Source organism: Lissotriton vulgaris, chromosome 2_1, assembly GCF_964263255.1.
Source record: "Lissotriton vulgaris chromosome 2_1, aLisVul1.2, whole genome shotgun sequence".
In the NCBI taxonomy this organism is placed as follows: Eukaryota; Metazoa; Chordata; class Amphibia; order Caudata; family Salamandridae; genus Lissotriton; species Lissotriton vulgaris.
The window spans coordinates 1592867781-1594021213 of record NC_141687.1 but is presented as its reverse complement, the minus strand read 5'-3'; the positions used below and the strand labels follow the sequence as shown (position 1 = coordinate 1594021213).

At 43.7% G+C, this 1153433-nt stretch overlaps 1 protein-coding gene across 3 annotated transcripts; it reads right to left on the bottom strand.

Moving 5' to 3' along the window:
- Positions 1-196618: 196618 nt before the first annotated feature.
- Positions 196619-1137222, bottom strand: KYNU (kynureninase). 3 transcript variants are annotated; one of them, XM_086957469.1, is made up of 14 exons: positions 1137125-1137222; positions 1015566-1015755; positions 872232-872352; positions 743612-743694; positions 701961-702022; positions 671852-671923; positions 671211-671285; positions 637422-637568; positions 422828-422926; positions 388455-388528; positions 381399-381451; positions 361438-361523; positions 241726-241953; positions 196619-196998 (listed from the first exon to the last, which is right to left on the bottom strand). In XM_086957469.1, exons 2-14 carry the CDS (start codon positions 1015732-1015734, stop codon positions 196867-196869), a joined length of 1401 nt encoding a protein of 466 aa, XP_086813595.1. In that variant the 5' UTR covers positions 1015735-1015755; positions 1137125-1137222; the 3' UTR covers positions 196619-196866. The 3 variants fall into 3 exon arrangements, with proteins under 3 accessions (XP_086813595.1, XP_086813596.1, XP_086813597.1); XM_086957470.1 differs by lacking the exons at positions 422828-422926; positions 1137125-1137222 and adding an exon at positions 1134347-1134363; XM_086957471.1 differs by lacking the exons at positions 637422-637568; positions 1137125-1137222 and adding an exon at positions 1134347-1134363.
- Between the last annotated feature and the right edge of the window lie 16211 nt (positions 1137223-1153433).

Sequence of the window (1153433 nt, the reverse complement as noted above, 5' to 3'; positions counted from 1 at the left end):
AAACACACACAAATCACCACAATCCAATGCCATCCATGCCCTCCATGATGTTTACATTAAAGAGACCCCACAGAAAGACTCAGTCCATGCACCACTCACTACCCCTGGGCAAAAGGACCCAACAGCAGCCAAAAAAACGAAAACACACAAAATCAGCAAAATCCCATGCCATCCATGCCCTCCATGATGTTTAAATTCAAGACACCCCACAGAAAGACTAGGCCCATGCACCACTCACTAGTCACTACCCCTGGGCATAATGGATGAAAGCTAGGCAAAATGGGTGCAGGCCTGAGAACACTGCCCGCCTTCAAAATGGCCCCTTGCCCCCCAGCACATGGCCAGGGCCTGCCTGTATCAGCACTCAAAATGGCCCCCACCCACATGGCCAGTCCCCATCAACACCCCACAAAATCGAAAAAGACACATAAATCACCACAATCCAATGCCATCCATGCCCCCCATGATGTTTGCATTAAAGAGACCACACAGTAAGACTCAGTCCATGCACCACTCACCACCCCTGGGCAAAAGGCCCAAACAGCAGCCAAAAAAATTGGAAAACACACAAAAAGCAGCACAATCCCATGCCATCCATGCCCTCCAGGATGTTTAAATTCAAGACACCCCACAGAAAGACTAGGCCCATGCACCACTCACTAGTCACTACCCCTGGGCATAATGGATGAAAGCTAGGCAAAATGGGTGCAGGCCTGAGATCACTGCTTGCTTCAAAATGGCCCCTTGCACCCCAGCATATGGCCAGGCCCTGCCTGTACCAGCACTCAAAATGGCCCCCACCCACATGGCCAGTCCCCATCAACACCCCGAAAAATCGAAAAACACACACAAATCACCACAATCCAATGCCATCCATGCCCTCCATGATGTTTACATTAAAGAGACGCCACAGAAAGACTCAGTCCATGCACCACTCACTACCCCTGGGCAAAAGGACCCAACAGCAGCCAAAAAAACGAAAACACACAAAATCAGCAAAATCCCATGCCATCCATGCCCTCCATGATGTTTAAATTCAAGACACCCCACAGAAAGACTAGGCCCATGCACCACTCACTAGTCACTACCCCTGGGCATAATGGATGAAAGCTAGGCAAAATGGGTGCAGGCCCGAGAACACTGCCTGCCTTCAAAATGGCCCCTTGCACCCCAGCACATGGCCAGGGCCTCCCTGTACCAGCACTCAAAATGGCCCCCACCCACATGACCAGTCCCCATCAACACCCCAAAAAATCGAAAAACACACATAAATCACTTCAATCCAATGCCATCCTTGCCCCCCATGATGTTTACATTAAAGAGACCCCACAGAAAGACTCAGTCCATGCACCACTCACTACCCCTGGGCAAAAGGCCCCAACAGCAGCCAAAAAAAACGAAGAACACACACAAATCAGCACAATCCCATGCCATCCATGCCCTCCATGATGTTTAAATTCAAGACACCCCACAGAAAGACTAGGCCCATGCACCACTCACTAGTCACTCCCCCTGGGCATAATGGATTAAAGCTAGGCAAAATGGGTGCAGGCCTGAGAACACTGCCTGCCTTCAAAATGGCCCCTTGCCCCCCGCACATGGCCAGGGCCTGCCTGTACCAGCACTCAAAATGGCCCCCACCCACATGGCCAGTCCCCATCAACACCCCAAAAAATTGAAAAAGACACACAAATCACCACAATCCAATGCCATCCATGCCATCCATAATGTTTACATTAAAGAGACCCCACAGAAAGACTAAGTCCATGCACCACTCACTACCCCTGGGCAAAAGGCCCCAACAGCAGCCAAAACAATTGAAAAACACACAAAAATCAACACAATCCCATGCCATCCATGCCCTCAATGATGTTTAAATTCAAGACACCCCACAGAAAGACTAGGCCCATGCACCACTCACTAGTCACTACCCCTGGGCATAATGGATGAAAGCTAAGGAAAATGAGTGCAGGCCTGAGAACACTGCCTGCCTTCAAAATGGCCCCTTGCCCCCCAGCACATGGCCAGCGCCTGCCTGTACCAGCACTCAAAATGGCCCCCACCCACATGGCCAGTCCCCATCAAAACCCCAAAAAATCAAAAAACACACAAAAATCACCACAATCCAATGCCATCCATGCCCTCCATGATGTTTACATTAAAGAGACCCCACACAAAGACTCAGTCCATGCACCACTCACTACCCCTGGGCAAAAGGCCCCACCACCAGCCCAAAAAATTGAAAAACACACAAAAAGCAGCACAATACCATGCCATCCATGCCCTCCAGGATGTTTAAATTCAAGACACCCCACAGAGAGACTAGGCCCATGCACCACTCACTAGTCACTACCCCTGGGCATAATGGATGAAAGCTAGGCAAAATTGGTGCAGGCCTGAGATCACTGCCTGCTTCAAAATGGCCCCTTGCACCCCAGCACATGGCCAGGCCCTGCCTGTACCAGCACTCAAAATGGCCCCCACCCACATGGCCAGTCCCCATCAACACCCCGAAAAATCGAAAAACACACACAAATCACCACAATCCAATGCCATCCATGCCCTCCATGATGTTTACATTAAAGAGACCCCACAGAAAGACTCAGTCCATGCACCACTCACTACCCCTGGGCAAAAGGACCCAACAGCAGCCAAAAAAACGAAAACACACAAAATCAGCAAAATCCCATGCCATCCATGCCCTCCATGATGTTTAAATTCAAGACACCCCACAGAAAGACTAGGCCCATGCACCACTCACTAGTCACTACCCCTGGGCATAATGGATGAAAGCTAGGCAAAATGGGTGCAGGCCTGAGAACACTGCCCGCCTTCAAAATGGCCCCTTGCCCCCCAGCACATGGCCAGGGCCTGCCTGTATCAGCACTCAAAATGGCCCCCACCCACATGGCCAGTCCCCATCAACACCCCACAAAATCGAAAAAGACACATAAATCACCACAATCCAATGCCATCCATGCCCCCCATGATGTTTGCATTAAAGAGACCACACAGTAAGACTCAGTCCATGCACCACTCACCACCCCTGGGCAAAAGGCCCAAACAGCAGCCAAAAAAATTGAAAAACACACAAAAATCAGCACAATCCCATGCCATCCATGCCCTCCATGATGTTTAAATTCAAGACACCCCACAGAAAGACTAGGCCCATGCACCACTCACTAGTCACTACCCCTGGGCATAATGGATGAAAGCTAGTCAAAATGGGTGCAGGCCCGAGAACACTGCCTGCCTTCAAAATGGCCCCTTGCACCCCAGCACATGGCCAGGGCCTCCCTGTACCAGCACTCAAAATGGCCCCCACCCACTTGGCCAGTCCCCATCAACACCCCAAAAAATTGAAAAAGACACACAAATCACCACAATCCTAAGCCATCCATGCCATCCATAATGTTTACATTAAAGAGACCCCACAGAAAGATTAAGTCCATGCACCACTCACTACCCCTGGGCAAAAGGCCCCAAAAGCAGCCAAAACAATTGAAAAACACACAAAAATCAACACAATCCCATGCCATCCATGCCCTCAATGATGTTTAAATTCAAGACACCCCACAGAAAGACTAGGCCCATGCACCACTCACTAGTCACTACCCCTGGGCATAATGGATGAAAGCTAAGGAAAATGGGTGCAGGCCTGAGAACACTGCCTGCCTTCAAAATGGCCCCTTGCCCCCCAGCACATGGCCAGCGCCTGCCTGTACCAGCACTCAAAATGGCCCCCACCCACATGGCCAGTCCCCATCAAAACCCCAAAAAATCAAAAAACACACAAAAATCACCACAATCCAATGCCATCCATGATGTTTACATTAAAGAGACCCCACAGAAAGACTCAGACCATGCACCACTCACTACCCCTGGGCAAAAGGCCCCAACAGCAGCCAAAAAAAATTTCGAAAAACAAACAAAAATCAGCACAATCCCATGACATCCATGCCCTCCATGATGTTTACATTAAAGAGACCCCGCAGAAAGACTCAGTCCATCCACCACTGAGTACCCCTGGGCAAAAGGCCCCAACAACAGCCCAAAAATCGAAAATTCCAAAATTATAATTGCAGCAACTGTAATTCCCCAAACAAACTTACTTGTGAAATTTCTAATCCAAAAGGGATCCAAAGAAAGTCAAAAAGGCCTCAAATCCAAATATCCAGCAGCATCCACAAAAAGTAAACCTTCCAGGTCAAGATCCAAATCAAAGTGACCAGCACATGAAGAAAGCACTGGGAGGAGCCTGCTGGACAGGAACAGGAAGTTGGAGACTGTGGGGCACTTCCTTCCTCCCCCCCCAAAAATGTACTCCTTGCAAAAACAAAATGCAGGCAAATGTCAACCTGAGGAGTTATTCTGATAAAAATCATCATTTTCGGAAGGTTTTGGATGCTTGCTTGTGGATTTCTTGTCCAGAATTGCAAATTTTGCAATTTCGCGAGTGCAAGATTTTTGCTGCCTGCCGCATCTACGTGTTCGCAATTGCGAGCTCTCGCGATGCGTGCTGTGCAAGGTGGCAAGCCGCGATGACGTAATTGCGGTCGCCAAACTTCCGCGGGATCCCGCAGCAAGATCCAAAATGGCGCAGCACACGCAAAATATGGAGAAAAACAACTCTACAAATGCTGAATGACGGTAAGTGAACGCAGCGCGCCGCAATATTGTATCACCAAGCAAAATAATCTGCTGCGTGTGAATTTGCGAATTTTCAGCAAATTTGCAAGAGTTTGCGTATTGCAAGTTTGCTGAAAATCCGCAAATTCCGCGAGCGGAACGGATTTTGCGCCCATGCTTACTCTGCACACGCTTTTTTTTTGCTTCGCGCATGACAAACTGTGCAGCTCAAGTCACTGGTTAATCAAAGAGAACTAGCTATGTCTGTATGCTATGTGTCTGCGTGGGAAACCATTTGGTTTAGTATGAAGGCCCTCACCCATCAACATAGTTGGTGGCATGCTTCTTCATCGGGCCCCACCCGAGATACCGAGCACGCCTCAGGTGTGCTGCGACGCCAGATTACTGCGGAGCAGGTTTTTTGGAAGGTGAGTGTGCTGTGCAGGTGTGTTGCGTCAGATTTGAAAATTCTGTCCTTGGGGTCCCTAACAGTTACTTTATTGGTGGGCCCCAGGCAGAGGTTAAAAACAAAGGCTTGGGACGTGTAGGGGTTGACTTATGGTCTCCCACGTCCAGTGTGGTCGACTAGTTTCAGCCAGGCCTTTTAATTTCTTCAGGACCTATGTGTAGGGGTGTTACAGGGATCGATGTGATTATCAGTGCCCTGTATGTGAAGCACGCGCTAAGGTGCTGATATATGTAAGAGGTATTTCCTCTCAGTTTGTACTCCTGTCTACAGAGGACAAAACTCCCTGGACTTCCGCCGGAGGGTCGGGACTTATTAGCACTTTGGCTGTGTGTCCAGACCCAATGGAACACCTGTGATCTAGTCGCAAGTTCGGTGGGTGAGGGCCATCATACTAAACCAAATGGTTTCCCCTGCAGACACATAGCATACAGAGGTCAAATCAATGCCACATGGCTGTGGGTCCTTGCTGAACGCTCTCTATGGCCTACACTGCAGACAGCAGTGTACACAATTTAGATCGAGTCGTTATTGCAGATGATGCAGTGTTGATGGCAACAGATATTGCTCTTAGCAGCACGCATCATTGCTGGCTGTGCACATTCTAAATGCTATTGATGTGGCTATGTGAGTGCACTAGAACTAATGGAGCGTTTATGATATAATCTTTTTGCGTATTATAACAGACCTATTGATTGTGTGTCAGTATACCACAAGTATAGGTTCTTTTACTATAGAATTTTTTCTGTATTATTTCACATCTACTGTCCCTACCTTACTGAACACAAATTATTGATTCTTTTAATATTGAATCTTTAATGTGTGTGATCCAATGATTACTGTTGTAGTTAATGTTAGCAGCAACCATTCCCTGAGGGCTGCTTTACACTCACTCACTCACACGCATCCAGCACAGACGTCACTGGATATGTGACCCTTGTAATAAAAAGATGTTGAGCGCACGTGCCCGTACCCACTTCCACTATCTATCTGTGTCATTGTGTTCATTATCTAGGCATGATACTGCCCCTGGGCCCTACCACATTACACTGTGCTGTGTACAGAGTATGCAACCATGTTATCTCTGGTAGTAGAGAAAACTTTGGTTATGTAATGTTTAGGTGTATGGCTATCACAGGCGGAAGGCTACTTTACAAAGTATGAATATTGATGAAGATGAGGGTTGCATGTTGTGTGTAGTATTAGATATGTGTATGTAGCAAAAAGTTTAGTAAAAAGATCTCTACAAGGGTGTGTCTCATCAAATACAGTACAGAGGTATGACTAAAATGGGTGGTGTTTTCCAACTGTTACAATGGGAAATGTTATGAACTAATGAAATGCTTTTTTTTTATGGTCACATGGCAATCGCGCACCCAGCGCGTAAGGAGACCGCACCTGACAAGATTTTAAGAAAATATATTCACTATAATATATATATAAGTTTATTACAGTTAGAAATATATACATTTTAAAATATTTTGATTATGGCTTGTTCTCATATACACTTTAAAGTTATTTAGATATCGTTTTGAGACAAAACAAATGAGAGAATGGCGTACGCAGCGCGACACCGTACATCTATGACGTAACACAGGGCGTGGCAGTTTGCACTCGTTGCCTAAGCAACGCGCAGCAGGCACGACCCTATACGTACATGACTTAACGCTCAGCTTGGTAGTGCGTACCCATCACATACCAAAGTAGCAGCTGGCGCAACCTCATATGTATATATTGTGACGTGGGAAGTGATGCCACAAACCCGTCGGATACAAAATGCGCATCATTTAAATGTGGTGGATAGGATTTGCATGCTGATCGAGCTTGGTAGACTACTGCAACAGGACTGTAGTGTTAAAAAAATGATATAAATATTTTTGGGGGAATATATTAAACATTACAAGGATAATAGAGTTGCAAAATATTAAAAACAATTAGAAAAAATATATAAAAATATCAGTGATGTCATCAGTGATGTCATTTGAGATGTCATCAGTGATGTCACTGACCATGTCATGAGTGATGTAATATGTGACGTCATCAGCAGACCAGTGCATTGTGGATTCGCGAGTTATAGTTAGCTCAACTAACTATAACTGGCGAATTTCTCTGTTTTTATATGAGTAAAATGTTCAGCTAACTATAATGTCCCTTTCAATGAATTTCTAAGGTTTTTTAAATGCTAATTTTTCACTTTACCGTCTGTAAAACCTATATATATATATATATTCACAGAAAACAACATAGGTTTCACTGGTGTTATAGTTAGCTGGACATTTCACTCATACTAAACCATAGAAATTACTCCATTATAGTTAGTTCTGCTATCTATAACTCGAGCGCCCGCAATGCACTGCTGATGATGTCACATATTACATCATTCATGACATGGTCAGTGGCATCACTGATGACATCACTAATGACATCTCAAATGACATCACTGATGACATCATCCAGTGATTGTGGTTTAGTTTGAAATTTAAATATGTATTATATATATACCAATCTGTATTGAAGATTGAGTAGATATATAATGGTCTGTATGGAGGATTTAGTAGCTGTCTGACTGTCTGTTTAAGTGAGTAATTAAAAGTGTCTCACTTAATACATGGATCAGTAACTAAACTATGTGAATGTGTGCTTCACTGTCTCTGTTGTTATATAACATGCTGCATCAGTTGGTCACTAACTACATGAGTGTGTATATTAGTTATTGATTAGTTGGGTGAGTATTTGTATGGGACACTGAGTTTGTGTGTGGTTGGGGTGTGTGTAACTCTATGCATAGATGTGTGAATGGTATATGTATTTGTGTGTTGGTGAGCGAATATATGTTTTAGTTTTACATCTTCAACAAAGTAAAAAATATAAATAAGTATATGTAAGAGTCAATGATTGTGATAGTAACTATATGAATGAGTGAATAATTATAATGGTCATTTTTTAACATATTAACTATGAGGTATTATGTGCTTGAACAAATGAGGTGTTGTGTGTATAATTATAAGAGTAAATGTAAGTGTGATGATTTTTTTTGTATGAGTGAGTAGGATGACTGCATAAATGACTAAGATGCCTGCTGATGTGTCAATGTCTATATATGTATATAAGTGCATTTGATAGTGTTCTATTAATTAGTGACTGCATGTATAAGTGATTCTGTTGTTGAATTGGTAGTTGGTATGTAGTAACTGGTATTGGTGTGTCAATGGTTTCAAATATGGTACTCTGTATTTTACAGTGAGTGATGAAAGGTAATACTAGTTTATGATGAGGTGTGTCAGATTGTCAAGTGGATGATTTCATCAGTGATGTCATTTGAGATGTCATCAGTGATGTCATCGATGATGTCACTGATCATGTCATGAATGATGTAATATGTGACATCATCAGCAGTGCATTGCCGGCTCACGAGTTATAGTAAGCAGAACCAACTATAACAGAGGAATTTCTATGGTTTTGAAACAGTAAAATGTCCAGCTAACTATAACATCCCTGAAACCTATGTTTTGTTTTGTGAATTTCTAATGTTTTTTAAATGCTGATTTCTAACTATAACGTCTCTGAAACCTATGGTTTTTTCAGTGAACTTCAAAGTTTTTTTAAATGCTTATTTCTAACTATAATGTCTCTGAAACCTATGGTTTTTCCAGCGAATTTCAAAGGTTTGTTAAATGCTCATTTTTAAGTGTAATAGTAGTTATACCTATTTTTTTGTACTGATTTTTTACAGTTTTTTGCTGTTTATTTATAAATAGTTTATTTATTAAAATAACATTTCATATTTTTCAGAAAATTTTAAAAAATAAATAAAAAAAATCAAACTGAAATATTGCTTGATTTTTTTGCATTATTGTTTTTCTTTTAATATAATTATATTATTTTCTTTTTACATTTTTTTCCACATTTTTTTCTGAGTCGCGCACCCAAAGCGTACACATCATGGTGTGTGCGCAGACTCTAGACGCCATTTTAGAAAAGTTGTGAAGGATCCTCGTACGGTGTGCGACGGCTATGTTTTTTTTCAGTTAAATCATATACATTTAACATTACGTGATGTGTGCGATTGGTATGCGACCAGTCCGCGACTCCTGCTCCCACGCATTCACAACACATACGCATTACGGTAAGCGACACTTGGCTCCAGTGGCATGGAAAGCACGGGACCCAAGTCTGGGAGACTTATTTGTTATGAAGTTTCCTAATTTCCTCATCTTCTACAGTCTCCTCAGTGGGAAATACTTTCCGTTTTTTTACTTTGGTTCCATCAAGAAGGCATTCAGATGTGTCACACATTTGCCATAAATTCTGAAGGTTAGCACTCTAGTTGCTCATTGGATCACTGTAGTAAAGCTACTGCTCACCAGGGAAGTCTTCTGCTGGTATTCAAAGTGCATGTTTCAGGCTGCATGTTAGAATTTTTTAATGAAATAGAAGAGGATTTGAGAAGTCAAAATGTGCCCTAATTTTTCTTTCTGCAGCACTAATCATAATTTCTATGGCAAACTGAAGTCCCTAATTTTGCTCCTTTGCAAATCAAAGGTTTTAAGTGTTACCATTTTATTCGAATCACAATGGCTTTAGGTGTTCCATACTTTTGCCATAAGTAAGACTGTTATCCCTCTAGTTGTTCTTTAGAACACTCTGGGACATTCTGTCTTTGGGCTATACTTGGGCTACATCTGGGTGATATTTGTGCTACATTTGTGCTCTTTGTCTCTGGTGGCCATCTTGGGAGACTTATTTGTTATGATGTTTCCTAATTTCCTCATTTACTACAGTCTCCTCAGTAGGAAATACTTTCAGTTTTTTACTTTGGTTCCATCAAGAAGGCATTCAGATGTGTCACACATTTGCCACACATTCTGAATGTTAGCACTCTAGTTGCTCATTAGATCACTGTAGTAAATGTTGTATTGTGTTGATGTCTTAGAATAGGTCATAAGTCCTATTTTATTATATGTTAGAAATCTTATGTTTTTATCCTGAGTATATATACTTATCAATAAACAAAATTTTGTACTTTTTAATTTATTGTTGTGCTTTTCACTTGTTGTTTTCTCCCTGATATTACATTTGGAAACTTTTTTTACATTGTCTAATTTTCCCTGTCAAACATATCAAGTTGCTTAAACGGGGGGTCCTTGTTATTCACACCGTAAAGCTACTGCTCACCAGGGAAATCTGTTGCTGGTATTCAAAGTGCATGTTTTAGTCTGTATGTTAGAATTATTTAATAAAATAGAAGAGGATTTGAGGAGTCAAAATGTGCCCTAATTTTTCTGCCTGCAGCACTAATCATAATTTCTATGACAAAATGAAGCCCCTCATTTTGTACCTTTTGCTAATTAAATGTTTTAAGTGTTACCACTTTTTTCCAGTGAAGATGGCTTCAGGTTTTCCATACTTTTGTCATAAATAAGACTGTTAGCACTCTAGTTGATCTTTAGAACAGTCTGGGACATGCTGTCATTGGGCTATACTTGGGCTACATCTGGGTGATATTTGTGCTATATTTGGGCTCTTTTGTCTCTGGTGGCCATCTTGGGAGACTTTTTTTATGACGTCTCCTAATTCCTTAATTTACTACAATCTACTCAGTAGGAAATACTTTCTGTTTCTTTACTTTGATTCCATCAAGAAGGCATTCAGGGCGTGGCTTGGATGCCGAGGAGATAGGCAGCATGAGCTCGGAGCTCTGCGCCCGATCCCGAAAAATATCCTGAATATCTGATCGAACCCCGACGAAATCGGTATACTCCGGCACTGGAAGGTACCACTGAGGGTCCGGCGCCGACGGCGGACGACTCGGGGCCATCCCAAGCCCGATATCTGACTCTGAAAGCTGAACTCAGGCGTGAAGACATCGACCTAAAATGGCGGCAGTGGCATGAGGCACAGGGACGACGGAGTCGCTGGCCCGGAGCCACATTAAGGGCTGCTACTTCCACAGATAGGAGGTGATCGCGGCTGCATCGCGCCCCCCTCGGGGTGTTGGAGTGGACCTCTAGAGCGCCACCGGCGGTGGATGGGATCCGAACCCTTGGTGGTGGCGGCGACAACAGGGCAACGACCCAGTGGCCCCGGGCCTCTGAGCACGACTGGCACCAGCCAGACTAGCGGGCGATCAAAAACCCTGCTCCCTAGAGGCAGCCTTAGATCCGGAGACTAGAGCGGTGCCCCAGGCGTGACACGCGGCGGGCCTTTTCCGCCACTGCTGCAAGAGGACCTTCCTGAGGGCGAAGCCCGGCGACGTTCGGAGCGGGGGCAGAGACAGCTTTGGAGGCCACCGCTCGTGCCGGCCCAGATGGGGAAGCCGAAAGGGAAGGGAGATGGTGCGACCGATACAGAAGCCGCGGAAGGAGCGGATCGAGCGGATCGAGACCAGTCGGCGCTACAACGGATGCAGGACCGGATCCTGGAGGCCATCGCCACCACAAAAGACGCCTTGCAGCAGGACATAGCCCAAGTGGCGACGGGCTTGGGCCTCCTAAAAGCTGACCACGATAAGCTCAAGGACAGAGTGAAATCCGTGGAGATCACGGTTCAGGAATTGGCCCCGAGCCATGCAGCGGTGAAGGCGCAGATGACGGAGGTGATGGATCGTTTGAAGGTGCTGGAACGGAGGGCCGAGGACGCGGAAAACCGGAATAGGCGCAACAACGTACGCCTCGTAGGCTTGCCGGAAAAAATTGAAGGTGACGATATGGTGGGCTATCTTGATAATTGGTTGCGAACGGTGGTGGCGCCGGAGGGACTGTCCCCTTCTTCTCCCTTGAGCGAGCGGATAGGGTTCCGGCGCGCCCGCCGGCCCAGGGCCTCCCGCCTCGCCCAGTGGTGTTCAAGTTGCTCCATTACCGGGACAGAGACTGGCTTTTGCAACGGGCGAGGGAAGCAGGGCCCTTTCAGGTGGACAACAGCAGGGTCACTATGTTCCCGGACTATACGTTTGAGACACAGAGGCTCAGGGCGAACTTCCTGTCCCTTAAGCGGGAGCTCCGTGATGAAGGCATCAAGTACTCCCTGTTATTCCCAGCGAAGCTGAGAGTGGTGGTAGATGAACAGACACTCTTCTTCACGTCCTCGGCGGACGCTTGGGCCTGGGGGGACACTTATAAAGCGGGAACGGATGGTGCCAAGGCCAGGGAGGAGGAGGCTAAGGTGACACAACCGATCAGGAAATCTCAACGGATCAGGAAGATCCGCAGGAGGACCGGCAAACCTTCAGTGTCACAGACGGAGACGGAGAGGCAAGCGGCCCTACAGGCAGTGGCGGACTTATCCAAGTCTACCAGAAGTCAGTCCGGGAAGGGCACGGACTCGGAGGACCCGGGCACGGGCTCGGAGACGGGACTTTCGGAATTTGGTGGAACCCGGGGCCCTATCGTGACGCCACAGACTTCGGAGGAGATACTTGAGGCGTGTTAATCTGGACTAATGGAGTGGACTCGCTGGTTGGACACCGGGGCGCTGGGCCCGTGGCAGTGGAGCACTGCTACTTGAGGTTTCGGGGTGCTATGATGTGGGGATTGTGGGGTGGAGTGTGCGGGGTTGATTTGCTTTCACGAACCTTTCGCATCGTGCCACGCCCTACTGGCCCTTAAGGTCATCGCAGTGGAGACTGCGACCATTACTGCCTTATTTGAGGGGTGGTTGGGAGTGTTGGTTTGGATGGGGGTACTTCCAGTTGCGGGGGGGCCTGTCCTGGGGGGGTGGGTGTTGAGAGCAGTTGGGGTTGCTCGGGGGGTAGTTGTTGTTGGGGGGGTGTGGCTTCCTGTTTGGAGAGGGAGGGTGGGTTGGTCCGTGGTCGCGGAGAGAGCGAGGTCAATGATCTTTATTGTTCGGTCTGGTTGTGTGAAGGGAAATGGCTAGTACCGGGGCGTTGAAATGTGTGTCCTGGAATGTGCGGGGTATGCAGTCCATGACACGCAGGCATAAAGTTCAGGCATACCTCAAGCGCAGGGGAGTTCACATAGCGTTCCTGCAAGAAACACATCTCAATAAACAAGAAGGGATTGCACTGCAGAGGCGTTGGAGGGGGCAGCTGTTTAATACGACGTTCTCAGCTTTTGCGAGGGGGGCACTGATTTGGATACGGGCGGGGGTTCCCTTCCAGGTTACAAAAACATTGGTGGACCCTGAGGGCAGGTATGTGGCAGTGGAGGGGAGGCTGAAAGGCAGGGTGGTATCTCTCTGCAGTGTGTACGCTCCCAATGTGGATCTGCCCGCATTTTTGTCTACACTCTCGGGTAAACTGGCGGGTTATTTGGCGGGCCGGTACTCCTGGGGGGGGATTTCAACTCGGTTGAGGATGTGATATTGGATAGGTCCCATCCCCCACTGCATGCGTCCCCAGTGCATAGAGTAGCCAAGCGCAGGCTGGAGTGGCAGGAGAGCTGGGCCCTCACAGATGCATGGAGGGCGTTACACCCCACTACTAGGGACTACTCCTTTCACTCACTCCTGCATGATCTACACGTCAGGCTGGACGCGTTTCTGTACTCATCATGTGTGCTTTCTGCGGTGGGAGGGGCGGAATATTTGGCCCGGACGATATCGGACCACAACCCTTTGTTGCTATCCCTGAACTGGATGGTGACTGCTACCTGCGTACCAACATGGCGCCTGCAACCCGACACCCTAGATGACTTGTTGTTCAGGGAGGCCCTGGGAGAACGCATTGAGCGCTACTTTGAGGAGAACATCGGCACGGCCTCCACGAGGGCGGTAGAGTGGGACGCGTTTAAGGTGGTGGTGCGAGGGCACTGTATTGGACACACGGCTCGGGCTCGCAAGACTTTGTTAGATGATTTAGATAAGGCCGAAACGCGGTTGAGAGAACTGGAGAAGGGTCGCCCGAATCACCCTGAGTTGCAGGAGGGGCTTAGTGGGGCCAGGGAGGGGCTGGCTGTGGAACTAGAACGGCTGCGCAGCTTTGATCATAAGGCATACATGACGAGGGCGCACGCGGAAGGCGATAAGGCGGGGTCTATGTTGGCGTGGCTCGCTAACCCAGTCAGGAGGGGTATGCCGATCATGATGATCCAAGAGACAGGGGAGGAGCCCTGCCATACCCAACCCGGGATCCTGAATAAGTTTCGGACTTATTATGAGGGTCTCTATGAAAGTGGTGAAACAGGGGGGACAGATGAGCTAGGAGAGTTCTTGGACGGCTTACAACTACCGAGGGTGGAAGATTCAGAGGCAGAGGAGCTGGGTCGGCCCATTACGCTCGGAGAGATAGGGTGTGCAGTAAAACAAATGGCTAGAAATAAGACCCCGGGACTCGACGGGCTCCCGATAGAGTTTTATAGTAAATATCTGGAGTACCTTGCTCCCCGGCTGCGAGAGGTCTACAATGAAGCGCAAGCTAGGGGTCGGCTCCCGGGCTCCATGTGTGAAGCCCTCATGATCCCGCTTTTAAAACCGGGCAGAGAGGGAGCGGCTTTATCCTCGTACCGTCCGTTGTCCATGTTGACGACGGACTACAAGATCCTGAGTAAGATTCTTGCCAACAGACTGCTGGTGCATATGACTGGCCTTGTTCATAAGGACCAATGCGGTTTTATCCCGACGCGCAACACTACCCACAATATTCGCAGACTTACGAGACTGATGGGGGCGGACTGGCCGGGCGCCGTCTCTCCATTTGTCCTTTCTATTGACATAGAGAAGGCCTTCGACAGCCTTGAATGGGGGTACCTGTATGAGGTGATGCGACGCTTCGGGCTGGGGGACGGATACATAAACTGGACCAGGGTCCTGTACACTGATGCGGTAGCGAGAGTCCGAGTGGGTGCTCTGATCTCGAGGCAATACCCGGTTAGGCGTGGCACCAGACAGGGGTGTTCCCTATCTCCGCTTCTTTTTGCCCTGGCGATGGAACCCTTCGCTGTAGAGGCCAGACTGGGCCGCCACTACGCCGGTTTATCATTTAGGGGCAGGCCACATTTTATTTCTTTATACGCAGATGATCTGCTGATGTTTTTGGCTAACGCGGGCCCCGAGCTAGAAGGGGCACGGCGATTACTAGGGCGGTTTGGCCGGCTATCGGGCCTGAGGGTCAACTGGCCTAAGTCCTGCTTATTCCCCCTGAGGTCAGGAGAACCGTGTCCACTCACCGCGCAAGAACTTCGATGGGAACCGCGCTGTCTGCACTATCTGAGAGTCCTACGGGGGAACATGGACTTCTGGTCTACCCTGCCGCTATCCCTGGCTGGTAGGATCTCCCTGCTCAAAATGGTGGCCCTGCCCAGGCTCTTGTATTATTTTAGGACGCTCCCGGTGTGGGTCCCGAGTTCCATTTTTAAGCGCCTGAGATCTCTGGTCATAGCGTTTTTATGGGGCACGGGAAGGAGGCGCATAGCGCTCGATACTCTGCTACGCCCCAAGGATGAAGGAGGATTGGCTGTGCCTGATTTTGAGGGATATTATCTGGCCGCGCAGCTGCAGATTTTTACTCAGGAGGTCGCGAGAGTGTATAGAGGCCCTGAGGACGCGAGAGTAGAAGGCACCCCGCGACATGTGCTGGCGTACATCACATTACACCAGAAACTCCGGGTAGGAGATTTGACGGTCGAGGAGCAGACGTTCCGACTCTGCTGGGACCGGGCCCGTAAGCGGGCGGGAGTCCGCCTTATGTATGCCCCTGAAATCCCGTTGGGGATGGTTACGGCCCTCCCACATGGAAGTGACTGGTCGCGCTTGCTGGGTTGGGAGGAGGCGGGGATACAAATGTTGGGCGATCTGTATGAGGATGGGGTACTGCTGCTGTTTCAGGACTTGCAGGAGCGGTTCGACCTGCCGAGGGGCGACTACTTGTTGCACGCAGCGGTCACGGGCGCTATGCAGGCCCACTGGGGGGAAGGATTGCAGGAGCCGGGCACCTCCATGGCATGTCAATACACGATGATGGCTGCGGGGACCTTTAAGGCTGTCACCTGCTTGTACTCCAGGATACAGAGGGAGGCCTTACAGCCACTGACAGCTCTGAAGGCCAAGTGGGAGCTGGACCTCCAATTAGAGATCCCTGACACGACCTGGGGCCAGCTACTGAGGCGGGCACGGAAGAGCTCGAGAAATGCCAGGTTTCAGTTAATCCACTTCTACATCATTCACAGGGCATACCTCACACCGGGGAAAATACAACAATATTTTGGGATAGAAAACGCTGCTTGCCCCAGATGCAATACGGTTGGGGCGGACCTGGGTCACATGTTATGGGATTGCCCATCTCTGGGAGACTACTGGCAGGAGGTTGGGCGGGCCCTCAACAGTGCAACAGACAGGGACATCCAGTACACGAAAGCGGTGGGCATCCTCCATTGGTTCCCACACACGCCTAGAAACAAGACTACCAGTAAATTTATAGACTTGGGGCTCATTCTAGCTAAGCGGGAGATAACGAGGAATTGGAAGTCGAGAGTGGGGCCCGCGTATAAAAGGTGGTATGGGGAATGCCTGAGGTGGGCGGCATGTGAGAGCACCCTGAGGTACCAGATGGCCTGGAGAACAAATGACGAGAAGGCTTTGGAGAGGGCGACTGCGTGGGAAATGATAGTGCAGGCGCTCCGTGACTTAGATGATGAGGAGCAGGAGGGCGAGGAGGAGCTGGATGTAGCGGACCCTGTCACCATACCGGGGGACACACCTTAGCGAATGTATGCACTTCCTACATCACAACAGACGTTCTTACAACGATGAATCAGCGCAGCGCGACCACGGGGGGGGAGGGAAGGAAGCGGAATTGACGGGCTGTTGGGGAACGAAATTATGGGGCAGGGGAGGGGTGAAAATCACAAAAGCAACCCAGCAATACTTTAATACCACTAATGTCAGACAATGTAAGGTGATACGAGGAATACTCATGGACAGAGGCTACCAGCACCCGAGGAAGGGGCGGACCTCCCGGACAAGAAAGCAATGGACAATAACATTCCTTGTGTAATTTTGATTATCTTGTCTGTACAATTATATTTGTGATGCAATAAAAATGATGTTAAAAAATCAAAAAAAAAAAAAAAAAAAATCAAGAAGGCATTCAGATGTGTCGCACATTTCCCATAAGTTCAGAATGTTGGCACTCTAGTTGCTCATTGGATCACTGTAGTAAAGCTACTGCTCACCAGGGAAGTCTTCTGCTGGTATTCAAAGTGCATGTTTCAGTCTGCATGTTAGAATTTTTTGATGAAATAGAACAGGATTTGAGAAGTCAAAATGTGCCCTAATTTTTCTTTCTGTAGCACTAATCATAATTTCCATGGCAAAATGAAGCCCCTCATGTTGATTCTTTGCAAATTAAATGTTTTACGTCTTACCACTTTATGCCAATCAAGATGGCTTCAGGGGTTCCATACTTTTGTCATAAGTAAGACTGTTAGCGCTCTAATTGTTCTTTAGAACACTCTGGGACAGTCTGTCATTGGGCTATACTTGGGCTACATCTGGGTGATATTTGTGCTACATCTGTACTCTTTTGTCTCTGGTGGCCATCTTGGGAGACTTATTTGTTATAAAGTTTACTAATTTCCTCATTTACTACAGACTCCTAGGTAGGAAATACTTTCAGTTTTTTACGTTGGTTCCATCAAGAAGGCATTCAGATGTGTCACACATTTGCCATACATTCTGAATGTTAGCACTCTAGTTGCTCATTAGTTCACTGTAGTAAAGCTACTGCTCACCAGGGAAGTCTGCGGCTGGTATTCAAAGTGCATGTTTCAGGCTGCATTTTAGAATTTTTTAATGAAATAGAAGAGGAATTGAGAAGTCAAAATGTGCCCTAATTTTTCTTTCTGCAGCACTAAGCATAATTTCAATGGCAAACTGAAGTCCCTAATTGTGTTCCTTTGCAAATTAAAGCTTTTAAGTGTTACAATTTTATTCCAATCACAATGGCTTCAGGTGTTCCATACTTTTGCCATAAGTAAGACTGTTATCCCTCTAGTTGTTCTTTAGAACACTCTGGGACATTTTGTCTTTGGGCTATACTTGGGCTACATCTGGGTGATATTTGTGCTACATTTGTGCTCTTTGTCTCTGGTTGCCATCTTGGGAGACTTATTTGTTAAGATGTTTCCTAATTTCCTCATTTACTACAGTCTCCTCAGTAGGAAATACTTTCAGTTTTTGCTTTGGTTCCATCAAGAAGGCATTCAGATGTGTCACACATGTGCCATACATTCTGAATGTTAGCACTCTAGTTGCTCATTAGATCACTGTAGTAAAGCTACTGCTCACCCGGGAAATCTGTTGCTGGTAGTCAAAGTGCATGTTTCAGTCTGTATGTTAGAATTATTTAATCAAATAGAAGAGGATTTGAGGAGTCAAAATGTGCCCTAATTTTTCTTTCTGCAGCACTAATCATAATTTCTATGGCAAAATAAAGCCCCTCATGTTGTACCTTTTGCTAATTAAATGTTTTAAGTGTTACCACTTTATTCCAATCAAGATGGCTTCAGGTTTTCCATACTTTTGTCATAAATAAGACTGTTAGCGCTCTAGTTGATCTTTAGAACAGTCTGGGACATTCTGTCATTGGGCTATACTTGGGCTACATCTGAGTGATATTTGTGCTATATTTGGGCTCTTTTGTCTCTGGTGGCCATCTAGGGAGACTTTTTTTTATGACGTCTCCTAATTCCTTAATTTACTACAATATACTCGTTAGGAAATACTTTCTGTTTATTTACTTTGATTCCATCAAGAAGGCATTCAGATGTGTCGCACATTTCCCATAAATTCAGAATGTTGGCACTCTAGTTGTTTTTTGGATCACTGTAGTAAAACTACTGCTCACCAGGGAAGTCTGCTGCTGGTATTCAAAGTGCATGTTTCAGTCTGCATGTTAGAATTTTTTAATGAAATAGAACAGGATTTGAGAAGTCAAAATGTGCCCTAATTTTTCTGTCTGTAGCACTAATTTCTATGGCAAAATGAAGCCCCTCATGTTGATCCTATGCAAATAAATGTTTTAGGTCTTACCACTTTATGCCAATCAAGATGGCTTCAGAGGTTTCATACTTTTGTCATGAGTAAGACTGTTAGCGCTCTAGTTGTTCTTTAGAACACTGTGGGATAGTCTGTGATTGGGCTGTACTTGGGCTACATCTGGGTGATATTTGTGCTACATCTGTGCTCTTTTGTATCTGGTGGCCATCTTGGGAGTCTTATTTCTTATAAAGTTTATTATTTCCTCATTTACTACAGTCTCCTCAGTAGGAAATATTTTCAGTTTTTTACTTTGGTTCCATCAAGAAGGCATTCAGATGTGTCACACATTTGCCATAAATTCTGAATATTAGCACTCTAGTTGCTCATTAGATCACTGTAGTAAAGCTACTGCTTACCACGGAAGTCTGCTGCTTGTATTCAAAGTGCATGTTTCAGGCTGCATGTTAAAAATGTTTAATGAAATAGAAGAGGATTTGAGAAGTCAAAATGTGCCCTATTTTTTCTTTCTGCAACACTAAGCATAATTTCTATGGTAAAATGAAGTCCCTAATTTTGTTCCTTTGCAAATTAAATGTTTTAAGTGTTACCATTTTATTCCAATCAAGATGGCTTCAGGTGTTCCATACTTTTGCCATAAGTAAGACTGTTATCCTTCTAGTTGTTCTTTAGAATACTCTGGGACATTCTGTCTTTGGGCTATTTTTGGGCTACATCTGGGTGATATTTGTGCTACATCTGTGCTCTTTTGTCTCTGGTGGCCATCTTGGGAGACTTATTTGTTATAAAGTTTACTAATTTCCTTATTTACGACAGTCTCCGCAGTAGGAAATACTTTCACTTTTTTACTTTGGTTCCATCAAGAAGGCATTCAGATGTGTCACACATTTGCAATACGTTCTGAATGTTAGCACTGTAGTTGCTCATTAGATCACTGTAGTAAAGCTACTGCTCACCAGGGAAATCTTTTGTTGGTATTCAAAGGGCATGTTTCAGTCTGTATGTTAGAAATATTTAATAAAATAGAAGAGGATTTGAGGAGTCAAAATATGCCCTAATTTTTCTTTCTGCAGCACTAATTATATTTGCTATGGCAAAATTAAGCCCCTCATTCTTTACCTTTTCCTAATGAAATATTTTAAGTGTTACCACTTTATTCCAATCAAGATGGCTTCAGGTGTTCCATACTTTTCTCATAAGTAAGACTGTTAGCGCTCTGGTTGTTCTTTAGAACAATCTGGGACATTCTGTCATTGGGCTATACTTGGCCTACATCTGGGTGATATTTGTGCTACATTTGAGCTCTTTTGTCTCTGGTGGCCATCTTGGGAGACTTATTGTTATGAAGTTTCCTAATTCCTTTTCCTAATTCAGTAGGAAATACTTTCAGTTTTTTGCTTTGGTTCCATCAAAAATGCATTCAGATGTGTCACACATTTGCCATAAATTCTGAATGTTAGCATTGGAGTTGTTCATTAGATCACTGTAGTAAAGCTACTGCTCACCAGGGAAGTCTGCTGCTGGTATTGAAAGTACATTTTTCAGTTTGTATGTCAGAACTTTTTTTAATGAAATAGAAGATGATTTGAGAAGTCACTCAAAATGTGCCATCATTTTTCTTTCTGCAGCACTAATCATACTTTGTATGGCAAAATGAACCCCTCATTTTGTTCCTTTTTAAATTAAATGTTTTGAGAGTTACCACTTTATTCCAATCAAGAAGGCTTCAGGGGTGTTATACTTTTGTCATAAGTAAGGCTGTTAGCACTCTAGTTGTTCTTTAGAACACTCTGGGAAGCAGTAGTAGAACACAAATGACTCATCTGACAGTCTCTGCCCTTGTTGGATGTTCATGTTTTACTGAGAATGTCAGATTTCATTCTCACATGACTGAGAAAGATAATGTGAATTTACAGTAAATATGCTCTCAGTTTAGCCTATAAAACACCTTCCAAACCTCTGTGGGAAAAGCATGAGAAAATAGTTTTCTCTCAAACGTGATTCATGATATCCCACCAGAAAGCTTTTTCACATGGTAAAATCACCTTAGAACACATCACAATTCCTAAAATGAGTATGGTACCATTAACAAATGATTTATAATGTAAATAAAGTCTTAAAACATTCTATTAACTGAAATGCTTTTTAATAAGGTGCTATTATGTATATAGGTACCAAGATGGCTGCCAACACTTCTTGGATGAGGTGCTGACAGCCATTCAGATCTCACGAGGAGAATGTCCACCCCGATATATATATATATATATATATATATATATATATATATATATATATATATATATATATATATATATATCTGTTTCCTTTAATATCTAAAAAACTACAGAAAAGATTTACATAATTTAAGAAAAAGGCACGAGTCTGAACCAAGGACTACCTCTTTGCCAAATTTGGTGTAATTCCGTTCAGCATTTCGGGCATGTAGCTGCGACTAAAGGTTCCTATGGGAAAAGCATAGGGAAAAACACATTTTTAGACCCCCTTTTTCTTGGCCCCCACTTGACAAATCACTCCCAAACTATTAGGATAGGATTGGACCGGAGTACCCCACGATTTTTAAACATTTTGCGAAGATTCGTCAATCGGCGCCAAAGTTATTGCAAATAGAATGTTGCGGATTCCCCTTGGAAAATAAATCCTAACTATAACTACCTACTGGCGACCGCCAGTCGTTCATATATATATATGGCGATTGCCAGTAGCTAGTTATAGTTAGGACCTAGGGCCTCATTTATGAGAAATGACGCATTGCTGCGTGAAAGCAGCGATGCGTCACTTCTCAGTGCGCACTTCTTGCGACATTCCTGATGCGTCATATTTAAAGTATGACGCATAATGTCACAAGGAGTTACAGATACGTCAGTATTTCTGACGTATGTGTAAGCGCAAAAATGACGCATTGCTGGAGTGTGTCACAAAAGTGACACAACTCCAGCAATGCGTCCTTTCACATGGGGCAAGCCCCATGTGATAGTGCCTGCTTCAGTCTTATGCCTGCTGTGAGGCAGGCGCAAGATTTTGATGCAACGGCGTCCTAGAATTGACGCAGTGAAATTTCATAGATTTCACGGCGTCACTTCTACGAAGCTTTTTGCGGGGGAACGCCCCCCCCCGCATACATTATACCTGACGCAGGTATAAAGTAGCGCAGGGGTTTACAAAGTGACGCATCTACCTAGATGCAGCACTTTGTAAATATGCTGCAACAAGGGGCATTTTTTATGCCACTGGTGCGTCACAAAAAGTGACGCATCCGCGGCGTAAAAGTGATGCAGGGGGCTCATAAATGAGGCCCCTAGTTTCTATAGAAAAAGTGTTTTTTGATTGGCAATATCTTTGGCGCCAGTTGCCCAATCTTTGCAAAAAAATTTAAACTAAAGGCCTGCTCCACTCAGCTTCTGCCTTGAAAGTTTCAGAGTGATTCATCAAGAGGGCCCGAGAAAACAGGGGGTCACAAAACACATTTCTTCCATGTTCATTTCCATAGGAAATTTTGGAGAAGGCTACAGCCCGAACTGCTGAAAGGAATAACTCCAACTTTGGCAAAAAGGTAGCTTTTGGTTCAGAAAGCATTTTTTTTAAATGGTTTAAATTCCTTCAGTAGTTCCTGAGGAATTCATACATAAGAAATATCAATATCTGGTGACCGTGGTGGATCCACAAACCCTCCCGGGCACGAGCTTGATTGTGATTGGCTGCCAACACTCAGAATCAAAAAGTGTTGTCAGCCATCTTGTGACTCAGTTGAACAGAGTCACAAGAAAAAAGGTTAATAACGAAGAAAAGGGGGGTGGGTAGAAGCACACTGACGCCCTAGGTCTACACAAACGATCCAACAGGGACCCCAAGGGCCAAAAACGCATTTATTGGGGCAGAATGAGCGTACGTTGCGTGAATTCTGCAGAAAAAATTACAAAAAATAAAACACAGGCTCTTTGTTTTAATAATCCAGGACAATGAGGAAAATATATGGGGTGGCCCGCTGGGGCTTCCACAGCCCTAAGGACCACCACCTCCCTGCTGAACGAATAATAGTATGCAGGGGCACCCAGCCCCAAGCAGCCCCGGGGACTGCCACCTCTCCGGGGCTTTTTAAATGACTACCACCTTCTGGGGGCTTTAATTAATTAGGGTGGTGGGCCTCGCCCCAGAGACTTCCACCTCCCTGGGGCTTTATTTAAAAATAAAATTTGGGGGGCTTGAGTCCCCCCACACTGCCCCCGGGACCTTATTAGGGGAGCACTAATTATTCGAATAAGGTGGTCCATTGTGGACCCCAGCCCCAGGGACCATCCCTCCCTGGGGCTTTATAGATATGTTGGAGGGGGTCTGCATGGCCACTATCCTGGATCCCTCCATGGCCCTGGGGCAGCCTCCTGCAATGTCCGAGGTGCCTACTTCTGGGGCATTGCAGTTTGCATAGCAGGATAGGAGCACTGCAAAAGTAGGAAGCATGCTCTTGCTTCTATGAAGCAAAGAAGAATCGCTTTTGGGCAAAGGGAGCTGCATGTTTGCATCTCCCTTTGTCCAAAAGAAATGCTGGCTCCCGCATGAGGAGGTGCATTTGCAGAGCGGTGGAGAAAGGGTGTGTGGCCTGTGTCCAACTTTCAGCTATCCCACTGTGTGGGGCTTACTGGAGGTATCAGGTTGGCTAGTTGGCCTCTAAGGACCCTCAGGAGGCAAGGGGACTTTAATCCTCATCTTAGAGCACACCAGGGAGTGGTGGTCAAAGGGGGCATAGCCTGCTATGAGAACTTACCAATGTTGCTGTGTGAAACTTACTGGAGGTAACTGGAGGGTTGGTTGGCCCCCAAAGTTGTCCTTGGGGGCCATCTACCCTCCTGTTACCCCCAGTAATTCCCATACAATGGGATTTCTGAGAAGTCTTAGGAGGCCATGCCCCCCTCTCTCCACCACTCTGCAAACGCGCCACCTGGCACACTACCAGTTGGGGGATGAAGTCCACTTTACTCCTGAGGGCCTTTGGCACTAAAGAAGCCCTCCTGGTACCTCCTGTAAGTCGTATGCAGAGAAATCCCTGATCGCTGGTTGAGGGCCCAGCCCCTTTCTCCACCACTCTGCAAACATGATTGCTAGTAAAAAAAAACATAGAAATTCACTGAAAGAACACAGGTTTCAGGGACATTATAGTTAGGCTGACATTTCACTCGTCCAAAACCATAGAAATTCTGCAGTTATAATTTGCAAAGCTAACTATAACTCGCGTTCCCGCAATGCGCTGATGATGTCACATATTACATCACTGATGACATCATCCATATAATATCTGATGCATCTCCTCACACCTTAAGATAACCTTTGATCCACCTGATTGCCCATTGCACACTCGGCAACTCTAACAACATAATTCTCAGTGACCTCAATCTTAGATTGAATGAAACAAAAAAACCTGTGCATTCAATCTCTAAATAGCCTCCGTCTAGAAAATAATCTGATAGACCATTGCTCCGAATAAACACACCCTTGAGGAGCAATCCTAGACTCAATCATTACCGAAAGCAATGCAATCACCATCGACCACATCATTCCCGTAGACTGGTCCGACCACCACATCATTATTTTCCAAATCAACCAAACGATCCTAACTCAACAACCCACGCAGTACCCACCCAAATGGGTCAGGAACACAGCTCAGATCCCGCGCACTGACCTAGAAGAAAAAATAAACTCGCTCCACCCCAGCACTCTTGATCACCTCTCAACTACCAAACTCACCTCCCTATACATCTCCAATATGACGCTGACCTTGGACCACCCCGCCCCCCTGAAACAAAAAAAATCCAGGATCACTCCTTCCAGATCATGGTTCACCAATGACATCAATGAAGAAAGACCTTAGCTGGGATCATTCGTCAGCCACTCCACTAGTTGGGAGTCCACATAAGGAAGCTGCACAGATGTCCCTCCTTGAGTTGATACACAAGGAGATCCTAGCTCATAGGGGAGAAACTCGACAGGACAGCCGCAAGGCACAGGCTGCTGTCAGGAAAATGCAAGGTGCCATGAGGAAATTGTCTAAAGTCTGCACTAACTTGGGTGATCGAGTTTCTAACCTAGAGGAAAGGGTTGTCTCAACTGAGGCGGAGTCAGCAGCTGCTTCAAATAAAGTAGATGCTCAAAGTGTTCAAATAACAGATATCCAGTGGAAGTTGGAGGACCTGGAGAACCGTCAGAGGCAGAACAATCTTCGGATTTTGGGGGTACAGGAGGGGGCCAAAGGGACAGATATGAGGGCAATTGTCATCAAGCTCTTTAAGCAAGCATTTGTAGATTTGCCAGGTTGGAACTGGGCAGATGAAATTCAGCGGGCCCACCGCACTCCGTTTAAGCTTGACCGAAATTCAAAGGAAGGAGATAAACCGAGAGCTATTCTGATTTTCTTAGGTAATTTTGTGCTAAGGCAGGCGATAGTGGAAAGAGCAAGACCTGACTTAAGGAAGGTCGTGTAAGGGATTTCGTTTTTCGTCAGACCTGACTTCTGTCATATAATAGTAGAGAGACGATGGAGGTTGAGACAGTTGATAAAACCCTTCCAAGATAAAAAGATGCAGGCCTATCTGATCAATCCGGCACAACTCAAAATAATCAATGATGGTAGAACTCTATATTTCACCTCTGAAATCAAGGATAAAGAATCTTTAGATTCTCATGAGGTCTGATTCTGGACAATAATCTGCTTCGGTTTCTGTTCTTGCTCTAAGAGTTGCTCAATGGAATATTGACTAGCTTAATAAACTTACTAGTCGTTCAAATGTAATTCACTTTAAACTATCATTCACGGATGCAGACGGGTGGTGTGATGTGTTTTGCGGCATTTAGGGATTTCAATTTTTGGTTTATCTATATTCAGGGTTGTATTCTATGTATGGTTTTGTTTAGTCTCATCTCCACTGCTTCAGACGCTTTTTCCATTAAATGCACAGACCAGGTCTGAGCGCCTCACATGAGTGGGTGTGTGGGCGGGGAGGGAGGGGGAGGGTAAGGAAGGGAGGCAGGGGGGCTGACGGGAGGGGAAGGGAAGTAATGGGGAGCGGTAGGAAGGGGAAAAAAGTAACTTTTGGAATAAAGAGGTTTCTGGCAGCAATCAGAGGATAATATGGATAACAATGGCCAAGGTATGGGTATTGGATATTCCCCTCCAGGAAAGATTATCTCAAGAGGATGTCGCACATTAAAATATGCTCTATTAATGTTGGAGGCTTAAATGACTTGAGAAAGTGCCAAAGAGTATGTCATTTTGCCAAATTTAATAATCTGGATGTTCTGTATGTGCAGGAGACCCACCTTCCATGGGCTAGGAGAAACTTATTCAATATAAGGGGTTATGAGCTATTGGCCTGCTCTACGCAAACTTCGACGATTAGGGGGGTGGCTATCCTTGCCAAACAAATTCTAGGTGGGGTTAAGAGATCTAAGATCGATAGCTCAGGGAGATGGGTAATAGTGGATTTGACTCTTGGATATACGATATGTACAGTGTATCAGATTGGCCAACTCCCATTATAATTTGTGGAGACCTCAATATTTCAATCGACTGGAATAGACCAAGTAGCTACTTAGGGGGTAAACCAAGAGTGCTTTCGGCCTTGACCTCTTTAATGAGATCGCACGGTCTGAAGGATGTCCTGGGCGCAAAACAACCTATCGATCCAGGTTTCACATATTACTCTTTCCTACATCAGAAATATTCTAAGCTGGATTATTTTCTGCTATCCTCAGAGAAGCTTGGTAAAGTTAAGATTAAAAAGTTACCCAAATCTCTATCTGACCATAGCCCTCTAATATGTGAGGCAGATAATATCAAAAGGCGTCAAAGTAGATGGTCATTTGAGAGAAAGCTCCTTGCAGATGACAGGTTTGTGAGACATATAAGACAATGGGCTAGGGAATTTTACGAGATTAATAGGTATAGCGCTTCCCGCAATGTGATTTGGGAAACTTTTAAGGCGTCTCTGAGGGGGGAGACAATAAGCTACTCAGCCAGATTGAGGAGGGAGGATAGTATGAAGGTTGAGATTCTGATTGGGGAGCTAGGAATAGAAGAAACACAACATATTAAAGAGATAGGGCAGGGGGCTGATGGTCAGGCAAGCTTAAACAGAATGGCCACCATCAAAGCAGATCCCAAAGGGGGTAGTGATGCAGAAGGAGTCTAGGGAGTATCAGTCCTCTAGGGCAAAGCGATACGAGATGGGGGAACAGGCAGGAAGAGAATTAGCACTCCAGATCAGGCAGGAGAGATCTAAAAACTTGATTTCCAGTATTCAGGAAAATGGGACGGAACATACTGAGCCTAAAGAAATATTGAGAGTTTTCCAGACCTTCTACCAGAAACTATATGATGAAGAGGGTGGGGGGATGGTACAAAGTCCAGTCCTCACAGATGATGGCCCTAAACTAGATGAGATAAGTAGGGAGATGTTGGAACGCGACATGACTCTGACTGAGATAAAGATGGCGCTTCAGGAACTGGCAGCTGGTAAAGCGGAGGGACCTGATGGGATCCCCTCGAAGTATACAAATGCTTAGAGGAGGAAATTGCTCCAATCCTGCTGGATCTATTCACCGGTATAGTGTGCTCGGGTTTAATCCCTGACTCCTGCAAGGAGACAAATATTGTCATATTCCATAAAAAAGGCAAACCTAAAAACAATCCAGGATCATACCATCCGATTTCCCTTATTAATGCGGACACAAAATTATATTCCAAGGTCTGGGCGAAAAGATTGGGGGGGATCATTGGTCGATTGGTCTCCCCGTGGCAGCATGGGTTTGTACCAGGTCGAGGTACCACGGATCACATAAGGCTGCTATAACATTATTCGATGCCCAGGCAGTCGCGGGTGAGGACATGGCCATGATCCTCCTCGATGCGGAAAAAGCATTCGACCGTGTGACCTGGGAATGTCTGTGGGGGATCTTGGCCGGAAGAGGTTTGGGAATGACAGCATGAGGGCAATCAAGGCGATGTACAGTGACCCGGTTGCCAGGATTATGGTAATGGGTCAAAGTTCGGATGAAATAATAATCAGAAGGGGGGCGCGGCAAGGTTGCCCCTGCTCCCCGATCTTATTTTCGTTGTACATTGATCCTCTTATTCAAAAAATTCTGGCGTCTGAACAGATCATCCCAGTGATACTCAATGGCCATACTAACAAACTTTTGGCATACGCTGATGATTTGGCAAATATAACAACTGCCCCCCAACAAGCTATGGTCGAGATATGTCAGCTGGCTAAAGACTTCGGTGTGCCGTCAGGGTATCGTCTGAATGAGGAAAAGACACAGATCATATGCACTAGTAACATCACCAAGCTGGATCAAAGATATGTGGAATCAGCTGTATATCTGGGTGTAAGGGTGAATGCCAATGTAAATAAGATTATTGCGGATAATTATCTACCACTGATAGGTTCAATTGAAAAGGAGCCCAAGAGGATTGATGCATTGCACTTATCATTGATTGGTAGGGTAAATGTATTGAAAATGACTATGTTTCCCAAGCTACTCTATCTGTTCCGTGCCATTCCATTGCTATTGGAAGAGGGGATGATTAGAAAAATTGAAGCAATGTTTATCCGCTTCATCTGACAGTATGGGAAAGTTAGAAGATTGATTGCCCATATATCTCTACCAGTTGAGAGAGGTGGCTTGTCGATGCCTAATATCAGGCTGTATCATTGGACAAGTCTTTTGGTTCAAATGAATGTATTGTTTCAATGTGATCTAGAAACACTAGAATCCCAGCCTGGCAGTCAAGTACTCCCCTCTATCTTTGAGCTCAGTGGGAAGGAAGGCAGTGGGGCTACTGATGTGCAAAGTTGACCGAAGGTATTGTAATAGAGAGACAGATATAAGATCCTGATGGGGGCATGGAATTTCTTGAACATCCCAAAAATCATGCCAACATTGATCTCTGGAAATCTAACATCTTTGCCCATTTAGGTCAAAACAGAAATAGTCGTATTTGGAGGGAGCTGGGAATTAGGTGTCTAGGTGATCCTTGGTTATAACATACTGCAGCAAAAATTTGGGCTCCTAGCCAGTCAGTGGTTTCTATATGGGCAAATTGTTCAAACATTCCGTTCACTCAGGCCTAGGTCATCTCTTTTGTCGAGTAATCCAATTGTAGACTATTTGAAAAAGGGAGGCAGTAAAATCAGAATAGGGTATAATAACCTTCTACAAGAACTGGAGGATGATATGGAAAAGACAGAAACTACCCTAGCTCATAAAATTGGTGACCCAGATGTGGATTTAGATTTATCCCTAGTACTGAATAAGAAGATCTTTCGGTCCTCAAATTTGAGGGCTCAGCACTATAAGACCCTTTTTAAATTGTATTTTACTCCAGCAACATTGTTCGCCTGGGGCGCAGGAGATAATGACAGGTGCCCTAGGTGTAATACCGGTCCAGCAGATTTACTCCATATGTTTTATACCTGTCAGAATTTAAGCCGAAACCCTGGTTTTTATATCAGTGGCTATATTGCGCTTGTTAATCTCCGCTGGATGGAAAGATACCACAGCACCCACATTTCAACAGTAGTTAACAAGACTTTTAGGAATGCATAATATTGAGGAATTGGGTAGAAACATATGGGCTCCTGTCAGAAAATGGAGGGAAACTAGGCACTGAAAAAACAAGCTGAATTGTGTATAAGATTGGATGGTTTTTATGTCTACCCATGCCTATCCCAGTGTTTTTTAATCCTGTTTTTTTTATTTATTTTTTTACTTCTTGTATTTTCTATTTATTGTTGCCAATGTAATATTTACTCTGATTGTGTAATGAATTGTGTAATGAATTGATATATGTAATGAATTTTTCCTCAATATACCGAAACATCTCAATAAAAATAAAGTAAAAAATAAAAATAAAAAAATGAATGAAGAAAGAAGACATCTTAGAGCCTCAGAAAGAATCTGGAGGAACAACCCTTCTGTCCTTCATCACGATCAGCAGCCCGCAGGAATTTCAAAAAGCACATTAAGAACAAAAAGACAGCTTTCTTCTGTTCTGCTCTAGACACCGCAAAAAACGGACCCAAAGAACTCTTCAATATCATTAGGAGTCAAACATCCAAACCTACGACATCCTCAATATTGGCATCCAATGAACGATGTGACAAATTTGCCTTCGTTTTCAACGACAAAATCACCAAGATCGATCTCTCTCTTGGCTCAAGTCCCTCCCACTCCATCGAGATCAAAGCGTCTTAAATTCAGGTTAGCACTTCCGTGAACCCCCCAAAACACTGGTCCTCATTCATTCCCATTCAGGAAGCAAAGATAGTCAATCTAATTTCCAATGCCAGACCCTATTCCCACGCCCAGGATCAGCTACCCCTGCGCCTGGCCAAGGACCTGACGCTCGTCCTAGCCTTGCTATGGTGCAAGATCATTAAAAGATCACTGAGCTCTGGAACCATACCAGACTGCCTCAAAGTTGGGCAAGTCATGCCACTACTGAAAAAACCAAGGCTAGACACTGAGGATATGAAAAACATTAGACCTGTATTGAACTTACCTCTTCTGTCCAAAATACTTGGAAAGATGTGTACTCCCTCAGCTGACCCAACACCTGGATAGCATCAATCTCCTAGATCCCCATCAATATGGCTTCAGAAAAGGCTGCAGCACCAAAGCCGCAATCCTCATTGTCATAGACGATCTACACAAATCACTTGACTCAGACCATTGCTGCCTTCTCATTCTCCTAGACTTATCGGCCGCAATTAATACAGTCGGTCACAATCTGCTCTTCAAGGTCCTACAAGAAAGAGCTGGTCTTGAAGCGACGGTCCTCCACTGGTTCTCTTCCGACTTCCACCCCGTCAAAAGAGGTGCCCCATTGAACCCCTTACCACACTACTCAGGAATTCTAACATCCCTTTCCACTTATATGCGGATGATACACAGCTATATCTGGAAACCACCTCCATTGAGGACATCCAGAGACTCATTAACACGCTAAAAGAGGTTCAACACTGGCTGTCAACCAACCACCTGAAACTCAATCAAGAAAAAACCCGAAGTACTCCTCATCTCCAACGAAGACAAAAACCCCCAAATTGAAGAATGGCCCAAAGCCATTGACTCCCTCAATGATACCCTCACCCCGGCGGATTTGGTTAAATCGCTAGCTATCACCCTAGAACCGAAACTGGACATGAAAAAACACATTGCAAGATCCGTCAAAATGCTTTTCTCAACCTGAAACTACTGTACAAAATAAAACCCTTCCTCCACCTGAAGGAACTTCAACAAGCCACTCAAGCACTGGTGCTCTCCAGAATGGATTATGGGATTGAAGCCCTGACTGGGACAACAAGATCACACCTAGCCCCCCCTGAAACCAACCTTCAATGCTGCTGCCAGAATCGTCACAGGTACTAAGAAATTCAATCACATCTCTCCTGCACTCAGGAAACTTAAATGGCTCCCTATTGAATTGTGAGCCAGCTTTAGAACAGCCTGCCTCACGCATAAAGCCCTGTACACAGGCAAACCGGAATACTTGGCTGCCAAACTCAAAAGGGCCGGCCAGTCCAGGAACATCAGGAGCTTCACCACTCTACTACTCATCCCACTGAAAACTCGTAAACAAAAAAACGCAGCCAAATCATTCGGTGGAAACGCCCCAAAATTCTAGAACTCAATCCCCCCAATTCAGAACACTCCCGTCATTCCCTAAATTCAAGAACCTGCTCAAAGTCCTCTTCCTAGACAACTCTCGAGCGAACTGATAAGAGCCAAGGAAGCACCCAGACAGCTCTCCATCCTACTGTAATTTTGTGACTGTTGACAATGTCTCAGATCTAGTTAACTTCTTGGTCACCCGTCCTCATGTTCTACCATAACATTTGCATTGTATATTTGCACATAATTGTACATGCTGTGAAGTGCTCTGATAAGCTCGGGTCTAGCTAGCTCTATATGAAACTCCTAAAATAAAAAATAAACCTGTAGGAGAGTAGGATCTGCATACTATGGTTAACCTCACTTTTTTTGCTGATGTTTCACAGTTTTTCCAGGACCCCAGCCTAGCTGCTTCCTCTCTAAATTGATTTCATGTACTATAGGTACACTCCAGTTTGGTTACAGGGGTACCCTTGTGAGTCCCTAGTATATGGTTCACCAGGTACTAAGGCCAAGGGTAGTCAAGAGGCCTACCGGGGGCTTCAGCATGTATTATGCCACCCCTGGGAAGCATTCGGAAATGACACCACAGGACTGCTACTGCAGCCTGCCTAAGGTGGTGCATGCACCCCTTACTAAGATATAGGTTACCTATATCTAACTTAAATCACTGCACATAGAAACCTATCAATCACCCCTATGGCAGGCCTTATCAATCCTGAAGGCCGGGTGCTTGATTTCATGTGAGAGGGTACCCATGCATGAGCAGGGCCCCTCTGCACCCTTCGGAGCCCATTCTCTGAGGCTGTTCTGTGATGCAGCCAGACCATACACGCTTAAGTGCATAATAACCACGCAGTAAATGCTAACTTTGGAATGGCTGCACGGAAACATGTTGTGTTTGGTGTCAAACACTTTGGAATCCTACCCCCCCCCCACCAGTCCCGGCGGCGGGGGTGGAATTCCACCCCTCTAGACGGAGAGACATGAACACAGTGGTATACCCGGTAACAGTTTTAAAGAGCCCTGGCATCACAAAATGGATGCTGCAGACACAAGTCTGACCTCCTGCTGCTGACCAAAACACCAGCAGGGGAGGCCTGTACAATATGTTTTCTGTTACAGGGAGGTGTAACCACCTCCCAGACAGGCCTTAGTGGATCTAGGCTGGGTGGGTGCACTGTGAGTGTGCTTTGAAGTCTGCACTGGGGGTACATTTGCTGTCCCTGTGCATGGCCCAGTTCAAACCAGTTGCAGGGGCTACCAGCCCCTGCTCTGGCATGAAACTGGACAAAGGAAATGGGTGTAGCCACCCCTCTTTCCATAACCTGGTTGTTGTCGATGTCTTGTGATCCTCATGGCTGAAGAGTCAAACTTCACCTGAAATCACCCAACATTGATGGGCATTCAACTATCGTGCCCCTGGTCACTGGGAAGTGAGGTGACCCATAGAAGCTAACAGTGATTCGCGGCTGTGTTCTCACACTGCACGCATCCCCTGTAGGTCCCCTGTGTCACTACCTTGGGTAGTTCTTCGTTGTCCCAGTGATTCTACAGGCTCTAGGCCTGGTGTCTAGTCAAATCGCGGTTCTTATACCACTTTCTTAATATATGGTTTGGTACACCCCTAGAGCTCAACGTAAATTATGCTAATTTTTCTGTGTGTTATAAAGTGTAACTTATGTGCTTGGACCTCTAGCCTAATAAAGCGACTAGTAGGGTATGTTTAAAATAAATACATATATTTCATAAATATACCTGGTGTGGTTCTCCTTTCATTTGGTCATTCACAAGATTATAGACTGATAAAACCAACTGCTTCACATTCCTTCAAGACTTAGAATGAAGGCTGCCATCCATAGCTACCACTATGATAGCTTTCAATAAAGGTTGTCTTTAACCTATCACCTCTAAGGGGCTGTTTGGACAGGTACAAGGTGCCCACTATAACTAGTGGACAGCTTATGCCAGGCCAACTTCTCACAACACCCACTCTAAAACACATTCATAGTTAGTACATACCTGTTCACTGATTCATAGGTCTCCACTCACATCTACTCCCTAACCCATACAGTCACTGATCAATTCAGCCACTGACATAGGCACTCATACACCCATACAGACACTCACACGCTGACACTCACCCATAGAGTTACTCAAACACCTAGTCAGTCACTCAAAGAACCAATCACACTACCATTTACTCACCTATACAGTCATACACACACTCCACCTCACTTATTCATACAGGCAGTAACACATACTTGCTCTCTTCTACAGTCACTGACACAAACACACACTCATCCATACAGCCCCACTCACAATCACTCACTCTCACATATATATTCCAACACTCACATATACTGCCTTTCACATATATACCACTGAGACATCCATTCACTCACCGACACAGCCATACACACACTCACTCATGCATACATATAGCCCTTTGCAGAACCTATACACTCAGTGAATCACCCACTCACACATCCATATAAGGAGTCACATCCCCGACCCACACATATATACACTCAGGCACCCATACAGGTACTCCGACAACCAATCATCGACCCATTTAAACACTCATGTAGCTACTCACCAACCCTTGCAGCCACTTACACACCTGATACAGACATTCACACAGATTAGTCATTCACCCATGCATTCACTAAGACATGTTTAAACACTCACTTATACAGTCAATCACACACCCACTAAATCATCCATACAGCCACTCATACACCCCCTAATTCTTCAATGCACCTTTGCATATACATATATATATATTACTTACTGATAGTCGCCAGTAGGTAGTTATAGTTAGAACCCAGTTTCCATAGGAAAAGCATGTTTTGTTTTGACAACAATTTTGATGCCTTTTGACGAATATTCCCGAAATTTTCAAAACTAATTGTTCATTCAGGTCAGCTCCTGTCCTGAAAGGTTGGGGGTGATTTGTGAAGAGGGGTTGAGAAAAAGGGGATTCCCAAAATGCGTTTTCTCAATGTTAATTTCCATAGGAAGCTTTAGACACAGCTAAAGCCCAAATTGGTGAATGGAATTACACTAAATTTGGCAGAGAGATAGCTCTTGGTCCAGAAAGCAAGCTTTTGTTTAAATGGTGTAAATCCGTTCAGTGGTTTTTTAGATATTTAAAGATTTACAGATATTGATATATAAAAATTGAGAGATCTGATTAGCTGAGTGCTCCCGAGCACGAGTTTGCCTCAGATTGGCTATGAACACTTCAAACCAGGAAGTCTTGGCAGTTATTTTGTGACTCAGTTGAAATGAGTCAAGGGAAAAGGAAGAAAAAAAGTAGAAGAGGGTAGGGTAGGAACAATGTGACCATTTTAGGGTGCTGGGGGGTGTCAGAGGGAGTCAGAAATAAACATTTTTATATGCTTTCAGCGGGATTTGCATTGGGACTGGAAATGACAGCAGAAAAAGAAAAAGGAAGCACAGTGTTGAGTCCTACGTTTAATTAAGGCACCGGGTGGGTAGTTCCTGGGAGCAATGGTTAGTTATGATTAAGCATGGGCGGAAAATCCGTTCCGCTCGCGGATTTTGTGGATTTTTGGTAAATTCTCAATCCGCGAGATTCGCGAATTTCCCGCAAAATCCGCAAGCGGAACGGATTGGGTCAAAAGTTCAAGCTCACTTTTGTAACTCTTTTAGAATGGCGCCGGCAAGCTGCCAGAGCCATTCTAAAATAGTTACAAAAGCCAGCTTCAACAGGAAGCTCTAATAGATTAAGTAAAGCAGGTGCTCGAGTTGAACTCAAATTCAGTTACACAATCATTAATCACCCTAACACCATTAATTGTCCAAAGATATCCTTCATGAGCATTTCCAGACCTACCGCAGCCAATGTGCCTAGGTCATTGCCACCACAGTGCACAATCATGAGGTCAGGGGGTTGGATATGCAAAGAGGTTTTAACCAAAGGCAACAAATGGTGCCACTTTATTCTTCTCTGGGCAAACCATGAAATGTCCACATTTTGTAAACCTAGGTCTTTGTCAATACATCTGTATTCAGCATACCTTTTGCACCAGAAAACATAACTGTGGCCTATGATCCATACTAGCATTTTGAAGGTATGGCTGGAAGGAATCGAAAGATGTCTATAGCTCTTGTAGTCCGTTGGTAGATATGTTGAAAGGTGGAGAAGAAGTATTTTTTTTAGAAAACAACAACTCATGTTGAAGATCATTGTGTACGGAAAGTAGGGTGCATGTTAGTTTGGTGAGAAAGTGTGTTTCTGATAGGTTAATAAAAATGTTTGAAAAGTACACTACATAGGATTCAATCACAAGTGTGGAGCACAACCACACCTGCTACTTGCATTTGTAAGGTACTGTTCTGAACTTACAAAAATGGTGAACATGTCACCTGCAGGTGCTGTTAAATGTTCCAGAAACTGTTAAGATGAAGTCTGGTGAAGTTATGATCTACAAGTAGCATTTAATGTTCCAGAAACTGTTAGGATGAAGTATGGTGAACTTATGACCCTAGGATGAAATATGGTGAAATTATGCCCTGCACGTGGCGTTGAATTTTGCAGAAACTGTCGGGTTGAAAGTTGATGAACTTGTTACCTGCAGTCTTCCGTTGAATGATGCAGAAACAGTGGGGACGGAAATTGGCAAAAAGGTAATTGGTGGAGCAGTAAAAATAACTGTGGTATTAAAATACTTATTAATTACAACTGGTAAGCCAATCAAGCTAATTTTCCAAAATAAGTAGTACGTCAAGAAGAAATGTGTTGTTTAAAACTTTTTGTAGTAGTGTTATAAGAAATAGGCTTCTAAATTGTTGTGAGGGTTTGGGGCTGCCTGGTGATGCAGTAGTGTGGGGGACTGTTCACCCCACAAAATAAGAGAACCAGTTGGGGGCATTTTAGAAGAAAGTTAGAGCGTGTTAATATGAGTAACCAATCGGAATGTGTTTTGCAATTTGAAATAATTAAGGAAGGAATGTGATTTGTTATGTAAATGCATTTATGTGCAAAAAAGAAATGTTACTATGATTGGTTGTATTCTTGACGAGAGTCTAGAATTACATTTGTTGTCTGAGAATGAAAAAATTGCATGTGTTTGTGAAATTCGAAATCTGCATACCAACTACAGAGGGGAGTTACAAATTAATAAGGTGTGTTATATATTAAGTAGTAGTGGTTGAGTGTTTGAGACGAAATTTGTAAATTTTAATAAATTTGGGGGGTAAATTACATAGTATTAGTGAAGTATGCTGTTTCACATTTTTTACAGAATGTGCATAGAGTGTGAGTTGTTGCTGAACAAATACATATATATATATATATATATATATATATATATATATATATATATATATATATATATATACCTATATCTATCTATATATATATATATATATATATATGTATATATATATATATATATATATATATATATATATATATATATATATATATATATATATATATATATATATATATATATATATATATATATATATATATATATATATCAGCAAAGTCTTCAAACCTCCACATGCAGCGGCCAAAGAAGAGACAGACCCCACGTTCTCCAGGCAAGATGTTATTTATTCCTTGTGCCTCCCAAAATGTAACGTTTCGACTACTGACGTAGTCTTGTTCACCCACCACATTACACAAAATGGAAAATTCTTTTATCTATGCAGTGTAGACCCACCCTTTCGGGCCCCACCTTCCAAATGTGATTCACATGGTTCTACCAATGCCAGATACAAACAAATTAAAGAAACAGTGCACATTAACGCTATGTCTTTGTAACTTTGTTGCATCAGAAACAGAAACAATATTATATGCTTACTGGTTTGTCAATGTCAATCCAAATTGATTTCTGTAAACGTAAATACACTTAGCAAAACAATATTTGTAAGTGACAAAATTGCCGCATAAATGCGCAAATGTTGTTTTACGTATGTAACTGAAACACAATAATCTGCATGAATGCATTATATACCTCACAGTACATCAGAAAAACAATTCTGGATAATTAACTAAACTAAAGCTTGTAAGGTAATTGTAGCAATGCAAATCATAGCTGTGCAGTGTAATATGTTGCCCTGGCCAGGAACAACCTTGTGTAAAAACAATTTACGTGTAACACCAAAGAATAGCACCTTCGTGTAAAAAACACAAATATAAATTTCAGTCCTATGTATTTTGTTTTTTTAAGAGAATATTTTTCTTTTCTTTAAATCTCATAAATCTAATAAGAACTATTTACAAGACAATTGTGTTTGAATAAAAAGTGCTCGAGTAAATGTACAGTGTAAAAGAACCACCAACAAAAAGAATTCCCCAAGTGTTTGTTAAAAAACTGCACTGTTCAGAAAACTAAGCAGACAGCTCAGTTTTAAGAGATAGGACTACAGGATACCTAAAATAGGTGCTTAAATTCAAGATTTCATATATATACAAACTATATACAATTCTTTGTATTTTCTCACGTTTGTATTCAGTTAATCTACTATATACAGATTGTATGTACTGAGTCAATATTCCTACAGAAAGTTGTGCATGTCCTGTCGCATTCAACCCATTGGGTTGTTTGCTGTCGAGTTTGATGATGTACTGCGTTTCTAATCGGCGTAATAGTTTATCACGATCACCACCCCGCCTTAAGGGAGCGATAGCATCAATGACATAATAAGTAAGACAAGACAGATCCCTGTCATGCCTGATGTTAAAGTGGCGCGCCACCGGGTATGCCCCGTCGTGATTAACTATGGCACGAAGGTGCTGCAGTATTCTAACATGCACCTGTGCACCAGTACTGCCTACATATCGTAGACCGCAGGTGCAAGTTAGGACATAAACCGTAAACTCCGTACGGCAGTTGTAATTACCGTGAATTGGAAGTTCGGTTTCAGAAAACGGAGTGCGGTAATGGGTAGTATTCTGTCCAAACTTGCACGCCCGACATGAGGAACATTTGTGGAATCCCTTTCCACCAAACCATTGAGCAATCATAGGCAATTCAGGGCTGGATCGTACTAGCCTACTGCGCATGCTATATGCACGCCTGAATGTGATTGTAGGTTTGTCTGGAGTTAAATCACGTAAAACTCCATCAGTCTTTAAGACTGCCCAGTGTTTATTAACGATGGATTTAATCTTGCGGTGCTGTCTACTGTAAGTAGTTATTAGTCTACTGGCATTGGATGTTGTGTCCATGTTAGGGGGTTTGGATGACAATAAAGAGTCCCTAGATCTTTCACTACTCTTCTGCAGTGCAGTAGCAAGACAGGGTTTGCTATATCCCCTTGCCTCCAATCTTTCAAGCATTGCAGTTGCCCCTTCATCAAACTTTTCTTGAGTATTACATATTCGCTTGAGGCGCAACAATTCGCCAAGCGGGATGCTCATGATGACGTGTTTGGGGTGGCCACTACTGGCATGTAGAATACTATTGCCAGCAGTAGCCTTCCTGTGTAGGGCAGTAATGATCTTATTGTCTACGACATTAATGGAGACATCAAGAAACTCAGCCGTAGTGTTGCTGATACTGGAGGTAAAGAACAAGTTAAATTGGTTCTGGTTGAGCGCATTTACAAAATTTTGAGCACTCATGATATCCCCCTCCCATACATATATATATATATATATATATATATATATATATATATATATATATATATATATATATATATATATATATATAGATATTCACTGAAAAAACCATAGGTTTCACACCAGTTATAGTTAGGAATTAGCATTTAAAAAACCTATTAAATTCACTGAAAAAACCATAGGTTTCACACCAGTTATAGTTAGCTGGAAATTTTACTGACATAAAACCATTGAAATTCCCACGTTATAGTTAGTTGGACTCACTATAACTTGCGCGCCTGCAATGCACTGCTGATGATGTCATATATTACATCACTCATGACATGGTCAGTGACATCTCTCATGACATCACTGATGACACCATCCTTGTGACAGAGTGACAGACCTCCTTTCAGTGTAATGTAACCCTTAAAACCCTAAAAATAATTAGGCTATGCCCCTTTTTACACCTCTCTGCAACACAGCCCCCTGCCGCGTTTGCAGAGGGGGAACTAATTCCCCTTGCATACTGGGGATCCCTGAGGGCCACCCAGCCCACCAGGAGCCTCCAGTATGCCCTGAAAGCCCATTAAAGCGTGCTGGACCTGTTACCTGTGGGTGGCTTGTTCTTCTTCGTTTGGAGGGAACCTGGTTCCTGATATATATATATATATATATGATATCCACCAAAAGAAAAAAATGTCCGCACTCTCAATTTGATAAGTTGGGTTTATTCAACAGAGACTTCAATACAGCCCCCTTCACCTACGCGTTTCGACCACAGGTCTTGTTCACAGTGTTGCCACTAGTCCCTTGTCTCTTTCTAGCTTATATACCTTCTAGTCCATTTAGCACATGATGGTGCATTCTGGGTGAGGTTGTTTTTCAATCACTTTTGAAAACTTTAACGTTTGTTTTGCAGTGAGTCCCATTACAGTTTTTAGTTCTTAAGGTCACTTAGTTTTTTTTTTATACCTTCCAATTGGTTTATAAGGTTATCTCATGCCACTATTTGTCGCTTTTCACAATAGGATCATCCCATCATTTCCTTTGTAAGGGTTTACAGTGACAAACAATTGACAGGCAATCCATCTTGTGATTCTCAGACGTTTAATGTCACTTTGATGTTGTTTTATTTGGGGCTCAGTGCCCTTGCGATTTTCTTTTCAACCTACTGTTTTTTTCTTTTTCTTAAATATATGTATATGTGTATATATATATATATATCCAAACACGAATTGCCTCGCAACTTGAACCGGGACCTAGGAAGGGCGGTCAGTGAGGCTGGCGCGGGGCTTCCAGTTGTAAATACATTCACATCCCTCCTTCAGAAAAAGAGGCACACTGACTCTGGCTGGATTGCTGTAATATCCTTTAATCTGTGGAACAGCACGAAGGCATTAGGCGTCCTTTACCCAACGTTTCTGCTTCTTCAGCAATCCCAGAGGGCAAGCCGGCCCGGTTCTAACAATAAATGTCCAAACACGAATTGCCTCGCAACTTGAACCGGGTCAGCCTCACTGACCGCCCTTCCTAGGTCCCGGTTCAAGTTGCGAGGCAATTCGTGTTTGGACATTTATTGTTAGAACCGGGCCGGCTTGCCCTCTGGGATTGCTGTTCCAGTCTGTGGCGAGTTTGGGAGCTGATGGAAAGATTTCTGGATGCTGCGAGCTGGGGCTGTAATTCCAAAGTGAGTGGAGTAATGAAAACACGAACTGTGCAATTGGGCTGACTGTGTTACAGCGCTTGGGGACAAGACAAGAAAAGAGGAAAGTTACACGCAAATTGAAGCGCTTCCCTTTTAAATATGTCACTTTTTTCCCCCTGCGCTCTCTGCAAAAAAATACGGCCTGCTGTGTATTTAATTAATCACGTGGGTCATTTGAAAGTCAGAGACTCCTCCCGTGATCAAGGCTTGAAGAAGCAGAAACGTTGGGTAAAGGACGCCTAATGCCTTCGTGCTGTTCCACAGATTAAAGGATATTACAGCAATCCAGCCAGAGTCAGTGTGCCTCTTTTCTGAAGGAGGGATGTGAATATATATATATATATATATATATATATATATATATATATATATATATATATATATATATATATATATATATATATATATATATATATATATATATATATATATATATATATATATATATATATATATAAGAGTTTTGCAGGAAGAAGTGTAGTTTGTCATGTTTAAAGGAGTATATGGTTTTGAAAGGGAGGCACAGGGTTAATCTGCATTCGACAATTAACGTGAGCAATATAAAAAAATTGTAGTACATTTGCATGTTGTTACTTGTGTAAAAAAAGTAGGGAGGGGGTTAAAGGCATGTTTTATTAACTTGCGGGAAAAAAAGTGCTGCGTGATGACATTGGGCTCGGACTTTTCACACTGGTGAACTATACTTGTATATAAGTGTAGGCAACTGTGACAGTCCCTGGCTGTGCAGATATTAGAAGGCCGGTAGATAAAGAGATTAAGAATGATACGTTCCTTTCTATATGTTTTTTCATATGTGTTATGCATCAGAAGATTATATAACTATACAACAGTGGTATACATTTATATGTATGTTTCTTTTAAGTATGTGCTACTAGGAAAAGATACAGCTCCATGTACACATGCTTTCATTGATATAGTTACACTGTCAACTGTAATATTAAAAGTGATTGTGCTTTTCATTTGGATCGAGTGAAGACTGTTAGTAGTTGGTGAGGAGTTGGTGAGTAGTGAAGAATGAAAAGACAGATGAGATGAAATACATGGTGGTAAAGGGATTAGTGATTATTGTCACGGTTGTTCCTCCTCAGGATCAGGGTAATGCTGAAAGGGGTCCAACTCCTGATTTTCCCGCGCTCTGATTAGTACAACTCACAGAGCACAAAGGTAATCAAGTGAGGGAAAGATAAGGGAAGGGACAGGAACGGAAGGGACATCTGAAATGACAAAAGGAGAGCATTAAAACATATATCCTAACTACTCTCGTTTCATTCTCACTAATGAACCTCTACCTACCACATGAATCAGGAGGTGAGCCCTTCCTCTCTTCTTCAGTTCTTCTCTATAGATATTTACAATTGCTTCCTATAAGCAAACCAAGAATTACTGTTTGTTCACATACATACTGAATGGTACTACCACAAACGAACCCGTAATTACTTTCCCTTGAAATTATAAGCGGACTCTCTCCAGTAACCCGGAAGCTCCCACTTCTCTGTAGGAAACCAAATGTGATTCCAGGGCTCTGAAGCTGAAGGATTCAGTATAGTATTTAGAACTATACCAGTTCATCCAAAAGAGTGCAATACAAAAAAACCCAAAAAACAGTATTCCTAGCTGGGCCCAACTAAACGGAACACATAAATAGAGTTCTGAACAGGAACAAGTCCAACCTCATCCGAGGTTTACCAGCTTGAAGACTTGACTCCCATTAGCGCAAACCCTTCTGCCTTTTTAAAGGGTCCAATGAAAAGAGTACTCTGTAACTCCCCAATGCAAATTGTACTGCTTTCTGAAGTAGCCAAACAGACTTCAAATGGCAAGGGCACTTCTAGCACGGGATTCAAATGTTTCCACCACTCGATATCCAGAAGACGCACTTCCTCTCTTCAGCAGCAAACGATGATAGTGTAGAGAAGAAACCAAATTAGCAGCCGCTTCCTGCTAACAGAATTCACTTTCCAAATCGTGTCCCAGCCGGCAAAACACGCAACACAAAACCCTTCCTCGCTGCAACCGCAAGCGAGAAGGGTGAAAAGAGCGAAGTTGTTTATTGTTAATCCTCCGCTTAATCAGTATCCAAGCAACACGTGTCTCAGCCGAGAACACTATTTGCCTTTCCCGCTGCAGCCGCTAGCGGGAAAGAACGAATAACGAAGCTCGTAGTGCAACAATGAATCTTCATTGCAAGACTCTCGGGTACATAGATTAGAAACCACGGACTCGTGTTCCTTTCCTCCAGGATTCTGAATGAGCAGCTCCTCTCCACGGAACTATCACGAAAACAAACCAAGTTGAGAATTCTAAATCACATACAGCGTGCCCCGGTGGTGTGCTGTGGTATATACCCTGAACTCCTCCCACTAGGATTGCATTCTGGGAGATGTAGTTAGGTAGGCACCCTGTACCAGATCATGACAGTATATCCTCCCCCCTAGCACCTCCTAGCACCAGGCTTTGCTTGGTTCCGGGCATAAAACAACCGCACCGCACTAGGGGCATGCACTCCGGTACAGGGTTCCCCGGAATCATCCTCCAATGAGTAACCCTTCCAGGATACTAAGTACCCCACCTGCCCATTCCGGATACGGGAATTCAAGATTCGCCTCACTTCATACTCCAGTTGTCCATCCCTCATTACAGGGGGAACCTCTTTCCGCCTACCAGCTCTAGCAGGTTTGAGCAGGCACAGTCAAAGACCGGGTGGATTCCCAATGAGGCAGGTAACTTCAATGTATACGCCACCGGATTCACTATACGAACAATCTCATATGGCCCAATGAAACGCGGATGGAATATCCTACGAAGACGGAAGCGTATGTTCTTGGTAGACAAGCATACCCGATTTCCCACTTGATACACCAGGCCCTCTTGTCTATGTCGGTCTTCCCACTTCTTGTAAGAGGTTTTCGCTCTCACCAAATGCTTCTGAATGTGCTTATGGATTAGCAGCAGGGCTATCATCTGGGCTGTCACAGTGGGGTGATTGAGCACGTCACTAGGGATGGCCACAGGCAGTGTGTGTGCGTGATATCCAGTATTTGCTCGAAATGGTGTCTCTCCAGTAGAACAATGCCAAGCATTGTTGTAGGACGATTCAGCTAACCACAACAAAGATACCCACGACTCTTCTGCCTCTTCAGCGTAGCATCGCAGATATTTCTTAAGAGTCTGATTCAGTCTCTCTGTCTGACCATCAGACTGAGGATGGAAGCTAGTTGATAAAGCATCCGTCATGTGTAACGCCTTACACCACATATGCCAGAAATGAGCTACGAATTGTGGCCCTCGGTCAGAAATGATGGTTTTTGGGATTCCATGTAACCGAACCACCTGCGTCAATAACAACTACCAGACGATTGAAGGTAGTCATATAAGTCACAAGGTCCTTTCTTCCCTGACGCAAGCCCAACAGATCGCGATCTGCACTGAGAGTGGTCGCCCGCCTATTGAACACTCTCTTAAACTCCCTCTGAAAAGCTGCCCAGACAGACATCAACGGATCATCGTTTCAAACCAAGGGAACCGCCCAGTTAGCAGCATCTCCTGTAAGATAGGAGATAGCAAAATCTAACCTAGACAGATTGGTGGGAAAAGAAGCGGGCCTGCATGAAAAATGTAGGGTTATCTGGGTCAAAAAAGTTTGTATTTTAAGAGGGTCCCCAGCATAGCGTTCAGGGCTAGCCAACGGTATAGGAGGGGGCACAGTAACCTGTATTGGAGGAGTAAGCCCTGAAACATCAAAAGGATTACGTGCCTGCTTATCTACCCTCTCCCTAAGGGCTGCAGTTTCAGCACAGGAGTTCACCAATTCTTGCTGTACTACCAACAAAGCCTGCAGCACATCGTCTAGGGTAGTCATCTTTCAACACCCCCTGACCGGGAGGAGTATTTTTCTTAGGTATGTGATTCTGTCACGGTTGTTCCTCCTCAGGATCAGGGTGATGCTGAAAGGGGTCCACCTCCTGATTTCACCGCGCTCTGACTAATACAACTCACAGAGCACAAAGGTAATCAAGCGAGGGAAAGGTAAGGGAAGGGACAGGAATGGAAGGGATACCAGAAATGACAAAAGGAGAGCATTAAAGCATATATCCTAACTACTCTCGTTTCATTCTTGCTAATGAACCTCTACCTACCACATGAATCAGGAGGTGAGCCCTTCCTCTCTTCTTCAATTCTTATTTACATTTGCTTCCTATAAAAAAACAAGAAATACTGTTTGTTCACATACATGCTGAATGGTACTACCACAAATGTACACACAGATAACGCACCCTGAATTCCTTTTCCTTGAAATTATAACAGGACTCTCTCCGGTAACCCGGAAGCTCACACTCATCTGTAGGAAACCAAATGTCATTCCAGGGCTATGAAGCTGAAGGATTCAGTATAGTATTTTGAACCATACCAGTTCATCCATTGCAGGGTCTTGGGCCATGGCCAGCGGGCTCGATAATTCTCGCCTTGGTGCCTACTCCAACCATGGGTCCCACTCAGCAACTCTGGGCAATAGCTTGCCTAATCTCTACTAACGGCCCCATCAGCGCCGGGGATGCTTGTTTTCACCTTGGAGATGCCCAGGAGGGACCATCTCACAGGGAAAGCCAGGATGGGTTCCCCAGCGGTATACAGCTCCGGGACGCCCCTTTGCTGGGGCAGCTGCGCGATTTACAAGTATACGACATTTAACATTTACAACATTTAAAAGAGTGCAGTACAAAAATAACTAAAAAACAGTATTCCTAGCTGGGTCCAACTGAACGGAACACATAAATAGAGTTCTGAACAGAAACAAGTCCTACCTCATCCGAGGCTTACCAGCTTGAAGACTTGACTCCCATTAGCGCAAACCCTTCTGCCTTTTTAAATGGTCCAATGAGAACGGTACTCTGGAACTCCCCAATGCAAATCATACTGCTTTCTGAAGTAGCCAAACAGACTTCAAATGGCAAGGGCACTGCTAGCACGGGATTCAAATGTTTCCACGACTCGATATCCAAAAGACACACTTCCTTTCTGCAGCAGCAAACGATGATAGTGGTAGGCAAGAAACCAAATTAGCAGCTGCTTCCTGCAAACAGAATTCACTTTCCAAATCGTGTCCCAGCCGGGAAAACACGCAACACAAAACCCTTCCTCGCTGCAACCGCAAGCGAGAAGGGTGAAAAGAGCGAAGTCGTTTATTGTTAATCCTCCGCTTAATCAGTCTCCAAACAACAAGTGTCTCAGCTGAGAACACTATTTGCCTTTCCCGCTGCAGCCGCTAGCGGGAAATAACGAAGTTCGTAGTTCAACAATGAATCTTCATCGCAAGCCTCTCAGGTACATAGATTAGAAACCACGGACTTGTATTCCTTTACTCTAGGATTCTGAATGAGCAGCTCCTCTCCACGGAACTATTACGAAAACAAACCAAGTTAAGAATTCAAAATCACAAACAGCACGCCCCGGTGGTGTGCTGTGGTATATACCCTGAACTCCTCCGACTAGGATTGCATTCTGGGAGATGTAGTTAGGTAGGCACCCTGTGCTAGATCATGACAGTTATGGTACTTCGTGTGAGTGTTTGGGAAGGTATTGTTGAAATGTGCCGTATATATTTAGGTATTTTTGTAAAATGAGGAATCAGCAGCCATATTCATCAATCTCCCGTTTTGCGAGGCCCTAATAGCGAATTATAGCGATTCACTATTAAGGACTCGCAAAACGGGATTCATGTAGGATTAGCAAAATTTATTGCGATTCCTACTGATTCCTTATTTGCGATTAGCAAATTGCTAATCGCAAATAAGGAAAACTCCCCAAAGAAAAACTCCGCAAATAAGGAAAAACTCCCCATTCATTCCTATGGGCCAAAAGGCCCATAGGAATGAATGGGGAGTATTCCTTATTTGCGATAGCAATTTGCTAATCGCAAATAAGATTGCGATTTGAAGGGTGCCAGGGGTGTCCAAAGGACACCCTGTAGCACCCCTCAAATGCACATTTGAACAGGTGTTGCGCACACACATGTCCAGAGGACATGTGTGTGTGTAACATGCAAAAGAAAAAAATGCACTAAAGTGCTTTTTACTCTTTTTTCGCAATTTACCACGAAGTCAGATTTCGTGGTAAATTGCGACCAAATATTGCGAATTCGCAATTTCAAATTGGGTGATGAATTGGATTTAAGGAATCTCTATTAGAGATTCCTTAAATCCAATTCCTCGCAAATATGCGATTTCGGTAATAGCGATTTTTGCATTTGGGATGATGAATCCCAAATGCAAAAATCGCACTCGCAAACGGCCAGATTCTCAGAATCTGGCCATTTGCGAGCGCAATTCATGTTGATGAATATGGCTGGTAGTCTCTTATGTTGAAAGGTCTGCATAGTGTTGGGAGTTAGGTACAGGGTTGAATTAATACTGAAAATGGGCCTGGTGAATGTAAGAGAAATAGGAATGTTTGTAGATTGTGCCTTGTTGGAAAATACAGGTGGTGGGGAAAAGGGGAGGGGTTTCTTTAATAGAAGTATATTTTATGCATGTGTGAGAGATAAAAAAGAAATGGAAATGTTCCGAGCATATTTCATGTACGAATTTGTTCAGACTTCTGAAGTACTTGAAAATATAAATGGAGGGAATTGTCAGGGTCTCTCCCTGTGATTAATCTGTTTATATTAGAGGTGCAGCAGATCAAGAGTTTGGTAATGATACATCCATTGACTCCCTCTCTCCTGTCTTTGCTCCCACTCTTTAATGGTTTGTCTCCCGTTGTTTGTAAAAGGAATTTAAGAGAGGCCCCTGTATCCTGAGAAATAGCACTTAGACGTTGATTGGCTTGTTGGTGGCATCTGTGCAGCACACAGAAAGTTGCAATCGGTTTGAGTGGTATACGAGTGCAGTGTGTGATGTTGCAAAGGTTACATGGAGTTGTGGCTAAGGTACAGGGCAGTAGAGGCTCCGCGGAGAGAATCCTGCAGGGTGGGGCAAAGGCGGGGCAGGAAGTGGGGTGGTAGAGTCTCACATACGACAGAGAGGAGTAACATAATTAATTAAATTAAATGATTTACCTTGAGTGCTGTGCATCACCAACTGGGCGCTGCAGCGCTTGCAAGGTAAATTGTTTTATTTATTGAATTACTTACCTTACTCCTTGAACACCCGCCACCTTCCTCCTGCTCTCTAATGGTTTGTCTCTCATAATTTCTAAAAGGAAGGTAACAGAGGGCAATGAACCGTGACAAAATAGCAGTTAGACTTTCACTGGCTTGTTGGTGGCATCTACACAGCACACAGAAAGTTGCAATTGGTTTCATTGGTAAACAAGTGCAGTGTGTGATGCTGCAAAGGTTACATGATCTTGTGTCAAAGGTACAGGGATGAATTGAGGTCTAAAATGCACTGGGGTAATGTACAAGAAATGGCGTTCTGCATATTGAAGCTTGTGAGAAAATACTGTGTGGGGGTGGGTGGGCTTTAACACGGACATGCTTTAGTAACTGCAGTGAGATGCAAAAAATGAAATGTTGTTTGCACACTTTGTGTATTGGTTTGTACATACTTGTGAAACACTCATGAATATAAGTTAAAGTATTGTCAAGCTTCTTGCTTGTGCGGAACCCTGTACATCGCAGGGGCATTCGATTGAGAGACTGGAATGACACATCCCTTGAACCCCCCTTTCCTCTCCTCTTTCCTCCCGCTGTGTAATAGTTCCAGTTCTCTTTTTTGCAAAAGGAAGGTTACAGATGCCTATCTGCGATGGTCATCAATGGTCTTCTGGGTACATGCGAGGAGCACAGAGAAAGTCATAATGTACTTCTATGGTATAGAAAAAAACTGCACACAGTTGCAACTCACATATGACTCCAATTTACATTGCTCGATTATTTGTCTTAACAGATTACCGTTGCTGATGTATGTCTATGATTTAACATCTATTTTCACACATGGTATGTATTAGAATATTCGATACCTATAAAACACAGGTATAGATCTAGTTGTATGTTTCTTTTGAGTATGATTACACTAGGAAAAGGCCTAGGGAGATGTATGCATCCTTTGAGTAATATGGTGACACTTTAAACTGTGATATGGAAAGGGTTTCTGGTTTGTGTTTGGGAGGCCAAACATTGTTAGTAGTTGCTCAGTAGTGAGATGCAAGAGGCCAATGAGGTTAAAGACATGATAAGAAATGATTTAGTGATTAAGGGACTTTGTATAAGTGTTAGGGAAGGTTTGTTGAAGAACGCAGTATATATTTGTGTGGAAGGAGTGGTGTTTTGATATTTTAAGTCCAGAAAATAGTAATGTAAATAATTGCTTGGTAATTATTGTCAACAATTATATGAAATTATTTTAAAATATTGAATAAATGTAAGAAACTAATAAAACAGTTCTCTGCCTTTAAGAAAATTATTATGTTTGGATCAAAAATTCAAGATAGAAAGAAAAGATGAAAAGAGAAGGAAACAAAAAAAGAGATCTACTTAAAGAAAAAGAAACAAAATGTGTCAAAAGCAAATGGGAGTGTTACTAAAGATAAAGTTTGTTTAGGTCAGACCCCCTAAACAGTTTCTTTAAAAAAGTTGTGGAGAAAATATATGAGAAGAATAATGAGAAGGAGAATGACACTTCAAATGGAAAAAAGAAAACAAAAAAGTAAGTAAAAAACACACGTTACACGAAGACAAAAACTGTTTCAAGAGATTCGATAACAACTTTTTTAAAGTAGAGTAATTCAGAATTTATTGCAAGACTGTAAAAAGTATAAAAAAATATTACTAGCTTACAAACAAAAGCAGCGGATTGAAACTGTAGTAGATTCTGCTTTTAACTTGAAACAAATATTATTTATATTATTTCTAAAAAGGATGAAATGTTTAAATAAAACAATGAAGTTTCTGAAAGACAAAAGCAAAAGAAAAAGGCTTGTTAATAGATTAATTTTTGTAAAACTTTCAGTGGTGAGTGGAAACACACTTCTACTAGTAAGCCTTGCTTTAATAAAGAAAGCTACATTCGAGACAACAATTTACCATTTGCAGTTGATACTGGAGGTCACTATTATGAAGTTCGGAATGGTTGTCCATTGCAAAAGAAGAAATAGTCGTTGTGAGTGCAGAAGAAGTAATAGCTCAAAAAGTGCAAGGGAAACACACACAAGCTCCTATTGACATATAACAAAATTTGTTACGACAATATGCAGAGAAAACTGTTAAACAGAAGATTAGGTAATTACAAGGGCTAGATCCATGTACTGTAAAACAATATACTAAGAAGCACGGTCATTCGTTGGCTAATCTTTTGAGAAAAGTATGTAAAAGTACTTTTCATCACTTAAGAATGCTAGTAGTAACCCACTCAGGAATAGGGAAGTCTGTAAGGAAAGTGTACTATGTAAAGATTCCTTTTACACAGTTGTTTATCAGATGTAGAAAAAATGTGTGATGAAACAGAATTTCTTTTTTTGGTTTAGAACAGCAGTGTGTAGAAACTGAGAGCATGACAACTGCAGATGTTGAAGAACATGGGAAAGAGATTAGCATCGATCAGTTTGAAGAAGAAATTACAAAATTTAAGACAGTGTGTTATGAAAAACCAAAGTATGTTTTTATTTGTTGTCGCGGTGCTCATTATAAAAGTCAAACTAGGAATGTTCATTTGTATTTAAAAAGTGAAAAGGAGAACAATGATAAGTGGCAGCAATTTAGAGGTTACTTGTTTGTGGGAGGTTGATTTGAGTTGAGTACTGATCAACTCAATTCAACAGTTCTTATTCAATCCGTTCACTCATTTCAAGCTACACTTCGCATGGAGCCTAAAACAGGTAAACTGCTACAAACAGACTTACAAAGAGGTCTGAAATGAAGAGTTGTGCGCTTACCTTTAGTTTTTAAGAAACATATTGAAACTGTTGGTGGAGACAGAGAGGAAAATGAGGCAGTTGTTATTCTAGTAAATGGTGTACTAACAAAGAGTCAGAAAATATGGCAAGATTTTCTAGAAGTTAATTAACTTCAAAAGGCTACATTATATCTTGTACAGAACAATATTTTTTTTATAAAAATGTAAATGTTGATGAAGAAGTAATTATTTTAGAAGATGAATCAGAAATTTCTAATGGTCAAATAGAGAAAGTGGACAAGTCAAGGAGTGAAGAGATTCATGAACATTATACAATATGCCCTCTACATTCAAAAGAAGTAATAGGAAACAGCATGGAGGCATTTCAAATGAAAAAGCATAGGGAACTCCAATGAGTGTATGGGAGAAAAGTTTAGAAGCTCATTGTTTTACACAGCTGTTCCCTACTGGACAAGGTGAATGATTTAATGAGCGGCCTGGATGTATTCCAGCTTCAGAATATCGCTCAACAAGATTATACTCTGAAGATATTAAATTTCGACAGTGCATTCCATATATATTTCACCTTTTGTTTGAAAGTGATTTGCCTTCTCTTTCGTATGCAGTCAACCACATACTTAAAACGTGAGTTCATCAATTACTTGTTACAGCCAAAGAGTTCATGGACAAAGTTGAAAGCACAGATGAAAATTTAGAAGCACAGTTAATTAATTTGATGGCATGTCAATGTGGAACCAAGCAGTATTGGTTTCATTATCATTGTGAACTTAAGTGTATGTTAAGAAACTTAGGTACACCAACATGGTTTGTAACACTTAGCTGTGTGGAGTATGCATGGGAAGATTTACTTGAATTTCTACGAGAAGCAAATTCCAATATCAAAAATATTGAAATCAAAACAGCTGGAGAACTGTGTTAATTGGATCCTGCAAATGTCTGCAGGTATTTTAAACATAGGTTTCAAACTATGATGTCTTTTATCTGCAATACAAATATTTGTCCTCTTTAAAAGGTTATTGATTTTTTGGGCGAAAAGAGTATCAAGCGAAAAGTGCTCTCAAATACACATGCTAATATGGATAAAGAATGGTCCAAAATTTGGAACGGATACTGATGAATCAGTATTGTCGTTCATCGAACAGTAAGTTACGTGTGAGATTCCAAGAGAAGGAGGAGAAAAAGCCTTGAGGCAGCAAGTTTTTAAATTTGGAAGTATTGTCAACGAAAATACAAGTCTAAAGAAAAATGTTATACCAAGTGTCGGTTTGGATTTCCACCTCCAGTAATTCTTTTATGTCTGATCTGAAGTGCAAAATAACTTGGAAATCACCATTGGAATACGTACATCTTAAAAAGAACAGAGCAGTCAAAGTATATTAATGACTACAATCCAGCTATTTTGAAAATGTGGGATTCACACATGGACATGCAACATTTTGCAGATAACTCAATCGCAGTTGCTCGCTATGTTACATCATATATAATGAAATCAGAAAAGACAAAGATGAAAGAAATGTGAGAAGAAAATTCCTAAGAGAAGAGCCTTAGCAAAAAATTGTTCAGCTTTAGTTTGAAAATGGTTTCCCACAGAGAAATTGGTGAGTGCCAATTTCAAGAGTGCTGAAGAAAATGAAACTTATCATCATAGATGAGGTAAGCATGGTCTCAAACTTAATGATTGCTTTTGTACCCTTGACTCTCGCACTCTGCAGCAGGTTTTAAAAACAGATTATGATTTTCTGTTTGGAGGCAAACATGTAATTGTATTTGGAGATCTACTAAAACTAACACCTGTAAAAGGAAAACCAGTTAGTTTTTAAAACAGTTGTGCATGAAGACACTAGGAAATATTTGTGAAGTATTGGAAATGTGAATATATGGTTAAATGTTTAATATAAAGTACTTATAAAGAATATGCAACATGCAACTGATTAAGAATTTGGAAATATTCTGAAAGATATAAGAATTGGTGTCCTAAGCAAACATGGTAAACACGCTTTAGAAAGTTGGTTACTAAGGAACTTCTTTACAACTGTAAATACAGCAGCTGAAGTAATGTATAAGAAAACTGGAGAAAAGAAGTCAATAGTTTCCCTAATGCCTACACTGTAAGAGTGTTGTAAATATAACTAAGAAGTTCCAAATTTATAAAAACAAGTAATAGTTCAGTTTCAAGCTATTGATAAAATAGCGCATCAGGGTGTGACCATTCTTCTTTCAGAAAAACTACAGACTGAATTTGACTCTTTAGAAATGTCTGTATCTAAAACTGCTGGCTTTGAAAAAAGTTCAGATGTATGTATAAACTGTTAATAATTTAAATGTAGAATGAGGTTTAGTAAATGGAGCAATGGGGAAAGTTGTTGATTTTGTAAAATATCAGAACAGAGATGGAATAGAATTCCTGTAAATAAAATATGATCAGATTACAGAGGTTACAAAGATTGGGCATTGTGCTGTATGTTTTTTGCTTGTAAAAGACTTGTATGCTTGCAGAAAACAGTTTCCTTTGTCTTTAGCATATGCAGTAACTATTTATTAATCTCAAGGTTTAAGTGTCGGCAGTGGTTTGGAAAATATTGGAAGTACTGTGTTCAAAGAGGGGATTGCATATGTTGCGTTATCTCAAGTTAGAACATCATCTGGTTTGTATTTGATTGATTTCGATGACAGCAAAATTAGTGCTGATGTAAATTGTGTGACAGAATACAATCATATAACAAGACTTTACACACTAAATTTAGGTGAATATCCCATTTATGAGAAATGTGTTATGTTTTCTAAACGAAAATATGTTAATAAATCAAGTGCGGTTGGAAAGCATACAAAATCGAACAGAAAGGAAAAGGTCTAAAGAAACAGAAAATGTAAAGTGTTAATGACGTGTGATACCATTTGGAAAATAGTTCAGATATCAACTACAATGGTAATGTTATTCTGAATGTTTTATTTCACCTAGAAGATCTTCATAATGAAATTATGGGAAATTAGGGAAAAGGATTAGGTTCTGCACTTTATGAAGTATTTCAACAATTGACAACTGACAGAAGTAAAATGCATACTGTTTGTGGTATTCGGCAACTCTTGGATATGTGTACTTGTTCTTTGACATTCAGTCCTAATATAGAACAAGATGCACACAAGTTTCTCATGGTTATGCTTGGAGTATTAGAAGATGAAGGAATAAATATTGAAAACATATTTGGACTAAGTTACAAATGGGATCATGAATGTGAACAATGTTCCTTTCGTTCAAACAGTGTAGTGGACACAGAAAGATTCATATACTTAACAATACCTGACTGCAAATCTGTAGCTTTTAGCAAATTAGTAAAAGCGGCAAACCATGATATACCCATTTTTTGTGGGTAGTCTGTAGACCCAGATTAAGTCATGGGTGTATGAAACAACTGTTTATGTGGTGTCTGCTGAATTTAAACAGCATTTAGGGCATGGATGGCATTGGATTGAATTGCTAAATGTGTTTTCTTTGGGGTATGTCACTTTTTTGGTGTGTGTTAAATAAATGCCTTTGTTGTGTCTGTTTTTCTGTGTGGTGTGGTTGTTGTGTAACTTGCTCACCTTGTTTAGAACTGTGGACTTTGTTTTTACATTTTATTGCATTAAAGCTGTGTTGTTTAGCATGTTTGCTTTGCCTGGCCATTATAGGCCTGTTTAAGTTCATTGTTGTCCAGGCCTCCTGCTTGTTGTGACTGTGAGTGACCATGTGGCTGGTGGCCATTTTGTGGTTGTAGTTTAGAAGTGTGGTGCTTTTGCCATATAGACCTGTATGTGTTTCCTTTGTACCCTTTGGCCTAGGCTTCTTGTTGTTGTGGGCCTGGCCCTGTGGCTGGCGCCCATTTTAAAGCCAGGCAGTGTGCTTTTGCCTTAGGCCTGCCTCATCTGTCTCCCCTTTCTTGTTGTGGGCATGGCAATGTGGCTGGTGGCCATTTTGAAGCCAGGTAGTGTGCTTTTGCCATAGGCCTGCATTGTCTGTCTTTCCTTTCTAGTTGCTGTCGGTGGCCTGGCCATGTGGCTGGTTGCCATTTTGAAGCTAGGCAATGTGCTGATTTTGTCATAGGCTTGCATTGTCTGTCTTTCCTTTCTTGTTGCTGTTGGTGGCCTGACCATGTGGCTAGCGGCCATTTTGTGGAACTGGCCAGTGTGCTTTTGCAATTGGCCTGCAAGCTTGTGGCCTAGTCTGCCAATAGGCCTTTCATTCCGTAGATCCAAAGCTACTCATGGGTGCATAAAATGAAACAACTGTTTCTGTGGTGTCTGTTGAATTAAACATCATTTACGGCCTGGATGGCATTGGATTGAATTGCAAAATGTGTATTTTTTGGGGTATTTCACTTTTTTGGTGTGTGTTAAATAGGTGCCTTGGTAGGATGTGTGTGTGTGGTGTGGTTGTTGTGTAACTTGCAAACCTTGTTTAGCCCTGTGGATGCTCGCTTTTTCATGTTTACATTAAAGCTGTGTTGTTTAGCATGCCTCCTTTGTCTGGCCATGTAGGCCTACTTGAATTCATTGTTTTCCGGGCGGCCTGCTTGTTTGTAATGTGAGTTACCATGTGGATGGTGGCCATTTTGTGGTTTTAGTTTAGTAGTGTGCTACTTTTGCCATATAGGCCTGCATGTCTTTCCTTTGTTCCTCTTGGATTACTGCTTCCACCCCCTTTACCAGCTACAGCTCCCCGAATGACGTGAATGTGATGAGCAAATTAATGCCAAACAGGTACTACTTCCATTAAATTTGTATGTTTGTTTTTGTCCTTTTTTCCTATCCTTCCTGAGTGTACACAGTATACCATGAAAGCCATTGTTGTCAAAGTCTCACAAATGGCTACACTGTTATGTTTTTTGTATAACTTAAACTGAGTTAATAAAATGTAATAATATAACACTAACAAGTGTGACCACCACACACTAAGTTATATATTATATTTGTTTGTTTATACTAGAAGTAATTGAACCACAACGACAAATGCAACATTTCACTGATGTTCTTCTCCTGGCTTCATTGCTTTTAGGTGCACAAAAAGACAGAGGAGGAGGTGTCATCATCGCCCCTTGTACTGCCAGACAGAAGTCCTGCTGTGCATCACATCAGGTCCACGTGTGACCACAGACATCTCTGCAACTTGTGCACCTGCGTCCTGCGTCCTGCGCACATCGGAAGGAAGAAGATGGCCACAAAGAAAGGTAACAGGAGCAGCAAGTCCGCATCAGCGGGCCCACCCCACCAACCTAGGCCCAAGCCCATGAGTGTTGCAGAGGTCTACTTTCGCAAACCATAACAAGCAGTGATGTTGAAATGTCATTATAGCAAAGTAGTATCCGATCAACGCAGGCAGAGACTCAGCAGATAAGTGGGCAACAACAGCAGGAACAACAGCCGGAACAACAGTCACAACAACATCCGCAACAACAGCTGCAACAACAACCCCCAATAGTAGTTGTTCCTCCCAAAGTTGAGACAGTACAGGAAATCATGTTTCCTGTAGACAAAGAAGAGCAAGCCACTCTTTCAGAAGATCCATAGTCTTCCAGATCCCCAGCAAGAAAAAGGAGAGTTAATCCATCAACTTCTTCTTCAAGCCCCCTTCTGATGAACTAGATGCCACTTGGATGCCACCAGCTCAGTCTGTGAGCGAGGCAAGCCACAAGACAAGGCTAGGTAAAAGGAAGGTTCCAGAAATCCTCAGGGTTATGGAGGTAGATGTAGAAGAGGGGAATGATAACGAGCCAGTCATCATGAACATCACTCCCAGCCCAGTGGAGATGAAGACCAACATTATTTCCCTATACCAAATTGCTGTGAGGGATGTTGCACGGATACCACCAAGACAGGTAACACCAACACTACCTCCAGCTTCTATATTTGCATTTGCAAAGGCCCAATAGGGATCTACATCCAGCACAGCCACCACCTCAGTAGGTAGTAGTGGTACTGCACGGAGTCAAATTCCAGGCACACCCTCCAGTTCATCTGAAATTGTAAGTGGCACCTCCAGCAGCGCAGGAAAGTTAGCCTCCCCAGTGTTGAACATCTTTTTATTAGCAGCACAGAGGAGAAATGTTGCTATATGCTCAATTTGTCGACATAGTGTTAGTTGTGGTAAGCTTGGTACAAACTATGGTACCGGAGGCCACACAACCCATCTGAAAAAATACCACTTGATCCAGTGGGAGGAACACCTTAAAGGCCTAAGTAAAACTGCACCCATTGCTGTTGGTGTGGATGAAGAAGTAGAAGAAGATATGATCACAGTGGAAGGTGAACAAGAGGAGACATTTTCTCTGGTACAAAAAGAAGCCCTGTCCACAGCAGTGTAGTGGTACCGCCCACATCCTCAGCAGCATCTCAGTGGCACCATAGTAAGAGTCAGGCTGAGACACCAAGGCAACAGAGTAGTGCAATGAAAAAAATGTGTTGTTGAGACTAACTGGGTTCAAGAAGTCACCTGCATCCGCTTCAAAAGAAAGCAAAATAATCCAGCCTACGATTGTCAGTATCCTTAGGTCGGTGGGGCTGTATGAACTCAACTACCCAACAGCACGTTAGTATAATGCAAAGCTAGCTAAAATGTTAGCGCTGGACCTTCTGCCTTTTTCTATTGTGGGAGGGGTGGGTTTCCTTGAATTTGTGACAGCCATCTGCCCAAAATGGAAGGTTCCCAGCAGGTCCTATTTTGCCAGAGTTTCTGTTTCAGCACTACATCACGATGTGCTGGAATTGCTTGGACAAGCTATGCAGCATGGTGTTTTTCACAATATCCACCTGACAACAGATATGTGGACCAGTTGCCAAGCCACTGATTACTATGCATCACTGCACACTGGATCTCTTTTGTGGGGGTTAAAGAAAAGATATATGAAGCAAGTGTTGTTGACACTGCTGTGAATTTTCAATGTTACTCTGAAACATGTAACTCTAGCCATGTTCGCCATGGAGAAATCTCATACTGCTGCGAACATTTTGGAAGAGTTTAACAGCAAGGTCTTTGAATGGCTGTGCCCAAGAGGGCTTAACATTGGTTTTGTTGCCACGGATAATGGCAATAATATAGTTAAGGCCATGAAGTATGGTGCCTATTGCAGGGTTGTGTGTTTGGTGCACTACATTAACATTATTGTTAAAGACTTTCTATAAAAAGAAGCCTGAGTCAGCAACTTATTGATCACCTGCCGAATAATATACACACATTTCAGCCATTCTTATAAAGCCCAGAAGCAGCTGAGGCTCATCCAACGTGAGTGTAGAATGCCAGTCAAAGCACTCATCCTGGAGATGCCAACACGTTGGAACTCAACGTATTACATACTTAAATGTCTGTTTGAGCAATACAGACCAATCAATGAATATGTCATGCAAAGAGGGTATGCTACTGTGAAAGACACGATCGTTCAGATGGACCAATGGGCCTGGTTAAATGCCTGCTAGAGATGCTTCTTCCTTTTGAGCTCCTCACACGTGAAGTCAGCAAGGAGGACTTACTATGGGCCAAGCTATCTCATTGTTGCACATGCTCGAGTAACAGCTGAAGGAGGTGTCTGAAAAGTACACTGGTGTGGAGGAAAGAAATTAAGCACATGAGTTGGTGGAGAGCTTATGCCGTCATTTAGCTCAAAATACAAGGGTGCAAACTTGCATTGTTTCAGAAAAACAATACATTCGTGCCACAATTCTGGATCCACAGTACAAATGTAAAAATTGGCACTGAACAGTAAGACATTATTTCCTTTTTCAGAAGTGGATGTTGCCCAGTACAAAACGTAGATAGCTGAGGCAGCCAGTAAGTTGGTAAATGAACGGCTGGTAATTAACTTCCCTCAACTCAAACCCACAACAAGTACTGCAGCAGGGCATCCAGCATCAATTTCAACTTCAGAGCCTGAGGGCAGTGCGTTTGGCTCAGAGCTGTCACCAACACCAACAACAACAGCAAGAACCGGATCATCATCAGCCCCAGTAAATTCGGCACAGGATTGGTATTTACAGAATGTGCTTGCTAGGTCCAGTGCTGATGCAAAGACAAAATAGGACTAGCAAAGTGGAGAAACCCTGAACATTGAGAGGATGGTCCAGGCCTATCTGGTTGACCCAGCATATGTCTACATTGATCAAAACTCATTGCTGTATTGGTAAGGGAAAAGGGGCCAATGGCCAGTGCTCAGCAGGCTGGGTATAAACTATCTGGCTTGCGCTGTTGCAATTATCTCTTCTGAGCATGTTTTCAGTGCTGCTGGTGCCATTGTAACATTGAAAAGGATCAGTCTTGTGCCCAAAACCGTGGAGAGGTTAACCATAATCAAAAGGAATCAGCACTTTATACCACCAAATTACAAAATACGTGAATCAATGCAGGATGATGACGAGAGCAACTTAGGTGACAGAAGTAGTGTTTTAGAAGATTACCAACTTCTGGGTGAACTACCAGATTTGAGGATGAGCTAAACGTCCCTGACAGCTAGGCTTTGAACTTCTTACTTTCTTTCTTCATTATTTTACTTTTATTTGTGTGTGTCTCTGTCTTTCTAGTTCGAATCTTTGAATCCCAACAAATCCCTTACCACTGTCTTCTAATCTTTTAATTACCATATTGGAGTTGCAGCTCTCTGCATTTAACTTATGTCCACTCCTCAGAGTCCTGCTCCATGCTCCTGACTCACCCTAAATCTATTTCCCTCAAGACAGATGATGATTGGATGGAGAATACAGTACAAGAAAATGTTGCTTCGTCGAGTCCCTCCAAAATAGGTGGAACATGATGACTACTATCTATCCTCTTTTCTGAGCTGTGAGAGACTGCCCCTTAACTTAAGATGAGAACAGGGAACAGGTAATGATGAGGCATGCATTGGACGTTGATTCTGAGTGATGGATGTTTGTGTTGTTGTTGTTTGTTGTACATGAAGTGAATTTATTGTGTACTATTATTTAATCTGCACACTAAAAGTGACTCTAGTCAATGTTTCCCTTGTTGTTTAATAACACAATTGAACTTCTACTGCAGGCTTATCCATTACATATTTGAATATGGAATCTGGACTCACTCGGTACACTGCAGACTGAGTTGGACAACACCATGATGATGACCACAGTGACATAATATATTCGCAGTCAGTCAGTACGATCGGAGATGATTGATGGAATAACTCAGTGCATTTCATGAGTGGCATAAAAGATAAACAAGTCAAAAACAACCACAGCAGACCTACATGTCTGTGTAGTGCTGGAGTCGAGTCACAAGTATAGTAGTGGTGGTATGACTGACAGATGTGCATGCCATTGATTTAGTTACTACTTTGGAAAATGCTATGTTGCTGTATATAGGACATGTGTGCGCTGTCTGACTCAGTCAAAATCTAAGCTAAGTGGAGGTTGGGAGGGCACTGTGGGACTGCTCTGTCCTGTTGCTGTTGTAGGTTAATGCTGGAAACAGACAACACAGTAGACTTGATTTACCCATGCCACTCTGAAAGTGTTTTCACTCCTCTGTAATTTATGCTTTTTTTTCTCCTTGATTTTTAACTATCCGTTTTAGTTTTCCATCTACACTTACTGGCCAGCCTTTACCCTGTGGTAAATACTTCATTCTACTACTCCTTCCAGAGTCTCTTTTAGGCAACTGGCTGTCTCATTTTCCTTTTTTGCAAATGCAACTACAAGTGTATACTACTACCACCACAACCCTGGCATCTTGGAAAACCAAACTATCTTCACCATGCAGCCATTGATGTGCCTACATTGAAACATCACTCATAGGTAAGAGAAGAAGTTTGGGGGAGGCAAAATTAATAATGGAAAAACACTAATTCATTAATTAACACAAACACCCCCTTGAGTCTAGTTGCAGAATGCATAGACTAGGAGGAGAGAATGACAGTACTAGTAGGACAAGTCAGTCAGTGTGGGTAGCGCATCTATCTGTTCATATGTTCCAAAAAATTGGCAGATTATTTAAACCAAACACTGGCTGCGTCCCTGCAGCAACAAAGGAAACCGTGTGACATTAAAGAGTAACCCCCCCACAAAACATTTACATCATATGTAAAGTTTAAGTACAAATATAATTAAATCCCTAACAAAAATAATCTATGTGAAAAATAATCCTACAACACCCGACTCACCCCTCTCCCTAACCCCAACCAATGTCCAAAAAGAATAGTCCAAACAATGTCCGTTCAAAAATAAAATTGTCCATATAAGTTATAACCCCAACTTTTCCCCAACGTGCACCCAATGCCCACCCACCAAATAAAAAGGAATTAGAAAGGGCAATCCAATGGGATCTAGAGTCTTTATCAGGGGCTCGCAGTCACCGTTTACAGCCAGGACCTCCTGCTTCAGTTCCTTTACATGCTCATCTAGGTGCGCCATTTGGAGCAGCATGCGGCGCTTAAAAGCTTGGCAGTTGCATACACAGGGGGGGCAGCAGTGCTGGATGGAGTACAGCGGGCGGCTGCCAGATCATAGTGCCGTACCACTCAATGGGACTGGCTGGGGCCCGGGGCATTGGAGGAGGCTGCAACTGCTACCGCCTCCTCCTGCTCCTTCACCAGAGCCACCAGCCGGTGATATTCATTTTGGATGGCCTCCAACTTCCTGCGCCAGGCCATGGCTGCCAACTCCTTCCTGTCCAGGTTAGACTGTGTTGATTTGAAAGTAGTAGCTACATCAAGAAAAAAAAGAATATTTTTGTAACCAATATACTCTTAGGAAAACAAACTAATTCTAAACATAGTGGCAGAATATCACTAGCAAGTACATAACTTTTGTGGTATCTATCCTCCCATTCGTCGGCCTCTAACATTTGTGAGAGTTTCAGGCATTATGCTAGTACTATGGACTCACTCGAGTAGTACACCAGTCTTCTTCTTCTCTCTTGTTTAGCTAAATTAAGTAACCTTGTTGTAGCTGGCATGCTAGCTCAGTCAGCTTGCGCCCAAGACACATACTTGTCTCATGATGCAGACTCAGGTTAGTTTTATTTACGACTGTCTGCATGTGGGGAAGCTCACTACTACTACACAATCATCTTATTTTTATATTGTGGGTGTCACTGGCCATACTCTGTTACATCAAGCGCAACTGCACAATTTCACTTTTACTCTGCAGTGACTACTATACTACAACAAGGCAGGTCAAATCTGATCCAAATGTTTATTCCTTGTATATGGGATGACATGAGGTACTTTGTTTTGAATTTGATTGTGTAACCATGCAGGAGATAGCGCACCCATGGCAGGCTGACACAGTCACAAATAAATTAACAGGTAGAGAGTGGGCCATGGAGTCGGAGGGAGGTGATTGATAACAACATACATATACAATATATATGCTGTGCTTGCAAACTACTGTGAGTCAAAGGGCTATTCTGAAAAAAAAACATCTTCTATTCTCCTTGGCTTTGCTATTCTGGCATGGTTTATTTTTCTTTTACATTCTCTTCAGAGACTCTTCATCCAGTGACACTCCACACCTATGCTATCTATGATGAATACCACCCAGGCATCCATCCATTCAAAGTAAACATGTCTATCATTCTTCTTAATCTCTCAACAAACACATGCCTCCTTCATTCTTTGCATGCCTGTGAGCTTGACCCATGAAACACCCTGGAGGATTCTTGCTATCCACCCATACAGTTTCACCCACCCAGGAAGGCCTCTTTTCTTTCACCTTCAGTTCCACCCATCCTTCAACCACCCATGCATCTGATTCCTGTCAGCCACCTTCTCTGTCAGTCATATATATTACATCTCGCCGGTCCTTCCTCCTTCCATCCTTCTTTCCCTTTTCATTGAACCCATCCATCAAGGTAATCTGATCTGACTCTTAGTCTTCTCCATAAAACTTTCAGAGCTGAGTTAAAGTCATATAGAAGAGGCGATTGTTAATGTTAATCTTAATGTTAGTGGTATTTGCTAACTGTTACCCGAAGGTGTCCTGGAGCTGTGTGAAGGCTGTGTGAAAGTTTACTGTGGGCTAGAAGAGTGTGGGAGCTAAGCCAAATTAATTAGAGAACAACCATGTTTTCAGTGCTTTCCTGAAGGCCATAAGATTGGCCATTTTTTTCAGGGATAGTGGAAGGATTTTCCATGATTTAGCCGCATTAACTATGAAGCTTCTGCCACCCTAGTGAGCTTTTTTACTCTAGGGACATTCACAAGTTTTGCGTCCGATAACCGCAGTGCTCTGTTTGGTGTTTTAAGAATTTGGTTCCGATTCCCTGGAGAGCCTTAAAACCCAGACAAAGAGACTTAAATTGAGTCCTCTTCCTAACTGGCAGTCAGTTTTTTTTTTATTTTGCCGGAGATTGACTTATACATTGGTGTGTCAGTAAGAAGCCGCGCCACTGCATTCTGCAAAATCTGTAGTGTATTCACGGATCCATTATGGTTAGTGAGATAGAGCTATTTCAATAGTCCAATCTGGGCATTATACTTTTTTTGTAAGATTTAAGGATGCACGATGTTGATGATACCACTGTGTTGACCTGGTCCCTAAAGCTTAATTTATCGTCTATCAAAACTCTGAGGTTTTTTTACCTGATAGGAGTTGGTAGGGGACCAAAATCGTTGAGCCAGGATTTAGGGGTCCAGAAAATAGGGTTATTGCCGAATAACAATACCTCAGTTTTGCCAGAGTTGAGTTTCAGGCAATTTTGGGCCATTCAACCCCCCACGGCCTTCATGCAGTCGTGCAACCTTGACGCAGTTTCCTGAAACTCCTCTGGTAGCAAAGTCACCACAATTTGGGTGTCATCCACGTAGGAAGCCAAAATGAACCCACAAGTTTCAATTAGGGGTGCTACTGATGAAACATAAACATTGAAAAGTGTTGGGCTCTGTGACGGCCCCTACGACACTCCAAAGGGTAAGGAGAAGGATTCAGCTTCAAATTCATCGAGGGCCACTGTTTGCATTTTACTCTTGACTCCTATTTGATCCAATCGGTCCATCAGCAAGGTATGATGGACTGTGTCGAATGCTTAACATGATCAGTACGGCCTTCCCCCTTAGTCCAGAATAGTCCTAATCTCTTCTGTGGATTTCAGGAGTGCCGTTTATGTACTATGTCCCTCTCTAAACCCATACCGATTTGGTTCAAGGGCCTGGAATACCTGTAGAAATGTATTGAGTTGGGCATTCATATTTCTTTCTACTATTTTTGCCGGGAGTGGTAATCTGGATATTGGCCTAAAATAATTTGGACCATTAGCGTCCAGGCTTGGTTGATTCAGTAGGGGCAGAATTGATGCATGTTTCCAGTCTTTGGGAAAGTATCCTTCCAAGTACATTGTATTAGTGATGTATCTGAGAAACTGTTTCTGCAGCCAGTATACAATACAATACTCGGACAAGGATCATAGGGAGAGCCAGATTTTACTTTCTCAATTAGATTATAGGTGTCTGTCTCTGTGAAGGAGGTAAATTGTTTAGTCGTGGGGCAATGAGATTTAATTTTATCTGATCTTTGCCAGTAACTTATTTTGGGAGAATTGTCCGAGAGAGTTAATAAAATACAATTGACTTTGTTGAAAAAGAATTTGGCTATTTTGTTACATAGCTCTTAAATTGCTTGGATAGTTGGTGCCCGTGGGTGGGCTAAGGAAATTACTATTTTAATAAGCTCTTTAGGGGAGCTTTTGGCCGATTTTATTCTTTTAGAGAAATAGTTTTGTTTTGTGCTTTTCAGATGCTGTTTGTAGTATGCCAGGCCAGCTTAATATACTTTGTTATGTTATGGTATGTTATGTTAAAAATATTTATAGAGCGCACTTACACCAAGCGGTTTCATGCCGCTGAGAGCAGGAAGGCGGCAGAGGTGTGATGACAGAAGCTTTACTCATATGCTTGAGAGAAGAGAAAGGTCTTGAGAAGTGTTCTAAATTGGGTGTAAGAGGTTGCTGATCTCAGTCCGATGTGACGAGAGTTCCAGAAGTGAGGGGCCAAAAAAGGAAAATCTGAGGCAATTGTGTTTTTTATGTTTTAAGGTGGGGGTCATGAACAGGTTGAGGTGGGAGGAGAGGACTTCGCGTACGAGGGCACAGTGATGGATCCTAGATGAGATGAAAGCTGGGCCCTGGCCAGCGAGGGCTTTAAAAGTGGTGCAGCCCAATTTAAATGCACAGCGTTTGGCCACAGGAAGCCAGTAGAAGCTCTTCATCAGGGGCGGATATGTTGACGTCTGGGTTGATGGCAAATGAGCCTCGCTGCTTGGTTTTGTACCAGTTGTAGACAGTGGAGTTCGTATGCTGGAATGCGACATAAAGTGAGTTGTCATAATCGATACGAGAGATGACCAAGGCCAGGATGACAGGGGTCAGGGCCTTGGTGGTCAGAAATCTGCAGATCTTCCGTATTTTGCATAGGTGGAAGAAGCAGGAAGATACCACTGCGCTGATCTGAGGTTTCATAGACAGGTCGTTGCTGATTATGACCTCTAGGCTTTTTACAGAATCTACTGGTCAGGGGAGCTGCCTTGGAGAGGGGGCCAACAGTTAGAATTCCAGGGGTTGGCAGTACCTCCAGTCAGGATCAGCTCAGTTTTGTTGGGGTTGAGTTTTAATTGGTTGGTGAACATCCATTCGCTAATAGAGATCATGGTGGATTGGAGATTGGAAACTGATGTGTTAGAAGAATCAATTTCGAACACCAGCTGAAGGCCATCAGCATAGTTAAAAGTTGTAACTTGACTATTGCGTGAGGACAAAATCAGAGGTTGCATGTACAAGTTACACAGAAGGGGCAATAGGGAGGAGCCCCGGGGGATCTTGCAAGTCAAACTGGCTTTTTTGGCCAAGAAGTTGGCAAGACAAACTGCCTGGAATCGGTTGTGTAGAAAGGAGGAAATCCACCTAAGAGCCAAACCCTGGATGCCAGCATGGCTAACACGATCGATCAGGAGATCCTGATCGACGGTGTCAAAAGCAGCTGACAGATTTAGAAGTACCAGGGCCTGGGTGATGTTTTTATCAGCTCCTCTCCTTAGCTCATCCATGACTGCTAGTATGACTTACTCCGTGGAGTGTGCTGATCTGAATCCTACCTGCTGGGGATCGAGGAACTGAGAGTGCTCAATAAATGAGCTAAGACAGTTAGTTATGTGGGCCTCTAAGATATTGCTATGGTAGGGGGGTAAGGAGATTGGACGGGAGTTGCTCAGGACCGAGGAGTGGGCGTTCAGTTTCTTAGGAATTGGGACAATTTCAGCATGTTTAAAGGCGTCTGGGACAATGCCTTGTTTGAGGGAGTTGTTGAGGAGTGAGAGGGGAGGGTCCTTTTTATCCTCTTCCTTGTATCCCTTCCTCCAGTTTCTTTTCAGGAGTTTACAGGCCAACGTTTGGTCCCGCAGCTCTTTCAAATACCAAGGGGAGGATGGGCTGCTGTCTGATATGGCTACGGCATTTTATAGGTGCTAGCTTATTCCCTACAGCTTCTAACTATATAGTATATGATCTGGTTGCCTCATCCAGGTTACTTTTTTATTATTAAAGGCTTTTATATCGCGCTCTATTACTAAAAAAATAGTATCTAGGTATAATAGTATAGGTATAATAGGTATAATAGTACTAGGTGTTAATGTAGTAGTAGAGGTTAATAATTGGTGCAATTCCTCTGCTTCTATCTTATTCCATGCCCTTTTACTGATAATTTTGGAACCATACGGTCTGGCAAAATTAGCTCAAATAAAACTGCTGAGTGGTCTGACCAGACTAAAGGAAGGATGCTCTTAAAAGAAAGCTGCATATTGTTTGAAAAGATGCCTTCTAGTGTGTGACCGGCCTGATGGGTTGTACCGATCAGCTTTTGCTCTAGGTTCCCACCCTTCATCAGATCAAGCAGACTAAAAGTGTCCGAAGGCGATTCAAGATGATAGTTAAAATCTCCTAGAATTGAATAGGAGTTTGTGCTGATCCCCCTTTCCAATATGCTGGCTGCTTGGTTTAAAAATTGTCCTCTTGGGCCAGGTGGCCTGTAAATGAGAACACCTCTAAAAGTGTTATGGTGTGAAAGCTTGAGACAAAATTCAAATGCTTCACATTCCTCGATGTCCAATAGATTGAAGGACGCCATATTAGATTTGTGGTGAATGACCGTTAGCCCTACCCCTTTCTGTTGTCTATTTAGCATGTAACAGAGGTAGTCTTGGTGTGTGGCCTTTACTAGGTCTAGTCTGGACGCCTGATCTGTCCATGATTTTGTGATAATACCACTTATAATCATTTTTAGGTACTCAACTACTACTGCCGCTAATGCTATTGTTATAATGCTTAGTAAAGGGTGTCTTCTTCAGTCTCTCTCAACTAACCACCACCTGTCGCTGCTGCTGGGTCAGCCACCCCTGTGGCAGCTGCCTCATCCACTGCTCCTTCCTGGCTGGCATTGCCTGCCCAGGGCTGGCCCCTGCACTGGTGGTCGTGATCGATATGCCCAGAAAAAACATTACACATTTTTAGATGCCATAAACACCCCCTGTATTTATCACTAGCAAGATTGAAAAAAAGTAAAAATACATACATATACCACATATATCACTACAAATTGGGTACTAGAGTAGAGTAGACACTACTAGTAGTAGTATGTCCTATCTTATCATAAATTGTAAAATATCTGGTTGGGCATTTTGTTGGCGGGAATTGTCAAAAAGCCTCTCAAGATTAAGACTAGAAAGAGGCCAACCCAAAGGAGTGGCTAAAGTTATTGGTGAATCTGAGTTTTAATAAAACCTTATAAATAAAGAATGGCCAACTGGGCAAGCTTAGCTACAGAGTCATAGCAGAGGCAGTTAGAGGTATGTATAACAAGAATTTAGAAACAGATAGTCTAGATCGAAGAAGATTTGGTAAAAAATAAAATTAGGAATTGGAAATGATAGTTCGGAAAAAATAAGGTGCAGTAAAGTTTCGGAAATATAATTAATAATATGAACAACAGGAAGACTTACTGGGGCCAGCAACAGAGCCCTGGGTAGAGAAGCGGTCCTGGTCCTGGCATTCTCCTGCTGCTCCCGCCAACTCTGACCCTGTCTTCTTGCCCCTGGGTGCTGATCATGTAAGATATAGAAAGAGACAAGCATTGATGATTGGTGTGAAAGAAATAAAACATTTAAACGCCCAAAAAAACATTTTTGGAAACAACAATTGCAATAAAATTGACCTAATCTGATCAACTGGTAGTATCGTGGAATTTGCGGACCGTCTTGGTATTATATTGATGAGCCCTAATCCAGTGTTCTATTCTGATTCCAGAATATTATGCCTAAGTACCAATTGACCTAGCTCACCTATTCAGATGGGCCAATTGTTCACAAAGTCTGTATTTCCATTAATTTCAGTCCTGCATAGATGGAGGGCACAAGCATATATTTTTGCATACACCAAATTGTTGGTTGATTGCTTGCTGCTAATGTTCTGCTAAGCCTATTAATCCCTCACTAAACAAACTACAAAAGGTTCTACTAAGGACTGGAGTAAGCAGCACTCAACAGCACTTGGAGTGATGGAGGATGAATCACACAGACCGCGTACACATTACCAATTAATACCAATTAATACTAAGTAACCAACAGCCTGATTCATGTAGCTAAATTGCACTCGCAAAGGGCCAGATTCTCAGAATCTGGCCCTTTGCGAGCGCAATTTTTGCATTTGGTATTCATGATACCAAATGCAAAAATCGCTATTTAAGAATTCGCATATTTGCGTGGAATGGCATTTAAGGAATCTCTAATAGAGATTCCTTAAATGCTATTCATGACACACAACAAAATAGCGATATTGGACCTTTGGGGCCGCTATTTACCGACAGGTCAGACCTGTCGGTAAATAGCAAAAACTCAGAAAAATGCTTTTAAAAGCATTTTTCAAAGTTGCATGTAGCACACACACATGTCCTTTGGACATGTGTGTGCGCAACACCTGTCCAAAAGTGCATTTTAGGGGTGCTACAGGGCGTCCTTTGGACACCCCTGTCACCCTTAAAATCGCTATCTCAGTTGCGAGTAGCAAATTGCTACTCGCAAATCCCCATTCATTCCAATGGGCCTCTTGGCCCATAGGAATGAATGGGGAGTATTTGCGAGTAGCAAATTGCTACTCGCAAATAAAGAACATGTAGGAATCGCTATTTAAGTAGCAATTCCTACATGAATGCCGTTTTGCGTGTCCTCAATAGCGAATCGCTATGATTCGCTATTAGGGACACGCAAAACGGCCCGTACATGAATCAGGCTGCCAGCTACCTATCCACCACTATCTTAGTGATAGGAGAGGAGGACAAAGGAAAGACTAGAGTCTCTCTAGCATTACCTAAATTAAGTTCTCTAAAGTAAACTCATAATCAGTCAAAGCGAGCACAAAGTTGCAAACAAGTAAGATTATTAGCAATGAGCACCTGTGTCCAGAAGAATAACAATCACTAAAGATTTTTACACTTAAGGTTACCTGCAATGTAAGCCGCAGCATTCTTGCTATTCGGGAAAAAATGATATTTGCATTAACATTAACACAGTCTAGAGAACGTACAATAGAATTAGCTACTCAACAAGCCCCACGACCTCGACACCTACCAGGTCCATCAGGTCCTGCTCCCAGTCCCAGATGTCTGACCACCGGTGGATCAGCTGGTTATGGGTGCGACGGACCTCAGAGCAGCGAAACACTGCCCGGCACACCCTCGCCCACCGGCAGTGACTCTTCTCTGTAGCCTATCCGGAACCAGACCTGCTGCCAAGGTCAAGGGTAGGTGGCGCTGTACAAAAAAGCAAGGGTGGCCACCTCTGCTTCGCTGAATAGGGACTGGGCCTGCACCCCTGCAGTGCACAGTCTGCCGCAAGGCAAGAGGCTCTTGGTTGCAAGCGCCTTGCCCTTGGAAACTGTTTCCTTCCCCTTAGCCATAGTTCTGGGGTGGACGGGGGGACAATTGAAAATAAAGTTAGGGGAAGAAGAAGAAGAGTAAAGAAGGAAGTAATATAAAACTGTAGACAAGTAAAATATAAAGGATTGAAAAGTTTGGAGCAGGATTGGAAAACAGGCCCATGCAAAAGATAGGAGAACAGGATACCCACGCCCATTGGCGACCGTGTGGTGAAGTTTGCACGATATTTCCCCTGAACACGTCATCCGCGTTGCCGAACGTCAAAAACATCTCACGAGCATACGCGAGACAATGCGAGCATGCAGAAACAAGCAACTCTGCATGCTTGCGTAGCTACGTGTAGCATCACAGAGTTTTTGTACAACTTTGCGTAGCCTCACATGGCGCAGCTATGTGAACTTTGCCCAGGGTTAGTTATCAACAGGATCTAAAGCATCAAACAAAGCTGTAAAAAGAAGAAATAAAGTGCCTTTGATACCTCATGTATATCACATTTTTCACCAGCAACACCTTTCATGCAATTTAGGGATTTAATTAATTTACCTTCTTTGAGATCAACTGAGCTCATCCTGTATGGAAAAATCCTCTGCATTATTCTAGTCTAGATACTTAAAACAACTAAGATGGGAGAAAAAAAGGGAGAGAAGAAGCAGAACTTATTTCCACTATACTTATGGCTGTAATAAACCAAGTTATAGTTTTTTATATTCGCAAGCTGAGATGACAAGTTGCGCGATCATGCACCACTTACTTGAGTATGTTAATCAGCGTGAGTGAAGATCTGTGATTGGCTGCAGCGGACTGGTTAGTGCTCCAAAAGGCCCTGAAATTTAAAGTGTGCATGTCAGGCTGGCCATCACAAGAAAGCCAGCCAAACCGACATGTGCACTTCAAACTGACAATTCCTCACTGCTGCCAATCAGCAGCAATGGCCCACTGGCCCTGCCCCACCCTCTCACTCAGTTTGGCTGGCAGAGTAAAAGAAAATGCCAATAACATCACAGGATCTATTGATCCTCCTGGCACTGGACTACATATGCACAACTGAGTACAGTTCAGACAAACTGTACAACATATTACAAGTCAGTGTTCTGATATGCACTGCGGAGATGAAGGTAGCCAGGGTGGAGATCGATATGCCATTTGACCAACGCACAAAGGAGATATCACTGAGAGTAGATTACAACAATCTCAGTGAATTGTTTACAAAGAGGAGCCCCTTGAAATTCCTATGCAGGAGTTATTATACACTTCAAAAACGAATGGATAGAGGACTGATGCTACATGTATGTGATGCTGTAATTCACTGCCTGAATGAATGCATCTATCATGGTACTGCCCAAGTGTGGAGCCACTTTGGAAAGCTGAATTTAGTAAGCAGTCTGGGATGATTTAATTAATTCTGACAGCCTCCCCACTTGTGCTGTTGTTAGTATACATACAAAACATACAGAAAAAGGTGAGAACAAAGACAGTAATGGCCTCAATTTTAGCCAAATGGTTAACCGCAAAATGCTGAGGTAGGAGACCCCTCCTCGGTTATGAATGTTGAATAAAAGACATGATATACTATAATGAGCTATGTGAAGTATACAACATGTTACTTTTAACCCAGTCAAGATATTAAAACATGTTGGAGCCATGCCTTGAATTGCTGTTATGGGAGGGAACACAGATTACCTACCCTCTAATGCGATTATATGTTACACTAAATTTGGCTACCGGCTGACACCAAATAGATGGGTGAAGAAGGTACCTTTCTATATGGGGAGGAATGGAATAGAAACCCTGAAAAAAGATGCTGACTTTTAAAGTTTAAAAGAGGTGTTGCATGACTATATAATAAGGTATATGTGGTATAGCAGGGTGGTACAAATATTAAAATTCCTTTATTGTGTAAAGTGGAAGGTGCTTGACAGTATGGTGTAACTGCTGTATCTGAGTAGCAGTGTTAATAAAGTATTGACTTTGAGCAAATTGTTGTTTTCCAATTTATGTCATGTGTTGTTAAAATAACAAATAAAAAACCTGATAAATATAAAAGAAAGAGTAAAAAGCTTCCTGCAAGTATACAAAATTGCAAGTGACCTTAAAGTTCTTTAACCTTATACAAAGTTTTGGTCTTTTACCAGTGTAGATATTGCTATACACTATTAATGTCCTGAATACAAATGCAGAGCTACGTTCTGCTCCCTGTGCAAATACATGTTTGCCCAGGGATATGTGATAATTATCATACCCGTGGAGTTTTTCTGTGATGATTTCTGCAGGGGTAACCTGGCCAAATATTTTCTGGGAGATAAGGCCCATAAAAATGGCGAAATATAAAGAGTTTGGTGCGTTAAATATTCATTGTGTATGTTATGCCTCCTTTTGAAGGGAGCAACTTATAATAGGCGCTAATTATCGTACCTTTTAAATTCTAATCTCCATGGTATCAGATAATGATTATCTTCCCAGTCAGGGACTCGTAATGAAGGCCTTAGACTTTAAGGTACAGCAGTGTGGATTTTATCTAAAAATAAGGCAGAGAGTATGGTGGTGGAAGAAAGAGGCATGAGTATTCAGCAATCCTAACACTGCATTGGCTACCAGTGCGGAAACAAACCCCTTTTAAGATCTGCTGCAGTGTTCATAATGCCTTAAATGTCAAAGGCCCCAGTTATCTGGCAGGGAAATTTAAAAATATCAGCCTCCCAGGACACTACGTTCGGGGAACAAATCCCTACTAGTTGTCCCACGCTGTAAAAAAGCTTGGTCAGGCAGTAAAGCCTTCTTTCACTTAGCCCCTACCTTCTGGAACCAACTTCCTATCCATTTGCGGGAATGCTCTGATCACCTGCAAGTCTGTAGGCTCATGAAGACTTCACTGATTTAACTCCAGTTTCTGACTGACTAAGCAGTTCGTTAGCGCAGAGATACCCCTTGCGGGGTGATTCAGGCGCTACATAAATCCTAAATAAATCAAATCAAATTAAACACATGACCTAGAGGTATGTATGCAATACATGGCACTTTGAAAAATGCATTTTTGTGCAATTTTCAAAGTTTTCACATGGTTAATGATTCCTAAATGCGCAGTTTGCACAGTTTGCATTTGGAAAATACTTCATAAATTTGTTATTTGTGGTCGCAATTTTAGGTAGTCACAATTGTTGCGATTAACTAGAATTATGACTACATTGCCTTTCATAAATCATGAAAGGCTATTTTGCATTTGCACATCGACAATTTTACCAAAATGCACCGTTTGTGAATGCAAAAAACTTTCATACCTGTAGTCCTAATTCATAAAGGTGTGTATCAATAGTTTGAATCTACAGCTATGGATGCAAACCATTGATGATTGACTGACATCAGAGTTGGAGTTGTAAATGATTCCAAACAATTAAGTTGTCCTGAGGACACCACCTACTTTGGAAATTGTGTTGGGATCCACCAGGATGAACAGGCTTAGGGAACAACTGCATGCCCTTCTGATCTTTTCCGTAGATGTAACATATTTTTTCAAAACAACATTTGTCCCATTAAGGGCTACCTTAAAAACATAAATGTGAACATGCAGATAACGAGGATGCAAGGATGGATATCCGCTGTCTTTTGTAGGCCCCCTCCCCACATTCGCAACCGTTCTTAGGGGGCGATTTTCAAAAACGTTATGCATGCTATGCAGCCCTCTACAAGGCTGCAGCGCATTGTGCGACAAGGAGGGAGCAGGAGAGCACCATATCTTCCGAGATATAGCTCTCTCCTCCCCTTTCCTTTCCGTTGGCGCTGATTTCAGCTGCTGTGCACAATGCACACACCTTAGCGCCGCAGTGATAGGGCGTGTGCATGAGTGTAGCATAGGTTTTGTACAGGAAGTGTACCGTTGCTGTACAAAACACTATCCAAGGCACAATGCAAAGCTTTTCTATGGTGATCTGTATTATGCAATACTTGTTGGAACTCCATGATGTCACCAGTGGGTTCTTCTTGTACTGTGCATTCTCCTCCAGTGTTCCCTGTTTGGCAGTTGCAGCTGCCCTGTCTCTCCTTCATGCTGGACGGCTCTCTTGTCTCCTGAATAAACATCCTAACTGCAGTTCCTGTCTCTGCTTCATCTTTACACTGACGACGAGGATGGTCAGCTGTTCCTCAGCTGTTGGATCTACTCACAGATCAATTCCAAACGAAACGGTTTGAATTTCTGAACACTTTCTACATCTACAGTCTACTTCCTTGTGAGTACTTTTTCTAATATTATCTTCACACGTCATCCTAGAGAGCCGTCGCAGCCACCTAATTTCCTTCTACCTTTTACCTCGTCCTGCGCTTCAATCAAGCCTGTCTAGCGCTCTTCCTTACGCACTGTTAAACTGCCTCGCGCTATCAGCAACCCCTCCTTCCAGCACTACGTGTGACTTTATTTCCCGTTACCTTCGTTGCCTGTGTCTTCCGACCTCCTTCCGACCACCTTCAAGTGCTGTCTGTGCTTTTGTCCGGCATTGCGTTCTTTCTCGCTGCTTGTTCCTTCATCCTCAAGCTCCGCCACTGAATGATGACGTTGTGGAACTTCACGTCCATTCAGCGCTAGCACGCAACCTGCAAGACGCCCAATACCAGCGCGCATTTGGTTTCCCCAGCAACCAGAACTTCACGTTCATTCAGCGCCAGCACGCAACCGGCAAGACACTCAACGCCAGCGCGTATTTCGTTTCCCCAGCAACCAGCAAGACGCTTTTTGTGCCAGTCACCACTTTATCTTGACGTTCCTCTGGCTCTCAAAGCCTTTACGTCATAAGAGCTTCGCGTCAAACTTATTCCTGTCTTCATTATCTTTGTCTCATCGACAACAATCCTCATCGCACAACAGATGCACACAGCTCTTGATATTTTATTTGTATCACGCTGATGCGCACAGCTTTAAATACTTCACTACGCTAACGTGCACAGCTCAAGCTCTCAGCTTACTAATTCAACAAGGAAGCTAATCTACATTCTCGCGCTGATGCGCACAGCCTATTTCACGACCTGATTTTCAACATCAGCACACCGGAACATTCAATATCCACACGCTGACGTGCACAGCTGCTGCACGCATTTTATCCACACGCTGACGTGCACAGCTGCTGCACGCATTTTATCTACACGCTGACGTGCACAGCTACTGCACGCATTCTATCTACACGTTGACGTGCACAGCTACTGCACGCATTTTATCTACACGCTGACGTGCACAGCTACTGCACGCATCTTCTCCACACGCTGATATACACAGCTTCTACACGCATTTTACCCCTACAAAAGACCAACACATCTGAGCTATCATATTTACAACAACATTTTTTTTTTACTGCTATTTTATTGTTCCCTTTTTGTATCTTATTCCTTCAACCTAAAGGAAAAATAGAAGATCTCACAATGCAAAATGTATCTCCCCCTGCTCCTTTTCTTCAGACTCCTGGAGATCCTCCTCTAGAATGGAAACTTTGGTTGAGATCCTTTATGGCCTATTTAGGGGCAATTGATGGTCTTAGATACCATGCAGAAAGAAAAAAAAGTCTAATGTATTATCATCTTGGTGTTGAGGGGCAAAATGTTTTTGACCATCTACCGGTCTATGTTCCACCTACTGGCAAACTCCCGATGAATTTGAAATAGCTATAGTTAAGTTAGACAAGTATTTTGTTAAAACTAAAAATATGGTTGTACACCGTTATAAATTTTTCACTAGAGCTCAAAAACCTGAAGAAAGCATTGATACTTTTGTTACTGCTTTAAAAATACTTGCGTCTAAATGCAAATTTGACAATTTCACTTCTCAACTTATCAGAGACCAGCTTGTTGCTCGCTGCTCCTGCAAACAAATCCAAGGGAAACTTTTGTCCTGCAAAGACCCTTCTCTTGACAAGGCTATTGATATAGCCAAAAGTATCGAAACATCTTTAGAAGATTCAAAACAATTGGTGGTTTCTCTTTCCAATACTTCCATTTCTAGTGCTGTTTCCACTAAGGTGCCTTTTCCCACTAAGTCTCCTATTTCAATTCCTCGTGACTCTCGTGGCTATTTCAAAAGAATGGGTAACACCAGTTTTAGAAGACCTTTCATACCTAATAGACAATTTAGTCAAAGTACTTTCTGTTATAGATGTGGCTCCTCTTATCATGCTTCCAATTTTAAAAATTGTCCTGCTGCCAATCAACAATGCACTCAATGTGGGAAGAATGGTCATTTTTCAAGGGTCTGCATGAGAGGTAGAAGAGGTAATGTGCGCAGCGTCATGTGTGAAAATGATTCCTTTCAAGACTCAAATCCTCTTGAGCTTTCTACTGAACATTCTGAATGTGATGTGACCAATCAGGAATATGTTGTTGTAGTGAAAGATAATGACACCATCAGCCGTACCTTTCTCGTCCCCGATCCTGAAGTTGATGCGACCATTGACAATCACCATATCTTACTACTGGTAGACACCGGTGCTCGCATCACCATTGTTTCCTATGAGAAGTATTCTCATTTTTGGCAAGACAAATGTCTACTTCCTCCTGATGTTCTTTCTGTGGCATTTGAAGGAAGCAGAATTAACCTTTTAGGTTATTTCTTGGCTGAAATCTCCATTTTTGGCAAATCCATTAAGGGGAAAATCTATGTTGCCAAACGTGGTATCAATGTTCTAGGGCTTATACATCAGGCAGAATTTGGTGTCACCATTAAACCTGGTTTACCCAACCCTGTATTCATTGAAGGGTGCAATCTTTCTTCTCCTGCATCTTCCCCTGTCTGCAACATTTTCAATAGTGAATTCTGGGAGCACAAATATGGAAAAAATTTTGAAGATCGCTTAGGCAAGATCACCAACTTCCAACACTTTATCAAGGTCAAAGATGGTGTTTCCCCGGTTAAACACAAGCTTAGGAACGTTCCACTCAGTATTAGAGAAGATTTGTCCAAACACCTTAAATCATTATGCGAGCAAGAAATCATTGAAAAGGTTGAATCCACACTATGGCTTTCTCCTATTGTTCTTGCCAGAAAAAGGTCTGGTGATCTTAGGATGTGTGTGGATTCACGCAGTCTCAATGAAGCTATCTGGGTCGATGGTTTTCCCCTCCCTCACATTGAGGATTTGATAGCTAAAGTGGGCTCATCCACTTGGTTTTCCAAACTTGATTTAAAGGCGGCATACCACCAGATTGAGTTACATCCGCTCTCTCGACATCTCACTGCCTTTGTAACTCCTGATGGAGTTTTTCAATTTCGTCGTCTTCCCTTTGGGTTGGCGTCTGCCGCCGCTGTTTTCCAGCGTATTATGTCTGAAATGTTTGAGGAACTCTCTAATGTTGTCGTATTCCAGGATGACATTCTTATTTTCACTCAAACTGAGCACGAACACAACTTGGTCATTGACCAAGTTTTCAACATCTTGGAAAGAAGAGGTGTAACTCTACAAAAGAGTAAATGCGTATTCAAAACCAGAGAGGTAGAATACCTTGGTCATACCATCTCTGAGTGTGGTATTAAGCCCAGGCCAGGTCTAATCAAGAGTATCACTGAGGCTCCCGCTCCTTCTAACAAAGAACAGCTTCTGTCTTTTCTCGGTCTCTGTGAGTTCTACCCCAAATTCATGAGAGACTACGCCAAGACCACTGAATGTTTTAGACTTTTACTTAAAAAAGGTGCCACCTTCAGCTGGTCTGATGAGTGTGAAAAAGGTTTCCAACTCATTAAAGAACACATCACTAAAGCTCCTGCTCTTCAACCTTTCAATGGAAACAGAGAAACTTTTGTCACTGTTGACGCCTGTGAATATGGCCTAGGAGCTGTTCTCTCACAACTGGCCTATGGTAAAGAATTTACTGTGTGATTTGCCTCCAGGACTCTCCGCTCTGTCGAGCGCAAATATTCTGTTATTGAAAAGGAACTGCTGGCCTGTGCTTGGAGTGTTGAAAAGTTTAAATCTTACTTATGGGGCAGACCATTTGTTCTTCAAACTGACCATCGACCTCTTGTCGACATTCTTTCTGGCAGAAACGTCAAGCGCACAACCGCACGGTTGGCTAGACTCTCCACTAAACTGTTAGAATACAACTTCAAAGTTATTTACATTCCTGGGGGCAAGAACAAACGTGCTGACTGTCTTTCCAGGTTACCCATACAAGAACCTAACGAAAATGAGTGGGAAACAGAAATTGAAGAGTGTTTTGTGGCCAACATTTCACAAATTTCCATTTCTTTCGCTGAGAATGATTGGGTCAATGCTGTTGAGAATGATGCTGTACTTAGGGATGTTGTCTCTTTCATACAGAAAGGTTGGCCCAAGGAAAAATCTCTTTCTCCTGAACTTCAAATTTATTGGAAAATCAATTCCGAACTTTCCTTGGAAAGTGGCAAAATTGTTAGGGGCAATAAATTTATTCCTCCCTCTGTTTACCGGGAAAAAATTATTGCTGATGCTCATTCTGGACATCTGGGTGCCACCATTACTAAAAGAAATGTCAGATCAAATTTCTGGTGGCCAAGAATGGACAATCAAATTGTGGATGCTGTCAAACTTTGCACACGCTGTAACACCAGCGATAAAGTCCTTGTTTTGGAAGGTGTTTGTGATTCTGTTGTTCCCCCACCCAGCAGGGATTGGCAAAAAATTGGCCTGGACTTTCTGGGTCCATTCCATGTTCTTCCCAACACTTCCAAGTATTTCTTGTTCCTCGTCGATCATCTCTCTAGATGGGTCGAGGTTGAACCTATCAATGTTCCCAATTCAAAGAGCGTTATTGATTGCCTGACCAAAATTTTTCTGAGGGAGGGTTGTCCAGAAGAAATTCTCACCGACAATGGGGTTCAGTTTATCTCCAAGGAAATGAGTGTTTTTTTGAACAACTGTTGTATCAAACACACCAGAACTCCTTTGTATCACCCTCAGAGCAATGGCAAAACCGAGAGGTTCAATAGAGTTATTGTTGAATGTGTGCAGGCCGCCTTTAGTTCCAATAGCTGTATTTTCCAAGCTGTAAAAGATCTTGTATGGTCTTATAGAATTTCCCCACATGTTGCTACAGGCTTCTCCCCTTTTGAATTGATGAGAGGAAGGACAGCTTCTTCCCAAGCTTTTCCTTTTTGGATGGTCAAAAGTCTCCACAAAGGTTGTGATTTGGAAGTGGCATGGGATTGTGCCAACAAGAAATCTTCAAGTTCTCTGCCTAGTGACGTGGAACATGGTAAGAGGTCTTTTCATAGTATTCATGCTGGTGACTCGGTCAGGATTAAGAATCCTGTCACTGTTAAAAAAGGCCTTTCCAAGTTTCTTGATTCCCAACAAGTTGTGGAAGTTCGCAAAAATGCTGTCAAACTGTCGAATGGAAATTGGTGGAGCACTTCTCGCGTTGCCAGAGATCCCTCTCGTGCTTCTCGTGCAACTGTTTCTACCCCCAATGTCCAAGTTGACAATGGTTTAAGGAAAAGCTCTAGGTTGATAGTTAGACCCAACAGATTTCGTGACTATGTATGATTTACTATTCATTGTAGTTCTATCTTGTTTTTTTTTTAAGAAAGGGGGGAGGTGTGTGGTGATCTGTATTATGCAATACTTGTTGGAACTCCATGATGTCACCAGTGAGTTCTTCTTGTACTGTGCATTCTCCTCCAGTGTTCCCTGTTTGGCAGTTGCAGCTGCCCTGTCTCTCCTTCATGCTGGACGGCTCTCTTGTCTCCTGAATAAACATCCTAACTGCAGTTCCTGTCTCCGCTTCATCTTTACATTTTCCCACTTTGCATACGTGCTGAAGAGTGCAGCACGCATGGAAAATTGGAAAATCACGGAGAAATAAAAGCATTTCTCCTGCTTGCGCCTCCTTTGAAGGGACGTTAGCTTTTTATGGCAAAAACCATGTTTACAAATCTTTGTAAATATGGTTTTGCATCAAAAGGCATGGGTGGTAGCATGGGAACCCTCATGTACCACCCATGTCACGCCTCCTCTCGGCGCAAAGTAACGTAAAGCAGTGCTTGGTGCTACTTACAGGGTACTTTCAAGTGCAAAATAAGTTTTGACTGTAAAGAAAATAGCAAAACTAAAATTTGCGCTGGTTAGCGTCACCTTTGTGATGCTAAACCAGCGCAAAGGTTTTGAAAATCTGCCCCTATATGCGTTACATAAGTGTGCCCTGGCTCATTGCTCTTGCTGGAGATTTTGCAACTTCCTTTAATTATTAATATATCAACCACATTGTGAAATACTCGGCAGGTCTTCCAAAGTCAGTATCAATTTGTATTCACTATTTGCAACAAACCCATTAGTAGATGATGGTTGCATTTCAATATTTTTACGTGTCGCTCCATTCGAATTATAACCACTCTTTCCTACAAGCACTTATTTTGCTGCTGTGAATGTTTTAACAAACGCAAATATTTATAGTAATAGATCTTTCGTTCTCAATTTTTACAGACAGATTTTAACATATTTTGAGATCCTTTACAAGTGATTCTGGCATTCTTCAAAGGAAACTTCTTGTCATCATGAATCTGAATTCAACAGTGTTTATCCATACTTCTGTACTAGCATATTGCAGAAGTTGCATTACTATCCCATACATCACAGGTGTAATGGTCAATCGGGTTTATTATGCTATGAATATAAATATGCCGGTGCTTTTATCCACCTTTGCTTAATCAATATGGTCACATATCGATCTGCATATAGAGTTGATATTTTACTGGTATTGTATATTTCCCAAGTTGCTCCTTGTTTGATAGAAAACCGATACACGAAATTAACTTTCCTAAGATGACAAGTTATCAATTTACGTTGATTTACTGTCATTGTAAATAAATAGAGGAATCCGTTTTAGGTTTTTTTCTACAGTCATATAATAGACTTCAGTTCAAATTATATCTTCTAACTAATATCACATCTACGCCCTCTGTGTTTTGCTGGCACGTAGATTTATCACTAATCTTGTTTTTGCATTTTCATTAATGTTTTATTCGGGTCCTTGGTATTAGAAATTGTTATTCCTCATTCCCCTGAGTACCGTTGCATTTATGAAAGATATCTAATTTCGAAAGAATTACATATCATTTTGCCTACACAAAATACACCTGAATGCATGGTAACGTATAATCAAATTATATGAAAATAGAGTGAACCCATCATAAACTGACATCTGTATTTGGATCGAAAACTTCATAAAAAAGGCCCTGAATGTTTAATTCAACTTTATTCTTTAAACATTACGGGGCATATTACCAAGCAATAGCGATAATTATCGCTATTGCTTGGTTAGAGACAAAAATTTACCGCTAAGCTGCGCCGATTTTTATCGCAAATAAACCTTGGTATTACCAAGGTTTATCGCAAATGTGATAAAAATCGGCCGCAATGCATGAATATCGCTGATGGCTGATATCTCCTACTAGCTGTCGCTAACTGGTGTTAGCGACAGGTAGGTAAAAGGCGATAATTTTATCTCCGCTTTCTTGGCTTTTAGAGCCAAAAAAGCAGAGATAAACCCCCTTGATAATATGCCCCTACATTTTTAATTGATTGTTGAATCAATGGACCCGATTCACAAAGGTAAACTTAAATGTAAAGACTTGGGGATTTCCGCACAGAAAAAGAAAGGAGAAGTGGAAGCTTAAACTCTGAACATAGGTTTGTGAATGGCATTTTATATTGTATTAGTACAAAATGTACTTCAAAATGCACTTTGTAACTAGGCCCCCGTATCTACATGACAAGAAGAGCAGGAAGATAAACGAATGAATCCGGAAGAGTAGAGGAGGAAGGTGCGGAAGAGAAAGAGGGTAGAATTAAAAGACTCCTGTCCACAAAACGAGGGGGCATATTACCAAGCAATAGCGATAATTATCGCTATTGCTTGGTTAGAAACAAATATTTACCGCTGAGCTGCGGCGATTTTTATCGCAAATAAACCTTGGTATTAACAAGGTTTATCACAAATGCGATAAAAATCGACCGCAATGCATGAATATCGCTGAAAAGTTAGCGATATTCATGCATTATCGAGCTAATGCTCTTAGCAATGTTATCCACCTCCCATTGGATAACATGGCTAAGAACTGCTCAGGGCAGGTTTTAGCTTTTGGAGATATTCGCGCTTAGCCCGAATATCTCCAAAAGTTGGTAATAGGAGGTAGCGATGTTAGCGACTGTTTCCAGTCGCTAACATCTTGGCACGCCCACTTTGCATGTCATTAGTGATAAATATCACTGACATGCAAAGTGGGGCCCAAGATGGTCGCTATCTCCTACTAGCTGTCGCTAACTGGTGTTAGCGACAGCTAGGTAATAGGGAGATAATTGTATCTCCGCTTTCTTGGCTTTTAATGCCAAAAAAGCGGAGATAAACCCCCTTGATAATATGCCCCGTTGTTCCTCATGCCATCAGGTGAATGAGGCCTCACCTCAGATTGAGTCACATACTCCATGAGACGCTGCTCAGTAGAGAGAATAAAGGGAAGTGCACATTTTGTACAACTTTTATGCATAAATACCTAACACCACTTCATGCGAAGGAATATACTCCGAGGAAGTTGAAATGAAAGAGTGTTTACTTCATCCTCTTTATTACATAATCATATTTCTGTTGAAGGAAGTGTTCTTGATAATATTTTGGAGGAAGAACAAGAAGTTATTTTCTACTTCATGGTAGGCTGAAAGGTGATCAGCTATGGGGAATAAAACTGTGCGGGTGTGCTTGACCATCAGATCAAACAGATAAAAGTAATTAATCTTTTTCCTAGTTTATGTCAGAGAGAGGAAATAGACTGTACCGAAAAAACGGAACAGTAAAAGTTAACAAAAAGAAAGAACAAAGGATGCAGAGTGTAATGGAAAGGAGGAGAGAAAACGTGGAAATGGAGACCATGAAATCAAAGGCATCAGACAAAAAGGGAAGATGAAATGTGAATTTAAAAAATCGGGGGAGAAAGAAGCATGGTGCAGGGGTGGTAAGGGGTGGGAACAAATATTTAGTGCTACAAGAGCAAGGAAGTTGTGTGCACAGTAGTGAAGGGGTAAAGGAAAAGGTACAGAGACAAGGGGAGCGGAAGGAGAGTGTTGGGGAAGCATGGTACGCAAAAGCCACAGTGATCAGTGAGAACACTGAGGCAGATTGTATTCACAAATAAAAATGTTCAAAATTGGTGGATGAGAGTCAAAAACAGTGTTCATTACATGGACCAGTCTGTGGATGAGAGCACATTTTAGTTCATTAGTCTCATCCAGAGTTACTGCTGGTAATCAATAATACAGACATAGAAATGTTTGATATCCACCACAGTGCCCAGCATCTCACACATAGCACAGGATAAATGAACAGTGCCATTATGCAAACCTGCCCTCAACCTTTCTTTGTTAGATCTCTAGTTAATAATGTTAGCATACAATCAGCATATGAATAGTATTGGTGTTCAGCACACCAATGCCAATTATTAGGATGACCACATACTTTGTAGTTGATAATGAGTGGCATACACATCTTTTGGTCCTTGGTAGATTTGGTACTGGTTTCAGATTTGCTACCTTGCAATGTCCTTAGTATTAGCCAGCTGTGAACCAATTATAGCCGAAACATGAGATAGATTATGTATACAACTATGGCTCATGTACTGGACTTACATTCAGAAGTTCTAGTATGTGAGTATATGTATGCTACAGTGTAATTTGCTTTCATTCATTTATTTGTCTTTTTTTGACTTATATATGTTAGGGATTTTATAAAGTGCAGCGAATGCCAACAGGTCCCCTTGTGCTTTGAGGTGTAGATGAAACAGCTGGGAGAGGAAGGGTGCAGCAGTAGCCTAAAACAAAGATTTACAGACTTAGGTGAACTAAAAGATTAATTTTAACTCTTTTCTTCAAATTTGGGGGTAAAACAAGGACATGAATATGAGGGAGATCTTTTCAGAGTTTGGGGAAATTGTTTCCAGAATTTGGTAGCCAAGTAATAAATAAACTGGCCTCCCCATCCAAGACTTAAAAATCTAGCAATAATCAATCACTTTGCATAGATGGAGCACAGACAATAAAAAAGGTAAGGAATGAGATTCTGCCTCAGGTGGATGGGACCCGAGATATTCACCAGATTGTGGACCTTGAATATAGCACGCTTCTTGATGTGAAGCCAGTGGAGAGACTTAAGGTAGGAAGACACTGAGGCAGCTGAATAGTGTTTGAATTCAGGACAAGGTTTCTGATGTCTATTTCACTCAACCAAATTAGCAGACTCGAGTAAGAGATTATGTCAAAGGCCTTTGAAAGGTCCAATCAGTAGCTACCTACTGTCCTTGATCTACATACATATGTGATTATTCACTGTGGTTATAACCACAATTTTAGTACTGTGACAGTGCCTGAAACTGAATCATGAAAAATGCTGTAATTTGTTGTGGATTTAGAGTGGAGAGTGTTCTTCAAGGAATTTGTAAAGGTGAGGAAAAGTTCTGAGGGGAAATTTCCTGGAGCTTCTGGATCAGACGAGAATTTTTTTTAAGCAAGGTCATGATGTAGGTATGTTTCTAGTTGTCAGGTACTGTAGCATTGGCTATCAAGAGATTACAGATGCTGTCAATGAAGGGGATCACCCCCAAAGGGGCTAGAGCTAGAACGTTGGATGGATAAGGTTCGGGAGGAGTACTTGACCCAGTGGATTGAAGGATGGTGTGAACTTCCATATAGGATAAAGACCTGAAATTGTGAAATAATATATGAGTGTGGGGGCTTCGTACTGACAGTTGCAAAATTGAATCCATGGGAGATTTCAGAGGTAAATTGGAGTCAAGCAATTTCATTGTAGAGTGAAAGAACTGAGCCAGGATAGTTATCAGAAGAATTGTAAAAGGAATGTAATTTGTAATCTAGGGACTTGCCAGGAAATTTAGCAAGACTAATTTCTATAGCGTACCCCGGTATGAGAGGCAGGTACAATGAGGAATATAGAACTTGAGGAGGGCTGTTTTTTACACAAGGTTTGTGATCCATGATTTCAACTTGTCACATGCAGCAGTGGTGTTAGAAGAGGGTTAGTACAGTTTGGCGTGTAGAGCACGAGTCAGTAAAGCAGAGGTAATCCGGGGTCAAGGTGTACTGAGCTGTGAGTAAGACGTATGATTGGGAGCATCATACAATATATGTAATTCAGAATAATTGCCAGATGGTCAGTCCAAATCAAGAAAAGAGGCTTGTATGTGGAAATGATGTAAGAATTGGTAAAGATAGCCTCAAGTATTTAGGCTAGGCAGTGAGTGGTGAATTTCATAAGCAGAGAGACGTAGATAGAATCCAGGGCCTCGAAGATGTGTAGGGCTTCTTAGTTTTTGAGATCTCTTAATGGATGTTAGAATCTCTGGGCTTGAGAAAGTTATGGGTGTTGAGGAGAAATGGTGCGACAGCTTTAGAAATATTAGTGGATGAGGAGTTTTTTGGTCAAGGAGAGTGATAAATCAAACTGCCCGATTAGGATATAGTGGTGTTGAAAATGAGGGAGATGATAATTGCAGGAAATCATCTTTTTCTGCGTGGTCACCCTAAACTTTTTTATTGGTTTATTTGCACTTTAAACCTTTAAACCAGGTATAAAGGTATTGCGCTCACCCTTTAAATATGATTAAACTGGTAAATTGGCTTATTTCAGATTGGAAAATTTTCCTTGCCTGCATGCCCCTAGTCTATGGTGTAGAAAGTGCACCCAAGGCTTGGAAGTTATATGCCTCTTATGAACTGAAACACATATTGTGCCATTGACTAAGGTGACAGTGAAATCATGGTGTCAGGCCTTTCCTGTTTAGCCCGATGGCTGCAATGTTAGAGATAAGGTGTGACTGTTCAAAATCACCCTTATTGACAAGTAAAGACCTCCATTTTATAAATTAGTTAGTCATGCCCTTTGTACCCCCTGTAGCCCACACAGAAGGGTGCATTGTATTTAAAAGTGTGATGCATAGAACTTTTTTATTACCACATCCCTACCGGGACAAGGCCAAAAATGCTATTTTCACTGCGGCAGGCCTTGCTGTCCTATGTAGAAAACCAGAGTGCAGATAACAGTACATATAATTAAAACTTGAGAAATAATATCGCTATGTTTAACACTTATGAACATAAATTTCAATGATGAAGTTGGATTTAAAAAAAATATTAGGGAATAGAGATGTTTAATAAGTTACCTTTTTCTACCTGAAATTCCTGGAGGCTAATTTGCTTAAATCTCTAGTAACTCCAACCATGTGCTCAGTCCAGGAAACAATGTGAAAGAGGCATGAAATTCCTCCAGTGAGCAAATAAAAGACTGCCATGAATTGATAGAGGTCACTACTTTGAGCTCAATAGAAAATGCAGGGTGGGAGCTGAGGTACTCTGGTGACACCACACTATCACTTTCTGCCTGATTAGTATGTTTAGTAGCATGTAACAGTTTGGTGCACTTGAAAGGGAGAGAATAACATGCTAGGACAATTCCTCTGTAGCCCCTGTCTGGTTACTGAAGAAACCATGCTGTTGTCCGTCCACACTTCTGTCTCAGGGTTTGTTATGAGTGCAGTGCCTGTTTCAAAGTTTATGTGAGAATACACTAGTGATTCCCATACTGCACTCACCCACACACCCACAACCTTTAGAGACCAGGTTTAGTGTGGCCGAAGTCTTTTTGAAGACGGGATCTCCTCTCATATTGAGGTTGAAAAAGAGACATCAAACCTTGAAAACCCTGAAAAAACAGAACATTTTAATGCTGCTAAGATGGAATGAAGCAAAAACAGTAGCAGGCATGTTACACCCACTGGTTGAATTGCTGTCATCTCAAAAGTATATAAATTAACACCTCTCATTTTTTAAAACAATGGAGCCGTCAAGTATGTTTGCCTGCAAAAATACTATTTGTTTAATAAAAAGAGGCCAATCATGGTCACAGAAACACCAGGGGTAGGTGACAAGTGTAAAGGTCAGAACCCCTTGAAGAGAAGCTGAACGACTTGACTCATTTGAATCTAGTAGAGCAATTTCAATGAAAGTCTGCAAAGAGACCATTTCCAATAAGTCGAATACCAACTTGCTTATTTCAAACCTCATCCCTCTACCAGTCTGGTAACCAAGCAAAAATACTAACATGAAAAGTATGGAAAATGATCCCCACATTGTGAGTGCTTAGGAAATTTCATTGGACCATGAAGATTAAAGTGAGCTGACACAGTGACACAGTGCCCAGATATAATGAATAATAATTTGTTTTCACTACTCAGGCATCATTTACCTGAAGAGTGTTAAGTGAAGCCTTCACACATTGACATGGTCAGTAAAACTGAATGCAAACTGGACATAGTAGACAAAATATTACTAAACAGAAGATCTCTGAAGATCGGCTAACAAACCATTCATATATGATGGTACAACCTCAGAAAGATATGCCCACATTGAAATTCCAAATTGAAGAGCTTTAGAATAGATCTTGATAAGCAAACTTAAAATTGGTTGGAGTCCCTGAGAGCGGTGGCCAAAATAAGGAAATGGATGAGGAACCCTCTAAATTGATCTCCAAGTATGTATTAGCAGAGCAGCATTCAGATTCTTCTACTGCAAGAGTTTACAGGGCTCCTTCTAGTTCACCTAAAGTAGGAACAAAACCATGGACCATTGTGGCCTTTTGTCAAGACTTCAGAATTTGGCAAAGACACCTCAGGAAGGTATTCCAGTTAGGAAATATTAACATGGAATCCGAATTCTCTTTTAAAATCTTTACAGATGTTACATATGAAACTTCCCAATGCCTGCTGGGAATTTAAACAACTGATTGAAACTTTCAGGGCAAACAGAGCTCAAGTTCAGCTTGTTCAACTGCCAAGCTGATGTTATTTGGGAAGACCTGTTCCATATTTCCTCAGAGCTATTATAAGCTAAAATATTTGTTACTGCAATGCAGAGCTCAAGAGCAGAGAGCTGTGTTCCAAGCCATCACCAACCTGAAGCAACTGATAGACTTATCATCGAGGGCTGGGTGCGTCAAGGCAGGTACTCAAAGAACTAGGGTATGCAATAGTGAAAGAGGGAGGGGAAAAAGGGAAGGTTTGAGGTTAGAAAAGGAGGGCTGCCAGCATTGGAAATGGACGGGAAGGGAGTGCTCCAAAGAAAAATTCTCTGTTAATAAATATAATTACTGTTTTCACCATTTTGAAATGTATTGTTTCTAAAGTATTTCTCATTGCCATTGTTCACATGCATGCATCTGGACCATTCAATCCTACGTCTCCCTGCCTTTGGGTGAGTGAGGGCAACTTTACTTATGCTTCTTTGGGCACACACAGGGATAATCTCTCTGTAGTTGCCACATTTTCGAACATATATTGCATTGTCAGTGCCAGAACAAACATGAATACATAAAGACACATTATAGTGATAAAAAGTAAAAAGTTTTATTTTTTACATTTTATTCAGAAACATTGAAACACTTATAATAATACAATTATACCTGTACCTAAAAATAGCATTAATAATGTATTAAATAATGCAAAGTGAGCTAGAAGATAATTAGGAACCATACTTTTCAAATGTTTTCTTTTTTACTGAGGAATGCATTTTTTAAAAATGTATTTCTTCTATCACAGAGAGGTGCAATAGAGCGTACTGCTACTGTAACAGCAGTATCAACTTCCTCTTCCAGTCCTAAAGACTCCTCCCTGTTCTTTGCTGAGGCAATGGAAAATTTGGATTCTCATTCTGTTGGGAGACCATCACTTATTCTTGTTTGTAAGCGATGCTGTATTAGCCTTAGAAATTGTGCAAGTTCAGTGAATAACTTTGAAACAGGAATAGGCACCACTATTTTCCATTTTTAATATACATTTTTCAATTTTTGTGTTTGTAATTGGGTGACCTGGACCTTTAATTAGGGGGTGCAGAGCAGGCCCATGTCAGATTTAGAAGGGTAATAGACATGTTGGGATGATGATAGCTTGGGGTTTTACATAGTCCCTTTCTGTTTCTTGGGTCTTGTTAATAAAGGTGAGCTTACACTTTTGTGTAAGTTTATGATTATTTGCAATTCACAAAGCAATTTTACAAGTAGTACCTTTACGATCACCTATCTTGTTAATGCGGAGCCTCCATCACAAGTGCAGAGACTCGACTGTCATAAAGATACCACTTGCAAAATTCCTTTGTGAATCGTCAAAAATTGTAAACTTACCCAAAGTATCAGTTTACCTTTGTGAATGAGGCCCCTTGTCATTTGGTTCATATTTGTGAGTACATTGCAGTGGTTTACTCTTTGAGCTCAGGTCCAATGTAGGCCATTGATTTACTTTTTAATGGATTTTTCACATTTTACGGAGGAAATGTGACAAAACATTTTTCATTGTTCTCTGTACCCTTCTCCCAATGTGTCTGCCCTCCTTTTTATATGTGTGACCAGGGACATCACATCCGGCTTTTAGGATAAAATAAGTAACATGCTCTTTTTATATATATATTTTATTTGCTGTTAAACCATTGATACCTTATTTCTATTATGATATTGTTATGGTTTTAATTAACTTAAACAATAAAGAATTGATTGTTGCCATTGAAATGTATGTGTGACCATGTGACAGATCTCCTACTTGGGATGGCGAATTAGCATGAAGAAATAAACCCCTATTGAGGCACATAGCTTTGATAGTGGATTGCATTTACTATTTTCCCACTTGAGGTGTCAGATTCATAATAAACACAACCCCCTATCAAGGCTATTTTGAGCAAGGATACACTACTGAAACCATGAGGTGGTCTATATTTACATTGCGAAAGAAGGCAAAATATGAGTGCTTGACTTCTTCCCTTTTTCTCTAGTGGAAGGTTAGGGGTTTCTTGAAGTTGTAGAGGCCATTGGTCCAAAATGGAGGGTTCCAAGTCAGAATTATTTCAATTATTGCCGTGTCACAGATTCACCCTCAAGTGCTGGAATCGGTTGGTGATGCAAAAAAGGACAGTACTGTGCAGTCCATCCATCCCAGAACAGATTTGTACCAGCTGTCAAGCTACAGTCTGCAGGGAAAATGTTCTAAAATTTCCAAAAAAGTCATACAATGCAACAGAAAAAGGTGCTGTGCGAGACAGCAAGATGGCAGCTGTCTGAGCGTGGCTGCTGGGAGCTTCCCGCTCACCCGCTCCAGGATCCGTGTTTTCCAGCCCCCACCCCCCGGCACACAGCATGCAGCGGAGGAAAGAGAATGCTGTGTGAAGATTTTCGAGGTGGTCTCGCTCCAGGTGACACAGGCTTATCGCGGCTGGTCCTGCTCCGCCTGGCGAGTCATCTTTTCCTTTGGCGGCGTCTCTCATACTGTCACTGGTGGTATAATACCACCCCATAACCTTGCAATGCCTCCAGCTAAAGCAGCCAAAATGCTGAGAAAATTCATAGAGCCTGGGGCAATCCCAAAGAAAAAAATTACCAAAGCAGAGCCTGGCTGGCCAGGGAAAGGAACTGCAGCCCTGGAATCAGAGACTGCCTGGCCTTACTTCTTTAAAAAAAAACCTTGTACCAGTATTAAGGAGGCAGGGAAGACTCCTAGCAAGAAATCTTCGCTGACCCCAGACCAGCCCTCTCCTGTGTCCCTGGGCCCACAAGATTAGAACATGGAGTCATCTCTGGCTGAAAATATGCCTGAGAGGCCACATCCACACCTGACACCCACGCATCCTGAGGTGAGACCGACTTTAATGGCTGGGAATGCAGAGGGTCAGGTTACAGTACAGACTCTAGAAGGACCAACGGGTAAGGAGGGGCTACTTTCTCGACAGAATGAAGATTGGTTATCCAAGGTTGGGGAAAATGTGGTGCCCCAACAGCCTGGATCCTGTATTAAGACGGATGGCTCAAGAGATGGACATGGGGTGAACCAGGGTCTGGAAATAGAAGGCGGAGATACATTATTTTCCCTATCTGATATCTCAGACAGGTTGGAGTCAGATAGCCAGGGCCATATATCTGGCTCTAGTAACTCAGACGTAAACGGGGGTCAAGGTGCCACTACTGCTGACATCACAACAGTTAAGAAGGGCACAAATCCTCATGACAGAGGCAGCAGAAAAGAAAAGAAAAATTGGGTACTCCTCTAGGACTATTCTGTCTCCCCATTCTTGGCAGGCAGGACCGGGAAAGGTGGAAAAAAAGCAGAGAAAATGTAACCTTCTCTTTGCAGTCTATATACCAAAGTATCATGGCCCAAAGAGAAGAAATGTACATCGAAAGTAGGAGAGTACAGACAGCCTGTGGGAAGATGCAAGTGGCCATTCATATGACTTCTAAAACCTGCTCTGAGTTTGTGGGAAGAATGGACTTGATGGAAAGCAGTGTGAATGTACTTGAAAGTGAAGCCTCAACCCATAAAGAAATTACAGTGTCACTGGAAAACCAAATGTCCAATACTCAATGGAAAATGGAGGATTTTGAGAGTCGTATGAGACGTAATAACTTGAGGGTCTTGGGCATTCCAGAGGGTGCAGAGGGAAGTGATGTACTAAAATTCACTGTCAAGCTCTTTAAGGGTGCACTCCCTGAGTTGGAAAGCTCGGATTGGGTCCAAGAAATGCAGCGAGCAAACAGGTTTCCAGTTAAGCAGAAGAAATCTTCAGTGTCAGCAGGGAATAAACCTTGTGTGATTCTGATTTATGTAGGGAATTTTCTCCTCTGCCATGTGATTTATGATCTAGCCAGCACGGATCGACAACAATCATTTGAAGGGCAAACCATCTTTGTCAGGCCTGATTATTGTGACTCGAAGGTAAGCATGGGCGAATTTTGCGAATTCGCGAACCGCAAATTTGCGGATTTGTGAATTTGCAATCCGCAAAATTCGTGAATTCGTGCGAATTTGTGGATTTTTTTATTTTTGCGAGTTTGCGGTTGTTCGCGGGGCACTTTGCGTGTTCACAGGTGTTCACGGGGCGCTTTGCGTGTTCGCGGGTTTTTTTTTTTGCCTGGTTAATCACTGCCACCCTCTCGTTTTTTATGCCCTTCTGCCCTCTGTACCACTTGTTTCTGTGCCATTCTGCCCTCAGCCTCACTCATTTTTTATCCCCTTCTGCCCTCTGTCCCACTTTTGTGCCCTTCTGCCCTCAGCCCCACTTAGAATGGCGCCGGCAAGCTGCCAGCGCCATTCTAAAATAGCTACAAAAGAGCTTTAACAGGATGCTCTGATAGATAAAGCAAAGCAGGTGCTCGAGTTGGAGGTCAAATTAAGTTACACAATCATTAATCACCCCAAGTTTGGGGTGATTAATGATTCTTTAACTGAATTTGACCTTCAACTGGAGCACCTGCTTTACTTTATCTATTAGAGCTTCCTGTTGAAGCTGACTTTTGTAACTATTTTAGAATGGCTCTGGCAGCTTGCCGGTGCCATTCTAAAAGAGTTACAAAAGTCAGCTTGACCTTTTGACCCAATCCGTTCCGCTCGCGGATTGCAAATTTTCCGAAAATCCGCAAAATCCGCGAGCGGAACGGATTTTCCGCCCATGCTTACTCGAAGGTTGAGTGCTGCTGTCGACTTGATACAACCTTTCCAAAATAAGGTAGCTCAGGTGTTCTTGTTTGATTCCTGCTAAACTTAAAGTAGTTAGGAGAGAAATCCCACACTTCTGAACATCAGAGATTCTAGGTAAATAATTTTTACAATCTCTTTACTGAAACCCAAGGATTTCAGGGGAAGAATCAATCTTTTTCTCATTCTTTCTGCTCTTCTGTATTTCTGCATTTACTTCTCTTTGCTCTTCTCTTGTTCTCAATTGTTTTCTCTTATCTTATCCTGGGCTTTAGCTAAGGCGGAAGGAAAGGAAAGTATTGGAAAGGTTAAAAGTACAAAAAGGTGACCAAAAAAAGGGGGGCGGCTAACCTTTATCAAACAAAAAAAAAGGAGGGTGGTAAGAAATGAGAAAAAAGGAAGCTCCTCTCTTTCTGAATGGGGCCAGAACATGGGAGGGCTCCCACTCCATCATCGAACCTGGAAGGTTTAGCTGTCAGTGAAAGGTCTGGAGGGCAGAGAGGATGGGGGTGGGAGAAGACAAGTTAGGGAGAGGGAGGAGGAAAGGGGTTGGGGTGAGCACTTGCAGATTTGTTTTCTGTTTAATATATCTCATGATGTTTGTGTATATCTAAAAGGGAATGCAATGACTGTCATGATAAATCCTAACTTAGCACACTTGACGGAAAGAATTTCTATAAAGAATGGCGAATATTAGGATTAGGCTAAGGTTCGGATTGGCTCACTAAATATATGTGGTCTTAGTGATAGGACAAAAAGGGGTATGCTGGCTAAGAACCTTCAGTATATGTAGACAGAGCTCGTATGTCTTCAGGAGACCACTTACCCTGGAGTAAGCGATGCTGGCTGAATGATCTAGGCTTTGATGTATTGGCAAGTACGCAGCAGGGGACAACAACTATAGGTGTTGCAATCCTGGCAAGACCTGGTCTGGGGCTCCGTAAGCGAGTCAAGGTAGATAAGCTGGGGTGATCTGTTATAACTAAGGGTGGGCGTAGTTCGCAAAGTAGCACTACGCGAAGCTACGCGAAGTGCACTTCGCACTACGCGAACTTCATGTAGCACTACGCAAGCTGCGTAGTAGCATGTTCGCACTGTGCAAGATGTGTTTTCAATGATTGCACAGTGCAGACAAGCATCCGGCACTGTGCAATCATTGAAAACGGCATCTTGCACAGTGCTAGCTGTAGTTTTCTGCTGCTCGAGTAGATTATTACTCGAGCTGCAGCTTTCTCAACGCGAACTGGTAGTTTCTCATTGAGAGCGGTCGGGAGCATGCGCAACCACTCACAATGAGAAACCTTACCATCCCGCGTTGAGAATCTCGCCGGGATGTCATTTTGCTTGCTCGCTGTCGCGAACATGACGTTCAGGACCGCGAACAAGCAAAAAATAAGCGCTGCACTTCGCTACGCAGCACTATGCATGTTCGCACTGTGCTACGTGGAGCTCGCGTAGTGCGAAGTTGCGCAAACTTCGCAAACTCCGCAAACGTAGCGTAGTGCTTCGCCCAGGGTTAGTTATAACAGAATTTAGATTAATAGCTAATAACACCCCATTATGATCTGCTCTATTTATGGGTCTAACCTAGATGATGCTGATATATTAAACTATTTAAGTAGTAAACTTGCCCTCCGGCCAAAACCTCTGATTCTTTGTGGGGAGTTTAATATTCACTTAGATAGTGATTTTATTCTCGGGTGATTACCCTTTTGGGCTGGGCTCAGGCCACGGAATGATCACTGGGGTAGTCCTATTGAATGCTGGGAAAGTGTTCAACAGGGTATACTGGTGGGATCTGTGTTATATCCTTGGATAGAAGGGAATCTGAGAACAGTTTAATTAGGCAATTATGGCATTATATTTGTCACAGAAAGCAGTAATTGGTATTTCAGGGAAGGACTCAAGGGAAAATGTTATCAGTAGAAGCACAAGGCAGGGGTGCCCGTGCTCTCCTTTACTCATTGCTCTTTACATTGACCCTTTAAAAACAAAACTAGAGCTGAATTTAAACACCAAATCAGTTAGGATCAATGATATCGACTATAGGGCACTGGCATATGTGGATGACATCGCTGTACTCACTGCTGATGTCGCCTCGGCACTCCCAGAGGTGAAAATCTTAGCCAAACAGTTTGGTATCCTATCAGGACACAAGGTAAATATGGAAATAACACAGATTCTTTGCTCCAGCCCAGCCCGATCTGCCAGTCTCTCAGTCGTTCAGGAGGCAACTTATCTGGGGGTAATGATTTCAGCTGTCGTAGATAAAATCCCTGACTTGAATATCATACCAATCATGGAGGATGTGAGTAAACAACTAGAAAGGCTAGATAACTTATAACTCTCTCTATTTGGGCGTGGCAACATTATTAAAATGTCAATCCTCCCAAGACTTTTATATATCTTTAGAACTGTCCCTTTAGAATTCTCTTTGTTCTCCTTAGCAAGGATGGATAGGATCTGTCAGAAATTTTTATGGGGGTACTGTTAACCCAGAATCGCGGCCAAATGGCTGGCCCAACCCAGACAGCAGGGGGATGGGCCATTCCCAGCTTTCTTTTTTATTACTGGGCATCAATTTTGCAACATATGGGTATTATTTTAGTTGGGGATAAGGTGGCAGTACCAGAAGAGGCAAGGCCGACTATATATGAAATTGGGATTGGTACTGGAGCCAAGGGATACCTGGTTAGGTATTGGAACCTCATTATTTAAAAAAAACATTTAAAATACTGACAGCTGCTTATAGAGTATGGAGGCAGGTATGGCGTAAAGTGAAGATTCCAAGTTTTAACAATTATACTACATTTTCTGATACAGGGATTCTTCCACTGATCTTTCGGGACCAATTCACTTTTAGATGGGGGAGAAATGAGATTCGCTCCTTGGGAGATCTATGTGGGGGAGAGCCATTTCTGTCATTTATGAATCTGCAGGAAAAATTTGGAGTAGATAATAGAGAAAAAAGGTGCCAGGGCAAAGGATCTGGGCAACAAGTGCAAGGTTGATTAACTGTAATCAAGGATAGTGGCAGGTGTTGGCTCCCTAACTCAGCCCTTTCATCTGTGAATTGCAAGGTAGATTAACTGGACTCAAGGATATTGGCAGGTGTGGCCTCCATAACTCAGCCCTTTCATCTGTGATGACAGGATGCAGACATGCCTCTCATGGAAGTTTATCTCTATTTTTCGCTATTCCTCGCACACACACTTTTTTTGTAGATAGGTATTAACTTATAAGGTGACTTGAGTTGCTATCCTTTTTGTATATATTGAATGAACTTTGTATTTTATCTTATATCCCTCAATATATAGGATGTATTTTGTAAATTTGTAAGAAGTAAAGTATCATGACATGTATTATTCTTTGTCGAATTTATAATAACAATGTAAACAATTTTTAAAAAAAGGTGTTGTGCTGTGTTGTTTGAGAGCAGGGTAGCATAATATAAATCAAGGAATGGTCATGTCATGCTTTCTACTAGTGCTGTGACACTATGCACCCACTTCCAATACAGTAAAAGCATGTCTGCATAATGTCTAGCAGAGGTCTCCTTGCACTAGAAAATGAAATGCCCAGCCATACAACTATTACCACATTGTACATGTGCTGTACAATGCAGACCCATCCAAAGATTGTAACAGTGAAATAATGCTCCAACTTTATGACTGCCTCAAGGAGGTACATGTAATGGTCTCATCTTAGCTATGTAATTGCCATTGTCCTCGTGCATGTAGAGAGTATTCTTATTTGGAATGTTAACAGTGGTCTCTATTTTGTCAGGTGAAAAACTGAAAGATCACACCCTGAGACTAGCTCGCTTATCCACGAAACTGTTACAATATGATTTTGATGTTTCTTTTATTCCAGGAAACAAGAATGGAAGAGCTGATTATTTTTCAAGGTTTCCTGTTGATGATGGAAGCGAGGTAGATTAGGGGGATGAGGATGAGTGTTTTATTGCTAGGCTTGTTCTAGATGATATGTATGCTGTCCCTGAAAAAGAATGGAGAGAGGAACTTGCAAAAGATAACTTACTCTTTTGTGTTGTCAAGCATGTGAAGGGAGGATGGCCCAAAGAGAAGAATGTTCAATTATCGTTAAAGACCTGTGTGACGGTTTCTGATTAACTCTCTGTTGAAAATGGGTTGCTTGTATGCAGTGACAGATTAATTCCTCCTGATCTCCCCAGACTACGGTTAATGAAAGGAGCACACGAGGGACAATTTGGAAAAACACTCACAAAAGGAGGTTATGAGAGTATTTTTGGTGGCCCAAAATGGATAAGGATGTTGATTCATTTGTGGGTGAATGTGTTGTTTGTTCTAGTGCGGAGAAAAATATCATTGTCAGAACTCCTCCTTTGCAACCTATTGATCTACCTGAAGGGCCTTGGCAGAAAATAGGGATTGATCTGGTTGGGTCGATCAATGTTCTCACAGCTTCTTCTAGGTTTGCCATAGTGGCAATAGATCAAAATGGCCAGAAGTTTGGTTTATCAGAGAACCCAATTCACAGACTGTAATTGATTTTCTTAAAGACATATTTTTGCGTGAAGGTTTTCCTTCCACCATTGTTAGTGACAATGGTGTGCAGTTTGTGAGCCGAAAATTTGGAAATTGTTTGGAACAATGTAGTATTGGTCATTGTAGGAGTTCACTTTATTATCCACAAACAAACGGATTAGTTGAACGTATGAATTGTGTACTTAACAACTGTGTATAGTGGGCTTTAGCAGGCAAATTTAATGTGCAAAATGCTGTACGATCGATGTTGTGGTTCTATTGCAACACACTGCACTCATCTACTAAAGTTTCACCTTATGAGCTTTTGCGTGGGAGGAAACCTTGTTCAAAATTATGTCCTGGTTGGATGTCCAAGTGGGAAAAGATGGATTCTATTTCTGATCTAGATCTTACAGTCAAAGAAAATGTCACCATGGCACAATCTAAACAAAAATCTTATTTTGATTCAAGGAAGAAAACTTTGTCTAATTCTTTTGTTGTTGGAGACACTGTACGTGTGAAATTTCCAATACATAAAAAAAAAGTTTTTTTTAATTCTCTTATCCCATGGTCATTGATAAGATTCAAGGCAATGCTGTTAGAATGAACACTAAACAGTGGTGGAATGTATCTAGAATTGTTAGAAACTCATGTGATAAAAAAACGAAGTAATACAGAAAATGATGATGACAAAAACTCATGTGATAAAAAAAAACCAAAGTAAATCTGTAAATGATGATGTCAATCCTTCTTCTCGACATATTGCTTCTCATTCTTTCTCTGCTTTGCGCAGGAGCAATAGACAGTGCTTTGTTCCTGCCCGATTTTGCTAGTACTTCCATGGATTTGAGCAGTTGACAGTGTTTTGTGTCTGCTTTTATTTAATAAGAATTCTTTATATTTTGTTCATGTTTTTTTATTTTTTATTATTTTGTTTTTTATTATATACGGAGGAGGATAATGTAATGGTCTCATCTTAGATATGTAATTGTCATTGCCCTCGTGCATGTTGGAGAGTATTCTTATTTGGAATGTTAACAGTGGTTTAGTTTGGCTGAGGAATTTGCCCTCTGATTCTTTCCTTTGCCGGTTGCTACCCGGCACCTGTGCGGAATAAACCTACTTTCACAACAACTTCCATCTGTGTTGTTGGTGCGTACTACAGTACATTTTTTGGAACAAATGTATATCTACCAAGATGACCTGACAGGTATTTTCATCAAGGCCGATAGGTGCTTGCCTGGGAACACCCAAATAGCACCCATGGGAAGCCCTTGTGATGCAAAGTAGGGCACACGTTTGTGAAGTACTAATTTGTAACTCACTAGAGCTTTTTCCAGCAGAAAACAGTAACAAAACAAGTGACTAAAGCTACTTTTTTAGTATTTGTTTACAATCTACACCCCATATAGAATGCAGTTGTTGAAGAAACCTCGTCCTGATAGTTGACATGTAAATTCACTTGTTCCATTAAAAACGAGAAAGATAATTTCTTGTGTCCTGTTCCTTGTTTGTACTTGTTAGAGCTGTCAGCACTTGCTCTCCTGTGCAAAATCGCTGCATCAACTGCTACTCACGGGGTATTGAGCTCCCTGCATTTCATAACAAGGGGATGAGGGAACAGTTTGAACTTGGTTGTAATGTATCACCTGGCCTTTGCTTTGAGAAGGGGGGACACATCCATTGCTGAAAGAAGAGTTGATGTTACAATAACTCATAAAGGGAGAAATGGAAATGTCAAATATCCAACACTGATTACAGAAAGGCAGAGGCCCGCATCAGATGTGGCTTGGGTAGGGAGCTCATGTAGAAAGGAGATTGAGAATGACAATGGTAGATTTTTGTTCTTTAGGATGGGCCAAGTGTGGGCCTTTATCAGTAGGTAGGTAGGCCTCCCTGGTTTAAAATGGATACATTTGATTGTAAATTAGTAAAGAAAATCCCCTGAAATAACACTGGAAGAGATCATTTGATACTATAAAAAAACTAAATTAATTTAAAAAGAAACAACTAGCCACCACACCACCTGCAACAGACCCCCAAACCCTAAACAACAAAGTCCCTGCTGCACTCACCCAGAGGTGATTGTTCTCCATATGTTTTCGGCCAGTCCATCTCTCTGCAGCTACTGGTTTGTTGTGACCACAGACTTATCGTCATTTACAATGCAAACTACAATACACTCCTGCGAGGTGAGTTTCTTGGGACTGAGGCGCAGACATAAAAAACATAGAACCGCCACTCACTTCATTGACCTCTGGCTCCTATTAGCCAAGAGCTTGATAATTCACAGGAGGAAGTCGCGTACCAACCTGAATATAATGTCTGCGGGCACTCCATCCAAGCTTTGGCTCAAGCTGATGGTGCTGCTCGGCACCGGAACGGTACCAGAGGCCTTTATAAGTAAGCCCTTGCAAGATATTGGGCATCCATATTTGTCAATCTCCCCGTTTCCCTCTCCCCGATAGCGGCTCACCTGTAGATGAGGGTGCCAAGACGGCTCCAGCAAGCCCTGCAGCCACCTCCCTTCCACCCCTGACAACCCTCACCTCGTTTTATCACTAGGCCTTTGCTCTACTATTATTACCCCATCCCCTTCTTGATTTTATCTTCCCTCTCCTCCCTTTTCATGGCATGGACTTGATGGTACAGATGAGAATGTTTCTATAGTTCAGTGTTTTTGATATATGCAAAGCTTAAATCTTGTGCTAAATTATGTCAGTATGCTGCTGACACCACACGTTTAACTGTAATAAGCTCATACTGTATTACTTACATCCTGTTTCCACTGATTGCATATGTAAACCAAAATGGGAAAAATAAATATAAGGATTTAAACGAAAAAAACAAAGCACTATCATACACCTTCCCTCCCATTTAGTAGTAGGTCTCCATTTTTTAGCCACTCTCCAGTCCCACCCATATTTATTACCAAACCATTCACGCACATTTGCAGAGAGCACTGTACAGAAAAGTTAGGCAGAGGTGTAGACCTCTGCATGCAAGTTGTTGAATAGCATTTTGTAGTGGGTGAATACTACTATTTTAACTGTACTATGGATACTATAAAAGGCAGTTTTTGGATTGTCCATTTTTAAATGAAACAGAAAAACAAAGTTTAATATTTTTAAGCAAAACAGTATGTTAGTTATTATTTATCTTGAGCAATTTAATTATTTTCAAAGCGGTGTTCAATACTTTAACATGGCAAAAGTGTGTTATTTTATTTAAATATTAGCACGTTTGTGATAAAATATATAATCGCATTTATTCTGAGTTACTTAATAGCAAGTTATTAGACAATTAGGTGTGAACATGAATTCTGCATCCATCAGAGGTTTCTTTTCCTTTTGTTGTTCTGGCAGTACATTTGAATACAGTCACTAACAGAATGTAAATAAACCTAGGTTTACTACACTGTATGTGTTGCTCACAATTTCTCACACATAGATCCATGATAAAAAATCCTCTGGCTACATTGAAAACCAAGAAATGTTTACAATAGAAAATGTCTAGCATAATAAGCAGTTATTATATTTTCAGAAGTTCATATCATCTTAGTCATTCTCGTAAATAGTCAAATTTTTCGGTTTGTGAAATAAAATACTGTTGGTAATGAATGCAATCTTTATAAATGAAGCACAGAATAACACAGGTTTTCTAAAAGTTCAGAAAATTGATTAAGAGCAGCATATAGTCAAAGTTTCAAGATATTCTAAGTTTCTCTGTTTTCCTAACAACACTGAATCTCTAAGAAGCCTAGAAGGGTGCCTATAGAAATATGAGACAGGGGTATTTTTACATTTCTAATGAAGCTATGTTTGAATGGAAGATGAGTCATTACATTTAGTCCAATCTGTGATATTTTTCATCTCGACTATGTAATGACCATAGGTTATTGTTTCTACATTGTGAAAGATGATCCCTATATGTCTTCCTGCCTACAGAGACCTGACCATATTTGAAATTTGTTAATTAATTTTTCATCTCTGTGGCATTACATTGACATAGTTTTTACTTTGCTGTACAACTAATGTGTAAAGCTTAATTTGTGTACAGTTTAGACATGTATTGGTTTATACAGATTTCTTTATTAGCTATTCCAGTTGAATAGATTTGCAATCTGATGTGCTCCAGTGTTTCAAAGTGACCATAAAGCATCACTGAACTGGAAGATCGATCACTGTTGACACTCTCATATTCACAGATGTAACTGACTTCAAACAAACTCCAGAATGTAAACAGGTTCATTCTCTAAAGGCTCTAGTGCTACCAATAAAATCTATTCTATTTTGTAGTGAATGGGAATTTTCCCTATAATTTACCAGTAGGGATGGTGTTGAGCTCCACATGTTAAAGTATGGAAAATATTTTAAATGTGTATTTAACTAGAATAGAAATATGTATTATAATTATATTAAATATTAATATAAATTCATTTGATATATGTATTTTATATTTACGTGTAGAACAGAATAAAGATTTAGCACTATTAACTTAATTTAGAAATAACTATGTAATTAATGGAAATGTAATACATGAAATTAAAATTATTTTTCTAAAGTTTATATTAAAAAACAATATTTCCATTTAAAGAACAACATATTTTTACTATGTGTTAATATTGTTACGAATAGAATTAATCACAATTAATTTAGGGATACTTTAGTGAAAATACTACTACATTAATTTTTAAATGCGAAATAGGATATCAAACTACTATATAACTAAATAATATGTATGTGTTATTTATATGTGTAGTCTTTAAAAATAAATTATATTAATTTATATTTTTAATTATTTTTTATACATTTTTTAACATTATTTCCTATGGGTTTTTAGGTAAATTATCTATCACCATTGTTTCCTTTGGAATGGAGTTGCAGTACCAGAGGTTTGACATGTGTGTAGCTTAATTTACTGCTATTTTTTTTAGTAACGTACACTCTGGTTTTCGGATTGAGGAAAAAGTAGTAAAATTATTTAATAGTGTAAATGACTCAAAATTATAAGTTACCTTTGTGAGTCAGGCTCATTGTGCATGTGTATCTGGTGGGTCTGGGCTTCATCTCCTTTGGTGAAGAGGTGTTGTCTCCTTATGTTGAGAGATTACAGTGCTAACTGTTACAGCAATCTGTTCTTTGTGCACCATTCATTGTATAGCACTATGGTGAAAGACCCAGTTTCTTAGCACTGCTGGAACCATGACTTATAGTGTACCCTGCAAATGGCATAGAGCCTTGCTCCCCCTGTCTTGTGGTCTTCCTCTTGAACATTCCTTTGCTGCTCTCCTAGAAGACCCAGACCTATATTGGATCATTTTATTCTGGAGAGCGTGTTAGCTTCATGTTAGATATGACCTATAATAAAAATGTATGCAAAGTTACCTTCTGGCAAGGATAATTAGTGTTAGTAAATAATGCATTTAAAATACCAGTTCATGTGCACACAATGAGTCTGAGATTTACTGTTAGTCTTCCTGTGCATCACTGCATGAATAAAAGCAAATAATACTCATGTATTAACCTAGCACCCGACCCTATTTATTGCAAATGTGATGCTTCTCCACTCTCTGTAGATCTTTTATCAAAAAACTGCGCATTTTGCAAGGCACAGTTTCACTATTCAGTGACAAAAAATGCCAGTGAGTGTCAGTGATTACATAGGCCAACTTCCTGAACCTTGCACACTACAACTACAAAGCAGGGGCGGCTGGTGCCATTTGAAAGTGGTGAGGTGTAAACTGATTTGCATACTGCACTGTAGCGAGCGAGCATAGCGAGCGAGCCCGAACCCTATAAGGGGGGTTTGGGGGTTACCCCTCCCCCCGAGAAAATTTTGAAAAAAGAGAAGAAAATCGTGCATTTTCAAGCAAATTTGAGCAAGCAGGAAGGTTAATAAAGCAATTGTGAAAGTGCAGTTATTACATTAATAGATGGCATAACATAGGTAGCTGCTTATTCAGTATAACCACAGAGCTTCATACATTCCGTTCTATTACGCTCAGGTGCTGAATTCAGACTATAAGCAGTTGGGAAACAGCCTTCACAAAACATTGGGAACCACGCCTTACCTTTAACAAGTTTCCATTAGAAAGCATGTGACTTGATCACGCATGTCTTTCCAACCAGATGATAGTGTTTAGGTGAAACAAAATGTACTTAATATGCCATGTGATCAGTACAATCTGTTTAGTCCCCAAATAGAACAAACACTAGTAAACTTTTAAAAACAGCGATAACAATGCATTTTTGAGTACCTCAATCAGTATTTTTTTTTATTCAACAAACAAGTAGCAGCATTCTCCAACAGAGAGGCTGAGGCACTCTATGCACACTGTGCACTCTGCCTCAGCCTCTGCACACCGGCACCGCTTAACTCTAATGGTAAAGATGAGTGGTCTGACAAGTATCACCCCAAGTACCTAGCCGATTGGACATCCACACTTAGTTTCGCCATCCATTACGCACGGTTTAATCTACTGTACGTACCATGTGTGACAAAGTGACAAGAGTATTCCCTTTTGGTTGGGTTCACTTCCCTCCAGATGTCCTTACATCCTAAATTGTACATTGTGGTATGCAGTGTGACAGTCATACCGGGTTTGTTGAAGGGTTCGTGGGGTAAGCTGTCCATATCTTTATCCAAAACACAATTGAAGTCTTCAACCCACAGCAGTTGCACAGCCATCCATACAGTCTGTAAAATAGTGCTTGTATGCTCATATAAGAATCTCTGTCATCCACATTAGGAGCATACAGATTTAGAAAACAGATTTCCATGCCATCCAGTGTCCCCTGCACCAGGACATGCCACCCACTGCGACCAGCTTCTGAGTAGACTAGTTTAAATGGGACCCTGTGTATAAGTGGAGTATGTAGAGAAGAATAACTCTCCCCTCTGTTTCTTTTTTCAGTTTCTGTGTTTCCTTGTCCACCATAGGTGTTTCCTAAAAACAGGTGATACTGATGCCATAGAGACACAAATACAACAACTCTCTATGTAGTTTCACGTACCCTCAAAGGCCTCTGTGATTCCACCGTAATCACTTTGTAGGCCTGAATCCCTGCAATGTGTAATCATCCAACCACATCAGCCCCCACCCCACTCCACAGGGGAAGGCCCTCCCTCCACGCTTTACCAAACTGTGCCTAGTGAATGATCTGAGCACCTAACTAGGCAGGCCCCATTAAAGTATGGGGAAAAACAACCTAAACAACCAGTCCAAATACTGTCTCTAACCCCACCCCACCCTGGGTAAGCGCTAACCGTCACCAACAAAACGTTGTGTTTGCCCATCTTTGAGCATTTAAACTAATGTCCCAGCACACCAACTTCCTTCGATAGTGAATTTACCAAAAGTAATCCCGCAATAAGCAGGAATAAGATATCCCCGCAGCCTCCAGCCCCACTAGGGAAGCGGCCTACACGGCTGCCCTGATAGTACTGCATTTTACTCCCCTTGATACCAAAGTGCACATTAAGGTCTAGGTCATGCCACACAATAAAACAGCGCCGAAAAGGCAATTCCGTCAAATAAGCAGACAAAATGTGGCTGTGCAGCATGCCACTCCTCAGAATGATGGGCTCTAAGTCTTATCCGAGCGGAATAGTGAAGGAATAATTCTCAGGGCTGTGAAGGGCAGGCTTAGAGTGTACGATCAAGATGGGTGATCGACGATCAGCCATCTTGCCAGGCCTCCAGCTTTTTATTTTTCCATGGGAAATTAATATGTTCTTCAGAACTTATAGTCAGACCAATAAAGCATTGTGTATTCCACTCTTAAACAGTACAATAATATTCACATCACATTTAATTGCACATACGCACTGTCACACTTCGATGCCTCATCAGGGGAAGTCATTGCTATATAAATGCAAATACAATACAATACAATAATGTGGCACACAAGTTGGCTACATTTGATGCCCCACCTGAACAAGTGACAAACCAGGGTTTATTGCAGCCTCGGAATCGTGAACATGCTGAAAAAGTGTCACTTCACTAGCAGATAAAAAGGTTATTTCTATATGTGAATGGAGAATGGTCATGTGTTTTTACCAGTGCGTGCTTGAAAAACATCCTTGGTAATGAGCCCAGTGCCCACCACCATTACTTACAGATACTCGATAATAAATGTCAACTGACTTTGTACAGAAAGTCACTAGTCACTCAGCCATGGTCACGGATGGACACACGGTCGTCTCTGCTGCCTGCGCATGAGGTGTGGCGAGCTGAGCTCCAGGGACCAACCACGCAAGATGGAACCGACGTCACAGCAGCGCACGCATCCCGGCGAAATGGGCAATCACTGCATGCCTTCACACTAAGTCACACAGTAATTGGCCATTAACAGTGTGGCTGAGGCAGTGTGTGCCACCCCCATGCGCAGCATCCAATGATGGATGCTGCGCGGTGGACCAGCCAATCCTGGCGCTGCATGCAGCGCCAGGATTGGCTAGGGGGGCACATTTTCTGCTCGCCCAGTCACCCTTTGTAAACCCCGGGGGTTGCGGCCGGCGAACAACCACCCCCTGGTCCCGCTCTCTAGTAAGGGGAACTTACAGTGTGCATGCTCGGGCTAGTTGCTACCCCAAATTGCACTTGCGCACTATGGCTTGCTGCAGCCTGAGTGTGTGGACTGTCTGTCACTCAAGCTGCAGCAGGCCGCCCCCCTGCGCACTCCGAAATTGCCGGGTGTGTCCTGGATTCCCAGCGGCTGATTGTACAGTACAGTAGAGTAATTTATATTGGGAATGCGCCCGCGATGCACATTGACGCGACGCCGACGGTCGGTCCATGTGGTTGGTGGGGCTACACCCCTACGCACCACTGTATGCACCGCTACTGCTACAAAGTACTTTTGGCACAATGTCCTCCTTCAACACGACCAATTCAATGTTCTCTTTTCTCACCACCAACCTTTTCATAATCTGAAGGACTGGTTACTTGGCCGCCACCCAGCAGTGATTACCTTTGATCCTATCTATCCTGCTGAGTACTTTCTTTGCTCCAGTCAATTCTCTGCTCCTCATTTCTTTATTTAATGTTGTTCCTTGCTTTGTGAAAGGTGCTCTCTCTCTCTCTCTCTCTCTCTCTCTCTCTCTCTCTCTCTCTCTCTCTTTCTGTCTATCTCTCTCTCTCTCAAACCTGGGGCCTTCTCTTTAAAACACACCAAGGCTGCATCTGAAAAAGACAGTAATTAATTGATATTTTCTTTTTCTTCAGGCATGATTCAGTGTGGTGTTGATGTGTTGCACACAGAATGTGAATTATAGAGTCACACTAACACCAAAAGCAAGCTGATGATGGTTCCCTCTTTGGGTATGAGAAATCACCCTTCCCCCTCATTGTGTGCAAAGCTAGGCATGTGCTAAACCCCTGGGTCAAAATCAAACACTAACTCTGGAGTGCAATTGAGTGTTACGACGTTATCACACTCATATTTTGGCCCCCTGACCACCCTTTCATGCGCATGTATTAAAAATAGCTTTTATTTTAAAAAACACTTTGACTTTACTTTATTTGTATATGCTTGGCTGCCTATGGCAGTCTGATTCAGCTTTTAGCCATGGGCCTCAGCGGCGGCGAAGTCGGTGGGGTTTCTGTTGTGGATATTCTGTTCTTTATATTGATACCACGCAGTGAGTGAGCGCAGGGCACATAGGCTCAAAGTACGAATGTCAGGTTGGCCGGCTATTTTTCTCTTACCAGCCCAACATATGCACTAGAGGCCGACTCCACCTGTCCATTAGGATCCATGGGTCGATCAAAGCTGCAACCCCTGGGCTTTTAATGAGCGGTGAGTTTGCCTGCTCAAGCCAATCCTGCCACTGCTCTCATGTTGTGTAACAGCAAAGGAGCCTTATCCGAATTGGCTGTCAGATGCCGTTGCTAGGCCCAGTGTAGACCTCTGCAGAACATAGGGCACTGCGGTGTTAGAGCAGGGTCACGAGTCCACTCATTCACTGCTTTGTCAGTGGGAGCTGTGACTTCAGGTGGGGCGCAGCTGATATTGACTACGCACCAGCCCCTCCTTTCTTGACATCTCAGCGGAGGGTCGGGTCACAGCTCAGAAATGCTGCTATCCCGGAGAGATGGCCACAGGAAAAGGGGTCTCAAGTGGAGGAAACTGTAATCGACAATATGTCACTATTATAAGGTGTGAAAAGGAAGGACTTGAGGACATCATTGCAAAATCATTAAATCATACGTCCTGAGTACATGATTTATCTGAGCAGCTCATTACTCCTAAACTTTAGAAGAGAAGTTAACGCCCAAGTCGGGATTACGAGTTCTATGAAAAAGTGCCCTTGGTGCTGAATTGTACTAATTTATTGAATGGGGCTACATTCAGCTGCTCCAATACCTACAGGTCGAGCTCATGCTATCTGAAACTACAAAAAAATGTGACTTAACAGGAGAACTCGTTTGTGGCAAAGATCAACAGGCCACATTTTGCAGTGCTAGGCAAAAATAGCATAAGCCACCATTTTATATTTTAATGTCTGCAATGTTCCCAAAGAGAAGAGTGGAAAATCATGAATCTTTCTTTTAAAAAAAATGCCCCATGACCTAACTGCGCTCTCAGATTGAAACTGCTGAGTCCTTAATTGTCTGGTACCGTCTCAAATATGAAAAAAAAACAGACCTGCCACATGGAGGGCGCCTCATGGCAGTGGCCTCCTCCAGGGATCTTCACTATAAGCATGCTGAGAAAAGTGCTCCTTTCTTCTTGAAGGCTCTTTGCCAACCACGGGGAAGCATGCAGAAATTTACTCTCTGTCCCTATTACATTTTTTTGCTTCTGTTTCATTTGGAAAGTCATTATAAGTTGGGGGGAAATGAGGTCTGACGTCTAGCTTCTTCTATTTCTCAGTACAGGGTTTAATGCAGTGTGTCTGCAGTGCACACATCAGAAACTCAACTTATTGAACCAGGGCTTTTATGCTTTACATGTCTCATCTCAGTTAGACATATGTCCCCAGAAGACCTTTCAGATCATCAGATCAGAGTGTGTGTAAAATTCCGTCTGCGTGAGATGAAGGCTGGGGAGCGCTTCTTGTAATCGCTGGGTGTGGGTTCATGGACCTACCTTAAGTTCATCACTTTATTTTCTCTGCTGGGACGGATGGGCAGTGGTGGAAGATTCGAGTCACTTACACAGTGAAACCACTTCATGATCCCTCTACAGAACAACCATACACCTCACAGTGTTTCTAAATTTACAGCGAGATAGTGCTGCCAAATGAGAGCTGCACTGCACAGCTCAATACAGTCGTGATTGTTTCCAGGAACAAGTGACATGTGATCTTTGTGTTGGTTGGATGCGCCTGCTGCTTAGGGGCAGAGGATATTGGCGAAAGGAAAAAAGTAAAAGAAAATACAGTGCTTACAAGTGAGTCAGTGCATTGTGTGTTTGGGGGTTGTGAAGGGATGTTCTCGGGTTATACTGAATAGTAGCTACAACGTCATTGTCATATGAAATCTCTTTATTGATGTCATAACTAGACTTTCACAATCACTTTATTAACTTTGCGTTTTCAGAGTTGCTTGAAAATGCACGATTTGCCCTTTCTTTTTTCAAACGTTTTACAGTGGATGGTCGGGCTCGCATGCTACAGGGCAATAATCCTGGGGCCTCATTTATGAAAAGTGTCGCATCGCTGCGTGAAAACAGTGATGCGTCACTTTTCACTGCGCACTCCTTGCGACACCAATGATGCGTCATATTTAATGAATAACGCATCATGTCGCAAGGACTTACAGATACGTCAGTATTTCTGACGTATCTGTAAGCGCAAAAGTGACGCATTGCTGGAGTGTGTCACAAAAGTGACGCAACTCCAGCAATGCGTTCTTTCACATGGGGAAAGCCCCATGTGAAAGGGCTTGCGTCAGTCTTACGCCTGCTGTGAGGCAGGCGCAAGATTTTGACGCAACAGCATCCTAAAAGTGACGCAGTGAAATCTCATAGATTTCACTGCGTCACTATTACGAGGCTTTTTGCGGGGGAACGCCCCCTCTGCATACATTATACCTGATGCAGGTATAATGTGGCGCAGGGGTTTAAAAAGTGACGCATCTACCTAGATGCGTCACTTTTTAAATATGGCGCAACAAGGCGCATTTTTTACGCCTCTGGTGCGTGACAAAAAGTGACGCACCGGCGGCGCAAAACTGACGCAAGGCCTCATAAATAAGGGCCCTGCACTTTTATGCCCCACCTTTATCAAAACTCACCAGCCACCACTGAGTAAAATGGACATTGAAGCCAGATAATATTGCTTATTCACCTGCTTACAACCTCTAGGACAACTAGTGTGTGGGGGTTTAACATGAGAAAAATCCATAAACATGAAATTTAATCAGAGATTCTGTCATACTAAAAGGTCTATAAGTAGATTATTTTAAATAAAGGGTCCCCTGATTCAGAATTAGAAATCAACAGCATTCCACTTTAAATTCTACAACGACAGTTAAGTCTAACAAAATGTTGAAGTAGTGTGGGCTCTGAAATAAAGACCAATTGGAAAATTGACTTCCTTTTTATACAAGACATGCGCATGCCTGATTTTCTGTATGTCAATGAGCCAAATAATTTCAGCACAAATACAGATTCTTCATCGCCTAGTGAGCAAAAACAGATTTTTAAGTTCTGTAAATGTCTACAATGATAAATATTCAGTCAATTCATACATTGGCTCATTTTGATTGTCAGAAGTATGTCATGTCATCAAGGAGAAAAATAATACCCAGCCAAATTATTGTGTCTAAAATATTGATCACCTCAATATTGTGAAGATACACATATTGAGGTAGCCTTGGAATACGTATTTTGTACTGCACAAATACAGACATTAAAGCTATAATTATTGTCCAGGTGCGAAAAGTAAATCTGTGCTTACCGATATATACTCACCGTCACAATACAGTCATATTGACTCTTTGGCTAAAATAGAATTAGTCGTACTTTTGTTTATTCAGCAAGTAAATACTCACAGGCCCAAAACAAAGGTACGCAGTAAAATACAATTGAGTAGCAATAGTGGGCCACGTTAACCTGGCAATATAGCTACTATTGCCAGCGTGAATCTAAATTTTTTTTGGTAACTATGGTGATTCAAGGTGATTCGTGCTAGTGGCCAGTCATTTTTACTGTAGCCTACCCGGCTCTGGAAATCAATGCCTACAGTTAAACAAGCAAGTGTTTTTCTCTTGCTGTTTATGCTTAACCTCTGTATGTGCATTAGGGTGTTTAACAGAGGCTACATAAAAACATTGAGGATGATGACAAGCACTGTGACATAAAACAGCGCTCTCTCCCAACATGGCACCATTGCTGTTACCAACTCTTAAGGTGACACTTTTGCTGGCAATAATAAATGAAGCCAAAACAAAACGTTATAAATAAAATGGACGGCCCCGAATCTTGAGCACTGGTAATGAATTAATCTGCAAAACATTGTGAATTTTTAAGCACTGTCAGTAATAAAGATTGGGTCTGGATGCACAATGCGTGTATAAAGTGCAATATTAGATCATTGTTTTTAGCAAGAGGACACAGACAGATCAGAAAAAAACTTTTTTACAATTAAACAAAAAGAAATGTATGCCATCAAACGTGTGTCCCTTCTGGTCTAGTCAGAGTAGCTTCTGTTTTATTATTCCATGTTTCAATTTTCCAGCTTTCATGACTGCAAGCGTGTAATAATGAGATGCTTTGAAACAGTGACATTAAATTTGGGCCTGTCTTCTCCCAGAGTTTTCAAAGGTAGCATTTATAGAACATCCGTTCCATAACTGCTAGTCAGTATGCAAATTTCTGTAATCATTGCATTGGATTCCGTGGAAATCTAACTGTTCATAACAATTGGTGTTTGCTTGTGAACCTATTATAATTTGTAAAGTGAATTCTCAACTGCCCATTATGCTATCAAAAACTAAAGTTATATAACAAGGTAATATCAACAATGAGAAACTGCTTGACAAAAATCCTGCCAAAAAGTAAAAATGCTAATTTTGTCTCATTTAGCAGCTGGAAACAGAAATGCTCATTAGTTTTAAGAGGGTTAATCCTTTTAACTTTTGCATATTGATATGCCAATTATGCCTAATTGTACAAGAGGCATCAGTCAAGGTAATAGTGCATAAACACATGAAAGTTATTAAGTACATCCCAACATGTAATAAAGTAGGTGTTAATTGGTAGCTGAGTTCTGCAGGCTATTGAGGTGGATAATTCATTGGGAGATGGATCACTTGTAATTTCTCTACATAATTCCTTTTGCAGCATCATGCTGTGATGTTTTCATGCTTGTCAAAAACAACTGCAGCCTGGTGCCTTTTGTTAAACACAGCCAATAAAATATGCTAGGCATCATTAAATATACCGGACTTTTTTTTTTTTACTTTTTGAAAGTGCATTGCATGTTTATCATGTACAAAATGTTTTCAGTGCATCAGCGTAACCAAAGTGTATTCCACCAGTAAACTGTAAAACCTGAAATGTGAATTCAGGAAACTAGAGGCTATTACCTTCTGCATTGGGAAGCAGCACTCCCGTAAATGCTCTTTAAACAAATAATGTTTTATTAAACTGAGGATGGATATGACAAATACAAACAAGTTTTAAAATGGACAACATGAGGGTAATGATTTAATGTTATGTCTAAATAACACAATTCTGGGCATTGAAGCATCTCCACGTCCTTAATTCGTGAACTAATCACTAAACTTGTTAGGGCGGATTCCATGCATCAATATGTGACTAAGCAACTTTTCTGTGGTAGTTACGCAATATTGCAACAACATTTGAACCGACTAATCGGTGAAAACTTGACTGACCAGTACAAGGCCAACACATTTACATTAATTGCTATTGCAATTTGCATGAGGCAGTGGAGCAAATACCAGTGCAGAAGTGACTTGTCACCAGTGCAAAATTGTTGTGCCAGCACGTTTCTGGCATCTGAAAGTAAAGAAATGTCTATGTTTCTGCCATCTGAAAGTAAAGAAATGGAGATGTTTCCCACGTAATTGACCAACATGGTAGACCTGAATATCATCAATACAATTCTAATTAATCTGCATGCCACTAACACTGCCTGCGTTAGATATGCGAGTAAAGGCAAACTCACAGATCCTTTCATGACTAAAACTGGTGTTCGCCAGGGGTGTGCGTGCTGGTGCCAACACCGTTTACACTTAATATCAACCTCCTAGTAAAACCTCTTGATTGCCCTGGCAACGGTGCACCCTAGTCGGGCCCATATATATTTTCTCCACTGCCTTTTGAAGACAACACACTTTTAATTTATAAAACCCAGTGTGGTTTGCAGGCCATTGCTGATAGTTTTTTTAGGTTTTTGCAGTGTTAGAGGATTGAACTCAATAACAGTTTTGGAAAGTGGGTTATTAGTAGTGGTAAATAAGCATCTACTACTGACAATAAGGCCACTAAAACAGTCTAGAGCTCAGAATAGGTCTCAGTAAATTATTCCCATTCTCAGTTCTTGGTAGCTTGGTTGCAAACAAAAAGACTTAACTTAAGAGACAGGTATGCAAAGCATTCAAAAACACCAATTCATAAAATAATTGAGCCACAACACACAATAAAAATCCCACACCAATTTATACAAAGAGGAAATATTTGCATCTTTAAAATGATACCACAATGACAAAAATCCAATGTAGACAACCAGAGATATTAACTGTTTTAGCCTTATTCACTACTTGGAAACCATATAGCGCCATATTGGGACATCTGGTCGCTCTTGACCGGGACAAGTTTCAGGTTGACTGCAATGGAGCCCTGCTCGGGTACCCCTAATGGCAGGCCTCGGTCGAGATTTTACCCTAGACTTAGAATCGTTTCTGGAGTTTTTTCTCCCTCCATGCTCTTTACCAGTTCGGGTTTGGTGAGGGTTCACTGGCTTGCTTTCCAGGGAGCTACCAGTCAAACCCTGGAAGTTGGACCTTTGGAGCTTTTCAGCGGGATGAACCTGCAGGACAGGACGGCTCGCTGTTGAAGTTCACCGGCTTGGATCTTGCAGTTGAGTAGGTCCCCTTTTGGGACTTTTTTCCAAAGTTGCTCCAAACTCCTGGAACTTCTTCCTGAAATTTCTCTTGGTGGTCCAAAGTGCCCTAAACACAATTCAAGGGTCTGAAATCTTCCAAGATGGTCCTTGAAAGTTTGGGACTTCAGTTCCTAAAATCCACTTGGACAAAACCCTTGCAAATCTTTTGGACGCACTCCAGTTTGGGAATTCTTGGTGGTGATGGTCCTGGTGAGCTCTGTTAACCTGTAGCTTGCTTTATTTCCTCTTGAAGCAAGGTACATCCAAAGGGCTATAGTTCCAGATAATGCATTATCCGCAGTCAGTCCGAATGCAGGGCCTGATGGTGCAAATCAAGTTTCCAGCTTGGTAAGCTTTCTCCTTCTCTTAGTTCCGAGCAGCAGATCTGAGAGTCACTGCATCTCTCACATATGTATTCAGTATTCTCTGGTGTCAAGCAGGAGAGCACTTCTGTCCAATGAGGTACAGGGCCACACCTCAGAGCATGATTACTTCCTCTAAAGTGTGGAATAAGCATCTCCCAGCAAACAATATTCCTCCAAAATTTAGTATGGCTGAACTCTCAGCAGAGAAGCAAGAACTAGTTAAACCAACCACTAGTATGGCTCATTTCCATAGCTCTATACCTCCAACCATCTGCAAATCCCTGCCTTAAGCCTGCCATACGGCTGGGTAAGAGGGCTGAGGGGTAGATGGACCTGGCAATTTCTCCAATATCATTATAAGGCCAATAAGACATCATTATAAGGACCCTTCTTATATCTACATGGCCCATCACCCCTGGGATTCCCTGGGGAGACATTAGGGGTCCTGAATATGCAAACATTGGGGAAATCCTCACTCTACAGTGCTTCTAACACAAACGTTGATTTCGGGAAGTACTTTGCTACAAAGGGGGAACGTGAAATGAGCAATATCTCTATCCCCAGGGCACATAAAACATCTTTTATAAGCGTCCTACTTAGAATGACATATCCCCCCATCCCTTGGACACCTAGTGGGGGTACCTGATATGACAGAATATTGTAGTTTATCACTTTTTAAGGGCCCCTTCTGCCAAAGTCGAGTTTTGGCACAATTTACATTTAAAAGCAGGGCTGCAACACAGGGCCACGTTTAAGATGGCCACAAGCTCTCATCAATGTATACATGCATGTGCAGAAAGGGCTGCTGCCCCTGCCAATTATAAGTGTACCCTAATAATATATAGTGTACTCCCATGTCTGCATGTTTTTACTGTGTTTTCAACATAGCACTGGCCCCAGGCCTAGTTAGGCAGAGTCAGTTACCACCTTAACTAGTCAGCAAAAAATGGCGGTGCACAGGATGACTTTGTAACAATTGTCAAAAACAAGTTCATGGTATTCAACTCCTACAAAGCAAGAAGAGCTAATATGTTAGTGCATGGTATGCCCTTAGAACACGTTCAGGAGTGATTTCAACAAATGGGGGTGTGTCAGGTAATGAAGTCCAGTAGGCTGCGAGTAGTGTCGTAAAAAGTTCTTTATTTCAATTTCATAAATCAATTCAATAATATGCAAAGCTCAGCCAATGTGTTTCATTCATGGCACAACTGGTGCTGAGGTTGTTTGCACAGGAGCAAGACTCACTGGAACTAGCTTGAGATGCAGAACTAGTGGTCTGCCATTGTAAATCTTGACACATTCAAGAGTTTGTGTCCCTGCGGGTCTTCTTAACTCACAGCTCATTTGGATCACGCACATTCATAAAAGCTCTAGGAAACTTGCCCAGAAATTGGGTGCCATGATTAAAGTGCACAAGAAAGCCCAGGCACGTCCCTTTGTTTCTGCAGTGGAGGTTTATAATCTAAAAATATAAAAGACTCAGTCATGTATGGAGCAAAGCTTTGGGGTCACGTGAGGGTTGATTACCTCTTTAAGGCAGAATAGGTTTGTTAGGAGTCTTTTCAACCTCCCTCAGAGTGCCCCACATCTTTTCCAACTTATGGACATTAGCATCTACCCAATTAACCTTAGTGTGATGATTCGATCCAACATGTACTGGTACAGACTCTGAGACACAGATGAGTTGGAATCATTTAGAACAACAATAGACATTACTAAAATCCTTGAACTGAGAGAGGATCCCTTTGTTTGTATATATTAAATCAATCCTATTTGAGATTGGCCTGCCCCTTTTGTGTGACACTCTGGATATAACAAAGTCTCTTGCTCTTTATTAAAGAGAGGTTCAACTGACCGTCTATGGCTGTAAAAACTGAAGGACCTCATTTACATTATTTTGACATATGGCATTGCAGAAAGCCTCCCTGCTGCACTGCTGTGTGTCAAAATAAAAGGGTATGAATGTGCCATATCTGTACTGGTGCACACACAGCAGCTATGCATCAACACAGACACCCTTTTGTCATGTTACAAAGGTGCCTGCATTGCGAAGATGATTTTTTTTTGCGGGAAGGGACACACTCCTGCACAAAAACTCCTCGGCAGCACTCATAGAAAAAGGATAAAACTAGGAGAAATAAGTATTTTTTCTCCTAGCGCCACTCCCATGCCTACCCTGGGGAGGCGTAGGATTCTGACGCATTCCCAGATTTACAAAAAAGGTAAATCTGGGAATGTGTCAGGTTCCATCGATGTTGCATGGGAACACCACAGCAACACCAATGGAAAGCCTCTTTTACTCAGAGTGATGTGTGAAAGGGGCCCATATTTACAAGGCCATTAAAAGTCACGCAGGGTGACTTTACATGGTCATGTGAAGATGGGCAAGCCCATTGAACAGCCTTTGTGTCAAAAGAAGTGACACACCGGTGGTGCAATGGGCTTGGCAATGAGGCCCAAAGTATGTAGAAACAGGGAGTTTTACAGATGTGTGTCTAGAACTTAAGATCAGTCCCGCATATGAATTGTTTCTTTATACTATTCTGGAATGTACCCCACTGCAACTTTATCTAAAATGAAGGTACAGAGTCCTGCCTGTGAAAGGGATTTTTGCGAAATGAGGTTGAGAAATATAGCAGTTCTAGTAAGTGCCCCTGCTGTACCTCAGGTGAGGAGGTTCTTCATAATTTTTATTTTTTCTGCCTTGCTTAGGCTCGACAACCTGAGAAATGCGTCAAACCTGTGTGCAAGCTCTTGGGATTTAGCCAATATGTGTGCATTCAGGGGCAGATTTACCACTTTTTCATGCAGTCCTATAGCCACAAATGCTGTGCTGTGCTGTGTGAAATGGAGAGAGGAGGGGAGCGCTAAACTTACTGAAATATGGCATTCTTCTCCCCTTTACCTAGCGCTGGTACAGAAATCAGCTGCTGTGTGCCACATAGACACCTTTACACCATGGTGCAAGGGTGTCTCCATGAGTCTAGCATAGGTTTTATATTAGAAGGGTAGACTTCCAGTACAAAATGCTAGACATAGACTAACTTAAACCATTTTCCCTCTTTGTATGTGTGCTGTACAGTACATCACACTTACAGTCTACTTCAATAGTGCATAGTTTTCTGATGCTAAACACTTTCTACTTTATTTATGAAATTGGGTTTTGTTTCAAAAACCTTGGCTGGTTGCATGCGAATGCCCATACTTCACCCATAGTACCCCCTCTTGGCACTCTGAGTTATTTTCACGAAATTTTCAGCACTCAACAAGTTTAGTGTTGGAAAGTAAATTTTGCACCAACTTGTGTCACTTTTGTGATGCAAACTCGATATAAAATCATAGTAAATCTCCCCCTAAGTATCTTACGCTCTTATACTAGAGAAGTGATGGTTATCGCAGTGACAAAATATATGCATACAGCCTGGCTTATTCCAAACTGTGCTGTCCACTGCTGAACATATGACATGACCTTGACGGCGTCAGTTAATCAACATGATCTTTAAATATATTGACTTTTGCACTTCACATTTTTTTATCCGATCATTGTCGTCACTTTGCGATTACTTTTTATGATTCTTATGACTTTTATGAATGCTGCAAAGTGCACACATTGCCAGTGTGCTTATTGCTCTTGAAGATAGTTTCACTGTTTTGGGATGGCCTATGTTATAGCGACTGCCCTCTTACCAGAACTGACCCTTCTCTGCACGCCGTGAAACGCCGACTTCGCCGACGCCTGACCTGGGAACTGCCACTCGTCCCTGCGGCCTCCCCTTGTCCCAGGAGGGATTGACCGCCGAGGCCTGCGCCAACATCTTGCCGCACCCGCTTCGCGGGTGCCGCTGCGCGGCGCTAAGGCGTGGGGTCGAGGCTGCAGGTCACCACCCAGCATCCATCACCGGGAGGAAGAAAGAACTGCGGAAGGTAACTGGGGGCGCGTGAGGCAGGGACTCCATTGACCAGGAGTCCCCGCGCTGCACAGGTGTGCACGGCCGCGCCCCCAGCAAGCCACGCCCCCGGCCGGCCAAGCTCCGTTAAAGAGCGGATCTTCCTAACACACATTGGGATCGTCTTACCAGAACTGACCCTTCTCTGCACGCCGTGAAACGCCGACTTCGCCGACGCCTGACCTGGGAACTGCCACTCGTCCCTGCGGCCTCCCCGTGTCCCAGGAGGGATTGACCGCCGAGGCCTGCGCCAACATCTTGCCGCACCCGCTTCGCGGGTGCCGCTGCGCGGCGCTAAGGCGTGGGGTCGAGGCTGCAGGTCACCACCCAGCATCCATCACCGGGAGGAAGAAAGAACTGCGGAAGGTAACTGGGGGCGCGTGAGGCAGGGACTCCATTGACCAGGAGTCCCCGCGCTGCACAGGTGTGCACGGCCGCGCCCCCAGCAAGCCACGCCCCCGGCCGCAACACCCCCAATAAATAGAGGGCGGCAACGCGTAGCGGGACGCGAGCGGGACGCCGAGCGAAGCCCGGGCAAAGGGCGGGTCCTCTGTGGCCCTCAGGGGCCAGAAGAGGCCGGGCTGGGCCAGCCCCCCAAAAATTGCCCTTTCAAAAGACATTGTTAATTTTTTCTCGGTACCTTGCCTGGCTCCTGGTCATTTTCATCGACACAAGTTTTAGCCGGCTGTTACAATCCAACACAGCACCCTCTGCAATGAGGAAAACCGCTAAGAAGACCAGGATGCCTACCTTAAGATCGAGTACAAAAGCCAAATCGGATCACCCACCACCTTTACCGACCCTAACTGCCATCGACAAAATGCTTAAACAGACCATAGGGGCGGTTTCTGATGCTATAGCTAACACTGAGAGAAGAATGTCTCTACCACTTGTAACCATCATCCAAGACACCCAGGAATCACTCTTTCACCTCTCAGAAGCCTCTGATAATTTGGTAGAGGAGACCTACACTAGCCGGCCCATAACCCCACCCTCTTTCGCTGACCTTCCTTGTGCCCAGGCGACCGCTGAAACCAGCAGGGATAGACCTGGTACACAATTAAGCGCACAAACAACAACCATGGATGCAGATGCACTTCATGAGGAGAAAACGCCGCATAGGGATGGCCGTAAACAAGGGAGGAAAAAAGGTCACGCAAAGTCCAGCAACCACAATCTGATCACACCCATCACCCCATCGACACCGGGAATACCATGCTGGATAACCAACATGGTGGCGGATCTGAAATCTGACCTAGAGCATTCCATCATGGTGCTGCTAAAACCCCTCATAGCAAAAATAGACAGACTAACATCATTGGTTAACAACAAGGGGATAAGCCCGAAAATCCACCCCGGGCAGGAACGAGATCCGACAAAATCTATGGTCCCTACTACAACAAGCCTACCAAAAGATAAGGCCTCTTTAGCACAAAATGGGGCTCCAAAACCAAAACTCAACAACGTTAATAACACCAGTGTCCTGCAGAAAGGAGCTAAGGAAAAACAGAAGGCTGCCTCCACCCCACAAGCAAATAAAAATAAAAATCAAACGCCGAGCGGTAATAATAAACCTCTACCCGGCTCTTCACAAACGCTTGAAGAAAATAAGGCCTTAACCCCGAAGGTGGACCCTAAGACCTGCCGCACCTCTACCGCGAGAACCACCAATGATAAGAAAACCGCTACACGCTTCAGGACAATCAACCTTCCTCCTGAGGCATTGCCATTTGTAGTGGTCCTCACAGGAGTCCCCCCATTAAAGGAGGGTCAAAGGGAAACACAAATTGAATTAAAAAACAAATGTGCACAGTGGCTGCAAACACAAACATCTATGGGGAAATCCTCTCAGTGAGAAGGGGCGAGTGGATCGGCAAAGGCACCAAGACCATCGCAGGGGACATCATCACAGTGAATTTCAGAGATATGGCAGCAGTCAACTTTATCTGCAACGCCCCCCCGGGTTACACCCGCTCACAAATTCACCCAGTCCATCTATCGTACTTTTACCCCCTGGCACCTCAAAGGCCGAGGCAGAACTTTAACCATAACAGAACACCGCACTTGAGTTTCCAATTTGGCCCACCCCAATGGCAAAGGCCAAATCCCGTATTCCCTGTCTTCCCTACCTATGACTCCTCACTAATGCAGTACGCCCATTGGAACAGATTCAGTACACTTGAAGGGGTGGACTGACAGAGAATGGACAGTTTTCCATCAAAAATCCAATTCAGGAATGAGCCAATTCTTACACCACCAGGGGCAGAAGAAGGAGCAGCCTACGGAAAATTTGACTTTACGGGCCTTGTGCACACCACAGAAGGGAGGAGTATACCACTAAACAGTACCCAGGGTACAGGGGAGGGGACAAATTCCGTCAGAAGAATCGCCACCCCCCCCGGGCCGCAATCAAGCCGGGCCGCCATACCTGCAAAGGGCAAACAGCCAAGTCCTTCGATAGGTGACGGTAGAAGGACTCCCAAGGTAAAGACTTACGATAACCTATTAATAGCTACTTGGAACATCGCAGGGCTAGCGACTAAGTTTACATCTGAGGACTGGCTCAGCTACATAAGGAAATTCCATATCCTATGCCTCCAAGAGACCTGGGCCACCGAACCGCACGATTATAGCATGGAGGGCTATAAAAGCTTCTTTGTCCCTGCAAAAAAAGCTACCTCAGGGAGAGCGAGTGGGGGGCTCGCGATTTACGTCCACTTAGATATTAATGGCACCTGGACCAACACCAAATGGGACACACGTAACCTTCAGGTACTAAGGTTTACCTCATCAAGTTTAACATTCTTGCTAATGAACTGGTATAATACACCGGCCATAATGGAGAAGGGCGTAGCTACAAAAGAACTCGAAAACTGTTTGAACCTTTTATCTAAGACACCAAAACCCATGAATTTAATTCTAATGGGAGATTTTAACTGTCATCTCTGTGAAAATCTGTTACCCTCTAATAATGACTGGTCAAAATGCACGATTATGAAAGGCCCACACTTCACCCACTCACTAGAGGGTTGGGACCTAGAAAGACTAATGAAAAGGCACAACCTTACCCAAACCCTGGACCTTGCCATCTTAAACGAGAGAGGAGAACTAACTCCAACATTCAAAGGCAGAGGCTGTCACTCTTATATTGACTTTGCATTAGTTTCTCCTAATTTAAAAAGACTTATCAGTACAATCCTCATAGAGGCCAGTAGCTTCAGTGACCACAATCCGGTGATCATCGAAATGGAAGGTTTTGTCTTCTCAGCGGAAAAGAGACCGGTTATATTGGAAAGAGCAGTGGACCAGGGTAGAAGAATTAAGGTAAACAGTCAAAATATCGAGTTTTTAATTTCGACCTACACTTATATCGAGTTGCTAATATCGATGGGACAGAATATCGATGTCCAGAATATCGATGGCCAGAATATCGACCCTAAGGTAAGTAATATCGAAATTACTAATATCGATAGCATATATATCGATGTAAGTAATTTCGATTTACTAATATGTGTTAGAAATATAAGTTAAGTATTTAAATTAATTGTTATAATATGTGTTTAATATGTTTTTATAATTTAAAAATATATAAGAGTAAATAATATGTTTTACTACCACAGCGGGTTGTGGGTTTATAGGGGAATAGGGTGGGAAGTAATTTATTTGTAATTAAATAATTAATTTTTCAATGATTAATTTATTTTGCAATTAAATATTAATTGGCAATTATTTATTTAAATTGATTAATTGATTAATTAATTGATAATTTATGTATATTTTTAACTAAATTATGTTTTACTACCACAGCGGGTTGTGGGTTTATAGGGGAATAGGGTGGGAAGTAATTTATTTGTAATTAAATAATTATTTTTCAATTATTAATTTATTTTGCAATTAAATATTAATTGGCAATGATTTATTTTAATTGATTAATTGATTAATTAATTGATAATTTATGTGTATTTTTAACTAAATTATATGTTTTACTACTGGAGCGGGTTGTGGGTTTATAGGGGAATAGGGTGGGAAGTAATTTATTTGTAATATTAATTAATTTTGGGTAAAGGGGTATTTTTAGGGTTCAGGGTCAGTTTTCAGTTTATGGGTAAAGGGGTATTTTTAGGGTTCAGGGTCAGTTTTCAGTTTTTGGGTAAAGGGGTATTTTTAGGGTTCAGGGTCAGTTTTCAGTTTTTGGGTAAAGGGGTATTTTTAGGGTTCAGGGTCAGTTTTCAGTTTTTGGGTAAAGGGGTATTTTTAGGGTTCAGGGTCAGTTTTCAGTTTTTGGGTAAAGGGGTATTTTTAGGGTTCAGGGTCAGTTTTCAGTATTTGGGTAAAGGGGTATTTTTAGGGTTCAGGGTCAGTTTTCAGTTTTTGGGTAAAGGGGTATTTTTAGGGTTCAGGGTCAGTTTTCAGTTTTTGGGTAAAGGGCTATTTTTAGGGTTCAGGGTCAGTTTTCAGTTTTTGGGTAAAGGGGTATTTTTAGGGTTCAGGGTCAGTTTTCAGTTTTTGGGTAAAGGGGTATTTTTAGGGTTCAGGGTCAGTTTTCAGTTTATGGGTAAAGGGGTATTTTTAGGGTTCAGGGTCAGTTTTAGGTTTTTGGGTAAAGGGGTATTTTTAGGGTTCAGGGTCAGTTTTCAGTTCATGGGTAAAGGGGTATTTTTAGGGTTCAGGGTCAGTTTTCGGTTTTTGGGTAAAGGGGTATTTTTAGGGTTCAGGGTCAGTTTTCAGTTTTTGGGTAAAGGGGTATTTTTAGGGTTCAGGGTCAGTTTTCAGTTTTTGGGTAAAGGGGTATTTTTAGGGTTCAGGCTCAGTTTTCAGTTTTTGGGTAAAGGGGTGTTTTTAGGGTTCAGGGTCAGTTTTCAGTTTTTGGGTAAAGGGGTATTTTTAGGGTTCAGGGTCAGTTTTCAGTTTATGGGTAAAGGGGTATTTTTAGGGTTCAGGGTCAGTTTTAGGTTTTTGGGTAAAGGGGTATTTTTAGTGTTCAGGGTCAGTTTTCCCTACTGTTGCACCCACTGGAGTGGGAATAGTAATTATTGTTAAGTAATTATATATTATATATGATTTTTTTTTTTTATAAAATATGTATTATTATTTTTTTAACAATTATTACATATATTTAAATATGTTTAAGTAATTATTATGTATTATTTACAGTTTTTTTTATGTTATTTTAAATTAAAAAAAAATCGATATATTTAACAACGATATTTTTTACATCGATATTAAATTTTCGATATTTTGGTACTTACCATGTTGTACATAGGGCGTCGATATTTTTGCTATCGATATAATTACGCCGATATTTGTGTAGGTCGAAATTCTGTCTGTCGAAATTCTGTCATAGATCCAAGAATTAAATGGGCTAAAATTGATGGGAACTGTTTTTATAAAAAACTCTTAAGTGAAGCCTCAGCAGCGATTGATAAATGTCTCGACCCATGTGTAACTGGAGGTGCGGTGGTGAAGGCATTTGAAGAAATCGCGCAGGTTGTAAATAATTCCCTCCAAACCAAAGGTGGGAACAATAATATTTCCTCAAACCCCCGCTGGTTCGATCCTAAATGCACTAAAGCGCTGAAAAACCTGAAGGTCAGGCTACACGCCCAACCAAGGGACAAAATAAAGGTGGCAAAAAACAGAGTCGAATACAAAAAAGCCGTGAAGGCACGAAAGCAGAGTCTGCAAAACCAGGCTTGGGAAGATCTAAGGGATGCCGCAGAAAGAAAGGACTCTACTGCCTTCTGGAAAGTGATCAATGCCCCCTGCTTCCAGGACCAAGGGGCCCCAAAAATCATGAATACCATCTTGCCGGAGCAATGGCAGAAACACTTCCAGAGTTTATATAACCACCACTCAAATCAAGCACCCCAAGAGAAGTTATCGAAGGCCCATCAGCCCGCTAAACCAAATTTCACCTTAAAGGAGGTTGAACTAGGAATAACCGGACTGAGTAAAAATAAGGCGCCGGGCCCGGACGGAATACCACCAGACTTATTCCTAAGCAAACCAGATCTATGGGCTCCGTTACTCACGAGGGTGCTAAACGAAGCAGTGGAGGTAGGCCTCCCCCAGTCCTGGTCAACGGCGGCCATAGTCCCTATCTATAAAAAAGGCAATCGAGACGACCCCCAATGTTATCGACCCATCTCACTCATCGACGTGACAGCTAAGGTCCTGGGTCGAGTCATCCTATCAAGATTGGAAATATTTGCATCTATAAAATGAAACCACAATGACAAAAATCCAATGTAGAGAACCAGAGATATTAATTGTTTTAGCCTTATTCACTACTTGGAAACCATATAGCGCCATATTGGGACATCTGGTCGCTCTTGACCGGGACAAGTTTCAGGTTGACTGCAATGGAGCCCTGCTCGGGTACCCCTAATGGCAGGCCTCGGTCGAGATTTTACCCTAGACTTAGAATCGTTTCTGGAGTTTTTTCTCCCTCAATGCTCTTTACCAGTTCGGGTTTGGTGAGGGTTCACTGGCTTGCTTTCCAGGGAGCTACCAGTCAAACCCTGGAAGTTGGACCTTTGGAGCTTTTCAGCGGGATGAACCTGCAGGACAGGACGGCTCGCTGTTGAAGTTCACCGGCTTGGATCTTGCAGTTGAGTAGGTCCCCTTTTGGGACTTTTTTCCAAAGTTGCTCCAAACTCCTGGAACTTCTTCCTGAAATTTCTCTTGGTGGTCCAAAGTGCCCTAAACACAATTCAAGGGTCTGAAATCTTCCAAGATGGTCCTTGAAAGTTTGGGACTTCAGTTCCTAAAATCCACTTGGACAAAACCCTTGCAAATCTTTTGGACGCACTCCAGTTTGGGAATTCTTGGTGGTGACGGTCCTGGTGAGCTCTGTTAACCTGTAGCTTGCTTATTTCCTCTTGAAGCAAGGTACATCCAAAGGGCTATAGTTCCAGATAATGCATTATCCGCAGTCAGTCCGAATGCAGGGCCTGATGGTGCAAATCAAGTTTCCAGCTTGGTAAGCTTTCTCCTTCTCTTAGTTCTGAGCAGCAGATCTGAGAGTCACTGCATCTCTCACATATGTATTCAGTATTCTCTGGTGTCAAGCAGGAGAGCACTTCTGTCCAATGAGGTACAGGGCCACACCTCAGAGCATGATTACTTCCTCTAAAGTGTGGAATAAGCATCTCCCAGCAAACAATATTCCTCCAAAATTTAGTATGGCTGAACTCTCAGCAGAGAAGCAAGAACTAGTTAAACCAACCACTAGTATGGCTCATTTCCATAGCTCTATACCTCCAACCATCTGCAAATCCCTGCCTTAAGCCTGCCATACGGCTGGGTAAGAGGGCTGAGGGGTAGATGGACCTGGCAATTTCTCCAATATCATTATAAGGCCAATAAGACATCATTATAAGGACCCTTCTTATATCTACATGGCCCATCACCCCTGGGATTCCCTGGGGAGACATTAGGGGTCCTGAATATGCAAACATTGGGGAAATCCTCACTCTACAGTGCTTCTAACACAAACGTTGATTTCGGGAAGTACTTTGCTACAAAGGGGGAACGTGAAATGAGCAATATCTCTATCCCCAGGGCACATAAAACATCTTTTATAAGGGTCCTACTTAGAATGACATATCCCCCCATCCCTGGGACACCTAGTGGGGGTACCTGATATGACAGAATATTGTAGTTTATCACTTTTCAAGGGCCCCTTCTGCCAAAGTCGAGCTTTGGCACAATTTACATTTAAAAGCAGGGCTGCAACACAGGGCCACGTTTAAGATGGCCACAAGCTCTCATCAATGTATACATGCATGTGCAGAAAGGGCTGCTGCCCCTGCCAATTATAAGTGTACCCTAATAATATATAGTGTACTCCCATGTCTGCATGTTTTTACTGTGTTTCCAACATAGCACTGGCCCCAGGCCTAGTTAGGCAGAGTCAGTTACCACCTTAACTAGTCAGCAAAAAATGGCGGTGCACAGGATGACTTTGTAACAATCGTCAAAAACAAGTTCATGGTATTCAACTCCTACAAAGCAAGAAGAGCTAATATGTTAGTGCATGGTATGCCCTTAGAACACGTTCAGGAGTGATTTCAACAAATGGGGGTGTGTCAGGTAATGAAGTCCAGTAGGCTGCGAGTAGTGTCGTAAAAAGTTCTTTATTTCAATTTCATAAATCAATTCAATAATATGCAAAGCTCAGCCAATGTGTTTCATTCATGGCACAACTGGTGCTGAGGTTGTTTGCACAGGAGCAAGACTCACTGGAACTAGCTTGAGATGCAGAACTAGTGGTCTGCCATTGTAAATCTTGACACATTCAAGAGTTTGTGTCCCTGCGGGTCTTCTTAACTCACAGCTCATTTGGATCACGCACATTCATAAAAGCTCTAGGAAACTTGCCCAGAAATTGGGTGCCATGATTAAAGTGCACAAGAAAGCCCAGGCACGTCCCTTTGTTTCTGCAGTGGAGGTTTATAATCTAAAAATATAAAAGACTCAGTCATGTATGGAGCAAAGCTTTGGGGTCACGTGAGGGTTGATTACCTCTTTAAGGCAGAATAGGTTTGTTAGGAGTCTTTTCAACCTCCCTCAGAGTGCCCCACATCTTTTCCAACTTATGGACATTAGCATCTACCCAATTAACCTTAGTGTGATGATTCGATCCAACATGTACTGGTACAGACTCTGAGACACAGATGAGTTGGAATCATTTAGAACAACAATAGACATTACTAAAATCCTTGAACTGAGAGAGGATCCCTTTGTTTGTATATATTAAATCAATCCTATTTGAGATTGGCCTGCCCCTTTTGTGTGACACTCTGGATATAACAAAGTCTCTTGCTCTTTATTAAAGAGAGGTTCAACTGACCGTCTATGGCTGTAAAAACTGAAGGACCTCATTTACATTATTTTGACATATGGCATTGCAGAAAGCCTCCCTGCTGCACTGCTGTGTGTCAAAATAAAAGGGTATGAATGTGTCATATCTGTACTGGTGCACACACAGCAGCTATGCATCAACACAGACACCCTTTTGTCATGTTACAAAGGTGCCTGCATTGCGAAGATGATTTTTTTTTGCGGGAAGGGACACACTCCTGCACAAAAACTCCTCGGCAGCACTCATAGAAAAAGGATAAAACTAGGAGAAATAAGTATTTTTTCTCCTAGCGCCACTCCCATGCCTACCCTTGGGAGGCGTAGGATTCTGACGCATTCCCAGATTTACAAAAAAGGTAAATCTGGGAATGTGTCAGGTTCCATCGATGTTGCATGGGAACACCACAGCAACACCAATGGAAAGCCTCTTTTACTCAGAGTGATGTGTGAAAGGGGCCCATATTTACAAGGCCATTAAAAGTCACGCAGGGTGACTTTACATGGTCATGTGAAGATGGGCAAGCCCATTGAACAGCCTTTGTGTCAAAAGAAGTGACACACCGGTGGTGCAATGGGCTTGGCAATGAGGCCCAAAGTATGTAGAAACAGGGAGTTTTACAGATGTGTGTCTAGAACTTAAGATCAGTCCCGCATATGAATTGTTTCTTTATACTATTCTGGAATGTACCCCACTGCAACTTTATCTAAAATGAAGGAACAGAGTCCTGCCTGTGAAAGGGATTTTTGCGAAATGAGGTTGAGAAATATAGCAGTTCTAGGAAGTGCCCCTGCTGTACCTCAGGTGAGGAGGTTCTTCATAATTTTTATTTTTTCTGCCTTGCTTAGGCTCGACAACCTGAGAAATGCGTCAAACCTGTGTGCAAGCTCTTGGGATTTAGCCAATATGTGTGCATTCAGGGGCAGATTTACCACTTTTTCATGCAGTCCTATAGCCACAAATGCTGTGCTGTGCTGTGTGAAATGGAGAGAGGAGGGGAGCGCTAAACTTACTGAAATATGGCATTCTTCTCCCCTTTACCTAGCGCTGGTACAGAAATCAGCTGCTGTGTGCCACATAGACACCTTTACACCATGGTGCAAGGGTGTCTCCATGAGTCTAGCATAGGTTTTATATTAGAAGGGTAGACTTCCAGTACAAAATGCTAGACATAGACTAACTTAAACCATTTTCCCTCTTTGTATGTGTGCTGTACAGTACATCACACTTACAGTCTACTTCAATAGTGCATAGTTTTCTGATGCTAAACACTTTCTACTTTATTTATGAAATTGGGTTTTGTTTCAAAAACCTTGGCTGGTTGCATGCGAATGCCCATACTTCACCCATAGTACCCCCTCTTGGCACTCTGAGTTATTTTCACGAAATTTTCAGCACTCAACAAGTTTAGTGTTGGAAAGTAAATTTTGCACCAACTTGTGTCACTTTTGTGATGCAAACACGATATAAAATCATAGTAAATCTCCCCCTAAGTATCTTACGCTCTTATACTAGAGAAGTGATGGTTATCGCAGTGACAAAATATATGCATACAGCCTGGCTTATTCCAAACTGTGCTGTCCACTGCTGAACATATGACATGACCTTGACGGCGTCAGTTAATCAACATGATCTTTAAATATATTGACTTTTGCACTTCACATTTTTTTATCCGATCATTGTCGTCACTTTGCGATTACTTTTTATGATTCTTATGACTTTTATGAATGCTGCAAAGTGCACACATTGCCAGTGTGCTTATTGCTCTTGAAGATAGTTTCACTGCTTTGGGATGGCCTATGTTATAGTGACTGCCCTCTTACCAGAACTGACCCTTCTCTGCACGCCGTGAAACGCCGACTTCGCCGACGCCTGACCTGGGAACTGCCACTCGTCCCTGCGGCCTCCCCGTGTCCCAGGAGGGATTGACCGCCGAGGCCTGTGCCAACATCTTGCCGCACCCGCTTCGCGGGTGCCGCTGCGCGGCGCTAAGGCGTGGGGTCGAGGCTGCAGGTCACCACCCAGCATCCCTCACCGGGAGGAAGAAAGAACTGCGGAAGGTAACTGGGGGCGCGTGAGGCAGGGACTCCATTGACCAGGAGTCCCCGCGCTGCACAGGTGTGCACGGCCGCGCCCCCAGCAAGCCACGCCCCCGGCCGGCCAAGCTCCGTTAAAGAGCGGATCTTCCTAACACACATTGGGATCGTCTTACCAGAACTGACCCTTCTCTGCACGCCGTGAAACGCCGACTTCGCCGACGCCTGACCTGGGAACTGCCACTCGTCCCTGCGGCCTCCCCGTGTCCCAGGAGGGATTGACCGCCGAGGCCTGCGCCAACATCTTGCCGCACCCGCTTCGCGGGTGCCGCTGCGCAGCGCTAAGGCGTGGGGTCGAGGCTGCAGGTCACCACCCAGCATCCATCACCGGGAGGAAGAAAGAACTGCGGAAGGTAACTGGGGGCGCGTGAGGCAGGGACTCCATTGACCAGGAGTCCCCGCGCTGCACAGGTGTGCACGGCCGCGCCCCCAGCAAGCCACGCCCCCGGCCGGCCAAGCTCCGTTAAAGAGCGGATCTTCCTAACACACATTGCGATCGTCTTACCAGAACTGACCCTTCTCTGCACGCCGTGAAACGCCGACTTCGCAGACGCCTGACCTGGGAACTGCCACTCGTCCCTGCGGCCTCCCCGTGTCCCAGGAGGGATTGACCGCCGAGGCCTGCGCCAACATCTTGCCGCACCCGCTTCGCGGGTGCCGCTGCGCGGCGCTAAGGCGTGGGGTCGAGGCTGCAGGTCACCACCCAGCATCCATCACCGGGAGGAAGAAAGAACTGCGGAAGGTAACTGGGGGCGCGTGAGGCAGGGACTCCATTGACCAGGAGTCCCCGCGCTGCACAGGTGTGCACGGCCGCGCCCCCAGCAAGCCACGCCCCCGGCCGCAACACCCCCAATAAATAGAGGGCGGCAACACGTAGCGGGACGCGAGCGGGACGCCGAGCGAAGCCCGGGCAAAGGGCGGGCCCTCTGTGGCCCTCAGGGGCCAGAAGAGGCCGGGCTGGGCCAGCCCCCCAAAAATTGCCCTTTCAAAAGACATTGTTAATTTTTTCTCGGTACCTTGCCTGGCTCCTGGTCATTTTCATCGACACAAGTTTTAGCCGGCTGTTACAATCCAACACAGCACCCTCTGCAATGAGGAAAACCGCTAAGAAGACCAGGATGCCTACCTTAAGATCGAGTACAAAAGCCAAATCTGATCACCCACCACCTTTACCGACCCTAACTGCCATCGACAAAATGCTTAAACAGACCATAGGGGCGGTTTCTGATGCTATAGCTAACACTGAGAGAAGAATGTCTCTACCACTTGTAACCATCATCCAAGACACCCAGGAATCACTCTTTCACCTCTCAGAAGCCTCTGATAATTTGGTAGAGGAGACCTACACTAGCCGGCCCATAACCCCACCCTCTTTCGCTGACCTTCCTTGTGCCCAGGCGACCGCTGAAACCAGCAGGGATAGACCTGGTACACAATTAAGCGCACAAACAACAACCATGGATGCAGATGCACTTCATGAGGAGAAAACGCCGCATAGGGATGGCCGTAAACAAGGGAGGAAAAAAGGTCACGCAAAGTCCAGCAACCACAATCTGATCACACCCATCACCCCATCGACACCGGGAATACCATGCTGGATAACCAACATGGTGGCGGATCTGAAATCTGACCTAGAGCATTCCATCATGGTGCTGCTAAAACCCCTCATAGCAAAAATAGACAGACTAACATCATTGGTTAACAACAAGGGGATAAGCCCGAAAATCCACCCCGGGCAGGAACGAGATCCGACAAAATCTATGGTCCCTACTACAACAAGCCTACCAAAAGATAAGGCCTCTTTAGCACAAAATGGGGCTCCAAAACCAAAACTCAACAACGTTAATAACACCAGTGTCCTGCAGAAAGGAGCTAAGGAAAAACAGAAGGCTGCCTCCACCCCACAAGCAAATAAAAATAAAAATCAAACGCCGAGCGGTAATAATAAACCTCTACCCGGCTCTTCACAAACGCTTGAAGAAAATAAGGCCTTAACCCCGAAGGTGGACCCTAAGACCTCCCGCACCTCTACCGCGAGAACCACCAATGATAAGAAAACCGCTACACGCTTCAGGACAATCAACCTTCCTCCTGAGGCATTGCCATTTGTAGTGGTCCTCACAGGAGTCCCCCCATTAAAGGAGGGTCAAGGGGAAACACAAATTGAATTAAAAAACAAATGTGCACAGTGGCTGCAAACACATAGGCCCCTGCCCCCAAACATCTATGGGGAAATCCTCTCAGTGAGAAGGGGCGAGTGGATCGGCAAAGGCACCAAGACCATCGCAGGGGACATCATCACAGTGAATTTCAGAGATATGGCAGCAGTCAACTTTATCTGCAACGCCCCCCCGGGTTACACCCGCTCACAAATTCACCCAGTCCATCTATCGTACTTTTACCCCCTGGCACCTCAAAGGCCGAGGCAGAACTTTAACCATAACAGAACACCGCACTTGAGTTTCCAATTTGGCCCACCCCAATGGCAAAGGCCAAATCCCGTATTCCCTGTCTTCCCTACCTATGACTCCTCACTAATGCAGTACGCCCATTGGAACAGGTTCAGTACACTTGAAGGGGTGGACTGACAGAGAATGGACAGTTTTCCATCAAAAATCCAATTCAGGAATGAGCCAATTCTTACACCACCAGGGGCAGAAGAAGGAGCAGCCTACGGAAAATTTGACTTTACGGGCCTTGTGCACACCACAGAAGGGAGGAGTATACCACTAAACAGTACCCAGGGTACAGGGGAGGGGACAAATTCCGTCAGAAGAATCGCCACCCCCCCCGGGCCGCAATCAAGCCGGGCCGCCATACCTGCAAAGGGCAAACAGCCAAGTCCTTCGATAGGTGACGGTAGAAGGACTCCCAAGGTAAAGACTTACGATAACCTATTAATAGCTACTTGGAACATCGCAGGGCTAGCGACTAAGTTTACATCTGAGGACTGGCTCAGCTACATAAGGAAATTCCATATCCTATGCCTCCAAGAGACCTGGGCCACCGAACCGCACGATTATAGCATGGAGGGCTATAAAAGCTTCTTTGTCCCTGCAAAAAAAGCTACCTCAGGGAGAGCGAGTGGGGGGCTCGCGATTTACGTCCACTTAGATATTAATGGCACCTGGACCAACACCAAATGGGACACACGTAACCTTCAGGTACTAAGGTTTACCTCATCAAGTTTAACATTCTTGCTAATGAACTGGTATAATACACCGGCCATAATGGAGAAGGGCGTAGCTACAAAAGAACTCGAAAACTGTTTGAACCTTTTATCTAAGACACCAAAACCCATGAATTTAATTCTAATGGGAGATTTTAACTGTCATCTCTGTGAAAATCTGTTACCCTCTAATAATGACTGGTCAAAATGCACGATTATGAAAGGCCCACACTTCACCCACTCACTAGAGGGTTGGGACCTAGAAAGACTAATGAAAAGGCACAACCTTACCCAAACCCTGGACCTTGCCATCTTAAACGAGAGAGGAGAACTAACTCCAACATTCAAAGGCAGAGGCTGTCACTCTTATATTGACTTTGCATTAGTTTCTCCTAATTTAAAAAGACTTATCAGTACAATCCTCATAGAGGCCAGTAGCTTCAGTGACCACAATCCGGTGATCATCGAAATGGAAGGTTTTGTCTTCTCAGCGGAAAAGAGACCGGTTATATTGGAAAGAGCAGTGGACCAGGGTAGAAGAATTAAATGGGCTAAAATTGATGGGAACTGTTTTTATAAAAAACTCTTAAGTGAAGCCTCAGCAGCGATTGATAAATGTCTCGACCCATGTGTAACTGGAGGTGCGGTGGTGAAGGCATTTGAAGAAATCGCGCAGGTTGTAAATAATTCCCTCCAAACCAAAGGTGGGAACAATAATATTTCCTCAAACCCCCGCTGGTTCGATCCTAAATGCACTAAAGCGCTGAAAAACCTGAAGGTCAGTCTACACGCCCAACCAAGGGACAAAATAAAGGTGGCAAAAAACAGAGTCGAATACAAAAAAGCCGTGAAGGCACGAAAGCAGAGTCTGCAAAACCAGGCTTGGGAAGATCTAAGGGATGCCGCAGAAAGAAAGGACTCTACTGCCTTCTGGAAAGTGATCAATGCCCCCTGCTTCCAGGACCAAGGGGCCCCAAAAATCATGAATACCATCTTGCCGGAGCAATGGCAGAAACACTTCCAGAGTTTATATAACCACCACTCAAATCAAGCACCCCAAGAGAAGTTATCGAAGGCCCATCAGCCCGCTAAACCAAATTTCACCTTAAAGGAGGTTGAACTAGGAATAACCGGACTGAGTAAAAATAAGGCGCCGGGCCCGGACGGAATACCACCAGACTTATTCCTAAGCAAACCAGATCTATGGGCTCCGTTACTCACGAGGGTGCTAAACGAAGCAGTGGAGGTAGGCCTCCCCCAGTCCTGGTCAACGGCGACCATAGTCCCTATCTATAAAAAAGGCAATCGAGACGACCCCCAATGTTATCGACCCATCTCACTCATCGACGTGACAGCTAAGGTCCTGGGTCGAGTCATCCTATCAAGATTGGAAATATTTGCATCTATAAAATGAAACCACAATGACAAAAATCCAATGTAGAGAACCAGAGATATTAATTGTTTTAGCCTTATTCACTACTTGGAAACCATATAGCGCCATATTGGGCCATCTGGTCGCTCTTGACCGGGACAAGTTTCAGGTTGACTGCAATGGAGCCCTGCTCGGGTACCCCTAATGGCAGGCCTCGGTCGAGATTTTACCCTAGACTTAGAATCGTTTCTGGAGTTTTTTCTCCCTCAATGCTCTTTACCAGTTCGGGTTTGGTGAGGGTTCACTGGCTTGCTTTCCAGGGAGCTACCAGTCAAACCCTGGAAGTTGGACCTTTGGAGCTTTTCAGCGGGATGAACCTGCAGGACAGGACGGCTCGCTGTTGAAGTTCACCGGCTTGGATCTTGCAGTTGAGTAGGTCCCCTTTTGGGACTTTTTTCCAAAGTTGCTCCAAACTCCTGGAACTTCTTCCTGAAATTTCTCTTGGTGGTCCAAAGTGCCCTAAACACAATTCAAGGGTCTGAAATCTTCCAAGATGGTCCTTGAAAGTTTGGGACTTCAGTTCCTAAAATCCACTTGGACAAAACCCTTGCAAATCTTTTGGACGCACTCCAGTTTGGGAATTCTTGGTGGTGACGGTCCTGGTGAGCTCTGTTAACCTGTAGCTTGCTTATTTCCTCTTGAAGCAAGGTACATCCAAAGGGCTATAGTTCCAGATAATGCATTATCCGCAGTCAGTCCGAATGCAGGGCCTGATGGTGCAAATCAAGTTTCCAGCTTGGTAAGCTTTCTCCTTCTCTTAGTTCCGAGCAGCAGATCTGAGAGTCACTGCATCTCTCACATATGTATTCAGTATTCTCTGGTGTCAAGCAGGAGAGCACTTCTGTCCAATGAGGTACAGGGCCACACCTCAGAGCATGATTACTTCCTCTAAAGTGTGGAATAAGCATCTCCCAGCAAACAATATTCCTCCAAAATTTAGTATGGCTGAACTCTCAGCAGAGAAGCAAGAACTAGTTAAACCAACCACTAGTATGGCTCATTTCCATAGCTCTATACCTCCAACCATCTGCAAATCCCTGCCTTAAGCCTGCCATACGGCTGGGTAAGAGGGCTGAGGGGTAGATGGACCTGGCAATTTCTCCAATATCATTATAAGGCCAATAAGACATCATTATAAGGACCCTTCTTATATCTACATGGCCCATCACCCCGGGGATTCCCTGGGGAGACATTAGGGGTCCTGAATATGCAAACATTGGGGAAATCCTCACTCTACAGTGCTTCTAACACAAACGTTGATTTCGGGAAGTACTTTGCTACAAAGGGGGAACGTGAAATGAGCAATATCTCTATCCCCAGGGCACATAAAACATCTTTTATAAGGGTCCTACTTAGAATGACATATCCCCCCATCCCTGGGACACCTAGTGGGGGTACCTGATATGACAGAATATTGTAGTTTATCACTTTTTAAGGGCCCCTTCTGCCAAAGTCGAGTTTTGGCACAATTTACATTTAAAAGCAGGGCTGCAACACAGGGCCACGTTTAAGATGGCCACAAGCTCTCATCAATGTATACATGCATGTGCAGAAAGGGCTGCTGCCCCTGCCAATTATAAGTGTACCCTAATAATATATAGTGTACTCCCATGTCTGCATGTTTTTACTGTGTTTTCAACATAGCACTGGCCCCAGGCCTAGTTAGGCAGAGTCAGTTACCACCTTAACTAGTCAGCAAAAAATGGCGGTGCACAGGATGACTTTGTAACAATCGTCAAAAACAAGTTCATGGTATTCAACTCCTACAAAGCAAGAAGAGCTAATATGTTAGTGCATGGTATGCCCTTAGAACACGTTCAGGAGTGATTTCAACAAATGGGGGTGTGTCAGGTAATGAAGTCCAGTAGGCTGCGAGTAGTGTCGTAAAAAGTTCTTTATTTCAATTTCATAAATCAATTCAATAATATGCAAAGCTCAGCCAATGTGTTTCATTCATGGCACAACTGGTGCTGAGGTTGTTTGCACAGGAGCAAGACTCACTGGAACTAGCTTGAGATGCAGAACTAGTGGTCTGCCATTGTAAATCTTGACACATTCAAGAGTTTGTGTCCCTGCGGGTCTTCTTAACTCACAGCTCATTTGGATCACGCACATTCATAAAAGCTCTAGGAAACTTGCCCAGAAATTGGGTGCCATGATTAAAGTGCACAAGAAAGCCCAGGCACGTCCCTTTGTTTCTGCAGTGGAGGTTTATAATCTAAAAATATAAAAGACTCAGTCATGTATGGAGCAAAGCTTTGGGGTCACGTGAGGGTTGATTACCTCTTTAAGGCAGAATAGGTTTGTTAGGAGTCTTTTCAACCTCCCTCAGAGTGCCCCACATCTTTTCCAACTTATGGACATTAGCATCTACCCAATTAACCTTAGTGTGATGATTCGATCCAACATGTACTGGTACAGACTCTGAGACACAGATGAGTTGGAATCATTTAGAACAACAATAGACATTACTAAAATCCTTGAACTGAGAGAGGATCCCTTTGTTTGTATATATTAAATCAATCCTATTTGAGATTGGCCTGCCCCTTTTGTGTGACACTCTGGATATAACAAAGTCTCTTGCTCTTTATTAAAGAGAGGTTCAACTGACCGTCTATGGCTGTAAAAACTGAAGGACCTCATTTACATTATTTTGACATATGGCATTGCAGAAAGCCTCCCTGCTGCACTGCTGTGTGTCAAAATAAAAGGGTATGAATGTGCCATATCTGTACTGGTGCACACACAGCAGCTATGCATCAACACAGACACCCTTTTGTCATGTTACAAAGGTGCCTGCATTGCGAAGATGATTTTTTTTTGCGGGAAGGGACACACTCCTGCACAAAAACTCCTCGGCAGCACTCATAGAAAAAGGATAAAACTAGGAGAAATAAGTATTTTTTCTCCTAGCGCCACTCCCATGCCTACCCTGGGGAGGCGTAGGATTCTGACGCATTCCCAGATTTACAAAAAAGGTAAATCTGGGAATGTGTCAGGTTCCATCGATGTTGCATGGGAACACCACAGCAACACCAATGGAAAGCCTCTTTTACTCAGAGTGATGTGTGAAAGGGGCCCATATTTACAAGGCCATTAAAAGTCACGCAGGGTGACTTTACATGGTCATGTGAAGATGGGCAAGCCCATTGAACAGCCTTTGTGTCAAAAGAAGTGACACACCGGTGGTGCAATGGGCTTGGCAATGAGGCCCAAAGTATGTAGAAACAGGGAGTTTTACAGATGTGTGTCTAGAACTTAAGATCAGTCCCGCATATGAATTGTTTCTTTATACTATTCTGGAATGTACCCCACTGCAACTTTATCTAAAATGAAGGTACAGAGTCCTGCCTGTGAAAGGGATTTTTGCAAAATGAGGTTGAGAAATATAGCAGTTCTAGGAAGTGCCCCTGCTGTACCTCAGGTGAGGAGGTTCTTCATAATTTTTATTTTTTCTGCCTTGCTTAGGCTCGACAACCTGAGAAATGCGTCAAACCTGTGTGCAAGCTCTTGGGATTTAGCCAATATGTGTGCATTCAGGGGCAGATTTACCACTTTTTCATGCAGTCCTATAGCCACAAATGCTGTGCTGTGCTGTGTGAAATGGAGAGAGGAGGGGAGCGCTAAACTTACTGAAATATGGCATTCTTCTCCCCTTTACCTAGCGCTGGTACAGAAATCAGCTGCTGTGTGCCACATAGACACCTTTACACCATGGTGCAAGGGTGTCTCCATGAGTCTAGCATAGGTTTTATATTAGAAGGGTAGACTTCCAGTACAAAATGCTAGACATAGACTAACTTAAACCATTTTCCCTCTTTGTATGTGTGCTGTACAGTACATCACACTTACAGTCTACTTCAATAGTGCATAGTTTTATGATGCTAAATACTTTCTACTTTATTTATGAAATTGGGTTTTGTTTCAAAAACCTTGGCTGGTTGCATGCGAATGCCCATACTTCACCCATAGTACCCCCTCTTGGCACTCTGAGTTATTTTCACGAAATTTTCAGCACTCAACAAGTTTAGTGTTGGAAAGTAAATTTTGCACCAACTTGTGTCACTTTTGTGATGCAAACACGATATAAAATCATAGTAAATCTCCCCCTAAGTATCTTACGCTCTTATACTAGAGAAGTGATGGTTATCGCAGTGACAAAATATATGCATACAGCCTGGCTTATTCCAAACTGTGCTGTCCACTGCTGAACATATGACATGACCTTGACGGCGTCAGTTAATCAACATGATCTTTAAATATATTGACTTTTGCACTTCACATTTTTTTATCCGATCATTGTCGTCACTTTGCGATTACTTTTTATGATTCTTATGACTTTTATGAATGCTGCAAAGTGCACACATTGCCAGTGTGCTTATTGCTCTTGAAGATAGTTTCACTGCTTTGGGATGGCCTATGTTATAGTGACTGCCCTCTTACCAGAACTGACCCTTCTCTGCACGCCGTGAAACGCCGACTTCGCCGACGCCTGACCTGGGAACTGCCACTCGTCCCTGCGGCCTCCCCGTGTCCCAGGAGGGATTGACCGCCGAGGCCTGCGCCAACATCTTGCCGCACCCGCTTCGCGGGTGCCGCTGCGCGGCGCTAAGGCGTGGGGTCGAGGCTGCAGGTCACCACCCAGCATCCCTCACCGGGAGGAAGAAAGAACTGCGGAAGGTAACTGGGGGCGCGTGAGGCAGGGACTCCATTGACCAGGAGTCCCCGCGCTGCACAGGTGTGCACGGCCGCGCCCCCAGCAAGCCACGCCCCCGGCCGGCCAAGCTCCGTTAAAGAGCGGATCTTCCTAACACACATTGGGATCGTCTTACCAGAACTGACCCTTCTCTGCACGCCGTGAAACGCCGACTTCGCCGACGCCTGACCTGGGAACTGCCACTCGTCCCTGCGGCCTCCCCGTGTCCCAGGAGGGATTGACCGCCGAGGCCTGCGCCAACATCTTGCCGCACCCGCTTCGCGGGTGCCGCTGCGCGGCGCTAAGGCGTGGGGTCGAGGCTGCAGGTCACCACCCAGCATCCATCACCGGGAGGAAGAAAGAACTGCGGAAGGTAACTGGGGGCGCGTGAGGCAGGGACTCCATTGACCAGGAGTCCCCGCGCTGCACAGGTGTGCACGGCCGCGCCCCCAGCAAGCCACGCCCCCGGCCGGCCAAGCTCCGTTAAAGAGCGGATCTTCCTAACACACATTGGGATCGTCTTACCAGAACTGACCCTTCTCTGCACGCCGTGAAACGCCGACTTCGCCGACGCCTGACCTGGGAACTGCCACTCGTCCCTGCGGCCTCCCCGTGTCCCAGGAGGGATTGACCGCCGAGGCCTGCGCCAAGATCTTGCCGCACCCGCTTCGCGGGTGCCGCTGCGTGCCGCTAAGGCGTGGGGTCGAGGCTGCAGGTCACCACCCAGCATCCATCACCGGGAGGAAGAAAGAACTGCGGAAGGTAACTGGGGGCGCGTGAGGCAGGGACTCCATTGACCAGGAGTCCCCGCGCTGCACAGGTGTGTACGGCCGCGCCCCCAGCAAGCCACGCCCCCGGCCGCAACACCCCCAATAAATAGAGGGCGGCAACGCGTAGCGGGACGCGAGCGGGACGCCGAGCGAAGCCCGGGCAAAGGGCGGGCCCTCTGTGGCCCTCAGGGGCCAGAAGAGGCCGGGCTGGGCCAGCCCCCCAAAAATTGCCCTTTCAAAAGACATTGTTAATTTTTTCTCGGTACCTTGCCTGGCTCCTGGTCATTTTCATCGACACAAGTTTTAGCCGGCTGTTACAATCCAACACAGCACCCTCTGCAATGAGGAAAACCGCTAAGAAGACCAGGATGCCTACCTTAAGATCGAGTACAAAAGCCAAATCGGATCACCCACCACCTTTACCGACCCTAACTGCCATCGACAAAATGCTTAAACAGACCATAGGGGCGGTTTCTGATGCTATAGCTAACACTGAGAGAAGAATGTCTCTACCACTTGTAACCATCATCCAAGACACCCAGGAATCACTCTTTCACCTCTCAGAAGCCTCTGATAATTTGGTAGAGGAGACCTACACTAGCCGGTCATAACCCCACCCTCTTTCGCTGACCTTCCTTGTGCCCAGGCGACCGCTGAAACCAGCAGGGATAGACCTGGTACACAATTAAGCGCACAAACAACAACCATGGATGCAGATGCACTTCATGAGGAGAAAACGCCGCATAGGGATGGCCGTAAACAAGGGAGGAAAAAAGGTCACGCAAAGTCCAGCAACCACAATCTGATCACACCCATCACCCCATCGACACCGGGAATACCATGCTGGATAACCAACATGGTGGCGGATCTGAAATCTGACCTAGAGCATTCCATCATGGTGCTGCTAAAACCCCTCATAGCAAAAATAGACAGACTAACATCATTGGTTAACAACAAGGGGATAAGCCCGAAAATCCACCCCGGGCAGGAACGAGATCCGACAAAATCTATGGTCCCTACTACAACAAGCCTACCAAAAGATAAGGCTTCTTTAGCACTAAATGGGGCTCCAAAACCAAAACTCAACAACGTTAATAACACCAGTGTCCTGCAGAAAGGAGCTAAGGAAAAACAGAAGGCTGCCTCCACCCCACAAGCAAATAAAAATAAAAATCAAACGCCGAGCGGTAATAATAAACCTCTACCCGGCTCTTCACAAACGCTTGAAGAAAATAAGGCCTTAACCCCGAAGGTGGACCCTAAGACCTAAGCACCTCTACCGCGAGAACCACCAATGATAAGAAAACCGCTACATGCTTCAGGACAATCAACCTTCCTCCTGAGGCATTGCCATTTGTAGTGGTCCTCACAGGAGTCCCCCCATTAAAGGAGGGTCAAGGGGAAACACAAATTGAATTAAAAAACAAATGTGCACAGTGGCTGCAAACACATAGGCCCCTGCCCCCAAACATCTATGGGGAAATCCTCTCAGTGAGAAGGGGCGAGTGGATCGGCAAAGGCACCAAGACCATCGCAGGGGACATCATCACAGTGAATTTCAGAGATATGGCAGCAGTCAACTTTATCTGCAACGCCCCCCCGGGTTACACCCGCTCACAAATTCACCCAGTCCATCTATCGTACTTTTACCCCCTGGCACCTCAAAGGCCGAGGCAGAACTTTAACCATAACAGAACACCGCACTTGAGTTTCCAATTTGGCCCACCCCAATGGCAAAGGCCAAATCCCGTATTCCCTGTCTTCCCTACCTATGACTCCTCACTAATGCAGTACGCCCATTGGAACAGGTTCAGTACACTTGAAGGGGTGGACTGACAGAGAATGGACAGTTTTCCATCAAAAATCCAATTCAGGAATGAGCCAATTCTTACACCACCAGGGGCAGAAGAAGGAGCAGCCTACGGAAAATTTGACTTTACGGGCCTTGTGCACACCACAGAAGGGAGGAGTATACCACTAAACAGTACCCAGGGTACAGGGGAGGGGACAAATTCCGTCAGAAGAATCGCCACCCCCCCCGGGCCGCAATCAAGCCGGGCCGCCATTCCTGCAAAGGGCAAACAGCCAAGTCCTTCGATAGGTGACGGTAGAAGGACTCCCAAGGTAAAGACTTACGATAACCTATTAATAGCTACTTGGAACATCGCAGGGCTAGCGACTAAGTTTACATCTGAGGACTGGCTCAGCTACATAAGGAAATTCCATATCCTATGCCTCCAAGAGACCTGGGCCACCGAACCGCACGATTATAGCATGGAGGGCTATAAAAGCTTCTTTGTCCCTGCAAAAAAAGCTACCTCAGGGAGAGCGAGTGGGGGGCTCGCGATTTACGTCCACTTAGATATTAATGGCACCTGGACCAACACCAAATGGGACACACGTAACCTTCAGGTACTAAGGTTTACCTCATCAAGTTTAACATTCTTGCTAATGAACTGGTATAATACACCGGCCATAATGGAGAAGGGCGTAGCTACAAAAGAACTCGAAAACTGTTTGAACCTTTTATCTAAGACACCAAAACCCATGAATTTAATTCTAATGGGAGATTTTAACTGTCATCTCTGTGAAAATCTGTTACCCTCTAATAATGACTGGTCAAAATGCACGATTATGAAAGGCCCACACTTCACCCACTCACTAGAGGGTTGGGACCTAGAAAGACTAATGAAAAGGCACAACCTTACCCAAACCCTGGACCTTGCCATCTTAAACGAGAGAGGAGAACTAACTCCAACATTCAAAGGCAGAGGCTGTCACTCTTATATTGACTTTGCATTAGTTTCTCCTAATTTAAAAAGACTTATCAGTACAATCCTCATAGAGGCCAGTAGCTTCAGTGACCACAATCCGGTGATCATCGAAATGGAAGGTTTTGTCTTCTCAGCGGAAAAGAGACCGGTTATATTGGAAAGAGCAGTGGACCAGGGTAGAAGAATTAAATGGGCTAAAATTGATGGGAACTGTTTTTATAAAAAACTCTTAAGTGAAGCCTCAGCAGCGATTGATAAATGTCTCGACCCATGTGTAACTGGAGGTGCGGTGGTGAAGGCATTTGAAGAAATCGCGCAGGTTGTAAATAATTCCCTCCAAACCAAAGGTGGGAACAATAATATTTCCTCAAACCCCCGCTGGTTCGATCCTAAATGCACTAAAGCGCTGAAAAACCTGAAGGTCAGTCTACACGCCCAACCAAGGGACAAAATAAAGGTGGCAAAAAACAGAGTCGAATACAAAAAAGCCGTGAAGGCACGAAAGCAGAGTCTGCAAAACCAGGCTTGGGAAGATCTAAGGGATGCCGCAGAAAGAAAGGACTCTACTGCCTTCTGGAAAGTGATCAATGCCCCCTGCTTCCAGGACCAAGGGGCCCCAAAAATCATGAATACCATCTTGCCGGAGCAATGGCAGAAACACTTCCAGAGTTTATATAACCACCACTCAAATCAAGCACCCCAAGAGAAGTTATCGAAGGCCCATCAGCCCGCTAAACCAAATTTCACCTTAAAGGAGGTTGAACTAGGAATAACCGGACTGAGTAAAAATAAGGCGCCGGGCCCGGACGGAATACCACCAGACTTATTCCTAAGCAAACCAGATCTATGGGCTCCGTTACTCACGAGGGTGCTAAACGAAGCAGTGGAGGTAGGCCTCCCCCAGTCCTGGTCAACGGCGACCATAGTCCCTATCTATAAAAAAGGCAATCGAGACGACCCCCAATGTTATCGACCCATCTCACTCATCGACGTGACAGCTAAGGTCCTGGGTCGAGTCATCCTATCAAGATTGGAAATATTTGCATCTATAAAATGAAACCACAATGACAAAAATCCAATGTAGAGAACCAGAGATATTAATTGTTTTAGCCTTATTCACTACTTGGAAACCATATAGCGCCATATTGGGACATCTGGTCGCTCTTGACCGGGACAAGTTTCAGGTTGACTGCAATGGAGCCCTGCTCGGGTACCCCTAATGGCAGGCCTCGGTCGAGATTTTACCCTAGACTTAGAATCGTTTCTGGAGTTTTTTCTCCCTCAATGCTCTTTACCAGTTCGGGTTTGGTGAGGGTTCACTGGCTTGCTTTCCAGGGAGCTACCAGTCAAACCCTGGAAGTTGGACCTTTGGAGCTTTTCAGCGGGATGAACCTGCAGGACAGGACGGCTCGCTGTTGAAGTTCACCGGCTTGGATCTTGCAGTTGAGTAGGTCCCCTTTTGGGACTTTTTTCCAAAGTTGCTCCAAACTCCTGGAACTTCTTCCTGAAATTTCTCTTGGTGGTCCAAAGTGCCCTAAACACAATTCAAGGGTCTGAAATCTTCCAAGATGGTCCTTGAAAGTTTGGGACTTCAGTTCCTAAAATCCACTTGGACAAAACCCTTGCAAATCTTTTGGACGCACTCCAGTTTGGGAATTCTTGGTGGTGACGGTCCTGGTGAGCTCTGTTAACCTGTAGCTTGCTTATTTCCTCTTGAAGCAAGGTACATCCAAAGGGCTATAGTTCCAGATAATGCATTATCCGCAGTCAGTCCGAATGCAGGGCCTGATGGTGCAAATCAAGTTTCCAGCTTGGTAAGCTTTCTCCTTCTCTTAGTTCCGAGCAGCAGATCTGAGAGTCACTGCATCTCTCACATATGTATTCAGTATTCTCTGGTGTCAAGCAGGAGAGCACTTCTGTCCAATGAGGTACAGGGCCACACCTCAGAGCATGATTACTTCCTCTAAAGTGAGGAATAAGCATCTCCCAGCAAACAATATTCCTCCAAAATTTAGTATGGCTGAACTCTCAGCAGAGAAGCAAGAACTAGTTAAACCAACCACTAGTATGGCTCATTTCCATAGCTCTATACCTCCAACCATCTGCAAATCCCTGCCTTAAGCCTGCCATACGGCTGGGTAAGAGGGCTGAGGGGTAGATGGACCTGGCAATTTCTCCAATATCATTATAAGGCCAATAAGACATCATTATAAGGACCCTTCTTATATCTACATGGCCCATCACCCCTGGGATTCCCTGGGGAGACATTAGGGGTCCTGAATATGCAAACATTGGGGAAATCCTCACTCTACAGTGCTTCTAACACAAACGTTGATTTCGGGAAGTACTTTGCTACAAAGGGGGAACGTGAAATGAGCAATATCTCTATCCCCAGGGCACATAAAACATCTTTTATAAGGGTCCTACTTAGAATGACATATCCCCCCATCCCTGGGACACCTAGTGGGGGTACCTGATATGACAGAATATTGTAGTTTATCACTTTTTAAGGGCCCCTTCTGCCAAAGTCGAGTTTTGGCACAATTTACATTTAAAAGCAGGGCTGCAACACAGGGCCACGTTTAAGATGGCCACAAGCTCTCATCAATGTATACATGCATGTGCAGAAAGGGCTGCTGCCCCTGCCAATTATAAGTGTACCCTAATAATATATAGTGTACTCCCATGTCTGCATGTTTTTACTGTGTTTTCAACATAGCACTGGCCCCAGGCCTAGTTAGGCAGAGTCAGTTACCACCTTAACTAGTCAGCAAAAAATGGCGGTGCACAGGATGACTTTGTAACAATCGTCAAAAACAAGTTCATGGTATTCAACTCCTACAAAGCAAGAAGAGCTAATATGTTAGTGCATGGTATGCCCTTAGAACACGTTCAGGAGTGATTTCAACAAATGGGGGTGTGTCAGGTAATGAAGTCCAGTAGGCTGCGAGTAGTGTCGTAAAAAGTTCTTTATTTCAATTTCATAAATCAATTCAATAATATGCAAAGCTCAGCCAATGTGTTTCATTCATAGCACAACTGGTGCTGAGGTTGTTTGCACAGGAGCAAGACTCACTGGAACTAGCTTGAGATGCAGAACTAGTGGTATGCCATTGTAAATCTTGACACATTCAAGAGTTTGTGTCCCTGCGGGTCTTCTTAACTCACAGCTCATTTGGATCACGCACATTCATAAAAGCTCTAGGAAACTTGCCCAGAAATTGGGTGCCATGATTAAAGTGCACAAGAAAGCCCAGGCACGTCCCTTTGTTTCTGCAGTGGAGGTTTATAATCTAAAAATATAAAAGACTCAGTCATGTATGGAGCAAAGCTTTGGGGTCACGTGAGGGTTGATTACCTCTTTAAGGCAGAATAGGTTTGTTAGGAGTCTTTTCAACCTCCCTCAGAGTGCCCCACATCTTTTCCAACTTATGGACATTAGCATCTACCCAATTAACCTTAGTGTGATGATTCGATCCAACATGTACTGGTACAGACTCTGAGACACAGATGAGTTGGAATCATTTAGAACAACAATAGACATTACTAAAATCCTTGAACTGAGAGAGGATCCCTTTGTTTGTATATATTAAATCAATCCTATTTGAGATTGGCCTGCCCCTTTTGTGTGACACTCTGGATATAACAAAGTCTCTTGCTCTTTATTAAAGAGAGGTTCAACTGACCGTCTATGGCTGTAAAAACTGAAGGACCTCATTTACATTATTTTGACATATGGCATTGCAGAAAGCCTCCCTGCTGCACTGCTGTGTGTCAAAATAAAAGGGTATGAATGTGCCATATCTGTACTGGTGCACACACAGCAGCTATGCATCAACACAGACACCCTTTTGTCATGTTACAAAGGTGCCTGCATTGCGAAGATGATTTTTTTTTGCGGGAAGGGACACACTCCTGCACAAAAACTCCTCGGCAGCACTCATAGAAAAAGGATAAAACTAGGAGAAATAAGTATTTTTTCTCCTAGCGCCACTCCCATGCCTACCCTGGGGAGGCGTAGGATTCTGACGCATTCCCAGATTTACAAAAAAGGTAAATCTGGGAATGTGTCAGGTTCCATCGATGTTGCATGGGAACACCACAGCAACACCAATGGAAAGCCTCTTTTACTCAGAGTGATGTGTGAAAGGGGCCCATATTTACAAGGCCATTAAAAGTCACGCAGGGTGACTTTACATGGTCATGTGAAGATGGGCAAGCCCATTGAACAGCCTTTGTGTCAAAAGAAGTGACACACCGGTGGTGCAATGGGCTTGGCAATGAGGCCCAAAGTATGTAGAAACAGGGAGTTTTACAGATGTGTGTCTAGAACTTAAGATCAGTCCCGCATATGAATTGTTTCTTTATACTATTCTGGAATGTACCCCACTGCAACTTTATCTAAAATGAAGGTACATAGTCCTGCCTGTGAAAGGGATTTTTGCGAAATGAGGTTGAGAAATATAGCAGTTCTAGGAAGTGCCCCTGCTGTACCTCAGGTGAGGAGGTTCTTCATAATTTTTATTTTTTCTGCCTTGCTTAGGCTCGACAACCTGAGAAATGCGTCAAACCTGTGTGCAAGCTCTTGGGATTTAGCCAATATGTGTGCATTCAGGGGCAGATTTACCACTTTTTCATGCAGTCCTATAGCCACAAATGCTGTGCTGTGCTGTGTGAAATGGAGAGAGGAGGGGAGCGCTAAACTTACTGAAATATGGCATTCTTCTCCCCTTTACCTAGCGCTGGTACAGAAATCAGCTGCTGTGTGCCACATAGACACCTTTACACCATGGTGCAAGGGTGTCTCCATGAGTCTAGCATAGGTTTTATATTAGAAGGGTAGACTTCCAGTACAAAATGCTAGACATAGACTAACTTAAACCATTTTCCCTCTTTGTATGTGTGCTGTACAGTACATCACACTTACAGTCTACTTCAATAGTGCATAGTTTTCTGATGCTAAATACTTTCTACTTTATTTATGAAATTGGGTTTTGTTTCAAAAACCTTGGCTGGTTGCATGCGAATGCCCATACTTCACCCATAGTACCCCCTCTTGGCACTCTGAGTTATTTTCACGAAATTTTCAGCACTCAACAAGTTTAGTGTTGGAAAGTAAATTTTGCACCAACTTGTGTCACTTTTGTGATGCAAACACGATATAAAATCATAGTAAATCTCCCCCTAAGTATCTTACGCTCTTATACTAGAGAAGTGATGGTTATCGCAGTGACAAAATATATGCATACAGCCTGGCTTATTCCAAACTGTGCTGTCCACTGCTGAACATATGACATGACCTTGACGGCGTCAGTTAATCAACATGATCTTTAAATATATTGACTTTTGCACTTCACATTTTTTTATCCGATCATTGTCGTCACTTTGCGATTACTTTTTATGATTCTTATGACTTTTATGAATGCTGCAAAGTGCACACATTGCCAGTGTGCTTATTGCTCTTGAAGATAGTTTCACTGCTTTGGGATGGCCTATGTGATAGTGACTGCCCTCTTACCAGAACTGACCCTTCTCTGCACGCCGTGAAACGCCGACTTCGCCGACGCCTGACCTGGGAACTGCCACTCGTCCCTGCGGCCTCCCCGTGTCCCAGGAGGGATTGACCGCCGAGGCCTGCGCCAACATCTTGCCGCACCCGCTTCGCGGGTGCCGCTGCGCGGCGCTAAGGCGTGGGGTCGAGGCTGCAGGTCACCACCCAGCATCCCTCACCGGGAGGAAGAAAGAACTGCGGAAGGTAACTGGGGGCGCGTGAGGCAGGGACTCCATTGACCAGGAGTCCCCGCGCTGCACAGGTGTGCACGGCCGCGCCCCCAGCAAGCCACGCCCCCGGCCGGCCAAGCTCCGTTAAAGAGCGGATCTTCCTAACACACATTGGGGTCGTCTTACCAGAACTGACCCTTCTCTGCACGCCGTGAAACGCCGACTTCGCCGACGCCTGACCTGGGAACTGCCACTCGTCCCTGCGGCCTCCCCGTGTCCCAGGAGGGATTGACCGCCGAGGCCTGCGCCAACATCTTGCCGCACCCGCTTCGCGGGTGCCGCTGCGCGGCGCTAAGGCGTGGGGTCGAGGCTGCAGGTCACCACCCAGCATCCATCACCGGGAGGAAGATAGAACTGCGGAAGGTAACTGGGGGCGCGTGAGGCAGGGACTCCATTGACCAGGAGTCCCCGCGCTGCACAGGTGTGCACGGCCGCGCCCCCAGCAAGCCACGCCCCCGGCCGGCCAAGCTCCGTTAAAGAGCGGATCTTCCTAACACACATTGGGATCGTCTTACCAGAACTGACCCTTCTCTGCACGCCGTGAAACGCCGACTTCGCCGACGCCTGACCTGGGAACTGCCACTCGTCCCTGCGGCCTCCCCGTGTCCCAGGAGGGATTGACCGCCGAGGCCTGCGCCAACATCTTGACGCACCCGCTTCGCGGGTGCCGCTGCGCGGCGCTAAGGCGTGGGGTCGAGGCTGCAGGTCACCACCCAGCATCCATCACCGGGAGGAAGAAAGAACTGCGGAAGGTAACTGGGGGCGCGTGAGGCAGGGACTCCATTGACCAGGAGTCCCCGCGCTGCACAGGTGTGCACGGCCGCGCCCCCAGCAAGCCACGCCCCCGGCCGGCCAAGCTCCGTTAAAGAGCGGATCTTCCTAACACACATTGGGATCGTCTTACCAGAACTGACCCTTCTCTGCACGCCGTGAAACGCCGACTTCGCCGACGCCTGACCTGGGAACTGCCACTCGTCCCTGCGGCCTCCCCGTGTCCCAGGAGGGATTGACCGCCGAGGCCTGCGCCAACATCTTGCCGCACCCGCTTCGCGGGTGCCGCTGCGCGGCGCTATGGCGTGGGGTCGAGGCTGCAGGTCACCACCCAGCATCCATCACCGGGAGGAAGAAAGAACTGCGGAAGGTAACTGGGGGCGCGTGAGGCAGGGACTCCATTGACCAGGAGTCCCCGCGCTGCACAGGTGTGCACGGCCGCGCCCCCAGCAAGCCACGCCCCCGGCCGCAACACCCCCAATAAATAGAGGGCGGCAACGCGTAGCGGGACGCGAGCGGGACGCCGAGCGAAGCCCGGGCAAAGGGCGGGCCCTCTGTGGCCCTCAGGGGCCAGAAGAGGCCGGGCTGGGCCAGCCCCCCAAAAATTGCCCTTTCAAAAGACATTGTTAATTTTTTCTCGGTACCTTGCCTGGCTCCTGGTCATTTTCATCGACACAAGTTTTAGCCGGCTGTTACAATCCAACACAGCACCCTCTGCAATGAGGAAAACCGCTAAGAAGACCAGGATGCCTACCTTAAGATCGAGTACAAAAGCCAAATCGGATCACCCACCACCTTTACCGACCCTAACTGCCATCGACAAAATGCTTAAACAGACCATAGGGGCGGTTTCTGATGCTATAGCTAACACTGAGAGAAGAATGTCTCTACCACTTGTAACCATCATCCAAGACACCCAGGAATCACTCTTTCACCTCTCAGAAGCCTCTGATAATTTGGTAGAGGAGACCTACACTAGCCGGCCCATAACCCCACCCTCTTTCGCTGACCTTCCTTGTGCCCAGGCGACCGCTGAAACCAGCAGGGATAGACCTGGTACACAATTAAGCGCACAAACAACAACCATGGATGCAGATGCACTTCATGAGGAGAAAACGCCGCATAGGGATGGCCGTAAACAAGGGAGGAAAAAAGGTCACGCAAAGTCCAGCAACCACAATCTGATCACACCCATCACCCCATCGACACCGGGAATACCATGCTGGATAACCAACATGGTGGCGGATCTGAAATCTGACCTAGAGCATTCCATCATGGTGCTGCTAAAACCCCTCATAGCAAAAATAGACAGACTAACATCATTGGTTAACAACAAGGGGATAAGCCCGAAAATCCACCCGGGCAGGAACGAGATCCGACAAAATCTATGGTCCCTACTTCAACAAGCCTACCAAAAGATAAGGCCTCTTTAGCACAAAATGGGGCTCCAAAACCAAAACTCAACAACGTTAATAACACCAGTGTCCTGCAGAAAGGAGCTAAGGAAAAACAGAAGGCTGCCTCCACCCCACAAGCAAATAAAAATAAAAATCAAACGCCGAGCGGTAATAATAAACCTCTACCCGGCTCTTCACAAACGCTTGAAGAAAATAAGGCCTTAACCCCGAAGGTGGACCCTAAGAGCTCCCGCACCTCTACCGCGAGAACCACCAATGATAAGAAAACCGCTACACGCTTCAGGACAATCAACCTTCCTCCTGAGGCATTGCCATTTGTAGTGGTCCTCACAGGAGTCCCCCCATTAAAGGAGGGTCAAAGGGAAACACAAATTGAATTAAAAAACAAATGTGCACAGTGGCTGCAAACACATAGGCCCCTGCCCCCAAACATCTATGGGGAAATCCTCTCAGTGAGAAGGGGCGAGTGGATCGGCAAAGGCACCAAGACCATCGCAGGGGACATCATCACAGTGAATTTCAGAGATATGGCAGCAGTCAACTTTATCTGCAACGCCCCCCCGGGTTACACCCGCTCACAAATTCACCCAGTCCATCTATCGTACTTTTACCCCCTGGCACCTCAAAGGCCGAGGCAGAACTTTAACCATAACAGAACACCGCACTTGAGTTTCCAATTTGGCCCACCCCAATGGCAAAGGCCAAATCCCGTATTCCCTGTCTTCCCTACCTATGACTCCTCACTAATGCAGTACGCCCATTGGAACAGGTTCAGTACACTTGAAGGGGTGGACTGACAGAGAATGGACAGTTTTCCATCAAAAATCCAATTCAGGAATGAGCCAATTCTTACACCACCAGGGGCGGAAGAAGGAGCAGCCTACGGAAAATTTGACTTTACGGGCCTTGTGCACACCACAGAAGGGAGGAGTATACCACTAAACAGTACCCAGGGTACAGGGGAGGGGACAAATTCCGTCAGAAGAATCGCCACCCCCCCCGGGCCGCAATCAAGCCGGGCCGCCATACCTGCAAAGGGCAAACAGCCAAGTCCTTTGATAGGTGACGGTAGAAGGACTCCCAAGGTAAAGACTTACGATAACCTATTAATAGCTACTTGGAACATCGCAGGGCTAGCGACTAAGTTTACATCTGAGGACTGGCTCAGCTACATAAGGAAATTCCTTATCCTATGCCTCCAAGAGACCTGGGCCACCGAACCGCACGATTATAGCATGGAGGGCTATAAAAGCTTCTTTGTCCCTGCAAAAAAAGCTACCTCAGGGAGAGCGAGTGGGGGGCTCGCGATTTACGTCCACTTAGATATTAATGGCACCTGGACCAACACCAAATGGGACACACGTAACCTTCAGGTACTAAGGTTTACCTCATCAAGTTTAACATTCTTGCTAATGAACTGGTATAATACACCGGCCATAATGGAGAAGGGCGTAGCTAGAAAAGAACTCGAAAACTGTTTGAACCTTTTATCTAAGTCACCAAATCCCATGAATTTAATTCTAATGGGAGATTTTAACTGTCATCTCTGTGAAAATCTGTTACCCTCTAATAATGACTGGTCAAAATGCACGATTATGAAAGGCCCACACTTCACCCACTCACTAGAGGGTTGGGACCTAGAAAGACTAATGAAAAGGCACAACCTTACCCAAACCCTGGACCTTGCCATCTTAAACGAGAGAGGAGAACTAACTCCAACATTCAAAGGCAGAGGCTGTCACTCTTATATTGACTTTGCATTAGTTTCTCCTAATTTAAAAAGACTTATCAGTACAATCCTCATAGAGGCCAGTAGCTTCAGTGACCACAATCCGGTGATCATCGAAATGGAAGGTTTTGTCTTCTCAGCGGAAAAGAGACCGGTTATATTGGAAAGAGCAGTGGACCAGGGTAGAAGAATTAAATGGGCTAAAATTGATGGGAACTGTTTTTATAAAAAACTCTTAAGTGAAGCCTCAGCAGCGATTGATAAATGTCTCGACCCATGTGTAACTGGAGGTGCAGTGGTGAAGGCATTTGAAGAAATCGCGCAGGTTGTAAATAATTCCCTCCAAACCAAAGGTGGGAACAATAATATTTCCTCAAACCCCCGCTGGTTCGATCCTAAATGCACTAAAGCGCTGAAAAACCTGAAGGTCAGTCTACACGCCCAACCAAGGGACAAAATAAAGGTGGCAAAAAACAGAGTCGAATACAAAAAAGCCGTGAAGGCACGAAAGCAGAGTCTGCAAAACCAGGCTTGGGAAGATCTAAGGGATGCCGCAGAAAGAAAGGACTCTACTGCCTTCTGGAAAGTGATCAATGCCCCCTGCTTCCAGGACCAAGGGGCCCCAAAAATCATGAATACCATCTTGCCGGAGCAATGGCAGAAACACTTCCAGAGTTTATATAACCACCACTCAAATCAAGCACCCCAAGAGAAGTTATCGAAGGCCCATCAGCCCGCTAAACCAAATTTCACCTTAAAGGAGGTTGAACTAGGAATAACCGGACTGAGTAAAAATAAGGCGCCGGGCCCGGACGGAATACCACCAGACTTATTCCTAAGCAAACCAGATCTATGGGCTCCGTTACTCACGAGGGTGCTAAACGAAGCAGTGGAGGTAGGCCTCCCCCAGTCCTGGTCAACGGCGACCATAGTCCCTATCTATAAAAAAGGCAATCGAGACGACCCCCAATGTTATCGACCCATCTCACTCATCGACGTGACAGCTAAGGTCCTGGGTCGAGTCATCCTATCAAGATTGCAAGACTGGGCAGAGGAGCAACAAATTCTCTCCGAAATCCAATACGGCTTCAGGAAAGGCAGATCTACCACCGACCAATGCCTAAATTTATACCTCCTGATTGCAAAATACACCATCGCCGGGAGGGGGTCAATACATATGGGGTTTATGGACCTCTCAGCGGCCTTCGACCGCGTAAACAGGAGAAAGCTCTGGGCAATGCTAATGGATCTAGGTGTGGATCACTCACTAGTTGACACCTTACAAAACCTACATCGCAACACCTCAGCAAGTGTGAGATACAGCCAGGAAGGAAAAAAGACTGATCCCTTTACTTGCAATAGTGGAGTAAGGCAGGGATGTATCCTCGCCCCATTCCTTTTTTCCATTTACATTAATGCACTGGAACAGGACCTTCTTAAACTTAAAGTTGACTCACCCCAAATCGGTCATCGAGCAGTACCCGTCCTACTTTACGCCGATGATGCGGTTTTGCTCTCAAGAACACCCCTGGGCTTGCAAAAACTAATTGACGGGTTTGTCAAATTCATGGAAAAATTGGACCTGGCAACTAACCTCGAAAAGTCCTTCATTATGACATCTGGGAAACCCACAAAAGGATCTTTTACCTATAACATCGGGTCACATAAAATAGAACAGGTCAAGTCCTTTACATATCTGGGGGTGTTATTCGATCATGATCTATCGTTCAAACCCCTGATTGAAAAACATTCGACCAAATTGGCGGCCACAGTAGGAGCCATCATGGGGTATGGGCGGAGACTAGGGAAATGGTCCCCGGAACAAATCATGACCCTATACAGATCCATCTGCTGCGCGAAAGTAAGTTATGGAGCGGAAGTGTGGGGCTTTTTGGGTAAAAAAGCTCAGCCACTCCAGACGGAAGAAGACAAATTCTTACGAAGAATCCTAAAAGTCCCACAGAGTGTTTCGGCCCACATCATACATGAAGAGCTGGGAGAACCCTTCCTGGAGGACAAAATCAAAATTAAACCTCTTCTGGCTTGGGTGAAGGTATGGACCAACCCTGAGGCGGCCCTAACCAGACAAATTATTGAGGATTGCCTCAAAAGAGACAAAGGCCATGTAATCCCCTGGCTGAAATTTGTTAAAGAGTCGTTAACAGAGATTGGCTGCTCCAAATACTTTTTAGCCCCCGACTCTTTAACTCCGGAGTGTAAAACCTTGGTCAAAAAACTCTTCCTCACACAGCTGAAGTCAACAAGGGCAGAAAAGGAGAGGCTTAAATCCACCAATCTCTCTTATAATAATCTCACACCGAAGCAAGGCATGGAACCTTACTTAAGGGTCATGTACAATGCGCAGGATCGCTATCTCATAACCCGATTTAGAATCAACATGTTACACCACATCCTTGCAGTGCCATCTGGATTTACCCACACAGTGGAGGAGAAGGGTACCTGCGGCTGCGATCATAGGTCTCCGCAGGATACCCTTCATTTTGTCTTACTGTGTCCATTCTACGCGACACCAAGACGCAAGTTCCTGGTGGGTATCCTAAAAGAGCTAAAATTCAAGCACGCGAAATTGGCGTTGAGATTCTTACAGGAAGCTGAGGACGCTTACACCCTATTTTGCACGACAAACTTCATTCAGATCGCAACTAGACTGAGGTCTACCAGAGACATTGTCCCTTAATGGAATTGGACATTTAAATTTCTTAAAACTACCTTGGCCCTTCTATTAAGTACAAAACTTTTTTAAACTTCTTAAACTGAATATTATTAATATCGCTTTTTAACCTGTGTATGTATATTGTATTTGTGCTTTTATGGTGTCTTTTTAAGAACCGAATAAAGTTTATAAATTGAAATTGACTGCCCTCTTCCCTAAAGAGTGTAGGCACTAGCACGTTGCTTGTGATTGATGGCATTTTCTATACTATGTTTTATTTACTGTATTTGTAACCAAATATGTCTGGTGAATATTGTGGTTTTATGGATGGCAGTATCCGAAATAAACAGCTTTGATTGATTGATTGAAAAATATGTCAGTGGTGCACGGACAGGCCAAATTGCCCATGAGATGGGAAATGTAGTCAAACAACTTTGCACTTTACTCGTTATTCTACATCTTCCATGAATTTAAGGAAACACTTTTTAAAACAAGCATTTATAAGTGGGAATCTCAGTGATTTTATAATGGCTTTCTCTGTACAAACTGGAAAACATACACGTATGTTCTGCGGTATTGTTTTGCGTTCAGGACACTACATGAGAGAAAGAGTCTTATTCATTTAGAGATTTTGAGTTCTGAACCTGTTACCAACTTTCGAATTAAGACTGTATAGTATATTGTTAGTTTTAAATGACATAATATTTTTGAGGTACTTTTATAGTTTATTTTGAATATACCCTGAATAAAGTTTAATTGAATTGAATCAGCATCATAACTCTCCACCTATGTGCCTCTGATATCAAATCTGTGGGAAGGAAAACAGGCTTGGCTCACCTTCACCCATTTCTTGGAAGGGCATGTCAATATCAATATACCTGAAGTCTAATAAAGACCTTTTGGTTGCCACTCAATTTCTCTTCTTAAATGTTAACTACAAAATGTACCCCAATATTTCAGCGGCAAGGTTTTACGGCATGGCATGATTCATAATCCATTCAGATCTGCAGGTCTTCCAAAAAGGCCAACTAATATGAAAAAGCGCTGCCAACATTTACTCTTGCATAGACGTAGCTAACCCTTACAGAAAACCAGTGGCTGCCGTCTTGATAATGGTCAAAATGCCTTTCTTTGTTGCTATTACAATGTCTATGTGTCAATAATGCTAAGAATCTGAAATGTGCACAATCCCATTTTCAATTACATTTGCTGAAAATTAAGCAAAATTACATGAAGCTTTGTGAAATTCACTTGCTGGTATCTCTCATCAAAAATGAACACAAGGACATACACGTTATTCACAATTATGTGAGGTACAGGCTGCAAAAGGTTTTGGCAACAACTGTCTTCTGAAAGATATGTTCTGCTCACACCAGGGCTTAAAATCCTTGAAATCATTTTCACCACAATGCAGGCAATGTACGCATCCCCATTAGTCAGTCTAGCCTTGGTCTTACCGGATGCTCATACCCTTGATGCGGATGTATGACGTTACAACGCATACTTTTACAACGCCTACCTTTACAACGCATTTTTTACACAGCAACATCCATTACAACGCATACCATTACAACACATCCCATTACAACGCATAACATTACATTGCATGTAAGGTAAGTGTTGGATAGTGTAGGGGTTAAAATTACTATTCTAACTCCAGGGGGTGCAACAGTACGGTAAGTGTTGGATAGTGTAGGGGTTAAAATTACTATTCTAACTCCAGGGGTGCAACAGTAGGGTAAGTGTTGGATAGTGTAGGGGTACTATGTGTTGTAATGCTATGCGTTTTAATGGTATGCTTTGTAATGACTGCGTTGTAATGGCATGCGTTGTAGTGGTGTGCGTTGTAGTGTCATGCGTTGTAATGGTTGCATTTTAAATGCATGCGTTGTAATGGATGTTGCATTGTAAATGTTTTGTTGTAATGGTAGTGCGTTGTAAAAGTTGCATTGTAAAGGTTGTTTCCCCCTTGATGCAGATGTAAAGCAAACTTTACCATGCCAGCCAGCAAGCCTACTCTTATACCATTAAATGATAACCTGAGAGAGAAGATGAACATCTTTGGTTTTTAGAAATCCTTAACTATTCATAAGGTTGAGCTATCATTGAACACACTTCTTGTACAATATAAGACTCACAAGCTTTAACTTTTCTGTATGATGATCTCGATGATTAAAGGAATATGACAGACTATTGGGGGCTATGCCGGAGCACCACACTTCCGGATAGTCGTGGTGACCACGCCCCCTGTGGTCAATGGCGTCTCACTCTGTCCATCTGGCCATCGGGTGTGCTGGGACCGCTTCAGCGAATTCTGATAATACTGCGGTCTGAGACGGATAACTGGGGCTAAAGAGGAGAGATGGAGCAGTTTCCTTCTTGTCGGTAAAACGCTTCTCTGGTGACCTCGGCTTGATGTGCGGAGTCACAGGTGTAAGCGTGGAGGCGGTGGAAAGGCTTGAATAAAGAAGGAAAAAAAACGCCAAGGAAGGCAACAGGTGGGAAGGACCTGCCTTCCAAGAAGCAAGAGGACAGCACGAATCATGGGAAGAAGGGTGAGGCAAAGGCGGAGCAGGCTCCAGGCATCAGAGTCCGGCAAAAGGCAGCAAGTGATTGTCAGGTAACTCAGGCACTGCAGAGGCGGTCTGGTGCACAGGAGATCTGAAAACTGAGCATTTCAGAAATGGGGAGAGGCGAGCAGGTGAGGGGAAGTCAGTGTAGAGTGCCATCCGGGCTCTCCCAAACAATGTTTCCACCTACACATGCATCCAGGCATACCCCGGGGCGGGCTCGCACCGGGGTATAAATAAAGAAGGCGAAAGACCGCTCGGGGTCTTTCCGGCTAACCTGTATCCACAGTGTCCATGTGATTGTGTCCTGCGCAGCCACGTGCTAGGCCCTGACCTGGCCCTCTACACTGGCGACAAGGCTGGTCTGAGCACACGCGTGCCTGGCCGCCCCCACCCTGCGGTGCTTACTGTTGGCGCCCCCCCGAAAGGGCGCCGCCAAATTATGGCGGGAAGGCTCCGCCCCATTCCCGCCGAAAGAAGACGACTTCGTCATGTTCGGCATAACCTGCTTCTGCCAGGAAATGGAGTCGAAACAATCCCACGTCAGGGATGAGTCGTGCTCCTTGGCCTTACGAAATTTGTTATCATAACCCATCCATTGATTGCCTTCATACGTTTCATAAAATTCCATTATACGTGTCTGGTAACAAGCTAATTCCGACAACACTTCAGGCCTACGTTCCCCCATGATTGCAGTAAACATTCCAAACACTCTGGCCCAATTAGCAATTGTTTCATCTACTCTGAAACCCGCCATTTTGGCACGCCATACACTCGGATGTAACAACTCCTTCTGATTTCTAACGTGTATGTTGTGCCTGAGTTTTCCTCCTTTCCAGTTGCTCAGCCAGAGTGAGTGTTATGTCTGTGTGGAATGTTGGAGTGTGTGATGTCAGAGAGTGCTGAATGTGAGTGTGCTTGTGTGTCTGTGGAATGACAGTTGATGAGTGTGGGCTGAGCAACAACATCAGCTCCTGGTGGGGCCTTTACTAGTATCTTGTTTACCTACCTTCTTACCTGAATAAAGATACTACAAGAAAGTACAAGGACTCTGTATCTTTTCATTACCACATTTTGGCGACGAGGATGGGTCATAATGATCGGTCAACAGTGAAAACATGTTCACATATTTATCCACCCAAATCCTTTCTTTCACATCAATTGGGATATGTTGGACCACATTTTCCCTCCTTGAGGGTAACGATCCCTCCCCCGCCATTTGCAACGGCTGATTACCCGAACCAGTAGCTGGATCTGTTGTTGCTGTCGCTCCAACGCTCAACGCCGGTTGTCCCGAGGGTTTCTGCGGGGAAACAAGAGGACAAGGTGCCTTCGCAGCATCTCTCGATTGCCGCAACTGCTTCATTATTAACCTGGCCTCCTCGGCCGTGTCTCCTGGTGCCACAGCACCCTCGTTGCTCTTGCCTAACCACGCTGCCAACTGGGCGGCCAGCTCTGGAGGCATATCCGCCTCGTTAACGGGTGTAACTACCACCGGGATCGGCTGTCCCGCGTTCGGGATCGGAACTGGAGCCTCCACTGGACTGACCGGGCTCGCCGGAGGTGACTCGGGAACCGGGGCCTCCTCCCATGCCGCCCTATTCCTGGCCCTTTTACCTCTCCCGGCAGGGACTACTCCCGGCAATGCTGGCCCAATGACTTTCTTCGGTCTACCCGTACCATTCATTGCCGCCATCTGCTTCTTCATGTTCGCCATGTCTTTCACCAGCATGCGAAGCATTTGTTCGGTCCCAACCATCTTTCCAACCTTCTTGCCAGGCATCGTTCACGGATATTCGACTCGGGGTCCTGGATCCAAAGCTTCGGAATCACTGAAAAGAGAAACACAAAATTACAAGTTCTCAAAATTGGCTCCTTGTTCCGTCTCGGCCTCACGTGCAACGAGGAGGTGCAGCTTCCAAGCACAGGAACAAGAGGATGCTTCCTTAGATTGTTGCTCTTTTATTCTTCCTCGGGAGGGCGTGTACCCTCCTCCGATCCGCCTACGGGGCGTGGCCAGCGGTGTAGGTGTCTAGGACAACCCCTCTTGGGCGGGAAAAGGCGCGCCCCGGCTACGCCGCTTCGGGCATACCAGCCGGGGCACGCCCCCCGCCCAAAATGGTTTCCCGGGGGGGTCAGGGCACCCTACCATACGTTCGGGGGGACCGAGTGGTCTCCCCTTTCCATTCCAACAAGCTCCAAAAGTGGAAGGACTCAGGCTTTGGCGAGCTAGATTCCTTCTTTATAGCACAAAAATCTATTACTTGGCAGGAGACCATGGTTAGGTTTGATAATAAATTAAAATCAGGATTTCTTGAATTTCTTCAGTTTACTAATTTTATAAAGAAATATAGTTTATCGCCAGTTATAACATCTTTGACTACCGCTTTGTATAAAACAAAATTAATGGGAATAGGTAACTGGGATACGTTTCTGAGAAAGGGTGAAGATTCCCCCCTAGTTGATGAAATCCTGGTCAAAATATCTCTGAAAACCAACTGCTCCTTTTCAAGACAGGAATGGGAACGCATCACCCAGCCGGGAGGCAAGGCTCTCCTATCAGCCGCTTGTCGAGTTTGTTGGCCTATCTAACTCCCAAAGCTTTGAATAAACGTTTTCCGGAGGTAGAAAATAGATATTTTAGATGTCAGCTCCAGGAGGGGGGAGATTAGCTTCATACTTTTTACACATGTCCTAAATTGGTAATCTTTTGGACCAAAATGTTCTCCTCAATAAGTCAGGATATTAATAAGGTAATTGAACCTGAAGCTGAGATCGCGCTCTTTAGTAACAAAGAGAAGTGATCTGTCTAGGGCAGAAGAATTTTATATGGCAATTTTCACTTTGGTGGCCCGCTCCCTAATACTTCAAAATTATGAGGTCGGAGGAGGTACCATCCACTTTTAAATGGATGAATAAAATGAGACTGGCTAAAAATTTTGAAGAGGCCTATGCCAAAAGAGTGGGATCCAAGAGAAAACTTATTAAAAATTGGAAGCATTTTAATAGTAGTGAGTTCTCGACCTCCAGGTAGTATTTTAATAGTAATAATATGTCAAAATAGAAGTATATGTGTGGTAGGGTAATAATTTTGTTACCTTTGTATATGCGTACTTTGCACTCTCTATTTCTTCACAGTACTGTGGTGTACTATGCACTCAAGCACTTTAGCACAAGACACTTTATGAATATTACTAGTTCAGGCAGCACTGGATCACAGCAGTGAATGTGTGATTTTGGAGATCACACATATATAGGGCCCTGAGCCCATGTGAGTGGCATACGTTGGCAGCAATTGGTTCCCCTTGGATGCCTCTTTCAAAAAGGGCCAATGACTGGCCCTGGTGTGGCGGTGCACGGCTTCCACTATTTTGATTGGGCATACGCGCCCCGCATTACCTCTTCCCATTGGCTGCATGTGCACGGATCGTCACGGACACATCGGCAACCACATGTGCGCGCTTCCGGGACAGATGCTTCTTTTGCAACAATGTTCAATCAGTGGCGCCACCATGGCAGTGCACTCACTCCGCGGGGGAGGTGCAGGCCAACACATCCTTGTGATGATGAAATTCGAAATGGCAGTTCATGACCCCCCTTACAGTCACATTGCATCATCCACCGTAGACCGGCCTGCCACGGCCGGTCCTCAACCGCCGTGCCAGGCCAGTCACCCACTGCCGTGCCAACCCGGTCCACAACCGCCGTGCCAGGCCAGTCACCCACCACCGGCCCAGCCCGGTCCATAACTGCCGTGCCAGGCCAGTCACCCACCGCCGGGTGTTGACTGGCCTGTGGGTAACTGGTCTGGCACGGCGGTTGTGGACGGGGTTGGCATGGCGGTGGGTGACTGGCCTGGCATGGCGATTGTGGATGGGGTTGGCACGGCAGTGGGTGACTGGCCTGGCATGGCGGTTGTGGACGGGTTTGGCACTGTGGTGTGTGACTGGCCTGGCACACAGATTCCTCAGGACCTTGCGTTGGAAACAATAATTTTCTTTTTGGACCAAAGGGAACAGCCAGCTAGAGTCCCCACAAAATGTTTTCGTCCAATTAGCAAAATTTGCTCTGTCAAGAAACTACTTCCAATTTGACAGTGACTTTTTCTATCAGGTTTGAATGAAATTTCTGAGATATTTAAAATGAACCCATAATCTGGTAATGTTGGAGCATTATTGCTCCCCCGCTCTGCAACCTTCATCAACTGATTTGATGGTTTATCTACCGCTGAGTTTTGTTTAGTCCCATTCATTGATGTGGCTTTTTTAAAATATATTTTCCAAAAATATATTTTCCATCAACATTTTCCAACAAGTTACACCCATTTAATTCCTTCCTCCAACCTTTGAAGTGTTTTTGTCATTTTCATCATGGTACAATAATCTGCAACTGTTTCTTTAAAAAAACTTGTTCTGTTCCATTCCTGTCACATGATCGTACCTAGCTTCCTGGTAAATACTGAAGAAGGACTTCAGTCTCAGCGCAAACTTGCCAAACATTGTGAGACGTGACCGGCGATTCTGACGAAGGTAAGGGTAATCAGCGTCTGTGACCACTACGCTTTGCATTACATTAGCCTTTCACAGCGGCTTACCCTTCCATTCCTCCGTTTTAGGTGGAACTCCAGCGTTGCATACCTAAAAAAACGGACGGGCGTACAATTCAAAGCCGTTCACATTGCCCGGTAAGCTCGCATTTTAAATCCGTTCTGTTGCCTACCTTAACAGCAATGCATCGTTTGCCCCATGCATTCTTTGAAACGTTGTCTCTCTCATTCACAGAGGTGAGTGATGTGAGACATTGTTTACGTTCATCAGATTCACTACAAATTCAGGTTGTGACACAAAGTGGTATGTTGTGTTTTTCTGTCTAGCGTGACCACGGAAATTGATGGTTATTCACCGCGATTAGTTTGGTCATTTGTGTTTGACCATATTTACAAGGTATGTTGGTTTTGCCGACTGGTGGCATGTTCACGTTAATTTGATGTAGCCTTAGGTGACTGTTTAATCATTTGTTTGGTTTGTGTTGTAGAGAATGTTGGTCCTGATGAGAACCCCACAATCAGGGGTTTGAAACGCGTCGACCTGACCTGACTTCATTGGACTCTTTGTCATGTTTTGAATACTAAAAGGATTTATTCTGTTACAAACAAGAATTTGTTTTCAATATATATAGTTGAAAAAATTGAATCAAAAAATTAAGAGAAACAATATCATTTATAAGGTTCAAGCACACATTTTTTCTTGACAAAGGGCCACATTGTTTTTTTATGTATAGTTGTGTGAGTGAAGTATGAATGTTGGTAGGATGTGTAGAATTTGTAAATATGTATAAATTTGTCGTCTTGATATGTTTGGTCTTATAACTGTTTGTACATGCTTAAATATTATCTGACATGATCTAAAATTGAAATGTGGAACTAGTGAAGAAAATAAATATTCAACTAGTGACAAAAGACAAAATTGGACCGTTATGCTTCTTTCATAAAGGTTAGTATTTGAATTTCAAAATTAGGTCCAGTATTGGCCACTGTATTGTTCCTTTATTACAGTCCATGTTCAGCATGGTACTGCGGGATGTTCTAAAAGCCATGATGCTTTACAAGGATGAATACATCCCTTTTCCACGGCAGGCAGAGTTGGCAGCAGTCAAAGCAGACTTTTATGCACTGGGCCAGATACCACACGTAGTGGGTTCCATTGATGGCACCCATATCGGTCTCCTTCCACCATGGGCACATGTGCCGGTATATAGAAATCGGAAGCACTTTCATTCGCTCAACGTGCAGGTGGTGTGCCTGGCCGACAACATCATATCCCATGTGTGTGCAAGATTTCCAGGCTCCGCACATGACTCCCACATTATGCGGAGCAGCATTGTCCCCCAACTGATGGCAAATCTGCGTCCAGAACGTGCGTGGCTTGTTGGTGAGTATGCTGTGGGGACAGTTGTGTTTTCTGTGTGGCATGGGGTACCCACCAATTCTGGTTGTGATATTTGTGTCTGTCATCCCCCTACATAGGCGACTCTGCGTACCCAAACCGGCCATGGCTGTTGAGTCCCATACGTAATCCAACAACAGCTGGTGAAATGCGATACAATGATGCCCATGGAAGGACACATAGAGTGGTGGTATGTACTTTTGGACTGCTAAAGTATAGGTTTCGCTGCCTGCATAAGACCTGCCTTACTCACCAGGCAAAGTATGCAGGATCGTGATTGCCTGCAGCATGCTCCACAACCTGGCCTTACGCAATGACATTGAACTGATCTTGGACCCTGAAGACCAACAAGATCCTCGGCCTCCCATCCCACCCATGTCGACTGATGAGGATAGTGGTGAGGAAGAAGGTGTGGACCAGAGGCGTCAGCTCATTGATCGCTATTTCCCTTGAATGTGAGAAACTACCGCTTGTGCTGGTTGACAATGCGTGATGTATGTTTGCTGGTGGTGTGTGGATGTGGTGTTCATCAGCTGGCTGTTCTGGTATGTCATGTTTGCATGTGTGTGTGGTCATTTTTGTGTACATGCAAATCTCCATGATGTGTGTCCTCTCATCCACTGATTTGGTGATGAGTGTGGTTTGTGGGATGTTGCACTGCAGTGTGTTGTGATGGGTGTGAATCAGTTTCCTGACGTGTGTTTGTTGTCTCTCTTTTTCCCTAGGTCACTTCCACAGAGGCATGATTCTCATCGACATAGATCCCTACACCTGGTGACGTCTGTTTCTGAGTCAATAATGTGATTAAAACATGGAGGCAACACATCATTGAGTGTTTAAGTGAAATTTGTTTACAGGTTGTGAATTGATGCTGGTGGATATTTACAAGTAAGTGTTGGGTGGGGGAGTGTGAGTTGAAGGTCATGGTAGATGAATAGACCGTGGTGACACCACATTGGGTGATGTCCAGCTAGTCCAGCAGACCTGTGCCAACACTTGGCGTAGTGGGACAGGATAGTTTGCGGGTGGATGGCAGGCTCAGGCAAGGTTAGAGTCATTGGTGGCTCCTCTTTGAGCGGGTAGATGGAGCATCCCCACTGCTCTCACCTACTTCCAGCCTTGGACGACCCCTCCGTCTTGGAGCCAGAATGGAGTCAGCTAGGGGGGCAGGTTGGTCAGGGGCCACATCCATGTCCATGGGCTCAGGTGGCGGTGGTGTTGGTAACCGTGGCCGCTGGCACTTGGGTGAGGGGGGGGTGTGGTGCAGGATAACCAGTCCCTCCACAGTGCTGTTTGCTGGCCCATGAGGTCCACTATTTGCCCTATGCAGCTATCAATGGACCGCAACAGATTACTGTTCTCTACCGAGTCCTGGTTGGCACGATTAGCTTGTTCCTGCCCACGCTCATTGGAGGCCTGGACTCTGGCTAGGGCTTCCAGTGTTTCTGCACCAGGATGGGGTGGGTGTCCTTCCCCAGCTCTCCGGTGAGAAGCACTTCTGCTTGTGGGATGTGGCCTCAGCTCTCTCCTTTCCCGTCCACTCTCCCTGCTTGGCTGGGATGTAGATGGCCCTGCGTCGTGCGGTGGGTCAGGAAGGGTGGCACAGGCTGGAGTGGTGGTACTGGTGGTGGTGGAGGTGGTGGTGGTGGCTGTACAGCTCACTATGGCAGGTGTTGCTGGAGTGACACAGGCCACGGTTGTGGAGGCAGGGATGTCCTGTGAGCCTGATGGCCCTGGGAGTGCGTGGGCCCGCTCCGTCCTCCGCACCTGAGCTGGCTGCGGGATCGTCCCCAGAGAGTCCTGGCTGTGAGTGAGGCGACTGTTGCGGGCGGTTGCTGGTTTCGCCAGTCAAGTTGCGATCACATGAGGAACAAGATTTTCCTGATCAATACTGTGGATATGACATGTTTTATTTTTCCAACATTACATTACACTGACCTCTCACACACCCCACCCACCTCACAACACACACCACCTTCACCCTCTCTGTGGATATGGGGGCCTGTTGGGAGTCGTAGTAGTGACCTCTCACACACCACACCCACCATCACCCTCCCTGTGGACATGGGGGCCTGGTGGGAGTTGTACTAGTGACCTCTCACACACCCCACCCACCACCACCCTCCATGTGGACATGGGGGCCTGTTGGGAGTCATAGTAGTGACCTCTCACACACCCCACCCAACTCTCAACACACACCACCTCCACCCTCCCTGTGGACATGGGGGCCTGTTGGGAGTTGTAGTGCTGGTCTCTCACACACCCCACCTACCTCCCCCCTCCCTGTGGACATGGGGGCCAGTTGGGAGTCGTAGTAGTGACCTCTCAACACACACCACCTCCACCCTCCCTGTGGACATGGGGGCCTGTTGGGAGTCGTAGTAGTGACCTCTCACACACCACACCCATCATCACCCTCTCTGTGGACATGGGGGATTGTTGGGAGTTGTAGTAGTGACCTCTCACACACCCTACCCACCACCACCCTCCCTGTGGACATGGGGGCCTTTTGGGAGTCGTAGTAGTGACCTCTCACACACCCCACCCACATCTCAACACACACCACCTCCACCCTCCCTGTGGACATGGGGGCCTGTTGGGAGTTTTAGGGCTGGTCTCTAACACACCCCACCCACCTCCACCCTCCCTGTGGATATGGGGGCCTGTTGGGAGTCGTAGTAGTGACCTCCCACACACCACACCCACCACCACCCTCCCTGTGGACATGGGGGCCTGTTGGGAGTCATAGTAGTGACCTCTCACACACCCCACCCACCTCTCAACACACACTACCTCCACCCTCCCTGTTGACATGGGGGGGCTGTTGGGAGTCGTAGTAGTGACCTCTCACACACCACACCCACCACCACCCTCCCTGTGGACATGGGGGCCTATTGGGAGTTGTAGTAGTGACCTCTCACACACCACACCCACCACCACCCTCCCTGTGGACATGGGGGCCTGTTGGGAGTTGTAGTAGTGACCTCTCGCACTCCCCACCCACCACCACCCTCCCTGTGGACAAGGGGGCCTGTTGGGAGTCATAGTAGTGACCTCTCACACACCCCACCCACCTCTCAACACACACCACCTCCACCCTCCCTATGAACATGGGGGCCTGTTGGGAGTTGTAGTGCTGGTCTCTCACACACCCCACCCACATCCACCCTCCCTGTGGACATGGGGGACTGTTGGGAGTTGTAGTAGTGACCTCTCACACACCCCACCCACCACCACCCTCCCTGTGGACATGGGGGCCTGTTGGGAGTCATAGTAATGACCTCTCACACACCCCACACACCTCTCACCACACACCACCTCCACCCTCCCTGTAGACATGGGGGCCTGTTGGGAGTTGTAGTGCTGGTCTCTCACCCCCCCCCCACCTCCACCCTCCCTGTGGACATGGGGGCCTGTTGGGAGTTGTAGTAGTGACCTCTCAACACACACCACCTCCACCCTCCATGTGGACATGGGGGCCTGTTGGGAATCGTTCACATTTTGGTGAGTATGTGGCCCACATGCATGGGTTGGGGCCTGGGAGATGTGTCTTCTCAGTTGTGTGAGGCAGACCATGTCGGTGTGATAGTGGTGCGTGGTTTGTACTTACCAGCCTCTTCTCCCTCATCAATTCCTTCCAGGATCTCTGGGTGCAGTATGCCCAGCACCTTTTCCTCCCATTCAGTATACGGTAGGGGCTCCTTGGGTGTGTCACTGCCAGTGTGGTGTGCCCGCAGGTGGGTTTTAGCACGGATGCCTTTGACCCTGGTTTTTAGGTCATGCCACCGCCTGTGGATCTCCTGCTTTGTCCTTGGCACGGTCCCTGACGCATTCACCCGACTTACTATCCTGTCCCAAATGTGGTTTATGGTTGCCACGGTGGTCTGCTGGACTAGTGTGCCGAATATGTGGGGTTCAACACAGATGATTTCATCCACCATGACCTTTAACTTGGTCTCAGTGAATTTAGGGTTTTTCTTAGGTGCCATGGTGTGTGCTGATCAAGGTGTGGGTGGAGTGGGTTGGGATGTGCAGGTGTGTGGTGTGTAGGAATGGTGTGGTGGGTGTTTGTGTGGTGGGTGTGTTTGTGTGCTGGTTGTATGTGTGAAATTTGTGTCTGCTGTCCGTCGTATTGGGCCTCTTGCTAGCAGCTATGCTGTGATGCAAAGGATTGTGGTAGTGGGTGGGAGTCATTTTATTCTCTGTGTCGTGGTTGTGTCCCAATGGTTGTTGCCAGTCAGGTGCTAGGTGAGTGTGTTGACTTGTGTGGATTTGTAGGTGCTTGGGGGTGTCATTGTGGCTTGTGATTGGTGTGGGTGTTTCAGGTGGGTGGTTGTCCTGTTTCGTGTGTTTTGTATTTACTTCTGTCAGCCATTTTGAAATTAGTTTGACGGTAGGAATGGTGTTCGTGTTGGCCTTCCGCTGGGATGCACCGTTTATCGTTGCATTGTTTCCGCTGCGGTCGTAGATGGAGGTGAGTTCCGTAGGACTGGCGGCGTTATCCTAATCACAGGCACGGAGCCTCCGCAGGTATTGCGGTGGCTGTGGCTGTTCCCGCGGTCATGTTCGTCCGCGGCAGTCGGTGTTTCTTAGGTTCCGTCCTCTTGCGGCGGTCTCAGGTGTACTCCGTCTGGCGCGGACGGAGTTTGATGTGGTCCGTCAGCCGCGGTCGGAGTTTCGTTCCATTATTATCCTAATCGCAACAGCGGTTTATTCGCGGAGTGGTCCGGAGTATCTTGGCCGCTTCCTTGGCGGACGGAACCCATTTCCGTCCGCGATCCTAATCGACTCCTAGTATGTTTAAATTTTGTACTGAGGCACCAAGATCATCAATGTCAAGGCAGAATGGCATCGATCCTTCCAAGTAAACTTTATGAGAGGTACTAGTGAACCTAGGTTTGATCGCAACCTGATTGACCATATCAACATCCTGGGGCCGTTCTACAATATTCAGAGGTTATTTTGGTGGTCAGTCCTGGCTCTCCAGGTCAGATAGAGCACTAAACTGATTTTGTATAGGATATATAGGTGTAACTGGGTTATAGGCTCTCTGAGGAGGTCTGTAAAAGAAACCTAAGGATAATGAGGTTATGACGGTTGGGGAACTAAAGAGATTGGTGTTACCTGTTAATATATATTTCACCAGGGAAGGATGTCTAAAGGTAACGACTATGCAGTCGCCCATGATGTTCTTAACTGAAGATCCTATCCATCCCACCCGTCGTACCATCAGGATTTCATTAGTAATCTCCGTACCCATCTCTTTATACCTGTACAGCCAGTCAATGCACTTATTTTTAAGCTGGTCCCAAGACTCGCTTTGCCCTTCTTTCAGAGGGGGTACTCCAGCTAAAATTATAACGTAGGGGCATGCTTCAAGAGGCAGATGGAGGACGACCTCTGCATGCTTTTTAGCCCGTATGATAGAAATAGGCTTGTTGTTTACATTTTTCACCGATTTTGCGGGGGCTAACACGGGTAAGGCAGTTAAGGTAGGCAAAGCTGCCGCAAGTAAGGAGATTTGGCAAGGGGGCCTGTGTACTACGGACAACGGCGGCGACAATGTGCCCACCACAATGCTGGGCGTGGCATTAGAGGCTGGAATATTTTTATCAACATCACATTTTTCACATAGATTTTTGGTACTAGGTGTATTATGGTTGGCCAATCCCCCTCGTGCCCCTGTTGACAGCCTCCATGTGTTTCAAAAGATGTTTGCCCCTGATTTGGTCAATAATAGTAACCCCTTTTCTTTTAGCATCCTCTTTCTTCACCAGGCTTTCTAATCTGTCCAAGTATTTAAAAATAAGAATAAACTGTTTATCCATTAGACTTTTCAGTTGGTTAAAAGTTGAGTCCACTATGGTGTCAATTACGTTCCCATTTATCCTATCTTGTATATCATTTGCAGAAATTAGCTCAGTCTGTGTGTAAATGGAATTAAGTCCCTCTCCTGTTGTGATTAAGTCAACAGTGCTTTCATCTAATTGCACGGTCACACTAGCTGGTACCCCACTTGTTACAGTTTTTCCGCGTGACCGCATGCTCTGCGGAGTTGGTTGACTTTTATTGCGCGGTGGTTGTTTCCTCTTGTTAGTTGTCAATTTTGAGGGACCTCTCTTCCTCTTCTCTTCTACAGTCTTACTGTTAGAGACCAGAGTGGTATTATCAACAATAACTTCACTGTTCTGCTGAAAGTCAGGAATGGCAATCACATTACTATCCGTCATCGAGCCCACAGGTGGTTTATCAATATGGGTGCGTTTGACAATTATTATGCTCGGTGATAGCGGCAGAGAAATAGTAGGACCGCCATTTTATGAACCATTGAGAGAGTTTGTATCAGGTACCGATAATCCCATTGACATTCTTCTTTCAGTATTTGCGATCTCTATTGTGACCATATTAAAAGCATTCTCAAGCATGCTTTTGAAGGAAGAGGAGATAACAGACATATTCTTGGAAGCCTGGGTGGAAGTACTAGTAGTCCGTTTCCCCATTATACAGATATGCACTCACCTCAGGTATAAGTTAGAGGGGTGGCCCGTCCGACCACTATCGACCGCGGACGGCCGCAGACGGCCCGTTCTTGTCCCGGGCTTCTCCCGGGCGTCCCCGAGCACGTCCCGCGACGCGGGAGCTCTGAGTGCCTTTTCAATGCGACGCCTGGCGCGAAATCCTGGTGTGGGCGCTGTTGGCCACGGGGAGCGCTGGATGTTGTGGTCTCCCGCCTCAGCGGCCGCGCACAATGGACAGAGTGCAGCGGCGGCGCGGGAGACTGACAGGAAACAGCTCCTCGCGACTCTGCAGTAGCCTCTGGGCACCGGCAGAGCAAAAGCGGAGAAGGCAGGCTCCCAGGTAGGAGGAACCAGGGTAGCCAGCCATCAAAAAAATGTCTTAAAAAAATAAACTCTGTGCCAAGAATTTGCTTTAAAAAAACAAAAAATAATGACCCCTCACCACAAGAGTTTTCCCCCTGGGTGTGGGGTTGTATGTTGTTTTGTCCTATTCTGCGACAGAAAGACTTTATAACATTCACTCTAAAGTCCTTTCTCCGATGGCCTCTTCTCTGTGCGAGGAATGACTTTTGTTAGACATGGGGGGGCTCCAGTTGGCAGAAGTAGGTACCTTTGTCCAAATAGGGACCATTGCTTATAGTCAGGGTAAGGGAGATACACACTTTAGATAACCCCTGCTCACTCTCTGGGTAGCTTGGCAGGAGCTGACAGACTTATCCCAAAGGCAATTTGTAAAGTATTTGTACTCAAAACACACAGTAATACAGTGATAACACCACAAGTGAATACCACAGCAGTTTAGAAAAAGTTTCTTCATCTAAACTTAACAAGACCAAAACGACCAAAATCCAACATACAGGAAATGAAATACAACTTTAAAAATAGTTATTGCAGAAATAAGACTAGCAGAAAACAAATAGCTCCACCTGGGGCTATTGCGATGATGCGTAAGAAAGAAATCCAAAGTACGGCACCGACTTCGAGGAGCGCAGTGTGGGGCATGGCGTCACACAGACCCACAAACAGTACCTTGTAAACAAAGTCTATGACAATGCATGGGGTCGTGGAGGTGAGGCATCAGTGCCAAGGTCAAGGCCAGCTTCCTCGCTGCCACAGGGGAAGCAAAGCATTGTGTCCACTTGTTGAGTACAGGAGAGGGGAAGGTGATAGCGTTGGCAGTGAGGCATCGGTTCCAGGGACGATGCAAAGTCAGCAAGTTCGTGGAGTCACCCACAGCGTTAGTCAGTGCCACAATAACAAGATGCAGGTGCTGGAAATGACAGAGTTGGTGTAAGTGCTGCTGTCGGGCATGGGCAATAACAGCAGGTGTTGAAAGGCCCTCGGAGCTGTGATGTAGGTCAGGCAGTGTGTTGTTCACTTCACAAGCAGTGCCCTGGGCCTGGGTGCAGGTCGTGGCATTACAGTGGTATACTGATGGCATCAGACACAGATTTTCTTACTACTTTTAGGTCTCTTCCAGCTCCCAATAGAAGGAACAACCTCCTCAGTCCCAAAATTGTAATAGACACCTCTTGGCAGGACATAACTCTCAGCAAGAGGGTTCAGGGGAACTGGGGGGGAAGTCTTTGTGTCCCGAAGACTTCAGAACAGGAGGCCAGCACACTTCAAGCCCTTGGACATCTTCTTCAAGCAGGTTCAAAGCAACGTTCCAGTCTTTGTCCTCTCCTTGGCAGAAACCGCAACTGCAAGTAAAAGGGCAGTATTCCTCCTCACAGCTCTTCAGATTTTTTTTGGCAAAAGGTCCTCTTGATTACAGAAGAAATCAAATGTTCTGGGCTTTTAGGTCTAATTCTTATATCCCAATTGTGTTTGTTCTCTTTGTGCAAGGGTCTTTGAGCCACACCAGTTCTGTCCTCACTGGTGCAGTATGACCAAAGGGTGTGTGGACAGCATTGTGCAAGACAGAGACAGGCCCTATTCAGGTGCAAGGAAATCTCCCCCACTACTCTAAATGCAGCCAAGCCCTATTCAGCTAAGATCTGAGTCATCCAGGAATGGCCAGGCACACCATAAACCCCCCAGTGGCTGTCTACAGTGAATGCACATCCCCAGCCCCTGACACTCCAAAACCAGACAGTCAATACACAAACAGGCAGAGGCACATAGATGGTTAAACCAGAAAAAGCATACTTTCTAAATGTGCCATTTTCAAACACCCCATTTAAAAAACATCTTTATTAAAAGATGCATTATTAAATTCTGAGTTCAGAGAGCCTAATTTTAATTTCTCTATCTTGTCTCGTTGGGAAGTTATACTAGTAAGATCTTAAAAATGAACTCCATGTTATAATATGGGACAGATAGCCTTTCAATAGTGAAAAATGAAATTGGCTGTATTATACTATCAGGACATGTCACGCACACCAGTACATGTTCTAGTTTCCCATACACTGCACGCTGCCCATGGGGGTACCTTGGGCCTACCATAGGGGTGCATTACATGTAAGAAAAGGGAAGGTTAGGGCCTGGCAAGTGGGTGCACTTGCCAGGTTTACATGGCAGTTTGCAAACTTCGCACAGACACTGCAGTGGCAGTTCTAAGATGCCATTTCAGGGTTACTCATGCGGGTGGCACAATCAATGCTGCAGGCCCACTAGTAGCATTAGATTTACAGGCCCTGGCACAATCAGTGCACTTTACTAGGAACTTACCAGTAAATTAAATATGCCAATCAGGGAGAAATAATAGTAATAGCTACTAACACAGCGAGCATCTGCACTTTGACACTGATCAGCAATGGCAAAATGCCCAAAGCATCTAAGCCAGCAAAAACGAAATCCAGCACAGCATCAACAATTCAGGGGGTAGAGGCAAATGTCATGTCTAATAACTTTGCATAGTTTCCCAGATTTTATGGTTTAATTATTTTTATTGAGTACTACAGTGCATCAGTATTACAAAAATGAACACTAAACAAGTACTTCCCACCCACCACCCCAAGAGATGGAAAAGGAAGAAAGGAAGAAAACACAGAGGAAGGCACCCCCTACCCTTCCACGATCCATTCTGATAATGTGGCGCCGCGCCAAGCGAAGTGTCAGTCCCAGAGATTGTTCAGTCTAGGCAGAGGGCTCTGGCGCTGTTAGGTGTGGAAGGAGTAGGTATCTTGGATAGGACAGCTACCCAAATTCTTGTGTGAGCAGAGTGATTTATGGGTGCCATAAATTGCTGAAAGAGGAGCCTTTCCCGGCCAGGGTAAGGGAGATCTTTTCCATGCCTTACATGTTCCATAATCGTTGGTACCATCCTGTGTGTGCAGAAGTGCGGGGGGTTCTCCAATGAATGAATATGTTCTGGATGGCTGTGTCCAGTGCTATGGCTATCTGTTTCCCTCGCCTGTATTTCAAGGGGTAGGTAAGTGGGTTTGGCACCCCCAGTAGAACATATGCAGGAAGCCTAGGGATCTCAGTGTCAAGGGTAGTCCTGATCATAAATGACTTTAAATGAAGTGCACAGACAAGGATTTGGCACACTGGGTATATCATGTTTGTATCAGAGTATCCTGTCACCCACAATTTTGTATAGATCCTGCTGGAATATTAATTAGGCACTACTTTTATTTAAGGTCTACCATCAAGATACTTAATCAGATTAAGTAAATATTTAAATTCACTTCAGCCAAATGTTTCAGAAATCAGACTGAAGATTATCATGGGACTGTCATCAATGATAGAATATTGACAGTGTCAGTTACTTTCCTACACTGTTCACAAATCAAATTATTAAACAACTAATATCAAAAAATCTTAAACTGAGCAGATTTTTCTAGGCTTGCATTTTTGGAGAGGTGTTCTATATTCTATTATAAACATATCAGTCAATTTCATATTTTTGGAGCTGAAAATGATAAATTTAAAACATTGCCCCAAAAAAATTTAGTGCAGTGCCTTTAAGATACAAGTGAAGTAGTGTGGCTCACTGGTTAGAGGCGGCAGACCCGAGAGCAGAGGACGGCCCGGGACCAGGGTTCGATTCCCGGCGCGGCAGGTTTCTGGACCAGGGTCAGCGGACTCGATAATTCTCTCGCCTCGGTGCCCACTCTGATCAGCGATCACACTCGCCAACTCTGGGCATTATCTTGCCTCATCTTCACTAACGGCCCCACCAGACCGCCGGGGATGCCTGGTCTCACCCTGGAGATACCCAATAAGGGACCATCTCTCAGGGAAGCCAGGAAGGGTTTCGCAGCGGTCAAAGCGCCTTGGGACCCTACGGGTAAGTAGTGCGCTATATAAATGCCTATACATTTACATTTACATACAGATCTTATGTTTAACTAATGTGCACAAAGGTATGCCGTTAAGTGAAGGCCAAAGAAAGTGATACCTACACAATGATATGTTTATAACAGTTATTTCTGTTCTCAGAATATATTGAAATTTACTAGAAACAGTGATTTCAATCGTACTCATCACATAACAGCGGGCAAAAAAAAGTATCAATAAGATTGTTTAAAAAAAAACAAGAATCCATCCTCAAAAAAATACAAATCACACATATTCAAAATCCTTACTGCTAATTAAGTTTTATAGCTTAAATGTATAAACACTGTAGATGTTGTCACTTAGAAGTATACTCCGAGATAATGTTCAAGAAAAAGTCCATAATTCAAACAAATACCTTTCCATGAGGCAAAATGATATTTTTTCACCACCTTTTTATGTGAATTGTCCAATGGTAATCCTATTAAATCATAATAATAAATTACTCCGAGGCTGAACTGTTGTCCTAAAACTTTGGTTTTAAAAATATTAGGTAGGAATTTGGTAATTCGCTAGGCAAACGTTGTTTGAAAACCAACTGAGCATCATTACAAAGTGCCCAGCCTTTTCCACATTTTAGATAGGCAGAGTAATGTCCAGATGTTGTGGAAGGACCATCATGAAAAATTATTGCAACTGCTATAAAAGTCCTTCCTGATATTGATAGTTGAGTTGCTACAAAATGTTTTATTGAAGTGTCCAATTTTCTCCCATCAGTTGTACAATGCTGCATCATTAAAATTATATATTGCCCATATGTTTGTATAAATAATGTTCATGACATTTCTGATTTGCATTGGCTACACACCATGTTTTGATTTGCTGCTTTAACTAATTTATCGAAAGACACTAATTTACAGTCCGGTATTGTCAAATATAGAAATTTTTCAGTATCTACATTAGTGCTATATGTATACATACCAATTCAATTAAAAAATTCTTTATTTCGGCCGATTTGGCCATAAAAGAGTACAGTATAAAACACGAAAAGGTGGGAAAGGTCGGGAAGGGTATATAAAAGTTGTGATGGAACATTTAAAAATCATTTCTATGCAGATGATAATATTTTTATACAAGCAAAATTACCCATCAACAATACCATTTTTTTTTAAATATACCAAATTCAGTGCAGTCATTTCTCAACAATAAGGCTGTCAAATAGTATCAATTAATTTGCGACGCTTATACCACATAGCTACCAGAAATGTAGATAGTGCAAACACAATAGGGCTCAATGCACTTGTTTTAAGAATTCTAAAAGCATACAAGCACTGTTTAAAACCTACATTTCTGCACATACATACCATTTTCACAATGAAGTTACCATTTATAACAAAGGCCAAAAATATTCTCTATGTCTACACCTTCATTTTCGAATACTGTAAGCATATACATTAGAAATTCCTGAGCATCTTGTTGGATATTTTGCGTAAATTGTTCAGAACCAGAACATACATCCAAAAGATTACGAACATCACAAACACTTTGTATTTCACTTGTATCAGTTCTGATTTTTTTTATAAATGGAATAAAACAAGGAACAAAATCTCTTTTCCCGATTCTCCATAATTTGCTGTTGCATACCTTCAAGAAAGAAAACAGTATTGAACTATATTAGAATAGCAGTTGACACCTGAAGTATTTTCAAACTCATAACAAACAAACTCTTCAATAGTGTCCTTTTTCTTTTTGCTTGCAGTGACAACATTATCTTGTTTTTATCCTTCTCCATACCTTCACTACAATTATTCTCATACCTTCTTTTTGGAGCTACTACATGCTTTTCAAATACAGGATATTGACCTAAATTAGGAGCTTATCTTCTTCTTAACCTATTATACTCTTTTACAGAGTTTGCATCGGTAGTAACCTTTGTGTCATCAAAATCAATCAAAAACAAACCAGATAATGTTCTGACTCGCGACAAAGCAACATGTGCCATACCCTTTTGAAACACACTATTTCAAATGCTCACCAAAGCACTGTCAACACTTAATCCTTGAGATTTATGAATAGTCACTGCATATGCCGGAGAAAGTGGAGACTGTTTTCTACGGACATATACATTTTTAACAAGCAAAAAACGAACTGAACAACAACCAATTTTTATAACTTCTTCAATCTGATAAATTTAAATTTTTAAGAATTTAATACCATCTTTATTCTGATAATTACCAAAATCCACAACTTTTTCCACGTCCAAATTACACCTCAAAATGACTCGACAGTTTCTACATGCATATAGATTATTTTCTTGACCAGCATCGATTTTTCTAAAGAATCCAATTTTGTCCTCAATTTTTCTGTCAAAATAATAGTGATTCCTTCTTGCTCTATTTTATCGATGGCTTCCATTTTTATTATTTCTTCATTTCCAGTTACAAAAGTTGTTCATTGAGTATACAACACTCGTGCAGTGTTGGCATTAAGCAGATTACAGATTTTTTTCTGCAATTTTCATGTATATTTTCTCAGGTACTATATCTTCACTTGGAAACAAATTGGAAAGTAATCGACTCTTCAAAGCTTCTTTCTCATGTTCTGTCAGTAGTCCATTTCTTCTATCTTGAAGAATAGTCCCGTAATCAACATCATTTGCCTGTCGCATATTTGTAATGAGTTCTTTGTATTCAAAATATGACCAAATGTTCACGTTTCCAACACTACACAGAGACATTCTCGTGTCTTCATGTGCAAGTGTTTTAAATGCTGGTTGTCCTTTTACCGGAGTAAGTTGCAGAAGATCTCCGAAAACTATTATATGTTTTTCTCCAAATAACACATCATACTCTGTTTTAAGAATTTGCTGCATTCTTCAATGCACAAAAGCAAGCATTAAGTTTGAAACCATGTTTACCTGGTCAATAATCAGAAGTTTCATTTTCTTCAGCACTCTTGAAACTTCACAACAAGCTTCTCCAGATAGCTTATGATATTCCAATTTGTTTTCATGCTCCACAAGTAGCATTAGTAAACAATGTAATGTAATTTCTTTGATGTGGTGTGCTGCCAAACCGTTGGATCAGTTACAACACAAGACAAATGTGACTCTCTGGTTTTCTGTAGATAACTGGTAATTACTTCAATTAAGAAACTTTTTCCTGTTCCAGCTTGTCCACTCACATACATTTGAATAGGTTGAAATGATGTACATAAGCATTCTTTCTTTTCATGAAGAAATCCACGGTCAATCTGTTGTCTCACTTGCTGATATATTTCTTTCTGTTTAACGTTTAATTGTTTTTCCAAGTTTGCTAAGTCTGTTACATATTCTTGAGCTTGATGCGTTGCTGTTTCCACCTCATTCATGGAGATGGCTGCTTCATTTTCAACAATTGGTTATCCTAGTGGATCCTGACTCAGCGCAGCAGAACTTTGACTGTTTTGAGAACTATCTCTAGCAATCTCAGCTGCAATTGTAGCTTCTTGATCAATTTAATCATTCAACATTTTCACATAATTTGCGAAAGCAATGCATTCTATGCTATCTTTACAAGCATTGCAGGAATCTTCAAAGCTCTGGAAATCTCGAAGTAATTCCAGTTCTGAACGCCACTGTTTGAACACTTGCAAAAGGGCTAAATAGTAAAATTCCCTTTTATCAGCAGTGTCACAACTTAGCTTCCTGTGATTAATCAAATTTCCTTTTGTTTGTATTACTAGACATCCTTCGGAACCAATGACTCCATATTTTGCATCATTGAAAATCTCTGTAATATTCCGTATAAAAGTGTAGTTTTGCAACACTTCATAGAGACACATGTTCTCAAGATGATGGGTAATATGTGTCCAACATATTCGTTTTTAAAATATCTGTACTTTCAGGATCTTTGCTAAATATTCAATTTCTTCAACAGTTTTCAGTACCCTATTTCGCATTGCTGTAAGACCTAGACTTACCCAAATTATTCTTCTAGATTTGGAGTAAAGACTTGCAGATGGTAACCGATCTGAGCATTCATATACTCCAATTTCTCGATGCGATAACATTTTCAAACTGAAACTGTATATTTTCTTACTTAGAGTCTTCTCGTGAGAAATCTCTTCCCACATTTCTTTCAATTCCGTCTTTTCTGATTTTGTAATGTAGGACGTTACATATCGAGCAGCAGCAATGGAATTGTCCGCAACGTACTGAATATCCATGTTAGCATTCCACATGGACAGATTAACTGGATTGTAGTAATTTATGTATTTTGACTCTTCGCTTCTTCTTAAGTTATAGGTATTTCTTGGAGACTTTCTTGTGATGGTATATCTCAAGGATGACATACAACTGTTCATTCTTCGTTTGGATATTACAGGCCGTGGAAATGCAAAAAGACATTTGGTGTAGAACTTATCCTTAGACTTGTACTTTCGTCAACAGTATTTTCCACATCGGTGGCTTTGGAATCGTAAGACTTGTTCTATTAAGTTGTTTTCTTCTGTGCTTTTGGGTACAGCTCATGTAGCATACTGTTCAATAAAAGACAAAACAGTATCATCCGCATCTGTTCCAAATTTGGTGGCATCCTTGATCCATAACAGCATATGTATATGAGGAGCAGCTCTTGCTTGATACTCCTTTCTCCAAAAGAAATCCACAACTTCTTCAAGAGGAGGATTTTTTTATTGCAGATAAAAGACATCATAGATTCAAATATATGATTCAAATACCTGCATACATTAGCAGGATCCAAAGACCACAGTTCCCCAGGTGTTTTGTAGTAAATATTTTTTATATTGGACTTTGCCTCTCGAAGAAATTCAAGCAAATCATCCCAAGCGTACTCAGCACAGCTTAGGGTAAGGTAGGAGTTCCTAAGTTCTGTAGCATACATTTCAATTCTCTATGACTACTGTACCAATATTCATTAGTCCCACGCTGACATGCCATCAGATTAATCAGCTGAGATTCTAAATGATCATCTCTCTGGTGTACTTTATCCATAAAATCTTTTGCAGATGTATTCCAGTTTTTAAAATGTGATTGACTGCATATGAAAGTCCAGACAAGTCACTTTCAAACAAAAGATGAAATATATAAGGGATACATTGTCGAAATCTTTGATCTCTGCATATAATCTTGTTGTCCGATATTCAGATGCAGGAATCTGCACAGGACGTTCCTCATATATGTTATGTTATGTTATGTTAAGAGTGGTTTTATAAAGTGCTCAGCTACTCGGGCAGAGTGTCCCGGCGCTGTAAGGACCTGCAGGGACTGAGCAGAAGGAAGCCCAGAAACTACTGTCCAAACAACCAGGTCTTGAGCTTCTTCCTAAAGGAGAACAGGCTATCTAGCTTCCTGAGGGATAGTGGCAGTTTGCTCCACAATTGAGGCGCAAAGAGTCTATATGAGCGTCCCCCAATGCGTGCTCGTTTAGTTACAGGGACAATGGCCAGCGCTTGTGAAGCTGGGCGCAAGGATCGAGAAGGAAAATAGAAACGCACCCTTCTCCTTTGATAAGTGTCTCAAAATAAATGCGTTTGTGCGCCGGGAGCCAATGGAGCGAGTTTAAAAGAGCAGAGGTGTTGGACCTTCAGCTAAGGCCAAAAATGGCCCTTGCTGCCGAATTTTGGATGGATTGCAGGTGGGTGAGTAAATATTTCGGGAGGCCTAGATAGAGTATGTTGGCATAATCCAGCCGGGAGCTGATCAAAGCTTGAACAATAATCCTCCTATGGGCATGTGAAAGAAGGGGAAGAAATTTCCTAAGAGTTTTTTATAGTCCTCCTTTTCCTGTTGGGAAGAACTGTGGAAAACAAGGAGCTTCCAAGTTCTCTTCCCCTACACTCATAGGACTTCCTTTTGCTTTTTTCATTTGGAACAAATCAATAGTGTTCCCTGTCACTTCTTTTGAATGAAGTAGATGCACACTGTAATGTTCATAGATGTATTCACATCTTAACATGTCCACTTTTTTCAATTTGTCCACTTGATGTTTCAGTATCTTCTGCTAAAAGAATTTCTTCTTCTCCCATGTAAACATTTTTATAGTATGTATTGTTTTCTATCAAATACAAAGTTGCCTTCTGTACTTTCCCAACATCCACTAACTCCTGCCAGATTTTCCTCTTCTAAGTCGGCACACCATTATCAAAAATAACTAGTGGTTCACTTTCTACACTCTCTACACCAATAGTTTCAATATTTTTCTTTAAATATAATACACAACTCTTCCTTTTAATCCTCTTTGTAAATCTGAAGGAAGAAATTTACCTGTTTTAGGCTCCATACGAACAATAGCCTGAAACTGGTGCACACATTGAATGAGAATAGGTGTTTAAATCTGTCAATTCTGGAGGAATAGGAACTAACTCTAAATTATTATGCACAGCTCTAGGGGCATTCTATTCTCATCTAATTTGTTATAACAATATTTACAAATACGCTGATCAGAACCCAAATCAAAACAATTCTCTACCAACAAATAAGTTGCAAATTCTTTCCACTTATCATTATTTTCTTTTTCACTTTTTAAATACAGATCAACACTGCAAGTCTGATTTTTATAGTGAGTTTGCCGGCAACAAATAGAAGAAAAATTTGGCCTTTCACCTGAAATTATTTTAACTTTGCAATTTCTCCTTCAAAAGTTTTTGTACAACTATGTTCAACATTCTCTATAACATTTTCTTCTATTAATGTTTGAGTTTCTTCACTCTTTTGCTCAGGACCAAAGTAACAAAATTCAGTGTCATCACAAATCTTCTTCACATCTGAAACTGACCCACGCAAAAGAGCACTGTTCGACTCATTTAACTATAGTGCTGGACTTTTTGCATAATACAATCGTCTGACTAACTTCCGCATTTGAGTATGATGTACTGCCAACATCCTGAAATGGTGAAAAACACTTTGACAAACTTTCCTAGAAAGACAAGCCAGAGAATGACCTTGCATACCAGTATTATTTCTTACTCTAAAAGGGTCTAGGCCTTGCAACGTCTTAATCTTTTGTTTAACAGTTTTTTTTTGTATATTCTCGTAAGAAATTGCATAAAAGATCAATAGATTCTTGTTGGTAAACACTGGAGCTTTAGGACATCTGCCTAGAACTTCATCAGCTAACACTTCTTCTGCATTTCTGGGCACCATTTTCTCTTTTCAATTGGACAAACATTTCTTACCTCATAAGCCCAACCACTGGTCTCAACTGCATGCAACAAATCATTGGTCTGAAAATAACTCTCTTCATTAAAGAAAGGCTCAGAACTTGAACTGTGTTTCCATTCCCCGAAAAAAATCACAACAATTTCTTCTGTTAATTACTTTTGGCCTTCAGTAAATGGATTGGTTTATCGAGTGATCGAATTCTGTTTAAAACTAAAATAAATAATTTCCTCTTTACTTCAAAAGTCTTTTAAACAATAGATTCAATATGCTTCTTCTTTTTATAAAGCAGTGCTCTCTTTTAATATTTCTCCATATCTTTCAGCAAAATATGTACTACTCTAGTATAAAATATTTTTTTATGGATTTCTTTATATAGATTTTCTCTTCTTTCGCTATAAGTTGTATACTTTGTATGAATATTGCCCTTTTTCCTTTCCTATTCTTTGCACTTTTTTTGGTGCTTGGAACATTTTTAGTGCTTTCAACATTTTCAGTATTTTTTCTGAGTCTAGTCATATTTTTCATAAAGTCCTTTGTGGTCTTACCAGAAATGTTTCTCTTTTTAGCCACATTATGTTGGTCATCCAATACTTGTGGTTGAGTTTTCTTCAAGTAAGTCTTCTTTTTCTGACCTTTTCTTTTTCTTACTTTCTCCGGCATAACTTTGCTTTAATGATGATAAACAGTATCTGTAAAAAATAATCATACATAAATGTATATTATTACCTTTCTAAATTATACTTTTCTATTCCTATACACGCACATTTTATATAAATATTGACTAAGAAATTATAGATTTTAAATACAAGTATGAAGGTGGTTATAGCACTACATGTATATTGCATAGGAGTTTGAAGCATTCCTTACCCTAAAGCCTCGCTTGATTCAGTTTTACTTTAAAAAATGATTACTGCATGGTACTCATAGAATCACTATGGAATTGCAAGAGCACTCACAGAGTGTTTCCTGGACTGTATGGATAGTAACTGGGAAATTGTAGGCCTCAAATACAAGTGTGAAGCTGCTTAGATCACTACATGCATAGTCGTTAGGAGTTTGAAGCACTGCGTGCCGTAAGCCTGGCTCACTGCATGAGTACATGTACTTATGTGTCTGCAAACTCATCAGGTGAACAAATGATTCTCGCTCAATTTTCCCAAACGCACACTGACTCACAGTGTGATTCTAGACAAATAACAGTATCCCTTGCACTTTACTGAAAGGATTATTACATGCTTCTGAAAGAGTCACTATGGGTTTGCAAGAGCAGTCACAGGATGTTTCCTGGAGTGTATGGATAGTAACTGGGGAATTGTGGCCCTGAAATACTGGTGTGAAGGTGCTTAGATCACTACATGCATTGTCCTTAGGATTTTGAAGCACTACGTGCCGTTAAGCCTGGCTCACTGCATGAGTACATGTACTTAAGTGTCTGCAAGCACATCAAGCAATAAAATGATTTTCTCTCAATTTTCCCCAATGCACACTGACTCGCACTGTGATTATAGACAAATAACAGTATCCCTTACACTTTACTGAAAGGATTACTACATGCTACTGAAAGAGTCACTATAGGTTTGCAAGAGCAGCCAAAGGGTGTTTCCTGGACTGTATGGATACTAACTGGGGAATTGTAGGTCTGAAATACAAGTGTGAAGTTGCTTAGATCACTACATGCATAGTCCTTAGGAGTTTCAAGCACTGCGTGCCCTAAAGCATGGCTCACTGCATGAGTACATGTACTTATGTGTCTGCCAACACATCAAGCAAGCACATGATTCTCTCTCAATGTTCCCAAATACACACTGACTCACAGTGTGATTCTAGACAAATAAAAGTATCCCTTGCACTTTAGTGAAAGGATTACTACATGCTACTGAAAGAGTCACTATAGGTTTGCAAGAGCAGTCACAGGGTGTTTCCTGGAGTGTAAGGATACTAACTGGGTAATAGTAGGCCTGAAATACAAGTGTGAAGGTGCTTAGATCACTACATGCATAGTCCTTATGAGTTTAAAGCACTGTGTGCCCTAAAGCCTGGCTCACTGCAAACACACCTAGCAACTAAATGATTAACTCTCAATTTTTCCAAATGTACACTGACTCACAGTGTGATTCTAGACAGAAATAAATATCCCTTGTACTTTACTAAAAGGTTTACTACATGCTACTGAAAGAGTCACTATGGGTTTGCAAGAGCAGACCCAGGATGTTTCCTGGATTGTATGGATGGTAACTGGGGAATTGTCGGCCTGAAATACAAGTGTGAAGGTGCATAGGCGTTTGAAGCACTGCGTGCCTAAAGCCGGGCTCACTCCATGACTATATGTACTTATGTGTCTACAAACACATCAAGCATGCAAATGATTCTCTCTCAATTTTCCTAGACACACGAGTGATGGAAGGTAAACAGTGAGGTCTGGTGCAGTAGGCCGATGCTCTGTCTCCTCCTCCCTCTGTTGTTTTGACTCTGTCTCCCCTTCTCCCTTCCACTCACTCCCTCTCTGTCTCATTCTCACTATATTCCTTTCATTCTGACTACCTTTCTTTTTCTCTTGGACATAGCACACAATCTTATGTTTAATTTTTTGTCTTGCAGGTTTTGTACGCTGCTTCCAGGGGAGTCTCAGCCTCTTATTTCATGTTATACTGTTATTTCTTCGAATAAAGTTGTGTTTCCATTTATTTTTGTTGTTTTAATAAAGGTTATTTTTTTCCCAATAAATGAGTGTATACTTCTTCTTTTTCTGACAACACTTGTCTGTAGTTTATTGTGAAAATCGTCTGTTTATAAGAGGTCATGAGGGAAAACATTTGTAATTTTGTGGTGTACCTACCAAATATAAATCAACAGACTATTACATAAATGAAGCATTCAGAATTCTACAACTGCAAGGGTTCTATGCATGTATCACTTTATTACAACACCATGAGTACTGCCTGTGTGATTACAAACCAATAAGGCACTGCCTAGGACCACCGAGGCTTCAAGGACTGGCGAGTCCCACCTAGCATATTTAAGTAAAGCCCCGGAGGGTGGCGAACTCCGGACTTCAGTTGGCCTCGAAGCCCTTGAACAATTAGTAAACAACACCGGGGAGTTGGCAATCCCCTGGGCTGAGAAACATCTCTGTGCCCTCCCATGCCTAATTTACATGTGAGATTAAGGTCCCCAGTCCTGTACTGACCCAGTAATATAATATTAGGATTGGCCCCGGAACTTTACCCACCAAGGGGCTCATTTAAATGAATGGGTGAGACCCGGCTTCATTTTTTTCTCTCTATTTTTTACCATCCGGTTCGGCTTTATTAAAGCAATACAAGGTTTTCCTCCTCTCGTTTCAACGAGCCAAACAAGGATTTGCTATCACAGGGTGGAAGCCATGCTCCTGCCCTGTAATAGCAAACTTGAATGTCCTGCGTATGCACACCCCGGAACATTGTATGAGCTGCGCCTGTGATGTGGCGCTCCCTAGAGCCAAGATGCATTGGTTACTGCATAACTACAGAATTAGTATAAACGCATACTAACACTACTTGTACATGTGTAGTACAGCGACCAGAGTGTACTGAAGAGACAGAGGAAGCCCAAAATCTAAAAATATAAATCATACCAGAGGTCGGATGACATAGTTCAATGAGCCGACGACCCTGGTATGAGTAGATACAGCTTCAGGATGAAAACAGGTCTTCAGCACAACGCAAGCAAGCTCGAAATATTGGTGAGTGCTGCCTTCTTTTTACCTTCTCCTGCTCATTGCCAAATGTATGTACTGAAGAGTCAGACAGCAGTGGATCCAATAAGTTTATTTATTTCAGGAAAACAAGACAGCTTAAACAGCCACCAACAGGACCAGACTGCAAGGCAACCATCTCCTCAAGCACCGTGTACAAACTTCCCAAGATTCCACTCATAACAGCCATAGAGTCTAACATTACATACTTACATTCTAGTAGTATTACATACTAACATGCTACTATGACTTAACATTGCAATACTACTCAGAGCACATGACTTTACAGCAATGAGCTCATGGTTTCATCCACGAGTCTTTAGACCGGTAGGGGTGAGTAGGTGAGTTCCCACTCCCTGTATTGCATAAACGCAAACTAACACTGCTTCCACAGGTATGCTACACTGCCCAGAGCTCATCAATTTACAGCAATGAACTCACGATTTAGGGTCACGGTTTAATCCCCGAGTCTTCAGACCAGTAGGCATGAATAGTTTGCTTTCCACTCCCTGTATACTATAAGCACATACTAACAATACTTACACAGTTATACTACAGCGGCCAGTATGCTACAGCGCCCAGACCCCATCACTTCACACCAATCAGCTCGGTTTGATCCCTGTGTCTTCACGCCAGTAGGCGTGAGTCCTTCACTTCCGGTATAGTATAAACGCACGGTAGAGCTGAGTAGTTCGTTCCAACTCCCTGTATGTATAAACGCCTACTAACACTACTTTCATACGAATGCTACAAAGACCATACCACATCATTTTACAGCAATGAGCTCACGGTTTAGGTTCTCGGTTTCATACCTGACTGTAGCAGCATCTCATCTCAGCACCATGTCACTCTGAGCACCACCACACTTTCAGACTGGTAGGAGTAACTACTTCTCTTGGCCCTCCCCCACAGAGGTTACAGTGCTCCTATCCTCCTCTTTCCTACTCTTTTCACCCTTATTTCCCCTTATTCGCTTCAACAGAATCACAAAATGGGGGGCAACACTTCCTAGTTGCAACCGCTTGCACTGCTTGCAGCCAATAAGCACCAAGCTCGTGCTCATAATGCCCCAGCCAATCAAATTGCAGAATTCCAAAATATCGATATCTGTAAATTTCGATACTTTCTCCAAAACTACTAAACGGATTTACACCAAATAATCAAAAGTGTGCTTTCTAGACCAAGACCCATCTCCATGCTAAATATGGGGTAATTCCGTTCATCCGCTTGGCCTGTAGCCTTGTCTAAAGTTTCCTATGGAAATTAACATGAAGAAAACACGTTTTGGGACCCCCCTTTTATCTCTGCCCTCACTTGACTAATCACCCCCGAACTTTCAACATAGGAGCTGATTTTGAACAAAGCATTAGTGTGGAAAGTTTCATGAAGATTCATCAAACCATGCCCACGTTATAAGCTAAACAATAAATGTTCTTCCTATGGAAACTTGGTCCTAACTATAAATTCCTACTGAGGGGCATTCTTTTGTTCTAGTGAGACTAGTGGGGCATATCAGGAAAGGCTTCAGTCAGTATTCAGAGTCAGGACTGGAGATCTGGAAGTCGACGTCAATAGAGGCTTACTACCCTGTATTCTTTTCCATAGTTAGCAGAGTAATCATACTCTTGGATAGATGGGAAGGAAGTAAGGAGGACCATCGCTATGGTGAAGGGGCTCCTTTTGAATCTATTCTGCTGCTGCACAATCTTCATCTCTGTGAGGTGCAGTGCAAGATTGGTGAGTTGTGTACATCTTTATTGTCACATTAGTGAAAAACTATGCATCTAGCAGATGATCAATATCACTTGTAGTTAATAATTTTGGGGACAGCGATATTTTTTGAGGACAGAGATTAAATGGGGGATTTTGGCCTCTGTGCAGGGCCTCCACCAAACTTTTTGCCTTCATCTCTCCTATTTTATGGACCTGTTTTTGTTGGCTTTTAAGACTAAATGCACTTTACCACTGCTAACCAGTGGTAAAGTGCCTGTGCTCACTCCCCTAAACATGAGGAAATTGGCTCACCCACAATTGGCCCATTTAATTTACTTACAAGTCTCATTTAAAGTGGTACCCCTTGTGTCCAGGGCCTTTACATTAAATGTGCTTAGTGGAACTGTGCAGAAACAACAATTGATGGACAGAATGCAGAACAATGTCATACATTCACCCCAGTACAGAGATCCGGGCCTAAATCCTTTGTTTATTTGATCACCATGCCATTCCAGTTTGAACATATGCAAATCATTCTTGACCCTGTGCCCAATGGGAACTGTCCAGCCTGAACTGCCAGGCCAGGTCCTCCCTGGACTGGAAACAAGCATCCTAGGACCAGTTTCGGGGTTTCACCCCTCTTCAGCCAGGATAGCTTGACTCCAGTGGCATTAGTGGACCTGCAGCACAGATTGGGCCACTCACTAAAGTAGCCTTTTCAAAACATGTCTCCATTTAAAACCTGTCTGCAGTTGGGAACTGACGTTTTGACCTGACAAAAAAAACTTTTTTTGCAAGTCCTAAACCTTCCTTTTTAATACATGTACGTCATCTCGAGCGTAGGTCGAAGACAGCCCTTAGGGAATGATGCATTGTGTTTAAAAAGTTGAACATGTAGATTTAATTTTTACATGTCTTGGTATTGAAAAAACTCCTAAATGAGGCTTGGTTCTCTTATATGATAACATTGGGTTACCTTAATGCATTTAATAAGTGATAAATGTTGCTTTGAAAAAGATAGAAATATCATGTTTGGTGTATAAGGAATTGTCTTTTATAACCCTCTTCAACGGTTAAGTCAGATTTGTAAGTCCCCATTCTGAAAATACCGCTTTCAGAAAGTTAGAATTTGCTGTCATAATTATTTGGTGCATAAATACTATATCCTGGCTCACATGACTAGTAGTTGTCCTTTGTGTATTCCTCCCAGAGAATATCACAAAGGGGAACTGCATGTTTGCTGGATGGGCCGTCCTGACCTAAAGGAAAGGGCAGAGCTGTCACCCATTGTACTTGCTCTTCAAAGGATCTACCTCTGCACACATACACACACAAATAACTTCACAGTAGCTTTTGGGACTCTTGGGATCAGTGGAGGGAGGAATGAAATTCCAGAACCAGATATGGGCGGGGAGGTCTTGACTTTTCTCCCACTTTAAAGATGGTGCCATGCAGACAAACACCTGGACCTTAGGATACTACAGAAAGAGGGCTGCCCTGCTGCAAGAGAACTGCCCTGCTGCCTGAGGCCTGCCCTGCTGTCGGAGAAGGAAGACTGAACTATCACCTTTCATCCCAATCTACCTGAAGTAGCTCCAATGATCAGCTAGCTGACCTCCTGTTCAGAGTTACAGGGACATAACAAGTTCCAGAGGGCTCCCTGCAACTGCGCAACTGACATGCTGCAACTGGACATACTAGGACCTTCGACTGGACCAGCCTTTGTACTGCTGGCTTCATCAAAATTGAGTCCTGATTCCCAAAAGGTTCCTCCTAGGTCCTCAGCACTTGGTTGGCATCAGAGTTTACTCCTCAGAACACAAAGGAGAAATCCTAAAGTGTTAGACTCTTCACAACCTTGAATGGGCCCATTCACACTGAGATCTTGCTGCATCCGCCGACCGCCAATGAGAAGCATCAATGAACCAGACTCCTTGTGCTACAGCACCTTGATCGACAAACGGAAATGTGAGATGTGCACTGTGTGCTAGAGCATCAACAGCCCACAGTGACCACCAACGCCAACCTCCAGCAATGACCGTCCTTGTCACTCAATAGGATCTTCATGCTACAGCGGTGACCATCCATGACACCTTGCCAGCTCTTCATCCTACAGCCACCACCATCTGTGACTCTCTTACCGGTCATTGTGTCTTCCATTACTGTGAGGCTCTGGACACTTGGCTTATTAATTTGATATTTATCCTGGATTAAACTGCCACATAACACTCCCACTACACCGGAATAACCTTCTGTCGTAATTACTTTGGGACACAGGCGGACGGGGGAGGGCCTTGCGACATAGCTGTGGGGTGGCCCCCCACCGCCACTGACAAACTGACAACACATCTGGCGCCATTGTCTGCACGGAGTCACGCACGCTCACATACTGCGCCGCTGGAGTGCCGCTTTCTTCTTCCTGCCCACTCAGATATTGACGAGGCCACTTGAAGCGGGCATTCAGCACCGCTCCTGGACCCTAACAGTCTGCTGCCCCCGACTTGTGCTCAGAGAAGAGAGTTCCAGATCGGTCCCTACACGTGAGAAATCTGCTTCCCCATTTTTTGGCAAAGCGCTCCCTGATTTAATGCGGTGATTGTCTCAGCACTACTCCTGGAGCCCTGAACTTTGTTTTCCTTCTGGCTGCCAATTCACCAGCCCATTGATCTCAGGGTCCTCCTGCTCTTCTTACCTGCCAGACGTAATTAATAATAGACTCACTTCGCTGCTGATCAGCTCTCTCTGCCTGCTGTGGTCCAACGGGGCGCTGAACTCATGTGCTGCCATACCCTTGCAGCCCCGGGCATAGGAGTGCGCAGCTGCCTTCCCCCGCGCCAGATTACTTCTTCTACAGGAAACCTCCAGCACGGGGAAGCCCGAAGGCCACCAAACCAAACTTCCCTTTGACACAAAAAGATCTGTCACCCGATCTAACGCTGATGAAGCACACCCGCCTGTAAACACACCTTCCTCTGTCTCCCGTCCGGCCCCCGAGGATGAGGTCAAGTTCCTCCTGCTGGCAATGCAGCACAGCCTAACTGACTTATCCACAAAGATGGACTTAGTGAGCACTCGAATGGACTACATAGTCCTGAAGGTAGAGAAACATGATGAAAGCCTGAAGGAGCCAGAGAGACGTAATTCGGATATGGAGGATACTAACTCGCATGTAACTCAACAACTGGCCCAGATCGATAAGCTCCTGAAGGTAATCTCTGTTGTTGCCAAAGGTTATTTAATCTACGTATTATATCTGCCAAGTAGCCTCTCCCCCCTGTTCTAATGACAATGGGAGAGGATTTTGTTGCCCACTGGTGTACCCCCCTATGGGAGATACCCCTAGATCACTCTTTTTGATAATGACCCTTTCTTTATTGCACTGTTGCAAGATGTTTGTTATTCCGGGTGAATGTAGTACTGCTGGCACAATTTGGGTGCTGCTGTGGGAGGTGGGTGGTGGGGGGATTTATGCTAACTGTTCGTATTGTTCTTCAACCCTCTGGATAGGCACAGACTCTTTCCCACAAAACACACAGCGCTATGTAGTGTAGGGGCCATCTCTTATCAGTTATATAGTAGCTTACAATGCCATAACACGCTGAACCCTTACACCTTAATCTAATATCCTGGAATGTCAGAGATCTCCGTGATCCCCGAAAATGCAGGCAAGTACTCTTCTATTTAGCCAGACATCATTTACACTTAGCGGTATTGCAGGAAACCCACCTTGTCCCCTTCCGCTCCCCTACATTTGCTGGCAAATGGGCCATGACACGCGACTTCTCCTCCTACTCCACATACTCCAGGGGGTGCAGTCCTGGTTAAGCAGGGATCACTCTTCATCCTAGGGGGCACACAACAGGACCACATTGGGCGCAGCTGTATATTGTGTGGCACATTGGGGACCCACTCTATCACAATAGTGTGCAGTTTCGGCCCCAACACTGATGACCTGAATTTTACACCACATTATGGGGGCGCATTTTGTACTTAGATTCAACTCATGTCATCTGGGGGGGGAGATTTTAACACTGCTTTTGACCCGACGGTAGATAGATCTAATCCTCTTCCCATACACTTCACCAGGACACAAACAACCATACAGGGTATACTTCAGACTCATTGACGCCTAGCGCCACGTCCATTCAGGAGAAAAAGAAGGTACCCACTATACTGCTCAACACGCTACCTGGGCTCAACTGGACTACTGGGTAGTCTCCCAAGGCGCTATTTCTTGGGTGAAAAAAGTCACTCATCTCGCCAAAACCTATTCAGACTACTCGCCAGTGCTCATAACAATTGCCTCCGCTGACATGCGGTTCACCAACCGTCTGTGGAAGCTTTCTCCGGAGACCTTGCTTGATACGGTGTTCAAGGCTGAATTCGGGAAAGAAATCACTGCCTTCTTCCAGACCAACATGGGTTCATTCTCCTCGGTGGGCATGGTGTGGGAGGCCTTCAAGGTAACGATACGGTAGGTTTGTATGGCCAAAAGCTTTAGTGTTTTGAAAGACCTACTCCGCACCCTTCATAAGCTAGAGAATGAGTTCAAACAGCTGGAAACTGATCTCTGGAGGATTACCCGGGCTAGGCCTTTTCATCGTTTAGAGATAAGCTCACGGAATATGAAGAAACAGCTGACTCTGAGACACGCTTTTGCGGTAAGCACTACGTTGCACGCAAATACGGCGAAGGCGAACGACCGGGCAAGCAGCTTGCGCAATCAATCCAACGCCCTTGATTTGCCAATCACATCCTTGAGATTACAGACTCAGATGGTGTACGGCACAGAGATAGTCAGGACATTTTACGCACCTTTACTGACCGGCAGAGAAGAATCTCCTGACTTTGCCCCTTTTTGCAGGATGTCACTCTTGGCTGGCTGGGTGACACACAGCTGGAGTTTCTTGTGGCTTCTTTTGAAAATGATAAAATACACAACACGATAATGCAAATGCAGTCCGTTAAGGCCCCAGGCTCAGACGACCTCCCTGTAGATTTTTATAAAGCATATATCACTCAGTTACTTCCCGTTCTTAAACTTGTCTTTAACGAAGTGGAGCAGTTCAGCTGTCTACCACCTAGGCATGGGCGGAAAATCCGTTCCGCTCGCGGATTTTGCGGATTTTCGGGAAATCCACAATCCGCGAGATTCGCGAATCTCCCGCAAAATCCGCAAATCCGCGAGCAGCGGATTTTGCTCGCACTGCTCGCACTGTTCGCGTGAGTTCGCGCCCCGCGAATAAGTGCAAAATTGCAGAAATACGATCTTAGAAAAACTGAAAGTAACTACTTACCAGGTTCAAAAGTTCAGGCTCATCATTAGTAGCCATTTCCTGTAGTGCTTCCTGAGGGGCCCCTCCAGAGTTCAGTTGCCAGTTGAAACTATTATGTGACCCTGCTCTGAACCTCAGAATAGTTACACATATGCCACAAAGGTCCTGAATTACAGCTAAGGGAGACAAGCAGGAGCCAGGCTGGAAGTTAAAATCCATTAATCAGCCCCTAATTTATTATTGTCAGTTGGGGCTGGGCAGGTGTTGTAACTAATTTTGCAACAATGAAAGCACTTAGCAAGTGCAAAAGATCACTAATCAGGGCGCACTAAGGAAGCAGGTGCCAGCTAAAAAAATATTCTGTGACACATTAATCAGCCCCAAATTAATTCAGGTCACTTGAGGCAGGGAAGGTGTGCTTTGCTTTGCCGAAAATAATGTACACTGGACAACCAGAGGGTATGGTGATGAAACAGAGGGTGGCATGGGTGGGCCAGAGGGTGGCATGATTAGTCAGAGAGTGGCAGTGGTGACAGAGAGTGGCAGTGATGAAGAAGAGTGTCCCAAACAGGCTGGATACGTAGAAACAACAAGTTCGCAAAACTTGCGACCCGACAGGTAAGTTCGCAAATTGCGAAATTGTAAAAACCCTCGCGAACTGGCAGAAAGACGGGCGAACACAAAAAAAAAAAAAACGCAAATTCGCGGGAATTCGCGGATTTTGCGGATTGCGAATCCGCAAATCCGCAAAATTCGCGAACGCGAGATCCGCAAAATTCGCTCATGCTTACTACCACCCTCCTTGAGACTAGCACTGATATTATCCCTCCTTAAGCCTGGCAAAGCGCTAGATTTATGCGACACATGCAGACCCTTATCCTTACTTAACACTGACACCAAAATCCTTGCGAAACTACTAGCTAATCACCTCAGCCTTTTAATGGACAAATTGGTGCTTCCCGACCAAGCTGGCTTCATCCCAGGCCGGGCAACTTCACACAATCTCCGCACACTCTACTCCAGTCTTTGCACGGTGGACCCACAGGTACCCATAGCCGCTGTACTCCTTGACGCCACAAAAGCGTTTGATTCGGTGGAATGGGACTACCTTTTTGTAATCTTGCAGAACATGGACTTTCCCTGGGAATTTATATCATGCGTTTGCCTCCTTTACGCCGCACCAGTAGCTAAAGTCCTTATTAATGGTCACTCCTCATCCCCAATCCCAAGCTCTCGCAGAATCCGGCAGGGGTGTCCGTTATCACCACACCTGTTTGCCCTGGCGTTTGAACTCATTGCCTCCAAAATCAGACAGTATCATTAGAATAAGGCCCTTCGCTGCCCCCTCCGTTATATACTGATTTTTCTGTATGCGGACAATATCACTTAGAGAGCCACAGATAAACCTTAATCCGCTGCTTTGAGAAGTTGTGCGATTTGGGGGGGCTCTCTGGGATCCATATAAACTGGTTCAAATATCAACTCTTTCCTCTTACCTCCTCGGTCCTGGGCTTCGCTCCAGACTACCCGATTGAATGGTGCCCTTTCAAGGTTAAATACCTTGCCATCTGGATCTCTGCGAACCACAACAAAATGATGCAACTTAATTACTTTCGTGCTCTGGATGGAATAGGGGACAATATCACGCACTGGATTACCCTCCCGCTATCCATTGCAGGCCGCATATCCTTAATAAAAATGGTCATTCTTCCTAAGCTCCTTTATTTATTCATGAACATACCCTATCACCCAGGCAGAACCTTTTTTACGATGCTCCAGACAGAGCTCATCCAACTCACTTGGGAAGGCAAACAACCCAGAATACAATAGGACATTCTCACCCGGCCCAACTCGCTAGGAGGGTTTGACATACCAAATTTCAAACTTTATCGCACCTGTGCGCAAGCCCACTACGCACACTTCTGGTTCCACCCCCCAGATATATGCCTCATTCGGCCAACCCGGCACTGGCTATAGGATCCCATAACATTGGATGGTGCTATATTCACTACCATTACCAAACGCACGGCTGCTCCACCCCCGATCATCAGTACTGTTAGTGTGGCAAAAGATAGCTACAAAAACCCAGGCCCCTATGCTGTACTCTCTACTGCTCCCACTATCATATCACCCAAAAATGCCAGTCCTGCAAGGGGGGGGGGTGGGGGGGGTTAAAAAGACTCAGGCCAAATATGGAATTAAGAGCTGGGGAGACCTCTTCCTCCAAGGGAAATTCCGCTCCCCGCAACAACTCTTCTCCACACAGCCCCCATCTCCTTTGGACATTATATTATATATCCGGTTATGTCAGGGACTTAAGGAACATACTCCCTCCTTCCCCTATGAACCTCCGGAGGTTCCTACGCTTCGACTAATATTGGCCAGTGATGGGGCACCCCATTTAGTCTCTTCCATCTATCATTCGCTGTACACCTCTCAGCACCCCTTACAAAACACTTCAAGGGATAAATGGTCTGCAGAGCTGGTGTTGGCTATTACTGAGGAGCAGTGGACCTATTGTTGCAAGCAAACGGAGCAAAACACATCTAGTAGCCACCTCCAAATGCTTCACTACAAATACTTACACCGCACATATTATAAACCGGTGAAATTATATTGCTTTAAACTGCGGGATGATAATAGATGTGGCTGATGTGGGACTTCGGGGGCTGACTTCCTCCTTCTGGCATGGGACTGAACTGCGGTGCAGGAGTATTGGCTCATGGTGCTTTGGAACAGATGACAATATTGCGCCTCCCACACACGCCCCTCTTCGCCCTCCTTGGCTACACTGAAACCTTAGCAGTGGCACACAGAACATTGGTATCATTTCATTTCATAAATCTTTATTTCGGTAAAATTTTTCACCATAAAAGACATTTATAACATCCATTGGTATCCTTCAGCCTTCCTCTGCCAAGCATAGGGTGGCATGTTGATGGGGTCGGGGACGGGCAACTTAATTTAAGGAGTGGATCCGGGACATGGTGTTTTGGCAGGACCAAATCAAATGTATGCTTACACTGAGTCCACCAGCTAGCTTCCCGCCCCAGGGACAACTGGGGACTCCTCACAGCATATCTGCTTACACATCCTATTGCTAACCTTGACAATACACAGGCTGCTACAGCGCCACCCACTTGAGCCCCTCATGCCTCATGCAAATTATTATGAGGCCTCTATCCCCCCTCCTCCACCCCCGCTTTCTAACTGAATGTTGCTATTATGTGTATTACACAGCTTCCTTTAGTATATTGCCTCTGATGTTTCTAGGTTAGGATTGTTTGCCCATCATGTCTTATTGGCCTCCAGGTCTATTTCGCGAATTCATTGTACTTGTCTCACCCATACATTTGTATGATAGCCTGTCTGTACTTATGTCTGCCCACTCTGTGTTTTGCTATGTTGTGAAAATGTATAAATAAGTAAAATAAAAAAACAGGTAGCTTTTTCAATGGGACTAGTCTGGTCCCTGTTTCTGGCATGCGCTCCATCATGGGTAGCTTGAATATGTGGCTTTTGTCTGGTCTTGCATGATAAGATGACTGTGAGTAGTGCTATGTGCTTTTAGATGTGAGACTAACCTAAAATCTTTAAAACTGCATATTCTAGGTTCAACTGATTGGATTTTTGTAATTTTGCTGTCAAATAATTTATTAAAAATGCACAATGTTTTTCTAAATAGGTGTTGGATTTTTCTAGTGTTGTGTTTTCACTTTATTACTGTTTAAGTGTGGCACAAATGCTTTACGTATTGAATCAAAATTAAACCTACCTCCCTTTGTGCCAAGCTGCCAGAGAATCAAGCACAGGCTAATTTAGTGACTAACTTTGGTGATTCACCCTGACAAGAATTGTGACTTTTGCTTGAGAAGGGCTCACACCTCCCTCAATCAGATGCTCACATTTGTGCTCAGTGGTTGGATTAAGTACTTGTGTTTGTGAAGTGCCATTCAGTGTTTTTGTTTAACATTAGAAAACCCTAATAAATAATTTGATACATTTTTCAAACTTTTTTTAAATTATCTTAGTTAGATCTCTTTTGCTTTTTCCAACTTCACATCTATTTCTCCGGACTTTGCACACCTGTGGCTATCCTGCTGCAAACATGGAGTTTCAGCTCAACACCCTGGACAGCTCCACTGTGGCTGAGCTCAAGGAACTTTGCATTGGGAGAAAGCTTCCACCAAACAGAAGTACCAAGAAGCAGGAGCTCCAGAGAGCCCTCATGACCTGTGAAGAGGTCCATCAATTCCAGGCTACCCCACAAGAGGAGGATAAGGAGGTGGACTTTGAGGAGGAACAGAGGAGAGAGAGTGCTCATAGGAGTGAAGGCCCCTGCCAGATCCCGAGCCAGCAGAATTATCTCTACCCACAATCTGTCCCTGGAACAGCTGGAGTACAGGAATACAGAGAGGATGTTTAGGGTGAAACTGACCAAGCTAAAAAAGGGACTCAGATAAAAAGAAAGGCTGGAACAGGCAGAGCCCTGTCACAGGAGAAGGCAATAACTGAGAGGCCCCTGGAGGTAAAAAAAAAAGCTACCCTGAACGAGAAAAAGATTCTGATGGCTCATGAAATGTGTAATCAACAGCCAAGCCTCTGTGGCAGTGACACATTCCCAAGAGCCTGGTTCCTAACTTTGTAGTGGGGGATGATAAAAGATAAGTGGTTTGAAGCATATGAGGTTGTCATAGAGATCCACAGTGTCCCTTTGGAGGGGTAAAAGGCCAGTCTCTGGAAGCACATTCCCAATGAAGGCCGTGATACACTGTTAGATGTTGGGAAAAGGGACAGAAGTTTAGGGACATGTAGAAGTTGCCCCACTGTACCTGACTGTATTATGTGGATTACTTTTGTAAGACACTAGATGGTTTATGAAGGGCAAAAATGGGAGCATTTATCAAGGGCTGTCTAATTCATTTGCCAGGGAGCACATGCTCAGTTATTGCTTTTCAGAGTTATTCTAACATCTAGTAGATAGTAAGCTTGCTAACACCAGGAAGCTTACTAAGGTGACAGACTACTGGCTCAGCAACAGTGTCCACAAGAAGGTACCTGCGAGAGACACTAAGAAATGTTGTCAGGTTCACTGCAGAATAGTAAGAGGGGGTCCAGGGTGACAAAGACAGGTCACAGAGTAAGGTTGGGGTAATGGTTTCCATGCCCCTGTTTTGAAACAGGGAGGGCATTCTGGAGGGTGGTGGTCCAGAGACTCCATTTCCAACCCCATTGCTTTGAGTGTTCCCAGTTAGGATAAAGCAGCAGGACTTTCTCTGTCCTAAAAAACCACCCAGCGGTGAACAGCAACCAGAACTAAATCCTGATCTTCAGGTAATATCACTTTACCATGGGACTCCACCTGGTGGCCAACAGACACCCACCCCTACCACCCATGACAAGAACAGCGCATCATCATCAACAGAAAAATCTACATGACCGCCCAAGTCAGCGCTGTCACTGCCTCATGCTTCCACATCCTGAAGGTGTTGAGGAAAATGTTACAATGGCTCCCGGTCAGCACCCAGAAACCTACCATGCACACACATCACAAGCAAGCTGGCCTATGGAAATACCCTCTATGCCCGGATTAACAAAAACTTCAACAGAAGGATGCAGACCATGCAGAACTCAGCGGTCAGAATCAATCTGAACCTACCATGCTGCACTCATATCAGACCACACCTGAAGGAGCTCCACTGGCTCCCCTTATAGGAACAAGCATACTTCAAATTACCCCCTCACACTTTCAAGGTACTACAAAACACTGGCTCAGCATATCTCAACAATCACATTTTCTTTCACAAACCTTCCAGATCGCTCCACCCGTCTGGACTCTAACACATGCCATGCATACTGAAAACTGATCCAGCGAATGAGCCTTCTCCTACATCGCTCCTAAAGTGTGGAACGACCTGGTACTGCACTTAAGACCCTCCTCACCACTGCTTGAATTTCAAAAGATGCGGAAGCCCTGGGTTTCGAGTATTCCCACTAGGACCTAGGTTGGGCTAGATTCACACCTGCTAAGCGCCAGAATACCCTCCTGAGTGACAGGGCGCACTACAAATCTACACAACATCACATAACATAATAACATAACATGACAGAGCAACTTGAGCATTCTTTATTTGCATGTAAACATTTTTCTAAAAATTCAAATACCCATAAATTCTTCAGGAAATAGACGCAGACTTCAAGTAAATACATGTTTTAATTATCTTAATAGCAGTTGTCTGATAAATTAAACATACTATATTTTTGAAATGAGACTTCAAAACTAACTGTCGAGACTGCAAAAATGTGATAAATACAATCAAGCTTTAGCCATTTCTACAGCCAGTGTTGTCTTTGATTATTCACTCGCCACTTGTTGTGCTGAGACCAAGGCAGATCTGAGGATTTCAACGAATCTGAATACGTCGTGAAAGGAGTTGTAGAGAGGAGTGGGTGCCACACGAAGTGCGTTCGGTTCACGCACATCACACTAGAATAAAAAAACACAATATTCAATCAAATACACAAAGCAAATACATTTCAAAGTCAGAATAACCGCACTTTCTTTCACAATGGATCATGTTGATGTTGTATCCACAAAGAATAATGATAATGGCAATTTACAAAAATCACTGCATCCAAAATAATTTCGTTTCACACAATGGGGCTTTACCTTCGAGAAAAAGTCTGAAAGTTGATGATAAAATCGTACTTTCGCCGGTGTGGATATGAGAGAGCAATGTTCTTTTTATATCCACCTGTGGCATCCCATTCCCCTGATAATGTATGTTTTAACACCTAGTTAAAGCAATCCTGGAAATACTTTGGCTGCTAAATTGGACACAATTCATATAATTGTCTTGTTTGGCATCCGATAAACTAATTAATCAAACATATAATTCTATACCCAGGATCACAAAAATGTTGGAGGTGTTGTGTTGCGCGGTGCGGATGATAGCACTCCCGCCGTTGGGCGCATATATGGGTGTGGGCCCCAAATCCCAAAAGAATACACAGAGCCAACCTTGGTGTTCAATCGGCTCCCACGTTTGTGAGCCAACTGCGTCACATACGCGGAAGCCTCTTTATTGACTCAGGGTCCCCGGACTAGGACCAAACTACTTGACTGCCTAAACATGGGGGTAATACACCAACACTCCTGCATACACAGTCCGTTTGTGGTTCCCTTAGGTCGCATCCATTACCTCATGCATGCAACATTACAGTAGGCTTGGTGTACCCCCGGTGAACGTAACTAGGCTTGCGAGGCACACAATATATACAGATCCAGTACTCTACCACAAAAAATGTACTGCAATCTGGACAAGAGGTAGCATTAAATAAAGGCTGTGTATGCATTTTGTTGAGCAAGTGAGAGCAATTGAAACATTTATTACATCTTAATGACTGCAATGCGAAAGCAAGGACATTCGTCCAGTCAGAAGTTATTAGCCAACTGCGCCGCAATTCGTCATAAAAAGAGGATGGGTGCTAGGCTTTCTTCTTTTAGATGCCAGTTAGGTACAAGGTACATCAGCTTTTTGTTGAGCATGAAAGCTGGGTGGAGACTTGGGGATTTGTTTTAAAATCCCTCTAGCTAATGACACGGGTGGACTGTGGTGCCCAATACAGGAGCGTAGAGCATTTAGACCAGGGATCATGTGTGTGCAGCAGTGGTGAAAGGAGGTGCAAATACTGAAGATGCTCCTCCTTTTCACTGTCTGGCTCCTTTTCCCACTCTTGTTCTTCCTCCGTTGGGTTGTCTCCCTGGATTTCTTTGGACTTTGCCCTCGTAACTTTTGGACTGGAACTCGTGTGCACCCCGCCGTTTTGGGACCCCCTCCTGTTGTCGCTCTTGCCCAGGGTGTAACTTGTCATGTTGAGATGGTTTCTATCGATCCCCACAACCCGGGTCTGCCATTTTGTTGATTCTTGTCCTTTTCTGTGGTCGCTTGGATTCCATCCTGCTGACCTTCAGACATTTCTCTTACGCTGGGCCAGATTTTCTCTTTCTCTCCCCCAGGTCCCCCAGGTCCCCCTGTCTCCTCTCACCAATCTCAGCCTCCAACTCTTCTCCCCCACATACTGCTCTCTACCCCTTTTTATTTTAAATTTTATTGTATTTTTTTATTTCTCTTTTCATTCTGTAAATATGTGATATATACTTGTCCAAGCCGAATGGCTGGTAAAATGGAATCCTGAGAAAGTCCACTATTTGTATATATATATGTATATAGAGATAACTCTAACCACTAGTGTATGCAGTAGACCTTTGTACTCACTACCATTCCTATGTGATTCTTAGAGTTTATCCATTTGTATCTATTCCTTGAGTGACATTACAACTTGTACATTTGCAATTGTTTCTATTTGTATCTCTTCCCTGTGTGACTTTACAACTTGTACATTTACATTTTTTTCCCCTGTTTGTATATTTTATTTAACTCATGTAATCCTAAGTCCTTATGTATCGCAACTGGTTCTTTTGTAAAGTGCTCTGACACCTTCGGGTAATGTTCGCGCTATAGAATATCGCATTAAATAAATAAATAAATGTTATTGGAGGTTTCATTGTGGCTAGAAATCTATTTTCTAAATCTGATAAGCTAACCATGTACTGGATATTGAGGATTAGTGACAGAATTTATGAAAGTTGTCTTGCATTGAGGAAATATTGGTGAACTTAAAAACTTGGGGGCATATTATCAAGGACTGGCGATACCTATCGCCAACGCCAGTTAGCGGTAGTATTTCTATCGACGTCTAACCCTGAAAACTATTGCCATGTAGCGGCGTATTATCAAGCCGTTGCTACATGGTGATAGTTCCAGATAACGGTGGTGAAAACTGCCGCTAACATAGGCGGGATGGCAAAAGGAAAACCTACGTTAGTCGGCGATACCTGCAATAGGCCCATTATCGGCAGTAAAGTGCCGCTAATGCAGCGTCAGCTGCTTGATAATATGCCCAGGCTGTAAAATAGATGCTGCAAAACCCATGCCTGGGGCTTATTGCTGGGAGAAATAAACACATCCTGCACCCTTCACCAAATAAATCATGCTGCACAGAGGTCGCAGTAATGCCGCTGCCATGTCGTGGGTGTTTCTCCGCTGCACTCCACGTTGCAAGCGGTGTTACAAAGTAGCTGTGACCCTGCCCAGCTTCCAGGAACAAAAGAAACTCTCAGCAGCCCCCAGGCCCTCCCCACACAGCCACATTCAGAGAGATTCCTTAATAGGGGCATAGAAAGGCTGCAACCGCACAAGACCCAAGTGGCATGCTCTGCGTGCTTGCCCGTGCCCTCGCACACCAGTGGGAACCCCCCACCCCTCCTTTGAGCTTTCTTGCCTGTGCCCCTCTCTCCCACTCCTTGCTTCACGTGTGACCCTTGGTATTTTCCCTGTCTCCTACTCTCTCCCGACACTCACACACAGACACCTTTACTTTGTCCAGTGTGGCCCGGGTGGTTTATTTGCACCGTTATCTCAAGTACCTTTGGAACCCTGGTTTGCTCAAATATTCCAGTGTGTGAAATGTATAATGCGCAGCTGCCTTAATCAAATATTCAGTACCATTCTCCCCTGTGCATTGCCAACCCAGAGGCGGTGGCGGCACCACATCATATCTAAATCAAGACGTATAGGGGACACTCGGAAAGAGCCTGCGCCTTTCCACTTGAGTATAACGTTGTGCAAACTTACCACTGCCTTTCGGGGACCCTGTAAGTAATGAGGTCACACATCTAATATGATCATGACACTCTCAGATACCAGAGGAGTCCAATCTGCATAACAAGTTATGTTATGCTATGCTATGTTACGTTATGTTGTTTTGCCTTACGTTTACGTTAAGTTACGTTACTCTCAGTTCTGTCTCATTATTACTTGTGATGTATGTTATAGCCATGTTATATGTTGCATTATGCATTGCAGTTATGATCCATAGTGCTATTTTTACTGTGTCATATTACATTGTGTGATACCTCTCTGCGTGGTGCTAGTACTCGGATTGGTTTGTTTACCTGGAACTCTGCAATGACTTTGAGTGAATTGGGGATGAGGGGGCCTTGTACTGAGCTGGGAAGGATGTTATGCTGGTTTCCAGGCAAGGTCATGCGAGAACTTTCATCGATTATTTTATTAAAATGTGGATGTACATACATATGTTGAACTCTACAGTATGAAATGTTCCGGGCTCAGACCTCCATATGCAAAACTAGTGTAACACAGTATTATTATTATTATCAGCAAACAACATAAATAATAATTAAAATAATAATGACAATAATTGAAATTAGGATTATGACACATATGGGTCATAATTGTTATGAATAATGATGACAAAATAATGATAATAATAATAATAATATTGATAATAATAACTCATAAATCTAGCTACCCCGGCTATGGTAGACCTCGAGTGCTGAGTGCAGTGTTACTTAGGGGCACCCAAATATCAGAAAAAATCGGCTTGAGCTTGCCAGTGTTAAAAGCACCCCCACACATAAAAAGAACAGCCTGGCTTAACCTGTTGCAATCTGCACCAAGCTGGTTGGTGCTTCTTCATAAGTGCACTCTATGCCCCTCCCATAAGGGCACTCTATGCCCCTTCCATAAGGGCACTCTATGCCCCTCCACGCTCAAGGTTGCCTTACATCAAGCTGTTCACCCAAGCCAATCCCCGCCTTCCCTTAGCAATGCTTACTGTCGCACCCCCTCATGGTCATCCCTGAGGGACCACCCAGTGGCACACACCCTCCATGGATGTGCGACCGAAACACTGGAGGACACTCGCTGGCAATTGTCCCCCATCACCCAGACTAACCTCAGAGTCACCATTGCCCTCACAACTGACCAGCCCCCTAAGCAGTTCTCAATGAAACCCACTGTGCGACCATGCACAGCGGGCGTACCACTCATGTGCCAAAGGCACATATGTAGTTGCGACGCATGCCATAACATCGCATTCCATCCCAATGCATACTAATACTAGGCACATTGCATCAGGCGAGGAGGTGTTGCATAGCGGAGACATAAAGATCACTGTTCCCACTTCAGTGAGTGCAACTCAAAACTAACCTTTGCACCACAAACCCAACCATGAACCTGGAATTCCTTTTTGAGCCCCAAAACACATCCAAAAATCTCATTTGAGACAAATTCACACCACATTTTTCATATTTTACCCCAAAGAACACCTCATTTTTCATATTTCACCCCAAAACACATCCCATTTTTCATATTTTGCCCCAAAGACACCCCATTTTTCATAATATACCCCAAAACACTCCCCAAATTAAAACATTTTCATCGGAAACTCATACCCAGCCGAAAAACTTTAAATTACCCCATTACTGACCTCACAATGCGTTGTATTCAAATGAAATCTTAAGGCACCTGCGTTGTAAGAGTTGCATTGTTAACAATGTACTGCCTGCATTGTAATGGTCATCTCCAGTCCCAAAGGCAATCATAGGCTACGCCGTTTACACCCGTCTGCCCCTGGACCGCGATCAGCACCAAGGAGGATTCCTCTTGGACACTCCACCAAAACGACGACAGCAGCCTCCTCGCCATCAGCCCTGGACACCACCTCTCCTGCCAGGACTAACCTCTTCTCCGTACATCACCATCGCCATCACTGATTGCTGCAGTATCACCCGCAAGGAGCACCCAGACCGCCAGGGAGGAAGCATTGCAATCACCTACAGAAGCACACTCCAACTGACCATGCACTCTAAGGACCCAAGGGTGGCTATGGACTACGTCAACTCCAACCTCATGACCAGGCCCAAGACCATCCTCTGCGGCACCCTCATGTGCAGGCACCCAGGGCCATGGCCCCCCTTTCTCCAAAACCATTATAAACCTCATTGCACCCCAGGTTTTCCCATACAACGACAATATCCTACTCAGGGAACTCTTCCATCTGGACAACCCCAGTGACAAGGATACCAAACCCTCATGGGGAAGGTCCCCTACATCCGACGCAAGCAGCAAGTCACCGCACCAAGCCACATAGCAGGACACATGGTCGAGCACGTTACCTCTGCCAGTATGAACTTCAACTGTAGCCTCAACACTGGACTCTCCTGGATTGACCATCATTGGTAACATCACAACTTTACCTTGCCAACCGGATGCCACCAGTATCATCACACCCCCTCACAGCTGGGTCAAGGCCACCGAAGTACAACTCGTCAACAACACTCCACCAATGCTTCCAAACGATGACACCGCAGCGTGCAACCACGACCGATGGATCTCCAACAGCACCACCATTCGGGCACCCCTCATGAACAGTACTGCATCAGTACCTTCCGCCTGGTGGGTGTGAGGATGAGGCAGTGCCACAGGAATAGGCTGGCCCCATGCATTGCTGGAGTTGCATCATGGTTGTGACATGACTGTTGCAATGCGTGACTTTAGCACAGGCCGATACATCAGGAATACTGACGTATCTATCATTACTTGCATCATGGAGTGCTATCCAGTGATTAGAGCACATCCCTGTTGTCGCAAGAAGGAGATAGTGAGAAGTGTCTTGTCGCAGCGCAGCAGCACTTTTCATGACTGTTGCACAGGAATGTGCACTATCTTATTGAGTGTGCATTCCTGCACTGTAGTTTTGTCGCAGGGAAGCGCTATAACATTGCTTGCAGCGCTGGCCAGCGCCAAAATTTGCAGAGATATGGGCCCAAGTTTTATCACCATATTTAGGACCAGCTATTTTCTGGTCTTAAGTAACTGGCTCTAACTGCAGTAAGAGCCTGTTTTTTGGCTCTTCAGAATTTCAAGGAGCACCTTGATAATATGGAGTAGTGGTGTTTGCGTGTCTTTTTGCACGGAAACCCCTACTTTGCATGCCTTTAGTGATAAATATCGCTAACATGCTTCGCTATAAAAAAAACGGGCAGCTGTCACCAAAAAACTCGCACTACGGCCCATTAGCTGCAGCTTGCTAATACTGTGTTAAAAATATTGCTGCGTTAGCTGCAGAAAAGTGCCGCTAATGCTGCGATAATGGGCTTGATAATGTGACCCTTTTATTTATGACTTATAGGGTTCTGTTAACAAATAAGTTTGGTACATTGTGAGGGTTTGGAGACTGTAAGGTTTTTATTTGTTTTACTTGTGCATTGTCTCGAGTGTCCTGTGTGGAGAGTGGAGAAATGTGTTCGAATAAGGAAATTGATTTGATAAATTAGGTTAAGATTGAAAAGATGTTATATTTGTCTTTTTTTCTCATGGTGATTTCATTCAAATATTTATTTGATATTTAATCACAGAAGGTTTCTTTAAAGTCTAGACTATTGGTTGTTTCGTGGAATTGCAAATTCCTTTACGTATTGTCATTTGCTGCACTAGACAAACCTACCATGCATTTTAGGAGACCTTGGGAAGCAAGAACCAGAATAACAAGAAAGAAACGTAGGTAAAGGGGACACAAGGGAACACAGCAGATGGGACACAGTAGAAAAATCTGAATGGTGCTGCAATATCAAATAAAAACCACCAGAGACCTACTTACCTAGACTGATCAAGACAACAAAGTAAAACCTTGGCTCTTTGATTTGTAATCATCTTCCCAGCAGTTCGATATAACAATCACATTAAACACTTTCAGCAATGCAATCAGCCCAACCCATCTAACTCACCCACTCACAGAGCCACTCCACTGAACCGTAGCAAAGTACAAGTGTGCCTTCTACAGCCTGAGGTCTAACAAACACCCAAGCAGGCAGTCAGACACAGCTGAACAGATTTCGTGGTGTATCAAATGACCCATATCTAGATTGCCGTACACCCCACAGACGTAACTCTAAAACATCTCATCCTTACACTAGTTAAGCAAATCTCAATGGTAAACTCCCTTAGTAATTCAACTTCAAACAAAAACGAGTATCCAGTACAGCACCACTTTTACTGTATTGGGCATAGTCTGTCCCAGAACATCCCCATGGATGATAGTCCATGGCCAAGCCAACAGACACAGAGAGCCATATTTATCTAGATGTAAGTGCAGGGAAAAGGCATGAATGTGCTATATTTATCACAATATGGTGCATTCCTGCCTTTTCCAAGAGCTGGCGCAAAATGAGCTGTCTCGTGCCAATGCAGGTGCCCTTGCACCATGGTGAAAGGGTGCCTGTATTGCATGCAGGATTGTTTTTGAGCAGGAAGGAGCACCTTACTGCACAAAAACAATGCCCGTAGGCAATTAATGCTGCACACTTAGAAAGAGTAAGAAATTAGGAGAAATAAAAAATGTTCTCCTAGTTACGCCTCCCCTGGGAAGCTTTTGCATTTTGGCACATTCCCAAGTCTAACAGTTATGGAAAATCTGGAAATGCATCAAAATCGATGGGAGTTGTGTGGGAACACCCACGCAATGCCCATGGACTGCCGCCCCTGGGCAGAGTAACACAACACAGCAATATGCACTGCCTTGCGTTTCTTCCGATTTATCAAAGCACTCAGGGCCACACAAAGTGGCATTCCGTGGCTTGATGAATCGCATTTTGGGGCTGCATCACACATGCACCATGTTGTGTGGTGCAAAAGCGATGCAACCCTTTAAGAAATATTGGCCAGAGCTTTCAAGGAAAAGGCGGGAGGGGCCAATTAGTTGGAAGGCAGGAACTATATAAAAAGTAGTATTTCATAAAGTATGTGGTACTGAAATAAAACGTTTAAAAAATTGCAACTATGTTCTCCAGCATAAGAAAGACAAATAATGAGAAAACAACAGGATGTAATGTGATAAAGCATGGAAGCACAGGCATGGACAAATGAGCTTTGCATGCCATAGCACATTAAAGGCTGATAACTTTGCAAAGGTCATATTTACTTTACCAGTCCAGTCCAGTTTACCGCAAGTATGACTGTGTGGAGAGTATTGCAACCAGGGTCCATTATACCAATATGCTCATGATCATCCAATTTGTTTTCCTGCCTCTCCTAGAAGTGACTGTGCTGGTCTTGTTTCGAAACTCCTAACTTTGTACAAATACCCACCACGAGTCCCACACGGACACAACCCGTGGTGCTGGTGCAATATCAGTGCACACATCCTACCCTGAGCTGGAACCAATGAAGCAGTTGCCGATTAACTCCCCTGGCCCAGACTCAGAATTTTCTGGCTGCACAATGCCAACCTGCTTACAATGTGTCCCTTTTAACTGCAGCCATGGTCAATACCCAGGATCCTGTGATGCCTCCAGTTTCCACACGGACTTCCACTTTAAATTCAAGACTGTCATTGGTGACTACCCGGAGTCACCAATGAACTCCTGCCTACTGTGATGCCACCCTTGGCACCTCTTACAGGCTCCTAAGCACAAACCAACCTGCCAGGATCATCCTTTACCCCACCTGTAAAAAAGATCTACCCTGGACACTGATTCCTACATTCTAAGCCATCTCTGTTGTCAAGTTGGAAGATCCTGCAATTTGGCCATAGCCTTTGCAACTCGCCATCATCTATTGCACATGCTGGCTGCATATTATTACAGTTTTTTAGAATAACAGATGGAAGAAGCTGCCAGAGCCCAAAGCAATGTTTCTTTCCCCAAATACCCGTGCTGTAGTGTATCATGTCACAACTTGACAACTCAAGACGCTTCAGTGATCGAAATAAATCATTGTATTGGGTGACACAGTCCAGACACCATTATTCTAACATCTAGGCATCTTCATAGGCGGAACACGTACATTAGTCATCCAAATAAAAAGCAACTCCTAGTCAACCCAACCCCATCAACAATGAAGCAAAGCCCTGCATACCAACCTACGAGTTGTACTTTTTCCATCACCAGGGCTTGGTTAGCTGCTCAAACCTTCCCCCTTCCCTACATTTCCTGCCCAATGTACTAACTGTAACTATGACTGTGTGCGGTCCGGAATCCTCTGAGCCTTGTAACAATCAGCCGATGATATTAGAAAAATTAAGCAGAAACAACACATTCATACCTCCTCACCCAGTAGATTAATTAATGTATTTATTTCATTATTTATTTATTTCACAGTTTTATATAGGGCTCTTTTCACCAGATTGGGGGCAAGGTGGAGAGACAATGAGTCAACAATAGATTGGGTGGTGGTCTAATAAATGGCCGAATTTTCTAGTCAAGCTGACCGGAAATGCACTTTGGGTGGATCGGCGAGGGAATAGATCCTGGTCTCTTATCAGTTTTCTGGCTACTTTTTGGTGGAAAATGTGCAGAGTCTCCAGTTTACATCCTTGGATATTGTGGCTCCTTTAGCATCACTTCCAAGGGTTCGGGACTGGTAAGGCACCATGTGGAGGGCAGGACTCACTTCAGGAAGTGTCTAGGTGCAGATTCAACGTTTTTGGGGCTTGCTGTGTCCCTGTAGTTCAGAAGAGGCGGCCAGCCAACAAGCCCTTAGAGACACTGGTGGTTTTTGGATCAAGCAGCAAGGCAGGCCTCAATCAGCAGGGCAATCCTCTGAGGGTACAAGGCAGGCTTCAAGCAGGAGGGCATTACTCTGGTAGCAGCACAGCAGTCATCTGGGGTACAAAGCGGACCTCAAGCAACAGGGCAGTCCTCTGAAGTACAAGGCAGTCCTTCGGTGGAGGGTCCTCTGCAGGTCCAGGAGTGAAGAGAAGGGTGGGTTGTATGGTCAAATATATATACTTGGTGCCAGCATTTGAAATGGGAGACATTTCTGGGCCTTTCTACATATGATTTTGGAAATGCCCCCCTCCCCCTGCCCATGTTTCAAAGGGTCTAGGGTGACAAAAGTCTGGTGTCAAGTATTTTGTGAGTGTGCTGGAGGTTGGCCTATTGAAATGTAAGTGGTACAGATTGCAGGTCCACCCATGGCAGGAAGACCCACCTTGCCAACATCTAGCACTCATTTGCCTCACTGTTGGGAGGAATACACAGAGGCGAACTGCCAGCTACACCCTATCATGTGACCCAAGACACAGGCTGCAGGCATGAAATGATTAGGACAAGAAAACTATGGGTGGGCGGAACTCACAGAGTTTAACGCTGTGGAAGTCCGGGGAGTTACAGAAAATATCAGGGGAATTCTGCCAATGAATAGAAAATATGCAGCTCTCAATGTGAGGGGCACAATACAGTGCGCAAGAACCTGTGGCAATTCATGATGATTTTGCTGCAGCTCAAGTAGAAAATCTACTCGAACGGTGGCCCTCTGACCCCAACAGCTCGTGAATGCCTGTGACTGCCTGCGTTAAAGAGTAACACTGAGAGGCAAAAATGTTGCCAATTCCGCTGGTGGAGCGGAATATTCCGCCCACCCCATGAGATATCCCAGCTTTTTAGGAGCTCCATTGTTCAATATTGTGACTTAAAATCTGATTTACCATTGAAAAGGATTTTAAATTACAATTATTTTGAGAGTAAACATAACATTTTTATTTGTTCCCCATCAAATGTTAACACTTGATAGGTGTAATAAGGTTATCCAATGTTATTCTATGGGAGACATAGGTCTTGCCGTAATAAAAACAACTAATGTAATAATTTGTTCATGCTCGGACAGGTAATATTTAAAGGTACATATCCATCTTTTTAAATTCCCTGCCCTATGGGCTGTTTAGGGTCTAGCATAAGGATGACCTATATGTATTAAAATGGGAGGTTTAGGTCTCGCATTAGGTTCATTTTGTGATTCCAACGTGGCAAGATGTTTATTATACCAGGGTACTGAAGGAGTCGATCTGACATTGTGTCTCACAGACAAGGGCACCATATTATTAATAGTGTTCGTCAGCCATGCTTCATACTTTAACCACATGGCTGCTGCGGGGATTTTTGCGCTGTGCTGCAAATTGCTCTTTTGCTGCAGTTATGACGAGCTCAGCTCGTCATCAGCACACGACACCCGTGGGTGATGACGAGCTGAGCTCGTCATCAGCATCGAAAGGGTTAATGTGGCATACGCCATCTGGCCTTCTGTTTCGATGTTTGGTTTAGTATTTTTCCAAAATGGCCTTACATTTCTCAGGTGTTATTTTGGCCCAATTCCCTATCAGGACATGAGGGGCAGAGGGATTAGCCAAATGGCTGCTGAGCAGAAGAGAGAAGGGGACGAAAAAGTGGTCTGTCCACGGTAATTTAATGAAGTCTTCAACTTGGAGAGAACTTCACTGGTTCACTATCAAGAAGATCAACCTTGTTAAGGGATCATTTCCAAATCTGTTTAAAGATAATTGCAATTCCACCCCCTCTTTGCCCTAGGAGGTCGCATCTCAAAATACTCTATCCAGGAGTCAAGGCATCAAGAATTCCAGGTTCAGAGTGTTCGCCAAGCCAAGTTTCTGATAGAAAGAGTTCATTAGGGGTATGCTTGCTAAGTATTCTACACATTTCTAATATGTGCTTAGGGAAGGAAAGACAGTTTATCAATATGCCTTTGAAGGAACTAGTTCGGGAATTTGGTCTAGTATTGTGAATCCTATGTGTCCTGTAATGTTGGTAGGGTTGGTGTTTGAGTCAAAGGTTTGCCATACTTTCTAGGAAGTCGGCTATGTTGGTGTCATTGATGTTCTCAAGGTGGAAGTCAACATCTCCTAGGAAGATGCATAGATGTGAGTTGATAGTGATAGGGGTGATGAATTTGTGGATGGCATTGCAGAATGCCAGCTGGGATGCCAGAGGTCTGTAGGCGAGGGTGCTTCTGATGGTGGTCTCGCTCTTTGTTCAGAGTTGTATGTCGAGGTGCTCCATGAAGGGAGTTAGTCGTCTGTAGTGGTGATGGTAGGGCATTTGAGATTCTCTCTGTAGAATATGGTGATGCCACCTCTGTTTCTATTGGATAAATCTTGGTGTGCAATCTTGTATCTATGTCTGGGACAGATGCTGAGTGCAGCTATTTTCTGTGAAGAAGATGACATCCTGGGCATGGGTATTGATGGTGTCCCATATTTCCGTGGTGTGTTTTTTGAGTGAGTGTGCATTGATAAGCAAGCGGTAGATCTTTCTGGAGGTGTTGCCACCAGCCTTGTTGGTGGGTAAGTGACGTGGGGTGGCTAATGGGCCTGGTAGGGTATTATCCTCAGGGATGCAGGTGAAGCAGCAGTTCCGGCAGGAAAAGCACCTCGGTGGTACTGAGTCAGTCATGGGTGCAGATGTATTTGACCTGGCATCTGGGGTTCAGGGCTTGAAGTTTGCCTGAGGTGAAGCGATGGTGGTGCATGGGGGTTGGAGTCCTGCTACTGGGCATGTTCCAGGTGCGTGTAGGATGAGCCCTCTGCGTGCATCTTCTGCATGGTCAAAATGTGGCTCCATGCTGGAGGGAATCGCAGAACTGGGGGATAGGCAGGAAGGGAGTGATGGTGGACCTTTGCGGGAGAGATAACTGGCATAGCAGAAAGAGGAGCAGAGAGGTAAGAGGGCAGGGGACTACTGGCTCATGGAGTCAGTTGGAGGGTGGTATCAGTGGTTCTGGGGCAACCAGGCGGCAGACAGGGGTCAAAGCAGGCAATGCCAGCCCAGAGGGAGGTCAGTAGACAGAGAAGGGCTTGCGCAGCAGTGTAAGGCTGCCAGGGACAAGGGGGAGTGCAGTAGGGCAGCTAGCTACTGAGAATAGTTTGGTGTCTTACAGGCAGAGGGCCAGATGCTAAGCGCAGGTGCTGAAAAGGGGGAGAGTGAGGCGACTTTCCTAAAATTATAGCAAAAGAGCGGTGGCCTATCCCAGCCTGTTCTGGGCTCAGACTAGAGTGGATGGGCTTGTTTTTGACCTGGACATCTCCTGGGTGTCACCCACAAGTGGCCCGTGATGCAGGAGCCAGCACTCCAAAATAAGGCTGGCAGTGGCGGGAAATTAGCCAGCATGTCTCCTCCCAGTGGCGGAGGCTGCTTGGATTCATAGTCTGCTTAATGGTTGGTGAAGTCCAGCGATGCAGGAGTTGGCACTCTGAGATAAGGCTGGCGGTGATGGAAAAAACCAGGCAGCAAGTCTCCTAACAGTGGCAGATACTGCTGGGAGGTGTAGTCTGCTTGAGGGAACAGTGAAGTCCCACAATGCAGGAGTCGGCGCTCCGAGATAAGGCCAGCAGTGGCCAAAATCTAGGTAGCTAGTCTCTTTACAGTGGCGTAGGCTGCTGGGAAGTGTAGTCTGCTTAAGAGTTGGTGAAGCCCCGCGATGCGGGGGTTGGCATTCTGAGAAAGGGCCAGCGGTGTCGGGAAAACCAGGCAGCAAGTCTCCTCCCAGTGATAGAGGCTGCAGGGAGGTGTAGTCTGCTTGAGGGTTGGTGAAGTCCCAGAATGCTGGAGTCAGTGCTCTGAGATAAGGCGAGCGGTGGTGGGAAACCCAGGCGGCAAGTCACCTCCCAGTGGCAGAGGGCTGCTGGGAAGGGTAGTCTGCTTGAGAGTCAGTTAAGTTCCATGATGTGGGAGTCGGGTTCCGAGATAAGGCCGTCGGTGGCAGGAAAACCAGGCAGTAGGTCTCCTCACAGTGGGGGAGACTGCTGGGAGTTGTAGTCTGCTTGAGGGTCAGTGAAGTCCCAAAAAGAATCCCAACCACTGGCAGTGGTATAAAGGGAGTCTTTGGCATGCCCCCTGTCTTACCACTGGCTCAACAGGTGACTCAGGAGCTGCAGAACATCGTTACCTTGTCAGACATAAGGGGCTAATAGAAATGATGTTATCTGCTTACTTGGGTAACTCAGTGTGGCAGAACCAGTGCTGACCCCTTTAACTCCCATGCCCTGAACACCACTAGTGCCACTTTACAAGGACTTATAAAGGGGTTAAAGTACTTGCCAAATGGGATTACCAATTTACATGGGCCTTGTTTGAAGGCTCCAGTGCACTTTCAGAGTCATAACCATCAGCAATGGGGAAAAAGTATGGGGGTAACCATACATAAAGGGGACTTTCCTACAACTTGGGCAGGAGACACAACTACCTTCTTAGGGCCAGACACACCTCCCCATTCCAAGCTCACCAATGACATGGGATGGAGCTTGCCTCTGTTATCTGCATAGGTGAGCTGGTGAAATATACGAGGTAGGATCTTCTCTGGGGAAACAAGATTGTCCAACACCATGGTCACACTGGCTCCTGTATCCCTCAGAGCCTCAATATCAGTCCTGTTGATCTTAAGTATTTGCCTGTACTTCTCCATGCTTGGAGGTAATGCTGCCAGGGTTGCAACTTCCACCCACCCACGGAAACTAAAGTCACCTCTGCGTACCCTTTCCCCACCTCTGGACAAACTTACTCCAGACCGGGTCATCAAGGGCTAATCTTGACCAAAAAATAGTTTTTAGCTCTTTTTTAAAGTTGTCAACTGACTGAGCCTTACGAAGTTTGAGCAGTAAGGTCTTCCAAAGATTTGCAGTCAGTACCTTGAAAGAGTTGCTTCCACTAGGGCTTTGTAAACTCTGGGCATTCACATGAGCAAGAGGTTATACTAACAATCCTCTTGGCCTACCACTGATGAAGCATTTTTTTGTGCAGACTTCTACTCCCCTTTTGTGTCCTGACTGCAAGCAATCAAAACACAGCCCCTGATTTGTAGGGTCATAATGTCTTCCATAACACCCTTTCACTTTGTAGGTGAATTGGTTTTGGGAACTCCCTTCTCGGGTTGTTAGCTAAGGACCCTTTAAGAAATATTTCTGTTTTTATCTTGATTACCCAGGGATTTCCCCTTGGAGGGGACTTGTACTCTTTTCTGCTGATCACCTCCCTGTAACTAGACAGCTTGAAGTCAACCATATGCTGGTGTAACTTCTCTGAGGGGCAATTAGCCAATATGTGCTCTTTCATGATCAGATTGTACAGCTCCTCATAAGTACTTACCTTGTTACCATGTATCCAGCCCAATAGTACCTTGACAGATAGGTCTACAAAGTCAACCTAGAAGTGGGTACTGTCTTTCTGGGTGTCCCTAATCTTCATCCTGTACTGCTCAGGGGTGAGACCAAACCTACTGATTACGTTCTGCTTTATGTGGGGATATGATTCAGCCTCCTCACCCTCTAAGGTCAAAGGCCTATCTCTCCCCACTACTGTAATGATTTTCCACAGGAGTGAACCCCAGCACTGAGACTCACCCTCCTCATATTTAGGGCCCTCTCAAAAGCTGTCAGCCATTTGTCAATATCATCCCCTCCTGGTACTTAAGGACATTCCCCTTGGGTATTTTTAGGTGAAATAGACCACCCCAAGACATTTCTTGCTCTTCTTCACTGCCACCATCTTCCTGTCTACTACCCCTTTCGGTTCCCCTCTCCTCACAGGCCTACTTCTTCTTGGCCAGGGCCAACTTGTATGCTTCTAGGGTTATATAAGACAGCTGTGCCTCAAGCTCTCCTTCCCTAAGGGACAGATATGGAACACTTCTGGTGTATCTTCTTCTTCTACTAGCTCTAGAAATGGCCCTGCTTACCATATATTTGGATCGACGTTCAACTTCCTTATCACTGAATTCTGGTTGGTCTTCCTGCCTATGTCTTTTTTTCTCTGGAGCCTCCTCTGTAGATGAGTGCTGCTCTTGAGGCTGGGCTTCTACCCAGGCAGTAAGCGCCTTTATCATTATTGTCTTCCTGGAATTAGAGGGTGGTGGTAACCCGCTAGCCCTACACTAAGGTCCGCTATTTGGAGAGTGGTTAGGCTAGCTAGACCAAGCTATATGATATCCTTTGGATTTAAAAACAAAACCTTAGAAAAAATTCAGGTCTGAGTAATTTAGACAACATTAAAGTTAAACAATTCATATTAGTCCAAAGTAAAACCCCCAAACAAATTTTGCGCTAGGTCAATTTAGAGGATTTTTAAATTGTCCTACGCAAATTCTAAGTGGTGTTCTGAAACACAATTGTTGTATCCCACCACTGCACACTAAATGTAGGAAAGTGGATTATTTATATGTGGGGTTATGCACCTTCAGCTAGTAATCATACCACAATCACTAATAGGTCCAGTCATGTCTCAATAAATAATCCATGCTCAACTCTTAGTAGCTTGTCAAACGAGGGGTCAAGCTCAAGTTAGGAGACAGGCATGCGTAAAACATTTAAAATCACCAAAACAGTAAGGGGCCGATTAGGATGGTGGGCCGATTATAGTTGGCTCGCCACCCTAGCGGTGCTGCAAACAGCCGCCAGTGTTGCGGCTGTCCCGCACCTGCAATTAGGATGCCACCGTGGCCTCCTCCATTCCCAGCATTGTGGCGGGTGGTGCTCACAGCACTGTCCGCCATAATGCTGGGAATGCACTGTGCATTGTCATGCACAAGGTGACAGGCACCACGCGGTGCCTGCCACCTTGTCCATGACAATGTAGGGGGGACCATAGGTACCCCCCATGTGCACCTCCCACCCCCCATACCCTGGGGGCCCGCAACAGGCCCCCATAAGCACAATTTGCATGCCTTTCTGTGGCGGCAATGCTGCCATGGGAAGGCTGCTCCCTGCTGCCTTCCTAATATGTATGGCGGTGTCTATCAGCACCGCCACCATATCAGGCCCCTTTTCCGCCCGGTCACCTGTGTGACCGGCGGAAAACTGGCGGACGGTCTTTACGCCTGGGGCCCCCGCCATACTAATATGGCAGGGGGAAATGGGTGGTGGGCGGGGTGTGTTGTAGGGTGGATCACCACCGCCATGCTGGTTGTGGCGATCCACCCTACGTCCTAATCGACCCCATAATAAGTAAAATACACAACACAATAAATATCCAACACCAATTAATGAAAAAAGAGAATATTTCTATCATTAAAATGACACCAATATGACAATAATCTAATGTAGAAAACTGTATGTATGAATTTTTAAATATTAAAGCATAAACTGAGCATTTTAGTGTCAAAAAATCTTATAGTACCACTTGCGGCTAACTAGTCATGTTGAACCAGGACAAAGTCAAAGATTTAGGATGACCAGGTTGGAGCACGGGTTGGACAGTCTGAGTTCTAGGTCCCAGGTCAAAAGTTTACCTTTGGACCTATGGCTTGATTTAGATTTCAGCGGACAGGTTACTCTGTCACAAAGGTAATGGATAGCCTGTCCACAGAAATATAAATCCCATAGAATATTATGAGATTTATATTTCAGCAGACGGGATATCCATTACTGTTGTGAAAGAGTAAAACATCCAGTGAAATCTAAATCAGCCCCTTAGTCTTTTTCCTGGAGCTTTTACTTATTGACTGGCTTGTCGGGAGGTCCTTCGGCTTCTTGGTTCTGAAGTTCGATTTGACTTCTGTGGCCGCCTGCAGCATTTCAAAGCTTCTATGAGTCACTAGAAGTCATTGTTCTTTGCATTGATGGTGAGGAGCTCCAGAGCTTTCAGTGGGACAAACCAGTGTGGTCATGCCGATTCGCAAGTCACTGAAGGCGGCTTCACTTTCGACATAGAGACGATCTCCTCCTGGAGCTTTTCTGCAAAACTTTTCAGAAAGGTTCTTTCTTTACAAATCATGTCATTTCTTGGTTCCTTTTCAGAAAATAAGTATCTACTAGCTCCTTCCAAGGGTTAAAAGACAATGTATTGCCTCTTGTGGGATGGGCCTTAGTTTTCCACAATGCAACTGCACAGTCCAGAAAAAATCCAGCTGGGGTTATTCCCTGTCTTGGCTTGCAGGTGACTTTTTCCAGCTCTGTTGTACCTGTTGCTGATCAGAGAGTCCACTTCCTTTACTCTGAGTCAGGCACAGTCCTTTCTTTGTTTGATCCTTGAGAGTGCAGCAGTTGCAGTCCTTTGAGTGCAAGATTTCAGAGGTGCAGTCAAAGGATCCAGCAGAGCAGTCCTTCTTCTACGTATGTTCCAGGAAGTTTTCTGAGGATCTTCTGTAGCTCTCCACTATTCATCCTCAAAGAGGGTGATATCCCAACCAATAAGGATAATGTTACCTCCGACAGCTATGGCCACTTCCTGCAAAGTGCTGGCATATTTCTGACCCAGAATGCACTGTTTTCACAGAAAACAAAAAGGAAAAATCTCTCCTTTGTGTGTGTGTCTATGTAACACTACTCAAAGGTATGGCTAACACCTCACTACACTTCCCTTTCAGACCCTCTCCTAATCTAATTAAGGAGGTTCCCATTTGGCTGGTGATACAGGAGGTGGGGGCTGGCCTAGGTCCTGTGATGTCTGATCTCTTACCTTATAAGTTCAGCTTATCTTCCTATGCTGCTTCCTCTCTCTGGTTTCTCCAGGAAGCAAATCTCTTCCCTCCAAATGGCTGCATTGTTTCAGTCCCAGGACTCTTCAGATCTAGTGAGGGAGCAGCTTGGCTGAGGCTGTCAAAGGCTGACCAATCAGAAGAGGCTTATACAGGGCTGCCTTAATTAAACTGAGGATAGTATGTTCTAAAACTACTTTCCACTAATAGTTAATATAAACAATGTTTGAAGTTGTTAGTTTTATTGTAAACTTTATTGTAATACTTTGAATGATATTTCTAGCTAGCTTTCAAGCGAAGATGGACTTTATTAAGTTGAAGAATGCCTCCCAGTGTTAATCTATTGGGCTATCAGCACTACAATAGGAAAAATCAGCTTTGGTTGTTTTTCTATACTAGGGCATATAAAACTTATTTTATTTTGTACATGCTTTTTAAAACACTACACCCTGCCCTTGGGGCACATAGGATAGATCTTAGGGATGACACATAAGTTATAAGGATCACTGACAGAACATCGACTGACAAAATATTGAGATGCCAAAATATTGAGGATAAAATACGACTGAGAGAATATCGACTTTCTATCTTCAAACAGGTAAGTACAAAAATATCGACTCCAAAATATCGAGTGTAAAAAATATAGAATGTCAAAATATTGATTTTTTTAAATATGTTAAAAGTAACTTAAAAGTAATATAACATTACATTAAATTAATATAAACATATTTAAAATAATTAAATAAACGTTAAATTAAGAAATAATTAATGTAACTTACAATTTTTTTTAATACATATATATGTATCTACATATTATTAACAAAACATATACAATATTTTTACCGTACGATAGCAAGAGGGTTAAATGTACTGTAACAACTCCAGTGAGTGCAAGAGTTGGTTAAGCGTTGGATAGCGTAAGGGTAAAAATTACTATTCCAACTCCAGAGAATGTAACAGTAGGGAAAGCGTTGGATAGCGTAGGGGTTTAAATTACTATTCCAACTCCAGTGAGTGCAACAATAGGGTAAGCGTTGGATAGCGTAGGGGTAAAAATTACTATTCCAACTCCAGTGAGTGCAACAGTAGGGAAAGCGTTGGATAGCGTAGTGGTTTAAATTACTATTCCAACTCCAGTGAGTGCAACAGTAGGGTAAGCATTGGATAGCGTAGGGGTAAAAATTACTATTCCAACTCCAGTGAGTGTAACAGTAGGGTAAGCGTTGGATAGCGTAAGGGTAAAAATTACTATTCCAACTCCAGAGAGTGTAACAGTAGGGACAGCTTTGGATAGTGTAGGGGTTAACATTACTATTCCAACTCCAGTGAGTGCAACAGTAGGGAAAGCGTTGGATAGCGTTGGGGTAAAAATTACTATTCCAACTCCAGAGAGTGCAACAGTAGGGAAAGAGTTGGATAGCGTAGGGGTAAAAATTACTATTACCACTCCAGAGAGTGCAACAGTAGGGAAAGGGTTGGATAGCGTAAGGGTAAAAATTACTATTACCACTCCAGTAATTGCAGCAGTAGGGAAAGCGTTGGATAGCGTAGGGGTTAAAATTACTATTCCAACTCCAGTGAGTGCAACAGTAGGGAAAATAAATGCTTCTTATATAAATATAAATAACATAAATAGTAAAATCTATTACAAAATAATTTAATTGTTTTAGAATTGTTTTAAAATATATTAAATAATCTATTAAATTGAGAAATAATATTTATTTATTAATATACCTTACCTACTAATACTAATAATTTACATATTAACAATCAATTAATTTAAAATTTTAAAATATTTTACAAATTAAACTCAATATATTTATTTAAACAATGTAATTACTTACAATTAAATTACTTCCAAAACTATTCCTCTATAAACACACAACCCACTACAGAAATTAAATAATTAAATTAACATATTTATTAATTAATCATTTAAATGTATTTACCAATTATATTGTAATTAATTACCAATTAATAATTAATTAACTATTAATTCTAAATAAATACCAATACATTAAATGACATATTTAATTAATTATTATTAAATTACTTCCCACCCTAATCCCCTATAAACCCACAACCCACTACAGAAAATAAATTACTAAAATTAAAATATGTATCAATTAATCAATTATAATTAATTACCAATTATATTTTAATTAATTTACAATTACTTTTAAATAAATACCAATAAATGTATTAACGTATTTAATTAATTATTATTAAATTACTTCCCACCCTAACCCCCTATAAACCCACAACCGGCAACAGAAAATAAATTCCTAAAAATAAAATATTTATCAATTAATCAATTATAGTTAATTACCAATTATATTTTAATTAATTACTAATTAATAATTAAATAAATATTTTAAAATAAATACCAATCAATTAAAATAACATATTTAATTCATTATAATTAAATTACTTCCCACCCTATTCCCCTATAAACCCACAACCCGCTACAAAAAATAAAAGAGTAAAAATAAAATATTTATCAATTAATCAATTAATATTAATTACCAATTATATTTTAATTAATTAGCAATTAATAATTTATTTACAAATAATTTTAAATAAATACCAATTATTTAAATAACATATTTAATTAATTATATTTAAATTACTTCCCACCATATTCACCTATAAACCCACAACCCGCTACAGAATTATATTACACAAAAATTAAACATTAATATTAACTTACTTTAAAATCGATTTTTTTGTTGTCTATATTCTGTCTAGTCGATATTATGTCCATTCTATATTTTTGAATCGATATTATTGCTATTCTAGTTGATATTACATTTTTCTAGTCAATATTTTTGAAGTCTATATTATGTCTAGTCGATATTATGTCTAGTCGAAAATAAAAACTCGATATTATGTCTAGTCAAAATAAAAAACTCGATATTATGTCTACTTACTAAGTTATAAAAAGGAAGTTTTTAGCTTTTGGAAGTACTTATAATTCCAAAGTTGAATTTGGACATAGTTTTATTTTAAAACCAGCCTGCAAAGCAGGCCTGACTTTAAAATGCCACCAGACAGCTTAGCAGGGTGCCCTAAAGTGCAATAAGTCCACTCGGGTCCCTGAACCTACATGCCTTGCCATATACTACTGACTTACAGGTAGGTTGTTTTGGCCAATTAGAATTATGCCAATTGCCTTATACCTCTAGTAAGCCGAACTCTGGTCCTGGTTAGCATAGAGCAGGGCACTGTCAAAGTCAGTAGCACCCAGTATGAGTGAACAATTAGGGGTGATTAGTGCAAAAAGGATGGCTTTCCTACACCACCATTTCATGACTGCTACTGTTAGCCTACCTAATTAACCTAAAGAAGTGGACCTGCTTCCACTTGTACTCTGGAATTAGAATTGGACTCAAAGCATCAGTTGAATGATCTAATCTATGTCTGCATGGACAAAGCAAGCTGCAATAGACCATTTACTGAACTGATCAGTTGATCATTCACCATACATGACTGGACCCTGCTGCTTGCCTCCGGTGGAGTTGCTCATAGTCCTTAAGTGCTGTGCCTTGGGTCCAGCGAGCTTTAGAAGTAACCAAGAGGAACAGCCTCAGAAAGCCTGATTAATTTGGACTTTCAAGACCTGCAAAGAATCAGAAGGACCTCACAGAAACGGTGTCAAGAAGACTTCATTGGCTACATCTTCAGACTTGCCCCGCTGAAGGATTTTAAGCTCAATAAAAAAGATTATTATTTTTTTATTTAAATTTTTTATATATTAGACATGTTCCAACAAGAGTGTTACAGCACAGTCAAATCATATATAACATAGCATTCTTTAGCACTGCACATCCTATATATTCCTACTTTAGCATATGCATTTACTATTTCCTAAGATCCTTAAAATGAGAAAGAAAAAGAGATATACAAAAGTAAATTAAACAGTGTTATTGACAGAGTTGTTTTACCCTGCCATTCTCATGGATCCAATTCAGACATGTATGGAAATAACTATACCCCCTAATAGCTTCCCAATGCCTACTACTATACAGTCTGTATAAGTTCACTTGCAGACGCCCCACCTGTAACCAGCTTTTCTCTCCATCGTTCTACAGGTCGCCATATTTTCCCACCGATGTGCCCTAGCTCTGCACCCTTTCCTGTCATAGATTGCTTTTTCTAGGTTATAACTAGAGAGTAGCCTAGCAATCCAGATTTGAAAAGTAGGCGGAGCTCTGTCAAGCCACGCCTTTGCGATACAAATTCGATAGACTGCCATGGCCAGGAATAGGAATTCCCTAGGGTGTCCCTCTGCCCCACCCATCACCCCAAGCATTATTAATGCAGGTGACATAACCGCTTTAACCCCCAATGATCCTTCCATAAATGTCTCAATTGTCACTCTTAGCGAATACAATTGTGGGCATTCTGCAAACATGTGGACAATATCTGCGTTACTTGAATCGCAGCGCGGGAGTGTGGTAAAGTGAGTACACCGTCTTGTAATGCTGTGCTTGTAACATTGCTGAACATAAGACGGTTCGTCCCAAGTCCAAAGAAACCTGTAAACCCTCACGGGGCACCTACTTTCTCTACCCACTTTATGGCAAATTTATCCCTATCATCACTTTTGAGCATGCATAATTCTGCATATAGCTGTCGAATTGTGCACTGACCACAGCGCTCTATATAATCCATTATCCGACAGTGGCCAAATCCTAGTGGACCTCCCTGTCTATTTGCCAAATAACTTCTCACCTGCAGATATTTAAAAAAGCTCCTGCCGCAAAGATTACATTTTGTTTGTAGCTCTTGGAACTGGAGAATGCCCCCTTGGTCACAGAGATACCCTACTTTCTTAATACCCTTGTTCTCCCATTCCCTCATGACTGTGTCCCTAAAGATATCCCCTGGGAGTAAATGGTTTGTACATAGTCGAGTATACTTAATATATCTTCCTAAGCCTAGCTTTTTTGCGACTACCTTCCAAATAGTGTACGCTGCTTTTAGTGTCTTGAACCTTGTGTGCTTAAAATAACTAAAATCAATATCATTTAAGAAAGCTTTCTCTGATCCCCACCCAACAGTGCAATATATACATTTGTGAGGGCAAGACTATTGACCCCTTGACCCGTTCCTCCACCCCCTATCAACCCCCGAAGTACTGCAGGGCCGTTGCTCAATAATAAAGCCTAAAGTCAGGGGCCCCCCACCCCCCTTTTTCTCTGGGGAGTGTCATGTGTCGATATGCTCTTCTAGTTTTACCCTGTGCCCAAATTAACCTATTGATTATCAATTCCAACTTGTTAAACAAAAAGTGATCAAAAAATAGTTGTATGGTCCTAAAAATGTATAAAAATTTGGGGAATATGATCATTTTGATGACATTTATCCGGCCCATCAAAGTTAAATGCAAATTGTGTATTCTTTCCGTGTTTTTCCTTACCTTTGCTAATAAGGGCTCCATGTTTAGCTCCACCAGCCTATCTAAGTCACTAGTTACTTTAACTCCTAAGTAAAGTGCCCCGGGTATTACCCTAGTGTCCTGATATGATGTAAAGCTATTTTGTACGATCTGCGTTTTTCCCTTGTTGATCGAGTACCCTGAGACAGCCCCGAAGTTCATAGCCTCCTGTTCAATTTCCACAATGGCTCCCCCTGGATCTGGTGTAATGATTGCCACATCGTCCGCGTAGGCGAAAACCTTATGTTCCCTATTATGCATTACACTGGGATGATGTTATTATTGCCAGCAAACCTTCATAAGATAGGATCTAAGTACAGGGCGAATAAGAGAATTGGACACCCCTGTCTTGTCCCAAGTTTAATCTGCACTCCCTCTGTGTAGCTTTTATTGATTCTTACCCTAGCGGACGGGGCCAAATACAAAGCCTGTATTGCCATGATAAATCCCCCGCCAATACCAAACCATTCCATAACCTTCCACAGGTAGTTCCAGATGACCCTGTTGAAGGCCTTCTCCGCATCCAGGAATATGGCTGGGACAGGGTCTCTTGCAACTCCTGCGGCATCCAGCAGGGTAATCATTTGTCTTGTATGTTGGGTTGTCCCTTTCCCTGGGATGAAACCATGCTGTGTGGCACTAACCAGGCTCTCTATAACCCTACCTAGTCTTTGTGCCAATGATTTCGAAAAAAAATTGGCATCTGCGTTCATCAGCGTGATCGCCCTGTAGGACCCCGGTTCTAATGGGGGCTTATCCTTTTTAAGTAGAACTATAATGTCTGCCCCTGCCCATGACTGTGGAACTGAGTGCCCTAATTGTGCCTGCCTAAGGGTCTCGTGCATATCTTTCCCTAGGGTGTCCCAGAATGTTTTATAAAATTCGAATTGCTAGTAGGTGGCCTACACTCTCGTACTCATAACATTTTTCTTTTTTGGAGAGGTAATTACTAGCCGCCTTTCTAGCAATGTTTTTGCGAGCCTCTGCTCTGGTTATTTCAATTTTTAATAATATGTCCTCCAGAGGCTCATGCTTTGTTGTAGCCCCAACGAGGAGATCTTCTAAGTATGCCAAGTCTTTAATTTTCGAATCCAGCAAAGTCTTCTCCTGCCTATCCCTTTGTAGAGTGTAGCTCAGGGTTTCCCCCCTGATTCTAGCCTTAAATGCATCCCAGGTAGTGCCCGGAGGGGCTGTTCCCCTATTAATCTCCCAAAAAAATGTGATCCAATCCTGCATATGGTTAAAATATCCTTCTTCCCTTAGAAGCCCCCTCTCAAAAGTCCAGGAGTACTCTTTCATCCTTACATTACTGAGTGTTATTGTTAAGACAAGTGGATTGTGTTCTGACATTAGCCTTGGCAGCCTCTCCAACCGACTACTGCTTACCAGTGGGCTTGAAATAAAGAAGTAGTCTAGCCTAGCCACAGTCCTATGTGGTGCAGAGTAGTACGTGCTGCCTGTCCCTGCCGGGTTATTCTGGGCCCACATATCCACTAATGCATTATGTCGCGCTAGATTACATATAGCCTGGCATGTCCTCTTCTTTCAGCCCCCATAAGCCCTCCCGTAGATTGTGCCTAGCCCACCCAGCCCATTAATATTAAAATCCCCACAGCAGATCACTGGTTATGGCCACAACGGTTGCTCCAAGTCAAGAAATTCAAATATATCTGGTTCGTCATCCGTGGATCCATATATAGAAACAATTGTGCATCTTCCATCCCCTGAATCACCCTCCACCATTACCCACCTCCCTCATTGTTCCTCTTTTTTCTTTATGACTTTAAAGACTCCTTGCTTAGCTAGAATGGCAACCCACTCTTGTCTTAGGGCCTTGCTTTGTATGAGCAAGTACCTAAAGACCTAGTTGATCCAGCATATATTTATTATTCCCCTCGATGTGGGTCTCTTGGAGACATACTAAATCAAATTTTCATCTTCTCAACATTGCAGCCACATTTTGCCTTTTCCCTCCATCATTGAGACCGCAGATATTTATTGAAGCAATCCTTAATGCCATCTGTATTTGCTAGATGTTTCCTTTCTGCTCGCCAGTTTCCCCCTTATTTTCTCTACTGATAAATACACGTGTTCCTGTGTGCTCATGTGCTGTGCTGTAGCTACCATGTCACCACTATTCCCCCATCCCCCACCCTCCCGCCCGCCCTGGTACTCCCCCCTCCGTCTGACTTCCCTCCCCCCCCTACTACAGGCAAATAGGTCAGGCATGACCTATGTTTGGCTGCTATAGATTATAGTGTCGCTTCTCCCCCTCTCCCTTACTGGCCTAATGAATGCTGTATCCTCCCTATGGGCCTGTGGATGGGCCTTTCCCTCTGCTCAGCCCCCTTCCCTGAGCTTTTAGTTCCTCTAGAAACTGGGTAGCCCTAATTTCTGAGTAAAACATCCTAGCGTGCCCTCTAGTAATGACTTTTAGTCGGATATATGATGTTACAACGCGTCCTTTTACAACGCATACCATGACCACGGATCCATTACAACGCAGGTCATGTTATAACGGATCCCTTTACAACGCAATTCACTACAACGCAGGTACTATTACAACGCAATACCATTACATCGTAAGTATAATTACAGGTAAGAAAATAAAATTAATATTTAAAGTAAATAATTATTAATGTATTATTAATTTAAATTATTTATTATTAAAAAAATAAAACATATATTAATACAATTAATTTTAATTTTTAAAATTGTAAATATATATTAAAAATAACCCTGTACCCCAAAACCCAAACCCAGCCCTAAAACCTAAAAATACCCCTGTACCCCAAAACCCCAACCCAACCCTAAAACCTAAAAATATCCCTGTACCCCAAAACCCAAACCCAGCCCTAAAACCTAAAAATACCCCTGTACCCCAAAACCCAAACCTAGCCCTAAAACCTAAAAATACCCCTGTACCCCAAAACCCAAACCCAGACCTAAAACCTAAAAATACCCCTGTACCCCAAAACCCAAACCCAGCCCTAAAACTTAAAAATACCCCTGTACCCCAAAACCCAAACCTAGCCCTAAAACCTAAAAATACCCCTGTACCCCAAAACCCAAACCCAGCCTTAAAACCTAAAAATACCCCTGTACCCCAAAACCCAAACCCAGCCCTAAAACCTAAAAATACCCCTGTACCCCAAAACCCAAACCCAGCCCTAAAACCTAAAAATACCCCTGTACCCTAAAACCCAAACCCAGCCCTAAAACCTAAAAATACCCCTGTACCCCAAAACCCAAACCCAGCCCTTAAACCTAAAAATACCCCTGTACCCAAAAACCCCAAAAAAGATAAACTTACCTATAATTATACTTACGATGTAATGGTATTGCGTTGTAATAGTACCTGCGTTGTTGTGAATAGCGTTGTAAAAGGATCCGTTGTAACATGACCTGCGTTGTAAAAAATCAGTGGTCATAGAATCCGTTGTAAAAAATCCATGGAAACAGTTGTACACCCTTTTAGTCTTGCCGGGAACAGTAGATACGCTTCTGAACCTTGACCTTGGAAGGGTGCTATCATTTGCCTGAGCTTCCACCTGCTTTCTACTGTCACGTGACAAAAATCCGACCTTGCAAAAAACGTGACCCCCTCATGTGTTATTTTTTTGTCTGGCCTGGCCTTGTCCATGATTTCTTGCCTTGCCAAAAAGTTCCCCAAAAAAAACAACATTGCCATTGGCAGGTTATCCTGATAGCCATCTCTCCCTTTCTTATGTGTGAGTGGAAACCTATGTGCTCTTTGAACCTCTGTTTCCCATTGCCACTGTGCCTCGGGGAAAGCTCCCTTCAGTAATTTAATGACGCAGCCTCTTGCATCCTGCCCTTCCACCCCCTCCGCCAGACCAAGAAGTCTAACGTTGTTGCACCTCTGGCGGTTCTCAAAGTCCTCCATCTTCCATTGGAGGTCTTCCACTGCCTTCTCATGATCCACTTTAAATGTCTGCCATTCTTTTACATCATCCTCCAACCTGCCAGTTCTTTCTTCCACCTGAGTCACTCTTTCTTCCACTACTTCGTACTTCTTGTTGATTTTCCTGAGTGAGCATTGAATCTTTTTGGTTGCTTGTCTGGCCCTCCTACTTTCTGCTCTCGCTTCCCCCTGCATCTGCTTTAGCGTGCTGAACAACAAGTCCAACGTGGCGTGCTGTGAGGGGGATTCGCTACTACCTCCTGCTGTTGCCCCTCCTGTGTAGTTACTTTCTTGATATACCTTGGAGGTGGCTGAATAGTCCCATAGTAGTTTCCTGTTCATGCTCGCTGGGAGTCACCCCCTAGTCACCTGGCACCAGATTTCCTTCTCTTTTGCGTATTTTTACCCCCCGAGCCCGTAAGGCTTACTTCTGAGTCCGAGCTGTCCTCTGTGAAACTCTCACCTTCATTTGAGGGTGATAAATCTGATTCCTCATTAACCGAAAAGAACCTGTCCCCCTCGGTTGAGCCTCCCCCTTTGTCTCCTTTCCTCTCACCAGCATCCTCTCCATGCTCTTTCTGCGATGCCAGGCTTACTAAGCTGCCCCAGTCTGATCCAGCAATCGTCGCGCTGCCAAGCCCTGCCTCGACCTGCAGCAGGGCATCCATCATTTGTGCGTTGATGGGCCTCTCTGACCCCGTATGCACAGCCTCTGCCCCCACCGGCATGCCCCTACTCACCTCTTGCTGCTCGAGAAGCTGAATAACCTCCATGTGTGGAGCGCCCTCTGGGCGCGTCTTTCCTCTGTCCTGTTGCCTAGCAACCACGATTCCTGCGCCCTCGAGTACGGTGTTGTCTGAGTCAGCGTTCACGCCGGAGGGTTGATTTCCCGGTTTCCTGGCTGCTAGTGTTGCTGTGGTTCCGAGGCTGAGGGGGCCAGGGGTTTTGCCAGCAAAGGATTCCGTTAAAGTAGGTTGCCGGAGAGCGGTATCCTTATTAACCGCACTGTTATTCCGATGTAGTTTTGTGCTTGCTAATGATGCCAATCCGCGAGTATCCTCCTCCGGCTGCTTTACTTTCATCTCCGTTCTCTTCTCCTTCTCTGCCTTTTTCTGAAGCGCCTTTACTGCCGCGCTATTAAGAGCAGCCGACCGCTTGCTCATTGGGGGCAGCTTTATATTGCCACAAGTGTTTGAGTTATGCTTTTGTCCTAGCCCCTTTGATGTGCTGGATGGGGTCGATAGCGGCTTCTCTTTGTCTTTATCCTGCCTTGAACGCTGCAACATTGTCCAGGCTGCTTTTTAAGTACTTGCCTCGCCATACAAGTTCTTCCAGCAGCCTTTCAGTGTTTTCTGCTATCTCAAAGTGATGTTTATCGCTCGATGTAGCCACTGCTCATGGGCTTTGACTGCTGTTTCCTGGCCCTGAAATCGACCAAAAAACCACAGCATGTCCAGTTTAAAGCACCATGAAAAAGATAATAACTCAATTTAAAATTTGTTAGAGAGAGTACTCCGTCACAATGGCAAGGGAGTACCCTATCCACCAAACTCTTGGTTTGCCCACCAGATTGACAGTCAGGCGAACTGACAGGTTTCTGCAGATGGATTAAAGTTTACTTCATCACTATACACCTTCCTCTGACAGCCCAACAGAGGGGGAAGGAAGTAGACAACTCCATCCACCTACTTAAGGTACGCAGCATTATGTGTTTTTTTTTCCTGTCAGTCACTGCCAAAAAACCCTTATGGTGAGGGACCAGAAAAAAATAATGATCCCAACAGCATGATAGAAAACTCCCATGGTGTTGGGTCATTACTTTTTCATTTTCAAAAACAAACTGATGCTCTGGGAGTTTATTATTTTTTAAATAAAATCTTTGGAAGAGTTTGAGGAAGAGTTTGAGGGCCGGCCATCATGTTTGACGGCACCGTCCGACAAACCTTTTTGCATTGACAGGAACTTCAATGTTAGCAGTTGCAACCAATGTATAGAGACCTCTGTGGGGCCAGCCGAAATCTCTCAATTTGGTGGGTGGAGTAAAGGCAAGTTGATGAAGGTGAATCTGTCTATCACCAGGTCTATTCTTATTATTTATTTATTTATTTATTTAATTAAATTTGTAAAGCGCAACAGCTACCCGCAGTGGGTTTCCCGTCGCCAGTGACAGACTCAAGAAGGAAATAGGATAGGCATACTGAAGCTAGCTGATAACGACATCTCATTGATTGAAAAACAGAGTTTTGAGTCCTTTGCGAAAACGAAACAAATTTGTTTCAGATTTTAAAACCGTGGGTAAGGCATTCCAAAATTTTGGGCCTAGGTGGGAAAAGGACTGACCACCCATCTCTACAAGTTTAAATCTTGGAATAGTAAATTCACCATTCGTTGAAGATCTCAGAGTGCGGCTTGGCTTATACGCTTGTACTAGGCTCTGTAGATATTTTGAGGCCGAGCCTTGTCTAATTTTAAAAAGATGACACATGGCTTTAAACTTGACACGGCTTGGGATCCTGAGCCAATGCAAGTCACGTAGTGCATGTGAGGCCGATGTTCTCCTCGGAACGTTGCGGAGAAGTTTTGTACAACTTGCAATTTGTTAATAGTTGAAGAGTCTGCTCCGAGATAAAGAACATTTCCATAGTCCAGGCGGGATACCACCAACACCTGGACTACAGTTCTTTGAGTAGAAGGGGGCAGCATCCACAAAAGATTTTGGATCCATCTCAGAGTGGCAAAACAGATGGAGGCCACCTTAGTTGCCTGCTGCCTCATTGAGAGCATGTCAGCAATGAGAAAGCCGAAGTTGCGAACTACGGCGACGGGCTGGGGGGTAGGCCCCATGTCACTGGTCCAATGCTGGGGACCCCAAAGATCTTTATTCTTTCCCAGTATCACCACCTCGGTCTTATCCCCATTGAGTTTAAGGAGATTGCTCCATCAGACAAACCCTAACTCAGGACCAAAGTCCAAAGGTGCAAATTTTGGCCAAACGAATGTGCAAAATTATCTCATCGACAAGAGAACTTAATCATGTTTGAAATTCGATTTTTTTCTATCAACATCAGTGGCTTTAGGGGACATCATCAATGGCTATCTGACTTTGAGTGGACTTCAACTGATTCTGCAGCTTTTCCCCTGAGGTGGATTTCAAATTCCATTGCAGATATTAAGGCCTGATTTAGAAGTCAGTGGAGGGGAGCACCCCGTCACAAAAGTGACAGATATCCCGTTCGCCACATTATAAGCACATTCTATCCTATAGGGATCCTAATACTGCAGACAGGAAATCTGTTCTGTGACAGAGTATTCCCTCCGCTGACTTCTAAATCATGCCCTAAGTCAGAAGGTGACATATTTGGAGATAGCAACCTGCTTGGGGTAGCCGACCTCGGTCCATTACAGCCATCCAGAATTCATGCCTAGGTCTTGGTCAACCAACAACAGCGACTTCTGATTGATGCTTTACTTTTTCTTGATGCTTTGTCCCCTAAAACATTCAAAAATCATATCTCTTGTTCCCCCTATTGTGTTTTAGTCATTTTCATAACATTTTTCTTTGATTTTTCTCTATTTGTAGAAATTGATTGTGAGATTTAGTTTTGTTATTATTTTGGTATTGATAGCTTACAAACCTTTCCTTAAATGAACAGTGTCTGCTCTGTGCCATAGGTACTATGGGTTGGGGTTATGGTTATTTATTGAACTTCTGTGTCCAACCAATCAAGCTTTTGAGCTTATTACTCCTCCGTAACTACTAACCCATTTTCTTACAGGTCCTATGTATGTCTTCTGGATATTTAGTGTTAAACGCACTATCCATAGACTCAGTAGGCTAATGTGAACAGTCACAGTTATGACATGGTGGTCACTACACTTAAAGGTTTTCTAATTGTGATCTATACTTGGCTGTAAACATTGTATCAAGGTTATGTCTGGTGAGTCTTTGAGGCCTGATTGCTGAAAATATATGTTCAGTACTTCTAGGTTTCATATTCCTGAGTGCTCCTGGAAGGTGTCCTTCAGGTGTGTCAAAAAATATCTATTTTTTTCTAAACTATATATTTGGCAAGCTGAGTTATTAGTAATATACTTTTTTTACAGAATAATTTTCTTCTTTGAATATCCGTATATCACAGATTTATTTTGCAGATATAACTTTTATGTTGGCTTTACTGATACTATTTATATATATTCATATGTACTTTTAACAAAGGACTTTTATTGAATTGTATTGCGGTTGATATATGCATTTTTCTTTTCTTTCTCTCTCTATTTTTTTATATAATTCTTGGCAGATGTTACTGGTCATAAGAGGACTGTATGTGTCAATCATGTCCTTTTAAGTATTGGAATATCAGATGGTTCATACAATTGCTTAACTTACTGAAAAAAGTCCAATCACTAATTTTGTGAAGTTCAATTTCTGGCTGTATGTTTTAATCACACCTATACTTTCTTTGGAAGAATTATGGTTTAGATGGTCTTGAGATACCATGTGTGACGACACACCCTACTTATCACGTAATGTTTATGACTAATGCTTTTGATAGAGAGCACTAGAACTGAGAGGGGACAATGGCTTTGGTATTCTTGTCCCAAAATCAACAATAGCACTGAGCCATTCCTCGTCCTTGTGTAAGAGCAACTAAATATTAGCCTCCACTGTAGAGAAATCTCGGTTGTATGAAACATGATACAGTGAAATTATTAGCATATTGCAATGTGATACATTACAGGTAGAATGAAAATGATAAATTATATGGAAATGTTGTGCTAAGACAATATTGAGGGTGAATGCTGTGTTATCCAGGCATATTGGGAATTGATATTGATACCTTAGTTATTAGCTGATCCGGCAGGTTTTATCAGTTCACTTGAGCCAAAGGGTCCCTGCGGCTGTGATCAACGTTCTCCGCAGGATACCCTTCACTTTGTACTATTATGCCCCTTTTACTCATTGCCCAGGTGCCGTTTTTTAGTTAGTCTGCTGAAAAAAATCGAATTCAGGCATGCTACGGTGGCCCTCTTATATTTACAAATGGCCCAAGACCCCCTGACCCTACTTTCTATCACAAGCTTTTTAAGGCTAGTAGGTGAATTAGGAGAGACAAGAGGGATCTGCTGAAAGGAGTGCCCCCGTAACACGAGTAACATGTGGGGGTGGGAAGGGAGTTTTAATGAACTATAATTGGAATAGCTTCTGTACCCTTTTAAAAAAAAAGATGTGTATTACTGTCATTTTAAACTGTACTTTTATGGTGTTTTGGCATAATGCCGAATAAAGAAAATGATGTCGATGATGATGATATTGATACCATTTAATTGAAAGAAAGGTGTGGCTTACTCTATTTTCAGAAAGACTGACTCTTCAAATTTGACCTGATTGCATTTTGAACATTGCATCTCAAGAATTGATTGTTATGGTTGTGTCTAATATATGTGATTTGTAAATAGATTGTTTTCCTCTCTATTGGCACTTATATTATTGTGGTGGGTGATGAAAACAGTTTGGTATTGTGCACAATACATGTTATTTGCAAACATTTCTCCATCTGTGGGATTTACTGTACTGTATTATATTGGGATGTGTGATGAAAATGGCTCATCTTAAAACATAATTTGCTATAAATCTGAATTTGTGTGTTCTGATTAGGCTCAAGATTATTTGAATATCCTATTTACCTTTAAATGGTGGTAGAAAAAGCCATATCAAATCTAGTGTTTAAGAGTTGTCTTCCCCTGCCTCTAAAGAATTTGGTTTATGTTATTGTAACGATGCAAATGAGTCCTATTTTCAATGTGGAATATTATTTCGTCTGGTTCTTTTGTATGTGATGTCACAAAAAATATTTTCTGTATATGTATTGTAAATATTGTTTTGTCTATTTTTGTATATATTTTAGCCCGAAGATGTCCACATGAGGACGAAATGCTTCGCGATTATGAATTTTAAGAATTTGTATATCAATAAAGAATAAAAGAATCTTTGCATCTGCAATCAAATTCCGCCAGCACTTTTCTTTGATTGGGAAGACCTTGTCGAATTATATTTTTTGACTATTTTGTCAATAAGGTTTTTACAAATTATTATTCCCATGCCACTTATTTGAGTGCTGGGCCAACCTTTGTTTATTGTGTTAAAAAAGATGATGAGGTCATACAAGATGCATACAATTGATGTGGTCAACATTGAAGAGTCAACGAAGTTAAGAAAAGATTTTATAAAGTCGAGCTTCAGTTGTGAAGTCTCGGTTTGTAGGAAAGGGGCCAGTCATTTATGTGGCATGCGGAGATGTGAGAAGCACTCATCACCATTCTGGGCCTGAGTAGTAGTTCCTTGTAATATTCCGATCCGTGTGTAAACTCCTGTTTAATCATGAGTTGGAATTACTAGTTTAAAGGTATTTATCGCATCTGATAATTATCAAATGCCTTATATGCCTCAACCTTCGTTATAGTTCAGAAGGTCAAACCTGCTTAAATTCAACAAGGGAAAACATACAGTATTACCATATCATGCGGCTTTTGGTGCCTTAAACACCAAAATAAGCATGCAATCCCCCATGACCTAGGTTATTTATCAAACCTGATAATAAACGTACAATTTGATATTGTTATTTAACAGGGGAAATAAAGAATGCATTAGCTCTCAATCAGGCCCTCTCTGTAGCAGCCAGAGGTTCCAGAAGAGGGTCTTTTTCACTGGCGGCTTCTCGGCTAAGGCGGAGCACAGTCACCCCACTGCTCTGTCAGCAGTTCAAAAAGGAAAATTTAAATGATAATACCATAACGTTATTATCATTTCATTTTTCCCTCGTGACTCAGCTAGTTAGGGTGACGGTGGAATTGACTGTCACAGGAACAGGTGGAAGATTGGGGTGGGCACTCTTTTCAGTGTGCATGACTGTTTGGCCATTAACTTGGGACGAGCAAACCGTCATGATCGGCTGTATTGCACAGCTGGGTGGAGAACATGCACAGCCTCCCAGTATCTCTCTGAGCAGCGAACCACGGCGCTTAGACCAATCACAATGCTGCTGTAAAGCGGCGTCGTGATTGGCTAGGGGAGTTTGGGAGCCTTTGTGCTTCCTGGTTCCTGCTTCCTTCTCCTGTAGTCCTGGAGTCGACTGAACAGTGGCGGTGGGTCCATTGGGGGCATTGGGGCGTTGCCCCTCTAGCCACCGTCGTCACGTCAGGCATTTAAATAGATATGGTATGTGTGAGAGGAATCAAAAATAAATTATGTTATCCTAAGCGGCGAGCGCACTCACAGTCTAATGAGAGCCAGCTGTACCGGGACAACAAGCCCCGGAATCGGACATTGCGCAAGGGTGGGGGCGGGGCTGTGGGAGTGAGTGACAGCGCCGCCAGCTGAGCAGGAATAGCGCAGCAGGCAGCACTCTGTGTGCGCATTATGGACTAGTCATTTTTTACGACTTGCCCACGCATGCGCACACGCAGTAGTCCCTTCCCCCCTCCTCCTCTGCTGTAGCTCGCAAACAGGCAGAGACCCGGTCCCCTGGGTCTCATATGGGCAGTTTTCACCCTGCTCTTTATCCAATCCTGGCACAGCTGGCGATGTTAAGCTGCGCCAGGATTGGCTGAGTAATACACTGGCAGAGAGTTCAGCACTGGTGCCGCGCGAGGGTGGTGACTGTGCTAAGTATGGCACATGTGGCTTCGCACGTGACGCCACTGCGCCTGGCTTGCCACAACAACACGACTAGGCAGAGTCACGAGGAGAGTGTGTATACAGACTCTGACTCTGTAGTAGACCTGTCTTGACTCTGTGACCAGACCACTGCTTGTCGTGAGTCCTGCGGCGTCACGTGCCTGCCTGCTGCAGTCATCAGTATAGTGAGTGTTCATCTTCTTGTCTGTGACTGTGAAGTGCGTGGTGGCACAGGCACAGCATAATTTCCCCCAATCCGTTTGCATAATGCCTGCTAGAGTAGCTTGTAGTGCGCTGTGACATCATGAAGGTAAACCGGCGTATTTAGTATTAAAGTAAAATTGATAAAGTAAAACAACCAGTATAGAAGAAAACGTAGATGTAAATAATTTGTTATCATGGTTAGTACATTTGCTCCACTTTCCCAGTTTGCTCCGCGTCCGCCCCCTCCCAAAATAAGAGTGGGGCATCTCTCGTCTCGTGTCTGCCACTGGGGCCCTTGCAGCACTGTCTGCTACCCCACGGCAGCAGCCGCACCTCCTCCGCGTAGGGTAGTAGCACTGCTGCGCTCAGTGCTCATCAACTCCCCAACCTGCCAGCACTACCCCCTACAACCACTTAGCCTGCCTCTAGCGCAATATGAAGGGGGGAGATGTTCAAACAGTGCAGCAAGCACCTTCCCTAAAGTACAGCAAGCCCCGTGGCACTGATCCAAAAGCCTGCCCAATTAGATGCACTGGCAGCCAGTAAACCCTGATGTGGCAGCCACCCCTCAGTCACCCCCCCCCCCCCTCTCAGGAGCGAGGAGTAGGGGGACAAGAAGAGGCGAGAACCCATCTTCCAAAATACAGCAGACCACGTGGCAACGAGCCGAAGGTGATGTGCAGTCTGCCTTCGCCTCCATACTAACATGCTGGCCTGTGCAGAAGCCACCCACCCATAGAAGTTTTATGCCGCGCCAAGGCACTCACTGGCACATGGGAGCTGGGCAATGCACCTGTACTGTCTTCAAGTGCATGACACCCAAACGCATGGCAGTTGAACCTACTCTGCGTGTCTGGTGGAACCTAGCATCCGGCCCTAAACACACACGCTGCACTGTTCGTTGTGGGACTGTGTGGAGCGCTACGTCTAGTGCAGGCTACTCCAAGGAGAAGCTCACCAGCTACCTATAATAAGTAGCTCTCCTGTGTGCAACCGTGCCTCTTAAATTAGAGGCTATGGCTTTGTTAATTTAATATATGTGTACCAAAATCGAAAAGGGTGCATTCGAGATGAAAACGTATATTTTCATAAGTTGATATTTGGAGAACATGGTGGAATTTAAAATGCCTTAAGTCGGTACACTACAAATCGTACTAGTGCTTGGAAACTTTTAATTTGAAAATAATTGAATAAGACCACCAACCAACCATGAGTCATGACGACATAAACATCACCAACGAACAATCTATCTCAAGGCCACACACCAAAGCGCCACGAAGAAGGCATTTGCTGCTTGCAGCGCTCTTTGCTTTCCATACTCAAAGCATATATGAGACAAGCATTGGCATAGCCAATAGGTCTCGCTAGGCCTCGGAGGAGGCGCCCCTTAGGCTGGCACTTGACAGATTGATTTTGCCAGTTAGCTGCTAGCTAGGCCTCGGAGGGACGCGACCCGCCCCCCCCCCGCACCTCCTCCCCCCTCATTTTCATTTCACCCCGACTAGATATCTGCACGGTGCACGCACATATTTATTTATTTAATGCGATTTTATACACGAACTTTACCCAAAGGTGTCAGAACGCTTAACATAAGAACCAGTTGCAAAACATAGGACTAAGAAGGATTACATGCGTTACATAAAAGATACAATCAGAAAAAAATGCAAATGTACAAGATGTAGCCATCCTGCTGAGATATTGCAGGCCAGGCGCAGCCTTTGACTGAATTGTAGTGAGCGCGCTAGCGTGGTACGTCACGTGGCTACGTGACGTACGTTGACGTAGAGGCGCGGCAGGCGTAGCGCGGCATTCAGAGCGCGAGCAGGCTGGGCGTAGGACATGCTTAGCGCTCCTTGTATGTATGTACATGAATAAAGAGGTTGGCACCACTACCCGACTCCGAGAGTTATTGGGGGAAGAAAGTGCATCATCACAGTGGCGACGAGGGTGGGATACCGACCCACGACCCCCACCACGCAGACTACGAGAAGCACGGCGGAACGGAATGGTGGCGCAGGATGAACGAGGAAGGCCCGAAGGTACGCACAGCGACCCCACCCTCATAGGGCACAGCAAGGAGCGCAACGCAACCATCAGCAAGGAGAACAGAGCACCGAGAGCACAAATAGCGACGGTCGAAGAACCTTGAACAACCGAGGAAGGAAGCTAGTTACGGTCAAGGCCCACCGGCATACGCACTGGCTACTCCACCCGAACAGGAAAGGGCTGAAAGGAGCAGCCCTCCACCCTTGCTCAAGAAGGAAGAACGAAACGGTGCACCAGGGAGCCCGAGAAGCCTGGAAGGTACGCTGCCCGCAGCCCGGGCGGAGAAGATGAATGCACAAGCGGGCTACGCGATAGCGCCAGTCCAGTTCCTTCCCAGACCAGGGGAACCGCTCATGAAATGGGAGGACTGGAAGGAATACATAGACAATTTCATAGAAGTGATGGAAGACGAAAGCGAGGAGAAATTCAAGCCGCCGAGAAAGAAACGCATCCTGCTGCTAAATCTGGGCCCAGAAGGCCTAAGGATCTACAAAAGCTTGGTGCCGAAGAAGAGAGAGACAGAGGATGACGACGTGTATGCCCACGCGCTGGAAGACCTAGAAGAACACTTCAAACCCTCAGTGTGCGTCTCAGTAGACAGGTTTAACTTCCAGCAAAGGAAGCAACTACCCGGGGAAACGGTGGAAGAATATGTGGCGGCGTTGAAGAAACTGGCGGTCTCGTGCAAGTATGCCAACTGGGAAAGTGAATTCATAAAAGACCATGTGGTGATGCACACCACGTGCACGAGCGTGCAGGACAAGCTATGGGCCGCAGGGGACACCTCGCTCAAGGACGTGTTGGTGATAGTTAAAAGGGCTGAACTGGCACGAAGGTGTGCAGCGGCTACGAAGAAAGAGATCGTGCCCAGTGGAACGGTGAACAAAGTAGATGATGAAGAACACCACAAGGACAATCAGGCACGGAAACAGCCAGAAAAGGGTCCCGACAAATGGTGGAACAGCCCAGGCAACCCTGGCAAACAGGCCGGAAGTAGCAAACGGCCTTGCTACAGATGTGGCAGTTGGACGCACGAGGCGCACGACCGGAAGTGCCCCGCGCTTCGCGCCAAATGCATGTTCTGTGGAATAGTCGGCCATTTTGAAAAGGCGTGCAGGAAGAAGGCAGCCAAGAACGCCGTGAAGTTTGTGGCCCAAGCAGCGGAGGAGCCAGAAGAGGCAGCAGAGGAAGAGGTGATCACAGTCCTCTGCATCTACGACGAAATCTTAAGCATAAACGACCGAGGCCGTGGCACCGGCGGAAGAAGAACGATGAAACCAGTCTTGGAAATGAAGATCGGAGGTGTCAAAATCCAAGTGGTGGCAGACACCGGGTCGCCTTACACCATCATCCCCCGGAGCGTGTGGGAAGAGAAGTTTGCTCCGCGACTGGGCCCCGAGCTGGACAAGCTGGACATACGTCCCGTCACCTACAATGGTGATCGAATCCCCATGGCCGGGTGCAGGAAACTGAACTTCGAGTTCAGGGGCAGAGAGGCCAGATGCAAACTGTACGTCTCCGAGAAAGGTCCCTCCGTCCTAGGGTGGCTCGACCAAGGAGACCTGGGCATCAAGCTGGACCCGGGTGGCAAAGAACAGATATTAATGACGGAGCCGGAGGAAGCGCTGGACACGAATAAATGGAGGAAGGAGTTCCCAACGGTCTTTGGAGGTTCAGTGGGCAGGCTCGACAAATTTGCGCACAAGATCGTACTCAAAAAAGGAGCTGTACCGGTGGCACACAAGGTGAGAAACATCCCACTAGCGGTAAGGGACGACGTGAAGGAAGAACTACAACAGCTGGAGAAAAGAGGGATCATCGAGCCAATAGCATGTGCCGAATGGCTATCGCCGTTGGTGGTAGTGAAGAAACCGAATGGGAAGGTCCGTTTATGCGTGGACCTACGTGAGTTGAATAAAAACATAGTGGTGGAGAAGTTTCCCCTTCCCCGGATAGAGGAGATGCTGGCCAGCACAAGGGGTATTCAGTGGTACTCCACCATAGACTTAACTTCAGCGTATCACCAGATAGCCTTACACCCAGAGAGCCGCAGCCTAACATCCTTCATAACTCCCTTCGGATGCTATCGATTCCGCCGCATGCCGTTCGGACTAGCCTCGGCGGCTGCAGTGTTTCAAAAGCTCATGCATCAGCTGTTTCAGGACCTCAAGGGAGTGCAATACTTCCAGGACGATATATTGGTGATGGGCCAGGACAGGATGGACCACGACAGAAAGCTGGAGGCGGTGTTGGGCATCCTGGAAGGGAAGGGCCTCACAGCAGAATGGGCCAAGTGCCGGATAGGGATGGAGAAGGTAACGTACTTGGGCCATGAAATCAGTGCCCAAGGAGTGACTCCCAAGAGTGAAAATGTAAAGGCGATCTGCGACGCACCATCACCAGCTAACAAGGAGGAGGTCAGATCATTCCTGGGGATGGCGGAATACTATGGGAAATTCATTGAACATTTCGCCTCGAAAACTCACCATATGAGGCTGTCCACCCGAGAGAACAGCGAGTTCTGTTGGTCAGAGGAAGCTCAACGGGAATTTGAAGTGATAAAGAGTGAAGTGGCAGGGGCAATCCCACTGCAAGGGTTCGACCCCCAAGGAAGCACCATACTCACTACAGATGCGAGTGATAAAGGACTGGGGGCAGTCCTCATGCAAGACCGAGGCCAAGGGAGAGTCGAAACCATATGCTTCGCATCCCGCACCCTGAATGACACTGAAAAAAGATATAGTGTGATCGAAAAGGAAATGTTGGCGGTGGTGTGGGCCATGTCCCGGTTCCGGCGGTTCCTGTGGGGCACAAGGTTCCGGTTGAGGACCGATCACAAGCCCCTGCTCAAAGTGCTCACGTCGAGTGGACATGCGGAAGCGACACCGAGGATCTCGAAAATGTCGCTCAAATTAATGGAGTTCCGATATGATGTTGAACACATTCCAGGGAACAGGAACAAAGTGGCGGACTACCTGAGTAGGGCGGCAGCGATGGAGCCCAGTACAGAATGCCCCGAGGCGGGGGAAGAGTGGGTCGCACTCACCGAGGACCTCGAAGTATCCATCAGCAAACAGGAATGGAAAACGGCATATGACGGAGACCCGACCCTGGAGAAAGTGAAGGACTACATTGTAAGAGGCTGGCCGGACAAATGCAAATTAGAGCGTGGCCTTGTCCCCTACTTTGAGGTAAGAGAGGAACTATCTATGGATGACCAGGGCACATTTGTATACAGAGGGGAAAGAGTCATACCCCCGGCAACGATGACATCCAGATTGATGGACATGTTACACGAAGGCCACCTGGGAGCGGGAAAGTTGAAACTAAGGGCCAAGCAGAATTATTGGTGGCCAGGAATGGACATAAGAGCGGAAAGACACGTGAGAGAGTGCCCGAGGTGCCAGGGCGCGGACAAAACACTGAAACCATTGCGCCCTGCCCTGGGAAAGATTGCTCCTCCACAAAATCCGTGGGAGGAACTGTCCATAGACATTTTAGGGCCAGTGCTGAATGCACAAGGTATACAGAAATACATTTGTGTAATGGTGGATCGCTATTCAAAATGGCCGGAATTAAAGATCGAAGAAACAATGGACACTGAGAGGATAGTGAGCTTCATGGCGGAGACCTTCGTGAGAGAGGGCATCCCTAAGTGTGTCCTCAGTGACAATGGGCCCCAATTCCGCTCTGACAGATGGAACCAATTTATGCAAAGAAACGGAATAGTGTCAAAACACACATCCATATACCACCCGGCGGGGAATGGTTTGGTGGAGCGCTTCAATAGAGTCGTGATGGGCTCGATACAAGCGGCTATTGCAGACAACAAAGACTGGGAGGCGGAGATATGGCACATGGTGTGGGCGTATCGGATAACTCCCACGAACACGGGCTATAGCCCTTTCCAGATATTGAGGGGCCGGGAGCCGTTCACCCAAGACAACAGGATATGGAAGGACAGAGTCATTAAGAGTGAGTGGTCACCGGCAGTGGTGCAAGCCAATCTAAAGAAGGCACAAGCAGTGTATACCAAACACTACGATGCGAGGAGGAATGTAAAAGACACTGCCCTCGAAAAGGGGGAATGGGTGAGAGTAAGATTGCCCACACTACAGAAAAAGGGGGAAAGTAAGTACAGCAGGCCCCTGAGAGTTGTGGAAATCAAGGGCCGGGCGGCGTTGCTGAGCGATGGAAACGTGTGGTCGCAGGATCGCATGGCCAGGTGCAATAAAATACTCAACTGGAGAAGCAGAGGCAACTTGGAAGAGAGTGAGAGCAACAGTGACCACTCCAGTGACTATGGAGGTGAGGGCCCGGACTTTGGTGAAAGCAGTAATGAGGATCAAGAGGCAAGTGCAGAGTGTCAGCCGGAGGAAGACAGCAGTCGGAGTGTGCCTAGCACGGCTGCGCTAGAGAGTGGTCAAAGGGAAGAAGCAACGACTGCCAGTTCCCCGGTAAGACTGACGAGAAGGGGCAGGGCGGTGGTCCTGCCAGTGAGGTTCAGAGACTACGACATGAGTCAGGACTTGTTCACATAATTCGTTGGAAAAAAGGGAGATATGTAGTGAGCGCGCTAGCGTGGTACGTCACGTGGCTACGTGACGTACGTTGACGTAGAGGCGCGGCAGGCGTAGCGCGGCATTCAGAGCGCGAGCAGGCTGGGCGTAGGACATGCTTAGCGCTCCTTGTATGTATGTACATGAATAAAGAGGTTGGCACCACTACCCGACTCCGAGAGTTATTGGGGGAAGAAAGTGCATCATCACATGAATGTCAGCGCTGACAGCGCGGCTGTCCTGCCTGGGCATCTGACCCGGACTAACAAGGGACCCAGTTACTGGCAGCAGGTGAAGGAGAGCGCCAGGTCGGACAACGGGAGGGAAGGAGAAGAGAGAGGTTGGTACAGTGACAACTGTGTTTAATTCTGAATATTAAAGATAACGGGGTAGATGGAGCTCCCTTTGAGGAGGTCGTGCCGGCGCGAGCAGGTCTTTGCTGTCACCTCAGTCCAGGCTGACAAAAAGGCTTTTTCAGCACGTTTTGCAATTCTTCAATACTGAATAGGCTCTTTTATTCTTAAGATATTTGCTTGACGATTCCTTCTGCTCGAGGGTGGAGAAACGCACGCTGCAGTTTTCAGTTTCACAAACTAATTTCAATAACACATTGATAATGGCATGCTGCTGTGTAGTAATATAGTATGTAACGATTGCATTGTGTTTTTACCTTGATGACTGTTTTATTCTTCGTATTATTCAAAATAAAGGTTATTTGAACTAGCAGATAGACTTCACCTTTATGTAAATGTTGAGAACGTCATGTCCTATTTGCAGGGTCGATGTCTCAGTGCTGTGTTTTAAGCTGACGTAGCACATGCCTTTGATTAGTATATTGGTCTTGGAAAAACTTTTCAGCGTTTTTTTGCTATGGCATTGAATGACTTTATTCTGGAAGGGTAGGTTGGTAATAGGCCTGAGAATCTGTGTCCTGTACTCTGCTGTCTGCTAATCATCTACCATTAATTTAGGCTTATTGTGAGTCAGTTTCCAAATATTATTTTGCCGTTTTAAAGGTGCAGTCTAACTTTATATGTTTTACTCATTTCTATTGAGTAGATCTGTTCGTTTTCCTCGTTGCATTACTGTCCGCACTTCATCTCAGTAAATGGAATGTTTACTTGTATGGTTCGTTAACTCTAATCAGGCTGCATGGGGCTGACTCTGGGCCTTTCTTGTGCATTAATTTTGTTCATTTTTTTTTCTTCTGAGTTGTTGTGTTGACATAAGATCTCGCACTTCTAAAGCTGCCATCTGCAGAAGGGCCGGCGCAGTCCAAAGTCCAAAGTAAACTTCAGAACCCCAGGTTTTGCTGCCCTTTGTTGCAAGCGTCTTCCCTGGCGCCATTGTGACCCAATGTGACCCCCATGTTGGCAAAAGCTTTCCTTTCAGTGTGACTTACAGTACCGCGATAACTTTACGCCCACCACTTTCAAATGTCACCAGCCGCCACTGCGACTGAATAGCCAAAGAGAACCAAGATGTGGCACCGGCCTGCAGGTAAGTGTTTTGTTTTTTCATTTACCCCACCCCATCCTCCCTCCCCACCACCCCTGTTAAGTAGCGGCCACCACTGGTCTTTTGTATTAAAAGAAGTGGGAGATGCAGCGTCTGTGACCAATTAATGATATCAAAGGCGACGGTGTTCAACAAAGAATGACGGTGATGCTAGCATAGAAAGGCTCAGTTTGCTAAAAAAAACAACACAGAGATCATTTGGGCCATGTGAATCACGCTGTGGGAATATTTAAGCACTGAATTGTGTAGATGCCTAAATACGATTAGTGTTATCAAAAGCTACTTTATTCACAGGTAAATTCAAAGCTGACGCTGATGGTAAGTAATGCCATAGTGTAAATGAAGGCGTCCAAAACGTGTAACTCAAATGCTCGTTACCGTAAAGGAGTACAACACAAAAATGTTTTTAACAGACTGGTGTCACGAACATGTGACATACATCAATGATATCTTCTATTTATTTTATTTAAGAGTACTTTATATATAACTCTCTGTATGCATGAATATATTTGCAAATTTTACAAAAGCTTTTTACCGATTACAGGTGATCAACATGGCCTCATTTGTACATGAATTAACGGGTCAAGTATTGTGAATTACCTTGAAGGCCATGTAATGTTATATTTCATTGATATTTTGAGGGATACATAAATTGTAATCAATAGACAGCAGCTAGACTCAGTGCCAGGAGTAATAAAGCATATAGTACTGAACAATACTTACAGCTACTCCTCTCCTTTCGAGCTCCAAGAAAACGACTTTGATTGGAATAGAAAATACCAAAGTGAGCTGGCACCCCCTTTCTTCAGTGTGGGAGGGGGTTATGATTTTGATGAAGGCATCCTGTGGACGAACCTTATCCTCGTCGTAGTGTTTGATCAAGTACTCTAAATAACCAGTCAGCAGAACAGATTTTTTTCTTAACGCTTTCATCGTGGTTTGTTTAAAGACCTAATAAAATCAATGGCACCGATTAGGGGGTACTAATGAGCGAATGGTCAAAAATAAAATACAAAATACAGTTTAATAAATCCTCAATATATGCTAGCAGTAAGGTCCTCAAATACCAAGAAAAAGGAAATGGTCAAATACTTTTCTTTTCAAATTTATGGAACAGAAAAAAGCTTAATCCGTATTATGTATCACATGTGTTACATTCGAAAATTTTGTAAATAATAAAGACTTTTAAAACACTTCACAGATAAAACGTCCTGAGTCATAAAACATTTAAAATAACCCTCCTTACTATCCTTTATTAAAAGCCTAAAACTAAATATCTTACGGTTTGAAAAATATGTTGGGGTTAACAAAAAAACGTACAGAAAAAAACGTCCTTACTGCCATCCAAAAAAAGAATAAAACAAAACATCTTTTTACGACTTAAAAAATCTTTCAAGATCATCAAACGGGTACAGCCAATATCAATGTCATTGAGTGACAAGGTTCATAAAAATGGGTGAACTTGATATTTAATATGATTTGTTGCAGCATATTATCGTTATTTTTATAGCGCACTAATCACCCGTGAGGGTTTCCAAGCCAGTGGCGTAACGAAATTTGAGGCCCCACCCCCCTGCAAAGTTCATGGAGGGGCCCCCCTCGCTCTGGACCCATTCAGGAGCTCTTAGGCCAGGGGGCAGTCACTCATGCACACTGCTGGTGGGGGCACTCAGGAGCTTGGGCCCCCCGCACCACTGGGTGTGCGGGGGCTATTGTTATGTTACTGGTGAGAGGATATGTGAATGAGTGGGTCTGGTAGCTCAGTGGACTGATGCATCAACTGTAGGGGCTTGTGTTTGAACTCAGTCATATATGCAACTTCCAGCGGGTCCAGTCAGACTTTCATCCTTCTGGTGGTCAATAAAATGAATACCATTGAGTTTGGTAACAATAAACATCTGTTATTCCATGCCAAGATACCCTTCTGCATAAACTTGTGCTTTACAAATACATGTTATGTGAGAGGATAAGTAAGTGAGAGGATAGCTACATGGGTGCATGAAAGGATGACAGAGTAAAGGTACATTTCAGAGGATGGCTGGATGGCAGAGTTAATGGAAATCTGAGGAAGAGTGAAAAGATGGTACAGTAAATAAAAATCTTAGAGGATGGATAAAATGCCAATGGATGGAATGGTGAACGATTGGAAGTTGGATGAAATAATGAATGGATGACAGAATATAAAGGTGAACTGATTGATAGCAGACGGTGGATGGGAGGGGGGAAAGGATTAATGAATAGATGCTTGGATGGAAGAGACAGAGGAGCACTCCTAGGGTATTTTGGACTCACTTGCTGCGGTTTCTTGGTGCCATCATAGCTTTGGTTCGAAGTGGTAGGATATTCTAATTTTCTGGCTACTCCGTTACATATAGACATGTCTCTCACTCTGCATTCACCCAGCCCCTCCTCTTTCCATGCATTCAGACAGACGTGCCTCTCACCCTGCATTCACACAGTCACACACTCCCCCCGAACTAATGTGACTCACCCTCTACTTAAGTGGGCACGCCTCACACTTTGCACTCATATGGGCCTACCACCCACCCAGTTCTCACACAGGCACAATACTCACTCTGCACACACACACTGACATCACTCAATCTCTGCCCACATAGACACCCTCTCGCCCTGCACTCACATGGGTAGCCTGCTACTCACTCACAGAGGCACACCCCTCCTTGTGCACTCACATGGGCACATCCTCCCCTGTGTTTTCACCAAGGTTTATCTCTCATCATGTATTTACAAGGGCTCAAATATCCACCTAATTTCTCCTTGGTGCTCATGCATTTACAAAAGCTCAGATCTCACCATGCACTCACATAGGCTTACCTCTCACCATATACTGTTGCACACTCGCCTTTCACCTTGCACTAACATAGGTACGCCTCACGCCTCACGCCTCTCACCCTTCATCCACACAGACTCCTCTCTCATATAGGCATACCATTCACCCTGCATGAACATCAGCTCACTTCTCAACCGACACTCACAGAGGCACCCTGCATTCACAAGGTCTGAAGTGCATTCACAGAGGCCCCCCTTTCACACTGCATTCACACGGCTCAGCTGTCACTCTGCACTCACATGGCCTCAAACTTCACTCGGAAAGGTACATCATTCACCCTCTGCTCTGTCACATCCCTCACACTGCATTCCCAGCCACATCTCTCACAACCTCCACTCACAGACACATCACTAACCCAGCACTCTAACCTGGGACTCGCAGTCACCCCTCTTACCCTGCAGTCAGTCACACCTCTCACCCTCCACTCACATCTCTCTAAGCGCTCACGTATGCACACATGCTTCCACAGATGCTCTTCTGCTGAGGTTTGACTTTCCACGAGGAGCCAAGGCTTGGAGCAGCTGGGTTTGGTGGAAGAGAAGTATACTCTAATAGGATTCATAGCCTGGGATTTCTTCAGACAGCGCCTCCACCGAGACAGCTGTTGCCCCAATACCTGCTCAGATTAAAACATTCTTGGGACTGGCACTTTCATTCTCTATCACTCTGCACTTTGGCACATACAAAGCAAAAGGCACATCTGCAAAGAGAGGGAGCCGTTTCCTTGGAGGGTGACATAACAATGTCTAAGAAACACTGGACGAAATTAGTGCTTGTGCTGGAAAAGTAGAAAAAACCCAAGTGCTAGTCATGCAAACGAACCAAACTGACACAAAACCAAACTGAGCAGTTTAATTGGTTACAGCTTGGCTTGCATTTATATTACCCCAACCTAAAGAGGGAGTCTACCTTATTAGAGGCACCATTTTCTGCCACTGTCATTGAATTTCTTCTCTAAGTGGCGAAGCGGAAGTGCAGAGGTAATGTTTAAACCAAACCTCCCGAGGACAAGGTCTCAGGAGGCCTAACAAAATGTGAGAGGGATCCCCTGCACAATGTGCTGAAGGGGCCCATCACACTCACATGAGTAGGGGCTGAGGGGGACCCCTCCACTATGGGTAAGCCTGGGAGCCCCCCGCACTGCTGGGCCTTTGTTACGCCCCAGTTTCAAGCCCTCTGTATTAGGTGTGTCAGGCCAGCTCTGGTGGCTTACTTGGAAAGCCAGGTCTTCAGCTTCTTGCGAATGTCACGAAGACTCTGATTTGTTGCGGGCAGTGATTCCTGGATTTTGGGTCCTGGAACGAGAAAGCACAGCCCCCTGCTCTGTTTAGTGTATGCATGGGGTAAGTGCTAGTGAGAGAACGCGAAGAGGAGGTGTCTGGAAGGCTGGAGGGAGTTAATGTGGCTGGCTGTACAGGTAGGAAGGGCAGGCCTTGTAGAAAGTTTTGCAGGGGTGGATGAGGAGTTTAAAGTGTGTGCACATGTGTATCAGCAGCCAGTGGTGAAATGAACAAAGATAATGGGTTTATTATTGGTGAATTGTGGAAAAGGTGATTTGTTAAAACATTATTAGTTTGGAAGTAGCACTGTGATGTGGTGTAGACTTTACTGTGTCCAGAATACCCAATTCTGTACTGTTATTGCACCCTGGAACCATGCAATTACATATTTTATTTCCACAATGGGAACTATTCGGTACAAATTCATGTGGTTACCCCAACTCTGGGAACAATTATGCTCCCATTTACAAGCCCCTCTGTGCACATAGGGCTGGATGCGATTTTCAGCCTACAGAAATTCTGGACAATATTTTTGGGTGGTCACAATGACAGGCAGAACTTCGAGTTGTTCCCTAAGATCATCTTGATCATTTTTCTTATTCCCATGAATAGTTTGTAGGGCTCGTAAATGTGAAATGTTTGTGCTGTAGGATGTCCCTTTCATCACAAAATCCTTCACATATTTCATTCTCTGCTTATAGGACTTTTATCTAGTTTAACTGATTATGAACTAAACAGTAGCAGCCTAGGTTAGGCATGATTACTCATGCTTACAGTACCTACGGTCTGGTACGCTGGAGTTTTATATATCGCAAACTTGACCGAGAGGTATTGGTGTGCTTTATACGAGCACATGTGGCATTACTAACAGACACATTCATTTTGTTTGGCATAGGGAGATTAAGTGGTTTGCTCAGAATCACAGGATGTTGAGCGTCCCTTGCCGCGACCTGAACCCGGTTCCCAAGCTTTGCAGTTGACCAGTCTAAAACATCTTTGATCACATAAAAAATCCTATAATGAAATTAATTTGAACTTGTAAAGCGCACTTATACTCCAACCGGGGTTTCCTGGCGCTGTACGCTTACTGCTGTCGAACCCTTCCTGGCTTTTCCCTGTGAAATTTACACTCCTGGGCACCCACAAGTTGAAGCCAGGCATACCAGCACTGTTGGGGTCGTTATACAGGGCCAGACTGGCCATAGCGGGCACCAGGCATTTCCTCGGTACGCCGCTAGGGTGGGGCTGGTTTTGGGCCCCTGGGGGGCCATTTCTGTTAGCGTGGGTCGGCAATATTGGCCCCCTGTAACAAAATCAGCCAGGGGGGTCAGCTGAGCAGTTTGCCAGGGCCGGTTTCTGTTCCCAGTCCAGTCCTGATACTATCACTTCATTGCTGAAGGCAACTAGTATTCTGTGTGCTTCACCCACAATAATAAATGGTCTGTGACATATGTTCCCTCATACATGACCTAAGGACTGATAAAAGCAAACTGAGATCGCTACTTTGCTGTAGTGCTCCTTTGCCTTTATTGAATGGAGGAGAAGTCCCTCAGCACAAGCAATTTTCCTGCATCAGTATTACAAGTGCAGGTGTACCGATTTATGTCAGTACTTCGGGGTAACAGAAAAACTAGCCCATTATAAGTTTAATCATGCTCAACTTTTGATAGATAATATTAAAACAAACTCATTTATTTTAGCTGATGTCTTATTTCCTACTGCAATATGATTTCTCTCCGCCAATTGATGAATCCTGAGGTATTTAAATTGCACAGGCGCATAGATTTTTAAAAGGCATACTATTCAGATAATTAAGGAGACTATTCTATTCTAAAATATGAATTACTACTTAATTCATTCCACCAATTAGCTTTTCCTAGTTAGAAAATTAAATAGAATAATTCTGCCAATTTCATGCACACAGGTTTGTCCGCTAACATTACTTATCATTACTTATCATGCATAATGCCATATACACTAAGTGGCATATTTATAAAAAATCACACAGTGAAGCAGGTCACCTTGCTGTCTTGTGTGATGGGAAAGGGCAGGAAGGCACCCTATTTAACATAATATGACACATTCTTGTCTTTTCTCTGTGCTGATACACAAGGTGCTGCCTAGCACCAATGCTGGCACCTTTGCGCCATGCTGCAAAGATGCTTGCGTTGTAAGCATGATTGTTTTTGTGCCAAAAGGGATACCTTCCTGAACAAAACTAATCCTCTGAGGCATTTTCGTGTTTTGATGTGTGCTACAAAATGTAGGACAGCAGCCCATTGTGCACTGGTGCTGGGGCAAAGGACAGGAATGCGCTGTATCACATAGATACAGCACATTCCTGCCCTTTTGTTTTCACGTATGGCAGCGCAGCAAGATTCCTTGCGACACTGCCCTATGTCAAATCCTCATAAATGAGGCCCACTAAATGTAGATCCACATACAATGGTATCAAGGTGCAACCTTTTATAAATTGAATTGCTTCAAGATATGTTTATTTTTCTGAAATTTGTCTGAAAGATCATCATAATTTATGTCATATTACGATGTGTTCCATTAAGTTATGTTACCTGCTCTTATGGTATGTTGTGTTATGTTATGTTATGTGTATTTCCATGGCAAACAACTCACCTTAGAGGGTATCTTGCTTTCTTCTATCTGTAACATGTGTTCCCCTATTAAAAGTGTATCTGTTTGACCATGGACTTGCATCACTTGTTCAAGAAACCATCTTTCATGTACATAGTTTTATTCTGGGTGCCGAGATAGGCGACTGGTAAATAGCACTTAAGTAGGAGATTGGAGTATTAGTTCTGAGGATCAGAACTCACCTCAAATATTTAACCCAAACCTTGTCAGGGTAAACCACAGACGTCACTAAAGAAACCTGTGCTTAACCCTCTGGTAGACCGTTGCCGAATTTTGATCATGCCAGGGAAATCAGATTCATTTTGGTAATTTCCTGTTACTCTTTGATGCGGAACTACCGCTGATTATGTAATTACTCCTTGCTTAAATAAGAGTACCTTGGAAGTGGATAATACAGTGTGAGAAAATTTTGTTAGATTGAGCGGCAACTAGCTATTCTTGTTCTGCAGCATTCAATGCTGTTTCTCAGTGTAACCTGCATTCTTGCATCCATTCCTGCATTTTGGATGCAAGAGTGCAAAAAATAGTGCTAAATGCCTTGAGTAAGTTTGGACAAAATCTTACAGCAAGAGCACATTAAGCAAGTGGGAGTGGCTCCTCACTCTCGCTGTCATGTGCGTAGCATTTACCGCTATTCCTTAGCGCAAAATGCATCCTTGCTTGCATTTTTTACACAAGTGGGAATTTTGCAGTAAGAAATAGTGCTAAACACAAAATTATTATTCTTGTGTAATTCAAGCATAATCCTGCTTACTTATTTGGTATTTTTGCTTGATTACATGGAAATACATGAATTACGCTCACCCCTACCCTCTGGTAACCTGGCAAAAAGCAGTCAGGTTTAACCTGGGGCAATGTGTAAAGTATTTATGCAGTATTCAAACAGTAATGTAGTGATAACACAACACATGAACATTCCCAAACTAATTTGAGAAATAGAGTCAATTTTATTAAACATTGAATTAAAAATGACAAAAATCCAATCAGTGGAGCCAGAGTTATGACATTTTCAAATTTTAAATAGTGACAAAAAGCTTAAAGTGTCAAGCGTGGTCATCTGGTTGTGCTTGACCAGTATAAAGTTAAAAGGTAAGCCTGACTGCCATGGAGCGTGGACTAAATACAGGGGCCACGTTTGTCAGTTGAAAAATTTTACATTCTGACTTAGTCCCAAGAATGGAAGTAAAATATTCTCAGAAGGTCAATACAGCTTACTGTGGCTGAAGAGGGCTCCATGTCATTGACTAGCCAAGCAGTAAAGCAGCCGGATATGGCCGAAGGGGCTCAAGCTCATCCGTAAAGCTGTTGACTACAACTATAGTCCTTGACCTAGCTCTGATAAACTAATTTGAAACCCAAATCAGTTGACCAAGCATTCTTTCCCACAGTGCTATTCATCAGTCTTTCTGAAATGTCTGCAGTGACCTATTCTATTCTACAAATCACATTGTAGGCCAACATTCAAACATTGATCTTACTTACTGCCAGGCACCACTTCTCCGTCTGGCAACACTCACCCACGCAGCCTGTGGGTGCATCACTTTAGCTACACAGGTGCTGTGGATCTCAAGAAGTGAGCGTTCTCTGAAGTTGAAATGATTGTCTCCTGTCACCCCACACCACTTCCTTCCATCTGTCAGGCACTGACTGTTTGAGCCCCTGATGCTGCTGTAAACATGGGTCTCTGGAGAGGTCACTTACATTTTTGGAGACACAGTTCAAGTGATGGAACACACAGAGTAATACTCCACTGCAAGTCTCTATGTGATCAAGTTTGGCTTGGATTAGCCTCTTTGGAGTGGTAGATACCTTGTTCCCTGATCAAGTACAAGGATTTTGTATAGGGTTATCAATGAAGCACATTGTTCACAAGTATAGTCAGCCCAACAACACCATTGGATAGTAAATGTTCCTGAATAATTTGTTGGTTTCACTTAAATTGTCTAGGCCCTGAAAAGCTAGACCCGTAACAAGTTAAATAGTTTGCTGATTTAGATTTCCTCACTTCCACAAAATTGCAGATCTAATTCTCCCCCATTTTTGGATTGCAGGGATATATTCCCCTCTTCTTCCACAATGGTTAAAGATTTATAGATGGATAAATCATGAAAGTGCCAATCAAAGCTGGAACATGCTTAGCAGTCTGATCTCTGTATCTGTTTCATTGGCTGTAAGTCTAAAAATAGTCAATAGACAGCTTTTACAGTGACTATTAAAGTTGGTTGTTGAAAGTAAGTGCTACCATTTCTTGGAGGCAGCATGTTCTTTGCGGAGTAGTGAAGCATACTCCACATAGCCAAGATAAATGCCATAACACACATCAAGAGGCCCTGAAGTGAAGGGGGGGTGGTACAACTAATACACAGAAAAACTATTTTCACAACCAGCCTCACGCTAACACAAATCATAGGGTGCAAGACTGTGGTAATGAAGGTCAAGTCTCAAAATCATCAACTGCAACCTCTTAATGGGTCTTTTCACTAATATCTTGAACCACTTTTTCTCCCTAATAACAGATATATCCCTCACCTCAAACCACTGCTTGTGGATTTAATTTGAGAATTTCACAATCCCCTCTTCAAATTATTTCCTGGAAACGTATGCAAACTTTTTGTTGGAAATACTTTACACACTACAGTCACACAACACAGTCTGGCTATTTGTCACTGCTTCAATTTGACCTAAAAAAACAACTACCACCACCAAAGACATTACACTGTCCAGCAACCTATCATGGCTTTCAACATATCCCTACTAGCAAAACAACCTCCACTCACAACCATTCATAGAAACCCTCTCCTGTCTACTAATCTACGCAAGTCAATGCTCCCTCTATGAAGTCTTCCCTGCTTTAAAGGACAAAATTACTCAAGCCCTTACAAAAACAAAAAAAAGCCATACACCAAAAAATGAATTACAGACCATCTACAGAAAAACTCAAACACAATTATTGCAAGTTTAAAACAACCAGGTGGAAGCAATAAAAATATCATCCTCAGTCAAATAAGCTGTTGGAAATTACCATATTTTGCATTGTATTTCCCCAGATTTTGGCATTCAATACCCTTTTTCTTTTTTGCAGAACCAGTTTTTATTGGCAGCAGGACTTTAATATTAAATATTTTTTATTGAAGGATTACCACACAAATAATCTTACATTTATTGATATAGGCATCAGGACTTTAAAGCCTGCTTACCTGTGGTAAGGTGCATGTGTTCTCTTGTTTAATCATCACAAAATTGTAATACTGAATTAGGGCCTAGTAAATGGTACTACATGTACCCAGGGACTGTGAATTAAATGCTACAAGTGGGTTGCAGCACCCAGTGGGCTCCCACTAAAGAAGCACTGTAAAGCGTCTCAGGCCTACCACTGCAGACGTAGTGCCGTTTTGAACTGCCATTTCAACCTAGCAAAATAAACCTTTGACAGGTCTAATTTTTTTTTTTTAATACTCATAAATGATCCCCAAGGTTGGCGTTAGACCTGATACTCTTGAGGTAGTGTGTGCCTAAACTTTTAGCTTTTTCCTCTTGGGTTTTTCTGATTTTCTTTTAGAGGGCTTTGGCCCCTGTGCAGTGTCCCACTGCAAATGCAGTGTGAAAGTGAACGAGCCCTTTCTATACATGTTAGGAAGTGGTTCTTTCCTGATGTTTTTACACATATCTCAGGCCTGCTATTGTGTGAGCGCACTTGTACCTATGATGTTTTCAAACATGCTTCAAGCCTGCCATTGCAGGCCTGTGTGTGCGCACTTGCACTTAGATTGGCCTTTCTAAACCTCTAGCCAATCCTGAGGGGACCGTCCACTACCACTAGAACACTCCATGGGTAAGTTTTGAGGGGTGAAGCAAGTGGTAGGTGAAAGGAAGAGCAAATACACATGTGCATCCTCTGCCCAGATAGTTAAGAATATTCATATGTGTTTTTTACTAGGGGTGGGCGGTAGTCTGAGTTGGCAGAGTTTTGCCATTTCACACTCCTCTTTGAATGCAGAGTTCAGCATAAACTCTGCCAACCACCAGTGGAGCAGAGTTTACCGTTGTTTTCCTTCGGATCTACAAAACAGGCAGTAATTGCTCTGGTACTGTCCAGACTTGATTTCTGCAATGCTTTCTATCTGGGAATAAATAAGGGTCTGGTGTGTCGTCTTCAGCTTGTGCAGAATGCGGCAGCAAGGCTGGTGATGGACTTACGCAAGTACCACTCAGCTCCGGCCTCCCTTATCTCGTTGCACTGGCTACCTTTGGATCACAGAATTCTTTTAAAAGACTATTTGTCTTACCCATAATGCTTATTATGGTTTAGGCTATTAAAGCAATGTTTCAGCGCTATGTCCCTAATAAACAACTCAGGTCTGCCAGCAAAAATTTGCTGGAAGCCCATAGGTATAAAAAGTTTAGGTGGGGAGGCAGGGCCTTCTCCACTGCTGCTGCTAGGCTGTGGACTCTCTTCCTGATAGACTATCAGGTCTTGTGTCTCATTCTCTATTTAGCAGGGCGGGAAAAACCTGTCTTTTTACTCAAACTGTGATATGAGCATGTTTTTCCGACTGTGCATTGGTTCTCCTCTGTAGCACCTTGATGCCCTTGGGCTAAGTTTGCGCTTTAATAATTCAATATTCATTCGTTCATTCATTCATTTATTTGTGACGCTCATTTTTTATTGTGTGAGAATGCTGTGCCAATGCTTTACACATTGCCTCTGTGAGAAGCCTGACTGCTCAGTGCAAAGCTACACAAGGATGAGAGCAGGTTATACAGTGAGTGTGATCACCTACCCCTGAAAGGATTGGTAGGTTCTGGCTGGCTGGGGCACCACCTCAGCCAACCAGAAAGTGCCAGTTACAAAAATAGCCCCCAAAGATGTAAGTTGTACGTGTCCTAGGATTGAAAAAACTCCAAAGTTGTTTACTGTCTAAAGAAATGTGCCTTTCTATCGGTGTCCAGAGTCACATGAATGTTAAAGGCTCTCCTGTGGTGTGATGTGTATTCCTTCCAGAAAGAGTAAAAACTGTCCTAGATGTCAGGAGGGGATTCCACTTCAGGGCAGGAAGGCATGGGGGCTGTACTCAGCCCTACTTAAGCTTCAAATGGTAGTCTGAGGGCTGTACCCACCCTCTTCCTGAAGTCTGAACTGCATACCCTGATTCTGACAAAGGCAGCCCACAGCTGGGCCTCTGTTCATTGTTGCCCTAGACAGTTTGGAACAAGGCAAATGGGAAGAAGTAGCAAGAACCCATTTAGTAGTAGCAAATAGAAGGACCCCCACACAGGCTGAAAATTGATATGAAAATGCCCCCCCTCAACTTTTCTGGACCTGTGGAAGATTCAGAATAAGGACCCTGCCTGATGTCTCAGGAAGGAAGACTGAAACTGCTTTCCTTAAATGCAGGAACCCAGAAGTGACTCCAAGGGTCAGTTGACTGACCTCTCTGCATAATCTTCAGAGGCACAACAAAATTCCACAGGTCTCCCATGCAACTGCGCAGCAGACCAACACCAACCGGCCCTGCCTGTTCCCTGCAGCTGGCCTCTTCTGGAACAAGGCCTGATCCCCCCAAGAGGTGCCTCTCAAGGCCCTGGACCGTTGGCTGGTATCAGAGTGTAATTTACCAACCAGCAACAACAAAAACTGGACTCCAGGTAAAGCCCAGACATTTTAGACTCTAATTGTCTGCAATGACTGTCCACATCTCCTTCCAACTCAAAACTCGGATGGCAACCTGATCTCCACAACAGCAATGATCTCCTTGTGACTACTGCCAATGCAAAGCCATGACCGAGGCTCCTCGTATGGAACAGATCTGTGTGAGAAAGTAAACTCTCCATCAGGATGAACCTGGTCCCACACCCCTGCCCGCGCTCCATCATGGTCGGCCTAAACTTTTGACTTTGTCCCAATGTAACGAGACTAGATAACAATGAGCAACTTCAAAAATGCCACGGTGGTCCCACTCGTGAAGAAACCCGGAGCAGACCCCTTGGACCCGGCCAATTACAGGCCCATCTCTCTTCTCCCTTTCTTGTCTAAACTACTCGAGGCTCTGACTATCTAGAGCCGAACCAAGCAGGTTTCCGCCCATGTCACTCAACAGAAACTGTGATTCTGGCAGTTCAGGATACTTTAAGATCTAACGTGGACAAGGGAATTCACCAGGCCCTGGTGCTTCTTGATCTGTTGGCCGTGTTCGACATGGTTGATTATAAAATACTGATGAACCGTGTCGAGCAGGCCGGCCTCAGGGGCCCTGCCCTAAGTTGGATAGCTTCCTTTATCACGAACCGTACACAGTCAGTGAGATTAGGAACATTCACAGCCCCTAGGACACCCTCTACCTGTGGGGTACCCTAAGGTTCGTCACTTTCACCTCTACTATTCAACCGGTACCTCTGCCCGTTGTTACACTCCTTAAAAAAACCGCAAAATCACTCTCTTTAACCATGCTGACGACCTTCAGTTAATCATCCCTCTAAACTCCCCGGACTCTGTTGTCGAATTCCAGGCAACCATGTCACACATACAGAGATGGGTGAACCTTAACCATCTCAAACTCAACCCTGGCAAGAACTCGTCTTGCCCAGGAAGAGCGAGTTGAGCTGGGGTCGACATTTCTGGCCACTCGACATGGGACTTTCCCCCACTGCGTCCCACTCAGTTAAAAGCTCAGGGGTCACTCTCAGTGCGGATTTATCACTTAAAGGACAGGTGGGAGCTGTTGTATCTTCTAGCTTTTTCCAACTTAGAAAAATTAGGAAAATAGCACACCTACTGACCCACTCAGCACTCATACAAGTAGTTAAAGCCATTGTACTCTCCCGTTTGGACTTTTCGAACAGCCTTTATCTGTGCCTTCCAGTAGGACTGCTAAAACGTCTCCATATGGTCCAGAACCAAGCAGCCAGACTTATTTGGAAACAACCCAAATGGCAATCAGTTAGATCTGGTCTGGAAAAACTCCACTGGTTACCAGTGGCCCAAAGGATCGCCTTCAAAATGGGATGCACTACATTTAAAGCATTGCACTGCAATGGCCCCAAATTTATCAGAAACCTGATCACCAACTACAAACCACCGCACAATCTACGCTCTGCTCACCTCGGCCTAGTAACCATTCCCTTATTCAAAAAGACTAGGAGGAAGCTGTTTCTACTATCTGGCGGCCACTTTTTGGAACTCTCTTCCTCCACCACTCAAGCACTGCGATAACTTCCTGGAATTTAGGAAGTCCCTGAAAACGTGGCTATTTAAGCAGTCCTACGCTTAGGGTTTGTACTTCGTTCCCCTCACAAATAGCGCCATGAAACCCACGGGTGTACGAGTGCTCTATAAATAGTTATTGACATAACATGAGTGGCTCTTTCTGCATCTTAGTGCTATTTTTAGATGAATCCTTGAAAATTCATAACTCTGGCTCTATAGTTTGAATGTTTGCTCTTTTGGTGTCATGACATTTTTTACATTCTACTTTATCTTCCTAAATTACTTTGGGATTTTTCTTTTATTGTGTGTTCAATATATTACTGAGTGCTGCATAAATACTTGACACATTGGCTGAAAGTTAAGCCTCACTGCTTTGTGCTAAGCTACAAAATGGTTAAGCATAGGTTTATTCAGTGACTTTTGTGGTTCCCCCTGACCTGGGGCTCTCATCCCTTTCAAATAATAACCTATTGTCTTGCACAAGCACACTCAAAAAATTCTCAAATCACCTTTATAATGTGCAAAATTCATAAACCTTCAATGGGGATCGTGAAATGTAACCATAACCCCAGACCTATGCAATTCCCCGACTACTATCAATGTGACATTAGTACCAACAACTAAACCAATATCGATCGGTCCTGTATCTCTCCAAAGGACAATACCAATGAGTTCAACTTCACCATAGGTACAAGAGAAAAAAAATGACTCACAACTATTGCAACTGCCCACACAGACATAATAGCATTCTCTGTGACCAAAATATTTAATAATAGACTTATGGAAGTCAATATCTCTGGCTTTTGTAAGCAATTTTTATCAGACGCCTCCCGAAAAGTGACTCTAGAGCTCATTGAGTACCAACTAGTACCATGTATCACACAAGAAGTGGAAAAATAGTCAACAATTAATTCAAAAAACACATATCGTTCCAAATGGTAGGTGAAATAATATATATTTCTTCTTGATTTTTTTATTGTGCTACCCTTGTAATACCCATAGATATCAAGAGATTTTCCGCAAATGGTTATCTGCACAAAAGTTGTAAGAAACCTATCCCTTCAAGTATGAATGATACAAGAGATGCCTTCTGAATATATTGTCTATACAGTTTTTAAGTGAATGATACTAATACAGTGCAAGGAGCTGCCACACAAACCAGTTTCCCAATTCCCACAAGACATATTCTGTTTTGAAACAAGGACCTGATTTTGACTTCAGCAGATGTGTACTCCATCACAAATATGTCAGATATTCCGTCTACCCTATTACAAGTGTATTCACTTGTAATAAGGCAGATGGAATATCCGGCACATTTGTGAGAGATTATCAATGTTTCGTACATTTGAAAATAGGTGTGGCAGAATATTTCTCCGCCAATCTCTAAAACAGTCCCCATGTCTCTTGTGACTAAGCGTTACATATTCAGAGTAAACATAAGGAGAGCAGAAATTATATGTTGTATGCAGCGCCAAATAATTCGGGTTTATGGGAAACTATGGTTGTAAAACAAAAAAATAACAGACACCTACTCAAATCACTGAAACACCTTGAAGCACATCAATCCAGATTCCAACATAAATACAGGAGAGAAACCACATTAATCAAAGTGCAGATGATCTACTGGAAATTGCAGATAAGGAATCACTAAGTATGTAGATATCACTTGATTTATCTTCGTCAGTTAACACTAATTCCACATGGTAGCCAACACCTCAAAGGATATTATATTATTAAAATTTCTCCGTGAGAACCACACACTAGGCACATCCAAAGAGTCAGATGCAGAATCCCACAGTGATCCATGGCACACCCTTCTTAGATATGTACATACACTCAATGAAATCTGCTACACTTGTGCTCCGAAAGGACCAAAAACAGATTCATCCTAGAAAACATTGAGGAATGGATCAAAGTTAATGGTCTAAAATCAAAAAGCACAATATAAGACCTCTTCGTCCCAAGCACTCATCAAAATCAATTAAACCAGTGCCTATTTGCTTTGGCCAACAAGAACAAATCGAAATTAAAGTAAAATATTGGGCAGTTATGTAATGCAGTTTTCAGCTCAAACTTACAAGAGGAGGCAAGAGTTAAGCACTCATTCAAACACCTAAGAGAAAGCTCCCATTGATTGCTAATACCATCCCATAATATTACGTGCATTGGTCAGCTCAGGCCAGTATTAGATGATGAAAACTCTTTGTATCACTACTCCCAAACTTCTAAAAATAAAGCCTTCAGAAGGATCCAAATGGGCTGAAGACTTAATCACGCCTAAAATATGAACCAATAGCAGCTCACTTGAAATGCTGCATTGGTTCTCACTAAAATAATTCAAAGCTAATCTCACTTTTGAGCCCCAAATTAAGGGCCCGATGTAGGTAAATCAGATTTACCCCTTCATAAATACTGAATTTTACAGATTCGGTATTCATGAATCGGTAAATCTGATGTGGGTATTCATTCGGTAAAAAATACAGAATCGGTATGATTCGGTATTTACCGATTCTGTAATTACAGAATCGGTATTTGCCATTGATTCCTATGGGCCTTGAAGACCATAGGAATGAATAACAAATACCGATTCGGTAATTACGGAATCGGTAAAAATACTGAATTGCCAAGGGGGACAGGGTGTCACTTTGAGACCCTGTAGCACCCCAGTTTTTGGCTTGTGTGCAATGTGGCAATGTGCAATGTGGCACACATACATGCCCTGTAATACTGTTGCATGGTAAATTACGAATTTCTGTGTACATGCACATCTGTGCATGTACACCTGTGCAATGTGGCACACATACATGCCCTTAGGGCATGTATGTGTGCCACATTGCACAGGTGTACATGCACAGATGTGCATGTACACAGAAATTCGTAATTTACCATGCAACAGTATTACATGGTAAATAACGAATTTGTAAGGGCCTGTGGCACTGTAAACTGTGCCACCTACATTTGGACTTACAGAATCGGTATATTTACCGATTCGGTAATTTTACCGAATCAGTAAATATACCGATTCTGTAATTTTCAGCCCCCTACATAGCAAAACCCAAATATCGGTCGGTAACGGCCGAAATCGGCCGTTACCGACCGGTATTTGGGCTCCTACATCTGGCCCTTAGTCCCTATCTTCTACCAAATTCAAGCACAAAGCTGACTTTGTGTAGCTATTTCAAAGCCTTCCAAGCCTTTAATTGTTTCTGATTAAGTGCCCAAGATGCAATCCCAAAGATCCATCCTCAGAGAATTTCCAAAAACATTGGGCATGATGAGCTTCAAAGATGTCTCGTAATCAGTTTAGAAGCTGGTCACTAGTACCACTTTGAAGCAACAGCTACTCCAGTTACGCCAGATTTGTCTTAGAGAAGTATTTAACAGACAGAGCAACAGATACGACGGTCTGTCTCGGGCAGCACGAGTTTTGCAGGTGCTACCCCTCGCTTATACATTCGACCTATGCAGGTGGCAAACGGAGGGACCACCACGGATGGCAAAGGAGCTAGTTCCGTCAATGGCCACGGGTCTGGAGATATAGATTTCTGCACCACCCTGCAGGCACAGCCGGGGGACATTCCGGAGGCTTTTTTTTCCGTAAGATAACAGATCTATTAAAGGAACCATTTCAGCATCACCCAGACTGGGCCCCAAGATGGTTTGATCCCAATTGTTCTCGTGCTGCTAGGAAACTGAGGGAAGCATTAGGTAATAAACTAAGGGACCCAGGTGTGGTAAAGGCCTTTAGAAGGTTGTACGTAGTTGAATTAGCAAGGCACAAGGACGATTTAAGGGAGAAGGCCTGGAGCGAGCTCTCTGAGGCGAGTACCCTAAAGAACAGCTCCAAGTTTTAGAGCATTGTAAATATTCTGTTTTTGGAAGAAGATGGTGTGCAGGCTCTTGATGTGCATATCACAAAAGATGAATGGGTAAGTCACTTTAAGGAAATGTTTCAATACCCACCAGATGTGACTGCATCCTGTGCAACAGGAAAAGGGACATCTGCTTTAATAATTACAGTTGAGGAAATAAGGAAGGGAATTGTGTTGTCCAGAAATAAGGCACCAGGACCAGATGTGATCCCTCCCGGACCTTTATATCTCCAAACTGCTGTTGTGGGTGGCAGCCCTCACCACAATAATAAGACAGCTATTAGAACTGGCCCTACGGACCTGGGTTACATCCACTCTTGTCCCAGTCTTTAAAAATTTTAAAAAGATAGCACCCCCTGTTACAGGCCAATTTCCCTGCTGGATTCAGTGGTCAAGTTCATTGGACCGATTTTATTGGACAGGCTGACCAATTGGGAAGATGAAAATAACATACTAGCAGAGGTCCACTATGGTTTTCGTGCTGGGAGGTCAACAGTGGATCAATGCTTGAATTTGTTTATGATCCTTAACAAGTACACAGTCACCCACTCTGGTACCATTTATCTGGACTTTATGGACCTGGCATATGCGTTTGATTGAGTGGACAGAAGTAAGCTTTGGGAGACCTTGTTAACCAGGGGGCGGACAAAGATATTGTCCTCTTTTTTCGGGATCTTCATAGGGCCACTAAAGTAGAGGTAGTTACACCAAAGATCTCAAGGTTACTCACCAGCTTTCAATCCAGTGAGGGGTCTGGCAGGACTGTATAGTGGCTCCTTTTCTATTTAACTTATATAATAATAACCTGGAGAAGATACTAATGGATAAAACAATGGATTTTCCCCAGGTGGGCAAATGCTGCTATTTTTAATTTTGCCTCCCGTTTGGGCAGAAGTCCAATAGTGACACTCTTGCAGACTTATAGAGCCAAGTGCATTGCATTGGTGGAGTATGGTAGTGAAATCTAGGGTTACATCGCTCACGAAGAGCTACAAATAGCTGAAAACAACTTCTTGAGACGGTTCTTAAGCATACCCCAGGGCACTTCCACTTTTATAGTAGACAAAGAGTTGTGCATGGCCTATCTTTCTGACCTGTTGTCCTTCGCCCTTTATCCTCATGGATTATTATTTGGCTAGGTAATGTGTCTCCCTAAAATAAAGAGATCTTAATGGATTGCATGGCTCTCGACCATGCTAATTATTATCCCTGGCTCAATTACTTACAGGAGAGTTTTAGGAGTCCAGGAAGAGTAGATCTCTTTTGCATCCCAGAATGAATTAGCAGGAAGGACCTGGCCTGGGCCAAGGAGGCCTTTTTTAGACAGTGGGTGGTAGACAGGGAGGCTTCAGGGTCTGGAATAGTCTGAAATGTCATACTTAGTGGCGTGGCTTACTGTGCATCCGAGATGGCTGCGTCCATGTAAAGCTCCAGAAGGCAGCGCAGATGTTGCCTGTTCGGCAACTGGCCCCCTAATGTCTTTCTGGCTGTGTGGCCAGTTTTCCGTAGGGTTTACACAGAGGTCATGAATCCTTTATTTTTCTAAGACATGGGGGACCCATAAGTCAGGATAAAAGAGAGTGCTTTTTCCCCTCAGAGTTGGGCGCCATCTTAGCTTTGAGAGGAGTTGGTTAGTTTGCTCTTACTGGAAAATAAATGACAGGCTCTCCTTTAAAGGCAGTCTATATCTTTAAAGGCATTTTCTGCACCTGAGTTGCCTCTACATTTGAAGGCATTGTTTTTATTTCTTTTTCTCCCATGTAAAAAGTTCTTTTTTTTCATTTCAATGCCTATCTAATGACTGTTAAATGATTCTCTTCAGCTGTTGATATTACTGGACCACTGCACCACCATTGAAAAGGTTTCTAGCAGCATTTTTGTGGAAATTTTGTGGAGAATTTCAGTTTATGCTCTGAGTCTCCTTTTTACTGTCATGCTTGCTTTGGAATGTCCAGCTGCTGCATCATTTTTTACCCGTTAACAGTGGCGTAAATTCCGCCGCAGTGCGGGTGATTTCTTGCGCGGGTGGGGCCACGTCGGCCAACCGACGTGTGCAGCACTAAGGAGGTAGTGCTCCCGACGGCCGTTGACCGACGGGCGCAGCGAACGAGTTAAGAGTATATGTGGGAGAGCAATATTTACCTTACACTGGCTGCGGTGCTGTGCTCATTTTGTGAGACTCTAATACATGGGCAGGTCAAAAGCTCTTCATTCAGGCTCCAGTAAGTAAATCGCGATGGCGTTTATCTGCACCAGCTGTATATACCACAATAGAAAATCTTACCCCAAATGCAGAACCAAATTTGGCCTCTTCTCATATCTTATCTGCTGTGTTATTTCAAACCCAGATAAATAAGATAAAAGTTAAGGGGCTTAAAAAAGACCCACCCATGCCTACAAAATCTGCACCTAGAGCTTCTCTTGACCTTTTATTTGAAGACGTAATCAGAGCTCTACGCCCTTTTTTGAAGGACACTAATGCTAAATTGCAAATTTTCAGGGATAGGTAGCCACTCATGGAGGAACGTGTGTCTTCAGCGGAGCAACAGCACACTTTAATGACACATCCCCATAAAGTGAACTCCTTACAGCTACAGATTTCCTCTCTACAGAGACAGGTCAAAGACCTTGAAAATCATAATCGGAGGAATAATAGACTTCCTGAAGGCATGGAAGGGGCACTCTCTCTTTTTTCAAATCTTATTTATGTGAGATCTTGCAGTTATCAAAAAGTCCACAAAGTAACATTCAGAGAGCAAACAAATTGGGTCACCCTCCTTCGACTGCTTAATCTTCAGAAAGACCTAGAGGCGTCATTCTTCACTTCCTTAAAAATATACATATTTAATGCAAGTTATATCTGCTGCAAGAATCTAGTGATCAGAAAAGGTGTTATATTTTTCACAAGACTATACCAAGTCTACAGCTGACAGGAGAAGAGATTTTCTGAGTATGAGACCTGAGTATGAGACCTGCCCTTCGGTAAAAAGGATCCCAATTTGGTATTTTTCATCTCTGCTTTTTCATAGTCACTCATACTAATAAAACAACATATGAAGGTCCTTCCTGTTTGAGGGATTTTCTTACTTCTTGCAGAGCAGATGTCATGTATGTTATTCCCTCAACCTCTACAAAGTAACTGCCTTGTGTTGCTGAGTGTACTTATTATTTCTGCAGCTTTTAAAATTATACTATGCTAGACTTGTTGATGCATTTTATTGTTCTGGTATAAAAATGAGGGGTATGTTTTTTGATGTAACATTTTATATTGTTATCTTTTATCCTCCAGATGCTTTGTCTATGTTATGGTTGTCTTTGTTCCCCATTACTTGTCGTGCTACCCCCTCTCGTGCCATGCATCTCCCTTTGGATCGGACAAGATGTCTTCTTCATGTAGTTCCCCCCACCCACCATCATTGTTTTTTTTTAAGGTATGTTATTCTTTATGCTTGTCTGCTTGCCCTTTTCATGCTATATTAATGGTCGATGTATGTTTTTTCTTGCTACAGGTTTCTTTTTCTTCTTTCTTTCTTTCTCCTCCTTTCGGTCTTTACTTTTCTCTCTTGTTTTTGAACTGTTTATCCTGTCTTATTTCTTGCAGAATATTCCTTCCTCTACAATTTTTGTGGCTTTGTTTTATTCTCTCTCAAATAAGGTCTGATTGTTTTCTTACAAATTAAGCACTTACAGCCACATGCATCAAGTGATTTAGGAATCGCAAATGGTGCGAATCGCAAAATTCGGCTGTTTGCGATTCCTAAATCACTATTTGGGATGCATCAATCAAAAGTACATGAAATCGCTATTTTTTGCGAATTCCAAAAATGGGATTGCATTTAAGGAATCGCAATTTGCAATGCGATTCCTTAAATGCAATGCACGACACCTAAAAAAATTGCGAATTCGCAATTAGGAGGAAAAAATTACCATGAGGGTGGACCTCATGGTAATTTGCGAAAATTCTGAAAAATGCAATTTTGTGCATTTTTCAAACTGTTATGTTGTGCACACACATGCCCTCAGGGCATGTGTGTGCACAACATATGTGCATAGATTGATTTCAGGGGTGAAACAGGGTGTCCTTTGGACACCCCTGCACCCTTGAAATCGCAATCTCAATTTGCGATTAGCTAATTGCGAATCGCAAATTGAGATTGTCTTCCCATTCATTCCTATGGGCCTTTTGGCCCATAGGAATCAATGGGAAGGGATTCCTTAATTGTGATTCGCAAATTGTGAATCGCAATTAAGGAAAAATAAGGAATCGCTAAAAAATTTGCGATTTTTTGATGCATTGCTGTTTGCGATTCTTTAATTGCGATTCCTTAATTTTCGCAATTAAGGAATCGCAAACGGCACCAATGATGCATGTACCTGTATATATACTGCAAACAGAGCACACGGGTATAAAAGGGCAGATATTTTTTTTAGGCACAGAGATCAAATAAGATCAAATAATATACTCAAAATAGCAAGATGGCGAGGTGAGGGCGGGACTCGAACCTGCGTCACCATTACTAAAGGGGGAGTCCCGCTGTAATGCCACTAACTCTTGGCTACTGTCATTAAATTTAACACTTGAAGCGCTGACATCCACCAGGAAGCCTTATCTTGTTTTAACATGCCAGAGTTATATTTTTTTAACATCACACGACATTACTTAAAGCTTTAATGTGATTGTTTATTGAGAGAACAAAAAAAAATATACGATTTTTTGTTTAAGTTTTTAACTGCAACAAATTGTAACCGCCAACGTAACTTGCTCTGGTACCTTTAAATGGGAACATGTGGAGGTTTAAAAAATGGACTTTTGCATACAGTTTGTAAGATTGCAGATCTTGACATCGTCAACCATACATTATGCAAACTTGGATTGACTGCACTCTAAAAGACTCAATATTTGATGCTCTGCGTCCTGGAGCAGTGCATCCAGCCTGCATACTGCATAGGCAATGGTATTAAAAAGATGGCTTCTAGCTTTGACTTTAAGGGGAAAAAAGCTGATGAGAAAATGTACAAATGGGCAGTGTCTCAAATGCGAAGCAGATTGTGCATATCTGACTGACTGGCTGTGCTTAGAATGACCTGAGTACCTAAAAGAAGGCCTCTCGGTGCAGGTATTTTGGTCTATAACTACGAACCTGAGGATTAAGACACTTCTTGCAGACGGCCAAAGTGGAATTTTGATACAATTGCAAAAGCAATAAGCACTAGAAGGAACGTTCTTGCGATGAGAAGTTTCTCACGCTTTCACAAATGATTTTAAAATGACGAAGTGTCTTTAAGACTCAAGCGGTAGGTGCAAGATAAAGGTAAGGTAAGGAAAGTTTATTAATACATGTGAAGGCGGTGCATTCAGTTTTAAACATACTTCTCTCCTTTAATGGAAGGTAGTGAAGAAATCCTGCCACCCTCACAATATCAATAACTCTGGCTTTAAAGAAATGTTGTATGCTAATGTGAAGCATTACAAGTGAATAGGATGGGGGTTGGATACCTATTGGTGTGGAAGCAAAGAACTGTAAAATAATATCGTAGGTTAAAAGGTCAGGTGTTATTTGTACTGTCAAGCAAGACCTAAACATCCATTTAGGTTAATCACCCCCTCTTCCCATCTGTGCTACTGCCAGAGAGAAACAATATAAATGTTCTAGTTACTTAAGCCACTTTAATAGCATTACAATGTCATTGGTCTGCTCCTGCAAGTTCACCATCAGGCAGCTGGATAAATAGACAAAATGATCAAAGCTGTTTAGAGTGCAAGCACTTTTTGTGGACGCACACAACTTCTGCACAATCAAAACATGCACTGCTGACTCCCAACATGTGGGCGGAGCCAAAGCCTCTCTCTTGTCTCTAGTGATGCTCGTATTATTGCCTGGTGACAGATGCACTGTCGTCAGACAATAAAAAGCCAGAAAGCAAATTTGAGGTGTGTTTCTAGCACCTCATAATTTGTGGATATACCATTACAAAAAGGATACTCTTGATCAGGGGTCTCCAAACCGGTCCTGGAGGGCCGGATCCATGCCAGATTTTTTGAATATCCCCATGGAGATACATGTAGTACTTTTAAAAATCTGGCATGGATCCGGCCCTCCAGGACCGGTTTGGAGAGCCCTGCTCTTGATGCAGGATGGCCAAGCTGGTAATAAAAGTAATGGTGATCCTGCTGAACTAAGTATCAGTATTCATTAGATACTTACCCATGCCTAGTGCTTTTCGTTCCTGCTCTCAAAGAACAGATAAGAATAAACATGTAAAACAGTGCTTTTACAGTTCATCTTTCCCTTCTCCAGGTAATATTTGTGAAGTGAATGTATGTAGCCACACTGATTCCTGGCTCCTACTCCTTTTTTAAAATATCAACCATGCATGTGCACTGTCTGATCTATGCACACCTAGCACAATTAGTGCAAATGCAATATTGCTAAATTATTACAAGCATGCACAAACTATGCCTTTTTTTTTTATATCTGCGAACATTTGCCACAAAATAGTTACAAAATAAAATAACTAATTATTATTGTTTTATACAAAACAATTGCCCATGTAAGTGGAGGCTTCAATGTCAATGGCATGATTTCTCATTTTAGATGTAACATTTTGTATTGGAGAATTCATCAATTTATCTAACACAAAATATCTCAGACGACAGCCCGGCCCCATCGCTGCTTCAGTAATGTCCATCTCATTGGCGCAATCCCATCAATTGAGGGATTTGAAGGTCAAAGGGCCACGGTGTGTAAAGGTCGGATTCGAGGCCCTGTGATACTTGTCGGTGTGCCTATGCCTCCTTAGATGCGTTTTTTCTCCCTCGGAGTGGGAGGAGACTACACTGCACTACAACTGTTGCTGTTATTCTATTTTGTTGTGTTAATTGTGTCATTGTGGAAGGCCCTAGGTGGGTCTGTGACAACTACCATCTACGTAATTTGTCAATACTCTGCTAAAGAACATGAGGTCTTGGCGCACGAGGAACCTTACAGTTGCAAAAAAGATGGGAGACTGCTAAAAAAAAAAGCCAAAGATGTTACATCAACTGCTGACGAGGGGGAATGCTAAAGACCGCCCTCCAGCTGACAAGAAAACATGTAATCAGGTGAGCATCTGGTGGTGAGATTTGGCTGTGTGGGAGTGTCGCCCAACTCTCACACAACCAAACTCATAATCAGGCCGTTTGTATGGCTCATCACAGGATATGTTAAAAGTTGGGCGTTTTGTTCATAGGTATTTGATACTTAAAAGAATTGAATGGGATGTTGCGGGCAGCTCTATTCTTTAAAGTCGTTTAATGTTTTTGCATATAGATTCTTATTGAATAGCAATATGTCTCCTACTATAAACATTTTGCACTTTTAAGGAACCTGTATGGCCCTCTCTGAGTTAGGATAAATGTATTCGTATGCCCATTTTTAGGCATTTTTATGCACATAGCTTTTATTCGCATTCCATATGTTCTTTTGTATGAGCCGTAAAATGTCATTGGGCAATGTTTTTATTGATCAAACAATAACTAGGATATTTGTTTATAAACACCTGTCACTTTGACATTTTTTTGTAGTCTTCGGGTCGCAGCTCTATTTTTAACATCTTTGAATGTTTTAGCATAGGGATATTAATTGAAAAGCAGTAAGTTCTCTGCTCTAAGCACTTGTAACTTTTATGGAACCTGTATTGCTCTTTCTGAGTTAGGAAGAATGTAATCTTGTGTTTTAATGTAGGTATTTTTATGCACATAGTTTCTATTTGCATCACAATTTAACCTCTTCTGTGCACGGTAAAATGTCCTTTTTTGATGATATTTATTAATCAGACAATAAAATGTACTCACTTACTTACAATTCGTGTATTGGTATGTGGTTTGACTGATATAACGTGTGGTTATTGGAGTTTACTTGCGCTATTTTTCCTTTGTAGTGCCTATCTCAGCTGGTATGTTACATTTTAAATATACACTGAGAGGGAATGGCCAGAATTGCAGAGCAATAGCATGTGTATTTCTCTTCCTGCGCCCCGACTGGCCTGATTTGAAACTAATACAGAAGCCTGTAAGTGGGATTTAGAGTGACACAGATCATGGAGTTTGACTGACTCTCTGATGCCTGCAAAGAAGCAGGGTCTAATAAAATAGATTGCTGGATAATCTAAGATTGACGGTCAGATTGGAACCACTCTGCAGTCGACAAGATGGTAGCAACCTGAATGTCAACAACCACAGCAGCATCTATAGACACTGGTGTAGACCATGGGTGAGTCTTGTGCCTGGAATCAGCACAGGGCTGCTCCCAATCCTAAGAGACACTGGAGGAAGTAAAACTGCAGCAGGAGGTGAGGGAGAAGACTTCAGGGTAGTAGGCATCCCAGGTATATTGAAATGACCAATAAGAGAAACGCAGATCCCTGTGCAATAGTAGGCAATGGTATTAACCATATTGATGACTGCAACTGGGCCTTCAAACAGGAACCTGCCCCTCCCAACCTGAGACAATGACAGTGGGTGCAGTCGGACAAAGGGGAGAGAGATACACCGGACCCATTGGAGACTGAATGGAATACACAAGCACATGAGAGGAGTGGAAGCCATGTAAAACTGGTTTTGCTTGAATATAATTCTACCTTGAAAAACAAAGACAAAAGGCTTTTGGCAAAACAGGAACAGTTTGTTTAATTAAACCCTGCTGCCCGGGAGCACAGCATACAGAAATAAATCTGAGGACTGACTCAAAGTACAATTGTGTTGAGCGTCTTTATATACATTTTTTCTGCATCATAAACCAATTCATAGATTTGGATTAAGGAGAGGAATGTGGGCCTAGTCTTGGAACCATAAATTATTTCCACCTGAAAACATATGGAGTTGGCTCACAACCTTGTGTGGACACAATGCGGGCCCGTGGGTAACATGTCCAAATGTCCGGCCTGGGGAGCACATGATCAATCCTGTGTGCGCTATGTCCTAATTGGCTGAGTGTTCCTGACTTCATTTGGCATCTAACTTTGTGGTGTTTTGGGAACTAGTGCCCCTCCAGCCATGTGTGATTTACTGGGGCCAATTTTCACCGACCATTGTGGTGTCGCTTCCTATCTCTGGGACTGATCAGGGTGTTTCATGTTCACGCATTTATTCTGCTGTTTACTTGCCACCCCACTAGTGATTTGTCAATCAGTTGCCTCAGGCCTAGGTCACCGGACCTGCCTGAATATGTATTTCTGACTTGAGGTTGAAGTAGAGGTCATATCGGGTGATTTTGACAACAGTGATTACATTTTATTTTTATGCTCACATCTATCATTGCGTACATTGACCTCAATATTAACACTGGACAACAGAAACAAATTAGTTTACTGGTCCATTGTGGTAGACCAGACACGAGGTGTATTCTAGAGCACAGATGGGACACAATCAAAAATGTTGCCAACTCTAGGGAGATATTATAAGTAAAACAGAATGCCTGTTTTCATGGAGAGATGGGGACCAGGGAGTGGAATTGATAAGTCCAAATTTCCATGGTACTAAATACACAGCTCATGTCAATACTTGGTGTACACAGTGACCACAAAAGGATACAAAGGTAGACTCTGCGGTTAGCTTTGAATTCACATTCTTGAGCACTGAACAACGACCTGTGGGGTGGCAGGAATATGGCAGGTACCTCCTTTTGATCAAAGACCGATACCACAGCATCAAGGGACCAGCAGTTAAGAGAGACAACTATTGCTTCTGTCACATTCAAGAAGGAGTAGACAAAAACCTTCTGCCACACTCCTCACGCACACATGACTGTGAAAAAGGAGAACCCTGACAATAGATAAATTAATTATGCACTGTCACAAGGAAACCAACATGGTAGCACACTAGCCATGAATCTGTTCATAAAGGATCTGTTCAAGTGCCTGAAAGAGGACTTCTTAATGTGAGAGCCAAACCACAACAAGAGCTTCAAGAATAAGTATGGGCGAATTTTGCGAATCTCGCGTTCGCGAATTTTGCGGATTTGCGAACTCGCAATCCGCAAAATCCGTGAATTCCCCCGAATTTGTGGATTTTTTTTTTATGTTCGCACGGGTTTCTGCAAGTTCGCGAGGGTTTTGTACAATTTCGCAAATTGCGAAATTGTACAAAACGCGTGCGAACTTGCAGAAACCCGTGCGAACACAATGTGCCCAGTAGGGTATGTGCCTCGTCTTGTGTGAATAAAAGGTCAGAGAAAGATCAGTTCAGCAGATGAAGAGAAAGAAGCTCCTGGTCAGAGGAACAGCACGGGTATTGCGCTAGTGAAAATCAAGGATGCAAAGCCTATCCAGCATCACAGCTGATTTTCCACGGTAGATTTGGGAAGAAGGCACACCTGTCCAGCCTCGACGACGCTCACGATTGTTTTTGGGCTAATGAATGAGTCACTGAATTTGAGCATCAACTAGTTCGAGCGACCATGTGTGTGTTACTATGCAATCGCCCCGAAGGGCGCAGGGGTTACTTGAGTGAGCTGCAGACCGGTGCCCAGCCATGCAACTATTTTACAATGGCGCCAGCAAGCTGCCAGCGCCGTTGTAAAATAGTTACAAAGTTAGCTTGCACAGGAAGCACTTAGATAAAATAAAGCAGCACCTGCTTCGTTTTATCTAGTGGTTCCTGTGCAAGCTAACTTTGTAACTATTTTACAACGGCGCTGGCAGCTTGCTGGCGCCATTGCAAAATAGTTGCATGAGTGGGGGTTCAACTTTTGAACCCGTTACGTTCGCAGATTTTTTTTTGCGGATTTTGCGGGAAATCCGCAAAATTCGCGGATTGCGGATTTCCCAAAAATCCGCAAAATCCGCGAGCGTAACGGATTTCCCGCTCACACTTATTCAAGAACTCAATTGAGATGTCGGTTCTTTGGATGACGTGTTTATCCGAGAGGAATCATCTGACAACAGGTCAGAAAAACAAACATTCTTGTGGTAGGATTGATTGCTATAAGTGAACAGTATATCACCCTAAAAGAGAAAATAACGTTTCTAGAAAACTGTCAGGATCCTTGAAGAAATAAGTGGGACAGAGGAAGAAGATGTCAAGGCATTCGTGTATAGACTACTCAAAACAATGTTGGATGCCAAGAACATGGAATATTGAGAATTGGATTAAACACAAGTCCAAATGTGCTCAGCTTATATACAAAATTGAGTACTCTAATTACAGCTCATTGAGAGGATCATGATGTTAGCAAATGAGAGCAGCAACCTCCATGTTGAAGGCTAAAAGGTTTTTCTTGTACTTTTCTTGACTGACATTGTGGAAAAGGAAGTCATAATGTCAGTTCACCGACTATCTCATGGAACATGCAGTTTGGGGCACATCAGAACACCGTTTCTGTTTGTTTCGTAATTGGCAAAATTGGCAGTTCCAAACAGACCTCCCTAAAACAAAGAAATGGAGATTCTTAGAAGAGGGGCAACAGGCAAGGGAAAGACTCATGACCAATGTTCCCTCTAATGTTTTCCTCTGTGTGCAGCAGAGCAAGGTCTCTGTGCGCTGCAGCCAAGGCTATGTGCACCAAGAACCCAACCATACTTGTAGAGCAGGGCTTTAAGTGGGATGAAAATACTGGGGATCTCTCAAAGGGTTGTGACCGATGCAATTAAGGGGGTGGTTTAAATGCAATTAAGGTAAAAATCTGTGCTTAGCATAGTGTGCCACCTGAATAATATTTTGCTTCTTCTGTCATTGCCTCCAGATATATAATACAAGTAACATCACACCTACAAAAAGCCACAACTATTGGCCTAGTCAATGGTTGTTTGTGGCATAAAGTTGCATATAATATTTAAAATGCTTCTGCTCTTGTGGTAGAGGTTGTGGCTTAATGCTCGAGCTACCCACTTAGGAGATGTATTTTGAGTCTCAGGTCAAATTAACCCCCTGTGATTCTAAGCAAATCAATTAATATCCCCATGCATAGAAATAAATCATGTACATTGCTCCAATATTTTTGGGTAGAGTTCGCACTATATAAAACTGCCTGCATTTCTTTTCTAAATGTGGGGCTGATGGTTCACCCTTTGAAAGAATTTATTTTAAATGCAGCCCATGATGGACACTGTGATCAGGGGAGGAACTAGACCAGAACTTCGGGGGGGGGGGGTAACACTCCTAGCCGGGGTCGCAAACATGTGCAACAGTGGTGCCCCTCCCCATTACCTCCTCCTCCACTCACCACCACTCACCAACCACTCACTACCACTCACCAACAATGCACCTCATCTCTCTATAGAACCTTTCTGACAATCATTTAATTTTTTAATACCGCTGCTCCTAGCTTGCTCGCACTCAGTTCCGTGATCTGCATGGTACATGTTTTTTGTAGCAGGCACATTAATCATCTGCGCTTGTGTGGGTCCATGGAGAGGGCAAGAGCCACTTCGAGGAGGTCCCGTGCTGAACACAACACATGGGCCAGCATGTGGAGATAGTTGCACGATGAGTGCCCAGGGACAAACCCTAAACTCTGCCCCACTAGCGGAGCTTTGCCACTCCATGATTCAACAAAAACTCTACCTGCCTCTGTGCGGCTGAGTTTAGCAGTGTCTACCCTTTTTCTATGCCTACGATATTTTGGATGTATCTAGAGACAGCACCCAGATTGCAGAAACAATATACACTGCATGGATTTCAGAAGGACACAGCAAAGCTGCAATGAATGCATTTAGATGCAGCTTGAGTGACTAAGCGGAGTTTACTTCTTGACTTTGAAGTCCTACCTGTTTCTGGGTAGCCAGCAGGCTGCTGTCTGGCTAGCAGTGTGCCGGGCTCAGCTGCCAGGGTTAATTTTCCTATCATGTATTTTTTATACAGCTGTGTGAAGCTGATTGAGAGTTGTGTATATGAGAACATAGTCCACAACTTTCAGCCACTGACGACCCTGTCGCCAGGCCTCTCATGATATAGTAAACTAATGAGGCAGCAGCAGAGGGTTATTCTGCACAACTTCACTGTGTGCTGAAGGGGTTAACTTGTGTGTGGTCTTTAGGTGCCCATATATTACAGGTTTGTAATGGTCTGAAAACAGTGCTGCTCACCATAAACCCATCTTGTTCCTCCGCCACCCACTCCAAGGGCTAATGCGCCAGCAGGGGGTTCTCAATCAAAGTCTCCTTGTGTGCTGAAGGGGTTAACTCTTATCCTAAGGGTCAGAGAAATCTGTGCTTTGAAACAATGTTCAATATTAACCACAGGCCATCTTATCACCAGGTTCCCTGGGATTCTAATAACTATTCATTCACCAGCGCAAGAGCCTATCTGTGGAAACATTGGGATCTTGTTTATGTGGAGCTATGTGCCAACCACCATAAAGCCCTACTCAGCCATGCGGCCAGCTGCCCCAGAGGCTTTATGAACCAGTGATGCTCAAGTGATGCGAGTCTAATCTCACTGTGCTGCTATCAGGGTTAAATGTTGTCAGATAGGGATAGGACAACTGCAGTGCACTGCACACTTGTGTGGAAATAGATGGGGTGGTTGTGTGGAAAGTAGTGCCCTAACCTTGTGCCGCACCTGCCTCACCCTGCTGTGCAGAGTTTAGCTGCTGTGCTAAAAGAACCAGGGCGCCAGTCATGCTCTGCAGACTTTTGTGGATACAGAGGTAGTGAAAACTAGGTCTCCGGTCCTGCATTACACTTGCCTGGCTTTAGTGTGAAAGGGTTAGCTGCTGTGCAGGGTATAGCTATTGGGCAGGGTTTACCTGATGTGCTAAAGAGAGAAGGGCACTAATTGTACTCTGTCGAAAAACAAGTGGTGAAAACTAGTCTGTCGAAAAACAAGTGGTGAAAACTAGTGCTCGGTCTTGCATTGTACCTCCCTCGCTCTGCTGTGCAGAGGGGAGCTGCTGTGCAGGTTTTAGCAGTTGTGCTGATGGGACCAGAGTTCTAATAGTGCTCTCTAGGCTAGTGTGGAAAGTGCTTCACCTGCCCCACTCTGCTACGCAGTGCATGGAATAGCTGCTGTACAGGAGTTTGCTGATGTGCTAAAGGGGCCAGTGCACCAATCATGCTCTGCAAACTTGTGTGGAAACAGAGGTAGTGAAAATTAGTGCTCAGCCTTGTTGTCCACCTGCCTCGCTCTGCTGTGCAGGATTTAGATGCTGAGCTATGGGGACCAGCAGCTAGTCGTGCTCACAGAAGTGTGTGGAAATAATAAAGAAGTGTTTGGGTGTCAAAAGAGAGGCATTGCAACAAGTTTAAAAGCATAACGCGTGCTTTCAGGATCCAAGACCATCTGAACGCACAAGTTGTGCTTTTAAACTTGCTGCATTTCTTTTCTTAATGCAGCGCAGCTGCGGGGCTGATTGTGGGCCTTTTTAAAGTATTTATGTTAATCACAGCACCCATCAAGGGCTGCATTTAACGTAAATACTTTTAAAAGGCAATTAATCAACCCCACAGCCTCACTCTATTTAAACAGAAATGCAGCAAGAGTAAAAGCACAAACGTGTGCTTTCCGATGATTGTAAAGTTGCTGCATTTCTTTTCTAAATAGAGCGTCGTTGAGGGGCAGATTCTTTGACTTTTGAAGGTATTTATGTTAAATGCTGCCCTTGAGGGGCACTGTGATTAACATAAATACTTTCAAAAGGCCTGCAATCAGCACAGCCGCCGAGCTCTAAATAGAAAAGAAAGGCAGGAGAGGAGATGCATGAGTATTTTCTGCCTTTCGGCACAGGAATGCTCTCCCATGATGTGTTGTGTGTGCGCGGTTCACAAACAGCACTGCACGCTCTGGAGAACAGAGGTGCGCAGGCGCGCACCTTACAGGGAACATAGCTCATGATGCAGCCAAGCCAATCAAATATTATACAGAAAGAAATGCAATCCAAAGAGGTGAAGCCAGCATATGAAGCCACCAACAATAGATGGCATGACCAAAGAAAATCAAGAAATCACCACTTAACCCACCGGAGAACAGACAGAGGACAACAAAGAGAAAACCATAGATGCTGCAGGTAAGGAAGACGACAGGTAAATTGTTTCTGCGGCTGATGAATTTCTGTTGGTTCAATGAATGCATGGTATGCTTATGGCACTGGGTGTTGGGAGATTATTAATGAACAAGAGCCATGCCAATTGATGATTATCTCTAGCTAGACACATCTCAGTAGAATTTTGTGTTGATTAGTGAGAAAGCAACATGTGTTATTTTGTTTCTTATAATGGGTTTGATTATGTGGGAAGGGGGACAGTCCAACAGACTGCAGACAGTGTTAAAAAGTAAACACAGACAATATGACATGGCAGAGTAGAGGTTGTGGACATTGTAACACCATGGTAACACCAGCTATTTTAAAACACAAAGGGGTAGGTAAGGCAAGACATGCCATCATACCACTTACATTGGTTAGCTTTAATGCCCAGGACTTGAGTACCCTGGCCAACAGGTTGGAGTTTCAAAACCTGTGGGGAGAAATGTAGACACTTGCTTAAAAAAGACTGCCCGACCGCGGTCCACGTGGTTACATATGAAGCACTTTTGTTGAGGCCAGGCCAAGAGGGGAGGAAAGGTCATTCTCATTTCAACCAAATTCCAGGGAGAAATATGTAGAGTGAAGTAAATCAGTGATAATGGTAGTGTAGATAGAAAAATTCCCCTTATAGTGGCTAACATTTATGCTCCTAAAGTCAGCTTTGATGTGTCCCTCAGGAGCATGTTAGTTGATATCCTGCAGATGCAGAGGGCTTGGTAAACATGAATAATATGAAAGACAGATCAGCCCAGAGAATGGGACTTTGAAGCACTCTATGTGAGGAGTGTAAGGAATAATTAGGCAGTATGGGCCTGGTTTGGACATGATAGGCTATGTGCACTTCTTGGCAGCACATCACACATATGCAGGTCTAGACAACCTTATGGCCTCTTACTTGACATATCCAGAAAAGACTCAAAGGAGTATTAGTCATATTACCTTATTGAACTATCCCTAATCTCATTAGCCATATCTCAACTAGCTTAACATTTGACAAAAGTAGGACATTTGGCAGGCATAGATAAGTACTGAGCATAATGACAATGGGACATGAGTAATAATACTCTGTGTATGCCCTTGAATTCATAGTTAGAGGGACGTTTATCTCAGCTTCAGCTAGGGACTATGAGGATAGGAAGGACAGGCATGATAAATTAGAGTAAAAGCTGAAAGAACTCAGGCTCTCAGCTCAGATACTGTCAATGCAAAATATATCCTACATAGATCTAAGCAAAAGTACAGTGAAGCGGATAACAGGACAGAAAACTGCTGGCATGTTGATTGAGAGTGAAGTTAATCATACAGAATACCAGCAGTACAGAGAGGGAGGTCTACCCAACTCAGGATTATACTTATTTGCAGGGAGTTAACCTCATCTGACTCTCATGTCAGCAGGATGAACCCATCAACCATCATGATGGCAGAAGTGATATTGTGCTTAGCTAAGCTCAAAATAGGCAAAACACCAGGCCAGATGGGCCAGGTACCAGTTTGATAAGAAGTTCTGTCCACGCTGCCATTACATTGACATGCATATATAACACCTTTTCTGGGGCTGGAGCTTGAACTGGAACTATGACACCCTCTGTCTTAGAGGTGCTGATTAGGGGTATACCTAACAAAGGTACGTCATTTGAGATATACCATTCTAAAGAACAAATATTGCGGTCAAACCTGGGTATAAAGCTTTTTGTGGGTTAATGGAGCCAAGGCTGAGGAACGTACTTCCAGGACTAGTAGACCTGGACCACTTTGTCCTTTTGACTCAGGGGAATTGCAGGGACAATACGAAAATGGGGATGTACAAATACTGAGAAGGCATTTGACTGCATTAGCTGACAGTACCTGGCAAAAACATTACAAGCATTGGGGATAAGTGGGAGATTCTATCAATGGATCTTTTGTGGCAACAGCAATTTGACAGCCATACTCCCTTCACAGATGACCTATCAAAAAGCTAACGATCCAGAGAGGAACCAGACAATGTTATCTTCTCTCCCTGTCCCTGTATCCACTATCAATGAAGCTGTTTGGGACAAGGGTCATCAGGAATCACAGCACAGAGGGTGGAAAGAAGGGAAGAGATACCCACATCCTCATTATGTATGCAGACAATGTACCAGATTCTATCAACAATAGTATGCAGTTCCTAAGTAGAGAAAGGGAAAATGGGTCTCAAGTCAGTTTCAAAGGAACCGAAGCGGGGGGGGACGGTTCCTTTAGGAAGTAGGGCACTCACATAACTATGTGAGTGTCATGTTTCAACTTAGAACCTACTCCTTAATCGGAGATGTTGTGTCCCGATTCCATATGTGAAGTGTGGGAGTAGGGCCCAGAGTGCAGATTAGTATAATGTGATGTGTGTGATTGAAACGTGGGATTTAAAATAGACTAATCGAGTCTCTGAGTCAAGTTTTAATAGGTGTGCATACTTGTCAGTTTAAAGATGTGGTGGATCCCAGTAGAGGCAATGATCACTAGTAGCCAAAAAGGTTAAATGGTCGAAATGTTTCTTGCTGTGAAAATGGTCAATGATGATCAAGAGGCAAATTTTCAGGACCGGTGAATTCTAATCTACACAGTGGTTGGAACCTGAATAAGAATTAAGGATAATCTAAACACTAGCTACCCTACATGTGGTGTACCTTTATGCAGTGTTACCTAATAGAGACAACAATACATATAAGGGAATTGTTTGATACTAGTCATTCAAACACATTATACTCTTAGTGCAGCATGCATTAAGTAAACATCCTGCCACCACTGGTGGTGCTACTAACAAAGTGAAAAATCAGAACACGTAAAAGAGCAAGTGACACACTAATGTTTGGGAGCTAGTAAAAAGATTTCACACACTGGGATAAATACTGGCCATACTACGTACTCAATTTGGGTAGTCCTTAAGCCTCCTCAAGTATTGGCCAAGACCGCGCTGATTTATTGAGCTGAATGAATGTAACTCGAAACATGAGAGAGAAGCTCCAAGACAAATTCCTGGTGTGTCAAGGAAGATCTGATATTTCATCGTACTTACAGAGTCAAAGAGACATTGCACAGGACAATGTACTCTGTCTCATTTGTCTCAAAAGTCGAAGTTAAGCCTGGGTGCAGTTTACGGAGTTCCACTAAGCAGAACTCAGCAAAGTGCAAAAAAAACCTCTGCCGTACTAAACGGGCCTCTGCAAGTGGTGCAGTGCATTAGATAAATGCTGTTTGCTGTGACTTTCAGCACCGGTTGTTTGTCCGCACTGTACCATCATCGTGAATGGCACCATGCACAGCGCAAGCAGGCACTGCTTCCTTTCTGCAGCTCGAGTAGACTTTTTACTCAAGAGGCAGCTTTCTCAACGCGAACGGACAGTATCCCAATGCGGCCGATCGCAAGCATACGTGATCACCCGTAATGCGAAATCTGACCGCCCACATTGAGAAATCTCGCAGGGAGGTTGATTTTCCATACTCATGCTCGCCAACTTGACATTGATAATCACAAACGAGTCACAATCTCACCGGGAGGTGGATTTTCCCCGCTCGTACTCGCCAACCTGATGTTGATGAGCACGAGCGAGGAAAAAAAATCAGTTCTGTGGATCAGAGTTTTTCGGAACTCTGCAAGCTCTGCGTAACGCAGAGTGCAGAAAACTCTACAAATTCTGCGAGCGGAGAGGAGTTCACTCCCCAGTCAAAAAGGAAGGTGGATGACTTAAAACTGCTTAATTGTCAAATATTAACAGGTCCCAATTTAGAGGAGGATAAGCACTAGAGAACACCCGTGTGGGGGAGAGTGGTCGCTATGTTGGAAGTAAGACTGAATGATGGGGAGAGTTGTATTGTTCTCTCCGGGGTTAGGTGGGGTCATGGTGAAACGGAGTACTAAGTATTGTTAAGAGGGCACCCTAAAGAATGAGATCAGCTTGGTCAAGGGCTATTTGGACTAACTTTTAAAGCCCTATTTCATAAGCGGCAGATTCATCTGTAAGTGACCCTCCACATGTCATGATGGGCAGGCGTAGGGGGCAGGAAAGACATAGCGTCACAATCTGAATCAAAGGAATGCGAAAGGCGCGGGAGAGGTGTCATGTCCCGCAGGCAGCTGCTTGCTAATCCAGGTGAGGGTGGAAGAAAAGAGGAAACAGTACAGTCTCCAGGCATAGAGACAACAGCATATGGGTTTGTGAGAAAACACACATTGGGAGGAACGTCCCCACTAGTGTACATGTAATGCGGGAGTGGCCCGCTCCTAATGGAGGAGCAAAGGTAATCACTTGGGCATGTGATGGTGATCACAAGTGACTGTTTTGAGGTATAATGGTGATGAAGAAACACCCCACTGCGCTATTTTACAGTATAAATCTGAGTCAACACGAGTCCGGTGACTGCGTCTCCCTAGTCATGCACTATTATTAAGCAGCTCAACTCAGATATATGGTGGAGTGGAAGCATTCAGAATCTCAAAGGAATGGTGCTTTATGGGTCATATGGTAGCCAGTGCCATCAAATTGGAAGAAAAAGCGGATGAAAAACATCACAAGCACTAGGGGCAAATACTCCTCTCCACTAACAAGAGAAATGGTGGGATTGTGGGGCAAAGGGGCAGTGGGGCTGGGATTAAAACATCACTCTCCCCACTTTAATCCTGATATTTGGCAACTCTGTGTCAAAGATGCCAGGACAGAGGAGGGGTAGAAGGAGCTGTGTGGAACAATTAAAGAGGAAGGCTTTGGAAGAGATATGCTTCAGGACACACATGAAGCCGAGATGAGCATTTGTAAAAGAGCCAATACCAAAGTAGTGAAATACTGGTATCACACATGAACCAAATTTCATGGTAGTGGGACGAGAGGTATACCGACTCACCTCTCAAACTGCCCAAAATTGCACTTATACTGGAATTTCGTTCTGAAATTAATTTCCTAGATTGCAGGCTTCAGTCCACTGGGATTACCATTAAACAAAACTTCTTGCTGTTGTCTTGGAGAGGTAAGCAGGTGTCACTTGTGTTCAGTGCAGCCTACATGACATTTAGGGACTCTGCTGGAGACAACACTCAACATGGTTGGAGTTGGGGGATAGGTGACTAGTGCCGTAGAAGATGGCTGCCAGACTGTAACCCTCTCGATCTGCTATGGCGAACACCGAGAACCACAGCTCTTCTTTTTCATGTCTCCTAATTTGATGTTCAGATTTTGTACTGAAAAGATGGACACCTTCTTCCATGACCTTTTCCACTACTAGAGTGTAGTGTTATCCCAGAACTCCTCATGCTGCGTGGCATGTTTCAGAGGACGCAGCCATCTTAAAATCCTGTGAGGAATTATATGATATGACATGTCGGCTAGAGCCATCCTTATGTCAAGAAGTGCTGCTTCATGAGGTACTAATGAGTTTCCGAGCGAAATTATACTACGCCACTGCATATATAGACATTCTCTTCATCGCGTCTGCTTTGGCAGCCTCACAGACATACTTTGGTACTAGAATGGGGCATTCTTGGATTTGTTTTAAGGAACATTTTGTTTTAATGATGTCATTTGAAGTTGTGTTTCTTTCTTACTGGCCTCACTGCTCTCTCCTAAACACTGCAATCAGTCATGACATTTTTTCTTTGCTGCCATAATTGACTCTTCAGTTTATTGACATCTCTGGTGGACACAGCACACATCTTTCTGGCCATCCAACTAAGTTGCACTACAGGATTTGAACCTTATATTGGGTCTTCACAGAGACACAATCACAATAATCCCTCCACTTACGCCCACTTTCATTTGGTTCAACAACAACTGAGACTATTCCTTTTTCCTTTATGGGTAGGTCCTTGAAGCAGGGGGACAGAGTAACTCTTACCCACCTTCAATCAATATCCATCAATATCATCACACGTCCTAAAAGTCATGAACATTGTTTCTAGGACCCTGTCAGCCCTGATGGAGGTTTCCAGCAACCTAGGGATGGGGTGTTTTACTGATGCATCTGGAGCATTGCCAAAAAAACCTCCGCTCCATTTAAGAGACTCCAGAAAGACTGATTCTTCTTCCAAATCACCACCCTCCTTTGAATATGAATGATGTAATGGAAGAATGAAGAGCTTTAATACCCTTTATTGTAAAAACAAACTCTTCCCTGTTGTGCATTGAAGAGAAGTGGTCCACTGATGACCAATGCATCACAGCTGTCAAGGAAAGGATTAGCGATATGGAAGATTCGCTCCCAGTGGTATCTCAGCTGACAAAGGAAACAGAGCTATTCAAAAGGACTACTGAAAACCTGAAAAACAGGAATCAGAGAAATAACGTACATCTTTGTGGCATTTGGAAAACTCAAAGCAAACCAACATGAAATTCCTTTTTGCAAAGGATCATTCCTTCTATTAATCACTTACATGACCACAGCCAAGTTAATATTCAAAGAGCTCATCACCTCTCTCCCAAACCATCTGCTACAGCTTTCCATTCCAGACCTAGAGGCATTTCTATACTTTTTTTATAGCACACTGATGTACATCCTCTCGGCTGCTAAACAAGCAGGGCCTCCCCAATGGTCTGGTCACCATGGACATCATTTGGGGGTAGTTAGGGGTCACAACTGCGACCTCTAGTTTGCTCCTTGCTAATCCTGGCGCTTATTTTGGGCACCCTTGTGTATGAGGTGGCCAATATTTTGCCCCTTCGTAGCTCCGAGGTCACAAAGGAAGTACCAGGAGTAGCAGGGTTATGGTCCTACCAATCCCTATCCCACTTTTTGAAACATTTCTCAAAAAGCCACTCAATACTTCACTGAAAACTTTATCCTAGGGGGTGATTGCAATCAAAATATTGATCCCTTGACTGACATTTATCAAGCATGCTACAAACAATGCCCCTTCGTATTCATGGAGAGTAGCACACCTCTCTTCAAGAATTCTCCTTCTACTCTACCCCTCACTAGAATCGATTATCTCTTTCTCAGCAAAAACATCACCCAACACCTAGTACAATTAGAGATAGCCTCAATTGTGATCTTGGACCATACCCCATTTGTGCCGATCTAGAAGTTCTTCATGATACCCCACCCAGATCCTGCTGGAGGTTTGAAATTAATCTACTTTCCAATAAAGCTTTCATTACTTTGTAAGAGTATATTGTTCATGATTAGTTTAAGATTAATAATATAGAAGATACCTATTTTCACTTTGTATGGGATGCATTTAAAGCTGCTTCCAGAGGATTCAAAGTGAAATCAAGTGATTAGAACACAAATACTTTACGTCTGATAATAGTACAACTGAATCTGGATGCACTGGTGGCAGCTAAAATTTAATTTAATAAATCAACTATGGAGAAATCATGTGGTACTCTCCTTAAAATTAATGGTATATATTATGGAGGTAGAAAAAAACTGGTTCCCTGTTAGCTAATGACCTAAGATATTGAAAAGAAATATCCTCCAGTAAATGAATTACCAACCATTTTGGCATCAACCTATTTTGCATTTTCAACATTGCTCAGTGTTTTGTTGATTAATATCAAGCCTTATATAATCCCTGAATCCATGCATTCTAAGGATTTTCTCAATTTTTGTCTCTCTCTTTTTATTGTTCACACCCTCAAAAATTGATCTGGCTCCTCTGGAGAACCCAATACAAGTGGAAGAATTGTTGTTAGCAGTTAAACATCCTCCGATAGGTAAAGCACCAGGATCAGATGGGATTACTGTCATTATTTACCTTCAGTTTTCCGAATTACTTTTCCCTAAATTATTTAAACTAATAACTTATTTTCTCTCAATGAATACACCTTTTGGCTCTTTTTCACAGAAGCTATGATTTGTCTTATTCCGAAAAAAGACAGGGATCTCCCTGAGTGCTGAATACAGTTTGTAAAACATTCTCTAAAGCATTGGCCCTCAGATTTAATGATATTATGCCTGATCTATTTGAAGTTGTCAAAAAAAGAAATGTTGTGAATAATGCTTTCTGAATATTCTCGGTATAGCAACTCAACTCAAACACTCCCTTGTGGTGGTATCTTTGGATGCTGAAAAGGCATTTGATTGGGTTGACTGGCAATTTCTAATGCACGATCTTCTTTAGCATCTGGTTGGCCCATGATTTCTCAAAATAAATTCTTCATTACATTCCTCACTTTATTTTTCTGTCCTGGCCAATAAGGTACAATCTTTCTACCACCCTCTTAAGAGAGGTGTGAGGTGGCAAGGTTGCCCTCTGTAGCCCTTGTTGTTTTTTCTTACACTTAAGACTTTCTTGTATAGACTGAAGCACTCTGATGCCTTCTAAGGTTTTCAGCTAAATAACATGCACATTAAACTTAAAGCATATGTGGATGATAGTTTTCTTTATATCTTCAAACCAGAATCCTCTTTTACCCCACTTCTCTGAAGAGTTACGTACATAATACATGGTGTCTGGTTATATATTTAATAAAGAAAAGTCGGAAGTGATGCCTTTGAATAAGTTCTGCTTAAGATCTCTTTTTGCTGGGGCAGGCATCTCCTGGAACCTGTATGAGATCAAATACCTAGGGATCCTAGGGATCTTGTATCCCAACTACATCAGAGACACACTTCATTCTAATATGGATGTTCTTCTTGCAAAAATTACAAAACTAACTCAGGGATGGTCAACTCCATTTACGTCATGGTGGGGCTGCCATGACACAATTAATTTCTATCTTATGATTCAACCTATTAACACCCCTGGTAAAAAACTTCATAGTCATTGACAAGTTTAATCTAGAATTTGATGGAATGGGAAACCATCTTGTATTTCCTTACAATGCCTACATTACCCAACTATTCAGAAGGGGTCACTTTCCCCAATTTCTTTTTTATCACAAAGGAGTTGGTATTAAGCAATGCCAAAGTTGTTTCCTTGACTCTCCAGACTCTCAATCCAAATTGTGGTACCAGTTGGAGCTCGCCATAAGTCTTCGTTCTCTCATACCACCATCATACATATGTCCCATCCCGCTAAATATTGGATACCCGCAGTTATTTCACACTCCTGTTCTCTTTTCATGCCTTATTTAGTAGCCCATCTCACCTAATATGAGCAATTTCTTCGAAGTCCTATTTGGAAAAATTAAAGGCCTGTAGCAAATGGCAAATCATTCTTGTGACAAAATTGGTTGAACATGGGATTATTTACAGTCTCTCAAACACTTCCCTATAACAGTGCAATTATTTCATCTGATACTCTCTCCTATTCCTTCAACCTTTCTTCGAAATATCTCAAACAATATCAGATTTTGGAATTGTTGCTCGTTCCCACAATGATCTCGCTTCCTACCCTTTTTATTCCGGGGGGTGGTCTGCGGTCTTCCCATAGTCCTATAATTTCTCCTTCAAAAGTGTCCTTAATTTATAAAACACTGATAATACTGCCATCAGACAGACATAAATTCAAACTGGAACTTTTATTGCAATCTGATTAGCTCTCCAAATGGCCTATACTACTTTGCAAGAAAATATGGGAAAAGATTCATTCTAATGCATGTCCTGCCAACCTCACTCAAACACTATATCACTTTTAATACAGACTCTATCATACACAGGCACATCTGCTAAAGCTCAAATTGCTCAACATGGATACTTACTGACGTTGTAATACTGATCCCTGTACCTTCTTCGTAAGTTGTCTCAATTTTGAAAACAGGTATGGACAAGAATGGAAAGGGGCGACCACTCGGTCCCCCCGAACGTATGGTGGAGTACCCCGATCACCCTGGGAAGCCATTTTGGGCGGGAGGCGAGTCTCGGCTGGTATGCCCGAAGCGGCGTAGCTGGGGCGCGCCTTTTCCCGCCCAAGAGAGGGTGGTCCTAGACACCAACACCGATAGCCACGCCCTGGAGGCGGATTGGAGGTGGGTCCACGCCCGCCCGAAGAAGGATAAAAGGAGCGACAAGCCAAGGAAGCATCCTCTTGTTCCTGTGCTCTGAAGCTGCACCTCCCCGTTGCACGTGAGCTCGAGACGGAACGAAGAGCCATTTTTGAGAATTAATCTTGTGTTTCTTCTTTCAGTGAGTTCGGAGTTTCTTGGTCTAGGACCTTGAGGAGTATACGCGGACGATGCCTAGCAAGAAGGTCGGAAAGAGGATCGGGACCGATCAGATGCTTCGTATGCTGATGAAGGACATGGCAGATATGAAAAAGCAGATGGCGGTAATGAATGGTGTGGGGGGGCCTAAGAGAGTCATCGGACCAGCATTGCCGGGAGTGGTCCCTAACGGGAGAGGTAGAAGGGCCAAGAAGGGAGCGTCGGGTGGTGAGGCCCCGGTTCCCGAAGCACCCCCTGCGCACCCGGTCACCCCGATCGAGGCCCCGACTCCGGTCCCAGACGTGGGGCAACCGATCCCTGTGGTAGTCACTCCTGTGAACGGGGAGGATATGCCTCCTGAGCTGGCTGCACAGTTGGCGGCATGGTTAGGCAAAGAGAACGAGGGGGCCACGGCTGAGGAAGCCAGGGCAATAATGAAGCAGTTGCGGCAATCGAAAGATGCTGCGAAGGCACCGTCTCCTTTTGTTTCCCCGCAGGCTCCCGTGGAACAACCAGTATCGGGCATTGGTTCGGCAGGAACTACGGTCACAGTGGCCGGTTCAGGTAAGCAGCCGTTGCCGATTGCCGGGGAGGGATCGGTACCTTCAAGGAGGGAAAAAGTTGTTCAGCATATCCTGATTGAGGTGAAGGAAAGGATATGGGCTGATAAATATGTGAACATGTTTTCCTTGTTGACCGATCACTATGAGATTGAGCATATAAAAAATCAAAAAGAATTCCTGCATCCTAGTGTATGGCGCGCCAAGATGGCCGGTTTCAGAGTGGATGAATCGATAGGCAATTGGGGCAGAGCGTTTGGAATGTTCACTGCAATTATGGGGGAACGTAGGCCCGAATTATTGGTGGAATTAGCCGTGTATCAGACACGTATCATGGAATTTTATGAAACTTATGGTGGCAATCAATGGTTTTGTTACGATAGCATATTTTGTAAGTCCAAGGAGCACGACTCATCCCTGACGTGGGATTGTTTCGACTCCATTTCCTGGCAGAAAATGGAGAAGTCAGGCACGGCGAAGTCGCCATCTTTAGGGGGGAACATGGTCGATTTTTCCCGCCATTCGTCTGGGGCGCCCTTTCGGGCAGGATCAAGCAATGATCAGCACACAAGGAATAATGGCAACTCAGGTAAAAAAGGGGTCTGCTGGAGCTTTAACAGAGGCAAATGTACTAGGCCGCAGGGATCTTGCAGGTTTAGGCATGAATGTGCTGGGTGCGGGCAGTCCTCGCACCCCGAGACCATGTGCAGAGCCAAAAATGGTGATACGGGAAGTAGAGGGGGCGCCAAACAGGTCTGAAATAGTCCGAGGGGCGCCTCTCCCTACCCCGATTGATATCATGGCAATGATTCCGTGGCTGAACAAATATCCGGATCATATCTCCGCTGGGGTGTTGCGAGATGTTTTTTCGTATGGTTTCCGCATCCCGGCGGGGGATTTTCAGGGTAAAGCGCAATGTAGGAACCAACTGTCGGTTCTGCAGAATACGGCGGTGGTACAAGCAAAGATTGGGAAGGAGGTGACCCGAGGTCGGGTTGCCGGCCCATATGACATGCCGCCTGTTGCTAATTTGGTTTGTTCGCCTCTGGGAGTGGTCCCCAAAAGGGACCCAGGGGAATTCAGGTTGATACATAATTTGTCAGCTCCAAGGGGTCTTTCGGTGAACGATGCGATTGACCCGGGAGTTTGTTCGGTGCGGTACGCATCTTTTGATGAGGCAGTCGCCATGTTGAATCGCCTGGGGCCCGGAGCGCTGATGGCCAAATCGGACATTGAGTCGGCGTTCCGGTTGCTCCCGGTACACCCAGATGATCAGCGTCTCCTTGGTTTCATGTTTCAGGGACGCTACTACATGGATAAATGTATGCCAATGAGTTGCTCCATCTCTTGTGCGTATTTTGAAAAATTCAGTAGTTTTTTTGCAATGGGCGTTCACAAGAACAACAGGGTTTACACATTGCATTATCTTGATGATTTTCTATTTCTGGGGGCAGCCGGGGACATAGAATGTGCACAGGCTTTGAATGCATTTTGTGATCTCATGACTCGCTTTGGCGTGCCATTGGCACCAGGTAAGACAGTGGGCCCGGCTACTTCGCTCGAGTTTCTTGGAATAGAGCTCGACTCCGAAGAGGGGTGCTTCCGTTTGCCTAAGGAAAAGGTAACGAAGTTTAAGGCATCGCTTGAAACATGTATTAGCGAGACGCCATTTCTTTCATGGCACGGGCCCATGGCATACAGGATCCCACGGCGTCTTTCTTGGTACAGAAGGCGCTGCATGGGTGGCAACGCCGTGAGGGTTGCAGAGTGGATGAAAGACACCCGATAGGTCTGGAAAGGTTGGCCCTGTTACTGTCCGTACTCCCTGCGACATGTTCATCTCAATCAGAGACAGTGCTATTCCGGGCCGCTTTTGCATTAGCATTCCATGGGGCTATGCGGGTAAGCGAGCTGGTAGCGAGGAACAAGCAGGATACGGGGGGAGGCCTGTGCCGGGAGCACATTCAAATTAAGGGGGAGACAATGGTAGTCTCATTTACCAGGTCCAAGACCGATCAGAAAGCGATCGGGGACAGTGTAGTGGTTCAGCGGAGTCCAGGATCTCCCATGTGCCCGGTAGCATGTGTTGAGGAGTATTTGGCGCAGAGGGCGGCATCATGGGGGGGAAGCTTGCTGAGGCACGCCGACGCCACCCCACTGACTAGGTTTCAGTTCCAGCGGGTGCTAACGATGGCAATCGCAGCGGCGGGCTTGAACCCGTGAAAGTTTGGGACCCATTCCTTCCGGATAGGGGCTGCTACAGAGGCTACAGCCAGGGGTCTGAGTGTGGAAAAAGTGAAACAGTTGGGGCGTTGGTCCTCGAATTGTTATAAAAGATATGTGCGGTTGCACATGTTGTGAAGCCTATGTCTTGCACTCACGCTTCTTGTTTTTGTTTGGTTTACAGTGTCGCGAGCTTACGAGGCGGGGCGGACTGTGCAGTCGACTCGACACCTGGGAACCAGCGGTCAAAGATCACTGGCTGAGGAAAGAGTGGTGTGGGTCGTGGGCCACTCATACGTGAGGCGTGCCGCAGACGTATTCAAAGCAGGTGACATGATTCACATGGCTGGGGAATACGGGTACAGGGTGACCTTCTACGGAAGGGGCGGGCTCTGTATTGACCACTTTCAAAGTTTTATGGAGGGTTTGTTAGGGCGGACAAGGTCACTGCCATCTGTAATCATAGTGCATCTTGGGGGCAATGATTTGGTGACCACTGGTAGACGAGTACTTCTCGAATTGATATTATCCACAGTGAGTTGGTTGGCTAGAAGGGTTCCGGGGTGCACGATTGCATGGTCCCATATGATTCCACGGAAGGTGTGGCGGGGGGGTAATTCTGTGGCTGCTGTAAATCATTCAGTGAAGAAGGTGAATAACAAACTTGGTAGATTGTTCCGTACAAGTACATTGCATTCTATTCCGCATGGGTGTATCAGGGGGGACCATATGTATCTAGAGGATGGAGTTCATTTGTCCCGGGTGGGGAATACTTTACTCATAGGAGACCTCGTAGCTTGGTTAAAGAGTTTGCAGCTATGACCTTTAAGTAGGAGTTTTGTGGGGGGTCCGGATAGCCGGTCAACTATCCGGCCTGTGGCGGTAAGGTCATGATCGGTGAGCAGGAATTAGAAGATCCCTAGAGGTTGGGCGTCACCCATTATGGATGGGAGCGCCCGGGGGGAGGCGGCCATTGGCCCCTCAAACAGGGAGGCGGTCCCCTCTAAGGATGGGGACGCCGAAAGGGAAGGCGGCCATAGGCCCCTCCCTGGGGAGGAGGGGCTAGGGCCCCTCCTGGGAATTTCCCGGGGCCAGGACATCTGCGACGGCAGATGTGGTACGTTGTGTGGGGTGGGAGGGGGGTCTACGCTACCTTCTAGACACCTCACACGAGTCCTCGGACGACCACTAAAGATGGCGTCGAGTTAACAGGGGGCCCCCGCTAAGACAAGGGAAATTGGAAGTTGGCACAGAGGTACAGTCCTCTGTGCAACCGCCCCTCACAAGTGAGGGGGGAGTTCTGGTATTGGGGATCTGACACCGGTTACGACCTTGCCGTTGGCCCGTAATGTTAGGATGTACAATTTCAAAGTTTGAGTAATGCATTGGCAGGATGTTTAGTATCGGCTAGGAGAACCTTTGTATTAGAGATGTGTTAAGGTCAGCCAAGAACATCGTAATGTGTAAATGAAATTGTACATGATATGAAACTGTTATTTTAACGTTTTTAATTTTGTTTCATATTTTAATAAATACGGCCGGGAGGGTAACTCCCTCCCGCCTTCCACAAGTTCAGAACCGTTTCCGTCTTCCCATCCTTGGGGGATTGTGTTGAGAGGGGGTGGCGGGTATCTCAGCCATATGGAAAGGGGTGACCACTCGGTCCCCCCGAACGTATGGTGGAGTACCCCGATCCCCCCGGGAAGCCATTTTGGACGGGAGGTGAGTCTCGGCTGGTATGCCCGAAGCGGCGTAGCCGGGGCGCGCCTTTTCCCGCCCAAGAGAGGGTGGTCCTAGACACCAACACCGATAGCCATGCCCTGGAGGCGGATTGGAGGTGGGTCCACGCCCGCCCGAAGAAGGATAAAAGGAGCGACAAGCCAAGGAAGCATCCTCTTGTTCCTGTGCTCTGAAGCTGCACCTCCCCGTTGCACGTGAGCTCGAGACGGAACGAAGAGCCATTTTTGACCCACCCACCAGCCCCTGATGACAGCGTTTTGTTGTAATAAAGTTGAGTGTCATGATATTGTTTTCTTACAGGTTGTTTTGAATAAAGTTGGTAATTTGGTGTGTAATAAAGTTGATAATTTTTTCCTTTTCAGCATGTTTTATTCAGCAAAGTAGTTGCACCGGATGCTTGGTAGAGAGTATACTTTGATTTGCTTAAGTATAAATAGTTTTTCTCCACTTTAGTCTTAGATTGTCGTATTTATTTTGTTCGGGCGGTAAGGTCATGATCGGTGAGCAGGAATTAGAAGATCCCTAGAGGTTGGGCGTCACCCATTATGGATGGGAGCGCCCGGGGGGAGGCGGCCATTGGCCCCTCAAACGGGGAGGCGGTCCCCTCTAAGGATGGGAACGCCGAAAGGGAAGGCGGCCATAGGCCCCTCCCTGGGGAGGAGGGGCTAGGGCCCCTCCTGGGAATTTCCCGGGGCCAGGACATCTGTGACGGCAGATGTGGTAAGTTGTGTGGGGTGGGAGGGGGGTCTACGCTACCTTCTAGACACCTCACACGAGTCCTCGGACGACCACTAAAGATGGCGTCGAGTTAACAGGGGGCCCCCGCTAAGACAAGGGAAATTGGAAGTTGGCACAGAGGTACAGTCCTCTGTGCGACCGCCCCTCACAAGTGAGGGGGGAGTTCTGGTATTGGGGATCTGACACCGGTTACGACCTTGCCGTTGGCCCGTAATGTTAGGATGTACAATTTCAAAGTTTGAGTAATGCATTGGCAGGATGTTTAGTATCGGCTAGGAGAACCTTTGTATTAGAGATGTGTTAAGGTCAGCCAAGAACATCGTAATGTGTAAATGAAATTGTACATGATATGAAACTGTTATTTTAACGTTTTTTATTTTGTTTCATATTTTAATAAATACGGCCGGGAGGGTAACTCCCTCCCGCCTTCCACAAGTTCAGAACCGTTTCCGTCTTCCCATCCTTGGGGGATTGTGTTGAGAGGGGGTGGCGGGTATCTCAGCCATATGGGGGACATCATTGATGTTAACACTCCATCTCTCCATTGCTATTTTGTTTCTTGGTGAGTTGAGCAATTCATGGGCTCCGAGTAAAATGATTCGCGAAATAAACGATCTGTTAATTGCTAGTCGCTTCCATGTAATTTCCTCTTATTGAAAATATACAGACATATTACCCTTCAACAGTGGTGGAATTTGATATGTTACAACCATAGCCTGGATAGCTATATCTTACGTTCTGCATCTTTATTGGACAAACATGAAGAACTGTGGGAACCACTGACTCGATATTTGACTTTGCTTGCAAGCAATGCAACTTAATTACATACGGCATTCACATACATTCTTTCTAGGCTATTGTTTTGCTTATTTCACCACTGATTGTATTGTGCTTTTTATCATATAATGTGTTTATACTTGTTTTTTGGATGCTTTTTTTATATATTACAAAGTTTACAGTTTTCACCTTCTCTCTTTCTTCTCTGTTTCTTCTCTCTCTCTTTACTTTACTCTACTCTCCCTTTAAGTCTTTCCATACAATTTTCCCTTAGACTACCTTCCGGTCAGTCCAGTTGTAAGTTCAATAGTATTATCTCCATTCTCAATGTTAGCATATGTGGTATTACTTAACTTCTTTATTGTATCCAATCTAGTTAATGGACTGGTTTGTCGGAATTCTTGTATATCTTTACTTACTTCAATAAAAATAGTAAACTAAAAAAAAACATGGGCGGTTCTGATACATGGCCTCTGCGCCACATTGAGGATGTAGAAAATCTATGTATCTTTGGAACACAGTTGTAAAAAATTCGGTTATGAGTGGCCTCTCTTTCTAACCTACATGACCTCTGAATTTTAAGAACAAACATGCCCATGGTACCTCAGCGGTCTGCCGGACACGCCAGGCCATTGATCACACCTATAATAAATAATGCCTATATATGATGCCCCTGAGGGACTTTGACTGTAGCTGTGTGATACCTAGTTGGTGAAGTTGCTATCACCTCATTGGCCTCTGGTTGTAGGCAAGTATATGTGTTACTCCTACAAACTGAATAAAAATATTTAACCCTAAACATGCTGACTTGTTTGCAGAGGTTTATATATACATACAGCAAAACATATGATTATGTTTTTTTTTTCGTTTTTAAATGTGTTGCCCAGCGGTATAGTTTGTCGTTGTGGTGTGGTAGTTACGATTTGGTAAATCTTTTACAGTTCTGTACTAAACATTTGTAACAAAGAAACGGCGCGCGATTGTACTGCAACATTGTGTGCAACTCTGTCTCTGTCTATGGGGAGCAGAGTCAAAGGCAAATCAAAAGGTCTTTTTTTCACATTTAAGATTTCTGAACCATAACTACACAGTGGTGACCGCCACTGTGTAATCCATGCATGGCTGTATGTGAGAGTATTCATACTTTTTTATATTCACATTATATGCTGTCAAAGAAAAGAAGATGCAGGTTGCACGGGATCTTGTTATATTTTTTATAAATGTCACAAATGCCTGCGGTGTGCTCCACACAAACAACATAAACATAAGCATATGCTTGTTTGTTTTAAATACATTCCTTTACTTTTAAACCATAATGAGTTATTACTTCCAGGCCTCCATATTTTTTTATACTCATTCATTTTCTATATTCATTTGAAGTGTTTTAACATTGCTCTAGCATAGAGAAGACTGCTCTATTGAGCTCTGCAACCATGCCATGTAAATCATTGACTTTTCACAACTTTATTCTGTTATGCCTGTTCTGATCGAATAATAATGTTTATCACCTTTATAATTTTTATGTTTTAAATATCTATTTTTGAATCGCTTTGCTCTTTAAAATCAAGGTTTCGTTGAAAGTGACTTGAAATTTCACACACTGAAATTCCGTGTGGAATGTTGTGGAATGCGCTTATCAATTTATGCGCACACAGAAGGAAGTCTGCACAAATATTCATTGAATTAATTGATCTTCAAACTGAAAACAATTAAATCAAATAGATCATGTAATTATAATTTTGCATACAAAGTATCCCTATTGTATCTGCATATTCGGTTCTTGCTTTTATGAGTCACAAAATAGACTACATTAACTCAATGGCCATGGGGACTATGGTTTGCTGATGCTAACAGTTAGTTCAGATTGCAACTGCCGCTGTGTTGGCAATCGGTGTTAGCAAATCTGAATTTACCGTGCCAAAAGTGTGAAGTAGACATTAAAAGGAGAGATGCTAGGCACTCAGCGGCTCTCGTTGTCTGAGGCACCCTGCCGCTGGGTTAATGATAAAACTCCATAAAATCAAGAACAGTCCATAAAGGGAACAGCTAGTCTTTCCACTATGAAATAGTTACAAAGAGAGAGGCTCATGTCCATTTAGCCAAACTGCTGCCCGGTGGCTTTCAAATGCATAAAAGTGAAAAAGCTACAATGTTCTAGTCACTTCCTACATCTGTTGTATTTTGCTAGAAAAACAATTAATACAATATTGCATTTATCTTTGTGGACTCTGATGTAAAAAGAGTAAATACATCATTTACCATAATAATGAAAAACAGATGCGAATTGGGAAAAGAGAAAGGTGCATCAACACGGCCAACCCTTCAACTGATCAAACTTAAGTCCAGAAATAAGACAGAATTTCTGTCAGGTTTGCAATGCTTGTTTAACGCAGACCGACACAAAGTCAAGATTGGTATGTGCAGACCAACACAACACTTTTGCAAATGAATTCCACACGTTTATTGTGGTCAGATATTTTGCTTTTTGATCACCCATTTTTGGCCTTTACTGTGGATGAGTCTCTCTGCCTGAGTCTCATTCCAAATGATTTCAAGATAAATTGGACTAGTTGTGTTTACTGCCAGGGTGCGCCTTTTAAGTTAAGGCTGCTGCAATGAAACTAGTGTAAGGGACACTGGTCTAGTTACACATCTACACATGCATTTACAAACAGGTACAGGGTGCACGTAACACATTACAGTTGTGCGCAGCATGGTCGCTGCACACAGGTAACCAGCCTGCACAGTATTAAAATTAAAACTGGTCCTGTCAAAACACCCATTTTGACAGGCCTATAACTTCCTTTTGAATATTGATGGCACTCCTGTGTAGGCTCCATTGCCCCTAACGGCATGGCGAAGATATTTAAAAGTAGGCTTGTGGAAATTATATTCAACATGTTCTTTCAGTGTAATATCCCCCAAAACGATTTTCACTGGAGCAGTGCTAGCTGCTGCCATAAGGAATCGGTCTGCTACATTGTAACATTATTAAATGCTAAATTCAGAATGGCAGCAGCTAGAAAATAATTTGTACACTGCTTTGAATTTAAATGGCAAGGTCAGATTTTAGAACATTATTTTAGAAATGCCACTTTTATAAAGTTTTCTACCTAACATTTCTGGGAGTTTCCAGCTGCCTCGGCTAGTGATGGCTCTCCCACTGGGAAATGGGTATTGGAGCCATGCAATGCAGAAAAAAGTCTAGGTGTAGATGGAGTGGGTGTTCCTGACAAGATGGCTGGGGGAGTGGTTGGGCTGAGCCCTGATTACACTTCACAGGGGCTTTCCCCATCACACACTAAGAGACCTCTCTCACACCTTTGTTTCACTAGCCAGGACAGAGCCAAATCCAGGAAAAGGGGAAGGTTAGACAAACAGGGAACCCCCCACCCACAAGCTGAACTGGGGATAAAAGTGACATCCCAGCACATGATGGAGAGCAAGGCATTGAACCTGTACTGTGACAGCAGCAACACCATGTACAGATGGAAGGACAAGCCCCTGATACCCTAATGGACTGTGGACTCTGTCTACAGCTGATCCCAGGACTACAGGGTGTCTCCAAGGGCCAGTGATGCTGGCCCTGATGCACTTTCTGAGGACCAGTTAGGGGAAGACTTGAACTCCACTGCTCCCCAGATGCCCTACAAGGTTGGCAGGAGGCCATAGGCTCTGTGCAGAGCACAGCAGAGGAGAACTCACCACCAGGATTATAATTAGATTGTTGAAATCCGCTCACAGGGCACAAGATATTTACATTCAGAGATGTTGACCTTTGATACATGCCGAGCAAACAAGCACATCAATACCCCTGGTGTGGGCCAGTGCCTGGGGTATGTGCAATATTGGGTAATCATGATTTAGGGAGATGGGTATGAATGGGGCCCTCCTGCCTAGAATATTATTAGGCCTGAGAGAACCATCCCCTACTTTGCATGGATGGTGCCAGAGACCAAATCTTCTGGCCCAAATAAGAAAGACAAAGGCCTCAGACCCCATCCCCAGGGCAAAGAACAAAGGACCCAGGCAAGGCTGAACCACACCAGCCAGCTCCCACCTCACTCATGGGCTCATGAGCAGGGGATTGAAGAATGTTCTAGCTCAGCTGTAGATGGGAGCCAGGGATCAGGACTGTTCCCTCATGGCAGAAAAAGAAGAGGAAGCAAAAAAGGACGCCCTGAGTGGGATACGTTTCCTGGGTCAGGGTAAAGCAATATGAAGCAAAGGTAAAAACCCAGGCAAATTATAATAAGATATCTGGCAAAGTAAGATACAATAGGAGAAAAAACACAAGGAGAAAACACAACGTACTATGATAGCATGAGGAATTTAATTATACTTATAAAAATTGATATGAACAGACAGACAGACATCAGCTTCTTCTACTAATTCTGGGAACTACAAATGTTTTAACATTTCCCTGAATATTGTGCATCAACCTGACTGAAAAACTGTTTTTTTAAGAATTTTAGAACAATTTGTATCATTGAATATGTTCATATCAATTTTTATAAGTATAATTAAATTCCTCATGCTATCATAGTACGTTGTGTTTTCTCCTTGTGTTTTTTCTCCTATTGTATCTTACTTTGCCAGATATCTTATTATAATTTGCCTGGGTTTTTACCTTTGCTTCAGAAAAAGAAGAGGATGCAGCTGACCCCTACACCCAAGCAGGAGGGCATATGGGGAGATGGCGGGGTTACAGAGGCCTTGGGGCTTCTTTGCAGCCCTCACCAAAAAACACCCTTGGAGATGCCCCAAGTGGGACAAAGCACCCCTTTTTAAAAAATAAATTAAAATTAAAGGACAACCCGCATGGCACAAAGCTGCATTGCAAAAGGAAAAGTACAAAGTCACTAATAAAATATGCAATGCACCCAGTCTGGGAGCACCCCATATTGCCTTGGGAGAATCTAATTTGCAAATGCTCCACCTTTTGTGGTGACCCAATTAAAGCAGGAATACCATCAATATGTTTAAGGAAGTGCTTGGGGGCTGCAGGAGTACAGCAGCCCTCCCTTCTCCTTTCATAACCATTTCCAAAGTAATCCTATGTCTCCCTTGTCCCAAAATGCATGACATGAAGAGCATACTTTTTTTTATTACAATTCTTATTGAAGTCCAGACAGAAAAAAACAATACAATAAATCCATTACAGCCAAGACCATGAACCAAAAAGAATACCTTTAGGTAAACATACAATTTCCACAATCTCATAAATAATGCAGAAAGCAATATGAATTCAGGAACAAATGCAAAGAAAGCCAGGAAGAAGAAAACAAATCCCTTTTTTTTCTCCTTTTCCTCCTCTCTTCCTCCTCCCTCCCCTCCCTTTCCTTTAACAAGAAAAAAAAATAGAATAAGGTAATCCCCGTCACAATCTCAGTCAAAGTAAGAAGCCCATATTTTCACAAATTTTTAAGACCCCCCACACGTAGGGCATGGGAACGTTCACTTTTCCTGACTGCTTTCATTTTGTTCGTTCATTCCAGGACAGAAGAGATGACAGCAGTACTCCACCTTTCCAGTGATCTGACTACTGCCATTGCAATGTATAAAAATTTTACCATATGATGGGATAGACAAAGGTCAGGATCATTACCAATTAAGATTAACAAATGGCTCACTGCTATTTCAGTGCCACATTCGAATTCCAAATAACAGAAGATGTCCTTCCAGAACGTCTTGATCATAGGACATTGTAACATTATATTTGACCAGTTAGCTAAAGAAAAATTAACACAGCGAAAGCAATGTGATGAATGACTGCGATACATTTTAGACAAAGATACAGGGGTTCGATACAGTTGCCATTTACAAAAAAAAAGCATCCTATGCCAGTTGAGGCCTCTAAGGGGCACATGCATCATTGCAAATTGCATTCGCAAATGGTGCAATTCGCAAAAATCGGCCGTTTTTGCGAATGCAATTTGAATTTTTGGGATGCATGAAGGGTGAAGGCTCTCGCAATTTGAGAATCACATTTACGTAATCGCATTTTGCGATTTCTTAAATGCAATGCATGAAATTTTAAAAAATTGCGAATTCGCACTTAGGGGGAGCAAATTACCATGAGGTTGAACCTCAACGTAATTTGCAAAAACTTTGAAAAATGCACTTTTGTGCATTTTTCAAAATGTCATGTTGTGCACACATATGCCCTTAGGGCATGTGTGTGCACAACATATGTGCACAGATTGATTTCAGGGGTGCAACAGGGTGTCCTTTGGACACCCCTGCACCATTGAAATCGCATTCTCAATTTGCGATTCGCTAATTGCTAATCGCAAATTGAGAATGTCTTCCCATTCATTCCTATGGGCCTCTAGGCCCATAGGAATGAATGGGTAGGTATTCCTTAATTGCGATTCGCAATTTGCGAGTCGCATTAAGGAATAATAATAAATCGCAATTTATTTAGCAATTTCTTTATGCATAGCATTTGCGATTCCTTATTAGCGAGTCCTTATTTTTCCCCTAATAAAGAATCGCAAATGGCTATGTTGATGCATGTGGGCCTAAGAGTGTTAAAATTAAGAGTGTTAATGAATAACCACAAATTAGCTGAGATTTCTAAGTCTTCATAACCCTTCATTTTTTTAATAGCCTTCTGCCCAAGATCTAGGGCCCTAACTGAGGCTAAACGCTCTTTCAATGCCCCTGGTTTTCTCGTAAATGGATCTTCTAAAAGTTCTTTAATTAGCTGATGTTGTTCGCTAATCTGAGAAACATCTAATTCAGTGAGGAAGTTAAGGAGGATATTATGTGACCCTAAAAGAGTAAAGTCAGCCATTTTCCATTCCTCAGAAAATCTAAAACCTTACAAAATCCTACAGATGCCCATTTTAAAGTAAGTTCTGAGGATTGTGTAATCCCTGCTAATGGTAAGATATCAACTAATAAAGTGGTTGAATTGATTACCGGAATAGAATATCTTTTATATAGTGCCTGACGTTTTTTGGGAAACCAATGAAGGCACTGATAGCGAAATCGCTTCGGGGATAAACAATGGTCAATGAATGTGTCTTTTCTTACACATTAAGTCCATAAAGTAATTATTAAACAGGTGTGACTGAGGTTGATATTTAAACGTAGACAAGAACTGAGCAAAATAAGCATAATAATAATCCCTGAGGATTGGGAGGGCTAAGCCTCCTTGATCCTGTTCTTCATACAATGTGCTAAGTGCAATACGTGGTGATTTTTTTGCCCACAGAAAAGATGTAAACATAGACTCTACTTGGGTGAAAAAAGTGCTTGACAGACAACAAGGAATGATTGAAAACAAAAAATTAAAGAGAGCGAGGACAGACATTTTAATCAAGGCAACCCAGCCTAAAATATATTGCGGCAAAGAGTTCCAATTTGCAAACAAGGCCTGATTTTCCGCAAGAGTGGCAGAAAATGTAGATGATATATATCAGAAACTCTGTCAGAAAAAAAAGTCCCAAATATCTTTTAGGAAGGGTATAGGCACAAGCAAGGATACTGGGGTCCAGATCCAACCTGCACTGCTGCATTTTAAAATGTTGGTCTTCATTTTATTAATGCGATACCCCCCAAGTAACTCAAAGTCTTCAAAAACCTGGAAAAGTTTGGCCTGAACCTCTATTTCTGGCTTGATGATGAGCATAATGTTGTCAGAGTATAATTTCAATGTTGCCATAGAAGGGATAGGGGGACGGATATCAAAGCAATTTCTTATGGCTATTGCCAGTGGTTCGATGAAAAATGTGAACAAAACCGGAGACAGAGGGCACCTTTGCCTTGTGCACCGCTTTACTTTGACCCGCCCAACCACCGAGTTGTTAAGAATTACATTAGCCTCTGCCTTATTATACAAATTACAAATCAGGGCTGTGATCTTAGAGGAAATACCAAAGTGATCTAAAATCTTAAACAAGGTTTACCAAACAACCAGATCAAAAGCCTTCTCGGCATCTAGCAAGAGAACTAAGGCGGTATTCCTTGAGTCTCAAAATAATCTAGCGCCTCCGATAGATAATGTGTATTAGATGCTAGTTGCCTCTCTGCGATAAAACCGTTCTGGTCCAGATGTCTCAATTGTGCCGCATAATGATTGAACCGAAGTGACAACACTTTAGTAATGATTTTATAGTTAGAGTTTCACAAAGTTATCGGCGGTAGGAGTTCGAATCCTCGGTGACTATGTTACCCTGTCTAAAAGACTCTGGTATTTCCCCCCCCTTCGAGCACAAAATTTGCCAAGGAAAGAAAGATGTCCGCCACTGAACTAAAGAAGACTTTAAAAAATTTGGGCGAAAAACCCATCCGGGTCACAGACCTTCCCATTTGGTAGATTTTTGATAACGCCCTCCAGTTCTTCCATAGTGAAGGGGCTTGCAATAGATAATTTCTCAACATCTGAAAGTGTTGGGGGGCAGTTGTTCTGAAGAAATTCTTTTAGCAAGGTCATATCCACGGTCTGGTGTTGACCATAGATGGACTCATATTGCCGTTGCATTATATCACCAATTTTAATTGGGTCGTTTATACTTAAAGCAGTTTCAGGGGCATTTCAGTGTCCTAATCTGATTTGAGGCGGCTTGCTCCCTGGCCTGCCACGCTAAGAACCGACCGGTTAAATTGCTTTCCTCATAAGCTTTTTGGCGATGTTGCTAAAATGAAGCATTGCTCTGAGTATAATAATTGGCACTAAGAGCACGCGTAGCGTGATCCAACTGCCGCTGGTTAGAAATAGAGGGGTTACTTAAAAAGGCAGAGTACGACATCTGAATCTTTTGCTCCAAGATTTTCTTTTCATCCTTGACTTTTTTAATCGTTTCAGCATCTTTGTCAATAATTAACCCCCGAACGAAGGCTTTAAGTGTGTTCCATACCACACTCAGAGGTGCAGGCGCAATAGTTTGTGATACAAACTCTTTTATCACAATCCCCATAGTTTTGACCCAATCCTCATCCTTCAAATATTGTCTATTCAACAACCACCGTTTAGGAGACCTAGAACAATTACCCAAAAATAACTCAAGAACCAGCAAGGCGTGATCAGAGAATCCTTTATATAGAAATCTTTGCTGACTAAAACTCAAGATACGTGAAGCCAAAAAAAATATCAATACGAGACGATGAACAAAATCTGCCTGACCAGCAAGTATATGCAGTTTTAGTAGGAAAAGCCATACGCCGAGCATCATGAAGATCGAATGTTGCCCCATAATGTTGCAGGGTTCTCAAAGATCTAGGTTTCAGCTGCTTTTTACCCTTCACTGATGACTCTATTTTGGGGTTGATTAAGATATTAACATCGCCCCCCACAACCAATTCCCCAGAAACCTGAATTAAGGATTGAAAAAGATCCTCATAGGGCTTATGATTATCCTCAATCGGGGCATAAATACTGACAAACGTTAACAGTCTTTTACTTTGTCTAAAGAAACAAGTGACCCAACACCAGCGCCCCTGTGAATCTTTATCAAAATTAACAACCTCTGCTTGAAGTTTTTTGCTTTAATAAATGGCTATCCCTCTATGGGAGGCTGAGGACGAAGAAAATCCCCTATTGGCAGCCCATGATCTGAACATTGAAAAATTGGGCAATTTTACAGCTGGAATATGGGTCTCTTGCAACAAAATCGCTGCCGGGTTTTCTAATTTAATCCACGATTCGATTGCACGCATTTTCTTTTTGTTGTTAAGACTGTTAACATTAAAAGATACCACTTTCAGCAGATCTTTACTAGCCATGGTTGAAATTTAAACCAGTCTTAAGCCCCTTAAATGTACCAGCAAGAGTCAAGCTTACAAGACTAGAGTTTAGGACCTGAATGGACTCAAAAAACAAGAAAAGGACTTCATTTTTTCGCTTCTTATACACCCCGCCCAACCCTGGTGACCCACCCCCAGAAATGTTGAACCCCTCCCCCCATCACACTAACCACATTTCACCTCCCCCTTCTAGCCTGGGTGTCATGTAATTACACCCGATGATCTTACCCCTACCCCCAAGCAAAAGTTAGAAAAAAAGAAGAAAAAGAAAAAACAAGGAGAAAAACAACCAATTGAATATAGAGAAATGCCGGCATAAAAAATACAGCATCTACTATAATCAGAATAGGCGAATGAATATGTGTGCTACAAACTTATCCCCTGCTGTAACCAGTCCCCCGCCCCAAAATCTACTAAGCATACAGCCTGAGCTTAACTAGGACTTCAAATGAAGGAAGCAGCTTGAAATCATTGCTTAGTCAACCTAGCCCCACAATTTCCCTTTACAAAGAGCATACTTAAGGTTGGAGCTTTTTTACCACAGCCTGGGAGTAAAGCAATCTCTAATGGTTAATTCTATTGCTTCAGATTATATGTCCTAAAAGTGTTTAATAACTATTCACGCATGGGTTATTTTAATTTTAATATTATTTAATATTATGACAGTCGTTTTTGATATATATTGCAATGCTTTATTGATACTAATAACTGCCTGTAAACATGGTTATTGATTTAATTAATTGAGTTTTTTCATGTCGCAATTTGGTCCTGTACTGAGGTGATTTTTTGACAAAGCCAATATGCTTTCCTTATATTACTATTATGGTGCCTTCTTGGCAAAACCAAAAGGCCTGATTTATTTTAAAGTGATACCACCATATTGTGGTGTTTTATCGGGTATATGTGTGGGGGGGGTAAAGTGGATGTGGGCTTCATGTCCTTATAGGGGTCAAATGTGATTTCAGGATGTTACCAAAGGTATTTCACTCTGCCTGAAGTATATATTTGTACAGTGTTTACCATGTAGTACTGTGTGTGTAGTGTAACCAATATAGTTTTCCATTTTCAAGTAAAAAGCACTGACTGGACAATAATTTACTGAGTGTTATTATTGTGTGTCAGTGAATAGTGATTACTAGCCGACACTACCCCTCCCCCGAGTAGGCCTTGGAGTGCTCTGCTTTGCTACCCTGTGAGAGCCAAGTACTACAATGCGGTTATTTGTTACCAGTAAAGGGACGTTGTGGACCTATTACTTGCACAGGCCTCACATCCTGCACAACTAATAACACACTCTCTTACAAACGCAAATCATGATTTGTGTGGTTTGGTACCAAACCTTACAAGCAATGTGCTGCCTTTTCTTACTTTGCATCAAGGGGACATTCCATAGATGCTACATGGGCATTCCCATGCAACCACCCATGGGTTTTGAAGAATCCATATGTGCAAAGAGTTATGGACAGGGATTCATGCGTAATTATTGTCCCTCCTGGAGGCATTATATTTCTCATCTTTTATTCTTCTCTTTTTTTCCTCTTTTCATGCATGCAGCATTCTGCAGCACACATGCATTGGGGAAATTGCCCTAAAGTATAGCTTTTGTGCAGGATAAGACCACTTCCTGTGCAAAAACTATGCCAGCCACTAGGCAGACACCATGCGGTGCATGGGAGCTTGCATGCATGCATTGCTGCCAGAAGTGTGCCAGGGCAGGGAAATATATGCACAAGAAACAATTGATGGACGGAAAGCTGGACAATGCAAGCATTCACCCACAGTCACAAGGATCTGGGTTTAATCCATCATTCATTTGCTCACCACTCCAGTTTGGATCCTGTCATATGCAAATCAGTCTTGACCCTTTGTTATGTGAACAGTCCAGCCTGAACTACCATGCCAGGTCCTCCTGGACCGGGATCAAGCATCCTGGGACCAGTTCCAGGGCATCTTCACTTAGGGTGACATATGCAAAGGAGACAATTGATGGAGAGCAGAACTGCACCACTTATTAGTAGATATGGTACAGTTCTGTTTCAATTATCTTGCTGTCCTTCCTTGTGTGAACTATTTGCAAATCTGGACTCAGTGCCTTGAATTTTTCAAGGGCTAATAATTGGAGAAGCTGGGATTGCAACTGTTTCTTAAGAATGGGCACTTAGCACAGCACAAAAATTAGTTAAAGGAGATATAAACAAGCATGTGAAGTAAAAGGCAAGTGAATCCACACATTTACCAAAAGCAATGTACTCTTGATGCCACCTGAAGGAAGCAGCCAAGAGAACATAAATACTAGTGAGAGCTGCAAATATGACTGATGATTGGCTATGTGTGAACAATCCCCAAAAACACAAAACTGTTTGCATGTGCACTAGCAAGTTTTTGCATTGTCAAACAGGGTGAGTTTGAAGGAACCATAAAATAGGGATTTTTACCCACTATTCCCTAACCCAACTTCTGTGTACCATTTCGAACATGGGTAAGGAAATGTGCATTGCATGAGACAGAGTTCCCTCTATTCTATAACATGGAAGAAGAATTTGTCTTACACTATTCAGAAGTGTACTTTTCTGCTTATCAACTGTTCTCTAAACCTCCAAGACAAACCTTCACGTTGTCTCCCTCAGAAAGGATTGACCTGTTTTCATTTCCAGTAGTAAGTATTGTTTCTCCTATTGGATATGCTTGTAACAGGTGGACACTGGCTGTATTGCCGGTGGTCAACATGGCTGGGGATTTAGCTTGGCTCTCGTTTCTTTTTGCAGTGCCTGCCAGCTGCTCTATCCCACTCATGCACAGTAGCTGGAGTGGTAAGAGCTAAACCACAGTTTCTGTTTGAGACATCCTTTTTATTGAGTGTTGCCTGATTCTGCAAGGGCCATGGTCCACTCCGCTCATGAGTCTTAGCAACAACTGAGCAGGTTGTGATGCATAGACTTCTTGTAGCATGGTCTGCTTCATTAACTATTTTGCAAAGTGGTTGAACCTCTTGTATAGATTCACTAATAATGGTTTTCTGGAAAGACTGCAGATTGTGGTGACAAGCAACACCTATTTAGAGGAAATCCTCAATGTATGTGTTTTCATACTCTTATTGCCTGCAGCTAGGAGGGAAGGAAGTGTGGGAAGCAGCATCATCATGAGGCACAAGACCCTGTCATTCCAAGGGCTGAGTAAGTTCTTTCTCTCTCTCATTTAGAGGTGATTGATGATGCTGGGAAGATTCCTTGGGTTTCACTGATATTTCTCTTCCCAGGGAGTCTATTGTGGATCTTGACAGTAGGAAAAATAATCAAGGTCCACTCCCAGAGGGTAAATGGTAACTTTAATCAGGGTGCACTGCTCCGGGGGACGGTTGCGCTCATTGAAAATCTGTGAAAGTTCCAGCAGTCTGAGGGCATTCTTACATTGATATCCACCTCACTGTCCTCAAGGATATGGGAAAGTGCTACAGGATACTCATTTTAGTGCAAAATCCAATTGGATTTTAGCATGTGGTAATGTGAAGTCACCTTTTGATGGTATTATTGTCATGAATATATATCTATAAACTGGGGATTATGGTGATTATGATGCCCAGGTGTTTTTTTAAAGATGATTTGATTAGAATTATCTCGAGTTTTACATAATATCTAATGGTTGTGATGGGAGATATTATTCACAAACTAGATTCTTGTAAGACTGATCTATTATATGAATACATGCTATCTGCAAATATTATAAGTCCTGATATATTTTCAAAAGACCCAGTCAATTCGAGGGTTTATCATTGTAAAACTTGCTCTCTTCCAATGGTCTAATCAGCTAAAATGTTTCCCATCTATAGATATTCCTTCAAGAAAAACATGATATATGGTAATCAGAACTGTCCCGTTGATTATGCCTTCATGCACACTTCGGATCATATGTATGTGCATCAATTTTAAGTTATTCAAATGGGAGATACTGATCACCATCTGCTACGCATAGTGTTAAATCTGGGAACATAGGAGAAAAGAGATCAGATGCTCCCATTAGCAGTGGATTATCCAAGACACTTAACAACAAAAATAAATTAGAAGCTTTTAACCTTGCAAAAAGATTATCAGAACATTTATGACGTGCTAACGGAAGAAGAGGTACCCGTTAATCTTGGGTCCTGGTATGAGCAAATAATTACTGAGGTGATAGTATGAGGGATAATCTAACCAAGGAAAGATAATCATGGTTGAAAAAAGGCAAAGAAATATGTGATCCTATGAACAGTGTACTGGCCTTAAAATACAGATAAGTAAAATGGAAAAACAATCAAGACTCCCCAGGAATAATGAAGGGAAAACCCTACTTGCTGACCTTAGAAGAAAGTATAAAGGGTTTTTTTGGGAATAGGAAAAGCATAACATTGAGAAAAATGATGGGAGGTCATGCTAGAAGTGACCAAAACCAAAACTTCTAATAGATTTGGGGATTTTGTCTAGAATGAGCTTGGTAAGATATAAGCAAAGCTGAGGTGTATGGTAGAAGAAGATGCTTGGACATGATTCCTCGAGAAATTTTACAACGCTGGGACATCGAACAATTCGTGTCCCGGTATGTTTAATGTCGAAGATCACATAAGGAATCAGTTCTCATTCAGGACAATTAAAGCAATCATATCAGGACTAAAATTGACATAAGCAGCTGGGCCAGATAATCTTCCAGCAATAATTGTACAACCAAATATTGATTGGTGAGCTTGCTTGTTTGATCTGCTATTTAAAAGAATTATAAATCTGGGAAATTTTCCTACTAGCTGGAAGGGAACAGTGATAAAACCGACTATAAAATGGTGATGCAAATGCTCCTAATAATTATAGGAAAGTAAACCTCTTCGATGTAGTAGGAAAAATCTTTTAGAAAATACTCTTGGGCATGTTGAGAGTATGGGCAGAGACCAAATGCATAATCCCCATGTAGCAAGGTAGGTTCAAGGAGGGGTACTCGCCTAGCTGCGGCCCGTGCAGGTAAGAGCGGTGGGCCAGTGGGCCTGGGCTGGGGGAATTTGACAGACAATCACAAAGGAAAATTAAATAAATAATTAATTTTACCTCGTTGTCTGTTGAAATCCCTCACCACCCAGCCCCACCGCCCCCCCCCACTCTTACTTGCACTCGACTATTGACGAATACTTCAACTTTTGGGCTATAGCAAAAAAAGCCATGGAGCAAAGAGAATGTTTGTACTGTTCCTTTGGGGATCTTCACTCTGCCTTTAATATGGTTGACTGGAAAATTACTACGGGAAACCTTGAGAACATATTTTATTTATTTTTTAATTTTTATTTTAGGAGTTTTATATAGCGCTGGCTGGACCCAGGGGTATCAGAGCGCTTCACAGCATATACAATAATGTGCAAACAGATGGTACAGGAAATTGGAAGAACATGAGGTTTCGAGCAGGGAAGGGAACAAGCACATGAGCGAAGGGGCAGAGGGGAGGAGGGTGCAAGACAAACCTGATGATTATCCGATCGTATTCATCATTCAATCAGTTTATACACAAAAAGTTTTCTTGATCCGAGTCAGTGTCATCAGCCTAGAAAACTAAGGTAAGATTGAGCATCAGCTGGGGAGCTACCTAGGCTCCATCGGTTCGCTCGAGAGCGGTCGAGAAAGAGGGCTTTGAGTAGGCTCTTGAATTTTGAAAATGAGGAGGTTATTCTGATGTGGGGGGATGGAGTTCCAGATTTTTGGAGCATTTCCAGCAAAAGATTTGGCTGCGGTTTTATGCTTATGAGTTTTCAGTGGGATGAGTAGTAGAGAGTTGGAGCTCCTGAAGTTTCTGGACTGGCCGGCCCATTTGAGTTAGCCGGCCAGGTATTCTGGTTTGCCTGTGTGCGGGGCTTTGTGTGTGAGGCAGGCTGTTCTGAAGCTGGCTCGTAACTCAACTCGGAGCCATTTAGGTACTCTGAGAGCGGGAGAGCTGTGTTAGTATTTCTTAATTCCAGTGACCATTCTGGCAGCTGCATTGAAGGTTGTCTTCAGGGGGGCGAGGTGAGATTTTGCTGTCCCAGTCAGGGCAGCGATCCCATAGTCTATTCTGGAGAGGAAGGGTTTTATTTTGTATAGTAATTTCAGTTTTAGGAAGGCACTTTTAGCGGATCTTGTAATGTGTTTCTTCATGTCCAGTTTCGGTCTAGGGTGATCCCTAGAGATGTTACCGAATCCGCAAGGGTGAGGTTACCATTGAGGGTGTCAATGGCTTTTAGCCATTCTCCAATTTGTGGGTTTTGGTCTTTGTTGGAGATGAGGAGTATTTCCGTTGTTTCTTGGTTGAGTTTCAGGTGATTGTTTGTGAGCCAGTCTTGAACATCCTTGAATGTGATGTTAAGTCTCTGGATGTCGTCAATTGAGGTGGTTTCCAGATAAAGATGTGTGTCGTCTGCATATAAGTGAAAGGGGATGTTGGATTTTCTGAGTAGAGAGGTAGTGCGTTCAATGTGAATGTTGAAGAGCTGAGGGGAGAGCACTGACCCTTGTGGACCGCCTCTGATGACGGGGTTGATGACGGACTCAAAGTTTTTGATTTTTATTCTTTGTGAGCGGTTGTGGAGAAAGGATGAGAACCAGTAGAGGGCCGTCTCTTGCAGACTGGCCCTTTCTTTTAGAACCTTCATGAGCAATTTGTGGTCAACTGTATAGAATGCAGCCGATAAATCTAGGAGGATGAGATGCCAGCATTGATCCGAGTCAAGTGACTTGAGTAGATTGTCCATGACATTGAGGATTGCGGATTCGGTGCTTCATCCTTTTCTGAAGCCCTATTGATGGGGATCTAGTAGATTGATGTTATCCAGGTGTTGGCACAACTGAGGGAGTACACATCTTTCCAGGATTTTGGACAAAAAAGGTAGGTTTGATACAGGTCTGAAATTATTCAGATCTTCAGTGTCTAGTCCTGGTTTTTTCAGCAGTGGCATGACTTGTTGTACGATTCCAGAGCTCAGTGAGCTGTTGATGATCTTGCACCATAGCGGGGCTAGGACGAGCTTCAGGTCTTTGGCCAGGTGAGGAGGTAGCTGATACAGGGCGTGAGATGAGCGTTTAGCATTGGTGATTAGTTTGACTATCTCTGCTTCCTGGATGGGAATGAAGGAGGACCACTGTTTTGGAGGGTTCAAGGAAGCACTAACAAGAGATTGGGACGCTTTGATCTCATTGGAGGGGATGAGATTTGAGCCAAATGCGAGGTCAATCTTGGCGATTCTGTCATTGAAAAAGATGGCGAAGTTGTCGCGTCGTTCTTTGGTTGCCTGTATTGAAGAAGGTATGTGTTTGGAGGTTTGATTCCTGATGATATTGAAAAGCTCTTTGGGTTGGTTCTTTGCGGTATCTAGTGCAGAGCAGAAGAAAGCTGCCTTTCTGTTCTTAATGTGCTTTTTGGACATCCTGCAGGCTGCTTGGAGTTGATTGAGGTGGAGGGCGGAGGGTTTATTCCTCCAGATTCTTTCTGCGGCTCTTAGCTGTCTTCTTTCTTCATTGATGTCAGTGGTGAACCATGATCTGGAGGGGATGTTCTTGGATTTCTTTAGCTTCGGGGGGGCAATTTGATCCAGGGTGAGCATCATATTGGAGTTGTGGAGAGAGGTGAGCTTGGTAGTTGAGAGGTGGTCAGTGGTGTTGGGTAGGAGTGAGCTGATTCTTTCTTCTAGGTCAGCTCGAGGGATCTGGGCTGAGTTTCTGACCCATTTGGGGGGTCTTGCTTGGGGATTAGATTGAACAAGATCGCATGGTTGATGTGAAAGAGAACTATGTGATAATCAGACCAGTCAATGGGGAGGATGTGATCGATGGAGATTGCATTGCTTGCGGCTATAACTGCATCAAGGATTGCTCCTCTATGATGAGTTTCTTCTGAACAGTGTTGGGTCAGGTTGTTTTTTAGTAGTAGGTTGTTCAGGGTTTGAATGAGTGGATTCTTTGTTTCATTCATTTAGATTGAGGTCACCCAGAATTATGTTATTAGAGTTGCCGAGTGCGCAATGGGCCATCAGGGCGGAAAGGTGAACCCCGAATTTTGAAGAGTTGCCTGGAGGGTGAATGAATTACCAAGTTGTTTGCTTTTAATCTTACAAAAAGTCATGGGGATAATTGGGCTCAAGTGGTACTCAATGAGCATGGCTCATTGTCACAGAAAATATGTATTAGGAATGGCCTCAGTCAGGGCTATTATTGTTGCCACTTTTTTTCCATTTTTTCTAGCAGATCAACCAGAAACTCAAGAAATAATAAATAGTTTCAGCCCAAAGATGAATAGTATTTGTCTTCTTTATACTGATAATGTGGCCTTTATGGATGTAACATAAATTGGCCTGTAGAGCAAAGTAGGGGACTTATTATTGAGAGTCCTGCATCACTTTTGCACCATGTAAAGTAGTACATGCGTGACGCAGGGCTCTAAATCCAATTTATTAACCCACACAAAGCCACCCTGCATGACTTTGAGTGGCCTCATAAATTTTGTGTAAGACAATGCATGGCAAATGGTTGTGTCGCTTTACTCTGTGCCGGAAGGAGTTCCATGGGCCTTGTGGTGGGTTTTAGCACACAACACCATGGATTTTGACGTTGCCCCAGATTTACAAACTCATGTAAATTCAGGAAGTGCCAAATCCATACGCCTCCCAAGGTGAGGTGTGACAAGGAGAAATATCTTTATTTCTCCTAGTTTTTTCCTCTATCTATGTGTGCTGTTTTCTATAGCACCCATAAAAGGAGGACCACACCTCTTAGGATTGCTTTTGTGCATGAAGGTGTCCCTTCCTGCATATAAAATTCTGGCATGGTACAAAAGCATCCTTGAACCAGGGTGCAAAGTTGTCTATGTTGGTGCTAGACTGCTGAAACTGTGCCAGTGCAGGAAGAAACAACAGGAATGCACCATATCGCATAAATACTGTGCATTCCTGTCCTTTCACTTTGGTGTAGGACAGCGCAGGTGCCTTGCTGCGCTCCCTTAAACCAAAATCACATAAATGAGGACCTAGATGTGTTCTCTAAATATTTCACATAGAAAAAATTATAACTGACCTGAATAATACTAAAGTGCTCCTGTTTGGAAAAAAGAACTGTAAGCACAAATGGCTGCTCAATAGATCAGAAATGGAGGTGGTTAAAAAATATAAATATCTGGGAATGCGGTCCAAAAATTAACATGGAAATGCAACATTGAAGTCTTATGAGCAAAAGCACTTTAAAATGTAACTTGCCTTAAGAAATGTAGTAAATCATATGGTGGGCCCTCCTTAAGACTGGTCCTAGCTGCCTTTCAAGCTTTGATTTAGCCACAACTCCAATATGGAGTGATTAACCTGAGTCGAAATACTAATTGGGAACTGAAGGACGGAAAATGCCTGAAATGTCTTTTTTGTCTCTGCCACCCTCCTTAATGATTCAGGGTATTCAAATGGAGACAGTCCAAACGGAACAGAAATGTCCAGAGTGATTCCTTAAAAATCTCAACTATATGTCAAATTGAGATTAAAAATAGCGAATTAACATGGCCAAAGACCTTTAGGCAGAGGTTCCACAACACATGTAAACGTTTGGCAATAAAACTAAATGTATTAAAAGAATGAAAATTAGCAAAAGTGAGCTGAGAAGGCTGACAAAATATATGGGCATGTTAGAGGATTCAAAATATTTGGAGAACAAAAAATCTGTACGGCACCTGAGATCTACTTGGATGCAAGAAATAACCTTTCCATTTAAGATAGGAATTGCGAAACAATAAATGCGAAGTGAATCCTATATTAACCTTGCCTGCAAAGAAGCTTCTTTTAGATGATAACAACATTTGTAGGTGTGGATTGAATACTAAAGGACTAATTTACAAGGAGCTTGTGCTGCCGCTGTGTAATTTATTCTTAAAGTCTAGCAGCATTTTATTTGCTTCATATTTATATTGTAATGCATCTAGTCAGATGGGTCACTATTCATCAGCCTGCGTCAGTTCTTATCAGAATCGACTGCATCGCGTTCAAACTAATAATTGCAAGGTAGGCAGTGCCATGTGAAATCCCCCGTAAAACGGGCAAAGTAGTATTTATGATGTTTTGGAAAAGTGATGTATTGTCAGGAAGTTGGCCGCTGTGCCTGAAATATGTCAAAATTCCTACACCTCCAAACCCAGGTGTAGGAATGACACATTGGCTGTAGCATAGGAATTTGACCAGCAGAGGCCACTGACAAAAATGTAATCTGCAAGGAAATCACGCCTCCTCAATAGGTAAATTGACACAAAAGGTAGGTAAAACAGTAAATGTCACATTGCACAACATTAATGACTTGTACCCACACACATAATAGTCTCACACAATATGTCACACATACGTAGGTATAGTGTACACAGAAGTACATTTTGCTCACTGGTGAGCGAGACATTCAGGACCAATATATTAGGGTTCAAAGTGGGTTTTTCACCTTTTCATACTCTATTACATTGGTCCCCATACAGTAGGCTACTTGTGACAGTCAATATTGACACATCACCTCTGTTTTTTAACACATTGCCGTTGTTGGGTCAGTCTTATGACCAACTATATCAATGCATCACTTTTGGGCCTCATTCCTTGCGGCATCCTTTCCGCATATGTGTCAGTATTTCTAACACATCCATAGGTACTTGAGCCATGGAGCCCCATATTGTAAATACCGTGCATCCATGACGATTTTAAGGATTTTTACCGCAGGCGTAACTAGCTTTGACGCATTGATGCATTACCACATTGAAGCATCATTTCTTGCAAATAAGATCCTTAATGTGATCTTCCTCACATTATTTTTGGTCTTTACAACAGAGGAAACCCTTAAGGAGACCTGGTCTAAGGAAATACTTTGTGAGGGACAGGAGACAGGCCATAGCGTTCCAGATAGACTTGAGGTACCTTGATATAAAATGTGCATTAGGTAGGTTTTCACTTCTGTAAAACAAGAAAGGTACACTACAATTTATGAAATGTGCTAAACCCAATATGAATTAATCATGTCATTGTTATTAGAGTAGTATAGAATTGTATATTTATGGGGCATACACTACAAGTTGTTTATATGACATACCTAGGGGAGTCATATAATATCTATTAAGGAAGTGTTAATACTATTTATGAAATAGGCCGATACCATCATGAAGCTTTATGGATATGTTCTATGTTGTTTTATGTCACTTTTAAGTTATGAAGTATTTATTGCATGTTTATTGTATTTATAATGTACTAGTTTAAAGACTGTGGTCTGAATAAGCTGCATTTTCACTAACTGACTGATTTGTAGGCTTAATCATGTGGTATTTATGGGGCAGTTAGAGGTAACTGTGTAGTGAAGGGGAACATCAAAAAAAGGCAGAAAGGGAAGAACATCTTAATTATAGAACAGAGGCTAATCTGTCTCATGGGAGCCATGTCTCCTCGTGCATATCAGCACATGAATTGGTGTAGGAAGACCTGGACTCAGAGTAATGTATGTCACTGGCAATTGAGTTAGAAAGTAGGATGTTTTCTAAAGGATGTGTGCATGAAGAATCCGATTTGGGAAATCTAAAGAGTGCAGCTATGCTCTATTTAGAATGTGTAAAAACTTTCCTTTTTGAGCTTACTTTGTTATGTAAATACACTTTAATTTCTGCCATGGTGAGGAGACCCTATGACATGATTATTGTGTACAAGTCTCCTAAAAGAAATGGGAATGGTTAAAGCAAGTAAGTAAGCGCTGACATCCTGTAATTTCTCACCTTAATGAGAAAGGTTCCAGTGTGGGTGGTATAATGTACTATAGAAAACAAGTTGCTAATATTATAAGAAAATATATTTTGAATATGAAGGCAATGGCTACATGGTCAGTGTCAGTCAGTCAGTCAAATAACTTTATTCGGTTAATTAAAACCATAAAAGCAATACATAAATCATAATACAATAAAATACAATTAAACAAATTTAGACATGATTGCAAATCCTAAATGAATCCATTAAAAGAGATATATAAAAGGGAAAGAAAATTAAAGATAAAAACAGGTTAAAAGAAAGGTAGATATAGGGAATACACTTTCCAATAGTTTTGGGCGTTCCCCCCGAACATGTTTTTACAGAAAGTGTCAGGTTTGGTGATGGTTTATGGCAGGAAGTTTTGTTTTGTCTGACGGCTGCAACCAAAATACAAGCTACGCCATACGTAACCCGCACCGAGTTCAACATCTGTAGGTATAGGAGGGCCGGCCGATGATTTAACAGAAATTTATAATTTGCACAGAAAATATGTCCACACCTCCATGAATGTGACAACAGAGGAACTTAGGTTGGTGAATGCTTCTGAGGACTACACAATCGCTGCCCAGCTACTTAATTATTTCAACAATTTTTAGCAGTCGGGAAAACCACTGTTGTACTGTGGGTGTTACACTATCTTTCCATACGTTGCTAACAGCAGGTGTGCCACTACCATTGATACAAACACAAAATGAAGTTGCACTACAGTCCCATAAATTATGAATTTGTCCCAAAATCCATTTATGTTGGACTAATACAGACTCTTACTCCTAAGATCTTATCCCGCAGATCTTCAATGTCCTCCTTATAACCCAGCAGCTTTGGCCAGCTAGAGAACATATGCAACAATTCGGCAGAGAGACCCCTGCATCGGGACATTTTCCATCCTTTCTTTTGAACAATTTAGCCAGTGAATAATATAAATTAAACATAGTTTTAAAATGCTGGATTGTCATGCCACTGGAGTCAAGCTATCCTTGCTGATGAGGGCTGAAAGCCCGAAACCGGTCCTATGATGCTTGTTTCCAGTCCAGGGAGGGCCTGGCCTGGCAGTATGGACTGGACTGTTCCCATAGGGCGCAGGGTCAAGATTGATTTGCATATGGTTGGGTCCAAACTGGAATGGCACGAGGTGCTAAAAAACGATGGATTTAGGCCTGAATCTCTGTACTGGGGTGAATGTATGACATTGTTCTGCATTCTGTCCATCAATTGTTTTTTTTGCATTTTGTCACCCCGAGTGGGACGAGCTTGCCCAGACGTGGGTCCTGTGATCTCCATGCCACTGGAGTCAAGCTATCCTATCTGATGAGACTTGAAAGTCTGAAACCGGCCCTAGGACGCTTGTTTCCAGTCCAGGGAGGACCTGGCCTGGCATTTCGGGCTGGACTGTTCACATTGGGTGCAGAGTAAAGACTGATTTGCATTTGGATAGGTCCAAACTGAAATGGCATGGTGAGCAAAAAAACGATGGATTTAGGCCCAGATCTCTGTACTGGGGTGAATGTATGACATTGTTCTGCAGTCTGCATCAATTGTTTTTTGGGGATTTTCAGTGTGGCAGTTAATACTTTCTTCCCCACCTCAATTGATGCCCAAATGACTACATCCGGGGTGCCCAGTTGTACCCCATCCACTACCCTATATTTCAGATCTGTATACAGCTGCCCAATCCTACCACCCCTATACATAATTAAATTTAAATGGGGAATTCGTTCACCTGAGAAGTCATCTAATTTGCTCAAGCTGTCCCTTAGCTGTAAATATTTGAAAAATAATTTGCCAGGTAATCCAAAGTCCTTTTGTAATTCCAAAAATGAACACAGATTGTCCTGGCTAAAGAAATCCCCCAAGTGGGTTATTATCCTACTTGATTCCCATTACTTTTTTTTACCCAGCTCTAAACCTTTCAGGCAATTGTCTAATGTAAGAATCAGGGGTGCTCAGGCTGCCTGAATGATTTAGGGTTTACACTTTCGATACTTTTCTATCTGTAGAAGATGACTTCCTTCTGTGTCTCTAAAAAGTGTTGTAATTTCTAAACTGTAAATGAAGAAGGTGTCTCCACACTGTTCTTGGAACAAAGTGTTTTTGGTGCAGTGTTAACATTTTTTCATTTTCATGTCACTATCTCTTCTTTGTAGAATATGCTCACTGTGTTCGCTTCTGTTACTTTCACTGCCTCACTTTGCTAAGTATGTGTGTATGAATGTCAGTGCTTCGTCTCCAGGGATACATGCTATGTTTGTACAGTTTATCAAATGGAAGTGTATACGTGCTGCAATGTGTACTTTTATGTGCATGGGTGCCTAATAAGTGCCTAAAAGCACGTTGCATTTTTATACTGTGAATATGTACGTGATTATGCATATATGGCGAGTGTGTGTGAAAGAATGTGGATGGATACCTGAATGTTTATTATCTTTCAGTTTATGTTTTAGAAAGTCGAACTATACTGGCTATGGCAATGTTTTTTTTAGTAAAGATCGAGACTACCTTTTACAAGACTTTCATTCAATTCTCATTACACACGTGCAGTCCTTTCCCATGAAATGTGCCTACACAGTCCTACAAATTCCCAACTGCCCAGTAAATTATGGGCAACGCTTTCTTTGAATATTAATCAGCTAATTCTGACATGAGATCTGGCCACTAAACAATCGCAATTACTGAACTTTTTATAGATAAATTACAATTGCAGTGAACAGCTCATGATTATTGTACATAATGTTGCTATTTATTTTAAATTCCATAGCCACCTATTTAAATGCTACAAAACTGTGTTACCAATTTGAACAGCAATAAATAATCAAACTGGTGGTTACATGAAGTTTGGATAAAAGTTTGTTACTTTCTGATAAGGACAGCAGGTCGGGGGATTCCCCTGCATGTGATGCTTGACTGCAACTCTTAATCCCAATTCATGTTAAGGATGTAGCTAGTGCTTCAAACTGACTAAGAAGCTCTGTGCAGCTTGTGAAACCTGAAGGCTTTGTGCTGTAATTCTGGGTGAATCGACCTTTGTATCAACTTGGCGTCATGACTGAGGCCCCGGTCCACTGGGGGGGGGGGGGGGCAGTATTGTTAACACACTGGCCCGAAATTCCCTGTGGTAACCCATGCCTATTAGCATTGGCATCCCTGACTATGCGGAATAGTATTTAGTCACGATATCACTCACCACCCTAAGGGGGCTTATCACCCCGTTTCTTTCACCCTTATACAGGACATCAGAAACATGGTGTCCTATCGCCAAGGGCAATGGTGACAGGACTCGCTCCAAGTTTAGGCGGGTGAGTCTGAATACACATGCAAAATCATTGCTGCAACTGTTTTAACTATTTCCACAGCTAGATACCAGTCATCATGGCTTTTTAACCTTTTTAACCGTTTTAACATTATCACTACAGCTCTTTCATGAGTTGTATTCCTGGAATGGTATTCCCATTCATTTCACTTGGCCATTAGACAGTTGACCTTCATAAGTGAGCTCGTTGTGGATGACACTGTGTAAATTTCTCCCTTATGTCATCCTCTCCAGGTTTCTATATGGCGGAACTAGGCGCATATCTGACTAGAGTACCTTGTGGTCATCTAGTAGTGTAGATAGTTTTCCCCATCTTTGGTCCTGAGGAATTGCTGAGTATTGTTCTGAACTCAATGAGCATGAAACATGTCGACCATTCAGTAGAGTAGGTTCTTGCTTCAACGGACCCTACAGCCGTATTTAGCAACCACTCTCTTTCTTTGTTTTTACCCAGGTGGGTTACAACTTTATCAAAGGTTTTTTGTGGACTACCCAACCTGTTTTAACATCACTTAAGCACGTCTACACCACTCACTTCCACCCCCTAGGGCCCTCACCCCCACTACACCATACGGCAGGAATAAAAGATCCCCGTTAAAGAGCCCCTTTATGGGTGCCCGTAGGGTACTGCACCGTCGACCCAATGAGGGGCAAGTCCATTTGATGAAGCATAACACCTAGCTTGCTGGGTGTGTGAGGCCTTTAATTGCGAAAAGGAGGATCCCCCTGCGGTGTGCCTTCACTTACTTTTTATTTGTCAACTGTCTCTCCCAGGTTTTTTAATTCAGGGGAACTGTGCATTCTCTTTTTGATACTGGGCTTTGTGCTAGCCCCATTGCACATGAGACATTTGGTGCAAGCACACATGTGCACCTCCACCAATATACTCCAACCGTTAGCCTGTGCCATTGAGACAATTCTCTGTATAGTTCATCTGTTCATAAAATGGAAACTGTTATTTTCAGGATTCCCAAGTATGCAATGACTGACCGCAACTTCCACTTCTGATTTTTGTTAGGCCCGGACCTGTTCTTCACATTCACTACTAGGTTTGTGTGTAGTTTCTCCCATCAAAATTACACAAGGGCTTAATTTACAAGCAGGCTGCGACGCTGTTGCGTCCATATTTGTGACACAGTGGTGGTGCAGGACATACACCATATATACATGGCGACGAATGTGTGCAAATGCGGCACTTATAGTAACCGTGCATTGAATGTAGCTCCATCACAACTGGCTGTGCAACATCGAAAACAAAATATGCAAGGTAGGCGTTCCCATGCTATAACTAGCGTACAACTGAGGCTGTCATATTTATGGGGTATTTTGAGAAAATGACTCACCATCAGCAATCAGCGAGCTGAGGCTGAAATTTGTCAACATGCCTGTGTGTCAGTAACCCAGGCATAGGAAATGATCGATTGCCTAAGGTATATAAAGAAAAGCCAGACAGAAAAGTGTGGCAAGCTCATCTACACAATGGAGCTGCTCATTTTACAGTTGAGAGTTGCTAGGAGACGTCCACCTAGACTTCCCAAGCCTTCACCACCACCACAAAATCAGTGCAGGAGAAGGGAGCATGTTTATTGGCAGCAAACTACACTAATTGATCTCAGGGAGGATGGGGTCATTACCTAGTACCAGCCAGGAGAGTCCATTGTCCAACTGCTACACCAGATAGCACCAAGGCTCCGGCCACCAACCCCCAAGTATACATTCCACTGCAGGTCAAGCTCATGGTTGTCCTCAAAACGCTGGCATCTGGCTCATTCCAGATTATGATAGCCAGAGTGGCTGGAATCTCCCAGTAATCTTTCTTGTATTTCCTACTTGGTCTTGGATGCCATAATTCGCCTAACACCCCAGCACCTTCTCTTCCCCAACACACAAAACCTGCAGCTGGAGACCAAGCAAGGGTTCAACACCTTCGCCGGATTACCAAATGTGTTGGATGCCATGGACTACACACATGTGCAATTAGTTCCCCCTGCAGCAACATCGCACCCTACAGGAAACTAAAGCATATGTAATACATCATGTCCAGGCCATAGTGGAACATCAGGGGATGTTCACCAACGTGCTGGCCAAATACCCTTGAAGTATGCATAACGCATACATTCTCAAGCACTCCATCATAAACGAACGCTTCCAGAATGGCCAATGTGGGAGTGGCCTACTTGTAGGTAAGCAAAGCTCAAGTGCCTAACATATCCACTAATAGTCAGAAATGGATGACATAATACCCATCTCTGCGTCCGTTGGAGCAGATCTGGTCATTAGTATGAGGGGTGTGCCTCATACATGCACAATGCATCATGCAACATGCATCAAGCAAACCCCAAACTCACACATGTCAAGACACCTAAAGTCATCAACATAGAATAATATCCAACCTAGACAAAGAACCATAGTATGTTCAAGACACAAATCTCAACAAAGAACTCCCAATGCTATGAGAATACTTGCAAGGCATACCACTACACATTGTGCTACAAGTGTTGCTCCTACAAATAAATGTGTATGAAAAAAAGTATTGTGTTTTTTCGTGTAGTGTACAGCTCCACATAACAACAGCAGTATGTCCCACATGAGCATGGCCCGCACTGTAATACTTATGTGTGAAGCAAAGTGCACCATGACAGCTATTATGCCAAAAACAGTAGAGGAAGGCAGACAATAATTAGCATAACAATTCATGTGACAGGTATGAATTACACCACACGTATGACCAAATATTACATAGGCAAGAAAGTGTACCACGAAAGGCCCATGTCAAAATGTCATGTAGGCCACCAAAGACAACTGTAGTTTACCATGGACATATGCCTGTGTCAGTGTAAACCATATTACTCATGTCCCCACCTACATACAGAGGACCAACTAGGCAATTATCTGAGCTCCAACCTGTCACTTCAAACATGCAGTGTGAGCAAATCACATAGAGTGGCCAGGACCATTTCTAAATAGACGTCACAGAAAGCTGCAGGATCAACATGTAAGTCAGGATGCAGAATTGTACAGAAATCGCCATTACACAGAGTTATGCAGGAGACATGTGTACACCTTTGACCAACTCTAAGAGTAACAGATATTGTGAACTACTGTTAGAAATGTGTATCACTATTTAACTGCACATAACCCATATGGATCAGAATGTATCTGTAACATTGTGCAAAAGACAGTTGGACTATCTTTTTAAATTCGAGCTGACCAAGGAATTCGAGCTGACCAAGGATATGGTCTCTAGCCATGATTCATGACCCCATATGCAAACCTCCAGAACGAGCTAGAGAGGAACTACAACTAGGCACTCTGGTGACAATGGCGCCAGCACAAGAGGTCCCGCAAGAGCTGTGCCCAGTCTGCCACGGAGGGTGCCTCATATCAGATGGTGGCATGAGGTAGCGCGCTGCAGTCCACTGCATCAAATGTTTGGTTGATCTGAAAAGGGCAGGAATTAGAACAGTGGTCATTCTATATCTGATAGGGCATACGCTCTGGCAGGCTGGTGAGAGGGGGAGGCACATTCTGTTTGTCATTAAGGTACAGATTTTAAAAAGGCATATACATGCTGAGGGTCATTAAAGAAATGTTGCTTCCCTTGGTGCTTGACCCTGAGCCATGCCGGAAACAGCATAGCGTATGTGATTTGTGCTTGCTGGAGCTTTTTCTTTGCCGGGAGGAATTTCCTGTGGGAATCCTGACCCACTGAGGTGAAGTCAGGGTACAGTGAGAGTTATTTGCCTTCGAAGAGCAGTGGCTACTTTTCCCTGGCTAGCTGCAGGGTGACATCCCGGTCCCTATAGTTAAGTAGTCTAGCAATAATAGGCGGAGGAGGAGCTCCTGGTACGGGGTGGGAGGCCAGTGATCGATGCGTCCTCTCAACGATGAGTACAGCCGAGAAAGCCTCTTTACCAAAGAGCGTGGTGAGTATTCGCTCCACATAGTCCTCCATTTGTTGACTCGGGCACAACCAGGATCCGCAGGTTGTTCCTTCATGAATGAGACTCTAACTCCTCTTTTTTTGCGGCTATTACCTTGAGGACTTTTTCCATGTTAAGGTTTTTTTCGGTCATCGTGGTAGAGGTATCCTCAACATCAGAGATGCAACACTCTGTTTCCTTGATCCTTTCTTCATGTCCATCAAGTTTGTGCATTAGGTTGTCCATTCGTGTATTCATGCCGTCCATTTTGGTCTCAATGGAGGTCAAACTCGATTGTATCACCAGGAGGAGCTCCTTTAGGTATTTCATGGAGGAGGTTGTGCCAGATGCGGGGGCACCTCTGAGATCCTCACCCAACTCGGTCTGTGTTCTCGTGGACTTGCAGCCCTTGAAGGCGAGTTTATGTTGCTTTCCATTGGTGTTGCCCATGGTGGTTGCTCTACAGGTGGCCACGAGTAATTACAGAAGTGGCGCAAAGTAGGAGAGAGCTCAGTCACAGATGCAGAGTGGGTGAAAGGGCGCTGTCGAAGTGACGAGCTATATGGCAGAATAGTTGACACCTCGCAGACACCTTAGAATGGGGGTCCACGATTACATGCCCCCACATCCTTGGAGCAGATCTGAGACGCATAAGCGGAGCCTGCTGGGCCCAGCAGACCATCCCCCAACAAAGTACGAGGGCAAGGAGTTGGCAGAGAAGGAAGGCAGTCCCAGGCAAGCAGTGGTAGTTGGCACACCTGCTGCACAGGCTCCACAGCAGGCAGGAGGCCTGGGGTTGAACCTCAGAAGGTATGCAATGTTAGGCAGCCATGGTGGGGTGAGGATGCAGTAGGTAGTGGGCTAGAGTGCCCTAGAGATTCCCTGCTGCATGGGGCCCAAGCACCAGGCTCAGCAGGGAGACCAGTGGGGACACCAACGGGCCGCAGCGTGGTGCACAGGTTCAAGCTCTTCCCTTCCGGTCAGCAGGGCAGTTGCAGTTTAGGTTTCCAGCAGTGGTCATGGCCCATGGCCAGTGCAGTCAGGGGAGGCCGATTGGTGAGGCCCACACAGAGGAACAGGCAGGCCAGGCGCCTGGGGATGCGAAGTGCAGCTGGCATGGTGGTCACTCACCCGGTGCAAGATTTAGGCAGGGAGCGGGTGTTGGCTGAGAGCTGGAGTGGCTGTGGTCAGCAAGGGCGATCAGCACCTCAGACTCGCAGGCCTCACAGCAGGCCAGGACGCCGTGGGGGAGGTCCAGAGAGCGAGCTGCTTCAGCCATTTATGGTGAGCATTGCTTGCAGGTATATGCCAGACAGCATGCTCTGCAGGGGGCCAGCAGGCCACAGCAGGTCTAGAGTAGTGAGCCCCCACCTCCCAGCCAGGAGAATGCATGCCGCCTTCAGAAGTGGTTCCGGTCGTGGCCCGCAGTCAACGCCATCAGGGGGAGGCAGGTCAGTGGCGGCCACGCAGAGAAGCAGGCATGTCAGGTCTCCGGGAAAGCATCTCACAACCGACACTGCAGACATGGTGGGGCGTGCAAGAGGATTGCGGGTGGCAGCTGAGCATTGAGATGGCTGCAGATAGCAGAGACAGCCAGCCCCTCCACCACACGAGCCCCACCACAGGGCTGGGGGCGTCACGGGAGAGGTGCAGAGGGTGAGTGGCTCCAGCAGCGTTAAGGTAGGAGCTGAGTGGGGCGGGGCAAGGCTTCCAAAGCGGGGGCACTCACCTGGGCTAACTGGGTGGAGGTGTATGACAGCAGGCGGTGGCAATGCTTCCCAGTTCAATTAAATAGCCGGCCACACCAGGACCGTAATATATGGTTGCAGGCCCTGCAGCCACGGAGAGTATTGCTCCAAACTGCCAGGTGATGGCCCAGATGGTGGTGCCACGATAGAGTGGGTCTTTCACAGGGGCACTGGCAGCCGCGGGCAGTGGTGCGGTGGTGCTTTCACCTCAGCTGGGGCCACCAGGTCCACACCAGTGTTAGTGGAGCAAGGCAGCTGTCATCCTAGGCAGCATGGCAGGGTGGCAGCAAGAGTGGAATTTTAGGCAAGTGGCACGTTTTCTGCAGCACTTTCTGCCGAGACATGCAGCAGACGAGTTTACAGTCCAGGCAGCAGTGTTTTAAGCGACCTGGGGCATCTGATGAAGAGGATTCCAGTCAGATTTTGCCCGAGCTGCAAGAGCCTCAAGCAAGTGTGGCCATCTTGCTTGGCGCCCTCTAGAGCCCCATTGTTTTGTGATCCTTACACGTAACAGTAGCTCAGCATCTGGACAAAGTTCAGACTCAAATGGACTTGTGTGACCATGTGAGCCCATCTGAGCAGGCTCGACATACCGAAACATTATTCCTTTCTAGTATAGATACTGCATGTGTGTTTGTGAGGTGGCATAGCTAAAATGTATCATTCAGTATAGCAATATCAGTGGTCAAGTTACACATCCCCATTTCTTTCTGTGAGTCTGTAAGTCCATTGTCCATATAAATGACTTACTTGGCTTTGCCCTAAGCCCACATTTATCTTGAAAAGTTTCAACTGTCACCCTGCATCATGGCTACTTGTGCATCGCTCAGAGTGATGTATATCAGTGACATGTGAGATGGGATGACAGAGGAACTATTAGCAAAATGCCATAGTGGGTTAAAGGATGCTGTGCAGAGACTCCATGTGAACATAGAATGCTGCGGATAAACTTCAATCTGCCTTTCTGATGCACATTGCTAGTGCTATTGTCCACATGGCAATGTATGGACACATTTGGGCGACAGATCTACACAGGCAGTGAGAATCCCTACTTCAGTGCACACAGAATAGGTATGAGTAGATGTGGCACATGTCACCAGTCCACACATGCCAATGCAGTTAAATGCCTTGAGTCATGCCCTCATATTCCCCATGTCTTATAATTGACACGTGAATATCCCTTTGTAGTGTTTTGTGAAGAAAAAAGGCAATGTGCAAGTACCACAGGCATGCATGCACTGTGTTGTCACTCTACAGGCCATTTCACTGCCTAATGGCAATTTGGAGGTGACAAAGAGCTGGTGTTCATGCTTTATAAACTTATTGATCAAGATGTCATTCTCCTCCTCACTGAAATTGCACTTCCTCTTCCCTGGGAGTCATTCTGGACATCCTGGTTGGTGCTGGAGTTGAATGAGTTGTTACGCTGGCTCCTGTTCAATGCTCCCCGCTCCATGGTGGCCTTGTGTGATGTGTGCAATTTTTTGTTGCCATCAAAGAATCACTTTTATATTATGTCTGACACTTGACGTACTCAAAAGTGATGTATTGGTGGTTAGTGTAATGTTACATGCTGCTAACCACCCTTATGTCCCTTTTGCTGCTTATGCGTCAGTTTTTGATACGAAATTCCACCCACGGATGTGTCATCTTTCTTGATGCACAATGCAGGTAAACCTTGGTGCGCCATGTAGTAAATACTATGCATCCATGATGTTTTAAACTGATGTACCGCAGCGCATGTATTCCTGTTACATCGCTGCCTTGATGCATCAGTTCTTGATAATCAGGCCCCAAGAGACTCTTTCTGCTTCCCTTTTACCCTTGCTCGCCTGCTCAATGTTATGGTCCATTTGCAATGTCATGACATTGTGACAGTTCTCTGTAGAAAAAGTCTTCACAGATTAGACATCTGAAAGCCCCAGAATTACCAGTGTGCTATGCCTATTTGTGGCCACTGGTGCAGATTCCAGTTAGTAATGAGACCTGTTCTTCTAATTACAAGTCAGTCCATTGTCACTTTGTCACTTTGGATAAGGGCCCCAATTCCTGTTGAAAATGGAACCAGTTCTTTAAAATGACTGCCAGACCATTGTCACATCTGCTACTCTTATTCTTGCTTTAAAGACCAAGAGACACTTCTTGATTTACTGCCCTGCCCCTGCTTAATGTAGTAGGTAACTCAGCACAAATTGCTAGTTAGGGATCCACAATGTACTATTTGCGAGGTGCACTAACTGTTCTTAACAAACAATATGTAGACTTCTGCACCAGCCAATCTAAAACTAGTGTAGTCAACATCAAAGGGAGGTCTAAAATATTATGCTAATCAAAAAGACATTGCTTCAAAGATTAGGTTTCTTAGAACAATTTCATTATAAATGTACAGTCTATAGGGTTGGGAATCGCATATCAAATAGGCAGACAAAAATATAACTTAGGCACAAATGAGAAGAGAACAAAGTTGATGTTCCACAGTCAGAGAAGGGAGAGATGTCAAATGTAGGAACATTCCTGAAGTTGAAACAGCCACGTTTTCAGTAAATTGCAAAACAAAGAGACTGACTGACATTCTTTCAATGTCAAAGCCAGATTGTTACAGAGTTTAGGTCCCAGAAAGGAGAACGTTCAGCCTCATTGGCAGGATTACCTATTATTTGGGATTATGGCCAGTCTAAAGTGGTTGGAATATAACAAGCATCCAGATATACACAAAGACACACAAGGATGGTCATTGGAATGATTACCTAATTTTGGGGATTATGACTAGTCTGAAATAGTTGGAACATAACAAGCGTCCAGATGTATACAAAGGCACCAAGGATCTGAGCTAGAGAGTTCCTGTTTTTGATAGGCATTTGTGTATGTAGAACAGCACCTTCAATTACACCCACTATTCAATTGGTAACCAATGCAGATTCTTTAGCATATTGGCAGTGGAGGCAAACTTGGGAGGGTGGAGCAGGAGATGCGCAGCCGCATTTTGTAAAATATGGAGGTGTGTGAGCAATGTTTTTGCTACCCCCAGGGTAAAAGATGTTCCCGTAGGCCAGCCTAGAAATGACTAGTTCCTGGACTACAGTTTTCTGGGCAGAGGTGGGGAGGAACTAAATGATCTTCCTGAGCCATTTCAGTATCCCTCAACATGTTGCTGCCACCCTATTAATCTGAAGACTCATTGTAAGTTTGTCGTCCAACCAGACTTCCAGGTTCTTTATGACTGGCATTGAGCTGGGGGATTGCCCATAGTTGTAGGCCACATGTTTGGTCCACAAGGATTGGAAAGGTTGCCCACCACTAGGACCTCCATTTTATCTCCATTCAGTTTCAGCGATTTGACACCCATCTGTAGTGAGACTTAGGTGAGGCAAGAGTTGAAGGCATTTACATTCTGATTGTTCTTGGATGACAAAGATACAATAATTTGTGTATTATTCTCATATGAGAGAAGTGGGAGCCTGCAATTTTTCACAATCTCAGCTAATGAACGTACATATAGGTTGAAGAGCAAAGGACTCAAAAAGGATCCCTGCGGCATGCCTGAAACTAGATTTTGACCTGTGTTGGTTAGTATGCACCTGAAAGGTACTGTAAAGCAAAACATATTTTAGCCAGGACAAGGACACATCTAGTACCCCCAAGCCCTCTAGTCTTTGTAGCAGCCTAACATGAGTTACAGTGTGAAATGCTGCACTGAGTTCTCAGATAATCAGTGTTGCCTCTCCACCATTATCCAGTTGAACCCTCAGGAACTCAGTGACACCAAGAAGAGCTGATTCGGTGCTGTGGCCTTGCCAAATTTCAGAGTGCGAGGGGTGGTGCAGGCCATTGAGTTCCGAGTAAGCTGTGCGTTGTTAATTCACTTGTTTCTCCAACACTTTGGCAGAAACAAGTTGCTGAGAAATAATTCTGCAATTGCACCAAGAGGATCCAAATTGATTTTTTACAACAAAGGAGTGACTAGAGCCATTTTTCAAGCTTTAGGAACAATATTTAGATTTCTTTATCCCTTTGAGGCCTATTGTAAACAACGTACCTTACTCTAAAATACAAGATTCTCATTGCCACTGAATATAATGTCCCAAGAGAACTCTTTAAGTAAATAATAGCATTAGTCAAAATGTAAAAGAATTTACATTCATCTGGTGTAGCTGGCAAAGGATTTTGGATGCTCAAGTTATTAAAAGTGATGACACCATGTTTAGCACAATACACGTTCTATCAGCCTTTTGGTCAAAAATGGAAAGGGTCCACTGTCATTGCCTTTTGAACTAACATGGGAGATGACCCCACTTCTAGGGCGGAAATATTGTGAAGTATTAACCTGCACTCATCATTGATTGCTGAGTTACTTTTTCAGAAGAATCAGGAACATACTTGAATGTACTATACATGATGAGTTTGAAATAGGGCATGAGGAATGTGATCTAAAATGCATCCATTAAACTTCACTTATATTGGGTTAAACTCGGGGTAAAACAAGATACATCTATGCACTGTCTGAGGTTACTTCTCTGTTATGATAAATCTTATCAGTTCCCATGTGTAGCCGGACAGTCCTACATATTAGTAATAATGAATACTGGATGACTCCGGTACTAAAAAAGTAGAAATAGTTTCAGCCGTGGACTGCATTTTTATGTGTTAGCAATTTAACTTTGAGTTGTAAGAAAGAGAAAAGCCCTGATGAAGGTGCAGACTGGCTCTGAAATGAATTGATGATACTTTATGGTAATTATATCTCACTTGATTCATTTAGTTAAAATGCAGAAAATTTAAATAATGATGAATAAATAGTAATATGCTTTGGAGAACACTGACTGTCACTTTGCTCATTCAAGATAAATAAACAACAAGAAAACATTATTAGTGATTGGGTTCATTAGTTTGATTGGGACTTGTGGCCAGTCATGGGATTGGATCAAGTATTGTATTTATCTCTAGACTTTACCTCTATTATGGTATATTTTGATGTGATTACACAAACTATGCACCTTTTCTAACATTTGTTTACAGTACCACACCATTCTAATTAAATTGCTTTTTTTATCAAGTATGGTGTAGGATATTTCAAAGGTTCTTAAGTTCTAATGTTTCTTAATTTACCAATAATTATTTCCAGTCTGTATTTTGTTGCATTTTGTGCTGTGTGGAAAGCCCCTTTTTATCATGTTGTATTATTTGAAGCACAAGAAAAATATTGGGCTAACTACCCAGTTCAAGTCAGAGTTTACACATTTCTGTTTCCTTAAGAATGTCACAATGGAATATCTTCTTCACCTTTCCACAATGTGTATGGCAATGTTGGGAATTTGAGCAGGTTACTCCTCATATTCCACAGGTTTCTCCACCATTTTGCACTATTTGTCATTTATGCCTTAGAAAGAAGCTACTTTGAAGCAGGCCTGATTTTGTATTAAAGATATCCTCAATCCAATTTCTTAGTGTTAAAAATGGGGGTCTCTAGTTGGCAGTGGTATGCACCCGGTCAAAGTAGGGACCTTCCTTCTAGTTAGGGTGGGGAGACTACACACCCAAGATAACCCCTGCTCACCCCCTTGGTAGCTTGGCACGAGCATTTAGGCTTATCTCAGAGCCAATGTGTAAAGCATTTGTAAAAATACACACAGTAACACAGTTTAAACACTACAAATGGACAACACACTATTTTAGAAATATAAACTATCTTTATCTAAACCAAACAATACCAAAATGACAAGAATCCAACATACACAGGAGAAGTGATAAGTCAAATTCGGACTGTAGATGGAAGTGATGCATTGATTCAAAGACGGTTCTGGTCTGTGGGTGATGTATTGGAAAAACTAGGCACACAGGTACTATGCGTTGCACACCAGAGGTGATGCTTCGCTTTGCGGTGTCTCACATTCGGAATGGATGGCTGCCCAGCAAGGCTTCACTGGGACTCGCGTTGTCTGACATTGGTTCTGAGAGGTTGGCAGCTGTGGGGTGCGACTTCCTAAGGCTTTGTATCATCTGGGGTTGGTTCTGAGAGGCTGTCAGTGGGTCAGCGGGTCTTAGAAAGGCTTTGTGTCATCCGACGTTGGTTCAGAGAGGTTTTGCAAGGCTTCACATTGCTTCAAGCTGGTTCTTACAGAGATCAGCTGCAGAACTGACTTCTGAGGCCCTTTCACTAGAGGGAGGCATCTCAGGCAATGGTAGTACTCGCCGATGGCAGAGTCCATCAGCACCAGCAAAGTTACAGGAAGTTTTTTGTGTCTCTGAGACTTCTTAAAAAGAGGAAAACTCTAAATAAAACCCTTGCAAAATCTGCTTAAGCAGGATACCACAGCAAGGCAAAAGTTCCGTCCTTTCCCCTGCTTACAGACAGAAGAAGCAACTACTTGCCAACCTAACAAATCAACACCCAGTAAACAGGAAGTACTCTTCCTGGAAGCTCTTCAGCTCTTCTTCTTGGAAAGGTCCTCTTAATCCAGAACACATCTAAGTGCCCCACTACTTATATTACCTTTAGCCTTTGAAGTCAGCACATTTAAAAGACAGTCTCCCTGGCTCACCAAAACTAGTTCTGTCCTGGCCAGGCACACTACAAGGGGTGGAGACACAATTGAGAAAGGCAGCTACACTCCATTCAGCTGAGAGTGACAACTCCTACCACCACTCCAGCCCAGGATTTCTCAGCAGCAAAAGCAGGGCACTCCACAGCTCCCTTTGTTTAAGTGTCTAGAGTGAATGCACAGACAGCCCCTTTCAGTCTAAAACCAGACAGTGAGTGTACAAGCAGGTAGAGGCACTCAGTATGGTTAAACCAGAAAATGCCCACTTTCTAAAAATGCCAGTTTCAAACATACAATTAAAAAAAGGTCTTTATTACAATATGTGTTATCAAATTTCGAGCTCAGGGAGCCCAAACTCAGTTTCTCTATCTTTCCCAATTGAAAGTTACACTTGTGAAATGTTACAAGTCAGCTCCAATGATCAGCTATGGGAAAGACAGCCTATCAATAGCGAAACACGAAATACACATTATTTCACTATCAAGACATGTAAAACACACCAGTACATGTCCTCCCTTTCACATACACTGCATCCTGCCCATGGGGCTACCTTGGGCCTAACTTAAGGGTTTCTTACATGTAAGAAAAGTGAAGTTTAGGGTCTGGAAAGTGGGTGCACTTGTCATGTTGATATGGCAGTTTAAAAATGCACATGCAGACACTACAGTGCCAGCTCTAAGACACATTTGAAAGTCTACTTGTGTGAGAGGCACAATCAGTGCTGCAGGCAACCAGTAGCATTTGATTTACAGGCCCTGGGCACATGCAGTGCGCTTTACTAGGGACTTACCACTAAACCGAATATGCAGATCATAGATGGCCAATCATAATCACAATTTACATGGAGAGCATATTCACTTTAGCACTGATCAGTAGTTGAAAGAACCCAGAGTCCGAAAGCCAACAAACACAGGTCAGAAGAAATAGAAGGAAGGAAGCAAACAGTTTTTTGGGTTAACCATGCAAAAGGGCCAGGTCCACCACAACACCCTTTCAACCTAAAGCCTGTGTAGACCAATCAATAACTTGATAAACTTGCCTGATTGAGGTGATAGAACATGGACCCAGGCCCAGCAGAGTTATATTCCAGTTCTACACCTGAAAGAACCTAATTGGATCCAGCTCCTGAGGGAGGCCTGGGAGATGGTGGGGCCTCTGGAGCTGAGGGGAGAGGAAGGGATGGGGGCATGATGGGTGGCAAGGGGTAAAAGAGCATGCAAGCTGTACAGCCAAGTATCTTTTTATCAGACTATGACTGATGCCCACCTTTCAGCTAAAAACGTTTTATATAGTTGTTATGATGAGTTATACATCTATCAAAATAGCATCATGCAATATTAATGGTGCTAACAACCAGGTTAAATTAAAATCCACTATAGAATGGCTTGTAGCAGCAGACGGTCAGATAATTCCCTTACAAGAGAAGCACCTTAAAACCCAATCTAAACTACCAAAAATGCCAAAATATATCTCTCAAGCATTTGTTGCTTAAACAGAAGCAGCAATTAAAGGGGTGGCATATTATTGTGTACATTTATAGGGGAAATCTTAGAGTTGCTTAGAGATTCTATGGCTAGATGGATCATACTTAAAGTGGTAATGGGAACAAAGCATGTTGTGCTTAGTCAGCTTCAATGACCCTATTAAAGACGATATTGCTGCACTGAATGAGTTATACGGAGCATTGTGGGTTTCCTTTGGCCTGTTGGTTAAAGGGAGAGATTTACATTTTCTGCAGGATGTTAGATTGGACTCATCCTGTACAAATAAGGCTCCGAATAAATCCAGGGTATCGAGATTTCCAACTATATTTGCCAAGGACCTAGCCCTAGTTGATCCTTGGCATCTAGAGAGGCCTCAATCCTAGACGTTTACCTGCTTTTCTAAAACATATAATACTGCCTCCAGTATTGGTGTTGTTTTGATGTACTAGGAGGAACTCTGGCATAAGGTCTAATCCCTTCTCAGACCATTCTGTTCTGTTTATAGAGGTCAATGGTAACTTCGAGCTGGTAGGAACATCAAGGTGGTTCCTTGACAAATCTCTGTTATCCAATAAAGGATGGGCTGCAGTCATAATTTGAGTCTTACAGAAATGGATGAGAGGAATATAGGGTTGTCTTCCTCCTTTTCGTTTTGAGAGGCCTGCAAAGCCTTTATGCAGGGGGACGCGTTTGCCTTTAAAGCTCAAGTACTTAAACTAAAAAGGGAAAAGGAGCAAGCTCTACATGTAGATCTGGATGTAACCACTTGGGTCCATCTTAGGGAGGATGTGCTGGATTCTAGTTTGAGAATAAGCAAAGCTAGACAGGCTTTCAAAGAACATTACCTTGCCCAGACAATATTGAATCAGAACTCCAGCTTTAAGTAGCTATACGAAGAGAATGAGCAGCCCAGACGTTTTCTTGCATGGTCAGTTAAGTAGAGACAGAACAACTCTATTATTAAATCTATCTATGATGAAACTAGTGGCTAGAAAGTATCTCAACCGGACAGGGTAGAAAATGTATTTCTAACCCATTATACACAATTATATAAGTCCTAATAAGTTATTATGCCCAATGCAATTAATACAATTCTTAACAGTATTGACATGCCTACTCTTAGCCAAGGCAAACACAAGGAGATGATAGACGGGGAGCTGAAACTTTTCAGACACTCACCCCCCAGTCACAGATATGGGTTGCAACCATCATTGTTCTTTAGCTCACTTGACCATCCCAGTTCAGACAAAGCTATATGAAATTAGTCTTGATCCTGTGCCTCATGGAACAATCCAGTCCAAACTACCAAGCCGTATCTACCCTGGACCGGAAACAAGCATTTTGGGACCGGTTTCATGGTAACAGCCCTCATCAGCCAGACTAGTTGAATCTAGTGGCAAATTTGAGAAAGGGACCCATGTCTGGGCATACCCTGTCAACTTAGGACGAACAAAGAAAACACAAGGAGCTGATTGATAGAGTGCTGAAACCTTTCAGACACTCACCCCCAGTCACAGATCTGGGTTGAATCCATCATCGTTCTTTCGCTCACTTCTCCACCCCAGTCCAGACAAAGCTATAGGCAAATCAGTCTTGACCCTGTGCCTCATGGGAACAGTCCAGCCCGAACTGCCAAACCATGTCTTCCCTGGACCAGAAACAAGCATTCCGGGAATGGCTTCGGGGTAACACCCCTCATCAGCCAGACTAACTTGAATCCAGTTGCAAAGTGAGCAAGGGACCCTAGTCTGGGGATATCCTGCCAACTTAGGGCAAATAAAGCACACACAAGGAGATGATGGACTGAGCGCTGAAACTTTTCAGACACTCACCCCCAGTCACAGATCTGGGTTGAATCCATCATCTTTCTTTAGTTCACTTTGCCACCCCATTTCAGACAAAGCTGTATGAAGCAGATGAGTGCAGTTGATTCCTATCACGTTTCAAGAGTGATTAAGAGCTCTCAGAATGGAAAAGCATGTGGGAGCAATGGACTACCAGGCAAGATGTATAAAACCTCTGGCCTACAGTTGGCCCCCTGCCTGGGTATATTGTTTTATGAAATTCCAAAGGGCTGTGAAGTGCCCTCTAGTTTCTCGGAGGACGTAATCATCAGTTTAAAAAAAAAAAGATAAACCCTCTGGTCAGTCCCGGTCTTATCGCCCCATCAGCCTTCCATACAATGATTTTAAGATCTTGGCCAGAATAATTGCTTTCAGAATAACACCCCTGGCACATGCGGAACAATCTGGATTTCTTCCAGGAAGAATCATCTCGGCTAATACAACTGTCTCCTCCAAGCAATAGTTTTATTTGCAAATAATAAGATCAAGGCAGCTATCTTTGTGATAGACTCAGAAAAAGCATTTGATTTAGTTCAGTGGGAGATTCTCTTTCCAACCTTGAATAGATGTGGGTTCCCTTTGAAACTGGTGAAGTGTTTAGGCAATTTTTTACAACCAAGCTCAAGCCAAGGTTATGGTAAATTCACAAATGGCAGGAAGAATCTCAATCAGTAGGGTACTTGTCAGGGCTGCCCGATCTCTCCAGTTCTTTTTGCACTTCTTATTGAACTGTCAAGATCTGCACACTGAACCCCCTATATCCGGTGCTCCTAAAACTAAAACATTTTGCAGGTGACTAGAACCTGTATCTGAATGCTGAGAAACATATTATCAAAAGATCTTTTGACAACATTAAAGCATTTTCTGAATTGGGGGAATATAGCAACAATTATTCAAAAATGGAAATATTGCTATTTAACCTCTCCAGCTCTGTATTACCTAGTGAAATGCAGCCCCAGGTGCAAGCCTTCTTTCTCATTAAATAGTTAGGTCTTTTTATATCTCATGATTTTTCCGATCTTTATCAACTCAACAATTCAACTAGGTTAGCGAAAGCACAGAAAATAATAATGCAATGGCAGCTACATTCACTTTCCATTATTGGGCAAATACTTTTAATTAAAATATGATTTTACCTCATATCTCTGTATTGTGCCTAATGTGATTATAAAAGTCCCAAAAAAATTGATCAAATGCTGCATCATTTTATCTGGACAGGCAAAAAAACATTACTAAGTTAGAAAACTTACAGTTATTAATTCAATACGGTAGATTAGAAACTCCTCATTTTAAGAAATATTTCAGGCTTCTTTTTTAGAATTAGATATTTCTTTGAAAGAGAGTAACATTTTAAGAAGAGTGTGTATTCAGAATTGTCAGTTACTGGGCCGGGCATACTCGCCGTCACCACTAGGAAGTTTATGGGACCAACTTGGCTGAAGTTTATTACTACTTCATCCATTCTGTGGGATCGTCTACCAGTATTTTATACAGTTGGACCTTTCGCATTACTCTCTGATTATTTCTGATCGGTTTCTATGGGCATTACACCCTTGATGTGGGATCATCTACTATCCCTATACAGTTGCATCTTTCTTGCTGATAATATCTTGAGTAATTTGGCCGGAATCTATTGATACTTAACCCTTATAGTGGGACCGTTTATGAAATTCTTCATACCGTTGGATCCTTTCGCTAAAAATATTTTGCCCTGAGGATGTTTCTTTAAAAGGAACAAACACATTGGTTGTTGTCTTGTCATCTGTTATATAAAGGAAGAATAAAAGATACTGAAAAGTCTATATTGAACAGAGTGTGACTTCATCTCTGGTGCGCTCTCCATTTTTCTTCAATATATTCAGAATTGGGTTTAAGAACTTTTTAGTGGCTGGAACCATGAGGCCCTGGAGGCAGCTCCAAGAGGGTAATTTGGCAATTTCTGAGTCAATGTTTCTATCATATTCTCAACTACAACATTTATTTTACAATATGCAGACCCCAGGGGATTCAACACCCTCTGTAATTAGGTATGAGTTCTATGTTTCTGGGCAAGATGAAGTTGGTAAATGGTATGATATCTCGGGGAAAAAGTGTATGCCAAGGTGGTGCAGGGTGCCCTAGAGAAAATTGCGAACTCTACCGTTTGCAGGACAGTGCCCTCAACTTGGAATATGTATAATTTATGGGCACACAAGGTCATTAGAGGGCTTATATCAAGAGGATGGTTGTCTTGGCAAAAAATGTTTAAACTATAAACCAGCCAGATTGCAAAGGATGTTTCCAACTTTATCTGGAACATGCTTTAGTTCTTAGGCTGAGAAGGGGGACTGGCTCCACATAAATATTTCTTGCCCAAAAGATCAAACCCCAGTGATATGGAATCGGTGGCAGCTCTTTATGGGATATGCATTAGGTAAATCTGATGATGCATCAGAAACAGCTATACTTCATTGCGATCTTAGGGCCCGATTCACAGAACTAACTTAAGACAAAATCCTAAACTTACTACCTTTTTCGTATTCACAGAAGGCACTTACTCATTTTGGTATTCACAGAAGCCACTTACTCATTTCGGTATTCACAAAAGTTAGGAGTCCTAACTTTAGGACTCCTAAATGCCTTCTGTGAATACCGAAAGTCCTAAAGTTAGGATCTTTCTCAATTTAGTAGTAGTAAAGTTAGGACTCCTAACTTTAGGACTCCTAAATGCCTTCTGTGAAAACCGAAAGTCTTAAAATTAGGATTTTTCTCGGTTTAGTAGTAGTAAAGTTGAGAAAAATCCTAATTTTAGGACTTTCGGTATCCACAGAAGGCATTTAGGAGTCCGAAAGTTAGGAGTCCTAACTTTACTACTACTAAATTGAGAAAAATCCCAATTTTAAGACTTTCAGTATCCACAGAAGGCATTTAGGAGTCCGAAAGTTAGAAGTCCTAACTTTACTACTACTAAATTGAGAAAAATCCCAATTTTAAGACTTTCGGTATTCACAGCAGGCATTTAGGAGTCCAAAAGTTAGGAGTCCTAACTTTACTACTACTAAATTTTACCAGGTTTACTTAAAAGGATATGCTGCTTCTTTTCGGCATTTGGTTTTTTGAGCCTCATGAATTATGATTTCCTAAGTCTACAATAAAATGAGGTGCGAAGATAAGGTTCCGTGCTTAACCATGGGTAAAGTAAAATCATTTACGTAGTATTTTTCTTGGAAATGGAAGCGGAAAAAAACTTGTTTGCACCTTTTAGGAAAATGTTGAATCGTACAATGATTTATTGCTCGTTCATGTGAGGTAAGATGAATTGTACCCTATTTATTACCTGTTTTTTTCCTTCTGGAAATAATATGAAACATTTTTTTTACAAGATCATAGGTTGAACAGTAATCAATTCCGCAGAAGGTAGACATACCTAGTAGTGAAACAGGATGGCTGGGATCCATGAGGTAATCACCATTCCATACCATTCATTTGTCATTCACGGACTCTATGATGTACCCACAAAGACAGTGCAGAGGAAAAAGTAACAAACTTGGCACACATTTACTGCTGATGAAGCTTTACTATTCGGTCTAGTTTCTTGTTCAGTGACAATGGAAAGTTGTGTGGACAATCCACATGCCCCCAAATTCCAAGTCTGGTGGGAGCTGTAGTTTTAGTGAAAACCAAACAGTATATCTAGCACCCAGTGGGAGCTACTCTCATGAATGTAACTTACTAAATACAGAAAAGTATAAAGCTGGAAGTATGCCAGAGGGGTAGTGCTTTTCACTCACAATACCTCTGCCAAAGACATTTATTTTATGTTTTAATCATTTGGAAATTGTTTTCAACAACCGCATTTAAAAGTTCAGGACTGGGTGATTATAAAACCAGAAACCTGCATTCAGATAATTTAAACATAATATGGATGCAGATTTCCACCATAAATAAAAAATAAAAAATCCTGATTGTCGATGGAAACCGCAGCTTTCCAAGTATAATCAAGAAACAGTTTTGTGAGGTTTTATTTTGCAAGTTGAATTATACCCATTGATGTTTTTTCATGAGCAAAACAGAACGCAGGTTTATCGTGTTTCTAAAAACATCAAACAAACCTCAAGAATATGCCTGCCATAAGAGAAATACTTCTTTACACCCAGAAGGAGGTTTGTTCACATTGAAACCTTCAAGCAAGTAAATATTTCTACGAGTCCAATACTAAATTCGGTTAATTACAATAGTCTTTTTACAGTTGTAAATAAGTCTTATGCGTTTGGAAGCCAGACTTACACAGCTTTGCGATTGAACATTCTTAAGATATTTCCTATGGAAGATGAATGCTGCGGCAGTGGCATATGACGCTCTGAGGCACTACAAGAGAGTTATTTGCTCAGTAACATAATTTATCTGCTTTCTATGTGTAAAATATAGGTCGAAGCCTTTGAACCTGGAAAAGGCAACATAGGCATTTATTATCTTGAGATCTAAATGCTATAGAAACATTTATTTTCCAAATGTAATTGTCCATATACACCCAACACATGAGTCTCAATCACTAGAATTTAGTACCAGAAGATTATGTTTGGCAAAAAAAAACTAATTTGATCTTTTAAATGAGCTCAGGAAATGCTTAAGAGGCACACTGGTTTGTAGCAAGATTGAGACGTTTTAAACATGACAGTGGCCCTGACACACAACTTATTTCTGGTGCAAGTGTGTAGAGTTTCTCCAAACAGTCCTAAATAACTTAATTTCCAGAGAGCAATTCCCTCTTGTTTCAGTATATATTATATGACTTCAGTAGTACACCAAATTCTATGAACATTAAATCAAATTTTTTTCACACTGCTTCTAATGTGAATAAGTTATTAACTCCATCTCATTGCGGCTGAAATGGTGGCAAACAATATAGAACTTAGCCATATATGGGGCGCTAGAGGGCGCACGAGCTGAATGGCCGCACTCTAGTGTGGCTCCGGCCGCCTGGCATTCCTATCCTGCTTTAATCCTTTAAATCTGCGACCACCCGCCTAAAAAACGGCTGGGAGGTAGATATACCTCTGCTGCACACTCTGTCCGAGGTAGGTGATCCTACGACCTGAGGTGACGGAGTTAGACCGAGGTGAATCTGGAGCGGAACGCCGCGCGCGCCAAACTCACACGAGCCCGTACCCAGTGGCCCCGGTAGTGGGTGTCTGCCTACCCGGGTGGATTTCTATGCCGGCTACAAACCCTGTGGCGCATTGGGAACTGAGACAAACACCGCTTGGCTACTGAACGCCGGGTCTCGCCCGCCTCTGGGTGCTGCCCGCCCGCGGAACCCCTAACAGTGCGGCTCGGACCCGTGGTACGCTTCCTGCTGTCCCGGCATGGGGAAACCGGACACCCGGCAGCCCAAGCTGCAATTTGAACCAGCAACGCAAAAGAAAGGGACTAAGCAGACGGGGGATAGCACTCAACCGAGGAGCCCGGCAGCGGAGGTGGCCCCCATGGTCCCCGAGATCGCCACGATGCTACAAGAGATGCAACAGGGATTTGCCACGGTGGTGGACAAGGTGGACAGGCTCTCCGCTCGGATGGACGGCATCGTCCAAAAAATGGATATACATGAAGAGCGGTTGACGGAGGCCGAGCGCCGAATATCCGAAACCGAAGATGCCACGACATCGCAGGCCACGAGGCTCTCTCGCATGGACAATGTGCTAAGGGTGATAGCTGCCAAGAACGAAGAATTGGAGGCAAGGAGCAGGCGGAACAACATACGAATCACGGGTGTTCCGGAGTCCACAAACACGGGGCGGATGGAGCTCTATGTTGCACGACTGTTAATGGCCACGGTGGGGGAAGAGGCCCTCTCCAAACAGTTTATAGTGGAGCGTGCCCATCGCTCCCTTGGACCCCAACCTCAACCAGGTGCCCCACCAAGGCCCATTATTGCACGGCTGCTAAATTATCGTGACCGGGATGCGGCGTTGAAAGCGGCCAGAGCAAACCAGAATCTTGCCTATGAGGGAGTGTCCTTTTCCATCTACCCGGACTTTACACCGGTAGTCCAGGAACAACGCAGAAAATTTCTGGCTGTAAAGAGGAAATTGAGAGGGCTGAATATTGACTATGCATTACTTTATCCCGCCAAGCTGCATGTGACCCACCAGGGCACGCAACACTTTTTCTTGAATCCACAGCAAGTCGAAGACTACATTAAAACCCTGCCTAAACGAGACAAGAGAGCTGCACAGGCGGAAGGCGGACAGGACTCTGGAGCGGAATGAATAGGATTTGAAACTCTCCACATTTGCTGGTTAATGTCCACTACTGCATTGGATTGCAGCTTTTGCGATGACCCCCCAGGAGGCTAGGGCTGGGTGGTCCCGCAGGTCCAGTTGCATGCCAGGCCCCCACGCCCCCATGCTCTCTCACTCGCCTGGACAGAGACGGTAAGAATGGAGGAGACTGCGGAGAGGAGAGGTGGGGGTGGACGACGGTGCACCTCTAGAACCCCGAGCGGGTGTACCCCACAGGACGTGCTAAATGTACTTTTGCTGTTGTGTTGTTGTGGGTTTGCTAAGGGAGGGGGGTGGGCACCGGGTACTGGCGAGTTGGGGGCGCTTCAGTGGGAGGGGGGGGAAGCTCTGCAGGTGGTACGCTCGTGCTTGTCTGGACGATGAATCTCACTTTCAACAAGGTGGGCCTGTGCCCCCGGATAATTGCGAGGATGCTGACTGCTCCTTTTCATGTGTTTTTGTGCACAGGAGGGGAGGGATTGTTTATCGACTGGCCTGCCAGTCACAGGGGCTTGCTTGTTGAACTATATACTTTGCGACTTCTTGAATTGGTCACCTGGGTTTGCACTGGGTTTAAGGTTTTGTTTTGTTGTCTAGCATGTGCACTTCTAACTCTTCGACCATCTGCCTACTGCGGGGTGGGATGGTACACTGGTATTGCTATGAAGGGGGGACCGTAGACCGCTCGGTGTGGTCGACCAGGCTGTTATGTGACGTAAATACTGATGGCTGCAGGGTCTGTCAGTTCGTATCGATTTTACTGTTATGTGGTAGACTCTCAGGATGGGGGACACCTGTTTGAATGTTCTTACTTGGAATGTGCGGGGATTGGGGGACCATCGGAAGAGGAGACACGTTCTGGGCTACCTGGACCGGCATAATGTACATATAGCCTTTCTACAAGAAACACACTTTGCACCTCACAGGACACACGCCTTCGGTAATAGATGGGCTTCATGTACAGCGTTCTCATCGTATTCCTCCTATGCCCGAGGTACTGTTATATTGGTGAAGAAATCTACTCCCTTTCATATGGCTGGCTCCAAGGCGGATGCACAGGGGAGATATTGTCTGGTGTGGGGTAGATTGGGGCGTGTGACAGTGGCCCTTGCATGTTGTTATGGGCCTAATGTGGACGACCCGCAATACTTTGAAATGCTTTGGGCTGCGATATTGGAAACAGGATCGCAACACATAATATGGGGGGGAGATTTCAATGTTGCTGTTAACCCGACCCTGGATCGCTCACATCAAGCTCCGCATCACTACACGAAAGGGCGGGAAGTACTGCGCGCCATTTTGGAAGAGAACCACCTTGTAGATGCCTGGCGCGCACACTGCGGGCCGAAGAGGGAGGGTACGCATTTTATGGCACAGGCTAAATCCTGGGCTATTTAGAAAAGGGGGTGGTGATGAACAGAGTGTCTGAGTTAAACAGACCACTCTTACCCAGTCCAAAGATCAGGGCTTGATCCATCACCGTTATTTATCTCACTGCCCCATCCCAGCTCAGAACCTGGCTATATGCAAATCAGTCTGTCCCTGGCCCAGTGCATCATGGGAACAGGGCAGACTAAACTACCAAGCCAATTCTTCACCAGAAAGGAGACAAGCTACCGGGGACCGGTTTCTGGCATTTCAGCCTTCTTCGGCCCGGCTTGCTTGAATCCTGATGGAGCAGTGAGAAAGGGACTCATGTCTGAGTATACCCTGCCACACCTATAGTGGCCAAAAACGATTTAGAAAAGGGGGTGGTGATGAACAGAGTGTCTGAGTTAAACAGACCACTCTTACCCAGTCCAAAGATCAGGGCTTGATCCATCACCGTTATTTATCTCACTGCCCCATCCCAGCTCAGAACCTGGCTATATGCAAATCAGTCTGTCCCTGGCCCAGTGCATCATGGGAACAGGGCAGACTAAACTACCAAGCCAATTCTTCACCAGAAAGGAGACAAGCTACCGGGGACCGGTTTCTGGCATTTCAGCCTTCTTCGGCCCGGCTTGCTTGAATCCTGATGGAGCAGTGAGAAAGGGACTCATGTCTGAGTATACCCTGCCACACCTATAGTGGCCAAAAACGATTTAGAAAAGGGGGTGGTGATGAACAGAGTGTCTGAGTTAAACAGACCACTCTTACCCAGTCCAAAGATCAGGGCTTGATCCATCACCGTTATTTATCTCACTGCCCCATCCCAGCTCAGAACCTGGCTATATGCAAATCAGTCTGTCCCTGGCCCAGTGCATCATGGGAACAGGGCAGACTAAACTACCAAGCCAATTCTTCACCAGAAAGGAGACAAGCTACCGGGGACCGGTTTCTGGCATTTCAGCCTTCTTCGGCCCGGCTTGCTTGAATCCTGATGGAGCAGTGAGAAAGGGACTCATGTCTGAGTATACCCTGCCACACCTATAGTGGCCAAAAACGATTTAGAAAAGGGGGTGGTGATGAACAGAGTGTCTGAGTTAAACAGATCACTCTTACCCAGTCCAAAGATCAGGGCTTGATCCATCACCGTTATTTATCTCACTGCCCCATCCCAGCTCAGAACCTGGCTATATGCAAATCAGTCTGTCCCTGGCCCAGTGCATCATGGGAACAGGGCAGACTAAACTACCAAGCCAATTCTTCACCAGAAAGGAGACAAGCTACCGGGGACCGGTTTCTGGCATTTCAGCCTTCTTCGGCCCGGCTTGCTTGAATCCTGATGGAGCAGTGAGAAAGGGACTCATGTCTGAGTATACCCAGCCACACCTATAGTGGCCAAAAACGATTTAGAAAAGGGGGTGGTGATGAACAGAGTGTCTGAGTTAAACAGACCACTCTTACCCAGTCCAAAGATCAGGGCTTGATCCATCACCGTTATTTATCTCACTGCCCCATCCCAGCTCAGAACCTGGTTATATGCAAATCAGTCTGTCCCTGGCCCAGTGCATCATGGGAACAGGGCAGACTAAACTACCAAGCCAATTCTTCACCAGAAAGGAGACAAGCTACCGGGGACCGGTTTCTGGCATTTCAGCCTTCTTCGGCCCGGCTTGCTTGAATCCTGATGGAGCAGTGAGAAAGGGACTCATGTCTGAGTATACCCTGCCACACCTATAGTGGCCAAAAACGATTTAGAAAAGGGGGTGGTGATGAACAGAGTGTCTGAGTTAAACAGACCACTCTTACCCAGTCCAAAGATCAGGGCTTGATCCATCACCGTTATTTATCTCACTGCCCCATCCCAGCTCAGAACCTGGCTATATGCAAATCAGTCTGTCCCTGGCCCAGTGCATCATGGGAACAGGGCAGACTAAACTACCAAGCCAATTCTTCACCAGAAAGGAGACAAGCTACCGGGGACCGGTTTCTGGCATTTCAGCCTTCTTCGGCCCGGCTTGCTTGAATCCTGATGGAGCAGTGAGAAAGGGACTCATGTCTGAGTATACCCTGCCACACCTATAGTGGCCAAAAACGATTTAGAAAAGGGGGTGGTGATGAACAGAGTGTCTGAGTTAAACAGACCACTCTTACCCAGTCCAAAGATCAGGGCTTGATCCATCACCGTTATTTATCTCACTGCCCCATCCCAGCTCAGAACCTGGCTATATGCAAATCAGTCTGTCCCTGGCCCAGTGCATCATGGGAACAGGGCAGACTAAACTACCAAGCCAATTCTTCACCAGAAAGGAGACAAGCTACCGGGGACCGGTTTCTGGCATTTCAGCCTTCTTCGGCCCGGCTTGCTTGAATCCTGATGGAGCAGTGAGAAAGGGACTCATGTCTGAGTATACCCTGCCACACCTATAGTGGCCAAAAACGATTTAGAAAAGGGGGTGGTGATGAACAGAGTGTCTGAGTTAAACAGACCACTCTTACCCAGTCCAAAGATCAGGGCTTGATCCATCACCGTTATTTATCTCACTGCCCCATCCCAGCTCAGAACCTGGCTATATGCAAATCAGTCTGTCCCTGGCCCAGTGCATCATGGGAACAGGGCAGACTAAACTACCAAGCCAATTCTTCACCAGAAAGGAGACAAGCTACCGGGGACCGGTTTCTGGCATTTCAGCCTTCTTCGGCCCGGCTTGCTTGAATCCTGATGGAGCAGTGAGAAAGGGACTCATGTCTGAGTATACCCTGCCACACCTAGAGTGGCCAAAAACGATTTAGAAAAGGGGGTGGTGATGAACAGAGTGTCTGAGTTAAACAGACCACTCTTACCCAGTCCAAAGATCAGGGCTTGATCCATCACCGTTATTTATCTCACTGCCCCATCCCAGCTCAGAACCTGGCTATATGCAAATCAGTCTGTCCCTGGCCCAGTGCATCATGGGAACAGGGCAGACTAAACTACCAAGCCAATTCTTCACCAGAAAGGAGACAAGCTACCGGGGACCGGTTTCTGGCATTTCAGCCTTCTTCGGCCCGGCTTGCTTGAATCCTGATGGAGCAGTGAGAAAGGGACTCATGTCTGAGTATACCCTGCCACACCTATAGTGGCCAAAAACGATTTAGAAAAGGGGGTGGTGATGAACAGAGTGTCTGAGTTAAACAGACCACTCTTACCCAGTCCAAAGATCAGGGCTTGATCCATCACCGTTATTTATCTCACTGCCCCATCCCAGCTCAGAACCTGGCTATATGCAAATCAGTCTGTCCCTGGCCCAGTGCATCATGGGAACAGGGCAGACTAAACTACCAAGCCAATTCTTCACCAGAAAGGAGACAAGCTACCGGGGACCGGTTTCTGGCATTTCAGCCTTCTTCGGCCCGGCTTGCTTGAATCCTGATGGAGCAGTGAGAAAGGGACTCATGTCTGAGTATACCCTGCCACACCTATAGTGGCCAAAAACGATTTAGAAAAGGGGGTGGTGATGAACAGAGTGTCTGAGTTAAACAGACCACTCTTACCCAGTCCAAAGATCAGGGCTTGATCCATCACCGTTATTTATCTCACTGCCCCATCCCAGCTCAGAACCTGGCTATATGCAAATCAGTCTGTCCCTGGCCCAGTGCATCATGGGAACAGGGCAGACTAAACTACCAAGCCAATTCTTCACCAGAAAGGAGACAAGCTACCGGGGACCGGTTTCTGGCATTTCAGCCTTCTTCGGCCCGGCTTGCTTGAATCCTGATGGAGCAGTGAGAAAGGGACTCATGTCTGAGTATACCCTGCCACACCTATAGTGGCCAAAAACGATTTAGAAAAGGGGGTGGTGATGAACAGAGTGTCTGAGTTAAACAGACCACTCTTACCCAGTCCAAAGATCAGGGCTTGATCCATCACCGTTATTTATCTCACTGCCCCATCCCAGCTCAGAACCTGGCTATATGCAAATCAGTCTGTCCCTGGCCCAGTGCATCATGGGAACAGGGCAGACTAAACTACCAAGCCAATTCTTCACCAGAAAGGAGACAAGCTACCGGGGACCGGTTTCTGGCATTTCAGCCTTCTTCGGCCCGGCTTGCTTGAATCCTGATGGAGCAGTGAGAAAGGGACTCATGTCTGAGTATACCCTGCCACACCTATAGTGGCCAAAAACGATTTAGAAAAGGGGGTGGTGATGAACAGAGTGTCTGAGTTAAACAGACCACTCTTACCCAGTCCAAAGATCAGGGCTTGATCCATCACCGTTATTTATCTCACTGCCCCATCCCAGCTCAGAACCTGGCTATATGCAAATCAGTCTGTCCCTGGCCCAGTGCATCATGGGAACAGGGCAGACTAAACTACCAAGCCAATTCTTCACCAGAAAGGAGACAAGCTACCGGGGACCGGTTTCTGGCATTTCAGCCTTCTTCGGCCCGGCTTGCTTGAATCCTGATGGAGCAGTGAGAAAGGGACTCATGTCTGAGTATACCCTGCCACACCTATAGTGGCCAAAAACGATTTAGAAAAGGGGGTGGTGATGAACAGAGTGTCTGAGTTAAACAGACCACTCTTACCCAGTCCAAAGATCAGGGCTTGATCCGTCACCGTTATTTATCTCACTGCCCCATCCCAGCTCAGAACCTGGCTATATGCAAATCAGTCTGTCCCTGGCCCAGTGCATCATGGGAACAGGGCAGACTAAACTACCAAGCCAATTCTTCACCAGAAAGGAGACAAGCTACCGGGGACCGGTTTCTGGCATTTCAGCCTTCTTCGGCCCGGCTTGCTTGAATCCTGATGGAGCAGTGAGAAAGGGACTCATGTCTGAGTATACCCTGCCACACCTATAGTGGCCAAAAACGATTTAGAAAAGGGGGTGGTGATGAACAGAGTGTCTGAGTTAAACAGACCACTCTTACCCAGTCCAAAGATCAGGGCTTGATCCATCACCGTTATTTATCTCACTGCCCCATCCCAGCTCAGAACCTGGCTATATGCAAATCAGTCTGTCCCTGGCCCAGTGCATCATGGGAACAGGGCAGACTAAACTACCAAGCCAATTCTTCACCAGAAAGGAGACAAGCTACCGGGGACCGGTTTCTGGCATTTCAGCCTTCTTCGGCCCGGCTTGCTTGAATCCTGATGGAGCAGTGAGAAAGGGACTCATGTCTGAGTATACCCTGCCACACCTATAGTGGCCAAAAACGATTTAGAAAAGGGGGTGGTGATGAACAGAGTGTCTGAGTTAAACAGACCACTCTTACCCAGTCCAAAGATCAGGGCTTGATCCATCACCGTTATTTATCTCACTGCCCCATCCCAGCTCAGAACCTGGCTATATGCAAATCAGTCTGTCCCTGGCCCAGTGCATCATGGGAACAGGGCAGACTAAACTACCAAGCCAATTCTTCACCAGAAAGGAGACAAGCTACCGGGGACCGGTTTCTGGCATTTCAGCCTTCTTCGGCCCGGCTTGCTTGAATCCTGATGGAGCAGTGAGAAAGGGACTCATGTCTGAGTATACCCTGCCACACCTATAGTGGCCAAAAACGATTTAGAAAAGGGGGTGGTGATGAACAGAGTGTCTGAGTTAAACAGACCACTCTTACCCAGTCCAAAGATCAGGGCTTGATCCATCACCGTTATTTATCTCACTGCCCCATCCCAGCTCAGAACCTGGCTATATGCAAATCAGTCTGTCCCTGGCCCAGTGCATCATGGGAACAGGGCAGACTAAACTACCAAGCCAATTCTTCACCAGAAAGGAGACAAGCTACCGGGGACCGGTTTCTGGCATTTCAGCCTTCTTCGGCCCGGCTTGCTTGAATCCTGATGGAGCAGTGAGAAAGGGACTCATGTCTGAGTATACCCTGCCACACCTATAGTGGCCAAAAACGATTTAGAAAAGGGGGTGGTGATGAACAGAGTGTCTGAGTTAAACAGACCACTCTTACCCAGTCCAAAGATCAGGGCTTGATCCATCACCGTTATTTATCTCACTGCCCCATCCCAGCTCAGAACCTGGCTATATGCAAATCAGTCTGTCCCTGGCCCAGTGCATCATGGGAACAGGGCAGACTAAACTACCAAGCCAATTCTTCACCAGAAAGGAGACAAGCTACCGGGGACCGGTTTCTGGCATTTCAGCCTTCTTCGGCCCGGCTTGCTTGAATCCTGATGGAGCAGTGAGAAAGGGACTCATGTCTGAGTATACCCTGCCACACCTATAGTGGCCAAAAACGATTTAGAAAAGGGGGTGGTGATGAACAGAGTGTCTGAGTTAAACAGACCACTCTTACCCAGTCCAAAGATCAGGGCTTGATCCATCGCCGTTATTTATCTCACTGCCCCATCCCAGCTCAGAACCTGGCTATATGCAAATCAGTCTGTCCCTGGCCCAGTGCATCATGGGAACAGGGCAGACTAAACTACCAAGCCAATTCTTCACCAGAAAGGAGACAAGCTACCGGGGACCGGTTTCTGGCATTTCAGCCTTCTTCGGCCCGGCTTGCTTGAATCCTGATGGAGCAGTGAGAAAGGGACTCATGTCTGAGTATACCCTGCCACACCTATAGTGGCCAAAAACGATTTAGAAAAGGGGGTGGTGATGAACAGAGTGTCTGAGTTAAACAGACCACTCTTACCCAGTCCAAAGATCAGGGCTTGATCCATCACCGTTATTTATCTCACTGCCCCATCCCAGCTCAGAACCTGGCTATATGCAAATCAGTCTGTCCCTGGCCCAGTGCATCATGGGAACAGGGCAGACTAAACTACCAAGCCAATTCTTCACCAGAAAGGAGACAAGCTACCGGGGACCGGTTTCTGGCATTTCAGCCTTCTTCGGCCCGGCTTGCTTGAATCCTGATGGAGCAGTGAGAAAGGGACTCATGTCTGAGTATACCCTGCCACACCTATAGTGGCCAAAAACGATTTAGAAAAGGGGGTGGTGATGAACAGAGTGTCTGAGTTAAACAGACCACTCTTACCCAGTCCAAAGATCAGGGCTTGATCCATCACCGTTATTTATCTCACTGCCCCATCCCAGCTCAGAACCTGGCTATATGCAAATCAGTCTGTCCCTGGCCCAGTGCATCATGGGAACAGGGCAGACTAAACTACCAAGCCAATTCTTCACCAGAAAGGAGACAAGCTACCGGGGACCGGTTTCTGGCATTTCAGCCTTCTTCGACCCGGCTTGCTTGAATCCTGATGGAGCAGTGAGAAAGGGACTCATGTCTGAGTATACCCTGCCACACCTATAGTGGCCAAAAACGATTTAGAAAAGGGGGTGGTGATGAACAGAGTGTCTGAGTTAAACAGACCACTCTTACCCAGTCCAAAGATCAGGGCTTGATCCATCACCGTTATTTATCTCACTGCCCCATCCCAGCTCAGAACCTGGCTATATGCAAATCAGTCTGTCCCTGGCCCAGTGCATCATGGGAACAGGGCAGACTAAACTACCAAGCCAATTCTTCACCAGAAAGGAGACAAGCTACCGGGGACCGGTTTCTGGCATTTCAGCCTTCTTCGGCCCGGCTTGCTTGAATCCTGATGGAGCAGTGAGAAAGGGACTCATGTCTGAGTATACCCTGCCACACCTATAGTGGCCAAAAACGATTTAGAAAAGGGGGTGGTGATGAACAGAGTGTCTGAGTTAAACAGACCACTCTTACCCAGTCCAAAGATCAGGGCTTGATCCATCACCGTTATTTATCTCACTGCCCCATCCCAGCTCAGAACCTGGCTATATGCAAATCAGTCTGTCCCTGGCCCAGTGCATCATGGGAACAGGGCAGACTAAACTACCAAGCCAATTCTTCACCAGAAAGGAGACAAGCTACCGGGGACCGGTTTCTGGCATTTCAGCCTTCTTCGGCCCGGCTTGCTTGAATCCTGATGGAGCAGTGAGAAAGGGACTCATGTCTGAGTATACCCTGCCACACCTATAGTGGCCAAAAACGATTTAGAAAAGGGGGTGGTGATGAACAGAGTGTCTGAGTTAAACAGACCACTCTTACCCAGTCCAAAGATCAGGGCTTGATCCATCACCGTTATTTATCTCACTGCCCCATCCCAGCTCAGAACCTGGCTATATGCAAATCAGTCTGTCCCTGGCCCAGTGCATCATGGGAACAGGGCAGACTAAACTACCAAGCCAATTCTTCACCAGAAAGGAGACAAGCTACCGGGGACCGGTTTCTGGCATTTCAGCCTTCTTCGGCCCGGCTTGCTTGAATCCTGATGGAGCAGTGAGAAAGGGACTCATGTCTGAGTATACCCTGCCACACCTATAGTGGCCAAAAACGATTTAGAAAAGGGGGTGGTGATGAACAGAGTGTCTGAGTTAAACAGACCACTCTTACCCAGTCCAAAGATCAGGGCTTGATCCATCACCGTTATTTATCTCACTGCCCCATCCCAGCTCAGAACCTGGCTATATGCAAATCAGTCTGTCCCTGGCCCAGTGCATCATGGGAACAGGGCAGACTAAACTTGCTCATTGCACCATCAGGATTCAAGCAAGCCGGGCCGAAGAGGCTGAAATGCCAGAAACCGGTCCCCAGTAGCTTGTTTCCTTCCCAGTGTAAGAATTGGCTTTTGTAGTTTGGTTTGCCCTGTTCCCATCATGCACTGGGACAGGAACAGACTAATTTGCATACAGCCAGGTTCTGAAACTGGGATGGTGCAGTGAGCTAAAAAACGGTGTTGGATCTAGCCCTGATCTTTTGACTGGGTGAGAGTATTCTGTTTAATTCAGAGACTCTGTCCCTCACCACCCCTTGTTGTAAATATTTTTGTCCACCCTAAGCGTGGAAGGGTATACTCAGATGTGAGTCCCTTGCTCATTGCACCATCAGGATTCAAGCAAGCCGGGCCGAAGAGGCTGAAATGCCAGAAACCGGTCCCCGGTAGCTTGTTTCCTTCCCAGTGTAAGAATTGGCTTTTGTAGTTTGGTTTGCCCTGTTCCCATCATGCACTGGGACAGGAACAGACTAATTTGCATACAGCCAGGTTCTGAAACTGGGATGGTGCAGTGAGCTAAAAAACGGTGTTGGATCTAGCCCTGATCTTTTGACTGGGTGAGAGTATTCTGTTTAATTCAGAGACTCTGTCCCTCACCACCCCTTGTTGTAAATATTTTTGTCCACCCTAAGCGTGGAAGGGTATACTCAGATGTGAGTCCCTTGCTCATTGCACCATCAGGATTCAAGCGAGCCGGGCCGAAGAGGCTGAAATGCCAGAAACCGGTCCCCGGTAGCTTGTTTCCTTCCCAGTGTAAGAATTGGCTTTTATAGTTTGGTTTGCCCTGTTCCCATCATGCACTGGGACAGGAACAGACTAATTTGCATACAGCCAGGTTCTGAAACTGGGATGGTGCAGTGAGCTAAAAAACGGTGTTGGATCTAGCCCTGATCTTTTGACTGGGTGAGAGTATTCTGTTTAATTCAGAGACTCTGTCCCTCACCACCCCTTGTTGTAAATATTTTTGTCCACCCTAAGCGTGGAAGGGTATACTCAGATGTGAGTCCCTTGCTCATTGCACCATCAGGATTCAAGCAAGCCGGGCCGAAGAGGCTGAAATGCCAGAAACCGGTCCCCGGTAGCTTGTTTCCTTCCCAGTGTAAGAATTGGCTTTTGTAGTTTGGTTTGCCCTGTTCCCATCATGCACTGGGACAGGAACAGACTAATTTGCTTACAGCCAGGTTCTGAAACTGGGATGGTGCAGTGAGCTAAAAAACGGTGTTGGATCTAGCCCTGATCTTTTGACTGGGTGAGAGTATTCTGTTTAATTCAGAGACTCTGTCCCTCACCACCCCTTGTTGTAAATATTTTTGTCCACCCTAAGCGTGGAAGGGTATACTCAGATGTGAGTCCCTTGCTCATTGCACCATCAGGATTCAAGCAAGCCGGGCCGAAGAGGCTGAAATGCCAGAAACCGGTCCCCGGTAGCTTGTTTCCTTCCCAGTGTAAGAATTGGCTTTTGTAGTTTGGTTTGCCCTGTTCCCATCATGCACTGGGACAGGAACAGACTAATTTGCATACAGCCAGGTTCTGAAACTGGGATGGTGCAGTGAGCTAAAAAACGGTGTTGGATCTAGCCCTGATCTTTTGACTGGGTGAGAGTATTCTGTTTAATTCAGAGACTCTGTCCCTCACCACCCCTTGTTGTAAATATTTTTGTCCACCCTAAGCGTGGAAGGGTATACTCAGATGTGAGTCCCTTGCTCATTGCACCATCAGGATTCAAGCAAGCCGGGCCGAAGAGGCTGAAATGCCAGAAACCGGTCCCCGGTAGCTTGTTTCCTTCCCAGTGTAAGAATTGGCTTTTGTAGTTTGGTTTGCCCTGTTCCCATCATGCACTGGGACAGGAACAGACTAATTTGCATACAGCCAGGTTCTGAAACTGGGATGGTGCAGTGAGCTAAAAAACGGTGTTGGATCTAGCCCTGATCTTTTGACTGGGTGAGAGTATTCTGTTTAATTCAGAGACTCTGTCCCTCACCACCCCTTGTTGTAAATATTTTTGTCCACCCTAAGCGTGGAAGGGTATACTCAGATGTGAGTCCCTTGCTCATTGCACCATCAGGATTCAAGCAAGCCGGGCCGAAGAGGCTGAAATGCCAGAAACCGGTCCCCGGTAGCTTGTTTCCTTCCCAGTGTAAGAATTGGCTTTTGTAGTTTGGTTTGCCCTGTTCCCATCATGCACTGGGACAGGAACAGACTAATTTGCATACAGCCAGGTTCTGAAACTGGGATGGTGCAGTGAGCTAAAAAACGGTGTTGGATCTAGCCCTGATCTTTTGACTGGGTGAGAGTATTCTGTTTAATTCAGAGACTCTGTCCCTCACCACCCCTTGTTGTAAATATTTTTGTCCACCCTAAGCGTGGAAGGGTATACTCAGATGTGAGTCCCTTGCTCATTGCACCATCAGGATTCAAGCAAGCCGGGCCGAAGAGGCTGAAATGCCAGAAACCGGTCCCCGGTAGCTTGTTTCCTTCCCAGTGTAAGAATTGGCTTTTGTAGTTTGGTTTGCCCTGTTCCCATCATGCACTGGGACAGGAACAGACTAATTTGCATACAGCCAGGTTCTGAAACTGGGATGGTGCAGTGAGCTAAAAAACGGTGTTGGATCTAGCCCTGATCTTTTGACTGGGTGAGAGTATTCTGTTTAATTCAGAGACTCTGTCCCTCACCACCCCTTGTTGTAAATATTTTTGTCCACCCTAAGCGTGGAAGGGTATACTCAGATGTGAGTCCCTTGCTCATTGCACCATCAGGATTCAAGCAAGCCGGGCCGAAGAGGCTGAAATGCCAGAAACCGGTCCCCGGTAGCTTGTTTCCTTCCCAGTGTAAGAATTGGCTTTTGTAGTTTGGTTTGCCCTGTTCCCATCATGCACTGGGACAGGAACAGACTAATTTGCATACAGCCAGGTTCTGAAACTGGGATGGTGCAGTGAGCTAAAAAACGGTGTTGGATCTAGCCCTGATCTTTTGACTGGGTGAGAGTATTCTGTTTAATTCAGAGACTCTGTCCCTCACCACCCCTTGTTGTAAATATTTTTGTCCACCCTAAGCGTGGAAGGGTATACTCAGATGTGAGTCCCTTGCTCATTGCACCATCAGGATTCAAGCAAGCCGGGCCGAAGAGGCTGAAATGCCAGAAACCGGTCCCCGGTAGCTTGTTTCCTTCCCAGTGTAAGAATTGGCTTTTGTAGTTTGGTTTGCCCTGTTCCCATCATGCACTGGGACAGGAACAGACTAATTTGCATACAGCCAGGTTCTGAAACTGGGATGGTGCAGTGAGCTAAAAAACGGTGTTGGATCTAGCCCTGATCTTTTGACTGGGTGAGAGTATTCTGTTTAATTCAGAGACTCTGTCCCTCACCACCCCTTGTTGTAAATATTTTTGTCCACCCTAAGCGTGGAAGGGTATACTCAGATGTGAGTCCCTTGCTCATTGCACCATCAGGATTCAAGCAAGCCGGGCCGAAGAGGCTGAAATGCCAGAAACCGGTCCCCGGTAGCTTGTTTCCTTCCCAGTGTAAGAATTGGCTTTTGTAGTTTGGTTTGCCCTGTTCCCATCATGCACTGGGACAGGAACAGACTAATTTGCTTACAGCCAGGTTCTGAAACTGGGATGGTGCAGTGAGCTAAAAAACGGTGTTGGATCTAGCCCTGATCTTTTGACTGGGTGAGAGTATTCTGTTTAATTCAGAGACTCTGTCCCTCACCACCCCTTGTTGTAAATATTTTTGTCCACCCTAAGCGTGGAAGGGTATACTCAGATGTGAGTCCCTTGCTCATTGCACCATCAGGATTCAAGCAAGCCGGGCCGAAGAGGCTGAAATGCCAGAAACCGGTCCCCGGTAGCTTGTTTCCTTCCCAGTGTAAGAATTGGCTTTTGTAGTTTGGTTTGCCCTGTTCCCATCATGCACTGGGACAGGAACAGACTAATTTGCATACAGCCAGGTTCTGAAACTGGGATGGTGCAGTGAGCTAAAAAACGGTGTTGGATCTAGCCCTGATCTTTTGACTGGGTGAGAGTATTCTGTTTAATTCAGAGACTCTGTCCCTCACCACCCCTTGTTGTAAATATTTTTGTCCACCCTAAGCGTGGAAGGGTATACTCAGATGTGAGTCCCTTGCTCATTGCACCATCAGGATTCAAGCAAGCCGGGCCGAAGAGGCTGAAATGCCAGAAACCGGTCCCCGGTAGCTTGTTTCCTTCCCAGTGTAAGAATTGGCTTTTGTAGTTTGGTTTGCCCTGTTCCCATCATGCACTGGGACAGGAACAGACTAATTTGCATACAGCCAGGTTCTGAAACTGGGATGGTGCAGTGAGCTAAAAAACGGTGTTGGATCTAGCCCTGATCTTTTGACTGGGTGAGAGTATTCTGTTTAATTCAGAGACTCTGTCCCTCACCACCCCTTGTTGTAAATATTTTTGTCCACCCTAAGCGTGGAAGGGTATACTCAGATGTGAGTCCCTTGCTCATTGCACCATCAGGATTCAAGCAAGCCGGGCCGAAGAGGCTGAAATGCCAGAAACCGGTCCCCGGTAGCTTGTTTCCTTCCCAGTGTAAGAATTGGCTTTTGTAGTTTGGTTTGCCCTGTTCCCATCATGCACTGGGACAGGAACAGACTAATTTGCATACAGCCAGGTTCTGAAACTGGGATGGTGCAGTGAGCTAAAAAACGGTGTTGGATCTAGCCCTGATCTTTTGACTGGGTGAGAGTATTCTGTTTAATTCAGAGACTCTGTCCCTCACCACCCCTTGTTGTAAATATTTTTGTCCACCCTAAGCGTGGAAGGGTATACTCAGATGTGAGTCCCTTGCTCATTGCACCATCAGGATTCAAGCAAGCCGGGCCGAAGAGGCTGAAATGCCAGAAACCGGTCCCCGGTAGCTTGTTTCCTTCCCAGTGTAAGAATTGGCTTTTGTAGTTTGGTTTGCCCTGTTCCCATCATGCACTGGGACAGGAACAGACTAATTTGCATACAGCCAGGTTCTGAAACTGGGATGGTGCAGTGAGCTAAAAAACGGTGTTGGATCTAGCCCTGATCTTTTGACTGGGTGAGAGTATTCTGTTTAATTCAGAGACTCTGTCCCTCACCACCCCTTGTTGTAAATATTTTTGTCCACCCTAAGCGTGGAAGGGTATACTCAGATGTGAGTCCCTTGCTCATTGCACCATCAGGATTCAAGCAAGCCGGGCCGAAGAGGCTGAAATGCCAGAAACCGGTCCCCGGTAGCTTGTTTCCTTCCCAGTGTAAGAATTGGCTTTTGTAGTTTGGTTTGCCCTGTTCCCATCATGCACTGGGACAGGAACAGACTAATTTGCATACAGCCAGGTTCTGAAACTGGGATGGTGCAGTGAGCTAAAAAACGGTGTTGGATCTAGCCCTGATCTTTTGACTGGGTGAGAGTATTCTGTTTAATTCAGAGACTCTGTCCCTCACCACCCCTTGTTGTAAATATTTTTGTCCACCCTAAGCGTGGAAGGGTATACTCAGATGTGAGTCCCTTGCTCATTGCACCATCAGGATTCAAGCAAGCCGGGCCGAAGAGGCTGAAATGCCAGAAACCGGTCCCCGGTAGCTTGTTTCCTTCCCAGTGTAAGAATTGGCTTTTGTAGTTTGGTTTGCCCTGTTCCCATCATGCACTGGGACAGGAACAGACTAATTTGCATACAGCCAGGTTCTGAAACTGGGATGGTGCAGTGAGCTAAAAAACGGTGTTGGATCTAGCCCTGATCTTTTGACTGGGTGAGAGTATTCTGTTTAATTCAGAGACTCTGTCCCTCACCACCCCTTGTTGTAAATATTTTTGTCCACCCTAAGCGTGGAAGGGTATACTCAGATGTGAGTCCCTTGCTCATTGCACCATCAGGATTCAAGCAAGCCGGGCCGAAGAGGCTGAAATGCCAGAAACCGGTCCCCGGTAGCTTGTTTCCTTCCCAGTGTAAGAATTGGCTTTTGTAGTTTGGTTTGCCCTGTTCCCATCATGCACTGGGACAGGAACAGACTAATTTGCATACAGCCAGGTTCTGAAACTGGGATGGTGCAGTGAGCTAAAAAACGGTGTTGGATCTAGCCCTGATCTTTTGACTGGGTGAGAGTATTCTGTTTAATTCAGAGACTCTGTCCCTCACCACCCCTTGTTGTAAATATTTTTGTCCACCCTAAGCGTGGAAGGGTATACTCAGATGTGAGTCCCTTGCTCATTGCACCATCAGGATTCAAGCAAGCCGGGCCGAAGAGGCTGAAATGCCAGAAACCGGTCCCCGGTAGCTTGTTTCCTTCCCAGTGTAAGAATTGGCTTTTGTAGTTTGGTTTGCCCTGTTCCCATCATGCACTGGGACAGGAACAGACTAATTTGCATACAGCCAGGTTCTGAAACTGGGATGGTGCAGTGAGCTAAAAAACGGTGTTGGATCTAGCCCTGATCTTTTGACTGGGTGAGAGTATTCTGTTTAATTCAGAGACTCTGTCCCTCACCACCCCTTGTTGTAAATATTTTTGTCCACCCTAAGCGTGGAAGGGTATACTCAGATGTGAGTCCCTTGCTCATTGCACCATCAGGATTCAAGCAAGCCGGGCCGAAGAGGCTGAAATGCCAGAAACCGGTCCCCGGTAGCTTGTTTCCTTCCCAGTGTAAGAATTGGCTTTTGTAGTTTGGTTTGCCCTGTTCCCATCATGCACTGGGACAGGAACAGACTAATTTGCATACAGCCAGGTTCTGAAACTGGGATGGTGCAGTTAGCTAAAAAACGGTGTTGGATCTAGCCCTGATCTTTTGACTGGGTGAGAGTATTCTGTTTAATTCAGAGACTCTGTCCCTCACCACCCCTTGTTGTAAATATTTTTGTCCACCCTAAGCGTGGAAGGGTATACTCAGATGTGAGTCCCTTGCTCATTGCACCATCAGGATTCAAGCAAGCCGGGCCGAAGAGGCTGAAATGCCAGAAACCGGTCCCCGGTAGCTTGTTTCCTTCCCAGTGTAAGAATTGGCTTTTGTAGTTTGGTTTGCCCTGTTCCCATCATGCACTGGGACAGGAACAGACTAATTTGCATACAGCCAGGTTCTGAAACTGGGATGGTGCAGTGAGCTAAAAAACGGTGTTGGATCTAGCCCTGATCTTTTGACTGGGTGAGAGTATTCTGTTTAATTCAGAGACTCTGTCCCTCACCACCCCTTGTTGTAAATATTTTTGTCCACCCTAAGCGTGGAAGGGTATACTCAGATGTGAGTCCCTTGCTCATTGCACCATCAGGATTCAAGCAAGCCGGGCCGAAGAGGCTGAAATGCCAGAAACCGGTCCCCGGTAGCTTGTTTCCTTCCCAGTGTAAGAATTGGCTTTTGTAGTTTGGTTTGCCCTGTTCCCATCATGCACTGGGACAGGAACAGACTAATTTGCATACAGCCAGGTTCTGAAACTGGGATGGTGCAGTGAGCTAAAAAACGGTGTTGGATCTAGCCCTGATCTTTTGACTGGGTGAGAGTATTCTGTTTAATTCAGAGACTCTGTCCCTCACCACCCCTTGTTGTAAATATTTTTGTCCACCCTAAGCGTGGAAGGGTATACTCAGATGTGAGTCCCTTGCTCATTGCACCATCAGGATTCAAGCAAGCCGGGCCGAAGAGGCTGAAATGCCAGAAACCGGTCCCCGGTAGCTTGTTTCCTTCCCAGTGTAAGAATTGGCTTTTGTAGTTTGGTTTGCCCTGTTCCCATCATGCACTGGGACAGGAACAGACTAATTTGCATACAGCCAGGTTCTGAAACTGGGATGGTGCAGTGAGCTAAAAAACGGTGTTGGATCTAGCCCTGATCTTTTGACTGGGTGAGAGTATTCTGTTTAATTCAGAGACTCTGTCCCTCACCACCCCTTGTTGTAAATATTTTTGTCCACCCTAAGCGTGGAAGGGTATACTCAGATGTGAGTCCCTTGCTCATTGCACCATCAGGATTCAAGCAAGCCGGGCCGAAGAGGCTGAAATGCCAGAAACCGGTCCCCGGTAGCTTGTTTCCTTCCCAGTGTAAGAATTGGCTTTTGTAGTTTGGTTTGCCCTGTTCCCATCATGCACTGGGACAGGAACAGACTAATTTGCATACAGCCAGGTTCTGAAACTGGGATGGTGCAGTGAGCTAAAAAACGGTGTTGGATCTAGCCCTGATCTTTTGACTGGGTGAGAGTATTCTGTTTAATTCAGAGACTCTGTCCCTCACCACCCCTTGTTGTAAATATTTTTGTCCACCCTAAGCGTGGAAGGGTATACTCAGATGTGAGTCCCTTGCTCATTGCACCATCAGGATTCAAGCAAGCCGGGCCGAAGAGGCTGAAATGCCAGAAACCGGTCCCCGGTAGCTTGTTTCCTTCCCAGTGTAAGAATTGGCTTTTGTAGTTTGGTTTGCCCTGTTCCCATCATGCACTGGGACAGGAACAGACTAATTTGCATACAGCCAGGTTCTGAAACTGGGATGGTGCAGTGAGCTAAAAAACGGTGTTGGATCTAGCCCTGATCTTTTGACTGGGTGAGAGTATTCTGTTTAATTCAGAGACTCTGTCCCTCACCACCCCTTGTTGTAAATATTTTTGTCCACCCTAAGCGTGGAAGGGTATACTCAGATGTGAGTCCCTTGCTCATTGCACCATCAGGATTCAAGCAAGCCGGGCCGAAGAGGCTGAAATGCCAGAAACCGGTCCCCGGTAGCTTGTTTCCTTCCCAGTGTAAGAATTGGCTTTTGTAGTTTGGTTTGCCCTGTTCCCATCATGCACTGGGACAGGAACAGACTAATTTGCATACAGCCAGGTTCTGAAACTGGGATCGTGCAGTGAGCTAAAAAACGGTGTTGGATCTAGCCCTGATCTTTTGACTGGGTGAGAGTATTCTGTTTAATTCAGAGACTCTGTCCCTCACCACCCCTTGTTGTAAATATTTTTGTCCACCCTAAGCGTGGAAGGGTATACTCAGATGTGAGTCCCTTGCTCATTGCACCATCAGGATTCAAGCAAGCCGGGCCGAAGAGGCTGAAATGCCAGAAACCGGTCCCTGGTAGCTTGTTTCCTTCCCAGTGTAAGAATTGGCTTTTGTAGTTTGGTTTGCCCTGTTCCCATCATGCACTGGGACAGGAACAGACTAATTTGCATACAGCCAGGTTCTGAAACTGGGATGGTGCAGTGAGCTAAAAAACGGTGTTGGATCTAGCCCTGATCTTTTGACTGGGTGAGAGTATTCTGTTTAATTCAGAGACTCTGTCCCTCACCACCCCTTGTTGTAAATATTTTTGTCCACCCTAAGCGTGGAAGGGTATACTCAGATGTGAGTCCCTTGCTCATTGCACCATCAGGATTCAAGCAAGCCGGGCCGAAGAGGCTGAAATGCCAGAAACCGGTCCCCGGTAGCTTGTTTCCTTCCCAGTGTAAGAATTGGCTTTTGTAGTTTGGTTTGCCCTGTTCCCATCATGCACTGGGACAGGAACAGACTAATTTGCATACAGCCAGGTTCTGAAACTGGGATGGTGCAGTGAGCTAAAAAACGGTGTTGGATCTAGCCCTGATCTTTTGACTGGGTGAGAGTATTCTGTTTAATTCAGAGACTCTGTCCCTCACCACCCCTTGTTGTAAATATTTTTGTCCACCCTAAGCGTGGAAGGGTATACTCAGATGTGAGTCCCTTGCTCATTGCACCATCAGGATTCAAGCAAGCCGGGCCGAAGAGGCTGAAATGCCAGAAACCGGTCCCCGGTAGCTTGTTTCCTTCCCAGTGTAAGAATTGGCTTTTGTAGTTTGGTTTGCCCTGTTCCCATCATGCACTGGGACAGGAACAGACTAATTTGCATACAGCCAGGTTCTGAAACTGGGATGGTGCAGTGAGCTAAAAAACGGTGTTGGATCTAGCCCTGATCTTTTGACTGGGTGAGAGTATTCTGTTTAATTCAGAGACTCTGTCCCTCACCACCCCTTGTTGTAAATATTTTTGTCCACCCTAAGCGTGGAAGGGTATACTCAGATGTGAGTCCCTTGCTCATTGCACCATCAGGATTCAAGCAAGCCGGGCCGAAGAGGCTGAAATGCCAGAAACCGGTCCCCGGTAGCTTGTTTCCTTCCCAGTGTAAGAATTGGCTTTTGTAGTTTGGTTTGCCCTGTTCCCATCATGCACTGGGACAGGAACAGACTAATTTGCATACAGCCAGGTTCTGAAACTGGGATGGTGCAGTGAGCTAAAAAACGGTGTTGGATCTAGCCCTGATCTTTTGACTGGGTGAGAGTATTCTGTTTAATTCAGAGACTCTGTCCCTCACCACCCCTTGTTGTAAATATAAATCCTGGGCTAGGCTTGATTATTTTTTTCTGACTACACACCTCTATGCCTCACTGACTTGTGCGCGAAACCTCCCCAGAACATATTCAGATCATGCCCCAGTTCATATTGCCCTGCGAGGGGCGGAGTTAGGCCCCCCTGTTACAGCGTGGCGCATGCAGACTGCGATGCTTTTAGATGAGGAGTTTAAGGAGGCACTTCGTGAGGAATGCTTGGATTTTTTTAAACGAAATAAGGGCTCTGTGAAAGATGTCGAGACTATCTGGGATGCCTTTAATGTCACACTGCGAGGTTTCTGTATTGCAAAGGGCTCTGGGGTGCTTAAAGCTATCCTGAATCGATTGAAGGCTTTGGAGGCGAGGCTGGGACGGGCGGAGGAAGCCCTCCGAACACGCCCTACTGGCGACACGCTTGCGGAGATAAGAGACTTAGTTACTGAATATTCGGATGAAGCTGCACGCGAGGCGAAGTTTAGGCATAAGTATTGGGTGGCGCGGAGATACGGGGAGGGTGAGAGGCCCGGGAAGGCGTTGGCCGCTACAGTCAGGCTTATGCGGACGCCTACTGCCATTCTGGAATTGGAAACTGCCGAGGGGCTTCTGCTCCGGGACTCCACGCAGATACTTAATGAATTTGTTAACCATTATAGTACTTTATACACCTCCAGGGGGTGGGCGGGCCGTCTCTAGACGACTACCTCACGGATGTCGCGCTTGGGTGGCTGAGCGACGCTCAGCGGGCCTTTTTGAGTGCCCCGTTTGAGCTTGATGAGGTCAAAGAGGCGATCATGAGTATGCAGTCAGGCAAGGCCACGGGACTCGATGGCATCCCTGTCGACGTTTACAAAACCTACATTGAATTCATGGCCCCGGTACTGCGGGAAGTGTATGAGGATGCTCTGGAAGTGGGTCATCTCCCTGCGTCCATGAGGACTGCGCTGATCATCTCACTACTTAAGCCAGGAAAGCCTGCTTCGCACTGTGACTCCTACAGACCCCTCTCGTTGCTAACGTGCGATGTAAAGATACTGGCTAAGCTTATTGCCACACAAATTAGTCTATTGCTGCCAAACCTTATCCTTCCAGATCAAGCGGGCTTCGTCCCAGGGAGAGCTACGTCCCACAACCTACGCACCTTCTTCTCAGTGTATGACTCCGTACATGAGGACTTGCCCATGGCGGCCATCTTTCTAGATGCCACCAAGGCATTTGACTCGCTGGAATGGGATTTCCGGCCATCTTCATTTCCTGGATAAAGCTACTGTATACACGTCCTGCAGCCAGGGTCCTTATTAATGGGCAGCTCTCCCCAGAATTCGAGGTCTCCAGAGGGACCAGGCAGGGGTGCCCCCTATCCCCCCTCCTTTTTGCCATCGCCACGGAACCCCTAGCTGCTAAACTGCGGCAACACTACAAGAACAGCGCGCTAAGATGCTTCCAGAGACAGATCCTCATATCTATGTACGCAGACGACATCACACTGTATGTTCGACATCCACGGGATAACCTACACCCATTGCTTAGGGAATTCATTAAGTTCGGGGCCCTCTCAGGAGTGCAGATAAACTGGGCCAAATCTTGTATCTTCCCCCTCACTGCGTCCACGCATGCATTCCCACTGGAATACCCGCTTACATGGACTGAGGGTGACTTTAAGTACCTAGGTATTCACATCGAGAAGGATAGGGAGGCACTCATGAGGGCGAACTATGGTACGGCCATCAGCAAGATCGGCGACCAGGTTTCGCGGTGGATAACGCTTCCCCTTTCGATGGTGGGAAGAGCCTCTCTGGTTAAGATGATTGTGCTTCCGAAACTGCTTTATCTGTTCCTCAACATACCCTTTCACCCTGGTGCGTACTTCTTTAAAAGGCTTCGATCGGAAATGCTTAAACTGGTGTGGGGTGGGAGACAACCCAGGCTCAAGTGGGAGGTACTGACTAGGCCTTATGTGCGGGGTGGATTCGGAGTGCCTGATTTCGAACTATACTTTCGGGCGGCCCAGGCGCATTACGCCTATTTCTGGGTGAGACAGCCTAGGTACATGCCGCAACTGGCTGCGGAGCATTGGCTAGCGCACCCCACGCCTATAGAGGGAGCACTGTACACCATTGTGGAAGGTAGGGATAAGACCCCTACCACTCTGTCTGGCACTGTCACGGCCTGGGTGCGCATTTGTGACAAGCTGGGACTGCAATTACTTTAAAACCCACTTATGCCCCTGACATACCACCCACAACTGCCACTGCTGCAGGAAACTGGCTTCCGAAAACTGCTGTCCAAAATTCATGTACACACGTGGGGGGACTTGTATAACAATGGCACGTTCCGCACCAGAGACCACCTATTTGGAGGCATACACCCTACTTCACTGGAGATCTTTTACTACCTGCGCCTGCGGCATGGGCTACAAGCCCTCACACCCGACTTTCCGCATGAGCCACCTGTCCTATTACCCTTGCAGCACATCCTACAATTTGAGAACCCACGCAAACTGGTGTCTACGCTATATAGATCCATTCGGGCCCACATTGAGTACACTACACTTCCTGCCAGGGCAAAATGGGATCGGGAACTGCCTACCCCCCTCACTGATAAACAATGGGAGTTCTGCTTGCAACAAACGGAACGTATATCATCCAGCAGCAGGTATAGGATCATCCACTACAAATTTGTGCATAGATTATATTACACCCCGGCTCGCTTACACAGATTTGGACTGCGGGATGATGATACCTGCGACAGGTGTGGGGCCCCTGGGGCTGATTTTCTGCATCTTGCTTGGGGGTGTGCCCGAATACAGCAGTACTGGGACCAGGTATTTCAGGCCCTTTCTACAATGATAAACACTGAGGTAACACCGACTCCTGTGATGGCTCTGTTGGGGTATGTGGAACCTCTGCAGGCGGCTCACCGCAAATATGTAGCGTTAGCCTTGTTGTTGGCCAAACGTAGGGTGGCCTGTCGTTGGGGCAGGGGAAGGGCACCCAAATTTAAGGAGTGGGTGAATGACCTGGTATATTGTCAGGAACAACTTCACACGTATGCAGAGTTACTGCCGCTCTCATCCAGGCCCACTGATATCTGGGCCCCGCTGCAATGCTACCTGATAGCGGAATCTTCACATAGTGATGAATTGTGAGCTGCGGTTGTTGTTCTAGGATTGGGGAGGCGGAATTGATGGGGTGTTGCGGAATGGTCCACAGCTCACTGTGCCTCGCGATTGAAAAATGCACTTTATTCCCTTTGTGTTATCCCTTACCCCCACCCCCCCACAGCTCCCCCCTCAGATGTCTCCATTCTACCATGAACTGTAACTGTCCTTAGCCCACATGGTCGCCACGCGGTGCCGCCCCCCCCCCCCCCCCCCCAATGTGTTTTTCTGTGGTGCACATGCTTAGAGTTTGTTCTGTTCTCTTTCTTTACTGTTTTCAAAAACTACAAAAGTGAGACGAATTTATATGCTTTACTTCTGCCTGTACTGTTAATTCAATATTGTGCTGATATGCAGATCTGCAACGGCTGATTGTTATTTGACCATTTTCCTTTCCCTGATTGGCGACTTATGATGTGGCAGCCGGCCTCCGGGTTGTGGCAGTATGCTGTGTACTCTTAACGGTACTTAATAAACGTCTTGCACCAAAAAAAAAAAAAGAAAAAAAAGAACTTAGCCATATATGTTAAACTTGAGGAAGGCAAGGTTAAACAAGAAGCAACCAGTGTTAAACTTGAGTCAGGATGCCTTTAACAATGGCTATTATAGGGGGACGTGATGCATGAATGTTTTTAGTTTCCATTCCATTTGGTTGCATTTTTTGACATCAGTTAGAAAGCTTTTTATTTGAGCTTCATTTACTTCTCATCAAGATGTTCATGTGGAGTTGTACATGCAGTATGACATAATGGACAATATTTAGGGATGGGAATAATTGGATATTTATTTGAACAATTTTACAGATTTTTGCAAAAGTTACACGAGAATAAGCATTCAATGTATAATGTTGTTTCTGATATCTTGTGTTTTGAAAGGCATGCCTCACTTATAAATAAAATCCAGTGAGATATCGGCAGGAGAGAAGCTTGAAAGAAAAAGTCTTTTGGGTGCTGTTTATAATTTCCATGGTCACAATATCTTCCCAAATCAGACTCCTGCGTTCCAAAAATATGGAAAATCATGTGACAAGAAAATATGAGAAAATTACCATATTTTAGACAAGTACAAAATGCAAAAATCTCATGAGATTTTAGCTGAATAATTAAAAATGTACACGGATCAATTACAATGTAGTAGTTACGGTGTCCAAAAAATTCCTGCGGCCACTGCCTGTTCTACTACAGGCTCATTACAGGATTGTGACTTTACGTTTCTTGACCAATGGACTGCTTTGCACGAAACATTTGGTTATTCAACCTATGTATCTCCAGAATAGGTGAGTCTCCTTTCAAAGTCATCTAGAAAAGTTGTGGTGCTACTGTCAAGTACTTAGTTGGACCAAAACAAGTACCTACATGAAGAAGAAAATGCAAGTACAATTGCATTGGTGTGCATTGTCATCTTTAAAAGTGTTTAGGTAAAGGATGCAATATGTATGGCACCTTATAAGAGACTTCACAGCGTGGCCATATGACAAATAACCAGGTCTTGGTGTGTTTATCTGAATACAGCAAGTAAGTATTGACTTACCTCTAAACTGGCATGCAGGGAGCAAACCAATAGGATTGGAGGATTAGAGAGTCGAAATCCATTAACTCCTGGACTTAATTTCATTTCTGAATAGGGGAACAATAAGTGGAAATACATATTTATGATGTTAAACATGCGGAAATAATATAAAAAAACAAGTAGTGTTTTCCAGTGAATGACAGTGCAGAGGAAAATGTAACAAACTTGGCAAACATTTACTGCTGATGGAGCTTTACTATTCGGTCTAGTTTCTTGTTCACTGACAATGGAAAGTCGTGTGGACAATCCACATGCCCCCAAATTCCAAGTCTGGTGGGAGCTGTAGTTTTAGTGAAAACCAAACAGTATATCTAGCACCCAGTGGGAGCTACTCTCATGAATGTAACTTATTAAATACAGAAAAGTATAAAGCTGGAAGGATGCCAGAGGGGTAGTGCTTTTCACTCGCAATACCTCTGCCAAAGACATTTATTTTATGTTTTAATCATTTGGAAATTGTTTTCAACAACCGCATTTAAACGTTTTTCTGGACTTTTTCTGGACAGTTGCAGAATGGAAAATATGGAGATTAAAAGACCTGTTGTATATTTGTGTTTTTATTTGCTTTATCTTTGTTGCTGCTTTTGATGTTAACCTTTCTATAATATGTTTTCTCTTTTTGTTAGGTGCTGCTTTGTTTTGTTTTGTCCTTAATGGGATTCCCTATCCAGCTGGAGTATGTCCTTCCTCGCTCCAGTTCTGTCCTGAGAGCTCCAGTTGACTGTGTTGTTTCTTTATGTGGCTTCACCGCCATAGATTTGTGTGTCTGTTTTTTGGTATGACAATTTTTCTATTTTGTAAATAGCTTTTGTCATTTTTTTGTCATTTGTTTTCTAATTCCTCCTTCTCCTTGCTCCTATATCTCTTCTTTGACCTTTCTTTATCATGCAACATATTTTTTCATTTTCCTTTTTTACTTTACTTCTGCTTTATCTTCGTTTTTTCTATCTTTATCTTCTTTTTTCCTTCTAGTATTATTACTACTACTTCTTTTTCTATGATGCCCTTTTCTATTTCATTTATTATCTATCTTGCTATGTTATTACACGCTTGTGGTTATATTTTATCATATTTATGCTGTTATTATGGACTTATTTTTCCAATTATCTGTTTTATGACTGTAGTTTATATGGTTGTAAGATTTATTTCATGGAATGTTAAAGACTCCTCTATGAAACGTCAAAGAGTTTATCCTGTATTTCCAGTTTACAGGGCACTAAGCTTAAACAACAATGGGTTGGTCATCATTTTGCATCTCCGGGTTCAGGGAAATACAATGGGGTCGCTATTTTGTCAAAAAAGTCTTGATATGAAAGTTATTGCTCATGATGTTGATGGTGAGGTTAGATGGGTTTCAGTTTTCTTACTTGTTGAAAAACTCCCATTGACAGTTGTCAATCTTTCTGCACCTACTACTCTGATAGGTCTTATTGTCTAAATTGATGACTTATAATGATGATTATCTTCTTGTTGGTGCTAATTATTACTTGGTTTTTGATCCCATTATAGAAAGACACTCTAAAGGTATATTTACATCTTCACATGTGCACTCAGTTTCAAGGATCTTTTTTTGATGCTTAGAGACTATGCAACCTGGCACTTCGATAGTATACTTTCTTGTCCCCTGTTCATTTTTCCCAATCTCGATTAGACTATTTGTTTATTTCTAAGGCACTCGCTCAAACTCTTGTACATTCTGATATCGGCTCCATATTAATTTCAGATCATACACCGGTCATCCTGGATTTAGATTTACTTCCACCTATCCAAGGCACTATAAGCTAAAGGTTCAACAATTATCTTTGTTCAGATCCCAAATTCTCTCAAGGTTTTGAACAATTTATTAGAACATTTCTGGGGTAAAATGGATCTCCTGATCTTTATCCTCAGACTATTCAGGAAACTTTTAAAGCTGCCTCTAGAGACTTCATTATTGTATTTATAACACAGAAATGGAAATCGTCTTTGATCAATTCAAAATTACTCATTACACGTATTCAACAATTAGAACATTCCTTTTATATTAATAGGTCTAAGTTCGATATCGATGAACTCGTTACTGCTAAATTTGAATTTAATAAAATCTCTATGGCACCTGCAAATTCGTATCTATTCAAATCTAGTGCTAAGTATCATGGTGGTCAAAAAAAGGCAGGGACATTTTTCGCTAATTTCCTTAAAATATTAAAAGAACTTACTAAAATTGACTCTCTTTAAATTCTACCAATTATACAATCTAAAAAAATGAAGCTATTCTTTGGAATATATTCATTTCTTTCGAAGTCTTTACTCTCTGGAATCTCCCTCTAATCACCAGGGCCCTCTTCAGTATGTATTGCCTATATCTTCTCCTTTAAAACAGAATATTGATATTTCTTCTTTAGGCGAGGATATTTAAATTCCATATGTTTCTAATGCTATCAGTCTATTAAACGAGGTAAAGATCTATGACCTGATGATTTTACTATAGAATGTTATTTCTATTTTAAAAACTTCTTTTTTCCAATCTACATCCACTTTTGCTCTCCTTTGCATCCTTACAAGAATCTGGGGGTTTATTTCAGGATAGTTTAATATGTATCCTTCCCAATGATAACAAAGATCATCCCTTATGTAAAAATTATTGGTTCATTTCTCTAATCAATGTAGATTATAAGGTATTTGCAAAAATACTATCTCTTAAATTGGATGTTTTTCTACCTCATCTAGTTGGGAGGGAGCAATGTGAGTTCATTAAAGACAGGCATCGCTCAGATAATACTAGACTATTTTTATTGTACTTAGTAAGTCTAAGTCATACAAATCTCCTTTAGCAGCTGTGTCTTTAGATGTGGAAAAGGCATTTGACAGAGTTAACTGATTTTTTATTTTTTTCACACTTTTCTGGTTTGGTTTTGGTTCTAAATTTATTAATTATGTTTGTTTGTTGTATTCTTCCCCCAAATCTTCTGTTTTAGTAAAGGGCCTTCTGTACCCATTCTTTCCCCTTTACAGGATGTTAGACAAGGCTTTACACTTTCTCCTTTACTGTTTACCCTGCCTTAGAGCCCTTTTTTAATAAAAATCCGTCCAAATCCAAAAATTTAAGTTTTTGTTTATGGTGGGAAACAGTTAAAATTTTCTGTTTATGCTGATGACATTTACTTTTTCTTTCTCATCCACAGACCTCTCTACCAGCTTTTTTATTGGAGGTAGACACATTTGTATCAGTTTTTGGTTATAAATTCTTCCTCTTAATTAAATATCTTGGATTGTGGTTCAATGATTTCATTAAGGATATGATATCTTTAAATTAGAAAAAATTGCAATCAGTATTACTTTCCTTTACATCTCATTGGAATCGTTTGTTTTTATCTTGATTGGGCTGCCTATATACTATATAAATGAAGTTAGTTCCTATGATATTATTTATATTTTGATTATGCGGGTGAATATCCCTCACTCTCAATATACAAAATTATATTCCATTTTATCTAAATTTCTATGGAATAACAAAAGAGCCTTGGATGTCTCTTCACAAACTCAAACAACCTAAACACATGGGGGGGGGGGTGATTTTCCGGATTTCCATAAATATCATTTACCCTTTTTCTTAAACATACTTCTTTTTTTGTTGCAGGTAGAGGGTTATTTAATCTCTACCTTATGAACTAACCTTGAAAAGTCCTTCGTTTGTCATTTTTCCCGTCTGGAATCGTTATCTTTTACCTCTAGACCTGTAGCGCTATCTCTTTGAATTTTAAAGAGTATATGTAAGGTACTTCATCTTATTTTTATTTCTTATAGAACTTCTACAGATCGATTTTTACAATTGTCAACTTGGCACAATACTTTCTATCAAAATAAGTAATAACAACTTTTTGGGGAAAGATTGGCATGATAAAGGTCTCAAGTGGATTCATCAGCTCTTTCAAGATGGTGTGTGCATTACATTTTCGGTTGGCCAATCCTGGTTCTCCCTTCCAATTTCACATGAAGCCAAATATTTGTCCTAATTTCTGTAGCTACATTCTCATACAATACATTTTCTGCTAATCACACAACTTCTTTTCCTCTACTCATTATAAATCAGATGTCATATGCATTTCCTTCTGCATCTCACCAGTATAAGTATTTAACACTTTTTACCAATCCTAGGGACAAGACAGGGGTGGAACGGTTTGGGAAAATTGATTCACAAAGGATGATTTCAATTCCAATTTTGATAAAAATCTGGAACAAAATAAGGTAGTCTTGAAGGGCAGCTAATGCCACTCAAACCATATTTTTTATTTATAGCCAGCTGTTGTCTCCTCCTGCTACTGTCCCATTTACATGCTGGTCCTGTTCCAGTTTCCCCTCAGTGCTGCTTGCTGAGAGGTCGCTCCCCAGCCTCCCTGGCGAGTCGTGGTATCGTTGTGCTGCATTGCTGTGAATTCCAGCTAAAAGTTTGTCCTTATCGTAGTGCACTGGGCGCTGCTTCGCCTCGCTTCTGATTAAATTGCATTGCATTGTAAAGCTTGCTTGTACTGTAGGGCACTGGGCGCTGCTTCGCCTCGCTTCTGATTAAATTGCATTGCTTTGTAAAGCCTGTTTTCACTGTAGGACACTGGGCGCTGCTTCGCCTCGCTTCCGCTGATATTAATTTTACTTAAGTGCGCGTTTACCGCCGGCGCTGTGCTCTGCCCTCCCCCCGCTGCCATTTTGTTTATTTTGTTGTTGTCCGAGGTCTGCGTCCTCGTGAGCCCGCCCCGCCTCCCAGCTGAACAGCCCTCCCACTTTGTATTTACAGCGCTCCCATTCCTGGAAGCGCTGTGATCCCCTCAGTGCTGCTTGCTGAGAGGTCGCTCCCCAGCCTCCCTGGCGAGTCCTGGTATCGTTGTGCTGCATTGCTGTGAATTCCAGCTAAAAGTTTGTCCTTATCGTAGTGCACTGGGCGCTGCTTCGCCTCGCTTCTGATTAAATTGCATTGCATTGTAAAGCTTGCTTGTACTGTAGGGCACTGGGCGCTGCTTCGCCTCGCTTCTGATTAAATTGCATTGCTTTGTAAAGCCTGTTTTCACTGTAGGACACTGGGCGCTGCTTCGCCTCGCTTCCGCTGATATTAATTTTACTTAAGTGCGCGTTTACCGCCGGCGCTGTGCTCTGCCCTCCCCCCCGCTGCCATTTTGTTTATTTTGTTGTTGTCCGAGGTCTGCGTCCTCGTGAGCCTGCCCCGCCTCCCAGCTGAACAGCCCTCCCACTTTGTATTCACAGCGCTCCCGTTCCTGGAAGCGCTGTGATCCCCTCAGTGCTGCTTGCTGAGAGGTCGCTCCCCAGCCTCCCTGGCGAGTCCTGGTATTGTTGTGCTGCATTGCTGTGAATTCCAGCTAAAAGTTTGTCCTTATCGTAGTGCACTGGGCGCTGCTTCGCCTCGCTTCTGATTAAATTGCATTGCATTGTAAAGCTTGCTTGTACTGTAGGGCACTGGGCTCTGCTTCGCCTCGCTTCTGATTAAATTGCATTGCTTTGTAAAGCCTGTTTTCACTGTAGGACACTGGGCGCTGCTTCGCCTCGCTTCCGCTGATATTAATTTTACTTAAGTGCGCGTTTACTGCCGGCGCTGTGCTCTGCCCTCCCCCCCGCTGCCATTTTGTTTATTTTGTTGTTGTCCGAGGTCTGCGTCCTCGTGAGCCCGCCCCGCCTCCCAGCTGAACAGCCCTCCCACTTTGTATTTACAGCGCTCCCGTTCCTGGAAGCGCTGTGATCCCCTCAGTGCTGCTTGCTGAGAGGTCGCTCCCCAGCCTCCCTGGCGAGTCCTGGTATCGTTGTGCTGCATTGCTGTGAATTCCAGCTAAAAGTTTGTCCTTATCGTAGTGCACTGGGCGCTGCTTCGCCTCGCTTCTGATTAAATTGCATTGCATTGTAAAGCTTGCTTGTACTGTAGGGCACTGGGCGCTGCTTCGCCTCGCTTCTGATTAAATTGCATTGCTTTGTAAAGCCTGTTTTCACTGTAGGACACTGGGCGCTGCTTCGCCTCGCTTCCGCTGATATTAATTTTACTTAAGTGCGCGTTTACCGCCGGCGCTGTGCTCTGCCCTCCCGCCCCTGCCATTTTGTTTATTTTGTTGTTGTCCGAGGTCTGCGTCCTCGTGAGCCCGCCCCGCCTCCCAGCTGAACAGCCCTCGCCCCTCCCCATTCCCAGCATCCATATATGACAGTAGCCCATGCGCGCAGCGTACTCGCGCAGCGTTCGCGCCCAATCCGCGCCGAAGGTGCGCCAAAGGTAAGCCCGTCTACGCCCGTCCGCGCCTGGACCGTGCCCAGCGCCAGAGCCCCTGGTCCTCGTAATGTCCACCCCTCCCGCACTACGTACGATGCCTCCACCCTCCTAGCCCTCAACCCCGGCCGACTCCCCAAATGCGTCCAAGCCGCCCCCGGACACACCCATGGACCCTTTTCCTGCAACTCCTGCAAGTTCACACAACAGGTATGCGACCCCAACCACCTACAATGCATCCTGCTCAACACCCGCTCGGTCCACAGGCACGCCATCGACCTCTGGAATCTACTAGACACCATCTCTCCGGACGTCGCCTTCCTAACTGAAACATGGATGAACGCCTCATCAACCCCAGACATCACTATTGCCATCCCAGAAGAATACAAGATCATCCGGAAGGACCGTACCGGCCACACAGGAGGAGGCATCACTATCGTCCATAAGAAATCCATCCGTATCTCAACCAGCTCAGACGTCAATCTCGCCAACTCTGAACACCTTCACTTCCAGATCCACACCGACCCCAAGACCACACTCAGAGGCACCCTTCTCTACAGGCCTCCAGGACCCCGAGCACAATTCAGTGAAGACATCACTGACTTTATTACCCCACACGCACTCCCCTCCAAGGACTACATTCTATTGGGAGACCTCAATTTTCATCTTGAAAAAAGCAACGACAGCAACACCACCACCCTTTTGGACAACCTCACCAACCTCGGACTTAAACAACTTGTCACTACCCCCACCCACATCGCAGGTCACACACTCGACCCTATCTTCACCTCCAGCAAACATGTTTCCTTCAGCCACACCACAGCTCTCCTTTGGACTGACCACAGCTGCGTTCACTTTACCTACAACAAGCCTACTTCCAACAACCACCCCCAACCCACTCTGCAAAGAAACTGGAACAAAATCTCCATCGACCAGATCTCCTCATCGCTTCTTCAAAACACCCCAGCCCACTCCTCTCACCCAGACCAAGCAGCCACCAACCTCACCCAATGGTTATCCAACTGCGCTGACATCCTAGCACCACTGAAAAAACGACAAATCAAACTAGGCAGCAAGAAGGCCTCCTGGTTCAACGACGATCTTAAGAAATCCAAGAAACTCTGTCGCTCCCTTGAGAAGGCCTGGAAAAAAGACCCAACCACCAGCACCAAGGACACCTTCAAAAACGCCACCCGCATACACCACCAACTGATCCGGAATGCCAAGAAAGCCGCTTTCAAGGACCGACTAGATGCCCACAACAGCAAGGAACTATTCAACATCGTCAAGGAATTTACCAACCCCTCGGCCAACTCCAACGACATCACCCCCTCTCAAGTCCTCTGCGACTCCCTAGCCTCATTCTTCCACAACAAAATTGCAGACATCCACAACAGCTTCGACAACCGACCCAAAGAACAACACACCCAACCCCCTGCAGGACCCCCACCCTCCCTGAACATCCTCAATGACTGGAAGCCAATCTCCACTGAGGACACCATCCGTCTGATGAACTCTATCCATTCAGGATCCCCCACAGACCCATGCCCTCACCACATCTTCAACAAAGCAGACTCCATTATAGCACCGCACCTTCGAGACGTCATCAACTGCTCCCTCAACTCCGCATCCTTCCCGGAAAGCTGGAAACATGCCGAACTCAGCGCCCTCCTGAAGAAACCCACAGCTGACCCCACCGAACTCAAAAACTACCGCCCTATCTCACTCCTTCCATTCCCGGCCAAAGTCATTGAGAAAGCGGTCAACAACCAGCTCGCTGCATTCCTCGAAACCAACAAATCCCTCGACTCCTCACAATCCGGCTTCCGAGCCAAACACAGCACTGAAACCGCCCTCATCGCAGCAACAGACGACATTCGTACTCTACTGGACAATGGAGACACAGTCGCCCTCATCCTCCTCGACCTCTCCGCAGCCTTCGACGCGGTCTGTCATAGCACCCTTTTACAACGCCTCAGAAACGTCGGAATCCAAGGAAAAGCATTGGACTGGATCACCTCGTTCCTCACCGGAAGAACCCAGAGAGTCCGTCTTCCACCATTCAAATCAGAAGCCACTGAAGTCATCTGCGGCGTACCACAAGGATCTTCACTCAGCCCCACCCTCTTCAACGTATACATGAGCCCCCTCGCGATCATCGCACGCCAACACAACCTCAACATCATCTCCTACGCCGACGACACCCAACTTATCCTATCACTCACCAGAGACCCTAACACCGCCAAAACCAACCTGCACGAAGGAATGAAAGAAGTAGCCGAATGGATGAAGCACAGCCGTCTGAAACTGAACTCAGACAAAACAGAAGTCCTCATCCTAGGCACCTCCCCCTCCACCTGGGATGACTCTTGGTGGCCAGAGGCCCTTGGAAAAGCTCCGATCCCGACGGACCACGCACGGAACCTGGGCGTCATTCTGGATTCCTCACTCTCGATGAACAGTCAAGTCAACGCCGTTTCTTCATCTTGCTTCAACATTCTTCGCATGCTCAAAAAAACATTTCGCTGGATCCCCACCGAAACTAGAAAAACGGTCACCCACGCACTGGTCACGAGCCGCCTGGACTACGGAAACACACTTTACGCCGGTACGACCGCAAAACTCCAGAAAAAACTCCAACGCATCCAGAACGCTTCAGCCAGGCTCATATTAGACATCCCGCGTAAAGAACACATCTCTGATCACCTGAAAAACCTCCACTGGCTCCCCGTCAATAAGAGAATTACTTTCCGGCTCCTAACCCACGCACACAAAGCACTCTACAAAATCGGACCCGAATGCCTTAACACACGACTGTCCTTCTACACACCCCCCTGCCAGCTACGATCCTCCAACCAAGCCCTTGCCACTGTACCTCGCATCCACAAAACCACCATGGGAGGTAGATCCTTTTTCTACCTGGCAGCTAAAACCTGGAACTCACTTCCCACTCACCTTCGCCTTACTCAGAACCACCTTGCTTTCAGAAAGCAACTTAAAACGTGGATATTCGACAAGTAATTCCCCACCCTTCTTCAAGCGCCTTGAGACCCTCTGGGTATGTAGCGCGCTATATAAATTTAATGACTTGACTTGACTTGACAGATTTCAAACATATGTTATTTGAATGCCCTTTTATTTATGATTTTTGGTAGCAAGTTTGGCAACAGGTAAACACAATTTCTTTTTACACATGTTCCATTTCCTTTCATTTATCTTTTTCTGGGAAGTGTTTCTGAGTATTGACCACCTCCATCCAAGGACTCTAGGGTAATAGATTTGCTTCTTGCAGTTGCTTTTCAGCAGATTACAAAGTCTTCGAAAGGCGCTTCTTGGGTGTCTTTTCAAGCATGGGGATATGGAATCTGTTACAATCACAGACTTGATAGAGCATATGTTCAACCAGTTTCACTTGCTATTGAAAAGGATATCTTAAGGCTACCTATAACACATTTCTCACTGATTCTGCACGTAACATGCATGAGCATAATCCTCACATTGAAGAAGTGCCTAAACCCCAATGGATTGTGCTATATTCCTATTACTAATTCTTCTTTGTTTGTGCCTTTTATTCTGTATAAATTTTTCTGATATTGTTATACAGTTGTTTTTTTTCTAGATGGTGTATAGTTCCACCTAATTCTCTCTTTTTGTCCCGCTCTTTACAATCCATGCATTTCTTGTTTATGGTTATATGCGCAGTGAATACCTTTTGTTTTTATTCCAATGTTTTTGCATATTCAATTTTAATACATTTTCTTTTCAAACTTTTAAAAAAAGAACACACTAAATTGTGATTGGGTACCAGAGGTGTCAGGTCAGTTTTTAAATTGAACCCACTGAACAAATGCCTGTGTAATTACTGTTGTAAAGGTCTTGTTCTGTATGTTTATGTCTGTGATACTGTGACACTATATGTAAGATGATAAGCAGGAAAATTGGAAAGGGGAGACCACTCGGTCACCCCGAACATATGGATGGGTGCCCCAATCCCCCGGGAAACCGTTGCGGGCGGGGGGCGTGTCCCGGCCGGTATGCCCATAGCGGTGTGGTCGGAGCACGCCCCCGCCGCCTAAAAGGGTTGTCCTAAACACCCGCCCGGAAGTCCGTGTACCTATGGGCGGGATGGGGGCGCGGCCCCGCTTTCCCGCTGCTGGATGAAAGGCGCGGGAATCCAGGGAAGCGTCCTCTTGCTCCTGCGCTCTGAAGGCTGCACCACTCGTCACTCGTGAGCCCTCAAGGTAACAAGCTGCAGTTTTTTGAACGTGTAATCTTGTTTTTTCTGTTTCAGTCGTCAAGGCGTTGCTGGGGTTCGAGTCATGGCTGGATAACAGGCAGAGGTAAAAGCTGTACGCAGACATGCCTGGCAAGAAGAGTGGAAAGAGCTCCGAGATGGAACGAATGCTGCGCACATTGGAGAACCAAGTGTCGGCGATGGACAGAAAATTCGGTAAAGTAGACCAGCTGGGTCGTGGCTTAGCGGCCCTCCAGAAACAAGTAGAGGCCTAAACGGGCCCCTCAGGGCGACCGAAGAGGAACGTGGGGCCTGCTTTGCCAAACATTACCCCAGGGGGGGATAAGGAGAAAAAGAGAAAGGGGAAAACGGTTCCTAGCGAGGCCCCAGTCCCGATGGAGGTCCCACTGGTCCCAGTAGCTCCAGCGTCCAGTCCGGTACACAAACCGGATGGGGGATTGCCAATCTCTGTGGTTATCACACCGCTAGATGACAACCAAATGCCTCCCGAACTAGCGCTTCAGTTGGCGGCTGAGTTACCCTGGTTGAAGAAGGGAGCGGGGGGATCTGAGACTGTGGAAGACCCGGCCGAAGAAGCTAGGCTGATTATAGAGCAGCTAAGGCAGACAAGGGGTGCTGGGACAGCGAACGTGCCTTCTATTTCTCCACAGGTGCGAAGGTGGTCGTTGTCAAAAACCAGAATAAGTCGACGGTTACGGCTGGAGGTGCGGCGGAAGCCGGTAAGAGATCACTCCCAATGTTTGGGGAGGGCGCGGTACCCTCAAGGCGGGAAAACTTGGCTCAACATATTCCCATAGCCACTAAGGAACTGGTGTGGGCTAATAAATATATAAACATGTTTTCATTGTTGACTGATCATCGTGAGTTAGAATATGCCAAGACTCAGAAGGATTTATGGCACCCCAGTGTATGGCGGGCAAAAATGGCAGAATTCAGGGTCGAAGAGTCCATGATGAATTGGATCAGGGCATTTTCTATTTTTGTAGCGATTATCGCTGAACGAACACCAGAACTGTTGAGTGACCTGGCTTGCTATAAGAGCAGGATCACGAGCTTCCATGAGAAGTACGGAGGAGAAGAATGGAAAGGGTATGACATGGCTTTTAGAAAAACGAAAGAGTTTATTGAAACACTGACTTGGGATTGTTTGGATACTGTATCGTGGCATGTGCAGCTCTTGCCGGGATCAGCGAGTGGTTCAGGGTCGAGCACAAACGGCTCCAGGGCCTTTACACAAAAACAGCCTCAGCGCTTTCGACCAAACTACGGGGGGGAGTATCAGCCCAGATCGGGCGGGAACGGAAAAAAGCGAGGAGTGTGTTGGGGTTTCAATAAGGGGACGTGTAGCAGGCCACAAGGAACGTGTAGGTTCAGGCATGCGTGCTCTAGTTGTGGTAACACCTCACACCCCGAAACTAGCTGCTGATCCAGAGCCAATGGTACCGGAGGTAAAAGGGGTACAAAGCAGGATTGATACGGCGCTGCGGAAGTGAACACCATCGCCCGTAGATATCCTGACTTTGACCCCGTGGCTCAACAAATACCCTGATCATGCGTCCGACGGGATCCTGCAAGATGGCTTCTCATAAGGCTTCAGGATCCCGGTGGGTGATTTTCGGGGGGCCCCCTCATGTAAGAACCAACTTTGAGTTCAGCGCAACCCGGGGGTTGCCACCACAAAGATCGCCAAGGAGGTTGGCTTGGGGTGGGTTGCAGGACCTTTTGGTGACCCACCAACAGCCGATTTTGTGTGTTCCCCATTAGGGGTAGTGCCTAAAAAGGACCCAGGGGAGTACAGGCTCATCCATAATTTGTCGGCACCAAAGGGGGCTTCCGTTAATGAGGCGATCGATCCTGACAATTGCAGTGTAAAGTATGCATCTTTCGATGACGCACTGGTAATGTTGCATTGTTAGCAAAATCGGATATTGAATCTGCATTTAGGTTGCTTCCGGTGCATCCCCAAGATCAGCACTTATTGGTTTTATGTTTCAGAGGAGATACTACATGGATATGTGCATGCAAATGGGTTGTTCAATTTCGTGTGCCTATTTTGAAATGTTTAGCTCATTTCTGGAGTGGTTGTTCTCGAAGGCCACAGGGCACCAACATGTGATGCATTATCTTGATGACTTCCTGTTTCTCGGCCCAGCGGGCTCTCGGGACTGTGCACGGGCATTGCAGGATTTCTGCGTGCTCATGCAGGGTTTCGGGGTACCGTTGGCGCCAGGTAAGACGGTGGGGCCGACTACCTCCCTGGAGTTTCTGGGCATCGAACTAGACTCCGTGGAGGGTTGCTTCCGCTTGCCGGAGGAGAAGATCGCCAAATTCAGGGCTTCCCTGTTGCAGTGTCTTCAGAACGAGAAAGTGACACTGCACCAATTACAGCAAACAGTGGGTCAGCTTAACTTTGCATTAAGGGTGATACCGATGGCTCGCCCTTTCTCACGATCCATTGCCCAGGCCATGGTTGGCCTCAAGGAAGGGCACCATCGCACGAGACTGTCAGCAGAGGTTTGCCAGGACATGCTCATTTGGCTGGCATTCCTGGCGGACTTCAACGGCCGAGTAGTCTGGAGCAAAGCCCCGGCCTCGTAGGCAGAAATAGGCTTATGGAGCGACTTGGCGGGCAGCGTAGGTTTGGCGCGATCCTCGGAAATCGTTGGTCGGCCCAAAGATGGCCAGCATGGTGGGAAACAAGCGGTTTGACGAGTAACATTGGCTTTCTAGAGCTCTTCCCCATCTGGGTGGCTCTGTCGGCATGGCCGGAGGAGTTCAGAGACCGCTTGGTGGTATTTTGGTCCGATAATATGACTGTGGTTGAGTGCAATAATCAGCAGGCAGCACGCTGCAAATGGATATTGCGATTGTTGAAAGAAATTGTGTTGAAATGCTTGAGATTAAACGTACAATTCAGGGCAAAACATGTGCCTGGTGTACTGAATAATGCAGCTGATGCACTCTCTTATTTCAAAATGCAGGCTTTCAGGGATTGTTTACCCTCAGAGGAGCTAGTGGCAGCGCCATTTCCCGAAGCACTATGGCAAATCGGCGCTCCAGACTACAAAACCTCGTGGCAGCCAGTTTAGCGCCCAGGACAAGGAAAGCTTATGAAGGGGCGTTCCACTCATACTGCGCCTTTTTGGGCCCGGCATGGAGGCATAGATGGGGTCAGGAGGGGTCCTTTACCCAATTTTTAGTGGCACTTCATGAGGAAGGCCGGTCGGCGGCAAGCGCAAGTCGGTATAAGGCCGCCATATCATTTATGGCTCAGCTCCATGGGATCAGGGACCCGACGGACTCCTTTCTAGTCAGGAAGGCGCTGCGCGGCTGGCGGCGCTTAGAAGGGTGCAAAAAGGATAACAGGCACCCAATAGGATTTGACAAGTTGACCTCCTTGCTGGCTAAACTGGAGGAGACTTGCTCCTCACCTAGCGAGGTTGTACTATTCCTGGCAGCGTTCGCGTTGGCGTTCTATGGGGCCCTGCGGGTGAGCGAACTAGTGGCTGCCAACAAAAGAGATATGGAAGGGGGTCTGCGCAGGGATCACATGCAAGTAAGGAGGGATTCTCTGCTGATCACGATAGCCAGGTCAAAGACGGACCAGGAGGCCCAGGGGAATAGCATTGTGTTGTAGCGCGCTCCAGGTAGTTCTGTTGTCCAGTGAGGCTTGTTGAGGCCTACCTAAAACAAAGGTTGACAACATGGGGGGGGGGCCTTGCTGCGACATACGGACGGCACCCCGTTGACAAAGTTTCAGTTTCAGAGGGTGCTGGCAATCACGATTGCAGTGGCGGGCTTGAACCCGAGTGATTTTGGGACCCATTCATTCAGGATAGGGGCCGCTACAGAAGCTACGGCTCAAGTTCTGCAGGCAGATAGTGTTAAACAGTTAGGCCGCTGGTCTTCAAATTGTTTCAAGAGGTACGTGCGACCGCACATGTTGTAAGTTACTGAAGAAGTGCACTCACGCTTGTTGGCTTTTGTTTGGATTACAGTTTCACGAGCCTGTGACGCAGGGCGGAAATTGGGACCGGCCCAGTGTCAGCTAACCACCACTTCAGGAACAAGGAATGGAAGACGTGTGGTCTCAGTCGTGGGCCACTCATACGTGAGGCGTGCCGGGGACATATTCAAGACAGGTGATGGAATCCACACATCTGAGGAATATGGGTTCAGGGTCTCCTTCCATGGGAAGGGCGGCCTGTGTATTGACCGACTGCAAAGTTTTGTGGAAGAATTACTATTGCGGCACAGGTTACCGCCATCTGTAGTCATAGTGCACATTGAGGGCAATGACTTGGTAAGACTGGGCGGACAAGCTTTAGTTCAGCACATACTTTCTGCAGTTAGTTGGTTAGCAAAGACGCTCCCGGGATGTACAATAGCTTGGTCTCACATGATCCCGAGGAGGGTATGGCGGGGTGGGTTGTCCACAACAGCATTGAATCATTCGGTAAAGAGGGTCAACAATAAAATGGAGAAATTGTTTCGCTCTGCTCATCTTCAAAGCATATCTCATGGGTGCATCTGGGGCGATCACTGTTATTCAGATGATGGGGTACACCTGTCCAGGTTGGGGAATGACTTGTTGATAGGAGACTTGATAGTTTGGCTAGTGGGATTGAGGAGACATGACCTATAGGAGGTTTGGGGAGCCAGATGTGGCGGTAAGGTCATGATCGATGAGCAGTGATTTCAAGGTCCCTGGGGAGGGCGCCACCCATTATGGATGGGAGAGCCCGGGGGGAAGCGGCCATTGGCCCCTCCCACGGGGGGCGGCACCCATTACGGATGGGACGCCCAGGGGGAGACGGCCATAGGCCCCTCCCAGGGGGAGATGGCTATATGCCCCTCCCCAGATTTTCCTGGGGGCCGGGTATCCGCTCCGGCGGAAGAGAGTGCAGGGAAGGGGGGGAGTCCACTCTGTCCTTCTTACGGATACCCCGCACGGGAACTCGGATGACCTTAACATGGCGTCGAGTGAAAGGGGGCCCCCGCGACAAGGGAAGTTACAGTTGGCTACGAGGGTAAAGTCCTCTGCGCATGCGCCACTCACACGTGAGGGCGGGAATTTGGTGATAGGGATCTGACACCGGTTAAGACCTTGCCGTTGGCCCCTAACGTTAGGTTGTACAAATTCGTATGCAATGCATTTGTCATGATGTTAGACTCGGTTAGGAAATCTTTGTATTAGAGATTTGTTAAGGTTAGCCTGAACACCTGTCTTCATCAAATGTAATGGAAGTTGAATTTGTACATGATACATGAAACGTTTTTAATTTAAAGTTTTAAATTTTGTTTCATATTTTCATAAATGCGGCCGGGGGGGTCGTGAGGCCCCCCTGCCTTCCAAAAGTTCAAACTGTGTCTGTCTCCTCCCATTAGGATTGGTGGTGGAAGGGGTGGCGGGCATCCCGGCCCATAGTAGGCAAGTTTTGGTAAACCATAACTGGTGAATTTCAGTGATATTTCATTTGAAAATTATAACTATGTCATCAAAATAAAAATATTTTTCTTAATTCAATGTATGCATTTTGTTTAAAACAAATGCTATGAGCAGTATTAACCTTATTTTTTTTTTAATGACTAATGACTCTGCATACAGCTTCCATTCTGATTTAATTTACTGTGCATACCCTTTGTCCATGCAGGTTTAGTCTGATGCATAACTTGCATCTTCAACCAAGTGGTTCACCATTGCCCGTGCTGTGAGCTACAAGGCTTGTGCGGAGGACATGTGTCCAGTGCTTAGTTTGTGGCATTGTTCAGGATGGTGGACACCTGCATTCATTAGTGGGATTGCATGCTTATTAGGTGTCATTAAACTTTGCCTCAAACAATAAGAAGGAATGTCAGTAAAGGGAGAAAGTAGGCGGAAGAAAGACAGGAAATCATATATAAACAAGAGAATGCAATAAAAAAAATATTCAGCATCCATGAGATTGATACTGGGTTGCAGGCACCAAATGGTTAGGGTAGGAAAGTGGAAGACTTCTAAGAGTGGCGATTTCAAAACTGTAAATTGAAAATCTGACTTTACCATTGAAGAGGATTTTAATTACAGTTTCACAGGCACCAAACATGAAAGGTTTAACTGTTCTCAAACAAAAGTTAGCACCTAATAAATGCAATAAGGCAATCCAATGTTATCCTAAATGAGAATTAGGCATCACAGTAGTGATAAAACAGACATAGGTGTTTTTCACTACAAGGACATGTAAAGCTTAAAACTACTTGTCAAACCTTTTTAAATACAATGCAATCTGCCCTAATGGCTCGCATTGTACTTGGTTTGATTCATTCCTGCTGCGGGCATTAGGCCCAGCCACACAAATGGGGCAGTGCTTTTATCGACACAGGTGGGGCAATGCTTAGTAGTATACATTTTGTGGATTCCTGCAGATTCCAGAAGTTTCTATCACAGAAATGTAAGGTAATGGTTCATTTCAGTCAAAGTTTGAGGTTTGCAGGGCATTGTGGGTAAAAATACCTCATGGGAGCCACTCAAGTCACCCTATCCTGGAGTCCCCTAAGTTTCTTGTTTTCAAAACTGTGCAAATGTGCTAGGTTTCCCTGTGTGCTTGCTGAGGTAGCACCCAAAATTCACAACTACCCACCATGCAAAAGATTGGTCAGTTTTGAGTGGAAAAATGTGATCTGTCATTGTTGCATTTTGGGGAGTTTCCTGTTATGGCAATAGACCTCCCTACACAATTGAGGTACTATTTTCATTAGAAGACTTAGGGAAATGCTGGGTAGAAGGACGTTTGTGGCTACCCACAGATTCCAGAACCTTCCTCACAGAAATGTGAGAACATTTGTTTTTTCAGTCAAAGTTTGAGGTTAGCAAGGGAGTCTGGGTAAAACAACCTTGTAAAAACCACGTAAGCCACCCCATGCTGGAGTCCCATAGGTGTCTTGTTTTAAAAAATGTACATGTTTGCTATGTTTCCTTAGGTACCAGATGAGCTATGGCCTAAAATCCACAGCTACCAAAAAAAGTGGAAAAATGTGATACATCCATGTTGCATTTCTGCAGTTTCCTGTCGCAGGCACTAGGCCTACTTACATAAGTTAGGTTCCAGTTTTATCAGAAGACATGTGGGAGGATAGAAAAGTATGATAAATGTTCATGCCCATTGAATTTCACTGCATTTGTGCCATCCAAATATAAGCCAGTTTCTAAAATGTTTTAAAATGCTGTCTAAATGCTGTCTAAATTATATGCTAATATGGGTACCCACAAATTCAGTGAAGTGCAAACAAAAACTGATTTTTAACTTCATATATTTAGCAAACTTCAGAAATACATAGGTTTACTTGATACCCATTTTTCACTTTACATATTTTACCATATGAATTGGTCTATACTTGGTACACAATAAAAAAACAATTCACAGTGTGGCTAAGTTGTTGGCTTGGGTTGTTGGAAAACCTACAAACCCTGTATGTCAATGCAACCAGAAAAGCCTAATGGGCATAATGACGTATTGCTTTTGCAAATTTAACATGGTGACGAAAAGTTACTGCATAAACTTGCTGAATTTGAAACTTTGTCTACTTTTCATACTGGTTTCCACCACAAACTGGAAGTAGGTTGAGAGCACAAAAATAGGGAAAATTGGGGTAAAAAAGGTATTTTTGTAAAATTCAGCTCAACATGTTCATGAAAGCTGGAAAGATGGTGACTTTAGCATAGCAAACTGATTGCTGATGCCATTTTTATGAAAAAATCGGACATTTTCATTCAGAACACTTTTTTTCTATTTGAAAAAAAACCCTCAATATGTAGCTATATTTTGGCTATTTTCTCAGTCGCCTGATTGGCAATTCAAAAAGCCTAGGTACCTTTAAAATCCCCAGGACATTACAAAAAAGCTCAGGGGAAGGAATAGCAGTGAAAGGGTTAAAGTTGCCTACATGCTGCAATGGCATACCTGGGACATGTTTCAAGGGGATACATATGCGGATGCTGCCCACTAGTAGCATTTAGCTTAAAGGCCCTGGGTAGATGAAATATCACTTTACTAAGGGCTTATTGGTAAATTAAATATGCGAAGGGGAAAAACATTCACACCCTTTATAGAGCACCACAGGTGCGTCAATCTTAGGCCTTTGAAGTGCGTCCATCTCTGCCAAGGTGGAGAGGGATGCACTTCAAAGGCCTAAGATTGAAAGTACCCCTGAGTCAAGAGGTGATATGTAGAAGGGAGGAACCCACAGCAATTAATCAAAGTGCTATTGTCCCGGTTTCTGCGTTTGAAGCCCACCTACAGTACCTCTACCACCAAGTTGAGGGTGGCACATGGTGCCCCACACCTCAGTCCCGAGGAAGACCCAGGTGTAAGGACCTAAGCAGCCTACTTTCTTTTAGGGTTGAACCGTAGACTGTGCCAATGTTTTGCGCCAGTTTGGTCAACAGTGCTACTTCACTGTGACAGTGTATTCCAAACAATGGCTATGCATTTGTTAGCATTCAATTGTGCTGCTAAGCAAAGCCGTTTTTATTGTAAATAATGGTGTGATGGATATATTATCACTACCTTTCCTTTCACTTTTCCAACCTTGACTTCAGGCACACAACCTTCCCCCCTCATTTGCCCTTTTGCGTGGGACACACTTTTGTGGTACCTTTTTCCAGATTATTTGCTGGTCTGTGAACATCTTATGATGTTCAATATGATTAAATAATATTGAAGAATGAATTGTTGTGTACAAAGTGAATAAATGCCTGTTGGTATTTAACTGTGTGTGTTCTCTAGAATTGTTCTACTGGGACCCACTTTCTACTGTACTGGCTAGCACAAGACCTGACCTGAATTCACTCCCTGTTCCACAGTTCCCATTTCTCTAAAGCTGCTACGCAGGGACAACATGTGTTAACAGCCTGGTCTGTATAAAGGACTGACCTGTTGTCAGACTACACTGCAACCCTTGAATCTTCAAGCCACCTCTGCATAGTCATTAGAAGTATGCAGCGGCCAGTCTACCAGCCCGGTGACTCAAAACTGCTCCACATTGGGCTCTGGTCATTGAGTCTAGTTGTGTCCTGCACCAACTAACATGCAACCCAGACAGTAAGTCAATGTTTTGGACAGTCACGCACCAGTCACTGTGTTCAAAGCATTCTCAGTTTTTAACATTATATAGTCATAGTGTAACATTTGTTTTCATTTGTATTCAGGATATTCAGTATTTGAGAAAAAGATTACTTATGCAGAGTCTTCGAATATCTAACTAAAATACCTAATTCATTTAACTATTTGAAACCCAACAGGCAACTTTTGTTACAGAATTCACTTAAGTCACAAACAGTACCTATTCTGAGTAAATTTGTGTTTACTGACACTTTAAGCTAATACTGATAGAATGTTTTGTTGTTGTTACATATTGGTATAAATATTGTAAAGTCCTTGATCTACTTACCATTGTCCATCTTAAACCTAGTATTAAATTCATGACTCCACCAGCCGGTTAACCTAAAATATGAAAAGCAAGTGGTGACCTTGATACCAAAATGTTACAATAATGGAGAACAGATGTAATTTTCAAAGGCAATGCTCAAATAGTTAGACAAAAAGTAAAGCTGCTAAGAGGGCTCATGTCATGTGTGAAACCTTCAAACTCCAGGGGGCACTCAATGCAGTGCAGCAGCCAAAATGATGGGCTGCGTGGCAGGGAAGAAGTAAGAGAGCACCCTATCAGCAGAGATATGGCACTCTCCTCCCCTCTCCCTGGGTCTAGTGCAGAATTTTGCTGCTGAGCACCATGCACATAGTGCTATAGTGCAAGGGTGTATGTATGAGTCCTACATAGATTTTGTACTGGAAGGAATGCCTTCCTGTACATAACATTGGGGCATATTATCAAGGGGGTTTATCTCCGCTTTTTTGGCTTTAAAAGCCAAAAAAGCAGAGATACAATTATCTCCCTATTACCTAGCTGTCGCTAACACCAGTTAGCGACAGCTAGTAGGAGATAGCGACCATCTTGGGCCCCACTTTGCATGTCAGTGATATTTATCACTAATGACATGCAAAGTGGGCGTGCCAAGATGTTAGCAACTGTTTCGCTATCTCCTATTACCAACTTTTGGAGATATTCGCGCTAAGCGCGAATATCTCCAAAAGCTAACACCTGCCCTGAGCAGTTCTTAGCCATGTTATCCAATGGGAGGTGGATAACATGGCAAAGAGCATTAGCTCGGTAATGCATGAATATCGCTGACTTTTCAGCGATATTCATGCATTGCGGCCGATTTTTATCTGCGATAAAAATCACCGCAGCTCAGCGGTAAATTTTTGTCTCTAACCAAGCAATAGCGATAATTATCGCTTTTGCTTGGTAATATGCTCCACTATGCCTAGACAACTTTTAAAACTGCTCCTACTTTGTATGCGTGTTGTGTAGTGCAGCACACATTTAAAGTCAGAAAAGAAAAGAGAAATTAACACTTTAATGCCTGCTTTCAAGTTGGTTTAATTATTGATTCAAAACACTGTCTACTATTGTTAATAGTTAGGGTTTTGCGTCAGTAAGTCGATTGCATGGGAAAGTCCATGTACCATCCATTTAATACCCCCTGAATGATAAATAATGCAAAGCAGTGCCACATTCTGATTTGTGTTACTTTTAGGCAACTTTTTTGCAGTGGAAAGTAAATTTAAAAAAAAAACATATTGTGCTGCTTAGTGTCACTTTTGTGATGCAAACACATCGCTAAATGTTTGTAAATCTGGGCCTAGATTTTTATCTGAATGCACCTTTCCTGTGGAGGTTTACCTGCTGACCTCCTCTACTTCCTCGGTCGGCTTTGATTATTATTTTATTATAATTTAGGATTGACTACTTGCTGCATCACCACAGTGGTGAATTACCTTCACCTGCATGTTAGCAATTCTCAAAAACATAGTTAAGGTGGCTGTAGCCAACCTTTCAACAGAATGCCAAAATGTTTGGAACCCAGTATTAATTTGTTACTTTTGAAGCCTGTGAGTCTTGAGTCATGTATGTGGCTTATGTTTTATAATCATACTTAACTCTTCAAAGTCTGATCTAATGGCTTTATTGGCTATTGTTCTATGTGATGTGATGATGCTAACAGTCTGCTCATTTAAGTGGTAGGCATGTGATGCTCTCTTTCAAATTTCAACATGGGTTGCTCCAGTGCATGAAATTTGGCAGGAGTAAATGAACCACTCTGGACGCCTCTCATTCTGGACCTTACAGTAGGCCTCTAAAACAGGACTGCATGGCAATGGTTGCTGTACAGTTTCGGCATAGGCAACAATAGTTGCAGTTTGGCCTCCTAAAGTAGTTGTGGCATTTTGGCTGTTTTGTGCAGTCTCTATAGGTATGGTAATCACATTTTTAGCAGTTTCAGCTTCTGTGTGATGGGATGTCTCACAACCATCCCGTTTCTGCTAGTTTAGTATGAGCAGATGGATATTTTGGAGATTAAAAGCCAATAAAGTATTAATTTAACATAAATGATCACCAAGTTTAAACTTTTAAGAAGGCCTCCTCCTTAGCACAGCCCTAATGGTGCTGAGGACAAGACCATCGTGTCCATGCACTCACTGCATTGAATACCATGTGTGCTTCCGACAGAGGGATTGTCTTTTTTATTTTCAGGTCGGGTTTAAAAGTTTTTTTTTGCATTTTGTAATTATGATCAGCATGCTGATGTCATTACATTGAAAGGGAAAGTAAAATGAGCCGATCAGATCATTTACTTTCACTCGCATTGGTGCTCGAGGGCATATCTAAGTCCCGCCAGCACTGTTTACATGGGGGAGGTACTATTAGAAAAGGGACAATTCTAATGGTATATTGCCCTAAAGGTTTCCTGTTTGGAGGTCCCCACAGCAGGGCGATCCCCAACTGGGATCCACCAACTAGGTATCAGTAAGTACTTTAGAAGGAGGGGAGCAGCCTTCACAGAAATGGACTAGAGATTCCTTAACCCCCAAATGATTTTTAGCTCTAATCCGCACCCAGGGGGAGGGGGCAGAAATCCCAGTAGACATCAGGGGCTATATTATACGAAGTGCCCCAAGGCGCAATGGGTGTTTGGGCCTGCTTTGCGCACCCCGCGGCACTTTGGTATTACACAGGGGGCCGCTGATGCTTGGGTGGCTCGGTATTACTGAAAGTGCCAGTGCACATACAATGCAAGTGGTTTCTCACAATGGCATTCCCTCATTTGCATAGGGCCATCCCTTTGCCTCTGCTCTAGCACTGTATTACAGATGCAGGCACAGTGGCCAAGAAGCACTCAAGAGGCGCACTGACAGTGCACCATCTAAAAGATGGCACACTGTCAGTGCGCCCCCTCAAAGCAGCACTCTGGAGGGGGGAAGAGGATCCCAAGGACCTCCCAGACATCCCTTTGCAGGCGGGTGCAGTCCCTGGCTACTCCCTGTTGCAAGGGGATCTCTCACCCCTCTTAAGTACAAGCAGGTTGCCGTCTGCACTATGAAATACAGAGTGGTTTCTTCAAAGTTGCTCCATAATTCACATGAATGCACTGCCCCCAGGGCAGCATGAGTTTGCGGCTGCCTTGAGGGCAGTGAATTCTATGTAACAGGGCGCACTTTTTCTGTTTGCTCTTGGGCACCTTTTTTAAGGAGTGCCAGGGCACAAACATAGAAAGCGCACTGGTTACATAATAGGACCCCAGGAATATTTTTGCTTTTGAAAAATGGGTGGAGGCAGTCGGCCTAAACATTGAGCTTAGACCCCTCCCTTCCAAATGAATTGCAACAGTCTTTCTGCCATCCCAATGGCATCTGGCGCTAGTTGCGATAGCAAGGGAAGCAAACCCAGAGAAAGAACTCTAACCAGCTGAGAATATCCATGTTTTCAGCACTTTCCTGAAAGCCAGGAGGATGGGCATGACTGCAATGTGCCAGGGAAGGGCATTCCAAACTTTAGATGCTCTAAGCACAATACTTCTACCACCCCAGTTCACATATCTGAATTTGGGGATCACCAGATGTTTTTCAGAAGCGACCAAGAAAAGCTCTCTTGGGCAAAAAAATCATGTCCTACCCGTGCAGTGTTTTGCACACAATGCACAAAGCTAAAAGGTGTTTTCATACAATGTGCCCCCAGTGGGGGCAGAAAACCCCTCTAGACTTCAGGGAGATTATATTGAGAGGGGAGTGCCCCCCCCCCCCTTGCGATGGGCTAGTGCTCTCTTCCTCCCCCAGCCAAAAAACATTTGATTCTTCCCCGCCAGAGGCAGAGAGGTTATTATTGCTAATTTGCCCCCAGGGGTAGAAAGCCCACTGGACAGTAGGAATGCTTTTAGTACAAAAAAAAGAGTGTTGAGGTAGATAGGAGGTGTTTACCTCCAATATACCACCTCAGGGTGGAAAGCTCACTAGAGCCCAGGGAGTTTATTTGGGGGGGGCCTTGGCAATGGTCTAGTGCTCCCCGTGCCCCAACCATAAACATCTGTCTGCCCCCAGTGTGGGCATATAGGAGGTCTTCACTGCAATCTTCCCCTCAGCAAGGGCAGGTAGCCCACTAGACACCAGGGATGTGTTTTAGAAATAAAAAAAGGATTGGGATGGCCAGTCCAAGTATTGGCCCAAATTCCCACTAACCAAATTATCAAAACAGTCTTTATGCCCACAGAGGGCCAAGAGGGAGTTTGACAATTTAGCCCTGCAATGGCAGGGTAAGAAAGTCTGCTGCATACTAGGAATACTTTTTATAAAATAATGAGATATGGTCAGGCCCAATGTGACATCAAACCTTACCACTAAAACCTTAACAGTTTTTCAGCTCTCTTGTGGAATAAAGCATCTCCATCCCTTTATCAAGAGATAAGTAATTTCAATGCTTATTGGTGTGATCTTTCTAAATGTCCCAAAAGAGAGGGGCTAACTGCCAACATAATCTAACCTGCCATGTTGAATGGCTCCACTGTTCATGTTTGGTCCGGTCGCTAACTGGAGAAACCTTCCAAACCCAGACATTTTTGGCTAGTAGACACCGAGGGGAGCCTAAGGTCGCATATCCCACCTGAATCCCACAACTTTATCTTACAGGCACTACTTCCAGCCATACAAGTGGGGTAGCATTTTTATCAGGATAAGTGGGGGAAAGTTGGGTGGTACTGACTCTGAAAATGTGTGTCACTGACAGGATAGAACATGTGTATTGTAGCCAAAGTTTGAGGTTTACAAGATATTGTGGGTTAGAAAACATTGCAGTATTTATGAGAGGCACACCACCCTGAACTCTCCTGTGCCTAGTGTTCAGAATTGGGTGGGTTTGGTAGGTTTTCATAATTGTTGCTGAGCTACCCAAATTGTAAAAAAGGATTGGTTTTGAGAGGAAACATTTGACTAGTCCTTGTTGCTTGTTGAGCCCTTACCTTTAGTGAGTGCTAGGCTCAACCACACAAGTGAGGTACCATTTGTATCAGAGATGTAGAGGAACACTGGGTTGAAGCAATTTTGTGGAACTCAGTCAATTCTGGACATTTAAGTCCCAATAATGAGAGGAATATGCATGATTTTAGACAAAGTTTGAAGTTTTCAAGGGCTTCTGGGTAAGAATGCCTGGTGAGAGCCACACCAGTCATGCCACCCTGGATCCCCATGACTAGTTTCCATGAATGTCATGGTTTTGCAAGTTTCCCTCTGTGCCGGCTGAGCTCAGGCAGCCACGGCCCGTGGAGGGAGTTTCGGTGGGGCAGAGAGGTAGGGCGGGGGAGGGGCAGGATGGGGGATGCTGAAAACCAGAATATGGACAATTGAAGGTAAGTAAACAATTTAATAAATAAAACGAATTTCGTAGCGCGCCCAGCATCGCATTTTAAGATGCAGGGCGTGCTACGAAATTCATGTTATTAATCAAATTGCTTACTTACCTCCAATGATCCATATTCCGGTTTTTAGCACCCCTCACCCTGCCCCTCCCCCGCCCCGCCTCTCTGCCCCACCGAAACTCCCTCCACGGGCCGCAGCTGAGCTCAGGTCCAAAATCCACAGCTATCCAAATGCGAAGAAAGGGTGGTTTTCAGTGAAAATATGTGAATGTGTCCTTTTTTGTCAGGGGCGCTAAGCTCACATACACAAGTGAAGTACTAATATTATCAAGAGACATGAGGGGTCACTGAGTGGTATTACATTTGTGGCTCCCTGCAGATTATAGAACTATACCTCACAGAAATGTAAGAAAAATGTGTGTTGTTAGCCAAAGTTTCTGCTATGGAGGTGAAAGTAAATGCACTTCCTGAAACGGGTTAGGCCAGCTATTTGCATTTTCTGATTCAGTTTTTTAAATATCGAATGCTTGTGAAACGCGAATTGTCTATAGGAAAAGTACGCAAATCATATCCAGCAATTCCCATTTTATGGATCAGTATTTGTTACAATTTAGGAAATGCTAATTATCCTTTTTGTACATCAGACCATATGCCATTTATTTCAGCCTCTCCCAGGGTCAGTCATGTGCTTTCAATCTTAACATTTTAGTCAACAGCAGGTTGCACTCAGGGACCTGAAGGTTTGGTTTTATCATTGCAAATATGGGCATAGAAAACATAGCATTTAAATTCCTGTTAGTTAAAGATCGACAACAGGTTGATGGTGTCACACATGACAGGGGGCACTTGATGGCAATAATTCTGGATCTACTTGAGTAGGCATTATTATTCATAAGTGTTGGCAACAATACATCTATGCAAACACATTAATATGTTTGAAACATTTAGAGAAGAAAATGTAAATGAGCTCTTTCTCTCATGCTTCATGGAAAACAGCACCTGTGCAACTAAGTGCAAATACATTGACAATCACCCTTTCATATTGTGCATTTTTCGCAGACCACTGCCAGACATCTGTCACTGGCGTTTAACTAAACAGAAGATTTACATTATTTTTACAAAAACCCTAGACGAAAAATTCAAATTCATTAATTATATTTTGATTAGCATATTCTGATTTATTCAAATAACACAAAGACTATCATAACATGGCTCTACTGGCAACAAATTGCAATAATAAAACTGTATGTAAGTGAATCAGAGTGGTTTTTCTAAACATTTATGAATCTAATGGCTTGATTTACCAAAGCTTTTCTGCAAATTTGTGTACATGGAAAAAATAAACCTTTATCAACAAACCCCATCATGTTAAAAATGACAGATACATTTTCAAGCCATGAATATCTTATTGTTGCTTTTATTCATACCATTTCATGCAGCTGTTTTATTATTTTCCAAATATATGTACAATTGAGAACAGCTTCCAAAAAGGACAGCTGCACTAGCAGGCATGGTTCTTCTTTATATATAATAGAAGATAAGTACTGTCCACTGTGTGATGGTACTAAACTGCTTGAAAACAAATCATCTGTCTGACTTTTATCTGAGTTGTTGCATATTTAAATATTCGACATTTAACTATAATGATCGATTTGAAAATATAATTTTGACCGTGCTCCGTGGGTGCAATAACTTACGCTGGTTTTATGGTTTGAGCATGCTTTTCATGAATGAAGGCACCAGCAAGGCCACCTGCACCAGAATTCAGATACTGTAACGACAACAAGAGACATTAACTAGGGTTGTTTCCGCTTGAAACAATTAGATTTTAAGCACGAACATTGATTTTAAAAAATACCATGTTTCTAAATGGGTGATAACTGTTTAATAAAAAACAACTCCATACACAGTGCCTAGTCTTCTTGTTACATAATTTATCTGTTTTATACTTTTCTAGATAATTTTATTTGATATCATTTTGTATGTGCTAGACTATTTGTATGCGCTTTGTGTGATTTTAATATCTGGGAGATTCCTGAAATTATCATAGGTTCAGCTTTATGAAACAAATTAAACGAGGGAGTAGCCAGAAAATAAATACAAACACCTCCACTTTAAAACAATACCACAAATGGCACTGAACGAGCTAATATGTCAAATAGTCGTTCAGGAGATTGTATCCTCTGAAGGAAATACGAAGTTCCTTTCTTCCCTCCAATCCCTTTTCAGTCTTTTTTTCTTTTTTTCCTTTTTTCTCTCAATCCTTATAGTTGTGTTTGCCTCCATCATTCATTCAGTTCTTACATCCGTCCTTCTGTAATTTCTTCCTTTTTTCCATCAATCTTTGTCTTTTTGCCCATTCTTCATGCATGTGTCCTTCCCTCTTTTAATCGATCCCATCATCGAGCATCTCTCCTTCCATCTTTGTTTAAATCTAGCCCTCTATCATTAACTTCAGCAATTCATCATTATCTCCATCCATCCATTCTTTTTTCACTCCATCCATCCATCCATCTATCCATCCACCCATCGACCCATCCATCCACCCACCACCCCATCCATCCATCCATCCACCCACCCATCTATCCATCCATCCATCCATCCATTTCTCAGCCCCATCCATCCATCTCTGCCCACCTGCCTTCCTTCTATTCATCTCTTCATCCCTCTTTTGTTGCACCACCACACTGCTCCACTATGTTGCCCTCTCACAGTGGTATTTACTGTTTATGAGCTTCTGTTCAGAGACCAGCCGTCCCTGAAGAAAAGTCAAAAGGAACTGTAAAGAAAAAAATCAACATTTTTATATTAATCAGAATTGCCCAGTGCACCATGTATAAGTTGCTGAAATTGATGGTTTATACCGCCTCTGCTATGAAATCAGTTACCTCACTTTAATAAGTTCAATGTTAATGCAATTGTAGGTTTTGAATAGGTGTGCATTTGTGCACGTGTGCGTCCCTCTCAACGTCTGTTAGTTTGTTCATGTCTTCTTCTGTATGTATGTATGCATGAATACAGTGTCAAAATCACCAACTACTGTGTTGCCGTCCTCCTTCATGCTCCCAATCATTGTTCAATTTCCATTTGCCAGAGCTGAATCGTGCTGAGAAAACTAGAAGAAATGCTTATGAATGTGTACATGCTGGGTGAAGGTTCCCCTCTTGCTGCAACGTTTTGGTGCCTGTAAGAGATAATTTGAGTGTTTCCATTGTCTTTTACCAGTGGGCACCAGCATCGAAGCCAGGTGTAGCCCATGCAGGTATGAGCGGTGGGGCAGTAGGGCAGGGTGGGGGGAGGGGACTCAATGTTATGTTATGTTATGTTATTTCGTTTTTAAAAAAAGCACAGCTACTCAATAGAGGGTCCCGGCGCTGGGCTGATTTCTTTTTGTTGATCTTAGGACTCTAGCACTTTACCACTCTTAACTAGTGCTAAAGGTCATGTGCTCTCTCCCTTATTGATGTATCCACAATTGGCACATTTATCTTTCTAGCACAATGCACTACATGAGCCCAGGGCCTGTAAATTAAATGCTTCTAGTGGGACTGCAGCACTGCTTATGCTACTCACTCAAGCACCCTTATATATGTCTCAGTATTGCCATTGCAGTGCATGTATGTGCAGTTTACACTGCCATTTGGACTTGGCATTTAAAAACCATTTCCTAGCTTTAAACTCCAATTGTATTAAGTATATGTTACCTCTGAGGTAGGTCCTAGGTAGTCCATAGGGTAGGCTGTTCTGGAAGTACAAGGTAGGACATTTGATTTTAAGTTTTACATGTGCTGGTAGTGAAAAACTCCCAAATGTATTTTAACTACTGAGAGACCTACCCCTCTCATAGGTTAGCATTGGGGATTCATTATTACGTTTAATACACTGTCTCCTAGTTACTTTTCATTTGGATTTGGAGCTGGAAGGATCACTCTCCTTATTTGCTGCATATATACCATTGGATTTAAGGACTTTGTATTTGAGATGCCGCACGTATAATCAAAAACTGTTGTATAAGGGTGTTGTTTGTTTGATTGAGGGCATGCACCAGGGTTTATTTGTACTTTTATTTGATCTTTAAATCGTATTGTGGTGTGTGGCCTGCAGTTTCAGTCGGGGCATAGGTATTTTTTGCATGCAATTTGTCTTCTTTTGTAAAGAAAAAATGCTGCACAGTCAAGTGCATTTTCTTCATGTTTATAATACATTTACAATATTGATTTGATTCACTATGTGGCCTATTCTTTCATTGGGCCGTGCAGCCAGTAGGCCCAGTACTAGTCGTGGGTGAATGAAACAGCTGTTTCTGTGGTGTCTGTTGAATTGAAACACCATTTAGGCCATCTGATGGCATTGGATTAAATTACATCATGTTTTTTTGTGGGGTATTGCACATTGTATTTATGTATGGATGCCTTTGAAGGATGTATTTTGTTGTAAACATGTTTAGACCAGTGAACTTTCATTATTGGCATTGCTGAATTAATGCTGTTTTCTTCAGTGTAACCAATTACAATGCCTACCTTCTTAGTCAGGCCAGTGTATGAATATGTTTGCCATAGGCCACCATTTGCCTTTGTTTCCCATGCATTTTGGTATGGTCAGTGTCCATAGGCCTGTATGCGCTTTTTATGTTCCATGCCTCTAGCTTCTTGTTCTTTGACCATGTGGCTAGTGGCCATTTTGGGTAGCCAGCCAGTGTGCTATTGCCATTTAACCTCATGTATTGTTTGCTATGGCCATGCCTCCTTGCTGGTTATGGCTATTGTTGTAACCATGTGGATGGCAGCCATTTTGTGTAGCCAGTCAGTGTGCTATTGCCACAGACCTTAATGTGTGCTCTATTTTCCATGCAGCCTGCTTGTTGTTGTGACCATGTGGCTCGCAGACATTGCGTGTAGCCAGCCAGTGTGCTTTTGCCATAGGCCTGCATGTGTTCTTTGTTTTCCATGCCTCTTGCTTCTTGTTTGACTATGTGGCTGGCGGCCATATTGTGTAGACAGCCAGTGTGCTTTTGCCATAGGCCTGCATGTGTTCTTTGTTTTCAATGCCTCCTGTTTATTGTTTAACTATGCATCTTGCAGCCATATTGGGTAGCCATCCAGTCTGCTTTTGCCATAGGCCTGCATGTGTTCTTTGCTGCAGGCATGCCTCCTTGATGGTTGTTATTCACCATGTGGCAGTCACCCATTTTGTGTAGCCAGACAATGTTTTTTTTTTTCCCGTAGGATGTATGTCTTCTTTGTTCCCCATGCCTACTTGCTCAGTTTTGTTGTTGACCGTGTGGAAATGGCTGGCAGCCATTTTGTGTGCCCAGCCAGTGTGAATTTGCCAAAGGCTTGCCTGGATGGATGAGATATCAATTTAATAATATGCTTGATGATAAATTTCACTTATTTTGAATATTTTATTTTACATTTTTAACGTTAAGGTTTTATAATTTTACATTTATTTTTAAATTAAGTTGTTCTTTTTATTTTTTATTTATTTTTTATTTTAATTTATTTTTGTCAGTTTTGCCTTAGTTGATCCAATATCGAGCCACCATAGGCGCACAGCCACACAACAGCATTTCATTTTCTATGTATATGATTCCGTTTCCTTCTGGACCCCATGGAGTACACAATTGTTTCAGGAAACAGAGCAAAGTGGACAGCAGCCAAAGGAGGATGAGCATCCTTCCGAGCAAGAACCTCCTCTTTTAGAATTATTGTCTCTCACATCTCCAGCAAGGAAAAGGAAGGGTACTATGCCACCATCTTCTCAAAGCAACAGTTATGTTGATGATGGTAGGGGCATGAAGTGGACCCCAGCAGAGTGCAGGAGACTACAGGAGAGGTAAGGGAAAAGAAAAGTTCCTGAAAGACTTAGGGGCCAATTTGATGTCTGTCGGAAAGCCTTGGATCGCTAGTTGGAAGCTTTCTGACTGCAGTCGGAGGCTTTCTGACCAATTATGATGTCAGCGGTCGGAACGTAAACCTGCCCGTCATTCCTACGCGGTTCCAACGGGCTCTCTGAGTCTTCCGGCCAGTCGAAACCACACCGTAATCCCCTATGGATGGCGTTTCTGCCATTGGGATTACAATGTTGGTTTCTGACAGCCTTTCTGTGTTGGCCTTCCTGACACAGAAAGGCTGTCAGAATACAACTTTGCCTCCATGGCCTACGGTTGATGATCGAAAATGCCTGCACTATGGCAAGCACCACGCGGTGCCTGCCACAGGGTGCAGGATTTTACACCCCCCCATTTCTCTACGGGAGGCTGTATTATGGCTGGGTTAAGGCTATAACACAAGATCCCATAGAGTAAAGGGAATATGCAACTGAACAGTGTTTGGTCACATTGTAATCAGGTGGTCGGAACCGCCGACCAGAGGTTGGTCGGTCCCAAGACCACGACGATGTCAGTCAGAGGCAACTCTAACCAACATCATAATAAGCCCTTCAGACTAATGAAAGGGGAGGATGAGGATGAAAGGTGACACAGAGGAGTCCAACATTGCTATTTAACTTGCTCCAAGGAATGTGGGACCTTCAGCTCCAATAATTGCAAAGCCCCAGCTGACCCCTGCAATGACTCCTACCACAGGACAAGTAGTGAGGCATTTGAAAACACATCACCTACCTCCAGTTCTTCTTTAGGTGCTGGCAGTGGCACAGTTGAAAAGTACTTCTCCCCAGTTTGGGACTAGTTTATGGTTAGCAAATAGAGGGAGCACATTACAAAATGCAGCATTTGCCACAATAAAGTTTATCATAGTTAAGCTGGGTACACATTATGGTGCTGATTATATAGAAATACTGACATGTAAAAAAAACACTCAATCAATTGGGAGGAGCACTTTAGAATAATTGCTGAACATGGTTGTGGCTTTGAGCAGAGCTGGGGAACATCATCAACAAGTCCAATCACGGTGGGAGGAAATAATGAAGAAGAAGATGGTGACATCTTCCTACAAAGCAGCCCTGTCCCCACCAGTTTTCTTGCAGGATCACCCACCTAAGCGAATTCACAATGGCACACGACTCAGAGTGAGAAGGAGACACGACAGCACACAGTGACTGCCCCACCACAACACACTTTGAGCCTACCTTCATCTAGTTCTTGTCAGTGGCCCCAGAAAACAAGAATATCCAGGCTAATATTATGGATATGTTTAGGCAGGAGGGGCCCTAGTAGCACAACCACCCAACTGCATGTTTGTACAATGTGAAGCTGGCAAAAATGTTAGCGCTGAACCTCCTCCAGTTTTATTTTGTGGAAGGAGTGGGATTCTTAGTATTTGTGGCAGCCATCTGCTAGAAAATGAAAGGTTCCAATTTGGACCTATTTTACAAGAATTGCTGTTCCAGAACTGCAACATGATGTTCTTCAGTATGTTGGACAAGCTTTGCAGCTAAGTGTTGTCTACACTATCCATTTGATGACAAACATCTGGACCAGTTGTCAGGCATCTGATTAAATGTGCATCACTGCACACTGGATCTTTTTTGCAGGGGTAAAGCAAAAAATATCTACATGTCTGTGCACTGAAACAGTGGTCATGTTCGCCATGGAGAAATCACATACAGCTATAAACATCTTGGACAAATTTAACGGCAAGGTATATGAATGGCTAAAACCCAGAGCTCTTATTATTGGATTTGTTGCCATGGACAATGGCAGTCAAATAGTCAAGGTCATGTCAGATGGTGGCTATTTCAGAATCCTGTGTTTGGCCCATTGCATCAACCTAGTGGACCAAGACTTTCTCTAAAAACAAACATAGTCAATAACGTACTGACTACCTGGAAAAGGTTTTGCACTTATTTAAGCCATTCATTAAAGCCCAGAAGCAGCTGCAGAATATTCAGTGTGCAAAGAGAGCAACAGTTAAAGCCCTGACACAGGAGGTGCCAATGCATTGCAACTCAAGATATTACATGTTTCAACATCGGTTTGAGCAGTACCAACAAATCAATAACTATGTCATTCAAAGAGGAGGGCATGCATTTTGGAAAGCTATGACCATGGGTGTTTACAAATGGGGCATAGTCTAATGCCTGACACAGATGCAAATGCATAGGAAGTTAGCAAGGAGGATAGTACGGTGGGCCAAGCTATTCCGTTGTTGCATCTGTTAGTGGAACAGGTAAAGAGGGTGCCTGAGAGGTGGATTGTTGACCAAGCCAGGGAACTGGAAGGAGATTGGATGGAACTTTAGTCTGCCACCATGCAGTTCTGGGATGCTTCCCTCAATTTCCAGAGAGGTCAGTCTTGTCTCATAACTGCCAACACCATCAACCACAACACCGGCAACAACAGCAACAGAAGGACCTTCCCCAACCTCTGCATTGGTTTCAGTTAATAGGGCTTAGGTCCAAGTGGCAACATCAATGATCATCCACAGGATGTTCCAGGAGTATATGGATGATCCAAAATAGGTCTATGAGGATCAAACCCCATTGATATATTGGTATAAAGATGTGCAAAGGCCAGAGCTCAGAAGACTGACAATGCAGTATCTGGCTTGTACTTTAGCCAAGGTGCCTACTGAACATGTGTTCAGTGCAGCTGGTGCAGTTGTTACAGTGAGAAGGACCAGTCTCCCCCTCACAATGTGGAGAGATAGACTACGCTCAAAGTAAACCAAAAATTCATACCACACCATTCCTGAAGCAACACAGGAGGACAAAGCGTGTTAGCTGACCAACTTCTGGGTTAACCACCAAAGTTTGAGGATAAACTCTACTTGCTGGACTTAGTGTGCCAGTGCCCCCACAGAACTTTTTAATTACTTCTCATGAAACTACTATCTTTGCAAAAAGTAAACTAGCTAATGGAACATTATTGCTTTGTGTCAGATTTATGCTGCCCCACCACATTTTACTCACATGTATTGCTGGATTGAAGTTGGGCCATTGTGCATTGAAGAATCCTCCACAATTTCTTCATCAATGCCTGGCCGTTTGCATACCTATCCTTTTTTGCATCACTTAGCACTAGCAGGGCTGTCCCAAAAGACTGTTGATTTATGATAGTGCAGATACCAAACTCCAATGTGTTGCCTGCATCAAATATGATTATCTTCTACCTAACCTACCCATTCTTGGATTGGAAGAGGTGACTACAACTATTGCAATGGTGAATGAGTGATTGTGTGAGTGATATTTGATGCTTCATGTGGTAGCAGACAGTAAGGGACAGTGTTGAACTGTGATTTGGAAACTTGTGTGAGATGATTTGCTATGTTTCGGGCCTGATTGACGAGTGATAATTTTTTTACCTCGAGGTGATTGGCCCTTACAAACTTACTTAGTGAAAATTAACCTGTACGATCCACTCTTATGATCATTCTGTTTTTTTTTTTATCCCCTAGGAGGGTTGCCCCATGAGAACTTTTGATTTACAAGATTGACAAATCCCAATCTGTTGCTTGCATCAAAGAGACAGTGTACCTTCCACCTTGCTTGGCTTAGAAAAGGTAACCATTGAAACCACGAGTGGTCTGATTATTGAGTGATTGTGAGTGATGATTGATGATACATGTGGTGGCAGACAGTGAGGGAGGGTGTTGAACTGTAATTTCTGAACTTGCTTGAGATGATTTGCAACGTTGGGGGCCTGAAAGATTGGCAATTATTTTTTCCCTGGAGATGATTGCCCATTTCACACTTTGCTAGATTTACTTGCTGGGTCCTCTCTTTTCGTCTGGTTCTTCAGAGACCAGAGCAGTCACTTTAGTTAACAAACAAAATCCTATGCAAAATATTGCAATTCTATTTCTCTACTTGTTTTACAACAGCAGTGCACCACACGTCTATCTTACTCAGGTAATGATGACTGGTCTGGGATGGAGTTATTCACAGTCAGGAGGAGGATGGTAGAACTTAGGGTGGGAACTGCAGGACTACCTCATCAACAGCGAGAAGCAAGAAGTTATCAACACCAGTTCAAGGGTAAACCAAGAGTATGAGGCTTAGTACTCAGCTATGTGAAATGGAGAGAGGTGCGTTTATATGTGTAAAGCTGCTGTGTGTGTGTTGGAATTGTGACAGAAGTGAAACTCTGAGCCCCCTCTTATTTATTTTGCTTTTCCTCTGAGTCTTCTTGATACGCTCCTCATGAAGCTTATCTTCCTTTTGTCCTTCTCCTTGACTTTAAAATACAGTTTCTCTTTTACAATCCTCAGGCCTTCTTCTAGTCTCCTGCATGAATGAAAGGTGGAAGCGAGCTCATCACTCCTGCTTAACTACCGTACCAGTCCAGCCAGGCAACCAAGAATGGACATTCTGAAAGAAAATGCAGATGCACCACCTTATTTTGCAATAAAGTATCATTTTTCTTTTAACAATCATATTTGGAGAACTGGTTGGGTGGGTTCACTTCCCAACCTTAGCATTTAGATATCTGATAACTTGGGTCTCAAAGGCACAAGAACTGTTTGCAGTAGATTTAGCTGTACTCTGTCATGCTCATTCCTTTGTTTCCTTCCACAACAGATTGATGATGATTAATGTGCTGCTCATTGCCCTGATGAATGTTGTCCTTTTGTACTGTTTGTCTTTGTCAAACCTTTCCCCGTATCCTTCTTCACATCTATTCATCATATTCCTAAACTTCCTCACCTGGGCTGCATGATTTATAGAGGTGTGGCTTAATTTACAACATCAATGGATCACACACTTTTTGGAGCAGATGTGATGAAAGCAACACAAAGGTACTGCAGGATCTTTTAAGCAATAGCCAACACTGAAAAGTGATCCATATTTTATATATAGAATGAAGAAAATCAGTCGTCAGCATCATCATTCAGGCCTTGTGTTATGTAACTGTAAATGCCCGAACTATGCTTGTCCACTCCAGACTTTGAGTCCAACTTTTATAACTTGAGGATTTTGTAAATACTACTACCTCCCCACTAGCCAAAAAATACTAGTATTGCTATATTTTGTATTTTAGCACTGTCAGGAATTCTATAATTATAACCCACTAACTCAGTCTTTTTATTCCCATTTGGTTGCCTAATGAATGAATGAATAAAAATCAACTTATACCGCGTGAACTTAGCCCAACGGGCGTCAAGGCGCCTAACAAAATTATAAAGGAGGGGTCAGGTGCGAGTTTACTGGTATGCCTCGGTAAAGAGCCATGTCTTTAAAGCTTTCCTAAACAGCCCAATAGAAGGTTGCAGTTTTAATTCAGGAGGGAGGGTATTCCACAACTTAGGGGCCACAAAGAAAAAGGCCCTTCCTCCCCACCTGACTCTGTTAACTCGAGGAACAGAAAGGAGATTCTTACTGGAGGAACACAGGTTTCTGCAAGGGGTGTATGGGACCACCAGAGATCTTATGCTTTCCGCACAGTCGCCGAACAAGGCCCCATAAACCAGGCACAGGATTTTAAAAGAGATCCTGGTCTGGATCGGGAGCCAATGTAGGCTCTAGCTGGCTGATATAGCTGAGGAGAGCCTAGGGACCTCAAGAACAAACCTCGCTGCCGCATTTTGAACGGTCTGCAGGTGTTGTATCAGACCTTTATTATTAATGCCCGCATAGAGCGCGTTACAATAGTCTAGCCGGGAGGCGACTAAAGCAACCACGATTTGTTTGCGGGCTTGCAGGGAGAGATAGTGGGAGATTTTCCTTAGAATCCTGATAACCCCCCAGCAGGTAGAGACCGTTCTATTAACCTGCTGGGCCATATCAAGTGAGGTGTCAATAATCACGTCTAAATTCCGGGCGGATTTCGTGGGTAGCGGGCAGGCTCCGAGAGAAAAGGGCCACCAGTCGTTTGACCATATGTCCTGATCTCTGCCGAAAATCAGGACCTCGGTTTACTCTCCGTTCAGCTTCAGTGAGTTCAGAATCATCCACTCTGAAACTACTTCCATGCAGTTCCTGAAGCTGATAGGGGAGGAACTCACCGAGTGGGAGAGAGACAGTATAATTTGGGTGTCATCGGCGTATGACACCACCTCCATCCCATGCGATCTTACCGGCCTGGCAAGTGGGGCCACATAGATGTTAAAGAGGGTAGGGCTCAAGGCCGACCCCTGCCCGACCCCACATTGCAGGGGAGAGGTACTCTCTTAGTTTAACCTTCTGCTCTCTCTGATTAAGGAAAGAGGTTGGTAGACTCAGTGCTGAGCCCTCCTATCCTATCTCCCTAAGGCGAGCTGTTAAAATAGAGGGAGACAGGGTGTCAAAGGCTGCTGTCAGGTCGAGCAGGACCAGAAGGGTGGTCTGGCCCAGGTCGACCTTCGCACGGATGTTATCTACAACCATAGTGAGCGCCGACTCGGTGCTATGGAACTTCCGGAAACCATGTTGTGACAGGTCCAGAAACCCAGAGGTATCAAGAAAGGCAGTAAGGTGTTGATTGAGGTAGGTTTCAAGCATTTTTGCTGGGGCTCGTAACAAGGATATTGGGCGGAATATCTTTAGAGTCTCTGGATCAAGAGTCAGCTTTTTCAGCAGAGGCTTTACAACTGCCCTTTTCCAAGATAATGGAAAAATGCCCTCTGCCAAAGCAGGATTCATCACCTCAAGGAGGGGGTAGCAAGACTTCTCTACACTCCTTCAGGATCTTCAAAGGACATGGGTCAATGGAGAGCCCAACTTAGTTTTATTCAGGAGCAGGTCTAATTGCTGCAAGGTAAGGGGAGGAAAACTAGGCAGATTCAGGGGGGTCCTTAGGCCGACATTCTAAGGGCAAAAATCACAGTTGATGGACAGAATGCAGAACAATGTCTTACATTCACCCCAGTACAAAGATCTGGGCCTAAATCCATCGTTTTTTGCACTCCACACCACCCTAGGTCAGACAATGGCTATATGCAAATCAGCCTTGACCCTGTGCCTCATGGGAACAGTCCAGCCCGAACTACCAAGCCATGCCTTTCCTAGACCGGAATCAAGCATCCAAGAACCGGTTTCTGGCTATCAGCCTTCTTCAGCCTGGATAGCTTGACTCCAGTGATGTGGAGAGCCTGCGACTCACGTCTGAGCATACCCAGCCCACTCGGGGTGAAAATTGCAAAAAACACAGTTGATGGACAGAATGCAGAACAATGTCCTATATTCACCCCAGTACAAAGATCTGGGCCTAAATCCATCGTTTTTTACATTCTACACCACCCTAGGTCAGACAATGGCAATATGCAAATCAGCCTTGACCCTGTGCCTCATGGGAACAGCCTAGCCTGAACTACCAAGCCATGTCTTTCCTAGACCGGAATCAAGCATCCAAGGACCGGTTTCTGGCTATCAGCCTTCTTCAGCCTGGATAGCTTGACTCCCAGATTTAGGCCCAGATCTTTGTACTGGGGTGAATGTAAGACATTGTTCTGCATTCTGTCCATCAGTTCGGGCTGGGTGTTTGCATTTGCTATAGGGACTAATGCAGTGAATGAGGATCTAAGCAAGGATACAATGATGTGAACGTCCGATTCTACTTAGTGACTCAGCATTGGGCAGTTAGCTTCAAGTAGAGATTTAAGAGCTGATATGTTAAGATGTGACGTGCTCCTGCCAGTGGATGTAGTCTGATTCTCTGGGGATTGAACCCCTGGTTGTATGGGGAGGGAAAAAGGGACTGCAAAGTTATTGGACCATGGCAGAGGAATAGGCTGGTCTATCTGTATGTTCTTACGGTTGGTAAATATAGGATCCGACATATGGTCAGTTACAGAGGTGCAGACATTTTTGATGAGCTGGATGTAAAGAGGTTGAAATCCTCTATCACTTACTGCAGGCCACATTATCAAAATGGAACTTTATATCAACCAAATTGGTGAAATTGGAACATTTTAGAATAGGCGATGGAAAAACATACATAATGCCAGAGCTCCAGTTGCCCGCACAAGCGGGTGGGTGATAAATTTGGGCTCCGGACAAGGTGAAGTTCTTAGCTAGTGATATGGAGAAGAGTCAAGCTTCACTGTCAGGGATTGTCAACTTATAGATTTTCCTGCTCAGCGCTTGAGCTGTGTTTGTGAAATCTACCTCTAGATCTATATCTCACCCTTCCTTTACATTTGTTCCTGTTGTTGCCACTTACTTTTCTTCCATTTCTATTGATTGTAGGATACCATTCTCTGTTTTTCTTCTGTGTTCTTCTTATCAGTGTCCCGGTGCACATTCTAAATATCGATTCCTAAATATCGACCTACAGAAATATTGAATTGGAAATATCGAAGGTACAGAATATCAAGGTCAATAATATCATTGGACAGAATATCGACCCTAAGGTAAGTAATATCGAATTTCTGTATCTCGATGTAAGTAATATCGAAATTAGTAATAACGATATCAAATATATCAATGTTACTAATCTCGATGTTACTAATATTGATATTTGTATTATTGTTATGTATTTCATTATGTATTTAATATGTATATGTTATATGTTTTTTGTTAAGTATTTTACTTGTTCTAAATTATAGCTATAATATTTTTATATATTAATAATGTTATTTTTAAGTACATTTTATGTTTTAGTACCGGAGTGGGTTTTGGGTTTATAGGGGAATAGGGTGGGAAGTAATTTAAATATACTACATTAATTATTAATTTTTAGGATTATAAATAATTTTAATTCATTTTTGCGTTTAAGTTCTAAAGCAGGTTGTGAGCTTATAGGGGAATTGGGTGGGAAGTAATTTAATTGTAATTAAGTAATGATTTATTGGTATTGATAAATATTTTATTTTTAATTAATTATTAATTGGCAATTCATTTTATTAATTGGTAAAAATGTTGTTTTCATTGGTAATTAATGTTTTTAATTGGTAATTACATTTTTTAATTGGTAATTCATTTTTATTAATTGGATTTTAAAATATTTTTAATTAGTAAACATAATTATTTACTTTTTATGTATGTTATTGTTTTATGTGTGTAGATGTATTTGTAATTTATAATATTTTTAAAAATGTATAAGTTATTAAAATAATTATTAAGACTTATTATGAACTAAGTATATATTATGTATGTTATGTATGTGTTTAATTAATATTTTATAATTATTTATACATAATGTTTAACTTTATTTTACCATTTTTTTAACAGAAAAAAAGAAAATGTTAAAATATGATATTTTCAACATCTATATTTTTTTTCGATATTTTTGTACTTATCATGTTGTAGATGGGATGCCGATATTTATGTCTTCGATATTCCTGCATCGATATTTCTGTGGGTCGATATTGTTTATGTCAGTATTTTGTCAGTGATTCCAGTGTCCCATGGCTGAAATACTTCTTTAGATTCAAACGTTTTAATTGTAATTACAAGTTGGCATGCCATGTACACTCCAGCCCTTCTGCTACTCTCTGCACTGTAACATTCCCTTCTTTCCTTTAGTGGTTCCTCTATAAACATGAACATTTTGTTAAAATTAGCTTCGAAGCATTCCATAGGAGTGCATCTACAGGTGTCTTTTGTCTTTTCTCATCCCAGGCAAGTTAACCCAACACCCCTGCATTGTTCTTAAGAATATCCCCTGCCTCCCTTTTAATCCACCACCTCCTCCTCCCTGCTCTCTCCACAAAGCCCTTAAGTCCCTTAACTATATAATTTTCCGGCAGAGAAGTACGTTGTAATTGGAATCCAACTGTGAGAGGTAATTTCTCACTTGAACTAGGGATAGCCACCTAATTGAGGCAGAATGGGCAAGAGAAAGTCACTGCTGTGTTATCTTTCCTAGGCTAAGAAGGCTACCACCATCCCCTCACTCGTCAGTCCTACTCCCACTGCATGCCTTCTCCCTAAAACCTGCAGGCCACAATTACATGCAAAGGAAGAGCAGCTGTATTTCTGCATTTCACCCAATGGCACTCTGGTCACAGCTTTATAGGCAGACTGGGAGAGAAGAGGTTCAGGACACTTTCTTATAGGCCTGTGCTTTAGAAAGGCAGGTAAGGCTGGGGCTGGATCAGTCACATGTCTTCTAAAGCCACTGCTTCAAGATAATTTGCAGGGTTTGTTATTTTCTGTTATCAAAACAAATCACAGCCAAAAGCAGCTTCAGGCACCCACAGCAAACTATTATTTTCCACCCAGTGTCAGCCCCACCTCTTCTGGGCCCCAGTTACTGTAATTAGAGAGTAAAGGAAGAACAAGGGGATCAAGGGGGGCATAGGATTTATCTCGAGAATGGGGACTCCTATGTGAGTTGGCATGAATCTTTAATATGTGAAATCGAAACCTTGGACTGAATACGGTACTCACACATTGACCTGGGCAACTTGAGTGTTCAGGTTTTTAAGAACCTAAATTCCAAGAAGCACAATTTCCCCAAAAATGCACACCCTACCCATGCATGATTCATGATTGCTTGCAGACCTCAGTGCAGTGCTGATTTGGGTATTCTGTTGTAGGGCGCATTACATTCTGAAAACCAGTTAAATCAAAAGAACCAGAGGTATGTTACTCTAGGCACTAGTATTTCACCCTGTCTTCTAGTCGTATTCTGGTGGCAGTAGTTGTAATTTTCCCTTTACAAAATAACAGCACTACAATGCCCAGAAATAAAAGGAGAAACAAGACTAGCTGAGTTTGCCCACATCCACCTTTGGACAGCTCAGCCCTCTGATTTTGAAAAGCACAAATAAGAATAATGACCTACAAAAATCTCAGCATGGCAGTTCTTCAGACATCGGTACTCCAATTCTGCTACTCAGCATTTTATTCTAGCTAGATCTATAAAAGATGTTAACTTAGATTGGCGATAACAATATTTTTAGGAGAGCTTTCTATGACCCATCTACAACCTGAAAAACCTCCACTGGCTTCCCGTAAATAAGAGGATTACCTTCCGCCTCCTAACCCACGCACACAAAGCACTTTACGAACTTGGACCCGAATGCCTCAACACACGACTGTCCTTCTACACCCCCTCCCGTCAGCTACGATCCTCCAACCAAGCCCTTGCCACTGTACCTCGCATCAACAAAACCACCATGGGAGGTAGATCTTTCTCCTACCTGGCAGCTAAAACCTGGAACTCACTTCCCACTCACCTTCGCCTTACTCAGAACCACCTAGCATTCAGAAAACAACTTAAAACTTGGATATTCGACAAGTAATTCCCCACCCTTCCTCTAGCGCCTTGAGACCCTATGGGTATGTAGCGCGCTATATAAATCTCTTGACTTGACTTGACATTCAGACCGTAGCAATATATTTGCCTGTGTGTCTAGAGTCCAGGCGGTGAAGAATGTTATTGGAGCTGTTATTATTAACACAACTTTTATTAGACTTTACATAATTACAATTTCCTCTTGCCTTGTTCTGGGGGTGGGAGGGGGCAGTACTTTGCAGACAGCGTCGCTCCAAGACATTCCAGAAAATAGACTATTTCTTGATTGCCTTGTTTTGGGTTGCATTTTTTGGTTTGGTAATCTGATTTAGATTAGCTTGGTTCTCATAGAGTATCTATTGTTCAAAGATTAATGAGCCTCACTTTGTAAACATTGCACATGCAGCTACCTCTGGGGCAGAAATGATAACTGCTTTGTTAGTGTACTAAAGTACAATTAGTTTTTCTCTTTAGAAATGTGGGTTCGGAGATAAATTAAGATAGCTGTACAGCTATAATTGTATGTATGTATGTATGTGGCTGGAGGGTGCATTTATTTATTTATTTGCAGGTTTGTATAGCGCTAGGAATAGACTCCCGTAGGAGTATCTCCGCGCTTGAGACAGCCGGCGTGAAAGTATAAAGGTGGTAGCATTGAAATTCTAAAGGGATTGGTGTCAGTACAACGCGGATTTTTACGTCGCATTCCGTTACAACGGAAATTTTACAACGCAGGATCCATTACAACGGATGCCATTACAACGCATGGCATTACATAGCAGATGGTATTACAACGCATGGCATTACATCGTAAGTATAGGTAAGTATACCTTTTTTTAAAAATGTTATTAAGTTAATTTAATTAATTTAATTTAATTAATGTAAATAAAATACATTTTAAAATAGCCATTAATTTAATTTAATAAAATAATATCTATTTAATAAATGTAATTTAAAAAGAAAAACATGGGAATAATTTAATTTAATTAAAATTATAAAATTAACTTAATGTACATATTTTTATAATTGATATTAAATTAAATTAATTGAAATAATTTATTTTATTTAATTAATTTAATTTAAAAATGTAATTAATGAAATACAATTTATTTAATTTATTAAATATATTTTAATTAATTTAAAAATGGTAAATAAAATTTAATTACCCCAAAACACAAACCCCTGTACCCCAAAACCCAAACCCTGCCCTAAAACCTAAAAACACCCCTGTACCCCAAAACCCAAACCCTGCCCTAAAACCTAAAAACACCCCTGTACCCCAAAACCCAAACCTTGCCCTAAAACCTAAAAACACCCCTGTACCCCAAAACCCAAAACCCTGCCCTAAAACCTAAAAACACCCCTGTACCACAAAACCCAAAACCCTACCCTAAAACCTAAAAACACCCCTGTACCCCAAAACCCAAAACCCTGCCCTAAAACCTAAAAACACCCCTGTACCCCAAAACCCAAAACCCTGCCCTAAAACCTAAAAACACCCCTGTACCCCAAAACCCAAAACCCTGCCCTAAAACCTAAAAACACCCCTGTACCCCAAAACCCAAAACCCTGCCCTAAAACCTAAAAACACCCCTGTACCCCAAAACCCAAAACCCTGCCCTAAAACCTAAAAACACCCCTGTACCCCAAAACCCAAACCCTGCCCTAAAACCTAAAAACACCCCTGTACCCCAAAACCCAAAACCCTGCCCTAAAACCTAAAAACACCCCTGTACCCCAAAACCCAAAACCCTGCCCTAAAACCTAAAAACACCCCTGTACCCCAAAACCCAAAACCCTGCCCTAAAACCTAAAAACACCCCTGTACCCCAAAACGCAAACCCTGCAATAAAACCTAAAAATACCCAAACACCCCAAAACATATACCTCAGTACCCAAAAACATATACTCCTATACTCATACTTATTAAAAAAATTACTTAAATTAATATATTTAATTTATAATATTTAAAAACATAAATAAATATTTTTATTTATTTTTATTTATAATTAATAATAATTAAATCAATTAAATAATATTAAATAAAATAAAATAAAATTATATACTTACCAATACTTACGATGTAATGGTATGCGTTGTAATACCATCTGCTATGTAATGCCATGCGTTGTAATGGCATCCGTTGTAATGGATCCTGCGTTGTAAAAATTCCGTTGTAACGGAATGCGACGTAAAAGTTGCGTTGTAAGTGATACACACCTCCTAAAGTCCACTAAAACAGTTACCCAGTTCCAGAGTAAAGACTAGCTTAGCTAGTATTGACTAAACAAGAACGTTTTCAATTGTTTCCTGAAAAGGAGATGGTCGGGGCATTGTCTCAGTAAGAGTGGAAGCACGTTCCACAAATTAGGACCCACCACAGACAAGGCCTTACCACCCAGTCTAGTTCTACTGATCTTGGGTACACTCAGCAGCAGCTGTTCGCTAGACCTAAGGGTGCGAGTAGGAACATATGGTAAAAACTTTCTTGCCAGATAGTCCGGTCCTAGATCGTGTAGACCTTTATGTATAATACAGCAGGTCTTAAACTTCACTCGTTGACGTATGGACAACCAGTGAAGTTTATTCAGCAGAGGTTTGGATGGAGATCTAGGGGGGGCATTAAGAACGAGCCGGGCTGCTGTGTTCTGCACTACTTGCAAACGATCTAGTACCTCTTCGTTTGCACCTTCCAGGAGACCATTGCAATAATCAAGACAGCTTATTACTAGAGCCTGAACCAAAGTTCTTCTGTAGGAGTCAGGGAGGAAAGGGAATATCCTACGAAGGAGACCTGTCATGTGAAAACAAGATCCCACAATGCTGTTACCATGTTGTTTCATAGTCAACTCCGGTTCCAACCGTACCCCCAGGTTCTTGATTATTAGCTTGGGTTCGGGGACTGGGCCTAAATCCAGTGGCCACCAATCAGGGGACCACTGGACCCTGGCTTCACCGAAAAGCATCACCTCGGTCTTACCAACATTACATTGGAGAAAGTTGGAAGACATCCACCGAGCTACTGCCTTCATCCCCTCGGAGAAAGATTGTATAACCTCCGGTGTTAGTTGTTTGAAGGGAAAAAGCAGGTGCGTATCATCAGCATAGGACACTGGACAGAAACCAAAGGCTCTGGTTATATCTGCCAAGGGGGCCACATAGGTATTAAACAGAGTCGGGCTCAAACAGGATCCCTCTGGAACCCCCTTGGTGATCTTAACCTCTTCCGACCTGAACTCACCCATGGTGACACATTGGGTGCGGTCAGAGAGAAAGCTCTTAATCCAGTCCAGTGCCTTGCCGCCGATTCCACTCACAGTCAGTCGTTCGATCAAGATGTTATGTGAGATGGTATCGAACGCTGCCGATAAATCCAGTAGCACCAGGACAACGGAGTAACCACTGTCCTGGTACATACGGAAATCATCCGTTATCGACAGCAGGGCCGTTTCAGTGCTATATTTTGGCCTGAAATCTGACTGTGAGGGATCAAGGCTTCCCGATTGTTCAAGATAGTTGGATAGATGTTTGTTTGTGTGCTTTTCGATGATTTTCCCCAAAAAAGGTAGCAGGGAGATCGGCCTAAGATTAGACATGTTGGTTCAAGGGGAAGAGGTGTTTTTCCTAATTGGTCTGACTAGGGCCTTTTTCCATTCCCGTGGGACACTTCCTGTTGTTAGTGAGAGATTCACCAGTCTCTAAATATCGGGACCAAGTGTTCTCCCTAAAGGTCCTATTAACCTGGCTGGAAGTAAATCAGCCGGGCTTCCACTTTTAATGTCAATGAGCAGCTTCTTAACCTCTGACAAAGAAATCTCAGGAAAATTATCAAAGGTGTAGGAATTGGTGGGCACAGTTTGCACCAGTGTGTGATCATCCTGGCTGGTCGTAGCTGGGATAAGTGCCTCTATCTTTTCATAGATAACATCAATTGTTTCGGTAAAAAACCTCGAAATGTTGTCACAAAGGTGTTGAGATGCCAAATCTGCACTTTCCCATGCCACCGGTTTTAAAAAGGTATTAACAATCTGGAAAAGTACTTTCGAATCGTTACCAGCTGCCTCTAACTGCGAGGTAACATAGTTCTTACGCGCAGATCGAATAGCTTTATGATAGGTGTTAATAACCTTCTGATGATTGAGTTTGTCTTCCTCCAAGTGTGACTTTCTCCATATCTTTTCAGTCTTTCTAGCCCTGCGCTTAGGCTTCGCAGTTCTTCTGAGAACCAAAGCTCTTGTTTCCTAGCAAGACACTTTTTAAATGTTTTTAGCGGGGCAATCTGTTGCACCGCAGTGTTAGTGGGTGAGTCCAATTTTGAAAGTGCAGTGTTAATATCATCGGTAGCAAGAATGAGAGGAAGAACATAAGCCTTTTCAAAATTATCGTCAGTTATTTTATGCCATTGCCTTCGTTTAAGTGGAATTTGTACAGGGAGATTGCATGATTTACCTAGCACACTTATCCCAATGGCCTCTATGGTTTCAAAGCTGTTTTTAAACCCTTGCAAAATCTTATACATATCTAAATGAACATGTATCAAGCAGTGCTTGTGACCCATTGCATACAATATGCCACACAGTCACATACAGACTTTAATGTGACAATGTGTGCATAATGAGGCACGTACACATGTATTACCTGAAAAAAGTTTAAAGTAACGTTTTAGGTAGGTGTTGAAGAAAAATGAAAAACTAATGTTTAGAACCCAAAATTAAAACCTGAAATTTATCAGTTGAGATTTACTGAGCGAAGGATAACTTGCGTCTCGCCATGCAATGCTTGTGACCTCAGATATTACATCATTCATGACATTTTAATTGTTGACATCACTGATGACACCTCAAATGCCATCATTGGTTATATCACTGATAAGACCATAGTCATATGCACTATAAAGTTACTCATTGTACAATTGTCGGTCCATAGGATGAAAATTGTGTAAGCCCTAGAGACAAGTCTCAGACTGCACTTTATGCCATTATTCTCTAATCTATGCCACTTCATGCTATATCACTCAACACCATTGGGATCTACTTCACTGCTCTCTGCAGAATGTATGACATTTCAACACATGCTTTCACAGCGCATGGCTTTACAACGTGGTTGTTACAATGATCGCGTTGTTACCACGCGTGCTATCACATTGCAAGTCGTATCAACGACTTGTTGTAGGGGGCTCACTGGACTTAGGAATAGTATTACTTACTATTCCTACTCCAGTTTGTGCAACAGCAGGGAAGGTGTTGGATTTAAATTCCAACACATACCCTGGAGTTGCACCTCCCTACAGCAAGTTGTTAGTACGACTTACGATGTAATGGCATGAGTAGTAGCAACACGGTCGTTTTAATGGCTGAGTTGTAAAGCCATGCATTGTGGAAACAACATTGTAAACACAGTATCTCCTCTCTGCACCACTATAGTCTGCAACACTCTTTGATACTTCACCATAAGAAACTAAACTCTATGATATTCTACTCTGCATGACTGCACCCTACGGCACTCTACTGCACTCAGTGCCACAGCATTCAGCCACTCTACTGCACTCTATGCCACTACATTCCAGGCCACTGCAGTCTAGGGCACTGCAGTCTATCCTATCAATCAATCAATCAGCAGAATTTATAAAGCGCGCTACTCACCCGTTAGGGTCTCACGGAGCTGAGGGGGGGGGTTCGCTACTGCTCGAACAGCCAGGTCTTGAGTTGTTTCCTGAAGGAGAGATGGTCCAGGGTCAGCCGTAGGCGAGTGGGGAGGGAGTTCCATATCTTGGCTGCCAGGTAGGAGAAGGATCGTCCTCCGACGGTGGATTTGCGGAATCGTGGGACAGAGGCGAGGGAGAGGCTGGAGGATCGGAGCTGGCAGGTGGGTGTGTAGAATGTGAGGCGGCTGTTGAGGTACTTCGGTCCCGTGTCGTGGAGAGCCTTGTGTGCGTGGGTGAGGAGTCTGAACGTGATCCTCTTGTTGACGGGGAGCCAGTGCAGGCTTTTCAGGTGGGCAGAGATGTGGCTGTGACGAGGGATGTCCAGGATGAGTCGTGCTGAGGCGTTCCGAATGCGCTGGAGTCTTTTCTGGAGTTTGGCTGTGGTTCCAGCATAGAGGGTGTTCCCGTAGTCCAGACGGCTGGTGACGAGGGCCTGGGTGACCGTCTTCCTGGTTTCGGTGGGGATCCAACGGAAGATCTTTCGGAGCATGCGCAGGGTCTTGATGCAGGATGACGAGACGGCGTTGATTTGCTTGGTCATTGTGAGGGAGGAGTCCAGGATGAAGCCCAGGATGCGTGCGTGGTCCACTGGCTTGGGTGTGGTGCCCAGGGTAGGGGGCCACGAGGAGTCAAACCAGGCGGAGGGAGAGGGTCCGAGGATGAGGACTTCCGTCTTGTCTGAGTTCAGTTTCAGACGGCTGATCTTCATCCATTCCGCAACGTCTTTCATTCCTTCCTGGAGGTTGGCTTTGGCGGTGGCGGGGTCATTTGTGAGGGAGAGGATCAGCTGGGTGTCGTCGGCGTAGGAGATGATGTTGAGGTTGTTTTGGCGTGCGATGGCTGCGAGAGGGCTCATGTAGACGTTGAAGAGGGTGGGGCTGAGTGAGGAGCCTTGCGGGACGCCGCAGATGACTTCGGTGGCCGTGGATCGGAACAGGGGAGGCGGACTCTCTGGGTTCTTCCGTCGAGGAACAAGATGATCTACTCCAGGGCCGCTCCTCGGATTCCGGTGTTGCTGAGGCGCTGTATCAGTGAGTCGCAGAGGTCTTGCGAGGTTGTGATGTCGTTGTTGCAGGCACTGGGGTTGGAGAGCTCTTTAACAATGCTGAAGAGTTCCTTGCTGTTGTGGGTGTTGTTGTCCAGTCGTTCTTTGAATGTTGTCTTCCTGGTGGTGCTGATCAGGTGGTGGTGTTTGCGGGTGGCGTTCTTGAGGGCGGTCATGTGTTCTGCTGTTTGGTCATGGCGCCAGGCTATCTCGAGGGTGCGGCAGGTTTTCTTGGAGTTTTTGAGTTCGTTGGTAAACCACGAGGCTTTCCTGCTGCCGGGTCTGTTGGGAGGATTCTTCAGTGGTGCGAATTCATCGGCGCAGTTGATGAGCCACTGTGTGAGTTTGAGGGTTGCTTCGTTGGGGTCTGTCGTGTTGGTGGGTGGGTTTTGGCTGAGGGTGGTGGTGAGCTGGTCGGCGGTGATCTTACTCCAGCTTCTGCGGGGAACCTGTTGCGGGTGGTGGTGGGTCGTGGTTCTCCTGAAGTTGAAGTGGATGCAGCTGTGGTCTGTCCAGTGTAGTCCGATTCAGTGGCTGAAGGAGATGTGCTTGCTGGAGGAGAAGATGTGGTCGAGCGTGTGGCCGGCCTAGTGGGTGGGGGTGTTCACCAGTTGCTTGAGTCCGAGGTTGGCGAGGTTATCCAGCAGGGCGGCAGTGTTGCAGTCCTTGTTGTTCTCCAGATGCAAGTTGAGGTCCCCTAGGAGGATGTAGTCTGTGGAGGTGAGGGCGTGTGGACTGACGAAGTCAGCGATGGCTTCGCTGAATTGTGTGCGTGGTCCCGGGGGTCTGTAGATGAGGGTGCCTCTGAGGGTGATCTTGGGGTCGGTGTGTATCTGGAAGTGAAGGTGCTCGGCGGTGGTGAGGGTGTCGTCGGAGGTGGTCGTGATGCGGATGGTGTTTCTGTGGACGATGGCGATGCCTCCTACGGTTTGGTTGACACGGTCCTTCCCGGGTGATCTTGTAGCCCTCTGGGATGGCTATGGCAATGTAGGGGCTGAGGAGGCGTTCCTCCATATTTCTGTGAAGAAGGCGACGTCTGGTGATGTCGAGGAGGTTCCAGAGTTCGACAGCGTGCCTGTGGACGGAGCGGGTGTTGAGCAGGATGCACTTGAGGTGGTTGTTGCTGGGGCTCGGCTTGGCGGGTGCGGTGCAGGTTCGGAGGCAGGTGAATTGGCAGGCTTGGCAGGTAAAGGGTCCGTGGGTGCGTTTTGGGGTGGCTCGGTAGCAGGCGGGGTTCCAGCCGGCATTGAGTATATTGAGGGTGGCGGCGTCGTAAGTTCGTCAGGTGGGCTGGCATCGTCGAGGACCAGGGGTTCTGGCGCTGGGCACGGTCCAGGCGCAGACGGGCGCAGACTGGCTTGCCTTTGGCGCGCCTTCGGCACACCAGCGGTGTGCCCGCTGCGCGCGTCCGCTGTGCGGTCGCTGCGGGGTCTGCATAAATGTGCTGACGGGAGGGAGGAGCATCTGGGTGGCGGGAGCAGGGTGGCAAATGGGGATGCCGGCGGTACCGGGGGGCAGGGCCGCAGGGAGCAGCGGCAGGAAGCAAAGCGAGGCAATCAGCAGGCTGGTAGCGGGCACCAGGGAGAGCAGGCAGCAGCGGCGTGGGGGCGACCTAACCTGTAGACAGGGTCATAGGTCGCTCCCTGCGCTGCACCGTTGCCTCCTTAAGTGTGCTGAAGGGAGGGAGGAGCAGCTGGGTGGCGGGAGCGGCGTGGCAAATGGGGATGCCGGGGGTTCCGGGGGGCGGGGCCACAGGGAGCAGGGGCGGGAAATGAAGCGATGCGATCAGCAGGCTGGTAGTGGGCACCAGGGAGAGCAGGCGGCAGCGGCGTGGGGGCGACCTAACCTTTAGACAGGGTCAGAGGTGCTATGCCACTGTACTCTAAACCACTCCACTCAACGTCAATTCACTTTACACAACTTTGCACAAAACCAATGGCTATGCCAATGCACATACACCAAGTACTTTGCACCGCTGTACTGTATGCCACTATACTATACAATATTCTAGTCTATGCTGCTGCTGCACTCTAGGCCACTACACGTTATGTCACTCTGCATCACTGCACTCTATGCCACTCTATTCTACTCTGCCCCATTGTACTCTGTCACTGCTCTCTGTACTACTCTACTCTGCACCACTCTACTCTATGTCAATGCACTGTACACCACTCTACTATACACCACTCTACTCTGACATTTCACTTTATGTCACTCGACTCTGCAACTCTGGCTCCCTCCACCACTGTACTCTTTGCTGATCCACTCTAAGCCACTCTGAAGTACTCTGCACCACTGTAGTCTATGACACTCTGCGCTCTACTCTATGCTCCTTCAATCAACTCTGAAACAATCTACTCTATGCCACTACAGTCTATACCACTCTATTCCACTATGCGCCAATCCACTCTAAGCTACTCCACTCAATTCTATACCGATGCCCTCTATGCCAATGCACTCTACACCATTGCTCTCTACACCACTTTACTCAAAACCAATACACTCCATGCCACTGCACTCTATACCAATCTACTCTGCACTACGGCACACCACCACCTACCAGACTAGCAATCAGTGTCTCATTGGTTCTTACACACCCCAATGATTAGACAACCCAGAACATGAACTTAGAACACCTCAGGTCACGTGGAACACATGAACACTCTTTCGTTATACTAACATATCAGTCCAGAACGAGGAGTAAATGATGACACGTGCAGGTTTGAAATATTTATTTCTAATGCATTGTTCTCAAGCACAGTATCTTGGCTAATACAAGCAAACATATTATAAGCAACAAGGTTATCAGCATAGTTACTAGTCCATAAAATAAAAAGGGTAAGCATGGGCGAATTTTGCGAATCTGGCGTTCGCGAATTTGCGTATTTGCGAACTCGCAATCCGCAAAATCCGTGAATTCTCGCGAATTTGCGGATTTTTTTTGTGTTCGCAAGGGTTTCTGCCAGTTCGCGAGGGTTTGGTACCAGTTTGCAATTGCGAACTTACTTGTCGGCTCGCAACGGTCACGACTATGTTGTTTCTACGTCTGGTTCATCATCACAGGTTCCCAGCACCCTCTGTTTCACCACTGCCACCCTCTGTTTCACCCATGCCACCCTCTGGTACATCAATGCCACCCTCTGGTTCATCATCACTGTAGATTATGGGGGGGAAAAGCAAGCACACATGCCCTGCTTCAACTGACATGAATTAATTTGGGGTTGGTTTATTAATGTGTCATTGTTTTAAAATTCCAGTCTGGCACCTGCTTCCTTATCAGTAATTTGCTTTCTGTGCAGTGCATTTTTTTTCCAGGACCTTTGTGGCCTACTTGTAGCTATTCTATGAGCCTGCTGTGAGGGTCCGAGCAGGGTCATACAACTGTTGCAACTAGCAACTGAACTCTGGAGGGGCCCCAGTCAGGAAGCCCTACAGGGAATGGTTACTAATAATAATGATAAGTTTGAACTTTTGCACCTGCTGAGTGCTTTCAGTTTGTAAAATTCGTTTTTCTGCAGAACAGAAACTGTAATGCCCCAAACAAACATAGGCAACTGAACTCTGGAGGGGGTCCCCAGGAAGTACTACAGGGAATGGTTACTAATGATGAGTGAACTTTTGCACCTGCTGAGTGCTTTCTGCAGAACAGCAACTGTAATGCCCCAAACAAACATACTTATGAAAGTTGATTTCTAATCAAAAATCCAAAAAAGTGCAGGCAAATGTCAACCTGAGGAGTTATTCTGATAAAAATCATCACTTTCAGAAGGTCTATGCTGCTTGCTAGTGGAATTCTTGTGCAGAATTGCAAATTTTGTAATTTCGCGAGTGCGAGATTGTTGCTGCCCGCCGCACCTACATGTTCGCAATTGCGAACTCTCGCAATGCGTCGCCAAACTCCCGCGGGATCCCGCAGCAAGATCCAAAACGGCGCAGCACTCGCAAAATATCGAGAAAACAACTCGCCAAACGCTGAATGACGGTAAGTGAACGCCGCAAAATTGTATCACCAAGAAAAAAAAATCCGCTGCGTGCGACTTTGCGGATTTTCGGTAAATTCGCGAGCGTTCGCGGATTGCGAATTTACCGAAAATCCGCAAAATCCGCGAGCGGAACGGATTTTCCGCCCATGCTTAAAAAAGGGTGAAAGCATGTTAAAATGCTAAAGGGAAAAGGTCTAAATAGAACCTCAGTCTTACCCTCCCTTGATAGTATATTATATTATGTTATAGAAGGTCTTCTTTGGGTTTTAGCAGGGCAGCCCCATACCTCTGGTCTTAGTAGAAGGGGATCACATCATCTTCTACTCCAACTCTCTGCATGCGGATATTCATCAAGTGTGTGTGCATGCTGTGCGCAGTGCATTAATTAACGTGCCAAAAGTCAGAGTTGGCCATGGCTGCCTATGTGTTATGTCTAAGACGTGCGCTGATCAGACCGAAAAACAACCGCTGTGTTGAAATAACCTTGACGGCTTCGGCACTCACTGTTCAGACATAGCTTACTAAGCAAAGCTGATACTATAGGATAACATATTATTCTCGAGTGAAGCAAAATATTCTACTATGCTCAAAGCATTAATAACATTATGTGCCGTGTGCAAAAGCAGCAGAGAGATAAAATGGCGTTTAAACTCCTAATAAGCTCATGCTACCTTAACACAGTGTAAAGGCTAATCCTATCTACATGACACCTCTACTCTATGCCACCCTACTTTGCGCAACTTTGCTCCATGACACAGCACTTTACCCCTTGCTGCCACTCTACTACACTCTACGCCACTCTAATCTACTGTGCACCTTTGCACTCTACGACACTGCACTCTACACCACTCCAGTCTAGGCCCCTCCACTCTGCACCCCTCCACACCTCAACCTGCACTCTACGGCAATGCACTTTACATTACTCCTCTATACCACTCCACTCTACCCTGCATCATTCCCCTCTATACCACTTCACTCTACTTTGAAACAATTTACTCTATGCCTCTGCACTCTATACCACTCTACTCCACTCTGCACCAACCGACTCCATTACAGTCATTGCTGTGCTTCTATACTTTACACCACTCTACCTTACCTTGCCCCTCTCCACTCAACTCTGAAACAATCTACCCTACACCCCAGCACTCTATGCCACTGCACTCTATGCTAAAGCAGTCTATGCTATGCCACTGTACTCTAAAACACTGCACTCCACACCAATGCACTCTATACCACTTTACACAAAACCAATGAATATGCCAATGCACCTACAACTACTTTGCACTACTGCACTGTATGCCGCTATACTCTACAATATTCTACTCTAAGCCGCTGCACTCTACGCCGATGCATGTTGTGTAACTCTGCAGCACTTCACTCTATGCCAGTCTATTCTACTCTTCCCCATTGTAGTCTGTCACTTCTCTCTGCACTATTCTCCTCTGCACCACTCTGCCCACAAATGACCACACACTTCACAACCCTGTAGTCTGTTACTCTACTCTGCATGACTGCACCCTATGCTACGGCACTCTACTCTGCACCACTCAGCTCTATGCCACTCTACTGCACCCTACACTACTGCTCTCTAAACCACTACACATTAGGCCACCATACTCGAATCCACTCTTCTCTACACCCCTGCACTCTACCTGCACCCCTCCACTCTAGGCCACTTCACTCAACACCACTGTAATTTTCTCTGCACCGCTCTACTCTATGCCACTGAACTCTACGCTATTCAATGCCACTGCACTCAATGCCAATGCACTCTACACTGCTTTACACAAAACCAATGCATTCTACACCACTGCTCTCAGCGCCAATCTACTCTGCACCACTGCCACTACACTCTATGGCACTCCACTCTATGATGCTTTACTGCATTAAACTCTTCTGTACTCACACTCTACTCCACTCTATGCCACTCTACTCTTATGCTATGTCATTCCTCAACACTTCTCACCTCTACTATGCTACACACAACTCCCTCTATACCACTGCATGCAGTGTTGCTCCACCCTATTCTATGACACACTAATCCACTCCAATCTATGCCACTCCACTCTATGCCACTCCGCTCTGAGAATCTACATCTACTCCACTGTACACCACTCTACTCTACAACTCTCTTCTCCACTCTACAGAAAAAAAACCAAGCCACTCTGCTCTACACCACTCCACAACAGTCTATGCCACTCCACTCTACTCAACTCTGGCACTGTGGTCCACTCCATGCCACTCCAATCTATGGCCTTCCACTCTATGACACGCTACTGCCTCCACAACACTGTAGGCTACTCCATGACACTGCACTTCCCACCAAGCCACTCAACTCTACTGTACACCACCCAATAACACTCCAGTCAACTCCATTTTATGACATTCAACTCCATGCCACTCTTTTTTAATCTAATAAAGTTTAGCAATGCTGAACAGCACCCATTCTTCTGGTGTATAACATTGCTAAAGCATATTGGCAAAGCCAATAGCTCTTGAATAGGCAAACCTTTTGGCTTTGTTATTGGTTGTTTGTTTTTTGCGATCCACTCTCAGAATCTAGTAATCTGGGGGCAAAGCAGTAATAATGTCTTGTCCTGAAGCACCATAAAGTCAGGTTTCTGTAATAAAGATAGCACTGGGACCATGGTCAGGGAAGCAAATAAAAATGTCCCAGTGATGTTTTACTAACGAGCAACAATTTTGGTTAAAAAACTTGAAGCCACCAAATTCTGGGAAGATTGACCTGCAAATGCCTACGTTGGCCCACTGATGGGGCACAGGCTCTGAAAGTGTGGGGAGGTGGGTGGTTGTAAAGTTGCAATGTGGGCAATTTCTTTCTGTTAAAACTAGATCTAAATCATGAAAGTAGGACAGTCTCCTTTGGTGATGGGACGGAGGGCATGTATTTGAGAGGCAGAGTAAGTGAGCCTACCTTTAGACACAGAGGCAGAATTTCTGGCCCCTGGACCCCTAACAGGGGCAGGGACAGATGGGCTTGCTTTTGGTGTGCCATCAGCGCATCAGCACCATGGCCATGTTTGCACGTTTGAGCACTAACCACTCTGTGCAATTGGCAGAAAATAATGGCCGTCAAGTAAATTATTTCTCCCCAACTTAATTACCAGTAAGATGTATCAGTTCACCTTGGGATTGAATGTATTATATCTCAGTTGTCGTCTAAAACGGCTTTTAAATTCCTTCTAAGATTTTGGAATATTTTCAGCCTGATTTATTGGTTTGGTGAATAGAGAATAGTCCATCAATACAGGTTAGCTTCTGCGAAATTTAGAACTGACCACCAGCTCAGTTGTCACCTCTGTACAATTAACATAACTACCATGACAGCGGTTCCTTTGTTATTTTATTTTTTTGTCAGATAGCCACCATTGTTTCTGATGGCAATGCATAACCAAGCGTTTAAAATGTTTGTGTTTTTCAGAAAAAAAATACCAAAGCCAACGTCCTTGTCTGAGAAACAAAAAACTAATGACCCCCCACCCCCTGAGAATTTACAGCCTGATTCATGAAGCAAAATTGCGCCCGCAATCGCTGCAAAAATGCAATTGCGGGCGCAATATCCGTAATCGGGATTCAACATGAAAATAGCGAATTCGCAAACCCATAATTGCGAATTCGCAATTAAAATCGCAGAATCCCGGTAGGAGAGCATTAGCGAATCGGAAAATGCGACAGTCCACGGATTCTGCGAAATAAATAGCGAATTCGCAATACTATCGCAATCGGCATTCAAGAAAAATCGCAAATAGCGAAAAACCCAAAAATCGCAGTTTGCGCGGCGCAAATTAAGGACAACTCAAAGCAGGTGGTAACCATAAAAGCCATCAAAAATTGTCTTTCAAAAAACCGTTGGCCAATCAGTAACAGGTTCAGGCCTGACCAATCACACATAAGGACAATCAGCAGCAGCATTAGGAGTTTCACAATGCCAGGAATGTACATGGTGGTCAGGCGTCGAAGGCTACAGCGAGCAGCACGGAGGAGACGCAGGATCCAGGACAGGATTTTCCGCCAGCTGGTCACCTTGCTGGGCCAAACCAGAGAGCAGATATATGCAAAATACAGGCTGAATGGGGAAATGATAATGCAGCTAATACAGGACCTTGACCCCCTGATGCAGAACCCAACAAGGCGTACCAATGCGGTGCCTACACATGTGCAGGTATTGTGTAGCCTGCACCTCCTGGCCTCCGGGAGCTTCCAGGGGATAGTAGCGGCTGCTGGGGGGATATCCCAGCCCACCATGTCACGCTGCCTCCAGACTTTTGTTGACGCTATGCTCACCCAGCTACACCGTCACATCACATTTCCCACCAGCCAACAGGATTTGGACTTGACCAAGCTACAATTCTACAATGTAGCCCATTTTTCACATGTACTCGGATGCATAGACTGTACCCACATCGCCATCTGCCCACCAGCTGCCACGGAGTATATGTTCTGCAATCGCAAGTCATACCACTCCATCAACATACAGATGGTCTGCAATGCTAAGACATACATCACTGACATTGTGGCCCAGTAACCAGGGAGTAGCCATGACTCCTTCATATTCCGGCACAGCGGCCTCCACACACGACTGGCCAGGGGAGACTTTGGGGAAGGACACCTACTTGGTAAGTACACTTTGTCGACAATGTCACATTGCTATTAGGTAGCAGCGCAGCACAGGCAATCACCCTCTGCTCCTCTCATTCAGGTGACAGTGATTACGCCCTCCGTGAATACCTCCTCACCCCATACCTCAACCCTGCTACACCCCAGCAACGGGGCTACAATCTTGCACACATACGGACAAGGAATTGCATAGAAAGGACATTTGGGCTGCTCAAGAGCAGGTTCCGCATACTGCACAAGACAGGTGGGGCCATGTATTACAGTCCTGCAGTGTGCTGCCGCATTGTGGCTGTCTGTGCAATACTACATAACATTGCAACCAAGCACCGGATACCTGTCAACATCTCTGGCAGTGAATCTGAAGGGGACAACCGGCCACCTGCACATGCGCGCCATGCACGCGGGGAGAACCCAGCTGAAGGCCACAGACGTCACAACCACATCACAGTGAACAGTTTCTAGTGCACCCTCTTCCCTCACCCCACAAATCACAAATGCATACAAAATGTAATAATGACACAACGCTAATGTGTGCTGGAAAAATAAATATAATTGTTTCAATCACAATAATGGTACCACTTCAACTTTCTTCTTTACTAACAGTATTACTGCATACTGCTGTGTCAAAGGACAGGGCAGGCTTATACGAAGCCTGTGCCTGTAATAGTCATATGTAGTCAATTGCGCCTCCTGCGCGTTCCACCCAAGCGCCTCTGAGGCTCATCCTCTTCCGGGGCACCTGTACCCGCCGTGGGCCTGGTGCTGCGCCTGAGTGGCGCGACTTGTGAGGCAGAATGGCTGCTCATGCTCGATGTCCCCTCACTGACATCATCACCCCCAACAGTGGCAGGTAGAGCAGGAGGATGTAGTGCTGTCACCGCCATGGTCGGGTGCTCCAGGACCCTGGTCATATCCTCACAGCACTGGATGAGTTGGTGCTGCTGTGCAAGGGACCGCTGCGACAACTGTGATGTTGCATTGGCTGCAACATAATTGGACCTGCTGTAGGCGGCCAGCCGGCTCATGAGCTGATGGTGGCGCCGGCGTGCTGCGTTGCGCTGAGTTGTCATCGCTGCAGTGTTGGCCTCCATGGCTGCAGTCATGCGGGCCATTCCCTCCCCCACACCTGCCATGGCTGCAGTCATGTTGTCCATGCGGTCCCCCACACCTGCCATGGCCGCCGTCATGTGGTCTATGCGGTCACCCACTCCGGCCACATTGCGCCCAATCTTGTACAGCTGGAGCTGTATGGCACCTTGCTGCCGTGCCTGGCGCTGATGGATACGCAACATGCGTCTTTCGATGCTCATTCGCGCCGGCCCCTGTCCATTGCCCCTCCTGCTGATTGCTGCATTGGTGTGCTGGCGAGACCTGCCACGCCTGCTCTGCTCGCCTGACACAGTGGCTGGCCGCTGTGTTGCCCCAGTCGCGGGCCCAGATGTTGTAGCACCAGCTGCTGGTGGTGTGACAGCAGGCGTTGCTGGTGTGGCAGGGACTGGAGGCACACTATTCGCGGGCCTGGCTGCGGCTGTAGTTGGTGCACCAGACACAGGGGGCACAGTAGTTGCGGGCCTGGCTGCGGCTCTAGTTGGTGCGCCAGACGCAAGGGGCACACTGCTGGTGGACCTGGCTGCTGGTGTTGTTGCTGCGGCAGGGGCTGGTGCCTGTGTTTGTGGTGGCACCTCCTCCTCCTCCTGGGCCTCCTCATCTATTGCAAGCCTTTCGCTGTCGCTGCTTTCAGCGCCACCTGTGAGGGTAAGTGGACGATCATTAGTTGCATGTATCTGTCAGACGTGCAGTTGCTACATGCATGCTGGGTGACATTCCCTGACTGGCTGTGGCTTTGCGTACTTTGGAACCTGTCTGGCTGCATTGTGGTACTACTACATTGTGGCCACACTACATGTCCCACAATGCTTCAGGGCATTCCCTGATGTGCAACAATGGCATGACTATGGAACATTATGGGAGCCTATATGGTCATGGACATTCATAGGGGACAGGGTCGCAGTCGCATGCCACTTACATTGGGTGTCTTGGGTGGGGCGGGATGAGTCTAGACGTGTGAATCCAATGCACCCTTCCCTCTCAAGGGTATCTTCCACTTGGTCCTCCAAGGGTGTGTTTGGAGGGACTGTAGGTCCTCCCCCTCCAGTGCCCGATGCCTCTCCAAGGCGCTCCGCCACCTTCTCTTTGGCACGACCTCGGAGGTCGTACTATCTTTTTTTAAGTTCGTCGAGTGACCTATCGGCCACACCCACGGAGTTGACGGTGGAGGCTATTCCCTGCCAGATCCTCCTTTTTTCCTGCTCCGGGATCCTCCTGGAGTCTTTGCCAAACAGTTTGGAGTGGTTGGCCACCACCCCTTCGATCAAATGCTCCAGCTCCTGTTCTGAAAATTTCAGCTTCCTCTTCCGCCCTGTGGTGTTGCTGGGGCCAGGAACAGGTTCCTCAGACATGGCAGCAATGTTGTTGCAGAGTAGGAATCAACAGTAGTATAGCAGGAGCTCTCCCACTTGCTCACTCGAGGTATGCCTCACTGTGGTGAATGGGGGTGGGAACTGGCTGCTTCCTGGTTGTGATGTCATCACGGTGCTCGAAATGCGACTACCCGTTTTCCCGATCTCGCGATTTTGCGATCTTGCAATTAGCGATATCGCAAATAGCGATATCGCTATTTGCGATATCGCAATTCCGACTCGGGTAGCCGGAAATATCGATTTTTCTGCGATTATCGTTAATCGCAAACGGAATTCGCAATTTTTTGCTATTTGAGAATCGCAAATCAAGTTTTTCATGAATCAGGCCGTTAGTCCCACGGTGTGGGAGGGTCTTTATGTTTTTTCTGTCCCTTACTGCCAGTCTTTTCCTAGAGGTGAACGACAGGAAAAAAGGCATTTGACCATTCACCCTAAATAGGATGGGAACTCTGTCAGGCTGTTGGAGGCAGTATTCCTTCCAAAGACCCGATGGGAGCTCCTGCAGGAAAACCAAGGATTTAGCGTGCATGGTACTCCATCACATTTAGGATGAAGTTTACTGTTTGCCCAAGTTTAAATCAGGTCCTCTATGTCGGTATTCTGTCAACTGTTTTAATTACGCCTCCAAGATGATGGAATGTTATGTTTCATGCAAAGTTTTCAATTCCATTTAATTCTATCCAAGACTGACTTCTATGAAATACGACAAATTTTAGTCGAGTTTTTTCATGCACAAAGATTTTGAAATTTTTTCTTTAGGATTTGCACGGAAGGTGCACAAATACATCTTCTCTGAAAAAAAGCTATTACGTTTTCAAAACCAATCAACCTAGATTGATGCAGCATGGGAGCGTGGGAGATACTGAAGTGTTTGCACTGGCATATAGAATCAAACTAAAACATTTATTTATTTCAAGTATGCAGAGATATTTAGATAATGTTCAAACAATTCTTTTTGGAATGAGAATCCATTGTTAAACCAGAGTGAGAATATAATCTAACAGATATTTTTGTCCTAATATTATGCAGCCGTTTACATAAATTCAGAATTTTCCATGGTTCATGTGTATGCAAAATGTAACAGATTTTTGCATTAATCGTTTTAAATCATGACTTTTACATAAAAAAAGGACTGCCATATAAACTCATTCGCCGCCTTACCTTGTAAGAACACCAACAAGCAAAATCAACTCCCCAGTCGTGTAAATAGAGTTCCACATTTCCAACAGCATGTGCCAGGTCAAAACCAACAAAACAGCCCTACAAATAGATAAAACAGTTGCCTATGTTTAGATTTTATAGAAAAAGGAATTTTCGATATACTCACTTTTAGTTTGTAGTCAGTATATTGCCTATAAAGATGTCTAAGGGGCATATGTATCAAGCCCTTTTCCCCTTCGCAAACAGGCCCATATTCTCAGAGTTGGCCAGTTTGTGAACTGTAAAAGGCCTTTTGGGATGTATCATCCCAAAATTGTATCACAAATTTGAGAATCGCAAAATTTGCGATTCTCTATTTTGCAATTACATTTAAGGAATCGCAAATTGCCATTCCTTAAATGAAATGTATGAAGCACCTAAGTGGTGCGATTTCTCCTTAAGAAATCACAATCTACCACCAACTTCAAGTTGGTGGTTATTTGCGATTTTGTTGAAAAATTCACTTTTTTGCATGGCCTTAGGGCATGTATATGCGCCACATGTGCACAAATGCTCATTTCAGGGGTCCATCAGGGTGTCCTTTGGACACCCTGGCTCCCGTGAAATTGCTTTCTCAATTTGCAATTCTTAAATTAAGAATTGCAACTTCAGAATGTCTTCTCATTCATTCCTATAGGCCTCCTGGCCCATAGGAATGAATGGGCAGGTATTCCTAAATTGCAAATTGCAAATCGCAATTAGCTAATCACAAATAATGAATGCCAAGAAATCGCTAACTATTTGCGAATTTTTTAATACATCTCCTTTGCGGTTCTCAAATAGCGATTCTCAACAAATTCGCTATTTGAGACTAACAAATAAAGTATTTGATACATATGCCCCTAGATGATTACATAACAGTATACAACGGGGGTATTCAATGGTGTTTAGATTCTAATTTATGCAAAATAATGTTTACTGAAGCAACGCAAGAAAAAATGCAATAGAAACAAATAAAATGTCACCTTTAGTAGTTGAATGACTACATATTAGAGTCTTATTAATACTGTGGCTATTGAGTCTTGTTAGTGACAGTGGAAAACATGATGGTCAAGTTAGTTAAGTAACAACAAAAATGCCTGTGTTGAAATCCACGCAAAGTCTTCTGTCAAGTACGAGACTTATTGAATCAAGTATTCATCCAACTGAGACAGAACTGATATTTTTCAGGGTTTCATCACACCTCGCATTCCACTAGCATCATCACTGCTATATCATAATGAAGCATTCTACACTACATAACAACTAAACAAGCTGTTATCAGTTTGAAATCTGCACTGTGTAGATTTTCACCAATTAGATGCAAGAGCAATAATGCTTCATTCGAGCAAGACATACATTCAAGGACACAAATATAAAGTACTGTGATAACAGTGGCTCTTAGTGTGATGTTGGGCAGACCGTCTCCGACAGGGCATCAGTGGCTGTCCACCCGGCATACAGGGCATTGGTCCGACCGCTGCATTATGATGCAGACGGTTGCACCACAAATATTGAGGGGTAGGACCACCACCACTGACAGGATCCAAGAGCCCACCGGAGTAACGTCTGAATCCTAACGCTACAATGGAGGAAGTGACTGCGCAGACACCGCAGTATGGATTCGGGTATCCCTTTCCTTCTGCCTTATCAGGACGGTCCCACCACCATGAAAAGGCAGATGGAAAGGGATTTTGGCGGCCCCAAATAACACCCACATAGGCTACTGTTCAGTAGCCCTGGGGCATGTAGTCCACCCACGCACATTCATGCCCCATGTACCAGGCACCACATGGTGCCTGGCACATGGCGCATGGATGTCCAAAAAGTGCTCTATAACACTACGGCTTGTGCTGCAGGCCTTTTCCAGGGAAGGAGCACAAGTTGCAGTGTTATAAAGCTTTTTTCCACCCGCCAGCCTGACGGACACATGGTATTGTGCGGTCAGACTGCCACCTGCCTATCAGGCAGTCTCCTTACCGACGCGATGGCAGGTGGTGGTCTGACTGCCTGACATCATAAAGATGGCCAGTATCACTATTTCAGAATTTATATATTTGTGTACTCCAGGTTCACGGTGGATTATTGTTCACCATATTTTTAGATCTCTGCTTGCCTGCCTATACGTTCAGAGGAGGAACGTCATTTCATTTGAAGCCACTGTAGGATTCATGTGCACAAACTATGTTTAATGCAGCTGCTCAACAAACATTTTTTTTTTTTAAATAGCCTGAACTCCTGTATGTTTTCTCCCAGGATGTGAGAGTCATTTTAAATGTTTCCTGCTCAGGGCTGCATGTTTTTCGTGGCTGTCTCAATCAGGGAAAAAGTACATTAGAATATCCACCCTAAATAGGCATTTAGAATAATGTCCCTATTACCATGGGGCAATCAAACCCAATTTTTTGCCATTAGAAACTGCGAGGGCTCTGCCAGTACAAACATAACAGTAATTCTGACAGTAAATATAACAGGTGGGTAGTCACTTTGGTGCCTTTGTGTGGAGTACCGTGCCCGCCAATAGATAAATAATTACCAAACTAGTCAGTAGGCTCAGTTATAAGTCACATTATTGGTTTACCATTTTCCAACTGGATCAATTTCAATCCATAGTATTAGTTACAGAATTATTTTGGAGCTATATATTGCTTTGTTATAACTTTGTAATTATTATCTTTAAAAAACATTACTGTTTTAAATAGAACATAATTTTAGTGTTCAACGAGTACTTACGTAGAGGCACATATGGCCAATCAAGAAGCAATTTTACAGTGTCAAATGTCCTCCAAACTAGACATTATAGAATGACTTTTCCTCTTAGACATGCTTTCTTAGGAGGTATTGCCGGACTAGTAACAAAACATGAAAGATAATGCATAGGCTAACCCACAGAAGTGTTTCCAGGACTTGAAGATTCACAATGCATAGGATGTTTAAGTCCGGAATATAGGCCTCAATATGATGACGGTCAAATCGCAACTGACTGACCATTGGTTGTGGATTGACCTCTGGTGCAATAGTACAACTGGTCGGGGACTGACTGACGCTTCTGACGGGCTCAAGGAGCCCGTCGGACAGTCGGTCAGAATTTAACCCCTTCGATGCTCATGACGAGCTCAGCTCATCATGCAGTACACTGGTCATGTGCTTATAACGAGCTGAGCTCGTCATGAACAATGGGATTTCAAGGAGTTCAACACTCTGGAGAAATTGCCTTAGCATTGAAGGTGTTAACACCATAAATAGGGTGGTGCCTGCTCTGCGACTGCCGTAGGGATTACAATGTCCCTTTCAGACAGCCTTTGAATAGCAGGCTGACGGCCATAGGGGGTCCTTAGCAGGGCCCGTCCCTCAACGTCATCCGATTTGAGGCCTGGTGGGCACCTGTGGTGCCCTCCAAACATTTAAAAACATCAATTTTTCCAATCCCTTTTCCAGCCACAGCACAAGCTACAATGGAAAAATTGATGTTTCTAACCGCCTCATAGGCAGCCACATCCTAATTTGTCAGATGGAACCTCCGATTACTAGTAGGTCGGTTTCCATTCTGAAACAATGTCGGTCGGACGCACATCTGACCAGCATCATAATAAGGCCCTAAATAATTAGGTGGCCTACTCAGCAGCATGGGTAATTACAAATGGGTAACAGAACATAACTCAAAAAGTAGTCACTGCCTAAAGAGCAGGCATAGTGATGAGAAAAACCATGAAGAACAAGTGAAAACATTGAGCATTTATAGCCTGATTCATTAGAAAAATCTAGGCTGTAAACTGCTTTTTTAAAAGTAAATTCACATTGTGAATAAAGGGGATTGTTAAAACAAAATAATTAGAAATAAATTAAGGGCTTAGCATAAATTATACATTATTTAGGGTTTATGAAGCAAAGAAAATAAAAGGGATCCAGAGAAAATATCAAAAATTTTATTTTGTCATACATAAATATTTAGTTTGAAATATTGTCACACAGAAATATTGTGTGCAAGAATATATTTGTTAAGAATATCGATTTTAAGGTAACTAACATTGATGTTAACAATATACAAATAATATAGTTTGCTAAATTATTGTTGTTAATAATATCGCTTTTAAATTATGTTTATGTATTTTAGTATGCATTTTAATTGCATATCTTATACATTGTTTGCATAATTATTGTTAATATTTTTAATATAGATTTTAAATTTAATGTGATAAATTTTTTTGGTTATTTATAGTGCTGTAATGGGTTTTGAAGATGTATAGGGGTACAGGGTGGGAAGTAAATTAATTATAATTGATTGATAATTCATTTGTAATTGATATTTATCAAATAATTGATCATTATTTATGTTAATTGTAGAATTCATTTTTGGAAAAGTTACGTTTCAGGTGCAGGTTGTTTATTTTGTAGAGGTACAGGGTGGGAAGTAAATTAATTATGAGTAATTCATTATTAATGAATGATTAACATTAATATTGTAATTGCTAATTAATTATGTACATTGTATAATGCATATTTTTTATGGTGTATTTTGTATGGGTAAAGGGTGCTTAGGAAATGAATTATAAAATTTAAAAAATAATGTTAATTTATAATAATGATTGAAATCATAATTTATTCTGTAAAATATATAATTACGTATATTAGGTGTGAGTTGTTGCATTTGTAGGGGTAAAAGGTAGGAAGTTCACTAAATATAATCAAATTATTATTAGTTAATTAATATGAATTGTGTAATTGTTGATTAATGATGAACATGGTGTAAATAATATTTTATATTTATATGTTAGGTGTGGGATGAGTGGTTGTAGGGATACATGATAGGACAGTAATTTAATATATATGTATATATCTGGTGCCTGCCACGGTGCATGAAAATACATGGGGGTACCATGGGTGCTCCCCAGTGCAGCAAAACCCTCTGCCCCAAACAAGGGGGGTTGCAACGGTCCCTTGGAAAGACAATCGCTAGCCATGGTAAGGCCTTCCAAAAGCCACACCCTCCGCCAGGCAACCGGGATGATTGCCTTTGGTGGTGAAGCGGCGGACGGACTTTGCATCCGCCGCGGTACCCACCATCATCCTAATTGGGCAGTGGGTAAAATGCTCAGGGATGGCGGAACTACCGGCGCCCCATAGTTTGGTATTTTATTTATATTATTATGTGTAGTAATCTATGATATGTATTAATCATTGTAATACATATTTAATTTGTTTAAAAACATTATATATTTAAATATTTATATTTTTTGTTGTTTAGTATATTTCTAAAATTATTTTATTTCATGGAATGGAATTAGTCTGCTTCTAATGTTGCAGAGAGTTCAATGGGAGTATGTTAGACCTGACATCATTGGCATGAGTCTCCCTTCCATTTTGACAGATTGCCTCCTCTGTTTTGATATGTTTTGGCTGGATGTATGCTTTGGGAACTGTGCCACTGCTAATCCGTGCCACAGTGCAAGTGTTCCCTATGTTACATTAATGTACTAATTGGTTATTTCATGATTGGGTTATTTAATTTATCTGTCAGCCCCTAGTACAGTGCACCATGTGTGCCCAGGGCTTGTAAATCAAATGCTGCTAGTGGGCTTGCAGCACTGGTTGTGCCATCCACAGAAGCAGCTTGTAAAGTGTGTCTCAGGCCTGCCATTGCAAGGCCTGTGTGCAGTCTAGCACTGCCATGTCGACTTGGCCAAGTGCACCCACTTGCCAGTCCATAAACCTTCCCTTTGCCTCATATTAGACACCCCTATGATAGGCACCAAGGCAGGGTGCATTGTAAGTATGAGGTAGGACATGCTCTGATGTGTGTAGCATGTTCTAATAGTGAATTACAGCCATTTTCGTGTTTCACTATTGAAGGCTACCTGTTTTCATGGGCCAGACTGGGCAGTTAGATTATTACATTCTTAAAATCCTAACTGACTCAGGAAACATGGTAGAAATTCGAATTTAGTATGCCTGAACTCAGAATAATACAATACATCTTTTAGTGAAGTTTATTTATAACAGTCTGTGTTTGCAAATATCACTTTCAGAAAGCAGGTATTTACATGCCTAACCATTTGAGCTTGCCTCTGCTGGGTTGTATATTCCTTGTCTGAGTTTGTGAGTGACAGGGCTGGGGGATTCCAGGAGACAGGCTGGGGCAGCCCGGTGGTGAATAGAGAGATCTGCATCTAGATGGGAGGGAGGAGTTTCACCTGGGACTTGAATAGGGCTGGGCCTTCCCTCCACAATGCTCGCTCCACGCCCTGTGACTTGTCAGATGTCTCTGCCCTGCACTGTGAAAGGAGAGGAGGAATCATGTCAACAGAGTGCTCCAGAGCTGTATCTTCCCTCCCCTGTGCTGGCTCCACCTCATGTGGGGCGGCTGATGTTTCTGCCCTGCACAGTGAAAGGAAGAAGAGAGTCATGTAAACAAAGTGCTCAGGAACTGGTTTGGACTAGGCAGAGGCCTCTCTGCCTTCAGAGAACAAAGGATTGTGGGGTATAAATATTGGGACCATGATCCCAAGAAATTAGATCACTTCTGGAACAAGAAACCTTTCTGCCAAGGAGAAGAACCAAGGAAGCTGCAGGAGTTTGGACTGCATCCCTGCCAGTGTGTCTCCCACTTTTATTGGCCCCAGATGCGGAAGAGTTCAGATACTCATTGTAGGACCTGTCAAACTTGTCAGGCACGTGGGCAAAGTGGAAGGAGGCACAAGGCCCCTCTCAAACCTTTCCCTGTAGTCAATACCCCCTTTGAACAGGTGGGGATTGACATTGTGGGGCCACTGGACCCCAAGACAGCCATGGGCAACAGGTTCATCCTGGTCTTGGTGGACCACGCTACCCGGTAACCGGAAGCCATTCCACTCAGAACAGTGATGGCCTCCGTAGTGGGACGTGCACTGATGGGGATCTTCTCCCGTGTGGGGTTACCCAGAGAGGTTGTGTTTGACCGCTGTACAAACTGCATTTCTAATTATATGAAGTCTCTGTGGAAGGAGTGTGGTGTTACCTACAAGTTCACCACTCCTTACCACCCACAAGGAAATGGGCTGGTTGAAAGATTCAACCGGACCCTTAAAGGCCTGATCATGGCTCTTGAAGAACCAATGAGCCGTAAGTGGGATGTCCTCTTGCCATGCCTTCTGTTTGCCTACTGAGAGGTGACAAATGCAAAAACAACAGTTGATGGACAGAATGCAGAACAATGTCATACATTCACCCGAGTACAGAGATCTGGGCCTAAATCCATTGTTTTTTTGCACTCCACACTACCCCAGTTCAGACATGGCCATATGCAAATCAGACTTGACCCTGTGCCACATGGGAACAGTCCAGCCCGAACTGCCAAGCCATGTCTTTCCTGGACCGGAATCAGACATCCTAGGACCGGTTTCTGGCTATCAGCCGTCTTCAGCCAGGATAGCTTGACTCCAGTGGTGTGCAGAGCATGGGACTCACGTCTGAGCATACCCATCCCACTCAGGGTGACCAATGCAAAAACAACAGTTGATCGACAGAATGCAGAACACTGTCATACATTCACCCAAGTCCAGAGATCTGGGCCTAAATCCATCGTTTTCTGCCCTCCACACTACCCCAGTTCAGACATGACCATATGCAAATCAGCCTTGACCCTGTGCCTCATTGGAACAGTCCAGCCCAAACTGCCAAGCGTATGTCTTTCCTGGACCGGAATCAAGCTTTCTAGGACCAGTTTCTGGCTATCAGCCATCTTCAGCCAGGATAGCTTGACTCCAGTGGTGTGGAGAGCATGGGACTCACGTCTGAGCATACCCATCCCACTCGGGGTGACAAATGCAAAAACAAAAGAGAGGTGCCACACAAGTCACTGTGGTTCATCCCCTTTGAGCTTTTTTATGGTCACCCGGTAAGTGGACCTTTGAGTTTGGTCAAGGAAGGCTAAGAGCAATCTCCCAGGAAACCTCCCCAGGATGTATATAGCTACATGCAGGCCTTCAGTAACCAGACTCAGAGATCTCGCTCAGGCGAATCTGGAAGCCAGCCAGGAGAAAATGAAGCGGTGGTACGATCAGAATGCCACTCTGATTGAGCTTCAGCCTGAACAGAAAGTTTGGTTCATGGTATCTGTGGATCCTTGTGCGCTCCTGGACAGGTGGCCCGGTCCATATGAGAAGGTGGAATGCAGGAGTGATGTCACTTACTTGGTGAATTTGCGGACTTCCAGGAACCCCTTGCGGGTCCTGCATGTTAACCGCCTAAAGCCCCACTTAGAAAGGTCCGAATTGGGCATGCTCCTGGCGCCAGATGATGGAATGGAGGAGGAAACCAAGACTCTTCCTGACCTCCTGTTTGCCACAGAGCAAGATGGGTCAGTGGATGGTGTCAGCCTCTCTGCCACACCGACCCCTGATCAGCAGCAAGCTTGTCATCAGCTGTTGGGGCAATCCTCTGATCTATTTTCCTTGGTTCCTGGTGTCACAGAGTGGTGTGTCCATGATGTGGACTCCTGCGAAGCACAAGGCTTACAGAGTGACTCACAAGGTTAGGGCTTACATTAAGGAGGAAATCTCCAAGATGTTTGCTTTAGGGTTCATTGAGACTTCAAACAGTCGTTGGCCAGCCCAGTGGTCTTGGTCCCAAAGGCTGCCTCGCCGGGTGCCTCACCTGAACTCCGGTTCTGTGTGGACTACAGAGGGCTCAATTCAGTCACCAGGACAGATGCACACCCCATCCCAAGAGCTGATGAGCTCATAGATCGGTTAGGGGCTACACAGTACCTCAGCACGTTTAATTTGATATATCTGGGTACTGGCAGATCACCTTGACTGATGGGTCAGCATTCTCCACACCAAATGGGGACTACTAATTCCCGATTATGCCCTTTGGGATGAAGAATGCACCTGCCACCTTTTAGAGGTTGGTCAACCAGGTGTTGGCTGGGCTGGAGGAGTTCAGTTCAGCCTTCCTGGATGACATTGCGATGTTCAGCGCCAGTTGGGAAAAACGCTTGCAGCACCTCTGGAAAGTGTTGATGGCACTGCGCAAAGCAGGCCTCATGATCAAAGCAAGTAGGTGCCAGATCGGTAGGGATTCCTTGGTGTACTTGAGTCACCGGGTAGGAAGCGGCCAGGTGGCGCACCTGCAACCCAAGATTGATTCCATCCTGGCATGGGAACCCCCAAAGACTCAGACACTGGTGCCAGCCTTTTTAGGACTCACGCAGTACTACAGGAGGTTTGTCAAGGGGTATGGCAATATTTTTGCACCCGTGAATGAGCTGACTTCCAGGAAGCAGCCCAAGAAAATGAACTGGACTGGACTGACACCAGTCAGAAGGCTTTTGACGCCCTGAAGACTGCCATGTGCGCAGCACCCATGCTTCATATGCCCAACTTCTCAAAAGAATTAATTGTACAGACAGACTCTTCAGAGCATGGTGTGGAGGCTGTTCTATCACAGATTAATGATGAGGGCCTAGACCAACCTGCAGCCTTCATCAGTAGGAGGTTACTTCAACGGGAACAGAGGTGGAGTACAATTGAGCGTGAGGCATTTGCTGTCATCTGGGCGCTGAAGAAATTGAGACCGTACTTGTTTGGGACTCACTTCAGGGTTCAGACCGACCGAAGGCCCCTCAGATGGCTGATGTAGATGAGGGGTGAGAACTAAAAGTTGTTGAGGTGGTCCATTTCCCTACAGGGTATGGACTTTACGGTGGAACACCACCCTGGTACAGAACAAGTCAACGCTGATGATCTGTCCAGATTTTTCCACCTTAGTGAAGAGAACTCTCAAGGGGAAGGGTAGGTATCCTCACATTTCAGCTGGAGAGGACACATGTTAGACCTGACATCATTGGCGCGAGTCTCCCTTCCATTTTAACGGATTGCCTTCCCTGTTTTGATATGTTTTCGCTGGATTTATGCTTTGGGCACTGTGCCACTGCTAATCAGTGCCACAGTGCAAGTGCTCCCTATGTTACATTAATGTACTAATTGATTATTCCATGAGTGGGTTATTTGATTTATCTGTCAGCCCCTAGTACAGTGCACCATGTGTGCCCAGGGCTTGTAAATCAAATGCTGCTGGTGGTCTTGCAGCACTGGTTGTGCCACCCCCAGAAGCAGCTTGTAAAGTGTGTCTCAGTCGACTTGGCCAAGTGCACCCACTTGCCAGTCCATAAACCTTCCCTTTGCTTCATATTAGACACCCCTATGGTAGGCCCCAGGGCAGGGTGCATTGTAGGTATATAGTAGGACATGCTCTGATGTTTTAGTGAATAGTGAATTACAGCCATTTTTGTGACGCCATTGAGAGAGTTTTTCAAAAGAACAACGGTCCTAAGCTTAGAGCTATTTCTGAAAAAAATAAAATAACATATAGACCACAATCGGACAATATGTACAGTTTTCTTATACCCAGCCGGGCAAAGAATTTATTTTGGGAATATATGACAAGAAGTCAATTTATACGTTACATTATCATATCAAACATAGTAGTGTTTGAAGTAAGGCACAAGCCTGTGCCGTACTCAGCAGGATAGAAAAAGTTGTGAGAAAAGGGTGCAGAAGAAAGAACAGTTTACATCAGGCAAAAGAAGGGTTGAGCAAGACCTGGTACTGCTTTCAGATTCAAATTGGCAGTATTCCCTTTAGTAGAGCATACAAAAACGAATAACAATCACAGAAATGTATGTCTACATAACAGTGTCGACTGCGTTTCGATCCCGTGCTCTAAATAAAAGGATCATCATCAGGACTTAATATATGCCTGGAATATCATAGAACAATTAAGCCAAGGAACGGGTTTGAAGAGGCGCTTTCAATTTTCCAATGGCCACAATTTTCGTGGTCCACTCAATGCGTCATGTGATGAAAGTCCAAAGCCATTAAGTGGGTCCCCCTTGTTTATTGTAAAGCCATTGAGAGAGTTGCCATCGCATCACCAGAGAAGCGTCAATCAATCAATCAATCAATCAAAGACATTTATAGAGCGCACTACCTACCCATAGGGTCTCAAGGCGCTTGGGGGGGGGGGGGGTAGTGCCGCTACTGCTCGAACAGCCAGGTCTTGAGCTTCTTCCTGAAGGAGAGGTGGTCTTGGGTCAGGCGCAGGTCGGCCGGGAGGGAGTTCCAGGTCTTGGCGGCCAGGTAGGAGAAGGACCTTCCTCCTGTGGTGGCTCTGCGGATGCGTGGGACGGCGGTGAGGGCGTGGCTGGCAGATCGGAGGTGGCGTTTGGGAGCGTAGAAGTTGACGCGGTTGTTGAGGTAGCTCGGGCCTTGATCGTGGAGAGCTTTGTGTGCGTGGGTAAGGAGGCGGAAGGTGATTCTCTTGTTGACCGGGAGCCAGTGCAGGTTTCTTAGGTGTCCGGAGATGTGGCTGTGTCGTGGGATGTCGAGGATGAGTCTGGCTGAGGCGTTCTGGATGCGCTGGAGTCTCTTCTGGATCTTGGCGGTGGTTCCGGCGTAGAGTGCGTTGCCGTAGTCCAGTCGGCTGGTGACGAGGGCCTGGGTGACGGTCTTCCTGGTCTCTGTGGGGATCCACCAGAAGATCTTCCGAAGCATGCGCAGGATGTTGAAGCACGACGAGGAGACGGCGTTGACTTGCCTGGTCATGGAGAGTGAGGAGTCCAGGATGAAACCCAGGTTGCGTGCGTGGTCCGTCGGTTTGGGTGCGGTGCCCAGGGCGGGGGGCCACCAGGAGTCGTCCCAGGCGGAGGGCGAGGAGCCCAGGATGAGGACCTCCGTCTTATCTGAGTTCAGTTTCAGGCGGCTCGTCGTCATCCACTCGGCTACCTCTTTCATCCCTTCGTGCAGGTTGGCTCTGGCGGCGGCGGGGTCGTTGGTCAGGGAGAGGATCAGCTGGGTGTCGTCGGCGTAGGAGATTATGTTGAGGTTGTGTTGGCGTGCGATGGCCGCGAGGGGGCTCATGTAGACGTTGAAGAGAGTGGGGCTCAGCGAGGATCCTTGAGGGACGCCGCAGATGACTTTGGTGGCCTCTGACTTGTACGGTGGTAGGCGGACTCTTTGTGTTCTTCCGTCGAGGAAGGAGACGTTCCATTCTAGTGCCTTCTCCTGGATTCCGACGTTGCTGAGGCGTTGCACTAGGGTGCGGTGGCAGACCGTGTCGAAAGCCGCGGAGAGGTCTAGGAGGATGAGGGCCGCTGTTTCGCCGTTGTCCATCAGGGCTCGGATGTCGTCAGTGGCGGCGATGAGGGCGGTCTCGGTGCTGTGGTTGGCACGGAATCTGGACTGCGATGGGTCGAGGGATCCATTTGTCTCGAGGAAGGCGGCCAGCTGTTTGTTGACGGTCTTTTCGATGACTTTGGCTGGAAACGGGAGTAGAGAGATGGGGTGGTAATTCTTGAGTTCGGTGGGGTCTGCTGTAGGTTTCTTGAGTAGAGCGCTGAGTTCGGCGTGCTTCCAGCTCTCGGGGAAGGTGGCGGTGTCGAATGAGGTGTTGATGATGTCCCGCAGGTGGGGTGCGATGACAGCGTCGGCTTTGTTGAAGACGTGGTGAGGGCAGGGGTCGGTCTGAGATCCGGAGTGGATGGAGTTCATAATGTGGACGGTGTCTTCGGTGTTGACCGGGGTGCAGGCACGGAGGGTGGTGGTGGGTGGTGTTGCTGCGGTCGTGGCGTGCGTCGGTTGAGTGCTGAAGCTGTTGTGTATGTCCGTGATCTTGTTGTGGAAGTAGGAGGCGAGGGAGTTGCAGAGGTCTTGCGATGGGGTGATGTCGTTGTTTCCGGCGTTGTGGTTGGAGAGCTCTTTCACGATGTTGAAGAGTTCCTTGCAGTTGTGTGCGTTGTTGTCCAGTCGGTTCTTGAATGCAGTTTTCTTGGCGGTGCGGATCAATTGGTGGTGTTTCCGGGTGGGGAGCTTGAGGGTGGTCCTGTTGTCCGGTGTGGGTTCCTTTCTCCAGGCTTTCTCGAGGGCTCGGCAGTTCTTCTTGGAGCTCTTGAGTTCGTCAGTGAACCATGGGCCTCTCTTATTGCCGGGTCTGCTGGGCGGGATCCTCAGAGGGGCGAGTTCGTCTGCGCATTTGCTGATCCACTTCGAGAGGTTGTCGGCGGCCTGGTTGGGGTTCGCTGAGCTGGCCGGAGGGTGCTGGCTCAGGGAAGCGGCGAGCTGGTCGGCTGTGATCTTGTTCCAGCTTCTTCGGGCAACCTGTTGCTGGTGGTGGTGGATCGTCGTTCTTCGGAAGGTGAAGTGGATGCATCTGTGGTCCATCCAGTGGAGTTCTGTGGCGTGGCTGAAGGCGATGTCTTTGCTGGATGAGAAGATGGCGTCGAGTGTGTGTCCGGCGAGGTGGGTGGGGGTGGACACCAGCTGCTTGAGTCCAAGGTTGGCGAGGTTGTCGAGCAGGGTGCTGGTGTTGCAGTCGTTGTTGTTCTCCAGGTGGAAGTTGAAGTCCCCCAGGAGGATGTAGTCGGCGGAGGGGAGGGCGTGCGGGCTGACGAAGTCGGCGATGTCCTCGCTGAATTGGGTGCGGTGTCCCGGAGGTCGGTAGACCAGGGTGCCTCTGAGGGTGGTCTTCGGGTCGGTGTGAATCTGGAAATGCAGGTGTTCGGGGCCTTTCGCGGCTCGAAAATACAGAGTCTTCGCAAGGCTGCTAGGGCGTCATTGCATCGTCACCGCATCACTGCATCAAGGGCGCCATCTTCTCGCTTCGCAACCGGATCGTGGCATCGCATCAAGGCGCCATCTTGCGCACCGCAATGGGCCCGCAGGCCGAGAATCTGCACATCACCTCCGCACCGGTAAGGCTCACGACGAGTCTCCTACTCTGCGCAAGCATTGAGGAAGGACGCAACCGTCCCCCCGGGGTCACAGAACCGACGCATCTCCCCTTTTGCAAGCCTTTTGTTCACTTTGCGTTACGCATCCAGTTGCTTTGTTGAGAACTTTGTCGCATTTACCACCAACTTGAACTAGGAGACTTTAATCATCTTCTAAGTGATCTTAAGTGTAGTGTTGTGGATTTTTGTTGTTTGTGTTCTTGTTGTTTGAGTTCTTGTGTTACGTCTATATTAAGAATACTTATTTTTATGAAACCTGTGTTGTGTCCATCTGTAGTGTTATTACTTTATTACTGTGTATATTCACAAATGCTTAACACACTGCCTCTGAGATAAGCCTGTATGATTGTGCCAAGCTACCAAGGGGTTGAGCAGGGGTTATTAAGGAGTGTAATCCCATAATCCTGACTTAGAAGTAAGAGTCCCTATTTAGACAAAAGTGTATACAATTGCCAACTAGAGACCACCAAATGTAACAGAGTAGATATATTTTACCCCTCTGTAATCCAACACTTTTCGTACTGTTGAACTTACTAGAGGGGTAATAATAAATTTTACTCCTCCGCAATCCAAAACGTTACCTACTGTTCACTGACTGGAGTGGGAATGCTAAGATTTACCCCTCCCCAATTCAACACTTTCCCTACTGTTGCATTGACTGGAGTGGGAATAATAAATGTTACCCCTCCGCAATCCAACACTTTCCGTACTGTTGCACTGACTGGAGTGGTAAAAGTACATTTTAGCCCTCTGCAATCCAACACTTCCTTTACTGTTGCACTGGCTTGAGTGGTGATAGTAAATGTTACCCCTCCACAATCCAACGCTTTCCCTACTAATCACTGACTAGAGAGGTAAGAGTAAATTGTACCCCTCCACAATGCAACCCTTTCCCTACTATTGCACTGTGTGGAGTGGGATTAGTGAATGTTACCCATCCTGAGTCCAACACTTTGCTTACTGTTGTATAAAGTGTACTGGGAATAGCGTATGTATTATCTGTAAAGTATTATTGTTTACATTCATATTATTATGTTTTTGTGTATTTAAAATATAACATTTATAATTATTAATGTTATACTATCTAATATATTTTTAGTACATTTTAATTTTGTATGTTGTTTTCTTTTCGTCCTCCATGTCCTTGGTGCAAGAAGGCACTTGCAGCATAGAGGGAATATGAACACTTGCCAACCAACTGTGGTTTTAATTTTCTTGGATTCGTGCACCGCAATGAAGCAACTCACTGGAGTGATACTAATGGCACTACAAAGACCATCAGGCTCGGGGAGAGCCAACGCCCACTGAAGCAGGTGGTGGGAATTATTAGTAGTGCGGATGCTACGTGCGATTTTGAACTTTGAAGCCTCTGAAGAAATGCTCAAAGGAGAGTGAAACGCGTCAGGCAGAAAGATTCATGGACAGTTTTTCATCCACTATGCTGTCACTTGCACGCAATAAACGAAGATGAACCTTTATGATTTGTGGCTCTTCTATGTGGGGAAACTCGTAAGTTGTATATATATATATATATATATATATATATATATATATATATATATATATATATATATATATATATATATATATATATATATATATACATATATATATATATATATATATATATATATATATGTATAAATATCACTTCCTTATGGCTCTCTCCTTCCCCAATACAGCGCTACAGATGTGGTCGCGTCGCTCCTGCAGTTGAGCCCAACTGCTATATATCAGCACAATTTCTCTCCCCTCAAGGGCAAGAATATGGAGTCGCTTTTCAAATCAATTCCAGCATTTCACTGCGTTAAAGGTTTCATGGTGATTTATTTATCCATGGGGTCAAAAAAACAACAAACACCAACGCGTTTCGACAGCGTCCGCTGTCTTGCTCACGGTCAGTTTGTGTGCAAGGCTCACACTGTTTTAAAACCTTCCCCACAAACATTGCAGGTACCGCCCACTAGGGGTATATTTACAAGCATTGTGGGATTTGTAGTTTTCAGCACAATTGCAAAACATAAATTCACCAATTGCATTTCAAAGGTTCTCAATCATTAGAATAACATTTATCACAGTGTATCATGTCAGTTCAGGCTTCAAACTAAATTGTATTGTCTTAAAACTTAACACTTAAGAGTCCTGCCCTCCAGTGGGCATTTCGATCTACCACAATCAACTGCATTATGGGATTTGTAGTTGTCTATTCAATTACTAGGTACATGCGAAATATCACAGTTGCATGGGCAATTAGAGTCCATTGCCATTCCATGGGGACAAAAGAAAGTACTGCCCTCCGGTGGGCTATGTGTTAGGTGAGCCTTTGTGCCAAAGAGTGAGGGAAAGTGAAGTGCAGGGGTAAAATAAAAATAAAATTAAAATAAATTCATAAGAATGAAATTTATAAAATCTGGAAAGAGCGGGAGGAAGCAAAACAATTATAGCATGATGGTTATTACATGTTGTTAGAGTCCATTACAAGTGAATATAAAGTTCTTCTGACTGGTTGAGGCCAAATGGGGTCATGGTTCGAAATGATAGGATGTGTCTGGATTCCTTGCGTCTCAAAAGTTTTTCCATGTGGCCTCCTCTGTCCGAGAGAGCCATCGTTTCCAGACCCCAGAAGCGTAATTGCTTCCAGTCCCCATTGTGTTGTGCCTCCATGTGCTTGGCCACAGCATTACTCCTATCTCTGTGGATTGTGGCCCGCACATGCTCCAGAATTCTTTTCTTCAATTCGCAAATGGTGCTACCAATGTACCTTTTGTTGCAGGGGCACTCGATCATATAAATAGTATACTTGCTGTTACAGGTTATGCATTCTTGAATTTTCCAAACTTTCTTGTTTGGCATTGTGAGTTCTGTAGTGGGTTTCGCAATTTCGCATACCTTGCAGTTATAGCACTTGATGAAGCCCCGTGTTTGTAGCCAGTTAGTCTTTTTCTTGGTTGTTTGGAAATGGCTATGGACCAGCTGGTCCTGTAGATTTTTCGCCCTCCTGTAGGTTATGACTGGGTGGTTGCCCATTTTGTGACCAATTGTTTGGTCCAATTGGAGAATTTTCCAGTTCTTTCTCAGAATGCGGTTTACTTCCTTTGCCTCTATACTGTAATCTAGTATAAGTCTGATGGGTTCTTCCTCCACATTTGTCTGTTTTGGTTTCTTTTTTAGACACTCCGTTCTCGAAGTTGTGTTTGCCTTTTCCCAGCATCTTTGTACAATTTTTCTGTTGTATTTTCTCTTTTGGAAGCGGTTTATGCATTTGGCACTCTGATCCTGCCATTCCGTATTTTCACTGCAGATTCTCCTCAATCTGAGGAATTCACCGTACGGAATACTTGAGATTAAGGACTGCTGGTGGAAGCTGGTCGCTTCCAATGTGGCATTAGTTGCTGTCTTTTTGCGGTGGAGTGTGGTGTGTATTTGATTGTGGTTTATGTACACCTCTGTATCCAAGAAAACAGCTCTGTTATGATTTATGGTGTGTGTAAATTTTATGCAGGAGGTACTGTTATTGAGAATGGTGAAATATTCAATGAACTTTTCCTCTCCTCCGTCCCATACAATGAACAAGTCATCGATGAAACGTTTCCAGGTGATAATATGCTTGGTGTAAGTTCCATATTTCTCCTGCCAGGCTGTTTTCTCCTCCCACCACCCCATAGCAGTGCAGGCATAGTTGGGGCTGAAGGAGAAACCCATCGCGGCTCCGTTTTTTTGTCTGTATAGTTTGTCCCCAAACATGAAGATGTTGTTAGTTAACACACATTTTATCATTGTTAGAAGCATTTCATTGTGCTTCTGATAGTGAATGTTGCGTTCTTGGAGAAAGTCGTCACATGCCTGTAGCCCCAAGTCATTGTCTATATTGGTATACAGGGCAACCACATCCATAGTGATCATGATGTAATGAGGTTGCCAAGCCAGTTCTTCCAAAACACTGAGAAAATCAGTTGTATCCTGAATGTATGATCGTAGCATTTTGACATGCGGACTCAAAAAGTAATCAATGAAGTTTGACCATGGTTCCAATAAGGACCCATTGGCTGACACAATGGGTCTCCCTGGAGGTTTAGTGGCGTCTTTATGTACCTTTGGTAGGAAGTACAGGGTTGACATTTTCGGAAAGTCTACTGTCAGATATTTTCTTTCATCAGCATCGAGTAAGCCCTCGTTCTCCCATTGCCTTAGATTTTTGTCCAAATCTCTTTTTATTTGGTCTTGCGGATTAGAGTGAAGGTTTTCATAAAAGTTCGTGTTGTTCAATTGTCCCATGGCTTCTTCCACATATAAGTTTTTATTCCATAGGACTATGTTTCCTCCTTTATCCGCTGCTTTTATTTCAAAGGATTGGTCATTTTTGGAGAAGAAACAACGCTTGGCAAGGATGAATCACCATTTAAATGTTAGTTTCCCGCCCTTGTGGGCGTGGCCACGCTGTGGCCTTCTGGATCTTGTGGTGATTACAGTATTACTCAAGTGAGTTTGCCAATGCTTGCCTTCAAGTGTCCCAACTCCTTGCCAAGCGTTGTTTCTTCTTCAAGCCTGCAGCTCCTGATGAAATGCCATCCGGCATGAAACGCGTCGGGCTTTTCAGGACTTTATTTTGTGCGAAGCAAGTGTGCTGTCAACAGAATGCTGATTCCTTCGATGAATAAACAAGGTTACAACTTTTCATTCGAGTGGGCTTACTCATACCAGGCAAACTTTGTTGTGGATGTTAAGGCGACGCAGTCTGAGCCGCGAGTTAAGCCCCACTGCACGGTGTTGCAGCCCCGCTGGGACGCCAAATGACGCCTCAGCATCGGGGCGAGTGAAACCTATTGAAGGAAACAAAGGGGGGCTGTGAGCAAAGCACAATGACTATCGCAACCCACTTGGGTGTTATATTTGGGCCACTTGAAGGCAAGCATTGGCAAACTCACTGGAGTAATACTGTAATCACCACAAGATTCAGAAGGCCACAGCGTGGCCACGCCCCCAAGGGCGGGAAACGAACATTTAAATGGTGATTCATCCTTGCCAAGCGTTGTTTCTTCTCCAAGCCTGCAGCTCCTGATGAAATGCCATCCGGCATGAAACGCGTCGGGCTTTTCAGGACTTTATTTTGTGCGAAGAAAGTGTGCTGTCAACAGAATGCTGATTCCTTTGATGAATAAACAAGGTTACAACTTTTTATTCTAGTGGGCTTACTCATACCAGGCAAACTTTGTTGTGGATGTTAAGGCGGCGCAGTCTGAGCCGCGAGTTAAGCCCCACTGCACGGTGTTGCAGCCCCGCTGGGACGCCAAATGACGCCTCGGCATCGGGGCGAGTGAAACCTATTGAAGGAAACAAAGGGTGGCTGTGCGCAACGCACAATGACTATCGCAAAACCACTGGGGTGTTATATTTGGGACACTTGAAGGCAAGCATTGGCAAACTCACTGGAGTAATACTGTAATCACCACAAGATCCAGAAGGCCACAGCGCGGCCACGCCCACAAGGGTGGGAGACTAACATTTAAATGTTGATTCATCCTTGCCAAGCGTTGTTTCTTCTCCAAGCCTGCAGCTCCTGATGAAATGCCATCCGGCATGAAACGCGTCGGGCTTTTCAGGACTTTATTTTGTGCGAAGCAAGTGTGCTGTCAACAGAATGCTGATTCCTTCGATGAATAAACAAGGTTACAACTTTTCATTCGAGTGGGCTTACTCATACCAGGCAAACTTTGTTGTGGATGTTAAGGCGGCGCAGTCTGAGCCGCGAGTTAAGCCCCACTGCTGTAGCCCCGCTGGGACGCCAAATGACGCCTCAGCATCGGGGCGAGTGAAACCTATTAAAGGAAACAAAGGGTGGCTGTGAGCAACGCACAATGACTATCGCAAAACCACTGGGGTGTTATATTTGGGACACTTGAAGACAAGCATTGGCAAACTCACTGGAGTAATACTGTAATCACCACAAGATCCAGAAGGCCACAGCGTGGCCACGCCCACAAGGGCGGGAGACTAACATTTAAATGGTGTTTCATCCTTGCCAAGCGTTGTTTCTTCTCCAAGCCTGCAGCTCCTGATGAAATGCCATCCGGCATGAAACACGGCGGGCTTTTCAGGACTTTATTTTGTGCGAAGCAAGTGTGCTGTCAACAGAATGCTGATTCCTTCGATGAATAAACAAGGTTACAACTTTTCATTCGAGTGGGCTTACTCATACCAGGCAAACTTTGTTGTGGATATATATATTTAAAACATATTTATACTTTACAGAAGCACATAGTCACTGGATGATGTCATCAGTGTTATCATCAGTGATGTCATTTGAGATGTCATCAGTGATATCATCAGTGATGTCACTGACCATATCATGTATGATGTAATATGTGACGTCATCAGCAGTGCATTGAGGGGGCGCGAGTTACATTTAGCTCAACTAAATATAACGGACACATTTCTCTGGTTTTGTACTAGTGAAATGTCCAACTAACTATAACGTCCTGAAAACCTATGGTTTTTTCAGTGAATTTCTACATTATTTTAAAGGCTAATTTCTAACTATAATGTGCCTGAAACCTAAGTTTTTTTCAGTAAATTTCTAAGGTTTTTTAAACGATCATTTCTAACTATACAGTCCCAGAAACCTATGGTTTTTTAGTGAATTTTAAAGGTATCTAAATGCTAATTTCTAACTATAACATCTCTGAAGCCTATGTTTTTTTCAGAGAATTTCAAATGTTTTTTTAAATGCTAAGTTCTAACTATAACAAACCTGAAACCTGTGGATTTGTCAGTGAATTTCTAAGGTTTTTTAAATGCTAATTTCTATCCAAAGTGTTCCTGAAACCTGTGGTTTATTCAGCGAATTTATAGCGTTTTTAAATGCTAATTTCTAACTATAACATCCCTGAAACCTATGGTGTTTTCAGTGGATTTCAAAGGTTTTTTAAATGCTAATTTCTAACTACACCTAGATAGGTAAGGCATGTGCAGAAAGAAAAAGACAGGAACAGAAAGAAGCAAGAAAAGTGCAGAAAAAAGCAAGAGAAGTACAGAGAGAGGCAAGAAAAGTGCATTACAAAAAGTAGGAGAGGTGCAAAAAGAGGAAGAAAGGTGCAAACTGTAGCAGACAGTAGCAGGAGGTGTGATGAAATAGGCAAGAGAGGTGCAGAAAGAAGCAAGAGAAGTGGGAAAAGAAGCAAGAGAGGCAAAAAGAAGACAGTAAGCTGCTGAAAGAGGAGGAAGTTACAGAAAGAGGCAAGTGAGGTGCATAAAAAGGCAAGAGAGGTGCAGATAGAAACAATAGAGAGGTACAGAAAGATGCATGAGAGGTCCAGAAAGAGGAAGAAAGGTACAGAAAGAGGGAAGAAAAATGCAGAACAAGGAAGAAAGGTACAGAAAGAAAAAAGAGAAGTACAGAAAGAAGCAAGAGAGGTACAAAAAGAAGCATGAGAGGTACAGAAAAAGAAAGTGAGGAGAATAAAGAGGCAAGAGTGGTACAGAAAGAGGCAAGATATTTGCAGAAAGAGGCTAGAAATGGGGAAATCAAAGGCAAGAGTGGAATAGAAAGCCAAGAGAGGTGCAGATAGAGGATAGAAAGATGAAGAAGAGGCTAGAGAGGTGGAGAAAGAGGAAAGAGATGTACAGAACGAGACAAGAGAAGTATAGAAAGAGACAAGACTGGTGCAGAAAGAGGCTAAAGATGTGCAGAAAGCAGCAAGAGAGGTGCATAAAGAGGCAAGAGGGGTAAAGAAAGAAGAGAGTGAGCTACAGAAAGAGGGAAGCGAGGTGCAGACAGAAGCAAGAGAGGTGCAAAAAGAGGCAAGAGAGGTGCACAAAGAGGTGTGGAAAGAGTCAAAAGTGGTACAGAAAGAAGAAAAAAGGTGCAGAAAGATCCAAGTGAGCTGCAGAAAGAGGCAAGAAAAGAGCAAAATGAGTCAAGAGATGTGCATCAAGAGGCAAGAGAGGTATAGAAAGATGAAGAAATGTTTAGAAAGAGGTAAGAGAGGTACAGAAAGAGGCCGGAGAGGTGCAGAAAGAAGCGAGTGAGCTGCAGAAAGAGGAAAGAGGTGAAAAAGAGGCAAGAGAGGTATGGAAAGAAGAGAGGTGCTGCAGAAAGAACCAACATAAGTGCAGAAAGAGGAATAGGAGGTGTGTAAGGAGACAAGAGAGGTGCAGAAAAAGAGAGTGAGGAACAGAAAGAGGCAAGAGAGGTACAGAAAGAGGCAAGATAATTGCAGAAAGAGGCTAGAAATGGGGCAAAAAAAAAGCAAGAGTGGAGTAGAAAGCCAAGAGAGTTGCAGATAGAGGAACGAGAGGTGAAGCAGATGTATGAGTGGTGCAGAAGGAGGCAAGAGAGGTACAGAAAGAGACAAGAGAAGTATAGAAAGAGACAAGACTGGTGCAGAAAGAGGCTAAAGATGTGCAGAAAGCGGCAAGAGAGGTGCATAAAGAGGCAAGAGGGGTGCAGGAAGAAGAGAGTGAACTGCAGAAAGAGGGAAGAAAGGTATAGAAATAGGCAACAGAGGTGCAAAATGAAGAGAATGAGCTGCAAAAAGAGGCAAGAGAGGTGCAGAAAGAAGCACGAGAGGTGCAAAAAGAGGCAAAAGAGGTGCAGAAAGAGGTATAGAAAGAGTCAAGACAGGTGCAGAAAGAGGAAGAAAGGTGAGAAATGATCCAAGTAAGAGCAAAAAGAGTCAAGAGAAATGCATCAAGAGGCAAGATGTACAGAAATATGAGGAAATGTTCAGAAAGTGGCAAGAGAGGGACAGAAAGAGGCAGGAGAGGTGCAGAAAGAAGAGAGTAAGCTGCAGAAAGAGGCAAGCGAGGTTAAAAAGAGGCAAGAGAGGTACAGAAAGAGGCAAGAGAGGTACAGTAAGAAGAGGCAAGCTGCAAAAGGAACTAAGAGAAGTACAGAAAGAGGCATGAGATGTAGAGAAAGAGGCAGGATAGGTGCAGAAAGAAGAGAGTGAGCTGCAAAAAGAAGTAAAAGTACAGACAAAGGGAAGAGAGGTGCATAAAGAGGCATCAGAAGTGCAGAAAGAGGCAATTGAGTTGCAGAAAGAGGGAAGAGAGTTGCAGACAGAGGCAAAAGAGGTGCAGAAAGAAGAGAGTGAGCTACACAAAGAGGCACAAAAGGTGTAGAAAGAAGAGAGTGAGCTGCGAAAGAAGCAAAAGAAGTATAGACACAAGCTCAGTTTTAAGCCCTTGGAGATCTTCCTCAAAATGACAAAGCAAACAGAAAAGTCCTTTTCTCCTTTCCTTGGCAGCAAGTAGCCACTGCAGGCCAACCCTAGACAGTAAACAGCACAGGGGCAGTATTCCTCCTCAGCTTCTCTGGCTCTTCTCCCTGGCAAAGGGTTCTCTTGCTTCCCAGAAGTGATCTAAAAGTCTGGGGTCTGGGGCCCTCTTTTTATACCCAAAAGAGAGAGTGTGGGGCTGTTTGCAAGTGTACAACAACCTCCACTGTCAGGGTGAGCCCTGGCTCCAGACACACCACAGGGGGGCACAGCCATCATTGTGAAAGGCAGGCATAGCCCTATTCAGGTGAAGGTGCTACTCCTCCCACCACTCCAAATGCAGACCAGTCCTATTCAGTCTAGCCCTGACTCATCAGACTTCTGGAGCTAATGCCCCTCTCCAGCCCCTGTCATCCATGAGCCAGACATCCAATACACAAACTTTGCAGAGGCATACTGGATGGTTAGGCAAGAAAACACCTACTTTCTAAAAGTGGTATTTTCAAACACAGAATGTAAAAATCACTCTCACTAAAAGATTCACTTTAACATTCTGAGTTCAGGCATACTAAACTTTACTTTTGCATCTTGTTCCCAGGGTCAGTTATGTTTATAAGATGTTATAAACAAACTCCCCATTCTGTCCTAAAGGAACTTAAAGCCTTGCAATATTAAAAAAAGAAATTGGCAGTATTTCATTATCAGTACATGCCACACACATCACCTTTCACACACAATGCACCCTGTCCGCAGGGTCCCTTGGGACTACCTTAGGGTTGACTAATATGTAGAAAAGGGAAGGTGTGCACTTGATAAGGTCACATGGCAGTCCCAGACTGCACTCAGGCTCTGCAATGGCAGGCAGAGTCCCATTTTACAAGCTTCCTCTATGGGTGGCTCCATCAGTGTTGCAAGCCCACAAGCAGCATTTGATTTACAGGCCCTTGGCACACATAGTGCACTGTACTAGGGTCTGACAAGTAAATCAAATATCCAATCATGGAAACACTAAACCATAACACAATTTACAAAAAGGAGCATATGCACTTTAGCAGTGATCAGCAGTGGTAAAGTGCTCAGTGTCAGAAAACCACCAACAACTGGTCAGAAAAAATACAAGAGGAAGGCAAAAACTGGGATGACCATGCAAAAAGAGCCAAGTCCAACAAAGCCCATTTACACGCATCAGTTAGTGTGCAATGGGTGTGGCTGTGAGCGTGCCACTGGAACACCCATTGCTTTTTGATGCTGTCACAGATTTACAAGTATGTGTAAATCTGAGGCAGCGCCATAACCTACCGCCATACAAGAGCAGGCATTAGAATGGCGAAACGAGGAGAAATAATTTAATTATCCTTGTTTTTGCTTTTTCTATGTGTGCTGCAGAATGCGGCACACATAAAAAGAGCGAAGAACCATGATGATTGTTTATGTGCAGGAAGGTGTTACTTTCTCCACATAAACAATGATTAAATAATGATGATTTGCTATGTCTATGTGTGCTGCATTCTGCAGCACACATAGAAGTACAAATCACCATTATGGATTGTTTATGTGCAGGAATGGACACTTTCCCGCAGATAAACAATCCTTCCCTGCAGCGTAGGCATCCTTGCACTATGGTGCAAGGGTGCCTGCGCTCGCGCTAGGCAGCTAACTTTAGCGCAGGAGAAAACACAGGGATGCGCCATATTGTTTTAAATATGGCACATCCCTGCATTTTGGAAATGTGGTAACACAGCGTTGTCAGATTTGGTGCAGCTCTGTGTTCCACATTTCATTGTAAACACGCCACTTAGTGTTGTATCAAAAAGTAACAAATGGTTAGATTTCAATAATTTGATGTGCGGAGCAGAAGTCCAGTGTATGATTTCCATCCTGCACAAAAACTGGGATAGTCAGCATGCACACACCTTTGCCATAAGACGCAAATGTGTGTGCATAGCTTTATGCAGCCTGTTTGTATGCTAACGCACAGGTAGAAAGTAGCATCCCCATATCTCAGTAGATATATATCGGCTCTACTCTCTCCCATTGTCGCAGCACAACAACTGTCGTTGCTGCACTGTGTTGCACTATTGTTTTAGTAAATCTATTGCTCAGTTTCGCAAAAAATAACTAACTCTTTATTAGAGAACCGTGGGGTATATTATTAAGAACAGCGTTAAAAATTATTTCTGGTTTAGCAGCCGAAAACTGCCTATATTGGGCTTGATAATATGCTCTTGAGAATTCCAATAGAAGTCCATGTTCTGGTATGAACCTGGGCTTCTATTTGAATTCTCCAGGGCATATTATCAAGCCCATAATCGCCGTTTTAGCAGCAGTTTCCTGCCGCCAAAGTGGTGATAATTTTAACGCCGTTCCTTGATAATATGCCCCCGTCTTTGAATGAAAACACCACAAACATGACTTTGAATAGCCTCAAAATAATTTTCATTCTATTCAAGACATTCATGAAAAATCTCTGGCATACAGATGTTTCGTTTCAGGGTGCTAATAGAAGAAATGTGTATATTAATTTTTTCATTCGTTGACATTAAACACAGCTAAAAAGTATTTAACTCGGAAGTTATTTCGTTCGCATCAATACAATTGAAGGACATCGACAGCTAAATAAATGAAATATATGAAAATTCCACATGGTGGCAGCATTCCTTCAAAAAAGAACATTAACATTTTGAATGGAAAATAAAGGCCTGATGTTAAAGATGCAGGTAGATGGAATATTTTTTCAATTAAAACTGAAACATACACAAAACTAATTGCAATGCTTTTAGTCTTTTATAAAAAGCGAATTTATGAATTTGATATGAAAGAAAATAACCATTATAATCCCATGTCTTTCAACAAAACATCTCTTTACCAAAAGCCGAATGTGGTCGAAAATATATCCTCACCAACCCTGCATGGGTCATGCCACCCTTGAGAAATCATAATCAGCCCTGAGAATCGCCCATCATATGCTCTAATATTTAGCTACTCTCTGAAATGTTCGACCTTTTCTTTTCAGCTTCAGAAAGGACTTGCTTGCATCTTTTCTTTTTCAAATGCCATTTTTAACAAATGGGTTGGGAGGTAGTTTTAACAGGACATTTCTTTGCTTGGATAAGGTGGTCGATCAAAACATTTTATTGTGGCATAAGCATCAAACTGCACATCTACAAAACTGGATGTTTAAATAAATAAATATAAAGGAATACATAAAAAAAAATTAACACATGATGAACAAACCCCCAGGTAAGGAAATGGTAATTTTTATAAAATAGTAGTAGGTGAATGAATTAATGAATTATAAAGTTTCTTAGAGCACCCAGCTACTCCTAAGAGTACCCCAGCACTAAAAGCTGTAGCTGGGACAAAAAAGAAACTGAGCAATAAATTAGAGTATAGGGAACAACCACGTTTTCAGTCGCCCGCGGAAAACAGATTCAGAGCCAAAGGGCCAAAGTGCGGATGGTAGCTGTGCTGCATTAGTCTGCACTGGGAAGGAGTTGCATGGGCATTGCGTGGGTGTATTTTTTTCCTTGTTTCTTCCTCTTTTTATATGTGCTGCATTCTGCAGCACACATAGAAGGAGGACTATGATTCCCAGGATTGTTTTTGGGCAAGAAACTATCACAAAAGCAAACATGCATGCAATGCAGGCATCCTTCACCATGGTGCAAGGGTGCAAGTGTTCGCGCTAGCAGTTCATTGTGCCACAGCACATGGGAAAGGAAAGGAATGTGCCATTTTCCATTAAGTAAGGCACATTCCTGTCCTTTCCCTGTCATGCAGTGGAGCGTAGCAGGGTGACTAGCTGTGTTGCACTGCATCACCCCTCTAGGGATTTTTTAAAAATCTGCTTCTTAATAGGCAGCCAATGATGAGTTCTTAACTGGGAAGTAAGTGAAGCACGCCAAGGAAGTCTCAAAATAGGATGACCAGCAGCATTTTGGACCACTCGGAGTCGACTATTTAGTGCAGGGCTGGATTAGAGCTGGTGGGACCTGGAGCAGCAATCTTTTCGGGCACCCTCTAATGACTCTACTACTACAATCCAACGCCACCCTCATCTCTCTATAGTTTTTTCTTAAATGCATTTCATTAGTTTTATAGCACTAACTACCAGTGTAGCGTGTCAGAGACAATTGTACAGAGACAATAAATAATGCATGTGTAAATTATTCAATAGGAAATGTTACATACGACAGTGAGGATTACAAGGTGTAGGAATCACGTCATCCATTTTAGGTGGCATTATATTTTAAGAGTGTTTAGATCTGAAAAGCACAACAGTGGTTGAGGTTTGCTTTAATAGTAAAACATAGGGGCATATTACCAACAACTAGCGATAATTATCGCTATGTTGGTTTAGCGGCGATATTTTTATTGCCGAGCTGCGGCGATTTTTATCGCTTAGGAACCTTGCTATTATCAAGGTTTATCTCCTAAGCGATAAAAATCGGCCGAAATGCATGAATATCGCTGAAAAGTCAGCGATATTCATGCATTACCGAGCTAATGCTTTTAGCCATGTTATCCACCTCCCATTGGATAACATGGCTAAGAACTGCTCAGGGCAGGTGTTAGCTTTTGGAGATATTCGCGCTTAGCGCAAATATCTCCAAAAATTGGTAATAGGAGATAGCGATGTTAGCGACTGTTTCCAGTCGCTAACATCTTGGCACGCCCACTTTGCATGTCATTAGTGATAAATATCACTGACATGCAAAGCGGGGCCCAAGATGGTCGCTATCTCCTACTAGCGGTCGCTAACTGGTGTTAGCGACAGCTAGGTAATAGGGAGATAATTTTATCTCCGCTTTCTTGGCTTTTAAAGCCAAAAAAGCAAAGATAAACCCCCTTGATAATATGCCCCATAGATTTCTACTGAATCAGACCCTTTGTAGCAACATAAGAATAATGAAAGACTGGGGTAAAAAGCATAATGTTTTACCTGATACCATGCACTTTGCATACAGCTCTTTGATGACAGTTCATGGGCCACTGTGCTATATTAGGTTTGTAACCTATGAACTGTAAGTAACAAGATGATCTCTGTGATAAAGCAGAAACCCAATGAGCTATCCAGATAAAATATTGTTCTGTCACCGCAATCGAACACACTCTTTGCTGGCGGCATATTAACCATTTGCGCTACATTATGACAAGTCAAATTTGCCACTATACAGAACCTTGAACAATCTCCAGCCAAGTCTCTTTACAATGTCATTGTTACCTGAAACTTGTGGGACAAAAACCTAACTCATAAGTTACTTATAGCACAGCATCCCCTGGGATCAGTGCCTGGTGCGGCTGCATTGTTGCATCACCCTGAAACCGGCCCTGGATAAGGGCTTCCAACAACCCTAAATAAATGACATTAACATACTTAAGCCTGGAAGTAATCAGGGCGTGAATCACCATCTTCCTAGAGTGAAATGACAGCAAGAACAGACATATCTAAAGGTGTGAAAAACCCAACACAGGAGCCAACAACTGCAGAAACCTGTGGCTGAAGAGAGAGTATGTTGTCAAATTTGATTCCAAGATTTTTGCCACGAGGACCCAGATTTACAAAATGTTTACACAATGCAGTGCATCACTCAAAACTGCTGCACTGTGATGTGCAAGAGGAGATGTTAGGCATTGGGTCGCTAGTTGGCAGAAAAAAGCACCCTGTCCAAGTAGGAACCACAATCCTAATCAGGGTAAGCTAGATACACACTAAAAGATAACCTATGCTCACCCTCTTGTAGCTTGGCACAGAGCAGGCAGGCTTATCTAAAGACGCAATATTTAAAGTATTTCACCACACACAGTGACATAATGAATACACCACAAAAAGCCCCCTTACAGGTTTAAACACATAGAACATATTTATCTGAGTAAAACAAGACCAAAAGGACAAGAATCCAATAAGAGGTACCGGAGTTATGATTTTTTAAAGAATAAAGCAAAAATAGTTCTATGATGGCAATAACGCTAAAAGGTTACATGAGGTTGCACTAGACTGGGCTAAATCAAAAGTTCGGGTCAACTGTGATGGAGAGCAGGCCAGCTACAGGACTCAAAAACGTTCCATTGACAAAGTAACTTGGATAAGGCAAAGGGTAATTTTAGAGAGTATGAAGAGTCAGCTCCGATTCAAGCAGTCTGGTCGATGAGTCAAAGTCGAGCCGCACAGTCAGGACCTCAGATTGGCACTAAGTCGGAGTTAAACCTCACAATCAGTACCTTAGAGCTCCTGCTAAGGAAAAGTGCACAGACACTGAAAGACAGAACCCTAAACTCTCTGGGGCAGATTTACAAGGAACTGACGCATCTGTTTCCTCGTGCCACCATGTTTGAGCTGTATTTACTATACAGTGCTCCATGGCGCAAGGATTAGCAGATGCATCAGAAATACTGACGCCTCTGTTGCCAGAAAAGTGACGCATTGCTGGAGTTGCTCATGAAGTGACACACCTCCAGCAATGTGCCACAAAAGATAGATGAGTCCCCTATAGAAAGCCCTGTGTCGTTTTTGACGCCTGGTATGAGTAGGCGTAGGGATGTTGACGCAGTGAAGGTATAGAGTGATGCAGTGAAATGTAAATTTCAGTGCATCAGTTCTGCATTGCTTTTTGCGTGGGAATGCCCACCCTGAATACATTATACCTGGCACAGGCATAATGTGACCCAGGGCTTTACAACGTGATGTATCTATCTAGATGCGCCACATTGTAAATTGGCTGCATTGTTTGCGTCACCATTGCGTCAAAAAAAGTGATGCAATGGCGGCACAAGGAGGCGCAAGAGAGTTGTAAATTTGCCCCTCTGTTCCTAGTAAATACGGTATCTGGAAGGTAGAGTAGTACAGTGCCTCCTTATAAGCAGTCACCACACCACCTCCCCTCTGTAGAACCCTGCCCAAGTGCACCAGGGAATAGCCTTCAGGAATAGACATTCAGATATCAGGGGCTATTGAATCATTAGGCCAGGTTTTGGTCATGAAAATTGCCCGGTAGATTAAAAATATCACGTGCATACCTACAGAAAGAGTGCAAGTTGATTAAAATAGCTGAGATCTCCATGGCCCAAGGCTGTAAGAACAACAGGGATTATTTACAAGCCCATTGCGACGCCAGTGTGTCAAATTATTTTACGCACAGGCGGCGCAATAGGCTTGGCCATATTTACAAGGCAACATAAAGTCACCCTTTGTGACTTTTTATGGCCTTGTTAATATGGCTCCCTTTCACTCATTACTCTGCATGAAAGGGGCATTCCAAAGGTGTTGCTTTGGGTGCTCCCACACAACATCCATGGAACTTGATGCATTCTCAGATTTACAACTTTATATAAACAATATAATATGAATGCGTCAAAATCCTATAACTCCCCTAGGATTAGCTTTTTTTTTTTTTTTGTTCCTCATCTCAACCATGGCAGGTCCATCAGTACCGAGGACTAGGAAAGGTGTAACTTGAGAAATAGACATGCTGTCTCAGTGCAGGACTGGTAGGGGTCAATCGTTACGAGGATGCGCCAGGACCCTACAGCCAAGTCAGTTTCAGAATAAAACACCAACCCTTTTATACTCTTAGAATGATGCTTGCCATTAGCCAAATTCCACCATCTGCTCATACCACTGATTGACCTTAATTATGAAGGACAAGCATGAATAAGCGAAGGGAGTGCGACATGGCTTCGTAATCATTGGAACTGGGGGGAAAAAAAAAACCCAGTTTTAATCATTGAGACCAGTCAAGTTTAAGCCAGAAAGCTCTTTTTTCTGGTTTGCCACCTCTAGAAAGATCTAGTTTCGATATAGAAAGTATGGAGGAACTCCAGTCTTGTAGTGTCGGAGGGGATGCCTCTTTCCAACGCCTACAAATCTCCCGTCGAGCCACCAGGATTGAGTAAAACAAAAGGTTGTTGTATGCACTGCGTTTTTGGTCCATTACTCCAAAAATTACCAGGCTTAGATCTATATTCACAGTAGATGTTAGTTTGTTACTTATTGATTGCCAATAAGATGTTAAATGAGGGCAATCATAAAACATATGAGCATTCGAGGCTGCCACCTGGCCACAACGGGGGCAAGCTACTAGTGTGCCTGATGAAAATTTGGACAACCTCTGAGGAGAATAGTAGGCCCTGTGAAGGGTAAAGAGATGATTTCTTCGCAGCCAGGCTGGTTTAATAATGTCCCATAGAACAGTGAAGGATGTCTTCCATAATTCTTTTAGGTTTACCGCCGGCAATAGTGAGCCCCATAGTTGATCGGGAAGATGTAATACTCCGTCTATTTCCTCTAAAATTAGGTTATAAAAGTGAGAAACCTGTTTTGTTGTTAGGGAACTATCCAGTAGAGAAGATTCTAGTTGGCTATTGTCTCCCAATGATTGCTGTAGACGGCTAGTGGGGCCGGGTTTTTGTGCCGTCGCCCAGCTAGAGATCTGCAGATATTTAAGTCTAGAGAGGTTGGGGCCTACCTTACTCACTAGATGTTCCCAGGAGACCAATTCCCCCTCAAAAAACAGATCTCCCCAAGTTAAGATCCCAGCGTCTTTTAGCGGACTTGTCAGAGCATCTTTAGTCCACTCCGGTGGAGCCGGGAGGTCCCATATAGGAGAGCCGTTAGAGTAATAGCCTATTTTAGTTATAGTTCTAATATTGTACCAAGTTCTTGCCAGGCCCTGTAAAGTCTTCAACTTAATTTTCTTAAAAAATGTAGGGTCTCCAAACTTAAATAAGAATCCCGTCTGATTTAAACCTTCACATTTTAGCAGTGTTGAAAACATGTGGCCGACTCCCTGATCCGATGGAGTTTTAAGTAAAATTCGGGCATGTGTCAGCTGAAATGCCCAGGCATAGATTTGAATATCGGGGCCGGCCAAACCCCCCTTCTCCCTACGACGCCTCAACTTATTCCAAGAAATTCTTGCTGTCTTGTTCCTCCATATAAATGAGGTGATGTCACTCTGCATCTTTGCTATCATTTTCTTTTCAAAATATAGTGGTAAACTGTTGAAAATAAAGGTCAACCTAGGCAAGATGGACATCTTGACCAGATTAGAACGGCCTAGGAGCGTCAATGGAAGATGTCTCCAAGAGTTCATTAAGTGCCTACAGTCTTTGGCTGCTAGAGTAAAATTTGTGTGGGCAATCTGGTTGATATCTTGTAAGATTTTTATACCTAAATATCTCATGCTGTCCCAAATTTGTACTGGGAGTGGCACATTTATGCTGTTCCATGACATGATCTCAGTTTTTGTGGCATTAATTTCGTAGCCTGAGATATTGCCGATTTTTTGTGCCAGGTTAATAACTGATGGAAACGCTGTGTTGATGTCCGATGTTAAAATCATGAGATCATCAGCATATAAGGCTTCTTTTTTTTCCCAATCTCTATATCTAAATGGAGCGATGTTAATATCTTCACGAATCAATTGGGCGAAAGGCTCCATATAAATATCAAAGAGTAAGGGCGAAAGTGGACAGCCCTGGCGGGTACCTCTTGTGATGGTAAAAGGTTCAGATAGTCCGCCGTTAACCAAGACCGAGGCTGAAGGTTCATGATACAGTAATTCTACAGCTCGGCAAAAAGCCCGCCCCACCCCAAATTTTTCCAAGGCCCCCGACAGGTATTTCCAATTAACCCTGTCGAAAGCCTTGGTGCCGTCTAAGGTGAGAATAGCTAAGGGCTGTGATGAGTTAGTTGCCATATCAATAGCGCCTATCAGATCATAGATTAACTCGTAGAGTTGACGGCCCTTAACGAAGCCCTTTTGATTAGAGTGTAATATTAAAGGTGCTACTTGTCCTAATCGTTTGGCTAGTATAGACGCAAAAATCTTATAGTCAGCGTTTAAGACTGAAATTGGACGATATGATCCACAGGCGGTGGCTTCTTTGCCTGGTTTCAATATTAGCGTAATAGAAGCTTTACTCCATGATGAGGGAGGTAAATCGCCTTCTACCAGTATTTGGTTAAATAGCTTGGTAAGAAAAGGAGCAATATCTGCTGCTATATTTTTGTATATCTCTGCCGGTAGGCCATCCGGGCCCGCCGCCTTGCCAGATTTACTATTTAATATAGCAAGTGCTACCTCCTCGACCAAAATCGGGGTGTCCAATAAAGTCGCGTGTTCCTTAGAAAGTACTGGTAGGGAAATTTTGTTGAGCCAGTTTTGTACATCAATAGAGGCGATGTTGTTATCCTCTCTATAAATAGCCTGAAAAAAATCTTTGAAAACTGACCTTATTTCTACATCCGAAGATGCTGTACCAGAATCAGAAATTATTGAGCTGATATTATTGCGTGTTTGGTCTGTTCTAGATTTCCAGGCTAATAGTTTGCCTGCCCCTTCACCAAATTCAAAATTTGCTAATTTACTAGCTTCCCACTTCTGCAGGATACGCTGATTCAATACTGAGGCCATTTGCCCTTTAAGTTTTATTAACTCCTCCTTTTTTGCATGTATAACATGATCTGGGCAATTATTTGAGTTTTCTAGATCTGATTGAGCTTTTAATATATTGGCCTCTATTAGTGTAACCTCTTGGGTGCATTGTTTCTTTCGGAACGAAATTTTATTTTTAACGATCCCTCTCAAAGTGCATTTAAAAGCGTCCCATACTAGACTAGAACGTGCCGAGCCAATGTTAAATTAAAAAAATTCTTGCGTCTCCACCTTAACATATTCCAGATCTTCAGAGGATGTAAGAAAAGATCTGTCAATTGTCCAAGACCTTGTCACGGTTTGAGACTGTAATTCGAGGTTTATGAGTACAGCCGAGTGGTCGGACAGGTGTGATGGTAAATATGTTATATTTTTTACTAACTTTTCCAGACTTTTGTTAACCAATATGAAGTCAATCCTTGATCTGTGACAATACTTGTAGTTTCTATAAGAAAAGCCGGGCTTCTGACCCGACCTTGCCCTCCAGATATCAATAAAACCGTATTGATGCATATTTTTAATTAGTAGATCTCTTGATTTAGAATGTGACTGTTGGCGACTGGAAGTAGATTTATCCAACTTCGGATCAAGCACAATGTTAAAATCTCCCGCTATTATCATGGGTTCTGGAAAATGAAGCAACTCAGAGAACAACATAGCCAGGACCGAAGGGTCATCACAGTTAGGTCCATAATAACCTACCAATGTAATATTTGACCCCCCTATCGTTACAGCCGCGATTGCCCATCTGCCTTGAGGATCGACCTTTTGTTTCAAGAGCTTTGTTGTGATAGTTTTTTTAAACATAATGGCAACCCCTCTTGTATTGACTGTCTGAGAAGTAGAAACTGACAAATCTATCCATCTGTTCTTTTTTACTATGTCCAATATTTCTGCTTCAACCAGATGTGTCTCCTGGAGAATAATGACCTGCGCTCCAAAATCTCGAATATATTGTATGATAGTGTTAGCTCTCGGTCTGGTGCGCAGGCCATTAACGTTCCAGGAGAGAATCTTAATGGTACTTATAATTGGTGGATCTATTGGTATTAATTAGGGGCCCTGCAGATACATTCAATTTGATATTGCAAAAATAAAATAGATTAGTCCAATGTTTAATTATAAGATTATCAACCGCCATTTTAGAGGTGAGAAACATTTTGTTTTTTATTTGCCTAACCCCTTCCCCTTGTGAAAACCTCCCCCCCACCCCTGAGGAACCCTTGATTATCCAACCGGAAAGAATCCAGTTTGTGATACCCCTGATACTCTATCTGGGCTCATACGGGACTATTTTAGCATATAGGGCTGGATATATATAAATCTGTTGAGCCTTTTGTTGGAGAGTCAACTGTGTGTAATTTAACTAAAATAGCTTAATGTGACGACTATACAGTTTTATACAGGGAGAAAGGGAGTTTATAATTTCCTATTACATGGTGTATGTGTATTTATTTATTTATATATATAAACACACATATACATATACAAATATACATGAATATAAAATATGTTTTTTTCCCCTTCTTTTCCTTCCTTTTTTTTTTTTTTTTTTTTTACTTAGACCTTCCAAGATTTTAAAGTGCTGTGAAATATTATGAAAGTGTTTTTTTTTTTTTCTCGTTTTTTTTGCCTTGGTTTTTGTTTCCTTCTTAAGAGAAGTATTATGTTTACGTTCTATTTGCATTCATTATGCAAGTTCAATTTGAGCTGTATACTGTTCAGTCACAATTAAGCTCTATAAACTCATTGAACTATTATGCTCTATAAACTCTATGAACTCTATGTACTAGTTTATAAGTTTATACGAAGAGCCCCAGACGTTGTAGTTGAGTTAGGATTATTTTTTTGAGGTGCCCAAACTTAGTAATAGTTCATCGGCTGCCTGAACTGTTCGGACGTTAAACATTTTGTTGTTTAGCATGATTTTAAGAGCTGCAGGAAAGCTTAACTGGACTGATGCCCCCAGATTTCTGAATGCCTCCATCCTCCGGCCTAGCTCCCATTGTCTGTCCAGGGTCGCCCTTGACAGGTCAGAGCGCACTTGGAAGGAAAAACCATCACCTGCCAGGGATTTTTGTTTTAGGGCTAAGTTTAAAATATGATCCTTAAGTTGATATGTGTGGAAATTCACTAGAATCTTGCGGGGCTTTGTACGTTGTTGATTAAGCCTGAATGGATCCCTGTGAATCCTCTGAATGTCTAGATTAAGTTCCTCCTCTGTGTGTTTGAGATGTAAAGTTTTAATTAGAAGTTGGATAATGTAGGCCTTAATATTGCTGCCTTCATTAGCTTCAGGTACATTCAGGATGCGAATATTGCATCGCCTTGAATTGTTTTCCAAGTGCTCTATTCTTTCAGCCAGTGCAGTGTCTTCTCTTTTGAGCTTCAGTATCTCCTCCTTAGCATTGTCTAGTTCTATGGACATCACTGCAGTTGTCTCCTCCAAGGCTCCTGTCCTTGAATACAGCCCATCAATTTTGCTGTCTAGTGATTCGCAATATGACCTAATCTCTCTCTGGATTTTAGAAGACTCCTCAAATCCCCGTTTAACATCGACTGATAGGTTCGAAATCATGGTTAATATTGCAGAGAGGTCTGAAGGTGGAGTAGAGATAGAGACTATGGGAGTAAGAGGTTGAGATATCTGATTTGCTTGCTGTATAATACTCTGAGAACTCTGAGAGCTTTGGGCTGAAGTTGGAAAATCTTTAAGTGTTTGAGCTAATTCTCCTCCTGTTTCATGGTTGTTATCGCTGTCGAGGAGGCCAGAATTTGCCAATTCTGTAATGTTATGTGGGAGCGAGAGCGCCATGTTAGTGTTGGATTGAAGAACGTCACTGTCTCCTTTAGAGATTACAGAGATTTCTAGTACATCAGTTGTTTGCGTGTTATCCATATTTTCCATATTTGGGAGTACAGAGACTGCGGCCGTATTGCCAACTTGTGGTTGGTCGGGGCTTGTCTCAGAAGAGGTTGCAGTAGAGAGGTGACTGGCATGTGCGAGACTCAAGACCTGGGGGATTGCCTTAAAGTATGAGCGCAGAGAAGGTGTTATCTTTGTGTCCGGGTCCAAAACCAATTTTTTTTTCTTAGACCTCTTGGATCTTTTGGGCTTGGCTTCTACTGAAAGGTATGAAGAGGGCTTAGAAAGCGTATTTTTTGTAACGTCACTAACGCTAGTAAACCTGATGGGTACTAGGCTAGTTGGGACTATTGCTTTAGGGTCCTCAGTTACGCTGTCCTGAACCTCCTGTATGGTAGTCTGTGAAGACTCCAGTATTGGGGCAGAGAGACAGTTAGATTTTTCTGAGACTGGTCCCCCTTGGTTATTCAGTGGACCTCCTACTTTAGTCGGTTTCTTCACCTCTACGGCCTTTTCTGCGTGATTCTGAGATTATTTTAATTTTTGCTTCGGGTTGGGTGATAGCTCCACTTCTCAGAAAATATGGGTTTTTTACTATACAGGCTGCCTGGTCTATGACCTTAAGCGTTGAGCCTGTGCACCCCACGGGGTCAGAGTGCAGTATCGCAAGAGTCTCAGGCTGATCCACACGCTTAGGCACATATGACTCACAGGACTTTGCTTTCCTAGGATTAGCGTAACAAGGAGAAATACGTTTACTTCTCCTCTCTTTTCCTCTTTCTATGTGTGCTGCATTCTGCAGCATGCATAGAAAGAGGAAAATGCCATTATTGATTGTTTTTGTGCAGGAAGGTGTCCCTTCCTGCACAAAAACAATCATCCCCGCAGTGTAGGCACCCTTGAAAAATGACACAAGAGTGCCTGCGCTGGCGTATGGCAGCCAATGGTGAACCAGCATGGGGGAAAGCACAAGGATGCAGTGGATTGTTGTTAATACAACAAATCTCTGTGCCTTTAAAATGATGCAGCACAGCGCAGCTAAATGGCCCGTGGCGCTGCACCATTTTCTTGTAGATGAGGCCCAACATATTTTGCACTGATTCACTGGAAGCAGGCAGTCGCAGCTCCTGCTGGTAAGCATGTTGGGAGGGGGAGCAGGGCAGGATCCGGGGGGGTGAGTCCTAAGATGACGGAATAGGGAAAATGAATAAATCCTATTCCGTCAACTGTCGACTGTCGACTCCCCCACGCCTCGCCCCTACCCACTGCGCTTACCTGCAGGAGCCGTGACTGGAAGCAGGTTTAAGTCACAATTTGCACTATGAAATGTTCAGCTTGGAACAAGCCTTTGCATTTTACATCAGCATCATATCATTAAAGCTGTATTCAAGACTGAAGAGACAAATTTAAGATGGCCATCAGTAGCGGCTGCTACTGAACAGGGGTGGTTGGGCAAGGGAGTGAAAGGGTGAGAGAGGGAAGGAGGGGGGAATAATAAAATGAATTGCACTTACCTCTTTACCGCGGACCGCTGGCCGCGGCCTCTTCTTTCTCCAACCTCATGTCTCCAGGAATCACACAGTTCCCCAAAATCCCCTGAAAAATCACAACGCTGCCTTAGCAGTGTTGTGATTGGTCTGAGCACCATGGTTCGGCGCTCAGACAGGGATTGGCAGGCTGTGCATGTTCTCCACCCAGGCTCTCATACGGCCTGCGTGGAGAATATGCAGAGTATGTATGACTCTTTGGCCTGCCCGAGATGGCCAGCCAAAGCAACATGCGCACTTTAGAACATTATAAATGCGGCGCACCATGGGTGGCGGAGCTTTGGCGCACTGTGGCGCATGTTAATTGGTGCATCCCTGGGGATGCGCCAGTTAACATAAATCTGCCCCTAAGTATCTTTCTCCACAAGAACCACTGTTTTTCTTAAAATACTTAATTACCATGGTTCCACTGTAAGTAGGGTTCCCTTGTTTTTCTTTTTCGACTCTTTGTGGTTTTTGCAACAAGGTACTGGGAGCCTGGGCATGTTCTCTAGCCAGGCTGTAATGCAGGCCTGCATGGAGAATATGCAAAGTGTGCATGGCAGTTTGGCCTGCCTGAAACAGCTGGCCAAACTGTCATGTGTACTGATAATAGTGCATACCACTCCAGTGGGTACCTGTGATCCCTCTGGCCCCACCCCCTAGACTCCGGGACTCAAAATAAAACAATAATAAGCCAAGGTTTATTATCGATTTATTTTTATTTTCTGTGGGCTGTTGGAAGGGGATGATGCTCCTCTGGCATAGCACAGGAGCCGCCGCTGGACTAATATACTTACCTGAGAAAAATACTTGCCATATAATTGACACCGGAGGTAACCAGTATCAGGAGCACTAACTAATATATAACATTTTAGAACTTTAAAAATGACTAAATAGGGGGTATTCTACCTTTCTGAAGTGGCCACAATCGAATTGACATTGTTTAATGGATCACCAAATGGACTAAATAAGTAAGCATGTAACAGGTCCGATCGTTATGCTCTGTTTGCCAGTAGTGATAATAATCAATGTTTTTAGATTTATAAATGATGTCTGCTGCATTCAAATGGCAGATAAGGGTCTTCAGGAATTGTGGTTGCCTGAACGAGAGGGATTTTCAAGTATCATCCTTCAAGAATGGTGTTTGGCTTCCTTTGACTTGTGTACGATCTCATGTTGCATCAGTAGATGCAATTGAGAGCACTGGAAGAAATTATGGGGCAGATTTACAAGCCCCTCGTGCTGCCAGCACATTACTTTTTGTGACGCACTGGCTGCGCATTTCTCTGCCCCATATTTACAAGGACAGGAAAAGTCACCCTGCGTGGCTTTTCCTGTCTCCTGCACACACAGGGGCGTTCCATGAGTGTTCCTAACCGACCCGCATGGATCCAACACATTTCCAGATTTACGAGGATTCGTAAACCTGGAAATACATCAGTATGCTACACCAGTGGCATAGTGAGGTGCAACAAGGAGAAATGTTTTCATTTCTCCTCATTTGTTTCCTCTTTTAATGCGTGCTGCAATCTATCACACGCATTGAAAGAGGACAAAGCTTGTAGTGATTGCTTTTGTGCAGGAAGGTGCCCTTTCCTGCACAAAAACAATCTCCCCATGATGCAGGCATCCTTGCACCACGGTGCAAGGGTGCCTGTGCCGGTGTATGGTGGCTGTTTGTGCACCAGCGCAGGGGAGAGCACAGGAATACAGTATGTCATTGTAAATATGTTGAATTCCTGTGCTCTGAAAGTGCTGCATCGTGGCACAGCCAAAAGGCTTGTGGTGCCACGCTGTGGCACCTTCTTGTAAATCTGCCCCTACATGTTTAGGTCTGACTAGAGACACATTTACCTGGATACCAGATCTCATGTATTAAGAAAACGTTTTTTAAAAGTAGTATGTTTGTTAAGATTCTTTGTTATGTGCATTTGACAAGGCAGAAATTGTACCAGGCCACCTGGGGATGTGCCTGACAACTGCAAAAGTGTCAAATAGTCATCCCCTGTCACAGGCAGATGTAACTCATACCTAGGACTGCCACTGTCCAAGTAGCAAAAGTGGCACCATTCCCAGTACATGGAAAACATGTTCCAGAACTGGTTTGCTGAGGGAGATTTCCCTAGCCACACCTGAGTGGTGTGTGCAGAGCTCTGCTCAGGGGATAAAGGTTCCTGCTATGTTGAATTTTAGCAGAGCAAGGCACTCTGGGATTGATTATGGTCAAATTCACAGGAAATTATGTCAAAGTGATTAGGTTTGCCCCTGGAAACACGTTCCCTATTGGACATGGCATCTCCCCCATCCCCAAGCTAGTGGCAGGCAGAAAAGTGGCACCCCTGGATAACTTCTTCAGAAAACCTTTGGACCTGACAAATACAATAGAAGGATTGCACCTGCTATTGTCCCTCTGGAGAGAGACCCCAAGGGCTGGACCAGCTCCCACTTGCAAAACAGACTCCAAGTGACAGTTGGCTGCCCTCCTGTTAAGCTAGAGGGACAAACAAGCTACAAGAAGCCCAGCTAAACAGCACCAAATAGAGTTAGCCTGAACCCAGCTAGTGGGTCCCCCTGTAATGAATCTTCACCCCCAAGTGGTGTTACTAAGTTCTCCACCTGCCTAACCCTAAAAGCTTGAACCTAAACCTTTTTCATGAATTTTTAACAAAAGAACTAACGGCTACCAAAGGACTGCTGCCAAGCCACAGCCACAATTGTCAAACCGCTAGTAAGACTCAACTTGCTGATTTGTCCCATTGAAAGGATCTTGACTGCCCAAAAAGTTGGAACGTGGCGGACTTCACCAAGACCAATGTCAAGCAGCACCCTCCCAACGATAAAAAATTCCTAGTCTTGAGTTCCAGACTTAGCCACTCAGAGTTTTGCCTCCAATGTTGAGATCCTTGGACTCCCTGCAAGTGCTAAGGTTCTTATTGAGGCCTTTTGCTTCAGCAAGCCGATATCGAAGAGGCCGTGTTAGGTTCCAGGTGCCACCTCAACCCACTGACTGACTCATCAACAAGGATTTTCTTCATGAAAAAGACTAAGGGCCTTATGTATGAACACAATCTCCCATAGAAACAGATTGGGTAAAACCCTTTGATACTTCTGGCCGTAAGTTAGAAAGGAAAATTTTGGTCTGAACCTGCTCCACATGTCTGACAATTTATTGCTATAAGAGAATTCACATTTGTTGGAATATGGCCTTCTTTTAAGGGTCACGCTACACCTTTTGCCTTTCTCCTCCTGTTTTTCTGACCTTCTTTTTGTTGGCCTTAGAACTCTGAGCACTTTACCACTGTTGACCCATGCAAAAGTGCATGTCCTTGTCCCCTTAACATGGTGACATTGGTGTATACTCAATTGACATATTTAGTTTACTTGTAAGTCCCTTGTAAAGTGGTATACCATATAAACAAAGACTGTAACCTAAGTGCTACAAGTGGGCCTGCAGCACGGATTGTGCCACCCACAAACGTAGCCTTTCAAACTTGTCTCACGCCTACCATTGCAAGGCCTTTGTGTGCAGTTTACTGCCAGTTCAAGTTGACATTTAAAACCTCTTGCTAAACTTTCAATTCTCCTTTTACTGCTCAGAAGTTACCCGTAAATAGGCTTTAGATAGCCCTAAGGGCAGGGTGCTTTCGAAGTAGGGACACCTCCTTCAAGTCAGGGTGAGGGGATTACAAACCAAAGATAACCCCTGCTCACCCACTTGGTAGCTCGGCACGAGCATTCATACTTATCTCAGAGGCACTGTGTAATCATTTGTGCCCACATAAGTAGCACAGAGAAAACACCACAAAAGAACTCCACATCAGTTTAGACAAATAGCTAATATTTATATAATCAAAACACGACCAAAATAGTAAAAATCCGCCATACATAAATCAAGATATCATGTTAAAAAAGGTTTAAGCACTTCAGTCCATAAAAAACTATGGATGTGTCACTTTTCAGAGCAAAGTACCTGGGATGCATCAAATTCAAACACAAAGGGGGCGTGGCGTGGAGGGCTTGCATGGCGGACGTGCTCTAACCGAGCTCCGTCCGGCCCAACAAATATCCTTTGACATATCCTGCCCCCACAGCCCACTGAGAATCCTGGAACGCCCTGGTCACTGCTGAATTCTGGCCCGTGGCTCCGGTTGCGGAATTGGTGGGTCCCGAGCTGCGGATCCGACGTCTGTGGCACCTGAGGCCTGAGGCCTAGATCCAGCTGACGCGCCAGGGCCTCAATTTCTGTGGAGACGGCCTGGCTCCAGGATACACTTTGGCACCGGTGAACACTGCGGACTAGCGGTCAAGGGCGGCCCCACTTCTCCTGCCGGGTGCCCTGCGGGACAAAAGAACAGAGGGCCAGAACTATTGACCGTGTGAGCGGTCGGAGAGAGACGGTGCCCCTCGCCATCCTTGCCTGGGCCCGAGACTGGCCCGCCTTGCCCCGCGGCCAGTGCAGTGGTGGCGTTGGGGGCCTCCGCCTCCTGCAAGACTGTAGCTGCTGGGGCTTGCATTCCAGAGGGCTCCTTGATCGTTGGGGACACGGCGGAGCCGGTGTTCGCGGTGTGACGGACTGACCTGCACGGATCTCGGAGTTGCACGAGCCCCCCCTCCCCTTGTTGTTGTGGTGGTCGACGGCTTCCCCCGGGTGCTGCAGCGGGGCCTTGGGATTGGATCGAGCTATGTAGGCCCACTGTCTCCTTGGACACATCCTGCGGCTAACACTGCGTAGCAGAGGGAGTTCGTTCTGCCTGATTTAGTTAGGGGACCCCCCCTCCTTGGAATGCACTTGTCCCTTGCTGCACCTGGGACCCCATATCTGGCTGTGACAATAGTACTTGGAGGCCCTTGAGACTGAGACAGGGGGGGCGCTCGGCGGCCATGACGAGGGGGAAGGGCAACACAGCGCTTCATGGGCCTATTGATAAGTTCACTGAGCCCGGCGGGGGAGCTGGGGCGTCCGGAGGGCGTCCGGAGCCTGGACCAGACAATGCGGCCCTAATGGCAGCGATCACACAGTCCCGAGATACGCTCCGAGCTGAAATTGGAGCGGTGGGAGCCGATGTCTCGCTCCTGAGACAGGACCTGCGTAACAATGTCTCCCGAATCACAGAGGCGGAGGGAAGAATTTCGGGAGTTGAGGACGATGTCGCAGCCCTGAAACAGCAAGTAGCCAAGATGGACGAGATACAGAGGGGTCTGGCCAATCGTGTTGAGGATGCTGAAGGACGCGCACAGCGCAATAATCTACGCTTTGTAGGTTTTCCCGAGGGCTGTGAGAAAGGTAATATGGGGACATTTCTGACCCACTTGCTGGAATCCTGGCTCCCCGCTGACACTGTGTCCGGTTGCTTTGTGGTAGAGCGGGCTCACCGGGCTCTTGTCCAGAACCCACCGGAAGGGGCCCGTCCACGACCGGTAATTGCAAAGTTATTGAATTATCATGACCGCGATGTCATATTGCAACAGGCTAGGTTTCGGGAGCCACTCCTCTTCAAAAATGTCTGCATTATGATTTTCCCGGACTATACGCGACTGGTCCAGCAGCAGCGCGAGTTCTTCCAGGCGGCTAAGGCCCGTCTTCAGGAGCTCAAACTCCCCTATGCCCTCCTCTTCCCGGCCCGTCTGCGAGTGGTATTCCAGTCACGCATGCAATTCTTTGATACTCCGGAGAAGGTGTTCCAGTGGACCGACGAGATGGTGCGAGTGCGACCACATACGCCGCCTAGATTGGGGGATGATGTCCTGACTGGGGAGACCACTCCTGGGACCTCTCGGGGCTCCCGCTGGGAGAGAAGCTGGCGGTCCAGATCCCCGCAGTGTTCTGCTCCTGGAGAAACGGCAGATTCAAGGTCCCCGGCGTCTGAACACTGAACGATGACTGTGAGCTTGGCATGCTCTCTGTAATGTATATTACTTTATTGTAGTCTCATGCGTAGCTGTGGCATTCCTGGTGCTCCAGTTCTGGGCTGTTGGGGGGAAGGGTTGCTGTGGTGGGCCTCTCTCCCCTGTTTTCCCCTATGGTGGGGTTGGTGATGGGAGGGGGTAGGTTTAAGGTGTACGGTTGGTTGGGCAGGGATCCATTGGCGGGGGGGACCTCGTGACCCACGTTGGGGCCAGGGCACCCACCTTGCCGTGACAGGTACTTCTGCAGTTTTGAGGTATGGGTGGGGGTTGGGGTTTGGGTGTTCATAGTTATAGGGTTGCGCTTGGGATTAGGGAATGGTTGCACAGCTTGGAGAGGCTAGTGGTTCAGATTTTGCCTTGTCATTTTGTCCACATTCCATGTATCCCTCAGATGATGCCCTGCGTTGATAGGCCCCCGGGGCTTCCTGGCTCTCTGCGTGTTCTTAGCTGGAATGTTCGGGTCCTTCTTGATAAAATTAAGCGAGGGGCAGTGTTGCGGCAGGCGAAGCGTCTGGGAGCGGATATTCTCATGCTCCAGGAGACACATATGTTAGGCACTAAGGTAATGTGCTTGTAGAGATTTGGCTACCAGCAGGTGTATCATGCGGGGTTTACACGTGGGTCCAGAGGAGTTGCTATCCTCATGCATCGCAGGATCCCATACACTCACACAAGACTTTGGCAGGATACACAGGGTAGATATGTAGTGGTGCAGGGTGTGGTCGTGGGGACCCCCATTGTCCTGAGATGTGTTTATGCGCCGCCGCCCTTGCAGTGGGCCCTTATTGAGAAATTGTACGCCATTTGGGCAGATATCCCGGATGTGATGATGGCAATTGGTGGGGATTGGAATGATGTCATGGATGCGGCTAGGGACAGATTCCGGCGTGGGGGGGAGCTATTGAGTCACCCTACGAAGCTACAGGGATTGGTGGCTGGTATGGACTGGGTTGATTTGTGGCGGCATACCCACGGAGCGGTGCGTGAGTATACATATGTATCTGCGGTGCAAGGGTCCTTTGCGAGGCTGGATTACCTCTTTATCCCCAGAGCCAGGGTGGGCTGCCTCAGTTCAGCGATGATTCACCCTCCCGGTCTGTCTGATCACTCCCCGATATCGGTGGAGCTACAGCTAGGTTGGGGCCGACAGCCATTTTGCTGGTGCATGTCAGTATGGCACTTACAGCAAGATGACTATAGACGCCATATACGTGAGACACTTTCTGCCTATCTTGTGTCTAATGTGGGCTTTGTGAGGGAAGCCACTACCTTGTGAGAAGCACTAAAACCTACACTGAGGGGAGTGGATATCGCCTGGTGTGCGGCTGCGCTGACGTGTATGTGGGAAGAACTGGTTCGTGCTGAGGCTGAGATTGGAGTGCTGGAGCGCGGCAGTAGTTGTGTGGGTGAGACTGGGAATGTGAATCGTTTGTTGCTGGCACAGCAATCCTGTGCTGCTCTACTTATGGATGAGGCGTGTCAGGTATGGCTTGCCACACATAGTAGAATCTACCAGTGGGGGGACAAGTCTAGTAAAATGCTCCATAGACTTTGTCAGGGGTATTTCCATACACAGCGACTGCCAGTACTCCTTGATGACGTAGGGGACCCGTTAACGGACCCGGAGGCCCTCGCCGACAGCTTCGCACGCTACTATGCCCCGCGTGAGTGTCTTTTGCCAGATCAAATAGACAGGTTCCTGGCAGACATGCCCCCCAAGGCGGTGTCAGATGACGTACTCGACGAGCTGGACCTTCCCCTAACGGCCGAGGAATTGGGCATTGCGTTGGGTGAAATGAACACCGGAAAGGCCCCCGGCCCTAACGGTTTCCCCAGTGAATTTTTTAAGAAAAAGTAACACCCAATTGGCTCCTCACTACCGGGCGGCTTTGGAGGAGGCTAGGGATCTGGGTAGGCTTTCCCCCGACTGCTGGCATGAGGAGGTGGTAGTGTTTCGGAAGCCAGGGCGGCCCCCAGAGCAACATTCCTCTTATCGCCCCATTTCACTCCTTAATGTTGAGGCCAAAGCTCTGGCCAATAGGCTCCGGCACCACATCTTGGATTTGGTGCACCCTGACCAGGTGGGTTTTATGCCACCCAGAGCCACCAGACACAATATACGGCGGGCACACGTGGCAATGGAGGCTATTAAAGTGACGGGGCGACAGGCGGGGCTACTCCTGGCAGACATAGACAGGGCATTTGATTCCCTTAGTTGGGTGTACCTCTGACTTGACTGCGTCGGTTCGGGTAGCAAGAGCGAGATCCTCCTCTTTCAATATTCGACGTGGCATCCGCCTGGGGTGTCCACTGTCATCGTATCCATTTGCCCTGGCCATGGAGCCACTTCCTGCATGGGTGTGGATGGACGCTCAGCTACGTGGGTTTGATTGGGTTGGAGGCCCGTCCGATAGAATAGCGCTCTATGCGGATGACATCCTATTTTTCTTACTGAACTACAGCGCTCGGGCCACGCCTGCTCAAGATCTTGCAGATCTTCGGGGAGACTTCCGGCCTATATATGAATCCCCGCAAGTCTACTTTGTGGATTTTGGGCGACCGGATGGTGAATGTAGGAGATTGGGCCACATCGTTTCAGGTGGCGGTCGGAGGGATTCAATACTTGAGGGTCTTCCTAGCTGATGTCCCGGCGGTGGCTTGGGAATGTAACTAGTGCCGGTTTGGGATTGGGTGCGCGCTGATATTAAGACTTGGGCACGTATGCCGCTCACTATCAATGGGCGATCGGCCATCTTTAAGATGGTAGTGCTCCCATGTTTGCTGTACCAACTCCAGAATCAACCCTACTTGGTTCCCTCCAGCTGGTTCCGTCAGGTCAACTCCCAACTGGGCCAGTTCCAATGGGAGGGGGGTGCTTCCTTTCTGCCTTCTTTGGGGGACTGGCCACGTCGGACACTTTATCATACTACCAGGCCTTGCATTTATTAGTGCTCAATGAATGGTGGTATGGCGATCTTGCAGATCCGGCCTATGCTATGGAGCTGCCAGCTGATCTTTGCCATGCTAAGGAAAAGCACTGGGCCAAGCTAACTTGAAGCGAAATTGCTGGCTTGCTGCCTGTTCCGTAGTCTCAGGGCCTTCAAAGACTTCCTTCAGCTCTGCAACAGCACCCGGACTGCAGGTCCTGCCCTAATAGGTGGTGTCAATCCAGTCCTCAGCCCATGAAACGGGATTTCTGCTATCGATAACCATCAAAATTGATGCAAACATGACTTTGCACTGATAAAAACTAAGACATGTAGGAGGCAATCATGACTTAGCCTCATTGAACTGTGCTGCTCAATGAAGAGGGACAGTATGGCTCAACAATGATGCAGAGCCTGCATTGTAAAGGGATTCGACTCTGAAGCCTTCATCAACTGTGTGGATCTGTGCGGACGCTTCGCCTCCATCCACGGGATCGAAGACAACGTTGCACCTCCTTGACTCCTCATATCGAGTCTTCGACATCCATGCTTGCTCCATCCACAGACCTCTCAGTGGGACCTGTGTGAGTCCTGTATTCGACCTGCCCTGCATCGTGGTCGGCCTGAACTTTGGATATGGCCCGGTTCCGCACAACCGTAAGTAACCCCTTAACTTCTAAGCACTCATTTTTTGATTTATTCTTTAAAAAGTCATAACTTTGACTCTACTAATTGGATTTTTGTTGTTTTGGTCTCGATTTTTTATAGGAATATTCTGTATTGGTATAAACCTGTGTTGAATATTTTTGGTGTGTTGTTATTGTGTTATTGTGTGTGTGTGGCTTACCTAAAGAGGCAACACACAAATACTTTACACTTGCCTCTTGAGATAAGCCTGACTTGTATGTGCTAACCGATCAGAGGGTGAGCACAGGTTATCTTTTAGTGTATTCCCGGGCCAGGCAGGAACCACCTCTCTAGTCAGGGTAAGCTAGAATCACACTAAAAGATAGCCTGTGCACACTCTTTAGGTAAGTCAGGCTTACCTAAAGAGGCAAAGAGTAAGGTTTGCGTGCAAAACACAGACACAGTAACACAATGAATACACCACAATAAGACTCCATGCAAGTTTCACATGATAGATGATTATATTCTGAACAAGACAAGACAAAAACAAGAAAAATATAATGTCGAGAACTATCGATCTTAATTGTTTAAATGTAAAAATAGTGCTTAGATTTCACTTGTGGTCAAAAGATTACTTGTGGCCGCAAGGGACAGGTGTAAAATCCAAAGTTCAGGCTGACCGCAATGCAGAGCAGGCCGGCTACAGGACTCATTCAGGGCTAGATGAGAAAGCACCTTGGATGAGGCAAAGCGCTGATGCTGAGACCATGATGCGTCAATCTATTCCAAGGAGTCGGGTTGCAATGTCATCCCTGAGTTTGGCTGAATTGAAGACAATGCATCGTCTTTAAGCTACGCAGAGTGCCATTGTGAGCTGCACAGGCGGTAGAACCACTGTCGTCATACATCCCCTGCTTCTTAGGGTGATGTGTTGGTTTCAACATGCGCACAGGTGACGATGCATCGATTTAGGAGCAAAACAGCTGCAGAACCCACTTCTAAGGCCCAGAACTTGGAGAGGGCACCTCAGGAAAAGGTAGGACTCACAGAAGGCAGAGTCCAATGGCACCAGCAGAGTTGTAGGAAGTCTTTTGTGTCCCTTTGTTGCCCTAAGATGTCAGAAAAAAGAGGCAAGCCCTTGAAGATCACTTTCAGGGAGAGCACAGTCCAGGTTTCCTGCAGCAAGGTCAGGGAGCAGCAGGCAGTAGGGCAACAAACAGAAAAACCGTTGTTTCAAATGAGTCCTTTAAGCAGCACAGTAGTCCTTCTGACAGAGTTTCAGTTCAAGATCCAGAAGTGTCTGACTTATATCCCAAAGCGCCTCAGAGGAAGGGGGTGACTTCAAAGCAACTGCCTGAAGTTCACAATGATCCCGTTCAAACCAGTCCTGTCTGCATGGCTATATGTGGGGGATAAATCAGTGCTTTGTGTGTAGACAGGACACTACCTATTGAAGTTTAAGTGTCAGATCCTCCCATTCCTCCCTGCCCATGAAGACCCATCAGAATGCAGATGAGTGCTAAGAATGCAGACAAGCCTTACCTTCCTGTGTTTGTGGCAGACTAGAGGGAATGTACAAAGTGCAGCTGTCATTCACTGCAGGCTATTATTTGAGACAGGCTGTCGGGCACCTAGAGCAGTAACAGGCACATGCATCAAAGGATTTTGCAATCGCAAACGGTGCGAATCGCAAAAATCATCCATTTGCGATCTCAAAATGTGCTTTTGGAATGCATGAAGGGTGAAGGCCCTTGCAATTTGAGAACTCGCAAATATTTGCGAATTCTCAAATTGCGTTTGCATTTAAGGAATCGCATTTTGCGATTCCTTAAATGCAATGCATGAAACTTTAAAAAATTGCGATTTCGCAAATAGGGGGAGCAAATTACCATGAGGTTGAACCTCATGGTAATTTGCGAAAACTTTGAAAAATGCACTTTTGTGCATTTTTCAAAGTTTCATGTTGTGCACACATATGCCCTTAGGGCATGTGTGTGCACAACATATGTGCACAGATTCATTCCAGGGGTGCAACAGGGTGTCCTTTGGACACCCCTGCACACTTGAAATCGCATTATCAATTTGCGATTCGCTAATTGCTAATCACAAATTGAGAATGTCTTCCCATTCATTCCTATGGGCCTCTAGGCCATAGGAATGAATGGGGAGGTATTCCTTAATTGCGACTCGCAATTTATGAGTCGCAATTAAGGAATATTATGAAATCGCAATTTATTTTGCGATTTCTTGATGCATTGCATTTTGCAATTCCTTAATTGCGATTCCTTATTTTTCGCAATTAAGGAATCGCAAAAAGCAATATTGATGCATGTGCCTGTAAGTGCAGAGAAAGGTCCACTTTCTAAAAGTTCCATTTCTAACAGTAATGTTAAGTCAAATTTTACCACTAAGGAGGATTTATCATTATCATTCCAAAGATATGAAACATGGAAAAGCTACTCTTCGCTGATCAGGAATTACAGCTTAAAAGTCTATTAAGGAATTCCAATGCTGGCCTAGGAGAGGGGTAGGCCTCACAGTAGTGCAAAATCAAATAGGCAGCTTGTCAATACGAGCACATGGAAAACATAAAAGTACACATACTACCTTTTACCTACATAGCACCCTGCCCATAGGGTTACTTACAGCCTACCTTAGGGGTGACATATGTAATTAAGAGGGGAGTTTGAGGCTTAGCAAGTAGTTTTAAATTCCAAGTCGAAGTGGCAGTAAGCTGCCACACAGACACTCTAGTGGCAGGCCTGAAATATGTTATGTGGGTGGCAAAATCGGTGTAGAAGGCCAACTAGTAGCATTTGAAGGACAGTCCCTGGGTATATGGTATACCAATTTACAAGGGACCTACCAGTACATCAAATATACAAATCAGATGTATACTAATGTCATCATGTTTAGGGGAGAAGCACATGTTCTCCAGCACTCGTTAGCAGTGGTAGAGTGCTAAGAATCCTAAGGCCAACAAAAAGAATCACCAAAAATAGGAGGTAAAAGGTAAAACATCTAGGAGAAGATAATCCTAAGGATGCCAAGTCTAACAGTTGGTCAGTTATGGTGATGCTCCCGCCCTGAGAAGCCTGTGACTGCTTGTTATCACTACCAATGAGAGTGTAGTGCTAAAGGCATTGTACTTGGCTCAGTTTGCAGAGCCAAATGGAGTCGGACTCCAGAACATCATTGGCAAATAAACCTTAAACCTAAAGCTGCGACCCAGTAGCCCTTTTGTTCCACATGTCCCACCAAAAAAGGGATCTGGCATGATTTTGCATAACAAAACACACAACAGGGTTTTTAATGATAATGAACATTTAAAATATCTTCTTGTAAAACTGGATTTGCTTGATCTTATTTGGAACTAATGGCACTTATACATGAATCTTTGTACTGTGATCTTTGCGTCTCAAATGATTATTGCTTTCATGGAACACTAATTATATCATTAAAAGTCACAACAGTATATCAATGATGACTCATAAATGATAGCAAACCAAATGTATAAGTGTGGACTTCTGTATACTATATAGTATTGCTTAAAGAATCTTTATTTTTTAATGCAGAAGCAAAGCTTGGATGTAGTTGTCCATTTTGTCTATTTACTTGTCATTGACTGAGGCATTGATTGAATCATCTGCTAAGATAGTATTTGATATTTACAACAAGGGGTGGTGAGGGACAGAGTCTCTGAATTAAGCAGAAAGCTCTCACCCAGTCAAGAGATCAGGGCTAGATCCAACACCGTTTTTTAGCTCACTGCACCATCCCAGTTTCAGAACCTGGCTGTATGCAAACTAGTCTGTTCCTGTCCCAGTGCATGATGGGAACAGGGCAAACCAAACTACAAAAGCCAATTCTTACACTGGGAAGGAAACAAGCTCCCGGGGACCGGTTTCTGGCATTACAGCCGTCTTCGGCCCGGTTTTCTCAGTATGGGTATTCTCAGACATGAGTCCCTTGCTCACTGCACCATCAGGATTCAAGCAAGCTGGGCCGACGACGGCTGAAATGCCAGAAACCGGTCCCCGGAAGCTTGTCTCCTTTCTGGTGAAGAATTGGCTTGGTAGTTTAGTCTGCCCTGTTCCCATGATGCACTGGGCCAGGGACAGACTGATTTGCATATAGCCAGGTTCTGAGCTGGGATGGTGCAGTGAGCTAAATAACGGTGATGGATCAAGCCCTGATCTTTGGACTGGGTAAGAGTGGTCTGCTTAATTAAGACACTCTGTTCATCACCACCCCCTTTTCTGAATCAAGATAGTATTTGAAGCAGCCTATTAAAGTGTTCCTTTTGGGGCTCATTATTTCCACTGCTTGGTGGTAGGAGTAATTCACATCCAGTTGAGCTTTCGTTCAAAGACTCTTTGATAATAACAAACAATTCTTTCCTTAGTAAAGCATCTAACCTTCTGTAACTGAAACTTATTTGACTTAACTATTCAACGTGCTAGTCGAAAGGAAAATGTCGCCCATAGTTACTTCTCATTTTATTTTTTGCATTGCCGCTGAGGTTCATTTATCTGAAATCTACACCAGATCATTGTACAAAACTTTCCACCTGTTTTCCTCTTTGTAACCCACGGTTGAGTCATTGCATTGCAAATCACAACATTCGATTTAAACTGCTTCTTTCTTTGGTGTTCTGCATCTAATAAGCATTAGCTATGCAGGCGTCCAAGCATACACACACTTGCTCACAAATTAGCACTCGAAGTTACAGTGATAAACATGTTCCCGCCAATTTAGGCCATCGTTCTAATTGAATTGTCTTCACCCCGGTGTTATCCATGCCAAGGGTACCAGTACAGTGTTGGACTCTGAAGGGCCACTAATACATCAGGACATTTCAGAGGGACTGGAAATGCTGGTCCAATTTCCCCAGTAATTCCTCATTTTCCCCGCACTTTCACAAGGAGATTGCAGCTGTTTTCAGCAGCCAAATCTCTGTATGAAACTAAAGAGATCCATGATATTTCCTCACATCATGGAATTCCGATGGGGCCTGTAACTGCTGTCTGGAGTTTGATGTGTGAAATGTATTCATTTGGTTTAACGAGCATTCACAATCAGGTTGTGGGATACAAGATCCACCTGCTTCTCCTCTATTGCAGTATTGTTTACTTGTTTCAACAATATTTTTGGCTTAACATACATCTAGAAATTGAGTTTTCGCTTTTGTACAACATTACTTTCTCTGGCCCTAAGAGGGAAACATGAACAGCAAAAGTGTGCTTTTTTCTATTTACATCATGGTATTGCCCTTAAAAATAATATTGGAGGCAAATGACATAAAACACATCAAAAAGGAACACTGTTAGAACTTTCTCATTAAAAAAGGCACATATATCCGTTTGGAAACAAGTCTACCAACTCGCAGTGTTTAAAAATGTATATTAGCACATCACATATGTGTGTTTCTAGCCTTCTGGAATGTGTCCTTATTAAACTGGTTTACTGTCCTCTTAAGATTTCAAAGGGAGAAATACGTTTGGCCAGTCTGCTGTAAAGTTAAGTGTACACTTTTGTAGGGAAGAGAAGATAGATTTAGATTGGAACACTCTAATCAAGTATGGAGGCGTTTCTAAATGCCTTTGAAATGGGAGCCACATGTAGAAATTCATATTACCCGACATACAAAAGCCTAAAGTGCTACAAAAAGCATTATTTTGCTGTAATGTTTTCGTATTTTCCTAGTTAGAACCCCCATTCCTACTGAGAATTTCTTCTAAATGGGATAAAGTATCCCCTGCTGTACATTACAGCGACATTACTAGTCACTTTGGAGTTCTGTGACCATATAGAAGACTTTTAGTGTGGAGCAAAGGATAGTTCTTTTCTTATAACACAGTCACTATATACTCTTTCCACAAACTTACATTCTTGAGATCTTTCTCCATCATGTGACGTGAAAATATTATTGCAGATACGAAGAACAAAAGCAGAATCTGTAGGGAAAAATTAAACACACTAAAAGGTACCAACTAATTTTAGCAAAACAGTTTTTAATGTCAAATAAAATGAGTCAGTCGTGTAGTGGCGGGCCTTTTGCCATCGGAACGCGATTTTTCCCCGCCATTTAGGATGGCGGGGAGAATCCTACAGCGACCATAGCGGGCGCACAGACAGCCAGCCACGGATCGGTATGATTGCCTTGCAGAGAGGTCACCATCCATAAAATGGTGGCGGTGCCTAGCAGACACCATACGCCAAATTACAATGCTGCATCTCCGTCAGTCGCTGGCATTCACAGATTGGTGGGGATTGGTTTCGGGGGGCCTGTTGCGGGCCCCCCCCTTGTGTAGGTGGGAGGTGTGAGTGCACTCTGGGTATCCCCTTACATTTCACTGCAGTAAGTGTAGTGCAGTGAAATGCACCAACTGCATTTTTAACATCGCAACGGGTGATGCAGTCAGCAGCACCGACCGCAATGTTAATTTGCAAGATGCGACCGCCATGGTGGCAGTTGCATCCTAATTTGGAATGTGGGACCGCTGCATGCATGGCAGGTGGTCCCAATCCCCACCACGATGGCGGGCTGTCTAGAGTCCGCCCACTGTTGTAATGATCCCCTAAGTTTGAGCTTCTGTGTTTAAATTGAAGCAGGAATGATGCTCTGAGGCCTGCCTTTTCCTTTGGCAGCAGGCATTATGATGTCTCAACCCAACTGCAATACATTATTACAGTTGAGTCGCTATGTAATTTCCTTGTTACATGCAGCTATATATGTAACAGCCAACTCAACTATAATACATTAGAAAGAGGTTTTGATAATGGGGCTGCATGCTTCCACAAACTGATACAGTATGTCAGAAAAATTATATAAGTAGGACAGAAATACATTGTTACTATGAACCCATTATTATCCACAATTTAGAATTCCCAGGTTGGCAAATATGCATAGCCAGCAACAAATATTGCACACAACAGATAAAGAAAACAAAACAAAAATAACACAAGTATGTTAGACCTGCCAACCTTAGGGTGGCTTTACCCCAAACGTTTTGCCTTCATCCCTCCACTTTTTGGGAAATGTGTTTTTGTTGGCCTTAGTACTCTGTGCACTTTTTCCACTGTTAACCAGTGCTAAAGTACTTCTGCTATCACCCCTAAACATTTTAAAATTGGCTCATTCCTGTTTAGCATATTTGATTTAATTATACGTCCCTCATAGAGTGGTTTACCATTTAACCAGGGCCTGTAAACTAAATTCTACTAGTGAGGCTGCTGCGCTTTTTGTGGCATCCACTTAAGTGGCCCCTTAAATCATGTCTATTTCAGCCTTAATGCAGTTTTTAACTGCCAATTCATTTTGGCAAAATAACCCCCTTGCCAGGCATTAAAGTACTTTTTTTTACAAATAAGTCACCCCTAAGGTAGGCCGTAAACAGTGCACAGTATTTTTAAAAGGAACAAAGGTGACTTACTCACAAGATAGTACAATATAAACACATAGAATTACAATAAATTCTTTGTAAAATGTCCAAATGGACAATGACAAATGTTTATTCAGTAACAAATCAATAGCACATTAGTAGATTTGGAAAACAAAACACAAAGGAAGTCAGAAAACTTCCAACCTCAGGCATTATATCATGTAATGACAATGAAAGCATAATTATTATGTCATAAATAATTCTTAAGGACTCATGCACATATAAAATATAGCTCAACACTCTGGGTCATTGTACTAAGGTCAACAACATTTCCATACCCCACATCATTTAGGGACCATCATCAGGACATAAAGGAATTATGCCTGGGAGGATTTTTGCCTTCAGTATTCCATCCATGGAACAGTGCAGGCAAAGCATCCATCAAACAATCAAGGAATGCATGAATAAAGCGCTGACTGAAATCCGGTAAGGGGAATGTAGAGGAATCCAGAGAAAAAATGGGTCACACTGGGGGGTTACCAATTAATGGATACCCACAATGTTTTGGGCCTGGGAACCAGCAGGGCTGCCATGGTTTGAGGAAGTTAATCAAACCTGGAAGAATCAATCCTTCGGTTATGGCGGTCGCGAGAAACGTGAGTCAAACAGTCCATAGGTCATTGTGATTACAAAATTGGACTTATACTTTTAAGTCTTACATGTCATGATAGTGAAAAACGTACAAATGTGTCTTTCGCTACAGTGAGGCCTAAGTCTCCCATAGGATAACACTGGGTTAGATTATTACAATTAATATTTAACAGGAGCTAACTTTTGATTAGGAGCAGGAAAGTCATGTTTAGTGTCTGGGTAATTTTAATTTAAATTCCTCTATAATAGTAAAATCGGATGTTAAGTCACATTTTTATAAATGCCACTTTTAAAAAGTAAAAGACCCACAAATGATTGACGTAATGCAGAACAAATCAAAAGATTCACCCCCAGTGAACAGATCTGGGTTAAATCCATTGTTCTGATGCTCAACATGCCATCCTGACCGAACTGCCAAGCCAGGTCCTGCCTGGACCGGAAACAAGCACCCTAGGACCAATTTCGGGGTTTTACCCCTCATCAGCCTGGCTGGCTTGAATCCAGTGGGACCATGTCTGGGCATACCGGCACTCTTAGGGTGAGAAAGCAAAAGACACACAAATGATGGACCGAATGCAGAACAAATCAAAACATGCCAGTGGAGTCAAGCTATCCTGGCGGATGAGGGGAGAAACCCTGAAACTTGTCCTAGGATGCTTGTTTCCAGTCCTGGGAGTAGCTGGCCTGCCAGTTCGGCTGGACTGTTCCAATTGGGTGAAGGGTCAAGATTGATTTGCATATGGCTGGTGTCATGTGTTCAATAGGGGCATTGTTGACGTCTTTAAGTTAGCATAAGCCAGGTAGGCAGGATGCTGCTTTTGCGCACGTTACTACATGCCTTTATTTTTTGCAAGACTCTGTTTATTCCTTTCAAATGAGAATTCTCCGCTGTGCTCGTTCTCTGCCTGTTCCTGGAGTTTATTCTGCACATTGTAAAAGCAAGGTTGATAAACAATTCCCCAGGTTATCCAGTTATGGTCAGGCCCTAGCCCCTAGACAAAACATGCCAATACAGCTGTTTTGTCTGGAGACTCATACTTTGATATTATGGGGATGCATGCTTAGGAAAACGACACTTGGAGAGGGACCTTTCCAGTGGGAAGAGCAACACGCACCTGTGATGAAGAAATACGATCTATGTCCTAAGGTATGGAGTCTGCTGACAAAGCCCAGAGATATTCTATTATATAATAATACTTCTTCTTGCCAAGGTGAGGGAGCATAGGCACTATAGTCCTTTCTTCATAGTCTTAGTATAACGACGTTTCTCTTTGTGATATATGTTATGTTATGTTAATTATTTTATTAAGCGCGTCTGTACCCTTGGGTGTCCTGGCCTTACTGCAATGCAAGTGATATTGGTGTTCTGCATCCTTATGCTTGTTGTGGCGTATATTCTGCATTTTAGAGCACATTAGTTAAAATAAATGTTTTAAACTATCTCTGTGATTCTGTCAGATCTTACTGGGGTGTCTTGTTACCACAATTCATGAGAGATCCGGGAGTGTTGTGTTCTGGGGTGTTTAATCATTTGTTTCTCCGTTAGTGAATAGGAGAACGAGTGAGACACTATAGCTAGTCGGTCCTGGGTTTGTGGGCACTTAGGTGGTGGGAAGGCTTAGCCCCTATACACTGAGGTCCCATTTTCCTGCATATAGTTCTGTGTATGTGCTAAACCCCAGCTATACTGGGTTAAAACTGGAATGGCATGGGGGCAAAAAAACGATGGATTTAGGCCCAGATCTCTGTACTGGAGTGAATGTATGACATTGTTCTGCATTCTGTCCATCAATTGTTCTTTTTGCACTTTTAAAAAGTTGCCATTTTCCTGCCCAAACTATTTGGTGCCTACAGCCTGTTCCTGGGTCACATGACTGAGTGTGGTTGGCAGTTGGCTTATGCATATTCCTGCCAGACCAGACAGCCACACAACAGAAGGGTTAGGGTCACATGGATGGGCCAGCTCAAGCAGAATAAGGTGTGGAGCTGGCCGAAGTCCCACCTATACATCAATAGAGTGGGCCCTGTCTTCACACAAAAAAGCTTCACACTAGCCTTTTATGCCTGCAGACAGATTAGGGACAGGACTGGGTGGCAGAAACTCCTAGTACCTTAAAGAGAGGAACTTCTAGAAACTTCTCCTGCCTCAAAAAAGGCACCAGGAAAAAAAGTAGGGCCATCATACACACTCGTCAGATTACTTCTTACTGTTGCATAAATACTGTACGCATTGCCTCGAAGTTAAGCCCGGCCGCTTTTGTTCCAGGCTACCGGAGTGTTAAGCACAGATTAATTTAGCGACTTATAGTGATTCACCCTAGCAGCGATTTTGGCTGTTGTTTGAGGAGCGTTTCTCCCCACTCAACCAACAACCCAATTTCTCAGACTCTTCTTCAGTTTTTTGTTTCTATGCTGCTGCAATAGTATTTTCACTGAAATAGAGTCGCAATTACATGCTGGGGCATAATTTGGGAAATTTTGCATAACAAGCTTAACAAAAAAAGCTAGAAAATATGCACACTGTTGCTGGTCTCAACAACATCTCTCACAGACTACCTCTTTAGAACAGGCTAAGAAATCATTATACAGTCATGACGTTATATAAACTCACAGGTAATAGATGAAAAATTACCAATTCAATTCATTCAATTTTATTCATGGTTTGGAACTCAAATGAGGTCCACATAAAAGAAGATAATATAGCAAATGACATTAATCACATTTATTTTCTATTAAACAGATAGCTTCATTTGTAGAAAAAAACGTAATTGTTGAGCCACTGCCACCATCTTAATATTGCACTTTAGAAACATTGGCCTTAAAATATGACAACGCAGAAGATTTAGTACGGGGCAAATAATTAGCATATGATTAAAATCCTGAGTACCGATATTACACAAGTGTTAGAAATGGGAGTCTCTAGTTGGCAATGCTTTACATCTTTGTCCAAATAGGGACCCGTCACTTCTAGTCAGGGTAAGGGAGTTAAGCCCTTAGATAACCCATGCCCACCCCCTTGATAGCTTGGCACGAACATACAGGCTTATCTCAGAGGCAGTTTGTAACGCATTTGTGCACACATAATTAATACAGTGAAAACGCTACAAATGGGTGCCACACCAGTTTAGAAAATTAAGTAATATTTATCTAAACCAAACAAGACCAACATGACAAAAATCCACAATACAATATTCAAAAATAGGCACATTGCAGGAATAACCTTAAAGATACAGTTCCTTAAGGTCAGTAGCTCCATCCTCTGCTGCTGTGGTGCTGAAAACCACCAAATTCAACCTTTTTTGTAGTCGACCTTGTCAGTGCAGACCGACTTCGGTGTCAGGAGCCTTGTAAACAGCACCTTTGGTTCAGGTCGATTGTGTTGGAGCGGGCCCGGCATGGCAACCATTGGGTTGCAATGTGAAGTGCAGCTGTTTTCTTTTATCTTGCTGTGTTGTGTTTGTCTTTCTTGGTTGTCAATAAAGCGCCGGGACACTCTTCTGAGTAGCCGAGCGCTATAAAAGACATAAAATAACATAACATAACATAACATAACTGTATAGCGTGCAGTGGCCACAGCTCGCTGTGTAAGCAGCAGCTCGTGGCGGTCATCCAGCGGCATTGGTGAGACAAGGGCAGTGGTGAAGAGTGGGGCGGTGCTCGTTGCTGAATTGACAGGTCTCAGTGCAGGTGACGGTGCTGGTGTTGGTGGGCTGTGACTGCGGTGTGGGATGGGGCAGTGCTTCTTGTAGCTTATGCGCTGTGCCCAAGACCATGTTGCAGACTACGGCGGTGATGTGATCTGGCAATGGTGTTTTCGGAGAGACCAGGGTGGCGCGGTGAAGCAAGGCAGTACGGTGTACGGTATCCACAGGACACAGTGCAAGCAGAGGCTCAGTGACAGAGGCAGTTGTCGTCATCGATGAGAACAGGGTTGTGGTGCAAAGTGCTGCAGTGCCCTCCACCGTGCCTTCAAGTCATTGAATTTACAACAGTCGCTGGCAGCATCCGATTGCCGTATCCCTCGGTGGCAACTGGGCACGCGGACAGAGGAAGATTAAGTCTTTGCTGTTCTTGAGACTTCTTAAACAGGGGGCAAGGCCTATCTCAAGCCCATGGAGAAACTCAAATTAAGAGGTTGCAGAGAGTTCAGTTCTGTCCTTCCTCTGCCCAATACCTGGCAGGAGGTGGAGACATCATTATCCAAGGCAGGCAAGGTCTTTTCAGGTGCAAGGAAATCTCCTTCCACTACCACAAATGCAGCACAGTGCTATTCAGCCCAGCATTGACTTATCCAGCAAAGGCAGGACACACCTCAACTCCTCTAGTGGCTGTCTGAAGAGAATGCATATCCCCAGCCCCTGTCACTCCAAAGCCAGGCAGTCAATCAGCAGAGGACCTAGACACCCACTTTCTAACTGTGGTATTTTCAAATACACAATATGAAAATCATCTTTACTAAAATATGTATTTTTATATTCTGAGTTCAGGCATACTAAACTCAAACTTTCCATCTGGTCCCCATGGGAATTTATACTTATAAGATGTTATAAATAAACTCACATTCTATCCTATGGTACAGATAGCCTTTCTATAGTGAAACAACGAAATACACTGTATTTCACTACCAGGACATGTCACAAACACCAGTACATGTCCTACCTTTCAGATACACTCCACCCTGCCCACATGGGTACCTAGGCCTACCTTAGGGGTGCCTCACATGTAATAAAAGGGAAGATTAGGGCCTGACAAGTGGCTGCACTTGCCAAGTTGATATAGCAGTGAAGACTGCATGCAGACACTGTAGTGGCAGGTCTGAGACCCCTTTGAAAGGCTGCTTGTGCGGGTGGCACAATCAGTGCTGTAGGCCCACTACAGCATTGACCTACAGGCAATGGGCACGCAAAGTGCACTTCACTAGGGATTAAGTAATAAGTCAAACAAGCCAATCATGGAAACACCAATCCATATGCACAATTTACATAGGGAGCATATTCACTTTAGCACTGATCAGCAGTGGTAAAGTGCCCAGAGTAATAAAAAAAAAAACAGGGTCACAAACAGGAGGCCAGGAAGCAAATGGTCTGTGGATAAACCCACTGAAAAAGACTGGTCTAACAAACAAGTTACACACTTTCTCTTTGAATTAGATCAAGTCGCTGTTAACACATTTAGAGGAAGTAAATTCATATGTAAAGATGTCTATTCGCAATGAAGACCTTGCTCTAGATTCCAAGATAAATACTGCTGGCTTCCTGTAACTGGCAGGAGGAGGTTATGATTTCACACTTTTTAATTCACAATTTTGAATAATAAGGCTGGACTGCTTTGAAACGCTTTTATGTTGAATATAATATAAAGAGAACAGCGAAACTTCCTTTAAATCAGATTGGTTTAAAGCATGATTAAAATATGCAGAGAATTAATATTTTTATATTTCTGAGTCAGAACTTTCTGAGTGCAAGAAGCCCCTCATTGAATCCTCTTTGCTATTCATAAACTGGAAACCCCACCGGACCACACTTGCCCATTCTTGCACATGACAGCTTGTTATGCCAAGGTCCAATCTTAAAGCAGGAACAGAGACAGATGAATTACAATTACACAGTTTACACAGAATGTGTCGTTCCATTTTCTCTAAGAAATTCAACTTGACAAAAATTATTGATTCAATAGCATACAGTTGTGTTGGAGAAACATTTTGCATTATGTACATATAGTAAGTGCAGAAAATGTCTCCGATTTATAGAATTATTAAAGGCTCTTAGCCCATTGCCATGCGATGAGGCCTTAGAGAAAGAAAGATTAAGGTTATCATTTTCGTTCATACTGTCTGTCATAATTTTCTCCAAATAGGGGTATGATTTTACTACCTCCAGATTCTCTCAACCCAAAACCCAAACATAATTATAGGCCTCCCTAACCTTTTCATCTTTAAAGATCAATACCATACTTTCTGGGGCATTCATTTTTAAAAAATTAGGAGTAACTAGCTGCTGGAAAGAGGCCAACCTGTTGTTTAAAACCCTTAGGAGTTAAATCCAGGATAACAATGTCATCTGCATTTGACTGGCATGGAAAAGTTCAGCCATCCATGTTAGGAGAAGCCCCCTTACTATTTGCTAAATTATTAGGAAAGTCTGAAAAATGAAGTAAAAAAGGATCCAACAAAAAAACCTGTTTCAATCCATTTTTAGTTGGGATTATGGGGCACAGGCCTGATGCCCGCCAAATAACACCTGATACCAAGTGGAAGGATGGAGGGTAGTAAGTAATGTAAGAAGAGTTTCAGGCATACCGAATTTCCTAAATTTTCCAATAAAGTTGAGTGATCCACCCTTTTGAAAGCTGTGGAGAGCTCGAAGAACTCAGTTTGTTTAAACATTGAGCCTACAAATAAGGACATCCGTTTCTAAGCTTCAGCATGAAAATATTGTTACGCGTACAATGTTTCTTCCTAAAGCCAGCATGTCGCATGGGAAGAATATTTTATTCTTCCACCCACTCTGCAAGGTGTTGCAAAATGATCTTAGCAAATATGGTCCCTATAGCGTCGAGCAGAGCAATTTGGCGGTAATTGCAGGTAAAACTCCTAGGACCATTTTTGTGTAAAGGTTTTAGGACACTCCGAGACCATGAAGGAGAACTTACTCCATATTTATAGCTATATGCAAAAAGATGTGTGAGAAGCGTGTCCCATAGTGAGGCCTCCCTCTTAATTACGCTGACAAACAACCATTTAATGACTATTGCCTATCTGAGCAGAAGTGTAATTCGATAGTGTCTTACATTCTTTCTTTGTTATTAGAATTCTAATGATCTTTTTCTAAGAAAACCAATATCTCAACCACGAATTGCTTGTTTTTTTCGAGCAACATTCTAAGCTTAGTGTAGGTTCTCATGGGGCTTTTTGAGTTCAGAACATACTATCCTAAGGTATACTTCCACAGATTTAGAATTCAATATGATGCACATACACCAACATGTTCTTCAACCAGCCTGCTGTAGTTCGCATGCCCCCTCCCTTTATAATGGCACTGACTGCTTGTTACGTCATCCATCCTTATGTTTATACATTCCAGTAAAGCTCCCTTGACAGAGAAAGTAAAGTTTCGTTCCATCATAGGCTTTTTCACAATATTCGGACACATCCAATCATCTTCTATTGGGCTAGAGAAAACTGTCTCTAATGAAATGAATAACAGGAATGATGGCTGTTGAAGAGCATTGTGGGTAATGGATGGTAGGGACATTCAAGGGAAACCAGCTCATTCCCTATGCTGCCTTTTTAACAAATAATGTTGGTGCACATGTATAAGAAAGAAAATGTAGTTTCTTTTTAAATATTTATAACACACTGTACACATAAAAGGAAGTATTAAAGCGTTCTTAGATTCAGCTGGAGCAGCAGACATTTTCTAGCATTATAAGCATAGCAGCAATAATGAATAAGAACAGGAGGTACTAAACATTTTCATCAGAATGCTACCGCCATGGAAAGCTGTAAAAAGTACATGAGTAACCCTTAGACTCAGCAAGGACAGGGTATGTCTAATTTAAATATCACTCAACAAACTCTATTTTTTTAAACTATGAGGGATTGCCAAGTAAATCCAGTACGGTAAACATATGAATGCAAGAAACTGGAGACCCAAATTGTGTGATATTACCATCATTATATATGGAACCATAATAAACAAACACACAAACATTGGTGCTCTGTGAAGCCCGATGATCATACGGTGCAAGTGGATGCAGTGATAGAAACTATAAAGTGATCAAAGATAGGGAACAGAAAGTAAGTTGGTCAGTAGCAGGACTAATACATGAAATGTCTAATTTCAGCAATGGTTTATGGAACTAGATAAAGATAGAGTCAATAGTTGTGAATTTCAACGAGATACTTATTAAATCTAGCGAGTTGGGCTCCAAAAGCTGCAGAGGACACAGTCCATCTAACAGTGCATACAAATTAGAGTTACATCAACACAACAGTGTCTGCATTTAAAAAGTCCTTTAATATATGTCCAGTTGGGCATGGGGAGGGGTGACTCTTTGATCCCAGCAGGGCCGTGCCTGGCAAGGTGAATGATGGCTCCACCTCCCACTGGGTGTCTGGTAGCAGACCCCCTCATTCTGAAAGGGCAGGATGCTGCCTTGTAAACCAAATGCTCCCCGACCCCACTGAACTGGTTCTGACTGGAGTCAGTGATTTGTGTCTTTAGAGAACAAAGGGGCATATTACCAACAACTAGCGATAATTTTTGTCTCTAACTTGTTTAGAGACAAAAATTATCGCCGCACATCGGCGATTTGTATCGCAGATAAACCTTGCTATTAACAAGGTTTATCGCAAATGCGATAAAAAACGGCCGAAATGCATGAATATCGCTGAAAAGTCAGCGATATTCATGCATTATCGAGCAAATGCTCTTAGCCATGTTATCCACCTCCCATTGGATAACATGGCTAAGAACTGCTCAGGGCAGGTGTTAGCTTTTGGAGATATTCGCGCTTAGCGCGAATATCTCCAAAAGTTGGTAATAGGAGATAGCGATGTTAGGGACTGTTTCCAGTCGCTAACATCTTGGCACGCCCACTTTGCATGTCATTAGTGATAAATATCACTGACATGCAAAGCAAGGCCCAAGATGGTCGCTATCTCCTATTAGCTGTCACTAACTGGTGTTAGCGACAGCTTGGTAATAGGGAGATAATTTTATCTCCGCTTTCTTGGCTTTTAAAGCCAAAAAAGCGGAGATAAACCCCCTTGATAATATGCCCCAAAGACTTTTTAGGTAAAAAACGAAACTCTGTCCGAGTGAACAGAGTAAAGGACTTTGAAACTTTCACCAAGTTTGCCGAAGAAACTACCCGAGGGACTGAATCGAGAGGGCCTCCTGCAGAAATCTCAGGGACATTAGACTTCACTCCGTCAGCCGCCCGAATTCCTTTGCGAGGAATTCTGCTTGCAGGTGAGCCTTCCGTCGAGTAATCCGGAGCCTCTAGTTCTACTGCGCGGACTGTGGACCGAACCGTTGAAACCTTCGCTGAATCTGTGTGGGCGGCTGCAGCTAAGAGTGAGAGCTGCCGCTGCTGAACGCCCACCGGAATTTGAACCTTTGAAACTTTTGCAGATCTGTGTGGGCCACTGCAGCTAGGAGAGAGCTACTACCGCTGAGAGGCCGTCCAGAATTTGAACCTTTAAAACCTATGTGAATCTGTGTGGCGCTGCAGTTAGGAGAGAGCTGCCGACGCTGAGGGTTCACCTGAATTTGAACCTTTGAAACCTTCGCTGAATCTGTGTGGGGCGCTGCCGCTAAGAGTGAGCTGCTGCCGCTGAAAGACCGCCTGAATTTGAACCTTGTAAACTTTTGCTGAACCTGGGTGAGCCATTGCAGCTAAGAAAGAGTTGCTGCCACTGAGAGGCAGTCTTACTGTGAACCTTCGGACCCTTCACTGAATCCATGTAGGACGATGCAGCTAAGAGAGAGCTGCCACCGCTGAGTGCCTGCACCTTTTCCAACATTGCATCACCCTTCGTCCGGTGGGCCGTCGCAGCTAAGAGAGAGTTGCAGCCACTGAGTGCCCGCACCTTGGCGAACTTTGCAACACCCTTCGTCCTGTGGGCCGCGGCAGCTGAGAGAGAGCTGCTGCTGCTGAGTGCCCACACCTTTGCCAAATTAGCATCATTCTTTGTCCTGTGGGCCGTTGCAGATAAGAGAGAGCTGCTGCCGCTGAGTGCCTGCACCTTTGCTAACTTTTCTTCATGGTAATTTGTCCTGTGGGGCATCGCAGCTAAGGGAGAGCTGCTGCTGCTGAGTGCCCACACCTTTGCTAACTTTGCCTCATGGTGAGTTGTCCTGTGGGCCACCGCAGATAAGGGAGAGCTGCTGTCGCTGAGTGACCGCACCTTTGCTAAATGTGCCTCATGGTGATTTGTCTTATGGGCCGTCGCAGCTAAGGGAGAGCTGCCGCCGCTGAGAGCTCACCTGAATTTGAACCTTTGAAACCTTCACTGAATCTGTGTGGGCCACTACACCTAAGAGAGAGCTGCCACCGCGGAGAGCCCGCCTGAATTTGAACCTTTTAAACTTTCGCTGAACCCGGGTGAGCCACCGCAGCTAAGAAAAGAGTTGCTTTCACTGAGAGCCCGTCTGACTGTAAATCTTCAGACCCTTCACTGAATCTGTGTGAGCCGATGCAGCAAAGAGAGAGCTGCCGCTGCTGAGTGCCCACAGGTTTGCCAACATTGCTTCACTCTTCGTCCTGTGGGCCACCGCAGCTAAGAGAGAGCTGCAGCCACTGAGTGCCCGCACCTTGTCGAACTTTGCATCACCCTTCGTCCTGTGGGCTGCCGCAGCTGAGAGAGAGCTGCTACCGCTGAGTGCCCGCACCTCGGCCCAATTAGCATCATTCTTCATCCTGTGGGCCGCTGCAGCTAAGAGAGAGCTGCTGCCTCTGTGGGCCCGCACCTTTGCTAAGTTTGCCTCATGGTAATTTGCCCTGTGGGGCATCGCAGCTAAGGGCGAGCCGCTGCTGCTGAATGCCCGCACCTTTGCTAACTTTGCCTCATGGTGATTTGTACTGTGGGCTGCCGCAGCTAAGGGAGGGCTTCTGTCTCTGAGTTCCCGCACCTTTGCTAACTTTGCCTCATGGTAATTTGCCCTTTGGGGCATCGCAGCTAAGGGAGAGCCGCTGCTGCTGAGTGCCCCCACCTTTGCTAACTTTGCCTCATGGTGATTTGACCTGTGGGCTGCAGCAGCTAAGAGAGAGCTGCTGCCTCTGAGGGCCCGCACCTTTGCTAAGTTTGCCTCATGGTAATTTGCCCTGTGGGGCATCGCAGCTAAGGGAGAGCCGCTGCTGCTGAGTGCCCGCACCTTTGCTAACTTTGCCTCAAAGTGATTTGTCCTGTGGGCTGCCGCAGCTAAGGGAGGGCTGCTGCCTCTGAGTTCCCGCACCTTTGCTAACTTTGCCTCATGGTGATTTGTCCTATGGGCCCTCGCAGCTAAGCGAGAGCTGCTGCCACCAAGTGCCCGCAACTTGTTCAACATTGTTGAGGATTGTCACTATCGCCTCGTGGGTCGCCGCAGCTAAAAGAGAGCTGCTGCCACTGTGAGCCCACCACAGAGCTGCAAGACGAGAGTCATCGCCACCACCAGCCCGGGCCGCCGCAGCCGTGTGCTGCTGCCACTGAGAGCCCACCTGTCCCCAAGTCCCCGAATTATTGTGGGTGCATGCTTCGGACCTCTGGAGAAGTGTGGCTCAATGGTTAGAGCAGCACACCCTGATGCAGAGGTCTGGCCCGGGACCAGGGTTCAATTCCCCGCCTCGGCAGGTCTTGGGCTCAGAAATTCCACGGACCTGATAATTCTCGCCTCGGTGCCTATTACAATCATGGAGTCCACCTCTGCGGTACAGAACGGAAATATCGTCGCAAAAATATCGACTTACTTAAATATCGCTGCAAAAATATCTACAGGAAGAAATATCGATGACAAAAATATTGTCTGACCAGAATATCGACAGACAGGTAAGTAATATCGTTAACATTAAAATAGTTGTAATAAATATTGTTTACAAAAACATAGTTTACAATTATATCGTTTTTTAAATAATTATAAGTAATGTAGTGTTTTTAACCCCTTCGAGGCTAATGACGAGCTGGCCTCGTCATGGCGCTTACCTGCCGTGCGCGGATGACAAGGCCAGCTCGTCATGAAACAATATAAAAGAATAAAACTCAGCGCAGGACGGGAAAACGCCTAGCAGCCAAGTGGTTAATGAATATTTGTAGTCAAAGTAGTATTTTTAGTAGTATATTATTAGTTAATAATGTATTTTAAGTTGAATTAAGTATTAATAGTTCCGTAGCGGGTTGTGGGTTTATAGGGGAGTAGGGCGGGAAGTAATTTAAATATAATGAAATAATAGATTAATTAATGTTTTAAATGAATATATATAGTGTAATAAATAATAGTTAATTAATTTCAATTAGTTAATTGATTAATAATTATGTAATTAATTATGTTAATTTTTTAATTAATTTTAGGTGTGTGTACAGGAATTTTTTAGTGAAAATGTAGTAAATTAATTACAATTTAATTGATTAATGATTTAATTAATGATTACAAAAAAAAGAATAATTATTGTTATTTTATAAATTATTAAATACATTTAGTAATTTTTACCCCTACGCTATCCAACGCTTTCCCTACTGTTGCACCCCCTGGAGTGGGAATAGTAATTTTTACCCCTACGCTATCCAACGCTTTCCCTACTGTTGCACCCCCTGGAGTGGGAATAGTAATTTTTACCCCTACGCTATCCAACGCTTTCCCTACTGTTGCACCCCCTGGAGTGGGAATAGTATTTTTACCCCTATGCTATCCAACGCTTTCCCTACTGTTGCACCCCCTGGAGTGGGAATAGTAAATTTTACCCCTACACTATCCAACGCTTTCCCTACTGTTGCACCCCCTGGAGTGGGAATAGTAATTTTTACCCCTACGCTATCCAACGCTTTCCCTACTGTTGCACCCCCTGGAGTGGGAATAGTAATTTTTACCCCACGCTATCCAACGCTTTCCCTACTGTTGCAACCCCTGGAGTAGGAATAGTAATTTTTACCCCTACGCTATCCAACGCTTTCCCTACTGTTGCACCTCCTGGAGTGGGAATAGTAATTTTTACCCCTATGCTATCCAACGCTTTCCCTACTGTTGCACCCTCTGGAGTGGGAATAGTAATTTTTACCCCTACGGTATCCAACGCTTTCCCTACTGTTGCACCCCCTGGAGTGGGAATAGTAATTTTTACCCCTACGCTATCCAACGCTTTCCTTACTGTTGCACCCTCTGGAGTGGGAATAGTAATTTTTACCCCTACGCTATCCAACGCTTTCCCTACTGTTGCACCCCTTGGAGTGGGAATAGTAATTTTTACCCCTACGCTATCCAACGCTTTCCCTACTTTTGCACCCTCTGGAGTGGGAATAGTAATTTTTACTCCTACGCTATCAAATGTTTTAATTAGTAATATATTGTATATTTTAATTATATGTATGTATTATTGTTGTTATATAAGGTATTGTGTCAAATCAATTTATTTGTCCACATTTATTAAGTTTATAATTAAAAAGTGTAGTAAATTTGTTTTAAATAGTTACAAAATAAAAGTAATGTAATGTATTTTGTTAATAGTACTTATATTTATTTATTATTTAATGTAATTTTAATTATTTTAAAAAGTCGATATTTTTTACATCTATATTAATTACAACGATGTTTTGGAGTCGATATTTATGTACTTACCTGTTTAAGTATAGGGTGTCGATATTTTTGTAAACGATATTTTTACAACTATATTTATGTCAGCTATATTTTTGTAATCGATATTTTAACACCCTACCCACTCTGCAACTCTGGGCAATAGCTTGCTTAATCTCCACAACGGCCCCCACAATGCTAAGGATGCCTGGCCTCCACCTTGGGGGTGCCCAGGAGTGGACGCCTCACAGGGAAAGTCAGGATGGGTTCCACAGCGGTATTCGTACAAGAGCCTTGAGACCCTTGTGGGTGAGTAGTGGGCTATACAGGTATCAATTTACATTTTTACATTTTACCTCTGCAGTCCAGTCTTGCCGTCACTGTGAGTCCTCCTGTCATTGCCCCAACTTCTTTGGGAAGCTGCATGCTGTGTCCCCTTTTAACAGCAGGTACCTGGTGCGCAACGGGTCGCATAGGCCCCGGCCTTGAACTCAGTCATTATCACGGTGTGGTGAATTATTTTATTACCTTGTTGAGTCCCTACTAGTTTACGTGCATTGTAGCTTGTTGAAACGCTTTGAGAGTATTGAGTTAAACTGTTAGATAAAGATATTATTTTTCTATAACTAGCTGAGTTGTGTCCTTTTGTGGTGTTGTTCCTGCCTTGTTGTACATGGTCACAAATGCTTCACACACTGCCTCTGTCTTTATGCTAGTTGTTGTCAATAACGTTTTGACCCAATATGTTCTAAAAGGGCCATCATCAGGACAAAAAAAACATATGTATGCAAAGCATACAGGTAGATCCTCAAACAAGATTTTAAAAAGGAGGAATCAAAAAAGGAACACAACAGAACATTTTTAAAACTTTCTTAATCAAAGGTCTCCAGGGGAATTATATAAAAGAACAGTAAAAAAGAGTTTTTTAATATTTTTTTTTAAATAAGTAACATTAATTGGAAGGTAGGTTATTCAATGTTATAATGCCAAGAAGTGCACAATACATACATGGTATGAAATTCAGAATACAATGAATAGCCATAACACCATTCTCCACACTAATTAAAATGATAAAGTTGGTAACAGCAACACATTCAGCAGATTATTTCAAAGGTTTCAATGCAAACAAGGGTCATCTGTCATGGATAAAACAAATGAGTTTTAAAATAGTCAATAAAAACTAATTTCTAAACCCTTATTATAATGCTTAAAAAAACAATCAAGTAAATTGGCATTTATCACATGAGCAAGGTGTACAGCAATTTGGATGAGCCTAGCACAATGTAAAGAGAAAAGATCGGTCTAGTAACAAAACCAGACAAAGGAATACACAACCTCGCAGAGACAGGCTCAAATGGTTAGGCAACCAAATACCTACTTTCTAAAAGTGGCATTTGCAAATACAGACTATTAAAATAAACTTCACTAAAAGATGTATTTTATTATTCTGAGTCCAGGCATACTAAACTCAAATTTCTACCACGTTCTCTGAGTCAGTTGGTATTATAAAATGTAATAACTCTTTTTCTCGTTAACTTTATTTCGACCACAAAGGGCCATAAAAGTACAGGTTAAAATACATACAGTATATTTCATTGTTAAAATACACAAGAAATAACATTAACCAACATATTCATATATATATACACAACTATTTACACTTAAAAAACATTACTATTAAAATTGTAATAAATCATTCAGTTTAGTTATCGGGAAATGCGTTAAAATAGATAAAATCCGTGAATCACAATTTTATTTAATTACAAAGATTCTACGTTTCTGCCACATTCCATTTAAAAATCGGGAGATGTCAAAGACGATAGGGGGGTGGGTGTCGTATTTTAGTACTCTGAAGGCATTTTCACAATCTCTGAAACCCAGGTTCCTACAAATTAGTTTCACCCAACGATTACGCATCAACTGGTATTCTGGACAAAAGAAGAGCACATGAATTTCATTTTCCAAATGGTGACTACATGCAGAGCACTTTGTATTTTTTTTAAAATCCCATTTGCTAGTAAATGACCTGAGCGGAAGACTTCCCAGTCTAAGTTGCATGTACAACTTCCTTGCTGCTGCTGGATATATCAGGTCATGAAAATCCTCCTTCTTGTACTCCACTTTTATTTGGAGGAACTCAGATGTCAGCCTTCCTACTGAAGAACTGGAATGGAGAGTCATTAAGTTATAGTACTTATATTGATGAACCAAGCCTACCCTAGAGAAGGCCGGACAAGAAACGTCCGGTGCACCCCAAAGTTCTGGAAACCAATCCTATCACTCAAATCCTTTATATGTGTTAGCTATGGAATTTTCATGAATTTAATTACAGCCCAGACCTCTTAAATTAATTTCGATAGGAGGCCAACTCCGGAACAGACCATAATCTTCTCCACTAAGTAAGTGGCCTTCGTGCCACCTCCTTCTCTACAGGAGTAGCCCTAGGTCCAAGCTAAGAGGCACCAGTGGTGTGCTGGCTGGTAAACCTAACAAATTCCTCATACTTAGACTTATGGGTCTACAGTGCCCCCTTAATTCTGCCCCATATATAGAAGCTGCCCCCGCTTGTACCTTATACATTTCTATCACAGGAGCAGCAGGCTTATGTATCAGTGCTCTATGCTTTTTTGTTAGACCCCACACTGTTTGCGTCAATTTTAATGCAGACTTGGCTACTTGGGCGTTTCACCCCAGATGTTCCTCGAGAATAATGCCCAGATATTCAAAGGTCTTTACTCTCTCCAGGGGTATACCATTCAAAACCGGGTTTGGGCGCGTCTGCCTTGGAGGATTGAAAATCATAAATTTTGTTTTAGCTAAGTTTATCTCCAGGCCACTTAGCGCACAAAAGTCTGCAAAGCCATTCAGAATACGTTTGTTCCCCTTTGATGTTCGGTACAGCAATAAGGTGTCGTCGGCGAACATCAATGCGGGTTCCCTACCAGAAGCTAGTCTCGGGGCATATGTGTCCATAATACTTGATAGATGATTTATGAGCCCATTAATATATAGACAGAAGAGGGTAGGAGCCAGCACGCATCCCTGGCGCCCCCCCCCCCCCTTGTACCAGGAATTGAGCTGACAGTTTGCCATGTTTCCCACCTCTCACCTGTGTGAAATTTTCTGTATGGAGCCTTCTTATCACATCCAGGCGATATGGTTGGACACCAAGGTCATGGAGAACTTGCCACAATTTGTCCCAAGGGACCGGATCAAAAGCCGACCTCAGGTCCACAAAGATGAGGTAGAGGCTGCCACCCTCTACAGTAACTGATTTTCAATATAGGACCTCGAGTATGAATATCTGGTGAATGGTTGACGTACCCTTTCTGAAACCTGCCTGAAGGGTACTCAAGATATCTTTTTCCCAGGTCTGGATTCTTTCCAGAATTATTTGTCCCAACAGTTTTTGGGGTATATCTATCAGGCGAATAGGCCTGTAATTTAAGGGTTGCAGAGGATGCCTTTTTTGTGTCTGGGAAAAATCTCTACATCACGTCAGGTCTCTGGCGGGTCCATCCCCATTAGGATTGAGGTAGGGGGCCCATATTTTCGGTTCTGACCAAAATAGGTGCCCTGGGAGTTTATCACCCCGGGAGCTTTGTTTTGCAGAAGCTTAGCGATAGCAGATTCCACTTCGATGACTTTAATCTCCTGTACCCCCTCCAGTGGATACTTGTGGAGGAGGCACCAGCCCAAAGAAGCTAGAGCATCATTGCTCGAGCATGCAAAAAGACTTCCAAAGTGGTCTTCCCATACGGCTGGAGCTATATTAGGGGTTACTGCAATTTTGTCTTCCCTCCCACCATTACTAACAATTGCCCGGAAGGATTTAAGATCCTTCTGGTGTTGGGCTATTCTCAGTTCTTCCCACTTGTCTCCCTCCAAGACTTCCTTTCCCTTTCAATCACCTGCTTATACTGTGCACAAAGTTCCTTTATCTTTGGTTTGTCCTTTGCCTTAATTGCTTCAATTAAGTCACTTTTCTTTTTCCGGCAATTACCATTGTACCATGGGTGGGAAAGAGCCGGTTTTCCCTTCGTGCTTCCTTTCGGATAGAACACCTCAAACATTTTGGAGGCTAGCTGGTAATGGATTTCAACAGGCCTATTATCCCACCCCATTTGGGATCCCAGTGAACCTGCCCCAGCCATTTCGCTAAGGTAAGGCACAACCTGTTTGTATATGTGTGCCACCTTATTTGGGGAACCCAATATCTGCGGCCATTCTATTCTCCGTCTTTTGTTCTGTAGAAGGAGAGGTTGTTGGGGAGTGCTGGGTTCTACTTGGTGGTTTAACAGACCCCAGCTCCCTGGTTTTAGTGTCATTAACAAGGCATTATGGTCACTGTCTTTCCGTTGCTGGATCCGTAAAATCCAGGACTCTTTCCCAAGATCTAGATTCAATCATGATATAATCTATGATCGATGTTTGCCCTTCTCTATTATATGTTACAAGGCCTGGTCTATCCGATTTTAATCTCCCATTGCAGGGCCTCAGGGATAGGGCAAGAGTGAGAGTAGTATTTGTAGAACCAGCGGGGCCCATGCTTTGACTGGTTGAATCAAGGGTTTCGGAATATTCCAGTGCTGATTCTCAGCATCTGGGTCATCTGTACTCATATTACTAAGGGGTTCAAACTGGCAGTTGAAATCGCCCCCTACTATTACAACATACTCTGGGTCAAGAGACAATATGAATTCGCTCAATTGATCAATCACCTTTGAATCTTGCCCCCTCTGTGTCGCCCTGGAGTACATTTTAATAAGGGCAATGTGTTTTTTTCCTAACAGGGTTAATAAAACACATTGTAGGTCAAGAGAATTTGTTGTCAACTGTTTCGCTTTCTCTCCCAAGTGTGTTGCCACCCAGATGCTTAGCCCACCTGACGGTCTTTCCCTACCCCCCGTAGTGGCAGGAATATTAAAAGTGGCGAAACCACTCCGCTGGGTATTGTCCAGGGCCCATGTCTCCTGCAGTAAACATATATCATGTTAGTTCATGAACAAACCCCATTCTGGGCATATTAGTTTATTTTTTTTCCCTGCCATATTCCAGGGGAGAATGTTAACTTTCCCATTTACCTCCCCTGCCTTGGTTCTCTAGTTAGTACCGTAGTTTATTTGCCATGATAGTGGGTCAGCCATATGTATTCCCCCCCCCCAGTCTCATTTCTAACCCCTCTTATTCTGGGTCCTCTATCTCTATCCCTTCCCATCCCAGAGTTAGCTCCCATCCCCTTTAATAGTGTTGCTGAGAGCCCAGTGCACTTGCAAGAGGATCTCTCCCAGTTTAAACCCCTTTTAGCCACGGGTATTCCCCCTCCCCCCAAAATCACGTGCTGGAGAATATTGTGCTTCATTGCTACAAAACCAGCCTTAACCTCGAGTAGGCTCTTATTGTCCACTTTAATGGATCGGGGCTTTTTACACTTCAACAGTCAGTCTACCGAATCCATACAACTAAATCTATTATTATTATGATGGAACTTGTCAAGTGGCGAAAAAGAGTTTTGTGGCCCCTCCCAAATAGCGTTTCCTGGAAAAGGAGTACCAGCCTGAGTTACCTTCTCTCCCCAGGCCAGCCCTCGCCTATTGGGTACAGAGTATACATTACTGGGGGGACCCGGGTAGAAGTAAGTTAGGGGAAGGGATTTTATTTGCATTTCTAGGCTGACTGTCTCCGAATTACATATATGATTAACAGTCCAACTATTCCTAAAGTTGATCACAACGCAATCGCCCTTTATACTTTTCGCCCGAGGCCCCACCCAATCTACTCGTCTGGCAAAGAGAATTTCGTTTGATCCCTGATTAGGGAGGGGCTTGTTATAATTTAACCAGTGAATACATTTATTTTAAGTTCACTGTAGTCCTCCGTTTTTCCTGACCCAGGGTTGGAACCCTGGCTAAGACTACCACATAGGGTATAGACTCTGGCGGGAGGTCCAAACGAGGTGGGCAGGTCCTACATGCATCCACGGTGTTGACCCTATTTGTCTTGTTTACTAGTGGGTTAAAGCTTTGGACCCCCGTGTCCCCCCTCCCTCCCTGATCTTATCTATTACTGGGGCACTGGGTTCAACAGGATTTGATGTCGTAGAGGGATTAACGCCCGTTGGAACAATTTGGGCTGACAAATCTACTACCACGTTTGATGCCACCGAATTTGTGTACTGGTGGCTTACCTGTTTAAAATTAGGGGGACCCTGATCGATTCTACCGTGGTCCACAGCCCGCAAGCCCACCCCACCCTGTTCTATTTACACAGTGATTCCAGGTAGGAAAGTCTTTGCTCAATAGAGTTCAGTCTTTTATAGATGGGCAGACAAGTCTCTGTGAATATTAGTTCCAGCCTAGCACAGAAGTCTCCACTGCTCTCCAGAGAGCTCATATCGTCAGTCACTTGGATATTTGGAGGCACATTCACTGCTGGCTGCAATCTGTCCGGATCAACTACAGCTGGCATGCTCACATGATTGCCTCGTTTTTGCTTTTTTGTGTTTTTGTTCATTGATGCAGTTCCTCCTTGCTTTCTTTTGACTACTGGGTCAGGCACCTGGCTTGAGTCCCCAATACTCGTGCCAGATGTTGATCGAATTGACAGTCCCGATCTAGTTGTCCCTGGGCTTTGCAACGGTATGGGTGGTATAGGTTGATCTATTACTACTGTAGCCACAGTTACTGTAGACCTACACACACTATCATCTATATCTGGTGGATGATTACCCATGCCCGAGGGTCCAACAAGAGTAGTTTCAGACGTTATTTGAACTGCAGGTGGTTCAACATGGGCCAATGTTTGGGACACAGGTGATTTAGCCTTAGCCAGTCTACCTATCAATGACCGCTTATCAAAAATTGACTGCCCCAATGCCTCCTGGTGGCTGTAGTTTCTCCTCCTGCAATAATGTAATAACTCTAACAGCTCATTCTGGCCTATGGTGAACAGGTAGCCTTGCAATAGTGAAAAACGAAAATGTCTGTAATTCACTATTAGGACATGCTACACACATCAGGGCTTGTCTAATATGAAGTCAAGGGAACATTTAGGGACTGACAAGTGGGTGCACTTGCCCAGTCAGCATGACAGTACTAGACTGCACGCAGGCTCTGCAATGGCAGACCTTAGACACGTTTTACAAGGCCGCTTCTATGGGTGGCACAACCAGTGCTGCAAGCCCACTAGCAGCATTTGGAATTACACGCCCTGGGCACACTCAGTGCACTGTACTAGGGTCTGACAAGTAAACCAAACATCCAACCATTAATCAATACATCAATTTACAGTAGGGAGCACTCGCACTGTGGCACTGGACAGCAGTGGCACAGTGTCCAAAGCATCTAACACCAGCAAAAACACATGAGGCAACAGCAAAAATGGAAGGGAGACCCACGCCCATGGTGCGAGGTCTAACACTGACATACAGCTAGATCCGAGGTCTCAGACACCTCTCTGTCCGAACTCCCACTTGCACTCTATATTGCCTGTGCACTGTATGCAGGCATTGCCTTCTTTGGCAGTGTTCTACAGAGGATGTGAGGACCATGCACTGAGGGGTGGAGCTGAAATTCTCTCTCAACGAAATAGGTGGGAGTGGGCTGCACACGGGGCTTCAGAAAGAGCTGTGCTTCATCTTCATGGCTGATTTCAGGGTTAGGAAGGGCAGCTCCACCAACCCAGAAAGCAGACGCCCCCGCTGCTTGGACTTCGGCAGGGCCAACAATAGAGCAGGCAATGGGGACAGTCTGGAATTTCTTTTAACTAGCACGAGGATTACTACTTGCAGGGTAGAGTAAAAAAGTCACAGGCCCACCAACACAATTGTACAAGTGATGTAATGGACATTGTGCCTTTCATTTGTGGGTCATCTTAGAGGAGAATGCAAGACATTCTCTAACATCAAAAAAGTTCAGATAGCTCAGTAATCAAATTGTTTTCAATTGATTACTTTTGTGGCAAAGCTTGAGGGCTATACAATGTTTTCAAGGGCCATTCGCTAGGATATATGGTCACGGCGGAGGCACAGTAAATATCTTACACCAGCAATATCTTAACTGCTGCTCATTCTATGATTATTAACATGAAAGCACTATTCCCTTCATGTGACTTCCTGCTTACAATAAAGCAGAAGGAATTAATTCCACCTCCCTATCACCCAAACACAGGCATAAACAAAAGTCTTTTATTTTTTATTTTTTTTGTATTGAAGTTCATGGTGCATTTAACAAAACACATAATTAATCACAAGCAAGGTATAAGACATCTGATACAGTTACATGATCACTCAAATATAAACAGCTAAAAAACACATTACATGACGTGGGGATAAAAAAGATGCAGAAGATCTACCAATAAATATAACAATACAGTACATTTCAAGTTCTTATTCTGTCCTCCAGCCATTTCTTAACCGGGGCCCATAATCGTCTTACCATCTCTCATTTTTTAACACCTTTAAGTTCATAAAGACAAGACTCAATGTTATAAATACCTAAAATTTTAGAGATCGACATCTGAAAAGAGGGGACTGTAACATCCTTCCATCCGGCCGAGATCAAGATTCTGAGCACTTCAACCGACATAAAAGCCAAAGCAGCCTCATCCTCTGTTAAAACCAGTTTAGGATCTGAGCCAAATAACATCAATTTGGGGATAGATCGATCTTATGACCTAGCAGCCCCTCCCAAAATTTGGTATTCCTCCGAGAACAGGGGCCAGCAGCTCACAGGTAAAAAACATATGTAATAAGTCTGCTTGCCCCTTATTGCATCTCGGGCAGCAATCATCATTCCTGACACCCCAGGCAAATAGTTTGGCCGGTGTATGATACAGATTAAAAACTTTTTTAAAATGTTGAGCCCGTAAATTGGATGCCGAAAGATCTTTTTATTTAACCATAATGCTAGGTCCAAATCCACATCCGGGTTTCCCAATTTGATTGCCCAGTCACTTTCTACTTTTCCTACATCATCCTGTATTCTGGACACCAGCAGATTATAAACCTCTTTTATCTTCCTGCATCCTCTTCCAATGACCTCGACCACAGGGAAATCTACCAGGGGTTTAAGTTTTGGCCTATAAGGCTGTATGATACTCGAGATTTGGCCATATATAAGCCACTGATTTACAGGAAGGCCGTATCTCCTTTGCATGTCCTCAAACACAATTATCTTGTCTCCTACCATTAGGTCTCCGATAGTCTTAACCGCAAAGCCCTTCCATAATTGTAAGTTCCTAGCATTTCTTAGCTGAGGGAAGAGACTCAAATTTTCCAAAAGAAGAGAAGGGTTAATTTTAGGGACATGAAAGATTTTTAAGATTGATTTCCATACTTGCCATGCCCCCAGTAGGGTCTTAAAACGTGCCTTCTTATAGAACCTATATTCCAATTCAGTCAACAGTAGGCCCGTTGCTTTTCCCCTCATCAGCAATTTGAAGATTGGAGGGGGACCCTGACTGTCTAAATTAGTCACACCAGTGTCACTTTGGAACAAAATTGACATCTGGATCAGGGGACAAGACCAGTGATACAGTCTCAGGTTGGGGAGTGCCATCCCACCCCTTTCCCTCGGAAGTGACATAAGGGCCGTATATTGTCTAATCTTACCATACTGCCATATGAACCTAATAAAGGCAGACTCTAGTTGCTTCAGAATTTTCTCCTCAATGTATAGGGGAATGGCTCTAAATAGATACAACACCCTGGAAACATCACCATTTTCAAGACATTTTCCCTCCCAACCAGAGAGAGATGAAGAACATCCATCCTTTTCAATTCTGTCTCTATGGATTTAATTAGGAGGGGATAGTTCTCTTCCAATATATTACCCATTGAAGCATTGATTTTTACCCCTAAATATATAGCAGAATCAACATATCTTGAGTCAGATCTTGGTATATTCCTAGAGCAAATTATCTGGGTTTTAGATTCATTCAGAAGATATCCAGAACCTTGACCGAAACCTTTAGCCATCTGTACCAATTCCAGAAGTGCCTGCTGCGGATTTGATGTGATAACCGCCAGGCCATCAGCGTAAGCTAAGATCTTATTTTCAAAGCCGTTATAGATCACTGGACAGATTCTAGGGCACTCTAAAATGTTCTGAATAAGTGGATCTATGTACAGAGCGAATAGTATGGGGGAGCAGGGACAGCCCTGCCGTGTCCCTCTACTTATCTTAAACTTATCTGACTTCTCCCCCATAACCGTATTTGTTGCCACTGGATCTATATACATAGCCTTGATAGCCCTGATGACATTCGGACCAAAACCTCTCCGGCCAAAATACCCCAAAGGAAGCTCCACCCCACCCGGTCAAAAGCTTTTTCTGCGTCGAGCAGGATCATGGCCATCTCTCCCCTCACGGCTTCCTGGGCATCAAACAAAGTTATCGCTCTACTGGTATGGTCTGTCGTACCACGCCCAGGAACAAAACCATGTTGCCACGGGGAGATGAGACCGCCTATGATCCTGCCCAACCTCTTCACCCAGATTTTTGAATATAGTTTAGTATCGGCATTTATTAGGGATATAGGCCGATATGACCCTGGTTTATCAGCTGGTTCACCTTTCTTATGAAAGACTATAACATTAGTTTCTTTCCATGAGTCCGGGACCACCCCTGAATACAATATCCCATTAAATAAATCTACTAAAAGAGGAACAATCTCACTTTCCATTGCTTTATACACCTCCAAGGGGAGACCGTCAGGGCCAGATGCTTTCCCTGGCGCTAACTCTCGCAGGGCAGATAAAACTATAGCAAACGTAATATCCTTATAGAGGGCTGTTCTTGTTACATCATCCAAGCAGAGTTCATTGTCGGTACATCCCTCCTCCTGATTGTTATTGAAAGGCTCCTCCTCATATAATTTCTGATAGTAGTTTTTAAACACCAGCAGAACATCCTTTATCTCAGTATATGTTATCCCTTCCTCTTCTATACACACAATCGCATTCTTTGATCTTTCCTGTCTAATCCGGAGAGCAAGTGCTCTGCCAGCTTGCTCTCCCATTTCGTACCTCTTTGCCCTTGAGGATTGGTACTCCCCGATTGCTTTCTGTGTAACCTCCTTCTGCAATGCCGCTTTTACTGCCAGCAAGACACCCTGACTAGCCTCACTGTTACCACCTGAAGCAATATCCTTTATATGTTGTTCTTCCGCCTTAGTAATGAACAAAACAAGAAAGGAGTACCATCAGAGATAGCTTAGATAAAGCAGTCTGAGTGGAATGAGATGAGAAAAAGAAGAGAGTCCTTCCTTTTTTAAGAAACCCCTCACTCACCGACCTAGTCGGTGACATGCTTCATCATCGGGGTCCACCCTGACAGCCGAGTGCCATCAGGGTGTGCTGCGACACCTGGACTACAGTGGAGCGGGTATTTTGTGTGTGAAGTGAAAAGAAGTGTTAAAAATTGTCCTGGTATACTTGTGTGAAAATTTATTCTCAAGGAACTGGACAATATTAAAAGTAAGTGTGTGGATACGTTTAGGTGTTATGACCGTGTGTATCACTTATGTGTGAGGTCTACATGTTTCAACCCGTAGGATGGAAGGTACCGGGTTTTCGTCAGGACCAGAAGGAAAATGGGTGGTCAGGGCACACTAACGCCCTGCCGGTCCCTAGATTCCTATACACAACTGACAAATAGTCAGAGTGAAAAGAGCTCAAAAACAACAATGGTTGAGCTAAAAGAAAAAAGAAAAAAGACTCCTATTTAGGATCTTTTAGGCTTCACGGGGTGGAGGGAAGGTAAAAAGCCAAGCTGCCATATTAGGTCAGTTGGGTACAAAGTTCAGAGTACCTACTCGCCTCTCCGTGCCCGTATGGGGAGGCACGAAATGTTGGAGCGAAGGTACATGGTGCGAACTCGGAGATCAGACCGGCATCGCTTTAGGCGCCTCTCCGCTCACCAGCCCTCACCACAAAATCGCTACGGCCACAACTAAGCTGCCACCATCTTGCCCCTCGCTACCCGTCCACAGTATTGCCATCGGCATAAACAAAAGTCTAGGGGCACGATGTAGGTAAATCTAATTCACCACTTCTAAAATACCGAATCATACCGATTCAGTATTTAAGAAGTGGTAAATTAGAGGGGGGGAAATGTAGGTAATTCTGAATTGGTAAATACCGAATCTGTAAGATTCGGTATTTACCGATTCTGTAAATACCGAACAGTATCCCCCAGTGATTCCTATGGGCCTTGAAGCCCATAGGAATCAATGTGGAATACCAATTCGGTAATTACCTATTCTTGCAAGGGTGCAGGGGGTGTCACTTTGACACCCTCTAGCACCCCAAATTCAGGCACATATGCCATGTGGCACACAGACATGCCCTAAGGGCATAGGTGTCCTCTGTCACATGGCATAGGAGTGCATGCACACATGTGCATGCACACCTGGATTCGGTATTTTACCACCCAATTGGATTGGGTGGTAAAATACTGATTCTGTAAGGCCTGTGGGACTCAGAAGAGTCCCACCCTCATCTGCAAGTTACCGAATCGGTAAAAATACCGATTCAGTATTTTATCGATTTGGTAAATTTACCGATTCGGTAAATTTACCAAATCGGTAAAATAGGGCCCCTACATCACAAATGGCCATTTACCGGTCGGTAAATGGCCACCTACATCTGTCCCTAGATCATTTCCTAACAATCTTTGCAGTATGCTGGAATGCTTGCATGTTATTACTTAGTTGTGTAAAGAAGATGATTTAGCCTTAGAATGTTTGTGCCATTTCCTAATCATGCCTCAGTGCATTTATTTTGATTTTGTAGGATTTATCGGCTTTATGTTTTTTTTAACTTAATCTATTTGCTCATTATTATTAAATTCTGAATGTAATAAACATTGCATGTTAAAAATAAAGTTAATATACAAGGGCAATGCTATATTTTATTACTAAAAAGGCAACCACAAGTGCAGTTACCTTGCAGACAACAGGACTATTGTTTGAATGGTGAATGGTTATTTGAATGGTGCAGCAGGTGCAGTAGCGCTGGGCCCAAAAGTTGTCAAAACTCCTCTAAGCACATAATATTGCTTTTTTTCATGCTCATGGGGGCGCACCAAAATAGAAGTCCAAAGAAATAAGTAGAAAAGATGTTCTTTATTTATTTTTGTCCGTTTAAAATACACATCATCAGTAGAGTATGCAACGAGTTCAGCCAACGCGTTTCACTCCCTACCAAGGAGTTTGTTCAGGGCACTGCAGTTCTTTTTGGAGTGTTACGTTCAGGTGTTTCCCCTTATATTGCACCAGTTTTTCTATATGTATACCTGTCGTTTATTCACTCCCGTGTAATTCTTAAGTTCATGCAGATTCTGTCAACCCTTATTTCTTCACGTTTTCAGAGACTTGATATCTTTTGCCCATAAGTCGGTTCAATTGGTCCACTTTATATCATTCCTGGCCGTATTACTGCAAGGTTGTTGTGATGCTGTATGATTAGACGTTCGGTCTCAGCGTATCGGCATGGCTGGTTCCAGGCTGCGTATTTTAAACGGACAAAAATAAATAAAGAACATCTTTTCTACTTATTTCTTTGGACTTCTATTTTGGTGCGCCCCCATGAGCATGAAAAAATTGTTTAACTGATATGGAGAGCACAGCGACGCCAAACAGCAGCTGGTGTCGGGGTTGGCAGCACAGAGCGAAAAATATATTTAAAAAGATTTATTGGAACTGGAGTTTAGGTGCGGCACTTTAGGTCCGCTGCTGCTTTTTTCGTACACATAATATTGCTTTGTTTGACTACTAAAGAGGCAGTCATATTTTCAGTTAACTTACAGTTAAAAAGGACTTGATTTGAATGGTGCAGCAGGCGCAGTGGCACCAGCACCAAAAGCTCTAGGGAACCCTCTAAATGCAGAATATTTGTAAACTTTACTACTAAACAGGCAGTCACAAGTGCAGTTATCTAGCAGGTACCAAGCCTAATATTTCAATGGTGCTGCAGATAATGTGGCACTGGGGCCAACATTTGACAGAACTCCTCTAAACACCAAATATTGCTATATTTACTTAATAAATATGCAGTCACAAGTGTAATTACCTTACAGGCACTGGGGTCATGACTTCAGTGGTGCAACGGGTGCAGTGACACCGAGGCACACATCTCCAAGAACCCCTCTAAACACCAAATATTGCAATATTTTACTCCCAAACTGGCAGTCACAAGTGCAGTTACCTTACAGGTAATAGGGTCATGATTTGAATGGTGCAGCAGGTGCCGTGGCACTGGGGCCAAAAGTTGCCATAACTCCTCTAACACCAAATTGTGCTATATTTTACTACTAAAAAGATAGTCACAATTGCAGTTATCTTGCAAGCAATAGAGGCATGATTTGAATGGTGCAGCAGGTGGAATGGCACCGGGCCCAAAAGTTGGCCGAAGTCCTCTAAACACATAATATTGCTATTACATCAATTAATTCTATTATTTCCTTCTTTCGTTTCATTTTTCAGATTTAAGCTTTTCCTTACCCACACTCTACTACTTGTACCAGCACAATGTATTTATTTATTTATTTGAAAGTTTTATAGAGCGCAAACAAGATACTTACCGATATCAGAGCGCTATACAATAAGTAAAGTTCTTTATACATCAAATAAATGCAAATCAAAGCACGTATAAATAACATCTTGTAAAAGCAACGTGGTGAGGTACAGCGCAGAAACTATCCCTTGCGTAAAGTAAAGGGAAGGAATAATGTCTAGGTTGTTTGGATGGTCCCTTGTCATAATAAGGGTTAGTAGCTCAGGTACGATTGGTCTCGATTTTCTATAGACCATACTCAGGTGAATTTGGCCATGAGAATCAATTTTACTTCCTTTTTGAAAGAAGCAGTAGAGGGGTTTCTGGGGGTAAGGCATTGCAGGTTTTGGGCACCATCCCAGAGAATGATTTTTTATATGTTTTCTTCTTGTTGAATCAGAATTGATTGAAGCGCTTAATGGTGCTTTTGAAGCTTTGGGAAGGCGACAAAGAGAGACAATTCTGTACTCCACTCTAGGTATAACTAGAGCTTGTACTGCCTGCTAGAAGCCATTGAATGTCAGGAAAGGTTTCAGTTTCCTCAGTGTGTTTATCTGGAAGTTTGCTCCCTTTGTAGCATTGCTGATGTGTTTTTGCATATTGAGGTTACTGTCAAGATGGTTGGTTGAACGTTGAGTGCAGTAAGATCTTTAATCCAGTCTTGCATTACGGGGACTTGGGCGGGTGGAGCTATTAGAAGGAATTTGTTTTTAGGGCATTCAATTTGAGACGGTTTTCTGCCAGCCATGTCTGGGTATTCCTAAGCGTTGTATTAAGCAATTTAATGTCTTATAAGGTGTTGTTGTGTGTCGTCAGCGTACATGTGATATTGTGCGTTAGACTTTCAGTGAGTGGTTCCATGAAAAGATTAAACAATGTCAGGGATAGTGAGAAACCTTGCGGGACTCCCAGAGATACTGGGACGGGTTTGGACTGGGAGTTGTTGACCTTGAATTGTTGTGTCAAATTTTGGAGAAATGAGATAAGCCAGTTAAGCACTGACTCTGATAATCCCATTCTATGTTTCAGAAGATCTTTCAGGTTCTCATGTTTGACCATATCAAAGGCTGAGGAAAGGTCTAAGGGGATGAGTAAGCAAGTTCCATTTTGATCAAGGATTTGCAGCGCTTCGTCAATTATATGTGTCATGGCTAATTCAGTGTTGTGACCTGCTCTGAAGCCTGATTGGCGTTTGTTAAGAAGGTCAAAGTGATCAATAGGCCTTCTCAATTGGAGGTGAACAAATGTTTCCAATAGTTTGGCCAAGGTAGGAATATTGGAAATAGGGCAATAGTTATTTAGGTCTGTAGGGTCGGCCGTGGGCTTCTTTAGAATGGGTGATACCTGACCAACGTTGAGGGTGTTTGGGATGCAACCTTGTTGAAGTGAACTGTTTATGATCTTGGTCCAGAGAGGCAGAGGTAGTGAAGTTAAGTCTTTAACAGCGTTTGCGGCGAGGATTGGTGAAGTGATTGGCAGGGTTAATGGCATTGAGTAATTTGCCTATGGCTTCTTCAGAATAAGTGGTAAAGGATGACCAAGCTGTGTCATTTTCTAGGTCAAGTTTTGATGTGATTTGGTATGGCGCAATTGGAGTTGCTGGGGAGGTTTGTGTATGCGGTCCTGAGTGTAAGATTAGATCATTTAAGAAGTCCTTCTTGATGTTGTCAGTCTTCTGAGTGAAGAAGGCAGAACATTCTTCACAGTTTGGTTGCAGGCATGCTATGTCTTGTGGACTTTGAGGTGCCTCCTTAGAAGGGGTTTTGATTAATTCAAAACGTTTTTTGGGATGATTTCTTGCTTGGTCTAGTTTGAGGCTGAAGAAGTCAGCTTTAGTGTGCTTGATCTTTCGGTAATATGCATGCCTCTTTTTCTTTAAAATCTTGAGGTGATTGGTGGATGGAGCTGATCTCCATGTGCGTTCAGAAGATCTAAGAAATCTTCTGTCCTCGATGAGAGTTGAAGAGGGGCTACCTTATTTATGGTTGAGGTCATGGCATTGAGGTAATGATTAGTGAGATGATGGACTTCGGAAGACCCTGCAGGGGGCAGAAGTAAGTTGTAGCTTGAGGATGGTAAAATGTTTGGGTTTATTTTTTTCAGGTCTCTTTTCCGTATTTTTAGTCTTTAGAATTGGACCGAGTTAAGTTTCACAATTTTCTTGATTAAATTGATAGAAATTAATAATATGATGGTCTGACCAATCACAGGGTTGAATCGACTCTAGCTGAATGGAATCTCTTTTACAGATTATTAAATCCAGGATTGACCCTTTATAGTGTGTGAGGCTGTTACAAATTTGGGTGAAGTCTAGGTCATCTAGGAACTTTTTGAGACTCTTGACCACTGCATCATTGGGATTTTCCCAATAGAGATTGAAGTCTCCAAGGAATATTTGGGTATTTTGGCACCTGTTGTTGGATGATATCATATCCATAAAGTGTTCGGTGAAGGCGAGGTTCTCACCTAGTGGATGATAGATGGTGTGTAAAGAGCATAATAGTTTGCCTTTGCTGGTGATGTTGAAGCATATGTATTCACAAGAAGGGAAAACAGGGGATATGGATCTGTTTAATGAGATATTGCTACGGTGTATACAGGCGATACCTCCCCCTGTCTTATCTGTTCTGTCCAGTTTAATGATGTTGTAGTTTCGGGGTACTAGTATGTCACTGATTTGTGTGGAGGATTCCTTTAGCCAGGTTTCGGTTAACATTATCAGGTCCAGTTCTTGTGTGAGAATGAGATCAGCTATGTCAGCTGCGTGTCTAGAGGCCGATCTACAGTTTAAGAGTATGCATTTAAGACGGGGCATGATGAGGGATGAAGCAGGTTCCTGAGTGAGGGGGACTCTTCTTAGGTTGTTGTTGATAACAACTCCAGTGTTGATTTTAGAGGTCCTGTGAGGGTTAGGGGGGATTGTTGGGATCATCATTGAAGTGGGAGTGAGCGGATTAATGGGGGCGGGTTCATATGAGTGTAACAGAGAGAGTAGATCGCTCTCCAAAAGGGGATCAGTGCTTTGGATTGGGCGGGTTGATATATTACAGGAGGTAACTGAATTCCTGCTGGGTAGATTGGGTTTCGAAGTGACTGTTAGGTGGTTCGGAGGCCTACTAGATTTGGACAGTCTTGTAGCTCTAGTGAACCACAGTTGTCTTGATATCCACTCATTAAGTGCTTGGAATTCTTCTTTGATATGATTTATTGAGATCATGATCTCATCAAGTCTGGGGTCTGGTGCGGATAGGAGTAGGGTTGGAGTTTGTGTAATGGGTGTGGATCACTGCGATGCGGTCTGGTCGGGTTTGTGGTATGTTGCAGGTATGAGTAGAGTTGGAAGGGGTGTTACAGGTGTGGATGGATGGGATGTGGTTGTGTATGGCTGAGCTGTGCAAGTGGATGGCTGGGATGTGAGTGTAGGGAGTGGTGATGCAGTGATGCAGTGTTCTATTATGTTCTAACACCTGAAGTGGGGATGGTTGGATAGAATGTGGGGTGTGCGTGCTAGGAGTATGAGTGTTCAGCAAGGTTGAGGTAGCTTGAGTGTTGGTAATTGAAGGGAGGATGTTGACAGGGGGGGCAGCTGTGATAATGTTTGAGGGGGATTCATTATCTATTGGGGGTGCGTATGTAGCTGCAGTCGTGATGGGTAAGTGTATTATGTGTGTGTCAGGCCGCGTGGTAGTGGCATGTGTCTACAATGTGAAAAGTGGTCTGTGTAATACAGGAACAAGGTTGGTGGGAGGGTTTGGTGAAGTTATGTGATGTGTGTTGTTGTAGGGGTGGTCTGGGAGGGAGTAGCATATGATTTGGTTGTAAGTAATGGTCGGAATAATGGTGGGGTGTGGTTGTCAGAGGGGATAGGCAATGGGATATATTGTGTACTACTGGTGGGAATAGCCTGGGTGGTAGTTTGGGGTTTAGACACTTGTTCTTTAATAATGGGGAAGATGTTATCCAGGAGATTTAAACTACGATCCGTGGATTGCATGAGGATGGTTCCCTTATTGTAGATGGTGATGGTTGCAGTCGCTTGGAAGAGCTGGGAGGGGGAGATATAAATAACTAGGCAGTGAGTAGTTTTCCTAGTAGAGGAGATCACAAATAAGGTTTGGAATGCTTTCCTCCATTGCGCTCTTCATTTCATGTGAAAAATTGTATCAGTGGTTGTGTGCCAGTTGTGTATTGAGAAGTAGGGATCAGCGACGGGTGTTTCAGGGTGAAGTTTTATAAAATTGTGCTTACATCGTTTGGCTGACTTTCTTGAGAGGTTGGGGGGGTAAATGATGGTGTAGGTATGTGTGCCTCTGAGCTCCATGATATAATCAGCACCGTTGGAGAGACGTTAAGGGGTGCAAAGTGTGTATGGGGCTCATATAGGGGTCCGCACTGTACGGTGTGGTGGTTGGGCTTGTGGAGGTGGGTGGGTATGGGAGGGGGAGGTAGCAACTGTAGTCGTGGCTAGGTTTTAGTCTGGGTGGGGAAAGGGGGTTGGTTCTAGAATCCTAATCATTGCACTATGGGCATTTAGTGCGGAGCAGGATGAGGGGCAGGCTAGGTAAAGGACAGAGAGGTATAGAAGTAGATTAAATTGTAAGAGGTATACATAGAAATTCTGACCTTAAATAGGTAGGTAGGGTGGTCGGTGGATGTAGATTATGTGTTGTATCCTTTTTGTAGAGTGGTTCCAATATGGCCGCCTCCTTTGGATAGAACCTCATAGACAGCTGTGCGGTCCTATGTCTTTTTCCATTAACTTTGGATCTCCTGGTGTAGTCTTGTTTCACTTTACATTCATCTTTAGATGTTTTTAATCCTTTTTCAGTTGTTAGGTTCCACAGGGGTTACTGTTAATCTCTGGTAAGAGCGACCAATGGCAGGGGGTGGGCCCCTCGCCCTTGTTGTTGGTGTGGTCAGCTATTTTGCTAATCTGTGACCCAAAGATACAGCCAGCCATGCTAGCGTGAAATTATAAATAATAAAACAGTAAAAATAAGAATACAATAAGTAAAGGTAACAATAAGGTGTCCACAATGTTGCTTCTGCAGTCGTTATTTACCCAGTGTGATCGGGCTGCAGGCTACATCATGGCCACTCTTTGATGATCATGGGTTCTGTAGCCTTGATTCCGTGTCCGCTGCGTGCATATTCTATTGTTCCGAAATTCAGTACAAAGAGATCAAATATCTACTTGCTCTCAGTGTTGTTATGTGCTGATCCAGGGGGGCGGGGCTAAGCAGCGGCTTCCTCTGCTGAACTAAGAACAGTTTCACGCAGACTGGCCCCCGAATCTCTCTGTCTGCGATGAGATCCTGGCGCGATGACAGCGATCCCGCAGGGAGATCCTGCCTCGCCTAGGGCAGCCCGCAGCCACGTCCAGGGGCCCACCTCCTTGTTCAGCGAGCGTGATGCTCGCAATGCAAAATAATAATATATAATAATATAATGCCTTTTTTTACATAAACGAGTCATAACACTTTAATAGACTTCCTATTACGTATATATTGTACAACTACTCAGCAAGCTACAACTTACAACCAAAAACATTATATTAATATTCACAAAGGAGAAAACGAATGTATTTCTCCCTGCATGTTGTTTTTCATAATGCCATGCATCGTAAGTGCTCCTTTAATGCTTAAAAAAGGTTTCATTACATGTGATCACATTTTCAGCCCTGGATGTATCAACAAGGAAGTACCTTAAAATATGAGAGGATTTTTTCTATCATAAGGGAAGTTTTATATTCTAGTTTAAGTGGGCTAAGAGATTATGAAGAAAATCGACTGCAATTTGCCAAACTCATACAGAAATGTTCTAGGACATTTATTAAGGAACGTAATGCACTTTCCCATATCATTTCAGAACTCATACTGCACTGTAGGGGAATATGAGACAATATTGTGGGACTCGTGTACAAATGATAGATCTAAATAGCTCAATGGGATACTTTCATTATGCCATTCCATATTCAGAAGTGAGATTTCATCACTTAAACTAAGATACAATTTCAGATTGTTTTTGAACTGGAATGACTCTGCGGCATGACTGCTTTAATTCAAATAGACAGACAGAAATAGATAGAAAGACAGATAGATAGATAGATAGATAGATAGATAGATAGATAGATAGATAGATAGATAGATAGATAGATAGATAGATAGATAGATAGATAGATAGATAGATAGATAGAAGATAGATAAGTGGGTTGCGTGGGGAGCACACCATATTTTTATAACCGGTGTCACGGGGCCCTTAGGGACATTGCCGTTTTTCACTAACTTAGCATGAGCATGTTGTAGCTTGTCTGCTGCTTTGCGCACGTTACTACGCTTCTTTATTGTTGCAATAATTTCAATGACTGCTTTCACATGAGAACTCATCTCTGTGTTCACTCTCTGCATGATTTTGACTGAACATTAATTGCAAGATCGAACAACAATGTCCCTTGTAATTTTGCTTTGGCAAAACCTTAGCCCTTAGGCAAACATACAGATGCAGCTGATGTTTGGACAATGTACTTTGGTTTATAATAGGGTACAAAAATAGGTGACACACACTTGGAGAGAGATTTTTCCAGAGAGAAAAGTGAGACAAAACCTATGATGTAGATCTACCATCTATAGGCTAAGGTATGGGGTTTGCTGACAAAGCCCAGAGATCTTCTAATATATAATAATACTTCTTCCTAGCAAGGGGAGGGAGTTTGGGCATTATAGTCTTTTCTTTACTGTCTTTTTATGATGACATCTCTCTTCATGTTATATGGACTAGCTGCTATGCTGACTGTATTTGTACTATGCATTTTCCTGCTTGTTGTGACACGTGTACTGCATGTTAGTTAAAATACATATTTTAACCTGTATCATGTCTCTGTCAGATCTTATTGTAGACAAGTACAAGAGTGCGAGTGAAAGGGTGTGTCTTGTTACTGTGATTTCTGAGAGATCTGGGAGTGTTGTGTTGTAGTGTATCTAATCATTTGTTTCTCTGTGAGTGAGTAGGAGAGCAAGTGAGACACTATAGCTAGTCGGTCCTGGGTTCGTGGGTACTGAGGTCGCAGGACAACTCAGTCCCTATACACCAAGCTCCCATAATTCTATGAATTGTTCTGTACCAACGTTTGGTCTGATACTTATTCACAAGACCCCTGAGTAGCTCTTGTGCTTGTCCACAATCCCCTCACATGGTTTCTGGAGAGGTCCGTGATGTGGTGAATTAGCCTCCGATATTTGTGTTTTATAGGTTTTCCAGGCTTAAAGTTTAAAAAGTTTTTTCTTACCCAATTTTGCACTACCGTTCTTTTGGTTTATCCTTTTCTGCTCTAATTATGGCAGTCGCAATTCCGGGACCTAACCGCACGGACGGAAGTTACGGCATTCTTAACACAATGTGGAGTCCCCAAAGCTGGGATGATTGCACCACTTGGGGGACAGTGTTTGCTTCAATGTATAAACTGTGCTTCGGCACCCGCTCCATGAGCGTTCTACCAAGTGTTCTAAAGAAGGTACAGGATGAACACGGGGCTGGTCCAGCCTTGGAACTGGGGATGAAATTAGTGTTTATGTCCCTTATGGTCGTCAATATGATTCAGGTCAACATCAAAGGTGAAGTACTTTGCTTACTAGTGCAACAACACCTATTCACTCTGGTGGACTCAGACCGGCAGTGGCAGTTGCCAATTATTATTGCGGAGGTGTGCACCTCTTTGGGAGGCAATGATTTGGAAGTAAGACCTTTTACTCAGGTACCAGAGCAAGCTTCCTCCTGACAAAGAGGAGTGCCCAGTCTTTCCCAGTAAGGCTTGGAATACAAATCAGCTGTAGAAACAACAGAAGCCTGGTTCTCGTGCAGGTTCGCATCCACCTGACACTTCTGAACGTAGATATGATTTGAGTGACCACTCCAATATTGAAATACTGAGAGGTTCCAGGTTCCTGACCCTCTTTCTCCTCATTCCTTTCAGGGATCATCGGATCAACAATTTGGTGGAGGAGGGCGTCAGGATCGCAGGGAAGGCGAGTTTACGGAAGCAAGATGTGACTTGCAGCGCCAGTTTGATGTAAAAGTCAATCAGGAGGGACCACCCCCGTATCGTGCCCCTTTCAGAAGGAAACAAGTTGCTGCTCTGACTTCAACGTTCAGAAGAAAACAAGTTGCTGCTCTGACTTCAACGTATGCCTCAGACAGTGAGAACCCTGCTTCTCGACAGGAGCTGGGAGGTAAACCTCCAGGAGAGTGCAGCAGAGGTTACCATAGTGAGGCAGACACTCCAATAGCGTCTTGAGGCGAAAGCAACTGACACTTTTATTACAGTTGAGACAGCTGAAACTTGAGCCACTCTTCCAGATAGACTTTACGAAGTGACCCTCCAGATCGAAGGTGATATGAAAAGCCCAGTTAAAGCAGTGTTTTGGGAAAACCTCACTTCTTCTTATGGCATTTGGTTGATTGGCCTCCCCCCTTTGTCCTGTATTCGACTAGAGGGGAAGATGTTATTTTACCCCATTTTTCACAATATGTCCCTGATGATGACAAAATACCTTATGCCTCATAGTGGTCATTAGCCTTAGCCCCATTGTTATATTGGATTTTGGCTGGTTGGGACCAGGATTCCCCGGTTCATGTGATTTCTATGCATTCTACACCTCAGCCCCAAACACAGTATCCAATCAAACAAGATGCGAAAGTGTCCGTAAGTGAAATCTTGACCCAATTGGAATATCAGGGTGTGATTGAACCCTGTGTTTCATCAATGAATAATCCTCTTTTTCTGATATTGAAACCCGACAGTTCATATCATATAGTTTTAAAAACAGACAGTGAAACAGTCACATTCATAATTTTGCGGTTCAGAACACACATTGCTCTGTGTTAGTGAATAACATTGTTCCAAAAAAGTACAAAACCACTTTGGATATTTCCAGTGGCTTCCTCAGTAACTCTTTGACTCCTAAGAGCCGTGATTTGACCGCAGTCAGTGCATTGGGCAATCAGTGCCGAAATGCGATCTTGCCTATGGGATAAAAGAATAGCCCTGGTGTGTTTGCAACATGCATAATTTCCCTTTTGCCTTCTCGTACATCAATGCCATATACTTGATGGATGGTGAACTACAGCCCCATCTTGTGCGTGTTGGCCAAATTATCAGACATTTAGCAAACTTTGGTTAGAAATTCAATTTTGCTAAGTCTCATATCGCCTTTTTGGTGGTTCTTTTTCTTGGTTACAGACTCAACAATGAAGGTAAGGGGTTGGCCCCGCAATTTCTTAAACACTTTTTTTAAATTGGGAAGACATACATTTCTGATTATGCCCAGTATATCAAACCTCTGTACTCATTGATACAACCTTCTTTCTCTGCTTCCTGTTGGCTTTCGGAACATACCGCAATTCTTCAGTCTGATCTGCTTGCGACCAGCTTCTTGTTAACATATGATAATTCAACAAATTTGGTCATAAGGATTGTACCGGGCACATTAGGCTTTACATACTTGACGTTCAATAACGGGGCCACTGTCCCCACAGCTTATAAATTGCACTTGTATACACTTGCTGAGATGTGTTTATCTTCTACATAACATTTTTGGACAGCTATCCAGATGGCAATTCTTAAGGATACTCTCTGGCTAAAGGTAAACTCATTTTCTTGGTCTCACTGGTACCTGCTTTAGAAGCAGTTACAAAGGTTAGTGTCCCAAATTCTAAAGCCTTGCATCCACGGTGGATACAATGGGCCAGTACTTTGACGTCTTTTAATGTCAACTTTATCTTTGATCCTTCTTTGCAAACACAGGAGTTTTTACAATATGAACGTGTTCATCCTCCTCCTGTATCTTTACTCCCACTTTATACTCAGTATAAATGCATTATTTTGCACTGATGGTTCTGTGCAGCCCGCCATTGGTTCTAAACATGCTTATTCTGCAGCCTGCACAATAGTGGCAGAGAAGATTGTTGATGGGGGTTTTAAATCCTCCTTGGTGCACACACAGTCTTCTAGAGATTACACCGCCCAATTGGTGGAGCTTTGTGCTTTCATTTTAGCCCTGGAATTTGCTGACCCCGAAGTTCCTACCCTTGTTGTCTACAATTCTTTTTTTCTGAGTAAAATCCTTCAATAAAAACGTGTTCTCTGGACACAAACAGATTTTTGTACTTCTAAAAGTAGTGCAATTAAGCATAACATGCTATGGGTTAAAGTGGCCACTCTTATGGAGCGCTTGCCACTCATACATGCTAGCCATGCTTTGGGCCATAAACATTTGGGAGAACACGCTGTTGATAAATCGCTGGCTGATGAGGCAGCCAAATCTGCAGAAGCCACTTATTCCATAGCGATTCAGAAAAGAGGGTGGTGATGGACAGAGTATCTGAATTAAGCAGAACACTCGGTGATGGATCAAGCCCTGATCTGTTGACTGGGTAGGAGTGTTCTGTTTAATTCAGATACTCTGTCCATCACCGCCCCCCTTTTTCTGAATCGTTTTGTCCACCATAAGCGTGGAAGGGCATACTCAGCTGTGAGTCCCTTGCTCACTGCACCATCAGGATTCAAGCAAGCCGGGCCGAAGACGGCTGTAATGCCAGAAACCGGTCCCCGGAAGCTTGTTTCCTTTCCAGTTGAAGAATTGGCTTGGTAGTTTGGTCTGCCCTGTTCCCATGATGCACTGGGCCAGGGACAGACTAATTTGCATGTAGCCAGGTTCTGAGCTGGGATGGTGCAGTGAGCTAAAAAACGGTGATGGATCAAGCCCTGATCTGTTGACTGGGTAGGAGTGTTCTGTTTAATTCAGACACTCTGTCCATCACCACCCCCCTTTTCTGAATCGTTTTGTCCACCATAAGCGTGGAAGGGTATACTCAGATGTGAGTCCCTTGCTCACTGCCCCATCAGGATTCAAGCAAGCCGGGCCGAAGACGGCTGTAATGCCAGAAACGGGTCCCCGGAAGCTTGTTTCCTTTCCAGTTAAAGAATTGGCTTGGTAGTTTGGTCTGCCCTGTTCCCATGATGCACTGGGCCAGGGACAGACTAATTTGCATGTAGCCAGGTTCTGAGCTGGGATGGTGCAGTGAGCTAAAAAACGGTGATGGATCAAGCCCTGATCTGTTGACTGGGTAGGAGTGTTCTGTTTAATTCAGATACTCTGTCCATCACCACCCCCCTTTTCTGAATCGTTTTGTCCACCATAAGCGTGGAAGGGTATATTCAGATGTGAGTCCCTTGCTCACTGCACCATCAGGATTCAAGCAAGCCGGGCCGAAGACAGCTGTAATGCCAGAAACGGGTCCCCGGAAGCTTGTTTCCTTTCCAGTTAAAGAATTGGCTTGGTAGTTTGGTCTGCCATGTTCCCATGATGCACTGGGCCAGGGACAGACTAATTTGCATGTAGCCAGGTTCTGAGCTGGGATGGTGCAGTGAGCTAAAAAACGGTGATGGATCAAGCCCTGATCTGTTGACTGGGTAGGAGTGTTCTGTTTAATTCAGATACTCTGTCCATCACCACCCCCCTTTTCTGAATCGTTTTGTCCACCATAAGCGTGGAAGGGTATACTCAGATGTGAGTCCCTTGCTCACTGCACCATCAGGATTCAAGCAAGCCGGGCCGAAGACGGCTGTAATGCCAGAAACCGGTCCCCGGAAGCTTGTTTCCTTTCCAGTTAAAGAATTGGCTTGGTAGTTTGGTCTGCCCTGTTCCCAGGATGCACTGGGCTGGGGACAGGCTAATTTGCATGTAGCCAGGTTCTGAGCTGGGATGGTGCAGTGAGCTAAAAAACGGTGATGGATCAAGAACTGCACCATTGTGAGCATTGGAAGGGCACAATTGATTTGAAGTCCATTTGTTGTGTTAAATATTATTAAGTGCAGGGCACTGAAGCTTTGCAAAGTAAATGTCTAATTCCGTCTCCAGGTCTATTTTTAACTGACATGGTAAAAGGGACTACATACATGTTGTGTATGCATGCGCATGTTAATTCTCGCGCATGTATTTCTTTTCAAGTGTATCTCGTGCATTTGTTATTCTTTGATTGCATGTGTCTCGCTACACGGCACGATGTGTTATCGTGCCGTTCCACGCTGTACAGTTACTGTTAGGACAGTTGCTGCTGACTGTCCGGAGCCTTCGGATGTGTTGCTGGGAGTGCTTCTTTATCCACAAATAAACTTACTTTATCCATCTACAATTTCCGTGATCTTTGACTCTACAATTTGGCGACGAGGGACGGAGCATTTACGGACCATTTAGAAGCATTTCCTGGCTCAATTTATATTTAAAACTCATTTCCTATGAGCATCGAAAATTTACATTCACGTCTTTGAATACTGATGATATTTCCGTAATCTACAAATTAAACGAAGATCAACAAAGTGAGGTTTGGAATTCCTTTACTCACCTCTTCTTCGTACTTCGACACGTCTCTTCTTCAGCTCTCTGCTTTGCGCGGTGTGGGCGAATATCGTCTTCGTGATTACCGTGCTGACGTGTGGATGATTTTGGGCTGAAGTGATTGGTTTATTCTTTTTGAGATGCTACTCTCCCGTTTTTTTTCTTTAACTAAAAGAAAAGAGGTGACTTCATTTTCTTCCGGTTTGTTTACAAAATACGAGGTGAAAAGGAAAAGTGAACGAAAAGTAAAGAGGTGACTTCATTTTTTTTCTTCCGGTTTGATCACAAAATACGAGGTGAAAAGGAAAAGTGATCCACTCCTTCAAGGGTCGTGTGACTGTTTATTTTTCTACGATCAACAGCCATCCTCTTGTTTTATTGTGTTCCTGACAAGTACTTTGTTCCTTCATTGACATTACTCATTTAGTGCTTGTGAATATATTTGACACATCGTTTTTTTAATTTATTTATTTATCTGAGTGTTACATAGTAATTTCTTTTACTATTTACTTGTTTATTTAACCTTATATACAGACCATTAATACTAAGTGTAATTTTAGTTTCAAATTTTCTTCATTATGTGTGCGCAAGGTTACACTCTTTCTCCACCACAAAGTTATTGGTCAGCAGGTGGTTCTCCTTGTATGCCTTGGATTGAATGGAAAGCTTATTTTTTAAACTATATTGAAACTTTAGATGCCAATGGGAAGATGAAAGCTCCAGAAAAGAAAGGTATTTTCTTACATTGCTTAGGACCTGAAGGATTGAAAGCTTTTAATCAATTACCCATATCACAAGCTAGCGGTGATATGAATGTTTTTGATAAGGCTGTATATGATTTTGACAAATATTGTTCCCCTAAGGTATGTATAGGAATCTCCAGATATACATTTTTTCAGAGGAAACAGTTAAGTGAAGAATCTGTAGACAATTTTGTGTCTTCTCTAAAAACTTTAGCTTTAGACTGTAAATTTGGAAATTTACAAGAAGATCTTATTAGAGATCAAGTTGTTATGCACTCAAGTAATGAAACCATACAAGAAAGATTATGGATCAACAGTGATGAAAATTTAGATTTTGTTGTATCCATTGTAAGAAAAGCAGAACTTTCCTGTAGGAGTACGCAACAGGTCAAAGGCAAAGAGGTTTCTGTTAGTAAGGATATTGTTTCAAAGATTAATCCTAAATATGATAATAAGAATAAGGATTTTTCAAAAAAGAAACAAACATTTTCCTCCAAAGGGAATTCTGAGGAGTTCAAAGGTAACTTAAAGTGTTTCAGATGCAACAGCAAATCACATTTGGCAAATAACAAAATTTGTCCTGGTTTAAAACAGAAATGTTCAAATTGTGGTTTAATGGGACATTTTACTTCTGCTTGCAGAAGGGGTAAAGTTAACCAAAAGGTGAAATGTATTGAGCAAAGTGACAATAGTGATGATGAAACTTTCGCAAATGACTCTAACAACTGTTCTTTTGTTTTAAATGTAAAAGAGTCTGTGATTTTGAATGTAAATGATACTGGGATTAAGAAAAAGCCATTATGTGATATGGTTATTGGAGGTGTAAAAATCAACATGTATGCTGATTCTGGTTCACCTTATTCTATTGTGTGTGAATCTGTCTGGAAAAAATTATTTGTGCACAGATTAGGTAGCCACTTAGAGAAAAGTGAAATCAATCCTGAAGGGTACTCTGGTGGAAGGATAGACATTTTAGGATTCAGAACTTTAGTTTTCAGATTCAAAAACAGAAAGTGTATTGCAAAGTTGTATGTTTCAAAAAAAGGCCCTTCAGTGCTTAGCTGGTTTGACCAGGGCAAACTAGATATCATATTGAATCCTAATAGTCCCAATCCTGTAATGTTGGTTGATGAACAAAATGGAATTTCGACTTTGATGTTGAATAAGTTTCCTAATGTTTTTTTCAAAAGGCATTGGGAGGTTAACCAATTTTAAACATGAAATTCGCTTAAAAGAAAATGCTTGTCCTAAAGTACACTAAGCTAGAAATATTCCTTTTGCTGTTAGAGAGGAAGTAAAGAATGAATTAGATGCTTTAGTGGAAGATGGCATAATAGATAGAATTGAATCGTCTGAATGGGTTTCGCCCATAGTGGTTGCCAGACGAGCCAATGGCAAGGTCAGACTCTGTATTGACCTTCGCCATCTCAACAATAATATTGTTGTAGATCAATACCCCCTTCCCCCCATTTCTGAAATGTTATCGGTTGTTGGTGGTTCAAAATTGTTTTCAACCATTGACTTATCTGCTGCTTACCACCAGATAGAACTTAATGAGAAAAGTAAAGACCTAACTGCATTTATCACACCATTTGGGTGCTTCAGATTTAACAGGATGCCTTTTGGTTTGGCGTCTGCAGCAGCAATTTTTCAGAGGGTTATGCAGGACATTCTAAAGGATTTAAAAAATGCCATCTGTTTCCAAGATGACATTTTGGTCTTTAATGATGACAAGGATAAACACATTGCTGCTCTGGAAGAGGTGTTAGGTGCACTCAATGTACATGGTCTTACCATTAAGTATGAGAAATGTAAATTTGGTGTTCATTCTGTTAATTATTTAGGCCATGAACTATGTGAAGAAGGTATCAAACCAAAATCTTCTCTTTTAGAAGCCATTGAGTCTGTGCCTCATCCTCAGTCTAAGGATGACGTAAGATCCTTTTTAGGACTAGTTGAGTTTTATGCCAGATATGTACCTGATTTTTCATGTAGAACATTTAATATCAGACAGTTGATTAAGAATAGAGTTGATTTTGAATGGACAGATGAGTGTGAGAAGGAATTTTGTGATGTGCAGAGTGCTATTTGTTCTGCGAATGCACTTTCTTGTTTTGATCCTTCTTTACAAAATATTATTACCACTGATGCTAGCTCAAAAGGGCTGGGGGCTGTATTTACTCAAAGAACTAAGGAAGGAAAGGAAGTCATTATTGCACATGCCTCCAGAGCTCTTACTCCTCCTGAGGAAAAGTATTCCACAATAGAAAGGGAGACTTTAGCATGCATGTGGGCTTTGGAACACTTCAGAGTGTTTGTTTGGGGTAAGGAGTGTATATTGAGGAGTGATCATAAACCCTTAGTACGTCTTCTCACTACTGAAGGGATGTTGAGAGCTTCAGCCCGCATTGCACGCATGTCCATGCGCTTACAGGACTTTATTTATGATATACAATATGTACCTGGAAGGGAAAATGTTTCTGCTGATTTTTTGTCAAGGATGCCTTTACCTATTCAAGAAGATTTGCACAATGAATGGGTTTATTTTCAGATTGCTATGATTCACGATGAGGGTCCCATTTCTATTGATCAGACTCTATGGAGGGAGAAATTTGAGGATGATGAGATTTTAAAGAATGTGGCAAGTTACATCACTGGTGTTTGGCCTGATAAGAAGTATCTTAGTTCAGGGTTGAAGAGTTTCTGGGAGGTGAGATCAGAACTTTTATATTGTGACAATGTCATTAAAAGAGGTGAACGTATTGTTCCACCAGTGGGTGTGAGAAAGGTCATAGTTTTACAGGGTCATGAAGGTCATAGTGGCATGGTCAGAACTAAACAACAAGTTAAGCGTTTATTTTGGTGGCCAAGCATGGATGTGTTTATTGAACGTTTAGTTAGGAATTGTGTTATTTGCGTGAATTCCGATAAGTCCTTGGTTACTCTTAAACCCAATATGGGTGCGCATACTATTCCTGACAATCCATGGGAAACTATTGCTATGGACATTATGGGTCCCATTGGTTGTGATTCTAAGTACATCATTGCGGCTATTGACATTTTCTCTAAATGGCCCATTATCAAGGTTGTTCATAAAATAGATACTGACTCGGTTTTGTGTTTTTTAGATAAGGTTTTCATTGAAGAAGGTCTACCAATAAGGGTAAGAACTGATAATGGAGTCCAATTCAATTCAAAGAAAGCAAATGATTACTTTTCAAGGCTTGGCATAGTCCATTTCACTCCTTCTCTATATAACCCAAGTGGGAATGGAGTGATAGAGAGGTTCAATAGAGTTCTGAAGGGTGCTATACAGTCTGTTGGTAGTGAAGACAAGAAATGGGAAGTGGAAATTTTTAAGAAAGTTTGGATGTACAGAACAACTATGAATTCCATGACTGGATATTCTCCTTTTGAAATCATGAGGGGAAGAATTCCCAGAACCAAAGTGAATCCGTCATGGTTAGTGAAGTCAACTTCTTCTAATGTGGATTTGGGAAAGGTTAAAGAGAATCTTGCTCGTACCCATTGTACCAATAAGAAGTACTTTGATGAGAAGTTTGGTTCAAAAACGGATCCAAAAGTAGAAATTGGTATGATGGTTAAAGTCAAAAAACCTTGGAAGGTCAAGAAAGGTGAAAGTTTGTTCATGGGTCCTTTTGAAGTTATTGAGATTTTAAAAAACTCAGTGAGATTGTCAGACAATAAAGTTTGGAATCTCAGTAGGATTGCTATTCTCAAGGCTGATAAGGATGTTTACTGTAAGGAATCTACTTTGAAACATTCTGATTTTTCATATTTGGATGAGGATTTGAGTGGATATGTAGTTTGTAGTGACATGGCTGCAACACCCTGTTGTTCCAGTGGTAGTAATATCACTCAGAATATGGGTGTCCAATCCCTTCCTCAATCTCAATCTATCTACAGCAATAATGTTTCTTTGCAGAAAAGAACTACAAGAAAACCAAAATGGTTGTCAGACTTTGTTGCTTACATGATAGGAAAATTTTAAGTTTAGTTTTTTTTTTCTCTTTTTCTTTTGTTTCATTTTATAAGGGAGGAAGGTGTGTTGTGTATGCATGTGCGTGTTAATTCTCGCGCATGTATTTCTTTTCAAGTGTATCTCGTGCATTTGTTATTCTTTGATTGCATGTGTCTCGCTACACAGCACGATGTGTTATCGTGCCGTTCCACGCTGTACAGTTACTGTTAGGACAGTTGCTGCTGACTGCCCGGAGCCTTCAGATGTGTTGCTGGGAGTGCTTCTTTATCCACAAATAAACTTACTTTATCCATCTACAATTTCCGTGATCTTTGACTCTACAATACACAAAGTAGACCTGATCCACGCTTCCCACATTCCCATGCAGTTACCACATATTCAGTGGGTAAATTGTGTCAGCAATGGTTGAAACATTCCCCAATGTCTTCTGTGGAACAACTCCTTTCTCTTTTGTCAGATGACATCAATTTGGCTGAATTTCTGTTAGGTCAAAAGTCCCCTTTAATTTATTCTGCATATAATGAATTTTGGAAAGTGTCACAAATGGAATCAGCGGTGCGTCTACTCCAAATTGACCAAGCTAATTTAAAAAAAATTCTTGCGGTAGTCAATCACAGCATTAATACACTCTCTTCCTGTATATATATATGCTTTGGATAATATTGTATCATCCGTCATTGATATTGTTCAGCATGAAGTGTCTATTTTGTGTCATTGTCAAAATCAGTTACGTTCTGTAATGCAGTTTGCGTGGACATTGCAAGCACTCAAAAATTGAAAAGTGCCATGAGATTATTGGAATGTTTCTGCACTGTTTTTACCATTTAATTTGACTGATAAACAGAAATGAATGACCATGAAAGACACAACATACACATTGCTATATATTGAACAATTAGAACTGTTATGGTTTTTTGATTGGGTTCAGCTGTATGATTAATACGTGGGTTATTTCACTGTCTACCTCACTTTTTCAGTTCACAGCCTGTATGAAACATTGTCCCGTTTGTAGATATGAGCCCTTCGGCAATAATTATATCCATTAATAGCGGTCATTACTGTTCACCTACAGATGTCAGCGCACAGATAATTAAGTTTTCCTTACAGGGGAGGATTGCGATTCCACAGTAGGACTTTCCCTAGTCTGTAAACAAGTTAACCTGTATGGTGCCTGCAAAGTGCTGGCCCCTAATGTGGCTTGTTTTTTGAAAGGTACCCCTGCTCCTGCTATTGTTCCCTCATTAACTTTGCTAACGGTAATTAACTTATTTTAAATAACCACAATTGCTGTAGCTTAAGGTCTGGCATCCCGTCTATAGTAACAGTTTCACAACGATTTACATGTTGCAGCAATGTCCTGTTTTCACCCCAGCATGGGATTGTAGATAGTTCTCTTTGGCCTTCCATTACAACTTTGAAAACAGATTTCAACAACAAGCTAAGCATACTCAACGTGCTATTGTTTCAACAAGAAGTTGCTCTCACATCAGCGCAAGAGATCTTCGAATTGCAGCTGGCAAGAACTACAAGTGAGATACACTCGCTACTAAATACAAATCTCCCACTCCATTTTGGAGAACTAACACACCAAATATTTAATGTGTCTGATACGGAGGGCCTTGCTCAATTTTTAAACTCATGGGATCCGGTCTTGTTTCTTCCTTTCAAACTATTTTTGAAGTAATTCCGGCCTTTATTCATTCTATTTTATCCACCACTTTTGAAGGCTTTCCCCTGTGCTCCTGCTGATTTGCAGTGAGCTAGTTCTATTATTGCTTACCAATGGATGCTCAATCTGTGGAGCTGCCAAACCTGTTCCAGCTGCAACTGTATCGTTAACGGCTGCGGCGGCTTTTCAGTCCTATGCCAGGGACCTCCTTTGCCATTGGCTATTGGCTGCCCTTCCGTTATGCCTACTTCACCTGCATGTAACCTGTGTTCTACTGCCTCCTGTGCCCTTTTTTAAGGGGCCATGGATGACTGCCTTTCCAATACCACATACACTGCCCTGAATTAAGATCTGTTAATGGGTCAGTTAAAGACCCATGACCAGGATTGTGCCATGAGTAGGTGTTTGGTGTGTGGTCTTCTACTTGGGCCAATGGCAGACTTGTGTACCTGTGCTCGAGCACAGCGCCTCATAGACCCAACATTACTGCGGGTTGCTCTGAGATGCCTCTGACGGTCTCTGATATGAAGAGCATGTGTGCTCATTCGACTTACTTAAATGGATGGCATACCTTTTTACCATGGAAGGAACAGTCAACATCCTAAAGTTCATGGTATTCCACTTTTCTCGCAACATTTTTAACTCTGAAGAATATCTATGAATGGATGGCATTTTTAAGTACCTGATTGGCACACACACACACACACACATACATATATATGCATGAGCATACTTAGAAAGTTATTATATGAAAGTAGTACAATTGAAGTGTATTAAAAAAATCAGGAATAAGTAAAAAAAGATGGAGATTGCAGTCTGGAAGTTTTTCAGCAGCTTGACATGGTAATGTTCCAAGAGGTCATTGTTGCCATCGTGTGAGAAAAGGGAAGCGATCCAATTCATATCCTTGAAGGGACAGTAATGTTCCTCAAATGTTAGAGCGCCAATTTGAATTGGTAGACAATCTGCGATGTTGTCAAAGGTCACACATTGCAGGAGATCTTTCACGGCAGCGCAGAAATCCCATTCCGACACAATACATTTTGGCGTTGCATCCCCCATTTCTCCGGTGCACAAACAATTAAGTTCATGGTTTTCAAGATACTGCATTGCCTGCTGGATATCGACAGCGATTGTTTGGATGTTGGAAAGGCATAGATCCATGCGCCAGTCTAATAGGCAAGTTTTGCAAAAAACAGATGGTTGCACGCATATGTGAAAATAAATGTCATGTTGTATCTGGCTCTGATAATAGATAGAGGCAGGCATCCAAAAGTAGTTTCATTTTTTCATGGTATTGATGTACCTTTGCGTAGAGCTGTATTCTGTCGGACATGGTTGTTACCACAGGGAGCGCAGCCATTTTTTACAAGCAAAAAAAGGCCGCAAACAGAGCGAGAATTATCAGCACTGTTCCGGTTATTCTAGAGAGGATCGAATGAATGAAATCTGGTTTTATAGCAAAAACAGTTTGAACTGCTGTGAGAGACCGTGTTAAAAAAGTGTGCCAGACCTTGAGTGTGAGAAGTGTCAAAAATTGTGTAACAATTCGCAAACTGTAATGTGAGGTTCGTATTTAAAAGGGACTGTATCTTACTTGAAGTTTGTGCTATCTGCAATCAATACATTTATTTTGCAGACGTGAGGGACACTTCTGTTCTGAACAAAAGCACTTTCAGTTTGGTTAGTTTAATAAAATGTGTTTTCAAAGTAGGGATTCAAGGCCAAGTTAAAGTTTGGGAGTTACTTTGTGTGGGTGGGAATAGACATTGCCACAGGAAGTTACTCGGTTTGAAACAGTAAGGACATACGGTATGCCAGCTCACATTCCATAGGAGTGAATGTTATTGAGAAGCAGATAACTGCCTTTAGAAAGCTGTGATAATGTTGGTCTAATTGTGGGAATTGGTGTGATTTTAAGAAAGCAAGCAAGATTGGGGGCTGTTAGCTTAGAAGCGTCATACACTTGGACATTCTTGGATAGTAATGAATGACTGTCATTGTGGTCGCAGTTTTAACCTGTGAGAAAAAAACTTCTGTATGCTCTTTAAGACAGCGATATGTAAATGGGAGAAACCACTGCTCGTGTTTAAACGTGCTACCTTGTATAATCACATTCAACAGGACAAACAACATGTACACCTAGCAGATACTACAACACTTACTGTGGGAACTGTGGCTAGCCATGTACACAAACCAAACATGGCATGGCACCTCTGTTACACAATGCAGAATGCACGGAGAGATGGGAGCAAAGTATGTGTGAAGGTGGCAAGTGATTCTTGATTATAAAAGTATACAGTGCAAAGTATTGAGGGGATGTGCCAGACAGACTTGAGTATGCAGAGCACCGACATGTACATGTCAACATATACCGATGGTGTATTGAATGAAGTGGATAGTGGACGCTACCATGATAGTATAGTCAGTAGGGAAGATTACGTGCCCCCTCCCCCCTTAATCTTTAGCACAGTGGACTGGCTCGCCGTACGTTAGGCTAGCTTAGGGGTATGAATAAAAGGCACGTTTCTCTAGGTGTGGTTCTCATATGGAATGGGGAATGTGTCTGCCAGGTCTGCGCAGCTTACAGCGACACGAAGTTGCCTACGTGAGTGAAGGTGGCTGCGTGAATGATGCTCTTAGTTTGGTGGTACTCGGAAACAATCATGGACACTGCAACACATATAGGCTGCACACTTCACCTTTCTACACTGCCGTATGTGAAAGAGGGCCCACCAAGTGCCGGTGTAAGCTCCTGGGCCAAGGTCTGCGAGCTTGGAAGGCTCCTGAGATCAATGCTGGCTACCGTCACAAAAGGACAGAGTGCCCAACCTGAGGCCCAGCAGCGTGGCGTGCTCTGTATTCTACTGACACAGTAGTCGAACAGGTCCCAACAGTGGAACGGTGTGTTGATCCCACAATGGACGATGTTAGAACTGCATTTGAGAGTGGAGATGAAGGTACTCCCTTTGACCAGGTGCAACCAACTCTAGGTACCAACAGTGGAACGGTGTGTTGATCCCACAATGGACGATGTCTTGGTTTTCATAGAACTCACTCTGTTGAGGTGCATCAAACTCTATGCTTGCGTAGCTAACTGTTGCACATGATCATTGTGCTTGGTTGACACCAGTCTGTGGAGTCCACTGCGGTACAGGAAGTCTGAACAGTGACACGGGGTCTTGATTCTATTATTGAGGATGCCGACAGTTAAAGTCTGTCATTATTTCTGTGTACCACCTCCGATCAGGTGCAACTAACTCTAGGTCCCAACAGTGAAATGGTATCTTGATTCCACAATGAAAGATGCTCGATAGTACCTGCTGCTTTGCTTTCATAGAACTCCCTCTGTTGAGGTGCATCAGACTCTGTGCTTGGGTAGCTAACTGTTGCACATGATTATTGTGCTTGGTTGACACCAGTCAGTGGAGTACACCGCGGTACAGCAGGTCCGAACATTGAAACCGGGTCTTGATTCTATGATTGAGGATGTCAGAAATTAAAGTCTGTGATTATTTTTGTGTACCCACTCCGATCTGGTGCAACCAACTCCATGCTTTCAAATTCAACAGTACGTGGATGTGAGGCGTTAATGAATACTGCCTCTAGCCTACACTGCGGTCAGCAGGGCTCACAATTCAGATCGAGGGGTGATTGTTTAATTACAGAACCTAGTAGTCAAGTAACTACATCTATTGAAATATAAACAATATCCTTCTAGTATACTTGCTTGAAGACATTTTTTTAGATGACTTATAGGTTTAATATGATGACCAAATTCATCTTGCAAGTCCAAAGGAACACTGAATAGTCTACACTGTGGACAGCAGAAATCGCAATTCGAATTGTTTTGATTTATTTATTGCAGTTTTCTGTAATGTATGTTGTTGTATTTTGTGAAGAGGAAGTGAGAAAAAGTATTCATGTTTGTCTGTGTGAGTACTGCCTTCAATTAACACTTCAGACAGCAGTGTTCACAATTCAGATCGAGTCGCTATTGTAGATAACGCAGTCCTGTAGGAAAAGACATTGCTCCAGTGTGCACTGCCTGCACCATGGATATGTATCATTACAGGCTCCGCACACATTGTTTTTTTTGCTTTGCTTATGACAAACTGGGGAGCTCGAGTGCACGTTAGGTAGCAGGGGGCCCTTGTTGACTGCCCTCTCTGTCCTACACTGCAGACAGAAGTGTTCACAATTCAGATCGAGTGGTGATTGTTTAATTACAGAATCCAGCAGTCAAGTAACTACAACGTCTATTGAAATATACACAATATCCTTTTGGTATACTTGCTTGAAGACATTTTTTTTAGATGTTTTATAGGCTTACTAAAATGACCAAATTTATCTTGCAAGTGCAAAGGAACACTGAATAGTCTACACTGTGGACAGCAGAAATCGCAATTTGAATTATTTTGATTTATTTATTTCAGAGTTTTCTGTAATTTATGTTGTTGTATTTTGTGAAGAGGAAGTGAGAACAAGTATTCTTAGATGTCTGTGCGAGTACTGCCTTCAATTAACACTGCAGACAGCAGTGTTCACAATTCAGATTAAATCGGTATTGTAGATGAGGTAGTCCTGTAGGAAAAAACATTGCTGCAGTGCGCTCTGTCCGCACCACGCATACGCATCATTGCAGGCTCCACACACGCTTTTTCTTGTTTCGCGTATGATACACTGGGAAGCTCAAGTCCACGTTACGTAGATGCGGGCCCTTGCTGACCGCTCTCTCTGGCATACACTGCACACACCAGTGTTCACAATTCAGATCGAGTCGCTATTGCAGGTGATGCTGTGTTGATTGCAACAGATATTATTCCTAGTATGGCCCGCCCGCAGCACGCATCATCGCTGACTGTGCACATGCTCAATGCTTTTGATTTGACTATCTGAGTGCACTAGAACTGATGGACCGTCTAGGATACAATCTTTTTGTGTATTTTTTCAGATCTATTGATTGTGCCTCAGTATATCACAAGTTGTGGTTCTTTTACAATAGAATATTGATTCTTTTATTATTGTTTATCTGTGTGTGATCCAATGATTACTGTTGTAGTTGATGATGGCAGCAACCATTCCCTGAGGCCTGCTTTACACTCACTCCACACGCATTCATGACAGACGTCACTGGATATATGACCCTGGTAATAAAAAGGTGTTGAGCGCACGTGCCCGTACCCACTTTCACTATCTATCTGTGTCCGTGTGTTCATCATTATCTATGTATGATACTGCCTCTGGGCAGTACTACATTACATTGTGCTGTGGACAGCGTATTGCAACCATTTTAACTCTGGTAATGGGAAAAACTTTGGGTATAACTTTTAGGTGCCTGGCTATCACAGGTGGAAGGCTACTTTACAGACAATGAATATTGATGAAGATGGTCGTTGAATGTTTTGTGTAGTGCAAGATATGTGTACATAGCAACATGTTTTTGAAAAGCTCTCTAAGCAGAAGTGGTGTGTCTCATGAAATGCAGTAGAGAGAATGACTAAAATGAGTGACGTCCTTCAACTGCTACAATGTTATGAACTAATCAAAAGTTTTCTTTTAAGGTCACATGTTAATTGCGCACTCAGTGCGTAAGGAGACTGCACCTGATGCAATTTTGAAACAATATATTTACTATAATATGTTTATTACAGTTAGAAATATATAAATGTTTGAAATATTTTAAAATATCTCTTGCTGTCATGTACACTTTAAAGGTACTTCCATATACTTTTGAGACATAAAAAGAAATGAGGGAATGGCGTACCCGGTGCAACACCATACATCTATGATATAAGACAGGGCCTGGCAGTGTGCACTCGTTGCAGACGCAACGCGGAGCGGGTGCGATCTCATACGTACATAATGTGCGGCTTGGTACTGCATATCTGTTGCATACCAAACTAGTAGGTGGCGCAAACTCGTCCGTATATGTTGTTACGTGGTACACGGTGACACAAACGCGTTGAATTGCAAATGCGCATTATTTCAATATGGTTGATAGGATTCGAGTGCCGATGGAATTTGGTAGACTACTGGTACTGGACTTTAGTTTCCTCTAAAAAAATGAAAAAGTGATATACTTATTTTTTGGGAAGATTTAAAATATTACATAATTTTCAAGTTATCCGCAGTGCATTGTGGGGGCGCGAGTTATAGTTAGTTCAACTAACTTTAACCGGGGGATTTTTATCCTTTTGTATGAGTGAAATGTCCAACTAGCTATAACATTCCTGAAACTTATGTTCAGTGAATTTCTAAGGTTTTTTATCTAAGGTTTAAATCCTAATTTCTAACTATAATGTCCCTGAAACATATGTTTTTATTAGTGAATATATATGTATGTATACTATCACCAAATATCTCCAGTCAGGAAATCACTGCAAGTGCAAACGTGCAATTGTTCACCATTGAACCGCCATCTATATATTTTTGGGGTGGAAATTATAACCTTGCAATACGGATAAAAAATAATTGCCTCATGAATATCGTCATTTGGAATACCACTAGGATGCTTTGCCTCTGCTTATCTCTGACTTTTGTCTTAGCATATGGCTAACTCCCCTGCCAACGGGAGGGTGTCACATGGCCCCTAGGTATTGTTGTTTTTCATTTACTTAGCATGAGCACATTGCATCTTGTCTGCTGCTTTGCACACATTACTATACGTCTTTATTTTGGTAATAATTTCAATAACTGCTTTCACATGGGAAATCATCGCTTAGTTCACTCTCTGCATGTTCCTGGAATTTTGACTTAATATTATGTGCAAGGTCGAACAACAATGCCCCTTGGTATTTTGTTCTGGCCAGACCTTAGCCCCTAGACAAAATATACTGCTGCAGCTGGTGTTTGGACAACATATTTTGGTTTTTAGTGGGGCACACAAATAGGTGACACACACTTGGAGAGGGATCTTTCCACAGCAAAGGGCGAGGCATCACCTATGATGTAGATCTACCATCTGTAGGCTAAGGTATGGAGTCTTCTGACAAGCCCAGAGATCCTCTAGTATATAATAATACTTCTTTCTAGCAAGGGGAGGGAGTTTAGGCACTATAGTCTTTTCTCCATTGTCTTTTTATGATGTCATTTCCCTTCACGATGGACGAGCTGCTATGCTGACTGTATTTGTACTATGCTTTTTCTTGCTTTTTGTGACATGTGTCCTGCATGTTAGGGCACATTAGGTAAAATAAATATTTATACCTGTTTCATGTCACTGTCAGATCTTATTGTGCGACTGCGAGTGAAAGGGTGTGTCTTGTTACTGCGATTCCTGAGAGATCTGGGAGTGCTGTGTTCTGGGGTGTCTAATCATTTGTTTCTCAATGAGTGAGTAGGAGAGCAAGTGAGACACTATAGCTAGTCGGTCCTGGGCTCATGGGTACCAAGGTGGTAGGAAGACTCAATCCTTATACATCAAGGCCCCATATTCCTGAGCGTACTTCTGTATTTGTGTGGAATTCCTGCAACGCTGGGTACCAAAGGATTTATAAACATTTTATGAATAATCATAATTCTTGTCAGGGTGAACAAAATTACATTGAACTCAACCTGTGGTAGCTAAAGCACAAAGCTGATATATTAGGAAAATGTGTGAAGTAATTATGAAGTATCAAAACAGTAATAGAGACAGGACACCTGGGAATAAACTGAAGTGGAGGTATGCCGCAATATTTGTGTGAAGACCACCTTAAGGATGCCTGGTCTATTATTTACTTCGAATCCATTGCTAAAATATACTAATAATGACAAACACAGCTCTCTACTAAGTGTGGGCGGATAACTCCGCTCCACCAGTGGAGTTTTAGAACTCCGCACTCTATTTGGAATTCGAAGTTTGCAAAAACTTTGCATACGCAGCAGAGTGGAGTTTACTGGTGCCACGTACTAGGAGGAGTCTAAGACTTACCTCCTAAATGGTGGCTATTCACGTTGTTGCTGCCTAGCCACCAGTCTCTATTAGCCACCACTGCCTTCCTGCTGACTGCACACACTCTGCTGAATATGTAGAAACCTGAGACTCCGCTGCTCCGGCTCGAATTCAATGCAGGAGCCTCAGCCAGCTTAGTGCAGCAGATAACCCCACCTCAAAGGACAGCAAAAACTGCCATGCAGATGTAATAGTGCATTAGGAAGAGCCTAACCGGATGAAATGATAATGTCAGACATGACTTTAAGCAATACGATATGCGCAGTGCAATTCTTGCTGTTATGTTAATACCAGCTTTACCTAAAAAATTGCTGTAAGTTGACAGTCAGTGTTAACCACCGGTGTCTGCTTTTCAAGATAAGGCACTTTTTGCATGGCTAGGGTAAGAGTTTCTGGGCTGGACACACACTAACAGAGAGTCCTTAGAGATTGGTACTCTCCAGGGGTCGGCCTTATTATACGAGTGGGCATTCTTAGTGTAGGTCTGCAGTGCTTACAGATCTGTGGTGCTTACACTGTAAGACCTATTATAGGGGCAATTTGCTATAAAGTACAGTTTTGTTCTACTGTGGACTACAGGGTCCAGCAAGGTATCCATCTATGGATAACCATATACGCAGGTGTAGATTAACAGTCCCTAACACACTCTCTACACTTTTTATGGCACGTTGAGATTAGTCATATTTTCCTGCTCAGCCTTCTCTCATCCTACTGGGTCAAGTTAATTACTCTGTTCTCCAATGGAGGTATCACAGGCCTTCAAACAAGATAGAGCAATTTATAGAACGTGACCCACTTCCTGGGAAAGGAAGGGGTAAGGAGGATCCTTTTACCTTGTAAAACTGCACCAGAGCTTGAACAGCCCAAACCTACTGGGATAAAAGAGAATTGCCAGTCCTCCAGAGCCAACACAGGAGGGGCTTGCCTTTGAAGTTTTGGTGGAAAGGGATCAGGGAGCTGTATCATCTAGGTTACAGAGCTGAGGTTCCCATTGGAGTTCTTTCCATAGACAACTTGAAGTTGCCATATTGGATTGGTTCTGGTGCTCTGAAGGAGCATGTGATGATGTGGCACCCTATTATCACCCAAACTGGACCAGGTCAGCTGATGTTAGGGGAGGTAATACAATTTACATAGGTCTGTTCTCCTTGAAGAATGTGTGACTACAGGAGGAGCCCATCACCGTCAGGTCTCGAAATAAAGCGTATCCCAAAACAGGGTCTTGAAATTTAAAAATGGAAGTGTAGGAATTTCCGGTCTTTCCTATATATACATATATATATATATACTAATACACACTCATAGAACTGGAGTGAGGGATAATTTTGCCCCGAGGAATGACCCAGATCAGTTATCAATTTTTTACTGCATTCAGAAAAATATCATTATTTTCAAAGGATGATGTGGCAGGGTACAACTAAACATCCAGTAATTTGTTTATTCACATTACAATTATACCTGAGCATTAAATCTAAATGTATTAAGAACTCCTTCATTAATTGAGGTTCAATCTGCCCTGGTAGTATCATCTTACCACAGTGGAATGAGGTGGCCAATTATGAGGCATTCCACATTATGTGGGTGAGACCACCTCATTCAAAGCTTTTTTGTACCCAAAACGGGTACAATAATGTAGGGTCAAGAAGTTAGGAATGGCAATTACCCATTCTGTCAATAGATTCACTGCACTTATTGTGATTTATAATAATGGCTTACACCAAATTGGCAGATTTAATTTACTGCAAGTACCCGAGGCTAGCAAATTCCTCTTTATCTTACTTGGTCACCCCAACTTCCATTTCAATGACCATTGCCTTACTCAAGAGCCTCATGATCCTGGAACTCACCCAGATTGTCCAAGGCCCTACTCACAACTCAGGACAAACCCTTGATGCTATCTTCACAGGCAGCACCAAGGTCAAGTTCAGCCACCACGGTCCACTCATTTTGACCAACCACTTCATTATCAATTTTTTCATTGATGCAGCCCACATCCCACATTCCACAGCCATGAATACTAACAACCTCAGGCATAGCTGGAACAAGATAAAGATCAGACTGGACCAATACTATCAATGCCTACCGACCTATGCCAGATACTGATGCTTTCTGACATGCATTCTGACGTCAAAGCCTCCAGCTGGATCACTACGACCACCAGCACCCTACTGAAGAATGACAAATACCAACACACAAACCAGCTGGTGCACTGAAGACCTGAAAAACTCCCAACAACACTGCAAACAGTTGAAGAAGAAATTGAGAACTAGCCAGGATCCTACCGCAAGAAGCACAAGTTTTCTCACAGGAAATTCCATACCCAACTCAGCGAGGCAAGAAGCACAGCCCTAGCTCACAGAAGTAAAGACAGCTCTAAAAACTACAAAGAGCTCTTCAACATCATTAAATACTCTTTCAGCCCCCAGCCACTACCAACTCCATCACCCCTTTGTAAGACCTCAGCTACAACTTCTCTGATTTGTTTCACAACAAAATCCTCAAGATCTACAGAAACTTCAATCCCCAGTGCATGTGATACATGCTCATATCCGTGAATACATTGCCATTACACACCAAGATATATGCAGGCCCGACCATGGCAATACCAATAAAGGCAATGTTGGTGCAAGCCATAAAACGTGATCACATACCAATATCGATACCAGTAGAAATAATGTCAACGTATGCTATAATCTATGTATACATAACAATGTTGATGCCAGTAAAAAACATGTAAATGTATGTCATAATCTTTGCACGCATAACAATGTCAATTTCAGGAAAGACACTATCGTTGTACGCTATGACAGCTATTTTCACAATACTGAGGATGTTGGTAAAAATTATATAAATGACAGCCATGTTAATTGTGCACCTCCATCCAAAGTGGAACCTTCACGAACAACTAGAAACATGCCGAAATCACAGCTCTCCTGAGAAACCTACAGCAGACCCAAAAGAGCTCACCAACCACAGACCCATCTTACTCCTGTCCCATCCAAGCAAAGTCATGGAGAAAGCTATCAATTAACAACTCTCCAAACATCTTGAACAACACAACCTACTAGACTAGACACCACAGCAGACAAGTGACTCTCATTGTAGCAACTGATGATGTCTCAACCATCATGGACAAAGAGGAAATGACAGCACTTTTGCTATTTTACTTCTCCTCAGCCTTCAACACCATCTTCCACACCACTCCTAGGATCATCACTAAGCCCTATCCTCTTCAATATCTACATGCCACCAATCACCCACGTCGTAAGATCTTACAGAATCAACAATTTCTCCTACACAGCCAACATCCAGCTCACCCATGCATACAAAATCCTCCACAACATCAGACCTGCCTACTTCAACCACTGCCTCAACTTCTACCAACCTACCAGGCAACTGTGCTCAACCACACTCCACCTTTCACAGGAGCAAATCAGTAGGATGATCCTTTTCCTATATGAATGATAATTAATGAATGATAGCATCTATAAAGCGCAGGCTTTCACTCCAATGGAGCATCTTGGTACTAGGGGTGAGTGTCAGAGGAGTGTGGTCTCCAATGTCGCTGTGAAATTAGATGAGAGAAAGGGCCAAACTATCTGGAACTGTGAAAATCCAGGTTTTCAATTTTTTCTTAAATATAGATTCAGTCTGTGTTAGTCTCAAGTATGCAGGTAAACAGTTTCAGGCTTTTGTCCCTAGTACAGCCATGGATTTTCCTCCTCTGGACTTTAAACGGAAATGGGGGGCTACTAGCCAATTTTCCTTAGAAGATCTCAAGGTGCGAGCTGGTACATAACTTTCAATCTGGACCGAAGGTACTTGGGGCCATTTTGTTTTACAGCTCTAAAGGTGATCACAAGGAATTTAAAGACAATTCTCTTGTGTATAGATAACCAGTGGAGGATCTGAAGACCCTCAGAGGCAGAGGACCCCTTAGGTAAATTCAATACCATTCGGGCAGCTGCATTTTGAAAAGTCTGCTGCTTTTTTAGAGTAGTCTTATTTATGCCTGCATAGAGACTGTTGCAGTAATCCAATTGCGATAGGATCATAGCTACTGCCACAGACTTGCGAGCAATGGCAGGCAGGAGATCAAGAAATGTTTTCAGAGTTGTTATCCAAAAAAAGAAGATACTGCAACTGACAGGACCTGCTTGTGAAAAGAAAGGGAGGTAGCAAAATGTTGTCCTACATTTTTTGCAGTGTCCACCCTATTAGGGGTGGGGCCGTGTCTGTTGGCCACCACATTTTGGGTGAGAAGATGTTACATTATCCGAACAACAAAATCTCCGTCTTTTGGCTGTTACATTTTAGGTGGTTGATCTTCATCCATGCAAAGACAGCCGAAAGACAGTGTTGGAAATTTTCTTCGGCTGCTGTGGATTGTCCAGGGTAAGAATGAGTTGTGTATCGTCAGCATAAGATACAGTCTTGATGTTAAAAGATGATATTAGCTCTAGCAGGGGCACCATATAAATGTTAAAGAGTGTAGGGCTCAGAATCAAGCCCTGAGGCACACCCGAGTGCAGCTGCTTTTCTGTTGAAGTATAGTTGCCGAGTGTAACTGATTGTCTTCTGTTTTACACAAATGATGTTAGCCAAGTAAGTGCCCTCTGTGAAAACCCTACTCTTCCCAACCGTTTACCCAAGGCAGCATGGGAGACAGTATTGAATGCGACTGAGAGGTCCAACAGAATCAGTACTGCCATCTTTCCCTGATCCAATACTGTAGTGTAGTTCCTAGTTTCCCACTAGGCCCTGCGCATTGGAATAACATAAACAGTAGTATCGACGTGGAACTGCGGATATTCCAGGCCTCCACTGACTATGCTAAACTTAATTGGGTTGTGTTACCAACTAGCTCAGAGGTCACTGGAAACTTTCTTCTCTGCATAGGAAGTGATCAGCTTCCTTGGCACAGACAAGAAGGGATTCAGTTTTCCAACAACCGTGCAACATGACAACTTTGCTCCTCAGATCAAGAGTCAATCTCTAGGGTCGTGTGAAACAATAGACATAGATTTCACTCAGTCTGTCTAGTGCAGTTTACTTTCACGGTATGTAGAGAATAGAGAGACGGGCGTTTGTCAATAAAGGGTTAACATTTATTGAACAGTCTTTCTTCTCGTACAAGAGAAATGTATTGCCACAATTGCAATAATTGTTATTATAAAAAGTACGTACAGTAAGATAAGTATTGCGAAATAGAACTGTAAAAGCATTGATATGGTTTCTTAGCCATACAATGGTTTAAAAGTAATAAAACATATATACAGTCATATATACATTAGGCTAACATACTCAACTGGTGCTTCTAACTAAGCCTACCCCAGTGTGCCTGACCTAAGCCTAACACGTGAAAGGGGAGTAAGTAAGTAGCTTTAAGTTAAGTTGGTTTTGCCAAGGTTTGTTTCAAGAATTCTCGTCTAAGGGTTTAGTCAACACCATACCTCTGAATAGAATGATGGAGGATTGGTATCTCCTTCAGGGGTCTCTCTCGATATCCCAGTCACCCGCGAGGGTAAACCGGAAGCGCCGTGGCTGGATTTCTCTGCACGAGAAAGGCAGCGGCTTCTCTTCAGCGCGTCGAGGAAGGAGGGGGGACAGCGTCCGCGGGCAGCTGGATCTGCTGGATGTCTTCGCAGAGGGACGGCTGTTCAGCTCCTTAAGCGTACTGCACCATAGGTCGCGCTTTAGCGGCGATAATGGTATCAGCAGCTTCACCACCACAGGATAGCAGGCTGCAGCGACAGAGTGCTAGATTTACCAACACGGGGTCGTGCAGGCAGCTGGCTTCAGTAGCTCGTACAACAGGCATTGCTTAAGGCAACGTTGGTAATATTTATACCTGACAGGTGCCGGGTTTGACGCAAGTTTGCTGGACATTAGACGTCAATTAAAGATGTCACTAGGAAGTGATAGTTATCAGTTGCTCATTAGAGTTCTATTACTAATCAAAACATAGCAAGCGGGGATTTCCAGGTTTGCTGAGTTTTTATCTTGTTGAAGAACTCGGAGTGTTATCTAGGAATATCAGATAGTGACTACTGCTCTGTCATTGCACTAATTGGTCGCAAAGGAAGTGGCAGAGGGAACTATGCTGGAATGTGGCTCTGTTCGTGTGAGGCCAGAGATGACTTTTCAGAAAATCGCACTTGAACGGTTATGCCAATATCGGGAATAAATGAATTTATAGCCGAATAGGGGCATAAGGTGACAGTATCGATCACGAACCTAGATAAACACGCAACACCCACTCCACGGGTTAATGTCCATCAAAATTACTAAAACTAAAGCAATTAGATGCATGTGTAACATTGCCCACCCCAAAATACATAAATGCATTTGAAATAGGCGTACTTGTAATACATGGATTTAGGTACTGTACGTTTTTTAAAGCATAGTAATCATTCAAAAAATTATTGCATATGAAATCAATGAACGATTATGCAAAAGGAATTACACATGAAGTATCTCTGACAGAAGAAAAGCAAGATAAATCATCACATAAAAATGCATTGTAATAACATGTGTGCTAGAGGCTGGTGTAATGTTGTTATGTCTCTAGATGTGTTTAGAAATAGAAGTGTGAAGCTTCTGTTCTCTAAGAATAGTTTTTACGTTAAGCAAAGAATTTTTCGTGCCAAAAAAGGTCAATATTCGAAAAATTGTCCAATTCAAAGAAAATAGATTTCCAAAGCTCTTGGCAGTTTTTGTTGATCAAAACTGAAGGCCGAATTCAGAGTTCATGGGAACGCTGTGTGTCGGAAAGCTTCTCAAAAAGTTATTGTTTCTCTGTGGGTGAGAACATCGTATCAGACAGGCTCTCAAAGAGTTGGTCTACAAATTCAGGTGATAGTTCAACCAAATTAGATAGCGCTGTAACTTGGCAGGTGTGAGAATGATTGCTGTCATCGAAGGCAGGACCAGCAATGCTCACAGAACGTTGTACCTGGATGATGTTGCTTTTGTCACTCGCTCCACTGTTACCACTTGGCTGTAGTACAGGAGTCTCCACAAATGCCGTCATCAGGATTGGTAGCCGCTGGGGACAACACAATGCGTGAGCCGTTATTGGACTGAGCAAAGTATCGACGTCCATTGGTACTGCTGATGGAAGTGAAAGACAGATGTCCAACACGCATTCATCGCCGCAAAGCATACACCGTAGCACAGGTAAAATGCAATTTTGCCATATCGGTCTGAATGAAAGGAACCAGGTCATGTTTAGATCTCTCAGCCTGGCCAATCCGAGGACGTTAGTTATCCTGTCCCGGTAGCGCATTGCTAGGATTGTCTCTTCCATTCCCATGGGAGCTATGTCTGAGCCGAGGTTTGCCATAACGTAGCAGGAGGGTCAAAAATAGAATCCCTGCGACGAGTCCCAAAAATAATGGTATGCCGCCAAAAACGGAGTGCACAAAATTAGGAAAGATTCCCAAAATTGCCTGGAAGGGTGTTAGCAGTCCCGTAAAGACTGTCTTAAATATGCCTGGGATGCTTGTTGCACTAGACATGTTAAGGAGTTGGCCGAACATTTCTACGAAATGCACGGGGCAATTTGTTGATAAAAGGTCATGAACCTCAGTAGCCGTCCTTGCGACTAGAAGATCATACGTCTCTTTAGATGACGTTATAGGCACTGTTGTCTGTAAAAGTACAGATTTCATTTTGCTTAATGTATCAATTCGTATAGAATAGAGATTCAGGCGAGGCCAGATGGGAGTCACTATGTCTGGAGGCCCACTCGGGAACAATGCTTGCATACAACATTTGACCATGGACGTAACTTGTACTAGATAACTTTTCCCTGGCGTCAGGCCACAGCATCTGTGATCCGTTCTAAGAATGTAACTCCCGTTTGCGAGTTGCATAAAGAAGGGCTCTATCTGAGTTGCAGGTGTGACTAGCTGGTGGCATGAAAGGTTGTTTGAATTTCCATCACATGCTCCGTGTAAATTAATACCCTGACACAAAAGTATACCGCTTAGTGAATGTTTACAATTCTCACCACTAAGAAATACATTTTTGTCACTGTCACTATAGCAAGAATGAGTGTATGGTAATTTCCATTCGGATTTTACATATCCTTTACCCAATTGTTCATATTGGCCAGCAGGTATGTACTCAAGGCACTTTTTAAATCGGAAAGTTGTTATCGGAATTGTGATAATTCCGTGTATTATCCATTCAATGACAGGACTCTCTGACATTGTCAATGGTGATCTCTCGAGTTTTTCGATGCTCAGGATTGTATAGTCTGCTCCTTTCTGTGCCAAACTGATCTGTTTATCAGTAAGGTTAAAACTGGAAAATAATGACGTTGTGTTGATTAAACGCCAAGGCACATAGCCTGAACGAAGATTTTGCAGCGTCCAGCCTAATTCTATAATAGAGCGTAATTGAGATTGGCCATGTTGTAACATTAGCAAATCTCTGTCTATCACATCAAAGGCAGAGGATACAATATTGTCCAAAGAATATATTCTGGAAGACAGAGTCGTTAACCCATTGTCTACTACAGAAAGTGATTTCTCTAAATTAATACGATCAATTTCTCGTATTTTTTCAGCAGTTTCAATTTGCTTTACTTTCCAAGCCTCGTTGTAAGCAGCATAGATACTGGTCGCTATGAAACGCTTTTGACGCTGTTTGCGTGGTCCAAGAATGAAGTCGCGCAAATCAGCACCATCTTTTAATAAAGACAAGTGTTGCTTAATTTCAGCCAGTGTGGATGTAGTTAGCCATTCTAGGCAGAGTTTCCCTACACTGTATGTTGTTTTAATCCCTGGATGTTGTCTCTGGGAGTATCTAGGGTCTAATCTGGTCATTTTTAACCCCTGTGTTTTATCCAGGAACCTGTCTTGACAGCTATTTGTGTCTGTAGGCCAGATTAACCACTTTTTCCAATCAGGATGTGTTCTGTTGAAATGTAAAATTTGTGACACGTCTAACTCAATATCTGTGGTTGCATTTTCAGGTATTGGCTTTGGTATAGATGGTGTTTTAAGGTCTTTGATCTTAGCTAGGCCAAGACAAGATGTTTGGTGTATTGTGTCATTTAAAAATAACATTTGTTCAGGTATCATGCAGGTTCTAAACAGTGCTTCTATGCCTTGCACCTGCCAATCTTTTTTACCCCAAATTGTTTTCGTTTCAATATTATTTTTCCAATAATCAAAACCAAATGTCATCATTTTGTCATAAAATGCTTCTGAATATATCAATTTAGAATATGGCTGAGATACCCGCCACCCCCTCTCAACACAATCCCCAAGGATGGGAAACCGGAAACGGTTCTGAACTTTTGGAAGGCGGGAGGGAGTGACCCTCCCGGCCGTATTTATTAAAATATGAAACAAAATCAAAACATTAAAATAACAGTTTCATATTATGTACAATTTCATTTCCACATTACGATGTTTGGCTAGCCTTAACAGATCTCTAATACAAAGGTTCTCCTAGCCGAACTAACATCCTACAAAACATTTGACTTGAAATTGTACATCCTAACGTTAAGGGCCAACGGCAAGGTCGTAACCGGTGTCAGATCCCTAAACCAGAAATACCCCCCTCACTTGTGAGGGGAGCGACCGCACAGAGGCGTACCTCAAGTGCATCTACCAATTTCCCTTGGACTTGACGGGGGCCCCAATGAACTCGACGCCATTTAACGGTCGTCCGAGGACTCGTGTGAGGTGTCTAAAAGGTAGCGTAAACCCCCTCCCGAACCCCACACAACTTACCCCATCTGCCGTCGCAGATGTCCTGGCCCCGGGAAATTCCCCAGGAGGGCCCGTAGCCCCTCCTATCCAGGAAGGGGCCTTGACCACCTTTCCTTTCCTTCCGGCGGCCTATCCTTAGAAGGGACCGCCTCCCCGTCGAGGGGCCAATGGCCACCTCCCCCGAGCGCTCCCATCCATAATGTGTGACGCCCCCCCATAGGGATCTTCCAATTACTGCTCACCGATCATGACCTTACCGCCCGACCAAAATAAATACGACAATTTACCTTAATTACAAAACAACCATAACTATTACCAGCATGATTACCGATCAACACTAGTGCAGAATTACTTTATTTGCAAAAGAAAAACATACTGAAAATGACCATTCTTTATTGCATACTCGAAATATCACGACAATCATCACAACCTGCAAGAAATAGAGTTACCACATCAAAACTTTATTCAAAACAACTAGCTGTCCTCAGGGGCTGGTGGGGGGGTCAAAATTGGCTCTTCGTTCCGTCTCGAGCTCACGTGCAGCGGGGAGGTGCAGCTTCAGAGCACAGGAACAAGAGGATGCTTTCTTGGCTTGTTGCTCCTTTTATCCATCTTCGGGCGGGCGTAAACCCGCCCCCGCCTGCCTCCGAGGGCGTGGCCGGCCGCGTCAGTGTCTAGGACAACCCACTCCCGGGCGGGAAAAAGGCGCGCCCCGGCTACGCCGCTTCGGGCATACCAGCCGAGACTCGCCTCCCGCCCAAGATGGCTTCCCGGGGGGATCGTGGTACTCCACCATACGTTCGGGGGCACCGAATGGTCGCCCCTTTCCATATGGCTGAGATACCCGCCACCCCCTCTCAACACAATCCCCAAGGATGGGAAACCGGAAACGGTTCTGAACTTTTGGAAGGCGGGAGGGAGTGACCCTCCCGGCCGTATTTATTAAAATATGAAACAAAATCAAAACATTAAAATAACAGTTTCATATTATGTACAATTTCATTTCCACATTACGATGTTTGGCTAGCCTTAACAGATCTCTAATACAAAGGTTCTCCTAGCCGAACTAACATCCTACAAAACATTTGACTTGAAATTGTACATCCTAACGTTAAGGGCCAACGGCAAGGTCGTAACCGGTGTCAGATCCCTAAACCAGAAATACCCCCTCACTTGTGAGGGGAGCGACCGCACAGAGGCGTACCTCAAGTGCATCTACCAATTTCCCTTGGACTTGACGGGGGCCCCAATGAACTCGACGCCATTTAACGGTCGTCCGAGGACTCGTGTGAGGTGTCTAAAAGGTAGCGTAAACCCCCTCCCGAACCCCACACAACTTACCCCATCTGCCGTCGCAGATGTCCTGGCCCCGGGAAATTCCCTAGGAGGGCCCGTAGCCCCTCCTATCCAGGAAGGGGCCTTGACCACCTTTCCTTTCCTTCCGGCGGCCTATCCTTAGAAGGGACCGCCTCCCCGTTGAGGGGCCAATGGCCACCTCCCCCGAGCGCTACCATCCGTAATGGGTGACGCCCCCCCATAGGGATCTTCCAATTACTGCTCACCGATCATGACCTTACCGCCACAGGCCGGATAGTTGACCGGCTATCCGGACCCCCCACAACAACTCCTGCCTAAAGGTCATGTTTTAAACTCTTTAGCCAAGCTATGAGGTCTCCTATGAGTAACTCATTCCCCACCCGGGACAAATGAACACCATCTCCCAAATACATACTGTCCCCTTTGATACAACCATGCGAAACAGAATACAGTGTATTTGAACGAAACAATCTACTCAACTTGTTATTTATTTTCTTTACTGAATGATTCAGAGCAGAAACCGAAATAGCCCCCGCCACACTTTCCGTGGGATCATATGGGACCATGCAATTGTGCACCCTGGAACTCTTCTTGCCAACCAACTTACTGTGGAAAGCATTGCCTCAAGAAGAAGTCGTCTACCAGTGGCCACCAAATCGTTGCCCCCAAGATGGACTATGATTATAGACGGCGGTGACCTTGTCCGCCCTAACAAACCCTCGAAAAAGGATTGAAACTGGTCAATACAGAGCCCGCCCCTTCCGTAGAAGGACACCCTGTACCCGTATTTCCCAGCCACGTGAATCATGTCACCTGCTTTGAATACGTCCGCGGCACGCCTCACGTATGAGTGGCCCACGACCCACACCTCCTTTCTCACAGCCGGTGATGTCTGACCGCTGTTCCCCAGGTGTCGGGTCGACTCCACAGTCCGCCCCGCCTCGTAAGCTTGCGCAACTGAAAACCAAACAAAAACAAGAAGCGTGAGTACATTATTACAGCTTCACAACATGTGCAACCGCACAAAACTTTTATAACAGTTCGAGGACCAACGCCCCAAACGTTTTACTTTTTCCACACTCAGACCCCTGGCTGTAGCCTCAGTAGCAGCCCCTATCCGAAAGGAATGGGTCCCGAACACACCGGGGTTCAAGCCCGCGGCCGAAATCGACATCGCAAGCACCCGCTGGAACTGAAACCTCGTCAGTGGGGTGGCGTCAGCGTGTCTCAACAAGGTCCCCCCCATGATGCCACCCTCTGCGCTAAATATTCCTCTACGCACACCACAGGGCACATGGAAGACCCGGGGATCCTCTGAATGATTATGCAGTCCCCAATTGCACCCTGATCAGTTTTGGACCTAACAAACGAGACCGTCATCGTCTCCTCCCTGACCTGAATGTGCTCCCGGCACAGTCCCCCCATCGTATCCGGCTTGTTCTTCGCCACTAATTCGCTTACCCGCATAGCCCCATGGAATGCTAGCGCAAATGCAGCTCGGAATAACACTGCTTCGTACTGGGATGAACACGTTGCCGGGAGTACGGACAATAACAGGGTCAACCTATCCAGACCTATCGGGTGCCTCTCATCTACTCTGCGACCCTCAAGGCGTTGCCACCCACGTAGCGCTTTCTGCACAACGAAAGACGCTGTCGGGTCCTGGATCCCATGAGCCCTTGCCATAAAGGAAATGGCGGCCCGATGCCTCTGGGCCGTAGCTACTGATTTGCCTGCCTGATGTAAAGACAGCAAAAATTTTACTACAAACTCTTCCTGGCCCCAAAGCTCCCCCCTAGCAGCACCCAAAAAGGACCAATAGGAACGGAACGCCCCTTCATATGCCTTCCTCATCCTGGGTGCTAAACTCTCTCCCACGAGGTTTTGTAGTTCGGGGCACCGAGAGACCAGAGAGCTTCGGGAAAGGGTGCCGCCACCGGGTCCGCTGTGGGCAGAAAACCCCAGAAGGCCTGCATACGGAAACGAGAAAGCGCATCAGCCGCTTGGTTCAGTACCCCCGGAACATGTCTTGCCCTAAATAGCACATTCAATTGCATACACAATAACACAATTTCTTTGAGCAATCTCAGAATCCATTTGCATCGTGCTGCCTGACTATTGATACACTCAACCACGGTCATGTTATCAGACCAGAACACCACAGAGTGATCCCGGAACCCCTCAGGCCAAGTTTTCAGGGCCACCAAAATAGGGAAAAGTTCGAGAAAAGCGATGTTACTCGTCAGCCCGCACTCGTGCCACCATGACGGCCATTTTTGAGCCGACCATTGTGTACCAAATATGGCACCAAAACCTATACTCCCCGCCGAATCTGTCCAAAGCCCCAGCTCCTCGGAGGACACCGCCGGTTTGTTCCAGACAATTCGACCATTGAAATCCGCCAAAAATGCCAACCAAATGCGCATGTCCTGGCGAACCTCTGCCGAGAGCCTCGTGCGATGATGACCTTCCTTCAGGCCGACCATGGCTTGTGCAATCGAGCGGGAAAAGGGGCGCGCCATTGGCATCACTCTCAGGGCAAAATTCAACTGACCCACCACTTGTTGCAATTGATGCAGGTTTACTTTCGTTGCACGAATACATGTTTCAAGGGATAACCTGAATTTTAACACTTTTTCCTTGGGTAATCTAAAACAACCTTCTTCCGAGTCGAGCTCGATACCCAGAAACTCGAGCAAAGTCGAGGGACCCACAGTCTTACCTGGCGCCAATGGCACACCAAATTGATTCATTAAGACGCAAAATTCATGTAAAGCCTGTCCACACTCAGGATCCCCGGCTGCCCCCAAAAACAGAAAGTCATCGAGATAATGCATAACATGCTGAAAACCTGTCTTCCTTGTGAATACCCATTGCAGAAAACAACGGAACTTTTCGAAATAGGCACAGGATATCGAGCACCCCATTGGCATACATCTATCCATGTAATAGCGACCCTGAAACATAAAACCAAGGAGACGCTGATCGTCTGGGTGCACCGGGAGCAACCGTAACGCTGACTCGATGTCTGATTTTGCCATCAGCGCCCCGGGCCCCAGGCGATTCAACATGGCAACGGCCTCATCAAAAGATGCGTACCGCACCGAACACACTTCCGGGTCTATCGCTTCATTCACGGAAAGACCACGTGGGGCTGACAAGTTATGTATCAGCCGAAACTCACCCGGGTCCTTCTTGGGGACCACCCCTAGAGGGGAACAAACAAAGTTAGCAACCGGTGGCAAATCAAATGGACCGGCGACACGACCTCGAGTCACCTCCTTCCCAATCTTTACCTGTACCACCGACGTATGCTGCAAGACCGACAGTTGATTCTTACAGTTTGCTACACCCTGAAAATCCCCCACTTGGATGCGGAAACCATATGAAAACCCGTTTCGCAACACCCCAGCGGAAGCATGATCCGGGTATTCGTTGAGCCAAGGAATCATTGCCATGGTATCGATCGGAGTAGGTAAAGGCGCCCCTCGGACTATTTCAGACCTGTTTGGCGCTTCCCCTACCACCGTTATCACCCGTTTTGGCTCTGCACATGGACTCAGGATGGGATGGCTGCCCACACCCCCCACATTCATGTCTGAACTTGCATGACCCCTGGGGCCTCGTACATTTCCCTCTGTTAAAATTCCAACAAATCCCCCTTTTACCTGCGTTGCCACTCGGCTTCGAGTGGTGCTCGTTACCTGCACCCGTCCGAAAGGGTGTCCCAGCGAATTGGCGGGAAGATTCACCCCCGTTACTCCCTGACAATGGCACTTTTAACATTCCTGAACTCTCCATTTTTTGCCATGAAACGGAGTCGAAACAATCCCAAGTCAGAACTGGGTCGTGTTCCTTAGCTTTTCTAAAAATATTGTCATAACAGAACCACTGATTGCCCCCGTACGATACGGAATACTGCATGATACGTGACTGATAAATAGGCAACTCGGTCAGCAACTCGGGCCTGCGCTCGCCCATGATGGAGGTAAAAATGCCCCACGCTCTGCCCCAAGTACCAATGTTTTCATCAACCTTAAAGGCGGCCATTTTTGCGCGCCAAACACTCGGATGCATGAGCTCCTTTTGGCTCTTAACATGCTCCATCTCGTAATGGTCGGTAAGCAAAGAAAAAATGTTCACATACTTATTCGCCCAAATCTTTTCCTTAATTTCCAGTGGAACATGCTGAGCCACCTTCTCCCTTCGTGAAGGTACAGACCCCTCCCCCGCGATCGGCAATGGCCGCTTACCTGAACCAGATGCTGCATTTGCCGCCGAACTTGGGCCTGTTGCATTTTCCGCCGCCGGGACTGGCGGGGTAACAGAAGATGGTGCCTTCGCAGCCTCTCTAGATTCCCGCAGTTGTCTCATTACTGCCCGGGCGTCGTCAGCCGTGGTGCCCTCACTATCCTTTCCCAACCACGCTGCCAATTGTGCCGCTAACTCGGGAGGCATATCTTCCCTGGTCACGGGGGTGACCACTACGGGGATCGGATGTCCCTCCTTCGGAACCGGGGTTGGCTCCTCGAGTGGGGTATCGGGAACAGGGGTTTCCCCCCCAAGTGGCCCCCTTTTGGACCTCTTGCCTCTCCCACCAGGGATTACTCCTGGCAAAGCTGGTCCGATGACTCACTTCGGTCCTCCCTCCCCGTTCTTAGCCGCCATCTGCTTTTTCAAATCGGCTACTTCTTTTATGAGCATGCGGAGCATCTGATCGGTACCGACCCGCTTTCCGACCTTCTTGCCCGGCATTCTCAAACGAAGATATCTGTAAAACAAAAAGAAAGATTACAACGCTCAAAATTGGCTCTTCGTTCCGTCTCGAGCTCACGTGCAGCGGGGAGGTGCAGCTTCAGAGCACAGGAACAAGAGGATGCTTTCTTGGCTTGTTGCTCCTTTTATCCGTCTTCGGGCGGGCGTAAACCCGCCCCCGCCTGCCTCCGAGGGCGTGGCCGGCCGCGTCAGTGTCTAGGACAACCCACTCCCGGGCGGGAAAAAGGCGCGCCCCGGCTACGCCGCTTCGGGCATACCAGCCGAGACTCGCCTCCCGCCCAAGATGGCTTCCCGGGGGGATCGTGGTACTCCACCATACGTTCGGGGGGACCGAATGGTCGCCCCTTTCCATTTGTCAGCATTGTTTTCATTCCTGTTTTATCTAACAGTTTGTAATAAAACGTTTCTGCATCACTGGTGTTAAACCCTGAGAAGTATTTGAATTTCTCAAAGAATGCTTTAGAACTGCTTTTAGGTGGTGTAGAACAATGTTCCCATTGATTATACATAAAAACATTTCTAGGCTGTGCAGATTTATGCAAGTAATGATCCCCATAGTGGGTGTAACAGAATAACTGCTCATAACTAGATGAACCTTGTAAATAATCATGATCTGTGAATCTAGCTGACATTACTAAATCAGACATCATGTCATTAATACTGTTAAAGTCCCAATCATCAGAGAATGTACTTGGTGTCACAAAGTCACTTAAGGAAACCTTTAGTTGATGAGGATACTTCAGGATTTCGACCGGACCATAGATCTCATAGTCTGTTTTCGCCCATACTACCCCACCAGGTATTGGAATTGCTGTGACATTTACTGTTGACAGTTCTCTTTTCTTCACGTGGGATGATCTGTGTGGTTTCAGGACTAGGTTGATGTTCTGACCTGCTGTGTCCATTGTAATATATTTTCCTTCAATGAATTTTCCCAAACACAGTACCATGATGAGCCAAAGCAAGAGGAAAAATACACCTAGACCGAACCAGAACTCTAGCCAAGGGGAAATTAGGTAGATTTCCTTCAGTTGATGAAAGAGTTCCGTTGCTTTCTCTTTAAAAGACTTTTTTGTTTCAGGCATTACTTCGGGGTCATTTTGATCTTCAGAGAAGTTGTCGAAGTTGATGAAATAACCAGAGGCAGTTCTGTCAATTGATGGGATTGTTCTTTCAATCTGTCTCTCGGTAGCACTTTCTGATGCCACATCATTGTAGACTGGTGTTGTTTCTTGACGAACTGTTTCAATCTGTGTTTCAAGAGGCACGAGTTCCATGGCATTATTGCATAGTCCTTCATTGTGCACTGCAGGCTGATCGAATGTGATTAGTCTTTCAGTTTGAACCTCTTGGATTGTTGCAAGTTTGGGTATTCTGTTGTTTCTTGGGAGTCCACTGGGCCTACTGTTGATTATAGGCCACATGCTTGTGGTTTTACCAGATCGATAGACACGACTCTGTTCTCCTTTTTACCAGCAAGGGGCGGTAGCACAACTGATCTTGTTCCGGTGACTGCTAAGACAGGTACTGCTTTTCTGTAAGAAGGCCCAAATTCCTTCTTCACCGCGATCTTTTCTCTGACTAGATCCCCAATCTTTGGAATCCAGACAGGCCTTGCTGGGGCTGTTGCGGGTGGTGCCTCGTCAGTGGTACCTGGCTGTTGCTTTAACTTTATGTTGCTTAATGATTTTCTTGTTTCATTCAGTTCCTGTAAAACAGCCAAACGATCTTTTACATCAAAGTGCGTTGTTTCTTCTTGTACCACTGACATCTGACTATCGAGGTCCTGAACTCGCATTCTAATTCCGAACAATAGTTTGTATGGGCTGAAACCTTTTAGAGAATTTCTTGGCATGTTGTTAAGACTAGTCTGGACACTTATTAAATGTTTGACCCACCCAGCGCCTGAACCTAATACCTTCGCTGTTATAGATTGCTTTATGTCACGTTTTTTTCTTTCTACCACACTGTTCCCTTCCGGGGTATGACGGACAAGAATACCGCAACCCAATTCCCATGCTGGCCATGGCCTCCTTATAGGCTCGAGAGCTGAAAGCAGGACCCTGGTCAGAATGGAACGTGGTAATTGCGTATGTGCCGATATTGACTTGCAAATCTTTTATAACCGTTCTAGCGTCAGCCGAGCGCTGGTGGCCTCATTTTTTTAAGTGCTTTTTGTCTTAACTATTAATAGGACGCAGGACGGGGTGTAGGCAGCGTTACGCTCTTTCTGACTGGTAGCCGGTAGCAAGGTTCGCTACTTTGATCCCTATTACAGTTTTCACAGTTGTTTGCATATATTTGGTGTTCTACACTCATTCCCGGCCACCAGAATACTGATTGCAATTCAGTCAGTGATTCCTTGATCTCTCTGTGCCTTAGACCCAAACCCATGTGTGCGTCTGCTATTAAATATATTCTCCTGTTCATGTTTGGAATTACTCTGTCCCCCACTCCAGGGATTCGAGCAAAAGGAACGGAGTTTGCATCGATTATGTATGCATAATTGAGTGGATAGTTTACGGGTAGTGCTGCACAGTCGCCTTTTACGGTCGTTTTTACTGCCAGCATTGTTTCCCCGTCTATGTATTTATCTGTACGCTTTTTTGTGGCTACGGAAGCCGGGTTAGTTGCTTCCGCTGTGGCTGTATTAGCCAATGAATTCCCTGCAACGTGAACGCCATCACGTTGAAGACTCTGTGCGTGAATCACGTGAGTCTTTGTAGTTCTTTGTGTAAAAGAGCTACCTCGTTCCAGAGCAATTTATGCTTTATTGTGGCACCTGTGTCATCTTTGTAGTCGTTTTCGATCCAACTCTGCAGTTTATTGTTGTAAGAGTTGACGCAAAAATGAGAATCGCACACAATAAGTGTCGGGAATTCACGTTCTGCATTTTCTAGCGCCATCTTTAAAGATCTGATTTCAGTTCTCTGAACCGAACAGTTTCTTACAGATTCAGTTTTTGTTACTTTCGGTCTGAATTTACCGCACAGCCAACGACCTTTAATGATCGCACATGCTGCATCGTAGGATTTTCTCTCTACGTTGAAATGCTGTACAAAGCTATCTGTATAGATTATACATGCGTATTGTGGGAGAGGCAGAATTTCGATTGGCAGAGGATATTCTTCTTCATATTCTAAATCATTCAGTTCTTCAAATTGCGGTGCAAAATAGTATTTCACGTCTTCCGCTCCTAGAGAATCTATACACTGTATCCATTTTGGATCCAGTGACACTGTAGGCAGGTTTACTGGGCTGAATAGCGCCTCGAAGGCGGATTCCGCTGTAAGGATATTAATCCGTTTGCCGTGTGCTAGTTCTCATTCATTTGCTAATGCGATTTGCACTGCTTTCACAGTTCTTTCTGTGTGACTGAATGTTTTTTCTGCTTGTGTGTACAAGTGAGATTTAATTGAAATTGGTACCTTTTCTCCCTCATTAGAGGTTAGGTACGTGAATCCGCATCTTCCTGGGATGACACGGATTACAAGATCGATCGTGTTGTCACGTGTATCTAATTTTGTTTTTGCTAACATGTCTGTTTGCAGTGATCTCAAAATTTCTGTGTGTTTTTGAGTCCAATTGATTTGTTTAAAATCAGGTTTAATTAGTTCGTAGAGAGGTTTAACCCTCTCTGCGTAATTTAGTATGTAAGTTCTTCCGAAATTCAGAAAACCTAGAATGGATTGTAAATTCTTCAGCGTTTTTGGAGCTTGGAGTACAGCGCACTTCTCTAAGAAGTTGTCCGCTAGGCTTTTCCCTTCACTTGATAATTCGTACCCTAAGAACAGTACTGTCAGATGGGCAATTCGAGACTTTTTAAAGTTGAATTTGTAACCCTCTGCTGCGAACCCAAGTATAATGGTGTTCACTCTTTTCAAGTGAGTATCCAAGTCGTCATCTGTGAGATAAATATCATCTACGTAAGACAATGCTTCATCATCATAGATTTGTAGTAACTCTGTTACCCTAGCTGAGAATAGTCCTGGGCTGTTCTTGAACCCCTGTGGGAGTCGACAGAATTTTTTCTGCGACCCAAATGCGGAGAAAGCGGTCAAATATCTGCTTTCCGGTGCAATGTTTTGACAAAAGAAACCATTAGAAATGTCTAACGTCGTTTTATATTTTTTCCTAACTATGTTATTCATTAGGGCTGCACTATGCGAGTTTTGTACTGCAAAAGTTTTGCAACATGTATTAAGGTGTCTGTAGTCCAAAACTAGACGATATGAATTGTCTGGCTTGGAGACAGGAAACAAAGGATTGTTCATTTGAGAGGTGCATGTTTCAATAACCCCCTGGTACTCAAGTTGATCTAAGATCTCCCTGACTTGTTTTTTAGCTTCTTGCTTTATGGGATACTGCCGTTGGGCAGTTGGTTCACTTTTTAGTTGGATTTTGTGAGGCGGTGAATCCTCATCCCATCCTACATGATTTTTATATAATGCAGGTGCCTGGGCTACTGCCCATTTCCTTGCATATGTATATTTTTTATGAATCGGAATGTGATTCGAGAAGGCAGGCATAATCACTTCTTCGCCACGAGGGCACTCCCTGACAAACTCCGGGGGCCAATCTTTTTCAGCTAACAGAATATCATAGCCTTTTGAGAGCTTATCCCAAAATAGACCCTTAATTTTCCTAGTCTTATCACCCTCTATACGCAATGTTATTTCGTATATTTTATGGGGCTCGCTAAGTCTGGCGTCGGCAGTTTCAACTTGAATGTATTCATTCGTGTCCACTGTCTCCAGATGACTCATCAAGATCTTGCGCGCTATACTGATTTCTGCTGCACTGTCCAACATTGTCAATGCCCACTCCCCGTTTTTCAACTGTGTCCTCAGTATTCTCGGCATGGTTGATTACTCTAATACTGGCTACCTTCTTTTTCTGAAATTGAGATTTCTTATTTTGAGCAGGTTCCTTGTCTTTGGACTTGGTGTGCTCTCCTGGGTCTGACCGTCCTCTTCTTTCCGAATTCTGTGGAAAAGATCGAGAGGGACGTGTATCAATACTTTGATATCTATCAGGTTTTTTCAGATTATCCCTATTTCTAAGGTTATATCTTTTCTCAGAGGGCTCCCGCTGGGGAGACTGGCGTTCTCAAGTCGGAGTTCTTTCCCTCCGTCGAGGAGACCTTCCTCTGGACTGGAAAACTTTTTCCTTGGAAGTGGATTGTTTATTTCCATCCCAGCTCTTTTTAGGAGTATTTAAATTATTTTTAATAAATAATTTTTCGAGCAGTTGGGGCTTTACCGGTTTTCCACCCAAGCTGTCTCTGCCTAATTCTTCATAGCATTTTTCTATGATTTTTGCAAGCTCAACAGAATCTTTTATATCTGTTTCCTTCAACTTCTGGCGAATCGCCACAGATGCTGCTTCTCCCTTTATGTTGGCTAATAATATAGCCGTGACCTGCTTGAAGTCTTTCAGTAATTTCATACCTAGATTTAAAGCGGGCTCTGGACCGAATTCATTTTGAATCTGTTTTAGCACTTCTGGTATTACCGCCATAGACGGAACACCGTGTGTTTTTGTGTAGATGGAAGCAAAGACTGTACCCCAAGTGTCACAGTCCTCCACGTTTGGTGCGATTCCCATAGGAAGGCAGATGGTCAAGATTCTGTGTTTCTCAATAGGGGTAGTATCAGGAAATACTGCCTCTATTTGAGTGATTTTCTGGGCTAACCAGAAAGGAATTTGTTCCCGTTTTACGGGTGTTTTACCAAGACATGACTGTATGTTCTGTGGTGTAATTTTATTTGTGTTCCCCTGATGAGGGGTCAGCTGTGGTGTATTAACATCTGGCTGGACTGTTGCAGTCCGCATTACATATTGGACTAATTGCCTATGTATTTTTATTAATGTGTTTAGCTGTACTAACAGCTCTTCCTTAGACATTCTTACAATGTCAGGATGTGGTGTGTAGCTGGCTAGAACCGGCCACGTGGCTCCTGGTCTACCTAGTGGACTGAGCCTAGTTGTGATCATTGTGTTTTAGGGCGCCATTAAACCAGAGCAGGTGCTCTTGAAATTTAAGTGGGATTTCAATCTCCTCGAAAGGAGCGTACTCTCCCGGAGGTTCCTCTATTTTGTAATAGTGAAACTCTTTTGTTATAGCGTTTACCGCTGGAAAGTTTATCCATGAATAGAATACCTCTGTCTGCCGATACTCGTGAGCCTCTATCACGAAAATTACTGTACCAATCTGAGGTGTCAGTCCGTTTACTAACAGTTTTGAAGTTATAGATTTTCTTAAATGTGCCGGGATGATTATTGCATCCGGGTCTGTGTATTCGGGACCTTGCTGAGTCGCATCTGCTGCGGCCCCAGTGGTTCCGTTATTTTCTACTGACATTGTATAAATGCAGGTTTTGCAGAGTAGGTCTCCAAGGAGACAAAGATTAGATGCACAATATTTTGGAACAGTGTATCCTTCAACGTTGAATAAACCAGAGCTTTACATAGGAATCTCTTCCTACTAAGGTCGGGCGGATTTTAACCTTTCACCCACTCAGACGTCTATTGGAGTATTTACGGGAGAAAGGGGTCTGTGTGAAATATGCACGACTGAGTTACTCTACAAGTCTTGCGTTAGTTTATCGCCTTACCAAACGTTGGGCGCCATGTAGTGTAGTTCCTAGTTTCCCACTAGGCCCTGCGCATTGGAATAACATAAACAGTAGTATCGATGTGGAACTGCGGATATTCCAGGCCTCCACTGACTATGCTAAACTTAATTGGGTTGTGTTACCAACTAGCTCAGAGGTCACTGGAAACTTTCTTCTCTGCATAGGAAGTGATCAGCTTCCTTGGCACAGACAAGAAGGGATTCAGTTTTCCAACAACCGTGCAACATGACAACTTTGCTCCTCAGATCAAGAGTCAATCTCTAGGGTCGTGTGAAACAATAGACATAGATTTCACTCAGTCTGTCTAGTGCAGTTTACTTTCACGGTATGTAGAGAATAGAGAGACGGGCGTTTGTCAATAAAGGGTTAACATTTATTGAACAGTCTTTCTTCTCGTACAAGAGAAATGTATTGCCACAATTGCAATAATTGTTATTATAAAAAGTACGTACAGTAAGATAAGTATTGCGAAATAGAACTGTAAAAGCATTGATATGGTTTCTTAGCCATACAATGGTTTAAAAGTAATAAAACATATATACAGTCATATATACATTAGGCTAACATACTCAACTGGTGCTTCTAACTAAGCCTACCCCAGTGTGCCTGACCTAAGCCTAACACGTGAAAGGGGAGTAAGTAAGTAGCTTTAAGTTAAGTTGGTTTTGCCAAGGTTTGTTTCAAGAATTCTCGTCTAAGGGTTTAGTCAACACCATACCTCTGAATAGAATGATGGAGGATTGGTATCTCCTTCAGGTCTCTCTCTCGATATCCCAGTCACCCGCGAGGGTAAACCGGAAGCGCCGTGGCTGGATTTCTCTGCACGAGAAAGGCAGCGGCTTCTCTTCAGCGCGTCGAGGAAGGAGGGGGGACAGCGTCCGCGGGCAGCTGGATCTGCTGGATGTCTTCGCAGAGGGACGGCTGTTCAGCTCCTTAAGCGTACTGCACCATAGGTCGCGCTTTAGGGGCGATAATGGTATCAGCAGCTTCACCACCACAGGATAGCAGGCTGCAGCGACAGAGTGCTAGATTTACCAACACGGGGTCGTGCAGGCAGCTGGCTTCAGTAGCTCGTACAACAGGCATTGCTTAAAGCAACGTTGGTAATATTTATACCTGACAGGTGCCGGGTTTGACGCAAGTTTGCTGGACATAAGACGTCAATTAAAGATGTCACTAGGAAGTGATAGTTATCAGTTGCTCATTAGAGTTCTATTACTAATCAAAACATAGCAAGCGGGGATTTCCAGGTTTGCTGAGTTTTTATCTTGTTGAAGAACTCGGAGTGTTATCTAGGAATATCAGATAGTGACTACTGCTCTGTCATTGCACTAATTGGTCGCAAAGGAAGTGGCAGAGGGAACTATGCTGGAATGTGGCTCTGTTCGTGTGAGGCCAGAGATGACTTTTCAGAAAATCGCACTTGAACGGTTATGCCAATATAGGGAATAAATGGATTTATAGCCGAATAGGGGCATAAGGTCACAGTATCGATCAGGAACCTAGATAAACACGCAACAATACAAATTTTAGCATCTCCGCAGAGTGTAGCAGTGCTGATTCTGTTGAAAACCCAGCCCTGAAACCCGATTGCCTCGGGTGGAGCACATTGTTTAATAACAGGAAGTCAGTTACTTGCTTATTTACAAGTTTCTCTGTTATCTTGCTTAAACATGGCAATAAAAAATAGGTCTAAGATTAGTCAGAGTGGTAGGGTCCGCAAGATGTTTCTTTTGAGGAGGATTAACCGAAGCAACTTTCCAACTGTCTGGTACTACTGCCTGTCTAAATGAAGAGTTGATATTCTGATTAATCATGGGATTAACTGTATCGATCAGCCCATGTAGAACTTTGGGAGGCAGGGATCGCCTGGAGAGGCCGATTTACATGTTAAGATGGTCTATATCACTGCCAAATCCTGGACTTACCTTCCACATCACATCAGGACCTCCCCATCCCTGTCAGGACCTCCCCATCCCTACTCAAGTTTCGCAAGAAACTGAAGACCAGGCTATTCAACTAGGAGCCTGATGGCCTAATCATCCCCTCCAGCACCTGGATGCGCCTTGAGTGCTATAAAAGTGCCTTCATTATATCATTATGCATAACAATGATTGCGGCTCCCCCTTTTTAAACTTGTCTCAGGCCTCCCATTGCAGCCTCTGTGCAGTCTTAAACTGCCATTTTGATCTACCAAATAACCTTTTTGTAAGGCCTCATCTTTCCTTTGTAATCACCACTAGGGTAGGAGTTTAACATTTTTGACATGTACTTTTCAGTTTAACGTGTCCTAGTAGTGGATAACTGAAATTCATTTTTCACTACTGCGATTACTTTTATAATATTTATAACTTTGGCTTGTGAACAGATAGGAATGTCATGTTTATTTCTATAAAGGATTGACATTTTAAATCCTCTTTAACAGTAAAGTCGAAAGTCAGATTTTAAGTCACAATTTTTAAAATGGCACTTTTAGAAAGTTGGCATTTTCTTGCCCTAGGCATTTGGTGCCTTTATCCTGTATCTTTGGCCACATGACTAGGTGAATATGGCAGTTGGCCTTTGAGTATTACCACCAGATAGCAATACAAATGGGAGCAAGGTGTTGTCAGGATGGGCCATCTTGTCATGCTGGGAGGAGCGGAGCTGCCACCTATCACACTTCTCCCTATTCTATTGTCTTCTCAGAGCCAGGGCAGGGGAAGGAAAACATTTCCAGAACTAGGTGTGGGAGGAAGTCTAGAAGTTTCTCCCACTTCAAAGCTAGCACCAAGTATAATTACTAGACCCTCAGGCCAACTTTTCAGTACACTCCCGGACCTTTGTACACTACTGAAGAAGGACTGTCCTGCTGCCTGAGGCCTCCACAGCTGTCTGATATGGAAGACTGGACCTGTTACTTCATCCCAGGCAACCTAAATTGACTCCAAAGGTAAGCTGACTGACCTCCTTTTTAGAGCTTCAGGGTCAAAATAGGCTCCAGAAGCCTCCCTACAACTGCTAAGCTGGCCTGCTGCACTAGACCTGCCTGGACCTGCAACTGGTGCTGCCTGAGCCCTATTTGCCTCTACTGAAGTGAGTTTGTCATCTCCAAGATGTGCCTCCCAGGTCCTGGACCTTTGGTTTGGTATCATTTGAAGCCCTCCTAAAAGAAAATGAGAAATCTTGAATTTCTAGGCTGTTACCAGCCCGCAAAGGGCCCAGTTCATGCCACAATGTTACTGCCCATGCCAATGACCAATACAAAGTTTTGATGAACCTGAATCTTTGCACTACAGCGACTGCAAGTGATGAACAGTAAGGCGAGAGATCAGCCCTTCGTGCTACAACATCAACAGTCTGCAGTGACTGCCAATGCAAACCTCACACAATGAGCATCTTTGAAGCCCAACAGGATCTTTGCACTACAGCGATAAAGTCTTCAATGCCTGGCCTGATCCTCATACTACAGTGACAACCATCCACAAAACACTCCCTGCTCCTCACAGCTTCCCAACGATGAGCAGGACTTTCCCCCCCAAGGCTTTGAGACAGCAACCATTTAGCAGGTTTTAGCATAGCCCCTGTGTCAGCCTAAACCTATGCCTTTCTCCCAGTCTAATACGACCAGATGACCGTGAGTAAAATTATATCTAATAAAATCTTTTAAATTGCATTTCTCCTGTTCTGCTGACTGGATTTTTGTTTTTTTAGGTCAAATAATTTATCACATTTTAGTCAAATTTTCTACATTGGTGTGGGATTTTTCTTGAAGTATGTATTCACTTGGTTACTAATTATTTGCTGCATAAATACATTACACATTTTCTCTAAGCTGAGCCTGAATACTTTTGTGCCAAGTTTCTAAATGCTGCATAAATACATTACACATTTTCTAAAAAGCTAAGCCTGACTACTTTTGTGCCAAGCTTCTAGATAGTTAAGCATGGCTAATTTAGTGACTTTTGTGGTTCGTCCTGACAGGAATTATGGCTGTCACTCGAACAGAGTTAAAACCCCCCTCAACCAATATTCGAATTTCTCACAATGAATCAATACTGGGCCAGTTTAACTGGCCCCTTATAGCCACTGAGAAACAGTTGGGGGAATGCATGGATACCCTAGACCTGCTGTGGACTGGCCCTTCACTCTGCTGCTGTCACACAGGTGCACTGCAAGACGGTCATGAGGCCATGGGGACTAGTCTGTATGGCAGGGGGGTATTCTGTTTGCTTGTTGAGGCAGTCCAGTGGAGGAGACCCCGAACTAGGAGAGAACCGCAGGAGTGCAGGCAGAAATAAAGTCTGATTCAGGTAGCCCTGGAGACCAGTTTCTCACGAAACCACCAGGAGGCCTGACAATAAATGCTCCTTGTGGCTAGGGCTGGCCACTGGGACCATGCATGGAACATTTGTGATCTTATCTTATGTATCCACCCATGGATTTTTACGCAATCCCAGATTTACTAACGTCAGTAAATCACAAAAGATGTGCTTACTGGTATAACAAGGAGAAATAGATGTACTTTCCTTGATACTTCCTGTGTGTGTGTGCTGCATCATGCAAGACACACACAAAGAGGAATAAGCCTCAAAGAATCGTTTTTGTCAGACAGGTATCCCTTTGTGCACAAAGGATATTCTGACTATAACTCAGGCACTCTGGCATTGTGGCCCAAGTTTGCCTGCATTGGTGCTAGGCTGCGACAAGCGTGCCAACGCAAATAGAGAATAGAAGTACACCAGATTTAAATATGGTGCATTTCTCCTTTATTACTTTCAACCAACTAAGTGCAGTGAGTTTCCTTGCTGCGTTGCACTGTATGAAAGTTAAGCATATCTGGCCTTATCTCTAGCTCACAGCTCCTCCTAGTAAGCCTTGGACTATTCTGCCTCGCTAAACAAAGGGTCAAGTGCAGAAATTGAGTACTTTCAGCCTTATTCATGATGCCGAAATCGGCTCGCAAAGGGCCAGATTCTGAGAATCTGGCCCTTTGCGAGTGCGATTTTTGCATTTGGGATTCAACATCCCAAATGCAAAAATCGCTATTTGCTAATTCGCATATTTGCGAGGAATTACATTTAAGGAATCTCTATTTGATATTCCTTAAATGTAATTCATCATCCATTTTTCAATTGCGAAATCGCAATTTCGGGCCGAAATATACCGCGAGGTCAAACCTCGTGGTAAATTGCGAAAACTCAGAAAAATGCATTTAAATGCATTTTTCTGAGTTGCATGTTACACACACACATGTCCTTTGGACATGTGTGTGTGCAACACCTGTGTAATTTTCATTGCAGGGGTGCTACAGGGTGTCCTTTGGACACCCCTGGCACCCTTGTAATCGCAATCTCATTTGCGATTAGCTAATTGCTAATCGCAAATAAGGAATGACTCCCAATGCATTCCTATGGGCCTTTTGGCCCATAGGAATGCATGGGGAGTTATTCCTTATTTGCGATTAGCAATTAGCTAATCGCAAATAAGGAATCAGTGGGAATCGCAATTAATATTGCGATTCCTACATGAATCCCGTTTTGCGAGTTTATAATAGCGATTCCTTATGAATCGCTATTATAGACTCGCAAAACGGCCCGTACATGAATCAGGCTGTTTGTTCCCAGTCAGGGTTTCCACAGTGTGGAAACACCAGGACACCCAGTTATTCTAATTTGGGATGCAGTATCCCTGTTTACCCTGGAACCCTCTGACCTAGGTTCCAAGCAGGCCTTTTAGAATATGCTATTTAATTTACGTCGTTTCCTAAATAAAGTTGTAACATATTACTAGCTTAAAAGGAGTAATCTAATATAACCTGCTACTGAGAAAGACCAACTCTGCATCCCATCTCTCACCTATACATATTGTTGAGATCACCATCAATTTTTACAAAAAGTGACATATAAAGTGGCATAGAAAGCAAAGTATCATGATCTACGGCTTATGATCTGATGACCAGAGATGTCCCTGTCGGAATGTAACCATTTGTGCTAAAGAAATATAAGCACCGTGTATGCCAGTGCCAGAATGTGTGTACCTGGCAGACCTGACAGACTCGCATGAAAGGGCAATACATTAGTACCGAACAAGACACATACAGCATGCAAACATAATATTTTGAATTCAAATGAGTTTGGAGAATGCTAAAATTATCTCCACTTCCAAACGACACGAGTGCTACTGAATACTCATTTTTTATTTGACAACTCGTTCTCACTTGAAGCATTTAAAAATCAAAGCTCATACAAAATGAAAGAAATCATTCAGTGTGTCTACCGTTTATGCTAATGCTGATTTATAAGAGACTGCAGCCTGAAAAACACCTTGAGCTAATTTTGCAGGCCTAATTTAGTCCATTAAATGTTAATGAACTAACGACGACGTGTGTTTACTAAGAATTTACTATAAACAATCTAAGGCACTGCATGAGACAACCAACAGGGCAATTAAAGTATGTACATTAATGGCTCTGGCTTGTAATTCCAAATGAACTTAACGCTACGTATTTTTTAATTAGGAATATGTTTAGGTTAATAGCTTACAATTTTGAATCATTCTGCTTAGCAAGCATAAATACTTTAAAACACCATGCTGGGTCCATTACAGACCTTGCAGCATCAGTGGATAAAAAAATGGACAGTACCAAAGCAACACCGTCGTAAAAACTCATCGAATAAGCTGGTCAGTGTAGAATCAAACCATGTCATGCCTGGTTTAACAGAACGTTAAATGTTTTAGATGTTGTTTAACCAAAGTTTCAATACAGTTATGGTTGCAAAATCGAAAAACGCCTGAAATTCACTACTTATGGTTAGTTCCACGTTCACAACTCGGACATCAGCCAAACAAAACATAGCTCGTGCATCAAACTCATAACTAAACCAGATAATATTACAAATAAGTTAAATGAACTCACTGGTGATATTAATCACATTGGTGTTAACACTTCCGGTGAAACAAGCATTAATATATTAAATTTATTAGGTTGAAAATATTTTATGTAATGATGTGCTTTTTTGTTTTTATTTATTGCTAAGGTCATAGGCATTGATTTTGGTGTGTAGCATGGTTTTCATAGATGTGTGTGGGTTCCAAGCTCTGAACATAACTGTCAAATTTCAGGGGTTTCTCAATGTTAAGTCATAACAATACCTCTAGTTTAATTGTCATTTGTTAAAGTGCATTTCTGAGCTTTTAAAACCCATTAAAGGTACTATAATCAAAGAAAATCATAACTTCACTTTATGTATTTGTTTCTGTGATTTTATGTTTCATTGTTAAGCTATGCTACATTCAACTTCTCATTTACTTGAATGGCCAGTTGTGAAAAACCCTCGGAGAAGTACATTATCATCAGCCTTGAGCTCCATGGCCTCACCTATTAACAGGCCCAACCTGCTGCTGATGGCTGACCTCCACTGGACAAAACCCACAGGTGCCAAGTCAAGTCCAGCTGTACAGACCAAGCTCTGTTCAGAGGGGGTTGACAAGAGAGTCTAGACTATGGCTGCGACTTCAATTCAAATTGCCACAAGTACCCAACCCCTGCTTTGCTGGGTCAAGTCCTGAATCCAAAACCTCAAGGGCAATCAACATTTGATGTGCCTGGTCTTCTGCTTTGTGCAGCAAGGTATAGCCGCAGGAACACTCTATGACCTGAATTGTACCATGCTTTTTTTCAAATTTGGCTGCTCACAGCCTTTGGTCACGAACAGATGTGGTGCCCTAAATTGATTTTCAAGGTTATTTAAGGAATCATGGATCCTTTGACCCCAGGTTCTGCAGGGCCCAGGATCCCCGAATCAGGCCCAGGATCTGCAAAATCCCGTAGTTTATTACTATATTGTTGGATATTGACATTTTCTTTTTCATAGCTACTTTTGCTTTCCTTTGCCTCGCTTTGCTTTTACTTCTTTTTCCACCCCTTCTTGTTTTTGGTTTGTTGGGTGTTTCTTCGGTGGACGTTGTTCCCTTCCCCACGCATTGTATCTGCCTCTTCCTCTTTGTCGCGTGACCTTATGTGCTAGCTTTATCTCCCCCTGAAAATCCAATGGTGTAGTGGTGGATTCTCCTTCAACGTAACTCACTTCTGAGCTATCAACCTCCTCCATCGGTTTAGTGACTCTGTCCATGTTTTTGTCCATAGCAAAGTGACTTCTCAGGGTGTCATATTTGCGTGCGAATGTGTAAATCCGTCGTTTATATAATCCAACCCATCTCTGGTGAATTTATTGGCCTTTCTTTTCTCCACCTCCATCTCATGTTTTGCCACCTTCTTTTCCATGTTTTCAATGACCTCTTTATTTTCTTCCGATGTGGGAATGTCTGCGAGTTCTGATTCTAATGCCGTTAATGTGCTTGTAATCTTTTCTAATTTCCTCTCGGCATGGATGATTAAAGTTCTCATTAACTTGAAGGAGCATTCATTCGTGTCTGTTTGCCATAGTTTGATTAAGTCTGCATCCAAGTCATTTAAGGTTGGCATTATAAGATTCCTTAGACCTCGCGGGATTCTCTTATATTCAATGTACTTTTCTAGAGATGTTTTTTCCCACCACTTATTTATTTCTTGGATTCGCTGTATTTGCAGTTCTCTGACTATGTTCACCATTGTTCTTTCCTTTGTTCTTTCTCCTCCACCCCCTTTGGCTTCAGTGGTCATTGTAGGGGGGTTATCATCGTTCAGTAGCTCGCTCGCCCTTAGTTGGCGATTCCTGGATTTATCTGCCATTTCTTGAACTGTGCAGGGGTTGACTTATTTAGTTTCTTGTTGATACACTGTTTCTGTTGCCAGGTGTGTGTTTTTGCTATAGTTTTTTAAGGATAATCAGCTCCCTCATAACAAAAGTTTGCTGAATCCAAAAACGTGTCTGTTGCTCCTTACTGAACACCCTGTGTTCATTCAGTTTCCAGTTATGCTGCACGCCCCTTTAAGGAATGTTCGTCTTTGCCGATGATGTATTCTCTCGGCTTCCCTTCCGGGTGACTTGCGAATATTCTCCTGCTTAACACGGGTACAGCCAGGTTGTGGATTGTAAGGTGAGCGTTTTTTGTTTTAAAGAGGATTTAATTCTCCTACGTGTGTTTCCACGCTACACCCCGGCTTCATTTTCAAGGGTTAGTTTGCCGATGGGAGGCTGTCCCCTCACCCCACCCGAACGCTGCCTCCGCCGCGCTACAGAGCGGAATGAAACTGACACACACCCCGCCGGTTCACTCACCCTTGAGTCCGTCGCCTTCACAATCTCCCGCGAACTTCTTTCCTACTGCATATCTATCCGCAGCATTATTTCACGGGGTTCCCGGCTTACAGCAGAGGCGTCAGTCGTTTCTCCCAACTCGAGTCTCACTGGATTACAAATCTTTTCACGATCACTTCACTTCTTTCTGGAGTGCCTGTGTTGCGTGTTCCATATATATATATATATATATATATATATATATATATATATATATATATTACCTACTGGCAGTCGCCAGTAGGTAGTTATAGTTAGGATTTTTTTCAATGCAAAATCTCAAAATTCTATTTGGAAGAACTTTGGCGCCGGTTGACGAATCTGCTTGAAAAGTTTCGGGGGGATTCGTCAAGCGGGGGCCGAGATAAAAGGGGGGTCCCAAACGCGTTTTCCCCATGTTAATTTCCATAGGGCGGTCAAACTCACTTTTAGCCCTAATGGCTGAATGGATTTCCACCAAACTTGTCAAAATTGTAGGGACTGGTAGCCCGATGTGCCTTTGCTATGTCTCAAGATATGTGCTCTAGTGGATTTTGAGTAATTTAGGTTCAAAAAAATATATATATATCTATAGGCGCGCCCCGTTGCGCGCACCGGGCGTGCAACGCAACTTGCGCGCGGAAAGCTGATTGGTTCACGGGTGTCTGTAAACATTCCAAACAGTCTGGAGCGGCCGCCATCTTGTGTCTCGGTAGGATCGAGACACAAGAGGTGGCAAAAAAAAAGGGGGAAATTACTATAAGAGGGCAGGGTAGACCCCCCTTGACCACCTAGGTTTGATGTGGGGGCTATAAATAGGGTCCCGCGGGGTAAAACAAAAAAAAAATTGATTTGCGGAATAATGTTGCGTAGGGGCCTACAAAGTGACGCATCTACCTAGATGCATCACTTTGTAAATATGACTGAATAAGGTGCATTTTTTACAGCACTGGTGCGTCACAAAAAGTGATGCTCCAGTGGCGTAAAAGTGACGCATGGCCTCATAAATGAGGCCTTCAGTCTCCTACTCATGCGTCATATTAAATATATGACGCATTATGTCGCAAGTACTTACAGATACGTCAGTATTTCAGACGTATCTGCAAGCGCAAAAGTGATGCATTGCTGGAGTGTGTCTTAAAAATGAAGCAACTCCAGCAATGCATCCTTTCACATGGGGCCAGGCCCCATGTTAAAGGGCTTGCATGCCTGCTGTGAAACAGGCGTAATATTTGGACGCAACAGCGTCATAAAAGTGACGCAGTGATATCTCATAGATTTCACTGCGTCACCTCTAAGACCCTTTCTTGCGTCAATACGTCCCTTTTGCATACATTACACCTGACGTAGGAATAATGTGGCGCAGGGGCTTACAAAGTGACGCATCTACCTAGATGCGTCACTTTGTAAATATGACTGAATAAGGTGCATTTTTTACAGCACTGGTGCGTCACAAAAAGTGACGCTCCGGTGGCGTAAAAGTGACGTATGGCCTCATAAATGAGGCCTTCAGTCTTCTACTGCATGCGTCATATTAAATATATGACGCATTATGTCGCAAGTACTTACAGATACGTCAGTATTTCAGACGTATCTGTAAGCGTAAAAATGATGCATTGCTGGAGTGTGTCTTAAAAATGAAGCAACTCCAGCAATGCATCCTTTCACATGGGGCCAGGCCCCATGTTAAATGGCTTGCATTCCTGCTGTGAAACAGGCGTAATATTTGGACGCAACAGCGTCATAAAAGTGACGCAGTGATATCTCATAGATTTCACTGCGTCACCTCTAAGACCCTTTCTTGCGTCAATACGTCCCTTTTGCATACATTACACCTGACGTAGGAATAATGTGGCGCAGGGGATTACAAAGTGACGCATCTACCTAGATGCGTCACTTTGTAAATATGACTGAATAAGGTGCATTTTTTACAGCACTGGTGCGTCACAAAAAGTGACGCTCCGGTGGCTTAAAAGTGACGCATGGCCTCATTAATGAGGCCTTCAGTCTTCTACTCATGCGTCATATTAAATATGTGACGCATTATGTCGCAAGTACTTACAGATACGTCAGTATTCCAGACGTATCTGTAAGCGCAAAAATGATGCATTGCTGGAGTGTGTCTCAAACATGAAGCACCTCCAGCAATGCATCTTTTCACATGGGGCCAGGCCCCATGAGAAAGGGCTTGCATGCCTGCTGTGAAACAGGCGTAATATTTGGACGCAACAGCGTCATAAAAGTGACGCAGTGATATCTCATAGATTTCACTGCGTCACCTCTAAGACCCTTTCTTGCGTCAATACGTCCCTTTTGCATACATTACACCTGACGTAGGAATAATGTGGCGCAGGGGCTTACAAAGTGACGCATCTACCTAGATGCGTCACTTTGTAAATATGACTGAATAAGGTGCATTTTTTACAGCACTGGTGCGTCACAAAAAGTGACGCTCCGGTGGCGTAAAAGTGACGTATGGCCTCATAAATGAGGCCTTCAGTCTTCTACTCATGCGTCATATTAAATATATGACGCATTATGTCGCAAGTACTTACAGATACGTCAGTATTTCAGACGTATCTGTAAGCGTAAAAATAATGCATTGCTGGATTGTGTCTTAAAAATGAAGCAACTCCAGCAATGCATCCTTTCACATGGGGCCAGGCCCCATGTTAAATGGCTTGCATGCCTGCTGTGAAACAGGCGTAATATTTGGACTCAACAGCGTCATAAAAGTGACGCAGTGATATCTCATAGATTTCACTGCGTCACCTCTAAGACCCTTTCTTGCGTCAATACGTCCCTTTTGCATACATTACACCTGACGTAGGAATAATGTGGCGCAGGGGATTACAAAGTGACGCATCTACCTAGATGCGTCACTTTGTAAATATGACTGAATAAGGTGCATTTTTTACAGCACTGGTGCGTCACAAAAAGTGACGCTTCGGTGGCGTAAAAGTGACGCATGGCCTCATTAATGAGGCCTTCAGTCTTCTACTCTTGCGTCATATTAAATATGTGACGCATTATGTCGCAAGTACTTACAGATACCTCAGTATTTCAGACGTATCTGTAAGCGCAAAAATGATGCATTGCTGGAGTGTGTCTCAAACATGAAGCACCTCCAGCAATGCATCCTTTCACATGGGGCCAGGCCCCATGAGAAAGGGCTTGCACGCCTGCTGTGAAACAGGTGTAATATTTGGACGTAACAGCGTCATAAAAGTGACGCTGTGATATCTCATAGATTTCACTGCGTCACCTCTAAGACCCTTTCTTGTGTCAATACGTCCCTTTTGCATACATTACACCTGACGTAGGAATAATGTGGCGCAGGGGCTTACAAAGTGACGCATCTACCTAGATGCGTCACTTTGTAAGTATGACTGAATAAGGTGCATTTTTTACAGCACTGGTGCGTCACAAAAAGTGACGCTTCGGTGGCGTAAAAGTGACGCATGACCTCATAAATGAGGCCTTCAGTCTTCAACTCCAGCAATGCATCTTTTCTTGCCCTTCCACACCCCTGTTCCTTTTCAACATTTTCTTTGAATATCCACATTCCCAATATTCACTCTACTTCTCCTTTCTTTCCTTCCCAACACTCACCTTCTTTCAGTCCCCCTACTTCACTTCCTTTCTCCACTCATACTTTTCTATAATTTCGTACTTATTTTCCTTTCCATTATCAATGCACTCCACTTCACTTACTCTTTTTCTTTTTTTAAGAATATAGCTCTTTGATGAGAATTGGAGGTAGTTCTGAAAAGAACTTTTTTTTTTCTTCTTTTTTCTTTATAAAGAACATAAACAAAAACAGGGAATGGAAACTGCTCAACAGGAGCAAAAAAAAACCCAAAAAATTGGGCTGGGAACGGCAGTGATGGTTCTCCAATGCTCGAACTATGAGCAGGACACTTTGCTCCCCATAGGTAAGGAGTTGATCGCAGTATCTGCATTTCAAGACAGCTTTGTTGAAAGCAGGTTGAATATTTGGAACGAGCTCCTGCGATCGCCCCCTCCCAGAAGTAGTTGCTCCTCCGGTGGATGTAGAAGTCCCATCACTGGGAACCCTGACACTTTCCCAGGCAAAATTCTGGGGGTGCCTCCTCTCCAGATGCCGTATCATTGTAAAGTTCCCAAAAGAATATTTATTTTTAGGGTCACCCCGTGACAGGACTTGTTTGCAGATCCTGCACTCCACTTTTGGAGCATTCACCTTTTTCTGGTTAGGTGGTATTGAAAAAAAATTCCAAATGAAATGCTCCTTCACCTTTGGCTGAGGAGGCGCTTCATCGATGAATTCAGGCTCATCTTTACTGCTGAATGGTCTGGCAGCCATGATTAACCCAGGAAGATGCAAGAGCAAAAAGCCAGGTCTTTCAGTCACAAAAGTAAAAGAAGAAGTGAAGGAAATGGGTGGGGATTTCATTCTTTGTAAAAAAAACTGTTAGCAACCAATGAAAAGTGTTATTTTAAGGTCACATGACTTGACACGCTGACGCTGCGCGAACCGGAGCGCTTCCGGGGGCGCTTACGCGGCGCGAACGTAGGCGCTTCCGGGGCGCATACGCGGCGCGAACGTAGGCACTTACGGGGCGCATACGCGGCGCGAACGTAGGCACTTCCGGGGGCGCTTACGCGGCGCGCCGAAGTGACGTTTTGATAGTTTCACGGAAATACAAAATCATTATCATTTCCTTATAAAAAAAAACTGATTTTATATGTATGGTACTTAATGTCTTGTGTTATTATTCACTTTTCATTCATATTTTTTTTCACGAACGAAAGTAGCGCTCTGGGTGCGCTTTCCAGAGAGCTTACCGCAGCGCGCACCCAGAGCGTCCCAGGAAAAAATGATCAAAAAAATTATAATAATAATTAATACTTACTCAAAACAGCAAATTTATAAAAAAAATCGTAGGTTAGAACCTCGATATAGAAAGGAATTAGCTTTTAAAAAAAATATGAAATTCACTGAAAAAACCATAGGTTTCACACCAGTTATAGTTAGGAATTAGCATTTAAAAAACCTATTAAATTCACTGAAAAAACCATAGATTTCAAACCAGTTATAGTTACCTGGAAATTTTACTGACATGAAACCATTGAAATTCCCACGTTATAGTTAGTTGGACTCACTATAACTTGCGCGTGTAATGGACTGCTGATGACATCACATATTACATCACTCATGACATGGTCAGTGACATCACTCATGACATTAATATATATATATATAAGCAGCCTATAAGTGAATAAACCTATTTGGAATTCGTAAGTCAGTGCCTTACTTGAAGTGAGAAGATTGGAGTGTTCCACTGGGGCTTAATCCCAGTCCTCCAGTATATCCAAAATATATTATATATTTTATGTTTCCTCAATGCATAACATAGTACAACAGTAAGTGGCGGACAGACACTGATGAAAACTATGATTGACAGGCTAAAGCAAGCCGAGAATGATTGGCATTGATGCATGCGGATAGGTCAGTGTATGCAATTAAGATGCTTAACGCTGTACTATTTTGTGTAATACATGACACATTACATATAATTGCACACTGTTGCCAATTTATGTTTGTAAACTAACAATCGATTTGAAACTATAAATCTGACATACAAGGTTATAATTTTCTGTTCCAATATGTCCTCCACACTTTCACTTTTTGGTGTCTATGTAATAGTCCTACCTTTATGACGAGCATATTGACAATGTAAAAGGACTATGTTTTAGAATCCTCAGCAAACGTGAGCAAGCCGTGAGGTGAAACGCGTTGTTTGTTTTTGCTGCCAATAAACTTTCACAGCACAGCAAACTCCTGGTGTGTCGTCTACGTATTTTCCTGTAGGAAAACGTCAGGAGATATATATATATATATATATATATATATATTTCTGACTTTTTTTATTTTTATGGCAAACCTACTGTTATCGTAATTGTCAACTATAGTTTATACACTGACAAAAGCATCACACCCAAATCCATCTGGGAGACTGTTTTTAATATAAATAAATATATATATATATATATATATGTTAGAGCAAATGTCCCTTGCTGGAGGAGGAGCGACCATTCAGCTGGTGCCGGTGCCGAATCAAGGACAAGACTCGTGAAACTTTCCAAAGCAACTGAAATAATACACCGCACTCTTCTAGGTTTTGATTAAGCTTCTTTAATCCATCAAGGAAAAACTTCCTCACCTACGCGTTTCAAACAGATTACTGTTCTTGCTCACGGTAGTTACAAGTCCATTTTTTCTTTTTACTATTTATACCCTCCTGCCCATGTGGCAATTAGGATGCATTATGGGAGGGGTAGTTTTTGGTGAAAACAAACCATGTCATGTCACTTTTGCAAGTTATCACAGTCCAGTTATTTGACTTGAATTGACATATGATGGCTGAGTGCCTGTGGTTTTAAAGAAATAAAACCATTTACAAAGCGGATTGAGTTATGGTCTATCTCGCTATGTGAGTGTACAGTTAATGTACATACTGGGTGATAGCTGAGTGCTATACGTAGAAGTCAATGACTTGTAACTTGCTCCAGGACTCTGACATTATTTAAAATAAACGCTGTTAATAACAAACAAAAAAGTTTAACTTTTACATATGTATTCAGTTTTTCCCTATATATTTTCGACTTCTAAGCATTGAGTACTCAAAGGAATCAAAACGTCTAGTTTAAGTTTCAAGTTTACATTTCAAATAAATGTTATTTTAGATTCCAACACTATTTTGTGAGAAAAGTCTTTTGTCAGAGGAGAATGTCATATTTTAACCGGAGATTTTCATACAATTGGTCATGTGATTGCATTGGACTCTTGGATAAGTCATAAATGTACATAAAGTTCTTCGTCCCCGTTCAATCCTTGGGGGGTCTTAGTTTTGAATTTTATTATTAATTTTGACTCCAAACGTCTGAGTTTCTGTAGGCGATTGCCTCCTCTCTCACTGTCTGGTATCATTGCCAGTCCTGAATATCTAACATTTAACCAGGTTTTATTCTTGTGAGTTGTGAGATGTTTTGCCATAGCATAAGTTTGGTCCTTGTTCTGCATGGCCCTAATGTGTTCTAACATCCTTTTCTTTAGGGCACATATGGTCGATCCAATGTATCTCTTGCCGCATTCACATTCCAGGAGATAGACAACATAATGGGATTCACAAGTGATCTTAGTTTGAATTTCAAAGGGTTGGCCTTTCGGATCTGTTATGGATTTGAGATTTCGTCCGATTTTACATGCTTTGCAGGATAAGCATTTGGTGAATCCTTTTTGTCTTTTCTCTAGCCATGTTTCCTCTCTTTTGTTTATGAAATGGCTATTGACCAGAATGTCATCAATTGATGGTGCTTTCCTGAAGGAAAGTAAGGGGGCATCTCCTATGGTGTTTCCAATGTCAGGATCCTTTTTCAATACACTCCAGTATTTGGTGACCGCTTTTCTTATGTTTGCACTTTCTTTTGAATATGTCAAGATGAGGCGTGGTTTCTCTTCCTTTGTTGTTTCAGTATCCTCTTTTTTCTTGACTATCAGTGTCTCAGTTCTGGTTTTTTCTCGTGCTCTTATTTCTCCTCTTTTTATTGTTTTCATCTTGTATCCCCTTTGGGAGAACCGATTGACTGTTTCTGCAAATTTGTTTTCCATTTCAGATGGTTCTGAACAGTTCCGTTTCATCCTTAAAAACTCTCCATAGGGTACATTTGATTTCAAGGATGTTGGATGAAAACTTGTCCCATGCAGGATACTGTTGGTGGAGGTTTTTTTGCGGAAAAGGGTCGTATGTATGATGTTATCTTTGATATATACTTTTGTATCCAAATAGTTGATCTCCTTTTCTTGGATATCAAAAGTAAATTGTAGGCCTACATTATTCTGATTCAAGATTCTTATGTATTCCTCCAACTCCTCCCTGGTTCCATTCCACACCAGGAAGAGATCATCGATAAATCTGAGCCAGAGGACTGTCTTGGCAGTATATGGTTCGTTTTCTTCTCTCCAAGCTATGTGTTTCTCCCACCATCCCATGGTGAGATTAGCATAGCTCGGAGAGAAGGAAACTCCCATGGCAGTTCCGCAGTTTTGCGAGTATATGCCATTGTTGAACAGGAACACATTGTTCGTTAGGCATATGCGTATCATATCCAACAGCATAGCCGAGTGTTTGAGTTCCCCTATTGGTCTCTGTCTTAGGAAGTAAGCAATTGCATCAAGACCTACCTGGTGATCTATCGATGTATATAGTGAGACTACATCAATTGTAGCTAACAGATAAGTTGGTTGCCATTGTGTGTCCATTATTGTTCGAAGAAAGTCTCCAGTGTCCTTGATGAAGGAGTTCAATGTGGGTACTATAGGGGCTAAAAAATGATCCACATATGAGGCAATGTTTTCATACAGTGATCCACAGCTGGAAATTATTGGTCGAGCCGGAGGTTTAAACAGTGTCTTGTGAACTTTCGGCAGAAAGTAAATAGTCGGTGTTATGGGATTTTCTACTGTCAGGAACTTGGCTTCTTCCTGACTTAACAAACCACTTTCTTGCCAAGTTCTTATTTGACGATGTATTTCTGTTGTCATTCTCGCTGTTGGGTTCACTTCCAATTTGGTGTAGTTTTTTGTATCTAGCAATTGTCGATTGGCCTCTTCTATGTAGTCAGTTTTGTTTAAGACCACAATATTCCCACCTTTATCAGCTGGTTTTATTTCAATTTTTAAGTTGGTTTTTAGAGAATTTAATGCTTGCCGTTCGTACCAAGTTAAATTTTCTTTGTTTTTGTTGTTAACATTCTTCAATTTGTCTAATTCGGCAGTGACTAGGTCATGGAATGCATCAATTTTATTGCCTGGATGTAGGATTGGGCAGAATTTTGACGGGTTTCTGAAGGATGTTTTTGGATGCTTATTATGTTCTATATCCATTTCTTTCAAGATTTGTGTTTCCGTTAGGGAAATGTTGTCATCCTCAGTTGCCAAGTTGTGAGCTACTACGAGTGCTGGTAGATCCGAGATTGTATATCCCGCTTCATCTCCACTATTAGTCCCATTTAGCTCTTGTGTGATTTTTTTGTTTGATTTGGCAAAAAACTTTTTTAATTTCAGTTTCCTTATATATTTGTATATGTCAATTTTTGTTTCCACTTCATCTTGATGTTTTTCTGGGCTGAACGTTAATCCTTTATTCAATACCTTCCTTTCATTGATGGTGAGGGTATAGTCTGATAAGTTTATTATTAGGTCTGGATTCATGTTGTTTTTCCTTGTGTTATCCATTATTACTTCTTTGATAAGGTGCGATTGCGCAATGGATATCTTGGGGCGTTTTGCTCTTCTGGTTTTGCGTTTACGTTTGAGCTTGATGGTTGGATGGTATATATATATTTATTTATATTAAAAACAGTCTCCCAGATGGATTTCGGTGTGATGCTTTTGTCAGTGTATAAACTATAGTTGACAATTACGATAACAGTAGGTTTGCCATAAAAATAAAAAAAGTCAGAAAATGTAAGAGTTAAGGTGCTGCCTACAACCCACAGTCCTAAGTCGCACTTAAGCCCACTCCAGCATAATGCAAACAATGCAATACACAACATCAATACTTATATTATATTATATATTATATGTGAACACCTGCCAATATAATATTTGTCCACGAAACAACCACAGAAACACCAGAATACACCTACACACAGATATTTAAACAACCACACAGCCACATTCATATGCCCACATCCACCAAAATACACTAATATACACACACAATCATATGCCCACACACCAAATATAAACCCACAAACCCATCATCATTTTAACCGCCCAAGCAGACTAATACATTTTTAATTGATTGCAATGTTATGGTTAGTTGTAGTCTGCTTAATTTGTCTAAAATACTTGTAGTAGGTGATTTCATTCTATGAAGTGATGTTATTTCTGAGGACTTTATAGCTAAGACTTTGTGGATATGATAACCTCCTTAACCTGGTCGGGCATATTTCGCCTCCTAAGCACAGGGGTCACTTGCAATCTGGGCCAACTCTTGAAACTTCATGTTACTAATCACCTCATGAGCATTGTCTTTACAATTTCCAGTACAGGAAGTTTATATATTTACCCATGGTTGCAGCTAGGTTATCTGTTAGCCACTGTAGAAGACTCTCTGACTTCCTACAGTTTTACCATCTCAAATTCAGTGGACGCCCAAGGGATGGCTTTCTATACCTGACATTATAAGACAATTGCTCAGCATGTCCCCTGGTGCAGGCAAACATTTCCTATTTGACAGAACGTAGCCACTTGGTGTACCTCAGAGTGGAAAGAAGGCAATTCTAATTTGAGGCATCAATGAAGCCACCTGGTCTGGGTACAAACAGTGCTTAAGTATTATTCAGTCATTGTGAAAAGAAAAGTCTTATTATTACAACTTTACTTCTGGCAGGAACGCTCGATAAGGCATGTTTTAGGTCTTTTAAAACCTGACTAATATTTCCAGTTTCTTATAGAGTGTGACCACCTCACTTTACTTTCGATGCAAAAATCAAGGAACATATCACCGATCCTGAAACTTACATGCGACTATGCGGTAATCCAACTGAACAATACAAATCTGAATTAACAGACCTTGTCACAAAAGCACACGAGGATGGCATCATTGATGACCGCACCAAAAAATACCTCATTGTGGAACATCCAAAAAGTCCGACCATAACCATGCTCCCTAAGATTCACAAAGATCCAATGGACCCCCCCTTTCGACCCCCCTTTTCGACTTTCAAATTTTGGGAATTCGCGATCCGCAAATTTGCGGATTTGCGAATTCACGATCCGCAAAATTCGGGAACTTGTGCGAATTTGCGGATTTTTGTTTATTTGCGTGTTCGCTGGGTTTTTTGCGTGTGTGCTGGGATTTTTGCGTCTTCGCGAGCCGCTTGCATAGCGAAGTTACCCATGCAGTCGTTTATGGGAGAGGGAGAGAGAGATAGATAGATAGATAGATAGATAGATAGATAGATAGATAGATAGATAGATAGATAGATAGATAGAAAGAGAGAGAATGAGAGGGAAAGAGAGAGGGAGAGAGAGAACGAGAGAAAGAAAAAGAGGCCGGATCTCTGAAGGGACAGATTCTTGAGTTGCCCCTACAGAACATACAGCTTTTTATTTTTAGCAAAATGCATATGAAAATTGTGCTGTAAAGGTCTCTTTTAGTTTAACCCCTCCTGACAACTCAAAATGGGTGTATTTGCCATCCTCTCCCTTCTTCCTATTTTTTATATCTGTAAGTGCTTCCTGATGAGGTTTAATTCCTTGGACAGGTGCCTCGTTGCCTACTTGTAAATATTCTCTGACCCTGCTTCAAGGGTCAGAGCAGGGTCAGAGAATAGTTGCAAGTAGGCAACGAGGCGCCAGGAAGCAATTAGCAGCAGGTGTCCAAGCTGAAGTTAATTTGTTTGTAACCCTTTTGTAAAAGGTTACAAAGAAATTAGGTTCAACTTTTGCACCTGCTGCTGTAACCCTTGCTTGGCTGAAAATTCGTCCCAGCTGATTCGCGGATTTTACCGCAATTTCGTGATATTCGCGGATCGAGAAATCGCGGAAAATTCGCAAATTCGCCCGCTAAACGGATTTTACGCCCACCCTTAGTGTCAACCAGAGGGTCCCTCAACGAGCCGATAGGTACATTTCTAGACCGACCCTTGTAGCCAATAGTAACGAACCTCAAGAGCTACATTAAAGACACCACCAAATTTCTCAAAAAACTCTCTGAAATAGACATAGCAACCGAGGAACATCTCATCCTATGCACCGCTGACGTCAAAAGCCTCTACACATCCATTCCACATGGAGGTGGCATCGAGGCCATAGAAAAAGCCCTACTGAACAGCAACATCACGGACTCCTTACAAACTTTCCTTATGGAACTTATGATATTCACACTGTATCATAGCTATTTTACACATGACCAAGAGTGGTACCTCCAAATGTCCGGCACGTCAATGGGCAATTGCGCAGCATCGACCTATGCAAACATCTATATGGCAGAATTCGAGTCAACCCACATCTACGCCAACTCAAACTGGCCAGACAACTTAAAGTTATATGTTCGTTCCATCGACGATTTATTCTTTATCTGGAAAAAAACTCGTGAAAACTTAGAGTCAGTCTTGACTGACCTGAACACCAAAGACAACCGCATCATTCTTACATGGAACATCAATGAGCACAAAATCACCTTTCTTGACGTCTTGGTTAAAATCACAGAAAAAGGGTTGGAAACAGACCTTTTCCGCAAAGCAACAGATCGAAACAATACAGTACACCATACAAGCTTCCACCAAAATTCCCTCAAAAGAAACCTGCCATTTAGTCAGATGCTACAAATAAAACGGATTGTATCAGACCCTGAAACATGCACGACTCAAATGGAAGAAATGGCTACAAGGTTCCTCAACATAGTTTACCCACAAGAGACAATAACAGAAGCCACTAAAAAAGTATCTACCATCACACGTCAGGAAGCCCTCAAAGGATCCACAAAAAAAGAGGAGAAAAGGACAGTACTAGTTTCCAGATACTCCACTTCCAGCAAAACATACAAAAGCATCATCCTCAGGCACTGGCGCATACTGTCATCTGAACCCGACTTTGGTAACTTATTTGAAAATCCCCCGATCTTTGCATACACCAGGTCTGAAAATCTGAAAGAAATCTTGTCAAAAAAACCCATGGAACAACTCTCTCATACCGGCACACGCCTGTGCCATAATTGCAACAGCTGCAATAACATCATCAATGGAAACAGCATAAGTCACCCCATGAGAGGGTTTCAAATTAAATTGCACGTGGATGCAACATGTGGAATGATATATGTGGGCAAAACTACCAGAAAAATAAAAGTCCGTCTAAACGAACATAAATCAAACATCCACACCAAAAATCAAAAATCAAGCATCGCAATGCATTTCAATAAGCTCAATCATAATGTTACCCAGTTAAAATTCTTGGTGCTAGAAACTGTTTGAAAAAAGGAAGGAAAATACAACAATAAAATACTCCAACAACTAGAGACAGCTTGGATCTATAGACTACAGGCGATGAAGCCATACGGTCTCAATGACCGAATTGAATTTAGTTGTTTTCTGTAGTACCCCATTCGGTACATATGTTTCACACAGTATCTTTTGTAATCCCAGCTTGAGTACAGCCATTGCATATTGTTTACATCCCCCCGAGCCGCCTACACTCCCCACTCTACACACTCCTTTTTAAGATGGCCGCCACATTCCCTGCCACACCCTAGTCCCTTATCCGTCTTCACGACCAAATCACGTGACTGCCACTTCGCGAACCGATCCATACCCAACACTTCCTCACTTCGTCAACATTCCGCGAGCTACGTGCGACTCCGCCGTGGAACCCTGAGTCGACCCACCCCTTCTCAAACACTCAAGTAAGTCGGAGCTGTGATACAGACCCACATTACCCGCTTACTCCGGGTCCAACCCGTATTTAATACGCATGTTTACCCCTTTTGTTTCCAGAGAAACATCACCTTCTACGACCCTGACATGTAAGTGCTCTCCGTGACCTTCCTGCCCCTCACAACCGATGAAACCCCCCCCCTTTTTGTTTCAGCCACCCGCACTGGTTTATAAGGTATATAGACATCTCCCAACCCAACAACACACATGTATTCTACGCATGTTTTCGTACACTGAAGTAAATGTAGCCAATCTAAATGCAATCTCATTTGAGTTATGTTCTGAATTGTAAAAGCGTTTTATTGTGTTCACAGAGCTCCTTGACAGAGGGCACTTTCTGCCCGAAATGCATCGGAGCAATTTTTTGGAAATCACCAGCAATGATTTTCTTGTGGTCGAACTAAAAAATTGGAAAATATGAATCTATGAACCTCTGCAACTAAAGAATATGATAAATCTTTGAATAAATAATTGATTGTCATAACTAATAACGGAGTCTGTCTTCATATGACGAACCTGATGTGTGTGCCCAGTCTCAAGGATGTGTTTACACCTCTTGTAACACCCTCAATCAGTAACCACCTCACTTTACCCATATGAGCAGTTAAACAGCATACATTTTTCTTGGGTAAGGTTGAGGAGATTAGATATTATATTGAGTTAACTCCATTAGTGCAGGTATGTCCCCCTAGAGTGGACGTAGGACCCTCGTTCTCCTCATTCCCAGTCCTACTTGACCACATGCTCAAAGATCTAATGTGCGCAGTGAAGATGCCCTCCAGTATTCTACAAGTCACTGTCTTCAACAATCCTGACATCGATGAGCTGTTTTTTTAATGTTTCCTTGGGGAAGGAGTCTTTCTGCTATTTTTAAGATTGTTACAATTATACCACTGTTGCAAAATCCTAGTCTGGACCGTTCAGATTGAAAGTAGTCTAAGGGTTTGTGACCAAAATACTTTGTAATCAACATTTGCCTAACATACAGCAACTGAGCCCTGTCTTGGTTTCCATACTGGATAGTCTAAGATTTGACATAGATACAAGGAAAATCATTGCTATGACTCTACTTGATTTGTCAGCAGACTTTGATATAGTCAACAATGACATCCTTCTATAACGTGTCAAGACTTCTGAGACTGGAGACACATGGTAAAATAGTTTCAATACATTCTTGATACCCCAAGGGTCTTATATATTGAAAAAACGTTTTACCATTTATATGTGCCCACACGTCCAATGTCTTGAGCGAGATGGGTGCTTCTGTATATATGTATGCAAATGACACCCAGCTGTTATTATGGTTACCTAATTATACTGGTATGCAACCTTTACAACGCAACTTTTACCACGCAGTGCTGTTACAACACATGTATTACAACGAAAACCATTACAACGCATTACACTGGGGGGCGCTCTAGGATAAGGAATACTTTTAATTTACTATCCAACACCTTCCCTAGTGTCCACAGGGACTGGAGTTGGAATAGTAAATTAAACTATTCACTATCCAGCACCCCCAAGTGTAATGCGTTGTAAAGGTTTGCGTTGTAATACTTGCGTTGTAACAGCATGCGTGGTAAAAGCATGCGTTGCAACGTCATACATCCAATTATACTATCTCAGCTTCTCATAACAAGTTCCAATAAAAAATGTAGTTCATCTGGAAATGTTTGGCAATAATATGTTTAAAATGCAATAATTAAAAGACAGATGTTCAGATCATAAATGGCAGACCTGAAGTATGGATAGATACTTGCTGGTCAATGTAAGTTGAAATATATCTCAAACTGTCTAGTTCAGTGAAAAGCCTGGCCATAAATACATATGCAAAGTTCATGTTGTCCAATTAAGTTCCATTTATGCTCGCTGCTCAGCTGCGGTAGGTTTTTACGGGGTAGGACCCAAGTAAAGACTACCTGACCTGGGTCAAGAGTGTGGTAAGTTTACAAACATTATTTCAAACATCCGTTGTGTAGTATGCAACAACATATCACCATTATCATTGTTGAATTTGGAATCACTTATTTAATTATTTAACACATTATATTCAATGCAATTGTAAATCAAAGCTTTCAAAGCGATCAAGGTGCTCTAAGGCGTGAGAAAAGTTCAAATAGAAGTAGGGAAGGTACGTGTGTTTGGGTAGGTGAAGGACAGGGTAAAGGTGTCTGTGACATGGAAAACAATACACATTAAGGGGCTGATTAGGGTGGAGGATTTTCCGCATCCTCGGGCCGGCGGAAGCCACCGCCGGCCTGGAGGATGCGGAAAATCCTCCGCTGACCCACCAAGACCCACCGCCACATTAGGATGGCTGGTGGGTCCTGGTTCCCGTCCGCGGCTTTTCCGCCGTGGTTGGCTTACAACCACGGCGGAAAAGCACTAATATGGTGACAGTGTCTCTCAGACACCGTCAGCCAGATTAGGATGTGCTCGGAAACATGCTTTTCCACGGCGGCTTTTCCGCCATGGAAAAGCATGTGTAACTTCACTGCGGGGGCCCGTTGTGGGCCCCCTAGGTGAAAAAGGGGTGGGGGATGCACATGGGGGGTACCTATGGTACCCCCCAGCATTTGTATGCAGTAAGCGGCAGGCACCGCGCGGTGCCTGCCACTTTCTACATACAAATTTAATGCGTGCATTTTTAACATTGCTGCGGGTGCAGCTTGAAGCCTCACCCGCCGCAATGTTAAAAATAGAGGATGTGACCGCCAGGGTGGCGGTCACATCCTAATTACACAGGAGGGAACTCCGCAGCCCATGCGGAGGTTCCCTCCTTCTCAGGGGTCGCAGACGGACTCAAGTCTGTCTGCGATCCTAATGACCCCCTAAATTTGAATAGGCCTTTCCAGTCTGTGAAGTTCAAAATGTTCCTATATACATTGCTCAAGGGTACACATTTGGAGAGTACATTTTCATCCCTGAGTATGAAAGTATTAGTAAAGACAGTCGACGTTTCGACCCCTGGTAGAGATGAGGGTAATTCGTTGCCTCTAAGTGGGGTCTTCATCAGGACAGGTGAGCACCTGTGGGTTAATGAATATAGCTAAGAGTTGTGTGATTCTATCTATACATGTGGTGACATGTCGGTCTAAGGTAGGGAGAAAGGTCACCTACTTGAAAATAGGATGTACTGGGTACGTTTGCATCCTGGACGGGCTCACACAAAGCTCCGAAGATACTGCAAAAGTAAAACATGTATAACTGGACATGTCTATAGGGAATTCCAAATAAAGTGGATGCCCAAGGGATAGTATACTCACAAGTTCACCGTTTTAAGGCAGCATGGGGAACGTCTCTCCCGGTACTGGTGCTGCTGAGTCAGATCAAAAGTCTGGGGGACAGAAAGGGAAAAGGGGCAGGTTCATCCCCAGAGTTTTGGTAGACTCTCTACAATCAGACAACTGAACATAGGCAGTGCGAATCGGGTTCAGTCTTCATGCTGAAGCGATTGACATGTGATGTGGGCACATATGATAGTCCTTTACTTAGAATACTGGTCTCTTCTTTGGAAAGTGTATGAGAAGACAGGTTGATGATTGGGTTCCTATTATTTACCACCTGTATGTCCTCCGTCTGGTGTTGATTTCTCCTTGATTCTCTTGTTGGAAGCGTACTTGTTTGGGGTTTTGTCCTTGTCCCTGTTGACGTCCTGTTTCCCAGTTCTGCTGGTTCTGACCCCGTCGTGGTTTTCTGTTCCATGACCGTCCTCCGCCTCTTGGTGGTCGCCGGTTGCCTTCCTCTAAAAAAGGAGGAGGTCCCGTCTGTCGGTCCTGTGCAGGTGGGTACCATGGATCCTGTTGTTGGTAGTATCCGCTTGAGGTTGCCTGTTCGCTATCACTACCCGTACTGTAGGATGAGTCTGAGAAGGTGGTGAATCTTCTTCCTCCTCTGTATCCCCGTCCCTGTTGATCTTGTTTGTAGTAATCTTCCTGTAGGTAGCGGTATGTTCTTTTCTTATCGTAGTAGCGTACGTCTTTCTCTAGTTTATCCAATTTCTTGGCTTGGGTCTTAACATCAAAATCTTTGAGAGTCTTTTCAAGTCGTTTCAAGGTTTCCTTAGCATTAGCAATAGCAGAGTCCCCACTGATCTCTTGTCTGAGTTCATTTATTTCTTTCATAAGTTTGTCGACTTGTTCCAGAGCGGTCTCCACCCCCAACACCATCCAGTGGCGTGAGCAATTATTTGCAACAAAACTGAATCCTTCTTTGAATTTGGGATTGTCCACAAAAATTGCAGGTTTGTTGCGTACTTGGAGGCCAGTTGGTATAACATCTTCTTGGAGGTATTTAGTCAATAGGTGTCCATGAAGTCTGGTTCTTACCAGTTTCTTTTCTAATCTCTCGAGTTTGTTTATTTTCTCATTGAGCGAGAAATCTATTGTGGTAGTGGTGGATGATAGGAAAGTTGAACCTGAGTCCCTTTCAATCAGACTTTTGATATATTCTTCTGTGTAAGATAATGTGTCTCCTGCATTCATGATGGGACAAACACTTAGGCTTGTATAAATAAATTTCTATTGAAAAAGGAAAGAACCCTCGCAAGCAGGTGCTTGCTCTGAGAGTGGTAGGTTTTTACGGGGTAGGACCCAAGTAAAGACTACCTGACCTGGGTCAAGAGTACGGTACGTTTCCAAAAAATGGTCAGAGTAGTGAATTATTTCAAACATCTTGTATCTGAACCTCCTGAGGCGGAAGCCGGGAGCACGACTACAAAGCTAATTTTAGAATTTGAGTGTCACTTTTTCATTGTAATCTTAAATTGTACCTGACATCCTCCCAGCGCTCTGTTTCTGGGCACCTCTTACGCTCCTGACATACCCGTGCAGTGGATCTTAGCGCTGTCACAGGATAAAGGATTACCTCCATTGCTGCTATTTCGCCGAGCCCACAGGCCACGCCCCTTTTGAAGACGACACGCCCCCTGCCGTTAACATTTCCGTATAAATCATGTGCATCTTCCGGAAGCGCAGTGGACGAGCGCAGCGGGCGCGTCGTCTGCGCGCCGAAGGCGCGCCAAAGGAAAGCCCGTCTGCGGCCGTCTGCGCCCGTCCGCGTCCGGCCGGGCCTAGGGGCTCCCCACCATGCCCAGATTGTACAATACTCTTTTGTGCAGCTCTGCAACCTTCAAGGCCCGTGGCCTTTGGCCGACTCTGTGATTTCGCACATCGGTAGACTGGGATTGACAGCTCCTTGTTCACTCCCTTATCTCCCATCCTTACCCCTCTCCCTTCTCCCCCCCCTGGTCCATCTTGCGATGTCCCTGCTCCTCCCTTGCCGGCTACCCCATCCATTTACTATCTTAATACTAGGTCAGCGAAAAGCACTGTCACAAACTTTTCGTCTTATTGGACTCGCACAAGCCAGATCTCCTATTTCTTACGGAGACCTGGTTTTGTGACAACTCCCTTCCTTCCCTTTTAGCTGCCCTTCCTGCCTCATATTATGCTCTGTGCGCCGACCGACCTTCCGCGGCGGCGGCGCTCTGATTGCCCGTACAGATTTCTCCTTTCAGCCTCTAACTTTTTCCTCTATTGGATCGTCAGACTTTTTAGTTGTCCGTTCACCGTCTTTCAGAGTCCCACTCACCTGCCTGCCTTCTCAACATTTTCTCTCTGAATTCCAAGATCTGGTGGCCACTTTAGCGGTCAACAACTCCTCCATCTTGGTATTGGGAGATTTTAATTTTTGGCCCTCAGACCCCGCAGAATGCTCGACTTCTAAAGAATTCTCGGATACTCTTCGTTCTCTCAATTTTGACTCCCATGTACATTCCCCCACTCACATTCAGGGTCACATCCTTGATCAGGTTTGGTCCCTTAATTGTCCAATAGCTTCCTTGTCCATCTCCCCCTGCACTTGGTCCGATCACTTCTTGATTTCCTTTTCCCTTCACCTTAGTCCAGTCAACAAGCCCCCCTTCTCAAAAACATCTGGGCGCGCTCTTGGAACCAGGTGGATGTAGCCTCTCTGTCTGCCACACTCTCTGCATCTAGTCCTGATCTACACGGTCTGTCATCCTCCGCACAAGCTGATTCAATTAACTCTTGGCTCCTGACAGGCTGCGATTCGGTCGCTCCCCTCAGGCAGGTGTCCTCCAAGCGTGCGAACGACGCAAACCGTTGGTTCAATGAGGAATTGAAGGCCATAAAATTTACTGCGCGCCACGCTGAGCGGGCCTGGAGGCGAGATTATTGCCCCAACCTTAAAACCCAGTATGTCATCCTCCTTTCCCAGTACAAAAAATCTATTTTGGCTGCTAAGACTGCTTATTTCTCCTCAAAAATCCTGGCTGCCGAAAATCAGCCTAGAGAATTTTTTTCTATTGTACACAATCTCGCCTTTTCTGATAGAGCTACCCTCAAACCCTCCCCTTCCCAGGACCTATGTGACTCCCTCAACACTTATTTTCTGAACAAAATTTCTAACATTAAAGCCAATATTTCTCCCCCCCCCTCTTTCCTTTGTTGACCCCCAGTGTTCGTCAGTCGGGGCACATCTTAATTCGTTCCCCCTCTTGACAGAAGAGTCTTTTCTCTCCCTCCTTTCTATGGTCGAATCAGGTTCCCCTTTAGACTTCTGTCCTGCCCACATCCTCAAGCACATCCACTCGGTTTGTGTGCAGCCCCCTCTCAAATTTCTCAACAGCTCACTGTCCCAGGGCATTGTTATTCAACCACTTAAATCGGCCATCATCGTTCCTATCCTCAAAAAACCTGGCGCGGACCCCTCCGCTCTTGTCTACTACCGCCCCATTTCATTGTTGCCCTTTCTGGGGAAGGTATTGGAGCGTCATGGGACCAGAGCCCTCAGTACCTTTGTGGAGGAGAACGGCATTTTAGCCCCCCATCAGGCTGGTTTCGCCCCGCACACTCTACGGAGTCCGTGGTGCTATCGGTCCTCGACAACCTCAGGGAGGGCATGGACACTAACCATCCCCAGGCCCTGGTCCTCCTTGACATCTCCGCCGCCTTTGACACGGTTGACCATTCTATCTTACTTTCCTGTGTCAGGGCGGCGGGGGTTGGAGGCTCGCCCTTGGTTTGACTGTCCTCCTTCTTGAGGGACCGCACCCAGGCAGTGCACCTGGGTGACTTTTCGGCAGACTTCCGGAAGGTATAATGCGGGGTTTCTCAGGGCTCCTCCCTTTCCCCCCTTTTATTTAACTTGTACATTGCCCCTCTTATTTTTGCCCTTCAGCAAACGGAGGTCTCCGTCTACAATTATGTGGACGACCTTCAGCTTATTTTTAATTTGTCCCCATCCCCTGAGTCCATGGTTAAGTTCCAGTCTGTTATGATTTTTATCCGGGACTGGATGAATTACAACCACCTGAAGTTAAACCCAGACAAAACTAAGCTGGTTTTGACAGGTGGTTGCTCCAGTCCCTGGACCTCTCTCTTTTGGCCCCCCTCCCTGCCCCCCCTTCTCCATCTTCCTCTGTGAAAACTCTTGGGATTAAGTTGAACGACCAACTCACTCTGCACTCCCAGGTCAGTTTAGTGGTGTCCTCTTCCTTTCTTTCACTCCACACCATCCGTAAAGTTTCCCGTTTCTTTTCTTTTTCTGCCTTAAAACTCATAGTTCTGGCGATGGTAATCTCTCGCCTCGATTATGGCAACGCACTATATTGTGGCATGCCCACTTACAGTCTGCGGCGATTACAGCTGGTTCAAAGCCAGGCCGCTCGCCTGGTTTATAATCTGGCTAAGTCCCACCATGTCACACCTTCTCCTCAAGTCCTTGCACTGGCTCCCTATCCGAGAACGAGCTCAGTTCAAGATGGGCTGTATTACTTTTCAGGCACGTGTTGGCACAGCCCCTGCTTTCATTTCTTCGGAAATTAAAGTCTACGCCCCCGTTAGGGAGCTGCGCTCATCCTCCCAATATCTGTTGGCAGTTCCCCACTTTAGGCGTAAAAAGTGGGGGGGGCACAAAATTTTCCACACTTGCCCCCGCTTTCTGGAACTCTCTCCCCGCCCACCTCAGATCTTCTACTCAATACTCACACTTCCGAAAGGCATTAAAAACTTTTCTCTTCGCACAAGCCTTCCAACTGTAACTGTCTTGTTTTGCCTCTCCCCTGATCTTCTTGTTCTCTGGGTTCTGTACACTACAGCGCCATTAAACCGCCAGGTGAACGTGCGCTCTATAAATGCTTTAAACTCAAACTCAAACTCAACTCAAACATCCATTGTGTAGTATGCAACATCATATCACCATTATCATTGGTGAATTTGATATCAATTATTTAATTATTAACACATCTCCCTCAGCTGCGGCCTGTGCAGGTAACAGTGGTGGGGTGGTGGTGCCGGTGGGTGGGATTCTGTTGGATGAGGACGAGGGAAAATTAATTATTTATTTAATTTTCCCTCGAAATTCCCCCACCCGGCCCATTCACCCCACCACTGTGACCTGCACAGAGCATGGCTGTTGCTGCTTTCAGTTAAGAATTCTAAGATGTTTTTGTTTTACCAGTGAAAGCAGCAGAATATGGCAGTAAAATATTTATTAGCTTTCCGCCTTATGGTATGGCAGTGCTGTTTACAGCAAAATTCAAAGCTAAAGACGGTTACACACTCTACTGTTTTGTTGCAGGGTATACAAGAGCTATATACGAGGGACCCATTTTATATAACAAGAATTGGCTGCCTACCGTAACGTTCATCCATACACCCATTATGTACTAATGCTCTTAATTACCTATAACAAATTAAAGACCATGGCCACATACGCAGAAAGTTCAGAAAGCCCACATTCATGTTCACATACCCACACACTTCAATATACAATAAAACACACACCATAAAAAACCCACAGACCCACCATCACAAATAGGAACAGCCACAATCACATTCCAACACAATAACCTATATACTCCCATAAAACTATCATCTACAAATGATATACAGTGTCTCCAACAAACACTGACATTTAAATGGGTACTGAAAAATCATATATGAACACCATACAACTATTATATGTCATCATATCCACAAGCATAAGTTGAACCCACATAAGGAAACCACACTGCCAAATTCATATGCCCACTTCCACTAACAAACGATCATGCAGCTGTTCTTAAAAGCACATACACCAATCATGAAACACCAGCATACGTACAGTAATATGCCCACAAAACCATCATTCAGTACAGTTCTGCTTATTACTCTAAAAATTAGGGCACTTTTACGCCACGAAGCTTCACTTTTTAGAAAATATATATATTTTATTTGAGCAGAATTTATACCAAAAAACACTTAATTTCAAGGAAAACATTCATTGTATGGAAAAAAGGTAAAAATACCTTATAAAAAATAGAACATTTAAAACATAATTGAATGCAGGAGATTTAAAAAGCAGAATGACTTCTAAGGTTGCCTAAGTATATAGTAATGTGTATAAACGGACGGAGTTGAGAAATATTAATTACTACTGTTCCTTAAAAATATAATAACGTGCATAGACTGCATTTGTCTCAAAAACACGTACATTCAACCAGAAAAGGCAAAAACGTTTCCATCATCAACCATGGGTATCAAATCAGGAAAGGGGTGCATGTAATCATTTATATAGTATCTACCAAAACTAATTATTATCTCTAATCAAAGTAAAAACTTGGAAAAATAAAATGTAGAGCATAGTTAAATGCAGGAGATCCAGAAAGTGTGGAAAATTAATACAGTTTGGTGAACATTATCTACGCCATCTTGCCTTTTTCCGATGCCACACTTTTCGTCATGTACATCCGCCATATTTTAGCCGTTATGATCAGAATCACCCTCACGAAAGACCCCCACGCACCGGTCATTCCCATTCTCACATGCTTTGCGCATAAACGGCAGCCATTTTGAGCACCATGGCCTCCCTGCCCCTCGCTGATAGCCAGCGCGTCTCTCTCTCTCTCTCTCCTAACCTCGCAAGCATCCTCCGCACGCTGACAACCCCCGCTCTCTCATGCCTTGGGTCATAAACCCCTCTTCAGCGCAGCTCCGTAACAGAATCCCATCCTGTTCCCAGCGCGACACCTCCCTTCATTCCTTTCATGGTCTCAGACCCTTTTGATGCAAACCCCCTTTTCCTGTGTCCCCGTTTGTCTTCCTTGTTCCCAGGCCGCCACCTGGCCCTGTGGATACTGTTTATTACCCCGTACAGTAGGAAGCTTCCCCTCCCCATCAAAAGACCCTCGAGCCGATCAAAGCCCCCACCCTATGAGATCCGATCAACCCCACGCATTCCGTGAATCGGCGGAATGCCCTGCTGCGCGACACTCATCACCTGTTGTGACCGGGGTGGGGAATTCAACTGTAAATGTATGTGGGAACGGGCCTGAAGGGGAGATTCCGAGGATGTTCTTTCAAATATCAAAGTGTTGCGAGAATGTGTTACGTGTAATAAAGGTCATAAACCCTAGTATAAGAGGCCAGGCCTCAGAGATGTGGTTAGAGCACCTCGTGACGATACTTGCTGTCTGAATTGATGTGTTCTCCTCCGGAGAGAATAAAATCCTCGTTTCCTGCCTTCCAGTCTCCAGCGCCTGCTTCTTCATTGATTAATATTGGTGGGTCATAGAGGCGACACCGCCGGGCAACATAAAAGGGTCTTTGGTTACTGGTTGTCTTTGTACCCCTTTTAACAATTGGCGTCCCAAACGTGGGGCCCATCAGCGACTCGTGGATCCAGTGGGAGAGGTCCTGACAACAGAGTGAACGACTGCAACGATCGGAAGGTACCCTGTCCGATAGACCCTCGTCTGACAGCCGATCATCCGAACTTCACTGGTTCCGAACAGACCTCTCTCGAGTGATCTGCGGTCCTGACTGGGAACCATCAGGAGTGCCACAAGAAGTACGAAGAGAAGAGGACGATCGGGCGCTGGATTCGGAAGACAAGAAACTGTCCATGCGGTCCGGGTAAGGTCGTGTAAACACGACGAATTGCGAAAGTGATTGATAATTGAAAGTGATTGATAATTGAAAGTGATTGATAATTGATGAGAAAATACTAGTATTACTTTTTGTTAATTTATTTGGAGATTCGCTGTCTGCAAACGGAGAAACAACAGGCTCTCCCTTTATAAACAGTGAAGGATAGGTACGCATCCGTCGGACCTATCTTTCTCCCCCACTGAACAATTGCCCCCCCCCCCATTGATTAACTGTTATAGATTGTTTTCTGGAGATTCTCTGTCTGCAAACAGGGAAGAATAGGTCCCCTCTTTGCAGATAGTGAAAGGGTAGGTGACGCGGACCTTTGCGAGCCTACTTATTCTCCCCATTGACCATATTGATTTTTTATTTTTGACCTAACATTGATTGCTCAAGATTGGTTCATGAGGTATTCACTGCCTGCAAACAACGTAGAATAGAAATATTCTGTCTAGTCTTTGCACGCAGTGATAAGATAGGTAGTGCTGACTATTATCCCCATTGTGATCCGTCATGCCTGTCTTCTCCCCACTGGTTAGTAGCTTGTTTAGCCCGGACCGCTTATTAGAGATGAACCATCCGGCTCCGCTGGAAGGCACCCCTAATAAGGACATGTTCATGAAGCATGGATTGATCGCTATAGCCTATAGTGAGCTGTGGCATAAATATACGAAAAGGGATCGAGAAAGTCAGTGGCCACTGAGAGGATCCTTCGATCTTGACAAAATAGAAACGGTAGAAATAGCCCTTCGTAGGAATGAAACAACACCTATTATGCTCGATAGTCTCGGTATGTGGCGCAAAGAAGCCACACGACGAAGGGAAGGCGACGAATTCAGAAAAGGTGAAGGGACACGACGGACAACCCTCCAAACGTCTAGTAGGCAAAGGGAAGGGCCAGCGATGGCACAGTTCCGAGGAGTAGACATGAAAAGGGAACGGTGTAAAGGGATGTGCCGACAGGTCAACCCCGGGACACAACGACCCGAAAGTAATCCCCCGACACTATGCACAGGACGAACAGATTTAAAACAAAACCAATGTGCTTTCTGTAGATGTCTCGGGCACTGGAAAGCCCAATGCCCGACTCTGCAGAGCATAGGTAAGAACGGAGGGTCGACAGAAAGAACAGGCCGACAGAAAGGGAAAAGGCGCGAGATAAAAACCAATCAGACTAGTGCAGACAGGACAGATAGAACCACCCCGTTTGATTATGCTCGATGGCACAGATTTCGTCAGACCAATTTTAACGACATGTTAGAGTTCTGGGACTGATTGCTCTCTGTTGCTCCCCCACTCTGAAAAACAAACACAATTACAGGCCAGTGTAAACAACCCCCGTTAGAGAAAGGACTCAAGGAAGCCAAACATCTATTATATAACTTAGGATTTAATTACGGTAAAGAAAACACACAACCAACGGTAAATAGAATAACTAGTAGAACACTCTCTAAAGCAAACTGTACTAATAGGAGAAATACAAAACATATTACGCTCACCCCGGAAGTCCTCGAAATGTAACAGTTCGATGGTCCCGCCCACCCGAAACACATAGCACGTGTGGGGCGGGGCCTGCCAGTAGCCATGGACCAAAAGAGATCGCCAAGGAGAAGGTATCGGAGGCTCCACAAAGCAGGCAATGAAATGGTCTTCCCATACTACCCTTCCAGGGATGGCGTCCCCCGGGACACGAGTAGGGAGGGGACGGATGCAAATGACCCCCTCCCTCGTATCTCCTGGTCCGGCCATCACGAATTCCTCCATCGAACGGATGCAGGGTGGGCAGGGAGGGAGAGGCGACGCGGACGAGCCTCTCCCGCCTCCGCAGGTAGGAGGCTTCCCTGCCCTGGCCCGGCGCCGATGTCCTCCAGCCGGGCGACGGCCATATACTTGCGCAGCACAGAACTTACAATGTCCGACGCACATATATTTGCGCAGCACAGGACATACAATGTCCGACGCACATATATTTCCGCAGCACAGGACATACAATGTCCGACGGGCATACTTGAACAGCACCGGACGTACAATGGTCCCCCAAGAGTCAGAATCAGGGGTGTAGGGTGGTCATCATGTGCACCCCTGATTCAAAGGGACGGCGTGGGATGCGCCGGGAGAGGGAGGCGGCACAGACGAGCCTCCCTCACCTCCCCAGATGAAGGCTCCACTGCTGCACCCTGGCGCCCCGAACCAAAATGTCCTGCTCCAACAGCATGATGTTCTGTCTTTCATCACCACAAGAAGTTTCTTCCACTCCTGATAGATACGACGAAGGGCGGCTGCCGCAGGGTCTCAAAATGGCGTCTGAGGCCCTCGGAAGGCGGGTCTAAGCCGCTGGAGTAACTTTGTCCGAAATTGCAACTCGGGCACTTGCCCACCTGGGCACAAGCCCCCACCATCGACAAACATCCCCTCGACTTTGAAGATTCTACCAAAGTCCCAAGAGCCCTCAGCCCCTTCAGGCCTCCGGTGGGGAACAGCTGCATTGATCACAAATGAAATAACCACGGCACAGCAACAAGATGGCGGTGCTCTCGTGTCTGCATCAGCTTCCGTCTGAACCACCCAGGAACATTATGGGCTAACGAACTCGAGTAAGTTCCGGCTGAGCATCAACATGACCCGGTAAGAAAGACTCTACTTCCCTCCCTCTCTTGATTGACGGTCCACACCACCAGCCCCTCTGTTAGCACAGTTTTTTTTGAACTACCGAAAGGGACCCTGGTCCAACCGCCAATCATCGGAGACATTTTTGCCCCTGATGCTACTTCCGGACTAAACCGGCCTTGCCCAAAATGCCGCCGGTATCAATAAGAACTAACGGATGCCTCGTGGTGTTCCTTGGCTAATGAAACTTGATGTACTAAGATTTATATACGAACATTTGCGCACTTGATGAAAAAGGGAGGAGGGTTCACTTGACGAACATTTGAAAGGGGTCCCGTAAAAATGTTGATTTCAATGAACAATTTATTTTGATATTTATTGTAACTGGTACATAACGTCGCTTATGATGCACGCCCATGGTACACATCTAGGAAATGTGATTACAATGAGCTTGACTGTGTTTCCATTTATGAACTGAAATGCCCCTGATCCCTCATCACGCAATGAAACGTTTTTAGTTACTTGCAAATAATTAATTAGGCCTTTTTAACATGTTCTTGTGCCGCAAAATAACCCCCCTACTGTATGTGCTTCCATCGTCGACATGTCCGGCCAAAATATGATTGCACTCTCGCATTTTACGTACTGAACGATTATACAAATAAAGGTTTTCCAAACTATGAATAGGCATCACATACTTTTGTAAATGTGGGAATTGGTGGGAGGGCTTTCTCTGTGCGCAACCGTTCTGCTCTTTTTTTAAGGTTATCTGAAAAATGGTTGTTCGGCCCTGGATTGATGATCGAATCAAAGGTATGATACGCTGCCTCCAAAATATGCGACTAAGCTCAGGAACTAACGTATGAAGAAGGACCTCGACTTCTGAGAATGGGTAAAGTAAAGCGGTGTGATTGATAGAACGTTATAAAGGTATGGTGGTCGAAGGTACTAAGGGACAGGGTTGACCGAAGAACTGATATGCCTTAGAACATCACAGCTTCGGGAATGATTTAAGGATCCCGATGGCCAGATACATCTACAAAACTAGGCACCTCGCGCTAGGCACCTCTGATTCCTCTTTTTAGCGTTTCCCTACACACGATCCATAGTGCCACCCTCGAACCCCCCCATGAACCACCTATCACACTGCCCGCCCCCTTGACTTCAGAAACCAAGAACCTAGGGATTATATCCCGAGGAGATAAGTACGAGTATGTGGTAAGTAAAGGACTTTCGTGCCCGTACATTTGATGTGCTCGAATGTTGTTCCCCCTCCCTTTTCCTCCTTTTTTCCCTCTGCAGGTTACACTGGAGTCCCGATTAGGGTATCGTAAGGGATCTGGAGCCGCGTCACGCCCGATGCATGAAAGCGGACTAACGCTGCAAGACGACACAAAAAGACGCCCTACCCAATGTGCGACCTTTTTGTACCTGACCTAATGCTCTCCCGTCCCAAAACTGCATGCCTTCTACATCCTAACACAGACCCGAAACGTCTAACGTTGGGTAACGCACTGAATAGCCCAAACAATACACGGTCATTCTCCATGCCACACGTGTACTATTTGGCCTATTGTTACTCTCTCTCTCTCTCTCTCTCTCTCTCTCTCTCTCTCTCTCTCTCTCTCTCTCTCTCTCTCTCTCGCTCTCTCTCTCTCTCTCTCTCTCTTTCACCCCTCGACACTTTCCCTCTTCCTAGTGACTGGCACCTAATTGGCGAACCTGGTGCACCTCCTGATTGGCCCCAAATACCACAAGTATTTGCACAAATTCGTCCTAAATAAAATTGTATCGATACCACGTTACTACCTCTCCTTTTCTGCTAAATATGGATGAAAATTAAATTGGCCAAAAGGAAGGGGACAGGTAAGACGACTAAGGTTCCCTAAAATTGACCCACAGTCAGGGAACTATTTGTCAGTGGCTTCTATGATAAAAAAAAAAAAAAAAAATGTGTCTGTGGTAATGCGACCTTCCCCATTCCAAATTGTCTCCATACCCCAAGCAGTAAGAAATGATCGAGACACCCCCGTCTTCCCAAAATGCCCCCAGTTCGGTATCAGCTGCCCTGAACGAGAATCTGAAAAACGCCCCTTGCTCTAATTCGCTGTGTTCCTAATTGTTTTCCATAAGATCCCACCCACCTCAAGGATAAGTTTAATAATTATCGCAAGCCCCCCCGAGTTTTTGTAGTAGCCAGGTTGCGAGAAACTATATAGAAAGTTAGAAAGATGTGTGCAAAGTTAGAATTAGATAACTAAAAGAACTTGTTGCAGTAAACCTTGTTGAAAATAGGACGTTTAGCTAAAAGATCGGACGCATTGATGTAATGGAGAGTCGTTTAGCCTATGTTCATCCCTCAGAAGGATGCCTATCAGACTATGGTGAATAGCACGTTGCACTTTTCCATAAGATACAAAGCCCTGAAGACCGGCCTAGCCTTGCAAGACTCGTACTAGGGAAATGGGTCTCTACCAGAAGAACTGACATCTACTGTAATAGACGAATGCAATAAATGGGTACCAGACCTCGTACCACGACAAATGAATGTAATAACCAACAAAACGCCAAAGAATTAGCCACAAAGGGAAGTTGTAGGAAACCCAGCAAACCCATCATCAATTGTTTATACGTTGGTTGCAAATCTCAATGTAGCGGATGTTTACCCCAGTTGCTTGGTGTTGGGAGAGAAATAGGTTTATGTAATTACCTTCTTCTGCAAAATATCTAAAGACTGTCTTTTCGAACTCATTTAAGGGTACCACTGTCGGAGGAGAAAGAGACCGGATGTGGGAGCACGCGGCCTGACTGCGGATCGTGGAACCCCAGCGACGGAGGCCAAGGCGAGACCACAGCAGTAAGGAGTCGCAGGATGAGGCACTGTTTCAGACAAAGCTAAGGAAAGGGCTGACCTGAAGCCCCTGCTCTATGATCGACGTGTGCCAAAAAAGTCCCCGCTCTCTGAACCTGGTTATGGACCCGCCTGTCTCAAATTCTCCGTCCCCCTGATCTGTTCCCGACTTGGCCCTGCTCCATCCCCTCCTCCTCCGGCCTACCATAAGGACTGTTCACACACACACCTTCCCACCTGAACTTCCAAGTTCCTCCAAACCCTACTGAGCTATCCAGAAAAGGGTATTCCCTGCATCAAAAGGGAGGGAGCTCCGACTAAGTAGACCACGAACTATGTTAATCTCAGAACGGTGACCTAGAACTCCACCAAGGGTCGCCCCTAAAGAGAAGATGAACGAAGTATGTGGTTCTACCCGCTGCTGAACGCCTCGATGATGATGGAAGCAACAGGAAATACCCACCACAGAGACTCAAGAAACAAACAGACCCCACAACTCAAAGACAATTGCACTTTTCATCACAATCCTTTTTCTGCCTCCTAATAACTATGCTCTGGGTTACGGAAGAAAATGCGCCTGCTCCAAAACCGTAACGCATTTCTCCTATGAGGTCTGGCGAAACAAAACAAAATGTACCCCTGCCCGCAGACCTCCAACGACTCAATCCACATGAACATTCCTGTTGACAGAACGAATTGTAATCCAGGTGCTTAACAGTGCCAACAGACGACGACAAAGACACTGAGAACTCTGATTTTTATTTTTTATTATATCTCATTTCTCTCCCAATCACCATTGGACTGACTATGCTCCCGCCGAGTACAAAAAGGACTTACTTATATGATAACTTACCAGTTCCTATTCCGAATGACTATAAGTATCTATGATCTGTACCCAACGCCCTCGCTACATAATTCTAGTCTGATATTGCATTACGATGACTTTTTCTGCAACCAACTTAACGATGAACCCACCTACTAGATGATGAGATTTTTTCAATGTGATGTTTATAATGTGACGTTTATGTACAGTTCTTTTGCCTAAGTCCCCTCTCCCTTACTTATGACCGCTGCAATAGGTATAGATAGGAAATAGGCCAGCAAGATGTCTTGGAAATGTTAAAGGGAGGACTGTGGAAAATTAATACAGTTTGGTGAACATTATCTACGCCATCTTGCCTTTTTCCGATGCCACACTTTTCGTCATGTACATCCGCCATATTTTAGCCGTTATGATCAGAATCACCCTCACGAAAGACCCCCACGCACCGGTCATTCCCATTCTCACATGCTTTGCGCATAAGCGGCAGCCATTTTGAGCACCATGGCCTCCCTGCCCCTCGCTGATAGCCAGCGCGTCTCTCTCTCTCTCTCCTAACCTCGCAAGCATCCCCCGCACGCTGACAACCCCCGCTCTCTCATGCCTTGGGTCATAAACCCCTCTTCAGCGCAGCTCCGCCACAGAATCCCATCCTGTTCCCAGCGCGACACCTCCCTTCATTCCTTTCATGGTCTCAGACCCTTTTGATGCAAACCCCCTTTTCCTGTGTCCCCGTTTGTCTTCCTTGTTCCCAGGCCGCCACCTGGCCCTGCGGATACTGTTTATTACCCCGTACAGTAGGAAGCTTCCCCTCCCCATCAAAAGACCCTCGAGCCGATCAAAGCCCCCACCCTATGAGATCCGATCAACCCCACGCATTCCGTGAATCGGCGGAATGCCCTGCTGCGCGACACTCATCACCTGTTGTGACCGGGGTGGGGAATTCAACTGTAAATGTATGTGGGAACGGGCCTGAAGGGGAGATTCCGAGGATGTTCTTTCAAATATCAAAGTGTTGCGAGAATGTGTTACGTGTAATAAAGGTCATAAACCCTAGTATAAGAGGCCAGGCCTCAGAGATGTAGTTAGAGCACCTCGTGACGATACTTGCTGTCTGAATTGATGTGTTCTCCTCCGGAGAGAATAAAATCCTCGTTTCCTGCCTTCCAGTCTCCAGCGCCTGCTTCTTCATTGATTAATATTGGTGGGTCATAGAGGCGACACCGCCGGGCAACATAAAAGGGTCTTTGGTTACTGGTTGTCTTTGTACCCCTTTTAACAAAAGTGAAAGTTGTATTATCTCTAATCAAATTGAATACCTTTGAAAAATAACATTTAGAGCATAGTTAAATGCAGGAGATCTGAAAAGCGGAAATGCATCTCTAATGTTCCAGCGTTCCATCAAAATATAGTAAAGTGAATATGCAGACTAGAGTTGATTAATATTTAGTACTACTGTTCCTTACAAATATAATAAAGTGCTTAAACAAAACATAATAGAGACCGATACCATGGGCATATTACATGATAAGATCCAAATCATCTCGATAATAAAGTGCAGTAAGACAGAAATTTTATTTTCAATCACACTAGATTAGGTCAACCACTCAAACCTGTGACATAGTAGAGAACTAATGTAACCCTGCCCTTGAAGACTTAAAACAAGATTCACTTTAAGGAGATCTCAAACTATGCTGCACCACAGAGACCTGTTTTTTAGTTAAACTGAAATACTAGAAGGTGTTGAATCTCCTTAAGCCCCCGACACTCCATGTGTAGGGTTCCTGGAATTGCTTTGTTCTAATCATTTTATTCAGACATTCTTGATACACAGTGACCCTGCAGGTGTGTCGCATTTGCAGAATCAGAGAGTGGACTATAATACAAACATATGACAAGAACCTTTGTCCTGATTTTGCTAAATTTGAAGAGTACATATTCGAAAAGTATGAAGGCAGGATCCAAATCAATTGTTATGCTTATAGCCAAGCTTAAAAACGAAGACAACTCCAGCCAAAAAGGCATTAGCATAGGGCTGGAGTAAAAGAATGTGTAGCCACCCCTTTCACCTTGGGGAAAAAATGAAACAAAAAACGTTTTTTGTTTTTTTAAATGCATCCCGGTTTCCTTTTCATTTAAAAAAAAAAAACCTGCTTTATTAAAAAGCAGTCCCAGACATGGTGGTCTGCTGAGCCCAGCAGGGCACTATACTTGGGAGGGTTGGCATTCCCAATGGGCTCGCAAATTGCGAATGGCTCATTAATAATAATGAGCCTTGCAATTTCGGATTCCATTGAGAATCGCAAAACAGTGTAATAACACTGTTGTACATTTCATTTAGAACCTCGCAATTTGCGACTCGCAATGAGTCACAAATTGCAAGGTGCTAAATGAAAGGGTTGTACTTCTGGCGCATTCTGTATAAGGCTGCTGTGGTATAATAGGTCATCCAACAAGGAAGTAACAACATCCTTTTGAAGTTTGCTGCTCTTAAAGAGAGATGGCCTAAGAGTTATTTGGTCTGCCAATCTGTCTCTGAAAAATGGCAATGTGTTTTTAACCTAAAATATTCTTGAACACATTATTTTCCACTTCTAAAGTTCGCATTAACCAATACCAGTTCTGTACCCCAATCATCCTGGACTGAAAAAAAGTGTGAAGTGCAGCATGAATATCAAGACCGGGATCCAAGTGTTGAGCCCTTTAAAAAAATGTGGTCTGATGATAGGCCAAGAAAAGTGATGGCAGATATTCACCATACCGATCAGAAACCTCCTGCAACATCATCCATCTAAACTGAAGAAGAAAATAATTCCAAAAACTAATTGAAACCGGGTAAATTGTTAAACTAAGATAGCCTAATTCCTGAAGTTTAAGAAACACTCAGCCTGATAAGAAACTATTAGACTGATACATGCTCAAACATCTGGCCCTTAATTCTTGCTAAACCCTATATCTGTTTTTTGAGGGGGAATTTTGGAGCCTTAATAAAAACTTGGAATTGAGTGAATGCATCCTGCTTCATTTTATCGAAAAAGTAGGAGTCAATAGTGCCTCTACCATCCAAGACTCGTGCACTCAAATCAAAAAGGACTGCCTGATAATAGCTTTGAAAATGGGGAAAGCCAATCCACCTTGTATGGAAACCAGCTGGAGAGCAGTGTATGTGTTGCCCCATATGAACTGCCTAAAAAGCACATCCAAATCAGCAAAATAAATACTTTTCACTTTAATGTAGACGTTGGAAAAAGGAAACAATAGGAGAACAGACATCTTGATTAGAGCCACCCTGCCAACCAGGGTCTTAGGGAGTAAGGTCCACCTATCGATCAGCAAATTCATTTTATAAAACATTGGGAGGTAGTTCAATTGTAAAAGCTTGGAAGATTTTCAGAGTATAATTTGAATTTTCTCTTCACTTTGTAAGAACACTATCAAACGTTTACCATGGTGTCAAAGCTCACATTTTTGTTTACCCCCATCTAGCAGGAACCGTGGTGATAAATAGGAGTACCCATCAAGGGCGCCCGCTCTCCCTCATTTTATTAAAATATTTCCAAGAGCCTCTTGCGCTTAGGATTAGTGCTACCAAGGCCATTGAGGCATCTCTCTCGGGTATGACCAAGTTAAAAATGTTTGCTGATGATGTTATACTTTTTTTAAACCGGAGAAGGGCAATATTCTGGAGGATTTAGATATTGTGGGATCAAAGATCAATCCAATAAAAACGGAGTTTCTGCTTTTCAAATCTCCCATCACTCCTCTCCCAGCCCTTCTGCATCCACAGGCCAGAGATTAAATGCTTTTTCTGCATCAACTAGAAAAAGTTTTCCCATTGTCTTTTTTATCTAAGAAGCAATCCATTGCCTGAGCAAAAAGCCCATGTTTGCAGGCATGAGTCATCCAGCCACAAAACTGCCTGGTCCCTATGAATTAACACCTGGGCAAGCAGAGTGATACGAATTGCCCATAATTCTATAAACAGCTTATAATCAGCGTTAAACAAACTAACGGACCTATAAGTATTAAAATGTTCAGGATTTCTGCCCTTTTTTAAAAAGCTGTCAAAAGTTAGTTCCTTGGAGTGAGATCAAACTTCATCCCCTGTCTTCATCATAATTTAATAATTTAGTCAAGAAAGGTACCAATTCAGTAGCAAAAGTTTTATGAAATTAGGCTGGGAAGCCGCCATTGATGCTTGCATTCCCATTCGGCATTGTGGCTAAAGGTTATTTTACCTCCGTATGGAAAATGTGGCCATAAATTGGTCTGCCTTGGTAACTACCAGAGACGGTATTCCAATAACCTAAAGCAATGGAGCCAGTGAAGCTTTATGAGACTTCCTACTACCAGAAGCAAAACAGCGACCCCCAACTGTGTGATAATCCTAATGCCTCTTCATAACCAATACTAAACAGTATGCACTTACCATCCCAGCTCGAAACCTGGTGGTTCAGCCCTCTCTCCAACAGCCACCCAACCAACTTGGCTTTCAATATGGTCCTTGGCATATCCAAGGAGGATGGCAATAGTGGGTGGAGGAGTGCCTTCACCATGCACAATGAGACGTCAAGGATCAGTGTGGGTTATGGATTGACTAAGGCTACTCAGATTAATCCTTTCTCATATGAACCTGTTGATCAGATCACAGTTTTCCCTCAGAGCCTGAAGAACCCTATAAGCTGCTATGGACAAATTTGGATGCTTGGCATTATCAGCAAGCTACCCAAGGCAAATGAATAAACCACTATTACTAGCACATCAATTACAGGCTGCAGGCTCGATGGTGAAGTAGAAGAAAAGCAGGAAACCATGCTGCTGCCTGTGGCTGTAAGTTTTCCACATCTTCCAGCACTTTGTGATCTGACCCTTGGACATCTCAAACCAAATTACTCAAAACACTGTACCAGGGCCGGACTGACTATTGGGCGTTTTGGAATGCTGCCGAGCTGGGGGCTGATTTCACTGTGGTGGGGGCTGATTTCGTTGATAGGGACCTGCGTGTGATTTGAAAAAAAAAAAGAAAAAAAAAATTCGTTCGGCACACGCAGGTCCCCATCAACGAAATCATCCGCCAGCTCATCAGCATTCCAAAATGCCCGGTAGCCAGTCCGGCCCTGCACTGTACCGTTTATAGTCTGCCGGCGCAGTGGGGTCGGGACCGAAAAACAGCAAACCACACAGCTCTGGCATCCTCCTACTCTGCATCCCAACCGGGAAATTGCAGGGTGGCTACACGGCATCCTGACGGTGAAGGGAGGTGGAAAAGCAAGTGCTCAGCAGCAGATCATGAGGGGGTCACTTTTGTGATGCTCCGGAGTGTGCCGGCCCTTATTTACAAGGCCACTTAAAGTCACCCTGTGTGGCTTTTCATGGCTTTGTAAATTATGGCCCCCTTTCACTCGTTACTCTTCATGAAAGGGGCATTCCATGGGTGCTGGTGTGGGTGCTCCTATGCAATACCAGTGGAATCTGACACATTCCCAGATTTACATGGTTTCTTAAACCTGGGAATGTGACATATTCTAACGCCTACTCAGGGGAGGTGTTAAAGTGGCACAAGGAGGAGAGATACCCTTATTTCTCCTCGTTTTTGCTCTTTCTATATGTGTGCTGCATTCTGGAGGAAAATGCCATAAATTATTGTTTCTTTGCAGGAAGGTGTCCCTTCCTGCACAAAACAATCATCCCTGCAATGCATGCGCCTTGCACCATGGTGCAAGGGTGCCTGCATTGGCGCTAGGCAGCCAATTGTGTGCCAGCACAGAGGAAAGCACAGGGATGCAATGTACTGATATAAATACAACGCATCCCTGCACTTTCCTACTGACGCAGCTTGGGCAGAAAGATGGCTTGCAGTGCCCCGCGGCATCATTTTCAAGTAAATATGCCCCTTGGTGACACCATCATACTACTTTAAGACTAGTGCAAACATATTCCGCAACACTCTAAAACAAATATTTATTCGAAAATTAGAAGAAAAATTGCACAAATAGTTGAGCGATTTAAGGTTGACTTAATATAGTGGGATGAGGGCACCTCCTTACAAAATGTGATTTAAACTGAACTCCTTCAACTTTATATGACGGATAAAATTACAAAGGTTGTAAATGATTTTACAGAGGAATCTATTTTGAAATAGATGGCCGTATTACAAACAGTCCCCGTCGGCATGTGTTCCCTTTTCCTCCACTCCTGGTGGCACAGTTGTATTACTGAAAGGGCTGCGGAGCAGATACCTCCTCTCCTTTGATACTAGTAGCTTCAATGCTATCTTGCCCCATTCAAATGAACGAACCACTATGCCTTTGCATACATGCAGTATCATGGACTCAAGTGAAGTGGCAAAAAACGCGTCAGGCACTCTGATAGTATGCCACAAAAATGTGGCACACAGCCAATCTTCCCTCTGTATGCAGCCCTCTGGAAAGGGTTACAGGAATCTTATGGACCCCCCAGTCATTTCTTTATAGTCAGGTGTCGTCACTCACTGCACCCATCTGCAGAGGGTTCTCCGTCAGCTATTTATAAGCAGGAAGTATTGCTGCCTCTATATAGAAAACAGACTGTCTTCTTCAAATAGCCGGCCTGTCTTTCACTAGCGCAAGTTTACAGCTGCCATGGGGGCAACGCATTATGTGTTATAGAGAACAATGGGCATATTATCAAGGGGGTTTATCTTCGCTTTTTTGGCTTTAAAAGCCAAGAAAGCGGAGATAAAATGATCTCCCTATTACCTAGCTGTCACTAACACCAGTTAGCGACAGCTAGTAGGAGATAGCGACCATCTTGGGCCCCACTTTGCATGTCAATGATATTTATCACTAATGACATGCAAAGGCGGCGTGCCAAGATGTTAGCGACTGGAAACAGTCGCTACCATCGCTATCTCCTATTACCAACTTTTGGAGATATTCGCGCTAAGCGCAAATATCTCCAAAAGCTAACACCTGCCCTGAGCAGTTCTTAGCCATGTTATCCAATGGGAGGTGGATAACATGGCTAAGAGCATTAGCTCGCTAATGCATGAATATCGCGGACTTTTCAGCGATATTCATGCATTGCGGCGATTTTTATCGCATTTGCGATAAACCTTGGTAATACCAAGGTTTATCTGCGATAAAAATCGCGGCAGCTCGGCGATAATTTTTTCACGCTAACCAAGCAATAGCGATAATTATCGCTATTGCTTGGTAATATTTCCCAATGTCTGTGTTTGCACCAGTGCACTGAGTTCGACAGCAAAGGCCTATCACGGATTCACAGATATGGATTTGAAAATGTGAACCTCCAGAAGCCCCTGTTGAATTGTGCACAGAGGGGCTGACTGCCCTTGGAATGTTAATTGCTTAGCTGTTGGATAGGACCTGTGGCCCACATCTGCTCTACATGGCCAAAAGGTTGGGCATGGGGCCAGAACACATGCCAGGCCTTATGGTGAATCCCCGCTGTGAATTGTCAAAGGGTGTGTGCACCTGTGGCTATCTACATGCAGAGGTTTGGAAAAAGCCCCGCTCAGACACCAACCCCAATGCCCATGGCCAATCAGAAAGCAGAACAAGTGCTGATTGCCCAGCGAGGATTCTTTCTGAGCCTGACCTTGCAAGGATCCCCAGCTAAACATGACTTAAAACAATGTGTGATGGCTTATATCCATTCACTGATATTTTTGGTATTCAGCAGTTATTTTTCATTTTTCTATCAGTAGAAGACCTACATATAACTCCACTTTACATAATTATACATACATATATATTGGTTCCTGCTCCAACTCTCTTTAGTCAATGAATGAGGTGGTATGCACTCCCAGTTTTTCGGTTTTATTCTGACGTTATTTCTCGAACTTTGATCATTTGCGTGCTGGATGGGCTGTGCTATGCCCTGAATGCACCAAGTAAATACAAACATATGGGGAGGGCCTCAACGGCTCTCCACACCCAAACGCACTGCGTCATGCGGATACCAGATCCAATCATTATTTCACCATTTTTCCATTCTTCAAGTTAATCCAATTTTAATTCAAGCTTTTCCAAATCGTAACAAGTTTTTCTTCTCCACATTGAATTCTAGGACGTTTTAGAAAACTTCTCATACTTTTGTATGTCCATCCGGACCTTTTCAAAAAATACGATTTCCAAAACAGGCAAGTGTTCCAAGCAGCATTTCTTTATTTTAAAACAACCCAATGCATTTCGGGCTTATTACGAGCCCTTCGTCAGGGGTAGCTGTAAACTCTCTTTAGGGCATAATTTATAAATGGTTGGAGCAGGAAACTAGAAAGGACAGCATGAAGTTATGGTTAGCTTGTAAACTAAGGCTTAAAAGAACAGTTAAAGGTCAATTAAGGTTGCAAATTAAAACATAAAAACCACTTACACACGCAAGTCTTGATTGGGACAGAAATGTATTACTTTCTCAACAACCATGTAAAACATAATTCACTCACGAAATGCAGTAGTAATCGCCTCACGATTTGGAACCAATAAATAAAAGCACTTAAAAACAGATGATGATCCTTCACTCCCTCGACAATTCTGATAAAGAGCGCATTACACTCTGCTAATCCGCATATACGTTTTAACGCATTGTGTTTTCGAAACGAATATATATTTTTTTTAAATGGGTATTTAGCTTGAACCAGAATGCAAGATGTACAATCATAGTGATTAAGGTTTGTGACTATTAGCATTGCTGTTTTACTGTGCAAAGACATTGTAAAATAGAATTTATCAGGCAGTTAGAATATGCAATTTATAAGCCTGTAAGGAGTGTTATTTACATGTGAGTCTCGCTGTGCTGTGAGAATAACAGAGACTAACAGCCACATGCATCAAAGTAATTGCATTCGCAAATGGTGCGAATCGCAAAATTCGGCCGTTTGCGAATGCAATTCCCATTTTTGGGATGCATGAACATTTTAGTAATTTTCGCAATTTAAGAAATCGCAAAATTGCGATTTCTTAAATTGCGATTGCATTTAAGGAATCTCAAATTGAGATTCCTTAAATGCAATGCATCAAACTTTAAAAATTTGCGAATTCGCAAATGAGGGGAGCACATTACCATGAAGTTGGCCTTCATGGTAATTTTCGAAAACTTTGAAAAATGCACTAAATTGCATTTTTCAAAGTTCCATTTTACTCACACACACCTGCCCTTGGGTCATGTGAGTGTGCAAAATGTACTCCTAAGCAGATTTCAGGGGTGCAACAGGGTGTCCTTTGGACACCCCTGCGTCCTTGAAATTGCATTCTTAATTTGCCAATTTTCAATGGTGAATTGCAAATTAAGAATGTCTTTCCATTCATTCCTATGGGCCTCCTTAATTGCGATTCTCAATTAGAGAATCGCAATTAAGGAATTTTAAGAAATCGCTATTTCTTGATGCCTTGCAGTTTGCAATTCCTTAATTGCGATTCCTTATTTTTCGCAATTAAGGAATCGCAAAATGCAATATTGATGCATGCGCCTGTTAGACCTTTGCACTGCAGTCATACATTTGTTTATATGTACATATTTATGTCATGCCAATGAAAATATATGGAAAATTTTAATTTGAGTAAATGTAGTAATAAACACACTTCCATTTATTACAACAGTGAAAGTGTAAAAAACATGTTTTCCCATAACAGAGCAATATCTTCTGGGTCTTCTTTTTTAACTGTTTTTGTTGAATTTTACATTTAAACAATGAACGATTGATAAATGCATACATATTCATACGGAAGATTAAGGGATGTAACATAGAGAGTACAGTAAATATTGATGTTTGTCAGCCATTTCTTCAGTTGAGTCACCACACACACACACACACATCAACTGTATAACACATGCCAGTGCTGGTACGGCCACTCCATCAACTCCTACAGCTCTTGTGTGGGTGTGGACCTTTAGTCAACCTCTTTTTGTAGTCTGACTCCTTTCACAAAGGGGTATATAAATTCTCAGTGTCCAGTCCATAACATTCTTTCCCTTGTCCCCATAAGTTCTCAATTTAATAAAGATAGTCTGTTAGACCTGACACCCTTAGAGTTGTCTTTCCCAAACCTTTATCCTGTATGCCTCACCTTTTTGCTGAATTCGTTTTCTTGGCCTTAGGACTCTGAGCACTTTAAACTGCCAGCCAGTGCTAAAGGGAATGCACTTTTGCCATAAACATGGTTTTATGCACTCATCCACAATTGCCATAGTTAATGTATCTATAAGACCATAGTAGAGAGCACTATCCGCTCCCAGGTTCTGTAAATTAAATGCCAATAGTGGGCCTGCAGCACTGATTATGCCACCCACATAATAAGCATTTTAAACATGTCTCAAGCCAGTCACTGCAAAGCCTGTGTGTGCAGTCTTAAGCTCCCCTTTTATTACATATAAGCCACTCATAAGGTGCGCTCTAGGTAACCCATCGGGAAGGGTGCTGTATAATTAATAGATAGGACATGTACTATTACATTTTGTATGTCCTGGTAGTGAAAAGCACCCACATTTGTGTTTTACCTCTGTGAGGGCTAACCGCCTCATATGTTAACTTTGAGAATTTGTTATTATGCTTTTAAAGTATAAATCCTGTTTGAGAAGGAATAGCTCTGTCATGCGTCATGTCACTAGAAAGGTAATGATAGATCCTCTGTGCTGCAAAGTAGAATTTATCACCACTATTGTAGAAATGTCCCTTTTACAAAGATGATATTTCTCTGTTCTTAGCTCTGTGTGTCTGCAACCTGTCTCCAATACATGTCTGTATTGGTGACAGCTAGCCATTGCGCATTCCCTTCAGATAGCCACACACAAAGGAAGGTTAGCTGTGACTGAGTGGCCATCCACATCCTGATGGGTCACTCTAGGCAGGATGGGAAGGAGGAGCTGACACTAGCACCTCAACAGATTGTGTCCTGTCCCCACACAAAGGGTTGCATACTCCGCTGCAGTGAGTCTGGAGTCAGAGCTGGGAGGGAGGACCTCCGTACATTTCATAGCCCCTCTTTGAAGTCACCTACACTTAAAAGGCACAACCAGGTATAAGTACTGTGTCTCTGGTCCCACCAAATCAGATACTACTGGAAATGTGAAGAGGTAAGACTGTTCTGCTGCTACAAGGACAGCCACTCTGATGGATGGCTGCACTGAAAGAACTGCTTTTATGCTCTGCAGCAATGCTGCCCACTGCCCACTGCCCTGCTGAAGAAGAACTGGACTCTTGTGTGAACCCAGTGAGATCTCTGACTACATCTCCCTCTCCTTCCTCAGAGCTCTCCCCCTCCCCACTCTCTCCCCCACTTTCTCCCCCTCCCCATCTTTCTACTACCCACTATATTTTTTGAATATCTCTTGACATTCTGTTAAATTTACTTTTTTACAATAACATTCCAGTTCCGGCAACCTCCCTGTACTGTTTTATTGGTTTGAGCACCTGCATTACCTGGTTTTGTTTTAATGCCTTGATTGTTTGTATTATTTACTCCCATTGCTTATGTAAAGTGCTCTGATACCCCAGGATGGAGCTAGTGCTATATAAAACCTTCAAATACAAATACAATTACAAATAAATCTCAAAGGGCATGCTGCCTTGCCTCCAGTTCTAAAACTCAGGGATATCAAAGTCTTACCCCCTGCTCCTGTGCCTGGTCCATTAGACGTGACTCTAGCTGCTTACTCCAGTGGAACCAAAGCATCCTCTGCTGAGTGACACAGAACTGATACACCAACGCTGTTTTTGCCAATAGAACAAGTGTATTGCACCAGTGCATCACCATCAAACCGATGTTTCCGACACCACATTACTGCCATTGCAGGAGAGATGACCAACAGATTCCCTCGGCTGCATGGAGAAACCTGGTACATCGCATTTGGAACCAGTTCTTCATCTTCGGAACTGGTGCATTGCCATTGTTGCATGGAGAAAATCATGCAACACCTCTACTGTGGGATCGACACAACGCATCACTCGGCTGCACCCCGCATCTCACTGTTCTGACCAGGATCAAGGTTCTTTTTTTCAGCAGGCCTGCACTTCATTGCAGTCAGCCTGACCTTTTGACATTACCCGGTCCAGCGCAACCAGATAACACCCAGAGGAACTTATTGTTTCTAAGCACTATTTGTCTTTTATTCTTTAACAATTCATATCTTAAATCCAACGTATTTGATTTTCACAGTTTTGGTCTTATTTTATTCATAAAATCATAATCTATTTTCTCAACTAGTTTGGAGTCTATGTTGTGGGTTTTCACTGGATTACTGTTGGAAATCAGGACCAATTTGCAGTGTCCCCCCACTTCTTGCCCCAACTAAGACCCCTAGATCCTGGTTTTCTAACTCCGGAGGTGCCCTGGGCTCCGCTAGACAGCCCCAGGATCAGTGCTATGGTGAAAACACACTTACAATACAGTGAAAACACCTACATACACTAAGGTACACTATGGGCTAGGGTAACCCTAAGATTGGCATGACCTCCACTATAAGGCTTTAGTACATAATAGGGTAGGGGGATTGGAACTACCTTTAAGTCCCCAGTTTATATAATGAATGGCAGTTTAGAGGCCAGCACCCCTTTCTGCACTTTCATGTGTGCACTGCTGAAGCCTGAGGCCAGTTTAAAGGAAGCCCTGTGTTGCAGTTCAAATTGTACCCAAACTTGACTTTGGTGTTTGGGGTACTTCCAAATTAACATCGTAACCAAAGAAGGGACAATGGGCTTTTTTTCAGGTCCAGCATACAGGCCCATGTACAATGGTTTCAACAAGAAGATTGTGCTGGTAATATAGTGTGAGAGACAGGAACACAGGGAATTCTAAGCCAATCTGACCACAGGGGTTCAAGATTGGGATTCCAATATATTGGAATATAATGCCCTCACACACCCTGTCCGGTGTCATGCTTCATCATTGGGCTGCTCCTCATCGGGTCGGCGGTGTAATACCCAACGGGCTCCCTATAGTAGGGGCACTTTAGCTGAGATCTTTTTCCAACAGCCGTTTGGTGAAGTGCGGGTGGGGGGCCTTGTGTATGTAGATGTATGTAGATGTAGGGAGTGAAGTAAAATAGGGCTGGGAGTACTTACAAAAGCAATTTTAATCAAGGGGTCTCCTACCCTAAGTAAAAGCAAAGCTATAAGGCGCAAGTCCAAGATAATGTCTCAGGCTGTGGTGCTCTTATAAGTGAATGGTCAACATGTTTCTCACCAAAAAATGAAAAATCTTCAGGTGATTTGTCAGGACCAGAGGGTGGAAAAAACTATCTGCAAGTGAAACCTAACAGTTGGTGTTGTGGCTGCACACTCACATACACCATAGGGACAAATAGTAACACACCTAGCTAGGCTTTGCACTACCCGGTAAGTCTAACACACAAGGGGTTCCTCATGTACCTACCGGGTCCGGGAGTGGGTAGGTTGGCAGAGTTGTGCGAGCAGCACAAACTACATGAGGAACCCCTTGTGTGTTTAGACCTACCGGGTACTGTGAAGCCTGGCTAGAAAACTACACTGGGTAGTTCCAGTTTCACCAGGTGTGTGACTATTTGTCCCTATGGTGTATGTGAGTGTGCAGCTACAACACCAACTTTTAAGTTTCACTTGTAGATAGTAGATGTAGACCGCAGCAATCAGATCCTTGTAGAGAAGAGCCACCAGATTAAAAAGTGGGGCCTGAAAGAATTGCTCCAGTAGCAGGAAGAGGGATAGCCATTGTATTGAGTTAAAAGCTTTTTCAGCATCAGTTGAAAGTATGGGTAGGGCGTTTCAGATGGGTGGAGTGGTTCAGTATAAATCCTTTCTGATCATAATGAATCAGCAGTAATATTCCTGTATTTACTATTTTTCGCCTGCAGGTCAGTATGGTAGCCACCAATTTCCTCTCCACATTCAACAGTGATATCGGATGCCAATATCGATTATCCAATCTTTATTTTCCTTCCTTATATAGCATGGTAATCAGAGTGTGTCGCAGTTCAGGTGGCATAATGTCCTGGTTTCAGGCTTCCTCAAACATTTTTAGCAAAAGCAGGTCCACAAGTGAAATAAACGCAGCAGGGTCTCTTGGGTCCTGGCGCCTGATTGTTATTCATGGTATTGGTGAGTTCTTCCAGTATGAAGCTTCCAACAACAATCTGAAAATCTTCCCCATCTAAACTTGAAATAGACATGGTAGTAAGGAAATTTTGTATTTCGTCCCTTAGTCTTTGTAGTCCTACCCTGTAAATGAATTAATAATACAAGGCAAAATCAATGGCAATGTCTGCAGTCCTGGTTTTCTATTCTCCTACCCACCATGGTTCTTCCTCTCTATGTCTGTGACTGTGTTAGGTGAGGACGACCAGCCTTGTCACTGTCCTCATACCACATCTAGTTTGTAGTAAGGTAAAGGTGGCCTGCGGAATTTTGAGTTTAATTACTGTAAGCTACCCTTGTGCCTTCCAGTTTCCTTGTCAAGTCTGTCGAGGTATACGTAGTGACCCGAGATTTCAGAGCCAAGACGCGTTTTCAAGGGGTACTATTTCGGATGCTTTTTTGCTTCTCTTTCACGCTATGACCGTCCCTGAGAACCGTTTTATAGACTTTTCAGATTATAATGAGGGAGTCAACAAATTCCACATTTTCACAAACAATAACACTGAATCCATCTGGATGTACTATGGTATCTAGGCCCCTAGTTCTCACGCCTTGATGCATACGTGTCTTATGCATAGGTTATACCATTAACTGTAACTGTCGGTTCTGGGTGATCGCAGATCCCTCGAGCAAGGTACTCTACATCTAGTAGGGTGGGGGCTCGCCAGCTGGGGTGAATATACAATCCAGCCTGAAGAAAATTCTGTGTACACCATTGAGGTATGTATAGTGTGTGTCTACAAGGTGCCTCAGCCACCAAAGGTCAAGGAGCCCTAGCACCGCAGCAAACAGAGTGGTGTACATCATGGATCCCCGTCAGTTGTAGGTTTAGTTCTGCCAAGCTCTGGGGCATAACATAGTTAAGGTCCCCACCTAGTATTGGGAGAATGTTGCCATCCTTTAACAGAACGGGACCTATTTTGCTTAGTGTATCCTTTTGTGGGTGTGGGGGACATAAATGTTAATGATGGTGAGACCTTGGATACAGCATGTTCCTTTACCCCTAACATGGTACCCCTTAGGTTGGACAATTTTTTTCTAGCCAAGAAGGGGTGGGGTTCTTTTTTGCTAATATTGTCACCCGTCAGACTCCAGGGGTGTATCTTGAATGGGAGGCACAATGTGGATGATTTACCCACCCCACATCTCCTTCTCTCCATTCCCCCTTAGATTCTCTGGCAGTGCTCATTTCAGCAGGCTACCATCTTGGATCCTTGTATCCCGGCTCAGGCTTTAAGCTCCCAACACACTTAAATCACCAGCTGCAATTGAAATCTACCCACCTTACCCCTGCATCCTGTCCATTTCACATAGCATGGGGGACATAGGGAAGGGAAAACTTCTGTGAGGACCAAGATCATCCTCTAGAATTGCATTTTTGTGCTTCAAACTAAGCACCTGTGCAGTAAGATTGTCTTTTGATTCTGCGTATGTAACTATTTATAAATAATACACAGCTTTGCATAAGCCATGTGTTCTGAACTACAGTTAGATATTTAATATTATTTTTTAGAGCGGGGATAACATCATAACCCCAATAAGGATTTGCCTTTCATGTATCATTCCAGCTACACACAATCAAAATGGTAATATTTACCATATGTCCCGAAATGAAAAAATATAGTCATCAAGAAAGGGCACTGAATAGGAGAGGAAGGGACAAGAAAATGATGTATGTGATCTAAAGGCTCAAGTAGTCAACCTTGAAGCCGGGAAACCGGGTTTGAGTCTTGGTAGGGATGCTCAACATCCTGTGATTATGGGCAAATCAAGTAATCTCCCTGTGCCTAGAACAAAAAAATGAATCTGTCCATGTGTAACACAGCTGGTGCTCATGTAAAGCACTCTGATACCTTTGGGTCGAGTTCACGTGATATTTAAAAAAAAAAAAAAGATCAAAGGCTAAGTGTATGTAGTTTCCTCCATTTATGAACAAATTCAAATAAAAGTGGAGAGACTAAGACGAAGAAGTTGGAGGGAAATAAAAGAGAGGGAGTATCAGGTGGTTCCCAATTGCCACCAAAGTTACAAGTAGGCAAAATAATATAGGTTGACATCATAAACTTACACAGCATGTTATAAATTAGGCTACAGGTTGACTGGGGTATAAGCCCTGGTCAAGCAGTAACTACAATCCTAGTTGGGACAGGGCACAAGCAATCCCAAATCATCATGTTCTCACCTCCTAGTAGCTTGATTTAACTTTGAGGCAATGTGTAGAGTATTGGTTCAACACTTTTAGCAGCAAAATAGTGCAAACCCCACACACACAGATCCCACACCAGGTTGGAAAAATAGAGCTAAATAAAACAAGATCAAAAAGACAAAAATCCAATCATAACCTGGGGTTATTATCTTTTAACAAATACAGTGAAAAATAGCACCTAAAAGCATAAAGCACTAACTGCAGCTAAATGATCACGCTGAACTGGGTCAAAATCAAACATTCAGGCCGACTGTGATGATGCACTGGCCAGATGCAGTCCCAGATTCAACCTGCCAAAGGTCTACCTCCTCATGTTTTGTGCTTAGTCCAGTTTGTTTTAGAACATAGCAGGGAGCTAGAAGAGTGTGCTTGCTGTGTGACAAGATGGGCTGGCGGAGGCTCGTGCTGAATTTCGGTGCCAGTGACATGCTTCCAGTGTGAATGGTATAATTTGCAGTCATGAAGAGTCCACAGCTTGATTTAAAGAGCCTGTGAGCCACACAAAGGGTCCAAGACCTGAGAGGCACCACTTGGGGGTCAGGAACTCGCTGTGAGTGGGTCAAGGAGCTGGGTGGGGAGCTATTTATTTCCCAGAGGCTCAGATCAAGAGGCCAGCAGAGTAGCCCTTTGAGTCATATGGAGTCATGGGTTCAAGATGAAGTTGCAAATTCAGTTATTCTTCCCCAGGCAGGAGGGCAGCAGGCAACAAGTCAGCACAGCAGGGCAGCAGCTCCTTTAGAGTGGTAGTCCTGCAGAGTGGGAGTATGTGTAAGGCCACAACAGTCCTTTTTGCTGGCAGAATATCCACAGGTCCAGAAGTTTACTAAAGAGTTTGTTTCTGAGGTGCTTCCTTTATGCCCTAGTGCCCTGGTTCTGGAAGGAGGGAGAAGCTTCAAGACAGTCACTTTGAAGTGCATCGAATCTCCTGCTTCCCCATACCCTGGCTCCCAGCTGGCTGAAGTGACAATGCAGGGTCATTAGGCACTTTTTGTGCAGGCAAAGCACAGACTATTCTGGTTTATGTGGGGGTGTGCTCTACTCCACCCCATCTTCGAGGCATATAGCCCAATCAGGCACACCTGATCCCTCTACTGTGTGACTGTCTGAGAGGAATTCACAAAGTCTGACTATGAGTTATATCTGGTCATTTGACTCGGGCCAGGCTATAAACACAAAAGGAATAATGCACAAAAATGCCAACTTTCCAAAAGTGGCATTTTTAAAATTGTGAAAAATCTGACAACCACTAGATAGGGATTTTCACCCGTAATTCCAAAGACAGTGAACATGAACTGGTAATCTCTTCCCATCTGGAAATTACACTTATAAAATGTAAACAGATAATTCCAATGTTATGCTGTGGTAGACATACAGTAGTGAAAAACAAATGTGAGAGTTTTTTACAATCAGTACATGTAAAACTTAATAGTAGATGCCCAATATTTGAAATACAGTGCCACCTGCCCGTGGGCTGTCCAGGGCCTACCGCAAGGGTGGCTTGACTTTTACTTGACGCCACCAACTTTTCGATTTTAGGAGACCTGAATTTACATCTTGATGACCCTAACTGCTTCATTAGTTTCACACTAATTTCGGACTTAGCTACTTTAAATATTCTTCAATACAATTCTGGCCCTACTCATAAAACAGGACATCAACTGGATCCTATTTTCTGCAATTGAAGTTGTATTACATGCAAACCCACACTTCATTATGGTCGGATCACTTTTTAGTTAGCTTCAAGCTTAAACAAGTGGTAAGACAGGAGTTGAGGGTGCCACCGCTGATGCAATTTGGTCCAGAAATTCGAAAAAACTTAATTTTAATTGTCTTAACGCCCATCTGCTGGAATCTAGGCCAAAAATAAAATTAGTCAGCACCACTGATACGGACACCATTTACAGCTGGCTCTTTGCGGCTGTGGATACATGTATTCCTTAAACGAAGAATAAAACCAAGAGCCATCTTCCTCCTGCCCCATGGCTCTCAGATAATCTTAAACTAGAAACAACCAAATGTAAGGTGCTAGTGAGGCAGTGGAGGAAACACTATGCATCAGCTGATAGCGCGGACACATAAACAGGCGATTAAAGGCTACCAGGCACTATGTAAAGCGGCACGAGCTGAATACATTAAGAATATTTTTCTGATGTCTTAAAATAATCCTAAACTACTTTTTAAGGTGGTTCAAGAACTGTCTGGCACCATACACCAATTGGAACCCCCAAAGTTAACGGAAACGCAATGTGAAAAACTAGCGGTGTATTTCAGTGATAAAATTGATAACATTTATTCGGAATTTGACATAAATGGAGAACAGCTTTCCAAGCCTAATCATGTGATAACAAATTCTTCCTCTTCCAGTGGGCCATTGGACACTCTGGAGAATACACTTAACAGATGGCTACCCCTAGACACAGCGTCTTTTATGGACACCCTAAATAGCATAAGATCAGGTTTCTCTAAGGACCCCTTCCCAATGTATGTCCTAAAAAAGCTGGACCCTCTGATTCTGAAATGGATTAAGGAACTTCTTAATGCTTCACTTGAGGAGGCAAAAGTGCCTGCTATTTGGAAACATGCAATGATCCTCCCTTTGTTAAAGAAATCTATCGATGTCCCGGAAGTTTTTTGCAACTTCTGTCCAGTTTCTCTACTTCCCCAAAATATTCTGCATTTGTCCCAATCTGGCTTCAGAACAGGTTTCTCTACTGAGTCGACACTTCTGGTAGTTACGGAAACCATCCGTCAGTGATTGGGCAAGGGTGATACAGTGGCATTCATCTTGTTAGATTTGTTGTGCCGCTTTTGACACCATATCTCATGAGATCCTTATTCAAATTTTAAATTTCAAGGGTATTGGTGGCTCTGCTCTGAAATGGTTGGCGAGTTTTCTATCTAATCATTTATTCCAGGTATTCTCAACAGCGACCAACTCCAGTCCTCTTGTCTCCCTATATGGTATTCCACAGGGCTCTATTTTGAGCCCACTGCTTTTTAACATTTACATTAACCCCTTGGCAGCCATAGCAGAAGAAGCGGGATAGACAGCTTATTTTTTCTCTATCCACATAAGATAATTCTAAGGTGTCTTCTCTCCAAATAGGTCTACAAGACAATGCTGGATGGATGCATTCAAATAAATTGAAATTGAATGGAGTAAAAACAGAGCTCCTTATTCTTGGTGGCAATAAAGCTCTTTGGGGCCCACAGCACTGGCCGCACCAAATGGGTCCCCTTCCCTAGCCATCGCAATCTGTTCGCAACCTGGGCATCATTATTGATGACCAATTGTCCATGCAACAACATCACCTCAACATGCTTTGCCATTTTGAAATGGTTAAAAAAGATTCTATGGATGCTGCCACCTGGGGCTCAAAAGAGAGTAGTCCAAGCCTTGATTGTGTCAAGATTGGACTATGGGAATGTCCTATATCAAGGGGCCAACAAGAATGTCATCCCCAGGCTGCAAGTGTCTCAAAACTCTGCAGGCAGACTCTTAAACCAGCTTCCTAGAATGGCCCGCATCACCAGGTCCCTTCACGACTTACATTGGCTAAAGATTGAAAATCGATCTAAATTCAAAGCACTCAGTTACATGCACAGAATCAACGCCGGGAGGGTGCCTCGCTAAGTTAGTTCTTTAGTTAAACAATACATTCCCACTCGCCTTCTTCGCTCGTCCAAGCAGGCCAAATTTGTGACTCCAAGGTTCAAACTGGCTCAGATGGCCAATCGATCTTTTGCCCAGCTGGCCCCAATTTTGTGGAATTCATTAACACTTTTACTCCGTCTTGAACATAACTATGTCAAATTTCAAGAAGGCATCAAGACATGGTTATGCAATCAGTAAGCTCTAAAGGCTGCTCTTTCTCCTAACCTGTGTCCGGAGGCACCGGGAAACCTTGGGGTAGCTATTGCGCCATATATACATTTTAAATATATAATAATATATAATATATATATAATGTATGGAATATAACACCTTACATCGCATGCGTTTACAACGCATGTGATTATAACATGCTTGTTACAACGACTGCATTGTTACATCGCAATAATTACAACACAAGTTGTTACATCGACTTGCTGTAGGGGGCGCGCTGGGCTTAGGAATAGTATAATTTACTATTCCAACTCCAGTGTGCGCAAGAGTAGGGAAGGTGTTGGAATATTAAATGATACTATTCCTTGGGTTAGCGTGCCCCAACAGAAAGTCGATGTAACAACTTGCGTTGTAATGTACTGCGATGTAATAACGCCGTCGTAACAACCACGTTGTAATCGCATGCGTTGTAACGCATGCGATGTAATGACTGTTTCCCAATTCATGTATTAAAAATGATTGTTTGGACCTGGTAAAAGGTTTACTTTGCCAGGTTGATATGGTAGTTTAAAACTGCATGCACAGCAGCTGCAATGGCAGGCCTGAGACATGTTTAAAAGTCTACTTAAGTGAGTGGCACAATTAGTGCTGCAGTCACACTAGCAACATTACATTTACAGGCCCTGGGTACGTGTAGTACCACTTTACTAGGGACTTACAAGTAAATTAAATATACTAATTGGTTATAAGCCAATCTAAAATGTTTTAGGGAACTGAGTAAAGCACGTTTAGCACGTGTTAGAAGTGCTGGGAAAAGTGCCCACAATCCTAAGGCCAGCAAAAATAGGTTCAACAAAAGGGAAAAATGGGTTCAGCAAAAGGGAGGAGGAGAGGCAAAACATTTGAGGGGAGACTGCCCTAAGGCTGACAGGTCTAACGCAACGTCATTATATATAGAAATTCAGTGCAACAGAGTTTTTCCCTCAAGCAAGAGTTAGGTGATTATCTATTTTATGGAGATTACACAGAACCAAAAAAAGGTTTACAATGATGGGCAACATACACAATCCACCTAAATGCAGGGCCACTTCCAGTGACGGCTGCTAAGTGGCAGTGATAATGGCGTAGTGGCAGTTAGCGGTGTTAAAAGAATGAAGAAAATTCCACTTACCTGGGCGCTGCCTCACCTCCGTTATTCTTCTGTCGACGGCTCAGGAACAATATGCACCCAAACTCCACCTTGCCAATCATGACGCTGCTAATATCAGTGTTGTGATTGGTCTGAGCATTGTAGTTCAGCTGTCAGACAGGGAATGGGAGTCTGTGCATGTTCTCCACCCAGTCTGTGCATTGCAGTCAGGGGAGAACATGCTAAGTGTGCATGACTGTTTGGCCGGCCCAAGACGGCCGGCCAAACCATCATGCACACTGACAGCCCAGCCTCGCCTCTTAAACTAAACACAGTGGCGAGTACGGGAAGGATAAAATGATGAAAACATTGTGATATTATCATTTCTTTCCCTGTGGGACGACACTCTTAGCGGAGGAGCCGCAGCTGGGCCCAGTTCTCAAAAGCCAAGCTAATTACATGGAACAGTAAAATAAGTAATTATTTTGGCATGCCAGTGATTTGTTGAATGTAATATTGTTTGGCATTGATTCATGCAGTCTCTTTGCTTATTTATAATTTGAGGTTACAGCAAACAAATGATGAACGGAATGCTGACAATGCAAACATTCTCCCCCAGTCAAAAGATCTGGGTTAAATCCATCGTTCTTTTGCCCACTACGCCACCCCAGTTTGGACCCAGCAATATGCAAATCAGTCTTGACCCTGTGCCCCATTTGATCAGTAGCTGATTCTCCCCCCCTAACCGCCCCCTCCCAGCACTGTGAGAACCTCACGGGTGAGTAGAGCACTCTATAAATGTTCTGATTTATTGATTGATGGCATAAACAAAATGTATCATTGGCGCACTGTTCAGTTTAAACATCATCCTATGAACAAATAAAAAAGATGACCTCTGGCCAGGCTTTGTTTATCTTTGAGTGATGCCATCTGGGCTGTTATGCAGCTGGCTTCACATAATGTCATGTATTTTCCGTTGCTACTGTTGAAATCTTTTGAAACATAATCTGGAAACACATTTCAGTTCAGCAGTTTCCAAAACTCTCTATAGTACCTGCACTCTACTAGCAATTGAATAAAGAAAGGGTTTTGAAACAACCCTTTGAACTATCAGAAGCAGGAGATTGCCCTGCCTAATTTCATGCTGCAGTGAAGCACAGCAAAAATATATCTTTATGATGCCTTTTTCGATTTAATAGAGGGGTCTAGCATAGAGCAGCTATTAAGAAGCCCAAGTGTTGAAATATAAACATACTTTGCCATGATTTCAAAATAACAAGTGCTATAATCTGTGCAAAGTCCTACAATTTATTTTGGATGTGAAAGGACTGAAAAGAGCAAAATATCAATAACCTGTGACACTTAAGAAGACACCGTTCATTGCTGACAAAAGACCTTCTTCTATATTCAATATAAAAAGGCACTGCAACTGTAGGAACATGAAGGAACAACTTAGTAAATATCTTCTTGAAAATGCATTGCAAGATCTATTTATTATTGATAACAAAATAATGTTCTATATTCTCTTTTCAAACATCATCAACATGCAGAAACTTTGCAAATAAATCTTTGATTCACCCTTCATCATAAAACACGTAATATGATAAACTTTAAAATTTCAATGCTGTGAAGTTTATCTCCATCAAAATGTGTCTATAGAAATTATGATTTTAGAAAACACTAATATGATTACCACTCAATCGCTTGCGGTTAACCAATCACCCACCTCTTCAAATTTGCATTTGAAGGCCTAATTTTTAATGCAACTGAATTTTCTGATTTAATACTGCATCCAGTAAATAGTAATACCTTCTGGTGCAACATTTAACAGGTGCTGAATAACCTGTCCATAGCAAATGTCTGACCTTCACAATGGTAGATTTATGTGCCAGTACCTGTAACGTAAAACGTAGATGGAAAGCAAAGAATCGCCATACAAAAAAGAGCCAGAGGATATTGATCAGATCTTTTAAAGGAGGTGGGTAACAAGTACGTTCTACTGAGTGTGGTGGCTGGATGGTGTTCCTCTTGGACCTGGCCCAAACCAGTTGCCTTCCTCCTATATTTTGTTTTTACCTGTTTTTGTTGGCTTTAGGACTCTGGCCACTTTACCACTGCTGATCAGTGCAAAAGTGCATGTGCTCTATGCTGTAAACTTGGTATGATTGGTCTACTCCTGTTTGACATATTTAATTTACCTGTAAATCCCTTGTACAGTGGTATTCCATATGCCCAAGGCCTGTAAATTATTTGCTACGAGTGGGCCTGCAACGCTGCTTGCACCACCCACAGAAGTAGCCTTTTCAACCTTTCCCTGCCTCTGCCAATGGTCAACATGTTTTAGCCTGGCAAGGCTTTCTTCAGGACCTATAAATGTACACTACTGCAACAGTGAAAAAAGAAATAATGTACACCTACCGGTAAAGAATTACTATAGGGTAGTCTCATATCATTGTGACAAGAACTCTCCTATAAAGGAGAGTTCCCATTCCCATTCTGGTCCGGTCCGCAAGCCTTCCATTTAATCTGACTAGGCCGCTATGTCCATCACCTTCCCCTCGGCTCAGATGCCAGACCGAAGCAACGACGGACATGTTGGTGACCGCATCTGCAGACTTTACTGCATCATTTCTCGCCTGGAATTTTGCTTAATATTGTTCTCCGTGTAGCCTCCTCAGACTGTGGCTCTACAGTGATGCCTGTTAGTCTTTTTTCGCTTGATTATTGGAGCTCACCACACGGAATTCATTGCTATTTACTCTGAACTCGATCCAGGCAAAAAACTGGAAGAGATGTGTGTCAAAGATTGATGAAGGGCTGTTTCTTTCACACTCTCTTTTCCATGACTGCAGCTCTATATTGAGACATCATTTGAGAGAGATATAGAGATACAATTTTACCAACCAGTGCACCACTTACCATGCATACATATAAGTTTGAGGTGTCCCATATTTACTATGAAACAATCGATGCTTGGCATGCTGTAATCACCATGTGTTACTGGCTACTTAACCCAAAGGGTTTTTAATTTTAGAAATAGTATGATCAAAGGAATCCTAACACATGTTTGTTGGCTAGATTTACAAATATAATCTATTCTTCCCTCCCCATTTTTTAGAGCGGGGCCTCTTTGACCTGAGCGAGTGCAAGGCGAGGTGAGACCATCTCCATACCAATTATGGGTGAGTTGCTTCAACCAGAATGTTGTATGCTGATTTACACATGCACTGATGCTTTCATATGGTTACATCTGTTTTGCTGTGTTTGTTTTCCTTTATAGGAGAGTTCTTGTCACAATGATATGAGACTACCGTATAGTAATTCTTTACCGGTAGGTGTACATTATTTCTTTTTTCACTGTTGCAGTAGTGTACATTTATAGGTCCTGAAGAAAGCCTTGCCAGGCTGAAACATGTTGACCATTTATTATCTATAATTGATAGTAGTATATTTTTTTGACACACTATCATCACTCTGCTTTTAATTTTGCCATTATGCTGACCCTCCCTAATAAAGTCGTACCTTGGCATCATAACAGGCAATTTTAAATATCACATTTTTTCTCACAATTACACACTTTCTTGAGCACTGCAACTCTTTTCTCCTTCAGTCTACCAATATATCCTGCTGGCTGTCTCTCTCACTGGTGGATCTAATACTAGCATTCCTCGACACAGGCCTAGTGAGGTACCTAGTAGATACCAGTTTCCAACAAAAACCCAGATGATGAGACTCCGCCAATGGGTGGGCTGATGGGCATCTTTTCTTATTCTATATCTCATTTTTTCACATTGCTGTCCTTTTATCTCCTTAGAGTGACTACTTCTTCACACTACATCCGAGTGTTTAGCATCTTGTAGTCTCTTTCCAGACCCTTAGCATCCCCTGTGTGTTGTTACTTGTAAGTTTGGGGGACAGGATGCAAGCTGGTCTTTAAAAATCTCTTTCCCCTTAGACCCTCCCTTACATTTTTGTTCTTCATACAAAGTTACTTGCCAAGTCTGGAACTCCTCTTTTACTACATGTAGGTCACCCTTAAGGTAGGCCCTAGATAGCCCTGTGGGCAGGGTGATGTATAGGTAAAAGGTAGGACATGTGCCTTTGTTGTGTGACATGTCCTGGTAGTGACTAACAGCCTATTTTGTTTCTCACTGCTGTGAAGCCTGCTCCTCTCATAGGTTTACATTGGGAATACCGATAGGTGTTCAGTGGTATTTTTGTCTGATTTGGAAGGACTAGAGTTCCATGTTTGGTATGTTTGGAATAGTGATGTTAAATCCTGCTTTTTGGCGTAGGTAGATTTTCCAATACTATTTTAAAAAATGCCACTGAAAGTGGGCATTTCTGTGTGTTTCTGACTCTTTGTGCTTTACAGCCTGACTCCAATCAACGTCTGGTTTAGACTGACAGGAGCCTGTTTCGTGCATTCACTCTAGATAGTCGCAAAGGGAGTTGAGATCCTAATCAGTCTTCCTAAACTAGAGTGGTGGGAGGAGTTGTCACTGATACCTGAATAGGAATGTGCCTGTCCTCTTACAATTTGTCTCCACTCCCCTGTAGTGTGTCTAGAGCCAGTGTTGGGGATTGAATGAGGGTGTTGTGCACTTCTAAAGTATGTTTGAAGATAGTTCCACATCAAAGACTTATTGAGCATGAGTACAGGGGTTCTAACCCCATGATTTTAGACTCTGCGTGGGACTTGCAACCAGACGCTGCTGATTCTACATCCTGGCGACTGAGCAAAGGGGAGAGCTTCATCCCTTCCCCACATTTCCACCAGAGTGTGGGAGAGGGCTTCTGGTGAAGGCATGTGGGGAGCACTGCCCCTTTAAACTTAGAGTAACCTGGAACAGCTGGTATGGAGTCATTGTGTGGTGATGCGCTCCTGCCTCTGAAATCAAGGGCTTCTCCTCTGCCTCGTGTTTCTTCCCCAACCCCCGCTGAAGGACTGGTGATTGCTGTAAGGGGTGGTGTTTAGGGAAGACAGTTTGAGAAGGAAGGAGTAAAGGCATGTGATTAAGTGTTCTGCTCCCGACAGGCATATTAAGTGCCACCTCTGGAAGGAGGTTCCCTGGCCTCGGTGTCCCCAAGTGCTGCAGTTGATGACCCGGTTCCCAGGGACCATGGCTGACGTACCTTTTCGCTCTATGTTTGCCTCACTGAATTCTCTGTTCTGAGGGGCTGTAATTCACTTTCACTTGAGTGCTCGCGGCTGCACAAGGAAAACTACTGCATTCCGTAGAGTAGGCACACAGGTCTTTCTGCAGCCTATGCGTTGGGCATTGACACTGCCTAATTTCTGCAGGGGAGACCAATCAGAGTCTCTTCATGGATCACTGTGTGTGTGTGTGGGTGTGTGCCCCCCGCTTCTGCACATACAGTGGTCCCAGGACATGGAAAACCTCAACAGAGGACCCCACTTCGTGGATTAAGGATTTCCCAGAATTTACTGTATTTTGTGTTGTAGGCGTGCAAGTGTTTCTGTGCCCTACAGTTTACGGCATGCACCTCCAAAGGACTCATCATTCCATCAATACCGTACAGCACATAATCGGAGTGAAGGCGTACTGCACCCAGTGGTCTTTTGGAAAGATTTGGTGGCCTGTGTGGTTATGGAGAAATGTGGTGGTTGATGTGTATTTATGTCATAACCTGTTGCATTTTTGGGCCCTGACGAGAGGAAGTACGTTGTGTTTATGCCTTGCACAGTCAGCATAATGAGTACTAATACAGGATTGCCAATGATGCACAGCATTTATGATCTATGTGATCTCTCTAACCTAACTGTTGCATTTTATGCTTTGATGTTATGATATGTGTGGTTTTATGCCCTGCAGTGACAGGATAATACGTTTTATTTCTGGATCTGCATAATATGTACAGTGATTGTGTTTTTATAACGTGTGCAACATATAAGCCTTTATCTTATAGCACTAACCGAGACATTATGAAAATTGCCTAGTCAGTGAATATTGGTCTATGTGGTTTTGGTCTATGTTTATATGAAATACAGATAGATATTTTCAGATATTACTGTGTGGTGTTTCTATTGCTGTGTATTTATTGCATCACTGGTGTGTTTGTGTTGCGCTTTACTCATTGCCTCTGGGATAAGCCTGACTGCTCCAGCTAAGCTAGCAAGAGCGAGAGCAGTTATCTTGGGTGTGTAACTCCCTTACCCTGACTAGAGTGGTGAGTTCTACTTGGCTTAGGTGCATACCCTAGCCAACCAGAACCCCATTTCTACCAGTTCCTTTCTGAAATGTGTCTTCAGTTCTTTCTGAGCAACCTGGGGCTGTACCAAAATGGTGTGATTCCTACAGTGGAGCATAACATGGAGAAATGTATTTATTTCTTCTTGTTTTTTCCTCTCTCCATGCTTGCTGCATTCTAAGCACATGGCCTTTCCAGGTTCTTCCAATTAGAATATGAAGACTAAGGGGAAGGTTAGTTTCATCCTCTTTCTTTTATGGTGGTGGGGTCATCCTCCGCTTTATTGCTGTTATTGTATTGCCTGTATTTTCACTGTTGTGTCTGTGACTGCTGTTATCTGTCTTCCCCCGCTGCCTGTACGTGGTCCATGCCCCCTTTTCTTCCCTCTGTTCCCCTCGCTGTCCCCCTGCTCTCTCTGTCCGGTCTTTTCTTCTGTACCTCTCGCTGCTCATTCTGCCTTCTGTTCTTGGCTGCCCCTGTATTTCTGTGTTCTGTATTTTGCCTCTGTGCCACTCGTTTTTCCGGTATTTCTGTGCCCTTTTGCCTTCTGTGCCATTCGTTTTTCCCTCGTTTTTGTGCCCCTTTCGCCTTCTGTTCCACTCTTTTTTTGTGCCCATCAGCCCTCTGTTCCACTCGTTTTTTTGCCCTTATGCCCTTTGTTCCAATCGTTTTTTGTGTGCCCTTATGCCCTCTGTGCATCTTGTTTTTTCCTTGTTTTTGTGCCCCTTTTGCCTTCTGTTCCACTCATTTTTTGTTCCCTTCTACCCTCTGTTCCACTCGTTTTTTGTGCCCTACTGCCCTCTGTGCCACTTGTTTTTCCCTTGTTTTTGTGCCCCTTTTGCCTTGTTCCACTCGTTTTTTGTGTCTTTCTGCCCTCTGTGCCACTAATTTTTCCCTTTTTCTGTGCTCCTTTTGCCTTTTGTTCCATTCGTTTTTTGTGCCCTTTTGCCTTCTGTGCCACTTGTTTTTCCCTCGATCTCGTGCCCCTTTTTCCTTCTGTCCCTCACCGCCCTCGCCGCTGCGTTCCCTGTGGCCCTGCCCCCCTGACGGCCCACTGTCCATTCGCTGACCCGCCTCCGAGCGGCTCCACCCTCCCACTTCCCCATATATTCCCGCCGATGTGCGGCCGCGCTGCTGGCGCGCCAAAGGAGTGCCTGAGGTAAGCTTGTCTGCGCCTGGACCACGCCAGAACCCCTGGCCCCTGCACCCGTTACGACGACAGCTGCCACTACGACGCCAGCACTCTGCACGCTCTCAATGGAGCCACACCTGCTTCAAGGCTGCCCCGAAATGCACACACTGCCCCTTCACCTGCCGGAACTGCAGCTACACCAGCCTCAGAGCCGACGAACCACCAGCCAAGAAAGACCCCAACCACCTCCGATCCATACTACTGAACGCCCACTCCGCATGCATGCCATCGAGCTCTGGGACCTGCTCGACACAACATCCCATACTCGAAACCTGCCTGTTCGATCAGTAGCACCCCCCCACGCCCCAGCGTCCTGAGACCCTCGTGGGTATGTAGTGCGCTTTGCAAATGTTCGATTGATTGATTAAAAAAAGTACCTCTTTTGCATGGTTCGCCCCCACTCTTTGTCTGGTTTGGATGTGGTTTCAATTGTAGTGCACAGGGTCCCTGCCAACCAGGTCCCCTGTGCCAGTTCTTCTTCCCTAAAAACAAACCCCCAATTGATACTTCTACCCACTGTAAATCCCTAGTAAATGGTACCCTGGGTACCTAGGGCCTGGGAGCTGAAGAGGGTTCCTTGGGATCCCCCTCATTGGTACCATGCCACTTCCCTTGCAGCTTGCATACCCCTGCGTAGGAGAAAACAACAAAGTCGGCATGGCACCCTGCCGGGGTGCCATGCTGGATAATACTGCCTGAAGGCATAGGTAAGTCACCACTCTAGCATCTGTCACAGCCTTAAAGTAGGGTGAACTATACCACAGGTGAGAGTATATCCATTTCCAAATATTGTAAGTGCCAGTGAAACCACAGGGAGTACATGGGCTGGAAACTCAACAACTTCAGTTCCACAGCACCAGGATAGATTTACTGATCACAGGAGTGTTTGGTTCCAAACTACTAATTTTAATAAACCCACACCGATGCTGTGTGGGATTTAGTGTATCATGTACACAGAGGGTATCTAGCCACAACTAAACATGTTTCTGGACCCCTGGGTAGACAGACCCTGTTCTCTGGGAATTGACAAACTCCACATCACACACAGGTGTCATACCTCCTCCCCCCAGGATGGGGTAATGCTCAAAGACGGAACCTTAAAAGTCCTGTTGCTTTTATAATGTGACCCCCCAGCCTCTGTTGCTAGCAGCAAATGGCAGCCCCGATTTATACCCCCATATAGGGTGGGTAACCCGGTGGGAAATCTAAGAAGAATAGGAGGTGTGCTCACCTCTGCCAACCCCAACCCTAAGGCGAGGGAGGCGAGGTGAAGCACATCTTTCAGTCCCCGCTATCTTGAAGATAGGGAGACTCCACCAATGACGGCTAGGTTTATGCCCCCCACCCACAGGAGAGTGGAATAATAGTGGGTGTAGCCACCACAGGTAAGGTGCCCATTGGGCCTATCAGCTACTCCTTTAAATTGCCTCTAGACCTAGTATTTAGGTGGCTCTCACAGACCTAGAAACAAGCTCTACAGTGATATGGGAGGAGGGAAGATGACCCTGTGGGGAAGACTGAGGTGAGCGAATGCCTTGGCCCATGCCCTGCAGGCCTGTCTCCAGCTTCTGTGAACCTTTGACCTGTCTTGCAGTCAGTGACCTCTGAAACACCTGGGAGGACTGCTGCCTTTGAGGAGGACTCCAGTCTCCTGTGGACAGTCTACCTGATAGCACCTAAGCTGCATTGCAGTGGTGAGGGGGCAGCCATGTGCAGGGTGCCAAGAAGATATTGGATGCCTATAGAAGTCATTGGAGATCCTTGCTTTGAGAAAATGGCTGCAGGCTCGGACTCGAAGACTGGCTGAAAGGATCCAATTCTGGATAAGTGAGCTGGATAGTAGGGAAATGCCGGGTCACCGACGGTTAGGCCCTACGGGGCTGCGGGTGCAGTGGTGGTTTTAGGCATCAGTCTCTCGCTGGATCTGATTGCGGTCGGGTTACCCTTCAAGTTCAGGCTGCAGGCATTGTCGGGCAGTTTAGGAGAGGTCGTCCAGCACTGAATCTTGGGTCAAAATTGACGGGGAGGCATTGCTGGGTCTCAGAGCTGTCTGGACTCCTGTGTTCTTGGGTTTGTTTCTTTCTGGGAAGTACGGTGTCCACAGGAGAGAAGAGTCTTTGTTGAGTGAAGCTCAGGCCTCTGGGGTTACCGGAGTCTGCTGGCTGCAGGACAAGCCGGTCTGTGCAAGCAGGGTCCTTGAGGCAGGAGGCAGACTGGTGGGCTCAGCTCAGGTCAGTTGTTGTTGTCCTCCTTCGCTGCTGCACGGCTCTTCGTCCTTGGGTCATCGAATATTAGGAACATGTTTCAGGGAATCCCTTAAATACTAAATGTAAGCTTGCTACTGAGGTTGTAGTGGGCAGTGGCAAATGGCTATTGTATCCTTGGGTGACTACACCCTTTCGGTACCCCCACCCTTTTGGTAGAGGGGCACATCCTTATCCATATAGGTTCAAATTCTCCAACCCAAGATGGAGACTTCTCAAGAGAGACGTTCACTTCTGCTCCTGGCCACCCTAAGGGTGTGCCAAGCTAAGGTGCACACTTCTATTCTGCTTAGAAATTTTCCAACCTGTTCTCCTGCTAAAAAGTAGGGCTGGGACAGGGGAGGCGGGTATCTCCACTAGTTGGAGATGCCCAAACCAGCATAACACAAGGTGGGAGCCTTTGAGGCTTACAAGCACATGCTGCTGTTCCTACAAGGGGGAGGTAGAAAGCACCTCCACCCAGGCTTTTTTTCAGACCTTAGAGAGCACAAATGTTCCCACCCCATGAGGTCAGAAACTTGTTTGGTGGTTGCTGGCTGGCAGGGATCAGTCAGCCAATACACTAGGAGCTGGTCATTTTTCAGGGGTCATCTCTAAGGTACCCTCTGAGTGCATTTTATAATAAATCCATCACTGGCATCAATGTGGGTTTATTAAGCTGAGAAGTTTGAAACCAAACTTTTCATCTTAAGTAAAGCTATCATGGGGCTGTGGAGTTTGTGTTGACAAACTCCTAGCCCTTGTACTCAAAATAGCTTCACTGCACTTAAGGTGTCCAAGAACGGACTCAGACATTGTAGGGACATACTGCTCATGCAGCTATGCCCTCACCTTTGGTATAGTGCACCCTCCCTAAGGGATGGCTTACCTATGCCACACTAAGGGGTGCCATGTCAAATCTTTTTAGTTTAGCTTCACCACAACAACTCCTTGACTTCCGGACTATTTCCCAAAGAACTCAGAAAGTCATACATGCGCCCATTACTGAAGAAAACAAACTTGGACCTGCTGAACCCTGACACCTACTGACTGATTACAAATGGACCTTTCCTGGTCAAACTGATAGAAGGTGCAACATTCGCCCAAATGTCACAATTCATTGAAGAGAATGTCATACTTTCAGGCTTCCAAACTGGATTCCATCCAGGAAGGGGCACAGAACCTGCCCTCCCCGCCATCTGGGTGACCTGAAGAACACCGTTGACCCCCACGGGGTTGCCGCACTACTTCTCTTGGACCTCACAGCTGGTTTACCATGTCACTATGATACAAAGACTCTACGAAGCCGGCATAGAGGGGACTGCTCTAGATTGGATCGCATCCTACCATCACATAACTAATGTCATCCATACCCCACATTTCTCGTCCAAATCGTACTTCACAAAGGCAGGGGTCTCTCAAGTCTGTATCATCTCGCCCATATGTTTCAAAATCTACATGAAGTCATTACCAGCACTGATCAATCAATTTCACCACATGTGCTATAACTATGCAAATGGCATGCAAATACTTATTCAACTGGGATGTCCCAAAGAAGTTGGAAACTCGACAATTTTCAGTTGTCTCAGAGCCGTGGATCAATGGATGACCCGGAGCCATCTCAATTTGAATGCTTTCAAAACAGAAATACTCAAGTGTGGCCATTGGAAACATTAGGTCCCACTCCACATGTGGCCTGAGGATCTGGAAAAACTGCCTAAAGAATCGTAGGAAGTAAGAAACCTCGGAATGACCATGGACTCCAAGCTATCAATAAATGGCCAAGTAGACAAGCTAGCAAGATCAAGCTTTGTTACTATACAAACTCTCCAAACTCGAATGTGCCAATAATCTCAATCACAGATCACCTTTAACAACCATTAAAAGACTACAACAGATTCAGAGCTCGGCCCCTCAGACTTCTCTTGCATATAAAACAGCAAGACCACATCTCCCCTGCCTTGAAAGCCCTGCATTGGTTACCAGTTGCAAGAAGATCCACGTTCAGACTGCTTCGTATCACCCACAATGCAACTCATGGAACAGGACCATTCTTCATCAGCAATAAAATCCCCGAACACATTCAACTAAAGAACCTCTGCTCTAGAGTGGCACTTCACCTCAAAATCTCAAGATACAAGAAAAAAACCATAGGTGGCACATCCTTCTCTGTTCAAGCACTAAAACAATGGAACTCTTTACCCCCAACGTAAGATCCACGGATAACCACCTAATCTTCAGAAAACTACTCAAGAATTGGCTCTTCCCCACATAACCACCACACACAAACAGAAATATACAACACATCCTCTGTACATAAGCATTTTTTGGACTATAGACATGTACTTCTCTATGTGTATTGCTTTGCATAAACGTGTAGAATAATTGTTTAAAAAATATAGATATTCATTAGTTCTGCCTAATGAATGCACATATACTGCGATTTACATGAATCTATGTTTTAACATGTATATATGTGACTGCATAAATAAGTAAGGGGGATATGTACAATGAAGTGGCGGAGCATGTAGTTAGCCTCCTGGGCTTAACAACACACTCTGGCACTTCAGAAATGCAAGGCTACATTATAGTTACAAGAATGTGGTGCAGCCTAGCGTTTCCCCCTTCGATGGCACTAAGGGTAACAAATTAGCACCAACACAGGCACCCTTGCACCAAAGTGCAAGGGTGTCTGTGTGCAGAGGAGAATTGGTTATGTATAGGAAGTTGTCCCTGCCTGTTCGTAAACAATCCTAAAATGCCATTTTGTAACTTTTGTGTGTGAAATTTGCAAAATGGCATTTTTTAAAAGGTTTGTTTATATACAGGTAGGGTCACCTTCCTGTACATAAACAGACCATGGCATTTTGCTTTTTCCATGTGTGCCACACAAGGCAGCACACATGGAAAAAGCAATTTTCAGGATTCTCCTGGTCTTACTTTTGGCGCTGCCTCCTATGTACGCCACCCTTGTACATAGGGGGCAGCATCAAATACAATGGATGTTGCGGTGGAACACCCACCACAACACCCATAGCACACCCTTTTCATGCTAAACATAACATGAAAGGGTGCCTTATGTACATGGCAGTGTTAGGCCACGTTAAGTGGCTTAACGCTGCCTTGTACATAAGGCAAGGTCCCTATCACCATGGGAATGTCACAAAAAGTGACATTCCCGTGGCGATAGGGGCTAGTACATATGCCCCTAAATCTTTTGATCATAACTATTTATCTATTATTGCTTTACAATTGCATTTCAAAAATATATATAAATAAATAAAATAAATTTTAATTCCACCAACACTTGAAAGCCAGAGTTTCTTAAATGAATCTTTAATCGGATTTATGTCATGACAACGCAGGCTTTACACCGCGCTACCATTACAACGCATCCATCAGATCGCAATAGTATAATTTACTATTCCAACTCCAGCCTATGTAACAGTAGGGAAGGTGCTGGAATACTAAATTATACTATTCCTTAGTATATAGCGCCATCCAGCGCAAGTCGTTGCAACGACTTGCGTTGTGATGGCTGCGTCGTAATGGTAGCGCGGTGTAAAGCTTGCGTTGTAATGGCTGTCTGCCTCTTTAATCTACATATACTACCTCTCTTTATGCATGTACATACCTTCCATGTACTTACGGATCTATATATTTATTACTTGTCGTCTAATTCAGCAAATCCAATGCACTACCCTATTCCTATATTGCTCTCAATATATCCTCTACCTCAACTCTCTGACTCATCTCTTTCTAATACTCTTTCCAATGCACCACGCTATTTCTCACCCTATGCCTCTATCAATATATATATATATATATATATATATATATATATATATATATATATATATATATATATATGCAACCCTTTTCCCTCTTTTATCCCTCTGCTATCCTTCTCACCCCAAATAACTGACTAACATATCCACCACTCAATTTACTTTCATATTTCACTATACTAATTCACCACTAATTCTTTATTGGTTTGGGAGTAGCTTGTTACTCGCCAAAAAAGTGCTTAAACGCCTCGTCAGGGGTGATAAGTGCTACATAAATGCAATTACAATTACAATACAATTGCCCACATACCTGATCACCTGACAACACTAAGTGCAGTGGTTCACTATCAATGGGCAGAGGCGCACTGGAAGCACAGGAGCCAGTATGAGTATTGTTAAATATCATCTGGTGTCTTCAGATCAGATGATATAGTCCACCAAGTTTTGACAGCACACACCCAAGTAAGCCACTATCCAGTGGCTTTGGGTCCCTTAGAGTGGTGTGGGGTCTCTGATTGTCTGAGAGTAGCTGTGAGTCCAGCAATTTCCCTAGACTGTATGATGGAGAATGACCATTTGCGTACAATCTGGAAGGAGGTCAAGGTCATGTCACATTTTGAAATGTTGGGATTGCATGGTCGGGTGTTTATGACCACATGGTCCTTGGAAGCCTGAAAAGGGAGTCAGAAGGACCTGGATCCTGAAAGAGTGGCCTAAAGCCCTCCGAGAAAGAGGAGGGGAAGGTGGCATACAAAACCCGCCCTGAAACTTCCAACAGTCAAGGTGAACCTGAGTGAGTGGCTCCAGACACCAAAAGGGAAGGCAGTGTTGCCCCGCAGGACCTATCTGGTCTACCTGGGTGGCTAGTTGCTGAAGGACTGTCCTGAGTAGAACTCTAAAAGGCACAGAGAGTGTTCCCTACAAGGCAGCAGGGCAAGGCCAATGTGACACCTCTGGTGAGCATCACATTTATTGAGGGAATGGTCTCCTGTATATTGAGCCTACGTCCCTGAGCCTCAGTCAACCCAAGTGTTGGTTGTCCACAATGCTATAGGTTCTTCCTACTGGAGCTGGCCCATGAGATCCCCCTAGCATGATATCTAGGGTTGTGACTAAGTTGAAAGGTAGAAATCTTTACCGGGCAAAGGGACTGGAGTAAACAACCTAGATTGGGCACAACATTCTAATTTCTGCTGTGTAAAGCTTTCCTGCTAGTGAATGGTTTATTTGGGCCCTTGTCCAGTGGATGTTCAACAATGATGAGCCCTCTTCAGCCACCCCTGCTGCCTTGTCTCATTGAGGATGTTTTACCTCCATTTCAAGGACTAAATGGCCTGATTGTGATCTACGTGGATGGATAATCTGTCACAAACATGATAGATATCCTGTCCGCCATATTACAAGTTCCATAGGATATAATGGAACTTGTAATATGGAGGATAGGATATCAGTCATGTTTGTGATGGAGCATCCCATCTGCCAAGATCCTAACCAGGGCCTAAGTCTTATGGTACAATCTTTTGTTGATATTTGGAACCTTAAACTTTCAAAAAAAATATTAACTATGGTTTCTCTTATTGGATCTTTGATGCTTTGGTGTAATTATATTTATTTAAATTCACTCTATCTTTTTTAAATTGGTTTGGTAATTTTTTGAATAGTGTTTTGAATATATCACCATTTTCGTACTGAAGAAATACACATTGCTCAAAAGTTAAGCCTGTCTGCTCTTTGACTTTAAGAGTTCACCTTGACATAGGTGTGGTTATTACTTGAGGTGGGTACTCACCCCTCTCAACTAATATTTGTATTTATTTATTTTAGGAGTTTTATATAGCGCTAGCTGTACCAAGGGGTATCAGAGCGCTTCACAGCATACACAATTATGTGCAAATAGACAGTACAGGTAATTGGTAGAACAAGAGGGTTTGAGCCGGGTAAGGAACAAGCACATAAGAGAAGGGGCAAAGGGGAGGAGGGTGCAAGACAAACCAGACGATCAACCAAGCGTATTCATTGTTCAATCAGTTCATACACAAAAAGTTTTCTTGATCCGAGTCTGTCATTGGTCCCACAAATTAAGGTACAATCGAGCGTTGGCTAAGAAACTTCCTTGGGTCTATCGGTTCACTTGAGAGCGGTCGAGGAAGAGGGCTTTGAGTAGGATCTTGCATTTTGGAAACAAGGGGTTGTTTTATGTGGGGGGATGGAGTTCCAGATTTTTGGGGCGTTTCCAGCAAATGATTTGGCTGCGGTTTTATGCTTATGAGTTTTCAGCGGGATGAGTAGTAGTAAGTTTCTTATTCACATTTCTTATTGGAGCCATAGAAATAGGGACCCTGGGACAAAAGGTTTTGACTCCCAGTAGCCCTTGGAATACCCTGAATGGGGTTTGAGCAACATTATTCAAAGTTATTTTCCATTCACTTTTAAATTCTAATTTAATGGTTAAAATAGCAGATTTTTGTTATTCTTAGTGGAAAGATAGTTTTATGAACGTGTACTATGTGCTTCCTGAGCCAAAACTGGTTTAGAACCAGTTTGTGACTCATCCTTAATTCATGTTCCTAGCTGAAACTTAATGACCCTGCTTGCAGAGGACAATGGCTTTTCCTCTGGGCCCAGGAAGGAAGAGGTGTAGTCAATTACTGACCACATAACTAGGATTAATCAACAGTGAGAGGAACAAGACAGCTGGCAGAACAAGGAGCGTACTTTTTATGTATTTCTTATGGTCTTGCTTGACAGTGCAGTTGTCACGAGACATTTGTGTGAGCATTATATGAGAGAGTTTTTGCTCAGCTCATATGTTGGGAGCAACGTGTACATGTTTTGATTAACCAGAAAGTGTATGCGTCTACAAAAAAGTGCTTGCCCTCCACACAACTTTGTGTTTATTTATCCGGCTGCCTAAGTTGGACTTTAAGAGGCACACAAGTGGCATTGTAATACTATCATTGTATTTAGATAACTAGCCAATTATTTTTTTTCTGTTACCAACACAGATGAGAGGAAAGTAGTCATTAAGTTACATGGATTCTTAGATCTCACTTGACATTACAACTTTCACCGGACCCATTGATCTACACCAATATTATTTCACAGTACTTTGCATCCACACAGACACATATTCATTCCTTTACAATTTACTTGGAATGCTCCTCATTACAATACAAAAATATTTTAAAGCCAGAGCTTTAGCAAATGCTTTCTTAATCTGGGGCTGCTAGGAATTTTTCTAATTCATTACCAGTGCTGTCCACGATGTGCTGGCTCCAGCCCCAGCAGAAGGATAAAAAAGACAGGAAGGTATGTTATTTAAATAGGGGAGTGGCTACGTAAGAGCCAGAGCTTGTATAGAAGAAGAAACGCTCCACCTTTTTTGATTTAGGGTTTCAGCACATTTTCATACTGAAAAAATGTATTTTAAATTCTTATTTGTAGTTCATTTACCTTAAGGGTTATTTTGCTTACGTCTAAATGTGAGTTACAGACTAATGCCTGTATCTGCTTTATCATTTCATTTTACATAGTGAATTACTCACTGGTTAAATGCATTAGCATGTGGTTCTGTTATCTAAAAGGAGGTTCAGTACCACAGATTTCAAGTGTGTTACTAGTACTGTGCCATAAATTACCAGGTCACAGGAGCGACTGTGTTTTCTGCCTGCAGGGTATTCACACCTATCACTTACCAGCTAGATTGGGATCATGAGCATGGGGTGTGCACTGTCAAAATATCTCCCATCTCCAAAAGATCAAAATTCCAACTTGGTGTTAGGGGGTAATTGAGTCTGCAGTGGATAAGATGATTGACATCAGCCCTTTTGTATTTTAAATATTTTCAGTTTGGCTTATGGTCCTGAGAAACACTCCTGTCAAAGGAGGATGTTACATGAGTCCTGCTAACAGCAGAGAAGGGGGACAAATAGGTTTTCTTGCAGATGTCCAGATGCATTTGTTAGGCCCAATATCCAAGCGAAACATTTTCACTCAGGCCTATAAAGCAGGGTGATCTAGGAATAAGGCAGCACGTGAAAATATCAATTTATGACCAGTTTCATGGCTAGCCCTGACCAACAGGAATACATGTGTGTAATTTCCCAGGTCTGGCCAATACTGCCTGCAGAAAGAAAAAAAATGCCCTTAGTAGGCATTATTTTTCTGTATTTCAGCCCCTAGATTCTGGGTAAAATAAGAAACTTTCAGTTTAGAATATGACTAGCCCTTCATCAGGTATGCAGTTTGATAAGAATCAGAGCTTTTTTATTGTACCAAGAGTATGTGTGTATGTATCTATGCTAGCACTGATAGCTTTGTTCTGCACATGAATGATTACCATGCACTGTCTACAGAAGCACGCTTTCCCCTGAGCATTCTGATTTGGGGGTGAAGCAACCGTGGGTAGTACAGAAAGAAGAGCTAAAGGGTGCAGCAGGAGTCGAAGCACTTTCTGCTGATAGGCAGTGTTTATTTTGAGCCTGTGATTAGAGCTGGGCTCATTTTTGGAGACCAATATTGATTTTTCCTCAACACCCTTTGATCTAGAGCAATAAGTAGAGAAAAACACAAGGGGAAAGAAAGAGGAAAAGAAACACAATGACAAAGGGAGAGAGCTGTGATGAAAAGGAGGCTTAGAGTGAATGACTGAGATAAAGGGGCAGGTAGTGGCTGGTAGATCAAAAAAAAGCAAGAGGTAGAATCATGATTATGTTGGCCTGATAGTACTGGTCATGTGTAGAGGCACTTACTGTTCCTGGTTACATTTCAAATCACTATCAATTTGCAGCTACCTCTTTTGTTTTTGACAACTTCATCCATGCTGTTCATAATATTTAACTAATACCACCACTGGGTTTGGACTCTCAGCAGTAAGGCCAAGCCTCTTATAACAATAAACAAAAATCTATACCAATACTGCAACCTATTAAACTTCTATTTGTCAATGAATCTATTGAAGATTCATCAATAAGCCTGAGACTTCTTTTTGTGCCTTGAACAAATCTGATTCTATTTATTTTGTTTTTTGTATCACAAAGTTAAACATCCTTTTTTACATCCTTATCATGTTTTTCATTGTTTGATCAACACAACAATACATTTCTTTTATATATACAAAAATTCTCACAATCCATCGTTCACATCACTATTTAAACTTCATCCTCTCAATACCATTAATTCTGCATTCAACATCTATCCACACTTAAAATTAACCATACTCCACAGAAAACTTTTTTCGACAATTTTGTACTGTGTACTGTGTTTGCAAGCTGTAAGGTTTGGGTTTTGGAAACTCTGCAGCCTCTTTATGAGAATATCATGCTATGCAGCACAGCAAGTCACCTTGCTGCTGTGCATTATGTGAGAGGGAAAGGGCAGGTATGTGCCATTTCTAAGGCAATATGATGTATTCCTGCCATTTTCATGTGCTGGCACCTTTTTGGCAGTCTAACGCAGATCCAGGCAACTTTGCACCATTGTGTAAGGGTGCCTGCTTTGCCTGCAGGTTTTTTTTGTGCAGGAAGGAACGCTTTCCTGTCCTAAGCAAACATAGAGGAGTTAACAAGGAGAGATAATGATATTTATCCCCGTTACGCCTTATCTTTTTGGCACATTCCTGGGTCTACCAGTTCTGCTAAATCTGGGGGTGCATCAAAAACCATGGAAGTTGTGCAGGAGCACTGAGGCAACGCCCCTAGAATGCCTAGAAAGGTGAGTAAGGTGATGTTGCAATTTGTGCTGTGTTGCTTTACTCCAGATTTGCGTGGCTTCATAAATCACATGTAAGGTTTGCGTCGCTCTTGCACCACGTTGTGTGGGGCAAGAGCAATGCAAACCGGCTCATAAATAGACTCCCATATTAGTAAAACAGAAATATGCAACTAACAGGTATGACTTTCTTTTCTATAAAAAGAAACTTGATAAAAAAGCAATTCGATAAAAACAGGAGGATATTTATATCATTAGATCACCTATTGGGTAGAATAAATGTTATCCCTCATAAGAGAAACTATTTTTAACAGAGGTACCCCACCATCACCCTCGGCTTCCAAAGCAAGTTCTCCCAGAATGTAAATCTTGGGGAAAGGAGCTCAGCCTGAGAAGGTCTGTTTTATAAAAGCACTCGAAATCTTTTTTAACGTCTGTATAATGCTTCAGGGATACAAAGAATAAAAAACTCTACCAAGATGTTATTACATGTATACAAAACTGCTTAGAAATGTGTAGCCTTGGTCTGGCTCTGTCTATTCTATTTTCCTTCTCTTCTTCAAATTTCTAAATTACATGACCTTGATTGTTTCAATCAAAATTCCAAAACGTTTCCGAAAATGTTGCCAATTTCTTAAAGATGTTTCGAGAATCATACTTCAAGTACGCAGGATGAGATCTGTGATCGAAGAGGAGGCCATCTCGCAAATCTAACACACGCTCCTAATGTGCAATGTCTGGCAATGAACAAGGGTTTACACTCTCCGGCTGAGGGCTAGTGCAGACTAATCACAAATAAAAAAAGCGATGCACGATGTCTCGCGTTTGTCTTTTCGTGACATCTCGGCTGAGTCAGAATGCTGTCAGCTCCACAGGGAGCTCCTTTGCCGCGCTGACTGAAGGAAATTTGTAATGGCAGCAGCTGCTGCTGGCAAGGAAATGAGCGCGCGCCAGACCAGTGAGGAGCGAATCACTCCATGAAGCAATATCCAGGAGCATGGGCGTAGCTTCAGGGGGAGTGTTTGGTGTGTTAAATCCCTGTAATAAATGCATTTTGTCATAATTAGTTGGGTACCAGTGCTTTCAGTCGGTTATTGTGAGGTCTCTGTCGAATTTCACCAGAAACTTTTAAAATGCATAGAGACAAAAAGCCAACACTCTCTCCCTTTCACTGTTTTGAAAGTCTTCAAAAATGTCGCAAAGTTACCAAAATATTAGCAAGGTGCTTGCGATAATTATCGCTCAGCGCTTTTAGCGCGAGGATAATTATGTCACGCCAGCGAAACCTTGCTGATAGGGCAGGGTGATCTTAGCCATGTAATCCACCTCCCATTGGATTACATGGCTAAATCTGAAAATTAGCAGACGTAAAAAAGCAGCGTTAACCATGGTTAGCACTTCTTTTTTTTGTCTCTAACAGGGTTAGCGTGAAGCTTGATAATAGGAGAAATGTCGCTTAGCGACATTTCCCCTATTATTTTGCTCTGGAACACCCACTTTGCACGTCATTAGAGATGCAAAGGGAAGCGTAGTGGAAAAGGGTGCTAGCATGCGATTTTGCATGTTAGCACCCTGTTGTTGATAGGGTGATATTTTTTTCTCCGCTTCTTCGGCTCTTAAAGCCAAAATAGCAGAGATATAGCCCTTGATAATATGCCCCCTAGTAGCCCTGCCAATCTGCATTACTCTCCCTTTCCACTACCCCTTAAGCCACTCCAATGTACCCTCCCCCCCTATAATGTATTTTCAACATTATGTGCCAGTGTGATTGTTGGAAAATCTGATGCTCACCCCTCCCCAGTCTCACTGACCAAGCTACGCCCCTGTTCAGGAGTCTGTTTCAAAATCGCAGACACCTGTAGATTTTCAGTATTTTCCCAAAACATAGATTTTGTATGCATCAAACCATAAAAGAATGCAGAATGGGACTATACCTTTTTCTTTCCAACCTCTGTAATCTTTGGAATGTTGAAGACTTGCCCAGTGTAATACTGTACTCCACTGAACAAGATCACCGCTATGGAGTCTCCCTCCTTCTCAATAACAGAAATGATGTCTTCTGTTCTCAGCGTCTCTTCGCCCTGCAACATGAGATGTTTGTAAAAGCGATTTTAAGGATTTCACTTCATAAGACATTTCTTTGAAATTTACAGAAGGACACAAAAGCCAAAGATATGCTTGAGCACATCTTTCTAAAAGCGGGCCTAGATTTACTAACAATTTGATCTGAGCTGCCTTACTTTTGTAACATAAACCCTGTGGAAAGAGTGTGTAGGTTTTTACCTTCCAACGCAAATAAGGATTTACATTGGAAAACTGGATAACGGAACGCAAAGTGGGATTATGCGTTATGTTGCATTTAGGGAGTGCTCTATGGGTGATGCATGGGCATTCCCATGCATCCGCCCATGAATTTTGATGCAAATCCCTATCTACTGATTAGTGCAGACAAGGATTTGCAACAGAATTTTACGCCTCCTTAAAGCAGGTGTGAAGGGGTGAAATGGTAAAATTTCTTTATGCTTTTCAACGTTGCATGTGTGCTGCATTGTACAACAAAGAAAGTGGGAAAAGTATTAAATCATATTTTTTGCATAGGAAGGCTCCCTTGCAATATAAGAACTAGGCTTCATCTTTGCAATCTGGTGCATTGAAGCAAGGCAGGCAAAAGGGCACAAGTGCTAGGGCAGAAAAAATCACTACCATATGGCATGTTTTTTTCTCTCCCCTTAACGCAATACAACACAGAAACTTTGTTTGCTGCGCTGCATTGTGTCTAAAGTTAAAAAATCTACAAATGGGTGTTGTCAGGATTTGAGCCTGCTATGTCACGAATCTCACTAGGTTTCTTTTCACTGAAATACAAAGACAAACGTTTAACACATAAAGATAGCAAAATATTTAAAGAAATAAAAAATGCTTAATAATAATGACCCAGAATGTAATGCTAATGTCTTGACTGCATATAATCAAAGGAGGGAGGAGGAGTAATATTTAGAGAGGTCCAGCCTCCAAGGTTAATGTACAAGAAACACAGAGGGGACAGTTCCTCAAGTATAGTGACAGAATAGGCCCTAAAAGTTTTAAAAAGGGGTGCGACCAACCACATTTCGGGGATCCAAATGATCAGATCAAAGTGCCCTAACACACCTAGTAGTGTCATGCTTCATCATTGGGTGCTCCTCGTCAGGCTGGCACTGAAATGCCTGACGAGCCCGGTAATGGGGGATCTTCAGTGGCGATCAGCTGATCATAACGCTGTTTGATAGGTACAAATGAAGGGGTTATATAGGCTGATGATAAGGTGATTTAAAAGAGTCTAAGGGAACCAGGAAATCTTTAATGAAGTGGTGGTCCCTTGACACACTAAAAACAGAAAAGTTGTCTAAGGTGATAAAGCTATGAAATGTTTTAAATGAATGATGAATTGTTGTATTTGTTGTATGACAATGAAATAATTAATTTCAATCAGTCAATAAACTCTGAAACTTTGAATGGTGAATGACAGTCAACTGGAGGTCAAAATAGATCTGGCTTTAGGGGGATTCAAAAAATCAGTGGGCTTTCCATTTATCTATCAAGTCTAATTCCAAGGCAAAAGATATATGTGTTCACAGCTAGATGTGGACTAACCTTTAAGTGGACAATTGTGACAATTCCTCTGCGAAACAGCATGGATTTTGCATGGGGATGGATTTTGTGTTAATTTTCGTTGTGAAACTTGGGAAAAATTAGTTAGAGTTTGTCCTTCTGTGTTCTGTTTCAGGCGTCCCTTTGTTCCTCTCCCTGTTTTCCCTGTCCTACCAAGCAGCAGAAAATGTTTCTATGCATGGGAGTTTTCAGTTAGGCAGCTGATTTTTTTGCCACCAGCCTTTGAAGGTATTTTTTTACACTAGGGTTCCTGTGGTGGGCTTCATAATGTATTTAGGGGCAGATTTACAAGCCTGTTGCATCGCTTTTACGCCACCGTTGTGTCACTTTTGTGACGCAGCGGCGGCGCAAAAGATGCGCATTGGTGCGGGGTATTTACAACGTGACGCATCTCCCAGATGCGTCACTTTGTAAAGCCCTGCGCTAGAAGAGGGTTACCATCGCAGGGGGAGGCGTTCCGGTGCAGGAACGCCTCCCAAAAGTGGCTGAGTAAAATCTACAAGATTTCACTCAGTCACTTTTGGGCCCGTGCTGCGTCAAAACTCGGCGCCTGCTTGAAGCAGGCGTAAGGATTGACGCAGCATTGTGCACATAGGGCTCCCTTATCATTGCTGGAACTGCGTCGTGCTTGCGACGCAACCCCAGCAATGCGCCGCTTTTACGGCACAGATGCATGACACATCTGTTCCGTTTTTGCCCCATGGTGCGCCGCATTGTAAATGCGGCGCATCGAGGTGGCGGAACTGCGGCGCACAATTACTGGCGCATCCCTGCCGAAATGCAGGAATGCACCAGTAATTGTAAATCTGACCCTAAATGTTTGGTGTCAGGCTCATTGGCTTCTGACCAGCTATTAAAATAAGAATAGATGCATTTACATTTGCAGTTTAAGAAGCTCATGGTAAACATGTTTTTTTTTAACTTTCAGATTAGAACAACAGGTTCTGAAATGTTGACACACTGGCACTTGTCTAGCTTCATATTCATGCTTCAGTCAAACCTCATTCCACCTTTGATAAGGGCATTCTGTAGCTAAGTAACCGATTTCAGTAAATTGAACTGTATCCTTTTCCCTTTCCATCAAATTGTGTACTGCTGCATTACATCCATTAAGATTCATCACAAAAAGGAGAAAACCTTTTATTGCATCAAAATGTGCAGTTTATTTTAAAGGTTAGCACACAAATTTGACAGAACAAATTATCTCTCAAATGTTCTCATTTCAAGGTTCTCTCTATAATGATAGGACAAACAAATCTAGTTTCATTCGATTCCTTACACTTTTCTTCATGTAAAAACAGTTGACCTTAATGTGCAAATCACTGTTATCTCCTAGTGTTCAAGAAATACAAGCGTAAACATAGTACACATGGTACTGATTTTAATTCGAAACATCTTTGAAGAAATCAAGCAGTCAATACAGGTGCCCTGTTTTTCACCAGCTACATCTATACTCCCGCTGGACTCTCCTCCTGCAACCATACCCCCCAATGTACCCTCACACAAGCCTCTTGCGCTTGTATGTCAAAATCAGTAAACAATTCATACTCATGATTGGCCTTCTTTTTTAATTTTTTATGCCTGAGGAGTTCAGTTAGGAAATCAGGGAAGTTTCTTTGGGCCATATGTATGAAGCCAAAAATGAGTCGCAAACGCTGCGAATCGGTAAAAAGTAGCGTTTGCGACTCAAAAATCGCTAATCGCAATGTATGAAGCCAAAAACGCACGCAAAGTAAGGAATCGCAAATTAGCGATTCCCAAGCGTAGCCAAAATGCTAAATAGCAATTACAATAGCGATTTCCAAATTAGCGATGAAACCTGTTAGCAAAAATCGCTCAAGTGGAAATCGCAATTTAGAAATCGCAATGGAATGTATCAAACAATCGCAAATAGCGAAATACTCAAAATCGCAAAATAAGGAATTGCAATTACCATCAAGTGGGAGCAGGTGGTACCCAGGTGCAAACTATAAATTGAAGCCCAGAATGCAACACACTCCCTACCACAATGTCCGGACTGTACATGATAGTGAGGAGGCGAAGAGTGAGAGCTCTGGCGCAGAGGAGGAGACGGCAGGAGAGGATATTCGGTTGCGCACCACCATATTTCAACGCACTGACGTGGATATATACACCCATTACAGACTGGAGGAAGACAGCATACTTGATTTGATAGAGGAACTCAGGCCCCACCTAGAACACCCCACCCGTAAGACACAAGCCATACCCACTCACATCCAGGTCCTCTGTTCACTACACCTGCTGGCCTCAGGTAGTTTCCAGGGGGTCATAGCCTCTGCAGGAGTGGTGTCACAAAGTGCCCTGTCACGCTTTTTCCGTGCGTTCCTCGACGCCATGACACATAGGATGCAACATCACATACACTTCCCCAGCACCCCACAGGAACTAGCACAGACCAAGCAGGAATTTTACAACATAGCCCGATTTCCCCACGTCATAGGATGTATAGATGGAACACATGTTGCAATTTCACCCCCCTCAAACATAGAGTATGTATTCCGGAACAGGAAATGCTACCACTCACTGAACATACAGATGGTGTGTGATGCCAAAAACATTATCATATAGTGTCAAAGTACCCTGAAAGCACACATGACGCCTTCATATTCCGACACAGTGGGCTATACCGTAGACTCTCAAGAGGGGAATTTGGAGAGGGATACCTACTAGGTAACAGCACACACTGTTAGCCCACATTTGACATGGCCAGCATGTGCATCACAGTGACTGACCTTTACACATTTTCACCCACAGAGGACAGTGCCTATGCAGTCCGGGATTTCATCCTGACACCCTACCTGAATCCTGCCACTGCTGGGGAGCGGCGCTACAACCGGGCACACATTTCCACAAGAGGCACCATCGAGAGAAAATGTGGGATTTTGAAGAGCAGATTCAGATGCATACACAAGAGTGGAGGAGCCCTCCAATACAGCCCTGAGACGTGCTGCAAAATTGTTGTAGCTTGTGCCATGCTCCACAACATTGCAACCAGGGAAGGAACACCTATGGAGTTGACTGACTCCGAATCCTCTGACGTGGAGGGACCTGGACCCATACACATGGAAGCTGGCATAGCTGCTGCTGCAGCTGGCCGACAGAGGCGTGATGAGATCATGCGAAACTACTTCTAGGTGAGTGAAAATGATACACTGACAACTTCTTGCTTTGCAAACGTGTTTACTACCCAATTGCAACAATGTAACACATCCAAAACAAACATGGATGAAGTCTCCAAAACAAAAGCACATGTTTCCATCCCAGTGCTACTTAATCAGTCATTAGTGCAGCAAGTGCTACACTGTTCCTGGCCCCATAACTCCCCTGTGTGGTATTTGCTTTTCGATACAGTCCCTATTGTAGTGTGACAGGCCTGGTGCTCCGGCCACTACGGCGCCTCTCAACAGTGGGTGTGTTTGAGCTCCGCACCGACTGTGAGTCTTCCTCACTGGGGGTAAGCACCCTGGGTCCAGCAGTGCGCAGCGCACGCAGCTCGTCAAGGGTGGAAGTTGACTGCACCACTACAGTGGCTATGTCCTGGATACCATGGGAGAATTCACGCTGTGTCTCTATGGCACGCCTTGCCAGCATATTGGTGGAGGAGGCCAGGCGATTAATAGCACGCATGTAGTGGTCCATGCGGGCCATTTCTTTGCGCCTGGCTGCGCGTTCCACTCTCAACTCTGCAGTCAGCACCTGCACAGCCCCCCTGATTTCCTCCCGCATTCCTCTGTTCCCTGCCCTGATCTCCCTCTGAATGGCCTTCATGTGCTTCGCTTGCAGCCGGTGAACCTGCAGCATGTGCATCTCCAGGCCTGCGAACACAGATTCCTCTTGTTGGACATTGGAGCTAATGGCCGTGCGGGGTCTACGCCTGCCTCTGGACATTGGTCTGGACTCCTGCTGCTGGGGTACTGGTGCATCAGACTGCACATTTTCATTTTCATCCTCATCGTCATCCATAATCCTGAATGGCCTGACGTTTCTCCTACTTTGTCCCTGTGGCCGATGAAAGGACTGTCCTCCCCATCTGATTCATGGCTATGGCTGCCTTCTCCTGAGGCTTGGGGTCCTGTCTCAGGTGCAGTGGCTGTAGCCTTCCCACTTGCAGGTGCTGTGGATAGAACAGCACACGTTAATTTTTTTTTCATTATATGTGATGTTCTAATACATTTTTCACTGTCTTCCCTGACTTTACTTGTGTCATTCACCTATCCTGACCTGAACATTTGTACTAAGTTAAAATCTGTAGCTACATTCTACATTACAGTCTATGGTGACTACAACTCCCATAATGCATTGCTGTGTCTGCCTGTGTAATTGCTCTAGCCTGCCATGTGGTTCCCCTAATCCCTAGGTTGCTGCAGGGGGTTGCTGGGGGTGGTTTAGGGTGGGGAGGCATGCTTCTTACCTGGTCTTGCAGCTGGTTGTGCTGAGCTGTCGAGCACTGACACGCCCACAACACTCTGTGGAGGCAGTGTGGCCTCTACCAGCTCCTCCAGTGGTGTAGAGTCAGGGACATCGGAGGTTCCCCCACCAGTGAGCTGGGACTGCTCCAGCCTGGCAGCCAACTTCTCCTTGGAGCGAGGTCTCAGGTCATACCAGCGCTTCCTCAACACTTCCACTGTCCTGTGGGTGACTCCTAGGGCATTTACTTTGGCTTGGATGCCCTCCCAATCGTCCTTTTGCTGGCTTCTGGCAACTTGTGGGAACTCCTCCCAAATAATGCCTCATGGTGTGGCACCATTTCGGTGATGAGGGTCTCCAGTTCAGCCTCTGAAAACTTTAGTTTCCTCTTCCTGCCTGCTTCCCCTTCTTGCTGGTCCTGCTGGCTTGCTGGGACATCCTGGTTTCCATCTTCTGCCATTGCTCCTGACTTCCAAACAACACTCTCACACTCTCTGTCTCTGTCCTGAAGCACCTAGGGTAATCACTCACTTCATGGATGGTGATGTCATCATTATGCATCAGGATTGCGATTGGATGTTTCCAACAAATGGCTAATTTGCGATTTTTTGCGTGGGAACATCGCAATTTAGCGATTTTCGGGCTGCGATCGCGCAATTTTGCGAAATACTGGTTGCAAACTCGCTAAATTGCAATTTTTTACGTTTAAGGAATCGCTGATTTGCATCGCGCAAATTTTTAGCAATTTTCTCCGAATCGCAAAAAATGTGCGATTGCGTTGTTACATCCCGATTTGCGATTCTGAATTAGCGATTCGGTATTAATCGCTAATTCAGAATCGCAAATCGTTTTCTTGATACATATGGCCCAAAATCATTAAATATCTAAAATGAACCATCTACCAACCATTACAACCTCACTGTTTGTACTAGAATTGCTTGAGTTCCTACTGACCTTAACTCAGGTATTAACAGATTCAACTCCCAGTGGCATTAAGAGGTTTCAAGTGACATATCTAGAAAGAAATGGTTCCTAATCATATTGATTATCTATCCTGTATAAGTTAGGGCCTGATTTAGATCTTAGTGGATGGTTTCACAACAGTGATGGATATCCCGTCCACTGAAATATAAATCCTGTAGGATATAATATAGCCGTATAGCCCGCCGTAGCGGGCTATACCAGCTATTAAAGCCCTGCTGAATCGTTAAAGGCCCGAGCCGAAGGCAAGGGACTTTAACGAGACAGCGGGACTTTAATTGCCGGTATAGACCTGCTATGAAGTGTTATGTTATGTTATGTTATGTTAGGCTATTAGTGCTGTAAGGCTATTAGAATATTCTGCCACTAGAGGGCAGAATGTTCTAACAAATTAAACAATGGGTTCTCGAAGTTCGAGGGGATATAAATTCCCTCGAGTTTCGAGAAGCCTTTGTAGAACATTGGAATGTTGCTCTGCGGGCCTTTACCGGCCGGTAGGAGGAGGGAGCCCTCCATTGTCTGCAATGGAGCTCCCAACATTCCAATGTTCTAATGGCATTTGTACTTCTGAAGACTGGATATCTGTCACTGTTGTGACTGAGTAACCTGTCCGCCAAGATCTTAATCAGACTCTTAATATTTTTTGCCCCTCTGAAGTAAGATTCTGGGCACAGCTCAAAGGGTCAAAAGCAATTCCCACACCCAAACCATTGTCTCACCTCACAAGAATGTTCACCATCTTCATGAAAGTGAAAAGGGTAATGCAAATCACACAAATCACAACATTGCAGTCTCACCCAGTGAGATCACAAGATGAACCAGTTTCACAAAGGGACCCCCCCAATTCTATTTACCCCCTCAATAAATCCTATTTCCTGCAGAATGGCAAAAAGCAATGCCTTGAAAAAGGAAATCCCTTATTTCAGATGTTGCTAACACCAACAAAGCGGACCAAGAGCAGGGGTCTAAAAAAAACCTTTCTTAGATTCAACTTGACCATGAAACCAAGAACTGAGAGTGCTGACCATTAACCAAATGTAAATGTAAATGTATTGGCATTTATATAGCGCACTACTTACCCGTAGGGTCCCAAGGCGCTTCGAACGCTGCGAAACCCTTCCTGGCTTCCCTGAGAGATGGTCCCTTAATGGGTATCTCCAGGGTGAGACCAGGCATCCCCGGCGGTCTGGTGGGGCCATTAGTGAAGATGAGGCAAGCTAATGCCCAGAGTTGCCGAGTGTGATCGCTGATCAGAGTGGGCACCGAGGCGAGAGAATTATCGAGTCCGCTGACCCTGGTCCAGAAACCTGCCGCGCCGGGAATCGAACCCTAGTCCCGGGCCGTCCTCTGCTCTCGGGTATGCCGCCTCTAACCAGTGAGCCACACTACTTCACTGCCATCACAGCCATCAGCGGCATAACCTATCACACAAAAAAACAACTGAAGCCACAAAAGAGTCACCTAAGGCCATCACACAGGAATTATGGGCTTTAAAAGCTCCTACATCTACCACTGGGTCAACAAACGCAAACAAGGAGTGCCGGCAGGTACCATTACACCTAGAGGAAGCAGAGAGTAATCCTCCTCCTACAGGCAACACTCAGTAGAGACCTAGCTCACAGTTACTTTTAGTGTGGCAACCGAAAAACAAACAGCAGATATAAGCATGATCACAGAACCATTACATATCAAATCAATTAACAGAACATCAGACAAAGACCCTCTCAGGTATGTTAGCAGTGCTAAAAGAATTCTACGGTCCAACACTCCACTGCTCAACAGTCAGGTCCAGGATGTTTTTCACTCCAACCCAAATGAAAATTAGCAATTGGGCCAATCGAACGTCTTCAGTCACCATCATGAGCAGACACCCAATGGTCAAAGATGGACTAGGGCCACAAGTAAGGCTCCATTCAACCAGACAAGCTGCTTCACCGAAGAACTCTGGCCCCAACTCTCCCAACTTTTAAGCCTGCCACTGTTCTTGCCCCCAGAACCAGGTGAGCCCTCCAGTGTAAGCACCCTGGAACAGCACAAACTTGCTTTCATCCCAGACCACTGAGTTCGCTGGTATGCTACTAAAGTTCTGGGATTGTGGCTCTATGGATACCTACAGTCCTTGTTCTGTCTGCAGCAAGGTATTTACATTGTGAAATCAACTCCTTTGCAGAAGCAGAACATTTTCTCCTCAATGCTGCCTGACTTTAAAATGGGGGATAGGGCATGCAGTGAATATTAAACTTCATGTTCGCCAGCAACTGCATAGTTTATCTTTTCTTTTGGATTTTAGCTTCTCAGAATCCCATCTGGCTTCCAGCTATTATTGGGGTGACATTACTGCGCCCTTTATGTATGGGTTGACCAAGACTTGGTTGATGCCTGACACTGTGATGGTGGCCCTTGTTATCATGCGCTGATCGTTATCCCGATGGAACTATGCAACGCAAGGAAAGGGGGTCACATGAATCCTGCTAAGCGTCCTAGATGCAAGCAATGTGAGGATGCTAAAGACTGTGTTTCATAGTGTTTTGCGGTCGTCCATGGATCCTAATATCTTTGCTACATGCTTCAAATTATGGCCACAAATCGATATGAGACAGCGCCAGGTATGCCACATGGTGCAATCTGGAAGTGGTAGCACAAACTATCAGGTCAGCACCTGGTTCTATAATGAGATCACCTTATCAACCATCAGTCCCTATAGCCTGTGTCGGTGTAACATCTGCTGCCTTGGGATTGAGTCAGTGCTCATTTCTGCAAGGGAGCTACCGATACACAGGAATTTCTATGAATGCTCCCCAATGTTAGGCCTGTAATGAGGGACATGAGGGCAAACCATGATTTTTTTGGGCAAGCACGTTTTAAAGCCCTCCCTGTTACTACCTGTTAATCCCTTGACTTGACTAATCCAAAACTGCTTCAGGGCTTTACAAGGATGTCTGAAATGTATGTTGCTGACTATATCTTCTTTTCGAGAAATAATTGCACCACCAGATTGATGCATTGTGCCAGAGGACCCTGAAATAGCCTCCATCTGACATGTCTGACACCACATGGATGAAGAAGAGCTATCTGAAGGTGAACACAGACAAGACAGAGGTCCTCATCCTCGGGTCCACCCACTCAGCCTGGGATGACTCCTGGTGGCCAATCGCCCTGGGAGCAGCACCAACAACCACTCGCCACACACTCAACCTGGAGTTCATTCTCGACTCAACACTCTTCATGACCAAGCAAGTCAGAGCCGTCTCATCTTCCAGCTTCAATACTCTCCGCATGCTCCGGAAGATCTACAGGTGAATCCCAACCGACACAAGAAGAACGGTCATCAAGGCCCTCGTCAGCAGCAGGCTAGACTACGGAAATGCCCTTTACGCCGGAGCCCAGGCCAAACTGCTGAAACGACTGCAATGCATACAGAACGCCTCTGTCCGCCTGATCCCCGACATCCCTCGACACAGCCATATCACACTCGACCTGAGAGACCTGCACTGGCTGCCCGTCAACAAGAGGATCACCTTCAAACTCCTCACCCATGCACACATGGCACTCCATGACACCGGGTCAGCATACCTCAACAGACCACTCACCTTCTACACCCCGAACCGCCAGCTCCGCTCCGCCGCCCACACCCTTGCCACCGTCCCCCGCTTCCGAAGAGTGACCACCGGTGGCAGATCGTTCTCCCACATCGCCGCAAGGACATGGAACACGTTCCCCCTCCTCCTATGGCAGACCCAAGACCTACTTACCTTCAGGAGACTACTCAAGACCTGGCTCTTTCGAGCTGTAGCAGCACACCCCAGTGCCTTGAGACCCTCGTGGGTAAGTAGTGTGCTCTACCAATTTCATCATTGATTGATTTATTGATTGTCCTTCGCTATATTGCTGTCGCTACCCATGCCACCAAATCCAATTCTGAGACGTCTGGCCCACAGCCTTTCATACATCTTGCTAATAAGTTAATCCAGGATGTTTACAGCTGCATGTTTCAAGTTTCAAGTTTATTTTATTTGCATAGTTAATTAAAACCATTGCAACACAGATTTTAAAAATTCTTAAAACATCATTATGAAAAACACTTAAAAAAGGTCATGGAATAGGAACTTCCTCTGAATTAAGAAGAAACTCAGCAAAGCTGGATATAGTACGTTTTTATTTTTTTTCTATCTACAGAACAGTGCTGATCTCTGTGTTAAAAAGCTCTTGTCCTGTTCAGCCGTAAGCTGTATTTGTCCCATGGGCTCTGCTTGCTCAATGATGTCACACTGGTGCTAGACAGACATGTTCAGTAAGATGCCACTGCCCATTTGGTCCTATTGTCCATCTGCTAATCGGCCTGCGTCTGAAGTATTTTCCACTAGCTTTGGCATTTTCTGTTCGGCCACTTTCAAGATATTCACAAATATGCAGTTTCTGGTGCCAATCCCTCTTTGCTTAAATTGGTCTTTAAGAAGCAATTGGCCTGCTTGTTGCAGTTCTTCACATAGACAGGTTACGTGAAGGATGTCACCATTGTTGGAGTTACATATCCTGCAGGTCTTATTGCCGTCTTTCCTCAGCCATGGTGGTAGGTGCCCTGTGCATGGCAGAATCCCTAGTTTGTACTTTGAGAAGTTCATCTTTATGGCTTTGGGGTACCCCTGGTTGAAGTATGTTTGTGGTGTAAATGATTTGTAGGAGTTTAAAGTCATCCATGCATGCAATCTTTTTGAGAATAAAGCCTTATCCCCCAGGAGAGCGATTTGATATTTTTCCAGACTATTTTTATGAAGCTGCTATGCCCAAGTTGTTTGTTCCAGAGATCTGAGGGTTTGGTGACTTCCAAGGCTGACTGAAGGTAATTTCTTGCCTCTGAAGCGTCCGTGCTTTGTATTTCACTCCATAGCAGAGAGTTTAGTGTATTTGTGGTAGCGCTTCTTAGTGTATGGCAGCAAGTGATGTATGCTCCATTCCTGGCTAGATCTTCTTTTTGCATGCCGAACTCCAATCTTATTTGAGCAGGAGATTTGAAAGTCGGGAGCGAGGACATTGTTCTGTAGGCCTTGACCAGTATGCTATCCAGGTCCTTGGAGTCCCTTCCCCGCATTGCCTCGCTGCCGTAGGTGATCGAGGGAAGCAGTTTTGCCTGGATTACCTTCAGAAACGGGGACATTGTCAGACCCATCAGTTGCGTTGCCAGATTTTTCATTGTCAAGGTAATCAATGAGCCTCTCCTTCTTATTTCCAGCTTCTGTTGCGCGAAAGAGCCTTCTTTATCGAATGTGACTCCAAGGTATTTATACTCGCAAGCTGGGTCAATTTTTATGCCACTGAGAAACCAGCTCTTCTGTTGTTTTTTGTTGGTGTTAATTGCCATTGTGCGTGTCTTGCTGAGATTTATTTGTAAGTTATTTTCCTTGGCGTATTTCTGCATTTCAGTAAGGAGTTGTTGAAGGCCAATGCAAGTGTGACTGAGTAAAGCTACATCATCTGCATGCAAAAGGTTGCTCAAGGGTTTTCCTCCTGTCCTTGGGGAATGAGAATTGCAGGCATCGAGCGATTTCGATAAGTCCGCCATAAAAAGATTGAAAATGGTTGGCGCAAGCACGCAACCTTGTTTCAAGCCTTTAGTAGTTGGGACTTTTGAGGACAGGTGGGTGCCGCTTGCTAATTTCACCTGCACCCAGGTGTCCGTGTGGAGGAGCATCAGCATATTTAGGGTCAACCGTGGTAGGCCCCATTGCGCTAGTTTTCCCCAAAGTCTGCCTCTCTCGATGTTATCAAATGCAACGCTAAAGTCGATGTAGCACAGATGTAAGGGTATCTTAGATGATTTTCTCATCGATAATAATGACATGGCGAGAATGTTTGTTGATGTTCCAGTCATTTTTGTAAAGCCTATCTGATTCAGCGGTATTATCAGATTTGACTCAGCCCAAAGTGTAAGCTCCTTTAATATAGTGCCGGCAAAATATTTCACCTCAGTAAGGGCTACTTTGCGATAGTTGTTTGGTTCAGCCTTGTTTCCCTTTTTGTGGATTGGAACAATCGTCGAACCCTTCCAAGATTCAGGAATTCTGTTTAGTAATCTGATTTCCAAGAGAAGAGGTTGCATAATTTCAGACCACTCTTTGTACTTTGCTTTTTAGAGGGCAGGTGGTATGCCATTTGGGCCTGGGGCGCCTTCTTTCCTGCCTTTAGCCATCTGTTTTTTAATTAAGTCTGACTGCTGGAGCCTCGATGTCTCTGAGTGGATGATGTTTATGCCTGAGAGGGCCTGACCCAGTGACTCTAGGGTACACGTTTTCTGATTTCTCTCTGGGATCTTACTAGTCCCTGTTTGGGCTCCTGGGTGCTCTGTGTAATCATTGAAGTGACTGGAGAGATATTTTATCCATGTCTCTTCAATGATGTGAGATCCTATTTCTTTGTGCTGCGGACGCATGAAGCCATGAACTGTTTCCCAGAAACAGGCACTGTTGTTACTGTTGGTGTTGTATAGAAGTTTGGCCCATGCTTCATTTTCACCCTCTTGCTTGATGTTTCATTTTAGTCTTTTTAGCGCGGCTCTTTGATGTTTCGGGCTGGACTGTTCCCATGAGGCACAGGGTCAGACAGATTTGCATATAGCCATGTATGAACTGGGTTGGCAGAGTGGGCTAAAGAACGGTGATGGATTAAACCCAGATCTTTTGACTTGGTGTGAGTGTTTGATTGATTCAGATGCTCCGTCCATCACCACCCCCTTTTGTACCACTTTTGGCCGCCATGAGTGTGGCAGGGTATGCTCAGAAGTGAGTCCCTTGATCACTTTGCCACTGGATTCAGACAAGCTGGGCTGAAGACGGCTGGAATGCCAGAAACTGGTCCTCAGAAGCTTGTTTCCAGTCCAGGAAAGACATGGCTTGGCAGTTCGGGCTGGACTGTTCCCATGAGGCACAGGGACAGACTGATTTGCATAGAGCCATGTCTGAACTGGGGTGGCAGAGTGGGCTAAAGAACGGTGATGGATTAAACCCAGTTCTTTTGACAGGGTGTGAGTGTTTGATTGATTCAGATGCTCCGTCCATCACCACCCCCTTTTGTACCGCTTTTGGCCGCCAAGAGTGTGGCAGGGTATGCTCAGACGTGAGTCCCTTGCTCACTTTGCCACTGGATTCAAGCCAGCCGGGCTGAAGACGTCTGGAATGCCAGAAACCGGTCCTCGGAAGCTTGTTTCCGGTCCAGGGAAGACATGGCTTGGCAGTTCGGGCTGGACTGTTCCCATGAGGCACAGGGTCAGACTGATTTGCATATAGCCATGTCTGAACTGGGGTGGCAGAGTGGGCTAAAGAACGGTGATGGATTAAACCCAGACCTTTTGACTGGGTGTGAGTGTTTGATTGATTCAGTTGCTCTGTTCATCACCACCCCCTTTTGTACCGCTTTTGGCCGCCATGAGTGTGGCAGGGTATGCTCAGACGTGAGTCCCTTGCTCACTTTGCCATTGGATTCAAGCAAGCCGGGCTGAAGACGGCTGGAATGCCAGAAACCGGTCCTCGGAAGCTTGTTTCCGGTCCAGGGAAGACATGGCTTGGCAGTTCGGGCTGGACTGTTCCCATGAGGCACAGGGTCAGACTGATTTGCATATAGCCATGTCTGAACTGGTGTGGCAGAGTGGGCTAAAGAACGGTGATGGATTAAACCCAGACCTTTTGACTTGGTGTGAGTGTTTGATTGATTCAGATGCTCCGTCCATCACCACCCCCTTTTGTCCCGCTTTTGGCTGCCATGAGTATGGCAGGGTATGCTCAGACGTGAGTCTCTTGCTCACTTTGCCACTGGATTCAAGCAAGCCGGCTGAAGACGGCTGGAAAGCCAGAAACCGGTCCTCGGAAGCTTGTTTCCGGTCCAGGGAAGACATGGCTTGGCAGTTCCGGCTGGACTGTTCCCATGATTCACAGGGTCAGACTGATTTGCACATAGCCATGTCTGAACTGGGGTGGAAGAGTGGGCTAAAGAAAGGTGATGGATTAAACCCAGATCTTTTTACTGGGTGTGAGTGTTTGATTGATTCAGATGCTCCGTCCATCACCACCCCCTTTTGTACCACTTTTGGCTGCCAATAAGTGTGGCAGGGTATGCTCAGTCGTGAGTCCCTTGCTCACTTTGCCACTGGATTCAGACAAGCCGGGCTGAAGACGGCTGGAATGCCAGAAACTGGTCCTCAGAAGCTTGTTTCCAGTCCAGGAAAGACTTGGCTTGGCAGTTCGGGCTGGACTGTTCCCATGAGGCACAGGGACAGACTGATTTGCATAGAGCCATGTCTGAACTGGGGTGGCAGAGTGGGCTAAAGAATGGTGATGGATTAAACCCAGTTCTTTTGACAGGGTGTGAGTGTTTGATTGATTCAGATGCTCCGTCCATCACCACCCCCTTTTGTACCACTTTTGGCCGCCATGAGTGTGGCAGGGTATGCTCAGAAGTGAGTCCCTTGCTCACTTTGCCACTGGATTCAGACAAGCCGGGCTGAAGACGGCTGGAATGCCAGAAACTAGTCCTCAGAAACTTGTTTCCAGTCCAGGAAAGACATGGCTTGGCAGTTCGGGCTGGACTGTTCCCATGAGGCACAGGGACAGACTGATTTGCATAGAGCCATGTCTGAACTGGGGTGGCAGAGTGGGCTAAAGAACGGTGATGGATTAAACCCAGTTCTTTTGACAGGGTGTGAGTGTTTGATTGATTCAGATGCTCCGTCCATCACCACCCCCTTTTGTACCGCTTTTGGCCGCCATGAGTGTGGCAGGGTATGCTCAGACGTGAGTCCCTTGCTCACTTTGCCACTGGATTCAAGCCAGCCGGGCTGAAGACGTCTGGAATGCCAGAAACCGGTCCTCGGAAGCTTGTTTCCGGTCCAGGGAAGACATGGCTTGGCAGTTCGGGCTGGACTGTTCCCATGAGGCACAGGGTCAGACTGATTTGCATATAGCCATGTCTGAACTGGGGTGGCAGAGTGGGCTAAAGATCGGTGATGGATTAAACCCAGACCTTTTGACTGGGTGTGAGTGTTTGATTGATTCAGATGCTCTGTTCATCACCACCCCCTTTTGTACCGCTTTTGGCCGCCATGAGTGTGGCAGGGTATGCTCAGACGTGAGTCCCTTGCTCACTTTGCCATTGGATTCAAGCAAGCCGGGCTGAAGACGGCTGGAATGCCAGAAACCGGTCCTCAGAAGCTTGTTTCCGGTCCAGGGAAGACATGGCTTGGCAGTTCGGGCTGGACTGTTCCCATGAGGCACAGGGTCAGACTGATTTGCATATAGCCATGTCTGAACTGGTGTGGCAGAGTGGGCTAAAGAACGGTGATGGATTAAACCCAGACCTTTTGACTTGGTGTGAGTGTTTGATTGATTCAGATGCTCCGTCCATCACCACCCCCCTTTGTCCCGCTTTTGGCCGCCATGAGTGTGGCAGGGTATGCTCAGACGTGAGTCTCTTGCTCACTTTGCCACTGGATTCAAGCAAGCCGGCTGAAGACGGCTGGAAAGCCAGAAACCGGTCCTCAGAAGCTTGTTTCCGGTCCAGGGAAGACATGGCTTGGCAGTTCTGGCTGGACTGTTCCCATGATTCACAGGGTCAGACTGATTTGCACATAGCCATGTCTGAACTGGGGTGGAAGAGTGGGCTAAAGAAAGGTGATGGATTAAACCCAGATCTTTTTACTGGGTGTGAGTGTTTGATTGATTCAGATGCTCCGTCCATCACCACCCCCTTTTGTACCGCTTTTGGCTGCCATGAGTGTGGCAGGGTATGCTCAGACGTGAGTCCCTTGCTCACTTTGCCACTGGATTCAAGCAAGCCGGGCTGAAGACGGCTGGAATGCCAGAAACCGGTCCTCGGAAGCTTGTTTCCGGGCAAGGGAAGACATGGCTTGGCAGTTTGGGCTGGATTGTTCCCATGAGGCACAGGGTCAGACTGATTTGCACATAGCCATGTCTGAACTGGGGTGGAAGAGTGGGCTAAAGAAAGGTGATGGATTAAACCCAGATCTTTTTACTGGGTGTGAGTGTTTGATTGATTCAGATGCTCCGTCCATCACCACCCCCTTTTGTACCGCTTTTGGCTGCCAATAAGTGTGGCAGGGTATGCTCAGACGTGAGTCCCTTGCTCACTTTGCCACTGGATTCAGACAAGCCGGGCTGAAGACGGCTGGAATGCCAGAAACTGGTCCTCAGAAGCTTGTTTCCAGTCCAGGAAAGACATGGCTTGGCAGTTCGGGCTGGACTGTTCCCATGAGGCACAGGGACAGACTGATTTGCATAGAGCCATGTCTGAACTGGGGTGGCAGAGTGGGCTAAAGAATGGTGATGGATTAAACCCAGTTCTTTTGACAGGGTGTGAGTGTTTGATTGATTCAGATGCTCCGTCCATCACCACCCCCTTTTGTACCACTTTTGGCCGCCATGAGTGTGGCAGGGTATGCTCAGACGTGAGTCCCTTGCTCACTTTGCCACTGGATTCAGACAAGCCGGGCTGAAGACGGCTGGAATGCCAGAAACTAGTCCTCAGAAACTTGTTTCCAGTCCAGGAAAGACATGGCTTGGCAGTTCGGGCTGGACTGTTCCCATGAGGCACAGGGACAGACTGATTTGCATAGAGCCATGTCTGAACTGGGGTGGCAGAGTGGGCTAAAGAACGGTGATGGATTAAACCCAGTTCTTTTGACAGGGTGTGAGTGTTTGATTGATTCAGATGCTCCGTCCATCACCACCCCCTTTTGTACCGCTTTTGGCCGCCATGAGTGTGGCAGGGTATGCTCAGACGTGAGTCCCTTGCTCACTTTGCCACTGGATTCAAGCCAGCCGGGCTGAAGACGTCTGGAATGCCAGAAACCGGTCCTCGGAAGCTTGTTTCCGGTCCAGGGAAGACATGGCTTGGCAGTTCGGGCTGGACTGTTCCCATGAGGCACAGGGTCAGACTGATTTGCATATAGCCATGTCTGAACTGGGGTGGCAGAGTGGGCTAAAGATCGGTGATGGATTAAACCCAGACCTTTTGACTGGGTGTGAGTGTTTGATTGATTCAGATGCTCTGTTCATCACCACCCCCTTTTGTACCGCTTTTGGCCGCCATGAGTGTGGCAGGGTATGCTCAGACGTGAGTCCCTTGCTCACTTTGCCATTGGATTCAAGCAAGCCGGGCTGAAGACGGCTGGAATGCCAGAAACCGGTCCTCAGAAGCTTGTTTCCGGTCCAGGGAAGACATGGCTTGGCAGTTCGGGCTGGACTGTTCCTATGAGGCACAGGGTCAGACTGATTTGCATATAGCCATGTCTGAACTGGTGTGGCAGAGAGGGCTAAAGAACGGTGATGGATTAAACCCAGACCTTTTGACTTGGTGTGAGTGTTTGATTGATTCAGATGCTCCGTCCATCACCACCCCCTTTTGTCCCGCTTTTGGCCGCCATGAGTGTGGCAGGGTATGCTCAGACGTGAGTCTCTTGCTCACTTTGCCACTGGATTCAAGCAAGCCGGCTGAAGACGGCTGGAAAGCCAGAAACCGGTCCTCGGAAGCTTGTTTCTGGTCCAGGGAAGACATGGCTTGGCAGTTCTGGCTGGACTGTTCCCATGATTCACAGGGTCAGACTGATTTGCACATAGCCATGTCTGAACTGGGGTGGAAGAGTGGGCTAAAGAAAGGTGATGGATTAAACCCAGATCTTTTTACTGGGTGTGAGTGTTTGATTGATTCGGATGCTCTGTCCATCACCACCCCCTTTTGTACCGCTTTTGGCTGCCATGAGTGTGGCAGGGTATGCTCAGACGTGAGTCCCTTGCTCACTTTGCCACTGGATTCAACCAAGCCGGGCTGAAGACGGCTGGAATGCCAGAAACCGGTCCTCGGAAGCTTGTTTCCGGTTCAGGGAAGACATGGCTTGGCAGTTTGGGCTGGATTGTTCCCATGAGGCACAGGGTCAGACTGATTTGCATATAGCCATGTCTGAACTGGGGTGGCAGAGTGGGCTAAAGAACGGTGATGGATTAAACCCAGATCTTTTGACTGGGTGTGAGTGTTTGATTGATTCAGATGCTCCGTCCATCACCACCCCCTTGTGTACCGCTTTTGGCCGCCATGAATGTGGCAGGGTATGCTCAGACGTGAGTCCCTTGCTCACTTTGCTACTGGATTCAAGCAAGCCGGGCTGAAGACGGCTGGAATGCCAGAAAACGGTCCTCGAAAGCTTGTTTCCGGTCCAGGGAAGACATGGCTTGGCAGTTCTGGCTGGACTGTTCCCATGATTCACAGGGTCAGACTGATTTGCATATAGCCATGTCTGAACTGGGGTGGCAGAGTGGGCTAAAGAACGGTGATGGATTAAAACCAGATCTTTTGACTGAGTGTGAGTGTTTGATTGATTCAGATGCTCCGTCTATCACGACCCCCTTTTGTACCGCTTTTGGCCGCCATGAGTATGGCAGGGTATGCTCAGACATGAGCCCCTTGCTCACTTTGCCACTGGATTCAAGCAAGACAGGCTGAAGACGGCTGAAATGCCAGAAACCGGTCCTCGGAAGCTTGTTTACGGTCCAGGGAAGACATGGCTTGGCAGTTCGGGCTGGACTGTTCCCATGAGGCACAGGGTCAGACTGATTTGCATACAGCCATGTCTGAACTGGGGTGGCAGAGTGGGCTAAAGAACGGTGATGGATTAAACCCAGATCTTTTGACTGGGTGTGAGTGTTTGATTGATTCAGATGCTCCGTCCATCACCACCCTCTTTTGTACCGCTCTTTGATGTTTCAGCCCTGCTCGTAATCTGACCTGTTTTTAGGAGCTTTTCTCAAAAGTCAAGTTTGCTGATCTTTTGAGGTGCCTTAGTTGTACTTTCTGTTCTTTATTTAGATTGTGTTTACTGCCCTTTGTACGAAGGTTGTCTTTTGAGAGATAGTTAACTGGGAGCTTTTTTAGCAATATAGCAGTAAAGTGAGCCCAGTAAGTGATGTGCTCTGCTGCAATCAATGCTTTGGTGTCGAAGAGTTGAAGTGCAGTTTCAGCTTGAAGGTTCGTATTAGCAATCGTGCATTTGATCCTCTTTTGGTTCAAAGAGTGAATCGGCCCTATTGTTGTATCTGGCCTGGCTAAGATAGGCGTGTTTGATGATGTGTGACATTCCTGGGGGCGATGCTCGCTATCACCCTTATCGCCCATTATGAACCCCAAGATGTGAGGAAACAGCACAAGGCTTGCGAAGGTGTAATCCAATATGTAGCTTGTTCTAGTTGAGTAGAAGGAATTGACTGCGGGAGAATCTGACGGAAATCTCTCATTCACTGCGCAGAGATTTTGGTGTTCTAAGTCATTAAGAAAGCGATTATTTTGGCATTTTCTCCTGTTTAAGGGGACGCTTTGCAATGGGATATTATGAGTTCTGTGTAGAGGCAATACCTCCTCCCCTTCCGCCGGGCCAATTAGTTCTTGATTTAGGTCCCCTGTCAGAAAGAAGAGCGGATTTTTCATCTGGGTGGCGTACTTGGCCAGTTGATTACTAATTTTAGTTGAGTCTTCCGCTTTATTTTTTGGATGGACATATGAGTTAATTATGCATACCTCCTCATATTTTCTATCAAGGACAATTCTTATTTTGACTGCTAGCGTTGTATTTGATGTTGAGTCCATAATGGTTGCTGACGATATTGCTGTTGTGGAGACATAGGTATCCAATCCACCTGAGTGATGGCCGAACTGCTGGTCCTTGAAGCTGGTGTGGCAAAACATGTGAAGCCCTTGATGTGCTGTGGGTCCTTGAGACAAGTTTCTTGGAGCGTTAATATGTCGAAAAGGGAGACATAGTCCAGAAGATCTGGGTTGTCTATTTTTGTAATTAGTCTGTTAATGTTCCAAGAACATAAGCCTAGGATTGGTTCCATTCCTCCACTACGATCTCTATCTTGGAGGAAGTGTCAGTCCTCTTAGGAGCGTATTATGATGGTGCGGGACAGTGATTCCCTTATTGGGCCTTGAGTGGCTCGGCTGCTGCCACCAACCGTAAGTCTGGTCGATCCCATGGGCTGCTTATGCTCCTTTTTGGTGAGCTTCCCCGGGAGCCTCTAAGTACACTGATGGGGTGTACCTGATGTGTCTGTGATGCTACGCTCTGCATACTCAGAAATGGTAAAGGGTAGGCTGGTTTATGAAAGGGGGCGATCCTCCTGATGCCCCAGGTATAGAATAGCTCCTGTTCTGCTAGGATCGAGTCAGCTATGATGCTTGAAGTCCAGGTTGTCTTGGTTGCCTCCGAGCATTAAGGATTGGCTGCAGATAAAAATTCTACAGAGACTAAGTCCTTTGAGTTATACCCTCTAGCTTTGGAATAAATTTCCTTCGTCTGAGGATATTACTGCGATTTAACAGGTCCTGTTGTCCCTTTGATGTGTATTCAGGGCGGAAAACCTGGATCTCTGTTGACTGACGACTGTTTTCTGGTTTTTGTTGTTTTGTTGGTAATGAGTGTATTGTGGCTGTTAAATCTTTATGTGATTTTTCTTCCTTAATGTCCAGGCACTTGCTTGCTCCAGATGCTGAGGTGATCTTTGTATTTGATATTGTTGTTGTATGTTTTAGAGGAGTTTGTTTTGGTACTATCCCCTTGTCAAATGGCCATTTTACCAATGGATTCGCCATTGGTCTGGACACAGTGTGTGTGCTCCTGGTTTCTGAATCTCTTGGTGGTGCTTCTTGGTTCGACCCTATTATTGGTACAGTGATTCACCTTCTGTCCTCTATGTAGGGATTTGAAATTGAGGATCTTTGCTTAATTTCAAGTGGGCTTATTGTCTCTGAGTTGCGCATCTGACCACCTGCTTGCCCTGGAGAGATAGATTCGTTAGTTGGGGATCTTGGATCTCTCCTTAAAATTTGACAGTGATGCCCCTGGCTGGTCTTTCCACTGCCGGCTCTTGAAGGTGAGCAGTTCTTCAGTGTTTCTAGTCTTTGTTCTTCATTTTGTTTAGTTTGATCTCTTGTTGGCGAGGTTTGAACCTTTAATTCATCATGATCCATGCTTTTTCTATTTAATTTTTGTTTTTGTTCAGGAAAGTTTGATACCAGGTTTGCCTGATGTGTTTGCTCTGCATCACTGGTGTTTGCTACATGTTTTTCCCAAGAGCCTTTAAAAATTGAAAAATATTTTGTTGTATTTATTTGTGCTTTTTGGTTACGCCCTTTCCTTTTTTGTTGGCGACGTTGTTTGGCATTACATTTTTGCAGATTCCCATCTCCAATTTGTGCCGTCTCATCGTTATGGGCCTCGTGGTTGACCTTTGAGCCTTTGCCCAAATCTTTTGTTGCATTTTCTGTTGTTGAATTTTTTATGTCGCTTATAAATCCAGTTAGCATTGAGGGCAGCGTAGGTAGTTTGTTGACCACCTGGTTGCAGTTGCAACTGAGGTAGGTATTTGTTTGTGCTCTCATTATCAAGCTATTCAGGTTGCCCAGCTTTTCATCAATAGCGGCTGTAAAACTGCCAAGGTGTTCAGAAGTGTAAGTTGTAGCTCCATTTTTTCTGATTAGTATTGTAGGGCTTCGATGGCTAGTTGAAATGTATTTAAAAGAGAGATCCAGATGCCAGAATTTTGTTCTTTCCTGAGTTCTTTCTCATTTTTGCTTTTGGTTTTATTGGAGTTTTGAACTGCCTGGTTAGTGCCCTGGGAGGATCCTGTAAAGAGTTTTGTTGAGGGTGCTCCTTCTGGTCTGGGATGTAAGTAGTAATCATGTCTTCCCATTCAAGTATATTTAGGTAAGACACCAATGCCCTGGCATCTTCTTTCTGGCTTGGGTCCTGAGAGCCAGCCCCTGGTCCTCCCAATTTGATAGGCACACTGCCTTGGGCATATCTGTGCAGGTCTATGTTTGTTGGTAGACTTTTGGTTGTTAGATCTATTCGCTTGATCAGCGTGCTGTGGCTTCTGGTCAGCATGTTTGTAGAGGTGCTGAGATTTATTTCCCTGATTTGTTCCTCTGCTTTTGTCCTTGGACTAACCCTGGGTGCCTGCTTGGCATCGTTCCTTTCGGAGGTCCAGTTTCCCGGTTTGTCGTCTAGTTGTAATGTTGAAATAGCTTCTTCATTCTCTGTGTGTCCTGCCACTGTAATCCTCAGGCTGGTGCCCAGGCAGGCATTTTCCACTATGTCAATGGGTTGTGATGGAGGTGCTGGTGGATCATCAGCTATTTCTTGGGGCTTCTCTCCTTTAGTCGGAGACCTCTGGGGCTGCTCTTGTTTCTGTGGATCATAGCCTCGTCTTGATGCTCTGATGCCTTTGATTTATCTGGAGGCAAAAGTCTTATAGTAGATGGTGGTTTTTGTGAAGGCGATAATGATGGTAACAATGGGGTTTGCAGGCCTTCAGTGATTTGTTACTGGAGAAAATAGCTGAGCCTGCATCCTTTAAAAAGCTGAATTTTGTGTATATCTTTGTGTGGATACAGTGTATTGTGCTTGCGGCTTGCCGTTTTGCTGCTGCAATGCCCTGATCCTCAGCTGCATGTGATTTTTCCATGGCGAACATGGCCACTGTTGCATGCCGCCAAATGCTCTTCAAACTTTCATCAAGGTTAAGACCTGCAGATATCTTTTGTTTAACCCTGCAAAAGAGATACAGTGTGCAGTGTGCAGTGGTCCACATGTAATCAGTCATCTGACAACTGGTCAACATGGCTGTCATCAGGTAGTTAGTGTAAACAACACTTTGCTGCAAGGGTGGTCCAACCACCTGTAGCACATCATGAAACAGCAAGTGTAGTAAAATAGGTTTTACTTGGTACCTTCCATTTTGGGCAGATAGCTGCCACAGATTCTAAGATTCCCACTCCCCCAAAAATGGATATGAGAGGAGGTCCAGCTCTGACAGTTTTTGCCAGCTTCCACATTGTACAAATGTGCAGTTGGAAGGTTCCGCTCAAACGACCCCTACTGCACAAACATGCATGTAATAGTAGCTTGAATTTTCTTCTTTTCTAAATCACTTGACACAGACATCTTTCAAGAAGTAGAAGGTGGTGGTAGACTCAATGTGTTTTGTTGTGGGGTAGTTACTGTATGCCATGGTGTCTCCATCTCACTCCGAGTCTTGTGCCATTGTGAATTTGCTGAGAAGGGTGATTCTTCTGGTTTGCATGAAGAATTGTGAATGAGGTGTGGCGCAGCACCCAGGACGACTGAAGTTGGACGCTGGGGATCATGGTTTGATTCCCGGTTCCGGCGGCAGGGGTCTGCCCAGCACCATGTGACTCTGGGCAAAAGCTTGCTTAATCTTCCCGATGGCCCCCAGTGCCTTGACACCTTCGGATAATTGTTCACGCTTTACAAATACTGGACATTACAAATACTGGACAAGAAGTCACATTCTTCTTCCTCATCATCACCTCCCACCATGATTGGATTTGTAGCTGATGTTCCCTGGCTCTCCTCACCACCACAACCATGTTCACCATTTTTTTAAGGCGCTCCTCCCACCTCCAGTACCATAAGATGTAAAAGGCTTTTCTCAACAAACATTTGTGTGGTAAATTCTGCATACTGCAATGTGCTCCTCCTCTTTGCTAACCGTAAAAAAGTCCCAAACTGGGTATAAGTACTTTTTACTGATCGACTGTAATGTCTAAAGACAAACTGGAGGTAGGGGAACATGTTGTTGTTTGCCTCTCTACTTCTCAAGAGGTAGGGGTCAGTGGAGGTCTTAGCTGGGGTTTTGCAAATATTGGAGCTGGGGTGTTATCTGTGCCACATCACTTGGTGCAGGTTGAAAAGCAATGTCAGACTCCTCTGTGTCTTCTTCCACAATGATTGTCTCATCGTTGTCAGCCCCCTCATCATCCTCTTCCATAAATCTAAGTCTTTCAGGAATTTTTCCTATCCCTAGCCCCTCTTGTTGTGTCCTGGACTCTGCTGGGGTCCACTCCATGTACCTATAATCATTATCAGAAGTGGTGCGTGAAGAAGTGGTGAACTAGTTCTCTTCCTTTTCCTTGCTGGAGATCTTGGAGCCAATGATACAAAAAGAGAAGGTTCTTGCTCAGAAGGAAGCTCAGCCTCCTGTTCTATTCCAACAACAAAAAAAAGTTCTATTTCTGGCTGCAGCTGCTGTCCGCTATGCTCTGATTCCTGAAATTATTGTGTACTACTTAAGAACAGGGACAACTCCAATTCAATATCACTCACTGCCTGTCGGATCCACCATGATTGCAGTGGCCGCCTTACTGGCAGTTCGGGATAGACTGTTCCCATTGGGGGCTTGTTCAAGACTGATTTGTATATGGCTGGGTCCAAAGGGGAATGTCATGGTGAGAAAAAAAACTATGGATTTAGGCCCACATCTCTGTACTGGGGTGAATGTATGACATTGTTCTGCATTCCGTTCATCAATTGTTCTATTTGCATTTGTCAGCCCGAGTGGGATGGGTATGCCCAGATCTGGGTCCCGTGCTCTCCATGCCACTGGAGTGAAGCTATCCTGGCTGATGGGGGCTGAAAGCCCAAAACCGGTCCTAGGATGATTGTCCCCAGTCCAGGGAGGACCTGGCCTGGCAGTTCAGACTGGACTGTTTCCATTGAGGGCAGGGTCGAGACTGATTTGCATATGGCTGGGTCCGAACTAGAATGGATGGAGAGAAAAACGATGGATTTGGGCCCAGATCTCTGTACTGGGGTGAATGTATGACATTGTTCTGTATTCCGTCCATCAATTGTTCTTTTTGTAGTGGTCGCCTTACTGTCAGATATGTTCTTCTTAGGCTTAGTTTGGAGTGCTGCTTTTGAGTCAGGAGTGCTGCTTTCAGCTTGCTCCATGGAGGCTGGTGTGGCAGACACACGAGGTGCTGGTCCAAAATAGATTTGTGGGTGACATGCCACTGGTGAGAAGTTGCTTCTTATCACTGACCCTTTTTCTTGGAAGCATCTTTCTTTGGGTCTATTTTTAAGTTCTCAGTTGGCAGTTGCACTAAGCTGGTCAGATCGGAAGAGATTGGAGTATAAGTCTTCTGTTTGGCCGTACTGCAGGTGATGTCTCTTCTCTTGTGCACCAAACAAGAAAAACTTTTGGCAACAGGGCATTATTTGCACTTTGAATGAGTATAGACAGAGGCAATATTAGTGTGGTTGTTTTGTTAACTTAGTTAACCACTTTAAAGACAAACCATACCCCAATACCATAATTCCCAATCAGAATAACACACAATATACAGAATGATAGAGCTCTTTCCTTTATGTCCACATATTCTAAAGGAGACAGCTGTGGCACTCAGGGAACTGAATGGCTAAGTGGGATTGTAATCTTTTAAAAAATGGAGGTTAGTGTGCACCTATGGCAGGCAATGTGGTCCTGGGGGGAATGGGATAGTCATCCTTACACAAATAAATGATACTAATGTCTACTCTAAAAGGAACTACAGCCAGGGTGTCCAGGAGGAAACTGAATTATATACTTAAAAAAATGAATGATGTTGTACAGTTGTGCACTAATGGTGTATAGACGTATAGATGGATGATGGATCACCTAAGGAAAAGTCGGAAAAATGATGAAAAATTGGGAAAAAAATATATAAATGTAAACATATTTGAATTAAAAAAAATAATTAAAATATACAATAAAAAATGAAAACAAAAACAATGTAAAATAAGTGAAATTATTCTAAAGCATATTACAAAACTGATGTAATTTCCTTCCATTGCAAGCCTATGGTAAAGGCACCCTGGATGGATGCACAAAATAGCTGGCAGCCAGTGCCATATGGTCAACAACAACAATAAGCAAGAAGGCATGGGGAACATAGGCATGGGGAACATAGAAGACATGCAGGCCTACGGGAAAAGCACACATGGCTACCTACACAAAATGGCTTCAAATCACATGGTCATTACAACAGCAAACATGGGAGGCATGGCCACAATAATGAAAACATGCTGGATAATGGCAAAAACGCACTGACTGCTTACACAAAGTGGCCACCAGCCACATGGTCACAACAATAAGCAGTAGGCATGGAAAACAAAGAACACGTGCAGGTCTGTGACATAAAGTAAGCTAGCTGCCTATGCAAAATGCCTGCCAGCCACATGGTCACAACAATAAGCAGGAGGCATGGAAAACAAAGAACACATACAGGGCTGGCCACATGGCATGAGGAACAAAGACAAATGGTAGCCTTTTGCAAACACACTCAAGCACTGGCCAGACAAAGAAAGAAGGCATGGTAATTGGTAACACAGGCGAAAACAGCATTAACTCAGCAATGCCAAAAATGAAAATGAATTGGGCTAAAAATGTTTACAATGACACACATACTTCAAAGGCATCACATATATTGCCCCACCTATATGCTGGTTGCAAAAAAAAGAAATTGAAATACCCAAAAAACAATTTAGTCCAATGCCATCCATGGCCTAAATTATGTTTAAATTCCACAGACACCACCGAAACAGTTGTTTAAGGTACCCATGACTAGTACTGGGCCTACTATCTGGAAGGCACATTGGCAGACAAGGCCACATACTGAATGAAATGAATATTGGAAATTTATTTAAAAAAACATAGAGAGAATGTACTAAATTTTGCAAAATGTTTCCATTACAGAAGAAGAAAAATTACATGCAAAAAAACAACTATGCCCCTACTGAAACTGCAGGCCACCCACCACAGTACATTTTAAAAATCGATTTAAAGTACTAATAAATGCTGGTGCATGCCAACAATCAACCAAACAACACCATTATACACTCCTTAAATCCAGTTGCATATATGCAGCAGACAAGGAGAGTGATCCTTCCAGCTCTATATTCCACTGAAAAGTGACCAGAAGAGGGACAAAGCACTGGGAGGAGTCTGCTGGACAGGATCAGAAAGTTGGAGTCTTTGGAAAGCTGCTTGAGGGGTGCATTCACAATCAGCACAACCGTGGTGCTGTTACGGCTGAATCCTGTACAAACGAGTGTGCGTATCGTGCAAACTCGCTAGCGGCCCGCAGTTATCATAGCGGTCGTGAGCAAGCGCCAAAGCAAACCTTAAGATCAGAAAAAAAACTGAGCTTTGCACCTGGGAAGGAGGAATTCAGGAACTCCACACTCAAGTGTGCAGTGCCTGAAAATGGTAAACTTTGCATGCGCAGCGGAGTTTACCACCCAGGACTAAAATTAAATCTAACATGATTACTACTTTTACTACAGTTAAAGGGACAAATGAACTTAAAAAAAATAGATGACTACGAAGATAGATGCCCACCAGGTGGATAGAAGAAGCATTCCTTTATCCACTGACATGCATATTGTTAAATATGAGGCAACTAGTTATTGGACTCTCTCTCTGCAAGGATTCATAAACTACATATTCTCTGATTAATCGAAAGTATCTGAGTATTTGTATCTTTCTGTTTTGGGCTGCCTTGGAGGTCTGCTGACAAACAGCGAGGGCTTCATTATACACAGCCCACAGCACAGCGAGAAGTTGGAAGGTGCTGTTCTTAGTTTGCTTCTATAGGCGGTCACAGTCTTGCTTGCTCATGGCCTGTGCTCATGGAAAAGCCAAGACACATGCAGGACTACAGGACTGTCTGTGAATTGTTGGAGGCTGGAAGACTCCAAGTTGAGATCCCTTCTTAGCCTCCTCAATCTGGTTCACCATGAATAAAAGAAAGGCCCCAGCATAATCCATCTCCAGTAAGTACCACCCCTCCTACGTTCATAATTATTAGCTTTTTAACTAGTGCTACTGGAGTCATTCATGAAGAAATTGCTCTAGATGAGCAACTTATTACATTTTTCAAGTTTCCTCTGTGGTATTTGGAGGCCTAAGGCAGCCTTGTTATTGAGCCTCTGCTAATTGAAACACCTGCCCATGTTCACAGTATAGTCTACTGTATTCTCTGATTTATATGGCGTTCTTCCATCCATCAAGAAAAAAAGAAGTTTGCATAAAGCACTTCAAGAAAACCAGTGTAACTCTTTTACTAACTGTGGAACCTAAGTATCCAATTTGTCATGCATTTAGGTCTCAATGGATAATGCCTCTGCCTGCATTGGATTTTTGGATAGATCTGGATTATTATTAGCCATTTAAACCTCTGTTTCTGTATGTCTTGGTCACTCTAGGGAACCAAAGCACCATTAGTTTTGCACAATTCTTCTACTGTGACTGTAGGTCCTGATTTAACATGCCTTGTGCATTTACTCACTTCTTCTAATCTTTGTCACAGGGCTGATTCTGGAATTTGCAAGTTCTTTTTTTCCAAAGTTCCATTTCTTCCTGTCCACTCAGGCCCACTCAATGAATCATCTAATTGAAGGCATCATGTTTGGTATTCGGTGTGCCACATTTAAAGCTATTGATAACAGAAAACGCAAACCGAGGATACAGTGTCAAACTATGAAAAGCAGTGAAGTACTGCTTTCAATAATGTACTCTGCTTGATTGCATATAAAAAATAAGGGGTACAACAGAGAACTATCTAAAGTTTATTCAGCTACAACTTCTAATACTAGTACCACTAATACATTGCAATTAAAGAAAAGCTCTCCTGCAAGATACATAAGAGGTAATCATAACGTTGCTGCAAAACCAAACACATCCACTTTGCTGAAAGCATCAGTGAAGCCAAAAATCAAGCAATGGAGTAGAATATTCTAAATGCTTTCAAGAAGTCCAAAATCACCATTATATGCTTTTCAGTCTCTAACAACCCGCAGCATTTTTTATTACTCACTTATCTGCCCACCTCCGCTTCAATCTGCTTTCTCCTTCAAATGATCAAAGAGGTGATGTTTAGTCTTATCTTAAAAGATAGAGCATCTAACTTGACTGCTCGGCATTAGCAAGTCTCATGCTTGAGGCAATTTTTCCCTCACCTGAAGATGGCCTTGCTTCTTTGATTATTAGCTCCCTCCTAAGTTGAGCCATCCTTCTTCACCTGAAACACATAATTATTAAGCCAGTTTCAAAAACCAATGTCCATCCAGAAGATCCTAATTATCAATGACCTTCCCTATCAGTTAAGATCTTTGTCAGGGCAATTATGAACCATCTGCCATGTTATTAGGCAAGTAACCACCTCCTACATGAACATGAATTCAGGGTCAGGCGTGTAAGGGGTTTTGAATCCGCCCTACATTGTCTGAGAGAAGCAATCGTGCTTTCTTTGCAGGAAAGCAGCATCTGTTCATCTCTTAGAACATTTTAGATCCTAACAAACTCCTGTAAGGCACCGATGAACGCACAGCATGTCCATAAATATCTTTAGAAGTGAGCTAATCCTTCCTAATAAATCCCAGTCAACAACTTTAAATTAGGTATTTTGAGTCATGATGCCCCAAAATACAATGCGAAATACTACAGGAGTCTTGTTTGACCTGCCTGCCATTTAGATTCTGTAGGAAATTGTTTAATAATCGGGAGGGTGGAAGCCCCACTCAAGAAACAACCACAATCATTGTCAGGGTGAACCACAAAAGTCACTAAATCACACTGTGCCTAACCCTCTGGTAGGTTGGCATAAAATCAGTTAGTCTTAACTTACAGGCAATGAGTACATTATTTATGAAGCACCAAAACTGTAATAAAGTGAAAGCACTACACAATAAAAACAAGTCCAATTTATAATCATAGATAAATAAAATGATATCAATACAACAAAAATCCCTATCAGTGAAACCAAAGATATTCAATTTTAAAAGGTTTAGTGAAAATAGTACCTAAAAGCACAAAGCACCACTCATGATCATCTGGCCATGTTAGACTGGGGAAAAGTCAAAGTTTTGCTCTACCATGATTGAGGGAGGGTATGATACATGGACTATGTTCATCCCAGAAAGGTTATCGTCTCAGTCCAGCGCTAAGAGTTCAGCTTGCATTCGAGGAGGCTGAGCATTGGGGATTGTCGGGTTTTGCTGAAGGTCATCGCTGTGCAACCAAGAGCCAGTTGAGAAGTGGGGATAATCGTTGCTGTAGCATCATGCTAGAGGTCACCGCGGGCTGTTGTTGCTGTAGTGTGAAGTACAGGTCTCGCAATGACAGTCCGCACAAACAATCATTGCTGGAGATTAGAGCAGGTTTCACCACTGCATTGTGTTGCTGGTCATCAAGAGGCAAAGAGTTTCATGTGAACAGTCATGTTCGTGATCAGGAGGAACCCAAACTTCAGAATTTTCACATTTACGCTTAGGAGAAGCTCTCACTGATGCCAGTCAAAGGTACAGGACCTGGGGGACACCTTTTGGGCATCAGGACTTACTCCAGCTGAGGCTAGCAGCAGCAGCAGCAGAACTCAGGCAGGTTCAGTTGCCGGTCCAGGCAGGTCCAGTTGCAGCAGGTCAGTTAGGAAGTAGCATGAAGTACTCTGAAACTTGTTGTGTCCCTGTAGCTCAAACAGGAGGGTAGCCAACTGACGCTTGGAGTCACTTGGGATATCCTGGGATGAAGTTTAGCAGGTCCAAGTTTCCTTCTCACACAGTAAGGCAGTCTTTTTTGTAGCAGTGTAATCCTCTGGCAGCAGGGCAGTCCTTATTCTATAGCTTCAACAGGTCCAGAGGAGGGGCGCTGGAGATCCTATATTTATACCTGGTGCCAGCCTTTGTGTCCTACCCACACATCTGGTGGAACATTTTTCCTCTACCCTTGTCACAGATCCAAATTGTCTGGGTGTAACAAAGGGAAGGCATGCCTGTTATAAAGTTATTGTGTGTGTGAAAGAGGCTAAGGCCTTTGATGTTTATGTGGGTCTATATAAAGCCATCCCCAGTCATTCTACGAGGATGGCCTATCCTTTCCACACATATACCCCCTTTCTGTTAGTGTCTGGAATTATTACACAAGCCCCCACAAGACAGCAGTCACAATGGCAGTAGGTACAGTTAGTTAAGACAGGAAAATGCCAACTTTCTAAAAGTGTACGTTTCATAATTGTCCTTAAAAATTGATGTGACCATTATTCAGGATTTTAAATTACCATTCATTTGAGGCAGATCGAAATTGCAGTTTGAAACTGCACGCAGGCTGCAGTGGCATGTCTGAGACATATTTACAACTACTTTAGTGGGTGGCACAATGATTATTGCTTCCCAGTAGCAGCATTTAATTTACAGGCCCTGATTACATGTAATACCATTCACTAGGGACTTACAAGTAAATTGTATGTACAAGTCATGTATATGCCATTTGTACCATGTTTTAGGGAAATAGTACAAGCCCTTTAACAGTGGTTAGGAGGAAAAAAGTCCACAGAGTCTTAATGCCAACATAAACGGGTTCAGCAAGAGAAGGCAAAAAGGTAGGGTTAACCTTGCAACACATTCACCCTCTTGTCTCCACCTAAAATCATGCCCAGATGGATTATATGTTTGAGAAGCTGCGAATTACCTCAATCCTCAACCACATATTCACCACATATTCCTCAATAAGAAAGGCAATATTTTAAGTGGGAGAGGAGCCCAAGCGTAGTCCCTACTGGGAGGAGCAGGTCCTAAATCACCACCCTTTGATTACCCCTAATCAAAGTGTACCTCCATAAACTGGTTTGAAAGAAGGGATCCTGGCAGCCCTAATGAACTGCAAGTTCTCAGTAATATCCCAAATCAATCCAACTATCGTGGACACCAAATTGTAGCGCTCTGTGTTCCGGAAAGTCCCCCCACCGATACAAACAAACTACAATGGGCAACTGAAAATACCAATTGTGATTTCACAGTAAGGCTAATGCAACGATATCCACATTGGACATTGCAAATCATATTTAGGCTATAAAACGTCAAAATCATTTAGCCATTGTATGCCTAAACATGAGAAATCGTACCTTCATAAAACCAACTATCAAAGCACAGAACTGGCTGGTGGTGATGCAATAATCACATTTAAAGTGTGTGTACTTTCACAAGGCCTTCCGGGGTAAAGGTCCAGGTTATCTTCTGATAGCTAGCTCTTGGAACATGAAAGAAACTTCCCAGCAACTACTGCAACACAACTACACTTTTTCTTTCAGATGGATCACTTATGTTTTAAAGTAACCAGTAACTGATTTTACCACTGATTTTCATAGCTAGAGTGGAGAGTAGAGGGCCAGGTGAACTGTTGGTTCTTGACATTGCATTTACAGGGGCCAACTCTTCTGTATGATGGTTTATCTGATGTGCAATGTGGCCATGATTTATATAATCCTAGCCATAACTGTTTTATGTGGCACTTCATATCCTAATTTGTTTTATCTTTTCTCAGTGATGAAGACAACAGGCGTTACCACTACTCAATATTATGATACTCATTTTATTGTTATGGGAATTATCATAGGCAGAGATTGCCTTATGAAATTTACACTAATGCCTAGCATAGATACTTACATTACTGCTCTCTGCGTGTTGATCTTTTCAATGATTAGTAAAAGAAGTAATGCTTTGCGTTGATTTGTACTACTTTGCACCATATGAGTGTTTGGCCAAAACATAACCAAATACTCTTCCCCTGGAGACAGGTGCAAGTGATTGCTGTGTTATCTTGCCAGCTATGTAATAGAATTTAAAGGGTCCTTGAACTAAAAGAATTACACCAATATGCCTAAATTAAACACTTTGAGCAACTAAGCTGCCGTCCATTGAAAGGATACAGAAACAAAACGCAATTAAAACGTGAGCCACCAATGCAGTGTGAAACGAAAAAAAAATGTCCTCTCACCTTTCGTGGATGAATTAGCAGCATGCTTTTCGCCACATCAAATCCTCGAAGTTGAATTTGAGATTCTATTGTATACTGCAAAAAAAGCCGTACATAAAAAAATATAAGGTACAGATGAAAACGACGCCAAATCATTTCCGTAATAGCGCTATTAAGTTGACAAATACATATGAACTTTCCAACGACCCACAAACCAGGAGAATAATTCAATCAATGCTTTAAAATAATGAACAATGTTGCTACAAATTATGTTTGAGCCCATCTCAAAAATAATAACAGGGCTTTCGTTCCCAGCAGGGAAATGTTGGTTAAGTGTTGCAAGTTCTATATTGATTTTACTCCATCAAGCAGAAATAAAGCAACAGTGTGTAATGAAAACATAAAACACTGGATGATTTCAAGCAAGTAGTTTTTCCAGATGTAGTTGAAAAGGGATAGAAATCAATGTCTGAAGCCAATCAATCGTCTGATGCTTTTTCACGTTTGATTCTAACAAAAGAAACAGATTTGATTCTGTAAAAGGTCTTAAAATCTAGAAATTGTTAACGCTCGTTCCTCCAGTTTCCCTCTTCCGATACACAAAAGTATTTCCCTTAGAAAAGTACGTCAAATTGCTACGTAGATTAAAACACGTCTCTTACGTGGTCAGATGGAAAGGCTTTGGCTTCTAGGAGGATTTTATGCCGACTTGCTGTAGGTCTGTAGAAAGATAGCTAAAAAACACAAATAGGCAAACGTCATGGAAGTAGGTGGTGCTTAAATAAAGAACAAAGTAAAAAAAAAACATTCAACATTATCTAAAGGACTTTAATATCACCCATTAAAATCCCCATCCTTCTTAAAAAAATTCGTTAGGGAGAGAGATTCTAGGCTGCAGCATGGTAAAGTTTCAATTACCTAAGAGTCATCTTCATTACGAGACCTTTCTTCTGCATCTCAAATTTGAATTTCAGGCCCTGACAAGCAGGACTTCCAGGTTTGTCTGGTAACCTATGGCAGGAGATCCTATTGAAAGCATGTAAGTTATTGGAGGTTAGATGCCCTCTCTCTTATGGCTCTTCTTGAAGGAAAAGAGTCGTCAAGGCTACTGGCATTTTTGGGGGTGGGGGCAGAAATTAACAGTGTCCGAGTTCTATTTGTCTTGGTGCCTGCCTTAGGTTAACCACCACAGCTGTTGAACATGGTAGGAGACAGCATACAAGAAGAGACGCTGCACCTTGCCACATGCACCTTTTGTGCAAACACCTTTCAAATGCAAAGCAGTGCTGCCTGCTTACCTTTACATACAAATATAAATATGTACATACTTACAATGTCATTTTTCGATATTTTAAGCAAATGCATATGTGCTTGGTCTTTTAATCTTTTTGATGTTTGTAAGCAGACAGCGGAGGCTAGAGGCAAAGTGAAATACTGTCCTCTGTAATAAATGTATTAATAGTTGCCCTAACATATGCAACTGTTGGTAGGAAAGCTGAAATAGGTTTCCTGGGCAAAATTGGTTCCATGTTGTGGAGTGCTGTTGTGCTCATTTAAAAATTTTTGATGAAAAGGGACATCATGTTACCATACGTAACTGAAACATCTCTTGATTCCTTTCTTTTTTTAGTTACTTTCTGGATTTTTAAAATCAAATTCAGCAAACACTCCCACTGCACACAGCATTCACCAGGGTTTACCAGGCCCACACTACACGGGTTGCCTACCCATTTACACACAGCTTTTGCTGAATGCAGTGGGGGGTTATCATAGGATCTGCACCTATACACAGCATGAGATGATAAACCCCAATGGGCTTAGCCTTAGCAACTCCCACTGCACACAGCCTATAGCCTCCACAGTGCCAATTGGACACATGGTCTGCTGCACAGCTTCTGCCATCCACCCTCTGCTGTCAGCGTACTGCCCCTGACCTTACCATCCAAGCTCTGTTGTCAGTTTGCTGCACCCGCCCCTCCTGCCTGCCCTCCAATGCCTGTGTGCTGCCTCTGCCCCTACAACCCTCCATTGCCATTGTGCTGCCTCTGTCCGTTCCATGCCATCTATTGTCAGCTTGCTGCCCATGCCCTCCCTCCTGCCCTTTTTTATCCAGGTGCTGCCCCTGCCCCTACCGTCTAGCCTCCATTGTCTGATTGCTGCCCCTGCCACCCCACCTGCTCTCAGTGTTCAGTTTGCTAATCCTGACCCTCCGGCCTGATCTCTGAGGTCCAAATGCTGCCCTTCCCTTTCTACTTATCCTTCATTGTTTGTAAGTTGCTGCTGACCCTCAAGACTGCCCTCTGTTGTCCATCTGCTGCCCCAGCCCTACCCTAATTGCACTCTATTGTCAGCTTGGTGCACCCACTCCTCCAGCCTGCCCTCCATGCTCAGCTTGATGCCCCATCCCCTCCTCCCTGACCTCTGTGGTCAGTGTCCTGCCCCGCCCCTCCCACCTGCCATCCATAGTCTATGCGCTGCTCCTGCCCCCTGAAGTTATGTATTGGCAGCCACACCATGTTGTTTTTAGCTGTGGCCAGCCAATCAGATTACTTGGTGCCTTGCGAGTAGTCCTGGCCCGGGGAGAAGAAGTTCCCAGAGACAATCAGAATAACCTATTTCTATAATGGACTTTCCCACGGGACTTCAGCTGGAAAAACTGGTCACACATTCCAACTTTTTCAACACTTTCAAGCACACACAGAGCTGCTCTAGTAAATTGCTCTAAACCGATTGAACAGATTTACACCAATTCACACAATGCATGCTTTCTGAGTAAAGTTCTAACTTTTTGTCACACGTGATGTAATTCAGTTCAGCCATTTTTCTTGTAGGTGCTACTGAAGGCTGTATAGAAATTATATGTGAACTCAGCGTTTTGAGAACCCCACTTTTTCTTGCCCCCTGGAAATCACACCACAGACTTTCTAGGAAGGGGCTGAGATAGATGGAATTTTTAAAGTTTCATGAAGATTTGTCAAATGGAGCCAAAGTTATTGGAAAAAAAAATGTTTTTCCTGTGGAAACTCTTACCTGCCTATAACTAAACAGTGGTGACTACCCAATATATATGTGTGCATGTGTGTACATGCATGTGCCTATGTGAGTGTCTGTCCACAGCAATTTTATCTGTGGCACAATGTGTGCCACCCCTTAAATTCCTTTCTACAGACACAATTTCTCAGAAGGGAACACCACTTCAAGATAACTTAATATCAAACGTTTACATACAAAGCCAGAGTTTAGCCAGAAATGTAACTCAGTGTGAATACTTCACAGGTCTCTTGTAGCAGGGAAAAATGTTTTATTCTTATGCCTTTGCGAAACTTGATTAACTTTAGCAACTTTTCACATATTAGTATGTTTTTTTGTCTTCTTACTTTGTATGTTGTAAACGTCCCCTGGTGAAATACTGTAGCCGGTGAGCTATACCACCATATGATTAATACGGTAACGGAAAAGCAAGCTCAGAGATCTCATATAAGATACTAAAAATATAAAGATGGATCATGAATGATATCGAAAATATGAAAGCATTATATTGCCTTCTGAAACCTAAAAAGAGCACATTTATTATACTGCTTGCTAAGGAAATTATCCGGATCAAATATTATTTTGTCACGGACGGTTATGAAATTTAAAATAGTCTCTGAAAAAAAGCAGATACACTCATATGAAACATGTTTTTCAGGCCGAGGCATCGGTCAATGACTACAAAAACTTCCATATAGGAGCCTATTGACAGGAAATGCTGATTTTATTATGTTATGCCTAATTAAAACAGGAAAGTCAAATGGACTTTTTTAAGTCCATGAAAAAAAGTTTTATTTTGCAGAATCATTAATCTCTTCTAGCGATGTAGTCACACGTCAGTACCAGTAGGTAACCTAGGAGAATTTATCCTGGGAAAGGTGAAAAATAAAGCCGTTTTTCATTATGTTTAATCTCTATTCTATAGTGGAGTAACTGCATAAATTATGTCCTGCTCCATGTAAAATATGTCCAATGCATATTTGCGCTGGAAAAAATGTTGTCTGTTCGGAGACCATCTCAATGATGCTTTACGTTCACATGATTGGCATCACTCAATACCAGGCCAAATGCCCTCTACCTAATTTTTCACCCCTGGCTGCATTTTAATTTTTGGAGCAACAGTCTTGGCTTCAGTTTGAGAATGCATGCGACCAACGTGCCCTTTCCAGGAGTTTCTTCTACCCCACAAAGCCAGGAAACTCTTTACCGAAGCAAATGCTTTGAACAGTGGCTACGACCACATTTCTTGTAGGCACCAGAAATCCTTCACTGCTAGGTTCCATGAAGAATTACCATTTCATAATTGACCTCCTTTTTTACGCTATGAGACGCTTCCTTTAATAAAAAAGTTTACGTTTTTTGGAAAGAACATTACAGTAAAAATCTGATTTTGCAATCATTCTATATTATAGTTTTTCCAGGAAAATGAATTAATTCACTTAAATTGAAAAAAAATATGTTAGCTGGTAGTGTTTTTAAAAACATTTCAGTACATCCATTCTGTTTTTAACTCAAGGTTTTGATTGTAAGAGTGTTGAAGTACCGAAGAGATTTCAAGTGTGATTAAACAAATACCTCGGGGTCCAGAACCGAATGTAGAGATGAGGTGAGAAAGGTCAGAGCGTGCCAGTGGCCAGATAAAACCCAAAATATCATGACATTGAGGCTTGTGATGTTACAAAATTGTCCTAAAGTTGACAGTCAATGTAAAGGGCATTCTTATTAGAATGGATTGTACCAGCAGGGTATCTGACGTGTCCTTAGAAGAACCTTCAATAAGTTCAATGCCATCCTGGAAGCGGACTTTGAACATTGATCTCTTAGGATCTCAGAGGAGGGATAGAATAGTTTTGCTGGGGCTATCCCAGGTGAAGAGGGTACCTGTGAGGATCTGGGTGTATTACACAATATTTCCGGGTAGCCTTAGCATGGCGCACACTCTCAAAAAACCTTTATTGAGTCCAGTCAGGCTTGTTTTAACAAAGTTTGGCTATAGAGCAGCAAGACTAGAACAAAGGAACTTAGGGGCCGATTACAATGATCAGAACCATGTTCTCCGTCCTCCATATTACAATGGCGGGTGGATGGGTTTCAGTCAGAAAGACCGACCGCCATCCATCCGACGGGCTCCTTGAGCCTGCCGGTGGGACGGAGGGGGTTGTATTCCCTACAATGGTGGCGATGCCTGCCAGGCACAGCCATAGGGTTACAATGTCCCTTTCCGCCCACCTTTTCATAGTGATTAGCCTGCCATTAAAAGGCAGGCAGAATGGCACTTTGGAGGTCCGAAGCCGACCCACCTTCCCCCCTAGCCCTCAGCTGTGGGTTTTTGGGTGCACCTATGGAGCCCTGCTACATACCCCTGCACTATGTGACGGGCACTGCATGGTGCCTCCAAAGAAGTGCAGGGACATGTTGAGTGTCCCCTTTTTGCACTGCAGCAGGTTCTGCAGCCGGCAGCACCTGCCACAATGCGAAACTTAGACATTGCGACCTTCGTGGTGGCGGTCGCATTGTAAGTTCTCTGGTGAGACCACACACAGCCTCTCGGGCGGTCCCGTTTAGGATAGGGGGCGGGCAGACTAAAGTCTGCCTGCCTTTCTAATCAGCCTCCTAGTGTAAAGCATTTAACATTACCAAACAAAACCAGGAAGAAGCCACACACCACAAAAGATACACAATACCAATTTATAAAAATAGAGTATCTTGTTATACACTTTTAGAGCACTTGATTAGCAGAATCCACAAGAGAGTCCCAGAGATACAGATTTTCAATGATTGTATCACTTTTACTTTCAACCACAAACAAGCATTTGTCAACAAAAAGTTAGCAAACATTTCAAACGTTGGGAACGGTTAGTAGGCTAGTCCGGCCCGACCTGGGTGACTAAATCCAACAGAGAGAAAGTCTAGAGGGCCAGTGAGGTAGATTTACCTGGCCACCAGAGTGCTTTCCACTTCAGTTCCTGCCTTTATAGTCCGACTGACATAGACGATAATAGATTTGTCCTGATGCTGATGATACAGGATTCAAAGATGTTCCAGTTCCTCTACAGTCATCCAGAGTGCCTTTGTGGTGATTTCTCTGTCCACGGGTGACGTAGCGTGATTTTGACCACCGAGGTTGGGGTCCCACAAAAAATTCCTTTTTGAAACAATAGAAGGCCAGCTGTGGCTGGGTTACCGATCTAATGGCACTGCAATTGGAACGAAACACGTTAATGGCGCTAAACTCCATCTTGGTTAACCAATCATGCATCTGATGGCACTCCTGTGTTTAGCTGACTCAGGTGCAGCTTTTGGCCATCAAAGATTATAGTCTTGGGGCACCCAGCTGCAGCTATCAGCAAGTCTTCTCCGGCAGCCAGCATTTTGCTGTTTTGGGTTTCAGGAGATCAGCAGACTGAGCCACAAGTTCAGTCCAAACTTTGCTAACCCAAAGTGCAACAGGTACAAAGCATCTCTTTGGGCAGCTCTTGTTTGGTCTTCTTTCCAAACCCAGCACGATCTACTGATCCAGGATGGCAGGTTTGCCCTATTTGTCCCATTAAAGTGCTTCGGGGGGACCACGTAGTCATTAGCTACCAGGTGATGGAGCAAGGATTTGCGTATAATCAACTTGCTGGATGAATCCTCCCATTAAAAAAATCATAATAAAGTACTAATAAATGTTTGTGATACTAATTTACACAAATTCAGGACAAAATGTAGAATAAGGGGAAGCTTTACTATGTGTCTACAAACAAGAAACATGCTTGAGACTAAAAAGGACGCTAAAAACCTCAGAATGGAAAGGGGCGACCACTCGGTCCCCCCGAACGTATGGCAGAGTGCCTCGATCCCCCCGGGAAGACATTTTTGGGCGGGAGGCGCGTCTCGGCTGGTATGCCCGAAGCGGCGTAGCCGGGGCGCGCTTTTTCCCGCCCTTGAGTGGGCTGGCCTAGACACGGACGCCGCCGGCCACGCCCTCGGGGCAGGCAGGGGCGGGTTTACGCCCGCCCTGAAGATGGATAAAAAGAGACGCAAGACCATAAGACATCCTCTTGTTCCTGTGCTCCGAAGCTGCACCTCCCCGCTGCACGTGAGCTCGAGACGGAACGAAGAGCCAATTTTGAGCGTTTTAATCGTTCTTGTTTGTTTTTCAGTTACTTTGTTGGAGAATGCCGAAGAAGGTTGGAAAGCGTATGAATACCGACCAGATGCTGCGTGTTCTCATGAAGGAGATGTCCGAGCTAAGGAAGCGGGTGGACATGAATGAAGAAAGGGGTCCAAAACGTCCTTTGGCGGGAGCAGCCCCGGGAGGGAAAAACAAGAGGCCCAGGAGGGGGGCAGCGGGAGAGGAGATTCCCGGTCCCAGTGCTCCGCTCGAGGCTCCAATTCCCGTGCCAGAGGAGGGGAATCCGATCACCCCCGTGTCCGAGGATGATATGCCGCCCGAGTTGGCAGCACAATTGGCAGCGTGGTTGGGAAAAGGTAACGAGGGCGCCACGGCTGTCGAAGCGCAGGAGCTGATTAAGCAATTGCGTGAGAAGCGGGAAGCAGCCAAGGTGCCCGTGCCGGCTGCAGTGGGGGACAAGACACCAGGGACGGTTGCGACCACAGAGGCAGCGTCAGGTGCAGGTAAGCGGCCATTGCCGATCGCGAGGGATGAGTCAACACCCTCTCGGAGAGAAAAGTTGGGGCAACATGTTCCTTTGGCAATTAAGGAAAAGATTTGGGCGGGGGAGTATGTGAACATTTTTTCGTTACTTGTTGATCATTATGAGGTTGAGCATGTAAAGAGTCAGAAGGACCTAATGCACCCGAGTGTTTGGCGCGCAAAAATGGCCGCCTTTAAAGTGAATGAGAATATCGCCAATTGGGGCAATGCCTGGGGAATTTTTACATCAATCCTGGGCGAACGTAGGCCTGAGTTGCTTTCCGAGTTCCCAATCTACCAATCACGAATCATGGGGTACTCGACATCGCACCAGGGGAACCATTGGTTTTGTTACGATAATATGTTCAGAAAGGAAAAGGAGCATAATAAAAGTTTAACCTGGGATTGTTATGATGCCTTGACCTGGGATAAAATGAAGGAGTCAGGGATGTTAAAAATGCCGTTGGTAGGAAGTAATGTGGGTGAATCCTCTCGACAATATGCGGGGACGCCCTTTCGATCAGGTTCGGGGGCCGACGATCACTCGAAACCTACCGGCAATACCGGAAGAAAGGGTTTCTGTTTTAATTACAACAGAGGAAAATGTACGAGACCGCAGGGATCGTGTAAATTCAAACATGAATGTAGTGGTTGTGGGTCGTCCCATCCTGAGGTCTCGTGCAGAGCCAGAACGGGTGATAACGGGGGGAGAGGAGGTGCCAAACAGGTCTAATATAGTCCGAGGGGCGCCTTTACCCACTCCCATTGATACCCTGGCAATGATCCCTTGGCTCAGTGATTACCCGGATCGTACTTCTGCTGGGGTGCTGCGAAACGGTTTTTCGTATGGTTTCCGCATCCCGGTAGGGGACTTTCAGGGTGTGGATAAGTGTAAAAACCAACTTTCCGTCCTGCAGCATACAACCGTAGTACAGGAAAAGATCCGAAAAGAGGTGACTCGAGGTCGGGTCGCTGGCCCGTTTAGTGTACCCCCAGTCCAGAATTTTGTTTGTTCTCCCTTAGGGGTAGTACCCAAGAAAGACCCTGGAGAGTTCCGACTAATTCATAACTTATCAGCTCCACGAGGTCTTTCCGTAAATGAGGCAATCGATCCAGAAGTGTGTTCGGTGCGGTACGCATCCTTCGATGAGGCCGTAGCCATTTTGAATCGCCTGGGGCCCGGGGCGCTGATGGCGAAGTCAGATATCGAGTCAGCGTTCCGATTGCTCCCGGTACACCCAGACGACCAGCGTCTCCTAGGTTTCATGTTTCAGGGTTGTTATTACATGGATAGGTGTATGCCAATGGGGTGTTCTATATCCTGTGCTTATTTCGAGAAATTCAGTTGTTTTCTACAATGGGTTTTCACAAAGAAAACGGGTTTCCAAGATGTAATGCACTACCTTGATGATTTCTTATTTCTTGGGGCAGCTGGGGGTCTTGAATGTGGCCGGGCCTTGGCCGAATTTTGTGTGTTGATGAAACAGTTAGGCGTGCCATTGGCGCCGGGTAAAACAGTGGGTCCTACGACTTGCCTCGAGTTTCTGGGGATCGAGTTGGACTCCATTGAGGGGTGTTTCCGTTTGCCAGCCGAGAAAGTGTTGAAGTTCAGGGCTGCGCTGCAACTGTGTATAAATGCATCAAAAGTTACGCTGCAACAATTACAGCAAGTGGTGGGACAGTTGAATTTTGCCCTGAGGGTGATACCAATGGCCCGCCCCTTTTCCCGTTCAATTGCCCAAGCGATGGTCGGCCTTAAAGAAGGCCATCATCGCACGAGACTATCGGCCGAGATCCGCCAGGACATGCGTATTTGGTTAGCATTCTTGGCGGATTTCAATGGTAGAATCGTCTGGAATAAACCAGCCGTGTCTTCTGAGGAGCTGGGGCTGTGGACAGATTCGGCGGGAAGCATAGGTTTTGGCGCCATTTTCGGCACAAAATGGTCAGCACAAAGATGGCCGACTTGGTGGCATGAGAAGGGTCTGACGAGTAATATTGCTTTCCTCGAACTGTTTCCCATCTTGGTGGCCTTGAGAACATGGCCCGATGGGTTCAAAAATCACTCGGTCATATTTTGGTCGGACAATATGACTGTGGTTGAGTGCATCAATAGTCAGGCAGCACGTTGTAAACTGATCTTAAGACTACTTAAAGAAATTGTTTTACTATGTATGCAATTGAACGTGCTATTCAGAGCAAAACACGTGCCAGGGGTGATGAATCAGGCAGCTGACGCACTGTCTCGTTTTCAAATGCAGGCTTTTGCTGGTTTCCTTCCCTCAGCGGACCCGGAGCCGGCACCCTTTACCGAGGCTCTCTGGTCTCTCGGTGCCCCGAACTTCGTCACCTCGTGGGAGAGAGTCTAGCACCAAGGACGAGGAAGGCATATGAAGGGGCGTTTCGGGCCTATTTAGCCTTTTTGGGGAGTGATAGAGAGCGACTTTGGGGTCATGAGGAATGGGTGGTGAATTTCCTGATGTCCTTACGTAGGGCTGGGAAATCGGTGGCTACGGCCCAGAGGCATCGTGCTGCCATTTCCTTTGTTGCCAGGGCACACGCTATCCAGGACCCAACAGCGTCCTTCGTTGTACAGAAAGCGCTGCGTGGGTGGCAACGCCTGGAGGGTCGCAGAGTAGATGAAAGGCGCCCGATAGGTTTGGATAGATTGTCCCAGTTGTTGGCTACACTTCCTGCCACATGTTCATCTCAGTTTGAGGCAGTGCTGTTCCGAGCCGCGTTTACGCTAGCATTTCACGGAGCAATGCGGGTAAGCGAACTGGTTGCAAGGAACAAACTGGATGTGGCGGGGGGTTTGTGCCGGGAACACGTCCAGATCAGGGGAGAAACAATGACTATCTCCTTTGTAAGGTCTAAGACTGACCAGGATGGGATGGGTGACTGCGTCATCATACGCAGGATTCCTGGGTCCTCCATATGTCCGGTAAAGTGTTTAGAGGATTACCTAGCACGAAGGGTGGCATCATGGGGGGGGACTTTGTTAAGACACGCGGACGCCACCCCACTGACGAAATTTCAGTTTCAGCGGGTGCTTGCGATGTCTGTTGCCGCTGCGGGCTTGAACCCGGGCGAATTTGGGACCCATTCCTTTCGGATAGGGGCTGCTACTGAAGCTACGGCCAGGGGTCTTAATGTTGAGCAAGTGAAACGAATGGGGCGTTGGTCCTCCAATTGTTATAAAAGATATGTGCGGTTGCACATGTTGTGAAGCTGTAATTATGTACTCTGTACTCACGCTTCTTGTTTTTGTTTGGTTTCAGTTACGCAAGCCTACGAGGCGGGGCGAACTATGCAGTCGACCTTACACCGGGCCAGCGGTCAGACATCACCGGCTGTGAAAAAGGAGGTGTGGGTCGTGGGCCAGTCATACGTGAGGCGTGCCGCAGACGTATTCAAAGCAGGTGACATGATTCACGTAGCTGGGGAATACGGGTACAGGATGTCCTTCTACGGAAGGGGCGGTCTCTGTATTGACCAGTTTCAAACATTTTTTGAGGGTTTATTAGGGCGGACAAGGTCACCGCCGGCTATAGTTATAGTGCATGTTGGGGGCAATGATTTGGTCACCATCGGTAGACGACTACTCCTGGAGGCAACGCTTTCCACTGTAAGTTGGTTGGCGAGGAGAGTTCCGGGGTGCACGATTGCATGGTCCCATTTGATTCCACGAAAGGTGTGGCGGGGGGCTATCTCTATACCTGCTTTGAATCACTCTGTTAGAAAGCTTAACAATAAAGTGAGTAGGTTGTTCCGTTCCAGGACATTGCATTCTATTTCTCATAGCTGTATTAATGATGACAGGATGTATTCGGGGGATGTTGTGCATTTGTCTTGGGAGGGGAATGAGTTGTTCTTAGGAGACTTCTTAGCATGGTTGAACTCTTTGAGACATGACCTTTAGGTAGGAGTTTTGTGGGGGGTCCGGATAGCCGGTCAACTATCCGGCCTGTGGCGGTAAGGTCATGATCGGTGAGCACTAATTGGAAGATCCCTATGAGTGGGCGTCACCCAACACGGATGGGAGCGCTCGGGGGAGGTGGCATTTGGCCCCTCAACGGGGAGGCGGTCCCTTCTAAGGATGGGTCGCCGGAAGAAGAGGAAAGGCGGTCAAGGCCCCTTCCTGTGTAGGAGGGGTTACAGCCCCCTCCTGGGGAATTTCCCGGGGCCAGTGACATCTGCGACGGCAGATGCGGTAAGTTGTGTGGGGTTGGGGGGAGGTCTACGATACCTTCTAGATACCTCACACGAGTCTTCGAACGACCTTTAACTGGCGTCGAGTTGATAAGTGCCCCCGTCAAGACAAGGGAAATTGTAGTAGTTGCACGTGAGTACGCCTCAGTGCTGTCGCCCCTCCCAAGTGGGGGGGGTATGTCTGGTTAGGGATCTTGACACCGGTTACGACCTTGCCGTTGGCCCTTAAACGTTAGGATGTACAATTTCAATATTTCAAGTAAATGTTTTGTAGGATGTTAGATCGGCTAGGAGAACCTCTGTATTAGAGAATCTGTTAAGGTTAGCCAAACATCGCAGTGTCGTATGAAATTGTACATTAATGTTTAAATGTTTTAATTTTTTGTTTTAATAAATACGGCCGGGAGGGTCACTCCCTCCCACTTCCAAAAAACTTCAAGAACCGTTTCCGGATTCCCTCATTTGGGGATTGTGTTGAGAGGGGGTGGCGGGTATCTCAGCCATATGGAAAGGGGCGACCACTCGGTCCCCCCGAACGTATGGCAGAGTGCCTCGATCCCCCCGGGAAGACATTTTTGGGCGGGAGGCGCGTCTCGGCTGGTATGCCCGAAGCGGCGTAGCCGGGGCGCGCTTTTTCCCGCAATTGAGTGGGCTGGCCTAGACACGGACGCCGCCGGCCACGCCCTCGGGGCAGGCAGGGGCGGGTTTACGCCCGCCCTGAAGATGGATAAAAAGAGACGCAAGACCATAAGACATCCTCTTGTTCCTGTGCTCTGAAGCTGCACCTCCCCGCTGCACGTGAGCTCGAGACGGAACGAAGAGCCAATTTTGACCCACCCACGAGCCCCTGAGGACAGCTAGTTGTTTTAATAAAGTTGATCAGTTATTCTATTTCGTTTTCAGGTTGTTTTGGTGTTATGTGATATTTAATGTGTAATAAAGATTGGTATAATGTTACAAGTTGGTGATTAAAGAATGTCGGATTTGAGGTCCATTTAGACACAGGTTTTTCGGTCATAGTGGCCAAATGTAGTTTCGTTTAGTTAGCACTTGTCGTATTTATTTCGGTCAGGCGGTAGGCGGTAAGGTCATGATCGGTGAGCACTAATTGGAAGATCCCTATGAGTGGGCGTCACCCAACACGGATGGGAGCGCTCGGGGGAGGTGGCCTTTGGCCCCTCAACGGGGAGGCGGTCCCTTCTAAGGATGGGTCGCCGGAAGAAGAGGAAAGGCGGTCAAGGCCCCTTCCTGTGTAGGAGGGGTTACAGCCCCCTCCTGGGGAATTTCCCGGGGCCAGTGACATCTGCGACGGCAGATGCGGTAAGTTGTGTGGGGTTGGGGGGAGGTCTACGATACCTTCTAGATACCTCACACGAGTCTTCGAACGACCTTTAACTGGCGTCGAGTTGATAAGTGCCCCCGTCAAGACAAGGGAAATTGTAGTAGTTGCACGTGAGTACGCCTCAGTGCTGTCGCCCCTCCCAAGTGGGGGGGGTATGTCTGGTTAGGGATCTTGACACCGGTTACGACCTTGCCGTTGGCCCTTAAACGTTAGGATGTACAATTTCAATATTTCAAGTAAATGTTTTGTAGGATGTTAGATCGGCTAGGAGAACCTCTGTATTAGAGAATCTGTTAAGGTTAGCCAAACATCGCAGTGTCGTATGAAATTGTACATTAATGTTTAAATGTTTTAATTTTTTGTTTTAATAAATACGGCCGGGAGGGTCACTCCCTCCCACTTTCAAAAAACTTCAAGAACCGTTTCCGGATTCCCTCATTTGGGGATTGTGTTGAGAGGGGGTGGCGGGTATCTCAGCCATATTGAATTGCGCATGTGCCAACTGCCAGATGTCATAACGCTTTGAGAGAAAGCTTTGCTTCTGTGCACTAACACAGAAAATGGCCACTTCAGAACTCACATGCTAAGCATCTACTCTGCTTGAAACTAAACTGTATTTTATACTAAGTACTAATGCATAAGAGAATAATTTTTTTCAAATGGGATTAGAGTAGAAATAACTTAAGTGGTATACAGTGGAACCATTTTATTTGAATCTAACGTATTGTCTTTTTGATTTCTCTGTTAGTTTGTAATTGGGCCTAAAATGAGAAACAAGGCTAATAACCACGTATGTCGTGTGCGCAGGTGCATTAGAAACAACCTCGGAGTTGTAATCTCAAGTCTTGGAACTCGATCAAGGATGATCTTTTCTCATAGTCTGTAAAATGATGAAACATCCTGAAGACTCAATGAACAAATGTATAAATGTTATGCAATGTTAAAAAAGTAAAATGATAAAGGGTGGGAATAACGCTTGGGTGAAACAAATTAATGGGCGGGAATATAAGACAATGCTCTTAAGAAAAAGTAATGAACTTAGTATGGCGTGATCATCCCTTTGGCTTGTCCAATCAGTATTCACAAATTATACAAGTTTGAAACATTTACAGGTGTAACATGTCACCAAAAGGTATAATTGGGATAGTTAATTAAATGGAAGTTCCCTGATCGCTGCCAGAACACTGAGATATAGAGATGCTGTCCAAATGCTGATCACATTTCTTTAAAGCAGACTTAGAATTTTCTACAACTGAATTTAGGAAAATCGAGTTGGCAAGGGAACTAGGAACAAGATTTGCGGAAGAAATGCGAGGAGGTAAACTAGTATTTGAGAGGGGTTTGACGCTGGCATTAAATCCAGAAGAGGTGACCTGTCCTGTCGTAATTCTTTCCTGAACCTGTTACCTGTTACTTTTCGAGGGGCTGCCTCTGTGTTGGCTTGGATTGGAGGAGAGGGGGTGGTCCTGAGGGTGGTGGTGGCGATGGGTGTTGTGGCCCTCTTAAGTGTCCGCCCGCATGTTCAGTGGCTCAATGTCATCTGTTGTTCTTCAGGTGTGGCTCTGGGCTGGGCTCCCTTTCGTGGTCCAGGCCCCCATCTGACTTTACACCAGGTCAGAGCAGGTGCTAGTTTCCTACTTCTAATGTGCCTTATAGCCTGTTTTGGGATCTTATCCCGGATGCAGCTGGTCATTGAGAATGGTGCTGAATGGTGCTGTCGCAACTTTTTGCTCAAGAACTCATAATCTGCATCTCATTAGCGATAGTTGCGAGGGTCATCTGTGGCGATGTTTTTTGCGGCTGCTATCGCAGGTAAACTGTTGTTATGGGCTGTTAGCACCAGCTTGTGAATGGGGTGATGAATTTTTCACGACTTTGGCTGCGATAAAATGCCATTAACTCGGCGATAGCGCCTTGAGAATATGCAGTTTTTTGTGAATGACCTATAACCAACCAACACTGGAAATATGGAGGTGCTCAGTTTTGGATACAATTTTGCTCCTAATTTGGATGTCCATTGGCCTGCAGGTATATCTTCACCGGATATCCAGGTAGACTTCGTAAAAAATCTGGGGATCAAATTTTTTAATTAACTGACCTTCCATAACCAAATTATCTTGGTGGTAGGCATGTGTTTTGGCATCTTATGAATGGCAAAAAAAGTTTGCATTTCCTTTCAATTCCAAATAAGATCACAGTGGTATAGGCACAGATTTTGTTTATGCCAATGCTCTATATGCAGGCCTGCCAAAGTACCTTCTGAGAAGACTCAATACTGTTCAGAATGCAGTGTCTAGACTACGTCTTGGTCTTCCTAGATGAGAACACATTATTATGTACTTTCCTAATTTGCACTGGTTCCCTGTGGAACAAAAGATTTCTCTTTAAGTCCGCTCTGTTAACGTACAGACCTCTGCATCATTCAGAACCTCATTATTCATCTCCCAGGATTGCCTAGTATAGCCTGACAAGAGTTTTACTCTCCACCATTAACCAACTGGCCCGAATTCTGAGAGTTTGTCCGGCTAAAGAAGCAGAATGCTCTTTCTTTTTTCTGGCATCCCTAGTTGGAACAATATCCCTCTGAAAGTGTGACAGAGGAGGGATGAAGCATTATTTTAAAAAACTCAACACTTGGCTCTTCACACAATAAGCCGTCATCTACACAGGTTAGTAGAGAGTCTATCCAACCTATAGATGCCAGTAAGCAAAAGATATTAAACCAGGGGATCACCCAAGAAGAAGTGCTTTGGTCATTCAGTCAATTAAGGTCAAGGTAAAGATATTTCCTGTCCTACCGCATCGTTACAGAGTTTTTGCTAGGTGCACGAGTCTGCTACACATACCCTCGCAGGCGATAGCCTATGGAGCCTATTGAACAATATGAATAGGTCGGTAACACCAGTGGTTACCATGAGCTGGTGCCACCTTATACAAAACACAAGGTGGACTGCACTTCCACTTCAATATACAGGGGATATCTATTTTTAAATTTCACAACTATAAATAACCATTTTTTGGTCCTGATGAAGTGCAGAGAATCGTTTTGAGCACAACATGTCAACCTTCTAGTTACTAGGGTACATCATTACCCCACCAGTAACAACAACCTACATCAAGTTTTTTTACTCTGGTAGGGGAACCAACACAGTTAAATATTTTTAGGTATCTCCTTGCCAGTTTTATATACTCTTCCACTCACTCACCTTTCGCAACCCCTCTTAAGAAACTCACACCCTCACTCATCATACAGCAAAATTAAAAGAATCCTGCTAAAGAGACCCTTTGGGGGACCGATAGGGCATTGCAGCACCGGCCCTAGGAGGAGCAACGGCTAATGATGGAGGAGGACAAAGTTTGAATGGTGCCCTGCAAATGGGCTAATTCTGAATATAACAAATGAGTGCAGCAGTTTGGAATTTTCCCAGGTGTGGTAGAGCTGAAAATCTCCCATCCATGGCATGTAACCATATGTCTAGCCAAATATGAAGAGCTTTTCAATCTCCAATTTGGAGATTCCCTGCTGCTACCTGACTGGAAGTGCGAAAACATACTGGCTGTATCTAAGCCATCAGCTCCTTTCCATAGTGCATAGTCCTTTTATAGAGTTGGTGACAGTCATAAAACAAGATGGAGCGTAGCACCTCTTACATAAAAGATACACCTCTCATCTAGAGGGTCATGCACATCACAGGGAAAGCTACTGCTGCAGAAGAGGACCACTTTCTTTCTGCCTTTATTTTACAAAAAAGTATTTGCATTTACTGAAGCCGTCAAACATTTTATAAATAAAACGCACAAGGTTGCAAGTCATCAGGCTTTGCAGGCTCTCTTGCTCCTAATAAGTAAGTTTTTGAATAGCTCTTAAACCTCTCAAAAATAATCAGAAACTCCTCCCTGTCATGTAGCAACCCACCATTGCAGACAAGCTACTAGTGACGTTTCTAACTATAGACGCCATTTTTGGCAGCATAGGGTAGCCATAGTGGCATGGGTCCAAGTACAAGGAAGGAAATGGAACCCATTAGTATTTGTTTATAACTATAAATAAAAGCAATAATCACGTTTCAGTGGGACCCTAAGGCAACGGGCCATGCTGTCACTGCTCATGCTGCGCAATCGGAAGCTATGCACTGAGCAGGTCAAAGAGGATAAAACAAAATGAAAATATCTCATTATTAGTATCATTTTATTTTTCCCTTTGTTCAACTGGGTAGTGGTGGGGCTGCTTTACTCCCAGAACTGGGCAGCGATGGAGTAGTATGCCCATTCTGAGTGTGCAGGACGCTTTTGCCAGCCGTATCCCGCTGCTCAAACAGTCATGCACACTTCGCATTTTCTCCATGCAAGGTGCATTACAGCCTGCCTGGAGAACATGCCTAACCACCTATTCTCTAGCTGAGTGCCGATCCATGGCACTCAGACCAATCGCAATGCTTCTTGCCTCCATCCCTGGATGCGTACGAAGAGGTAGAGGAGGCGGAGGTGGCAGAAAGCATTCTGGCCACCTCTGCCCCATGACCCGCCCCCTACTGTCGTTAAATATCAGCTGCCACTGTGTGCCAGTACAACTGTACAGGCTAGGCCACCCTACGGGACTGAGGAGCGACCACCATGAATGGCATTTATCACCCATGTAGGCTACAAGGGGGATGACTATCACTCTATGTCCTCTTTTGCTTGGTAGGGCTGCACACGTTTTACTGTAGGATTTTCATTACACGGCTAAGAGGATCCATTAATATTTATAAACTCTATGTCCTAACAGTCTGCCCAATTGCCCTTTGTGGACCCGAGTGGCTGCTCAAACACCATACATTACTGTACACGTTTATTATTCACTTGGAGTATTCATGATAGACACTATGGGGCATATTATCAAGAAGGTTTATCTCCGCTTTTTTGGCTTTAAAAGCCAAGAAAGCGGAGATAAAATTATCTCCCTATTACCTAGCTGCCGCTAACACCAGTTAGCGACAGCTAGTAGGAGATAACGACCATCTTGGGCCCCACTTTGCATGTCAGTGATATTTATCACTAATGAGATGCAAAGTGGGCGTGCCAAGATGTTAGCAACTGAAAACAGTCGCTAACATCGCTATCTCCTATTACCAACCGTTGGAGATATTTGCGCTAAGCGGGAATATCTCCAAAAGCTAACATCTGCCCTGAGCAGTTCTTAGCCATGTTATCCAATGGGAGGTGGATAACATGGCTAAGAGCATTAGCTCGCTAATGCATGAATATCGCTGACTTTTCAGCGATTTTCATGCTTTGCAGCGATTTTTACCGCATTTGCGTTAAACCTTGGTAATACCAAGGTTTATTTGCGGTAAAAATCGCCTCAGCGCTGCGGTAAATTTTTGTCTCTAACCAAGCAATAGCGATAATTATCGCTATTGCTTGGTAATATGCCCCTATATTTCCTGCACACACAAAATGTAATACTCTTCCATACATACCGAATGTATCGTTCCTGACCCGATATTGAATCAGGGGCATAGTATTATTTTTAATTTCAACAAGACACGGATACTTCACTATCCTATTTTATGAACGTACCACACGTGAAATACCACATCTCAGCCCTATATTCCTTCTAGTGGCAAAGATGCAAGCAGTGTCCAAACCGTAAAAAAATATGTGGTAAGTATGCACATAAGTAAATAAATGCTTTCATAACATGCAGCTAGTTTAACTGCACAAATAAAGTCACTAAAATATTAATCGTTTGCAATGCAAATGGTTCTGGCTTAAAAAAGAAAGTGCATCATCAGTTAGTCATTGACAGACTTAGGAACTCAATAAGTTATCATTGAAGTATTCCCTCACTCATTCTTGAACTCATGCATTCAAACATCCCCTCATATACCTATTCTTGCAATCGCCAACTTATTCAATCACAATAAAATACACACATACCCAAAAACAACATATGTAAAATGAATTAAAAGACTGTCACATAAAAATGGTAGGCATTTGCTTAAAATAACTAAATAATTAAGAAAAACGTCACGGTTTGTCTTGCAATAGTATTGCATAGTCTCCTCAAATTTGCTTTACTATGTTTATAGCCTGTTTTTGACATCAGCGGATACTGGGATGACTGAAGGTAGTTAGCAAAAAGGTGTGAACATAAAGTTTGAGGAAAACACCTTCTTGCTGAAAAATCAAGCTAGCAGGCTCTTTTCTTGTCTACTTTCATCATTGCGGTCCCAGACAAAGTGTCAAAATGTTACTTATGAACAGTAAGACAATTGCCAATGCATAAAGGACACTGGGGCATATTACCAAGCAATAGCGATAATTATCGCTATTGCTTGGTTAACGGGAAAAAAATATCGCAGAGCACCGAGGATTTTTACCGCTGAGATACCTTGATATTATCAAGGTTTATCTCAAAAGCGGTAAAAATCCTGCGAAATGAATGAATATTGCTGAAAAATCAGCGATATTCATGCATTATCGTGACAATGCTCTTAGCCATGTTATCCACCTTCCATTGGATAACATGGCTAAGAACTGCTTTTAGCAGGCGTTACCTTTTGGAGATATTCGCGCTTAGTGCGAATATTTCCAAAAGTTGTTAATAGGAGTTAGAGATGTTAGCGACTGTTTTCAGTCGCTAACATCTTGGCACGCCCACTTTGCATGTCATTAGGGATAATTATCGCTGACATGCAAAGTGGGCCCCTAAATGCCCACTATCGCCTACAAGCTGTCTCTAACTGGTGTTAGCGACAGCTTGGTAATAGGGCGATAAAATTATCACTGCATTAGCGGGAAAAAGTCCCGCTAATGCGGCGATAATGCCCTTGGTAATATGCCCCACTGTTTTTAATATCCATAAACAGACGTCTGCCACAAGACGTGCCAGTTGTGCCATGGGCATAGTGGATGGCTCTCACTCTTATATCCAATACAGCTCCCACAATTGAAGCAGAAGGCCATTAACTGGGAATAGCTTCCTAACTCAGCGGGAAACACTAAACCTGGCAGGCTTACCATCGTCCAGTGAATTGCTAAGAAGCCCACTTTGACATTTTTCCTAATTCTGAATATTTGACTTGGGAAATGTTCAATTTGATTGAAATGTTTTTGATGTTTTTCTGAACTCTGACCCCCTTAGCCATTTTCATTGTTTGTTAACCTTTTCTCATTTCACTTCAGTCTTTATGTTTCAGCTTCCTTTGAGCCTTTCCATAATTAATTTTTTTAACAATGTGCGTTTTGTTTGTTACAAACCTCATAGTTTTCAGACATTTTCACTAGGGATTCCTTTACTGCTCCGGACAAATATGAGCTTACTGAAACCTGTTTACCTTTTCGTGCATTATTTTGTTTTGATAGCGTGGGAGCTCAGTTATATGAAACCGTACCTCCACATACCATAGCCTGTCAGTTGTGCAACAGAAACAGATAAAACTAAGGGAATGAATACAACTTTGCAGTGCCCGAGCAGGGCGGCATGCCACCACCCCACTCCCGCATTTCCAAAGTCGACTGCCGGCTGCTTGCCCGATTAGGAGTTTTCTGGTGGGCAGGGGTTTGGCATTCCCTCAAGGTGCCTTTTAAATACTTTTTTATTTTGCTTCTCTTGGGGTGACGGCATGACCCAATGTTGCATCAACCCACTGGGGGGGGAGTAATAATATTTGTCCCTTTTTTGGGTGGGGGTATGGCGCAATGCAGGGCTGGGCATACAAGTTACTTCTTTCTGTCCAAATATAAAGCCCCCAGTGCCTAGTGGGCTTTCTACCTCTTGAGGGGCAGATGAGAAGCTATCTCCCCAATCAGGACAAACCTCTTGTCTGCCCCCTGGGGGGCTGAAAACTCTTGCCTCATTTGAAGTGTGGGTTGATACCAGGGTGAGCCATTCTAACCTTTTGTTTTTACTGGTGTCATTTTGAAATTGCTGATGTCTAGTTGACTTTCGTCCATAAAGGGCAAATTGAGGACAAATGACATCGCTGACCCCAGGGGCACAGATACTGATTTGCCCTTTTGGGGTGCGGGTATGGTCCAAAGCCAGGATGAGGTGCTCTTGTACCCCTTTGTTTTACCCAAATGTAACATTCCTGGTGTCAGGTAGACTTTTGCCCCCTTTGGGGTCATACCCCCAACTCCCCTTCCTAGGGTGACAAAAACAGTATATTGCCCGATTTTGTGGTGGAGTCATAGCCCTTAACCAGGGTGGACTGAACTAATTATTTTCTTTATTTGTAAATAAGATCTCATACTATCTGGTGGGGTTTCTACTCACCCCAAGGGGCAGGTTGGGGACAGCCCCCAATCTGGCCTGCAGAAGGGTTTGAAAGACTGTAATGGCCCATTCTGAGTTGAGGGTATGGCCATATGTCATGGTTGGCTATTCTCACTCCTCATTTTGTTTGGGAATTTCCCAGGTGTCTAGTGGGATTTTGCGCCCAACAGGGCAGATTGAGAGCAAGCCCCTCAATCAGACCCAAGAGAGCAGAAAGACTGAGCATGGTAGGCTGCCTCCAACTTAAAAAAAATCCTGTTGTCAAATAGGCTTTCTCCTTGCCAGTGTGGCAGATTGGGGCAAACACCCTGATCTGCTACCCAAAAAACGAAAAATTATTTTTTTAGGGGGGCCATGGACTTTTGTATTGTAAGCTGCACAATCCTTTATTTTTTTGTTTTTCATATTCCCTTGGGATTAGAGGGTTTTCCCTTTTCAGGGGGCAGGTTGGAGGCATATCCCCGAATGTGCACCCCATGAAGGACAGAAAGACTGTTGTACTTATTGGGCTGGGTCTTGGACATCTGCATGATGAGCTGCCTGCACCCCTTTAATTTTTCTAATTCTTCCTGGTGACTAGCGTTCTGTCTGATCCCATCCGGGAGGCAGATTGAACAAACCCCTCAATACCCCTCCAGTGGGACATACAGACTGTAATGCCCACGAGTATTGTGGGCCACTTCCATTCCTTTTGTCATTTATTGCTGGTGTCTAGTAGGCTTTCCGAGCCCCCAGGGGGCTGAAAAGCTGTTGTGACCGTTATGGGGTGGGGGCATGGACCTGCACATAGTGAGCTGTCCCCAGCCCCTCATTCTTTTATGCAGTAATCCCTAGTGTTTAGTGTGCTTTCTATCCCGGGGAGAGCATGTTCTTGCCCAAAGGGTCACTACCCATACAGAGAATACTTCTTGCCTCGGGGAAGTGCTAGGTAATCATATTCCACTCTGATTGCCTGGCATTCTGCAGCAAAAGGGAGGTATTTCTGGAAATGTGAGTTTCTCATCTTTCCAGACATACCTCCTTTTTGTCACAAGTCCTCATTTTTAGCCCCCTTCTCCCTCTCAGGGAAACCATAAATAAATAAATTATCACTTCCATTTTACTGACTGGTGGGAGTCTAACAGGTGCAAGAAGTGAGAATATCAGATTTTGCTAAGTTACTCTTGAGGTGGTTAGACAGCTTTACATAGTTCACTGCTTTGGTGCATAGAGTGCATCAATCAAAATCCGGGGTTTTTCAAGCTTTAAGAGTATCCGGGTGTGATCAGTTTATCTGCAGCAGCCAAGGCTAAAACATTTAATAGGATCTGGATGAATTTGAAGACGAGACATGCAATGGTGGGGACCAGTCGAATATCAATATTAAAGGCAGGGGCTGTAGAATATATTTTTGTGATATCTTTTAGCAAGGTACAAAGAAATGCATTCCAGGATCAAAAGATTAAAGGATGTCCAGTAGCACGTGGCATCAAGTTTGTTTTCACTGTGAGTGATTCAGAGGTCACATCTGATAGATACTAAGTTAGATTCAGTGCGCATCTTCAGAGTGTTGTTTGGTAAATGGGGATGTTGTCTTTGACAAAGAGAGAGATCTGGGTGAAGGTTGATCTTTAAATGAGTTTGCATATAAAGAACCTGAAGAAAACAATGCTGGTGTGGACATGCTGATGCAGAATAAATTAAAATCGCTAATACATGAGCCAGATATTATGGAGTAGAAATGTTCCTGTGCCAGCCAGATAGCATTGCAACCAACCCTGATGAATTCTAGGACTTTGTTGGGAAAAAGGTGGTTGAAGACGAACAGTGTGTGAAACATGTTGAAGTGATGAGTTCTGAGTGATGAGCGATGCAGGGTCACTTCTCTATAGGATATGGCCACAAATAGTTCTACAAGTTCTTAACTTTTATGTTGAAGTTCCTGATTCTCTGAAAATGTTATAGTCTCGATCCACAGGTCAGCAAATTTGCATAGGTGCAGTTTCATGATGTGTGAGATTTCACAAAATATTCCAAGTGCACCTGGTAAGCACTTCACTGTGAGGTTTCCGTTGATAGTCCTGGAAATGTTTAGGGTGGACCTTTTTCTCATAACTACACCTAGCACAGCGCAAGCAGTCCATTCTTTCCCTTTTCTACGACTCAAGTAGATTTTTACTCTGATGGCAGATTTCTCAACCCGAACAAGCAGTTTTTCATCGCGAGCGGTTGCAATGAGAAACCTGACCACCCAGCGTTGAGAAATCTTGCTGGGATGTTTATTTTCCACGTTCCTGCTCGGCAACTTCATGTTGACGATTGCGAACGAGAAAAAAACTTGTGGGAAGTTGATTTTCCTCGCTCGCAATCACCAACTTGACATTGATGATCTCGAGTGCGGAAAAATACTCAGCTACAAGAACCGGATTATTTTTGGAACTTCACGAGCTCCACGTATCGCAGAGTGTGGGAAACTCCACAAACTCCGTAAGCGAAGCGTAGTTCACCGCCCAGGGTTACCAACTACACTCAAATAGGAGATTGGCTCATTAAAAATATTTTTGTATAAAATACATACTCAAGAGCAAAACAAACTTTTGACAGCTTTAAAAATCAGGTATTTCTGTTTAAAGGTTAAATACAAAAGTGCAGATAGTTTTGTAAATTAAGCTCAAAGTGATCAGCCATTATTTCTCATGGCTCTGGTGAGTGAGTGATTCTTGAGGAGGTACACTTCCTGTTTTGGAAATCTACAATAACTATATGTGGTCCTATTGATGGCCAAGAAGCTTGAAAAATCATGTGGCATAATGGAGTCTACATTTGTACTTGACATAGACTTATTAATGGATTGTAGTAGAAAGCAGAACCTCTCATCAGAATTGTTCATTTTTCTTCATTTTCTGTCAAAGGTTCTTTTTTTCAGTTTTCATTGTGAAGAGAATCAACAGGTCTTCCATTGGAATTGTAAGAAAAGGCATGTCATGAGCAGGATGAATCATTTGCCATAGTAGGATGAGAGTCTGTAATGAAAATGAAATGAATTTGTACTTGTAAAGTGCACTTATACCCCCAACCAGGGTTTCCAGGCACTGTACGCATACCGCTGTGGAACCCTTCCTGGCTTTTCCCTGTGAGATGTCCACTCCTGGGTATCCCTAATGTGAAGCCAGGCATCCCAGCGCTGTTGGGGCCGCTGTACCTGCCGCCCTGTAAAAATAGTGATAGTACGCATTGGCACCTCTAGAATTGACAAAATAAAGATATAACATTTTTCCCAAGTTCGACAAGAGATCTTTGTATTTGATTGGATTGTTGTGCAATGAGATGAGGGGAGTTTATGTTTGAAGGTACATTGTGATAATACAAAGTCATGGGGTAATTTCCTGACATGGTGTTGTATCCTGGGAAGATGAAGATCCATTGAGTATGTGTGATGCCAGTGTTTAGGTGTAGATGGTTAGACAGGAGGGATCTGGTTTGAGAATTATCTAGTTTTGCTAAAACAGTTGTTGAGGTCACTCAATGTGCATAGATTAGTGTAGTTGACATCAACAATGGAATTGTGGAAGGCTTTGCAGTTAACAGTGGTATGTAGCTCAATGGGAACAAGTAAGAGAAAGTACCACAAGATGGCATATGAATTCTGCAAATGCAAAGTATTTGAAGGTGGACATATTGGAAAACTTCTATTACTCCACCTCTCTTCTAGACAACACTGTTTCAGATCAAAATAATATAGTCTGGAAGGATGGCCTAAACTTGTATTAGTGCAGTGCCTTAACTAAGCATGTTTTATGTATTTGAACATGAGGTCCTGGTTAAATATGGAAATTAGGGTGCTAATGTTTTAGTGGTTGTTTTTGAAATTATTCGAAATGTGAAACAAGTGGTGTTCAGAACATAGATATACATGTTAATTTTACGGGTGGGGAAGGAAAAAGGTAGAGCAAAAGTGATTTGCTCATTGTTGGCTCCATCAAGCTTAGGAGCAAATTAATAGGGTTTGGATTAATAGGAAAGACAAAAGCAAGTATACTGGAAAGTAGATTGCAATGGGATGTGAGAAGAGGTATAGATGGAAATTATATGGGTACAGGAGTAGAAGGGATCTGAGAGCAGATTATTGCTGCAAAGGGGAGGAGAGCATTCTTTGTATTTTGAATGATGTTTCACAGATTGAAGCAGGGGGCAAGAGGTGAGGGTGGCGGTCAGAGTTGGACAGGAGAGACTTAAAGGGAGAGTGGAAAAAACTAGGGGTTAACAATAATGAGGGAGTTGGAGTGATAAAAGGGAACGGCAAACCAGAGGAGAAGAGAAGGATAAGGTATGTGAGGCATGTGAGTGAGAGGGTAACTGAATGGACAAGAGGTCAACAGGAGGATAATAGACCGAGGAGTGAGAAAGAGAAATGGGAACATAGGAGTAGTGTGGATAGCAATTATTCTCCTTCGAATGCAGGAATACATGTAACAGCTCTGAAAGCTTTAGGGACATGTCCAACTGTTGAGGAACATCATTAGCCTGGTTACAAAGGAACATCCCAGCTTCTGAAACCACCAAGTTTATAAACTACAAGTAACTCGATGATTCTGACTCCCAAAATGACCATGTAATTATTATTATTATTATTATTATTATTATTATTATTATTATTATTATTATTATTATTATTATTATTAATAATAATAATAATAATAATAATAATAATATTATTATTACTATTCTATATGTTTTGTAAAATACATGGCTACCTAGAAGGAGGTTTGTCACTGAAACTCAATATGGCCAATTCAATGTTTAAAGAGGAAGACAGAGACAGGAATGCAGTTCGCTTAGGGCAAATATAAGATAAGACCAGGTTGGACGAAACTGGAGGACAAATACAACAGCATGGATCCTGAATATATACTCTAAAGTTTCAAATAACCATAATATTGTGGTCACAATGATGTTACTACAAAAATATTGATGAACCATATATTAATAGGATGTACATTGTTTTTAGCAGTAATGTTGGTATGTAAAGTATTGTATTTTGTTATTTTAGTGAAGTTATTCTATTTGGAATTTGAAATGTAGTTATTATTCTTAAAACTATATGTAAATGAGCCTATATGTTTTTATTTAGGATGTAAAGTTTATTGGGGTATTGGCTGGATAGTGTTTATATGCTATTTATTGTTAATGTGTTATTTTTTAAAGTCTATTTATTGATAACTATTTATACAAATATAAAGTTACAAAGTTAGCTTGCACAGGAACCACTAGATAAAACGAAGCAGGTGCTGCTTTATTTTATCTAAGTGCTTCCTGTGCAAGCTAACTTTGTAACTATTTTACAACGGCGCTGGCAGCTTGCTGGCGCCATTGTAAAATAGTTACATGAGTAGGCTGGGCACAGGTCTGCTTTCTCCCCACATCTATCTACCTTTGAAAATCCGCTGTGATGCTGAACAGAGCCACTTGCATCCTTGACTTTCACGAGCGCAATACCCGTGCTGTTCCTGTGACCAGGGGTTTCTTTCTCTTCATCTGCTGAACTGATCTTTCTTTGACCTTTTTTATACACACAAGAGGCATGTGAACTCGCATTGAAGCCATGCCTGTTTGGCCCCGCCCACACACTCGCGGTGTGCACCGTCTTCCCGCCATTTACCCACTATGATGGACAGCTCACTCAAGGGACCCCTGCGCCCTTCGGCGCGATTGCATAGTAACACACACATGGTCGCTCGAACTAGTTGAAGCTCAAATTTAGTAACTCATTCATTAGCCCAAATACAATCGTGAGGGTCGTCGAGGCTGGGCAGGTGTGCCTTCTTTCCAAATCTACCATGGAACATCAACTGTGATGCTGGATAGAGGCCTTTGCATCCTTGACTTTCACGAGCACAACACCAGTGCTGTTCCTGTGACCAGGAGCTTCTTTCTCTTCATCTGCTGAACTGATCTTTCTCTGACCTTTTATACACACAAGAGGCATGTGAACTTGCATTGAAGCCATGCCTGACCATACACATAAGAGGCACGTCGTGAACTGGCACAGAAGACCCCCCCCCCCACCACAAAATCCGCAAATCCGCGGATTCGAAAAATCTGCGGATTTTGTGAATTTTCAAATCCGCAAATCCGCGGATTGCGAATTCGCAAAATCCGCTCATGCCTAGTGTGTGGGACTTGACTTAAAATAGCAAATCTAACCCCCTTTCATACAAAAAAGGATATGCTTTTCCCCCAGTCTTTGCTGGGACTTGAGTTAGAATAATAAATCCGAGGAACCTCTCCCAATGCATGCTCTTTCCCCATTGTTGCTGGACCTAGAGTAAGAATATTTAAGGTGACCCTCTGCTGCCAAAATATGTGCGCTTTCCTCAATAATGATGGGGCTGTTGATATAATACTAAACCTAACCCCTCGTCCCCCACAAATATATATATTTTTTTCCTCGATGTTGTGCGACTTGTCAGAACAGTAAATCTTAACCCCTAGACCCCCGCCCTGAATACATGAAGTTTCTCCGAGGTTGTCATAATATTATGACACCATAAAATATTGCGTTCACACATTGCTATGTTAGCTTACTCTTATTAGTTGTTTAAACGCTATTTTGCTAATTTGCAGCTTTTGCACACAACACTGCATATATCTGTTATTGTAAGTTAGATTGCTTGACTTTTCTTCACATGAGGACACCTTGTTTTTGACATCCCTAGACTTGCAGAAGCCTCCAAGGTTAACAAAACAATGTAAGCTGTTATTCGGCCTGATCTGCACAGGCTCTAGACGCACATTGCACACAGCTGCGGCTGACTGAAATTCTAGCACCTTTTAATATTGCACTGCAGGCATGATTAGAACACTTGGAGAAAATCTGTTTCCAGAGACCGAGAGAACTTGTTGCAAATCCGGATGTGAATCACCTCTACTGATCTTTGAGGAATGTGGTTCCCCATTCAAGCCTAAGAGACCTTCTATTATTATTATAAAACACAGGTCCTAGCTAGGGACGGTGGTATCCTAGGAGCTATAGGTCCTGTTTCCACTAGCATTATAATTTGCTTTCTCCTTTTGTGTTTTATGGAACTGTAACAATGCTGATCGTATTATTATTAATCAGATACCTGCTTATGTTAGCAGAAATACTGCATCTTTAGGGCACGTCGTTAAAATAAACATTTTAAACTTTTACGTGTCTCTATTTACTCACGTTGTGGACTGGTATGAGAATATATCGAAAGAGGGTTCTTGATTCCCACCATCCTGAGAGTAACCTAAGTTGCATGTCCTGGGTTTTCTAATCATTGGTACATTTGCTATAGGATGAAGAGCTAATGAGACACTGATGCTAGTTGGTTAGGGGTTCTAGGTACTGAGGTGAGTTTTTTGGTCCACCACAATTAACTGAGGTCTTCGGTCTCTGTGCACAGTTCTGTGTATGAGCAGAATCCCTGCAACACCCTGTGTTTGTTGTCTGGCAGTTATATTAGCAAATAGTATCCCCACCCCAGCCCCTAACATTTATTTTACAATTTTTAGATATTTGTTTCTTAAATCTTATTTCAGAGTTTTTTTTTGGTTTAATATATTATTGTTCTTGACATTGTTCTTTGATGTTTCATTTTTCACATGTTTAAGCAATATTAAAGAATAAAAAAGTAGATATATAATATATTCATTTTTAAAATATATTACTGATTGTATGATTATTGAGCATGCGTGTATATATGTGTTTATTATTTAATTAATAATTACATATTTCTGTCGTATAGGCGTTTCATAACAGTTTACTTCAATATAGTTGTAAAATTTGTTGTAAAAATAAGTAAACATTTTTATAAATGTTTTACACATGTATTTTTATGAAATATTTTGTTTTTATTTGTTTTCAAAAAAGGTATTACATCTTACCCTCCAGTTTTTTATTTTGACCACCAGAGTAGTGACTCGGGGAAATGTCTTCCTCCAGCTGGGGTGGTAATCTAAACTCCTGAATGGGGCACTCAGGAACCCTCAAATATAGTAGAATAGTTCTCCGCTGGAGCCCGTAACTAAACCGTTCAAGGTAAGAGCAGCAAAAATCAGGTCTTATCTTTTGGTTTTTCCCTACTGCTTCAGTGTGACCTGTAATCCCCACCTAATACCTTTTGCACGCTCGCCCCTCGAAGAGGCAGGACACCAGTCCACAATGCATGCACTCTGCATAGATTTGGGTTCACACCAAAGGGCATATTTTGGGGATAGGCATAATATATTTTGAAAAGCAGTGACTCATTTTTCATCATCAAACATTGAACCACAGCAAGAGAGGGAGAGGTAGAAAAGGCGGTAATAATAAAAAAGATAAAGATAGAACACAGTGACAAAAAGGAGAAAGCAGGAATTAAAAAGGACCTGTAAGAGTGAGAGTCTAATCCAGGAAGTGGAGGGCAGTTGAAGAAAAGGAATGAGGTGGAATCAAGACAAGGAAGCCCTCAGTACTTAATTTGAGACAGTATTTGCAAGTGAGGCCCACCGGCAGCCATTTTGGGAATCTGGATTTATCCATCATCAGACTTTGACTCAAAACCTGAGAGTGAAAAGAAGGAAAGACTGAGGTAGACAGAGATGGACAAAACTAAGAGTCTGGGACAAAGCAGGGATGAAAAAGAACGTGCAGGAGTGAGATAAAGGGGTGAGGGTGGATGGTGGTGGGTGAAAGAAGCATCAGGAGGAAAGCGTGAGATAAAGGGGCAAAGGGTGGATTGTGGTGAATGAAAGAAGCATCAGGTAGAAAGAGTGGGATAAAAGGTTGAGGGGCGGACGGTGGTGGATGTAAGAAGCATCAAGTGGATAGAAGCCTAAAGAGCGAAGTTATTCAGTAATCTCGACATTCAGCATCGCAGGCGACGGGCTTCTAAAATCGCGTTGGAAATGCCTGCTGAACACTGTAAACATGCAGAGCTTGTCTCATTAATAAACCGTTTAAATTGTATTTTTTCAGAGATCTGTATTGATTGCATATAAGGGAAAGATCAAACAGACTGTGTATGGAGAATGCTTAGGTGCTCATTTTCTGTAAATATTATTTCCTAGGCAGGGTTCCGAGTCATGTCTGTCAATATATGCAGCCTTGGAGACTGTCTCAATCTCAAGATTCAGCCCGAGGCGACAAAAGATTATGAACTGACAAAATGCATTTTTCATGGTTTTGTAGGATTTGCATCTGAATGCCCTTTAGCAAAATATACCATATTCACAAAGAATTGATTGGAATCAGTAATTTAAAATATGGTATCACATAGCTGTTTAAAAAAAAAAACATACCAGTAGGAGGTGCAGATTCACGGTTAGTCCATTCATTAAGGCGACTTCTTCCTTTTGAGCTCCTGCAAAATGTAAGATAAAATATTCTGTTTGTTTTTGACACCATATAAAACACATTAGTATGCTATAAGGAGCCAAGGCAAAGGTAGTCAGGAAATATCTGTCAGTGGAGTAAAAAGGAAAACTCTCTTGGTCTGTCTACACAATAAAATAAAAGTTTTGTCATAGGACTCACTAAGCCAGCCTGAGGCCATATATTTTCCGAGTTTGCTGCAAGAAATAGGATTACGTGTATCGTTTCTGCTGCAGACACTAACTGATTTATAGACTTGACTCAAGTTTGTTTTCCAAGTTTTACATTTTGGATTCCATTTTGGTTTTAAGTGCACCCCTAAAACAACAGCATTTAACACATGATTTTTCCAAACTTATGAAGAACATTTTCCCCATTGATCACATAAACCCAGTGCAGTAAGGAACTCGATGCCTCCAAGAGGGCGGATGAGCGTCACCCCTCCGATGACAGTGAGGAAGCAAGAAAATTCATATGGTAATAAAACAAATATATTACCATTTTATTTTTCATGCTGGTAGCAGCCGAGTCTGAGGGCCCAGCAGCAGCACGGAGGAAAAGAGTGCACTTCAGTTTCAGGTGCACATGTCACTTTGTCCCTTTGTCTGGCTGTCTTGTGACGGGCAGCCTGACATGCCCACTTTAAACATTCCAACCTAAGCAAGCACAGAACCCCGGTGCTTGAAGGAGAATCGAACCTGCGTGCTCTAACCAACCATGGTGCCGGTCTCATGCTGCCTACGCAGTATGAGAGCAGAACTAGGATTGACAGAAGGAAGTTGAATGAGGCTCTGTGAGCCTGTGCTCGAGCCATCAACTCTGAGAGGAGGAAGAGGAGCACCGAATAAACACGAGGCAGTAGGAAAGTGATTTTTTTTCAATGTTAATTTAATTAATTGAGACATTCGGATGAATGCCTGTCACAGGGAGCTAGCTTGGGCCCGGTGCCTCTAGCCGAGGAGCGAGGTGCACGGGGACTGAAACCCTGAAGTGTCTCTGACTGGCACTGTGTTGGGTGTACTCAAGCTAGGGTCTGTGTTTTGTTCTTGGTGAGATACTGTGCTGGTTTTAGGTATTGCACTTTGCCTGCTGTGTTCTAACAAGACTCAGTGTTGGTTCTGTTCTGGCCATGCTCTCTTTCCCTAGACCTGCCACTGCTCGAGGTCAGTTATAGGCTCATGTGCACTCGCGGGGCTTCCTGCTGCAGTGCGCGCTTCTCGTTGACAAGAGTGCTGATTCCCCTACCCCGGGGTTGTTTCCAGGCCTTCACCACCTCCAGGCACATTGTCCTCCTCCTGAGCTCCTGATCTTACCCAGGCTCCTATTGCCATCTTCGAGGATCCCATGTTTTTCCCTTACTATGGACCTTGCATGACCTCCAGAATCACTAGCAACCACAGCAGTCCCTGTTCCAGAGGTCGCAGCCCCTGCCCCTTGTAGTACTGCCTTTTAGAAGTGATGTCTGTGCTGCCCACCACAGCACCCTCGACCCCAAACGCAGCCTCAGCTCTGCGCATAATCTCCTCAACAGTCGAAGCCGCCCAAACTTACCTAGAGGGTTTTGGGTTGACTCCTTCCATCATACCCACTCACAGCAGCCCTGCCACATTATCCTCAGGTTGTACCCGTACAACACCAGCAACTGCAAGGCCTGGTCAGTTTTGCAATCGTAGCAATCAATCAATCAATCAATCAATCAATCAATCATAGCATTTGTATAGCGCACTACTCACCCGGAGGGTCTCAAGGCACTTGTGGGAAGGGGTCTGCTATTGCTCTAACAGCCAGGTCTTGAGTTGTCTCCTGAAGGCGAGATGGTCCTGGGTCAGCCGAAGGTGGGTGGGGAGGGAGTTCCATGTCTTGGCGCCAGGTAGGAGAAGGATTTTCCTCCGGCGGTGGCTCTTCAGATGTGTGGTACGGCGGCGAGGGCGAGGCTTGTCGAACGTAGCAGGCGGGTGGGCGTGTAGAAGGTCAGGCGGTCGTTGAGGTACTTGGGGCCCAGGTCATGGAGGGACTTGTGTGCGTGGGTGAGGAGTCTGAACTTGATTCTCTTGCTGACGGGGAGCCAGTGCAGGTCCCTCAGGTGGCCGGAGATGTGGCTGCGGCGGAGGATGTCAAGGATGAGTCGGGCGGAGGCGTTCTGGATGCGTTGGAGTCTTTTCTGTAGCTTGGCTGTAGTTCCGGCGTAGAGGGTGCTTCCGTAGCCCAGTCGGCTTGTGACAAGCTTGTTTCCTGTCCAGGGAAAGCATGGCTTGGCAGTTCGGGCTAGAATGTTCCCATGAGGTACAGGGTCAGACTGATTTGCATAGGGCCATGTCTGAACTGGGGTGGTGTGGAGTGCAAAAAAACGATGGATTTAGGCCCAGATCTCTGTACTGGGGTGAATGTATGACATTTTTCTGCATTCTGTCCATCAACTGTGGTTTTTGCATTGGGCTTGTGACGAGTGCCTGGATGACCGTCTTCCTGTTTTCGGTCGGGATCCATCGGAAGATCTTGAGGAGCATGCGTAGGGCGTTGAAGCATGATGAGGAGACGGCGTTGACTTGTCTGGTCATAAAGAGGGAGGAGTCCAGGATGAAGCCCAGGATGCGTGCATGGTCTGTTGGCCTGGGAGTGATGCCCAGGGCGGGGGGCCACCAGGAGTCGTCCCAGGCGGAGGACGATAGTCCCAGGATGAGGACTTCTGTATTGTCTGAGTTCAGTTTCAGGCGGCTGTTCTTCATCCACTCGGCGACGTCTTTCATCCCTTCGTGTAGGCTAGTTCTGGTGGTGGCGGGGTCTCTGGTGAGGGAGAGGATCAGTTGGGTGTCGTCGGCGTAGGAGATGATGTTGAGGTTGTGTTGCTGTGTGATGACTGCAAGGGGTCTCATGTAGACATTGAAGAGGGTGGGGCTGAGTGATGATCCTTGCGGAACGCCGCAGATGACTTCGGTGGCCTCGGATCGAAACGGGGGGAGGCCGACTCTCTGTGTTCTTCCGGCAAGGAACAAGATGATCCATTCCAGTGCCTTCTCTTGGATACCTGTGTTGCTGAGGCGTTGGACTAGGGTGCGGTGGCAGACAGTGTCAAACGCTGCGGAGAGGTCCAGGAGGATGAGGGTCGCTGTTTCCCCGTAGTCGAGCAGGGTTCTGATGTCGTCGGTGGCTGCGATGAGGGCGGTCTCGGTGCTGTGGTTGGCTCGGAAACCGGACTGCGAGGGGTCAAGGGATCCGTTAGTCTCGAGGAAGGTGGCAAGCTGTCTGTTGACTGTCTTCTCGATGACTTTGGCCGGAAAAGGGAGGAGCGAGATGGGGCGAAAGTTCTTGAGGTCGGTGGGATCTGCTGTTGGTTTCTTCAGTAAGGCGCTGAGCTCGGCGTGCTTCCAGCTCTCCGGGAAGGTGGCGGTGTTGAAGGAGATGTTGATGATGTCCCGGAGTTGGGGTGCGATGATGGAGTCGGCCTTGTTGAAGACGTGGTGGGGGCAGGGTCGGTTGGAGATCCGGATTGGATGGTGTTCATTGTGCGGGCTGTGTCTTCGGTGGTCACCGTGGTCCATGTACGGAGGGTGGCGGTGGGGGGCGTTGGTTCGGCGGTAGGGTGCGTGGATGGTGCGCCGAAGCTGTTGTGGATGTTGGCGATCTTGCGGTGGAAGAACGAGACGAGAGAGTCGCAGAGGTCTTGTGAAGGAGTGATGTCGTTGTTGCTGGTGCTGGGGTTGGAGAACTCCTTGACGATGCTGAAGAGTTCCTTGCTGTCATGGGCGTTGTTGTCCAGTCGTTCCTTCAGTGATTTCTTCTTGGTGGTGCGGATGAGCTGGTGGTGCTTGCGGGTGGCTTGTTTGAGGGTGGTCATGTTGTCTGTGGTCTGGTCAAGGAGCCAGGCTTTCTTGAGGGTGCGGCAGTTCTTCTTGGAGTCCCTGAGTTCGTCGGTGAACCAGGTGGCTCTCTTGCTTCTGGGTCTGCCGGGAGGGTTCTTCAGTGGCTCAAGGTCGTCTGCGCAGGCAGTCAGCCACTGTGTGAAGTTGCGGGCTGCTTCGTTGGGGTCCGTTGTGCTGGCGGGCGGGTTCTGGCTGAGGGAGATGGTGAGCTGCTCGGCGGTGATCTTGCTCCAGCTCCTGTGAGGAACCTGTTGTGGGTGGTGGTGGGTCATTGTTCTTCTGAAGCTGAAGTGGACGCAGCTGTGGTCGGTCCAGTGAAGTCTGGTGGAGTGGCTGAAGGTGATGTGCTTGCTGGATGAGAAGACGGGATCAAGCGTGTGGCCGGCGTAGTGGGTGGGGGTGTTGACCAGTTGCTTGAGTCCAAGGTTTGCGAGGTTGTCCAGCAGGGCAGCAGTGTTGCAGTCCTTGTTGTTCTCCAGGTGGAAGTTGAGGTCAGTTGAAAGTGAATACAACTGTACCTGTAGCCAGGTTGCACTGGCCTGCTATGATGGTGGGTTCTAGACAGAGTGCCTTCAGCCGCAACTCCAGAGCTCTCAAAGGTGGCCCGTTATGAACTCTGTTTAAAATGGACCATGATTGAGCGATTTGGCTTTGATCCTAAGGGCACTGCTGATTTTTTGTTTGTGTTTCAGTGCCTGTCAGTCGGACCACCAGTTTGATTTACCACTGGCTGCCACTGTATTAGCTTTTTCACGTAGTAGATCTGGAAGCATCTTGCGTGCAGGCTGCCTGACAGATTTAGTGGTCATAATAATGACTTTCTTGTACATTGATCACATTCCATTTCTATTAAGATTACTGTATTTGCATATTCCTACTAGAAGCGGCGTTCTCAAGAGGACTTGCACGCATGAATACAAACCTGCCTATTTTTTCATGGCTCGTTTTGAAAGTTGCACTAGATGGAGAACAGTAAGTAGCACATTTCCTCCAAACTAGCATCAGTATTTACTTAAAAATGTAATTATTGAAATCAAATTAGCGTAAAATAATTAGCACAGTACCATCAACGTCTTTGTTGAGTACGGCTGTCGATGGAAGTAATGAGCTTGAAAGCCAAGTTCAAAACACGGTGATTGTCTTCTAAGTCACAGCAGTGAAAACACCTTTGCCACTGATAAGACCTCATATCGGGAAGCCTGTTTTCCCAGAATATCTTGGCCTTCTCATGGCCTCTTCAGAGTCCAGAGAAGTGATGTAAGAATGGAAAATATCCCCAACAGTTAGGTAAATGTTTGCCTGTGTTGGTGCTTGACCACCACATCTGATGAGTCTCCAGGGACCCCAATGAAGAAAGGATAATGATGCATCACAGCCGAGCTCATTTTACTCCCTGCAGACCACTAGCCAGAGTCTCCCCACTTTCTCACCAGTCAGTGATGACCCATAGGAGTTTGAGCATGCCCCTCTGAACTCAACATGAGCTCTCTGTCAAAGAACACTGGCGATCTAATGCTGCCAACACTATCACGAGAGAGCATTTACCTACTGACCATGAATGGAGGGGAAGGGCAGTACAACTGGAAAAGATCAGGTGTTCTGTCACTGAGTATTTTATGAAAAATCAATTAAATATCAAGGTAATGGAAAGGAGAAAGACAGCTACCGTATGTAGAGGTGGGCATCTGCATGCTGGTTTCAAATGTATGTGTAGCTGAGCAGAATGCAAGAGGTATGTGAGGTAGGTTGCTAAACCAACTAACATTTCTCTTTCAAAATTAGTGTAATGGTGTTGGAATCAGTGGTGTATTCTGTGCAGCACACCCTGCTCCTCCGAAACTGCACATTGATCCCTGGGCAGAGCTTTTATGGGGATTTTTATTTTTGGGTGTATATGATATAATTTTGAAGACGAGGTGGATATCAATAACAGTAAGCATTCCATTTCAATGTTTCAAGTATAATAACAGCCAATTAGAGCCACTTTGGGGAAAACAACCTTATTATTGATATGCGTACAACTGTTGCTGTATCTGTTATTGTGTATTGCATTGACAGGAGTTCTATTTAACAGTAAAACATACACTACACCATTCTCTGCACCGACATCCTAAAACTCATCTGGCAAACAGGCTCCTAAATGAACATTTTAACTGTTAGGGCCTGACTTGCAGTACTGAGGGCAGAATCGCTCTGGGTATATGTGTGTAGTGTATCAGAAGTACGGTGTCTAATATCTAATATCCCATATCTAATATGGGAGTCGGAGTTCCGCAGGGTTCTGTGTTGAGCCCGACTCTTTTTAACATCTTTATGACCCCTCTGGCGGCACTGGCGGTGTCTTTTGGGGCCCAGATCGTTTCCTATGCTGACGATACCCAGCTCCTCTTTACGTGTAGGAAAGGTGAGGATTTTGATGGAGAGAGCATTCGGGAGTGTCTTGGGGCTGTTTTTAATTGGCTTCAGCAGAATAGCCTCAAATGTAACTCTGACAAGTCGGAGGTGTTGTTCGTTGGTTACACCTCAGATCCTGATTGGCAGGCATGGTGGCCGATAGATATGCTCCCCCCGGCACAGGCGTCCTAGCTGGCAAAAAACCTGGGCATTAAGATCGATAATGGTCTGACGCTGAGATCTCAGATCCTCGGTCTTACGGGCACATGTTCCGGCATTCTCAAGATGCTCCGGAAATTTCTTCCTCTGCTCTCAGAAGAGCACAGGAGGATTACTGTGCAAGCTTTAATTGTCTCCAGATTGGACTATGCCAACGTCCTCTATCTGGGTCTTCCGGAATATCTCGTACAACGGCTGCAAGTGGTGCAGAATTCAGCTGCTCGCGCTATCTTTGGCCTTCATAGGCGAGTCAGAGTGTCCGGCCTTTTGCAGTCGCTTCATTGGCTGCCTATCCGGAAGCGGATAGTTTTTAAGGCTTTGTCCATGGCTCACAAAGCGCTCTTTGGCTCGGAAGCAAAATATCTTCAGCGCAGGCTTGTCTTTTACTGCCCAGCTCGATCTCTGCGATCTGAATCTTTGTTTCTTGCGGCAGTTCCCTGAGTCAAGAGGGCCCAGATTGGGGGGCGTTCCTTTAGACTGAGGGCACCACTGCTCTAGAACACTCTGCCACTGGCCTTACGCGGTTCCTCCAATCTGCTGTCTTTTAGGAGGGGCCTTAAAACTTGGCTTTTTACCCTCTAATATCTCTACTTCGTTGTCAATAAATGTTTTTATTTTTGTTATGTTTTCTTCATATGAGCTGCCAATACAAAGCGCCGGGACACTCCAATGGAGCAGCCGTGCGCTATAGAAATCAAATGTAACATAACATAACATAACATAACATAACATAACATAACATAACATATCATGGAAACACAACAAAGCACTGTAAATAATAGGAGGTGCCTCATGAGAGCAGCCACTAGGAAACGCATTATAGAAAGTGCCCCAGGGACAAAATGGCCATGTGCACTCACTTTGAGCGCCCCAGGGGCACTTTTGTATACCAGTGGGGCTAGCAGGCAGTTGTGTCATGGTCCACGCAAAGGAGGGAATGCCTTTACCTCTACGCCTTGTGCCATATTATGGACATGAAGCAAAGAAGCCGTCAGGAGGCACACTGAGAATGCACCACACAAAGGTGGTGCACTGTCAGTGTGCCCCCAATGGAAGCCCTTTGGGGAGAGACAAGGGGACCTATGGACCTTCCTGACATGCCCTTGCAAGTGTGAGCAGTCTCTCACTGCAGCCATCAGCAAGGAGATCTATAATCCCTCTTAAAAGAGCTGGCAGGTCGCTGCCTGTCCAGTAAAATGGAGCAGCTTTGAAGCAACTGTTACATATTTCACTTGATTGTGCTGCCTCCAGGCAGCATGAGTTCGCAGCTGCCCTGGGGGGCAGTGCATTTACTCTAATAGGGTGCACATTCCCTGTTTGGGCATAGTACACCTATTTAAATTTGTGATGTGGCCTAAAGAGGAAAAGTGAACACTTTCTGCAATAGGGCGCTTGAAGTATTTTGAGTAATGCTACCAACTGTCCCTGTTTGTCATCATCAGCACTTTCCTAATCAGCTGGCTGGTCCTCCAGGCTTTGATATTGGAATATGGTAAAGAGAAGTAGAGGGAGAAGTTAGACCTGACATCCTTGGTGTGTTTTCCTTTATCTTTTTGCCTCTATCTCCTGTATTTTTTACTGTGTCCATGACTAGCATATGTGATTTACTGGTAAATCCCTATGTGTGCACAGTGCCTGGAAATCAAATGCTGTAGTGGGCCTTCCCTAACATCCCCTTTTCCTACATATAAGGCACCCCTAAGGTAGGCCCAATGAATCCCCATGGGCAGGGTGAGTGAAAGGTAGGACATGTACTGGTTTGTATGATATGTTGAGATAATGAAATACTGCCAATTTCGTTTTTACCATTGTAAGGACTAGCTCTCCCTGGCTTCTCACCATTTAAAAACACATATTTTAGTAGAGGTGTTTTTTTAATTGTGTTTTTAAAAATGCCACATTTAGAAAGTTACACGACTCTCTAAACACTTTTGGCTTCGTACGGCGGAGCGAAGCAGACTGAATTCGTTTGACCCGCCTTTGATTTGTCATACCAGACATTGAAGTTTTTGATGACAGAGAGCGTATTTCATCTACAACATCACTTAGCCGGCATGAGAGTGTCATAAAGTGAATTCAGGACCCAGTTGTGACCAGGCTGTATTTTCGCAATAGAGGGTGTTGCGCTCACAAAGATTGGTTACTTGACGTTGTCCATGCTTGATCCCTACGTTTTTAACAAGAAACCCCTGATGAAGGGACTTCAAGTCCCGAAATGCATTGGGTTTTAAAGAGAAAATGTAGTACTCTTGTAAAATGATGATTTATTGCATTGTTGTGCCATTCAAATTGATTACGCAAAATCATAAATGTACGTTTATTATGTTTAAGAACATTGATTTACCTCGTATGATTTAACATCAAATAAATTGTTGAATATGAATATTCTTTAAAATACACTGTAGCGTGTTGGAGCCCTGGTTACCAATTTGGGACTAGGCCACTTTCATTACATTTAGAAAGTTGGCATTTTTTTGTTCAACCATCCTGTACCTCCGCCTGCCTGTAGAACCAATGTCTGGTTTAGACTGACAGTTGTGCTGGTTGTGCATTCACTCAAGACAGTCACACAAAGGGAGTTGAGGTGTATCCTGATGGCTCATCCCCAAACTGATCGGCTTTACTGATCAAGAATTGTGGGAGGAGCTGAGACCTGCAGCTGAATAGGGATGTGCCTGGACTGTCACAATACTGTCTCCACCCCACCTGGAGAGTGTCTGTAAAGACCAGGCAGAACAATACCTTGTGCACTAAAAAGAGAATCCTATGAAGAATGCCTATTTCAAAGAACAAAAAGGGTATAAGTATTTGACATAAAACCCCAGGCTTTTAGAACACTTCTGGGCCAAGAGGAACCTCTGACGTGGAGAAGAGCTGAAGAGCTATGAGGAGGAGTACTTTTCAATTGCTATGCTATGTGTTGCTTTGATGGGTTGGCCTGCGGTTGCTGCTTCTGCTTTGGAGAGGAAAAGGACTGGACTTTGCTTTGTATCCTGCTTGTGAAGTTTATCCAAGGGCTTGTGTGTTATTTCCTCCTGTTAAGAAATCTGAGGGTCGGCAAAGACTTCACCTCCAGCTTCCCTAATAATCTCCAGTGCTGGGAGTTCTGACCTGCCTTGTGGTATCAAATCCAGTCCTGAGCCCTTGGAATTTGTTCCTGCTGCAAAGACCTGCTAGAAACCATCAAAATGTAAAGATCGCCTTTAAAATGCCCGTTTTTCCAATGCAGAAGAAATTTCCATGCATCGGCTGCCCTGCCGTGAAAACTCACTGAAGCCTGAGTTCAGCGCACTGTGTCTCCCAAGTCTGAAATCCCAGCACTGACTCCAACGCAGGCCCCACTGTGTGGCTGAAAGAATCTATGTATTTTGGGACCACAGCTGAAGAATCAGTGCAGTGACTGTTTGCTGCCATTGTATCTACCTCCAGCGCATCTGGATTTCCACACATCTGACCGGTGTGCCAGGTTTTTCCGATGCATCACCCGCAGACCAGAACGGCCTTTAATTTTGATGCATAACTTCTTCCTACATTCTGGAATAGATGCTGCACTTCTCCTGCGTGTAGCAGAACTGAAGCATCACCTCCCTGTGGACTTAGGAACTGATGCATTGTTGTGTTTTCTGAAGCTTTCCTCCTTTTGCCTTGTGGGCTTTAACACATCTGAGGAACTTTGTGTAAAATGACCGCATTCACAGAGTTCTATGGACAGAGTTGCTTGAAACCTTCAAAAAGTCATATTTTGAGTAATGTATGTTGGATTTTGTCATTTTGGCCTTGTTTGGTTTAGATCAAGATCCTTTATTTTTCTAAAGTGGTGTGGTGTTTTCACTGTAATACTGTTTGTGTTATGCACAATTACTTTACCCATTGCCTATGAAATAGGCCTGCCTGCTTGTGCTAAGCTACCTAGGGGGTGAGCAAGGGTTATCTTAGGTGTGTAATCCCCTTATCCTAACTAAAAGGAAAGGTCTCTACTTGGACAGGGTGCATACCACTGCCAACTAGAGACCGCCTGTTGGACTGGGCCTTTCCCCTGAAATATTTTGCTTTTGCCCCCTTAATTTGGAATGTCTCCCCCATGGGTTTAAACCTGTATAGGCCATGAGTGGTGTGAGACACCTTGTTAAGATGTGAAGTCATGTAATAGTGTGAGCACTTGTAAATTCCCCCCATTGTAAAAATGCACCTGACTGAAATGTTCTATGTTTAAAATGGATGCCATGGCTATGGGTTATGCCACAGGACTGGCATAGGTCAGCGGTCTAGATAATATTACCCAGCCACCCCTAGCATTAGGAGGGAAAGCCTAGCACCCAGGGTGCTCACCCCCTCTCCTTGAGCCAGTTTAGGCCAGCTTTGCCAACATTCTAGAAGGTTCTGGCACTGCCTGGGAGGAGGGTATAAGTAAGGGGGATGTGCCACCAGAGAGTCAGCCAGAGCTGGGACAAGAAAGAGAGGGGATCTGCTGAGAGGTGCTACCGCCACATGGGCCTGTGAACTGGGCCCTGCTCCCTTAATACCCCCCCTCTGCTGCCGCCCGGGCCCCTGACAAGGCAGGGCCCCTACCCAGGTCGCTGACGCTGTTTGGAATGGGTACCATGCCAACACTGCGTGAAGAAGCACCCAGGAGGTGACGAGTGCGCCACTGAGGCTGGCTGTGGAACTGTTCGCCCCTGTGAGGTGTGCTACCAGGTGCTGTCCTGCAATTGCGCTGTTTTGGGGAGGTTGATGTCCCCAAGGAAGCTGTGGCCCCCTGTGGAAGTTCTGACGCTGTGAGGCACTGCCTGTGAAGCGCTAGAAACTCAAACTGTGCCCTGCATAGTGCTGTATGTTGGAAGCGCTGAAGTTGTGTGGCCCGAGGAGAGGAGCTAAGCGCCGTAAAAAGCGCTTTGGGTGCCTACCCCACGTGGTTACGCCCTCTCTGGCAAAGGAGATAGCGCCGCGCGCTGGTGCGCTGACTTGGTGTTCCAAATATTAAACGAAAGGGAGTCTACCCCTTATTGCCGCCGATAACACCGCCGCAGCCCGAGGAGTGTGGGCGCTGCCTTGCGCCGGTTGTAAATTGGTGAAAAACACCGCTGCGGCCTGGCGCCGCCTTGGAGGGACCCCCACCGTTGTGGATACCGTTGCGGCGGCCCCCGGTGCCAGGAGAGGGCCGCTGAAGTGAAGAGAGGGCCGCGCTAGGCCCTGAGGCCTTCCTCACCTTCATCACGTGACCGGGGCCCGGCCGCGTCATCGGCCCGCCCCCGCCAATGCCGCGCACGGACTGGCCTGCGCGGCCGTGCCGCTGGAATGCTGCGCAGGTATTGGATGCCGGCCGGCAGCCAGAGAAGAGGAGCTGAGCCTAAGCCCGGGTCCCTGTGAGGTAGGGGGGGACCCGGGTGAAGCTACGGCGTTGCGGGACCCCTGTGGTCGAGGGGGACACCGCAGTGAGGAGGCGACCGCGGCCTGGACGGGAGAACCCGGAGCCCGTCGGCCCTGGATCGAAGTCCCTGGTTCCCGTGAGGCAAAGGGAACCTGGGCGAAGCCGGCCGGAGGAGCCGAGTGCCTGCGGGGCTCCCGTGAGGACGAGGGAGCCCCGATTGGGCCACAGGAGCCGTGTGAGGTGGAAGGAAAGCCAGGCCCCTAGTGTGCCCAGACACTGCGTGTGTCCCAGAGGCCTCTCCGAGGCCGTGTTGAAACCCCGGGCCCCAGTGAGGAAGGGAGGCCCGGGTGAGGCAATTGTGTCTGCCCATAGTCCGTTTTGAACCCGGGTGATGCCGCGGAAAGGGGGGCCTCGAGGCACATTGCCGGTGCCTGCCCCCCTCCGCCTCGAAACTGGAGAGGGCCCCGTTTGAGCGGCATGAGCCTGAGTGAGGCCTTGCGGGCCCCGAGTGACCGGTGCAGGTCTAAGGAGAGCCACGCAACGAGAGTGCTGTGCGGCAGGGGCCTGGAGGCACATTGTCGGTGCCTGGCCCCTACTGAGAAGGAGCCCTCCCCAGAACCCCGGTGAGTGGGGCCTACGTTAGACTGTGTGGAGGGTAGAGTGGCCAACGGGGCACAGGGTCGGTGTCCGCCCCTCCCATCCTATGACTTGCTTGGGATGGTAATCATACCTTGAACTGGGCGACGGCCTGAAGTGTGAACTGGTGTAGGCTGGAGGTCAATGCTGTGTCCCTGGGTCCCCCAAGGAAATATTAAAGCCCCAAGAGCCAGGGCCAGGATTTATGTTAATGCTGGGTTGATGTTCAGGCCGATGGCTTCGCGTCCAGTGTGCTTATGGCCTAGTGTTAATGCCCCTGTTAGTGGTGGGCTTCCGCATGCGTTATGCAGCTGAGGCTGACTGCCCCTCTAGGGAAGTGTTAGTCGCCTGAAGAGGTACTTAGGGTTGCCCTACTGAAATGATTATTCCTGCACAAGTGACTGGGTTAGAGGAAATGCTTGATTATCCCTGCCCATGAATGGTTGTGACCTGTTACTAATGTAAATTGATGTTCACGCCTGTTAGGTGATCCTACGCTGACTCCAGGCTGTTATACAAATAAGGTTGTGGGGCCCTGCGGATGGTATTTACCTGCCTAAGTGAGCCTAATGTACGCACTGGTGAGGTGTGCAATGTGTTGGATGCCCAGGGTATTGCTCAGGAATAATGCGCCAGTGTTGAAATGCTATGGTCAAATGCCTAATGTCACAACGTAATGTGTATGCTTAAGGTTCAATTGCATACAAGGTGCCTACTACCCTGATGAGATGGTCATCTCCCTGGCCTAAGGTGATGAGACCGATATCTAATGTTGATGTGCGCTCTTACTGCAGGTGTTCTGCCCCGGTGCTGGACTGACGTGTCATTCCAGGCCCCTGGTTATATCCCATGGCTGATTTATTACAGGTGTTCCTGTCTGTTGGGATTTGCTGTGGTGCCATAAAGTTTTCCTTTACAGGGGTCGGGTTGGAGTTATACTGCTAAGGATGAGAGCCTGAGTTTGCCCCGCCATAGAGACCCCCTGTTTTATGTAAATTAAATCACCTTCTTTATTTCAGCATGGACTTACAGACTCAACCCTTACTTCTCATGTAAATAATCCCCCGATACACTTGGCTTTGGTGCCAGTTGGCACCGTGTTGTGATACCACTGTTTATGCATTTTTGCCTTGCAGGTTGGAGATATACTAAACTACTTACTAATTATCCAACTCAAACTGGTGTCCTGCCTCTTTTGTGGTGTGCCTGGTGTGTCGTCTGTGGGTACTGTGTGAGTGCTTCACATGTCCTCCGAAGTTTGGCCTGCCCGCTTGGTTCCATGCTACCGCCTTGGAGATTTGCTAACCCCATTTCTTACACTGCCAATTCTAACAGGAGCAATACAGGCTAGACTTCGATGCTGCCTTCTTGCTGCTATGTGGTATAAGGTCTCCAAAGTAACCAAAAAAAAGAGAATTTGTGCCTCACTTTTCCACTGTTTAAAAATGAATCTACAAGGGCTCTGAAATAGCTTTTTTAATGTAAAGACCCTTGGCACATGGTTAAAAACATATTACATGCTTAGGCCAAAATATAACGAACTGCCAACATGTTTCATTGGCAATTTCATCAGTGCAAAATGATCCATCTTTCACCCAACAGTACACCATATCACATCATCACCAGGTGGATGCATACCAGGGAGATGCTACCAATCTACCACTTGCATAGAGAAGAGTGCTGGCTTCACAACTAATGTGACACCCTCAATCTTGATCAAGAAGCCAGTGACCACTGACATACATTCACCTACTGTGAATGTGGTGATGTTTACTGTTGGGTCCTTGTCCCCTTATGAAATTTCTAATAATTTTTACCTTCCAATGAAACATGCCTGTTGTTCATTGCATCATGGTAAGAGCATTTCATTTGTTTTTAATCATGTGCTAAGGGCGTATGCATTAAAAAGCTACTTCAGAGGCATTGTTGAGATATTTTCAAACACTGGGAGAGTGAGGCACAAACACTCTGATTATGTTTACCTTGGATACCTTATAACATGTAGCAGCAGGAGTTCAGCATAGAAGCATAGCCTTCATTGATCCCTCTACAAGGCGCCTTGACACCTTCGGGTTTTAGTTTGCGCGGTATAAGTTGCAAAATAAATAAATAAATAAATAAATACATCTCTCTAGCATAGGCATATTCAGGCCAGGTAGGAACTCCTATCTGAACAGGAAATTGCTTATGATGACAAATCAGGCCAGTTGGTAGCATTATCCAATAGCTTTCTAATGGTTGAGCCTGTGACATATTTCCTGTTTTTTACAATTCTTTGTTGTGTTTCCCTTGAAATAGGCACCACACTTAATGATAAACTACACTCATATATCCCCAGTGATTCTGGCCTTAATTTAGCAGGTTAGGCCCCTACAGTTTGAAAGAACCTTTAGGAGCTTGTTTTCAAGCTGTGTTTTAGGAGCTCGGACAACTGGGTTTGTGAGGGAAGGGCACCCCAGTCTTTCTCTGTAACTCCCCTTTTTGTGTTGATAGGCAGTTTTACTGATTCAGTTATTCCAAATGTTTGGACTTGACCGTCTATGCAGGGTCAACCCCAAAACTGTTTGCCTTGAAGGCTCCTGTCTTCTGAACCAATTTGTTAGCTTTTAGGACTCTGAGCACTTTGCCACCGGTAACCAGTGCTAACGTGTTTGTGATCTCACCTTGAAACATGGTAAACTTGGCTTACACCAAACGTTCATATTTATTTACTTGTACATCCCGAGCAAAGTGGTACCATAGGAACCCAGGGCCTGTAAAATGTATTCTAATAGTGGGCCTGCAACACTTATTTTGCCACCAACTTAAGCAGTCTTTTTTAAACATGTAGCGTCTTAGGCCTACCATATGTGCAGTTTTAAGCTGCAGTTTGACCTGCCATAATAAACCTTCGCCAGGCCTAAACCCTCCTATTTAATATATATGTCACCGCCTAGGGTAGGCCTTAAGCAGCCCATACCACAGGGACGGGTGCACTGTATTTAAAAAGGTAGGCTTGTACCTTTCAAGGTTACATTTCCTGGTAGGTATCAACTCCTAAATTCATTTTTCACTGCTGCAGGGTCTATATCTCCCATAGGATAGCACTAGGTTACCTTATTGCACTTAAAAGGATTTTTGGAAGCCGGTAGGAAACTAATGTTTACTGACTGAGGAATTAGAATTTGAAACTCTATTTAACTGTAAAGTCAGCTTTAAAATGACGATTCAGAAAATGCCACCTTTAGAAAGTTTTCCAAGAAAATACTAAAAAGGACAAATATTCAACTGTTCAGTAAGGCCAAGTAATTTATTGTCTTAGAATCTTATTTTTAATTTAGAATATTTTTGTATATTTAAAACATTGAACAGACACACTTAGCATATCTTTTCAACAACATTTATATGAATTTCACGTTTCAGAAATTTAGATACTATGTAAAAACTTTTTCTAAATCACACTAAGGGATAACAAGATACATCCCAAATACTTTCTTTAATGCCTATATATGACAAAAGTTACTATTATGTTCCCTAACCTAGGATTAAGTAGCAAAGCAACCTTTTACCAACATTTGTCCTCCATTGCTCTGCATACCAGTTCTAGCACTGACCATTTACACAATTTTGTGCTGAATAAATGTCGATTGGTTTTCTTGAAACTAGCTTTATTTATTATGCAAGAAGATTCTTAGTAATTCCCCTGTACATGACGTACATAACAGAATCAACATACGCTGTATAAAAGTAATCTTTATCTTCATCATAGGGTTCCATTGTAGCTTTGCATACTTCCAGTTATTGATTTAGGCCTATCTACATAATTGTACTCACAAACTATCGATTGTATTAGAAAGCCAGAGGCTATCTTTTTGGTATAAAATAACTGCACCTTCACTAGGCAACTGCAGGAGACGCTTCCACGTTGATACAAGACACTGAGGTCCCTGCATGCTGAATCTTCAACACGCAGTGGTCTGACATCCCCTGTCAAGTGTCCAACTTGTGACCAATACGTGGTACTTCATTCTCTCCCATCAGGTAATAAGATTGGCTCTTTCCAAAGGGATTTTTGGCTTTACACCCACATACATGCTAGGCACATAAAGGGATTCTTGGCTTTACATCCACATACATGCTACGCACATAAGGTACACTTAGGTAGGGACGCATTGTAGCAGTACGCTTGATTACTGACATGTGTATATGCATACATATATTTGCTGTTTTAGCACCAATGTAGAATTCTGCTTTCTATTTGCTCTGTTGGTGCTTGTGATCTTTTACGTTCGCTTCTGTCTATTGATTGTCGCAGCCAACATATTTTATTCTAGAATGACACTGGTACAGTAAATTGCTTATTGAAAATGTCCCCAGCATTTATTCTGGGTATCTCTATGAGTCTAAGTGAGCACGATTGACTGAGTAATAAGTACTGTACTGTGTCCACGATCCCTGAGGGGTCAAGGGTAGTCATGTTCGATGTCTGCCAGAAACTGTCGACTCTTTGGTAAGGTTTGGGGACTTGTGGGAGCACTGTGAGCTAGCTGGTCCATAGGATGACATATCCTGCGGTGGTGTCTAAAATCAGTCTTGACACCGAACCCTTAGTTAATGTTGTACAACAAAATCTCAGATCCTATGTATTTTTATGAACTACATCACAATACTTAATGATGAATGAGTCCTTTGCTTTTACAGTGCTGGGGTTTCTATTATTTTTCTCTTTTTCTCTGTACAAACAGTCTGAAGCTTCTCTTTTAGGCAACTGCTGGGGGTTGTTTCTGTACACTCTTTATGTAGGCCTCCAGTGTCTCTTTGTAGAATTGTAGAACATGTTTCAAACCTCCCTTGGATTTCGGATTCTCCTCAGGACCTTGACTGTTTTTTTCATTGGATAAATTAATAAAACAGTACTGTTTTGATTGAATGAATATCAGTTTGGGCATTTTGTTGGAAAAATTATTAAGTGGCCAAACTCAGCTGATCCAAAGTCCCAACCTCTTTTTATGTGAACTTTTAGAAAGTTGGCATTTTCATGTCCTAACCATTTGGTGTCAGGAGCCGGTTCCTAGATCGCATTACTAGTTGTAGTTGGCAGTTGTTCTTTGTGTATTTCTCCCAGACAGCATCACAATAGAGGTCTGAGTGTTGGAATAATGGGCCATCCTGGTCTAATAGGAGGAAGCTGTCACCTGCCACACTTGCATTTTAATGATATTGGGTCAGCTCTCACAGAAAGGAGTTCGCGTTGGCCTATTCTGCCCCCATACAGACTCGAACCAGGGCAGGGAGGCAGGAAATTCCATACTCATCTTTGGGAAAAACTCCAGAAGCTTCTCCCACTTCAAAGTGGGCACCTGGTTAAAGAAATGGGCCCTCAGACCCATTCCTCAAATCACTTTAGACCTGTGAATACTTTAGAAGAAGGATACCTTACTGCCCTTCTGCATGAGGCCTGCCCTGCCTATTGATAAGCAAGAATTGACCAGCTCTCTTTCACCTGGGTTGAGTAACACCAAGGGGCAGCTGACAGACCTACTGTGCAAGCAAAAAGGATATAACAAGCTCCATAGGCCTCCCTGCAGCTTTCCAGCCAAACTCCTGCATTGGAGCAGGCCTGAACCCACACCTTGACCTGTCTGAGCCCTGCTGGCTTCTGCTGGAGTGAGTTCTTGATCCAAAAGTGGTGTCTCCCCAGGTCTGGGCCCTTGGCTGGCATAGGAGAGAACTCCTCCTGGCCTAACTGTAGGTTCTATCAAATACTGAGTGAAGTGATATGAAGCTCCACACAGCCTTGCTGTACATCTGCAAGCTTTATCAGAACTGGAGCTGAGTGACACAAAGCCCCACAATGCCTTGTAGCACAACTGCCAGCATCTTCAGAACCAATACAAAGTGGCTCAGCTCGACACAGGACCTCACATCTCATCCCTCACAACTCCTCATCGGAACTAATTTATCAGAGGGTAGTGCTAAGTATTTGTAGTACTCAGAGGCAATAAATGAGACACACACTCAAAGAATAAACCCAGGACCGAATTCGAAAAATTTGACTTCTTTTTTTATATTTTGCAAAACCAAGAATTTCATTTGAAAGTAAGTAGTGTTTTTCTTCGTAATTTTACAGGTAAGTAAACTTTTCGGTGTGCACCTTTACACACAATGCAATTCTATGGGGAGAAAATACATGTCTGCGTAAAAGTAGGTAGAGTCAGGATCAGGTGTTCGCCTTCTGGGTTTCAAATTGTAGTGGGCCAAGGTCCAAAGTACTGCCACAGCATTTTTACAGGAATTGCCGGGTTTGAGCTGGCAATAAGGGTGCTGGTGAGGTTGGTAGCTGGGTGCTACATCGAAGGGAGGAAAATCGAAGGGAGGGGCACCTGTAAACATTCCACATAGGGAGATTTGGGTACATGTCCAAAACCTCCCAAATGGGGGCTTGGGGTGCAAAGGACCTTGAAGCAAGTGGGCAAAGCCAGTTCTTAGGTACCCAGGCCAGGCGGCATGGATGCAGAGTGGATAAGTCAACTGGGCTGGATGCGCAAAGGTGATCCTCGAAGTTACGGACAAACAGATGGCAGGGGCAAAATCAAGTCAGCTGGGCCACTCATGCAGGGGGTTTCAGTGATGCTGACATCCCTCGACAGATGCTCAGTTGCGGGGCAGTTGGAATCCAGATTAGACGCTTGTTGATAGTGTTTGGTGTATGGTGTCTGGTACCCTGTGTATTGATGCTGCATGGTTCTGGTAGGTCCTGGTGTCTCCATACTCATTGAGGATGAAAAATCATATTCTCCAGAGCATGGAACTTCTTTCTGGTCTGATTTTGTCCTTGGGGACCCCATCTAATGGGGCCCTGTCACAAACAAATGGGGGAGGGTGCCCTCCCTCTCCAGGTCGATTTCAGTAACTGGGGGCCTGATCAAGTTTCCCCGGGTGCCCTGGAGGCTACCCAGGGTGCCTAGTACGCAATTGCACCGAGGGGAGAGCCTAAAAGCTCTCACAGTCCTAGCTAACTCCCCGCCTCCTGCGGTCACCGGCATTGCTAATGCACACAGGGCTGATGGAAATGCTGGTGAGTGAGTGGGTGTGTCAGTGGCTGTATGGATGAGTGAGTGGCAGTTTGACTGGTACCACGGGTGGGTAAGTGGGTGTGTCGAAACAGTATGGGTGAGTAAGTGGGCATCTGAATAGGTATATGAGTGAGTGACTCTGTGTGTCAATGACTGTATGTGTGGCTCTTTGAGTCGGGGTATTAGAGACTGTGTGAATGGCTTGAGTGAGCAGATGTGTGAGTGCTTGTATAGATGTGTGACTGGATATGTAAGTGGCTGGATATGTAAGTGGTTGTATGGGCGAGTGAGTAAGTGTGGGAATACTTGTATGAGTGAATGCTTCTGTTGAGAGCCTGTAAGGTGCATGAGCGAGCATGTAGGTAAATAGGCGAGTGTGTGAATAGCGGTATGGGTGATTGTGTGTGGCTATGTGAGTGGCTGTACAGGTGAGTGATTAGTTGTATGAATGGCTGTATGAATGAGTGAATGGTTGTGTGAGTTGCTGTACAAGAGAGTGACTGTGTGTGTGAGGGCCTCCATGGAAGAGTGAGTGGGTATATGAATAATGGTATGGGTCTGTGAATGGGTATGCGAGTGGTTGTGTTGGAACAGACATAAGAGGTTCTATGGGGTGTGAGTAATTATATAGAGCATGCCATCAGTGATGTTACTGACCTTGTCATGAGTGATGTAATAAGTGTGGTCATAAGTAATACATTGCGAGGGCGTAAATTATAATTATAGCTCAGGTAACTATAATTGCTGTCAGTGGTTTTGTACAAGTGAAATCTGAGTCTTACTACAACGTCTATGCAACCTTTGTTTTTTTCAGTCAATTTCAAAGTTTTTTAAATTCTATTTTCTAACTATACCAACCATACATCAGGTATTGCACGATTCCCTGTTGAGTGCAAGCAGGGAGAATATGTTTACTCTCTATCGTGCCAGTTTTTATGTGACTCGAGGGTTACCGGCATCCCATATTGGACTTTTCATTTTTATCGCTATTTCTATTGGCTAAAACGTCAATTGCATGCAGTTTTATACTGCAATATTGCCTACATAGCTTAGATTCTATTACAGCTAGAACCCATATGCTAACTATATATCAGTCGGGGTTGAATAAAAGCATAGATTCCCCCTTTTTTCTTCTTTTTCCATTTAATGAGTTGTCTATCTTTGTATGTAACTGTACAAACTACAGCTGTCTATACCACCAACAAGACCACTACCTAATATTAGCGATAATATCGACAATGGAAAAAATCTGTAATAAATACAGGGCATATGCCCTGATAGCCTCCTGGCAAATGATCGTAAATAATTTTATAGTCAATTGGTGCCCACCCATGCCACATATACACGTCTCTTACATATAAAAGCATTTTACAATACTGTGCCTGAACTCTTTGAGTGACCCTTTAAAAACAAAACAATTACTGTTACGTGTCACATTGAACGTATGGCAAATATTCACACACACATACATATATATATATATATATATATATATATATATATATATATATATATATATATATATATATATATATATATATATATATATATATATATATATATATATATATATATATATATATATATATATATATATATATTACCTACTGGCAATAGCCAGTAGGTATATATAGTTAGGATTTTTTCTCTATGGGATTTTTGAAAATTCTATGTCTAATAACTTTGGCGTTTGTGGACGCAATTGGCTGAACTTTTCAGGAAAATGGCACATCTTGTTTCTGAGCAGCCCCTGAAAATTTGGGGGGGGGGTTCATCAAGGGGGGGCCGAGAAAAAAGGGGGGTCCCAAAACACGTTTTTCCCATGTTAATTTCCATAGGGTGGTTGGCCTCACTTTTAGCTCGAACGGCTGAATGGATTTGCACGAAACTTGGCAAAATTGTAGGGACTGTTAGCCCGATGTGCCTTTGCTAGGTCTCAATATATGTGCTCCAGTGGATTTTGAGAAATTAACGTTCGAAAAAAGATATATATCTGTGACAGCGCTCCGGGCAGCGCTCCGGTTCGTGTACTTGACGCGTAACGGAACTTTGCGAAGCAAAGCTGATTGGCTCTCCGGTGTCTGTCAACATTCTAAACAGTCCGGAGCGGCCGCCATCTTGTCTCTCGGTAGGATCGAGAGACAAGAGGAGGCCAAAACAAAGGGGGAAATGAAGGAAAGGGGGCAAGGTAGACCCCTTCTGACCCCCTAGGATTGATGAGGGGGATATTATAGAGCCACGCGGGGCAAAAAAAAAAAAATCCGATTTTTTTCGCCGTAGAGGCCCGTCCCGGTACGCGAACCGGGCAGCTAACCGGGCAGCTAACCGGCAGCGTAATGGGAGTCTGAGGAGAAGCTGATTGGCTGTTAACATTGTAAACAGTCCGGAGCGGCCGCCATCTTGTCTCTCGGTGGGATCGAGAGACAAGAGGTGGAAAAAAAAAGGTGTAAATGAAGGAAAGGGGTAAGGTAGACCCCTCCTGAACCCCTAGGATTGATGAGGGGGCTATTAAAGTTCCCCGCGGGGCAAAAGAAAAAAAAAATTGCGATTTTTCCGGGTAGAGGCGCTTCCCGGTACGTTAACCGGGCAGCTAACCGGCATCGTAACGGGAGTCCGACATATTGTGTTTTTGGAGCATTTGTTTGCATACCGGGTAGCGTTCCGGTAAGCGCAACAAGGGGAAAATCAAGAGAAACAGTAAAATAAAATTTAAAGGAGTAGATTTCCACCAAACTTGGCAAAATTGTAGGGACTGTTTGTTTGATGTGCCTTTGCAAGGACTCAAGATATGTGCACGTGTGGATTTTGTCTAATTAAGGTTAAAAAAATATATATATATCTGTAAGCGTGCTCCGGCGCGCTTACGTTACAGGTTTTGTTTGCGATGCAGAGACGATACGTCACGGTTATGCGATGCGTCATGAGGCGTCTCACGGGCTATGTGATACGTCACGTAATAAAGAATATATTTTACAGCTATAGATATTAGCTTTTAAAAAAACCAATGAAATTCACTGAAAAAACCATAGGTTATAGACCATATATAGTTAGGAATTTGCATTTACAAAACCTTGAAAATTCACTGAAAAAACCATAGGGTATAGACCATATATAGTTAGGGATTAGCATTTACAAAACCTTATTTTACTTGCACAAAACCATTGAAATTCCATATATAGTTAGTTGCACTAACTATATATCGCGCACCCGCAATCCACTGCTAATGATGTCACATATTACATCATTCATGACATGGTCAGTGACATCACTGATGACATCTCAAATGACATCACTGATCACATCACTGATGATATCATTTATGTGATAATACAATGAACATCTTCAGACTCTAATATAACCTTAGATACAATCAGTATAAACAGACACTCACAGACTGTCACTTATCCATGGAGTTACTCACACACCTAGTCAGTTATGCAAACAATCAATCACACCTCCATTTCCTCAACTATACAGTTATACACACCTTACTTATTCAAACATATACTAACACATATTTACTGTCTTATACAATCCCTGATACAAGTTCACAATGATCCATACAGCCACTCACACATTCACTGGCTCTTATGCACAGTTATTTATATATGTCAACTCTCACATGGACTGTGTTTTACATATGTACTTACTTTGACATGTAGCACTGAGATATCCATTCACTAACCAATACACTCATGCACACAGTCAACTGTCCATACAGCTGTTTCAACATGCACTTTTGAACCCATACATTTAGTGAATCAACTGCTCACACATCTATGCACAGAGTCATACACCTCCCAGCCACCCACACACATACTCAGTCTCCCATACAAATACTTGGGCAACCATTCAATAACCCATATAGTTATTCATATAGCTACTGATTTAAACATGCAGCAGTTTACAGAACAACATATATAATGATGCACAAATTAAGACAGTCTAGTCACTAACCCATGCACTCAGTGAGACACATTTAATCATTCTCTCATACAGTCAATCATGCACCTACTAAATCCTTCATCCAGACACTTATAAATCCACTCATTTTTCAATATGTAAGACATATTTTAACTTTACAGAAACATACAGTCACTGGGTGTTGTCATCAGTGATGTCATTTGAGATGTCATCAGTGATGTCATCAGTGATGTCACTGACCATGTCATGAATGATGTAATATGTGACATCATTAGCAGTGGATTGCGGGTGCGCGATATAAAGTTAGTGCAACTAACTATATATGGAATTTCAATGGTTTTGTGCAAGTAAAATAAGGTTTTGTAAATGCTAATCCCTAACTATATATGGTCTATAACCAATGGTTTTTTCAGTGATATATATATATATATATATATATATATATATATATATATATATATATATATATATATATATGTGTGTGTATATATATATAAGTGTGTGTGTATATATATATGTCCTGACATGTTCCTGCGGCTTACAATATGTGGGGAGCACCAAGCTGCAGGTACATGTCAGGATCTTGCAGCATTTGCGCGCTATTTTACATAGTGACCCTGCCTACCCGGTGGCACGCCACTTCAAAAGAGTGCACAATAAAGATCTCTCGTGCTTGAAGTATTTCGTAATAGGGTCTGTGCCACCGTTGACTAGGGGAGGGGACAGGGAGTCACGTTTAAGACAGCTTGAAACGAAGATGATTTTGGAGCTCGATACACGCTGGCCTAATGGTTTGAATAATATAGATGAATTACACCATTTCTTATAACTATATCGCTTTCCTGCCGTTGCTCATTGCTTCCTGTTGATAAATACAGACCCATTTCCATTATCTTTCTCCCTCTTAGTTAGGTTCCCTATTTTTAGGTTGAGGTTGGGTCTGTTCATCTCTGTCACCTTGATTGTATATATGGCTGTACATACTTTTTCTACTGAACTGAAAAATTGTGAATGATTTAAGTCCGGAATGAATTGTTTGTATTTGTAATATATATGTATTTATGTGTATATACTGATTCTGGTTTTACACATTTATGCATATGTATTTATATGACGAGTCCTACACTTTTTGTACTTTTGTACTTTTGTACTTTTGTACTTTTGTAATTTTCTACTTTTCTACTTTTCCAACTATTTTATAGATGTTAATACAATTTTGATACCATATTTGCTACTGTTTTTTCTATTTTTCTATTTCTTGTACATATATGATTAATTAATGGGACAGTGGAGGCGAACTCTGTAAATAAGCATATATAAATTATTGTGGGTTGTAAATATGTGGTTTAGACTTATGTATAGGTAGACCGAGGAAATTGAAAGGTCATCATATATTGATACATGATTATCTCAAACCCAGATTTTGGTATATGGCTCTAGGTTCCTTCTATTTTAACTATTTATACTATTTATTATTATTAAAGTACGAAACATATACACATGATATGATAGGATAATCTATAACTGACTATTTATCCATCTGACAACATATATTTGCTTATCGTACTTGATGTAATGACTGGTATTGCACTTTAGCTGGCTTAGCTCAGCTTGTCTTTCTCATGCACTTTTTACAAATGTTGCACTTTTCTCACTTAGCACTTTTCAAAACGACTTCTTGTAGATTGACGGATATACTCATAGGCCTGAATTGTATATATTAGAATTCCCTTGTTATTGTTGATCACTAAACAGATGTTTATCTGCTTTTAGAGTAAATGAATATTTTCTAGTATACACTGGCTTTAAGAGATACATGATTGCCATAATGGATTTAACCAGTGAGAATTTATCGAATCATGTATACTAATATCTGGATTTAACCAGTGATGTTTTTTCTGTCTTGTGATAATGTTCCATTAGACACACTGTCACTTTACTGCGGAAGTATGTTGTTTATTTCTATACAGTCACATGACTCACTATGTCACTGTGAGGGGTTGGTCACTATGTGTAATTAGCATATAAAACAGCATTGAGTTTGATGTACTGGTTGCAGCGTGAACAAGGGCACAACTTGCCAGAAACGCGTAGCTGCTTTCTGTTGTTCAATAAAAACAACTCTGCTGATGTGCTGTGGTCCGTCTCCTTCCTGTTTGCTGGTGTGCTGCGTGATTGCCGAGACACCGAGAGATCAGAGGAGTCACGTGTTGGATATATATATATATATATATATATATATATATATATATATATATATGTATAGATACTTACCTACCTGCCGTGAGTGCCTCTACTGCTGTCAGAGCCCTTGGAATACAATATATATATATATGCATATATATATATATACATAAGATATCCGCAACACTCTATTGGGAATAACTTTGGCACCGGTTGTTGAATCTTCGTGAATTTCTCAAAGAAGATGGCACGCTCCGCTCAGCTCCTTTCCTGAAAGTTTTGGGGGGATTCATTAAGTGGGGGCTGAGAAAAAAGGGGGACCCAAAACGTGTTTTCCCATGTTATTTTCCATAGGACGATTAGACACGGCTACATCCCGATTGGCTGAACGGAATTACAAGAAATTTGGCAAAATGGTAGAGTCTGATTCGCAGATCACCCTTTTGTTTAATTGGTGTAAATCATTCCAGTAGTTCCTGAGAAAAACAAAGGAAAAATAATATATATGTATCTATAACCGCTCACTGTGCGCGAATCGGGTGTGCACGAGCTGAATTCTGCTTTGTTGTTCGACGTCTGTTAACATTCTAATTGGTGGAAACCAGAAAGTTTTGGCCGCCATTTTGTGTCCGAGGCATTAGAGAGCCAAAAACAAAAGTGGAAAATGTGAAAAGGGGGCAGGGTTGAGACTTCATCACCCACTAGGCCTTCTCATGGGGTCCCTGAAGGACCACAAAGGGCAATAAAAAAGTTATTTTTTTTTTAATCCAGCGGGTGCGCGCACAATGATCGCACCACTTGGCTACCATTTTGTCACTCCGAGGTAGAAGAGAGCCAAAAACAAAAGTGGAGAACGTGAAAAGGGGGCAGGGTAGAGACTCCCTGACTCCCTAGGCCTTCTCAGGGGGTCCCTGAAGGACCCTGAAGGTCAAAAAACCCCACTTTTTTTTAATTGCGAGGTGTGCACACGGTGCACGCACGTCGGCAAAATAAAGACCAAAAAAAAATACAGTTAAATAACAAGTTTGAGTGTTTATGTGCTGGTTGGCTCTAAAAAGAGCCGTTGTGTTCATTGAGTGTTTTTTTGTACCTACAAGTAAGTACCGGTGCAGAGTCTAAAGTTACAGAGGAAGACTCTGTTCCCCTCATCTGTGAAATGTACTCTGCTCCTCTATAAATGCCTTGCATGTTGTAACGCAAGTTGTTGTGGTATATAGAACCCATACCATAGTCTCGGAGGAAAGCAGAAACAGACTTATTCACATGTTTCCTTGCTTTCTCAATCTGTGGACAATATTGGTTGGACCAGTTCCATTTTTGCCTTTGGCATATATTAGAATATGCAAAGGCAGTTTGTGGAGAAAGTGACATCAATTGCCCAAAGGTGTCCTTTAAAAGCATTTCCAGACCTATCCGAATCAAAGTGCCGAGGTCATTGCCACCACAGTACACAATTATGAGGTCAGGGTGTGGGGGATGCAAAAAGGATTTTACCAATGGCAGAAATTGGTGACATCTCAATCCTCTCTGGCCAATCCACATAATATCCACATTTGGTAAATCCAGGTTGAGAAAGCATCTATTTTCTGCATACCATTCACTCCAGAAAATATAGCAATGTCCTACAATCCGCACTGTAAGCATCTTGAAGGGAGATCTGGTTGTACTCAGATGGGCTCTGGAAATGAAATGGCAGTTTGAAAAGTAGGAGTTTAGAAAAATGTGGATGAGATTCAGTGCACTTGAAAAAAATGAAATGATTGGTGGTTTCTGAGAATTCAACATTGAAAACTAGGGTGCATGCAACTGTTTTTTAATAGGAGAAACGCTAATGGTTGAGAAAAAGTCATTAAAGTTACATTGAACAGGATAAGCTGGTATATTGAGAAGTCAAACACCCTTGCTGGTTTGGTTTGCAACATTTGGTGATGAACTTTTCACCTGTGTGTTCAGTTAGGTGTTCTAGGGAGTGTTACCATGGTAATAGGCAGAGAGAGCTGTGGGGGAAGATTGAACATTATGTGAGTTTGGAAGTGTAGAAATGTAGAACGAATTAAAATGTTAGTTTGGTTTTGAATTTGTGTGGGAAGATTTTTAATTGGTTATCTACAAGAATATGTTTGTAAAATGAGAGGGAAGCTAGGTCATTCTATGATTCCAGTGACTGGTGCACAATTGAGAGATTCTGCTTTAGAAAATCTGGTGTGTGATTGTCACTGTTCTGAATCTACAAAAGCATTTTTGAAGGTGAGTTATTAATTTGTAAGGGGATCTATGTTGTGCAGTTTAAGTTAATAAGAAAAATGTGTTTTAATGTAAAGGCAGGAGTTTATTTGCATAGAGTGTAATTCTGAATTTGTCTGCTTTGGGAAAACATTGTGTTAGTGGCATTTGATATGTTAATGTGTTTGAGGAGATATTTTTTTATATGTCATTGAATTCTCATTTCTACATTCTCAGTCCCACCTTGAGCTCCTACACTGCCTGAACACCACTGCACTGTCCTAAAACCTGAAACAGAACTCCCAGCAAGACTCTTTTTCACTGTAGTAATCATTTTACTGAATTGTAAGGCATACTGCCATGTGTCTAAGATCACAGTGTGAGTCAGACTTCATTTCACAAAATGGTGGCTAATTAATTTGCTTAGTTGATGTGTTTAAAAGTACGGCAATGTATGTAGTCATGGTGTGAGTCAGGCCTGTGTGTGCTGCAGAAATTGCATACCAACTCTCTCTGCAGCATGTAGTAATCATGACAGTGAATTCTCATTTCTACATTCTCAGTCCCACCTTGAGCCCCTACTCTGCCTAAACACTACTGCGCTGTCCTAAAACCTGAAACAGCACTCACAGTAAGAGTGTCTTTCACTCTAGTAATCATTTTACTGAATTGCAAGGCACACTGTCATGTGTCTAAGATCACAGTGTGAGTCAGACTTCATTTCACAAAATGGTGGCTGATTAATTTGCTTAGTTGATGTGTTTAAAAATATGGCAATGCATGTAGTGTTGGTGTGAGTCAGGCCTGTGTGTGCTGTAGAAATTGCATACCAACTCTCTCTGTAGCATGTAGTAATCATGTCAGTGAATTCTCATTTCTACATTCTCAGTCCCACCTTGAGCCCCTACTCTGCCTGAACACCACTGCACTGTCCTAAAACCTTAAACAGCACTTCCAGCAAGACTGTATTTCACTGTAGTAATCATTTTACAGAATTGCAATGCATACTGTCATGTGTCTAAGATCACAGTGTGAGTCAGAATTCATTTCACAAAATGGTGGCTGATTAATTTGCTTAGTTGATGTGTTTAAAAATATGGCAATGCATGTAGTCATGGAGTGAGTCAGGCCTGTGTGTGCTGTAGAAATTGCATACCAACTCTCTCTGCAGCATGTAGTAATCATGTCAGTGAATTCTCATTTCTACATTCTCAGTCCCACCTTGAGCCCCTACTCTGCCTGAACACCACTGCACTGTCCTAAAACCTGACAGCACTCCCAGCAAGACTCTCTTTCACTGTAGTAATCATTTTACTGAATTGCAAGGCATACTGTCATGTGTCTAACATCACTGTGTGAGTCAGAATTCATTTCACAAAATGGTGGCTGATTAATTTGCTTAGTTGATGTGTTTAAAAATATGGCAATGCATGTAGTCATGGAGTGAGTCAGGCCTGTGTGTGCTGTAGAAATTGCATACCAACTCTCTCTGCAGCATGTAGTAATCATGTCAGTGAATTCTCATTTCTACATTCTCAGTCCCACCTTGAGCCCCTACTCTGCCTGAACACCACTGCACTGTCCTAAAACCTGACAGCACTCCCAGCAAGACTCTCTTTCACTGTAGTAATCATTTTACTGAATTGCAAGGCACACTGTCATGTGTCTAAGATCACAGTGTGAGTCAGACTTCATTTCACAAAATGGTGGCTGATTAATTTGCTTAGTTGATGTGTTTAAAAATATGGCAATGCATGTAGTGTTGGTGTGAGTCAGGCCTGTGTGTGCTGTAGAAATTGCATACCAACTATCTCTGTAGCATGTAGTAATCATGTCAGTGAATTCTCATTTCTACATTCTCAGTCCCACCTTGAGCCTCCACTCTGCCTGAACACTACTGCACTGTACTAAAACATGAAACAGTAATCCCAGCAAGACTCTCTTTCACTGTAGTAATCATTTTACTGAATTGCAAGGCATACTGTCATGTGCCTAAGATCACAGTGTGAGTCAGACTTCATTTCACAAAATGGTGGTTGATTAATTTGCTTAGTTGATGTGTTTAAAAATATGGCAATGCATGTAGTCATGGAGTGAGTCAGGCGTGTGTGTGCTGTAGAACTTGCATACCAACTCTCTCTGTAGCATGTAGTAATCATGTCAGTGAATTCTCATTTCTACATTCTCAGTCCCACCTTGAGCCCCTACTCTGCCTGAACACCACTGCACTGTCCTAAAACCTGACAGCACTCCCAGCAAGACTCTCTTTCACTGTAGTAATCATTTTACTGAATTGCAAGGCATACTGTCATGTGTCTAACATCACTGTGTGAGTCAGACTTTATTTAACAAAATGGTGGCTGATTAATTTGCTTAGTTGATGTTTTTAAAAATATGGGTCTACATGTACTCATGGTGTGATTCAGGCCTAAGGACATTTAGTGTTATAAAGTCCTATGCAGCATGTGTGTCAGGCATCTTAATGCCCAAATAGTCTCCATGCTGTGTAATAAAGATCCTGGGTGTGCCGAAGAAATGCCATAGCAATTTTCTCTGTAGCATATCGTAATCCTGTCAGTGAATTCTCATTTCTACTTTCTCAGTCCCACCTTGACACCCTACACTGCTTGGACACCAGTGCACTGTCCTAAACCCTGATACACCATCCCTAGCAAAACTTGATAAACTCTTTCAACACTATTGCACTGCTCTAAACCCAGAAACACCATCCCCAGTGAATGCCCCTATAATGTTCAAACACCACTGCACTGCCCTAAACCCTGAAACGGTACAAAAGGGGGTGGATTGAAGCAAGCTGGGCTGAAGACGGCTGGAATGCCAGAAACCAGTCCTCGGAAGCATGTTTCCGGTCAATGGAAGACATGGCTTGGCAGTTCGGGCTGGACTGTTCCCATGAGGCACAGGGTCAGACTGATTTGCATATAGTCATGTCTGAACTGGGGTGGCAGAATAGGCTAAAGAACGGTGATGGATTAAACTCAGATCTTTTGACTGGTTGTGAATGTTTGATTGATTCAGATGCTCCGTCCATCACCACCCCCTTTTGTACCGCTTTTGGCCGCCATAAGTGTGGCAGGGTGTGCTCAGACGTGAGTCCCTTGCTCACTTTGCCACTGGATTCAAGCAAGCCGGGCTGAAGACGGCTGGAATGCCAGAAACCGGTCCTCGGAAGCTTGTTTCCAGTCCAGGGAAGACATGGCTTGGCAGTTCGGGCTGGACTGCTCCCATGAGGCACAGGGTCAGACTTATTTGCATATAGCCATGTCTGAACTGGGGTGGCAGAGTGGGCTAAAGAACGGTGATGGATTAAACCCAGATCTTTTGACTGGGTGTAAGTGTTTGATTTATTCAGATGCTCCGTCCATCACCACCTCCTTTTTGTACCGCTAAACCCTGAAACAGCACTCTCTGCATGATCTCCTACACTGCCTGTACTCTGCTGTTGTACCTTAAACTTACTTATGGAGTGAACCACACTTTACAACATATAATGTTTCTAATTGCTATGTCGTATGCTAATAGTGGTCTATAATTAAAAAAATATATATATGCTTTTTTTTCTTCACAACAGATTTTAATTATCTTCAGAAAGAAAAACCATTATGCCTACGAAGACCGATAAATGAAAAATATGAAAACAGGATTACTTTTCCAAGAAAAAAGAAGTACAAGATTTATCTAAACAACAATGTGTGGAAAAAACAAAGAAAGCTCCTGGTAAGACAAAAAATGATTTTATAAGGAAAATAACACATACTAAAAAAAGTGTGGTGAATCAGGAAAAAAAATAATCTGTACCTATAAAGAAAAACCACACCAAAAAGAGAAATGATGGAAACCTTTGTGGTAAAGATATATAGTAATAGACGAAAAAATCAGTTTATTGAAAAATATAACAAATTGTAAAAGAAAAACAGCTTTTTATAGGAAAAAGAAACATGTTGAAATAAATTGTCGAGAAGGCTTTTGAATTAAAAAAAATATATTTATTTTAGTAATCAATAGGGTTCGAACACTAGATAAGCCAATCAATGATATGAAGGCTAAAAGTAAGTGGAAAAGACTAATTAATAGAACTAATTTTTGTAATGTTTTTTCTGGAGAATGGAAACATAGTTCAAGTTGTGAGCCATTTATTAATGAACAGAGTTACTTTCAGAGTAATGATTTGTTGCATGCAGTTGACACCAGTGGTCAAGCTTATGAGGTCAAGAATGGTTGTCCAATTGAAAAAGAGAAACTTGTTCCTAGAAATGCAGAACAGGTGTTAGCTGATGAAGTGTTAGGGAGATGTACTAAGGCCCCAGTGTACACTTGGAATTGTAGTAGTATTTGTAGTGTACGGCAGGATTTAATAGATTCTTTTCGCAATTTCTTACGTAAGTATAGTAAGAAAAGTGTTAAAGAAAAGATTAAGATGTTGCAAGAATTAGATCCTTGCAAAGTGAGAGAAAAAACGGGTTTGCAAGGTCATTCTCTGGCTTGTCTTTCTAAAAAAGTATCATCAATACATTGGGAGTATCAAGGGGAATACCAGGACAGCCAGGCCCCCACTCAATGAATCAATATCAACATTTAGCTGTCCCTACAGGGATACACTATAAGTTTTTCATTAGCAGTCCAAAAAGTGTCAAATCAATTTACGACATCATTTTATATAGACCAATGAAATCAGTTGGTCATTAGGCCGCTGTGTATCCTATTTCTAAAAAGAAATAAATAGACCACCATCCACACACCTTTCATCACAAAAAATTGTGAGAAGGAAAGAAGGCACCTCACGGTAGCAACACCAAGGGGAAAAACACTGACTGGTACTCGCCAGTGACCCACTTCTCATCATAGGTTACCTTCTTTCCAGTGGGAAAATGTGCATGTGTAGTGCGACAAGTCCACCACCCAGTGAAAACAAAAAACAGAACTAAGAAGTAACAACCTAAATGTGAGTATACTTCCTATGTGTGCAGGAATTGTGCATGTGTTCAAGGATCCCGTGAGAACCAAAGAGATAATTCTCACCAGTAAAAATTGGTAAAGCTTACTTGCCAACCATAATGTTTATTCCTTGCTGTAAGCCTTTCCACGTTAAAATTGACTCATGTCAAGTCAACAATTAAGAAAAACTAGCCAACATGTTTCGTTGCTATGATAAGTTTGAAGCAACTTCGTCAGGGCTAGGGATCCAAATTATTGTTTTCAAATGGAATTTATACCAGGACCTGTGGTGGTAGTAAAATAAAACAGAAGGGATTAAAACTGGTTATAATTGCAATCTCTTTCAAAACTATTCCCAAGACATTGTAGTCATCCACATCAGTGTTTCAAAGTGATCGTCATACCTTTCGGTTGCGTTACTGCTGCATACCGGCAACCTCACAGAAACGAACGCGTCGTATGATTGCGTCCTCTTGCTGATCGACCATGGGTCAGTTTCACCTGTGGTCAAATTTAGAAGGCAGAGCACCTCTATCACTATCCATATTTATTTAGTGTCACAATCCTCATTTTGAAGGTCTCTCACGTCACTCACACGGTGAGGAAGTCTCCTGCATATAATATCAACAAGTTTGAAACCTCCTTGTCATTCTTTAAAAAAAGTGCGTATTCCGCATCACGATGCATTGGATCTAAGGGTAGGACATATACGAAATCCTCTGCACTCAAGCCGCTTCGTACTCATTTCCACCCATCAGACCCACACTCTTACCGCGACCTTAGGCTCGATGCGCATTCAATCATCCGGCCGTGGTCTCTGTGATCGCATCCATGATAAACAGCGTCTGACGTCTCATGCCCACTGGCGCGGACGCGACAGACACGTGACCGCGATGTAACTCGTTCCTATTGATCGCCATCTTAGATTGGGAAAAGGGGAGTGAGCTCTGTACCATACCCCCGGTACCACATACATTTTTTCAAACAAAATTAGTATTAGTATTATTTATCTTTTTCTTTTTCAATCACTTTTCATTTACTCTGCCATAGTCAGCTATGGAAGTACAGATTAAATGTCTCGCACATTGATTCTAGCTAAACAGGAGCGGTGGTCAATGCTCAACACCAGTAGCCGGAAACGGAAGACCATCGTGATAATATTTAAATTTAAAATTTCAGAGCATCAAAAAAGGGGGAAGGGGCTTCAAAACGATGGAGCACACATTTTCTTAAAAACCCTTTTCCCGCAATGGATGGTAAAGTCAAATAACCACATCGCACTGTAGACCAGCCATTCCAATTAATCAAGGCAACCTGAATAACATACTAGCGATTACCGACCTTATTCCACTCTATAAGGTCGTTGAGTCCTACTTTGTCACTTTTTTCTGAAAAAATCCATCTTGCCTCTTTTCTCGCCAGAATCTGTTCAACTAGCTACTAGTGACAGCCAGTAGGTAATATAGGTGGTATGTATATACAGAACAAGAAGCGCAAGGTAGTACTTGCTTTCATGTTGTTGGTCAGTCCAACTAATTGCTTTTTTGTGTAAAACATACAATTTAAAGGAAAAGAAAACACAAAAAGCCCTCTGACAAATGTGGTCTTTGCATGCCCCTAGTTTTTTGAAAAGTTGCATTCATTACTTTCCTACGTTGTCTTTTCAAAGGTCCAGCCAATAAGACAAAAGCCCTTGGTACCTGCTACAGCATCTGAGGTGATTGCTAGAAATGTTGGGAGTCATACACACATCTTTTCTAAAGCAGGCTGCAGTGTCTCAAGTCCTCAATTGAGGTTCCAGAAGTCAGCCTAAAAATGTTTCTGTGGCAGGCTGCAGTACGGTAGGTTGTTACAAGAGGTCCTGGAGTCTAACACATGTCCTTTCAGCTACAATGAGCAAACCCTGAGGTTGTTGACTAGATGTACGTGGAGCCAAAGCCAACTATTTTCTGAAGCAGGATGCTGAACTATATGTAATTACTAGTGGTCCTTAAGTCAGAGATAAATCTTTACTGAGTTAGGCTGAAGTCCTTTATGCGTAACCAGAGGTCACTGGAGTCAGAAACAAATCATTTGTGATGCAGGGTTCAGTAACATAAGGTGTCATAAGAGTTCTCTGGAGTCAGACACAAATGCTTTTTGTTGCTTACAACGTGGGTGCAGGACTGCACTTCATGAAACAGAGAGCCATGAGTAAGGAAGGCAGGGAGGAAAAGTGAAAACACAGAGGAGGAAGGTGAGGAGCAGGAGGGAAAGCAGGTAGAGTGAAAGTGAAGAAGGCAGGAGCAGAGGGAAAGCATGAAGTGAAGAGAAAGTGAGAGAGAGGGGGCACAGAGAGCAAGGAACTTTGAGGAGTCGAGGAAAAGAAAGAGCACCAGGGAGCATTGGTGTGTAAGACTATTTCTTCAAGTTCCATCTCCAACACCCATTGAGAACACAATATCATTTTCGAACAAGTGCCTTGAGCTGGGTAACTAGCCCATCCAAGCAATGGCAAATTATTAAAACACATTGGTCCCAATGGCTTGGCTAAAAAGGGGATGCCCTATTGTCCATTGTTTGTGTACTACTGTGTATATATACTCTTTTTATTTTTTACATAATAAAAGCCTCAAGTAGCCTTGACAGCTAAAGCTGTCTGGAAGGACCTAAAAAAAGAAGTGAAAAATAAAGGAAATTGAATATAAGCAAGAAAAACTGCAAGCATGCCATGTTCGAAATATATTGAATTGTGCAGCATTGATGCATATAAACGTGCTTTGCAGTCCTCAATCCACCAGTAAACACCTCATAGGGTTGATCGAAGGAGTAACATCAAAGAAAGACTTTGCATAGGACAACATAAGCATTACATTCATCTTGTATTCATGAAATGTCATTCAAAATATCAATCATCTTCACTCCTCCCAGGGCCTGATTTAAGGTTCATGATCAGTCCCATCTTCAATCTCCAAATCATGGCTCTACTCTGCCTCACTACATCTTAATTTCCCTTATATTTCATCCTGTTATACCACAAGTAAACTATGTATTCATATAATCCTTGCGGCACCTCAACATACACAAGAGCTTGTCTATTTGCCCCAAATCCTATTAGAAAAGAGTGTCAAAAAGTGTACACAAACTTTAAACTGCCTTATTAACATTCATAGGAGCAGAACTTACCAAATGAATGTTAATGATCTTCCTGTCCTAGTGCTTATTTGTCCATGCATAGTCTGCAATTTTTGGATAAACCTGGTTCAAGAATACAAGTGGCTTTCTTATCTTCAGTGCTCCAAACTTGAAGACTCAGCCACATGCATACTGGAAAATAAAGACATATTCTCCTCATTCTTTAGTCTTGTCAACCCTTGTTATTTACTGTGGTTAAAAATGGTTGACTTTTTGAAAACATACTTCGTCTCCGCTATAATTGTTTCCAGTGTTAACCCCAGTGTGAAAGGATCCATTGGCAGAGTTGTCCAAGCTGTACTTGTGCGGTATTTTATAGCACTACCTTGGTACGTACAAATTCAAAGGATCTCAAGAGGCTACAAGTAGCAGCTACACATCCTTCAATAATAATATATCAATCATGCCATTACATAGTGGAGATTGAATCAATATACAGTTGTTCTTTAGGACAGAGTTGCTCAAGAGATACAGTATGTTGCATGATTTATTATCTTGCATTCTTGTTACAATACACAGGAATTAGCCAGAGGGGGCGTACTAGCGTAAAAGGACATCCATTGGCTCACGTATTGCCAACCATACCCTTGGTTTTTGATTCCTTAGATTTCTTCCTTTCCTCTCCTATGATCTGGAATTTACCAATTAGATGTCAGGACCACATGCTTTCTAATACTAGGCCATATTAGCAAAGACTTGTGATGATTATCGCAAAGCGAACTTAGCGCTGTATTTTTTATCGCTGGCTATCGATGGTTAACATCACAGAGATAATGCATTATTATCAATGTTTTTCTTCAAGGCGATGATAAACAGGCAATAGCGGCTATTCTCCAGCAATAACACGGGATTTCCAGCAATGTATTCCCATCGCTAAGGAAAAGGTCACTAATAGGCAGGTGAGAATACAGCCATAGAATCCACCTCCCATAGAAAACTATGGCTAAGTTAGGATTGTAGCAGGTAATAAAATCCAGCGATAAACGCAGTTTTTATCACTTCGCTGGCCTTGGTAATAGGCAGAAGGTGTGTTTGTGACTGCTTTTAGTCGCTTTTAAGTCGGGAACGGCTCCTTTGCATGTCATTAGCGATAAATATTGCTGACATGCAAAGCAGCACCCAAAACAGTTTCTTTCAGCATATAGCTGTCGCTAACAGTTGTTAGGGACAGCTTGCTGATAGGGCGATAAAAATATTGCCGCTTTAGTTGCAAAAAGTGCAGCTAAAGCGGCAATACTGCTCTTGCTAATAGGCCCCTCTGTGTTCAATGACAGATCCTATTGACATTGGTCTGATCTGACTACTTTGCAGGTCACTAGGCTGGCACTGGGAGGAGTCAAATAACAAGTAGAGATTGAACAGACTTATTGGACTGGGCCATCTCTAGCTAGTGAGACGTGTGCTTGAATTCTGCAGTTGAGGAGAGTAAGAGATTTTTCTCTACATAAACAAATATCGTTTGTGACACCTTAGCGGCTTGGGAGGTTTAGTTTCCGCCTGAACCGATCCTAACATTAAGAATACAAATGAAGAAGGAGCTACGCTAGCAAACAAGATGGCTGCCTAGGCCCCCGGCTCCGCCGACCTCCGTATCCTGCCAGAAGATCCTGCCGATAATCCTGTTTTTACGCCCGACCTCCGTGTAGATGAACCGATGCACACTCTGATGGTGCAATCCTGAAAACTTAATCGGCTTAATTGACGGTGTTTAGTCGAGTTGAAGTTTGCAGCCTAGTCCAGCAGGAGAGCCGGGGTTTTGACTCAGCCGGGTTGCAGTTGAACAACATGAGCCGTGAGAATCAAGCAGGGTCCGGTCTACCGCAGTGGAGGTCTTTTTTGCCCGATTTTGATGGCGGTCATTTTGATTAACTAGCATTGAGGAAGGAGTGACGTGGCACGACAGTGGCTGTGGGTGGAGGTCCATGTCCCGCGGATCCGGTTTGCCACCGCCGGGGCTCAGTGGGTCGGGTCTTCGCTCGCGGCAGCGGAGTGCAGATTACTGCCGCAGAAACCAATCAGTCACCCTCCGACGCCGTCCGTTCCGCTCCTGTCTGTTCCCCCGGAGAAACCGGGCTCTCTGGGGGAAGTGAATATGATCGGTACTGAGCGAGGAGAACTGGACCGGACAGAACGTGAGCCATCGCTGAAGACTGTATTGGCAGCCATCGGGGCATTTCATTCACATATGGATGCCCTGCTTCAAAAAATGATTACGGGCCTCTCTGAGAAGGAGTGTGTGGAACCGGACCCTGCTCCACTGCAGGTAATGCTGCCAGCTACAATTTACAAGATGACCATTTTGTTTCTGGACGAGGACCCCGTGCAACATGAGGCCCCGAAACCCTCGGTCGGTACTCTGGAGAATCCTGAACCCGGTGTTTCGAACGTATTACTACGCCTACCATCATTGCTGACTTTGGGAGAATCGATTGGCGTTCCCTTCCCGGAGACTCATGTTGGTGATTGTTCTTGGACTTCTGTTTCATCCTTTCACTCTTTGGTGACTGTGGGAGCGTTTCTGTGCTGATGGAGTACTTGAGGAATTACTAACTTTGATTTGTTTTGGACTGAATTTTTTCGGACACTTTCTGCACTTTGATTCTCCTGTAGAAGTAGTGGTCCTACCGGGAGGGGTTCGCATGATGGTTCGGAAGGGCCAAGGCTGAGATCGATTGACCGGGGTTGGTACTAGGGCCTTAATAGATGTGGGATTCGTAACTGTTGGTCTAACGGGAGACTGAGCGGTGTATCATGGCACCCCCTAATTTACTTTTCCTGTGATCTCTGATAAAATTGTATATTCATCTTGTCTCTGGCGGGGGGAAGGAGACCGGGAGCCCATACGGAAATGCCCTCCTCCATGTTTTCTCTTTTCTATTTTCAGAACCTAGTTAGTTTGGGCGACAGGCACACGGCTAGTTGGGGTTAGGCGATAGCCATATGCAGGGGTGCAGGGTGGGGGTATGGGTTTATTGTTTTATTTCTGTTCTCGTTCTTATGGTTTTCTTTTCTTCAATCTTCTCTTTAGTCTCTCCCGTATTAGTAATATTGGCGAAATATCCTGATTTTGTTTAAGTTCCAGTGTCTGGTTGCCATGCTTTTTCTACTATTTTGATTTTATGGGTGGGCGGGCTCTGAGGGCCTGCACCTAAATTGTTTATCGATTGTAATGCTACCAATCCTGCTTCGTACCTACTAGCGCAGGCATTTTAGCGATTCTTCTGTTGCTTCACGTCTATCCTGTCATTGTACCTGTCCGCCCTATTATTGTGTATGAATGTATGGCACCGGATGTGTCTATTCCTTTTTCTTCTTGTTTTTAAAATTTTAAGAAAAAAAAAAAAGAATACAAATGAATGGATTTGTTTTAGCTATTTATGTGATGTTCAGACTGTTTTTAGACTTTAGAACGAAATTTACAAGACCCATAATTGCAATTCATAGGATTATAGGTTTGCATTGTATCCAGCCAGTGAGTAATAAAGGGCTCAGTTCCACAACTAGGCTAGTATGAGTAACTCAATAGGGAATGTACGTTATTTGTCCGGGCAACATTGCATTACATACACTTGGATGTGATAGCAGTCATTTCTGTGCAGAGACCTGCTTCTTGCACAGTACTATGAAATGCCTTATGTCTGCTAGGGCTAATTACTGCCAGCATCCTTGTGCACTATGCACAGTATTAAGGGGGATTTTATCGAGTCTAAAACCTTTTCAGAAATTACGTCAATAACATTTCAAAATGTTGGCATTCTTGCAGAATTCAGGAAGTTTGGAGAAGGCTCTGATATTTTCAGAAAGGTTGTTTCATGTCTTGAGTGCCATGTAGGAGAATGAGTGACTTCTCTTTTGCTTTTACGGATGCTGCGAGTGTGTGGGAGAGTGAAGCAGAGTGTAAGTGGCTGGTAGGTTGGTGAAAGTGTATGCAGCTGGTTGGTGAGTGTTATAGTCCTGTGTTGGATAGGACACACAGGAGTTGTTTGGAGATTTCTACAGAGAATGAATTGCCATAGTCAAGCCTGTTGGTGATGAGTGCTTGTGTGACAGTCTAGCTAGTGTTCTGAGGCAACCATTTGAAGATCTTTTGCAGCATGTGTAGGAATTGGAAATAGGAGGTACACACTACATTGACTTGAGCTGTCATGATGAGCTTGTCATCTGTGATGACCCCTAGATTTCTTGCATGGTCTGTGGTTGTAGGAGTTGGTTGTTGCTCTAGCGGCCAGCAGGTATTTTTGTCTCATTGGAGTTGAGCCTCAGGCAGTTGGTTTGCATCTAGTTTGCTACTCTGGTCTTGCAGTTTTGTGAGGTTGTTTCTGGTGGTGGTTGTCTTGTTTTGTCGGGGAAAGTATGAGTTGAGTGTTATCAGCGTTAGGAGATGACTTTAATGTCTTGTGATTGAATGTTGTTGGCAAACAGTGTCATGTAAGTGGCTCCGCATATTGTTTCTTGGTCTATGATTTAGAGGGTGGCAGCCTAACCCTTTGGGGTCTAACCTTGATGAGGGAACCAATCCAATCTCATTTAGTCTTCTGATGAGGATCCTTCATTTTTCGAACACTACTCAAGAAATGAAACTTTATCAGAAAACATAACTATTCACTGTGAGGCACCCATTCCTCATCTATCAAATCAAACATGGTGGTTCTACAAATGCTACACAATCTTCACTGGTAGTCCTGTTAATCTGTCTTTTCCTATTCGCAAGAAATGAAGAATGTTACCCACACACTGGAAATATCATTGCATAACAGGGACTTGCTCTAAAGATCAGTCTCAGTTTGATCCCTCTATTACTGTATATGCTATAAATGTGCCCAAAGGCCATGATCTCTTGAACTGATGCTGCAACACTTGAGTTCCAGAACATCTCAATACCTGATAGTTAACTTCACTGAAAATCAGTTAGCTAATGTTGTGCATGATCTGATATTGTCACATCTCAGCCATCCACAACCTTAAAGGGGGTAATTGGGGAACAGTGTCCACCTCATGTTCCCCACAACTAGGTGGAATCTGTTCTTGATAGGCCTTGAAGTTCTTCACCTAGCACTCCTCATAATGGCATTCATTAGCATCATAACCAAGAGCAACATGGTATGTTATCTAGATGATGGACTGAAGAAAGCAGCTGAGGAACAGCACTGAAATGCAGCCATTCCCAACTGTTTCCACACTCCCTGTGTTCTTCTAGATTTAAACCCCTGGCCGCGGCTGGAATTCTGTGCCTGTGCGGCACATTCCGATTGCGGGTGTGGTCATGACGGCTCCCGACCGTCATCAGCACATGCCCACCGTAACTCATGACGGCCGGGAGCCATCATCAGCACTGAAGGGGTTAATAGTATCTTGTGCTGTGAAAACTCAACAACTGGCATAGCTTTAAATGGGTAACACATGCATAGCTATCCTTTTGTATTTTAGAAAGTATTGTAAATTTACAATTCAGCTGTATAGGTATCTGACACAATCATAAGGATTTCAACTCACTTGACATTTTTTCTGCATGATGTAATCATACTGTACTCAGTGAACATCATCAAAAGTTAATTTATTTTCAAAATAAATATGAAAATACTTACCCACAAGATCAGCCATAAGTTCACCAATACATTCATCTGCCAAAGCCCAAGGTCGCTTGCCATGGAAGTGCCCATGAACTCCCCTGTAATTACAACAAATTCTTCAATTAGAATGTATGATTCATAAATAAACTCCATTTATATATGAAAATAAATCACTTACTGAGAATGAACTAGTTAGTGCCCTACAAATGTGTGTGCAAAAAGTTGAGAGATACATTGTGTTCTAAATATTGGAGGGAGTCATGCATACATTAAATCTACTTTATATATTTCTATTTAACTTGTCTACTCAAAGAACATGTAAATAGAAATTTGATAAAGAATTCACTACAATAATGTCAAAAATGTACTTGCAACCTTATAGAGCCAAAAATGAGCTGAAAAACACAGAAGTTATGTACTTCTAAAAAAACTATTAAATGAGAAAACTTGAAACAATAATTTGTAAGAAAAATGTTCTGCAAGATAATACTATTTTTCATTACATTTACATAAAGTCAATATTATGATGTTTACTTTACTCATCATATTTTACCGTTAATAACTGTTGAAAAGAACGATTTATAAGAATTGTTGGACCTGACTTTCTTGGAATGCTTTTCCCCAAACTTTTTCCTTTAACCATTATGTTTTTGCTGGCCTTAGTATTCTACGTACTTTACAACGGCTAGCCAGTGCTTAGGTACTTGTGCTCTCTCCTCCAAACACAATAACATTGGCTTACACTGAAATGGCCTGTTTAATTTACTAGTAGGGCCCTAGTAAAGGGGAACTACATGTACCCAGAGCCTGTAAATTAAATTATACTAGTGGGCCTGCAGCACTAATTGTGCCACCCATTTAGGTAGCGTATTAAACATACCCAGGCCTGCCATTGCAGCCTGGTTATTGTATCTTCAATTCCATGCCATGCGTTATCGCCTCCGTTTTATGTCCCCTGCTACACAGCCAGTGTGAGGTAACAGAATGCTGATGTGTGCCTGGTTGAATGAATGTTCAGTTGGAATGCGTGGGCTGAGCAGGAAGGTTGCTGCTCCGGGTGGGGCTTTTCTACCTCCCTCCTACCATCTTTTACCTGTAAAATGAGATCCTTTAAAAAATAATTCATAAAGAATAAAGTATCCTGCATCTTTATTTACCACAGTACCGATGAGCGAAAAAAGGACCTTGCGTGGAGAAAAGGATACAGCTTGAACAAAGGAGGAGATTAAAACTGAAGCATAAGTGAACCTTTATAAGAGACTAACTGAACCTTATAATATAACCAAAAGGAGATTAATGCCCTGTAGGCCCCACTGGTCTCACTTTACGTCTGAGAGCCTGCAGTCAGGGGTGCTCAGCTTTCTTTTCATCAAGTTTATCCAGCACACGCCTACTATCAAACAAAGCAGCAGACGGAGAGCCCTTCTGACGGTCTATAATTTACTCAATTACGTTTTAACAAACAGTTTTTCCTCATTCACACCTTTTCCTCAATCAATCGCTTACAATTAAGCACATACATTGTCAATCTGTTGTTCACCATGACAAATCAGGAGATGGTTGAAGGTGGGGACATTCATTCTCATATTGTGCCTTGATTGTTTGGAATTACTATTTACCTATACTTCTGCTTGATAATATTCTGTTAAGTGCCTCCAAGTACCTTACACTTCACAACAATTACGGGTGAGACATTGTTCATCAGGAACTTTAAATGCGTTTGTTGGATATAGTTCTGTACCACCTCATTAGTGCTATTCATGATTTTCTACCTATATATTTATAACACACTCAAGTTTGCATTTACTGTGTGCTGTATTTAATCAGTATGTCTCTTATAATGTGATTGTTTATACATTCTATTTTTAACTTACTGAATTTTTCTGTCTTTGCCATGCTTGTCAACTCTGTATGCTAAGGAGTAAACCCCCATGTGCTGTTTGTGTGCTAGGCAGTATACAGTATGAGTGCTGCACCTTATGTAAATGTTACTTTCTGTTACTTGTGCAAGGCCATGTCGGGCATCCAAAACAATTCTTATAGTTTTGGTGATGGGGAAGGGACCCTGCAACCTAAACCCTACTTGTTATTTGCACCCAAATCATACATAGTTTTACTTGCACCCAAATGTTATTTGCTAGTACTACTTATTCTGGTGATGAGAGCTTGTGCATTGTACCAAACCATTTAATTGCACCCAGGCATTGCATGTTGATGGGCTTGTTAGTTTCATTAGTAAAAAATGTAAGAAAAGTTGATACTTGTATAGCGCACTACTCACCCGCAAGGGTCTCAAGGCGCTTGTACGAATACCGCTGTGGAACCCATCCTGGCTTTTCCTGTGAGGCATCCACTCCTGGGCACCCCCAAGGTGGAGGCCAGGCATCCTTAGCGTTGTGGGGGCCGTTGTGGAGATTAAGCAAGCTATTGCCCAGAGTTGCAGAGTGGGACTCCATGATTGGAATAGGCACCGAGGCGAGAATTATCAGGTCTGTGGAATTTTGAGCCCAAGACCCGCCGAGGCGGGGAATTGAACCCTGGTCCCGGGCTAGACCTCCACATCAGGGTCTGCCGCTCCAATCATTGAGCCACACTTCTACACTTCTACTACTTACTATTGCTAGTGAAGGGGCATTTTCTGTGCACTCAAAACCTTTCTTTGGGGCTTAGGTGATGCACCCGCAGGGGGCATCTGTTTTTGCAATTTATTGTATCTTCCTGTGTGGGTGGTTGGGTTCACTGATAGAAAATCGATGACCCAAAAATCTCCATACACAAATATCGATGCAAAAATATTGATGTCAAGAATATCAACATCCTATATTTAATATTATAGATACAAAAATATTGAAACCAAAAAAAAATGATGTAAAAATATACATATTTTTAATTTGAATACAAATGTATGTTAAATATATTAAATAATAAAACTGTAATGCAAAAAATATTTTAAAATACATATATAAAATGTAATAAATATAAATATATATATATATCCTTTGAAACATTTAATTAACTATCTATAATTCATTTACAAAATTCATAAATATATAAAAATGTACATATATATATATATATATATTTATTTACATAAACTGATAACATAAAACCTAATAAAAATTATTATATTACAAATTAAAACATTAAAATATTGAATAGTCTTTAAAATTGCATTTTTAACTCCATTGAGTGCAACAGTAGGAAAAGTATTGGTTAGCAGAGGGGTAAAACCTAATAGAGTAGAGAAAATGTTGGATAGGGGAGAGGGAAAAATTACTATTTCCACTCCCGTGAGTGCAACAGTAGGGAAAGTGTTGGATAGCGGAGGGATAAACATTAGCAAACAAATTACCAACAATAACAACACAAAAGATTTAAAAAAACAAAAAAATTAAACATGTAAAAGTTGTAAATATTACAAAATATAGAAACAGATTAGAAGGTTCAAAAGATCTTACAAATACCTAGAAAGATTGCTTAAAAAAACAAAAAAACATTTAAAACAAAAAAACATTTTTTTATAGAAAATGTTTATAAACGAAAACATAAATTTTTACATAAATGTAATATTTTGTATTTTCTACCCTATAACAGCACACAATTCACAACACACATTGTTTTTTTAAAAAAGTACCTCCATAGTTAACAAAATCAATTAAACAAATATTAGTAATTTTAATAAATGTAAAACAAATCAAAATGTATTTACTCCCCAAAAAGTTATCCCTATAAAACCAAAACACACACACAAAATAACAATAAGCACTTACCAAAAATATGTATCAATTGATAAATTATTATTATTGATCAACTAATGATTTATTCATTAAACAAAAAGTACTTTCCAACCTCTACCCCAATAAACACCATAATTCACACCTAAAAATCATTACACAATTTCCATAACTAATTTTGCATTAATAAATTAATATCAATTAACAACAACTTATTAATTAATTTAAACAAATTAACTTCCCACCATTTACCACTATAAACCCCACTACTTACATAAAAAATTTATTACACAATTACCATATTTTAATTTTAATTATCAGTTTTAAATCAACAATTATTAATTATAAATACGTTTCTTCCCACCCTATTCTCCTATAAACCACACCACCCACTCCTACAGTAATGACACAAATAACATAATTAATTACAAATTAATTAATCAATAATAATTAACAACCAATTAATATATATTTAGTAATAAAATAACACCCACAATTAATACTATAGAATATAAATTAAATACATTTTAATGAATAAGAAATATTAATACGCTTATTATAATGAAATTACTTCCCACCCTATTGCACTATAAATGAACAACCCACTCCTAAAAGAAAAACACAATTAACATACTTGCCAATTACTTCATAATTAATTATAAATTATTTCCTACAATTAACACTATGAAATCTAAATCGAATGAATACTAATACATTAAAATTTATAATTAATTTATTATAATTAAATTACTTTCCACCCTATTCCCCTACAAACCCACAACCTGCTCCTAAAAAAATGACAGTTAACATAATTGAAAATTAATTAAATATTTTAAAATAATGAATAACCAATTAATAAATAATTCATAATATATCAATTCTCTTAATTAACACTATAAAATCCAAATTAAATAAATACTCATAAATACAAAATAATCATTAATGTATTATAATTAAATCACTTCCCATCCTATTCCCCTATAAACCCGCAACCCACTAAAATGCAACATTTAATTAAGATAACATTATTAACTACTAAAAATGTAACACATATATTTAAAAAAATCCTATATTCAAAATAGATCACAAGCTTTTAAAATGCATACTAAAACTTAATTTTTGCAATCATTAGTAACATATTCGATATTTCCAAAAACAATATTTCTTACCTGCAAGTCAATATTCTTGATCACAATATTCTTTCTATCGATATTTCTGTAACACAATAGAACTCGATATTTGTGTATGTCGACATTTGAAACTCAATATTCTCTCTGTGCACCGGTTGGTTTATGTGGCAATTGTAAGGCCCCCATGCATAATGTTGTAGAGTCTATGCACCTTAATATTTTACTGCCTTCTGAGGGGGGAGAGTGTGGGTGGTACTTCAGTGTGATTTGTTCCCCTGTCCTTGATATTTCTGGTTAGGCCTTTTTGTCTATGTGTTTGTTATTTCTGACCTTGCATTATTAATATTTCCTTCTCTGTTCTGTTTATTTTATGTATTGTGTGTGTGAATTTTTCCTTCCATCATTCATCTTCATTTTATAATGTTGAGTATTACCACTTTATCTGCATGGGTTCTATTGTTTCCTTAAATAAGAGAGGTGTGTGTTATCTTAATTTCTATGCCATGCTTTCTCTCCTTAGTTTAATGTCCCCTGCTGCTCAGCAAGTGTGATTATGAGATAAGTGCATGCTGATGTGTGCCTGTTTGAGTGAATGTTCAGTTGGAGTATTTGGGCTGAGCAGCAATGATGCTGCTACAAGGGGTTGGTTCCTGCTTCTTTCCTACCATCTTTTTACCTGTAACCTGAGACTCTAATCTTAAAGAATAAAGCATCCTGTTATCACGTGTGATACTGGCTACCCTGCATCTTCATTTACCACACTGTGTGTGCAGTTTTAAAGTACAACTGCTGATATAGCATTTGGGATGAAGCTTGGGAGCAGGAAGGCAAAGAGATTGTTCAGTAGTATAAGAGTGACCAAGGGCAAGGAGATTAGAGTGATTGGTTATTTTTGGGTTCAGAGGTGTTTATTGGTACTGGCTACGAAGGGACTGATTAAGGGGGAACATGAGAGGGTTGCATAGTAACATGATGTTTTTATAAAATGAAAAAATGAATACTAACCTGAAATGTAAGTCCGAATAAGAAGTATGTTACTTAAGTTGCAAATGTTCATTGTTTGTATTGTTGTTTTCATAGTGACCCCTGCTGAAGGGCGTTCGTCGCCTGAAATGCATTGGGCTATTTTAATAAATACACTGCCTTGGACGAATTCGGCATTTGTCATGTTCTTGCAAGAGGTGAGGAGGGGCACAGCGCGAACCTAAGAAATATGAAAAAGAGCCTATTATTCGCAGTGTGGATTTAAATGTAAAGTCTGAATCAAATAAGAGGTCGATAATGATGGAGTAAATATGATGAAAAATAAAGGAGCTCATGGCTTAAAATGGGGTAACATATGGTTGCCAAGAAGGCACCAGTCAGCAGTGCAACTATTCGGGGCGAGAGGACGACCCTTCCCTTTAAATTTTAGGACAGTTGGAATTTGTTTGTCCCAACAATTTGGTACCTGCAGCCTGTATATTGGATGACATGACTAGGAGTAGCTGGCATTTGTTTTTATCTGTGTTTTCCCAGACAGTGAGAAAAAGAGGCCATCTCTGACTTGAAATTCCAAACACCTCAGGAGTGGAATCCTCCAGATCCTTCTCCTACTACAAAGGGGGCACCTGCTATAAATAGTGTACTCTCAGAGCCGACACTTCAGTACAAATATGGGTCTGTGAACGACTCAGAAAGACTGCTGTGTTGCTCCGCAAGGACTGCAACTCTTTTGCCTTGCTGCCCCATTGGGAAGGACTAGACCTGCATATTGCACTCAGGATCACCAGAGTAACACCAAGGGCTGACAGGCTGACTTCATGACCGGAGACCCAGGAAAAAAGGGTTTCAACCACCTTTAACTCAGCACCTGGACTCTTTCTGCTGTGAGTCCTATCCACAACTGGTGACCACCAGTCCTGGATCCTGAAGGAGCTCTGTAAGTCCAGCTATGGTTCTCTGAGCAGAACAGATGCAGCTAAACGCACCTAATTGCGTCCGTATCTGATACTCCACTGAGTCACACATTCCGTATGCAGGACCTCACTTTGCAGCATGCAGCTTCTTCAAAATCACAGTTGTGCAAAATATCCTTGATGCGGCCTTTGCAACACAAGTCATTCATCAACGGTATCCTCGAAAATGTGCAGGAATTTGCAAAGCAGTCCTGTAGCTTCTTTTAAACTGCCGCTGCCAGACCCATCCTCAATGCTGGACTTTGCATCACAAGCCGCCATTAACGGCATCCTCAACATAAACACAGGACTTTTTTTGCAGCCATGCAGCTTTCTCAGAACTGCTGCTGTGTGATACAATCTCAACTAGGGATCTTGCAATACTCCACAACCAGGATTTAAGGTACTTTGGGCCTGATTTAGATGATGATGGGACATCTACTGACCGCCCATCGGTGACAGTCCCACTGCCATCTCAACAATATTTTCTGCCAGCCACATTGGGATAGGGGGTGGATGGGTGGCAGTCCGAGAGACAGACTGCCATGGATTCGAAGGGCTCAAGGAACCAATCGGACCCTCGGAGGGACAACCAATCCCTACAATGGTGGTGGTGTCTGTCAGGGGGTGATTATAATGGCGGGCAAAAACACCCTATCGTAAACGGGACCACCAGACAGGCTGTTGGCGGTCCGGAGAGAGGCATTAGGATGTGACTATCACCATGACGGTCACAATGCCTATGTTTTGCATTGTGGTGGGTGCTGCTGGATGCAACACATACTACAATGCAAAATGGTGACACTTTACATATCCCTGCACTGTGTGGCAGGCACGATGCGGTGTCTGCCACATGGCGCAGGGATATGTAATGGGGCAACATAGGTGCCCCCCAAACCCCACAGCTTAGGGCTAGGGGAAGGGAGCCTGCTACCGGCACCCAATGACCCCTTCCACCAGCCTTTTCATGCAGGTAAACCGCCATGTAAAGGCGGGCAGAAGGGACATCATACCCTGTGACGGTGTGGCAGGCTCCTTGAGCCCATCAAATCCATGGCGATCAGTCTCTCTAACTGCCACCCTTTCGCCCGCTATCCTAATGGGGCAGGCGGAAAGCATTGTTACGATGGCTGTGGGACTGCCACGGACGGGCTGTCAGTGGCAGTGCCAGCATCATCGTAATCAGGCGCTTTGTATCCATCATGGTTGGCCTGAGCTTGTGACTTCGTCCCTGTCTGGCATGCCTAGGTACCTGCCATTGGCGCGTTCTGCCTTTAGGCACTATTTTCTCTAAAATCTTTAAAATTGCAAATCTCTGGTTTTACTGATTGAATTTGTTTCATTTTTGTCTCTATTTTTCTAAATTTGTGTGAGTTTTTCGTGTGTTGTGTTTTCATGTGATTACTGTGTGAAGTGCTGCATAAATACTTGAAACATTGCTTCTAAGTTAAGCCTGACTGTGTTTGTGCCTAGCCAGCAGATGTCTATGCACAGGTTCATTTTGGGGTTCCTTGGGACAGGAATTGCAGCTGTTGCATGAGTAGGGTTTCACCTTACTCAACCAGTAACACAATTGCTTACATGAATTTAAACCTATTTGGTTTAAATGCCCTCTTTAATCCGAAGTAATTAGACTTAAAAAACTCTTTGTCTAGGAACACTTTAACTACAACTGATTAAGCCTCATCAATGGCCAAACCTACCACACTAGACGTATTAGTACAAATTGGGAACAACACACCAAAGTTATTAATATTTTCTCCACTGACTTATACTTTAACTGATCTGCATTGGTTCATTAATAAAAATACAACCCACATAATGTCATTTTTTAAAAAGCTTAGGGGCCCCTTTGGTATGTCGGGTGTATCGCCACTGCCCGCATGGTGCTGGCGATCGGCCCAACATCCACTCCTGCCCGCATGCCATTTCCCCCTGCCATATTTCTTTGGCGGGGGGACCCCCGCGGATGGAAATACCACCGACATCCATATCAGGATACATGCAGGGATTTGCCATTGCTACCATGGAAAGGCATGCAGTCTTTTACATTGGGCGCCTGTAGCGGGCACCCGCGGGTTTCTGGGGGGTGGGGGGTGCACATGGGGGTACCTATGGTAACCACCTGCATTTGAATGCACAACAAAGCTGGCACCGTGCTGTGCCTGCCACGTTGTGCATGCAAATGTACAACTTGCAATTTTGGCATTGCGGAGGGGGGTGCTTTTAGCACCGCACGCTGCAATGCAGGATGCGCCCCCCCAGTGTGGCAGGAGCATCCTAGTAACCCCCACAGGATCACCGCACTTATGGCGGGCTGTCCCTTTTTACGTCGGGATGGCGGGCGGACAAAGTACACCTGCCATCCTAATGATGCCCTAAGTTTCATCTAATTTTTTCAGAGTTCTGTTTTTTAAGTCACTACTTTTTTAGCTGAAGCATTCGTCATTTCTATGCACTTCATTTCAATGAAATTAAACATTCAGACCTATTTTCAAGAAGAGGCTGTTGACAAGTAAGCAATTGTAAGATAATCAGGAAAAATTGAGACTGTTTTAGGTCACAGGTCAATGCAGCGCCATGAAGCTTTTTCTGAGCATTTATTGTGTTTTCTCTTTGCAAATTTACCCTTACCAATTTTGCCTTCTGTCTTCATCTCCAATAGTAGCCATAACATAGCAACTTTGGTTCTCACCTCAAGCAATTTCTGTGTATATTGAGGGTTTGTGGTGTGTTACACTTAAAGTTAATTCAATCTGTGACCATCAGTTGGGATTATTATTTCTGATTATCTATATATTTCATTATTCATCAAGTGACTCAAACCCCACATTCTTTTTATCTTTCAATCGTTTGGCAGAAGCTCCACAGAGCAAGCAATGAAATTCATGCATAAATACATTTTCCATGGCTACGGAAACCAGTGTTAACAGCTAAGCCACAAGGTCAACAGAAATACACCATGAGAAGGTGATGACCAGCATGTCACCTAGTCAAAACGTTTATATATTGCTTTATGTAAAAAACATTGATGATGTTATTTTTGTACCTGATGTCACATGTGCTGCAATTGCTAAGGTAATTTCTGTCATCTGTCATTTGTGATGCCATGAGCATCGCTAATTGGTGAAGTTATGTGTTTTGGAGTTTGAATCTTAACCATGACATTGTCTGCACTGATGTTTTGCTGTAATTCCAAACAGGATCTATCCCTCAACGAGGCGTTCTTCATAACTTGAAATAGGTTGGCAATACCCTGTGTCCACCACTAGTACCAGTACTACTTACCTTCAGGTATTCCAGGGCAAATAGAATTTTCTCAAACTTGAAGTGCCCCATTTTTCAATTGATTCTATGCTCTAAATGTGTGGATTCAAGATGTGAGATGTGTGTTAGAACATTTCAGCAGCATAGAACATGTTTCCAGGGAAGGTTTTGCCATTTCATGGCTAGGCTGGCATGTACACCTGCTCGGGCAAGTGAAAGGCAGGGTGAAGGAGTTAGTGTGTTTAGCTATTCAAAATGTATCCTGAGCACAAATATTTTGAACTTACTTGAAGTTTTTTTTTTCTAGATGGAAAGACATATTGCTAGAGTAATCAGGGATGGGCAAGCATTGTTTCCCCAGATCTGTTGTGTGTCGATTTAGGTACCGTATTAATTTCCTGATTTATCCCTTATATAAATACAATTCACATTCCCCTTATTTAGGCATAGAAATGCAGCCCTTATTTAGGCATTGCTCATGCTAACCAATTACAGGCATGGCCACCTACATCCGTTCCTTTACGTCACAACAAGTTCTTGGAAAACCAGACTATTAAGCTTTTAGGACTTTCCCTTGCTTGGATATTGATTTCTCCAAGAATTCATTTATCATGCATGAACATCTATTCCATAAGGGTCCATTCATAATGTTCTTATGCCCGACTTTTACATCAATACTGGCATTCCTAAACACCTTCAAGGTATACATATGCCTTCACTTGTTGTGACATACCACGGTTCGGTCCATGGTTCAACTGCCTACTTGCACAACGCAGCTCACCCAGGCAAATTCAGAAGGAAATCAAGTCCCCAACTGACGCACTGACCAGACGCTGCCATCCTCCTCACTTAGAATCCAGCACCAGTGTTTCTGACTCTCCTTGCAGGGTGTTAGAGATCGAGACCCCGGAAAGAAATTCCAACCTCTCTCATTCTAAGGTATGGAGCAGACTAGAACCTAAAGGGTCTCTTGGCAACTATATGTAAACTAGACTATAACTAAACAGCACCTACTTCTTCCCTCATACTACACTTAGGTTAGGTACACTGGGGTTAGGTTTATTTTAGAAGCACGAGATGAGTATTTTAGCCTGTGTTATTTATGTATGTATTTTTATGAATATATGTCATAGCTACAAACCATGCTGTTACAGTATTATTTTATCTTACTACAAACGCTGCACATATTGTAATTCGCTTTCTGTCTCACGATTGTAGCAGTTCATATCACTTGCATGAGAAAAAAGATTTTTCAATAAACTCTTTTTATTGAAACGCCCGCCTATCTATTTCTGTGCAACTCTGTAGAAACGAAGCATGCATGATTGACTGAGTGAAACGGTTATCTATTGTTTTCACAATTGTGAGATTTTTCTAACTCTAAGGGAAACAAAGTTGTCATGTTTATGCGGTTGTCAGAAACGAATCCCTTCATTTTCATTGAAGAAGTTTCTAGTGACATCTGAGTTAGCTGGCACACAGAAGTAATTAAGTTTAATGTACTCGATAGAGACATACTGACCTCAGGCCTATGTCTAAAACTATGGTGTATATTATTCCACTGCACAGAGCCTATCAGGGATATAGGAACTACACTACAGATCCTAGAATCTCCATAACATTTAAAGGAAAACTGTGAAGGGTGAATAGAGTCTTGCAGACAAAACTCTAACTAGCAAAAAGTTTATTTTTCCTAACAAAGATGTTGTGGTATTTTAATAACAAAATTATGCTTAAATCTATTGGGCAGTGAACACGCCTAAGCTCAATTAAGCCAGAGACAAAATATATAATATGGGGGGAGATCGTCGACGTTTCGACCCTTGTGCTGTAGAGGGAGGATCAAAACCTCAGCTAACGTGCCTTCTTCAGGACGGACAGAGGGTGAGGGGTAAGGGGGGGGAGGACCTAGATTTCAGTAAGAAAATGCCCCAGCAATGAGGTTGGCCACCAATGAATAGTGTGCTCCAATGTTCCAAAGTTAAACAACTGGTCTATCACTCATCCATGAATGAAGAGGTCACAAGCAGGAGATTTAACCCAAATAACAGTTGGTGATTCTTGATTAAAGCAACCCAACAGATATATTAATTAGCAAACACACCCAGTTCTTAAATTCTGAGCGTGGTTCTGTACAAATGACAGTTTGCCTCCTCTCACAGGTGCCGGCACCCGTTAGCTGAGGAGTTGATCCTCCCTCTACAGCGCAAGGGTCGAAACGTCGACCATCTCCCCCCATTTTCTATGCCTGTACCCCTTTTCCCACCCTCTCCTTGAAAGACTATGAACAAATCGTATGATTGATATACGTGGGGCAGGCTCTACGCTAAGAGAATAATACCTTAGCTTTTCTAATCATTGGGTTATTTTTTCATTTATTCTCTCTCTTTCACTTGAGCACATACTTTTGCACTTTCTACTGCACCTGGCAAAAATTCTCCCAACCTCTGTTTAATGAATATGTATATATGTATATGAAATAAACTGTGAATATAAATTGCTATATACGTCTGTATTTTTGTGTTTTGGGTATCATCCATAAGACATAAAACGCATTTGGTTGTTATGTTGCTTTTTTCTTATTATTTTTGAGGATTAATTCCCAAGAAATATCTCAGACTTATAATGAGTATTACATTTAATTATGTTGAATACATTGTGTCTAGGACCGCTTTGAGGATGCACCACGGTGTAAACATATCCCCTGGTCATATTAGGTCCCCTATTAACTATGCAACAGAGTAGGCAGGCAATACTTAGTGCAAGGTGTAAATTTTTTATGCAGTACCAAAACAGTAATAAAGTAAGTCAAAGCACTAAATAATTAAATACCAAACCAAGCTAGAAACATAGAGTACATTTTAATGAACAACTTGCACCAAAATGACAATAATCCAATAACGCTCAACCAGAGTTATGAGTGTTTAGGTTTTAAGGCAAAAAAGCAGCAAAATCCGCTCTTCCTTAATGATAGCCTATGGATGTGGTAGGTCAATAACTAGGCACACTTTGAGGCTGACAGGGATGGATCACATGGGTTAGACTCACTTAGCATGACAGCCTGGTCAAAGATTTTACCTTCGGACTTAGACTGAAAAATGAAAGTCAGAATCCCTCAGTGAGGCAAGCCAGAAAGCTGTATCTAGCAAGGTCTCACTGAATTACAATAGGGGTTGAGGCAGGTTCAGAGGAAGCTGTTGATTTTATCAGGAACATATGTGAGCGGTAATAGTCACATTTACACCATCATTCAGATACTTTTCGTGCCTTCGCTTGATTAAGATTTCTACTTTGGGACTTAATTTCTGAAATGGAGCCCGGACTTCTCCAGCTGGACAACAAAACAGGCTCAAAATATATTTAGAATAAGCAAAAACATAATTTCCAATCCACCAGTACTCCCTGTTCTTTCTACTAAACTCCACCTTCTCTTAGATAAGCTATACCTAGGGCTTGCTAGGTGCTTGATAGTGTCAGTAAAAATCTCATCTAATGGGAACTGAGATCAAGAACACAGGTGGAACAAAAAACTAAAAGTGTTTCAGAGCAATCTGTAATACTTAAGTATTTTTGATGACATTTTGAGAAGCCACAATTTAATCATTTGTAAATGTAGTTCCAGACTCAACTTAAATACAAAAACTGTGTCGAAATAAGCATAAAAAAAATAATACTGACATCATTGCAAGGTAATGCACCATCACCACTAAAGCTCATATACATTAGGTTCCTATACCACAAATATATGTGATCATCTTCGCCCACATTGTATGTATTCTTATCTTAAAGAGAAGCAAGCACATTTTTATACAATGCAGCTCATTGTGTACCAAGGGAGACTGGAAATGTATCTGGATCTTTGGTATGCATTTGAAATGGCACCACCAGTGTACATGAGTTAAACAAAAAATGCCTCTCAAGCAGCAAAGCAACAATCCTGAAGCAGAAACATCCTAGTTTCAATACACAAGCAGTAATCCAGAGAATGTTTCAACATTCATCACTACCAGTACAAGGACCAGCACTACAATCAGCAAGCTGCAGAAAGTTTACAATATACCCTTTCCTTAACATATGTAGAAGACCACAAATTGCAAACCTATGCAGTTAATTGAAGAGTAGAGCAAATCAGTCAACTGTATTTTGACTGTATACTCTCTCTTTTGTGCTCCTGATATGGTCTCTACCTTGCAAAGGACTGGTGCATCTATCGCTGAGCAAACAGGTCGGCCCTTGTTCAGGGCTTTAATTAGAGCTTGCTTGCACCGAAATAGAGGAGTTGCACCACTACTGCTCAACCTATGTGCCAACTTGGATACACGAGAATCCCTTATCCCACTACTGAGATTCAGACTGGCATCTCTTACATTTATGACAAAAACAGTATAACCTTACTGTCCCCATTGAACCTCTCATATCTGAAGTCTGGATCATTGCTCCTTTCTCCTTCTAATTCCCTCTGCTTCCAAATATTATCAAGTCCTTTACCATAACCGGCTGTGCTGGATGACATATATCCACCTAAAACGGAAAATCCTGAAGGGTATAGATATGTTAGAACTTCACCACTGCTTCTGAGACATCGATGTGTAACTTTTCCAACGCAAATATTCTAGCCTCAAGAGAACAAAACATCACCAACCATCAGCCATTTAGCCTGAGGAGCTCAACTCTAATATCTACAGTCAAAGAAGTAAAATGTCTCAGAGTGATCATGAGCCACAGTCCCTCTTTGCTACCTCAAGTGATCCTAACACTAGAAGGGGCATCAACACTTTATAAACTCATCTATCAAGCTTGGTTCATCTGGATTTACCTTTGAATGTTCAAAGCTCTATCATACTTACCAAGAGCACTTGTAGGTGTATTCTGAGTGTTAAGAGATTGTAACTATTTCAAATCAAAGGGCTTTAATATCATAAAGCATGTAAAAAGACTCATGAGCGTGCAAGTTTGTTTAAGGTTATTTGAACAGTTATGCTGACAGTAAATCTCATGCCCTGTTCTTTTTGTGAAAGCCACAACTTAATGAATTTGAGGGTAGTTGAAGTCCAAAGTTACACCAGCATGTGGTTATTACAACGTGGAATGCCTTTGACAAGTCTGAGTCAAGTAAATGTTGCTAGGGGCCTTTTGGTGGAAACGCTAAAATCAATTTGGCAGGAGACAACCATCTTAACATTGAGAAAATATAGGGGCCTATTACCAACAACAAGCGAAAATTATCGCTAAATAGGCTGAGTGACAATTTTTCTATCGCCAAGCATCACCGAATTTTATCGCTGAGATAACGTGTTATTAGCAAAGTTTATCTCAAAAGTGATAAAATACCTGGTGATAGCGGCGAAATGCGTGAATATCGCTGAGAATACAGCGATATTCACGCATTAGCGACAAAATGCTCTTAGCCAAGTTATACACCTCCCATTGGATAACATGGCTAAGAACTGGTCTGGGCAGGTGTTAGTATTTGGAGATATTCGCCCTTAGCGCAAATATTTCCATCGCTACGCCTGCCTTGTTAATAGGTTGGGTATGCCAACTTTGCATGTCATTAGCGATAAATATCCCTGACATGCAAAGCGGGCCCCAAACCACTCGCTATTGCCTACAAGCTGTTGCTAACTGCTGTTAGCGACAGCTTGCTAATAGGGCGATAGAATTTTCGGTGCTTAGCGGCCATAAACGGCCGCTAAAGCGGCAAAAATTGCCTATCGCCCCCCCTCGATAATATGCCCCATAGTTCCTCAAAATAAAGAAATATTTAAATAGAGTCCATTGCAAAAAGTAAAAACGTCCTCTAACATGCCAATGTTTTGCAGGTTGAATTATGTGTTCAAATTAAGGACCTAAAAGGACCTTTGACCCAGCATAAAGAAAGTACCTTTGAAAAGGTCCCAACCCATTTTTATGAGGAAAACAAGTGCATTGATTTCAATCCGGATGAGTTGTTAACAAAGTAGTACAACACCTATGATAAATTGCATATTTGGTGCATGGTTTGGACCACTGGAATCAACTGATGGGGCTAGAAGAGTCTTTTCACTGGAGATGAGAAAGTAAATTTGGCAAGCATTTAATCAACATTTCATTCAAGTTAATCTACAGGCCTTTGGCAAAGAATTAAAAGCTCTGCTTTGCATTCCAATATTCATGTTAGGAAATAGCTGGATTCCCTGAATGAGGCTTGTAAGAAAAGTGATTATTAATTGGGGTGGGTGACTGCGCATCTCAGGGAATTATCACACCTCTTGTCAGGTGAACCCTCAAAGTCATTACATTAATTTGAGCTTAACCTCCTGGTAGCTATGGTAAAGGTTACTATAGGGCAATGTGTAAAATATTTATGCAGTGGCAAAACTTTAATTCACAAAATGACATGAAAACAACAAAAATCCAACGATGGATATGGGAGTGAAACGGCAATGATAGCCAATGGTGTTGTAGACTGGAATCTTGGCATGATTTGAGGCTAAACACGATTGATCCCTGGGAAAATATAACATAAAGATTTTAACCAGTTGAAGGTTTTACGATAGGACTCATTTCAGGAAGTCAAAATACTTCCGTGGCTGTATCCGAGGAAGTCTTTACAAAATCAAATAGGCAATGCAAGCTGTGCCACTGAGTGGGTTAGTTTTAGGAGGAAAAGCTCACAGCAGGATAAATTCAACTCTTTATGAACCAGAAGGTTTTCTAAAAGGTTGGATACTTTTGGTGTCTTTGCCCAGTGAAGATTGTTCCCTCTGGCTTAGTTTCTTTTTTGGAGCTTGGAAACCTCCAGCGGGGCAAGGCTATGACTGTATCCGATGGTACGGATACAATGAAAAAGTGATGCTTCAGTCATCATTTCTTAACCAATAACATTTCCAGCCAGTTGCTTTCCATTTCACTGATTTTGATTTTTTCCGTGCCGTTTCAGAAGGGGACAAGCTGTACGGAAGTTAATGCAAACGATTGTCGGTAATGCTTCATTAAAATCAAGGCTATGACCATCCTCCAAGAGGAGTATAACTGTGAGGAGAATCCTCATTCCAGTCACCCCTAACTAGCACCTCTCAGAAAATAACCAACCAAATAAAATAATCCTGCCCTCTTTAGCTACTAATGAGGAACAAGACTTCCTGTCCTTCTGTTCTTTGTTGTGTGAACTCATCGAACACACTCTTCACAGTGCTAGGGCCTGTGATTATTCAGGGAGACATGTTCTTGGGCATAAACTCCTTCATTCATTTCGTATTACTTTTGTTTAAAAGGGAGTTCTTTTTGTCCAACATAGCATTGGTGATAACAATTGATGCCAGCCACAAGGGCTGGGGAGTTCTGGATTCAGATGCCGCACTGAGAGTTTGAAAGAGTCATGAGAGAAAACATTCTGACAATTGGACGAACTCAGAGCCGCTTGGATGGCTTTCCAGAAACATATGCATCTCAAAAATGAATAGCATGAGTAGTGGAATGAGGACAAGGTAATCAGAGTGAGGAGGATTAATGGTAAGTAATCCAGATATTATATCACATTAGCTGCCTGAGTAACTAGAGATAGGGAGATCAGGCTCTACACGTGTTCCACTTGAACTTAGATAGTCATTGAGACAATTACTGTAGAAATGTACTCAAAACCTACATATACATTAGCATTAACCTTTAAGAAGTATTATTTCCTTATTAACCCCTTCGACGCTGGGATCGTCATGGCGTAGCCTCCTCGCACGCTGATGACGAGCCCAGCTCGTCACGTAAAGTGCGTTTCCGCAAAACCCAGCGTGCGAGCGGAATTCCGCTAGCACGCATGGTGTTAATGTTAGCCTCTGTAGGTCATGTCTGAAGGGGAGTAAAATAATAATTTTCTTCAGAAAGAGAAACACTACCATTTTTTGTTTTTGCAAATATGTTTTATTGTTTTCATAGTTACAATACGGATGATATCCGCATGCAAGCAGTAGTGGACGTTATGGCATGTAACATGGATATTTTTTCATATACAGTTGTATGTAACATTTGTGCTATCAGGACCATGGACTTCGTATTAATTGAGAAAAAGAAGATAATGAGAAAATCAAGTTTGTGAATGTAGTCACATTATGTGGCCATCAATCAGTTGAAAAAGGAAGCTCTGGAGGAAAGAGAGAGAAACACTATCAAAGTTTTAAATCTGTCAAGAAACACAGTAGAAACCATTATGAATCCATGTAAGATAGTCCATGCACAATAAATAAATTGCTGTTTGTAGATGTTGTTTGACATGAAGCCTTTGGGGCAGTTTATGAGTTTGGTGGTTCTATAGCAGACAGTGCAATGTGCTGTCCTCTGTAGGACTGTCAAACCGTGGTGTGTCTGCCTACCAGATTAGGACTTCAATCCTGGTATGGTGGGTGATTGTGCAGCGGTCAGACAGTGGTGGTCGGTTAGGCTCAGAGAAGAGCCTAACCTGCAGAGTGCGGCTCTCAAGATGCCAAATGCACCTTCATGCATGGTGTGTCATGCAGGAACTAGGGGTACAAACCCAGGGGGGGCCACTACATGTTCCCCCTCGCATGTACCCACTGGGCCCTGAGACGGCAGGCCCACCGCCTTGAAAAGAGTGGAGGGGAGGCAACTTGAAATATGCTCCGCCCCTGACCTCTGCTCAAATGCCGCGGGATCCTGGATCCCTGGTGGTCATAATACTGCGGGTGGTCCCGCAGTATGCCGGTGGTTGGACTGCCACCACAGATTCTGTATTCCTAGGGACGGCCAAACTCATAATCAGGCCCTTAGATAGTTAGATTGTTGTGCCATCAATAGGCAGACATATAGCACAGTTCCATAGTCAAGGGTAAAATTGAGTCATTCTCTCTGCTGGATGCTGCAGTTCACAAAACACATTATTTCAAATGTTAACATACACAATAGAAGCACTTCTATAGAAACAAGACAAAGTCGGAGTTTGTGATGAATTAAGGACATCTCTTTTCAGGTAGAGCGTTTTGATTGATTTTTGAACTCTCTTTTCTTTAATGTTGCTTTAAGGACAGAACATTGGCAAAAATATCTCTGTCCTCAGCAGCATTTCTGCACTATGATTGCAATCTTCACAAAGCGACCCCTCAGTTATTAGAGCGCTGGAGGCCTATCTTATTCTACATAGCAACGCAGGTTATGAACCATCTCCAGGGCAACATTTTCATAACTGCAAAGACAGAATATAGTACGCAGGCTACCTTGCCTTGTCCTTTTTCTAATGTACGGCATTGTCTGGCCCGTTCGTCTCACAAAAACTCCCTGCTGCATTAATATAAACAATGGTAGCAATTCATGTCAGGTTACTGGCGTCTGCAAAGGGCCAACAAGGAACAAAATGCAGTTGCATGCTGGTTTGCGTTTCTGTTGGAAAATGGCTCTCTCTTCAGGGTCACCCACAAACTTTTTTGTCTTTCTCCTCCACTTTTTCTGAACTCGTTTTTGTTGTCTTAAGGACTCTGAGCACTTTATCCCGTGCTCCCTCCCCTAAACATAGTAATATTGGCTCATACCCATACCCATTGTCATATTTAATTTCCTTATAAGTCCATAGTATGGAATGATACATGTGGCCAAGTCCTGTAAATTACGTCCTACTAGTGGACCTGAAGAACTGCTTGGGTCACTCACTTAAGTAGCCCTTTAACCATTGTTCAGGGTTGCAATTGCAAAGCTGGTGTGTGCAATTTAAATTGCCATTTTGACGTTGCAATATATACTTCTTGCCAATCCTAAACCTCCTTTGAGGAAACATATAAGTGAACCCTTAGGTAGGTGTTGTAAAGAAGAAACTTGACATCAGGAAAAGGTAAGAACAACCTTTATTCTGTCACCCAACTCTACGAACTGTCAGGTGAATTCCAACATTCCAAAGCTGCCTCCAGGGGAACATACCAACAGATGGAAGTCCGGAGGGGTGGGCGGAATGTGCCACTAAAGATAACTTAGCAACATACTTAGATTACAACACATCTCCCTTCGAAACAGAAGAGAAAAAGAAGGAAGAGGGAAGGAGGGATTAAAAATGGGAGGGGAAAATTGGAAAGAAAGACTGGAAATAGTTCATGTGAACCCCCGGTGGAAATACACGGATGAAAACACTTCACCAGCAATACACCAGCTCCGGGAAGGCGTGGGCCAGCACAAAAGGAACTTCAGGGTATAGAGGGACAATGAAAGCAAAGTGTGTAACTGGGATAAGTACCACACCTCATCATATGGAGGAAATAATAACACACACACCCCCATGCAGAGAATTATGCGAGCAAAACAGGAGCTCATCTTGCGAATTTCTAGAACACATAGTTTTGATTCTGTAAGTCTTCACTGTGTACCACCTTCACTTGGTCCATCTCCCCTTCCTTGCAAACTCTAGCAAAATGGCCCCTTCTGTTGCACTTCATGCAGGTCGAATTATGTGCAGTACAATGTACACTATTGGCTAGATGATTACAGCTCCCACATCTTAAACATTTCAAACCCTTTGTGATGCTTATGGGTTTTTCACCTTTAATTTCCTTGGACCTGACCTTGTACACTTCTCCCTCTCTACTATCCTCCAGAACCAATCCTTTGATTTTGTTCACACTACTACTGGGTTCTTTAGGTTGGTCCATTTCCAGAATACACCTTGCCGTGTACTCGATGGATTGGGCCACAGAGACGGCTTCCCTTAGAGAGGGATTCTTTGCAAGTAACTTTTCCTTTATTCTAGGGTTGTGCGTACACCTCACCAGTTGATCCCTAATGAGGGAGTCGTTCAACTCCCCAAATTTGCACAGCTGGGTGACACCACGGAGTGCTGCTTTATAATTGGTGATAGACTCATTCTTTGCCTGGACTCGCGAAAAAAACTTGTGTCTCTCAAGAACACCATTTACCTTGTCCCGAAATGTGTTTCTAGTTTTAGCATGGTTATTTTAAACACATCTAAGTCTAACTCATCTTCTTCCAATGCAGGGTCAGGAAGGGTGTCAAAAATGTTCCTTCCTTATACTCCTAAATTATGGAGCAAGACATGTGGCTTCCGTACAGCCGAAAATTTCTCTCCCCCTATGGCTATGAGATATGAATCAAATAAATTGATCCAGTCCTTCCAGTGTATATCTGGATCGCCAATGTCGTTTAAGAAAGAGCGGGGTGGGTTCATGGATGATGCCGCCATGGGAAAGGGAATACGGAAATGGCACCACTACACAAGACGGAGGGTAGAGAAGATGTACAATAACTATGGCTTTACTACAGCTACAATTGCTACTGTAGATGAGCCTACCCGTACTTGAACTGGTGTCCGATGACACACGTAACTGTCAATTTTAGTAGATAGCAAAGTACACTCAATGCAGCTTTATTCCACTGTACTGGGTGACGCGGCTGTAAGGCCAGATCGTATATATAAAAGCACAGTACTACGTAATTGGAATAGTAAAGCACCAAGGATCATCACCACCCCAACCCTGAATCAGTAGGACTGTTGCAGTGGAAAACAACCTTGTACAAACCTGAAACCAAACTTGCCCTTACTGCTCCCTGACACCTTATAGAAGTTTGAAGAGGAACACAACGAGAACAATTGCCAAATCCCCTGATACTACAACTTTCAAAGGAAGGAATGCAAACAAAGAATGCTATCTGTAATCAATGTAGATCAAGGCTCATTGCCCCCCCATGCAAATCAGAAAATTACACATAGTACAGAGTTAACCATGCAAGGATATGGTATACTGCCCATGCAAACCAAGAATGCTACATGCAAGCACTGCAGATCAAGAATTATTGTCCCACCTGTAAATTCAAAATTAAACACAGTACGGAGTAAACCATGAAGGGAAATAGATATACTTCCCCACAGGTCCTGAAATTTAAATTATGTCCCTTGGGAATATGGAGTGTCGCCGAGGACACTGTGACCCAAGCAGAAAAAGTACTCACACAAGGTGTGGGCCACCAATGTCTCCTCCAAAATGTTGTTGAGAAAGGTGGAGTGGAAAATTAACAAGGTGGGACCATCTTACTTGAGGGTTCAAATCAATTCCAATGAAGCATAGGAAGTACTTTGGGCAAAATACTTTTACTCAGTCAGACTCACGAAGGCAGTCTTACTTGTGGGATCCTCCCAACACCAAGGGGTACTTCACACACCACTGATACCGGTTGGGCACCTCCTGCAGAACGTCGAAGAACCCAGGCAATAAATGTATTCGTGACCGGAGCATGAAGACGAGCAGGTTTCAGCCGTCTTAATTGAACTAGCAGGCCCCGGTGCTTCCTTCTTCCTCAGAAATGGCGTCGAGGTCCCAGATAACCTCTCTCGATCCTCAGTTGGCACTCGAGTAAACTTCAGCACAGGATTTACTGTCCGAGCAGGGAATGGCTGATGGTAAATGTACGTCGGCCCTGAAGGAGCTGGAGCGCCGGACTTGCGCCTCCACGTCAATTGCAGGGCTTCCTGCCAGGAATTCCTCTACAATGTGGCACCTGCCAGAAGCTGACAGGAACTCTCCACAGACTCTCTCCGTAGGCAGAATAGGGAACTGACGAGGTTGCTGTGAGGCAAGGAAGGCGCCTCTAGGTTGACGGAATGACCACCGGGCTGCCCCCCCCCCCAGGGTAGTACTACACGCTGCAAGACAGGACTGGCGGGACGCTCTGAGGAGAGCAGACTTCAGCGCTAATGGGCGGAAGAGCCGCGCGGCAACGGTGGAAGCAGATCCCTTAACGGATCAACCCAGTTGAATCCTAGGTGAACGGTCGGACCACGGCACATGGGAACACGGCCCTGGAACTGAGGGAACACTGTACTAGAGACGGCACCAATACCGGAGAAGTAGTGGGTCCTTGCTCCCGTCGCTGCCTCCTTCACCTCCAAAACGTAGACGATCCCGGTACAGGAAGGAGCAGGGTACTAGGAGTTGAATTGCTGCTCGGACCCCAGGGACAGGGCTTCGTGGTTACAGGATGCACCGGTTGAATTCACGCAGTGCCCACAAAGCCTTGGTTAGAGACCTCCAGAAAGTGCTGAACCACACGCCACCACCACTTTCTGCTGACTCCTCACTATCCGCCCCAAGGCACTGACATAAGAGATACAAGTCTTTCACCGCAAAAGGACCTTCCACAATTATTCTTCCAACGGCACCTTAAATGTACAAGGAGCTTGCAGCAATGGAGAGAGCACAGCAAAGGGGAGGTGATAGGTTGGCCCCCTACGCCAAATATCGTCGCCAGTGTTGTAAAGAAGAAACTTGACACCAGGAAAAGGTAAGAACAACCTTTATTCTGTCACCCAACTCTCCGAACTGTCAGGTGAATTCCAACATTCCAAAGCTGCCTCCAGGGGAACATACCAACAGGTGGAAGTCCGGAGGGGTGGGCGGAATGTGCCACTAAAGATAACTTAGCAACATACCTAGATTACAACAGTAGGCCTTGGAGAACCCAGAGGGAAGGGCACAATGTATTTAACAGGTGTGACATGTACTTTTTAGTTTTTTAGGTCCTGGCAGCAAAAACTATTGAATTTATTTTTCACTACCACAAAGCTTATCTCTCCCAAAGTATAACAATGGGATTACCTTATTGCATCTTTTAAGTGCAATTTACAATTATGAACAGGTAGAGTCTGATGTCTCTGTTAGACCTGGCCCTTTTTGGAAGTTTATCCCGTAATGCTTTGCTTTTTACCTACGATATTTCTTAACCTGTTTTTGTTGGATATAGTGCATGCCCTCTGTGTTAATTGTGATTATGATTAGTTTTCGATGATTGGCATATTTGATTTACTGGTAAGTCCCTAGTAAAGTGGATGTTGTGTGACAGGACGCGTAGATCAAATGCTACTAGTGGGCTGGCAGCACGGGTTGTGCTATTCACATGAGTGGCCCTGCAAATGTATCTCAGACCTGCGACTGCAATGTCTGCACTCGCATATGTAAACTGCCATATTGACCAGGCAAGTGCACCCATTTGCCATGCCCTTATCTTCCCTTTTTTTAAATGCAAGGCACCCCTCAGGTAGACCCAAGGTACTCCTATGGGGCAGGGTGCAGTGTATCTGAAAGGTAGTACATGTACTATTATATGAAACATGTCCTGATAGTGAAATACATTTTTTCACTACCAAAAGGTTCTCTGTCCCATTGTTTTTGACATGGCAGCTGCCTTGTGACATTTTACAATTGTAACTTGACATTGAGACACAATATAGAAATGGAATTAGGCCATCTGACCTCAGAATTAATAAGACACCTTTTGGTAAAGGTTTTTTTTTATATGGTGTGTTTGGAAATGCACTTTAAGAAGGTGGGCATTTTCTTGCTTTACAATTCTATGTGCCTCTGCCTGTTTGTGTAGTTACCCTTCTAGAGGGGTTTAGGTGTGTCCTGCCTTGTCTGGGTGACTCAAAGCCAGGCTGAACAGACCTTTTCTGGAATTAGAGTTGTGGGGAGAGTTTTCAGTAGCACCTGCATAGGCTGTGTCTGCTATGCACAATGCAGTCTCCACCTGTATGGTCAAGCTGGACCAGGGAGGACAGAACTGGGTTGTACGGAGCACAGATACTCTGAAACAAAGAGAACAATGAGAAAATGGGGTATAGGTATGGGACCATAAACCCCAGAACTTCAAATTTCTTCAACAAACAAGAGGACCCCGCAAAGAAGAAGAGTTGCAAAGATGTGTGAGGAGCTCTGTCCTCCCTGGCATGTGTGGGTGGGTTGGCCTGCAGTTGCTACTTCTAGCTGTGGGCATAGGAAAAGAACTGACTCTTTTGGCACTGCTGAGATATCCTAGTTGAGAAGATCTCCAAGGGCTTATGAGTACATGCATACTTCCCTTTGGAAGTCTCGGGAAATCAAAGATTGCAAGAAAGATCCTTGCTACATCTAAAAGGGACCTGCATGGAAAGAGAGCTTGGAAAGCTGAGTGAGAAGCGCTGCCCCTGATGTGTGGCTTTGCTGCTCTTGCCTGGGGCAGGCGTAGAATTAGACTGTTCTTAACCCTTTTATTCTAAAAGAAAGTGAATGTGGAGAACGTTCCCCTCACAGAGAGAAGCTGCCTGTTGTACTCTCCCCGAGTGTATTGGGAGTGCTCTGCTTGGGGACATATTAAACGCAGTGTGAGCACTTACTGTTCGAGTTTCTTTGATACCCCCTCCCTACATATGGAGTTCCCTGAGCGAGCAACATGTGAGGTACCTTACACCTCCTCGGTAGGAGAGAGAAACTTTTGCAGTGAAGGAGGACCGACTCCAAGAAGAGTTGAGGATCAAGGATTGCATTGTATGGTGGTCGGGCCTGGTGAAGGAAGCCATGCCCACCCTTCTCTTCTTTTCAAGACTACCGCCAACACAATGTAGATGGCCACAACACACCTCTTCATTTGCTCTTCATTTGCTCTGGGAGACTCGCTGTTTAGGAGATCCTTGGTAGCCTCAGGATGGAGGGAGTCTCCATCCTCACTTGAACTGCCCTGGGCATTGCAAACCACCCCTTTGTTAGTGCAGCTCTCAGGGACAGACACTGGTCTACCCTTGTTTTTGGCCAGAGAGACCACGGAGGGAATCGGACACACTGCGGTGTCTGCCATTGTTGGGAAGCAACAATTAGCTGCAGCGGCTCCAAGTGTTCCTGTCTTTGATTAATTACCATAGAAATTATTGAATTATATTATCATGTATATTGACAATTTACACCAACATTAGATTGTGGTATGTATGTGTGATGGATGTATGCAGTGATTATGGCAACAAAAACAGGGAGTGACCCCACTGGCCAAGAGACAGGGTACCACTGGTAAATATAAAAAAAAGAGTTCTCTTGGACGTACACCAAAAACAACTTGTCACCAAGTATACACTCAACCATACTCGTCTCCCTAATGTACACTATGGTCTCCCACATCTACGTGCCTCTACATAAATAGAGCCACACCTCTGAACCCACGTAACAACTATATATTATACAAAGATAAAGAGCTCTAAGATATAGTACAATCAACTTTTATTAAAACAATATAGGATAATGACAAGGTAATCCTTCACATACATTAAGAAAGCTTTAAAAACAGAATGAGAGACAAATGAAAATGTGTGAAGTGTTTAAATTAATCAAACACAGGTTTCTCCCAACGGGAATCAAGTATATAATCACCATCAGTCTATTCACCCATTGGTAATATTAGACATGAGGTAGTTCCTGGATAAAAACCAATGTAAAATCCAGGCATCAACACGTTTCGGTGGTAATGAATAATTGAAGTACTACCTTCCTCAGGACATGTATAATACCTGTCTCTCATTCAACAATTTAAAAATACACCTAGTTGAGATACAAATATGCATTACATTTTACAAATACTTACTTCTTCAACTTATCATTTCAATAATACAAACCCCTCCCACATCTTAGAGACCCTTAACAAACCATCATGTGCATTCTAGATCTAAGAGGACTGTGACCCACAATCTATTTTACATCATCATTAATTTAACTCATAGTTTCTAGACTCAATAAACCATATTATAACACACAAAATGCAATATAAATATACAAATAATGCATCTATCTAGAGGACAACTCGAACTACATCGGTTTTGCCATGAGGTGTAATATCAGCATGTACATACAATTGCTAAACGTGTTCAAATTGTACATCCACTCTCTTTCAACCTAAATTTCCACATGGATTGGATAAACTACTCGATGAACAGCAAAACGTTTTCACTAATCTTGGTTCACGCATAAACTACTGTTTCTGTAAATTCATATCTATCATGTAACATTTTCAACAAAATTGTATATAATAAAAAAACTGTTTTGTATTTTTATAACTTTTTAGTGTCACTACTATTATTTGACACGGTTTGACTTTTCTATTGAATTCAAGTTGCCATAGAATATTTCCAGTATGTATTTCCCTGTCTGGGTGAACTTCACATTTGTACCAGGGCGCCCTTATCCTTACAGTTAGTTACCCCCCTGTCATCAGTCTTGAGCCTGGGCTGGACGGGAAGACCTCTGTGCACTTCAAAGACCTGTCTTTCAAGTCTCCCACACCCACTTAAGAGGCAAAACTGGGTGTACGTACTGGACCTCTGACACCACCATTTCAGTGCACTTCTAGTCCTATGGAGTACTTCTAGGAAGAAGGAACGTTGTGCTGCTGAAGGACTGCCACTCTGCTGAACTGCTGCTTTGCTGGGCTCCTGCCTTGCTATGTTGCCCTGCTGCCTGCTGCTCTGTTGCCTAGGTGAAAAGGACTGGACTGCATCACTTGAACTCAGAGTAACTCCAAGGGCTTGCTGGCGTGCCTCCTGATCTGAAGTCTCAGGGACATAAAATAATTTCAGATTGTCGGCTGCTGCACCTTGAATCTGCCATATTTGAGTATGCCCTGCCAAGATGTGCCATCCCAGTCCATGACTTAAGGTGCTTATTTCAATTAAACACATGCATCTTCTCTTGAACTGGCACATTGGCACCCCTGCTACTTGACCAGAACCAGCACATAACCTCTGCTGCGTGAATACCCCTCATGTATCACCTTTAGAACCAGCACTGCATGATGCTGGCCTCACGGTGTTTGCATCCTCATCAAGGACAGCCATAAAGACAATGAGATCTCTGCATCAAAGCCCATGCACTCCTCAGAGCTGAGGCATCCCTGCTACTGCATGGATCAGGACCAGAACATCACAGCCACTGTGAGGATCAACACCAATGCATCGCTTTGACATAGACACATTGCTTCAGATCAACAAGATATTCAACATCAACGCAACCCGGACTCAGGTTATTTTGCTCAGCTGGCTGGCCTGTGACTTTGTCCTGGTCCAGTGCGACCACATGTCCCTTGCTAACGCTTTGTGCGTTTTGGCGATATATTCATTTTGTTCTTTGAAAATGAATTTCTCGAGTTCTACTAACTGGACTTTTGTTGATTTGGTCTTGCTTCATTCAATAAATAATGTCATTTTTCAAATCTTGTGTGAAATCTTTTTGTGTGGTGTTTTCAATGTTTTACTGTTTAAAGTGGTGCACAAATACTTTACACATTGCCTCCAAGTTAAGCCTTACTGCTCTGTGCCAAGCTATCAGAGGGTAAGCGTAGTTAAATTAGGGTTTGCCTGCGTTTTACCCTGACTAGGATTGTGGTTGCTGCCTGAATTAGGTTCATATCCAAATCAACCAGTAACCCACTTTCTAACAGTTTCCTTCATTTTTCTACAATGCCAAATTATTTTGGCTCCATAGTAATGAACACATCTTGTTGATTCACTCCAGTTTTACAAGCAGCAACAATTGTGATCCTCAGTTTTCCCTATGTATGTATTAATTTATATACATATACATGAATTCACTAAGAAAATCAAAGGTGACTGAGATGTTGGCAATCGTATATTTTCAATCCTTTATTTTGTTTTCACAGTAGAAAAAATGATCCAATTCACAATGGATTTTCTTTTTTTCTAGCCAACGTGTTTCGTCTCATCAGCTGAGACTTCTTCAGGGCTGTCATATCCGAGGAATATTCAGAAATGACTTGGAAACGGCATCGTGACCTGCTTAAGCGAAAGGCATGGATTCAAAAGTAGCGACTTCGAATCCATGCCGTTCGCATTAGCGCCCGCGCATGCGCATTTCTCGTGACAAATGCGCATGCGCGGGCTGCCGCGCATGCGCATTGGGATTGACGACGTGCAGCAAAATAGAAGAGGGAGCCCCGGGACGCGCCGCGGACCAGGTAAGTGATTTAAACTTACTTTTATGCCATTTTACACTTTAGGGGGGGGATTTAGAAAGGGTGGGAGGGAGGCGGGTGGCACGTAGTGGGGCTACGCGGAGTGTGCGGGTGGGCGTAGCTTTGTGCCCACTTTGCGTAGCTCCGCGTAGCCCCACTACACGAACTACGCCCAGGCTTATAGATATATCGGTATATCGGGTCAGTGGGATGGGAAAACAGTTACCTTTGTTTCCATTTATGTCCCGCCAGGCTTACAGTTGGATACATTTCGCGATCTGCGATCCATTTTCTTGACCTTGCCCTTTGGCATACTGGTGTTGGGAGGCGATTTTAACAATGTGGTCGACAGGGATATGGACCGCGATCCCGCCCGGACACTGAGACTGGTGCAGAGGTGTCTCCCTGATTACTTGGACACAACGGGGCTAGTAGATAGCTGGCGGGCGCGTAATCCAGGCGGTGTGCAGTACACATACATATCCTGTGCACATCACAGCCTGTCCAGGATAGACTACGTTCTGGTCCCGGCCGCTCAGGCACATGCCCTTCGGGAAGTGCAACATTTAGGTTGGGGCATCCCGGATCATTCCCCAGTTTGGGTCCAAATAGAATTTGACCAGATCAATGCAAGCAGAATATCCCCTATCAACCCATGGCACTTGAGGGACCCTACCAAGAAGGAAAACATAGTTAAAGCCACAGACAGGTACTTCTAAGAAAACCTGGACATGGTAGATTCAGCGCAAATCTTGTGGGAGGCAGCCCTGGAAAAAGCGGAAGAGGAAGTGCTAAAATTGGAATGGGAGGTATCTCAAGCGGTATCACCTGAACATCTTCACCGTCTGAAACTGTGGCAAGATGAGTTCAGCGGCCTCGCCAGAGACAGGGCTAGGGTGCAGAACGGAGAGACTCAGAGCAGAACATATGAGCATGGTGACAAGGCGGGAAAGCTGATTGCATGGCTCGAAAGGAGGGATTGAGCGTCGAGGCTGGTGCTAGAGTTGCGGGGGGAAAACTCCAGAATTACCGTAGACCCGCAGGCCATTGGCGACATGTTTGCAGACTACTATCATGGGGTGTATAGCTCAACGAGTGCATATACAGAAGCGGAAAATGGGGAGATGATCAGGGATATTCAGATGCCCATGTTGTCAGATGACAATCAGGATTATTTGGAATCCCCAATCACAGATGACGAGGTGGCACAAGCCATTAGAGGAGTGCACTCAGAGAAGGCCTTGGGGCCGAACGCCATTCCCTTAGAGCTTTACAAATTGAGGTCAAATAGAATTGCTCCGTTTCTGCGCTCTATGTTTGAAGACAACAAGGACAAGGGGCAACTTCCGTATGACCAGCGAGTGGCCAATATAGTGGTCATCCACAAGGACGGCAAGCCTAAGACATACCGCTCGTCTTATAGGCCTTTCTCGCTGCTGAACGTGGAGCCTAAACTCTTGGCAATGCTTTTGGTAATGAGGTTGGCCAAAGATATTACTACCTTGATACATCCGGATCCATCTGGCTTTATGCCACATCAAAATACGGCCCTCATTCTTCATCGCCTTCACGGGGTCCTTGGTAGGACCCCAACGATTCAGGAGCCGGTGGTGCTGACGTCGTTGGATGCCACTATGGCATTCAACAGAGTCGAATGGTCCTATCTCTTTGCAGTGTTGGACAAACTGGGTTTCGGCCCAGAATTCACAAGCTGGATATGCCTCTATATTATGCTCCAATGGCCCAGGTAGTGGTAAACAACCACAGGTCCACTGATTTCCACTTGGGCAGGGGCATCAGACAGGGATGTCCCCTGTCCCTGCTCCTTTTCGCCCTGGCCTTGAAGCCATTGGTGGCTTGGGTCCGACAGGATAGTTTGATATGCGGTATGCTATAGAGGAAAAAATCTCACTCTACTCAGATGATATCCTGCTTTACCTCATAAACCCGAAGGGATTCCTAATCTGTTTCTTGGACAAATTGGCTGTCTTTTGGAGGTACTCAGGCTTCGCGATAAATTGGTTCAAATCAGTGCTATATGTTCTTCAGGGTGACCCGCCAGTGGTCCCAGACTCTGGCCCAATACAGATTACTTCCGTAGGATTTAGGTATCTTGGTATCTATATCATGCTCGACCCGAGGCTCTGCTACACTTACAACCTGGACCCTCCTCTGACACGATTCAGAGGCAACGTGGTGCGCTGGAAGGCTCTCCCTGTTACGCAGAGCAGTGCTTTTTTAAATTATGGCTTGCCCCGGTTTTTATAAGCGCTTCAAAAAGCGATGGACCCGGTTCCCGCGTCCAACTTTTGGGAAATCGAGGCACTCCAGAGGCAGCTACTCTGGGACGGTAAACCCCGTATAGCATTATCCAAACTTACCCTTCCCTGGTATTATGGGGTAATAGGACTGCCGGTCCTCAGGAAATATTACTGGGCCTCCTCAATTGGCAGCAGTTAACCAAGTGAAATATGGACCCCCAGATACCCTTGGGTATGCAATGGATCGTTTGCAACTACTGGGGGGAGATTATGTTAGAGCGCTGTATGCCAGGGCTCGCAGGTTTCCGCTCACAGGACCCACGGCATATGCCGTCCAAGTGTGGCACGCGGCCAACAGGCACCTCAAATGGAAGGGAAAGCTTACACTCGCCACCCTGCTTTGGAACTCGGAGAGGTTGGGAAGTTTATGGAAGTCCAATGGATTTGATAAGTGGAAACTTACAGGGATCACGCGCATAAAAGATGTTTGGGGGAGGGAACGATACACACATTTGACTCCCTTAGGCGGCAGTATCAATTGAATGATTATGTGTATTTCCGATATCTCCAGATCCGTCACACATTGCTCACACACATTCCTAGGGACATGACACTTCCTGATGCCTCTCCCTTTGAAGACAGAATACTGGAAGGGCATCTCCCCGAGAATACCATCTCTCTGATAGACAAGAAACTCATAAATAACATGGAGGATCCATTAGGTATAATAAGGCAACACTGGAATGAGGATGATCTGGAGTTGGATGGTAAGGACTGGCAGGAGGCGATTTCCTCCCCACGGGTGGTCGCGATTCAGACGAGGCTTAGACTGGTGAAACTCAAGATACTGCACAGGTCATTTGTCACTGGGCCCTGCCTGGTCTTTATGGGCCGCTTGGAGAGTGGAGAATGCAAGAGGGGATGTGGGGAACTGGGGACGTTCACCCATATACTTTGGCACTGTTGAAGTGTATAAGTTTATTGGGGAGATGTTCATCGCACACTGCGGGCGGTCCTGGGGATAGCATTGCAGTCAGAGGCCGGCAAATGCATTCTGAACGTCTGGGAACCAACGGACCTAAACGCATACAAAAAGCAATGGGCAACACTGGCCTTCATGATAGCGAAGCATAATATCGCCCAACTGTGAGGAGCCAGCCAGCCGCCCCAGATTGAGAAATGGAGGGAGGAGTTAGACTGGTGTATGTTTAGGGAGAGGTCAGTCTATTCTGCCAGGGAATGCCCACGGAAGTGGGGTAGGGTATGGGAGGCTTGGAACCACTACAGGGGCGATATCCGTGCCACTCAGGCACGTCAAGAAGAATCGGAGGCACACGATCCCCTTCATGCATCATCTGTCGTAACTGCATAACATTTTGAATGTATGGAATGTCATTGAAAACCTTGATATCGTCCTGAATATGTCACCTGATGTGTCTTTTTGTTCCTTTAATCTATATATATAAAAACAAATGTATGTCTGTCTGTCTGTCTGTTTGTCCATTATCCATTACTACACCATTCATCTGAAACTTTAGGAAGTTGTTTAGTACACTCCTGCAAAGGTTTCTGGCATTACATTTTTTTTAATATCGGTCCCCAGGGACCTCATAATCTTTCGAATACTGATGGACGCACCAGACGGAAAAACAAAACATCGAGTATCCACAAGCACTCAAATAAATAAATAGAATTAAAACGACACTTTGAAATGTTTTCCATATTAAAATGAATACGTTTCAATAAAAATGACACAATGTAAATTGAATGTTATCATAACGAGTTTCCTTGAATTTCCTATCTTCTGAGATCGCAGCAACGTGCGACGGGTAAGCTAGTATTATTATAAATTAATGTTATATATTTATTTGTAGATGTAGAGCAAAATAAAATTGCTACAGCGCTAGGACCTTCATTTTTATAATTTCAATTTGATGAATCAAATTATTATTTTTCTTTAGATGTATTTCAAAAATCCCAACAAGTAACAAGTAAAATGTTTATATTAATTATTTATGTATTAAGACTTATGCAAACATATGAATATATAAAAAAAATGTTTAATTTGTGACATTTATTTTATACGATAAAAGGCTATCAACAAATTCTTTCATTTAATATTTAGTTTTTAATTATATTTACAATTTTCAACATAACATTGATTGTATATGTACATATTTAAAAGTTGAAATAATCTAATTTGTCATTATTTCCTAAGGGGTTCTATTTTAAGTCCCTGCCTTATAATTATTTTCTGAAAGAGGGTGTTGCAGTGTTAGTGTTTGGCCTTGTGTAGTGTTGAACTTAATACTGCTCCTTATTGACTTACACTTGTACATTTTGCTCCATCCCCTGTTGAAGGGGAGGAACCATGTAAGTCTGCACTCTTGAGTACCTTTACACTCACCAATAGTGAGTAGCTAACAGTTATAAAGTTTCTCAAAAGTGCAAGATTAAACTTATGTGTGTAACTTCCTTATAATCCCTAAGTGCCTTTTCATCAAGCATGTCAGTGCCTGGATAGAGGGGGTGTTTAAATGCCTAGCTGAGTAGGAGACCTAATGTACAGGTATAGACTGGGGAACTAATCAGCTCTTTGTTAGTGTTGAATACCGAGCTGGTTCTTGATAAAAGTATATGCAGTCCGTGTTATTGATTTTTTGTGGGCATGTCATGCTGATAAGAGTCTCCACAATTATCTGCATTTAGAGATTCCATATGCTCATATACAGCCATGAGTAGGTCACAATTTGTTGAGCTGCAACTGTGTCTAGATGCATAGGCAAAGCTCAATATTGAACAGGTTCACACGTCATACATTGTACATCACAGTATTACCAGAACAGACCACAAGCCCCCTTGCTGATGCAATTTACATATGTTCAGGTATTCTGAGAACTAGGTAGCTCCAGCACCGTACATATCTCACGTAATTCTTAGAATAGCTTGCCATGGCTAGTTATTGCCAAGAAAAGAGCACACAACCATTTTCTGGTTGTTAAAGCAGTAACTATTAAGTACAAAAATGAATAGCAAATTACTTATTGGTAAAAGCTTCAGATGTAAGGGTATTCTTAAGAAAACATTATACTTTCCCTAGCACATACAATGTACAAATGTCCAGGTTTTTCAATGAACAAGCAAGCTACTAGTCGCCTCACTGGTGTAAACTGCAGGTATACAGGTTTTCAAGACATTAGGCGTGATTCATAAACTTCATTTTTTTGTACATAATGTAGTACTACAGAAGTACTACTAGTGTACTGCAAAATGCAATTCAGAAAACTATGGCATGAGAATGCTGCCTCTCCTATCTTGTCTGAGCAGAGATCTCCACCACATTGGCAGAGACATTGATACATGTAGTTATACACATTAGAAATAGATGTAGGGGGGAACTTGGGCAGTGGTGTATAATGGGAAAAAATTCGTACAAAATGGGAGGGGGTTTAAGGAAATTTAAGGAGGTGCTTGAAAGCAATAGACTAATACAAATATACACCCACAAAGAGTAATTAAATTGCAATTCACAAAATGCACTTCTAAAATTGCTAGACCTCAAAATGTATCAAAACAGTTTCAAATGTGTTCCCCCCAGCCTTGGAGTAAGTCAAGTAACACCGATGGACAAAGGCTGGTACAGCAAGTGACTCATATTAAGAATTAAGGTGGCATGGATTTAAAATAACCCTGATAATAATGAACTACGTTTATACAACATGAAAATTATGAAACTGTATATCTTTATGGGGGATACAAATCTATATATAATAATTGATTATTTTTTTAATGAATACATTTAAAACAAGATTACATTCTTATTTAAAAAAAGATTTGATTTTAGGCATATTAAATACATAACTTTTCATCAAGTTTACTAAATATTAAATAAAATTAAAATAATAATGCGTGACTACTATTCTACTGATGTTTAACAATTGAAATTATAAATTAAGCAACTTAGCTAACATATTTTATTATTTAATTCACATGTAAGTTGAATAGTTAATGTGATGTGACACGTAATGTTATTTCCTTTTATTAGTAAATATATTAAATTAATTTACATATATAATTTATAACGTAAAATATTAGATTAAAAAAAACATTTATTACATTTTCATATCATTTCCAATAGGGCGATGTCCCCTACGGTTGTGAAAATGTCCACAAACAGGGGAAAAGTTACTGGTAGTAACTTTTTTGTGTAAATTATGTTGTAGGAGACTTCACCCCTTAGTTTGAGTTTGTGGAGACGTGAGTTTACATCTAGGTGTAAATCCCAAGTGGAAACTGGTAAATAGGGGGTAACACCTAGGTAGAGGAGTAAACAAATAAACATATGACTAAATATGCATTGGTATATTTACCTTTGTGAATCAAAACCAATATGTATGCCTACTGCACCTACCTGACTCACATAATGCTTCGAAAAGATTTCCAAGGCCCAGTTATTGCCATGAATAAAGTAAAGGTACTCCTGTTCGATGATAAAAATGCTGCTGGTGATCCTATGAAAATAGTTCACATTTCTCTGCTAGTACAATCTATATACATAGAGGTATTCTCAAGGACAGAGTAGACCTTTTCCACCTAGTACATTGTGTAGGTGTACTGATAATGGCAAAAGCAGGCCACAGGATGTTTGAACATGCTACCGTTTTAAACATTCAGCTTCAGTATGTTCCTTTACACCTTTGGATTCACTTCTGTTTCTGTATTTCTTGAAAGGGACTTACCAATAGCTGACGATATAGGGTGCAAAAACACCAGTATAGTGAAGTTAATGGAAAATTAATTCTTGCTGTGAACATAACAATGGTATTAGCTTAGAATATAGTAATATGGTATAGTCACACACCAACTCCCTACTTGTGGCATCAAATACACTAAAAAGCTTGTAGACAGAATACAATTGCATTGTTAAATCATTTGGTGGAGAATTAACATAAATAGTGTCCAAAGAGCAAACTTGTCAGAAAGAAGTCTAGTATTTGGTACAAGTAATGGAGAAGGGAACAGGAAAGGTGTCAAAAGCGAGAGTGGAAATGGTTTTGACTATGAATTTACCAAGAACTCAGATAGATCAGAAAGTTCCTGGGAATGGTTGCCTAATGTAGACAGTGGATACCAAACCTTTCTCTAGTGACTGACCAAGCCTTTACAAAAGTTGACGCATAAATATATGCCTGATCTGCTTTCATGGCACTACAATTGCTTGAAAGGTTTCCTAGAGCTCAGATAAAGCTTTTGTTGTGCATCAGAGCTAAGATGCTTGATTACACAAATATATTCATATTATTTGCAGTGAGAGGGAGGGCTGTGCTCTCTCAGTGCTTATTCAAATGCATGGAGATTCACTGAGACATGCAGCATATTTTTAGACTACTCTTGACCCTGTTGCCGAAGGATTGCCGAGCAGCCTTAAAGAAGCCGTGCCAGTTTATTTCATCCTCTTATAGTGATGGTTTCTAATTCTCTGGAGATATTGCTCACCAGATCTAAAAAACAGTATTTATCTAAAAGCAGAATCATAAAATATGAGCACCAATATTTGCAGCTGAGAAAGTTGCATGCTAAATTGAGTTACTTTAATGCCCACCTCTGAAAACAAAATTGATGGGGATGAAGTTAAGCATGATTGTCTAAAAGTCACAAACTTATTCACCAGGCCAAGATCAGACATAAGAGATGAACGTATTAATGAGTTCAGTTATATATCATTTTTGTAGACGGCTCATGTATAAGAAACAATTAAGGAACTCTGAGAGACGCCTATGTGGTCCGCACAATACAAGAAGTGGTGGAAGCTTCATGACTTCGAGGTGTTCTCCCTGCAGAAGTGGCAGAATTGATTGCCCTTACAAGAGCATATTGCCTTTCAGTTCAGATGAGGGTGACTACATAGTCAATATGGCTTTGGGGTGGTCCCTGATTTTGAACAGTTATGGTCACAAAGGGGATGATTTCTGACATCTTGAGCCCCCCTTTGTAATGGGGAATATTTAAAATAATTGCTAGATACATTACAGTTGCCTCAAAAATTTGGAGTGGTAAGGTGTACTACTCAAAGATCTGGCAATGGTTATGCTCAAGCTGGAAATCATTATGAGAGCACTGTGGATTACACATTTAATGGAGACTATTCAAATTATTCTGATGAGAACACTGCTTTCTCTATGTTTTTGTCAGTAGCTGACACTTGGGAACAGATCAAAAGGTTGCAAGAAGAGGTTTCAGAAGCAGAACAACGAGGTTGAATCAGGCCAGGATTGGTTTAGGATAAGAATAATTTGTGGGTTTCAGCTAATGGAAGTTCTGCGTTGTCAGATAGTTTGTTGTTTCCTATGACACAACATTTTCATGGTCCTGCACATATCAGAAGAAATACAATGGTTAGGTTGCTTAGACAGAATCGGTTCAATCCTGATTCAGAGTGTTTGCAGAAGAATTGTGTCACAGATGTGTAACATGCAAACAGATGAATGTAGGAAGAAGAACAATCAATCAATCAATCAAAGACATTTATATAGCGCGCTACCTACCCGTAGGGTCTCGAGGCGCTGGGGGGGGGGGAGTGCCGCTACTGCTCGAACAGCCAGTTCTTGAGCTTCTTCCTGAAGGAGAGGTGGTCTTGGGTCAGGCGCAGGTCGGCCGGGAGGGAGTTCCAGGTCTTGGCGGCCAGGTAGGAGAATGATCTTCCTCCCGTAGTGGCTCTGCGGATGCGTGGGACGGCGGCGAGGGCGTGGCTGGCGGAACGGAGGTGGCGTTTGGGAGCGTAGAAGTTGATTCGGTTGTTGAGGTAGTTCGGGCCTTGGTCGTGGAGAGCTTTGTGTGCGTGGGTAAGGAGGCGGAAGGTGATTCTCTTGTTGACCGGGAGCCAGTGCAGGTCTCTTAGGTGTCCGGAGATGTGGCTGTGTCGTGGGATGTCGAGGATGAGTCTGGCTGAGGCGTTCTGGATGCGCTGGAGCCTCTTCTGGATCTTGGCGGTGGTTCCGGCGTAGAGTGTGTTGCCGTAGTCCAGTCGGCTGGTGACGAGGGCCTGGGTGATGGTCTTCCTGGTCTCTGTGGGGATCCACCGGAAGATCTTCCGCAGCATGCGCAGGATGTTGAAGCATGACGAGGAGACAGCGTTGACTTGCCTGGTCATGGAGAGGGAGGAGTCCAAGATGAAACCCAGGTTGCAAGCGTGGTCCGTCGGTTTGGGTGCGGTGCCCAGGGCGGGGGGCCACCAGGAGTTGTCCCAGGCGGAGGGCGAGGAGCCCAGGAGGAGGACCTCCGTCTTATCTGTGTTCAGCTTCAGGCGGCTCATCGTCATCCACTCGGCTACCTCTCTCATTCCTTCGTGCAGGTTGGCTCTGGCGGCGGCGGGGTCGTTGGTCAGGTAGAGGATCAGCTGGGTGTCGTCGGCGTAGGAGATTATGTTGAGGTTGTGTTGGCGTGCGATGGCCGCGAGGGGGCTCATGTAGACGTTGAAGAGAGTTGGGCTCAGTGAGGATCCTTGAAGGACTCTTTGTGTTTTTCCGTCGAGAAAAGAGACGATCCATTCCAGCGCCTTCTCCTGGATTCCGACGTTGCTGAGGCGCTGCACTAGGGTGCGGTGGCTGACTGTGTCGAAAGCCGCGGAGAGGTCTAGGAGGATGACGGCCGCTGTTTCCCCGTTGTCCATCAGGGCTCGGATGTCGTCGGTGGCGGCGATGAGGGCGGTCTCGGTGCTGTGGTTGGCACGGAAACCGGACTGCGATGGGTCGAGGGATCCATTCATCTCGAGGAAGGTGGCCAGCTGTTTGTTGACGGTCTTCTCGATGACTTTGGCAGGAAACGGGAGGAGCGAGATGGGGCGGTAATTCTTGAGTTCGGTGGGGTCTGCTGTGGGTTTCTTCAGTAGAGCGCTGAGTTCGGCGTGCTTCCAGCTCTCGGGGAAGGTGGCGGTGTTGAATGAGGTGTTGATGATGTCCCGCAGGTGGGGTGCGATGACAGCGTCGGCTTTGTTGAAGACGTGGTGAGGGCAGGGGTCGGTTGGAGATCCGGAGTGGACGGAGTTCATCGTGTGGACGGTGTCTTCGGTGTTGACCGGGGTCCAGGCGCGGAGGGTGGTGGTGGGTGGAGGTCCTGCAGTTGTGGCGTGCGTCGGTTGAGTGCTGAAGCTGTCGTGTATCTCAGCGATCTTGTTGTGGAAGTAGGAAGCGAGGGAGTTGCAGAGGTCTTGCGAAGGGGTGATGTTGTTGTTTCCGGCGTTGGGGTTGGAGAGCTCTTTCACGATGTTGAAGAGTTCCTTGCAGTTGTGTGCGTTGTTGTCCAGTCGGTTCTTGAACGCCGTTTTCTTGGCGATGCGGATCAGTTGGTGGTGTTTCCGGGTGGTGAGCTTGAGGGTGGTCCTGTTGTCCGGCGTGGGTTCCCTTCTCCAGGCTTTCTCGAGGGCTCGGCAGTTCTTCTTGGAGCTCTTGAGTTCGTCGGTGAACCATGGGGCTCTCTTACTGCCGGGTCTGCTGGGCGGGGTCCTCAATGGGGCGAGTTCGTCTGCGCAGTTGCTGATCCACTTCGTGAGGTTGTCGGCGGCCTGGCTGGGGTTCGCTGAGCTGGCCGGAGGGAGCTGGCTCAGGGAGGCGGCGAGCTGGTCGGCTGTGATCTTGGTCCAGCTTCTTCGGGCAACCTGTTGCTGGTGGTGGTGGGTCGTCGTTCTTCTGAAGGTGAAGTGGATGCATCTGTGATCCGTCCAGTGGAGTTCTGTGGCGTGGCTGAAGGCGATGTCTCTGCTGGATGAGAAGATGGCGTCGAGTGTGTGTCCGGTGAGGTGGGTGGGGGTGGACACCAGCTGCTTGACTCCGAGAACACACATAACCATGAGCATTGTAGGATGACCAGATGGACTATTAAATAGGATGTAATTGGACTTTATCGAGATGCTGGTCTGTGATGGGTTGAGATATGTCCTGGTTATAGTATGCATTTTCTCTTGATGGGAGAAATGACATGCCTCATTGTAGCTAAACTGCTGATACAGCTGATACTCAGGTATGGATTTCCAGTTCCTCTAGGGTCAAATTGAGGTACTCCTTTTAATTAAGAAGTCCTTGGAATGCTGTGTGTGGCTCTTCAAGTGGAACTGAGATTACACTGTAGTAATCTTCCTGAGGCATCAGGAATAGTGGAGCAGGTAAATGGAACATTGAAGTCCTGATTGGCTGAAGTTAGTGCTTCCACCTATCCTAAATGGCAAAATGCATTACCATTCGTTCTGATTTCTAATGAGTCTCTGAATTACCAATGACAGTAAAACTGGATTATCACCTAATAAAATCCTCATGGGACACGGACTACCACTGCCTGCTGTACCTGCAAATGCACTTGTGAACATCACAGACAACAGGATACTTGATTACTGAAAAGGACTGGCTGATGTGGTATGTTCCCATTTCTCACCAGGTTGGAGTTGCCACTGCAAATCCATTTCAGGAGCAGTGCAAGTCCCGGTGACTGGGTTATATTGGAAAGGCATGTGCGGAAGTCCTGTTTGGAGCCAATGTGGAAAAGCCTCTACCAAGTTAATCTGATCCAAAACACTGCTGTCAAATGTGCTGGGATACCAAATTGTGTACGTGCATTGCATACTTAAAGAGTAAGGTGCACTGTCCACATGATGAAATGCTGTTCTTTGAGCCAGATCAGAGAGCACCGGTGACAGCACATTCAGAAGAAAGAAGTGAAGAAAAGCACGTTCTCCCATCAGTGCAAGTTCCTGAAATATCAAATTGTGGTGTGGATGTACCCTCCAAAGAAACCGTTGGAGTTTCACCAAGACAGTTGAATGACCCAGATGAAGGAGCAAGTGTGAGACAAGAAGGATGGATCTGGAGATTCAAATGGCCAAGAGGTAAAAGACAAATGAGATCAAGTGGAGAAGGTATTCAGCACCTGAGTGGACCTACTATTTAAGAAATGTGCCATCTGGGTCAAAACAAATTCAAGATTAACTGAGCTCCTAGTTGTTTAATCCTCCATATTATTCCAGACTGACAAATAGCATTGGTCAAAACTAAATATTTGAAATAAACATTGCAACTGAGAACATGACGGACTTTATTAATTTAACTTGAGATTGAAAACAGCTTCAATGACAAGTGATTATCTGAGTTAAAGTCAAGAAGTAAAAAGTGATTGAAATAATAAAAAGAACTAATAAAAACAAATAAAAAGAATTAAGAAGAATTCCCTAGGTCCAAGGTTGAAGTAGAAGAGTAGGGATAACACATTTAGAAGAAGACAGAGTAGGATTAGGGATGACTCACAAAGAATATTGTATATAAGCTGAATGAAATAAGGGCAAACCAAATTTCGAAAGGAAGAAAATATTTTTCAATTTGCACAAGTATAAGTTAAGGCAAAAAATGGAATCTGTGTTATGCTATATCCTACTCAAAGATCTGAATGTAGACACGCATGTGTTTCCTTACCAAGGCTAGGTGTATGACCATTTTAGGTGTTACATTAATATCTATAGCACTAGTAATCATTGCAATGTTGGTGGGATTCAATTTTACAACAGGAATAGGGATGCCTGTATCTACACCTGAAACTACAACATCTGCATACACAATAGAACACACAAAATTGAAACTTTAATTTGTATGTTATTCGAAGGAAGACTTTTGAAGTAACATTATTCTAGATTAGTTCAAGAATATACCCAAGTTTCAGATGCAAAAGATTGCTATGTCTGAGCTTACTTACCATTTTGTCACTGCAGACGAGGTCACTTATGATCATACTCCGCTGTCATATGTAATTACAAGTAGCAAACTGCTTAGCCAATTTTATAGACAGGAAGTCATTGAATATCATCTTTCCAATTATGGCATGATTCTTTCAAATGTACCTCTTCAGAAAAGGATGAATTTACAACAACAGGCAAAAGATCGACACTGCATGGTATTTCTTTAGATCCCCCACTGTTATAGACACTATTACGGCATACAAAGACAATCTGACCTGTCAGATGAGACCATTTGAAAAGACGCACATTATGTTATTAGAGGAAAGGAGATGTCAAATAATTCATAGAAAAGACAAAGATGACGTTTAAAGGAATGTTTGGAAGAAAGAGGAAAAGGAATATAAAAAGAAAATGTCATTTCCAAAATTGAAATTACCAATAAACAACAGGAGAGAGAGGGTTTTCAGGTAATCTAATAAGAAGCACTCTTAGTCCCCCTGAGCAATATAATCCAAAACAACAAAAGCGTGCACTTTCTTTGAGAGAGGAGAAGTCAGAAAAAGAATCACAATGGATTCTTTGGACAGCCCTCACTCACCAACCTAGTTGGTGACATGCTTCATCATCGGGCCCGACCAGGAAGGTCTAACCCCCCCAAGGTGTACTTTGACACCAGAATTCCTGCAGAGAAGGTTATTTTGTGTGTGAGTGATCAAGTGATGTGAGATAAAAGTGACTAGGTTGTGTCTGAAAGAATTTTATTCGTAGGCCAACCCAGCACAGTTAAAAAAGGAAAGCTGGCAGATTGAACAGCTGGATATATATTTCAGCTAGGCCACGCTCAGGGTGGTAAACATGTTTCCGCCTATCTCAGTGCAAACTAGCTAGGCATTCATCAGGACCAGTGTGCAGACCCCATTGGTATGAGTGCACTAAGGCTCACCCTGACCTGGTGGTCATAGTGTGAAAAATACAGGAAAAATGTATTTAAAACCTGCTGTATGGAGGGTTCCAGATGGTATTCGGCACCCAACAGCTGTATGTGGCGTGATCACTAATCACACCATGGATCTCGGGAGGGGGTGATGGCTGAATAGGCACACCACCAGCGCAGTCAAGCACCCTCTTGGTACCTGTGGTCTGCGTTCGTTACCAGACCCAGGGGTCCGGTAACTGGGGGTTACAAGAAACTGAGAGAACTTGGAAAACATAAAAGTGAAAAGGAAGACTAAATAGAGAGCAAGAGTGTACTTTAAAAACTAAGTTGTGATAGTGTTTCAGCCATTAGAGGGGGTAAACTGCTAACATGAATTTAATTATTTACCAAATGTTTTATTAAAAATACAAATGTGCCGAATTTTTGTAGTAGACAAAAACACTTACATGCCTGGAACCAAATTATGAAATGCAAATTCCAATGTCGGCATGTGTGTAATGTGAAGGCCCATATGGCCGGGATGCCTGTCACCCCATCCCAACACAATCCCCAAGGATGGGAAGACGGACGCAGTTCTGAACTTTTGGAAGGCGGGAGGGAGTTACCCTCCCGGCCGTATTTATTAAAATATGAAACAAAATTAAATCATTAAAATAACAGTTTCATATTATGTACAATTTTATATTTATGACATTACGATGCAGACATGTTCATTGGCTAACCTTAACAAATCTCTAATACAAAGGTTCTCCTAGCCGAGTCTAAGCATCCTGCAAATGCATACTTTCTAAATAAAATTGTACATCCTAACATTACGGGCCAACGGCAAGGTCGTAACCGGTGTCAGGTCCCCACTACCAAAATTCCCCCCTCACGGTGTGAGGGGCGGGCGCACAGAGGACTGTACCTCTGTGCCAACTTCCAATTTCCCTTGTCTTAGCGGGGGCCCTTTATTTAACTCGACGCCATCTTAATGGTCGTCCGAGGACTCGTGTGAGGTGTCTAGAAGGTAGCGTGGACCCCCCTCCCACCCCACACTGCTTCTCACATCCGCCGTCGCGGACATCCTGGCCCCGGGAAATTCATAGGAGGGGCATCTCGCCGCCTCCTCCCCTGGGAGGGGCCTATGACCGCCTTCCCTTCCGCGACCCCATACTTAGTGGGTGCCGCCTCCCCGTGTGAGGGGCCAATGGCCGCCTCCCCCCGGGCGCTCCCATCCATAATGGGTGGTGCCCCCCTCTAGGGACCTTGAAATTACTGCTCACCGATCATGACCCTACCGCCACAGGCCGGATAGTTGACCGGCTATCCGGCCCCCCACACTCCTACTAAAGGTCATGCTTTTTACAAACCCCTTAACCATGCTATGAAGTCTCCTATGAGTAAGACATTCCCCTCCCGGGACAAATGAACCCCATCTTCGAGATACATGTGATCCCCCCGAATACATCCATGCGGAATACAGTGCAACTGCGCTGAGCGAAACAACCTACCAAGTTTGTTATTGACTTTCTTTACAGAATGATTCAAAGCTGATACTGAGAGGGTCCCCCGCCACACCTTCCTGGGAATCATGTGTGACCATGCTATCGTGCACCCCGGGACCCTTCTTGCCAACCAGCTAACAGTGGATAGAATGCTCTCGAGTATTACTCGCCTACCGAGCGTCACTAGATCATTGCCCCCCAGGTGTACTATGATTACAGACGGCGGTGACCTTGTCCGCTCTAACAGTCCCTCAACAAAACGTTGAAATTGGTCAATACAGAGCCCGCCCCTTCCGTAGAAGGTCACCCTGTACCCGTATTCCCCAGCTGCGTGAATCATGTCACCTGCTTTGAATACGTCCGCGGCACGCCTCACGTATGAGTGGCCCACGACCCACTCCACTCTCTCCTCAGTCGGTGATCTTTGACCGCTGGTCCCCAGGTGTCGGGTCGACTGCACAGTACGCCCCGCATCGTATGCTTGTGAAACTGTAAACCAAACAGAAGACAAGAAGCGTGAGTGCATGACATTGGCTTCACAACATGTGCAACCGCACATTCCTCTTATAACAGTTCGAGGACCAACGCCCCAATTGTTTCACCTGTTCCACACTTTGACCCCTGGCTGTAGCCTCTGTAGCAGCCCCGATCCTAAAGGAATGGGTCCCAAAATCGCCCGGGTCCAAGCCCGCTGCCGCGATTGCCATTGTAAACACTTGCTGAAACTGAAACCTAGTCAGTGGAGTGGCGTCGGTGTGTCTCAGCAAGCTTCCCCCCCATGTTACAGCCTTTTGCGCTAAATAATCCTCCACGCATTTCACAAGGCACATGGGGGACCCTCGCATGCGCTGGACAACAATACTGTCCCCCATAGCACCTTGATCGGTCTTGTACATGGCTATTGTGATTACCATAGAATCACCCTTGATCATAATGTGTTCCCGACACAGTCCTCCCCCCACATCCTGCTTATTCTTTGCCACCAGCTCGCTCACCCGCATAGCCCCATGGAATGCTAATGCGAAAGCGGCCCGGAACAGCACTGCCTCGGACTGGGAGGAACATGTTGCGGGGAGTACTGACATCAACAGGGACAATCTTTCCAACCCAATCGGACGCCTCTCGTCCGCTCTATGACCCTTGAGGCGTTGCCACCCACGTAGTGCCTTCTTTACCAGAAAGGATGATGTGGGGTCCTTGATGCCATGTGCCTGTGCCATGAAAGCAATGGCGGCCCGGTGCCTATTGGCCGATGCCGCAGATCGGCCTGCCTTGTGGAGTGCCACTAAAAACTTCAGAACATACTCCTCCTGGCCCCAATTATCTCCTCCCGCTGGACCCAAAAATGCACAATAGGAACTAAACGCTCCTTCGTATGCCTTCCTTGTCCTGGGGGCTAGGCTTGCTCCCACGAGGTCCTGTAATCCGGGGCACCGAGTAACCAGAGAGCTTCGGGAAATGGTGCTGCCACTAGGTCCGCGGAAGGTAGATAACCCCTGAAGGCCTGCATATGGGAACGAGAGAGTGCATCAGCCGCTTGGTTCAACACACCCGGCACGTGCCTCGCCCTAAACTGTACGTTCAGTCTCATGCAAAGTAGTACAATTTCTTTCAGTAATCTCAATATCCACTTGCAGCGTGCTGCTTGACTATTTATACATTCAACAACGGTCATGTTGTCGGACCAAAACACCACTGTGCGATCACGAAACTCGTCCGGCCATGCCTTCAGAGCCACAAAAATAGGGAACAGCTCAAGAAACCCAATGTTACCTGTGAGCCCACTGGTGTGCCACCACATCGGCCATGTTTGTGCCGACCATCGATTACCGAAGATGGCGCCAAATCCCACGCTCCCTGCCGAGTCGGTCCACAAACCCAGCTCGTCGGAGGACGCTGGTGACTTGCCCCACACCACTCGAGCGTTGAAATCCGCCAGAAATGCCAACCATATGCGCATGTCCTGGCGAACCTCTGCAGACAGTCTGGTGCGATGGTGTCCTTCCTTGAGACCAACCATGGCTTGTGCAATAGAGCGGGAAAAGGGGCGGGCCATTGGTATCACTCGTAGGGCAAAGTTAAGCTGGCCCACCACTTGTTGCAACTGATGGAGAGTAACCTTCTCTTTACTAATGCACAGTTCCAGGGAGGCCCTGAACTTCGCTACCTTCCCCACCCGCAAACGAAAACATCCTTCCAGTGAATCAAGCTCAATTCCAAGAAACTCGAGTGAAGTGGATGGTCCGACCGTTTTACCGGGTGCCAATGGCACCCCAAACCTCTTCATGAGAGTGCAAAATTCCTGCAACGCCAGCGCACACTGTGTGTCGCCGGCAGCCCCTAGGAACAAAAAATCGTCTAGGTAATGCATAACCTGGGTATGGCCAGTGGCTTTGGTGAACGCCCATTGCAGAAAACAACTGAATTTTTCAAAATATGCACAAGAGATAGAACAACCCATTGGCATACATTTATCCATGTAGTAGCGTCCCTGAAACCCAAAGCCTAACAGACGCTGATCCTGTGGGTGTACCGGGAGCAACCGGAACGCTGACTCAATATCCGATTTAGCCATCAGCGCACCGGGCCCCAGGCGATTCAACATGGCAACGGCCTCATCGAAGGATGCGTACCGCACCGAACAAACTTCTGGATCAATCGCATCGTTCACCGAAAGACCCCTTGGGGCCGACAGATTATGAATTAACAGAAACTCACCTGGGTCCTTCTTGGGGACTACTCCCAACGGTGAACAAACAAAATTATGGACTGGCGGGTGCCTATATGGGCCGGCAACCCGGCCCCGGGCAACCTCTTTTGCAATCTTATTTTCCACCACTGCCGTATTCTGCTGTACCGACAGTTGGTTTTTACATAGTGATTCCCCCCGAAAATCCCCCGCCGGGATGTGGAAACCATACGAGAAGCCATCCCCAACACCCCAGCGGAGACATGATCAGGATATTCATTTAGCCAGGGGATCATTGCCATGATATCTACGGGGGTAGGTAGCGGTACCCCATGGTCGACATTAGACCTGTTTGGTCCCACCTCTACCCCCTGTATCACCATTCTTGGCTCTGCACGAACTCTCAGGGTGCGAAGAGTGTCCGCACCCTGCACACTCATGCCTGAACTTACATGTCCCTTGTGGCCTCGTGCACTTGCCTCTGTTAAAGTTCCAACAAACCCCTTTTTTACCTCCGTTCCCACCATTCCTTGATTGGTGGTCACCATTGGCGCCTGCCCGAAAGGGCGCCGCCGAATGTTGGCGGGAGGGCGCCGACCCATTCCCGCCAAGCGAAGACGACTTGGTCGGGCCCGGCAGGAGCTGCTTCTGCCAAGAGATGGAGTCGAGACAATCCCACGTCAGGGATGAATCGTGCTCCTTGGCCTTACGAAACTTACTATCATAACCCAACCATTCTTTGCCCTCATATGATTCATAGAAATCCATTATACGCGTCTGATAGCAGGCTAATTCAGTCAACACTTCGGGCCTACGTTCCCCCATGATAGCGGTAAACATTGCAAATGCCCTGGCCCAATTTGAGATCGTCTCATCCACCCTGAATCCCGCCATTTTTGCACGCCACACATTCGGGTGCCACAAATCTTTCTGACTTTTAACATACTCCACCTCGTGGTGATCAGTCAACAAAGAAAACATATTTACATATTTATCAGCCCAAATCAACTCTTTTGTGGCCAGCGGAATATGTTGGACCACTTTTTCCCTTCTTGAGGGTATCGCTCCCTCCCTCGTCATTGGCAATGGCTGCTTACCCGAATCCGTAGCTGGTCCCGCTGTCTTTCCAACGCCAGACACCGGTCGTTCCGAGGGAACCTGTGGGGAGACAACAGGGAGATTCGCCTTCGCAGCATCTCTCAATTGCCGCAACTGCTTCATTAGTAATCTGGCCTCTTCGGCCGTATCTCCCGATGCCTTAGCACCTTCAGTATTTTTGCCGAGCCATGCGGCTAACTGGGCGGCCAGCTCCGGAGGCATATCCTCCTCGTTAGTGGGCGTCACTACAACCGGAATCGGTTGGCCTGCGTCGGGGATCGGAACCGGGGTCTCCACTGGACTAACCGGGCTTGCCGGGGGTGACTCGGGGACTGGGGCCTCCCCCCCTGCCGCCCTGTTCCTGGCCCTTTTACCTCTCCCAGCGGGGACTACTCCCGGCAATGCTGGGCCAATTACCTTCTTCGGTCTGCCCGAGTTGTTTATTGCCGCCATCTGTTTTTTCATGCTCGCCATTTCCTTCATCAACATGCGCAGCATCTGGTCAGTCCCTGCCTTCTTTACGGGCTTTTTGCCAGGCATCGTTGTCGGATATTCGATCCTTGTTGCGTACGAGGTCCTAGATCCGAGGTACGGAGTCGCTGAAAGAGAAACACAAGAATTACAAGTTCTCAAAAATTGCTCCTTGTTCCGTCGAGGGCTCACGTGCAACGAGACGGTGCAGCTGCCAAGCACAGGAACAAGAGGATACTTCTTGGATTGTTGCTCCTTTTATTCTTCTCCGGGAGGGCGTGTACCCTCCACAGGTACGCCTACGGGGCGTGGCCGACGGTGTAGGTGTCTAGGACAACCCTCCTTGGGCGGGAAAAAGGCGTGCCCCGGCTACGCCGCTTCGGGCATACCAGCCGAGACACGCCCCCTTCCCAAAATGGTTTCCCGGGGGGATCCGGGCCCCCTACCATACGTTCGGGGGGACCGAGTGGTCGCCCCTTTCCATTACTGCTGAAATGTTTTTTTTTTTTACTTTCAACAACAATTGTGCAAGTTGTTTTTCTGTCTCTTTGACACTTTCAAAAGCTATTATTTATTAGTTAACGAAGATACATTGTTGTATTATCACTGATAGTGATGTTCACATCACAGAATATGCAGACAGGGAGGAAGAGTCATTAAAAGACGATATTACAAACAAGGAAGAATGTGGCTGCAACATTCAAGGACACGTGGTTGAAAGACGATTGTACTCTGGTGAGAAGAGATAAAATAGACCTGTTTCCAGGAGTGTTCTGAAATATTATTGGCCACCATGAAGAAGAAAGATTATTAATATTGCAACATAGAAAACAAGTGCTTATATTATTGCGTGTTCCGAGACTAGTCAGGCGGATTCGACAAGAGAGGACCCATCTACCCTTTGTTGCAAAGCAGACTGTTTGACTGAGAGTAGCATTGCATTCTGTTTGTTTTTTCTGACTCTCTGATAAAAGACTCTGTACTGGATTTTCTGGACATCTCTTTATGAGAAGTTGTGGTTTATTCCTTGATCTGTTATTAATTAAGCTGAGAATACTTTTTAGCTTAGTCTGCTAAAACTGTATACTTATTCTTTACCCCCTCCGCCCAAACATTGTACCTATGCTCAATTCTCTCCTTAGAACTCTGCGTGGATTTCTGAACTGACACCTTTAACACATTTTGCATTTATCTTGACATTATCTCAGAAAAGGGAAGTTTCTTGATAGAACACGCTTGTTACATTTATTATATTAATGCTTATTTTAATTTACTGAATTGATTCATTGTATTACTAAATATTGACTGACAGATTGTTAACCTTTATTTATGACTATTGGAGAATATTGCTTTCATAAAATGAATGAATTACGTTTAAAAAGAAAACCCTTTAATTCAATCATAGTCTCTTCACTGACTGAACTAAAGTAATGATTATTGATAAAGTTATATGCAGAGATGTAACTTAGACTTCTCAGCTGACAACAAAGATCCATCGACCTGATGTACCCGGGGTTCTTGTTGAGGAGTAAGGGACGAGCAGAATCTTGTGCACCAGCAGGTTCACTTACTGAGCTGCAATTACATTGAAAAGTTATTTTTTGAAAGAACGAAATACACATGGTGAATGGGGTCCCATCTTGGGTTGTCCAAGGACGAGCCTGCCTGCACAATTGCTCCAGAGAAATGCATACTTTTCCTTTCTGTTGTGAAAGCAGTGCTAGCTCAATATATCTCTGTCTTTTGTAGAATTAATTCATTGTTAACTCTTGTAAAGCAGACACGGAAGTCACTACTGAAAAATACCATCAAGAAATACATTTTTCAGCTTTCCGGAGGCGTAATAATGTGTGTCTGTTGTGTGTGGAAAGCCTTAGGATCAACCCGAAATGAACAGATAAAAAACTAATTGAAAGGATGATCACGGTGAGGACTGCGTTTGAACGTGGAGATAGTCCAGGTAAAGCCCAGGGCATTAACAGGTAATATAACTGGCTATAAATAGTTTAATCTATTCTGAACTTATAAGGTCAGACAAGTCAATTTGATTTTCTGATTGTTCGTGCCCTTTACTTACAGCAAGCTCTCAACTCTATGATTTATATTAATCTTAAAAAAGGGAAATGTGAAAATGTTACTGTCTCCGAATTTCATATTAACATTTCCAATTTCAGACTTGTATTCTATTCATTAGAGTATTTAATTCTGATGAAAGACACAGGTCACCCAGTTTAATAAGAGAAAGAAGTCACATTTCACTGCAGTTTTTATTTTGGTGCTGAAAACAATTCTTGACAATTAGGAAACTTGGGTTTTATTATCCGACGTTTCATCGATCGCTTAACTAGAACACACCAAGGTGTTATTTTCACATATAGGGCACCTTTAGATGTATTCCCCATGTACTTTAGCAGTTTTTCTATTTGTTGAATGTCACTGCAATATCTTGCCCGCTCTCCTGATCTAATTGCCCAATTGTGTAATGCTTAAAAAGAGATCAGAGAGTACACATTCTCTCTTATTGAAAGTGTAGAGCACCTATAATTACAGTGAACTTAAAACAGTATTTTCAGAGGCTGACTTCCTGCCTTCTAATTATTTTCAACCACATTAGTTATTTAAATTAATAGCATAATGTCTTTGTATCTGTAAGCTAATAACACAGTAAATTGAACTGCAGAATGCGTTCATGTCCCTGTAAAACCACACTGTTTGAGTCAGTAATATTGTGTCTAGACATCCCCTCACTGACAATGGCTATTATTTAATTATCACACCTTCTATCTAGAAAGAACACAATAAAACAACATGCAAGTCCTTGTTGACTGAATGTGCAATTTTTAACTTATGCTTGAATATAAATACTATGGGCCCTATTTATCATGATTTTCCATTGCACTTGCACCATGAGCGAAGCAAAACCTAAGTAAGATTTATCAAGCCACGCAAGGCGGCCGTGCATGGCCCTGCATGGCTTGATAAATCTAGACTAACGCAAGGTCAGGCAAATGGCTGCCTTGCGTTACTATGCCTCAGGGAGGCATTCCATGGATGGAGAGTGGGTTTTCACACGCATCCACCCATGGATTTTGGCACATTCTCAGATCTATCATTAGTGGTAGACCTGGGAATGAGTCAACATGCTATTCCTTCCCAGGGGAGGCATAATAAGCAGAAATATCAGTATCTCTCCTTGTTTCTTCCTCTTTTTATGTGTGATGCATTCTGCAGCACACATAGAAAGAGGAAAATGCCTCTCAGGATGGTTTTTGTGCAGGAAGGTGTCCCTCACTGAGCACAAACTATCCTGCCTACAGCGCAGGCACCCTTTCACCATGACGCATGTGTGCCTGCTTCGGCGCTAGGCAGTCCGAAGTGCTGCAGAGCTGGTAAATGGCAGGAATGCGCTGTATAATGTTAAGTAAGGCAAATTCCTGCCCCTTCATGTAGTGCAGAACAGAAAGATGGCTTGCTGCGTTGTGCCCAAAAATGATAAATATGGGCCTTTGTATTTATATCCCTACCAGTGAATCATCCAGGACTCTCCTGTTCTGTTGGTTCTGGTGAAGGTGTCCACAAGCATAAACCATATTACGAGTCATAATGCATACAAATATAACCCATGATTGATTTCAGGACATAGGGTAAAAAAATGAAAGTAGCTCAACTTAAAGAGCAACAATATGACAACTGGATCAATGTCTCTCATTCCTTTGTATACTTAAACAAAGGCTACTGAAAAGTTTTGATTCATTTTTTGCAAATTTGTGATTTCACCAAAAATACAGTGATGGCTGTAAAAAGTGATCTTATGTATTTCCAAAATATCCAGTTCACCAATTAACAGCCCAAAATAATAGCCCTCTGGAAATCCGTTTTAGACATGTTGGTGCCAGGAGTGAGAGGTTCTGCCTGTAGATGGCAGTGTGTGCTAGCTTGAAATCCTTTAGAAATGATTTCTTGCAGAGATTGAGAACATCACACTGGCAACTGCATAAAAAGGCTCACTACACTAGAGATAGTGACGCCAAACATAATTTTAGGTATCACTGAAATGGAGATGCACATGAACTCCCTGCATAGCACATTCCATATAAATCTGTAATGAGATGCAAATATTGTCAGCATGGATGGTTTTTAACACCTTGGCTGCTGTGACTTTTCCCCTCCTGTGCTGACGTTCTATGAATACCATTGTTCATGACGAGCTCAGCTCATCATAAGCACAGCTCCACTGTGCGCATCGAAGGGGTTAAAGCCTCTGTCCCTCCTGTCTTCATCGAGTTTTAAATGGCACAGTGAAGCTCCTGGGCTCTCCAGACATAGGAGCAAATTTAGAAAAGGGTTGCGGTGCCGGAGCTAACTTTTCGTGACACTCCAGAGAAGCAAACCTCTCAACCATATCTATGGGGCCATGCAAAGCCACTTTGCATGTCTTTACATGGCCTATAAGATGTGGAGTAAGACAACGCAGTGCAAGTCGCTGCATTGCCTTACTCTGTGCCAGGGTGTTGTGGTTGGTTTTCCCATGCAACACCTACGGATTTTGATGCTGCCCCAGATTTAATAAATCACATAAACCTGGGGCAGTGCCAAAACCTTAGAGCTCCCCAGAGGAGATGTGACAAATACAAATATTTGTATTTCTCCAGTTTTTTCCTCTTTCAATGTGTGCTGCATAATGTAGCACATGTAGAAGGAGGAAAATGCCTCTCAGGATTGTTTTTGTGCAGCAAGGTGCCCCTTTCTTCGCAAAAACAATCCTGCATGCCACGCCTGCATTGGTGCTAGTAAATTGTGTGCTAGCGCAGTGGGAAATGACAGGAATGGAAAGGGAAGACCACTCGGTCCCCCCAAACTTATGGATGGGTGCCCCGATCCCCCGGGAACAATTGTGGGCGGGGGGGCGTGTCTCGGCTGGTATGCCCGAAGCGGCGTAGCCGGAGCCCGCCCCTCCCGCCCAGAAGAGGTTGTCCTAAACACCTGCCCGGAAGTCCGTGTACGGATGGGCGTGCTTGAGGCGGGCTCCCGCCCTCCCGCAGATGGATAAATAGAGCGGGAATCCAACGAAGCATCCTCTTGTTCCAGTGCTCTGAAGGCTGCACCACTCGTCGCTCGTGAGCCCTCTAGGGAACAAGCTGCAATTTTGAGAACTTGTAATCTTTGTTATTTCTCTTTCAGTGTCGGGCGTGTGGAAGATCGAGTCACCCTTACGGATCAAGTCGGACGGAGTAACCGAAGTCATGCCTGGCAAGAAAGCGGGAAAGAGCTCCGAGATGGAGAGGATGCTACGCACCTTGGTGAACCAAGTAGCGGTGATGGACCGAAAAATGGGTAAAGTGGATCAGCTCGGTCGTGGCTTAGCGGACATCAGGAAACAGTTGGCGGCCCAGAATGCCCCCTCGGGCGGCCTAAAAGAGTCATAGGACCGGCCTTGCCGAATGTTGCCCCAGGGGGTAAGGGTAAGAGTAGGAAGGGGAGGGCAGGTTCCAGTGAGGTCCCAGTACCAGAGGTAGCTCCACCGAGGCCAGGCGCAGATATCCCCGGCGCGCCGGTAGATAGCCCGGTACCAGGACCGGATGGGGGGTTGCCAATTCCCGTAGTGATCACGCCAATTGGGGAAGACCAAATGCCCCCGGAACTGGCACATCAGTTAGCGGCAGTATTGCCATGGCTAAAGAAAGGAGCAGGGGGATCAGTGGCTGTGGGAGACCCGGCTGAAGAAGCTAGATTAATTATTGAGCGGTTGCGGCAGTCAAGGGACGCCGGGACGGCAAATGTACCTTCTATTCCCCCGCAGGTAGCGATGGGGGTCACGATGAACGGTCGGCCGAAGACAACGGACACGGCTGGGAAGACGGCTGAAGCGGGTAAGAGAGCGTTGCTATTGGTGGGGGAGGGTCCAGTACCTTCAAGGCAGGAAAGCTTATCACAGCACATTCCCATGGCTACGAAAGAAATGGTGTGGGGAGATAAGTACATTAACATGTTTTCACTTTTGACTGACCATCGTGAGTTAGAATATGCAAAGACCCAGAAAGATTTGTGGCACCCCAGCGTATGGCGGCCCAAGATGGCGGAATTCAGGGTCGATGAGACCATGGTGAACTGGGTCAGGGCCTTTTCTATTTTTACGGCAATTATTGGTGAGCGTAAACCGGAAGTGTTGACTGACTTAGCATGTTATCAGAACAGGATCATGAATTTCCATGCAATGTACGGGGGTAATGAATGGAAGGGTTACGATGTTACCTTTAGAAAAGCGAAGGAGTTTAACAAGGCCTTGACATGGGATTGTCTGGACACAGTGTCATGGCATGCCCAGCTCCTGCCGGGACCGGCGGGTACGTCGGTACCAAGCACGAGTGGCTCTGGGACATTCCATCAGAAGCCGTCGCAGCCCTTTCGGGCAAGCGCCGGGGGGGATCCACATCCCAGGTCCGGTGGGAATGGAGGCAAGCGTGGAGTTTGTTGGGGATTCAACAAGGGAACCTGTACCAGGCCTCAAGGAACGTGTAGGTTCCGGCATGCTTGTTCGGGCTGTGGGAATTCCTCACACCCGGAAACCAGTTGCCGATCCAAGACCAATGGTGCGGGAGGAAAGGGGGGATCCAAGCTGGATTGATGTGGTGCCGTGGAAGCAAACATCTTCGCCCATTAATATCTTGGCTTTGACCCCCTGGCTGAACCGTTACCCAGATCATGTGTCCGCCGGGACTTTGAGGAAGGGCTTTCTGTATGGCTTCAAGATCCCGGCGGGAAATTTTTGGGGGAGCCCCTCTTGTAAAAACCAACTGTCGATTCAGCACAACCCGGGGGTGGCCGCCAGAAAGATAGCGAAAGAAGTCAGCCTGGGGCGAGTAGCAGGACCATTTGTCTGCCCGCCAGTTGCAGAATTTGTGTGTTCTCCTGTAGGAGTGGTTCCGAAGAAAGACCCGGGGGAGTATAGACTCATCCACAATCTATCGGCCCCTAAGGGGGCCTCGGTAAATGAGGCTATTGATCCCGAGGTATGCTCAGTGAGTTATGCATCGTTCAATGACGCAGTTGTTCTGTTGAATCGTCTGGGCCCCGGGGCGTTGTTAGCAAAATCAGACATTGAATCTGCATGAAGGTTACTCCCGGTCCACCCTCAGGACCAGCGCCTGCTGGGATTCACGTTTCAAGGGAAATATTACATGGATAGATGTATGCCCATGGGTTGTTCAATTTCATGTGCCTATTTTGAAATGTTTGGCTCCTTTTTGGAATGGGCGTTCACCGAGGCCACAGGGCACAGACAGGTGATGCACTATTTGGATGATTTCCTTTTCCTAGGTCCGGCGGGCACTCGGGACTGTGCACAAGCGCTGCAGAACTTCTGCACACTCATGCAGGAGTTTGGGGTCCCATTGGCGCCAGGTAAGACGGTGGGGCCATCTACCTCACTGGAGTTTCTGGGGATTGAGCTAGACTCAGTGGAGGGGTGCTTCCGTCTGCCAGTTGAGAAGGTGGCCAAGTTCAGGGCTTCCTTGGTACAATGTCTCCGTAAAGATAAGGTGACCCTACACCAGTTGCAACAGACAGTGGGTCAGCTTAATTTTGCTTTAAGAGTGATGCTGATGGCTCGCCCTTTCTCACGTTCCATAGCACAGGCTATGGTGGGCCTTAAGGAAGGACTCCACCGCACTAGACTGTCGGCAGAGGTTCGCCAGGACATGCGCATTTGGTTGGCATTCCTGGCGGATTTCAACGGTCGAGTGGTGTGGAACAAACCCCCAGCCTTATCGGAAGAACTGGGGTTGTGGACCGATTCGGCGGGGAGCGTGGGATTTGGCGCAATCTTTGGAAACCGATGGTCGGCACAAACATGGCCGGCGTGGTGGCACTCATGTGGCCTAACAGGTATTATTGGATTCTTGGAGTTATTCCCCATTTGGGTGGCTCTGATGGCATGGCCAGAAGACTTTAGGGACCGCTCAGTGGTGTTTTGGTCAGACAACATGACAGTGGTCGAGTGCATTAATCACCAGGCTGCACGCTGCAAGTGGATTTTAAGACTGTTGAAAGAAATTGTATTGCGATGCATGAGATTGAATGTACAATTCAGGGCAAGGCATGTGCCGGGTGTACTGAATAATGCAGCTGATGCACTCTCTCGTTCACACATGCAGGCTTTCAGGGGTTATCTACCCACAGCGGAACTAGTGGCGGCACCTTTCCCCGAAGCACTATGGCAGATCGGTGCCCCGGACTACAAGACCTCGTGGCAGCCAGTTTAGCGCCCAGGACGAGAAAAGCTTATGAAGGAGCGTTCCGTTCATACTGCGCCTTCCTCCGTTTTCTGGTGGCACTTCACAAGGAAGGCCGATCGGCGGCAACCGCCAACAGGTATAGGGCTGCCATATCATTCACGGCACAGCTCCACGGGGTACGGGACCCAACGGGTTCATTCTTGGTCAGGAAGGCACTCTGGGGCTGGCAGCGCCTGGAGGGTCGCAGGCAGGATAAAAGGCACCCGATTGGGTTAGACAGATTGTCCTTGCTACTAGCGAAACTGGATGAGACATGCTCCTCGCCCAGTGAGGTAATTCTGTTCCGAGCGGCTTTCGCATTGGCATTTCATGGGGCTATGCGGGTAAGTGAACTCGTGGCGAGGAATAAGAAGGACATGGGGGGAGGTCTATGCAGGGATCACGTCCAAATAAGGGGCGATTCTCTTCTGATCAAGATAGCCAGGTCTAAGGCAGACCAGGAGGCTTTGGGGAATAGTGTGGTGCTCCAGCGCGCCCGGGGGAACCCCGGTTGTCCGGTAAGATATTTGGAGGCCTACAAAGCGCAGAGGTTGACAACTTTGGGGGGGACCCTGTTTAGACACAAGGACGGCACCCCGCTGACAAAATTTCAATTTCGGAGGGTGCTGGCAATTACGATTGCAGCGGCGGGCTTGAACCTGTGTGATTTTTGGACCCACTCATTCAGAATGGGGGCCGCTACGGAGGCTACGGCTCGGGGTCTGTGTCCAGAGGAAGTGAAACAATTAGGCCGTTGGTCCTCGAACTGTTTCAAGAGGTATGTGCGACTGCACATGTTATAAAAGGCTGATGGAATGCACTCACGCTTGTTGTCTTTTGTTTGGATTACAGTTTCGCAAGCCTGTGACGTGGGGCAAAAATTGGGATCGGCCCAACACCAGAGGACCAGCGGGAAAGGATCACCGACTGGAAGTCAAGTGGTATGGGTCGTGGGCCACTCATACGTGAGGCGCGCTGGGGACATATTCAAGGCAGGTGATGGGACTCACGCATCTGAGGAATATGGGTTCAGAGTGACCTTCCATGGGCAAGGAGGCCTCTGTTTTGACCAATTTCAGAGCTTTGTGGAGGAACTTTTAGGGCGGCATAGGTCACCGCCATCTGTAATCATAGTGCATCTGGGAAGACGGGTGTTAGTAGAGCACATATTGCCAGCAGTCAGCTGGTTGGCCAAAAGGCTCCCGGGGTGTACGATTGCCTGGTCCCACATGATCCCCAGAAGAATCTGGCGAGGGGTATCTCTGTGTCGGCGTTGAACCACTCGGTAAAGAGGGTTAACAACAAGATTGAGAAACTGTTTCGCATTTGCAAGGCATTTCCCATGGGTGTATTCGGGGTGATCACTATTATTTGAATGATGGGGTGCACCTGTCCAGGGCTGGGAATGACTTACTCATAGGAGACTTCATAGCATGGCTAGTGGCATTGAGGAGACATGACCCTTATGAGGTGTGGGGGGGCCGGATAGTCGGTCAACCATCCGGCCTGTGGCGGTAAGGTCATGATCGGTGAGCAGTGATTTCAAGGTCCCTAGGGGGGGCGCCACCCAGTATGGATGGGAGTGCCCGGGGGGAGGCGGCCATTGGCCCCTCCCACGGGGGGGGGCGACACCCACTATGGATGGGTCGGGAATTTGGTAGTAGGGATCTGACACCGGTTAAGACCTTGCCGTTGGCCCTTAATGCTAGGTTGTACAATTTTATTTTAGAATGTGATGCATTTTCAGGATGCTAGACACGGCTAGGAAACCTTTGTATTAGAGATTTGTTAAGGTTAGCCAAGAACTTGTCTTCATCAAAATGTAATGGAAGATAAAATTGTACATGATTCATGAAACGTTTTAATTTAAAGTTTTAAATTTTGTTTCATATTTTAATAAATACAGCCGGGGGGGTAACTCCCCCCCGCCTTCCAAAAGTTCAAACCTGTGTCTGTCTCCTCCCATGGGGAATTGGTGTTGGGAGGGGTGGCGGGCATCCCGGCCCATATGGAAAGGGAAGACCACTCGGTCCCCCGAACGTATGGATGGGTGCCCCGATCCCCCGGGAACCATTGTGGGTGGGGGGGCGTGTCTCGGCTGGTATGCCCGAAGCGGCGTAGCCAAAGCCCGCCCCTCCCGCCCAGAAGAGGTTGTCCTAAACACCTGCCCGGAAGTCCGTGTACGGATGGGCGTGCTTGAGGCAGGCCCCAGCCCTCCCGCAGATGGATAAATAGAGCGGGAATCCAACGAAGCTTCCTCTTGTTCCAGTGCTCTGAAGGCTGCACCACTCGTCGCTCGTGAGCCCTCTAGGGAACAAGCTGCAATTTTGACCCACCCACCAGCCCCTTTTTTGCAATGTTTGTGGAATAAAGTAATTGTTGGTGATTATTCGAATTTAATAAAAAGATACAGTCAATTTTTGCATCATAAATGTATGCCTTTTGATTGAATAGATGCTGGTAGGGCTTTTTCTCCTTTGTAGAAACGTAGAGGAATGATTTGAATAATAACATTTGTCTTGTGCTTTAGGACTTTTTTCCCTTTGTAGCAATGTCAAAGTCGGTGAATTGTCAAGCTGTTCCAAATAGGTGTATTTTCTTTCCTTAGTAGGTAAAACAACTGTCGTATTTATTTTGGTTGGGCGGTGAGGTCATGATCGGTGAGCAGTGATTTCAAGGTCCCTAGGGGGGGCGCCACCCAGTATGGATGGGAGCGCCTGGGGCGAGGCGGCCATTGGCCCCTCCCATGGGGGGGCGGCACCCACTACGGATGGGTCGCCCAGGGGGAGACGGCCATAGGCCCCTCCCAGGGGGAGACGGCTATATGCCCCTTCTACGAATTTCCCGGGGGCCGGATATCCGCTCCGCCGGAAGAGAGTGTGGGGAAGGGGGGGAGTCCACGCTGTCCTTCTTACGGATACCTCGCACGAGATCTCAGACGACCTTAAGATGGCGTCGAGTGAAAGGGGGCCCCCACGACAAGGGAAGTTACAGTTGGCTGCGGGGGTAAAGTCCTCTGCACATGCGCCACTCACACCGTGAGGGCGGGAATTTGGTAGTAGGGATCTGACACCGGTTAAGACCTTGCCGTTGGCCCTTAATGCTAGGTTGTACAATTTTATTTTAGAATGTGATGCATTTTCAGGATGCTAGACTCGGCTAGGAAACCTTTGTATTAGAGATTTGTTAAGGTTAGCCAAGAACTTGTCTTCATCAAAATGTAATGGAAGATAAAATTGTACATGATTCATGAAACGTTTTAATTTAAAGTTTTAAATTTTGTTTCATATTTTAATAAATACGGCCGGGGGGGTAACTCCCCCCCGCCTTCCAAAAGTTCAAACCTGTGCCTGTCTCCTCCCATGGGGAATTGGTGTTGGGAGGGGTGGCGGGTATCCCGGCCCATATGGAATGTATTTCATAAATACAGCGCATTCCTGCCCTTTCACATTGGCTTAGGGCAGCGCTGCAATAAGGCTCTGCACTAATTCCCAATAAATGAGGCCCTTGGTCAGTAGTGTAACATAAAATGACAAGACTCCCCTGCAGAACGTAATGAGGGGCCCTTGAATCTCCAATATCATAACAAAATTAATTGGCTTTTGGCTGTGTATAGGCTCCTTGGGCGGTTGGGAGTCCTTTGGAGAACTGGGTGGCCCTCTGCTACGATGTGACCGTAGGGGGCCTGTTTTACGCCCCTGGACTTTGTGGCTTCTTGGGATTTAAGGACATACTATTAAGTGGCGGGGCATTGAGGCAGCCCTGCACACACACGTTAAGAGATATGCTTGGGGAGGAGGGTGGAAAACATAGATTCAAGAGATGCGGAGACGTTGGCCATCTGTTTTGCTGCAAATGTGTAACTCCCCTGGTATTCACAGGTAGTAACTCACTAGGAAACTATCTATATACAGACATGTTTAAAGAACTGTTTGCGTGGATGCACACATATCTTATTTCATATTTCAACACTGTTGAAAGCATACCCAGCAACATCATTGTAGGCCGCTTCCTTTGCTTCCTGGAACATCTATGCGAGCAATACCCAACAAACAAAATAAAAAACATGCAAGAAAAGCTGCGATAGTGACTGAAAATCCGTGCATGTATTCCCTGTGGGTGTTTGACAGGGCACCAATACAATTACGAGTGTTTTTAATGTCCCTTATCTAATTCAACTTGAACATCAAAGTTGAAAATTCGAAACATTAAATTCTTTCCAATTCATCAACAATTTATGAAGTTGGCTCTTTTTCTCCCCATCATAAATGTGAATTTCTGTTTGCACAGATGCTTAAAACCTGAAAGACAATGGTTCTGAAACCTCTAGAATTTGAAACGTTGCCGTATAAGCGAAGTGATATCAAGCAAATGCACAAAAATGTTTTCCCTGTCTTTATCACCCATGCATTTTCTAAGAAATATTTCATCAGTTGACAAAAAATAGCAAATAATAACGAATTCACGGCTTTTGTCCAGATCGATCAGCTTTGCAATATTCAAATGATTGAAAGATATATTGGAAACACTGGGAGCTGATAGACAGTTGATTAATGCCTAATAAATGTGTCTCATTTTCCCTGTGTTTCAGACCTTATTTTTTTTACACCCTCTTTCCTGTCCTATCTGTACCCTACTAACATTGATATATCTTTGATAATTGGTTCCCCTATGTAAAGCTCCACACTTGCTATACACTTGGAGTGCTCTTGTGTTACATTTATTCAATGTGTAATTGTACTGTAAGAGAGCCTGTTCCTCATCAATGTCTGCACCACCCATTTTATAAGTGTATTTTAAGCTGCAATTTAAATACATACCTCACAGATTTCTTCTTCAGTCTGACACAATGGTAAGGCATGTTTTATACTTTAGAGTTTACAGAAGTAAATTAGTTTTGTTATCGTAGTCTCAGTCTGTATGTCAAGAAAAGCCTCTGTGGGCAAAGCTTTAGATATTACTTTCTAGTCAGCTGTTTCATATAACTCAGTAGTCTGGAGACATATTTCATAAAGTAACTCGGCCCTCTAATATCACCTTTTCAAATGGTATTGCATCCCATGACTCAACACTTGTAAGACCTAATTGTACCTAATTCAGCCCAACCTTCAATATAAAACCTGTACTGTCCCTAACATCTCTGCTATTATAGTTGAGGCACATTAAGCTTCTCATACCTCCTCATCACAATGTGACAGACATAAACAACTACCCCTACACATTCCGGGTCTACAAAGGACAAGGCACAACACACTTATCGGAAAAAGGGGGGGGGGGGCAAGTCTGAATCTTATCTAGAAATATCATGTGAGATAAATATTGGACCCGATTCACAAACTGCATTTTGTACTATGTTTAGTAGCAATACAATAGTAATACCAATGTACTAGAAAATGCAATGCATTTATCTATGTATGGCGGTCCCCACCTCTCTTATTTTTTCTCTGTGGAGACCTCAGCACACATAAGAATATATTTTAGTAGTAAATGTCAGAAAGAGTGGGAAGTGTCTGGAAAATGCAGAATACTAAAGACTAAATAGGAAAGGTTAAGAGAGGGTTTAGGTGGTTTAGGAGAAACAAACACCCACCCACACCACAGAAAGGCCATTGTTATCCGGAAACTGCCCTGCTTTAGTCACTGCAGCCACAAAGTATCTAAAACAGTTGTAAATATATTCTGTCTCAGAGCTGGTGTAAGTCCACACATGGCCAGCCGACATCATTACAACACCCTTCCATAGAAAATAAAATCACAGTATGGGCTTCAAATAACAGGTTATAGCAACTAATGCTAAATTAAATTAAATCATTTAAAAAAATGTTAATTACAATGTATTTAATGTTTAAAACATCTATCAATTAAACATAAGTATTTTATGTAGAATATGTTATTAACCTATTTTGAATTAAAAATGAATAACACAGGGACGTTATAGTTAGTTGGACATTTCACTAGTACAAAACCAGAGAAATGTGGCTGTTATATTTAGTTCAGCTAACTATAACTTGCTCCCCCGCAACGCACTGCTGATGATGTCACATATTAAATCACTCATGACATTGTCAGTGATATCACTCATGACATCACTGATGATATCTCAGATGACATCACTGATGACATTATCCAGTGACTACGTGTTTCTATAAAGTTTAAGAAAGTTATGTATATATATATATATATATTCACTGAAAAAACCATAGGTTTTACCAACATTATAGTTAGGAATAAACATTTAAAAAACCTTAGAAATTCAAACAAAAAACACAGGTTTCAAGGACGTTATAGTTAGTTGAACATTTGACTCATATAAAGCCACAGAAATTTGCCTCTTATATTTAGTTGAGCAAACTATAACTCATGCGCCCTATCACATATTACATCACTCATGACAAGGTCAGTGACATCACTGATGACATCCCAAATTACATCACTGATGACATTACTCATGACATCATCCAGTGAATGTGTGTTACTGTAAAGGTTAAATATGTTGTATATGTATATATATATATATATATATATATATATATATATATATATATATATATATATATATATATATATATATATATATATATATATATATATATATATATATATACATATACATATATATATATATACATATATATATATATATATATATATATATATATATATATATATATATATATATATATATATATATATATATATATATATAAATATATATATATATATATATATATGAGTTCAAAAAAACAATCTCTAACCTCCAACTTGTGGCGAACAGAGACCAGACGAATCCCAAAAGTAAGGCAAGATGACTATTGCACCAAGTTCAAAAGTGCACCGGACTGACGTGTTTCGGGCGGATGCCCTTGATCACAGTGAAATGCAATTTGAAATGCCTTATTCTTATATGCTAGAGTGCACACCATGTGACGTATAAACATAAACAACATACTATAAGGTGAACATAACTCCATGAATGGAACATGGTTAAATCCCCTATATTTCAAGTTGATGTATTGCATTGCCACATTACTAATTTAAAACGCATATTTCTGATTAAATTCATAAATGGAAATATATACCTGCATGAATGCAGAAAAAAAACTTTGTGTTGTAACAAGCTAGATAAATCCAGCACTGATACAGTGAAAGGTATTTAGCAGCATGATTCAAATGTGCAAAATATCGCAATAGTAAACAATGGAAATTGTGCAAAAGATATAACACATGTTAAAAGTAATATTACATATGTTTAAAATCATAACGGAAATGACATATTTCCTAAAAACTTTTTTCCTTGTGGAATGTGCAAATTATCGCAATGTAAACATATTGAATAGTGCAACTTATGCTAATGATTCAAGTACTGATATAACTTAAGCTAGGATGTTAAAAAACTGACCTAATTTCCTTTAGGGACATCAAATATAGATGGCAACCCCACTTTGTTTTAAGCCTAAGGACTAAGCCATAGAGAATGTGGCTAAAAGTAGTGGAAAAGATAGGGGGGAATCAGAGATAACTTCCATGGTGTAGTGAATGATCCCAATACAGCTGGATTTCATAAACCAAAGCTGTATTCCCTTGTGTCATAAAAAAGTGTTTGAAAAATCCTTTAAAAAATGGGATCAAATGAAAACATTTCAAATTTTTTGAATTACAGAATAGTACTCATGGAGGTGGAGGCGGCCAAACTGGAATATTCCCATACCAAAATATCTGCCCAAAATGTCATTGCTGGTCAACCCCTTTTCCCTATGGTGAAGGTCCTCTGTCGTATTGAGTCCATTAGGAACCATGCTATCTAATTCTAGGATAATTTTTGATTCCAGTTGTCGTAGCATTTTATCCCTGTCTCCCCCTCTGCGGGGTTTGGGTACAGAAGTGAGCAGAAAATAGCTGAGACACTGTAAGTTGTTATTGTGTACAACCCTAAAGTGTCTCGCAACAGGGTAGGAGCTGTCATTGTTAACAATAGCGCGCAGATGCTGTAATATTCTGGCATGCACTTGTAGCCTGGTGCTGCCAACATACCTCAGGCCACAGGTGCAGACCAGAACATAAACCGCGTATTCTGTCTTGCAGTTGTAGTTTCCTTTAATGGACAATGGGACAGGACTAAAAGGGGTATTGTATTGGGTGGTATTTACGCCAAACTTGCACGCCCTGCAATTGGTACATTTAAAAAACCCCAGCCGGGGTTTGAACCGAGACGTACTCTTGACCAATTCAGGAAATGAGTTAGATACATGTGTCCTCATGGAGGGGCCTCTGCGAAAAGTGATGTTGGGATTACTCGGAAGTTGACATGCCATAACTCCATCTGTCATTAATATGGGCCAGCTCTTGGTTAAAATGGCTCTTATTTTTCTTTCCTGACAGCTGAATGATGTGATGAACCTGATGTTACTAGTTAGTGGGAGATATGGGCAGGGGAAGAGACTCTCTAGTTCTTTGCTTTGTTTTGTTAACTGCTTTATTGAGAATTTTCTCACTGTACCCTCTGGCCTTAAATCTTACAAGTGCATCAGAGGTGCATGTGAGTAATTCTTCTTCACTACTGCAGATTCATTTAAGACGAAGTAATTCTCCATAAGGTATGTTGTCTATAACATGGCGTGGATGGGCACTGCTCGCATGAAGGGTCGAATTCCCTGCCGTGTTTTTCTGTGTAGGGTGGTGGATATTGTATTATCCTTTACAAACACCTTAACATCTAAGAAATCTATAGTATTTTTACTGATATTAGATGTGAATCTCAAATTTTCTGAGTTAGTGTTAAGACTTGAAATAAAGGGTTTTGCACTACCTTCATCACCCCTCAAGATTAAAAATACGTTGTCGATGTAGCAAACCCATAATGCCACATGTTCCAAAAATGTCTGATGGTGTTCCCCCTTGAGGACCCACCTCTCCCACCAGCCAGCGTGCAAACAGGCATAGCTGGGGGAAAAGCAGGCCCCCATGGCAACACCCCTTTTCTGTAGATATACATCTTTACCGAAGACAAAATAATTATGATGGAGACACCATGTAACAAATTCTAACAGCATCTTGTTATGGTTATAACAATGGAGGGGTCTGGTGCCCAAAAAGAATTCTAGGGCCTTTAGACCTGTTGGATGTTCTATGCTTGTATATAGAGCTTCAATGTCCAAAGTTAGAAGCAACAAATTTTCTGTCAATGGAATGTCTTTGATTTTTTTTTAAAAATCGCCAGTGTCTTTGATAAAGGTAGGTAACTTGGTCACCAGGTCTTGCAGGAAATAGTCAATATATTGCGCCAAATGTTCTGCCATGCTGCCAATGGCAGAGATTATCGGTCTGCCCGGTGTAGGAAAAGTTCCCTTATGTATGTTTGGTATTAGATAAAATCTAGGCATGATAGGTTGGTCAATATTCAAAAACTTGAATTCCTGCATTGATATTAGGCCTTCTCTTCTGTATTTGTGGAGCATCTTTTTTAGAAGAAAAGTAGCAGCACTAACGGGATTCTTATCAGCTCAGTTTTATTAAATGCTTCACAAACGCGTTTCGGGGTTCTCCCTTCTTCTGTGTGTTCACATTATGTAAACTGAGGCGCCATTTTTACCTACAAGTGACAGATAATGAAAAATGATGTAGGACTACTCGCCACAAACATTCAATGGGCACCATCTTGTAATGTGCAAAAGCCGCAATATTCCAAATATAAATCATGCTCTATACATATCTACATTAAAATTTACAATACTTGCATAAATATATTTACATCCTGTGCAATCTCACATATTTACATGATTCAATATCAAAAAAGTGGATTTAACGCACATCACTTATTGCATAATATTGCTGTGGAACGGCTGTTGGCGATTCCTATGTACCGAACCGCCCTGTCTCACTCCAATATCGCCGTGTATCGTCCTATTCATCATCTGTCACAAATAGTTCAAGAAATATCAAGATTTCATCACATCTTCAAAGTATTTCATACAGAATGGTTAAAACCTAGCTCCCTAGGTGTACTGTTAGTTCCTCACCCCTGTTTAAACCCTTTGGAGTTTTAGTTTGTAAATCAATAATGAGTCTAGACTCTAATCTCCTTAGTTTAAGTACCCTGTCCCCCCCTTTGATGTGCGGTGGTACATGATCTCATCCAAAATATTTGACACACTTCATGTTTCTTTGCCACTACTATGATGCTCCCCGGAGGTTCTTCTTAAAAAGGATGAATTTTACCCAGGTCCGCTTAGCCCTCTGCTTCCTGCAAATGCTAAAACAGAATGCACCTTATTTGTGGTGTTTTTTTTTTTTTTTTTTTTTTTTTTTTAAATCGGCTTTGTGAATGAGAAAATACTTTCCTAGTGGCGCCAGACATTATATCACATAACCAAAAAGGGTTTATTAAGGGAAGACAGCTTTGTGAGCTCACGTATGAATTACTAGGCTCTATAGACATCGCCATAAAGGAGGCTATCCCTCTGGATGTCCTCACGTTGGATGCAACAAAGGCCTTCGACAGGGTGAACTGGTTGTACCTGTCGGAGGCCTTGAGGAAGTTCAATGTGGGGGACAGATTTTTGAGAACGTTGAATTTGTTATATAGGTGCCCATCTGCCTCACTTTTGATAAACGGGGGTTTGACTGAGACCTTCAGGGTCACGAGGGGAACTAGGCAGGGCTGTCCCTTGTCACCCCTTCTTTTCGATGTCTATATAGAACCCTTTGCCCAAATCTTAAGAGACAGTATACTGATTAAACCTTTTATTTTTGGTGGTTGGGATAAAAAGGTGGCACTTTATGCAGATGATATTATGATTTTTACAACGAATTATGATGAAGCATACCCAGAGATAATTGACCAGGCTCTAAAATTCGGTAAAGTTTCTGGGTATGAGATTAATGCCCAAAAGACAGAGTCAATGTCCTGGAATAGTAACTCAATTGGCAACAATGGCACATCTAAAACCCAACTTCGATATCTGGGGATCAATATAGTTAAAGACATTAACTTGATTGCTTCACTTAACTTCAACAAAATAGCTGCAGAGTGCCGGAAACATATGAGAGACTGGTCACATCTTCCTCTCACTGTTTTGGGAAAGGTTAACTTAGTGAAGATGAGTATCTTACCTAAAGTTTCTTTTTTGTTTAATTCTATTCCACTTTTTTTTGACTCAAAATTGATTGTAAAGCTACAGAGCGCGATAACCAGCTTTATCTGGAATAGTAAGAGCCCAAGAATTTCGTGGAAAAAAATCAGGCGACGGAGGGAGAAGGGAGGGTTGGCTGGCCCAGATCTCCAAATCTATGCATGGGCTTTTCAGCTCACGCACACACGTATGCTACTTAAAACCCCTACTTTAACAGGGCTGGGCCTTCTTTTTTCTACATTACTTGAATGTGAAGGAGTAGACCAATCTGCATTTTTGTTTAAATTTGGTGACCCCAAATTCTTCAAGAAAATAAAATTGAAAGTTTTACAAGGGATTGCATCTACTTGGTATAAAGTGAGGCATGCGATAAATGTTGGATACTATTCTGGGAGGGCTCCCATATGGGATCTACCCGTCCCTCCCGCATGGACAACAGATGCCCTGACTAACCCGCTAATAGAGGCAGGTATAAATAGGTGGGATGACCTGTTTATGGATGGGACATTACTTCCATGGGACTATTTAACAAACAAAGTAGGCACAAGTTTCTCGAGATTTAAATATATTCAGATCTCCAGCTGGTCACAGTCATACAAAGAGCAGCCAGCACGGATTAGTAAGCTGCCTATAGGTGGCAATAGTGACTTGGTAACTTGCCTCATGGAAAGCCCCGCCGCAAAAAAAGAAATCTCATGTTGGTATAACAAAATAATCGATGAAATAGATGCTAACTTTCATCTACCGACGTCACTATGGGCTGAACTAATGCCAGGTGTAGATGTTGAAGAACTTTGGATAGCCTCTTGCTCAATGCTTTGGGACCTAGTTAAACCGGCATGGCTTCGTAGAAACCACTTATTCACTATACATAGGGCATACTATTCCCCTCAGAGGTTGACTAAGTTTTCTTTAACAGGCCCAGTCTTATGCCCAAGATGCGGGTTAATCGCAGCATCAGACACTCATATGTTTTATGATTGTTCAAATTTATCCGCTTTTTGGGAAGCCATTAGTAATAAGCTTTCACAATTTCTGGGTGAACATATCTCCATAGACCTAGCTCTTGTTATATTGGGTCTCAAGAGTAAAATCCGCAATGCCGCAACCAATCTAACATTCTACTCCATTTTAGCGGCGCGTAGGGAGATATGTAGGCATTGGAAAGATGCTCAACCACCTACAGAGCATGAATGGCGAGTTTCACTTCTTCAAATTTCCAAACTCGATTTCGCCAGAGCAGGAAACCCCAATAGGAGAGCTTTTTGGGCAATGCTGGGATAGCAGCGATAAACCTGGGTTTTTTTTTTTTTTTTTTTTTTTTTTTTTCCCAGGTCCTATGATTAACACGTACATTGCTTATCCTCGCTGCCATGACTAACAGTCTTGGAGCTATGGGGGTCTCGATAACTTGGGCACTATCTCCGGAGGCACTTCCCTAAGCAAAATCAGGTTTGGCTGTTGCGATTGTTGCTGTGGGGAACCGGTCTTCTTCCCTCCCGAATGAACTTTCTCCTACCAGCTATAAGCTGAGACAGCACTGCACTCGACCATTCTTTCCTTTGCTCTGTGGCGGTCCTTTGGTTTTGATAGATTGGAGCTATGCACGTAATATGAGGACAAAAAAAAAAAAATTTAAAAAAAAAAAAAAAAAAAAAAAAAGAAAATACTTTCCGAATTAATGGTTCCTCATACCATGGCTATTGTTTTATCTAAAATGTTATCAAAGAGCCCGTTCGTATTGTATGGGTGTCTGTTTTTAACATGTTTGTATCCATATCTGAATGAATAATTTACATTACCTGTTTACGGCTAATGTATAGGTTTTATATAATGACCCATTTTATTGCTGTAATGTTGCTTTTATGGTTTTCATCTCTGGAAAACGAATAAAGTATTTTGAAACTTGACTGCATGTAGAGATGTATGAGTGCATAATATAGTCCTGTATTGAAGAGTACTACAAGTAAAAGTGACTGGATGTGTGCGTAGACCTAGGGAATAGTGAGTGGTTTGTAGTATAAGGCATTCTTGTGTGTACGGTTTCGAAAATAGTAGTCTGCATTTAAGAATGGGTGTACCAAAGTTTATATTAGAGCATCAGCATGTGCGTCAGATTATCACGTGGATGATGTCATGAGTGATGTCATTTGAGATGTCATCAGTGACGTCACTGACCATGTCATGAGTGATGTAATATGTGACATCATCAGCAGTGCATTGGGGGCATGCGAGTTATAGTTAGCTCAACTAACTATAACAGGCGAATTTCTGTGGTTTTATAGTCAAATGTTCAACTAACTATAACATCCCTGAAACCTAGATTTTTTTTTAGGGAAGTTCTAAGGTTTTTTAAATGCTAATTCCTAACTGTAACGTCTGTAAAACCTATGGTTTTTTCTGTGAATTTCAAAGGTTTTTTAAATATTAATTGCATATTTTAATGTTTATAAAACCAATATTTTTTCTAATTTTATTTTTTTATATTTTAGAACTCTATTATACTTCTTTTTTTTAACTTTAAAAATTATGTTATGGTTTATATCTTCCCCCAAAAATATGTATATATATATATTTTTTTAAACTGCACTCCCATACTGGTAGCGTACCAATCTGCATCATCATGCAAATTCGATCCACCATATCTCTAAACTCGTACAAGATGCACATTTCATATACGACGAGTTTGTGGCACCACGTCCAGCGTAACATCATAATGGCGACGTCAAAAGTACAAAAGAAACACACATGAGTACACTTCCTGGCCAGGCAGGAACTGAACAACGCCCAGGTCCCTGGAATAATTATTCATACCCCTACTCTGGCCTGGCGTACGCAAGCCCAGCCCACTTTTCATAGGTATAAATAGGATAACGACAACGCCACATGTCCCACTTCTTCCACACTGCCTCAGGTGATATCTCTGCATCCACATCGCATAATACAATGCGAATTAAAAAGAAAGGGATCCATGAGGTGTACACCATCCTGGCAATCAACACTGGTTCTAAATTGTAAACCATACTGCCTGTCGTCTTCCCAAAGGAATCCATGACGTGTACACCATCCTGCAATCAACATTCCATCTGAATTGTGAGCACTGTTGCCCGTAGTGTTTGCACACACAACAATGACAGCAGGTGAGCAATGCGGCTGGGTGCATAGGGGCTCCAATTGGGCATGATGCGGCAAGAGGGGTGGAGTGCATCAGCCTGGGTGCGCAGGTGCGAACAAGCATTGTTGCTGTGCATAATGATGTGATCTCTGACCTCATTCAGTGACATCTCTGTCTCATTTTAAGAACTTGCTGGAATGTACTGTAGGCCAGAGGCAGGGGGCAGCGCTGCCCTACAGAAACCTGTTGTTGAGCACGGTGCTGCACAGCCGTGGAGTGCATGAGCCTGGGTGCGCAGGTGCGAACAACCGATGTTGCTGTGCGTAATGATGTCATCTCTGACCTGATTCAGTCTCATCTCTGTCTCATTTTAAAGACCTGTTGGACCGTACTGTAGGCCAGAGCCAGCAGGCAGCGCTGCCCTTCAGACACATGACGTTGACTTTTAGGGCACTATAGTGAGCTCATTACTAAGCCTTCCGCCACTGCATCACAGGCTCACATTATTCTTCTACTATGCACTCTGTTCCTTTCTATGTGAACCTTCGTATAACATTTGATTATTTAACCTTGTATATTCTCGTGCACTCCAACTCCTCTTTGAACCACGATTACCACTAACAGTTGGTAGATCGTACTTCAAAAACGAAGGATGCACTCAACTGCTGTTTTCTATTAAGCTTGAACTTAACCTTCATTTACCTCCAGATGTTTCCACCATTAAAGTATTTCTCCCTTTTCAGACACTGAATTGATGGACCCAAAATGGGCGGAGCGGGAGCTCACACTGCAATGATGCCCTGGGCATTCTGACGGCTTCCATTGTGGTATCAAGTCACCGTCCCCGACTGGACACCTGCTCTTCAACCCTACAAACGTAGGAGTTCAAGGTCATGCAGGCATGAGATCTGTTTGCAAAGCTTGCCTTGTCCTCCACCAAGGAAACTTGTTGTATGCATTTTCAGACTAGTTATTCAAAAGTTAGATAGCTGACTTGCTTGTCCCAGAGTCCCTTGAGACTGCTGGATTCCAGCTGGAAGTAGCTTCTAGGTTGGGAGACCACCCTATGATGGATGTCGTGCCACAGCAAATGATTTAACGTGTTTGTAGTGGCACTTCTGATCTTATGCTGGCAGATGATGTAAGAATATAAAAGGCGGGAGGCAGAACATGATTCTATATGCTTTGACCAATGTGTTGTCCAGATCCTTAGCATCTCTTCCCCTCATTGCCTCACTGCCATAGGCAATCGAGGGGAGTAGTTTAGCTTGGCCTACCTTCATAAGCGGGGTCAAAGTCGGCCCCATCAATTTATTTGCAAGGTTTTTCATCAGAAAAGATATCATCAAGCCTTTCCTTTTTATTTCCTCTTTCTGGCGCTTAAATGACCCTTCCTTGTCAATTATAACTCCTAGATACTTGTACTCATAGGGTGGTTCAAGTTTAGTGCCCCCAAAAAGCCAGTTCCTGTCCAGATTCATTTTGCTGTCTATTGTCATTGTCCGGATCTTGCTCAGATTTAATTTTAAGTTGTTTTCTGTGGCGTAGTTCTGCATTTCCATTAATAAATGTTGAAGGCCAACGTAAGTGTAACTGAGCAGAACTATGTTGTCTGCACACATAAGGTTGGTCAAGGTTTTTCCTCCTGACTTGGATGAGTGGGAATTGGAGGCATTGAGCACTTTTGGGAGGTCAGACATGAAAAGGGTAAAAAGGGTTGGTGCAAGCACACAACCCTGTTTCAGTTCTTTTGTTGACGGGACTTTTGAGGAGAGATGGGTATCGCTGCCTATTTTCACCTGCACCCAGGTGTCTGTATGTAGAAGCAACAGAATGTTTAAAATAGGCTGTGGAATGCCCCATAGCTCCAGTTTCCCCCACAGTCTGCCCCTCTCTATGTTGTTGAAAGCAGTGCTAAAATCGATGTTACATAGATGCAATGGTAGGCTAGAAGTTTTTGCTGCGTCGATTAGTAAAGAGATTGTGAGGATATTTGTTCCTGTGCAGAAACCATTCTGATTCAACAGTATTATCTGGTATGCCTCTGCCCAGGATGTATGCTCCTCCAGTATGATGCCTGCAAAGTATTTTGCTCCATTATCTATCAGAGCAACTAGACAGTAGTTACTAGGCTCAGCCTTATCTCCTTTTTTGTAGATTGGCACAATTGTTGATCCCTTTCAAGATTTGAGGATTCTGTTTAGCAGCCTGGCTTCCAGAAAGAGAGGTTGCAGGATATCAGCCCAGGCCTCCATCTTTGCTTTGAACAGTGCAGGAGGAATGCTGTTTGGTCCCGGGGCCCCTTCTTTCCTCCCTTTATTGATCTGCTTTTTTATTTGGAGTGACACAGGGCTGCTAGGTGCGCATGATGGTATGTTTTCTGTGGCTGGCATCTTCTGCTTCCACGTCTCAGTGGCACATAATCCAGCGTGTTCTTCTGATGGCCAGCTGTTAAGAGGTTGTGTTCTGATGCTTCCCGTTTGGTTATTAAAGTGAGCAGTAAGGAATTCTACCCAGATTGCTTCTGAGATATATGACGCAATGCCCTCATGATAAGGGTGGATAATCCCATTCACGGTTTTCCAGAAGCGGGCGCTGTCATTGCAGTTTGTGTTACGTAAGAGTTTTGCCCAGGTTGCATTCTCTTGATCTCTGCTGATGTTCCATTTCAATCTTTTAAGTGCTGCCCTTTGGTCCTTCAAAAACCATTGTGTGCTGGTATTTCCCAAAAGTCTTTTTGAGGGACTTAAGTTGATCTCTTTGGCCTCTCTGAATTATTTTTTTTCAGCATTATTTCTCAGAGTTGTCTTTTGTAAAGAAAGTAGCTGCATGTTGTTCTAATAATATGAAAGTACACTGTTCCCAATGAGCAATTGGGTCTTCTAGACAGAGTGCTTGTGATTTAAAAAGTTGGACTGCAGCTTCAGCTTGAAGATTTATGTTGTTTACTGAATGTTTAATCCTTCTTAATTTGGAGGTATAAATAGGTCCCAGGGTTAAGTGTGGCTTGATGGATCTAGATGTAGTAGCTGTTAGCTTTAGTTCCTGTGGGTGATGATCACTATGGGCCCGATGTAGGTAGGGCTTTACCGATCGGTATCGGCCGAAAATACCGATTTTTGGCCCTTACCGATCGGTAAACAGCCATCGAGATGTAGGGAACCAAAAACAGAACGAATCGGATAGAAAACCGATTCGGAATGTGTACCGAATGTGAAAGAATCCGATACGTACATACCGAAAATCGGATATGTAACGAATCGGAAAAACACTGATTCGGTTACAAAGACCGAATCGGTCCATGTACCGATTCGTTAGTGACACCGAATCGGAAAATCACCGATTCGGTCCCACTACCGATTCGTTAGTGACACCGAATCGGAAAATCACCGATTCGGTCCCACTACCGATTCGTTAGTGACACCGAATCGGAAAATCACCGAATCGGTCCATGTACCGAATCGGAAAAAATACCGATTCGGACATGATCCGAATCGGAAAACATGCCGATTCGTATGAATCTCCGATCGGGAAATTCCCCGATTCCGACAGTTGGGGAGATGTAGGGAGGCACAGAAACACCGAAATCGGCTCAAAATCGGTAGAATTCACTCGGTATTTACCATGGATTGCAATCAGGTGGTAACCAACTCCAACCCATATAAACAGTCCCAAAATGCATTGCAACTTGCAGGATGGCAGCTTTCTATGTCATTGCGAGGCGGCTACGGCTACAGCAGGAAGGACTGAGGGAATGGCTAAGAAATGAACAGGTCTACAGACAGAGGATAACCCTGTTCATGCTCACTGAGGCTGAGATCCTACAGAGATACAGGCTGGACTCTGACACCATACTTGAGCTCATCAGGGACCTTAAGCCATACTTGGACCACCACACCCCAAGGGCACACGCCATCCCTGCGCACGTCCAGGTGCTATGCAGCCTACACCTGGTAGCGTCTGGCAGCTATCAAAGTGGAGTAGCAGCAGCAGGAGGGGTGAGCCAGAGCAGCCTGTCAAGGTTCTTCCACATATTCCTTGACGCCATGATAGACAGGATGGACCAATACATCTCATTCCCTGCAACCCACGCAGAACTGCTACAAACCAAAGCGGACTTCTACCAGATGGCACACTTTCCCCAAGTCATCGGTTGCATAGATGGCACGCATATTCCGATTTGCCCACCAGCGGACACCGAATACATATACCGCAATCGGAAATCGACACACACCATCAACGTGCAGGTGATCTGCAATGCCAAGTGCACCATCACAGACCTGGTAGCCAAATTTCCAGGGAGTACCCATGACTCCTATATATTCCAACAGAGCGGCATATATGCACGGCTGATGGCTGGCGATTTTGGAGAAGGATACCTCCTAGGTGAGCCACATCATCAGACACCCATAACACATAGTAGGTAGGTGTAATACATGTATGCATGTGTCTAATGTGACCCCTTTCTCTTCCAGGCGACAGTGCATATGCCCTCCGCTCATTCATACTCACCCCGTACCTCAGCCCCTCCACACCCAGCCAAAGGAGGTATAACCGTGCCCACATACGCACCAGGAATGTTGTTGAACGGACCTTTGGCATCTGGAAAAGTAGATTCAGATGCCTGCACAAGAGTGGAGGTGCAAGGCAGTATACCCCCATCACCTGCTGCAAGATCATAGCTGTATGTGCAATGTTACACAACCTTGCGGTCAAGAAGGGCACTGAGGTGGAGTTGTCTGACTACGAGGACTATGACGACGACGAAGCTGTGCCACTGACACAGCCAGCTGGGGTGTGTACGCCATGTGATGGCAGATACAGACGTGAGGAGATCACTGAGAACTATTTCTGACTGAGTACAGATGCAAAGACAGCTAAATGTTGCTTGGAAAATAAAATTTTTAATAGTGATGCACCACAGTTACATCACTGAAGTGCATCAAAAAATGGAGTCTGTCAAAACAAATAAAGTCCAGGGTCCTGGTTTGATCATCCCCCCTTGCCAGCCTATTTCTTGGCCCGCTTTCCAGACCCACTGGGGTGTCCCTCGGCCCCCTCCGAATGGCCTGCAGCATCAGCGGATCGCCTGGTGCTCCTCCTTGGCTCTGATGCAGCGCTGGCCGGGCTGCTGCGGCTGCTGCTGTCACCAGCATCACCCAGGTCCAGGGCAGGATTGGAGGCGGCGTTTGATATTAACATGGCCTCCATGGCCGTGGTGATCCTGGCCATCCCCCTGGTCAGCTCAGCAGTATGCTGACTCTGCACCGACTCCTGATTTGAGCTACGATGGCACAGCTGTGCCGTCGCCGCTGCAAGGCGGGCCATGGCCCGGTTGAGCACCCGGGCATCCCTCCTGCGCGCAACCTCATGCTCCTCCTGCCTGGCAGAGGAGTGGGTGATGGCAGTGGTCAGCCTGCCCAACCCTGCTGCCACCTCCTTGTTGCTGTCCACAACAGCCTGGAACCCCTTCACCAACTCCCCCATCTGCAGGTTGTGCTGCAGGAGCTGGCGTTGGCAGGCCATGGTGGATCTGGCCTGTTGGCGCTGGATTTTGACCATCTGGCCCTCCAGGCCCAGGAACACACTGCCCTCCCGTGCTGGTGCAGCAGTGGTGGTGGTGGTGGTGGTGGTGGTGGCACGGCGTCTGGCACTGCTGCCTCCGGCCTGCTGAGTGGGCTGGGGTGCCACTGGTGGTGGTGTGGTGCTGGCCGGTCCCGGAGCCCCTGCTCCCAGGACAGGTAGGACGGGTGGCAAGGCCACGGTTGTGGCAGGAGCTGTTGTCGGCGGAATGGTCTGCCTTGTTGGGGAGTTGTATGGTGAAAATTGCAAGGGGGGTGAGCTGGGCAGTACTGGGGAGTGCACTGCCTGGAAATCAATCACCAGGACTCCCTCCATTCCAAGCCCTGGGGTGTCTCCTTCCTCATCCTCTTCCTCCTCCTCCTGGCCAGGCTGGCTGGTGCTCGGCCCTGCCACTGCAGTATGTGATGTCGAAGCTCCCTCTGCTGCCACAGTGGTGCCGCCTGATGGTGCCCCTAGGTACAAAGAAGCATTTGTAAACTGAGTGCCGATGTATTACAGTCAGTACAATTATGGCATTCCACATGTCCTTGCATCTCCTTACACCGTGTCACACTGTTTCCTGTCTTGTGATTCTGCACTGACATATTTGGCTAACTTCTGCTGACTACATGTACCATGATGCTTGTCTCTTGTATGTTGGTGACAGTACAGTGCTGGTGTTTGCCTATGCATTGTGTCTAATGGGGAGGTGTCTGGTAGGGTGTGTCATGATGCGCATGCTTCTTACCTGTAGCTGTGGCCATCGCAGTGCTGTCCAGGGTCCCGATCCCTACGATGCTCTCCCTCTCGATGGTGCTGGAGACAATTTCCTCCAGCTCGGTGAGGGGTGGCGCCGGGTTCTTGCCTCCTCCGGTGAGTCCAGCCTGCCTTTGGAGGTCGAAAATATTTACAACAAGGGGTGGTGAGGGACAGAGTCTCTGAATTAAGCAGAAAGCTCTCACCCAGTCAAGAGATCAGGGCTAGATCCAACACCGTTTTTTAGCTCACTGCACCATCCCAGTTTCAGAACCTGGCTGTATGCAAATTAGTCTGTTCCTGTCCCAGTGCATGATGGGAACAGGGCAAACCAAACTACAAAAGCCAATTCTTACACTGGGAAGGAAACAAGCTCCCGGGGACCGGTTTCTGGCATTACAGCCGTCTTCGGCCCGGTTTGCTTGAATCCTGATGGTGCAATGAGCAAGGGTCTCACATCTGAGAATACCCTTCCACGCTTAGGGTGGACAAAAATATTTACAACAAGGGGTGGTGAGGGACAGAGTCTCTGAATTAAGCAGAAAGCTCTCACCCAGTCAAGAGATCAGGGCTAGATCCAACACCGTTTTTTAGCTCACTGCACCATCCCAGTTTCAGAACCTGGCTGTATGCAAATTAGTCTGTTCCTGTCCCAGTGCATGATGGGAACAGGGCAAACCAAACTACAAAAGCCAATTCTTACACTGGGAAGGAAACAAGCTCCCGGGGACCGGTTTCTGGCATTACAGCCGTCTTCGGCCCGGTTTGCTTGAATCCTGATGGTGCAATGAGCAAGGGTCTCACATCTGAGAATACCCTTCCACGCTTAGGGTGGACAAAAATATTTACAACAAGGGGTGGTGAGGGACAGAGTCTCTGAATTAAGCAGAAAGCTCTCACCCAGTCAAGAGATCAGGGCTAGATCCAACACCGTTTTTTAGCTCACTGCACCATCCCAGTTTCAGAACCTGGCTGTATGCAAATTAGTCTGTTCCTGTCCCAGTGCATGATGGGAACAGGGCAAACCAAACTACAAAAGCCAATTCTTACACTGGGAAGGAAACAAGCTCCCGGGGACCGGTTTCTGGCATTACAGCCGTCTTCGGCCCGGTTTGCTTGAATCCTGATGGTGCAATGAGCAAGGGTCTCACATCTGAGAATACCCTTCCACGCTTAGGGTGGACAAAAATATTTACAACAAGGGGTGGTGAGGAATTGGCTTGGTAGTTTAGTCTGCCCTGTTCCCATGATGCACTGGGCCAGGGACAGACTGATTTGCATATAGCCAGGTTCTGAGCTGGGATGGGGCAGTGAGATAAATAACGGTGATGGATCAAGCCCTGATCTTTGGACTGGGTAAGAGTGGTCTGTTTAACTCAGACACTCTGTTCATCACCACCCCCTTTTCTAAATCGTTTTTGGCCACTATAAGTGTGGCAGGGTATACTCAGACATGAGTCCCTTTCTCACTGCTCCATCAGGATTCAAGCAAGCCGGGCCGAAGAAGGCTGAAATGCCAGAAACCGGTCCCCGGTAGCTTGTCTCCTTTCTGGTGAAGAATTGGCTTGGTAGTTTAGTCTGCCCTGTTCCCATGATGCACTGGGCCAGGGACAGACTGATTTGCATATAGCCAGGTTCTGAGCTGGGATGGGGCAGTGAGATAAATAACGGTGATGGATCAAGCCCTGATCTTTGGACTGGGTAAGAGTGGTCTGTTTAACTCAGACACTCTGTTCATCACCACCCCCTTTTCTAAATCGTTTTTGGCCACTATAGGTGTGGCAGGGTATACTCAGACATGAGTCCCTTTCTCACTGCTCCATCAGGATTCAAGCAAGCCGGGCCGAAGAAGGCTGAAATGCCAGAAACCGGTCCCCGGTAGCTTGTCTCCTTTCTGGTGAAGAATTGGCTTGGTAGTTTAGTCTGCCCTGTTCCCATGATGCACTGGGCCAGGGACAGACTGATTTGCATATAGCCAGGTTCTGAGCTGGGATGGGGCAGTGAGATAAATAACGGTGATGGATCAAGCCCTGATCTTTGGACTGGGTAAGAGTGGTCTGTTTAACTCAGACACTCTGTTCATCACCACCCCCTTTTCTAAATCGTTTTTGGCCACTATAGGTGTGGCAGGGTATACTCAGACATGAGTCCCTTTCTCACTGCTCCATCAGGATTCAAGCAAGCCGGGCCGAAGAAGGCTGAAATGCCAGAAACCGGTCCCCGGTAGCTTGTCTCCTTTCTGGTGAAGAATTGGCTTGGTAGTTTAGTCTGCCCTGTTCCCATGATGCACTGGGCCAGGGACAGACTGATTTGCATATAGCCAGGTTCTGAGCTGGGATGGGGCAGTGAGATAAATAACGGTGATGGATCAAGCCCTGATCTTTGGACTGGGTAAGAGTGGTCTGTTTAACTCAGACACTCTGTTCATCACCACCCCCTTTTCTAAATCGTTTTTGGCCACTATAGGTGTGGCAGGGTATACTCAGACATGAGTCCCTTTCTCACTGCTCCATCAGGATTCAAGCAAGCCGGGCCGAAGAAGGCTGAAATGCCAGAAACCGGTCCCCGGTAGCTTGTCTCCTTTCTGGTGAAGAATTGGCTTGGTAGTTTAGTCTGCCCTGTTCCCATGATGCACTGGGCCAGGGACAGACTGATTTGCATATAGCCAGGTTCTGAGCTGGGATGGGGCAGTGAGATAAATAACGGTGATGGATCAAGCCCTGATCTTTGGACTGGGTAAGAGTGGTCTGTTTAACTCAGACACTCTGTTCATCACCACCCCCTTTTCTAAATCGTTTTTGGCCACTATAGGTGTGGCAGGGTATACTCAGACATGAGTCCCTTTCTCACTGCTCCATCAGGATTCAAGCAAGCCGGGCCGAAGAAGGCTGAAATGCCAGAAACCGGTCCCCGGTAGCTTGTCTCCTTTCTGGTGAAGAATTGGCTTGGTAGTTTAGTCTGCCCTGTTCCCATGATGCACTGGGCCAGGGACAGACTGATTTGCATATAGCCAGGTTCTGAGCTGGGATGGGGCAGTGAGATAAATAACGGTGATGGATCAAGCCCTGATCTTTGGACTGGGTAAGAGTGGTCTGTTTAACTCAGACACTCTGTTCATCACCACCCCCTTTTCTAAATCGTTTTTGGCCACTATAGGTGTGGCAGGGTATACTCAGACATGAGTCCCTTTCTCACTGCTCCATCAGGATTCAAGCAAGCCGGGCCGAAGAAGGCTGAAATGCCAGAAACCGGTCCCCGGTAGCTTGTCTCCTTTCTGGTGAAGAATTGGCTTGGTAGTTTAGTCTGCCCTGTTCCCATGATGCACTGGGCCAGGGACAGACTGATTTGCATATAGCCAGGTTCTGAGCTGGGATGGGGCAGTGAGATAAATAACGGTGATGGATCAAGCCCTGATCTTTGGACTGGGTAAGAGTGGTCTGTTTAACTCAGACACTCTGTTCATCACCACCCCCTTTTCTAAATTGCCTTTGGAGGTCGGCCAGCTTCCTCTTGGTGAGGCTGCGGAGGTCATAGAACCTTTTCTTAAGTTCCTCAATGGACCTGGGGGTGACTCCAGCAGCATTGACCTTCTGGGCGATGTCTGCCCACAATCTCCTCTTGGTGCTGTCTGGCACGTTGAGGGACAGCTTGCCAAAGAGCTGGCGGTGCACCCTCACCACCTCCTCAACCAGCACCTGTAGTTCTGTGGTGGTGAATTTGGGCTTCCTCTTTTGGGAGGACTTCTGGCTTCCTGCCTGATCTGCCATATTCTCTTGCTCCTGCTCAGTCTGCAACCTCCTTCTCCCACTGCTGCTAACTGTGTGTTGGGCTCAGGCAGGCTTTCCAGAAACTTCTAGAAACTTCTTAATTGGCTGCACCTGCCAGGGTTGCCACTCCCTGTTTGGGTGGGGGAGGGGGAGCCACCTCATTGGCTGATTCGCCTATTGCCGAGTCTGCTTTTACCGATTCGGTAAAATCCGAATCGGTAAAATCCGATTCGGTAAAATCCGAATCGGTAAAATCCGATTCGGTATTGTCCGATTCGGTAAAAGCCGAATCGGGTCATGCAATGCATTCCTATGGGCTTTTTCGCCATGGGTCTATGATTGCCGAATCGGTTTTTACCGAATCGGCTTTTACCGAATCGGTATTCGCCGAATCGGAAATATCCGAATCGGTGGTAGCCGATTCGGTATTTTCCGATTCGTTGTTGGCCGATTCGGTAATTTCCGATTCGGACCGAGCTGAATCGGAACGTACCGATTCTCATTACCGATGCCGACCGAATCGGTTTTCATTCGGTATTTTTTTCCTACATCTCGTTTTCCGATTTCAGAATACCGATTCGGCCCGCCTCGGTATTTTGAAATCGGAAAATCCCGTTTACCTACATCGGGCCCTATGCCCCTTAGCCCCCATTCTGAACGCAAAGATGTGTGGGAACAGAGAGACGCTTGCAAAGGTGTAATCCAGTATAGAGCTTGTTGTTGAAGAATAGAAAGAATCGACTGGAGGGGAGTCTTCGGGGAATCAGCTATTTAGCGCTCTGAGGTTTAGGTGTTATAAATCATCTAAAAGGCGGCTTTTGTGGCATTTCTTCCTTCCATGCAGTGGGGCACATTGTATAGGGATGTTATAGAATCCAGTTTGGATAGATGGCTCAGCCAAAGAGATATTGGTGTAGGTCCCCTGCCAGGAGGAACGTCAGTGTTTTCATCTCTGTTATGTACTTTGTAACTTGCTCTATGATCCTTTTTTAGTCCTTCTCTTTATGTTTGGGATGAACATAGGAGTTGATTATACACACCTCCATTTCTTCGGCCTGGAGGGAGAGGGTAATTGTAACTGCTATTATTGCCGTTGACGTCGAGCCCATAAGAGTTGCTGAAGGTATGCTCATTGTGGATATGTAGGTGGCAAGCCCCCCAGAGAGATGGCTGAATCTACTGCTCTTTGTTGCCGGTGTTACGAAGCACATGTAGCCCTGAATGTGCTGAGAGACCATGAGCCAGGTTTCTTGCAGCAAGATTATATCGAAACATAATTCAGGAAATATTTGTCCTCTATTTTTGTTGCTAATCCATTGATGCTCCACGAACATAGTTTAAATGGGGTCCCCTTTACCATGCTATGGCCTTCGTCTTGTGGGTAGCGTCAGTCCTCCACTACGCGTGTAATTATTGTGCAGGATATAAATTCCCTGTTAAATCCTTGGCTTGTGGAGGCGGCTGCCGTCCATAGTGTTTCTTGTGGGTCCAGCTGACTGCTAGCACTCTGTTGTCGAGATCTGCTGTGAGCTCCTCTGAGTACGCAGTTTGAGTGTGTGTGATATATTTCCAAAGCTTGCGGTACTTTGTAGTATTGGAAATGGGTAGGCTGTTTTTTTAAAGGGGGTCATATCAATACCCAAGTCTTGGAATGTGGCCAGTTCTGCTAGTATTGTCTTGGCAATTTTACTTGAGAATCATGTTGCCTTTGTGGCCACTGGTCTTTGGGGATTGACAGTGCGTATGAAATCTATGGAGAATTGGTCCTTCGAACTTATGCCAGCGTGATTCAAGATTGCCTTCATGAGTCTTAATATGTTACCTCGATTTAACGCATCCTGATAGCCCTTGGAAGTGTCTAGGGGTAAAATACCAAAGCCTGTATTTCTTGCGGCCTGGTTCTTGGTGTTTGTGTTGCCAGCAAATGTAGATTTACTGTGACCAATTGTGCAGATTAAAATATGGAACTGGTTGCTTCTTTGAACTGGATTTCCATTTGATTGCCTGATGCTCCTGCCGTTGAGTTCCTTGAGTTTGCCTTAGATGATATCAACTTGGGAGGTATTTGATTTGAGTCTTTCACACCATCCTCAGCCCCTTTATCCGGGAACCTCCAGCTGGGACAATCATTAGTTGGTGGAAGAGGCCATTTGGGCTCTCCAAGCGGTGTGTCCGGGTTTGGCATGTCTATTTTTCCTGTGCCTCCTCTAATGGGCCCGTTGTTTTAGCTCATATTAATGTCTTTACGCATTATTTCTGTCTGCCTTGAGGCCTCAGAGTTGCCCGCCTCAGCGCTCAACTGTTGGAGGTGTGCAGGGTTATTGGATTGGGCCTGTGTCTCTCTCCTCAGGTCTTAGCTGTGTGTTAGGTGTTGACTGTGGCCTCTATCGGGTTTTTTATTATGGGGATCAGTGTGGTGCCTTTATGTTCTGCACCAGCCCCTGATGGCGTTCCTTGTCCCTTTTCTTCTCCAGTTTCTGTTTGTGCCGTAGCTACGTATGTCTGTTTTGGGGCACCTCCTGGTTCCGGGGGATTGTTGGAGAAGGTTGGTGTACGTTGTGCTTGATTTTAAATACTTGCTTCACCTAGGTTAATATCCTGTTTATTATGAGAACCTGAGAAGATGGAGAAGTAAGCTGTTGCATTTATGGGGGGCTTTCAGTTGCACCCTTTCCTTTTCTGTTGGCGTTGTTGCTTAGCGTTTAGTGTTGGCGATCCTCTGTTGCTTTGCCCTCCTGTCTTTTCAGTGTTTGCATTAGAATTGTCTGTGTGCGCCTTACTTTTTGATTGATCGTTGATTGTTCCCTCTGCAGTGTTGTGATTACCCTGGCTTTTAATTCTGTTTCCCGCTGTTGCACTTTTGATATCCTTTATCGTCTTACTTAGCATTGAGGGCAGAGTGGAAAGGTTATTAATGATCTGGACACAATTACAGCTGAGGTGAGTGTTGTATTGTGCTCTCTTTATCAAGCTGTTTAGGTTTCCCAGTTTCTCGTTGATGCCTGCCGTGAAGACTGCCAATGTGTTTAGTAATATAAGCTGGATCTCCATCTTTCCTTTTTTTTTTTTAAATGATTTTATTCACAATTTTTTTAACAGTTATCCCCCCCCCCCCCAAGACCAAGGTATTAAATCATACCGTACAAAAAGCATGTAAAAATAAAGATAAGAGAGAAAACATACAGCAACCAAAAAAGAATAAAGAACATCGCCACAATAACCAATCAAAAAATACAAACAGAAAGTACATTAAGTAACTCAAATTAAGCTTCCCTAGGTATGGTTTTGTATCCACTGAAGTAGTGGTCCCCAAATCTGCATACCTCTGCATACCTCTTTTCTTTTTGTTACTGCCCTTGATTTTATATATTGCCACCTCCAAACTACATATCGCTAATAATCTTGTCCTCCATTGTACAAAAGCATTGCTATGAAAATCAAGCTTTGCATATATATAGGCCGTTGGTTATTGGCTACTCCTAGTATGATTTCTTCGGTTGCAATAGACATTCTCACGTGAAAAATCGCTGAGTCAGATATTTCATTTATCAAGTTAGATAATGTGTTATAGGAAGCGAACATGTGAGTTATATTGGCTGCGTATAGTGAACAGCGTGGGCATTTTGTTCCCTTTCCTGGTGTCCATTTTGCAATCTTATGAGGTGTATAATAAAGGGGAAAAAAAGTTTTATAAAATTGTGCCTGCAATTTTATGGACATAAGACATGTTTGCTATAGTTCATACGCGCGTTCGGCAATTGAGGGGAGAATTGTTAGTCTGATCTGCCAATCAGCTAGCTGTTTGGCCATATCATCTGGGAAGTTTTCACTCAATATTGCATAAATTTCCCCGATTTTCGGGGTGTTTGGCCTACATATGGTTTCTATTGTGGTACTGATTTGAAATTTTTCTCTTCCCCCTTCTTTTTTTAACAAATAATCCCTAATCTGCAAATATTAAAAAAAATCCCTATGGGTGATGTCATATTCCGACTGTAGCTCTGAAAAGCTTTTTATGCCACTAGGTGCAAAAAAACAACCTAATTGGTTAATCCCTGCCTCTTTCCATCTAGTCATACAGCTATCCTGAAAAATTGATGGTAAATCATTATTATGGTTAACTGGTGTGTAGCATGAATAACGGCTCAGTCCTAGCAGTTTTCTTATATTGCTCCAGACTTTGTAGATGCTATTGATGCTCTTAAGTTTGACTTTTTGAAATAATTATCATTAACATGTCGCCAAAGGCATCCCTCGCACCCAGCTCCCAGAATCAATTCTTGCGGAGTTGGAATAGGGTGATTGCTATTTTCTTTAGATATCAAGATCTTACTATATCTAATTACTGTTGCCAGTAATATAGTTTGAAGTTAGGCATTCCTAGTCCACCTCTTTCCTTAGGCAGCATAATCCATTTGAATGCACGTCGCAGTTTCTTAAAACCCCAAATAAATCTGGAAAACATAGTCTCAATGATTTTAAACTGTTGGGGGGTAAACTCCAGACATATGGTACGAAAGAAATACAGAAATCTGGGTAGGAAGAGCATTTTAATGACATTCCACCTTCCACCAATTGTGAGATGTAAATTATCCAGTCGGGTTAGTTCTTTTCTGGTACGATTAATCAGTGGGTCAAGGTTAAGCTTCACAATATTATCTACCTTTGCACTAATATTAACTCCGAGATAGACTGCATGGTCAGTTACCCTGTTATCACTCATCCTGAGTTTATCATTGATGACAATCTGGGTTTTCCCTGAGTTCAATTTGTACCCAGAAACCCTTCCAAATCTCCGGGCCTCCTCCTCAATTACTCCCAGTGCTTTATTGGGATCACAGGTGACCAACGCGATATCGTCCGCGTATGCTAAGACTTTTGTGTCCTGATTAAATACGCTAATAGGAGCCACTAAGGGATGATGTTCAAGTTTACGGATGAATGCATCAATGTACAAAGCAAATCGGAGAGGTGAGCAGGGGCACCCCAGTCTTGTTCCCCTAGTAATTTTGAATTTCTCCGCGAGGGTCCCATTAAGCATGACACTGGCTCCTGGATCCACATATAATCCTTGGATGGCTTTAATAAAGCCTCTAGTAATCCCGCATCGTATCATAGATGCCCATAGGAACTTCCAGGAGACCCTATTGAACGCCTTTTCCGCATCCAGTAGAATTAGCGCCATAGGGTCTCCTGTTGTTTCCGTGAAGTCAAATAACGAGATCACTCTTTGTACATGATCCGTTGTTGCTCTCCCTGGGATAAACCCATGTTGTCGAGCTGAGACTATTTTATAAATAATTGGCGCTAATCGGGCGGATGGATCTCCATCTTTCCACCCTTGCACCATGTTGCAAAGGTACCAGTGCTGCAGAGGTAATTGTTTATGTGCAGGTAGGTGTCCCTTCCTGCACATAAACAATCTTTACAGGTGATTTGCTGTTTGTATGTGTGCTACAGAATGCAGCACACATGGAAAGACCAAATTGGAGGAGAAACATTTCTCCTTGTAGCCCCTGTTTAGCACCAGGTAGTTTCGGCGCGTTCCCATACGTTGTAAATATGGGACAGCGTAAAAAAGCAATGGGTGTTGCAGCAACACCCATTGCCCGCCCCTTTCCCGCAGAAGGCGGCTGCAGTTGGGGGCATATTTACAAGGTGGTGTTAAGCCAGGGTAAGTGGCTCAAGGAAGCCTTGAAAATATTGTGTTAAGAGCAATGCCACCGAAGTGTCAGAAAAGTGACGCTTTGGTGGCATTCCCAGCTTGAAAATATGCCCCAATGTGTAAATGGTATTCCACTGGGCTTTCTATTTTTGCATCCGATACTAACATCACTTAACATAAGTCTGCAGTTTAACCAATATGCAATACAAAGCCATATGTTAAAGTCCCGAAGACATAACAGAAAATAGTGTGAAATATCAAACTTATTAAATATGTTTAACATGACATGAGTAATAATTTATGTTAAATGAAGGACCGTGTGGGATAAAGGGCAGCTATAGGCCATCCTGTGACCTAGTTATAATTTCAAGTGTCCTGGCCTGCTCCAGTGCAGAGTATCTGGGCCAGTGTCCCATAAAATATGACTTAGGGCCTGATTTAAATAGCGTTGGATGGCATACTCCATCACAAACATGAAGGATATCCCATCCACCATATTGCAAATGCCATTGGATATGACACGCTTGTAATACGGTCAACTGATCTCCGCTGCATTTGTGAATCAGGCCCTTACTCTTGAACTTTGTTTGAACTGCACTCAGGACATCATGCCGAAAATAAATTTGAGTCGTCTCCTTACCAGGCTGGCATGCTGTTGCTGCACCCCCTATTTGGACCTCGTCCGTATTTGCATGGAGTGTTAAGGAGACAGCTCAAATTGAGTCCTGACCAGCCGCAGCCGGCAGTAGGAGTACCTGCAGGGCGGTGACGTGGGGAGGGGGGAGGGGCAGGGTGGGGGGTAGTAATGTATGGATTACGGAGCTTCCCAGGTAAGTAAACATTTAAATAAATAAAACAAATTTCTTTGAGTGCACTGCATCACCAATGTGATGCAGTGCGCGCAACGAAATTCATATTATTTATTTAAATGTTTACTTACCTGTAAAACTCCGTAATCCATACATTACTACCCCCCACCCTGCCCCTCCCCCTCCCCACGTCATTGTCCTGCAGGTACTCCCACTGCCGGCCCCGGCTGGTCCTGACGATGGTCTTATAGACTGATTTGGCTATTGAAGACTGAAACATCAACACCACATCCTTTATACCACCAATGTGATTTACTGGGTTTGTAGTTGATGTTTACACTGTTTTAGTTCAAAGGAGTGACTGCACCTCCAGCACTCCCGTAATATGCAAACAATATGCAAACAAAAGTCTAAAGAATTGAAGAGATTGGTTGAAAGTACCATTGCTGTTGCCAATTAAATGTATATACTGCTTGAAATCATATTTTTTGAATAATATGGAAAATAATAACTTTGAAAGAATTATATATGAAGTAAAATAATAACTAGATTTTGAATACGTCCATGACTGGAGTTTCTAATTGTGTGATTAATCACTCGGATTATATATTGGACAGAAATTAAGTGTGGAAAATGAGTTGGATTTAAATAGTTCCTCAAGGAATATATTGTATGTGACTGTTACCTTACCCAGTTTCTAGAGGAAAATTGGGATGCCTTATTGTGTTATTAGACTAATAATTGTACAGCATTGGTATTTTATTTGGGTGGGTGTAAATCCTTTTTCATCAAATTGTATGGGATTTAATCAAGTTGTATTTCTCACACTTTTATGAAACAGAGGCAATGTATAGGTAAACATGTTGGAGAACTGGCCAAATTTGAATATTAATCACCACACTTAATTAATTTTTCACTTCGAGTGGAACATTAATGACATTACTTTCTAGTTTAGCTTAAAGCACAGAAATGTCTGTTGAAAGAATGTTGATTGAAAGTCTGCCCATGATTGATTGTTTACTAGAAATGCTTCTTCATTTTATCAAGTAAGCAATCGCGTTCAGCAGTTGCATCCCCGCATGGTTAGAACGGATTTCAGAAACAGCACCTTTTAAAATATTTATTGGCACATCAGCATTTACAGGCTTAAGGTTGCCATTCAAACTAATTGCATTTCTTGGGAGCGATACCACATCAATACCCCCTGAGCCATTCATATAAATTGAATACCTAATATCAGGAATTCACAAAAAGACAGTTCAACCTTGTTGACACACAGAATCATAACCCACATAATATGTAATTCAATTTTTATGGACATATTAAATATTGATCAAAACATTCAGCACCGAAAGCCATCACTCAATCCACGCCATAACCGTGGTGAAGTTAAGAGCATATTCCCTAAGAAATTAGTAGATGCAAGGGAACACATTTCCGACGTTATGTATGTATATATTTGATTATAGTGTTAAATATCACCTAAGCCACTTGTAAGCTCTGGACTCAGATACAGGAGATGTAATTATTTAAGAGCCTTAATAGGACCATACTATAAATTGAAAGAAAAAAACAATTTCTAAGCTGATTCTCGGGAATAGCCTGAAGAGAATAATTAACATTATTAATCAAATACACATAGTTATTTAGAAATGCTAACTTAAAGCTGTCACCTGGAAATGGGTTTTATTTGTGTTTAACATATTGTCTTTTTGTTGGGTGTCTAAAATAGTGCATCATCATTTTTGTGTTACTTTATTCTGCTCTGAGCTTTTTAAAAAATCATATATTTATAAAGTGATATGGTGTAATGATATACTATATGAAGTGTATGTGGAACAATGTACGGCTCGATTCACAAAGGTAATTTCGTTTTTAAAGGTACATTTGTAGCTGAAAATGGTTTCAGCTCTCATGAATTCATAGTACTATTCCTAACAATCGTAAATAGGCTACGTGATGTTATGTTATGTTATGTTAATAGGAGCTTGTAAAGTGCACTGTCACCGAAGGTTTCATGGCGCTGGTCATGAGTGTTGTAATTGCAAAGGACCCGTTAGCAGGATTGCTCGAATAGCCAAGTTTTCAAGGCTTTTCTGAAGCCCAGGAGGTTGTTACAGGACCTGATTGCAAGGGGGATGGAATTCCAGTATCTGGCTGCAAGATAGGAAAACCTGCGTCCTCCCTGCCTTTTCAACTTGATGGACGGTATGGTGAGTAAGTGAAGGTGAGCTGATCGGACATTGCGGGAAGGGACACGCTTTGTGATCAGACACCTAAGAAATTTTGGGCTGTTACAGTGCAGTTTTTGCCACCATTTACGGCTTATTTATGAGAGGCCTGCAAAATTGGGGAGTCACTCTTTTGACACTCTGGCAGTGAAATCCTCTCTATCATATCTTTGAGGCCCCACAAAGTCACTTTATGTCGCTTTGCATGGCCTCATAGAAATGCAGTAGGACAAAACAGTGCAAGATGCTGTATTGCCTTACTATGCACCAATGAGGTGTTCCATGGGTGTTACAGTAGTTTTCCCGCAAGACCCATGGATCTGTCATTGCCCCAGATGTACTTAATCAGTTAAACCTGAGGCAGCGCCAAAACTTTATGCCTCCCCAGAGCAGGAGTAACAAGGAGAAATATTTTTACTTATCCTTATTTTTTCCACTTTCCATGTGTGCTGCATTCTGCACAACACATAGAAAGAGTAAAATGCCTCCACCTGCACAAAAACAATCCTGTATGCAACATTGTGCAAGGGTGCCCAATGCCAATTTCTCGCAAATGAGGGTCCCAGTGCTTAGATATCTGCAGCAGTAAAACCCCCAGAAAGGGTGAGGAGTGGGCATATCAAGAAAAGGTTTTCCGTAAAAGTTGGGACTATCCATACACTTGGAATTTTGCAGGCATAACACATTTTAATCCAACTTTTTCCCTTCATGGAAATGGTCGGAACCGTACAAAAGCAAAGCTCTAGAGTGACTTCAATTCCTGGATGGAAAGGGGAAAGGATCATTTTGAGGGGTAGGGGTAAAGGGAAAGTGATTTCTCTAGCTGAAAAATGTTTTCCCTACAAAGAAATAAAAACATAACAATGTTTGTCTGGTGTAGATTTACTACTTTTCTTGTGAATCAGGCCAGTAGTGCTTAAATACTGCTGAGACAGTCAAGCAATAATGGCCTGATTCACATAAACCAGAAGGAAAAATTCAGAATTTTACTTGTTTACTAGTTTACATTTTTCCCTACGGTTGAAGAAGACATAAAACATTGAAGGGAATCACAGTGTGTCCCACATATTGCTCTGGAAAACAATACAGACGAAAATATCAAAGAATACTCCCACTTCACAAAATGTACTCTTGGATATTATCCCTTAGAATAAAATCCAGTTAAGTAAATTATGCAGAAATATGCATTACAATTTTACATTTTCATTTTGTTTCCTACTCCGAGACAATTTAATTTCATGTGGAGGAAACTCTATTGTATGCCCCAATGAAATATGGTATAGTTGTCTTCCTTGTCAAAACCTGAAAAACAGGCTTCACTGCCTTACAATGTGGGAAACTACTTGCAGAACATTTATGATGGTTACATATGATTGTGATAAAACAGGACTGGTGGATGTCCTTTGCTGTAAATGCAATTATTCTCATATTATTAGACAATTTGATTTTTTCCACAACTAACATTTTTGCATTACTTTGTTCCGGCAACATACTAGGGAGGCTCCACCACTCCTTTTTGTCCAGTCCATTTTGCTGGCATACTGTTGTCAAATGTTACACAAATACTCCTAAGGCTTACAATGGCTCAACACACCCATGCTTACTTCACCGGCATACTACTGGTGTCCAGCGCATTGGTACATTGCAGCATTGAAAAAGTCTCTATGAGGAAACAAGTGGCAGCTGCCTGTCTGTACTGGCTACTATGTTTTAGCCAAGGAATGTGAAAGAATACATTATATGAAACACAACTCTGTAGTATTTATTGTGTGGATTCAATTTTTAATAATTGTTTGTATTTTGTTTGTTACTAGCTATTAATTACTTTTTTGTTAATTAATTATGTTAATTGTGTCATGTTTTAGAACATTGGTGGTGTTATTTATAGGGGAACATGGTGGTAGGTAAAGTATTTAAATTAATTATTTATTAATTAATGCTAATTAATGAATTAAAAATAAATATGGTAAATGTGGAATCATTTCAATGTTTGTGTGTGTTGTTTATAGTTGAATATGTTGGGAAGATTTTTTTAAATTAATTAATGATTGGTTGTTAATTGTTATTAGTTTATTGATGCAAAAAGGGTTATGGAAATTGTGTATATATTTGTAGGTGCGTGTTTTGGTGTTTATTGGGGTTGAAAGTAATTTAGTTTAAATAAATTAATCAATAGTTGATCATTAATATTCATTTAATAATTTATACATATTTTTGGTAATTGTTTTGTTTTTATTTTGTTTGTGCTTATTGGTTCAATAGCTGTAATCTTTGGTTTATTCCCCTCAGCTATCCAACACTTTCCCTTCTGTTGCACTGCCGGTAGTGGGAATAGTAATTATTTCCCCTCCGCTATCCAAAACTTTCCCTGCTGTTGTACTCGGTGGAGTGGGAATAGTAATTTTTACCCCTCCGCTATCCAACACTTTCCCTACTATTGCACTCGCTGGAGTGGGAATAGTACATTTTACCCCTTCGCTATTCAACACTTTACCTACTGTTGCACTTGTTGGAGTGGGAATAGTAATGTATTATTCTCCACTATCCAACATTTCCCGTACTGTTGCAATTGCTGGAGTGGGAATAGTAATTTTTACCGTTCCTACTGTTGTACTTGCCGGAATGGTAATAGTAATGTATTCCCCTCCACTATCCAACACTTTCCTTACTGTTGCACTCGCTGGAGTGGGAATACTAATTTTTACCCTTCCACTATCCAACACTTTCCCTACTGTTGCACCTGCTGGAGTGGGAAGAGTCATTTTTACCCCTCTGCTTTCCAACACTTTCCCTACTGTTGCACTTGCTGGAGTGGGAATGGTAAAGTATTCCCATCTGCTATCCAATAGGTTCCCTTCTGTTGCACTGCCGGTAGAGGGAATAGTAATTATTACTCCTCTGCTATCCAACACTTTCCCTACTGTTGCACTCGCTGGCGTGGGAATAGTAATTTCTACCCCTCCGCTATCCAACTCTTTCCCTAGTATTGCACTCGCTGGAGTGGAAATAGTAATTTTTACCCCTTCGTTATTCAACACTTTCCCTACTGTTCCACTTGCTGGAGTGGGAATAGTAATGTATTCCCCTCTGCTATCCAACACTTTCCCTACTGTTGCACTTGCTGGAGTAGGAAGAGTAAATTATTCCCCTCCGCTATCCAACACTTTCCCTACTGTTGCCCTTGCTGTAGTGGGAATAGTAATTTTTACCCCTACGCTATCCAACACTTTCTCTACTGTTGCACTCGCTGGAGTGGGAATAGTCATTTTTACCCCTCCGCTATCCAACACTTTCCCTACTAGTGGACTTGCTGGAGTGGGAATAGTAATTTTTACCCCTTCGCTATTCAACACTTTACCTACTGTTGCACTTGTTGGAGTGGGAATAGTAATGTATTCTTCTCCACTATCCAACACTTTCTCTACTGTTGCACTCGCTGGAGTGGGAATAGTAATTTTTACCCCTCCGCAATCCAACACTTTCCCTACTGTTGCACTTGCTGGAGCGGGAGTAGTAATGTGTACCCCTCCGCTATCCAACATGTTCCCTACTGTTGCACTCCCTGGAGTGGGAATAGTAATTTTTATGCCTCCACTATCCAACACTTTTCCTACTGTTGCACTCGCTGGAGTGGGAATAGTAATTTGTTCCCCTTAACTATCCAACACTTTCCCTACTGTTGCACTCATTGGAGTCGAAATAGTAGATTATTCCCCTCTGCTATCTAACAAGTTCCCTACTGTTGCATTTATTGGAGTGGAAATAGTTAATTATTCCCATCCGCTATCCAACACTTTGCCTACTGTTGCACTCGATGGAGTGGGAATAGAAATTTTTACCCTTCCGCTATACAACACTTTCCCTACTGTTGCACTTGCTGGGGTGGGAATAGTAATTTATTTCCCTCCATTATCCAGCACTTTCTCTAGTGTTGCAGTCCCTGGAGTGGGAATAGTAATTTATTCCTCTACGCTATCCAACACTTTCCCTACTGTTGCACTCGCTGAAGTAGGAATAACAAATTATTCCCTTCTGCTATCCAACACTTTCCTTACTGTTGCACTCACTGGAGTGGGAATAGTAATTTTACCCCTTCGCTATTCAACACTTTCCCTACTGTTGCACTTGCTGGAGTGGGAATAGTGATGTATTCCCCTCCGCTATCCAACACTTTCCGTACTCTTGCACTCGCTGGAGTGCGAATAGTCATTTTTACCCTTCCACTATTCAACACTTCCCTAATGTTGCACTTGCTGGAGTGCAAATATTAATGTATTCCCCTCTGCTTTCCAACACTTTCCCTACTGTTGCACTTGCTGGAGTGGGAATGGTAAAGTATTCCCCTCTGCTATCAAATAGTTTCCCTTCTGTTGCACTGCCGGTAGTGGGAATAGTAAGTATTACCCCTCCGCTATCCAACACTTTCCCTACTGTTGCAGTTAATGTAGTGTAAAATGTAGTTCTTAAAATAATAAATATTGGTATAATTTTATTTATAATATATATGTATATTTTTGGGTTTCTTTATGTTACAGGTGTATAAATATATATATATATATATATATATATATATATATATATATATATATATATATATATATATATATATATATATATATATATATATATATATATATATATATATTTATATATATATATATATTTGTTTATATATTTCTAACATTATACAATTCATTCACATAATTTTTTATTAATTATTATTAAGTAAATATATGTTACATTTTATGTATGCATTACATTTATTACTTATAGTTGTTAACAATTTTAAATAATTCTAGAAAAAATTGTTTAAGTTATTTGTATTATTTAATTTATTTTACAGTATTTTTTATACATTTAAAAAAACTCGATATTTGGGATGTCGATATTTTTGACATCGATATTCATGTCCTGATATTTTGGAAACACAATATTTTGTCCATCAATATTTTGTCAATGATGCATTCAAGGGACAGTGGCAATCCTACAGCACATCAGCCTTCACTTTAGCAGAGTGTTTTCCTCATCCAGGGGTGTGCTATTTTCAGCAGCATACCATCCCCTCTGGCAGAGCTTAGTTACTGGTCCCAAAAAAGTTCAAAATAAGGGGGTCAGAGCCTTCGTACTTACACTCAAAATTGTGTTTGATGTAGGTGGTGACTTCACAAGAAACTCTCTTTTCCATAAATTTCCTTAACTATGCGTGCGTTTGCCAGCTTTAAATCAGCATGACTATCACTACACAATACAAATTAGGAGAGTTGCTGTATATTAAGCATACACCTCTTTAAATTACATGCACAACAATCCCTTTTAACCCAGCCCTGGTTCCAGACACCAGTAGGTGGTAAATCCGCCCTTTGTGTGAGGGCAGGACACAGCCTATACAAATGTAAAGTGTGAACGTACCGCTCACCCATAGCCTAGGAAGACCATCAGTATGCGGATGAATGCAGATGCACTCAGCCTCTCCTGTGTGAAGGCTGTCTGGAAAGTATGCACAAAGTGAAGCTGTCAACCAGGCCCAGGCATGGATTGGAGTCAGGCGGCCAAGTACAAAGAGTCATAAGCACTTTCTAAAAGTGGCATTCCTAAAATAGTAATGTAGAATCCGAACTTACAAGTAAGCAGGTTTTATTACCACTATTCCAAACATACCAAACATGGCCACGCTATTCCTTTCACATCAGGATTTTTCACTTAATTGTATATGAGGAGATGTTCAATGCTAGTCTATAAGAGGAGTAGGCCCCACTGTAGTGAGAAACAAAATAGGCTGTTTGTATCTACCAGGGAATGCACACAAAAAAGGCACATGTCCTACTTTTTACTCACACATTACCCTCCCCATAGGGCTACCTGTGGCCTACCTTAGAGGTTACCTATATGTAGTAAAAGGGGAGTTTAAAACTTGGCAAGGAGTTTTAAAGCCAAGTCAGAGTGGCAGTAAACTGGGCAAACAGGCTCTGCAGTGGCAGGCCTTAGACAAGAAAGCTACTTCTGTGGGTGGCAAAATCAGTGCTGCAGGCCCACTAGTAGCATTAAATTTACAGGCCCAGGTTTATGGGATACCACTGTACTAGGGACATACAAGTAAATTAAATATGCTAAACAGGTGTTAACCAATCACACCACGTTTAGAGGAGAGAGCACATTTACTTTAGCACTGATTAACAGTGATACAGTTCCCAAAGTCCTAAAGCCAAAAAAAGGAGTGTTGGAAAAATAGGAGAAAGACAGCAAAACATTTGGGGATAGCCTGGCAAAAAGGTCCAGGTCTAACTGTGACATCGTGAGTTTTCCCAACAGACATCTTTCAATGTGCCCAGTCTTCATTTCTGAGATGCCCTTCTCATTCCCTGGGGATTGCGACCACCCTGTGGGTGTGTTCGATTTTGGGGGTGAAAATTGTGGCCAACAGGACTCTGGAAAGAGGTCACAGGTATGTGGGGGGCCCCATCCCATGAGACACCATCAGATTAATCTGCTTTCCCCATGTGGACGTCCACTATGTCTCCTTGTGACCGCTATTCTTTCCTAAGTTCCCCAAGGTGCAGTTCCAGGCATATTCACAGACATGATGAGTGGAAAAAAACAGACAGGGCTCTCTAAGCAGACAAATTGAAGCCATTGGCACTATATTTTCTACATCAGTATCAATAACAAGATTAGAAATTACAATAAACACATTTGCAAAATGTATTCTGTATAAGACAATTGAAGGGCTTTTCCAAAACATAATAACCTCCCATGTTTAGATCTTGAAATTCAGTGCACACATTAATATATTTGCCAATATAAATCATAACCATTAATTCAATACATCACATGGATTAGTCTTTTGCAGGAACTTGTATCACTAAAAAGACAATACACAGTCCTTTTAATGAGTTCTAGAAGGATATCATCACATTATTAAAGTGTTTATTATACACCCTCAAGTAGTCCTGAAGCAACAGTAAGGGGACAACAAACCTGCACTTCTTTTTACACAGTCAGCCGATTATGCCTGGCTTCAATCATTCAGCTTATTTGAAGGTTTATTCAGTGCAACCCCTCTGTAGAAAAAGGTGACTCTTTTTTCCTCTAAATGTAAGGCTTCCTCAGGACAATATTTAAAGTCTGGTTTATATACTCCTAGAGGTATACATACAGAAACATATATACGTTACCCATTCTTTTATGTCTACAGTAAAGGCGCGAAGAGAACCACAGAATGTCATGCACAACAGTGAGGTGACTTCAAAACATGAGAACTAACTAAAACAAAAACTAAATGTAAACAAGTAATTGAAAGTCACACTGGGTCAATTATTCAGTACAAGGTCCATTTCCAAGAGAGCATGATAACAGACATCTAAGACTTTACTGCATAAATACCTTGATCCAAAGCATATAGAAATATTCTCATGTTGCTATTTCTTATGTGTAGTATATTTGTGTATAGAGATTAAAGTACTTTTTCAGGAACTCGATTTAACATTCTTACTGAGTTTGGAGTTTCTAACATACATTACCGCCCTGAGTAAGACTTGAATCACACTGCTTATTTACCTTGATGATCAGGCTCTACAAGAACATATTTCATGCTTTATTTTGGGTGCCTTAGTAAGGAGGTCAAAGAACAGCAAAGTCAAAAGGCACCAATTGACACAAGTGAAGCCATATAACCCCTGTTTTCCCTGTCATCATCTACACCAGTTTCCACAGTCACACATTGTGTGTTATTCAGGGCCTTTATGAATGGGTATTTTGTCTTTTGTCTTGGTAGCAGTCACAAGTTGGCAGTTTTATTCATGGCTTTTATGAATGGGTCTTTTGTATTTGCCTTGGTGAGAGTCGCCGATTGTGAGTGTGTTTCAGGGCCTTCATCAGTGGGTCTTTTGTATTTGCCATGGTGACTGGGTTAAATCTAAGTCTTGATATATTCCCTGAAGGATTTGTTACATTTTAAATATGGCAAATCCGTATAATTTTCTCTGCCAGTTTAAACATTACTTATGGCAGTATAATAACTATGAGGGAAGAAACTAACATAGTTATGCCCTCTATGACATTTGATGCTCCGCCTTCATATTTGAATGTGTAGACGTGTTAACCGTCATTGCCTTCAGGGGTTGTCTCACTAGTAATTTTGCACAGCAAATATGCTTGTGCGGAACATACATACGTGCTAACAGCCCTAAATATAAAGTACTGCTACTATCATACATAAACTTCCATTGCTATCATCATGCTCATTTTAAGTGCTGCTTTTGACACGGTTTCCCATACTGCTCTTTTACAAATTCTAAAGTCCGAGGGCATTGTCGGCTCAGCACTCAAGTGGAGGTCCAGTTTCTTGTCCAACAGGACCTTCCAGGTCTTCTCATCAATTGCTGACTCTCATATTCATGACGTCCCTTATGGAGTCCCTCACGGTTCCATACTTAGCCCACTGCTTTTTGACATTCATGTCAGCCCTTTGGCTGCGATAGCGGAAGAAGCAGGGCTGACAAGATATTCTTATGCGGATGACACCCAGCTTATATTCTTTTTATCCTCTAAAGATATTGCTAAGGGATCAACTCTTCAGCTGGGGCTAAAAAAGATAGCCGCTTGTATGCACGCAAACACACTGAAATTGAATGGTGGGAAAACAGAACTCCTCATTTTCAGACTCTTTGGGGCCCCCAACATTGGCTAATTCAAATGGGTAACCTTCCCCTTCCCTCACAATCAGCCCACAACCTTGACTCTATAATTGACGACCAGTTGTCTATGAAGCCGCAAGTGGTCAAGGTTGCCTCTACCTGTTTCACGATCCTGAAGTGGATCGGGAAAATTCTCTGGATGCTTCCGCCTTCCACACACAAAAAACATCATCCAGGCCCTGGTTGTTTCAAGACTGGATTACGGAAATGTGCTATATCTAGGCGCAAGTAAGGAAGTCGTCTGTAAGCTGCAAGTGGTCCAAAATCCGGCAGCCAGACTACTGTGCCAGCTAACCAGAAAGCCCTCCACCACTGCTTTCGTTTGTGATATCCACTGGCTGAGGATTGGCAATGGTGCTAAATTTAGGGCCCTTTGTTATATGCATAAGATAAACATGGGTTTAGCACCCCACTATCTGGGTGCCTTGGTGCAACCCTATCTCCCCTCACGTCTTTTACGGTCCACCAACCAGTGAAGTTCAAAGTTCCAAGGATCAAACGAGCCAGAATGGGCGGCCGCTGCTTTGCCTACCGGGCTACTTCCCTGTGGAACTAACTCCCACTTCAACTACGGTACGAAATTAGTTATCTTAAATTCTGGAAAGAGATAAAAATATGGCTATTTAATCAGTAGAGCTTGGCCCTTCTGCCTTAATGTGTGTCCATTGGCGTCGGGAAACCTCCGGGTAGCTGTGTGCCATATACATTTAAAAAACAATAAATAAATAATAATTATGCTATTCACAGCCCACATTTCTCCATTGTGGGTCTTGATAATCTGTTATAATCTGTAGCAAAGTGTTTGCCATTTATTGCACTTCAAGCCCTTAATCCAAACAACCAACACAATTCACCTCAAACATTTTCTCTGTTGGTGCTGAACTGAAGTACATCCAAACCAACCATACCCAGGTATATAGCCATCCACTTGTTATGATTGCTTTGTCCAGAACAATTACTGCACAGGGGCCATCAGCTAATGGTTCATAGGCAGTTAGTAAGTTATTTACAAAACAGATGCAGATCAAGTGGTAATTAGGGGAGGAGTGAATGCTTTCAAGTGATAGGGCATAAATAAATTGGTTGAGGAGAATCATGTGTTGGTGGTTGGTTGGACTGAGGTTAAGGTATTCATATGCGTGGAAAATTGCCACAAATCGGGTGTTACAATACTGAATGATGGGCAATGAGCTCAATGATGAGTTCTAGCGTACTCATTCCAAGCCACAAAGTTTTAATTACAAACTCACTTTTCCATACATATGTGTGCGTTTGCCAGCTTTAAATCAGCATGACTGTCACTACATAATACATAGTAGGAGAGTTGCTGTATGTTAAGCATACACCTCTTTAAATTACATGTTTTTAAGATAATTAGCCCAAGTACATCCTTGGCAGTGATTTAATGTAAAAGCATCGTATACAATAAACAAGGGCAACCCTACTCACAAGGAAGTAGGGCAATTAATATGTAACAAAGAGACAACGGTTCCTGTTGACAATGTACAGGATGCTTAATATTAATTGTGCACAGTGGCAGTTACTATTGGTATACGAATGCTGAAAGAGAAGACCGATAATACAGACCACAGTGTAGGGGACAAATATTGTTAGTGCAAATAGTATATTTATATTGTAATACAGTTGGAAGGGTGCTCAGTGTCCCAAGTGAACCTTAGAACCTATACATCCAGAGTGACAAATTATAACATACATTAATGTTTCATAATCAACAAAAATCACCATTATTCAAAACCTATTTGTTATTCATGGACTGCTAGAACATTAGCTAAGGCTACGAATAGGGTACGTTTGAATGCATGTAATTGCTTGGTTTATAAACACAAATTAGTCCTGCGAAAATTAAATGTAACACTTCTTTATGGTTAGCAATAGACATGAAACATTTGAAAACTTGTGGGGCGATTTCATTGTTTTTCCTATTCTTTCCTTCATCTCAATATGTTTTCCCGTTTGCGTTCTTGTCTTTTGTTTCTTCTAATTTACTTACACTTGTATCTTACTCTCTTTCTTTCTTCTAAAGTTCACATGTTGTTTTCCTTATTCTACTAGTACCTACCATTATTGGCCAAACTGATGTAGCTTAGACCTCGGAATAAAGGCCTTAGTGTGACGGAAAATGTCTACATATCTCTGCCTTTGCAACAGAGTTCCTTGACAGCCCTTCTTGTGGCTGCTGGAATAGCAGTTTACGACATCCATGTTTAACCTCTTGGCTGCTAGGCGTTTTCCCGCTGTGTGCTGGAAAATGCCATTTTAGTGGCACCATGACGAGCTCAGCTCGTCATCAGCACACGACACCCGTGGGTGATGACGAGCTGAGCTCGTCATCAGCATCGAAAGGGTTAACATGTTTTCACCGAATGCTAAGAAGCCAACACTAAAATACATTTCTTTTAAAACCAGAAAAGGTACATTCCCTTGCCTGTATATTGTTTTTGGAAAATGCCTGTTGTAAGGTAGTAAATTAGTGCACAAAAATTAATTAAAGCTACTGGTAGGAACAACTGTTCACATGTTGAAATGAGGTTTTATAATGAATCCATTTAAATTCATTAAATGAATTTGCTTAGCTCAGAAAGTCTTTATTTCTCAATGTATCCAAAGCATATAAAGCACACAAGATAAAAACAGTGAATACAGTTTATATAAATCTAGTGCAGAAATAAAAACAGATAAAAAAACATTATAACATACCGATCAGGCCATCAGCACAGTCAGAGAGCATTATAAAGTGCTTAATACCATCAACATTTTGAATAAGTCATATTTCATCAGACCACAGGACTCCCAAGATGAACTTTCTCATAAATATAAACTTCATAAAGTGCAGAAAGTCATCAGATATTAATGAAATCAGTTTCATCAGCCCTCAAGACTCCCAATCTATAGGGCTCGCCTACATTTCCAAGAAGAAAAAAAGAAATGAAGCTATTCCGAATCATACTAATGCATCATTACGTTTTTTGATTAAATTAATTTTTGGTCGGCATTGTCTCAAAATATATTTTCCTAAAAGAGGGAGAACATTCTTCATGATTTGTATTTTATAAAAACTACAAATAAAAATAGTATGCGAAGATCAGACTGGTCTGACTTTCCAGGGACAGGCTGATACATCATCTAATCAGTATCTTTTACTTGGGAAGTCATTCATCAGGGAAATAAAATGTAATTGAAACCTCACCAAAAGAAAACAATGCTGGAGGTTTGTTACAAACACAAGTGTTCACCTCGCAAGCTGGAGGGGGCCATAAAGTAAGGCCTAACATAGAATGTTGATCTATTTTCCTCCTTTCTCTCATTTCACATACTGCAACATAACAATCTTATGTGCATTATCCCTGATAACACTCTGAGTTAAATTAACTGTGTCCCTCCTCCAAATCAAATGCCATAATAAAATAGGGGCAAGCTTAAAAACATAGGAGAGGGATGGGAACCTAGTTCGATATGAAAATAGAGTTGGAACAACTATGAGGAAGGGCCAATACCCTTTTGATAAATCAGTCCTCTAAATGATGAAGATAATCTATTGCCAACAGAAGGAGCTGATGGACGGAGCACTGAAACATTTCAGACACTTACCACCAGTCACAAATCTGGGTTGAATCTATCATCATTCTTTAGCTCACTTAGCCACCCCAGTTCAGACCCACTCATATGCAAACCAATTCTTGAACCTGTTCCTCCTGGGAACTGTCCAACCCGAAAAGCCAAGCCAGGTCTTCCCTGGTCCAGAAACAAGCTTCCTGGGACTGGTATCAAAATAACACCCCTCATCAGCCAGGCTTTCTTGAATCTAGTGGCAAAGTGAGCAATGCTCCCACGTCTGGGCATACCCTGTCAACTTAGGGCAAGCAAAGGACACACAAGGAGTTGATGGACAGAGCACTGAAACCTTTCAGACACTCACCCCCAGTCACAGATCTGGGTTGAATCCATCATCATTCTTTAGCTACCTTTGCCACCCCAGCTCAGAGCCAGCCGTATGCAAATCAGTCTTGACCCAGTTCCTCTTGGTAACAGTCCAGCCTAAACTGCCAAGCCAGGTCTTCACTGGATTGGAAACAAGCATTGTGGGACCAGTATCGGGTAACACCCCTCATCAGCCAGGCTAGCTTCAGTACAGTGGCAAAGTGAGCAAGGAACCCACGCCTGGGCATACCCTGCCAACTTAGAACAAACAAAGAAAACACAAGTAGATGATAAACAGAAAGTGGAAACTTTTCAGATACTCATCCTCAGTCACAGATTTAGGTTGAACCCATCATAATTCTTTAGCACACTTTGCCACCCTAGTTCAGACCCAGCCATATGCACATTAGTCTTGACCATGTTCCTCATGGGAATAGTCCAGTCCAAACTGCCACCATCCCCCATATGTTACAGAGGTAATTATCTTTGCATTGTATACCTTTTTTCATGGCCTCAAAATGCTTAGACCCTAGCTACTTCATAAAATTAAACATTGTCATCAAACTTGTTTCCATTACAAGTGCTCTGCTAGCCACCATCTTTAGCCAAGAATGCTTATTATTGAAAAGAACCTCCACATAGGGTAATGTGTCCACTACCTCCAACTTATGTTACTCTATATGGAATACTGAGAATTTCTTAGAACATGCCCCTGTCAACAATACAACTGATTTTACTTTTGTTAATATGGAGCTCCAAGCTTTTTCTAAACTCTGGATAGGCCTCTATCAATCTCTGTAGGGCCAGCCTGTTCTTGCTGTTAATACAGCATCTTCTGCAGATACTAATATTAGATATGAGGCTGCATAAAAGATGGGACATCCGTAGGAGGCCCTGTCAGTGCGGCCTCCACACCATTTGTACACTCCCTATCCCTACCATAGTGCAGGCATGCAGTTGCTTGTGAGTACATCTTGAAAATTAAATTAAGTATAGCAACATCCATGCCCCTATCCTCCATAATCGACCATAGCTTAAGGTGAGACACACAATCAAAAACGTCTGACAAGTCCATAAAAGCCATACAGATCTACCTCTTTTTTTTCTACACCGCCCCCTTGTTCCTTTGAAAACCATACTTCTCTTGTATCAGGATATTACTTTATTGTGTCCAGTGTACCAACTTATTCAGCAATAAACGCCCCATCAATGTTGCAGTACTATCTAGTAGGGAGCTGAGTCTTTCATTATGAGGTAATGATTTATCCCCTTTAAAAAAATGGAATTATTATGGTAGTTTTCCAAGAGGCAGGGGGACCCCCCTCGCACATTGCATTAAAGATATTAGTTAACAATGGGGACCATAGTTCTTAATGGTCTAAAAAGAAATCTATGGGAACCCCATCAGGAACTGGAGCTTTGGCAGTACTACATTGAGCCAACCCACTCCTCACCTCTGCCAGTTCAAACACCAGGTGATCCTTCGATTATGTTAAAGTCTTGTGTGTTTACTTATCAATAGCAACTGCTGATTGGCAACTACAAGCTTCCACTACAGGAATCCTGCATATAGGAATCCAGTTGATGGTAGCTGAGGCTGTTGAGCATGCAGCTGTTGGGGGTTGCTCCTGTATATCTAAATAAACCTTCTTCTACAAGTACTTTGGAAATCCTGTCTTCAAAAATGGTAACAAGGATGGGATGAAGTGCTAAAAGAAGGTCCTCATTTTTGATGTGAAGATTTTTGCTGACTTTGGAGCAGCTGAGTGGTATTTATCGACTTTAAACTTTGTTAATTCTGAGACCCCCAGCAGCGGAAAATTTGCCAGACGTTGAACATTTAACAGAGGGAGAAATCGCTATATTACTTACATGGTAACCTGTTCGTTGTCTGCCCCGACTGAAGAGGAGTGCGAGCTTTGAGTGTGCTTGCCATTAGGTGCACGCTGTGAAGACGTTGAAGCACGGATCCATCGGTGTGGACAGGAGGCGTACTAGCGCATTGTGGCACACAGGCAAGAGGCATTGATCCGCAATTGTATCAGTTCGAGGCATTGATGCGGAATTGGTTGAGGTCGCGATCAATGCGCATCATTTGAATGCACTAGCGCATGAACTCTCTGTGTTTCCTGTGTTTAGTGCACGTCACTTTTAGATGTGATCTTTAACCTTAGGTCACGTAGACATGCCGCCATATTGGTTGGCATTCAGCTGCAAGGAACGAAGACACACGTTCAACCTCAGTTTGCCAACAACGTTTTTATTTAACAAAGGATACGTTGGTCGGATATATTTGGAGTGTAAAACCACGGTGATATACACACCCCTGTCATTTTCGCCACAATTATTCTTATTTTGGAAAACAAACATATTTCTTGTGAAACTTTAGAAACAGATTATTTACTAACAATTTATAGTTGGTTTTGCTTGAAGGATCATCGTTTTATTTTGCAATTATACAATTCCTTCAATATTTCAGATTCTTCATAAAAACGCTTTGTGAGGAGCTTTCATAACATAACCTCTCAAGTTATTGCTCCACCCCCTACCTTTCTCCAGGACCTGGGAAGACTGGAAAGAGTCTTTTACAATGTACCTGGAAGCTATTGCTTGGTGATTTTAAAACATCATTTAGGAGTAGAAGGAAGAAATGTATTAAAAACACTTCCAAAACCATCCTCTGTGTCAAGAATTAACAATGAAGGATTTGGCAATGAAGAAGAAGATACATATGAAATAGCTTTGGTAATATTAGAAGAGAACTATGGCAAAAAATTAAGTATTGTGGTGAGAGACACACATTTTTTTCACGTAAACAGGTGCAAGGAGAAAAAAATTAAGCAATATGTTGCAGCATTAAGAAGATTGGCAACTACTCAGAGATGAAATTTTAAGAGATCAAATGATTAATACTACCAATAACAGAAAGATTCAGGGAAAATTATTGGATCTAATTGATCCCACATTAGAAAAGGCCATATGGCTGAGATACCCGCCACCCCCTCTCAACACAATCCCCAAATGAGGGAAACCGGAAACAGTTCTTGAAGTTTTTGGAAGTGGGAGGGAGTGACCCTCCCGGCCGTATTTATTAAAAACAAAAAATTAAAACATTTAAACATTAATGTACAATTTCATACCACACTGCGATGTTTGGCTAACCTTAACAGATTCTCTAATACAGAGGTTCTCCTAGCCGATCTAACATCCTACAAAACATTTACTTGAAATATTGAAATTGTACATCCTAACGTTTAAGGGCCAACGGCAAGGTCGTAACCGGTGTCAAGATCCCTAACCAGACATACCCCCCCCACTTGGGAGGGGCGACAGCACTGAGGCGTACTCACGTGCAACTACTACAATTTCCCTTGTCTTGACGGGGGCACTTATCAACTCGACGCCAGTTAAAGGTCGTTCGAAGACTCGTGTGAGGTATCTAGAAGGTATCGTAGACCTCCCCCCAACCCCACACAACTTACCGCATCTGCCGTCGCAGATGTCACTGGCCCCGGGAAATTCCCCAGGAGGGGGCTGTAACCCCTCCTACACAGGAAGGGGCCTTGACCGCCTTTCCTCTTCTTCCGGCGACCCATCCTTAGAAGGGACCGCCTCCCCGTTGAGGGGCCAAAGGCCACCTCCCCCGAGCGCTCCCATCCGTGTTGGGTGACGCCCACTCATAGGGATCTTCCAATTAGTGCTCACCGATCATGACCTTACCGCCTACCGCCTGACCGAAATAAATACGACAAGTGCTAACTAAACGAAACTACATTGGCCACTATGACCGAAAACCTGTGTCTAAATGGACCTTAAATCCGACATTCTTTAATCACCAACTTGTAACATTATACCAATCTTTATTACACATTAAATATCAACATAACACCAAAACAACCTGAAAACGAAATAGAATAACTGATCAACCTTATTAAAACAACTAGCTGTCCTCAGGGGCTGGTGGGTGGGTCGAAATTGGCTCTTCGTTCCGTCTCGAGCTCACGTGCAGCGGGGAGGTGCAGCTTCAGAGCACAGGAACAAGAGGATGTCTTCTGGTCTTGCGTCTCTTTTTATCCATCTTCAGGGCGGGCGTAAACCCGCCCCTGCCCGCCCCGAGGGCGTGGCCGGCGGCGTCCGTGTCTAGGCCAGCCCACTCAAGGGCGGGAAAAAGCGCGCCCCGGCTACGCCGCTTCGGGCATACCAGCCGAGACGCGCCTCCCGCCCAAAAATGTCTTCCCGGGGGGATCGAGGCACTCTGCCATACGTTCGGGGGGACCGAGTGGTCGCCCCTTTCCATATGGCTGAGATACCCGCCACCCCCTCTCAACACAATCCCCAAATGAGGGAAACCGGAAACAGTTCTTGAAGTTTTTGGAAGTGGGAGGGAGTGACCCTCCCGGCCGTATTTATTAAAAACAAAAAATTAAAACATTTAAACATTAATGTACAATTTCATACCACACTGCGATGTTTGGCTAACCTTAACAGATTCTCTAATACAGAGGTTCTCCTAGCCGATCTAACATCCTACAAAACATTTACTTGAAATATTGAAATTGTACATCCTAACGTTTAAGGGCCAACGGCAAGGTCGTAACCGGTGTCAAGATCCCTAACCAGACATACCCCCCCCACTTGGGAGGGGCGACAGCACTGAGGCGTACTCACGTGCAACTACTACAATTTCCCTTGTCTTGACGGGGGCACTTATCAACTCGACGCCAGTTAAAGGTCGTTCGAAGACTCGTGTGAGGTATCTAGAAGGTATCGTAGACCTCCCCCCAACCCCACACAACTTACCGCATCTGCCGTCGCAGATGTCACTGGCCCCGGGAAATTCCCCAGGAGGGGGCTGTAACCCCTCCTACACAGGAAGGGGCCTTGACCGCCTTTCCTCTTCTTCCGGCGACCCATCCTTAGAAGGGACCGCCTCCCCGTTGAGGGGCCAAAGGCCACCTCCCCCGAGCGCTCCCATCCGTGTTGGGTGACGCCCACTCATAGGGATCTTCCAATTAGTGCTCACCGATCATGACCTTACCGCCACAGGCCGGATAGTTGACCGGCTATCCGGACCCCCCACAAAACTCCTACCTAAAGGTCATGTTTCAAAGATTTCAACCATGCTAAGAGGTCTCCTAAGAACAACTCATTCCCCACCCAAGACAAATGCACACCATCCCCCGAATACATCCTGTCATCATTAATACAGCTATGAGAAATAGAATGCAATGTCCTGGAACGGAACAACCTACCCACTTTATTGTTAAGCTTTCTAACAGAGTGATTCAAAGCAGGTATAGAGATAGCCCCCCGCCACACCTTTCGTGGAATCAAATGGGACCATGCAATCGTGCACCCCGGAACTCTCCTCGCCAACCAACTTACAGTGGAAAGCATTGCCTCCAGGAGTAGTCGTCTACCGATGGTGACCAAATCATTGCCCCCAACATGCACTATAACTATAGACGGCGGTGACCTTGTCCGCCCTAACAAACCCTCAAAAAATGTTTGAAACTGGTCAATACAGAGACCGCCCCTTCCGTAGAAGGACATCCTGTACCCGTATTCCCCAGCTACGTGAATCATGTCACCTGCTTTGAATACGTCTGCGGCACGCCTCACGTATGAGTGGCCCACGACCCACACCTCCTTTTTCACAGCCGGTGATGTCTGACCGCTGGCCCGGTGTAAGGTCGACTGCATAGTCCGCCCCGCCTCGTAGGCTTGCGTAACTGAAACCAAACAAAAACAAGAAGCGTGAGTACAGAGTACATAATTACAGCTTCACAACATGTGCAACCGCACATATCTTTTATAACAATTGGAGGACCAACGCCCCATTCGTTTCACTTGCTCAACATTAAGACCCCTGGCTGTAGCTTCCGTAGCAGCCCCTATCCGAAAGGAATGGGTCCCAAATTCGCCCGGGTTCAAGCCCGCAGCGGCAACTGACATCGCAAGCACCCGCTGAAACTGAAATTTCGTCAGTGGGGTGGCGTCCGCGTGTCTTAACAAAGTCCCCCCCCATGATGCCACCCTTCGTGCTAGGTAATCCTCTAAACACTTTACCGGACATATGGAGGACCCAGGAATCCTGCGTATGATGACGCAGTCACCCATCCCATCTTGGTCAGTCTTAGACCTTACAAAGGAGACAGTCATTGTTTCTCCCCTGATCTGAACGTGTTCCTGGCACAAACCCCCCGCCACATCCAGTTTGTTCCTTGCAACTAGTTCGCTTACCCGCATTGCTCCGTGAAATGCTAGCGTAAACGCGGCTCGGAACAGCACTGCCTCAAACTGAGATGAACATGTGGCAGGAAGTGTAGCCAACAACTGGGACAATCTATCCAAACCTATCGGGCGCCTTTCATCTACTCTGCGACCCTCAAGGCGTTGCCACCCACGCAGTGCTTTCTGTACAACGAAAGACGCTGTTGGGTCCTGGATAGCGTGTGCTCTGGCAACAAAGGAAATGGCAGCACAATGCCTCTGGGCCGTAGCCACCGATTTCCCAGCCCTACGTAAGGACATCAGGAAATTCACCACCCATTCCTCATGACCCCAAAGTCGCTCTCTATCACTCCCCAAAAAGGCTAAATAGGCCCGAAACGCCCCTTCATATGCCTTCCTCGTCCTTGGTGCTAGACTCTCTCCCACGAGGTGACGAAGTTCGGGGCACCGAGAGACCAGAGAGCTTCGGTAAAGGGTGCCGGCTCCGGGTCCGCTGAGGGAAGGAAACCCGAAAAAGCCTGCATTTGAAAACGAGACAGTGCGTCAGCTGCCTGATTCATCACCCCTGGCACGTGTTTTGCTCTGAATAGCACGTTCAATTGCATACATAGTAAAACAATTTCTTTAAGCAGTCTTAAGATCAGTTTACAACGTGCTGCCTGACTATTGATGCACTCGACCACAGTCATATTGTCCGACCAAAATATGACCGAGTGATCTTTGAACCCATCGGGCCATGTTCTCAAGGCCACCAAGATGGGAAATAGTTCGAGGAAAGCAATATTACTCGTCAGACCCTTCTCATGCCACCAAGTCGGCCATCTTTGTGCCGACCATTTTGTGCCGAAGATGGCGCCAAAACCTATGCTTCCCGCCGAATCTGTCCATAGCCCCAGCTCCTCAGAAGACACGGCTGGTTTATTCCAGACGATTCTACCATTGAAATCCGCCAAGAATGCTAACCAAATACGCATGTCCTGGCGGATCTCGGCCGATAGTCTCGTGCGATGATGGCCTTCTTTAAGGCCGACCATCGCTTGGGCAATTGAACGGGAAAAGGGGCGGGCCATTGGTATTACCCTCAGGGCAAAATTCAACTGTCCCACCACCTGCTGTAATTGTTGCAGCGTAACTTTTGATGCATTTATACACAGTTGCAGCGCAGCCCTGAACTTCAACACTTTCTCGGCTGGCAAACGGAAACACCCCTCAATGGAGTCCAACTCGATCCCCAGAAACTCGAGGCAAGTCGTAGGACCCACTGTTTTACCCGGCGCCAATGGTACGCCTAACTGTTTCATCAACACACAAAATTCGGCCAAGGCCCGGCCACATTCAAGACCCCCGGCTGCCCCAAGAAATAAGAAATCATCAAGGTAGTGCATTACATCTTGGAAACCCGTTTTCTTTGTGAAGACCCATTGTAGAAAACAACTGAATTTCTCGAAATAAGCACAGGATATAGAACACCCCATTGGCATACACCTATCCATGTAATAACAACCCTGAAACATGAAACCTAGGAGACGCTGGTCGTCTGGGTGTACCGGGAGCAATCGGAACGCTGACTCGATATCTGACTTCGCCATCAGCGCCCCGGGCCCCAGGCGATTCAAAATGGCTACGGCCTCATCGAAGGATGCGTACCGCACCGAACACACTTCTGGATCAATTGCCTCATTTACGGAAAGACCTCGTGGAGCTGATAAGTTATGAATTAGTCGGAACTCTCCAGGGTCTTTCTTGGGGACTACCCCTAAGGGAGAACAAACAAAATTCTGGACTGGGGGTACACTAAACGGGCCAGCGACCCGACCCCGAGTCACCTCTTTTCGGATCTTATCCTGTACTACGGTTGTATGCTGCAGGACGGAAAGTTGGTTTTTACACTTATCCACACCCTGAAAGTCCCCTACCGGGATGCGGAAACCATACGAAAAACCGTTTCGCAGCACCCCAGCAGAAGTACGATCCGGGTAATCACTGAGCCAAGGGATCATTGCCAGGGTATCAATGGGAGTGGGTAAAGGCGCCCCTCGGACTATATTAGACCTGTTTGGCACCTCCTCTCCCCCCGTTATCACCCGTTCTGGCTCTGCACGAGGCCTCAGGATGGGACGACCCACAACCACTACATTCATGTTTGAATTTACACGATCCCTGCGGTCTCGTACATTTTCCTCTGTTGTAATTAAAACAGAAACCCTTTCTTCCGGTATTGCCGGTAGGTTTCGAGTGATCGTCGGCCCCCGAACCTGATCGAAAGGGCGTCCCCGCATATTGTCGGGAGGATTCACCCACATTACTTCCCACCAACGGCATTTTTAACATCCCTGACTCCTTCATTTTATCCCAGGTCAAGGCATCATAACAATCCCAGGTTAAACTTTTATTATGCTCCTTTTCCTTTCTGAACATATTATCGTAACAAAACCAATGATTCGCCTGGTGCGATGTCGAGTACCCCATGATTCGTGATTGGTAGATTGGGAACTCGGAAAGCAACTCAGGCCTACGTTCCCCCAGGATTGATGTAAAGATTCCCCAGGCATTGCCCCAATTGGCGATATTCTCATTCACTTTAAAGGCGGCCATTTTTGCGCGCCAAACACTCGGATGCATTAGGTCCTTCTGACTCTTTACATGCTCCACCTCATAATGATCAACAAGTAACGAAAAAATGTTCACATACTCCCCCGCCCAAATCTTTTCCTTAATTGCCAAAGGAACATGTTGCCCCAACTTTTCTCTCCGAGAGGGTGTTGACTCATCCCTCGCGATCGGCAATGGCCGCTTACCTGCACCTGACGCTGCCTCTGTGGTCGCAACCGTCCCTGGTGTCTTGTCCCCCACTGCAGCCGGCACGGGCACCTTGGCTGCTTCCCGTTTCTCACGCAATTGCTTAATCAGCTCCTGCGCTTCGACAGCCGTGGCGCCCTCGTTACCTTTTCCCAACCACGCTGCCAATTGTGCTGCCAACTCGGGCGGCATATCATCCTCGGACACGGGGGTGATCGGATTCCCCTCCTCTGGCACGGGAGTTGGAGCCTCGAGTGGAGCACTGGGACCGGGGATCTCCTCTCCCGCTGCCCCCCTCCTGGGCCTCTTGTTTTTCCCTCCCGGGGCTGCTCCCGCCAAAGGACGTTTAGGACCCCTTTCCTCATTCTTGTCCACCCGCTTCCTTAGCTCGGACATCTCCTTCATGAGAACACGCAGCATCTGGTCGGTATTCATGCGCTTTCCAACCTTCTTCGGCATTCTCCAACAAAGTAACTGAAAAACAAACAAGAACGATTAAAACGCTCGAAATTGGCTCTTCGTTCCGTCTCGAGCTCACGTGCAGCGGGGAGGTGCAGCTTCAGAGCACAGGAACAAGAGGATGTCTTCTGGTCTTGCGTCTCTTTTTATCCATCTTCAGGGCGGGCGTAAACCCGCCCCTGCCCGCCCCGAGGGCGTGGCCGGCGGCGTCCGTGTCTAGGCCAGCCCACTCAAGGGCGGGAAAAAGCGCGCCCCGGCTACGCCGCTTCGGGCATACCAGCCGAGACGCGCCTCCCGCCCAAAAATGTCTTCCCGGGGGGATCGAGGCACTCTGCCATACGTTCGGGGGGACCGAGTGGTCGCCCCTTTCCATTAGTATAGCCAAACGTATAGAAAATACATCGCTATATGTTAAGGAATTAACTGTTACTGATTCTAAAAATGAAAATTGTTCATAAAAAGTATGTAAAATAAGTGTCAAGAACAAAAAGATAATGATTCTGATGAGATAAAAAAGCGATTTAAAAAAATTGTTTACGAGTAGTAACAATTTATGTTATAAATGTGGCAGTAACAGACATGCTTTGGATGATATTCATTGTCCTGCTGCCAAAAGTAGATGTTACAAATGTAAAAGAATAGGACATTTTTCTAGAGTTTGTAAATCTGCTAATACATTTCACTCCAAACCAGTTATCAATGTTATCAATGAAGATGCCTATGATGAATTAGATAACAGTGATGTTGAAGTATATATGATTGATGAGGTTGATGACATTGGCAATGGTAAAAATTATAACCCCCCAAATGTGACATTTGGATTAATGAGAAAAAGTTATCGATATGGGCTGATTCATGTTCTCCCTTCACTTTAATCAACAAACAAGTTTGGAAAGAGTTAGGTTCTGAAAGTCTTCTAAGTTGTGACAAAAATTACCAGTTATAGGTTATTTTGTATCTAACATTAAATTTCAAGACAGAGAAACCGTTGCTAAATTGTATGTTGTGGAGAAAGGAAAATCCCCTTTAGGAAGGAGAGAACAAAAAGCTTTAATATTTTTTGAATCATAACCATCCCTTGCAAGTACTTTTGACAGAACATCCTGAGAACTATGAATGGGCGTCAAAATATCCCAATCTCTTTAAAGAAGGACTAGGATGTTTAAGGAAGTTTAGGCATCGCATCCTTCTAAAATCAGGTGTTGTACCTAAAGAAGATAAAGTACGGAATGTACCATTGGCTTTGAGGGATCCTTTAAAGAAACAATTAGAGTGACTGTGCAAAGAAGGTATCATAGTGTCAATTGAAGCTTCTGAATAGCTTAGTCCAATTGTTATTGCACACAAGCCGAATGGCAGTATTCACATGTGTGTGGACTTAAGGTATTTAAATGAATTCATTTGGGTTGACCGCCACCCTTTGCCCCACATAAATGATATGCTAGCCACTGTTGACAATGGGATAGTTTTTTCCACCTTAGACTTGTCAAGTGCTTATCACCAACTTCTATTACAACCAGAATTGAAGCACTTAACCTCTTTCATAACTTTGGAAGGAGCATTCCCATTTGTGTGTATGCCATTTGGTTTGGCATCTGCTTCTGCAGTTTTCCAAAGAGATATGCAAGGGACTTTGGAAGACATTTCCAATATTCTGGTGTTCTAGGGTGATATTTTAGTATGGGGAAAGAACATGGAGGAGCACAATGAGATATTAGGAATTGTGCTTAGCGAATTAGAACAAGCTGGTCTATTAGTCTTAAAAAATGCTAATTCTGTCAATCGGAGGTGGACTATCTTGGCCACACTTTAAACCAAGATGGAATTATACCTAAGTTTAAGTTAGTGGAAGATTTAGAAAAAACACTAGTTCCACAAAACAAAGACCAGCTAAGGTTATTCTTGGGATTGGCTGAATTTTACTCAAGATTTATTTTAAATTTTTCTAATTGTGTATTTCCTTTACGAGAACTGATGAAAAAAATGTGGTATTTGTATGGACTGACAAGTGCCAATGTGCTTTTGAAGAAGTAAAAAAAGCTGTTGCCAGTGCTGCTTCCTTAAATCCTTTCAATGCCAATGATGAGTGCACAATTGTGTCCCCTGCCAGGGGTTATGGTTTGGGAGCTGTTCTGATGCAAATTCATGAAGGCAAAGAAAGAGTAATAACATTCACATCCAGGACACTCAAGGGTGCAGCGAGCATGTATTCTACTATTGAAAAAGAGGCATTGGTGCGTTGAATGGGAATATATCTTTCCATTCCGCAAAAAAAAATCCCGCATACCATCACTCCGCATTTTTAAGTCCGCAAAAACCATTACTCCTCAAGCCATAATTCCGCAAATTTTCACAATGCATATGACTTCACTCCGCATGCAATTATAACGCAAATGCATGCGTGGTGAAGTCATATACTTTGTAAAAGTACTTTATCTTTAAAATATATATATATATATATATATATATATATATATATATATATATATATATATATATATATATATATAAATATTTTTAAATAAAATGAAGAATTATTTCTTTAAAATTACATTATATTTAGAACTATATTAATAATACACACACACACATATATATATATATATATATATATATATATATATATATATATATATATAAAAACCCTAAAAACTAATTCCACCCTAGTCCCTTTAAATACCCCAGCACCCTTAAATACTAACCCATCCTGACCCTAAAAATACCCCTGTACCCCAAAACCCAAAACAACCCCTGAGCCCTAAAAAAACCCTGTACCCCAAAACCCAAAACAACCCCTTAACCCCAAAAATACCCATGTACCCCAAAACCCAAAACAATCCCTGAACCCTAAAAATACCCCTGTACCCCAAAACCCAAACCTACCCCTGAACCCTAAAAATACCCCTGTACCCCAAAACCCAAAACAACCCCTGAACCCTAAAAATACCCCTGTACCCCAAAACCCAAAACAACCCCTGAACCCTAAAAATACCCCTGTACCCCAAAATCCAAAACAACCCCTGAACCCCAAAAAAAACCCTGTACCCCAAAACCCAAAACAATCCCTGAACCCTAAAAATACCCCTGTACCCCAAAACGCAAACCTACCCCTGAACCCTAAAAATACCCCTGTACCCCAAAACCCAAAACAACCCCTGAACTCTAAAATACCCCTGTACCGCAAAACCCAAACCTACCCCTGAACCCTAAAAATACCCCTGTACCCCAAAACCCAAAACAACCCCTGAACCCTAAAAATACGCCTGTACCCCAAAACCCAAAACAACCTCTTAACCCTAAAAATACCCCTGTACCCCAAAACCCAAAACAACCCCTGAACTCTAAAAATACCCCTGTACCCCAAACCCCAAACCTACCCCTGAACCCTAAAAATACCCCTGTACCCCAAAACCCAAAACAAACCCTGAACCCTAAAAATACCCCTGTACCCCAAAACCCAAAACAACCCCTGAACCCTAAAAATACCCCTGTACCCCAAAACCGAACCTACCCCTGAACCCTGAAAATACCCCTGTACCCCAAAACGCAAACCTACCCCTGAACCCTAAAAATACCCCTGTACCCCTTAACCCTTAAATACCCCTGCACCCCATAACCCAAACCCACCCTTAAAATACCCCTGAACCCAAAAAAAACCCATATACTTACCTTACAACTTACCTTAAAACATATACTTTTACCAATCATGCTTTTACAATGATTTTTGTCATAAAAGCATGCAAGATAAAAGCATATAATATATAAAGGCATGCGGAATGAAAAAATGCGGAGTAAAGGTACCTGCGTACTAATGGTATGAGGAGTGAAAGTATGCGGAGTAAAAAATGCGGAGTGACGGTATTTTACTGTTGAATGGGAGTGCAGCATTTCCGGAACTTTGTGTGGGGTATGAAGTTTGAAATACACACAGTTCATAAACGTTAATTGACATCTTTTCCACTGCAGGTGCTGGCAAAGCCACTCCACGAATGGCTAAATGGAAAGGGGCGACCACTCGGTCCCCCCGAACGTATGGATGAGTGCCTCGATCCCCCCGGGAAGCCATTTTTGGGCGGGAGGCGCGTCTCGGCTGGTATGCCCGAAGCGGCGTAGCCGGGGCGCGCTTTTTCCCGCCCTAGAGTGGGCTGGCCTAGACACCGACGCAGCCAGCCACGCCCTCGGGGCGGGCAGGGGCGGGTTTTCGCCCGCCCTGAAGACGGATAAAAGAAGGCGCAAGACCAGAAGACGTCCTCTTGTTCTTGTGCTCCGAAGCTGCACCTCCTCGCTACACGTGAGCTCGGGACGGAACGAAGAGCCAATTTTGAGCGTTTTGATCTTTTTCTTTGTCTTCTAGTTACTTCGTCGGAGAGATGCCCAAGAAAGGCGCAAAGAGAATGACGACTGAGCAGATGGTTCGGGCCCTTTTTAAGGATATGTCCGACATAAAGAAGCGGCTGGCGGAGCGAGACGGGGAGGAAGGATCGGGCCAACCACCGGCTGGAGGGAGACCTAAGAGGCCGAGAAGGGTTCCAGCCGGGGGAGATGTCCCGGCTCCCTCTGCCCCGCTCGAGGCGCCGACCCCAGTACCGATCGAGGGGAATCCAATCCCCGTTGTCGTCACCCCGACACCTAAGGAAGACATGCCCCCCGAGCTGGCAGCACAGCTAGCAGCTTGGTTGGGGGATAGCAGTGATGGCGCCACGGCTGCCGAGGCACAGGCGCTGATAAAAGGGCTTCGTGAGAAGAAAGAGGCAGCTAGAGTGGCTGCACCGTTGGCAGGGATAGACAAGCCGCAAGCGGCAGAAGCTGCGTCCGGTTCAGGTAAGCGGCCATTGCCGATTGCACGGGACGAGTCAGCACCCTCTCGTAGAGAGAGATTGGGACAACATGTGCCTTTAGCCATAAAGGAAAAGATCTGGGCAGGGGAATACGTGAATATTTTTTCCTTGCTTGTTGATCATTATGATGTGGAGCATGTAAAAAGTCAGAAGGACCTAATGCATCCGAGTGTTTGGCGCGCAAAAATGGCCGCCTTTAAGGTAAATGAGAACATTGGCAACTGGGGCAATGCCTGGGGTATTTTTACATCGATTTTGGGGGAACGTAGGCCCGAGTTGCTTCCTGAGTTTCCCGTTTACCAATCACGAATTATGGGTTACTCGACGGCGTATCAAGGTAACCATTGGTTTTGTTATGATAATCTGTTCAGGAAAGAAAAGGAACATAACAAGAGTTTGACCTGGGATTGTTACGATTCTTTAACGTGGGATAAAATGAAGGAATCGGGAATGTTAAGAATGCCATTGGTCGGGAGCAATGTTGTTGATTACTCCCGCCAAAATGTGGGGTCGCCCTTTCGACCAAGTACGAGCACCGACGACCAGTCGAGGCCCGCAGGTAATACCGGGAGAAAGGGTTTCTGTTATAACTTCAACAGAGGGAAATGTACCAGGCCTCCGGGGTCCTGTAAATTTAGACACGAATGTAGTACGTGTGGGTCATCCCATCCTGAGTCATCGTGCAGAGCCAGAACGGGTGAGAATGGGGGTAAGGGAGGCGCCAAACAGGTCTAATATAGTCCGAGGGGCGCCTTTACCAACCCCGATTGATACCTTGGCAATGATCCCCTGGCTCAGCGATTACCCGGATCGTGCTTCTGCCGGGGTGCTGCGGAACGGTTTTACACATGGTTTCCGCATCCCGGTGGGGGACTTTCAGGGTGTAGGGATTTGCAAGAATCAGCTTTCCGTCTTACAACATTCATCTGTGGTGCAGGAAAAAATTCAGAAAGAGGTTAGCCGGGGACGGGTTGCCGGCCCGTTTAGTGTACCCCCGGTACCGGATTTTGTTTGTTCTCCGTTAGGGGTGGTCCCCAAGAAGGACCCAGGTGAGTTTCGTCTGATCCATAATCTGTCTGCTCCACACGGCCTTTCGGTAAACGACGCAATTGATCCTGAAGTTTGTTCGGTGCGATACGCATCGTTTGATGAGGCAGTAGCCATCTTGAATCGCCTGGGGCCCGGGACGTTGATGGCGAAATCAGATATCGAGTCAGCGTTCCGGTTGCTCCCGGTACACCCAGACGATCAGCGTCTTTTGGGATTCGGGTTCCAGGGATCATTTTACATGGATAGGTGTATGCCAATGGGATGCTCTATATCATGTGCTTATTTTGAGCAATTCAGTACTTTCCTGCAATGGGTGTTCACTAAGAAGACGGGTTTTCGAAATGTAATGCACTACCTTGACGACTTTTTGTTCCTTGGCCCCGCCGGAAACCCCGAGTGTGCCCAGGCCTTAGATGAATTCTGTGTGTTGATGGGTCATTTTGGCGTGCCGTTGGCACCGGGTAAAACTATGGGTCCCACGACTTGCCTCGAGTTTTTGGGGATCGAGTTGGACTCAAGGGAGGGGTGTTTCCGTTTACCAGCCAGCAAAGTGTTGAAATTCAGGTCAGCCCTCCGAGTATGTTTAAATACACCCAAGGTTACACTGCATCAGTTGCAACAATTAGTGGGGAAGTTGAATTTTGCCTTAAGAGTAATCCCAATGGCTCGCCCTTTTTCCCGCTCCATTGCCCAAGCGATGATTGGCCTGAAGGAGGGTCATCATCGCACGAGGTTATCGGCTGAGGTCCGCCAGGACATGCGGATATGGTTGGCATTCCTGGCGGACTTCAATGGCCGAGTCGTCTGGAACAAGCCAGCCGTGTCCTCGGAAGAGCTTGGGCTATGGACGGATTCAGCAGGAAGCATAGGTTTCGGCGCCATCTTCGGCACGAACTGGTCTGCTCAAAGATGGCCCCTATGGTGGCACGAGAAGGGGCTAACGAGTAATATCGCTTTCCTTGAATTATTTCCCATTCTCGTGGCCCTGAGAACCTGGCCAGAAGGTTTCAGAGATCATTCTGTCGTTTTTTGGTCCGACAATATGACCGTGGTAGAATGCATCAACAGTCAGTCAGCCCATTGTAAATTGATTTTGAGGCTGCTCAAAGAAATTGTCCTACTATGTATGCAACTGAACGTGGTTTTCAGAGCAAAACATGTCCCGGGAGTGATGAATCAGGCCGCTGACGCACTGTCTCGTTTTCACATGCAGGCTTTCTCGGGTTTCCTCCCTTCAGCGGACCCGGAGCCGGCACCCTTCCCCGAAGCTCTCTGGTCTCTCGGTGCCCCGAACTTCGTCACCTCGTGGGAGAGAGTCTAGCACCCAGGACAAGGAAGGCATATGAAGGGGCGTTCCGGGCCTATTTAGCCTTTTTGGGGGCAGAGAGAGGGGGTCTTTGGGGTCAGGAAGAGTGGGTAGTACTCTTTCTTATGTCTTTACACAGGGCTGGGAAATCGGTGGCTACGGCCCAAAGGCATCGTGCCGCCATTTCCTTTGTTGCCAGGGCCCATGGCATCCTGGACCCAACAGCGTCTTTCACAGTACAGAAAGCGCTGCGTGGGTGGCAACGCCTAGAGGGTCGCAGAGTAGACGTGAGACGACCGATAGGTCTAGACAGGTTGTCCCTGTTACTGGCCACACTCCCGAACACATGCTCGTCCCCTTTTGAGACCTGTTTGTTCCGGTCTGCATTTACGCTGGCGTTTCACGGGGCTATGAGAGTTAGTGAGCTGGTTGCAAGGAACAAACAGGATGTGACGGGGGGCTTGTGCAGAGAACATGTTCAGGTCAGGGGGGACGCGATGATTGTCTCCTTTCTCCGGTCTAAGACCGACCAAGATGGGAGAGGGGACTGTACGATCATTCGCAGGAACCCCGAGTCATCCATGTGTCCGGTACAGTGCTTAGAAGATTACCTAGCACAGAGAGTGGCATCATGGGGGGGGACATTGTTGAGGCATGCAGACGCCACCCCGCTGACGAGGTTTCAGTTTCAACGGGTGCTTGCAATGGCCATTGCCGCAGCGGGCTTGGACCCGGGCGAATTTGGGACCCACTCCTTTCGTATAGGGGCTGCCACTGAAGCTACAGCCAGGGGTCTTACTGTAGAACAAGTGAAACGTGTGGGGCGCTGGTCCTCCAATTGTTATAAGAGGTACGTGCGATTGCACATGTTGTGAAGCTGTATTCATGTACTCACGCCTCTTGTCTTTTGTTTGTTTTCAGTTGCGCAAGCCTACGCGGCAGGGCAGACTGAGCAGTCGACCCAACACCAGGCCAGCGGTCGCACGTCACCGGCTGTGAAGAAGGAGGTGTGGGTCGTGGGCCACTCATACGTGAGACGGGCCGCAGACGTATTCAAAGCAGGTGACATGATTCACGTACCTGGGGAATACGGGTACAGAGTGTCCTTCTACGGAAGGGGCGGTCTCTGTATTGACCAGTTTCAGGAATTTTTTGAGGGCCTGTTAGAGCGGATGAGGTCACCGCCGTCCATAGTCATAGTACATTTGGGGGGCAATGATTTGGTCACCACCGGTAGACGACTGCTCCTGGAGGCTATGCTTTCCACGGTAAGTTGGTTAGCGAGGAGAGTTCCGGGGTGCCTAATTGCGTGGTCTCATGTGATCCCACGAAAAGTGTGGCGGGGGGCTATCTCGATCCCTGCTTTGAATCATTCCGTTAAAAAATTGAATAACAAAGTGAGTAGGTTGTTCCGTTCCAAGACATTGCATTCAATCTCGCATAATTGTATTAATGATGACAGTATGTATCTGGGGGATGGTGTGCATTTGTCGAGGGCAGGGAATGAGTTACTCATAGGAGACTTCCTAGCCTGGTTAAAATCTTTAAAGCATGACCTTTAGGTAGGAGTTTTGTGGGGGGTCCGGATAGCCGGTCAACTATCCGGACCTGTGGCGGTAAGGTCATGATCGGTGAGCACTAATTGGTAGATCCCTATGAGTGGGCGTCACCCAACACGGATGGGAGCGCTCGGGAGAGGTGGCCATTGGCCCCTCAGTGGGGAGGCGGTCCCGTCTAAGGGCGGGTCGCCGGAAGTAAAGGAAAGGCGGTCAAGGCCCCTTCCTTTGTGGGAGGGGTTACAGCCCCCTCCTGGGGAATTTCCCGGGGCCAGTGTCATCTGCGACGGCAGATGCGGTAAGTTGTGTGGGGTGGGGAGAGGTCAACGATACCTTCTAGATACCACACACAAGTGTTCGAACGACCTTTAAATGGCGTCGAGTCTTAAGTGCCCCCGTCAAGTCAAGGGAAATTGTTAGTAGTTGCACTTGAGGTAAGCCCCTGTGCCATCGCCCCTCCTAAGTGGGAGGGGTAAGTCTGGTTAGGGATCTTGACACCGGTTATGACCTTGCCGTTGGCCCTTAAACGTTAGGATGTACAATTTCAGTGTTCTTAGAGAATGTTTTTTGTAGGATGCTAGTTCGGCTAGGAGAACCTCTGTATTAGAGATTATGTTAAGGTTAGCCAAACATCGTAATGTGATAATGAAATTGTACATAACATGAAAACGTTTAATGTTTTTAATTTTTTGTTTTAATAAATACGGCCGGGATGGTCACTCCATCCCACATCCAAAAACTTTAAGAACTGTTTCCGGTTTCCCTTCCTTTTGGGGATTGTGTTGAGAGGGGGTGGCGGGTATCTCGGCCATATGGAAAGGGGCGACCACTCGGTCCCCCCGAACGTATGGATGAGTGCCTCGATCCCCCCGGGAAGCCATTTTTGGGCGGGAGGCGCGTCTCGGCTGGTATGCCCGAAGCGGCGTAGCCGGGGCGCGCTTTTTCCCGCCCTAGAGTGGGCTGGCCTAGACACCGACGCAGCCAGCCACGCCCTCGGGGCCGGCAGGGGCGGGTTTTCGCCCGCCCTGAAGACGGATAAAAGAAGGCGCAAGACCAGAAGACGTCCTCTTGTTCTTGTGCTCCGAAGCTGCACCTCCTCGCTACACGTGAGCTCGGGACGGAACGAAGAGCCAATTTTGACCCACCCACCAGCCCCTGAGGACAGCAAAGTTGTAGTACAATAAAGTGAATTGATAAGTTTGTTTTTTCCGTTTTGTTTACAGGTGATAACAGTATCAGTTTGTGGTTAATCATAATAAAGGATGGTGAATATCGTTTAGGTTGTTACGATTAAAATAATTTGATATAGTGTTGCATTTCTAGCATGTTCTTTCGGTCGTAGCGACCAATGTTTTCATAGGTTTAAGAATTGTCGTATTTATTTTTTGGTAGGCGGTAAGGTCATGATCGGTGAGCACTAATTGGTAGATCCCTATGAGTGGGCGTCACCCAACACGGATGGGAGCGCTCGGGAGAGGTGGCCATTGGCCCCTCAGTGGGGAGGCGGTCCCGTCTAAGGGCGGGTCGCCGGAAGTAAAGGAAAGGCGGTCAAGGCCCCTTCCTTTGTGGGAGGGGTTACAGCCCCCTCCTGGGGAATTTCCCGGGGCCAGTGTCATCTGCGACGGCAGATGCGGTAAGTTGTGTGGGGTGGGGAGAGGTCAACGATACCTTCTAGATACCACACACAAGTGTTCGAACGACCTTTAAATGGCGTCGAGTCTTAAGTGCCCCCGTCAAGTCAAGGGAAATTGTTAGTAGTTGCACTTGAGGTAAGCCCCTGTGCCATCGCCCCTCCTAAGTGGGAGGGGTAAGTCTGGTTAGGGATCTTGACACCGGTTATGACCTTGCCGTTGGCCCTTAAACGTTAGGATGTACAATTTCAGTGTTCTTAGAGAATGTTTTTTGTAGGATGCTAGTTCGGCTAGGAGAACCTCTGTATTAGAGATTATGTTAAGGTTAGCCAAACATCGTAATGTGATAATGAAATTGTACATAACATGAAAACGTTTAATGTTTTTAATTTTTTGTTTTAATAAATACGGCCGGGATGGTCACTCCATCCCACATCCAAAAACTTTAAGAACTGTTTCCGGTTTCCCTTCCTTTTGGGGATTGTGTTGAGAGGGGGTGGCGGGTATCTCGGCCATATGGATTTATCATTTACAAGAGTACAATTTTAGCCTTAAATTTGTACCTGGAGTTAGGAATGTAAATGCAGACTGTTAATCGCGTCTTCCAGTTGAAAAAGTTGATTGTGAAAAAAATTGGATTCAGAGGTTGAAGAATAGGTGGTGGCCAAATTTAGTGATGTATGTAAGGCATAGAAGAGTCGGATTGGAAAAGAGCTATTTTAGATGACATTATCCTGAAAAGGTTGTTGAATGTCTATCTTTGAGAGAGGGATGGAGGTCTAATGATGATTGATTGACTTATAAAGAAGTCTTGAGTGAGTTATCTGTTGTGGATGGTATCTTGAGGAGGAACAACAAGTTGGTAGTTCCCTCTGCTATGAGATCAAGATTGTTACAATTGGTACATGAGGGCCACGGTGGTATGTCAGCTATGAATAGAAAGGCCAGGGAGGGTTTCTGGTGGCCGGGTATGGACAGGCAGATTGAAAGGTTTGTTAGGGACTGTGTTGCGTGTTCTCGTAGTGAAAAAACTCATGACATTTAAGGAACTGCCATCCATTATGTAACCTGGCCTAAGTAAGCTTGGGAAAGATTAGCAATTGATGTTGATGGTCCATTTGATATCCTTGGTGTGGGAAGCAGATTTGCCATTGTTTTAATGTATTATTTTTCTAAGTGGCCAGAAGTATCCTTTGTGGGTGAAGTCAGGGTGGACATCGTGATGGATTTCTGTGAAGAAATGTTTTGTAGAGAAGGTTGTCCTGCTGAGATGCTAACTGATAATGGACCCCAATTCACTTCCAATGAGTTTAGTTATTTTCTTAAAACATAGGGCATTAAACCCATAAAAAGTCCAGTTTATCATCCCCGGAGTAAACGATTTAACCGCGTTTTGGGTGAATGTATCAGGATGGCTATTCACAGGTTGATTGGAAGTGTTCGGTAAAGAAAATGTTATTCAGTCACAGGTGAAACTCCTTTTGGTTTATTCAAGGGCAGGGTGCCTTGTTCTATTGTTGTGCCTGCATGGATGGGAAGATGTGGTAGGACATTTATTGATGAGGGCATCATAAGATCTAAAGTTGAAGACTGTCAATGCTCTTATGAACACAGACACAATGACAGGTTGCTCAAAGAACCTACAAGGTTTGAATTGGGAAATTTTGTAAGAGTAAAGTTGGGAACTATCCAACACAAAGGATATTCTAAGCTATATGACCCCAAGAAAATTGAGTCTATCAACTGTGATTATTTGAAACTTTCTGATGGAAAATGGTGGAATGCCAATCGTGTGGCCAAGTGCAATGAAACAGAGGTACGAGAGTGGTTAAATAAAGATATATCTTTTTACAGTCTGGTTGTAAACAATGAATCTAAGGGAGTTGCTTCCGATAGTACTTGTTTACTCCCCAGTGACAAATCTATGGTTAGAGCATCTAGCACACGTGTAAAGAATATTCCTAAGAAGTTGCAAGATTATTTTTGTGAATAGTCTTATAGACATGTTAGTTGTTACTATAATCTATTCTTTTCATTTGGTAGATTTGTATTTTTTTTATAATTTTTTTGTTCTAAAGAAAAAGGATATGTTTTATTCTTGTGTGTTTACTTTTATAGCAACTGCTGCTTGGCAACTACAAGCTTCCACTACTGGAATCCTGCGTGTAGGATTCCCGGAAATGATAGCTGAGGCTGTTGAGCATGCACTTGTTGGGGGTTGCTCCTGTATATCTAAATAAACCTTCTTATACAACTAATTTGGAAATCCTGTCTTCTAAAGATATGACCTGCATTATCTTAGGTGTGGGGCCGGAAGTCTTTCTGTCACCCCATAATTTTCACAAAATAGGCCTCCCAGTCATCCTCACTGGTATGACTATCCAATGTTGAATCAGTAGCTTCTTTAAGTTTAAGGAACGGTGTGTTTCATCACATGCCAGAAATCCTTACCATTTTTAATAAATAGCTGCTTGGGAGAGATCCCTCCAGGATTCCTCCTTTAAACCTCTTAACCTAGTTTTCTGGACCTCTCTATATGAATTGTGCAACTCCTTAACCAATCAGTGGTCTCTTTTAGAAGATCTAATGCCCACATGCATCAAACTTCCGTTTTGCGTTTCCAAATTTGCAATTTTTATCGAATCGCAAATATGGATTCGCAAAACGGGATGCATCATAGAAAGTGCTTAATATTTCCGATTCGGTAAAAATCGCAATTTTTACCGAATCGCAAATATTATGCGAATTCAAAATTGCGAATTCGCTATTCCCATTGATTCCTATGGGCCAAAAGGCCCATAGGAATCAATGGAAATTGCGAATTCGCAATATTGAATTCGCAAATGTTGATGCATTCCATGGCTGCAGGGGGGGTCCAAAGGACCCCCCCTGCACCCCTGAAATGTATTTTTAAATGGATGTTTCACACACACATGTCCTAAGGACATGTGTGTCTGTAACATGACATTGTTTAAAATGTAAATTAGAACATTTTAAACATTTTTCGCAATTTACCACGAGGTTCAACCTCGTGGTAATTTGCACTTGCAAACTTTGTATTCGCAATTTGATTTAAGAATTATGCATTGCATTTAAGGAATCGCAAATTTGCGATTCCTTAAATGCAATCGCATTCTGGAAAGTCGCAAAATTAGCGATTTTCATCACAAAATAATGATGCATCTGAAAAAGCATTTTTGGAATCGCAAACGGACGATTTTAAGGAATCGCACCGTTTGCGACTCCAAAAATGCTTGATGCATGTGGGCATAAGTGCACTATGCAAGTCTTTGCGCATGTTGCATCAAACCTGTAGACTGGCGGAATGGCCTTGGGGTAATTTGTCTCAGCCAAATTACTTTTGACCTCGCCCAGTATCTCAGTAAAGGCTGTCAGTTAAGCCTCTGTCTGGAGACAAGGGTCTAGACCTACCATCTCCACCTGGAAACCTTTCAGATAGTATCAGTGGGATCACCTTCTCCTTATTGATTTCATCCTATTTTAGTGGGAAACCAATCTTTCTTGCGAGAATTTGCTTTTGGGACTTCTCTTCTACAGAGTTGTTACCACCCTTCTATAGCATGGACAGAAAGGGCACTGCATGATAGATTTGAGCAAAGAAGTTTGTTTAGCCTGGATAATTTCCCCCTGCAGGGTTTCGGAGACTACGACAAATTCTATAGTTGAACAATGCTCCTTTTGCCCAAACATCTTTACAAATGTTTTATGAATTACCTGAACATTTCTCATTATTGACATCCTATTTAACGGGTCACCATAATCACTATGCATGAAGTAGGGAATAACCACTCCCTCTTCATTCACTAAACCACACACAGAGTTTAACACATACTTACCAGCAATGAGCAATAAAATCACAACACACAATGTTAAAACGTTTATTTAAATAGGCCTCACAAATGGCATCAACTTCTTTTTCTAAAAGCTCCACCATATTCCCACCCAAATTATTATTATTATAATGAATCAGTAACCAGTCCCAATCTCCATAGCCTTCACATAACAGAGTGTGGAAATATATGGGTAGGAGCTGTGAAACTTTTTTTCTTTTAGGCTTTAACATAACAAAGCCGCCCTTTGCGCTACCCATCGCGGTAGGGACTGCTGGGGGTTGAAAAGAGCAATACCCATCTAGAAAAATTGGGCGTACTGCCCAAGTCTTCTGGAAGCAAAAAAGATTCTGCTCCCTTACTATACTTAACCAATCTGCATTACCCAGATTGTGATCAAGACCTGTAACATTGCAAATTTCTATTTTTAGGTAGCAGTTTCCTACAACTTTTGTTGTCACCCCCTCCTGTCTTTTTGCTTCTTGTTGATTGCCTGAAAGGGGGACTGAATGGAGAGTACTTAGTCAATTTCACGACTCTAGATCCATCAAAGGGCCAAAATGATTTCCAACGCTCATTTTAGACCTGGCGAGACGTAGTATGGTAGTACTTCCCCCCCTTACCTCAAATACTGGTAGCTTTGTAGGTCTATTAAAAAACAAACCTTTGTGTGCTCAGAGTCAGGGCATTGGGAAATTCCCATAGCAGGTCACCAGTTAAAATGAACACGTATGCAATCACCTTCTAGTATCTTTGTGGACGGGCCTACCCACCCAACTTGCCATGATGATTTTACTGAGGGTACCTATGTATCTCACGTCTCGTCATCCAATGGAGTGCTTTGGTCATAAGCCACTCTTTTATTTCCAACTAACCCTCCCTCAGCTCTTGGACAGTGACCAAGGCAAAGACTTATGGGCTATTGGGTGGGGGAAGATCTAATTTTTGGTACCTTTTCCCACCTTTGCCTACCACCTCCCTATAAGGCTCCCCATGTCCTCTTTCCCCATTACATGCAAATATGAGGGAGAGGGATTTAAATACCTCCTTTGCCATGTTCCGGGTGACACCCCTTGGTACAGGGGCAGACCTCATTGAAGGCTGTATTTTCTGGGTGGAATAATCTGATTCCATCTGGGAGCTGGATTGGAGTAGGAGGTTTTTTCTACTGTTTTCTCCCACAGCATCACCCAGTGCTGTAGAGATCCTTGATAGATCACGAAGAGCCACTGATTTTAAACTCTTAACCACAATCTAGGTTACAGCTCCTTGTTAAATCAGCACAGATAAGCTCTTTTCAATACTGCTTAATCTAAGCCGAAGAGGTTGTAAAAAATGAAGAACTCACATTTTCAAGGCCCATATACAAATCATCATTACAATTAAGAGAACTGTCTTTTCCAGGCGGTACTGGGTCTATAGTCTTTGACAGATTAGGTGCTTTGGTACCTTTAGAAAACCTTTATCACCTTAGATTTTATGACACCCCTTTTTCTTTTAACTGGTGGTTCTGTTATTGGTGATAAACCAGCTTCGCAAAGGCTCAATGAAGGGCTGCTGGATGTTGCTAAAGGGCCCCCATTCTCTACTGACTCAAATTGAACTAATATTTCCAAAATTGGGGGTGCTGCAGTTAAGTCAAAACCTATCCTACCCTCATCCAATGAGATGCATCCCTCAGTCAACTGTCTCTCCTTTAACAAGACGTTTGCAGCCCTCGTTAGGAATGAGTCAAGGGTATTAACAAGTTCCCCCAGTGTGTTTCTAATTAGCTTTTCTCTTACTCACTGATGAATTTAAATTATGTCAGCTCTTCAGTTTGAGGCAGGTCAAAGGGGTAACAACTTAAAGGTAGGGCTCAGACCAGCCTCTTGCAGTCACTGATGGGCATGAACCCAGGCTTCAGCTGGATGTGGCCCAGGCGCATCAAGGTGTGCCTCCTGCACCGCTGGATGATGACACGCATATCAGCAGGAGTGGGACCACAGTGATGACTGGTGGGTGTAGTATTTCCCCTTCCTTGGCTTCTCAGGACACTGGACTGCTCCCCCACATACTGGGAGCTCCCGGCAGCAGAAGCACAAGGTGTGTGATGATGATGTGCTTATCAGTGCGAGTAGGACAGCAGTGATGGCTGGGGGTGTAGTTCTTCTCCCTTCCATGGCTCCTCTTGACACTGTACTACTACCCCACATACTGGGAGCTCCGGGCAATTTGCTCAATTTTATTTTCCTTTGCATGTATATTGCATTTAGTAGAATATATGAAGTACATTTCATTTGCTTCCAAAACATTCCCCAATGCCCAGCACCTTTTAGCATTACAAAGTGAATAGACATATTATAGATGGAATTAGTTGAAGCACATAAATACTTGATAATAATGCAGCCAAGTGTTGTCAGACATATTAGAAATTCTTGGAAAACATACTTTTATTCTAACAAATTAAATTAATTCACTGATAAAACTTGCAAGAGAAATGCAATAATGTCATGAAATTGCTTACATTTTAGCCCATTTCTCCAATTCTTCATTCAAATAAGTTTGAACTTTTATGGGTGCAAGTCCAAGTGAATTTCCACAAAGATATACACAGTCATCTTCAGTGTTAGCGACAGTAGGATCAGCTAAAAGAAACATATTATGAAATATTTATAATAATATTCTGCATTTGATTGGGATTTAGGTTCACAATAACTAGACACATTATATGGCTATTTACAAAAGATATACATTAATTTCCCAAGGCATGCCTAAAGAAAAGACCTCAATACCCTAAATTTAGGCAGGACCTATTTCCTATTTCAGCATATACTATTAACAGAAGATATAAATCAAGACATATGTTTCCATAACAAAAAATGTATTGTGACTAATACATGGATTACCCACTGTCAACATATTAGTCAACATATTAGTCAGACTCCTTTCTTAAGAATTATACATTACTTAGATTTCAGACAAGAAAGAAAGAGTGTATATGGAAAAACATTTTGAATAACAAACTCTTTATTCTGTGTTTTAGATGCACCCACATCAGGAATCCTGTTAATTATTTAAATGTATGCAAAAAATTGAGGGCTTATATATTATGTATATAATTTAAAAAGAAGGAGTTCAAACTGGCTAAACAATTGCATGGTAATTACCAATTGAACAATTTGATACCTGTTGATCCTCTGAGAATTGTGGAATTCTGGGTTTATCAGGAATGCTGTACTCTATTCCAATAGTAATTCACCATTTTTTAAAAAGAGATTCACATGGACATTTCAGTTGGTGTTCTCCTGCGGATCTCAAAATTCTGATGAGGCTGGTAACCCCTGTTACCAGGTTCATCAGAAAAAAAGTCACATGTACAGCTTAGGATTGCCTATTACCTTGCAGTAGCTATTATTGAAGTGCTTTAGATTGTGAAAAGCAACATGGATAAAACAGTCAAATATGTAGCGGATTTCAAGGTAGAAAACATCTTCACGAATAAATTACATTTTGCACCTTCAAAAGTTATTCAGAGAATCGCATCTCTTTCAGTATTAAGAAAGGATTAGGAGGGGATCGTGAGATTTATTAAAACCATCAAGCATAGAATTGCAGGCAGTTTGCTTCAGGCAAACTAGCAAATCATGAAACAAATTTCAGTTAAATCCTTGGATATATATTCTCAAATGGAATGAGACACCATTATAGTGAAATCTTGATTATCAGCTAATTTATGTAAGAGGGAACATTGAGATCATTCCAAGTTGTTCTCTATAAGGACAATGTTTCCCCAAGGAGAAACAAAAATACATTTTCAAAGTTCACATACAAAGTTGAGTTATATCTACACTGCATGTTTATCGAGCAACACATTTAAGTACTCTAGGAAAACTGTAAGTGCAGCAACTTCTTGAAACTACTACTTGAATTCACAGCAAATTCCAAAATAGTTACAAATGTCTCCACACATAGACAAAATTACAATAGCCATTGCTTTCCTATGGACTAGTTTGTCAAACAAGTCAAAGATTGAGATATCACTTACCTCTTAACAATTTGAAGAAACACCAATACGACTTCCAGATGCAAAGTTGGATATATTGGTACACATTCTGCTACTTCTGATATTATTAGAATATTAAGGGTGCTTGTTATTTAACTATGGCAAAATTAAACAAAAAGCAAAATGCTGAGAAAAAAAACAAAATCTTTTGTAGACTTGGCAGACAGGTTTCTGCATCAGAAAGTTATGGATATCTCATCAGTCTGATTACAAGTTCTGTATATTCCTTGATAATTGTAATACAGCAGAGAGGTTATCGATCACATTTGTGACAGAGTACTCATCCATCAAACTCTAAATCAGACCCTTAGTGTCCTCTGTGGAAACAACAGTTACAAATTTAGACAAATCTATTACCCCACAGTTTCAAAAAGTGGATAGTGCTCCTTTGAAATTCTGAAAAAAGACGAAACATTTTAGGATAGCAAACTAAACCTAAAATTTTGGGAACTTGGTTAAAAAAGGTATTTGCTCAAGATCATTTGATGAACAATTTAACATGTTGCACAAGGAATAAGTGTATTTATGAAGTGCTCCTTTCTCCTGTGAAGAATGGTGGGAAAGTGTACAGTATGACACTGATTATTCCACAACTAGCAGGAAAAAAGAGAGGATTCTGTTAAAAAAAGAGATAAAAAGCAGGCACTGTTGGCTGCTTATTACTCTTTCCATATATATATATTGATATATATGCTATGACAGTAGGATTTGACGTGTTCTCAGGACACCCCCACGCCGCACAGCCCCCAGCTGTGTGAGCCCCCTCGTGTGCCTTGCTGTCGCTCGCAGACTCGTTTTGCCCTCTGCCTGCCTCCCTAGCTGCCGCCTCTCTGCACTGTCCCCCAGCTGTGTTATTTTTCTTTTCTGTTATCTCTGCATTTTGTAATTGTTTTTTGAATAACTGTTGTGCTCTTAGGTGATTGTTGTGTGTGCCCTGCTCTCCGGTTTCCGCCGTCGTCCTCGCGGCCATGCCCCTTTTTCGTGTCCCCCCCGCTCCCGCCTCCCAGCTGCTCCTCCCTCCCACTTAGCCATAAATGGCGACCGCGCAGACGTGCAGCGGTCACGCGCAGCGGACGTGCCGATTGTGCGTCGAAAGCGCGCCAAAGGCAAGCCCGTCTGCGCCCGTCTGCGCCCGTCCGTGCCTGGCCCACGCCCAGTGCCAGAACCCCTGGCCCCCGCCGATGCAAGACACCCGACGTACCTACGACGACGCCACTCTCTACGCTCTCAATGCCGGCCAGAACCCAGCCTGCTACCAAGCCACCCCGAGACGCACCCACGGACCCTTCACCTGCTAAGCCTGACAAGACGGAAGTCCTCATCCTGGGATCAACACCCTCCGCCTGGGACGACTCCTGGTGGCCCCCGGCCCAGGGCACCACTCCCAAACCAACAGATCAAGCACACAACCTGGGCTTCATCCTGGACTCCTCCCTCTCGATGACCAGACAAATCAACGCTGTCACATCTTCGTGCTTCAACACCCTGCGCATGCTCCGCAAGATCTTCAGACTGGCTCCCCGTCAGCAAGAGAATCACGTTCAGACTCCTCACCCACGCACACAAGGCTCTCCACGACCTGGGCCCAAAGTACCTCAATAACCGCACAACCTTCTACACGACCACCCGCCAGCTACCATCGACCAGCCACGCCCTAGCCACCGTACCACGCATCCGCAGAGCCACCGTCGGAGGAAGATCCTTCTCCTACCTGGCAGCCAAGACTTGGAACTCCCTCCCCACCCACCTTCGGTGAACCCAAAACCATCTCTCCTTCAGGAAGCGGCTCAAGACCTGGCTGTTCGAGCAGTAACATTTCCCTTTCCCCCTGCACCTTGAGACCCTCCCGGGTGAGTAGCGCGCTTTACAAATGCCGTGATTGATTGATTGATTGATTGATTTGCAATGTCTAATCCCCTTTAACATATAAGATCTCAAAAATGGTCATTCAGTTGTCAAAATTGAAAATGTTATGGGGGTTCATAAAACACTCCATCGGAGATCTTTGAGACTGGACATCTTAAAGAAATAAGTTCTTAGAAATAAGTGAATGACTCTTGGAATAATGGTTTAATTTGCAATCATGTAATGTACTGTTCCAATTTATGGTATACAGTTTCTTAGGCAAAGAGCCACAGGGAGTTATAGGAAAAGGATGGAGAATCAGGAGGAGAGTGAGGGGTAATCAAGAATAAACTAGAGAAAATGTTTCATTTGATTTTAAAAAAGATCAACACCATGAGGCAGAAAATGTGTTAATTTGTCTATCTGTCATCTTAAAACACATTTTCTATTCATGAAAATAAGCTTGGATGATAGAAGATGCATGTCAAAGTGATGCTGCTGTCATCCTCATGAAAACCTTATCTGCAAATATTTTTTTAATTTTATACCATAATGTGGAACAATCTGCAATCCACGATAGAGCCTGATTGTAAAGGCCTGTCTTATAAATAAATAAGAACAATGATGCTCTGAAGATATAACACAGATGAAATTGCAGTGGCTGTGGAGGTTCAATCCTAACCAATGCAGTATCCCAGTAGGTGAGACTGCAGTTCTCTTGCTTTGAGAACACTTAATGGACAGAGAAAGAGGACAAACTACAAACACACGGATGAAGTCATTTACATTTGCTGATTTACCTACTGCCCATATGAGAAGGTGCTGAAGTTTACTATCAGCCTGTCAACTGTCTCAATATTGCCACTTCAGGAACTCTGCCATTATCTTTATTAATTTGCAACAAGAATGAAATAAGTGTGCACAAGCTACAAACATTATTCCTCGAAATTCTCATTTGCCATGCAAATAAGTAAACACTGAGTCAACACATATCTTCACAATGATTCTCTGTAGACACTTCATACAGGACAAAACCTGGCTCATCTCTAAAGTTGACATTGATGGAATGTATTTAACTACGTACTAGATACCCTTTTCCCTCTTTCTTGAATTTCATTCATATTGAAGGCTGGACAAGTGACATGGTCTTTATCTTTGAACATATTGAGATTTTCTGGCACTCCTGGGACAGTGTTGCTGAGCCACACCCAGTGAACTGATATAAAAGAGAACGGCCCGATTCACAGAACTAACTTAAGACAAAATCCTAAACTTACTACCATTTTCGTATTCACACAAGGCACTTACTCATTTCGGTATTCACAGAAGTTAGGAGTCCTAACTTTAGAACTCCTAAATGCCTTCTGTGAATACCAAAAGTCCTAAAGTTAGGATTTTTCTCAATTTAGTAGTAGTAAAGTTAGGACTCCTAACTTTAGGACTCCTAAATGCCTTCTGTGAATACCGAAAGTCTTAAAATTTTGATTTTTCTCAGTTTAATAGTAGTAAAGTTGAGAAAAATCCTAATTTTAAGACTTCCGGTATCCACAGAAGGCATTTAGGAGTCCGAAAGTTAGGAGTCCTAACTTTACTACTACTAAATTGAGAAAAATCCCGATTTTAAAACTTTCGGTATTCACAGCAGGCATTTAGGAGTTCTAAAGTTATGAGTCCTAACTTTACTACTACTAAACTGAGAAAAACCCTACTTTTAAGATTTTCAGTATTCACAGAAGGCATTTAGGAGTCCAAAATTTAGGAGTCCTAACTTTACTACTACTAAATTGAGAAAAATCCTAACTTTAAGACTTTCGGTATTCACAGAAGGCATTTAAGAGTCCTAAAGTTAGGACTCCTAACTTCTGTGAATACCGAAATGAGTAAGTGCCTTCTGTGAATACCAAAATGAGTAAGTGCCTTCTGTGAATACCAAAATGGGAGTAAGTTTAGGATTTTGTCTTAAGTTAGTTCTGTGAATCGGGCCCAACGTTCCTTAGGATCATCGGATGCCTGATCTGATGGTGATGGACAAATCAGCCAATGTCGTCAGTGAGGTACAGCTTAGTCAGTTTTTACCTCCTGTGGTATCTGTGTAGGAGTTTCCTCATTTCACCCTGAACAATATAAATGTGACACTGCTTGTTCTTAAGTCCTGGCTTCTGAATGGTACACATTCTAGTGCCATCTTCAAAGACCTCCTTCCTGCCATAGGAATTCTACTCCAAAAATCTATTAATACCTTCGTGCAGGGATGGTGGGTACCAGAGGTGTTAAGAAAAAGTTGTAAAGGTGTGGCCACATTTATTGGATGTAGCCAATTTAAATCACTTTCATTTAATTACTCAGCTACCAGCGTTGTTCTAAAGTCTTATCTTCTGGATGGTCCACATCCTACAGACTTCATCAAAGATGTCCTTCCTGTCTTAGGAATTCTGCTCCAAGAATCTGTTAATGCCTTGTGGCAGAGAGGGTGGGTGCCACAGGTGTTCTAAAAAGTTGCTGTCACTTTAATCCTGAAAGCATCATGGTTGGATGCAGCCGATTTCAATACCTTTCATTGAATCACTCAGCTACCAGCATTGGCCAAGGTCATGGAGAAATATATTGCTTCACTTTTACATGACTCTTAATGGTTTTTGTTGAGGTGGACCATAGCATCATTTTAGTTTATCTCAAGTCCCTAGCACGTTGATTGAAAGGTGAACCCACTGACCAGCAGCCAGATGCCTATAATCTAGCGTATTTTTGTCTACTAGAAGTTCCTTGGTTCAAACAATGATAATGCAGTGACAGAGAGTTCAATGTGCTGGAGCCTATGCTTTGAAACAACCTTATGCTATGGTTTCAAGGTATTTCTAGCTTTAAAAAGTTAAAAAATACAGCAACTTTCAATTAAGCACTTTTTAAATATTTGAAGGACAATTTGATGTTTTGAAAGCTTTCCATTTATTTCTCTTAATTACTAAGTAGTAGTAGTAATAATAATATTAATAACAACAACAACAACAACAACATGGATCAGGGGAAACCACTTTTTATGGAGGAGGTATCCTTAAGATCAGAACTGCATCATCAAGATTATTCTGCCATCACAATCCCAGCTATGACACTGAATATATTGTTGAAGGAACTCTGGCATTAAATTGTCTATTGGATCAGTGGAATCCAGAACTATCAAAACAGTTGCAGAATGTCAGTCAAAGCAGATATTGCCCCTTAAATGGGTGGATGAATGCAACAAGGAAAAGGTAACTGGTCCTGTGGATAGGACAATTCAGGCTCCAGGATGGGAACAACAATTCTGGCATCCTTCAGTAAATATGGATTCATAGGGCAGGATTAGGAGAGACATTTACACCATAATCAGTTGTTGTGTTTTCTTGCATCCTTTTTCGGGGCTTTTTGTGGTTAACCTTTACACTTCTACAGCAATTTCAGCAGGCACATAGGATCTGAGCTGCCTGGCCCAAAATATCAGATGAGCCATGGACAATTATCACAAATTTATTTGGACATACACAAGCATGTCAGGTCATTCAGGTGCCAAAGAGTTATGTCTATTAGAAATATGAAACCACAACATTTTTCATAAGTGTGGTTTTTCATCATGACACCACTATGAAACATAAACAATGTTTTGCCTTGAAATAATTACTGTAAAAAAGCAACATACACATTGGTTTGCTGGAACCAGCCAACATGTTGATCACTATAGATGGCAAATCTAAAGGGTACCATGATCCCGAAGAAACTTCTGGACAATCTACAGATTTTATCCATGGATATCTCAAAGTTACTCAAAAACTAACTGAATGCATACTTATCAGGTATTGATAATGTTTTTACAAGGGAGGAAAGAGAGTGACTTAATTTTGTCAACACAAAATGTAAGGAAATGGAGAAAGAGACAGGGGCCTCCAGGAAGCTGCATCCAAAGACTAGAACACATTCAGGTCTTCAATGAAGAACCACCAAAAAACAATGACCTTGCTTAATGTTGTGCCTCTATTCCATCTTTTTGAGATCATGGTATCTTGCATCTTGACTTTACTCTGGACACAGGTACTGGCGAATTAAACATTGGATTCCAGTTCATTGTTCCCCCAGGTCAGTCTTCTTCTTCTGTATCTCAGCCTGCACATACCTATTCTCTCCATTCTATTCACATGGTTATGCCAATACACCACACTTGGTTTCAGACTGATTGAGTATATTAAGATATACTCCTTACTATGTGTTGTGTATCAAGGGACTATTAGACTGTTATCGGGACCGTTTCCCTATGACCCCTACCCTCATAAAGTGCATGGATAATAAATATATAACTGCATTCAAGGATGGCAGAGGTAGCAGATCTTGGCATCATAGACTTGCTAAGCAAATAACTGTTAATCTCTACTGACCCAGCAGCGACAACTGGGGGAAATGCCTTATAGCTCGGTAGCAATAACCCAACAAGTGCTAGTTGGTGAACTAATCAATATGATTACATGAAAAACAATATCAGTCCCTTGGCAGAAACCTCAAAATGAAGTTCTGAGGCTTTTCACCTTGGTGCTTTGGATCTTGTGCACAATAGACAGGATATGGATCTACAGTTGACAGAGCAATAAATACTCAATGACATCCCTATATCCACAATAATGTCCTCTATGGACAGAGCCTCTTTCTGTATCTATATTTAAAACCTTGATGATGCAGCCATGTGTCCCACAACTAGGGAGTAGGAGGCAAATTTAATAAATGTCATGCCACAAGCAAGGTGTTATTTAAAATCATTCACATGGTGGCTATCCATTTGGTTCTCCATAAAGTATTGAAATCAATATTGGCTTAATTTCTGAGTTCTACAAGATAATGCTGGTGTGCAATGCAAGACATTGTGAGAGTTACTGAAGAATTTGGTTGCTAATATAAATAAAATGGGATTTTCTTCTCCAGTGCACTGTTACCTTGAGCCATTTTTTTCAGATTTATAATCAATTACTAGTGCCATCAAATTAGACTGATGAGCATAGGACAGTGATGCAGAAGATGTCATGTTGATAGATGTTGGATCATGGGTAAGCACTATTTTGTTTCCAAAAATGTTACTTAATGTCAATTTGAAATCATCCAGTTCCTGAGCATTAGTTATAAAAATACATTCTCTGAGTTGCTGTTGCAATATTTGACACCTCATTGCAGGTCTGCGTTTTGTGTTTACATTTGTGGGTGTATATATATATTCACTGACAAAACCAAAGGTTTCAGGGACGTTATAATTAGTTGGACATTTCACTCATACAAACTGATAGAAATTCCCGTTATAGTTAGTTGAGCTAACTATAACTCGCGCCCCCGCAATGCACAGCTGATGACGTCACATATTACATCATTCATGACATGGTCAGTGACATCACTGATGACATCTCAAAGGACATCAATGATGACATCACTGATGACATCATCCAGTGAATGTGTGTTTCAACAAAAAGTAAATATATTATATATATATATATATATATATATATATATATATATATATATATATATATATATATATATATATATATATATATATATATATATATATATATATATATATATGTATATATATATATATATATATATTACGGTCGCCAGTAGGTATATATAGATATATAGTTAGGATTTTTTTGAATAGGGATTTCTGAAAATTCTATGTTGAATAACTTTGGCGTTGATGGTCGGAATTGGCTGAAATTTTCAGGAAAATGGCACATTTTGTTTCTGAGCGTCCCCTGAAAGTTTGGGGGGGTTTCGTGAAGTGGGGGCCGAGAAAAAAGGGGGGTCCCAAAACATGTTTTTAACATTGAGTTTTCAATAGGGCGGTTGGACTCACTTTTAGCTCGAACGGCTGAATGGATTTCTATGAAACTTGGCAAAATTGTAGAGACTGTTTGCCCGAAGTGCCTTTGCTAGGTCTCAAGATATGTGCTCCAGTGGATTTTGAGAAATTAACTTTCAAAAAAATATATATATCTGTGACAGCGTCCCGGTTAGCGCCCCGGTTCGCGTACCAGACGCGTAACGGAACTTCGCGAGGAGAAGCGGATTGGCTCTCCGGTGACTCACAACAACAGTCCGGAGCGGCCGCCATCTTGTCTCTTGGTAGGATCGAGAGACAAGAGGTGGAAATAACATGGGGGGAAATGAATGAAAGGGGCAAGGTAGACCCCTCCTGACCCCCTAGGATTGATGTGGGGGCTATTAAAGGGCACCGCGGGGAAAAAAAATAAAATACATTTTTTTTGATTTTTCGCGGTGGAAGCGCTACCCGGTACGCGAACCGGGTAGCTCACCGGTAGCGTAACGGGAGTCCGCCATCTTGTGTTTTGGACGAATTTAGTCACAAGATGGAGGATAAACAATGTTGGGAATGGGTATAAGGGGGCACGGGAGACATATTGACCCCCTAGGTTTTCTGAGGGTGGCTGAGGAGGCCCATATATGAAAAAAAATAAATTTCGCACAGTTAGCGCCCGGTCCGCGCACCGGGTAGCTTTCCAGAAAGCGTAACAAGGGGAAAACCAATGGAAATAGTAAAGTAATATTTTAGAGTGCTTTGAGGTAGGGTAACTCTGAATAGAGCTGTTGTGTTGTGTGGGTGATATAAGTACCAACATGTAGGTACCAAAAAACGCAGCGCAAGGAGGAAATGCAGGCGGCAAAGGAACAGCAAAGAGAGGGAGAGGAAAAGGAAAGAAATGGTAAAATTACCTACCTCCGGTCAACACACTATTTCCACACCTGATGAGAGAGATGATGTAGGTTCTAATACCAACAGTGTGGGGCAAATGGCGGTTAATGCAGAGTTAAACACAGTCATTAATTTATCCGATGTAGTGCTGGATAAAGCCGAATTGCAACTTTTATCCTTGGGTTTGTCATATTGCCCTAAAAACTCGTTCAATTATGTACAAACCCGGGTTTGATGTGTTTACATTCATAAGAAAGCTGAAATTAAAAAAGCACTTCAAGTTGTCAAATGCGCAAGTAAAGGCTTCTGACATTGTGGAAAAATCTCACCCTTCCAGAGTGTTCTCCATTTCTGATACGAATGCTTTGAAAGTTGCACATGAGTTAGCACAGGAAGAGGATTTTGCTGCTGGGGCAACTCAACAAAATCTAAGTAATGCAGGCATCATGACTAATCTTCCTTGCGCCACAAAATTTAAACCTCCTTCCACATTTTACCCAATAATGCCTAAAGACAATATAGATGCTTTTGGGGATATAGTTGTGGAAGAGTTGAAGAGACTACAATACACCGTGTCCAGAAGGAGCAAACGTATGAGATATGTAGAGAAACAATATAACAAACTCATGAAGAAATTGAGAAGTAACTCTAATCTCATCATAAATAAAGCGGACAAAGGTGGCAACACTGTTATCTGGCCTCGTATTCAGTATATGGCTGAAGCAGAAAGACATTTGAGTAATGAAACTTGTTACAGGAAAGGCATCTTCATTGATATTCTGCGTCTCAAGGAGAAAGTGCATAAAGATCTCAGTCAATGGAGGCGTGAAGGTTTGTTAAGCAAGCAAGAACATGCTTTCCTGAAAAATGATTTTCCAGTAACCCCTTTTTTCTATCTGATACCAAAGATTCACAAGCAGACCATCCCAGTCCCTGGCCGGCCTATCATCTCGGCCCAGAGCAGCTTGTTAGAGTCTTTCTCACGATACGTTGATCATTTCCTACATGAATTTGTGGAGTCATTACCTTCTTTCATCAAAGGTATGGGACATTTTTTGTCTAAAATTAAGACATTGTGTGGGATAATGAACTAATTTTGATAGCGCTAGATATAGATTCTCTATATACTATTATAGCACATCATGATGGACTAAACGCTGTTAAGCATTTCTTGGACAAACGTGATATTGCTTTCAGTCAACATAGTAGCATGCTTCTGAGAATGTTGGATTTATGTTTAAACAACAACTATTTCTTGTATGATAAAGAAGTTTATCAGCAATTGAGAGGGGTGGCCATGGGGGCATGTTTTTCCCCCACCTACGCATGTCTCCATGTGGGGTGGTGGGAGGAACATGTCCTCGTGGGATCACTTGCTACCAGGTTTCCCAACAGGATAGCCTATTTTTGGCGTTTCATAGATGATATTTGTATGATATGGAGGGGATCAGAAGAATCAGCAGCTGAATTTGTGAGAGTCATCAATGATAACCAACTTAACCTCAAATTCACGTCACAGATCAGTAGAAGCATGATTCAATTCTTGGACGTTGAGATCTATGTCCAAGATGAGAAACTACATACTAGACTCCATAGAAAGCCTACGGCGGGAAATTCTATCTTGCACGCCGGTAGTGCACATCCAGGACACCTTGTGAAAAGTATTCCTTATGGGGAATTTCTACGTATTCGTAGGATATGTAGTTCCGAGGTCGACTTGATAAAATGTCAGAAAGAGGCGTTTCTTAGATTTGCTGCTAGAGGCTATCACACAACTGCCCTTAGAGATGCTTTAAATAGAGCGAACGATTTGAACCGGGATGAATATCTGAATTCCACCAAAGCCATCAGTATCAGACAAGAGCCCAAGTCTGAAGCCCCTGACAGAATCAGTATGATTACAACCTTCAACAATGAGGCAAGGAAAGTAAGGGGCATTCTAAGAAAACATTGGCCCCTGTTAAAAACAGACATAAGTGTGGCGCCCTTATTACCAGAGGAACCAACAGTAACCTTCAGAAGGGCACCCTCGATGCGGTATGCCTTAGTTAGATCTAGTCCTGAGGTTATCACTAAGAAAAATTGGTTATCCGAAAAATCAGGATTTTATAAATGCATCTCTTGCAGAGCTTGCAAATTTGGTGTTTCAACCAAGGAGTATTGTTCTGCATTTGAGCCGTCAACCATCTCTATAAAGGGGCACTACACTTGCCGGACTGATTTCGTAGTTTATGTGCTCCAATGTACTTGCATGCTCAAGTATGTTGAAAGCACTAAACTACAGGCCTTCAACCGCATCCTCCAACATCTCAGGGCCATTGTTAACTCTGATGAGAATTATCCGGTCGCACGCCATTTTGGTCTGGTCCATCAGAAGAATGTGAATGATTTGAGTTATTTCATCATTGACGGAGTTCCCAAAAATATCAGGGGTGGGAATAGAGAAAAATCTCTCAGACAGCTGGAGAGCAAGTACATCTTGCTACTAGATACTAGAATCCCGAATGGGTTAAATACGGGAGAGGACCTGCATTGTTTTTTATAAATCTTGTCAACAGACCTGGTTGTACATTGAAGAGTGGTAAATTTCTAGTTGTGTTAAAGGGATAATTCCCTTCATACTTGACAGCTTAGTATTTCCACTCACAGGTTTATGGAGTAGTCCCTATGAATAGGCTGTAATAGCATTCTCCCTTCATTCATACATATTATGTATTGATTGTATTGTACAGCTGCTTTTTTCACTAATCTCCCCCGCTCTGAGATTTATCTTAGATCTAAACACAGTTTTATCATAGATGGATTAAGGATGTGTCGTGACCTTGCCATTCTGGGTATAATTATACATTTTTTATTAGATTGTTTCGCAATGTGGGGATAAAAAGGGCACTATGTCCTAAGTCAGGGTTTCCCACAAGATGTTTCTAATATAATAATGGGACACCATTCCTTGAGTCTGTAAATTTCTATTTTCGTGAAATGGGGTACAGTTAGTGTTGTTTGAAATGTTGGTTTCATCACATGTAAACCTCCTAATAGGCGTAACATGGTTTTTGAGCGCTCCTGCCCTCCCCCCGCCCCTTTTTTTCGTTTACATTATTAGCCTTTGACAAATGAGTTGCTTATGAGGCAGGGATCTGTCTCTGAGTCATGGCTGAATTTGCACTTTGCACTTTACACTTTGCACGTGTGTTTGCACTAAAGGGTTTGATATTGTTAGCACTAGCACTTTAATAACACTGAAGGGCCTAAAACATTAATTGTACATGTCTGCCTCATATAGATTTGCACCTTTATCTTGTAGACCCTGGATTAAAATATCGGCATAGAATTGTATATCACGCTGTATATAAATGGTTTTATGAATTTATAAACCTTCAGCTTATAAATATGGTATTTTTACACATAAATGATATTTATCATGCTTTTGCAACTAACATTTACGTTGTATTATATTTTACACTTGTAAAAATGGGTCTGTTTTCTAATCAGGATGAATTGCAAACTACATGTTTTTTTAGTTTCTATGAATGTACACGCCCCTTCTATGTGTTAATTGTGCGCCCTATATATGCACTGTTATTGGTTCTGTCTGGCATGTGATCAAGGTCACCGTGTCGTGGCCGAAACGCGTCATGCTGGCAACTGTGAGAGAATAAACCACCTTTGAATTCCTAATGCTGCGCTGTGGAGTGGTCTGTACCTGTGGTTTCCGTTGGTTGTTTATGGAAAGCTTTTCCTTTGGCAGAGAACGGAGCAGGACTGTGAGGCGTATATATATATATATATATATATATATTACCTACTGGCGGTCGCCAGTAGGTATATATAGTTAGGATTTTTTTGAATAGGGATTTCTGAAAATTCTATGTTGAATAACTTTGGCGTTGATAGACGGAATTGGCTGAAATTTTCAGGAAAATGGCACATTTTGTTTCTGAGCGTCCCCTTAAAGTTTGGGGGGGTTTCATCAAGCGGGGGCCGAGAAAAAAGGGGGGTCCTTAAACATGTTTTTAACATTGAGTTTTCCATAGGGCGGTTGGACTCACTTTTAGCTCGAACGGCTGAATGGATTTCTATGAAACTTGGCAAAATTGTAGAGACTGTTTGCCCGAAGTGCCTTTGCTAGGTCTCAAGATATGTGCTCCAGTGGATTTTGAGAAATTAACTTTAAAAAAAATATATATATCTGTGACAGCGTCCCGGTTAGCGCCCCGGTTCGCGTACCAGACGCGTAACAGAACTTCCCGAGGAGAAGCGGATTGGCTCTCCGGTGACTCACAACGACAGTCCGGAGCGGCCGCCATCTTGTCTCTCGGTAGGATCGAGAGACAAGAGGTGGAAATAACATAGGGGGAAATGAATGAAAGGGGCAAGGTAGACCCCTCCTGACCCCCTAGGATTGATGTGTGGGCTATTAAAGGGCACCGCGGGGCAAAAAAATAAAATACATTTTTTTCGATTTTTCGCGGTGGAAGCGCTACCCGGTACGCGAACCGGGTAGCTCACCGGTAGCGTAACGGGAGTCCGCCATCTTGTGTTTCGGACGAATTTAGTCCCAAGATGGAGGATAAACAATGTTGGGAATGGGTATAAGGGGGCATGGGAGACATATCCTGACCCCCTAGGTTTTCTGAGGGTGGCTGAGGAGGCCCATATACGTAAAAAAATAAATTTCGCACAGTTAGCGCCCGGTCCGCGCACCGGGTAGCGTTCCTGAAAGCGTAACAAGGGGAAAACCAATGGAAATAGTAAAGTAATATTTTAGAGTGCTTTGAGGTAGGGTAACTCTGAATAGAGCTGTTGTGTTGTGTGGGTGATGTAAGTACCAACATGTAGGTACCAATGAAGAGTCTAAAATTCAATGTACACCATCTCCTCTGTAGATATTTTGTATGTTCTAATATGGGTTATTTAAATGTAAATGTGTGGAAAAGCACTTCATGCTTTAAAGCAATTGTATTTTTGAACTGATTGTTCTTTCCTCTTAGTCCTCCTCTTTGTTTTTTTTCCCCAAACTCATGATAGTTGATAAATTCGTTCCCTCAAAAAATGTATATACATAAAAAAATTATATTAAATACATATAAAATATATTTTTCCTTTAAAAGAAGAATACATTTTACAGCTTTTGATATTTGCTATTAAAAAACCATTGAAATTCACTAAAAAAACCATAGGTTATAGACCATATATAGTTAGGAATTAGCATTTACAAAACCTTGAAAATTCACTGAAAAAACCATAGGTTATTGACCATATATAGTTAGGAATTTAGGCATTTACAAAACCTTATTTTACTCACACAAAACCATTGAAATTCGCATATATAGTTAGTTGCACTAACTATATATCGCGCACCCGCAATCCACTGCTGATCATGTCACATATTACATCATTCATGACATGGTCAGTGACATCACTGATGACATCACTGATGACATCTCAAATGACATCACTGATGACATCACTGATGACAACATCCAGTGACTGTATGTTTCTGTAAAGTTAAAATATGTCTTACATATTGAAGAATGAGTGTCTGGATGAAGTATTTAGTAAGTGCATGACTGTATGAGTGAGTGATTAAATGTGTCTCACTGAGTGCATGGGTTAGTGACTAAACTGTCTTAATTTGTGCATCATTATGTCTGTTGTTCTGTAAACTGCTACATGTGTTGATCAGTAGCTATATGAGTAACTATATGGGTTATTGATTGGTTGCTCAAGTATTTGTATGGGAGACTGAGTGTGTGTGTGGGTGGCTGGGAGGTGTATGACTCTGTGCATAGATGTGTGAGCAATTGATTCACTAGATGTATGGGTTCAAAAGTGCATGTGGAAACAGCTGTATGGGCGGTTGACTGTGTGCATGAGTGTATTGGTGAGTGAATGGATATCTCAGTGCTACATGTCAAAGTAAGTACATATGTAAAACACAGTACATGTGAGAGTTGACATATATAAATAACTGTGCATAAGAGCCAGTGAATGTGTGAGTGGCTGTATGGATCATTGTGAACTTGTATCAGGGATTGTATAAGAGAGTAAATATGTGTTAGTATATGTTTGAATAAGTAAGGTGTGTATAACTGTATAGTTGAGGAAATGGAGGTGTGATTGATTCTTTGCATGACAGACTAGGTGTGTGAGTAACTCCATGGTGAGTGACAGTCTGTGAGTGTCTGTTTACACTGAGTGTATCTAAGGTTATATTAGAGTCTGAAGAGGTTCATCGTATTATCACATGAATGATGTCATCAGTGATGTGATCAGTAATGTCAAATGAGATGTCATCAGTGATGTCATCAGTGATGTCATTTGAGATGTCATCGGTGATGTCATCAGTAATGTCATTTGAGATGTCATCAGTGATGTCATCAGTGATGTCATTTGAGATGTCATCAGTGATGTCATCAGTGATGTCACTGACCATGTCATGAATGATGTAATATGTGACATGATCAGCAGTGGATTGCGGGTGCGCGATATATAGTTAGTGCAACTAACTATATATGCGAATTTCAATGGTTTTGTGTGAGTAAAATAAGGTTTTGTAAATGCCTAAATTCCTAACTGTATATGGTCTATAACCTATTGTTTTTTCAGTGAATATATATATATATATATATATATATATATATATATATATATATATATATATATATATATATATATATATATATATATATATATATATATATATATATATATATATATATATATATATTACCTACTGGCTATCGCCAGTAGGTATATATAGTTAGGATTAATTCCCTATGGGATTTTTGAAAATTCTATGTCTAATAACTTTGGCGTTTGAGGACGGAATCGGCTGAAATTTTCAGGAAAATGGCACATTTTGTTTCTAAGCAGCCCCTGAAAATTTGGTGGAGTTTCGTCAAGGGGGGGCTGAGAAAAAAGGGGGGTCCCAAAACGCGTTTTTCCCATTCATTTTTCCATAGGGCGGTTGGACTCACTTTTAGCTCGAACGGCTGAATGGATTTGCACGAAACTTGGCAAAATTGTAGGGACTGTTAGCCCGATGTGCCTTTGCTAGGTCTCAATATATGTGCTCCAGTAGTTTTTGAGAAATTAACGTTCAAAACAAGATATATATCTGTAACAGCGCTCCGGGCAGCGATCCGGTCCGCTTACTTTTCGCGAAACGGAACTTTGCGCGCAGAAAGCTGATTGGCTCTCCGGTGTCTGTCAACATTCTAAATAGTCCTGAGCGGCCGCCATCTTATCTCTCGGTAGGATCGAGAGAGAAGAGGTGAAAAACGAAGGGGGAATTTATTGAAAGGGTGCAAGGTATACCCCTCTTGACCCCCTAGGATTGTTGTTGGGGTTATTAAAGGGTCCCGTGGGGAAAATCAAAAAAAAAATATTTTTCACGGTAGAAGCGTTTCCCGGGCCGCGAACTGGGCCGCAAACTGGTAGCGAAACGGGAATTCGCCATTTTGTGCTTCGTTTTAATTGTTTAGAGACAAAAATTATCGCCGCACATCGGCCACAATGCATGAATATCGTTGAAAAGTCAGCGATATTCATGCATTATCCAGCAAATGCTCTTAGCCATGTTATCCACCTTCCATTGGATAACAGAAAGCTGATTGGCTCTCCGGTGTCTGTCAACATTCTAAATAGTCCGGAGCGGCCGCCATCTTATCTCTCGGTAGGATCGAGAGAGAAGAAGAGGTGAAAAACGAAGGGGGAATTTATTGAAAGGGGGCAAGGTATACCACTCTTGACCCCCTAGGAATGTTGTTGGGGTTATTAAAGGGTCCCGTGGGGAAAATAAAAAAAAAATGATTTTTCACAGTAGAAGCGCTTCACGGGCCGCGAACTGGGCCGCAAACTGGTAGCGAAACGGGAATTCGCCATTTTTTGCTTCGTTTTAATTGTTTAGAGACAAAAATTATCGCCGCACATCGGCCACAATGCATGAATATCTTTGAAAAGTCAGCGATATTCATGCATTATCCAGCAAATGCTCTTAGCCATGTTATCCACCTTCCATTGGATAACATGGCTAAAAACTGCTCTGTGCGTGAGCTTTTTTTTTTTTTTTTTTTTGCTGCGTGACGTTTGTTAACGTTTGATTCGATGGAAATCAGGAAGTGTTGAACACCATTTTGTCACTGCGAGTAAATATTTTGTTATAAATGAATCCTTATAGATAAACATTGTCTGCGCCATCTTGCGTTTTTGTCCAATGCCACAATTTTGTCGTGCACGGCAGCCATTTTAGATGCCTTGACCAGGGCCACTCTCTGCACGCCGCCGATTCTCAGCATGGCTCCCCACCCTCGCACGCATCTCCCCCACGCAATGGTCACCCCCGCTCTCTCTCTCATGCATGGGCCATATACTTCCCCCATCTGCGCTGCTCTTCTCTGAGAATCACACCCTGTGCCCGCTCGACACCTCCCTTTCACCCTATTCACTACCGCACCCTCTGACACTCCTCTTCCTCTGTGTCCGATTGTCCAGGCCGGACCTAGGCTATCACCTAGCCCTGCGGATGTAGTTTATGGCCCCAGCTGTAGAGTATCCAGACAGGCCAACCCTCCCGATTCAGGTGTGAGACTACTGATTTCAGTGCTAGTCTTTCGCTTCCCGATTCCTGCAAGGAAAAACCCGGGGGCATATTTCCAACAACTAGCGGTAATTTTTGTCTCTAACTTGTTTAGAGACAATAATTATCGCCGCACTTCGGCGAATTTTATCGCACATAAACCTTGCTATTAGCAAGGTTTATCGCAAATGCGATAAAAAACGGCTGCAATGCATGAATATCGCTGAAAAGTCAGCGATATTCATGCATTAGTCAGCAAATGCTCTTAGCCATGTTATCCACTTCCCATTGAACAAGCGCATGGTCTTTTAAAGATTTGTGAAGTACTCGGGGCGGCGGTGTGTGTGTGCCCTCTTTCAGGAGCGGGCGGGGGGGCACTGCCAGCAATTTGCAGGCCAGGCAGTGTTCAACACGTGCATCACCCTTTCTCTGCCTGCTATTGCGCTCCATGCTTCGGAAAGGTAAGAAAAAGAACGTGCATTTGAGTTTGAAATGTCCGATCTTGTAGCAGTACACTTGCAAAGCCCACACATGACAATAACCCGATTCAAGGCCCCATTCACCCGATTTTTTAAAAAAATATAGTACTCCAAGACAGTTACATTTTAAAACTTTATCAATATTTAAATATAACGAACGCAACAAAAACTGTAAATATATTTAACCATTTTTTGAAATTAACCAGAACTATAACGATAACAACAACAACAACAATAATATAACTTTTATGCCTAAATTACGCAAACATTTAGCTAATCTGCTAAAGGGGGGAGTCGCCATTTCTTTACAATAATCAATAATGAAAAATCCACATCAATAGGGTTGCCCGTTTTCTCGATGCAGCACTATAGTGCAATATACACAGCACCTGGGGTGTCAAGAGTGAACAGGTCTTTCTTTGTTCCTTAAGATGTTATCTCCGAGAATGCTGATGCATTGGTGTCTGTACACTTCTTTGTCAATTCTGTCAAGATGATAACTGCTTTATAAACAGACGATATCTTTGTTTAGTCATTAGTGTTAAGTGTGTCTGAAACTACAGTGCCCTTCTGTTTTTTTTTCTTCAGGCTCTACAGAGTTTTGTGTGTTGTTCTTTTGAGCGACAATTATTCCAGAGGTTTCAGGTTCACTTGTTTTGTTCTGCAGTGAGTTAACAGCTTTAGAGAGTTCATGTTTATTTGCTATGTCCTGCTGTTCGTCAACTGCTTCAGAGACGTCAGCCTCATTTTTTATGTTTCAGTAGATCCTGGACCTGCCCGGCCGCGCCCAAAATGGCGCCGGTGTAAATGGGACTCGTAATTGCTTGTTCTGTACTGGTTGCCCAACCTTGATATCACGAGATACATATGCAGTTTTGAAGCACATGGCGGAGGCTTGTCTGCTGTAGTGGGGTGCCCCTTTATCGTTTCAGTCGCCATTCCGCCCGCTTTTGCTACACTGTGCCTTTTCCGCCATTCAGCTGTTTAGCGCCCGCTCTTACGGCTACAGCGTCTCGCTCACCATGTAGTTGAGTTGCTCCCACTCTTGCGGTGCAGCGGTAGGCGGCTGCCACAGGACTCTTAAAATGGCGGCCGGCTCTTCGGATTTGGGCCTGGTCCAGTAAAATGGCCCTGGGACACCTTGGAACTCGGACGCTTGTCTGCCAGGGCTTGGGTTCCATTCTCGAAAGCGTCCCCTCAGCCTTGAAGATTGTACAAAAGTCTTGGGGGCCCTCGACTCCCGCAGGCTTCCGGTGGGGAGCGGCTGCCATGATTGCTTGCGGAATGGCCACGACGGAGCTACGAGATGGTGGTGCTCTCATGGTGACGCCAGCTTCAGTCTGAAACATCCAGAAACAAGGTGGGGCTTTCATCGTTTGGGGAAAAAAAATGTTTTAATCCAATGAAAAGTGTTATTTTTAGGTCACATGACCTAGTCTTACATAATTAGGAAAAGAAAAGTAAAATGAACCAATGAAAAGTTTTATTAACAAGTCACATGACCTGTTATGCTTACGTTACGCGCTGCGCGGCGCGTTCTGGATTGTTTCCGGGAAGCTGCGCCTTGCGCACCGGAGCACTTCCGGGTGCGCTAACGCGTCGCGTCATATGACGCATTACGCGACAATGCAGGTGCAGAATATAGTCAAAATGTCTCCACCAGGGGGCGTGGCTTGGCGGGCGAAGATGGCGGTCGCAGCCTTGTAGAGCTCCCGCCGGCCCGGACTAAATCCGATCATTTATCCTGACCCCCGAGCCCACTGTTGGTGCCCAGTGCCTGTACTCGATCCGGTGAAGTCTCCAGTCTGCATTGGTGTGTAGATCCTGTGATTTCTCCCTTCCTGTGATCGAGGGGAGTCGGCGGCAGAGTGCGGCCTGGTGGCCGGCCGGGACCGGGGTCCTCGAGTTTCGCGACGCCTGGTGGCAGCTGTGACCTGGCGGGTGCGGGTGGCATCCGCTACGCCGTCCTGGGCTTATCTCTCCGCCTGCGATCGCCTGGAGTTTGAGGCGGAACCAGCGACTCCTACCCATTGGCTCTTCCCCTGCACGACCGACGAGTGGTGGCGGCGTGGCTGGGCCCTGCGACAATTTGGTGGCGGGACTTCTTGTGCCCGGGGGCGACCGGGGCTGGACTGGTGGTCGGCTGGCCCCCCTGATCCGCCTCCCCTGGCTAGGCCCGCTGGGTACGGCGACCCACGGACCGCGGACCCGCTGATTCTTCCTGATATATCCTGGGAGGCTGCCCGTGAGGACGAGTGTGGGTGCGGCCTGTCCTGCTGGGGTGACGCCGGGGCCTCGATTTTCGCGACATCCGATCGCAGCGTCCCTCCCCGGGGCCTCATCTGGGCCGCCCCGGTCCAGTTCTTGCGACAGTGCCCGAGAGTGGTGTTGGCTCTGCCAGGCGCTTGCCATGACCAGGGACAGAGGAGGTGGCCCGCCCAAGCATGGGCCCATAGATAAATTCACAGGGCCGAGTGGTGGCGCCGGGGCGACCGGTGGCAGCGGCGGCCCCGGGCCAGACAACGCAGCTATCCTAGCGGCCATAACCCAGTCTCGGGACATGCTCGATGCCAAGATAGGCGCAGTCGGGGCGGACGTCACGCTCCTACGCCAGGACCTTCGCAATGCAGTGGAGCGGATTGCGGGGGTCGAAACCCGTGTCACGGAGACTGAGGCGGACATTAGTGGCCTGAAGAGGCGCCTTGCGGAGGTTGAAAGCGTCCAGAAGACACTGGCGGCCCGCGTGGAGGATGCAGAAGGGCGCGCGCGGCGCAACAACCTCCGATTCATTGGTTTTCCGGAGCGGTGCGAGAAGGACAGCATGGAGAGGTTCCTGACCGGGTGGCTGGAGAGCTGGCTCCCTGAAGGGGCGTTATCTAGGTGTTTCGTGATCGAAAGGGCACACAGGGCCCTGACCCAGCGGCCGCCGGAGGGTGAGCGCCCGCGGCCGGTCATAGCCCGCCTGCTGAACTATCATGACCGTGATGTTATCCTGCGGGAGGCGAGGAACAAGGGCTCCCTCGCCTTTGAGAATCATACCATTATGATTTTCCCGGACTACACAAAAATGGTGCAACAACAGCGGCACTCCTTCATGGACGCTAAGGCCAAGCTCCGGGGCCTCAAGCTCCAGTACTCGCTCCTGTATCCGGCTCGCCTGCGGGTCATATACCAGTCTCGTACCCACTTCTTTGACTCGCCAGAGGAGGTGTTTCGCTGGACGGATGAGGCAGTGCGACTTCGTCCCCCACGCCCAACCGGGACTGGACCCGGGCAGGTCTCCAGGTTCGTCGCCGGAGCGGACACAACGCCAGCCCAAGAAGGGCCGACATCGGAGGTCTCGCTCCAAGAAAAGATCGGCTTCCGCCTGTGCGTCGCAATCGGGTGGCACCAGGGACTCTGAACACTCCGATGCGGGCAGCTGAACACTGTTGGGCCTCCATACATTCTGTCTGCTGTATATGGACTCGCTCTGCCCTGGCTGGTGAGACTGTCTTATTTTGTCCTTGATGTGCCAGCCGGCTCCCATGGGGAGAATTCAGCTATAGACATGGGGACACTGTGTGGCTCGGAGGGTACCTTATACGGGCCTCAGACCCTCACGGATGTGAGTGTTGTTGGGGGGGTGGTGAGTGTGCGTCTTGGTGGGGTTTTGGGGATCCATTGGTATGGCGGGCCCTGAGTCCTCTGTTTTGGGCTCGGGTCTCTCCATGCCGCGACAGGTACTTCACTGTTTTCTGAGGTATTGGGGTGGGGGGGGTGGGGTATGGGGGGGTGTTTTGGTGTTGCACTTGTTGTTGGGGGGGCTTTGGGCTGGAACGGGGGTGTTGTGGTTGCGGGCTGGGGGGGTGGGTCCACACGTGTCGGGGGCTGTGCTTTTTGTCGTTTTGCGGGTTGCACCTGGGTGGGAGGGTGGGCCAGATCTTGAACTGTGTGTCGATAATGGCTAGTGCTGCGAATGTGACTCCTTCGAAGACCCTGCGGGTGGTGACGTGGAATGTGCGGGGTGTCCTGGATAAGATTAAGCGGGGGCGGTGCTGCGGTGGGGGAAAAGGGAGATGGTGGATGTTCTGTTGCTTCAGGAAACGCACATGCTGGGATCCAAAGCCCTTAGCCTCCAGAGGTTCGGCTACCACCAGGTCTATCATGCTGGCTTTACGAGGGGCTCGAGGGGGGTGGCCATACTGATTCATCGTAGGGTGGCCTATGTCCACGAGAAGCAATGGATTGACCCCCAGGGCAGATTTGTTTTTGTTAAAGGCCTGCTGGGTTCCGAGCCGGTGGTTTTTGGTAGTGTCTATGCCCCTCCCCCCCTGCAGTGGGCACTGTCTGAACGGCTGTTTGCGTTGTGGGACGAAATCCCCGAGGTCCTGACTGTGGTGGGGGGTGATTGGAATGAAGTCATGGATGTGGGCCTGGACCGCCAGCGGCGAGCGTGTGTGGTACCTAACCCCCCCCCCGCGGCTGCCCCCACCCGGTTGAGTGCAACGGCGCGCAGTATGGGCTGGGTCGATGTGTGGCGGCATTTTCATCCCGCAGTACAGGCCTTCACGTATGTATCGGCGGTGCATGGGTCATTCTCGAGGCTCGATTACTTGTTTGTACCCGGGGCCTGCCTGAGCCGTGTTAGGGACGCCTCGATACTCTCCAGGGGCCTTTCGGATCATTCCCCTGTCCTGGCCACTCTGACCCTCCCCGTTAAACGGCAACCTTTTCGCTGGCGTATGTCCGCCTGGCAGTTGCAGCGGCCGGACTACGTGGCGCACCTACGGGAGGCAATTGACCACTTCTGGCGTGAGAACTTGGTGGGGGGAGCCGATGCTGTTGTGGTGTGGGAGGCGCTGAAGCCCACGATCCGGGGCATCGACATTACTTGGTGTGCGGCCGCCCGGCGGAAGCACCGAGAGGCCATTGTGGCTGCCGCGGCCCGCGTGGAGGAGTTGGAGCAGCGTGGTCGACTTGGAGGTGAGGAGGGTGTAGTGCGCCAGCTCCTGCAGGCCCAGCAGACTTACTCCTCGGTCCTACATGAGGAGGCCCGGCAGGCGTGGCTCGCCACGCGCAGTAGGGTATATCAGTGGGGCGATAAGTCCTGCACCATGTTGCATAGACTTTGCCAGGCGACCTTCCAGCCCCTGGAGCTACCTGGTCTCACGGCGGGGGATGGCTCAGTCATAACCGACCCGGACCAATTGGCGGCCAGCTTTGCCCGCTACTACGAGGCACAATATGCCCCTCGCGACCCACTGAGGGAGAGCGGGATTGCCCCGTACTTGGATGCTTTACTCCCACAGGCAGTCCCGGAGGAGACCAGGACGGCCCTAGAGGCCCCACTTACGTCCGAGGAGCTAGGGGAGGCCCTTGGCCAACTGAACACTGGGAAGGCGCCCGGCCCTAGTGGCTACCCTGCCGAATTTTATAAAAAATTCCACGTCCAGCTGGGACCCCACTTTCGCAATGCGCTAGAGGCAGCGCGGTCTAGGGGCGAGCTGCCACCTGACTGGCGTCATGCTGAGATTGTGGTCTTTTTGAAGCCTGGTAGGGCGCCTGACCGTCATGACTCGTACAGGCCTATCTCCCTCCTCAACATCGAGGCCAAGATCTTGGCGAAAGCCCTGGCGAACCGCCTTCTGCCCCTCATAGCCGACCTGGTCCACCCCGACCAGGCCGGGTTCATGCCGCACCGGGCCACCCGACACAATATCCGGCGGGCGCAGGCAGCGATCGACGCCATGAGTGCTAGGGATGAACAGGCCGCACTTCTCCTGGCGGACATGGACCGGGCCTTTGACTCGGTGAGCTGGGCGTATCTCTTCACCTTATTGGCCCGCCTAAACCTCGGGCCGGTCTTTCTGTCCTATGTCCGCCTCCTGTATACCAATGTCACGGCGTCGGTCCGGGTGGCAGGCGCGGTCTCAAGACGCTTCCCAATCGGCCGCGGTACGCGCCAGGGTTGCCCGTTGTCCCCATACCTATTTGCCCTGGCCATGGAGCCCCTCGCGGCGCGGGTGCGGCTAGATGCCCAGCTGCGGGGCTTTGTCTGGAACGATACTCTTACAGATAGAATTGCACTTTACGCGGACGATGTCCTCCTGTTCCTTACGGATCTGCGGCGCTCTGGCCCCCGAATCCTGGAGATCATGCGGGGGTTTGGCGAAGTCTCTGGGCTTACCCTTAACCTATCTAAATCGACCCTGTGGGTCTTGCATGGCGGAGTGGTGGCCGAAGATTGGGCTGCTGATCTACGAGTGGCGACGGACGGCCTGAAATACTTGGGTGTTTTCCTCTCGACTTCGCGGGCCGTGGCTTGGACGCGTAGTGTCCTACCGGTGTGGGAACGGGTCCAGACGGATGTTAAAACGTGGTCCAGGATGCCGCTTACGATCTTTGGGAGGTCGGCCATCTTTAAGATGGTGGCGCTGCCGAGACTGCTGTACCAACTCCAACATTTCCCGCATCCTATAGGCATGGAGTGGTTTCGCCAGGTGAACTCTGTGCTGGGCCGCTTCCTGTGGGAGGGCGGAGCAGCCAGGGTGGCCCTCAAGACCTGTTTTCTATCCACCTACTGTGGTGGCTTGGCCACGTCTGATCTCCTCTCCTACTACCAAGCATCGCATCTGCTTGTTCTTAACGATTGGTGGTATGGGGATAGGAGTGATCCGGCATATGCCCTGGAAAGGCATCTTATGGGTGACCATACACTCCACACCGTTCTATACTCGGCGCGTATACGCCGTGGGTTGCCATCGGTGACAAGGGTGGTCTTTGCAGTGTGGCGGCAGTCCTTGCGCCGCATGGGATGGTGGGGCAAGCTGACGGCGGAAACGCCGCTGTGGCACAACGGTCTGCTTCCAGAGCTGGCGACTCTGGCTGGGTTCGAGGGTTGGGAGACTATCGGGATTACTCAACTGGGCCACGTCGTGTCCGGCGCAACCCTCAAGTCCTTTGCAGACCTCCGAGTGGAATTCCAAATGCCTCAGTCCCAGTTTTTCCGTTACCTACAGCTGCGACATGCCCTCGCCCCAAGCATTGCCGGCCTTGACTCCCTTCCGGAGTTTAGCCCCATTGAGGCGAAAGTCTTTATGGGCGACCTGGGAGACAAGAAGGTTTCCAGGATCTACCAGACTCTGGTTACTCACTGCTCGTCTACTCTCAGCTCCCTACGGGAAGCCTGGGAGGTGGACGTGGGCACTCTGGACGAGGACGACTGGAGAGAGGCCCTGGAGTCTCCTCGTGGCACCGCTATCGCGGTTCGGCTCCGTCTCATACAATTCAAGTATCTACATCGTGCCTATTACACACGTGAACGACTGTGGAGGGCTGGTTTGATTGAGTCATCGGAGTGCCTGCGCTGTGGTGAAGTGCCTGGCACCTTGTTGCACACAGTATGGTCATGTGGTCGCCTGGCTGGCTTCTGGAGGGGTGTATGGAGTTGCCTGGCTGAGGTCCTGGGCTGGGATCTTCCCCGTACCCACCGGCTGGGCCTGCTGCACGTCATGGACGGGGTTGGGGGCAACATCTATAAACGTCACTTATTGCTTCTGGGCCTGGTGGTGGCTAAGCGCGACTTAGCTCGGGCCTGGAAATCTCTGAGGGCCCCCCCCCTATCGGCATGGAAGGCGGGACTGGACTATTTTATGGGTCTTGAGAAACCGATTTTTGAGGCGCGGGGCTGCCCACGCAAGCACTTCCGGATCTGGAAGCGGTGGGCTGACTACCGTGGCCTATCCTTGGAACCCCCGGCGGAACCGGAGGAGGACATTTGATCGCAGCGCTGTCTCTGGCCCTAAAGGCACATCCCAGGTTGCTTCATGCCTGCTTCTCTTATATGAACCATCTCTGTATTGCCTCTGTACATGTGTGGAAGGGGGGGGGGGATAGTGGGTACGGGTGGGGGTGTAGTTGGGGTTGGGATGGGTAGTTGGGATTTTAAAACTGAGCTTCATTGCTACTTGCTTAAGTATTTCTTGTGTATGTGATCCATGCATTGATCTTGATGGGGTGACCTTGGTGTGGGAAGGTGCCTCATGCTTGTCATTCTTTTGCTCAATAAACTTGGTTGTGAAAAAAAAAAAATGTCTCCACCAACCAGCGGTCGGAATTCCACCGCTTTCAGCAGTCCAAAAAGTTTGGTCAAATCTTAAGAGCGGGAGCAACTCAACTACATGGTGAGTGAGACGTTGTAGTCGCAAGAGCGAGCGGTAAACAGCTGAATGGCGGAAGAGGCACAGAGTACCAAAAGCGGGCGGAATGGCAACTAAAACGGTAAAGGGGCGCCCAACGACAGCGTGTCTTCAGGTGAAACGGATTGTGGGACAAGGTCCAGAATGAAAGATTCTTCAAAAGGGAAAAAATTCCGCCGGACCCCGGGAGCCGGCCGCCTATGCCGGGGGCGATCTCAGGCCTCACCAGGGCAACACGACTTGGGGAGGGGGCAGGAGCCAAGCGCCCCCTCTCAGTCCGCGCCATCTCATCGCCCCTCGGGGGCCTCCGTCAAGCGGTTTAGGGAGGCACCGTATCACATTGTTTTCCAATGCAGTCAGGTCCACAAATGGACCCCACTTACTTTAAATAGTGAAGCTGCAGCAGGTGCAAATAAGGTTTAAACAGTGTTACAAGAGCTGCTTCGAACTCTGAAGTATGGCACTCAACAACCAGGACTTATGCCATTTATGTAAGGCAGTGACATGGAAGCAACTCAGGGACAAAAAGCATGAACGAACATTCACGTATGAAAATCTTATTTGGAGAAGGGGTAGAATCCTAACGCCCCCTGCCAGTTCGCGCCACTACACCGTATGTGGAAAATCTGAAGCCATCATTCTACAAACTCTCAACGCTTGTTATCAGTGCATGACTTTCATGCTCGATCGATTGAGCTAGCCGGATCGGGCAATAAAAAGTATAAAATAGTTATGTAAATAGTTATTTAATAAAATGTTTTACTCTGTTTCTTTGGTGGTGTGTTGTGTATATTTATAATATTTGCATAGGGTTTGCCGTTATTTTGGGCGGTGTGGGTGGCGGAGTCGAGCTGTTTTGCAGCCCTCATGGTGTGGAGCTCAATTCATTTCACTATTTTCGTATTTCTCATGAAGGGTTATTCCTAATGTTTGTATTTTACCGAGGTTAAAAAGAGATCGAATTAGTGGTCTACTGATTTTGCTCGATTACTTTTATTTTTTTACACGATTTTTCACTATCTGCAAAGACTAAACAGAGTATTGCGACTTTGTGCTTTTTTTTAAATAGAGAATGATCCAAAGAGAACCAATTGTAAAACAGTAAATGCTTGGATAATAATTAATCAAATGGAGAGACAAGCAGGTACGACGGATTACAACAGGGGTAAAGGTCTGAGTTAACTATCGTTCACTATCTGCAAAGAGAGAGTACTACTAAGAGAAAAGAGGGGAGTGGGGGGGGCAGCGTTCAAAGCACATCAGCGTGCATAAACACGAAAACGTTTTTACCTATCACGTACTTGACATTTGACAGCTTTTGATATTTGCTATTAAAAAAACATTGAAATTCACAGAAAAAACCATAGGTTATACTCCATATATAGTTAGGAATTTGCATTTACAAAACCTTGAAAATTCAATGAAAAAACCATTGGTTTTAGGCCATATATAGTTAGGGATTTGCATTTAGAAAACCTTATTTTACTCGCATAAAACCATTGAAATTCCATATATAGTTATAAGCGCTAACTATATATCGCGCACCCGCAATCCACTGCTGATGATGTCACATATTACATCATTCATGACATGGTTAGTGACATCACTGATGACATCACTGATGACATCTCAAATGACATCACTGATGACATCACTGATAACATCTCATTTGACATGACTGATCACATCACTGATGATATCATTCATGTGATAATACCATGAACCTCTTCAGACTCTAATATAACCTTAGATACAATCAGTGTAAACAGATAGTCACTCATCCATGGAGTTACTCACACACCTAGTCAGTTATGCCAAAAATCAATCACACCTCCATTTTCTCAACTATACAGTTATACACACCTTACTTATTCAAACATATACTAACACATATTTACTTTACTCTCTTATACAATCTCTGATACATGTTCACAATGATCCATACAGCCACTCACACATTCACTAGCTCTTATGCACAGTTATTTATAGATGTCAACTCTCACATGTACTGTGTTTTACATATGTACTTAATTTGACATGTAGCACTGAGATATCCATTCACTCACTAATACACTCATGCACAGTCAACCGCCCATACAGCTGTTTCCACATGCAGTTTTGAATCTATACATATAGTGAATCAACTACTCACACATCTATGTACAGAGTCACACACCTCCCAGCCACCCATACACACACACTCAGTTTCCCATACAAATACTTGGACAACCAATCAATAACCCATACAGTTACTCATATAGCTACTGATCAACATATGCAGCAGTTTGTAGAACAACAGATATAATGATGCACAAATTAAAACAGTTTAGTCACTAACCCATGCACTCAGTGAGACACATTTAATCACTCACTCATACAGTCAGTCTTGCACCTACTAAATCCTTCATCCAGACACTTATACATCCACTCATTCTTCAATATGTAAAACATATTTTAACTTTACAGAAACATACAGTCACTGGATGTTGTAATCAGTGATGTCATCAGTGATGTCATTTGAGATGTCATCAGTGATGTCATCAGTGATGTCACTAACCATGTCATGAATGATGTAATATGTGACATCATCAGCAGTGGATTGCGGGTGCGCGATATATAGTTAGCGCTTATAACTATATATGGAATTTCAATGGTTTTATGCGAGTAAAATAAGGTTTTCTAAATGCAAATCCCTAACTATATATGGCCTAAAACCAATGGTTTTTTCATTGAATATATATATATATAAGTTTACAACAGTTCCAAAATCACAGTGCTCTCAGTCCGCAAAATAACACCACACCACAGAAGTCTCCAAGGGTGTTTATTTAGACTAACGACATGTTTCGGCTGCGGACAGCCTTGATCACGTTAGTTTGAAAGAGGGCAGTTTCCTGTTAATATTGTCAAGGTACATGGACAAAGAAACAGGACTTCGTGGTTGTCATCGTCAATGTGTAGTTACATGAAAATGATATACATATACATGATTGTAACATCAAAAACTAAGTTCATTAATAACCAACAGTTGTCTTGAAAGGAAAAGGAAATAAATAAATGAATTAATTTAAATTTTACACAACGTGTATGTTTCGTTGTAAATGTCAAGGTTATTTACTGCCCGTGATACCTCCTCTCTTGTTAACTGCACAGAGGGAGGTGCCTTTATATAAGTCTTTGTGCCCCACTATGATCAAAAATAGAAAGGCTACGGCAACCACCGCCATGCTTGTAGTCGAAAATCGACTCACGGACTACCCGTTGCTATGGCAACCCAGCTCAAACCATTCACGAGCTCTAAATCCGTGTATAGCAGCCCAAAGCCAAATCGCTTAGGCTGAAAGCAATATGAATGCGCTGCGAGGCGGAAAAGATGTCATCGCGTGTGCAGTTTAAAGACAAATCGCTTAAGCTGAACGCAATATGGATGCGCTGCGAGGCGGGGAAAATGCCATCGCGTGTACGGTGCCTACTTCTTAATTTACTAGTGGGCCAACAGATACAGTGCAATGGAACAATACATGCACACAGACTCCCGTGCATGTATTCAAAGCGTTAAATGCAGCTGAAAAAAGAAAGTAGCAAGTGTGAGCCAACATGTAGCAGAAATTAAACTACAAAACATAGTAAGATGCACAAAGTGCGTGAAGATCTCACATCTATGTTGGTTAAATACATTGGTGAAATTCACAGATGTAGGACAGCATGTGGCAGAAATGTAAACTACAAGACATTGTAAGATACACAGGTTGCGTACTCATTGCACATCTATGTTTGTTAAATACATCGCACATCTATGTTTGTTAAATGCATAGGGGCTCATGTCAAAATTATTCACTTGTGTTGCTACAGGTCAAATACCACAACGCACATAACAAAGGTTTATAAAGGGAATGGTCAAGATCCCAAGTCCAATGTGCCAAGTCCATGGAATTCAATTTGCCCCCATATTGGGGCCTACCTTGAGGGAAACTGCCTAGATGTCAAGTGAAGAAATAAAGTGCTCCCAAGAGTGAACGTCCACATTACTTTTTGCTTTGAATACATGCACGGGAGTCTGTGTGCATGTATTGTTCCATTGCACTGTATCTGTTGGCCCACTAGTAAATTAAGAAGTAGGCCGTGAGTCGATTTTCGACTACAAGCATGGCGGTGGTTGCCGTAGCCTTTCTATTTTTGATCATAGTGGGGCACAAAGACTTATATAAAGGCACCTCCCTCTGTGCAGTTAACAGGAGAGGAGGTATCACGGGCAGTAATTAACTGTGACATTTACAACGAAACATACACGTTGTGTAAAATTTAAATTAATTCATTTATTTATATCCTTTTCCTTTCAAAACAACTGTTGGTTATTAATGAACTTAGTTTTTGATGTTACAATCATGTATATGTATATCATTTTCATGTAACTACACATTGACGATGACAACCACGAAGTCCTGTTTCTTTGTCCATGTACCTTGACAATATTAACAGGAAACTGCCCTCTTTCAAACTAACGTGATCAAGGCTGTCCGCAGCCGAAACATGTTGTTAGTCTAAATAAACACCCTTGGAGACTTCTGTGGTGTGGTGTTATTTTGCGGACTGAGAGCACTGTGATTTTGGAACTTTTGTAAACTTTTATAGTACCGGCGTGCTCGGCCGGCATTGGTGCCACTTCCCGAGGGGCCGCCGTCAGCGTTTCCTGAGCAAACCTTGAAAAAATATATATATATATATATATATATATATATATATATATATATATATATATATATATATATATATATATATATATATATATATTACCTACTGGCGGTCGCCAGTAGGTATATATAGTTAGGATTTTTTCTCTATGGAACTTTTGAAAATTTTATGTCTAATAACTTTGGCGTTTGTGGACGGAATTGGCTGAGCAGCCCCTAAAAATTTGGGGGCGTTCCGTCAAGGGGGGGCCGAGAAAAAAGGGGGGTCCCAAAACGCATTTTTCCCATTCATTTTTCCATAGGGCCTGTAGCCTCACTTTTAGCTCGAACGGCTGAATGGATTTACACGAAACTTGGCAAAATTATAGGGACTCTTAGCCCGATGTGCCTTTGCTGGGTCTCAATATATGTGCTCCAGTGGATTTTGAGAAATTAACGTTTAAAAAAACAGATATATCTCTGACAGCGTCCCAGATAGCGCACCAGATCGCGTACTTTTTCGCGTAATGGAGCTTTGCGTAGCGAAGCTGATTGGCTCTCCGGTGTCTGTCAACATTCTAAACAGTCCGGTGCGGCCCCATCTTGTCTCTCGGTAGGATCGAGAGACAAGAGGAGGAGAAAAACGAAGGGGGAATTTAATGAAAGGGGGCAAGGTAGATCCTTCTTGACCCCCTAGGAATGATGTTGGGGTTATTAAAGGGTCCCGTGGGGCAAATAATAAAAATTTGATTTTTCGCGGTAGAAGCGCTTCTCGGTTCGTGAACCGGGTCGCAAACTGGTAGCGAAACGTGAATTCGCCATTTTGTGTTTCGATTTAATTAAATTACTAGGTATAAGGGGGTACGGGAGACGTATCCTGACCCCTTATGTTTTCTGAGGGTGGCTGAGGAGGCTCTTATATATTTTGTTACATGTCTTCCAGCGGCTGTGCGTGAGCGTTTTTTTTTTTTTGCTGCGTGACGTCTGTTAACGTTCGATTCGATGGAAATCAGGAAGTGTTGACCGCCATTTTGTCACTGCGAGTAAATATTTTGTTAAAAATAATTGTTATAAATTAATCCTTATTGATAAACATTGTCTGCGCCATTTGCCTTTTTTGCAATGCCACACTTTTGTTGAGCACGGCAGCCATTTTAGATGCCTTGACCAGACCCACTCTCTGCACGCCGCCGATCCTCAGCATGGCTCCCCACCCTCGCAAGCATCTCCCCCACGCACTGGTCACCCCCGCTCTCTCTCTCATGCATGGACCATAAACCTCCTCCCATCTGCGCTGTTCTTCTCTGAGAATCACACCCTGTGCCCGCCCGACACCTCCCTTTCACCCTACTCACTACCGCACCCTCTGACACTGCTCTTCCTCTGTGTCCGATTGTCCAGGCCGGTCCCAGGCTATCACCTAGCCCTGCAGGTGTAGTTTATGGCCCCAGCTGTAGAGAATCACCCCTCTTCAAAGGAGTTACAGTAGATCAAGGCCCCCACCCGATGAGATCCGTCACACCACACGCGTTCTTACTATCTGATAACCATCCTGTATTGTGCTTGGGGAGGGGATTCTCACTGTGAGGGTGTGTGGGTCCGAGCCTGAAGCGGAAGATTCCAGGGATGCCTCTTTGTACATCAAAGTTTTTACAATTATGTGTCACATTAAAAATATATAGCACTCCAACAAAGTAGTAGGATTATAAAATTTTAATAACTTATAAATATATACAACGCAACAAAAACAGTAAATACATTTAAACATTTTTTTAAAAAAGAAGCAACAATGGTCAGTAGCTGTGTTTTGTGCGAATAGTCCCAAGGCAGCACAACGTGCTGAGTTCTGGACGGCACCCAGGTGATGTTACCTGGGTGCCGCACTGGTTTTTGGTATCCTACAATGCAGCTCCGAAAAACGGCGTGGGGCGTCCCGGGTGGTGCGGGGGGAGGCCTCGTCACTAGCGGTCTGTTGTGCGAATAGTCCCAAGGCAGCAGAACGCGCTGAGATCTGGATGGCACCCAGGTGATGTCCGGTAAGTTGCCGCACTGGTTTTGGCATCCTACAATGCTGCTCCGAAAAACGGCGTGGGGCGCCCCGGGGGGGAGGCGGCGTGAATGGGCCTCCCCAGGTGGAGGCTCGTCTGCTGTACTGGGGCGCCCCTTTACCGATTCAGTTGCCATTCCGCCCGCTTTTGCTACACTGTGCCTCATCCTCCATTCAGCTGTTTATCGCCCGCTCTTGTGGCTACAGCGTCTCGCTCACCATGTAGTTGAGTTGCGCCCACTCTTGCGGTGCAGGGATAGGCGGCTGCCACAGGACTCTTAAAATGGCGGACGGCTCTTCGGATTTGGGCCTGGTCCACTAAAATGGCCCTGGGACACCTTGGAACTCGGATGTCCCCTGAGCCTTGAAGATTTTACAAAAGTCTTGGGGGCCCCCGACTCCTGCAGGCTTCCGGTGGGGAGCGGCTGCCATGATTGCTCGCGGAATGACCACGACGGAGCCACGAGATGGTGGTGCTCTCATGCTGACGCCAGCTTCAGTCTGAAACATCCAGAAACAAGGTGGGGCTTTCATCGTTTGGGAAAAAAAAAATGTTTTAATCCAATGAAAAGTGTTATTTTTAGGTCATATGATCAAGCCTTCTATCATTAGGAAACCAAAAGTAAAATGAACCAATGAAAAGTTTTATAAACAAGTCACATGACCTGTTATGCTTACGTTACGCGCTGCTATAAAAAGCGTAGAAAATCCGTTGGCACGTGAGGCGGCGTCAGTAGCGGACCGATGTGCGAATAGGCCGAAGGCAGCACAACGCGCCAAGATCCGGATGGCACCGAGGTGGTGTCCAGCAAGTTGCCGCACTGGTGTGGCCATCCTACAATGCTGCGCCGAAAGTCGGCGTGGGGCGCCCCGTTTGCCTGTGAGGTCCCGTCAGTCAGTGGGGGCTGTTTGAGGATCTGACTGCATTGGAAAGCAATGTGATGCTGTGCGTCGCCCCCAAGATGGAGGCTCCTCAGCTGCAGTGGGGCGCCCCTTGGTGTTTCGCTCGTTATCGAACTGAGTTGCGTCCGCACTTGCGGCTACCGTAGTCGGAAGGCAGCACAGCGCGCCGAGATCTGGATGGCACCGAGGTGGTGTCTAGCAATTTGCCGCACTGGTGTGGCCATCCTACAATGCTGCGCCAAAAGTCGGCGTGGGGTGCCCCGTTGGCTTATGAGGTGGTGTCAGTAGCGGACCGATGTGTGAATAGGTCAGAACCAGCACAAGGCGCCAAGATCGGTATGGCAAGTCCTGGATGTTGAGTGCCATAGTTGAGAGTTCTGAGCAGTGCTTGTAACACTGTCTGAAGCTTATTTGCACCTGCTGCAGCTTCACTATTGCCCTGGTGTGGCCAAAGATCGCCCATGACATAGGCGGCCGGCTCCCGAGGACCGGCGGAACTTTTTTCCTTTTCCTTTCTGCATCTTGTCCCACAATCCGTTTGACCTGAAGACACGACCAGGTCCCTGAATGTGTGCAGGGGGACGCTATTGATTGAATCAAAATGGCGGCTTCACACAAAGCTGACTCAAGCGTTGCTGGTGATGCTATACAGACAAAAACTGGTTTTCAGTTTGTACATTCTTCAGGATTTTTCCATCCAAGGCTGGTTGAGAGTTTGTAGAACAATGGCTTTAGATCTTGCCCTCCCCTCTTTTGACTGTTGGTTCTTGTTGCCTATCTCTTCTGTTGTCATTTAACTGAACCTTTTTTGACTGCCGAAAGGGGTTCTGGTCCGACCGCTGCTTGGTGGAGACATTTTGACTATATCCTGGACCTGCCCGGCCTCGCCCAAAATGGCGCCGGTATAAATGGGACTCGTAACTCCTTGTTGTGTACTGGTTGCACAACCTTGATATCACGAGATACGTATGCAGTTTTGAAGCACATGGCGGGCGGGGACGAGAATTGATTGAATATTTCGACATCCTTATTGATATTAAGTTCTGATGTGTTATTGATTACTGTACTACTGTAAGTTCGAATTAACGTCACCCATGGTACTTGCCCGCAAATGTATATCTAGAAAATGTTTTTGGAAGTGGCCCTGTCGTATTTTAATAACAAAATGTACGTCCACCGATTCCGCAACTGTTAGACACCTTAGTTCTTGCAACCTAATGGCCCGCTCGTTACGTTCCTCTACAGTGTAAATGTCTCCTCATCATATAGGATTCCAGTTTGCTCCGTGGCCGGCCCACGTGGTTATAGGCCCGTATTTGTATACTGACATTTTCACAAGAAAGGTTTTTAAAACTAAACATGGTAGTAGTATTTACATTGGTAAAGTTTTTAATTTTAGTCACTGTTTTCGAATCAGTAAAAGGCAAGTGAAATAAAGCAGTCAATTACAAGACGGATAAAAGGTATAATACGCAGGAATGCAGTTAAGATAAATGGTCAAGGGCTGTTGTGTTTTTTACTCCTGCAACATAAAGTGATCGATAAGAATCTGATATTCAGGCGTATCGGCGACTAAGACAGCAGGCCGAGCATCTTTTGCTCAACGGTTCCGTCATGGGACGAAGAAACGCCCTTTTGCTAGAAAAAGGAATATATTTTACTTGCAGGACAGTTGTAAATTTTCCGGGAAAGTACATTAGCCTGGAACATTATAACATATATGTTTAAGAAAAAATAATGTTCGAAAGCAATAAAAAGCGTAATTTTTAGGTCATATGACTAAGCCTTTCATCATTAGAATAACAAAAGTAAAATGAACCAATGAAAAGTTTTATAAACAAGTCACATGACCTGTTATGCTTACGTTACGCGCCGCGCCCCGGATCGCTTCCGGGAAGCTGCGCTTCGCGCACCGGAGCACTTCCGGGTGCGCTAACGCGGCGTGTCATATAACGCATTACGCGACAACGTAGGTCCAGAATATAGTCAAAATGTCTCCACCAACCAGCGGTCGGAACACAACCCCTTTCAGCAGTCTAAGAAGTTCTGTTAAATGACAACAGAAGGGACAGGCAACAAGAACCATCAGTCAAAGAGGGGAGGGCAAGTTCTTCCCTACCGGGTCATGTTGGGGCGCTACCGGAACTGATCGAATTGGTAGTCTACAGTGTTTCTGGATGTTTCAGACTGAAGCTGGTGTCAGCATGAGAGCACCAACATCTCGTAGCTCAGTCATGGCCATTCCACGAGCAATCATGGTAGCCGCTCCCCACCAGAAGCCTGTGGGAGTCGGGGGCCCCCAAGACTTTTGTAGAATCTTCAAGGCTCAGGGGACGCTTTCGAGAATGGGGCCCAAGCCCTAGTAGACAAGCGTCCAAGTTCCAAGGTGTCCCAGGGCCATTTTAGTGGATCACGCCCAAATCTGAAGAGCCGGCCGCCATTTTGAAAGTCCTGTGGCAGCCGTCTATCGCTGCATCGCAAGAGCGGGAGCAACTCAACTACATGGTGAGCGAGACGCTGTAGTCGCAAGAGCGGGCGGTAAACAGCTGAATGGCGGAAGAGGCACAGTGTAGCAAAAGCGGGCGGAATGGCAACTGAAACGGTAAAGGGGCGCCCCACAACAGCGTGTCTTCAGGTCAAACGGATTGTGGGACAAGGTCCAGAATGGAAGAGTCATCAAAAGGCAAAAAGTTCCGCTGGACCCCGGGAGCCAGCCGCCTATGTCGGGGGCGATCTTAGGCCACACCAGGGCAACACGACTTGGGGAGGGGGCAGGAGCCAAGCGCCCCCTCCCAGTCCGCGCCACCACACCGTATGTTGAAAATCTGAAGCCATCGTTCTACAAACTCTCAACCAGCCTTGGATTGAAAAATCTTGATGAATGTACAAACTGAAAACCAGTTTTTGTCTGCATAGCATCAGCAGCAACGCTTGCTATCAGAGTGCATGAGTTTCATGCTCGATCGATTGAGCTAGCCGGATCAGGCAACAAAAAGTATAAAATAGTTATGTAAATAGTTATTTAATAAAATGTTTTACCCTGTTACTTTGCTGGTGTGTTGTATATATTTATAATATTTGCATAGAGTTTATCGTTATTTTGGGCGGGGTGGGTGGCGGAGCCGAGCTGTCTTGCAGCCCTCATGGTGTGGAGCTCAGTTCATCTCACTATTTTCGTATTTCTTATGAAGGGTTGTTCCTAATGTTTCTATTTTAGCGAGGTCAAAAAGAGATCCCATTAGTGGCCTACTGATTTTGCTCGATTCCTTTTGTTTTTTAAAACGATTTTTCACTATCTGCAAAGACTAAACACAGTATTGCAACTTTGTGCTTGTTTGTAAATAGAGAATGAACCAAAGAGAATCAATTCTAAAACAGTAAATGCTTGGATAACAATCAATCAAATGGAGAGACAAGCAGGCACGACGGATTACAACGGGGGCAAAGGCCTGCGTTAACTACCCTTCACTATCTGCAAAGAGAGAGTACTACTAAGAGAAAAGGGGGGGGGCAGCGTTCAAAGCACATCAGCGTGCATAAACACGAAAAAGTTTTTACCTATCACGTACTTGACATTTGACAGCTTTTGTTATTTGCTATTAAAAAACCATTGAAATTCACTGAAAAAACCATAGGTTTTAGCCCATATATAGTTAGGGATTAGCATTTACAAAACCTTAATTTACTCGCACAAAACCATAGAAATTCGCATATATAGTTAGATGCAATAACTATATATCGCGCACCCGCAACCCTCTGCTGATGATGTCACATATTACATCATTCATGACATGGTCAGTGACATCACTGATGACATCACTGATGACATCTCAAATGACATCATTCATGACATGGTCAGTGACATCACTGATGACATCACTGATGACATTTCAAATGACATCACTTGTAAAATCACTGATAACATCTCATTTGTCATTACTGATCACATCACTGATGATATCATTCATTTGATAATACGATCAACCTCTTCAGACTCTAATATAACCTTAGATACAATCAGTGTAAACAGACTCTCACAGACTGTCACTCATCCATGGAGTTACTCACACATCTAGTCAGTCATGCAAAGAATCAATCACACCTCCATTTCCTCAACTATACAGTTATACACACCTTACTTAATCAAACATATACTAACACATATTTACTCTCTTATACAATCCCTGATACAAGTTCACAATGATCCATACAGCCACTCACACATTCACTGGCTCTTATGCACAGTTATTTATATATGTCAACTCTTACATGTACTGTGTTTTACATATGTAGTTACTTTGAAATGTAGCACTGAGATATCCATTCACTCACCAATACACTTATGCAGACAGTCAACCGCCCATACAGCTGTTTCCACATGCACTTTTCAACCCATACATCTAGTGAATCAACTACTCACACATCTATGCACAGAGTCATACAACTCCCAGCCACCCACACACACACTCAGTCTCCCATACAAATACTTGGGCAAACAATCAATAACCCTTATAGTTACTCATATAGCTACTGATTAACACATGCAGCAGTTTACAGAACAACAGACATAATGATGCACAAATTAGGACAGTTTAGTCACTTACCCATGCACTCAGTGAGACACATTTAATCACTCACTCATACAGTCAGTCATGCACCTACTAAATCCTTCATCCAGACACTTATACATCCACTCATTCTTCAATATGTAAGACATATTTTAACACACAGTCACTGGATGATGTCATCAGTGATGTCATCAGTGATGTCACTGACCATGTCATGAATGATGTAATATGTGACATCATCAGCAGTGGGTTGCGGGTGCGCGATATATAGTTATTGCATCTAACTATATATGCGAATTTCTATGGTTTTGTGCGAGTAAATTAAGGTTTTGTAAATGCTAATCCCTAACTATATATGGGCTAAAACCTATGGTTTTTTTCAGTGAATATATATATATATATATATATATATATATATATATATATATACAAGGTGTATTGAAGAATGAATGGGTGCATAAGAGTCAGGAAGGATTATTAAGTAGGTGTGTGACTGACTGTACACCTGACTGATTAATTATGTCTTGCTTAATACATGTGTTACCAACTGATAAAAATATTCACACACTTGAGGCTGTCAGTTGGTGTGTAAGCAGTTACATGGTTTGGTTAGCAGCTAAATGAGGATCTATATCAGCTATTGATTGCTTGTCTCAGTATCTGTGTGGGTACCTGAGTGGCTGTGTGGGTGGATGAGGGGTATGACTCTGTGCATAGATATGTGAGTGGATAATTCACTTGGTATATGTGTTCAAGTCTACATCTGTGAAGGGCTCTATGGCTGGGTGAGTGTGTGTATGAGTGTCTTGGTGAGTGAGTGGATGCCTCAGCAGTACATGTATGTGTAACTGCATATGTAAAAGGCAGTATATATGAGTGTTGGAGTGTATAAATGAGCATGTGTGAGACTGTGTGATTGTGAAGAGTGCCTGTATGGATCAGTGTGCGCTTGTATTAGTTATTGTATTAGAGTGTAAGTATGTGTTAGTATATATTTAAATAAGTGAGGTGGTATGTGTATAACTGTACAGGTGAGTAAATGAAAGTGTGATTGATTATTTCCATGACTGATTAGGTGTGTTATTAACTCTATCAATGAGAGGTATTGTGTTAGTGTCTGTATAGATATGTGACTGGATATGATAATGCTGTATTGATGGCTGACTATGTATGAGTGACTGCATGGGGTGAATGAGTGGATGTGTGTTTAGACCTCCAAATTAGTGAGTCGATATGTAATAACTGGTATTGATGTGTTAATGGTTTCGAAAATTATAGTCTGTATTTTAGAGTGGGTGTATCAAGTGTTATATTAGGGTCTGAAGAGGTGCAACAGATTTTCCTGTGGATGATGCCATCGGTGATGTAATTTGAAATGTCATCAGTGATATTACTGACCATGTTCTGAATGATGTAATTTGTGACGTCATCAGCATTGCATTGCGGGGACGCAAGTTATAGTTAGCTCATCTAACGATAACAGTGGAATTTCTATCGTTTTGTATGAGTGAAATGTCCAACTAACTAGAACATCCCTGAAACATATTTTTCTAAATTTTTAAGGTTTTTTAAATGCATAATTTCTAACTGTAACGTCCCTGAAACCAATGTTTTTTTCAGTGCATTTCAATGTGTTTTTAAATGCTAATTTCTGACTATAACGTGCCTGAAACCTATTTTTTTTTCCAGTGAATTTCAAAGGTTTTTTTTTAATGCTAATTTCTAATTATAATGTTCATTAACCCTATTTATATTTTTGTGTTTTTAAATTATCATCCCATTCTCAACCTGGTGAAAACTGCAAATCTCACTAGTTTTCCATCTAAACCTCCTGCCAAAAAAAATGCCACAAACGAGACCCACAACTAACGCTAATGATAGGCAAAGTAAGCGTTCCCGTGGAAAGTTAAAACTAAAACACCACTTCCCCCTATTTTCAACATCCAGCCAAATATGCAATGCAATCCAAACACAGGGGATAGGCCGAGTTACCAGTAACAAATTAACATCAGCCTTTAACTGGTGTAAGAACATCGTGTAGCTGTGTTGTCCCCCCTGGAAACAGAAGCAGAGTGGGCTGGTCGAACGTACGCCACTCCAGCGCAGCAGAATGAATAAATAGGCCAGGCCCTGGGCGTGGTTCACTTGTGGGAAGACCAATGAGTCTCCTAGAGCGGCGGCCCTCACCTTGGCATGTGGCTGCCACCACACAAGCCCCCTGCAAACCCAGCTGCACAGCACCACAGACTTATGTCTGTACCGACTACTGCCTTCGATCTACACTGCGGACAGCAGGGCTCACAGTTCAGCTGCAGTGGCAATTGCAGATGATGAGGTCCAGTTCGCAAGACACATTGCTCCAAGTGAGGCCTGCCTGAACGACGTATCATCACAGGTTTCACACACGCTGTGTGTTTCAGGTGCTACTAACTCACTGCACCATAAGTCATCGCCACGTGGCTTATCAAGGCAGAATTTATTAGACAAAAGACATTGCTCCCAGTGCGGCCCCCTGGGACCATGCATCATTGCAGGGTGCGCACACGTTGAGTGCTCCACGTGCCGCTAACTGTGCAGCTCAACTCAACGCCACGTGGCTGTGCGCCCATCCTGACCACTGCCTCTGGCCTGTACTGGGGTTACCACAGTTCACAATTCAAGATTAGTAGCAACGCAAATTGTGTAAGAGACTATAATGGGTTAAGAAGACCAAATGCTCCCAATCTGTGCAGCTCAAGACAACTTCACGTGTGTGTGGGTCTTTGCTGACCGCTGCCTCTGGCCTACACTGTGGGAGACTGGTGACACGTGGTGCCAACTAACCCTGTTCAACACCAGCCGATCTCACATGTGTAACTGTGTCCTGAGTCCTGAGAGGCAGCAACCCTAACTTCATGACAGCGACCATAGCACTAGACTCACTTCAATCAGTGAGGGATATTTGCATATGCAACAGCATATGGTGCCACTAACCCTCTTTAACACAAGCTGATCCCACATATGTAACTGTGTCCTGAATGGCACTGACCCAAACTTTGTGGCAGCAACCACAGCACCAGACTCCCTTCGATTAGTGGGGGGAATTTGCATTTGGAAGGCCCGGAACACGTGGTACCACTAAACCTGCACTACGCAGGCCGGTGGGGCCACCAACGTATGCACGTGACTGTGGGCCCTTCCTCACCGCTGCACCCGGCCTACACATGGTGCCACTAACCGTCTTCAACATAAGACGAAAACACATGTGTAACTGTGAATGGCAGTGACCCCAAGACCGTGGCACTGACCAGAGCACCAGACTCCCTTCGATCAATGAGGCTTATTTCGTCTGGAGACGCAGCAGACGATGTTGTAAAGTGGCATGCACCACAACCAAAAGGCACTCTCATAGTGTAGTTGGAATGGCGCAGGACAGGCCCAAATAAGCATTACAATGCTGTGCCGTACGAGTGCATGGGATTAAAAGCACACCGTACATAAGTGTGGGGGCTTGTGGAAGGGAGGAGCAGGTGTTTGGTAACATAACACACAGTGAACCTGCCCATGTGCCACGTGCTGGGCATCTCATCTATGATGACCACAGTCGCAGACATCCCACAACACCCACGAAGGTCTTTGTACACATCCTGTAGGAATGCAGTGTGATTTTCACTTCTATGCTCGTTCAGTGGTGTGATGTTGACGGGTTGTGTGACTTATGCTCCTTGTTGGTGTGTTTCATTTTGGCCATTGTTTGTCTATACTTGTGCTGTACTTGATTGTGCATGTGTGGCAGTGTGCCCATCTCCCTCATCCCCCCACTCCCTGCTTCTTCCTCTTCCTGGTGCTGTTGTTTCTATAATTTTGTTCCTCCACACATGAATCCATGTAAAGAACAAATTAAAATACTTCCTTGATTCTTTTACGTTTCAAAACTTCTCTCTGTTATTTTTTTATTAATTTTCCATATAAACAGTTTTTTTCATATTTAACAATACATAGAAGTCAGCATTGCAACGTATTCTATCAACACACTTTCTAGAACATTCTACAACACGTGCAGGTTAAAAGTTCATCAATTTTCTTAAACCTAACAATATTTTTTTGCAACATTTTCTTGAACATTTAACAGCACATGTAGGTTAAAAGTTCACGATTGTTTTAAGTTCGAACAGTGCCTTCCAAATGCAAGTAACAGGTCTGGTAGAGTTTAGGATATTTTATCATATAATATGTACTCCACATTCAAAATGCTTTTTCTTAACCAATCACAAAGATGATTTTACACAAAACAAATGGGCACCCTACTTTTAAGAAACAATGCTTTTAATTTCCCAATCAGGTATTGTTTTGTATGGCAAAAAAACGTAGTTCCCCATTTTTAAACATATCTCTTATTCTACGAAGGAACTGCATTAGCCACAGACATCTTTCCATACCTTCCAGCCATACCTTCAAAGTGCTAGTGTGGATTGTAGGACATAGCTATGTTTTCTGGTGCAAGGGGTATGCAGAACAGAGAAGTATTGACTTAGACCTAGGTTTACAAAATGTGCACATTAAATGGTTTGCACAGAGAGGATCAAAGTGGCAACAATTGTTGCCTTTGGTTAAAACCTTTATGCATGTCCAACACCCTGACCTCATGATTATGCACTGTGGTGGAAACGACCTAGGCACATTGACTGGGGTAGGTTTGGAAATGCTTATAAAAGACACCTTGCCTTGGACTTTTGCCTCAAACTGTCTTTGTATATTCCAATATATACCAAAGACAGAAGTGGAAATGGTCAAAACAATTTTGTCCTCAGAATGAAAAATCTAGGAAGAAAGTCAACAAAGGTGTGTCTGCATACCTCAGAGACCACAAAATGGGGTGCATCTACAACAACAACATACGTTTTGATATGGCTGATATCTACAGAAGTGATGGAGTACTCTTCACAGATCAGGGAAATCGAGTTTTCCTGAATAAATTGAAGCTGTGCATCGGCACTTATATGTAGCTCCAACTAATGAAAACAAGGGCTCTTTTTAGACCTATCCGGTTCCCGGCAGAGAGGGGTAGGTCTACCCGTGGAAGCACGTAAGGACACAACCTGAAAACTGAGAGGTTGAATCTGTAGCTCTACCTGCCGGGTGCTGTTGTTGTAGCTCACCCAACCAAGATAGGCAATTACAGCGCAACACAGGTACTTTTGACCCCTTACACTACTTGGAAAATGTCCTTTAGCAAGGTAAAGGCACTCTGTAGATAGTTGATGAACCACAAACTTTTTGTTCATTTTTTGGTCCTGAAGAATCATTAGTCAGAGGACAAACAGCGAGAAACATGTCAACCGATCGATACACCCTTTAGTCTAGTCTCGCACTAGGGGACATTATTTCCCTACGAGCCTATTCTATTTCTCATTTTTAATTTGGAATAAGGGACCGCTAGAATAAACCTGATCCTGATACCCTTTACCCCAATGTTAACTCTCTCCCCACGTCTACACACTACTGGCCCCTCACCCACACTTCACCCATATGGCAGTTGGAAAAAGATCTCCGCCAAAGAGCCCCTCTTTAAGGTGTTGCCCGTTGGGTATTGCACCGCCGACCCAACGAGGAGCATTGCCGATGATGAAGCATGACACCTGCAAGGGTTTGTGAGGCAATTATATCCAACATATTGGATACCCACGCGTCCATCCCTGACATAAAGAAGTCACCAATACCAATACCAAACCTTCACCCTATTTAGGAACAGCCTGGTACTTCTTGTGTTTCATACCTCTTTTTGGAGCCACCCCATTAACTTAAAATTAAGGTCCGCTATTTTAGGGCCAGGTAATGGCAACGCCCGGACCCTTGTTAAAATGTATTCTCCACACACCTGTGGTGCAGCGGCCAGACCATCTGACTTTGCAGCACAGAGCTTTTGCTTTGATCACCGGCTCTACTCATTCATAGGGGTGAGTAGTTTGCACATTACAAATTCTGTATTGATTTACCTTTGCACTCCCTGTGCAACACACCCAAGCACAATATACAAGTTGGACAGGTGTGGCACAGCACCCGAAGCAAATCACTTCACAGCATAGCACACACAATTTGGACTCACAGTTTCATCCCCGAGTCCAGCAGTAGCTCAATTTACCCACTTAATTTCCATACCCAGCACTTTCAGACCGGTAGGGGTCAGTAGTTCAGCGACTTTATCCCGACTCTGGCAGCAGCTTAGCTTATGCCCCCAGCACCATCAGACCTGTAGGAGTGAGGAGTTTGCACTTTACACATACCAAATTGATTTGATACGCTCAAATGTACCCCCTAAGCACCATACACATGTTACAATGTTCAAAACAAAAGTTCCTCAGAGTAGGTATAACTACATGCTCACACTACTTGGACAGATGTGGCACAGCAGCCAGAGCACATGACTTCATAGCATATGACACACAGTTTGGGCTCATGCTTTCATCCCCGAGTCCGGCAGCAGCTCAGCTTAGCACCATGAGACTCGAGACAATACCTCACATATTATCCGTACCCCAGGACTTTCAGACCAGTACAGGTCAGTAGTTTGTCCTAGTAGGTACAGCGGCCACTGCACATGACTTCACTGCATAAGACCCACAATTTAGGCTCACGCTTTAATCCTCGAGTCCCACACCAGCTCACCTTAGTAGCATCAGACTCTAGGCAATACCTCACTTAATTTCTGAAGCCCACCACTTTCACACTGGTAGGGGTGAATACTTTGCTTCGCACCCCCTCTATGGCACACCCAAAACACCCCACAGAGGTTACAGTGCTCCTACCCTCCTCTTTCCCATTTATTTGCCCTTTTTCCCCCTTACTCACTTCAACGCAATCGCAAAATGGCGTTCAACACTTTCTAGTTGCAACTGCTTGCAGTGCTCGCAACCAATAAACAGCAAGCTCGTGCTTGTAATGCCTCAGCTAATCAGATGGCAGAATTCCCAAATATCGATATCTGGAAATGTCAATATTTCTCCAAAAGTACTGAACGAATGTACACCAAATAAACAAAAGCGTGCTTTCTAGACCAAGACCCTTGTCTCTGCCAAATTTTGGGTAATTCTGTTCACCAGTTCGACCTAGGAGAGGTGTGGCTCACTGGTTAGAGGCGGCAGACCCGAGTGCAGAGAACGGCCCGGGACCAGGGTTCGATTCCCGACGTGGCAGGGTCGTGGACCAGGGTCAGCGGACTGATAATTCTCGCATCGGTGCCTACTCCGACCAGCGATCACACTCGGCAACTCTGGGCATTAGCTTGCCTCATCTCCACAACGGCCCCACACAAACGCCGGGGATGCCTGGTTTCACCTTGGAGACCCCCAGGAGGGACTATCTCACAGGGAAAGCCAGGACGGGTTCCCCAGCGGTCTATAGCGCTACAAGGCCTCCGGGTAGCAGTGCGCTTTACAAGACACAACAATTTACAATTTACAATTTGACCTGTAGACTTTTCTAAAGTTTCCAATGGACATTAACAAGGAGAAAACACGTTTTGGGACCCCCTTTTATCTCAGCTCCCCTTGATGAATCATCCCTAAACTTTCAAAATAGGAGCTGGCATGAACATAGAATTAGTTTGGAAAATTTCATGAAGATTCATCAAATGACGCCAAAGTTATAAGCAGAAAAAAATGTTCTTTCTATGGAAACTTGGTCCTAACTATAACTACCTACTGGCGACCGCCTCATGGAAAAGACAAGCACGTTTGTAGACCACTTTCTCTTCCCTTATGTCAAGGAATTAAAAACACATACATGACACAACCGATTTCCTACATAAAACCGAAGACTATAAAATGAGGGTGGGGGATTGGCTGGTATGTCAAGATGTACAGGCGCTCTACACAAGCATACAACATGCCAAAGGCATAAAAGCCTGTCAGCTTTTTTTTAAGAGTCACAGAGTGGAATACTTACCACTTACCAACATGCTGCTTGGGATGATATCAATGTGCCTTAAAGAAAATGTTTTTGTGTTTAAAAATGTGCATTATAACCCCTTCGCTGCGGGGGTAATTCCCCACTGTGCTGGGAAGGAGGGGGAGCGCACAGAGTGCCCGCATGCTCATGACGAGCTCAGCTCATCACGAAGCACGGTGCTCCTGTGCTCATGACGAGCTGAGCTCGTCACAGGTGCACCGGCTCCAGTGGAACGCTCAACACATCAGGGGAATTCTCCCCGCACCTAAGCGTTCCATGGCTCATGACGAGCTGAGCTCGTCCTGAGCACCGGAGCACAGTGCCTCATGACGAGCTCAGCTCGTCATGAGCATGGAAAAGGTTAAGCAACTGCAGGGCACTTCCATGGGCACTTGCTTTGCCCCCAGCTATGCCAACCTGATGGTGGGCTGGTGGGAAAAGCAAGTGCTCTGGAATGAACAAACAGAAAAATGGGCATTGAATGTTGCAAAGTGGCTAAGATATATAGACAGCATCTTTTTTGTATGGAAAGGATCTGAAACTGAATTGAATATTTTCATTGACTGTCTAAACTGTAATGATTTTAAGCTGAGATTTAACAGACACTACAGCCAAACATCAATTGATTTTCTAGATCTGAGACTCATTGTAGAAAGAGGGAAAATAAGCACCAATCTTTTCCGTAAAGCAACAGCAAGGAATTCCATCCTACACTCCAACAGCGCACACCCCCCAGCTTCAGATGGAGTATTCCCTATAGTGAGTTTCTCAGAGCCAAATGCAACTGTAGCTCTGAAGAGTCCTACACACAAACCAAACAAGACATGAAACTCAGGTTTAAAGAAAGAAGCTACTCCAGGAAAACCATACGCCAGGCTAAAACTAGAGTTGAAACCACATGCAGAGAGGAAATAGTAGAAGAGGGAAGAACCAAAAACAGGACTAAACAGAACAGTGATACACAACTGATCAGGTTTATCACCAAATTTTGCAGTCACTCAAATCAGAGACTTAAGAACAGATGGGATATCCTAAGACAAGACCCAATCTTGCGAAACACGATAGGTATCACACCATCCATCACGTACGAAAGAAATTCAACTCTCGGAGACATATTGGTACAAAGCCACTTACAGACTAAAACGGCTAGCTGGCTACAACAGACTAAGGGGTTCCGCTAGTGTGGAAACTGCAAGGCCTGCAAATATAGTAACAACGTCACCGACATAATCCTAGAGAGAACAAAAACCAAATGGAAAATACCACAACTTATCATTTGCAACACTGAATTTGTCGTTTATGTCATCATCTGCCCCTGTGGCCTCTGGTACATAGGGTCCACCACCTTTGCAGTCAAAAAGCGCATCCTAGAACACTGGCGGGCCATTACAAACAAAGACAACAGCTACAGCACAGCCAGACACTTTGCTAAGGAACATGAATCAGATTGGACCAAGGCGAGATTCTTTGGTCTAGATACCAAAATTGTACCATCACTTGTAAATTAGATAATGTACTATGTCTCTGTAACTCACTTCGCCGCGCTGACAAACTCACTCTCCTCTCCTCCTTTTAACCTCCCCACACACCCCCCAACCCTCCTCCTGCTCCATGCACTCACTTCCTGATTCCCCCCTTTTTAATATACAAGTACAGCATATTAAGATACTACTTAAAATCACTTGGGTGACAGATATTATCACATGTACAACACCTCATACTACGTACTTACTCTACGTACTATGTGTACATAGACTGATTTTTTGCATTAACTGTCTTATTTTCCTCTTACAGGAGAGTGTCGCGCAGGTTAACCCGCGATTCGCGCCAATGATAGAGATATAAGCACTGGAGCACACGGCGTCCGCCTAAACTCCAAACCACTTTGGATGTATGAGCACACTCAGGTACTAGACCTGCACTATGAGGATTTACAATAGACAAACTTGCATTTTCATAGAGGACAGATTTACCTAGGGAACTTCAACATAATGCATTATTCATCCAATGTATTCTGTAATTATCCCTGTGTATTATCATCATTAATGTTTCTGTCAATAAGTAATCATAGTCACGCTGGTATTAAATACTAATGTACTCTGAACATGCTAGCCATACTGGTATCTTATACTAATGCACTCTAAACATCTTATACCTCTGCTTTGACACTGTACATAAAACTGCTGTACCTTATTATTATTTTTTAATCAATGCACAATTGTCTGTTTCACACTCTAATTTACTTTAAATGTGATGTTAACATGAGTTAGGAAATGTTACTTTCTTTCATGTCTATGCTAGACAGTTTGTAAATGTACCTTTAAAATGGTTGCACTGTGGAGACGTGGGTCATGTGACCAAGACCACGGACGTGGTTGAAACGCGTCGTCTTTGCTGCCAGGGATAAACCTCACCTGCTGCATCTATCGTGTGGGATCACTTAATTTCCTTTTCTTACTGGATCTCTGCCTGCAAAATATATATATATATATATATATATATAACACACACAAACAGGAAACCCTTTGAAGAGACGTGCCACACGAAGGTTGATCAGCTCTCTTTATTTGGTTGCCTGCCAGCAGGAACTCACGAGGAACAGCTTTTCAAAATTTTAAATGCCAGACGCGTTTCAGGTAAGACCTTTCTTCAGTGGCATGTGGTTGTAAGAGACTGCAAGCGCTTCGAACTGCACAGTTTATAATTTCCAGCACCTGTCCTTGTGGGCGTGGTCATTTGCATGGCCTTGTGGGTGATGTAGTGCAAATTCTGTATTACCCCAGTGGGTTCGCTGTTTTTGCAGTCTCTGAATGAACTCATAAGTCTTGCATTGTCCAAGATAGTGCCTGCCGAGCTTTAAAAGCACCAAATTGTAGCTTGCGAGCTGGCTCCCTCCCTGCAAAGGCTCCAGCTCACCTTCGTTCACAAACGCTGCAGCATCCAACGTGGTTCCGCAGCTGACCCGTCACAGCGGTGGGCTTCTCTTCGCGACCGGGTCACGGCCGCCTTTACATAACACACACAAACAGGAAACCCTTTGAAGAGACGTGCCACACGAAGGTTGATCAGCTCTCTTTATTTGGTTGCCTGCCAGCAGGAACTCACGAGGAACAGCTTTTCAAAATTTAAAATGCCAGACGCGTTTCAGGTAAGACCTTTCTTCAGTGGCATGTGGTTGTAAGAGACTGCAAGCGCTTCGAACTGCACAGTTTATAATTTCCAGCACCTGTCCTTGTGGGCGTGGTCATTTGCATGGCCTTGTGGGTGATGTAGTGCAAATTCTGTATTACCCCAGTGGGTTCGCTGTTTTGCAGTCTCTGAATGAACTCATAAGTCTTGCATTGTCCAAGATAGTGCCTGCCGAGCTTTAAAAGCACCAAATTGTAGCTTGCGAGCTGGCTCCCTCCCTGCAAAGGCTCCAGCTCACCTTCGTTCACAAACGCTGCAGCATCCAACGTGGTGCCGCAGCTGACCCGTCACAGCGGTGGGCTTCTCTTCGCGACCGGGTCACGGCCGCCTTTACATAACACACACAAACAGGAAACCCTTTGAAGAGACGTGCCACACGAAGGTTGATCAGCTCTCTTTATTTGGTTGCCTGCCAGCAGGAACTCACGAGGAACAGCTTTTCAAAATTTAAAATGCCAGACGCGTTTCAGGTAAGACCTTTCTTCAGTGGCATGTGGTTGTAAGAGACTGCAAGCGCTTCGAACTGCACAGTTTATAATTTCCAGCACCTGTCCTTGTGGGCGTGGTCATTTGCATGGCCTTGTGGGTGATGATAGTAGGAGTGGACACAGACTTACAGTGTGATTCCAGAGAGGCAAGACTATTCCCTGGACTTTAGCAGGAGAGACTCAGTAGTCTGGAAGGGGTTCGGGGACCACATGCATTCTACACATTTGACTGTACCACTGCTTTTCTAAATGGCTGACTCATTCTCCAGATGCATAAACTGTGACTGGGTTCTCATACTCCTAGTAGTTGGCAGGAGGATATGTTTATAAGCACTTATGTGTCAACAGAGTGATTAAATAAGCACATGCTTCTGTCAGGATGATTGCAGGAGTGGATACAGACTCACAGTGTGATTCCAAACAGGTAAGACTATTCCCTGGAATTTAGAAGGAGAGACTCAGTAGTCTGGAAGGGGTTAGAGGACTGCATACATTCTACACATTTGACTGTACCACTGCTTGTCTGAATGCCTGACTCATTCTGCAAGTGCATAAAAAGTGACTGGGTTCTCATACTGCTAGTAGTTGACAGCAGGATAACTTTATACACACTTAAGTGTCAGCAGAGAGATTAAATAAGCACTTGCTTCTGTCAGGATGATTGTATGAGTGTACAAAAACTCACAGTGTGATTCCAGACAGGCATGACTATTTCCTGGACTTAAGCAGAAGAGACTCAGTAGTCTGGAAGGGGTTAGGGGACTGCATACATTCTACACATTTGACTGTACCACTGCTTGTCTGAATGCCTGACTCATTCTCCCAGTGCATAAACAGTGACTGGGTTCTCATACTACTAGTAGTTGACAGCAGGATACATTTATAAACACTTATGTGTCAGCAGAGAGATTAAATGGGCACATGCGTCTGTCAGGATGATTGTAGGAGTGGACACAGACTCACAGTGTAATTCCTGACAGTCATGACTATTCCCTGGACTTTAGCAGGACAGACTCTGTAATTTATAAGGGATAAAGGGTTTGCATACATTCTACACATTTGACTGTACCCCAGCTTGACTGAATGCCTAACTCAGTCTGCAAGTGCATAAACAGTGACTGGGTTCTCCTACTGCTAGTAGTTGACTGTAGGATACGTTTATAAGTGCTTATGTGTTAGCAGAGACATTAAATAAGCACATGCTTCTGTCAGGATGATTGCAGGAGTGGACACAGACTCACAGTGTGATTCCAGAGAGGCATGACTGTTACTTGGAATTTAGCAGGACAGACTAAGTAGTCTGGAAGGGGTTTGGGAACTGCATACATTCTAAACATTTGAGTGTACCACTGCTTCTCTGAATGTCTGACTCATTCTGCAAGTGCATACACAGTAACTGGTTCCTCATACTGTTAGTAGATGACAGCAGGATAAGTGTATAAGCAAGTATGTTTGAGCAGAGAGATTAAATAAGCACATGCTTCTGTCAGGATGATTGTAGGAGTGAACACAGACTTGCAGTGTGATTCCAGACAGGCATGACTATTCCCTGGATGGATTCAACCCAGATCAGTTGACTGGGGGTGAGTGATTGATTGGCTCAAACTCTCCGTCCATCATCCCCTTTTATATCGCTTTGTTCGCCCTAAGGTGGCAGGGTATGCTCAGACGTGAGTCCCTTGCTCACTTGGCCACTGGATTCAAGATAGCCTGGCTGATGAGGATTATGAATCAGAAACCGGTCCAAGGATGCTTGTTTTTGGTCCAGGGAAGACATGGCTTGGCAGTTTGGGCTGGACTGTTCCCACGAGGCACAGAGTCAGACTGATTTGCATACGGCCATGTCTGAACTGGGGTGGCTGAGTGAGCTAAAGAATGGTGATGGATTAAACCCAGATCAGTTGACTGGGGTTGAGTGTTTGATTGGCTTAAACGCTCCGTCCATCATCCCCTTTTGCATTGCTTTGTTCGCCCTAAGTTGGCAGGGTATGCTCACACTTGAGTCCCTTGCTCACTTGGCCACTGGATTTAAGATAGCCTGGCTGATAAGGATTATGAATCCGAAACCGGTCCCAGGATGCTTGTTTCCGGTCCAGGGAAGACATGGCTTGGCAGTTCGGGCTGGACTTTTCCCATGAGGCACAGGGTCAGACTGATTTGCATATGGCCATGTCTGAACTGGGGTGGCTGAGTGAGCTAAAGAATGGTGATGGATTAAACCCAGATCAGTTGACTGGGGGTGAGTGTTTGATTGGCTCAAACGCTCCGTCCATCATCCCCTTTTGTATCGCTTTGTTCGCCCTAAGTTGGCAGGGTATGCTCAGACGAGAGTCCCTTGCTCACTTGGCCACTGGATTCAAGATAGCCTGGCTGATGAGGATTATGAATCCGAAACCGGTCCCAGGATGCTTGTTTCCGGACCAGGGAAGACATGGCTTGGCAGTTCGGGCTGGACTGTTCAGAATGTCTGACATAATATCGACAGACAGAATATCTACATACAAAAATATCGGCACAAAAATATCAAAATCAAAAATATCGGAGTCATATCTTCATAAAGGTAAGTACAAAAATATCGAAAAATTAATATCGTAGTACAAAAATATCGAAATTAAAAATAACGTTTTTTTAAATGTATTAATAATAATGTAAAAATAATTTTAAAATACATATAATTTTACAAATATTAAATACAAATATTAAAACATAATTAAAAAATTAAAACTAATACATATACATTTAAAAAAAATTAAACACTTAATAATTTAATGTAATTTTTTTTTAAATTTCATTTAATTGATTTACTTTAAATTTATTTTATTTTTACCCTGTACGCATGTACCCCAAAAACCCAAAACTGACCCTGAACCCTAAAAATATCCCTGTACCCCAAAACCCCAAAACTGACCCTGAACCCTAAAAATACCCCTTTACCCAAAAACCCAAAACTGACCCTGAACCCTAAAAATACCCCTTTACCCAAAAACTGAAAACTGACCCTGAACCCAAAAATACCCCTTTACCCAAGAACTGAAAGCTGACCCTGAACCCAAAAAATACCCCTTTACCCAAGAACTGAAAACTGACCCTGAACCCTAAAAACACCCCTTTACCCAAAAACTGAAAACTGACCCTGAACCCTAAAAATACCCCTTTACCCAAAAACTGAAAACTGACCCTGAACCCTAAAAATACCCCTTTACCCAAGAACTGAAAACTGACCCTGAACCCTAAAAATACCCCTTTACCCAAAAACCCAAAACTGACCCTGAACCCTAAAAATACCCCTTTACCCAAAAACCCAAAAATGACCCTGAACCCTAAAAATACTCCTTTACCCAAATTTAATTAATATTATTTAATTACCAATTAATTATTAATTATCAATAACATTAAAGTAAATATATTAGCACATTAGCTGTAATTAATTTAATTTAATAATTAATATTATTTTTTCCCAATTAATTAATTAAGAATAACAAAAAATTATATATATAAAAAAATACTCTAATTAATGTAATTAACTAATTAATATTAATTAATTACCAACTAATTAATAATGACAAATATGTACAAAATTATATTAATTAATTAACTAATTATTATTAATTAATTACCAATTAATTATTAATTAAAAATATTTACCATCATATATTAATTAATTAATTATTATTAAATTACTTCCCACCCTATTCCCCTATAAACCCATAACCCGCTACAGAACATATTTATCAATTAATCAATTAATTAAAATTAATTAAACATTAATTCTCAATTAATTAATTAATAATTCCTACTAATTAATAATTCATTTAACATAATTAAATTACTTCCCACCCTATTACCCTATAAACCCACAACCCGCTACAGTACTAAAAGACAATATTTAATTAAATTACATTAAAAATAAATAATAAAACATAATAAATACAATATAATATACACAAAATGTATTTAAAAATTGATATTATTAACATCGAAATTATTTATTTCGATATTATTGACATCGATATTTAAAACTTCGATATTACTAATATCATACTAATATCGATATTAAGACTGTCGATATTACTTACCTTCTATATTATGTCCCATCGATATTTAAACTTCGATATAATTGTATATCGAAATTTAAAACTCGATATTTTGTCTGTGTACCGACTGTTCCCATGAGGCACAGGGTCAGACTGATTTGCATATGGCCATGTCTGAACTGGGGTGGCTGAGTGAGCTAAAGAATGGTGATGGATTAAACCCAGATCAGTTGACTGGGGGTGAGTGTTTGATTGGCTCAAACGCTCCGTCCATCATCCCCTTTTGTATCGCTTTATTCCCTAGCAGAAGAGACTCAGTAGTCTGGAAGGGGTTAGGTCACTGCATACATTCTACACATTTGACTATACCACTGCTTGTCTGAATGCCTCACTCATTCTTCAAGTGCATAAACAGTGACTGGTTTCTCATACTGCTAGTAGTTGACAGCAGGATCAGCATAGAGATTAAATGAGCACTTGCTTCTGTCAAGATGATTGTAGGAGTGGACACAGACTCACAGTGTGATTCCAGACAGGCTAGACTATTCTTTGGGACACAGCTATATTTTCTGGTGCAAAAGGTATGCTGAAAGCAGAGGTATTGACGAAGATCTAGCTTTGCAAAATGTAGACATTAAATGAATTGGACAGAGAGGATTAAAGTGGCATTTATTTATTTATTTAATTTATATGGTGCAAACAGCTACTCAAAAAGGGTTTCCCGGCGCCTAAGAGCACAGAACAATGGATGGAATATTACAGCAGAGGTCGTTCAAGATTACTGATCGAACAACCAGGTCTTAATCTCTTTACGGTACCTGGAATGACTTCCCACCTTTCGTATATGGAGTGGTAGTATGTTCCAGATAGAAGGACCCTGATGGGCAAAAGATCTTCCTCCCATCCTGGAGAGCTTAAATCTAGGTACACAGAATTTTTCAGCTGATTGAGACCTTTGTTTCTTTTTGGAATGTAGGGATGGGCTAGTGCCTGAAGGTATTTGGGAGCTGTACCTGCTTTGATTTTAAACATGTAGTTTAGGGCCTTAAATCTGATACGATTTTCCACCCTCAACCAGTGCAGTTCACACAAATAGGGGGACACACTGGTGTTTTTAGGTATATAGCAAAGGAGTCTGGCAGCCGCATTTTGTACAAGCTGCAATCTCTTTATAACTGCCTTGTTTGCACCCAGGTACAGGATGTTCCCGTAGTCAAGCCGGGATGTAATTAAGGCATTGACTACTGTTTTTTGCATGGGGATCGGCAACATCCAAAGGATCTTCTTGAGCCATTTTATGATGGTAAAGCAGAGACCCACTACTTTGCTAGCCTGTTGCTTCATGGACAGTGAATTGTCCAGAATTACTCCCAAATTTCTTGCACTGGTGTAGGAAGATTACCCATCTGGGCAGGCCAGTGTGATGTGCTCCAGAGATCTGGCTGCTTGCCCAGAAGGAGAATCTCCGTCTTGTCTCCATTTAATTTCAACTGGTTAGTTGTCATCCAGTTGAAGATGTTCAGGAGACCATCTTTAAGAAGGGACGAAGATGACGATTGGGATTCAGACAATGAAAAGACAATTTGTGAATCATCTGCATACGTCATGAAGGTGAGTCCCGCTTTTTCCACTAGGTCTGCTAGGGCTCTGAGATAGAGATTGAAAAAGACCGGGCTGAGGATGGAGCCCTGTGGTACTCCATGAGGAGAGTTGAAATGTCCAGAGCATGCAGCAGCAGATGCTATTTGGTATGTCCGTTGGCTCAAGAAGGATCTAATCCATTGCAGGGCAGTTCCACAGATTCTGTTTTTTTCAAGCGTGGTGAGTAGCCTTTTATGCGACACAGTGTCAAAGGCTGCGCTTAAGTCGAGTAAAATAAGCGCAACCGTATGACCGTCGTCGAGGAGTTTCCTAATGTTTCAGAGACTCCCAATAAAGCAGTTTCCATGGAGAAACCCGCTCGGAATCCTGACTGGGTAGCGTGAAGAAGGGCGTTTTCTTCTGAGAAAAGAGTTAGGGCTGAGTGCACATGTCTTTCCAAACATTTGAAAAAAGCTGGGAGGAGTGAGATGGGCCTATAATTGGCTACTTTTTACTGATCTGCTGTGGGTTTTTTCAACAGTGGGGTCACTATGGCATGTTTCCATAGGGTAGGTACTGTGGTGAGCTCTAGAGACGAGTTTAAAGTGTCTGCAATAATTTCAAGGGCGGGCGTGTCCAATAATTTTATTATATTGATGGGAATGGGATCCTGTGGAGAGCCAGATTTAATCATCTTCATGATGGGAATAAGATTATCGATTCTAATGGGTGGCAATTTTTGTAGGGTCTGATTTACGGTCGGAGTATACTCCCACTCTTCCTTAGAAGCAGTGTCAAGATTGTTCTTGCCTATCTCAATGATTAATTTGTCGATTTTATCGGAGAAAAATTGGGCTAGTCCCTGACATTGCTTCTCATTTAATGGGCGCGATGGGGCTGTAGTTTGAGCCCCAGCAAGATCTTTGACTGTGTTGAACAGTGTTTTAGCTTTATTTACAGCTCCCGTGATGTTATTGGCTACATACGCGGCACATGCTTTTTTACATGCGGTATGGTAGAGATTTCTAGCTGTATGATACCTAGTTTTTTTGTCAGGGTCGAAATCTTTTTGCCATACTCTTTCAAGAGCCTTACATTTGTTTTTTTCCTCTTTAAGTGAGTCATTAAACCATGGGTCGGGGGGACGATGTTTATTACCCTTGGTATTAGGAATGGGTAGACAGGACCCAGCCGCATTCGTAAGCCATTGTTGGGTGGCAGTAGCAATACTTTCCATAGTTTGGTTCTTATTGGGCGGGTTCATACTGAGTTCTATGTTAAGTTTAGAGATATCTAGGATTTCCAGTTTTTCCTTAGTGAGGCCGGTAACATAGTTTGGTCAGTGGAAGTAATGAGTGGTTTGAGATTAAATTTAATTAAAAAATGGTCTGACCAACACACAGGGATCGTGTCCTTCCAGGTGAGTTGTGGGAGGTTCGAAAATAATGGGTCAAGTAAATGTCCTGCCTTATGGGTAGGTCCTGAGTTGAGGAGATGGATATTTAGTGCTGTAAGATCTTCTAACAAATTGGCACATGTCGTATTTGATTTGTCTTCTAGATGAAGATTTAGGTCTCCAATAATAGAGAAGTTTTTTAATGCTAAAAGAAAAGGGGTGATATGATTGGCCAATTCAGCAGCCCATTTAGTGCTGTTTCAGGGAGGGCGGTACATAAGAATGCCAGACAATGTGAAGTTGGGATTCAAACAGATTTTAAAAAATGCAGCTTTACACTGAGGGATTACTAGTGGCTCGAACGTGCAGTTAAATTTTTTGTTATGAACAATAGCAATTCCACCCCCCGTTTTGCGGGTTCTATCCATCCTTACAATCGCGTAGTTGGGAGGAAGGGTCTTAGCTACGTCAGGGCCAGAGCCTGCATGTAGCAAGGTTTCTGTGAGGAATAGTGCGCTAGGTTTGTTATCCATTAACAGGTCAAAAATATCTAACCTGTGCATGGGCAAGGAACGACAATTTATACTATAGAACAAACAGTTTTCGTCAGTAGGAAGGGGCTGCTTGAGTTGCTTTCTACGTCTAGTTCTACGAGGGGGATAGGGTTGGAAGGATGACATTGTACAACTGCAATAAGGGCAGGTAGCTGTTCCCGTGTGTGGGATTTCGAGTAGAGTACAGTTGTCATTTAGAATAGGGCGCAGAGCTTTAATCTGGTCAGGTGACATTACCTGTATAGGCCTAGCTTGGGGGGCATAGCCATCTGCCCCGTGCCCCCTGCCCCGTCCTGGCACGGACGGGCACAGACGGGTTAGTCTTAGGCGTGTCTTTGGCGCGGGGTCGGCGCGGGCGCTGCGCGTCACAGCTGCGCGTGTTAGGCATTGTCAGTATTTTGTTGGGGCCATGCTAGCGATCAGCATCGCCACCCCACACTCTAAACCAATCACTGCCCGGCACCGGGAAGGAACGTGGAAGTAGGTAGTGCCCTGCACCCTCCACAACAAACAAGCCTAACGCTTGCGGTGGGCCGGGGTAGCAGGGGCGGCAAGGATCGCCACAGAGAGGTTAGTAGAGTGCAATAGGTTTTTAAAAGAGCAATACAATTTTAAAAGGCAAAGTGCATAAATTCACATACAATTTTTTAAAAAGTAACTTTGTCGCGCTTAGTGCAATTTTTAAATCAATCCACACAGAAGCGCAGTCAGCATCCAGGTCGCACTATGAGCAATGAATGAATGCGCGTGTCTTTAGAAAGAGCGCCTGACTCACTGGGGCTTTGATGCCATTGGTTAAATCCTTTTTGCATCTCCAATACACTGACCTCATAACTGTGCCCTGTGGTGGCAATGATCTAGACACTTTGACTGGGGTAGGTCTGGAAATGCTAATGAAGGACACCTTTTCAGAATTGATGTTAATTTTTCCACAAACAAACTTGGTCTACTCTAACGGTGGGCGGCCAGCTACGCTCCGTCTGCGGAGTGTGCGTAGTGCCGCCTACTCTGCATTTTGCGGAGCTGGCGGAGCCAGGCGGCACTACGCACGCTCCGCAGACGGAGCGTAGCTGGCCGCCACCCGCCTCCCTCCCGCCCTCCCTAAATACTTTGAAATAAAAGAATCAAATAATTTAAAAAGCACTTACCTTGCCGCCGCTGCCCGCCGCGTCCCCGGGGCTCACTATCTTCCGTCTTCCGTCATCTATACTAATGCGCATGCGCGGGCGGCCGCGCATGCGCATTTTCTCGTGAAAATGTGCATGCGCGGCCGCCCGCGCATGCGCATTAGTATAGATGACGGAAGACGGAAGATAGTGAGCCCCGGGGACGCGGCGGGCAGCGGCGACAAGGTAAGTGCTTTTTAAATTATTTGATTCTTTTATTTCAAAGTATTTAGGGAGGGCGGGAGGGAGGCGGGTGGCGGGGCTGGCGGCCAGTGGTGTTTGCGGAGTGGGGCTACGCGGAGTGGGCGTAGTTTCTCGCCTGCTTCGCGTAGCTCCGCGAAGCCCCACTCCGCGAACTCCGCCCAGGGTTAGTCTACTCCAACATACTCCAAAGACATAAATGGAACTGGTCCAATCAATTTTGTCCACAAATTGAGAAAGCTAGGAAACATGTCAATAAACCTGTTTATGCTTATCTCAGAGATTACAGGATGGGGTCCATTTACAACAACAATCTGTGTTTTAACATGGATGGCATCTACATGGAGCATGATGTCATCAGTGATGTCATTTAAAATGTCATCAGTGATGTCAGGACCATGTCATGAGTGATGTAATATGTGATGTCATCAGCAGTGTATTGCGGGGACGCAAGTTATAGTTACCTCTACTAACTATAACAGGCAAATTTCTCGGGTTTTAGAAAAGTGAAATGTCCAACTAACTATAACGTCTCTGAAACCAGTGGTTTTTGCAGTAAATTGCTAAGGTTTGTTAAATGCTAATTTCTAACTATAACGTCCCTAAAACCTATGTTTGTTTCAGTGAAATTGTAAGGTTTTTTAAATGCTAATTTCTAACTATAAGATAGCAGTCTCGTTTGCAAAGTGGTGGAGAAAGTTGAGCATGGCCTTCGAACACCTCTTAGCAATACCACTGCGTGAGATTTCCTGGAGGTAACAGGAGGGGTAGTTAGCCCCCAACGTCAACCTTTGGGGCCAACTACCCCTCCTATTACCTCCAGTAAGTCCCAGATAGCAAGATTGCTAACTTCTCATACCAGACCACGCCCTCTTTTTCCACCACTCTGCAAACACACGGCTGGGGTATGGGCCACCCTGGACAGAACGAGTTTTGGGGTTGGCGGCCTCCCCCTGCTCTTACATGCTATATTGGGGGGGAATTGCAAGCCCTGCTCGCTCCTCAATGCATTTGCTGTGGGGCAACAAACAGAGAAAACTCGCCAGCACTCAACCTCCGCTCTTCATTGCGCCATGGGCAGCCCATGGGCAGCCCATGGTCTAGTTACACCTCTGTATTTATTTTCACATTACATGATATTTGTTGAATGATGCTATCGTAGAAAGGAACAGTACACTTTGAACAGCTATGCTGGTAAATAGCCTGAAACTGTGATCAAATTTTAAGACAGGCGCTTAATCAGACAAAGAAGTACTAGGTATTTCTGTTAAAGTTATTTTAGGTACAACGTGTCATACTTTTCCTTTTAGAAATGTACATATTTGTGCCACGAAAACTTGAATTAACTCTTTTTGACAGACATCCCCTATTCTGAAAGGGCAAGCACTAATAACACACCATAGCTACTGCACACACCCAAACAAACCTCTATTAAGAGAAATGCAAATCTAGAATGTGGTTTCCATTGGAAGGCACATTATTAACTATAATTACTGCTTGACTTTTTGTATCACTGTTCAAAATATTTTAACAGTTCTAACTATCTGGCACAAACAAACTCAATGAATTCAAAACAAAATATTAAATGAATGTTGGTGTAGGGTGATGCTTCCTGGTTACTTTAAAGGTTTACAGGCTTGGGATGTAAGTCCAAATAGTGGTGATCTTTGTGAAGTACCAGCTTGTTTATATTAGTCAGTGTCTCATACAATAGCCCTGAAATGTAACTCACTCTACAGGCATGCTGCTGACTTTCAATCACTTCTTGGTAGTAAAGACAGGTGCGTTAGTGTCAATACAAACTGAAAAGAGAGGAGTCCTTATGATTAGAGTGAATGGTCAAGGAATATTCTGACAGGCAAGTCTTACCAGATCTCTCTGGTGTTCAAAATTTGACATCTGAGTTTTAGAGATTTAATAACCCTTTCCTTAAAAATCCCTGCATTATTTGTTGGATGAATCAGAAAGAACTCCCATAGAAATGTTTTGTGTTTACTCACTCTCTCACGAACTGTGGTGTTGTGACATCAACATCTAGATGGAAAGTAAATTGCTAATCTGACGCGGAAATTTGGAAACGACACACCAGAGCAGCTCAGCAATAAGCAATTAGAAAAGCACAAAAATCCGCCTTTTAAACTAACAACCTTCAAACCCTCCATATAGAAAGAACATCTTACCTGGAGCCCGATGTTTAGACCTATAGTTGTTAACACTTCTGAAACACTAGACATATTTTATTCACCGAAGAATGTGAGAACAGCTCCATGTCGATATGAGAGGCGCCATCACAAAAATACAATATAAAACACATGAAAAGCTCCTTGTCAGTTTGAAAGACACCACCAGCAAAATACAAAGCAAACAGACATATGGCTGTTCAGCCCTTCTGTGCTCTTGAGTTCCGTTTGTGTTCTACAAACACCAACACATACACAATACTAATAGAATCAAAATGCCCTGAATATATGAATGAGATCCAATTAGCCAAATAACAGACAATCAGATTGGCGCTATTTCACCAATAATTCAACACTCTGTTCAAAACATATTGATTGGCTTCTAATCAGTCAACCTGAACTTTTCTAGAATGCTGTCTTGATCCAGGAAGTTTCTGCATGAAAGGATTAAATGAATTATTGTGTGGAAAGAACTTCTTTTGTGTAGCATTAGTAAAAAAGTGTTTTTCTGCACACTTCACATTTTGGAAAATCATTGGTCTAGCCAAAATATGCCAATGTTTAGATACCTGTGTGTAATTGCTCAAACTTATTATCTATTTTTTCTACAGAGCATTGTACCAGGAAGCTTTAGGGTGATTTATAATAGACATTGTACATTATCTTGCAGGGAATGAGAAACAAATGTTGTGGTTGGCAGAAATATACACCAATCTTCCATCAATAGGGCATAAAATGGTTCTAGAGACAGAAGGATTAGAAAATGCTGTTAAATAGTGTTCAAATGGAGACAGAAGAGAGACACGTCTTCAGAATTTTAATGAGGGACAAAAGGTTTGGGTGAGTAGTATGTAAATAGACCTAGAAATCTGGATAATTGCAATTGTATTGTATGTTGGATTTATATGGCGCTTATAACCCAGGGGTCTCTAAGCGCTTGCCTTGGGAACCCGTCCTGGCTTTTCCCTGTGAGATAGCCCCTACAGGGCATCCCCAAGGTGAAATCCAGGCATCCCGCCGCAGGGGGCCGTTGTGGAGAACCCATGATTAGGTCAGGCCCGAACGAGAATTATCGAGTCCGTGGACATTTGAGCTCAAGACCCTGTCGCGTCGGGAATTGAACCCTGGTCCCGGGTCTGACCTCTGCTTCAGGGTCTGCCTGCTCTAACCAGTGAGCCAAACTTCTCCAATTGTGTATGTCTGAATTCATAATATGAATGGCAAATATATACTGAAATTCCATAAATGAGCTTTTTTTAATGTAGTGGCAAGTATCAGGCTTTAAGCAAAGCTTTCAAGTCCTGCCTGTGCATTTTGGAAGCTGTCTGAGATTAACCTTTTGTTATTCCCACTATTCCCTAGACTATTCCCTGGACTTTAGCATGAGAGACTCAGTAGTCTGGAAGGGGCTAAAGGACCGCATACATTCAACACATTTGACTGTACCACTGCTTGTCTAAATGCCTGACTCATTCTCCAAGTGCATAAACAGTGACTAGGTTCTCATACTGCTAGTAGTTGACAGCAGGATAGGTTCATAAGCACTTATGTGTCAACAGAGTGATTAAATAAGCACATGCTTCTGTCAGGATGATTGCAGGAGTGGATACAGACTCACAGTGTGATTCCAAACAGGCAAGACTATTCCCTGGATTTTAGCAGGAGAGACTCAGTAGTCTGGAAGGGGTTAGAGGACTGCATACATTCCACACATTTGACTGTACCACTGCTTGTCTGAATGCCTTACTCATTCTGCAAGTGCATAAAAAGTGACTGGGATCTCATACTGCTAGTAGTTGACAGCAGGATAACTTTATACACACTTAAGTGTCAGCAGAGAGATTAAAAAGGCACTTGCTTCTGTCAGGATGATTGTAGGAGTGTACACAAACTCACAGTGTGATTCCAGACAGGCATGACTATTTCCTGGACTTTAGCAGAAGAGACTAGGCATGGGCGGAAAATCCGTTCCGCTCGCGGATTTTGCGGATTTTCGGGAAATCGCAATCCGCGAGATTCGCGAATCTCCCGCAAAATCCGCAAATCCGCGAGCAGCGGATTTTGCTCGCACTGCTCGCACTGTTCGCTTAGTTCGCGTGAGTTCGCGCCCCGCGAATAAGTGCAAAATTGCAGAAATACGATCTTAGCAAAACTGAAAGTAACTACTTACCAGGTTCAAAAGTTCAGGCTCATCATTAGTAGCCATTTCCTGTAGTGCTTCCTGAGGGGCCCCTCCAGAGTTCAGTTGCCAGTTGAAACTATTATGTGACCCTGCTCTGAACCTCAGAATAGTTACACATATGCCACAAAGGTCCTGAATTACAGCTAAGGGAGACAAGCAGGAGCCAGGCTGGAAGTTAAAATCCATTAATCAGCCCCTAATTCATTATTGTCAGTTGGGGCAGGGCAGGTGTTGTAACTAATTTTGCAACAATGAAAGCACTTAGCAAGTGCAAAAGATCACTAATCAGGGCGCACTAAGGAAGCAGGTGCCAGCTAAAAAAATATTCTGTGACACATTAATCAGCCCCAAATTAATTCAGGTCACTTGAGGCAGGGAAGGTGTGCTTTGCTTTGCCGAAAATAATGTACACTGGACAACCAGAGGGTGTGGTGATGAAACAGAGGGTGGCATGGGTGGGCCAGAGGGTGGCATGAGTAGTCAGAGAGTGGCAGTGGTGACAGAGAGTGGCAGTGATGAAGAAGAGTGTCCCAAACAGGCTGGACACGTAGAAACAACAAGTTCGCGAAACTTGCGACCCGACAGGTAAGTTCGCAATTTGCAAAAGTGTACAAAACCCTCGCGAACTGGCAGAAACACGGGCAAACACAAAAAAAAAAAAATCCGCAAATTCGCGGGAATTCGCGGATTTTGCGGATTGCGAATCCGCAAATCCGCAAAATTCGCGAACGCGAGATCCGCAAAATTCGCTCATGCTTAGAAGAGACTCAGTAGTCTGGAAGGGGTTAGGGGACTGCATACATTCTACACATTTGACTGTACCACTGCTTGTCTGAATGCCTGACTCATTCTCCCAGTGCATAAACAGTGACTGGGTTCTCATACTACTAGTAGTTGACAGCAGGATACATTTATAAACACTTATGTGTCAGCAGAGAGATTAAATGGGCACATGCGTCTGGCAGGATGATTGTAGGAGTGGACACAGACTCACAGTGTAATTCCTGACAGGCATGACTATTCCCTGGACTTCAGCAGGACAGACTCTGTAATTTATAAGGGATAAAGGGTTTGCATACATTCTACACATTTGACTGTACCCCAGCTTGACTGAATGCCTATCTCAGTCTGCAAGTGCATAAACAGTGACTGGGTTCTCCTACTGCTAGTAGTTGACTGTAGGATACGTTCATAAGCACTTATGTGTTAGCAGAGACATTAAATAAGCACATGCTTCTGTCAGGATGATTGCAGGAGTGGACACAGACTCACAGTGTGATTCCAGACAGGCATGACTATTCCCTGGACTTTAGCAGGACAGACTCAGTAGTCTGGAAGGGGTTTGGGAACTGCATACATTCTACACTTTTGAGTGTACCACTGCTTGTCTGAATGTCTGACTCATTCTGCAAGTGCATACACAGTAACTGGTTCCTCATACTGTTAGTAGATGACAGCAGGATAAGTGTATAAGCACGTATGTGTGAGCAGAGTGATTAAATAAGCACATGCTTCTGTCAGGATGATTGTAGGAGTGAACACAGACTTGCAGTGTGACTTGGGGTGAGTGATTGATTGGCTCAAACGCTCCGTCCATCATCCCCTTTTGTATCGCTTTGTTCGCCCTAAGTTGGCAGGGTATGCTCAGACGTGAGTTCCTTGCTCACTTGGCCACTGGATTCAAGATAGCCTGGCTGATGAGGATTACGAATCCGAAACCGGTCCAAGGATGCTTGTTTCCGGTCCAGGCAGTTTGGGCTGGACTGTTCCCATGAGGCTGGACTGTTCCCATGAGGCACAGGGTCAGACTGATTTGCATATGGCCATGTCTGAACTGGAGTGGCTGAGTGAGCTAAAGAATGGTGATGGATTAAACCCAGATCAGTTGACTGGGGGTGAGTGTTTGATTGGCTCAAACGCTCCGTCCATCATCCCCTTTTGCATCGCTTTGTTCGCCCTAAGTTGGCAGGGTATGCTCAGACGTGAGTCCCTTGCTCACTTGGCCACTGGATTCAAGATAGCATGGCTGATAAGGATTATGAATCCGAAACCGATCCCAGGATGCTTTGTTCCGGTCCAGGGAAGACATGGCTTGGCAGTTCGGGCTGGACTGTTCCCATGCGGCACAGGGTCAGACTGATTTGCATATGGCCAGGTCTGAACTGGGGTGGCTGAGTGAGCTAAAGAATGGTGATGGATTAAACCCAGATCAGTTGACTGGGGATGAGTGTTTGATTGGCTCAAACGCTCCGTCCATCATCCCCTTTTGTATCGCTTTATTCCCTAGACTTTAGCAGAAGAGACTCAGTAGTCTGGAAGGGGTTAGGTCACTGCATACATTCTACACATTTGACTATGCCACTGCTTGTCTGAATGCCTCACTCATTCTTCAAGTGCATAAACAGTGACTGGTTTCTCATACTGCTAGTAGTTGACAGCAGGATCAGCATGGAGATTAAATGAGCACTTGCTTCTGTCAAGATGATTGTAGGAGTGGACACAGACTCACAGTGTGATTCCAGACAGGCTAGACTATTCTTTTGGACACAGTTATATTTTCTGGTGCAAAAGGTATGCTGAAAGCAGAGGTATTGATGGAGATCTAGCTTTGCAAAATGTAGACATTAAATGAATTGGACAGAGAGGATTAAAGTGGCATCAATTGATGCCATTGGTTAAATCCTTTTTGCATCTCCAATACACTGACCTCATAATTGTGCCCTGTGGTGGCAATGATCTAGGCACTTTGACTGCGGTAGGTCTGGAAATGCTAATGAAGGACACCTTTTCAGAATTGATGTTAATGTTTCCAAAATCAAACTTGGTCTACTTCAACATATTCCAAAGACAGAAATGAAACTGGTCCAATCAATTTTGTCCACAAATTGAGAAAGCTAGGAAACATGTCAATAAACCTGTTTATGCTTATCTCAGAGATTATATGACGGGGTCCATTTACAACAACAATCTGTGTTTTAATATGGATGGCATCTACATGGAGCATGATGTCATCAGTGATGTCATTTAAAATGTCATCAGTGATGTCAGGACCATGTCATGAGTGATATAATGTGTGATGTCATCAGCAGTGTATTGCGGGGTCGCGAGTTATAGTTACCTCTACTAACTATAACAGGCAAATTTCTCGGGTTTTAGAAAAGTGAAATGTCCAACCAACTATAACATCTCTGAAACCAGTGAGTTTTTCAGCAAATTTCTAAGGTTTTTTAAATGCTAATTTCTAACTATAACGTCCCTGAAACCTATGATTTTTGCAGTAAATTTCTAAGGTTTGTTAAATGCTAATTTCTAACTATAATGTCCCTAAAACCTATGTTTGTTTCAGTAAAATTCTAAGGTTTTTTAAATGCTAATTTCTAACTATAAGATAGCAGACTCGTTTGCAAAGTGGTGGAAAAAGTTGAGCATGGCCTTCGAACACCTCTTAGCAATACCACTGTGTGAGATTTCCTGGAGGTAACAGAATGGGTAGTTAGCCCCCAACGTCAACCTTTGGGGCCAACTACCCCTACTATTACCTCCAGTAAGTCCCAGATAGCCAGATTGCAATTTCTCATACCAGACCACGCCCCCTTTTTCCACCACTCCGCAAACACACGGCTGGGGTATGGGCCACCCCGGACAGAACGAGTTTTGGGGTTGGCGGCCTCCCCCTGCTCTTACATGCTATATTGTGGGGGGGGCAATTGCAAGCCCTGCCCGCTCCTCAATGCATGTGCTGTGGGGAAACAAACAGAGAAAACTCACCAGCACTCAACCTCCGCTCTTCATTGCGCCAGGGGCAGCCCATGGGCAGCCCATGGTCTAGTTACACCACTCTATTTATTTTCACATTACATGATATTTGTTGAATGGAAAGGGGCGACCACTCGGTCCCCCCGAACGTATGGCAGAGTGCCTCGATCCTCCCGGGAAGCCATTTTTGGGCGGGAGGCGCGTCTCGGCTGGTATGCCCGAAGCGGCGTAGCCGGGGCGCGCTTTTTCCCGCCCTTGAGTGGGCTGGCCTAGACACGGACGCCGCCGGCCACGCCCTCGGGGCAGGCAGGGGCGGGTTTACGCCCGCCCTGAAGATGGATAAAAAGAGACGCAAGACCAGAAGACATCCTCTTGTTCCTGTGCTCTGAAGCTGCACCTCCCCGCTGCACGTGAGCTCGAGACGGAACGAAGAGCCAATTTTGAGCGTTTTAATCGTTCTTGTTTGTTTTTCAGTTACTTTGTTGGAGAATGCCGAAGAAGGTTGGAAAGCGCATGAATACCGACCAGATGCTGCGTGTTATCATGAAAGAGATGTCCGAGCTAAAGAAGCGGGTGGACAAGAATGAGGAAAGGGGTCCAAAACGTCCTTTGGCGGGAGCAGCCCCGGGAGGGAAAAACAAGAGGCCCAGGAGGGGGGCAACGGGAGAGGAGATCCCCGGTCCCAGTGCTCCGCTCGAGGCTCCAACTCCCGTGCCAGAGGAGGGGAATCCGATCACCCCCGTGTCCGAGGATGATATGCCGCCCGAGTTGGCAGCACAATTGGCAGCGTGGTTGGGAAAAGGTAACGAGGGCGCCACGGCTGTCGAAGCGCAGGAGCTGATTAAGCAATTGCGTGAGAAACGGGAAGCAGCCAAGGTGCCCGTGCCGGCTGCAGTGGGGGACAAGACACCAGGGACGGTTGCGACCACAGAGGCAGCGTCAGGTGCAGGTAAGCGGCCATTGCCGATCGCGAGGGATGAGTCAACACCCTCTCGGAGAGAAAAGTTGGGGCAACATGTTCCTTTGGCAATTAAGGAGAAGATTTGGGCTGGGGAGTATGTGAACATTTTTTCGTTACTTGTTGATCATTATGAGGTGGAGCATGTAAAGAGTCAGAAGGACCTCATGCATCCGAGTGTTTGGCGCGCAAAGATGGCCGCCTTTAAAGTGAATGAGAATATCGCCAATTGGGGCAATGCCTGGGGAATCTTTACATCAATCCTGGGGGAACGTAGGCCTGAGTTGCTTTCCGAGTTCCCAATCTACCAATCACGAATCATGGGGTACTCGACATCGCACCAGGGTAATCATTGGTTTTGTTACGATAATATGTTCAGAAAGGAAAAGGAGCATAATAAAAGTTTAACCTGGGATTGTTATGATGCCTTGACCTGGGATAAAATGAAGGAGTCAGGGATGTTAAAAATGCCGTTGGTAGGAAGTAATGTGGGTGAATCCTCCCGACAATATGCGGGGACGCCCTTTCGATCAGGTTCGGGGGCCGACGATCACTCGAAACCTACCGGCAATACCGGAAGGAAGGGTTTCTGTTTTAATTACAACAGAGGAAAATGTACGAGACCGCAGGGATCGTGTAAATTCAAACATGAATGTAGTAGTTGTGGGTCGTCCCATCCTGAGACCTCGTGCAGAGCCAGAACGGGTGATAACGGGGGGAGAGGAGGTGCCAAACAGGTCTAATATAGTCTGAGGGGCGCCTTTACCCACTCCCATTGATACCCTGGCAATGATCCCTTGGCTCAGTGATTACCCGGATCGTACTTCTGCTGGGGTGCTGCGAAACGGTTTTTCGTATGGTTTCCGCATCCCGGTAGGGGACTTTCAGGGTGTGGATAAGTGTAAAAACCAACTTTCCGTCTTGCAGCATACAACCGTAGTACGGGATAAGATCCGAAAAGAGGTGACTCGAGGTCGGGTCGCTGGCCCGTTTAGTCTACCCCCAGTCCAGAATTTTGTTTGTTCTCCCTTAGGGGTAGTCCCCAAGAAAGACCCTGGAGAGTTCCGACTAATTCATAATTTATCAGCTCCACGAGGTCTTTCCGTAAATGAGGCAATCGATCCAGAAGTGTGTTCGGTGCGGTACGCATCCTTCGATGAGGCCGTAGCCATTTTGAATCGCCTGGGGCCCGGGGCGCTGATGGCGAAATCAGATATCGAGTCAGCGTTCCGATTGCTCCCGGTACACCCAGACGACCAGCGTCTCCTAGGTTTCATGTTTCAGGGTTGTTATTACATGGATAGGTGTATGCCAATGGGGTGTTCTATATCCTGTGCTTATTTCGAGAAATTCAGTAGTTTTCTACAATGGGTTTTCACAAAGAAAACGGGTTTCCAAGATGTAATGCACTACCTTGATGATTTCTTATTTCTTGGGGCAGCCGGGGGTCTTGAATGTGGCCGGGCCTTGGCCGAATTTTGTGTGTTAATGAAACAGTTAGGTGTGCCATTGGCGCCGGGTAAAACAGTGGGTCCTACGACTTGCCTCGAGTTTCTGGGGATCGAGTTGGACTCCATTGAGGGGTGTTTCCGTTTGCCAGCCGAGAAAGTGTTGAAGTTCAGGGCTGCGCTGCAATTGTGTATAAATGCATCAAAAGTTACGCTGCAACAATTACAGCAGGTGGTGGGACAGTTGAATTTTGCCCTGAGGGTAATACCAATGGCCCGCCCCTTTTCCCGTTCAATTGCCCAAGCGATGGTCGGCCTTAAAGAAGGCCATCATCGCACGAGACTATCGGCCGAGATCCGCCAGGACATGCGTATTTGGTTAGCATTCTTGGCGGATTTCAATGGTAGAATCGTCTGGAATAAACCAGCCGTGTCTTCTGAGGAGCTGGGGCTATGGACAGATTCTGCGGGAAGCATAGGTTTTGGCGCCATTTTCGGCACGAAATGGTCGGCACAAAGATGGCCGACTTGGTGGCATGAGAGGGGTCTGACGAGTAATATTGCTTTCCTCGAACTGTTTCCCATCTTGGTGGCCTTGAGAACATGGCCCGATGGGTTCAAAAATCACTTGGTCATATTTTGGTCGGACAATATGACCGTGGTCGAGTGCATCAATAGTCAGGCAGCACGTTGTAAACTGATCTTAAGACTGCTTAAAGAAATTGTGTTACTATGTATGCAATTGAACGTGCTATTCAGAGCAAAACATGTGCCAGGGGTGATGAATCAGGCAGCTGACGCACTGTCTCGTTTTCAAATGCAGGCTTTTTCGGGTTTCCTTCCCTCAGCGGACCCGGAGCCGGCACCCTTTACCGAAGCTCTCTGGTCTCTCGGTGCCCCGAACTTCGTCACCTCGTGGGAGAGAGTCTAGCACCAAGGACGAGGAAGGCATATGAAGGGGCGTTTCGGGCCTATTTAGCCTTTTTGGGGAGTGATAGAGAGCAACTTTGGGGTCATGAGGAATGGGTGGTGAATTTCCTGATGTCCTTACGTAGGGCTGGGAAATCGGTGGCTACGGCCCAGAGGCATCGTGCTGCCATTTCCTTTGTTGCCAGAGCACACGCTATCCAGGACCCAACAGCGTCTTTCGTTGTACAGAAAGCGCTGCGTGGGTGGCAACGCCTTGAGGGTCGCAGAGTAGATGAAAGGCGCCCGATAGGTTTGGATAGATTGTCCCAGTTGTTGGCTACACTTCCTGCCACATGTTCATCTCAGTTTGAGGCAGTGCTGTTCCGAGCCGCGTTTACGCTAGCATTTCACGGAGCAATGCGAGTAAGCGAACTAGTTGCAAGGAACAAACTGGATGTGGCGGGGGGTTTGTGCCGGGAACATGTTCAGATCAGGGGAGAAACGATGACTGTCTCCTTTGTAAAGTCTAAGACTGACCAAGATGGGATGGGTGACTGCGTCGTCGTACGCAGGATTCCTGGGTCCTCCATATGTCCGGTAAAGTGTTTAGAGGATTACCTAGCACGAAGGGTGGCATCATGGGGGGGGGCTTTGTTAAGACACGCGGACGCCACCCCACTGACGAAATTTCAGTTTCAGCGGGTGCTTGCGATGTCAGTTGCCGCTGCGGGCTTGAACCCGGGCGAATTTGGGACCCATTCCTTTCGGATAGGGGCTGCTACGGAAGCTACAGCCAGGGGTCTTGATGTTGAGCAAGTGAAACGAATGGGGCGTTGGTCCTCCAATTGTTATAAAAGATATGTGCGGTTGCACATGTTGTGAAGCTGTAATTATGTACTTTGTACTCACGCTTCTTGTTTTTTGTTTGGTTTCAGTTACGCAAGCCTACGAGGCGGGGCGGACTATGCAGTCGACCCTACACCGGGCCAGCGGTCAGACATCACCGGCTGTGAAAAAGGAGGTGTGGGTCGTGGGCCACTCATACGTGAGGCGTGCCGCAGACGTATTCAAAGCAGGTGACATGATTCACGTAGCTGGGGAATACGGGTACAGGATGTCCTTCTACGGAAGGGGCGGTCTCTGTATTGACCAGTTTCAAACATTCTTTGAGGGTTTATTAGGGCGGACAAGGTCACCGCCGTCTATAGTAATAGTGCATGTTGGGGGCAATGATTTGGTCACCATCGGTAGACGACTACTCCTGGAGGCAATGCTTTCCACTGTAAGTTGGTTGGCGAGGAGAGTTCCGGGGTGCACAATTGCATGGTCCCATTTGATTCCACGAAAGGTGTGGCGGGGGGCTATCTCTATACCTGCTTTGAATCACTCTGTTAGAAAGCTTAACAATAAAGTGAGTAGGTTGTTCCGTTCCAGGACATTGCATTCTATTTCTCATAGCTGTATTAATGATGACAGGATGTATTCGGGGGATGGTGTGCATTTGTCTTGGGTGGGGAATGAGTTGTTCTTAGGGGACCTCTTAGCATGGTTGAAATCTTTGAAACATGACCTTTAGGTAGGAGTTTTTTGGGGGGTCCGGATAGCCGGTCAACTATCCGGCCTGTGGCGGTAAGGTCATGATCGGTGAGCACTAATTGGAAGATCCCTATGAGTGGGCGTCACCCAACACGGATGGGAGCGCTCGGGGGAGGTGGCCTTTGGCCCCTGAACGGGGAGGCGGTCCCTTCTAAGGATGGGTCGCCGGAAGAAGAGGAAAGGCGGTCAAGGCCCCTTCCTGTGTAGGAGGGGTTACAGCCCCCTCCTGGGGAATTTCCCGGGGCCAGTGACATCTGCGACGGCAGATGCGGTAAGTTGTGTGGGGTTGGGGGGAGGTCTACGATACCTTCTAGATACCTCACACGAGTCTTCGAACGACCTTTAACTGGCGTCGAGTTGATAAGTGCCCCCGTCAAGACAAGGGAAATTGTAGTAGTTGCACGTGAGTACGCCTCAGTGCTGTCGCCCCTCCCAAGTGGGCGGGGTATGTCTGGTTAGGGATCTTGACACCGGTTACGACCTTGCCGTTGGCCCTTAAACGTTAGGATGTACAATTTCAATATTTCAAGTAAATGTTTTGTAGGATGTTAGATCGGCTAGGAGAACCTCTGTATTAGAGAATCTGTTAAGGTTAGCCAAACATCGCAGTGTGGTATGAAATTGTACATTAATGTTTAAATGTTTTAATTTTTTGTTTTAATAAATACGGCCGGGAGGGTCACTCCCTCCCACTTCCAAAAACTTCAAGAACTGTTTCCGGTTTCCCTCATTTGGGGATTGTGTTGAGAGGGGGTGGCGGGTATCTCAGCCATATGGAAAGGGGCGACCACTCGGTCCCCCCGAACGTATGGCAGAGTGCCTCGATCCCCCCGGGAAGCCATTTTTGGGCGGGAGGCGCGTCTCGGCTGGTATGCCCGAAGCGGCGTAGCCGGGGCGCGCTTTTTCCCGCCCTTGAGTGGGCTGGCCTAGACACGGACGCCGCCGGCCACGCCCTCGGGGCAGGCAGCGGCGGGTTTACGCCCGCCCTGAAGATGGATAAAAAGAGACGCAAGACCAGAAGACATCCTCTTGTTCCTGTGCTCTGAAGCTGCACCTCCCCGCTGCACGTGAGCTCGAGACGGAACGAAGAGCCAATTTTGACCCACCCACCAGCCCCTGAGGACAGCTAGTTGTTTTAATAAAGTTGATCAGTTAATCTATTTCGTTTTCAGGTTGTTTTGGTGTTATGTTGATATTTGATGTGTAATAAAGATTGGTATAATGTTACAAGTTGATGATTAAAGAATGTCGGATTTAAGGTCCATTTAGACACAGGTTTTTCGGTCATAGTGGCCAATGTAGTTTCGTTTAGTTAGCACTTGTCGTATTTATTTCAGTCGGTAGGCGGTAAGGTCATGATCGGTGAGCACTAATTGGAAGATCCCTATGAGTGGGCGTCACCCAACACGGATGGGAGCGCTCGGGGGAGGTGGCCTTTGGCCCCTCAACGGGGAGGCGGTCCCTTCTAAGGATGGGTCGCCGGAAGAAGAGGAAAGGCGGTCAAGGCTCCTTCCTGTGTAGGAGGGGTTACAGCCCCCTCCTGGGGAATTTCCCGGGGCCAGTGACATCTGCGACGGCAGATGCAGTAAGTTGTGTGGGGTTGGGGGGAGGTCTACGATACCTTCTAGATACCTCACACGAGTCTTCGAACGACCTTTAACTGGCGTCGAGTTGATAAGTGCCCCCGTCAAGACAAGGGAAATTGTAGTAGTTGCACGTGAGTACGCCTCAGTGCTGTCGCCCCTCCCAAGTGGGCGGGGTATGTCTGGTTAGGGATCTTGACACCGGTTACGACCTTGCCGTTGGCCCTTAAACGTTAGGATGTACAATTTCAATATTTCAAGTAAATGTTTTGTAGGATGTTAGATCGGCTAGGAGAACCTCTGTATTAGAGAATCTGTTAAGGTTAGCCAAACATCGCAGTGTGGTATGAAATTGTACATTAATGTTTAAATGTTTTAATTTTTTGTTTTAATAAATACGGCCGGGAGGGTCACTCCCTCCCACTTCCAAAAACTTCAAGAACTGTTTCCGGTTTCCCTCATTTGGGGATTGTGTTGAGAGGGGGTGGCGGGTATCTCAGCCATATGATGCTATCGTAGAAAGGAACAGTACACTTTGAACAGCTATGCTGTTTAATAGCCTGAAACTGTTATCAAATTTGAAGACAGGCGCTTAATCAGACAAAGAAGCACTAGGTATTTCTGTTAAAGTTATTTTAGGTACAACGTGTGATACTTTTCCTTTTAGAAATGTACATATTTGTGCCACGAAAACTTGAATTAACTCTTTTTGACAGACATCCCGTATTCTGCAAAGGGCAAGCACTAATAACACACCATAACTACTGCACGCACCCATACAAACCTCTATTAAGAGAAATGCAAATCTAGAATGTGGTTTCCATTGGCAGGCAACATTATTAACTATAATTACTGCTTGACCTTTTGTATCACTGTTCAAAATATTTTAACAGTTCAAACTATCTGACACAAACAAACTCAATGAATTCAAAACAAAATATTAAATGACTGTTGGTGTAGGGTGATGCTTCCTGGTTACTTTAAAGGTTTACAGGCTTGGGAAATAAGTCCAAATAGTGGTGATCTTTGTGAAGTACCAGCTTGTCTATATTAGTCAGTGTCTCATACAATAGCCCTGAAATGTAACTCACTCTACAGGCATGCTGCTGACTTTCAATCACTTCTTGGTAGTAAAGACAGGTGTGTTAGTGTCAATACAAACTGAAAAGAGAGGAGTCCTTATGATTAGAGTGAATGGTCAAGGAATATTCTGACAGGCAGGGCTTACCAGATCTCTCTGGTGTTCAAAATTTGACATCTGAGTTTTAGAGATTTAATAATTATTTGTTGGATGAATCAGAAAGAACTCCCTTAGAAATGTTTTGTGTTTACTCACTCTCTCACGAACTGTGGTGTTGTGACATCAACATCTAGATGGAAAGTAAATTGCTAATGTGACGCGGAACTTTGGAAATGACACACCAGAGCAGCTCAGCATTAAACAATTAGAAAAGCACAAAAATCCGCCTTTTAAACTAACAACCTTCAAACCCTCCATATAGAAAGAACATCTTACCTGGAGCCCGATGTTTAGACCTATAGTTGTCAACACTTCTGAAACACTAGACATATTTTATTCACCGAAGAATGTGAGAACAGCTCCATGTCGATATGAGAGGCGCCATCACAAAAATACAATACAAAATACATGAAAAGCTCCTTGTCAGTTTGAAAGACACCACCAGCAAAATACAAAGCGAACAGAAATATGGCTGTTCAGCCCTTCTGTGCTCTTGAGTTCCGTTTGTGTTCTACAAACACCAACACATACACATTACTAATAGAATCAAAATGCCCCGAATATATGAATGAGATCCAATTAGCCAAATAACAGACAATCAGATTGGTGCTATTTCACCAATAATTCAACACTGTGTTCAAAACATTTTGATTGGCTTCTAATCAGTCAACCTGAACTTAACTGGAATGCTGTCTTGAGCCAGGAAGTTTCTGCATGAAAGGATTAAATGAATTAATGTGTGGAAAGAACTTCTTTTGTGTAGCATTAGTAAAAAAGTGTTTTTCTGCACACTTCACATTTTGGAAAATCATTGGTCAAGTAAAAATATGCCAGTGTTTAGATACCTGTGTGTAATTGCCCAAACTTATTATCTATTTTTTTCTATAGAGCATTGTACCAGGAAGCTTTAGTGTGATTTATAATAGACATTGTACATTATCTTGCAAGGCATGAGGAACAAATTTTGTGGTTGGCAGAAATATACACCAATCTTCCATCAATAGGGCATAAAATGGTTCTAGAGACAGAAGGATTAGAAAATGCTGTTAAATAGTGTTTAAATGGAGACAGAAGAGAGACACGTCTTCAGAATTTTAATGAGGGACAAAAGGTTTGGGTGAGTAGTATGTAAATAGACCTAGAAATCTGGATAATTGCAATTGTGCATGTCTGAATTCATAATATGAATGGCAAATATATACTGAAATTCCATAAATGAGCTTTTTTTATTGTAGTGGCAAGTATCAGGCTTTAAGCAAAGCTTTCAAGTCCTGCCTGTGCCTTTTGGAAGCTGTCTGAGATTAACCTTTTGTTATTCCCACTATTCCCTAGACTATTCCATGGACTTTAGCAGGAGAGACTCAGTAGTCTGGAAGGGGTTACAGGACCGCATACATTCTATACACATTTGACTGTACCACTGCTTGTCTAAATGCCTGACTCATTCTCCAAGTGCATAAACAGTGACTAGGTTCTCATATTGCTAGTAGTTGACAGCAGGATAGGTTCATAAGCAATTTATGTGTCAGCAGAGAGATTAAATATGCACAAGCTTCCGTCAGGATGATAGTAGGAGTGGACACGGACTTACAGTGTGATTCCAGAGAGGCAAGGCTATTCCCTGGACTTTAGCAGGAGAGACTCAGTAGTCTGGAAGGGGTTAGGGGACCGCATACATTCTACACATTTGACCGTACCACTGCTTTTCTAAATGGCTGACTCATTCTCCAAGTGCATAAACTGTGACTTCGTTCTCATACTGCTAGTAGTTGGCAGCAGGATACGTTTATAAGCACTTATGTGTCAACAGAGAGATTAAATAAGCACATGCTTCTGTCAGGATGATTGCAGGAGTGGATACAGACTCACAGTGTGATTCCAAACAGGCAAGACTATTCCCTGGAATTTAGCAGGAGAGATTCAGTAGTCTGGAAGGGGTTAGAGGACCGCATACATTCTACACATCTGTTTGTACCACTGCTTGTCTGAATGCCTGACTCATTCTGCAAGTGCATAAACAGTGACTGGGTTCTCATACTGCTAGTAGTTGACAGCAGGATAACTTTATACACACTTAAGTGTCAGCCAAGAGATTAAATAAGCACCTGCTTCTGTCAGGATGATTGTAGGAGTGAGACACAAACTCACAGTGTGATTCCAGGCAGGCATGACTATTTCCTGTACTTTAGCAGAAGAGACTCAGTAGTCTGGAAGGGGCTAGGGGACTGCATACATTCTACACATTTGACTGTACCACTGCTTGTCTGAATGCCTGACTCATTCTCCCAGTGCATAAACAGTGACTGGGTTCTCATACTACTAGTAGTTGACAGCAGGATACATTTATAAGCACTTATGTGTCAGCAGAGAGATTAAATGGACACATGCGTCTGTCAGGATGATTGTAGGAGTGGACACAGACTCACAGTGTAATTCCTGACAGGCATGACTATTCCCTGGACTTTAGCAGGACACACTATGTAATTTATAAGGGATAAAGGGTTTGCATACATTCTACACATTTGACTGTACCCCAGCTTGACTGAATGCCTAACTCAGTCTGCAAGTGCTTAAACAATGACTGGGTTCTCATACTGCTAGTAGTTAACAGCAGGATAAGTTAATAAGCATTTATGTGTCAGCAGAGAGATTAAATAAGCATATTCTTCTGGCAGGATGATAGTAGGAGTGGGCACAGACTCACAGTGTGATTCCAGACAGGCAAGACTATTCCCTGGCCTTTAGCAGGAGACACTCAGTAGTCTGGAAGTGGTTAGGGGACCACAAACGTTCTACACATTTGACTGTACCACTGCTTGTCTAAATGCCTGACTCATTCTCCAAGTGCATAAACAATGACTGGGTCCTTATACTGCTAGTAGTTGACAGTAGGATAAGGTTATAAGCACTTATATTTCAGCAGAGAGATTACATAAGCACACGCTTCTGTCAGGTTGATTGTAGGAGTGGACACAGACTGGCAGTGTGATTCCAGATAGGCATGACTATTCCCTAGACTTTAGCAGAAGAGACTCAGTAGTCTGGAAGTGGTTAGGGGACCGCATACATTCTACACATTTGACTATACCACTGCTTGTCTGAATGCCTCACTCTTTCTTCAAGTGCATAAACAGTGACTGGTTTTGCATACTGCTAGTAGTTGACAGTCGGATACGTTTATAAGCACTTATGTTTTAGAAAAGAGATTATATAGGCACATGCTTCTATCAGGATGATTGTAGGATTGGATACAGACTCACAGTGTGTCCCAGACAGACTATACTATTCCTTGGGACACAGCTATATTTTCTGGTGCAAAAAGTATGCTGAAAGAAGAGGTATTGACAAAGATCTAGCTTTGCAAAATGTAGACATTACATGAATTGGACAGAGAGGATTAAAGTGACATCAATTGATGCCATTTGTTAACTCCTTTTTTGAATCTCCAACACCCTGACCTCATAATTGTGCACTGTGGTGGCAATGACCTAGGTACATTGACTGGGGTAGGTCTGGAAATGCTAATGAAGGACACCTATGCAGAATTGATGTTACTTTTTCCCCAAACTGCCTTGGTCTACTCTAACATATTCCAAAAACAGAAATGGAACTGGTCCAATCAATTTTGTCCACAAATTGATAAAGCTAGGAAACATGTCAATAAGCAGTTTCTGCTAATCTCAGAGATTATAGGATGGGGTCCATTTACAACAACAATCTGTGTTTTAATATGGATGGCATCTACAGAGACCATGATGTCATCAGTGAAGTCATTTGAGATGTCATCAGTGATGTCACTGACCATGTCAAGAGTGATGTAATATGTGATGTCATCAGCAGTGCATTGCGGGGACGCGAGTTATAGTTAGCTCTACTAACTATAACAGCAACATTTCTTGAGTTTTAGAAAAGTGAAATGTCCAACTAACTATAACGTCCCTGAAATCAATGGTTTTTACAGCACATTTCTAAGGTTTTTTAATTGCTAATTTATAACTATAACATCCATGAAACCTATCTTTTTTTCAGTGCATTTCTAAGGTTTTTTAAATGCTAATTTGTAACTATAACATAGCAGTCGCGTTTGCAAAGTGGTGGAGAAAGGTGAGCATGGCCTTCGAACACCTCTTAGCAATCCCACTGAGTGGGATTTACTGGAGGTAACAGGAGCGGTAGTTAGCCCCCAATGTCACGCTTGGGGGCCAACTACCCCTCTTATTACCTCCAATAAGTCCCACATAGTAAGATTGCTAACTTCTCATACCAGGCCACGCCCCCTTTTTCCACCACTCTGTAAATGCACGGCTGGGGGTACAGGCCACCCCGGACAGCACGAGTTTTGGGGGTGGCGGACTCCCCTGCTTTTACATTCCACATTAGGACAGCAATCGCAAGCCCTGCCCGCTCCTCAATGCATTTACCGTGGGGTAGCAAACGGAGAAAACTTGCCAGCACTCAGCCTCCGCTCTTCATTGCGCCATGGGAGCCCATGGGCTAGTTATGCCACTGTATTTATTTTCACATTACATGACATTTGTTGAATGATGCTAACGTAGAAAGGAACAGTAAACTTTGAACAGCAATGCTATTAAGTTGCCTGAAACTGTGATCAAATTTGGAGGCAGGCGCTTAATCAGACGAAGAAGTACTAGGTATTTCTGTTAAAGTTATTTTAGGTACAACATTTGATACCTTTTCTTTTAGAAATGTACATAATAACAGGAATGTGGTAAGGACCCTAAGGGCATGGCATTGTGCCACAAAAACTTAAAATTACCTCTTTTTGACAGACATCCCCTATTCTGCAAAGGACAAGCACTAATAACCCACCATAGCTATTGCACGCTCCCAAACAAACCTCTATTAAGAGAAATGCAAATCTAGAATGCGGTTTCCATTGGCAGTCAGCATTATTAACCATAATTACTGCTTGACTTTTCGTATAACTGTTCATAATATTCAACAAATTCAAAACAAAACATGAAATTAATGTTGGTGTAGGGTGATGATTCCAGGTTACTTTAAAGGTTTACAGGCCTGGGATATTAGTCCAAATAGTGGTGATCTTTTTGAAGTACCACCTTGTTTATATTAGTCAGTGTCTCATACAATAGCCCTGAAATGTAACTCACTCTTCAGGCATGCTGCTGACTTTCAATCATTTTTTGGTAGTAAAGACACGAGTGTTAGTGTCAATCCGAAGTGAAAAGAGAGGAGTCCTTATGATTAGAGTAAATGGTCAACGAATTGTCTGACAGGCAGGGCTTTCCAGATCTCTCTGGTGTTTAAAATGTGATATCTGAGTTTTAGAGATTAAATAACCCTTTCCTTAAAAGTCTCTGCATTATTTGTTGGATGAATCAGAAAGAACTGCTCCCTCAGAAATGTTTTGTGTTTACTCATTCTTTTACGAATCGTTGGTGTTGTGACAGCACCATCTAGATGGAAAGGGAATTGCTAATCTGAGGTGGAACTTTGGAGATGACACACTAGAGCAGCTCGGCATGAAACAATTAGAACAGCACAAAAATCTGCCTTTTAAACTAACAACCTTCAAACCCTCCATATAGAAAGAACATCTTAACTGCAGCCCGATGTTTAGACCTGTAGTTGTCAACACTTCTGAAACACTAGACATATTTTATTCAACGAAGGATGTGAGAACAGCTCCATGTCGATATGAGAGGCGCCATCACATAAATACAATACTAAATACATGAACAGCTCATTGTCAGTTTGAAAGACACCACCAGCAAAATACAAAGCAAAAAGAAATATGGCTGTTCATCCCTTCAGTGCTCTTGAGCTCCGTTTGTGTTCCACAATCACCAACACATACACAATACAAATAAAATCAAGATGCTCTGAATATAGGAATGTGATCCAATTAGCCAAATAACAGACAATCAGATTGGCGCTATTTCACCAATAACAATCAAACACTGTGTTCAAAACATTTTGATTGGCTTCCAATCAGCCAACCTGAAATTTTCTGGAATGCTGTCTTGATCCAGGAAGTTTCTGCATGAAAGGATTAAAGAATTAATGTGTGAGAAGAACTTCTGTTGTCTAGCATTAGTAGAAATGTGTTTTCCTGCACACCTCACATTTTGGAAAAATCATTGGTCTAGCCAAAATATGCCAGTCTGTAAATATCTGTCTGTACTTGCTCAAACTTTTTATCTATTTTTTTTTCTATGAGCATTGTACCGGGAAGCTTTAGTGTGATTTATAATAGACATTGTACATTATCTTGCAAGGAATGAGAAACAATCTTTGTGGTTGGCAGAAATATGCACCAATCTTCCATCAACTGTGCATAAAATAGGTTCTAGAGACAAGGGGCCCGATTCACAGAACTAACTTAAGACAAAATCCTAAACTTACTACCATTTTCGTATTCACAGAAGGCACTTACTCATTTTGTGAATACCAAAATAGTAGTAAGTTAAGGATTTTGTCTTAAGTTAGTTCTGTGAATCAGGCCGAGAATGATTCGAAAATGCTGTTAAATAGTGTTCGAATGGAGACAGAAGAGAGACATGTCTTCAGAATTTTAATGGAGGACAAACGGTTTGGGTGAGTAGTTTGTAAATAGACCTCGAAATCTGGATAATTACAATTGTTTCTGAATTCATAATATGAATGGCAAATATATACTGACATTCAATAAAGGAGCTTTTTTTAATGTAGTGGCAAATGTCAGGCTTTAAACAAAGCTTTCAAGCCCTGCCTGTGCATTTTGAAGGCTGTCTGAGATGAACCTTTTGTTATTCCCCGATGGTGGGTAATTTGTTGATATAGAGGATTAGTATGAGAGTTAACTAGGAAGGAGACCCATTTGATCGGACAAGTTCTAAGACCCTCACAAGCCAGGAAGCATTCAGTATGGAGGTGGGGAAGTAGTTATCAGAAAATAAGGCTAAATAAACTAATAAAAAGCACATCTCTGACTTCTGAGCAAGGTTCTCTGTAATTTTTAGACAAATAATCCATCATATATATTAGATTACAAATTACATCAACCGATCCTTTTTTTTATCCAAGGGGGTGTTCCATTAAGATAAAACAATGGGTGCACAAACATTACAGATTTTGAAATGGCTCCTGCTTTCCAAGGATGTCTAAGGTAGTTTCTGTAGAATTGGTGAGCTGTGGTCAGTTGTGCAGTGAATGGCAGGAGACTCGCCAGTGAATAAAGAACTTGATGGTGAAGAGCAAGGATTGTGATATTTCTGAGATAGTGTAGATGGACAGTGGCTGATTTAATCATTCTGTCGAAAAGTGAGGTTAGTAAGAATGCAAGATCAAGTTTACAACTTAAATATTTCACAGATGTTAAGAGTGACGCAGCAAATCCATCCATTCAGAGCTCATCAATTTGAGCGGGACCAAAGTTATTTGGTTACTTATGTGAAATGAAAAATAATATTTTCATCTGATTTAGGAGCAAAGATCTTCCCAACAAAAAGGCTTGAATATTGGCCTTTAGGCCACTTTTCGGGTATTACTGTTAGACAGGTTTTCATTTGTTTTCAGCCTTTGATTTCCCTTTGTGAGCTGGCATTTTTCTGCATCCTCATTCCGCCAAAGCTTCTCCCTGGTACTGGTCCATTTGGAATCATAGGCAATGGGTCTTCAGCCACCGGGCACACTCATGGGCAGAAGCCTAGGGATTCTGCCTTAGTGGATGAGGGTAGGCTGTAAGTGTGTGGTCTGATGACTGTTTTTGTCACATACAAGAGAGAGCCAGCTCTGTTCTCCATAGGTTGCCAATCTCTGAATGGTTGGTAAGTGTCTTTTGTGTACCTGGACTTTCGGTTTTATTGGTTTGAAACTTTTGTGTGGCATGTGTACAGGTTCTGGTACTGCCCATTGTGATGAAGATTTTCTATTTTATTGTCCTAAATAGGATCCTTTAAGTTAAGTTTTACCTCCCGCAAAGGCATGGAGAGGGGATCAGTTAGATCAATATATTGCTGTTAGAGCATTTTGGGTGTGTCTATTGACATGTTTTTTTGGCATACAACATATTGCATCCATGTGTTCATCTGCTATTAAATGGGAGATGCATTCTGTAATGTCACTTGGCAAATGCAGTGCCAGACCAGTTATAGGCAGCTAATGAATGTAATCAATGCAGATATTGAGACCATATACATAAAAAGGGCCAGCAACGGTGTAGGAAATTGGTTAAGACCCATCTAAAATTCTGTGGTTTTGATTTTTAAAATGCCTGTTTTATTAACTTCTGCTGTGACTGACTCTGAGTCTCACTCAATGTAAACTTTGCTGCCACCATTATCTGCCTTTTAAATCACAGTACGATAATATGAGTTTGTTGCACATGAACACATAAACCTCTATGTAGTGAGAGAGTGGAACTACAACCTAGTTCAGCCTGACTTCCACGCAGAGTTAGCCGTTGGTGCTGACCTGTGCAGGCTTTACAATGTGAATGATAAACAATATACGTGGCAACCCAGTGTCCCTAGGGACTTGGGTAAATATACCTTAAACTGAACAGTGTTTCCTAGGCAACAATATTGAAGTGGTCAAGTACAAAATCAACGTTTTCAGAAGACCAGCTATACTCATTATACACATACCTGCATATACAATTCAAGGACTGGTTTAAATAGAAACGTCAAGGAGTCACTGACCTGTGCTGCTGCTGGCCGTTTGGAGCCTCGTAGGACATCGGAAACGCTGCAGGGGAGTGCTTGTTGCAGGAGGACGGGACTGCGAGGCCCACCAGGCTGTGCGCGTCACACCAAGCACACCTGCTGCCTCTTCCCGTGTCTCCGCCCCCTGCTTGTGCTGCCGCTGAAAACTCCTCGCGGCCCCCGCTCCGCGGGTGCCGCTCGTCAAGGAGTCACTGACCTGTGCTGCTGCTGGCCGTTTGGAGCCCCGTAGGACATCAGAAACGCTGCAGGGGAGTGCTTGTTGCAGGAGGACGGGACTGTGAGGCCCACCAGGCTGTGCGCGTCACACCAAGCACACCTGCTGCCTCTTCCCGTGTCTCCGCCCCCTGCTTGTGCTGCCGCTGAAAACTCCTCGCGGCCCCCGCTCCGCGGGGGCCGCTCGTCAAGGAGTCACTGACCTGTGCTGCTGCTGGCCGTTTGGAGCCCCGTAGGACATCGGAAACGCTGCAGGGGAGTGCTTGTTGCAGGAGGACGGGACTGCGAGGCCCACCAGGCTGTGCGCGTCACACCAAGCACACCTGCTGCCTCTTCCCGTGTCTCCGCCCCCTGCTTGTGCTGCCGCTGAAAACTCCTCGCGGCCCCCGCTCCGCGGGAGCCGCTCGTCAAGGAGTCACTGACCTGTGCTGCTGCTGGCCGTTTGGAGCCCCGTAGGACATCGGAAACGCTGCAGGGGAGTGCTTGTTGCAGGAGGACGGGACTGCGAGGCCCACCAGGCTGTGCGCGTCACACCAAGCACACCTGCTGCCTCTTCCCGTGTCTCCGCCCCCTCCCTTCTTCATCCTGTATAAGATCAGGCTTAGCCACGCGTTAGCGGGACGCGTGTGCGGGACATTACCCGGGACAAAGCCCGGACTAAGGGCGGACCCTCTGAGACCCTCCGAGAACCGAGGAGACTGGACTGGCCACAAACACTGGCTTATAAGGTACTTTTTGTTGCCATCACGTTTTATTATCTTTGATTGCCTTGGCCCCTTACCGTAGCCTATGCAAATGGCTTCGGTAATTTTAGATCTGGCTGTACCTGACAAACAGGGAGTGTTGCTAAATGGCACTCTAGATAATTATTTCTCCAAATCATCCCCCGACATTGCTAGGGAGTCGGTCCTGGCTGAGAAGAGGGCCGACCGACGCCGCTCTGTGGAAAACATAAAAAATGGCCTAGTTCCTTTGCCCTTGCTTCCAGCTAATGGTTCTAATGACACTGACATTGATCTAACAGTAAATGACTCAGCCTCTTTATTGGATAGCCAGCCCTTGGAAGCTAATGTCATTGTGCTTACACAAAGCTCTTTATCCGCCCCAGATGCGAGTATGTCATCTTTACTTTCTAATAACCAAAATTCATCAAAAGGAGAAGCTTCGCCTGTTGTAAAAATAACTCGCTCTAAGGTTAAAAAACTGATTCCTGCTCAAAAAACCTATGGTCCTCCACCGAATAAAAAACCGCGGAAAAGGGGAGATCCGCTCCAACCAAAGCTAAGCTGCCGCGACTTTGGCAAGAAAATAAGTAACGCTGTTAAAGAACTTAATGCGTCACATACAGATTGTGAGGGAGGTACTGCTTCAATAATTTCTCCTGCCATGCCAACTACTCCACTAGCTAATGAAGATTCAATGGACATATCCTCGGCTACTAATGCACCTATTGCGAGCAGGGACCCTGTGTCCCTACTTGACATAGAGAGTTTGATTAAGTCTTACTCAGCAAGCATACTGGAGAGGTTGATGGAGGTGGAATGTAGATTGTGTAACATTGAGCGTGTCTTGGGTAAAAAGGATGATGTAATTAACATCGGTTTGGGTAATACGACTAAAACAACTGTAGCAAATGTCCCTCAAAATATATCAGCCAAAGCTCAAGCACCCAAAGCTACTACTACTCTTACTAATATCCCACCCCCTAATGCATCTACTTCTAAAATCACGGGTAATATGCAGATGACGACTGTACAAACTCTCCCACCCCTTAATCCTCCTCACCCAAAAAACCTTGTTGCTATACCATCTTTAAATGTTACAAATAAAAACACTGGCAACATATCCAATCCACCTTTGGTGAAACCAACAAGGGAGGCGGGAGATACGAGCCATGCTTGGGGGAAAGCTAGAAGGACACCTCTGCCCGAACTTCCACCAGAGGCAGTACCCTACGTGGTAGTTTTAACAGGGGTGCCCGTGCTTGGACCAAACAAGAAGGAAGGTTTTGCCCAATTAAAAAATAAGATCATGCATTGGCTTAGCTTGTATAGGCCCATTGCAAAGCATGTTAATGGAGAAATTGTTCATGTACGTCGCCTGCAATGGCTGGGGGGTAGACCCAAAGATATTGATGGTGATGTAGTGGTGGTGAACTTTAGGGATCCAAACGCTGTCCAGTTCATATTGAACTGGCAAGCTGGAAATACTAATAACATAATAATCCCAAAACCATTAACTTATTTTTATCCAAGGTCAGTGGTTTTTCCATCACAGTTTTTCTTGCCGCAGAATCAGCAACCACACCACCTACCCACAATCCAACCAAATAACCATTCCATTGTACAAAATGCTGGGAGTAATTGTTATCCGTCATATGCCCCGCCTCTGCAGAATGTAAATAATATGCACTACATACCATGCCCCACGATAGTACCAGATCCATTGGGATGGAACTATGTATCGGCCAAAAACATCCAGAGGGGCAGAATGGATAATCTGAAACCATTTACACCGCTAGAAACCTCCAATAGATATGACATCTTTAGCGGTCTAGACAACTGTGATTGATGCCATGAGATGCTGGGGGGTGCGGGGTTAGATATACTGAATGGTGATGACGTGAGTGATATCACTCAGAATGTATTGGCTAATACTGTGTTTATTGATGAAGTGAATGATGTATTGGTTAATTCATCTCCTTGCTGTATGGGCGGAACTGACAATGATAATGTTACTGTACCCCACGATGTCATTCCAAATCCCCAGGCAGTGACGCCTAGGACTTTCCCTGAGAGATTAGTCACCCCCGATATTCCGATAAACATGATCTGCTGGAATATAGCCGGAGTTGATAAAAATTTAAGGGATCCAGAGTGGGCCACCTACATAGAGTCCTTTGATTTCTGCCTTCTGCAGGAAACTTGGGCTGTGGAGACACCTCATAGGGTAGGTTACAAGACTTATGGGATTGGTGCGATACCCTCTAGAAGTGGTAGGCCGTCAGGGGGACTTTTGATATGGGTGAAAATAAATATAAGGGTAAACATTGAGGAGATATCCACTAACTCCGTAGACATACTGGCCTTAAAGATTACAGCTTGCAATGGGAGGAACCTATTTCTAATAAATGTCTATAATAGGCCTTCACCCTCCTCAAAAGAATCACCGACCATTGCCAATTTAGATTGCTTTCTGAGTAAATTGGACCCCAGGGAGGACTTTGTCATCTTGGCTGGTGATTTAAATTGTAATTTTGAGCCAGTCTTAGGCCTTAGCGAAATCTTTGATGATGAAGACCAGGCAAACAAAATCCCTATCCTGGAGAACGTAAAACAGGTTAAATGTATAACTCTGAGCTTACAACTTATGAATTTATGTACGGAACACTCCCTTAGGGCATGTAACGGACGGTTACCCTCCGACAGCTTAAAAAAACCAACATTCACCAGGAACAACTATAAAAGCAATTTAGATTTTGTGATTGCCTCTATTCCCCTTTGGCCTCACCTTATAGACCTCAAAGTAATGGAACGGTATGAAAGTGATCATTTTCCCTTAAACCTGACTCTGGATGCCTATTTGTTGAATGACATGGTCCAATATTCAACATCTGAGGAAGATGAAGTCGCTAATCCGGAGATCCTTATCAGTAATAATAGAAGGTCCCTAAAATGGCCATTTATATTGGATCATAGTGATATTTTAAGTGAAATATACACGCTTTTGGCAGACACCTTTGGTCCTTACTTAGAAAGAATAGGCGATAATGATGGTTTTACTTCATTTCTCCAAATCCACCAACATTTTTTTGTTGATCTGAAGTTATTAGTCACTAAGATGCCTAAAAAAATCAAGCAGAAGACACAGAATCTGTCCCATAGTAAGCCCTGGTATGACAGATCCTGCAGAGAGTCAAAGAGGGAACTACTATTGGCAATTAAGACCAAACCTCCAATAGACGTAAAAAAAGCAAGGAGTGACTACAAATCTGTTCAAAGGGCTGCAAAGATAGCTTGGGAGGAAGATAAATGGGCTGAATTGCTGCTAGCCGCCAAGTCACGTGATAATGTGGCCTTTTGGAGGCTGGTCGCTAATGGGAACCATGTAGGTAGGGTATCTAAAGATGTTTTCTTGGATGAGTTAACATGGGTCACTCATTTCACGAATTTATATAAAAAATACGATGACCCATACAGGAATATGAGTGTGGAAAATCTTGAATCTCCAACTGAACATCTGGTTTTTACTATAGGGGAAACAGAGCTGGCAATATCTCAAATCAAATCCGGTAAAGCTCCAGGTTTGGATAAAATCCCAGGGGACTTGTATAAGCACAACCTTGAAGTGTGGGCACCTTATATTAACTACTTGTGTAATACATTTTCTTGCACTTTAGAATTTCCAGAAAGTTGGAAGGGAGCAGAAATTGTTTTAATTTTTAAAAAAGGAGATAGGATGGACCCTTGTAATTATCGGCCAATAAGTCTAATGGACATCTTACAGAAAATATACTCACGACACATTCTAATACGAGTGAGTAATTGGCTAGATGAAAACTCCTTTCTAACCAAATTCCAAGCCGGTTTCAGATCCAAGGTCAGCACAATAGACCAAATTTTTAGATTTTGCTGCCTCTACTGGAAGTACGTAGTGATTAAGAGGTGCCATTTATATGTAGCCTTTGTAGATTTAAGGGCTGCATTTGATTTGGTGCCCCGCAGTCTCCTATGGGCTACCTTGAGTGCAGCAGGCTTGCCAAAAAATCTTGTTGCCCTGATAAAAGAGTTACATAATGGGAACTTCGCGAGAGTTAGATGGGGTCCAAACGGCGAATTAACCCAAAAAATACCCATTGAACGAGGAGTACGCCAGGGTTGTGTTCTGGCCCCGACGCTATTTTCCATTTTTGTAAACGACATCCCCTCTTTTTTAGAGAGATGTAAAAATGATGCTCCAAAATTGAATGGTGAAAAGGTGACATCCTTGCTATTTGCCGACGATACCATTCTGATCTCCCAAACTAAAAATGGGTTGCAGACATTATTAAACACCTTTAATGAATATTGCAGCCAAAAGGGATTGGAGATCAATGGCAAGAAGACCAAATGCATGGCCCTAAATCCTATCAAACCAGATAAGGGCTGTCTAACACTTAAAGGAGTCACGCTTGAATCAGTGCCACATTTCTCTTATTTAGGGGTGACCTTGGACTCAAACTTTACTTGGAAAGCCCAAATTGACAAAAGTAAATTAACATACATGCAAAACGTCAAACCAATACTTAAGGAGCAAAGTATGAGTACTAGTAAAGCGGTATCCCCAGTGATGGAATTATTTAAATTTAAGGTCCAAGCATCTGTACTTTACGGTGCTGAAATATGGGGTCCCGGGTCTAGGGAATCTTTTAGTGTTTTAGATAACAATTTTATGCGTAGCTTGGTTAGGGTCCCCAGAGGCACCCCTTTAGTTCCCCTGGAGCTTGATTTAAACCTCAAAAGGACTGATCACCAAGTTTTGATTCAACCTTTAATGCTGTGGGTGAGACTATGGCAAGTGCCCGAACTTCAAGATTACCGAGATGGGTTAAAAGAAATCATGATTCTTGACAGCCAGAGTACCACTCCATGGCTAAGGCACATCAAGACATGGTTGAATAATATAGGTTTGAAACATTTTTGGGAGAATCCTGAGCAACTACCTGCTAATCCCAAATTAATCCTAAAAAGAGCCTTTTGGAGTTTCATGCTAAGTAGGACTGTAAATATTGCAACCAGTGGTACCTTAGTCGCAAAGTTCCTAAACTTTAAGGTTGAACCGCTCTACGAGACGTTTATGGATGAGATCGAGCCGCCACTCGCAAAAACTTTATTTTTAAAGTTTCGTTATGGTAATCTACTGATCAAAACTACTTTGGCACGGTGGGCTAGAAATCGTGACACAGCAGCCCCAGAAATGGACGAACTCTGCCCAATGTGCGACCAAAAACAGACCGAAAATGAACAGCATATTCTTTTTTTCTGCCCCTTATATGCTCAAGCTAGAAGGAGGTGGATTAAACCAATATGCTTACTTTTGGGCTTGAGGTCATGCTCCCAGGCTCTTAGAATCTTACTAACAAATACATCACAACAAATAACATTCAGTGTCAGTAGATTTTTGCTCTCTATCTTTTATCAAAGGAAAAAAATAGGGCATCAACTGTAACTGTATCGATGCTGGGATTGACATGATAGTCCTCTTTATCTCCTTACGAATGCATGTATCTGCTCAAATTACATCCAACTTGTATTGTATTTTATATTTTGTGTTTTATGTATTCAAGTGATAATATGTTTTTAACTATTAATGAAATGCAATGTAATGTATGCACTGTCTTTTATGGCATATTAGCCGAAATAAAGAATTTAATGAATGAAATAGAAAAAAGGAAACAACTTGAAACATGTCCTTGGTTAATGTAACATTGTGCACCATTGTTCACAATCTTTCACTTATCCTAAACACTTCCTTGGTTAATGTAACACTGACCACCATTGTTCACAATCTTTCACTTATCACTATCACTGCACCGCCCATGTGTAGTACCTACTGTTTGTGTATTTTGCATAGATGTACATATTCCAGTTGAGAGACCATCTATGTTTATAGAGATGCTTAATAATAGCACATACTTGGGCATGTAAGTATGTTTATCACGATTCAGTAGTTGGTCTCTATCTAATTTTGATTTTGTACTTGACCACTATATTATGGTCGCTTAGGAAGCGTGTCTATTAATTCCACCAAGGGAAACACTGTTCAGTTTATTATAATGAAAATGGGCACTCATAGTGTAAGTCTGCAGTCTTTCACTGAAAAGGGTGAACGCTTGATTGTATTGTACACAATGGGTTAAATCTAGAGGTTGGGTAACGTATAATTCCATATAGCAGAAACATACAGAATTACCTGAAATATCTGCAAGATTATGCAAAGTTATGCAAGAAGATTAATGCTACATTTATTTAACATGGGGTTGCTCCTCTGTTTGAGCAGAGGAGCGGTGCCCCGGGCAGAATAGCCCCAGGCCAGACATGAAAAATCTAATTGTAATAAAGTTTGTATATTATTAATTTAATTTTTCAGCAACCGACCCATCCCGAACTGAGTGACAGGACTGGGCAGGGCCAGTGGCAGCATGGAGCTATGCACTTACAAATGTGCATCACTCTTTGGCCTGCCATCTTGAGACGGCCAGCCAGACTTGCACATTTTAAGCTTCTCTAAACTAGCTGTCTTAGACAGCTTGTTTAGAGAAAGTACAGGCCTGAGAGTTCTGAGTTAGTCTACTCCTTTCAATCCTGGTGTTGCTCTCATGCTGGTGAGAGCAGCATTTCAGGATTGGTTAGGGGATTTGGCTGGGACCCACATTGGACCTTGCCTTTAAAGGAGACCAAAGAAGGAAGACTTTGCATTGCATAGGAAGGTAAGTGCATTTTAATTTTATTTTATTTTGCATACCCTACCTCACCACTCTTGGTACATTCCAGCCACCACTGCATTTATCACTATGTTCTTAGCACAAAAATGCTCCCTTGGGTCCAAAATAGATGTGAGTGTTCATTTTGTGCGGATAAATATCGCAAAATACTACAGAATATAAATAGTAAGAAAGAGCAGCTGCTCAGGCTCACTAAATGTGCACTTGGGGTAGGATTTTACTTCCACTTACTTCCAGCATTTAGCCCTAATTTTCTTTTCGCAAAATGCACCCTTGCATCCAAAAAGGTGCAAATAGCACACATTCTGCAGAACATAAACAGCAGCGTGAGCAGCCTTTCACGCTCACTAAAAGTGCTCTAACATTAGTTTTTTTTACTCCAATATGCTCTTAACTACATAAGGTAGTATAATCGTGTTATTATCAGTAAGTCTGCATCAAAGAGTAATACGGAATTACCAATATTACTCCAATTACTCCTGCGTATTTAAAGTTCCATCAAGACCTCTTGAAATCTGCACCAAAGTACAATTTGCCATAGCTAGCCCTAAAGATTAGGATAACAAATCACTCTTCTAAAAATCAGGTATCGCAACTTTAGATTTGATGTTACTTTTTGTCATATCAACATTCCTTCTGAAACTTGAGGACTTCATGTGCTTCTCTTCCTCTTCTCCTAATTAGTTTCTAGCTTTTGTTCACCCTGCTGGGGCAGCACAGTTAATCAATCGATCAAAGTATTTCCCACAGAATAGGGCAATCTGACAGTGATTAGTCGAAGAAGGTTTGGGGACTGATCATGCATGTGCAAATTACTTTTGACAATGCACCAGGCCAGGGATGGCTCAACCCAAGAATAAAAAAGGTGAGAAGGCTAGACTACTAGGGCCTACTGAAGAATATGAACTCAAGCTTGAAACTTTGGTTGAAGAGACCAGGTTGGTTGTTAGCTAAGGGTGTTGATCCAGGCTCTTAATGACTACATCAAGTCTCCATGTTGGAATGTCCCAAAATGCTGTGAAGGAGGGTTGGGACATGGGAGGAGAGATAGTGTATCATCCTAGGATTGGGCAGACATGCAAATCTTCTGGAACTTTGTGTCCCCAATTAAAAAACTCTGCACAAGATAGAGGAAGAGAAATGGATTTTGCAGGGTTCTGTAGAAGTCCAGATCCCTGTCAGGGGTGCTGGATCACCCTGGGCCGGGACAGGATAGAACTATCTAGGGCTAGTGATGCTGGCCCTATTATACCCTCAATGTAACAGAAACGGGTGCCACTGGAATGTCTAAAGACTGAAACTGCAGACACATAACCATCATAAGAAGGCAGCCTCATGGTTCCTGCTACAAAACTGGCACCCTGTTGCCAAAGGTGTCCCTGCCATGAGGGCTGAGAGGTGTTCCTGTAGCTAACACCATGCTGAGGAGAGACTCACATGCTGGACAGAGCACAGATTATTTACCCCGAACAAGCCAAGAACTGTCCCTCAACAGACAGAAAGAAAGAAATGAAAAGTAGCTCTTAAAGATAGGGAAAAGAATAAAAGGCCAGGAATCCATAATTGGACATTCTTGATGGCTAGAGGTCAGGAAACAAATGACCCAATATCAACTAAATGGCCCAGTGAGGACACCAGAAACATGGGAATAACTTTGGCCTCTGTAGTGATCAGATGTGCATGCTGCCCTGCTCGTTAAGCCCTAAAGGATTCCCTGGGAAGACTCAAGGCCTTGTGGTGAAAAGTGGCCAGGGGTGTGCATTGAGTCTCTCTTATTTAATTATTAGTGTTCCTGTGCATTCCCTTCTTTCTGAGCACCAACACAGAGAAGAAGGTGGAAAAGGTAGTATGTACTATTGCATGGGCCCTGCAAATGTCCTTGGTCTGCCATTTACCCAGGAACAGAAAAATGTGGGAGTGATGTAGGGCACCTCACCTGGTCCATATTTGCTTATCCTCTAAAAAGTAGAATGTAAAAAGCCTGAATCAATCCCAGCCACTGGTAATTACTCAGAGAATAATGCTATTCCTTCATTATTATCACCCCATGCCTTCTCACGTTGGACCCAGCCATTTGCAAATCAGTCTTAATGATGCTACAATAGGAACAGTCCAACTTGAAAATCCAACCTGGGTCCAACCTGACCTAAAACACAAGCATCCCAAAAACTGTTTTGTGCTGACTGGGGCTCATTAGTCTGATGTAGCTTGATTTCAGTGAAACTGTGAGCAAGGGATCCATACCTGGGCATTCCTGTTGTACTTAGGGCATTGCACTAATGTATGCCCAAAAGTATGGGTGGTTTGCTTCAATTAATCACAGACACTGGTAATTACTTGGGGTTGCATTCCAGTCCATCGTTCTCCCACGTATTACATTTTTGTACATTTTCTATCCTTGATCGAGTGTACCTGACACAGATCCTCCAACCTACACTGACTGCAGGTAGGGAGATTGCCTCCATCTTTTCTACGCTTGTCGCTAGTATCAGGTGTGCATGGAGCTAGCAGGGACTGTGGGGCCTGGTGGGCTCCCCCACATTCCCCGATTTGAACACAATCGGGTTCCCAGTTGTATTCATTTTAGGGTGGCCATTGACAAGGTCCTGAAAGGTGCACTACCTTCAGAGTGTGGCCCTTGGGGAAATGTTGATGGCTACACAGGGAAAGAAAATGCTTCCGGTAAAAACATCAGAAGCAGTCTGCTTTCATTTTTGACAACTCTGCCCCGAACACTGATCAGCATGTGCAAGGCAGAACTGTTCACTATAGTGAATCCCTGCTTGGGGGTCACACTACTATGATGGTCTCAGATCAGGGATCCACCTCACTGGACACCAGGCATTACTGTTTACAAGGAGCATGGGCAAAACTGTCTTTTTGTCCTCTTTTTGTCCCCAATCTGCCTACGCAATAGTGGCAGAAGCCAACTAGACATCCAGAAAAATTGCAGACACAAAGAAGGGATGGCCATGCTCTACCAAGACATTGTGCTCAGCCCCTACCCTAGTTCTGTATATAAGTATGTATGTATATGATATTTCTATAGAGTGAATTTAATCAAAAGGCAGCAGAGTGCTATTCAGGGTCAAAGATTAGTATAGGGTCAAAAAGTGATTTGAGGAGTATGGACAGTTAAGACATTATGATATAGTGCTCTTTAAAGAGGTGATCCTCCAACTTTGTCATAAACTGAGCCATTTTGGGGAATTACTAGTGGATATGAGGATGTGGTACCAGGTCCTGGGCTCATAGATGTAAAAGGACTGCTGCTTTGTTTTTTCTTTTTTACACTTCTTAGGGCATGATTGTGAGTTTGGCGTCTGGGATACTCCTTTACAAATGGAAAGGAGTATCCCATCCACAATATCACAAGTTCTATTGGGTAAAATAGAATTGTAATAAGGTGGACAAGATGTCCTTCACATTTGTGCCGAAGTAGCTCATCTGCCAAACTTGTAATAGGGCATTAGCCTGCAGACTTATGGCTGTGTGTGTGCTCATAACCACCAGAAATGGTGAGTTTTGTCTGCACCATAAGTGGGAGTGGTGGTCATGAAGGCTTTGTAAGTGATGCCATAGGTTTTAAAAATCACCAAGGTTTTGGCTATAAATATAAGCAAGACCAAATTCCTTGTCCTTAACCCCCCCAAGAAATCCGTCGCCCCCCCTGTTTTAGACTCTATCCCTCTGGAAAGAGTCAAAGAATTTGATTACCTGGGAATACGTCTGTGTGACTCAATGAGTTGGAAGGCACACCACCAAAAGGTGTTTCTGACTCATAAAAGGGTCACAGGAGCCTTGCTCAAGGAACAACGAGCCTCTTCCTTGAAACCAATTGGGGCAGTGCTAGATATCTATAGAGCAAGGGTTGTAAGCGCAGCTCTATATGGTGCAGAACTGTGGGGCACGCAGAGAGTCGATACCCTGGCCCATCTTGAAAACAACTTTCATAAAGATCTGATGAGGCTACCCCACAGCACTCCTACAATCCCCCTCCTGCTGGATACAGGTACTCGCCCAATTTGTGAACAAGCAAAACTACGCCCCCTGCTACTTTGGACCCGGATATGGAATGTCCCAGAGTTGTGTAGTTACGCTGATGCCCTAAAAGATCTGTTGTCCCTTCCAGGTTGCAATAAGGTACCCTGGTTCAGGGAGGTTAAACGACTGCTCTATGAGCTGGGTTTAGGAGATGCCTGGGTTAACAAAACAGCACCGCCCAAGCAGTTCCTAAAGAACGTTTACTGGTTATGGGTAAAAAACAACAGAATGCGTAATTCCAACCATTGCAAATCTGTTGCTCAGTTCTTACTAGTTAAGGAACTCCCCATCAGGGAACCCTACCTGGACTTAATTCACAACTCCGGAGACAGATCACTATACTTCAAATTCAGGGTGGGTGTTCTCCCCCTAGGATTGTTTACTTCCTCATGGAATCCTCCTTTCCAAACTGTCCCGTTTTGTCCGTTTTGTGATTCAAGGGTTGAGTCTGTCGCCCACCTTTTGTTTGAGTGCAGTGTCTATGCAGCTCCTAGATTGAAATGGCTAAAGCCCTTGTGTAGGAGTCTAGGAACAAGATCACATCTAGAAGCCCTACGTATATTGCGCTCTGATGCCCGCCCATTCTTCGCATGCTCCATGGCAAAATTTCTAGGCTGGGCATGGCGTATAAGAACTTCAAGGAAGCTGTTGATCCCGTAATGTCCCTTTTTGTGATCTGCATCATACTCTAGCGTATAAATCTTGAAGGATTCTTAAATGTGTAAGTTGTGTCTCACTGTTTTTACTACGATTTCCTACGGTATTTTATAATATGTGTTTCTGCAATGTTTTTATTTGATGTTTTGTACTGCTTTTATGATATGTACCGTATCGAAATAAAGCTATTACTACTACTAAAAAAAAAATCATGCATACAATACTGTAAAAATAGTTACTTTGCAAGATAACCTTCAATTTGTATGTGTAGATGAAAAACACAGTTCTTACAAGTCAGTAGTTCCGTCAGGGGCTACGACGATCCTGCAAATAACAGATTTTAACGGTTCCTGGCTGAACGCGCCAGAACGGGCCGGCTAAAGTGTCGACAGACTCATAGACAGTACCTTTCTGTTGCAGCCGACACATTAGTACGGGTTGGTTGGGGCAACCATCACAGTTGTGATGTGAAGTGAAAGCGGGGCTGCACATGGTGCCCTCATGGTGCGGTGCAGGCAGTTGCATGGTGACAGTAATCCCATGCCATCGGTGAGGCCAAGGCTTGCGATGCGGAGTGAGGCGGTGCTCGATGTGGTGCTGGCAGGTTATGTTGCAGTCAATGTAGCCCGTCGATGTTCAGGTTAGACAGCAATGGTGTCGGTGACATCTGGTAAGAGTGAAGCAAGGCGGAGTGCAGTACCCACAGGACGCAGTGCAAGCAACGGCTCAGTGACAGTCGCCCAGTGGCAGTGGTGAGACCAAGTATGCAGTGCAAAGTGCAGCGGTGCCTTCTCCAGTGCCCTCAGGACTCAGAACCAGTAACAGACTCAGTGGCAGAATTTTCTGCTTTTCTCCTCTGAAACCAGAGGTTCCAAATGACAAAGCCCAGAAGGTTGGTGACGTCTTGGCTGTTTCTGAGACTTCTTGAACAGAAGGCAAGTTCTACCTCAAACCCTTGGAGATACTTTGTCAAGAAGGATACACACACAGTTACTCTCCTTGGCAGAAATAGCTACTGAAGGCCAACCCCAGGAAGCACACAGCAAAGGGGCAGTATTTCTCCCCCAGCTTCTCCCAGCTATTCTCCTCGGCAGAGGTTCCTCTTCAATTCCAAAAGTGATCTAAAGTTCAGGGGTCTGGGCCCCACTTTTTATAGTACAAAATCCTTTGTTCTCTGGAGGCACAGAGTGTCTGTGCTCAGAAAAAACAGTTCTGTCCTCCCCGACCCAGCTTCCTGTCAGTAAGTGGAGACAACATTGTCCAAGGTAGAGCAGACCTATTCAGGTGTGAAGAAAATCTCCTCCCCCTACTCTGAATGCAGCCCAGGTCTATTCAGCCCAGCCCTGACTCACTCTGGAAAGGCAAGACACACTTCAGCTGCCCAAGTGGCTGCAAGCACAGAATGCACATCCCCAGCCCCTGTCACTCCAAAGTCTGACAGTCAATACACAAACCTAGCAGAGGCACACAGGATGGCTAAGCAAGAAAATACCTACTTTCTAAAAGTGGTATTTTCAAACACAGAATGTAAAAAACATCCTTACTAAAAGATGCATCTTTAGAATTTGAATTTAGGCATACAAAACTCAATTTTCCTAATGTGTTCCCATGGGCAGTTATACTTATAAGACGGTATAAGTAAACTCCCCATTCTATCCTATGGGACAGATAGCCCTTCAATAGTGAAAAACGAAAGTATTTCACTATCTGAACATGCCGTACACACCAGAGCTTGTCTTACCTTTCACATACACTGCCCCCTGCCCAAAAGGGTACCTTGGGCCTACCTTAGGGGTGACTCACTTCTAAGAAAAGGGAAGGTTAGGGCCTGGCAAGTGGGTGCACTTGCCAGGTCGGCATGGCAGTATGAACTGCACACAGGTACTGCAATGACAGGCCTGACACCATTTTGCCAAGCCGCTGCTGTGGGTGGCACGATCTCTGCTGTAAGCACACTAGCAGCATTTTGTTTACTGGCCCTGGGCACACATTGTGCACTGTACTAGGGACTTAGCAGTAAATCACATAAGCTAATTGTGGACACACTAATCCCTACCAGCAATTTACAATCGGAGCACTTGCACTTTGGCACTGAACATCAATCGCAAAGTGCCCAAAGCATCTAGACTAGCACCAACGAAGTCAAACACACAGTAAAACACAGGAGGCAAAGGCAAAAAATACAGGAGAAACACGACGAGGATGCCAGGTCTTGCAAATTCAAAAAGGCATTGGTAGACCCCCTACTCTAGAAAGGACCCAAAAGTATTTCTGCACCCAGGAGCCAGATTAAGAGGTTAACCCCATCACATCTTGGTGCCTTTTCTTAGTGGGCATTAGGCCCAGCCACTCAAGTTAAGTTCCATTTTGATTGGGATAAGTGTGTGAATGCTGTGTGGTATGAATTTAATGAATCCTCTCAGATTCTGAAACTATTCTTCACAGAAATTAGCAGAAAAGTCATGATTTTACCCAAAGTATGTGTTTGCAGGCCTTTGCGGGTTAGAAAACATTGGTGGATCAAGGCAAACCACACCATACTGTACCCCCCCCCCCCCCCCAGGATGTCTAGTTCACAAACATGTTTGACTTGGGTGTCTTTCCCATGGTAGAATAGTAATAAGATTTCAAAGCTTTCCCTCTAAGACATGTGATTAAAATACCTGATTTGGTTTGAAGGGCTGTCTGGGCAGGAATACATAATAGGATCCATGCAAGTCACACTGTTTTGGACTCTCCTACTTGTCTAGTTTTTAGAAATGTCTAGGTATAGTGCGTTTCCTTGGATGACGGCTTTGCCACGGATACTAATATCACAGTTTCTCACATCGCCAGAATCTGTCAATTTTCACAGACAATTCCTAATATCTCCATGTTGAATTTTGGGACCTTTTCTTTTTGTTGGCGATAGGAAGAGATGGACAAGTAGGGGATCATTTTGTATTGGATGGAAACACAGAAAAGTAGAACATTTATTATAATCAGCTGAATTTTTCTCTATTTTTGTGGTGCAGATATAAGCCAGTGTGTAAGAACGAACACATTTTGCACAAAGCTCCCTGAATCACGAGCATGTGTAACTCAAAATTCAGAGGTTTCCAAATACTGAGTATTCTAAACTCAGTATATTATTCACATTAAAAAAATATATGTTTCCTTCATGCTCATTTTTAATATTATATAATCTGAATTGTTGCCTGGTTTGTACACAATAAAAAATTATAATGAGCTACAGCTCTGAATATCATGTGTTTCGAATAACTAACAAAATCTATATATTCCCGTGACCAAACAGGTCTGAGTGGTGTAGTGCTATATTGTGTTTGCAAATTTGCTATATGGACAAAACATTACACAGGAAAAATGTCACCAATTGCTTTTCTGTCCTACTTATTTTCGTTATTTTTTTATTTCAACTATTGGTTTGTGAAGGACGTGGCCCTTAGGGGTTACTTACAACCACCTGCTAAGCCTTCCCAAGAATGAAGAGTTGGTCAGACAGTAGAGAATACAAATAGTGTATTAGCAATACTCTGCAGAGGAGTCCATCATGACCTGCACCCTAAGATGACTGCCGAGGTACTGGCCCCCCAACAGCCTACAGTGGTTAATCATTCCTCTCGTGAAGCCCCAAACAGCGCCCCAAACTACCGGCCTGAGCCGAACATGAACAAAGAGGCACGGTAGGATGAGCTAACACCTGCCAGATGGGTACACGTTATCAAGGCCTCAAGGCCACGGTGCTGGGTCTCAGCATCTCCTAACGTGGGAACAGAAACTACACATTCTGTGAGGGCAGAATAGCCTATCCTTTAGCAAGTCAGAAAACAGCCTTGAGGAGCTGAGAAAATATTAACTAAATGCAGTGTTCTGATGAGGCAAGCTACATGAGCAATGAGGTCTAGCCCGAGCACAGTCTAAGCGGCCTAATAGGGATTACTAAATGCAAAATGGAGTCACACTTGCTAACGGAAGCTTGCACATTACGGGGATAACTCAGTGGGTTGCAAACCATGAACACAAATGTCGTCTATTTAGCCACCCACTGCAAACCTAATATAGCATGAAACAAGTGCATTGCACAAATGGGGATTTCAAACCTAACATTTGTTTGGGAAAACCAGGAGCAATCTACTCCAATGTCCCCCTGTTGAATTTGGATGTTTATATAGTTTTCAGAAATGTGTACCTTTCTGGGTTTTCCTATGGATTTCATACCTTTTTCCACCACAAACTGCAAGCAGGTAAAAAACAAAGACACATAAAAAATAAACTATTGTTTATGACAAAAACTGGTAAAAAAAAGTATTTGATTTAACAACTTGGCATGTTCCTGAGTGTTTGGAAGATGGTGATCTTAGCACAGCAAACCTTTCTTGCACAGCACTCACCTCCATTTTTCAACAAAATATAGAATGTTGATATATTTTGGGTACTTTGTGAGACCCCTATAGAAGGAATCTACTAACTGAGGGAACGTTTAAAATCCTCAAAATCTGGGAAATAAGTATATCATTTGACATGAATATCATTTGTGGAAAAAGGTCATGCAGATCTAAGTGTTTAATGTCTCTAACATCAACAAAAATAGCTCAGCACTTGGTTGGAAAAAGCCTCAGCAAGCTATGGACTTAAGAAAATGCACAAAGATGGCTATTTTGTTTTTCAGCACAAGGCCACAACTTAAACAAGATAGCTCAGAGGCAAAGCCACACAACAGAAGGCTTGTTCGCTGCTAATTTTGCATATTTTGCCATGTGGTAATCGGAAGGACACAGGCACTGAAGCAAAAGTTATTGTGGGTTGGCGGCCAATCTGAAGCAGGAATGTTCCCCCTGCCCCATGATGCTAAAAGCTATATGCTAAAAAGTGATATGAGAATCTATGTCTTTCAGGGGATTGCATTACTGACCCTGGGAGAGTTGCCAAATACTTCAAGCACTCCCATTGACAGTGTTTCAGTCATATGACTCTATGGTGCAAGGACCTCTGTTGTTGAGTCCCAAGACTTCTCTGCAGCATGTGTAAAAGTAGAAAAATGACTCACACATATTATTCAGTTAAAAATAAAATGCTTTTTTATGAAAATAGCAAAGTTAACATTGAATTAATGCAAATATTAGCACATGTTATGGAAACTCTGTACTGGCATTGACAATGTGAACAGTGAATTTAAATGAACACATTTAAATGAATGTAATTATATGAGAGTACCATCTGGAGAAGTTTTAAAGGTGTTGCATTGCATTATTGTGAAATATTTTTGTTTTCATTATGGTAGTGACACCCTGTGAAAACAAGAAGTAATGGCTTATGATAACTACACCCCATTATGCTGTGCATAATATATGTTGGCTGTAAAGTAGTTTTAGGGGTAAGGGCATTCTAGGGATGTGAACTGTTGAGAGTATCATTCTATTTTTTCCACCTATGGATTTATATATATTTGTAAATGACTGGGTAGTATTGAGTAGTGTGTGTGTAATAGGGTACTTTTCTAACTAACTGGAAAATTGCAGTACTAGCCAAAAATACCTCGTCTGAATCGGCATTGGAATGTTCGACCTACCTTGAGAGAGTCACGTGCTACAAGTAGGTTCTTGGTAAATAGTAAATAGAAGATTGTGGACTTATTACTTGTGACAGACCCATATCCTTCCCAACTCAAAAGTGACTTGTTTTTAATACAAGTGGTGTTTGTAGAATGCCCTCATTGATGTAGGACTATATTGCTGGTTTTATTTTGCAGTGGGGTCCTATTTCATCTTTGACTGTAAAAGATGTATACATGAGTTTTTGTGAGTGTGTCTATCAGTTCTGAAGCCTTGTGATTTATCTGTCCCTGTGGGCATTTTAGCCAGGATGCATCGATGAGTGACTCCACTTTTCCATGTTTTCTTTTAAAGCTTTTCTTCTTGGACCAAAATGAGCATTTTGGACTTGTTCCATATTTCATCTCATTGACTGTAGTGTTATGTGCAAACTGTGTTGTTTACGTCTTGTGAAGTTTGCAAGCCTACACAAGTGAGTATATGAAGAGATTGTTAGAGTAATTTACAGTTTGGTGTATTGGGAGTACTGCTTTCAATTGGAAGAGCTTCCACACAGCTCCACCATCTGCGCCTCTGACTTTGCGTGCTCCATTTTCTTCCTGGACGCTTTCTTCTGGCACTTCTTGTGCCTGTAGTGTCGCTTGCGATTATGTCCATGTAGCCGGAGGAGCTAGTGATGCAATCTCCTCTCCAGTGGTCGTGTTGGGCAGCCACGGATGGTGCTCACTCTGCACCAGTCTCTATTGTGCTGTTGGTGTGGAGGGATACCTTGTGACGTTGCTGTCTGTCTGATCTTCCCTCTTTGCTGCTTGTGTTGGTATGGCACCAGGCTGGGCTGGAGAATCTTCAGGCTTTGTGGGGCCCTTGGGGATGTGCAACTGTCTTTCTTCGTTGACAGTCAAGGCAGCGCTCAGGGCCTGTGGTGCATTCATCATCCTCCCTGGCTGTGTCATTTCTGCTGTTAGCGTGTGTCACAGGAGTGCTGTGTTTACAGTCGTGCTCTTGCTGCAGTGAGTGCCGCCATCTGGCTTGAGCGGACAGTATGTGTCCTGAGGTGCTTTAGACTCCTTGGGGTCTTTAGCTACGCCATGTGAGTGTACTTGGATTCCTGGCAGCTCTGCAGTCATGGCATCTGTGACTTTCCAATGGCCATCAGAGGGGATTCTCGTCTCTCTTGCGTCTTCATGGGCAGAGTGCTCTTTTCACTTGTTGCTGCTCATCTACAGCGGAACCTTGGGGATGGGTGCCGGTCAGTGCGTCCCTGGACTGACGTCTGCACAGCCCTCCTGTTCCTGTAACTACCCCAGGTGGTGGAAAGGTTTGTGCGGTGGTGGCACTTTGACAGGTATCGGTGCTGTGCTGTTTTGTAGATCAAAGTGGGCTTGTGGCTGGTGTCAGGCAACAAGGCTAGTCTTACGATGTAGAGACGTGCTTCGCATTGCAGACTGTGGGCTTTCCTTGACGACGGTGCTGTAGGCTACCCCCAGGTGGCACTATGGGCACTCTTCCCTGCCACAGCAGCATTCCTTATCATGCAGGCTGGCTTTGGGAGGTTGCGAGTGTGAAAGTGTACCCTTGTGGTGTGTTCCCTTGCTTTGGGTGCCGTGCACCTGGTGGCCACTAGATGGCAGGGCTGCGCTTCAAAATCACAGGCCCCGGCAGTTTGTCTTGGAACTGTGGGTCTCAGCCAACACGGAGATATAGGCAGTGCGGTGTTTTGTTGATGCTGCCGGCCTCATCTGGAGTCTTTGTGCTGGCGGTGAACACTGCAGTCACTAGTTGGTCCCTGGCTGTGTCACACTGCCCAAGGCTGCAGGCTTTCCATGTCATGTGCGCTCTGTGCAGCCTGGGGGTCACTACTTCTGGTTTGCAGAGGATGTGCATGCTACATGGTGAGCAATTGCGAGTGCGAGACCGGCTTGGATCTGTCTGTCGACTTCAGTCTGCAGCGTGGCATGCAGGTGAACTCCGCTGAAGTTTGCGGCTCATTCAGGCTGACCTACATCGAGTCCAGGTGCGGAGCTCCCGGCCGGGGCTAGGTGGTGCTGACGGTGCTTGTAATGTGCAGTGCAGCAGTGTCCTCGTTAAACGCAGGCCATGTAGGTCTGACGCTGCATGCTGGAGCTTGCTCCATGGATACAGGTGAGGCCGGGGTCCTTTGCTGGGAGCAAGGCACTGCTGGCAGTGCTAGGGGAAGATGCACTCACTGGCAGGTATGGGCACAATGTAGGTGGCAGACCGCTTCCCCTGACTTCAGTCTCCGGGGCGGTGTGGTCATGTGGCCGCTCAGTGGCACTGCCTTCTGGCTCACCTCTTCATCTGCTTCAGCGGCCCCTCAACCACATTAAGCATGGGTGGATTTTGTGGATCCACGATCCGCGAATTTGCGGATTTGCATATTCGCGGATCCGCAAAATCCGCGAATTTGCAGATTCGCAGATTTTGCAGATTTTTTAAATGGGGGGGGTCTTCTGTGTGAGTTTAAGTGCCTCTTGTGTGTATAAATGGTCAGAGACCGATCAGAGCAGCAGATGAAGAGAAAGAAGCTCCTGGTCACAGGAACAGCACGAGGATTGCGCTCGTGAAAGTCAAGGATACAAAGGCCTCTGTCCAGCATCACAGCTGATTTTCGACTGTAGATTTGGGAAGAAGGCACACCTGCCCAGCCTCGATGATGCTCACGATTGTTTTTGGGCTGATGAATGAGTCACTGAATTTGAGCTTCAACTAGTTCCAGCGACCATGTGTGTGTTACTATGCAATCGCCCCGAAGGGCGCAGGGGTCCCTTGAGTGAGCTGTCCATCATAGTGGGTAAATGGCGGGAAGACGGTGCACACCATAAGTGTGTGAGCGGGGCCAAACGGGCGGGGCTTCCATGCGAGTTCACATGCCTCTTGTGTGTATAAAAGGTCAGAGACCGATCAGAGCAGCAGATCAAGAGAAAGAAGCTCCTGGTCACAGGAACAGCACGAGGATTGCGCTCATGAAAGTCAAGGATGCAAAGGCCTCTATCCAGCATCACAGCTGATTTTCGACGGTAGATTTGGGAAGAAGGCACACCTGCCCAGCCTCGACAACGCTCACGATTGTTTTTGGGCTGATGAATGAGTCACTGAATTTGAGCTTCAACTAGTTCCAGCGACCATGTGTGTATTACTATGCAATCGCACCGATGTGCACAGGGGTCCCTTGAGTGAGCTGCAGCTGTCCATCATCCTGTAACTATTTTAGGATGGCGCCGGCAAGCTGCCAGCCCCATCCTAAAATAGTTACTAAATTAGCTTTATCAAAAAGCACTAATAGATAAATGAAGCAGGTGCTCGAGCACCTGCTTTATTTTATGTATTAGTGCTTCCTGTTGAAGCTAACTTAGTAACTATTTTAGGATGGCGCTGGCAGCTTGCCGGCGCCATCCTAAAATAGTTACAACACAACTTCAAGCTTGAAGGCTTGAACTTTTGCCCCCCGGATCCGCCGCTCGCGGATTTGCGGATTTTCGGTAAATTTGCGGGAGTTCACAGATTGCTGATTTACCGAAAATCCGCAAAATCCGCGAGCGGAACGGATTTTGCGCTCACACCTAAACCACATGCGGCACATTGTGATTTACAGGGCTGTGGGGCTGCGAAGGCGGCCGCCTGGGTGCCGCTGCAGGCATATGTCCAGTGTTGTATCAGGGAGGTGTTTGGCGCTCTCCTGGGACAAGGGGGGTTGCTGGGAACAGTCTCCCCACCCTTTTCACTCAGTGTGGATACTGCTGGCTGGACAGCCTGCGAACGCTACCAGGCTTGTAGAGATTGCGACCGACCTCTAGTTGTTGGAAAGTCTGGCACCAGGGTTGCAGCCGCGGCAGTGTGTGACCGTCTACGGGCGCCTGTCTAGACTTCCCCCATGATGCTTGTTCAGGCAGTCAGTGTCCGTCTACCTCTACCGCATGGCCACGGTCGTCGTGCTGGCAAGGGGGCATGTGGGTGCCACAGTGCAAGCAAAGCTGATCCCCTCGTGCCAGGAGGTGGTGTCTGGGTGACCCGGGGCTCAATCCTCACCGCAGTTACGGTACCCTGAGAACGGCACGACAGGGGATGGGGACTGCTGTGCGTCGGGCTTATTCCATGGCTCCCCCCCAAAGGATGATAGCAGCTGAGCAGCGGGCATGCGGGGTCAGCTACCCCCCTCGTCGCCAATGTGGTGTTGCGCCTCAGGCCCACATGCCGAGAAAGGACAGACACAGACGGCCAGTAGTATGGTGCGAAAACTGGCCCAGGACACGTGCGCCCGGCCCCTTTTCTTGACAGGGTCACCTACCTGGTGACGCCTGTGGTGGGTGGGTGTCTAGTGTGGGTTACATCCGCAGTGGAACACTAGAATGTATCCAGTCAGATACTACAGTAACCTCACTAGATATCCATGCCCACGTCCTCCAAGTGTAGAATGTACATCTTGTGCATGAAGAAAATCATTGGCTCCGACGTAAAGGAGGAAAACTCCCTTCATGCCTACATCATACATTCTATATTTTCAATAAAAACTGCTGCTTAAGGAGATTATTCCTAAAAAACAAGAAACTGCTGTACAGTTGCCTCACGACCTTCCCTCCCCGGTGGGGATCCCCTAGTATGGGGTGTTTCTTCCAACTGTAAGGTGGCTAATATTTAGTAATGTGTTCTATTGTTTTTTGTATATGTATTGACTTATTTGTTGAACTTCTTTATTTTACTTGTTTTGCTTTTTACTCGGTGTTTTCATACACTTTGCCATTCACGTATTTGCTCGATTTATGTCAGTGGCCCATTTTAATTTCTCGCAATTATTTTTCATATGTCACGCTTTTTTTTCTGTTGCCTGGTCATTTTTTAACTTGGAACTTGTGTAGCGTACCTATTTGTATGTGTTGTTTGTAAATAGCTTTTTCAGTGACATTCGTTTTATTCCAAGGAGAACCACAACAGTGAATCGATTTTCAACTGGTCTTAATTGGTTCGGTTAAGCTTCCATTGAGCTTGCAGGAACAACAGCAAAAGCTCATTGTGAAATGAAAAAATAACATTGCTCTAAAAAAAGTTGCTAGTGTAATTTATATAACCCTTCTGACTTGTCTGGTGCTGATCGTTCTCTATTTATCATCGTATTTTTATGCACTAGAAAAGCGATTACACTTTCGTCTATAATTTTTTCAAGTGCTACATTTTATCATTTAGCATAGTTTCTGAGAATCTCATTAACTTCGGGACAAAATGCGCACTTTTTGTTTGTTTCCTGTTGTATTATGAACAGAATACGAACCAATTCTCCCTTCTGAATTGAATCAAATATTTACTTCATAATTCTTTTATGAGCAACAGAAACAACTGGTCAATGAGTTTTCTTTTTTATTTTGCTCTACAATAACTACCGGCATGATGTGGAATCTTGTGAAATGTTATTTTGGGACAGAAAGATGTAAACCTAATTTAGAAACACAAGTCTGAGAAACAGTTCACTGTGTGAAACTTAGGTTTGTGCGTAACACAATATTTTTGCACACATTTGCCTGCTTCATACGGATTTTGTCAAAAATTTATGGATTTCCATGGAACCATACTTTTCATTAAACAGTTCATTTCTTTCTTTCCGGTCACTCACATGATATTCAAGTTGTTCGTTCACTATGTTTATCGCAATCGTGTGAAACATTGACAGTCTACAGTTTACGGAAACCTTGGAATTAATCTGATTATTGTATGTTATTAAATATAGTTAAAGTCAACAATCTGATGCTGTACAGAAACTCAGAAATTTCTAAACAGACACATTTGATCTGCATCTAACTCGGCATCTAAAGATTTGCTAGAATGCAGCTAAAGTGTGAGTTTTGTTTGCAACTATGTATGTATAGATGTACTGTTTGATTAAGACCATCCCAATCACTTACAGCATACAAATAGTAATAGGATTATAATTTAAAAGACCATAAGTTAAAATACAATACAATGCTGATATGAACATATGTCTAAAATGTATAAAGAGTCAGTAATTATTGGTGTACTAATTAATGAGCCTAGTTTTTAAAATCAACTCCATCATACATACAACATTACTTTCGACAATGATAACATTACCACATAACCTTTTCCTATAATGTCAAACTTGTGATGGAGTATACCAAAATAAATCTCACAGAGGAATTATACCTATATTTGAGCAAATAATCTCAACATTGTCTAGCAACAGAATCATAACTGATACAATTTAATGCATGGACACTCATCGAAAGAATATGAAAAAAAGTAGTTCCTAGAATGTGAGCTATGGCAGCATATAACCCATTCAATCAATAGGACAGCAGAGATAGCTTGCTCCAGAGGAATGACAAACACAGGAAGCTTCCAGGAAAACTATTGAAGCAAATGAGTGACAAGCAAGTGAACTAATGGTAACCAATGTGCTTACTCTAAGCGCACTAAGTTTTTGGTCTTTCGACAACAGACAAGATGAAACCTAAAAACGTATTTTCAGAACAGAATAGTACATTTTATATTTATTTTGTGTGTATTCTACTCAGAGGACTTGGAATCTATTATTTATGGCCGTCTATTGCCTCCCTATGGATTATCTAGTTAACCCATCAGAAACTTGGACCCTTGTCTTGAACATTTGTAAATGTAATCTGAAATATGTTATTGTGTCATAAGTATTTGGATATGTAACCTGTAAATACATGCCTGTAGGAGAGTAGGGTCTGCTATCCTATGGTCACCCCAATTTTTGCTTTTTGCTTCACTGGTTTTCAACTTAATGTGGCTGTGGGCCTGCTAATCAGACCCACAGCCTGCTGTTCTCTCTTTAAATTCACATACATGTACTATAGGTACATAATCCAATTGGAACTGGACACCTTGTCAGCCCCTGTACCATGCACTATAGGTGCTCAGGGCATAGGTGCATCCAAGCCCTACCAGGGGCTGCAGCATATCTTTTGCCACCCCTGGCTGGTACTTAAATCAACACAACTGGCTGATCACTCAGCTGGGGCAAGGTGGTGTAATCACCCCTTGCTTAGATATAGTATGCCTATATTTAAACCTATATCTGGACACTATATATACCTATAAGTCACTCCTATGGCAGGCCTTAACTATCCTGGAGGCAGAGTGCTTGGTTTTATGTGAGATGGTGCTCTAGCATGAGCTGAGCCTGTATGCAGCTGCCGGGACCAACTCCCTTAGCTGTTCCGGGATAATGCCATACCATGTACTCTAAGTGCATTATAATCCTCGCGGTTATGTGCTAACTTTGGTTTGGCTTTATCAAAGCATGCCGTGTTTGGTGTCATACATTTTGGAATACTACCCCCTCGCCAGTCCTGGCGACGGGGGTAGCATTCCACCCTTCTAGAGGGAGAAGACATGTTACTTTACTGAAAACGCGGTTAATCCTAACCAGAGCCTCAACATCACAAAATGGATGCTGCTGCCCCGACATAGGTCTGACCTCCTGCTGCTGACCGAAACTTGGCAGAGGAGGCCTGGACAAAGGGTTTCCTGTCGCGGGGAGGTACTACACCACCCCAGACAGGAGATAGGGAATAGGAGCAGGGAGGACTGAAAGAAACTAGACACTGCCTGGGGCGCACAAGGTGTCCCCGGGCAAATTCCAGTCAATCCGGTTCTGGGGCACTCCAGCCCCAGTCCCAGCACAACCCTGGACAAAGGGAAAGGGGTGTAACCACCCCCTTCCTGGGTCCCACCCATAGGAGGGACCTAGCAGGTAATCCAGCCCCCCAGTTTGGAATAAAGGTGGGAGCAGTGCCAACGCATATCAGATTATCCTGACTGAAACTTATGAAACAAAACTCTGGACCCTTCGACATCCTACTGGACGTAGAAAACTGAAGAATCTCCCTTGTGGTCAAGGAGTGACCACCCTGTGCAAACAGGCACCATCCAGCACATCACCATTTGCTTTGTTACAGTTCTTGCCAAAACTCAAGCAACAGAGATAAACAAGACCCAACATTCCTGCCTGCCAAGAGCCCGATCCACAGTCCCAGCGAATCTGAGACCCGTGGAGGTGACCTGAAGCGTGGGGCCGGCCATCTTGGAAAAAACACAAAGTGCTGACCGTGCAGCTCCCGAGGATTCCTTGAAGCTGTGCATTGAAATTTGGGAAGCCCTAGCCCTGAGCAGTTTTGGCATTGAAGCTCACTCCTCCACACTTAACGAGTGATGCGTGGGACCCTTTTGCATTTTCCTGCTCAATGCGTTGGTCCGGTTGCTTGCCCATTGCCTAGCAGCCCCAGTACCAACAAACCTATGAATTTGATCTGGGCTGGCCCTCGCTCCCCTGAAAAGGAGCACCCGCTCTGACCTTTCTGGTCCGAGTAAGAAGCAATCTTTGAATCCTGCATGGGTTGCGCTTGCCAAGGTTTGTTTGCTCCAACCCGGAAGCCGACACCGCTGACAGTGAGAACCTGCGTGAGGCAGTTCGTGTTCCACTCCTGAACATCCTCGGTGCCCCAGAGTCAACGTGGCAGCGGAGACAAGCTTCACAACAAACACCTGATTGCGCCCAACATTGCCTGGTTCCTTCCTTGGTTCCACCCTGGTCACTGCTGAGTGACCCAGACTCTGTCCCCTCTGCTTTCAGATACTCTTCATCTTCGATCCACCCTTGGATCGCACCGGACACTTCTATTCTGGCCGCCTGCAGCATCATCATCTACAGGCTCCATAGATCTACACGACGAAAGCCGACACGACTTTGCACCTGTGCACCCGCTTCCCGTGGGTGAGGTAACTCTTGAACGCCGGTGCTCCTGTAATGGTATACACCTCTAGTTTGTAAGTCTAAAGTTTTGTACTTCTAGTCGAGTCGGAAGACTCCTAAAACAGTAACTCGATAACTTTTACGCACCATTGACTTTGCATTGGTGCATGTGTGTGCTTTCAGCGCTACACCTGATTCCCGCGGGCTTTTCCCGACTTCAGCATTGCTAGTCCCGATTGGTCCCAGCGTTTCCCCAGGCCCTAGGCCTGACCACTGTTTGATTAGTGATACTTATACAACTTTTTTAATATATGGTTTGCGTGGCCCCCTGGCCTCATCCATAATTGTGCAACTTTTATATATTTAACAGTGCTTTTGTTTAAACGCTTGTGCCTCTGCACTCATAAAGAGTACAGAGGATTATTCTAGTAATAAATACATATATTTTTATAATATATCTTGTGTGGTGTCCTTTCATTTCATATTACAGGATTGTGATTGGTAAAACAGCTGGCTTCACATGCCCTCTTGAGTTAAGCCTTTAAGGCTGCTTAGTCCATGCTACCCTTAGGATAGCTTGTCTATAAGGTTGACTTACAACCATCACCATAAGGGATTGTTTGGACTGATACAAGGTGCCTCCAGAATTGGAGACATCATATATCAGGCCAACTTCTCACAATGCCCCTATCTCCCTCATGTATCCTGAACCTTGTCCCCAACTACTCGATCCGTAGCTGGTTGATGTTAAACCAGTTCTGTTTATTGCTGTATTTTCCTGTCAAGCGCTCTGATACCCTAACGGGTCAAGTTTGCGCTCTATAAAACTCCTAAATCAATATTCTGGTTTCCTATATACCAATTGCTGAACAGCCTTTGACAGCGGAGTCCGAGCACTATGTCTGACGCCCGATGGAGCTGCTTTGTTTGCTATTGAGGAGCTCAGCCTTGGTTCATTCCCTGACCGTCACCCACCCAGCCGGACTTTTTCTCCCCGTCTCCCTGTCTCGCCCAACCCCCCCCAATTATATTTCTGTAATTCTGCTTTTCCCTTGTCTCCTATCGATCTATCAGTTCTCACTTAGCACTCTTTCTTTCTTTGTCTTACTTCCTTTACTCCTATCCCCTCTCACCTGAATCTTTCCCCTTGCCTTCTAGTCCCCTATCCTTTTGTGCCCTTTGACTAAGCACTCCTTCTCCCCTTGTTGGGGAAAGATCCAATATTTACACTCTGGAGTCTCAGCGAACCCGCTGAGAGAATCCATAGCCCCAAGGGAGCCACTCGCAGTTGAGATATGGTATGGCATCCCTTGCCAAAGCACTCCCTCTCCCCTTTTTGAGGAAGGATCCAGTATGTAGGCCTTGGAGTCTCAGAGACCCCTCTGAGAGAGTCCACTACATTTAGGGAGCCTCTCGCAACAGAGACGGGGAAATTATACCCCTTTCCCTGGGATCACAGCTTACTGGACTTTGGGCGCAGCTCTGACTCGTCTACCGGTGTGTGTCCACGTTACCCTCCTCCTCCTCTTTCCATGCAATGTCTCTCACCCTTCTCTCCTCTTTCCCTCCTCCATTCTCTGTCTGCTTCTCCTACTCTTACTCCCCCCCATGAAGCTCTCCCCTGGCCTGCTTTTTCTCTTACATTTATGTCCTTTTAGTCTGTCGCGACTTTAGTTGTCACTATGTTGCCAGGCTCAAATAACTGTATAAGCTTTGTAAAGATGTAACCTGCAATTTATGGTCTGATACTCATGTAAAGCGCTCTGATACCTCCGGGTGTAGCCAGCGCTATATAAAACCTTTTAAATAAATAAATAAAATAAGTTAAAAGAATCACAAGGCCATAAACTCTGCCTCTTTTAGTTAATACCCAAATGTTACTTAACAGTAGAGCATGTGCAAAATGTTCACAAAACGTGCAAACATGCAAATGTGAATTACGTTGAATGATTCACTTTATTCAAACTTCAAATAACACAATAACTACTATAGTTTAATAGCACTTATGGATACCTAATTAATTTGGTCGACTATCAACAAAAAAACTGCTAAGCAAACAAATGATGGGTGGAATGCTGAATAAATCATACATTCAGAGAGCTGGGTTAAATCCATCGTTCTTTTGCTCACCAAAAGATCCTCTATATTGGTACTTAGGAATCAAGAATTAACCTAGTATAGATTGGGTGAACGTTTGTCAAGGTAAAACCTACTTATGGACCAATTTCATGTTAAAGACCTGGGCACGGATCTTTAGTCAGATAATCAGATTCCCAAACTGAGGTGTTATAACCGAAACTTTAACAGTGCACCTGTGTCAACATAATTTAAGCATTTTTATTGGTTATTTTCTTTGTTAATTGCAGATGTAATGTTACTTCCTGTCTGTTTGTCCTTCACTCCACTGATTTAAGTCAGGTTTATGACTGCAGTGTTTTTTTTCAACCTTCCACTATATCTTCTTTTGTCATGGATTGATTCTACCATCCTACTGTTTGCAGCTTAAGCTGCTATTTATTACAACTGGCCGGATTCATGTGAGACACTACGGCCGTTCAGTACAATCTTCCTTTTATACTGCCGTCTTTACCTGATGTTGACAATTGTTGTTAGATTTAGGCTTGAATAATGGATAACAATCTTTTGACTTCTCATTATCATTTATAAATGTCACTGATTTCTTTGATTTATCTTGAGCATTTCTACGTCTTTTTCTAGAGCAGTTAAGAGTTCTTTGCTCTTGTTTTAATTCGCATGACAATGACTGTTCGGGGGAGTCTCACCTGTGGCTACTGACAATGAACCTTGAATTTGTATCTCTCGTAATTCAAAGTGGGTATCATAGAGTTCACTTTCAACATCATGTAGCTGTTGTACTTTAGCCATGATGTTATTATCTGTCACCAAAATTCTAGCAGTCATCAGAGGTTGTTCTAATAATATAGGTGACAAATCCTGAGTTCGACAATTGAGTGAAACCTGCAGTTTTAGGTAGTTACCAAGGGGTGTTTTTTCTGTGACTTTTTATTGTTGCAGGAAAGATATTTTTAACTTCTTCCACTAGAGAACAAACTGTCTTTGGAAAATTTGGAACATTATCCAATATGCAAGCACTAGTTTTTATGGAAGAAATAATGCCTGTGTCCTACTAATGGTGGTTAACGGCGGAGAGTGCACTGTTTCAACGTTGTCAGTTTAAACTTACCGACCTCCGTCTGCCGCGACTCCAGGCCTTAGCGAAGAGAGTTACCCCCTGGTAAAGCGGGAGGCAGCGAATGGTGGTTCAGTGGTCTACCTCAGGCGGCGTAGGCTGTCTCCCTTCTGGTTACGCTGCATCACAGCAACACGGCGGAGTAGGTGTGGGATAGAGTGGCCTTGGAGTGCCGCAGGGGGAGAGGTGCAGGGGCGAGGATTCCTTTCCGGAGGATTGGCGGTAGAGGCGACCTACATAACAAGCCAACCCGCTTGGCTCATATCCAGAAAGACCAGCACTTAAATGAAAGTGAACCCTGTTGGGGGGAAGATAAGAAGCAAAGGCAGTGCCGGGTCAGGCGGTCTTCACCTGCACTGACACCTGAGGCGATATCGGCGTCAACCGAGGCAGAGGGAAGGCGGTTTACGCTGGCACATATCCAGAAGGGGTCTGCAGGTACGCGCTGCAGAGTTTAGTAAAATATCCAGAGAAGAGGGACAGCTGGCTGTTTAAGCAACTGCATACTAGGGAGATTTCTACGAAGCAAGAGGAGGGGGTGAAGGGGGAGAAGGGAGAGAGGTATAAGGTCGGGGAGGGGGCAGAGAAAGTGAGCAGGGTTGAGATAAAAGAGAGTGAAGGGTGTGTGGTCTCTGACACCTGGCACACCACTGTTAAGAAATCAACTCCCTCTGACCCAAAGAAGCCACAGAACTTATTTCAAAGTCTTACCAAAGGTTCTTAATCTGAGTGAGAGTAAGATGGCAGTTATTAACAGTGGCCAAGGGAATGGCCAAGGGACTGATGTATTGAGACAGCCAGATACTCGTGTTAGCCATTTAGATGGTCTCGATGGGGCAAGCCCTACAGGAGTAATATCGTTGGCAAATTCCGAATTGGACACAAGAAAACAGCTCTCTCCCAAGAGTTCAGGAAGTTTAGGATGTCTAGTCTTTGCCCTTGATGACTCTGGACCAGGCCCTAAACACCTAGAGAGAGGACCTCATAGCAGTTTTATCAGCTAAAATTAAAAATAGATTTGTGATTTCAAAGTCCAATCCGCTGGAGATAAGGAGGGCCTGTGAAATAATGGATATGAAGATTGACGATCTCAGCAGCAGGACTACAACTTTAGAGGAAGAGGTCAGAGAGCTCAGGGGTACGGTACAGGCAAACTGTGTGGAAATAGATAAACTAAAGGCTGTGGAAAAAGAGAATTTAGATAGAGCCGAAGGAGTGGACAATTTCCAAAGGTGAAATAACCTAAAAATTCTGAACGTTCCTGAAGATAGAGAGGGTGAGAACATTAAATCATATGTTGTAAAATTCATCAAGATCAACCTCCAGATAGAGTAGTCAGAAGAGGAGATTTCCAAAGATATACAACGCATCCATAGGGACCCTTTCAGACTCAACTCTAACACACCTAAACCAAGAAAAATTCAGCTGAACGTTTTAACTTACTCTCTGAAAGAGAAAATACTCTCTTAAGCTCTGGCGATGAAATCAATTGAGGTGGATGGCGCTAGATATGAGATAAGATCAGATGTTTCCGCTACCACCTCTAATAGGCAATGTGAGATGGGACAAAGGATCAACACATTAAAGAGCTTGGGAGCCTCGGTACAGCTTAAATTCCCTGCTTTTTTAAGGTCATGTTAAACAACAAAATGCACACCTTCCATTCTGTGGAGAAGCTGGATGAGTTTATAAAAGCTTACATCCAGGGGGTTAGATGTTAGATGTTTTTTTTTTCCTGAATGATACTGTAACATTAAATGTAAGGGCAAATATTATGGAATAAGACAAAGGAATATAAAAATATAATGAAAAAAAGCCTTTTTCCGCTTAACCCAAGGTTTAAAGTTCCTAAATTGGTTAAGTCATTAAAATGTTTGGGGCTGACTTACTCCAATTGCATCTTCATATTTCACTTTTAGCACGCACACTCTGGGGGGATACCCAAATGGCTCTGGACCATGTAGAAGCAAGGGAGGGTTTTCCACGGGGTGCGGGTGGGGTTTTTTGGGGGAGCACGATGTGGGGAGCAGTGGGAAAAAATGAAAAAAAGAGATCCTCTATAGCCTCTATAGCCTTTAAGGCTTTTTTACTATTGACTAGGTACCTTGGTGCCCTGTGGCTGGTTTTTATTTTCAAAGAGAGATGGCCAGGAACACAATAAAAATTCTTTCATGGAATGTTAACGAGCTCAGGGTGCGAGGGAGGCGTGAAAAATTCTACAATACCTACAAGACTGCCCAGCCCAGATCATCATTTTACATGAGACCCACTTATCACATAAGGAGGGTTTGGAACTATTTAAGGCCCAAAATTGAATTCATTCCCAAGCAGTGTGCACATCCCAGATGGCTATAACAAAAGGAGTGTCAATTCTAGCAAAAAGAGGGTCACAAGTGATCTTTGGGGCCCAGAGCTCTGATAAAGCTGGAAGATGGCTAGCTGTTAAGGCCAAGTTTATGGGGCATGCTGTCTCCTTAGTGGGATACTACGGCCCAAACCAGGATGATGTTTCCCCTTTAGGCGACTTACTAGCAGAAATGTTAGACTCCGCTGACTCGATCATTATGGCCGGTGACTTTAATGCTGTTTTCGACCACACCCTAGACAGAACCTTACGTAGTAGATCATGTGTGAATCCAAAAATGTCTACATTTATTAAGCAAATAATGGCTCAGCTGAGGCTCTGTGATATCTGGAGACAGAGAGCAGAGAGCAGGGAATAAAAAAGGTTTTACGTTCCACAATCAGAAATATAAACACCAATCACGGATAGATTACTTCCTCATTGACAGTTACCTGGTTGAGTGAACTCAGAAGGTGGAGCATGTGGGAGTCCATTGGTCAGACCATTCTGCAGTCAATTGAGAGAGTCCCTCAATCTAGATGGACTATGAATCGTACTATCCTGCAGGAAGAGGATGCCTTAGCAGCACTGTCTAGGGAGACAGAAGAATTTTTTCATTTCAACCAGGGGGTCAGCTCCATGTTGAGTTATTTGGGACGCTTATAAAGCTTTTTTGAGGGGAAGATTAGGGCGTTGTCTGCTGAGAAAAGACGTAACTATTAAAGTGAAGTATCTTTAGTCGAGGAACAGATTCGGGCCTTAGAGACAGACTTGACTGACTCTACGATTGACAAAGTCGCCCGGGGAAACCTGTCAAAAAAATCCTGGAGGTAAAATCCAACCTGGCAGTTATTCTACAGGAGAGAGTGAGAAAAAAATGGGAAGCCAGCAGACTTGCGCATTTTGAATATAGCGAAGGCTGTAGTAAACTGCTGGCTTGGAAGGTTAAAAGAGAGCAGGTCAGAAACAGGATCAACCTGGTTAACTGTGAACACGCAGGTATCATTAAAAGCGACGATCTAAACCCTACACAGGATGAGGTCAAAACACAGCTGGGTCGGAGCTCAGATAACATCCTTACATCAAAAACGAACAGGCAGCTGAATCAGGAGATTAAGGAGGGGGAAGTAGAGCTTGTTTTAAGACAAGGTAAGAAGGGGAAAACCCCTGGCCCTGACGGCTTGCCTCTGGAGGTCTATAAGGCTCTGGCACATGTTCTGACAGCCAAATCTGCCAAAATCTGTAATGATTTTTCCATAATGAGGGCTGAAATGCCGGCTTAATAGAATGATGCTAATATTACCCTGATTCTGAAGCCAGGAAAGTGTCCTTCAAATTGCGGCTCGTATTACCAAATATCTGTGTTAAACTGCGATTATAAGATCTTTGCAAAGATATTGGTAGATGGGCTAAATAGTCCCATGGCGGAGCTGGTCCTTACTGATCAAAAGGGGTTCATTAAGTGCAGGCTGCGGGGCTCTGTGGATATGAGCGCTAAGGAGGACTCGGAGTTCCAGGAGTCCCTGGGACCAACAGCTGCTGCCTGTTACCTGCCCCTCCCACCGGCTATTTAACTACTCACGTCACCCGCTTCCCTGGCGATGCTTCGTATCAGGAGCTGCGGGGCACTGTGGCTGTGAGCGCTAAGGAGGACTCGGAGTTCCAGGAGTCCCTGGGACCAACAGCTGCTGCCTGTTATCTGCCCCTCCCACCAGCTATTTAACTACTCGCGTCATCAGCAAAGATATTTGTAGATAGGCTAAATGGTCCCATGGCGGAGCTGGTCCTTACCGATCAAAAGGGGTTCATTAAGTGCAGGCTGCGGGGCGCTGTGGCTATGAGCGCTAAGGAGGACTCAGAGTTCCAGGAGTCCCTGGGACCAACAGCTGCTGCCTGTTACCTGCCCCTCCCACCGGCTATTTAACTACTCCCGTCACCCGCTTCTCTGGCGATGCTTCGTATCAGGAGCTGCGGGGCGCTGTGGCTGTGAGTGCTAAGGAGGACTCGGAGTTCCAGGAGTCCCTGGGACCAACAGCTGCTGCCTGTTATCTGCCCCTCCCACCGGCTATTTAACTACTCGCGTCATCAGCTTCACGCAACGTGTGCGGACGCGCGCCGGACGAAGCCCGGACAAAGGGTCACCGCGTCTACGGATTTCCGATTTTGTCAAGTGAGATTTTTGAATAACCTATTTCTATTATTGGACTCACGGGCCATCGGATCTTGAACTCTTATTAACTCATATTGTTTTTTATGGTATTTGGGATCCATGATAGCTTTGGTACCTTTTTAATACTAATACATAAGAATTTGTCGCTAGAAACAATAATGTCTAAACAAAAGGCTGTAAAAATTCCACCAGCACCAGCCACACTAGATAACTATCTAGTAAAAGTGGTTAACAAAATTAATAATGAGCGGAGATTATCATTGGGCCGGGGGGCTCACCGGTCACATCGCCTGTATCCCCAATTCCACTAGCAGTTGTGGCTCTGGATGATGATTGTGGTCCGTGTAACCCTGATGCCTCACCAACAGAAGTGCTAGCTCAATCACTGCCCATACAGGATACATTGGATGCCTCTTATGAGACTCCAGTACTCCGTTCTCCTGCCCCTAGAGTAATGAGGGCGTGCAGGAAAGTACAAACCAAACGGGGGGGGGAATCGTAATAAGAAAAGAGTAGAAACACCAGCTAAAAGTATTGTAAGTGATGTGGTGTCAATGGATAAGAATGGTACAGTCAAAATGAATTCCGAGCAATTTGATCTTCTTGTTAGTATTATAGAAGCAAAGATAGAGAATATTATTAAACCCCTAGTTGTTAAACTCAACTTGGTCTCTGCAGAAGTATCAAGACTAGGAGGTCTCCTGGATGCCCATATAATTTCGACTGGAAAATCTAGGGTTGCAGAGAAGGATTCCGTAATCAATAATGACTTAAGTGTAATTGAAGTAGCTGCACCTGCCCCCCCTCCAATAGTTCGACCAAAAACACAGGTAATAGCAGCACCAGTCAATACGGCTGGGCCGATAGAAGCAAAGAAAAGTCATTTTATTAACCTTCCCCCCGAATGTGCACCCTATGTGGTCGTTTTGACAACTGTACCATCTTGTGAATATTCGACCCAGTCCCAACAGGAATCACACAAATCCCTCAAAAATAAAACAGTTTCCTGGCAGACAATGAAGACAATCCACTCCAAGGCTCCCATGTAACCCCTGCCCCCACCACATCTTCAACAGAGCCGCCGACACCATCGCACCCATGCTCCACCACACCATCATCCACTCCCTAACAAACGCCTCATTCCCCGATGACTGGAAACATGCCAAAATCAACCGCCTCCTGAAGAACCCCTTGGCAGACCCCACCGACCTCAAGAACTACAGTCCCAACTCCCTGCTCCCATTCAGAGCGAAAGTCATTAAGAAAGCCATTAACAGCCAACTTGCCACCTTCATCGAAGAGCACAACATCATCAACTCCTCCCAATACGGGTTCAGACAAAACCACAGCACAGAAACCGCCCTCCTCGCCGCAACTGACGACATCCACTCCCTACTGGACAAAGGAGAGAGACCTTTGATACTCCTGAGGCGGAAGCCGGGAGATTTGCGCTACTAATACTGAATTGACTTGTGTATTTTACCTGTGTTTTAAAAAATACTTTCCCCCCCTGATCACCTTCACTTGGGACTTGGCGCCCCCTGCAGCAGTCGCGCAGCGATTTCCAGCGCTGTCCCGAAGCTCAGGGCCACTTTGCCGCCTTCTCCCCTCCCCAGCTCGCACAAGCCACGCCCACTTGAGCGAGGCCACGCCCCCTCGCTGACGCATATAACGCCGCGCTGAATATGAGCGCGCCAGAGAGACCTTTGATACTCCTGAGGCGGAAGCCAGGAGATTTGCGCTACTAATACTGAATTGACTTGTGTATTTTACCTGTGTTTTAAAAAATACTTTCCCCCCCTGATCACCTTCACTTGGGACTTGGCGCCCCCTGCAGCAGTCGCGCAGCGATTTCCAGCGCTGTCCCGAAGCTCAGGGCCACTTTGCCGCCTTCTCCCCTCCCCAGCTCGCACAAGCCACGCCCACTTGAGCGAGGCCACGCCCCCTCACTGACGCATATAACGCCGCGCTGAATACGAGCGCGCCAGAGAGACCTTTGATACTCCTGAGGCGGAAGCCGGGAGATTTGCGCTACTAATACTGAATTGACTTGTGTATTTTACCTGTGTTTTAAAAAATACTTTCCCCCCCTGATCACCTTCACTTGGGACTTGGCGCCCCCTGCAGCAGTCGCGCAGCGATTTCCAGCGCTGTCCCGAAGCTCAGGGCCACTTTGCCGCCTTCTACCCTCCCCAGCTCGCACAAGCCACGCCCACTTGAGCGAGGCCACGCCCCCTCGCTTCCTCCAGTCACCTCATAAACATGTGCTTTCCAAGGACGCGCAGCGGACGAGCGCAGCGGGCGCGCCGTTTGCGCGCCGAAGGCGCGCCTAAGGCAAGCCGGTCTGCGCCCGTCCGCGCCTGGACGGGCCCAGGGACCAGGCAGAATGGAAAACACATCAGGTACACCTCCCCTGAACTGCTTTCCCTACAGAACACCAGCCTCCCTCCTGTTGATCCGACCACACTCGCTCGTCTCAAGGCCAACAACATCTATCCTTACCATCATACGCACGCGTTACCCTCCACCACACCTCAAAGCCGTAACCCTTCCAAGCCCCCCTCCAATCCCAAGACTCTGACCTTCCGTTGCCTTTATCTGAATACCAGATCCCTGGTCAAACACCAACTAGACATCTTTCTACTACTCAAGTCTGACAGACCAGACATACTATTTGTCTCCGAAACATGGCTCACCGCAGACTCCTTACCAGATATCCTTAATGCCCTACCAGCCGACTACTACATCCTGTCTGCAAACAGAAAAACAGGAAAATCTGGAGGCGGCGTCGCCGCCATCATCCACAAAGACCACACGTTCACTACTTTACCCTCTTTAGATTTATCAGAAACTGAAAACCTAGTCATCAAATTTGACACTAATATAGGAACCATGGTACTTGCACTGATTTATCGTCCGCCCACATCAATGCCCTCCTTCCCAGTCTCCCTGACTGAGCAATTGGCCACCTTAGTCGTTGACTACGATAAAGTCATGGTAATAGGAGATCTTAACTACTGGTATAATAGTCTGGATGCCGGACCTCATGCTACAGAACTTTTTGAGCTCCTCTCCAATCTAAACTTCCGTCAACACGTCTCGACCCCCACCCACGAAAAAGGACATATTTTGGACCACATCTGGTCCCATAATATTTCCACTTCCAACCCCACGGCTTCACCATGCATATGGTCTGACCACCATCTGCTAAAATTCTCCCTTACCTCTCAAGGCAATTCCAAAAATAATGCGCCCTTGGGAGGGCTAGCCAGGAAATGGAGATCTTTAAACCACCATGATTTCCTATCCACCCTGACTAACTCTATCCCCCCCTCGGCCCCTGACATCGATATCAATTCGCTGGATAAGGCTCACACTGAATGGCTTCTATCTGCATGCAACGAACATGCTCCCTTAACCAGATTCGCCCGCGCCCGCCGCATGGACGCCCACAGGTGGTTTTCTGCCGACCTAAAAAAACAAAAATTAGAACTTCGCCAACTGGAAAGGAAATGGAGGCATGGCTACCACCAAGAAGATAGAACATCCTACACGACTGCTCGTACAATTTACAAGAGAGCTATCCTATCTGCCAAAGCAGCCTTTTTCTCCGAAAAAATATCCAATGCTCAAAATAAATCAAGAGAAATCTTCAGAGTCGTAAACGATTTGTGTAACGACTCTTGAACCTCTCCCTCTCAAACACCATCCCAAATGATGTGCAACCGGCTCAATGACTTCTTTAAGGAGAAGATCGACACCATAAAAAATAGTATTCCTACCAACCATGCCATGGCTGACAACCTGGACATTAGCAGCAACCCACACACACTCCAGGAAATCCCCCCCATCGATCCACCCAAACTGCTGGAACTGATGAACCGTGTAAAATCTGGGTCCCCCAATGATCCCTGCCCTCCGCACATACTAAAGGAAGTCTATACCTCACTACTTCAAGGTATACTCCCCCTTCTGAACACATCCCTACTACAAGGAATAGTCCCCAACTCATTCAAAGACGCTACTTTAGTCCCTCTTCTTAAGAAACCGGGGGCTGATCCCTCCAATCTCTCCAACTACCGCCCCATATCCCTCCTCACTTATGGCGCCAAACTGCTCGAAGCCCATGTTACCAGCTGCATATCCAATTTTATAGAAACATCTAACTACCTGGAGCCTAACCAAGCCGGGTTCCGCCAGGCACATTCCACCGAGGCCGTGATCCTCGCCGTCCAGAACACTCTAAGGACCAACGCCGACAATGGAACTCACCAAGCCCTCGTACTTCTCGACCTGTCGGCTGTATTCGACACGGTGGATCACTCCATCTTATTACACCGTGTCGAACAAGCCGGCCTCAACGGCGCTGCCCTCGACTGGATCAAGTCCTTTCTAACGGACAGATCCCAGGCAGTAAAACTGGAGAATTTCATTGCTCCCAAACTCTCCACCCCTTGCGGTGTCCCACAGGGCTCCTCATTATCCCCCCTCCTTTTTAACTTATATCTCAAACCGCTACTGCACTCCCTGAAACACAGAAATGTCACCATTTACAACTATGCGGACGATTTGCAGCTGATATTCCCCCTCAACTCTATGGACTCTACTAAGGAATTTCAAACCACCATGCTGCACATCCAGAGCTGGATGGACCAGAACCATCTTAAGCTCAACCCTGGAAAGACCGAGCTTGTACTCCCTGGTAACAGCGCTTTAAGTTGGGGCCCCCACTTCTGGCCAGCCTCTATGGGCTCCCCTCCTTCCCCCACCCAGTCAGTGAAAAGCCTCGGGTTACTCTCTGCTCCGACCTCTCATTGAAAACCCAGGTCGGAACAGTGATCTCTTCCTGCTTTTTTCAGCTAAGAAAGATAAAAAAAATTGCCCATTTGCTGTCTCATTCTGCACTCATTCAGGTGATAATCGCCTTGGTCCTTTCACGTCTGGACTTTTCCAACTCTATCTACTTGGGCCTTCCTCTCACCCTCGTTAAACGCATGCAGATTGCTCAAAATCAAGCGGCTAGATTAATATTTAAGAGCAACCGCAGGAAGTCGGCCAAACCCCTACTAGCCTCCCTCCACTGGCTCCCCATAGCCCAATGGATCACCTTTAAGGTAGGCTGCATAACCTTCAAAGCCTTTCACGGCAAAAGCCCCAAGTTCGTTAACCATCTCATAAATAAATACGAACCGACCCGGGATCTTCGCTCTGCCCACCTGTCCCTTCTCTCGCTACCCTTGTACAAAAAGAAACGCCTAGGTGGATCTCGCTTTGCCTACCTCGCCCCCAAAATCTGGAACTCCTTTCCCCTGTCTATTCGGAACTGCACTAAGCTAGTAGAATTCAGCAGAGCCTTGAAGACCTGGCTATTCAAACAAGCGCACGGTTAGAGCATTGTCACCTCTGCCTCATCAGTTACCTTCTGTCTCTCAGCGCCATGAAACCTCTGGGTGACCGTGCGCTTAACAAATTCCGAATAAGATAAGATAAGATAAGATAAGGAGACACAGTAGCCCTCATCCTCCTCGACCTCTCAGCAGCGTTCAACACAATCTCTCACCGCACCCTAATACGCATGCTCCACGATGCAAGGATCCAGGCGAAGGCCCTCAACTGAATCCACTCCTTCCTCTCTGGCAGAACGCAGTCGGTCAGACTCCCCCACTTGCTCTTGGACCCTACACCCACCACCTATGGAGTCCCCCAGGGGTCATCCCTCAGCCCCAAGCTGTTTAATGTCTATACAGCTCCGCTCTCCCCTATCGTCAGATTGTACAGACTCAACATTGTGTCATACGCAGACGACACCCAAGTCATCCTCTCCCTGTCCAACGAACACAACACCTCCAGACACCCCTTTTGAAAAGGCATGGAAGCCGTCGCCAAATGGATAAAAAGCAGCTGCCCACAACTCAACATCGACAAAACAGAAGTACTCATCATGGGCCCAAAAACCATGCCTGAAATGACACCTGGTGGCCCCCTGACCTCGGAGGCCCACCTATCTCCACGGACCATGCACGCAACCTTGGAATCATCCTGGACTCCAAGCTCAAAATGGACCGCCAGATCAACTCCATCGAATCCTCCTGTTTCCACACCCTCGGCCTCCTACGTAAGTCATTCATACGGATCCCCCTCAAACAAAGAAAGACAGTCACTCAAGCCCTTGTCACCAGGAGACTCGACTACGGCAACACACTCTATTCCCGAACCAACAAAAACATCACCTGCAAGCTACAAAACATCCAGATTGCTGCAACTAGACTGATCCTCAACCTGCCAAGACACTGCCATATCTCCCAGAACCTGTGCACACTACACTGGCTCCCCATCAAGGCTAGAATGACGTTCAAGATTCTTACCCACACATACAAGGCCCTCCACGACACCGGACCAGTATACCGGAACAGCCAACTCAAATTCCACGCACCCCAAAGGACCATTCAATCAGTACAGCTCTCCTACACCATAGTACCCCGCACCAGAAAGCAAAAAGAACAATTGATGGACAGAATGCAGAACAATGTCATACATTCCCCCCAGTAGAGAGATATGGGCCTCCATTCATCGTTTTTTGCTCACCATGCCATTCCAGTTTGAACCCAGCCATATGCAAATCAGTCTTGACCCTGTGCCCCATGGGAACAGTCCAGTCTGAACTGCCAAGCCAGGTCCGCCCTGGACTGGAAACATGCATCCCAGGACCAGTTTCGGGCTTTCAGCCCTCATCAGTCAGGATAGCTTGATTCCAGTGGCATAGAGAGCACGGGACTCACGTCTTAGCATACCTGTCCCACTCGGGTGACAAATGCAAAAGCAACCGTTGATGGACAGAATGCAGAACAATGTCATCGTTCACCCCAGTACAGATATCTGGGCCTACATCCATCGTTTTTTTGCTCACCATGCCATTCCAATTTGAACCCAGCCATATGCAAATCATCCTTAACCCTGTGCCCCATGTGAACAGTCCAGCACAAACTGCCAAGGCAGGTCCTCGCTGGACTGGGAACAAGCATCCTAGGACCGGTTTCGGGCTTCAGCCCTCATCAGCCAGGATAGCTTGATTCCAATGGCATGGAGAGCACGGAACACACGTCTGAGCATACCCGTCCCACTCAGGGTGACAAATGCAAAAACAACAATTGATGGACAGAATGCAGAACAATGTCATACATTCACCCCTGTACCTTGATCTGGGCCTACATCCATCGTTTTTTTGCTCACCATGCCATTCCAGTTTGAACCCAGCCATATGCCAATCAGTCTTGACCCTGTGCCCGATGGGAACAGTCCGACCCTAACTGTCAAGCCAGGTCCTCCCTGGACTGGAAACAAGCATCCTAGGACCGGTTTCGGGCTTTCAGCCCTCATCAGCCAGGATAGGTTGATTCCAATGGCATCAGCACAGGGCTGTTTGCCTATTATCTGATGCAATTTTGACTGAAGTGTACTGGGCTTCTGGTAACCAACTACACAGTGCCACATTTATTTCCCTACAACAAAGTAACTACTGTGCAATTGTTCCCCAATTGCCCAGACCTCTAGTACCCATGTAGGTCTCCAGCAAATGGTACCACTGGTACCCAGAGCATGGATACTAAATTGGTTCCCTAAGGGAAGTAGCTTGTGTTGTGCCACCCTAAATAACCCAGCACCAAACTCAAAGCAGACTGCCAGTGCAGGCTGCCTGAAATGGTGTAGACAAACGTGAGAACTTAACATGGCACACACCCTGTGTGACGTGCCTACAGACACTGCATGCATTATAATTAAGTCACCCCTACAGCATGCCTTATAGTCCTAAGGCAGGGTGCATTAGCGTATGTGCAAGGACATATAAGCACAGGCAGATATGCCACTGTGCTGTCTAGTTCCATTGCTAGATGGTATAGGTGAACAGGGAAGCCACTTTAAGTATATTGACTGTACTGAGCACTAGTCATTATTAATTTCCCAGCTACATGATGGCTTCAGTGACACCTACTGTGTTTGGTTAACATTTTGTCCTAATAAATCCATACTGATGTCAGCACTAGATTCATTAAGATATGTACCCATAGGGTACCTCAGAGGTTCCCCCTGAAAAACCTACCATCCTCTTGGTGTGCTGGCAGACTGGTATAGTCAGTCCTGCCACCACAGACAAGTTTAGTACCCTCCCAAAGGAATAGCCCCCACACTCAGAGATCTGTAACAATGCCTGATGTGGCCAGAGGTGTTTACATCTTGCCCAGGAGGATGGCTAGTGAATCTACATACCTAGGCCAGAGGTCTGCCACCTTTGATATGCAACCTCAGCATCCCCCAGACCCGGGAGATACCACAGGACAGGAGGGGAATTAGACATGCAAATAAGCATGGTGCACTGCCAGGCCAGTTACATGCCTAAGGTGTTCTACCTGCTGTGCCCCACAAAAGAAGAGTGCCACCATGTTGATTTTGATGAAAAAAGGAATTCTATGACAGGGTTATGCCTACTCCTCCACAGCAATTGGTTGAATAGGGTTGTAGTGACCCTCAAGGGTAAGTAGACCAGTGGCTACTACCCTTCACTCCCCTTAATGCCTCTAAATTGAATATTTACATTTCCCCTTAACACCAGGAACTCAGATTCATCTGACTGAAGAAAGAAGAAGACAAAGAAAAGCTGAAGAAACAAGAACTGTGCACTGCTGGTGAACTTTTATGCCAAACCCTGTCTGCCTACTTGCTCCTGCCCCAACAATTGCAACAATCGACTTGTTCTGCAACTGTGAATCCTCCAAAAGCCTCAGAGTTACTCCTGTACTTCGTCAAGCCATCAGCATCTCCCTTGAAGAGAAGGCGCCACGTTCCTGCAGCCTACAGGCATTGACCACAACATTTGGTTCACTATTCTGCTGAATGCTTGGTCCATTGAAACAGAAGCCCCCCAGGAACAGGTCTTCTTGCTCCAAGAGGTCAGATCCATCTCCACACCAAGTGAGAAGACACCATGTCAAAATGGAGTCAATTTCAAGCTTTAATCGACTATTAAAAACATCAGTTGCAGAGAAGAGCAAACTGCAATGCTCATCCGGCCATGTCTACCTCACACAAGAACTCATCCCGAACACGGAAAGAAATAAAGGAGCTCCAGAAACTTGTTGGTAACCTGTCGCAAAACTCGTTGAAAGTCTCACAGACAATTGGAAAAATCTGGGAAACGTTGATAAGCACTCACACCAAGGTTTCACACATCCAGAATCTGGTACTTAGAAACAATAGACCTAACAGGACCAAGCCCTTGTCGAATGAAGAAACTAAGGCCTTACTCAGGTCTTATGAACAACCTGCCCGTAGTAAGGAGGAGAATATCAAAACAGTACCTATTGACCCGAGTAGAAGGGCCAGAAAGAATGACAGGAAAGCAATTCACCAAAATCTACAACATATTCAGCTAATTGCATCTGAATCGGATAATGGAAAACTAGTTAAATCACAGAAACCCCTGAGCTGCCTTCTACTTAATTGTCGTTCGGCAACTAAACATGCAGCAGACATAGCCGCCCTCATCATCAATAAAGAAATTGATCTGGCCATCCTCACGGAAACATGGCTCAATGAATCATCTTCTCCTACCATGGATCTCTTAATACCGCCACAATATAACATCGTCAGACTAGACAGACCAAGGAATGTGGGGGGAGGCATAGCTTGCATTCACCGGTCGGAGATCGCGGTCGGCCACTTCCATTCTGACCCCTTAGAATCCTGTTAATACCTTGGTATTAATGTGAGAACACCAAAGAATCAAAGTTGCAAGTTGCATATATTTTATCACCCACCAGGAGAGAACGCAAAGTTCACCGAACAACTGATGGAGATCTTAACGACCAATTCTAATTCGGACGCCAATAACATATTCCTAGGGGACTTTAACCTCCATTGGAATGACGGCGATGACAAACTGGTCAACTCGCTTAAAGACTTCCTCAATGAGCTAAAACTTGTACAAGCTTGCAACCAACCCACTCATTCACGAGGAGCGACCTTAGACTGGATTATCTCAAGAAAGGATGAGACATCTATCCTTGCTATAGACCCATGTGACTGGTCTGACCATCACATCATAACATTCGCGATACCTACAATGACTAAGGGCAGGACCGTGCAACCACGCATGCTCAAGAAACTGACCCGAGACACAAAAGAGGCTAACATTGATCTACTGGTGAAAAGATGTGAGAAAGACCTGAAGCCACCCAACAATAAGCAAAATGTCAATGAGTTGACGGATCACTACATAACCTCGATCGGTAATATCGTCAATGACACCATGCCCCAAAAACTGAAAAAGGTATCAGAGAAACCAAAAAATCCTTGGTTTAACGAATCATTAAATGAGGACAGGCGCAAACTGAGAATGGCCGAAAGGAGGTGGAGACAACATCCCTCCTCCCCCGAGCTGAAAGCACTCAGAAAAACAAGGACAGAATACAACAAAAAAATAATCAACTCCAAAAAAGAATTTATTAGAGATGAATTGGACAGAGCCAGAAACAGACCACGAAAACTCTTCGAGATTCTAAAACAACAATCAAATAAACTAGCCAAAACGGTCTTAGAGAATACAAAGACTCCCATAAGCTGCGAGGAATTCTCCGCATTTTTCACGGAAAAATCCAAATTGCTTGAAGATGATCTTACTACCGCAGCAACTAACCTTAAGACATTGCCTCCACCTAGTATCGAGACCAATATCTCCCTAGAGAGTCCCCAAACAAAAAATAAGGCAAAATGGGACACTTTGGATCTATTCGACCAGGAAAAGATCGCCAGAACGCTTGCGGAACTCAAACCGAATAACCACTTTCAAGACCCTTTACCGGGAAAGTGTGTCAGAGAAATCAGCCACACTCTAGTTCCAATATGGACCGAGATAATAAACACCTCACTGGCACAAGGAACCCTCCCGGACTGTCTAAAAACAGGGCAGGTGATGCCCATACTCAAAAAACCGACAGCTGATGCTACAGACCCGAACAACTATCGGCCAGTGACCAACATCCCTCTACTGGCTAAACTCATTGAGAAATGTGTACAGGGCCAACTAAGTCAACACATTGCTAAATTCTCGCTTCTAGATGATTGCCAATCAGGCTTCAGAACAGGGCACAGTACTGAAACTGCGATCCTGCACATTGTCGATGATGCCCTTCAAGCCCTAGACCGAAATCAATCTTGCCTACTGATCCTCCTAGACCTATCTTCAGCATTTGATACGGTAAAGCACGAAATGCTAATGACCAGACTACATGACAGGATGGGTCTGTCTGGAAACGTGCTGAAATGGTTCAACTCTTTCCTACAGAACAGGTCTCAGCGATTCCTGGTTAACCAAGCAATCTCGTCCCCGTGCCCCAACGCAGTCGGGGTCCCACAAGGCTCAACGCTATCACCAGATCTATTCAACTTATATGTAGAACCTCTCACGGAGATCCTCCAAAAATCTCAGGTATCCTATCACATGTATGCGGATGACACGCAATTATACTTAAAGATCGCCTCCCTTGAGGACATTGACTTAATGAACAAGACACTAAAGAGCGCTTTGCGATGGTTAACATTGAACCATCTGAAACTAAACGCCCAGAAAACAGAATTCCTACTAATCTCACCAACAAGGAGCCAATCTGAAGTTAAAGAGTGGACTAAATTGGTGACAGCGCTAAACTGCACCCCGACCCTAGTTGATTCAGCCAAATCACTAGGAATTACACTAGATAAGAACCTCGACATGAAAAACCATATTAACTCGTTGGCCAAGAGCGCCCGCTTCCACTTGAATTACTTAAGAAAACTGAAACCTTTTATCTCTGAGACAGACCTAAAACTGGCTATCCAATCACTAGTCATCTCGAGGATTGAATACGGCTGCACGACATTAGCGGGCTTGCCAAAATCATCCACAGCACCGCTAAAAGCCTGCCTCAACGCAGCGGTGAGACTCATTACGGGAACGAAGAAATTCGATCACATATCTCCTCACCTGAAAGCACTAAACTGGCTACCTTACGAGGCTAGAATTCAAATGAAGATGGCCTGTATTACGCATAAAGCTGTACATTACAACACGCCTAGATACCTAGCCAAGAAACTTAAGCTCTCAGGAGGTAACAGATCAACTAGAAGCGCAAAAGATTTGCTATTACGACCAGCCTTTTTCCACAAGAAAAAGACCTACAACCGAGCATTCTCCGGAGCTGCCCCCAGAATCTGGAATTAACTCCCTCCAAACATCAGGAAGATTCAAAAGACTGCTACATTCAAACGAGAACTGAAGAGCCACTTGATGAGTAAATACCCTACTTAGAGAAACCTACCGATCACTGGGATGTGCAATTCAGCTAACTAAGGATCGCCCTCTTCGTGGAAAACTTGGAAGATCATCAGCGGATAAGGAAATGATGCCGTGCGCAAACCGAGACTTGACACTTTGCTGCTACCTCATATATGTGTGAACTTTAACTATATCTCACAGTCACACTACAGAACTTCTTTCTCACTTGATTTATTTAGCCATATATGTGAAACCTTTAACTATATGTCACAATCATACTTTATATCTTTTACCGCACCTGATTTATTTATACTTATTATCCTTGATATGCACTGGGACGCCTCATAACCAACCCTACCTCAACGAGCATGGTTTGTTACTATGACACACACCAAACCTTGCTCGCCACTTAATGCTTATTGCACAGTCATTATGAATATATCTATTTAATCTCGTCCATACAGTATATTGCTTTCTACCTCATTATTCTCTTGTTGTCAGTACTGCTTTTATAATGTCTATATGTTATTCTCTCCTTGTTAAGCGCTCTGATACCCATGGGTCTTGTTCGCGCTATACAAAACACTATAAATAAATAAATGAATAAATAAATAAATCACAAAATGGAGTCATCCTGTACCAATGCCCAGGATACAGGACCCCTTGCAGCAACCAAAGCTTGTTTGAGTCCAATCCAGACTCCAATACCACAATACACAAACACTGAGCATCCATTAAGGGACGTCATCACCGCAGAGGCCAGAACTGAGAGTGGCCCAGCAGTCTCGCTTTGCCCCCATATGCATGTCTAACCAAGATCCGCGGGAGCCTTTGACGCACAACCGCAAGATGACCAAAACCCTTTGCACTCGAGATCCCTGGCTCAGGTCCAAGACAACCAATGGCAATCCCCAGCTCCTAGGACCCCACGAACCAAGCATCTTATTGGGAGCTCCCGGACTTGTCCCCATGTCCCCCTGCAGCCTGTTTTTAGGTGGCATCCCTCTATGCCTACGATGTAGCGCAAAAGGCTACCAATCCATCCAGTACCTCTGCTTCCGCACACTCCAGGGTAGGTAAACTTGAACTGCTGGTTGTAATTTGGACCTTGGCTCCTTAGCACTTTAAAACATTAAGGAGACCTTTGAGAATTGTTTGCAAATACTTGTATGCCGTATATGCCCTTCCCTCCATAGGAAAGCATTAACAGATAAAAATGCATTCGAGTGACATTTTTACTTACCTAACAAAAGTGATAAACTGAAAAGTGCTTTCCCAATTACGAAGTTCTTGGTGTTAAAATGAATATAAAAATACCTGTTATTTTTCTAAATTGATCTTGAGCGTCTTCTTGAGTGTGTGTCTCATTTATTGGCTCTGTTTGTATTCAAAAAATGCATTATTACTACCCTCTCATAAGCCTAAACTGCACAGCCTCACTACCACAAAAGAGATCATCTGGAATTATTACTTTAAGCCCTGTATACCAATAAAGGTCGTCTGGACTTTCTACATAGCACACCTCATTTCAGCATACTACATAAAAAGCCACAGTTAGTATATAAATAACATTTAATATAATTTAGCAAGATATGGATATGTAAACCTCAGCAAACAGAAATCCGATAATTTCCCTCACACAGGCAATAAGGTTGGCTGTGCAATCTGAATGCCATACTATCAAATCAGGTAACTTTATGGATCGTAAATGGCTCTAATTAATTTTCTTTACTGTGAAACATCAAAGCTTTATCCACTGAAGCGCACAACTGCATTCACGATGGATGATAAAATTCAGGTTACTAAGCCACACGTTGTGCTGTGAATCAGAATACCACTGCTTACCAATACCATTCCATCCAGGTGAATATAAGAAGGCTGTTTACATTGCCCAGCTAAACAAATGCTGATGGTATCAGGTCAGTGGGCTAGTTTCTTGTTTCAAACGTAGTGAAGTCAAAACTTGAAAGTATGGCAGATGTATCTATTAGTATCAGAAGCCTCTATCTCATTCCCTCTTCTGTATTTCCTTTACTAGAACTTGAGGAGAGACTAACATGCATTTGATTTTTGTTTTAAAGGGGGGGGGGTAAGACAATTGTTTTACTTTATAGTTGAACATCATAGTCTCAGAATGACAACCCCATCTGGAGTTAGAATGTTTGAGCTGTGTGAGAGCAGCCACAAATTCAATCAAGGTGACTTTTCTCTCCCATTACTTAACAATACAACTTCCTGGAGTCTCCTGGCACCTTGGCTAATTACAGGAGGTAAGACAAGTAAAACTTTTTTTACTTTCTGTATGCATTATACCGCCTATGATTTACATAGATGTCAACATTATTGTAGATTCCAGAATCCTTTGTGGGCTAGACAAGAAATGCTTACAAATATTTGGTTTCGAAATAGATTCTTTATCCACTCATCGTCTACTGTTTGTCCACTCTGTATCCCAGGGAATTATATGTGAAACAGAAAAGCACCTTGACTATTCATTCCCTTCTTTCTTTACACAACTCTGATGAAAGGTGGTTTTAATCCCTGTATTTTTGTAAGACTTTTTGGGGCATATCATCAAGGGGGTTTATCTCTGCTTTTTTGGCTTTAAAAGCCAAGGAAGCGGAGATAAAATTATCTACCTATTACCTAGCTGTCGCTAACACCAGTTAGCGACAGTTAGTAGGAGATAGCGACCATCTTGGGCCCCACTTTGCATGTCAGTGATATTTATCACTAATGACATGCAAAGTGGGCGTGCCAAGATGTTAGAGACTGAAAACAGTCGCTAACATCGCTATCTCCTATTACCAACTTTTGGAGATATTCGCGCTAAGCGCGAATATCTCCAAAAGCTAACACCTGCTCTGAGTAGTTCTTAGCCATGTTATCCAATGGGAGGTGGATAACATGGCTAAGAGCATTAGCTCGGTAATGCATGAATATCGCTGAATTTTCTGCGATATTCATGCATTGCGGCGATTTTTATCGCATTTGCGATAAACCTTGGTAATACCAAGGTTTATTTGCGGTAAAAATCGCCGCAGCTCAGCGGTAAATTTTTATCTCTAACCAAGCAATAGCGATAATTATCGCTATTGCTTGGTAATATGCCCCTTTGTCGTTAATCTTACATGTCTTATGTGAAATATACAGAACCCTGCTGTCATTTTGGCTTGCCGTGATTAGACCACTGGGACTTATCGACTACTGGGTAAGAATTTCTTTCTCCCACAGGTTTTAATGGCCTACGCGCCACTTACCTTTTCATTACATGGTCAGTACCGCTGCCGGAAACATCTATACGGGCATTTGTTACAAACCTCAAGTGTAAGGATACCGATTGAGTATGTCTACTTTTTACATGTGTCTGTGCCTACCCGAAATACCCCACCACACGTTCCTTCGCATATATCGATAATTCACCACTACAGTTTCACATTTTGCCGCAATTTTTCCATCCATCTAGCACGTATCTGCCAGAAAATACGTACTGATGTGATTATGATTTTAACCAAATCATACTAAGACTCTTTATTGTATGTCTGTTTGTCATTAATGTTTTATGTTCAGTAATGCTTGGAGAGGGAATCCCTCTCCCACACGCATGACACCTTAGCAGGTGCAACCACATTTTAGATCACACACTCACTTCAGTGTAGATCTCACCTTCACATAGTTTACCGTCCTGAGGAAAGCCAGTATTACAGAAAGGCCTGGCTGAACCATGTAGACCACCCACGGAATGCGGGAGTCCCTTACTATTACTCCACCTCCATCTATTGCCTTGCTTTTACTGCTATCAGAGGCCCAACTATTAAAGACAACCCCCTGGGTACTGGGACCAGTGAATAGCGTTTAACCTTTCACTTTCACATTGCCATTACTGTACACTCAGTAAAATACCTACTCTGCTGTAACACAGGTGTTGAAGCACACCCGGGACACATACAGTGTCACTGGGTGGGCCCAATGATGAAGCATTCCATCAACTAGGTTGGTGGGTGAGGGCTTCATAAGGAAACCAAATCGTTCCTTTTCTTTTCTCATACAGTCCTGAGTCCTGTATCACATACCATTAGGCTAGTCCTCTCTTGATTATATATAATAGACTTGGGGATACGGACTGGCTATTTAGTCCTCTCTCTCGTCTTGATAATTGAATATTAAAAATACTCTTAACATTTCTCCTTGGAGAAATGTGTTTCTTTTCATAGAAACAATCCTCTTTCCATGCACCTGCAAATATGTTGGAGTTCTTGTGCCTTTCCCACTCTTAAAAGCAATGTATTCCCGTGTTAGGGAGAGATGCAAAATTGTGTGTTAGGAAATATATTATTTGGGACACAAGATTTTGGCAAAAGACATTCTACCCAAGGAAGACCTGAAAATTCTATCATAAATCAAGCTACTCCAAAAAAAAGAAGAGGTTAAGTCCTTTTAAGGAATATTAGTGTTTTACAGAAAATGTGTGCAGAACTTTGCTAAACACACATACCACATTTAACCTCTACTAAAGGACGGAGTGCAATTTGTTTGGAGTTACAGTTGTCAAGCCGAATTTGAGGACACTAAGTCTGCATTAGCTACTACCACACATTTGAAAGCATTTGTACCTGGCAGAAACACTGTTATAACAACTGATTCAAGTTTGAAAGGCTTGGTTGCAGTTATGCTACAATTAGAACAGATGGGTTTCTCGTTCATTGAAATATGCTGAAAATAATTATTCAGTGACAGAGAAGGAGGCAATAGCTATTCGTTGGGCACTCAATAATTTCAAGCACTTTTTCTTGGGAACCCTACGGAAGAGGGCTTACAGGAAGAAGAAGATTTTGATTCTCAAGGTGTGTGCATGGTCACCCAAGGAGCAGTCGAGGAGACACAACAGAAGGCAGAATTAGAGGCAGACATCCAGTTACAGAAAGTGTGTGAGAACACTAAAAAGGGTGGACAATCCATGACAGACATAATGAAGAACTCAAACCATATTGGATGGTAAGGGAAGTATTATCCCTGATGGATGTGTGTCTTTTTAGAGGCACAAAGCTAATCCCTCTGACATACCTGAAAAACAAACTTGTTGACCTAGCTCATGAAGGTCACATAGGGATTATTAGAACCAAGCAGAGGTTACTCTTAGATTTCTGGTGGCCTTACATGGATTTAGGAAATTGAAAGGAAGATACAAAGTTGCTTACCCTGCACCTCCATTGGCAAAGCTCTCAAGCTTCATATACCTCCCATGTATCGCAGTTCACCACCCAAGGGTCCCTGGATGGATGTAGCAGTAGACATAATAGGTCCATTGTCATGGGAGAAACAGTCTCTGTAAATCCTTGTGCTAGTAGATCTTTTTTCTTGTTGGGCTGAATTGAAGCTTGTAGCAGAAATTAGTACCAATATAGTCATAGATTTTCTAGTGGAAGTGGAAGAGAAGGCTTACAAAACCCTTCACAAACTGACAATGGTGTTCAATTCTGTTCTCAAGAAATTGAATAACCTTTGCATAGTAATAAGATATGTCACAAGTTGAATGCACGCTATCACCCAGAGGCAAACGGGATGGTAGGACTATCAAAGAGAGTATCCAGCTAGCCAAAGTTAATGGGCTACATTGGAGAGAAGAGGTTATGAAGCGGCTGTAGGCATATTGCTTAACAGCACACCAAATGACCAATGAAACACCATTAAAGTTAATGAAGACAAAGAAACCCAACTCGAGGCTGGTACCAGGGTGGATGAAGTGGCACAAAGGGTGGGTAGATGTCTCTAGCAACACAAAGAGGAGAGAATGGGAAAATAAACTACAAGTTGAAAAGAAAGCTAGATATGAAGGAATGCATGTAGATAAAGAGATACTTTATGAGATAGGTGTTTTGGTTGGAGTCAAAGCTCCCACAGGGAGAACAAGATGGTTGAAATGTACTGAGAATTGTGAAACTTTGTAAAATGCAGTGAAAACTGAAGATGGGAGAATTTGGAACATGGGGAGAGTTGCTAAGTGTACTGTTCATGAAAAAGGAGTGATCACTCAGGAAATTACTATTATGTAGCCAGTGAGAGAGTTAGTACCCCACACACAACCAGTCTAAAAGGTGTTGAGATTTCCTTCGGGTCAAGTAAGAGGAAAAAAAGCTGTCCAGGTTATCTTAAGGATTTTGTGCTAATGACCACTTAAATTCTCACTGTGAGAATGCATATTTCATAATTAGGGCTCCAGTTTTCCATTTTTACCATAAAAACCGGGAGCCCTATTTGTAATGTATCTTTTCTCTCCTCATTCTACTCCTTTGGCTTGATTCTTTTCATAGGAAGAGAGCTTTCAGTTCTAAAGGAGGTGGAGATGTGGTATCTTCCTTCATTGTTCTTTCTTTTCTTCTTACTTTACCCTGTACCCTTTTCTCTCTATCCCAGGGGTCTCCAAACTGGTCCTGATGCCATGCCAGATTTTTTGGATATCCCCATTGAGATACATGTAGTTATTTTAAAAATCTGGCATGGACCCGGCCCTCCAGGACCGGTTTGGAGACCCCTGCCCTATCCTAATGGTTTGGCTAGAGCACCCATTGCCTTTGGGTCCTGGTGATGTATTTGGAATGTTGGTGCCAGGATGTTCTATACTGAGTGCCTCGGTAAGATGAAGAGAACGTCTCTGATGTTGGACCAGCTGTGGCTGAGATGTTCCTTTGTGAGCTGCAATAAAGCTGCTTACACCATTCAGTGGCTCCGGTGTGTACTTCGATGTAACAGTAACTTTCCTTGATAGGAAAAAACTATCAATATGTTTATGACTACCTACAAGCCAGATATTGTGGGTGTTCACAGTCTTTTGTCAAAAGATCCCCCCACAAATGTTCCCTCTTGAGCACTTAGAGATGTATTGCAATGAACAATCCACAAAACTGGTGAGTTGGCACAGGAATTAGATCTGACAAGCGAATGGAAATGGGTACTGATCCCAGATCTCTGAAACAGGATCAAGGAATTTTCGTTAGGAGTTCACTTTTTGAACATTAAAGTTTAACTGTTGTGTTATAAGTATCTGTGAATGTAGAACCCTGAATCCTGCGTTCTGCTAGTCATGTCGGTTCAAGAAATAGAATGTTCACTATTTCTATAGCAGACAAACTATTTAATTCCATTTAGGAATACACTAGGGGGTATATTCACAAGAACAGGTGATAACTACTGCAATGGTAGCGTAACGCAACTTTCAACATCGCAGTTCATCGCTGTAAAATAACCCTGTGTCAACATGAAATTCACAACACGGCGGTAGCATGCAATAGTCTGCCGAAACAGCGGACAATGTCCGCGATACAACCACCACGAAGGAGACAAAAACACAAACCACAACACCAAAAAACCTGCAATGGGCCTAAGCGTGATGAGGAAACCAGCGATAAGCAGCGCCATGTCTGCAGCACACAACTGGCAGAGGGGAAAAATCACCATGAAAGTAGAAAAAACACCGAAACTCAAACTGACCAACACCCAGCGCCATGGAGGCTGCCGGAGCAGGCGCAGAGGACGAGCCCAACCTCACAAGCACCCTGGATGACCAGCCCACCACCTCGGGGACAGGGATGGGCAAGGACATGAAGTAAAGGAAGACGAAGATCAGTCCGCAGGCGAACAGGATCATAGTCACGGAGGTGATGGGACACCATCAACAACTGTGCGTCACCTCCAATGTATCATTGGGCACCAAAAATTGAATATGGCGGGACATAGTGGACAAGGTGAATGTCGTCGGGAAGCACAAGAAGAAAATGGACGAGGTCAAGAGGTGATGGAATGACATCAAGCGGCGAACCAAGCAAAAACTCTCCGCCAACCAGAAGGCAGCAACGCAGACTGGAGGTGGAGGCCCAGCACCACAGTTCGAGCTGGATGACATGGAGGAGCTGGTGTCAACAGTCATCAGTGTGGAGACTGTGGCCGGAGTCGGGGGATCAGACCCTGCTCGACAGGGCACATCACAACGGCAACAGGGTGAGTGACCACCAGGTACTGGGGGGATAGGAGGAGATGGGCACAATGGCACACATGCACAATGAAGCACAGTAGAGTGCACACCCACAATGACTCTGGATCCTTGCCCAGATCTACAGACTGTCACAATGTACAATGCCATGCTGTCTGAATGTCAACATGTACCATGCGACTACATACATGTGGACACTTCGTAATACACCATCTCCCCTTCACATCGCAGGGGCACCGTCAACCTCTCCTGCAGAGCAGTCCCAGTCACTCTTCACTGATGACGAGGAGGACACCCCCATCGACACCCAAGCCATCAAAGACATCATGGATCTCATCGGCAACTCATCTCCAGAATCAGGTCAGGTCAGGTGTATCGAGGAGACCCCACCCACTACCCAAACCACCCAGCAGGAGGCAACCACATCCCCGCCACCCCACCCAAGACCCCCAGGAACAACACATGGCTTTCCAACGCTGTGTGCTGAAGGACCAGAGGGATACCGCAGCCCAGGTACGGTTGGGCTTCAACAACATGGCAACCAAACTTGACACTTTCCTTGGGTGTGTAGCCCCGCTCCATGGTCTCCAATGAGCCCTGACTGACATCGCTGGAGTCAAGATGCGGAGAGAAGAGCACCTGTCCGCTCAGAGGGGTTCCAGCGATACCAGCCGTGAGCTAGTACACAAGCGGAGGCTCGTGGAGGACAGGGTGCAGATAGAGGTGGAAAGGATGGCAGTCACCGCTGCACATCAGCAGAATGTATCAGGAATCTACCCAGCCCTGCAGATCCTCATCATGGCATTGCTGCCACAAGGTGTGGCGATGTTGAATGTTGCTGCCCCCACACCATCATCATCTCCGCACCCTGGGGTTGCTAAGCCTCTCTGTGCGGCAGGCCTAACCATTCTGGCACCTGGAATGTCTTTGCCACACAGTGTGGCAGACTATCCACCTCAGTCACCTGAGGTGTCAGTGCTACACAGTGTGGCAGAAAGATCAACTGCCATACAGTGCCACAGCCAGTACAGCAACTCCCCCAGGTGGGGCAGGGCACATATCCGTGGACGAGAACGAGGATGGGCTTTTGAACAGAAGGGCTCAGTAGCATCCATTTCTGCCACCTGGACTGTTCCTGGTTAGTCCCGCACGTGGCCTCATGACCTTCCACTGACCCCCGATTCACTCTGATGCACTCACCTTGGACAGCGACATTGACCGTCACATCCTGTTTGATGACCAAAGGCGTGACGGCCAGACTGCGTACTGCACCCCTCCTCTTCCTCAGTACTTGTTTTCCATGGATGGACTCTGGCTGGCCCTCCAAGGGCACAGATAGTGTGGTGTATTCGGCATTGCCCTGTACCACTCCAGCTGCGGAAAAGCACTGGATGTGCAATAAACATCCAGTGACGCACTGCTGTGTCATGTCTTTCCTCAATCATGTATGTTTGTGTGGATGAATGTAGGGACAGTGATTTCCCTTGTGTCAATGATGCACATCCTGAGGGATGGCAGACAGAGGAGTCAACATAGCAATTTGTGTCAGAAGTCCCGTGGACACCACAATAGGGACACAGGCAGAAGCCACTTTCTAGTTCGAACATGGACTGAACCACGCCCAGTGCCCATGAGTCATTTTCTCAAGTCCTGCCCTATTTCGGCGTACGGCAGGCCAGACCACTCTGCTCACGCCCAGGGGGGGGGGACGGGGGGGGGGGGGGGGGGTTGTTGCTACCGGTCGCTGGCGTACTCGCTGGTGTTGTGCAGGTCACTTGTCTAGTTGTCAGCATGTCACAGCCACTCCCTGAGGGCAGGTTTGCACACACACCACACCCACCTGGCACAGGGGTCACAGGCCATGTGACCCCGCAAATATAAGGGGCCGATGACGTAACATACCTCTCTGCGGGTGGTAACTGGATGGCGGACCCAAGGCCTAACAGCCAGCACAAGCCTACCACCATGTAGCGCTGACTGGGTTTGCACAGGGTTTGTTGCAGTCACTGTGTTGTAGCCTACACAGGCACCCCGCCATGGGATGCTGACTGGGCTTGGACAGGGTTTGTGCCAGACGCTGCATTGCAGCCGGCACAGGCAGCCCACCACGGGACGGTCACTTAGGGTGCACTGAGTCATTGGCACCTTGTGCTGCTGAGCGGGTGTGCAGCCTGCGATGATGGCCCGTTGTGGCGGTGCGGACTCGCCATGTTTTGTGTGCCTTGCTGGACCGCAGTGCGGACCTACCTCAACGTGGCCCCACTTTCTGGGTCACAGAGTTAGTGACACCCATTGGGCTGAGCGGCTGTGCAGGCTGCGATGATGCCTGGTGCCCTGGTTCAAACCATGCCATGGTGTAATATGATCCCAGTACCAGACGTGTTATCTGGTGGCCAGCACAGGGTGGATGCATGGTGTGGAGGGTGCCATTTCTGCAGATCCCTGCCTTGTGGCTTGCAGCAGCACGTGGGTGGACCTGCAGTCTACATGCCGGTGGCGGAAGGTGAGCTGGGAGGCCCGTGTGTGCATGGGCGGGCATGGTCCGATGGGCAGCGAGAGTGGTTGGGATGCCTCTGCCTGGGTGTGCATGGGCGGGCGGGCGATGTTGTCTTGTGCAAGTGTGTGTACTGTGCCAGTCATGTCTCTGGACTCTGTTTCAGATGATGGCGCTGTCTCAGATGTGGGACCTGGTGTGCTGCTCTACATACCGCCAAGTGGTTGAAGACACACCGGTGGCAGCAGGTGAGCAGTGTGGCCTGGATGCGCAGGGTCGGCTCTTTCTTCTTCTCTCACTTTCTCTCCCCCTCTCTTCTTCTTTCTCTCCCCCTCTCTTCTCTCTCTTCCGTCTCTTCTCTCTCTCCCTCTCTCTCTTCACCTCTCTCCTCTCACTCTCTCTCTCTCCCTCTCCCCTCTCTCTCTCTCCACCCCCTCTCTTCTCTCTCTCCCCCTCTCTTCTCTCTCCCCCCCCCTCTCCTCTCTGTCTCTCTCCTTCGCTCTCTCTCTGTCCTTTGAGGTGTGCAGGACACTCCTTCTCATCATGTTTGTTTTGCAGACGGTGACCTGCGAAATGTGTTGAGGTGAGCTGCCATGTGTCTTAATGTGATTTCTGTGTTGTTTCAATAAAAGGTAATTGTTTGCTTCAATAGTGAATGTGTGATGGTCATTTCTGTGCAGACACATGCATGTCACCAGTTGTGATTGTGCCACGTCAGGCTGATTATTTGGTACATGTTTAGGTGTAGCTGGAGTAGTATGTCTTTCCCTGGGGTGGCCCGCGGGGGTGGGGGGTCCTGGGTGTGGTGGCGGTGGGTGTTGTGGCCCTCTTGGGTGTCCGGTGGGCATAATCAGTAGCTCCATGGCATTCGTTGTTGTTCTGGTGTGGCTCTGGGCTAGTCTCCCTGTTGTGGTGCAGGCTGCCATCCGACTTTACACCAGGTCAGAGCAGGTGTAAAATTCCCGCTGCAAACGTGCCTCATCGCATGTTTTGTGTTCTTATCACCAATCTGTCTGGTCGCTGTGAATGTTAAGGTGTGGTGTTGTCACGGGTTTTGTCACAGGAACGCCTACTCGGCATCTCATTAGTGATAGTTTCGGGGGTCCTCTGTGGCGATGTTTTTTTGCGGCTGCTATCGCAGGTAAACTGGTGCTGTGGGCTGGTAGCACCTGCTTGGGAATTGCGGGGTACATTTATTACGACTTTGGCTGCAATTAAGTGCCGTTAATTTGGCGATAGATCCTTGTGAATATGCCCCTAGATTGTTTCCTAATATTTTCGCTGAGCTTTCAAATAAATCCTGGCAACTCTGAGGAAATATTTCCCAAAATGTGTGTGATTCGAAGTTTACAAACAAGTCGGCTGGTGGCCTACTCACGATTAATTTGGGTGTCAAGTAAAACTAATGAATATACCTGTTGCTATATTATTTGCGTCGTTTCCATCTCGAATTGCAAGCATTGTAATAAATCGCTCTGTAAGATTACACTCATAACACAATGTAATAGCTTTTTCTTACTTGGAGGTAGGTCTTTTATTTTTGGCACGTGAAAACTATCTCTCAGATGTTTCAGATCGTCGGCCTCGTCCAAAAACAAAGCAAGCTTCTGGTCAAGCACGCTGCATCCTAAACGGGCAGCCGTTTCCTCTAAAAAAGCCTGGGGATTTTTGCATGAAGATAGATCCATGCTCACGCAGTTCAATAACACCTGAAAATAGAAACGAAAAGTACCATTTTAGTTTATAGCCTAATGAACGTAGGTGCCACTAAAATATATTCAGGGACTATCAGTAACGGTTTGCCAGTGTAATAGCAGCAACTGCTGCTTTGTCTCAAGATTGAAGTACATGAGTTAACTGGGTAAATACACTTGAATATTCTATATTATTGCTGCACGGAGTTCAACAAAAAGAAGTCACAGCAAGGTCAAAACCTGTGTCCAAGAAATACAAAAACAAACCTTTTACTAAGGCGAAGCAGGTAGTTTATACTGAAGATCAATCGGGCAAACATGATTTCAGTGTGATAAAATCACGAAACTATTACTTTTCCTTTATGCGGGTAGATGTGAAGGGAGGCTGCAGTGAGATGCTGAAAACCACGTGCTTATGCAAATCTAAACAATTTGGGGCAGATTTATGTTAACTGGCGCATCCCGAGGGATGCGCCAGATAACGTGCGCCACAGCTACGCCCCCCTTGGTGCGCCGCATTTATGATGCGGCGCACCATGGTGCAAAAATGGCACAGATGCGTGACGCATCTGTGCTGGAAATGTGGCCCATTGCTGGAGTTGCGTCGCAAGCGCGACGCAGCTCCATCAAGGCTCGGGGGTGCCCCATCTACACAATGCTGCATCAAGACCTACGCCTGCTTCAAGCAGGCGCAGGGTTTTGACGCAGCATTGGCCAGAAAGTGACTGAGTGAAATCTCATAGATTTCACTCAGCCACTTTCAGGAGCGTTCCTGCGCAGGAACGCCCCCCCCCCCTGCGCAGGAACGCCTCCTTATGGCGCAGGGCTTTACAACATGACGCATCTCCTAGATGGGTCACGTTGTAAATAGGGCGCATTGTTTGCGCCGCAGTTGCGTCAAATAATGTGACGCAATTGCGGCGCAAGGGCATCATAAATCTGCCCCTTTGTCTTCATCGTAACCATAGCTCTGTAAAAACCGTGGCGTCTTTCTTGGATAGGGAACTGTGGTGCTTATGGCCGTCATCATAATTCTGGACGGACACTTTAAGGAGAAGCATCGAAAGCAGCGCCTAATGGCAGGCATCTGAAGTGTATCTTTGCTAATAACCTGCAATTCGCCCACAGGAATTTTGAATAAATGACATTTGCCAGAGACATTCAGCCTGATTCATCATTCTCCCGTTTTGGAAGCCCTAATAGCGATTCATAGCGAATCGCTATTAAGGACTCGCAAAACGGGATTCATGTAGAAATTGCATAAAGAAATGCGATTCCTACATAATCCTTATTTGCGATTAGCAAATTGCTAATCGCAAATAAGGATTAACTCGCCATTCATTCCTATGGGCCAAAAGGCCCATAGGAATGAATGGGGAGTATTCTGTAGCACCCCTCAAATGAAATTTTACACAGGTGTTGCACACACACATGTCCAAAGGACATGTGTGTGTGTAACATGCAACTCAGAAAAATGCATTTAAAAGCATTTTTCTGAGTTTTCGCAATTTACCACGAGGTCTGACCTCGCGGTAAATTGCGGCCAGAAATTGCGAATTCGCAAAACAAAATTGGATGATGAATTGCATTTAAGGAATCTCAAATAGAGATTCCTTAAATGTAATTCCTCGCAAAATTGCGAGATCGCAATTATCGATTTTTGCATTTGGGATGATGAATCCCAAATGCAAAAATCGCACTGGCAAAGGGCCAGATTCTCAGAATCTGGCCCTTTGCGAGCCGATTTCGGCTTCATGAATAAGGCTGATTATTCCTTTCCTGAAAAGGTAAAAAAAAAAGAGAGAAAGAAAAAATTCTACTTATTGCTCTTTTTTCAAAATAACCACAGAAAGACGTTGTAATGTGTGTTCTTTGCAAACTGGAAAATGTTGCAGTTCCTCAAAATCAAGCTGTCTGCATACTAATTGATTTAAACAACCCGAAAACTAGACCTCTCTTTAAGTTATTTAGTAATTAAACACAGAGACACACAGCATACAAATGAACAAGTGGAGACAAAACACATTCCATAACATAGGTACCATGACAGCGCCCATAACAGCACACAATATGCACACAACAGAGATACAACGCCACCAACCACAGACATAGAAGCATAAACGTGGTTAGAGCAGGCTTCTCCAACAAGTACGTCATCACTTACTGGTAGCTACCCCCGCTGGGAAATAGATCACCTGGGTGTAGCCCAACATCCTAAATTAGAAGCGTTTGTTTAGCTGAATTAATAAACGTATTCTAAAATTAAAACGTATGTATTCGAAACGAAAATGTATGTATTTTCTGAACTCATAACCTGATGTGTTTGGGGAAAAAATGAATGAATTTCTGAAATATACGTAAAACTGATAATTGAATAATTAATCATGTGGAGTTGGTGAGATGTATGACTAAGGTTGTCCGTGTAACAATAACGTTACTAGGTTGCTGCCATGAGCATTGCAGGTATGACTAGTATGAATTACCCATGTAAACGACAAAGACTATTTCACACTACTTTTGGCAACTGTGTCAAGTGCACTCCGGTAATCACTGCTTGTTTTGGTGCATATGGTGACTACTGATGAAAACTTGTCTTATGTGCTCTCCATTAATCACTAATGATATTAGTAAGGCTGGGATGATTGAATTGAAAATAAGTAGCTCCTATTGCAGAAAAAAGATGAAGACTACTGGGTTAGAGTGTAAATGATCAACTTGTTGGTTGTAGGGGTGTATGCATCAGCAATGGATGGCTAGAGGGATGAATGAATGGATGAAAGAATGGATGGATCCATTTCTAAATCAACAATTGACAGAAGGAAGAAAGATGTCGTATTTTGCATAGCACGATGGCTTGATGAATCCATAGGTATGGCTTTATAAGGATTAGTGAATGGATAAATATATAGGTGAAGTTAAATAGATAGGCTAGTGCAAAGTTGCAGGTGAATGTACAGATACATGAGTGCATGTTAACAATATAGTCTACATAAGTTGGAGGCCTCAAAATATAAGCAAAGCTGGTCACTCTTATCTTAGAACAATGTAAAATCCAACCTAATTGGTCATGAGCTAATGACCAAAGGATCCCAATAATGGCTCTAATTACGATGCCATCATAGCGGAAGCAGACAGCCTGACAAGGTGTCGGCAGTCCGGCTTCCACAATTATAATGAGATTGTCTTTGATGGGGTCAGAACGTGTATATTTTCAATAAAGGCTTTTACTGCGGGTTGCAGAACCAGCCTCACTAGAAAATATACACTTTTAGAACATCCCTGCCATGCCTGCCACATGGTGCAGGGATGTTTAAGGGGGCACCATAGGTGCCCTCAGGCCCCATAGTGGAGTGCCAGGGTGGAAGGGGGCCCTGCTAGGGGTCCCAAAAGTCCCTTTCCAACTGCCTTTCAATGCCCACTCCAAAAGGCCAACATGGACAGGCTGAGGGAAACAGACATCATAATCCCGACTGCAGTGCCAGGGCAGGCACTGCCGCCATTGGGGGCTTCTCTGTCCTTCTGACACTCCGATGGGCTTGTTGAGCCCATCAGAAGCAGAGCAGAAATTGGTTTCCCTCCGGCCACCAGTATTATAATACAACGTTCGGACGGAAACTCATGATGTCGGGCGAAAAGCCTCAGGCGAGCTGTTGGATGGCTTTCCGCCTGACATCATTATCAGGCCCATTGTCGCTAAGCATGCCTTTCATGCAGCTAAAGAATTTAGACAACACACAAGTAATATCCCAAAATTAGGTAATTAACACCATCGTTAAAACAAAGAAGATTTCATTTTAAATTTCAGGAGCAGAAATCATATTTTCACATGTATACCATCCAAGTTGATAGGTGCAGCTATATTCGATTAAAAGACTATATCATTCACTCTGAAGACTCGTACTTAGAAACTCCCAATGTCTCTCAATGGTTTGCTCAAATCTATTGAATTCTCTTTGTAGCTCTGGAAACATGAATAAGGGATCCTATTGCAAGACTTTATTTATAATCCTTCATGTCATAAAATATTTATGTTTCACTTGTGAAGTCTTTTTCTAGCTGAAAATAATAATTAATCATTTTGTTTCCTCGAATTCTCCTAACAATAGGATAACAAATGTTTAGTTCTGTTCTATAAAATCTAAAATGATAAAACAAAACAAACAAACACAATACATCTACGTATTGCTTCTGCCCTTTTTCACCAAATTGCAATATTTTAATAAAGAGATGAAAACTAACAAGAATGTGTAGATGTGTTGGTCCTGGTCCTTTTTGCAGGGTCTCCCTCAGATTTTTGTCCACTGTTGTTGAACATACTTTTGTTGGCATTGGGACTGCACACTTGCTCTCTGCTAACCTGTGTTATGGTGCTTATGCCCTCACCTTAAAACATGATAAAAACTAGTATATACCTAATTTGCAAATGTTGGTTTCTTGTAAGTCCCTAGACAATGGTATTGCATGTACCCATGGCCTGTAAATAACATGCTAGTAGTGGGCCTGGAGTCCTCATTGTGTCACCCACCCGTTCTAAAACACGTTTCATGCCTCCAACAATAGTAGACTTTTTAAAACAAGTCTCAGGCCTGCCACTTCAAATTGTAGTGCAGTTTTAAACTACCATTTCAGCCTGGCAAAATAAACCTTTTCCAAAGTATAAATTGTCCTTCTAAATACTTATTAGTCTCTTCTAAGTTAGGCCGTAAAGTCTCATATGGCAGGGTGAATTGCATTTAAAAAGGAGGACATATGTACTTAAGTTTCACGTTTCCTTACAATGCAAACCCCCTAAAGTTGTTTTACACTGTTGCATACATGCCAACATTTTGGTAGAGGAAATGGGAGATTTAAAAAAATAATAAGTAGAATGTATTTTCCCCATTGACTTCTAATGGAGGAGAGGCAATTTCAGGTGGGAGACAGCCAAAATAAATCCATCATTTGCTTCAAAAATCGAGAGTCCACTGCCTGAATTGGGTATTTTGGCATTACAGCTAGACTTATGTCTCTCATTGACTAACTCTGGGTTACCTTATTTCATTTAATAAAGGATAACTTTGGATTGGGAGCAGATAGAAATATACTGTTTGAATGAATGTCATTTATTGAATGATGAAGTTGGATTTTAAGTCGAAATTCTGAAAATGTCACTTTTAAAAAGTTGGCATTTTCTTGTACTTTCCATTTGGGTCTTCTGCCAGTGTCCTGGGAAACATAACTGTGAATGGCTCTTATGTTGGGGGTTGTGTATTCTTTCCAGACAGTGACACAAAGGGGACCTAGGTGCGGACAGGATAGCCCATCCAGGTGGGAAGACTGAGAGGAGCTGCACTCAGCTCCACGTTCACTTCAAAGTACTCTGCCTTACACACACAAAGGAATCTGGCACTAGGCTTTCCCCTTCTTTTGTCACCCTAGTCTTCTTTGAAGCTTGACACAGGAAAAGGAAGAACTTTTCAGAACCAGAGGTGGGGGGTGGATAGGGAATTTCCCAACATTAAGGACAGACACCAGATATACATATTGGACCATTGTGCGCCACTGGGAAGAATAATACTGGACATGTGGATATTATGGTTGGAAGGACTGTCCTACTCCTTCAGGACTGCCTTGCTGTCTGAGAAGGAAGTCTGTACCTGCTTACCTTCATCTCTGTCTAACCTGAGTGACTGCAGGGGATGGTTGGCTGGCCTCCTGTGACAGCTACAGGAACATAGATTACAAGTTTCAGACTCCCACCTGCCCAGCTGACCTGGTGCACTGGACCTGCCAGGACCTTCTTGAGCCCTGCTGGCCTCTGCTGGGGTGAACCCCTAATCCCCAAGAGTGGGATCCATTGGTCATGGACCTTTGGCTGGCATCAGAATGCTCTCCTCTTGAAGTTAGACTGTCAAATTCTGAAGTCTGGGATCTCGCAATTGGAAACAGACCAGTTTGTGCCCAGATTTTGTCAGTGGTGGTGACAACCAATGCATAGCTCAAGTGAGACCTGCACTACAGTGATCATCAGCGATGACCAACAATGTGAGATCTGCACTCCGTGTTACAGCAACGGCAGTCAATGTGAAGCTCCACCAATGACCGTCCACATCATCTGACTGGCTCTTCGTGCTACAGCAATGATAGCCTGTGATGCCTGGCCGGCTCTTCCAGCTACAGCAATGACCATCTGTGATGCTCTCCCAGATCCTCATAGCCTCTTCTACTAAAGGACTCTTCACGCCGGATTCAGAAGGTAACTCTTCAATAGGACAAACCAGGCCCCTGTATCTGACCTGTGCTCCATGGTGGTCGGCCTGAACCTGTGACTTTCCACTGTTCCAGTATGACCAGATGACCATTGTCAGAAGGTAGCCTGGCATATGCTGTCCATTAATTAAAGTGGCTACCCTGTACCAGTCCACATGACCCTTATGATGTATGAGGTCAAAGATAACCTTGTTGAAAGCTATCCTAGTGGTAGGTATGTAGAGCAGCCTTCAGGCTTAATCTTGAAGGCAGGTTAAGCAGCTTGTTTTACTGGAAAATCACCTCCTGAATGACTAAATTAAGGAGAACCACACAGTAGTTATATAGAAATATCTATTTATTACTATAACACTCTCTACTATCCTCTAGAACACAAATCCCACAATGAAAGATCAATAGAACAGTTGTAAGTAGCACAATACACATTGGGCTCCAAGGGGAGACCAAACCATATACTACAATAGTGGTATAACAGTCAAGACAAGGTCTGGAGCACTTAGAATCACTGGGACCCCAAGAAACCACCCAAGGTGAGTAGACAGAGACCCCACAGAGGACGGGTACAGTGTGGGAACACAACCGTGTCCTCGGTATAATTCTATGGGGAAGTTGCGGTTACAGTTTTAAGTTTAAGGACCCTTCTAGGAGGACTTCAAGCAAATCCTTTGGAACTTAAGGGTTTAGAGAGCCACCCCATCCGTGGATACTGTAGTACCTAAGGTACCTATCCCAGGGGAGCCGGGTGCATAGGTCTAAAGTGGCGTCAGAAACCTCAGTCGTTCTCAATGGAAGGAAGTGAAGAGGAACTGCTGCTGTGAAGGTGAAAAGGGTCCAGTGGAATCCAAGCCTGAATTCTGGATGGACGGAACCTGAAAGCAGAGGGGACAGAGTCTGGGTCACTTCAGAATGACCAGGGGCTCGGTAGACGAATGCCCACCGATGTAGGGTGATTCAGGTGTGAAGAAAGGATGCTCTGCAGCCACGAGAACCAGGAGATGTCGAGGATGACCAGGAGCTGGAGATGAGCTGTCCCACAAAGGATATAGAGTGCTGAGGGGTTGATGTCCGGTGGGAGCACCAGCAAGCCTTGGCAAAAGCAACCCAGGTAAGGGGGTCAAACAGGTTATGGTGTGGACCAACAAGATCCAGGGGACTCCCAAAGAAAGGAGAGTCAGGGCACATCTGAAGAAACTAGGAAAGCCCAAGAACAATCACAATGACCCTCAGGAGAATCCACAGGGTGAATGACCATGAATCACGAGGGGACCTCGAGCTAGATTGCAAAGCACCAGCCCACGGAGCTCACGGTGTGAGGAGGCCGGAGTTCTTCGGTGCAAATACTGCTCAGGGTCATCACTACACCGAATCCAATGCACAAGCTCTGAAATCGCCAACAAACATGTGCACTTGCAAATGGATGCGGTGCACAAGGGTTCGGGTTATGCTGCTCCCACAAGGGATACTGGCCTCAAACTCAGTGAGAGGGCAGACAGACCTCAGTGACTTTCAGGAACCCACCTCCTATCTTGCTGAAATCTTTGGAGTCTGCAGGAGCTCAATAGCAGCAGACCGGTCAGATGTGCTTTAGGTGCCTGCGAAGCAGGGGATTGACTCCTTCACTCCAAGGGAGATTCTTCTGTTGTCTTAAGTGCACCACAGGTCCTGCACAGAGCCTGTATGGAGCAGAGGCACAAACTAAGCTTTGGACGGAAATGGGGACAAAGTCGAGCCCAGTCGAGTTGTAGCGAAGTCCTAGGTGTCTAGACGGTCAAAGGTCAGTGGTTTCTTCTTGTAGAATCTTGTCCACATATAATCTAAATTTTACAGCCAGGTAAGCTCATTTGCATCCATGGGAGAGGGTTTGACAGGTTCAGGGGAACCTCTTAAGGGATAGGCAGGACAGAGGGTTGGCTACACCCATGTCCTTTGTACAGTTTTGCACCCGAACAGGAGCCAATGGCTCCCAGAACTGGTTTGAGCTATAATATGCACAGGGACATCAAATGTGCCCCCAGTGGAGACTTTCAGGCACTCTCAGAGTGCACACACCCAGCCCCAATACACTAAGTCTTGTCTGGGAGGTGATCACACCTCCCTGTGACAGGAAGCCTATTGTGCTGCTTTCCGCTGCTCGAGTTTAGTGAGCAGCAGGAAGGCAGAAATGTGTCTCTGGCTGGCAGCATCCATTTTGCGCTGCCCAGGTCGGGGAAGGCTGTTACCGGATAGACCGGTAACCCCACGAATCTCGCTTCAGAAGGGTGGAATCATACCTCCACACCAGTTACTGGTGTGGAGGTATGATTCCAATGTGTTTGAAACCAAACACGATACGTTTCTATGCAGCCATTTTAGAGATAGCATTTACTGCAAGGTTATACTGCACCTCTACCTATATGTCCGGCTGAGTCACAAACAACCAGAATGAACCCTGCCCTTCATATTTATCCAAGAATACGCCATCGTTTTGTGCGCTACCTCTACTCAACTGGAGTACTTTCTACTGGCTAATCAGTAAGTGCTACCTCGTTGGGTAAATGTATAGTGCTTTTCCTACACTACAGCAGGGTAAAGTGCCAGAATAGTTGTCTTCAGTGTCCTTGTGTGTGTTACTATGCCATCGCTCCGAAGCGCGCAGGGGTACCTTGAGTGAGCTGTTCATCATAGTGGGTAAATGGCGGGAAGACGGTGCACGCTGCTAGTGTGTGGGTGGGGCTTCTATGCGAGTTCACTCTTGTGTGTATAAAAGGTCAGAGACCGATCATAGCAGCAGATGAGTAGAAAGAAGCCCCTGGTCACAGGAACTGCATGGGGATTGCGCTTCTGAAAGTGAAGGAAGCAAAGGCCTCCATCCAGCATCACAGCTAATTTTCAACGGTAGATATGGGGAGAAAGCACACCTGCCCAGCCTCGACAAAGCTCACGATTGTTTTTGGGCTGAGGAATGCGTTACTGAATTTGAGCTTCAACTCGGGCACCTGCTTCATTTATATCTGTAAGTGCTTCCTGTTGAGGTTTAATTTTTGTGACAGGAGCGTCGTGCCAGAATGAACCCTGCCCTTCATATTTATCCAAGAAGAAGCCACCGGTTTGTGCGATACCTCTACTCGACCGTCTAAATTGCGGAGCTTCTAAAAAAATCCACCCGCAAGAGGATTTGCGAATTTTTCGCCAACTTCGCGAGAATCGCGGATCGCAAAACTGCCGAAAATCCGCAAATTCCGTGAGCAGAACATATTTTGCGCCCATACTTAATGCATGGGCACCCTCTCACATAAAACCAAGCACACTGCCTTCAGGATTGTTAAGGCCTGCTATAGGGGTGACATAAGGTTTACGTGTAGTGACCATTAGATATTGTGAACCTATATCTAAAGTATGTGGTGCCAGCACCATCTTACACAGGCTGCAGTAGCAGACCTAGAGTTCCATTTTGCATGGCCTCTAATGGGTGGCATAATACATGCTTCATTCCATGAGAGGCCCCTAGGGTACCTATGTCCTGGGTACATGGTATACCATATACTAGGGACTTATAAGTGTACCCCATATCCAATATGGAGTGCACCAAAGTAGATGTATGTCAATTTAAGGGAGAAAGCAGATAGACAGGGGTCTTGGTAAGCAGGGTCCTAGTCAGACTAGTCAAAACAGTGGGACATCAAGCAAAAAAGTGGGTGTAACCATAAGAAGCAGATACTACTTTCCTACACACAGTGGCACTTTGTGCTTTTAGGCACTTTATACAGGTGCAAATTTAAAAGTGAATACCTGCAGCTCTACTGATTGATTTTTTGTCATTTTGGTACCATTTTATTTGGTAAAATGTACTCTATTTTTCAAAACTAATTTGGGAATTTTATTGTGCTGGGTTTTCACTTCATCACTGTTTGTTTACTAAATAAATACTCTATTCATTGCCTCTAAGTTAAACCTGACTGTTTTTGTGCCAAGCTACCAGAGGGTTAAGCAAAGGTTAATTTAGTGACTTCTGGGGTTCTGCTGCTGAGTGGGGCTTCCAACCCCAATCAGGTCTCTAGTTGACAGAGGTACACACCTTGTCCAAGCAGGGACCAAAATACTAGTCAATGTAAGTTAGTGATACAATCTAAATTAACTTGTGCTAACTCTCCGATAGGTTCGCACAAAGCAGGCAGACTTAACTTAAGAAGCAATATGTAAAGTATTTGTGCAGACGACACACAGCAACACAGAAAAAACAGCACAAAAGACTCCACACCAGTTTAGTACAATAGATTATTGTATTCTGAATAAAACAAGCCCAAAATAATAGAAATCCAATAGGTAGAAGTGAAGATATCATTTTTAAGGCATAAGTGTCAAAATGAAGCTTACTAAAAAATAGTGCTATAGTTCACCCTGACAAGGATTTTGGCTGTGGCTTGTATCAAGTTTCATCCCCCCAATCAAAAACTGAGTGCCATATTGTCAAGAACGGCGTTAAAATTATCGGTGCTAAAGCGGCGGTAATGGGCTCGATAATATGCCCCTGTGAATTCCCATAGAAGCCCAGGTTGACACCAGAACCTGGGTTTCTATGGGAATTCACAATGGCATATTATCAAGTCCATTATCACCGCTTTAGCGGCAGTTTCCTGCTGCTAAAGTGGCGATCATTTTAACGCAGTTCGTGATAATATGCCCCTCGATTTCTTACAGCCACCCTAAACAACTAAATGAATTTGCGAAGTTGACAAGAGACCTCAACTCACAACCCAATAATGAATTCTCAATGGGTTAATTATCAATTTTTTTTGCTGTTATTTAATTCCAATATCTTCTTTTGGTTAGGACATTAGCAACACCAACACAATTGCATATAGTAAAAGCTCAATTAAAGGCAAATGCTGAAAGTGTTGCCCCGTTTAGGTACCCTGGACAATATGGAATACTACTATCCACTGATGCAGACGTTTTCATAGGTATTATTCTATTACGTCTTTTTTTTTTGTTAATACAGAAGTTATTACACAAGAAAGTCTGTCACAGATTAAAAAGCGCACAACCCTCTGTTCTCTGAGCAATGAAATGCCACCTCAAATAACATCATTTGAGGACAGAATCCTCAAACAAATAGACCACTTTATAAAAAATGCTTTTTTGTTCAAAACAATCTAAACAATGAGGAAAAACAAACTCTCAAGTCACTATCCCTAAATCCAAACATCACTGTGAAGCCTTCTGACAAAGGCGGGGATAGTTATACTTGATGTGGAACTGATGGAGCAAGGATTCGCACGTTACGCGACTTGCTTGAATTCATGAACCTCGAATAATCATTAACGGTATAATCAACTTGTTTTGTTTATTAATAATGCACTTTTACACTACACGCGGGAGTCCCAGAGACGCTTGCCTATGTGTTTGCTAATCCTAACAACGCTTGCCTACTGACTGATCGCTGCTTTGCAGGATTCTAGTCTGCGCATGCGTCGGTTATACCCACGTGATGTGACGCACTCGCAGGTCTGGAGGGAATTTTTCGCACATGCGCAGTATTGCAAACATGGCCGCTTTGTTTCTAACATGCAACTCGCTCACAAATGACTTCCCGAAAATACGAGAGAAGCCTGTTGAGTGGTATAGGCAGGTTGAGAGATTCGTCAAAGTCCAAAAATGCCTCCTGAAGTACCTAGATGGGTTCTTCGACATTGTAGTACCTGTAGATTGGTGGACGGAATGTAAAATTGCAGTTGATTGGCCCAGTGAGGAGTATGAAAGAGACTCAAGAACCGGAGCCCCCTCCCCAGATGTAATGAGGAAATATGAGCAGGTGATACTGCACCTAAAAGGAAAGGTGCCTGCCAAAGAAACTGATTGGACCCACATAGATAGAACTACCCAAAATCGTGATGAGACTGTACATTCATATTATGAACGACTGTTACAGGTATTCAAGACCGACTAGTAATGTCCAAAATAATGATTTAAATCCACAGGTGCAGAAAGAGGGGCCACGAAAGACCCAGCAACAGGTAAAACAGAGTCAGTTGCCTCGTGCACCTAGACCAAATTATAAGAACAAAAATCAGCGGAATTAGGAGGTCGAGGTATGGGAAAGGAGGGAGGATAGAAATGCAGCAACCTCGCAATTCCTGTTGAATGATACATTCCTGTGTGATGAACCCTACTGAAGGGGCCTGAGGGGGGAGGACGAGGTGTGCGTACTTGGCGCCTCCTTACCGGTAGACCAGACAGGGCCATACATTGAAGGAAAGGTTGAAGGAAATGATGTCACCTCTCTGTTGGACACTGGTGCTACCCATTCTACTGTGAGAACAGCAGACGTTCCAAACCTACCCCTCTCGGGAGAAGCCATCCAAGTAGTGGGTGTGTCCATCAAATATTTAGTACCCCAGTAACTGAACCAATGGAGATTTCCATAGGGAATTTTAAAGAGATGCACAGATTTGTTGTCTGTGATTCCAGTGCTGTGAACTTATTGGGACATGATTTGTTGTGCAAAATGAACTGTACCATCTTTTGCACACCAAAAGGCGTTGAAATTCAGACCCCAGGTGAAGATGGACTGTACAAATTGATGTTATTAAGGCCTGACTCTTAACCATACAAGACTTACCTGAAGAGCTCCAACAGACAGCGATACCAGAGGTGTGGGATTTCACTGGAAAAGATGTAGGTCTAATGGCAAATGTAGACCCGATTCAAATAGCCATCAAACCAAATGCAGTTTATCCAAATACCAAGCAGTATAAAATGAGTGCAGAAGTGAAAGCCGAAGTTGCCATTGAAATAAAAAGATTGCTAGAAGCAAACATCATACAGGAAGTAATGAGCAGTCCTTGTAATTCGCCCATAATTGGTATCAAAAAGCCTAGTGAGAAGTACAGCGTAGTGCAGGATCTGCGCAAGGTAAACACAATTGTTGTCCCTTGTTGTCCTATTGTGCCAAAGCCTGCAGTGATTTTGTACCAAATTCCATGGAATGCTGGATGGTTTACCGTCATTGACTTATGTCACGCATTCTTTTCCATCCCATTACATCCAGACAGCAAATTTCTTTTCTCATTTGAATTTGACAGTCATGTCTACGTCTGGAATCGTGCCCCTCAAGGGTACACAGAGAGTCCTTCTATTTCTAATCAGATTTTGAAAAGATCCCTTGAATCATTAGTCTTACCTGGAGAATCGGCTTTGGTCCAGTACATAGACGACCTCTTGGTGGCGTCTAAAAGTCGGAACGACTGTGCTACTGATACCATTGCATTATTGAATCACTTAGGTAAAGACAAGTTACAATTCTGTAAGAATTCAGAGAAATATCTGGGGCACCAGATAGAAAAAGGTATCCGAAAAGTTACTTCAGAAAGAATTAGGATCATTCGAGACATGGAATTGCCACATTCTCAGAAAGAAGTCAGAATGTTTCTAGGAGTAGTAGGATACTGTAGACAGTGGATTGTGGGATTTGCAGTCCTAGCCAAACCATTAATAAAAGTGACCAAGAAAGGAGCTAAGGATCCAGTTGAGTGGGATGATGAAAGCATGACATCCTGGATAAAATTACGAAACTGTCTGTGCTCAGCTCCTGCACTGGGAATGCCTGACTATTCAAAGGATATTGCCTTGTTTTGTGACATACGAGACAATTGTGCACTTTCAGTCCTGACTCAAATCCATGGTCTGACTAGATGTCCGGTGGCATATTTCTCTGCCACCTTAGATCCAGTGGCTGCAGGATTGCCTGGATGTCTGAAGGCAGTAGCTGCAACTTGCACGAGTCTTGAACAAAGTGAGTCCATTGTCATGGGACATCCGGTAACTGTGTATGTCCCACACACTGTTGTAATCTTACTGACCCGAACCAAAACCCAGTACCTCACACCTAGTCGGCTGACTAAGTATGAAAGAATCCTGGTGGGTGCAGCAAATGTAACGATTGCCCGATGTAACATACTGAATCCAGCTACCTTGTTACCTAATGGTATACACCCATTACAACGCATCTTTTACTCCGCACTACCATTACAACGCGACTTTTACAACGCATACCATTACAACGCATTGCGCTGGGGGGCGCTCTAGGATAGGGAATAAGTATAATTTACTATCCAACACCTTCCCTAGGGTCCACGGGGACTGGAGTTAGAATAGTAAATTATACTTACCACTATCCAGCACCTCAAAGCGCTATGCGTTGTAATGGTATGCGTTGTAATGGTCGCGTTGTAATGGTAGGTAGTTGTAACGGTATGCGTTGTAACATGGTACATCCTACCTAATACACAGGGTGCAGAAGTTGAGGGAGAGATCGAGCATAACTGCATTGATTTGACTGAATTTAGCACCAAACCACGCCCAGACATCAAGGAAACAGCTTTGCCTATAGAAGACCTTGAATATTTTGTAGATGGGTCATGTTTAAGACATGAGGATGGAGGTCTAAGTGCTGCCTATGCTGTGGTCACTCTAGAAAAGACAATAGAAGCATCCTACCTATTTGGAGTAAAATCTGCACAAGTAGCTGAGTTGGTTGCGTTGGCAAGAGCCTGTAAAAATGGGAAAAACAAAAGAGTAACCAAATACACTGATAGCCAGTATGGTTACGGGGTTGTGCATGACTTTGGCCAATTATGGCAGCAAAGAGAATTCATGACTTCCTCAGGTACCCCTATCAGAAATGGAAAGGTGGTACAGAACCTACTGGAAGCAATTCAGTTACCAAAAGAATTGGCAGTGGTCAAGTGTGCTGCTCACAAATCTGACAACGACAATGTGACAGCAGGCAACAGATATGCTGACCAAGTAGCCCAATATTGTGCGAGACATAGAATGTCGTTGAACATCAAATTGGGAGGAGTCGGAAACAGCTGCCAACTTATGGTGTTTGAGGATGTATCTACTTGGGAGGAACTGAAAGTGTTGCAACAGGCTGCAGAACCAGAAGAAAAAGGAAGATGGGAGAAAGATGGTTGTCAACCGAGGGATAGATGGTGTCATTGTCTGTAATAAGGGTATGCATGTGTTGCCAGACAGTATGATTGCTTCCATGGCCAGACTGATACATGGAGACTCACACATAGGGAGAGATGCGATGGTCCGTGTTTTCAAACAAATGTGGTACAATTCGAAGTTCAGGAACATTGCAGTGCGCTTTACCAGAGGTGCTTAACTTGTCAGCAGTTTAATCCTGGGAAGAAAACAGTAGTGTTACCAATTACAATTGGAAAGCAAAGGGTCCTTTTATTAGACTCCAGGCTGACTTTATTCAGTTACCCATGTGCAAAGGATATAAGTACGTATTGGTCATAATCTGCCTGTTCTCAAGATGGGTGGAAGCTTACCCACCAAAGAGAAATGATGCTATTACTGTAGCCAAGTTGTTACTAAGGGAACTGATACCTAGTTTCAGTTTCCCAGTCACAATTGAATCGGACAGAGGTGGGCATTTTGCCAATGACGTATTAACTCAGCTCTATGAAGCATTCAAAATTACCCAAAGACTGCATTGTGCATATCATCCAGAAGCTCCTGGAGTAGTCAAACAGGTGAATAGCACTATAAAGTCAAGGCTGGGAAACATGTGTAACTCCACTGGATTGAATTGGATAGACACTTTACCACTTGTCCTGAAGGGACTAAGAAGCATTCCAGACCGAAAGACAGGCCTGAGTCCCCATGAGATACTAATGGGAAGAGTGATGCGGCAGGCATGGGTACCAGGACACAAACTGCTAAGTATTTCTGATGATTTGGTACTAGAATACTGCAAGCAGCTGGGTGACCAAGTGCGTTCTATCTCTCACCAGATTGGGGAGGACGCCGTCGCCAGGCCAACAACTCCAGTCCATAATCTGAACCCAGGCGATTGGGTTGTGTTAAAGAAACACACCCGGAAGAGTTGCCTTGCGCCGAAGTGGGGAAAGCCAAGACAAGTGATTCTTGTCACCACAACTGCAGTGAAGTGTGCAGGCATGCCAAAGTGGATCCATGCCAGCCATACCAAGAGGGTGACAGAAGAAGAAGCAACTGAGGCTGAAGGTTGTGCAGCTGAAGGGTCTCCAGACGATGGTCATGAACTAGCTGATGATGAACAACCGAGCACCAGTCAAGATGAATGGATCCCAGCAGACGATCTGACTCTTGATCCAATAAGAACCAGAAAATACTCCTACCTAGAGAGAGAGTGTTATAGTGAGGACGAGACAGGAACAGACGGAGAAAATCAGGTTATCGGAATCCACGTCAATCCTGATAAAGGAGAAAGGACAGATAGGGACAAAACAAGTTATTGACACACCTCCAAAAACTCCAGAAACTGAAAAGGGACAGTTAGAAATTAGAGTTGAAGTTCATGCGGAAGAAAATCAAGGGTTCGAAGTGCATGAACAGGATCAGATAGAAAAAGAGGAATGTGTTCAGGAGACCGAATTTGAAACAAACCAAAGTCAAAGTCAGCATACACCTCAACCAGGCCTGCTTAGAAACCAGGCGGAAGAAACTGAAGGAAGACCTGGGACTAGTCAGACAGGAAGGGACGAAGATACCATTGAAATAAATGTGCCACAACTGAACGAAAACAAAAGAGCACGTGAAGAAAGCCAGATCATAGTGCCAGTTAAAAGACTCAAAAAGAAGAAGAGTGAACCCAGATACATAAAGAGACTGAAATTAAGATTAAAAACTGTAGAGGAAAAGCTAGAAGACAGGAAAAGGGCCACCCGTGAAAAAGAAAGAGCTGGAGCCCAACCTAAAAGAAGGAGTAGCAGAATAAAAAGAAAAAACGAAAATTATCGAGGTCCCGAATGGACTTATTTAGTGCTGGAAGAATTTGAAGACCTCAAGATAAGTGACGAAAGTGACGAAGAATTGGTTGCTGATCGGGGTTCCGAAGAAGAAGACCCAACCTGAAAGTTAACCTGCGTAAGCTACCTGTGTAAAGTGGCAAAGAGGGGTTGGAAAACTTCTTTTAAGCCACAGTGTCTGATTCAAATGTGAATGGAAGACCTAGACAGAATTGCTGTAAAACATGCTGTAAAATATGTTTGTGTAGTGTAGCAATAGTACTGATATTATGGATAGGACTAACAGTTACAATACCGTTCATGATAAGCAAAGACTCTAACCTGTACCCTACTAAACTAGTGACAAAGGACTTAGATGTTCTGCCGACAGAAGAGACTCCACGAAGTGTGTAGAAAGACGTGAGAAAACATTTAGCCTTAAACAGACTAAAACGGACGTAGATGCATCAGATGAGGGAGGACTACATTATCACAGAATCAAAAACAGAACACATTTAAATGTATTTGCAAACCTTTTAGTACACTATGTAGAAGCCAAGGAAATAGAAGACTGTTATGTCTGTATGAGGCTACCCACTTCTGTAGCTGAAGGTGTGACCCATCACCATCTACCCCTAACCTATGGAATTTCCTGTAGTATTTTAGCAAGCTTATTTTACAGAGGCACCCTACAGTATTACTATTCAAACTCTGACGTAATTTTTTCAGAACTTCCTATTCGGGGAAACCTGAATATTGTACATACCAAAAGCGATGTGACACGTTATATGGGAGAATATTTCCTGACAGTAGGTATTATAGACTTAGGTGAAGCACACAGAAATAATTTGACCGGTTCATTGCATGAACAAGAGAAAATGTTTTTAAATATGGCAGAGAAAAGAAGGGACAGTTTCCAAAGAAAAGCAAATGATAAAAGACAGAAAACTCCTAAATGGGCAGAAAACATGGAAAGCACCTCAAATGGTGAAGCTAATCCTGCACTGTTACTGGATTTCGAAAGAAAAGGGAAACTGTGTCTTCATAGAGAAAAGACTAGCTACTATAATAATGTATTCATCGGTTCCAGTGAATGCGAACACAATTATAAGGTAATTGGAGGTTGGGGATTCAAAAATGGGTTTGAACCTGTGTTTTCTGGAATTTATTATATATGTGGAAACAAGGCTTTTTTCAAATTGCCAGATCACTGGTATGGAAGCTGCTATTTTGGCATTGTCTTCCCGAAAATTTACCATGTGAATGACGCTGCTGGAAGCAATGAAAATACTAATGGTTTAGTGCGTAGTAGAAGAGAAAGTGTAGGAGAAATTATAGGTGATATATTTAGTGCATTGATACCTGGAGTGGGAGTGGTTCTGAACACACACAGAATTTGTAAATTGTCTACAGTAGTGGATCGGTTATCTACTGACACCGCTGCTGGTTTCCTACTGGTCAATACTGAAATGGTTGCGATCAGATCAATGGTTTTACAAAATCGACTTGCTCTTGAGACCTTATTGGCAAAAGAGGGCAGAGTCTGCAGGATGTTGAAAGCGCAACATTGTTGCACTTACATTCCTGATAAAAGTGTTGAAATTAAGAAATATGTAAAAAACGTAACTAATTTGGAAAAGGAACTCAAACCACTGGAGGTTGACAGTGCCTGGAAGAGACTAACTGGTGGTCTCTCCTCTGTAGGTAGTTGGTTTTCTAACATAGGTAAAAGTCTTGTGAGTAAAAGACTGATGCCAAAAGCAGGGATAAGTTTAATTGTACTAATCATAATAATTTGCTGCAAATGTCAAAAATGCAAAAAGAAGTATGCTGTGAATAAGAGAGGAGTGAAAAGGAATGTTGATGAGCTTGAATTAGAAGAGCTGAAAAATCAGATCTATAAGAGAGCCAAGAATTTCCATCCTAATAAGGATGCAGAAAAAAGGTTCAACAACAAGTTTGTTGAAATCGAGATGAATGAGATGTGAAAGAGAAAGTTGGCATCTGGTTCCATTATTAGTGATGATAGTAAATATCACCAAAAGGGGATTGATGGAGCAAGGATTTGCACGTTACGCGACTTGCTTGAATTCATGAACCTCGAATAATCATTAACGTTATAATCAACTTGTTTTGTTTATTAATATTGCACTTTTACACTACACGCAGGTGTCCAAGAGATGCTTGCCTATGTGTTTGCTAATCCTAACAACGCTTGCCTACTGACTGATCGCCGCTTTGCAGGATTCTAGTCTGCGCATGCGTCGGTTATACCCACGTGATGTGACGCACTCGGAGGTCTGGAGGGAATTTTTCGCACATGCGCAGTATTTCAATCATGGCCGCTTTGTTTCTAACATGCAACTCGCTTGCCACCGCTGCTTTCGCACTGCTGTTTCATTCTGCCTAACTCCTAATGCTATAGTTATTACAAAATAAGGGATATAGTATAGTCAATCCTGGTATACAGTATATTCATTTTTTTGTGTTTCTAAATTATTTTCCCTTACTTTCCATGTATCGAATATTACGGGCCTGTGAGCGTTGCGCCTCTCCATCTTTGAAGCCCGTGTGGCACTCTCCACGTGATGGGAGAATTCGAGTCTTGCAACAGTGGAACCCAGCCAGCTGGTTGCCGAAGCTGAGATGCTCCTGGGAACCGACCTACGACCCAGCGAGAAGACTCGAATCTACACCTATAATTGTACCAATGTAATACTTGCACTCTGTACGCTATTGTCTCCGTATTCCTATGCCATGGGAACTGGAATGTAAGGGGTGGGTTGAAGAAATTGAATATTAATTGTGGGAACACCAAATTCTAGGTGGTGACAATGACTAAGCATGGGCGAAAAATCCGTTCCGCTCGCGAATTCTGCGGATTTTCGGTAAATTTGCAATCCGTGAACGCTCGCGAATTTACCAAAAATCCGCAAATTCGCACGCAGCGGATTTTTCTTTCTTGGTGATACAATTTTGCGGCATGCGGTGTAAGTTCGCAATTGCGAAAATGTAGGTGCAGCGGGCAGCAACAATCTCGCACTCGCGAAATTACAAAAATTGCAATTCTGCACAAGAAATCCACTAGCAAGCAGCATAGACCTTCTGAAAATGATGATTTTTATCAGAATAACTCCTCAGGTTGAAATTTGCCTGCACTTTTTTGGATTTGAGGCCTTTTGACTTTCTTTGGATCACTTTTGGATTAGAAATCAACTTTCACAAGTAAGCTTGTTTGGGGCATTACAGTTGCTGTAATGCTGTTCTGCAGAAAAACGAGTTTTGCGAAAGTGAAAGCATTCAGCAGGTTCAAAAGTTCAAACTCATCATTAGTAACCATTCCCTGTAGTGCTTCCTGACTGGGGCCCCTCCAGAGTTCAGTTGCTAGTTGCAACAATTGTATGACCCTGCTCTGACCCTCACAGCAGGCTCATAGAATAGCTACAAGTAGGCCACAAAGGTCCTGGAAAAAAAATTGCACTGCAACAGAAAGCAAATTACAGATAAGGAAGCAGGTGCCAGACTGGAATTTTACAACAGTGACACATTAATAAATCAACCCCAAATTAATTCATGTCAGTTGAAGCAGGGCAGGTGTGCTTGCTTTTTCCCCCCATAATCTACAGTGATGATGAACCAGAGGGTGGCATTGATGTACCAGAGGGTGGCATGGGTGAAACAGAGGGTGGCAGGGGTGAAACAGAGGGTGCTGGGAACCTGTGATGATGAACCAGACGTAGAAACAACATAATCGCGACTGTTGCAAGCCGACATGTAAGTTCACAATTGCGAACTGGTACAAAACCCTCGCGAACTGGCAGAATTCCTTGCGAACAAAAAAAAAAATCCGCAATTTCGCAAGAATTCGCCGATTTTGTGGATTGCGAGTTCGCAAATTCGCAAAATTCGCGAACGCCAGATTTGCAAAATTCGCTCATGCTTAACAATGACCTAACCACCTCTCGTGTCCAATCCAAAGTTGGGGATCCTTTCATTTGCAACATTTGTGGGTGGTCCACTGACTCGAAAACAGTATAACTAGCCTAGGTTTAGCTAGAGACATTGTCCGACTGGTCCGAATAGCTGACCTGTCACTGACCCTATGAACTCTATAGGTGATTGATACAGAGAGCTGCGGAGCAGTCTGTCCGTAATTTCCACAAACTCAGTCTGGGGTGGAGAAACCTTAAGTGCTGGCGAAGCACTTTGCTGGGAGATTCGAGAACCCAATCGGGGTTATTGGCAGATTCCTTGCAGAGAGGGCGTAGCGCAGGCGTTGCATCCGAAGCTGCAGGTGTTGGTCATACCCTTTGATGAGCCCAGTCCTGATCCAAATCCTGGGGTGGTTCTTTCCTGACTGTCCATGAGCTGTACCTGCTTGCCTACTGGCATCTTAAGTCCTTGAGGGTCCTTTTCTCGCCTTTCCCAACTGACTCGTGGCCAGGGTTAATCTTCATCGTGTTCTAGGTAAATATAATTTGTGTGGGTTTTCGTCTATTCTAAATCTTTTCTCTCCTATTTTTCTAAATAAAGCAAACTTGCCTATATTATTCCCTGTCTTTATATAAAGCTGACTTTTACATAAATGTTTCTAGCATGTTCCATATTTCTTCCTACCTCTAGTCAAAACCTCTAATGTGTTTGCATATGTAGCATGTTCCATTCTTACCCTCCTTTAGAGAATAAGTACTTGTTGATATAGAAACTGTCAGGAGTGACGTTTCGCTTAAACTGATAGCCCATTAGGAGAGTTACCTTGATTAGTATGTTCCCTCTCTTTAACCGCCTTTAGTAACATTGAAAAGTCTATAGACTATAATAGCATGTTCTTTAGTTCCCAACCTTAGAATTTTCAAATCTCAAATGCTACTTACTTTGATTCGTAGCTATACCGTGCTTCTGATCTTAGTTATTGATAGTCCAATAGTCCAATCCTACAAATCTAAATGGTCAGCTGGGGAATCTCCCTATCTCTGTTCGTTATGCCAAGGAGGCGAGCAGACCGTGGAGCATTTATTATTTGTTTGCCCTAATTCTAAAGTAGTAGTAGCTCGTGCTTCATATATTGATCCTATATACCGAACCTGCAGGTTAACAAAGGAAAAAGAACTACTAACAGTGGGCAAATTGCCCCCGAATGAATTTGTATGTAATAATTTCTACAAATTTTTTAAAATGATGTTGTTTTTATATTAACCTGTGATGTATTCATTTCCCTGTTCTTTTTCTTGTTTTTGTTTTATATTTTCTATTTTCTATTTCATATTTGTGGTCCTCTGTCGAGTACCAAAACAAATAAAATCTTTTTGACTTTGACTTTGACTTTGATAGTCTGATCTGTGTAAATCTCATTCTCATGGCATATGGAAATAATCTTGATGACTAGATAAAGATTTGAAAACTTCCTGTGTTTGTGGTTATTGCAAAAATATAAATTGTTATTCAAATGTACATGGTATTTTTTTTTAGAATTATCTATCCTACCCCTGCTAGCTCCTGATCTGCTGTGATCATAGGTATCTGTGACAAGGATTAGTAAGTCAGGTACATGAAAATAATAGTGAGGAACAAGAATTACTGATAGTGGTGTGTAAGTTCATCCGAGTCATAATACACAGAAATTAAAACGTTATGGGCCCAAGTGCGTATATTTGGTAAATTAAAGATTTGGGCGACCTGCCCGCTCTATCAGAACAACATGACAAAGGAGGCAAGACACTGCAGAAAGGTTGTGAATCACGGACTCGACCTAACTCAGCTTTCAGAAAGACCATTGACAAGTGAGTACTCCTGCCACTTGCTATTCGATCATGTTCACTACCATTCAATCCTAATACTGTCACTATTTTATCCAGGAGCTAGCTGCTACTCAAAGCTGCTAACATTTACAACTTGGAAGGACGCACATCACATGTGCCGCTTGGGATTTTTACCTATACCATTGCTGATATTTGACCTTGGACTCCGTATTGGCCTTTGAAGTTTCCACAGTGGAAAGCTCCTTGTAAATCATGTCCAATTCATTAATTGTTTTTTATCAAAGTTTTTTTTATCTGTTATTCATTATTTATTGTTTTGTTCACTTTTTATTCAGATTCTGGTTACCACCAGTTGTATTTAAGTTGAGCTTCATTTACATTTAAGATCTAATATTTGCCTGATGGTCCCCACATGTGGCGTCCTCCTTTAGCTCTGTCTACATTAAGAGTAGATGTAGATGAGGGTCCATTCTTACTGAGCACATATTGCAAAACCTTTGCACTGGTGGGTTTCTCTCCTTTGCATGGTTTGTCAACAATCTAAGCTGCTGTAATTCTTCTCTGGCTGTCTTCTTGATGGACTATTCCACACATTTCCAGGATGATTTACTCCTCACTTTCTAACACCAGTGCACTTCTGTATGATACACAAAAGCACCACTGTTTTCAATGGCATTTACCATTTACTGAGGGGTAACATTTACAAGATACATAACTCAGTTCTACTTTCTATTACATTTCTATTGTATTCATTTGTGAGTCCTAATTAAAAAATGGCGTTATACTGAATATTCATTTATTGTATTTTTCTGTAAGCTTTTGTGATTCCTGTCCCACATTGTCCTGAGAAGGCCATATTTTCAGGCTAAAACTCATCGACTCTCACTATCTAGGACCAACACTATTCATCTTAAAGAAAGATAGAAAAAAACGATTGTGGTTTAGACCACAAAACCAATGTTGGATTCAAATAATTTGAGAGATGTACCAGTTGGTCTAATATGAATTAGTATTGGTACCTATAGACTGTTTTTCTATTGCTGCCTGCAAAAGGGCTGATCATCCATCACTTGCTGACACCCTATTCACATATTTTTTGTTATCATTTGTTTCTTAATTTTGATGTGTCTGTATAATGAATTGACAGATTGTAACACTAATTAATGTGTTGTGATTCTCCACTTGTTGCTTTGAAATACTATTTCTTTAGGTAAATGTCTTAAATAGGAAAACTATCTTGCAGCCAGTGTCCTTCATGATTTTGGTACAGCATTACCTTCCCAAATTCAATTGATATACTTCAAATTTTAGGCAAGTAGTTCCACCAGAGGTTACAAATCAAAAGTGGGCCTCTTTTCATGCATTGTGTATATCCATCCTGCTAGAGCCATTCTCTTTATTCACATATTTCTGGTCTAGCCCAGGTTCTAGAGGCTCATACGGTCTCCCCTCCTTTGCATGTATATAGTTTTAGAAAGTTGGCATTTTCCGGCATTAGGGCATTAATAGACGCCGAGTACGCCAGGATCCCCTTATACCGAGGTTCTTTTCACGCTTCATCCGATAATATACTTCTCGACCGTGATATCCGAAAATATGAAAGTATGTGGAACTTTGTGGCTTCTATAAAATAACGCAGGAAAATCCAAGGTTTGACTGTCCGAAGTTTCATCAGCTAATATAGTTAAACAGACACTCATTCGCCCTGACGAAGTCCATTAACTGTATATAGTTAGGACGAAACACGTGTTGGCAAAGAAAAAAGAAAGGAAAAGTACTGAGTGACTGGAAAGAAGAAAATAAAGAAGAAGTTTTTGATACATATTGGACTCATCTCTTCTGATTTTCTTAGATATAATTTGATTGTTTCTTGCTGATTAATTCTAAGATATTGCTTTGGTAACTGCTCAGGAAGAGAATTGTACAAAGCCATAATTAGACCACCTGCCTGATTCCGACTGGAATTCAGGTTGAGCGGTCCTATAAGGAATGGCCCATGGTGGTGCCTGTTTAAAGGCACATAAGAGAGTTGTAACAGGCAACATAATGGGAACACCATAGCAGGTTCCTGCAGGGCATTGACTGTCTAGTCCATGTCCTGCAGGAACTAGGGGTGTATGCAGACGGGGGAACAGGCAACAGGAGGCTCTGTAGCGCCCCTTTTGTTTCCTCTCTGCTACACTTTTTATGGTGGAAAGGAAACTCGTTACATGCTTGGTGGGGCCGTAGCAGCCCGCCAATTATATTGTGGCTTCAAGACTGCAGCAACACTGCCAGTAATCTCAGTTGCCTGGCGGTTCTGGTGGTACCAATGCCCAAGTTGTTATGGGGAGGTTAGACTGCTGGTGTGGTTGTACCCACACCTTCACCATGGTCACAGCATCATAATAAGGCCCTTAGCCAGTTAGTACATACAGCCCGGTCTCTGAATCACATGGCTTTGTGTGTTCCTCCCAGACAACCAAACACAATAAACAGTGTAGGTGTTCCTGGAGTTCCCCTCATTGACAGGATAGGAGGGCAGAGCTGGGCACATCCCTAATTACAGATAAACCTTTATACTTCAAAATAAAAGCTCTAGAAACTTCTTCCATTTAAAAGGAGGCATATGGTATGAATATTGGACCTCAAACACCAGCTCTTCAGTACAATTCTGGACCTGTAGCGACTCTGTCAGGATGAGGGACTGCTGTGCTCCTGAAAGTACTGACAATCGGCTGGTCTGCTGCCCTGCTAGACAGCTGTCTTGCTGGACTGCTGGCTTGCTTGATTGCTTCCTTGCTGCCCTGATACCCTCTTGCCTGAGTCAAAGGAAGTGGACATTCACCTGAACCCAGGACACCCAAAGAGACTCCAGTTCTGCTGGCTTACCTCCTGTTCAGAAACACAGACACATAACAGACTCCCAACCACCTGAACCAGCACCTAGATGCATCTGGAGCAAGGCCATTAGGTCCCGGACCCTTGCTGTGGCTTCAGTTGAGCTGAACTGAAGTTAATGGGTTCTTTGCGACCACGAACAGGACTGTTGCCCCCAAAACCTTGTTGCTCGCCCTTCACCCAACACGAAGCTCCAAAAGACTGACCCATCTGGCATCAGTTCTCAATGCCATGTGACAGTCTACTACGTTTTGGATGTGATGCACAAAGGATCCAGACTTCTTTGTGTGTGGCTTTCTAGAGAGAATGCAGGAAGCCAGCTGTCACCCACTCCATAAGTGTATTCCAAAGACAGGCAAGAGGCACCAAATGGTTACAGCAAGGAAATGCCAACTTTCTAAACGTGGCATTTTAGGAATTGCAATTTAAAAATTAACTTCACCGTAAGTAGTGATTTTTAATTGGGATTTAATATGGATTTAATTGTGATTTAAGAGGTTTGGGGGCCCCATCTCTTCCCAAATGGGAATTACACTTCTAAATTAAACTGTAATAAGGCAATCCCAATGTTATCCTATGGGTGAGATAGGCCCTGCGATAGTGAAAAATGAATTTAAGAGTATTTCAGTATCAGGACAGGGGAAACTTAAAAGTACATGTGCTGCTTTTTATATGCACTGCACCCTGCCTAGGGACAGTCCAGGGCCTCCCTTAGGGGTGACTAATATGTAATAAAAAGGAAGGTTTGGGCCTAACTAGTAGCGTTAATTTGGAAGCCAACATGGCAATTTAGAACTACACGTACAGGCTCTGCAGTGGCAGGTCTAAGACATGTGTAATGGGGTACTTCATTTGGTGGCACTATCAGTGCTACAGGTCCACTAGTAGCATCAATTTTACAGGCCCTGGGCATATGTTGTGCACATTACTGGGGACTTGAAAGTAAATTAATTATGCCAGTAGTGGAGAAACCAGTGTTACCATGTTTTAAGTAGCCAGCACATGCACATTAGGACTGGTTAGCAGTGGTGAAGTGCTGAGAGTCCTAAGGCCAACAAAAACAAATTAACTAAAAAGGAGAGCATGAAGGCAATACATTTGGGGGTGACCCTGCGGAAAGGGCCGTTTTCAACACAACCCCCATCCAGAATAAAGCTGGTGTAGACTCATCAATACCACCTTAATGGACCTCCCTGCTTAGGTGATAGATCGTGGACAATGGCCCCCTATGCCTCATTGAACTCAATTTCATTCCTCAGTCTATACCTCACTGAACTGAAACATAGGGAAACTTTCTCTTTATCTGTGGACCCCATCTGCACAGCACCTAACCTTACTTTGCTCACAGATGACACCTAGTAGGTACACAGTAGCATCATGGCCAACAAAGGTATGTGTGCCATTCTATCCCTTCTGTTTGACTTCTGTCCCCAACCCAGGGAAAACACTGTCAACAAGGGCAACAACCAACAGAGGCCACTGATAAAGGTCAGTGTCCACAACAAGGCCCCAGGCCATCCAGGGCTCTCTGGCCTCTTTTTTTGCAGCAGCCCCAGGTGGCCTGCCCTGCACCCACCAATTTAGGGGTGGTATACAGGAACTGGTCTTTCAACCCAGGGTCTGTAGCCTTTGGCTGAACAGGTGACAGGGACGAGTTCTCCCTCACCCTGCTCCTCCTTCTTGAGTCCTTTACCTACCACTTGGGTCTGGTACCTCCAAATAACTAAACTGTCAAGGTGCCCTGCGTGGTTGCTCCCCCCATTTCCCCCTGACATTGGGGGCAACTCATTCCCCAAAAAGCAATCGATGAGGATCTGGGGGATAACTATGAACCTTCTCTGGGTAACTTCCCCAACCCACTCCAGGGATGCCATGGCCATAGGGCAGAAGACGTCCTGCCACTATGCCACCCTACACCAAAAGGAATGGTGTACTGGAATTATAGTCTTTCCACAATCATGGTCTGGATAGCCCCTGTGCGGCTACAAGCAGTGACTGGGACCCTATTCATTTTCACCTGGTGGAAGTGATGACTCCCACCCTCAGGGATCATCAGCTCACTCTCTGAGCCCACCCATCAGCTAAGGGAGATCATGGCATGGTCTTTGACCTGCCCTTGGGGACAATTTACCCTTAAGGCCACATTGGCCATCCCTGTTGAGGTACCATCAGGGTGTGGTTTCTGAGAACACACAGAGTTCACCTGCTTGTACACTTTTTGGTAACAATCAAGGCAGGAAGTCTAGAAATTGGGTACCATGTGCCAACGTCCAGCAGATCATCCTTCCTGTTTCCCATAAGTGGCATGGCAACCCTTTCCTACACCATTACCCTGGGATCTATCTGTATCTCCCTTGACCTCCCCTTCTTCTGCAGGTAAGAGGTGAATCACCTGTCTAGAGGTCACTCACAAGTAGCTTCTTTGGACCCTGGTCTGACTTAGCGGTCTGCTTCCTTAGCAAGCTTTCTGGGATAAGAGAGCTTATTATCAATCAAGTTATAGCGCAGATATGGAAAACAAAGACTAAACATGTGCTCTTTTTCAATCAAGTTATATGCCACTTGATAATACTCCACATCACTGCCCTTCACCCAACCATTCAGTGCCTTGCAAAAAGAATTAACACAATCCACCTAGGTCTGTGGGAATAGTTTCAGACTGTCCCTATACTACTGCCTTTAATTTTCGGGGGTCAAGCCATTTTTCCTGAGAAGGGCTTCCTTCATGGAGGGATACCTCAGCTTGTCACTTTCCTCTAGGCCTTTAGGGTGTCCCTCTCTTCAGTATGGATATGCATACACAGAATCCCCCCCACCCCAAATCCTCTCAGGGATCTTGTGCATCTGTAAAGCAATCTCATATGCCTCGAACCATATGTTTATGTCATCTCACACTCCATAGTCAGGCACCAGGCCCTCAGGTATGTGTACGCTTTTGTGAGAGGACACTGGAAAAATGCTGCCACCATCCTGGCTAGACACAGCCCTACTTGCTTTTGTGTCCAGCTCTTCGGGGCTCATGAACCAAACATTCCACAGTAAACTTCTCCATTTTCAGCTTAGCCAGATCTAATTTTAATTGTCTTTCCTCTCTCCTCCCTCCATTTTCCCTGGAGACAGGTGTCTGCATGACGCAATGCTCCCTGCCCTTGTGAGAACCACTGCTGCTGGCAATATGTTGGCCCTGCATTCCCCACAGGCAGTCCAAGATTTTCCAGTGAATCCTGGTACAGCTACTCATCATCATCCATTTCCTCATCCTCCTCTGGATTACAGGTACTGCATCAGGTGCTTCTGCCCAGACTCTCAGCACCTTTTGCAACTATAATTTCCTGATAAAGCCCTTTATGGAAAGCTCTGACCCTTGCACAAATCCTTGAGCTGGGCCGCAGAATATCTCTCAAGTTTGCCTAGCTCAAAATCCATTTTTGTGAGATGCAACTCGTCCAGTCAGAAAAAAAAGGGGGCATATTTGCTAGAAAACTGTTTCAGCATTAAGCCAAGAAGGCTAACACTGCACTCTGACAGTTTCAAAATGCAGGGATGTGCCTTATTCACAAGAATACTGTACACCCCTGCCTTTCTCTTTGCGCTGGTGCTAAATGTAGCTACCCAGCGCCAACGCAGGCACTCTTGCACCATTGTGCAAGGGCAACTGCTTTGCAGAGAAAGATTGTTTATGCGTAGGAAGGTGTCCCTTCCTGCACACCAACAATCAGTTATAACATTTTGTAACTTCTATGTGTGCTGCAGAAAGCATTTCTCCTTGTTATGCCACGTTCAGACCAGGTGTTCCGTGGTCCTAATTTATGTCCTGCCTCATATTTACACGAACCTTTTAAATATGGGGCAGAATCAAAATCAATTAGTGTTGCAGAAGAACGCCCACTTCAACACCCATTTCCCACCCCTATCATGCTATCTGTAGAGATAAAGGGGGCCATATTGACAATGCGGCGCTAAACTACGATCAGTGGCTTATAGCCGACTTGTGACACACGCCCCTATCACCAGAGGAACATCAGAAAAAGTGTAGTTCCTGTGGCGATAGGGTTTGTAAATATGCCATATGATTTGGAAAAAAATGCCAATCATTGAACAGGTGTAACGATGAGAAATATTTACATTTCTAATTTTTTCTTCTTTCCATGTCTGGGGCATTCTGCAGCACACATAGAAAGATGTGATTGTTTTTGTGCAGCAAGGTGCCCCTTCCTGCACAAAAGCAACCATGGCAACAACACAGACACCTTGGCACCATGGTGCAAGTGTTTCATCGTTGTTGCACAGCTGCAAAATATGTGCTGGCTGAAAGGACAGGAATGCACAGCATCTTATAAATATGGTGCATTCCTGTCCTTTTGAATTAGCGTAGGGTAGCTCTGGAAAATGATTTTGCGATGCTGCCCTATGCCAATTCCTTTTAAATATGCCCCTGAGTTTCAGTTTGGCAGAGATATGCACCCTGTCCAAGCAGGAACCACAATCCTAGTCAGGGTATGTCACAACACATCCTAAGTTGTCCAGGGCTCCCCCACAGGTAGATTGGAATAGAGCAGTCAGGCTTCACTTAAGAGACAATGTGTAAAGTATGTGAGCAGAACATCAAACAGGAACACAAAAAGACACCAGTTAAGATAAATAGAGTATATTTTTTATAAATAAAACAAGATCAAAATGACAATAACCCAATCAGAAGTCGAGATATTTATTTTTAAATATTAAACCCAAAATTTGCACTTAGAAGCATTAAACGCTTAAACAGGTAGGACAGGACAAAATCAAGAATTCAGACTGATCACAATGTAGCATGGGTTGGATACAGGACCCATGCAGCAACCGCTGAGCAAAACTATTTTGATCCTCGTTACAAGCAATGAGATGCATTGGTGATCCGCACACAGTTGGGGTGACGTGATGGATTTCTCCATGCAACGGCAGTGATGTGTCAGTTCTGAATGTGATGACAATACGGCAATCTTTTCCACTCAGTGGCAGTGATGCGGCAGTTCAGATGCGCCGGATCAAGGGGCAATGCAAGGGTTTCAAATGCAATGTGTCAATCTGGTTCCTGCACCGGCAGCAATGTGGTAGTTCCGATCAGCACAATGATGTTAATGCATGCTGTTTGAAATGGAGGTCTCAAGTTGGCAGTAGTATTCACCCTGTCCAAGTAGGGACCCTTCCTTCTAGTCAGGAGAAGAGAGTCATACACCTTGTTAACCCCTGCTTACCAACTTGGTAGTTTGACATGAACAAACAGACTAATTTCAGAGGCAATGTGTAAAATATTTGTGCATAATACACATAGTAACACGGTGAAAACACTACAAATGGACACCCCAGAGCTTTCTACTGCCCACAAATAGAAGCAGAAACTGCAGGCCAACACAACAAAGCAACACACAGCAAAGGGTAAGTACTCCTTCTGGCAGCTCTTCAGATGTGACAACTCCTCAGCGTATGCAGGGCACATCTCAGATCTCTTTTTGTGAGTGACTGGAGTGAATGCATAAACAGCCTACATCAATCTAAACCCAGACGGTAAATTCACAGGCCGGCAGAGGCACAGGCGATGGTTAAACAAGAAAATGCCCACTTCCTAAAAGTGCAGTTTTCAAACACACAATTTAAAAAAGGCGTATTATTATATGCCCTACATGTATGTAAATGTAAGGTTACAGCCAGCCAAGTAGGTACACTTGCCAGGTTGACTTGGCAGCTTAAAACTGTGCACGCAGACACTGCAGCGGCAGGTGGAGATACAGTTGAAAGGCTACTTTTACTGGGTGGCACAATCAGTGCTACAGGCCCACAAGTAGCATTTTATTTACAAGCCCTGGGCACACACAGTGCACTTTACTAGTGACTTACCAGTAAATCAAAAATACCATTCATGGATAACCAAACGTAATTAGAATTTGCACAGGGAGCACTTGTACTTTGGCACTGATCAGCAGTGGAAATGTATCCAGAGCACCATAACAAGGAAAATTTAAATACAGCACACAATCAAACATCAGGAGGTAGAGGCAAAAAGACAGGGGAACCAACACCAAGGATGCCATGTCTTACATATGGGTTCTGGCAGATGCTGCACTTGGAGCTCTCTTCCAATCAATCAATCAATCAATCAGTCATTTGTTAAGCGTACTACATACCCGCAAGGGTCTCAAGGCACTGGGGGGAGGTGGGGGCCGCTACTGATCGAACAGCCAGGTCTTTAGTATCCTCCTGAAGGTCAGCAGGTCTTGGGTCTGTCGTAGGCTCAGTGGGAGGGTGTTCCATGTCTTGGCAGCGAGGTGAGAGAATGATCTCCCCCGGTGGTTGTTCTTCAGATGTGCGGGACGGTGGCGAGTGAGAGGTCGGCGTAGCGTAGCTGGCGGTTGGGGATGTAGAAGGAGAGCCGTCTGTTGAGGTAGGCTGGGCCGGTCTTGTGGAGTGCCTTGTGTGCGTGGATGAGGAGCTTGAAGGATATCCTCTTGTTGACGGAGAGCCAGTGTAGGTTTCTCAGGTGGGGGTGATGTGGCCATGTCGTGGTACATCGAGGATCAGTCGTGCCAAGGCGTTTTGGATGCATTGTAGTCAATTGATGAGCTTGGTCGGGGCTCCTATGTAGAGGGCGTTTCCGTAGTCAAGTCTGCTGCTGACGAGGGCCTGGGTGACTGTCTTTATGTATCTGTCGGGATCCATCTGTAGATCTTGGGGCGCATGCAGAGGCTGTTAAAGCAGGAGAAGGAGATGGCATTGGCTTGCTTGGTCATTGAGAGCGTTGAGTTGAGGATTCCCAGGTTGAGTGCGTGGTCGGAGAAGGTTGGGGCCACCAGGAGTTGTCCCAGGCTGATGGGTTGGAGCCGAGGATGAGGACCTCTGTCTTGTCCGAGTTCAGCTTCAGACGCATGATCTTCATCCACGGCCTACATTGAGGTTGGCTTTGGCAGTGATGGGGTACTTGGTGAGGGAGAGGATCAGTTGAGTGTCATCGGCGTAGGAGATTATGTTGAGGTTGTGCTGTCGGGCGACGTGTGCGAGCGGGAATAGTGTCGGGCTGAGGGAGAATCCTTGAGGTACGCCTCAGATGATCTCGGAGGCATCGGAACAGAATGGGGGAGGCGGACGCTCTGGGTTCTGCCATAGAGGAAGGAGGTGGTCCATTCCAGAGCCTTGTCTCGAATGCCTGCGGCATGGAGGCATGCGCGTAGTGTGCGGTGGCAGACGGTGTCGAAGGTGGCGGAGAGGTCTAGAAGGATGAGTGCTGCAGTCTCCCTGTTGCCTAGCAGGGTTCTGATGTCATCAGTGGTGGTGATGAGGGCAGTCTCGGTGCTGTGGTTGCTGCGGAACCCTGACTGGGAATGGTCCAGGATTTTGTTCTCTTTGAGGTATCGGGTTAGCTGTCTGTTAATAATTTTCTCAATGACCTTGGCCGGGAAGGGGAGCAGAAAGATGGGTCGGAAGTTCTTGAGGTCTCTTGGGTCTGACTAGGGTTTTTTGAGTAGGGAGTTGATCTCAGAGTGTTTCCAGCTCTCTGGGAAGGTCGCTGTCCAAAGGGAGAGATTGATGACGCTGGGTAGGTGGGGTGCAATGAGCTGCTTGCTTTGCTGAAGACGTGGTTCCGGAATGGGTTTGACGGTGAGCCGGAGTGGATCGTGCTCATGGTCTTGATGGTGTCATCGACGCTCATGCTGGTCCAGGCTAGCAAGGGGATGTGGTCGATGGTGTGCGGAGGGTCTGTTGTGTTTCTGTCTGTTGGGGCTGTCTGGGTGTTGAAACTATTGTGGATGTCTGCTATCTTGCAGTGGAAGAAGGTGGCGAGGGAGTCTCACAGGGCTTGCGACGGGTGGGATGTCGTTGGTGTTGGAGCTGGAGTTGGAGAGTTCCTTCACGTGTGTTGTTGTTGAGGCGGTCTTTGAAGGTGGTCTTCTTGGCAGCCCTGATGAGGTGGTGGTGGTTGTGGATGGCGTCTTTGTGTGCTGCATGGCTGTCCGGAGTTTGTTCACTGTGCCATTTCTTCTCTAGTTTCCGGCAGGCTTGCTTGGAATCCAGGAGTTCTGGGGTGAACCAGCTGGCCCAGCTGGCCCTCTTGCTGGTGTATCTGTTGGGGGAGTTTCTTCAGCAGGGCGAGGGTGTTGGCGCAGTCCTCGATCCAGCGTCTGAGGTTGTGGGCAGTGACGTCAGTGTTGGAGGGTTCGGTGGGTGGGCTGAGAGCAAGGTTTGCATGTAGTTGGTCTTCGGTGATTTTGCTCCCGCAGCGGCGGGGGATCTGTTGGGTGCGGTGGTATGTGGTGGGTTTCTAGAAGGTGAAGTGGATGCAGCGTTGGTCAGTCCAGAGGAGGTTAGTGGTGTCTCTGACGGAGACGTGGGGGCTTGAGGAGAAGACAAGGGCGAGCGTGTGGCTGGCGGAGTAGGTGGGCGTTGTAATGAGTTGTCTCACTCCGAGGTTGGCGAGGTTATCGATCAGGGTTGTGGAGTTGTTGTTGTTGTTGTTCTCAAGGTGAAAGTTCAGGTCTCCGAGGAGGATGTACTCAATGGAGGTCAGGGCGTGCGTGCTGATGAAGTCGGCTTTGGAGTCGCTGAACTGGGGGCGTGGTCTGGTGGGTCGGTAGATGAGGGTGCCTCTGAGGGTGGAGTTGGGGTCTGTGTGGATCTGGAAATGCATGTGTTCGCTGGTGCTGAGGGCGTCGTCAGTGCTAGTCGAGACCCTGATGCTGTTCTTGTGGACGATGGTGATTCCTCCTCCGACTCCGTTGGTGCGGTCTCTGCGGGTGATCTTGTAGCCGTATGGGTTGGCTATGGCGATGTCGGGTGCACAGGAGTTGTTAAACCAGGTCTCTGTCAGGAAGGCGACGTCTGCGGAGGTTGTGCTGAGCAGGTCCCAGAGCTCGACAGCAAGTTTGCTTGCGGAGCGGGTGTTCAGTAGTATGCAACGGAGGTGGTTGAGGTCTTTCTTGGCGGGTGGTTTGTCGGCTTTGTGGCTAGTGTAGCTGCAGTTCCGGCAGGTAAAGGGACCGTGTGTGCGTTTCGGGGTGGCCTTGAAGCAGTTGTGGGTCCGTCTGGGGTTGAGAGCATGCAGAGTGCTGGCGTCGTAGTGGTGACGGGTGCGGGGGCCGGAGTTCTGGTGCTGGGCGCGGTCCAGGCACTGGCGGGCGCAGACAGCCTTGCTGCGTGCCAGCGGCACGACCACACAGAGGCCGGCATGTGTGGGGAGGTGAGAGTGAGGAGCAGCTAGGGAGGTGGATGATGGGGGCAGCGAATGGGCAGTTAGGGGGCGGAGCCGCAGGGGACGCAGTTGCGGGGGCTGTGAGGGGCGGCGAAGGAAACAGAAGGCAAAAGGGCACAACAATTGAAGGGGAAACAAATGGCACAGAGGGCAGAAAGGTCACAAAAAGGGGAAAAAGTTCACAAGAATACAGGGGGAAACAAGTGGCACAGAAGGCAAAAAGGTCACAGGAAGGGCAAAAAGGTCACAGAAAACGGGGTAAATGAGTGGCACAGAGGGCAAAAGGTCACAAGAAAGGGCAGAAATGTCACAAAAAATGGAGGCAAACAAGTGGCACAGAAGGCAGAAAGGTCACAGAAATGCAGGGGCAGCTAAGCAACAGAAGTCAAAAACGGGCAGAAAGACACGGGGCTGCAAGGGGAGCAGAAGGAAAAACCAGGCAGAGAGACACAGGGGCAGCGAGGGGAGCAGAAGCGAAACCAGGCAGAGAGGCACAGGGCCAGCGAGGGAGAGAACGGGCACAGGTGGTCCTGTGCGTAGGGGGAGCGACCTACCTGGATGGGTCAAGGGTCGCTCTCCTCACGGCGCAGCGGCCGGCCTATATGGGGAGGTGGGCGGAAGGAGCAGCTGGGTGGCAGGAGGTGGGGGCAGCGAATGGTCAGTCAGGGGGCGGGGAAACAGCGGCAAGGGGCGACAAAGAAAACAGAAGGCAAAAGGGCACAACAATTGAGGGGGAAACGAGTGGCACAGAGGCAGAACAGTCCCAGGAAAGGGCAGATAAGGTCACAAAATATGTGGGGAAATGAGTGGTACAGAGGCAGAAAGGTCCCAAGAAAGGGCAGAAAAGGTCACAAAAAACAGGGGAAACGAGTGGCACAGAGGCAGAAAGGTCGCAAGAAAGGGCAGAAAAGGTCACAAAAAATGGGGGGAAACGAGTGGCACAGAGGGCACAAAGGTCACCAGAAAGGGTAGAAAGGTCACAAAAATGGGGGGAAACGAGTGGCACATAGGCAGAAAGGTCACAAGAAAGAGCCAAAGAGGTCACAAAAAACAGGGGAAAACGAGTGGCACAGAGGCAGAAAGGTCCAAAGAAAGGGCAGAAAAGTCACAAAAAACGGGGGCAAAAGAGTGGCACAGATGCACAAAGGTCCCAAGAAAGAGCAGAAGAGGTCACAAAAAATGGGGGAAACGGAGGCTCCTCCGTGATGTCACAGACTGCTCAATCACGGCGGATGCCTTGCTGTCCGAGAATGTGGTGGGCACAGAATGCTTCCAATACCTTGGAACTTGAAAGATTGCCGTAGCAGCCCTTGTACTTCTGGCCTCTTCAAAGACGGGTCTCCTCCAGCACGACCAGGGCCTTGCGCGCATTTGAATAAACAACACAATCACTGCAAAGAAGAACCTGAGGGACACAGCGGGGTTCCAGGAAAGGCTTTAATTTAGGCAATGTGTGGCATGACTCGTTTCGACAGAAATGTCTTTCTCAAATGCCTGATACAACGTGCATTCTGCCAATTCACTTTAAAATGATACAAGTTGTCTTGCCATTGGTGGCAATCCAGGTGGGCCAAGTTGATTGCGAGGAACTATGTTGTGGCTGCACGGCGAAACACAATTCCCAGCATTCATATATATCAAAACCACAGTAATGACACCAAAATGTCCTTTTTGAAAACAGAAAAGCAGGTACGGACCACTCGGCAGTTTAAAGTTATATTGTGCTTAATTTTTCCTCCAGCAACATGACGCATTTCGACCGGGTTTCCCCGGTCTTGATTGCATGATATATATCCAAGGAAAAGAAATGCGCCCTTTTGAGGAGCCTCAGCTGAAAGTTACCGCTTTTATGTCAGGAAAGGAACAGCTCAGCAAACAACACAGAGTCTCTTTTCAAATAAATATCCCAACGCGTTTGGAACAACGAGGTGTTCTTGCTCACGGGTCTCTGGAAACTGAGAATGGCAGTCAGTTAATGAGGAACACCTTGATAAGTATACAGAGCTCCGCCTCCGTGTATGAGTGCCCATTTGCATGCTGGAGCCTGTAGTTCCACAAAGTGATCCCTTGTGGGTGCCACTATGATCAGTCAATTAATCCTATCAAAACCTCAGGGGGTAAAGATGACCTTGGTGTGTGTGCCAAACTGCGTAGTCACTCCTCTCCTGCATGCCTTTCAGCTCCTTTGATGCTCGAGATTTCCCCAGCACTTGGATCCGCTTGAAATCAGCAGCGGGCTTCCTCGCGACCGGACACGGCCGCAATACATACAAGAAAAGAAATGCGCCCTTTGGAGGAGCCTCAGCTGAAAGTTACCACTTTTATTTCAGGAAAGGAACAGCTCAACAAACAATGCAGAGTCTCTTTTCAAATAAAAATCCCAACGCGTTCCGAACAACGAGGTGTTCTTGCTCACGGGTCTCTGGAAACTGAGAATGGCAGTCAGTTAATGAGGAACACCTTGATAAGTATACAGAGCTCCGCCTCCGTGTATGAGTGCCCATTTGCATGCTGGAGCTTATAGTTCCGCAAAGTGATCCCTTGTGGGTGCCACCATGATCAGTCAATTAATCCTATCAAAACCCCAGTGGGTAAAGATGACCTCGGTGTGTGCGCCAAACTGCGTAGTCACTCATGATATATATATATATATGTATATATTACCTACTGGCGGTCACCAGTAGGTACATATAGTCAGGACCTAGTTACCATAGGAAATTCTGAACATTCTATTGGGAATAACTTTGGCGCCGATTGAGGGATCTACCTGTAATTTCCCTTAAATTTGCCTCGCTGCGCTCCGCTCCTTCCCTGAAAGTTTCGGGGGGATTCGTCAAGCGGGGGCCGAGAAAAAAGGGGGGTCCCAAAACGTGTTTTCCCCATTTTAATTTCCTTAGGGACATTCTGAGAAGGCTACACCTCGAACGGCTGAACGGCATTACACCAGATTTGGCAAAATGGCAGGGACTGGTATGCAGCAGTACCTTTTGTATGTTTGGTGTAAATCCCTCCAGTAGTTTTTAAAAACATTTATTGTGAAATGTAGCCCAAAGTAATTTTCCATAGGACCTTTAGACATGGCTACAGCCCGAACAGCTGAATGGAATTACACCAAACCTGGCAAAATGGTAGAGACTGGTATGCAGTAGTGCCTTTTTTAAATTTGGTGAAAATCGCTCCAGTAGTTGTTGAGAACATTAAATGTTGTCAAATTATATATCTATGAGTGGGACACCGTGAGTGCACGTAAGCTTACTGTACTCTGTACCTTCCCGAGTATGAGCTGCATGCTGATTGGCTGCCACTGTTCGTCAACACTCCAAAACAGAAATTGTTGGCAGCCATCTTGTGCCTCGGTAGACTGAGGCACAGGAAAGCAGAAAAACAAACGTGTAGAACTCAAAAAGGCGGCAGGGTAGAAGCACCCTGACCCCCTAGGCCTGCTCAGGGGGTCCCACAAGCCCACCCCAGGCCCAAAAAATATTTTTTTTTCCGGAAAATTGCGGGGGTACGCGCACCGTACAGAGTACAGTAAGCTTACTGTGTGATCAGTGATGTCAATTGAGGTGTCATCAGTGATGTCATTTGAGATGTCATCGGTGATATCATCAGTGATGTCACTGACCATGTCATGAATGATGTAATATGTGACATCATCAGCAGTGGATTGCGGGTGCGCAAAATATAGTTAGTACAACTAACTATGTAGGAGCAATTTCAATGGTTTTTTAAATGCTAATTCATAACTATATATGACCTGAAACCTATGGATTTTTAGGTGAATATATATATATATATATATATTCACTGAAAAAACCATAGGTTATAGACCATATATAGTTAGGAATTAGCATTTACAAAACCTTGAAAATTCACTGAAAAAACCATAGGTTATAAACAATATATAGTTAGGGATTAGCATTTACAAAACCTTATTTTACTCACACAAAACCATTGAAATTCGCATATATAGTTAGTTGCACTAACTATATATCGCGCACCCGCAATCCACTGCTGATGATGTCACATATTACATCATTCATGACATGGTCAGTGACAACACTGATGACATCCCTGATGACATCATCCAGTGACTGTATGTTTCTGTAAAGTTAAAATATGTCTTACATATTGAAGAATGATTGGATGTATAAGTGTCTGGATGAAGGATTTAGTAGGTGCATGACTGACTGTATGAGAGAGTGATTAAATGTGTCTCACTGAGTGCATGGGTTAGTGACTAAACTGTCTTAATTTGTGCATCATTATATCTGTTGTTCTGTAAACTGCTGCATGTGTTGATCAGTAGCTATATGAGTAACTATATGGGTTATTGATTGGTTGCCCAAGTATTTGTATGGGAGAGTGAGTGTGTGTGTGTGGGTGGCTGGGAGGTGTGTGACTCTGTGCATAGAGGTGTGGGCCGTTGATTCACTAGATGTATGGGTTTAAAAGTGCATGTGGCAGGCGGTTGACTGTGTGTATGAGTGTATTGGTGAGTGAATTGATATCTCAGTGCTACATGTCAAAGTGAGTACACATGTAAAACACAGTACATGCGAGAGTTGACATTTATAAATAACTGTGCATAAGAGCCAGTGAATGTGTGAGTGGCTGTATGGATCATTGTATGTTTACCGCCTGCAATGCACTGCTGATGATGTCACATATTACATCACTCATGACATCACTGATGACACCATCCTTGTGACAGAGTGTCATTAGTGATGTCATGAGTGATGTCACTGACCATGTCATGAGTGATGTAATATGTGACGTCATCAGCAGTGCATTGCAGGCGCGCATGTTATAGTGAGTCCAACTAACTATAACGTGGGAATTTCAATGGCTTTATGTCAGTAACATTTCCAGCTAACTATACCTGGTGTGAAACCTATGGTTTTTTCAGTGAATTTAATAGGTTTTTTAAATGCTAATTCCTAACTATAACTGGTATGAAACCTATGGTTTTTTCAGTGAATTTCATAGGTTTTTTAAATGCTAATTCCTAACTATAACTGGTGTGAAACCTATGGTTTTTTCAGTGAATTTCATAGGTTTTTCAACTGCTAATTCCTAACTTTTTATACGGACTCATACCTATGTGCTTTTTAGTGAATTTCTAAAGTTATTTTTTCGCAAATATCTATAGCTTAGAAAGGTATGTTTTTCTAAAAATGAATACTATATTGTATATTAATATAATATATATATTTTTTTAAGTATATTCTTTTTTTTTATATTTCACTCTGGAGCCCTCCCGGTGCGCGTACCGGTCAGTGCCCCGGTGCTCGTACCAGGGCGCGTCCCGTCAGCGCACCAACAAAAAAAAAGAAAAAAAAAAGGAGTGAGCATGAGGAATGGGGAAAAAAGAGAGTGGTGTAAAGAGAAAGAGAGCTAGAGGGTGAAACACAGAGGGACTGTGTAAGAGATAGTAAAACAGAGAAAAGGTATAAGAGGAAGTAACAGAGAAAAGGAAAATGAATAAGGGAGCAAAAGAAGAGAAGAAAGAGGAAGAAAACTAAAGCAGATGTTCTGGGAGAATGTGAATGGGTGATGACAGTAAAAGGAAGGAGAGTAAAGGATGAGGAATGAAAGGTAGTGACGGAACCAGAGAAAAGGAACAATGGTGACGGAGAAAAAGAAAATAGCAGTGAGTGTAAGTAAAGAGGAGTGAAAGAGAGTGGATAAAAGTGAATAAGGGTAAGACATGGGGAGTGACACAAAGAAAGAACAGAGAGAGTAAAGGAAGGAGTGTCAGAAAGGGACTAAGTGAAGCAGAAAAAAAAGGAAAGAGACGGAGTGTGGGTGAGCAGGGGCACTGAAAGAAATTGAATGTGGTAGGAAAGTAAGGAAAAGAGAAGTAAATATGGAGGATAAGAATAAGTGAGGGAAGCAGAGTAAGAAAACAGGGGTGAGGTAGGGTGAGAGAAAAGTAGTGAGGTTAGAACAAAGGGTGATGATAAACTACATTTTGTAGTCACACTTACCATATAATTAATGAAAACTTACTTGCATCTTTAAACTACACGTTGTATCTGTGAAAGACAAAAGAAAAAACAAGTTATAATTAGTAAAATATATATTTTAAAATAGAAGAAACAGGTCAAGAGGTAAAAAATCTAAAAAGTTTACTAAGAAATAAAGCAATAATGAAAGATTCAAAAACAGAACTAAAGTAATGTAGAAAGAGAAAAAAGAGGGAAAAAGAAATAGAAAGAGAACAAATTACTGAAGATAAGTAAGATACTAAAAGAATGCGAGATACCAAAACGAAATCAGGAAAGAGAAGAAAGTAAAAGGAAAATGAGTGAAAAGGAGAGGAGTCTAAATGAGGAACTATTAATAAGAAAGAGGAATAGAAGATGACTGAGAGTGAGTGAAGGGGAGTCACAGAGTGAAGGGATGAAAGGAATGAGGTTAATATAGAACAATAGAGGGAAAAGGAGTGGGAGAGTCAATACACAGAAAGACAAAGGGAAGGACTGAGTGAACGGCAGTACAATGAGTGAGAAAGGAAAAAGAGTAAAGGAGCAAAAGAGGAAAGAGAGGGGAAGAGAACTAAAGCAGTGGTACTGAGAGAATGTGACAAAGATGAAAAGTGGTGGAAGGGAGAGAGAAAATGCAGACAGTTGAAATTGGATTGAGGAGTTGTGAATGAAGTGGAGTAAAGGAACAGCGATGAAACAAAGTTAAAAAAGGCAGTGTAAGTGAGTAAAGAGAGCTAAATAAGGGTGGAAAAAGGAAAATGAGTGTGAGACAATTGGAATACAATATAAATTACACAATGCAAACTATAGAATAACTTATACAATATGTTACATTGTTTATTTTTGCTGTTCTCAGAATATATTGAATTTCACTTAAATTAGTGAATTCAAACTCTTCATCATATAACAGCGGGAAAAAAAACACAATCTAAAAGATTAGTACGTACAACTCATATATGTACACTAATCTTTGATTCACTTACTTTTCTGTGAGGCCAAATAGAAGATAGTGAAGGTCCTTTTGGTGTAAAAAAAGTCTGCTGTTCTCTATAACTTCCATTTCATCGACTTCCTATGAAAAAAGTTCAAAGAACATCATACCTTACACTTTCCTTACGGCCAAATCGTGTCAGATATATGAGTATTTTTTACTATGAGTTCCACTTACAGTACCTATATGAGATAAATAATTTTAAACATTAGATTAACTAGCTAACTAACTTTTATTAACTATTCCCGTCTTCAAAGGCCAATTACCTTTACTAAAACTTTGGTTTTAAAAACACTAGGTAAGAATTTTTAAAGTCATAAGGCAAATGTTTATAAGTCAAATGAGAATCATTGCAGTAACTCCAACCTTTTTTACATTTTAAGTAGCATGTATAATGTCCTGATGTTGTCGAAGGACCGTCATGATAAATAATAGCTACAGTTGTAAAGGTTCTTCCTGAAATTGATAACTGAGAAGCCATAAAATTTTTGATACAAGTTGTCAATTTAGTTCCATCAGGTCTACATCGTTGGAAAACTAAAATGATATACTGACCATAACTTTGTACAAATAATTTGGATAGCATTGGACACTTACAGTGGGTACACACCATATTATGATCTGCTGCTTTAACTAGATTTTAAATTACACTGATTTACAGTCTGGTAAAGTCAAATATATAAATATATAAATCTTTCAGTGTCTATTCTATTATTACTTGATGAACTACAATGGTGGTAGTCATGCTGCCATTGATAAGAAAGGCTGAAAAGATTATCTACATCTACACCTTCATCTTCCAAAACACCAAACATATACATTAAAAATTCCTGACAATTCTGCTGAATGTTCTGAGAAAATTTATCTTGACCAGAACACATATCTAAAATATTTCGAATTTCCGTTACACTTCTATTTTTGCTCTATCACTGCTACATTTCTCAAACACAGAATTCAATAAACCACACAATCTTTGATCCCGATTTTCAACAAGCTGTTCTTGTAAAGTTTGAAGAAAAAAACAACATTAACCACTACATTAGCATAGCAGTTGACACCAGAACTGTTTTCAAACTGAAATCCAACAGCATTTTCATCTGTTTTGAATTACAGTTTCATCTACTTTTTGTCTTTTTGCTACTACCTCACTGCAATTATTCTCATTTCTTCTTTCGCGGCCTACCACACACGTTTTTCAAACAGAGGATATTGAGGCAAATGTGGAGCATACTCTCTTCTTAACCTATTGTATTCTTTAACACAATCTAGATCTGCACAAATCTTTGTCTCATCACACTCAATCAAGTACAATCCTGATAAAGTTCTGACTCGTGATAATGCCACATATGCCATACCCTCTTTAAACACAGATCTTTCAATGTTCACCAAAGCACTATCTACACTTAAACCTTGAGATTTATGAATTGTCACTGCATATGCCAAACAAACAGGAAACGGGTTTCGGCGAACATATAAGTCTTTTACAAGCAAAAATCTAGCAGAACAACGACTGATTTGTTGTACTTGCTCAATGCCATCAAATTTTATTTTTAAAAATTCAATTCCATCTCTATTTCTATAATTCACAAAATCAACAACATAACCCATTGCTCCATTTACCAGACCTCTTTCAACATTTAAATTCCTTCTCAAAATGATACGACAATTTAAACACACATTCAGAGTCTTTTCAAAACCAGCTGTTTTAGAAATACTTTTCTCTAATGAATCCAATTTTGTTTTCAAATTTTCTGACAAAACAAAACAATTGTTGCACCCATATGCTTTATTTTATCTATTGCTTCCAGTTTCACAATCTCTTCATTTTCTAACTTTATCAGTTTGTTGTTGAAGATGGAACATTCTTGCAGAGTTGGCATCAAACATATCCCAGATTTCTTCTCAGTCATTTTAAAAAAAATATTCTCTGGAAGAATGTTTTAATTTGGATACAAATTTGAAATTAATCGAGCATGTAAAGCTTCTTTCCCAAGCTCACTTACTTTTCCGATTCTTACATCTTGTAGAATATTTTTATAATCTTCATCCTTTGCCTGTCGCATATTTTGAAGCAGTTCAGCATATTTAAAATGTAACCATATATTAACGTTTCCAATGCTTCCAAGGGACTTCCTGGTATCTTCATGCGTGAGCATTTTAAACACTGGTTGTCCTTTTACTGGAGTCAACTGCAATAGATCTCCAAAAACAATAATGTGTTTTCCTCCAAATAACACATCATACTCTGTTATAAGAATTTCTTGCATTCTCAAATGCACAAAAGCAAGCATTAGCTTTGAGACCATGCTTACTTCATCAATGATAAGAAGTTTCATTTTCTTCAAGACTCTGGAAACTTCAGAACACGCATCTCCAGATAACTTGTTGTAATGCAATTTATTATCATGCTCAACTGGCAGCATCAGTAAACGATGTAGAGTAATCCCTTTAATGTTATGTGCTGCCAGTCCAGTTGGAGCAGTTACAACACAAGACAGCGGTGAATCAGTCCTTTTCTGCAAATAAGTTGCAATGGCTTTAATCAGAAAACTTTTTCCTGTTCCCGCTTCTCCACTTACGTACAGTCAAACAGGCTTAAATGATGTACATGAGCACACTTTTTTCTTATGTCTGAATCCATGTTCAATCTGTTCTGTAACTTTGTCATATATCTTTTTCTGCTCAACGTTTAGTTGCTTTACCAAATCTTCTAAGTTAACTCCATCCTCTTGAGCTTGTTCCATAGCTCTTTCCACCTCATCCATGGCAGTTGCAGCTTCATTTTGGATAATTGGTCCTCCTAGTGGATCCTGACTCAATGAAGTAGAACTCTGACTGTCTTGAGAACTGTCTCTAGCAATCTCTTCAGCAATTGTGGTTTCTTACTCTATTTCTTCGTTCAACATTTGCAGATAATTTGGAAAAACAGGACATTCTATGGTATCCTTAGTTGCATTAAAAGAGTCTTCATAACAGAGAAAATCTCCAAGTAGTTCTTCTTTTGTATGCCATGGCTTAAAGAGTTGCAAAAGAGCAAAATAGTAAAATTCTCTTTTGTCTGGAGCTTCGGAACTAAATTTTCGATGATTAATCAAATGGCCTTTACTCTGCTTCACTAGACATCCTTCTTACCCAATGACAGCATATTTTCCATTATTGATATCTTCTGTGATGTTCCTCTTATAACTGTAGTTTTGCAGAACTACATACAAACAAGTGTTCTCAAGGTGAGTACTTCTATTTGGATAGTATGTATCCAACATATTTTTCTTCAAAATAACTGTACTGTTTGGTTCTTTCTCCGCCAAATATTCAATTTCTTGTATAGATTTCAAAACTCGGTTTCGTGTTGCAGCAAGACCTAGACTCACCCAAATGATTGTTCTTGATTTGGCATAGAGACTTGCTACTGATAACCGATCAGAACATTCATATGCTCCAATTTCTCGATGCGACAACATCTTCAGACTGAAACTGTATAATTTCTTGCTTAGACTCTTTTCATGTGAAATGTCCTCCCACATTTCCTTCAGTTCTGTCTTTTCTTTTTTTGTGATGTAGGATGTCACATATCGAGCCACAGCAATAGAGTTGTCAGCAACGAACTGAATATCCCAGCGCTTTGCTAACATAATGTTTGACTTCTGATCACGCAAGGAGCGATTTCCAGCTACTGCGTGCAACTTATTTTATTTTAAAAATGCCAAATTTTAAACTGCTCTAATTTTCATACTGTTTGCATACAGCATACCTGGCACACTTGGCACTCACTTGCCACTATTTTCGCTTTGTTCCTGACATTCCCAGCCGATTTTAGGGCTGTAGATCGAGGGCTAGTGACAACAGCATTTACGGCGGCCATCTTGAGTGAGGGGGCGAGAGCAGTGAGAGCGCTCTAGTGTCTGGTATTTAAGGAGCCCCTAGGAAGCAGGCGCGAGATCCCAGCGCTTTGCTAACATAATGTTTGACTTCTGATCACGCAAGGAGCGATTTCCAGCTATTGCGTGCAACTTATTTTATTTTAAAAACGCCGAATTTTAAACTGCTCTAATTTTCATACTGTTTGCATACAGCATACCTGGCACACTTGGCACTCACTTGCCACTATTTTCGCTTTGTTCCTGACATTCCCAGCCGATTTTAGGGCTGTAGATCGAGGGCTAGTGACAACAGCATTTACGGCGGCCATCTTGAGTGAGGGGGCGAGAGCAGTGAGAGCGCTCTAGTGTCCGGTATTTAAGGAAAACAGTCTATCTCCGCGCTAGCGGTCGCGTTTGCGGAAGCGCCTCCTCAGCGCCAGAGTCCCGCCAGAGTCAGCCCGTCTGCGCCCATCCGCGCCTCGGACGTGCCTCAGGGCTATGGCACCACCATTTGGTTCAGTCCCCAACCTACTACAGGTACCTATAGCCGATGAAGCAATACATTCCATAGAATCCCCCTACATCAAATATACGTCTGTCGATTTGAAGGCTCTACAACCGGCAACAAATCTCTCCTGCAGGTTGTTAAAATTGGGGTGGGAGAAGGATTCCTGTCAAACCTGTCAATTACACATTGACCCTGTAGGGATCAAATCCACGCTGTCTGATTCCCTCAAGAACTCCTCAAAATCAAAGACAAAATCCTTTTCCTTTATTAGCCTCAACTGTTGCTCTCTACCAATGCATAAACTAGAAATTTTTAACCTGCTCTTAGATGAAGCACCTGACGCATTGTTTATTACTGAAACCTGGCTCAAAGAAAGTTCGGGTCCAGACATAGCTATGGCACTTCCGGACTCCTACGCTATCACCAGACTTGACAGGGAAAAGATACCTGGCGGAGGAATTGCCATCATCTTCAAAAAGATTTTTAATTGCAAATTTAAACCTCTTTTATGTGATGGCTGCCAAGCGGCGACATTTAAACTTACGCTAGCCCCTTATTTCACTTTAGCCGGAGTCCTTGTTTATCGGCCTCCGGGGGCAGCATCCAAATGGGTGACAAATATGTCTGCACTTATCGGACCGTTAGCCATGAGAACTGCCAATTTCACAATCTTAGGCGACATAAACTTGCATCTAGAGAATGAGGAATGCTCTTTAGCTAAAGACTTCATAAATGACTTAGCAGCTCTCAATCTAACCTTAAAGAACTCAGGGCCTACACATCGTGCTGGACACCTGCTAGATCCCATCTTTTCCAATCTTAACAATATTGTGACGCATTCTGCCCAGCCTCTGCCCTGGTCCGACCACTATTTGGTTAAATTTGCCCTTCAGGTCGACCCAATAAATAAAGATAATACTCCCCTACCCACCCAGTTTATAAGAAAGTGGAAACAACTTGACATTGACAGTCTCAATACCCTCCTGGAAGAACATAGGCCTTGCACTAAGACCACTGTTCAACAGCTTTCCTCCACAGTACAAAACTGGCTTCTTGCAGCCGTTGACTCCACCCTGCCCAAAACAAAGCTTAAACCTAACACCCACCGCTCTCCTGCACCCTGGTTCAACGACATTTTACAAAATGAAAAAACTAGATGTAAAAATTTCGAACGTCAATGGAGGAGGAGTTACTCACCTGTAATCAAGGAAAAATACAAAATTCAGTTAATAACGTATCAAAAGCAGTGTAGCAAGGCTAAAGCAGAATTCATCTGCACAAAAATCACAAATGCCTTAGACCACTCCAAAACACTTTTTAAGCTAGTAAAAGAGCTGGCTGGCTCTAATACGTCTCAACGCCCACCTGAACTTAATAAAACTCAATGTGACCTACTAGCTGCCTTCTTCATCAATAAAGTCGACAAAATTCACCAAGACATTAATCAAGCTTCTAATAAATATAAGTTAACCACTGAAGCTACCCCAAACTGTGCATCACCTACCTCGGGTATTGCCCCAGGCATTCCGGATTGCTCTACTCCGGTTAATGCATCTTCTGTCACACTTGATAGTTGACCCTTGCTGAACCCTGATATGGTTCAAAGGCTGTTAAAAACTATTAAATCTGGTTCACCTAAAGACCCATTGCCATGCTCAGTCTTAAAGCAACTTAACAGCAACATCTTGGTTACCATCACTGATCTTCTCAATGCTTCGTTACTGGAACAATTTGTACCCAGTGAATGGAAGCATGCAATGATTCATCCGCTCCTGAAGAAAGCCGGTGCAGACCCCAATTTGCCAGCTAACTTCCGCCCAATATCCTTGCTGCCCACCTTTGCAAAAATATTGGAGAAACATGTACATCGTTGCCTCACTGATTTCATTACCACTCATGACCTATTACCATCCCACCAGTCGGGATTTCGTGCAGGCTTTTCCACAGAAACTACCTTGCTGGGGGTAACCGAAAATATCCGCCACATGGTGGACAAAGGCGAAACAGTGGCACTTGTGCTGCTCGACCTCAGCGCGGCATTCGACACCGTGTCGCATGCGGTCCTTGCCCAAACACTCCACTCCCTGGGCATCCGTGGGGCAGCTCTCAAATGGATTAGATCATTATTGGAAAACCGCACGTTCCAGGTCTTCTCACAAACTGCCTGCTCCGATACCATGACATTCAAACACGGAGTTCCACAGGGCTCTATTCTTAGCCCGTTACTTTTCAACGTGTATATGAGCCTGGCCAAAATAGTGGAGGAAACAGGGCTTTTAATGTTTTCCTACGCTGATGATTCCCAGCTGCTTTTTTCTTTATCAGCTGCAGATTCTAATAATTCCTCCACCATACAACTCGGACTCTGTAAAATCGCCGATTGGATGCAAAAAAACTTCCTAAAACTTAACGGCGAAAAAACTGAGTTAATCGTGTTGGGCAAAAATAAAGAACTTTGGGGACCCCAACATTGGCCAACTGAAATGGGCACCCCCTCTACCCCGGTTACTCATGCTCGCAACCTGGGCGTCATTAATGACGACTCACTCAGTTTACATCAGCAAGCGGTAAAGACTTCAGCCACCTGCTTTGCCATATTAAAATGGCTAAAAAAGATCTGTTGGATGCTACCTGAAAACACCAAGAGTACAGTTGTCAATGCCCTAATAACATCTAGGCTAGATTATGGCAACATTTTGTACCTGGGGGCGAACAAAGCTACTGTCCGCAGGTTGCAATCAGTGCAAAATGCAGCAGCCAGACTACTCTGTAAAATTCCCATCTCTACCCCAACCACTAAATACATCAGGAAGTTACACTGGCTAAAAATTGAAAACCGAGTTAAATTCAAATCTCTATGTTTTATGCACAGGATTTCCACCAACACCGCTCCTAAATATCTGCAAAACCTGGTGCGCCCCTACCGTCCTTCCAGATCTCTTCGGTCTTCCACGGCAAATCATTTTGAAATTCCAAGGACCAAGCTGTCACGCATGGGTGGCAAGTCCTTTTCATTCCTGGGACCTTCTCTCTGGAATTCAATGCCACATACATTGCGGTCTGAGTCAAATTACACCAAATTCAGAAAAGCCTTAAAAACATGGCTCTTTAACATCTAGTTTTCTGTAACCACATTGCTATTGGGATCTGCCGCGCCGGGAAACCCTTTGTTGGGTAGCTGTGCGCATTACAAATGTAAACAAATAAATAAATAAAATAAAAATATCCATGTTAGCATTCCACATGGACAAAATCATTGGGTTGTAGTCGTTGATGTACTTGGACTCTTCGTTTCTTTTTAAATTATATGTATTTTTGGGAGATTTCCTCGTCACAGTATGTCGTAGAGATGACATCAAATTATTTACTCTTCCCTTAGAAATCACTGGTCGTGGAAACGCAAAACGACATTTCGTGTAGTACTTTTCCTTGTTTTTAAATTTTCGACGACAGTACTTTCCACAACGATGAGATTGAAAATGTAAAACTTGTTGCCTTAAACTGTTTTCTTCAGTAGTTTTTGGAACAGCAAATGTTGAATACTCTTCAATGAAACTCATCACTGTTTCATCCGAATCTAATCCAAATTTGGGTGCATCTTTAATCCATAACAACATCTGTATATGAGGAGCACCTCACGCTTGATATTCCTTCCTCCAAAAGAAATCCAAAACCTCTCCAAGGGGAGGATTTTTTTTGTTGGTAATAAAAGACATCATAGCTTCAAATCTATGATTAAAATATCTGCAAACATTCACTGGATCCAAAGAACACAGTTCTCCAGGTGTTTTCAATTCTATATTTTGTATGTTTCCATTTGCTTCTCGTAGAAATTGAAGTAAGTCGTCCCATGCATACTCAGTGCAGCTAAGAGTGAGGAACCATGTAGGAGTTCCTAAGTTTCTTAGCATACATTTCAATTCCCCATGACGACGGAACCAATACTCATTTGTTCCACGCTGACATGCCATGATATTGATTAGCTGAGATTCCAAAATACTGTCTTGCAGATTGACTTTCTCCATAAAGTCCCTTGCTGAAAAATTTTGCAGATGAGCTCCACTTTTCAATATATGATTAACTGCATAAGAAAGCCCAGACAAATCACTTTCATACAGTAGATGAAACAAATACGGAATGCATTGCCGAAACCTTGGATCTTCAGCATATAATCTTAAAGTCCGGTATTCAGCTGCAGGAATTTGAACTGGTCGATCGTCATATCGTCCACCACGACCTGTTGGAAATAACTGTGGAAAACAACGAGCTTCCAAACTTTCTTCCCATACACTAATGGGACCTCCTTTTGCTGCTTTCATTTGAAACAAGTCAATTGCATTCCCCATTACTTCTTTGGAATGCAAAGGATGAACAGTATAATGTTCATATATTTCTTCACTTCTAGACACATCAACTTTTTCAATTTGGCCAACTGAACAATCACTGTCTTCTTCTGTAGCTGTTTCATCAGCTCCAACACTTACATCTTTATAGTACTCATTGTTTTTGACCAAATACAACGTTGCCTTTTTGACTTTCCTAACATCCACTAAATCGTGCCAGATTTTCTTACTCTTTGTCGGAACCCCATTAACTAGAATAACCAGAGGATCCTCTTCTACTCTTTCTACACCAATTGTATCAATATTTTTCTTGACATCTAGAGGCAAACTCTTCCCTTCAATCCTCTTTGTAAATCTGTAGGAGGTAATTTCCCTATCTTAGGCTCCATGCGAATAATAGCTTGAAACAAAATTGATTCATAAGTATTTAAATCCATCAATTCAGAAGGAATATCTATCAACTGAAGATTATTATGAGCAGCCCTAGCAGGCATTCTATTTTCATTTAATTTTTTCAAACAATAATTACAAATACGCTGATCAAAACTCAAATCAAAAGAATTCTCCACCAACAAAGAACTTACAAAATCCTTCCATTCACTATTATTTTCCAATTCACATTTTGCATATAAATCAACTAACCTAGTCTGACTCTTATAATGAGTCCGTCGACAACACACACAAGTTAAATTAGGCCTTTCACTTGATTTCACCTTAAACTTGGTAATTTCCTCGTCAAACTTTTCTGTACTTGAAATCTGTACATTGTCTTCCACATTACCATCCATTACTATATCCATTTCTACACTGTCCTCTTTGTTCCCAAAATAACAAAACTCAATTTCTTCACAAATAGTCTTCACATCTACTTCAGATCCATGCAAAAGAGCACTGTTTAACTGTTTAAGCTTAAGTGCTGGACTTTTTACATAATACAACCTTCTCACTAATTTCCTCACCTTATTATGATGCACTGCTAACATCCTAAAATGATGAAAAACACTCTGACATACTTTTCTAGAAAGACAAGCCAGTGAATGCCCATGCAAACCTGTGTTTTCTCTTACTCTGCAAGGATCTAACTCTTGCAAGATCTTCATTTTTTGTTTTAGACTTTTCTTACTATATGTACGTAAGAAATTTCGAAGCAAATCGATTGAATCCTGTCGCACACTACAAATACTACTGCACTTCCATGTGTACACTGGACCCTTAGTACGTCTCCCTAATACTTCATCACTTAACACCTCTTCTGCATCTCTAGACATAAGTTTCTCTTTTTCCATCACACAACCATCTTTCACCTCATATCCTTGACCACTGGTGTCAACTGCATGCACCAAATAATTTTCCTGAAAGTAACTCTCCTCATTAAAAAATGGCTCAGAACTTGAACTATGCATCCATTCTCCAGAAAATACTTCACAAAAATTAGTCCGATTAATAATTCTTTTCCATCTACTGTTCGATTTGAAAACATCAATTGCCTTATTAAGTATCCTAATTCTATTGATTACTAAAATAAATAATTTTTTCTTAACTTCAAAAGCCTGATCAACAATCTTCTCCACACTTTTCTTTTTATTGTAAAAAGCAGCTGTCTGTTTACCTATCTTTTAATTTTTTAGCAAATTTAAAACTACCCTATTGTGAAACATTCCGAATGTCCCTAAATTCATTTAACCTTCTATTGCTATCCATACTCTTATCTCCTGCTCCAATAGAGACATTTTTTGAGGGTCTCTCCTTCCTTTTTATATTTCCTCTCGGCTTCTGGATCTTCACATTACCATTAACATTTCTTTTTGATCTACATAAATTGCGAAGAAAAGATTTAATTGTCTTACCAGGAGCTTTTCTGGTGTTTTTTGAAGTATTTGTTGTAGAGGATTCTTTTAATTCCTTTGATGATCTTGTTCTTTTACGTATGGTATTTTTTCTACTCCTTTGCCTTGACGGCATTTTTGCTTGCTTTTAAAATGTTGATTTCAATCTGTGGTTCTGAAAAACATAACATATTAAAGACCACTATTAGCAAACAACAAAGTAATGACAAAAAGCAAACAATATAAACACTAATTTGCAACATATTAAAGTTTATACCACAGCAACTCAGGGCCTTATTTATGAAGGCCTTGCGCCACCAGTATGTCCCATGTTAAAAGAGACGCACCGGTGCCACAAGGCAATCATAAATAAGGGCCAAATGTAAATACCATTGATTTGCCCCCAAACACTTTTTTTGAATAACATTTAAGAAACAATGCGCAGAACCTATGTACAACCACTCAATATCACTTCTGAAACCTCACTGTTTCCTAAAATACAAATCCTCTCTCTTGCAAATGTTCATAGCAAGCATTATCAAAAAGCAAAAAACAAACCAAGAGCAAACAAACTCAGGGCCTTATTTATGAAAGCCTTGCACCACCAGAGCGTCACTTATTTCCCATGTTTAAAGTGATGAACCGGCAGCACAAGGCAATAATAAATAAGGGCCAAATGAAAATATCATTGATTTGCACCCAAAATCGTTTTTTTGAATAACATTTAAGAAACACTGCGCAGAACCTATGTACAACCACTCAATACCACTTTTGAAACCTCACTATTTCCCAAAATACAAATCCTCTATCTTGCAAATGTTCATAGCAAGCATTATCAAAAAGCAAAAAACAAACCAACAGCAAACAAACTCAGGGCCTTATTTATGAAGGCCTTGCGCCACCAGTGCGTCCCATGTTAAAAGAGACGCACCGGTGCCACAAGGCAGTCATGAATAAGGACCAAATGTAAATACCATTGATTTGCCCCCAAAATCGTTTTTTGAATAACATTTAGGAAACACTGCGCAGAAACTATGTACAACCACTCAATATCACGTTTCAAACCTCACTGTTTCCCAAAATACAAATCCTCTATCTTGCAAATGTTGATATCAAGCATTATCAAAAAGCAAGACACAAACCAACAACAAAAAAACTGAGGGCCTTATTTATGAAGGCCTTGCGCCACCAGAGCGTCACTTTTTCCCCATGTTTAAAGTGATGCACCAGCAGCACAAGGCAATCATAAATAAGGGCCAAATGAAAATACCATTGATTTCTCCCAAAATTGTTTTTTGAATAACATTTTAGAAACACAGCGAAGATCCTATGTACAAGCACTCAATTTCACTACTGAACCCTCACTATTTCAAAAAATACAAATCCTCTATCTTGCAAATGTTGATAACAAGCATTATCAAAAAGCAAGACACAAACCAAGAACAAAAAAACTCAGGGCCTTATTTATGAAGGCCTTGCGCCACCAGTGCGTCCCATGTTAAAAGAGACGCACTGGTGCCACAAGGCAATCATAAATAAGGGCTAAATGTAAATACCATTGATTTCCCCCCAAAATCTTTTTTTGAATAACATTTAAGAAACACTGCGCAGAAGCATTATCAAAAAGCAAAAAACAAACCAACAGCAAACAAACTCAGGGCCTTATTTATGAAGGCCTTGCGCCACCAGTGCGTCACTTATTTCCGATGTTTAAAGTGATGCACCGGCAGCACAAGGCAATCATAAATAAGGGCAAAATGAAAATACCATTGATTTGCACCCAATATCGTTTTTGAATAACATTTTAGAAACACAGCAAAGATCCTATGTACAAGAACACAATTTCACTACTGAACCCTCACTATGTCACAAAATACAAATCCTCTATCTTGCAAATGTTGATATCAAGCATTATCAAAAAGCAAGACACAAGCCAACAACAAAAAAACTCAGGGCCTTATTTATGAAGGCCTTGTGCCACCAGAGCGTCACTTTTTACCCATGTTTAAAGTGAGCACAAGGCAATCATAAATAAGGGCCAAATGAAAATACCGTTGATTTGCCCCCAAAATCGCTTTTTGAATAACATTTTAGAAACACAACACAGGACCTATGTACAAGCATTCAATTTCACTACTGAAACCTCACTGTTTCACAAAATACAAATCCCCTATCTTGCAAATGTTCATAGCAAGCATTTCCAAAAAACATGCCACAAACCAATAAAAAAGAATCTCAATCTGCTTCCAAATATGAGGTAATGCAAGTGACATTATTCTAAATGGTTCAAATATATTTATTTAATGAGGCAAACACTATTAATTACTTGTCAAAAATATAAAAGTCATTCTTTTACCCCAAAATTGTTTTTTAAATAATTTTTTACAAACACAGCACAAGTCCTATGTACAAGGAATCAATTTCACTACTGAAACTTCACTATTTGATTCCAAATATTCTCCATAGAGCAAACAAGTCTCTATCTAAATTAAATAAATCATTACTCACCTTTACAAATGCTTTGGGAGATTGAAAACAGTGTCAGACACACACACCAATTTTTCTTTAGCAGAGCAAAAGGTGTGCACTCAATACACTGAAACCAAGACTGGCATAGAAAATCTCTAACTTTACACACATATGCCTTATTTCAACCAATCAAAAGTCTTCCCTCACTATTTTCAAACCAACACCCTTCCCCCTCTCAGACCTTTCTATCTGTTACCATAGCAACTCCCTCCTACCTGAACTCTCAGGTTGAAAAGTTTATTCTACAATGTTGCAAATTAAGTCAGCAAGGATGTTTGACCTCTCAATACACCAGCTTATCCAGGGCATTATTGCTTTTAGTGACTTTTTCTTAACCATTCAAATTGCTTCTTTCACACAACACAACCATGCACCCTAACTTTCAGTTTTCAACTATCTGAATCCACCAATCATTGCTTGTGATTCAACAACAGGGAAACTCCACAATTTTGTTTTTGTAAACTCCTACTGTTCCAACTGGCATTTCATTCCCACACTTCATCTGACTGCACCAGAACCTTCTCTCATCATGTATTCTGTATGGATTATTAGACATAGCTACATCCACTGGGCTCAAAGGTATGCAGCAAGCAGAAATTATCACAACCTTGATTAGTCAAATGTGGAAATCAAGTGAATTGGCCAGAGAGGATTGAGATGTCATCAATTGATACCATTGGTGAAAACCTTTTTGCATCTGCCAAACCCTGATCTCTTAATAGTGCACTGTGGTGGAAATGATTTGGGCACTATGACTGGGGCTGGTCTGGAAATGCTTTTAAAGGACACCTTTGATCAATTGATGACACTTTTTCCACAAACTGCCTTGGTATATTCGAATATATGCCAAAGACAGAAATGGAACTGGTCCAACCAATTTTGTCCACAATTTGAGAAAGCACGGAAACATGTGAATACATCTGTTTCTGCTTACATGAGAGACTTTGGAATGGGTTCAATATACAACAACAACTTGCGTTACAACATGCAAGACATCTACAGAGGAGATGGTGTGCACTTCTCAGATGAGGGGAATAGAATATTCCTTCCGAATTTAAGACTGTGCATTGGAACCTACTTGTAGGTACCTAAATCAGCCACAGAACCCAAAAGCTCTTTTCAGAGCTACCCTACCTCTGATCATTCAAAACTAGATCTTTTTCTAACTTTTTTCACTATTTTTCACCAAAGTACGGTCCCCGGTACGCTCCACCGTGCGCGTACCGGGCGCTTCCCCCGCGAAAATTTTTAAAAAAATAAAAATGTATTAGCCTTTATGAGCCTCCTAAGCCCCCCTCAGAAAACCTAGGGGGTCAGGGGCTGTCTACCGTGCCCCCTTCTACCCATTCCCAACATTGTTTGTCCTCCATCTTGTGTCTCGATTGTACCGAAACACAAAATGGAGGACTCCCGTAAGGCTGCCGGTGCGCGTACCGGGGCGCGCACCGGTAAGCACTCCCTAAAAAAAGGTGGGAAAGTAATTTACTGAAAAACCACTGGAGACACTTACACCAAATATAGAATACGCCCTACTACATAGCAGTCCCTACCATTTACCCAAATTTGGTGGTATTCCATTGAGCCATTTGGGCTGTAGCCCTGTCTAAATATCCTGAGGTAAATTACATGACAAAAACACATATGAAACTGTTTGAATTTTCAACCAATTAAAATGTTACTTACATTTTGTACTTTTATGTGCTGACATTTGATTGGTTGGGTACATGAATATATATGAAAAATGAGAGGGAAAAACAGCCATTTTGACTAACACTACCTAAGGTACATTTGGAAAAAAAATTGACAGAAAACTTCAACTACTTTGAAGAAGGTAAGTTGTTAATTTGAAAGGAGAACTATGTTATGCACTTTAAGCTAATTTGGGAAAACGTTTTCAGATAGTTATACGCTGTCCCTCTGTAAGAGTTAGACATTGAGAAAGGCTTGTTTATTATAATTATGGATTGAGTTAGGCTTCTCTGGTATAATTATGAATTTACTCAGGCTTCATCACAGGCACTTTTTAATAGTTCTACTTCCTGCCTGAAACCATACACTGCCCAAAGATAACTTCACTGTTAAAAACTCACAAGTACCTGTCTAAACTTAAACCCAACAGTGCCCTATCTCTACTGATATATTTATTTTTTATGCAATTTACAGCAAGAAAATGGAAGCAAAACAAAATGAAAATATTATTTCATTTGAAATTAATATGGAAAACAATCCTAAGGAAGACAAAGATGAAATAGACTTTTTGGATCACACTGTAGACCAAGACTTAATTAAATGTGTTGAAGAAATTGAATCATGGAATGAAAAGGAGGACATACCTGATGAATTAATGTTGAAAATTCTTTTAGATTTTGAAAAATCACAACAATAAATTTAAATTTAAAAATTAAAAATTGTTTGAGACATTATTCTTTTTTATATGTAAATTATGAAAAAGTACCAAAATAGATATAATATCAAGTGAGACTTAAAATATACTGTGCAACTTTTTGTGTTACATAGTAAGTTTGCTCATAGTTACTTCCTTTCTCCCACTATATTATCTCCAATCTGTATTTAACATCTCTTTATCATCTCCTGCCTCCATATTGTTTCTGCTTTCCTGACAGACTATGGTATGAATTCCATATACCACAATACCTTCTGTAACAACATGCAAGATATCTACAAAGGAGACAGTGTATATTCAATTTTAGACTCTGCATTGGTACCTACATGTTGGTACTTAAATAAAAAAAACAACAAAAAGAACAATTAATAAACATACAATATTTGAAAAGTCTATCATTCTTTTTTCCCCATAGTACGCTCCCCGGTCCACTTCCCGGTGCGCGTACCGGGCGCTTCCCCCGCAAAAAATCGAAAAAAAATACTTTTTTTTGTTGCTTCGCGGGGCCCTTTTAAAGCCCCCACATCAAACCTAGGGGGGTCAGGGAGGGTCTACTCTGCCCCCTTATGGTCATTTCCCCCTTTGTTTTGGCCACCTCTCATGTCTCGATCCTACCTAGACACAAAATGGCGGCCGCTCCGGACTGTTTAGAATGTTTACAGACACCCGTGAGCCAATCAGCTTTCCTCGCGCAAGTCGCGTGTCGCGCCCGGTGGGCTACCCGGTGCGCGTACCGGGGCGCGCTTACAGATATATATATTTTTTTGAACCTAAATTACTCAAAATCCACTGGAGCACATATCTTGAGACATAGCAAAGGCACATCGGGCTGCCAGTCCCTACAATTTTGCCAAATTTGGTGTAAATCCATTCAACTGTTCGGGCTAAAAGTGAGGTCGACCGCCCTATCAAAATTAACATGGGGAAAACGTGTTTTGGAACCCCCGTTTTATCTCGGCCCCCGCTTGACGCATCCCCCCCAAACTTTCAGGGAAGGACCGGAGCTCCGCGAGGCCATTTTGATGAAATTTTCAGGACGATTCGTCTACCGGCGCCAAAGTTATTCCAAATAGAATTTTGAGATTTAACATTGAAAAAAATCCTAACTATAACTACCTACTGGCGACCGTCAGTAGGTAATATATATATATATATATACATATCCAACAACACAGCTGCTGGAGCGATCCTCAGCCTGACAACGCTGGTGCCGTCGGTGGCAGCAGCCGCCACACTATTATAGAACCTGCTTCTCACCTCCATTAGCTGGACACAGAAAACGGCACACCAGGCAAATCCAGCACAAAACCTTTATATATATATATGTCATCCTTTATGTAGTTTGAGATGTCATCAGTGATGTCACTGACCATGTCATGAATGATGTAATATGTGACATCATCAGCAGTGGATTGCGGGTGCACGAAATATAGTTAGTCCAACTAACTATATAGGTGCAATTTTAAAGGTTTTTTAAATGCTAATTCCTAACTATATATGACCTGAAACCTATGGTTTTTTCAGTGAATTTCCAAGGTTTTTAAAATGCTAATCCCTAACTATATAAGGCCTGAAACCTATGGTTTTTTCAGTGAATTTGCAAGGTTTTTTAAATGCTAATTCCTAACTATATAAGGCCTGAAACCTATGGTTTTTTCAGTGAATTTCAGAGGTTTTGTTAAAGATATTTTTTAAATATACTAATTATTAAATTTATTTCTTTTTATACTAATTTTTGTTTTTTATAATAAATCGTATTTACATATTATTTTTCCCTACTTTATATTTCACATTTTATAGTACAATAATTTTAAAACTAAGTACATAAATAATCTTTTCGTGCACCGTGAGCGCTCCGTAAGCACACCGTTAACTTTCTGTGCGCTTACCCCGGTAAATATTTTAAATTTCGAAAAAATAATATCTACGTATTTAATGTAGATTTTAAAGGTAGACAATATCTGGTATAATGAAGAAAATGGTTTTTTTAAACTTGTAAGAACAGTATCCTACTTTTTGAAGTAATTACAAATATCGCAAGGGTACGTCGCACGTGCATGCAACGTGAGAGCTCCGTCCGCGCACCGTAAACTCTTCAAGCGCTTACCCCCGAATGTTTTATAAACTTAAAAACGTTATATCTACATATTTATTTTACAATGGTAAAGTACACATTATCTGGATAAGAAAAAACATGTTTATTTTAAACATTTAAAGACTGTATATTACTTTATGAAAGCATAACGAATCTCGCAAAGGTGCGTCCTACGTGAGCGCAGCATAAATAAAACGTAAGCGCATCGTAAGATGATGTAAGCGCTCCGTAAATAAAACATAAACGCAACGTAAGCTTACGTAAGCGCTCCGTAAACACTCCGTGAGCGCTCCGTAAGCTTACATCCAACCATGTGACCTTAAAGCAAAAGATTTTATTGGTTTATAATACTTCCTACTCCAATTGTATGAAATGGCTTGAGAAATGCATAAAGGATTTTACTAATGGCATAAATTGAGATAGAATATACAAAAAAGTGAGGCATATTTTCAAGACCCTTGCGCAATGTTTGACATGGGTGCAAGCAGAAAATGCATGCAGAGTAATAAAATTGCCACACAGACAAGAATATGAAATGCTGTGAGAGATGCGTAAAGGATTTTACTAATGGCATAAATTGAGATAGAATATACAAAAAGAGAGGCATATTTACAAGCCCATTGCGCAATGTTTGACATGGGTGCAAGCAGAAAATGCATGCAGAGTAATAAAATTGGCACACAGACAAGAATATGAAATGCTGTAAGAGATGCGTAAAGGGTTTTACTAATGACATAAATTGAGATAGAATATAAAAAAAAGAGAGGCATATTTACAAGCCCCTTGCGCAATGTTTGACATGGGTGCAAGCAGAAAATGCATGCAGAGTAATAAAATTGGCACACAGACAAGAATATGAAATGCTGTGAGAGATGCGTAAAGGATTTTACTAATGGCATAACTTGAGATAGAATATACAAAAAAGAGAGGCATATTTACAAGCCCCTTGCGCAATGTTTGACATGGGTGCAAGCAGAAAATGCATGCAGAGTAATAAAATTGGCACACAGACAAGAATATGAAATGCTGTAGGAGATGAGTAAAGGATTTTACTAATGACATAAATTGAGAAACCTGACTCATTTTAAAAATACAACAGTAATGAAGCCCAATATGCTTGTTATGCTTCCCAATACTGCAAACAGCACTCTCTCCATATTAAATGAACCATTACTCACCTTTAAAATCACTTTTGAAAATGTAGAACAGTGTGAAACACACACCGGATTTTCTTAAGCAGAATCCCTGAACTGCAACTCAGACACTGGAAACAGAAATGGCACAGTTTTCCACTCATTCTTCTCACTTATTTCTGCTCATAACCAATGAAATAGCTTCCCACACTATTTCAAAACTAAACTAACATTTCAATTGGTTCTACATTTCCACACATTCAAACTCACATAATATTCACCCATCCCCCTACTGCTCATTCAACCTGTTACCATGGTAACTCCCACCTAAGGAAGAACAGAGTTTAAAAGTTCATCATACTATGTTGCAAATGAATCCAGCAAGGTTGTTAGAGCTTTCAATATAACAGCTAATCATGTGCAATGTTCCTTTCAATGACCTTTTCTGAACCATTAGAATTGCTTCTTTTAAAACACAAAACTATGCACCCTAATATGCTCTTTTGCATTTTCAGAAAGCACCAATCATTTCTTAAGCTTCAAGTGCAGTGAATGTCCTCCTCTTTTTTTCTAAACTGCAAGATTTCCAACTGCCATTTCATTTACAGCCCTCATCTGAGTACATCCAGATCTGCCTTGAACATGTTTTCAGTATGGTTTGTAGGACACAGCTTTGTATTCTGGTCTAAAAGGTATGCAACAAACAGAGAAATGTTAAACTTTGATTTACCAAATGTGGATATTTTATGGATTTGCCAGAGAGGATTGAGATGTCACTAATTGATACCATTGGTAAAATCCTTCATGCATCTCCCACACCCTGACCTCATAATTGTGCACTATGGTGGAAGTGACTTATGCACTTTGACTGGGGTTGGTCTGGAGATGCTATTGAAGGACATCTTTGGTCAATTGATGTCACTTTTTCCTCAAACTGCCTTTGTCTATTCCAATATATGCCAAAGGCAAAAATGGAATTGGTCCAATTAATTTTGTCCGCAGATTGAGAAAGCAAGGAAACATTTGAATAAATCTGTTTCTGCATACATGAGAGACAATGGAATGGGTTGTGTATACCACAACAACTTGCGTTACAACATGCAAGGCATCTATAGGACAGATGGTGTACATTTCACTGATGAAGGGAACAGAGTCTTTCTCTGTAACATCATTTTTAAAAATAAACATTATTTTTAACATTAGGAGTCCTTGAAGGACCCCCTGAGAAGGCTTAAGGGGTCAGGGACACTCTACCCTACCCCCTTCCCATGTTTTTAAGTTATATTTTTCACTCTCTTCTGAAACCACAAAATGGCTGCGATAGGGCTCGCGCACCGTGCGTTTACCGAGCACTCACAGTGCATGCACCGAGCACTGTTGTAATGCAACTTATTGTGGTATATTGAATCCATACTGAAGTCTTTCAGGAAAGCAGAAACGGATTTGTTCACATGATTCCTTCCTTTCTCAATGTGTGGTCAGAATTGGCGTAGCGGGTCATGAGTTCCTACTCTGGTGAAACACACTTGCTGTTCTATATACTTACTTATGTTGTAAACTAGTGCATCAGAGACAGTCAGTGAGAGAAAGGATGCAGGACATCAAGAACACAAAATTGTATCACTTTGCTACTACCTCATAAATTACATTTAAATAAATATAATTTTCTAAACAATTTTTCTTTACTAAATTAAAATGTATTTATCAGAATTTTCAAAATCTAAAGGAACTTGTAGCATTTCTTCATCAGGAATTTCATCCGTCAAAGTGTCTGAAAATGATTTGTCAAACTCAACAATGTCTACACTTTCCATTAATTCCATATCTAGTGTTTCATCAAAAAAATCTGCCATGGTATCTCCTTCATGTTCTTCATGATTTGTTTCATCTATAGGATCAATATACACCACAGAATAAGTTGCCTCAATAAACGTTGCTGTTATTTCAAAGAAGATGTTGGTAGGCTCCTCATTTTCATTCATCATTTTATGTTAGTGTACTATTAAAAGAAAGATAAACAGCGCTTCCTGCATGATTTCCTGCTCTGGTGAGACACACTTGCTGTTCTTTAAACTTACTTATGTTGCAATCTTGTGCATCAGAGACAGACAGTGAGAGAAAGGATGCAGGACATGACAAAGAGATGTCAAATACACATTTAAGAACATTTTGGGAGAGAAAGGAAATATTTATGAGTAAACTTACTATGTAATAACAAACATTATTAGTTTGCTACTACCTCATAAATTACATTTTGATAAGTATAAATTCTCTTTCTATAACAATGTCAAATGACTCTTCATTTTCAGCCATTATTGATTTTAGTGTACTATTAAAAGAAAGAGAAAGACAAGGAGATGGTGCAGGGGAAGAGTGAGATAGGGCAGAGAAAAACTATTATATTCTATTAGAAGAGTCACTACTGTGTAAATCTCACACCAGAAATTGAACACCAAAATTTCCTCACAAAACTACCTCAGACAATATAGTCACAAAATGGCCGTGTTTGCCTGGACAGTGTATAGCAGAGGTCTTCAAACTTTTTGATGCCGAGACCCCCTTGTAAAACCTTTTTAGGCGTAAGGACCCCCTTCCGACAAAAGTTTCTAGAAACTGGTACTCCTCATCATCAACAACTATCGACAACCATAAATGCGCCTGTTAGTCCTCATCACATCCATCCATCCATCATTCGTCCACCCACACTTTCACACATCCATCCATCCATCCTTCATCCATCCACCCTTTCATCCTTCGATCCATCTATCCTTCACCCGTTCACCCTTTCATCCTTCCATCCATACATTAATCCTTTATCTATCCACCCTTTCATCCTTCCATCCATACAGCCATCCTTCATCCACCCACCCTTTCATCTAACCATTGATTCACCCATCATTCATCCACCCACCTTTTCACATATCCATCCATCCATCATTCATCCATGCAACCTTTTACCCATCCATACATCCATCCTTCATTCATCTACCTTTTTATCAATCCATCCATACATACATCCTTCATTCATCCACCCTTTCGTCCATCCATCCTTCATCCATCCACCCTTTCATCCATCCATCCATCCACTCATCATTCATCCACCCCCTTTTCACACATCCATCCATCCTTCATACATGCAACCTTTTATCCATCCATACATCCATCCTTCATCCATCCATCCATCCATCCATCCATCCTCCATCCATCCACCCTTTCATCCTTACATCCATCCATCCTCCGTCCACCCTTTCATCCTTCCATCCGTCCATCCATACAGCCATCCACCCTTTCATCCATCCATCCATCCATCATTCATTCACCCACCTTTCCTGTGCCTCCTTCATGGGGGGTGGTCAGTATCTCTGTGTCTTCTTCCTTATTCTTCCTCTCTCATGGGAGGGCATCTCTGTGCCTCCCTGCTGGGGTTGGGGGGTGGCAGACAGGCTGTAACAACATCTCACCCTGAACAACAGACTATCGGGCACATTTCTCCCGCACAGGCACCAGGTATGAGGGCTGGTGGGACTTGAACCAATGAGGACCTTTCACGTGCTTTACTGGCGGGACCCACAGCTCCAGGTGCGCAACGCCCATTGAACTCAAAGGGCTACAGCCTCCTCCCTCAGCCACCCCACCCATCCCCTCCCCTCGTGTATGTGAGCCCGGCTGAAACAGCTTCACTGGACACACACAAAGCCACACCCAAGTACTTCACAGGTCTTTAAAAGACCTTTTACTTGTTAATGAGGCTTTGATTTGTTTCACCCCTCGGCGTAAATTAGGCCTCCGCCGTGAGCACCCTCAATCAGCCCTGGGCCACTAAGGCAAACTGACAAAATCTGTTCTGCGACCCCCTTCCCAGGACACCATGACCCCCCTGGGGGTCGGGCCCCACAGATTGAAGACCTCTGGTGTATAGTATCAAGCAAGAATTAAAAATATAAAGCACTGCATCTGATGTTGCCCTACTCAATCCATAAGTATAACAGAAAAACATTACATAACTAACAGAAAACATTTTTCCTATTAATTTAAAGTGAACAACAGAGTTCTCCTTACAAATTAACAACTCACCTTCTAGAAAACTGTTGAACAGTACATTCTGTCTCAATCTCACACCTCAGAAGTATACCTCAAACACTAAAATCTCAAAATGGCTTTGTTTCCCTCTCATTTCTCATACATATTCAGATACCCAGCCAATCAAATGTTATCACACACAAAATCAAAACCAAAGTAACATTTTAATTGGTTCAAATTATCAACACTTTCAAACTCACATAATCTTCAACCTACCCCCAATGCTCTCTACCAATTACCATACTAACTCTCCACAAAACACCTACCTAAACCCAAAGGTGAAAGAGTCATCCCTCAATGTTGCACTCAACCAACATCTAAATACTGAAAATTGTTATTTTAATGTATTTCTTTTTTGTCTTTTTGAGCCCGCGATTTTTAAAAACATTTTTCTTTCAACCTTTGGGGTCCTTTACAGACCCCATGACAAACCTAGGGGGCTCAGGAATCTCTACCCTGCCTCCTTGTCAACTATTACACTTCTGTTTACAACCACTATCATCTGCCACAAAAACAAGATGGCGGACAACACTTCCTCATTTCGACATACTGGAATGTTGACAGACGTCCAACAGCTAATCAGAATTCTGCGCGTACATGCTAAGGTCTGCGCACGTGCAAGGACAGTGCAAGGACGGTGTAAGCCCATGCGCGCACTGCGTCCCACCTATAGATATTTTCACCAAATATACAAAAGGCACTTCTGCATACCAGGCTCTACCATTTTGCCAAGTTTGCAGTAATTCCATTCAGTCGTTCGGGCTGTAGCCGTGTCTAAAGTTCCTATGGAAAATTGCATTGGGCCCAATTTCACATTCAATTTTCTCAAAAACTACTGGAGGGATTTACACCAAACATACAAAAGGCACTGCTGCATACCAGTCCCTACCATTTTGTCAAATATGGTGTAATTCCGTTCAGCCGTTCAAGCTGTAGCCTTGTCAGAATGTCCCTATGGAAATTAACATAGGAAAAACACGTTTTGGGACCCCCTTTCTTCTCGGCCACCGCTTGACGAATCCCCCCGAAACTTTCAGGGAAGGGGCAGAGCGCAGCGAGGCAAATTTAAGGAAAATTACAGGCAGATCCCTCAATCGGCGCCAAAGTTATTCCCAATAGAATGTTTGGAATTTCCTATGGTAACTAGGTCCTCACTATATATGCCTACTAGCGACCGCCAGTAGGTAATATATCTATATCTATATATATATATATATTCAATGAAAAAACCATAGGTTATACTCCATATATAGTTAGGAATTAGCATTTACAAAACCTTATTTTACTCGCATAAAACCATTGAAATTCCATATATAGTTAGATGCGCTAACTATATATCGCGCACCCGCAATCCACTGCTGATGATGTCACATATTACATCATTCATGACATGGTCAGTGACATCACTGATGACATCACTGATGACATCTCAAATGACATCACTGATGACATTACTGATGACATCTCAAATGACATCACTGATGACATCACTGATGACATCTCATTTGACATTACTGATCACATCACTGATGATATCATTCATGTGATAATATGATGAACCTCTTCAGACTCTAATATAACCTTAGATACAATCAGTGTAAACAGACACTCACAGACTGTCACTCATCCATGGAGTTACTCACACACCTAGTCAGTCATGCAAAGAATCAATCACACCTCCATTTCCTCAACTATACAGTTATACAAACTTTACTTATTCAAACATATACTAACACATATTTACTCTCTTATACAATCCCTGATACAAGTTCACAATGATCCATACAGCCACTGACACATTCACTGGCTCTTATGCACAGTTATTTATATATGTCAACTCTCACATGTACTGTGTTTTACATATGTACTTACTTTGACATGTAGCACTGAGATATCCATTCACTCACCAATACACTCATGCACACAGTCAACCGCCCATACAGCTGTTTCCACATGCACTTTTGAAACCATACATCTAGTGAATCAACTGCTCACACATCTATGCACAGAGTCATACACCTCCCAGACACCCACACACACACTCAGTCTCCCATACAAATACTTGGGCAACCAATCAATAACCCATATAGTTACTCATATAGCTACTTATCAACACATGCAACAGTTTACAGAACAACAGACATAATGATGCACAAATTAAGACAGTTTAGTCACTAACCCATGCACTCATTGAGACACATTTAATCACTCACTCATACAGTCAGTCATGCACCTACTAAATCCTTCATCCAGACACTTATACATCCACTCATTCTTCAATATGTAAGACATATTTTAACTTTACAGAAACATACAGTCACTGGATGTTGTCATCAGTGATGTCATCAGTGATGTCACTGACCATGTCATGAATGATGTAATATGTGACATCATCAGCAGTGGATTGCGGGTGCGCGATATATAGTTAGCGCATCTAACTATATATGGAATTTCAATGGTTTTATGCGAGTAAAATAAGGTTTTGTAAATGCTAATTCCTAACTATATATGGAGTATAACCTATGGTTTTTTCATTGAATTTCAATGGTTTTTTGAAAGCTAATATTTCTATCTCTAAAATGTATTTTTCTTTAAATCATAAAATATATTGTACATTTTTTTATACAATTTTTTAAAAAAAAAAATTGTTCCGCTCCTAGTCCGCGAACTAGTCAGCTTCCCGTTAGCTGAATTCAAAGCCGCGACTTGGTGCGCGAGCCGGTAATCGCTCCTTAAGCGTGACTGTTACGTTATCATGACGTTTTGCGTTGTCGCGTAATACGTTATCCGACGCGCCAAGTTAGCGGACTCGAAAGCAGATTGGATAGCGGCACAAAGCGCGAAACGTAAAGACAGCAGGTCATGTGACTCGATAATAACACTTTTCATTAGTTCATTTCACTTTTGGTTTCCTAATGATGTAATACTAGGTCATGTGATCTAAAATTAACACTTTTCATTGGTTTAGAACTTTGGCTTTTCCCAAATGATGAAAACCCCTCCTTCTTTCCTCACTCTGACTTTCATCTTGATGAGAGAAAGACCTTTGTACAATCCAGGGAAATGGCTTCTGTTGTAGCTTCTGGTAGTGTTCCCCCACCACCACCTCCACCTCCTCATGGAAAGAAAGGACCACCAACTCAACCAATCTTTCAAGAAGAGGAAGAGCAGGAAGAGGAGGAAGAGTCTGAATATTTGCCTGAGGAGCCCAGGAAGTACAACAGGAAGGAAAATTTCATTTGGCAATTTTTCAAAATTCCACCAGGGCAAAAGAAAGTGAACGTCAGGTATGTCTTTTGCCGAATCTGTGACAAACGTCTTTCTAGAGGCACGGATAAAAAATATAGTTATGGGAATTTCACTATGCACAGACACATGAGCAGGTGGCACCCAAATAACTACAGTGCAGCTCAGCTTCGAGACGAACAACAGAATTCACCAGCAATAGCCAGAAGATCGGTTGTGCCAGAAATAACGGGACCTGAAGCAAGGGAGCTGATCCCAAATATTCAAATGGACATGGGGGAAGTCAAACAAGTTTGTATGAGGTGCAATCAAACATTATGCTACCGCGAAAGTAGTATAACTCTTATCATTAGAGCCATCAAAAATCATGTATGTCCAAAACGCCCCCAAAAATAAATTCTTCTTTTTTTTGTTGCTCCTGTTGAGCCCTCTTCGATGAATCATTTTTGTTTCCCCCCTTCCCCCCAAAAAATAAAAAAAAATACAAAATGTTCAGAAAAAAACAAAAAAATATAAAAAATGTTCAGAAAACAAATAAAAAAAATTAAAACAACAAAAACAAAAAAAAAAGTTCTTTTCAGAACTACCTCCCCATTATTAAAAAAAATTGGTAGAATTCTTTGAACTCTGCCAAGCTCTATTTCTATTAGTTTGCTCCTAGTTCGCTATCCGGTACGCGAACTTTGAGCGCACCAAAAAAATTTTTTTTTTAAAAAGGAACAGTAAGTATAAGGAAAGAAAACAGACAGCTATGTTACTATAAAGATAGCTATAGGGAGTAAAGAAAAGATACTGTGACCCGCAATTCACTTCCGATCATGTCATATATTACACTATTTTTCACATAGTCAGTGACATCATCAGCAGTGGATTGCGAGTAACAGTTTTTTTTGTTCACGTCCTATAGCTCTCTTTTTTGTAACATAACTGTCTGTTTCCTATCCTTAAACTTACTGTTCGTTTTTTTAACGAGATAACAGATATGCCCAATTATTACATCATTCATAACATAGTCAGTGACATCATCAGCAGTGGAATGCAGGTTAAAAAAGTAGAAAACATTTACCTTATAATTCTTGTTAATTTTTAACGAAAATTTTTCATACATTCAATCTGTAAAAGAGAGAACAAACATTTCCAAAAATATTAAAACATGTATTTAAAAATTAGAAAAAAGAAGGGAAAAGGTTCAAGAAGAAACACTTTTTAAACAACTTTGACACTTATATAAACCTCTACTTCTCTACGACCCCTACACAATCCTAAATATATTTATTTTCAACAAACAGTATCTTCATGCTGATGAAATGAGGCCTATTTTGAAATATGAAGCTTCTTTTGCATTGCTTATGTCTCACAATTGTGATGCCATAACAGCGCAAAAGAGATGTGAAACCATCATAAAATTTTGTCTAACATTTAAAATGATTATTTTAGGATGCAAATAAGATGTGTGCTTTCAAGAGCTTTCTTTGAGGTGAGGCCTCTTTTCTTTTTTTTTTAAAAAAAACAGTACCCAGAAGTACAGCACTATAAGCATTAAAATTGACACTTACAGAAGACTCAGCTTACCCATATGTACCTCACATTTCTAAATGTATATCATAAGTACAAAAACGATAACATTAATTATACATGTTAAATGGTTTATTTTTGCTGTTCTCAGAATGTATCAAATTTCACTTAAATCAGTGACTTGAAGGTATTCATCATATAACAGCGGGGAAAAAAAAACACAATCAAAATGACTGTGTTTAAAAAACCCATACAACCTAAGAAATCTGATTTCAAAACTCCTTAAAATTGACTTACTTTCAATGACGTCGAATGATCTCCTATAAACAGCATCCACTCTGTTGTGCTATAAATATTTTCAGCCCGCTACTTTCTGAAACAAAACCTCCATCGATACGTAAAATATGTTACATAGAAAAAAAAACTTCTCTCATTCTATCACATGTTTCCACTAGGCCAAATCATGTTGCCGCGATTCGCAAGTCTTATATTTCTTCCAATCAAATCCCGACATTTTCTATTTACGCAACTTTCAAAAATAAAATATTTGAGATTATTTTCACAATCCTGGACTACTAATATCTTACTCTTCTTTGTCACTCATGTTCTCCTTTTCCTATGACACTGATACTGCTTACTATGAAGCAGACCTACTTGCATCAGGTTTATATAGTTGGATTTTTAATCTAGACAGCATTGCAGACTTACATTCCCTCTACTTAAAATTTTGGTTTAAAAAACACCAGGTAAGAATTTTTAAGGTCAAACGGCAATTTTTTTTTGAAAGTTACAACGGAATCATTACAGAATGACCAGCCGTTTCCAGACTTTAAGTAAGCTGTATAATGTCCTGATGTTGTTGATGGACCTTCATGATAGATAATTGCTACAGTTACAAAAGTCCTCCCTGATATTGACAGCTGAGAAGCCACAATTTTTTTTATTAAAGTTGACAATTTTGATCCATCAGGCCTACATCGTTGGATCATTAAAATGACATACTGGCTATATCTACGTATAAATAATGTTGACATCATATCACATTTACATTGGCTACACTCCATGTTGTGATCCGCTGCATTTACTAGCTTATTAAAGGAGACTGATTTACTGTCTGGCAAAGTTAAATATATAAATCTTTCTGAGTCTACACTAGTAGTACTTGATACCATACAGTTCTCGCAGTCATGCTGCCATTGATAAGAAAGCCCAAACAGGTGATCTACATCTACACCCTCATCTTGCAATACATCAAGCATATACATTAAAAACTCCTGACAATCTTGCTGATTATTTTCAGAGAAGTCTGTTTGACCTGAACATTCATCTAACAGATAACGAACTTCAGACACACTTTCTACTTTTGTTCGATCAGTGCTACATTTCTCTAACACAGAATTCAACAAGCAGCATAAACTTTGCTCCGAATTGAACACAATCTGTTCTTTTAAACTCACTAGTGAAAAGAGAACATTAACCACTACATTTGCATAGCAGTTGACACCAGAACTGTTTTCAAATTGAAAACCGACAACATCTTCAACAGAATCCACTTTCTTTCTGCTAACAACTTTCGGTTCATTGACTTTTAGTCTTTTTGCAACAACCTCCCTACTATTACTGATATTTCTACGTTTCTGGCCTACCACACGTTTCTCAAACAAAGGATATTGAGGCAAATGTGGCGCATACTCTCTTCTTAACCTATTGTATTCCTTAACACAATCTAGATCCGCACAAATGTTTGTGACATCACAGTCAATCAAGTACAATCCCGATAAAGTTCTAACTCGTGACAATGCCACATATGCCATACCCTCCTTGAACACAGAACTGCCAATATTCACCAATGCACAGTCTACACTTAAACCTTGCGATTTATGGATTGTCACCGCATATGCCAAGCAAACAGGAAACTGTTTACGGCGAACATATAAGTCTTTAACAAGCAAAAACCTAGCAGAACAACGACCAATTTGCTGTACTTCCTCAATGCCATCAAATTTAATTCTTAAAAATTCGATTCCATCTCTATTTTTGTATTTCTCCAAATCAACAACATTACCCATTGATCCATTTACTAGACCTCTTTCTACATGTAAATTCCTTCTCAAAATGATTCGACAATTTAAACACACATTCAAAGTCTTTTCAAAACCCGCTGTTTTAGATATAGTCTTCTCTAATGAATCCAATTTTGATTTCAAATTGTCTGACAAAATAATTGTTGATCCCATGTGCTCTAATTTGTCGATAGCTTCAAGTTTCACAATCTCTTGCTTTTCTAAATTCAACATTTTATTGTTGAAGATGGCACATTCTGCAAGAGTTGGCATGAGACATATCCTGGACTTCTTCTCAGTAATTTTCAGAAAAATATTCTCAGGCACAATCTCTTGTTTGGGATATAAATTTGACAGTAATCGTGCATTTAAAGCTTCTCTCCCATGCTCGGTCACTTTTCCAATTCTAATGTCTTGTAGAATATTCTTGTAATCTTCATCCTTTGCCTGACGCATATTTTCATGCAGTTCTGCATAATTGAAGTTTAACCATATATTGACGTTGCCAATGCTCCCTAGGCACTTCCTGGTATCTTCAAGTGTGAGTATTTTGAACACAGGTTGACCTTTTACTGGTGTCAGCTGCAGAAGATCTCCAAAAACAATGATGTGTTTGCCACCAAATAACACATCATATTCAGTTTTAAGTACTTCTTGCATTCTCAAATGCACAAAGGCAAGCATAAGATTGGAAACCATGCTTACTTCGTCAATGATAAGTAGTTTCATTTTCCTCAAGACTCTTGAAACTTCACAGCAAGCATCTCCAGATAACTTGTTGTATTGTAATTTGTTGTCATGCTCCACCGGCAGCATCAGTAGACGATGCAAAGTAATACCTTTAATGTTATGTGCTGCCAGTCCAGTAGGAGCGGTGACAACACAAGACAGCGATGACTTAGTCCTTTCCTGCAAATAACAAGAAATTGCTTTAATGAGGAAACTCTTTCCAGTTCCCGCTTCTCCACTCACGTACAGTCGGACAGGCTTCAACGACGTACATGAGCACTCTTTCTTCTCATGACTTAATCCGTGCTCAATTTCCTTGGTAACTTCATCATATATTTTCCTCTGCTCAACGTTGAGTTGTTTTTCCAAGTCTTCTAAGTTAACTGAATCCTCCTGAGCATGTGCCATGGCTCTTTCCACTTCATTCATAGCAGTGGCAGCTTCATTTTCCATAATAGGTCCTCCAAGTGGATCTTGACTCAATGAAACAGAACTCTGACTGTCCTGAGAACTGTCTCTGGCAATCTCGGCTGCAATCGCTGCATCCTGCTCAATTTCCAAAGTTAGCATTTCTTGATATTTAGGAAAAGCAGGACATTCTATGGACTCCTTGGCTGCATTAAAAGAGTCTTCGAAATCTCCAAGCAGTTCCTCTTCTGCACGCCAAGGCTTGAAAAGTTGCAAAAGTGCTAAATAGAAAAACTCCTTTCTTTCTGGAGATTCACCACTCAATTTTCGATGGTTTACTAATTGGCATTTTCTTTGCTTGACCAGGCATCCCTCACTTCCAATTACAGCATACACTCCTTTCTCAATATCTTCTTTGATGTTCCTATTGAATATATAATTTTGGAGAACCTCATATAGACAAACATTCTCAAGGTGACTGCTTCGATTTGGATAATATGTATCCAACATGTTGGTCTTCAAAATGTCGGTACTGTTTGGCTCCTTTTCCGCCAAATACTCAATTTCCCGGACAGGTTTTAGAACTCGATTTCGCGTTGCAGCAAGACCAAGACTCGCCCAAACGATACTCCTAGATTTGGCATAGAGACTTGCTGAAGACAATCGATCTGAACATTCGTAAGCTCCGATTTCTCGATGCGACAACATCTTCAGACTGAAACTATACAATTTCTTGCTGAGGCTCTTTTCATGGGATATGTCCTCCCACATATCCTTCAGTTCTGTCTTTTCTTTTTTGGTGATGTAAGATGTCACATACCGAGCCACAGCCATGCAGTTGTCACCCACAAACTGTATATCCATGTTAGCATTCCACATGGACAAAATCACTGGGTTGTAGTCATTGATGTACTTGGACTCTTCGTTCCTTTTCAAATTGTATGTATTTTTGGGTGATTTCCTCGTCACATTATGTCGTAGTGAAGACATCAAACTGTTCACTTTTCCTTTAGAAATCACCGGCCGTGGAAAGTTGAAACGACATTTGGTGTAGAACTTGTCCTTGTTTCTGAATTTACGACGACAGTACTTTCCACAACGATGGCTTTGGAAACGTAGAACTTGTTCTCTTAGGCTTTTCTTCTCCGTTGCATTTGGAACAGCACACGTAGAATACTGTTCTATGAAATTCATCACTAAGTCATCGGGATCTGTTCCAAATTTAGGAGCGTCCTTGATCCACAACAACATATGTATATGAGGAGCACCTCTTGCTTGGTACTCCTTTCTCCAAAAGAAATCCAACACCTCTCCAAGAGGTGGATTCTTCTTATTTGTGATGAAAGACATCATAGCTTCAAATTTATGATTGAAGTACCTGCATACATTCACAGGATCCAAAGAACACAGTTCTCCAGGTGTCTTGAATTCAATGTTTTCAATATTTCCATTTGCTTCTCGTAGAAATTCAAGTAAGTCTTCCCAGCCATACTCAGCACAGCTCAGAGTGAGGAACCATGTCGGAGTTCCTAAGTTCCTCAGCATACATTTTAAATCACCATGACGACAATACCAATACTCATTAGTACCACGCTGACACGCCATGAGATTAATTAAGTGAGAATCCAAAATACTATCTTGGACATTAACTTTATGCATAAAGTCTCTTGCCGAGATATTTCGCATCTGTATACCACTTTTCAAGATGTGGTTCACTGCATATGACAGTCCAGACAGATCGCTTTCAAACAGGAGATGAAACAAATAGGGAATGCATTGACGAAACCTAGGATCTTCTCCATACAATCGTAAAGTCCGGTATTCAGACGCAGGAATTTGATGAGATCGCTCATCATATCTTCCTCCTCGACCTGTGGGAAATAGCTGTGGGAAACACCGAGCTTCCAAACTTTCCTCCCAAACACTAATGGGACTCCCTTTGGCTTGTTTCATTTGAAACAACTCAATAGCATTCCCCATGACTTCCTTGGAATGCAATGGATGAACACTATAATGTTCATATATTTCTTCACTTTTAGAGGCCTCTACTTTCTCAATTTGCCCAGCACACAAATCGCTATCCTCTTCATCACTTACTTCCTCTTCTGCAACATACACATTCTTATAATACTTATTATTTTTCTTCAAATACACTGTTGCCTTTTTGACTTTCCTAACATCCACTAAATCTTGCCATATTTTCTTATTCTTTGTCGGAACCCCATTAACCAAGATAACCAGAGGTTCCTCTTCCACTTCTTCTACTCCAATTGTGTTAATGTTTTTCTTCAAATCTAAAGGCAAATAAACAACTCTTCCCTTTAATCCTCTCTGTAAATCTGCTGGAGGCAACTTCCCTGTCTTTGGCTCCATTCTTACAATAGCCTGAAAGGGATGAATACTTTGAATCAAAATAGATTCATAAGTATTTAAATCCTTCAATTCAGAAGGAATCTCAACCAATTCAAGATTATTATGAACTGCCCTAGCAGGCATCTGGTTTTGGTTTAATTTATTATAACAATAAGTACACACACGTTGATCCGATCCCAAATCAAAATAATTTTCTACCATCAAGTATGTGGCAAAATCCTTCCATTCACTATTATTTTCCCTTTCACTTTTTGCATATAAATCTACTACCTTAGTCTGATTCTTATAATAAGTACGTCGACAACAAACACAAGTGAAATTAGGCCTCTCACTTGATTTCATCTGAAACGTGGCAATTTCCTTCTGAAAATTATCTGTACTGTAAACCTGTACATTATCTTCCACATTACTCTCTACTTCAGGGTCAATTTGAACATTCTCATCTTTACTACTAAAGTAACAAAACTCAATTTCTTCACAAATATTCTTCACATCTATTTCAGAACCATGCAAAAGAGCAGCACATAATTGTTTAAGCATAATTGCTGGACTCTTTGCATAATACAACATTCTCACTAATTTTCTCACTTTATTATGATGCACTGCTAGCATCCTGAAATGATGAAAAACACTCTGGCATACTCTCCTGGAAAGACAAGCCAGTGAATGACCACGCAAACCTGTTATTTGTCTCACTCTGCAAGGATCTAAATCTTGCAACAACTTCATTTTCTGCTTCAAACTTTTCTTATTAAATGTCCGTATAAAATCACAAAGCAAATTGATGGAAACCTGTCGCACACTGCAAATAGAACTACACTTCCAAATGTACACAGGAGCCTTAGGACGTCTTCCTAAAACCTCATCACTTAGCGCCTCTTCTGTCTCTGTTGTCACAAGTTTTTCTTTTTCAACTGGACAACCATCCTTCACTTCATAAGCTCGACCACTGGTGTCAACTGCAAACATCAAATCATTATCCTGAAAATAACTCTCCTCATTAAAAAATGCCTCAGAACTTGAACTATGCATCCATTCTCCGGAAAAAACTTCACAAAAGTTGGTACGATTTACTACTCTCTTCCATCTACTGTTTGTTTTAAAATCAGAAATTACCTTGCTTAGTTTCCTAATTCTATTGATTACCAAAATAAACAACTTTCGCTTAATTTCAAAAGCATGATCAATAATTTTCTCTACATTTTTCTTCTTCTTATAAAATGCCGCTTTCTGTTTGCATTTCTTAATATTTCTTAATAAATTAACTATTATCCGATTACGGAACATTCGTTGTCGAATGTCCCTAAACTGTTCTTTCCTTCTACTATCATGCACAGAGTTATCTCTTCCTCTACCAGTAACATTTTTCATTGGTCTTTTCTTTCCATTTAAATTACTCTTCTTTTTCTGAACTGAAACATTTGGGCGAGAAATACTTTTTTTACTACAAATATTTTTTAAGAAAGACTTGGTGCTCTTACCCGGAGCTTTGTTGGTGTTTTGATAAGTATTTAGGGAAGAGGACTGCTGCAATAAAACATCACCGTACTGTCTTTGACGTTTTCGAGCCTTTATAATTCTATGTTTGGTAGGCATTTTCCAAACTATGAAAGAATCTGCAGTTGAATCTGTTGAAAAATATAATAGAAAAATGTTAATAACCACTATTACCAAACAGTAAATGAATAACAGTCATCAAAAACTTAATGCCCTTCTTATTATTTAACATAGCAAATCAAGGCATATGACTGAGTATGATGTTATTTTTCTTTTGTAAATGGAAAGCGTTCTTCATGGTGCAAGTTTCTTGTAAATACGCGCCCACCTGCGAAAAGGAACTTAGCAATGCAAAGCTGCTTGGGTCCCCAGTGTCTGTCAACATTCTAAACAGTCCGGAGCGGCCGCCATCTTATCTCTCGGTAGGATCGAGAGAGAAGAAAAGGTGAAAAACGAAGGGGAAATTTAATAAAATGGGGTAAAGTATACCCCAGTTGACCCCCTAGGAATGTTGTTGGAATTTTTTAAAGGGTCCCCTGAGGAAAATAAAGAAATATATATTTTTCACGATAGAACCGCTTCCCAAACACCGAACTGGTCCGCAAACTGCACGAGAATACGCCATTTTGTGCGTCGTTTTAATTAAATTACTAGGAATAAGGAGGTGCGGGAGACGTATCCTATTTCCTTATATTTTCTGAGAGTGGCTGAGGAGTCTCATATATGTTGATACATGTGTTCCAGCGACTGTGCGTGAGCTTTTTTTAAATTCTTGCTGCGTGACGTCTGTTAACGTTCGATTCGAAGGAAATCAGGAACTGTTGACCACCAATTTCTCAGTACGATAAAATCTTTTGAGATATATTATCAAGCCTGTGCGCTAAAATTATCGCCGATAAAGCGGCGACAATGGGCTTGATAATATACTCTGTGAAATTCCAATCGAAGCCCATTTTAGATGTCTTCACATCTAGCATGTACTTCGATTGGAAATCCATAGAGCATATTATCAAGCCCATTATCGCCGCTTTATCGGTCGTTTTCGGCTGATAAAGCGGCGATAATTGAAGCGCACAGGCTTGATAAAATACCACATTGTTATAAATGAATCCTTATTGAGACACAATGTCTGCGCCAATTTGCCTTTTTTACAATGCCACAATTTTGTCGTGCACGGCAGCCATTTTACATGCCAGGCTGGTCTCAGCCTATCACCTAGCCCTGCAAATGTAGGGAAATATTATCAAACCTGTACACTAAAATCTATTTCTATATCACTACAGACAAAGCCACAATTTAAAAACACAGCTTTCTTCATCATTTTCTCCTTAGCGATAAAAAGCGGTAGCAATGCATGAATTTCACGCTGAAAAGTCAGCGATATTCATGCATTATCCTGCAAATGCTCTTAGCCATGTTATCCACCTCCTATTGGATAACATGGCTAAGAACTGCTCGCAAATGCGAAAAAAAAACGGTCGCAATGCATGAATATCTCGCTGAAAAGTCAGCGATATTCATGCATTATCCTGCAAATGCTCTTAGCCATGTTATCCACCACCCATTGAATAACATGACTAAATACTGCTCAGAGCCCCATGAGGAACGCTTTCCATTTAAAAGAGAAAACATATCATCATAGAAAAGAATCGTTTTTAAACACAGCATGTAAATCAATTGTATACCTGCATTCAAGAGGAAATGACTGAAAATGTCCTTGAGACACACGAAAGCGTTTTCTGGAATACCCTAGCACCATTTTTCCGACATTATTAACATGGCTATGTAACTCCCATAATCAAAATCTAAATTTGCCAAGCGCAGGTGAGAACGTATTTACAAGACACTTGCCCCATGAGGAATGCTTTCCATTTAAAAATGAAAAAATAACATCAAAGACACTCAAATGCCTTATAAATATGACCCAAAACAACCTATGAAACTCTAACAGTACATATCCAAAATTTAATTGTTTTCAAAATGGTTTTTAAAAACAACATATCTGTTTCAGCTTACATAAAAGACCATGGAATGCGCTTCATATACAACAATACCTTGAGTTACTACATGCCGGAATCCTACACCGAATATGCAAATACAATTTCTCAAAGAAACAAAATCTATTTCTATATCACTATAGACAAAGCCACAGTTTTAAAAACACAGCTTTCTTCATCATTTTCTCCTTAAATCATTCTATTCTATATCTAAAATAAATAAATCTTTTCTCACCTTAGCAAATACTTTTTGAGTTTTGAAAACAGTCTCAGAAATACACCAAATTGTCTTCAGCAGAAGAAAAACGATGCACTCCAGAGGCTGCAGCTATTGAAAGCACAGAAATACAAATATTCATTTCACATATCTCTCATATTAGCCAATCATAACTCTTCCCTCACTTTTTTCAAATCAAAACCCTTCCCCCCCTCTGCCCTCTCTGCCTTTTTTTTGCTTAGCAACGACCTCCTGGAAGACCTCTCATGTTTGCAAGTTCACACAACAATGTTTCAATTGAACTCTGAACTCTCAGTGCACCTGCGTATCCAGTGCAATCTTTCATTAAAAGTTTCTTCCTTGACCATTGAAATTACATGTTTCAAGAACACATCCATGCACCCTAACTTTCTGTTTTCAGAAATGGAAATGCGCCAATCACTGCTAATGAATAATTAGCATTGGAAATCCACAGTTTTTTTTCTTTACAAACTCCTACTGTTTCAATTGCCCTTTCATTACCACACTTCATCTGACTGCAGCACAACCTTCTCCCACCATGTTTAACGTCTGGATTGTTGGACATAGTTACATCCACTGGGCTCAAAGGTATGCTGACAACAGAAATTTACACAACCTCAATTTACAGGATGTGGAAATTAAATGGTTGGGCCAAAGAGGATTAAAATGTCACCAATTGATACCATTGGTGAAAACCTTTATGCATTTGCCAAAACCTGACCTCTTAATAGTGCACTGTGGAGGAAATGATTTAGGCACTATGACTGGAGTTGGTCTGGAAATGCTTTTAAAGGACACCTTTGAGCAATTAATGGCACTTTTTCCTCAAACTGCCTTGGTATATTCCAATATATGCCAAAGACAGAAATGGAGGTGGTCCAACCAATTTGGTCCACAAATTGAGAAAGCGAGGAAGCATGTAAACAAATCTGTTTCAGCTTTCATGAGAGACCATGGAATGGGCTCCCTGTACAATAATAACTTGCGTTACTACATGCAAGATATCTACAGAGGAGATGGAGTTCACTTCTCAGATGAGGGCAACAGAATTTTCATTCTGAATTTAAGAATGTGCATTGGTACCTACTTATAAGTACCTAAATGGAACATAAACCCAAAAGCTCTTCTCAGAGCTACCCTTCATCTGATCACTCACAATTAATACTTTTCTCTAACTTATTTCTGTAATTTTCAACAAACTACGCTCAAAGAGCGCTACCGGGTACGCGAACTGGAAGCTAACCACCCAAAATTATTTTAAAAATGTTTTTTCTCCGCACATATGGTCCTCCTCAGCCACCCTCAGAAAACCTGGGGGGTCAAAATACTTGTACCGTGTCCCCTTCTACCCTTTCAGAACATTATTTAACCTCCATTTTATATGTTAATTCGACCGAAACACAAAATGGTGGACTCCCGTTACGCTTCTAGTTCGCGGACTAAACTGCTTCCCGGGAAGCGGCCCAAAGAAAAGGTGGGAAAGTAATTCAAAGAAAAAGGACTGGAGACACTCTCACCAAATATAGATTAACTCATACTACATAACAATCCCTTTCATTTTCACAAATTTGATTGAAATTCCATTTAGCCATTAAGCCTGTAGACCTCTCTAAATACCTTGAGGTAAATTACTTCACAAAACACATCTGAAGTGTTGGAATTGACAACCAATAAAAATCTTACTTTCATTTTCTACTTTTATTACCTGATATTTGATTGGTTATATACCTGAATATATATAAAGGAAGAGAAGAAAACACAGCCATTTTGACTGCTACTTCTTGTTGTATATCACATTTCAATACTTACCTAAGACTTCAACTTGTTTCTGAAGGTAAGTTGTATATTGAACACTATAACTTGATATGGTAGACTTTTTCTGATACATATACACTGTCCCTCTGTAGTAGTTATGGATTTAGATAGACTTCTCTGTTATAGTTAGGAATGGAGTTAGGCTTCTCTTCGTTAAATTACATACACTTTTTTTATAGTCCTATTTCCACTCTGATACTATACACTGCCAAAACAAAAATTCACTGATAAAAACTACCTATCTAAAATTAATCCCAACAGTGCCCAATCTCTACTAATATATATTTTCTTATACAAAATTTCAGGCAAAATGGAAGGCGAACAACAAATTTCATTTTCGATTGAACTGAAGGAGAGCAGCCAAGACAAACTTGATGACTTTATGGATGACAGTAGAGACCACGAACTTCTACAATGTGTTGAAGCAGTAGACAACTTGCTTCAAAATGAAAAACAATTACACCCTATAATAAATTATGACATTTCTGACAATGAAATGTTAGAAAATGTAATAAAGTATGAAACACAATCATAATAAAAAAATAAATAAATAAAGAAAACAAAAAAAACTAACAAAAACAACAAATATTTAACATACAGTATTAAAAAAATCTATCATTCTTTTATCCTTATAGTACGCTGCCCAGAGCGCTACCCGGTTCGCATACTAGGAGCTCACCACGCATAAATAATTTTTTATTTTTTTTTTCCCCCCTGCAGAAACCTTTTACAACCTCCACATAAAACCTAGGGGGTCAGGGAGGATCTACTAGGCCCCCTTATCGAAATTTCCCCCTTTGTTTTGGCCTCCTCTTATCTCTCGATCCTACCGAGAGACAAGATGGCGGCCGCACCGGACTGTTTAGAATGTTGACAGACACCGGAGAGCCAATCAGCTTCGCATCGCAAAGTTCCGATAAGCGAAAAGTACGCGAACCGGATCGCTGCCCGGAGCGCTGTTACAGATATATATCTTGATTTAAACGTTAATTTCTCAAAATCCACTGAAGCACATATATTGAGACCTAGCAAAGGCACATCGGGCTAACAGTCCCTACAATTTTGCCAAGTTTCGTGCAAATCCATTCAGCCGTTCGAGCTAAAAGTGAGGCCAACCGCCCTATGGAAATTAACATGGGAAAAACGCGTTTTGGGACCCCCCTTTTTTCTCAGCCCCCCCTTGACGAAACCCCCCCAAATTTTCAGGGGCTGCTCAGAAACAAAATGTGCCATTTTCCTGAAAATTTCAGCCGATTCCGTCCACAAACGCCAAAGTTATTAGACATAGAATTTTCAGAAATCCCATAGGGAAAAAATCCTAACTATATATACCTACTGGCGACCGCCAGTAGGTAATATATTGGTACATTTAAAAATACATTGAAATGTATAGTTAAATAATTGTTAAAAGTTAATATATATCTATATATATTCATTATTATGTTTGTGTGTTTAACTTTTTTAATTCAGTTTATTTGTTACATTTGTTAAAATTATTTTTATTACATAATATGTATTATTTTATTTATATAAATATGTATAAAAATCAATATTTTGTACAACTATACTTTTAACGTTGATTATTTTTTTCAACATTTTGTACTTGCCCGGTTAAGTATAGGGAGTCGAGATTATTGCATTCTATATTTTTTAATCTATACTTTTTACAGCTATATTTTTTACATCGATATTCTGTCAGTAAACCCCTGAGGACACTATCTCCTGGAGATCCACACAAATCAAAAATGACCCACCATGGGACATAGAACTCCAGACAGCAGAAGATGGCTCTTGTTTGAGGGGCAAGGTGCATCTTACTCTAGGCCATCCCGGGCACAAGGCACACTAAATGCTGGTCCTACCAACAGTTTGCAGTGTGGGTAGGGACACAGAAAACATTGGCTCCTGTGTGGCAACATGAAAGGTGCCATGCACTCAGGGAACCTGCCAGGGCTGTGGAAGCCTTAGGAATCTCCATTTGGACCCCAAAGACCCCGGAAAATGTGGTGCCCCAAGTGGGACAGGGGCACACATAAAACAAAAAGAAAAAAAGAAAAATGCAGTGGTCTTTGGGCCACTGTAGCAAAAAGGTGAGACAAAGCTGCTTGTTGTACATGCATGGAATTGGGCTTAGAAGCACCCCATAATGCCCAATGATGGGAATACAACTTTAATACCTGCTCTTTGTTGTGCCCCAACTAGACAGCAGCAACAACAACAATTTACTAATGTGTTGAGGGGCCTGGAGGGAATCCAGGTTAGTTGAATCCTTATGCATTTATTTCTCCCATTTTCAGGGTTTATTGGTTCTCTCTTTCTCTCCCTGTTTAAGTCCTCTATCTAGCTCCATGCTCTATTTGACCTCTTGCAATATCCTTTCATCCACCTATAGTTTGTCATGGAGACTCTATTGCTTGGCTTTCCTGTCCCAGCCTCCATTGCTTGCTCCCTTGTTGTACCTCTCCCCTAGTCTTACAGGACCAGAGCCATGTTATGCCCTTAACTGACTCACTCATTTTCACACAATGCAATTTATTTTGGACTTGGCCTCTATGGTTTCCCCTAGATTCATGCTTCTCCTAGGGCATCATTTACTAGGCCCCTTGCACTGCCAGAACGTCTTTTTTGTGACGTTCCGTGGTGCAGGAGCCTGTTCCATCTTGATAAGGCAGCGATAAGCCACTTTTTTTGGCTTAATGCTGTCTCATAAATATTGTTCCCTTTCAATAGGTGTTGCCGGGGGGTATTCCCAGCAACATCCATGGCTTTTTGACACTGCCCCAGATTTGCGAGAAATCATAAATCTGAGGCAGCGCCAACAACGTACACCTCCCCAGGGGAGGCATAAGGGGGGCAACAATGAGAAATATCTTTAGTACTCCTCGTTTTTCTATTTTCTAAAAAAATGATCATCCCCGCAACACAGGCACCCTTGCACAATGGTGCAAAGGTGCCTGAGTTAGCGCGCAGCAGTCCATTGTGCTCTGGCACAGGGGAAAAGAACGGTAATGGTTCTTATCTGATCGATACAGCACATTCCTATTCTTTTCTTTTGTTGTAGGGCAGCGCAGCAGGAAGACCTGCGGCGCTACCCTATGGCACAACCTCATAAATGAGGCCCATATTCTTTAATGGGCTAAGAGGTACAGGTTATCTTCCCCAGTGCAGTTTTATTCCTATGTCTTACCAAATGTTGTGCTAATTTTGTTGTAATGCCTCATCTTCTAGTATTGTGGTCTCTGATCCTTTAATTGTTATCTCTCCTCATGCCCTGTTGGGCCTCACCTCGGTAGTTTCCATCTCCCACCCTCCTGTTGTCATTTATTGTCCTTTTCACATTACATGAGACAATCCTGGATCTAATCCAAGAAACTTTCCTCACCCTACTGCTCTCTGCCCTGGTCCTAATACAAATTCACCCAAAAGTCTCCCAACCAGTAGCTGTCGGTGGTGGGATTGCTGCCGGGCGGTGACGTGGGGTGGGGGAGATGCAGGGTAACAGGGGTAGTAAACTAAAGAATACAGCCAAATGCAGGTAAGTATACATATAAATATATAAAACGAATTTCGTTGCACGCACTGCATCGCCAAATTGGATGCTCTGCAACGATGCAACTAAATTTGTTTTATTTATTTATGTTTCGCTACCTGCATTTGGCCGTATTCTGTAGTTTACTACCCCCCAACCTGCCCCTCCCCTGCCCCACGTCACCGCCTGGCAGCACTCCCACCACGAACAACTACTGGCTTTGTCCTCCAGGATCATCAGTGACCCCCTTTCTTTGTAATGAAATATATATATAGGGCCATCACCCAAGCTGTCACAGCTTGTAACTGCATAGCATGACCTGAAACATTAGACCGATATCCAGAGTAGAGCTCACTGAAACTTTGCAGCCGGGAACAATGCCACCATGAGACTCTGAACAACTTGCATATTTTGCTTTTTCAATGGGTTAAAAGGTATTCAAAATAATGTTTAGTTATTCGATAATAATTAAATAGGCGAATCATAACTAACAAAAATAATTGGATTAATACAAGTATATTTGAAAGGTTGATTGTATGCTTTTCTCCAACAATACAAAATCACTCAAAATGTATATATAATGAGCGCTGTCATCATCATGTGCGCAGCAGGGGTAACGCTATAACTATTTTTCACTGCATCGAAAAAACCATGTAAAGGTTATTCGTGCCTCGCCCTACATCAACAGTGCACATTAGACAAACTACCTGGCAAGCTCATGCACAAAACCTGCTTTAAGGCCCTTTTAAGTGGCTAAGCAAATACCTGCGAATGTTTTAGGAAAGGCGGGCAGATTTACAAGCCCCTTGCGCCTCTTTTAGCTGCTGTTGCGTTACTTTTGTGAACAATCGACGGCGCAAAAGATGCGCCATGGTGCCGGGTATTTACAACGTGATTATTTCCCAGATGAGTCACGTTGTAAAGCCCTGCGCAAGAAGGAGGCGTTCCATCGCAGTGGGCGGGCGTTCCGGTGCAAGAACGCCTCCCAAAAGTGGCTGAGTGAAATCTACAAGATTTCACTCAGTCACTTTTCAGCCCATGCTGCATCAAAACCCTGCCTGCTTGAAGCAGGCGTAAGGATTGATGCAGCATTGTGGAGATAGAGCCCCCCAGAGCTTAGCTGGAGCTGCGTCGCGCTTGAGGATGCAGAGTATCCAGGGTGGTGGAGCTGTGGCGCACAATAACTGGTGCATCCCTGCTGATACGCAGGGATGCACCAGTTATTACCAACATTTTACATACAATTACCACATGTGCGCAGTCGGTGGTGAACCGGAAAATGTGCTACAGTTTCAGCCCTCTTGAACATAAAATGGACAACTCTGCATTGTACAGTACGCGGCCATTTGCTGATTCGTGTCATGAAATTAACATCATCTAAAAGATTTATCCCTATTGATTTGCATTGCATTTGCAGGTATAGGGTGCTTCATATCCCTGTTAAAGGGGAGTATCGTGAAGACCTTTGAGGGCTCAGCGCACAGCGAGCGTCTAATTTCTTGTCCTTTGAGGTGTCTTAAAGTTAAGAGGTGGGCGAACTAATGAAAGGTCGAGCCTGGCTCGAGGGAGATGCCTGACCCTCGCTCAGCTCAAGACCCTCTTGGACCCTGGCACTAAAAATGAGCCTAACCCATAGGAGTTTCTGTATCGGCAGACATTGGAGCCCCGTTCAGAAGCCAGTTCAGGCGATGGAGATATGGGTTTGAGTCTCTGCGTCGCCTCAACAGTCTGTGATTCTGGCCAAATCAATTAATCTCCCTGCCCCCATGCACAGCGCCTGGATGCCATCATGGGTGATAAGCCAAGCTATATAAAACTGCAAATTTAAATGTTATCTTACTATGATAACGGCCCTGCGCAGTCTTCAGCTTTGCCCTAACTACTCCCAGAGCATTTTCAGGTTAAGTCTCCTTGGATTGCCTACAAACCCAAAATGGTTTGTCGACTATACTTATTGCTAGCTGAGCTCAAAGGAAGCAGTCTTTTGTAAGGCATGCACACTGCAAAATTAGACCGCTATTTGAATAAGAACTCAAACTTGTCAAAATTAAAATATATATATATGATCAAAAGAGTGCACTCTGTTGTCCGTTTACCTCAACATTTTACTTCATGTTTTGGCTCAAATTGGTTTACCTGTGAAATGATTAGGGACTGGAAGATGATTATGCTTTTATACATTTCTTTGGCTGAGCCACCTGCTTCTGCACGCACCGCTACTAAGCAATGTATTACTATTCAGTAATTTTGTTTGTTTGAATTCCCTTTGAAATACATTGGTGTGTACAGTTTACCTTTCAGTGCTAAGACACCATAGACTGCAAATAATCCGGTTTAAGGGTGAATAATGAAAGCAGCAAATGAAGGATTAATACATATTTTTTTTATTATTGTTTGAAGGCTTCTCTTTGTTAGTTCAGAATGTTTGATTTCTTCTGTCATGTTCCTCCAGAAGCAGACCAGTCTTCTCAGTTATGGTCCTCAGCAGAAAAACATTAGGGCATATATCCCTATCACCACAGGAAAGTCACTTTTGACTATGTTCCTTTGGCGATATGCTCTTCCCTAATAGAGTCAGTGTCTGTGTGATTGTCTGTATGGATGAGTGTGTGGGTGTGTAAGTCGTTGTATGGATGTGTGAATGGAATGGCATGTAAGTAGTTGTGTAAGTATATAAGTGGGTGTATGAGTAGATTTGCGAGGTTGCAAAAAAAATTAATTGAGCAAGTAATCGTATAATAAAATATATTTTCCAAAGCTGTTGACCTCAAATATGTCTACACTAATTTTAAATATCAAAATAGTGAAATATATATAGAGAATTCCACTTTTTTAATTATCTGCGATTCTGTGGTTTGGTAATCGTGAATACATTCTGACCACATAGGAAACCATTGAGTTCTTGCGGTCCAAACTCAGTTTTAGTACCAAAGATGATCCGCGGACCTCAAAAATTGTGAAAAGAGATATTTAAAAAATAACTACATATTTCTTCCCCAAAAATGTAGAAACTTTGTAATAATTTCAATAATATTTCTTTTAAATGAAAACTGTACAAAACAACATAAAATTAAAGAAAATATAAAATGGAAACAAAAATACAATTTTAAATATCTAAAAAAGTTAAAAAAAGAAATTAATTCCTGAGAGATGAAAACTATATAAATATAATATAATGTATTCTAAAATGTTGATATAAACAATAAAAATTCCTCCCAAAAATATCATAGTTGCAAGAAATTAGCTTAGATGGGCTTGAATGTTTAATATTCAATAAACTTGAATACATTTTAAAAAACCTTTAAAATTCACTGAAAAAAAACAAAGTCATTACAGTTAGGAAATAGAATTAAAATAAAGTTAGAAATTCACGGAAAAAAACTAAGGTTAAAGGGACAATATACTTAGTCTCACATTTCACTCTTACAAAACCAGTGAAATGAAGCAGATATGGTTACCTGAGCTGACTATAACTTACGGTCCCGCAATGCACTGCTTATGACCTCACAAATTACATCACTCATGACATGACCAGTGAAATCACCTATGGCATCACTCAAATCACATTACTGATGACATGATTCACAAAATATCTGACACCTCCACACACACCCCAATCTAATCATTCATACGCCCACTCCAACTTCCACACTACCATTCTCAAAATCATTGATGCACCCACACCCATTTTTGAGTGATAGGGAATTTTTAGAGTTTAGGGTGGGTGTATGTTTTTGGCTAGTAAAGTATATGTTAGGTTTTAGGGTGTGTATGGATTTTTGGGTGGTAAGGGAATTTTTGGGATTTAGGGTGATTATGGGTTTTTGGGTGGTAAGGTATTTTTAAGGGTTTAGGGTGGGTATGGGTTTTTGGGTGATAAGGGCTATTTTAGGCTTTAGGGTGGGTATAGGTTTTTGAGTGGTAACAATTTTTGTAGGGTTTAGCACCTGTATGGGTTTCTGGGTGACAAGGGATCTTTTAGGATTTAGGATGGGTATGGGTTTTTGTGTGACAATGTTTTTTTCAGGCTTAGGGTGGCTATGAATTTTGGGGTGGTAATGAGTTTTCTAGGGTTTCATGTTTGTATAGGTATTTCGTTGGCAAAGGATTTTTTAAGGTTTAGGGAGAGTATGGATTTTTGGGTGGCAATGGATTTTTAGGGTTATGGGTGTGTGTGGGCATTTAGGTGTTAAAATATTTCTTAGGGTCTAGGGTGGTTATGGTATTTTGGTGGTAAGGGTTTTTTAGGGCATAGGTTGGATATGGGTTTTTGGGTGGTACGGAAATGCTTAGGGTTTAGGGTGGGTATGAGTTTTTGGGTGGCAAGTGATTATTTTAAGATTAGGGTTGGTATAGATTTTTGAGTGGTAAGGTATTTATTTGGGTAAGGGTGGGAAAGGAATTTTAAGGGTTTAGAATGGGTATGGATTTTTGGATGGCAAGGGACTGTTTAGAGTTTAGGAAAGGTATAGGTCTTTGGGTAGCAAGGGATTGTTAGGGTATAGGGTGGCAAGTTAATTTTTACGGTTTAGATTGGGTATGGGTTTTTGATTAGTAAGGGAATGTCTAGTGTATTTATGTTTGCCTATAACTTTTTCACCGGTTGAATAATCTTTACCTTTTTCCAGAAAAGTTTGCTGGTGATTCTAGCTGTGCATGGAAAGTTTTAGGGGCATAGAAAAAGGTGGAGGTACAAAAAGTCAATTTCCCATGATAATTAGTCTTTAGACTTTCCTGCAGCCCGAACTGCTGAACAGAATTGCAAAAAATTTGGAAGTAAAGTAGATTCTGCTCCAGAGATCACGCTTTTTCTTATTTGGTATAAATCCGTTTAGTAGTTTTTAAGATATTTTTGGTAACCAAATTTGTTTATCAGGGTGTAAGTGGTACTTTTGTAGTACCTTAGTATATATGTTTAAAACCCATCACCTTTTAGAAGACACTAACAATCACTGGATGATGTCATCAGTGATGTCATGCGTGATTTCATGACTAATGTCACTGACCATGTCAAGAGTGATCTAATATTTGAGATCATAAGCAGTGCATTGTGTGGGGCATACATTATAGTATGCAACTGTTGAATTTCACTGGTTTTGTACAAGTGAAGTCTGAGTTTAACTTTAATTTTCCTGTAACCTTTGTTTTTTTCAGTGAATTTGTAAAGATGTTTTAATTCTATTTCCTAAGTATAACAACTCTGTTACCTTTGGTTTTGTCAGTGAATTTTAAGCAACGATGCCCATCACAATGCACGGGGGGGGGGTAAACACAGAACCTGGCTTGGCATTGTGCTGCCTGAGGCAAGCTTGCTGCTCCTGTCCTCCTTCTTCTTGCCATCCATTGTCTAAATCCATGACCCTGCTCCCTCATTACAGCAATTTGTGGCTATTGTTCTGCCACTACCCTTCCTGCCTGCTCTAAACAGTTAGCTTGCTGCCCTATCTACCTATTCCCTACCCTCAGTTGTTGGAGTCCATGCACAAGCCCCCTTCCTCCTCTCCTGCATGTTCTGATGTGCTGCCACTGCCCATCCATTAACCTTGATGTACCTGTCTAATCCTCCTGCCCTCCGTTGCCCAATTCTACCTCATAACTGCTCTCCTGTGCTTAGCTTGCTGTCCCTACTCTCCTTACATTTGCCCTCTGAAGTCTGTGTGCATGCCCCTGCTCCCTACTTTCTGCCCACCATATTCCATGGACCTGCCACACTCCCATTTACTGTGAGTGTTCTGTTGAGCTGTCACTGCCACTTCAAACTGCCTAGCATTTCAGATGGCTTTCACCTGTCTTTGCCACCTCCACCCTGTCTGTCCAGGTTCCATACCTCATCGACTCTCTCTGATCCTCAATGGTTCATTTTGCTGGCACTCCCTACTGCCCTCTATGTTCTGCTTTGCTGCAACTGCTCCTCCTACCTACCCTGTGTGGTGTGTTTTGAGGCCCCTTCTCCTGCCTTCTTTTGTGTGTGTCCAGCCCCTACCCCTCAAATTGTCCTTCATGGTCCTTTGTGCATGTGCCTGTCCACTCCCTCTTTCCCCTCATGGCTGCTGTGCTGCTACTAGCCCTCCTGCTTGCCAAGCATGGTCTTCTGTGCTGCCAAATCCTTTCCCACTTGTCCTGTGTAGTCAGTTTGCTACCCTTGACCCCCTCCCATGTTTCCTTCAATGTCTTTGTGACTGTCATTATAGTCTCACTGTTGCCCTCCATGGTGTGTTGGGAATCGGTACCCTTGTGCTAATGCCCTGCCCCTTGCTCCTAGTATCCAATTTCCATTTGCAAACCCCTATCTCCTCCCTTGTGCCTTATCAACTCTGTTTTCATGCTCCTGCCCCCTCCTTTCTGTCATTCATGGCCTGTTATGCCGCATCTGTCCCTCCTGTCTGTACGTTATGGTCAGCTTGCTGCCCTTGCCTCTTCCCCCTCTGCTCTCTTTTGTCAATGTGCATGACCCTGTCCCCTTCCTGTTGCTTTCCCTGGTCCGTTATGCAGCACTGCCATCTCACTTGCCATGTGTGGTGTATTGTGCTGCTACAACCCCTGATGCCTGCTCTGTAAGGTCAGTTTGGTTCCTCTGCCAATCTTCCTCCTGTCCTCTCTTATCCAAGTCCAAGTCCCTTCCCCATTCCTCCTGCCCTCCATGATCCAATTTACCTTATTTGCAAATATATTGAACTTGGTAAGAGGGAGAGTTTGAAAAAGAAAAACTAGGTAAAATGACTCACATTGAGAAAGGAACTTTTAGGTAGGAGACAGATAAGATAAAGCCAATTTAGGCTTAAATACATCAGTGGTGTCCTGGCTGAATCAGGTCTGTTGTCATGCAAAGCTATACTGGCACTGCCTCTTCCTTTTACCCTCAATGGTCTTTCTGTCTTTCTTGTTGCCACATCCTCTTTTGCCGCAACTGCATGGGTGGTTTGCTAACCTTGCCTCCCTTTCCTCTGCCCTCAATGGTCCGCTGTGCTGCCACTGACCCACCCGCCTGCCAAGAGTTGTCAACTTATTGCCTCTGCACCTTCTTCCATGAAAGGGTCTTTGTTGAAAGTAAAAACCTCACAGGAGTTCAGGTACTTGTTCCAAGTGAGTATCTTTATTCAAGTTGAAGTACAGAGGTGGTAGATAGGTAGGTCATGGTAGTAGGTAGGCCAAGATAAAGATGGTATGAAGGCCCCAACAGGAACTGTTTCCTTGAGCTCAGCCAGGAGTCAACTGTCACATATCAGTCACACCACATTCTGTGACATCAATGAACATTCTAAGTGTTCCCAGACTGAACAAGTAAGGAAGACAGGGTGGATCGGAGCAAGGCAAGGAAAGACCTTATAACAAAACCTCTTTCCTTACAAATAGACAGAAAAGAAGAAAAAACAAGATCAGATTATGAGATAAAGATATGTAAATCATAATAGAGAATATTACATAGAAAGCAGAAGTGCAAAGACACCAGAATGTAAAACTAGGAAGAAACACAACAAAATAGCAGGAATGAACTACTATGAACAGGAAAAATTGTAGTAAGACAAGGCACGAAAACCAAGTCAGGAGAAAGAACTACTACAATCAAGAAAATGTAGTAAAAACAAGGCCCGAACACCATTCCCCTTTTCCCAAGGGAACAGTAAAACCAATACAACTTGTGCCAAAACTAGAAATGACAAAACACACCACAAGTTGTGTGCCAGACGTCAAGTCAAACACAAAGTATAGTGAAATGGTGAAAACACCGAGCCAGCACTGCAAAGCAAAGGAGCCATGACACAAAATGAAAAAAGAACGTGAGTATGTGTACTGTAGAACTTAGGCAATTAGAATAGAAAATGAACACCTACACCGCAGGATAATATAATGTGAATGTAAAGAAGAAAAAAAAATAAAGATACGATGAATGTACATCTGACATCTCAGGTAAACTGAGAAAATGCAATCAGAATATCAGTATATCAAAAACTAGGCCTAGGGCAGAAGGAATAACCAGAAGAAAGAGAGTACGTATGAATTCAGACCCCAAAAAAACACAAACAAAAGAATAAAAGAGGGCTACACATATGAGCAAAGGAGGTGAAAATACTGAATCACAGAACCCGTAAAATGTAAGTAACCTCCCTCTAAGCATTGCATAAAGCTAAACATCAGAGTATAAATCCACTAGACAAACAGAATAAATAAAAAAAAATGAGTAAGAAAGTATGTCAAGATAAAAATTAAACAAATGCAGTGTCACTTATGCAAATGCAGGCAATAACATTTCAGAAAATGATATTGAAATCAAGCAAGAAATAACACTGGTACTCGACCTAGTACCCGAGTTTGGATTATAACAGGGAAAACCTGTTAAGAATGAATCAGTGAGCAATTTCAGAATGAGCCCATAAGATGGCGCACTGAGCTAAAAAAAAAAAAGTACGATGAATGTACATCTGACATCTCAGGTAAACTGAGAAAATGCAATCAGAATATCAGTATATCAAAAACTAGGCCTAGGGCAGAAGGAATAACCAGAAGAAAGAAAGTACGTATGAATTCAGACCCCAAAAAAACACAAACAAAAGAATAAAAGAGGGCTACACATATGAGCAAAGGAGGTGAAAATACTGAATCACAGAACCCGTAAAATGTAAGTAACCTCCCTCTAAGCATTGCATAAAGCTAAACATCAGAGTATAAATCCACTAGACAAACAGAATAAATAAAAAAAAATGAGTAAGAAAGTATGTCAAGATAAAAATTAAACAAATGCAGTGTCACTTATGCAAATGCATGCAATAACATTTCAGAAAATGATATTGAAATCAAGCAAGAAATAACACTGGTACTCGACCTAGTACCCGAGTTTGGATTATAACAGGGAAAACCTGTTAAGAATGAATCAGTGAGCAATTTCAGAATGAGCCCATAAGATGGCACACTGAGCTAAAAAAAAAAAGTATACTGATCAACAAAACATCAACATTCATATTTTGAGAAACGACGAAGAAAAAAACAACATTTTTAGAAGAATGACCAATTGTTAGCTGCATATCACTGTTGAAATCATATAAACAATCACCGATAATGAAATGAAATTAATTTGTACTTATAAAGAGAAGTAATACGTAATACACCTATACAACACTCAGATAACATAGCAGAATGACAATGGTGCATGCTTACATAATCCAGAAGAGCACAAAAGAAATATCAGAAGCATTGTAGAATGAAATATAACCATGAAGAGACAAATACAGTCCCCCCCCTTGCCTGAACCCCCTCCCTTCTAATTTAAGATGTAACAGAAGACTACAAAAGCACCGGCAGCATAAGAGAATAAGAGAGGAGGAGAGGTGAGGTGAGTGAGCTGTGGTTGTGCGAGTCATATATTATGAATCAAAATGACGTGTTTTTTTTTTCTTGATCTTGCAAGCGATCAATGTAGAAGTGCACAAATGTCTATACAAATCACCATGCTTGTTGAGTTAAGAATAAAAAGGTGCCAGTCCAGGCAAATTAAATACTGTTGCTCACGTAGGGGAAAGTCATCAGGCGCTCCTCTGTGGTTGCGAAAGGTGACTGTTAAAGGTGGATGACGGTTTCCATTTAAACTTTGAATATGTGTGGCGCAGTGAAATTAAAACCATGACATACCAAAATATTAACCTTTTCATGAGTATGACAGTAGGTACGTACCACTCAATCACCAGTTGCAGCACAATAATATGGTTAGGACAATAGACTTTTAAATGGTCCATTTTTTAATTATATGGAAAAATCACTGTTCCATTGTAGTTGTATATGACAATATGCAGAAAAGAAATCTTCCCTTAGTGGCAGAAATCTTGTAACAAAACAGTTGACCATACAATAGAGCATGCTGTAAAAATACAAGCAGGACAGAACTCACAAAGCTTGGGTGAAAAGAAGAGTCTGGCAAGCCCGAGTTGAGGCTGACCGGTGTACAGTGGTCACTGGTGGGGCTGGGGCTGCCAAGTTCTTCAGGTAAATGCTTAAAGCTTGGATTTATTATTATAGTTGCAAGTCTTGAAGTAGATATACGGTTCCTTAATTGGTGTATAAATTCCTTGTGTAGCTGTAATGTATCCAAAGTTTTAATTTCACTTTTCCTTGTGAAAAAAAGTCCACGGTACCTTGTATCTCAACGTAGGTTCATTTGGAGACAGAAATCGTCGCTGGGTTGAAGGGTAAGTCCATTTGAATTTGACATCACGCAGGGAGGACCAGATCGTCGCCAAAATGTTGAAAGCAAATACCTCACTCTTTTTTTTTAGATTCCTCATATTTAACATTCAGTTAAGCCAACTCATTGAGCCTAGGCCCTTGTAGATATCTCATTAAGAATGGCCTGAGCCTCTTCTAAATCAGTAAATAGAAAGAATTTTCCCTTAACGAGAACCTTCAGCTTTGATTGCTGTGCAATCGAGGCCTGGTCACCATTAGCTTTAAATAACTGCAGCAATTTTACAAACTCTTTCCTTCTTTTAGCTGCAGTTGCTGTCATATCTGAAAAAATCCTGTATTTTGTAGTTTCGGAAACAGTAAACTGGCGTTGTTGATATGCCTTAGAGAGTGTCCGTTCCTTAATCCTGAAATACGCAAAATTTAGTAGGATAGTTCTAGGAAATGGAGAGTTCGCAAAACGCTGAGCCAGTACTCTGTGGGCTCTTGTTATCGTTAAGTCTCCTTCAAAGTCTGGTAGAACTACTTTCTGTATAAATGAGTTAACCCATTGTACTGTGTCGGATCCTTCTGTTCCTTCTGGAACCCCTACGATCCTCAGGTTAGATCTGCGAGAATGGTTCTCCAACTCCTCGAGTTTATTCTCCATTATAATCCTCTTCTTTGTAGCCTCTTTAGTCTCTCCTGATACCAGATTCATCTGATCTTCCAGGACAGCAATCCTTGACTCAGCTTCCAAGACCCTGTTGGGGAGCGCCAGTGTTAACTCCTCCAGCTTATCTATTCTGGCGTGAATAGCAGCAAGTTCTGTGCGCTGATTATTTTTAATTTCACGGATCTCATCGAGAATTAGGTTAAGCATCTCACGAATATCTAGCTGGAATTTCACTTCAGATCTTGCGTCCTTGTCGAGAAGGCTAGAATCGGGTCCTAATATTCTTTAACTCCCGGGAGTTGTATCATATATACTCCCCCCATCACTTGCCGCTTCATTTGCTACATTTACTGTAGAAAGCTGAGTTTGAGGTGGAGATACTGTCATGTCAGGACCCTTAGATAGAACGTTAGAGGCTGGGGGATACAAAGTGAGGGAGACCGAAAGGAGTTGTGATGAATTAGGAAGGAGAGATTTCAGAGTTGTTCTTTTTGCAAACAGTGGAAAATCTCTCACCTCCTTTCCTCCCGTCCCACTGTTTCTCCTCTCTTCTACTACCTGAGGCGCTGTTGTTACCAATGCTGGTGAGGGGTTAAGAGTTTGAGGATGGACTTCCATTTCCGCCTGTGACTGTGCAAGTAAATCTGCTGCATTAGTATCATTTGTCTTGTCCCCCTCTGTTGCTGCTTCTTGCTGTTCTATATGCTGTTCTTTATGCTGTAGGGGGTAGAGGAGAAGGGCGGCTCATCATCTGAAGATTCAGGTGTTGTATCATCAGCTACAGGGCTCCCCACTCCCTCCCTATTGGTGTCTTTATTTTTCTCACAAGCAGCTTTGCGTGCAGCTTTTTTAGCCAGAGCGAGACGAGTTTTGGCTTTCTGTGGGGCAGCCGCTTCCACTTTGCTGAGTTTAACCGCGTTATCATCCTTCAAAGGTTTGCCCATTTCTAGAGAAGTACACTCCCTTTTTTTTTTGTTCGTTTTTTAGGATAGAAAAAGTTTTAACGCTTGATCTCCAGCAATCCGTTGCAGCCCTAATGATCCCAAACGATCCCCACAGTTAACTCAGAGATTTTTTTTTTTTTAGTTCGTTTTTTGGATGAAAAAAAAAGTTTTAATGCTTGATCTACAGCAATCCGTTGCAGCCCAAATGATCCCAAACAGTTAACTCAGAGTATCTCCAGTCCAGAAAACCCAGCAATTTTTTAGGGTATCAGTCAGCTAGCACAGCCTTGCTCAATAAGCTCTGTATCTGCTCCGTATCTGCCCGCTCACCACCACCTCAAAAGTTACAGATTAGCGGACCGAACACCCATCAGGCAGATCTGTTGGAAAGCTCTGTGTCTGGCCCGCTGATAAGGACACGCGCACGCTCACCTCAAAAGAAACAGATGAGCGGTATGTCCTAGCACGGACCGAACTCCCGTCTGGCAGGCAGACTAAATCAGCGACAGCGAGGCATCATCTCTCTCGGCCCATTTCTTCCTGATTTCCCCACGCCGCGTTACACAAGCGAGTCTGTGTTTTCTTTTCGGCTTGAGGCTACCGGTTTTTCCTGCATCTGCAGTCCTCCAGCGTCTTTGCGTCTCCAGATCACAATCGCCATTACGGAGGCGGGGTCATGGGTCAGAAGTCACGGGAGACTAGGCAGAGGCGTGGAACTCTGCAATCATCCCCCTGGAAAAGAGTGTGGAAAAATTCAGGCGGGTGTTCCTGGGTCAAGGGTCACACCAGGGTGTAACAAGAACACACCCGAAGAAGAAAGAAGGGGTGTCATATGGATACTTTGTTACATATATTGCGTTAAGTTAGCATGAGTGCATTACATGTTTAAACAGCCTTTTTTCCTTCGGCTTCAGTTTTGCACACAACACATACTTGTTGTTGTCGCTTTCACCCTAGAAGCGGTGAGGTGGTTTATTTGAGAATAATATGTTATTTCTATGCTATCAGCTTTGCTTGGTACAACTGTCTGCACACTGAGAGCTGCACACTCTAAGATTAACCTAACACAAGGTTGCTGGGAGGCCTGATCCTCGCACCACATTAGACATAACACAAATAATGTTGATGCCACCATTTTGGGCTCTACGCGGGTTTAAGATAGAGTTACACGGAATGAACGTACACACTTGGTGCTGCGCATGAAGAGAGCTGGTAGCTGTTGATGTGATCTGCTCCTACTGACATTGAGAGGTATGGGGCCGCCCTGCTAAAGCCCAAATGAGACCTTCTTAGATATAAAATAATATGCTAGATAGGGTGCGCGAAATATAGGTGTTATAGATTTCTATAGATTTTGCATTATAACATGCTAGCACCTTTTGCTTACTATGGATTAGTGACTATGCTGCTGACTCTGATTTTTATAATCTGCATTTTGGTATTATACAAGATACTGCGTTTGAGAACTTTGCATTGAATCATAAATATTTCAAACTTGCACTTGTGTTCTTTGACTCTCAGTTTTGGTTTGAAATGATTATATAACGAAAGCGTGTTCATGTGTTCCACGATTCCTGAGGTATTCTAAAGATCATGTTCTGGTTTGTCTAAGACATGGATCATTCCATAATGATCCATGAGACACTGTAGCTAGCTAGGTAAGAGGATTTCTGACACTGAGATGAGTTTTGGATCATCCTAACTCACTGAGGTTCTAGATCTCTATGCACAGTTCTGTGGGAGAACGGAAACCCTGCTACATTCCGCCCAACGTTTTGGTTGGCCTTATTTCATGACACTCGAGTAGTATATCATTCAAACCTTGACACCTTCATTCCCGTTTCCGGTAAACGGTGGTGTCGGAAAAACTACCTATTTTTGAAATAGGTCTTTTCAAGCTTGAATTTTTCTAAAAACGGTTTCTTTGAATTACTACCCAGTTGTGCTACATACTGCTCTTTGTCTCTTTTCACTTCCTGTGCTAACATGTCCGTGGACATAGCGCAGCATAGCCGCGTCGCGGTTCGCGACCACTTGCGGGCATATAATGTACCTGCGGAAGGCTTAGCTGTGGTTCTAGTGGTGAGTGCGGAACATGCGTACCCGTACGAATTGTTTTATTCCTGGGTAACATTTCCGGCAGTGGACGCTAATTCGGGTGTCTTCCATTCATACACTGCCTCGGATGTACCGGCGGCTTATGCTCTGTACAGGGCACTGGAAGTACCTATCGACGCTTGGCAGCACGGAGTTTGGTTTGGTGGCGCCCTACCCCATTCTTTAACGGCTCCGAGGTTAGGTCCTTTGTCCATTCCGGGCACAAATTGGCCCGCTTTGGGTGGATTTACTCCTCATCCTAATCGCGCCACTTGTAATGTGGGTGACCTGTGGTGTCTTCATGATGTCGCGGTTGGAGTGATTAGAGCGCTTGTTCATTACATTGGTCGTAATATTCATGGCGCAGCCCCCGCAGGTGCGCAGCTTCGAGCGGAACAGGCTGGTTTGAAAATCAGTCCTGTCTTGGTGAATTCCGTTATGGGCAGAAAGCCAGAGAATAAGGATGATTTTCCTTACTGGCTTGCCGAGAAATTCGACCAGCTGGAGGCTGTGTTTCCTAATACGACTCCGGGCGAAAAACACCGGATTCTTACGCTTAGTTTACCGAAAGATTTAGCCCCTGAACTTGCTGACTGTGAAACATGGGGTAAGACTTTTGCAGCGGTTTACTCGAGGTGCTATGGCACCCCGTCTGTGTCAAACCTTTCTGAGGTCCTTAAACGTGTTCAGGATGATCACGGACCAGAGTCGGCGGTTGAATTGGGTATGCGCCTGAGCGGCTCGTTTGAGACGGTTTGCGGTCTTATCCTTGCAAATGTCAAGGGGGATGCAGTGAACTTTCAGGTGGCCAATGCTCTGGCGTTAATTCCCGAGGCCGAGAAACCCCGTCAGCTGGCAAGAATTATTGTGGCGGCTTATAAAATGGTTGGCCGCACTTCTAAGGGTTTAAAAGCTTTTTCTGAAAAAGAGAGGAAGCAGCCCCAGGGACAGTCTTCGGAAACGGGTGGACAACCCAAGTCCAAAAAACAAAATTGGCCTAAAAAGCAGAATCGGGGTAAGTAACAACAACAGCAGACACAGGTTTCTAGTCCTACGCCTTCGCAGCCTGCGCAGTCAGATCGAGTTTATGATTTGCGCGATCGCGCGACGATTAAATCGCCTGAGAGATTTCAGGCTTCTGACCAACGCTCTCCTCGTTCCTTTCAGGACTCATCGGCTCCGTCAACCGGTGGTGGAGGGGGCGGCAGGGGCAGGGGTGGCCAGCAAGGACGTGGCCAGCCCCGCACGCGAAGTGAAGGGGATCAGCGGGACGACTCTACGCCAAAGAGACCGCAGTTTGCCGAGAAGAAAGTCGCAGCCTTAACGGCGCATCGATATGCCCCAGATAGTGAGAACGCGGCTTCGGAATCTGACGTGGGCTCTGACCTTGCTGGACAGCGCGGCGGAGATTACCATAGTGAGAGAGGCCCTCCGTCCACTGTTGAAGGTGACAGCGACTGAGACTTTTATTGTGATTGAAACAGCTGATACACATGTTGCTCCCCCTGAAAGACTTTTTGAAATTGTCCTGTTAATTGAAGGTGACATGCAGCGAACTGTAAAAGGGGTATTTTGGGAGAATCTTTCGGATACGTATGACATTTTGCTTTCGGAGGCTGACTGGCCCCCACCTTTTGTTCTCGCAGCTCCGCGAGGGGAGGAGGTAATCCTCCCCAGTTTCGCGCACACTGTATCGAGAGTGGAAGTGCTGCATTTTGCAGAAGAGTGGGCTCTGGCGCTTGCGCCGGCTGTGTACCGAAATCAGTGTGGCTGGGATAAATTGTCCCCTAGCCATGAGATTCCTTTACGGTCACAGCCGCAGCCACAACCCCAGTATCCCATACGGCGTGAAGCTAAAGCTTCGGTCGCGGCTATCCTTGAACAATTGGAATATCAAGGTGTAATTGAAACGTGTGTGTCACCAATGAATAATCCCCTTTTTACTGTTAACAAGCCGGACGGCTCATATCGTCTAGTTTTGGATTACCGGCATTTGAACTCGCATTGCCGTAACTGTGCAGTACAGAATACTCACGGCTCTGCCCTAGTAAATAGTCTTGAGCGTAAACGGTTCAAAACCACGCTTGACATTTCCAATGGTTTTTATGCACATAGATTAGATGGTCTAAGTTCCCAATGGACCAGTTTTACGTGCGGCGGCGTACAAAAAATGTTTAAACGACTCCCAATGGGATATAAAAATAGTCCTGGAGTGTTTTCCGCCCGCATAGTCTCTCTTTTGGAGAGTTTCGATCCAGTTGCATGTTCGTATGTGGATGACATTTATCTCACAGACGACGAACTTTGGGTGCATCTGTGTCGAGTAAACAGCATAATTTGTAACTTTGCAGACATGGGTTACAAGTTTAACTTTGCAAAATCACACATTGCGGAGTACACAGTGTTGTTTCTAGGTTATGAACTTAACCATGAAGGAAAGGGATTGGCTCCTCACTTCCTGGAGAAGTGCGCGCAGTTGCGCTCTCCGACAACGCTGAAAAAATTACAGTCTTTACTGGGTTTTTTAAATTTCGGGAGGACATACATTCCGGAATATGCCCAGCGTATCAAGCCTTTATATGCCTTGGTACAACCATCTTTTTCCAAATCATGCTGGCTGCCTGAGCATTCAGCCATTCTGCAGTCTTTGCAGGCTGATTTGCTCACTTCTGACTACTTACAGACCCGTGATAACCAGACCAACCTGGTGATAAGAATTATCCCTGGGACGGTGGGTTTCACGTACCTGACTTTTTATGAGGGGGATACTGTACCTATTGCTTACAAGTCACACTTGTACACTTCGGCTGAACTGCGTTTTTCCACTGTGGAGAAAGTTTTAACGGCTGTGCAGATGGCAATTCTTAAAGAACGTGCCCTGTCGCAGGGAAAGCGCATGTTGGTTGTTACCCCGTGTCCTGCCTTGGAGGCGGTCACGAAAGCCAGTGTACCGAATTCTAAAGCTTTGCACCCTCGGTGGATTCAGTGGGCTACATCCTTGACATCTCAGGATGTCACGTTTATTTTTGACGCCGCTTTACGGTCGCAGGAGTATTTACAGTATGAATTTGTTCATCCTGCTCCTTTAGCAATGCGGCCGTTGGAGGATTTCCATTGTATCATTTACACGGATGGTTCGGCGCAGGTTGCGCATGGCTCTAAACATGCCTACGTTTCCGCTTGCGCCATTGTGGTCGGTGCCATGGTGAACGATGAGTTCAAGTCCAGTGTCGTGCACACGCAAACACTAGGAGACTGCACCGCACAATTAGCAGAGCTTCGTGCTCTTATGCTCGCATTGGAGTACGCTGATCCTTGTGCGACGACTTTAATCGTAAGTGATTCTTACTACTGTGTCCAGTCTTACAATGAGAACTTGTTCTTTTGGATTCAGAATGATTTTCGTGATTCCAAGGGTAGCACAATAAAACATAAAATGATCTGGGTCCGAGTGGCGTAACTTAAAGAGAAACTGCCGCTCGTGTTTGTGATTCATACTCTTGGCCACCAGCGCGTGGGGGTCCACGCTGTTGGTAATTCGCTTGCTGATGAGGCAGCGAAGTCTGCGGTATCGAAATACTTGGTTGCAGCAGTCACGAGGTCCAAAAGCAAAATAGATGATGACATCTTGGCGGCTGTTGCTGCCACGAAGAAGGGAGGTAAATATCCTGCGGGGTTCCCTTCGAAGTACACATACCACTTAAGTCCCGATAAGGTTCCTTATGTGAAAATTCCTGAAGTTGGAGAGCGTCTAGTTCCCAACTCGGATCGCAGAGCTTCTCTGATTACAGCGGCTCATGAAGGTGTGGCGTCTGCGCATGCGGGCGTCTCAGCCACTGTATCTCAGCTACAACAGAGGTTCTGGTGGCGGGGACTGTACAAACAGACGCGCAATTATGTCCTTATGTGTGACATTTGTCAGCAGATCAAGCCTTCTACTGCTGCGCGTCCGCCTCAGACACAGTTGTACATCTCTAATAAACCACTTGGTTGTGTTTATTTGGATCACTGCGGTCCTTTTTCTTCTGATACTGCGTATAAATACATCTTAGTAGCAGTTGACTCATGCACACGCTTTGTATGGGTATGGCCGCATCGAAGCGCTGATTCGCGAACTGTCATTAAGGATTTGCTTGTCTTTGTGGGAATCTTTGCTTGTGGTGCTTTCCATTCGGACCAGGGTCCGGCTTTCGCCTCTAAGGCATATAAGGATGCTATGGTTTCGTTGGGAGTACAGGTGAAGTTTTCAAGTCCCTACAGGCCTGAGGGCAATTCTGTAGTAGAAAGAATGAACCGCGACTTAAAGCAATCTTTGACAGCCCGTGTTATAGGCACTGGTAGAAACTGGCTGACCCACCTCTATGGCGTGCAGCGTGCGCTTAATAATCTCCCTAGAAGGTCTCTGGGTGGGCGGACCCCATACGAAATGCTCTTTGGTATCAAGATGTACGTACCTGACCTTGATGGTGCAGACTGCCAGGCCCAGGCCGCGGCCTTTGACGTAGATGAACATTGCAATGTTTTACAGGATCTACAAAAGACCAGAGACAGTCTTGCAAAGGAACACTTGCCCTCCACGTCGGATGATGCGTTGCAGATCCCGGTAGTTGGCTGGCTACCCCAAGTTGGAGAACTGGTTCGAGAGAAGATCGATAACAAGAAAGAGTTTGGTCCCTCATATCGTGCACCAGTTCGGGTTCTTGGAGTGAAGGGCACAAGAACAGTCATTTTACCACCACTTCCAGGTCGTAAAGAAAACAGATTTATTTCTATTGACAATGTCAAGACACACAGGGTGGCCGATTCTTCATAGCATGACACCGGCTGTATCCTGTCCTTCCATGGTGAGGCACTCTGTGCTGGCTATTACATCTGGTGCAGATCAGGAGGTGTCCCTCGAGATGCCTGCTATGTCCAGTCCTTTATTAAATACTATTCCTGTTACTAACATTGATCAGCTGACCTATGCAGATCCTGCTGATTTATCTATGTCCGATTTACAAGCTCGTTTGGCTAACCAGTCCAGATTCTCTTTTGACTCTGTTTCGGAACTTTCAAAGAAACCATCGACTATTGCAAAATATGCCACGTTGTTTAAAAAACATTTTCTGATTCCACTTGGACATACATTTGGCTGATACTATTTTCATTTTATCTTTTTATGTCAATTGGTTTTGTGTTTTATTTTTTTCGCCTGATCGATGGCCATTATGTGAAAGAAAGAACAGGAATTCGGTACCTTAATGGAACATTGGCCCCTCTTTCCTCCTCACATTCAGCACACAGACTAAAGAGAGACTTACATTCAGTAGAGATTACTGCTTGGCCTGTCCTTGAATGGGATTGTGTGGGATGCGGTTAGGTTTCAGATACATGGCCCCACAGAAGTTATTAATGTTCCTAATGTGCTTAGAGTAAACATGGGAGATGTGATTAAGCAAAATATTCGTTCTGATGATTGGGATCTTCAGGCCGTAGAAGCATTGTTTTCTGATTTGAAATATTATGCGGCCTTTGATGCTGAGGATTTGTACTTGGATTCTGTTAATTATGGTGATTTGTTTTGCTATCAACATTATGGGAATCATTTATTACACAAAACGAGTTCCGTGAGGGTTCCGGTAAACTACACACAGTGGGAACATTGTCCTGCGCCTTTGCAAGGGAGCTCGAGTACTTTCCTGGGAAAATACTTATATTTTACAGATTTTAATCAATCAAATCCTGAGTCGTTTTATTTTAAAGTGAAACAGAAATTCATGTCCAAATTCAGACTTACCAATACAAAATTGCACTATTCAAAGTCCTTTCTAGACAGGTTAGCTGTAGATGGCTATGAGTTATGGAAGGAAGCTATTGACCTTAAATCAGTTTGGGGTACCAAAGATTGGCAGGTACAAGGCACTGAGGCTTTGCATCGTGCATGTCTCATCCCGAATCACATGTTGTTTTTAAATTCTACTATTTCCCAGACAACATGTTTTGGATTGGCAACATCTAAAAAATTAAACGAACCGACCATCCCTGATTTGGAAGAATATTCAGGTTGGAATAATTTCACCACATTATCCATCAGTGAGATGCGAGACCTATTGCACAATTCCTCCTTTAATATTTCCAGTTTTGATCCGGAGGGGTGGCTTTTATGGCAAAAAAGCTCTGATTCTTGCCAACGTCGTTTTTTGGGTTTGGCTGAAGGTTTTAAACACATCAGGCCAGATCCCCCTTTTTATACAGATCACATGGTTACTACTTATTCAGTAGGCAAATTGTGTCAGAACTGGTTTCAACATTCCACTTTGGCTGCAGTAAAACTGCATCTGTCACGTTTGAATGAAAATATAGAGCTGAATGATTTTATAAAAGGCCCGGCTAGGGGTAGATCTAAACGCTTTATTTATGCTGTTTACAATGAAATTTGGAAATTTTCACAAGTTGAGGCAGCTAAACGCCTGAGGGCTATTGATCAAGCAAATTTGGAAAAAGTGCTTGCAGTGGTCGATAACAGTATTAACATGCTTTCTTCCAGAATTTACACATTGGATAATATTGTTTCTTCTGTTGTTGATATTGTACATGATGAAGTGTCCACGTTATACCATGGTCAGAATCAATTGCGTTCTGTAATGCAGTTTGCCTGGACCTTACAGACACTTAAGGCTGGTCGAGTTCCCTGGACCTCATTGAACGTTTCATCCCTTTTCGCCCCTTTTAATCTGACTGAAAAACAGCGCATGCTTTCAATGCGTGATGCTTCATTTTCTATGTTACATATTGAGAAGCTAGAATCCTTGCCTTTCTCTGTTGCTGAAACCACTACTGCCACGTGGCTTATTCATGGATTAATTACATTACCATTTTCCTTATATAAATTTACTAACTGTATGCGGTATATTGCTATAGGACGATATGAACCACTAGGCAATGCATTCCTACATGAGGCATGGTCATTACCATACACATACAGATGTCTGAAGGATGGGAAAGAAGTGAATCTTAATGGTGAGGAATGCACACAGTCACCTGACCATTCATTAATATGCAGACACATTCAGTTACACGGTTCTTGTAATCAGGACCGGCCAAATTTAGCATGTGTTTTAAAAGGCACGCCAGTTCCAGCAGTAGTTCCCACATTTACATTATTGACTAATGGTAGTTATTTGCTTTTAAACAACGAAGTATGTTGTGGGTTATTAATTGGTGTGGCTTATGTGGTAACTGTATCAGAGCGTGTGGTGTGTTGCAAGAATGTTCTATACCCACCCACGCATGGTTCTTCAGATGTCTCCATCTGGCCACGGATTCCAACCTTGGAAGCAAAATTCAATGGTTTAAGCAGAATAAGGGCCCTTTTGTCTCAAAAACAAGTGACCCTGAGTTCGGCCCGGGAAACTTATGTCCTTCACATAGCTAACACCCGCACAGAGGTGCAGGCGCTTTTAAATACTGATTTGCCGTTTCATTTCTGTGAGCTGGTGCACCAGATTTTTAATGCTTCTTCAACGACTGGGCTTGCACATTTTTTTAAATTAGTAAGCAGTGGCCTCGTGACTACGTTTGAAAAAGTTTTTGGTATCATTCCCACGTTTTTCCACTCTATTTTTTCGAGTTTGTTTGGCGGACTACCTGTGTTGCTGGCTGTAGCCGCTAGCATTTTATTGGTGTTTTTCTTCATAAAACATGGATGCCCATCCTGCACAAGAAGCCGTTCAACGCCTCCTGACACTGTGCCGTAATCGGATGCTCAATTACTATGGAACATTGCCGCTTGCAGCATTAAGCACGGCCTATAGATTGTCATTTCGGTTCACCGACTTCACGTGTGTCCAACCTGTGTTTCACTGCCTGAGCTGCGAGTTCGATTGGGCCATTGATTTGTGCCTATGCTTGAGGACTGCTCCTGACGTCGATTTTGATCAGCTAATGCGTCCCGTGGTGGCTCACGAGCTGATCTGTTCTGGCGAAAGAGTTATGGCCTTGGCAGCGATAAATGGAGTTCTGGGCCAATGGGAAATCTCTGCAGCGGCGGATGCCTTTCTGACACACAGCGATCTGGTGAACCCACCGAGTTGTCCTCTGACGTTACAGGAGGATCCGATGCTGGAGGAGCACGTATGTTCTTTCCCATTGCTGAATTGGATTATTGAACTATTTTCGGATGATGGCAGTGATTTCATACTGGAGGCTGTTGCAACTTTCTTTGCATATACTTTCCAATCATGACATGCCTGGGAGGAGTGCTGTGTTGTGAAATATGACTTTCCCCTCGCTGAATTGGAGGGATGGACTGTGTTCAGCTGATGGAGAGTTCAATCACGTGATGTCGCTGAGGATAACGTCAATGTGGCACATGACTTTGGATATCGGATAAGTGCCTTGTTTTTTCTCTTACAGACATTTGAATTGATGCGGCCTGGTCCTACATTTCATATTTTTGAGACCTGGCGGATAACTTTTGGTTCGAAAGTTTTGTTTTTATTTTTAGACTTGAGGCCACTGTAGGCATTCATACATATTCATTCATACACATTTTTAGCTTATTTTAGCTCAAGATTATTGAACTTTGCTTTCAATTTTTGTATCTGATTTAGTATTGCCTTTTCCCTTATGTTTGACGGTGCTCGGACCAATGGGGGGGTGTCATATGGATACTTCGTTACATATATTGCGTTAAGTTAGCATGAGTGCATTACATGTTTAAACAGCCTTTTTTCCTTCGGCTTCAGTTTTGCACACGACACATACTTGTTGTTGTCGCTTTCACCCTAGAAGCGGTGAGGTGGTTTATTTGAGAATAATATGTTATTTCTATGCTATCAGCTTTGCTTGGTACAACTGTCTGCACACTGAGAGCTGCACACTCTAAGATTAACCTAACACAAGGTTGCTGGGAGGCCTGATCCTCGCACCACATTAGACATAACACAAATAATGTTGATGCCAACATTTTGGGCTCTACGCGGGTTTAAGATAGAGTTACACGGAATGAACGTACACACTTGGTGCTGCGCATGAAGAGAGCTGGTAGCTGTTGATGTGATCTGCTCCTACTGACATTGAGAGGTATGGGGCCGCCCTGCTAAAGCCCGAATGAGACCTTCTTAGATATAAAATAATATGCTAGATAGGGTGCGCGCAAATATAGGTGTTATAGATTTCTATAGATTTTGCATTATAACATGCTAGCACCTTTTGCTTACTATGGATTAGTGACTATGCTGCTGACTCTGATTTTTATAATCTGCATTTTGGTATTATACAAGATACTGCGTTTGAGAACTTTGCATTGAATAATAAATATTTCAAACTTGCACTTGTGTTCTTTGACTCTCAGTTTTGGTTTGAAATGATTATATAACGAAAGAGTGTTCATGTGTTCCACGATTCCTGAGGTATTCTAAAGATCATGTTCTGGTTTGTCTAAGACATGGATCATTCCATAATGATCCATGAGACACTGTAGCTAGCTAGGTAAGGGGATTTCTGACACTGAGATGAGTTTTGGATCATCCTAACTCACTGAGGTTCTAGATCTCTATGCACAGATCTGTGGGAGAACGGAAACCCTGCTACAGGGTGGGATGTGGGCAGTGTGGACGGGGAGGCGTTTCCCACATTCCTGGGGGGGTCCTGGGTGGGGGGGGTGAAAACAGTAAAAAAAATACAAGTTCAGTAGGTTTTCTATTCTTAACATTGGTTGGTACAGAAGAGGTCTAGAACTTCATAGCTTCGTCAATGAGATTTGACTTATGCAATATCCTGTCCATTAATGCGAATGGGCTGCTAAATAAACAGAAATACGGAGCCCTTTTGAAATGGGCAATTGCCTTTAAAGCCCATGTGGTCTTCCTCCAGGAGACGCACCTGAAATCGAACTCTCCAAAGTTGCTTCTACCTAGATATTTTTCCTATGGGTTTTTTTCCTCAGCTGGGGTTGCCCAGAGGGGTGTCGCTATTTATTTCTCAAGGAATTTACCCTGGGAAATTTTGCGAATGCAAAGAGACTCTAAAGGTAGATGGCTTTGGGTTGCAGTAAAGTTGATGGGAAAGGTATTTAATTTTGTAAACTATTATGGCCCAATTTTTGATGACACCTCGGCCCTGACTGAAATTAGTGAAATACCAAGGGGCACTGCTGGGCAAATTATAGTAGGAGGTGATTTCAATTATATCCAGGATTTAAAGAGGGACACCTCCAACAAGAATAAGAAACAACTAAAACCAAAGACTAAAGGGGTGTTAGAGGCTCTTATGTCAGAATATCAATTGCGGGACTCCTGGCGCTCCCTAAACCCCAATCTAGAGTCTTACACATGCTATTCTAATAGGTTCCATACAGCCTCTAGAATAGATTTCTTTTTATCCTCTAGATCACTCCAAATTTCCAACGCATTGATAGGCTGCAATCCTTTTTCAGATTATGGGAGGATTGAGGTTGAACTAATACTAGAGGGTACGACAGGGGAGCGATCTAGGTGGCAGTTGTATCGTACCCTTTTACAGAACATGACATGGGTTGAGGGTTTCAAAGATTGGATAAGGGAATTTTTTCTAGTAAATAAGGACTCAGCAGAGCCTTTTGCAGTATGGGGGGCATTCAAAGCAGCTGCCCGGGGACAGATTATAGCATTTTCTTGCAATAAAGTAAATGACCGAAAAAGAAAAATATCTGCCCTTCAGTGTGCTGCTGAGAATGAGTACGCATTGAAACTGAATTAAAAACCTAATAACTCGGAACAAGCTAAAGTATTACTTAGTGACTTCTTCATCCTGGAAGAGATAAATAGCTCAAAAGCCTTTCAACAAAAGCTATATGAAGACAGTCAACTCATGGGTAAGCTGCTGGCAAATTCGATCAGGAAAAAACAAGAGTCTTCCACCATTTTAAAAATCCAAGACCCATCAGGTGGAATAGATACTCGAAGTGAGGGAATTGCGAAAATATTCCTTGATCATTACGAGAGAATATACTCTACTGATATTCAAGTGGAGGAAATAATGATCAGGGAATATTTTGATAATTTGAATATCCCCCAAATTTCCAATTTCAGATCTAATCAAATAGGCTGCGATATAAGTCATCTGGATATTCAGAGTAGTATAAAAGCCACAGCGGGAGCAAAGGCCTCAGGAATACATGGATTCCCACCGAATTTTATAAGGTTTTTTTGAAGGAATTGGAAGATCCCTTGAAACATTTATTTAATTATATTTGACTAGGTGGTAGGGTTCCCTCAGAGTTTAAAGAGTCCACAATTATTAGTTTTGTTAAGAAAGGCAAGAATCCGGAGGATGTAAATTCCTATAGACCAATTAGTCTATTAAACTCTGACTATAAGGTTTTCATGAAAATTTGGTCTCAAAGATTCGGGTTGGCAGCCCAGGAGGTAATACATCAAGACCAAATGGGTTTTATAGCCGGTCGTTGTATGGCTGCCAACACAGAATATTTAATACAGGCGCTAGATTATTTTAATATTAATTCAATTTCTGCATGCATTCTTATGATTGATGCAGAAAAAGCATTTTATTTAGTCAATTGGTCAGCGTTATTTTTTTCCTTGAGTTATTTTGGATTCCCCACCCCTATTATTAGCATGCTACAAAATATTTATGAAGGGGCATCAGCCCAGGTGATAATAAATGCCAAGCAAGCAGGGAATATTAAAATAAAACGGGGCACTAGGCAAGGTTGCCCCTTATCACATCTGCTTTTCACCTTTTTTATCGAACCCCTGGTAATAAAAATAAGAAATAATGATGCAATATCTTCCCCAATTGCTGGAATGTCGAAGTTAAAATTTGTTTGCCGACGACATCATCCTTTATATGGCTCCTGATAAAGAAAATATCTTACATCTTATGAAAGAGCTTCAGGAATATGAGAAGATAGGGGGCGATAAAATCAACGAGAAAAAAACGGAAGTTCTTATTTTAAACTCAAATTTAGATTTCCTTCCGCCAGATCTTCAGCTTCAAGCAGAAAAAAGGGACCCAATAAGATATTTAGGGATTTATGTGACCAGAGACTATCAAGAACTTTTTCAACTGAATTACATAAAAACAAAGAATAAAATCAAGAGCCTTTTAGAACAATGGTATATACTGCCCCTATCATTGATTGGCAGAGTGGCATTGATTAACATATTACCTCTGCTTTTATTTTTGTTTAGTAATATTCCAATTAAAGTCAATATGGCCTTTTTTAACGAACTAGAATCCATGATGAGAAGATTTATTTGGAACAAAAAGGCCAATAGAGTCAAACTCGCGGTAATACAACTTCCTGTTAACCAAGGCGGGCTTGCTCTTCTTCATTTTAATACATATTATGAAGCAGCTTTTTTCGATATAATGGCAGGATTATTAAAGGCTAGACAGACAAGAGACAACTTTTTTTTAAATAGAATGCTTGAGGAATCAGGCTCTCAAATTTTTATATTCTTAAAAACTGCAACGCTTCCAAAGAGAACACGATATAAGACACTGATGGGGTATTCATCAAGATTACGGCTGCTATTTGAAAAACATGGTTCAGATGGATCTTTTTATTTGAAACTGTCAGAATGTGCTAAAATGGGTCTTAGGATTTCTTCAAGTCATCTGACAGAATGGAAATCGGCCGGATTCTGTGGAATAAGGCATCTTCTCACTCAAAATACGATAATTAGCTGGCAAATGGTTAGAGATAGAACCCATCCGAGGCGGTTCATGTTTTTTCAATATTTGCAATTGATCTATTTTATAAGAAAAGAAGTAGGAAGTCTAGATACAACACCCAATGCTTTGTTAACAGCGTTATATGGGGAGAAACATAAGGGTATTTGATTCTGGTATAAAAAGTTACCCCCTTCTGGATCATCTACTATAATAAATAACCACTTGGAGAAAATAAGTCTCACATTACAGTGTGTATTGTCAGATAAAGACTGGGAGACAATATGTTATTTAGGAAACAGAGCACTTCGAGCAGCTAACTATAAGAGAATGTCCTTTCTTTCTCGCTGGCTGGCATATTATACCCCGGAGGCCCTACAGAGAATGTTCCCTGAATGTGAGAATAAATGTTTTAGATGCAAAACCAGGGGACAGGGTGGTTGGTATCATATTTTTTTCTCATGTCCAAAGTTAGAACCCTTCTGGAAGGAGATTTTCGCAGATTTGGAGATAGCAACTGGGAAAATTCTTCTTCCAGATGTGGAAGTGGCCCTTTTTGGCATCGGTAAAGACAGGATAGGTTCAATGAATCAGAAGAAGTGTTTATTTTTATTTCCACTGCCGTGGCACGGTCCCTGATTTTGCAAAATTGGAAATCTACGGTGAGTCCATGTCATGTTAAGTGGGTTAATAAAATGAGAAGAACATTTTATTTTTGAGAGAGCCTATGCAGGTAGAGTGGGTGCGATTGCAAGATTTGAAAGGAATTGGAAACATTTTAACAAGATTGAACTGTTAAAATGAAGGTGATTGTTATATTTTAGTTAATTGTAAGATGGTATTACATTTACATTTGAGGAAATACAAGTATCCATCTGCCGTGCTATATCAAATTGCTCAGCACTTTTATCATATATATTAGTCACAAAAAAAATTGTACGTTATTATATTTGCACTTCATGAAATGTATTACTATTTGTGTTACTATACATCGCACTTTATTGCATTAGTCACTTTATATAGGCCAAATTTTGCACGTAATAACAAGAGCACTTTCAAGCGTCGGTCTTTTCACTTTTGCATTAGCACTTTATGAACGGCATAATAATAATAATCTTGATGCTGCTTATTACCAGTAGTTTATATATTGGGTAATCTAATATGTTTTGGAACTAATATTTTAAGTACGGTAATAATATTTTTGTATATTAAAATTGTATTATATCGATAGGTTTAAATTTTGAAGCATAATATTAGTTGTCTTTTCAACTAATATTTTTATATCGATATGACTAGTTTTTGTATTATCGCTGTGGCATTTTATTGTCTAGGGTTGTCTCTTGGATATTGTAAATTTTTGTCTAATGTATGTCTAATTATGAAGAAATTAATGTACCAATGTATTTTTTCTACCTACGGCTTGTAATAAAAAAAAAAAATTGTATAAGTAGCATATAAATTAGTTCTTGATGTTTTTGCACAATAATGAAAATACGTAACAATAAAATGTTTATTAAAAAAAAAAAGAAAGTAAATACCTCACAGGAGCCAGGTAGCCCAGGTAGCTGTTCCAAGTGAGTATCTTTATTCAAGTTAAAGTACAGAGGTGAAAGATAGGTAGGTCAGGGTAATAGGTAGGCCAAGATGAAGATGGTATGAAGTCACTTCACTTTGACTTGAGATGTCATCAGTGATGTCATCAGTTGTGTCACTGACCATGTCATCATGAGTGATGTAATATGTGAGGTCATAAGCAGAAAACAGAATATTGGGGGGCACAAGTTATATTTAACTCAGGTAACAATAACGGCTGAATTTCTCTGGTTTGGACAAATGAAATGTTATCCTAACAATAACATCCCTGTGACCTCTGTTTTTTGTGTGAATTTTCTAAGGTGTTTTAAAGTTTATTTGCTAACTATAACGTCCCTGTAACCTTTGTTTGTTTAAGTGACTGCATATACGCACACACACACATATATATGTACATACATTAATACATATATATACATGTACACACACATACATATACATGCACACACATATATATAGATATGTCTTCATATATATATTATATATATTATATATATAACACTTTCCTCACTGTTTGGAAAGTTTGGAGTGGTTGTAGTTTATTTGACTCCTCCAAGTGCAGATTTTTTTTTAATTCCACATTTTTAACATATTTTTATGATTAAGTTTGTAAAGTAACTTTTTTTGGAGGGGGAGTATATTTATAATAAAAAAAAATTAACATTTAACTTTTTCAATAATTTTTACTATCCACTTTGAATAATTGCAATTAAGAATTATTATTTTATATCAATATTTGTGTTTGTTTAATAATTTTATTCATTTAAATGTTTGTGGAGAAGTGTGGCTCACTGGTTAAAGGAGGCAGACCTGGAAGCAGAGGTCAGCCTGGGACTAGAGTTCAATTCCCGGCTCGGCGGGGATTTGAGTCCTAAAAATGTCCATGGACTCGACAATTCTCGCTCCGGTGCCTACTCGATTCACGGGTTCACACTCTGCGACTCTGGGCAATAGCGTGCTTAATCTCCACAACAGCCCCTCGCGGCGGGATGCCTGGCTTTCACCTTGTGGATACCCTGCTGGGGTTATTTCACAGGGGAATACCAGGACGGGTTGCCTAAGCAAGCGCTTAGAAACCGCTCGGTGATTTGCGCTATATAAATTCCTGTACATTTACATGTTTGTTGCCATTTTTTAACAGTATATTTTTATTTTATGTTTGTAAGTATATTTGTTTAATATATTTTTGATATTATACGTCTGTATTTAATGTAATATTTTTGAAATATATTTTAAATATGACGTATTAAATATTTAAAATTCAAGAAGCTTATTTATATTATGATGAATTGTTATTTCCTATATTTTTATAGTCAACACATTTTTTTACATAGTAAACAAAAAATGGGTTTAGGAATGGCATAATCACCCTGAAATCCACCAGATTAGCTAGGAAGGTGACACCATTAGTGGTAAGATGTAACAGGCTGGTTTTTTGAAAAGTGGAGCTTCGGACCCATACCACAAGAATGAAAATATGATAATAGTGTTTGTATATATGCGGAGGGGGCAGTCAGAGGAGTATAGGTTTGAAATGAAGATATGGACTCTTTGTGTGAATATTACCAGAGAGATATTCTAATACTAAAGGAGTATCTACACCATAAATTAAACCCAAATAAAGTGGATATTTGGTCTAAAGAAATACTGAGTTCATATAATATAAAGGTGGCAAGTATCCCTAAAACCAAATGAGCTAAACAGGATAAAGAATTGGCAACATTTCTGGTTTCAAGATGCTTATTGTGTCTGAATGGTAGGATCGAGGAGGATTGCCCAGTATAGCAGACCTTTAAGGTTGGGCTTCGATTATGCCAAATTGACTATATATTTATGAATGCCTGGAATTTTGATTAAAAAAGAGATTTTCAAGTGGGGTCTCCAGTGGTGCAAATCACAATTAATTGGAGGCAAAAGGATGTTGAGAGAAAAGGTGGTCTCTCTTTACATGGATTATCCAAAACTACTGACCACTAGATTAACAGATGAATGTAAAAACTGATTCATTTTCAGCAAAACACAACACTGAAGGACGCCACAACAGTACATCTAGAATGGTATAAGAATATAATCAGACAGCTGGTACAGTGCCTCAAGGAAGATTTAAAATGTGAGGTAACAAGGAACGTGAAGGTTCTAGATAACCGATGTAAGAAAAACAAATGGTTTACTGAGGAATGTGAGAATCTAAGGCCCAGATGAGGAAAGGAAAAAGAAACCTCAAAGAAAGATATGAAAAAGAAAGTTAGAAAGTTCTGATGAAGTTAAGGAGAATGTATAAGCCTTAATCAGGGAACAGAAAAGAGCTCACAAACAGAAGTGTTGGAGACATATGCTAGAAGCGATAGAAACCAAAAATACTAAACTTTTTGGGAGAAGAGTACAAGAAGGGTCAGGAAAAATGTAGGGGACTATGTGCTGTGTGGTGGAAGAAGAGATTTAGGAGGATTATCTGGAGGAGATATATGACATAAAAGAGGAGTTAATAAGGAGACAAGCAATTCCTCGGGACAAAAGGGGATGGGGACTTGACTTGAGGTCCCAATTCTCACTATCTAACATGGGAAGTATTATCACAAGTTTAACCCTAACCTTATAACATGCCTGCAATAATTATAAAAAACAGCCTGGAGTGGTGGCCAGAGCTATTGTATGAGTTGTTTTATGAGATTTTGGATACCGAGAATGTCCCAAAAAACTCAAGAGGTGCATTTATCAGGCCTATCCACAAAAACGGAGATATAAAAACTCCCAAAAATTGCAGGCTGGTTAATGTTTTAGACGTGGCAGAAAAGGCGTTTGCACAAATAACCTTAAGAATGTTATGGGAGTGGGCTGACTCAAATAATATAGTGCCCCAGGGGGGTTTCAAGGAACTTCATTCTACAATTGACCATTGCTTCATGTTCTGGTACATTGTACGTAAGTCTATCGAGCAGAGGGGGAACTTATTTTGCTGCTTCATGGACTTCTGCGCAACTTTTGATCTGGTAGACAGGAATTGCCTATGGGAAGCATTGAAAACACATGACATCCCAAAAGACCTTCTAAGGCAAATTTATGAGATGCAGAGGAGCATCTGGTATCAGGTCATTATGGACACAGAGGTGACCTTAACACAAAAAACAAATTAATAATGGATTGAGGCAGGGGTGCGTACTATCCCCCTTACTCTTCTCACTATTTGTTGCTGATCAGCCCACGGTCCCAGCATCTGCCTAAGGATTTTGCCCCAAAATAAATGGTAAACATGTGGCATGATTCCAGGGTACTTTCCTTTGGGAAGAGAAAAGTTAACTTTAGATGGCATCTAGCCCCGGAGAAGCCTATATCAGTTAATGAATATAGCAATCTTGGGGTCTGGTTTGAGAGGTACCTGAGATGGAAAACAGATATAGAGGCACTGATGATGAGGGCTATGGCCTCAGTGAGTGGCATGAAAAATTTCAATAGGGACTTCAGAGAAATGTCATACAGACCCATTTTAAAAGAATATGTAGCATGATCCCCCCACAACTGCAATATGGAGCCTACCTGCTATATATTAGTGACAAAAGTAGGTGGGATGTTGAGTATGGGAAATGTTCGAAGAGATTATTGTCCCTTCCCGGCTCCACCATGATCCTAGCAATTAGAATAGAAACTGGCATGACATCATGGAATACATTGGCTGCAATGGCACTAATAAGATTCTGGAAAAGATTGAGTGAGGGAGAAACAGAAAGACGCTCAGTGGTGCAAAAGCAAAGCTCTGCAAACTGACAATGGGCAAAAATTGTTAGGAAAAATTTGTAGGCTGTCTGAAAGGATATGGAAGTAAAGCTGGGCCAACAGAACATACAAATTGGAATCTCAAAGAGTGAGTTAAAGGCACTAGATAAAGACATGTCCCATGATTATGACTATCATTATTTAAGTGGGAAAACATTGTTCAATTTATGTTCGAATTCTTATTATTGAGAATAAGGATTAGAATCAATGGCTGTCAGATGAATATTATGGTAAAATTGTAAATGATCCAACCAGTAGGCAAATGCACTTGTGGTCTGAATATCATATGTGATATGGTGCACATTTTGCTGGACTGTTTAAAGGTTATACAGCAGAGGAGACCGTTTTGACGCCCAATATTCTTAAAATATGGAATTAAGAGCTGTGAACAAGTTGCTGAATTTGTAACTGATATGCTTTTCTTAGATATAGCATGTGCCTTTGGGATATTCACGAGGGCAGTTAAAATTGCAATTATTTATTCATAGTAAGAATGGTGTTTTAAGTAGTTTATAGTATTGTACTAGGTATTACACTCAAAAGCATATTTTAATGAGCAGATTTATATGAGTTTATTGGATAAAACTTAATAAGGGTGATTTATGTATATTTTAAAGGATTTAAAATTAATTGAATATGCATACATTGTTATAGTTATAAAATGGCATATTGTTTAAAGAACTATGGTCTGAATAGATCTATTTTTTGATGGATTTATTGGGCTTAGGAGTGGCCTCTCCTGACACCAGGCGCACTCACACCTATAAAGCCCCATTTTATTTCTGCCCTTATCGGGCCTAGAGCATCTCCATGGCAAGCTTTATATTGTATATGAGCCATCAAAGCAGGGCAAACTATGCTTGACCCTAATATTTCATTGTAGGAAAGTTCTGGAATTTGCAGGGATCTACACAATTGCTATCAGCCTGCACTCCCATGTGTCAACTTAATGGAATAGTGCTTTGTAGCTTCTTCATTCTTTAAAATATTACATTTTTATCATTTTATAAAGATCAAAATTGGCCAAAGGGCATTAGAGTGTTTTACATGAGCACCAGATTATATTGAAAAAGTCCAGATTCTTTTTTTTTTGGGGGGGGGGGGGGGGGAGTTGGGGCACAGTGAGATTAAGAGGCTTGTTTACAAACTTCATTTTACAGTACATTAAGAAGTGATACACAATACTACTAAAGCACTATAATATGTTATTCACAAACCTGCAAGTAAGTCTACACCTCCACCTATCCTATGATTTCTGTTGGAAAATCCTTACACATATAAGTTTACTACTTATACCTCATTACGATAAACATCAGAAAGCCTCAACCTGTGGTTGGAGGCTTTCTGAGCCTCATTGCAGGTTCAGTTTCAACCACTGCATTACAATGTAGGCGGTTTAAACTGAGACCGGCTAGTCATTCCGGCTGAATTATGATCGACTCAAGGAGCCCGTCAACTAGTCAGAAACCGGCAGGTAATCCTTATGGAAGGCATTTCCGCCGTAGGGATTATGATGTCGGTTTTTGACAAGCTTTCCATGTCGGGCTTTCCGACATGGTAAGCCTGTTGAAAAGTTATATTGGCGGCCCCTAGCAAGGTCCCCTTCATCCTGCAGCCTCCGGTTGGCGGCAGAGGGGGCACCATGTTTATCACTGCACCTAGTGGCAGGAACAGATAAGTACAGGGATAAACAGATTCTCCGATTTGTCTATAAAAAAATGTGCTTCAGCCGATTTACGGCCATAGTGCAAGCGCCCATAGACAAATGGGAGTATGCGACCGCACCATGTGCAGTCGCATTTGATTCGTGGTGCCGGGACCACTCACCGGAGGTCAGTCAGTCACGAGATCTCAATGGTGTCAGGCGCACCTAAGTCTGCCCGACATCATAATTAGGTCCTTAGTAGTAAATGTGGTTGGGACCAAGGGTAGTGGCTGAAAAAAGGGTCATTCTTACTTACTATTAGGAGGGGCTAAGAGAGGATTAAGAAAGGGTTTAGAGAGAGACATCCACTCACTCACAAAAGAGTACGGTAATTGCTATTGACAAACTGTGCTTCTAAAGATACTATGACCAAAAAGCATAGCTATACCCTCATAGATGATTAAAATGCTCTACAAATCAACATGACATAGGTCAGAGCTGTAGGAGGTACAGCACCACACTTGGTCAACAACTGGTACTGCAACATCCTCCTATAGACAATAATTGAGGTGGGGAAAATATAAATAAATATAATTTAAAGTTAAACAAATCTAAATAAAATACATATTTATTATTTAAATCTAAAATATTTTGTCAACATAATTATTTCTTTATTTAACTTGAAATATTTAAAATAGTGAAAGATTTGTTTCAAAATTAAATTAATAGTGCTGTAGCATTTTTCCTTTTCCTCTACATTTAACATTCACATAAAAAATGTATTTGCTTTATTATTTGAAATAATATTATTCTTGCTATTTTTTGAAGTTAAATAATCTGTCTTACTTTTCCTCATACTTACTGCTATTATTTTCTAAGAGATGGTGTTGCAGCGGTTGGCCATGTGTGGTGCTGGACTTACTACCTTTTCTATTTCGGTTTTTCCTGAGACAGCACCTATGCACTCTCATCAAAATCTTTGTTAAGAAAACAAATCTTTAAAATTAACTGAGACCCCAGCCATTACTTACCATTGGTTGACTTTGACATCAGGCTTGTTTTTTTGCTTCCTTTTCAGCACCACTTCCAGCTCGTCAAATACTTCCTGCTGGTTTTTCAAGTATTTGTCCTTGCCAATGACCATGGTTCAAGTACAAATTCCTGTCTGCAAACAGTATCTTTCCACTGGCCACAGGCTGCTCAGGTACTTTTTAATATTGTTAATCGTACTCTATAAGAATGCTTGTGTCTGCAGTCCTTCCCTCCTCCCACCATTAAAGATCTTGACCCACCAACCTGCCCATTCTCTGTTTTGTTGCTGTTCCCTTTCTCATCCCCTACATCTCCCTTGTGTTGCTTACTTTTGCAATACCCCAACCTCTGTTGAGTTGCAGCTCCCACCCTCCCTCCTCCCCACATATGCTTCATGTCGCTTGCCACCCTCCACTCACAAGCACTCCATTATGTTGCTGCTCCCACCCTCCTCCCCCACACCTTCTTCATGTTGCTAAGACCCGCACCCTCCATTACCTTTGTTTTGCTTGCCCCCTCAGCCTCCTACCCCCCCCCCCCCCACCACCCCCCCAAGAGCTCCCGTTGACTCCTAAATCCCTTCGGTCCCCTACAAGTGCTGCCTCAATACTAATTGATAGGGAGAAAAAACTAAAATCATTGGTAAAAGGGTAACTCACACTTCAAAGTAATCTTCACATAGAATGTTAGCAATAAAGCTTTATGATGTAGATTACGTAAGCTCAATATATACGAGCTTGCTATTTGAGTTAAGTGTCTGAAAAGTCAAAGGAACTATGTGTGAACAATGCCTTCTAGATTTTTATCACATATCGCTTCAGTGTATGTTTTTGCTGGACAGAGAAAGAGTTGAGATTTCACTTGCGGGGAGCATCCTTTCCTCGAATCCATATTAACCAATCAGAAATTGGGGCATAAAGCCATTATAATGCTAAGGAAGCAGTACTATGTACTAAAAAATCTGTGAAGTTAACTATTGAAAAACATTTGTTTTGGTGGAATTGACGTTGCATGTGACAAAGTAAAAATACTATTGTTTTGGATCAATTGCATGTATTATTGTGACGCTGTGCCGCCCCTTCGTTATTACGACCACTGCTTTCCTTTTTATTTGTTACTTCATTTGCCAATCCAGCTGCTGCTGTGCAAAATACCTGTCACAATTGTTAGTGGTATTTTGTTTTGTTATATTTTTATAGACATGTTGCACAGTAACATGGGCTGCTGTGCAACATGACTTAAAGAAAAAAAGCTCTATGTCGCATTCAGCGTTGGCCACATAATAGCAATTCATTTTTTTGTTTTAGGCCATGTTGTACACCAGCCCACGATGCTGTGCATCATGTCTAAAAAACATTGACAAAGCCAATAGATCTTGCTTGGGTAAAACCTACTGGCTTTTGCCAATGCTGGTTTGCCAGTAGTAATGCATACTCGTAACTTTCATTCCACCCTCCTTTTTCAGGGGACAGAGATGTGTAAGTCTACACTTTGAGCACATTCATACTCAAATGTTGTGTATAGCCAAAAGTAGTAAAGTTACTCAAGTGTGAAAGAGTAAATTACAAAGGTACATTCGTCACAAGAGTAATTTGCCTTTATGAATAGTCCCATCAGTCATTTTGAACCAACTGCTCAAGTTCCAAAGTCAGCAGCTGATCTCGATATGGCCCTTTGTAATGCACTTATGCAGTTTCTAAGCCATCTAATGTATTGCCACTCAATTTAGAGACCTTTCAGGAATTATGGGCTGATTGTCCCCTGCTTAATTTGAATTTGTCAGCAGAGTGCGGCGTATTTTTTGACAAGTGTACTGGTATCCTGCCAGAGTTGACGTACTTGTTATTATGCACACATAAAACACACAGCTTCATGTAACCCAGTTTAAATAATAATTTAACGCTGAGTTTCCCTTCCACTTCCGGGAGACATGGACAGGCGGGGGAACTTACACAGAACACCAGACTTTTGCTTATGAACAGAGCTGTGGGTACCTTCACTCATTCTCTTACAAATTAAGCACTGGCCAGATGTTGACACGATGTGCAACGGGCACAGACGGGCGCAAAAGACGCGAGCATGCGCTCAAACAAGCATACTAATCAACATAAACAGAAACACGGTAAGCATTAAACTAGCCAAAGCAATCGATAGGTCCTCGCGACTTCTGAATTCAATTAGACACAACTGCCTTAAACAGACATTAACAGTATTATTTTGGAATCATTTGGCCACTCATCCGGCTCCAGTGAGGCTCGGACTTGGTAGTCCTCGGCCACTTTCATTGGCGAGGCTTTATTATAACAAAAAATCAAAAATGTAAGAAAAATTGCCATAAGACAATTGTGAAGCTGCATTGTTCAGTATAGTGATTCTGACCCACCAAAGACACTCGCCAATGTTTAAAGATTAAGGACGAGAATTTAGTAACGATGACACTAATTTAAAAAAGAATCAATATTTGTTCAATTGTATAAAAGGACAAATGTGCTCATTTTAAGTGTCTTAGATTTGCAGCACCCCTTAACTGAAACATGATCAAACGGGCAATCCTAAAACGCAACAGCCTCCAAAAGTTTCATTACTAGTTCTTGTTCATTTGACTTAAAACCACGTGTTTTCGGTACATCAAAACAACGTACTCTGCTGCTGTTCCCAAAAAAGTGATAATGCAAATCTGAGCACATGACTAGCCTAAAACATTGCTGTTTTTATCCTTTCCGCGACTTCACGCATTTAAAGTTCATTCATACTTAGCAGAGTTTCATACACTGTACCTTCACTTAGAGCGTTGTAAGGAGTAAATGCTTCCGCAGTCCGTTCTTCAGAGAGTGAACATTGGCCCTGGTCCTGTGAGCGCCCAAGTTATGCCAAACACTGCTAACGAGCAAACAAATAGAATGCAAGGACAAAGGTCACGTGGCACACTGAGCAAGCAAACCACTGATCCGTGGCTTTCCTGCCAACAAGAGCAGTTAAAGATCCTTCGTCCATTTTAGCATAAACCTTTATGCAATGATCTACCAAGTACATATATTTGTAGATATTTTTTCTTTAGACTGTTTTATAAATCCTTCCATTTAAAGGAGTGCGGTCCAAAATGACACCTCATTTCTGGAGTGTGTGTTGTATTCTAAACACTTGTTTCATTAGACACAAGAAGATGAAGCAACACACGAACTAAAAAACGATGTTACCATGATAAAGCCATAAAAAAAGAAATGAACAATAGCTAAGAGGAAGTAAAGCTTCAGCTACAATAGCACTGCAGTTTCATCCTTCAAGTAACTGTCAGCCTAACATTTTTTCAGAACCTGTTAGTTAAATGAACATCCTACTAAAATGAATGAGCCACTCAAGTACAGATTTCTTTTTGCATGATCAACCCTCCCAATTTAATGTTAACTGACTGCTGCTGGTTTTAAACTCTGGACCTACTTACAATGTTGGACAGACCGTCACCGACAGACCTTCAGTGGCTTTCTGCCCGAATGTCAGCCCTTCGGTCTGACCGGCGCATTATGATGCAGAGGGTCTAACCCTTGTTGGACAGAGGGCATACCGCCACCTCGACAGGATCAACTAATCTTGAAGGGGGGAGGTCCAAATGGCAATCCCTAATGATGGTGGTGCCAAGGCAGGCACTGCAGTTGGGAACAAGATGTCTCTTACCACCAGCCTTTTCATGGTTGGCACACCACCATGAAAAGGCTGTCAGAAAGGGACCTTGGGGCCCCATACAGGGCCACTGTTCCTCGTGGGCCACTGTAAAGTGGCCCTAGGGGCACATGTAGTGCCCCCACGCACATCTATGCACACAGTGCATTGATGTCCACAAAGTGCTCTTTAACACTGTAGCTTGTGATGCGGCCGCAGCGTAAGCCACAGAGTTAAAGAGCACATTCTGATCGCCGGCACCAAGGTCCTATCATAATTGGGTGGTCGTATTGCCAACTGCCTAATGGACAGTATCCTGATGGCTGCAATAGCGGTCGGCAGTCCGACGACCGAATATTTATTTATTTTATTTTTGTTATTTGTAGAGCGCAACACTCATCCCTAGGGATATCAAGGCGTTTATACCAGTGCTGGTAATTCTGCGGAACTGACGTTAAAAGCGGATACATTAGAGTTTGGGAAAAAGGTATGTTTTACATTTTTTAAATTTTTTAAATATTTTACTCAGTACCTCAGTTGCAAAGGGGTCTTTTCTAACCAGATCCCAGTGCTTGTCCCCTGATCCGTACAATCTTCAATTGTTATACCTTCGTTTCCTGAAAGTCCCTAGTAAATGGTACTATGAAACCTGGGTCCTGTAAGTTAAATGTCACTATTGAACTGCAGCACCCATTCTGGCACCACTAAAGTGACAAGGCAAAGCATGTCTTCAGTCCTGCCCCTGCAACCTGAGTGTGCAGTTTTATCACTGAAAATTTGAGCTGTCAAAATTAGATGGCAGGGTATATGGTATTAAAAAAGTAGGAGTTGTGTACTAAACTTTTACATAGCCTGGAAGTGAAAAAAATCTAGTCATTTTCACTGTGGCAAGTCTGGGACTCCCATAGTAAATCACTGGATTATATTGTAACACTTTTTAATGCATAACTTCAGGTTGGGAATAGCTAAAACCTTGATTCATAGATTTAATTAAATAATAATTTAAAACCCAGCTCCATTGTCAAGCCGGATTTTAAATTACTCTTTTGAAAACGTCACTTTTAGAAGGTTTTCCTTCCTAAAACCTTTTCAGAGTTTATAAAAACTGTATTTATCGTTTTTTCAACACTAACAGAGAGCAAGAACAACAACTCAGCATATTTGCATATAGCAGATTATCCTTAGTTTACTATCAGGGATTCCCGGGTGCAAACTAAAAGATTCAGTCTAGTATGTCAGTATTCACAGTGGTTTAGTTGTTCAGCAGGAGCTACACCTTTTAAAGTATATTCTTCCCTCTGTTTTTCCAGCAGGCAACTCCCTATGGGCAAGCCTATCACATCCCACAACACACATCACATTCTTTCTCGCAGCCAGATCCAAGTATCCTTTAAAGGCAAGTCTCAGATGACAGGCTAATCTCATTCTGGGCTGGTAGTGGGGTCACCTGGGGGGTGCATTAGACAATCTATAATCTCTTCCAAGAGTCCCAAGTCCCTATCTGTGTTCTCATCCACTCTCACCATGCACACCCACCAATCCTCAGCAATAGCTTACACAGGCAAATCTACCCCCCACCTATGTAGTTGGGGGTATCTGGCATGAACCAAATGTATAGCTGTTCTTATTTAGGCCAATAAAAGTCCCAGGTATGTAAATCTATTGCAAATTCTGGTACCCTTTTTAAGAAGTGATATCAGTCCCAACAGGCAATGCCTCATCATTAGATCAGTTGTGTCTCTGTCACGTCCTTGAGTTTATCAGCCAAAGTGAACCAAGTCTATTAGAGTCATGCAACTCCAAGTCATGTGAGGAAAAGTCACTGGTCTTGGATGGCACACGTACAACCAGAGGGAAAAGGAGGTACTTAAGAGCAGGTCGCCCTCCTAGAGCGTCATATGAAAAGTGTGAGTCCACATTTCTGGGTTCAGAGACCTGTCTTGTGTTGTGGCTATTCACAGAAAAAATGTTAAGTGAAGCCAAAAAAGAAAGAAAAAATGTCTTTCTTGAGTCCCCTCACTCACCGGAGTTTCCTCACTGTAACATGCTTCATCATTGGGGCCATCCCAGTTCTCTACGAAAAGGGGCGTGCTATGACTTGCGAACTACGTTGGAGCACTTAGTTGTGAAGGACTATGTGTGGTGCAGAAATAGTGTAGTGGGGTGGAGTGGGTGAAAAGTGAATTATAAATACCGTGCTAGTGGGCCTCGATAATTTATTCTGCTCCTAGGTTAGTATATTAAAAATGGGGTTTATACTGTAATCCGACCAACTATGAAGGTAGGTTCAGTATATGCTCAACATGTTTCACGCTACCCCTGGCGTTTCTTCAGGACCATACAGGGACCAGCCCTGTATATGCCACTCCTAGAAACCTAAAGTAAAGGCTAAGGAATAATTAATGAAAAAAAGTTTTCGCAATAGTGAACGCTGCTCAATATAGAAACATGTGTGGTTCAAAATACATACGCTGTTGCTTACTGACGTATGTATAGCTTGTTAAAGAACCTGTAAAGAAATGATTGAGGCAAAGTTTAAGACACCTTCCCCTTTCTCTATGAGATCTGGGACACGTATGTCCTTCATGCCGCACATTTCCGGATACATATATATACACACATTATATATATGGTGCAGATTGCCCCATATTGGTGCGTGCAGGCTCTCAGGTCAGGCGTGTAGTGAATATAATACACGCAGTGTGATTGTGAAGTAAAATACATACACGAAAAATAACACACGACTTACTGTGACAAAGACGATAAACATACACTACAGATAACATATGAATCAAAAAGAATCTCAATATTTACATTTGCGGGCGCCTAATAGCACTTCATGGTCTCTGAGGGGGGCGGTGTCGCTTGGATGGAAGCAATGCTGCAGTAGCGGAATTAATGAAAATTGCGGTTAGTTTTTCAAAAAACAAAGTTTGTTTGCAACGAGCGGGAAGATTTTTGAAGCCTTGCTCTGTCGTCTCCGATAAGGAGGGAGAGGGGGTTGTACACTTACTTCCTGATCAGCAACACCGTGCGGTATTACCTAGCTGCTGCCCCGTCGGACGCATCTTAGAATGCGCTCGGTGGGGGTTGCTTATATTTTCTTTAGCTTCCGGGTTTTGGAACTGAAAAGGCTGGACCGCTGGATCTCGGGGGCCATCTTGAAAGGATGCGATTCCCCTTGTCGATAAAGTTTTGTACTGTTGAATGGAAAAAATTACTGATTGTTGTTTTACTTATAATCAAGTGAACAACTATTCCTTCGTAGGTAATTCTTTGAGAATGTCATGAATCGTAGAGCAGAGGTTCTTGGGCAAAGGTTTTGAAAACGCAAAGTGGTCGCTTGTATCCACGTTTTTTGTTGGTTACGGAATGCTTTCTAAAGCTAAAATTTGATTATTTAGTAGGTTGACTGGGGGACCAGCTGTCTTCATATGAAAATAGCTCCAGTTGGACAATGATCTTTTCAGTACTTGCGATTTGTATCATAATGGGCTACATTAGTGAATTGAACGGTAATTATATCATCATGTTTGAGAGGAATGAATGGGCATATCTAGATCCAAGGTATACATATGAGAGGTTATATCTGGGTAGGTGCAGCGATTTTCAAAGGCACTTGGTGCCTATCCAGTTTTCAGATTCTAATGGTTAAACACACCCCAGGGTATGTCATCGTTTAACCCATGTATGTCCGTTTGAAGCTTGAACACCCATCGTTGTTCACGTTCATGCAAGGTTCTCTCAAGGTTCTCTTTGTTCTTGATGCATTCTAAAACCACCCATTTGAGGTCATTTGGTGTGTGTTTTTTTTCGATGAAGTGGTTGGTCATGCGTGTTGTGGCCCTTTTGCAGCGAATGTTACTTCTGTGCTCCACAATGCGGGTACTGACCTTTCTTGAGGTCACGCCAACATAGTGTAAATTGCAGATACAGGTGATCAGGTAGACTACTCTGCTTGTGTTGCAATTTGAAAAATGCCTTAGTTGCCATGTTGTATTGTTGTTGAAAATTACTGACTCCGTAACTGATGTTAAATGGCAGACTCTGCAATTATTGCATGGTTAGTGGCCGCTTGGTAGTGGGTGCAATCTGTTGACATTTTCGGTGGGCTTTGGGCGGGTATGCAAAAAGAGAAAGAACCTCTAGATAGGCCTATATTTCATTCAACAATGGATATATCCTAACACTTGATAAAGAGATGCCAAAGAAAGATCCTTAAGATATTATTTAAACATTACAATTTTTTTTATTATTTATTTAGACCATTTTGTCATTTTCTTAAGAATTCATTTATATATATAAATACATATCATTGTCACTGTGCAAATAAACATTTATACATGTGTTATCATTTCAAAAAGTGCCCTCTAGTAACAATTGATCCTGTAGATCAAGAACGACAGATTCACATAGACATCATACAACATACACTAACAACAAAGAATACAGTGCATACCTAACAATATATACAACTCGGCAAAATTATACAAGACATAGACTAATACAGGTGGTAGCTCTAAGGTGTACTTAAAAGGGAACGATTAGGAACCTTGATGGGATGGTTCTATTGGTTATGATGTGATTGACCAAATCGTATCCAGGACAAAGATGTTGAGCCGACGTACGTTTCGGTGAGAATCACCTTCCTCAGGGCAAAGGACAAAAGAACTAACAAGTGATACGAATATCTTAAAATTGTGAGGGCAACATACAAAAATTCTGAAAAACAAGGAGATAAAAGAAATTTCAGACTCATAATCTCATTTGATTTCTTACATTTTTACATCTTAGTTTTTATCTATGGCATCATATGTGTACACAATTGGCTACTTTATAATTTAAAGATATTAATACAAGCTCATAGTTAGTTAAACATCTTGCTAAATGAAGAATAGGTAGACCAGAGACATTGTGAGTCCACAAAGTGAGGAGATAGAAAGCCAAAATCCAGAAGTATAAACCCAGTGGGTCTAAATCACTTTAAATGGTGACTGGTGAGTTGCCAAGAGCATGCAGTGCCTCTAAAGTTCTATGGTAATGTGCTATGGTCCCTTTTTTTTATTATGAGAGGATGTATATAGGGTTTACCTATGGTGTAGAAAATCTACTAGTGTAGATGTGGCGAATTCTGAGGACGTTCTTTGAAGTAGATGCTGCAAGATTAGAGTACAGAGAGTTTCTTTAATGTACTGTTACAACGGAATTGATTTTACTGCTGGTATTATTTTTGACAAGTACCTCAAAGGGGTTTCTTTTTTGTTAGAGCCACCCGGGAAACTTCTCTGAGTAAAGGAGTGGTTTCTGTGTAAATATATACAAATATGAAGGTAAACAAAGAGCTGACGAAGCTCAAAATAACATTATAACTATTGATAGCTATATTACCTGTTGGCATATGCACGGTATATTGGTAGTAAGACTTGGGTAGTTTGAGTTAAGGCGCCATGATCTGTATAATCAATAAACATAGAGATGACTATTTGGAAAATATGACTAAAGAACGGCACACGAAATGTTAACAGGGACAGTTCACTGATTAAAAGCTGTTTTGATATGAAAAAACTTCATTGTTACAGTGAAAAAGAAAAGCGTTATTTAGTGGTGATATACGTTTCTAAGAGTCATATTATTTTTAATTTAACTGTAGTTTTATTGGGTAAATGCTGCATGTAGCAAAAAAGAGGAAAACGCCTGCAAGATTTAAACAGGAAATATGCACGCTAATAAAGGGGGGTCCGCTCTCAGTGACACGAGGTCACATTAGTGTAGATAGTATCTACTGCTCGTAACATTAGTGCGGCATGTTATGCCCTCGATGGGGATGGTGGGGGGATTATCGAACCTTTTAAGTAGCGTAAATGTCCCTCCTAAGGCGCAGTTAGGGGTACATCGCTCCGTCTGGAATATCTGGAGTGAGACCGTATCTGGGGAGAAATGACAACTCGGTCAGTGGTTTTGCGCGGGCTGTACCGGCAGAGCCTGAGATGCAGTCAGGAAAGAAATTTAAACACTCCGGTGTTGCTATTTAGTTGCAATCGGAGATATGGATAACGTGATACAATTGAAAGCCTATGCATAGCGCGTTTGGAGAGCGAGTCTTACCTTAGTCTTCAGATGCTGGGAACACGACCGGGGGTTCTGTCAGAAAGTGCCGTCATTGGCAGAAGCAGCCATGTGTGGCTATTTAAATAAAAAGTTGCAACTAGCGCCAGGTGAAAAAATGATAAGCACTAAGGTAGGACTAAAGTCACGATGTGAACCAACACATAAAAGAAGGACTATAAAGGGATTACAAGCTATTTGGCATCCATCTTTTAATGGTAGCGGGTAATAGAATTATGTGAAAGGAATGTATGTGAAAACAACATTAAGCTAATGGAAATAAAAGTGTGAACACATGAAAGGCAAGGTTACATAACAGGAAAGCCGGATTGTGGCAAAAAGTGACACGAATAGTCGTCGACACAGGAGAATATTTATTTGTGGAGGTTTGCAGTACTTAGTGTGCATGGACCTAATAGGATGGCATTTATGTTACTTACAGATGTGGCCATTTTACTATTTCTAGAGTGTTACTATCCACGAGATTTCTTCGTTGTGCCCAAAATGAACTGTGTCCAGATGATGTATCCAGTAAGTTTCGCGTTTTTTGCGAAAGATCGTGGGATCTTTGCCTGGGGGTGCGTGGACACGTTCTAATATTTGCCATCGCAGGTCTTTTTCATTGTGGGCATACTGAGCAAAATGGGACACCATTGGGGCATTGGTTTTTTGAGTTCTTATTGCAGATTTATGTTCCGATAGTCTCATGCGGAATTCTCGTGATGTTTCCCCTATATATCCTATCTCACACGGACATGTGATAAGATATATGACATTTTTAGTTCTGCAATTTGTCATTTCTTTTAGGTGTCCTTGCTTGTGTCTGTAAGTCCATTTCTCGCCGGGGATTACTTGGTCACATGCGTGGCAGTTACCACATCTGTGGCTGCCCTTTGGCAGAGGATTGCCGTCCAAGGTTTGCTGTTTGTCTTTTGTTTGTCCTTTCCACCTGCTGTGTACCAACTTGTCACGGAGATTTTGATTTCTTCTAAATGCCAGGATAGGTTTGCTTAGTTTGCTTTCTGATTCATTTGTGTTCAGTATCTTCCAGTTGTTATGTATGACCTTCCTTATTTTGTTGTTAACAGTGGAATGATTCAGAACACAGACCAATTTCTGGTCTTGAGATTTCGGAGTTGGGTTCAGGAGGACATCTCTGTTGTAATATTTCGCTCTTTTCATAGAGCTGCGAACAAGACGTTTGGGGTATCCTCTTGCTAATAGGCGTTCTGTGAGATGGTTTGCATGAGTCATGAAATCTTTCATAGATGTGCAGTTTCTTTTTATACGCAAAAACTCACCAAACGGTATTGAGTCCTTTTGGCAGTTAGGATGGTAACTGCCATGTTCTAGGATGGTGTTTTTTGCAGTGGGTTTACGATATAGGTCGACTGTTAATCTGCCCTCTATATGTCGTACCCATATGTCCAAGAATTCCACTTGGTCTGGGGAGGAATTATAGGTAAATTTTAGATTTTTATCGGCTAAGTTTAGCCATTCCATGAATTCCTTTAGAAGATCTTCTGTCCCTGACCAGATAAAAAACACATCATCTATGAATCTGTGCCATCTGTTAATGTTCTCAAAAAACGGCGCGATTTCATTGTAGATGTTTTGGCGTTCGAATTCACCCATATAGATGTTCGCTATGCTGCGCGCACAAGATGCCCCCATGCTGACACCTTTTATCTAATGGTATACCTCATCTCCAAATTCAAAAAAGTTATTTTGTAGCACCACTCTCAGGCATTGTAAGATGAAAGTGTCCAGTCTGGATCCTGGTGTTCTTGCTAGCAGTGCTGCAACCGATTCCATCGCTTGGTCTTGAGGAATGTTTGTATATAGTGATTCTATGTCACAAGTCACTAGTAGTTGTGTAACATTATTAAATTGAGAGTTTTCAAGAACTTTGATCATATGCCCGGTGTCCTTGATGTACGAAGCATACGTGGTGGTTAAAGGGCATAGGAAGGTGTCCAGATACTTCGAGAGTGGTTCTGTGCTAGAGTTTATGGAAGCTACTATGGGTCTCAGAGGTGGGTCCTGAGTGTTCTTGTGTGTTTTTGGAACACCATAGATAGCTGGGACTACAGGGTAGGTGTTGATGAGGTAGTCCATTTCCTTCTGGCAAATGAAGCCTTCTTCGAAAGCTTTTGATACTAGCACTTTTATCTCTTCTGCTAAATTAGTGAGAGATCGTTTAGTCGTTTTTCTGTAATGTTCTTCTACTCCTAGCATTTGGTTTATTTTGTCTTCATAGTGGCTTGTGTCCATGATCACAATCCCTCCTGCTTTATCACTAGGTTTTATTGTGATATCTTTATTCTTTTGGAGCGTTTGTAATGCTGATCTTTCTTCTTTTTCCAAATTGGAGTAAGGCAGTGGAATGAATTTTAGAACTCTTTCCAGTTCATTTAGGACACTTTTCTCAAATATTGCCACTTCCGGCCCTAACATGTCCAGGGTGGGGGTGAAGGTCGAAGGGGGATGGCAACCTGAAAGATTTTCCTCTTCTTCTCTTGTATCCTTGTTTTCAAAAAACCTTTTTAACCTGATCTTCCTGAAGAAGGAAAAGATGTCTTGGTGGATTTGAAATCTGTTTGCTCCAGTACTTGGAACATATGATAAACCTTTACTTAGTATTTTCACTTCTTCTGATGACAGCTTGTGTGAAGAGAGATTGAATATTGGTATAGAGGTGTTACGGTTTTTTATTGTTTCCAATGTTGTTGCCGTCTCGTTTGGACATATGGCTGAGGATGTGGAGGGTTCGGCTGTTGATATTGATTCGGTTGTTGGTACTGATTTTGAATCGCTGCCGGGTAGCGCGGTCTTCCTCGTCCCCTGCCCCTCACTAAAAAAGGTTGTCGTGAGCCCCGGTTTGGTCTTCCTGCGAAGTTTCCTCTTTGATTATGGGTAGGGAAGCCATAGTCATAATCTTCTTCTGTCATTATTCCTTCTTGTTCTGAGTCTGAGGAGTTGGTATTGGAAAAAGTTTGAAATCTGACTCTTCTGTTGAATTTAGGGTTATGATAGGTTTGATCATACGTTCTAGTTCCTTCTGCCATATCTTCTTGTTGTTGAGTGTAGAAATCTTGTTTCAGGTATGGGTAGATTTTTTCCTGTGCAAACCAGCGGACATCTTTTCTTAGTTTATCCATCTTCTTTTTTATAAGGTATGTGTCAAATTCCTCTATCTCTTCATTTATTTCCTGTAGGGTTTTCTTTGCTTCTTCTAGCGATGGAGTTGCTTTTAGTTTTTCTTCTAGTTCATGGATTTCCTTCTCTAATGCCACCAACATATCTTTGACTGTATTTATAATGAGGAGCATCCAGTCGCGTGAGCAGCGATTCGCTATAAGGGACCATCGCTCTAGAAAGCTACGAACCTCCACAAATAACGCTGGTATATTTCCGACCCTAAGTCCTATGGGGATCGCACCTGCTTTTAAATACTCACCCATAAAAAACGCGTGTGATTCCATTCTTTTAGCTTTCTTTTTTAAGTTCACTAATTTTAACCAGTCAGTACACCTTAGAGCTACCACCTGTATTAGTCTATGTCTTGTATAATTTTGCCGAGTTGTATATATTGTTAGGTATACACTGTATTCTTTGTTGTTAGTGTATGTTGTATGATGTCTATGTGAATCTGTCGTTCTTGATCTACAGGATCAATTGTTACTAGAGGGCACTTTTTGAAATGATAACACATGTATAAATGTTTATTTGCACAGTGCCAATGATATGTATTTATATATATAAATGAATTCTTAAGAAAATGACAAAATGGTCTAAATAAATAATAAAAAAAATGGTAATGTTTAAATAATATCTTAAGGATCTTTCTTTGGCATCTCTTTATCAAGTGTTAGGATATATCCATTGTTGAAAGAAATATAGGCCTATCTAGAGGTTCTTTCTCTTTTTGCTTGTTTTGTCTCCCCCCTCTGGGCCTCAAAAGATTTGGGAGAACTCTTTCTCTACTTATTTGGGCGGGTATGCACCAGGTAGTTTTTCAGATTCAGATTTAGATCGCCGCTGTTCAGTATAGGCCAATGTTTCTTAACTATTTTCGTGACCTGGTCAGATACCTTGTCAAAAGTGGTGATGCAGATGGGTCTATCATTTGTTAGAGTGCTCCTCACTATAGGTTCTAAGAGGGCATCCCTGTTATTGTTGCTCGCCCTCTTGTTAGCATCCTAGTTTCGTTCTTTCAGTTTTTTGCTCAACTCTTCAGCTTGTAAGTGGTAATCCAATTTGTTTGTACAGTTTCGTCTCAACCGTAGGAACTGTCCAAACAGGAGATTCTGTTTGAGATGTCTTGGGTGGAAACTGTTGTTAGTAAGTAAGCAGTTTCTTGCAGTAGGTTTATGGTGAGTTGTTGTTGTTAAGGTTCCATTGTTCGCCCAGATGTTTAGGTCCAAGAAAACCAAATGAGATCTACTCATGGTATTTGTGAATTTGAGAAACAGGTCTTGCTCATTAAGCCACGAACAGAAATTCTGAGCCTCCTCTTCATTTCCGTCCCAGATCAGCAGGATGTCGTCAATGTAAATCTTCCACAGTTTTATCTGGTTCATGTATGGGTTATTCATGCTGAGGATCTTTTTCTTCTCTAGTTGATGGACCTACAGTCCGGCCACGCTCTGCGGAATGTAATGCCCATACTAGTCCCGTGTTGTTGGCGGTACAGTGTCTCTTCAAAACGGAAGAAATTCTCCGTAAGGGCTAGGCGGCAACATTCAAGAACTCTATGTCTTGGTGTGTGATATGTCCAATTTTCTTCAAAAAGGACTTCTTCCAGGATTTCCAGTGTTTCTTTGTGTTGCAAACTGGTGTAAAGACTCTCCACATCTAGACTGATTAAGATGCTACATGTGGGGGTCGAAGCTTTGGTCCTTCAGTAGACAAAGTACATCCTTTGTGTCTCGTAGATAGGTGTCTGTCTTTTGAACTATCGGTTGGAAGAACGCATCTGCGTACTTTGACAAGGGTTCCAAAATGGACCCTATTCCGGAGACCATTGGCCTCCCAGGTGGTTTATTCAGAGGTTTGTGGATTTTTGGGATTGTATAGAAGTAAGGAATAGTAGGTCTTGTATTCACTAGGAATTCTGATTGTTTCTTGTCCATCCAGTCATTTACCATGCTTTCTTCAATAAGGTGTGCAATGCATATCCGTAACCATTTGGTAGGATCTTCCTTGATAATGGTGTAGTTCCTGGTGTCTGCAAGGAGGTGTAGACACTCCTGTCTACAGTCTTCAGAGTCCTGCAGCACAATTGCCCCTCCTTTGTCAGCTGGTTTTATTGTTATTTTATCATTTTTGGATAATTCTTGTATGGCTTGTAACTCAAGGCTGCTTGTTCTGGAATACCCTGATTGTGCTGGGGTCCAGGTCCTTCACCTCCTTCATAATGGCTTTTTCAAAGGCCAATAATTCCACCGGTAGGCTGTGTGGTGGTGGGACAAAGGTTGATTTCTTCTTCAGTCCTGTATCGCTGTTACTTGAATTTGATGGTTCTTTGTCTTTGAAAAAGACCTGAAGTTTCAATTTTCCAAGGAACTCCTTAGGTTCGCACCAGAGTTTGAATTTGTCAGTGTGGGGGGTAGGGACAAACCCTAAACCTTTGTTTAGTACTTCTGTTTGTAATTCGGAGAGGGTCAGTGAAGACAAATTAACCACTAGGCCTATTGGTTGCTCGTCGTTGGTTCCGGTTGGCCCTTGCTGTGTGTATGGCGTCCCGTGGTTTCCAACGGTTGGGCCCATTGCAGCTGTTGACCTGTTTTGTTTTTTGCTCTTTGTGCCGGTTGGCCCTTTCCTAAAAAAGGGCGGCTTTGGTTCCCTTGGTTCGTGTTCCAATTTTGGAATGGTTGTTGAGGATACATTGGGGGAAATTGTTGGGGCCCATAGAAGAATGGCGGAGGAGGTGGGCCATAGGGTGTCTGGTAGGTCGGCCACATTGGGGATTGACTCCCTCGATATCTCCCAGAGTTTCCTCTGCCTCTCCTTGGTTTTCTATTTGTGTAGTAGTTGTAATAGTTAGAGGAATTTGAATTGTCAGATCCAGTATCTGATCCATCGCTGTCTGTACTGTATCCTGAGTTCCTATTACTTGGTTTGTAATTATCTCTTATATACGGATAAACCTTTTCGTGCGAAAAGGCTTTCCGATCCTTCTCCAGTTTAATATACTTGGTGTCTTTTAGACTTATCTCGAAATCCGTCATACTCTTATTCAGTTCATCAAGTCTCTTTTTCAGACCTGCCGGAGCCTGGAAGGATTTTAGGTGGACCTCTAGAGTGTGTATCTCATCTTTCAATGTTTCAGACAGGCGTGCTGCTGTTTTTATCATCGGTACAAAAGGGGGTGGTGATGGACGGAGCATCTGAATCAATCAAACACTCACACACAGTCAAAAGATCTGGGTTTAATCCATCACCGTTCTTTAGCCCACTCTGCCACCCCAGTTCAGACATGGCTATATGCAAATCAGTCTGATCCTGTGTCTCATGGGAACAGTCCAGCCCGTACTGCCAAGCCATGCCTTCCCTGGACCGGAAACAAGCTTCCGAGGACCGGTTTCTGGCATTCCAGCCGTCTTCTGCCCGGCTTGCTTGAATCCAGTGGCAAAGTGAGCAAGGGACTCATGTCTGAGCATACCCTGCCACACTTGTGGCGGCCAAGAATTTGAGAACAGCTGAGTTGAGAAAAAAGTTTTTCAAAACATCATAGAATCCAGTTCAATTATAATTTATCTAGAACACGACTCAGATCAGAAAAGAAGAAATTAGGATAATTAGAAAAAAGTTGAGAACGGGTGATTGCGAAGGGACAGAAAGTTGTGGCTGGAGCTGGTGAGTTTGCTATGGTGTGAACTGTCATTTGTGGTTGTACACCAACAAGGTCACATGATCCTTATCTGTTGATGCAAAGTACAGTAAATACAACCCTTGTGTTTCATCACATGTAATACCAGGTCAATCACTAACATGGTTGCAACCTCTGTGTTCCAGGGGATGAAGAGGATGAGGATGACAGACCTAGAACCAGTGTGTCTGGCAATCAGAGGGGAAAATCCACTGAGCCTCCAGGCAGTAATATCGGCAGCAAGTACTGTGCAGGAGGAGGAGGAAGCTACTGAGGAGGAAGACTTGGAAGAGGCTGTTGATTATATGTCCATCAACTCCAGGGATGACGGTTCAGAAGCCATCAACAGCAATCGTACCACATCGCCAAAATCATTCACAACATCGCATCCTCTGCCCAGCAACGTTTGTCAGCCTCCTCCAAAACAAACAATTGCCTGTACCCAGCATAGGGTGAACCAGCCACGGCTCTGGTCGAAGTACCAACCCTGTTGTGGGGCAGGTATTATCCTGCACACAGGCTTACACCAGCCACCCCTCCTGCTGTTGGACCTGCTGATCCCATCCATGGCAGACACCTGCAGAGGGGTTTGCACCTAGTTATGATGGCTAGTGGGAGCAGGGCTTCTTCCTACAGCAGACAGATGTGATGCAGGACATTCGTGCCATAGGGGCTACCCTGTCAGACATGTCTGAGTCCCTGCAGAACATGGGCAAATTCACTCAGGTGGTGGACAGGCTGTGCCATGTTTTAGATAGGATGGATAGAACTTGGCTAGACATGTCCAGAAATATGAGAGACATGATATCCATCCAAAGGGAGTGTAAGAAACCATGCCTTGGCCATGAAGATGATGGATGGCATGTTGGAAGTGATCCAATGTCTCCCTTCACGGTCAATGCAGGGAGGGGAGCCATCATATCTGCCTGCAGGACAGCACATCCACACACCTGTACCACAAACTGCCCATGACCAAAGCAAAGGTACACATCCACACTGGCGCCCTGAGCAGGCACTCCTTCCACCTGCAAAACCAACAGAAAGCCCTGTACAGGCACTCCCACCACCTGCAAAACTACCAGCAACCCTAAATAGTAATTAATGGCCTCTTACTATACTTTTCACTGCCTTTATTATATCCTACAAGATGGCTGCCATGAATACAGGGCCGACACACAGTGTACACTGGCCTGATGCCGAAACCACCATGTGACTTGACACCACCCCACGGTGATTGGCACCAGCTGACCTAGCGGCGGGACCGGGATAGCGGTGTATTTAAAAATCCCATTTTGCCAACATTCAATTGCTCCGGTTTCGCAGCCCGGCGCGTGGGGTAGATCTCTGGCGATCGTCCGAAACAAGACAGGTGAATGCGCAGGCTGGACTCCAGCCTGCGCTTGTGTGTACCTCTGCAGGGTTTATATAGATTTAGTGGGTCCCTACCTCTGAGGTTCCCTCACGCCCGGCACTTCCCCCATTACCAAGCATTTTAACTAGTCTGTCCTCTGGGTCATTTTGGATGCTGGCAGTCTCGGCGGGGTCAGACGAAGCCATCACTTATGCAATCCCATGCTCTGTGGTACCGAATGTCGTACCAACCTGATTCCGTTTGTCTACCCCAGATCGGAACTGCAATGACCTCCAGCACACAGCACTGACTGAGACAGGGGAGGGGGGTATGTATGTCATCACTACTGTTTTACTCCCCTATATACAGGACACCAACCATTGAGGATTCAAGAGCTGACCAAACCTTAGAAGCAAGCACCACCACCTAGTTAAATGAGGCATCATACTTGTTTCAAGGCTCTCAAGATTGCGTTCTCTTCCAGTCATTCTGTGTTTTTATCCATTATTATGTCACTAATTGTTTTAAACAATGAGTGCATTTCTCTAACACACATTCGCTTATTGGATGGACTATTTGTTGTGGGGCTGTGAGGATGCATATACAGTATCTCATTCAGCCTACCATTTCTATACATTGTTGCTTTTGTCATCCCTGTCTAGGGTACCACTAGATCTGGCTGGACCCCGTGCTCGCACGTAAGAATAGTGGTAGGTACGAACTCTTCCACCTAACCACCATGTGTAGATAGATTTTTATAGGACCTGTTGAAATGCATAGTATTATTTATAAACACACTGCATGAAACATGTCGACCACATTGTTAGAGTAGAGCATTGCTCCCCTGGACCATTGAGCCAGAGAGCAGCTGCTCTTTTGTATTTTCAATAAGGTGGATGACCATTCCATTAAAGTCTTCTTTTGGATTATCTAACCTTTTTTAAAATCACTCATTCACATCTATACCTACCCCTAGTGCCCTCATACCCATGGCACAATACGGCAGGAACGCAGGATCTCCGCTAAGGAGCCCCCTTCATGGGTGCCCGTCGGGTATTGCACCGCCGATCCGGCGAGGAGCGAGTCCATTTGATGAAGC

Coding starts and splice junctions, on each gene's coding strand:
- KYNU (XM_086957469.1), bottom strand. CDS start 1,015,734: ATGGATCTATCTTCATGCAAAAATCCCCAGGCTTTTTTAGAGGAAACG. Junction 743,695..872,231: donor TTGGAGAAATGGGCTAAAAT/GTAAGCAATTTC, acceptor TTGTAATTACAG/GGGAGTTCATGGGCACTTCC. Junction 422,927..637,421: donor CAGAGGTTGGAAAGAAAAAG/GTATAGTCCCAT, acceptor ATCTATTTGTAG/GGCTGTTTTGTTGGTTTTGA.